This window comes from Schistocerca cancellata, chromosome 6 (assembly GCF_023864275.1).
Source record: "Schistocerca cancellata isolate TAMUIC-IGC-003103 chromosome 6, iqSchCanc2.1, whole genome shotgun sequence".
NCBI lineage: Eukaryota > Metazoa > Arthropoda > Insecta > Orthoptera > Acrididae > Schistocerca > Schistocerca cancellata.
This window is the reverse complement of record NC_064631.1, coordinates 386,645,205-387,798,637: the sequence shown is the minus strand read 5'-3', so window position 1 is coordinate 387,798,637 and position 1,153,433 is coordinate 386,645,205. Positions and strand designations below refer to the sequence as shown.

General features: G+C 41.8%; 2 protein-coding genes and 1 non-coding gene across 8 annotated transcripts; 1 reads left to right on the top strand and 2 right to left on the bottom strand.

The window, feature by feature from the left end:
* The first annotated feature begins 212,673 nt into the window (after positions 1–212,673).
* On the top strand, positions 212,674–1,015,651 carry LOC126088343 (Down syndrome cell adhesion molecule-like protein Dscam2). The gene is made up of 32 exons (XM_049906478.1): positions 212,674–212,912; positions 506,280–506,422; positions 650,140–650,308; positions 658,661–658,800; positions 683,861–683,978; positions 693,600–693,810; positions 713,053–713,302; positions 725,856–726,152; positions 732,765–733,037; positions 743,199–743,480; positions 746,233–746,352; positions 746,483–746,638; positions 746,749–747,036; positions 755,477–755,773; positions 755,848–755,918; positions 784,623–784,863; positions 808,015–808,145; positions 811,167–811,173; positions 812,910–813,056; positions 835,672–835,814; positions 853,192–853,348; positions 869,015–869,374; positions 876,928–877,113; positions 901,110–901,397; positions 918,984–919,128; positions 919,248–919,432; positions 919,686–919,688; positions 929,159–929,428; positions 949,595–949,861; positions 969,988–970,096; positions 1,011,045–1,011,230; positions 1,014,615–1,015,651. The coding sequence occupies exons 1-32, from the start codon at positions 212,674–212,676 to the stop codon at positions 1,014,664–1,014,666; spliced, it is 5,931 nt and encodes a 1,976-aa protein (XP_049762435.1). The 3' UTR covers positions 1,014,667–1,015,651.
* Trnas-gga (transfer RNA serine (anticodon GGA)) lies at positions 369,462–369,545 on the bottom strand. Its single transcript is given in 2 exon segments — positions 369,462–369,496; positions 369,506–369,545. It is a non-coding gene; the product is annotated as a tRNA-Ser (tRNA).
* Positions 1,015,652–1,015,985: 334 nt separating the features above from the next.
* On the bottom strand, positions 1,015,986–1,103,006 carry LOC126190680 (DNA repair protein RAD52 homolog). Of its 6 annotated transcripts, none has more exons than XM_049931135.1 (8): positions 1,102,715–1,103,006; positions 1,076,524–1,076,795; positions 1,076,103–1,076,437; positions 1,063,945–1,064,125; positions 1,023,179–1,023,330; positions 1,019,671–1,019,869; positions 1,019,328–1,019,555; positions 1,015,986–1,019,249 (listed from the first exon to the last, which is right to left on the bottom strand). In XM_049931135.1, exons 4-8 carry the CDS (start codon positions 1,064,123–1,064,125, stop codon positions 1,019,056–1,019,058), a joined length of 954 nt encoding a protein of 317 aa, XP_049787092.1. In that variant the 5' UTR covers positions 1,076,103–1,076,437; positions 1,076,524–1,076,795; positions 1,102,715–1,103,006; the 3' UTR covers positions 1,015,986–1,019,055. The 6 variants fall into 6 exon arrangements, with proteins under 6 accessions (XP_049787092.1, XP_049787094.1, XP_049787093.1 ...); XM_049931137.1 differs by having other exon boundaries at positions 1,102,842–1,103,006; XM_049931136.1 differs by having other exon boundaries at positions 1,102,860–1,103,006.
* Between the last annotated feature and the right edge of the window lie 50,427 nt (positions 1,103,007–1,153,433).

Genomic DNA, 1,153,433 nt, shown 5'->3' with positions numbered 1-1,153,433 from the left:
GAACAGAAATTTGTGGCACAACTTGGCTAGAATAAGCGATCGATTGGTAGGACACGTTCTGAGGCATCAAGAGATCACCAATTTAGTACTGAAGATCAGCGTGGAGGGTAGAGGGAGACCAAGAGATGAATACACTAAGCAGATTCAGAAGGATGTAGGTTGCAGTAGGCACTGGGAGATGAAGAAGCTTGCACAGGATAGAGTAGCATGGAAAGTTACATCAAACCAGTGTCTGGACTGAAGACCACAACAACAACAACAACAAATAACCACCAAGAAAGCCCGCAGTCTCGCTAGAGTCCCACCGACCGCTACGTATAAAGGTTCGAAAAAATTATAAGAGAGCTCTAAATCACAAGCAGCTTAGTGACATCAGCCGTATGACGCCAGCTCTTCCTCTCCTCTGATCATTGCTTCGCGGCGGTCGATGTCTGTGGCAGCAATGATCTTAAACTATCAATTAACATGCCCGAAGACAGAGATATAGCAGCTCATTATAAGGTTAATGCTGTTCCTAGAAAAACTAAATAAATACAGTGTCTATAATTTAAGATATCGTAAGTTAGCCATAGGAAATCAACTCTCAGTAATGCAATCACATTTACTCGAGAAAATCTGTATGACATTAACTAAAGGAAATTCGCCATCTGCATCCTGGGGTGAACCGAGACAGCTTAATTTACGTAGAATGGACTTAAGTAATAAATGATACCTATCATAACTAAGGATTGAAATACGGTTTTCTTTTCTGTCAAACACATTCTTCTTCTTCCTCTTCCTTTTTTCCTAGGCTAAAGCCTTTTTGCTTCAGCACCTCTCAGCCTACCGTGACGTCGCTCCATCTTTTCCTTAGACGGCCGATATTCTTTTTACCAGTTAGTGATTTATTTCATACAGTTTTCACAATCTTCCGTTAATCCATCCAGTCTGTGTGTTCGTTCCATTCATGCTTTTTCGTATGTACTCACTCATTAATGAGTCCACTTTACATCCTTATCTAATGCTTTCAGTTCTCTGTTTCTCAGTGTCTTCCCTGTAATACTTCGCAGAATTTTCATTTCCGTGGTTTCCGAAAGTCTTTGGTTTTGATGCTTCCGTCTTGTATCAGATGTGTATTTCATAACTGGTCTCACTATTATTTTCTATATTCTTTCCTTTGCATCTTATCCTCTATGCTTGTTTTTTGCAAGTAGTATTACTTAAACATCCTGCCAATTTGTATGCTTTTGCTACTTGTTCTCTAACTTTCTTTTCGACATTTCTGCTGCTGAACAGTTCAGTACCGAAATATTTAATATCATTACCTGCTGAATCATTTTTCATCCACTTCCAGTTTGCATCCAATTGGGTCCATAGGTGTTGTCAAACATTTGGTTTTTAAGTGGATATTACCACATTTAGATTTTTACCACAACGTTAGATATATGTAAAGGATTCTGCAGATGATCTTCACTGTTTTCCAACAGAATTTTATCGTCAGCATAACAAATGATTTTTATTTCTTTGTCTCTCTTTCTATAACCACTACCAGCCATATCTTCTTTCCCATCTCGTCAATGACTATATTAAAAAGTAGCAGACCCATACAGTCACATTGTCTACATCTACTTTTAACTGCTGTGGAGCTAGTTAACCTGGAACCAGTTTTCGCCTGGATGTAGTTGTGGAATAAATGTCTTCAACTGTTTTTACTAAATGGGAAGGAATCTCCCCATTGTGGAACAGATTTAAGACATCTGTTAACTAGTTAACTGAATCCTGTCTAAAGCATTTTGTAAAACTATAAAATGACGATAAGCTGGTATGTTGCAATTTAAAACTTCTCTACACAATCTGTGGACAGCTTACCAGGTCTAAAACCCTTATTCTCCCCCGCAAGGAATGTAAAGCTTTTTATTTTATTTTCTATTATTTTTGTTATGAGTCTGAGAACTGATCTCGGAAGATTTATCCCTTTCTAGATGGATGGGTCTTTCATATCTCCTTTTTTTGTACATAGGAATTGTAATACTAGTTCTCCATTCGTTTGGAACTTAATTAGCAGTTATAACATTGGTAACCAAATTATTCAGTTTGTGGATATCCTCCCTAGTTCAGTGGGTCATTGGGAATACCGTCTATTCCTGGAACTTCCTATTTTTTAACAGATATACAACTTCTTCTGCCTCTCTGCATTTGAACAGCCACATCATCATTTACTTGCATATTGATCTCCGATCTCTCTTTTTCTTGTGATTTTTTACCTTTACGCAGCTCTATTAAGTATTTAACCTATGACTACTCATTTGTGTAGTTCACCTTCGAATTTTCATTTAATTATTTCCCCTGCTGTCGAATCATCCCCCAAATTTGTTTCTGCTATCAATAGAAGTCATGTTCTAAACTTTTAGAAATTATTTACCAGTGTTCCTGTTTAAAACGATTCACCAGTGATTTTGACTCATTTCGATTTCTTTTGACATCTTCATAACATTAATTTGTTACCAGTTTTTGTATTTCAAAATGCACACCTCTTTTCTGTTAACCTCTTTGCGAGACTGATGTTCTGTGTGGCCTCCTCTCTTGCTATATAAATCGTCTACCTAATGAACATTTGCTAAGCAAAGTTATTAATGCTATGGCAGCGAAATTATTGTTTTCAAGAAAAAAAATCTAAGTAAATAGAGACAAATAATAAAATGAACGTAAGATTCCCATTTGAGACGACTACCAAACACGTTTCAGTCAATGATCTAGGGATACTCGTGTTTTTTGGAGTAAGTGCAAAACTACTAGCAGCGACCCCGATAGGGAACGACTGTGTGCGTACGTCGCCGAAAAAGAACGTGACACCGTTATTACACCAAATTCTTACATAAAATAACAAAATGTTTTTTTGTGTGGTAACGAACTATAACCATTAATCTTTCTGAGGATCAACTAAAATTCAGAACCATGAAAATAGGATGCGGCGTAGCCCTAGGTTAAATAGATCTAAATTATGCTTTAACACGATACTAATACAAAAACACAAATACAGCAATTATATGTAACAGAAGCTTGCATTACACTTAAAATACGGTCACTCAAAGCTCCTTCACCAAAACAACTGACCATGTTTGTTGGACGTCCGTTTCCCGCAGTAACTATATAACTATTTTTTATACAGTCGAACGCCTTTTTCCTACTGCATTACAACATTTATTCAGGTTTCAGACGCCTTTCGCAAGGGATGTCAAATGTGGAAAAATTGTTACGACAAACATCTTCACATTCAAGCACTGTAACTCTGAAATTCTTGCCACATGAGATGTGAACGAGAACCAAAGTATAAAAACTAGAAAACAAAAAGTTTTCGATGTGAACTGTGCCATGCTTAATTCGCATAACTGGAGTAGAACTGTGTTCTCTAACTTACGGCCAGAAGAAAGAAACACCGATTTTGTCATGACTAATGAGTGTATGAAACAAACACTAAAAACTTCTGTAACGTAAAAAATACTGTTTTGCAGGAAGAAAAAGGGGTTCACTTGAATCGTCAGATCGCTCGCCAAGGTTACTGTGAGAAGAGGAACAATGGCTACAATGACTTTAACGGTTTTCTATCACTGAGTGAGGAATGTGCTACAACCGGATGATGAAGTTAACACCGGATAGATACGAGAAAAAATGCACAGCAGCCATGTCGTCACTTTGTCCAACATCCGGCAGCTTTACTGTATGTCACAAACTGTCCGTCACAGTAACGAAATAAATGTAAATTCAGTTACAATATTTGGTTTATGATGTATGTTTAAGTGAGAGCGTTGCTGAAAATGTAAACGCCTTTTAACAAACTCCATAGCCACAGAAAAGCAGAAATGTGAACTTCTGTATTTGCAAAGGAAATGACATGCTTGTTAATAGAAAAATACAGTATAGAACCTAGGATTAGATATTTGCCACAAGTATTAATTTTTAAATTCTGTATAATACCTTTCTGTAAAAATCCGTAATTGAAGTTGTGATAAATTTGAAAATATTATTTTTAGGTTCTCAGAGAATTATAAGACTACTGAACTACAACCATTAACTTATGTTTAAATTTTTATTATTTACGTTGTTGAGAACTTTTTTACAATCAAAATCAAGCATTTTTTGCTAACACATAATCTTATAAATAAAAATTAGTTAAAAGATAGTGTATTGCATCATATTATGTTACAATGAGAGAGCAACGTGTCTCGAAACTTCCTGAAAATTTTATAGCATTAGCTCATATACCTTTCAGAAAATGCTTTTCATAACACTAAATATGTAAAACCGAGAATATGCTATTTAGAGATTCATTTTGTATATTTCAACATGTAATAGTCTTATCTCTATTTTTAAATTCTTCTTACCGATTCTTTTCGTCATCAAGGTTTCACCTTACCCCTATTCTAATCTATCAGGACTGCATTTCTAGACCAAACAACGCTTTGTCAACTTTATTGATCCTGTTCTGATCGATGGTCTAAAATAGTTTTGCAGTAAATAGTTTTACACCAGCTCTATCAGCATCTATATTCTGCCATTATTTCCGTCTCTGGAACATGAAGCAGCATCGTATACAACTATTTTAGTACATTTGAGTCATTAGAATGTCATTTTTAAGCATCAAACCCATCTTAAATTATTCAGGCTTTTATTCGCATTATATAATTTCGCATGAAGACATTTCCTCAGTAAATAAGAGTTTGCAAGAAACCTGAATATGGGCTTCATTAGGTTCATAATATGTTCTGGTAGTCAGTACCTATGCGAATAGATTTCATGTATTGTATTGTACTTACATCAAACGGCTTTCGGCGACAGATTATATGCGCTTGTGCTTGGCCACACAGCACACTTCATTGCTCGACTGCTACGGTCGCAGGTTCGAATCCTTCCTCGGGCATGGGTGTGTGTGATGTCCTTAGGTTAGTTAGGTTTAAGTAGTTCTAAGTTCTAGGGGACTTATGACCTAAGATGTTGAGTCCCATAGTGCTCAGAGCCATTTGAACCATTCACACTTCATTGCTCATAAAATGTTCATATTTTCCTAATAGCTCTCCCACAAAATAACTGAAGAGAATACGTTCCTTTAAAGTGCTTCTTCATCCTCAAATACATCACCTTTCTCCTTTCTTAGCAAGCTATGAAGGCTACCACCAAGTCTCTTTTGGATGCGGCCAACACATTTTTAATCTACCATAGCCTTGAATTCATGTAGCATATTTTCCATATTAAATCAACAACTGTGGTAAAATTCCTCTAGTCAAAAGTATTTGTATTACGTATGTGCATAACTAATTAATGAACATTCAGTCGACTTGATACAGAAGTCCACAGATGGAGAGAAAGAAAAATAAAATACTCTTTCGCTACAGAGCTATCGAAGCAGTACTAGCCTTACAAGTGCGACAGAGGGAGAGCAGGGGAGATGGAGGAGATAATGGAAAAGAAGGCAAGCTGTTGCCTTTTGCCCGTCCTCTGAATCTTCTCCAGAAGGCGGGAACGTCTTCTATGTAAATTTCCCAGCGATGCCTTCTCCCAGACGACCCATCGCCCAAAATCACGCCATCAGAAGCGGAATGCCAAATCTGTTGTTATGCAAATGCAATTAAAGTAACGGGAATTTTGCAAACGCTATAGGCATCCAAGTGGTCTGCGTCTGACGTCCGAAAAGTTTCTCTCGCCAGTGAAGCCAGAAAGACGCCGAGGCGCGCGCCACTTGATACAGTTCTTTCAGAAGAGAAAAGCAAATGAAAAATCAATCAAATCGCTCGGATGGGCTAATGAACATGATCAGAAGTCTCTGCTAGATTTGGCCTCCAACTTACTCTTTCTCCAACAAAAGTTAAGTAATTTTAAAGGAAAGAAGAAAATTCGCATCACATAAACTCTTACAGCGTAAAACGAAACAAATTTTGTAGCCAAGTACTACTGCAAAGTTCGTACAATTAGATATATTCTCAAGAAAATCTTTCCAAAGCTGGAGTGAATTCTGTGATTATGATAGCCCGAATTGTAGAATTACAGTTCCTGATTTCTGTTTGTACTGTAGATGACAGAATAAGGACAGCGGTTGCCTTTAGGTACCCTGCGAAAGACTGTCCATGTAATTGAGACTATGCAAGCTAAAACTACATCGAGAAACCAGAATACTCCAGGCTCAGGTACTGTAACTAGTGGACATCTGGATACACTGCACCCCTCTAAGCTAGAGGGCTCCAAATTGTAGCACGTGACAAGGCAATATATAAGGTAACTATGGTGCTGCGTGATGAACATCGCGCTGTAATCGGGTTTAGAATTCGAAGAGTTCATTCATACACTGAGAACTCTCTCCTCTAGCATGACAACGCCACACACGAGTGCTGCGTTAATCCGACGCCTTGGGTTCAGTGTCACTGACTTTGTTGTTGTTGTGGTCTTCAGTGCGGAGACTGGTCTGATGCAGGTCTCCATGCTACCCTATCCTGTGCAAGCTTCTTCATCTCCCAGTACCTACTGCAACCTACATCCTTCTGAATCTGTTTAGTGTACTCATCCCTTGGTAGCATTAGAAAGTTTCAGAACATTCAGATTTCCTGATACACAGATTTTCTGTTAAAACAGAGGAAGAAAACAAAACAGCAGGTTGTTGGGATTAAAGTTTCCGTTTGAAATTCTTGTTGTTTTCTTCAGTCCAGAGACTGGTTTGATACAGCTCTCCATGCTATTCTATCCTATGCAGGCTTCTCCATCTCCAAGTACCTAACGCAACCTACATCCTTCTGAATCTGCTTCGCGTATTTATCTCTTGGTCTCCTTCTACAATTTTTACCCTCCACGCTGCCCTGCAATACTAAATTGGTGATCCCTTGATGCCTCAGAATATGCCCTACCAACCGATCCCTCCTTCTAGTCAAGTTGTGCCACAAATTTCTCTTCTCTCCAATTCTATTCAATACCTACTCATTAGTTATGTGATCTACCCACCTAATCTTCAGCATTCTTCTGTAGCAAAAGATTTCGAAAGCTTCTATTCTCTTCTTGTCTAAACTATTTATCGTCCACGTTTCACTTCCATACATGGCTACACTCCATACAAATACTTTCAGAAATGACTTCCTGTCACTGACTACCCTCCATAAAGTCCCGACTTGAGCCTATTCGATTTTCTTCTTTTTCCAAAACTTAGAGAACATCTTCCAGGACTTCACTTCGATATCGATGAAGCGGTGTAAAGAGGCAAGATTGTAGCTCGTCAACAATGTCAAACGTTATGCGGTGACAGTATCAATAACTGGACTCTCCTTTGGAGATTAACTATGTTGAGAAATGAATATGTAGACATGAACAAAAAAGATGTAGAATTTTAATAAGTTTTATTTAAAGAGAAACTTTAATAGCTTTCACATATAAAATTCGGAGGCATTACTTTTCAGTAAGCCCTCGTACATAAACGATGTAAACTATAGGGTGAATACCATTTTGCGACTTTTTGCTTACGACGCTGTAGCCTACAGCTAAATGTCGTTGTTGAGTCAATGTAAGAGGTCACTACCGTAGATCATATGGATAAAATTTTATTTGGTATGATAAGTGAGTAGGAAAAACATTCCTTTAGTGTTCGAATAACATGTTAGTGGTGTTCTGCTTAATTCAGTCAAGTCTGTTAAATATCTACGCATAACGCTGCAAAGTGACATGAAATGGACCTGGCACGTAGGCAAGGCGACTCTGCTTCGGTTTATTGAGAGAATTCTAGGAAGTTGGTCATCTATGCAGGAGACCGTGTACAGGAAACTTGTGTTACCCATTGTCGAGTACTGCTTGGGTTGTTGGGATCCCCACTACATCGGATTAAAGGAAGACAGTAAAGTAATTCAGAAGAGTGTTTTCCTATTTGCTAAGGTAGGTTCGATCAAGAGACGAATATTACGAAAATACTTTGTCACCTCAAATAGGTTCACAGGAAGGAAGACGATGTTCATTTCGCGAAACTCTGATGCGGAAGTTTAGAGAACCGGTATTTGCGACTGACTGCAGCTACTGCCACCAACATACTTCTCGCGGTGACAAGATAAGAAATAAGGGCTCGTTCTGGAGTTTATAGACAGTCGTTCCTCCGTCGCTCCATTTTCGATCGTAGAAGATAGGGAATGACTAGCAGCAGACTTCGTTATGTATCGTATAGCGGATTGCAGAGAATATATGTAGATGTAGCTGCAGAACTTCTATATGTGTTCGCAGACGGACACAACGCAGCTGTACTGAGCTGTTCCCGCAGCGACGGCAAGCACACTACAGTAGTGTTGCATCCGATGGTCGTTGAATTATTCAGCGCTTTGTGCTGTGTCGTGCAGGCTATTTCACTGGTGTGAACGTAATTTCATACGAACTAAGGTTAATGGAGTAAAAAAGCGAATAGGCGTTGTTATTAATGACATTATTGTTTAATAAGCCACCGGAGGGTGTGGACCTGGCAAGAAAATATTCAGAAAATATTCGTCAATAACCTACCAAATTCTGTCGATAGAGTTCGGGTTCACCATCTGTATGTGAAATGTTTGGTATTATAGAAACATGAAACTTCAAGTACTTATATGCTACAGTCCAAGTTGTACTTTATCAACTTTTAAAACGTGTAAATTGTGGTCGGCTAAAACAGGGATTTTAGTTAGATGCTGTCAATAGGATACCAACTGCTTCCTACCAATCTCTGGATGTTGGGAGCAGCAGATAGATGGTAATTATGTCACGAGTCCTTCTGTCAAAGAGTCAATGGTTCAGTATGATTGAGATTCTGGTGACCTTCCGGCCAACTTGATATGGAATAAAGAGATAAGCTTGAATTTCTTTTTTTCTTTTTTTACCCAGTTACTTGTTGGATGTATTCTAGTCTCCGTCTTCCTCAATAGTATTTACCCTTTAAAGCTCCCTCTAGTACCACTGAGGGTGTTCCCTGATGTCTTAACACATGTCCTACTATCTTGTCCCTTCTTCTTGTCGGTTTTTTCCACATATTTCTTTCTTCCCCATTTCTCCTTATTTCTTATCAGCTTACCTAATTTTTAACAACCTTCTACAGCACCACATCTCAAACGATTCGATTATCTTCTTCTCTGGTTTCTACACAATCCATCATTCACTGTCGTAATTTCTGTGCTACAGACGTACAGTCTTAGAAATTCCTTCTTCAAATTAATGGCTACGTTGGACATCAGTTGATTTGTCTTGACCTGGAAGGCCCTTTTCACGTGTGCTAGTCTTATTGGTACGTCCGTCATGTGTTATATTGCTTCAAACGTAGGAGAGTTCCAAATAGTTTTCTATTAAGGGTAACCGCAGCTAAAGTAATGGTTGTAGGAGAGTTCCTTAAATTCGTGCACATCGTGTTGTTAACTCCATTGTTAATCTCATTTCTGCTACTCTTCGTTAATCTTTGTGTTTTCGCTCTTTACACTCAGTCCTTCTTCTGTACTGATTAGACTGTTCATTCCATTCAGTATGTCATGTAACTGATCCTCGCTTACACCGAGGACAGCAGCGTCATCAGTGAATCTAATCATTGATAATCTGTCACCTTGATTTTAATACGATTTCTAAAGCTATGTCGTCTCTCCGACATTTCTTTCTCGATGTACAAAATGAACAGTAAGAGAAAATGACTACACCTTTGTCTTATACCTCCTTCAAACAGAGCAATTGGTTCTTGGTCTTCCATTCTTATTGTTCCTTCCTGTTTCTTATACATGCTGCAGTACTGTCCACCTTCCCTGTTCCTTACACCTATTCTTCCGAGGATTCTGAACATTTTGCGTGATTTTCCATTTTCGAACGCTTTTTCCAGAAGACAAATACTATGAACATGTCTTGATATTTTTTTAAAGTCTTGCTTCCATTATTAAGCACAAAGTAAGAACTGCCTGTCTGGTGCCAAATGGATCGTCACCTAAGATAGCCTTAATTTGCTTCTCCCTTCTTCTATATATTATTCTTGTCGAATTTTTAAGCTGACTGTGCCGTAATTCTGCCAAATAGTTGCCCTTGCTATCTTTGGAAATCTGTAGATAACATTCTCCCGTAAGTCGAATGGTGTGTCCCCAGTTTCATAGATTGTACATACCACCTCCAACAGTCGTTTATTTCTCATTTGCTCCAGAGATTTTAGAAATACCGAAGAAACGTTATCATTGCTCACTCCTTTATTTAACCTCAAGTCTTCCTAAACTCTATCAAATTCTGACTCTAGTACTTGATCCCCAATGTCTTCCAAATCGATTACCGTTTCTTCTTCTCTCATTTCAGCAGACAGTTCAGCCCCCACTTAAGAACCCTCTGTGTATTATCTACGCATACCTTCGGAATTGCTCCTGCACTCTTTATGTTGACAAGGCTGCTTTTAAAGAGAAGGCTATTTGTTTCTCCTGTGTACAGAATACGTCCTTCTCCAACCACATATGTTCTTATTTCTTAACGTATATCCCTATAGCCATTTCGCTTAGCTTCCCTGCATCTACAGTTTACTTGATTCCCAAGTGATTTATATTACTGCAGTCCTGTCTTTTCGTTATCATTTTTGTACATTGTTCTTTCGTCGATCAGCTACAGTATTTCTTCTGTTAACTAGGTTCCTTCGTTGTTACCTTCTTTGTATCTGGTATTCATTGTTGCAGTATCTACAGCTTAAGAGAACTCCAACTGCACCTCATCATTCTTAAGTTCCCCACTTCTTTTCATGTTGATTCTTCCTAACAGTTATGTTAAACTTCGGTCTGCTCTTCATTAAAACTAAATTGCGTTCTTGGTCTATATCTGCTTCTGGCTGCGCCTTACAATCTAACATCTAGTTTCGAAATCTCTGTCTGATCATGATGTAATCCAGTTGGAATCTTCTCCTGTCGCCAATGCTTTTCCAAGTATTCGTTCTCCGTTTGTGATTTTTGTACAGTGTATTCACTATTATGTGCTGAAATTTTTTACGGACTCAATTAGTCTTTATTTTCTCTCATTTCGACTAAAACCCCATATTTTCTGGTAATACATTCTTCTATTCGTGCAGGTACGACCGCATTCCAATCTCCTATGACTGTTTGATTTTTATTTGCCTTTAGTTACTGAATTACCCGTTCAATATCTTGCAGTACGTCATGTCTCCTCATTCTGCTTGTGACGTCTAGTGTGTAATTGAACTATCAGTAACTCAATCTTTGGCTTGACTTCTTTACTCTAGTTATACCATTTTCTGCAGGTTATGATATTAACGTATAACCAACTTACCAGAAACCATTATCTGCCTTCTGTTCGCTTCACTGACTCCCACAATCAGTGAGCCTTTGGATTACTGTTTGCAGATTTTCTAGATTCCATATCACATTCAGACTTCTGACATACCAAGCTCTGACTCGTATAACGTTACTCTTTCGTTGGTTACTCAATCTTCTTCTGACCCCATCCCCCTCCCCACCATGCAGCCAGATCGTATACCACTGGTGGAAAAATAGTAGTGATGTAAAATATATCCCAGCAATGAATTCCGCATTCCAGACCAATTGCCTTTAGCAAGTGTAACAGGAAAAGGGAATCAGTTAGTAGTACCAGAAGTACGCTCCACCCCACACTTTTAGGTGGCTGTCGGAATATGATTTAGATGTAAATGACTGCAGATGGCTTTTCATTATCTTCTAGAGATTCTGTGCCACTGTCTATGAAAACCATTGAAAACTGATAATTTTCCGCAAGTGGCCGTCTCTTCGTTAAAATAAATTATTGGTCAATCTCGACAGTAAACTATATTGGATATTCACAGAGTCCTAATGTACTATGGTCCCTTTGAGGGTTATGAAAAACAAAATTTTAGTACGGAAGGGTGGACAAGTACATTATAGTTTCTTGTTTCGTTTTTAAATGATAGCGACCATTTTTATTTGCTGCAGTTCTTTCCTGAAATTAGAAAAAGTACTCCGGAAAATTATCGTTTTTACAAATGTGAAAGCATGTTACATGATTCTAGGAACAAATTATTTATTGAAATTTTCCATCGAGAAAATCTTGCCAATGCTCCATTGAATAATCAATTTGCTACTATATTACTCCACTACACACTAATAATCGATAAGTGAAATGAAACTAAACAAAAGAATTGTTGAAATCCAGTTACAAGTTAGATGCATTTTTAAGCAGAAGTAATTGAAAATTAACACAAATTTTCATTCTCGAGACATATATAATGGTTAAGACTTTAATGAAATTAATTTTATTTCCGTGTATCACATGTTCCGTGGTAAAAGACGTTCTGCACCAAGGTAGATGGTGGTGTACGACCTGCGAAGCTTGGCAAACTTTCAACACATTATTTAAATACGAGTAGTTCTAAATTCTTTTTTAGGATTTTACTCAGTATAAAATACTACAACCGAAGAAATTAATGACATGTTCCAAATAGCTTCAATATTTTATACAGACCTTAATTGTATAGTACGCGAAATATTTAAAAAAGCTGCACAAAACACAATCTCATGTCTGACGACAAGAAAAACTGTAGACAATCGCGGTAACTGCTTGTAGCACTCTCTAGTGCACATCTATTCTTGTGACTCTAAGATCAGTCACTGGAATGATGTAACGACCAAAAAAACATCATTTGTACCTAGGTACACCGTCATCTACGTCAGTGGTTCCCAACCTGTGGATAATTACATCCTAAGGGCTAAAACTAAATTTTCTGAGGGCTAAGAACAAATGTGCTTTACGAGTTTCAATCGCGAAATATACTGTTATCACTATTTCATAAGACAGAAGCCATACAGAACCCAGTACGTCGTTCTCGACAGTTGAGTATTCATCAGAGATAAAAGAGTGCCCCAGGAAGTTTGATAGGACCGTGTTATTTCCTATACACATAAATGATCTGGCGGTCAGGGTGGACAGTAATCTGCAGGTGTTTGTTGATGGTGGTGTGGTGTATGGAAAGATGCCGAAGATGAGTGACTTTAGGATGATGCAAGATAACTTAGACCAAATTTGTAGTTGGTGTGATGAATGTCAGCTGGCTCTAAATACAGAAACATGTAAGCTGATGAAGATGAGTAAGAAAAACAAACCTGTAATGTTCAGATACAGCATTAGTAGTGTCCTACTTCACACAGTCACATCGTTTGAATATCTTGGCGTAATATTTCAAATCGATATGAAATGGAACGAGCATATGAGAATTGTGGTAAGGAAGGCAAGTGTTTGACTTGGTGTATTGGGAGAAATTTAGGTAAGTGTGGTCCATCTGTGAATAAGACCGCATATAGGACGTTGGTGCGACCTGTTCTTGGGTAGTACTCAAGTGTTTTGGATCCGCACCATGTAGAATTAAAGGAAGACATCGAAGCAATTCAGACGGGCTGCAAGATTTGTTACGGGTAGGTTCCAGCATCACACAAGTGTTAAAGAGATGCTTCGGGAACTCAAATGGGAATCGCTGGAGGAAAGACAACGTTCATTTGGAAGAACACTGTTGAGAAAATTTAGAGAACCGGCATTTGAAGCTGAGTGCAGAACGTTCGCACTGCCGCCAACATACACTTCGAGTAAGGACCACGAAGACGAGATACGAGAAATTATGGCTCATACAGTGGCATACAGATATTCGTAACGAATAGTATTGGTACATGTTACCTTCCACCACGGACCGTACAGTGAAAACCTGTAAATTTGTGTGATAAGGACTATGGGACCAAACTGCTGAGGTCATCGTTCTCTAGGTCTACACACTAATTAAACTAACCTACGCTAAGGACAAAACACACACCCATGCCCGAGAGAGGACTCGATCCTCCGACGGAGACCGTACAGTGACTTGTGGTATATACATGTAGATATAGATGCAAATTTTAACACGGATTATGTAATTAATTAGCTTATTTTCAAATACTGGCATTGTCGTGTGACCCATTGTGATGGAGGTTACAGTTTGTGAAACGAATGTATGAACATCATCTCCCTTACACAGTCCACTTGCTACCACAAACTTTGTGCTTAGTACCAAGCATCTATGACAGTAAGTTGTAGACATCACATACGCTGAAATACCTCGTGAAGATTTCCGCAAGAGACCAGAAATTGCTTCATTATTTTCTTCACGACAATAACTGAAACGTTGTCAGCTCAATTCTATATTAAGAATGTAACGGCTACTACACTGTTGTGTGATGTATACAGTATTATTATTATTTTTATTATTATTAGTGGCACCTGGTCAGGCACAAAGCAGTTTCAGGGTGAAGTCTTTCAATTTCTGCCAGTTCAAAAATGAGAAGTCCCGCAGTCAGGTGATTTGCAAGTAGAAAGAATTGTGCTCAGATTTTAACTTGGTTGATTGTAAATGGGGGTGCAGGGTGTGTCTGAAATGTCACTAGGGACAGGAGTGGTGCAGAGCAAAGACGTTTTGCAGAGAGTGTCTGCCTTCAACGTGGGTGATTCGCTTCCTCTTCTGAGAAGGAGCTGTAGATACCACTGACGAGACACTGAGAATTGCTACCTCATTTTATAAAAATTGGGCAGGTGCGAGGAGGACACACAAACCTAGTCACCTATCTAGACAGTTCATCCATCCCGGACGTCAAGAATTTAGACGATTTTTGACTGTTATCAACGTTGATACTGGCACGACGTCGATTCTGGGAACTCTAAGGCTTTCGAGAATGTTTCAATTTTAACTTTGAAGTCGTATAAAAATGAAAAAAATTTTCATATGATGTAATTGAAAATTAAAAATTTTCTGATTTTTCCCTTTGCTTACACTGTGGAACCTTACTTCCGCCAAATTTCGTGATTGTCGGTCAATGGGAATATAGGTTTTCGTCTACATCTACATGGATACTCTGCATATCACATTTAAGTGCCTGGCAGAGGGTTCATCGAACCACCTTCACAATTCTCTATTATTCCAATCTCGTATAGCGCGCGGGAAGAATGAACACCTATATCTTTCCGTAAGAGCTCTAATTTCCCTTATTTTATCTTGGTGATCGTTCCTCCCTATGTAAGTCAGTCTCAACAAAATATTTTCGCATTCGGAGGAGAAAGTTGGTGATTGGAATTTCGGGAGAAGATTTCGTCGCAACGAAAAACGCCTTTATTTTAATGATGTCCAGTCCACATCCTGTATCATTTCTGTGACACTCTCTCCCATATTTCGCTATAATACAAAACGTGCTGCCCTTCTTTGAACTTTTTCGATGTAATCAGTGAGTCATATATGGTAAGAATCCCACACCGCACAACAGTATTCTAAAAGAGGACGGACAAGCGTAGTGTAGGCAGTCTCTTTAGTGGGTCTGTTACATTTTCTAAGTGTCCTGCCAATGAAAAGCAGTCTTCGGTTAGCCTTCCCCACAACATTTACTATGTGTTCCTTCCAATTTAAATTGTTCGTAATTGTAATACCTAGGTATTTAGTTGAATTTACGGTTTTTAGATTAGACTGATATATCGTGTAACCGAAGTTTAACGCGTTCCTTTTAGCACTCGTGTGGATGACCTCACACTTTTCGTTATTTAAGGTCAACTGCCACTTTTCGCACCATTCCGATATTTCTTCTAAATCGTTTTGCAGCTTGTTTTGATCTTCTGATGACTTTATTAGTCGATAAACGACAGAGTCATCTGCAAACAACCGAAGACGGCCACTCAGATTGTCTCCCAAATCGTTTATATAGATAAGGAACAGCAAAGGGCCTAAAACACTACCTTAGAGAACGCCAGAAATCATTTCTGTTTTACTCGATGACTTTCCGTCAATTACAACGAACAACTGACAACAAATCACAGAGCCAGTCACATAGCAGAGACGATATTCCATAAGCACACAATTTCACTACGAGCCGCTTGTGTGGCACTGTGTCAAAAGCCTTCCAAAAAGCCAGAAACAGGGAATCGAACTGAAATCCCTTGTCAATAGCACTCAGCACTTCATGTGAATAAAGAGGTAGTTGTGTTTCCCAAGAACGATGTTTCCTAAACACATGTTGACTGTGTGCCAATAGACCGTTTTCTTCACGGTAATACATTATGTTCGAATACAATGTATGTCCTAAAATCCTGCTGCATATCGACGTTAACGATATGGGCCTACAATTTAGTGGATTACTCCTACTACCTTTCTTGGATATTGGTTTTAATGATTGAGTCTATGTGTATCGAAATGGTGACATAAATGGCAATACCTTTTGATTTCATTGACTTAGAAGCTTAATTTTTTATACCACCAACAGACTGCAGAGCTTAGTCTCTGACATAAATTTTAACTTGGTAACTCCATCCGTTTTACTCTATGAAGGGACTGTAGACCTCAGTATGTGGCATAAATTTGAACTTGATGAGTCTATCCGTTCCTGAGGGAACGGCAAAAGATAGACTGACGAGCAACAAATGATATTTTTTTTTCGTATGATGTAACTACAAATTCACCATTTTCAGGATTTATTCTTTTATTCGTACTGTAAAACCAAGATCGTTGCCAAATTTCATGATTCTAAGCCAACGGGATTTAGCATACAGGTTTTGATGAGTGACTTTCCGAATATCAAAATATTTTATACCAATGGCATATCTTTGGATTGCATTGACGTAGAAGCTTAATTTTTTTATACCGCCAACAGACTGTAGAGCTTAGTCTCTGACATAAATTTTAACTTGGTATCTCCATCCGTCCATGACAAAAATGATATTTAAAAATTCCAGTAACAATAGACACCCACAATAGCAATCATGTACTCACACCGTTCTCCATTTGTACTAATGGCTTTTTTCTTAACTGAAAATATCAAACAATAATGTCGCACAGGGACGAAATTTTAATCAACGTATCCCTCAGTAATGGAAATACTTGAGTATCTGTTTGGTACTACTCGGTCGAGGTGTTCGAGTTTTAACAGTTTCCATTACCACCAATACAGTTTCTGTCTTTCTTTGACTCGACACTGGAACATTGTAAAGTCTTCATTACACACCCAGACAATGAAATGTTAATCCCGTTCGTAAAGCTTGCATCAATTTAAGCTCAAGTGAAACGAAATTAATTTCCCCGTACGACTTTAATCGGAGACAGGGGCAGCTCTGGTTTAGCTGGAATCGCTAACTTGAAACGCGTGCCGTGCTGGTTCGGGCCACCTATCGACTTTTAATTACGGCGGCCATTATTTGCGCAGCTAATGCCCCTGTACGCCCGCCTCGTGTCGTTTCGTGCTGTCGGCAGTGCGGACTCAGCGCAGGAGTGGTGCAGCGTGCAATCTCAGCCGTGACTGGCGCTCCGGGAAACAATTTTACCATAAATCATTCTATTAGCGCGACCGCGCCGCCGCGGGCACCGCGTGTCGCGGAATTAAATTACGACATCCATTGACGGGCCAGTAAAAACCTGATTACCTCACTCAAACTATGTGCGCGTCGGCAGCAGCGACGCATATGACATACACTGCAATTTTCGCCTGCAAAATTTATCAGTCGTCCTCCACTGTGAAGAAAATGTAATTTTCCGACCAGATGATTACACTAGGTTAACGTAATATTGCCTTTCTTTTTAACAAAACATGTAAAATATAAATGCAGTACGCAGAATTTCTTCAGGGTAAAAATTTTTTCTCGTTACTTGTGTAAGTGCATTACACAGCTGACTCCTCCCCTTTCCGAACTCACTCTGTTCATTTCGAAATCTGGCTCCAGTTTACATTCCAGTAACTGCTGCTTTGTAGTCTGCAGAGCGTGAGATTTCGCCGTTCCGAGAGTTTTAATAATAATAATAATAATAATAATAATAATAACAAAGATTGTGGAGGGGTATTCACCCGGCTCCGGTCGACAGCACCTTGCCCAGGTTCCGATACAAGGGAGGTTCATGGGGATCATGAACTCCTCTTCCTCTCCCTTCCTCCCCCCCCCCCCCCCTCAAAGAAAAAAGGAGGCTGTATTCCTCAGTGACATAAGCGAATTATTATAGTTACACTAAAGCAGTTTACTATTTTAACAATGAACTCGCAAACTGCGATTACAGTTCCACATCAGTTGTAGAATACTAAAGAACAAATGAAAATTCCTGCAAAGGGACTCAAACCCGAATTTCCGCTTGTCACCTTGATCAGTTTGGTTAAGCGAGCACGCTTCCAGGGGCGTGCCAGAGCTTCAGTTATCCTCGTGTTTGCTCCGGAGATAGTGGTTAAGACGACCGCTCACGACAAGCGGGAAGTCTGAGTTTGATTCTCCATCCATCATAAATTTTTATTTCTTCTAAAATATCATACAGTTGATGCGAAACCACAATCTCAGTTTGATAGTCCATTCTTAATTGAATGCGACTGTTGATCGTCAACACAGTGACTCAGACAAGCACTGCAATTTAACCTATTGCATTTCTATTATTATAAAAATCCTTGGCACGTTAAATGTATGTCCGAATGTAAGTAATGTTTTTGGGGGTAGGAAAGAAACAGAAAAAACTATGACTCCCCTAGAATCGAACCCTAGAGCACCCGTTGACTCTGTCTACGGCTACAAATGAAGAAGAGTGACGTCTTGGTGGCCGATGAGGACAGGAATTTAATATCCGTTTGTGTCTCTTCCCAAACTGGGCAACATACTCGTCATTGTCTAGCCTCCGTCTTTAAAAGAGGTGATCTTCTGAAATCTGGGACTCAATCTCAATATTAACTCCCGGAAAGCAGAGAAATATTCCCCAAGTAATTTCAACAAGTATTTCAAGCGACAAGCTGAAAGATTGAATATGTCATTACATCAAAAAATCCAATTAGGTCACTGGATTCTGGAGCTTCAAGTGTGTTGATAAGGAAAAGAGTGAAAGATATTGAGGAGAGGAATTCTGAAATCGAAACGTAAATATTTGTTTGAAACATTAAACATCATCACTCTTTCACAAATAGAAAAACTGAAACTGTTCACCAAAAATCCTGGATGAAGAGAACATAATAATGTTGGCCACACACGAAACAAGACTCATACATGATCACGTTACGGAGTTTCAGAATTATGCGATTTATAAAGCCAAACCCAGAAAGTGGATAATGAAATTCATGGCGCACAAAGCGACAGCTTTTGTTGAGGACAAGACAATTATTGTCTCTCTGAAGCGCTTAACGTCCAAAAGATTTCGCTGCTAATAATAAGATGTGCAAAACTGTAGTACGTTTATTAATACACATCAATCAATGTCGATAACAAAAAGAACTCGAAATGGAGGAGTTCTGTGAGTTGCTAAAGTCAGAAAAACAGAAAATTTCAGATGGTAACAATAAAGTTCTAGTGCGAGTCTTAAATGCCCAAACTGGGAAAGCGAAATGATTTCACAAAATTGTTCTGAAGTTGCCAGGGACATAAAGAAAGAAATACTTCTTTAATAATCGAATTAGAGACACTTGACTAGCACCATTGATGACGACGGCATCGCATCGTAGCATGGACTTCACAATACTCCAGAAGGGTTGAGAAGCCATCCGGATTCTTGACACTCCTCCTAGGTATTGGCCGAAATGCTTATAAAGCACGTTAATCTCAGTCCATGAAGTCCTGTCTGTGTCAGCTAGGAAAGTAGTTGTATTGGAAGATCACTCATGGAATCTCGTGATTCACTCAAGAGTGTTGCCAACATCGCATTGTTTTGACAGTAGACGAAGAGCTTACGTAATGGTGGGAGTTACATGGAATCAAATGGCGTATCGTAAACGGCGCTGTGAGAAAGCAAGTATCATGATATTCCAAATGAAACCACAATACTGGACACCAATTGCTGACGACTCAGTGGTGATATGTGTACTGGTATTTCCAGAAGCCAGCAACAGGCTGCAGCAGTTAGAAATAAAATCCATATGATGAAATACTGTGCGGTGCGAACTACAGATACCTTTTCTTACTCGAAGTTAAATAATGTCAGTAGTACATGGTACATCTAGTACAGTTCCGTATGTTTTTTAGCAAATTATCTTATGGGAGATCATTTCGTTATTTTAATTTAATGAACGTAACCAACACAGCTCAGCAAATGGTTCTTAACGAAGGAAATCCATCAGATTTGAAAGTAGAGTCAGACATATCCCAAAGAATTGGTATAAGATTATTACCGCTCTCAGCTTGCGTAATCTTCTTTTGACTAATCGTGGAGGCTCCAATAAGCTATTCTCGGAGTATGTCGTTTAATATACGGAATGAAGTGTACTGAAGTGCAACAAAATATCTGCAGAGGATCGACGCATGGTATTAGGATTAACAATTACATTCAGTGTAAAGAAATGTAACGTACAGCACATAAGTGGATGGGAACACCATTTATTGTGAAATTACATATTTGGCAATCAATCACTGGAACCAGTGACAATCGCTAAATGTCTCATGCAACGACAGGTCCCGGATAGAGCTCTAATGGAAGAAAGCAAGTTAATTCAAACGCGAAAGGACCTAGTTAACAAAACTTTTATTCGTCCGTTTCTTGAACATTCCTCATCAACCCAGTGCTCTTAACAGGTAGAACTGATAGTGATAATGCAACGCTAAGCTTTGAGTTTCGTCACTTATTTGCGGAAATCATCGGCCAACTTGTGCAGCAGACGCCAAAGAGAAGTTTTCTTCGTCACTGCGATGTTTATTGTTAAACTTCCGAGAATGGAGCTCAGAGGGGAGTCAAGCTATAAGTAACATCCTGCCGCGTACATCTCGAGCCTAATTCGTAGCGCAGATACAGTTAGTAAATATTAATAAACAATAGCTTTTGTTACGTTCGGTGAAGTCTCTTACTCACAACTGCTGTCAGTAGGTTATTGTTACAGATAACATAATATCTTGTTTCAGTGCTCGATCGACGACTTGCATCTGCCCATAATAATTAATTGTTACACTTTGTGTGAATATTGCCCCGTAAGTAAATTAAGTGAAAACCGTGAACTGTAGCCGCGCGGGATTAGCCGAGCGGTCTATGGCGCAGCAGCCATGAACTGTGCGGCTGGTCCCGGCGGAGGTTCGAGTCCTCCCTCGGGCATCGGTGTGTGTGTTTGTCCTTAGGATAATATAGGTTAAGTAGTGTGTAAGCTTAGGGACTGATGACCTTAGCAGTTAAGTCCCATAAGATTTCACACTCATTTGAACATTTCGTGAACTGTACGTTTATCAGAAATCACTCTACATGTCGAATGTCTTAGGTAAGTGTAAGGCGCTAGACTAATGCAAAAGGGCTCTTTCCCGCAGGCAGCTACGTGCTATGATGTACTGGCGCGGCACTGTGCGACGACAGCCGCTTAGGTTCCGCAGCTTGCCTGGCGGTTGACCAGCTGGTTACCAAAACCAGGGGCACTTAAGAAAGCGGCGCATGCGACATCTGTGGCAGTTACACCACATGGAAACTCCTTCGTTGAATATAAATATTGGCTGTCCAGCCACGCAGAACAATGAATCGGCGAATCATCGAGTCAGTCACCGCTCTAGATTTGTATCCACCGTGGTGAAGCCGCTAACGCTGTCGCTGCACCGTCATCCTGACACGACCTCATGCCAAGGGTCCAGGTGTAGCATTGATGGGCCGAGGGTAAACTGGGGCCGCCCAGCCACTGAGCTATGGGCGCCCCCCAGAGCCAGACGTCGCCCGCCAGTCAGCTTCGCCCGCGCTGGCCACTAGCGCCTTAGCTGAGCCAGCACAGCCAACAGCCTGAGTGTGCAGACGTCGCAAAGTCCCTGCGCCGCTGTACTAAGCCAAACATAGTAACTGCCAGGCTGCGTCACCACTACGCTTTGTGAGCAGTACGGCGCTCGGCGCCCCAACACCAGCGTGACGTGAGTACGAGCGTCTGGGTGAGCACAGTTAGCACGTACATAAAGGCTACTACTTTCCTACCGACATAGAGCTGCCTTTCAGTCACCCAACCTGTCATCCTTCATCACATAACAGCAGACAGCAGACCATTCAGCACGAAACATTCTCGACACAAATAGCATATCGTTCTTTAACAATGTCAGTAGCGAGACACGCTATCTGTTGATTCAAAACATGTGAGGATAAAAATCCTACGTCAGGATCTCACATTTTCTTCATTGATTACCGGTTTCGACTTACTGACAAGCCATCTTCAGATAAATCTAAAATGTTGTTCAGTGTGTGGCAGTCATTACCTATCGCCCTAGACTCGCATTCTGGAGGACGACGGTTCAATCCCGCGTCCGGCCATCCTGATTTAGGTTTTCCGTGATTTCCCTAAATCGCTCCAGGCAAATCAGGGATGGTTCCTTTCAAAGGGCACGGTCGACTTCCTTCCCCGTCCTTCCCTAATCTGATGAGATCGATGACCTCGCTGTCTGGTCTCCTTCCCCCAACAAACCAACCAACCTATCGCCCTACTGTTGTAGCTAAGCCGCCCTAAAATGAAAAATCGTAGTTGGTTTTGTAAACTGGCAACGTTAATCACTAATTAAATACTGTTAAGTGTATGGTGATGGTACTCACGACTCCAGAGAGTACCGCTCCGCAAACGATAAGCTGCGTTCGAAACACTCGTAGTGTAGCAGTTGTACTGGTTGGCAATACAAAAACGTTCAAATGTGTGTGAAATCTTATGGGACTTAACTGCTAATGTCATCAGTCCCTAAGCTTACACACTACTTAACCTAAATTATCCTAAGGACAAACACACACACCCATGCCCGAGGGAGGACCCGAACCTCCGCCGGGACCAGCCCCACAGTTAATGATTGCAGCGTTGGCAATACAAACTAAACCCAAGTCCGCCAGGGGCCGCAGCTGCCAGTCCACGGGCCTCACCTGTTTGGATAGCAACTGGTCGATACCTCGTTAAATATCGGATCACTGAGCTACGGCAGACAGTTCTCTTCAACGCAACACGTCGTTTAATGTTCTGAGTTAGCGCCCAGTCCACAAGCTGCAGTGTTCGCCCGTCGTCTCCGAAACTTAGGCTCCGTAGGCATCGAGGGCAGCTCTGGATTCTACGTAGGTGTGTCGGTGGCACAGTGACAGGACTTTGATATATTAGAGGACTTATAATAATACACGATGTGATCAAAAGTATCCGGACACCCACAAAAACATACGTTTTTCATATTAGGTGCACTGTGCTGTCACCTGCTGCCAGGTACTCAATATCAGCTACCTCAGCAGTCATTAGACATCGTGAGAGAACAGAATGGGGCGCTCCACGGAACTCACGGGCTTCGAACGTGGTCAGGTGATTTGGTGTCACTTGTGTCATACGTCTTTACGCGAGATTTCCACATTAGTAAACATCCCTAGGTCCACTGTTTCCGATGTGATAGTGAAGTTGAACCGTGAAGGGACACGTACAGCACAAAAGCGTACAGGCTGACCTCGTCTGTTGACTAACAGAGACCGAAAACAGTTGAAGAGGGTCGTAAGGCGTAATAGGCAGACATCTATCCAAACCATCACACAGAAGTTCCAAACTGCATCAGGATCCACTGCAAGTACTATGACAGTTAGGCGGGAGGTGAGAAAACTTGGATTTCATGGTCGAACGGCTGCTCATAAGCCACACATCAAGCCGGTAAATGCCAAGTGACGCCTCGTTTGGTCTAAGGAGCGTAAACATTGGACGATTGAACAGTGGAAAAACGGTGTGTGGAGTGACGAATCACGGAATAATGCTGCGATCCGATGGCAGGGTGTGGGTCCGGCGAATCCCCGGTGAACGTCATCTGCCAGCATGTGTAGAGACAACAGTAAAATTCGGAGGCGGTGCTGTTATGGTGTCGTCATGTTTCTCATGGAGGAGGCTTGCGCCCCGTGTTGTTTTGCGTGGCACTATCACAGCACAGTCCTACATTGATGTTTTAAGCACCTTTTTGCTTCCCGCTGTTCAAGAGCAATCCGGCGATGGCGATTTCATCTTCCAACACTATCGAGCACCTGTTCACAACCCACGGCCTGTGGCGAAGTGGTTACGCGACAATAACATCCCTGTAATGGACTAGCCTGCACAGGAGTCCTGACCTGAATCCTATAGAACACCTTTGGGATGTTTTGGAACGCCGACTTCGTGCCAGGCCTCACCGATCGACATCGATAACTCTCCTCAGTGCAGCACTCCGTGAAGAATGGGCTGCCGTTCCCCAAGAAACATTCCAGCAGCTAACCGTTGGGAATATATCTGATTCAATATAACAAACACTATCCTCTTGTATTTCCAATAAAATAGCGCAGTCGGCACAATGCATACGGGAACCAACTAGGATTTTTCATTTTAGTGCGGCATAGCTCTAAGAATACGACGATGTGTAATGGTTGTCACTGAGCAACATTTTAGATTGACCTTAGATGGCTCGTCAGTGAACCGAGACTGGTAACCAATAAAGAAAATTTGTAATCTTGACACTTGGTACAAACAACATCGCCCGTTTCTCAAACGAGAATTTGTTTTCAGGCGTATGTTTATAGGACTTTCTTTGCCAGTTTTGACCAATACCATTTCCTGTCAGATCACTGGTCTCTGTTTTACAACAACATCTAACAAATTTTGCCTTTTGCATACTATATGTTATGATTCGTTGAAAAATTGTAGTAGTAGGACGAATTATTAGATGTTGTAACATTCTAATCTGGTGAAAAAATTGTCAGCTGCCCATTTACGAACCATGTGGATGGCCTCATTAATTCAATTAAGTAAAGTTACGTTCTACTCATAATGCGACGTTGTTCTCTTCAAGATAAATTCTCGTTTCAGTCTATCGGTTATAGTTATGGGGCGTTATATTAAATATAAAGGTATGAAATATGCGCATTGTGACAAGTAGTTCTTACACTGAGCTCATACTTTCCGCTATAATAAATAATAATAGGACACGTCAAGGTATGAACCAAGCAACGACATAATTTAAGCGAAAGGTAACGCTACCAAACGAGGGCGTATATTGTTTTCATGACTGCCAAGAACATCGAACAATAGTACTGAGTTTTCAGAACAAGTGCTCATAATTATACCTGCGCTGCATAAAACGAGAATATGGACCACTCAAATAATATGTATTTTCATCTCCTTATAACTGCTACCAGTGTAGCCTAAGAGAGAAACTAGATACGAGACTGAAGCTCTTGATGTAAATGTAAACCCTTCGAGCCCGGAGATGGGAGCGGTGAAATCGATTATCACAAAACATACACATCACAGGGAGAGGAAGTTGCAATAGAGGTATTAACTCGAGTGAAACTAAATAACGCAACGGATACGGTCTACGTAAAACCTTTCGGAATGAAGTGTATGTTCCGAAAGGAAATGCAACTTTGCAGAAACCTTCGCCGTTGTTTACTCACTTCGCCTGACTAAGCAGTTCCAACGCGAACGAATTTTTCAACAGCCTCCATAATACCAGTAACAGCTCTGCAAAAATACAGAAACAGCAGAATAAACACGAATAAAAGAATGATGCTAAGCCATTTCCCGATACGCGGCGACGTAAACCCGACTCGCCTTTCATGCGATGAACGCTGCGCGGTAATCCTTTTCGTGGGAGGAATGCTCCCAGGATTCGGTGGTCACTCTGCTCATTTCGTGTGGCCCGAAAGCTTCCTAACAATCAGCGATTATAGTCTCCTGTGCATGTATTTCACTCTCAGTCATTCAAATTTCTGAGTGGCCTAATACTGTCATCAGCAAAATTGTAGCATATGCTTATCCATTACGGATATTTTAGAACCGTGACTGTATATTAATGTAAATGAATTATACACAACTGCAACCAGTCACTTTTTCATTAATAATGCTTTATTACATTAACCGGTTTTCGAACCCTTTCAGGTTCATCTTCAGATGATTTCGGCAGAATCCGGGAAGTTACATCATTACTGGTAGTAGCATAATGCTGGGTGCTGGTTCTATGGCAGAAAGATGGGTCACACTTCAATGTATCGCCATGACTATACCTTATCTTTTGATATCGATGTAAATTTAGTTTTTACTTACTGCGACAGTATAGGCGGCTTTTTTCGTATTGCTGTTGCTCGTTGTTATGTGACCTACTTGACCTTGTTACAGGTTTAACCGTGTAATTCCTTTTTCTCTAAAGTTCCACGTGTCAGGAGCACAACTCATCGAACTACCTGATTATACTAAATATGACGGTACATGACTAACCCAGGCTAACCTAGCTGTAAAAACCTCAATATTGACTCAGATATCAAATTCAGGCATGAAAATTACATTGATTTCTATACGTAAACTCATTATTACCTTATTGGATTAAAAGTACATGATAAGCTAATAACATTAGGTATAACTATATAGAGTCTTTAACAACAGATAATGAAATGAAGTTTTCTCGCTTTACTCATGGTGAAGAACGTTTCTTAGTTTATCATTTCACTTATCTAAGTTTGTAACAGATTAAGCTCTCAGACGTTAACCAGGATATAGAATTTTACTTTCTTACGTCTTTTAATGCGCGTATAAGTTCTGCCAAAAACTACCATAAAGAAGTGGTGTTCAGTCAGAAACTGCTGTGCTCACATCTGTTACAAATATCGATGATGACTAAATTTCGATAAACCATGCACAAAGTACATAGGCTTAGATGACATTCTGAACAGAAATGGACTTCATTCATACCCACGGATTGTGATAATGACGAAAATATGCCTGTGGAAAAAAATATGTTTCCCCACGTTGACGCAGTAATTATCAAAGTAATTTGTGATGTTTGGCGATCTTAACTCACGTCTGTTGATTACTTAGGGCTGCACGCATATCGTTAAGTGAAATCACAATGTCAGTGTTACAAGAAGCGTTCAGCGCTTTCCGCCTTTTTCAAACGATCAAGTGACCACTTTACTACATTTTTTGCTACGCTCACAAACTGACTGCTTTGTTGCTGGTTTTCTCTATAACGTATTAGACATTGAAGCAATACGACAGTAATCGAGTTTGTTTCTACGAATTCACTCACAATGAAAAGAAAGTCACCGACTGGCGGACAGTCACACTGTTCCAAAGAAGTCAAAGTATAACAAACAACGAGCAGAGTCCTTTAACTTGAACAGTTTTTTCCATAAAACGATGCTTCATTTTATATTATAAATGGGTTTTTAAACTGAACATTCACTTTAGACCATGTGTAAATAGTTTTGTTTAAAACCGCGTTAACAGTTCTTTGTGATTAAAGTACCATGGACGCAGAGTATCATTTGGATTTCGCTACATGTTCAGATAGGTACTCATGATTCTCTTGTAAAATCGCGTTCTGGTTGCATATGTGCCAAGTAAGCGGATTATGGACGGAAATGACTCTCCCTGGTTTAATAATCAAGACGGAAAATGGCGAGAAAACAGAGATTGTTGCATATACAGTTCAAAAGGATGCACAAATATCGACATTACAAAGAAAATTGTGAGTCCGTAAGACGATCAATGAGCGAATGGTACAACGTCTACCTTCATACCTCAGCGAAAGATCCCGCTGAGGATTCGCCAAAATTCTGGTCTTATGTAAAATCAGTAAGCAGGTCGGAGGCTGCCATCCAGTCACTCGTCGAACAGTCTAGGGTGGCAACAGAAGACTGCAAAAAGAAAACTGAAGCTTTTAAATTTCACGTTTAATAAATAATTCACGTTGGAGAATCGTACAAACATACCATCGTTTCACTGTTGCACAACTCCCCCATGGAGGACATAGAAATAGTTATCCCTGGAATGGAGAAGCAACTGAAAGACTTGGAAAGAAACAAGTTACCAGATACAAAATATAATCCTAATTCGGCTTTTCAGAGATTACTCTGCGGCATTGGGCCCTTACTTAGCTTGCATTTATTTCGAATCTCACGCCCAGCACAAAGTCCCAAGAGATAGGAAAACAGCGCAGTTGACTCCTTTCTATAAGAAAGAAAAGAGAACGCACCCGCTTAACTACAGACCAATATCTTTAACGTCGGTTTGCTGCAGAATCCTTGATCGCATTCTTAGCTCGAATGTAATAAATTCCATGTCAGGTATGTGGATCATCGTGCTGAAAGTTCCGCAACTGAAGTAATTGTTTCGAAGACAATGTACGCACAGCTGCACTTTTCTTTTTATTTAAAACCACAACCTGTTTCGGTCCCCAAACCCTTTACCTAGTGGAGTATATGGCCTCAGGACGCCTTATATGTAACACTAGATAATGAAGTTGGGAGCCGAAACCGGTCGTGGTGTTAAATAAAAGTGCAACTGGAGAGGGCTTTTCTTCACAATAGTAAATACTCTTCAGACTGAAAACTTCTGTCCACAACTTAGCTCGGATTTATAAAGCATCACTCGTATGAAATTCAGCTTGCTCTTTTCTCACGTGATATCATACTAACCAAGGATGCAGAGCAACAGGCACCTCCCATAATCCTTTGATTACGGAAAGCGTTTTACACTGCGCCCCAGTGCAGACAGTTGAAATAGGTCCGAGCATACGGATTAGGTTCCCAGACACGTGCGTGACTCGAAGAGCTCTTAAGTAACAGAACGCAGTGTGTTGTCCTCGACGACTAGTCTTCATCAGAGGTAAGGATATCGTCAAAAGTGCCCCAGGGAAATGTGGTAAGACCGCTTTTGTTCTCTGTGTACATAAATGATCTAACTTGCAGGATGAGTAGCAGTTTACGGCTGAGTGCTGATGATGTTGTGGTGTACAGGAAAGAGTCATCGCTGAGTGAGTGTAGGAGGGAACTAGATGACTTAGACAAAATTTATGGTTGGTGTGATGAAGGCAGTTTGCTCTAAATGTAAAAAATGTAAGTTAATGTGGATGAGCAAAAAGCAAAATCTTGAAACGTTTGAACACAGTATTAGTAGTGTGCTCCTCGACACAGCCACACGAATTAAACAGCTAGGTGTAACGCTTGAAAACGGTATTAAATGGAATCAGTACGTCAGGTCGGTATAAGATAAGGCGAATGCTCGACTTTGTTTTAGGAATTAGCGGTCGCGCGGATCCAGACTGAAGCGCCTAGCTAAATGTTTGCGCAACGCAGAGTGAATGAGCTGAAATAAAGTTAACAATATAGAATAATCAAGTTTATGATAATATACCACTTTACGCAGGTGTAAAGACGAAATGGAGAAAAATATTGACCATTACTGAAATAAAAAGTTGAATTTTGTTAGAACTCACCATTTCTTCTTTATCAGTCAAGTAAAACTATTTTAGCCTTTAAATGGTGATTACTTTTTCATTATTTTTACAAAATAAAATTTCTTAGTCCGTAATTCTGTAACATGGTACCTTGAGAAATCACCTACCGAACTGAGTCGGAAGACTGTCATAGTCACTATAACTGAATTTAATCAGAAATGTGGCATGCTGATTTTCTCAGAAACTGAAGACTTCTAACTAAAAGCATACATTGTTCATCGATGCGCAGCATAATATTCAAATACACGACCCATTTTATCTTAATGGATTTTCTTTTTATGAAAGCTTAGATTGAGTTTGTAGCGGCAGATCTTCTCCCAAATAGCTAAAACTTTTAACTTTATTCGGAGATGAGTTACGGAAAGTTATATTTCCATTTTCATTATTGTACGACAGAAGAAACAGTTATGGGAATAATAAAAGGTAAAAAGTATAAATATGTTTTCTTTCTTCCAGCAATGTTTTCCTTACATCGAAAATGATCTACTCCAAGTCGTAAAATAAGTCACTAACGGCGAGTTCAAAAACTAAAATTTATCATGATGTGTCAGTGACGAACTTGTTTTAGTGGTGCACAGAATAAAACTTTCGCACACTTAGTTAACGATATAAAATTGATGTTACTGAAAAAGGAGTAAGTGGAAATAATGAACTTGTCTGTAGAATTAGTAAGCTTTGTCACATGACGATATCAAGACGTCGGCCATAAATGGCTCATCAGTGTCCAAAATGCGTAAAATACGCACCATAAGGAGACACCGGGAAAACCGGAACAGATGAGAATCGAAGCGTTTGAGATGTGGTGGTACAGAAGAATGTTGAAAATTAATTAGACTGATCAGGAAAGGATAGATAAGATTCTCCTCACAATCGTCGAAGGAAGGAACGTATGGAAAACACTGACACGACGAAGGGACCGTATAATAAGACATTTGTTAAAATATCAGGCAATAGTCTCCTTGGTACTAGAGGGAGCTATAGAGGGTAAAAAGTGTAGAACAGAGAGTGGAATAGTCTGCATCGCATAGTTTACTTTTATTCGGGTGCACGGCGGGGCTGAAATCTCCATCCAGCCATCCAGATTTGGATGTTCACTGATTCCCCTAAATCAGTTAAGGCGAATGCTTGCGTGACTGATATCCTTTCCCATATTTCCCCAAACGAAACTTTTCATCCACTTCCAATGACCTCATCGTCGGCAGGACTTTAGACACTAACTTTCCTTCCTTTCAAAAATGTCTCTGAGCACTATGGGACTTAACTGCTGAGGTCATAAGTCCCCTAGAACTTAGAACTACTTAAACCTAACTAACCTAAGGATATCACAAACATCCATGCCCGAGGCAGGATTCGAACCTGCGACCGGAGTGGACGCGCGGCTCCAGACTGTAGCGCCTAGAACCGCTAGGCCACTCCGGCCGGCCTCTCCTTCCTTTCATGACTACGGACTACACGACTGGTCGGGCTTTCGCCACAACTTATATAATACACAGAAAAATTGCTAGTATTCTGTTATACTTCAGTCCACGCAGACATGATACCACAAGGCACAAAATCATTCACTCAAGAATCAAAGCAGACGTTAGGTCTCGGCAAGTCTAACTCTCGAAAACTATGTAATTATTTATATCTGTTTACTTCTGGTATTGACAAGGCACTATATTTCTTTCATCGTGCAGTTCTGATAATGGAAATGTAAGGTTCCGAAACCAGCCTTCGAATAAAGTGCAAAGAAAAATTATGGGCGTTTGCTGGATTTTATTCATCTACAAAAACCGAGCCACAAAATTAGTTGACGGGATCTGCATGTAAGTAGTCATAGTTGTTAAGACGCGCACCTCAGTGCGGCGAGTGTAAGCAACCCCTCGCGCGAAACGGTGGCAGCGCTGGCGGGAGTGCGAGGCGCAGCTCCTTAAATTAGCGGTCGCGGTGGAACTGTCCCCGGCAGTGCTTTACGCGCACCCAGTCTATCTACATACGCGCGGCGCGCCCGCAAATAAATTCGCTTTGCTGTCCTATCTCGGACGCACGCGCAATTACTCCCCAGCCCGCCTCCGCCGCTTCCCATCGCCCCCGCCACGCCGCGCAGCGCTGCAGCCGGCAGCCGGGTGCCTCCCTGCTCCTGTGTTCCTCCGATCAGCCGCCCCCGTTTCGGTTCGCCGCCAGTTGCGAAAATTGCTCACACTCCCCGAACACAATTCCCGCACGCCGGAGTAAAAGACAGGGGCAGCAAGCAGAAAAAAGAGAAAATACTCTGGGACTGTGGAAGTGAAATGCGTCACACAGCTCCGTGTAACATTCAACCCTTACACTCACAACTTTGTTCTCGTTGTATCCTGAGAAATCACATGTCAGTTTACGAGAAACGTCACAGTGCATTCCATTCCATCCACTCCACGATGCACATCAGAGGGGTAAGTTGCTCTGCGTAGCTGTGTGTTGTGTACTGGCGGGCGGAGTAGATGTAAGAGGAAGGATAGTAAAATACAGAAACGAATGTCATAGTTAACATCATAACCACCCTCACCTCTAAGGTACAGGTCTGAACCGTTTGTGCACTCCTTCGACCGCCGTTAAGAATATCAGATGACTCTATAGGTATTTCTTCGATATGATCATTCAATTGTTCCTTAATCCGTCATTTCATTTAAGTGTTATTTTCATTTCTCTGATACTTTACAATTATCTGTTACCTCTCCAGAGATACTTTGGGAGTGGCTGTTCCGACAGTCTCATTCTACTCTCTTCCCTTTTCCGAATATCCACCTTTCGATTACATAACTTAGAACTACTTAAACCTAACTAACCTAAGGACATGACACACATCCATGCCCGAGGCAGGATTCGAACCTGCGACCGTAGTGGTCGCGCAGTTCCAGACTGAAGCGCCTAGAAGCGCTCGGCCACAACGGCCGGTGTCTTGCCGATAATCAGGAAACTTACAATGAACGTAATAAACAAAACTGCGTGGCTATAACAGCTGTTATCGCATAAGATTCTAAAAAGAGAAAAATGTGTGTGAATTCCTAAGGGACCAAATTGCTGACGTCATCGGTCCCTAGACTTACACACTACGTAAACTAACTACGCTAAGAACAACACAACACTCATGCTCCAGGAAGGACTCGAACCTCCTGCGGGTGGGGACGTGCAACCCGTAACATGGCGCCTCAAACCACGCGGCAACTCCGTCCGGCTCCAAAAGGTGAATATAAAAGCAAACACACGATGCACTGGCCCTAGACGCATCCAAGTTGTCACCGTGTATACTGCCAACAACCTGCCATCCTTATTTTTGTTAGTGTAGGGGGCCTCTGGAAGAACCTACATAGACTTAATAAATCGAGAACTTTCTGGCATACGACAGCTGGAATTCACGGTACCTTGAAAATACAACAACGTAAATACATAGTGTCTTGTTAAAATAATTAGGTAGTAGCAGCAATTGATACTAGCTACGGTATAAGACAAATTGCGAAGAATCCTTGCATTCTGATATCCTGCGGTCCGCGCTGTTATTACTCGGCCACAATGTCATTGCACCTGGGAGGGATGGCGCTTAGGTCGGCTTTTCGTGAGTTTTAATCGTGATACTAGTTGACAAACCTGGTTTTGCCCGAGTATTCATTTTGCCAACTTTCTATTAGAAACAAAAACAAAAAATGAACTGTCTCTGTGGTGAATGTTGTTGTTTTTGTTGTGGTCTTCAGTCCTGAGACTGGTCTGATGCAGCTCTCCATGCTACTCTATCCTGTGCAAGCTTCTTCATCTCCCAGTATCTACTGCAACCTACATCCTTCTGAATCTGCTGTGGTGAAATATCGAAAAAATTTCATTTACATATATTCGTGAAAATGCCTTTGAAGTTATGAAATACATGCTTAATGTGACACTGTATAAGTACAGCATCCAAATTAAGAAACAAGATCCCGGTGGTTTCTGTACGATGGACGCAGCCTTTTCGCGTTTCTAAAAGTGTCGCGTTTGTAAACGTGTCTATGCTCAAAACTGGTTCAAATGGCTCTGAGCACTATGGGACTTAACTTCTGCTGTCATCAGTCCCCCAAAACTTAGAACTACTTAAATCTAACTAACCTAAGGATATCACACACATCCATGCCCAAGGCAGGATTATCAGCGAAGAAGCTACTTCTGCCATCAACACGGTGCTATTCACGACAAATAAATCATGTGGATGCGGTTTTCACGAAGTTGGAGTTCTCGCAGTGCACCGTTGACTCTGCAGCACTTGAAGAGCCGAGTGCCTGCCAGACGCTGGAGATGCAGTGTTCCGCTTGTAGTGAAATGACCACCTAGTGGTGCTGTAACGCGCTTATTGCCCGGCCTGTCACTCCAGCGGAAGGTACGAAGTGTGACAACACAACCACGTGATTCACCAAACTATACAGTTCTTCTTCACAAAAGAAGTGCTGTTTCTCTACAACATACCAGTCACTCAGGAACGTAGTTATTTTTTCACCGTATAAGTTACACGAAATCGCCTCCTTCCCCATATTTTCTTTCGCTACCAAATATCTTAAGGTAGGATCGTAAAGACCGTTTATTTTTTCCAACGGTTATGCTACGTATCATTGTTCACATAGTGTAGGCGTGTGCTGTTCACATCATATTCTCCTACCTTTGCCTTGGTAACTTTATCTACAGAAAGTGTCCAGGAGATTTTCTTTTCCAAACATTTCAAATATGGAATGGTAATTTTAAGTAGGCTTCGCTAATTATCAAACTGTGTAGATCACAAAGGTCCGATGGATGAGTTTATCACCGTAGATTAATAAGAAAAATGTTTACCGGTTTTGCACGAAATTATGCCTAGTCTTCCTGCATGCAGAACAACTTTTTTCTAACATTTGTTTGCATAGAATATTTTTGATGCTCAAAAAAAATGCTAATGTGTGTGAAATCTTATGGAACTTAACTGGTAAGGTCATCAGTCCCTAAGCTTATATACTACGTAACCTAAATTATCCTAAAGACAAACACACACACCCATGCCCGAGGGAAGACTCGAACCTCCGCCGGGACCTGCAGCACAGTCCATGACTGCAGCGCTTTAGACCGCTCGGCTAATCCCGCATGGCTTTGTGTTCAAATCCTGGTGTTATCTCTGCGGACGGCATTATTTAGAATTATGAAAATTCCTTCACTTCTTTCTTTTTTATAGAAACTGAAGAAAATTCTTCATTTGCTGTAGGCTTTTGCGTGTGACGTAAAATACTAGGAATACAGGACTGCCCAGTACGCAATATGCAGAACTAGCAATGCTAGAGAGAAACGTATTTTGACAATATATGCCACGTACAGTTTCCGTGTTGGCTAGGAAACTAAAAGGAAACTCCAAAACATGGAGCGTGAGCTGGGAAATGTGTAATTAATTATGCAGTTCCATATTGCGTGCAGAACTTGACGTACAATTCGCTCTGCATTGAAACCTAATTTCCAGCGCGAATGCGACCTTTTCAGCGGCGGTAATTATCTGATGAAGTTAATGCAGCGGGTACCGAGTCCGCGGACTAATCGCTAATGTGACGGGTGTGGGATGTGCCAGTGACGGCTGGCTGACGGTTCGACGCATTGCCCTCCGGCGCGCGACGTGATGGCGCCCGCAGCATCGAAATAAACACGGGGCCTGGCGAACATGCAGTATTTATGCAGTGCAAATTCACCACAGGTAGACGTCCGGAGCAGTTGCGGCGGTCTGACATGTAAACAATGACTGTTCAGACGCAACTGACTACCTGGAAAGCCTTGAAATTTAAAATGGATTTTCAATCCTACACGTAATTTTGACGTGCTCTCCGATTAGGTGAACATGCCGCGTTAATGCGAAGCTTGTCAGAATATATAAGGCGAAATAGCTGTGAATTTTCGCGAAGGCAGACCATGTTTCTCAGCGACATCCGTTGCTCAGAGGGATAATTCCTTCTGTGGATATACTAATTATCACATAAATTTGACATCTCACAAAATATCTCTTCTTGGATGGAATGCTGAATACATGCGTTACGTCTGACGTCGGACCGCGTAGTCATAATCCCGCAAAATTTCCTAGAGGCAACATCTCAAACTGGCTGCTATGATTACTGCTGAAGTTAAAATCTTCTGGTTTGTTACGCCACGTCACACTTCAAACAATTGACGTTTCGACCCTCGGTGTTTAATCTACAGTGGACACCACAAGATCCAAAGAAGAACGCAGCAGAGGGGTCGAAACTTCGATTATTTGAAGAATTATGATGCGACCTAGTAAGCCAGAAGCTTTTAACTTCAGTGACCACTGACACGAAAGCCAGCAGAGATACATAACAACAGCGCTGCTTGTCCGAAGTAACCGATAGTAACCACGTAAAGATGTTGAGCAGTTACAGCGATTAAATATTTTATGTATTTACATAACGTTATTCGGTAGCAGCACCTTATAAGCAGCTCACTAAGTAGGACTGATAATCACGACGAAATATTAAGTTTACTTGCTCGGACATACTCCAATCGAAAGAGTCGCCTATTATAGCAATTCATATGACAGCGGGATTATACGAGACAGTCAGTAATACCACTGAAATAACTTTTTTCGTTTCTTAACAGAAGTAACTTTAGCAGAAACGATTGTACACTGAAGAGCCAAAGAAACTGGTACACCTGCCTAATATCGTGTAGGGCTCAGAGGTGCCGCAACCCGACGTGGCGTGGACTCCACTAATGTCTGAAGTAGTGCTGGAGGGAATTGAGACCATGAATTCTGCGAGGCTGTCCATAAATCAGTAAGAGCACGAGGTGGTGGAAATCTCTTCTGAACACCACGTTGCAAGGCATCCCAGATATGCTCGATAATGTTCAATCTGGGGAATCTGGTGGCCATCGGAAGTGTTTAAACTCAGGAAAGTATTCCTGGAGCAACTCTGTAGCAATGCTGGATGTGTGGGATGTCGCACTGTCTGCTGCAAATGCCCAAGTCCTTCGGAATGCACAATGAAGATGAATGGGGATGCAGGTGATCAGACAGATGCTTGCATCCGTGTCACCTGTCAGAGTCGTATGTAGACGCATCAGGGGTCCCATATCAGTCCAACTGCACACGTTCCACACCATTACAGAGCCTCCAACAGCTTGAATAGTCCTCTGCTGACATGCAATGTCCATGAATTCATGAAGTTGTCTCCATACATGTACACGTCCGTCCGCTCGATACAGTTTAAAATGAGACCCATCCGACCAGGCAACATGTTTCTAGTCATCAATAGCCGACTGTCGGTGCTAAAGGACCCAGGCAAGACCTAGAGCTTTGTCTCGTGTAGTCGTCAAGGGTACACGAGTGCGCCTGTGGTTCCGAAAGCCCATATCGGTGATGTTTCGTACAATGGTTCGCACGCTGACACTTGCTGATGCCCCAGCATTGAATTATGCAGCAATTTAAGGAAGGATTGCAGTCCTGTCACGTTGAACGATTCTCTTCAGTCGTCGTTGGTCCCGTTCTTGCAGGATCTTTTTCCGATCGCAGCGATATCGGACACTTGATGTTTCCCGGATACCTGATATTCACGGTACACTCGTGAAATGGTCGTATGGGAAAATCCCCACTTCATCGCTATCTCGAAGATGCTGTGCACCATTGCTGTACACCTTGTCTTTAACGTAGACCCACAAAAAGGAGTCGCATGTGTTGAGATCCGGAGAATACAGCGGCCAGTCGAGGCCCATGTTAGTGGCCTGTGGGTAACACAGAGCCAGAATGCAGTCCCCAGAGGGCACCTCCAAGATATCAAACACTCTCCTGCTTCGAGTCCAGCTCGGTATTGCCTGAACCACATCTTCTCTAAATCAGGATTCCATTGCATAACAGGAATGAAATCATCTTGAAAAACCCTCACGTACTGTTCGGTAGTCACCGTGCCATCAAAGAATATCGCACCAATTATTCCGCGACTGGACGTTGCACAACACGCAGTCACCCGTTGAGGGTGAAGAGACTTCTCGATGGCGAAATGCGGGTTCTCAGCCCCCAAAATGCACCAATTTTGCTTATTGACGAACCCATCCAAATGAAGGTGTGCTTCGTCGCTAAACTAAACCATACAGCGCATAGCAATTCCCATAATTCCCCGCGGCCAGCCTTGCAATTTGGACATCCTAAAGGAAACCGTTTGTAAGTCATTGCGATTTTATTTCATATTGTTCAATAATTAGCGGGTATGTAGGGTATGTAGTTGCAATCCTCTGTGGCAGGTAGAACGGTTTCAAGAGTGAATTGGAGTTTTTCGTGTTTAGTGCTATCATCAGGCATGATAGATTACATATAAGGGGCTTTAACAGCGTCATATACTTAGTAAACACCGCGAAGGACACTGAGATGGCGCGTAGTCCTGTGAGACAATGTTATCAGCAACTGACAGAGGTTGCAAGGGCCTCATTGTGATTCTCAGTTTGGCTGGCTGATCAAATCGTGTGATATCTAGTTTTTTAGGGTAAGTTGTGGACATTTGGATGTGATAGTGGTCAGATGTTGGACAGCGTAGGAACGTGAAAGTAGGTGGTCAAAGTTCCGCTCGATCACGTCTTCCCGCCGAGAGGAAAGATCGCTGTATGGTAGACGAAGCACATAGTAGCCCCTACACACCTGTCCCTGAAATCCAAGAACAAGTATGGACTTCCTGCAACATTCTCCGTCATCTTGCACAACTGGTCGGAGAACAGCGCCAGCCAAACTTGGGAGCTAGTATACCATGCGTAGGTTGCTGTCAACAGAACACGAGCGACTGCGTCCGGAGTGGTTGAGTGGCTGGCAAACTTGGACTGGTGATGAATGGCGTTGCATTGTGTTTATTGATGAACTGCAGTTGTATACCTCCCCGCATGTCCATCGTTGACGAGTATGGAAACGATCTTGGTAGAGATCCTATTCTTTCGAAGTTTTGGAGAGGCACAGCAGTGTTACTCCTAGTGTCGTGGCTTGGGGAGCCTTAAGGTATGGTTCAAATGGCTCTGAGCACTATGCGACTTAACTTCTGAGGTCATCAGTCTCCTAGTACTTAGAACTAATTAAACATAACTAACCTAAGGACATCACACACATCCATGCCCGAGGCAGGATTCGAACCTGCGACCGTAGCGGTCGCTCGGTTCCAGACTGTAGCGCCTAGAACCGCACGGCCACTCCGGCCGGCCCTTAAGGTATGACATCAGGTCACAGCTGGTAGTGATTAAGAGACTTCTGATATATAACAGTATGTGACTGACTTCCTGCATCCCCATGTGTTATCTCACATGTGACAAAATCATAGTGCCATTTCACAACAGAACAATGCTCGTCCATACATGGAATGTGTCTCTACGAACTCTCTGAAAAATGTTGAGGTACTCTCATGGTTAACACATTCCCCAGATCCGTCTCCGAAAAAAACATGTGTGGTTCATATCAGAAATTATCTCTATCCCAGCATCAGAAACCATAAATTAAGGACCAGCTCCAACAGCTGTGGGCCAGTTGCCTCAGGAAACCATACAACGGCTTTATGACACCCTTCCCAACTGAATAACTGCCTGCCTCAAGGCTAAAAAGTGGGGCACCGTTGTGCTAATAAATGGGCTCATGCAACCAAGTTCTTTATAAATTTTACTCTACTTTGTGTTCCCCGAATTGACATCACATAGCCTCTCAATCAATGAATTTTCACTTCGTTTGCTCCTTCCTTTCTAGGTGCTGAACTTCTTTTGTCGGACAGAGCATCTATACAGTCCTTGAAAATGTAGCTCCAAAAAGTTTTGGATAGTTATTAGAAATTTAAAATATCGTTACAGAAGATGGAATATTATTTATAAAATATGTCCTTATTCTAAAAAGCTGTTCTCATCTGTTGTGTAAAACTGAATTTCGCAGCACTTCTGTATGTCTGATGGGATTTTCCTGCTGGTCGCGCCGTTGTGGTTCAGCTGCGTATCCCTCGCCAGAAGAAGCTGACCCGCTGTGGGCAGCGGGTGACAAGTCATGGGGGCGGCGCCATGACGTGTGTGGCACAAAGACTACCCTTGATTTGTGTCGGGGTAGTTGGCATAAGGGGTTGCCACGGGACGCATCCGGCAGATTGGCGTACACTGAGAAAAACAAACTATGTACAAGTAAGCCCCGTGGAGTGGCGGGCAGCGTGGAAACAATAGCAGTGGTCTGCTGCAGCCAGCGCAGCTCGTGCCCTGCCGTGCTGTACCTCGGACCTTATTCAGCTGGGATAGAGTATAGTGGCTTCCTGTTTAAGTCCAGAAGCAGACACCGGCTCATACTCAGGAAGAAAGTGCCGTCTAGAGTCCAGTTATCGCGAGACAGAGCAGACCATAATGGGACTTGAGCTTTTGTGTGCCATGTTCCCTACGGCAAGCAACGATAGTTATCAAAGTTGGCTAACTAGACTACTGTGCAGCGGTGTGTGCTGGAATGGGCAAAACCAGCTTGGTTCAGTTTGTCTATAATGAAGCAAAGCGACTGTATGAGGATTTGAGTGCGTCAAAACTGTGCTTAAGTGTATTTTCACGGTGGTGCTGTGATGTCAAATTGTGTACCAGTTTGATCGTGAATCTTAAAACGTGGTGAGGACAGTGTGCAATGATTGTTACTGTATGGTAGTGCTGTTCCATGCGGTTTTATTGCCTTGTCGGTGTTTCTCTAGGAAGTGGTGAAGGCTGGTAATAGCGGAATGTAATTAATTATAATAAAACACTCTGCTTGTCCAATTTCACTTTAATGCGCCCTTGTTATTTACAGGCAGAAGCAAGTTGCCATTTCATTTCCGTGCTCTTTTGTAAAGTATCGGTAAGCGGTGGAAATATTGGTATTTGTATGTATATGATGTATGCACATATTTTAGAGTAACTTCTGAGGTACAGTATTTTTACCCAATTTAGAGATAAGATTATTAGAATACTATTGACTTGGAATATTGTTTTGAATCGTTATATCATCATATTACTCAGAATACTGGATTAATTTTTCCAAGTGGTTGAGTGCCAAAGGTTTGCCATTCGTATGCGCTCTGGTCTTATAATTTATGCATTCATATTAAAAAAAGAATGTATGTACAGTATTTATGTTTGTCTGAATGCATGAATGTATGTTACACATTTCTTCCAAAACCAACTTACCTACCTCAGTCAAACATGATACACATATCACTTACTGTCTGGAATAAACAATTGTAGGGATAAGAGCCACCTATCTATCAAAGTGGTGGGAATGGGCGTGATAAAGTTATGTAACCAACGATGCGCGGATACCCAAATTTTATTCATCCAGTGTCTGAAAATAAGAGCATTTAGTGACTTGAAACAAACTGTACACACAGTTTCATACTTTTACGAAACTTTTTCTTGGTTATAATCCCCGAAAATTGAAAAGAAAAATCTATCGCTTACAGCATTTTCGCCGCTCATGCAGTAAAACTGCGGCATCAGGCGTAGGATTTTAATTTATTACTTCTTTACTACTAACTCTATTCGCAACATATTTAACAGACAGTATTCAACATATACTACTAGATTTATCCGCAAAATTGTATCATTGTACTACCCATAGTTCAGGAGATATGACTTATGAAACATTAAACTATGTGAAAAAGAAACTGCACGGCGAAATTCGTTAGACGTGTAGGTTAAATATGTGTACAAATACGAGCGAAATATGTTTTAGTACTGGTACACAATATAATTTGCTAGAAATGGTACCGTGGTGGTCATTTTTTTCCATATGTTTCTGACAGCTAAAACTTGACTAATATGTAACGAATTTCTAATGTTCTGCTACATCACTTGGTAGGATGGCGCAGTGATTGAGACACGGTAGCATACTTTGTGAAGAGTGGGATTGAAACGCCTTTGTGGCACCTCCGATTTAAGTTTTCCCTTCCCCTAAATAACTTCATGGATATGCTAATATAATCACCCCACTTTATTTGCTTCTTTGTTAAACTGTGTACTGTAATGTCATCTTCCATTAGATCGTCGTCTCAGTTTTAAAAACTATATTTAGTTTACCGAAAGTGATCTGGACGATTTTTACATTTCTATATTTTCCTTTTGCTGTGCGACCACTTCTTAAGGACGTACACTAGGGTATATGTACTTTTTATTGAGTTAAAATTTTCCTTAGAGAGTCTGTTTTTAAGATACGTTCACATACAGTGTGCCATAACTATTAAAATTTGGTAAAACCGCGATTTCCTGCATAGGAGTCTGACAAATCCGATCGCTCGAATGCAACACACGCAATACTGCAATAGCTGCCGGCGACATAGGCGTCCTGTTAGTTTCGGTTAGTATCAGAGAGGGCATTAGTATCAACTAAAATACTATCTCAGTAAGATCTCTCTTCTTAACATGATTAGTCTATGGTAGACAGTGTGAAACACCTGTTTGCCACTCATCTAATTGTCATTTCGCTTGTTTTTTTATAAAAGTAAAGTTTGAGTGCTTGAAAAGGACAAACAAATGTATTTTTACGGATAGGAACGATTTCTTGCAAAACCCGCTACGACTGGTAAGCACAAGCCAGTTAAACTATATAATTACGTCAAAGGGAGAGTGTTTCGACATCGGCGAACTGCCGATTAAAGGTTTGTTTAATCTCAATCTTTAAAAAAAGCATAGATTGAAACTCTAAACTTTTTTTCCCAAAAGAACGTTTTTCAATTTGGCGGGAGCTGTATATAAGTCACGAAATATACGTCAACTACATTATACCGTTTGTAACATGTGGGTGAATTTTTTGTCCTATACTACGTAGGATTTTAGCAATATATTTCAATTTCTACTTCTGGTGCACGTTTTTATAACAACTTCTTTGTCGAAAAATTTGCTTTTGTTCAGAGAGCCGCTATGTTGTTAAAAACCTTTTTTAAAAAAAATATTCCTTTGCACTACGCTAAACAATACCACCAGTTTCAAAGCAGTTTTTAAAATTTTATTCTAGGTTGAAAATTGTGGCCTTCAGAGCTCTCACTAACCGTCCTCGCTCTCCGCGAAGACCTTTCGTCATTTCGTGTAGTGTCCTCTCGGTGCAAGTCTTTTTACTTAAAACAAATCCATAATACAGTATTATGGGTATAAAATGAAGTTCTAGAGTCAATTTTCTAATTTGTCAATTTACTGACAAAAAAAATCATGAATGTTGGTTCTAAAATTGAGCGTCACTCTCGTCTATTCTTTTCAGTACACTTACTCATCAGTTAGCTCTATGAAGCCATTGCTAATATGTTTAATTTTCTTTCCGTTGTGCTCACTTAGTATTATTTTAGTCTTACTACAATAAATTTTCAGCCCCATTAACTACTTTCATTTGTTTTTGATGTCTTTATACTGTAGATTTAGAATCTCCTTGCATGGCTCTATTTTCAGTAGTGAATTTTCCTCTGTCCATATACTAGTACAGGCTGAATTACCATCTTCTTTGTCGTAGGCTTTTAGCATAGATTTGGCTGAATCTGAGCCAACAGTTTTCTCAAAATGTATCGCTTACACTTATAGTGTTAACTATATTTGTACCAATACAATTTTGATGTAGAATGAAATGAATGTGTGCATTTCCCATCAAAATCTCGCATGTATATGGACTGTTGAATGTGAAGGTGGGGACAGTGAGAGGAGTAGGTAAGGTACAGCGGTACAGTCTGACGTCCATACACGATATTAGAAGGGCTTTTATAATAACAGTATCATTTCATAGCACTTCGCTGTTTGAAGTGTACTTATGGAAACTGCGACGTTAAACTGTAAGCGGCAGAGTGTACTTCACTACATAAAAGCGGCGGTGAGGACGCGCTCACGGGAGACGCGAGTAGAGGCAGTCAGATGTCCGGCGGGCTTGCCTAATTGCCAGGGTAATTACAGGCCTCGGCGAGAGTCAGCGAGCGCCGTGAGTAGCGCGGAACCCTAACAGGCAGCAGCCCATATTGCGATGCCTGACTCTTCTCATTCCTTCTCTTACGCTATTCCGACTACCGGCAGATGTCATATTTCTACACATTTTCCTCTCTCCGACACTTTCCTCACGCGTTAAGAAATAAAAACCAGTGGCACTACAAGTATTGTCATCTCAGAACAGTCGTTACAATGATTCAATGTGGCACTAATCCCAGTTTACCTTTATCTTTAATATTTGCCTTTTTCTTTAATTTATGACGTCTGGTACTTCCGAAATCGCGTACATGAGAGAGAATGCATGTCATCAGACTAAATTATTGGCTAGCGTTAACTGAACCGTATATGAAAACTTGCAAAGATCGTCTTTACTACCAACATGAGCATGTAGTTACGCCAGTACCATTTTGCTGTTGAAGTATGAAACTTGCCGAAATTTTGTTCACGTACACCACTGTTCTCGCTATATATAGAACTCCAAACATAGTTTACGTTGTGGTGAACATTTCGCCAAACTCGCAGTGAAATCAAATTCCCAACCGTGTTTGAGCCAATTTGAATTGCTTAGTAGTGATTTTATATGATGATCCGATAACTTTCATTAGAAGAGTTTACTTGTCCACTTATGTACGAATTTTTCTTCTTCTTCTTCTTCTTCTTATTTTTATTATTGTTATTATTATTATTATTATTATTATTATTGGGTTTGATTCCTTATGGGAAATAGTGGAGCCGAGCGACTGTATTCATTACAAGTAGTACAGGGTACAGCAATTTGTCACACCTGATGTCTACTGCATTTCCGTCACTGTATGGCCATCTTCAGTACAGCAAATGTAAGATAAAACGTGAAAAATAGTTGTATATGCACATAGTCCAGTTGGGACTACGTGCGTATATACGACGTGATGATATAAGTGTTTTTAATGTTTTAACTTACATTTAATGCACTAAAGATGGCCACACAATGACCGAAATCTAGATACGCACTAAACCATTTGCAACTGATTGCTGTACGCTCTACTACTTACCATTGCTATTATTATTACAATTATTATCGTACGCATCAATTACAAATCCAGTACACCTTTAAACAAAAACTTACATATGTGCAACTATTTACACTATATAAATATGAAATGGCAAAGACTACACACGAGGTCGGAAGACTCAGTCCAATGGAACGTCTTCCGCATGTTTCATGCAGACTGTCGACCCCACCAGGGAAATGTCTTTTAGGACACTCATTTGCAATTGGCTCATTGTCTCAATATCAGTGTAGTTACTAAAAGTGCAAAAGCTCCACTTTGCATATTTTATTTCTGCATACTTTCTCTAGACAGTTATCTGCTAAGTTGTACACACACCTTCCAAGGCTATTGAAAGCTGCAACTTTAAGACTTGGGTTGCAAATAAGTTCGTGGTTCCGGGTTTTCATGGCGTCACAAATCTCCATTTAGCATCCCGGCTGAATCCCACGGAAAGTATTTGGAGTCCTTCTTCATAGGCTGGTCATCTGGATTTGAGGCGTTTCCTAAACAGCGAGAGTAAATCTTCGCGAAGAGGTACTGACTCATTTTTGGAAACTTGCTGGCATATTTTGTAGGGAGCCACCTTTCGGTTAAGGTGAGTTGGACTGATGCTAGAACTGGCAGTCAGCACGTAGGTGTAGTTCTGACTGTACCACTAATTCTTCTCGTAGCTGTATTCAAATGAACGTCAACGTCTGTTACATGAGTGCTGCGGAGCCAAACTGGTCTGCAATTTTCCGCTGCAGAGCAGACCAACGCAAGGGATGCTCCGCGGAGAACTGATGAATTTGAGCCCCTTGTACTGCCAGGCAGCTTCCTCACCAGATTCACTCGTGTTTTACCTTCATAGCTATATTGGAAAGGTGTGTATGATATGTCAGGGTTCTGTCTAATGTGACACCAAATGCTTTGACTTATCGTTGTTTTTACTGTTGTAAGGAGTCTGTCAGAACTCTCCATTACATTGAAAACAATATATCCAACTTAACGCTATTCTCTGCATTGTGTAAGCACTCATATATCGATAGTAACAATATGAGGGCGAAACATGGGAGCGCAATTCTAAGTATTGTTGTGAGAAGAGGTCTGTGTGCGAGAACGGAAGTAATAGTGTCGGTCGAGAGACAGAAGACGTGTCACGCTGCCCTGACGTCGGTAATGGTAGATCTTACCACACTCAAGGCCTGATTTCATTTATATAGCCAGGAGGGATTTAGATGGCTTAACTACGCTTGAAGATGTAATTCAAGATAAAATTCGCAAGCATAGCACAACAGCAATTGCATGGTTAGGCTCTTGATTGGTAGTCAGAGTTTGCAATAATCCTATGATTTGCTTGTCAGTTAAAGAAGCCTCCTTATCTTCCAAATAATAATAATTATTCTCCACATCTAATTAATAAATATACTGTGGTTATTAGATGTTAATGTAACTTGAAATCGAAATAATTTGTTAATCTGGCCATTATTGATATCTACGTCATTGTTATGGTCATTGTCTATTATTGATTTCTGAATTTTAAAGAGACTTAATTTATGAAGTCCCTTCTCACAAGTTTTTAGTAGTTAACAAGACCTAACAAACTCTTATTAAATTCATTCCTAGTAATAATAAGCTTCAGCCGCATGCTGCTGCATGCTGCATGCTGCATGCTGCTGCGAATTGCTGTAAACCTTATGGCAAAAGACAGTCATCTAAAGAGGTGAGTGCAAAACTTAGGGCCAAAACAGAGACACTGACACACCACAACATGTCATGTACACTAATCCAGGAAATTATGTTGCACAAATCAGATTCCCCGTCACTTGTAAATTCTTTTGCGAAAACGCAGTCACATAGCTTATCCAAATGTTAGTTTTAAGTTTCTCATGTAACAATCTGTTCAGAGCTTTAATGACAGTGGAGCTGACACTCATACAACACACACACAGTGTCATTCAGGTTTGATTCCGTTTATTGATAGTTCAGGTTGCTTATCGAGTCCAATTCCACTGACGAACATAGGCATATTGTTGTAGCTACTTTACATATTGGTTGCATATACGTTGCACTGTAACGACAGAGCCAAACTGTGGGATGGTCATTGCTAGTAAAACGATTAGAGAGATGGAAAAGATATACTTGTGGTTTAGAATAATTACGCTTAATTCGTCATTTTTGAAATATTCATAGAGTTTAGTGAGGCTGTTTGTTGGGTATTCTTCACATTCATAAACATCTTCCCTCTGATATCAAACTGCAAGGTCATCTGTGTATTGGAATTTCCGTCAGTTCAAAATCTAAACTGAATAACTTCTACACATCATGAAACGAATATAAAATTAAGTCAATGGTCTGTTGAAATCGTTGTGTTAATTATTTACTTCGGTGACCACAGGGTTGTGCCCTTAGTACTTCGTCTGTGTCGTGTCGAATGAGGTGTATCTCGAAAGTGCGTCTCTGGCCAGGAATTTCATTATTACGAGGCAATTCTGAGCTGTGATACTGAGACACTTATGAATAAAGTGCACCGATATTACATTCAGTTTAAACCAGCTATTGTTACAAATAATCTACTGCGCAAATAAAAATCTGCTAGGAACGCATCTGAAACAGAATGAATTATCATGCTATAGCGGAGTGTGAGCTGAATTCAAACTTTCTGTCAGATAAAAGCTTTGTGCCGGACCGAGACACGAACCTGCGACCTATCCCTTTCACAGGGAAGTGGTCTACGGACTGATACTATTCGCTTCATACGATCTTGGCTTACCAGCTGACCCAAACGTGGTGACCATATATAGCGAACTTCAATCTTCGTATGAATTGTCACACAAATTAACGAACCATGACCTGCCGCTCTATATACCTTCTTAACAAAGATCTCGTAGATGCATTGACATATATCTTTAACTATTTAGCTGGATCGTTGTTGTAATTGGTAGTTTTGCTACTCGAAACCGAAAGGGTAGAAAATTATCAGCAATGAATATATTCATGTCTTCACTCATACCACCAAGTTTTTGAACTACTATATATCTTTACGTGCAAGTCCTTTCTTAAAGATTCCGCACAAAACTTAGCTTTGTGAATGGGTCATCCGAAGTTCTTTTCAGAGACTCTAATTATCACATCGGTTATTAGCTGTCATGTAGAGGTGTACTTTGATGCCAGACTCCACACTTTATGCTTTTCTTTATTTTTCTTGTTTATACATATTCATTTGGACGCTTGGTATGCGTAAAATTCGTTTCAATAGTATTTTTTTCAAGGGTTTTGCAAAAAATCTCTTACGGTGAGTTGCTTCTGTTTCAAGGTCGTCTACTAATGCAATGAATTTATCCATTTCTTGAGGCAATGACTAAACACGAAGAATGTTCCTTTATTTGTCACCACACTTTTCACTTCCATTATTTGTGTGCCGATTCTCTCCATTCAAAATCGTACAGCTGAGTGTAATGCGAGCGACAGCCTGATAAAGGAACTGTGCCCAACGTCATTCTTTTCTGCGAACTGGTAGAGGAAGGACGGTGCCCTAGGTGCTTCGCTAAAATGTCTGAGTACAACCGAGGCTTAATAAATATTCCATGGAAATGCGGTAGTACACATGGATGAGCGCTTGCTCTTGGATGTGTAGATTATCTGCTGTTATTTATTCATCTGTTTTAATATTTCAAAAGTATTTCGTCATTATGTGGTGATAAATTTATTTATATTGAATGTGAATGAATGTCCGCTGTACCTCAGATACGAAATAGTAATAAACTAACAGTAAATATACCGAGCTTGCATATATTCCAAGGTGGAATTGCTGCTGTCACATAAGGAAAAGAAACAATCATTTCTTTGTTTTCTAGGAAGTAAAGCATAATGGCGATCCTCTTATATACTATTTAATTTGTTTCTATAGTATCACAGAGCGTTATATTATGCAGTTGATATCCAACATGGCTTCCTTTAATCGATGATTTAGAAAGTGACTTGATAATGTGGAGAAGAAATGGGAGTACTACTGTAATAAAGAACATTCGGGGAGCGTAAATTCGAAGAAGAGTCGAGGAACATGTTACTTCCTCCAGCACACGTCTCGTGAAATGGCACGACAAGAAAGTCAGTGAAATTAGACGCACGGAAGTTTATTGTATTCGTTCTCTTATGTAGTACTCGCGAATGGAACGGACAAGGAGCAAAAGTTTAGTGCTGTCAGAATACTGTCTGCAAGGTGGCTTCCGGAATGTGGATGTAGACGTAAATCTAGAATTATGTGTCGCTACCAACTTTATGCGGCATTTTAGCTGTCAAGAATGAATAAAGATCTCCAACGTATTGCTGTTGCCACCAAGCAAAATGTGGTAGCTGCATTTAACTATTTGTAACTGCGTCTGTAGGACTCCAATATACACCAAACGTCCAATGATTTGCCATGTGTCTCATGGATTTTCATAACTGAACTCGGTGGATTCAGATTACTGCACGACTTCACTGACACACTTATGAAGACGTGATAATCATCAACAAATAAGAAGAATAATGAAAATACCCCACGACGTACTTCACCCGTCTGCTGAAGGAGGCTGGAAAAATTTTCTGCTTAACGGCCCGGCCTACAGCCTCGTAAAAGTATTCGCGCCGGCGTGCACAGAGGCAAGGCCGATGAAACGGGTTTAAATGAATAGCGGCCTGGATTCCAATTACGTGGGCAGCCCGGCGTAGGCACGGAGAAGGCGTCTGCGCGCAGGTGGAGACAATGGAGTGCCAATAACACTGAAAGAGGAGGGCGGAGTCGCTGTGCCGCCGGGGGTGGGCGGCGCGGAAAGAAGTGAAAATTAGAAATGTTTTCGACGGCGATGAGTTTCTCTTGAAAGGCGCATTGGCAGCGCCGCTCTTGATGCGGCGAAAGGGCCGCCTCCGCCGCCATTACCAGAGGTTTTAATGAAGCCGCCGTCGCGGGCGCCGGCAACCACCGCACGCCCCGCACAATGCGCCAGAGAGCAAAACACGCCGGCACCCTCTCGTGCGCCTCCACCCCGGTGCGCCCCCGTCGGCTGTCGTCACAGTGTTAATACGCGACTCGAGACATTCGTTAGCTGTCGAGAGTGCGGTGCCACAGAAAGAGACTGTTGATATCTGTGGCCTCCTAGGAGCTCTTAGAACTGCGATGCGGCGGTGCTGAATACAGAGGAGCGGCGCGTAATGACACATAACGTCTCTCAGGGCCTGCGTCAGGTAGTTTCACTCCTATTTATTTATAAACTTATTCACATTCGTGCTTCACATACACGAAGAGCCTCGGAGTGAAGGTGTTTTCACGCACCGTGTAACTCTCCAGGCGATTCTCACTCCTTGCAGAAAGTGTGGCAACTAACTGCCAACATTCATTCCGCCACCATTCACCGTTATTATTTTCTTTAGCGTATGATTAGCATCACGTCACAGAAGGAAACATTTTTTTTTCTTTAATAATGCATATATAGATATTTAACACATAAAAAAGAAAGTTGTAGTTATTGGATGATTAACGTTGCAGTATTTACAAAGCGGAGAAGGTCACAGGCCGTGTGGCCAATAAGGGATCGTTTTGGGCACGTACGTATGATGGTTTGAACAGTTTGTCGTTTGCGCCAAAGGGACAGATTGGGGCGATGTTGTTAATCTTCACATCTTCCACTATTTGTCATTCTATCGAGTGCACATCACTTCTTACGATGCTCTTCGAACACTCGTGGCAGAGTATTCAGCTGTTTTGGGGTACCTTTATTCTGACATGCCGGACGGAGTGGCCTAGCGGTTCTAGGCGTTACATTCTGGAACCGCGCGACTGCTACGGTCGCAGGTTCGAATCCTTCCCTCGGGCAAGCATGTGTGTGATGTCCTTAGGTTTGTTAGGTTTAAGTAGTTCTACGTTCTAGGGGACTGATGGCCTCAGAAGTTAAGTCCCATAGTGCTCAGAGCCATTGAGCCATATTCTGACATATTTCTGTCCATCGGTCTTCTGTTGTTGCTCCGTTGTCCTCTAGAGATTGTCTGGGTGGCGATAGCGAAATCTGTTTTTACTGCGTACAGAGATGTCTTCAAGTATAGGGAGTTAAGGATCACCACCTATTTTTGTAAACTCCCGTTTGAGAACAGCTTCACCGCGCAAAAATGGGGGAACTAAGAGGCTGAGAATAGGCAGGTATTTGTTATTGTGCCTGTGATGGCGCACCTAGTCTGGTTGAGCTTCGGATCGACAAATCTGGTGCACGGGCTTTTGATTCTGCCACAGGGTACATCAGTCCAAGAGCAGATGTCCTTAGTGCTGCAGCTGACGATCCCCATGTCGCGGCACAGACTTTCTGCAGGATGTTGTTTCTCGACTTCACCTAAGAGGCAGTTTTCAGCAAGTAGTCTTTGTACCTGAGCGTTTGTCAAGAGTGGTCCCTAGGTAACGTGGACATTTGTGATGGCACATAACCTAAGCTGTACGTGTCCCATGCTGGGTTTTAAACGATACTGGCGCCCGACAATCTTGGCATACATCACATCGCCACACATCACTCACCTTAAATGTTGCTCTCTATATTATTATATTACTGATAATATGCGTTAAGGTATGTCTTCTGAACATACTCTTGTTTCACATAAGCTGTTTGCACAACTATTTTTCCACAACTACTGTATCAAATACCTCTTTACTCCATGCATTATCTACAGAAAATGTTTCGAGGCCGGATTAATAAAAAATATGGACAACATAAGATTGTGATTTTAATGCTTCAGGTCTACTACAGCCTCTTCCCACTTGACTGCAACGTGTGAATCTGTCAAAAATTACTGTTCTGGGACGCTGGTCAGCTCGCGTGCCACATTGGCTTGAAAATCTTTTATGTTGTCATAGCGTTGGCCCTTCACGTGAATTATTGCGCTTTATCTTTTCTGGCAGGTTATTATTGATAACACGCGTGATAATTATTTCCAGAATGTAGTCCCCTTATTTTAAATGATAATTAATTGAAACCCTCAGCTGCTGACAGGTGTTGTTGATATACCTTGATGGGGACAGCTGAAAATGCGTGCCTCGACCGGGATTCAAACTCGGGACCTCCTGCTTACATGACAGACGCTCTATCCATCTGAGCCACCGAGGACACAGATGAATAGCGCGACTGCAGGGATTTATTCCTTACACGCTTCCCGTGAGACCCACATTCCCACCTGTCCACAATCTACATATGTAATGTACCTAATACATATTTGCCCATCCACTCATCACTTGCGCATACTAAGGTGACGATTCCCGTAAGAGTTCGGGCAACCTGTGCGCATTCGCTCAGACAAAGGTCAATTCACTCAGACAAAGGTCAATGGCTGGGTAGCCTTTAACTACATATGTAAGATAGTAACTGTTGTCGAAAGAACATATACCATTGATGACCGTGCAGCTTCTCTAGAATAAATGGTAATTAAGTGAAACCCTTATTTTACTTTTGAGTCAAGTTCGGCAGACGTTCACTCGTCGTTTCCGTTCGAGACTCAAGATGTGCTCAAGAAACCCTGTACGTACTTTTCTCTTGTTGAAAACTTTATGGAGAATGTATTGAGCTCTTGATTTAGAGACATTGCACCATTGCGATTTGTGATACAGCAACGTTGACACAGTACGGCCGTACGTCCTCTACATAACACTGCCTGCTCACAACTGAACGATCGAATGCGTGTCTGTTGTTTATAGCCTTCACGCTGCCACCGTAGTTACTGCACTGACGTTGGTTATACGTCAGGAATAAAATGAGTCTCGGAACTTTTTGGACTATTGATTCAATTCTACAACATCAGGATTGTGTATTAGGTACTCTGTCCTGAGGAAGTCTGATTTTCGTACAGCAAAAAGATTCTTGTGTAGATCTTTAGAAATGAAATCGTTAATTGTAGCTATTTTCCACATGCATTTGTTGCTGAAATTCGTTTTCAGTGCTGTCTTTTCACTCCCCACGCGTAAATTGCTTTATTTATTTCCTCTTAACCCTATTTCTTACACTGTAGGTAGTTGAATCTTCTTCTGTTTCTTCTTGAATTTTCACCAACCTGTTTGCAGTATATAGAGTTACTCTTGCATTCTACTTCAGCACGCACTTTAGATACATTTACTAATTCCCAGCCCAAACAACATGCAAAGTAGCATTTAAACCATTACTTTATCCTCCAACTACGATTCATGACGTGTAATAGTTCTCCGCTTCCTCTATTGCATCTTAAATCTCGGCTATATGGTGTATTGCAAAATCAAATCCGCGGTAGAAACTTGTTGCCTTAATGGAGCCACAGCAATAGCATGCTTACCCTATGAACGCAATGTAAAATAATGTACAGCAGAGTGCAAATTAGGATAGATTCGCAGAATTATAAGAGGCACTCAGATTAAAGGGAGACAGATGGAAAGAAAGTAAGTAAGCCGTTCATTATATCGATAGTAATCGCCATAACTGTTAGCATATTTATCACACTGTGAGCGAAGACGGTCGATGGCTTCATGGGAAAATGTTCGCGGTTGCCTACGAAACCATGATCGTACCCAGGCGTGCACCTCTTCATCCGGAGCAAATCTACGGTCACGAATGTCTTTCTTTAAGTCTCCAAAAATATAGAATTCGCATGGGGAGAGAACGAGGCTGGTTGGAGCATGTTCATGGACCTCCCAGCGAAACTTCTCCAGTCTACTTGAAGTTTGCAGTATGTGGACCCGTTCACAACGCATTCACGCCTGGGTCCAATCATGGTTCTATAGGCAACTGCAGACAATTCTCCATAAAGGCACTGACTTCTTGGCTCGTATCGGGATAAATGTATTAAAAGTTAGGGCGATTACTTTTGAGACAATGACCAGTTTACATACTTTTGTCCATCTGTCTTGTTTTCATTTGACTGCCCCTTATAACTGTACTTGTAGGTAGAGTTGCTGTCTAGCAATGGGGTACACAGAGGCCACTGGCATTGTCCTCGATTGGTCGCCATATTCTCCGGATCACAACCCATACGACTACTTTTTGTGGGGCTACATTAAATACAGTACAGCAATAACCCCAAAGGCATTGCTGAGCTGAAAACAGCTTTTCAAGTGCTATCGACAGCATCGATGTCGCGAGACTTCAGCGGGTCCTGCAGAATTTCGCTATTCGGTTGCGCCACATCATCGCCAATGATGGCAAGCATATCTAACATGTCATAACGCTAAATCCGAATAGCTACAGTGTCGTTTACATGTTGAATAAAGTGTGTGTGCGCTATAGTTTATACCTAATTTACATTTTTTTCATATAGTTACGTAATATATTTATGAATAAGACAAAAATGTCTTGCATAGCCATCGCAGTGATGTTTGATAGAGTTATTTTTATTATTTTACTTTTTTGTCGAGGGAACTTCGTTTTCTAGCGCTGTCATCATAAATCTGGTTTATTTTCTTTATTTTTACCACAACGTCCTTGCGTTTTACTTTACAAATCATCAATTTTCGAATATAACCCGAACATTGACAGTTTCAGTTTTGCTATAAATAGTGTTTATTTTTAAGTAACGAACAGAAAGATAGCTATGCAGAACGAATATATTCTGTAGGTTACCCAGCTCTTCGTGTATCCACACTCAGTTTCTAGGTGGTTCACCACTTCCAGTTTTTAGGGGAATCTAGTAAGATGCGATCGCGTGTGTAAAGGAAGCGATCGTTGTGAGGTAACGCCCGATAGGTATGCAACACACCTAATGAACAGGTGATGCTGGTGCGTACTAGGTTTACGATATTCTATGATAGCCTACGGTAGGTTTACAGCTCTGGTTGTAGGGCCTGTTAAATTCAAAGTAACGGTCCCTTTCACACTACATGTAACTAAGTTTTGCACTACTCAAACTGCAACTTTGTCAAATTATTGACTTGAAGAAGGATGGGAAACAGAGCTGTCACCGGCCCTTTGTTTGTCCCGTAAACACCTTGCGCTTTCGGCCCGAGAGTAGTAGGCTGGCTACGCTGCAAGGAAGGGCGGTGGGCCGGCAAAGCGCTCCGGCGGGACCGCTCGCCGAAGTTGGGCGAGGAGGAACTGCGTAATACACTTGCTGCCGCCGCCGCCGCCGCTGCCTGTGCTGCGCCTGTCCCCGCCACCGGCAATGTAATTACCTGACGGCGTCTCAGCCTCGGGGCTGGCGGCTGGAGCGCAGCCAGCAGACTCAGCAGCGGCGCCGGCCGCTGATGGTGCTCAGCGACGGCCTCAGCGCTGTTCTACTCCATTCTACTCTAGGGCAGGCAGGCCGCCTGCTGAGCGAGCGCCATACACGCGCCACGGCGACCGCCCCTCCAGGCACGCGCTTCCACAAAGCCCCGGCCTATCTTAAAAAGACTCGAGACCCTGCATTTTCTCTGTGTTCCGCGAATTTAATGCTTTAATCTGCCGTGACAGGACAACGCAGACAGTTAAAGAGAGTTGAAGTTTATATGACCTGACGGTCAGTGACTTTTTTGATTAAAGCATATTGTGTTGTTACCTTCTTCAGTCCGAAGACTGGTCTGATGCAGCTCTCCATGCCAGTCTATCCGCAACCTACATCCATCTGAACGTGGTTACTGTACTTAACCAAGTTCGTAACTGAGTGGTCGGCGTAGATGACTGCCTGCGAAGGATTCGGTTTCGATTCCTTGTACTGACAAGGACTTTTTCTCGGCCTCGTGAAGCCAACTGAGGAGCTACTCGACCGAGTAGTAGAGTCTCCACGGTCTGGAAAGTCTGCAAACTGTCGGGGGAGCGGTGTGCTGACCACATGCCCCTCCATACCGTAGCCGCATGACGCTGCAAGGCAGAGGACGACACGGCAGTAAATTAGAGATCCTTCATGTCTCACAACGTGTCCTACAAATCACTCCCTTCTTTTAGCCAAGTTATCACACAAATTTATTTTCCGTTTAATTTTTTTCATGATGTCCACAGTGATAACATGACCTACCGATCAAGTCTTCAGCATTCTTCTGTGACACCACATTTCAAAAGCTTCTATTGTCTTCTTGTCTGAAATGCTAATCGTTCGCGTTTCACCTCTGCACAAGTCTGCACGCCAGACAAATAACTTCAAGAAAGACTTCCGAACCCTCACATTTATATTCGATGCCAACATATCTCTCTTCTTCAGAAACGCTTTTCTTGGCATTGACACTCTGCATTTTATATTCTCTCTTTATCGGCCGTAACAAGTTATTTTGCAAACCAAATAACAAAATTCTTCTGCCGCTTTATGTGTCTCGTTTCCTAATATAATTCCATCAGCATCGCTTGATTTAATTCTACTACATTTCATTACCATTGATTTGTTTATTCTTTGCTGTTTCCTCTCAAGACCCTGTCCATTCCGTTTTCAGCTGTTCTCCAAAATCCTTTGCTTTCTCTGATAGAATTGCAATGTCGCCAGAAAGCCTTAAAAGTTTTCATTTTTTCTCCGTGAACTTTAATTTGCTTTCCTAATATCTCGTTACCTAATTACAGTCTGGTTTCTGCACACGTTCTAAATAATCTTTCACTCTCTGTATTTTTTCGCCTCTGTCTGCTGAAGTTCGCCGACGTCCTTCCGACAGTGGTAACAGCGGTCCTGTCACATCACCGAAGTAAAGCGCTGTTGGTCCTGTCTACCTCTTGGGTGGGTGACCCTCTGTGTCTGCCGAACTCTGTTGGCAAGTGTGGTGCACTCAGCCGATGTGAAGGCAATTGAAGGACTGCTTGACTGAGAGGTACTGGCTCCGGTCACGAAAACTGACAACTCTCGGGAGAGGGGTGTGCTGACCACATGCCTCTCCATATCTGCAGTCGGTTGGTACCGTTGCCCCTTTCGAGGCCTGTTCGGAAGAAGTTACCTGCTGAATTTCAAACACTGTAGTCCTGTGAACAGTCTCAAAAGTTTTCTCAGACTCTACAAATATTATAAACGTAGATTTCCCTTTCTTCAGTCTATCTTCTAACAAAAGTCGTAGGGTCAGCATTGCTTGACGTGTTCCTGGGTTTCTCTGGAACCCAAACCCTGATCTTCCGTGGGGTCGGCCTTCGTCAGTTTATCGATTTGTTAAAATGATGATGTGGTAGTATTCACACTTCTCAGCACCAGCCCGCTTTGGAACTGGAATTATTACATTCTTCCTGAAGTCTAGGAGAATTTCGCTTGTCTTATATATCTTGCACACCAGGTGGAATATTTTTTTCGTGCCTGGCTCTCGCAAGGATTTCAGTACATCTACCATAGTGTAATGTTATGGCAACTGAAATACAGGTGTGCGTTCCTTCTTGTTTTTCACACTAAATAAATAAATGTCGTGTGACGACGACCTGCCGTCGGGTAGGCCGTTCGCCTGGTGCAAGTCTTTCGATTTAACGCCACTTCGGCGACTTGCTCGTCGATTGGGATGAAATGACGATCATTAGGACAACACAACACCCTGTCCCCAAGCGGAGAAAATCTCCGACCCAACCGGAAATCAAACCCGGCACTTCGGATTGGCATTCTGTTGCGCCTACCACTCAGCTACCGGGAGGCGGATGTTTTCCGCAAACATGACTCATTGCTTTACCTCATTTCTTTACGAGGTGCATTCAAGATCTAAGGCCTCCGATTTTTTTTTCTCTGGACTGGAAACAGATACAAATATGCGCATTGTTTTAAAATGAGGCCGCGTTCATTGTCAATACGTCCCAGAGATGGCAGCACCGCACGGCAGAATGAGAACTGTTTTAAATACTTAAAATGGCGACGTTTTCCTTACTTGAACAGCGTGCAATCATTCGTTTTCTGAATTTGCGTGGTGTGAAACCAATTGAAATTCATCGACAGTTGAAGGAGACATGTGGTGATGGAGTTATGGATGTGTAGAAAGTGCGTTCGTGGGTGCGACAGTTTAATGAAGGCAGAACATCGTGTGACAACAAACCGAAACTACCTCGGGCTCGCACAAGCCGGTCTGACGACCTGATCGAGAAAGTAGAGAGAATTGTTTTGGGGGATCGCCGAATGACTGTTGAACAGATCGCCTCCAGAGTTGGCATTTCTGTGGGATCTGTGCACACAATCCTGCATGACGACCTGAAAATGCGAATAGTGTCATCCAGGTGGGTGCCACGAATGCTGACGGACGACCACATGACTGCCCGTGTGGCATGTTGCCAAGCAATGTTGACGCGCAACGACAGCATGAATGGGACTTTCTTTTCGTCAGTTGTGACAATGTATGAGACGTGGATGCCATTTTTCAATCCAGAAACAAAGCGCCAGTCAGCTCAATGGAAGCACACAGATTCACCGCCACCAAAAAAATTTCGGGTAACCGCCAGTGCTGAAAAAATGATGGTGTCCATGTTCTGGGACAGCGAGGGCGTAATCCTTACCCATTGCGTTCCAAAGGGCACTACGGTAACAGGTGCATCCTACGAAAATGTTTTGAAGAACAAATTCCTTCCTGCACTGCAACAAAAACGTCCAGGAAGGGCTGCGCGTGTGCTGTTTCACTAATACAACGCACCCGCACATCGAGCTAACGTTACGCAACAGTTTCTTCGTGATTACATCTTTTAAGTGATTCCTCATGCTTCCCACTCACCTGACCTGGCTCCTAGTGACTTTTGGCTTTTTCCAACAATGAAAGACACTCTCCGTGGCCGCACATTCACCAGCCGTGCTGCTATTGCCTCAGCGATTTTCCAGTGGTCAAAGCAGACTCCTAAAGAAGCCTTCGCCGCTGCCATGGAATCATGGCGTCAGCGTTGAGAAAAATGTGTACGTCTGCAGGGCGATTACGTCGAGAAGTAACGCGAGTTTCATCGAATTCGGGTGAGTAGTTAATTAGAAAAAAAAATCGGAGGCCTTAGAACTTGAACGCACCTCGTAGTTCAATAATGGCCATTGAAGAATACATTAAGTAGCAGTTACCCAGTAGGGGAAGCCTCCTATTCCTCCAAAAATATTTGTTTTCTGTTACTGACAGACTGCTTTCTTTTCAGTCATGTTCCGTTTCTGTTCATCATGGAAGTTCTATATGTTATTGACCTACATCTAATTTAGTCTGAAAAGTTAATTTTATCCATCTCATTCAAAATCCTTTCTCATGTTCCTACTCATTTGACGAAAGCCTTAGTTCTGATTACAATTAGTTCTTCATAATAACTGAAGTAAATGTAATTTGACATGTAACCGTCTTTTCTGTACCTAGAAAGTGGACAACAATGAACGAATAAATAACTGTGAATTACCTTAAAAAACTTTTTTGTGCGTTCTAATCGACTTCACAAAAGTTTAGTCTTCTTTCCCTAATCGACGCGGTAACTCTATAATTTTGCTACTTTCCTCGTAACCGGTAGTGTTATGCAACACTCCCGAAACACAGAATAGTCACGTGATTTCGAAATGTGGTAAAGTATTATGACAAGATAGCAGTGGTTAGCGGTTATGTGCCCGTGGTCGTATTCAAGACATCGTTGATTTCAGAAATACACTACTGGCCATTAAAATTGCTACACCACGAAGATGACATACTACAGACGCGAAATTTAAACAACAGGAAGAAGATTCTGTGATATGTAAGCGATTAGTTTTTCAGAGCATTCGCACAAGGTTGTCGCCGGTGGCAACACCTACAACGTGCTGACATGATGAAAGTTTCCAACCGATTTCTCATACACAAAAAGCAGTTGACCGGCGTTGCCTGTTGAAACGTTGTTGTGATGCCTCGTGTAAGGAAGAGAAATGCGTACCATGCCGTTTCCGACTTTGATAAAGGTCGGATTGTAGCCCATCGCGATTGCGGTCCATCGTATCGCGACATTGCTGCTCTCGTTCGTCGAGATCCAGCAGAATTTGGAATCGGTGGGTTCAGGAGGGTAATACGGAACGCCGTGCTGGATCCCAACGGCCTCGTATCACTAGCAGTCGAGATGACAGGCATCTTATCCACATGGCTGTAATGGATCGTGCAGCCACGTCTCGAACCCTGAGTCAACAGATGGGGACGTTTACAAGACAACAACCATCTGCACGAACAGTTCGACGACGTTTGCAGCAGCATGGACTATCAGCTCGGAGACCATGGCTGCGGTTACCCTTGACGCTGCATCACAGGCAGGAGCACCTGCGGTGGTGTACTCAACGACGAACCTAGGTGCACGAATGGTAAAACGTCATTTTTTCTGATGAATTCAGGTTCTGTTTACAGCATCATGATTGTCGCATCCGTGTTTGGCGACATCGCGGTGAATGCACATTGGAAGTGTGTATTCGTCATCGCCATACTGGCGTATCACCCGGCCTGATGGTATGGGGTGCCATTGGTTACACGTCTCGGTCACCTCTTGTTCGCATTGACGGCACTTTGAAGAGTGGACGTTACATTTCAGATGTGTTACAACCCGTGGCTCTACCCTTCATTCGATCCCTGAGAAACCCTACATTTCAGCAGGATAATTCACGGCCGCCTGTTGCAGATCCTGTACGGGCCTTTCTGGATACAGAAAATGTTCGACTGCTGCCCTGGCCAGCACATTCTCCAGATCTCTCACCAACTGAAAACGTTTGGTCAATGGTGGCCTAACAACTGGCTCGTCACAATACGCCAGTCACTACTCTTGATGAACTGTGGTATCGTGTGGAAGCTCTATGGGCAACTGTACCTGTACACGCCATCCAAGCTCTGTTTGACTCAATGCCCAGGCGTATCAAGGCCGTTATTACAGCCAGAGGAGGTTGTTCTGGGTACTGATTTCTTAGGATCTTTGCACCCAAATTGCGTGAAAATGTAATAACATGTCAGTTCTAGTATAATTTATTTGTCCAATGAATACCCGTTTATCATCTGTTTTTATTCTTGGTGTAGAAATTTTAACGGCCAGTAGTGTAGTAGAAAATCGTTGTATTCATTCAAATATAAATTGATTCAAGTGTCTCTAAGCACTATGGGATTTAACATCTGTCCCCTAGACTTAGAACTAATTAAATCGAACTAACCTAAGGACATCACACACATCCATGCCCGAGGCAGGATTCAAACCGGCAACCGTAGCAGCCGCGTGGTTCCAGACTGAAGTGCCTAGAACCTCTCGGCCACCGCAGCCGGCCATTGAAATATAAGGCATCGCGAAGGTTACATGCAAGACATATCGTACTTAAGCTTTATGTGGGAACCTTGAAGATTATACATGGAAAAAGCTTTGCCTTTGTCACAAAATATTTTTCATATTAAAACAAAATGTATTTAAACAATGTCTTTATTTTCATATGGTGATTACGGTCGGAAATATCCTAATATTGTTTGTTGCTTTTGTCGTTGATGATCTGCATTTCTTCTTGGTGTAGCAATTGTAATGGCCATCAGTGTACATTTGTTGGAAAGTGAGGTAGTAAATCGATGAGTGAAGTGCAGTCCAACGAAGTCAGTAATCTTTCACATAATGTAACACATTACTCTGCGTGTCTCCGAGATGGTATAGTCAACAACGATAGAGTGATTAAAATCTAATGAGAGATTATTTGCTTCATAGCAGAATCAGAACACACTCACGCTACTCGAAGCAAGTGGCGTTGTGCAATGCTGACGGAGAGGGCCGTCCTGCGAAGCAGAGCAAAGCGAGAGGCGCTGCAGGGCGTCTGGCAGGCGGGCTGATGTAGCAGGCAGCTCGTTGCCAGGAGACGCGACGGGCGACGGGCGACGGGCGCAGCTGTGGCCACTCGCTGCTCTGTTTGCCGAGCCGTCACTCACGCGGGAGGGCGGAACGAGTGGGGCTCCTCCAAGGCGCTGCTTGGGCGCTGCCCATACACTCCCAATAGCACCAGCTATAGCCTTACTCAACGGGAAAAAAGGATTTGCAATTTTTCTCTCGAAATTCGGTCTGCACCCTCTTTTTGTCAGCTTCCTGAACGACGTTTTCTTCCCACCCATCACCCGACATCCTTATCGACCCACGATATCCTCTGTTTCAGCTCGTACGTAGTAGACCTATTGCCACACCAGCGATTGATTACAATGATACACAGTGTGTTTCAATGGAATAAGAAATGGTTTAGGAGGTGATATTATAGAGTAATTCGAATAAAGGATTCCAACTTCTATCAATGGACTCCTTCTACAACACTATAAACCGCAGGAAAAAACACAATTTTGTAATTATTAGGGCGTGTTGTATTTCCGTTTTCGATTACAACCATCCCATTGTGCTACAGTATTTCTACAGCCTTTAACTGTCGAAAATCCAATGTCTATACAATTTGGTTGAAAATGAAGTGTAGCCGGCTGCGGTGGCCGTGCGGTTCTAGGCGCTTCAGTCCGGAACCGCGGGACTGCTACGGTCGCAGGTTCGAATCCTGCCTCGGGCATGGGTGTGTGTGATATCCTTAGGTTAGTTATGTTTAAGTAGTTAAATAAGTTCTAGGGGACTGATGACCTAAGATGTTAAGTCCCATAGTGCTCAGAGCCATTTGAACCATTTGATCCAAAATGAAGAGTATATTTGGTACATTGCACGAAGGGTGCTCATTCGTCCATAGTTCTACATCTACATCTACATTTATACTCCGCAAGCCAACCAACGGTGTGTGGCGGAGGACACTTTACGTGCCACAGTCATTTCCTCCCTTTCCTGTTCCAGTCGTGTATGGTTCGCGGGAAGAACGACTGCCTGAAAGCCTCCCTGCGCGCTCAAATCTCTCTAATTTACATCCGTGATCTTCTCGGGAGGTATAAGTATGGGGAAGCAATATATTCGATACCTCATCCAGAAACGCACCCTCTCGAAACCTTGACAGCAAGCTACACCGCAATTCAGAGCGCCTTTCTTGCAGAGTCTGCCACTTGAGTTTGCTAAACATCCCCGTAATGCTATCACGCTTACCAAACAACCCTGTGACGATTCGCGCCGCTATTCTTTGGATCTTCTCTATCTCCTCTGTCAACCCGACCTGGTATGGATCCCTCACTGATGAGCAATACTCAAGTATAGGGCGAATGAGTGTTTTGTAAGCCACCTTCTTTGTTCGGACTACATTTTAGAAGGACTCTTCCAATGAATCTCAACTTGGTACCCGCCTTACGAACAATTAATTTTATATGATCATTCCACTTCAAATCCTTCCGCACGCATACTCCCAGATATTTTACAGAAGTAACTGCTACCAGTATTTGCTCCGCTGTCATATAATCATACAATAAAGGATCCTTCCTTCTATGTATTCGCAATACATTACATTTGTCCATGTTAAGGGTCAGTTTCCACTCCCTGCACCAAGTGCCTATCCGCTGCAGATCTTCCTGCATTTCACTGCAATTTTCTAATGCTACAACTTCTCTGTATACAACATCCGCGAAAATCCGCATGGAACTTCCGTCATTATCTACTAGGTCATTTATATATATTGTGATTAGCAATGGTCCCATAACACTCCCCTGTGGCACGCCAGAGGTTACTTTAACGTCTGTAGACGTCTTTCCATTGAGAACAACATGCTGTGTTCTGTTTGCTAAAAACTCTTCAATCCAACCACACAGCTGGTCTGATGTTCCGTAGGCTCTTACTTTGTTTATTAGGCGACAGTGTGGAACTGTATCGAACGCCTTCCGGAAGTCAAGAAAAATGGCATCTACCTGGGAGTCTGTATCTAATATTTTCTGGGTCTCATGAACAACTAAAGCGAGTTGGGTCTCACACGATCGCTGTTTCCGGAATCCATGTTGATTCCTACAGAGAAGAATCTGGGTTTCCAGAAATGGCACGATACGCGAGCAAAAAACATGTTCTAAAATTCTACAACAGATCGATGCCAGAGATATAGGCCTATAGTTTTGCGCATCTGCTCGACGACCCTTCTTGGAAACTGGAACTACCTGTGCTCTTTTCCAATCATTTGGAACCTTCCGTTCCTCTAGAGACTTGCGGTACATGGCTGTTAGAAGGGGGGCAAGTTCTTTCGCGTACTCTGTGTAGAATCGAATTGGTATCCCGTCACGTCCAGTGAACTTTCCTCTGTTGAGTGATTTCAGTTGGTTTTCTATTCTTGTTCTTCTCTGTTATGATCGTCTTCTCTCTTGTGAAGAAAACAACTGATGAATCGTATCGATTTTTGGAAATAATTCTATACCACAAATAATCCGTGAACTATTGTTCGGGTTCCTTTGGTATTACTTTGACATCGGTATTAACCGTTTCTCTTGAAATTACATTACTTACAGGTGCGTTTCCTTTCTTTACACAGCGAATTTGTTTTTACACCTCGTCATACATTATTTCTAGTACGTTACCACTTTCATGATTAACTAGCCTTGTTTTGGTTAATCTCTTGAACTAGACAAATATTAAAATAAATGTAGTATACCAGGTACGGCATTGTCTTTGTTCTTAGTCACTGTGTCTTCTCTCATCGTGAATGATGTAATTTATTGTCTACTTTGCAAGTGTTTCTGTTTCATTTTCTTCACACTCTTCTTCCGAAATTGTTTCCTTTTATCAAATCTTCATGTCTTCTAGGCGACCTTTCCCAATAATTTTATTTGATTTGGCATTATCTGTCACGTTCCTATTACTGATTGTTTGAATCTAATTCACTGTACGAGGCCTCTTGTTCAGTTTGAGATCTGCTTTCCTTTGTACGACCTGTTAGCATGTTATTCATACGCCAGGAGAGCCCACGCGGTCGCAATCAGTAAATTCATTTAGCTGTCAGTCAAGTTAGAGGACTGCAGATATAATTGGGCACTACGTCTAGTCCTTTTCCGCAAAAGCAAATCATCAAATTCGTTACCTTGCTGACAGTAATGGTTGCACGACGTACTTCTGGATATGCCTTAGGGATGTACTCTGGGTAGGGCCCAATATCCTAATTATAAGACGTGTTTAAGAGTTCGCTAAGCAGTTTCTTTTTCACAAGTATCCAAACATACAATAGGAATTAGCGAGAGATGACAAACAAGAAAAAATATCCGGAGATGAATGTAGTGAAATAGCTTCAGCGTACTTTCCACCCAGGAGTAAACGCCAGTCTTGCTTCACAAAATCCAACCCTCCCAGATAGTTTCCAGCCCCCCGTATTACCCGTCAACTTGAGATGACGTAAGCAGACATTACCTGTCTATCGTCAAATCGTCTTGCGAGAAGCAAGGTTCAACATTTGTGCCATCAGCTACGTTGATAAAAGCATGGTTCTTTTGAAATGAGTTTACCACCAATTGCCTTATATTTTGCATAATCAAACAACAAATAGTCTTCGGTTTCGTGCTTCCGCTATGCAATGCAATCTTTCTCGTATGAAACTTTCCTTATTTTATTATCGTAAACTCAACGTTATGCGAGGAAAGTCGGCCGCACTGTGTGCTATTTGTAACGCGGCGGACGTGCTCTGAATTCGGCCAAACTGCGACCGACCGTTGAAGCAATCCATTACACCTCTGGAGACGATGTTGTTCAAATGTACGGAAACTTCCAAATCAGGCATGACCTGCAGGCGCAAAAGCATCCGATGGTTCAGTAAAAACCAAGATTCCTGTCACAGCGCCACAGGTAGCAATAAGATGGTAAAGGCAGCATCTTGTTGCCCTATAGCACTGTTCTTCCTTTACCCTTTACTCTCGTCGTGATGAGTGTACGCATCAAGCATGTAACTGCCGTCTTTCGAGTACCGAAACCGATTATTTTCAATGAAGTGATAATACTACTACGTGAGGGCGTGTTCTTGGTGAGGAAGTAATCTTAACGGACCAAAGTTCTCACTTTTCTGTTAACATCAGCAATTTTATTATTCTTTTTGATATCATAACTACGTTTCTCAGATTCATGCGATTACGTAAATACGCACTGATACACGATTACGAAATTTCACAAAGCGTTAATAGCTATGTGGAAGTAAGATAAAAGCAATTTCGAGAATCTTTCTGATATCAGTCAGAAGGGCTTAAAGCTGGGTATGTTTAAATTGAGCTCCAGCCTCTAGTGTCTTTAAGGAATATTTTCAATTGATGTGAAAAGAAGTCTAGTAATTTATGAATAGTTTCATATCGAGTACAGAAATAACCAAAACATAAATTTGATACTATAGAGAAATTCTGAATGTATAAGGCAACAAATGAAGAGCTACTGACGGAATGGGACCAGGGATAGAAAAAATTTGTGGTGCAACATTACTAACAAGGAATAGGTTGATTGAACATATCCTAAGGCATCAAAAATAGTTAATCTGGTAATGGAGGGAAATTTTGGTGGTAAAAATTGTAGAGATATATTAAGAATTAACAACAGTAAGGGGTTTTAAATGGAGGTAGGTTGCAATAATTACGAGGAGGCTGCAAAGGACATAATAGCGTGATGTCTTCAGACTAAAGATCGGAACAACGACAAAAGCAACAAACAATATTAGGATATCTGCGACTGTAAGCAGCATATGAAAATGAAGACATTGTTTCAATACATTTTGTTTTAATATGAAAAATATTTTGTGACAAAAGGCAAAGCTTTTTCCATATATAGTCTTCAAGGTTCACACATAAAGCTTAAGTACCATATGTCTTGCATGTAACCTTGGCGATGCCTTATATTTCAATGGCGGGCCTTGGTGACCGAGCGGTTCTAGGCGCTTCAGTCCGGAACCACGCGGTTGCTACGGTCACAGGTCCGGATGTGTGTGATATCCCTAGGATAGTTCAATTTAAGTAGTTCTAAGTCTAGGGGACTGATGACATCAGATGTTAAGTCCCATAGTGCTTAGAGCCATTTGAATCAATTTATATTTCAATGAATACAAAGATTTTCTACTATGTTCATAATAGAAGTGCAGCGAACAGTTCAAATTACTTGTGTCACTTACTGTAGCTACAAAATTCATCCATTATACAAATTTCCAGCACTGTATCTGCTTTGAAATGCAGCTGACTAAAACCGAAACCTACTGAAGTTCAATAAGTGATCCTGTTTTTGAAGTTCAATTGATGTAAATACTACGATAAGTGCAAGACTGTAGATCACCCGCCACAATACTTTGTGTAAACGATGACACATACATACAGTACATGACGGCAGTTGCGCTTCGTGCACGACAGTTCGATGCTGCCAATATGTTTAAAAAATCCGAGCGCGAAAATGTGATTTTCCTGGGGGCGGGGGTCATATCTCCGATTCTATTCATCACAGAGATAATGAGTCAGGTGTTTTGGATAGCCCTTGGCCAGTGCATACCTGTTGGAAGAACAAGCACACTGTACCTTTTCTACAGTATGGGGTCAAAATTTAAACATACACACTTCCTTCAGCCCAGGCAAACTGAGCAAACCGGTTGGTTCTTTTACGTTATGTGTGGTCTATGGTGGACCTTGGATGACTTATAAAAGTACCAGTTTTTCATGGGCAGCTCCTGAGAAAACCCCGAAAAGCCATGATTTTTGGGTGCTAAAAGAGCCAATTTTAGGGACGGCTACTTCTGTAATTCCTATTCATGACAAAGCGTCGAAATTTTTACCATGTGTTCTTAACATGATGTTCTCAGGGAACCATGATATCATTAGCCGTTACCGAGATTCAGAAGTTCAAAGTTACAGTAATTATTCATGTGAAATATGCACATAATATTCGATCTGAGGTGTAAATGTAGTTTTAAGTCACGTAGCCAACACATGAAAAGAATTCAGGGTGATCGCAGGGGCACTAAGATGACAAAACTGTTTATTAGTCGCCATTTTTTTCACCAATAAAGCTTTATGACGAGTTTTCTGTGTATAATGGGCACTTCACTCCTGTACAGGATGTCTTGGCTTGGAAGTTATTCGATGACGACATCTTGGGGCATAAACATCTTATAAAACATTGCTTTGCTGTACCAAATTCTTTTTACTTACAGTATTATAGACATAGCCTAAAAATGTCGTGTTTTATGTAAAGTGACGGTTTTGTTTTAACCTTACTTTATGCGAACTTATTTGTTGTTTATAGGTATGTAAACATGTCGAGTTTGTACGTAAACTATCTAAACTTTACTGATAGAATTCGTTTTATGTAAGTAGCATGCCTTGCTGCACAAGGAAAGAAAGGGAACCAGCTAAAAATTTCTCCAGCCAGAGTAAAAAAGAAGGCAACATATGTTCCTGTATAAAAAGTTCTGGCAGAAAAGTGGGGAAGCAGCTGCCTCGATCCTCATTCCGCTTTCCTCCGAGAATTTTGGCTTGTGAACATATCCGCGCTTTTTTCTTTTTTGAACCTACTTTTCTATCATCATCGGCTCACTAATAAGAAAAGAGCTGAGAGCGGTGTCGTCGTCATCTGGGTAGCGATAAGTGGTAGAATCTCCGCTAAAGATGTTCGTCACTTTTCCTAACGATAACGAAGACGATTTGAAGTTTTCCTTGGTGTCCAATACTCAGCTACTGACAATAATAATCGATTACCGGACTCTGTTAACATAATTAGAATGCATTCTGAATTGTAACAGCAACTTTACTCTCCACAAACAACTCTTGTTGAACCACAACGAGATCACCGCCCTCATTTATCATTATTACAGAATCATTGCCATTATCAAACAGTTTCGGATAAATTTTGGAAAATATTTATTTGTTTATTTTGTGTATGACTATTCCATCTGGCAAGATAGGAGAAATCAGCACCCGCCTCCTTTTTTTACCCAATCAGACATAGTGAGGCTTTTTTTTTGTGGGTCCCCAGTCTCCTGCCTGGTTTGATACGACCCTCCATGAATTCCCCTCCTGCGCCAACCTCTTCATCTCAGAGTAGTACTTGGAACCTATGTTCTCAATTATTTGCTGGATGTATTACGATCTCTGTCCTCCTCCATAGGTTTTGCCCTCTACAGTTCCCTCTAGCACTATGGAAGTCATTCCCTGATATCTTAACAGATGTCCTATTATCATGTCCCTTCTCCTTGTCAGTGTTTCACACATATTCCTTTTCTCTCCGATTCTGCGCTGTACTTTCTCATTCCTTAATTTATCAGTTCACCTAATTTTCAACATTCGTCTGTAGCACCACGTCTCAAATGCTTCGATTCTTTTCTGTTCCCGTTTTCTCACAGGCCATGTTTCACTATCATACAATGCTCTACACGAGACGTACATTATCAGAAATTTCTTCCTCAAACTAAGGCCTATGTCTCATACTAATAGCCCGCATCTCGTGGTCGTGCGGTAGCGTTCTCGCTTCCCACGCCCGGGTTCCCGGGTTAGATTCCCGGCGGGGTCAGGGATTTTCTCTGCCTCGTGATGGCTGGGTGTTGTGTGCTGTCCTTAGGTTAGTTGGGTTTAAGTAGTTCTAAGTTCTAGGGGACTTATGACCACAGCAGTTGAGTCCCATAGTGCTCAGAGCCATTTGAACCATTTCATACTAATAGGCTTCTCTTGGCCAGGAGTGCCCTTTTTGCCAGTGCTAGTCTGCCTTTGATATCCTCCTTGCTTCGTCCGTCATTCGTTATTTTGCTGCAGAATCCCGTAACTTCATCTTCTTCGTGGCCATCAATCCTGATGTTAAGTTTCTCTCTGTTCATTTCTGCTGCTTCTCATTACTTTCGTCGTACTTCGATTTACTCTCAATCCATACTCTGTGCTCATTAGACTGTTCATTCTATTCAGAAGATCATGCAATACTTTTTCACTTTCACACACCATAGCAATGTCATCAACGAATCGTATCGTTGATATCCTTTCACCTTGAATTTTAATTCCACTCGTGAACTTTTCTTTTATTTCCATCGTCGCTTCTTTGACGTACAGATTGAGCAGTAAGAGCGAAAGACTACATTCCTGTACTACATCCTTTTCAATCCGAGCACTTCGTTCTTGGTCGTCCAATCTTATTATTCCCTCGTGGCTGTTGAACTTACTGTATATTACCCGTCCCTCACTATAGCTTACCTCTATTTTTCTCAGAATTTCGAACATCTTGCATCATTTTATGTTGTCTAACGCTTTTTACAGATCGACAAATCCTATGAATGTGTCTTGATTTTTCTTTAGTCTTGCTTCCATTATCAACCGCAACATCAGAATTTCCTCTCTAGTGCCTTTACCTTTTCTAAAGCCAAACTGATCGACATCTAGCACATCCTCAATTTTCTTTCCCATTCTTCTGTATACATATTCATGTCAGCAACTTGGATGCATGAGCAGTTAAGCTGATTGTTTGATAATTCTCGCTCTTGTCAGCTCTTGCAGTCTTCGGAAAGTCAGATGGTATGTCACCAGACATTCTACACACCAACGTGAGTAGTCGTTTTCTTGTCATTTCCTCCAATGATTGAAATTCTCATGGAATGTAATCCATCCCTTCTGCCTTATTTGATCTTAAGTCCTCGAAAGGTCTTTTAATTCTGATTCTAATACTGGATCCGCTACCTCTTCTAAATAGACTCTTGCTTCCTCTTCTATCACATCAGACAAATCTTCGCCCTCATATAGGCCTTCAATGTACTCTTTCCATCTATCCGCTCTCTCCTCTCGATCTAACAGTGGAATTCCGGAATTCCAGTTACACCCCTAATGTTACCACCCTTGCTGTTAATTTCACAGAAGGTTGTTTTGATTTTCCTGTATGCTGAGTCAGTCCTTTCAACAATCATTTCTTTGTTGATTTCTTCACAATTGTCATGCAGTCCTTTCGTCTTGCTTCCCTGCACATTCTATTTATTTCATTCCTCAGCGACTTATATTTCTGTATTGATGAATTTCCCTGAACAGTTTTGTTCTTCCTTCTATCATCGATCAACTGAAGTGTTTCTGCTGTTACCCATGGTTTCTTTGCAGTTACTGTTCAATAAATGTATGACACAAACTGGCTGAAAGAAAGGATCGATTGATAGACCACATACTGAGGCGTCAACGAAGTATCAACTTGATAATAGAAGCAAGTATGGGCTAAAAACTGTTGAGGGAGACCAAGGTCCAAATGCAATAAGCGGGTTGAAGTGAATGTTGGTTTCAGTAGATATGCAGAGACGAAGCGGCCTGCACAGGATAGACTAGCATAGAGAGCTGTATCAAATCCGACTTTCGACTGAAGATGACAACAATAACTTGAAGATGATCTGTGCCTTCTTAATGCTTGGATTAAGACCCAGCTTTTGTGCTCATTGCAATATTGAAATGACAGAAACAATGTTCTTAGCGCTTACGATTAGGCAGAACTGGGTGTGATCAACAAATTAGTGGTAGTTACACCAATGTAGCACTTATGAAATAAGTGAGTGAGATATGCAATGGATCAAGGACGGAATCCCAGAGGGCTCCAGAAAGCTCATTACTCCTCTGAAACACGGACGATACGGACGATACGTTGAAGTTGCTGTTGAGGCAGAACTGCACCATTAGAGAAATTTGACTATTTAATTTTTACAAGTAATGTAAAGAAATTGACTAAAGCGTTGCTAAATCAACCACCTTTAAAACTGTTGCTCCAGGGCTGCCCACAACAAATTTGATGTCACCAGACACTTTGTTTATTGCAGTTCATGTGCTCGGTGTTTTAGGAAGCATCATTCATATGTATTGTGGATAAGGTTTAAGGTAACACGTCAATGTACAAGAGGGCTGTCCAGCTTACAGTCGCCTGAAATTTTGGATTATCACTCTTTATAAATACGACCAATAGCCCAAGAATGGCCATGTCAGTGAGAACTGTGGCAATAATATTGGCAACATTTTTAACGACATGCATTACTTGCTACTCCAGAAAAATTTTTCACGATTGCTTTCTGCGCTAAATCTTTATTACAGACTTTATACTCGCGATAAAATGAAAATAAAGAGGGAATTCTCCTTCGTGCATCTCAGGAACAACAATGATAATTTCTATATGTGCCTACTACAGTTGTAAAACTACCATAGCATACCATACACTGTCAAATAAGCGTAGGTTGCAGCGGTTTTCCTTGTAGCTTTGGTCAGGTGAGGCTGTATACACGTCACCTGTGCGTTAGATGTGTTGCATACCTATCGAGCGTTACTTTATAACGATCGCTTTGTTTACGTATGCAATCAGTATGTTACTAGATTCCACTAAAGACTGGAAGCCATGAACCGTCTAGGAACTGAGTGTGGATATATAAAGAACCAGGCAACCTATAGAAGATAGTTATCCTCCTGCTTGTTTCCTAAAAGTAAACAACATTTAAAACAAAATCGAAATTGTCAATCTTTAACTAAAGTTTTATTCGAAAATTGATAATTTTTAAAGTGAATCAGAGGGATGTTGTAGTAAACATAAAGAAAACAATACATATTTATCATACAGTTCCAGAAAACGACATTCCCTCATCAAAGAACTAAAATAAAAAAAAACCATGAATATATCAAACGTGCTTTCAATTCTTTGTCGGACTTACATAAAACAGGTTCCTGTTATTCACAAGCAACTTTCACCTTTATTAGTAATAACAGGATACTCTTGCCTTTGATCATGATGAACGTTCATTGAATACAAAATAGAACATACATACATGTACTTACATCAGATGTAATTGCTTTGGTTACATAAAAAAGGCAGTAGTTACGCAATCAGTAAATTTTCATTATGTACTTATACAACGCATGCGATTTATATTGTGTAACGACATAAAATACACAACGGACTAACACTGACAAATACGCAGTCCTAATTATGAACAAAACAAACAACGAAAGAAACAAAAATAAAAAATAAAACAAAGAGAAGTCGTCGAGTCCCAGTTTTCCACTTAGACTTCATTTGTGTTTCTTTCCCCACCAACACTACCGGTAAGCCTAACATTTACCACGTTATTTATGTAGTGTTACAAAACAACCAAACTGCAGTTTTGCTAGAGCGCAACTCTCGTGATTAGCAGCCACTGCTGCATCGTCATAACACAATTCACCGCAGCATCCCACTAACTGTTACGAAATTTACTCGAAAATCGTATTCTCTGCTACATTGAAAAGCCAGAACATTATGAACACCGGCCTACCATCAACATAAACCCGTCCGGGCCATAGCAGCGTCACCTGGCGAGGAATGACTGCTAATGAGACACGCGCTCGGTGCCTGTAGCATCAGCGATCGCGCTGTCCATGTGTAGAATGGGTTTGACCGAAAGCATATTGTGATGGCCCGAGGGCTCGGCACGAGCATTTCGGAAACTGGACGACTTGTCGGGTGTTCGTGGGGGTGCTGTGGTGAGTGTCTCCAACACTTGGCGAAACCAAAGGTGAAACACTGTTCGGACGTCGTGGGGTTGGGTGGCCGTCCTTCATTACAGGTGTCGAACGTTATAGGCTCGACAGACTGGTGAAACAGGACAAGTGGCGAACTGTGACGGAATTAACATTAGACTTTAGTGGCGGCCAGGGCACAAGTGTATCTGAACACATAGTGCAACGAACGTTCCTAGCGGTGGGCCTCCGCAGCTGACGATCCATGCATGTGCCAATGTTAACATCTCGACATCAGAAAATACGACTGAAATTGGCAAGTCACAATCGGCACTAGACGTTGGCGTAGAGGCAGAGCGTTCCGGGCTCTGATGAATCCAGATACTTTCTTCATCATGCCGATGTGAGACCGCGAATCTGTTGCCTTCCAGGGGAACAGCTCCGTCACATCTGCACTGCGGGACGGAGACGAGCTGGCGAGAGCTGCATTATGCTGTGGGGAACATTCACATGGGCATCCATTGTCCAGTGGAGATAGTGCAAGGCACCAAGACGGCCAAGGAGTATCGTACACAGGTTGTAGACCACGTACAGCCCTTCATTAGGATAACATTTCCCGACGGCAGTGGCATTTTTCAGCGAGATAATGCGCTATGCAAGGAGTGTGGTGGAGGGGTTCGAGGAGCACAGAGGTGAGTTTCAATAGATGATCTGAATCTGATCGAACGCATCTGGGATGTGATTGAAAGTGGCGTCAGAGCTCATTGTCCCCCTCCCCGAAATTTACGGGAATTAGATGACTTGTGTGTGCAGATGTAGTACCAACTCTTTCCAGCGACATACCTGGGCCTCATTCTTTCCATACCACGAGGCATCGGGACTGTTATCCGTCCCAAAGGTGGACACACCGGCTGTTAGGTGGGTGGTCATAATGTTCAAGCTGATCAGCTGCTTTGTAATGTTTTTTTTTTTGTAAATAGTGACAGATCAATGTGAGGAAGCAAAAGATTAAGTAAATCGAATCGAGTAATATGGTTTAAATTAGTTCCACCGTTCTCGCGTTAAGGTGTGAAGAAAGCTCCGAGTTAAGAAAGTTTCCTTACGTCGCAACCCACCGTCGTCAGGGCTGCAATGTACAGTAAAGCCAGCAGCAGTGGCCGCTACTGTGCCGAATTCGGCGCACGTCCGCCGCTTGCCAGTCCTGTCCAGCGCAGTCGTGGGCAGCGGCGGGCACGGACGGGCCGTCTGCGCCGTTACTTCACTCGCCCGCGGAGAGCTTCCGATAATAAAATAAAAAAATAAATAAAAGTATAAAGCTGCGCGGCTGAACGACCGCTCGCGCCGTGACGGCCCTTGCTTTTGAAAAAAAAGTGTACCGTATTCCGGCTTTAGATTGCCTGCGTAACCGCAGTTTTGACGTTTGAACTTTTCAACCTGACATTTAAAAATTACCAGTCGCTCTGCACATTTTTCATCTATATTTCTCTTATGCTTGCCTTTTGTACGTCAAGTATCATAAGTAATTATAAACTACAAGACACCGATATTGTTTCTATTTTAATTATTGCATTATTTAATTTTTTTAAAATACGTGTGCTACAAGTAAAGCTTGCTTCCGTTTCTTTTAATGGCTTGAAAAATACTTCTGAATTTTAGTACATCTGCAACCCCAAGATGTCAAATTTATTTCTTTTCAACGAATGATTCTTTTTTTGGTCCTATTACCGACAACTGGTTTAATGCTAATTTATCCGATGCAAGCCGTTTTTGTGTCTGCATAATTATTACGACTGCATCCGCTTGAACCTTGGTCCACACTCCACAATTTTTACCCCCCGCCTCCCTCCATAGTCAAGCTGATTATCCCTTTTAAGCTATTCCTTCTCGCAGTAAAATTGTATCATAAAGCTTTTTCCTCAATTCGATTCAGCAGCTCTTCAGTAGTTATTCGATGCACACATATTATCCTCAGCATTCTTCAGCAACATCGCATTTCCAAAACTGCTCTCTTGTATCTCTTGCCTACCCAGTTATCGTCCACGTTTTACCTCCACATAAGGCTGCATTTAGCAAAAAAATATTTTCAGAGAAGACTTATTTACACTTAACATTTTATCAGACGATAACAAATTTCTCTTTTTCAGGATCATTTTCTTCCTCTTGCCGGTCTACATTTTATATCCTATCAATTTTGGCCATATTCAATCACTTTGGTGCCCAAATAAAATTCTTCCACAATTTTGAATTTCACTTTTGCTAGTCTGATTCCCTCAGCAAGTGATTTAAACTAAATTACATTGCTCTTTTTCTACATTTGAAGATGTTCACATTAGTTATACACTTCAACCAATCTTGCAAGTCCTTGCAAGAACTAGAGTCAACAGTAACACTTGAAATTTGTATTCCTTCAGTATGTTCTCCAACATGTAATATATAACAATGAAAAGAATGTAAAGACTTTCATAAATATTTCCCTCTGCAGTCTTATAAACGGTATTCTGAAACTCGCGATAGAATTTTTCGCCATATGATGTAATATTCAATTTTAGAACAACACTCGATGTTCTCATCTTTTGCGGAAGAACATCGAATTTAGCATGACATTTGGCGATACTGAATGTTGAGGAGCTACATACTCTGAAGAAAAATTCTTCCGATTCACTAGAATTTGACCCCTCTTTAACTTAGGGCGTCCCAAAATTAGCTACGCTATGGTTCCAAATAGCACTTGGAGGGTCTGCTGAGCTACGTTATCTCAAAGACAGGCACGTAATTCTCTTACATTGGATAATACCGAACACTACAGCTAGCAGAACTGCTGGGATCAAGTTCGATACCTTTGTCCATAGGTACCATAGGTTGGTTATAAAGCTACGACGGGCTAAAGGTGCTTTTGCACTCTGAGAAAAATTAAAATTACACTTTCTGTCCTATATTGATATCACATCACACACTTTATCACATATGACTTCGCAGAAGGTGGATATAAGTAGATACATAAATAAACAATTTTACGGTGCATGGCGGAAGGTTATTTCTAATACTGCTAGTCATTCCTCTTCCACCCGTAAATAGAGTGAGTGAAAAATTATTGTGTCTCTGCCTCTGTATGAGTCCTTATCTTCATTATTCCGTGATTATGGTCCTTCAGTGAGATGAATGTTCTATGTAGTTAAATCGTTTGTTACAAATTCTGGTCCTGTCTACATCCTCCGTAGCGTTTGGTTAAATTCCCATCTAAGTTCATGCAGCATTTTAGTGACGCTATATCAATCGAACCAACCGTAAAAAAAAACTATTTGGAACGTCACATCTCTGAACTGCTCTTATGTTTCCCTTTAATACTACATGAAGGTAAGGCCAAAAAATTGGACAGTTCTGAAGAATGGCTCACACAGCTGTTTGTGGTCCCATTTATAGGTACTCTTGATTGTCCAAGGACCCTACCAGTAAATCATAGCCAGCCATTTGCATTCTATTAAACTGACATCTGCTCGTCCCTTTCGTTGTTTGTTGCAATTCTACACCTAGATACGTAAGCGTTATCAGTAATCAGACTGCTACAGATCCTATCCAACACGTATATCATGCACATTGAGAACCGGCACTTCCTACCGTTGCGCCATATATATAAACTGGGCAAATTAAAAAAAAAAAAATTCTCCAGCCAGCGCTGAGCCACACAGAGATAGAGGCTCGAGTGCTGTGTCGCACCAGAATGACAAACAGGTCTGAGAGCTGATACTGCAAAATCGTGGCACACAACCTTGGGCATTGCCACACATCGCTTGAGCAAAATATCTGGATTTCTTGCTGGCCTCACTGCCAGCACTGCAAGCACTGCATTCTGCCAGCAGTGCAAGGTGCTGTAACAACATATAAGTCTTACACAAGAATGCCTTTAAGACCACAGATATTGCAGTAAAGTGCCAAACTGAAGAGCTCAAAGCCACAGTTGAGACACTGAGGTGTAGTGAAGAGCACTGATGAGCTTGTAAAACCAAGCAACATTTGGTCATCCTAGCCAAGATATTACGTCACTGCCTCCGACAGACAGTTATAAGTACTTGGGTTGCAGAGCCCTTCTGCCCACCAGTGCATTCCATTCTGTTGGATGTGTCTGTAGCCCTGCCACAGAGAAGATGGTTCAATCGTAAACTAAAACTAACGAATGTATAATTCGCTAATGCTGCCTCATTAGCGACCATGGTGCATTACAGGTTTTCACCACTGTGCTCCACACCTCATTATCTTGCCCCCATAAAGGTCACAGCCCACTGACCACTACTCCATTTTGAAGTTCCCTTCGTCTCTAATGAACGCTCGCCATCGACAACAGCATTTTCAGAATGAATATTTTTGCACTGGAATTATATACCTCATCGCATTGTACCGTATTACAAAGTGGATTCCGATACGCTTGTGTGAATTAGGTAACGTTTGAAGAGCGTTAAAAATAATGCAAACAGATAAACTAGGAAATGAAACACTAGGGACTTACCTACCTACTTTGACGTTTCCTTGGTCTCTCATAATCGCTGTCCACAAGTGTATTTTCCCACTGATTAGTTTATACTTTTGACAGTTAAAACATTATATGTTATACGTTTGAATTCGGTATCTTATCATGGGGAGCATCAAGTTTATTATTTGCGGATGATGTAGCAGATGGCCCACTAAACTGCTCATTTTTCTGGTGCGAGTCTTCCATAGAAACCTTTGCTCACCTATTCTTTGTAGTATGAAATGAAACAGTACTACAAAGGATAGCTGAGGAACGGAATCTATGGCAAATCCTCACCAGAAACTGGGAAAGCTTTTTGCTCCATGCCGTGACATATTGAATTCAGCTGTATGAAGTAATGAACTTGAAAATACTGTTGTAGACAGAGTTTGTTAGACACCAAGGGAACATGAAAGAAGATGGGAGATTTCCTATTCTCAATGTGCAGAAACTGAATGTCGTATTAATGTGAGCAGCGAACTAATATTATTGGTGACTTTTAAGTAACTTGGCATAGAGTTACTCATGTCGGAATAATTTCATATAAAACTACTTTTTAATCTGCCATTGTAGGATATTCCGAAAGAGCAAAAATAGGAAGCGAGCAATACTAGGCCTCCTCCATGTTGTTCTATAGTTAGCAGTTGGCGTGAGGTTCTGTCTTGTTGAAAGTCTCAGATTCAGAAGCAAGTTATACATTAATAAAAGCTTCATGAGTGTGGTAGCTAAACATCGAATACACGCTAATCTGAGTTTTGCTGTTACGTTAGTTAACATGGCGTTTTGATTACTTAACCCATTTCTTAAAATAGGTTGCGAGCGTTCGGTGATCATAGTCTGTTCCGCACTTTGGGTGATGAATGCACTTTATTTGAATCAGATCCAGAGTGTTCCGTATGATCGGAACCCAAAATCGTGATTTCAAAACTTAACGTCTGCTGTGAATTGTTGTCCATTAGGAAATATATTTACGTGGTGTGTAAATTAAATGCTGGTACTTCATCATTATCTTGCTGTGACTTTTCGATGTGTATGTAGTGGTGCAGGAAAAAAGAGGACTTTCTGTGATAATCAGCAACGTAGGTCGATGACGGAACATATATTCTGTAACTGCGTGTTCAATGTATTGATGCTTCTTCATAGATTGGGACTCGAACCTAGACTCTTTCTTTCATGAGCCAGTTTTCACTGACTGAGTTGTCCAGCTTGTCTTTGCTGCTCGCATCACGGTATGACATCGATATAACACCGTTTCCAACTACTCGATCGACATCTAATAGATTACTTTAGAGAGAAAATACTTTGCTCTTCATAACCAAATACGTCATATAGTAAAAGCTGTTTCACAAATAAATAACAGACTCTTTCACATGTGAGGCAAAATTCCTTGAAATATCCATGTCTTTTCGTCCACGTATTCCTTTTATATTTATCAGCTGTCATACTATGATTCAACTTTTCGCAGTGACATAATAGTGGGGGATAGGTTTCATTAACTGATTTCACAGTGCTTCATAAGAGACCGTTGCTCACCTCATTTCCTGACTATGTAAGAAGCATTTTGTAGCAATTCATGCATGTCAGTCGAAGTACTACATCAAAATTGCTCGGTACAGGTAAAGTCATTCAACTAAAATGCAGACATAAAATTTTTACGATACGTTTCAAGATTTTAGCCTTGACAAAATACGATTCCAGATTTGTAATTTTCTAATGAAATGCATTCAGTAGGTATGAATATTAAATACACCCTATTCAATTTTTGTTTTTGGAGGTTCCTGCTGCTTTTCGTCTTTGTGTGTTTTAGCCCTTCTATCTCCGTGTCAGCCCCACACAATCAACGTATTGCAATCATGATTCGCATGCTAACAGAACACACAATTTGTGAGGGTCACCGAAACCTCTTTCGATGCATTGGATATTGCTTAATATTGGCTTTGAGCGTCATTTGGTGTGGCATAAATAATAATAATTTGATTTAAAATACATTGTGAAATTCTGACCGGTGACTCGGTTGATGTGGTAAGAATGACGTCACAGACTGCAAGTAGCTGACTCGGCTGGTGGTGGGAAGTAATCAGCAGAGCGGCTTCAGTGGTGGTTTTGTTACACCACTTCAGACGGTACTGCATCTTCGTTTCTGAGTAATACAGCACTGATCGCAGCCATATTGCAGTACAGAATTTACCCACATGTTTTCATTTCTTTGGATGCCAACAGTAATTAACAAACAAAACGTACGTTTTTCTGTTATTTAAACCTTTAAAACCATCTCAGAAACCGTATGAATGCTTTGACCTGTAATCCTATAGAATATAACAAAAATAAGATTAGTATATCCACAGGAGTTGTAGATTAGAGGAACTATTGATGCCAGCTCGATTATATGCCAGACATTAAAACATACGTGGGCCTCATAAGGATTCAAAAGTATTTTGTTCTATAAGTGTATTGTAACTTCCTAGGTGAACAGTATCAATGAGACACATCTGATGAGGTTTCAAGTCTCCAACAGGCACTTCTGATGTTTATGGCAATATAAAAAATACTGAGACCGAGTTGATAGGAACTGTAATATGAAGAGAAAATTATTCCTGTAGAACGGAAAAGAAAACGAACTGGGTATGAAGAGTCCAAGAATACTTAAAATTTGATCTTCACTATTAAAGGAAAGATAAAAACGGCACAACGTGTAAATAAATGTAGCTGTATCGAGGTGTAGGGAAATATGCAAGAATGAAATACACAGACTCGTAAAGGTTGGCGTGGGGCGCTCCAGAGTGCAACGACAGAACCTGCCGTCAAACGGCGCGGCGCCGGTGCAGCGGGCCCTTGCTTTTTACTCATACGTGCGGCTGCGGCTGAGGATTAATGCGCACAGCGCGCCGCCATTTTTCAGGAGCCGGGCCACGGCGGCGGCGGCCGGCTAATATTTCCATCGACTCCGCAGCAACGGCCGCTGATTTACAGGCCGGTCGCGGCAGGCTGCCGGAATTAATGAGCGGAATCCGTCATTGGCGCGGCCTCGCGTTAGCCCAGTCTCCTCGCCCCGCTACTGCCCGAGCTGCGAAATTCCTGTAAAATGGCGTCATTAGCATAATTTGTTACCAGCCAGTGGTGCTCATATTCTCTTCTCGTGGCGCACAGTTGTAGAATAATTTGCAATTGTGGAAGAGAAATATTAAAAACGCGATCTTCACGTGGAGAGAATACTCTATTGAAATACTAACATAACATAATGTAAAAACTCACATTCAAAGCTATAATTTGCGGATGTGGTGGTAGGTCTACTTCTGATTTAAGAACCGTTACACGAGATCCTCATAAATCGATTCTCTCAACACTCAGATCGTTTAGTAAGCCCCTTAGTTGATGACGTAGTCTTAACCGTAGCCTTATTGGAAATCCTGATTTCATAATAGTTTACACTAACCTATTAGCTTACCTCGTCCATGGTGGAAGAAGAAGAGTGTCTCTGAGCAGGATATAATAAACTTAATACTTAATACTAACAATAAAAGTAAAAAAATCTTGATGGACCAGTGCGAGAATAGCTTTGTGTGAAGGGAGTTTCATATTGAAAATATTCAATTTAATATAACTGTACATGAACCGAATTTTATGAGTTTTCTTTATGGCAATCGTGTGACAGTTCCTCACTTCTTGGGTCGCTTTGGCACTTGCTTTACAGCACATACCACCCGCGGGCCCTGGGTATAGACACTTCCGATTAGACTATATAAAACGCAAACACGCAAATACGCAAGGAAAATAATTCGTCGAGGTCTTTAAACAAAATTTAAAAAAACAGTAAATGAACCGTGGTCTTGAAAACTGTAAATATGTCTTCATTTTTAACGTATTGAAATCTTAATTTCATAAAATTCTCTAGATAACGAACTTCATCTGTATTCTACTTCTAAAATGTAACCTAAGCGTGCAGCTCAAATATTAAGTCTACAACTTTCAAAACATACAAAAAAATTACGTTTAAGGCACTGTCCATCGCTGGCCATTACTTTCTCCCATCTTTAGTGTAGCATACGGATCCCGTGGCGGAAGAACTGGGCGTCTTTTGGGAACATTCATGAATCGATCCAATTTTGCACTTGCCCATATGACTTGAGGTGCTGAGCAGCGCCGAGCGGAGTGGCCGAGCGGTTCTAGGCGCTGCAGTCTGGAACCGCGCGACCGCTACAGTCGCAGGTTCGAATCCTGCCTCGGGCATGGATGTGTGTGATGTCAGGTTAGTTAGGTTTAAGTAGTTCTAAGTTCTAGGGGACTGATGACCTCAGATGTTAAGTCCCATAGTGCTCAGAGCCATTTGAACCATTTTTTTGCTGATCAGCCAGGCCGTGTGCCATAGAGCGAAAAAGATGGTAGTCGGACGGCGCAATATCTGGAGAATGCAATGTGTTGCTTAGGAAAACCCATTTCAACGCTTCCAAGTATGTTTTGACGGGTTTTGCGACATAGGGTCGAAAATTGTCATGCTGAAAAACCACATTTTCATGCCTGTCGCTGTATTGTGGCCGTTTCTCTTTCAGTGCTCGGCTCAAACGCATCAACTGCTTTCGATAATGATCTCCTGTAATTATTCCCATCGGTCTCAGTAGCTTCGAAAACCTTCGCTCTTCCACCGCCATACCGCTCTTCGACGTCAATTTTACTTACAGGTCTTATCCAGCTTTTTATGAGCCCCAGCAGGAGATTTCTTTATGTTAAAGCATAAAATTAAAACTTCCTGCAGATGGCCATAATTGGGCTCGTAAGTAGATATATTCAGTCGAGAATAACTTTATTATGTAATCACAAATCGACTCATACTTTGATGGCGTTATGTTTTCAAATGCCTAAACATATTATACGAAACCTATGACCTACCACCTGCACCATCTTTCCCGGTTCTGCCATCTATTGCGAAACGGCGGAAGCAAAGTTTTAGACCTAATATAATGTGTGATTGTATATCTTCCGTTACTTTTCATCACATTCATCTCTCGAATTAGAACAGAACCCCACAAATAACATTGAATGCTCTCTGTCATGAACATTGCATTCAAACTGCAGATAGTTATTTAATTAATATGTGAACTACCTACAAGTTCGAATTTTTAATTACATAATTATACTATATATACAATTTCTACAATACATAACATCATTTTATTATATTTCTGCTTATCAGTACGCATTCCATATTTAATGTTAAATATTAGTAATATAGATTTGTTTCTTTGCTATGTAGGGGCAGTTCAACCAATGTAAGTAGGTCGGAACTTAAATAGTGGCAACACTGCTGTGGAGACACTATGTAATTGTCGCTGATAGCACAGGTTGTTGACACACCTACCTTACCTCCGAGCAAATGGACCTGCCCGTCCCGCGTCAAAAATGGCTCTGAGAACTATGGGACTTAAAATCTGAGGTCATCAGTCCCCTAGAACTTAGAACTACTTAAACCTAGCTAACCTAAGGACATCACACAACACCCAGTCATCACGAGGCAGAGAAAATCCCCGACCCAGCCGGGAATCGAACCCGGGAACCCGGGCGCGGGAAGCGAGAACGCTGCCGCATGACACCGTCCCGCGTCACCGGCGTGCGCACTATCGACGGAAAAACAGTCACCTGTGAGGGAGCGGTCTAACGTAACGGCGTCACTATGATTTCGAAACAGGAACAACGGAGTTGGATCAGGATTGAATGTGTCAGACGTCGTACGAAAAAAAAAAAAAAAAAAAAAAAAAATATGTTCAAATGTGTGTGAAATCTTATGGGACTTAACTGCTAAGGTCATCAGTCCCTATATTTACACACTACTTAACGTAAATTATCCTAAGGACAAACACACACACCCATGCCCAAGGGAGGACTCGAACCTCCGCCGGGACCAGCCGCACAGTCCATGACTGCAGCGCTTCAGACCGCTCGGCTAAGCCCGCGCGGCTGATGTCGTACAGCACGACAGTGTCATCAAGGTCTTCAAGAGGGGTGCGGGGAATCGGCTTTGCCATACAGAGCACTGGTACGTGGTAAAAGTCTTCAACGAAGGTCAGCAGACTGTGGCAGACATGCATCGGGCGGGTCGTCCTAGCGACTCTGCAGAAGAAATGTCTGCTGTTTCCGCGTTAGTGGACAGTGATTGACGCCATACGATTCGTGAGCTTGCCCACGAAACCGGATTATCGCATACGACTGTGCTTCGCATCATAAAGGAATGCCTGGGCATGCGAAAAATTGCATCACGATGGTTTCCGCATGACTTGACGGAAATGCAGAAATGGATGAGTTACGACGCTGCTCACACGCACTTAGAGCGCTATGAGCGCGAAGGAGAAGCTTTCTTCCGCCGTATTGTAACATTGGATGAGATATGGAACACATCGTACGAGCCAAAACTGAAACGCTAATCCAACAAATGGCATCATTATGGGTCGCTGCGAAAGTGCGTCAGAACCCCAGTATGGTGATAGTTATGGTGATTCTCGTGTACGACTGTGATGCAGTTATCCTAATGCATTACGTTCCTCCACATCAGACCGTTAGTGCACAGTATTACAGTTCGTTTTTGGAGAATCACCTGCAACCAGCTTTGCGAAATAAGTGGCGACACTTTCTACGCAACCCACCCATCATTTTACATGACAATGCGAGGGCGCATGTAGCGCAAGCTGTGGCTGCTCTCTTCGGACGATGAGACTGGGAAGAACTGTACCATCCACCATACTCCTCTGACTTAATCCTTGTGACTTTGATTTGATTCCGAAGATGAAGGAACCACTTCGTGAAATTCGCTCCAGAACTGTTCCAGAGATTCGACAGGCAGTAGACCGCTCCATTCGCACCATCAACTCAACAAGCTCTGCTAACGGTATACTACGCCTTCCACATCGCTGGCAACGGGTTCTACACAACGCTGGTGACTACTTTGAAGGACAGTAACACGTGCAATCATGTAACTCTTTTGTATCAGTTGTAAATAAGTAGTTGCCACTATTTAATTTCCAGCCCTCGTATTTGTCCATTAGCATTCGCTGCAGCTAAAATGCAACGTCTGCATTTACAGATAGGCTCTACAAGCCACCTTACAGTGTGTGGCGGATGGTGCTTGGATAATCAGTGTCACGTCCCGCCTTTTCTGTTTCAGTCGAGAGTGCCCCACGAGAAGTACGATTGTTGGTAAGCCACAGCGTGAGGTTCGAATTATTTTACGCTCAATGTCTTTCTCCAGATATTTACGGAAGGATGCAGTTTATTGTTTAACACTTCTAGGAATGAATAGTCTCGGAATTTTAACAGTAAATCCTACCGTGACGCCGAACGTCTGTCATAGATGTTGGGTGAGGATCTCCGCGCTTTTTAAATGTAACGAAACACGCTGCTCTTCTGTTGACTTTCTGTGTTTCCTCTGTCAGTCCTATCAGCTTCGGGTCCCATACTGTCGAGCGATATTCAAGCATTAGCCGAACGAGTCTTTGTAAAATACCTCCTTTGTGAGCGAACTCCACTTCATAGTGATTCTTCCAATAAACCTTAATCTGCCATCGGCCGTACCTGCTTTAAGTCTTATGTGGCCGTTCCATATTAAATCCCTCCGTACTAATACTCCTACATATTTTATGGATGTGATGATTCCGGTGATTGTTCTACAACAGTGAAATCACAGAATAATGCGACTTCCTGCCTATCTACATTTCGTTGCTTCATGTTGAGAGTCAACTGCCAATACATGCACCAAGCTTTAATTCTCTGCGTGTCTTCCTCTTTTCCGGTAAAATTGTTTAGCTTTGCGACTACCGTGTATACAACATCGTTCGCGGGAAGATTCAGGGAACGTCCGGTCTTATCCACAAAGTGAAAAGCAATGATCCAGTAACACTCCTTTCGGATATGCCCGAAGGTACATGTACGTCGGAGGTTTCCTCTCTGTTGAGAATGAAATGCTATGTGCTGTTGGCTAGAAACTCTTCACTCCAATCACCCAGCTATTTTGATATTCCGTAAGCTCTTACTGCGTTCATTAGGCGGTGGAACGCTTTCCGAACGACAAGGACCACAGAATCACACTGTTGTCTAGTATTTTCTGCTTTCTGGGTCTCATGGATGATGGTTCAAATGGCTCTGAGCACTATGGGACTTAACATCTGAGGTCATCAGTCCCCTATAACGTAGAACTACTTAAACCAACTAACCTAAGGACATAACACATATCCATGCCCGAGGCAGGATTCGAACCTGCGATCGTAGCAGTCGCGAGGTTCCAGACTGAAGCGCATAGAATCACTTGGCCACTCCGGCCGGCTCGTGGATGAACAGAGAGAGCTAGATTTCGTTGCTTTCTGAAACCATATCAATTACTAAAGACAAAATTTTCCGTCTGTAGAAACATCATAATAAACGAGCAAAAAAGTAATTTCCAAAATTTTAAAACGGACTGACGTCAGTCATAAAGACCTATAGTTCTATGCGTCTGTTCGGCCACATTTCCTGAAATTTTTTATTTTACTTATTTATTTATTTATTTATTTTTCCAATGACTGGGAACGGTGGAGGAGCGACGTGAAAGAAGAACAAGTACTTTTGAATACTCTTATGTAGAATCGTACTGGCATCCCGCCAAGTGCACTGGCTTTTCCGCTGTTGAGTCATTTCAGTTGCTTTTCTGTCGCATGGTCACTTTTTTCGGTAACTATGATTTTGACGATCCACCGACGGTTTGAAGGAAGAACCACAGTGTGATCTTCCACAGTGAAACAGTTTTGGAAAAAGGCGTTTAGTATTTCGCTCTTCTCTCTGTAATTTTCCGTTTTGCTGTCGTTGTGTTCACAGACAGATGGTTTCAATCCAAACCAATCCTTCTTAGGATATTTCGCCAAGTCGGTAGACGGAATTTTACTTCCGAATTCGTAGGACGCTTCACGCATGACTCTACTTACGCTAGTTGTGGTTTCCTTCACTTTTTGTTTTGTGACGCTTTGGCTACGCTTAAACATGCAATGAAGCTCTCTGTGCTGTCGTAGTTGCTTTCTAACGCGGCTGTCGATCCATGGTTGGTCTTTCCGACCCCTCAAATCGCTCATATATCTGTCTAAACCGTATTCTACAATAATCCTGAGCTTTTTCCATTGACGTTCAACAGTTTCGATCACGGAGACGAATTTTTCTTGTTAACCGCCCAAGTAATATGAAATCCGTTTTTGTCGCTATTGCTAAGCAGAAATATCTTCCTACATTTCTTTACATATCTATTTATTGTCGTAGTCAATGATGCTGTTACAACCTTATGATCACTCAATCCCTATCCTATGCCGAGTAGGAAAAATTCTGGCCTATTGGTGAACAGCAGATGTAACATGTTAGGTGCATGTTTGGTGCTCAGAGTAACTGTCAGATACGGTAACTGTTTCATATGATTACGTCTGAATTATTTAAGGAACTTAAAATCTCCATCTACTACTATAACATGATCAGTAAATTTATGCGATACTTCCTCCAAGGTTTACCTCCAATGTTCCGCCACTACTGCTCCTGAAGCAGGAGATCTATAAAGCATCCGATGTCAATGTTTCACGCTCCTTTAACACTTATCTTCAGCCTAAATATTTCGCATTAGTAATCTGTATTAACCCCAATATATAATATCAAATTTTCGGATTCCCCTGTTATGTTATTGAGTTGAAACACATCTTTCGACTATTTTGTGAATATGTTATTTCCAGTTTAGCTAGTTCAAAAATTATTGTACCGACTACCATCGTTGTAACAATTACGACGCGATATAATCCCCTCTTCCTATTGTAGTTTTGAGATGTTTGCATCAGTTTCCTCTGTGATTTTTATCGCTGTTGGTACCGACATATCAGTATATTTCTAGCAATGGTTCAAATGGCTCTGAGCACTATGGGACTCAACTGCTGTGGTCATAAGTCCCCTAGAACTTAGAACTACTTAAACCTAACTAACCTAAGGACATCACACACATCCATGCCCAAGGCAGGATTCGAACCTGCGACCGTAGGGGTCGTGCGGTTCCAGACTGTAGCGCCTTTAACCGCTCGGCCACTCCGGCCGGCATATTTCTATCCTCCGCAGAAAATATGTCGGCAAAAACATGCGATAATGGCGTAAATATATGTTAGTTGTTTTCTATATACAATTCTCTATACAATATATGCGACATATGCCGTGCTGCCGAAACAGAAAACATTTATCATGAACAGCATGACCAATCCAGTATTGTGTAACACTGAAAATGCAGATAAAATACCTTCTGCACCATCCAAAATTTTTCGCCGTTTAATATCCGTTGATAACTTGTACTGTACTTCCGATTCGGAATCTGTAAGCTTTCTTTACAGAAACCATATTTAGTACGTAATCGATGTAATAGTTTGTTTTTATGATTGTATATTATTGACTGTAATCGTAATTAAAATATTGTAAATTGCTGGGTAATAGCCAAGGGAACTTTATTGTATCGAAAGCAACGACGAAATGGTAGCAGCTATGCCCTTGTTTATCTTTGCGTATGGAGATTCCCTGTCACGTTGCAAGCAGGGAAGAGGCAAAGCAGCTTGAATCGTGAAAGAGAGGGAAAGTGTTTGTTGGGAGTCCCGCAGACACGGTGTGCAGCTATGGTCGCGCCAGTGTAGGCACGCCTGCTTCGTTGACCCGTGACTATTGAGAGGACGGTAGGAGTGGACAGTGGAAGAAGCTGCAATTCTAAGTATTGCCTGTCCCATAATTATCCGTAGTTCTGGTGACGACGCGAGGTTCTCATTCATCAGCAGCAGCAGCAGCAGCAGCAGCAACAGCGGCAGCTCATCACTGTCGTCAGCTACATTCTTCATCATCCGCACAGCTACAACATCGTACATAAGACCTTTAAGTGAAAAATTATAAACTTACATAGGCATTAAACAGACGCATTTATTTCACAAATTACGATTAATTTCAATAATAACGTGCAATAGTTAAAACTTGTAATGCACCTGTGTTGTCATTATCCTCAGACATTATTACCAGGCAGGGTACCTTTCCTTTGCTTGCAATCGCCGAGAGTCGTAAGAATATGAAAATTGATTAACTATTTACAGCCAGTTTGGTTTTTTACTAATGACCAGTTTGTCTAAACTTTCTGCCTCAGTAACTGTTCATTTTTATATTTCGTAGCAGAGCCTTAACTATTTTGCAATACTGAATATTAACTACATTCACTTGAAGTAATATAAAATTTCACTGGCAGTACTGATAACTAAAGATACAGCACATATTAAGAGTGCGCAATTTTATTTATTTTGTATTTAGCGTATGGAATGACTTCTGTTGGCTTGGTATGTATATTATTGTTGTTATTTTAAAAGTAAAATCAGTTGCTTAAAATAAATTCAGTTCAATCTTGGAATAATCAAAAGTAAAATACTTGCCTTCTTCTAAAATTTGCTTTACGTTACACGGAGCTTACTGAAAGTCCTCTTTTACATAACGAAGTTTCAGTTACATTTATTTAACCAGTAACTTCATTTAACTTTACTTTCAAAAGTTAGTATTTCAGAATAAGTAACTTCAAACTCAGTGCTTTCTGATTCATTAATTATTTCGTGAACTGTTGTGTTGTGGAAAAGCGTGACAACCCTCTGTTGCGACGCCAGATGCTTAAATTTCTTTGCCATTACCTTTCTTAAGATTCTGAAGATTCATGCATGCTCTGGCGGACTGGCGACCGTCTAATTCGTTTAATTATACACTTTTTAGTTAATCAGTGTTTTTTGTATTATCAGTATATTTTTTATTAAATATTACCTGGTACTCTTTTCCCCCCTGTGTTATTGTTGAGCGACTGCACTACATTCCATTCATTTCAAAATTATCATCAGTATTTAACTTAAGTTTAGAATAGATTCTTCCTTCAGAAGGGTCTACTGTACACTTTTCTCCAACTAACCGGTGTTATTTTCCCTCGGTAACGACAGCCTTATTCACTGCAAAATTTCATTAGGCACACGATATCACGGTCATTTATATCGTAATCCAGTAGGCCGATTAGGAACGGGGAGGCTACAATTGCACCATACGGCATACGATTTGTGAAGATGTAAAATCTTGAAAGCCTAACCCATCAAGCGAAGAAGAAGAACACAATGAAGTAAATCCTTTTCAGTAAGTAAGTGATAAAGCGACAAGAAGATTTGTTTGTAATTTTTCATACATTACGGAGGGATCCGTAGTGAATGACAAGCGAAGCATCGTCTCTCCAGTTGACGACTCGCCCGTCCCGCATGCCACAACCAACCCGATTACAATGCATTTCGATAAATACCGAAATGCAAAACTAAAGCAGAAAATAAGTGAAATCTCTAACAAACACAATATTCTATTCAGATATTTTAATTCTTCTTTTGGCCAAAGATATTGTAGTAAAATATTCTTCCAATATATATAATCTAGTTCATACCGGAATTTTTCGAAAATATAAATATGTATTAGAGATATGCTCTAGGACAAAAAAAGTCTCTCGACGAAGGAATTGGCCGAATGGGGCGGAAATCATTATGTATGATGTACGTATACAGACAAACAAACGATTACATCAGAAAAATTTAATGCCTTATTTAAAAGAAACAGCTTCACAGATTGATCAAGTCAGCAACGCGGTGGCCAGCTTCTGGCCCTTATGCAAATCGATTCTCGAGGTAGCACTGATTAATGGAGTAGTTGGATGTCCTTCAGAGGGATATTGTGCCGAATTCTGTAGAATTGGCGCGATATATCGAAAAAACCCCAAGCTCGTTGGAGGACTGTGCCCATAATACACCTAATACTCTCAATTCAGGCGAGACCAAGTGACCTTACGGACCAAGGGAGGATTTGGCAAGCACGAAGACAAGTAGTAGAAACTCTGTCCGTGTGCGAGCGGGCAGTATCTTGCTGATGTGTAAGCCCATTATGGTTTTCCACGAAGGGCAACAAAACCGAGCATAGAATATCGTCGACGTACCGCTGTGCTGTAAGCTTGCCGTGGACGACAACCAAAGAGTTTCTGTTATGAAATTATATGGCACACCAGATCTTTATTTCTAGTTGTCGTGCTTTATGGCGGGCGGCAGTCAAGTTGGCATCCCACTGCTGTCCCGGGAGTAATGCGTCTTTTTTTAAAGGTGTATTTAGATAGTGGTTTAAGAAATAGACAGTATTGTAGTTATTGTTTATCAAAACTCCCTCAGCTATCAGTGACGGATGTCGCACATTCGGAACAATGCGAGAATACTGAGGCCAACGGACGGCCCTGATCACAATATTGACAGGGGCTGGTATTGATGGTGAATCAGGAACGCATTACGTCTTGTTTGTCTCAGAAGAAATTCTCTTCTAATTAATCACTCTAAATCGCATTCATAATTTGAATATTAATACGTTGCCACAAGGAAAGAGCTCCGAAGCAAAAATATTTACCCCGGAAACTAGGCGGCGTCCTGCCATCCAGCCATTACTCACCCGCGTCGCTATTTTCCGAACGCTTGCACTCGCTCAGCTGTGCGACGCAGCAGAACAAGTAATGGCGGCCTGTCTGCCATGAATAATTACTGTGCGCTTTGTGTCAATTCCGTCCACCCACTATGTGATTAATGGGTGGCAGTTTCAAGTTTCGGCGCGTCAGCTAATCGATAACGTCGTTCGCTAAACAATGGACTGATGGTAATGTGACACCTCTCAACATGCAACGGCTAAACACAGTACTGCAGCATTGTATCGGTGACAGTGAGGCTTAAACAAAGAAACAGAGAGTTGGTAATCAATCCGTTAATACGAAAAATGGTCTAGAGGCAAAACGATGGAATACGCATTACTATTTTTCAAGAAAATAACGAGGTAAGCAGGAATAATGAGTCTGGTTGGCAATACGGAGACTCGAACTCTGCTCCTCGGGAATGCGAGCCCAACGGCGCATTACTGTGCCACTCCGCTGAGTAGACAGGCGTCATTTTCTCATCTCACTGTTAGTTGTAATTTGTTCCAAAGGGAACTCTACTGCCGCTGGTACCCAGACGACTGATCAATGTGGTCAGTAGTCGTTTGAAGCGGTGACAGAACGTCGTTACTGGTCATGGACGCATGTAAATGAGTCTTGCTGTTTCCTTAGTACTGGAAGAATTGTAGACATCAACTGTCATGGTGCCTTCGATTAGTACTAAAGGTCTCACGGAGTGTCATCCATACTAACACTGCTCTCACAGGCCTGTAATCGTGGAGTGGCGCATGTTTCGGCTAAAGGTTAGCCTAGACGACAGGCTGCCCGGACGCGACCATCGAACTGGTGTAAAAAGAAACGTGATTCGTCCATTCAGGCGACGAGTTTCCGTTGATCTCCGGTTCAACCTCGACGATCCCGTGACCACTTCAGCAGTAATTGGCGATGTCTTTGGGTCAACATGGGAGATCGTAGGGGTCGTCCGTAGCGAAGCATGATGTTCATCAGTGTGCGATGAACTGTCTGCTGCGAAACACTTGAGTGTACACCAGCACTGTGCCCTCTCTTGATATCTGTCTCTAATAGCGGCCTATCCTCCTCTACAGTGCGACCAAGCCGCCACCTTCCACATTCTGTCATGGCCTCGACGTCCAACAGCTTGGCACCTATTCGTGATTTCACATTCCGCCAGCCACTTTCCTTAGATGCTTGCTGACGACAGTGGTACACGAACAGCCGACCGGCTTCGCCGTTTTCGTTATGTTCTTTTTCGGGCGCCGGGCCATAACAATCTGCCCTTAGTCAAATTGGCTTATTTTAGTGGATTTTTCAATTAGCCTTCCGTGTCATCGCTAGACTGATTCCCCATTCGTCTCTGCTCCATTAATGCACTTTTCGTACCGCTTCATGTGTCCGAAAAGTTACCAGCCTGAATTCAATCCCACGATGTGCAGTGCTCATAAAGTTTTGGCTCATCATTCTTACTTGTTTGAAATTATTGTCTTTATCGATTAGAAGATTTCAGGTTTATTTTGATCTCTTAAGAGAGACGTTTTCAGATACTATGGAGACAAAAAAAAGCGAGTGCCTTTCATTCCGTGCGCTCTTGTAAGCGACTCTCGTAATGTGTAACTGCATTGCATGTACCTGTACACGGTGCCTGTATCTGTACACGGTGCAGTACGAAATTAAACGCGTGTGGTGCATTTCTGTGTTTACTGATCGTCAACCGAAGCACGACACAGTATGTCACTATCTTTCGATAGCACAAAGACTGCAACAGCTCACTGTCCACACCGCAAAAATGCATACGAACTACGTCAACAAAAAACAAAGATTCATATTAGGCAAGTTGTGTCGGATAACAACAATGTAAAGAGCGCTCAGTCTCTGAACGACACCCAGATCTTTTATTGGATTCAGCGAATCTCCAAACTGTTTGCCGAGAGAGATGACGCAATGGTAGAAATTTGCAATCGCGAGATAAGCTGTCCGGCTGTCCACATCTTATTTTTGTGTGATTTCCGAAAGCTGCTTTAATCAAATGCTGGCATCGATCCTTTGAAAATGATACCGCCAATTTGCTTCCTTATACGTACTTGCTCAGACCGACCTAGTACTCCGCCTGACCTCATCGTAAAAGGGACGTTAAACGCAATATTCCTGTCGTTTAGGTGGTACACTGAGATGAAAAGTTCGGCGCGTAGGAGGAAATTGAGGAATGTCGCATCAAACCTATCAAAAGAATGAAGACAGAGAAGAAAATTTTTATAAAATGTCCCAGTGATGGCGACGGAGGTGGTGACTGTCTGCATGGACTGCAAGCAGTCATCGTGGATAGGGAGCTAGTATCGTATCTGAATGTAAAGCACGTTATGCGGATTGTCGTAATCTTCTACTAACGATGTGTTGTGAAGTGGCTTGAACATTGTGAATAATCAAATGGAGGTATTAGGTTGGTGATAAGTTCGTAGCCTATTTGTTTTGCCTGTTGGTATTCCGGTTGCTACTGGTTTATTTATCGATTGCCATTTTTACTTGTAGCTCACTTTTGCTCTTTGAGTTTACATGTTGTTATTTTGCTACTTGGTGATAGTAAGGGTAGCTGTGGATCCTAGAAAATGAAGTGCCAAATAAAGAATCGGAACATTTCCGACATATTATTCTGTTTGCGTTCAGTAGGGACGCAGCCAGAAACATTTGTGTCGTTTATGGGGATAATTTCGTTGGATAGGGCACGATAAGGAAATAGTTTTCTCGTTTTAATCCTGCAACAATTGGTTCTTCTTTCTATTTATGCACAACGTATTATATCTATTTAGGCTAAGGGTGAACTGCTAGTCACTATACAACTGTAGCAGCAATTTCTTAGCATTATGATTTCTTAATGTACGGTTAAGTACAGAGCAACGCTTTAATTATCTACGATATGAGGTGCTCTGAATGTTTTGAATAGTGTTCGGTTTGGCGTGCGCTCGCGAATTGTACTAACCATTGCAGATGGCGACAAAGGTTAGGAATTAAGTTTCACATATTTTCTAACAACAATGAGGCGAAACAATAATCGATAAAGGCATACAATCAATTGTTTATACTACTCTGTGCGCAGTACATTTTATTGTTTCGGATTATGAAAGGAATTTGAAAAGTGAGCTATAGACTCTTCCTCCGAAATGCATGTTGAAAGCTGACGCTATTCCATCGTCCAGTTGATTTCAGGGGTAGTTATGAGTCTAATAATGAGACAAGAGTTTGGACACAGGAGCGAAGCAACCAACGCAGATTCAGAAGATGTGTAATGCCGAATTACTTAAAATAAAAACATTTTCAAAAACCATTTGAGGTTTTTTTTCAAATGTAAGCAAAAAGTGGTTATGAGAGAACGGAGCACTAATTGGTCATCTCAAAATACTGCAGGAGCTGTATCTTTGTCTTACGTATCTTATAAAGTGTTGTTTTCTAATAAAGCCAGTTTATTTATGTGTTTAATTAATAAATAAGTTAATAATAGCAATACAATATACATGCAAAATCCCGGCTGTATTCACAATTGCTCCTGAGTTAAACATGACTATTAAACATGTCTGTTCGGTGCGCCTATACACCTCTAAATGGTGCGGCCAGTGGTGACGCCATTGCTCCCTTCGCATCTGCGCATCGTAGCTAGCTTATATTCTAGTAACCGTTATTGCTCGAAACCCACCTTGCTGATTACGTTGTTAACACACTCAGACATGGCTTGTTGCATTGTACAATATGTATTTTTTTAATGTAGCTCCTTTATGTATTTCACCGTAGTGTTGTTGGTTCTGAACTAATTTAGTTCTTCAGGAACACATTGCTCCTAGCTGATTACCTACTACTGCAAATTTATCTTTGTTATGTAGATAATACCAGCTACGTTCTTTGAGCCAGGTGTTGTAGCTTCCTTTACCTATGTTCGCCAGACAGCATGTACAAGTGATTCTATGTACTCCTCCCATGGCTGGCACAGGTCGCTGTTCTAATGTGGGATTTATACAAGTTTCTTGTTTACATGAATACACTGATAGTGAACAGCCGTTCCATGGTGCACATACCAGTTCCCATCAAATTACCGATGTTGAGCAAATGGCTCTGAGCACTATGCGACTTAACTTCTGAGGTCATCAGTCGCCTAGAAGTTAGAACTAATTAAACCTAACTAAGGACATCACACACGTCCATGCCCGAGGCAGGATTCGAACCTGCGACCGTAGCGGTCGCCCGGTTCCAGACTGTAGCGCCTAGAACCGCACGGCCACACGATGTTGAGCACCGTCGGGCGTGGTCAGTACTTAAATGGGTAACAGTCCAGATACAAGGCGCGCTGTTGGCAGCTTTTCCTTTTGTCTTTACGGCAGAGGGAGGGCGAGGGGAGGAAGCATGAGGAATGCCAACGTAAAGTGCTTGATCACTACTACTGGTTGAAAATATCCTGAATTAAATTTCAAGCCTCTATGCAATGTCTCATGCATGTTGATGGTGATCTGTTCGTCGGATGGACATTAAGCTCGGAGGTCCCCTTGGTGCTATTTGTGAGGAGTAGGCTATGTGCCGGCACCGGCTTTCACCCTCTCCTTCTCTTATCATCATCTAACACATACGCCCACACTTCGCCTATGGGTGCTTATTCAAGGACTTTGTAAACGGACACATGACTGAGTGACCCTTGATTGGTATGGACAATAATCTCACTCTTGACACATTTAGTATTTACGAACTTCCGCAGCGTCATTGTGAAAGCACTCACATGAAATGAGTTACGTCTGTCTTTCCAACAAAGGTCTCATTAGCCGCTAGCCCATTTGTGTGACAGTGGGGTAGGACCGTAGCTTCATTGAAGGAAATTATCCGACAATGAAAATTTAGAGAAGGATAACTATGTGAATGCTAGGAACGAGGAGAATACCACTTCAACGTCTCAAGCACGATGCCACGTTACTCAGAGCATTCACAGCTAGTACAAATGCCCCGGCATATACCAGCATATATCAAACAGAACTACCATCTCAGGAGACAATTATTTGTTGTCCGCAATGCAAGCCTAAGGCTACCAACAGATGTTGAAGAGGGTGGTAAAAAGCGAATGCGCACTGCTGACGCGTTGCGCTTAATTAACTACGCTCACTGGATAACTGAAATTAGCAGCGCTAATTACGTAATTTCGCCACCACCAAGACGCACGGTGAACTCGCTTCTACGCAAGCAACAAGTGTCACTAGGCGACACGCAGCTCGTGTTGACACGGCGCGGCGCGGCGCGGCGCTCTACCTCACCAGGCGGCCGGATCCTCAATGCAAACACAGGCTTCCCTCGATCGGTTTTGCCAGTATTGGTTTTTCCGTCCTCCCGCTAAGCTGTAGGAGTGGAAGTTCCATCTCGGTTTTCATCCCGCCCTCGTTCTGTTCCTTCAGCTCCTTCACGTTGAGAAATCCCGCGCCTGCAAATCCGATTAGAAACTCTGCGTTAGTGGAAATTATACTTAAGTGCCCTCTACTTTTTCATTGTGAACAGAGACGAAAATGACGATAGAGTGTCCTCGTAAATTCGCCCTCAACGGATTAACACACTCGTAAACTCTCGAAAAGGTATGTGATATCTCTCCACAACAAACAAACGGAGAAGTGCGAGGGGGACTCTCAGTCTAAGGATTCCGTACTAATTTTCTTATTTAGATAGGCAATAATAATAATAATAATAATAATAATAATAATAGCGCGTGGCTCAGTGGCACAGTGAAAGTCTTTCTATTGGACGCCACTTCCGTAACTTGCGTGTGTCTAACCAACCCCAGCATCCCACCGGGGATAGGAACCTACAGTTCAACGAGGAATCCAAACCACGTGTTGTTTCTGGCGACAACTCATGTCGATGAGATATGAAAGCTAGGTTAAAACGAAAACTGAAAAATCTGTAATCCAGCCGAGTTTCCTCGGTTTCCTAGCAGACATTTACCGCTTTTTTCAACTTCATAATCTCTTTTGGGTATGATACTTGGCGGCAGAGAGGGCAGGGGTAGCCACCCGTGGCTGGGCACTTTGTCGTACTGCTCCCGAGACTGGAAAAGGAAACGAAGGGAGCGATATAGATTTTTTTAATTGTTATTACAAAGGAAAGACCATACTAACTAGGTGAAAAAACCTCACAACAGCTGACCATACAGACTGTCCAGATAGCCTTCTCGTATCATGAGGGCTGTCCCCCGTGTACGCAGGCTGCAATCAATCTTGAGTCATGAACCATCGTAGTCTCTCTCTTCTCACACCTGCATCACCCCAACTAGGTGGAGAGTCCATAAACAACGAACCAATTTAATTTGCAAATTTGGACCGGTATTTCCCGCGACATTGTAAGTCCGTGTATTTGTCCAGCAGGAAGGACTAATAATCTAACATGTCTTTGAGACCGTGGCGGAAGAAGTAGTACAGTGCCATTTCGTTAATCCAATTACTGCCTTTTTTGTGGTACTGTGCCCATGTTACGTAAATGACAATATCGAAGATGTCACAAAATTTGGAAACAAAATAATTTTGGTGGGAAGAAAAGCATAATAGACGAAAATCCATCTGCTTTTTGTCATACACTGATTGAATGATCGGAGCAGCATCTATCTGTGATGAGTGATGTATTTGTAAACATTATTTCCTACTTGTCATGGAAGAACATGGTTTATGATCACTCGCAGTAGCTGTGAGCAGAGACCGGTGGAACAAACAGGTGGTTCCTGTAGTCGATAACAACGGAATTCACAAAGTCCGCAGCTGGCCAAAAACGAAGTGCAGAGCATCGTAAACCTGCACATAACTTTCCAGGGAGTGATCCGGATCAGAAGACGTAAACACAGGTAAGATCAGTAACTGTTAGAGTAGCGTCCTACCACAACTACGGTTCGGTTGTTTTGGTACACTTCAAAAATGACGTAGTAAATGGTAGAATTACAGACAGTATTGGTAGAACTGGTAGAGAGAGAAACATAAATGAATGTATAACAGAGAAAATGAGAACCGTCGACTTCTCTTCTTGTTTTTGTTTGTTTGGTTGTTTGTTTTACATATAATTAGAACCGCAAGTCATTCAGTGTTATTCCGTTGTGTATTTTATATCTTTAGAGAATATAAATTGCATTTTATAAGTAATAAAAGTTGATTGATCGCGTAACTTCTCCGCTTTCACCTAAACAAAGCAACTTCTATTGATACAAGTACAGTTTACCTGCACAAACACTAAAAAAATATAACTGTTGTTATTTTGTACTCAACAGAACGTTATTCATTCTGATCAAAGGCAAGAGTTTCGTGCTATTTTTGATAAATGTGAAGATGTTTATGAACAACAGTAATGTGTTTTACACATAAGTTTGACAATGTATAGCAGATATGTTTGATATATTTTTGCTTAGCGTTTTTCTAACCTTTTTGTTGAGGAAACGTCGTTTCCTAACGCTGTATTTAGATTCTGTATTGTTTTCTTTATTTTTCCTAGAACATCCCTGTGTTTGACGTTGCAAATCAACAATTTCCGAATAAAATCTGAATTAAAAATGGGAGTTTTCAATTTTGATATGAATACTGTTTATTCTTAAATAACATATAGGAGGATAACTAACCACAACAAAACTTTACTGTAGGTTACCGGCCCTCTATATATCTTCACTCAGTTTCTAGACAGTTCACCGCTTCCTGCTTCTGGAAGACACCGATCGCATATGTAAAAAAAAGCGATCATTATGAGGTAACGCCTGATAGGTAAAGTGCAAGTAACGTGGGTATGACTCTCGCTGACCAAAGCTACTAGGAAAACTACCGTAGTCTGTGCTTAGCCACGGTAGTCTACAGTAGCCTACGGTACTTTTACGATTCTAGTCAATCTATTATCAATGCCGCATGTCAAAGGCTCCAGACGATAGCGAGAACTGCCAGTCAAATGTGGGTGGGCCATATTTGCCAACACTGTTATGTCAGGGGGCGGGCCCACGTGACATTACCTCAGTGGCGACGGCCTCGAAGGCAGCAAAATGTTCAAATGTGTGTGAAATCTTATGGGACTTAACTGCTAAGGTCATCAGTCCCTAAACTTACACACTACTTAAACTAAATTATCCTAAGGAGAAACACACACACCCATGCCCAAGGGAGGACTCGAACCTCGACGGCAGCAGACTGCGCCTCTGTGTCAACCACTGGTACCTCCGTCCTTTCCCCCAGGCTGATACTTGGCCTGGGCTGGGAATCAGACTCACTATCAGACACTAAATGAACTTTCCGATTAGTTACTGCTTCCAAAATATAGCCAAATCAGAATATAGCGTTTCGAAATTTTTCATCCAAAAAGCGTATGTTCCATGCATTAATTAGTTTTCCTGTCAGCTACCTATGCTATATTTGAACATGAAAAACCTATCATGTTCTGGAATGAAAGTAAAATGTTAACGACACCAATGCAGTATGCACTGTGTAAATTTGTGGCGGTATTTCTTCCAACCGCCTTCAGTGAGTCTGATAAGGTGCACTTAAAACTATACACTGTAAAATGAGAGATACGCCGAGGAGGCTCATCGCTCATCCTCTTCTTTATGAGATATTGAAACAGGATTTAATAGTTACACTTCAGAGGTTTCACAATTCATTTTGTATTCCTGAAGTACATACTGTTGTGTTGGCAGAAGAGCCAACACAGTGTTGCTAGAGGAGGCCGAAATGCACGCTTTAAAGCTCACGCAGACTGGCGTGAGGTCTGGAACAGATAAAGGAGTTAAGTCTAATAAATAAAGTACGGAGTTGATGTAATACTTAGCTTTAATCCATAATTGGAGAACATCGCTCTTGTTGATACATTATATAATCTCAATATAAACTGGTCATGGCGCCTTGCTAGGTCGTAGCAAAGGACGTAGCTGAAGGCTATGCTAACTATCGTCGCGGCAAATGAGAGCGTATTTGTCAGTGTAGCTTCGCTAGAAAAGTCGTCTGTACAACTGGCGCGAGTGCTAGGACGTCTCTTTAGACCTGCCGTGTGGCGGCGCTCGGTCTGCAATCACTGACAGTGCGACACGCGGGTCCGACGTATACTAGCGGACCGCGGCCGATTTAAAGGCTACCACCTAGCAAGTGTGGTGTCTGGCGGTGACACCACACATACATTGGTCCACAGAGTGGGGTATGTTTCGTGTAAGGCTGTGTGGAGGTGTGGTAATGAATGCAGCAGTAAGGTGAGATAGCTTGGCTGAGCTCTGAGAACTCGCAGGATGCACTCAACATAATAAAGAAATTTGGTAGTGTAGTATACTAATCGAAACGGAAGTAATCTCAAAATGGTTTTTGATAGTAGATATGGGGCTAGAAATTAGGAAAATGTTCCTAAAGCTGTCATTACGTAGCATAAAGTGACTGTCGTGGCAAAGGAGTCCCAACCAGTTATCTAAATGTGATGCATGCCTATGCATACCACAAGAGACTGGAATAGAAATATCAGAAATAAAATCTTGTAACTCTTCAATAGGATAGTAGGAATATCGGACATATGCAAAAAGGTGACAGGGAGGCGGATAGAAGTATAGCCAATATAAAAAATTTGACTCCAAAGTAGTGACTGTTGGGGATGCTACATTTTAATACATTCACGAACACACACACACACACACACACACACACACACACACACACACAAACGCACACACAGTACCTACACTCTGGCAACTGTGAAATCGTGACACCAGAAACAACTAAACAAAAATTACAAAAGAATTTATGTACATAATCCAACTTCCTTCCACCTCTATAACAGTTACAGGCGTTGCATGCAATAGATAATTTTTTTCTTCAGGAGTCCATTAAATGTTAGTCTTAATGACACTGTCATTAAACGTCATGTTAATTTTGTTATTAATGTTTAGACAACCACTGAAATTGTACTTTAATCTCTTGGTATGATACAGCTACTTTTCCGTGAAATCACCTTCTCTTCATTCATTGTACACAAGACTCAAAAATAAATGTCTGACAATTCTAGCTCGAATGCACATGTCCTATCTGTCCCATTTACGCTACTGCCTCGTGACGTGGTCAATCAAAACGTAATAACAGTTTTAGAAAGAAGGCCAAGGGCACCGGGAGTGGCTACGCAAGGTTCAGAGAAAGCATCTTTCATCCTTTAATTTACACACTTTATTTAAAGAACATCTAAAAGGCTTTAATAAGGAAACATTTCCAGTGTTTTAATAAATATAATAACAGGATTTAAGGAATTTAAATTAAAAACACCTGCGTAAACGACAGGAGTACTCGAGCGCTTGAGAAAGATTTACAACTGCCGAGTCTTAAAGGAAATATTAACTACTTAAGAGAAAAAAAAATTAAGAGTCTCCCTAAAAATGAGTTTTGAAAACCTTTCAGACTCCCAATGAGTCTAGAATGTTTAGAGACAAACAAGCAACAGGAATTTCTCTTTTCTTTTAAAGCCCGCATCTCGTGGTCGTGCGGTAGCGTTCTCGCTTCCCACGCCCGGGTTCCCGGGTTCGATCCCCGGCGGGGTCAGGGATTTTCTCTGCCTCGTTATGGCTGGGTGTTGTGTGCTGTCCTTAGGTTGGTTAGGTTTAAGTAGTTCTAAGTTCTAGGGGACTTATGACCACAGCAGTTGAGTCCCATAGTGCTCAGAGCCATTTGAACCATTTTTTTTTCTTTTAAATCAGGTATAATCATTTAAGAGACACCCTCAATGTATTTTAAAGGTAATCTTCTAATTACATACAATTACTTTAAAATATTAAAGTTTCAGTGATTCCGCCACTTCTAATGAAATCTTACAATCTCTTTCAATTAAACAATCAGGAAAATTCTTAAAGTATTAACCATTTCAATAAAAAAAAAACATTTTAGAAACAAATTTGCAAATGCTTACAAATTGCTCTACATAACTCTTGATTTGGTGAGCCGTTTGCAGAGACGTCGTCCCTCGGTTGTCACAGACCCAAGCGTCCTCCCAACCTGGCAGACCGGGGTCATCTTCTGCAAGATGTGGCCCTCACAATGGAAAAACTGAACCACCCTAAGGCATGTGTTGATGGTTGGTTCCATACCATTTGCCCAGAAATAGTTTTAATAAACACGCACGGTAGGTGAATATAAGTCCCGTGCGAAATAGCACAGTACCTTTGTGAATTCACAGTCAATACGAAAGCACCGAGCTGCCAGGGGCACAAAAGGCAATGGACCCGCAACACCCACACAGTCGTATTGAACCAAAACACAGGATAGATGCTATGGAGACACAGAATAACTGAAGAGGTGGCAGGCAGATGCAAAGGTGAAACTAAACAGCCTCCCAACGTAGGTCAACTCTGGAGAAGACAGCAGCTTGCACAGTTTAAGGGTGGAGTTTAAGGATACACACCCATTACCGCGAAGATGTGCGGAAATATCAAGAAAAGAACACCAGGCAGGCTTTCAGATTAACTGAATAAATATGAAACTACTGCCTCCAAGGAGACACTACCCCGGCTGATTCCAGCTAAGTCATCAGTCAGAGTTTTGTAACTGGTATCAAAATTCGCGTACGGGATCACAGCGCCAGAGCTGTCGTACATGACCTTTGTATCTGCACAGTGAGTGTACTAATGGGTGCAGACTTAGCTTACCACTTAGTGTACAAATGGACATAACATCTTTACTGTCTTCTCAAGCCCAGGGTGTCTAACAGACATTCTAAATAAATATGACCTTGATCCTCTAAGACAGCTAATATAAGGTGCAGATCGAAACTAAAATCATCAGAAATGCTTCTGTCATGTAACTAGAATGCGTAAAAAATAGAAGTGGAAGTTTAGGGTCTATTCTAGAAAGACAACACAGCTCTCTCCTTTTTTATTCTTCATATAATTTACCAACTTTTGCTATCAGGGGTCAAGTGATAAACAACAATCATGATAAATTACTTTTGACACCCAATAACAAAATATTTAAGTCTTGGACATATTGAAATGACGATTATTAAAATCTCTACGTATGAAAATTTCTTATCACAGTAAAGAATGATTATTAAAATCCTCATCGGTTAATTTAAATCTACGTTGTTGTACCTGGTCAACCACTGAGTTGGTGGAGAATAAATTTACTTTTTCAACCAATGAAAAACCCTCATGCACTCAATGTGAGAGTAGGTTAGTATCCTAGTTTTTGATATTCAATGGTCAAAGCATACGCAAATTGGAGTTAGCAAAATCTAGACTCAACATTTACTGTGGCCTAATGCGAAATGGGACTTTACCAAGCGGCATCTGCAATGGCCTTGTCTCCATGCAGGATCTGAAACGCTAAATCCCTACTCTGGCCTTGACTGAATTCACTCAGTCACAACTTTCCTGTGTTCCGTAGAACGTTAATCTTTTCCTAGTCGAAATAATGGCCATTGCACACTTGCTATAGATTGGAGTGACATACGCAATTTCTTTGCCCACAAAAATTACCACGGGAATAATTAACTACTGCTTTGCTGTCTATCATCACAATACATGAAGCATATCGTCCTCACTTCACAGAAAGCTCAGCTCTCAACGCCCTCCCTTATTTCCACACACTTGTGTGGTCCGCTGTGAGACGAGAGAGAGAGATATTATGGGGATCTCCCCACTGTGTCGCATCCACGTCACCAAGTATGGCTTCAGTCAATCACTGTCTCGCTAGAGGTGAACAAACATTTTAATTTTTCTTGCTGGGTCGCAGCCTAGCCCTGTTAATGACGTACAGCCTCTTACCCTCCGTCCCGGGCTTATTTATACTAAAAGGAATAATGAATTTCTCTGGTCTTTTACCTTTCTATGCTGAAGCTTGCTCTTCTCTATCTAAATGGGAGTTTTAGGATATCATTAACCATCTGCTCGGTTCGTCTCCAAAATGTGTTTCACTTTTTCTTTGTTTATGCCAGTCCATTGATTGGTAGATACTGTTTTGTTAGTTTTCGGCACATGAGATTAACTGCAATTTCCTTTTGTTGACATAATATAATTATTATTTTCTGAGGATCTCATACTGTATAGTCCTGTCATTATGGGTCAAGGTCATGTAATGTCTGTAAAATCTGGACGCTTTACACAGGCACCCATTCGAATACCAGAAGTTAAAGAGATAACTAACTAGTGGAAAACGATCACGGCAGACGATGATCTCCTTCATCCAAAAGACCTGTTGGGGCCTCCTCCTGTCCATTCTGGCGGTCACATGCTATTTTCCACTGCTACTTCCGTCCATCCAGAGGTGCTCCACCCAGCTGCCTTGCATATGTCAATTCATCCACCATACTGCTGATCGCACCCTCTCGCGGCCACCATCGCTGAAATCGACCTGCTGCCACCACGAGGTCAGCGCCTGCACCAGAACATCTCAGAAGCGAACAAACAAAGCACAGACGGATCCTGGGAATTCGAAAGAAGCTGAGCCATACGGCTCACTGTGGTTTCCCCACATAGCGGTCTGTGTTATTCGACATAAGGAATCGATTATGACATCAGAGACTAATATACAGATCATAACGAGACTCATGGACATACTTTGACGGGTTGGAGAAAGTATCTTGAGAATACAAACCGAAATTGGGAAACGTCAAGCAACGACGAATTGAGCGTCGAAGTTTTTGGGTCAACGCCTGTCACTAGGCCATGCCTTTGGCAAGATACATGAATTAGCGAACTGAAAGACCGCAAGTGCAGCTTTCAGCTATATTCCTGAAGGCATTCCGGGGGTTAACGTGACGTCTAACCTGGCCCTAGATGAGGGAGTGCCCAAGCAGTAAGCGCTGGCTGCTGTAAATTTTGACACTTTATAGCGTCGTTTGTTGACGTTTGTGGACAAGGGCTCCTATCCTAAAACATTTCCTCAAGCACCAGCTATAGGCTCTTGTCTGTTAAACTTTGGAGTACATTTTTTTAAAGGAAGCTCGAAGATGACATTCCTGTAATCAACCTGATTTTGACAGGAAACTATAACTTATTTAACGCAGTTATTTTTGTCATCTGTGTGAAGCAGTATTATATCTTCAAACGTTTTTTTTTAAATATTAGTACGTAACAGCACTGTTTATTCGACCTGTGTATATAATGCTCCATCATTAAATTGCATCGTACAGGCCCATATGAGTTTGTTGTATAAGAGTACTCAAGAAATGTTCCTGAAAGTTAATACCTAATGGCATTCAAGGAATTCATGTCCATCCTGCCACCGTTGTTACACAATAAGGATGTTTACAGAGGAGAAGAACATACAGATACTGCAGATGCTAGAAAGGAGAAATAGCAACAGGTATAATACCACCATTTCATTGTGCCTTCTCGTATAGCAATGTCTCAAAGCTCACTTTTGCAGCCGTATGGCAAGAGCTCAGAATACCCTCCCTCACTGCCGGTGGAGGCCGTCCAGAGCTGGTCAAACAGTAGAGCACTCTGGGGGATCGTACGTGTTCCAAATGGCAGATTTACACAGTAACGAGCGGCGCCCCTGACACAGCAATAATTCCAGAGGCGCGTGCTGGAGCCACCCCGCACTTGGACGGTTTCCAGCGGCAGACAATAACACAGCCGCCCGCCGCCATCCCCTCTTCCGGCCGCCTTCTCTTTCTATCTGCCAGCGTCCCATCCTACAACAGCACTGCTGGTGTACAAGCTGCCGCTGGCAGCCGACGCTCCTGCAATAAACACTCGAAAGCTTACCTAACAGCACCTACTAAGTGATTACGCTGAGCCGCGTGCCAGGTCCTTCTCTTCCCCTTCGTCGGTAATAGTGACTGTGGCTCCCAGAAGCGCAAAACACTGTCCGAGGATTGCGAGAACTGGCACAGTTACTAACTGATCCTGCTTCTCTTTTTCCTCCAAATCCTTCTCCAGTAATGTATGCAGAAGGAAAACCATGCCAAAGAAACCAACAAGGTACTTACTGAAACGAGAACTAATGGTATGAAGTGCTTCTTTCCTAAAACTACTGCATTTAAGCATAGATCTTATATGTAATATCATGCTTGGGTGACTCATTTACGAACTTGTAATTGAGAGAACTTCAATACCACAATGACTCTTTCTGGTCAGTTTTTCTGCGATAACAATCATTCCAGGATAATTACCAAAACTTACTCCGTGTCCATCTGCCGTTGATGCATACTGAAAGCTTTTCACTGCATTATACTTTAACCTATGAACTCACAAGACACTTTGAGCCCCCTTTTAACCAGCCAGAATATTACACCTTTGTATTAAATCCGACCAGTATAGAAGTAAATGCTATCTGACCAACTTTGTTTAAACATTTTGTAGTGACAAAAACTTTCTCGTAGCGCAACGGAAAAATTAAAAGGGTGGGGGGGGGGGGGGGGAGAGGAGCGGGTTAAGCAGAGTTAACCCAAGACATAACTGATACCATACTCCAAACAACAGGTCTCATGCAACTACGCACTATATGTGCATAGGAATTACATCTTCTGAAACTCACGTTAATACTCACAGTTTTCCAATTCTTCCCACACTGTCTATTCCTTCCTATTCCTCCATTTTTCTGTATTTACCTATTTTATTGAGATCACCTATGTACTGTATACCATATATTCTGGTTTATAGTTTTTAAGTCTGTCTTTTATTCTTTTTCTCTATCACTTTCCTCATTTAATGGCGTCTTCAAGCTATTCTTCAGCATTCTTGTCAAGTACTAATTTCATTTTATTGTGGATGTTAAATTAATTAAAGTATTTATATAGGTACTATTTTTCGAGGTTAATGTTTTACCGGGTTTGCTCCTTTTATATTCATTTGGTATCCACATTTTAATTTTTTAAATTGCGCTACCACCGCTCTTCAATGATGGAATTTAATCTGTTTTCGTACCTAATTCCAGGTGAATAATATTTTTTTTCAAACTCATTCTGGAAATATTTTTTCCATTGCTTACAAATACCGTAAATAAATTCTTATGATGGCCTTGAAATTAGTAAACCGTTAACCAAATAAATTAAACCTGTTGATCATAGACGATATTGTGTTTTTTATTTATAATTCTGTTGTTCTAGCAAGAAGTGACAGAAGAACCGCTTCAGAAGAAATATGTTAGTTTAACTCTATTTGGTGCATGCGCGTAGAAATTCAACAGTAAAGGTCTCTCTCACGCCATCGTGTCTCTTCTAATGTCTGCCACTGGAGGTCGATGGCGGCTTCTGTGACACTGTAATGTTTACTTACGGACTCAACGTGCGTTTCTGCTTTGGACCTCCTCAATTTCCTACGTTAATTCCATCTAGTAAAGGTCCCAGTTCTACGAGAAATAGAAATGAGGCTAATGAGGATTTTATAAGCTACCTCTTTTGCTTCTAAATGACAGGCGAAATACCTTCAGATTTCAAGAAGTTTGTAATAACCTCAATCCCAAAGAAGATTCTTCCGATTACTGCGCTTAATACAGAAATCCTAGCTTAATAAACTTATAATACTTCCTTGGGGAACTACAGACATGACTTCTGTTTCATTAGATGACTTTCTGTAAATTAATGCGAACTGTGACCTTTCCGGCTGGATATCAGGAGTCCAGTTGCACAACTCGGACGGCACTCTTAGGTATGCTACTTTATTAGAAGATGCTTGTGCGGAACGGTGTCAAAAGGCTTCTGGCATCTATTAATATAGAATCAGCTTCAGATCCAATATCGGTATGAATCATTACTTCATGAGAATAACGATTCAATTGTGTTCTACAAGAACGAAATTTTTTGAATTCGTGCTGAGTATATTATATCAATAGAGCTTTTGTTGAATTCTACTGTATATCGTTGTCAATCAATAGGTCTATAATTCTACGGATTATTTCTATTTCCTTTCTTGAGAATTGGTGAGACCTGCGCTAATTTCTGCTATTTAGGTACCTATTTTTCACCGAGCGAGTAGCTGTATATGATTGCTAAAACTAGAGCTATTTCTTCAGCACATTCCAAAAGGTACCTAACTGAAATACAGTGTGTAAAGGAAGACACGCCTCTATTAAGTTGCTTCCTTACAGGTAGTATCGACTTCTAAACTAGTGATGATGTTGGCAGCTGTTCTAGATCCGAATTGTGAATAGTTACTGCGTCTCCTAAGGTGAAGTAATTTTGGAAAACGGCGTTACTCCGTTTTACTGATATTGTTTTTGGTAGTGTTACAATTTCCATAACAGAGTTAAGGTTTTAAATGTGTCTCACTGCTAGTATATTTCATATATGGCCGGAATCGACAGACAGTAGCTGAATCCACTCATTTATAATTACACGCCATATAGCTACCAAACTGCGGGGATGGTGACTGTTATGTTTCACCAGTTGTTACAGACAGTCCCAAACATTGTGTTCGCCGCTGTGAATACGGTTGTTCTCATCTTGGAAGATTGGAATGTCCACAATATACTCATAATGAAGATCTAGAACAAGGGACAACGCTTAGTTATCGAGACTGTTCACGCTCAGTGAATGGGCCCCAGTCATGGTACAAAAAGAAAAGCCCCAAAAATGTCTGAATTATACACTACACTCTCCGAATGTTGAAACGTCTCATAGGGCCGCCAATGCACTCGACGCTTTCCGTAATTTGAGAAGAGACAAAATCATGACTCATTGATTCTGCTCACACATTTACTGTCAGATTCTGTTTAGTTTTCGTGTTGTCCGTGTTTGTGCGTCGCTGTGAACAAAGGCCTGTCTGATTGCATGCAGTTTGCTTCGAAATGGTCACTAAGATGCCGGTTGACATGGAACTGCATTTACTGACTGCATCAAATTGCAATGAAAAGGCGTGACACTCACCTCCGGCAGCTGTCGGTTAGAATCTTTTTGCTACCACTGTCATTACTTCGTACTGAATGACAACTGGTGGTACACCATACCTTATACACATTTTGGACTTCCGCGTTGGTGCATCAACAAATCGGACTAATTTGTTTACAGTGTTGTCATGGGCACGTTCACACACGGTAGCTCCTCTCTGCCATTCTGTCACATATTCAAGTCGACCATCTTTATGCACTAATTACATACAGCCAACTGTGGAACACACACTCCTTCACTGGTATGACATGCGTAAGCGTGTACAAGGACGTAAAAAACTGATACACTCTCCACCCCAACTAGCTCTCTCCAAAGTGATCAGTATGGTCTTCTGAGAGACAGTCTAATATTTTGACCCTTGAACCTATTAACCCATTAGTCTCACTGTTTCTATGTGTAAAATTCATCTACGTTCACTACCATTGTTTACCCGTTGCTTGCATTTGTGCTTAAGCGAAATAGTTTCATTAGTGTTAGCACCATCTCAGTGTCACTAGGGTTCCATTTTATTTAGTGAGTCTTGTTTTCATCGTTATCAAACTTCTGACTGGCTTGATGAGATCCGCCACGAGTTCCTCTATTGTGCCCACCTCTTCATCTCGGAGTAGCATTTGTATCCAATGTCTTCAATTACTCGTTGGATATAATCCAGTTTCAGTCCTTCCCCACACTTTTTACCTAGTCCCTGATGTAACACGTCCTAACATCCTATATCTTCTTCTCGTCAGTGTCTTCCATATGTCCCTTTTTTCGCCGATTCTGAAAACAATGTCCTCTCTCCTTGCCTTACCAGTCCCCACAATTTTCAGCATTCTTGTGTAGCACCACATCTCACACGATTATTTTCTCTTCCGGTTGTCCTACAGTCCATGAATGCTGGTCTCCAAACGTATATTCTCAGATATTTCTTCGGGTGCACAGTCTTTCTGGCCAGGAATGCTCTCTTTGCTTGTGTCAGTCTCCCCTTTCTGTCCTCCTTGCTTCATCTGTCTTGGGTTATGTTACTTCCAAGGTAGTAGAAGTCCGTAACTTCGTCTACTTTCTCATCATCAACTTTGATGTTGGGTTTTTAACTATTCTTATTTCCGCTACTTCTCACTATTTTCGTCTGTTTCGGTTTACTATCAATTTGTATTCTATACGCGTTAGACTGTACATTGCATTCAACAGATATTATAATTCTTCGTCAGTGAGGATAGAGATATCATCAGCGAAACATGATTATCCCACTCTTGAGTCTTTCTTTTATTCCCATCATTGCTTCTTCTATGTATAGATTTAACAGTAGGGGCGAGAGACTGCATCTCTGTCTTACACACTTTTTAATATGTGCTTGGTCTTTCAGTCTTACTGTTCTTGTACGTACTGTATATCACCCATCTTTCTCTACAACTTACTCCTATTTTTCTCAGAATTTTGAACATATTGTACCACTTCACTTTCTAGAACCTTTTTTCCACACAAATCCTATGAACGTATCTTTCCTTCAGGCTTGCTTCCATTCTCAAGCGCAAAGGTGAGAACTGTCTCGCTTGCGCCTTTACCTTTCCTAAACTGAAAAAGATCGTCATGATAAAAATAATAAATTAAAAACTTAACAACTATTCATTCATAATGCCCAATAAAAGCAGAAAACAGCTGATCTGCTGCCAGTGTCTACACACAATGCCTTTTTCTGCTTATAGCCCTTGAAAACGGACAAATTAACATGAAAAACAGACTTCTTCAAGTTCAGTTTTCACCCTTTAGCACTGACTTTCGTAATGCCCAAATACTGATATGATCCCTGATTATAAAATGTTTTTTGTACAGAGTTTCAAATAACTAGAATCAGTACCGTAATAGGGTAATTTTTTTCTAAAGTTCACCCACTTACTATTTTTCTTTTTCGATTTCTATTTTTATTACAGGAAATAATAGGTACAGAAAACCGAGTATGAGTTATTTTCCAAACAAGTTATTTTGTTTGATTTTGACAGTCAGGTTAAACTAGCGTGGAAGAAAAAGATATCACCTATAACCGGTTGTTTTAGCGATAACCGCCATCCCTGGCTGGACACTACTCCTGTTTTGTCACGACTGTGGCAAGACGACCTGAGGGGCGTCGTTTTTACGCCAGTAAAACAACATTAGTCATTACTCATTTTATTGTTGTGTCTAATATCGCAGTTGTGGCCCCAGCGCCGGCTGGTTGCTGCGTAAGCTGTAGTGGAATCTGCCGTTACGACTGGCAGACTTACGGCTGTCAGCCCGTAACATGGGCAGGAGACTCATGGTCTAGCGGGTTGCCTGCGCGCCGGTCCGTAGGCACCTCCACTGTGAAGGAAGCGAGACGGAAGTGACTGTATGACTGCTTCACACGCCGCCCTCAGTGCATTTATCGCTCTCTGGTCACTGCAGGCAATGTCCCACCAGATGTACTGCGGACCTATGTGCCGTGATGTCTGATGTCGCGATGTACGTTTACGATTGCCTGCCGGTTTAGTAGGCCCTCCGATCCTCACGATGCTGAAGTATCAGAGCAGCTTATGCCCCGAAGTGGAACGGTGTTGCTGAACCCATGAGTAGCGGCGTGAGTTATCGTTAGTTAAGGAGTTGCTGTCGTTATGCGAGGCAGCAAGAGTATGATTGGCACAGTGTGACAATACTGGAGCAATCTTACACGAGGTGTTACAATACAATAATCAGAGAATCGAGTGCGAAGGACATGGAGGCCATCAACACTACTGATCAACTGCCGCTAGGTTAGCTAGTCGGGTATTTATTGAAATACTGCTGTAAGACGTCATTTTTAATGACCAAATTGGTGAAGTTTATTATGAGTGGTCAGCGACCCATTTCTGCTACATTTGGTTAACAGGTGTGTTTTAGTACCGTTATTGCTTCATCACGGCCTCGATACTCGTTGTTATCCAGTGCATGTTACTTAATGTTACGGGAGTAACGCAGTAATTTTGGTGCGCTCTTACACTAAACTTTTCCACGGAGTTCTTTCTCTCTCACACAAAGCAGTGTCGAAGCGCCGTCTTGGTCACCGACTAACCGTGTCGAAATTTTTACGTCTTGCGGCTGGCTTGTATTGACACCTCGCTGTACCAAAGCAGTTCTGAGCTGTGACGATTATCTCGATGCGTAACAGTACTCTTTCCTTCTATGCGCTCCCTCTTCTAGGTTTAAAAGTGTAAGTCTCATTACATTCTTACCGTTTCCACTATTCGTTTAAATTTCGCTGAAGGTTGTTTTCTCTTATCTATATGCTGAGTCAGTCCTTCAGACGATCATTTGTTTTTCTATTTCTTCACGTTTTTCTTGCAGCCTTGGCTTCCCTGCATTTCAGTTTAACTTTTAATAAGTAATTTACACGCTGTATTCCTGTCTTCTCCTGAACTCCTTTTTATTACCTTCTTTCGTCGAACAATTGAAGTATTTCTTCTGTTGCCCAACGTTTCTTCGCAGTTACCTTCCTAGTACCGCATTCACTGCCCTACGTTCGTATTCGTAGCGAATCCTACTACCATTGTACCATTTTATGCTGGTTTCTATATTACCATATAGTTGTTTGACCAGAAAATACTTATTTTCTTTCCATTTCGCTTCATTGACGCCCTTAATACATCTATATCATGCCTTTGCATTTCCCTTTTCAGATTTTCTAGCTTCCCTACCGTGTTCAAACTTCTGACATTTCACGCTCCGAATCTTAGACTTCTACCCTTTCATTGGTTATACCACATTTTTCTCATGCGCAAGTTCGCCTTGATCGTCACTCGGAGAGATCCGAATGGGGAGACCAATCTAGAATATTTGGTCAAAGCAGAGAACATCATGCTATTTTCTGAATTACAAACGGTATGTATTATGGATACACGTTACATGTTTTAATGCAGCGGTTTCCATTCCATTCTGTATTGTCACGCCGTTGAACGCTGCTGTTTCTTCCATCTTGTAGAGCATTTTACGACCCTAAAGGCAAGAGATTGCCTTGAACCTCTATCCGCTTCTCTGCCCGCTTTTAAGGTCGTGGCAGAATGAGGGTAACTTCTTATGGCGTGATTCATCAGCCGCTATTGCTGACGATTTTTACTCAGAATTGAAGCAGTTGCTATGTTTGACTCTGGTACGCAGGATGTGTAGGTTGCTAGTTAAAGACGGTGCCTCTAGACCAATTCGAGCAGTACTGCTACATTTCTCGTAATTTGCCTGCGAAAGGTTGACCCATCAAGGATCCGTCTCAGCCTGTGTAAATATCACCTAAAGAGCAACGTGTTACACTTTGGCCCGTCTACACGTTGCCATAGGCTGCGATAAGAAAAGGCACAGACTGAAATAAACACGTTTACCTGTTCCCAGAACCGATCGCGGTCCTCTGCTTTGGAGCCGGGTGGAAGGCTTAAACCAGAGGCTCAGACGGTTCTGCGGAGATCTGGGGTGCAAATTTCTCGACCTCCGCTATCGGGTGGCGAAATGTAGGGTCCCCCTGAATAGGTCAGGCGTGCACTACACGTACGAAGCGGCTACAAGGATAGCGGAGTACGTGTGGAGTGCACATGTGGGTTTTTTTAGGTTAGAGAATTTCCTCCTTAGGACCGACAAGACGCCTCCTGAGACGCAGCAAGGTAGGAGTAGGCAAAACGCAACAGGGAATAACAATATTAATGTGCTAATAGTAAAGTGCAGGAGCGTCTATAGAAAGATCCCAGAACTGCTCTCATTAATAAACGGTCACAATGCCCACATAGTACTAGGGACCGAATGTTGGCTGAAACCAGATGTAAATAGTAATGAAATTCTAAACTCAGATTGGAATGTATACCGCAGAGACAGGCTCGACAGTGAAGGGGGAGACGTGTTTATAGCGATAAGAAGTGCAATAGTATCGAAGGAAATTGACGGAGATCCGAAATGTGAAATAATTTGGGTGAAGGTCACGGTTAAAGCAGGCTCAGACATGGTAATTGGATGTCTCTCTAGGCCCCCTGGCTCAGCAGCTGTTGTGGCTGAGCACCTGAACGATAATTTCGAAAAATTTTCGAGTAGATTTCCCCACCATGTTATAGTTCTGGGTGGAGATTTTAATTTGCTAGATATAGACTGTGAGACTCAAACGTTCATAACGGGTGGCAGAGACAAAGAATCCAGCGATATTTTTTAAGTGCTTTATCTGAAAACTACCTTGAGCAGTTAAACAGAGAACCGACTCGTGGCGATAACATATTAGACCTTCTGGTGACAGACCCGAACTATTTGAAACATTTAATGCAGAATAGGTAATCAGCGATTATAAAGCAGTTACTGCATCGATGATTTCAGCCGTAAATAGAAATATTAAAAAAGGCAGGAACATTTTTCTGTTTAGCAAAACTGACAAAAAGCAGATTTCAGAGTACCTGACGGCTCAACACAAGTTTTGTCTCAAGTACAGATAGTGTTGAGGATCAGTGGACAAAGTTCAAAACCATCGTACAATATGCGTTAGATGAGTATGTGCCAAGCAAGATCGTAAAAGATGGAAAAGAGCCACCGTGGTACAAGAACCGAGTTATAAAACTGCTGCGGAAGCAAAGGGAACTTCACAGCAAACATAAACATAGCCAAAGCCTTACAGACAAAAATTACGCGAAGCGAAATGTAGTGTGAGGAGGGCTATGCGAGAGGCGTTCAATGAATTCGAAAGTAAAGTTCTATGTACGGACTTGGCAGAAAATCCTAAGAAATTTTGGTCTTACGTCAAAGCGGTAGGTGGATCAAAACAAAATGTCCAGACACTCTGTGACCAAAATGGTACTGAAACAGAGGATGACAGACTAAAGGCCGAAATACTAAATGTCTTTTTCCAAAGCAGTGTCACAGAGGAAGACTGCACTGTAGTTCCTTCTCTAGACTGTCACACAGATGACAAAATGGTGGATATCGAAATAGACAACAGAGGGATAGAGAAACAAAATCGCTCAAAAGAGGAAATGCCGCTGGACCTGATGGGATACAAGTTCGACTTTACACAGAGTACGAGAAGGAACTTGCCCCCCTTCTTGCAGCGGTGTACCGTAGGTCTCTAGAAGAGCGTAGAGTTCCAAAGGGTTGCAAAAGGGCACAGGTCATCCCTGTTTTCAAGAAGGGACGTCGAACAGATGTGCAGAACTATGGACCTATATCTCTAACGTCGATCAGTTGTAGAATTTTGGAACACGTATTATGTTCGAGTATAATGACTTTTCTGGAGACTAGAAATCTACTCTGTAGGAATCTGCATGGGTTTCAATAAAGACGATCATGTGAAACCCAGCTCGCGCTATTCGTCCACGAGACTCAGAGGGCCATAGACACGGGTACCCAGGTAGATGCCGTGTTTCTTGACTTCCGCAAGGCGTTCGATACAGTTCCCCACAGTCGTTTAATGAACAAAGTAAGATCATATGGACATATGGACTATCAGACCAATTGTGTGATTGGATTGAAGAGTTCCTAGATAACAGAACGCAGCATTCATTCTCAATGGAGAGAAGTCTTCCGAAGTTCAAATGGTTCAAATGGCTCTGAGCACTATGGGACTTAACATCTATGGTCATCAGTCCCCTAGAACTTAGAACTACTTAAACCTAACTAAGCACATCACACAACACCCTGTCATCTCGAGGCCGAGAAAATCCCTGAGCTCGCCGAGAATCGAACCCGGGAACCCGGGTCTTCCGAAGTAAGAGTGATTTCAGATATGCCGCAGGGGAGTGTCGTAGGACCGTTGCTATTCACAGTATACATAAATGACCTTGTGGATGACATCGGAAGTTCACTGAGGCTTTTTGCAGATGATGCTATGGTATATCGAGAGGTTGTAACAATGGAAAATTGTACTGAAATGCAGGAGGATCTGCAGCGAATTGACGCATGGTGCAAGGAATGGCAATTGAATTTCAATGTAGACAAGTTTAATGTGCTGCGAATACATAGAAAGAAAGATCCCTTATCATTTAGCTACAATATAGCAGGTCAGCAAATGGAAGCAGTTAATTCCATAAATTATCTGGGAGTACGCATTAGGAGTGATTTAAAATGGAATGATCATATAAAGTTGATCGTCTGTAAAGCAGATTCCAGACTGAGATTCATTGGAAGAATCCTAAGGGAATGCAATCCGAAAACAAAGGAAGTAGGTTACGGTACGCTTGTTCGCCCACTGCTTGAATACTGCTCAGCAGTGTGGGATCCGTACCACATAGGGTTGATAGAAGAGATAGAGAAGATCCAACGGAGAGCAGCGCGCTTCGTTACAGGATCATTTAGTATTCGCGAAAGCGTTACGGAGATGATTGATAAACTGCAATGGAAGACTCTGCAGGAGAGACGCTCAAGAGCTCGGTACGGGCGTTTGTTGAAGTTTCGAGAACATACCTTCACCGAGGAGTCAAGCAGTATATTGCTCCCTCCTACGTATATCTCGCGAAGAGACCATGAGGATAAAATCAGAGAGATTTGAGCCCACACAGAGGCATACCGACAATCCTTCTTTCCACGAACAATACGAGACTGGAATAGAAGGGAGAACCGATAGACGTACTCAAGGTACCCTCCACCACAAACCGTCAGGTGGCTTGCGGAGTATGTATGTAGATGTAGATGTAGATGTCTCATTAAACTGCAACGAATCGCGCTTCCTCCTCCCCCCCCCCCAAAAAAACTCTCTCTCTCTCTCTCTCTCTCTCTCGGTGTCTGTAGATCTCTCCCAAGACTTAACAGAGAGGGTCAGTACTTCTAGCCCTAAATGAATACCAAGTTCTTCGTACTGCGGTCGAGACATTGTTTTTCCTTGGCGATGTCTATAACAGCCATTAGAAAGTAGTGGAAAATGGTATACTGAGTTAGAAGAGAGAAGGGATCTCGCATGAAATTAGAAGGAAGAAGTAAATTGCTGTTACTTTCTGAAAAAAAAACACCCTGACATTCTAACTGAATTGGTGATATATCGGACAACCTATACTCTACAGTCCGGACAGCGATTTTAATCGTGTCCTGAATAGTAATCTAGTCTCTTAAACTGTTAACTACCTCATGCAGAGGTTGGTGCGGAACTTCGCTAACGAAATTTTGGTATGAGGGACTCCTCATCGACGGTGCACCCGTTATAGAATAATAACAGTGTAATTATAATTTATGCTGTTTCTTATCCTAACGAATTTTATGTCAAAATACCTTCAAGACACTGAAAATGCCCATAAAATGCACTCACTAAAATGTTCAACGCGAAATACAGAGTAAATTCTTTGTACAGGTGCAAAAGCATTATTGTTGCCTTCACTGCAGGATAGGTTAGCGTAATGTTTTTGTGCCACTCCTTCATTTAAATTAATGAACCCGTACACAATGTGCACATCGAGAAACCACTCATCAGTAAACCCCTCCATATGGTTGTGTATCACAGTGAACCAACTACTAACACTAGTGGAAAAGCAAACCCGTGACATAACCGAACAGTCCTGAACACCAATTTCAGTAAATTACTGCTGTGGATAGGAAGTACCGTGAGTGAATAGGTCAAGTATGTTTTCCAGTAAGACAGGCAACGTATATTGTTGATATTTGCATTCTTGTATCGTTATTGTTACTTCAATACACACACAAAAATGTAAGGGGGTAAGAAATCAAATTAAAATTTGTCGCATGAGTTCGCATTCATCTTGTAGACGTGCAGTCAGCACTTGCTGCTTTTGTTTTCGATGACAAGCCATAATTCTGCTTTGTAGCTGGCTCTACTTCCACGGCTGCTTCGCCGGCAGGCGCTGAGGTGGGTCACAGCGTGCAGAGTTTAAAACAGCCACAAATCTCCCTGAGCGGGGCGCCTAATTGATATACTGCCCCAAGCGATTGCTCCTCTCTGGAGTGTTTTGTGTACGCAAGTATAAAGGGAAGTTTCTCCTCTCCTCTCTATCTCTCTCCTTGTCTCTTTCTCTCTCTCTGTGTCTCTCTTCCTCCACCAGTCCTTTTCTGCGCTTAAACCGCAGTAAATAGTGTAATGTAATTCAGAGCAATCCCATTCCTAATGAACAGTGAATCAATACGAGTCCTCTCCCGCTCTCTCTCTCTGTTTTCTTTTGTGAACTGTCTGGGCGTTACAAAGCAAAACCTCGATTTAACGATTATCTGAAACATTTTGTTAGCCAAGTCTCGCATTAAGTTTCCTTTGCGGGTTGGAAACCACCTCAAACGCTGCTGCCGCAGCGGTCTCCATTTCGCCTTGATTCGTTTCTTCCAGTACTCGAATGCCTCGTCTACTACAGACGACCAGTGAGACTGCTCCAAGAAAATAGCTTCCTGCTTTCTGTGGACCCTAGTGAAGTATGTTAATACACTGTTATTCTGTATTTCAGTATTTTATTTGAAATATTTTCGTAGCTCTGTGCATCTATTAGTACCTCTAATAGTTCTTGTTATAACTCTGTATAGCATCACGCCATCCAAGCCTCTTGATGTGCTTCAGTCGAAGTTAATTCTTGGGATTATCAACATAATACTTAACCAAAACAGTAAGACAACATAACTATTCAAAAGTGAAATAGGTAGTCTTTTTTTCTGACATTGTGCCTTTTTACTACAGCGTGACACTTTAAATGGAAACTAGCATCGTTCGGCACTTTTTCTGCCTTCGATAGTGTACTGTCCCGCGATACTATCATTACTTTACAAGTATGCAAGTCGACATTTCTACTTCAAACAGATAGCCACCTTCTGAGCATTTCATATTACATTATTTTCTTCTACTGAATGTCCGACTGGATGTAATTATTAACTTCCTCGGAATGGTAACCTTGATTAATTCGTTGACATATCATGAAATGGAAAGAAATATCGACTCTACAGGCCACTGCAAGAAAGACGTAACATTGCATCTCCTAACTGAGACCAACACGATGTGGATCGAGATCGCATTGCTCAGTATTAGGAACGTTAATAAATGTGTTTTCACATACACTCTCGGACCATCACAATCATTTCAGCTCAAACATTTCAGTACAGAAATAAAACACAGCACCCGTGACACCCTAAGGTATTTGCGTCGTTTTTGCACTGACCTTCAATTCTGCTAAAACAAAAAGACAAGGAGTGATACACTGGGGATGGCCGGAAAGTTTTAATTATCCGTAAACAGTGCTTCATGGCTACAACGTATTTAAAGAACATCACGGTAACACCAAAAGTTGCTGTATAATATACGTCCAGTCACAGGCAAACAGTTCCCGTCAAACGACCATCTTCAAGTCACAAATTAACACTATTTCAAGACGAAGAAAGGCTCCTTGCCGTCAAATATATAATATTGTTCTTAGTTGCAGCATCTGTTACATCCACGTGTATCTCTTATCTTACACATTTGCCATCAGTCCATTGCTGTGTTCAGCATATTGTCTCGCCAAAGTCGTATCATAAAACGTGCAAGGTACAAACCTGGACATGAGTAACCCAGAGAGGTCCCATGTACTCACCTACCTATAAAATGTATTACACGACAGAAACGCTAATTAATTTAAATTGTATCTATCTAGGCACAATCAACTGTGTTATTGTGACTGTCTCTGTACATACAGTACTTATCATGATGCGGGATAAAATTTCTAAGTACTGTATTTGAATTTGAGGTCAACATTAAATATTCCATTTACTACTTAAATTCACATGAGGGCAACAGGGTACAGTGGTTGAAAAATGGTTCAAATGGTTCTGAGCACTATGGGACTTAACATCTGAAGTCATCAGTCCCCTAGAACTTAGAACTACTTAAACCTAATTAACCTAAGGACATCACACACATCCATGCCCGAGGCAGGATTCGAACCTGCCACCATAGCGGTGGCGCGGGTCCAGACTGGAGCGCCTAGAACCGCTCCCCCACATCGGCCGGCGACACAGTAGTGCTTCGTAGAATTTCGCGGTGCTATAATTCTTGATATTCGCCTCTATTTTGCTGCCTGATCCTAAAATCAACATGATACGATATTGCAGCGACCATTTTGCGGCACTCAGCAGCAGAAGCGTTCTCCTGAAGATGTCGCACACATGAATCACAGAAATAACGAACCATGTTGATTTCAGGTTCCAACAGAAAACAAGGAGACTGTCAACTGTCGACATCTACAAGAAACAAATATTAATACAACTATTTAATATAGAACAAGGATGGCAACACCGACTTTTAGGAGGTATACAAATAGATGAAACAATACTCGATATGAACGACAATCACAGAATATACTGTCTGAGGCTTTCTGCATGAGTGGTTTCATGTTCTGTCCGAGATGTTATACCAAGTGTCTTTCACCTTTTTTTAAAAAAAAAATCATTATTTCCAGAAAAATGAAAACTTATTAATTATACAATTTAGCCCACTGCCTTATGTGATTAGTCGGCCGAAATAGTGATACAGTGGTATAAGTTGCAGCTATTCTGAGTTAGTAGGTAAGCTATGAGGAAAATGCAATGGGCACATTAGTGTGTTAATTTACTACTAAGCAGGTAACCTAACTATAGACTAGTCACTAAGGCCTACAGCGTTACAAAAGTGTCAGTTGAAATATAAACCTACTATAGAGCCTTGCTCATTGAGCTAACCCCAATGAGCGTGCCCCTGACACTGGGCAGGCCAAGATGTTGATCGCTGCAGGTTTCTAAGGATAGTATCTAAAATCTAAGTCCTACAACTAAACTTATCCTAAGGTCGAATCAGGTGCGTTGTCCAGATCGGTAAGGTTGCACCCCACTCCCCCTAAGTCCCGAGGCGCGGCGGATTCAAGACTGAGGAAGTCGGCCTTTCCGCGCCCAGGCGGTTTGGGAATAGGGTACCGGACTCTATCGGTGTTTAGGTAAGTCTCTTATAGATGCTAGTTTAATTCTCTCAGATAGTCCTTTAAGACTTTCTGTGATACCGCGTTAGCCAGTTCGTTAATGGTCTGAAAAGTGTCGTGTTGTCTGAGCAGTCTATATGTGTCATTGTGCGGTAGTTGGTCTCGTAACACTGAGGCCACATCATTGAAAAGGGGGCACTCGTAGACTACATGGTCAGGAGTACCCTCTGGAACACCACAGTCACACGCAGGTGTCGCCTTTTTCCCGAATCGACATAAGTATGTCGAGTAGGGTCCATGTCCAGTGAGAAAGTGAATTAGTCCCCGGGTTGGTTCGAAATATGCCATTCCCATCCTTTCCCTAACATCTGGTAGAAAGTCAAAAGTTCTGCGCCCTGTTTCTTCGCCTTCCCACGAATGTTGCCATAGCTGATTCCCTCTTAGCCTAATCTCAACTTTGTTCTCAGTCCTGCTGCCTAGAATTTCTTCTGTTTTCTCCAAATTCCCCTTCTTTGCCCAGTACCAGGCGGCCTGTTCCCGAATTTTGATATCCAAGGGGCAGAGCCCCATTATGACTAACAGGGCTCCTCCCGGTGTAGTCCTATATGCCCCCACTGATCTCATAATCATATTTCTCTCCACTCTTCTCACTGTCATGGTGGGCACCACCCTCGTGAGCCTGTGTGCCCAGACTCCCGAGCCGTAACCCACTATTGAGGTGAGTATGATATTGTGGTAAAGTTTGATGAGATGTGGTGGGAGATGAAATCGTTTGTGTCCAATGGAGATGAGATTGTTGAGTACTTATAGGGCTCTTTGAGTTACGGATTCGATGTGTCTGCCGAAGGACCACCTTTCATCAATGATGATACCGAGATAGCGAGTCTCACGTCGCCGGAGAACTGGTGAGCCCTCTGTCCTGACAGTTGGATTGCGAACTAGTTGTCCCTTTAGAAGAAGGTATGTGGACCTGGCTGGTGAAATCTTCATCTTTGTGTTTCGGCACCAAAGTTGTAGTGTTTCTATTGCTCTTTCTATCTTGGGCTCTATATCTTCTCGGCTACGGCCGCCGATCAGTAGGAGGAGGTCATCTGTGTAGGCTATCATTTCTAGCACTTCGTCACTTTGCTGTAGTTTGTCTAGTAAGGGTTCCATGTGGATGTCCCAAAACAGGGGACCTAGTACGGAGCCCTGGGGACATCCCTTAGTGATTGTTTTTCTTACTCTTGTGCCAGGGGATGATAGCCAGACCTCCCGATCCTCGCAATAGCTCCTCAGACACCCATATAGCGGCCCTGGACACTCCTTCTCCCGTAAACAGGAGAAGAGCGAAGGCCACCACAGGTTGTCGAAGGCGCCACTTATGTCCACCATGATGCCGACAACGTACTTGTACGTGGTAGAGCCGCAGACCTCGGCCGCCAGGGCAATTGCATCACATGCCGATCGCCCAGGCCTGAAGCCGAACTGCCTGCTCTTGATCCCGCACAGCACTCGGTGCGCAGACAGTCTGTCAGCCAGTAGTCTCTCCAGAACCTTTCCAAGCGGATCGAGCAGGCAGATTGGTCTGTATGATTTTATTTCTGCTGGGTCTCTGTCGGCTCCTTTCTTGATGATTACGACGTTTGCCCTCTTCCAGATTCGAGGGAACTTTTTCTGCCTGAGACATTCATTGTACAGGTGAGTTAGAGGGGTGACTATCTGGGGGTCCAGGAATTGCACCACCTCCGCCACAATGCCGTCCGGCCCGGGAGCTTTCCCTTTCTCCAGGGGTTTTATATGGGCAGCTACCTCCTCTTCAGAGAAGAGAACTGCCGTTTCATTTCCGTATACATTGTTGTTGTTCTCACGCAGCTGCCGTTGTTCATCTGTCTCTCCATCCGCGGTGTCGTCAGGCAGCAGGGACTGGAGAAGGACCTCAGCAGTTTCCTGCCAAGACTCCGTCATCCCGCCTCCACGGCTGACGTTTGAGAGCTCCATCGGAGAGCGGATTTTCTCTCGGACAAGCTTGTCAGGGACTCCCCATGGGTCTAAAGCTAGTTGGTTGAAACCAACGTGTTCCCAACTTTTTGATCTTCCTTCGCGTAGTTGTTTTTGGAAATTATCTTTAGCTTCCCGGTATAGCTGCAGCTATCTTTGTCTTTCTAGCCAGACGACACTGTGCTGGTAGTGCCTCCTGAGCCTTCTAACAGACCGGCGCATCTCCTCCAGTTCAGCTGACCATGGTGTCGGAGAGGCCACCATGGCCTTCCTCCTAGTAGGTACAGCAGCTTTCACCGCTCGAGTTATTGCTTGCACCAGTTCCTCGGCTCTGTTGTCTGAGTCAATATCCAAGTGTCCGTCACCTTCTCGCAATGCAGGAATGTCGCACTCCCTAGCAAGTCTTTCCCAATCGGCTCTTTTGTAGTTGTATTGCACCTCCCACCCCATGGCCCAACGGCTCTCCTTGTCTCCTATAGTGAAGGTGATGAGATTGTGATCGCTAATGGTGGCGTTCTCTTCTACTTTCCACTGCTGAATGAGATGCGCAGCATTAGGCGTAGCCAGGGTCAGATCAATGTTTGTTCCTTGGCCACCTCCCGCCACGTAGATCGGAGGGTTGCCCGGCTTGTTAGCCACCACCAGCTGCAAGGCCATGATGGCCTCTCTGCCTTCTCTCCATTAGGGTCCCTGGAGCCGCTGGACCATAGGGGGATTTGGCGTTTATATCAGCTGTTACAATTACTTTCCGCCCCCGCAAAGCCGTGATAACTGTGGTAAGGTGTGCCAAATGTCTCTCAATGTCGTCACCATACTAGAAATACATGTTGATGAAGACAATTGCTCCCGATGGAGACTACAGCTCCACGACGTTGCAGTGGCTAGTTGTAAACTGTGTTAATACTGTAGCCCTTAGAAGTTTATTGGTTATTATAATTGCCTATCTTGGGTCTTCCCCTCTGCTTACAACTTGCCAGGTCGCCGCTGTGAAGGCTATTTTCCCATTTAGGGAGTACGGCGCTTGCAGACAGACCACATCTAGTCTCCTCTCCTCCACGTCCTTGCGTAGCTCCTGCATCACTAGTCTGCTGTTATGAGTGTTAAGTTGGCCAATGGTGATTTTCATCATGTAGTTATTTATGGGAAGTATGTGTGGATTCTGTCATTAGGCCATGTCTTATTCCAGTCGAATGAGATGCGTCCATTTGCTTGTTGATAGATATCGTCCAGGTCGAATTTTTCACCTCGTCTTTCGAAAACTTTCTTTAGTAGGTCCCGCAGGGCTCCGAAGTCGGTGGGGAGATTCACTGACTTGAGTTGTATTCTATCCACCGCCTCCATTACCGAGGAGGTGACTCTCCTACCATATTCATGTCCCACCCGAACCACGTGTCTCAAGACAGTGGTCAGGGTAGTCGGCTTCTCTAATCTTGCCAGTTGCATAGTGAATTCAAGATTAGGATAGACTCTGACTGGGTCGACTGGTGGCAATCTCACGACAGGATCTATTGTGGTAGCTGATTTGCTGGAGCTAGTTATTAAGGTTTCCTGAACTGGTTTCTTAGTAGTTCTATTCTCCTCTGTTGAGATTGCCACAGTCTCTGTTACAGGATGCCATTGCCGTTGATCTTTAGTTGGCCTCGTCTCCCGGCTTGTGGAGGAGGGGAACGTGACTGTAAGAGGCACAGTTTGAGTCCCTCTGTCCGTTGTGGTACAGTCTGTTTGTTTATCCCAGTAGGTCCTCCGTGAGCGATGCGAACATTTTCAAATGTGGAATGACAATTACCGACTGAATACAACCCACGTTTCGATCGCGCCTGAACTTTACGAACGGCTCCAGCCTCGCGCCGCCTCCAGAGTGCAATTCAATAAGATCGTTGTCACTGCCGGTGGAGTGACAGCCATCAACTGCGAGACAGCCAGATGCACCTCGTCTCTGACGTACATGAAACTGAGGAATGGGAAGGAAAGTGACAGAGTACGTGGAGAACTAAAGACCACTAGTTGTACAGGGCATTGTGGGAACTCAATGGCGAAAATTGAAAATTTTGTGTCAGGCTTGGGTTCGAACCCGCTTCTGATGAGCTTCGGACTTCCTGAAACGGTCCCTGACCGACCTAAATTTCCAACTTATAGCGCGCTGCGATGCAGCGTCCCTCCTGAACCCGCTACATGTCCAACAGAACAGACAATACACGTATGTACTAGTATACCGTGACGTCCTTCTGGCTCTGCCGCTCATCAGCGTGAGAGTTTCTACGCCGATGCGTGCACGGAAGACCCTTAATAAAAGTAAAAAAAATTGGCTCTGGGCACTATGGGACTTAACTTCTGAGGTCATCAGTCCCCTAGAACTTAGAACTACTTAAACCTAACTAACCTAAGGACGTCACACACATCCATGCCCGAGGCAGGATTCGAACCTGCGACCGTAGCGGTCGCGCGGTTCCCGACTGTAGCGCCTAGAACCGCTCGGCCACTCTGGCCGGCAATAAAAGTCAAGACTCGTAAAGAATTCATTCCAGGCTGCCCACTGTATAATACATGGAACTCGCCTTTTCGCTCCAGAGATCGGTGGTATAATTCCGTGCCCGCATCTCTTGGTCGTGCGGTAGCGTTCTCGCTTCCCACGCCCGGGTTCCCGGGTTCGATTCCCGGCGGGGTCAGGGATTTTCTCTGCCTCGCGATGGCTGGGTGTTGTGTGCTGTCCTTAGGTTAGTTAGGTTTAAGTAGTTCTAAGTTCTAGGGGACTGATGACCACAGCTGTTAAGTCCCATAGTGATCAGAGCCATTCGGTATAATTCCGAGCACTTCCTCTGCAAATCGTACTGCTTGCTCCAGTGTTTCCAGCCAATGCAAGTTTAATAAGAACGTTATCTCTCCGACCTATGGTAATTTTTTAGAGTGAACCAATCCGCAATGTTCCCACGCCCAAGAAACGTACACCCAAACCTTTCCCAGTCTCGGAGCCAGAGCGCTACCTCCTACCCCTGTAGAGGAGAAACCGAGGCATCGTTCTGAGTGACATCTTACTCAACATAGAAACATCTAATATCACTAAATCGTTTTTCAGCCAACCGTCCAGAATGCACACTCACAGCAAATCACTGTCTTTGCGTCTCTATGGCCAGAATGTGATCTCTGAAAGCCATTAACTGCTCAACCAAAGTGCAGTCATTGTTCTCCTGTGCGTTTGTGACAAGTCCCGTTCTCCATAACGCAATTCTCCTTTACTGCCGCTCCATGTCCAGCCGATAGTGTTCGCTCTGGTGCCAGGCACACGCCGCTCGCCAAATACACTCTAAGACAAAAAAATAAGCAACTATCCGAACGGAATGGAAATCGTTAGATGTGATGTACACGTACAGACAAACAAATGTTAACAATTTCGCAACAATTGAATGATTTATTCAGGACAAAGAGCTTCACAATTTGAACAAGTCAATAACGCGTTCATGCACCTCTGTCCTAATGCAAACAGTTATTCGGCTCGGTATTGATTGATAAAGAAGTTGGATGTCTTTCTCGGGGATATTGTGTCAAACAGATCCTCAAAATCATGACCCGCATGTAAGGCCCCACTCATAATGCTCCAAACTTTCTCAACTGGGAAGTATCCAGCGACCTTGTTGCCCAAGGTAGGGTTTGGCAAGCACGGAGACAAGCAGTAGAAACTCTCTCCGTGTATCGGCGGACATTATCTTGCTGAAATATAAGCCTAGTATGGCTTACCATGAACGCAACAAGAGCGGTGGTAGAATTTAGTCGATGATGATGATGTTTGGTTCACAGGGCACTCAACTGCGCGGTTATCAGCGCCCGTACAAATTCCCAAACTTTGGTCAGTCCAGTCTCGCCACTTTCAAGAATGATGATGAAATGATGACGACAGCACAAACATTCAGTCAGCTCGAGGCAGGTGAAAATCCCTGACCCCGCCGGAAATCGAACCAGGGACCCCGTGCTCAGGAAAGAATATAGTCGACGTACCGCCTTGCTGTATGGGTGTCGCGGATGACAACCGGGGGAGCCTTGCTATGAAAAGAAATGATGCCACAGACCTGGCTGTCGGGCTTTGAGGTGGGCGACAGTCAGGCCGGTGTCCCACGACTGTCCAGGGCGTCTTCAGACACGTCTCCGCAGGTCATCGGGGTAAAGTTCGAAGCGGGACTCATCACTGAAGACAGCTCTACACCACTCAATGAAATTCCAGGCCCAAGTGGTTTCTAGAGACTCCTTGGACTGCGGTGAGACAGCAACCTGACTGTCGCCAGCTATATGAGTTCTAGTGATGATCGGGTGTGCTGTTTCTTTTTACAGAAGAACCCGTTTTGTTGTCATGTGCGTCACCCTCACAGCACAGTATTACGTCGATGATACTGTACGCCCTGATCTGTCACCCTTCATGGCAAGCTAACCGGAGCAAGACAACGCCCGCTCGCACGCCGCCCGTAGTGATGGTTTCTACTAACCAGCAAAATCGCCGAATCTCTCTCCCATTCAAAGTGTGTCGATGATTACGGGCAGTGTCTTCCAACCACCTCGGGATTCTGACGATCTAACCCGCCAATCTGAGAGAATTTGGAACGACACCCCTCAGGAGAACATCCAAGAACTTTATCAATCAATGCGCAGCAGAATAACTGCTTGCATAAGTGCCAGAGATGGACTAACTCTTTATTGACTTTCTCAACTTGTGATTGAATAAATCAGACTAAGTCATCTAATTTTTCTGAAATTATAATGATTTGTTTGTCTGTACATGTGCATCACATCTATCAATTTTCGCCCTATTCGGATAATTCCCTTGTGGTGCATTCTTGCTGTAATCTCCCTTCCTGGGCAGGAATCCCCAAAAGTAGCATGCAGGTGACTTTACTAAAAACATGCAGAATGTGCACTTGATCTAAATGCAATTAGAAGGAAGAAATGAAGGATGGATCACCCAAACGCTCATCGACTTCCACACATCCGTTTAATCATAAGCACATGTAATTCCGTCCGTCTAGCGTGGTTTCGTGGTAGCGTTATCGCTTCCCGGGCACGGGGTCCCGGGTTCGATTCCCGGCGAGGACAGGCATTTTCAACTGCCCCGAGATGAGTGTGTGTTGTTGTGTCGTCTTCATCACCAACACTCATCCCCATTACGGTCGGAGGAAGGCAACGGCAAACCACCTCCGTTAGGACCTTGCCTAGTACGGCGGTCCGGGTCTCTGTCAAGAAGCATGGGGCATCATTTCCGTGTGTAATTCCAAAATTAGCGTGTCGGCATTAAGAGATGAATTAATGTGAGAGGAGGCAGCCCAGCTTCAGGCTGACACTTTTCTAATGACGACTGAATCAGCTGTCATATTGCCTTGAAAGCCTGTTACTACTTTACACTTTAACTTGTGAAATTATGAGAGACTATTATGATCCCGGTTTTCAGCGCTCTTCATATGAAAACTGACTCATAATTGAACACACGCAATAAGACTAACTTTTTTTTAGATTTCGTAGTGAAAGGTAACTTTCTCGTAGGTATCTCAGTGATTAAACGTGTGTTTAACATAAACTAAACCAAGCCAAAACTGAATCCATAACCCTTACAACAGATCTAGTCTAGTTACTTGCTGTTTGTGTCCATTAATTACACCTCATATGTGCAATTTGTGCAATGGAAATGTGTTGCTCTCTGTATCCAACTCCTACTCAACTGATAAGATCTGAGCTAGCGTCTCTGCAATCACGTGCCTTGAAGTACAACTGCGATATGAACTTATCTGGCTAGCTGAAAATTTCGTTTAACAATAAGAAGGTGTCATCACTGGTGAAGACATTTCTCTCTCTCTCTCTCTCTCTCTCTCTCTCTCTATCTATCTATCTCCCCCCCCCCCCTCTCTCTCTCTCTCTCTCTCTCTCTCTCTCTCTCTCTCTCTCTCTCTCTCTCCCTTTTTCTGTCTCTCTGCTTGAAATAAAACGACACGCAGTTCACCCGAGAAGTACGAGAAGTAGTTCTTAAGGGTAAAGATTTGAATAAAGATGAGAAGAGTTAAAATAACTTTGTAAGGATCCTAAATTATATGAATAAGTAATACATCGTTCAGATAATAAATATAAAATCTTATGTTTCATATACAAGTGCCGTTCAACGGATCAAGCAGTTTATGTGCCCATACATATACAAAAGACAAAGAAAACTGCCCTAATTCCTATTAACGCTAACGATATCCTTTAATGAGTAGGAAAGCAATAAGATAACCTGCAAGCCCGGATGAGTGAACAGAAACTGAATATTGGTTCCCACATGTTCTAACGATGCTGTAAACTAGAAAGAGGAAGAAATATTCCTCACTTTGATCACTGCTGCAAAGCATCTCCCGTAAATAAATCTGATGTTCCACAAAACACAACTGTACAAACGCAGCGCAAGTAAGGAACTATCTTATCATAACCCAGAACTACATCGTTGCAACGTGCCGGTTTCCTTGCACAAGACAGAGCATCTATACTAAACAGACTGTCTCGTTCTCACAGCGACAAGCGGAAAAACGTTGTGTGTCTACTGGCCGTCCGGCTTTCACTAGTCGATTCCGTCCGCTAAGCGTTTTTATTGACTGGTTCTAGTCAGAGTTTATTTGACTTGCTTGAGGCAAGCGTTGCAGTTCTCATCCAGAGATAAGATACTCTAACAGACGGTAAGTTACTTCTTTGAGTCTGACGAGTACTCACCGAAACATGCACTAATAAACAGCATACAAGAAGTCTAACCTGACCAACAGAACTTATTATTTCGTGAAATCGTGGACTTATATTCAATAGGAGCTACATTTCCAGGCCCTTCGCAGTCAGTGAAATATTTAAGTGGGGCTTGTAAGTACTTCCGACGGTGAGACATTAACTCAGAGATAATCTAGTTTTCCGTCACTATTGAACGCATAGGCCCTCAGAATAATACTACAGCGAACATGGTTTCGAGCACAAGGTCATTTGTAATTGATCTCTAGGTAGCTTGGAAGTCTCATGTCGCTGAATCCAAGAAAAATCGCCAGAGTATTGTTGCTGGATGCCTTGTGGCATTATGAACGGGGAGTTGGCCAAGCATTATGTTTAAAAAAGAGAGTATTTGTTTGAGCGATATATGGCGGCAAGCTGTTGTGTAGTGGCTGGGCCAGGTAAGATAGGATGGTGCTGGGCAGTGAACCCAGCTCTTGCAGCAAGCTGTGAGCAGACTGAAGGAGAGTGACAGAGCCTCAAGGAACTTGGAAGATCCACAGATCGTAGGGCTGAGTGTGCCACCCTCTGCTTAAGGAAAAGAAGCAAGATATCCAGGAACGGTGTTAAATGTGGAACTTCGAATATTCCCTCAAAACACTAAAACTACTTCATCACATGTTACGAAAAATCTAAAGACACCGCTGAACTCACGGCAGTAAAGAGCACTTACATTACTACCATGAGTGTAGAAACATTATTAACAAATTTATCAATTTTTTTTAATAAAGTTGGTTATAAAGTCAATAACAAGTGAAACCGACACACGATATATGCCTATGAAACAGTTGGATAATTATTCATGGCAGCGAGGGAATTACCGCACTTCCGTTATTGCTAACCAAATACACAAATTTTTATCATTAATTATTGAATAATTCATACAGTGATCCCAAAACAATCATTTCTCCACGTGTAAACTAATGATTGTCGCCAGCATGAAAGAACTGATCCATTTTCCCTTGCCCCTTATAATTATTTAATGAGATAATAATAATATTGTCATTTGAGCAACGTAAGACTACAGCCGTAACGTCAAGTAACTTGTCAACTTAGCTAGGTACCTGCAGTTCTGTTTTTGGTGTGCAAAAATTGAATAAAGCCAGTATTTAGCTATATTTAGCTGAATAATGTAATATCAGATTGCGAGTCAACCATTAGCATGTATTACATATGTTTAAAATTTATAAAAGTTGTAATTTGTATAACCTGACGAATATTTCTACGTGCACCAGTTCGGGACAGAATTATTTTGGAACTCTTGAGTGCTCGTGGGCACACATCCGTAGTCGAAATAACAGTGACTCAACATTTCAGCTGTGGTGTAGTTTGTTTCTGGACTTGTAAGAATTGGTTGAACTTAAGAATTTCGTTGCAGTTCAAATGATTTGGTGCACGGCTTCGCAAATGATTTGGTGTACGGCTTCGTGTGTTTATTTTACATTCGTCACTGATACGAATGCTCTGCTTGCAGTGCAGAATCAGTCGTTTTGGTTTCTTGTTTCTGTATTGCGTTCAGTAACAACCTGCGTCAGGTTACCATTTGTAACAAATTTTGTGTTTAATTTGAACGAACGGATAGTGAGAGTAATCCTTAGGTTACAACTTACGTCACTGTCCTGAGAGATCATATTCTTGATGTCCTCCTTTAACATTTTCAATCCACTTATTAATTTGTTTAATTATTTCAATGATATGTCTGTGCTAAATTAAGATGGGTCGTGCCTCGTTATTTAACCATGCTTATATAACAGCTTAAACCAACACTGCACGACGGAATCCCTCTAGTTCGGGCGAGCTATATTCAGATTTAAAGTCGTATAGTCACCCTCTGGTGTTTGGTTGTATTCATGTCGGAACTCCAGCAGGAATATATTGTCATCTGGACACAATATTCTGTCCATATGACGATATGTTCCGGCTGGAGACCCGACATGGATACAACCAGTAATTACGCCGGAAAGTTTATGGAGACACACCCTCTGGTGGTTAGGTAGCAGCGAATGAATACTGACGGCGTGTAATTTCTCATTATTTCTTGCCCAGACCCCACTGAAATTGGGATTGGTGGGGTCCAGTCCGCGAGGAAACAATTGCAGCCAGTCAAGTTGCACCCTTCAAAAGGCCACGGCTGATAACAGGTTTCCACTCCCGGTCACACTTGTTGTCACTTGTAAACAAAACCAGAAACCAGCATATTTTAATCTGTACCTAATTAAACACTAACAACTCAAGATATTGTTACCATTGCCCACCGTGAAATTCAGTACAATGCTACTTGGTGACACTGCGGGCAAGCAAATAAGCGGAGCAGAGACGAATGGGGGAATCATTCCAACGACGATACGGGACACCAATGGCTGAATCCATTGACACAAATGACTTTCACATACGGCAAATTGTTATCGTCCGGCGCCTGGCAAAAAGCATTTCAGAAACGGTGAAGCTGGTCGGATGCTCGCATGATACTGTCTCGAGCTTCTGTGTATTGTGGATAAAAGAAGGCGAAACCACGTGAAGGCGACATGGTGCTCTACGTCTACGCCTCATTACAGAATGTAGAGGTTGGAGGCTTAGCCGCTTTGAGAAGTTGGAGCAGAGCTCTCGTGCTACTATGTGTCAGAATGTCAACACATTCATTTGTTTACTTATCAGCACTGCAGGCCGCTCATTTCTCCTTCCACTTCCGTTGCGTGGAGAAATATACATCAATGGGGAGAAGTTGTATATACTACTTTTACATGGCGAATGTAAAAGAAAGTCTATGAAAACAGCGCAGCGTTATAGCACTATCTATCCGGATCGCCAATGTTCAACACGTCAGGCAATTGTATGGATTATTAAGACGCTAGTGCGGACAGGCTGATTGAACAACAAAAAGAGGACAAGAAAGAAGACTGCAACTTACAGAAAATACGAAGAAGCTGTTTTGAGTACGAAGCTAACGAATCCACACAGTGGTACGAGAAATATTGCCGTGAAACGTAGAATCAGCCATCCTGCATCGACGGAATTTCCATCCCTATCATCTGTCACTACATCAGACACTCGACGACCGTGGTTTTGAATGCCGTACAGAATTTTGTTGGTTTGCCCTTCAGCATCTGAGAGACAACCCTGAGATTTTTCAACGTATGCTTTTTACCGTAGGAGCAAAGTTTACTAACAACGTTAATATAAAATTGCATAATATTCAGTATTCGGCAGCCGAAAATTCACACTGGCTTCGTGAGGGCAACATCAACGGCCCTGGAGCGTGAACGCATTGTGCGGCATTACTGGATATTACTTTCTGGCACGTTACTTTATCTCAGGCGTTCTAAATGGACATCCATACGCAAACTTGCTGACGAACATTTTTCCGGTTGTTCTTGAAGAAGTATCATTGGGTATTCGGCAGTGTAGGTGGCTGCAACACGACGGTCGTCCAGCTCGGATTGCAATGCAAATACTGAATGAGAAATTTCCTGGACATTTGATAGGATGGAATTCTGTTGTCAAATGGCCTGCGAGGTCACTGATTTGCCTGCTCTTGATTTCTTTGTTTGGGGAGCACTCAAAGATGCAGTCTATGAAGAAGCCGCAACTACGCCAGACGATAAGTGTCGTCGAATCGCTCGTGCATGCTCTACCATATCATCCACTGTAATTACATCTGTTCACCGTTCTTTAGAATGGTGACTACAAACGCGCGTTTAAGTCATGGTCAAGAGTTCGAACACATGCTTAAATAAAGGACGTTCACTGCAAGCAGACCCTCAGCTAATAATGGATGAGAAATAGCTACACGATAGGTTGCCCATATGATCGGCACACTTAATATCTCGTCATTCTCAGTTTTGTACAAAAACCTCTTGAAACTTCTTGTCTTCGCAATTGTCGAGAAATTAATTGATGTACTATGGCTTTCTCTGGTATAAATCTTGATTCTAGGTAATTACGCCATCTTCGAGTAGTGCGAGATTGTAGCAGTCCAAAAGACAGTCATCCAGATTTCAAGTAGTGTTCCCCTCACGAATATCACTGATATGTCCGTTTGCCATAATCGAAATTTTGAAGACTGTATAGCAAGTCAACCACTTCGTTATGAGATTTATAAGCGCAAAAGAGGCGATCTATCTTTACACTTCTGATTTTTCATTACCACTTTTCAGTAAACACAAGCACACATTTTCATTACGCTTCCACAAAAATCGAAGAAACCTTTCTGATAAATCAAAGATTTTTGAATTTGATTTGGCAAATTTGCATTTAGCAAACAGCATTTTGGAACTTATCACCATTTAATTGTGTAACAGAAATAAACTTCGCTGAAATGAATAGAACCGTAAATAATGATGTTCACATAGTCTAGTGGTCTACGTGAAAATCGCTAAATTTTTGAAAAATGGTTCAACTATTCGCATTCGGGATTGCCACAGTTTTCCAAATTCGTCCAGGCACATCGTTGGTTATTTCCTACTGTCAAGGTGACGCCTTAGCTTCCTCTTCTCATTACTAATGTTCCAAAAGTTAAATAAATTGTTGTACTGTAGTTTTATTGCTATTGTTTCCCATATTATCATTTTCTGGCATTTCATAGTTTCATGTTTTATTTCTCTGTTTTGTTGCAGATGTTCTTTGTCAGTATCTCAAAATATGTCACAACACACGTACATATCGGGGCAGGACAGAAATACGGAAAAACGTCCGAAATGCATGCTTCAACATGAATTCATTTGGTACCCAAGCCGGTAGGTATTGCTGTCCTGTTTGACCAAGACCAGCACCTGTTCAATACAAAAATAGTTCAAATGGCTCTGAGCACTATGGGACTTAACATCTATGGTCATCAGTCCCCTAGAACTTAGAACTACTTAAACCTGACTAACCTAAGGTCATCACACAACACCCAGTCATCACGAGGCAGAGAAAATCCCTGACCCCGCCGGGAATCGAACCCGGGCGCGGGAAGCGAGAACGCTACCGCACGACCCCGAGCTGCGGACCCTGTTCAATACCCTCAGTTCGTTGAGAATTTCAGTCGTGGGCCGACCACTGTTTTGTGCGGGGCACTGTGTCGGAGCAAAGTCAATTAGAATGTGTAAAACTGTTGGTGCTCGTATGATGATGCTTCCATAACCAAGGTACGCAAACTGTTTGATTTTTCAGGAGGCACCGTTTCGAAGATTTATACCACATACAGGGAAATCAGAGAAACATCATCCGCTAAGCCACAGTGCGGACGAAACTGTGTGTTGTGAGCTTAACAGACGGTCATTGAAGAGAATTGTCATGAAAAATGGGAGGGTGGTAGGTTCAAAAGTCACTGCAGAACTGAATGTCGCTCTCGCGAACCTTTTCACTACCAAATCAACACAAAGTGAACTACATAAGCTGATAATTGCAGATCAGTGCCTTTAAGGAGAAAATGTGGTACTGAAGCCGTAAACCATCGACTAGGTAGCAATGGAAGAAAGTCAATTAGTCGGACGAGTCTTCTTGCATTCTGTTTCCGACTTCTGTCTGGGTTTATGTTTGTTGTACGTCGAGGCTACGTTGCAGACTGCTTCTCTTCGGAGATGATTGGAGTAACCACATCGCGGTATTCCATTGGCCCCATGATTACTCTCTAAGCTGATATTACTGCCACTTTGGCTTATCAGGTCCATCCCTTGGTACAATATTTCTTCCACAATGTTGATGCTGTCTTTCAAGGCGAGAGGAGCCTGCTCGCACAGTTCATATCTCGCAGAACTGGTTTTGTGAGCACGAGGATGTATGGTCACATCTCCCCAGGTTAACACAGTCATCAGATCTTAATAATATTGAGCCTTTGTAGTCTACTTTCGACAGAAGCTTGCGTGATAGTTATCCACCGCAGTCAACGTTACCTGAAGCTGCACTCTTTTGCAAAATAATGGTATAAGATTCACCTGAAAACCATACAAGACCTGTATTTATCCATTCCAGGACGAGTTGGAGCTGTTTTGAATGTCAACGGTTTTCGCACTCTCTGTTAGGGCATGATAATGTGTTGTGTTTTCGGTATTTCCTTATTTTTGTTCACCCATTGTATCCAATGGAATAAAAATTAAGTTCATAAAACCATACAAAATTAGTATTTGCGCTTTATTATTTATGACTGAGACAAGGGATTAAACAGTTTCTAAACGACGCAATGTCAAAAGTTGAATTCCTTAGCGTGATCTCGGCTCCCCTTGAAATAAAAAAATTAAAAAAATGGCTTTAGACATAGTGATGGACTCTCTTCACTCCTTTTTAACTATCTTGTCCAAGATCGTTTGTGGATAGAGGAAGACCCTGAGCCAAAAAGAGAGGAATGAAGAACCGTTCAGTCAAGGGCCCAAACTGAAAGGAGTGTAGATTGATTGCTCAGTCTTTGAAGATGATCTAACCATCTTTGCTAACAATATGAACTCAGCAATCATACAATCACGAAGGCTGGTCGATTAAGATAGCTGAGGAAGTAAGATTACGGATCTTCTTTGAGAAAACAAAACACATGACAGACATCAGCGATGTACCACTACGGATGATTTTAAACCAATGGAAGATTAATCGGGTCAGGAAAGGCAGATACGCAGATGAGCTATTCCAACAGAATGAGTTACAGAAGGATGTGATCCATCTTAGAATCTGCAAACTGGGCTGAAAAAAATGCTTTGGAGAATTTGACTATGAACAGACAGGGACTAGTTAACATACTAGTCAAATGAGAACGTAGCTTATTAAGGAAGGTGTTAGGTAGTGGATGGATTGATAGGCGTATATCTTTGAGATCAAATGAGGAACTGTACATAAGATACCAGTAACATTATCTATTAGAAAGGAGAGATTGTTGTTCAGTCGACTCATCTTCAGAATGTTGGACGAACGTCTAACAAAGGAAATCGGGAATTTCATATAGCCAAAGGCAAGAAGATCGGGATGGTTCTAAGAATATGATAAAGACTGTAAGAAGACCATGAATAATAGGCCCAAGAGTGACTGGCAGGACATCAAAGCTGGCAGACGATCAAGAGCCAGAAATTTAAAATGATTGTTAACTCGTAGTCCATGATGGCTCAGTTCGAATGTAAGAAACGTACATGGGTCACTACATCCACCATACCTATTTCCTATGGATGTTAAACCTATGGTCGGAAATGGTCGGAGCATATAAATCGGAAGTGTCTATATCCAAATGCAAATATGAGGGTTCCGTGTTATTCCCTTCTCCACTTTTTGGTCATTACGAAGATGTAAAACACGATATCATTAGTATTCAAGACTCATTCTTTCGCACACTTCTAATTGGTCTCTATCGCATATCAGTCACGATTAATGAAATATTTAATCAATATTCTGCAACTATGAGACACTGTGCGTTTACTTAGTGGAATGTTAGAGGTATATAGTGAGCTGTGCGGTGGTATCCTATGTGGTGGTAGCTAACATTCCTTCGTTAATAATTTTTATTTGATTTAGCGACATTAGAACCTGCACTTCGGTAAGAAGGCCGATTCCAAGGTTAACTTTAACATCATTTGAATTAATAGCAAACTTTAATAAAAATCTGTTACTCCAGATAGGAAGAATAGGGCACACTACAACACAGGGTGTCTCTCCAAAGAGGCGTCAAGCTCATTTTCTCTAGTGTTTCGGCAGATATTTGCAATTTTGGTTCTGAAATGTGTCGCAAATCCCACTCATCATGTCTTTCATGCGACTTCCAGCGTCGATGGAAGCGTCGGCCTGTTTCTCGTCACAGACAAAATTACGTTTAAAGTGGAATTTTATGTGCCCGTTCTCAGAGCGGTCCCAGATTAGTCTAATGCAATGTTTCCACGGTATGTATTAACAGGGACAGTACTGCTGCAGTGAGAACACCGCCCTGCCCCGCGATGACTGCTACCGCCATGCAGAAGCGCGTTGCTCAGTCACTGCTGGGGTTCTTTTTGTTTCATTGTTCCTGTTAATACATATCGATAAAACGATTATTGCACTACACTAATCTGCGAGAGCTCTATCGAATGGACACGTAAAATTCAGATTTAAAACTCATTTTATTTGAAAGTGGAAAGAAACCGGCGCTTTCCGTCGGCGCTGGGCGTCGTATGAGAGACGTGGTGAGCAGGAATTGTGTGGCCTGACACCAGGTACATGTTGCAAAAACGAAACTGCAAATATCCGCCCCACAACACGTAGAAGGGACACTATATTTTAGTCTGTTCGTTTAATGCAAAGGAACGCTGTAATGGGAATTCAACGTATAACAGGTAGTTGCAGGCCATAGTCTCACTATTACAGCGCCAACTGTCGTCCTCCCCTAAACAGCTGTTTGCAACGTACAGATCATACACCACTGGCCATTAAAATTGCTACACCAAAAAGAAATGCAGATGATAAACGGGTATTCATTGGACAAATCTATTATACTAGAACTGACATGTGATTACATTTTCACGCAATTTGGGTGCATAGATCCTCCGAAATCAGTACCCAAGACAACCACCTCTGGCCGTAAAAACGGTCTTGATAAGCCTGGGCATTGAGTCAAACAGAGCTTGGATGGCGTGTACAGGTACAGCTGCCCATGCAGTTTCAACACGATACCACAGTTCAACATGAGTAGCGACTGGCGTATCGTGACGAGCCAATTGCTCGGCCACCATTGAACAGACGTTTTCAATTGGTGAGAGACGTGGAGAATGTGCTGGCCAGGGCAGCAGTCGAACATTTGCTGTATCCAGAAGGGCCCGTACAGCACCTGCAACATGCAGTCGTGCATTATCCTGCTGAAATGTAGGGTTTCGCAGAGATCGAATGTAGGGTAGAGCCACGGGTCGTAACACATCTGAAATGTAACGTCCACTGTTCAGAGTGCCGGCAGTGCGAAAAAGAGGTGACCGAGACATGTAACCACTGGCACCCCATACCATCAGCGGGTTATACACCAGTATGGCGATGACGAATACACACTTTCAATGTGCATTCACCGCGATGTCGCCAAACACGGATGCGACCATCATGATGCTGTAAACAGAACCTGGATTCATCCGAAAAAATGACGTTTTGCCATTCGTGCACCCAGGTTCGTCGTTGAGTACACCATAGCAGGTGCTCCTGCCTGTGATGCAGCGTCATGGGTAACCGCAGCCATGGTCTCCGAGCCGATAGTCCATGCTGCTGCAAACGTCGTCGAACTGTTCGTGCAGATGGTTGTTGTCTAACAAACGTCCCCACCTGTTGACTCAGGGATCGAGACGTGGCTGCACGATCCGTTACAGCCATGTGGATAAGATGCCTGTCATCTCGACTGCTAGTGATACGAAGCCGTTGGGATCCAGCACGGCGTTCCGTATTACCCTCCTGAACCCACCGATTCCATATTCTGCTAACAGTCATTGTATCTCGACCAACGCGAGCAGCAATGTCACGATACGATAAACTGCAAGCGCGATAGGCTACATTTCAACCTTTATCAAAGTCGGAAACGTGTTAGTACGCATTTCCCCTCCTTACACGAGGCATCACAACAACGTTTCACCACGCAACGCCGGTCAACTGCTGTTTGTGTATGAGTAATCGGTTGGAAACTTTCCTCATGTCAGCACGTTGTAGGTGTCACCCGCGGCGCCAACCTTGTGTGAATGCTCTGAAAAGCTAATCAGCTCGCATATCACAGCATCGTCTTCCTGTCGGTTAAATTTCGCGTCTGTAGCACGTCATCTTGATGGTGTAGCAATTTTAATGCCCAGTAGTGTACATACGGACTCCATCACTGCTGGTTTCCATGTGGTAATTTTGTTGTAGAAACAAAGTAACTCATATTTTTGTCACCTGAGTCTTGTTTTCGTGAGATATTTTTGTTTCCGTGAGTTTTTCCTGATTTATTGAAAGCAGTGCAGCAGTTCGGAAACCGTTTATTTATGTAAGCTGCGACAAGCATAGTGCTATGAACGTATCTCTGATGGACGGCAGTTGGAACTGACAGGGAGTTGCGATTTCAACAGCAGTACGTTGTATGAAATAAACAGAAACATGTGTGCGTTGATGGTTGTTAACTACAGCGAACGAAAATAGCAGTCACATAATACTGACATATGCCGGTTTCAATTCACGTAACATCATAAGCACATCAGCCTGCGGATGATGCGTACGGACCAGAGAGGCCTGGCGGGTGTTAGTATTGCCTCGGCTATAACCGCACACCCACCAGGCCGGCCCGCGGGCTTATCTGGGGACCCGCCTTGACAGAGCCGCCAACGCTCCGCTGCGCAGCCGCACTGGTACAACAACCACGCGGGCTGCCGACTGATCTATACCGTTGGCCGCTAATGTTTGACGGAGATCGCGCGCAGCTATTAGCGGCTATTGGACCAGCCCTAATTCACGTATCGGGCATTGTCATCGCACCGCACAATGGCCGCTCGCATTGTGGACCGTTATGACCAGTCCACTGCACACACACACACACACACACACACACACACACACACACACACACATGGTGCACTCACTCGATTTGCTTACCTCCCGGGCAAATGCCACGTGCGCTCTGGTCGGCTGGCAAACAGCAGACAGCTCTTGCTGTAATCGACAATGTAAATAAATGCAAGCCAAGTTGTTGCTGCCTTCCATTAGTGTTTTTGACGATTATTACTGCTAGCTGTTCAGTACTGAGTTTCACAGCTTAGAAGCAGCCATACTTCAGTTCATCAGGCTCAAGTTTCCTTTACATTGTTGCTAATAGTGAGTATATTTTGTGGTGAATTTGTCATCGTTTGGTCCTACATTATTCTATATGATCGATCTACAGTCTGCCAACGGCCTACGCGAAGGGGGATGCACTAACGTAAGATATTGTTAGCGACCCACGTCAGATACTAAACGAGTGTCCCAGATCGCAACACTGTTAGTTAATAAGCCCCTCGATGTTCAAAATATCTGATTTTGGAATATCAAAGCAGAGAGGATAGTGACTACGCAGACTGCTAAAATTGCAACTAGCGTGGAACTTATAGCGTTTCCAAGCAATAATTAGTCTGCCGCTTTCAAGTAGATATTCTTAACTTGAAATAAAAATGAAACTTCTCTATGTTTAACTTCAGTCCAGCTAACGGTAAATCCATTTCAATAAAGTCGAACTACTGATCATAAGTCGAGAACTGCTGTAATTCAGATACCATATGTTATTCCAATTTTCATTCAAATATTGATCCACTTGAGTCTCTGGTAATCTGTAATCGATATTAATTCGAATCAAGCTCATATCAAGTAAATCTAGCCTGGAACATACATGCCCTATCATAGTGTAGGAGACAAGACGTCACAGATGCTAGGAAAATTGTCGAATCATTCTGTTCAGAAAGTTATGAACCTCTTCTTTCACCTCGTCGTCGGAGCTGAATCGCTGGGACCACAATTAACGCTGACAGGTACTGTGAGACTCTGAAGAAACTCAAATGAGCAACCCAGAACCGGAGAAGAGGAATGTTGAGCATGACAACGCTCACCCACACATCGCTAGGCAAACCGTTGCTCTCCTGCAACAGTTTCAGTCGAACACAATCACCAATCCACCCTATAGTCCTGGCTTGGCACCCAGTGAATATCACCTGTGCCTTAGGTTAAAAGAACATTTGGCCAGACAGCGATTCAGCTTCGACGACGAGGTGAAAGAAGAGGTTCATAACTTTCTGAACAGTATGGCGGCGAGCTGGTACATCATGGGCATACAAAAACTGCCACAGCGTCTACAAAAATTCGTAGACAAAAATGGTTATTATGTCGAAAAATAGCTAAATGTTCAAGCTGTAAACTGATGTAAACCATTGTAGAAATAAACAGCTCAATGTACTTATAAAAAAATAGGAAACCTTACTTTTGGGATTACCCTCGTATTATTCGTTTTTCAGCGAGCGTAAGCCAGGCACCCTTAAAGCCTGTGTCGCAGGGAGACCGTCTTTGGCGCTCCTATTTGAATAGCAGATAGTAATCGCTCCATGTGACAACTTATTCGCTGCTGCTGGCTCGACTACTAGCTAGTAAAATCTAGCGCCGACTGGAATTGATCATAGGTACCCTAGTCGCCGATACACAGCGCTGTTGTCACCTCGTCTGACGGCGCAGTCGATAGTCGCTTTCTTATTATCACACGTGGCGTTCAGCGATTTTGGTTTGTTCATTGGAATTGGTTTTTTTATGTTTCTTTGTCATTACGATGGAGAACCAGGAAAGAAATATGTGCAATGGTCAGGCAACGACCTGTTGAAATTTTTTGATGTGTATCGGAAATATGAAGGGCTGCGCCACATAAATAACAGTGATTACATGAAGAAGAATGCGTGGCCACGCGGGGTAGCCGTGCGGTCTTGGGCGCCTTGCCACGGTTCGCTTGGGCATGGGTGTGTGTGTGTGTGTGTGTGTGTGTGAGTGTGTGTGTGTGTGTGTGTGTGTGTGTGTGTGTGTGTGTGTGTGTGTGTTGTCGTCAGTGGAAGTTAGTTTAAGTTGGATTAAGTAGTGTGTAAGCCTAGGGATCGATGACCTTATCAGTTTGGTCCCATAAAACTTACAAATTTCCAAATTTCCAAGAATGCGTGGCAAAATCGTTGTAGGACGTTACTTGCAGAACTGAATGAAATTGTACTGAACACTACCTCTGTAGAACATCTGAGAAAAAACTTAAAAACATTAAGGACGCATACAGAAATGTTTTAAATAAAGTGAAGAAATCTTTGAAAAGTGACTTGGGTAACGAAAACCTGTATAAACCCAATTAATTTTATTCAAAGAAGCGGATTCTTTTTTTGAGGAATGTCATGAGTGGTCGTCAATCCAACTTAAATTTGGTAAGCTAAATATTTTACAAGTAATTATACATTATACGTGCTACAATTTGTCGCGCGGAGTGGCCGCGCGGTTACAGGCGCCATGTCAAGAATCGCATCACTGGAATAATGGTTAGATAAATATCCCACGACAGTCCGAGTAACTGATGGAATGGCTTTATCATCTCATGCTCCCAGCGTGGCGCGCTAATTTCGCCTACATTCAAATCGTCTTCATCAAAATGTAGTATCTGCTTGGGAAATAGGCTCCCGCAGCCGCACGCGCAGCCAGCTGTGCAGGCACATTCATTCTTCACGAGCACTTCTGTTCTCACCTGGCGTTCAAAAGATACGAAATCGTGAACCAGCATTCCGAAACCATTTCCACTGACAAGCGATAACTAAAGGTTTGTTCTTCCAGGTAAAGTTGCCTATGGCTGTACGGCTTCAGTAATTCTGTTCGAAGTAGAAAAACGTCATATACCACACAAAGTCCACCTTCCGGCCAACTGAGTAAATTCTTCTCAACTGCAATTTAGACGTTCGGAATATAGCACTGTCAGAAGCTCTTCCATCGCTTCCGGCATCTATTTGTCTCAAGCAGTACACAGCACTGACCATTGCAAACAGCACAATGCTGTAAGAACCCTTGCGATTTTAAATTGTTGAAGTGCTGTTACTGGGATGCATTATGGCGATTTGCTTTCCATCTAAAGCACAACAGCACCTAGGAAAGTTCGATTTCATTTTAATTACTTTCGGATGGCTTGACAGTCTTCAACTTTGTCAGTAACCTGAAAAAAATAGAAAATAATACTAAATCGCCCAGAAAATAATAGTAGATCTTTTCATCACGCAGGTTGTTCATTCCCCCTACCTATACATAACACTTACATCCATAATGTAATATTCCCCACAACAATAAATTATTTATGGCGATTTTTTAACTAATTCAAGCAAGCCAAGTAATCACTAGGTAATGTATACTGTGGTCCTACTTTCCTACCGACTACGTACTAACATTTTATTGATAATTGTAAACGTGCTTCTGTATCACTATGTTGTTATTTATTCACATGACGATGTCTCTGTCATGACAGATGATGGTGCCAACAACGATGAAGTTCCTGTCACTGTATGTCCTACCCCTGCTACTGTGCTACTGTGTCTCAGTTAGCTTATTTCTCAACAGTCGGCAATAAGCAGTTAACGGCACCACCAAATCCGCCGAAAAAAAAGTTGAAAGGACAATCTGGTTCCGTGGCAATTCTGAATCAATCTGTTGCAAAACTTCACGAAATCGCAGCAACGACATCACAAGATGGAACTCAAGATGAATACGACTATTTTGCAATATACATTACATCTGAATTCAGAATACTTCCGACGAGAAGTTTTATTATACTTTACCGCTTAGACGGCCGTCCCATTGTCGCATCGCTATCGCGGAGCCCACTGCCGAAGGCGCACTACTGACTGTCCACCGGTCACATCAAGAGCGGCGTAGCTCGAGCAAGTGAAAAATTTCTAAAACATTTTTCACACATAAAAGCATATACGAAATTCCTCCATAACGGTAGCCCTTTGGCCTTTCAGCAGCAATGTCTTACAAAAGTCCTGGAAATAGTCCCCGTACTCAACAATAAAAAGATCAAAAGTTGTCGGGTGCTATAAGTGATCCATCACAATTTGAAACTGTACTTACAATTACCGGCGATCGTCCAAGGTGCTGTGCAGATATCAGAGACGGAATGAAGTGTTACATCTCAGTGAGAGATGTGCTTAAGAGACGCTATCTTTACGTCCACGACGCAGAGAGTATGTGCACCGTAGCGTGGTCGACTCTAACACGAGGAATGAGCAAAAGATTTTCTAGCTGATACAGAGGTGATATCCATGTACCGAAAATACTAGAATCTGTGAAATGTACGATGTTTCAGGTCGCATAGTATGAAGTATCTTTGCGAAATTTTGCGATAATCGACTAAACGATGAAGTGTCAAGATTTTCATGAAAAATGATAAAAATCAGTTACGAGGTACACTGAAGTATTTCATTATAAACTGGGTCAAACAAACTAGAATAAAGTTGTATTTACATTTGACGTTTCTTGACCCTTCGCCCTTTAATGCATCCATTGTAGGTGTCGAGCGATCGTGGCGACCAGAAACATATTGGACAAAGGAAACTACATTTAAAAAGTACAGTTTCGTGTTCAGAGATTGTAGACTGATGTTACGCAAGTTAGCTGATGTTTAAAGGTTCTTGACAAACTGAAAACAGCACATTGTACACGAATTTTCGTCAGTGACAAAGCTTTCTGTCTGATGGCTGCAGCAGCTGTCGGCCATGAATCCACTCGAAATAGTAAAGCTCACGATTTTTAAAAGTTCTTTGAAAATTTGAAATTTGTGGTAGGGTCTCACGGGACCAAACTGCTGAGGTCATCGATCCCTAAGCTTACATGCTGCTTAATCTAACTTAAACTAACTTACGCTAAGGACGACACACACACCACTGCCCAAGGGAGGACTCGAACCTCCGACGGGGGCAGCCGCAAGGACCGTAACAAGACGCACTAGACCGCGTGGCTACCCCACACGGCTAAGACTTCTTTAAATATAATTCGTCTGTTTTTGTGCTACGCCTCATGAGACTAGGTGAAATATTGAGTCAATTGCATACTTCGTAGATGGAGAAATAGAAAAAGGTGTCTGACGAAATGTGAATTATGCAAAGACGCCATTAGGAAGAGTGATGTATAGTATTTCTGGCATTCCCTAGTGGTGTACCCAAGATACGCTCTGTAAGTTCATAACCACTGCCAGAAAATATTACCGTTCATTTCTAGACAAATTGTTGATATTTGGCCAAAAAGCCCCTATCTCGCTTAAAAGAGAGTTCTCTTGCATCAGGATTAAGGGTTTCCGCGGACATCTCGGTTCACTGCCGTCGATGTTCAAGACCGTTTCTTCTTCATCCGTCGTATTCGCTACATTTGGCTCTAGGTGATTTCATATGTCTTCATGGCAGAAGATAAAAACCAAATTATAAGGTTTAAAGAGTGGTAATCATTTATTTCGGCTGGCTGAAAAAATCTTATGTAACTGGAGATATTATTAAGTTGAATGTCAGTGGTCTACAGCTACAACGAACATCTACAGTATAGTACAGAAGGTAACTGAAAGTAATACACAATGAGACGAACAGAAGTGAAGCTTTTATTCAGAGATAATAATTACACTGACGTTACCGTGATACTACAAAAGGCGAGAGATGGTTCTTAAGAGGTATGTTACCACGAATGATAGCAATAAATACTTTTCAGCGTTCACTAAAGCTGCCCGCAAGGTTGGTAAGGAATTCGTGTGGTAAGGCGTTGCATTCCTCCACCAACTGCTGTATCGTCATTGGTGCAAGTCTCCTCAACGCATCCTAAACATGCTCGATGGAATTGGTGGAACGTGCAGGTCAGTCCATTCGCCCAATTCCTCTACTTCCAACAGCTCCTCTACCTGCATTGTCATCCACAAAAAAGAAGTCAGGTCCGATTATATCCCTGAAAAGTTGCACATGGGAAATGAATACAGTGTCATACCGATCACCCCTGTGAGTGTGCCATGTTCAAAGATATGGAGGTCAGTACGCCCATGAAACATGATGCCCCCCACATCATAACACCTGGACCAAGGACCATGTATAACAGTGCTGGTCATTTCCTAGCACGCTGAGATGTGGGAACGTGTAATGTAACCACGAACAGTGTCGAGGTTTATCGTTTCCGTGGTCCAGCGGGATGAGGTGGACATTGAGAGCGGGAGGAGTAAGTGTCTGCAATACATGTGTCGAACGCGGACACGAGCGAAGCTGTGGTTATAAGGTTGGTAAGTATAAGATAAACGAACCTACGGAATGGTATTCTGTTGCTGTTTGATGAAGATTTAGAAAATTTGCAGACATTGGTTGTACACCGAACTTCACTTCATAAGGGCCTATACAGGGTGTTACAAAAAGATACGGCCACACTTTCAGGAAACATTCCTCACACACAAAGAAAGAAAATATGTTATGTGGACATGTGTCCGGAAACGCTTACTTTCCATGTTAGAGCTCATTTTATTACTTCTCTTCAAATCACATTAATCATGGAATGGAAACACACAGCAACAGAACGTACCAGCGTGACTTCAAACACTTTGTTACAGGAAATGTTCAAAATGTCCTCCGTTAGCGAGGATACATGCATCCACCCTCCGTCGCATGGAATCCCTGTTGCGCTGATGCAGCCCTGGAGAATGGCGTATTGTATCACAGCCGTCCACAATACGAGCAAGAAGAGTCTCCACATTTGGTACCGGGGTTGCGTAGACAGGAGCTTTCAAATGCCCCCATAAATGAAAGTCAAGAGGGTTGTGGTCAGGAGAGCGTGGAGGCCATGGAATTGGTCCGCCTCTACCAATCCATCGGTCACCGAATCTGTTGTTGAGAAGCGTACGAACACTTCGATGAAATGTGCAGGAACTCCATCGTGCATGAACCACATGTTGTGTCGTACTTGTAAAGGCACATGTTCTAGTAGCACAGGTAGAGTGTCCCGTATGAAATCATGGCGGTGAATCGAGGAAGTACAGTACATACTGACGAAACTAAAATGAGCTCTAACGTGGAAATTAAGCGTTTCCGGACACATGTCCTCATAACATCTTTTCTTTATTTGTGTTTGAGGAATGTTTCCTGCAAGTTTGGCCGTACCTTTTTGTAACACTCTGTATTAATTTTAATTTGTGAAATATTTTCGGTTATGGTTGGGAGAGAACACAAACCAACAGACACGGGTACAAAAGCACGAAAGTGAATAAAGCGCTATGGATTAGTTATTCTGTGATGTATCTCGCTACGTGATTCTTTGCTATACGGACCAGAAAGTTTATTAAGCTTTTACCGTAAGTAGAGATAACCGACATAAATTTGAGGGAAGGCAACACAATTTGGAAAACGGAGCTAAAATTTAAATTTTTTACGTAAATCACATTCTTTTCCAGTGAAGGAAACATTGGTACCAAGGGTGCCTAGCTTTACAGTTTAATGAGAAATCGTGTGTCTATCACGTTAATTCTTAGAAGTACTGTAATTTAATGCAGTAGGGGGGTTATACGTAAAATGAATGGGACGCGAACGGAGCCCCAGGCAGCATTCAAAGCGTCCCTCGTGTCGTGTACCGCTGACTTACGTCTGAAATTCTGAAAGGAGGGTAACTGAGACGCCTCGCGTGCTGCTCTCAGGTTTTTCAACATGTGACGTCTGGTAGGCAAAACCTCCGCCCAACGTTTCCCGCAAAGGAACGTCTTGCGTACACGCAAACACGCGTCACGCAAAGAGTTCCATTCGGAACTAAGAGGGTTTACACAGCCAGACGACAAGAACACGCAAGCGAACTTGCCTGCAGAAAGTTAATGTAATTAAGGCCCAGAATTTCTCCATTTACGATGAAAGATGATAGTAGTAGTGACGTACATCCTTTTTAATCACTTCCAGTATTTCATGACTGTACCGCGTCGATACTTGATATGAAAGAGAATACACTTCTGTCAGTTTGAACATCATAAATATAATTATAACTAACTTTGAACATCATAAATATAATTATAACTAACCACTGGCGCTGGAGAAATAAAATTGCTAGCTACAATGTGAACCATCGCGTAAGATTGAAGTATGTTTTATAAAACAAATCTGAAAATGATTGTAATTATAGACCGAAACCGGTAGACCTGAAGTAAAGGAAATTTATTCTATATTCGGGTCACTGTTGAATTTTCGATCATGTCGCAGCTTGTGAAACAATAAGCTTTATAAAACTAAAGAAGTGGTGAATTAACAAAAGAGTGACTAACATACAGGCACACTTTTCGATAGTTGACGTGTCTGAATATTTATAAACTCGAAATCTGAATAACCGTCAGTATCTTGATGCTACAATGAACCGATCCGTACAGCCACGGGGCCACGCGTGTTTCCACATTGCTTCGGGATTTGGGAAGGCGCGCCGTGCCCGAATCGCATCCGCCTAAGGGATAAACGACAATTAACAGCGAGCCGCCCAGTCTGGATTTGATTTTTAGGTGGTTTCCTACGTCCGACTGGGTCAAAACGGGACTGGTATCCACGTCCCGCCTTGGTTACAGGATTCTCAAACAGTTTTCATACTTTCACATGGAAGAAGACACAAATCGCAAGCGAAGGGGAGGAGGAGGTATCAGGAAAGGGCATTTGACCGCCCTTTATCACTAACATCGCTCAAATCCAGATTAACTTGGGACACCATGAAGTTACAGAATAGGGCCAAGAAGAAGAAGATCATGATGCTAGAATGGCACACACCGTGCATAACTATGACCGTGCCATGAGAATACAGTTAGACTGATTCGAGGTAATCGATGGGCAGACTTAATCGAGTTGTCCGGTTAGTTTCGTAGATCAAGTAAAGGGTGCACCTGTGGGATGAAACATCCAGTAGTGTGCTATTTGCGATAACTGTGAACGACAGTGAATTCGTTATTGTTACAACAGGCACTATGAAGTAAAACCGAGAAAATTGCGTATCTTTGTTTACATTAATATATCTCCACAAATATGTAATCATAACATGAATAAGCAACTCACATCTTATGTTATGACCAAAAGTTTTCCCTAAACATGCGTTGAGCAGTGATCTAGCAACATGCATAAGTGTTACGAAAACCATCAGCTTTAAAATAGTGGATAATTTTGTTCTCACAACATTACATTGTACGGGCCTTGGGAAATAGTTAGTTCGTGTTTGATACCCCAGTATAGATTTCTGATGTTCTTATAATACTTATCAAAATGAAAATGCATCTTTCTTGTGTTGGACATAGAACCTCAGTGTTTTATTTTGTGTTTGTAGCCAGATTGTACAGTCTTTTAGAAATATCGGGCATAATTCTCTAGTTTCAGACTAATCTCGAAGTCGTACATGCGTCATGGGAGCGATAGCTCATGCCAACAAGTTTTATAGATCCTCCTCAAACAAGACAAAGTATGCCCGTCCGTAGTGGACAACAAAATCAAAGTGAACGCCATTCGCTGCCTGCAGAAGAGAAAGTCACGAAGTAGACTCTGAAAAAATGGTCCGCTTTCCTCAGAAAGCTGAGAGAAACGTTCCGCTCGCTTGTTCCCTGTTCATTTTTCTCGCGCCAGTCTGCCGAACTCGCTTTGATAAATAGATCTTGCCTGCAGGCGATTCCGAAGGAGTGGACCGTGCCCCGAACAGAGGAAATGTGTCCGATAAATCGAAATTGGGACCGGAGGCGGTCGGGCAGACTCCTCCGCTCGGATGGAGCGGATAGCCTCGGCGTAAATGGGCCGAGCTGCCGTGCGGCCACCGTGCGCCGGACGTGATCCGTGTTGCGGATGCGGAACGAGCACTGACGAGTTTACAGCCGAACCGTCAGTCTGAAGGCAGCTGCAGAAATAACAACACTTGGAGGTTGCTCTGATTACGCTTGTAAATAACTCTAGTTGCTAATTATCGAACTTGACAGTGTGAAAATGAAGAATGAACATTTGTAGTGGACACATACCAAAAAGGATTTCGAAAGCGTGCAGTATTTTTAGCGAATGTATCTAATGTCGAAACCCTTTAAATTTTTTCAATCGAAGCAGACTGCCTTGGTGGACAAATCCAGACTCGAGCTAACGAACCTACATGTCATTTTTGTAATCTGTTCCGGCTGGACCGACCGGAAGACATATTGCTCCCCACAAAGTCAGATATGTAACAAATTTTTTCACACGAATATCGCATAATAAGGAAGAAGCTTCTCGTAAATAAGTTCTCCGTGGCAGTTTTTACAAAATCACTGAGTATTAATAACTGCAGAAGGTTATTTGTGTACTGAAGTAATAATATTGGTCCAGATTAACCCCAGTTTTATTCGCTCTTTTTGAGCATACACGTCAACAGGAAGCACACATTAATCTGATTTATAAATACTAAAACGAGAAAAGGAAATACTGTGAACATCGGGATACTTTTATATCGTCTTAAATCTGCTTGATAGGCCTACATGGAAGGGATAAGGTAAGATTGATGATAATGTCAACAGGTCCTCCCCTTAAACACGTAATCGCTATTCGGAGGGCGATAATTACCCCGGTTGCACCAGATTTCACATGCAAATATCAAAACCCCCAAGTCACGGTTGAGCGCTCTACTAAACGAGGTAATATCAAGTTATTTAATGAAGTTTAAAAGAAAAAAAATGAAATGACCTAACTGTTCTCCTTCCGTGATAGTCCTCGCTGCAAGCTAGTCTCACCAGAATGATGACTCAGAAAGGCACGACCAGAACACGCTGTAGCCTGCTGGCAGCAGCAGCCCTTCTTTGCATTACCTCTCTGTTCCAGACTTTCCCGCAAAATATCCGCTCAAACCTTACTCCGCTATTACGTAAGCTCACCCAATGATTATCCCATGAAATCTTAAGAAACGAATCTCCAACCTCCCTCCTACTAGGTATTTTTTAAGCCACCCAATGAAATGCTTTTCTACGTCGGGAGAGAGAAAATTTTGTTTTTCATGTGGTATTGCATCCATATGATGCTATTCCTCCCCCACAAAAAGGAGAAACACTTTAACCGCAACTGTCACACAGCTTCCTCGTGTGAAAACCATGAGATGGCTATCTTTTGGTTCCCTCCAGGTTTCTCGTAAGGCTTTTCGGCGAAAAACGCACCACCGAGATGATTTTTTTAACAGAGACTGTGGCGTGCTAAATAATTGTCTGTTGGCCTGTCCCAAACCGGGTTCTTTTAGAAAGTGGGCCCTGCCACACAGGATAAAGATCGCAGTTCTATGGACTTTTAGTCGCACGTGACAGACCGGCACCGCAGTGCACAAAGCTGCCTGGCTTCAGATTCTACCAGCCGATAATTGCTCAGGCAGCTGCCCTCTGCCCAGGCGCCTTCTCTTTAGAATTCCTTGCATCCCTAGGGCAGGGGCTGTCACCTACAAAAGGCTTCGCACACCACGTGCTTAATAACCCAGCCACTTCCTCTACCTCTATAGAGACGAGCAATTCAGTAAATCGAGAACTTGCAACTAAACAGTTCAGTGGAAAAATTAGATGGGTGTGTTTTTGGGTCGATCTTTGTAATTATTATCATTACGCATGACAGCATCTCACAGATTTCTATAAACTGGCACAATAAAAGAGAAACATGAAGCGTATCAGCCCAGCATTTGGCTGACACGCTGTAATCTCTTAACGTAAGTCCCCTTATTCACTTCTTAACATAAATTCTCCTACTGGACCACACACGATGAATGTCTCCAGCCTGTGTCGACAACATAAATAGAGGGCCCTGAAAAGGAGTAAAACAGAGTTGCACCTTATCTCAACTGTTGCTAAGTTTATTTTCTGGAGAAATTACGAAAAATGTTACCAGTCAATTCAGAAAAATGAAAGACCAATGCAAAAATCACTAATGACATATAACGGAGATCTTGAGATGTACAATGGACAGCATACCGAATGCAGAATATTACACAATATAATCTAGCAAGAGGAAAGCATAGAAATAAGTCAAAAGCGACGTCACAACTAAAAAAACGGGCGAATTAGTCACAGGAGTGAAAGAACTCTTCCCATTACTTCCCATTAGGAAGAAAGTTTCTCCAGCTGGTACAAGGGAAGGAAACACCAACAGCATAATATCACTGGTAAGGAAGGAATCTCCTCAAATGTAGACGTAAATCCGGGAAATATGTGTCTCAAACTGGCGAAACGCGAACTGTGGGGAAAATTAATGACAGGAAAGGGGAAGTATTTGCTTTGTACTGCCACAATAAATTTTTGATACATACAATATGCATTTAGTTATCTTGCAATGGAAAATCTGGAGATTATTCAAAAAGGAATCACAAAACCAGTAACCCTGAAACACATTAAGACCTTCATGGGTAGTCAATCTTTTGCTGTAACATCGTGTGATGTCGGTGTTCTCCTAGACTAGGGAGATGTTAGTGTTTTCTTGAAAGTTCCTAGTAGATTTGATTCCGGAAACAATCCTCTATTTTGCGGTTAATTATTTCCCCCGAAACACGTATTGTTCCAGGAATACGAATCCAAAAAGGTATGCAGGAGGTATTCTGGCAAAAGTGAAGCTGTCAAGGTGAATCTAGTGTCGTGTCAGGTTAGTTCAGTCCGTAAGAGGATTATGCGCGAATTGTAAGTCGATGAATACGATAAGATAAAAAAAGGTATGAAGCTGAAATAGTGTTTCGTGTTAATATACAATTTAATCCATTAGTCCCTTCGATAGAATGGTTGCGCAGATTAGTATAACAATTACAGAAGAAATCAATCACAAGTTTACCTTCTGTAGCGATGTGTGCTCTCTTCTGGCGCTGTCACACCCTGTTACACTTTTTTTTCGTATTGCCTTCCAATGACGTCTGCACATGATCCGTAGATGTTTGGACTGTCGCTGGTCGCTGTTGTGCGCAATGGGCCAGTTACACGGTCGCTGTGCCCCGCTTCTTCATTTCGTTCTCGACGCTGCCGTACCTATCGCATGCTCTCGTCACTGGACGTTTTGGACTCTTTCGATTTCTTTCGACACGAGCTTTCCTCCGTCTTCCGTTATCTAACTTTCCGAGCGTATTTATGAGTCATATGAGACGACATCTTTCACTATATTGTAATTTTCTATATACTACCGATTTTAACTTATATTTCGACAAAACAATTTCTTGTCTGACTTCGTGTCTTAGAACTGCTCCGCATGCCCTTCACAATGACACCCGAATAAATGTCCCAGCTAAACAAGTTTCCTTGGTATGCCAATATATCTTAACACAAATCAGATTCGTGACAGGCAAGTTCATGGGCCTGCGCTGTTACGAAGACGCCACAGGCAATCGAATACTACTGGACGAATAAGTACACATATGACTTAACCGTTGTGGTCTGTCATTATTCACGCATTATTAGAGATTCAAATCCGACTGTATTTTGTCACACAAAGCAGTTCACTGTCACTGTAACAAGTGCATAGACGTTGCGGCCTATCGCGACGCTCTCTCTACTGTGCCATTATCTTCATTATTTGTTTGCTACACTGCAATCTCTGCCTTCCCCTACACTATTTGGTCTCTGATATATTAACTCAAGTCCTATCATAATTTCCATTCTCCATGGGGCTTACGAAGAACCTGCTGTGTTCCAGACATATTTTCAGCAGTTTTTTTCTTAATTAAACACCTGTTTTGAGTTCTTTTAGCTACGTATGACCTTTCTGCGGTGCTAGTCTGCTTCGTATACCTTTCTTACATCGTCTGTCGTGCGTCATTTTTCTTCAAAACCAGAAGAATGTCTTCACTTATTCCTCGTTGCGGTCCCAGTTTTGATGTTAAGATTGTGACTTATGCTCTTTTTAATTCGACCATTTCTTCCATTCTCATTTTCCCCTTCTGGTCCTTGTGCACATTATACAGGATGATTCACCTGCCCTACCGCTGTCGTTTTATGCAACCCACAATGTTACAGCTGGTCTTCATAAACGATGTGTGATATTTTCATATTCTCTCGTATGCAAACTGTAAGTCGTACAGAAAAATGAACAGGATATTTTCGTAGAAAATTTACTATGGTTAAATTTTGTACGGGATACGTTTTCGCTACAGGCTTCTATTTTCAACTTATTCAAGAAAAACGTACCCCACCCCTACGCCCAGCCGCCCACCGGTCAGGATTTCTAGTATGTTGCTCACGCCACTTCTCCCTGCAGCTGTACAAATATTTGCGACTGCACGAATTGTTTACCACTTTCGACCTTTTTGACCTTCATTGACTGGCCCTATTAAGTCTACAGCTTAGTCTAGCAGTTACATATTGTAAAATTGACTTTTGTGTAAATAATACCTGAGGGTACGTTTAAGGTGGTGGTGGTGGTGGATAGTGTTTAACGTCCGTCGACAACGGGGTCATTAGAGACGGAGCGCAAGCTCGGGTTAGGGAAGGATTGGGAAGGAAATCGGCCGTGCCCTTTCAAAGGAACCATCCCGGCATTTGCCTGAAACGATTTAGGGAAATCACGGAAAACCTAAATCAGAATGGCTGGAGACGGGATTGAACCGTCGTCCTTCCGAATGCGAGTCCAGTGTGATAACTACTGCGCCACCTCGCTCGGTGGTACGTTTAAATTAACACCGTTAACGAAGTAGCTAAGTATGCTGGTGGCGTAATAGCCCAATCAGAAAAGACCAAACGACGTTCGAATATCGCAAAAAGTTCGTGTAGGCGGAAATTTTCTTACAGTGGTAGGAGGGAGTGCCACGAACATCATACTAGAAATCCAGACTAGTGAGGGACGTGTGTTGGTAGAGATGCGTTTGAAAGTCACTTTTGTCCGTTTTGCTTTAATAACAACGAAACCGTGGGCTTCAGCGTGAACGTGTCCCAGTAAAAAATTTAACTGCATTAAATTTCCTACGAAAACTCCGGCTCATTCTGCTGTAGGACTAACAGTTTGCGCGTAGTGAACGAGGCAATATGAAAATCTCGCACGTGGTTTACGAGAGCCAGCTATAACACTGCGTGCTGCATAGAACGACAGCGCTCGGGCTAGCAGAATTACCAGTAATACCCGTATTTTCCTACGGCAGAATGTGTACCTTTCTTCGGAGAAATTCTAACATCACGTGCCATTATACTTTATTCGTCGCTTTTTATAGATCGACAAATCCTGTGAACGTATGTTCATTTCTCTTATTTTTTTCTCTACTTCTTACATAATGACCCCCACTTGTTCTTCTATCACTTCACTTTCTCTGCCAAGCAGAGGCCTCTACTGTAGTCGTTCCTCCTACCCGCTGTGTTCAAAAGTAAAATTCCTCTTGCACTCTTAGTGTCGACTCCTTTGGTTTTATTCGATAAATAATTTTTTTGTTGGTTCTGAATGTATAAGGCCGATGACAATTTCTTTTCGATTTCTTCACATTTCTGAAGAGGCCATTTCATTTTAGCTTCCCTGCACTTCCTGTTCATGTCACTCGTACGTGATATTACTTGGCTGCTTTTCCTTCATATTTCGTCCCTCAGCTGAAGTTTTTCTTCTGATTCTCAGTTTTTTCCTCTCCTCTCCCTTCTTTCTATTTAAGTTTAACAGCACCATATTTTTCTGATTCCCCTTGTACGTCCATCCTTCAAAGGAAGCGCTATTATGAAATTCATTATCGCAATATCTCTAATCTCACCATTTTTTAGTACTTCACTATCGCTCTTCGTCAAACACTGATTCTTTCTGTGGGTTCTCAGGCCCATTCTTCATCATCACTAAACTGGCATCTGCGACTGTATCTGCTCCTGGGTACGGCTTACAAAGCAAGATTCAATTTTGGTACTTGTGTCTCACCAAGATGTAATGCAGCTGGTGTCTTCACCAGCCCTTTCCCAAGCATACCCTCCCCTCTTTTGATTTCTGGAAAGGATATTAGCCATCAGCAGCTGGGATTTATTCCGGAACTGAACAATTTCTCCCTTGTCATTCCTACTATCGAGCCCATATCCCCTCTTAACTCTGTTATCTGTTCCTTACCCTACTATAGCGTTCCAAACTCGCACGATTATTGGATTTTCATCACGCCTTACGTTGTCCACTTCCTGCTTGTGACGTCGGAATGTATACCTGAAGTGTTGTTGGCGGTAGTTCGCCTGCCCTAAATATAACATTCTGATGGACTGTCACTGCAACAAGCCTGACTTACAGGAGGAGGGGGCTCTAAATCTGCTCGGTTCACGGGTCACCTCGTTCGGCGAAAGTGGCGTTTCCCGGTAATGAGAGTTTGGACCCGAAGTGAAGCAAAGTGCTGCTCGGCTCGACTGGGGCCCTTCCGCCCGAGACCCGGGCCCGGCTGCAGGTGGGTCCTCGACATTGTTTACGCGCTGTGGGCGACGGGGCGCGCGTTAAGCCGCTCCGCTGCGCCCTCTGTCTGCCCCGCAACTTGCTTATTAGACGGCAAAGCGCCGGCACACGACGGGCAGCCGGTAATTAAAACGTCAGAGCCAGCAGCCAGTAGCTAGCAAGCAGCCCCCCTCAGAAGCACCGTGTGACGAGCAGAGCACGGCAGCGCTGGGGCGCGTTGTTGAAATGTTACCTCGCTTTGCATAAGCTATCTCTGCTACTCTCCGCCGCGTGATTACAGCAAAATCCCGCCACTGATGCGAAGTGTTAATCAGGGGCGTATACCGTGTTACATTGCAAAGACGGACCTGCAAGCTGCGCTGAATCCGCAATGCAGAGACGTCAGCACTGATCTTTTCTGATAAAGCACAGACAATGACTGAAACTTCCGTCCCAGCAAATACTGGCCACTGTAACTTCCAGATTTGTTACTTACCACAGTATCGGATATCTAGCACGTTGTCTAAGATCTTAAATGGGCAAAAGCGAATTGCAGTCAATGACTGACTTCTGTCGCCATTACTTAATATTTGTTTGTATGCAGAATGATGTTTATTGTTTCAAGCTGTATTACAATCCTTTATTGTATTCATACCGTCTAGTATTAAGTATGACTTACACATCGTTGGCATGTCAAAAACTAAATTTTTCGACCAAACCTTTCACAATAACCCGCTTTTTACGCATCGGTATTGAACATTAATGTACGATAAAGTACGCTGGTCACCAATCTGCACATTAAATCTTCCCTGCATTAGCTATCACACGCAACTCCTACTTTACAAAGTATGTATCTGCCATAGTTCGCAATTAAACAAAGATAATAGGTGCAATACAACAACTGACTTTCAGAATGTTACAATTTTTTGTCACTATTACATTCTCAAGTATACACATTTTTTAATAATGTATAAATATAAATTGGTTACCAGAGTGGCAGGTCTGTCGTTGCGGTTGATAATGGAAACAAGACTGAAGAAATACCAAAACGCGTTCACTGGATAAATGCTAAGAAGAATGGACGTAAGATACATGGAAAGACGGCTAATACACAATATGTAAAAGAACCAAGATGAAAAATGAAAGTAGTAGAACAAGAACGAAGTGGTCGGATTAAAAAGTGTGTAAGACATGGATGTAGTCTTTCTGCCCTACTGTTAAACCTATACATCGGAGAAGCAATGGAGGAAATAGAAGAAAGGTTCTAGAGTGGGATCGCATTTCAAGGTGAAAGGATATAAATGGTAATTTTAGCTGATGACATTGCTATTACCAGTGGAAATGAAGAAGATTTACAGCATATGTTGAATGGAATGAACAGTCTAATGAGTGCAGAGTATGGACTGAAGGTGAATCGAAAGAAGACAAATGTAACGAGAAGCAGCAGCAATGAGGACACAGAGAAACTTAATATCAGCATTGCTGGTCACGAAGTAGACGGAGTTAAGAAGTTATGCTACCCAATCAGTAAAATAACCTAGAATGGACGGAGCAAAGAGATCATAATAAGCTTAGTAACACTGGTAAAAAGAGTATCCTGGTCAAGAGAAGTCTCTTAGTATCAAACATAGCTTTAATTGGAGGAAGAAATTTCTGAGAAGGTGTATTTGGACCACAGCATTGTATGGAAGTGAATCATACATTGTGGGGAAATCGGAAGAGTGCAGAATCGAAGCATCTGAGGTGTGTTGCTACAGACGAATGTTGAAAATTAGGTGTACTGATAAGATAAGGAATGAATATGTCCTCCGAACAGTTGGCGAAGGGAGGAACATGTGGAAAATGCTGACAAGAAGACGGGACAGGATGAAAGGACATGTGTGAGACATCAAGAAATGACCTCCGTGACACTAGAGGCGGAGACTGGAACACATCCAGCATGTAATTTAGGAAGTAGGTTGCAACTGCTACTCTGGTATAAAAAGTTGCCACAGGAGAGGAATTCGTAGCGGGCCGTATTAGAGCAACCAGAATGCTGATGGCTTCTAAAACATACATACATGAATCTGAAAACTTAGGAAACCCACATATGCAGGATGCCAAACTCGGAGTACGGTAGTATGATCTGATAGCGCACCGAAGTTGTCAATGAGACATTATTGGTAGTGAATACATTTACTGTCAGGGTTTATACAATGCAAAATTGCTTCTCAGTGGTGTTGGAGACAGAGAGGCTCGTGTGGCTGGGAGATGCTGACTCACACGGCTCGGCAGATAGCAGGCACTGTCCGTCCAGCCAGGGTGCTAACGGCTTCCAAACTGTCCTACAAAGGCACTCTCGTGATCATCATAGTCTGCGTCCTGTTCGGGGCCAACAACTCTTCACGAGATGGCGGTAGCCGTGCAGAAGTATGCCCTGGCTTACCAATAGCTGATGGCCAAGACGGCATAGCTGCACACTCGTGCAGCTAGGGGAGGAGCGGTGTGGGGGCACGCTTTTGCCCCTCCAGGAATGTGTGAGGTCGGCGGTTCGCGGGGCACCCTCAGTTTACCCCGAGTTTGTTATTATTCAAAGACACTCAAGTCTTCTCATCAGCGGCAGCAAGGATGGCAGCAACAGTAATTCATGGCATTTGAGTGCATCAAGCTGGCTCGGTGGTGTTGGTGAGATGCGCCACCTAATGTGGCACAGTACTCAGTGTACTTTGCAATACTGTCGTACCGATCGACCGTGTGCTTCAGAAGACAGAGGATTTATAATGGTTAGCTGTTGCCTATGAGCTAACGAGTCGTGGCAATAAACGACTCTGACATTTTATAAGGCGTTTAGCTGTGTATAGTGCAGTCTTACGTGTGTATTACGCGCTCTTACTTCACCTTGCGGCATCGTAAGAAATACGTTACAGTTTGGTCATTCTGCGTTCTCTGCTAGCATATTTTGTGGCAATGCCCCAGTGGTGTGCTTCACTGTTTGTGGCATTGGCTTTCCTTCCCGGTTTCCATTCCGTTTGAGACACTCCGTTGGAACCTTTCTTAGCTTGGCTCTGTGTTTGCAGAGGCATAACTTTTAAAAATTGTACTTTCATCCAGAAGGACATTATGTAGTGCAAGAGAATGCTGACATCTGTGGTAATAAATGTTGCGCCCGAGTCACGTCGTGGATTCTCCACGGTATTTCTGCAAACAGACTTGTTGCCAACTTTCGCTGGTTCCTGTTTACTGCTGCTCCGCTCGGATCGACGTGCTGTATACGTTGGTCATCCCACCCTTCACCACTCCCCTGCTGACCGTGAGGTTGCTGTGTTGGGGGATGGCGGTGGTGGGCTGCAGACTGTGGCCCCCAGTCTTCGCATCATCACCGTTGGTGCTGACCGCACTATGAAGGAACAGGATGCCGTCCTCCCATCTCTTGATGTCGTGGAGAAAAGGACACCAGAGGTCAAGCTGGGACACCGCCTGTGCAGAAAATTTACACAGACTTATCTGTACCTACACCCATGCAGTAGTCACCACAACTCCGAGTAAAGATGTTTTTTCATTCTCTTGTTCATAGGTCGTGAACCATCTGCGACCAACACAGTCTTACAAGTGAGCTGAAGCAGCAGGAGGCAACATTCCGAGAGAATGTTGCAGATAAGGTGGGAGTTTTGATACGTTGTGCCTAGGCAAAAACAGGAACAAAAGAGGACACATCAATATCACTCATCCCATTTGTCAGTAATACCTACGGAGACGTCAGCATTTGGAAAACTGTACGCACGGTAGAAGAACGGTGCCGTGAACATAAGCACCACACTGAATAACGCCAAAACACCAAATAAGCCGTAGCATGAAAAATGACCATACTGTAAGTTATAGCAAGACCATGATCCTCAGGCTACCTTCCTCCTTCTGGGACTGCGTGGTTAAAGAGACCATTGGAATTATGGCCGGACAAAGTCTAATCACCGAAGATAGCGGCCTGTATCTGAGTCAGGCGTGGAACCATTCACTGAAACAAGGAAAAGAAAAGCGTTGCAGTACAGTGAGATCCGCACCCAGCGGTGACCTCGTTGAGACTGCTGCTTCCACAGCCCGGCGCCGTCATCACCCACTGCGGTGCTGGCACGAACAGCGACAGGAACGTGGTAGAAGGGGTAACAACCAACATACGTATATAGGAGGCAGATCTGAGAAGAGCAGCTGCTATCAGGAACCATCTGCAGATGGCAACAAGTCTGTTTGCTAAAATATCGTGGACAACATATGATATGACATGGCTGGAAAAGTGGTAGTTCTACGAGTTAAAAATAGGCTGGTAGAACATCAGATGGCATATCAAATGAGTTTCTTCCGAGAATCGGTGAGTAAAGTGTGGATAAAAACACTAACAGCAAGATGGGAGAGAATTATGTGACATTTGTTAAGACATCAGGCAATAGCTTCACCGCTACTAGAGGTACTCGTAGAAGGTGAAAATTGTAAGGGAAGCAGAGATGCGATATTTCCAATAAATAATTGAGAACGTTGAATATTAGTGCTGTTCAAAGATGACAAGTTTAGCACAGAAGAAGAAATCACTACGGGCCACATCAAATCCCCTCAAAAATGCATTTTTTATAATGCTGGGAGTGTAGACATGCAGACACCATTTAACACCAAATCACAAGATGGCATGAGCAGGGTGATGGGTTGGCTACTACCAGCTCCCCGCCGGTCGTGGAATCAGTCGAGATCAAATATCAGTAACATTATTTATTAAGGCGCTCGTACGCAGATTGTTGCAGCGAATCGGTAGCATCTGTGGACCCAAGGCAGCAGCTGTCCAGATAGCTATGCATCGTAATGCCACCGCTTCCGGGACGGGCAGGATGGTAGGCTGGTCCCGGATCGAATCCACCCTGTGGATTTACGATGATGATTCGGTGTCCCAGCTAGCCTAACTGTGGTTTTACGTGGTTTCCCGCGTTTCACTACGTGATTACTGGGCTTGTTCCCATGTTCCGTCTGAGAGCCACGCTACACAAACATATAAAACACTGTCGTATGCATACCGGTTTTGTATACTTCCACACTGAATTTGCTCTTTACATAGACTGTGTGCACTACTTTGATGTCTCCTTAAACGCTTACTCAGCATCAGTATCATCTGCTACCTGCGCATAGCAAACGACGGCGTGCTTGACCCATGGCAGTACGAAGCATGGCGACAGTGGCTGGTGTAACCTAGGAGGTGGAAGACAGAAGTCAGACGCCCGCAGGCGGCAGGTACGTGTTCTGGACAGTTGGCCGTTCCCAGCGGTCAGTCAGGTGGAGGTACGAATCCAGGACTCCTTGGGGAAGCCTAGAGACCGAATGAAGTCATCCCTATTGGTGGCACCCGCTCGAGTCCCAGAAACATCAGGTCTAGCAACGACTCGTACACGAGCAGCTAGCAGATTGTGCGGCTAGACATAGTCGAAGCTGACTGGCCCACATGAGTACCGAGGCTAGCGTGAGGATATATATCGACTTCGGAAGTATTCTACGTCGTCTTAGGGTCTGAGTGGCAAGTATTTAGTTACTTTCCCCAGCTGTGTTGTAAAGGTCCCCGCCTTCGGTAATGTAGGTAACAATCGCAGCGCCGGCCACGGTGGTCGAGCGGTTCTAGGCACTTCAGCCTGGAACCGCGTGACTTCTATGGTCGCAGGTTCGAATCCTGCCTGGGGCGTGGATGTGTGTGATGTCCTTAGGTTAGTTAGGTTTAAGTAGTTCTAAGTTCTTGGGGACTTATGACCTCAGATGCTAAGTCCCATAGTGCTCAGAGCCATTTGAACCATTTGAACAATCGCAGTGCAGCGTTCGGCTACGGCACGAAGAAATTAAGATAATTACTACGGCGAACTAGCGTCTTGCTCCACGTTGCAGCACAACGTGCCAGTCCCAGCAGCTGGCTTTCACAGGCGGCTCACTTGTCCGCCTCTCCACAGGCTGTAAAATCGGCACGGAAGGGTGTTATCATAACGCAATTATCTCATTTTCTAAGGACAAGACTTCCTTTATGAGAACAAACAATGTAGAAACCGAGATATTAATATATACGACTATTTCCAACATTAGATAATTGTCAACGAGTCAACAGCAGTGTCACGGTGAATACACCGTTTCCTGTCAGGTCACTGAAGTTGAGCACAATCGGGCTTAGTTGGCTCTTGAATCCGGCTCTTGAATCCGGCTCTTGAATCCGGCTCTTGAATCCGGCTCTTGAATCCGGCTCTTGAATCCGGCTCTTGAATCCGGCCGCCGCGTCTGTAGACCTACTGGATTGGGCTCAGCCTCGTGATGCCGATCTAGGAGCTATTTGACCGAGAAGTAACGGCTCCACGTCAAGAAAACTAGCAACGGCTTGGTGTGCGGTGTGCTGACCCCATGCGCAGTTGACGAGGACGACAGGTAGGTTGGTCGGTACCGTTCGGCCTTCCTAGGCTTTTCGAGTGGAGACGCAGGACTGGGCAGCAGTTCATCTACATCTACATCTTCATTTATACTCCGCAAGCCACCCAACGGTGTGTGGCGGAGGGCACTTTACGTGCCACTGTCATTATCTCCCTTTCCTGTTCCAGTCGCGTATGGTTCGCGGGAAGAACGACTGTCTGAAAGCCTCTGTGCGCGCTCTAATCTCTCTAATTTTACATTCGTGATCTCCTCGGGAGGTATAAGTAGGGGAAAGCAATATATTCGATACCTCATCCAGAAACGCACCCTCTCGAAACCTGGCGAGCAAGTTACACCGCGATGCAGAGCGCCTCTCTTGCAGAGTCTGCCACTTGAGTTTGTTAAACATCTCCGTAACGCTATCACGGTTACCAAATAACCCTGTGACGAAACGCGCCGCTCTTCTTTGGATCTTCTCTATCTCCTCCGTCAACCCGATCTGGTGCGGATCCCACACTGATGAGCAATACTCAAGTATAGGTCGAACGAGTGTTTTGTAAGCCACCTCCTTTGTTGATGGACTACATTTTCTAAGGACTCTCCCAATGAATCTCAACCTGGTACCCGCCTTACCAACAATTAATTTTATATGATCATTCCACTTCAAATCGTTCCGCACGCATACTCCCAGATAGTTTACAGAAGTAACTGCTACCAGTGTTTCTTCCGCTATCATATAATCATACAATAAAGGATCCTTCTTTCTATGTATTCTCAATACATTACATTTGTCTATGTTAAGGGTCAGTTGCCACTCCCTGCACCAAGTGCCTATCCGCTGCAGATCTTCCGCTGCAGTTCTTCGAAAACAGTTCCGTGTGAAGAACTTACCAGAGTACACACAATTATGATTGTTCACGGTTGTGATTAAAAATACAGTGAGGTGACTAAACGTCATGGGACAACGATATGCACATATATAGATGGCTGCAGTATCGCTAATACAAGGCATAAAATTGCAGTGCACTGGAGTAGCTGTCATTTGTACTGAGGTGATTCATGTGAATTTGTTTTCCTCGTGATTATTGCCGCACAGCGGGAACTACAGACTTTGAAAGCAGAATGGTGGTCGGAGCATGAAACATGAGACCTTCTGCTTCGGAAATCGGGACTGAATTCAGTATTCCGCGATCCACAGAGTCAATAGTATAACGAGAACACCACATTTCATGCATTTCTCTCACCACTTACAGGACAGTCACCGACAGCATTCATTTAACGATGAGAGTAACGGTGTTTGCGTAAAGTTGGCAGTTCTAACAGACAAGGAACACTGCGTGCAATAACTATAGAAATCCATGTGGCACGCACGACGAACGTATTCGTTAGGAAAGTGTGGCGATATCTGCTGTTAATGGGCTATGGCATTAGACGACGAACGCGAGTGCCTTTGCTAACCGCACGACATAGCTTGAAGCGCCTTTAGTGAGCCCGTGATCATATCAATTGAACCCTACACGATTGGAAAACCGTGTCCCGATTTCAGTTCTTAAGATCTGATGGCAGATATCTACTGTGGCACAGACCACAAGCACCCATGGACCCAAGTTGTCAACAGGGCACGGTGCAACTGGTAGTAGCTTCATAATGGTGTGGGCTGTATTTACATGTAATGGTGTGGGCTGTATTTACAAGGGGTGGACTATGGACTATGGATATTCGGCTTCTTAGAGAGCATTTGCAGCCATTCATGGACTTCATTTTCCCAAAGAGCAACGGAATTCTTATGGATGACAAAGCCCCGTGTCACCCGGTGTCACCGGGCCACAGTTGTCCACGACTGGTTTGAAGAACATTCTGGACAATGCGAGCGAATGGCTGGCTAAGCAGATCAACCGACGTGAATCTCATCGTACATTTAAGGGACATAATGGAGTGGTCAGTTCGTCACAAAATCGTGTACCCGCAGCACTTCCACAGTTATGGACGGCTACTGAAGCAGCATCCATGTCGAGTTGTTGCACTATGTCAGGAAAAACGAGGTCCTACACGATTTGAGGATGTATCCTATGACTTTCGTCGCCTCAGTGTAAAAGGCAGGAACTTATGAGAAACGTTGGCTCGGATCAACGGATTTAAAAAAATAATTTTTGCTTGGTTACAATAATCTTTTTATTTCAATGTTGTAAATTGTTTTCTGAATTGTTGAAATTATCAGAAGGCAATCGTCGATGCTGGACGCGGCGGATAAAGCAGTGATCGCAGCTGTACCGGACGCTCTCGGTGACGTCGGAGCTGACGAAATATTAACGGCGAGCCTGCCAGATGCGTGGCCGGCGTGGCAGCTCGGCAGGCGAGTTGCTCGCGCCTGCGATCGCTCATTACGTGGCGCCAAATGAGTGTTTAAAATTGCAGCGGCGCGGATCCAATTAGCACGAAGCCACGCGCCGATCCGGCGATAGAAATGCGCTCTCTTTGTCAATTAAGGCAGCTCAGGTGGCGGTAATTATGCCGACTGCGAATTGAATTGTTAATTATTGGAACTCGGTGGACGTCACCGGTCATTATTTTGACAAGGTCTGGAATAGTATGACAACATCATCAGCATCGCATTTAGGGATGAAGCAGTGTACCAACAAATACGCGTTAATTTCATTATCCGAAAGATTGTCGCAGCTACATTTGTCGTACACAAGTGTAATTCCGCTTGGTTAAGAGTTCTAGGAATGCTTTTAACTGTAAAGTAGCACATATCAAGCTACAGATATTGACCTTTTCGTCTCTTTAATTTATGTGGTGACCTGGTGTTTGTGATGTAATATCAAATGGAATCTGACAGATGATTTCCAGGCAAAACGCGAGTTATTAAAGCCACACTCATTTAATTTAGATCCACAATCATCAGCAATTTTTATTGTAAAAAGTTCTTTTTTCGTTCCGCTTGTTTATTCCACGCAGTTTAAATTCATATTCAACATTAATTAAAGAGTTTTTAGTGCCTATTTCAGTCAGTTGATGGCTGAAGTAAATCGTCTGAATCCGTATACGATGCTAGCAAGAAGTATTCATCGCTTTAGCTCGCGAATCTTCGTACAGTCTCTGCTGAACACTGAATAAAATGTGAACTGTCTTCTCTTTAGTGTCTCTAAAACTAAACTTAAGTCCGTCCGAACAGGCCTTGGAAGGCCCAACGGCAGCAACCGGCCTCCGTGTCATCCTCAGCCCACAGGCATCACTGGACGAGGATATGGCGGGTATGCAGTCAGCACACCGCTCTCCCTGCCGTATGTCAGTTTACTAGGCCGGAGCCGCTACTACTCAATCAAGTAGCTCCTCAGTTTGCCTCACAACGACTGAGTGCACCCCGCTTGCCAACAGCGCACGGCAGACCGGATGGTCAGCCATCCAAGTGCTAGCCCAGCCCGACAGCGCTTAACTTCTGTTATCAGACGGGAACCGGTGTTACCACGCGTCAAGGCCGCTGGCCTCTTCAGTGTCTCTGGTTGTTTTAAATTTATTAGAGTTGCTCGAGTAAGTCTGTTGCCAAAATTTAGCTCTGACCAGTGAACAGTGACAGCTGTTGTACAAATTACGGACAAAGACGTCCTACGTTTCAAGGATACGTCTCCAGCTCACAGCATTTCTTCTGCACACCCAAAATAAGAACGTTAGTTATCAGTTTTCAGAGAACACTTCCTTATAAAAATGAAATACCGTTCTTCTTAACATGCCTGCTAATGTCATTGGCACAGGCTAGTAACTAAAACGGTGTTGACTGCGAGGATATACTTCGATGTTACACAGAAATGTGCGTATGAGGTTACAGACGGGATATGTTTATCTCGAACAAAGAAAATTGTCGGAGGCGATCTAATCGAAATAGAAACGCTAATAAGATAGAGGCATCACTTTTCATTACATTTCTACTGGTTTTCTGAGATAATCGAAATTACATTTGCAATCGTCATCAGTAAACCGCTAACCATTTCCTTGACCAAATACATTCTGTAATCTTATCATCCATTTACTCTATTTGTAATGAATGTCCATGTTACTAAATGCACAAATCAAGGCAAAAAGCAATCACACTGTAATATATCTCTTATAAAATAGTAGAGAAAAAAATTAATTGTTATTGCTTATACTTAATTCTTTCGAAAGCTAATTGTTCGGAAGCGGGACGCATCACAGTGACCACAAATGGAACAAAATAAAGAGAGATGTATCATCAGCAGTTGAATTTTGAATAAAACTCTGTCATCCCGCTTGGCCAAAATAAAACTCCTCCGTTACCTGTTTTCTTTGTACGGATTCAGTTACAGAATCCTTGTTGGACAGAAGAAAAGCTTAGTTACAGAGGATCATGATGATATGAGGTAAATGCATCAAAATAACGTGCATTATACGAAGAGAAACAGTAGTCGGACTTCGCAACAGTAGCATTAGATTTTAAGGTTCGATTAACGAAAAGAAAAGTGCAAATGTACGTATAATGGCGCGCATATTGGGCACAAGCGACATGTCACCAAACCAGTCGCTTCCCAACGTTATTAAAAACTGAAACAGACATAACACATCACTAGCAAAAATAGTTTTACCAGATTATTACGAAATAAAAGTATAAATGAATTTAAATAATATCTTATTATTCGTAAAATTATAATTAACAATGGAATGTATCTTTACATAAAGGCACACGGAAAAAGAAAGATGACAGGAAGGAGGCTGCACATGCCGCAATTATTTTTTAAGTTGAAGAACGAAATTATATTAACGTTTTTAAGCAGTAAGAGAGACACAATGTATAAATGGAGCTTTGACTTTTCGGAACGGATTCATTTCTTACAACACATACATACAAACACGCACGCACACACACACACACGAGCAAACAAACTTCTTACTGTTTTATGCATACACCCGCAGGCGTCTCGTTTCCGGAGAAACGCCTTTAGTCAGCCTGTCCCTCCCTCCTATCTTCCAATCTCGAAAGAGACTTTCCTGGTTCGCTACACAGCTTTCCAAATCAATCCTGCACCCTGCAATAACGTGTTCTCTGTAACTTAATTTTGTAACTGAAATTGTATGTCGGCACGGGCCATAAAACTGACCGTTTCCTATCTCAGTCATCGCCGGTAAGCATTAAAGTTGAGGTAAAATATTAGTATGAAAAGCAAACCGCTTTTAAATAATTTGTTGCGAACAGCATTCGTAACCTAAGTGATTGTCCATATGACTGCTGATATTGCATTTGAAATATCTAGTGAATTCGAAAAGGAGAATCGACTTGCCTAAGCAACCAAGTTTCACCAGCGCCACTTTTATTATGACCTGACTGAAAGTAACTGCAACTAAGTGAGGGTATTTCGTATCTTCTAGAGTGAGGCTCAGTACATTGAAAGACTAGAAACACGTTAGCAAGACGGCCACAACGTGCTTGACGGCGATTCTGATACGATCAAAATACTACACATAATCTGAAGACTCATACTCGTAAAAGCATCCTTGGATCCATCAAAAGTTCGAGACATTCTGTACCTTGTGTTAACTACACACTGTCCGATAAAAAGTGTCCGCACACCTATCGATCAACTTCAAAGCGTGAGGCGTGTACACACTTTTCGTTTATGACGAACTCTGCTGGTGTCTGTATGTCTCTGAATGAATGCAGCTCATTATTCCTCGAGAACCAAAACCAGATAATGTAATCTCGAGCGACCTTGTGGTCTGCAGCGAAGTCGATATTCTATCTGGGAAGTGCTCCATTGAGTTCAGATCGGGTCTCTGGGCAAGCCAGTAGATTTTAAAACGTTATTGTCCCTAAATCACTGCCTCACAAATGCTTATTCATGACAGTACACATTGTCTCTCTGGTACAATTACAGTCTCTGAAGAGTTCCTCTACTGTAGGCGATGCACAATGACGCATAACGTGTTCATTGTCTTCCGCATTTAGCGTTTCTTTAAACGCAATAATTGGATCAAACCCTAACCACGAAAAACACACCAATACCAAGTATCGCTTAGCATCGACTACAGAAATGTGTAGTTTATGAGGAGCTGCTCGATCATTGTACCCCATCCCCACTTCCCACGTGCATTCGTTACGCTGTATGGCCGGCCGGTGGGTCCGTGCGGTTCTAGGCGCTTCAGTCTGGAACCGCGTGACCGCTACGGTCGCAGATTCGAATCCTGCCTCGGGCATGGATGTGTGTGATGTCCTTAGGTTAGTTAGGTTTAAGTAGTTCTGAGTTCTAGGGGACTGTTGACCACAGATGTTAAGTCCCATAGTGCTATATGGATTACTGGTAGCACTCTGGAACTCACGAGTGATTCCTTCGACAGATTTCATGCATGCTTTTATACACCCATGCTCCATAATGCTCGACGGTCCCTGTATGTCTGTCAGCACATGATGTCTGCGTGCTTTTGGTTTAGTTTTGTTTGTTTCTTCTCGATCCACTTGACAGCTGTATCAGCTTCAAAGGGTTTGAAATGTCCCTGATGGATTAGTTACTCAGCTGACATCCAAGGACTACTCCACGTCAGTGAGCTCTCCTGACCGACACACTCTGACGTCACTGCTTCTCTATCGACAACACAACACTCCCCACCCACTCCCCACCTGCTTTTATGCTCGCTGTTCCGTTTCTCTTGACGTCTACTGGTCAATTCGGCATTAGATAAGAGTACACAGACACTTCTGATCAGATGGCGTGGCAGAGCAGCCTGAGCTGCGGTCTACAGGGCGCAGTTTCCATGCGGGCGCAGTTTCCTCATAGGCTGTAAAAATGAAATGGACAAAAGAAAAGGGAAAGAAGAATGAACAGATGACACGGGGAAGAAGAAAACAATGGACTGGGGCGGTGGTGTATGAAAGCGAATCATAAGCGTACTTGGATTGGACCGTGATGAACAGAATTTCCATGAGACCTACCGATCCCTGGTAAGAGTGGTTTCGGTTACTACATAGAACTATCATCAAGGTTTGCAAATTAAACCTAAGTAACGAAAGTGTAAAGAGTACAATTTGCGTGCTATGTTTTGTTTGTTACAGCTCTGATCTGATTAGCAGTTAAACAATGAAAAAGTTATCTAGTAGCTGTAGGCAGTGCGACTGTGTACTCTGTCTTGTTACATGATTTGAACTATGCCTTCCAAAGAGAAGTACTGAAATGTGCACCTTTTACTTCGTTGCAAAATCGTACTGATTTCGATAAACTAATGGTGAATAAACAAATAATGGGGAGAAGTCTCACACGTCAGGTTGTTTATCGGTCGCCGGAGAATTACGGTGGCAGACGTATCATCGGCTACATTTTATACTATACAAACATTCCTTATTTGATAATACCTCAGTTACTTGCGTTAATGTTATCTTTTCCACATGTGGAACTCATCGTCTCCAGTATTTCCGACATCTCCTGCGTCTAGGCGCTACAGTTTGGAACCACGTGACCGCTACGGTCGCAGGTTCGAATCCTGCCTCGGGCATGGATGTGTGTGATGTCCTTAGGTTAGTTAGGTTTACGTAGTTCTAAGTTCTAGGGGACTGATGACCTCAGAAGTTAAGTCCCATAGTGCTCAGAGCCATTTGAACCATCTCCTGCGTCAATGATTCTCTCTGTGCCACTACATGTGCAGTGAGCTGAGGTTTATGTTTAGATAGTTGTCGTGCAGTCTGTAGCGATAAGGTGGATCTCGATTATTTGCTCACGGCAGTTGGCGCTTCGCAGGCAGTTTTCCCCGTACAGAAGTACCCAGAAAAGTGGCGCAATGGTCAACACGCTGGATTCCATTCGGGAGGACAACGATTCAGTTTCCGTTCGACCATTCAAATTTACGTTTTTGTGATTTCCCTAAACTGTTCCAAGAAAATAACAGGATGTTTCCTTTGAAAAGGGAAAACCCGATTTCCTTCTCCAGCCTTCCGTAATTTGAACGTGATCTCCGTTTTCAATGACCTCGCTGCCGATGGAACGTTAATCTATAATCTTCCTTCCTTCTTTTCTTCTTCCGAATCGAGGTACTGAAAGTACATACGTAGTGCGGAGATACGTGAAATGGTAAGTTGTAGCGCAATATCGCTCGAGTGGATCGTCACGCCGCTATGGCCGAGCGGTTCTAGGCGCTTCAGTCCGGAAACGCGCTGCTGCTACGGTCGCAGGTTCGAATCCTGCCTCGGGCATGGATGTGTGATGTCCTTAGGTTAGTTAGATTTAAGTTGTTCTAAGTCTGGGGGACTGATGACCTCAGATGTTAAGTCCCATAGTCCTTAGAGCCATTTGAACCATTTGAACCAGTCACCAATTGTGAGCTTTAGAAATCTCTAAATTGTTGTACTTTACGCTAACTATACACCGATTGTCTCACCTACGGGTCGTCAGGCACATTTCGCTGGTGATTCAGCAGATATTTGCAATTTCGTTTATGCGGTGTATAGCTGGAGTCGGCCCAAACAAATACTGCTCAAATGGTTGAAATGGCTCTAAGCACTGTAGGACTTAACGTCTGAGGTCATCAGTCCCCTAGAATTAGAACTACTTAAACCTAACTGACCTAAGGACATCACACACATTCATGCCCAAGGCAGGATTCGAACCTGCGACCATAGCAGCAGCGCGGTTCCGGGCTGAAGCGCTTAGAACCATTCCAAATACTGTTCATCACGTCTCTCACGCCACGCCCAATTTCAACGGAAAGCATCCCTTTGATTCCCGTTACAAAGAAAATGACTTCTAAAGCGGAATTTTACGCACCCATTCGACAGAGCGGTCCCAGACTAGTCTAGTGCAATATTCGTTTTATCGATATGTATTAACTACGACAGTAAAACACGAACAATAACCCAGTATTCCAGCAGCAACTGAGCAACGCCCTGCATGGCGGTAGCAGGCAAGGCGGGCCAGGGTGGTGCTGTCGGTGCTGGAGTACTAGGTTATTCTTCGTGTTTTATTTTTCCTGTGAATACATGTCGATAAAACGAAAATCCCACTAGGCTAATTTGGGATCTATCTTTCAAGCGTAAACACTGCAGCCCTCTGCGTTCAAAGGTTATAGTAATATATTCTAAAATTTTGAAACTTAATTGTGGCCTTCAGCCATTTGTATTGCACCTTGCATATATTTGTTCTAGCTACTTTGCCTTGAGGCTTACCACCTAGCTGTGATGTTTTTTAATTATTTTATTTGCTATTTTAACTGCATTATCTTGTTGATTTTAAGATTTCTTGTTTGGAGGCCTTCAGCCGTGAAAGAGTTGCATTTGGTAAAGGTTCGGCTATATGCCGCTTTGGTTGTAAATGTGTTATTAAATTACAATTAGGTGAAACTGACCCCAACCTTATTTGGCCCTTTCCACAATCCTAGTTACCTGTTCCTCCCAGCGGGTTTAGCGGGCGTCTCATCAGTAGTTTGAGAAAAAATTATGAAAATACAAAACCGCGCGGGATTAGCCGAGCGGTCTTGGGCGCTGTAGTCATGGACTGTGCAGCTGGTCCCGGCGGAGGTTCGAGTCCTCCCTCGGGCATGGGTGTGTGTGTTTGTCCTTAGGATAATTTAGGTTAAGTAGTGCTAAGCTTAGGGACTGGTGCCCTTAGCAGTTAAGTCCCATAAGATTTCACACACATGAAAATACAAAATAGGCTTCGAGTGATTTATGTAGGGTCATTAAATTGCGAACTTATGTTAAAAGTCTCGACGGCAGTTAATCATGAAGGTCAATGTCAGTTTATGAAGATTCAGTTCAAGCGGGAATCATCGTTCTGAACGCTTAACACAACCTCTGGAAAAAATCCTCTGTTACATAAAATGCGGTTTTGTAGTTTGCGGAGAGAACTGAGTGCAGGTGTTCCCCCGGTGTAGGAGGCCGTTATTATTATTGTGCCACGCTGGACACTTTGATGTTTTGTTGGTTTATTGCTAGCCAGTAGCAGTTTTATGTATTTTTGCGGCTACATTGAGCCCAGTTAATACACGTGGTCGATGACAATAACGGCGCTGTTTATAAACGCTTGCAGGAATATAATTTATCAACGCCTGCTTCTGCCCACCAGTACCTGTGTACTTCATGAAATTCGTCAAAAAATGATGAGTGTCATGTATGGCTTATTTCAGTGATGCGATTTACGTCTGCTGAGTGTACTTAATGCACGACAACAGAAGAATGTAATCGCCGCTGGGACGATTCTCGAGTCTGGCGGAACTTGTCAAAGTACCGAAAACGTGCAGGTTACTGATTGCTAAAATAAGAGCTCTGATTTAGATTCTGCTTCATTTTAGTTTGATGATTTTTGCTCTGCTACATCCACGACAAATTATGATACAGAGTGTGATAGGCTACTTACAAATTTAAAATGCAACACAGTCCCAAGAACTTCTACGGCACCGAGCTTGTAATTTTCATTTTATTTATGCTTATTTATCCTTTGATTATCCAACGTAGAACTAATTCATGTGTTTTGTATATAAAGCACACTTATTAACACAAGTATAATGCTCAGCTTTCAAGAAATTCTGCTATGGAGAAATAGGATATAAACACCAAATATTTTCATTTGTTTTTAAAACTATTCCCGTTATTATTTCTACTAGTACCACTTCTAATATTGAATAGTGTAAATTGTTTTCATCCTAGTACTACACCTGCTTAACTTATAAGGGCATACATGCAATACGGCGTGGTCGTCAGTAAAATGAATTTTCTACAGAGTCATCTACAAGATGGTTTCATTCTCAACAAGACATATTATTCTTATTGAATGTTTATGAGCTAGAAGTACTTATGTCTATTATGAAAAATTACCCTTCGATATTCCTTGTGAATACTCTTTTCATCTGCTTATGTTTAGTGTCTTAATATAAAGTAAAATAAGAGATTTTATGCGGTAGCAAGTTAACCGATTTAAGTATATTGGTTTTGTCTAAATTTTGTGGCAGCCAATTTGCTGAGAATCACTTAATAGTTCTCAAGAAACTCCCATGTACCGTGTCTGGTGCTACAGTCCTTTTTACTAAATTTTACTATGAACGTTGCAATAAGGAGCAAAAACGAACTACTGCACTTCTTTGGAATATATCTTTAGAGATCTTTTATACGTGTCAAAAACAAGTTGATTACCAAATACTGAATTCTGTAGCACAGGAGCAACTGCTCTTCACTCCACTGCGAACGAAAATTCATTACTAATACTCTCTGAGTTTCCAAATGCAAATATCTGTAGCCTATTACTGAACTATACTGAATATCAGTTTATCACTTTAGCTCTTAAACGTTTGTAAGGGACGGTTTATATGATTCCATACATTAATGTTATGAATGGTGGGAACAGTTCTGCCTTGCATAAGTCACAGATAAATCAAGTTGCCAGTATTTAACTGTTATGAATTGAAAGATGAACTTCCTGTTTGTTAAAGCTCTGAAATTAATAGGAAGGTTGACAAAACAGTGTATTTTTCAGACACTTGCAGTTGTTCTACAACACACAATCTTCACCTAGAACGTAAGCTTGGAAAGTAGTTGATAAATATTAATTCTACATTGGTTTATTACTCGTTACGGAGCGCAGCAGAGTGGCTCTGAAGCACTGAACGTAACGTGTTGCTTAACTGACTGTACATGTAGAAAGTGGCACCTCCAGGTAACTTCGCAGTCAAACTTAAATGCGGCCTCGCTAGACGTAATATTTTCGTTTAGTGCAATGAAAACTCCCCCTTTTTTAGTTTCCAGAAGGGCGACAAATTCAGGGTCTTTGTTAAGAATGATTTAGCAGTTTTGGCGTCTAATCCGTCTCTTAGATATATAAGAGGCACTCAGCTGAAAACGACACAGATGAAAAAAAGCGTTTATTATTGCAAATGTAATCGCCATAACTGTTAAAACATTTATTCCACTGTGCTACAACACGGTGAACGCCTTCATGTTAATAGTTGCAAACGGAATGATGATTGTACCCCGGCGTAGATCTCTCCATTCGAAGAAAATAGATGGACACGAATGTCTTTCTTCAGGTCTTTAAAATACGAAAATTACGTATAAAGAGGGCGAGGCTGTATAGAGGATCTGTAAGTGCTTCCCAGTGAAATTTCTACAACCTTGGCAACATGTGGCTCAGCATTATCCTGCAATACAATGATGCCTTCCGTCACCGTTCGTGAGTGTTTGTCCACGATGCCGCACTTCTTCTGTAAAGTATCAACCCACCTTGTACGTTGACTGAAACGCGCTGCCAAGTCCTAACGCCCAGGAATGTTGCCGGACGTCATCATTCTGTTGCAGAGCAAGGCCTGCTCACATATTTCCACGATTGTTCGACTACGCTGCAGAAGTTTCGATAGAACCCATTACACATCCTTCATAGGGTCGCGATCTCTCTTCATGCAATTTCCATTTTTTTTTTTTAAGCTCTGAAGAAAGATTCGCTTTGGATGAAAAGGTGCACGCATGGGTTAAATCATGATTCCATAGGCAGCCACAAACATTTTCCTATGAAGGAAATGATCGTCTTGTCTCGCAGTGGGATAGACATGTAATAATAATATGGCGTTTACCTTTGATATAATAAACAATTTACTTAATATTTTCACCATGTGCCTTGTTTAATTTCACTGCTCCTCATACGTTCTATGCCTAGCTCAGTATTTCGCATCTTCCTAATTCGGGTTTCATTCAGCTCTCGGATCCGAGTATAATTTGAGCGCGATAGTTTCCCAGAAGCACGATTCATTCAGGGTCTTTGTTAAGAAAGTTTTGGCAATTTTCTGGTGAAATGTTAACATTCAGAGTGTCTCTACTTCTTGCACGTTCTCTGCAGACTGATTAAGGCCTGTCCGGAAATATAACTATTCAAGGTGACGTGTTGTGTAACAGATTGCGGTAACATGCACTATCTGATTAAAATATACGGACACCAAAGTGGACATTAAAAGGGAGTGTGTTCAGCCTGAGACATTATAACGGCTTGAACTCTGCTTGGGACACTTTGAATTTTTTGTCTCATTATCCGTGGAGGAAAGAAAGCCCGTTCTTGCTCACGGGATGAAACAGAAGAAGGTAGCGACGTTGGATGCTGGGTGGAGCGAGGTCACGTTCTAACTCATCCCATTGCGTTCCACCGGGTTCAGGACGATACTGTGGGCAATTCAGTTCACTTCAGGAATGTTATTGTCCACAAACCATTCTCACAAATGCTGCTTTATGAATGTTGATGCAAACAGTCGTGTCTACCCAACTGTTTCTCTACTGCACGCTCCACGCAATGCTGTACAATGTGTGTGTGAATTCCTAAGGGACCAAACTGCTTAGGTCATCGGTCCCTAGACTTTCACACTACTAAAACTAACTTATGCTAAGAACAACACACACACACACACACACACCCATGTCCGAGGGAGGACTCGAACCTCCGGTGGGAGGGGCTGCGCAGTCCGTTACATGACGCCTCAAACCGCGCGGCCACTATGCGCTGCAGCCGTACAATCTTTTCATATTTCCATATTTAGCGGTTTCTTACCGCAATAAGCGGACCACACACTAACCACGAAAAACACCTTCACACCGCAACACTCTGCAGATGTACATTGGCCAATGACAGCAGATAACTTTCTCTAGGTTATGGCCAAACCCAAATCCTTTTAGAGGGTTGTCACTGGGCATAGCGCGAATTGCCACTCCAAATCAATTGTTTCTGGTCACCCACTGGCGTCCTTACTCAACTCCAAGCGTCGCTTAACAATAACTACAGAAGTGTGTGTCTCACGAAAAGATGCTCGAGCATTGTGTACCATTGTTTTTAATTCCATAAGCACAATCATTGTGCTGTTTAGACTGCTGGTAGCGCTTTGAAATCAATGTGTGATTCCTGCTGTCGATACCATGCGATTTTTAGAACTATTCTCCGCAATATTAGACCGTCCATGTTCGTCAGTATACGAGGTCTGTCTTGTCTTGGATTAGCTCTGGTTGTTTCTTGGCGTTTCCATTTCACAGTCGTATCACCAACTGTTCAAATGTTTAACTTTAGAATGAGTTAAATGTCTCCATGGTATTTGCTACTCAGGGGATATCCAATGACGAATCACTGAGCTCTCCTGACTGATCCGTTCTGCTGTTACACTGCTTCTCTGCTGACATCACTATACCACATGTAAGTAAGCTATTTAGGTTTTTATATTGGTAACGCCACGTAGCGCTCTGTGTGAAAATCACTGGCTGTGCTGTGTGCAGTCTGCGGCTGGTTTGCATTGTTGTTGGCCATTGTAGTGTTGGGCAGTTGGCTGTTAACAGAGCGTAGCGTTGCACAGTTGGAGGTGAGCCGCCAGCAGTGGTGGATGTGGGGAGAGAGATGGCGGAGTTGTGAAATTTGTAAGACTGGATGTCATGAACTGCTATATACATTATGACTTTTGAACACTATTGAGGTAAATACATTGTTTGTGCTCTATCAAAATCTTTCATTTGCTGACTATGCCTATCAGTAGTTAGTGCCTTCAGTAGTTTGAATCTTTTATTTAGCTGGCAGTAGTGGCACTCGCTGTATTGCAGTAGTTCGAGTAATGAAGGTTTTTGTGAGGTAAGTGATTTGTGAAAGGTATAGGTTAATGTTAGTCAGGGCCATTCTTTTGTAGCGATTATTGAAAGTCAGATTGCGTTGCGCTAAAAAATTATGTGTCAATTTAAGCACAGTCATGTATAATTATTCAAAGGGAACGTTTCATATGGCGACCCTGCCAGGATACCTCACTGGAATCTTCTGATTTTTTCTTGTAGTTTGTGTAACTAGTGTAGCTTTTGTTTATTGCTAGCACATAATTGTAGAGAGAATCTCCTTTGTAGTTGCAATCTTTCGTTGTTGTACAGTAAAACAGTTGTGGCATGCATGTAGATTTGCACCAAGTATTTCGCAGCTGTGCTTGCAATTAACTAGGTATTATTTTCAGTGCTCTCTTATTTTTGCTCTTCAAATTGTGCTTTTCTGTGTTCTCGTGTGTAATATTGTGACTATAATGGCGTGTGAAAAACGTAACACTAGGCTCCAAACTAATCTGAGAAATAATAGCGACGACGAGCGTAGCTTACCAGCACCACTGTGTAATGAATTAACAGACTATCAAAGTATTAATTTGGTAACTGTGCATATGGAAATGGAGCGGGCGTCAAATAATGGTGTAGACAGTGAAACAGGTAGTGAACAGGGAAGCATTATCGATCGATCGGTCGGCAACAGCTCGCCTCAGGAATCGGGAATGACAGAACACAATATTTCAAATACTGTAGACTCAGGTTTTGGGTTCTCACCGTTTTCTCAAATGAGTCAAGACACATTTTCCGCTTGACAAAGTGTGAATGTTGCCGGTGCAAATTCACTGCTGAAAAGCATAGAGGAACAGATTCCAGACACAAATACATTATTATTGCAATTAATGCAACAAATGAAACAAAATCAGAGACAAACACAGCAACAGTTAGACACAATGGAACAAAATCTTCAAAAGTTAGACACGATGGTAGAAAATCTTCGAATGTTAGATACCACACTTGAACAAACACGTGAAGGTTTACTGCTGAGTTACTTAAAATCGAATCGAAATGTCAAAAAGTCTTTTATGACGTAAAAACACAAATTTTTGAGCATTTCCAACCTATTTTTTCGCGTGATGAAAATGCATTACAGAATCACGAAGCAGCCATAAAAGAACTGCAAACTATTGTTCATGAAAATCACGACACCTTGCAAGGTAAAATTGACTCACTTGCATCTACCAATTCGGATACGCAACTTGCAAAAACTCGGGAGAACTTAAAGGACACAGTAGATACGATTTCAACACAAAAGGACACTCTGAAACTTGGTTCAGAAAAACACACAGAGGAAATAATTTCACTATCGGATAAAGTAGCCGAACTTTCAGATCAGTTCACTAACTTATCTACAAAGGTAGATGATAATCTGAATGACACAAAACCGATTGTCTTTAATGACACAGAAGAGTGCAAACAAATTAGGAAGTTCAAACAAAATCAGAATCAAATTAATACGCAACACCAAAGAGAAAACCGGGAAGTACAAGATCAGTTGACACAGGTAATACAAGAATTACATATTTTAGAGGACACTCGCGCTCCAATACGGGAAGAGGGACATAGAAATACGGAACAGACACTAAATAATATCATATCGCGTTTCGGAAATCATGAAAGAAATTGGCAAGGTGCACCGAATTTTGAAATGGAACCGCCGAAACGACGTAACAATGACCGACATGCGACTCGCCGACAGGATGATTTGGACCATAAGCTGTTTATTACTACACGTAAATTCAAAACATTTAAGAATTCTGGCAATGACATTCATCCACAGGCGTGGCTCCATCAATTCTCTCATTGTTTTCCTCCCAACTGGTCATTAGAGCACAGATTAGAGTTTATGTGTGGCTACTTAGAGAATGAACCAGCTGAAAGAATGCGATCGGTCATTCACGATTGTCACAGTGAAGGAGAATTTTATCATGCCTTCCTCTCAGCATATTGGTCTCAAGCTACACACGACCGAGTAAAACATAGCTTCATAATGATGAAACATTTCGAACAAACTGAATTTTCCGGTCTTGTGAAGTATTTTGAAGACATGTTGCACAAGAAAGAGTACCTGTCAAACCCATACAGCCCCTCAGAACTCATCCGCATTTGCTTAATCAAATTACCTCAACATTTACGACATATTATTTTAGCAGGACTTGCAAAGCCGACATTGAAGCTTTTCAGGGACTGTTACAAGAATTGGAAATTGACACTGACAATCGCGGAACGCGAAAACAGGAACATAACAATTACAGGTCACATCCGTCGCAATTCCGTGATGAAAGAAATAATAACTGGACACGACAAGGCTACTCCCACAACACAAATCGTGACCTAAACAGACACCACTCGTATGACAACCACTGGCAGAGTAAGAGTTACAGAGAAAGATCGCATTTCCGTAGTAATGAATATGACAGAGACAATCATAGAAACAGACAATATGGCAACCAGAACTATTATTATCACGGGAGACACAATAACTTCAGACGTAATGGTCCACCGCGCAGTTACGATTCCGGGAGAAATTTTCCACCACATAACCGAGAAACAAGAAACTATGTAACCTACCGACAAAACGACAGACCTGAATTCCATCAGAACTGGCGGGATTCAAACAAGGCAGGGCCCTCTCGACAAGTTGAATTTGTAGAAGTTAGATCTCCAAATCCCAATAACGATGCGCGCCAACAAAGAGACAGACAATGACTCACAAGGCAGGCAGCCACGTGCGCTGGCTGGCTCAGAGAAAAATAGCATAGACGCTAACCTTGAGAAAAATTTTAGCATTCCTTACTGATGCATACAACATGATAATTGCTTTGAAGTTGAAACTCTGTGTACTAGGAAGAGTAAAGGATTGCACCACATTTCACATGTAAAACCGTTTATTGAGAGATCATCTGTTTTTTTAACTTAGTCTTTGCTATAAAATTTTTCACTTCACACTTAGAAATTGTTAACATGCAACTATGTTTAAAAGTTAATTATCCATTCAAGAACCTAGGGAACTTATTTAGACAAGTAATTACAAATGCATTGTTATAGTGAACAGAGGACACAGTGTTACTGTGTGTGTACATTCTTGCTTGTTAGTTGCACGATTACGTAATGACTATAAGGCTCACATACTTGGAACATTTACCAGTACTGCTAATGAGATTTTAATGCAACATTTTGGTTTACTTGACAATACATTCTGGATTTAAAGTACTTTCTGTGAGATACCAGATGACGCAGTGGTTAGTTTATGTGACAGATACACGATTTTATCATGACGCTACTAATGAGTGACAATTTACAACGTTGCTTTTGCGGTGTATCTGTTTTATGTCTGCACAGTTTTTCTGAATTCTTCTAGAAAGTAAAACACGTTTTAGTAGTAACTTTTGTGGTATAGCTACAAGGAGACAGCCTTTTCCGTAGCACAACGATACGTTACAGCACAGTACTTTCTTCATCACGGCAATAAGCGTAATAACTAAGATATCTACACGCAAAGCATTTAACTTTTGTTTATCATGAGGTAAGTACATTGACTTCTGCAGAACTTAGCTTTTGGAGGACAATAAATACGACACTTCCACAGAGATTATCTTACCAAGACGCACAGTTTAGCGCTACAGTACACGTATTTGAGTGATTAATTTTGTACTTAAAACATTTATTTTTGAAGATATTTGAAGTACAATGATACAAAGGTTTTCCGTGATACATTTCATTCTATTGCTGTAATCTGAACACCTGACAGTATAATTATATTAATCCTCAGGGGGGTACACGCTTACTTTGTGTACCATGTGTTTGGCAAACACAAGGAGCCCTAGCTAATATGGTATTTGCTTATACAACTTTACACATCGGTACCATATTTCTGTAACACAGAATTACACAGATATCTGATTATTTGACAGAGAAACAAACATTCTTTTTCCTACGTCAGTGACACATGTTTACGCTATTACACAGCTGGATTACTTCACACGTATGAAATTGTATTTTCTCTGTAGTTTGTGAACTGTTCATATTTTTTCAGAACTATTGTGATACTATGAGAGCTTTGAATGATGTATTTGGTATGGGATCATGATTTTTAAAGTACATTTGAGGTAGATGACACTATTGAAATGAGCAGAGAATTTTTTTTTACATTTTGATATTATTGGAGGAAGCTACGACGATTTTGAGAATTGACTGAGATTTTATGATATTATTACGACGACGATATGTATTATGCTGTTGAGGTATGTTTATGATCAATAAGATGATGCTACTGTATATGAGGAACTTGATTATGCTACGTATTTCTTATGATGAAATATTGAAGAAGTGTCGACGAATATGTATATGTATAATAAGGTAAGGAATAATGAGAAGTGGTTAGGGACTCTGATTTGTGGAGAAGGATGTTGGAAACCAAGAATCGTACTTTAGAATTATGAAATGTGTGTACATGTGTGAATGTATCACAATGCCACTGAAATTTTTTTGGACACTGTTGTACTTATAGGAATTTGTTTCTACACATTTGTAACGCAAATTCTCGACTTGTGAAATTTTTTATATGAGACTGTCACTGTAGTGCAAACTGCTGTCGTAAATATTTCGGTAGGAAAGTTAAGTGACCTTCACATAATGCATGGTGGGCACCCAGCTGTGCGATAGTCGCCTGGGAAAAAGCCATTAGTGTGTGCCTTTCAGAGGCAAAGGTGGAAAAAAAAGGGAGGCCATTATCCTCGCTATTGACATTCCTTTGTAGAAGGCATTGCAAATACGACATGCTCCTTACTTGGAAACATATTGTACTTTGTGCTATTTACTAAAATGCTTATGAACTGATGGGTAATATTCTAAATATCTGCACACCTGATTATGACAAGCGTCTTTCTACAAGATTTGAGAGAATTTCTACTAACTTATGAAATGCCACATGACTATTGAATGATATTTTTATGCTTTACTTTGTACATAGTTGCTTATTTCATTTGATATCTGGTTTCCAGCTGTTTCAACATTGGTTTTATAAAATAAAATTAAATGCATTTGCTAATGTGAACACTTTCTGTCAACAGATCTATTAAATAATAATTTTATGATCCACGTTCTTCAAAAAATGAACACTTGGAAAGGAAAGAACAATAAGAAGGAAATTAATAACAGTTACTGCATACATAATTTTCTTTTCAACTACTTGGTAATTTTTTTGGTAGAATAACTTCTTGTGGTGTACCACTTTAATGACATAGATATTAAGATGTGAATAGACATTTTCCTTTTCTGCGTTGTTCTCTGTAGTGTAATACTTTTTCTGCTTGAGCTACGTCATGTTAATAATTCAGCAAGGGACTGGATAACAGCATTGCTGGTTCTAAGGACATTTCAAAAAACTTTTTTGTGAGTGCACAAGTGGTGGTTCATGGACTTGCTATATTGTCCACAAGACTCTTCTATGGTGATTGTGCACCTGCACAGTCGCAACGGGTGGCTGCTAGTCATCTCTACAAGGACTGAAGTGGGTCTGCATCTTTGATGGCCCACCAATACCATTATTTCTACAAGTACTGCAGTGGGTCTGCACCTCTGGTGGCCCACCAATACCATATTCTCTACCACGACTATAGTGGGTCTGCTCTGTGATGACCTACCTACCAATATTCTTCAAAACTTCGACTGACTCTGCGGTGGGTTTGCTCTGTTGTGGCCCATTACCTATCTGCATGTCAAGAGTCAGCACTGTCTTTCCGTTGAAGGACAACACTACTTCTTCAAGACTGCATGGAAATCCACTACTTCCATGTGCTTTTTCTTTTAATGCTCAGACTTTGAGAAAAAAATCTGCAATATTACTGTGATGAATAATCAGGACTGTCTTTATGGACTGTGAGAAAATTTTAGTTTTTGACCAACATTGTATCAATAAGTGTGTGCATTTGATATCTTTGTTATTGTAATTATGAAAAATTTTTTCAAATCTGTATTGGCCACTGCCCAAAACAATTTATAAAATTTTTTGTGGGGAACATGGGGGCTATGTAAGTAGGCTATTTAGGTTTTTATATTGGTAACGCCACGTAGCGCTCTGTGTGAAAATCACTGGCTGTGCTGTGTGCAGTCTGTGGCTGGTTTGCATTGTTGTTGGCCATTGCAGTGTTGGGCAGTTGGCTGTTAACAGCGTGTAGCGTTGCGCACTTTGAGGTGAGCCGCCAGCAGTGGTGGATGTGGGGAGAGAGATGGCGGAGTTGTGAAATTTGTAAGACTGGATGTCATGAACTGCTATATACATTATGACTTTTGAACACTATTGAGGTAAATACATTGTTTGTGCTCTATCAAAATCTTTCATTTGCTGACTATGCCTATCAGTAGTTAGTGCCTTCCATAGTTTGAATCTTTTATTTAGCTGGCAGTAGTGGCGCTCGCTGCATTGCAGTAGTTCGAGTAACGAAGATTTCTGTGAGGTAAGTGATTTGTGAAAGGTATAGGTTAATGTTAGTCAGGGCCATTCTTCTGTAGGGATTATTGAAAGTCAGATTGCGTTGCGCTAAAAATATTGTGTGTCAGTTTAAGCACAGTCATGTATAATTGTGCAAAGGGTACGTTTCACACACACACCTCTCCTATATTGGCTGGCTCAGCCTGTCGTGACATCTAGTGATCATTTTCACATGAGATAGGTGTGTCCAGATACGTTTGATCTGATAGTGTACATGATGTTCCAAAACCGTATCGAAAAACTTTGAGGTATTATAGGAGACAATTGGAGGCACAACCTATACATAACTCATCCACGCCACTACTGGCACTGCACAATGCGGCAGTATCTATTATCCACACGTAAGTTTGAAGAATTGGTTGATGTTGAGATTAATCATATTGTTGAAATGGTAACAGTTACAGGAAGAATAAATCTTTCTTGAGACTTTTTTTTATTGATCATGAATTTTCGGTGTATGACATAATTAGTGCAGACAATCTAAATATTTCAAGAAAATAGAACACATAAATAATTATAAAAAAAAGAACGCGCTCCCGAGCATTTCCTGCAAACATATAATAGAAGGAAACATTCTACTGCGATTTCAAACCACACAGCATGTTCGTGCTAGCAGACACTATTATTTAAATCACTACCAACTGTGAAGGGTGTTTGCAGTGTTTATTTCCAGTATTGCAGCACGTCTGACACCCGGTGCACTCAGTCCAAAACGTTCAACACTCTTCACCGTTTTTCTTGGCTGTATGATTCTTGACAATTAAAGACCTGTGTGATTACTATGGCACCTCATAATAAAGTAATTCAAATGAGCCCAAAAGAACTATGTCCAACGGATGTGGTCAAATAAGCTATCGATGCATCCCTGAATTTTCGGTGCTCTTTAGCAGCGGTGACTCCCTTTTTGTATAAGGGTTCTTGATATTGATCTTTCTGGTATCCATTACAATACGTCCCTCTTTATTCTTCACTCTGCTATGCCCGGTAAAGACATATCAAGGTTTTAGTAAAAATCTGTTTCGTCGTGTACTGAAGTCGTGTCTAGACAGCTCAGTCGGTAAAAGGTTCCTCGGGTAGTTCTAGGGTTCGGGCTCAGTCCCAGACACGTACATTCTTTTGATGTCATGACACTGCAAGGTGTAAGGTTTATTCAAAACTCGAGTACTGAGATAAAAGGAGACGTACGCATCAGCGTACAGTATTCCAGAAAGGCTCTGTTGTTTCTGGTGAGAGGAGAATCGCGCCACTCAAAGTTGGAAACACTGCTACAGTGAACAGGCAGCTGGCGGGAGCCACAGGTAGCAAAGGGACGTGTGTGCAAGAGGCGAGGTGCAAGGAACAAGGCAGGCTACCAGGGGCGGCAGCACTGTTAATTAACCGGCCCTTTGCTGAGCAGGCGCCTCTGCGATATGTAAGTAGGCAGCCCGCAACGCGTGTCTAACCTTTGTACCGCACGCACTTTTTCTCCCAGCGTTGAGAATTCAGCGTTACCTCACTTGTCTGACAAGGTACTGGAGGCGAGATTAAAACAAATAAAGACGCGGGGTAAACTGGAATTCTGACGTTTCTCAGCATTGAAATTAGGTAGCATTATTTACATTCGTTCGGTAATGGCGATACTATTTGTATTGTTTTTAATTTCCGTGCCATGCAGGTACCAAACGTTTATTGCGTAACACCATTCTTATACCGATGTTATTAGTTATTTGTTTTTCCTACAATGTACACAACGTTCTTCAGACTTTGCACCCATTTGGAAATTTGTCCTGTGTAAAATGTGCAAATATGTAATAATGGATCACGCTACGACTATCGATTCAACCTAAATTCTAAAGGCTATGTCTCGTCACAGTGAAACTTACGACTGTACATGTAGAACTGTTACTCATGCTACATCGGAATAACAGTACAAAGTGGTAAACAACTTCAAACTAAAAACAAGTGATACGCTTTTCTAAAATTGTATCGGTGCCGAGAATGCTAAATATCACATATTACAAGTGTATACATCAAACCTCCTGTGTGCGCGCACACACGCACACACACACACACACACACACACACACACACACACATACTTTCTTTGAGTTATAAGTCTTGTGACTGGTTTGAAGTGCCTCGCCACGAATTCCTATCCTGCGAAGTCCTTTGTACCTCAGAGTAGTAATTGCAACCATGTTTCAATAGCATATAATGCTGTACTCCGAACGTACATTCTCAGGAATTCTGCCTCGGATTAAGGTCTGTGTAGCCTTCTCTTGGCCAGGAATGTCATACTTGTCAGTGTTAGCATGTTCTTACGTCCAGCTTCCTCCGTCCATCGTGTGTTATTTTGCTGCATTGTTAGCAAAATTCCTTAACTTCAATCTACTTCGTGGTCACCATTTCTGATGTTTAGTTTCTCGCTGTTCTCATTTTTGCTACTTCTCATTAGTTTCGTTTTTCTCGATTTATTCTCAAACCACGTTCTATGCTCATTACACTGTTCATCCCATTTAGCACACCCTGTACTTCTTTTTCATTTTCACTGAGAACAGTAATGGTCAGCGAATTTTATTATTTATATAGTTTCACATTGAACTGTAATCCCGTTCCTGACCCTTTCTTTTATTTGCGCCATTCCTTCTTCGATGAATCGATTGATCAGTAAGAGAAAAGGCTACGTCCCTGTATTACACCCTTTTTAATCCGAACATTTCTTTCTTGCGTATCCAGTCTTCTTTCTACATCTTGGTTTTAGTACAGACTAAATATTACCCGTCTTTCAAAAGAGCGTACCGCTATTTTCCCCATAATTTCGAATATCTTGTACCATTCTACATTGCCGAACGCTGTTTCCACCCCGGTAAACCTTATGACCGTGTCGTGATTTCTCTTCAGTCCAGTTTCCCTTATCAACTGCAAAGTCAGAACCGCCTCTCTGGTGCCTTTAGACAAACAGGTTGTCATCTAATACGTCATCTATTTTCTTTTCTGTTCTTATGCACATCATTGTTATCAGCAACTTGATGCCCGTTAATTCTCATACTTGTCAGCTCTTGCTGCCTTTGGAACTGTATGGTTGATGTTTTGCGAAAGTTTGATGCTATATCGGCAGTCTGAAACACCCTACATATCACCGAGAATAATAGTTTTGTTGCCAGTGGAATTCCCATTGCACTCTTAATGTTATCGCCCTCACTTTTGATTTCGCCGAAGGTTGATTTGACTTTTCTATATGCTGAGTAATTCCGACATTTCTTTTTCGATTTTGTTCAGATTATTCACGTAGCCATTTCGCCTCAGCTTCCTTGCGTTTCCTATTTATTCCATTCGTAAGTGTCTTCTATTTCTACATTCCTGAATTTCCCTGAGCGCTTTTGTACTTCATTCTTTCGTCTATCAACTGAAGTATTCTTTACGTTGCCCATGTTTTCTTCGCAGTTACCTTCCTTGTACCTATCTTTTTCTCTCCACCTTTTGTCATCCCCCTTTTTAGAGATCTCTATTCCTCTTCAACTGAAATTCATACTGATAATTATCGCATTTATAGCCTCGGAGAGCTTCATTTCTTAGTAATGCCATATCCAACTTCTTTGCTCATTTATTCTTCCTAACTAGTCTCTTAAACTTCAGCCTACTCTTAATAAATACTGAATTATGATCTGCGTCTTTATGCGCTCCTGGATGCGCCTTATCATTTAATTTCTGATTTCCGAATCTGTGCCTAACCATGAGGTAATCTGACTGGAATTCTACTGCAATCTGAGTACAATCACATTGGAATCTTTTTCAATTATTAGTCCTCTTCTTATGAATCTTGAGCAGAATATTCTCTGTTACTAGCTGAAATTTATTGTATAACTATTGTAGAGCTATTTCTCTTTATCCTCTCTCACAACTACTACCAAGCTCATATTCTCTCGGAATCCTTTCTTGTAACCCCTCCCTACTTCCGCATTCCAGTCTCCCATGATTATTAGATTTTCATCTTCCTTTTCATACTGAATTTCCCTTTGAGTATCTTCATACGCTTTCTCTAACTCTTAATTTTCGCTTTGCGACGTTGGCATATATACTTAAACTATTGTAGTGGGTGCTGAGTTGTCGATTTCTATGAGGATAATCGTATCACTGAACTGTTCACGGTAACTTACCCTCTGCTCTACGTTCCTATTTATAACGAATCCTAGTCCCATAATACCATTTCCCGCTATTCGTCTGACCAGAAATCCTAGTCTCCTTACTATTCTCTTCACTGAGCCGCATTATATCTAGATTGAGCATATCCCTTTTCATATTTTCTAGCTTCCCTTTAGTGCGTACATTAAGAGCTATGAACACTAGTTCATCCTCACTACTGTGAAAAACATCTCTTATTCTGAGAGAATGCTCATAGCTCTTAAGGTACGCATTTAGAGCCCTTGTTTATGAGACTACTTTGCTTCGAATGACCGTTCCTGTCATATCCATGAATTTCTCCTGGGACAACGAGAGACACAACTAAATATCTCGAAAAATTACGCACCGTTAAAAAGTTTAACATGGAAAGTTAATATTCTCCAGGGCGACACCGAAATCAAGCATCCTAATGGTGTGCGATTTCACAGAAAGTAACCCTGAAGAGAACATAAAACTACGTAACGTTAAAAGTATTTTACTTTCCAGAATTTTAGATGTCCAAATGTAAAAGATTTAGTGTGTGATCAGGTTTGCAAAACTAAATTAAATTTTTAACAATAACATCAAGTTTTTACACCAAAAATGTCAGCATTTTATGGAAAATTTAATGTAGAACCAAATGAATCACTCGTTAATTGCAGAATCAGAAAATACTGAATTTTGTCGATTACAGCACCATCAACCACGAACGTAAAAAGTTTTGGGTAAACCTTAGGTATTTTTAGGGGTAGAATAACATTTTGCAGTCAAAGTGAGGGAGGGGGGTTCCCCTTTCAAAATAAAACGTTGATCCCCATCTGTGGATGAGGGGGTTAGGAGGGCGCAGTTTTGGCGCAGATATGTGTCCCCCTTGAAAACATTAATTTTTTCAGAATGAGGTTTTCACTCTGCAGCGGAGTGTGCGCTGATCTGAAATTTTTTGGCAGATTAAAACTGTGTGCCGGACCGAGACTCGAACTCAGGACCTTTGCCTTTCGCGGGCAAGTGCTCTACCATCTGAGCTCCCCAAGCGCGAGTTACGCCCCCTCCTCACAGCTATACTTCCACCAGTACCTCGTCTCCTACCTTCCAGACTTTACAGAAGCTCTGCTGCGAACCTTGCAGAACTAGAACTCCTGAAAGAAAGGATATCGCGGACACATGGCTTAGCCACAGCCTGGGGGATGTTTCCAGAATGAGATTTTCACTCTGCAGCGGAGTGTGCGCTGATATGAAACTGCCTGGCAGATTAAAACTGTGTGCCGGGCCGAGACTCGAACTCGGGACCTATGCCTTTCGCGAGCAAGTGCTCTACATCTGAGCTACCCAATCACGACTCACACCCCATCTGAGCGGTGGTAAAAATTGCTGTTTTGAAGAGCGCGCCACAGCGCGTTGTGTGAAGCAGTCGCCCTCCGTTTCTGGCGGTGGAGCCGTTGTGGCAATAGCAGCTTTGGTGTCTCCCTCTGGTGGGAAAGGTTGCCTGCTCACTTGCAATTAAGGAGCGCTATGAGCTCGCCAGCTAGTCAGTTGGTCATCCGGGTCAGTGTGGGGCAGTCAGTGTCTGTCTGTCGTCCGGAGTGCTAGTATGTGTTATGCCGCCAGTCTGCTCGAGATTCTTCAGGCAATGGTTATTGGCGGTTGGATCGATCGGTTGGTCGGTTGCGCACTGAGACACAAGATGCCTTGTCCATCTTGAGCGTCGGCGCATGTGAGGTCGCCAGGTCAGTCCAGTGGGCCGCGCCGTATAGCGAGGGGTAGTCCCTACGCGGCCGACACGAGAGCAACAGGAGTCAACCCACGACATCGGTCTGGCCGGTGCAAGTTGCGACGCCGTGAGGCGGGAGATCGGCGCGCCTTCCTGCGTCCGTTGAAGCGGCTGGCAGCGGACGGTTCGGGAGAACGTGGGAGATGCTGCGCCAGGTCTTCGCCAGACATAGCAGTTTATTAGAAGTTAAGTGATTGGTGATATGTTGTTTCATTTACTTGTTAAATTCTACTTGTTTCTTGGTCAGTCTCTCGTCCCTAGCTTGCTCGTCTGTCTCCCGTCCGCATTTGTTAGGCAGTTAGTATCGGTCTGTCTGTCTGTCTGTCGGTCTGCCGTACGTTAATAGCTGCCTCTGTCATGTTTGTCGGATTCGATGTTAACGAATTTATTGCTTGAAGTGTAACAGCCGAATTCCTGAAACATGTTTTTATCTTGCCTATCATTTTGAGAGGCGGTGTATGTGTAGTATAGAGCATCTTTGGCCAACCTTGTATATTTAAAATAAGACTGCGTTTCATGGGTTTTTATTTAAATGACCATTTTAGTATATAAAGTTGCCACCCTTCCACCGTAAGAATTTTTTTTTAATCAAGTTGCACCTTCGGTGGAAAGTTAATCTTTAAATGTTAGTGTTTTGTACCATTTCCATACGTCCTATGGGGTGCATAGTTTATGTGCTTGTGTTAGTTGTTAAAATTTTTAGTTTAAAGTAATCTGGTGTGTTGCAGATTTGCGCCAGTGTAGTCTTTCAGAGGTTGTTATGAGCGGTCGTGACTACGGCCGTGTAAAAAGGCAGCGGCAAGGTTCTCAGCCCAAAAGCTCATACTGTCAAAAACTCGTTCTTTCTGCCTCTGAATAAATTGTAACTTGATATTTAGAGGGTGCTTTCTTATTATAATTTTAAATCTGTTTCTAAAAAAAAGGAAAAGACTTTAGAAATAAAATTTCCATTTGTTGAAAGAAATTTAACTTGTTTTCATCAGTTACCCACTGGCAACTACTTCCAAGCTCACATAGTGTGACTAAATGTGTTAATGTTCTTGATGAATCGCTAGTAAATAAAGTAAATTCTTAAGAAAAAGTTTTGAAAGTAAATTCACGGTTCACCGTCCTCACAGTTTTACTTCTGCCTGTACCTCGTCTCCTACCTTCCAAACTTTACAGATGCTCTCCTGCGAACCTTGCAGAACTAGCACTCCTGAAAGAAAAGATATTGCGGAGACATGGCTTAGCCACAGCCTGGGGGATGTTTCCAGAATGAGATTTTCACTCTGCAGTGGAGTGTGTGCTGATTATAACTCAGATGGTAGAGCACTTGCCCGCAGAAGGCAAAGGTCGCGACTTCGAGTCTCGGTCCAGCACACAGTTTTAATCTGCCAAGAAGTTTAATTAACTTTTTCATCTGGAACATTTTTTTTTCGCACGTTGCGTCTTTTTCAAGTTTTTTTAGATGTTCCTAGTTAAAACAAACACCATACATATAGGGTATTTCAGAAATACCTTTACAAACTTTGAGGACAGGTTCGTTTCAACAAAACAAAAAAAAAGTTCATGCAACGTATGTACGAAAATCGCTTTCGAGCTATTAAGAAAAGTTTACAACTTAGGTGATTGTTGCTCAGCAACACACAGACGTATGATAAACACTCAAAATGTTCTCGCCTTGCTTCTAAATTCTCATGCTGTCATCTAATTTTGGACTTTAGCACCCTTTCAAATACCTCCTGAAGATTTCTAACTGTTCCGAGGGCTTATATGAGACGTCGATGATGAGTTTTAACATCCGGGTGGTCTGATGCATAGATCAATTTTTTAACGCGCACCCAGTGACAGTAATCCGACTGACTGAAGTTCTCCTCTGCCTTTACATGGTAGATGTCAGCCAGTGCATCTCGAACACTGAGAAATGTGCTGGAGATTAATCATGCATCAGCTTCTTATTTGCAGGGGTACATTTTGTAGTAGGTCTAGGAGGCTGTTCTGAATAAAGGTCGTGTAAATAGCACCTGTAAGACGTGCCAGGAGAACGTATGGTTCTACCAGACAGTCACCTACTGTTCCAGCCCACACAGTAATCTTGAAGTGATCAGACATACAGACAACACGTGGTCTTCCTCAGTCAACAGTTTGTGGTGCTACGGATCCTGTCTCGACAACGACACACAGCGCTAAAGGTTGGATGACTCAGCTGTCTTCGGGCTTTGCATGTACACTGTGCCACGCGTACAGAGGCTCTGGACAACGAGTGCCCTTTGTCGCCGTAGTATAGAACGGCCGGCGGCAGCCGCACAACCCGCTCGCGCTTGAAGCCTCTTCGCTACGTGATACTACACAGACGCCGTCTAGTCGCAGCTCCGACACTGTCGTTCTTGCCTTAGTTCACAGAGCCTCATTCTTGTTGCTATTATACGAGCTAAACTCTATTTCTCGCTGCATTATTTGTAATGAGTCTTTGTATGCTTGGAGAAATACAAGTTAAATAAATTGCCTGTTTATTGCGTTAACTCGTTTGCTAATCATTTCTGCTCCTGTCTAGATTTCCTACAACGACAGTCCCCACATCACTCTCAACCCCATCTCTCCTTACCGTTGTTTACCATGTTCTACACATTAAACTCACCAACTGTAGTGCATGTACACAATGGACATGTTGAAGTCAGACAAATGACGAAGGCAGACAAGTCTCGCTGTCAACATGTCATCTAGGATTCAATTAGCAAACGGGTGCATAGATCTGTGAAGTTGCCGGAAAGCCATTGAGCGTCTAATTTGATTATATATAAATCCGAACAATGTACACATGTACATATTGTACACCATTGCAGTCATCGACCTCCTGATAAGCCATGTCAACAGTAACAGACAAACCTTATTAAGCACTGTCAGCTGATTCAAAGATTACACTGTTTATCTGTGTTAATGACCAGATACATACAAACTTTGTAAGCTCGTTAACTGGCATACTCCTGTGGTTTGCATTAGCGTCTGTAGTGCAGTGTAATGGAGTAGCAATCTGGAAGTTTACACAGCTTTTCGACGTACTCTGCTTTTACATGTAAGCATGGATAGATTACATTGTCATATATCACTGCACCATCATTCGAACGTTCAGTGTCTCTCATGAGGCACAAGACATTGAAGATCTCTCTCTCGTTGTGGATGCCGACAGCCAACAACATCAGTTGATGACTGCTGCTTGCGAATTATGATCCGTAGGTACCCCGCGGAGATTGCAACAGAATTATGTGCTCCATTTTTGGAGATAACTGCGAGGCCTTGCTCAACACACATTGGACATAACCGTCTCCATACGATCAGCTGTGCGTCTACGTGTCAATTGCGCATAACGCTTAAAACTTACCAGCTTTAAAATGGGAAAAGTATGGCGGGCTAGGGAGCACTTGTATGGATTATGGGTCACTTGTCTGCATACTCTATTACCCCCAACAAAGATAAGAATGAATAGGTTTTCATACATTCTGCTCGGATTAAGATAAACATTTGAGAGCAAATTTGACAAAGTTTTGATCAATGCAAAATTCAGACAGCACCGAGACGTAATTAACTGAACCGCAAAGGCAGGTGTAAGGAAAATGTGTTGTCCACTATAATAATCTATTCTTATCACTACAAACAATAAAAGTTTTAAGACAGTCCAGAGAAAAACAGTTAGTGTGTAAACATACGTGCCAAATGAACGATTGTAATTTGGGTGCCAATCGATCTTGTCAAAAAATTTTCACTAACTTCACTGCAACAGCTTCTCTGGATCTCAGAACAGTTGGAAAAAGAGACAGCTTAGAACTTTGAGTTATTACGTAAAATTTGCTGGGTTCGCTCAGTTGATAAGAACATTTCTCGCAAAATGTGAAGATATTGGTTTGAGTCCCAATCCCATGAGCAGCCGGCGAAAGTGGCCGAGCGGTTCTAGGCGCTTCAGTCTGCAGTCGCGCGACCGCTACTGTCGCAGGTTCGAATCCTGCATCGGACATGGACGTGTGTGATGTCCTTAGGTTAGTTACGTTTAAGTAGTTCTAAGTTCTAGGGGACTGATGACCTCAGATGTTGAGTCCCATAGTGCTCAGAGCCATTTGAACCATTTTAACCCAAGAGCATTTTTAATTTCAGGAGTTTCAGTGCATCATACTATGGGATTCAAAATAAAGAATTTAAATGATTCGTCTGAAAGGATTACGCCCGTGTCTTTAATTAATAAGAAAGTGAAAGGATAAAGCAAATATGGAGAAATTTCAGGTTGCACTTACTGCCTACGAAGCGCGTTCTCTACCGCCGTCTCACTAGAGTTGAAGCCACGTGGAGCGTGTTTATGAGCTCCGGCGGAATAGCAAGTGGGGATAGGGGAGCTGGGGGTGGGACGGAGAGCGACTACGCTTCCGGGAGAGCTCCTCTTGCTTGGGGTGGGAGTTTGGGGGAGGCTTTGTAGCATCCTGCTAGCGCGCCACCGAAGAACTGGTGGGCGTGGCGATGTGGGATGGCGGGGTAGGGGGCAAGAATAGGAAGGAGCTGCGCCCGGGTCGGCCAGCATTTCTTGGAGGCGTCTCGAACCGCTTCGCAGAAGTTTGTATTTACTGCGTGTAAATGAATTAATGGCCGAGAAGGGCGTCTTGGAGTCTTTTTCAGAACGTGCCGAAGTTTGCGCGTTACCCCGGGGTTCTGGGGCGAGATACTGGCAGCCAGGCTGGCGAGCGCCTTCAAAACTGGAGTTCATACTCTGTGCGCTGCCAGGGGCACGGACTCGGGAAGTTACCCAGCACAAATTTCTGACGCTTTCTAATTCAGTTTCAAAGATCAACATAAAATGCCAGCCATGCTTAATAAATAGCAGGAGCATTTTTCCGTAGAGTGTAAAATTGTAATCAAATAGAACGATGGTTTTTGTTCGAATTTAACACGTATATTGGATTTCGCTAGCCATAGATTCTTTGTCTGTTACCAATAGCTTTTTGTCACTGTATTCCTGCCAAACAATTCACGTCGAGTAGCTACCAGAAGGAAATAATACAGTCCCATCTGTGTTCACACAGCTTTCTCGTTAGTAAGAGACACATTTAGAGAACAGTATTTATGTTATTGACATTTCGAGAGGTTAGGAATTACAGCTGTGTCAGGAGAAGCTAAATTTAATTGCCGCAGATATATACAGGAGGTCTCACAATTCATGTTACGCACTTCTAGAGGCTGTACAGGGGACTTAGTAGATCAATTTTTACATAGCAACCCATGTCCAGAAAAGTCATCCAACGCCGCTACACAGCTGAAACTTATAGGCGCCAACGCCTATATGCGTATGTATATACAGGGTGATTCCGTGACGATGTTACAAATTTTCTAGGATTATGGAGAAGGATAAATGTATCAATTTGTGGTAAGGGTCCCTTCTTCGGAAACAAACCAGTCGAAAATTACAAGCGAAAACCGTTCTGATACCTCTGACAGCACAGGTACTGTTGTTCCTGGGAGGGGGACTTTGTCCGTGGCCTTCAGTCACGGCTTTTTGCCGACAGGCTCAGAACCGAGGCTAGCAGTTTACCCTTCCCACCGAGGACTAACCTCTCCCGAGGCAGACCAGAAGTTTCACGTAGATGGGATTTACAGCATCTCTTGTAGTGGGTTTTCCAGTCTAGTTTAGCTAATGACAGTGTCTCCTGAGAGGCAATCTTCCTCTAGAGATTCAATGGATGGTGAGTGTCTAATGATGGTCTACACCACTTGCATTAAATGTGACGATAGAGAGAAAGTTTAGTCGATAGAGCGAGGCACATTGACTGGCTTGTCGGCCACGACTTGAGGCATGGTGTTGTGTGGTGCAGCCATCAGCTGGCGGTCTTAGGCGTGAGTAGAATGAATGGATATTTCCAGATTAAGGCGCACGCCGCTGCTGAGCTCCCCCGCACCCCCCACCCCCCTACCCGCCCACCGCCGCCTCCCCCCCTCGCCGAACTGGTCAGGTGGGGTGGGAGTGTCCTGTTGACCGACAAATATGGTTCTGCAGCCTCTGTGGTCTCCGACATTCAATTATGACAATTACAGATTGGATCGATTTACAAAGTGCACTGACCATAAATCGAGTATTCAGTAACACAACTGTAGTGATTCTATGTCAATGACAGGGGTTTGTGAGGTACTGTAAACCCTGTATACTTATTTCCTAGACAGTTGTGTGTTGCAAAGACAGTTTTCTGTTCATGTGTTAGTGTGTAATTTGTCGATTTCCTCATAAGATGTCATTGTTTCGCGCATTTTCCGTTGCTGACGATCATTTTATAGGACTGATGCGAGCGTAGCATAATTTCCGAACTGTAATCGGACGTGAACCGTGTGGGCTGTCCACCTCCGGAAAGTTATAGAGTGCTTGTATCACAAAGAATATATGTTTTCTCTCTCTCTCTCTCTCTCTCTCTCTCTCTTTGGCGTAGGAGGTTGTAGTTATATCATCTTCATGTATCTTCCCGTGGTCAGTGAGATATAATACTTGCTTGGCCGCATGATTATAGGTGACATAGCCATTAAACTCCTCCCTGTCCGACACCAACAACATCTCTTCCATTCAACACATCTGAAAGACTTACGTCATCTTGTCCTGGAGCTCAGCACAGACTAAAGCTTCTGCAGAAGTGGAGGAGGGAGAAGTGAGGGAGAAGTGGGGGATTAGGAGGAGGCCAAGAACGACGTCTGGTGGAGGTAGTGTGAACTAGCTCTGTCAGTCCCTGCACGTCAAGGTGAATGCACAGAGTTAAGTTGCCGGTGGTAGCCTAATTGAGCTATTAATAAATAAATAAAATAAAGTGTCTTCCTCTTCAGCACAGAATTACCGTTTCCAGGAGTAAGATTAGCCCAATTGACCTTTTCCCGCCATTCCATGGTTACATCATATGAGGGGTGAGGCATGGTTGACGTCATAGGAGGGGTGAGAGGAGGTGGGAGGAGTGGAGGGGGAGTGGACAGGGGGAAGAGGAGGGGATGTTAGGTTAATGGAGGTAAAACAATTGACCTTTTCTCGCCATAAATTTCCCGAAATATCCAGGGGTTGATTGGGGTAGGTGACGTCATGGGCGGTCTGGGGAGACCGCTGCCATTTTTAATAAATTATTTGGGCTCGTACTGGTGCAAACAGTCAGATATCTGTAACATCTTCTTCTTCACACATAACGATGCTAGAACAAACTTGAATGCATTTCACGACTAGTCTGCCACGTGGTGATCGGGTTAAAAGATACAGACAACAAAATCTCATAATTCGGGGTTTCTCAAGCCTATGGGATCTCGAGATGGAGAAAGTAAGTAAAGGCGTGATAGAAGAAACGAAAAGAAAAACGCGACTGTCGGTCATTGCTTGACGTTGTGGTCACATCCCGTTTCTCGATTAAAAGGCTAGGAGGGTGGTGGTCATGTGCAAGTTAAGAACGTGACGTTATAGTTTGAGAGACTGTTATTTATTTTCAATATGTTCATGATTCGTGATGAAATCTGAGATACCTTAATACTCACAAGATGATGTTAAAAAAGTGGCGTTCACCTAATAGACCATGAAACAGCTGAAAGTGCACGAGAGGAAAGGTAGTCTACATGTGTGTAATGAATGTGACAAAGCCACCGTTGTTTTGTGCTTCAGTAGAAAGAATCCTTGTATTTCACAGATAAAAGATCTCATTAGGTATTATAGGCCTCTGGCTTCCTTCCTGGGAAACCAATGCATCGACAGGGCAACACGTCTTTTTTTCATAATGGCTTTGCAAGCTTTCCGCTTTTTGTACAGAAAATCCGTAATAATACCCGATAGACATCATCATTACAAGATAATTAATAAAAATTAGTGACTGCTTGAAAATCAGTATGTAGGTAATACTGTATGTAGGTAATACTGTACCTATGGATCACGATTTCACTAGGCAGGGAGATACATTCATACATCAACAAAAATAATAGCTGTAAGAGGTAATAAACACATCGTTATTAAGTTTTTCATTAATTATTACTGAAAGCACTAAGTACTACTAAAAATTATTGATTACTTTTACGTTACACTTAAGTAAAACATTCCGAATAAAAACTAATGTTTTCGCCTGGCTAAAGTGATTTCTGTTCATTGCATAACCGAATTCGAATTATGTCTCTGAAATACTGTATGACAATTACGAGAGGGTCAAAACCAATACAAAGATTTTGTTTCCGAATTTACCGCTCTGTTTAAGCGCATCTCTCACATTTTGCGTTATCGCTGCTACTCCTTAGCATGGAGTAGTGAGAAACTTCGTGAGCGTTAGGTAGAAGGGGAATATAGGTGCCCAGTACCTTCCCTCGACAACCCACCAGTGTGGACACTCCATTCCAGTCCTACTGGACCTAATCAGCCGACGAGGTTGACAGCCGAGGAAGTAATGTGGTTTTGTAAGATGTTAATCGAATAGCGTTTTAGTGCTGTGTAGTGTTGGTACAGCTCCGTTACTTGGTTATTTGTCGGACTGTGGACAGAAGGCCATCTCTTGAGGAATCTTGACGTCGAAACTTTTGTTATCAGCCATTTCAAGATACCACTCTTGATGCTGAATGCCTTAATAACTCCAACTACACTTCAGAATAAAAGAAGAAATTTGTTCGTAATTAAAAATCTATTACTCAACGTAATTTATCTTTTAGATCTTAAGGCAAATTAGTTGAAATCGGGAAACAGGAAAAGCGTACGCTATCATAAATTGTTACTTGCCACTACGAACTACAGTGAGTATTACAACATTAGATTATAGCGGAACATCTGCAGTATTATAATTACTCTGAGCCGCTGAGCTTACTTGATGTCATTTGGATCCGTGGAATGCTAATAGAGCATGTTTCTCAGATTTACTTTGTCCTAATTCGCAATCATTCTTTTCATCAATACAGGTAGCATAATTTTATGCATTTTACCAAACTGGGGACTAAATAGCCTATGTCAACAATGGAATCTGTAGCTCCAAAAGTAAAGTTACAGCATGTGGTGAAATCTTAGTTCGGATGCAGAGCGGCAATATAAATAGCGAGAAACGGCTCCGAGAGTATATCTTCTTCCGTTTCGCGTCTCACTCGATTCACGAGAACCCACGACCGTCTCAATACTAATAAAAAAATTCCAATAACTTCTCAATATTGTCATGTGTGTTTGACGCTCAAAGAACCGCTCGACGAGTAGGAGTAACTCCATTGCTCGACCCACATTTATGTCGCTTTCGTGCTATAAATAGAAACACTAGAAGTTTTTTGTGGTCAGATATTTCGTTAACACTCAGGATAAAAGCAAGACTTTAATCGAGGCATTTACTGACATTGCCCCCAACTGGTTAATAACCGTGTAGGCATTTACATACAATACTTGTATTTGCGTCTGTCATAGTTTCTACTTTATTCAGCTTACGAGGCGACTTTTTCTCATGATATTCTAAGCCAGAAGAAACACTGTGGGAGGTGCAAAGAGTAACAGCTCTGGTATCTTAAATAGCCCGAGATTGGAATTAAGTGCGTAACGTAACGTAGATACGATTGGAAAATCAGATTGTGCTCACTGAAAGACAGTTTCTCAGGGCACCTGGAAAATCGTAAATCATCCAATTTAAATAAATCGATCTGATGATGGGAGTATTGACCTCCGAAACAAACAGTGGAAATATAAATAAATGTGACTGGTCGAAGTGATTCCTCTAATCATAACGGTTATAGTTAGACTATTCATTTTGAAACAGAGAAAAGAAGAGGGAAAATTGGGATGGCATTCATATGTGAAATGAAATAAGATCACCGGAAAAGCTTAAGTCAAACGATGGAGACATCAGGCTCATACCGTACAACACTACATCTAGCTTTTAAACTGTCCTCAGTTTGGCTACGAAGAGAGTACGCACGTTTGTTCGGATACACCATAATGAAGCGACTCATTCTAGATTAGATGCCGCAGAAATGATAAATTGCAGGGATGTTGGTGACTACGTTTCGCGAACTGTCCCTGGCTTTTTCTATGTGAATGAGATCGAGTGATTTAGCGGCCAGTCGAAGAGCATTATGTTGTCTAAGTGTTCCTCAAATCAGAAAACTATGCTTTGCAGTACTGTGAAGACGGCTGCTGTCATTGTCATCTTGAAAAGAAGGGAGTATCAATAGCATAATCATGAAAATGCAGAAGAAAGGGGAACACTTGGTGGCCGCGAATATTGAAATAAGCCTCCGGGAGTGTATTCACGGTACGCTACACATCTCTAGTCAGCTACCTCCGATAGCTACGCCATTTCGTCTATTGAAGACAGATAGCTCCGAGAGCTGCTGTGAGAAAGAGGTAACCGACTCCATTTCATGCAGTTTTCCTTGTAGTGTTCGTTCGGAAACTAGTTGAGATGGACCTTCATTTAATTACAGTAGCAATTTCTATCAAGTTTGAGACGGATGTCGTTGGCAAAGCTTGACACTGGTCTCTGTATCATGTCGGTTAATGTCTTTTTTACTACTACTGCTCTTACGCCGAGTGGTGCACCACTTCGTGTAAATACGTTGGACAGTTCCCTATGGTAATCTTCTCAGAGAATCAAAGTCTCCTTTCTCTCGCTTTACACATTCTTTGGGCGCCGCCAATATGGCTATAGGCTGACGTGTTACACTACAAACCTCGCTTCTGCTACGGTCACAGGTTCGAATCCTACCTCGGGTATGGACGTGTGTGATGTCCTTAGGTTAGTTAGGTTTAAGTAGTTCTAAGTCTAGGGGACTGATGACCTCAGATGTTAAGTCCCATAGTGCTTAGAGCCATTTGAATCATTTGAACTACAATCCTAGTTCAGGGATATGCGCGCGGTCGCAAGGTCCGATCTCGTTTCAACATCAATAAGTTTCCTTTAACTTTATGGTTATCCTACATTCACTTACTGTTCTCGTTTACTTTAATGCTATCTTACATTTACTTATTGTTCGCCAGTGTAATAAAGAAGAAGCCACAGACGATGGTGAAACATATTTCAAACACGAATACGTGAAGAAAAACCAAGAATTTTTTTTTCAAGGTGGAAATTTAGAACCATATTTCAAGAGCACCGTTGAATACTACTTTCCACCTCCACTCCAATGTATTGAGGGATTCTGAATCGCAACCGAAACATTAGAAACATTTAAGAAACCGAGTTATTAATCCTGCATGGTTTATGAACACCTGAAAACCCTGAAGAATATTTTAGCAGAACAGTCGAAACTTCTTGGTAGAAAAAATTGAACTGCCTAACATCCTAGAAGATTTTTCTTTAGTTGATTTATTTCGGCAGCACAGTGCTTGGGCACATGGGCAGAGGAATGTACAACCCTTCGAAGAGGAATAAGAAGAAGAACGCGTATCGCTGTCTCTTTGACCTACACGTTCACCCGACGCGATCGAATATTATTGTTGGGCATGTTGTTCGACACATCTGCATAGCCGTCCACAACTCCACCCGTACTTAAAATATGCAGTTTCTGCCACAAGGTATATCTGGCATCAATATTATTTCGCCAATTCTCTGTTGCACAACGAACTATGCTGAGAAGAAACGACTTTCAGAAGCATCAGTAGGAGTCATAATTTCCATTGTTTTAATTGTAGCGGTCGTTTCGCAAGACGTACACTAGGTCAAGCAATGTTGCCTGAGCACCCGTTACAGTAAACCTCTCCTCTACATACAGCTCTTCTCCAGTAGCGTCTGTCATTGAATATGTTTCATTAGCATTTCTGTAACGCTCTCGTGCTTATTAAACGAACTCGTGACGAAATACGTCGTTCATCCTTGAATCCTCTCTGTGTCCTCCATCAATCCTATCTGAGACGGGTTCCAGGCTGAAGTGCAACATTGTCTTGCTCATAGAAGCGTGTTTTAGCCACTCATCGAGGCACCAAAATTCTTCCACAACCATATGGTACATGTTTCTCGAAGTCATTATGTTGTAGTATCATTTACTCAGCCGATTACGGCTTAGATTCACGAGTCTGTTAATTGTTTATGCCGAGGACAATACAGTCCTTTAACTAATTATGAATTTGGGCGACATGCTTCGTTGCCAGTTTTAGAATCGATTTTCTAAACCACATCTTTCCTCAAGATTTCCTAAATGTATCCCAACGTGGAACTGTTGTCAGGACGTGTAGTTTACCGTGGTTGTCCCGCTACTCCAAGAAATTTCAGAATTGTTATTATGGAAAACAAAGAATGAAGATCCGGGATTGGTGCAAGTTTGTGACGCAGTCCTTCACCCTCACTGATATACGTATCGAAGAAACAACGAAAGAAAGGTCCAGGAGTGGAATTAAAATTCAGATTGAAAGAATATCAAACTTCCTGGAAGATTAAAACTGTGTGCCGGACCGAGACTCTAACTCGGGACCACTGGTAGAGCACTTACCCGCGAAAGACAAAGGTCCCGAGTTCGAGTCTCGGTCCGGCACACAGTTTTAATCTGCCAGGAAGTTTCATATCAGCGCACACTCCGCTGCAGAGTGAAAATCTCATACTGACAGAATATCAATTATAAGATTCGGTGATCACATTTCTATTCTCAGTGAATGTGAGGGAGAATTACTGGAGTATTGAATGGAGTGAACAGCCTAATGAGCACAAATTATGGTTGACAGTAAACGAACGAAAGACGACAACAACGAGGAGAAGCAGAAATGAAATTAACGGTAAACTTAACACGAAAACTGGCGTCCATGAAACGGGTAAAGTAATTCCGCTAGCTTGGAAGTAAAATAAAAGCTGTCGATGCAAGGAGGACATAAGAGACTATCACAGGCAATCAAGGCATTCCTGGTCACAGGAAGTCTGCAAGTATCAAATGTCTGCCTTAATGTGAGGAAGGTATCTCTGATAATATGCACAGCAGCGCGAGGTAGTGAATCACGGCCTGTGGGGAAACTGGAATAGAAGAGAATCGAAGCGTTTGAGATGTGGCGCTAGAGAAGGATGTCGAAAAATGGGTGCTAAAATGAAGTTATGTTGCGCTGCATGATGCCAGTCAAAGACTGAACATCACAAAAAAGAACGCTCTCCCCATCCACACACACACACACACACACACACACACACACACACACACACACACACACACACACGGGCACGCAATGGTTGGGGTTCGAACTTTGTTAAATACAACAGCACCAACCACAAAGACCCCAAGGATCTGTTGACGACATGATGCATGTAAATCACTTTTATCTTGAACAGTACATTCCTTAAGGTTTTCTCGAAATTACTTCGACATGCAATGACGTGTTGGGTTGCTTCTGCCAGGAAAACGTGAGTCGAGTCACAAATTTTTTTCCTATATTTCATAAGTTCGTAGTTCAATCTCTAAGAGAAAATACGGAATTTTATCAAATACTTTCCTAAAATCAGGGAACATGTCATACTGGCCATCGTAAATCAATAAGTATACACTACCGACCATTAAAATTGCTACACCTCGAAGATGACGTCCTACATACGCGAAATCTAACCGACAGGAAGAAGATGCTGCTATATGCAAATGATTAGCTTTTCAGACCATTCACACAAGGTTGGCTCCGGTGGCGACACCTACAACGTGCAGACATCAGGAAAGTTTCCAACCGATTTCTCATACACAAACAGCAGTTGACCGGCGTTGCCTGGTGAAACGTTGTTGTGATGCCTCCTGTAAGGAGGAGAAATACGTACCATCCCGTTTCCTACTCTGATAAAGGTCGGATTGTAGCCTATCGCGATTGCGGTTTATCGTATCGCGACATTGCTGCTCGCGTTGGTCGAGATCCAATGACTGTTAGCAGAATATGGAATCGGTGAGTTCAAGAGGGTAATACGGAACGCCCTTCTGGATCCCAATGGCCTCGTATCACTAGCAGTCGAGATGACAGGCATCTTATCCGCATGGCTGTAACGGATCGTACAGCCACGTCTCGATCCCTGAGTCAACAGATGGGGACGTTTGCAAGACAACAACCATCTGCACGAACGGTTCGACAACGTTTGCAGCAGCATGGACTATCAGCTCGGAGACCATGGCTGCGGTTACCCTTGACGCTGCACCACACACAGGAGCTCCTGCGATGGTGTACTCAACGACGAACCTGGGTGCACTAATGGCAAAACGTCATTTTTTCGGATGAATCCCGGTTCTGTTTAAAGCATCAAGATGGTCGCATCCGTGTTTGGCTTAAATGCAGGTTGAAAGCGTGTATTCGTCATCGCCATACTGGCGTATCACCCGGCGTGATGTTATGGGGTGCCATTGGTTACACGTCTCGGTCACCTCTTTAAACAGTGGACGTTACATTTCAGATGTGTTACGACCCGTGGCTCTACCCTTCATTCGATCCCTTCGAAACCCTACATTTCAGCAGGATAATGCAAAACCGCATGTTGCAGGTCCTGTACAGGCCTTTCTGGATAGAGAAAATGTTCGACTGCTGCCCTGACAGCACATTCTCCAAATCTCTCACCAACTGTAAACGTCTGGTCAATGGTGGCCGAGCAACTGGCTCATCACAATACGCCAGTCACTACTCTTGATGAACTGTGGTATCGTGTTGAAGCTGCATGGGCAGCTGTACCTGTGCACGCCATCCAAGCTCTGTTTGACTCAATGCCCAGGCGTATCAAGGGCGTTATTACGGCCAGACGTGGTTGTTCTGGGTATTGATTTCTCAGGTTCTATGCACCCAAATTGCTTGAAAATGTAATCACATGTCAGTTCTAGTATAATATATTTGTCCAATGAATACCCGTTTATCAGCTGTATTTCTTCTTGGTGTAGTAATTTAAAGGCCAGTAGTGTAACTACTTCTGCTTAAATTGAAGCATTAAGTTCTTTTGGAAAAACATTTCGTCTATGAAGTGCGTGATTGATTCTTTTGTAAAAACTTTTTTGTGTATTTATAGACACAATCACATTTTATGACACAGTCATAACCGGAGTTTGACAACGCATGAACCTGTGCTCTGTGTATGCCGCATTTAGTATCTGAAGATGGTCACTGTATGGCCGGAACCGGTTATGACTGTAGCATTAAGTTCATAACTAATAATTAATATGAATTTTTTATAATGTTCAGTAGCATTTCTTGCAAAATAAGAAAATAGTTTTGCGTAATTTCGTACAAACCAATAGTCATCTAAATTAACCATATAGTATATGAAATATTCTTCCCTCCTTTTCTGGTGGCCCTTATCCTGCCAATACCAGATCGTGCCTGATATGGCACGTCTCCCATTTTGTGCAGAACCAGTCATACCCATATATCGGCCGTTATTACGATGAGATCATTTTAAAGTTACTATCAGCTCATCTCATGGAGATGGCTCTGAGAACTATGGGACTTAACTTCTGAGGTCATCAGTCCCGTACAACTTAGAATTACTTAAGCCTAAATAACCTAAGGACATCACACACAACCATGCCCGAGGCAGGATTCGAACCTGCGACCGTAGCAGTCGCGCAGTTCCAGACTGTAGCGCCTAGAACCGCTCGGCCACCCCGTCCGGCCTCATTGAGATATCGATGTATCTCGTCTGCCTGCATCTACTAAAATCGCATGGTCAAATGTAACATCGTTTTTCAAAGAATGTTCGCACATCGCATATCTGAGGCGAAACATAGGAATTAGCTAGGCATTTACCTCAGTGGACGTGGAAATCTCCTAATCATCACATCCGGGGTGACCAGCACACCAAACCCAGTCGTTATTGCTCCAGGCGGATTCGATATGGGGTAAATGTGCAGAGGAGGATATTAGAGTTTAACGTCCCGTCGACAATGGGGTGATTATAGACGGAGCACAAGCTAGGAATAGGAAAGTGTGGAGAAGGAAAGCGGCAGTGCCCTTTCGAAGGAATCATCCCGGCATTTGTCATAAGCGATTTAGGGTTCAAAAAATGGCTCTGAGCACTATGGGACTTAACTTCTAAGGTCATCAGTCCACCTGGAACTTAGAACTACTTAAACCTAACTAACCTAAGGGCATCACACACATCTATGCCCGAGGCAGGATTCGAACCTGCGACCGTAGCGGTCACGCGGTTCCAGACTGTAGCGCCTAGAACCGCTCGGCCACCCCTGCCGGCGCGATTTAGGGAAATCAAGGAAAACCTATATCAGGATGGCCGGACGCGGGTTTGAACCGTCGTCCTGCAGAATGCGAGTCCAGTGCGCCCATCACCGCTAGGTGGCAGGCGTGGCTACCGCGTACCAGAAGCGGGCGCCTTAACGCTCTCGGCTTGATGTGAAATATTAGTGAAACAAAACAGGAATTTGGGAAAACTTTGGCGTAATATGTTGTGGTGACCCTGTTGTTCGTCGGGCCCGCTCAGGCCGAAACGGCCAGCGGCGCCGGAGCGTCAGTCGCTGCAGTATGGCGGCCGCCCAGCGCCGCTTCGGGGAGCGGGCGGGGAGGCGCCTTGTTTATTAGCCGGCAGTTCTTTCCGAGGCACTCTGTATTACGGCCGCCGCCCACTGTATACGAGACAACTGCGGCGTCGCGAGAGGCCCACATAATGAACTAGGTCCCCGCATTAGCTTGCAAACGACGGGGGATTTAGGAGCAGCAGCATCCCGTCCGCGTAATATGACTGGGAGCACGGCGTCACGGCCAGAGCCGCCACGAGGCGTCTGGCCGGACTCATAAAGCCGCATTTTCAATTAGACGATTCACGGGCTGGCCACCTCACATCACAACTCGCATATCGTTGCTGCACAAACACGTAAATACACTGCCCTCCGTAAGAAGTGAAACACCAAGGCCGAGAGACATGAAAACAATCAAATTTATTCCAACGATTAGGGACGTGACTTGTACATGTAATGCGGCAGTTGAAATTCAATGCGGGCTTGAGCCACCACACGCTGCAATCAGAGCCGCTAGACGTCGTGGCATGGAATCAAAGAGCTCCTGAATATGCTACTGGTGAATACTCTGGCACGCGGTTTATAGGCGTATGCACATAGCATCAAATTTGGTTGGAGGAGGACTTGTACGAACAAGTTGCCGATCGGCCATATCCCAGGCATCTTCGATGAGCGACATGTCAGACGAACGGGAAGGCCAGGGAAGCAGTGGTACCCATCGTTCTTCGAAGAAGGTTGCACGTTTATCGCCACGTGTGGCCGGGCGTTGTCCTGCTGATATATGGCCTGCGGAACGGCCTACAGGAGGGGCGGTGCCTCGGGCTGTAAAACTTGTAGCGGTAACTGTTCAGATTGCCCTCAAGATGCAGAAAGCGATATTGCGTATTACAGGCAATGGCGCCCCAAACCATCACAGTTGGTGTTTGTTCACTAGACTGTGTTCACCATGGATGCGTCCGTCGACCGCGTATACAGCCATCGTTGCAGGACAAGTTGATGCAAGACTTGTCCGAAAACACTACGTTTTGCCACTCAGCACGCCAATGTTGGCATTCACGTGCCTGTTGCAATCTGCGGCGTTGCTGGGTTCTGGTCAATGAAATCCAACGCAATGGAACGCTTGCCAAGAGACCAGGCTGCAGAAGATGGCATCGAACAGTCGATGCAGATATGTTCAAATCCTTTATAATGCTCCAACGTCGCTCGAAAATTGCGGACGAAGGCGTTTTGTCGGTTAGGGTCAAGCGGACAACATGGCGCTCATCTCGTGCTGTGGTCACACTTTGTCGTCCAGTAACCCGTCGGTGCCGTATACGGCCCTCTTCTTTCCACTGATGCCACATACGCCCCACATTTGAAGTAGCGTGTCCTCTATGAGCCCCAGTGTCCCGGAACGATAGGCCCTCCTCCTGGAGACCAGTCATTCTGCCCCATTCAAGCGCGCTTACACTCCGATATTCCACCCCGTGATGTCGGCGAGAAATAGTGGCACTTGGTTACACTTTTCCACTTCGTAAGACGACTCTGCACAGGGGGAGTGTTGCGTAACGTTGACCTGTCCGGGACACAAAAGACGCCGCTGTTAGTCTTACGTGCACACCGTCTTTCTGTCATTTAAATCACTTATTGTGTTTCGGCTGTTCTACTCTTCTTCTTATCGTGGCGTACTGCAGACCATTGCTTCTGAGGGTTTTACTTCTACAAACAGTAGTGAAGAATGTTTACTCATGTTCAGCCATGTCACGGAAGAAAACTGTATTGAATAGATATCTTTCTTCTGTTTTACTTGCGCAGTAGTTCAGTGCTACACACTCCTCCTGCTATTCCTACTCCTTCTTCAACATCATTCGTTTCAGAAGCAAAGTTCGCTGGTGTGTTCAGTCTCTGCGATTTCCTATACTTCCAACATCAGATAGGGTTTCTGGGATTTTCCTAGAGAAGTATATCGGTTCACCGTGTTATTATTTTTGCTTAAATAGTCTATTTATTGCCTCGCCTATGGAGATCGCTAATACACGGCTGTGTGATGACGCCCGACTTCGAGATACCCCGCTTCGAATCCTCATAGTTGAAATTTTTTCTTTCCAGTATTTGGTCGGTAAAGGGAGGAGAGGCTGCGATGTAATGTTCATGACCGCTAGTCACTGAGACAACGTCTTGGATTAAATTCCAAACCTCATGAACTGACTGTACGTTCAACTTGGCGTCTCTCTTCATTGGCTCTGTTTCAGAGGTGTAGGCTATATGTCGATACTAAGTGTCACCCCCCCCCCCCCTCTTCCCTTCATCCACAACAACACGAACCCAACACTGCACTGTACAAGCACTCATCACAGTCATCCACACGGTGCAGATACAAACCTGACACTTCGTAATAGTATGAGAGAATTAGCGGCAGTACCTTCCACCGTGTGTTTAAATCTCTTTACTCAAATGCGACCGGTTTCGATGAGATACAGCATAGTCATCGGGCTTCTCTAATGGAAAAATCTAGAACTGTAGCCACACTGCCGTAACAGGGGATAAAATCGAAGTCTCCATCCAAATATAGAAGGATATACACTATGTGACCAAAAGTATGCGGATACCTGACTGAAAAGGACTTACAGGTTCGTGGCTCCCTCCATCGGTAATGCTGGAATTCAATATGGTGTTGGCCCACCCTTAGCCTTGATGACAACTTTCACTCTCGCAAGCATACGTTCAATCAGGTGCTCCAAGGTTTCCTGGGGAATGGCAGCCCATTCTTCACGGAGTGCTACAATGAGAAGGGTTATTGATGTTGGTCGGTGAGGCCTGACCCCGAAGTCGGCGTTCCAAAATATACCAGAGGTGTTCTATAGGGTTCAGGTCAGGACTCTGCGCAGGCCAGTCCATTACAGGGATGTTATTCTCGTGTAACCACTCCACCACAGGCCGTGCATTATGAACAGGTGCTCGATTGCGTTGGAAAATGCAATCGCCATCGCCGAATTGCTCTTCAACAGTGGGAAGCAAGAAGGTGCTTAAAACAACAATGTAGGACTGTTCTTTGATACTGCCACGCAAAATGACAAGTGGCACAAGCTCCCTCTATGAAAAACACGACCACGCCGTAACACCACCGCCTCCGAATTTTACAGTTGGCACAACACACGCTGGCAGACGACGTTCACCGAGCATTCGCCATACCTACAACCCGCCATGGGATCGCCACGTTGTGTACCGTGATTCGTCACTCCACATAACATTTTTCCGCCCTTCATCGTCCAATGTTTACGCTCCTAACACCAAGCGAGGCGTCGTTTAGCATTTACTGACGTGATGGTGTGGCTTATGAGCAGCCGCTCGACCACGAAATCCTAGTTTTCTCACCTCCCGCCCAATTGTCGTAGTACTTGCAGTGGATCCTAATGCAATTTTGAATTCCTGTGTGATGGTCTAGGTACATGTCTGCCTACAACACATTACCACTCGCTTCAACTGTCGGCGGTCTGTCTCAGTCAACAAATGAGGTCGGTCTGCACGCTTTTGTCCTGTACGTGTCACTTCGCGTTCCCATTTCACTATCACATCGGAAACAGTGGACATAGGGATGTTTAGGAGCGCAGAAATCTCGCTTACAGACGTATGACGTAAGTGGCACCCAATCAGCTGATCACGTTGGAAGTCCGTGAGTTTCTCGGAGCACCCCATTCCCCTCTCTCACGATGTCTAATGACTACTGAGGTCGCTGATATGGAGTACCTGACAGTAGGTGGCAGCACAATGCACCTTATATGGAAACCGTATGTTTTTTGGCGGTGTCCGTATACTTTTGATCGCATAGTGTACGAAGCTTAGCAACAGGTCCGAGGAAGGCACCACCCCACTAGGACCTTGCCATGAGCGACATTGCAGAATTCCTGCATCTGATGCCCTACGCTCGTTCCCTTAGTATGGGACTATTCTGAGTTCATTTACACCGTTTCTAATATGACAAACGGTAGTTCCCAGCGTTATCTTACTTAGAAGCTTTTATAACCCTTAAGACGATATTAAGCTACTATCACAGCTCAGATTTCAATTTATTGCAACCTCTCCACCAGCATTATCAGCTACATGGTACTTTACACGATCGTGTCCACACATACTGGAATCGATTTTGTTCATATGAAAGATCTCTGAGACCGCTTCAGGCCATCGCTTATAAATTCGAAAACACGTGTTGCATGACGATCAGTATCTGACAGTGTTACCTGTTGGACTGAAAACACGCTGTATCGGCTTTTAATCCTCACAAACATACCTCTGTTTATATAAGCTATTAAGACGGTGTCGTTAAGGTATGCTTTATTTCGATTCACATACCATTCTATCGTATCTTCAAGAACACCTTGCCAAATGAACAGTGTCTTTCTTATTATACAGCCTAATCCTATCAATCGTGCTATATCCTCATACAATATATCTTTTCTCATTCATCTTCACTTACATGTAGAAAAAGTTGTTTATCTCAGATCTCTAATAAAATGTTTCTCTTACATATGTTACGTTTAGTGATATACAAACAAAATCACATCCACATCTCCCAATCTGAGAACGCGGAATACACGTGCGCGACTTGAACGTGACTGGATGAAAGTATTACACTTAGTTTTGATTGATTACAGTGGATAATTTGATAGTGTTAATACTACTAAATAAATCCATTTTCTCTTTTATCACGATAAGTTCCTTAATGGTACAAAATTCATTCCACGCCTTAACCACGGTCAAAACTGCGTGAAACGGATGTCTTGTACGATACAACTGTGGCAAACTAATGCAGTTTGTATATGAATCATAATCTGCTACTTGTTTTCTTAACGTGATACTCACACTTCCATTTGTCATCGACCATTTCATTCGTAGTAACAATCAGCTTGACACTTCAAGCATCCGAGCTGGTAACAAAAATAATAAACAGAAGAATGGAAGAGAAAATTGAGGAGCTGTTAGGGACGATCAGTTTTGATTTAGGGATGACAAAGACACCAGAGAGGCAGTTCTCTCGCTGCGGTTGATAATGAAAGCAAGACTAAAGAGAAATCAAGACAGTTTCATTGGAGTTGTCGACCTGGAAAAAGCGATCGGCTATATAAAATGGTTCAAGGTGTTCGAAATTCTGATTATAACAGGGGTAAGCTATAGGGAAAGTTGAATAATATACAATGTGTACAAGAAAAAAGAGGGAACAATAAGAGTGAAAGACTAAGAACGAAGTTTTCGGATTAAAATAGGTGTAATAAAAAGGATGTATTCTTTCGCCCTCTATCTCTCGATCTTCACATCGAAGAAGTAATGATGCAAATAAAAGGTAGTTTTATGAGTGTGGTTAAAATTCAGGGTGAAAGGATATCAGTGATAAGATTCGCAGGTGACGTTATAACCTCAGTAAAAGTGAAGAAGAATTACAGAGATTGTTAAATAGAATGAACATTGTAATGAGTGCAGAATATGGAGTGAGAGGAAATCAAGACGAAAATAATGAGAAGCAACAGAAACAAGAACAGTGAGAAATTTAGAATAGGGGATCACGAAGTAGACTCAGTCGAGGAATTGTGCTACTTCTTTTTCAGTCTTCTGACTGTTTTGGCATGGCCCGCCATGAATGCCTCTCCTGTGCCAACCTTTTCATCACAGAGTAGCACCTGCAACCCACGTCCTCAATTATATGCTGGATATATTCCAATCTATAGCTTCGCCTACAGTTTTTACCCTCTACAGCACCCTCTAGTACCCTGGAAGTCATTCCCTGATGTCTTAACAGATACCCTATCATCCTGTCCCTTCTTCCTGTCGCCGGCCACGGTGGTCTCGCGGTTCTAGGCGCGCAGTCCGGAACCGCGCGACTGCTACGGTCGCAGGTTCGAATCCTGCCTCGGGCATGGATGTGTGTGATGTCCTTAGGTTAGTTAGGTTGAAGTAGTTCTAAGTTCTAGGGGACTGATGACCACAGCTGTTAAGTCCCATAGTGCTCAGAGCCATTTTTTTCTTCCTGTCAGTGTTTTCCATACACTCCTTTCCTCGCCCATTCTGCGGAGATCTTCCTCATTCCTTATCTTGTCATTCCACCTTATTTTCAACATCCATTGTATCACAACATTTCACACGCTCAGATTCTCCTCTGTTCCGGTTTCTCCATTGTCCATGTTTCACTGCCATACAATGCTATGCTCCAAACGTACATTTTCGGACATTTATTCCTATCTTGATGAAATGAAATGATTTGATGGCATTGTTGGCCGGGAGGCCACATCCGGGGAAATTCGGCCATCGAGTGCAAGTGTTACTTCACGCGACTTCCGTGTCGGTGATGAGGATGAAATCATGATGAGGACAACACAACACCCAGTCCACGAGCGGAGAAAATCTCCAACTTGGCCGGGAATTCAACCCGTGCCCGCTGCATGGGAGGCAAGCACGTTGCCACTCAGCTAAGCAGGCGGACTCCAATCTTTGATACTAGTCGACTTCTCTGGACTGCCCTTTTCGTCATCTGCTTTTTATGTCTTCTTGCTCCGTATGTCGTACCTTATTTTCCTGCCTTGGTATCCCCTAAAAGCCGCAATAATGAGCGATGATCAACGCCTTGAGAATGCAGAAGAGAATAGAATCCACCACATTAATGACAATCTCCGGGAGAGGACAGAGTACGTATGTTACAATTGCTAGTCAGAGGTTAAAGGCTCGAATAAGAGAGGTAGTCGAGGCTGGCCACATCAGAACAGTCAAAAGGCTGATGACTCAAAACATAAAAAATAAAAAATAAAATATTTCTCAACATAGTCACTGCAACGAACACATTTTTCCTCAAAGAGAGACTTGTTTGCTGATACCAGCACTGTAGAGGGTCCGACTTTGTTGATGAAGCCACAACCTCACTTCTACTTCACTATCAAAGTGAACTCCTCAAACATTTTCTTTAAATCTTGGAAACAAATGGAAATGAGACGGATCCAGCTGCGGACATTATGGAGGACGATCGATGAGAACGAAGTCAATGGGTCGGGTTGTTCGAGATGTCGCAGCACTCATGTGTGGTCTGGCATTGTCATACTGAAGGAAAGGGTGCTCGCTGTGTGGACGAAGCTAGATTACAGCACTGTTTCTCACACATCGACATAGTTACGTTACACGCAGCCATGTTACACACAACGATTCCGATCCCTCCAGTGGCAGGGACGAATAACATGCATGTCATGTAACATATTGAGCGATATTGAGAATAGAATAAAAAGTCGGGCGCATTACTTTCCAGCAAGCTCTCGTTTATCGTGCTAAATTCATAAATTTTACACATAGCCTACTGTTTTAGAACTTGTGTACAAATTGTGATTTATTTACGATAATGATACATTTAATACGGTTAATTTATGTAGTATTTATCAATCACGCTTTTTATTAAATCTAGTTCTAATGCTATAAAACCTGCTAAATCTTCGAGTGATAAGGGGAGGGGGAATGGGAAGGGGAAGGGTATACAGCTTTTGCAGTGGCCCAGAATCACCTCGGTACGGCGCTGCTCACTATAGGGATCGGTTTCGAGTCCGATCAAGAACAAAGTTTCATACCCCTTCGCCTGACGTGAGTTGGATGGCTCCTAGCGTGTTGCTTTACACGATGGTGAATGGTGTCGCCTCTCAGAGCTGGTTGCTGAGCGCCGCCCCTGTCCGGCCTGTTGCAGGGTCGCTGTCGTCGCACCTGCAGGGCCCGGTGTTCCTGCAGGAGCCGCCGCCTCGACTCGACTTCTCCAACAGCACGGGCGCCATGCTGAGCTGCTCTGCGCATGGCAGCCCGCCCCCGCACATTCGCTGGCTTGACTCTTCCGACAAGGAGCTCACCCACATACCACGTCTCAGGTAGGTGTTCACTACAAAACTTCCATAAGAAGCTTAGCAACCTCCTTCTTGTAGCAGGTGGTCCAGTGTGTAACACCTCACTTCACTATATGCAAGAAAAATCAACGTAGGGACTTTTGTCTTTCTCTTCACGATCCTGCTGCACTCAGCACAGATTGCGTCGAAAGGAGACGATCAGATAAAATTTACTTCCTGTTGATTATATGGGGATTTTTTGTTACTGATGTTCGTTTTGCAGTGTTGTCTTCTCTACCAAGTTTTTCTTGATGGCTAGAAATATATTGTTTTTCTTCGCAAATAAAACAGTAATAGTAGTAATTTACAATCATGATTTATCCTGAATTATTGCTATTCAACTGAAACTACTGCAATCTACCAACCGACTCTACTTCCATGTGATTTTTGACACCCCTGCCACCAAAATTGCGTATGGTACTGACTGTGGACGAATGAGACAATTACAATTTTCAATATTTTACATGCGTTTTTCATAATGTCAGTATCAGACTATAACAATTTTTGTGTTTTATTAAAATATTAATATTAAATCTGAAACGTATATATCTTAATTTCTGTAAGCATGTCTTTGGCACTTGCTCTTCTTTACGATTACGCTTCTCTCTGAAAATAATTCGTTAAGCCTATTACATCATAAAGCCCAATATTTCAGCGCTTCCAAAGTAAATAACAAATATGGCACAATTTTTCTTCAATAAAATGACGTAATATTCATTCACTTACGCTTCATAATTATTTTATTGATTCATAAAAGTATAAAATGTCACTTGACATTAATTTTGCGTACAACATCAATAGACAATCAAAAATCCTGTTCATTACAGCTTTAAGTACCGTCTCATAATATGTAGCAACAATCTTTTTTGAAAGGGGTGTCATGTACATGGTTTATTAAAAATGATTAAGATAAAGAATTCGATAGTCATTATGTGATTCAGAGGTCAGGTAGAACAATTACATCAACAGTTTGTCAGTCAGTTACTAGGATTCACATTGACGCCTTACATAGTTAAATGAGCCTTGTTTCAATACGCTATTTACGTTGTGGTTCAAACATGAAATGCTACAAAATAAGATTTTTTCCTTTGAAGCAGAAAATCGTTGATGTGTAAGGTTTCACTGATTCATGCGAAGGACAAGACGCTGCATGTAATAACAAAGTAATGGGAACAGATTTACAAGCCACTGTTCGGGATAACAAGACACAAATATATGGATTTTCACTATATGTCTTATCTGAATCCACACTACCTCGTATTTCTGAATGCACAAACTTCAAGCACTGTGCCATACGGAGTGGCCGTGCGGTTAGAGCCGCCATGTCACGGAGTGCGCGGCTCCTCCCACCGGAGATTCGAGTCCTCCCTCGGACATGGGTGTGTGTGTGTGTTGCTCTTAGCATAAGTTAATTTAAGTAGTTTGTAAGTCTAGGGACCCATGACTTTAGAAGGTAGGTCCGTTAGGAATTCACACACATTTGAATACTTTTTTTTTTCAATCAATCTCAGTCATTTGACTAGGAACTCATGATCTCAGTATGTTGTGTACAATGTTGAAAACGTACTTTCTCGGTGTACTATTGACTGCATCTAGAAAAAAGAGAAATACCCGTAGATCTAATACAAAAAGAATTAATGTTGTGAAGGGTAGAAAAATGTACAGCGTTGCTACACAAAAGGGAAGTAATTTTTCGAATTGTACCTATGAGTAATTCTAGTCGATATGTGCCCCTACAGTTCACTAATTCATCCCACTAATCACTTCTCAAGAAAAATGTCCTGGGATGTTTATGTCGTCCACACCCTTCTAAAAAGACGTGCATGCTGATGAACAATACTATTTAACTTTATTAATTGTTACATTCATGTTCAGTTACTAAATGTGTCTTCCCGTCACGTCACACGTTTCCTTTTACTAACCTTAACATATAGTCAGTGTTATAACATAGTCGTTTTAACCTTTTACTGTCCTATTTCTTCTTACATAGTGCTAAATCGTCTTCAGAACAAGACTATATGCGGAAAGGCCACCTTTTCCCATGGTTTAACTGACAGATCGAATGTATACAAAAGTGGAAAATGCGTTCAGCAGATTCATAATATTGAATTTCACGAAATATTTATACAGCAACTACGGATGCCACGTCACTCAAAAGAAACTCTAATTTTACCGAGACTTCACATCGAGATTATTTAATTCGACAACACCTGGTTGTGGCACAGCATGCCATACTTCATATAACGACAACTCACATAGAAATAGCAAAGGGGCCGGTGTATAATAACAAGTTCAGGAGGAAAATGTAGTTTTTACCCATGTACAAATGGTTCAAATGGCTCTGAGCACTATGGGGCTTAACATCTCTGGTCATCAGTCCCCTAGAACTTAGAACTACTTCAACCTAACTAACCTAAGGACATCACACACATCCATGCCAGATGCAGGATTTGAACCTGCGACCGTAGCGGTCACGCGGTTCCAGACTGAAGCGCCTAGAACCGCACGGCCACAACGGCCGGCTATTACTCATGTTAGTCAATATTTTTCTGATACATCTCTCACACATGCGCCTCGTAGAAACTTTAGCAACTTAACTTGTACGTATAATTTTAGACCCTATGCTTTTGAAATCGAGGCTGAAGGGATGTCACGTTTATTTCCAAAGCTTTCTTTCTTATAGTTTCAGACTCTAAAATAGCAAACGTAGTACAACATGCTGATTTTGTATTCAAGTATCCCAAATAGACTCAACTCCATAGCACGCTATTAACTAATAAAGCGACCTGATTAGAGGCATCGTCTCCAAGAATAGTCTTTTAAGAACTCTGAATAAAACTCAGAATAGAGAATTAATCACAAAAGTAAGAACCGGTATTTGAAGCTGACTGCAGAACGATTGTACCACCAACGTATTTTGTGTGCAATTCCCACGACGATAAGAGCAACTGGGGATCATACGGAGGCATATAGACAGTCGCCCTTTTCTCGCTCAATTTGCCAGTGGAACAGGAAAGGAAATGAGTAATGGTGATACAACTTACCCTCCCCCGGGCACCATACGGTGGCTTGCTGAAAGTCTATGTGATCATAACGTGTAGGCTTTCAAGGCCGGCGCCTTCAATAGTTAAAACTTCCGGGCTGAGAGGCCGTGATCAATCTGTAAAACTTCTTCTTCCTGACGTTTCGTTGCGAGCTGCGGGCAACATCTTCCGGAGGTGGGTCAACGACTGGCTGCCAGGCATTTTTTTCTTTATTGAGATTTCATTCCCCTGCCCCATGTGGACAGGGGAGGGCTGTCAGCAGCACAATCCACCGCTCTTCAGCCGGGTGACATGACAGCTAATACAAGAAAAAAAATGTTACATATAAGGCGATAAAAAAGGGGGACATGAAACAGAGTAAAGGGACATAATGGAGGTAAAAATACACTGACATGGAGACGTTCATGGAGGGACAATTAAAAAAGTCTACATAAAGTTAAAAAACACAGTTGGCGATTCGTAGAACACAAAAAGACACTGAAGTCACACACACAGGTTAAAAGTTGGCCACATAATTAAAAACACTCCAGACCAACACACTTTCAACCCACTTGGAGCACAAACGATGAAGAATAAAACTGCCAGGTGGGACCTGCCGAGGGAAAGGCCTGAGAGGATGGAAAAGGAGGGGAGAGCAAGGTGCAGCAGGGGAGGGCGCGGGATGAAAAGAGTAGGGGTGTCAGCAGGTGCACCAAGAGGCAGGAGACTGGTGGGGCAGGAGATGAAGAGGGAAAACAAGGCAGGAGGGAGTGCAGAGACACTGAAGAGCATAGGAGAGGAATGGGGAGTAGGAGGGGAAACCCCTCGGGAGGGGGAGGAGAGGGACCCCTGAGGAGGAGGCAGCAGGAAGGTGGGGTTAGAGTTGGTTCAAATGGTTCAAATCGCTCTGAGCACTATGGGACTTAACTTCTGAAGTCATCAGTTCCCTAGAACTTAGAACTACTTAAACCTAACCAACTTAAAGACATCACACATTCATGTTCGAGGCAGGAGTCGAACCTGCGAACGTAGCGGTCGCGCGGCTCCAGACTGTAGCGCCTAGAACCGCTCGGCCACGCTGGCCAGCAAGAGTTCGAGTTGGTAGGAAGGGTAGATGTCAGGGCAAAGCTCATCATCCGGGAGGAGTAGGTGCTGGAAGCTTCGTTGGGAAAGGAGGTGGAGAGTATGGAGATGGAGAGAGGGTGAGGGGGATAAAGGGGGAGTACAATACATAGGGTGCGGATGTGTTCAAGGAAAAGGAGAAGGTGCTGCCAGGCTGTGAACATCACGTTTATATAGAGTGCATGGAGGGCACCACATACGTCACGTGGGGCTCACTGGAAGTCTATCTCTAACCAACGTCATTATTCTCGATTGAAATTAATCGATTGTCAAATCGTTGGTACAAAGTCGACCAACATATCTTGTCTAATTTTAAGCCTTCCTCTTTTTTATTAAAATTATTGTGCTTTTTCCGAATCTCTATAGCTTCCTTATATGTACATGGATAGTAATGAGATGTCCTGGCTATCACGCTCATGGTCACCATCTATAGAAACATGTTCCGCTACAACTGATTTGTCGGTATGTCCTAGTCGACAGTTCCTCTTGTGTTCAGTTAAGCGGGTACTGACACTTCTTTTCGTTGTTCCAATATAATAGAAAAGAGGGAGGCTTAAAGTCAGGCAAGATACGGCGGTCGACTTTGCACCAACGATGTGAAAATCGATTACCTTCAATCGAGAATAATGACTTCAGTTAGAGACAGACTTACAGTCGACCCCACGTGACATATGGTGGTGCCCTCTAGGCGCTCTATATAAACGGTACCTCCACTGCCTGGCAGCCAGTCGTTGACTCACCTCGGAAGATGTTGCCCGCAGTTGGCAACGAAACGTCAGGAAGAAGTTATACAGGTCGCCCACGGCCCCTAAGCCCGGAAGTTTTAACTAATGAATGTCTATGTGATGTCTGGGACTACTTAGAAAGTGAATTGGGATGTACCAGTTAATATCTCCACAATTTGGAAGCTCTACGGATACTGTCCATCAATGCTTGACTTCAGCTGGGTTTGGTATAAGGGAAGAAACTTCCGAATTGACAGTATTATCACTGCTGAAGGTGGTTGTGCAAGTCGTTAGCGTGACGCCTCTCTGAAGTGCCTGATTTTTTATTTGGCGTGCTTTGCTTGCTTTCGAGTACACTGGACGCTTTTCGTATCTTAGTTCTGTTTTGAAGTCGTTCAGCTGTGGTTTGAATACCGATTCGGATTCGATGTGCCGTGAAGCATCCTCCCGAAGTACGCGTGGTACCCTTCCGTATCGGAGGCTTCCGACTGCAGCATTCGACGCATAGCGCAAATACCTATGGTCGCGTGGGGGCGAGGGAGAGAGAGACGGCCGGCAGGCGACCAGCTGCGGTTGCGGGGGTAGTGAGTAGGGGGGCAGGGGGACAGGGGACGGGATTGGACGGCGACGTGACGGGCCCGGCGTGGCCTGCGCCTCCCCGTGGGGCTGTTCCAGCGGCGCCCGCGATCGAAGCGCCGCTGTCCGTCGCGACGTCAATTAGCATCGGCGGCGGTAGCGGCGCTGCTGTCCTCTGGTGCGATCGCACTGCGCGCTCTTGTTACCTCCCTGCGTCCCTCCCTCCCTCACCGTCGCTGATACCTGTAATTTTTCCCCGGCACATTTTGCGTGGGATTTACGTAAACGTATATTGTTACAATACCGTAGTATTCAGGTCTGCATCTTTATTTGTACACCACACATTGTATAACAGAGGATAAGTAAGTGGATGAGCCAAACAACATGACCAGTATTATTGGGTTAGTGCATAAGTTCGTACCGTTTTTTCGTAAGTTTAATAAATCCAAGAGACACATAACAGACAATTTAGTCATCACTCATCACTAACATATTCTCCTTCACAACACGAAGAACTCGTCGAGCTGCGTTCGGAGCGCATTTTCATCCAGAAAGCAAGTTCCTTGAAGGTTGTTAGACAGCGTGAAAAAGACGAAAATCGTAGGGTGCAAGATCAGGTGAATAAAGTGGGTGGGAATCACTTCCCGTCTTATCTCCGCTATAGTCTTTTTGTCACTCTAGCAGAATGCGGGCGGGGCGTTATAGCGGAGTAGCTTCACTTAAATCAGACTTCCTGCTCGTTGTTCTTGGATTGCATATGCTAGATATTTTAGCTGACAGTAAACATCAGCAGTGGTGGTTACACTTCGGGGAAGCATGTCGTAGTACACTACACTGTCGCTTTACCACCATATGCATAACATTGTCTTTTATGGATGCACGCAGTGCTTTGTAAGGCAAGTTGCTGCTTTGTTTGGGCTCAGACATTCCTGTATAAAGACACCATTTCTCATCGCCAGAAACTATACAGGATAGGACCGGTCGTCGTAGCCACATGCTGATTCTTGTGAATGTGGCTTAGAGTATGCGGTACCAATACACCCGATTTTTGAACGTTCCGTACTGCACGTAAATGTCGAGTTGATACAGTGACGTGTACCATTTGGGATTAATGCGTTTAAAGATCTTCCTGAAACTGGAGAGTCTCAGTAATGTCAAAACGACCCTCCTTAAAACGAGAAAATGATTTTCTTGTCGTGTTCTGTCCAGCTGCATCATATCCATACGTTGTGTAAATATTTCTGATTTCCCCTGCTGCTGTCACCCCTCTATTAAACTGAAACAGAATGACATGTCGAAAATGTTCCGATTTCTCCACTTGGCACTCCATTTTCTAGTACAGCTTCACACACACTCCCCAAATAACCAACTGACAATATGTCTTCTCAACTAGCAACAGTGAACAACAAATAAAAAATCGATATTTATCGAAAATCGATAAATAAACCCATAGCAGCCAGAATAATAGTATGCAAAACAACGAACTTATGCACCAACCTAATACTTCGAAATTACTGCTGACCCAGGTGCTGATATTTATGGACGTTTAGCCAGTATGCCTCAATTACATAGCGAGAGAAACTGACTTCACTACAGTTTGACAAGACTGTTGGCAGAATGAGGCTGACTTCTTATACCGGAAGTCTTCGGCCGCCAATGCTGATTATTTATCAAAATTTAGGCAGTGGCGGGGATCGAACCCGGGACCGAAGACGTTTTTATTATGAATCAAAGACGCTACCCCTTTTTTTTTAATCTCATTTTGTTCTCTTTCGTTCGTTGTATCTGCTCGGGGCGGACGTCTTAAGACACCCGTTTTGGTTCGTTGTTGATCGGTGAACTCAGTTTTTTTATTACAGAGGGCAGCTAACCCTCTGACCGAACACGCTGAGCTACCGTGCCGGCAATTTTTTTTTTCACGTGATTTTTTAAATGGGTCAAATGGCTCTGAGCACTATGGGACTTAACATCTATGGTCATCAGTCCCCTAGAACTTAGAACTACTTAAACCTAACTAACCTAAGGACATCACACAACACCCAGCCATCACGAGGCAGAGAAAATCCCTGACCCCGCCGGGAATCGAACCCGGGAACCCGGGCGTGGGAAGCGAGAACGCTACCGCACGACCACGAGATGGGGGCATTTTTTTAAGCAGTGACCCCTAGACCACGGGCAGATGGTATACGTACCATATTAGCTAGACAATGTGTTATATATTATTCTCTGGCCGAGCCTGAGAGCTCGGCCAGTTAGCTATAGACCCTGAATCTGGCCTTTGTTCTGTCCGGAGATCATGGACCAGCCTCCTCGAAGTCCTACTTCGCTAGGTGAAGGGGTAAAGGCTTACAAAAGTAAAGTCCGTCCTTCTAGCCACAGACGAGCCAATCCGTAGTGCCTGACACTCAGCCAGTGGAGTCATCTGTATGCGCTGTGGACAGTCATGGGTTCAGAATAGTGCTCTCCCGGCCGCTGTGATCTTAGCAGACCTCCGAGCCACTACTTATCATTCAAACAGCGCCTCAGTTGGCATCTCGATTGGAGCTCGCGAAATCATTGAGCCAACCGGTCGCCCCCTCCCCTAGGGAACACGCAAGTAGTAGACCTCAGTGACCCAGAGGCTAAATTATAAGAGCTGACTACACTGTGTCGACAAGTCGTGGAATAGCCATATACACATATACAGGTGGCGGTTGTGTCACGTACACAAAACAGAAAAGGGCAGTGCATTGGCGGAGCTGTCATTTGCGCTCAGTTGATTCTTGTGAAAAGGTCTCCGACCGCAAGACGGAAATTAACAAACTTTAAACGCGGAATGGTAGTTGGAGCTAGACGTATGGGACATTCTATTTCATAAATCGTTAGGGAATTCAATATTCTGATATCCACAGCGTCAAGAGTACACCGAGAATACCAAATCTCTAGCATTACCACTCACCACGGACAACGAACTGGTCGACGGCCTTCACTTAGCGACCGGGAGCAGCGGCGTTTTGAGTTGTCGTTGCTGACAAGCAACAAATCTATAAGGAACGCACGACGAACGTATCCGTTAGAAAATTGCGGCGAAATTTGGTGTTAAATAGGCTATGGCCGCAGACGACTGACGCGATAGCCTTTGCTAACAGCACGACATCGCCTGCGGCGGCTCTCCTGGGCACGTGATTACATCGGTTGGACCCTAGACGATTGAAAAACCGTGTCCTGGTCACATGAACCCCAGTTTCACTTGCGGTTTGGATTTCAGTTGGCAATATTTGGTGACAGAGTTCGAGTATTGCGCGTACTCCATGAAGCCATGGACGTGAACTGTCAAACAAGGCACTGTGCAAACTGTTTTCAGGCCCGCAATGGTGTGGGCTGTGTATACATGGAGTGGACTGGAAATAGTTAGACCACAATTGTTCCGATTTGTTTGCAGTACTTTCTCAACAGTTCGAGCGAATGATTTCGCCACTCAGATCGCCCAACGTGAACTCCAGCGAACATTTGTGGGGGATAATCGAGAGGTCAGTTCGTGCACAATATACTGCACCAGCAACACTTTCGGAATTATGGACGGCTATAGGGGCAGAAGGGCTCAATATTTCTACAAAGGCCTTCCAACTACTGGTTCTGTTCATGCAACGACGATTTGCTGCACTACACCTAGCAAAGGAGGCCCGGCACGATATTAGCAGGTATCCCATGGCTTTTGTCTTCTCAGTGAATATAAAGTAAGGAATGACTGATCAGCAGTGAGCACTAAAGTTGTTCCAGTAAGTGAGGAAATCTTTGAAAGAGTTCGAGAGTGCATATCCCACGCGCGGGCACCGCGTACTGTTCAGTCCGATTTTCTCGGCGAGTCTTGTGGTCTTACTGAGCGTTCTCTAGGAAGAGGTCTCGTAACGGAGCGTAGAGGTCTCAGCGAACTTGTAAAGGAACAACTGAAGACAATAAATTCAGTTTGTTTCAGTCCAGGTTTGTGTGCGGTGTTTTTGTGCGACTGTTTTCCAACATCTTTTTACCGCGTTCTTGTTTTGTTTGTTTGGAGTTCATCGTCGTAAACTGCTAGGACGCAACTGGAGGCAGTGTATGAACAGACAATGGTGTGAATAATTGAGTCAAGCGGTCGGATTTCAGAATATTTCTAAAAGCAGTCATTGTTGATAAATTACCCAAAACAAAGAATATTACATAGGCGCCGTATTCTCGTGTATCAGGTTACATGAAACACAAATACTGTGCTGCTCTTAAAAAGCCATATAAAGAAAACTATCCTGTACATCAGTCTTACGTTTGACTTACGATGGAAAAGTCTCCATTCCTACAGAGTAGGTAAAAAAATCCATCATAAGGCCCTGTGCACCAGACGTGGTATTTTGATTATAGAAGTTATCAGTGATTGCTCACATACGGATATTCTTTGTTGGTTAGAGTGGTTTCGGCATGTATGTCACTCTCAATAGCCCCTAGCCGTTGGTTGCGTCACTATGTCGGAAACGATCTAGCCAATAAAGAAAACTGGAAATGAACTTACAGCTGACGCTATTTTTCTAATATTTACTATACTTTTTACGAGCAACATATGTGAGCAATCACTATCAAACTCAGCAGGGTAATTTTGTGTGATCTCAGCTGCTCTGTGCCAGCAATAAGACAATACTTTGTTATTCTGAGTCTTTCTTCTGGCATTAGCTTTTTTTCGTGCATTTCCAGTTATGACTTTTCATTCTGACATAATTCAAAAAATGGTTCAAATAGCTTTGAGCACTATGGGACTTAACATCTGAGGTCATCAGTCCCCTAGAACTTAGAACTACTTAAACCTAACTAACCTAAGGACATCACACACATCCATGCCCGAGGCAGGATTCGAATCTGTGACCGTAGCGGTCACGCGGTTCCAGACTGTAGCGCCTAGAACCGCTCGGCCACTCTCTGACATAATTCAAAAATAATTCAATAGGTGAGGGTTGTCCAGCAAGCAGTGAATATATGTATGTTGGGAATTGCTAGAAGAAACAGGGAACAGATGTACAGAATAGGGAATAGACTGGAGTCAAAAACGTAACTTAGTTTAGTGAAACAAATTTTTTAAAAAGTAGGTAAGTCTTTCCGATTAATCAAAGACTTCTCGCGTAAATGTTCTCACGCTTATTTTGTTTTCGTTCAGCTTTTATGTGTCAACAAGATTTTGGCTTCGTTGAGGGATCTACATCGAAAATATCAGCCACTAATTGACCCAGCCTCAGGCATTAGAAGCGTCACTGCTTCTGGCGCGATTAATGTTCTGAAATTGCTGTAGGGAAAACCTTGATGGCAGAATGTGGCCAGGTGTGTCAGAGCACGCATCAACCGGTCGGTGCGTGCTTTACTGCTCATTTCCCGACTGCACGTCAAGAGCAGTCAGTAAAGCAGGCGCCGGATTCGCTCGCAGTAAACTTCCACATGGCAGCGCGCGCGTCCCGTCACTCAATACATAACTCACGCTGCCGTATCTCACTGGCAAGGAGTCCTGCTGCCTCCCGGAACACAATGACGAACACTTGTTCCTTTACGGCTTCTAAAGTAGCCGGCATTCTTCGGTAATGAAATTTTACGCGCCAGGAACGTCGGCACGGCGCTGAAAATTTCCGTCGCGGTAACGCAGGAGGGGAAATGGTTTCCAGTTTCTGGCGTACTGCCGATTTTATTTTCTTCTTTCCTCTACAGGAATGTGTTTCCTTTATACGTAATCTAGCACACAGGTCTACACAAACTCTAACTTTTCTCTTTAGGGATTCAGACGGAATAACTCTATCTGAAGCAGGAAGCATTCTTTAGAAAATTCACGCCTCTTCTGCGTGTATAGATCTGGAGTGAATTACCTTTGGAACTTCCAGGAGGGTTATGAACCTTACGTTTCGGTTCTCTCGTGCGTTCGGTTCTTTCGTGCATTTCGGTTCACTCGTGCATTTCGGTTCTCTCGTGTTCTGGAAGTGGATACGCTTAACAGCTTGCACACTTGAAACTTCCCCATTGTGGAAAACTGTTTTGCCTTATCAAGGCAGTTCGTAACAGAGCTATTCAGGTTTCAACCTATTACAGTAACGTTATAGGCTTTTTCTCTGAACTGATAAGGAACCGCTATAGCAGGGATGTTCTATATGAGGCACTAAGGTCAAACAGAATAAGTAACCTTCGGGTATGTAAAAAAACTATATCGCAAAGAAACATTTCACAGAATAGTTATAGCAATCGTTCAACTGCGACACTATTATTTAAATTGAGATATTTCGTCATGCCGTGGAAAAAGTTTATATTCTCATAGCATGAATGTCTGCTGCATAGGAAGGAAAGGTAGGAATACTACAGAATAACGTTCCATCATTGAGAAAGATTGCGAAAGGAAGATATCCGCGCCCTATTTATTCTAAACGACTTCCAGGAAAGCACGGGAAACTAAAACTGGAAAAGAGGAGAATTTGAACCCTCAAATGCAGGTCCCGTGTCTCAACCACTGCCTCCTTTCTGTGCGTCTTCCCGTCAGTGACTGGAACCTGTGTACTATCTACATCTTTCCGTTGACATTAAAGTGTCAGGAAGGGATATATCGATGTAAAAAAAAATAGAGAAATCGGTATTATAGGATGCATGATCAAAGACCTTCCAGAGTAGCGACAGCCGAAAATATATTGTTTGCTGTGCCTAATATAGATTAGCGTTCTCATGGACCAACGTAAAACCTGCAATAAGTATTTCACACTGGCGTCCTGAATTAGAAGTTGCAAAGTACAGCATCATGACTGTGTGAAATCGTTGCTGAGTTCCGAAATCTTAAGCCAACAGCTCTTTATAAGAAACTACCTTCCTGCTCCATATTGTGACCACATATTTAGTGTTGACGTCATCTCAACCGTCTAAAGATGCTTGTCAATTCCTTATGTTCCTAATAATGACATCCAGCTCACTGACTAAACAGAGTTCACGTTAGCAATACGATCGACGTTACTTTCAGTGTGATAGAAATTTCTGCTGAGGATTCATCCTCACAGACGGCTGGAAAAAAATTCGAAAATGCGATTTTCTGTTGCTACGCTCTAGATACCCACACACTTCGCTCAACTACTGAAGTTCATTTAAGATGACACCGATAATTCGCCCCCGTATAAGGTGTGTCAGGAGAGATATGATGGCAGATCAGCACCACAACGATCACAATAAATATGCAAATTCTTGTAAAGCCCAATATTATGTGATGATTTTCCGATTTGTCTCTGACTATACTGAGGTTTCTGCTGACTGCTGGAATAATATTACGGAAGACAGAGATCAGCCCGTCCCATCGGTTATCAAGACCAGAAGATGGAGATTGGTATAGACTGGAACTGTTCAGAAGGCAGTTCAGCATGTCCCAGTGGATACGAAAGCAGGTACTAGGTTTAAGAACCTTCAACATCGCAGCGCGTCAGCAATCGTTGGTTAATATATTAAAAAACTAGAAACCCGTCTCGATTGGTTTCGATTGCAATCGAGGCGGGTTTCTAGTTTTTTAATATACACGTACTAGGTATTTAATCCTTTGAGTCCCAACAACATGAAAAATTGTATAATTTTAGAATTTTTACATAGTTAAATTTTATCATCATACGAGTAGTAAGCAGTGAATACAAAAGGAAATTGGCAAAAAATAAAGAGTTAGTTGTTTGACGGAGGTGGTTTTGCTTCGAAACCAATGGGACATAGTTTTCAACCTCCCATCATTTCGTGTGATGTATTTGAAAGCAAATTCCCATTTTTCGTAGGCAAAATCCCGCATCACGCAACTTATACAAAATCATAACGCGTAAAACAAATCATAATACTAAATAACAAGCAAGACCGGGCCTAAAATTTACTAAATTTTGTATCAAAACTACATCCTGTTCCAGTGCATCCATTTCGATAATATTCATAAAAGTAGTAGTACAAACTCAAATTTACGTTATAGTAACTTACGTACACTTATTTTCACAATAAATTATATTCTAAAATGGTCACTGTAAAAAAAAAATTTTAAATAAAAAAAAACTCATGCCAGAATCTCCTACAATCACGTAGCTTACTCTCCGCCGACTGTTTGTTACTTTGAGCGCTATAAGTGACTCCTACAATGCACAACATTTGTAGTTGGACATCAGAGTACCAATAAAAGTCTCCGTCTTGTAATAACGTCGGTGGTTTAATGCGAAAGGCAGTGGTCCTTCAAAACAACATTAATGAACTGGTTGTTTCAGACAGAAGCTCCTCGTGCTGAAAGGGCTGAATAAGCCACACATTGCTCATTATTATGGGGATGGAGGCACAGACTGAAGATTCTTCATAACATCCGAATTGTAATGAAAATTGCGATGTCTTGTACTGCATGTCAGGGTGTAGCGTATTTCAAAATTTAACCACCAAATTTGAATCAATAGAGAGGCGTTCAGTTGAAATTATACGTTCACTCTTAATACTTTGTCTGTACTCATGAAAACCGGTTGATATGTTCTGTTTTGCAATTTAAAAATAATAGAAGTTAAATTTGAAAGCTAAAGCTTGCATGTTTTCATTTTCACGGTGCACTGTACTGCGAAGATTGATACTTTGTTGCTGTGTATCAGATATAGAGATATATACTGTGTGATCAAAAAGTTTCCCAAAACGTATTAGTGGACGTTAATATGTATCCACTCTGTGTCTTTATAACGGCTTGAATGCTGGAAACGCCTGCAGTGACGTTTCTTAGTCTCTAGGAAGACCGTTGTGTTCAGGTCGGTATCCTGGGCAGTCCAGTCCATTTCAGGAATGTTATTGTCCACAAGCCGTTGCCTCACTGATGCTGATTAATAACAGTTGCATTGTCACGCTGATACAATGAATCTTCATCTCCGAATGTTCTTCTACTGTACCGTACGCAGTACAAAATTCTGTAAACTGTGTCTCCTTATCCTCCTGCATTTAGCATTTTCTTAAGCGCGATTAGGAGACCACACCCTAACCACTAAAATCGCTCCCATACCGTAACTCCACCTCCACCGTACTTCACTACTGGCGCTACACGTGATGGCAAGTAACACCTCCAGGCCTTTGCCAAACCTTTCCATCGGACTGGCACGAGGTATGGCCTGATTCACCACTCCACATCAGTCGTTTTTAGTCACTCTTCACACAATCGTCACTTAGCTACAGGAACATGTGGCTCCTCTACCACTGTACACCACTCTTTTTAGCTCCCTATCCACAAGCATTGTGGCAGATGGATTGCTGGTAACACTTGGGAACTCAGGTGTGATTCCTTCTGCTGGTATCTTTCGAATGCTCGAAGGTCATTGTCCGTTATTACATGATGTCTGTCTGGTCTTGGTTCAGTTGTGGTATTTCCTTTGCCTTACCACTTGATCCACATAATCATCAGTCGACGTGGGCATCTCAAGTAGTTTCAATGTCCTTGACGAATTTGTTGCTCAGATGACATGGTTTACTTTCGAAGTCACTGAACTCTCCTGGAAGACCCATTCTACTGTTATTGCTATTTTACTGACGACCCTATAGTTGGCTCAAATGACTCTAAGCACTATGGGACTTAACATCTGAGGTCATCAGTCCCCTAGACTTAGAACTACTTAAACCTAATTAACCTAAGGACATCACACACATCCATGCCCGAGGCAGGATTCGAACCTGCGACCGTAGCGGTCGCGTGGTTCCAAACTGAAGCGCCTAGAACCGTTCGGCCACACCGGCCGGCGACACTATACTCACTGCATCCTTTTGTACTGCCTCTCCTGGTATCCAGTGGTCAGTTTCGCAATACGTAGGGTGTCCGGATGTTTTGATCAGGTAGTGTATTATCACACTGTGTACTGTGCGCTCCAAACTACACAAGTGCATAAGAACAGAAGACGAAATCAGGTGCAAAACTGCAATGTAATTATATTGTACTTATATGGCGATGCAAATATAGGTAAAACTACGTTAATTGAAAAAACAGGTCACATATATACCGTATTGCTTTGAGTTTGGGTTTGGAGGATATAATGCTCGACTTCACAAAGTCATTTTGTTCGAGGAGTTTCACTGAAATCGCTGGAGACAGTACCCAGCGTATTGTTGAATGTAGAGCGATGAGTGTTAATGCTAAAAATAAGTTCGGCGTAACAATTACGCACCGTGGTTTACTTATGAATGATTTTCATATAGGTAACGATGCTATAATTAATTAGTTAAATGTTATTCATACAAATTGCCATATCACGCACGATATTAGTGTAAAGTTGGAGAGGGTGACGTAGTCGGAGAGCTGTTCGACGTCGTGTGTTGATGTCTCGAGTGCGCCTAGTAATGAGATGAGACGGCGTCGTCCACTCAGGAAGTGTTTGTGAAAACGTAAACGCTTAGTGACACTAGTACTTTGCTTTGGTCCAATGGCTAGATGGGTTATACAATTTGTTAACATTTTTAATGTGGAATGTAAATACGCCAACACTGCGTTTGAGGGGTATGATGTTAATAAGTGTAATATTAAGAATGATTTTTTTAAGAACAAGTATAACACAGTAATTATTAATAAGATGAAAGTGCATGTTTATCTTATTCACTTACGCATTGTGAGAATCTATGAGAAAAATTAGGCTCCAGAGACAATACATCAAGAACGAAATAGTACTGAAAAGCAACATATCACATTTAGTAATGAATTTGGAATGTTTTCTGTTCAAGGATTTCACTCTACTGGTATATCATGGCAACTGAAAACCTAAGAAAGCTGTTGATACTGATAGTGTTTATAATTGGACTGATTTGGAGAAATTATGTGAAGCGGAGAGCAAAGTGTTTTACGATACTAATTCATTTTTTGTGGTGTAGTATCTAGATTGGAGCCAAAAGCCGATGGTAAAGGAATAACTCAGATAAAATATTTGTCATCTATAGTTAAAACCAAAGTTTGTGTAGTTTTATGTAACAGAGAATCAAAGACGACATTTTAAACAAAAATTTCTTGTTTTCCAATAAACGTCTGCGTTGTAAAATATATATGGAGACTCATCTGCCCCTACAGCTGTCGTTTTATGCAACCCGCAATTTAATAGCTGGCCTTAATAAACCACGCGCAACATTTTCATATTCTCTCGCTCCCTACGTGCAAACTAGTAGTCGTAGATAAAAAATGAACATGAGCTTTTTGTAAGAAATTCAATGTAGTTAAATTTTGTACTGGGATACGTTTTTCGCAAGAGGGTGTAGTTTTCTAGTTAGACAAGAGAAACGTATACAAGTGACCTTCAAACGCACATCCACATCCACATCCACACTCAGCCCTCACCGATCTAGTATATTCTTCATGGGAAACCCCCCCTCTCCCCCCCCCCCCCCAAATTATTTTCATTTTCCACATTCGACCTTTTTTGGTCTTCAATGTCTGGCCTTATTAAGCGAAGTGGCCGTGCGGTTAAAGGCGCTGCAGTCTGGAACCGCAAGACCGCTACGGTCGCAGGTTCGAATCCTGTCTCGGGCATGGATGTTTGTGATGTCCTTAGGTTAGTTAGGTTTAACTAGTTCTAAGTTCTAGGGGACTAATGACCTCAGCAGTTGAGTCCCATAGTGCTCAGAGCCATTTGAACCTTATTAAGCCCTCGGATTAGTCGAGAGGTTACAAATTGTAAAATTACGTTTGTGTAAAAAGTATCTAATAAATTTTCAAATTTTAACAGCATAAAATAAACAGTTCATCATTTAATTCGTCATGCTTTCTGACTACGAAAGTGCTGTACTTGTAAGGGGTAAGTTTGTATAAAATATTCAACGTAATTAGTTTGAGCGTAACGTTTACAAAAGTCTTTTTCTTTTTTGGTTCATTACCGTTGCATGCACGTTTAAGTTATCAATGTTAACGGATCAGTCTACTTCGCTTGTGATGTAATAGTCCAGAGACCAAAATAGATCGAATATCGGGGATAGGTCGTGTAGTCAAGAAGTTTTGTACAGTGGTAAGAAGGATTGCCACGAACAACGTACTAAATCGTAACTGGTGAGAGATGAGTGTGGGGCAGGAGTGCTTTTGAAGGTCACCTTAGTACGTTTTTCTTGTTAACTCGAAAACCGCGGCTTCTAGCGAAAATGTATTCCAGTAGAAAATTTAACTATTGTACGTTAAATTTGCTGTAAAATGTTCCTGCTCTTTTTTCTGTAAGGCTAGTAATTCGATGGTAGAGAACGAGAGAATGTGAAAATCTCACGCATGATGTAAGGTGGTCAGTTATAACATTGTGGGTTGCATACAATGACAGCGGTAGGGGCATCTGAATCACCCGGCGTCACAGATTTCACCCTGACGGGAAATATTTCAGCCAAGATCAACTCTCGTTACGTAGACGACTCCTTCTGTTCCTCTAAGAAGTTCAGAGCGGGCAGAAAGTCGGAAAAAGGCGGTGGTCCGTTGGAGACATGTCAGTTGCCGGCGGCCCCGTATTTTCCCAGCACAGACTGCGCGTTGGCCTGTAGCGAAGACTTCGCCAGTTAGACGACCCACGCCGACCGCCGACCGCCACGACAAGAAGCTCGTTAAAAGTTGTTGCTGGCCGACATCATCGGCCCGATAAACGGCGGCTGCGTCCACGTGTACTCCGCTGCTAGGGGCGCGCTGAACTTGCAGCGGACGGCGGCTAATGAAGCCATTGTGAGCCTCGCCGACTTCAAAGAATCATAAAATTTTCTGTGTGTGTATGTGTAAAAATCTAAGAGGCCGAGAGATAAAAAGAGGAAGAGCGAGACTGTGACAGCGAAAGAAATCCTGGGCCAGAGATGTGGAGTCAGTACGTTTCTTCACAAGTCAAAAAACTTGCTACATGTAGGTCCTCAACACAGCGTCGTACAGTTCATGCAGTTGCCGTGATAACGATTTTGTGCTAGTAAATGCTGAATTATGAAACAAAAGGAGACAAATAATATACTACAACAATAGCAATTATTTAATATTACAAAACTACTAAGAAAATTTCATTACGTTGGACATAAATTAATACAGGCTGTCAAATTGCTAGGAACAGAGGCACTTCCACATTCATTACCACGTTTCAGAGGTGCTATCTTGCAAAATAATTGATACAGCTTCCAAATGACTACAAAGGTGTTCTCGCGTTCCGTTACAAACTGTCGTTGTACAACGACTGAAACTAAATAGTTGGGACTGATGGGGCAATTTTGTGTACCTACAAATCAATTACTCGTAGACTTCTTCGGACTATTATTTCAGCCCACAATCGTCTCATTCGTTCCTTCCACAGCACAAAACATTTCTGCAAGCCTTTTTCCGGGAGCCCCACCAGTCAAGCTTTCCTACGCTCTGCAAGTAACAAAACAGCAAAACTCAAACGTAGAAAAGTGTGGAAATGACGTGGTTCTCTATCAACGCTCCACTACAGATTATAAATTGAAGTCACCGTGCTACGTTTTTTTCTCTGTATGTTTGGCCTGATATAAGGAAGAATCGAATATATTTTGATACATTTTTCACTAATAAACTGACAAACAACGAAGCTTTGTGTGTACACTTTATAATGTTTCGTGTAAATTGGCTTAATTATGACGATAGTTGTTGTTGAAGTGGCGCCTCGTGCGAAGTTTCTTGACGTGCACTCCCTAAATTCAAGTTAGATGGTAATGATCACATTCAGTGACCTAACGTTGTTCTCCGAACTTTAATAATACTACACACTAGCCCGAAAACATAATTATCGCTACGCCATTCAAGTCGTCCACCCGTAGGTACAAGTAGTTTTCGATAACGTGCGGACAGTGCGGTACATCTTATGGGCCTTCTGAATGTATTGTCTTCCAAGAAGAACGGATCGACAGTAATGCTGCTTATGAATCCATACCACACAACGACATACGGCGAGTGCAGTGTCCCTTTGTGCACAACATGCGGTTTATCAGTACCTCAAATTCGGCAGTTCTGTTTGTTCACTGCCCCCTGTAGTGTGAAATGACCCTCTTCACTCCACAGTATGTTACCCGACCATACGTCATCAACTTCTATCCGTGCCAGAAACCGAAAAGCAAATTCAGAACACTGCTGCGGATTCTGAGGTTTCAGTTACTGCACCGTTTGGATCTTGTACGAGTACCAGTGCAAAACAGACCGGAAAACTTTCCCTACTGCTGATCGTGGTATGGGCCATTTTTGTGACACTGCTCGAGCATTAGCACTACCTGAGATACGTGCTGGGTGCGTTAGACCAAAATAACCTCGTTAATAACTTCCACCAGGAAGGGACGCTCTCCTTTTACACCTGCCACATCAAGCTCACCGCGGTTTTGAATTTCATTATCATATTCTCTAAACCATTGAATGCTATTAGGCTTCTCCTCAGACCCTTCTGTCATCGACACTCTCTCGGTGCAGCACTTTGATTGCTGCCGTTCACATTAAACAGCTTCACTAACAGCGCACAGTTTCTCTTTTTGATAGCCATACTGTTCACTCACGTTATGGCTTCTCAAATGATAGGGTGGATGTCATACGTTATACAAACAGTGAACAGCGCCATTTTTACACCTGGTGACCAAAATTTTGAATTACTTTTTTTTTCAGCGTAAATCTGTTTCGCAATAGCATATCTATCAAGCTTCACTGCCTTACGATAATTACTGGCCACACTAGACCTCCGTGGGCACCTGTGCGAAACCGGGGCCCTAATGCGACTAAATCGATCGATTTTAACGGACTTCGTCACATCGGTTGGACACAGTCAAAGTAGGTTCAAAATGGTTCAAACGGCTCTGAGCAGTATGGGACTTAACTTCTGAGGTCATCAGTCCCCTAGAACTTAGAACTACTCAAAACTAACTAAGGACATCACACACATCCATGCCCAAGGCAGGATTCGAACTCACGACCGTTGCGGTCGCGCGGTTCCGGACTGTAGCGCCTCGGCCACTCCGGCCGGCAGTCATGGTAAACTGCAATGTATATTTCGTACCGGTGTGAAGATATTAGCAAGTGGCACTGACAAAGAGCCAATAACAATAAGATGTAGCAGCGCTATCGGAGATCTTTCGCGAACAGGAAGGACTGCTGTCAAGCTGTAGATCTATTCCCTGCTAAACTGCTGGAAATGGAACCAGTCGGATTTACTAAGTAATGCATTGGTCCATGATTGTAAGGTGTCATCTGAATGATAATTATCAAAAAATACTTGCTGGTGTTCTGACAGCCCTGCATGGCAGCAATGTTGGAATGGATTCAGATTCACAGAACGTGTGAATTCACTGTTACAAGCACAAAGCGCAGGAGGGCGCAAAAACATAGCCCAAGTTGGGAAAAGCGACAGATGCGAAACTTCGGCACAAATTGCTTCAGAGTTTGCTAACGCCCCACTTATTTGTTTTGCACTACTACTTCACCGTTACAATGCCCTCCTCTGACAATGAGTCTCAATAATCGTACGTTTCTATCAGAAATAAGCTGGAATTCTTACCAGTGAGAGATGATGATGGGAAATGATGACTTGGCATTCCATTCTGATACTGAACACCAGATAGTGCAAAAGTTTCCCTGAACTCACACTTGTGATCGCTTCATTTGGATGTAGCTGCTTCTCTCGCAAGAAGGAACAGAACAGCTCGATGTATAACGTGACGGGGATGACGTTGGTTGTTTACCTGGTTGCAGATGGCCAAGACGTGTAGGCGTCCTCCTTGACGTGCCTCAAGGAAATGCTGCGTGTTGCTTCGATCTGGAGGAAGATGTCAACGGCAAAGTCAACTGCTGTGCTGTCATGGATTATAAAAGAGGATACAATTGCCACAGTCAGCAAATCTCTAGCCAATTAATCAGACATACGATCAAATGCCAGCTTCTCACTATGAGCAACGGCAACTACTGATGCTCGCCGCAGGCCATAGAGACTGGAATGTAATGAGCACTGGAAGTCTGCCTTCGGTAAATCGCAGTACACGTCACTGGAAAGCTACAAGAGGCTATCCAACCCGTAGCCGATAATGTCTCTTTCAAGAGGGCGCAGCACGAAATTAAAGTGGAGGCGTGGTGGGAGACGGTGACAGCGGCGTGTCTCATACTGCTGTCACCATCTTCGGCCTTACTGAACACATTTGGGATATCATTGTGTGCGATGTGCGGGACTTGGGAGGCTTCTGGATAACACAACGAGCCTCACGTCATCAGGAAAATGCCACACTCTAGCGGCCTCTGCTGTAACTGATTCGACTGCTCACAAGTGTGCAGGGGTTTCACAATTCCTATTACTTACTTCCACGTGTTGGGGAGTGGAGTCAGTAGACAATATTTTGATAACATGTGAGTTATTACTCTGTTCGTAATTCCCCACTCACCATTAATGTTATGAACCGACACTGTAATGTAGTGTAGTTTTCTAAAATCATCTCTCCGCGTATCTGTGCTGGCTGGACACCTATCTTGTTTCATTGCTGCAATAATTTGCGGAAGGATGGTCATTCGTGCAAATTTTGCAGTGTTAGAAAGTGCTCGATCAACTGTCGTAGCTAAGGTACAATATCTTTAGCGGTCACCGTTCCGATAGTTCCCCCAACCGTGTGATATGTTCCCTGCAAGGTGCTCTCTTGTTGCATTTGTGTCAGGAAATTGATAGTGTGTTCACCCGTCGAAATAAAGGTGGTTGCCAAAGACGAAACCCGTCTGCATTCCCCTAAGTTGCTTAAACATTTTATACGCACGAAGAAATTTAACTTTCAAATTAATATTATGCTATGGTTCATATCTATATTATCGAGACAGAAACAGTATTAAGATACATCGAATATGGTACTGGAAAATAACTAATCTAAGAAACTGTTCCGTCCATTCGTTAAGTTATCTGCAGAACTTCTGCACAGCCTCGAGAAGAGGTTTTCCTCGAGAAGAGGTTTCAAAGAAATCGAGATTATAGACTGCGGTGTCATCGACGTAGATACAATTTTCTTCCCCCTCTGTCATGTAAGTGGATTATTGCGGCCCACCACGAACTCCTCTTCTACGCCAATCTCTTCACGTGAGAGTACAACTTACGCCCATCGTCCTCAACTATTTGATGGTTGTGTTCCAATCTCTGTCTTCCTCTAGAGTTTTTACACTCTAGAGCTCCCACTAGTACCATGTAAGTTATTTCCTGATGTATTGATACAGTCCTGTCATCTTGACCCTGTTTCTTGTCAGTGGTTTCCATATGTACGTTTCGTCGCCGATTCTATGGAGAACTTCGTCACTCTGTATCACTTCAACTACTTTTCAACATACTTCTGTAGCATCACATTTTAAGTGTTTCGGTTCCCACCTTTTTCGTTATTCTCACACTCCGCGATTCACTGCTGTGCTCCAAACGTACATTCTCATAAATTTCTTCCTGAAACTAAGCCGTATGTTTTATACTAGCAGGCTTCTCCCGGCCAGGAATTCCATCTTTGCCAGTCTGCTTTTAATGTCCTTTTTGCTTTGTCCATCAGGGGCTGTTTTGCTTCCAAGGCAGCAAAACTCCTTAACTTCATCCATTTCCCAATCACCAATTTTGTTAAGTTTTTCGCTATTCTCCTTCCTGCTACTTCTCATTACTTTCGACTTCCTTCGCTTTATTCTCAACTCATTTCCTACACTCATTAGTGTTTCGTAGATTTTCTTACTACTTTTATTATTTCATTGACATACTTGGTATGTCTTGAGGCAAAACATACGTGACATGGGGACAAGGCTGCACAGTTAGATACCGAACTGGCACGGTGGTCAGTCGCCGTAGCTGGCGCGGCCAGCGGCGCCCCTGGTAGAGCGGCAGGGCAGGTCCACCCATCGCTAATGGAGCGCCGCCGGTCTAATGGACGGCCGCTCGCCCACTCGTCCACTCGCCAGCCGCTACCGCGATCGCTCCCGTACGCCGCGGGTCGATCCCGTTCCGCGTGCTCTTATTCACTTGCCGCCAACGGCAACGCCATTCGGCGCTACGGGCCCGGAATTGCTGAGCAGTAACTTGGGCAGGAGTAGCCTCAGCTATTCTGACTGTCGGTAAGCAGTCGATATTGCCCCTGCCGTGCAGGTCGAGATCAGTTAGCACAGTTACGCATACCTAAAAACTGATGTTTCGAAAATAGCTTCTATGCCTCTAGCCACGTAAACGGACAAGGGCAAAAAGGTTCGAAGGGAAGAGAATTTCTGAAAGCGCTTTCATACCGGACAATGATTCGCTGCCTTCAGGCCTAAGCAGAACAGGGTGGCTATAATTAAAATGACAGTGTTCCGAGTGCTGCATTGCAGGCTGTATACATCGCAGGACGCTCAATCTTCGTAGGTACGCTCATTAAACGATGCGCTCACCGAGTGCCCTGAAAAAAAATAGTAGTTCCACTTTCTGCCACAAGATGAAAATGTAGCGCAGTAAGCTGTCACAATGTGAAATTTTTCCTATATTGACGTCAGTATGCTGTCTGTCGCATAGTGACAAATGTTGATTTCTTTTGTGAAACGTCTGTTGCTGTAAGGGGTTAAGAAGGCTACCTGTTTTAATGAACGGCAGCAATAACAACGCTACATTGCGTTAATGTAGAATGTAGAAGCAGCTGCGAACATGACCCATGACAACAAATGAGCTAAAGAATATGATAAAGAAATTTGAAGCCGGCCGGTGTGACCGTGCGGTTCTGGGCGTTTCAGTCTGGAACCGCGTGACTGCTACGGTCGCAGCTTCGATTCCTGCCTCGGGCATGGATGTGTGTGATGTCCTTAGGTTAGTTAGGTTTAAGTAGTTCTAAGTTCTAGGGGACTGATGACCACAGATGTTAAGTCCCATAGTGCTCAGAGCCATTTGAACCATTTTGAAATTTGAAGAAACATTTTAAATATGTGGTGCAGCAGAGAGATGGAGGCAGCCCATTCCCTTGGCAGTAGTTGTATTTATAGTCGATCGTGCAGTACACGCCTCAAATTCTGTAGCCAATACTAGAGCTGCGTCACGGAAATATTCTCACCCCTGCTCAACGGTTCAAAAGATTCCGTGGCGCATTTACGCTGGTATTCCATACTCCAGACAACCACGCTGTGACATTGCCCTTCCGTGACTTCTTTTTTTTTTTTGCGAGGAAATGGATGGCACTTGGCCGGAGAATATTCTTTGGACGTGGCACGATGCCATGAATGCTCAGAGCTGTCGCATGTGGGGTTCTTCTTCGCCACATACCGTGAAGGAACTTTCATTGCACCTAGCCTATGCAACTGCGTGGTGTAGTTTCACAAACTCCTTCTTTCTTGGCAGGTTTTTTTTTTTTAGGTCACGAAGTCTCGTGGTGTATTGTACAGTGCCAGAGACATCAGTGACATCATTTCACGCAAGATGAAGCAATAACCCATTTACTGCGAAAAATCTTCAGTTACGAGTGCATCATCTCCAGGCAGTTTCAAGACTTGTGGCCATTCAGACCGCTCCGACCTAAATACATGTGTCTTCTGATTGTGGGGATATCTGAAAAATTATGTCTGTCGTGGACGTTGACGTGAAGAACAGGCCTCAGAATCCCACCATGGGGCGACGAAATCTGCTGGAAATACTCAGAGACTGTCTGGAGGCTGCGCGGCCGCGCTATGCCTGGACGGTGCTCCAGACTCTTCCCGATATGAAGGGTGCCACACGACGACGTACCGCTCTGATTACACTGGGTAAGCTGCGAGCAACCGTCGATCATGGCGCATTACGGATGCAGCATGTTGCTCAGCTGGGAGACCGTACTGAATACAGACTGAGCCTGTGACCATATCCTAATAAACGCGCCAGAATCTCTATTGTCATATGTTTGATAGTTCCTCCCCTTTTCCTATTTCCGCAAGACGTGCTGACTGATTACAGCGCCATATTTTCACCTGGTAGTAGAAAGTGTAACTATCACTTTTCCAGCAAACTCCGCGAGCATAAAGTTAGCTAAGTTATAGAGGACAATATGCTTAAATTTTCTGAAGTATGCCAGTACTTTTCAAAGTTGACAGCTGTCGAATTCTGAAACCAAACATTCTTGGAACTGCTTAATTGGCGCTGTGGCAGTGGAAAAGGCCTTTGGAAAGGACATGAATGATTTAACATATGTGGGACTCGACCAAATGAAAAAAAAAAAACTGAGTTGCAAACGACTGTCCCACCGCCAGGAGCGAGCTCCTGTCAACGTCTGCCATATTGTTTGAAATACTGTACGAACATACAGGTATGGTTTGTGATTTCACCTGTGCGCTTGAAGACTATGGGTCCATGCCTTGGTGCTGTAAAGTTTAGCTATCCCCGCGCTCATAATGTATGCGACAGTCAATAACGTGAGAAAGTTTTTCGTTTATGGTTGAGTCGTGTATTGGAATTTCTCCGCCTCCATAACCTTCTACAGCAATCACCACAAGCCAAGACACCCTGATATCATTGGTATAGGTTCCAATCCAGATGTTCCTTTGTCCACCTTCTTCACGAACAATGATGATAGTAACAGTTGAATAGGGTTCTAGTATGGTTCATAATATATTCTGAAAGGCAAAACTGATAGAGACATGGAAAGTGCCTCCAGAAAGACACTGAACGTGTTGCTGACTGAGGGCGGCCACTATAAGGTTTAATATCCCAGCCAAGGGCCGATATCGACCGTGGCTCCGATGTGCTACAGCTCGTGGTTAACGATCCCCAACAGGGGCGTCGACTGCATGTCACGTGGGCCAGGCAGGCTACCATGATTCAGTCTAGAGCAGTCCGTTGCATAAGCTACGGCCACCCACGTTGTTCTTCTTATTGGATTTCGAACCTACATTGTGCCTCGGCTTTCTCACTATCGTTACTGGCTTTCCTTCAACCCTCTGCTCTTGACGAATTTGTTTTCGATTAAGGATTGCGTGTTCATACTAGGAGCAGACAGAAAACGAGGCAGATCTTCAATTTTGTTTCTCACGATACTGGCTGAATGTCCAGATAACGTCGGCAGTGCGTACGCCAATTCGAGGGCCACTTCCAGAGTTGACAAACCTCCTCGGCGCAAAATGACTACGCATTCATGATCTGAAAACCTGTGTCCATTTCGTGTGTTACAGTGATTTCAGTATTTAGACTTGGACGCTATTGAGTATCAGTTAGGTATAAAATAATACTACTAAGAATATGAATAACAATCATGAAAAAAGATTTCGTGCTAATCGTCAGTCAAGAAACGAGACGAAACAAATTATGTTTCATTTAATATAAGAAACTAATAGTGAGCATATATGAGAACGAAATCTGTCGCCACGACGCTGTTGTATAAAACATTCTCGGACTTCTTGCCACGTCAATTTATGGTAAAACCTCGAGCTTCCGACGATTATCTCCATCGTCTTCGTCAGGAGCAATTGACTGTCAAAGCTGTTCTGAAGTTGCCCTATATACCCCATAGAACGCTTCTCACCGGTCGGAAATTGCGTAGCGGTGTCGCAGATGGTGTCAATATCTGTGCTGGTGGCGCCACCTCTCCCACCATAGTCTAAACACTACTAAGATTATATACGCAGTTGAATATTTTCTCACACTCTTATTTCTACAGCCTCTTTAACTACAGAGTCACAGTGTGTAGGAGCATGGGACAAAACTTTGGTTTCGTCAAACAGACCCTACGTACTGGGACTCTGTAATTAAAGAGGCCATATAAATAAGAATGTGCGATATAGTCTCAGTGGTGCGTGGAAGCGAGCTGACGATGCAGAAAAGATCCAGGGATATTCGTCGGAATGTTTACTCTACAGTGGAAACTGTGGCGCCAGCCATGCAGATGTTGACACGATTTGCGACACCACTATGTAATTTCCGACCAGTGAGAAGCCGTCTAAGAGCTATATAAGGCCACCTCAGCAGCAGTTTTGAACTATCTACAATTCCAACTCCTCTACCTTCCATCCCTCTGCTGGCGTTCCCCAAAGCTCCATACTTTCCCCTCTCCTCTATCTCCTTACACTGTGGATATGACCAAACCTCCCCTGCCTGTTCATCTCCTCTAATTTCCTGAGGCCACCGACTTCCTAGCCCTTTATTCTATCGTCAAATGGGCCCAACATACCCTCCAAATCCACCTTGACCAGTTCACCACTAGGTGCAACCAGTAGTCCCTTCGTATCAACCTCTCCAAGACCCAGGTGATCATCATACACTGCACCACCCACTCTTTCCCATCTCCATGATTTCTACCTAACCATTTATGGCCGCCCTATCCACCTCACTCCTACCCTTAAATACCTTGGCCTCACCCTCGACCGCCACCTGAACTGGACTCCCCATCTCCTTAGAATCCAACACAAAGCCCATAACAAACTCCACCTCCTCAAACTCATGTACAACCGGACATGGGGACTGCATTATTCCACCATCATTCTCACTACAAATCCTTGATCCACCCCATCCTTTTTTATGCCAGCATCGCTTGGATTTCCGCCCCTCCCATGTTCTATAAAGACCTCCAAACCCTAGAACGCCATGCACTCCACCTTGCCTTCCGTATCTTCCTTCTGCCCCCACATGTATCCTCTATGACCTCATCCCCTTCCCCCACCTTCTCCTTTTCCTTGAACACATCCACACCCTGTATGTAGTCTGCCAACTCGAGCCCCCCCACCCCCTGGCGTCACCCTTCCTCTCCTTCCTCTCCATCCCCAGCCAATTGCCACATCTTTACCGTTGTGTCCTGCCCTCTCTCCATCTCCACACCCTCCACCTCCTCTCCCAATGCAACTTCCAGCACCCACCCCTCCTGGATGATGAGCTTCGCTCTGACATCTACCCCTTCTACCAACTCTAGCCCCACCTTCCTGCTCCCTCCTTCTCAGATCTCCCTCTCCTCCCCTTCCCTTCCCTTGAGCGCCTTTCCCCCTCCTACACCCCCTCCCTCTTCTGTGCTTCCCTTCAGTGTCTCTGCACTCTCTCCTTCCTTGTCTTCCCTCTTCATCTACCACCCAGCCTGTCTCCTGCCTCTTGGTGCTCCCCCTATCCCTCTTTTCCCTCCTGCCACCCATCCCCCCTCCCCTCTTTTTCCCTCCTCTCTGACTTTCAGTCCCTCAGTAGGTCCCTACCAGCAGTTTTTATTCTTTGTGAGTGTTCCGTCGTTTCCAGTGGTTTTGTTTTTTATGTGTCTCGCTCTGTGTGACTTTTATACTGTGGCCGACTTTTAACTTGTGTTTAACTCCTGTGATTTTAAGTATGCAACGAATTGCCAGCTGTGTTCTTTTAACTTTATGTCGACTTTTTAACTATCCCCTTGTGCATGTCCCTGTATTAGTGTATATTTTAGCTCCCATCATCTTCATCTGCTATGTTTTTTATGTCCCCCTTTTATCACCCCTTTTTATAACCGTTCCCCTTTCATATATGTTGTAAAACTGTTTGGCTGAAGAGCGGTGACTGTGCTGCTGCCAGCTCTCCCCTGCCCATGGGGCAGGGGAATGGAATTACAATGAAAAGAAAGAAACACAGTTTTGACAGTCAGTTGCTCCTGACGTAGTCGATGGATGTAATCATGAAAAGCTCGAGGTTTTACCCTGAATTCACATGGCAAGAATTCCGGAAACGTTTCATAACGGTGAACATTTTGTGGCGCGGCACGTTACTTTTCAACGTATAGAGTTTGAGAATTTTCAGTTCAGCAGTAGTAGTATAAGCCAGGATTTGCCATGATATCTGCATAGTCCAATCACAATAACGCAATCACCTCCTGTGTTCGACGGAAATCTGCAATAACCACTCACAGACGGCGGGTTGCACCCCTAGCATCGGAGGGTATATAAAACGTGTCGGGGGACACGGAAAACAGTCCTGTCGCTATCGTTATGTGAAAACAGAGAAATTTATCTGTCCAGAAGAACATGACCATTAGCTTTCAGACCAGGGTGGAAGCATTTCCGAAACAGCTAATTTTTTAACCGTTGACGTGGCGCCGTGGTTAAAGTATACCAATCATGGCAAAATTGTACTATTCAAAACCGGCGCCGAGGCAACTTCGTAGCGCACCATGAGCCGTAGATGACAGGGGTGAAGGACGGTTACAGAGATGTGTGCGGGTGAACAGAAGAGCAGCTTTTGAGCAACTGACTGCCCATATTAACAAGGGGCTACCAACAATCTTTCATCAAAGACTGTTCAGCGAACAATGGTGCATATGGGCCTCGGCAGCAGGCACCTGCTGACTGCTTCTCATCTGCACAGATGAACGTCCACTGTGGTGACTGGTGTCCTTTTCAGATGACACACTCTTTATGTTCCATCGAACAGATAGCCGTCGGCGTGTACGGCCCTGCAACAATCGTCGGAAGGATCCAGGTCGGAGGGGAGTGCATTGTAGTCTGGGGAATGTTTTCGTGGTGATCCCTGTTGTTATTCTGGAAGACACAATGGATCAACAAAAATATGCATCTGTCCTTTGGGACCATGCCCATCCCTACATGCAGTTTTCTCCTCAACACGTTGGTATCTCCAGCAGGACAGTGATGCAACGTGTCACACAGTTGGCAGTATACATGTATGGTTTGAAGAGCAGCAGGAGTTTGTCAGAATCCGCTGCCCACCAAACACCCCGGATTTAGGCTTAATCGAGAATACGTGAGACTACCTCTGACCGGAGTATTAGCGTCATGGATCCTCAGCCGAGAAACGTGGTACAGCTGGCCACGGCGCTGGAGTCGGCATGGCTTCAAAAACCTCATGTAGCCCGCCTCCATAGCTGCGCCGTCAGCGTGAGGGATTGCTAGCCAAAGGGGCCCAGGTTCGTTTCTCGGCCGGGTCGTAGAATTGCTCCATCGAGACCGGATGTTGTTTTGCCCTTACGTTTACATCGTCGTAACTGACAAGAAAATCGTCTGTAATTCGCTATCATATTGTTTTGCATTATTTAGATGGCTGACTGGGCGCGACCCGAAACCAAAGAAACTGAAATTAAAAAAAAGTATCGCATTGAATACTTCCAGAACCTTACTACTCCGTTCGTGCATCTCGGAGCTGCAAAGGTGGTTAGACAGGTTATTTTGACAGATGGTAACATCAATGCCACTGCACCGTTTAATACGTAGGTGGTTGCATGCAAACAGTAATAGTTTACCTTTCACTGCGAGAAATGGGATGGAAATATGCATTTTTGGACAATTCTATACGTTATCTTACAAACACTTCATTAGCCCAAAAAACTCTCGATGCTGCTTTCTTCTTCTTTCGAATACCGGAAAGCATTAAGGACCTCATGCTGCGATTCTTACAATATTTAATCGTCACTAATATCCGGAAGTAAGAACACTCTTATGTAACTATTTCTCCAAAAGCATGTTCCATTTGTATATATACTTTAGCTGATTGGAGTACACTGATGTTCATACCACACCAGATCAAAGTTAATCGACTGGGATCACATCTGGGAATTGGACTCGTCAGTTCACCAAGTCAAAGAATTTTTCTTCGAATAACGGTCCATTAGCACTCGCCCCGTGGACAAGTGCGTCGTTATGTTGATATAGCACGGTTCAGAGTAAAAATTTTGGTCACAGCATGGAAAGCATGATGTGACATTTTCGCAAACATACGTGTTTATTTTCCAAACGACTAAAACTAGTAGTTTGGGGAGCAATTAGGGAAAACCATGTTTTAGACCACTACTCCATCTCTAGAATAATTTCACTGTTACCATCACACACGCAAATAAATGTCATTTTCTAACCGCTTACCGACTGCACGGAAGTCTATGCGGTCCTGTGATTCAATGCTCCGTAGAACCACTTCTGCTGCCTCAGGTGTAGCTGATTAATTTCTTCTAGTGTTTGACTAGAAGGCAAAAACGTTTATTTAACAGCCTGGAAGACTGCATCTACCGACGCAGCGTAACCCCACACTCCGAAAACCAAGACATGTTTTCCATCACATCTAGATTACCACTTCAGCTAGTTAGCTGTGGGCTATGTGAGTAAGTTCTGCTCTGGACGGTAAAGCAATTTGCTGGATTATAATATATGATATGGCTTTAAAAGAATTGTTATTTGAAATTACGTGACTGCCCTTCACAGACTGTTAATGAAACATAAAGAAGCAGTTCCGCCTCTCTTTTTATTTGTATATGTGGTTAGCAGAAGTCTGATGCAATGACCTCCTAGGCTGCCAACCTCCACCACACACTTCCGCTCTCTCTCTATCTATCTACCTATCTATCTATCTGTCTCCCTTCTATGGCCTGCACCGCAAAAATGCACCAGTTACAGTGACGCTGCAGAGGACAACAGCGCGCCACCACCAGCCATCGGTAATGTTTACGTGATAACAAACAACGGTCTGCTTTTTAAAAATCTGGTGGAATAAATTTCGTATTTGCTTTAATAGCGTATTGTTTATATTCCATCAGCTCCATTCGTGAGTTTTATGCGTCCAGACTTCGATTCAATTAAATCTGCTTGATTACTTTGGCCGCCTCATTGTGTCCGAATACATTATCTATCTACCCCATAATTCATTTGCGCAGATAGACTTGGTGAACAACTAGAAATTTTACCTTTTACTACTTATTGGTATTTCTTAATTTTAGCTCTACATCTATTTTTATTTCTTTCCATGCCACGCGTCTTTCTGCTTCTGGTAGAGGAAAATGGTCTGTGTGACACTCATATCCTTATTTTACGAGCGTTTCCATTTCCACATTTGTGCCTCCTAACCGTTAACTCAGAACAAACAACAGCTTTTAAGTTGCAGCGAACATTTAGCCCGAAAAAGAAAACCACAGTGAAAATAGGGCGACTGTTTTGAGCACGGAAAATAATTTGATTAGGTCAATTTGTTGATTACCTATCAATTCCACAGAGAAAATTTAAGACAGTGGAATCTGTCAATTTATTACATCTTGCTAAATTTCTTTCAGCGACGTCCTCTAGATAACACATCGCTTCAAAGATGATACAGTCGGGAGGCTACCGTCCATCCATCGTCAGAATTCAGCAAACTGTTATGTTGGTATTGAATCTGAAAGAAATAGAAGCTTGAAAGCAACGCTATTCAGTAGACGTGACATAAATAACTGTTACTAAACTACGATGGAAGTGATATCTTGTGCGTCAAGCGCTCACTGTATTAAAGGAATGTGTTTCAATATTAACTGGAGCTAAAGCAAAAACTGTCCCAAATGGTAAGATTGTTATGACAGGCGAATAACATTACAATATGACTTCAACACCCGTTTAAGAAAAGAGATAACCCTGTATGCGAAAGGTATTTCAAAACGCATGTCAGTAATCAAAATTCTTTCCAGAGAGAAGTACCCTTGAATACGACCTGCATAACGATACATTTCGGTCATTTATTCACAGCAGTCAACAAAATCTTTTCAATATTCAAATTTAATTTTAGTTTAAAATTCTCCTACTTTCTTCTACTGGTCCGTCATTCCACCTTCCACACGAAGACAGAAACGTCACTCACCAGCGTGAATAACTAATTTATAGCTAGATTTTAAGTATTTAAATTTATTTAATGCAAAGGTATCCCAAATAATTTTGGCAAGAAAAACAACAAACAATAAAAAACTGTAACATAAAATTGCGAGGGTGGATTGTGATAAAACTTGGACATCTTGTAGAACATACATCAACCAAAAATAAAACCGTTAACACTACATATATTCGGGCATATAACAAGTCTGATATTGAGACACGTATATGTTACTGCAGTTTAATAATGTACTGTCAATATGGAGTTTGTCACGAACATCAGTACAGCACATTCGTCAATGCGCGTAGGGGCGTGTGGTGTCTACAGGCTCCATAAAAAAATAATTCATTCTCTTTGCAAAACTACACAGACCGGAAGGTTTAGAGATTGGACAAGCGACACGAAACACGAACATTTTGTGTGATTCACGCCAGAAGATGGAGCCGGTCACGCTATTCTCTCATTGTTGAAGATATCTGTCCACTGCAGGAGTCCTGTGAGATCTAACTGCGTCATCTTGTAGGAAGAAACACTAACTATTCCGCCAGAATGATGAATTATATCAACTCCAAGGAGTTGCTCACTTATAATTCTAGGCGTAATTCTTTGCGTTCTGCCTGGATATGCCACGGTACACAAAGAAATGTCTCGTCTAGAGGTGTCTTCGCACAGATGTTTGATGTATGATAACAGGTTCAGGCATCGTTACAAATTAGTTCACGTTCGTTATTATTTCTGAGGCGAATACAAGCCCAGTCGGCGAAGAAACCGTTCGTTCGCTATTATAATGTCCAGTTTACTAGTAAGTGCATCCACTTCAAACCTATACATGTTAAATTCACGAAGGCTTTCGTGTACTATCCGCTATTTGATTTGTAAGCTTTGTTCCGTAGTGTACTGACACATGGATGTTTCGAGTTGTACAACTCTTAGATCGAAAACATATTGTAAAATCGAGACATCTGATTGGAACATGCCAAGCATATATTATTAAAATACGGCCAAGAATTCCACTTGGAAAGAAGTGGATGCTAACGTTAATGATGGCCGCAGTTAGAGTGCTTTACAGAGGACATTCGTAATGCACTCATGTCGTAGTCATTTACTGCTCCTACTGACCTTTCTAAACTTTGAACCGGTTATTACGTGGTACTTCGACAGTTTTAAGGCAGTATATTTATCAACTGTCTCCGATCAGCTAATGCCCAATCAGAAGTCCCAGAAGTTTTCTCTCGCTCTTGAAGCGAGTGCTGCAGTTCCATTCTTAAACCTGCGGTTTCTGTCACATACAGATGACTCAAGTGAACTGGAACACTGCTGGATTATATGCGGTAGTTTAGGTGATCAGTATAGTTCCAATGAAATTTTTCTGTCAGTAAATACCATTTTCACAAAATTCCTCTTTTCTCGTGGTTTATACATAATTTATGGAAATTATTGTTCAATAATATAATGTAGATGTATGACTTCCCTGGACGAAACTAATCGGAAAATAGTTTTCCTCCGCGTAAAATACTGATTGATTATAGTGGTAGGAACTTCAGACACTACATGAGGTAAAATGATGAGTTTATGAAGCATATTCGTGTTGCTGCTTTCAAAGATGTGCGATTAAACTGCAGTGCCACAGATTATGAGTGTCTTTCATAGGTACTCGAGAGAGTGTAGAGTTGCTGGACTGGAATTACTCATACTTCGGCACAATGGTGCGATGCTTTATTGTTTCCGCGTGGATGCGGTTTGGTTACTTGGAAGTGTATCCTCTGTGGTATGACGTATCTGTTTTCGGGACACGTCAGTTTTCTGTGATGGGAGCGCGATGTGCAGAGGATGATACAGTGCACAAAATTAAAATCACATAATTACAGTTGGACTCTGCAAGACAGTATGCGCCTGCGAAGTACACCATTTACATATTATCTCATTCCCGTAATGTCTGTGGAGTAATTAGACAAACGAAATTTTGTGGGAATAAAGACTTCAACGGCGAAGAGATGGGCGCACTCTCGTAGACTGCACGTGAGCGGCGCCTGTGATCCAGCGGGGAGGTGACCGGCGCACAGTGTTTGCGTTATGTTCGAGAACATAGCATGACGTCAGAGCAGCTCTAGGGCCGCCGATCGATCAGCACAGCCTACCGTTAATCCACACAGTGCAGCGTCCGGTCCTAGGGGGATAGGCTAGCACAGATCAGCTAGGCCCGTACCCACCTCAAAGCTTCGCTTCACCAGCCGGCTCAGTGTTAATGGAACAGACAGCAGGCCCTGCACACGATGCGAGGAATACGTGTCGCCCTTTGTTGTTTAATGACCTGCTAGGTCATAGAAAACATTCATCAAAATGTGAACTAACGCGGATATTTATTGGGTCCTTCAAAAATGCACGCCGATTTTGATATGTGAAAAAATGAACTACATTTTTTTTTCAAAATACGTCAACAAAAGATACAACTATCTTCGTTACAGCTTCACATTTCAGGTATAGAAAATTATTTCTGGCTTACGACCTCCTTTACTACGCTGGCATGCAAGGAATTCGCTAATACTGCCCGACAAAACTCCTCTCGGCAACAAGTCGTATCTCCCCTTTAATCCACTGATATTTCGGGATATATAGACATATACAAATGATTTAAGATAACCGCAAAGAAAACAAGCATAACGTCTCACTATTGGTTACCATGAACTGATATGAGGATATCCGGAAACCACTCATGGAGAACCCAATTATTTCGCGCGAAATACGACAGATGACACCATTCAGCAGAAACCACAACTCTTGAACTTGGATTCTATTGAAATGAGACAACAAATCCATCATCGAACGACATAGGGTCTATGATGTGGGCTGAGCAAAAGCCACACCAGACTGTCAGTAGATGCGTATGCCGGCCGGAGTGGCCGAGTGGTTCTAGGCACTTCAGTCTGGAACCGCGCGACCGCTACGGTCGCAGGTTCGAATCCTGCCTCGGGCATGGAGGTGTGTAATGCCCTTAGGTTAGTTAGGTTTAAGTAGTTCTAAGTTCTAGGGGACTGATGACCTCAGATGTTAAGTCCCATAGCGCTCAGAGCCAGCTGAACCAGATGCGTATGTACTTCCTTCTCTGGGACCTAGCAATGATTTTAGGACCCCTAGATACGCCTGTTTATTAAAAAATCCATCTTACAGGAAGTGTTCCTCGTCGTGTGATCACATAGGAGAATTCATCGTACTGAAGAATATCCTGTATCCAATTCTTGTATACTGCGAAGAAACAACTTCATTGGACTAGCAGACACACTGTCACTAATCATCGCAATGTTTCGCACAATTAGACCAGAAGTGGGCTCTCCCAGAAGCCTTAAAGTTAACTGTTGAACCGATTTCATTCAACTTCTCCTAACTGTTGATTCATTCGCTGTTTCATTGCGCCCCCAGGATTGCTCAAAGACGTCTCACAGTTACTGCATAATCTTCTCCGTTCTGATATAATGCATTCGCTATTAGCACAAGAAGCGCAATAGTAAATTTCTCCATTGTTATACACACAACGAAGAAGTTCGAAAAATTCAGACTGCAGCAACAATTGGGTCTTGCACATGCACATGTTATTTCAATAATTACAATGCTTCGAAAACGGCATCAGCAATAAGAAACATAGTAGTTCTTCAGGGTACTATTTTTCTTGTATCCTGTCTGTAAGCAGTCGGCAACTGTCATTTGACCAGCTTCTTCTTCTCAGCTGTAGTCGTCGGCTGGTTTCTGACTTGTTCATAAGAAGAAATGTTCTTCGAAACTGCAGCACATGAAGCGGTACGCTGGTTATTACATTGGGCTTATATTGGCGTCTTAATACATGTTCGACATCTCTGTAATAGAGATTATGTGATTTTTTTTCCAAACAAAGCCACAAGGTTCTTCCAAAATTCATTGTCGATTTCCTTGAATACAGAGATAATGCTCTGTATCTCATTCCGATGTTAACGACACATTGAACACTAAATTTGTTCATTTTTTGTAATGATACTGTTTTTACAGCGTGTTCTCTGATGAACTTCACGATTCTAGATGACGTTTTAGACCAGAAACCTCATTAATTCCTTTCGAATTAATTTCGTTAATCACACTAGCAAGGGCAAACAAAGTATTTTACACGTCTTCTGAAACTGTGTTTAGAAACCAGAGCAAGCTAGACAGCTCAGACAGTTTTGATCAAATGGCAGCTAACTGCAATTTTAGAGGTCGGCAGTAGTCGTTCTTATTGCGTTACCAGTGTCTATACCGTCCCTTGGGTAGGATCATTGTTAAGCAGCTGCAGATACAGGCGGTACTCATAAAGAATGAAAGCATCAAGGCCTTGCCTACGACTTTCCTGCTAAAATAGTTTGGTGTTAAATCACGATGCTAAACGATGGAAATATTGCTTCTAATACCTAGCCTTGTACGTTGTATTGGTTGAAGGTATACCACAACAGTATCGACACCAGGACGGAAGCTTTTTTAGAGACTCGAGTTATGTTGGGAGGGTGGGGATTCAAATCCCCGTGTTGCTATGCTAATTGAAGTTCTTAAGTATTTACCTTAAATTCTTCGACGCAGATGACGTTTTAGTTTTTTATATAAAGCCACCAGCAATTTCTTTCCTCATACGAAATGAGACCGAGATTTTACTAATAATTACGTACTTACCAGAAATGCCATGATCGTTTTCCCTTTTTCATTACCAACAGTCGTATTTAAATTCAGGTTTCATTCGAAGATTGTTGATTTGTAACGTGAAACGGAGGGATGTGGTAGTAAACATAAAGAAAACGATACGTATTTATTACACAACTCTAGAAAAAAACAATTTTCTAAAAAAAGGTAAAACAAAAGAACCACAAAACTAAAATGTATCCAAACATCGCTTCATACTTCGTCTAACTTTTATAAACCATGTTTCAGGTATTCACAAACAACTTTCGCATTTATCAATGACAACAGGAAAATCTTGCCTTTGATCCCGATGAAGAACGTTCTATTGAGTAGAAAATAATGACTATAGTTACATACATTTTATGTTGTGCTTATAAATTGTACATAAAAAGTAATTACTTTGGTTACATGAAATTGAAGTGCAGAAGTTATGCAAGCAACTAATTTTTATTACTCATGAAATGACATTTATGTATGTAAGGATATAACATACACCACGGACTAACACTGAATGATGTGCAGTTCTATTTATGTGCATAACAAACAACGAAACAAACAAAAAAAGTCGGAGAAGCCGTCGCCTTCCAGTTACTGTGTTACACTTTTATTTACGTTTCTTTCCCTAGCAATGCTACCAATACTACTGGTAATCCTACAATTTACTATATTCATGTACTACAGCGCAACCCTAGTCATCGTCACACGGAGCCAGCACATGGCGTGATGGGATGGCGTGGCGCTGGGTTACACAATACGATCGCCTCTGGTTCACATAGTCCATAATTTACACAACGGGCATTACATTTGTGAATTGTTAAGGCTGATGGCTGTACCGTATCTTCTGTGTCTCCGTGGTGTTGTATTTCAACAACATATAGAAGATGTTCGACTGCTATCAAGGCCACAACCTTCTCCAGATCTGACAGCCGCTGAAAATGTTTGATAATGGACTGCCGAAAGACTCGCGGACCAACACTCAGCGGCCATTACGGCTGATGAACGTTGACGCACAGTTCAAGCAGAGTGGAATGACGTCCATGTTTAGTCAGACACGATGCCCAGCCCCGTTAGGGTCGTCGTTTTTTTAGAGATGGGAGTTCTACATACTAAATTCCCGCCTCCCCTCCCGTATAGCCCAAATCACCTACTAATAATTGTGTATTCTTTCTTCTATACAGTATGATATCTCATATCCTTGTCCACGCTCATTACCGAATATAAGATTATGTAACAACGTAAATTATGGTAAAGAATAAATTGCTGTAGATAATAGAAGAGGACAGGAAATAAAGGATTTTGTAGAACTCGAAGCGGAATAACCATCTATTAACGGAACAGAAGCTGAGAAAGCTTTGAAGCAGATGAAAGCAGGCTTGGTCTGATGAATTGACAGTAGATATGGCCAAGGCAGCATGCATCCAAGGAATACAGTGACAACATCGATTATTGGGAGTCATTTTGAAGAAAAATAAAGTACCAGATGAGTGGAAGAAGTGGTTTATATTACCACTGTTCAAGGAATGAATTAGGACAAAGTGTTCTAATTACAGAAGAATCTCCCTTTTACCACACTGATACTGGAAAGATTAAAAATTATTGAAAAAAAGATGAACATCACTGTTATAAAACCAGTTTGAAGAGGAAGAACATGAATTCAGATGCAACACAGGGACAACAGACCTCATATTTGCACTAAGACAATCAATGGAAAAGTATTGGGAAAAAGGAAAAGATTTCATAATTGTGTTCGTGTAATTAGAAAAAGCATGTGACAGCAGCCAATATGCAAGATTGGCAGACTGTATTGGTTCAGGACAGGAAGAGAGAGAGAGAGAGAGCGAGAGAGAGAGAGTGAGAGGAGTGCAAGACGGTAGTGCACCTTACCCACCACTTTTTATTCCCCTTATGGAAGCAATTATAAAGGAAATCTAGGAGATACAAAATGATGCTCTCAATGCTTTCGTCTTTGCTGTTGTTGTAGCTATTTGGGGATAAACAGAAGATCAGTTGAATAGAACTCCAAGTTCATAGAATACCAGCTCACAGTAAGCAAGAGCAAAACTGTAGCAATGATTATGAGCAGAACACCAGCCCAGGCTAACCTGACGCTATATGGAGAGAAATATGAATGTGAGGAAGCTTTCAATTGCCTGAGAAGTATAATACAAGAAACAGAACTGCCACACTGGAAGAACCGCGTCTCTCCAATTGTGCGAAGATGACGTTGATGATGATGATGAATCTCATTATGATTATGAATAAACTGCTTCGTGCTAGCAAAATATGCAGTGCAAATGGATGATACAAAGTGTATATAAACCGAAGCTATGGTTTGACTCCTATGCAATTACAAAAGAAGTCAGCGTTTGAGTGGACATATAGCCCTTGGGTGCAGAGGACTGGACTGTCCATGTCCCTGAAGTGGTAGAGACTTGAAATAGTCCGTTGTCACAGGTACTGTTTGGATAAGAAATGTACATACTAAAATCCTCGTAATAACTGGTCTGAGCGTTTATCTCGTTCTTCACTACTGGTGCTAACAAAAGTGTTTCAGTTGCGTCGGCTGTGGAAAATGACGTATCTGATATCATAGATTTGGAATAGATTACAAAAAAAGTCGGCGGTCCCCTATTTGAAATAGATTGTGATGAGAGTTAGCTGAATGCAGATCATGCCGTTAGTGTAGGTCGAACCTCAGTGGAGGAATAAGCTGAATTATTAAGTTATTAGATTCTGCCAGCCAGCAGCCTTGCCGCAGTGGTAACAGTGGTTCCCATCAGATCACCGAAGTTAAGCGATTTCGGGCTTGGCTATATATTGGAGGGGAGTCCGCAAACGTGTGCCGAGCATAGTTGGCAAGCGGGGCGCACTCAGCCCTTTTGAGTTCAGTTGATTGGCTACTTGGTTGAGGAGTAGCGGCTCCGGTCACGGAAAGCGGCAAAGGCAGGGACAGCGGTGTGCTGACCACATGAACCTCCGTATCCGCATCCAGTGACGCCTGGCGACTCAGGATGACACGGCGGTTGGTCGGCGCGGCTGAGTCAGCTGAGGCCTGTTCGAACGGGCAAGATTTTATCAAGTGAAATCTGTACATTCCCACTGAAAGTGACGTTGATTAGTGAACAAAAGTTTTATTCTGAATCGTGACAATAATTACAGACTTAGGTGAGGATAGAGCAAATGAACAAAGCTTATGCCGGTCTTGTGTGTCATTGCTTTCCACGTACTAACAAGAAGGTCTATGCTAGTTGTCCTACTGCAGATAAGTTGTTCCCCTTTTTCTGTCATTTTGCCCACAACACAAAATCAAAATCCGACGACTACTACTTACAAGTGCTAATTTGTCAACGGGTCGTCAGCGACTGCCTGTTTGCGTAGTCGTGAAGAAAATCAGGCATGCACTTTGTGCAAGCCTACAAACATCGAGTGCGCGCGCAACCCGATAACATTGTTGGTTTCAACAATAAAAAATAGGGTCGGATACTTTTTGAACAGCTCTCGTATTATCAGGGGTCGTTTTAGATAATTGCCTTGCGGCCGTGAATGAGTAGGAAAACAGGCTAGGTGTGGAGAATTTTTGGTGAACGGTGCCGAGCACTAATTCAATATCCTGGTATTTAGTGTATGAGGACCCATGTGGCAGGCTATCTTTTACAGGCATCGTTGCTTGTGCTAATATTCACCTGATATTTAACCTTCCACGAGTATCGCGAGACGGTAGAGACTGACGGGATGACGGTTACTCCGAATTAGTGATTTTTGTGAAGACCTCTTGACTTCTGTTGTCAAGCACACATACCTTTGATTAAGGGGAGAAGGTGGCAGAAATCATGGAAAAATCACAATTTTTTTTATTTGCTTATTTGAAAGTAAATGTAATTGAGAAACTTCTTCACAGATTATAACTGTGTGCTGGACCGAGAGTCGAACTCGGGACTTTCGCCGGTAAGTGCCCTACCATCACGGTCCAGCACACAGTTTTAATCTGCCAGGAAGTTTATATCAGCGCACACTCCACAGCAGAGCGAAAATTTCGTTCGACATATAATTGAGATTATTATTCCAAATTCTTTCTGTGATATTCGAACTATAGATGGTATGAAAAAATTAAAACTGTAAGCAGTGTAATGCGCCATGCCCACTTTTCATGGTATCCACTGGAGGAAAAATTTTCTTGCTCAGTTTAGCCTGTGAACCTGGAAAATATAGCTTCAGAAGCCTCTGACTTTTGTGTACGACACATTACAAAAATACAAGAAACTGTTAGGAAATATGAAAGGTTGAAGCATCTAACGCGAAACTTGACTGTCGTCAGTCTGCCGAATCCGCAAAAATTACAGAGTCCCCTGAGCATTTAAATTTTTCACTATATTGACAGCCTGCAAGTCTATTACGGTGCTGCAATTAGAAATAACCTCACAAATTTGGATAGTACGAGGAAGGCAGTATGGGCTATTTGGTTTCATTACTTGTCGACGTACTCTACACCTCAACATGGCCTATGTTCTAATGAGTGGTGCAAATTTCGAAAAAGCAAGGAAAGTGGGAAAGCTTACAGCCATAAAAATAATCTTCCTTATGAGGTTGCAATGGCCACTAAGCCAACTTTTGTGCACTGACTTCACCAGAACTGCTAGAAAAACCCATAACTGCTAGAAAAACGTCTGCATGACAAAACGCAGAACAACAATGAAAATTTCAGTGCTCTTATTTGAAAGATATGTCCGAAAACTGTGTTTGTTATCCATTTGGTAGTGAAGATTTTTGCTTTGGAAGCTGCAGTAGTGTTTAATGATGGGAATGTGGCAAGACTTCATATCCTCAGCAAGTTGATCTTCACACCTAGAGTCATCACTGAGCAGATACTGCGGATCGTCGACGAGCAACGAATCGCGAAGGGCGGAGACTTCAGTGCAGAATATACAAAAAATTGCTAGACAAACGAGCAGAGGAGCTAAAAGAGAGGATGATGAGGAAGGACTGGAATATGGAAATGAGCAGTTTTATTTTAGCTAAGGTATGATTAAAGATTTTTTTAAACATTTCGTCCAAACTGAAAAAAGATTTTTCGGCAACTTAAGGTTTTCTACTTTCAGGAACACCTATATCAGAAAGTATTGTAAGGATTTCCATGAAATTTGGCATACCTATTCTTTTACATGGGAGCAATATTTAAGTGGAATGAAATTTTAATCTAGACATTATAAACAGTTTTATGGTAGATAACACGCGGAATACGTGTCCGTAAAAAAATGTTCAAATCCAAAATATCACAGAAAATAGTAGAAATAATTTACCAAAACGTTTCTGCACTTAATTGTATATTTACTAGCGAAGATTAATTCTCTCCCAGCATTAAAATTTTATTAATAATTCTGTATGGATCAATACATAAAACTGGCAAAATTACAGTGACATTGGACAAAAAATGACAGAGATATAGATTTAAAAGATAGCAATACAAGACTGCCAACGCCTCCCCTTAATGGGTGTAACAGGGGCTCAATAATAAAGTCGGTTTTTAACAAAGTAGGTTAGAATTCTTTTGCTGGGCAACCCACCTCGTCTGTGCGCTATCACTTGATTCGAGATGCACACACGTGTTATCATAATCAGAGCATGTGTAGTGAAAGTGAAGCATATGAATTTTAGAGGTACAGCATCAATGAAGTCTCAGACTCGTCGGACCAAGTAGACGGACGCGTTTCACAGAGTAGTTGTGTGTGTCAGCAAATCGATTAGCGCTACTTCTGATTTTTTTTCTTCGAACAGGCATTGTATTTTGTACTTCTCACCAAACTGATAGAAACCGTTGCAAAATTACGACGCACGTTAATCAGTTCAAATGGCTCTGAGCACTATAGGACCTAACATCTGAGGTCATCAGTCCCCTAGAAATTAGAACTACTTAAACCTCATTAACCTAAGGACTTCACACACATCCATGCCCGAGGCAGGATTCGAACCTGCGACCGTAGCGGTCGCGTGGTTCCAGACGTTAATCAGTTAAAAGTACAAGTAATGTGACAAAAGTCATGAGATAGCGATATGCTCATATACAGATGGAGGTAGTATTGCGTATACGAGGTATGAAGGGGGAGTTCATTGACAGAGCTGTCATTTGTACTTGTTGTTGTTGTTGTTGTGGTCTTCAGTCCTGAGACTGGTTTGATGCAGCTCTCCATGCTACTCTATCCTGTGCAAGCTTCTTCATCTCCCAGTACCTACTGCAACCTACATCCTTCTGAATCTGCTTAGTGTATTCATCTCTTGGTCTCCCTCTACGATTTTTACCCTCCACGCTGCCCTCCAATGCTAAATTTGTGATCCCTTGATGCCTCAAAACATGTCCTACCAACCGATCCCTTCTTCTAGTCAAGATGTGCCACAAACTTCTCTTCTCCCCAATCCTATTCAATACCTTCTCATTAGTTACGTGATCCATTTGTACTTAGGTCATTGATTTGAAAAGGTTTACGACGTGATTACGGCCACACGGTGGTTATGAACAGACTCTGAACGCAGAGTGATAGTTGGAGCTAGTGGCATAAACATTCTATTTCGGAAATTATTAGGGAATTCAGTACTCCGAGATCCATAGTATCAAGAGCGTGCCGAGAATACCAAATTTCAAGTATTACTTCTCACCATGAACAAAGCAGTGGCCGACGACCTTCACTTAACGACCGAGAGCAGCGGCGTTCGCATAGAGTTGTCAATGGCAACAGACAATCAACATTGCGTGAAATACCGCAGAAACCAATGTGGGATGCATGGCGAAAGTATCCGTTTGGACAGTGCGGTGAAATTCGGCGTTAATAGATTTTGTCCACAGACGACCGACGCGAGAGCTTTTGCTAACAGCACGTCACTTGTAGTGCGGCTCCTGGGTTCGTGACCATACCGGTTGGGTTTGAGACGAATGGAAAAACTTCGTCTGGTCAGGTGGGTCCGGACTTTAGTTGATAAGAGCTCATGGTCGGCTTCTAACTTGGTGTAGATCCCACTAAGCCATGGGCCCAAGTTGTCAAGAAGGCAACCTGGTGGTGCCTCCGTGAAACAGATTGAGTTGTCTGGCCCAACTAAACCAGTCATCGACTGGAAATGGTTATGTTTGCCTACGTGGAGACCATTTGCAACCATTCAAGAACTGCATTTGTGTGGGTAAGAATGCACCATGTCACCGGGCCGCAGTTCAAATATCTCTGGGCCTATGGGACTTCACATCTGAGGTCATCAGTCCCCTAGAACTAAGAACTACTTAATCCTAACTAACCTAAGGACATCACACACATCCATGCCCGAGGCAGGATTCGAACCTGCGACCGTAGCGGTCGCGCGGTTCCAGACTGAAGCGCCTAGAACAGCTCGGCCACACCGGCCGGCGGGCCGTAGTTGATTGTAAATGGTTTGACGAACGTTCTGCCACCTATCGAACATTTATTGGACATAGTCGAGAGGTCCTGTACCGATCCTACACCGGCAACCCTTTCGCAGTTATGGACGGCTATAGAGGCAGCGCGGCTCAGTATTTCTGGAGGGGACTTCCGACGACTTGTTGAGTCCCGTGGTCGTGCGGTAGCGTTCTCGCTTCCCACGCCCGGGTTCCCGGGTTCGATTCCCGGCGGGGTCAGGGATTTCCTCTGCCTCGTGATGACTGGGTGTTGTGTGCTGTCCTTAGGTTAGTTAGGTTTAAGTAGTTCTGAGTTCTAGGGGACTGATGACTATAGATGTTAAGTCCCATAGTGCTCAGAGCCATTTTTTTGTTGAGTCCATGCCACATCGAGTTGCTGTATCACAACAGGCAAAGGGAGGTCGGACGCGATATCAGGAGGTATCTCACGACTTTTTCCATCTCTCTGTACATGCACGACTAGTAAAAGTTCTCATTTTGCTACTTTTCCTGGCGTTAAAGTTCTAATGTTAAAATTCATGGTGAAAATTCATGGTGAAACATTCAACTGTAATTTATTTTGCACAATAACAGCTGGAGGTATTACCATGAATTTTAACAGTTATTTGGCGCCTGATATCCACACCTGCAAACATACATAAAAGCTTTAATGGCCTGCAGTATACTTACGATGTTTCAACGAGCGCCTACGAGGCTCACAGGAACAGCGCGACGCCGGGCCTGGGACGCAGCACAGCCGTGCCCCTCCATCAGCCAGCCGGCCAGAGTGCCTCCCGTCGCACAGTGGTGTGGTGTGGTGTGCTGTGCAGCGCCGCGACGGCTCATTTGGACCGGCGGGGTCGCAATAGCGGCCATTAGCCGGGGGTGGCGGGCGCGCCGCTCGTTCGGTTTGATGTGGCCGGACCGCGCGCGCTCCCTTACGACCGGGCCGCGCCGCCGCTCGCGATCACTGGGATCCGCCCTTTCCGACTGCGGCGCCGTTATGGGCTATTAAGAGGCGCGGGCCGTCGTCGCTGGCTGACGGAAGTTCCCAACTTTGTGGCGCCGCCGTCCACGCTAATCGTTCACTACGAGCTCCGCCATCACTCCCGTGAAGAAGGAAACCGTATCCGATCCGGTACGGCTTAGATACGGCGGCCGTTTACCTTATAGGAGCGACTGGATGCCATTTGGGTACTTGGAACGATCTACTGTACGATGCGGCAAAACACACCGTCATGTTGCCTTAGAGTGGAGGTTCTGATGATTGTTATACACCTCACTAAACGGATACTCTAACCTTTAATCAATAACACTTGCTATGTCTAACGCTTCACTAACTACGTTAGTTGACAAATGTAAACACATCAGAAATACGCGTACAAAGTTGACAACGACGCCTCGGGCATGGTTAGAAGAAATTCCAACATTGATGAGTGGCAACAATGCGCAGTACACAGCAAAAAGAGAAGATTAGTTTCTTTCACTTAGGAAAACTTTTAAACTAGAAATTCCACAATATGTAAGATTTTAAATAGTCATAGGGTAGTGGGCAAAATCTACCTGCAAGTTTTCTTATTAGTTATTCTGTCAGCAAGATACTATATTACAAATTTTATATTCTCCTACAACTTTTGCCATCTGCGAATCACAGAAGCTACTCCTTAATTTTTTATCCTGTCATCGTATCCCATCTCCTATTTAGTGTTTCCCACTTATTCAGTTCCTCGCTTCTACTGAAAAGAACGATCTCAATTTTTCATCTCATCAATCCACTTTAACATCCTGTGACACCACAAACCAGTTACGTTCTCTTCCTTACCAATTCGCACAGTCTATTATTCACAGACCATTATTCACATCAATAAAACACTGTGCTCCGCATGTGTATTTTCATCTAATTCTTTCCCAAACTGCGGGCTACATTTGATACTAGCTAGATTTATTTTGGCGAGGAATGCTGTCTTTGCTTGTAGTAGGCCGCTTCTTTTTCTTCCAAAAGTAATTCATTGTATTATATGCACTCATGTAGTACGTCATCGGCCAAGTTTTGTGTGTTGTACAATAGTATTTGCATTTCAGGTGCCATGACTCAGTGGACAGGGAGGAGTCGTTTCCCGTTCAGTGTACACTGTACTCGCACCTGTATGTGCAGGGTCTGGACTCTCTCAGATTTTCATTGTAAGAACTGGGATAGTAATTTAAATTTCATGCATGCACCTTAGTTCTCAAAACACATGTTGCATAACGAACAGCAAAAATAATAGAAAAAGTAAATGAAGAAATGACAGTTCAGCTGCTTAGCTGCAAATGTTGAACACTTTTTTTAACAGTTTACAATACTAAAGGCTGTTTCCCTAAATATTTGTCTTTGAATGAAAACTACGACAAACGTCTATAAAATATGTTTGACAGGTATACGTGTAGATATTAGTAAAAGTGCAACTGAAATCTTCTTATATAAAAAATTCTGATAAGAACGGTATTGTGGCTGAAGCTCCTCGTCTCAACAAAGGTGAAATAAAGGACTTTACCGAAATAAAGACTTTCGTGAACATAACGAAAATTGGAAATTTGTGGTAAGGTCTTATGGGACGAAACTGCTGTGGTCATCGGTCCCTAAGCTTACGCACTACTTAATCTGACCTAAACTAACTTACACCAGGACAACACACATACCCATGCCCGAGGGAGGACTCTAACCTCCGAGGGGGGGAGTCGCGAGGACCGAGACAAGGCGCCCCTGACCCCGCGGGCTGCCCCGCGCGGCCAAACATAATGAGTTACTAAGATTTTCGTGTAATGAAATCTTGATTTCAGCCACTCAATGGATTAAGTTCTTGTAAACCTTCTGAGACGAAAACACCGAGGGTATATCTCTTCTGCGGAAAGGTAGCGCGTATTACGGAAGCAAAAGAGACAGAGAGCGTGGCAGCCCTGGCGATCAATCTCGAGCACGAATAGCTACGCCATGCCAATACCATGCCGCAAGTCTAGTTGCAGTCCTCACAGAGAGCACAAGGCAGACCATTAGAAGATTTTATGATTCCTGTGAGGCTGCATATTGTCTGAATAAAATTATTTATTACTAAATGGCTAACCCAAAGAACAGTCCCACTAGCAGGTTGCCTATGTAACGATTTCCGGGGGCATGCTATATTCGTCCAGTGTTTAATAATGAGAGCACTTATCGACTTTCAATAAACTTTCTGTAATCACACGTTCGAAGCTGTTTTATACGAGGGAGTTCGATTCTTTAAGGAATCGAGGGTGGGGGGGTGTTGTGTCTTTCTTTTTTTTTTTTTTCCTTCATTGAAATTCGATTCCCCCCGAAGGGGGCGGACTGGCAGCAGCTTAGTATGCTGCTCTTCAGCGTACAGAAGTTTTAAAACATAAGATAAGGAACAATAAAACTAGGCGATGAAACGGTGACGTAAATTGTAAAACGGTGGAAAATAGTGGAAAGTTAAAACATAAAACAAAGGGTGGGCGATGCAAATAAAATACACAGGAAGCAGACCGGTAAATAGTAGACAGACAATTAAAAAACACGGCGACAGTCTGGTTTCTGTTCGCAAGAGAAATAAAAATGGCACCCAGCGAAAGCTTCGTGTCCGTTCTCAACACTTCGGAGAAGACGCACAAACTTAACATTCAGTGGAATCACTGCACTAAAAAGTCGGCACGAAGATAACACACCACAGCCTAGGGCTGATGGGGTGGGGGGGAGGGACCTGGACAGATGAGGGGGGAAGAGGGGGGAGGGTTTGGAAAAACGAAAGAGGGGGGGGCGGATGTGTTGTGTCCTGCCCAATCCTCTAATATAAGGTGCCTAAGAAACCTGCTGATCGTTAGACAACAATTCAAGCAAATCGTATTAATGACATTTTATTACAGTAAGATAATTGACAATACTTTGAGCATTTACATTGATAGATAATGCCTAATACAAATGAAACAATACATTTCCTAAATCACTGCTGTAGAGCTCGTAGACGGCTAGGCTTGAACTGGCCGCGGCCAGGCGGAGAGGCGCGTACGTTCTCTACACCTGGAGGCCGCTGCTGTCTCGGTGTCGTCCGTCAGAGGCGTCGGTCAGCGTACTATTGGCTGACGTCGTCCCACAGCCCCCTCTACTCAACGTTCTTGTCCGTCGTCCTGGCGCCTGTCTTTACGCCGAAACTGGTTTCATCGCAATAGACATTTTCGAGTACGTCTAGTAAACATACCAACGTACAATAAGACGTGAACGAGGGGAACTGCCTACGTATAAAGTGACGTCCTAAGTATTTATGCAATGATGAGATTTAAATGAGCGAAGTAATAAGAATCTAATACATAATATACTTTGTTATACGTAATTAGTAGGTCGTACAAGAAGTCAAAAATGAAGTGAAAATGTCGAGGTATCTTCTAAATACATCGTCAATGCTGTATAAAAGTCCGCACACATTAAATGACAAGAGAATTTATGCAAAATATTCGACAGCATCAAATCTTTTCAATTGAATAATACAAGGACATATCTACGTGGAATATGTGTTGGGATTTTCTTTTACGTTTTTTCCTTCATTTAAGCTTGCTAACAGAACATACGAGTACCGTGTTTTCATAGGTTTGATTTTTTATGTCTAATGTAACTTATACGAGTATATTTTATATGTTTGCCATTTTGTACATAAATTATTTTTATATTTCACGGTCTCAGACATGTCAGTTGCTAAGTGCACTAGGTACAGCTGAAAATTACCCTAATGCTGAAACTGGTCAATTAGTGGCGAATGAAGTACCTTATCCCAATCATATAAAACCCATCGAAAACATGACTGTGGATGCAAGCATAAGGAAAACAACTGAAATAAAAAACCTTTGCTTACAGCACGTAACGAGGAGTCGCCGGCTACAGACTAGCTTCTCTTTCCATCATCAATCTTGCTCAGCCGAAAACATACTATTATCAACACGCTAGAGATTATCTCCCAAATTACAACAATAATCACTTTGCGCATTTACCTATTTTATCATTTCGTGTTAGCACACTTCGAGCAATTCCTGGGTCTTATGAAATAATTATTTCATACAATGTTTGTTGATTTAATTATCCGAAAAAACCGAAAGGGGAAGCCTTGAGTCAAGAAGAAGGTCATTAGTGAGGGAAGGGTGAGTGAAAAATTGGTCCTGTACCGCGTAATGCTATCTGGCTACCATGATCAGTAAGAAATATGGAAAGTATGGTTGGTCCAACAAGGTGCAGATATTCGCAATATACGACTTCACTATGATGAATGATTACTACCAGTGTCATCTGCATCCATCTCTATCCGCCGCAATTTACGGTAAAGTCATGGGAAGAGAACTTTATATTTACGATTTCGTTGAGGGCTGGAACATCAGATGAATGTTTATATGGACTGTCATTAGTCTGATTTTACCACCATGGTCTCTACGAAAGGGGTATGCAGGTAGTTGAAGAAATTTACAGATGTCAGAAACAAAAAGTTACCTTGAAAGTTTTCGTAAAATATTAGTCGTATTTCTTCAATCGCCTGCTAGTTGATTTTTTTAAAGAATTCTCTTAGATTCTAGGTTAAAAAATAAGTCTACTTCTACAGGTATGACATGTTGGAAACTTATGCTCGCCTTCTTCCTGGTTTCCGTCTGATCGACAACGTCCGATCATATCTGGCCGTCTTGCTCATGGTTGAAGACATTTCGCGTCTAGAGTTACTGTTTGCTGCATGTAATTAGACTCTATTGAACATATGGAAGACTGATCAGCAATGGGAGCTGTTACAGTGAGCCATGCTGTTCAGCATGTGGACCTTCTTTGCATCTTGTTATTCGATGGCATAACATCACACATTCACTACCTGTAGGCTTTTTCCTACGTACAATGTAACTTTATCACTGTGTCACTGTCAACGTCAAAATGTTGTTAGGGTACCTTTTAGAGAACTCGTTACCGTACACCACATAATATTTCGTGGCTGGAGAAGTGTGTCTAATTCCGAAGAATCCACCCGATCATTTTCTATATCTCAACACAACATACTGCGACGCTACTTGGAACGTCTGACGTAAACTGTTCTGAAAAATCTTCTAACCATAGTACTCGCTTGTCCGTCTAGGTAGCTGCGCGGTCAGTGCGGCCGGAGAGGTCCGGCTTCGATTACCGGCCGGGCTAGAGATTTTCTCCGCTCTGACGAGAACTGGGTGTTGTAATGTCCTTACGTTCGTATCGTCATCATTGACATTCCACTATTGAGATGGCTGTAGGGGCAGGTCCCGAAAGCCAACAAATTAAAAATGTATTTCTAATGATTACTGCATCGTGTGAAATCGGAACCTCTCTCCGGATTGAAACTGTAGTCCAGCAAACACGTAAGTCGCCAGCTGCTGCAGGGGAAGGCCGCGCGGCCGCAAGCACGGTCCCGCTCGCTGTGCACGCAGCCCTGCGACCGCTACCGCTGCTGGTAGCGCCGGCGGCGGCCGCTCACGCACGTAAAGTTTTACGATGCGCGGAACACAGCTCGGTGACATGTCGGCGTTTCCCGAGCGTTGCATTACCGGGCGGGCCCGTATTTACGACCAGCCGCCGAGTATTACCAAGTTTGCCGTAGCACACGCCGCCCTCTTATTTCATTATTAAGTACGACGAAAGTATGGTCGTAAATAACGACCTAAAGTGTCCGCTAAACTTTGCGCTCGTGAACTTAACTTACAGGCACTCGCGTTTTCATGCTAATTTCCAAAGTGCAGCAACACATGGGCACGCACCAAAAGTACTGCAGTGTGCGGGACAAAGAAGAAGTTTCCTTAGCTTTCCCATGCGTTGGACTACTAAGAGACTCAGAGAAAGAGCCGCTTAACGCGCCAGATATGGACGATACGCCGTCAGGAACTTAGAGGTCACTCAGGGGATTGAGAATTTCCGAAATGAGAACCGTACGTAAATATTTACTGTCGTAGCGCCATTCTAACACTGTTTAAGTACCTGTCTGAAGCGTAAGAGTACATTTTTGCTTTCTCCCGACACAGCTGTTTCATTAAATTGTTGAGGATTTAGTGGCCAGTTGCTGACGTATTGGTTTTGGCTTTTGCCTCGGGATCTTCTCACGACGTTTGTTTAACGATTTTTCTGACGTTTCGCCAGCGTGAAAAGTTGAAATTACCGAAGGTTCACTTTCCACCTCCAGAACTGGATAACGCCTTATAACTATTCTAATCTGCGAGATCAGAAACAAATGCCTTCAAGATTAAAACATAGTAACCGTCATAATACTAGTTAGTTAACTTACATTAGGTTTCACAGCCCCAATGAACTTGTCAAAAGCTGAAACAATAATTTAAAACGGGATGTAAGCTCTCTTGCGATATTCGAAATTTATTAATACAACAAGTGATGCTTCCAAACAAGTTAAATATAGGGACACCAGACCAAACATTAAACATGTTCAGGACACATCACGGTTATGCTACGTTGATAAAGGCATTATTTCGCAGTAGGTATTTCTTCAGGTATTTTATAACCAGCTAAGGTCACCGTTTGATCCTTGAGAACTACATAAATGCTGGGGTCTTGAATGCTATATATCATCTACTATTACAAATACTCAAAGACTTTTCTAAATAATGAGAAGTTCGAAGTCATTTCCATGAGTACTACAAGAAATCCGATAAATTTCTGTTAGACGATAAATCATATAAATCAAAAGGCTGCGAATTCCACTAAATACTTAGAGATTCATATTACGAATAACTTAAATTTGAACGATCACGTAGATAATGTTGTGGAGGAAGCTAACCAAAGACAGGGATTTATTGGCAGAACACTTAGAAGATGCAACACGTCTACTAAAGAGACTACCTACACTACTTTTGTCCTCCGCTTCTAAAATATTGCTGCGCGATGGAGGATCCGCATGAGATGGGATTGTTGGAGGATATCGAAAAAGTTGAAAGAAGGTCAGCTCGTTTTGTATTGTCGTGGAATGGGGGAGGGAGAACCATGGTCTTAATACGGAAATTGAAGTGGCGATTATTAAAACAAACCCGTGTTTCAATTAATAAAATTCTTCTGGCTTTGAGGCCGCATTGCCGACCGGGGTGGCCGAGCGGTTCTAGGCGCTACAGTCTAGAACCGCACGACCGTTACGGTCGCAGGTTCGAATCCTGCCTCGGGCATGGACGTGTGTGATTTCCTTAGGTTAGTTAGGTTTAAGTAGTTCTAAGTTCTAGGGGACTGATGACCTCAGAAGTTAAGTCCCATAGTGCTCAGAGCCATTTGAAACATTTGAGGCCGCACTATCAACTAAAAAATTCCGACGTTTCTGCGACTATTACAAGATGCCTTCTGCAGGGTGTACTGTACAGCGTGGGGAAGGTGTCTTGCAATATTCACCGAAACATCGGAATTTTATAGTTGACAATGCGGCCTCAAACCCAGAAGAATTTTATTGATTGTGGCAACGACAGCAGAAGCTTACGTTTACAAACCCGGTTTTCGTTACACCAGGATCATCTCATAAAATTTCTATAATCAACTTTTTCCCCCGACTGAGAGAACATTTTGCTGGCGTCCACGTAAATGGAGAAAAATGGTCATTGTAATAAAATAAAAGAAATCAGAGCTCGCACGGGAAGATTTATATGTTCGCTTTTCCCGAGCGATGTTCGAGAGTTGAACGGTACGTAAATATCTCGAAGCTCGTTCTATGAATCGTCTGCCAGACGCTTTATTACGAAATACAGAGCAGTTTTCTATATGGCGATATAGATCAAGATCAGGTGGTTCAGCGGTTCCCTCGAGATGCGATAGGATGCCTGCATGTTTGTCAATCCAGGAACGTATCCGTGAATCTTTATGAACACGGATATCGTCATCTTGAAAAACATGGTACTCTTAGAACGCCATGGAACCATCTCTGGCTTCCGCTGCATCCCCACATACTGCAGCTTAAAAGGCATCATTTAGACGTCAGTGCGCTCTTTCTGGTGTTTGAAAAGAGACAAAATCGCTACTCGTTGGAATGCACTAAACGTCTCAAACCAGCTACAGTCTAGTTTTTGTGTTCTTCGGTCCTCTGAAGAAAGGCAACTTCACGCGCCACTGTGTGAAGTGGCCTTTTGCTTGACACCCGTCTCTAAATGTTCAATGCACACAGCTCCCTTCGCAAGTTTCGCTCTGAAATCGATTGATACTGGCCTGCTTTCACTGACGCAAGCAGTTGCTGTTGGATTGCAAACTGATTGTCAGGAACATGGCGTCACACTCGTCTGTGGTCGCTATCGTTTACGATACGTTCACGACCACTGTTATGGTGTTGTGTTTCAAACGTCGAGTAGTACACTACTCCTTGTAGAGACAATGGACAGTTTGCGTTATTACACCAACTCATCGTGGTCCGCAGTTCGTGTTCTAGTGAATAGCGTTGATACCTCTGGACCACGGAGTCCCGGGTTCGATTCCCGGCCAGGTTGGGGATTTTCTCTGCCCGGGGACTGGGTGTTTGTGTTGCCCTCGTAATTTCTTCGTGACAGTGGCTAAACTGGACTGTGTAAAACTTGGGCCATTGTACGGGCGCTGATGACCGCGCAGTTGGGCCCCCCACAAACCAAACATCATCATCATCATCAACTAATCGGGAAACCTTATTCACGATGTTGTCACGGGAAGGTCCAGCCATGGCATCTCGTATCTGTCATTTTGTCAGCTCTCCTGGTCAAACCGTCTTATTTCTCTGATTCCTTACAACGGCATAGGATGTAAAGCCACCTTCTTTTTCTCCTTCTTCTTCTTATTTTAATTGGCTTTCGGAACGTTCCCATACAGCCGTCTCAACACTGGAAATGTTTTATCACAGGTTACAGTTCCTTTTGAAAATTCGAAGTAGAAATTAATTTAAGTCGTACACTTGCACGAAGGCACATAGGCTTAACAAAGGACTGATTCCCACACAAAACTAGTTTACAACCACAGTATACTAAAATGAGTAAACAAGACGAAATTTAACACAGGATACACGGGGAAAGTATACTACAAAAATCCTACTGGTATCACAATAAGAAATGGTAAATCGCCGTTGGTACATATTTGGGATATTCCCAGTTCAGTCCATATTAATGACTCTATAGCTAAATTAATAATAAAACGTTATTTTGCATGCGCTGCAGAAATAGTTTCAAAAGCTGCGGATATGTCTATTAAGTAACACATAGACAGAACAGGAGGACAGTTTACAAGAACCAGATTAAAGTATTACAGCCATACCTATAGTTACATCAGTATTCAGACAGATACTGTATCTGTAGGAGGGTCATAGTGACATTTCACATTCTACTGAGCAGCACGTGGGAATGTAGTCAGTTAACTGAGCTTTGGTCTTCCCCTGACATTCTAATTACCAAAAGCATTATTTCCGCTGACCAGGAAGCTAAATCCTGGTGTTGCCACTGCTGACGAATTTGTACAGTGCTTTATACATTGCAACATATCGTTGGATGCTGACAAGGTTTGGGAGCTGCTTGGGCACTAATGACAAAGAGCCCAAAGACTACTTACAAGTACGTTTATGTAATACGTATTCTGAGGTCATTTCAGAAATGTATGGTTTGAATCTTCTTCGCAAAATCAGAGAATGGTGGTGCTTGGCTTGAGCCGACAGTAGTGTTTGTTGAACTCTCAGCGATTGAACGTCAGCCATGCTATAACTGTCGTGAATCTCCTTGATGTTTGTGCCTCATTATACCATGGTACTCTTTGAATCGTGGGATAAATTAGTGCATAGTGACTGCCATTGATTTTAGATGTCCGTGACCATTCCCCTTGCCAACCGGTTTTTGAGCATTGGTATCATATCCGTGAGATATTTGCTTTACTAGCGTATCTACTTGTTCATTCCAGGTATCCCAGAGTGTCTTTTCATCCGTACTATCACGATGTTGCGACAGTTCCTCTCCACCCGAAACTCAACGTCGACAATTGCTGCACCTATGGCGTTGGTACAACTATTATGATGGTTTATAATCAGTTGTGCGGCTGAGACACTATTACAGATGATGACTATTGTGTCTGCTGTGGTCGTCTGTGCGAAAAGTAGGCTTTCCAAAATGGCAATCAGTTCTGCTGTCATAATAGTGGAGTGTGGATCCAGCTTGTACAGGCCTTGTTGTTTGCTTCCAGGTACCCAATAAGCTCTACTAGCAACTTCACAAGGCTTGGACCCTTCTGTATACACGACACATCCGTATACACTACGCTCGCATCGTGATAGTGAGTCAGGAATTCTAACACACGCCACTCCATGCTCCAGTGGAGGCTTCCCTGTCTGCCTGTTACTAGTCCTACATGTACTGAGTACTGAGTACTGATGTACTGAGTAGTTACAATTTACGGGTAGTATGCTTCCCCCCCTCCTCGTCCTCAATCTCGATTATGATCAATAATTGTGTAGACAAAACAGCAAACCGCCACGTACCACATCCAAAACAGTTGGACGTCTGCGCATATCCAGTAGTTGCATGGTCAAGGCCCTCACTATTAGGAAGTTAATCAAAAAATGGTTCAAATGGCTCTGAGCACTATGGGACTTAACATCAGAGGTCATCAGTCCCCTAGAACTTAGAACTACTTAAACCTAACTAACCTAAGGACATCACGCACATCCATGCCCGAGGCAGGATTCGCACCTGCGACCGTAGCGGTCGCGCGGTCCCAGACTGAAGCGCCTAGAACCGCTCGGCCACACCACCCGGCGGAGGTTAATCCCACTAACTCCGGGTGGCAGAATGCTCTCAGTTTCTGTTGAGAACTGAGGAGCTATGTCAAACACAAGTAGCAGCTCCGGTTTCGGAACGCAACTTATAAGAGGGATCAGTGGTGTTCCAACCACACATCACCCCAAATATGCCATCCTTTGGTATCTTTTGGCCTAGTGTTATGTAGCGGAAGTTAGCTAACGAATGGTAGTGTAACAGAGTTTAGCGTTCATTCACACTTTGGCTACCTCTGTGTTATGTGAAGCATCACAGTCACACGTTCGTAAGGGATATGAGAGGGCGTAGATCAACATATAAATGTGACATTATACCTGAGTAGTTCGGAAATATAAAGTATGATCATTGTGTGTCAACTACTGTACGATACATATCTGGACATAAGGATGATAATAAAATGATAATTCGTACCTAAAGATAATTGTATTGGCATCAAGTACGTAACGTATGAAACAAAGGTAAATGAAAAAAAAACACCGATATGTTCTCTACATAGAATGATGGACTGTAAGATTATGTATCGGTGTGTTATATGAGTTGTGTGAGGCATTGATACGTTTTTATTTCTAGAAATACGGTATCATATCATTTGTAGAATTAAAGGTTCACTGGTTAAGATGCCAGACATTCGCCATGCACATTTATGCGCGTACAGTCGAACATCCGCAACACGCGTAGTAATGAAATGACTGCAGGAATATTTTAGAGAGTCTGGGTGACTCTCCTGTGGATATGTAGGAATGTGATCGAAAGGCAAATATCAACAAAACAGTGCTTCACTGTACGTGGCAGTCTCACTATTGACGCTCCAAGACGCAATGCGAGTAGATCGTCTTAATCCCGGTCAGGTGCTTAATGTGCTGGTCAGAAAAATCAGAGTGTGGGCATCTTCCGGGCCGTCAAATTAGAATATGGAGATTTTCATAGACGGAAAGGAAGTTTATTCGTTATATCTGGTGCAGTCATGGTGATGCCGAGAGATGATCGTTAGAAATGTAAATCTGTCGTTTCGGCCCTGCACCCACAAAGGAATTGGAGAGGAAACAAGTCCTAGCTAAATGATTCCGGTGGCAGACAGAGCGTGTAGTTTCGTCCGGCATTGTTCCCGGTGGTCAGCAATCAACACGCGACTCCTCTCCCAAGATCCCCAATGGCTACACACAGCTACTACATAGAGGTCACACTGTCAGAACTTTCACGTGAAGACACCATATCTGCTGAGATGACGTTCTTACTTGGTATATAGGCGGCACTGGAGTACAATTGATTAATACAAGAAACATATCTAAGGAAAAGTTGGAAATAATAATTAGACTATCTGAGGCTCCTCTGTAATTTGCTTATAGAAAAATACGCATTAAGCGACTGATATGTCTCTGCGTATACTTCTGGTTTCGTACTACTTGGATGTAGGAACAGGCTGTACGTTGTGATTTCTGTGTCATTACGGAACTTGTTCACAACAAATATTGAGTATTACTTATAAAAATGTAAATAGGTGCAGCGTACTCAGTCACATAGTCTGTTAAGTTCGACAACGGCCGCAGGGGTTGGAAGTATTGTTCGCATTTTTTTTTTCCTACTACTGATGCACGGGACAACCACAGTGCTTTTTAGCTCCCAGATATATGTTAATGAGTTTTTAATTTTATGACATAACGATTACGTGTTCGAGATACATCTTCCGGATATTTTAATTGGCACACTGGACCGCAACACCACACAATGTTGGAATCAACAAATGTAATCATCGTATTCGTTTCTTTATGAAAATGAAACGTGGGAAGCAATTCTGAACTGGTCAAATTATGACAAACTTCCTGCCTGACCGGGGTCGTTTTATTGCAGAGCAGGTCGTTTCTCACCACTTCGACTATTTTTCCAAAGAAAATTCCGCACTGGCTGTCTCAATCATTTTTATTAAATCTGCAGATTTAATAAAAATCATTGATACAGCCAGTGCTCAATTTTCTTTGGAAAAATGTCGGAGTTCGGCTGTGGTTGCCCGCCTTACAAAATAACTTCGACTACTGCTGCTAAGCAAGCCCCCAACTATCACTGGTGATCGATTTAGAGGTCATCACATCCTTGTTACCGCCGAAAAGTGGGTCCTTGTATGCGTGTGTGAGTGTGAGTGTGAGTGTGTGTGTGTGTGTGTGTGTGTGTGTGTGTATAGGAGTGAGAGGTAGATTTCGGCTCTTCAAAGCCAAGGTTATTACGGCACTAGAACCCAGGAATGTTGTGCGTTTTAACACACACATTATAAAAAGTTTTGCATCACCTCGGTGCCGAGAGTTCCGAAACCTGTACGGAAAATTGGAATAGAGATCAACATAAACATCACTTCCGACCTCTGTATTGCTCATGAAGACCACACATTGCATGTTGTCCCGCCATACAGCGAGACCTTCAGTGGTGGTGGACCAGATTTCTGTACACACCGGTGCCTCTAATACTCAGTAGCACGTCCTCTTGCACAGTTGTTTGCCTGTATTCGTCGTGGCATACTATCCACTAGGTCATCTAGGCACTGTTGGTCCAAATTGTCCAACTCCTCAACAGCGATTCGGTGTAGATCCCTCAGAGTGGTTGGTGGGTCACGTCGTTCATAAATAACCCATTTCAATCTATCCCAGACTTTTTGATAGCGTTTATGTCTGGAGACCATGCTGCCAAACTCAACTCGAGCGATGTCGTTATCCTGAAGGAAGTCATTCACAAGATGTGCACGATGGGGACGCGAATTGCCGTCCATTAAAAGAACGCCTTGCCAATATGCTGCCGATATGGTTGCACTATGGGTAGGATGATGCATTCACGTATCGTACAGCCGTTACGGCGCCTTCCATGACCACCAGCGGCGTACGTTGGCCCCACATAATGCCACACTAAAACAGCAGGAAACCTCCACCTTGCTGCACTCGCTAGACAGTGTGTCTAAGGCTTTCAGCCTGACCGGGATGCCGCCATACCCGACTCCGACGACTGTCTGGTTGAAGGCATATGCGACACTCATCGATAAAGAGAACTTGATGACAATCCTGAGCGGTCCATTCGGCATGTTCTTGGGCCCATCTGTACCGCACTGCATGGTGTCGTGGTCGCAAAGATGGACCTCGCCATTTTGATCAGGAGTGAAGTTGCGTGTCATGCAGCCCACTGCGCACAGTTTGAGTCGTAACACGACGTCCTGTGGCTGCACTAAAAGCATCATTCAACATGGTGGCGTTGCTGTCGGGGTTCCTCTGAGCCATAATCCGTTGGTAGGGGTCATCCACTGCAGTAGTAGCCCTTGGGCGGCGTGATCGAGGCTTGTCATCAACTGTTTCTGTTCCTCTGTATCTCCTCCAAGTCTGAACAACATCGCTTTGGCTCACTCCGAGACGTCTGGACACTTCCCTTGTTGAGAACCCTTCCTGACACAAAGTAACAATACGGACGCGATCGAACCGCGTTATTGACCGCCTAGTCATGGTTGAACTACTGATAACAAGAGCCGTGTACCTCCTTCCCGATCGATGACTGGACCTTATCGGCTGTGTAATAGGCGCTGCTCATACATGGTTGTTTACATATTTGAGCGGGTTTAGTGACATCTCTGAACAGTCAAAGGACTGTGTCTGTGATACAGTGTCCATAGCCAAAGTCTATCTTCAGGAGTTCTGGCAACTGGGGTGATCCAAAACTTTTTAATGTGTATAGTTACGCACTAGAAGGTGCCTTAGTGACGCACACATCTATCTAATTCATTATCTCACACGTCTTTGGGCAGTACGACAAAGGGAATGAGGCGGAGTACAGAAAGCTGGTGTGGAAACTCCTGACTCAACCACAAAGCTTAAATAACTGATAACGAAGTAATAGCCGAACTGCGTTTACTTACCGTAATTAATAGTAAATGTTCTACTCTTCGCCACCGCAGATTTCATTTTGTACATAACAGACATATTTCTGGAATAATCTTCTTGCTTTTTTTTTTCAGATGTTTGACAATGAAGACAACTCATACGCCGCGATCGCAGTGCAGACACATCTACTGCTCCAAGAGACCGGTTTTAACAGTCTTATGCTGCCATCATCTGATATTCTGGAACTTGCTATAAAATTAAAATGTTACATTATATGAAGTCAAAGCCTAAAAAGCACTCCCCTCGTATACATGTCTCGATAAAAATGCAGTCGATAAAATACGTAGAGTTGGTAAAACGTACACAAACGATAAAAAACTCACAGTTCTACCAACTGTGTGTATTTTATTGACTGGTTTTTTATCAAGAGATGTGTACGTGGGGAACGATTTTTATGCTTCGTTTAATTTAACGTGGTAATTTTATAGCAAGTTCCAGAAGATCAGATTATGGCAGCATTAGACTGTTGAAACCTCTCATCTTGGAGCCATACATGTGTCTGCACTGCGATCGCGGAGAATGAAGTGCGTTCATTGTCAACCATACCGATCGCCCCGCAGCACAGTATGTGTACCATACATTTCAAGTATGATAATGTTTGGTTTTTGGGTCGCTCAACTGCGCGGTCATCAGAGCCCGTAAAATGTCCCAAGTTTTACACAGCCCAATTTAGCCACTATCAAGAACGATGATGATGTAATGTGAACTACACAAACACTCAGTCTCCAGGCAGAGAACATCCCCAACCCGGCGAGGAATCGAAACCGGGTCCCCGTGATCCAGAGGCAGCAATGCAAGATACTAGACCATGAGCTGCGGACAGTTACGTTTCAGGTATGTGATTCTGTAAGATAAGCAGTGCCGATTGCAAGGATTTATTTACGTACAGTGAGGTATACGATACTGAATTAAGTAAAACCGTCAGTATCTGGGAAAATGAAAAACAAGATGAAACGGCAACAATTTAATAGATGTGCTGCACATAAATTCAAAACGTGTAACAGGCGTGAAAAGGACGAATGGAAAGAAAATAAATTACAGCACCTATTAAGAAAATGTGAGTATTCGATGCTAAATACTATAGAAACTTAAGCCATTAAATTAAATTAATTATTTGGAAACATCTACTGGAGTATTTAATGAAACATTTCTTACAGAAATGGCTGTAAGTGACAAAAGAACTCAAAACACAAACTTTTGTTGGCTCGATACCATATTTCATCGGACACGAAACGCTTTAATTAGCAGCAGAGATAAAATTTGACCAGTGTTTTAAGATGTCTACCAAGAGAAGGTAATCACTGGATTTTTAATATTGCATTCTACGATTCAGAAACCTGTTCAGTAATTTGCATTCTATGTTATTAATCTCTACCTACCATTTCCCTCCAACACCTGCTTTCTTTACTACGATATTTGTCAATGTGATACCTTGGCCCATGTGACATCACATGTAAAAAATGAGAGTAACATTTTTCTTTACTTAAGTGTAGACTTCACAGTGGCTCATCACATAGCATATAATCCAACAGTCTTCTGCAGAATTACGTTTCAATCGACCCAATAACTTTAAAGGGTCGGTGGGCAGTGACATTTATGGATGCAGGATGACGGTGTGATGCACAGTGTTTAGGGCTATTCCAGAACCACGGACGCTAATGAGCCTGAATTATTGAATTATATATTTATTAGCTTTAGTTTTACAACTGAATCATCTTCTCCACGGCAGCAGCGAGGAGGGCAGCGGTCGCAGGACACAGACTGCAAGCCACTTCCACGTACGGTTCAGCAGACTCTCGAGGCCGCCTGTGAGGTCACGCCAGCTAACGCTGCAGGGGCGGCGCCGTGCGGGCAGCCGACCCAGCTGGTGGCAGGCGTTTCCCGCCTAGCGGATTCGCCCAACAGCTCGACGACGCTTTTGACTTATCCACACTAAGGGAGTGCTCCAGTAAACTTCCTGCAGCTCTGCGTGGAAGGGGGATGTCATGTAGAGATACATCGTGGCCTCCACAGCTGCAAGCCGGTGGAATGGGGAAGGGAGAGGGTGGGGAGGAGGGGAGGCAGAGGGGGGTGCATCACCTCCCCAGTACAAGACAATGTGATACTGTGTTAAGCACTATCAGGTTGGCCCCCAGTGAGATCATGAGTGAACGAGAAGTCGGCAGCTGGGAATGTCTAGTTCCACAGATCAGGCTGGCTGCAGTCTTGAAGGAGACTAGTGGGCAACACATCGCAGATCCTGTCTCAAAGCTGGCTCACTGCAGCTGGAATACAGAAGGGCCTGGGAACGTGGATATTTACAGCTGTCTGTCAGAGGCAATGACGTTATATTTTGGCAGGGATGGCCGAATGTGGCTAGGTTTTCTATGTTTGTGAGCAGTTTTCACTGCAACTCAGAATATTAACTGTGGATTTTAGCTTCTTAGCCTTGGCACTTTTTGTAATTAACAGACTGAAGGACATTCTTATGTAAGACTTACATGTTTTTGCGGCATCTTGCAGTGCTATTACAATGACTTAATGTTTCTCTCTCAAAGAGGTCGCATTGCATTGGTCATTCAGATATCTCACTCGAACGATGTGTGACAGTGGCGTCGGCTGTGTGCCATAATATTGCAGTATCAGCCCTTCTGCCTGTTGGTCACTCCAGATGCAATGTTGCGCTCGAGCCTCTCATGGCTTGGTTTGGCGCTCGTTGCCTAGAATATCTTTCGGTGTGCAACAACTTCGACTGATTTGCTCCTTCCATTTTTCAGTTTTCGCTTTGCTATAGTGTAGTATGAAGGTTGAAAAATAGTATTCCGTCACTCTGTTGAAACTTTTTATATTCAAAATTTCGCACTTCTGACCAAATCTATCTTTAATATCTATCCCGCTTTGGTTCACGTTTAACGTCATTTCCTAGGTGGAAGACTCACTTTATCACTCCCGTTTGGTCCTGCACAATTTTGTTCTGCAAGTTATCTTTGTCCATTCTTCTAATCTCAGTTACTGAAATGCACGTGTTCAGCTTTACACAACGCAAATAACTTTAACTTTTAGAGTTTTTCTAGGTTATCGCCAGAAGCTGTACGTCATTTGAGAAACACTAATGTGTATTCCTATTTCATCTCAATTCCTGATACTTCTCCTTATTTCTGTCATTCTCTAATTCATACACAGGATTAAAAAAGAGGCCAAGTTTCAAACTTACTTAACAACCGTTCTAAAGTAGTATGGGTTTCAAGTTCTGCTATTGTTATTTGGTTCTCATAGACTGTGTGTTATACGTGTAAAAGCGTAAACACTATGCTGATTGTTCCTCATTTTTCTTGTATTATTAAGAACAAAAATGAAGTCTTTCAGATGGCCTACCGTTTTGACGCAGAAATGATCGTCTACTTTATATTCTTTTGTGTATTATTCTAGCTAACAATCTCGAAGTGTGGTGTTTCAAATAGGATCTTTGTTTACCTCATTCTAGCTACAAAAGATACAAAGAGCTACGCGATCCTAAAGAACAACGTAAAAATAACTGAAGAACCATGTTAATTAATTCGAAGTCATTTCAGTCGTTCATTAAGCAGATATTAATACTTACATTAGTGAAACTTGCAAACAAAGATCGTAGTATTCTGAAGAATTATTGTCGAAAGAATTGTTGTCCACAGCAGTAAATGTAAATAGTAAATTTGGAAAACAGCGATTCCTTATGTGAAGTACATGAAGAAAAGGTAAATTCGGGTAATTCTTGGTGAATACAAATTTTTTACATGCATACAGAGAGATAAACAGCTCAGGTTTCTTTTTAATATTGCTGTGTCCGCCAGAAATATGACACACAGCCATCACAGTGATGCACAGAGAGGGTGGCTCATGACAAGGCTAGCGTCGAGAGAGGTGAACGTACTTAACAGTAAGACGCCGTAGAGAGCGCACACAACAACATCCAAAACGCGGATGTAAGTAGACGCACGGCTCCACTCATTCAGTTAGTACCAACCAGTAAATCTCCACTTCTTTAAAAAATAAAAATCCCATGTATAAAACAGCTTCAACTCTGTCACTACGTTATACACTAGTTAATTTGTTATTTGAGACTGAGCATGTTACCGACCAAAAACTTAATAAAGTATTGAAATTGAGTGTAAAGTTTATTGAAACTCGCTAAGTGCTGTCATTCTCAAACACTGGATGAAATAAATACAGGTAACTGTGCGCCGCCAGTTTCACTGCCTCAAGACAAACACAGTTTCTAAAAGTAAAACTTGTCTTATTTTATTCAACTTTTAACATAAAATTATATCACTTCATGAGTAGGTTATGAGAGAATTTACATTTTTAAATTCGGTCATTAATTACGCGAAATATTGTAATTAATTTTTTTGTTGCCCCTGGAAGCCGTTAAAACTCAGTTGGTACCGGATTTCTAAATACACACTTAGTAAAATGGACCATATGAGCATTACTTCAAGCAGCCTCTGGACTCAACTATAGTCGTCTCCCAGAAAATCTAAACTGGATATTCTACAAGTGGTCGTAGTTGTGGTTCGCTGTATTCAGGACTAGATCGGGTTTAAAGTCAGATCGGTGAAAGAGCACTTTAACATTTCCACGAACCAGTTTAATAGTAAATTTAAGCAGTGTAATATCTCTTTTAATAAACTACTGTAAATTGTTGTTGCACTGTTTCAATATATTTTTGATAAGGTATGTACAGTTGGTGCGTCCAAGCAAGTCATCTCATAACAACAAACTGCTTCTACAAGACGTGCCATATTCTCTGCCCTTGCATTCACTAGCTGTGAGTTGTCACATTCCTCTTTCCTGCCTACTCAACCCCATTCTCCCAGATAATGACTGCTAGACACTGTAATTGTAAACCTTCAGTACCATAATCTCTAATTATTCTTGTATTTATCATGTACGAATGTGGGAGAGGGCCTGATGGCCATAATCTACCAGGTTAAATCCATACATATTAATGAAAATGGGTGTGTTTGTGTGCGTGGCACACATATCCTTTACTTCCAGGCAACAATCACTGTGGGGGTAAGAACCACGAACCTAAAATTGTTCAAGAAATATGATTCCATGAACAATGAGATGCATGAAAACCTGGCGCATCATGATTGATTAACTCCGTCTACAGGCCACAAGTGGCCCATCTGGACCATCCGACCGCCGTGTCATCCTCAAAGGAGGATGCGAATAGGAAGGGCGTGGGGTCAGCACACCGCTCTCCCAGTCGTTATGATGGTATTCTTGACTGAAGCCGCTACTATTCGGTCGAGTAGCTCCTCAATTGGCGTCACGAGGCTGAGTGCACCCCGAAAGATGGCGAAAGCGCATGGCGGCCTGGATGGTCACCCATCCAAGTGCCGACCACGCCCGACAGCGCTTAACTTCGGTGATTTCACGGGAATCGGTGTATCCACTGCGGCAAGGCCTTTGCCGCCGCATCATGCATGACGTTTAAATGTGATACTTCTGTGTTACTAACTGTGTTCGCAATAAATGTCGCACACAATATCCACATATGCCACTAAATGCACCTCAAAAAATGTTTCATGGTACAACACACAGTTTAGGAGATTTGACATCATAAACACAGAAACGCTTGAAAAACTGGCGCATTGTGCTTAACGTTTATATTTGTTACTCTTTTGTTACCATCTCTTTTCGCAAAATATTTTGCAGTGGGTATTCATGCATACCGTTGAATACACCTACACAAGTACATCATTGTACAGCATATAGTTCAATAGATATGACGTCATAAACACTGAGATACATGAAAAATGCCACATCATGGATGAAATTTAAAACATTTTTTTCTTTACTACTAAGATACTCGTACAATCGAGTTAAATTAAGGTAATTTCTGATAACTATTAGCGCTTTTGACAGCTTTCAACTGCGAAGCACAAAAGGCTGTATACGAAAACATTTGGCCGGCCGCTGTGGCCAAGGGGTTCTAGGCGCTTCAGTCCGGAACCGCGCTGCTGCTACGCTCGCAGGTTCGAATCCTGCCTCGGCCATGGATGTGTATAATGTCCTTAGGTTGGTAAGGCTTAAGTAGCTCTCAGATGTTATGTGCCATAGTGCTTAGAGCCATTTGAACCACTCGAAAACATCTTTCGTCTATAGAGATGTGAAGAGGCGTTGCTATAGAGACGTTTACAAAATGACGTTATAGACACGCGAAGCAGCTGCGCCCAGCGCACAGAAACTGTCCGGGACCAGGTTACTTGATCTGGATACTTACACATTTGTACATTATGTATATTTCTCTGTGCGACTATTTCATAATTTCAAAGGTGTTTTCATGAATACATGGAAATGAAATTTTATCCTTTCTTCACTACAAGTACAGTTCATATTTTGTTTTCGTTCCTAATAGAAAATTGGCCAAGTGAATACCTGGACTATAATACCGGCTTTGCCGTTTAGTAAATTAACAAATAAAAATATACGCAAATAAAATACTTTCGGTGGTAAGCGATTCCGTTCCCGCAAACTATATATGTACATTTGGTGAATGCAGCAAACATCCGTCCTTCCTTTTTTGTTGCCTGTTCTTTACTTGTTGCTTCTTTACCAGTTATTTTATCAGCAAGTACTTGAATTGAAACAAACAAATCTCATTTCAATCAAATACAGAGTGAACTTCCGACGTTTAAGGATAAGCAAGTATTAATTACGGTTTGTTTATCGAATTGTTGTTAGTATACTTTTTTTTAAGTTTGCAGACTCGGTTAAACTGAATAACGTCACTCACGGGCATTATTATTACGTAAAAACTGAATAAAAAATTATCCATTGCAACTAGGCAGGCATACAAAGACACAGCTATGTACTGCCATGCACACCCACCACACTCTAAAGACATGAAGAAATATGCGGTAAAAGCTAAGTTAAATACTGCGAGAATAGATACAGACAGAGATAAATAGTCGGTCGGTGTGGCCAAGCGGTTCTACGCGCTACAGTCCGGAACCGCGCGACCGCTACGGTCGCAGGCTCGAATCCTGCCTCGGGCATGGATGTGTGTGATGTCCTTAGGTTAGTTAGGCTTAAGTAGTTCTGAGTTCTAGGGGACTGATGACCTTAGAAGTTAAGTCCTATAGTGCTCAAAGCCATTTGAGCCATTTTGAACCATTTTTAGAGATAAATAAATACGCAATTCATATGTTGGAAGAGCTGGTGTATAACGCACATCCGGATATCCTAGTCGGAAAATTCTCCGAATTAACGTCGATGTTGACAAGACGTAAACTTGGCTCTCACCCTCCGGGAACTATAAGTTGTGATCCACAGGATAAAAGCAATAAAGTTATCTTTTTACGTTGCTGAGTTGCGCTAGACGCGCCGAAACTTGCTGCTTATGCAAACTGCGTTACATCTAGGAGAACAGCTTGTTTTCCGGGAGACTTTCGCTGCTGTGGGGCGTCGCAAAAACCGGAAGTAAAAAGGCGGCGTCCATAACGAAACCACGGGGCGGCTGCGGCCGCGGTACCTGCGAGGAACGCAGCCGGCTCAGCGCACCGCTGTCCGCCTGCGTCGCTGGTGCGTGCGAATTGTAGAGCGCGCCTCGTGCAGCCAGTGGAGCGGACGGGCGCAACTTTTTAACGAAGTGGCGGCCGGGCGGCGCCGGGAACGTCAGGAAGCTGCGGCCGGCCGCGGGCGGCGGACGGCCTCGTTAACTTGTTTACTGCTGCTGCCGCCGCCGCAGCCGCGCCGGGCCGGCCGGCTCTCCGTCGCGTATGCTCCGGCGGAACCAAGTAGTCGCGCAGCGCAGCGCAAAGTCCGTTCAGCATTGTGGCGAAGCAGGTACTGTTCGCCGCAGTTGGAATTTCCCTAACCACGTTTCCTGATTCCACGAAGCATACTGCGAAAGTGAAATCACGTTACTAAACCCCTCCAACCAGTCATACTTAAGAGTGAATTTCAAAGTTTTAGTACATACACGTAGAGCCTAATTTCCTTGATAAATGTGGACGACGGAGAATGAAGAGCAGTGCATTTCGTTTCAGCATTCCCTACTAAGCGTGAAAGCGTCACGGAGACACACCACGGTTGTGGTTCAGTGGTAAAATTCCGAGAGCGTACTTTCTTAGGTCAAGCAATATTGCTTCCTCGTACTTACAATTCGTTAAAAGACCATAAAAAAATTCGTGCTCACATGACGAGTTGCCAGCATTCTACATCTACATCTACATCTACATCCATACTCCGCAAGCCACCTGACGGTGTGTGGCGGAGGGTACCTTGAGTACCTCTATCGGTTCTCCCTTCTATTCCAGTCTCTTATTGTTCGTGGAAAGGAGGATTGTCGGTATGCTTCTGTGTGGGCTCTAATCTCTCTGATGTTATCCTCATGGTCTCTTCGCGAGATATACGTAGGAGGGAGCAATATACTGCTTGACTCCTCGGTGAAGGTATGTTCTCGAAACTTCAACAAAAGCCCGTACCGGGCTACTGAGCGTCTCTCCTGCAGAGTCTTCCACTGGAGTTTATCTATCACCTCCACAGCGCTTTCGCGATTACTAAATGATCCTGTAACGAAGCGCGCTGCTCTCCGTTGGATCTTCTCTATCTCTTCTATCAACCCTATCTGGTACGGATCCCACATTGCTGAGCAGTATTCAAGCAGTGGGCGAACAAGCGTACTGTAACCTACATCCTTTGTTTTCGGATTGCATTTCCTTAGGATTCTTCCAATGAATCTCAGTCTGGCATCTGTTTTACCGACGATCAACTTTATATGATCATTCCATTTTAAATCACTCCTAATGCGTACTCCCAGATAATTTCAGGAATTTAATGCTTCCAGTTGCTGAACTGCTATATTGTAGCTAAATGATAAGGGATCTTTCTTTCATTCATTCTTCCCACTCACCGTTCGCGAACGGAAAAGGGGGAAGTGACAGCGGTACACAGAATACAGCCGCCACACACTGTAAAGTAGCTTGCGGAGTATAGCATCTTCAGACCCAAGCAAAAATTTTCAGTTATTTCAAATATTTGTTGGTAAGTCTGTGGCGTATGGACGCATAAACGAGCATTGCAATGGTAGCTTTTAGTTACTAGTCATACGGATAAGAGTTTTTCATTTGTCCGCCGGCTGCACTTAGTTTACTCTTGGAAATAATTAATATGTTCAAATGGCTCTGAGCACTATGGGACTTAATTTCTGAGGTCATCAGTCCCCTAGAACTTAGAACCACTTAAACCTAACTAACCTAAGGATATCACACACATCCATGCCCGAGGCAGGATTCTAACCTGCGACCGTAGCGGTCGCGCGATTCCAGACTGTATCTCCTAGAACCGCTCGGCCCCCCGAATTAATATGTAATGGTGTTAGGGTACTACACTGACCGTAACGTAATTTGTTAACCGCGGGACTGCTACGGTCGCAGGTTCGAATCCTGCCTCGGGCATGGGTGTGTGTGATGTCCTTAGGTTAGTTAGGTTTAAGTAATTCTAAGTTCTAGGGGACTTATGACCTACGATGTTGAGTCCCATAGTGCTCAGAGCCATTTGACGTAATTTGTTGATCTGTTTACGACAATGGCGATAAATAAGTACAGAAAACTGAGTATGAGATTCGTACTTATGTTTCTTTCGGGAAGACTTTGCAGAGAGATCGCCTGCAGCTGCGCCATCAATATAGCCAGCAGCACAAAAAAAACTATCACGGGACAAAAAAATTCTGGACACAGCTGAAGTATCCAGTGCACTGTACACACGGTTGTAGCGTAGAGAAAACTGTAATTGAACTTAAACCAAAATAGAGAAGTTGCGTCCAGCCAGCTGGACGCGTCTACTGAAGAGGATAGATGCAGATGTAGATGAACAGCAAACAACAGTTTCAGGAAGATACAGGTAGACCATATTAAATTTTTGATTACCAGTTTCATCAAGAACTTATATAAATTTATTGGCCAATTTAGCGGTCAGTTCAAAGGATTAAGATTCCACTAGCAATATCACTATGATCCTGCGGAAATGGAGTATCATTTTTTCAGTTTATAAATTTAAAAACTTTTGCTTCTCCCTCACATCAGACTGCATCCGAAATGAGCATAGCGTGGAGGGCTCATCTGGTGACATCCCTGGTGCTGGTAGTCGTGGTGATGGCGATGACAATTTCTATACAATTCGTTTATAGCTGATACTATATGACCTTTACAACACCGATTATATCTTCAGTTTTCACCTAACAACGTAATGAAATGTTTCTTGTCAACCAACTACAATAATACCGAATGGTCACTATTAACACACAGTTCCTTTATTTATATTACACATTATCTACCTTACATGTTCTGAGTCTGGGTATAACAAACTTCCTCGAGATGGAAACACTTCTGCAAGCACTTCTAACCACAGATCAGCATGGATTTAGAAGGCACTGAGCAACGTAGGAAGATTAGGGATTAACATCCCGTCGAGCTCGAGGTCATTAGAGAGGAAGCACCAACTCGTATTGATTCAAGAATGGGGAAGGAAATCGGCCTTGCCCTTGCAAAGGAACAATCGCGGAATGTGCCTGGAGAGATTAAGGGTAATTGGAGAACCCTAAATCAATATGGCCGCACGTGGATTTTAAATGTCCTCCCGAATGCGAGTCCAGTGTACGCCACTTCGCACAGTCTTCTCACATGATATGCTGCGAAGCACGGATGAAGCGCAGCAGGCAGTTTTCGCAACACTAGATCTCTGGAGAACGTTTCAGACGGTGTCCCACTGCAGACTGTTAACGAAGGTCGAAGCATACAGATTATGTTCCCAAATATGAGAGTGGATCGAAGACTTCCTAACTGAACCCAGAGCGCTACTAAACCTCGCTAGCCAGCGAGTATTCATCAGAGACGAGGATATCGTCAGGTGTGTCCCTGGAAACGGCATGCAACCGCTTTTGTTCTCTATATACACTAACGATCAGACGGACAGGGTGAACAGCAATACATACATGTCCTGACCATAACGTAGGTCCTATGCAATTCCTGAACTCCCGCGATGTTGTGACTACTCCGTACATAACTAGTCAGTGGTCAGTGCACTCCACTCGCATTCTGGAGGACAATGGTTCAAATCTCAGTTCTGCTATCCAGATTTAGATTTTTCCTGATTTCCTTAAATCGCTTAAGTAAATGCCGGGATGATTCCTTTGAAACAGTATGGCGTACGGCTGATTTCCTTTCCCATCCATCCCAAATGACAGCTTGTGCTCCGTCTGTTATAAGTGAGGAAACATAAGATTTATTGTTGGTCAAAGTCCGACTCCGGTCCTGTGAGAAGGTGAAATTGAGTGCCTACATCTGCGTGTAGCGCTATTGGCTTCTACTTAATTGCATCACTGTAGAAGCTGAGGAAAAGTGACCAACAGTGGAGCCGTTGTGCTGTTCGTTGTGGAAGACTGGAGCGTGTTCCGAATAGCGTTACCACCGGTTTCTGGTACTTGCTGAAAGTGAACTTAGTCAAGAATAGATAAACATGGAACTTCCTAATTGAAAACACTATCGCCTCTGTTTCTCTCTCTGAACAATTGTTTTGCGCAGTTGTCAGCGTCTATGATAAAAAAATGGTTCTAATGGTTATAGGCACTATGGGACTTAACATCTGAGGTCATCAGTCCCCTAGACTTAGAACTACTTAAACCTAAACTAACCTAAGGACATCCATGTCCGAGGCAGGATTCGAACCTGCGACCGTAGCAGCAGCGCGGTTCAAAACTGACGTGCCTAGAACCGCTCGACCACAGCGGCCGGCGTCTAAGACAAACAGAGATATGTGGTTCACTACAGTCATCTTACTTACGTGCCTACATCACATCTATTCCATATGGAGAGACACCCGTGGCTAGAACCAGTGAATGTGATGGTGAAAATGGTATAAGACCGGGTTCCGATCGCATCATATACTTTGAACGGGAAGACGCGCTCACAGGCAGCTGTCCACCTATACCAAATGGTTTCGTGGTTGCATGATATGAACCTCTCGTGGAAAAAAAACTCAACAATAATTCACGTTTCCGACAAAAGTTTGTAGCTGTTGTAAGTTTCGGGGCAGCATAGGAAGTCAATAACTGTGATCAGTGGGCTGTATCCCTTCTATGTTTAGCAAATGCTCTAGGTATTCCACATGTTCGTGTGAAAACTGGCATTTACACAAGCGACACGCGATGTTGTAAATATTATGCAAAGGTTTGTCAGCTGTTCCTGATAGGTTAGTTCAAGTATGTACAGACATACTGTAGTTCACTATTCCAGGTATTTCTACAAGACTGTAGGAGCGGAAGAGATCCCAAAAGGCAGGTGCTTGTACGTGAACAATCCAAATGGAGTGTTGACAATTATCACGCTTTGCGACTCTTCAAAAAAAAATGGCTCTGAGCACTATGGGACTTAACATCTATGGTTATCAGTCCCCTAGAACTACTTAAACCTAACTAACCTAAGGACAGCACACAACACCCAGTCATCACGAGGAAGAGAAAATCCCTGACCCCGCCAGGAATCGAACCCGGGAACCCGAGCGTGGGAAGCGAGAACGCTACCGCAACCACGAGCTGAGGACTTTGCGACTCTTCATCCAGCAGTATTCGTAAATATGCATTTGTAGGGTCTATCTTAGAAAAATATTCTCCTACGACAAGATCTGTGACAAGATCTTCTGGAGGTGGTATAGGGTAGGTTTCTACTTGCCTTGGGGCTTTTATTTTGTATTTAAAATTGCAGCATAGACGGAGAGAGCTACATGGCCCAATCCCCTGCAATATCTCAGCCATCCCATCTTCTTGAAGTGAGTAGAGTTCTTGCTCAACTACTGTCTATATGGACATTGGAACTGGCCCTCCTCGGCAAAACCGGAGGAGGAGGATATTAGTGTTAACGTCCCATCGATACAAGCCCATTAGATGCGGAGCACATACTCGGGTTAGGGAAGGTCGGAGAAGGAAAGCGGCCGTGCCATTTCGAAAGAATCATCCCGACATTTGCCTTAAGCGATTTAGGGAAATCACGGAAAACGTAAAGCAGGACGCCTGGACGTAACTTTGAGACGTCGTCCTCCTGAATGCGAGTCCAGTGTGTTAACCACTGCGCTGTCCCGATCTTTTCGACAGAAACGGGGCGCCACGTCCGATCGCAGCGAGAGATGTATCTGGACATCCATGAAGTACAGAAGTCGTCAAGTTACTCTGAAGCGATCTGGTCAGAGACGACCAGAACAACAGCGAGGGAGAATCCACACAAACTAGAAGACATTCAGAGCGACAAAGCGTGCGGTGAGGCTGCTGGCAGCCACCACGCTGTCACCCAGTCACTGAGTTGATTTTTCGCCGTCTCAAGTACTTCTACATTCAGGCTGTTGATAAAACAAGACTGCATCATCAACATACAAGGTTATCTTCTCCAGTGTTGTTGTGAGGATGTCTGCCTCATACAGTGTATGTACGATCGGGTCAAACATCATCTTCGCTGCACACCAGCAGTGATGGGGCGATGTGATGCCACTCTGTCGGTAGCACGTACATCAAATGTATGTCGATTAATGTAGTGGTACAGTAGCTTGGCCTGCGGTGTTAAGACTCTGTATATCATGCCACTTGCCGTTTAGAGCTCTGGTGACATAGAGCAGCAGGGCTCCAAGCCTCTTATGGTGGTCAAAGGCCTCCTTTTCATCCTCCATTAAGCACATTGTAGGGCTGTAGAACGCCCTTCCAGAATCTGAACTTTGCTGCGAGGCGACCGCGATCTCCAACAGGGCGGCGGTATAGCGCCGCGGCAAGGAGAATTTAGAGCTCGCGGTTGTAACAGCTCCACCAAGCTACCGGGGATCCAGGTCTGTGTTGGGGGCGGCCTTTCGAAGTTGCCGGGCCAGGATACCAGACTTGTCATCTATGCCAACACGCGAACCGCTTCGAATGGAACGATGGTGGAAATACCTACGGTAAGTGCAGATCCATCAGTCAAACCAGCGACGCTCATTATTTACAGCTCGTCAGCACGAATGTCGCGCAGCGATAAACGAGTGCTACCTGCGCGCCTGCCAGAGAGGGGGGTTGGGGTGGAGGGGAGGCGGGGAGAGGAGGGGCGCCTATTGTGTGGTGAGACGGTTCTAACGCCCCGGCCGCAAGATTAATTAATTCTCCTCCACGCCGACAGCCGAGCTACGAATGCCTGCTGCTCGCCATGCACACACAACCATTCCTTAAAAAAAAATAACAATATTAATGTGCGAGAATCGTCGGTCTACAGCTATTGCACATTTCACACTCGCATCTCTTCCCTCGTACGCTTTTATTCTCTGTTGAGTATCCTTTTTTCTTTTTATTCTTTTGTCACCTTCCTCGATTGCATTGCCACTGCACGCCACAGCGGCAGCTGGAAAAAAGCGAAAAATTGAAGAAGAGAGAGAGAGAGAGTGAGGTAAATTTTTAAAAATGTTTAATCCCGCTGCAGTTTTCTGTTTGTGCGCGTTTGGGATGGGTTGTGGAGTGACGACGACGTTCGTATTTATGGCCGCTGCGGACTTCCTAGCCGCAGCGATGCAGCACAAGGTAAGTATTAACCGACTGGCTCGTGAAGCGCCAAAACCGAGTGGAACAGATTTAATATAAATACAACGTTCTCCACTGGGCTATTTGCTGTGATGAAGAGCAAGTAGAATTAATTACTCCACTTTTATATTTATTTCTTTTTACCCAAAGATTCCAATACCTTTCCGGGTTTTTTAGTCTTTTTTTTAGTTTTCGATTGTATTGTAGCAGCCAAAATCAGTTCAAATACGCAGCATCCAAAGAGCATCATCGCCCCCGGTAGCTGAGTGGTCAGCGCGGCAGAATGTCAATCCTAAGGGCCCTGCTTCGATTCCCGGCTGGGTCGGAGATTTTCTCCGCTGAGGGACTGGGTGTTGTGTTGTCCTAGTCATCATCATTTCATCCCTATCGCCGCGCAAATCGCCGAAGTGGCGTCAGATCGAAATACTTGCACCCGGCAAACGGTCTACCCGACGGGAGGCCCTAGTCACACGACACTTACATTTTAGATGGTATCATTAAATAATTCTGGAATAACTACAGATGCCTAGTAGATATCTTAAAACAGATCAATGAAACGTCGGAAAGCGAGGACCTGGGAGTTGAACGGGTAGACCGACAAAAATCTATGCCAAAGGAAAAGATTGTTTTAATTTTTTGAAGCCAGGGCACAAAAATGCTGATTTATATAGTTTTATGGCCGTGATACTTAACAATAAGACAATCAACGACTCACGTGTCAAACTGAAACCAGAAAATTAATACAGCATGAGTTAAAGTAGGCAAAATACAATCAAAAGCCGTCCTCTCTCAGTAAGACAGGACGCACACTCCACTTGGCAAACGTGAGGAAAAACTGGACGCACACTCCACTTGGCAAACGTGAGGAAAATCGTGGCAATAAACAGTGTTACACAAGAAAAAGGTATTAAACAACATTCGGAACTCTGAAAATAAAGGTGTTATCTAACATGTGAGAAACTTCTGGGGAATAGATAGAGGATTTAGAAAGAAGCGAAAAGTTCATGTATACATTTACACAACAGGTAACAAACAACTTCTGGACCGCCAGTCGGTGTGGCCGAGGGGTTCTAGGTGCTTCAGTCTGGAACCGGGTTATCGCTAGGGTCGCAGGTTCGAATCCTGCCTCGGGAATGGATGTGTGTGATGTCCTTAGGTTAGTTAGGTTTAAGTAGTTCTAAGTTCTAGGGAGCTGATAACCTCAGTTGTTAAGTCCCATAGTGCTCAGAGCCATTTGAACCATTTTTGAACTTCTGAACTGTGAACATACAGGGTGTTATCTAATATGCGGGAAACCTCTGGGGAATCGACAGAGGATTTAAAAAGAAGCGAAAAAATTTCGTATATACATTTGATATTTTTTTTTATTTTCTTAGTTACACTTTTTTGGTGTTACATGTTTGCTTTGTTTCTGTCATTTTGTTACTAAATTTCCAACTTGGTTCTACACATATTTTTTCAAACATTGTTTGTCCTGCAACGTGTTAAATCAAAACCTTCTAGTGTTTATCTGTGTTGCCACGGTTCTAATAAATGAATTTTTTATGGCACATTTAAATTTCCCACTACAAGTCAGAGCATGTTGTTCATGCACGATGGGCACCATCTCAATTTGCTCTACAATCAAGAACAATTTTAATCAGCGTTTTCCAAATAAATGGATAGGTTTTTGGGGGAAGCAAAATGTTGGCCATCCCGATCTCAATCCATTGCATTTTTATTTTTAGGGGCATTTAAAGGACATAGCGTACTCAAGGCCGATTGCGAATTTTGACACTCTTCGCCAACGTGTTCAAGAAGGGTTTCAGCAGATACAGCAGACACCTGAAATGGATAGAGAATTTAACAACAAGCAAAAATATTAAGATATGATAATTTTTTTAATTTTCTTAGTTACAGGCACTCTGTTTTTCTTACATATTTGCTTTGTTACTGACGTTGTTTCCAAATTTCCACCTGGTTTCTTAGGGTATTTTTTTCTTTTCAAACGTTGTTTGCTTTGGTAATTGTTAAATCAGGGCCTTCTTATTTTTTTCTTAATTGCCATGGTACTAGTGAATGAATTTTTAGTGGAACATTTAAATGTTTTGCTGGAGGATGTATTGCTACACTTCACGTCAGAACACGTGGTTCATACACTATCGGCATCAGCTCATTTTGCTCTACAAGCAAGACCAATTTTAGATCAGCGTTTCGTAATAAAGGTCGCGGGGCTGCAATATTTTGGCCTGTCCGATCTTCTGATCTCAAAAATTAAATATTGATAATACCCTGTATATTCACAGTTCAGAAGTTCAAAAATGGTTTAAATGGCTTAATATCTGAGGTCATCAGTCCCCTAGACTTAGAACTATTTAAACCTAGCTAACCTAACGATATCACACACATCCAGACCCGAGGCAGGATTCGAACATGCGATCTCAGTCCACCACATCTTTATTTCTGGGTACATTTGAAGAACATAGTGTATTCAGTAACAATTACGAATGTCATCATCCTTCGGCAGCTTATTCAACAAGGATTTCAGTAGATACCACAGATACGGGAGTGAGTATGACAATCAATCATGCAGCGTTTAGAAACTTGTGTTATATATCATGGTAGACATCTTGAACATTTCACTTACCCCTCAGAAGACATAATGGCTCTGAGCACTATGGGACTTAATATCTGTGGTCATCAGTCCCCTAGAATTTAGAACTACTTAAACCTAACTAACCTAAGGACATCACACACATCCATGCCCAGAAGACATCATTTGGAAAAGAAAATATACCTGCAGAATGAAGCTGGAAATTTGAAAAATAAACAGAAACTAATGAAACACGTAACGACAAAAAAGTATTTAAATAAGAAAATAAAATAAATTGACCTTAACATATAAACGAACTTTTTTGCTACTTTTCAAGTCTTCTATTTTCCCGAGGTTTCCCACATAATAGTATTATTACAAATTAGTAATATTCTTTTTCCAATTTCATCTGCAAAATATTTTGCCTAATACCTTTCTCACAATTTTTTCTGCTTTTCTTGTTTGTCTTCTTTTTTATTTCATTCAAAGGTGCTAAACTAGAATTTATTATTTATATGAGTATTTTCACAGCAATATTGTCTTCTAATTTTAATTCGTGCGTTTATAGAACGCGAACATGTTGTTGTAAATATGTTTTATAATTTTATTCTGTTTTCCTTTTCTCATTCATTGATTATTACAACTACATTTGGACACATGCATACAACAAGATAAACTACAATAAACAAAACAAAAACTTGGAGTTAAAGCCCTCAAATACGTTTCCTGGCAACTGAAATACAACTGTACTGCCGCTCTTTTGTTGGCGCGACACCCGTGTCGTTCTCTCGCTGTCACAGAAACAGCGCAGCGGCGCACTGATATCAGTGTATCCTTCTGCGATAGAGAGTCAGTCCGGTGCAGAAATGAGATAAATCGTAAATGCGTAAGTGATACGCGCGTTATCTGCTCAATTGCTCATGATCATGTGAAATTTTGCCGTGAAATATGCGGGCCATATCGGCCTTCGGACGCAGGCCACGCGAAAGCAATTATTCAAAGCGTAGTCATCTGTCCAGCTGATGGAATATCGGCTGTCAGTCGCAGAGCGGGGGTCGCCAGCTCGTGCAGCGACGTCAGCTGCAGCCACCACCGGCACCCTGTCCATCAGCGACTTGACTGTATCACAGCAGTTCAGCTCACATTGGACCGGGACACAGTTTGCCAGCATTTAAAGTCCGCACGTACATCGTCCGTCACGTCAGCTGTCCATGTTGGGTAACAGATTAATTTTTGCTCATTGTCAGACTTTATATGCTGTCACATTTTAAGAGTCTCAGCATACCATCAAGTGAACATCTGTTAGTCACTAAACATATGCTGAAATTACTGATTTCTAACAGTGTGTACTGTGACCTTCCAACCGCTCTCGGTGCAATTTATTTTACTAATTTTCTTAGAAGAAAGCAAGCGATATTCTCCATCGAGAATCACTGCATGTCCCACCCAACAATGGGACAGTACTGAACGTTGTGACTAGCTATCAAAGCTCCCTTCAGTCAAGTCCGACATCTCTTCAGCAAAATATTGTGATGAGGGGCTCCGTTCTCGCTGCTGCGTAAATTAGGATGATCTGTCGCCCTGTACGAGAGATTAAGGGAGAAGTCTATGAGCACTAATCGATATGCAAGACGAGTATAACGAGCTAAACTCTCATCATATCGTGTGGCGTCCTTATGGCTGAATTTACAAACATTTTTCCGGGGACACAGGTTTAAAGTAGTTGTGAGGGAAATTCTCTGCTACGCCGATAATTGAAGAGCGTATGGCATAAGCAACTGAGCTACTGTTAATTATCTACAGGCGACCTACGAGACTCATGAAAGAGAGGAAAGTACTGTGCACCACTGGAGCAAAGAAAATAAATTGGCTACACAGAAACCGTAAAAATTATTGGGAAGTAATAGAACACTGTTGACTGCTGTGTAGAGCACAAGAGCATGTGAACATCCTAACTTTCCACACCTTGCGGGTACATTGGTTATTTGTCTTTGAATGCTACTAAACGCAGACTTTCACCCCGTTCGCTCGGCATAAATCCTGCACATTCCTTATATACGCTAATTCACTCGCTATATACTGTAGTAAAATTAGACTGGACGTCAGTATTTCTTAAAGCTTTACTAACAATAAACCTATTTTGTGGGTTTCTGAATGAGTTATAACATATTGAGTTATGAATTTTATCATGCAATAATACATTTGAGGCGCTGAGAACCATGAGGATCTAAAGTATATCAACATCGATTGCGAGATTGAAGTATTTATTCATGCTTCTGAAATCTATTGATCTTATGGCGAGTAAGGTTTATCTGTGCTGTAGGCCCACATTTTATTTATGAACATTCACGATGAGCTGTATCAGTGGTTCCTCCGATATTCACTTAAAAGTGAGATCGACGGTGGTATGCATTCGGCCCTTATGGGTCTCAGCGCCTCATTTGCATTTTAGTCAGGTGACCTTGTTAATAGACATTACTACTTGAGTTTAATCATTTCCATAAACGGCACTTTGGAGTTGGTTGTTTACTGTGCGTGAATCGGCTTTCGTGTGGAATGTAAATATGAAGTGTGTTGGATTTATTTTAAATGCTAACAGAAAAGTACAGCTGTGAGAACAGGCCGTGACTCGTGCTTGGGTAACTCAGTCGGTAGAGCACTTGCGCTCGAAAGGCCGAGGTCCCGAGTTCGAGTCTCGGTCCGGCACACAGCTTTAACCTGCCAGGAAGTTTCATATCAGCGCACACTCCGCTGCAGAGTGAAAATCTCATTCCGGGAACACAAAACTAAATTACCAGCAAAAGTTGACCGGGAAGGTACTAGGGCCTCCGAGAACAAATCCTTTGATTGAGCGAGCGACGAAGTCAAATAAGCTTGACTACAAGCGAACATTTAAAGGAAGTGTACAATTAGCACAGGTTGCTATATGGGTGCAGCTTATGAATATGTGATTTTCCGCGTGGAAGTAAATTCGTGAACTAATATAACTGTTAGGGATCTCGTACATTTGTCCGAAAAACGGAAAAGCTCAAAAGCTCCCACTTACACAAAAATGCAAAATAAAGAGTTGCGAAGGCATACACATTATTTCGTTACTGCCCTAAACTGTACTTAATTATGTACAAAACAACAAAATTCCACAAAAACAATTCTTTCTTTTGTCAGATAAGTTATGCATCTTATTATTATTATTATCATCAGTACTGTTATTATGGCAGTGCCTGTAGCTGTATAAACTTGTCGATAAGCATAACTGTGATACCTCAGATGCCATTAATTTCACACTCTCAAATTTATCTGAATCTAAAAAGTTGCAGATGACCAGAATGTACACTCAGAGCCGCTACTGGAATAGAAAAGCGAAGTAGAAAAAAGTATGTATTTACAAAATAATCATGTCAAAAGCAACTTACGAGTAGTAACGCGAGTGCAGGTATGTAAAAGATTGTGAATACAATACAAAAAATTCATACTGTACGAAATCAAGAATTTTAAGTATTTGGTACAATGTAAAGAGGGTGTAGCGTATAAACAACCACACTAGTCCATATATTACGAAGTACATATAGGAAAATTTTGATATGGGGGATTGAGGATTGTTTAACAATACCAGTATAAGCTCTTCTGATTATTACTGACGTCTGATACATATTACTTTGTGGGGTATAGAGATATTTTTACTGTCTTATAAAACAACGAAATATCCATAGTGAACACGCTCTGATACATCGACCTTTAGTGACATATACACAGGGAGTCGTGTAACTGATATCCCCAGTGATGAATAAACTGTGTTAATGAATAATATTTCCTTATCAAAGACTTTTGTCAAATTTTTAAGTGCGTAAGATGTGTAACCGCACTTCTAGAAAGAGAGTTAATGGAAGGATAAGTGATTAATGTGTTTGCAGGCTGCTGGGAACTCAAGAACGTGTAATTTCCGTTTGTAATCTGAATGCTAATATTACAGATGATGAGGGACACTTATTCATCAATGATAGAATTTATAACATAGGGACGAACTATTAACTGAAACACTCCACAACTATTCAATAAAATATCACACCAGTTATAACTCTATCTTCGCGATAGAAGCACAAGAACCTGTTAGGTTCTTATTTGTTGGTATTTTAAAGATGTTATGCATAGCTACACGCTGCTAGCTGTAGTCCCATATTTAATAAGTGGCTCCAACAATTGATAAGACCGTATCGACTTCAGTACATTTACTTAGTACTGCACACAACAATAGAAAAGAATACCAGTGGCCCATCACATGCAACAAGACATTGTAACGGAACATATTAAAGGCTTTGCTTTACCGAAGTATGCGATACCCTCCAAATTCAACCAGTTTAACGAGTATTTATGATTATAGAAAAGTTATTGTGTATGTTAACAATGATTGCATGACATTTCTCCATAAACAGTCAACCCATTAAATTGTACTGAATAACTGACCCACACAAAAGTTAATATCACTTGATCACTGATACAGCAAATGTCATCATGTAAAAACACTAAGTCCATCTTAAATAATTAATATGAAGTACGAAACATAGTGGCCAACTTAGGTATTTTGGATCTCCTTAAATAAAAACCACCCAGTGAAACCTATTTGTTCACTAGGAGCGTTTTTACTCATTATTCATGTAATCAATCCTATTTTAGACGAAAACCAATGTAATTCTTCATAATTCATGTTATTTACTTATTTATGCAAATTAGAGAAGTCAATTGACAAACTTCTAAAAAACGGCCTTTATGTAACAAAGAATTATTCTGTCAAGTCAACAAATCTGTCTGTCATTTTAATAACATGTTAAATTATGTCACTCGATGCAAATTAATAACTTTTCTGCACAAATTATGATAACAGATGTACATGTGACTTATAAACTATATCTCTTTTTAGTAGTTCTTTGACAATGTTATAAATACAAGCAGCAAGAAGGGTTGGGGGGCAGTCGGAATGTCACTTTGGTAAAGTGTGTTTGTGTGTTATTGTTTGAGGTGGATAAACAATGCAAAGAACATGTAAAGGAAGTACTACTTTGTGTTGTATCATGGCCTTTGGTGAACAGTGGAATTAAGTAGGCCACCAGAGTAATAAATATTTGAAGTTTACATATTTGTTGGTTTCGCTCGTTCTTTATCATCAAAAGCATATAAAAAACACGGGATCTCATGTTTTTAACCCTAGACAACCAGATTTAGAGCCAGCATCAGCATCGAGATACAGCAGCGATCCAGCAAGTAGCAGCGATTACCACAACACAATGCATTTTAATGGCGCCAACCTAACATCAAGTGCTAACAAGCTCCGTAAATGGGAGTGAAATAGTGCGATTATAGCAATTAGCAATATCTACGACTAGGTGACCATTACAATATCCAACGGCCCGGTTCTTCGATCGATGCCAGCTCACTGTCTTGGGGTAACACCTGCCTCCTTTAAGCAAGCCGTGCGTCTCAGACAAGACAAAATCCCGCTCGCAGCGGTCGACCATTCGGGGAGCTATCGTGGGGACCTTGTCAGTAATGTTGGCTAGTTTGATGTGGTCAGCTGCTTTCGTAGCCACAAGTGCAGCGCGTGCCACCAAAGTAAGTTACATAGCGGTCCCGTTAGTCTAGTTGCATTAGATTAGACCGACAAGCCTGCCTGCAAATTATTTCAACCAACTCCTTCACAGTGGAGTTGTGTTGATTACTTGCAGTCACCTGCGCAGTTGGAAGCTCATCTACCCGAAATTGAGTTTCTTGCAAGTTCACAATGCTATCTCGAATGAACGTGTTTTTACTGGTAACCGAAAATTGTGGCAGGAGTGTGCAGCAATATATTCAGAGTGTTCGAAAAATGTGTCGAATGCTTTGAGAGGTAGTAGTACTCACCGAAACAAGAAAAATAAGTCCAATAAACATGGGTCCGGAAATGCATACTTTCTGAGGTATATCCAATGAATATGCGTCCGGAAATACAGACTTTCAGGACAAACACGTATTTACAGGAGGAGAATCAATGTGGCGTTCAATCATGACAATGGTCCCCTCTGTCCCCCGGCGTAATGAATGGCGCACGCTTTGAAGTATACCCTGTTCTTATTGCACTTGCTGGCACACATTGAAGACGGGACCTTGTAGTGTAAACGTATCGTTGACTAGCGTGGCGTAGACCAATTTCTTCAAGTGTCCCATAATCGAAAATCTAGGGGACTGAGGTCTGGGGAACGAGCAGGCCAAGGTGTGGGGTCCCAACGACCAATCCAGCGGCTCTGAAATCTCTGCGTCAGATATTGCTGCACACTGTGATGAAAGTGTGCTGGCGCGCCATCATACATGAACTACATTTGCATTCGTTGTTGCAATGTCACAGTTTCCAGCAAGGTAGGTAATACACTGATGAGGAATTCCAGATAATGCGCCCCAGTTAACCTTTGTCGTAGCACATAAAGCTCCATTAATCTATCACCAAGTACGCCTGCCCATCGTCGCACACTGAACGCAGGGGTTTGTTCCACAGGCTTCCGGACTGTGCGGGGCCTCCCACTGCCAGTCTTCCAACGTGTGTCCCTCAGATGCTGGAAAGGTCTGGCGAGCAGGTTATCAGAGAACACTCTGCGCTGTGGAAAATTCAGCGTAGAGGGCACATGCTGGCAGACTCTGTCCATTTAGTAAACCGTAGCAGTACGTCAGGTCTGCCATTTCACTTGTCGAGTACTAGGCTTCCACTGCTAACAAGTGAGTGAAGAGAGAAAAAGGTAAATGTATTACACAGTTAGTATGTATAAACAGAGCAAACACTTAGGTGCATCTGCGTTTGGAAGAAGGTACAACACAATGGTTGACAGTACTGTACAATAAGGTACACAAACACGACGAAAACTAACGTAGCCTACAACACGACTCGAACCACACTACTGACTGCAGACTGCCTAAAGCCAGGTAGAGTAATGTGAGTAAGACGTCATAGGCCTACGTCATAATATCCTGCCTATACATTTGACGGAGGGCCACTGCAACGACTGTGCTAATATCCGCAACCAAGCGTCGCACTGCCTTTCCTATAAACACGTGTTTATCTCGGAAAGTAATCGTTTCTGGACGCATGTTTATTGGACTTATTTTTCTTGTTTTGATGAGTACTACCATCTTTCAAAGTTTCTGAACTCCCCGTGTACCACTGCGCACACTTCATACACAAGTAACACTGCCTGGAGTTTCCACAGAGGGTATGGATGGAGAGTATGGACGGATGTAACTGTTGTTCATGAATAGCTTTCCACACGTTTGCATGACATGCACCCACTGCCTGCTGCACTTGGACGAAACAAGAGGGCCGTTCCTTTTCGGTGTGTTCCAAAACCTTGTCTTCATAGGCAACAACGGTTCGAAATGAGCACAGTCGACCGGCATCCGACTCTGACATCTAATACCAGACAAAAATGCAAATTAATTGACACAGTACTCCGACAGGCTTGCATATGCCAAATTATCAGTCCTACGAAGTAGTAGCTGTAACTATAGAAAAACTGATAAGCACAGAAAAACGCATTCTGATGTACGTACGTGTCTCAGTTTTGGAAAAAGCTCTAGGCGAAAAATATAGTACCTACTATCAACTTTCTATTGCCTCGGCATTGATATACTAAAGGAAGCTGTGTAGGAGGAGGCTACCAAAAGTAAGGTACACATTACTGTTAAAGGCCAAGCAATTGTTACTGAATACTGCACTACGCTTCAGAGTGACTCAGATATCGGCACGAGAAAAGATTTCAAAGTTTGGCTTCTTAAATCTCAGGGGCTAAAAGCATGAGGAACGTGAAACTTGGCAGGCAGTAATCTAATAACAGACGGTTCTCAAGTATAAAGTTTCATTTATGTACAACTTAAGTGTACTGAATAAATTAAGTGCAAAGTTGAAGATTTCGTAAGAACTTAAAAAATGAGGTATCTTCGATCTGAGTATGCAAACTGTAAAGCTCTCCAAACGGGGCTCGTTAGAAATACAACTGAAAAACAAATAGAAATAGTTTTTGATTATTCAACGCGGGCTACCAATGTTAGATAATTTCAATCGAAGTTGGACGCAAAAATCGCTGCACGAAAAAATGTAAATTTCGGATTATTATATCGCGGGAAGTAAACGCTTGCTGAACATGAAACTTAATGCGCAATAGTTCGGTAGCACAAGGATGTGGAGTAAAAAATTTCATTTGTCTACTGTGTTTTAATAAGCTACAAATTCGTCAAAAAGTGGTGGTTTTTGTTAAAAGGTGGAAACAGGGTAAACGGGGTACAGCCAATGAGACTGGATATATAGAATTAACAGAAAAACGGTATTTCTATAGTAAGTTTCTAATAGATCTTATTTTCATTTTCACCAAAAATCATTTTTCGACGAATTTGTATGTTATTGGAAAGTAGTAGATGAATGAAATTTAGTATTCCGCATCCTTGTGCTATCGCGCTCTTGTGTATGAAGAATCGTGTTCATCATAAGTTATTCCGCAAGATATAAGAATCCGAAATTTACATTCTTTCGTGCCGTGCCTGTGTAAGGCCAAACCCGTTAAATCAGTTTAAATCATTCTCTTGGGTAACTCTCTGCGAGTGGTAACCAGAAAATGGCGATATGGCCACACCTATTTCAGTCAGAAGCAACACAGGTTCGCTCCGTGCTTCGATCTTAAGTAGCCATAAGTGCTTCAAATTAAATAGCCATACTATTGTCACTGACATAATTCACATTACTGCAGACCCGCGGTCGTTCAGCGTATGCTCCCGGCCCCATGAACAAACCGTAGCCATAGCCTCCGGGAAGGCCCTTCCTGACGGCTCCAGCAGCGACTGACTATGCCTTTCCGTGTCCAGATTCCCACCAGATAAACATTTTCGCAGCCACAAAGGGAAGCGCACAAGCCACTATCAAGAACAGCCAACCCAGACTATACTGCCGCACCTCACACACTTCGCAGAGTAAGCTTATCACTTGCTACATTTAAGGACGGAGCCTCACATGAGAGCAATTGGTGTTTACAAAACAATTTGCATTTCAACTGTAGCGTATTTCTCGGATACTTCTGCGAAACGTTGTAATGCCAACTTTCAGATGAGATATATCACTCATCTCCGTATTCGAAGATGTTTCGAATTCTATTGAAAATCTGACTTTAATACCTTGATTGGTACGAGAGTTCAGAGTATTACCCGTACAACCATAAGATGTACCCTCTGCCTATTATAATTTGCCGAAAACGTCTTTTTATACTAATGAAATAAAAGGAGGGTATGTGTAACTAGAGGGTTTCAGGTAGATTATATAATGGTAAGACAGAGATTTAGGAACCAGGTTTTAAATTGTAAGATATTTCCACGGGCAGATGTGGACTCTGACCACAATCTAGTGGTCATGAACTGCTGATTAAAACTGAAAAAACTGCAAACAGGTGGGAATTTAAGGGGATGGAACCAGAACCAGAGGTTGTAGAGAGTTTCAAAGAGAGCATTAGGGAACGGTTGACAAGAATCGGGTCAAGAAATAAAGTAGAGGAATAATTGGTAGCATTGAGAGATGAAATAGTGAAGGCAGCAGAGGATCAAGTAGGTAAAAAGACGAGGGCTAATAGAAATCCTTGGATAACAGAAGATATATTGTATTTAATTGATGAAAGGAGAAAATATAAAAATGCAGTAAATGAAGCAGACAAAAAGGAATACAAACGTCTCAAAAATGAGATCGACAGGAAGTGCAAAATGGTTAGGCAGGAATGGCTACAGGACAAATGTAAGGATGTAGAGGCATATATCACTAGGGGTAAGATAGATACTGTCTAAAGGAAAATTAAAGAGACCTTTGGAGAAAAGAGAACCCCTTGTATGAATATCAAGAGCTCAGATGGAAACCCAGTTCTAAGGAAGGAAGGGAAAGAAGAAAGGTGGAAGGAGTATATAGTCTATACAAGGGCGACGTACTTGAGGACAATGTTATGGAAATGGAAGAGAATGTAGATGAAGATGAAATGGGAGATATGATACTGCGTGAAGAGTTTGACAGAACACTGAAAGACCTAAGTCGAAACAAGGCCCCGGGAGTAGACAACATTCCATTAGAACTACTGGTAGCCTTGGGAGAGCCAGCCCTGAAAAAAACTCTACCATCTGCTGAGCAAGATGTATGAGACAGGTGGAATACCCTCGGACTTCAAGAAGAATATAATAGTTCAAATCCCAAAGAAAGTAGGTGTTGGCAGATGTTAAAATTACTGAACTATCAGTTTAATAAGTCACGGCTGCAAAATACTAACAGAAATTCTTTACAGACGAATTTTTCCATTCGTCTGTAAAGAATTCGTGTTGGTAGAAGCTGACCTTGGGGAAGATCAGTTCGGATTCCGTAGAAATGTTGGAACACGTGAGGCAATACTGACCCTACGACTTATCTTAGAAGATAGATTAAGGAAATGCAAACCTACGTTTCTAGCATTTGTAGACTGAGAGAAAGCTTTTGGTAATTTTGACTGGAATACTCTCTTTCAAATTCTGAAGGTGGCAGGGGTAAAATACAGGGGGCGAAAGGCTATTTACCATTTGTACAGAAACCAAGTGTCAGTTATAAGAGTCGAGGGGCAGGAAAGGGAAGCAGTGGTTGGGAAGGGAGTGAGACAGGATTGTAGCCTATCCCCGATGTTATTCAATCTATGTACTGAGGAAGCAGTAAAGGAAACAAAAGAAAATTGTGGAGTAGGAATTGAAATCCATGGAGAGGAAATGAAAACTTTGAGGTTCGCCGATGACATTGTAACTCTGTTACAGACAACAAAGGACCTGGAAGAGCAGTTGAATGGAATGGACAGTGTCTTCAAAGGAGGATATAAAAAGAACATCAGCAAAAGCAAAATGGATAATGGAATGGAGTCGAGTTAACTCGGGTGATGCTCAGGGAATTGGATTAGGAAATGAGACGCTTAAAGTAGTGAATGAGTTTTGCTATTTGGGGAGCAAAATACCTAATAATGGTCGAAGTAGAGTGGATATAATATATAGACTGGCAATGGCAAGGAAAGCGTGTCTGTAGAAGAGAAATTTGTTAACATCGAGTATAGATTTAAGTGTCAGGAAGTCGTTTCTGAAAGTATTCGTATGGAGTGAAGCCATGTATGGAAGTGGAACATGGACGAAAAATAGTTTGGACAAGAAGAGAATAGGAGCTTTCGAAATGTGGTGTTACAGAAGAATGCTGAAGATTAGATTGGTAGATCACATAACTAATGAGGAGGTATTGAATAGAATTGAGGAGAAGAAATATTTGTGGCATAACTTGATTAGGAGAAGGGATGGGTTGGTAGGACATGTTCTGAGGCATCAAGGGATCACCAATTAAGTATTGTAGGGCAGCGTGGAGGGTAAAAATTGTAGAGGGAGACCAAGAAATGAATACACTAAGCAGATTCAGAAGGATGTAGGTTGCAGTAGGTACTGGGAGATGAAGAAGCTTGCACAGGATAGAGTAGCACGGAAAGCTGCATCAAACCAGTCTCCGGACTGAAGACCGCAACAAGAATAACATGTGTTACAGAATTCATTCTGAATCCAGAAAAACAAATTTTGTCGTTCTGTGATAGCATTACCTAGACATAGTCTACTAACTACCTTGGAGTTCCCCATTCTTTTGATTACAAGACCCTGTTTCTCAGATTAATGTCCGTTCAATCAGACGGCCTTACGCCACCTGTGCGCACGCGTGGTACTGACCGCTCTACTGGTCAACGTGTGAGTCAATGTTTTGCTGCATCAATAACCTCCCCATGATGCACGTACTGCTTTCCGCGAAATGCATCCTTCATTAGGTCAAGTAACAGGATGTGTGTTCCGGGCTGCAGGGTATTGAGGAAGAAAAGTCCAATGAAACTCCCAGAGCTCTCTCTGTGCGCAGACGTGTGTGTTGCTTTGTGTTGTCGTGGTGAAGGAAAAGTCCCCTTGCATTTTTGTGGTGACGAACACGCTGAAGTTTCTTCAGTTATTAAGGGTAGTACAATACACTTCAGAGTTGTTCGTTGCACGTCGAGGGAGGACATCAAACAGTGTAACCCCTTCATAGTCCCCGAAGACCGTCGCCATGACTTTTTCTTCGGAGGAGAAGTGGGATGGCACCACTTCACGTATTAACTTCTCTTTCCGGTTAGATATGATGAACGTTCACTGCCTGTTACGATGTTCGACAAAAGATTGTCACGATCAGCATCGTAACGCGCAAGCAACTCCGCTTAGATGATCCTTCGTTGCTCTTTATCGTCCTCTGTCTGGCGGCGAGGAACCCAGCGGGCCCACACCTTCGAATTCCCCAACAAGTAGACGAATGTGTCAACACTACCAACAGGGGCGTCCTGTTGAGCAGCGAGGTGTTTGACCATGATTAGTGGGTCAACTCAGATGAGAGTGTTCGGAAGTTCCGGAAGCATTGTAGGAATCGCAGTTGTGTGCGGCCAGACGATACGCGGGAGATGGACAGGATTTCACGATCTTGTTACAATGATAGCAGACGCCTCGCCCAACGTCTCATCCTCATTTTGGTCACTGTCAGGTCTCCGTAGACACAGTGCAAGCTCGTACGAATATCTGCGATGCTCTGGTATTAAGCCAGAAGAAATTCAGTGACCCCTCTGCTTGGATGCACCTTCGTTACAGATGCCATTTTGAGGGCTACGTGGAGTGCCGCCTGCTATCGGAACTTCATGAAATGACACAGACTGAAGGGAGAATATTCCGCAATATCCCACAACAAACCGAAACTGTCGGAGGAAAAAAGTGTTGCATTACTTATCGAACGTCCCTCGCACTCTGTTGGTGTAGCTCGCCCGTGATAGTTAAGTAGAGCACGAACGCGTTGCCTCGGGGCCCCGCCGGCATTATACGTGGAGGGCAATATCGGCCCTGCCTTTCGCACGCTCGCTTGGAATCTCTCTTTGGCGGCGCTGTGTTGTGATTCCGTCCGGGTCGGCGCGCCCCCGGGGCCGTTCGACGCGCGCAGCCTGAGACCTCTCCATCAGCTGTCAGCCGTGCCACAGGCCACGCCACGCGCTGGATGAAGGGGCGCGTGCGTCGCAGCGGCACAAAACACCGCACGTGGTCTCAATATGTGCATGTCAGCTTGTGTCAAGCGTATACTGCCAGATACTATTGCGAACGGTGCATCAAAAGAAGTAGCGCATGGAAACAGAAACGGCAAAAGCGACACTGTTGCGTCTGTGCACCCAGTACAAGTCTCCAGAGTGTAATTACAGAGAAGACTGTGCCACTTCCTAGCCATTCTGTCTTATTTGTAGTCACATAGTCCGATGAACAGCAATCACGTTTCCCAAGGATTATTAATTCCTCGCTTAGCATAAGAGGGGAAGTCGGAAAGTTTCGCCGCGCGGCGTAGCCGCGCGGTCTGAGGCGCCTTGTCAGGGTCCGCGCGGCTCCCCCGTAGGAGGTTCGAGTCCTCCCTCGGGCATGGGTATGCGTCTCGTCCTTAGCGTAGGTTAGTTTAAATTAGATTAAATAGTGTGTAAGCTTAGGGACCGATAACCTCAGCAGTTTGGTCCCATAAGACCTTACCACAAATTTCCAATTTTCGTAAAGCTTTCATTATCACCTCGGAAAACTAAAGTTATATAATTAATATTGTCTTTACTTTCGGGTACATGTCTACACTTACTTCACACTGAAGGCCCCCACGATATCACAGTACCACAACAGTATAGGAGTGAAAACAAAATGTGGCAGCCCACTGATAAAGAAGAATATCGTGCGGTAATCCGTTCTCTGCATTTGAAGAGGCACAATGCTGCAATACCCATACTTCGTTGAGGGAAGTGTACGTCAATAACGCACCACCATAATATACACTGACCAGATGTCACAGACGTTATCAGAGTGATCAAACAAGTCTCCATGACCAAGAGCAAAGAGGCAGACTACCTCCACACTTCAGTCTGTTCGCTGCAAGCCATCTTACAGAGTTATTCGGAGGGAACTTCTGGTAACGACATCTGATGCCTACTTCTCTGTTCTGCCGCGAATGGCATGAGAAGAATAATCGTCGATAAACCTTAGCATAAGCTCCAATTTCGCAGATTTTCTCGTTGTAATCATTTTGCGAAACGTATGTGCGAGGAAGTAATATCTTGTCCGACTCTTCCCGGAACGTTCTCTCTCAGAATTTCGACAGTAAACCTCTTTGTGCTGCGCAACGTCTGCGACTGGATTTTATAGAGCATCTCTATAATACCGTAGCTAAATGCGCTGCTGCTCTTGGCTTTCGTCTATTAATCCACCCGCATAAGTTCCTTAGGCTGATGAGCTACGCTTAAAAATTGGTCGAACAAGTGTTATGTAAGCCACTTCTTTCGTGGATTAATTATATTTCCTGAATATTCTTCCCATGAATCTCAGCGAGGCACGTGCTTATCCTCGTATTATGTTGTCATTCAACTTTCGATCGCTTCGAATATGTGCTCCCAGGTACTTTACGGTAGTTACTGTTCCCACCAGTTTTTCATCAATAGGGTAATTGTACAGTAGTCGATTTCTTCGCCTGTTTATGCGAAATATGTTACATTTATTTACATTCAGGGTCAATTGCCAGTCCCTGCACAATTCACCAATCCTCCTCAGATCTTCCTGCGGGTCGCTACCGTCTTCTGACCTTCTCCCTTCTTATAGACATGCACATCTCATATGTAACCAGCCTCTTAGAATTTCCTACTGCCGGGCGGTGTAGCCGCGTGGGCTCGGTCGCCTTGTTTCGGTTCACGCGGCTCCCCCCATCGGAGGTTCGAGTCCTCCCTCGGGCATGGGTGTGTGTGTGTTAGCGTAAGTTAGTTTAAGTTAGATTAAGTAGTGTGTAAGCCTAGGGACCCACGACCTCTGCAGTTTGGCCCCACAGAACCTTATCAAAATTTATCAGTTTCCTACTTCGTCCACTAGATCACTTACACATTTTGTAAACTGTAATGCCACGGCAAATTGAAATCTCTCCTGATTACAATAAAGTAACCCACAATCTTATTCGCGATATTCTGCAGGTTCTCTCTGAAGCGCTCTGCCACTACAGCTCCGGATGCAGGTGCTCCACAAAAGCATCTGATTACTACTTCACCCGTATTATTTCACAATCGGGTTCCGAATTAGCCTCACTAGATATTAGCAAATCCTATACTACTATAAATAAGCCGCCGCCACTCTCGTCTAACCGTCCCCTGCCATAGATATTCCGGTTTCTATTTAGGACTTTGTAATTACGACTTTCGGTATTCACTTTCGGTTTCATTCAACTTCCTGTTCCTGATTACCTGGGCATTATTAACCTTTAACTCTCAGAGGGCATCTACAATACTCCCCCACCCCTCCCCCATTCGTTAGTGGGGACAGAGCGCGTCCATCATCGTCGTAGAATCGTCTGAGCCTCTGGTTTAGAACTTCCAGCCTGCTCCAAACCAGACGACTACGGTTGACCCGGGGTACGATTTTTTTTTTTTTTTTTTTTTTTTTGTTACGTAACTTTGCCTTCTACAATAACCTATGAAACCTTTCCTTAGGATTTCTATCTCTTGCTTAATAATAACAAATGAAATCTTCTCTTTGAAATTTATTCTCTTTCTCAATCTTCGCATACAAATTTAATTGCTGCTTATTAAAAGTGATTTTCTGATTATTTTAACGAAACATAGAATGTGTCGTCGTCGTGGCCCTCAATCGTTATCTGCAATAACACAAAACTGTTCATTACCTTTTTTACTGTTACTGGATCTCCATCTGGCTGCTACGTCGAACTGCGACATGAATATACTTACTCTGGTTTACTATACTCTTATTAACTGCTTGTGGGCTGTCAATAAGTGGCTGTATTTATTACCAAAGCTGACGTTATTCTTTTATAGCAAAGCTGACGTTATTCTTTAGTTAATTTGACTGAAGTTACGTAATTCATAGTTACACTTTTTCTTGACAACAATAAAATTTTTGCTAAGTTTTACGTTGATGGTTTTTGGGATGGATTATAATCAGTAATGCAATATTGCTGGCAAAAATTAATTATATTCTGAAAACGTTTCTTCAAATATTTACTGCTGGTAATGAAATGATTTTGCAAACGTTCAAATGGGACTTACTTTTTACAATTATTTTACAACTAGCATTGCGCAAACATATCTTCAGTAATCAAAATATCCACGGGTATGCTGCCGGTCTATAGTGTCCAACGGGCACAATATTTCGGCGATCAAACATGTCGCCATCATCAGGTGAACTGACGGACTGAGCTCCTGTGAACGTGCCGGCACGGAGATCCGTACGCTATGGCTGCTCAGAGGGAACTGGGTTCGGTCGCGGCGGCGGCCGATTTAAAAACCCTCCGCCCGCGGCGCGCTCCCTCCGCCGTCCGCGCCCAGCGCCACGGTCGCGCGGTGGAACAGATTGCGACGGCGTCTGAGATGACGTCGGTGTGATGGCTCTGTCCGCCGTGGTCGTCACAACTATACGTCTGCTCGATTTACTCTTGATTAACCCGATCGCTGGTTCCCAAGCCTTGCTAAGATTATAGCCACAGTCCCGGTTTATGAGGTCGTCATTGGTGCGAATTTCGATGGCCTCTCTAACAACGCTGTCCCAGTATCTCGACGTCTGTACCAGAATCCTCGTGCGGTCATACTCCATGGCGTGATTTTCCGACAAACAATGTTCAGCGACCGCCGACTTGCTCGGATACATCAGTCGAGTGTGCCTCTGGTGTTCACGGCATCGATCCTCGACGGTACGCATCGTCTGACCAATATACGACTTGCCACATTGACACGGAATCTGGTACACGCCGGCCTTCCTCAAACCGAGGTCATCTTTGGCGCTCCCCACTAGTGCACGAGTTTTATTTGGAGGCCGGCGTGTACCAGATTCCGTGTCAATGTGGCAAGTCGTATATTGGTCAGACGATGCGTACCGTCGAGGATCGATGCCGTGAACACCAGAGGCACACTCGACTGATGTATCCGAGCAAGTCGGCGGTCGCTGAACATTGTTTGTCGGAAAATCACGCCATGGAGTATGACCGCACGAGGTTTCTGGTACAGACGTCGAGATACTGGGACAGCGTTGTTAGAGAGGCCATCGAAATTCGCACCAATGACGACCTCATAAACCGGGACTGTGGCTATAATCTTAGCAAGGCTTGGGAACCAGCGATCGGGTTAATCAAGAGTAAATCGAGCAGACGTATAGTTGTGACGACCACGGCGGACAGAGCCATCACACCGACGTCATCTCAGACGCCGTCGCAATCTGTTCCACCGCGCGACCGTGGCGCTGGGCGCGGACGGCGGAGGGAGCGCGCCGCGGGCGGAGGGTTTTTAAATCGGCCGCCGCCGCGACCGAACCCAGTTCCCTCTGAGCAGCCATAGCGTACGGATCTCCGTGCCGGCACGTTCACAGGAGCTCAGTCCGTCAGTTCACCTGATGATGGCGACATGTTTGATCGCCGAAATATTGTGCCCGTTGGACACTATAGACCGGCAGCATACCCGTGGATATTTTGATTATCAAATACGCCGGGAGAAACTCAAGAATCACATATCTTCAGTAGTCTTGAGATTCGCAAAGAAAATAGTCTTATGATAATAGTTAGCTGATGTCTCTGTACATCCGTTTATAATTTCTTGTAAGTTATAGCTGGTGGCTGGCAGGCACACCGCTCCTCTCAACCTCTCGCTTCAGACCTGCTGTCGACTCGCTTCACTTCTCGCTTACTACTGACTTCCTACAAACGCTAAAGTGCGGTCTCTCCTGCCAACAATGCTTTCTGGTGCAGACAATCCCTGCTACCATTACAAAATGTATCAATGCGCGGTCTTCCCCGATCTTTCCTTAAAATGTATCCATACGCGGTCACTCCCGACCTTTTTAAAATTATATCAAATTGCGGTTTCTCTTGCCAATAATACTTTGGTGCAGACATTCCTTGCTACCACAATTATTTCCAACATGACAAATATTAATTATTCCTACTTAATCCTATTAATAAAATATAAACATCTTTCATAAATTGTGATTTGACAATAGACAATAAAAATATACACGTCTTACAACTGGAGCTCCCAACGACTAGCACAGCCACCCTTTGCACTTGCCCGGCCTGCTCAGGTAAATCCTGCTTTGTCTCGAAGCTATTATCCCTGCCGAGTGACACCTCGAATCTGTTGCTAAGGCGTAAGGAGTCAGCCTTGCGCCCAGTTCCCACTTTTGTCCTCCGCCCAGAGATACACAAACACTACTGGCCGCCATTTACCTTGAGTGAAGACAGATTGGTGAGGCGTTGTGTATCGTAAGATGCAGTGACAACAGGGTTTCCAGGGGATACCAAGGGCTGGAAATGTGTTGCAGCTTTCGCCGCTAGTGTCCCGATATTGCAGCTTTGTGCAGCATCCTGATGCTTGCTACCGCGGCCAACTCGGCTTCAAGCCGTTTCACGACTGCGGCCGCACACACCAATTATGGTCCATATCCATTTCATACAGTGCAACAAAACTCTATTAAATTTTAAAAAATACAAAAAATACAGTCATGACTGATCGATAACGAAGAAAGTAACCTCACGAAATATAAACGAGAAAAATAAGAAAAGAACTAGCGCTAGAAGCTGGTCTACCAACCGCTCACACTACACTAAGGAATAAACTCTTAAAACAAATGCTAATAACTCTATTAAAAACATATGTAATCAGTTACTTTTCACTAGTAAGGCACCTCCCGTAAAGATAATGCACGATAAAAATACACACGCATTTAGGAAATATATTTAAACGTTAGTCAATCTTATTAACTTCCTGACGGATGCTAAGAAAACACTAAACTAAATACTGCATACAAACAAAATCACATCTGTTGCTAGCGTGCTGCCATCGAGAGAGAGGGGGAGGGGGTGGGGATTGGTTTGGAGCCCTGGGTTTTCTGTGGAGAATCGGGACATGGAGGCCCTTATGCTTAAAGACCGGCTTTCCCATACTCGAGGCGGAAGTGGAAACAGTGAGAACCAGTGATGATTCACTTTTCAGCATCGTACACAACATATTGAAAAAGAGAAAGGTCGATGGACGGTAGGTTCTTCAGAAGTTCACACCCGTTCACAACGTATGTCAAGCTGAGGCAGCGGCGGAAGTATGTCAGCTGTGTCTTACCGTTTCCAGATAACTTTCTAGGCTCTCTGTCGGCACGGCCGCGTGCCGGGTGTATCGGCAAGACCACAAGACAAAGGAGAAAATCAAGCATTGGAAGCATGTCGATTTACCTCTGGTCAAAAGACAAATATCCAACTATCACTTGGCAAAGCAATTCTGCTTTTTGCTATTGACATGGACCGATATTAGGAGATTACACTCGTAAGAGGTAAATCGTCACATAGCATAGACGAGCAACTAAAATGAGTACGGTAGAAAATAAGTGCGGGTGAAATCGACCATTAAATATGGCGCGAACGTAAAAGTTAGGCTACGCTACAGTTCGTCTGTTACCACAACCTTTATTTGGCATTCACATTTGTTGGATTCGCCAACTCACAACCAAATTATCACGTGTCAGTCAAACACAGACATCGGGCTACCCTACAAATCAGTTTGTTACCAAAATGAAATCGACCAATTTCAGTTGAAGACCAGTTGTTCCGTACTCATTTTAGGGATTCTTGAGTGTAGCAAAGAATAAGTCAAGACGAAATGTGGCAGGTTCCAGCTCACGCTGCACAAGCCACACTCATACAAACTGCTTTTTTGGGGCAATCATAATTTTGCCACATCCCACTATTCTCCTGACACGGCAACCAAAGACTAGGCCTACTTCATGTTTCCTTAAATGGAGAAATCACTGTGTGGCAGGCATTTCCAGATTAACGCGAGGTGATTATCATGTGTAACTTTCCCTGAAAATTCAAAAATGCAGTCTTATGTAAGACAGGTCTGCGCAGAGTCTTCCATCGAAGGGTTACTTTGTAGATGATGACAAAATCAGTATGTTTCATGGTCGCTGATAGGTTTTCCCGAGGCGACAACTGAACTACGATTACTAGTCGAGTTACTGAGCCACGTAGTCCAAGGAAAGCTTTAAACACGACGTGTTTTATCAAAGGTTTATGGCAAAGTAGATGAAACATGGGACTTAGGGAAGGCAGAAAAAGGTGTGGACGGGGCCTTAATCAAGTACCGATGGTTGCTCAGGTTTCTTTTCTTTTTTTTCTTTTTTTTTTAATCACGTAAATTTTATTTGGAACCAATTGCATATAAGGTTGACAACAAGGAACAATTATGAAATTTTACTGTTAAGACAATATCTAATTAAAAATTCCTTAGACAAATTGCGTTCACGGCTGAAAGCCTTATTGACCAGATATTCAGATTATTTGTCGCCTGAAGGTCCCAATAGTAACTACTCAAAACAATTTGACGGTTGAAGGCCTAGATAGCAAATTCTTAGTAAAATACTATAGAAAGAACAATCATTTTAAGAAACAATACCTAAATTTAAAAAATTCTTGAGTCAAAACTGCATTCACGGCTGAAGGCCTTATTAACCAGATATTCAGATTGTTTGTCGGCTGACAGCCACGAGCAATACTTCAGAACAATTAATGGCTGAAGGCCTGAATTTCAAATGAGGAACTCAATTACACTTTGAATATACCAAAATCTTTTTTTAAAACAATCATACTTAAAAAAATTGACTGTAACAGAAGCTACACTGACGGCTGAAGGCCTTATTAAGAAGAATTCAATTTATTTGTCGGCTGAAGGCCACAAGCAATAGGAATGATTTAAACAAAATTTTATTTTTAAACAACTGACACAATCAGACCAAATAAATGAGGGAGTGATCCACGGACAGTGCTCCAAGGATCGACCTGAGGAGAAGTCGCTACAGCTGCGTAAGTGGTGAGACAGGCAGCCAAGAGTTATGCTCACTTAACAGGATGGCAGCTCAAACTAGGGACAGCTTAAACGCCAACCAGCACACTCGCAAAATCCACCTAAGATGCGATAACCCACACCACGAAAGAATAACAGTTAACATCGTAAAATGACAAGCATTTAATTACACAAGTTGGCTCCACCAAACCTTAATACGTTGACAGGATTAAGACCAAACTGCCTATTCAAAATCTGACTAGATGCACATGAAACCACAAAAGACAATTCCACAAACAACTCAAACAATGCTAAAACAGTCACTATACAGCAACAAGACGAAGCGTGCGTAGACACGAACGCTAAGAATATAGAAACGATCGAAAGACCAGATACACGTCGTTCACTGAGACGACCGACCGAACGACCAACCATCGGTCGTTGCCAGTCGAGTCAGGCAAGGGCAACGTCGAAAACCGCCAACTGACAGCTTGATGGCATGAGGTCACTTCGACAGACGGACACTCACACACAAGTGAAAGTTGCACTACTCGAATATAAGGATCCATTCAACTGAAACTCGCTGAATCCGGACCTCGACGTGGTCGTGCACTCTCGCGACCACATCCTTCCATCGGGCAGTGTATACCAGGTGATCAAAAAGTCAGTATAAATTTGAAAATAAACCACGGAACAACGTAGATAGAGAGGTAAGAATTGACACACATGCTTGTAATGACTTGGGGTTTTATTAGAACCAAAAAAAAATTGCTAGACGCGTGAAAGATCTCTTGCGTGCGTCGTTTGGTGATGATCGTGTGCTCAGCCGCTACTTTCGTCATGCTTGGCCTCCCAGATCCCCAGACCTTAGTCCGTGCGATTATTGGCTTTGGGGTTACCTGAAGTCGCAAGTGTATCGTGATCGACCGACATCTCTAGGGATGCTGAAAGACAACATCCGACGCCAATGCCTCACCATAACTGGCTGAAAAAATGGCTCTGAGCACTCTGGGACTCAACATCTTAGGTCATAAGTCCCCTAGAACTTAGAACTACTTAAACCTAACTAACCTAAGGACATCACACACACCCATGCCCGAGGCAGGATTCGAACCTGCGACCGTAGCAGTCCCGCGGCCGGCTCACCATAACTCCGGACATGGTTTACAGTGCTGTTCACAACATTATTCCTCGACTACAGCTACTGTTGAAGAATGATGGGGGACATATTGTGCATTTCCTGTAAAGAACATCATCTTTGCTTTGTCTTACTTGGTTATGCTAATTATTGCTATTCTGATCAGATGAAGCGCCATCTGTCGGACATTTTGTGAACTTTTGTATTTTTTTGGTTCTAATAAAACCACATGTCATTCCAAGCATGTGTGTCAATTTGCATCTCTCTATCTACATTACTCCGTGATTTATTCAGTTTTCAAATTTATACAGACTTTTTGATCACCCGGTACATCGCTCGGCGAGTACAGGCGCTGTCGGACCTCACTGCTGCTCCGTCCCCACTGAACTCCGACACACGACGACCCGGAAATACTAGAGGTAGCTCCAAAGACAGTACCACAGTACTCGCTATGAACGGACTAAGAAAACAAGAGGTCACAATCCGAATACATGACGCCAACCTGTCAGCGGCACGAACACGAGCTGGAGCACGGCTCAGTAGAGGTGTTCATTGTGTTATTCTACCCTGATATTACGTCAGCGTACGCCGAAGAAAAACCTCACCTACAGTATATGTGACATGAAAATAATCTTCTGAGGGTGGCAGGGCTGTGAGTAACTGAGCCACTTGCTGCCGCCGCGGGCACAACCCCCTCCACGCTCCCCCCTCCCCGACCCCGTAGTCCACGGTGCTGCGGGGCCAGTGTTACGTGCCCTTGGCAGCTCAGCCCCCACCCCCTCAGCACCCACAATGCCACGACATGTGACGCCGGTTCCTGGAATGACGGGCGCGCCCTCGGAGAGCCCCGCCTGCTAACGTGTCACATAGCCAGTAATCAGGTTAGCACGTGTCTGCTGCAATTACCGCACTCTGATACGCGCGTGCTGCAACCCAATTATGTGGCGCCCCTCCCTCGGCCGCCTTGCTCGCGGGACGTGTGCCCTCGCCGCAGACACGCGCCGCCTGCCAGCCGTGCGACCGCGGGTCACTGCCCTCTGCTGCGACGAGAGGAAGAAACAAGAGACACCGTGCGCAGTGTGTGGCACTGAGCCGCGGCTAGAATTGCGGGAACTTCTGGAAACTTAGACATGAAGATTATACTTTGGAATACGGTATGTTCAGAAAACGGTAGTTACAAGTTACCTTCTCCTAGGTTCCTGCAAGTCATCCACATCTACATCCATACTCCGCAAACCGCCGTAATGGGCGTGACATTCACGCATGGAGCGAGAAAAGAACGACTAAACGCCTCTGTGCGCAACGCGATTAATTTCATCCTCACGATCCCTGCAGGCGCAATACGAAGCAGGTTATCGTAAACTCCTATGTTCACCATTAAAGCTAGATTTTGAAACTTAGTAAGTGGGCTTCCTCGGATAGTGAGAGTCTATCTTCAGTGGTAGTTCAGTTTTTTTCAGAATCTCTGGGACACTCTCCAAAGGGTAAAAAGTACTGTGTCCATTCGTGCTTGCCTTTTCTGTACACGTTCAATATACCCTATGCTGTTTGGGACGGGTCCACTTGAGCAACGTTCTAGTATGGGTCGGAATCTCCACACACGTCTTAGCTGGTCATGGGGCTCAATTCGAAGCGGGATTCATCGCTGAACACAGTTCTGCTCCAGTGAATGAGATTCCAGGCCGAAGATGTGACTGGAGACGCCCCGGACAGCAGTGGAATTCCAACCTGAGAATCGGCCGCCATACTGCCCAACAGCCAGGTGTGGCGGTATGAGGTGCCACTTCTTTCATATAAGGATCTCTTTACCATTCGCGGACCCTGACAATGTTACATGGACGATTTTATACGCCCCATTTTGTTGCCCTTCATGGTAGGCCACCCTGGGCTTACTTTCCAGCAAGATAATGCCGGTCGGCACACGGCGAGCACTTCCACTGCTAGCCTTCATGCAAGACCAGCAAGGTCGGCGGATCTCGCCGAGATTTTGACGATCGCCTGACTGGACAGGATTTGGCACGATACACCTCAGGAGGACTGCTGTCCGGTGTGCCTCCAGTCACATCTTCTGCCTGGAATCGCACTGACTGGAGCAGCACTGTGTTCAGAAATTGATCCCACTTCGAATTGAGTCCCGATGACCAGCGAAGACGTGTGTGGGGATTCCGAATGTTGCTCAAGCGGACCCTTACCAAACGGCATAGGGTATATAGAACTCTATCAATGATACGCGGAATAACTACTTGCATAAAGGCCAGATATGGTCCAACGAGTTATTGGCTTGCTCAATTTATGAAGAGCATTCTCTTGGATAAATCAACCAATTTTACTGTATCGGAAGACAACGCATACTGATCTGTATTTGCACGCAGACAGCTGCCACCACCCTTCACAGAGGAACGGGGTACTTAAAACTCTAGTACATAGGGCGCGCACTATCTCTGACGCAGAGAGTCTACCCCAGGCATTGGAACACCTGAGAACTGTATTTCGAGAAAATGGGTACTCAGAGTGGCAGATTCAACGTGCTCTCCGCGCAACCACTGCAGCACAACCTGTTGAGATGGATGAAGTCACGAGGGAGGAGGTAGGCACTGCATTTATTCCATACACAGGCGCACTCTCGGGGAAAATCGCCCGTATGCTGAAGAAACACCAGGTCGGAACTGTGTTTTGTCCTCCAAATAAAACTCGTGCACTGGTGGGGAGCGCCAAAGATGACCTCGGTTTGAGGAAGGCCGGCGTGTACCAGATTCCGTGTCAATGTGGCAAGTCGTATATTGGTCAGACGAAGCGTACCGTCGAGGATCGATGCCGTGAACACCAGAGGCACACTCGACTGATGTATCCGAGCAAGTCGGCGGTCGCTGAACATTGTTTATCGGAAAATCACGCCATGGAGTATGACCGCACGAGGATTCTGGTACAGACGTCGAGATACTGGGACAGCGTTGTTAGTGAGGCCATCGAAATTCGCACCAATGACGACCTCATAAACCGTGACTGTGGCAAGGCTTGGGAACCAGCGATTGGGTTAATCAAGAGTAAATCTAGCAAACGTATAGTTGTGACGACCACGGTGGACAGGTCCATCACACCGACGTCATCTCAGACGCCGTCGCAATCTGTTCCACCACGCGACCGTGGCGCGGGGCGCGGACGGCGGAGGGAGCGCGCCGCGGGCGGAGGGTATTTAAATCGGCCGCCGCCGCGACCGAGACCAGTTCCTTCTGAGCAGCCATAGCGTACGGATCTCCGTGCCGGCACGTTCACAGGAGCTCAGTCCGTCAGTTCACCTGATGATGGCGACATGTATGATCGCCGAAATATTGTGCTCGTTGGACACTGTAGACCGGCAGCACACCCGTGGATATTTTGATTAATTTGGCTTTGAATCTATAAATAAAGAAACGTGTGAACTGCACGGCATTTGCAAATATCTGGTTTCGTGACACCTTGTACCTTGCGTACCAAAGATATGCACTGCGAAGTCAGTATATCTCGCAAAAATAAACTAATATGTAGTGCTCAACAAATCATCTTCCCTTTGGGGCTTTTAAGTGTCTAGCGAGGTAAGCGACTTTTCGAATAGTTTCATAATAAGGCCATTTCTATTATTTTTTCAGCCTTTTGTATGTCACCTTACAGCCACGCTGCTTCGAACGAACACAGTTTGCAGTAAATCAGGTGCGACAGTTTATTCGACAGTGTAACGCTTTCTCCCGTCTTCGAAAATCTGTTCGTAGCAAAGGATCGTCGGCACTGCAAGCACCAATACTTCAAGAAGAGCCGCAGCAACGTTCGTCGATGATGCTGCCCAGCAGATCGCGATGGTAAAAAGCATGGAACTGGAACCAAGTGGCAAGGTGATGCGATCCTAATGCAGTATATAGTCTACTGGCCATTGTGCTCATCTGAATTTTGAAAGTGCTATACAAGGTTAGAAAAATAAAACTTCTTTGTGCATTGTAACTTTTTGGTATCTCTAGAAGTATGTCAGGTACCTAAGTGTCAAGTGAGGGTCGTCTTTTGGGCTTTTGTGTGAGAGAATCTGGAGAATTTTGTCCTAACAAATTTGTGAGATTATGGGAAGAAGAACTTGTTTTTCCACCATCGGATTTAATGGGGCTGATACTGCGTGGAGTCGACCTTCCCCCCCCCCCCCACCTTCCAACTCAGTTTGGCGGCTATTGGCCACGGCCATATGAGGGAGCGCGACCTGCGATGGCGTCAGCTCACAGTCTTGCGTGGTAGCGGGCCCCGCCTGGCCACAGACCGTCCTCAGCTGCATCTGGTATGTCTATATCGATATCCTTGCCGATTGCTACATCTATTTCTTTGCTGACGTGACTTAAATGTGCTGTCAAGTCCCAATAAAACATTAGAGCAAGGAGAAAGTTTCTCCACTTGGTACAGAGTTTACGAAGATGTTAACGAAATTTGGCATTCTTTTTTACAGGTAAATATTGCACAATGATTTCAGTTGTGTCATATTCTCTGCGCACTTAAAACACATACACAGAAATTCAAACGCTCTACAATTGTAATAATTACTAAACCGCCAATGCTTTTACAGGAAGTTCAGGAGTCTTCCGAGCTTCTAGATGCAAACGTATTACCGTCTCTCTTGTTAGTTCCAAGATTGCTTCATTATTTTATTAAAATTATTTTGTGTAATTTGGCCGGCCGGAGTGGCCGTGCGGTTCTAGGCGCTACAGTCTGGAGCCGAGCTGCCACTACGGTCGCAGGTTCGAGTCCTGCCTCGGGCATGGATGTGTGTGATGTTCTTAGGTTAGTTAGGTTTAATTAGTTCTAAGTTCTAGGCGACTGATGACCTCAGAAGTTAAGTCGCATAGTGCTCAGAGCCATTTGAATCATTTTTTGTGTAATTTGTCAGTCTCCCACATCACACGATAAAACTGTTGAACTATAGTAACCAGTTACTGTCATTGCGACTTTAGCTCCTTATGAACCTACCTACGTACTTGGACTATACACTGCTCTGTTTACAAAGGATGGCTCGATAAAGTAGTATGGTGGAGCTGTATATGTCTGCTTTCATGCCTGCAGCTAAACTCTCTGCATATAATAACATATGACTGTGATCCTGCAGCTAAATAGTCTATACGGGGAATAGAACTGCGAATTAACAAAATAACCAGAAGTACTAAACAAAAGATATATGAATAATTGATAAAGATGGTTTTATTCTAACGCCTGAAATTGATGTAGACGACACTAGTGAATCATGATGAACAATGTTTATTCACGTAAGTAATCAATACATGTTGTAAAAGTAAGTGTACAAAGTGCGGCCGCTAAAATTCAGAAACGAGTCCCTGTACGACCAAGGGAGATAAATCGTGTGGTAGCCCTCTATCCCCCCAACCATGAAGGAGGTTCCCGTTTACATCTGAAGGGCGTGTTTTTGAGGATATAAGGGTTAGGAAGTTCCGCCCTCTAGAAAGTTCTAGAACATTCCAGAATATTCTAGAGTATTCGAAAAGATTTCAGAACACTCGAAAGAATTTGAGAGCATTTCACAAAATTAGAGACTGTTCAAGAATGTTTCAAAATGATCCGGGATGTTCTGGAATGTTCGGGAATAGTCGTCACTGGTGGGGCTACCCTTTCGTAGATGTGACCCGTCGTAGATTCGAACGTCAATTTCTTATCGGTGATGAAGGGAGAAACCGAAAAAGTAGTGCAGTGAGTAAATGAAAACAAACAGTGAAGTGTGAGTACTCAAAGTGATATAGTGGTTAAATGTAAATCGAAAATCAAATGTGAACAGTTTGTAAAGTGTGCTTAGTGTATTTAAAAGAGGAGGTGATTATGCTAGTTCTGCAGCAAAACGACGAAAACAGAAGGAACAGCGAAAAAACGAAACGGGCGAAGAGTGCAAAGCATTTTTAAGTTCCCAATGAACGACAATGAGCACCTTGACACGCGGAGAACCTGAAGAACAACGAAATGAACGGATTGAAGAATCAAGAAAGACTGCGAACTAAAGCCAGCCATGAAAACATCACCCTACAAGACGCTCGGACAAGCAAACAGTACAACCTAACAAACGAAGCATTCCACTACGACCCGACGAAACAATATAACAAGCACAAACACGTCGTAATCGTAAAAATGAATAACATCTGCAAATTTTGCAATGCGAAAAAATTCAGTAGAGAAACACCAGGATACTGTCGCGTGAAAAATTCGATTACCCCATAACTGGAAGCGTGTCCGCAGGAATTTTTACATTACATGGCGGGTAATCTCCAGAATCAAAACAGTTTCTTGGAAATATAAAAGCGCATAACGTCTGCTTACAAAAGACTTGTTTCGGTGTCACTTCGATCAGTCATTTCGATCAACACTAACAAAGATGAAATCGATTTTTTTTTCATACAAGGACAAAACTATCATAACATGAGATCATTACTAACACTACACAATGAAGAGAATAAATTTCTGCAAGTATATTTCATCGGAAATGAAGAAACAGAAATTTATCACCGATGTAAAAATATCAGTTGATTGAGACGAGAAGATGTACAGAAGATCATACTCAAATACAATCAACTGATTCACATATTCAAAACAGCACTAGACCGAATGATTTCTGATATCCATAAAATTATAATTCAAAGCGACTGGAGAACACGAACATCGATTTAATGCATCTCAGATAGATGAAGTCACCATCATAATTGTGGATAAAGAAAACATAAGGCGTGACATAATTATACAACGAAGAAGAGAAGGATGGGAAGAGCGCTACTCATACTCTCAGGAGATTTTGGACAAACACTACCAGTTATCCTCGAGTCAACACTAGCAGACGAGATCAGTGCATGCTTTAAAAAAAACACAGCCCTTGCCACACATACAAATACTACGATTAACAAAAAATATGAGCGTTGAACTATCGAAAGACGAGACAGCAGCACATTTTGCTCAACAACTTTTACAAATGGGTGAAGGTACATATCCTACTGACAAGACGATCGGTTTCCTTAGACTCAACAGTGATTTCTGTAACATATCCAAAAATTGTTCACAAGTATACCAATACGGACTGGCTATTTGAAAAGTCAATTTTGGCAACAAAAAATAATATTGTCGACGATATCAACTTTAATATTCAAAAGAAAATTTCCGGTGAAGAGAGAATATACAAATCGATCGGCACGATGGTAAACGCTGAAGAAAGTCTGAACTTTCCTGCAGTATCTATAAACTCTTTGCAAGTACTAGGAATGTCGTTTCACTGCCTTCGACTTAAAACTGGATCTCCTATCACATTACTCAGAAATCTCAACTCACCAAAACTATGTAATGGATCAATGATGATCGTCATACAGCTACGGAATAATATAATCGAAGCCAAACTTACGACTGGAAGATACAAAGGACACATACTATCTATCCCCAGAATACCATTGATCTCTATTGAACTGTCATTCCAATTTAAGAGACTGCAGGTTCCAATCAAATTAGCCTACAGTTTTACAATTAACAAAGCTCAAGGACAAACTTTAAAATATTTTGGCATCTACCTCAAAGACTCCTCCTTCTCTCACGGTAAATATACCTAGCTTGCTCTCGAGTAGTAAAGTCGAAAAATTTGTACATACACACCCCGGATAACAAAACGAAAAATGTTGTTTATAAAACAAGTATTGTAAATAGTTACAATCTGTTTTCAATTTTTTTACCTCTTATACTTTAAACTTTATCCTTTTATTCCAACTACCACACAATCTCGTGTCAACTGCCTGAGCGACGCCAGGTATCTCACCTAGTCTCAAATACACGGAACTTGATCCAGTAATCAATAATTACATTAAACATAGAAGTATAACTTTGTTAAAATGGAATAAAATGCGTTAAGTGCGTTACAAGAACGGTAGCTCAGTGCCCAAGCTAAATAGTCATCAAAGACCTGCGGAAGACTACGTTCAGCTGCCGAGAGTTCTTCCGGGTTGTATGGCCGTGGTCCATCGAACTCTTCTATTCCTGACGTCTCGTCCACGGCTACGTTGGACATCTTCGGAGGTGCTCCTGGTTGTGCTGAGTCTTGCCGACTCTTGAAAGACTCAGCACAACCAGGAGCACCTCCGAAGATGTCCAACGTAGCTTTGGACGAAACGTCAGGGATAGAAGAGTTCCATGGACCACGGCCATGCAACCCGGAAGTATTCTCAGCAGCTGAAACATCCGGTCATGATAGTCTTCATTGTATGAAACTATATTCTTTTCATGATCACAATAAACGAAATATTCACCAGCTCAAAATAATTCAGAGTTCAGCATGACAATTTCTACATCAACGCACTAGAGATAAAGAGTATAAACTCATGTTTTTTTATAAACTCATGTTTTTTTTCTAGTTTTTATTCCATAATACGAGCGGAAAAAGTTAAAGTTCCGAACTACAGCACAATCAGACTTCGTGAAAATTAAAGTCTCTTCACCGCCCACAATCTGTCACTGACCAGATATCATCCGTTACCTCAGGAAGGTCTGCCTTCTTCCAGACCTTGAGGTAAAAGTGTACTGTATCGCGCCCTTGTACATACCACTCAATAAGTGCCTATCATCACTTTACTCCAGTACTGCTCCACCTTTGCTTAATTCTTATTGACTGGAGATCACCCCCATCAAAAATACATTTTTCTTGTGTTTTCCAGACACGATTTGTCACTTTCTAAGCTAACTAATTACTTATAAAAATATTTAATAAAAAGAATGTTATAACATTTGGTTACACTAAGTCCATTTGCAGTAAGTATAAATAACAGTTCGTTAATAAATAAACATTCCAGCATTCTTGTGCATATGTGCTAACGTTACTTGACAGCAATTTTTTTTTCGGTCATCGGTCTGCTTACTTGTTTGAAGACGCCCGCCACGAATTCCTCTTCTGTACCAACCTCTTCATCACTGAATGGCACTTGCAACTTACATCCTCAACTATTTGCTGTAAATATTCGAGTTTCTGCCTTTCTCTACAGTTTTTGCCCCCTAGAGCTCCCTCCTGTGCCATGGAAGTCATTCCGTGATGCCGCAACAGATGTCCTATCACCATGTCCCTTCTCCTTGTCAGTGTTTCCCACATATTCCTTCCCTCTTCGATTCTGCGTAGAACCTCCTCATTCCTCGCCATATCAGTCCACCTAATTTTCAACATTCGCCTGTAGCACCAAATGTCAAATGCTTCGATTCTCTTCTGTTGCGGTTTTCCCACACTGCATATTTCACTACTATAAAATGTTGTGCTCCAAATGTACATTCTAAGAAATTTCCTCCTCAAATTGAGGCCTAAGTTTGACACCAGCAGACTTCTCTTGGACAGGAATGCTCATTTGCCACTGCTAGTCTGCTTTTGATGTCCGCTTTAATTCCGTCATTGGTTATTTGCTGACTAGACAGCAGAATTCCTTAACCTCATTTAATTCATGACCATCAATCCCGATGTTAAACTTCTCGCTACTTCTCACTGCTTTCGTCTTTCTTCGCTTTACTTTCAATCCACATTCTATATTCATTAGACTGTTCAATCCATTCAGGAGATTCTGTAACTCTTCTTCACTTTCACTCAGAATAGCAGTGATCAGCGAATCGTATCATTGGTATCCTTTCATCTTGAATTTCGATCCCACTCCTGAACTTTTGTTTTATCTCACCCATTGCTTCTTCGATGTACAGATTGAACAGTTGGGACGAAAGACTTCATAATTGTATTACATCCCCTTCAACCCGAGCACTATTTTCTTGGACATCAAATCTTATTATTCCCTCTTTGCTCTTCTACATATTGCATGTTACCCGTCTCTCCATATAGCTTAGCCCTATTTTTCTCAGAATTTCGAACATCTTGCACCATTTTACACTTTCGAACGCTTTTTCCTGGTCGACAAATCCTTTGAACGTATTTTGATTTTTCTTTAGTCTTGCTTCCATTATCAACCCTAAAGTCAGAATTGCCTGTCTGCTGCCTTAACCTTTCCTAAGCTAATCGTCACCTAACACATCCTCAATTTTCTTTTCCATTCTTCTGTATATTATTCTTGTCAGTAACTTGGATGCAGGAGGTGTTAAGCTGATTGTGCAATAATTCTCGCACTTTTCAGCTCTTGCCGTCTTCGGAATTGTGTGGATGATATTTTTCCGAAAGTCAGATGGTATGTCGCCAGACATACATTCTACATACCAATGTGAATATCGTTTTGATGCCACTTCCCCCAATGATTTTAGAAATTTTGATGGAATGTTATCTATCCCTTCTGTCTTATTTGCTCTTAAGTCCTCCAAAGTTCTCTAATTCTGATATTCTAGTACTGGATGCCCTAACTCTCCTAAATCGACTCCTGTTTCTCCTTCTATCTCATGAGACAAATCTTCCCCCTCATAGAGGCCTTCAATGTACTCTTTCCACATATTAGCTCTCTCTTCTGCATTTAACAGTGGAATTCCCGTTGCATTCTTAATGTTACCACCATCGCTTTTAATTTCACCGAAGGTTGTTTTGATTTTCCTGTATGCTGACTCATTCCTTCCGACAATTATTTCTTTTTCGATTTCTTCACGTTTTCTTTGTAGCCACTTAATTTTAGCTTCCCAGCACTTCCTGTTTATTTCATTCCTGAGCGACGTGTATTTCTGAATTTCTGAAGTTTCCTAATCATTTTTCTACTTCCTTCTTTCGTCGATCACCTGAAGTATTTCTTCTTTTAGACTATGGCTTCTTTCCAGCTGCCTTGTTCGTACCTATGTTTTTCTTTTCAACTACTGTGGTTGTCCTTTTTAGAGATTCCTCTTCATTGTACTGCCTACTGAGCTATTCCTTATTGCTGTGCCTATAGCCTCAGAGAATTTCAAGTGTATCTCGTCATTCCTTAATACTTCTGTATCCCACTTCTTTACAAACTCATTCCTCCTGACTAGTCTCTTAAACATCAACCTACTCTTCAGCACTGCTACATTGAGATCTGAGTCTATATTTGCCCCTGAGTACGCCTTGCAATCCTGTATCTGATTTCGGAATCTCTGTCTGACCATGATGTAATGTACTGGACTCTTCCCGTATCACCCTGCCTTTTCCATGTATATCTCCTCCTCTTGTGATTCTTGAACAGGGTATTCGCTATTACTAGCTGAAACTTGTTACAGAACTCAATTAGTCTTTCTCCTCTTTCATTCCTTGTCCCAAGTCCATATTGTCCTGTAACCTTTTCTTCTACTCCTTCCCCTGCAACTGCACTTCAGTCTCCTCTGACTATTAGGTTGTCATCTCCCTTTTACGTACTGTATAACCCTTTCAATATACTTATATACTTTCTCTATCTCTCCATCTTCAGCTTGCAACGTCATCATGTACGCCTGAACTATCGTTGCCGATGTTAGTTTGCCGTCGATTCTGATAAGAGCAACCCCATCACTGATCTGTTGATAGCCCTAGTAACTGGTACAATTTGTAGTAGTGTATGCCACGCTGTTCACACTTGTTTGCAGAGATGTAGATATTTGAGCAGCAAGCCGCCGCAGCAAGTTACAGGCATGGGGAGCATTATGATTATAGTGAAGACATTTTCCTGTCCTCTTACAGTGTCTGCTGTCGTTTATAATGTCAAATTTGTTATGTTTTATAACTGAATACGTTTTCCTCTTCTTTTACGGTGTCTGATATTGTTTATGTCATCACTGGTTCACGACTGAACAGCTTATAGCACGATTTTTGTAAGAACATTCATTGCTTTATTCTAGTAAATTTCTTTCTATGTTTTGGTATTCTTTCAAATTGCTTGAGCCGCAGTTTTTAAATCGAAGGTACGGAAATAAGTTTAACACACCGCCGAGTTCGTATCGTTAGAGAAGGTGTGTTGCACAACGGGACTTTGCTCTATACTTTGTTTATGACCAGAATTCATAATTACGCATTGTTTTTCTTTTGCTACTGTTCGGAACAATGATTAAATACTGTGCTTGAGCACACCTTAAGCTAAACAACTACGCGTGTTACAATAGGCATGCATTTCCTCACCAATGGCGATGTAATTAGAGGACATTTAGCATCCTGTGACGTTTTATTTCGATATTTGTTTTTTTCAGACTTCACAATTACCCTCATCCTGTGAGGTTCACATTAGACTCCAGTATACAACCGGCATTTAATAGGAGAAATCCCGACGAGCTGATTTGAACACGAGTATCATGTTTCCCACAGCGAGGCAGTTACAAATAATCACTTCAATCCCCTAACCGGATGTTACTAAATTTTTGGCACATATACACACTATACGAAAAATATAGTGCCAAACGTGGCAATTTTCTTTGCCTTCAGAGACGAAAAATAATTTTCTGGGTCTTCGGAGGCTGTAAAATGCAAGGCTTCGTCGTAGAACTAAAACCACAGCCAGACGAGCTAAGTTTATGGCGACATTTATGGAAGCTTTTAGTATACCAGCATTCAACAAACACAATGTACAGGCGAACTTTTTCATAATTTATGGTTACAGAGAAGACAACATATAACACTCAATACCTCGCGTATTACTTCATTTTGAGACATAAATTTACATAAGCTTCTCTAGTCCATAACTGTTCGGCAAGAATATCCTGTAGTTGTTAATAGTAGGGCTTAAATACATCAAATGTTCTCGTGGTGAAAACACACAGACACACAGACACACACACACACACACACACACACACACACACACACACACACAGACACGCTAACGCACACACACTTGCTCGCACTTGAAGGTACGAATTATGTACGGGCACATAAGATAGGCAAAATATTGCGTCGTAGTTCCAGAATCATATATTCATACGCACCATATAGACATTTAAATAATAGAACATATCGGTAATGAACGGGAAACAAAAATCGATTCGATCATTGGGATAAATTGCTATACAATTAATTTTCATGATCCACTTTGTATCAATGCTGTTATTAAGTTTCCTTTTGCAGTCCATAAGCTACCTAGTTTTTGAGCCTTTGATCTTGATTTAATTTAGAGATCATTTCTCTCATTTTATCGTTCTTGGGTAGCTCGATGTCCTCAGATAGTATACTCGTCTCTATGACACCCAAAGACGCAAAAGCCACACGCCGCAACTACATGGGAACGGGAAACTTATATTGTGTCCGAATACGTACATTATCTATGTTTTACGCAGCACATATGTACTACGTCTAGTTACACAGCGAGAGACTGGAATTGTATTCGATAGGAGATGGAAAGTTAAGTCCTCATCCACACTTTCTCTAGTTACGCTAAACTACTTTAGACAAATGCCGAGATGGTACCTTTCAATTAACCACGGTTGATATCTCATCCCATAACGGTTCTGTGCTCCATCTCTATTGACTTCAGTGTCAGCGGTATGTTAAACTCCAATCTTTCTTCTTCTTTTAATTTTGTTACAATAGTTTAATGAAGAATGAAGAACAGACGAAGGTTCATACAAGACGTTTACTAAAAATTCAGCGAAGAGGAGAATTATAAGCTACATCTCAGTAATTATCAATGAATGAACTGACCTATTAGGCATTATCAGTAACTTTGACGGATCTGCTTTCAGTGCATTTCGATCTTAGTAAGTAAAAATAATTACTCTAAGTATGTGAAAACAACAGCTGATCGTGTGCGGTTAGTTAAACACGTAAACTGGAATTGAACGAATAACAAAAGCTGCGAAAATCATTATTTCGACGTAGTGCGATGCAAGAAATGGCATATTTTCAGTTTTACGTACACGGGAACTTTGTTTGCATAATAATAGACCAGAAACATCCCACACATACTCTGTTCTCGTTGCAGATTGTGTCACGGTCTTTTCGCAAGCTGTGTAATACGTAAAATAATTGAATCTCCTTTTCAACATCACTTCTTTCATCAAAGGAAACTACAACAAAGAAGACAAAAGAGAAATTCAATTTATCGGAGACCAGATAATATCAGAATTCTCAAATGAGTTTCTCTTTCAAGTAAAAAGCAATTTACAGTTCTGAAGAAAGAATCTTTACTGAACGAAGCGTCATAATGACAATAGGATCAGGGGAGCAAATCAATGCGATTTTTTGTAACCAGGAGAGAAACGAGTAGAACAAAGGTAAGAAAGTTTTCAATTCACAGTTCATTTTTAACAAGCTTGGTAATCCCTGATTCGTCTGCAGATCGTTTTTGAGGTATCTATATTCCTTTTTTAAATATTCAAAGTATAACAAAGATGCAGTAACAGTTATGGACCTATATCGCAGACGTAAATCTGTTGAACAGTTGTTGAATATGACTTATGCTCACGTATTATGACGCTTTTGGAGAATGAAAATCTCCCCCATACCAAAAACAATTCCGCAGACTGACGTCTTGCGAAACTCAGCTTGCTCTGTTCATTCGTGAGATCCATAGCGCTGTTGACAACGACGCTGAGGCTGGTGTGGTGTTCCTTGAAATCAGGAAAAGATCTGACGTCGTCTCGCACTGCCATTTAGCGAAAAAGTAAGCGTCTACCGAGTGCGGACCATGTATGCGAGTGAATTCAATAAAATCGACCGCTCTGAGGGTAATTTCAGAAGTACCCCAAGTAACTGTGATAGGACAGTTACTCTTTACAAAATACATAAATGATCTAGTAGAAAACATCTGAAGTTCCATAAAGCTGTTCGCAGATGATACCGTTGTCGACAAGAAGGTGGCAAAGTCAGAAGACTGCAGTGGTTTGCAGGAGAACCCGCTGAAGATTGATGAATGATGCAAGGACTAGCAGTTAACTATGAACGTAAACGTAAACAAACACTTGCCCCGCCGATTCGTAAGTACTACTCATCAGCCTGGGACCCTCAATTGGATTGATAGAAGACATAGACAGGATCCAACGAAGAGCGGCCCGTTTCGTCAGGGGATCGTTTAGTCAGCGCGGGAGTGTTGTGGAGATGCTCAACAAATTCCAGTGGCAAACGCTACCTGAGAGATATTGTGCATCGCGGAGAAGTTTACAATTGAAATTCTGAGAGTACGTTCTGGTAAGAGTCGGCAAACAAATTCCTTTCTCCCATATACATCTCACGAAATGACCACAACGAGAAAATTCTAGAATTTGGAGCTAATAGTGAGGAAATAGGGAAGGAGGGGATCAGATTGTGATAAGAAGTATCCTCCTTCGCACACTGTCATGTGGCTTGCGGAGTATTGATGAAGATGTAGATGTAGATGTAGAGCTATAAAACAGAGATTAGAGGTCTCTTAGATGTCTTCCTCCATATTTAACAATCATACAACAACTCGGTCGACGAAAGAGCTTTACCTAGGCATTGAAAGGTTTCACAGTTCACAACAAGACACAAGAAAATAAATAAAAATAATCTACTGAATTATACAAATCAATTTGCAATAAGATTTTGGAACAAATACTGTGGTGGAACATTATGCAATATCTGAAATAAAACGATATCAATTGACACGGATGCAAAATATTTCATTCCTGTGAAACACAACTGGCCCTTTACACACACGAAGTAATGAATACTATCGACATTTCTAGAAGGCTTCTGACACAGTTTCTCGCGAGAGTCTACTAATCAAATTGCTTGGTAATGGATTATCCTTTGCGACTGGATTCGTGATTTTCTCCTAGAAATTACACACTTCGTGGAACTGATGGGAAGTCATCGAGTGAAATGGAAGAGCTTTGGCGTTACCCGAGGAAGTGTTATAGGCCTTCCGCTGCTTTTTAATTAACAAGGGAGAATGCAACACATTTTTCTGCGGTCAATTTAGATCGAAGAAATTCGGAATTTGTTGTAGCACATGTTGGAGTATTCCCGATTCAACACCTATAGTTACATGAAGTTCCGACAGGTAGCGGCGTTATAAGCAGCCTTCAAAATAGCTCCTGTAAGGTATGTGCGTTCCAAGCAGAGAGCTATCATAGAGTTTCCTTTGCTGGAAACCAGAGAATTTCCGGCATTCACGGGCGCTTTCAGAATGACTTCGGAGACTTGGCAGTGAACGAAAGCACTGTGAGTCGTTAGGCGAGGCGTCTGTCATCAGTGCAACGAAGTCTCGCGAACTTGTCCAATGTCTCGTTTGCCGGGTGGCCACACACAGCTGTAACACCTGCAGTGTTGGAACGTGCTGACACTCTCATTCTAATTGATCGACGGATGGCAAACAAACACCTCACTGCCCAACTGGTCTCTGAAGGCGTTACTTCGTCTGATGTTCTCCCTTACAGTGCAACGATCAACTCTGAAATGTATAGTGATACTATCACGAAATTGAAGAAACGCCTTCATCGAGTCCACCGCCACAAAAATGCAAACGAACTTCTCATTCTCCATGATAATGCAAGACCGCACACAACTCTGCGCATCAGAGAGGAGCTCACAAAATCTCATTGGAATGTTCTTTCTCAGCCTACGTACAGCCTGGATCTCGGAACTTCCGACTTCCATCTGTTTGTTCCAGTGAAGGATACACTCTGCGACAAACAGTATGTAGATGGTGAGGAGGTCATTGATGCAGCAAGACGTTGGCTCCGACGTCGACAAGTAGAGTGGTACCATGTAGGCATACAGGCCCTCCCATCAAGGTGGCGGAAGACCGTCTCATTCAATGGAGATAAGGTTGAAAAACAGAATTATGTACCCAAAAGAATGGAAATAATATGGTGTATTGCAATCGTGAATAAAGCATCTGCTTTCAGAGAAAACTGTGCTGCATTGCTTAGTGAACGCACTTCATACCGTATGTAAACGATTTGGGAGACAAGACGGGCAGTCCTCATAAACTGCTTGCATATGATGCTGTGGTTTACCGTCTAGCAAAGTCGTCAGAAGATCAATACGAATCACAAAATGATGTAGACGACATATCTAGGTGGTGCGAAAAGTATCAGTTGACACTGAAAACTAAACAGAGCGGGAGCTCCTCCACATGAGTTCTAGAAAGAATGTGTTAAATTTCGGTTACACGATAAATAATACAAATTTAAACGTTGCCTATTCAGCTACACACTTAGGGATTAGATTATGAACAATGTCAACTGGAAATATCATAGGAAATGTTATGGGGAAGGCGAACCAAAGACTTAGTTTTGTTGGCAGAACAGTTATAAGATGCAAGAGGTCTACTAATGAAGTTACCTGCATTAAGCTCGTCAGGAACTTAGATTTTGGCTGGTCTACCGCTCGTCAATCTGGAACAGATGACTGGGTCATAGGCAACACACAATGCTTACTAACGCCGCAGAATGCCTACACCCTGCCGCCTCTCAGAGGCATGACAAGTATCCGGCATCTCACGTCGTAGGAAGCGCCGGCGTACTATTTGTCTCTAACAAAAGTTCCTCGCCATAATGTCATCAATCGCTTCTGCACATTTCTCGCAAACTTTTTGAAACGCCCTTTGTACAGGTATATGAAAAACGAACCTTCCACTTTATGAATGAAACCATCAAGAGATGCATGACATTCATCGGTGCTAATGGCAAGATTGCGTCATTAACTGGCGTTACAGTGGACTTCACAGCAGCCCCATCCGTTACTCATCCGGGATCACAGCGACTGATACCTCATCAAGCAATCCCAGCTGCCGGCAGCAGCAGCAGTGACTGGTGTCCAGCCGTCCGCGACGTCGCACCGGCAGGGGTGCGCCGCGCCAACCCCCCGCGCTGAATTATGCAGGTATTCCGCGGACTTGATCTCCGCCGTGTGGGCGGCGGGCGGGCACCTGTGGCGCCTCTGCCGGCCCGCAGGCAGCTCGGCTCGCCGCTGATCGTCGCCTCCATCCCTGAACTCCGCTCTCCCAGTTTCTTTTGACGTCTACAGCTCGGAAAAGTGTTTTGCTGTTTCAGTCATCATAATTCCACATTTTGATGTTCCGCAGGTACACTTTCCTCCTCCTAACAGGCCTGCTACTAATCCTATCCAAACTGCATTTGATTTCAACGGAAAAAAATACTTCTTCAAATGAGGGTGTAGTGGTTGTAGCATTATCCTATTCGTGATAGTAAGAATCCTGGAAAACCATATAAATGAGTCACATAAAATAAAAAATTAACTTACCTCAAGTTCACTGAGAATTTTGTTATCCAGAGATATGACCAGTTCCTGTAAGATAGTTGGTATTCAAATTTTTCAATGCCGTTGGTGAATAAATTTTTTCCATTACTTCTGTTATTTCATTTTTTGCTTTTATTCTTGATTATAACTTTGACGGTGCTGCTCGTACCCTCATACGAGAGAGTCGGGAACACATAGTGCTCCCAGGAACATTGTCGAACATGAACGTTTTGGTGGCGCAGTTGTTATGGTGTGGCGAGCATAATGTACCATGAGCGCACTGACCTCCAAATCTCGAATACGCAACACTCACCAGTTAACGTTTATTGTCACACTCTTCTTCTTCCCCGTGTGCGTCATTTCAGGACCACATTCGACCCTGCCTTAATTTTTATGGGTAACAATGTGCGACCGCATCGAACTGCGCATGTGGAGAAACTCTTGGAACGAGAGGATATTCCGTGAATGGGCTAACCTGCCCGTTACGCCGCCTTAAATCCCAATGAGCAGGGGTGGGATGCGTTGCGAAGAGCTATCGCAGCACGTCGACATGCACCAACGACCAACGACCATCCAGAAGTTAGGTGAGCTGGTGGAGGAGTGGAAAGTCCTGCCAGAAGGAGTCCTTATCAGCCTTGTGGACAGCAAGGGAGTGCGTTACACAGTATGCACTGCCGTTAGTGGTAATAACACACCCTATTATGTACCTACGAAGTGACATCTTTTTTAATGTCCAGGGGACTATCATAAATCGCGGTACTGTCTTTCAGTAAATGTGTCTTTTGTACCGAATGAGGTGGCACAGTAGTTGGCACACTGGACTCACGCTCAGGAGGACGACGGTTCAAATTCGCCTCCGTCAACACGATTTAGGTTATCCGACATTTCCCTAAATCTCTCCAGGAAATGCCGGTATGCTTCCTTTTTCACGATTTTCTACTCCCTTTCGGTCGGCCGCTGTGACCGAGCGGTTCTAGGCGCTACAGTCTGGAACCGCACGACGGCTCCGGTCGCAGGTTAGAATCCTGCCTCGGGCATGGATGTGTGTGATGTTCTTAAGTTAGTTAGGTTTAAGTAGTTCTAAGTTCTAGGGGACTGATGACCTCAGAAGTTAAGTCCCATAGTGCTCAGAGCCACTTGAACCATTTCTCCCTTTCGTAAAAAACAAGAATTCTAGGTTATGCTCTGTCGCTAATAATCTCGGTGTCGAGAAGACGTTAAATCCTTTCTTTTTCATGCAAAAGTTACTTTCGTTCTTAAGTTTTGTACACGGCTATAATTTTGTAATAATACAGTCATTTTTAAATACGATATGTTAAACAAATGCAGCAAAAACTGTTATAATTATTACATTGTAGTCCTAATGACATCTACATTTATTGGGAATGGTATCTCTGAACCTGAGCATGCTCACATAGAATCAGCACAAAATTATAAAATATGGATTTATTCTCGTATGCATCACAAGACATCCTGATATCTTACAACGGAAAGATTCTCCTCGAAGTAATCCAGAGGAACCCCGTTGAATTGTTCATTCCTTACAAATTCATAGTCTTCGTTTCGTGAAACAAGAAAGTCCATCAGTCCTCTGGAACCTGAGAAAAATTCACGATAGTAAATTACGAAACTCAAACAGGTTTAGCTGTTATAGAAACAAGACGTAATATGCAATAACGAAAAGCATATCAATTTATATCGGAAAATCCGTGAAAGAGATTGTTCAGCCACTGGTATAAATAACAGGCATACTGATCCAATATCCACCTTTTTATGCTTGGCTGCCGTACGCTAAACCTACTATGTACAAGTTCACAGAGAGAACTGTCATATTTCAGTGGTCATGAAAGGTTTTGAGAGTTGAATCGTTCTTCACGCTCTGTAAATTTAATATGGAGTTCATATCCTGTACCGTTTGTCGTTTCCCTTCGTTGCGTTGTGACTGACACTCTTTGACTATTTACTTCTAATTTATTTAATGCATTTTGAAATAGCTTCTGCAGACCTCCTTTAAAAATCTGCTATTTTTCAGAACAGAACCAACTACAAAACCTGAAAATCAACAACTTAGGGTCATAGGATGAAAATATTGACCACAAATATGTCAACAAATCTTTTTAAGTTCAGCTACTTATTATTTACGAAATTCAGGTTGACTTCAGATACAATATTCTTAATTTAAATATTGTGTAAGCCGCTTCATTTCAGTTTCATGAAGAAGAGATACAGCGTAACGAAACTTTTATGTATTTTGGTAATAAATTCTGTTAGAAAGTAACCAAACCGGTAGTATTTTGCTACTTTGCTTTTCTTCAACGTAAACAGCTTCATTTTAGAATCGATACAATAAGTATGTTGTCCTCTGACAGTTTCTGATAAGATGATCATACCGTACTCACAGAGTTTTGCAAAAACTGCTGACCACTAGGTCCTGTTTCCTTGGGGTAAATTAAACTGCGTGAAGCTAAATTATGTGTTTTAATCCTCCAAGGGTAGCTAATCTGTAATCTTCTGCGGGTAACTAAATCCGAACATGGAATAAAATACTTAAATTTTATTCTATCATATTCTGTGTAACCAAATACTGTTTGCGGAAATCAGCTCACACCTGCAGCAACGTTCAAGCTCTTATTTACTGACAAAAGAAAATATGTTTAGAGTCATAAGGAGACGAACGTATGAAGCTCTGAATTTATTAAATTGGTTTTCTACAAATGTAACTTATCTCAGTTTTCAAAATATATTTCTAGACCTATCAACATATTTTTCTAGATTGTCGATCCTACAAATGTATGTGGAATGGATGTACGTACTATTCACATTATCTGTAAACTGCTTTGTAAAACAATTTCCTTTGGTTATTATATAGAAGATGTCAAATGCCTTTTTAAGAATAGATCGACTGTCACAGTGAAGACAGCAAAAATTCTCTTGTTAGCTAATTAACTTTATTACTTCAATACTTTCTTGTGTTTTATTGTTTTCGCATGTGAAGCGTCTACACGAAGAACTCTGATAATCTTAAATGCAGCCTGCTTATCATATTATATTGATATTTTAGAAACAAAACATTTTGCTTGATGGGGAATTCATGAACACTTTAATAGGTGCAAAAGCGCGTAGCACGGAAAGAACACTGCATTTACCGAAATGTTCATGAAACTTCAGAGTGGAATACAAGTGCAAATGTGTTCTATAGTCACTAAAATACCGAAGAGAATGGTAATATCTAGTGTCTACACACCTAAACAAATGTTTATAGGTATAATGTTCCTGTGTAACGTAGGAATATCAAATGACTGCCTCACGGTTGCCACTGTAGAAGGTGTGAAGGTTGTTAGCCCACTTCAGCTTGTGAAAGTGAATTCAGGAACTTTGAATGCCTCCAGGAATTCTAAAACTGGAAATATACTGTAGTCTTTGTATAGTAAAAAAAAGAGACTCGAACTCGCGACCTTTGCCTTTCGCAGGCAAGTGCTCTACCATCTGAGCTACCGAAGCACGACTCACGCCCGGTCTCACAGCTTTACTTCTGCAAGGATCTCGTCTCCTACCTTCCAAACTTTACGGTCGGGCACACAGTTTTAATCTGCCAGGAAGTTTCATATCAGCGCACACTCCGCTGCAGAGTGAAAATCTCACTCTGGAAACATCCCCCAGGCTGTGGCTAAGCCATGTCTCCGCAATATCCTTTCTTTCAGGAGTGCTAGTTCTGCGAGGTTCGCAGGAGAATTTTCTGTAAAGTTTGGAAGGTAGGAGACGAGATACTGGCAGAAGTAAAGCTGTGAGACCGGGCGCGAGTCGTGCTTCGGTAGCTCAGATGGTAGAGCACTTGCCCGCGAAAGGCAAAGGTCCCGAGTTCGAGTCTCGGTCGGGCACACAGTTTTAATCTGCCAGGAAGTTTCAACGGAAGAGTGGCTTTGTGCTTCAGTGTTATACTAGGCTACAATTATGATAGCGTGCCTGAGCAGAAATAAAGTTCCGAAAAAGTGGACTAAAATCATTTTGCGGTAGATGATACCATGATAAACATCTACGATGTTCCTGATAGTTCAGTTATTTCACCCGCAATCGTTAACACTTTGAAACGAAATGAGTGCCATAGAATATAGCTGTAAATAAAATCGAGTATTCGTGGAAATCGCCTCCACTGATAACCTGATAATGTGTGCGACCCCATAATGAACATAAGGAACTAATCTGGGTAATCCTCCGCCTGTCCATATTCGTTTAGCGATAAGCGGATGCTGCTCTAGTCCTGTCGGACAGCAGTAGCCGTGTCGGCCATATTTTCTTCACAATACGCGCGGATCGCGTAGTGCGTAGTTCGGCTTAAGGCTGGAGCTTACGTTCCCGACGAAGCACCAAATCTCCGGACGGAAATAGAAAAAAATGTCGGGTGGAGGTGGAGGGAGGTGGGGGCAGAGAAGGACCTGGCCGGCACAGGGCAGCCCGCGCGGCGCTACTTCATTTGCTTATCATGAAAATGCATGAGCATAAGCCCGCTGCTGCCTGCCGCCGACCACCAACCTCACCGGGCTTTTGTTAAAAAAATGGATGGGAAAGAAAAAAATTGTGAAATCCGGGTGAGTTGGCGGCAAGAACTGGCCACAGCCAGCACTACAATATAGTCCAGCGGCTCAAGCTGACCTACCGTTCGCCCCTTCAGTGGAATCCCCATACATAGCCATTAGTTTTATCTTGTTGACCACTATCAAAGTTTATACACAAGCTTATCATAACTAACTGAAGTGATTTCATAAATTCACTGTAGCTACATTGACATATTGTCACAAAACTAAACACACATACAGAAAAACTAAAAAGCATTGTATTGTCGCAGCCGCACTCCAGATTTCTGCCACGAGATCGCAACACTGAGCAGTTAGGCAAGGTGACAGCAGGAGGCGAGAAAGCGTACGTTGAGCGAATCGTGGGGACAGAGAATCCACACGCCATCATGCAGCACGTTCGAGATTCGTCAAAATTTAACGTGTTCTCTGCAGCCTAATAGTTTAAAATTTTCGCTTCCTTTTTCATCTGCAAAAAGACAGTTACAGGACATGCTGGAAAATTGGCTCATGCTCAAACTGGACACCGACAGCGTGGACTTCATCAACCAGTAGGATAGTGTTCCACCACCCTTCCATCATGTTGTTCGTGAATTCTGAAACAGGAAATTGAGAAATCGATGGATCGATCGTGGTGTGAGTGATGGTCACCAATGCATGTACTCTCCCGACAAAACCAAATGTGATTTTTTTGTATGGGGTTTTGAGAAGTGTTTATACCTCTTCCACCAACCAACTCACCAGAATTGCGAGCTCGCAGCGCTTTTGAGTAGATTGATAGGGTCATTATGCGCCGAAATGTGGGAAGAACTTTATTATCGACTTGATACCTGCATCATCAGGAGGGAGCCACATAGGGGCACTTGTAATATATCCAAAAAAAAATTGAGTTTTTCTATGTGTGTGAAGAGCCCTGTGATAATGTGTTAAATAATACAGCTACAGCGAATCTGTGAAATCCCTTTAGTCATTTTTAATAACCACGGCTGGTCATTCGTCAGTAAGATAGATATCACCTCGAAAAACAAAGCTGAGACCATGAGACGTGGTGATGGTCTTAGTTCTTTGCTACAAGTTCGTTCTTCAATGCTAGGTATTTTTCGCTAGGATGACATGATTTATCGACGAAAAGAGGAGGAAGTCAGTAGGTGCCACAACAGGAGAATGCAGGACATTAGGCAGAATTTTATGGCCCAAAGGAGCAGTGTGTAACACCGAGTCCTGTGCAGAATGAGCTGGGGCGTTGAGTACTGAAAACATCTCCTAGGACAGCTCTCCACAACGCTTCGTCCTCACAGCCTTCCATAACCTCTTCATGAGACTTCGACATTGCGATCCTGTGACGGTTTGCCCCTTACGAGCGTAACCCAGGAATTTAGAAATGTAAATATACTGTAGTCCGTGTATAGAAAGAAAGTCATGAGAAAACAAAAAATTCGTGAAATGTGCTATTCGGCATTTGACTAATTATTTATTTTCATCTCTCGAAGGCAGGTGCCTTTCAACAGAATGACATACAACTGTTGCAGAAGTAATCAATAGGTCTGGCACTTCATAAACGACTTTACTCAATATATTAGTAAATAATTTGGCGGAAAGCAGCATTTCAGACAAAAATGAATCCTTAATACCAAGGTAGTTGATTCGAGCAGCACTCAGCTTACACGATTTACATTTTCAGTTATTCCAATATTGAAAAGGCACTTAGTTAATTGAGTGGAAATCTCCGAGTAGTACGTAGACAGACACACGGACAGAAATCGAAGCCACTGAACCAAAACTCCTAATTTTCACAGTACATTCTCTCACTATGGTGCAACAGCGCACACAGGATTATCCATAATGTTGCCGGTTTAGCGATCGTCGGAGAAACAGTAGAGGGAAACAGTGCAGCAGCTGCAGGCCTAACTGACCAATAATAATCATATCAGTGGAAATTTTGCTAAGAGTAAAAGGATTTCAAGCTTCAAGTGAAAGCTCCACGAGGATGATTGTGGAAATCCGAACGCGAAATAATTGCAACGAACAGCACAAGGACATACAGAAGGTCGACGTTTGGTGCAGGATCAAGCCGCAGACCTCGTGTCGTAAAGAAACATAACTTGTTGCCCTTACATAGCCGGCCGTGGTGGCCGAGCGGTTCTAGGCGCTTCAGCCCGGAACCGTGCGACCGCTACGGTCGCAGGTTCGAATCCTACCTCGGGCATGGATGTGTGTGATGTCTAAGTTCTAGGTGACTGATGACCTCAGATGTTAAGACCCATAGTGCTCAGAGCCATTAGAACCCCTTTTTTTCCCTTACATAGGCGGAAAGGTTCATTTGTTGATTGAGTACCCTGTGGCGATGAATTACTGAAAACAGCCAGGACAGAGAAATCTTAATGGATGCAAAGCGATTTAAGGTGGACCGAAAACATATAATTAGTTATCGGACAGCTAATATTTAACGCAGTTATTTAGTTCCTTAGGTGAGGTGAATAAGTGATTTTAGTACGTACCACAGTGAGCATTCTCAAGGTCCGCTTTAGCGACAGGTGGGGCTACGACGCATACGGCAGGCCACATGCCGGCCGCCACCAAACGCTACTATACTGCAGGCTTCCAAAACAGCTTGCAATAACGTAACAAACGTACTGCAAAAATCTGCAGTCGCGTAATAGCTGCGACGCTGCAATATTTCGAGAAGATCATGACAGGGTACTCAAAGACATCATCGGAAAAAAGGCCCCTGGAGTTGGCAGCATTCCCTCAGAGATATCTTTTGTGCAAAATATTTGAAATGGGCGAAATACACACCTGAGGAACAGTATAATAATTCCATTTCGATAGAGGACAGATACTGACAGATGTGAATATAACTGAACCATCTGTTTAATAAGTCAAAGTTGCAAAAAATTGACAAGTATTATTAACAGACCATTGAAACAACTGGTAGACGTTGACCTCGGGGATGATCAGATAGATTGGAGAAAGGCAGACCTGTGTTTATACCATTACAGTTTTAGTGCAGTTTTTTGACAGTGTTTACTTACGACACTCTTTGCAATTCCGAACACACTAGGAATAAAATACAGGGAGTGAAAGGTTATTTACAACTTATACACAAACCTGACTCACAGAAACCTGTAAGGGTTGAAAGACATGAAAGGGAAGCCATAGTTGAGAAGGGAGTGACATTCGGTTGTAGCCTCTCAGCAATGTTATTCGATCTGAGCGTTAGGCAAATTGTGAAGGAAACTAACGAGAAATTTGGAGAAGAAAAAGAAATAAACACTTCAAGATTTGCCATAGATCGCAAGGGGTTTGAAAGAACTGTTGAATGGAATGGATACTTTCTTTAAAAATGCTTATACACTGCGGTGAAAAAGTCATGGGGTATCTCTTAATATCGTGTCGGACAACCTTTTGACCGCCTTAGTGCAGCAACTAGACGTGGCATGAACGCAACAAGTCGTTGGAGGTCCGCTACAGAACCGTCCGTAATAGCAGAAACGTTGATTGCGTAGGATTTTCTCCACAAACTAACCTCTCGATTATGTCCCATAAATGTTCGAGAGATTCATGTCGGGCGATCTGGGTGACCAAATCATTTGTTCGAATTATCTAGAATGCTCTTCAAACCAGTCACGAACGACTGTCACCTGGTGGCACGCCGCATTGCGTTCAGCAAAATTCCATGGTTGTCCGGGAACGTGAAGTCCATGAATGGCTGAAAATATCCTCCAAGTAGCCGAACGAACCATACCCAGGGTATTCCACGTGAACACCGTCCTCACGATTGTGGAGCCACTACCAACTTACACTGTACCTTGTTGACATCTTGGATCCATGGCTTCGTGAAGTCTGCGCCACACTCGAACCCTACCATCAGCTCTTACCAACTGAAGTCGGGACTCATCCGACCAGGTCGCAGTTTGCCAGTCTTCTAGGGTCCAACCGATATGGTCAAGAGCCCAGGAGAGGCGATGCAGGCGATGTAGTGCGTTTAGCGAAGGCACCCACATCGGTCGTATGCGGCCATAGCCCATTGACGCCGTATTTCGCCGCACTTTCCTAGGTGATACGTTCGTCGTATGTCCCACATTGATTTCTGCAGTGTTTCACGCAGTGCTGCCTGTCTGTTAGCACTGACAGCTCAACACCAATGCCGCTGCTCTCAGTCGTTAAGTGAATGCCGTTGGCCACTGCTTTGTCTGTGGTGAGAAGTAATGCCTGAAATATGGTATTCACAGTACACTCATGACGCTGTGGTTCTCGGAGTATCGAATTCCCTAACGATTTCCGAAATGGAATATCCCATGCATCAAACAGTTCCAATTACCACTACGTGTTCAAAATCTGTAAATTCCCGTCGTGCGGCCATTATCATCTCGACAACGACTTCACTTTTATCACCTGAGTACAAATTACAGCTCCGCCAGTGTACTGCCCTTTTACACATACCACCGTCTGTGTATATGCATATCTCTACCCTATGATTTTTGTCACCTCAGGGTAAGTTGAATATCAACAAAAGGAAGACAAGGGTAATGGAATGTAGCCGAATTAAATCAAATAATGCTAACTGAATTAGATTAGGAAATGAGACACTAAGAGTAGTAGGTAAGTTTAGCTCTGTGTCACAGTATGCGAAAAATGCTCGTCTAAGTGTCTCGAGATGTTGTGATCTGTTCTGTCAGTCTCTCAGCTTCGGCTACTGGCCCGTTACCTGAGTGGTCAGCGCGACAGAATGTCAATCCTAAGGGCCCAGGTTCGATTCTCGGCTGGGTCGGAGATTTTCTCCGCTCAGGGTCTGGGTGTTGTGTTGTGTTGTACTGATCATCATCATTTCATATCTATCGACGCGCAAGTCGCCGAAGTGGCGTCAAATCGAAAGACTTGCACCCGGAGAACGAGAATGAGGCCCTAGTGACACGACATTTACATTTAGCTACTGGCGTGTATTACATTACCCTCTTCTGCACAATTTTGAGGAGGCACTGATCTAGTTTTTAAACACTTTTCAGCAATCAAGAATTGGCTCAATAACTGTACGTAACATCTTTACTGAAACACAACCAGCCTTCGTCAAACAATAGGGGCATTAAGAACATTAACCAGTGATGTTCGTAATACCTGTAGACGGTCTGTCATTTGATTGAAAGATGATGTATACAGCTGCTGTACTAAATCAAGATTTTTAAGATTTTTCTGTTGCACCACTTTAAACAGACGTTCCGAGCATTAACTGGACGAGAGCATGTTAGGAGAAAACTATTTAATAGGAAGTTATTTATAAGAATAAAAGAAGAATTATAGCATTCGAAAGACCAGTAGCGAGAAACCGCGCCTCGTATTTCAACTGAAAGTAAAACAAGGGAATGCACCGTAATAGCAAGAAAGTTATCTAACGTGTTGGAAGCAATAGCAGCTGCGCATTGTCCCGGCGAGCATGTTTGGCGCGATAGCAGTGCGCCGGCGCTGTAAGTGCACGGGCCCGCCGCTTGGCTGGCAAAGCGCGTTCCCTGCCGCGCCGCTGAATTGGTACACAGTGGCGCGGGGCGTCAAGCGTCCATTAACAGCGGCTATTGTTCCCGCAGAGGCCCTCCAACGCGCCGGCCCCGGCGCCCTGGCAGAGCCGGTCCAGGCTGGCGGCCGAGACACGTCCTCACGGGCCGCACTCTGACTGCGGTCGCCACAACACCTCACCGTTGGGGCGCCAATCCAATCATTCGGAAACCAGACGCTGAATTTCCTACTACAACGTGTATATCACAACAATGACACGATATTCTAAGGCAGCAGCATGACTGCTGAACTTTCTGTTGTTATAAGAACACCGGACAAAGAAGTTAGTCACCCTCAGGTCATCACGCAAAAAAAAGAGTAACACCCACTCTACCCTTAATAATGACCTCAGTTCGGCGAAGAAGAAAATCCATAAGTATCTTTGGCTCTGCCTGGTAGTCGAGCACAGTCTGCTTTCGACAAAGGTGAGGCGAGCACGTCTAGCTTGCGTCTTACATGTTGTACTGCTTGCGAGCGAGCGTTTGTTTTCTTCAGCGTAGCTGCTTGTGTTCGTATCCGACCATCATGGTGTTTTCCTATCGCCAAGCCACTATTCAATAATCTTTTCCTTTGAATCATGCAAGACCAAAAGCTGTTTGTAAGGGACGAAATGCGTCTCCCAGCGCAAGATGTTCTCGGGATTCAATTTTCGATATGTAAATATAAAAATGGCAAATGAAGAGCTGTGCGCAGTGGTTCTCAAGTTCCGACTGTCGGCCGTATAGGGGCTTCCAAACGTTGAGGGTTTTCGAACTCCCGTTTGAGGAGCCGTCGGACGTTGTGGTAGGTGCCTTTAACCCTTACGGCAAAGTCGTCAGTCACGTTGCCGAAATGTGGAAGACGTTCGAAATCGACGGTGTCCTGAATGGAGTCTTCCACGTCAAAATTGAACACAGGAACAAGTGCCTTATTACTTGGTTGTTGCTTCCTGCAGGGCTGTCATCATATACTGAAACCCAGTAACAGGTTCAGGATAGGAAAGAATCAAACATCAACACGTGGAAGGAAAACCCATCAAATAGTTCGTCGTTTTCACCAGATTGACATTTATGTAAGAAAATATTCTGATCAATTAAATTCCAGATTAATAACATGAAAACCATCTGGATTATATTGACATATAAAGTAAAACTACTGAGATTTACCAGTATAAGCAAAAGGAGACAGTATTCAATCAACCCATATTGTCTGAGTTCATAACAGTAAAAAAATGAAATTTGAATCGTAATTTACAGAGTTCACGAGTTAATGCGATTTAGAAAATATTGCTGTATGGTGTGGCAGGTGGCAGTTGACGCTAAATAACGAAAAGTGTGAGGTGATCCACATGAGTTCCAAAAGAAATCCGTTGGAATTCGATTACTCGATAAATAGTACAATTCTCAAGGCTGTCAATTCAACTAAGTACCTGGGTGTTAAAATTACGAACAACTTCAGTTGGATCCTTACCAGGTGGGATTGACGGAGGACATCAAAAGGGTGCAAAAAAGGGCAGCCCGTTTTGTATTATCACGTAGTAGGGGAGAGAGTGTGGCAGATATGATACGCGAATTGGGATGGAAGTCATTACAGCAAAGACGTTTTTCGTCACGGCGAGATCTATTTACGAAATTTCAGTCACCAACTTTCTCTTCTGAATGCGAAAATATTTTGTTGAGCCCAACCTACATGTAGGAATGATCATCAAAATAAAATAAGAGAAACCAGAGCTCGAACAGAAAGGTTTGGATGTTCGTTTTTCCCGCGCGCTGTTCGGGAGTGGAATGGTAGAGAGATAGTACGATTGTGGTTCGGCGAACCCTCAGCCAAGCACTTAAATGTGAATCGCAGAGTAGTCATGTAGATGTAGATGTAGATGTAGAATTCCCCCAAACTCCCCAGCCTACAACCCTGGCGGCAGTCCCTCAACCCAAATCCAAGAAACAAGACAACTTCTCAACTTTTGATAGGTATGACAGACGACGCGGCAAAGCACTCCCGCGCCAATAACTTAGACCTCGGACATTGGGCACAATGCAGCCAAGGTAGAGGCCTAGTCGTCACTGCTGAAAACACCAAAGTAGACTAGCATGTTTCGTAGTCACCTGTGCACATAAATCACATGCGAGGCAGCACTTTCAAACAGTAACAGAATATACACTCACAAATGATGAGACTCGCTTTAGCAAGGTAAATACAACTCTTAACTAGTTAAAGCCAAACTAATTATATATATATATATATATATATATATATATATATATATATATACTCCTGGAAATGGAAAAAAGAACACATTGACACCGGTGTGTCAGACCCACCATACTTGCTCCGGACACTGCGAGAGGGCTGTACAAGCAATGATCACACGCACGGCACGGCGGACACACCAAGAATCGCGGTGTTGGCCGTCGAATGGCGCTAGCTGCGCAGCATTTGTGCACCGCCGCCGTCAGTGTCAGCCAGTTTGCCGTGGCATACGGAGCTCCATCGCAGTCTTTAACACTGGTAGCATGCCGCGACAGCGTGGACGTGAACCGTATGTGCAGTTGACGGACTTTGAGCGAGGGCGTATAGTGGGCATGCGGGAGGCCGGGTGGACGTACCGCCGAATTGCTCAACACGTGGGGCGTGAGGTCTCCACAGTACATCGATGTTGTCGCCAGTGGTCGGCGGAAGGTGCACGTGCCCGTCGACCTGGGACCGGACCGCAGCGACGCAGGGATGCACGCCAAGACCGTAGGATCCTACGCAGTGCCGTAGGGGACCGCACCGCCACTTTCCAGCAAATTAGGGACACTGTTGCTCCTGGGGTATCGGCGAGGACCATTCGCAACCGTCTCCATGAAGCTGGGCTACGGTCCCGCACACCGTTAGACCGTCTTCCGCTCACGCCCCAACATCGTGCAGCCCGCCTCCAGTGGTGTCGCGACAGGCGTGAATGGAGGGACGAATGGAGACGTGTCGTCTTCAGCGATGGGAGTCGCTTCTGCCTTGGTGCCAATGATGGTCGTATGCGTGTTTGGCGCCGTGCAGGTGAGCGCCACAATCAGGACCGCATACGACCGAGGCACACAGGGCCAACACCCGGCATCATGGTGTGGGGAGCGATCTCCTACACTGGCCGTACACCACTGGTGATCGTCGAGGGGACACTGAATAGTGCACGGTACATCCAAACCGTCATCGAACCCATCGTTCTACCATTCCTAGACCGGCAAGGGAACTTGCTGTTTCAACAGGACAATGTACGTCCGCATGTATCCCGTGCCACCCAACGTGCTCTAGAAGGTGTAAGTCAACTACCCTGGCCAGCAAGATCTCCGGATCTGTCCCCCATTGAGCATGTTTGGGACTGGATGAAGCGTCGTCTCACGCGGTCTGCACGTCCAGCACGAACGCTGGTCCAACTGAGGCGCCAGGTGGAAATGGCATGGCAAGCCGTTCCACAGGACTAAATCCAGCATCTCTACGATCGTCTCCATGGGAGAATAGCAGCCTGCATTGCTGCGAAAGGTGGATATACACTGTACTAGTGCCGACATTGTGCATGCTCTGTTGCCTGTGTCTATGTGCCTGTGGTTCTGTCAGTGTGATCATGTGACAATGAATTCACGGTGTTCTTATTTCAATTTCCAGGAGTGTATATATATATATATATATATATATATATATATATATATATATACCTTCACAAGGCTGTTAATCAGATCAGGGGAAACTCGCTAAAAATGACAGAGATAATTAGAATGGATCTGTCGTACACAATAAATACATACGCCTCTGTCTAGATAAGCGAGTACATGTAACTGACAAGCTGCAGGTACAAACAGAGCAGTTGCAGTTAAACCCTTAAGCAAGAAAGAAAATTTCACTCAGTAGTAGCCCTACGTAATTCAATTATGACTAAAACACATCAACGTAAGTTATAATAAATACACTTTGCTAAATCACGATTAGATTTCAAATCCATACCCAATACCACGACATTGCAACCGGGTACAGTGCCACTCACAGGTGTTACCACCTCAATCCATAACATCACAGGCCGGCTGATATGGCCGAGCGGTTCTAGGCGCTTCAGTTCGAAACCACGCTGCTGCTACGGTCGCAGGTTTGAATCCTGCCTCGGGCATGGATGTATGTGATGTCCTTATGTTTGTTAGGTTTAAATAGCTCTAAGCCCATAGTGCTCAGAACCATTTTAACCATAACATCGCACTCCAAGTGGGTGCACACAAGCGGTTTACCAATTAACAGAAACACGTGGCTTCAAAGAAGACGATGCACTAACAACCATTAGCCACTCTCAAGCCAAGGCACATTGCAGACCAAACGAATACATATTAGTTACCGAACTCGATAGAATAATACTGCGCCAATTTTCCTTTAAACAATAAAAGCACAGCTCCAGAATGTCCTTAGGCAGTACGTTACGGTGCAGCCTCCCCACCGTGAATTATCCTTTTAACTCCTCCTCAAATAACAGCAGGAGGCCCCCGTCACCAGATCTCCAGAACACGACCTTCGTCACCCTCTTTAGCGACTGCCCAACATTCGACAAGTCGCTCAGCGATCCGGCTGGGTTCATGAGTTGTCCGTTCCAAATCTGCCTAACCAAACCCCGCCGCCATGGACTGCTGCTCCAGTCCTCTTCCTTCCGTCACGTGCGGTTCACTACTTACCCCGCCATGCTGAGCATCCCCGCCTCAACCAGGAAAACCAAAGATGAGTCACAACGGAGGTGACTATCAGTACCGGTGGCAGAGGTAGTTAGGCCAGCAAACCGAGCCGCCACGGCTCATATACGATAGCCATCTGTGCAGTTTTTCAGGTGGTGGCCACGAAAGCCATGTTCGTTCGGGAAGTCTCCGAAGCAGACCGGGTGAGGCGCCGGTAGGAGACGTCGCTCTCCTATGACTCCCACTGTGTTACTTTTGCACGGTGAATCAGCAGGCACCGGCGTCGACTACTATCGATGACGAGATGGACGTTTTGCCCATCTCACCCACAGTGCCTCCGGCTACCGTTAGCAGTGACAAGACGTCTGACCCAACCGTATGGTTGTTGATCATGGAGTTACACGAAACTCCGCTTTTCGGCCATCTGACCATATGTCGGACGAAGGTCGTCCGCCATCCGACGATAACGTTGACTGTACCCACACGTTACGATAGGGACATCTTAATACGGAGTCTGTAGATGCAAGTGGTAATGGGGCCGCATGGCTACTCATACTTGTGGCAGGCATGTTTAACGCGTTCCTTCTGCTTGTGTTAGGCTCTCGCCAAATGGGGTGCCAGTCCTTTGCGGTGGAGGAGCGTCAAGGACGCCTGGTGCGTCTTCTGCCTCCATTTCAGCAGTCCAGCCACCGAGAGGGGAAGCGGTCGGTGACGGTGCGTTGTGGCACAATGAGTTGCATCACCTGGTCTTTATCCTGGGGTGCTTCAGTCATGGGGACGTTGACTTGTCCGTGGTGTCGGATGCCTGCCTTTGGGCGGTACTGGAAGAGTCCGTTGACAACGACGCATCAGAGACGGCGTCGACAGCTTGCTCCCTGTCTCTGCCCCATTTATCTTCTTCCATCGAGAGGCGGCGTTTCTTATGCCGCTTCGGCGACCGTTGTTTCCACGTCCACGTGTTGACCCCCGTCGAAGGGCTGGGGTCAATAGTAGTACCTTCGGACGGAACCGATGCCCTCGGTACGACGACGGTGGTGGTGTTGGTGGAGGGTGTCGTGTCCTTCAAGGGCGTCTCGTCATGCGGCGCTGCTGTCACTGCCGCGTGGGACTACGTCATGGGTGCGGCGTTTGTGCACACCGGCCGCACCGCTTTCACATACGTAAGCGGCAATGCGGTCGGCACCGCTGTCTGTATCAGTTTCGCACGTGACACCAGGACAAGGCAGCGCTGGAGGCTGTTTGAACAGACGTGGCCTTCCTGTCCACAGCGGGCGTGCGTCCGTGGTTGTCCGTCATAAATAAATAATGTTCGCTCGGCAACTGCCGATGAAGACGTACGACGTCGTGTGTTTTGGGGTTTGATGCGTAACCTGTCTGACGCCATTGAGAACATGATATGTTTCAAACGCGTTCTACTTCTCTTCCACGTAGCTTAGGGCCGTGCCATGTGGCCGTAACGCGTCAGACCGACGCCGAGACTTTGAACGGCAGTTCGAATAGGCGCACAGTATGCACTCCGATACCCGCGTTGTTCACTGTTACCCTGCTGACGTTACAATCTGGATGAGCCGGCCGGTGTGGCCGTGCGGTTCTGGACGCTTCAGTCTGGAACCGCGTGACCGCTCCGGTCGCAGATTCGAATCCTGTCTCGGGCATGGATGTGTGTGATGTCCTTAGGTTAGTTAGGTTTAAGTAGTTCTAAGTTCTAGGGGAGTGATGACCACAGCAGTTAAGTCCCATAGTGCTCAGAGCCATTTGAACCATTTTACCGTCTGGATGGCGAAAGCGGAAGACGTTGGTGGAACGTCGGACTTGGTTGTCACATGCCTCTTCGTTCTTCATCTTGAGATAGACTGTACTGGAAGTGATAGACAGATGGATGCCTATCAGCTCGTGCGGATCGACATGCATGTCGTCTCTCAAAAACCGTTTGATTTCACAAGCCTTTGCACTCGCATAGGAATCGTCCAACGTGATTTTCACCGTTGCCTGGCGGTAAGAGAGATAAGGATTATCTAGTGAGAGCTCTAAATCACAACGACGAACGCAGTACCTGGCGCAGCGAGTAAACAAACACAAGTGCGGAGCGCTTTAGCCGTGTCACGGCTAAAGGCCGACTGTTGCCAGCCGAAATATTCTGGCAAGAAGTCAGCATCATCCGGCTGCAATCCCGAAACCTCACTGAATATTCAATACACCGGGAAAACTTCACAAATCTCAAAATTTAAATGTTTGTCACGTAGGTCAGGCGTGGCTACGACAATATCTTACTTATTTTAAGAGAAGAGCAGAATAACAAATATTTAAGGAAGTGGAAAACTAAAGCAGTTTGGAATGGTGATGTGCCTTTGAAGTTGTCTGCAATTATAATTAATGCGATACCGTAGTAGGTAGTTCAGCTGAGATAAATGAGCGTCTCTAAACAAGGTAAACGAAGAAGATGGTCAAACGGTAGTCCCAGGAGGAATGGTCAGTATTCAGGCATATGTTAGGAACGATCATTCGAAGCAAAAAAGTCTAGTATACATGGGCTATAAAATGCACACCTTCAAAGCTATGAGCACATGCCCAGTAGAACAGATGTGTTCACAGAAGCGTAGATGAACAACTGCCAGCCGGCCGGAGTGGCCGTGCGGTTCTGGGCGCTACAGTCTGGAACAGAGCGACCGCTACGGTCGCAGGTTCGAATCCTGCCTCGGGCATGGATGTGTGTGATGTCCTTAGGTTAGTTAGGTTTAATTAGTTCTAAGTTCTAGGCGACTGATGACCTTAGAAGTTAAGTCGCATAGTGCTCAGAGCCATTTGAACCATTTTGAACCATGAACAACTGCTCATAGCTGCTAAGGCTTGCACATTGGAGCCCATGTTTGTTACACATCTTTTCTTTGTTTTGGCCCATACTCCATCCTCCAAAATATGGAAGGCAAAGAGCCTGTAGTAAAACATACTTGCTTCATAGTATCGAATATGAAGAAGTGCTCATAGCTCTTAAGGTATAAATTTATAGACCATGTTTACTAGAATTTTTTGCTTCGAATGACCGTTCCCGTCATATCCCTGACTGCTGACCATTCCTCCTTGGACGACCTCTATAGATACAAGGAAAGTAACTGCGTAAAACCCTTGAGTAACAGAATACTTCAAATATTCATGCGAAGAAGGAACTACAAAATTTTCAGGAAAAGACAGGAATACAGAAGGATGCAATCAACAGGAAGTACAGGCAATCTAAAGCGAAATGGCTTTAGGGAAAGTGTGAAGAAATAGAAAAAGAAATAATGGTCGGAAGGAAAGATTAAGCCTGTAGTAATGCCAAAAGAAATTTTGATGAAATTAAATGGCTCTAAGCATTATGGGACTTAACATTTAAGGTCATCAGTCCCCTAGATCTAGAACTACTTAAACCTAAATAAACTAAGGACATCACACACATCCAAGCCTGAGGCAGGATTCGAACCTGCGACCGTAGTAGCAGCGCGGTCCCGGACTGAAACGCCTAGAACCGCTCGGCCACAGCGGCCGGCGATGAAATTAAAATCAAAGGCGTCAACATTAAGAGCGCAGATATAATAGTACAGTTAAATGCAGCAGAGAAAGCGGATAGGCGGAAAGATTGCACTGGAGGTGGGGGAAAAACTATCTCTCGACATGTTATATAAAGAAATGGCTGTTGATTTGGAAGGCATATGGGCTACAATATCAGAAAGACACAGTCAAGTAATGCAGAAGAGATACATAGCATATTTTCGGTACCGAGGAACGTGACAACCAAAAGACTATTGGAGTTGGTGTGTAGAATGTGTGATCCTTTTGTAAAATATGATCCAAAAAACATATAAATTTGAGAACTATCGCACAATCAAGGTTCGGACAAGACTTATTTGAAGACTAATGGAAAAGAAAATAAAGGATGTCCCAGATGAAGATAAGTTTGAAGCTTTACGCGTCAAAAAGGCAGTTCTGAGGTTGTGGTTGATAATAGAAGCAAGAATTAAGAAAATTCAAGATTTTTACCAGAATTTGTGAACACAGTAAAAGAGTTAGAACATGATGTAGGAAAATCATAGTAAAATGGGTATTTACAAAAGGGAGATAGAATATGTGTAACATGTACAACATACAATATGTACAAGAGCGAAGAGCGAACAATAATAATGGAAGATCAAGAACATAGTGCTTCGATGTTACATTGTGAAAGACATGATGCAGTCCTCCTCTCCATCTTTTCAACCTTTACATCGATGAAGCAATAATGGTTATTGAGTAAAGAGTCAGGAGTGGAAATAAAATTCAGAGTAAAAGTATATAGATGATAAGATTTATTAATAACATTACTATCCTCAAGCGAGAAACAATTATAGGATTTGTTGAACGGTGTGTAAAGTCTAATTGGCACAGAATATGGATTGAGATTAAGACAAACAAGGGGACGAAACTAATAAGGAATAACAGAAAACAGATTAGCTTTATACGTAACATAAAAAATTGAGGACAACATAGCAGACGAAGAATAGGAATTCTGCTACCTTGGGAGCAAAATAACGCATGACGAGCGAAGCAAGGAGAATATAAGAAGGGTCAGCATAGGCGAGGACAGCATTCTTCGCTAAAAGAAATCTACTTGTAGCTAACATCGTTCTTAAGAAATAATTTTTTTGAGAAGGTATGTCTGGAGCATTGGGTAGTGTGGAAGTGAATCAAGGGAAAAGCACAAAAGAAGCGAATCGAAGCGTTAGAGGTGAGGTGCTGTCGACGGATGTTGAAAATTTGGTGTACTGATAAGAAATTTGATCCCTGCAGAATCGACGAGGAAAACAGACACGAACGGACTGAATGACAGGACATGAGTTGAAACACCACGGGGTAACTTCTGTAGTAATAGAGGGAGCTGTAGAGGGTAAGAACTGTTGGAAGGAAGAATTTGGAGTGTATCCGACAAGTAAACGAGGAAGCTGGATGTAATTGTTAGACAGGAAGTCACTGATACAGAAAGGAAAATGCTTGTGGACCGCATCAAACTAATTACAAGACCGAAGACAAAAACTGTGAAGTGGAACAGTTGTGTCGAAACATAAATCACACGTCTTTCAGACATTATAAGAAACAAATTAGTGCCAACAAATTCCTTTCCCTGCCGGCTTCATTTGTTCCTACAATGGGCCTGCACCCAAAATTCTCCTAACTCTGAAGCTAACTGCTCACGAAATGACGTGGGGTATAACGCCTCGGCCTCCCTTTGCTCCGTGCACCCTCCGTCGCTTTCCAACTGCCATTCTGCCAGAGTTTCGAACAAGGCGCGCCGCGCCGTCTTCAGGCCTGCGGCGGTGATTGCGATTTAACGCGCGCTGGCGCCCCACGATGGCGCCCCCGGGCCAGATTCGGCCGCCCTGCGGAGGAGATGCACTGCGGCCCAACTTCGCGCCGGCTCTAAGTGTAAACTAACCACTCCGGCAAATTACAGCACGGGGCGGCGGCACGCACAATCTGGCGCCGCCTGTTCCCCCGCAAGTTTGCACTCGCGGACGCAATCGCAGAAACCGCTCGGCCGCACCTGAGACTCGGCTCCGTAATTAATTGGACCTCGAGTGTGCGCCGAGCATTCCGTCAGGGGGCGCGTTATGTCTGACACCTGTCGCCTCCCACATTTTCCAGCACACTAATGCGACGATCCACGCTCGAGTGAGATCTCTGTAGTTGGTCCCCGTGCTGGAAGTCATTGAAGTGCGGCGTACATGTACTTTTGAGCAAATGCCAATTGTGCTCTGATAACGCTTTAAATGACATTGGTAAATACATATGAGGGTGACTTCATAAGACCGGAAAAAATGCAAGAAAAAACGTTTCGTATTGCCAAAGGCACATTCTCAAACAACCCAGGCAGAAAGTTCTGCAGGAAGTCCAGGTACGTCTAGGCGTTGTTGAATAATAACCGGTCCAAGTACATGGTCGCCAAGAACCCTTGCCCACGCATTGATGCTGAACCGGTGCTGATGAGACACCTCAACCATTCCCCGAGGACTGTCTGTAGCCCTCAGATGACGATTATGCAGGCTGATTATTAGAGTTCTGGTAACGTTTGCTTCGTCGGTAAAGAGAACTAGTGACAGAAACCCCATAATTATGATGGTCTGGTGCAAAAACCATCGACAAACTCCTTCCCATAGAGGGAAATCCGCTGCTAATAATCCTACACTCGTTGCAGGTGGTGGGTACAGTAGCGGTTGTCGTGCAGGATACATATAATCATACTTTGGCTTACACCATGTTGGCGGACCACTAGCCTAGAGCTTCTACTGGGGTTCGTCTCAGTACCCTGTGGAACCCGGTCTCCCCGCACGTTCGTCTGTCTGAAAGGACACATGATCATACAATCGCCCAAAAAGGGCTTGAAATGTTGTGTGACGTAGCTGGTGTCTGTGAAGGTACTCGTTTTTGCATAGTCTGCCTGGTCGCACACAGCCACCATCTCGTTTTGTTCTCGACATGAGTACCGAACCACTCTGCTGCTTGCAGTACGCTGCATCAATCGCACAGTCTGAAACGCAGAAGAAACACATGGCACGTCGTCAGAAGAACTTTCATTTATCAGTGCCATCTATCGTGGCAGCGATGCTTTTCCGGACACTGATTCATAGAACAGTTTTTGCTCCATTTCCACTCGAATTAGGGAACAGGAAGAAGTCACTTGAAGCTACGTCTGGTGAATAGGGTGGATGAGAAATCAATTCAAAGCCCAGTTCATTAACGTTAACCATTGTTATCGCTGATGCGTGGAATGGTGTATTATCTTGGTAGAAGAACTCCCTTGCGCGTTTCAGCCTTTTTCCTTTTTTCAGAAAATGTAAGCTTCAAACGATCCAACAGTGAAGCATAATAGGGTCCAGTTATCGTTCTGGCTTGTTCCAAGTAATCTATTAGGTTTATTTCTTGGGAAACCCAAAAAAACAGTGACCATCAAATCAGTTAAGACTTCCGAGCTAATAGGCTGTGGGCGATATATAAAACTTTCTCGTAACGTTTGCACTCCGACTACTGAAGACATCTTTAGAGGTAAAGTGGTGAACTGCAACCAAAAGTCGAGAAAGTGCCAAATACATGGGCAGTATAGAGGGTACCAAAGTCCATCAAGTAACGTCGGCTACGAGATTGTCTCTGGTAATGCCAACATTCTCAGTTGGAAGTAATCGGTAGTCATTCTCACGTTGCAGCGTTTAGATCCAAATTTTATCTAATTTAACACCTTCTTTTCTCTTGAAATTATTACGGCGTTTGTAAATCTCAACATGCACGCGTGATAATTCTATGTTTTCGATATGACTCTCGTCTCATCGAATTTTATTACTTGATCAACCTCTTGGTAAAACATGTTCTTCTATGGACTTCACCTTATCAGGTGACAAGTTGGTATATGTCTTCTTCGGTGCGCTTTCACCAGCCTTTGTCCATTGTTTCAACTGCCTCATTTGTGTGTAATGATGGATCCGGATTTAATCAACAGTCACATATGGGTGCAAAATTTCTTGCGCATTTCGATTAAACATCGCGAGACATTATGTTGAATTGTGTACCCCACGCGCTTTTGGTCGACTTGAACAATCGCGGCACCCATGTCGCAAATAGCTTCTTTATAGCCAATTCTCGGTAGAGGATATTATGCATTCGCTCAGTTGAGATGCGTACAGACTCAGAAATCTCAAGAATTTTTATTCGGCGAGTTTGCATTACCATATTATGGATTTTGTTAACTACTTCCTTTAAGTGCCCTCAATTGTACGGCTGGAGAGCGTTTCGTTTTCGATAGTTATCCTACCATGTTTAAATGCATTAATCCGAAAGTATATGGTCTTCACTGATGATGCAGAGTATGCGTGAACTTGTGGTGGAGTGAGTGGGATGCACACGACCAGACGTCTGGCAAACGGCCCTGCCGTTCTGAGTCTCCGATGTACAGTTTGTTGGGAAACAACAACTGCTGATGCAGCTGCAAGCTCTGCAGCCAATTGTCTCTCAGGTATACTCAGTTTTCGACGTGCAGTTATGGCCAGATATCGGTCCTGCTAAGGGTTGTGTTTTCTTGATCGATCTTGTACTGGTCTACGCCGAATATCTCCGTGTCTCGAAACCTTAGTCAAAGTCTCGAAATGACACTTTGTGGTTTATACGAGAGAAGTGAGATTTCGATCTGTGTCTTGCTTGCTTCCAGGCGCCCGAGCCTGTAAAACAGGTACCAAATGGCGTCTTGTGGCATTGCGTTGTCATCTTCATCAGATTACACTCTGCTCACAATGAACGGAAAACTGAGACATGAGTGATGTCAAGCGCTTTTTGTATTTATCTTTCGGTTACGCCGTTATTCATGGCACGAAGTACTTCTTTCCTATACAGAGCGAACAAACAGGGTTTTTACCTATTTCCGGTGATGTTAGGTGTTGCTCACCTCTTCTATTCATTTTCGTGTTTTCATTATCATGTTTAATTTTTGGTCACTAGTGTAAATCCATGGACAAGTAAGTCTCTGTAGGCACAAGGTATTGTATCAGTCATAGTAACTTACTGTTCAACTTCGTTGATTTATCTAAAGACACCAGTATCTGTCATCATTCGATGTGGATGCTTTTGCTATCGTTTTGTCGTGTTTTCTATACCGGTACTGACTATTTTCTCTAGCCATTTCTCTTCCACAGTTTTCCAGTTCCACCACCACCGCCATGACACATACTCGTAATTTCTATTCAGTCTTAGCTATGTTTAACACTAAGTGACATGTTTTTAGAATAATAGCGTAAGAAAATAAACACCACATCTCACATCTGTGAGGATACTTCTTGATGTTTCTCTCGGTCCTTTTTGTTTTGTCACTGGTTACCGTGATTTTCTTCTTCACGAGAATGTTTTGTCACTGTGGTCTTTGTCTCCTTACAGGCTAGTTACTGTCCGTTTCAGTTGTCTCTATTTCGAAATGATTTTTCTCCACCGACGTTATTTTCTGACTTTATTGAATTTTTGTTGTTCCACTTTCTATGTTGCTACATTTCCGTATATAGGCGCTATATATTCTCGGCAATTGTGTTCGCTAGTGACATAATGTGTTCCGTGTATGCTGAGATTGCGTTTAGGTTTTCTCCAAGGTGCCTGTGGCATGTGTTTCTCCTTAACTTTTTTGCGAATTGTCTTCATTTTACTTTTTTCCTCCAGTCTCATTTCTAAGAGAACTTTCCTTCTTTCGACAATATTTTTATTTGTTTAGTTTTTCTTTGGGGCTGAAAAAGTTTCTCATTGCAACGTTATTTTGTGGACTGTAAAGGCCCCAACTATTTTCCTGTTCTTTATGCAGCTGGAAAAGGTCATAAATTTGAGGATGGAGTGACATTTAAGACATGTACAATAATCATTTTTGCAGAAATATTCTCGTACATTAACACAAATACTGAGTCAGTTGAGTTGAAAGCCGGCTGCAGTAGCCGAGCGGTTCTAGGCGCTTCAGTCCGGAACCGCGTGATTGCTACGTTCGCAGGTTCGAATCCTGCCTCGGGCATGGATGTGTGTGATGTCCTTAGGTTAGTTAGGTTTAAGTAGTTCTAAGTTCTAGGGGACTGATGACCTCGAATGTTAAGTCCCATAGTGCTCAGACCGTTTGAACCATTTGAGCTAATAACCGCTGAAGATCTCGGTGTAGGGTGAATAATGGTGCTACGCAATGGGACGAGTAGAAAGCTGTATATTCCAGCTCGAAACTGTTTTATCGTCCTACGTATTTTATTAACTATGTCTCTGTTTCAATGTATCACTGTACCGTGTTTCAAAATAAATAAAATCCCTTCAAAATGGAACTTAGTGCTACAGTATTCCGAAAACAGGAACGTATTAATTATAAAGAACAAAACTGCCGGCACTAGCCAGTTTCGGTTTTTCGTGTGTGTGCGGAAAAGAAAGGAATGTCCACCGTGCCTAAAGTCTTGGTCTTATATGTAGCACATTCCCCATCTGCCACCTCCTTCCCCTTTTTTACAAGTGAAATGTCACTAAATTACTCTGTTAAGGAATTATCAGTACTCTCAGCAGTCCCCAGAAGTGTCAGATTAGCGCCGCGCGGGATTAGCCGCTGCAGTCTGAGGCGCTGCAGTCATGGACTGTGCGGCTGGTCCTGGAGGAGGTTCGAGTCCCCCATCGGGCATGGGTGTGTGTGTTTGTCCTTAGGATAATTTAGGTTAAGTAGTGTGTAAGCTTAGGGAGTGATGACCTTAGCAGTTCAGTCCCATAAGATTTCACACACATTTGAACATTTTATGTCTAGCATCTTACGTGGTTCACCCTGTACATCTTGCACGACTGCAACGAGCGTATACACTGTGTAGATCTCTATTTATTCCAAAACTAAAGTAGAAATGAAAACTATTGCACGAGTGAATTCTCCACTTTTTCACATTGCTTGGACGGATAACTACTCAACGGATCTCTAGTGACCTAATGCGAAGGTTCGGCATATTGGGAAAACTTCAGGACACGGTTTCTCCTTCACTTATAAATTACTCTGTTCATTCTATCTACTGTTACAGTGTCTTCTGGAACAGGTGAGCTTGTCCACATAGAAAAAAAATAACAATTCACAGGTCATCAGCACAGAATTACAGCCGTTATTATTAAACCAGCGAGTGAAAATGGAAGAATTCTATTGCTTAGACGTAGAATGTGAACGTTGTAGAATAGATTACTATGCTCGCTGTAATTTTGGTGATCAGGGAGCTTAGCAAATATAGAGAAAAACATCAGAGTAATTACTCAGAATTTATGCCCAACTAAATGGACTGTTGTATGACTACAAGGAAAGGTGCAATGGAAAGAATGACGAACAGAAAATGAAACGCTTCATCGCATATCGCCCCTGAATTCAGTTAACTGCACAGCAGGAGAGTTAAGACTTCGCATGGAAGCTGAACAGCTTTCATAGTGGAGTGGAGCAGGCAGATGTCAGATAGATTTAGCGAGGCAGTCGGCAAAGCGCCCTCCCCGAAGACTTTTCTAGTGCCGGGAATATCTGACAGTGATGGAGTGGCACACGAACGAGTTTGGCATCGATCCGTTTGCGATCGCGATAGAGGGCCGCGCCCTCGCTTAAGGCGCTCTATCGTCTTCCCGGCGCAATCGAGTTAAGGATATACGATTGTCTCAAGTTCGCAGAAGAACAGAGAATCTTCACAAACTTTCCTACTTATTTTTCCATTCATATTTTCTCTCGCAACAAAGACGAGAGGGTTAAATTATTCTCTGGATTTTCATTTCCTTTGATTCAACATTTTTCTCTCATAAATGAAATACATACTCGTTCTTCAATTGTTACACAGTACCACCGTCAGGTAACAGATGGTAATTATAAAGTGATGAGAACGAAAATGGGGAGGATGTGAGAGAGTATAAGACGAGATTGTTCTGTTTGAACGTGATAACTGGCTTTCACAATTTAAAACTTTGACGTTTCTGCATTATGTTCGTCTGTGAACTACAGTTTTCTCAATTCAGTCGATATATTTTCCCACTCAACACATACGAAATTCACAAGAAGTTGGTCGATACGGGTAACAAGAATAGTTTAGTTTTCTCGGTACTTTCGTATCTTTCTCACATCGGTTCGTAGTTTATAGCCTTATTATCTTAGTGGAGCATACCTTGTAGCCTCAACTAGTATCCGTCTCCCGGTCATGTATTCCTCCACTCTTAACCACTGTTGAAACTGAAGGAATTCGTTTCGTCACAGCATGTTTTTTTGTATTCTACGCGAATGTCTTTTTCTTTCTCTGATTTATTTTCTTGAAAATAACTTAGCTGTAACGTAGCCAGCGTCCATAAGAAGGCATATTGTTTAATAATTAAACTGCTGTTAATTTACTTGCAATGCTCGCAGATCCCGAAAGTGACATGATTGGTAGTACTTGTGATTCTTGTCCAGGGTTGTTACTGTTCTGCCTTTGCCTAGGCTGTCTTTGTTCTTGTTTGAGATAGTGTGGTAGACTTATTATACTCACATGGAAAATATGAATTGTATATGACGTACGTCTCTTCTTAAATAGAGCATACATATTTTGGGAATTTACTTCCTTTTCTCAAGTCTTTCAGATGTGAGTACAATTTTCTTCTATCCATTATGACATGGAAAAATCGTTTTCATGCATGTGACAGGAAATGCATTTTATTGAATAGCTATTTTGTGAAAAATAACGGTTTTTCATTAACTTGCTCTTATTCTTGATGCTGTTGGAGACAATAATAACAATTTTTATTCTCTAGGTGTGGAATTTCAGTGGTACAGTAACAAAATGTTTTAGTTTTGTAAGAAATAGGCGGGATTCCAACTCAAATGAAACTGAGAGATGTTTCGGTGTTTGACAGAGAAGAAGCAGATACAGACTCAGATCACGATTTAGTAAAGATGACGAGTAGGCTGAAATTTAACGGACTAGTACGTAGAATAAGAACCAAACAACAGCCGTATTTCAATGTGTTGTTATTTATTTTTCTGCAAGCTTTAACTAATTCAAATATGCCTGTTGTTTGGTTTATGTCCTACATACTGTTTGATTAACCGATATCCCGAGACCACGACGGATCCAAGAAGTTTAAGAGAGTAGTCATAAAGTACTAGGTAGTGAAGTGGTACGCTCGCAGTTATCTGAGGCTATAGATACTGCGATAGTGAATAATTCAGTAGGCAGTTCGATTAAAGAGGAATGGACATCTCTAAAAAAGCAATCACAGAGGTTGGAAACATAACAGGGGTACAAAAAAGCTAACTGCATAGAAATCATGGTTAACAGAAGAAATACTTCAGTGGATCAACGAAAGAAGGATGTACAAAAATGTTCAAGGAAATACCAGAATGCAGAAATACAAGTCCCTTAGGAATGAAATAAATAGGAAGTTCTGGAAAGGTAAGGCGAAATGCCTGCATGAAAAAGTGAAGAAACCAAAACAGAAATGATTGTCGGAAGGACTGATGCAACATATAGAAAAGTCAAGATAATCTTCGGTGAAATAAAATGCAATGGCTGTACTATTAAGTGTGCAATGGGAATTCCGCTGTTAAATGCATAGGAGAAGCGAGTAGGTGGAAAGAGTACATTGAAGGTCACTATGAAGAGAAGCACTTGTCTAATGACGTGATCTACGAAGAAACAGGAATCGACAGGGAAGAAATAGAGGATCCACCATCATAATTAGAAAGGAGCTTTGGACGACTTGATCAAGTAAGCCAGACGGCATGGATAACATCCCATTTGAATTTCTAAAATCTTTGAGGAAATTGGCGACAAAACGACTGTCCGGAGAACATGATTCACACAGTTCCGAAGATAGCAAGAGCCGCCAATTGTGAGGATTATCGCACAGTCAGCTTAACAACCCATACATCCAAGCTGCTGACTAGAATAATATACTCAAGAATAGAAAAGAAAATTGAATATCAGATGATGATCAGTTTGGTTTTAGGAAAGGTAAAGGTACCAGAGAGACAGTTCTGACGTTATGGTCGATAATGGAACCAAACTGAAGAAAAATCAAGACACATTCATAGGATTTTTTGACCTGGAAAAAGCGTTCGACGATGTAAAATAGTGTAAGACGTTCGCAATTCTCAGAAAAAGCTGTAGGCACAGACAGGTCATATACACTATGTACAAGAAGAAAGAGGGAACAATAAGATAAATGGTGTAAGACAAGAATGTAGTCTCTTGCGTCTAGTGACCAATCTATACATCGAAGGAACAACGGAAAAGAAAGAAGGTTAGGAAGTGGAATTAGAATTGAAAGTGAAAAAATATCAATGATTAGATTCACTAATGATACTACTATACTCAGTGAAAGTGAAGAATTACAGAATCTGGTGAACGTTATGAACAGTCTAATGAGTACAGAATATGGACTGAGGGTAAATCGACGAAAGACGATAGAAATGGGAAGTAGAGTAAATGAGGATAGCGATAAACTTATCATCAGAATTTGGGATCACGAAGTAGACGAAGGCAGCAAAATAACCCACGATGGGCGGAACAAGGAGGACATAAAAAGCAAAGAAGCACTGGCAAAAAGGGTATCCTTGGCCAAGAGCAGTCTACTAATACCAAACATAGTTCTCAATTTGAGAAAGAAAGTTCTGAGACTGTATGTTTGGAGAACAGCATTGTGTGGTACTGAAGCATGGAATGTGGAAGAACCGGAACAAAAGAAAATAGAAGCATTCAAGATCTGATACGACAGAAGGAAGTCGGAAAATAGGTGGACTGATAAGGTAAAGACTGAGCAGGTTCTCTGCAGAATCGCGAAGAAAGGAACACATGGAAATCTCTGGCAACAGGAAGTGACAGGATGATAAGACATCTGTTAAGATATCAGGGAATATCTTTCATTGTACTAGAGGGAGCTGTAGAGTGTAAAAACTGTAGAGAAAGACAGTGTCTGGCATACATTCATCAAATAAACGAGGACGTAGGTTGCAAGTGCGACTCTGAGATGAAGAGGAGGGTAGGCCGCATCTGTCGAGAAGACGATGACTCAAAAAATTATTCGCGCCTTGAACTATTTAATCCTTTAAGAATGAGCGTGCTTGATGGCTATTTTAAAAATCATCCAATTTTAAACTGTTTTGATTTTGGTGGCCTTACAAATATGACTTTATCAAATTTGCTCTAGTAACCAGCGTGACCCTTATGCAAATTTGTTAGTGTTGCAATAAAACTGAAAAGATATTTATGCTAAGCCTGGCCTTTGTCTTTTAGCACTCACGGACAGCCTGTCCAATCACTTTACGCAAAAATGTGAACGGTGATGTGGTAGCCTGTGCTTGTGACGTTGTAGATTTCAGTGGCCTCTTATAGACGAAAATCGGTCGGCAACAAATCCAGACATTATGTGGACACTGTGGACACCAAATACTGAATCCGAAAACATGTACCTGAAAACTTTTAACTGAAATTTTCAAATGGAGCTTGATACTTTCTGCGTATAGGATTGTCCGTAAACATGTGTCACCTCTTACTAGGACTGCTGCGCTCTCTCAGTCCGTCAGGTTGATAACCTGTCCCTTCTACGTGTACAATGAATGTGCTTCAGCTGCACTCAGGTAAGATGCATTGTCGTGCAAGATCCGTCGTCCTCTGAAATCTCCTCAGTCAGGTTAGATGACAATCGCGTTGACATAAAAACATGTCTGGAGCATCCCAATCCCACAGCAAACTTTTATTCATATAAAATCTCGCATGAAACTGTCTCTATGAACTGTACGGTCTTCTGTTAACCATATAATTTAACAATAGGTATTACTACAATAAAATACTGTATAAATACGATCCTGCCATTACCTTCTCACTAGGATTTAGCCTGTTTCATAGCACGACAAAGAGAACACAGCAATCAACTGTTTCTATGGATAGCTCTTATCTATCGAAGCAGATGACGTCGTCAACTGAGGTTACGTTGTCATTATTGTAATAACGACCGAGAAGGTGAGAAAGAATAAACGAAATACAGCGCCTGGTTTGGAATGCATGCATCACAGTCTTAGGTTAATTCCAAACATTTCCACTGTTTCATTTGGTGTACTTTAACCTCGACATTCTACTGGTTAACCTTGTCAAAATACAAATACATATTTCTTCATTCTGTGCCTGCCATTTTCCAAACCTTTTCAGAAAATACAAAAACCAGCTGAGCTTGATTAGTGGTTTCTACTCCAGTGAGACACTTCAGTTCAAGCTCTTAAGTAGAACGCCGAATGATTACAAAAACTATTCTTTTTCAGTGCTCATTCCCTTCCTAGGTCAAACTGTCATTACTAGATGATTGTGCAGATGAATCTGAGAATGAGATGATGTTCAATTACGGTGACTACTCGAAAAACTTTTCCAGTTCGTCATTCACGTGTCAATTGAGCTTCTTTGTGTAACTGAAAGTGTTGTTATTGAATTAACTTCCTTACCTAAAGGAAAGATAAGAGCCGAAACTATCGAAAAGCCACAAATTGAAATAGTTTTAACGATCGCATGGGAGGTGATTGGGTCGTCATTAGATCATTAAAACTGCACCTGACTACCTAGGGCAATTTGAGCGAGATAGCCTTTCCCGAAATTCAATTAGGCTTGCGCTGTTTGATAGTAATCACTGGCATACTAGAGCTATACTCGCTATTTCACTGATCTAATCAGCTTCCATACCTATTTTAGGTGTAAATGTTAACAGTCCGTGAGCTTGGCTAATCAAGCTTCCTGTTATTTGCAATAATTGTTTTCTTTACCAAACCACAATGACTGTCGCTAAGAATCCATGATTACTAAGGAACACTGTTGAGATTCATTTCCATTCCTATCCCAGGGATCAGGTTTAAATTAAAACAGACATCAAATATTTAGAGTAACTAACAAGAAACACATTTAAATGCACAGTAAGAATAAATTCCTAATGTTACATGCAATTGTCAGCGTATTAAACCAATTTTTATTTTTTTCGATAATTCAATTATATTCATAATCCTTTCACTTTCTTGGATGTCTATAATGACCGTCAGAGCGTAAATATTTATTGTGTGATCTGGAATTGAACTTAAATGTATTTCCATATCTTGAGAAATAGTATATCTCTTTCTATTAATTTTTTTACATTTAAAGTACAGAATTCATTGTTCTAGAAACACTGAATGAAGTTAACGAAAAAATATCTCTATAAAGATAACACAACTTTCCAACAGCGTTATCCAGCAGCATCTAATTTTTTTAACTATGATATATATTACTTCATAAAAACTCTGTTATGTCTGTTACTCCTACAATAAAACAATAATGTGTCTACATCTACATCTACATTTATACTCCGCAAGCCACCCAACGGTGTGTGGCGGAGGGCACTTTACGTGCCACTGTCATTATCTCCCTTTCCTGTTCCAGTCGCGTATGGTTCGCGGGAAGAACGACTGTCTGAAAGCCTCTGTGCGCGCTCTAATCTCTCTAATTTTACATTCGTGATCTCCTCGGGAGGTATAAGTAGGGGGAAGCAATATATTCGATACCTCATCCAGAAACGCACCCTCTCGAAACCTGGCGAGCAAGCTACACCGCGATGCAGAGCGCCTCTCTTGCAGAGTCTGCCACTTGAGTTTGTTAAACATCTCCGTAACGCTATCACGGTTACCAAATAACCCTGTGACGAAACGCGCCGCTCTTCTTTGGATCTTCTCTATCTCCTCCGTCAACCCGATCTGGTACGGATCCCACACTGATGAGCAATACTCAAGTATAGGTCGAACGAGTGTTTTGTAAGCCACCTCCTTTGTTGATGGACTACATTTTCTAAGGACTCTCCCAATGAATCTCAACCTGGTACCCGCCTTACCAACAATTAATTTTATATGATCATTCCACTTCAAATCGTTCCGCACGCATACTCCCAGATATTTTACAGAAGTAACTGCTACCAGTGTTTGTTCCGCTATCATATAATCATACAATAAAGGATCCTTCTTTCTATGTATTCGCAATACATTACATTTGTCTATGTTAAGGGTCAGTTGCCACTCCCTGCACCAAGTGCCTATCCGCTGCAGATCTTCCTGCATTTCGCTACAATTTTCTAATGCTGCAACTTCTCTGTATACTACAGCATCATCCGCGAAAAGCCGCATGGAACTTCCGACACTATCTACTAGGTCATTTATATATATTGTGAAAAGCAATGGTCCCATAACACTCCCCTGTGGCACGCCAGAGGTTACTTTAACGTCTGTAGATGTCTCTCCATTGAGAACAACATGCTGTGTTCTGTTTGCTAAAAACTCTTCAATCCAGCCACACAGCTGGTCTGATATTCCGTAGGCTCTTACTTTGTTTATCAGGCGACAGTGCGGAACTGTATCGAACGCCTTCCGGAAGTCAAGGAAAATGGCATCTACCTGGGAGCCTGTATCTAATATTTTCTGGGTTTCATGAACAAATAATGCGAGTTGGGTTTCACACGATCGCTGTTTCCGGAATCCATGTTGATTCCTACATAGTAGATTCTGAGTTTCCAAAAACGACATGATACTCGAGCAAAAGACATGTTCTAAAATTCTACAACAGATCGACGTCAGAGAGATAGGTCTATAGTTTTGCGCATCTGCTCGACGACCCTTCTTGAAGACTGGGACTACCTGTGCTCTTTTCCAATCATTTGGAACCTTCTGTTCCTCTAGAGACTTGCGGTACACGGCTGTTAGAAGGGGGGCAAGTTCTTTCGCGTACTCTGTGTAGAATCGAATTGGTATCCCGTCAGGTCCAGTGGACTTTCCTCTGTTGAGTGATTCCAGTTGCTTTTCTATTCCTTGGACACTTATTTCAATGTCAGCCATTTTTTCGTTGGTGCGAGGATTTAGAGAAGGAACTGCAGTGCGGTCTTCCTCTGTGAAACAGCTTTGGAAAAAGGTGTTTAGTATTTCAGCTTTACGCTTGTCATCCTCTGTTTCAATGCCATCATCATCCCAGAGTGTCTGGACATGATGTTTCGAGCCACTTACTGATTTAACGTAAGACCAGAACTTCCTAGGATTTTCTGTCAAGTCGGTACCTAGTATTTTACTTTCGAATTCACTGAACGCTTCACGCATAGCCCTCCTTACGCTAACTTTGACATCGTTTAGCTTCTGTTTGTCTGAGAGGTTTTGGCTGCGTTTAAACTTGGAGTGAAGCTCTCTTTGCTTTCGCAGTAGTTTCCTAACTTTGTTGTTGTACCACGGTGGGTTTTTCCCGTCCCTCACAGTTTTGCTCGGCACGTACCTGTCTAAAACGCATTTAACGGTTGCCTTGAACTTTTTCCATAAACACTCAACATTGTCAGTGTCGGAACAGAAATTTTCGTTTTGATCTGTTAGGTAGTCTGAAATCTGCCTTCTATTACTCTTGCTAAACAGATAAACCTTCCTCCCTTTTTTTATATTCCTATTAACTTCCATATTCAGGGATGCTGCAACGGCCTTATGATCACTGATTCCCTGTTCTGCACTTACAGAGTCGAAAAGTTCGGGTCTGTTTGTTATCAGTAGGTCCAAGATGTTATCTCCACGAGTCGGTTCTCTGTTTAATTGCTCGAGGTAATTTTCGGATAGTGCACTCAGTATAATGTCACTCGATGCTCTGTCCCTACCACCCGTCCTAAACATCTGAGTGTCCCAGTCTATATCTGGTAAATTGAAATCTCCACCTAAGACCATAACATGCTGAGAAAATTTATGTGAAATGTATTCCAAATTTTCTCTCAGTTGTTCTGCCACTAATGCTGCTGAGTCGGGGGGTCGGTAAAAGGAGCCAATTATTAACCTTGCTCGGTTGTTGAGTGTAACCTCCACCCATAATAATTCACAGGAACTATCCACTTCTACTTCACTACAGGATAAACTACTACTAACAGCGACGAACACTCCGCCACCGGTTGCATGCAATCTATCCTTTCTAAACACCGTCTGTGCCTTTGTAAAAATTTCGGCAGAATTTATCTCTGGCTTCAGCCAGCTTTCTGTACCTATAACGATTTCAGCTTCGGTGCTTTCTATCAGCGCTTGAAGTTCCGGTACTTTACCAACGCAGCTTCGACAGTTTACAATTACAATACCGATTGCTGCTTGGTCCCCGCATGTCCTGACTTTGCCCCGCACCCGTTGAGGCTGTTGCCCTTTCTGCACTTGCCCGAGGCCATCTAACCTAAAAAACCGCCCAGCCCACGCCACACAACCCCTGCTACCCGTGTAGCCGCTTGTTGCGTGTAGTGGACTCCTGACCTATCCAGCGGAACCCGAAACCCCACCACCCTATGGCGCAAGTCGAGGAATCTGCAGCCCACATGGTCGCAGAACCGTCTCAACCTCTGATTCAGACCCTCCACTCGGCTCTGTACCAAAGGTCCGCAGTCAGTCCCGTCGACGATGCTGCAGATGGTGAGCTCTGCTTTCATCCCGCTAGCGAGACTGGCAGTCTTCACCAAATCAGATAGCCGCCGGAAGCCAGAGAGGATTTCCTCCGATCCATAGCGACACACATCATTGGTGCCGACATGAGCGACCACCTGCAGATGGGTGCACCCTGTACCCTTCATGGCATCCGGAAGGACCCTTTCCACATCTGGAATGACTCCCCCCGGTATGCACACGGAGTGCACTTTGGTTTTCTTCCCCTCCCTTGCTGCCATATCCCTAAGGGGCCCCATTACGCGCCTGACGTTGGAGCTCCCAACTACCAGTAAGCCCACCCTCTGCGACTGCCCGGATCTTGCAGACTGAGGGGCAACCTCTGGAACAGGACAAGCAGCCATGTCAGGCTGAAGATCAGTATCAGCCTGAGACAGAGCCTGAAACCGGTTCGTCAGACAAACTGGAGAGGCCTTCCGTTCAGCCCTCCGGAATGTCTTTCGCCCCCTGCCACACCTTGAGACGACCTCCCACTCTACCACAGGTGAGGGATCAGCCTCAATGCGGGCAGTATCCCGGGCAACCACAGTCGTAGTCCGATCGGGGGATGCGTGGGACGAGCTGGCCGTCCCCGACAAACCCCCATCCGGACCCCCACAGTGATGCCCATTGGCAACAGCCTCAAGCTGTGTGACCGAAGCCAACACTGCCTGAAGCTGGGAGCGAAGGGATGCCAACTCAGCCTGCATCCGAACACAGCAGTTGCAGTCCCTATCCATGCTAAAAACTGTGCAAAGAACGTCTGAACTAATCTACAGAGAGCGCAAACAAAACGACACAAAATTGAAGCGGTTATTAAAATACAAGATTGCCTAGTAAATGCAGTAATGCTGCCACTTGTGCACTGCTGACACACTGCTCGGCGGCGGAAGGAGACTACGCGATTTAACACTATTCGAGTACTAAAACGTGATGCTACAACTCTCAAATACTATAATACGCCCGAAATTTATGAATTAAACAATGCAAGTACCAAAAACACGCAAAGAAATTAAGAATTAAACTATGTAACAAATGAGTGAGCTAGGAGTATACGACTTGCTGCTGCAGCTGCTTATCCAACGGCGGCAGGGAGCACACTGACTGTGACCAACCGACACTGGCCGTTCAAAACAAAAACAGTTGACAGACGACTACGCGAATTTACACTATTCAGGTACTACAAACGCGATGCTACAACTCTCAAATACTATAATACGCCCGAAATTTATGAATTAAACAATGCAAGTACCAAAAACACGCAAAGAAATTAAGAATTAAACTATGTAACAAATGAGTGAGCTAGGAGTATACGACTTGCTGCTGCAGCTGCTTATCCAACGGCGGCAGGGAGCACACTGACTGTGACCAACCGACACTGGCCGTTCAAAACAAAAACAGTTGACAGACGACTACGCGAATTTACACTATTCAGGTACTAAAACGCGATGCTACAACTCTCAAATACTATAATACGCCCGAAATTTATGAATTAAACAATGCAAGTACCAAAAACACGCAAAGAAATTAAGAATTAAACTATGTAACAAATGAGTGAGCTAGGAGTATACGACTTGCTGCTGCAGCTGCTTATCCAACGGCGGCACATCGATCAAATAAGTTATTCTTTTCTATTATTTTTCTATTATTTTCTCTTATTTCCAGTAGTTCCATAACAGAAAGGGAATTATTGTCAGATATTGAAGAATAATAATCTTATGTTTTTAAAGCACAAAACCAAGTTACTCGAGCAGCATTCCTATAGCGTTACAATGATTTACAATGTGCTAAAGTGTGGTGACGTGAATGAGTGAAGACTCTCCGCTGATTCAGAAAAGGACTACTCGCAGTCGTGATATCAAGAAGATGGAGCACAATACCTGCACACATGGGACGTCAACGTGAATGTTTACTGTTGCTGAATGTTGGAAAGCCTAATCTTCCTTCCTTCCGTCTTGGATATCACACAGAGGCCAGCCACAAGCAATTCACAGGAAGAGAACGCCTCGAACGGAAACTACAATAAATTCAAGATCTTTAACTGTCGGCATAAATTTTGCGAAATTTTCTAATACCAACGTATATATTTATTTCACTTTTCATTCTTTAGATAAATATATACCATACTGAAAAACATTGTAATAGCTATTTTTCTCAACATTTCATAACCGGTACGAGTGTGAAGGCTTCCACAGTCACTGTCAATCTGAATATCATTAGTCTGCCTCATTTTGAAACTAAGAACCAAGATTAAAACCAATGTTTCGGCCGTCTTTCAGGATGATGCGGATATGATCGATATATCATTACTAATAATGGTTTTAATTTCAAAATTAAGCGGAGTAATACCAAAAAGATTTTGTTGGAATTAAGTAATTTATTAACAACTGCAACATGCTATAAGATAACTGTGTTTACAACTAAAATCAGCACTCCAAATTCAGCCGAAATTTTCAGTGGTTCGATTTTTAAAGATGTTTGTAACTGGTTGTACACATCATTTAAACAATATTTTGCTCGTCCCTGTCATACCTCCATTGTCCGAGTTTTGGTTCCTTTTGCTGGCAGTGCTTGAGGTTCTAGCCGCATCACTATAAATGCATGATACATGCTACACCTGAAAAAATGCTTTAGGGGTATGCGAACAGACTCCCCATTTTTTTATTTTATATTTTTAATCGGTATGGTGGCTATAAAGGAAAGGTTTTGTTACTGTACCCTCCAGGGAATTCCAATAAATGTTCTCGTGGTGTATTTTGCTGGGTGAGTTGGGTTTGCGCAGCAAAGATTTCCGTCGCGGCACATTCTGCAACCTTGATATATATCTCAATGGAGGCCAAGAGAAGAGGCACAAAAGAATCTATGCCCTTTTGAGACAGACTTCAAGAAAATTACACCTGTCCATCTGTGAAGCTTCGAGAGAGATATTACAGCAGGGAAGCCGATAGAGCGCAAAACTTCCGCGTTTCATATTGCTCAGAGATGAAGAGAAACCGGAGAAGCTTAGGGGGTAGGGGGGAGGGGGGGGGGCAGTGGCAGTCTGGAGAAGGCAGCTGAAGAGAACGCGCTGTCTCTGCCCTTCTGTGAGGAACACGAGAGGCTATCTATCGCTCAGAGGACTGACGCTCCACCATTTCGTCTGGCCTGGGCTCTTCGGGCCGAATACCTTATCGGACACGTCACAGGGATGGGGTGTATGTGCGAGGGGGAGCGAGAGGGGTATCAGGGCGCATTCCAGCCGTTCCTGCAGTCGCGTCGCATTCCACGGCCGCTGGTAGTGACGATGCTCCGTTCCTCGCCGCGTCAGGCAGGCAACGCTCCGGAAAAACCTAGCGACCCTCGGCGCCGAGTGCTCCTCTCAAATGTTTGCCGACGCGTTTATTGGGAATCGATAGGGGGGCCACCGCTGATGCCGCTCCCGCTGCCGCCACCGCTCAGCTCTTATGAAGCCGGCGACGCCGAGCCGTGGTCTGTGCATTGCCTTCCGGAGCTGCCTTCTCTCTCGCACGCGCTGTCCTCTCGTCCACCACCTGCCCCAAGAAGCGCGCGCCTGACTCACTGTAACTGCTTATGTGGGAAGGAAGCAGCAGCCGTGGGCGAATCCCTTCCACGCCATCAGACCTCGCAAGTAACGGGGCCGCCAATGTCTTTTTCGCCCGCAGCACAAAGTCGTTTCCTGGGCGCTCTGGTCCGTAACGGACTGTGCCGCTGCGAGCTTACGTCAGCCCCACTTTGCAAACCAAAGAAGTCGTACTGTGGAAAAAAGTGCACTTGGATCCTGCAGAGTCAGGTGTTCAGAGCTTGAAGGTTCAAATTGCTCTGAGCACTATGCGACTTAACTTCTGAGGTCATCAGTCCCCTAGAACTTAGAACTACTTAAACCTAACTAACCTAAGGACATCACACATATCCATGCCCGAGGCAGGATTCGAACCTGCGACCTCAGTGGTCGCGCGGTTCCAGACTGTAGCGCCTAGAACCGCTCGGCCACCCCGGCCAGCGGAGCTTGAAGGAAAAAAGTATGTGTCGAGCCTACTGAAAATGACGTGTTAGATGAGTGTTCCTTCATTGTGTGCCACCGCTAACATTGCCAATTTTAAATTTACTTTTTTTCTTATATTCCGTGGAACAAGATGTGTTATGGCTAGCCAGTCATGAACGAGTCACAGTATGTTGCAGGTAGAATCCCAGATCTACGACGTATGTCATGTAATTATTTTTTCAGGCTAGCCTTTTAAGTCCACTTGAATGGTGAACCTCAAAATCCTAGGAGTATGTTGGTACTGGTACTGGATTTCTAAATCGACTAGGATACATAACTGCTTTCGGTAAATAGAGTCGTGTGACTATACAGCGACAGAAACTTCGGAAGTTCTTCAGATGTATGTGGGACCGTTGACCTCCGAGTGCTCGTTACGGAGTAATTACAAAAATGGTTCAAATGGCTCTCAGCACTATGGGACTTAACTTCTGAGGTCATCAGTCCCCTAGAACTCAGAAGTACTTAAACCTAACTAACCTAAGGACATCACAAACATCCATGCCCGAGGCAGAAGTAATTACATTTAGGTTTTCTTACACCGATCTACGTACGCTTTTGTATTGCACTGAAAATGTCTGTACAGGAGTAAAAGTGTCTACGGTATGCGCTGTATTCTTTATTTGCAATCAAAGATATTCCATCAGCCACTGTACCTGTTACTGGAAACAGTAATGCCCACTTTACTCTTCGCCCTCTATCTTGCAATGGACACTGCCACAAACAATGCAGTACCCTCACGGACTGTATTCTGTAGCACAAGGGAACAATACGTGCGTACTGAGCGTTTGTTGTGACAGCGATTGGTTTGTAACGTTCATCGGCGATCAGATGGCACTCAGGAGGCCTGTGCTCCCTCTGTTTTGACTCTGCAGGCAGTAACTGTTCTGAGTTTAGAGGTGAAAAGTGTTTGCAACATTCATTCCAAGGGTACAACTAAGCCCCACCAAGAAGTAGGTACTCCTCCTGCAGAGCTTCAGCTATTTGAACTGGGTCGCCTTGTGATCCTGCAGGAAGTTGGATGTACGTGTTGATGGACTGCTGCACGCTTTGGGCACAATGTATCGGTGATGTGTGGCGTTGCTTTCAAAAGTCGTCAGTGGATCATGTCAGCACGTGTAAACCAGGTTCCGGACGTCGGCGTGTGCGAGTAGCGGTGGCCGACCGAATGATCAGGGACGGAATTCGGACACATTTTCTCTTTCATCAGGAACCGTAGGAAACAGTCTGTTTGCAGCAGGATTAAAGTCGCTGGTGTCTCTGGCCAGGTTATCACCGACACCATGACAGAACCAAGTATGGTTATTCTGCAGTCGTGAAAGAGTTAACTGAGAGTGGAACGGCCCTCTATTGTCTTAGTGATGAGAGTAGGTTCTGTGAGTATGCTAGTGATGGACGTATATGTCTGTGTCATAAACCCAGTGAGCTGCCAGAGTGCATACGGCCACGACTAACTTGTCTCATCCCAGGCTTCCTGGCATGGGGGGCCATCAATTATAGCTCGCTGTCACATTTGGAGTTTCCTCAGAGTAAACTAAACAGTGCCTGCTACATTGCATATGTTGTTATCCCCACGCTTCTTCCATTTCTTCGACAGGAAGGTTATGTTGCTTTTTCAGTAGGACAATACATCTCCAGATACGGCTGCTCTGATACAACATGCTTTTTTTAGTATACAGTAATTGCCCTGGGCAGCAAGGTTACCAGATCTCTGGTCAACTGAACAGGCAACTTACTGTCTCCAGGGCCTGCACGAACCGCTGCCGAATTGCAACAAAGGCGCAAGATGCTTGGGACAGTCTATCGCACGATGCCGTTGCGGATCTTTATGATCGTTTGCGTGCGAGAATACACGCCTGCTTCGCCGTCAGAGGTATTGATGAAAACCTTTACTTTGGTATGTGTATTTGATCTGATATTATTTACCATACACTCCTGCAATGATGAACTACATGTCAGCCCACTTGGGAATGAAATAAACTTGATGATGTTGCATTCCTTTCCGGCAGCGTACTACTGTTTGTTCCGTCTCTGGCTTTTCTTTACAGCAGTCATAGCCGAATCAGCGATACATAGAAGTGTGGCGAGAAGTTGGCCTGAGTCCATCTCTGGTGTATGTTCACGGAATAAAAAGGAAGAATGGAACAATGACGCTTCGCTGAGCTGTTCCCACGGCGACAGCAGCCACATCACAGAACTTCTGCGCCTGTACATAGGAATCTGAGACAAAATGCATAGCATATCAAACGTTTTTTCACTGTTGTAAAGTCATTTTCACAGAATGAAAAATAATAAACAAATCACAATTACGTTATGAATTCGTAAAAGCAACCGGAGAGCAGGGGTCTCTTACGCCAAATAACTCTGACCTTTTGTCGGTGGAGTCCAGGTTCACCATGTAAGTTGTTGGTACACTTCGGCTCGTGTGGAACAGGGCTCTCTCACATGACCCTATTTTGTGTGAAAAGATTTTTGTGATGCTTCATCTATTCAGTTTTTCCATACGAATTATCATTTCGGCGTTACTGATGTGAATAACGCTTAAGGTAGGAAACAGAAACTTTGTTGGTTAAAAGAAGTATTTAAAATATCTCTCTTATGTCAGCAGTGAGGAAACAACATCCTCCTAAACGTCTCAATTCAAAGAGGCTGCGTAATTCATTTCGAAGATAAAATCGTTTCTTTAGTGACTATACTACCGGAGAAACTCGGCGTTACCCAGGTATTTATTTTTAGCCGTGCGTTCAAGCTCGTACTACATAACGTGCTTAATATTCATGACATTTCTCCTGAGCTATGAGACGTACAATGATGTAATTCCTTAGGCACATTCAGCGGCATATGTACATACTCTCTGCAAAATGTGTCGGTAATGCCGGTAAAAGTAAAGAAGTAATAAGTTATAGCGTCGTGCCTCGTGCAGTACTTTTGCTGCTGAACACCGGAAAAGTAGGGGTTATCACAGGCAAAAGAATTCGTAAAGGTTTGAAACTGTGTGTAAAATCACTAAGTGCTCTCATTCTCAAATACTGAATGCATAAATTGGGAAATTCACGAGTCACGAACTACTCTTCTTTTTCACCCCCCATCCCGTTTTATAGGTTGGTGGTTTTTACACCCTCAGAGACTGTTACTTGACAGGTAGGTATATATGTACCAAGTTTGATTGGAATCGATCCAGTGGTCTAGGAGGAGAAGTAGAACATACACACACACTCACACACACACACACACACACACACACACACACACACACATTTTTATAGTATGTATGGATGAACTTGATCTTATGTACATCATGCATAACCAACTGATTCGGCTGTACCACTTGATCAATGCATGCGTAAAACAAGCTCGGTTTCATTGATTCATTTGGAAGTGCTCGATTTGTCGCTAAATGAACCTGCGAATATTTGGGTGAAGATGCACATCAAGTTTGCGATTTTAAACATATCCCAGATATACATCCACGCACTCATCACTTCAAATTGACAATTATACCCCAGAATTCCGTCTAACCAGCACAGCCGGTAAAGGAGCACAGACTACACCAAATAACTTCTTCCTGCCTAAGGATCACAATTGGAAGAAACTATTACCTACAAGAGCAAAAATTTTGTAATTTCCATGTTTGGATATTATCGCCAAATTAGAAACAAGAAGCTTTCAAACTGACTCCAAAAATCGTTAACATATCTCTTTTTTACAACTGTCATTTCCGAAATTACAGCACTACCTCAGAGTGTGCTGGGACACAATGGAGTAAAAATATGAACACTTCATTTATATTTAATCGCCAGTGGAAAGGACATAATAAGATGCGAAATTGTAAATTTACATGTTTTCACTTCTTTCAATTTTCAATGTACTACTTCATTGTTTGTGTGATAATTTTGTAAGTGCTGCATCTACGTCTATAATCAACCTGATGGTGTGTAGCGAGGGCATTTTTTTTTTTTTTTCCCACTGGCACGTCCAAGTCCTGTCGCTGATGGTGCATGTGCTTAACGATTGCTGATAACACTCCGTAGGAGCTGAAATCGATACGCTTCTACGTATGCCCTCGGGATTATAACAGTCAACCTCATCATGAAGAGCAACGTTTCTCTTGGAGCGTCTGCCACCGGTGTTGTGTGAGCATCTCCATGAAGTTTTCGCGCTTACTAAGCGAACTTTCTTTGTCGGAATCTAACTAGGTAACAGCCACTCTAACTAGGTTACTATACACCGACTTAACAACCTTGTGAAATTATGCAACAAGTCAGTAGGCTACATAATTAGCAACAAGAAGCCATATTAATCTGGGTCAAAAGCCATAACGGCATTCGAGGCAATGAACAGGCTGAGGAGTTGGTTAAACAACTCGCAGCTTCAGGAATGCCGCACACAGACCTTTTTTTATATTTTTGAGCCATGAGTCTTGTGACTGATTTTATGTGGGCCACCATAATTTCATATCCTATGCCAACCTCTTCATCAAAGTTCAGCACTTGACCTCTACGTTGCCATTTATTTCCCGGATGTATTCCAATCTTCCTCTACAGTTTTTACACGTTCCCTACAGTACCACGTAAGTTATTCCCCGACGTCCTAACTTATGTACTATCATCCCACCCTTCTTCTTACGATTGTTTTCCATATGTTCCTTTCTTCGACGATTCTGTGGAGAAGCTCGTTCCTTACTTTATTAGTCCCCCTAATTTTCAATATTCTTCTGTAGCTCCTCATATCAAATGCTTCGATTATCTTCTGTTTCGGTTTTCCCACCGTCCATAATTCACTGCTATACAATGCTGTGCTACACTGTCAGGCCACTCTAGCAGTGGAGTATACAGAACAGCTCGTAAAAATCACCAGAAAGAAATTCAGGATAGTTCAGGAACGTCGCAGACTCTTTCCTTACCCCTACTGTCCTATTGAGGCAGCGGATCCCTCTGCTTGGTTTTATCGTAATTTTAAACGTTTGTATCAAGTGGTCAGTGGAGCGAGAACTGGTTGTCAAAAGGCAGACAAACACTTTCAAACATTAATTACACTGAAACCTTCCCGTCTCCTCTATACATCTTTTGTTACGCAACTTTCCCCTCTACAATAACCTATGAAACCTTCCCTAAGGATTTCTATCTCTTGCTTAATAATAACAAATGAAACCTTCCCTTTGAAATTAATTCTCTTTCTCAATAATAATAAGTGCAATCCTTGCAAACATATTTAAATGCTGCTTATTGAAAGCATGTCGTCGTCGTCGTGGCTCTCAGTCGTTACCTGCAATAACCCAAAACTGTTCCTTACCATTTTTACTGTTACTGGACCGCCATCTGACTGCTACATCGACCTGCGACATGAATATACTTACTCTGTTTTACTACACTCTATTAGCTGCTGGTGGGCTGTCATAATAAGTGGCTCTATTTATTACCAAAGCTGATGTTATTCTTAAATACCAAAGCTGACGTTATTCTTTAATTAATTCAGAGTTAAACTTTTTCTTGACAACAATAAAAGTTTGCAACGTTTCACATTGATGGTTTTTGGGATGGATTATAATCAGCAATGCAATATTGCTGGCAAAAATTAATTATATTCTGAATGAAATTATTTTACAAACGTTCAAATGGGACTTACTTTTTACAATAATCGTACAACTAGCATTGCGCAAACATACCTTCAGTAGTCTTGAGTTTGTCAAAAATATAATTCAATAATATTAGTTCCTCTTATGATAATAGTTAGCTGATGTCTCTGTACATCCGTTTATAATCTCTTGTAAATCATAGCTGGTGGCTGGCAGGCTCACCGCTCCACTCAACCTCTCGCTTCAGACCTGCTACCGACTCGCTTCACTTCTCACTTACTACTGACTTCCTACGAACGCTAAAGTGCGGTCTCTCCCACTAATAATGCTTTCTGGTGCAGACAATCCCTGCTTCCATTACAAAATATATCAATGTGTGGTCTCTCGTGCCAACAATACTTGGCGCAGACATTCCCTGCTACCACAATTATTTCCAACACGACAAATATTAGTTATTCCTACTTAATCCTATTAATAAAATATAAACATGTTTCATAAATTGTGGTTTGACAATAGACAATAGAAATATACGAGTCTTACAACACCTCTATAAATTTTTACCTCCAAGGGTACGAATTATAAAATGAAAAAAATTCAAATCTTTTTCAAGAACCTTGAAAGAGGCCAAGCTCTCGTGGCTTGTCGCCTTCCATTATTTTGCCTCGATTCAACTTTTTGTTGTTAAGTAACCGAGTGGTGACGGCCAATTAAGATCATTGGAGTAATAAAATCTGAAATGCTTTGATTTTCTTTAGGTAGCAACTGGGTGACGAGGCTGTCGCACTTTATTAGGGGTGGGACGGTGTGTGGTGGCGGGGCTACTTGAGCGACATGAGCAGAGTACAGCCCCCCCCCCCCCTTTGCCTTTGCCTTTTGCAGCGAGACGAGCAGAGTGTCTGGTACATGGGCAGCAGTCGGGCCGACGCCTCGCACATTGTTGTAGTGCACTGGAGCCCGCCGCTCGCCTACCAGACGACGCCGGACAGCTGCACTGTCTACGACATTTCAGAGAATTTTAATGTGTGCCTCCATTGGGGGTCGACAGTACAGCGCCCACGTAGATCACTGCCGTCTAACGTCCAATGGCAGTTTCAGGTCTAGACCGAAAAACGGTGTCTTACTCGTGGGCCGGCTGATACAAAAGAGCGCACTCCGAATTCGGTGGGACGATCCGTGATAAGAGGAAAATTTGTTGTAATGGTCTGGAGAGAGAATGAGCGGCAGAATCTAAGAGTATCATTTGCAGCACTATGGTGAAGGTACCCTTTTCATTTTTCAATCCCAGGCTGTTCATTTTAACAAACTCCATTGGTAATCCGTAAGTATTAAACAATAAATTTTAAGTGACCATTTACGCACCTTGAAAGCAATTAAATATCCAAGACATATTATACAATCAAACACAATGACGATGATTAACACTATTCTAAAATACAAGACTCTATCCAAAAAATAATAATTTCCTGTGGCCGAACTTCGGTCAACACAATCAAGCGGCCCCAGTGCGCTGCGGGCCAGGTATTGCTCCCCAGTTACTGACATGGGGTCATTTCAAAGTTGAACACTTATTGGACCTCCAATGCCCTTGCATCACACAAAGAACAATAACTAACATTCGGAAAGCAAACGGCTCATAATTGATAGCCAAGTTACAATATAATTACAATGACATCACGAACGAGTATTTCCTCATTCTCGAATTCATTCGTTATATTTATCACGCGACGGTATTCATGATCAGATACATCCACTCGTAACATACAGTAATGAAACAAATCCCTCGGGTGCTAGCATCAGTTCTTTACAAATTTTTGTGTCGTTATACCAACAGCCAATAGAAATTTTCGTACGAACAGTACTTCCCCCCACCCCCCACCCCATTCCCCGCCGGGCCGCTTTAGCATATGGCGTATCATGGCACAGAAGAACTGCGTGCAGACTCCATCGCTTTATGACTCCAGATGATCCCAGCGCTGATCGAGGAGGAGATTATTCGCAGATGTGGCACTCATCGTCAGACTTTTTATTTCTACTACGTTCCCAGGTTTATTGTTGTTACCTTCATTCCAGTAGCTGCCCTTAGCGAATTCTAGTTGCGTGCTGGTATACGAAAATATACGAAAAGAATACCTCACACTGTAGAGATACGAATGTAAAAAATTAAATGTCCTGTGGCATTATTGATTATGATAGCCCTCGGGATGGGTTCAGTTGTCTGTCAGAAAGCTTATTCTTCCACTGCGCACGTTGTCCCCTTATCTTGCGAATCTATTAGAGTTGCGTAGTACGTGTATTTGTACAGTGAAGTTGAGTGTAATGGATGCGTATATAGCGTGATGTTATGTTTGTATTGTATGATGGTAAAGGAGAAGGTGAAACCCGGTACCGGCAATTAGCCGGCTTCTCTCAAATAACTCCAAGAGAGCAACCGGGCTTAACATCCCCACCCGAAGGACGTATGACCATCAATAGCATCGCTTACTCTCAAGTCATGAGACAAGGCGGAGAGGTTTGGAATTTAACCCAGGACATCAGCGCGACGCCTGGTGCTCAGGAATCTCACGCCACTACCTTTCCCTCTTTCACCGACGTAATACAGTCAGTGAAAATTTCATGCATCACCAGGATTCGAACCAGCTGACCGGCAAGCCGAGTGCCACTGCACAGGCGCGCGTTGGCGATGTTCGCTACGGAGGCTGCTGAGACACCAGTCGACCACAAACACTGAGAAACGCAAGGGTTTGATGTATGATACACAAATTCCCTGTATATTTTTCTGGTACGTTATTCACCAGGTATTCCTCTCTTACTTGTTACTTACACCGCGGAACTAAACTCGTCATTCTCTACCTACTACATGAATAGGTAGAAAGTTATATCCTCCATATCTTCCAGCAGCACTCACAGGAAGTCTGTCACACAATGAAAAAGTAAAATTCTGCGCTCACTGAGTTGCGCAGCGTATACCAAGCATGCTTTTCTCACGAGAAATAATTTCCGGCCGGTTCTTTTGACTGTGACGCTTCGATTTTTCTGTCGTCTGCTGCAGGCATGTTGCCAGAGGCTGAGAGTTAAAGAAAAAACTCGTCAAGAAGCAACTACATTTTCAATTAAGGTCCTTTTTTCATCGTGTGACCGTACCCTTTTTCTCTGAAGTTTATGCGGAAATGAAGAATTTTCTCGCTCAGCAAACTGGGCAGAAACCATAGAGAGATCGGGCTATTTGGCCACAGTGCTCAGAAGAACAAAAGGCTTAGAATTGTCATGTGGATTAAAATTAGCACTTTGTAAGTGGTTTGTCATAATTAAAATATTTAAAAACATAAAGCACCTTATGTAAATGACCATTTCCATATATAACGCTCACAAATTCTTGTTACATCACAAAAAATATCTGTACACAGTAGCACATCTGTTTACATAAGCTGTGCTACTAAATGGTTCAAATGGCTCTGAGCACTATGTGACTTAACACCTATGGTCATCAGTCCCCTAGAACTCAGGACTACTTAAACCTAACTAACCTAAGGACATCACACAACACCCAGTAGCTGTGCTACTGCGTACTGTTTTTTTGTGATGTAAAAAGCATCTCTGAGCGATATACACAGGCTGGGGCAAATAAAAATTCCTCGGAGAACAGAGATCCAAGTTACAAGCAAACACAGCAGAAAGGAAATACACCAGTAAACTGACTATAGCAGATATTGAAAGTGACCGCCATTCAACTCTAATCGCTGTTAAGCACCCATCACCAACTTGTTGAAGGCGGATTGACACTAGACCTGATGGAATTGCTGCAGTCTCATCCGAAATATTCTGCTGGAGTTCTTGAAGACTATGAAGGTTGTTGCGATATACTTCAGACCAGAGAGCTCCCCACACATAGTAATCGCACACTGACAGATCAGGTGACCAGAGTGGCCAGATAGGGTGGCGACCAGACATACCTCCGCTAACAACCCTCTCAATCGTGAACACTATGTAAACGTGCTCCAAGGATCGACGGCTTACAGGCAGTCCATCCTGTTGGGGTGTAGTTATATGCATACATTCACGTCCAATTATATTCAATCGACCAGGCTATTTTATTTGGATTCGGACATGGCCATTTGCACAAGATGCTTTACATTTTTAAATATTTTGGTTATGACAGACCATTTATAATGTGTCGATTTTTATCCACATAATAGCTTGGCATGAGATCCAACGTAAAACGAACATGCTCCAGAACAAAGCGATCTAGGCCGTTGAATGTTTTTAGCAATCATATTTCAAAATAACTCTCTCGTAATTTTCTTTGCTGCCACATACTGATATCAGCAAAATCCAAAACGAGTAACAGTGTCTTATTTAAGCGTGTATTTTGACATTTCCACTTGCTTGTCCTGAGCATGGTTAGGAAACACATCCAAATGCTGCTTTAAAATAGCTGATAACCTCAGAGTATGTTATCATTGAAATTTCCAGAATGTTCTTGCATTTCCAATTGATCATCGTCATAAGTGGACCAGTAATCGAATTCATACCGTAGAAAAAGTTATGCCTCAGTCAATATGACGTTAAAATTGGGACAGTAGTGCACAAGATCACATAATACTGTACAGTAACTAATCCTTCCGGATTAATGGTTGTCTTTTCAATAATTTTCTGATTGGTATGGCGTGGCCCGCCACGACGTTCTCTCACGTACCCGGCATCTTCTTCTCAGAATATTACATATAACGTCCCAGATCATTCGTTGCATATGTTACAACAACTGCTTTTTCTGTGTTTTTTGCTCTAAACAGAATTTTGTAGACTGAGTTAGAAAAATCTTTCAAAATATAATATGTATCTAATGTGAATTCAAAATATCGCTTCCAGTAGTTCATTTGACACTCAGCAAATCTTTCTTAAGAAAGTGTTTACCTATATATGTCTTTACCAACTTCAATTTTGAAAAACTCCTTCACCACTAGCTGCATATACAGCTAAAATCAAGAGTTTAGTAATTATACAAAATTATTAGGAAAAATGTCAGTAAAATTTCTCTTTACAACGTAATATGATGAGCATTGCGCAGCACCCACTGGAAGTATGGGCGCTAAAACTTAATCGCTTCCCTTTGATGTCTCATTCATCGTCAGTTAACACAGTCTGAAGATCCATGCATGCCGCTTTTAATTCCCTCACCCAAAGACTGCCGATCATGAGTGTCATATAGAAAGCTTAATCTCTTATTATGACTATCCCTAAACTTAAAACTATATTTAATGAGCAGACAGATGTATCTACAACAAGATAAAAAAATTAACCTTTAAGGAGTAACCTTGTCCACCTTTGTCATTAGTCTAGTCTATCCATAAACTTAAATCTACATTTAGTGAGCAGACAGATGTATCTACAACAAGATAAAAAAATTAACCTTTAAGGAATAACCTTGTCCACCTTTGTCATTAGTCTAATCGTTAAATTCATAGGTACATTACTTCTTCACTTTACGGGGTCGGATGTTCTCTTTTCAAGTCTGGATGAGATCGGAGTTCATTAACAAACACTTTTGCACCCGTTATCACACTATAAACTCCTCTTCGGATCACGTCTTCTTCCAAAATAATTGTCAACACTTTTAACTAGATATCGAGCATTCTCTAGGTTACCAGTAACTCTTTGGAGAGCTTTGCTGCGCTGATTCAGAATATAATTTCATGCAAAACCAATGTACAACAAAGAGCACTGAATTCTGGTGTCACTCTCAGCTTGGCGCCTCAAGCGGTCGCTTGAGTTGCTATGGCCTTAAACCGGACTTGTGCCATTGATCCAAGTTGCTTCTTCCATCTTTAGGGCGTTTAACCATCCGAAGGGCAACAGTGTAGCCTCAAAACGTATCCTCCACTCCGAGCAACTATGATAATGCCTTTGGCCGATTGAGAGCGACTAGTCTTCGACCGCCATCGGCTGCTGAGTTTTACGATGAGTATTTCGGATTATAACAGCAAATATGTCACAGTGGAGCAAATCACACACCAGTTCACACACTAGTTGATGAATGGCAACTGTCTATCAGAACCTCACCACTCATCTGATTAGCATGGGCGCAGCATCATAGCCACTAAATGTGTGCTCGAATTTTTCCCACAGTCTTGTGGGCATCTAAAGCTTTGCGTTTCTCCTCATTGTGCTTGTCCATTTTTCACTTCCTTTCAATCTTATTTTTAGAGGCCTGTTTTTGGTTTTGTCCGCTACACTTACAGTGTTTTCATATTTTTGTCCTTTCACCTAGTAAATTCAATGCCTCGTGAGTCATACAATGATTGTCTTTTTACCTAGTTTTTCCTCTAGTGGAATTCCTGTTACATCTCACAAACCTACCTATTCGTCTCTTATTGTGTTCCTTTCCTGCGTTTAAGGCAACGACTGCCTAATATTCCTTTTTGAAACTCTCAAGAATCACTGGATCCTACAACTCACACAGGTCCCACATCAGTAATTTCTTTCCTTAGTGCAGTGTCTGTTGTGAATTGGCAAGACAGCCAAGTCACTATGCGAGGATGCCGAAACGCACGCGTTAAGCTCACGCAGACTGGCGTGAGGTCTGGAACATTACAATGTAATTAATATAGCAAATAAAGTACGTAGTTTAAGTAATACTTAACTTTATTCCATAATTGGTGAACATCGGTCTGATGGTACATGCTTCACAATATACATAGCAAAGGATAAATGGCGCCTTGCTAGGTCGTAGTCAATGACGTAGCTGAAGGCTATGCTAACTATCGTCTCGGCAAATGAGAGCGTAATTTGTCAGTGAACCATTGTCGCTAAGTCGGCTGTCAACTGGGGCGAGTGCTAGGACGTCTCTCTAGACCTGCCGTGTGGCGGCGCTCGGTCTACAATCACTGACAGTGGGAGACGCGGGTCCGACGTATACTAGCGGACCGCGGCCGATTTAAAGGCTACCACCTAGCAAGTGTGGTGTCTGGCGGTGACACCACAGTGTCTTCAGTTTTAATGTGCAATACATAACCAATAAATTATGATCAGAGTCCACATCTGCCCCTGGAAACATTTTACGTTTAAATCCTGCTTCTAGATCTCTTTCTTGCCATTATATAGTGTAAATGAAACTTTCCATTGTCTTCAGGTCCCTTGCATGTATATAAGCTTGTTTCGTGATCTTGAAACCAAGAGCACTATGGGACTTAACTTCTGAAGTCATCAGTCCCCTAGAACTTAGAACTACTTAAACCTAACTAACCTAAGGACATCACACACATCCATGCCCGAGGCAGGATTCGAACCTGCGACCGTAGCGGTCGTGCGGTTCCAGACTGTAACGCCTAGAACCGCTCGGCCACTCCGGCCGGCTTAGCTATGTTTAAACTGTGTGCAAAACCCTTTCATTCCTTTCCCCCAGTCCATGCTTCCGTATTTTTACTTCTCCTTTTTATCCTACCATAAAATTCCAGTCCCTCATCATGATTAAACTTACGTCTTCCTAAAAGATCTGAATAATTTATTTTATCGTACACTCTATCAATCTCTTTACAATCCTCAGAGCTAGAGGGCATATGAATCTGTACTACTGTGGTGGGTATTGGCTTTGTATGTGTCTTGGCTGTGATAACGCGTTAACTGTGCTGTTCATCGTTCAGTTACAGCTATAAATTAAAAAAGACCAATAAAGATCTTCGGCAATTTGGACTGTTAAGGAAATGACGGAACTGGAAATACACTCGCATATTTCCAGTTGGGAACGTTCTGTTCTCAGAGTTCAACAAAGGCAACTCGGGTAGTGAAAGTATTTTTTGAAGACTTCGTTCTTCATTGACTGTCTAACCAAAAGTGAAGATAAGCTAGACTTGTAAGAAGGATAACTTTACGTTTTACAGTGCTTTTGTCTCGATTCGATTTATGAGGCTCATAAGCTGCCTTGAACTTCAAGTCTTTCAGACATGAATGAGTCTTTCTCACCAACAGAAATCGCTGAATGTTTCGTCGTCTTCAGTTGCGTTTTAATGCTGTGTTTTGGAAATATTTATGAAACGGCCTCCGAACTCATTCAGTTCACGGTGTTATTGCACCATAGCGAAACTATGCCATTAATGAGTATGTGAGAGTTGTTATCGGGGTAAATCGATGTCGGTAGGTTTTTTTCTGACGTAAAGAAGCGCTGAAAACGAAGATCAGACTACTGTGACGAATGCCAAGAGTTTGTCGCGTTGTAAGATGTCAGGCAAATCCAACACCTTCCATGAAAACCCTGACATGATAAGCAAATCCAGTAGTATGTCACATAGCTCCGAATAAATCGTGACATTAAATTAACCAAAGTAATATGAGTAACGAGTGAGGAAATGGAATACCACAGACTAACACAAGAATGCCTAAATGCATGTCATACCTTCCCACCGTGAGACAGACGCAGTTCCGAGGGGAGAAACGAGAAGCCGAGAGCAGAACCGTGTTAAGCTGGAAGGCCCTACGATAGGGGACGGACGGACACCCACGTCGCCAGCTAACCGCTAGGACCGCACCACCCGCAAGTTTTAGCGTGAGACTTTTTCGCGTCTCTGTTACGTCAAGACCACCCCCCAGCCAATGTTAAAAGCTAGAGCCCCCCAGAAGAACAGTATAGGTCTTACGCTAACACAAAAAGGGCTACACCACCCGCAAGTTTTAGCGTGAGACTTTTTCGCGTCTCTGTTACGTTAGGACCACCCCCAGCCCATGTTAAAAGATAGAGCCCTCCAGAAGAACAGTATAGATCTTACGATAACGCTAAAAGGAGCACACCAGCTGCAAGTTTTAGCGTGAGACTTTTTCGCGTCTCTGTTACGTCGCAAACTTTAAAAACATTGCCCCACCACGAAAAGTATAACGTTTCTCATTGGATAGACAGAATTTTTGTAGGCGGAGGTTAAGGTTAACATTGAGACCCTGATTGGTCAGATGAAAACACAGGCAGATAGTTTTTTTTAAACCAACTTCGGTAAATTGTAGTAAGGAGAAGTTAAGAGGGAGTTGCTTCCGAGCGGGCGAGCTGGACGGAGCTGCGCCGGTCGCCGCCCCCTGACGAACACCGACAAGGTAATGAACGCACGCGATGCCGCATTTTTGAGCGCATAAGGCTTCACTCAGAACTGCAGAAGTCTCATCTGTTACAACACCTTTTTGCGTAATACTAGTGTCGATCGTCAATTAAAGCTTATGGTGTTCACATTTGCCACTTGAAGTAAAAATCTGAAACGCGATGATTTTTCTGTTATATAGTTATTGAGAAGCCACATCAGCCACTGTAATTTACGACAAGTTAGATAAGCAATTAAAGATAATTGAGGGTCACTGTAGACCATTTTGATAGTTTTCTCTTTTGTGAAACTTAATTTAAACCTAGATTATAGATGTGATACGGCATAGGTCATCCTTCGATCCATTGTAGAACTTGGAAACCCATTCAGGGAATATTCGTTCACATTTTTGTTGAACGCAGTTGGTTTTTACCATCCTGTATTAAAACATTTCCTTTTATCAATAGTGCAATTTATAAACGATGTTTTGTGAGTAGAATAAAATTTCCAATGGTAAACTTAACTGCTTTTTCGACGTTATTTTACCAGCTAACTAAAAATAGGAAAGCCTTGAACCCCTTCCACTAAATTTAGTTAGTATTAAGATTCCTTTACAGGGAGTGCAGTGGAGCTGACGCTGAAATCATTAAGTATTTGGTTATATCATCGCTAGTCTCACAGAACTCTTCTGTATTCTACATGTCATGTGTGGTCTGACGTCTCGTTACCAGCAACAGGTCCCAGGTTCAAACTAGTCAATTCCCTAAAAAAACACGCTCAGAGCGTCGTTGCGCGAAAGTGGTAGGGAGACACGATATAGAACAAACAGACACCACGCAGAATGTTTAGAGCGTGTTAATTATGTAGTTAAGAATTAAGGTACCTGGAATTGGGTGACCGGAAAGGGGAGAAAGAGAGAGAGGAGGGGCTGAGCTTTAAGTGCGAGCAGGAAGGCATTAGGAGCAGGGCTGGGGTGGGCGGTGGCGCGTGCGGCTAAGCCGCGGCCTTGAGAGCTCACTGCGCGGGCACTCGAGGCGACGTGAGCTGGCCGCTACGGAAGAAAGCTTTTAGTGGCAATTAAGGGGCCGCCAAGGTGACCCAGGCGCTGCGCAGACTCCCAGCCAGTGCCCGCTGCAGCCAGCCGAGGGAACAGGAGGGCACGCAGGCGGCCACTCCCAGCACACAGCCAGCAAAAATATTGTCTCTGCACACTGAGCGAACATCTCTCATGCGGCGAATACTCTTCCCCTAAGGCGAACGCAAATACAAGGAACAATCTCCTCGTAACGTATATAATAAAACAAAAAGAATCGACGATTCGAAGCGAAACGACAATTTGGGATAACTGTTGTCGTCTTTAGAAAGTTCTAGAAAATATCGATTACTAAAGAATTAGAATCGAAGAATAGAAGGATATAATAATTCCAATCCCAAAGAAAGCAGGTGTTGACAGATGTGAAAATTACCGAACTATCAGTTTAATAAGCCATGGCTGCAAAATACTAACACGAATTCTTTACAGACGAATGGAAAAACTGGTGGAAACCGACCTCGAGGAAGATCAGTTTGGATTCCGTAGAAATGTTGGAACACGTGAGGCAATACTGACATTCCGACTTATCTTAAAAAATGGATTAAGGAAAGGTAAACCTACGTTTCTAGCATTTGTAGACTTAGAGAAAGCTTTTGACAGTGTTGACTGGAATACTCTCTTTCAAATTCTGAAGGTGGCAGGGGTAAAATACTGGGAGCGAAAGGCTATTTACAATTTGTATAGAAACCAGATGGCAATTATAAGAATCGAGGGGCATGAAAGGGAAGCAGTGGTTGGGAAGGGAGTGAGACAGGGTTGTAGCCTGTCCCCGATGTTATTCAATCTGTATATTGAGCAAGTAGTAAAGGAAACAAAAGAAAAATTCGGAGTAGATATTAAAATGCATGGAGAAGAAATAAAAACTTTGAGGTTCACCGATGACATTGTAATTCTGTCAGAGACAGTAAAGGACCTGGAAGAGCAGCTGTACGGAATGGACAGTGTCTTGAAAGGAGGATATAAGATGAACATCAACAAAAGCAAAACGAGGATAATGGAATGTAGTCGAGTTAACTCGGGTGATGCTCAGGGAATTGGATTAGGAAATGAGACACTTAAAGTAGTGAACGAGTTTTGCTATTTGGGGAGCAAAATAACTAATGATGGTCGAAGTAGAGAGGATATAAAATGTAGACTGGCAATGGCAAGGAAAGCGTGTCTGAAGAAGAGAAATTTGTTAACATCGAGTATAGATTTAAGTGTCAGGAAGTCTTTTCTGAAAGTATTTGTGTTGGGTGTAGCTACGAATGGAAGTGAAACGTGGACGACAAATAGTTTAGACAAGAAGAGGATAGAAGCTTTCGAAATGTGGTGCTATAGAAGAATGCTGAAGATTAGATGGGTAGATCACATAACTAATGAAGAGGTATTGAATAGAATTGGAGAGAAGAGAAATTTGTGGCCCATTTGACTAGAAGAAGGGATCGGTTGGTAGGGCATATTCTGAGGCATTAAGGGATCACCAGTTTAAAATTGGAGGGCAGCGTGGAGGGTAAAAATCGTAGAGGAAGACCAAGAGATGAATACACCAAACAGATTCAGAAGGATGTAGGTTGCAGTAGGTACAGGGAGATGAAGAAGCTTGCACAGGATAGAGAAGCATGGAGAGCTGCGTCAAACCAGTCTCTGGACTGAAGACCACAACAAACAAACAAAGAATTATTAACTGTGATTTTACACGACTGTAATTAGGTTCGCGTGTAATGGAGAAGGAGCACTTTGCGGCAATCACCCCACGTAAGTGTAGTTTTTGTTTCATAGTTCGCTCAGAAAATATCATCATAGTCACCCACTTATAAAGGGTGCTCAGAAACAGTCTGAAAAGCTTGTGAAGGTGTAGTGCTTTAGGTTTGGCTGAAAAATACTTGTTCTGAAAAAAATCCGATACGCTGCGCCGCTCTCGAATTAATTAACGATGAAGTTAGCCAACCAGGCCATTGCGCGTGCAAGTTCAAGCGGTCCGGCAGAGACGGTGTCGCCAAACGTCTTTTCACTTACTTTCCTGAAACCGTACAAGAGAGCGGTACAAAAATTGGGCATGGGACAGTAGTAAGTATCTAACCTGAGCCAAGGACTGAGGAGTCTCCTGCGCTATCATCTACACTATGAGCACAACTGAGCAGGTCACTTAAACTTGCCTGTGTGACGGCCTGATGACGTAACTTCAATGCTAATTAACTCGGAGAAAGGGCAACGTATCGATTTACATCTTAACACAACCTACACTGCTGCACAGTTACGAGCCACCCTCAACAGACTGCGTTAGGTAACAATTTCTGTGTCTCATTTAATCTCCTCTAGCTACAACACAATTCTGCAATGCTGTCTATGGACGAGCTTAGTGTAGCGGTCATGTTGCGCTATGACCGTTTCACTGACACCAGCGTTGCGGGTTGCCTCCAAAGTGGCATGTGCTATGGACTGGGATCTCCGGTACTGATGCGACCGTGGAGTCGAGACTGCTTACTCAAGAACGATGTTCTTTACCAATCAGTGCTTCCCTAAAGGTGTCTGTGGCTCTGACACAATTGCCAGGGGTGGGTAAAGAGCAGTGGGTGAGAAGGTGCCGAAGCAGCAGCATGCTATGACAGCACGGCAGCTCTTGTGGCGACAAGCGGTCTTGTTGACGCAATGCGGGTGTCCGCTCAACACAAATGATACTAGTCTGCTTGGACAGTGTTCACTGTTCACGGCCCAAGCCGTCCCGTATCGAACCCAAAACTGTCGGAGACTGACTGGCTGGAGTAGGCCGGTGGCACCCACTGGCCCCGATGGAATGCCGCTAACGCCTCAGCGGCGAACGTATATACTTGCTCGATTTGCTCCAGTTGCTTGTGCGAGCAACTTTTTCCACAGAGAAGAGAAAGAAATCGACGCAGAGAAGCTCACGCACAGAGCGTTCGGAAAGTGGTACATCGACGTGGTAGTGAAAAGCAAAATAAATAGAAATCATTTGACATCAAGGGTTTTTGTGTTTAATGTGTGAATAAAACAGTCACGAAATACAAGTTGATGTCTGTTTCAACTTCGACCGAAAACGATAGTTATCATACGGCTGCATCAGTCGTAAGAAATATCATGTTTCCTAGACAGCTGCCCCGTTTTCTTGGTCTCATAAATTAAAATAAATGTAAGTTTCATTGCATTGTCATTTCTCATCACTGCAACAGTCTTATCGAAATAAATTTACCACAAAAGGCATTAATTAGTCACAGCGGAGCTATGTATCTTCGTAGAACTAACATTAGCGGTTGTAGAATATATTCGTTGATAATAGTCTCTCTTTCCGAGATGCTCTGTTCGGATTCCTCTTCCCCTCCCCTCCGCTTCGCCCATCCTTTCCACCACCATTACTGCCGAGGCCCGGGAGCGAGCGGGCTAACACGTGCAGATCGGTGAACGGATCTGATGAAGACTACGAATATTTCTGTGTACTCATTGAGCAATATGTGATACGCAAAGTGTCACTAAAGAAGGACTGCGTGTTGATGCGTGAGAGGAAGCCTGAAAGAGAGAACTTTGTTAGTAGCCTAACTTCCAGCAAAGCATTTCAGATGGTCCAGCTGACGATCTAGGAGAAGTGTTTGATGTGTGGTCAAATTAACTGACACTATACGTGCAGAAATTATAAACACACTAAGTGATTAAGATACAGAAAGATGGGTAACGTCACCTTCTTGTGAATTAGAGGAAATTTATACTTGGTAAAGAACGTACTGCCACGTTGTCTTTTCGTAAAGGGCAAATTCGACGGTTTCCGAAAATGGATTTTGTCACTCTGTGACATATGGTACTTTTAGGTAATGCTGTTATTTATATGTGTACAGTCATGCTCAAAAGTATCCGAACGACCAGAATTGCATTGCGCCTGATTCGCATGCAACCCGCATAACGCAGCTGTCTAAAAGGTCCTCTAATCGCTTCTCGGTACAGTCGTTTGACTATTGAAAATGGTTCCAACAAGACACCACTAGAAAACACTGCTCTGTATCGCAGTAACTCAAGATGTAAAGTAATACCACGATACTACAAATATCAGGGAACACCTATACACAGGTAAGTCCTTAAGGCTTGTAAGCTCACATTTATTACAATAGATGACATACCTGAAATGTTACCACTCTCATTATTACGTCAGATAGATAATGCACGTAGTAAGTTCGTCGTATTTATGATTTCCTCTTCAAAGTAACGTACCGTACTTATTATTTAACACAAGATGACATTAAAAATTTAAGATATTCACGAGCAGCTAATTGTGAATATGTATGAACTTCAAATGACACGACGAACAGTCTCGTTCTGCATACGGATTCTAACCCAGGTCATGCTGAGTAAGCAAAGATTTCGTGACTGACGGAAACTAACAGTCATTCGTGACTAGGCATACAGAGAGTGATATACCTCGATATAAGGCAGTATAAGTTAACAGATATCAGCTTTAAATTACATAAGGCAAACATTTTTAACGGACGCGAATTCCTACCCAGCATCTATTGTCCCTGCTAACGAACAACGAGAGATGTTAAGTATTGCTTCTTCACAAGTAACGTACTTCAAATGTCGTGAAGTAAAGCTTTGTGTTGGACAGGGATTCGAACCCAGAACGTAATCCGATAGTTATCGAAGCACAATCAACTGTGACATATCGGATTTTGTCGGCAGTAGCTAGATGTTTTAACTGAAATGACGAGACGAAATATTAATTTTTTCCTTCCTAAGACTCCAACCCGACACCTATCGCTGTTATACTCTGGAGAAAACGAATGTTAAATGTGGGCTTGTTACACCAGCAGCGACATGTGAGCATGTTTGAACTAAAAATAATATGAGAAGAGTTCAGTGCTGATTGAGAATCGAACCACACACATATCGTTGTTGACCTCACACAAAGACACGTCAGCTACCAAATTTTCTCCACCAGCAGCTCGGAATAACATCCTTGAACTTACAGTGATGTCGAAAATAGTTCTGTGTCTCACTGGGACTCAAAGACGTCCGATACTGTTAGTGTTGACAACGAATGAAAATACATTAAAAATAAAAATTATTATCCACCAGCATGTAGGGTTTCTCATGCTAGAGCTCGATAATACATAAAGAAAACTTTAGTGCCGGGCCAGGATGCGAACCCATTCACTCGCAATATGTGGAGATGTTGAGGAATCTGCAGTTTTGAACAAACAACAAATTGTAGTCGAAGGGATGAAATTCTGCGTCAAGGGCGGTCTGAGTTGCATTCCCAGTTCATATCCAATTTTATCGACATATATAAACTCAAATAAAAGATGGAATAAGTGTCCTGTGACCCTACATAGCGTTTGTTTCGTCACTAGAAATAAATAACTAGTATATAAAATTATTGGTAAACTGATGGAGATTCTACATGTCACCACTCCTGACTTTATTGTGGTTCAACCTAAAGTCTACTTGGTAGAGAAAGAATATCATGTTTAATATGACTTTCAGACCACAATGCCATTATACCTCCTTCACTTGGCATAGCCAGACGTGAATAGAATCTATCTCTCCCTATCAAAAATCATTGGCAGAAGTTGGAATCGCACCCATACCGTAAGTATATGAACCTAGCATCAATCCAACAGACCTGCAAATCATCTTCTCCGTGACTCATTTTTCTATCATAAAAGCATTGCGCCACACTGGATGAGAATTCTGACACACAGGCTCCCTGTAGTGGTTTGCAGCATGTTCAGTACATTCATTTACTTGCTTGACCGAATCGCCAAGAACTAGCTGCCTCGGCTACCCAGTGCATACATTCGGCTCTATTTTGTAATCACCGAAATAAAATCACGTAACTGCCACCTACACGGAACTGCCAACAGTGTATGATGCAGAATTTTAAATAGCGTACGCCATGGCTCAGTGAAATCATTCTGAATAAACTGGAAAATTCTTACCTTCTGATGGTGTCGCCGTATAACGCTGTCCATGTATCTGTTCTTGAATGGCACAGCTTAGTGCAACGATGGCCTATCTACGAATGCTGGATAACATTTGTCTGAGATCTGAATTATTAGAAAAACTGACCTGGTCGTCTGATTACTAAAGAACACATGACTATGACCTCAGAAAATTTCTGAAATATTTAAATTTAAATAAATGACCGGATCAGGACTGGTAACGACTTAAGGCAAAATTATTCCTTCCTTTCTTGTTGACTGGTAAAAATTATCACCTGAAAATCTTTTACATTATTGATAAAGATCTGCAATCCATTATATGCAAAACTGAATATTACAAATCTGGGTCAACTGGTGCTGACTAATCACAAAAAGATTGAAACAAATTCATATTAACATCTCAGATAAGTGACTTAACTACGCGCGTGCAAATAAAAATAATAAAATTTATCTTAAAATACGTGGCTATAAACTGCGCTGTACCAGCGACAGACTACAACTGCACTGTAGCAGTGAGCGACTGCAACAACTGCCGCGACTGCTCTGACCTGCGACTCTATTGCAGCAAAGATATTTTCTGTCGCAGGCACCGAGTGAGCAATACATCTAAATTACATTTTCTGCAGCAGGGTGGTGAACCCCTTACAACATGCCACTGTGTAGTCCTCTGTTTTCCAAACATTAGAAACACCTCGAGCTGCAATAGATTCGTGAACACACTCCTCGACAAGCTGATACACTTCTCGGACTGTGATGGTCTCACATGTATTAAAATTTACCGTCATCGAGTTTTATTGTTGAATATCACATCGGACAAATGCAAAGTGTGATGGCTGGGGCTTCAGTCTGCACAGATTACTACATCGAACCTGAAATGTTGACAATAATCTGAAAAGAAACTTTTCTATATCAGAAGCTTTTGGATACGAAATACAATCCCTCAGTCAGGAAAGTCAACATGCCATATCTGAGTTTCCAGTTATATTTAAGGAAGGGCAGTGGGAACCAAAAGCTACCCCTGCCTGCAGTTCAACTTCTCATGTTTCATATCTAACATACATGTGATCCGTTTCGTCAACAACATATTGCCCTTTCAGAAACCAATAATGGAGAACTTGCATTTATTTACAAAACGCCTCCTTCGAGTCAATAACTCCACGCTTAAAGGTTCTGATTCCACTACATAGTGACTTCAAACTGTTAAAAATTCTCGGAGATCACATGTAGTTCTCTACTCCTAATCATTTTTGTATTGTGATGCAGCCAACCTGTGGTACAAATTTCATCTCAGGTCACACGTTGCCCCTTCTGTCCCGCACTACTGTTACGCCGGACAGCACAATCTTTAGATTTATCACCCACTGCGAAAACATCATCATGAGTTGCCGAGTGACCGGCACGCAACAAGTTGCCAACCACTAAAATTCTGTTACACAAGCTCAGTTGCACTCTGTGCCGAGCCTGGTTAGAGACATGCTTTCTGCCAGAGATGACAGTTATGTCTACTGTATTTCGTAAATTGTACACCTCCAAATCTGTAGACTACTATATCAAGACAAGTCGTAGTTTAAGTTTTACCTCAAATTTTTACATGATACTGTAATAAATGCTCGGACGGACATGGGCTACATACCTTTTTAATATTCATAATATATAAGTGTATATGTACTGTAGAATTGGAAATGTTGTTACAAAAAAATCAAGAAAAGTTCTAAATCGATTTACTTCAAATTTTTAGAATATATTCTAATAAACATTTGAACGGACGTAGGCTTTTCTTTAATGTATATAATTACAAATATAAATGTATCATATAACTATATATACATATATAGAGAAGAAAAAATGGCAAAAATCTCGAAAAGTTATTGAGCGATTTACTTCAGATTTTCGCACAATACACTAAAATATTCATATCGATATAGACTACATATAACAACAATTTGCATGTTTTTCTGTTTAAGTTATCTATGAGAAAGAACACGCTGTTCTATGAAAATGCGTAGTTTTGTTAACATTTTCACAATCAGTTTTAACTACGATATCTGAGCATTTAAACCTTTTCTCTCAAATATATTCTTTCATTTTCCGTTGCTTACTCGCTTTTGAGCAGAATACTATTACTGAGCCTGTATCATCTGAAACTTTTTAACCTTATGCAAAATAGTGTCACTGAAGTTACTATCCTCCCAGATCCAACAGCTGGAGATCTCTCTCTCGTATCCCGCATACCAATTATATCAGCCATTTTCCCGTTCATTTTAAGCGAATTCAACTCTCAGTCAACGTTTCGCTTGAAATAACAGTAAACAAAGATCAAGATGAGGGACAGGGTGGAAGAGGAGATGGATGGGGAGGGAATGAACATAGAGAGGGGAAGGTCACAGAGAAAGGGACGAGGAAATGAAGAGAAATAGATGGGAGGAGTCATGGACAGAGAGAGGGGGGCAGAGGATGAGATGGACGAAGAGAGGACAGAGAGACAGGACAAAATGGGATTAGAATGTATATCCAGTTCGCAGACGTGTTTAGCAATTGTAAAGCGTTGCCAGGTTCGCTAATCACGTATAAATCCTTTCTTCCTAGCGTGCTCTGTAAGCATCACAAGTAAAATTTCGTGATTTGGTGTCCTTCCTTATGTACATTTAAAGCCAGCAGTGTAAACAAAGTGTTTCACTATTCCCATTGCCCCCTTATAAGGCCTGTAGACGGTAAAGTTTTGAAAAAGGGACCCATGTCCCAGAATGTACCGTTTGCATAAAAAAGTTTGGAGACTGGATCACTTTCAAATATTCCTGTTCTCGACGCCATAGTCAGTACCTGTTGGAATTATGACACCACATACCATACTGTGTCAACGGTTGCGAGGAACTGGTACTTTCACAACTACGAGTGTTGACGGTAGTTCTCTACGGACACGCTGCACTCTGAGCTCTTAAGAGGATAGCCATGGTCAGGTAGAAGAGAGCCAACGTCAAGTACTCGAAACATTGCCCATACCAGGAGCTACTGCAGAGCACATATGTCAGAGCTGTGAGCGTACGGTGAAGCGGGGCATTTGGAAGTGATGCGGTCTTCATACTCATTTTACATACTAGCGGTACATTTCTAGACATAGTTCGCTTATCATGTCTCCACCCTTCAGCCCCTAGATGCCCGTAATAGGAATTGTGAACCGTCCTGTGCATAGCTTCAGAAATTAATTGTCCTCTTTGAAGTAATAGCGCACATCTATACACGTGTAAAGTGTTTTCTGAAGAAGTAACCAGCACAGAGTGGTAGATCGTAACTGTAATGTTACTCATTTACTTTGAATCCCTCCGAAACGCTGACAATACAGAGTAAGATCACGCCCCTGTAGCGTCCCCGCGTCACACTAGAACACGCTTACAGCGTAGGCTGCCGGGTAATCACGAGCGCTGCACGGGTGGCCGACCTCCCCGATTGCTTCTGGCTGGTAATTATTGGGTTAATGCAGGGCCGGGAATAATTAACGAGCCCCGTCAGCGGCCCAACGTGGCACAGGCCGGCCGCGCTAAGCCGCGCCGTAGCGGACCACCGACCGCCGCTCGCAGTACACCCTCAGTGTCCCAGCGCAATTTTCGCTGCTGGTTTCTGCTCCCGACCTTTGGCTCCCTAAATTGAAATTAGGGACTAATTTGAACGTCACCAACAATCACTGAAACAGCCACCTTATAAAGTGCGTACATACGATATGGACTTCGATCACTATTACCGAGAACAGCTACTATGTAGTTCATCTCTCAGTCGTACTGTGTTTCCATAAAAAGTGAATTAGCCTGAAGCTAGAGTTAACAACTTATTATATTCTAGCAGTAGCCCTAAGTAAAAAATATTTTACAAAATGTGAGAGGTTCGATTGAGATGATATCTGCTGTGTCTATCTCACAAATAGAGTTGTAAAACTTTATTTAATTATGTGCAAACGAACAACCAAAAACACAAAGAGAAGTCGTCGGGTCCCAGTTTCTCTCTTGCACATTCATTAATGTTTCTTTCCTTACCAGTACTATCAGAAATCCTACATTTTACTGCGTTATTCATATGCCGTATCAAAACTACCAAACAGTAGTTTTGGTAGTGCGCAATTGTACTCACATATAATGAGAATTCTGTGTACTCTTTTGTATTCATCAATACAATAATTTAAATTCTTAAGTTACTTTGCATCAAGCGTGATCGTTGCTCTAGGAAGACCTTGTTGCTGAATATAGCTCATGCAACGCTGCAAAAATCCCTCACCGCGACGGTCTCATGTTCCAAAGCAATATTCACTAACTTGCCTGAAATTGCTCATTCATTACTAATTTTATTTATTCGCTTCCTCGCCAAACAGATTTTCTCAGTCAGCGTCGGTTACTTGGAAACATGCCACAGCTATTTACTTGTGATTTTAGTATAACTACGTGACAGCCTAAATAGCTGATCATGTAGGATCTCCTTACTATAATGCTATAAAAGCGATTAGCAGGAAGTCACAAACTATTGGAAACTATTGGAAACCATTATCATTGTTATCATCTTTTCGACATCCACTGCCCTAGGTTTTTCCATGTATTACCGTCTAATCCATGCTGCTCCTGTATGTTTCCTAACGTCCTCTAGCCACCTTCAGTTAGGTCATCGTCTCTCCTTTTCTTAAGTCTTCTCATCCATCAAAGAACTTCCTTACTCCATCAGCTCTAACTGGTCTGGCTACACGTGTCGCTCTTCTCCATTTATTGTCATAATTATGTCTTCTACCTAGTCCGTTATCTTCTTCACGTATGGAATTGCATTATATGCCTCATCTTACATTACTTCGGAGATGGTATTATCATCATTGTAAACAATGTTTCTGACTGACACAAAATTGGTAAGGCTTTCGTGACCACTTGTTGACAAACTGCCTATTGACTTCTGTTTCGGGTTCTTCGGCCGACGTTCATCTAACGATTTCACTGACGTTTCGCCAGCACGAGAGGCTGACATTGTCAAAGCTTCACCCTCCATTGCCGGTAGGAACTAGATGTTCTGGAACGGTTAGAGATTACGATACACAGCAGGAAAAATGAAAATACATTAAATAATCAGAATACACGAAAATAAACCACTTTTTAAATAGTTTTGTAGATATGTTATAATATGAACCTGTGGTTAGCCAATTTGATTATAGCCATATCGTTGACATTCAGTGTGTAAGGAGATTCGAAGCCGCAGGCATCTCCGTAATGGAGCACATTATTTATGATCGTAGGAAGCAGTGTCTCTGATTTCTTAATTATTCACACGAAGCGCTCAGTAGCGTCACACGTGCCTTTGTATCCGGGTGAGTCATTCATGGAGATATACATATAGACCGTGCACGTGAAAAGAAGTTGGCGTGACACTGCCTGTATTCACGGAGTAATTTGTTTGTGTTTTACCTACTAGGAAAAAAATAAATTCTAAGAATATTTTGGAAGAGGTGCAAGTGAAGTGATCCCAAAATTTTAATATTTTTATTTATACTTTTGTCTTTCTTGTAGATTAATTCTGATCTTGAAGGCTTGCTCCTTGGAAACGCGTCCATTTTAGTGCCTTTTCATTTTGAAAGATGATTGAGTCTTCTAAATTTTCTGCATTGAGTTCAACAACTGCGATCTCATATCCAGCATGGACAAAAATCAGAGGAACTGTTTTGTGTACATTCATCGGCATATTGGTGACAATGCAACAACTATAAAACTAACGATTCAGCTTCCAATACACGTTTAATTGAGATACTTGCAACACTAAAGCGGTTTCAATACAGTGAGACTGGTTTATGCGTACAATTTTGCTTCTGAATAGGTAGTGATATCACATATATGCAATCTACCGAAAGATTTAGTTCACCATTTAAAAAATGAGAAAACTATTTGAAACAGCACAAAAAAGAAAGACAACAACGACACATTGAGTATTTATGCTTAAGAAAAGGGTATACGTACTAACCAGCCGCCACAGATCGTACGCTGTCTTTCCGACTACAGATACAGATTTAGATGTGTGGGATATAGCACAGTAAATAGTTTTGCAGTTCTGACACTAACATCTCGGAACACCTTAACACACACAGTTTCTTTGGAAATGAGCATTGCTGACAAGTTTCAACGAACTAACCGTTACCGGAAGCATTGAAGAACTGAGCAAATCTCGAATGAGGGTCACTATTTTTACCGTACTTCATGAACAACGGTCGTTAAAGCTTTTTTCATTTTGATATTACGTCTGGTTATGTCATCTGACGATTATATTAACATTTTAAGTCTTCATCTCTTTACTCATATTTATATATTCAGCCAGTCCAAAAAGGTTCAACACTGGGATAACGAAATAAGATGGTGATTTTAATACTTCAGGTGTTCTACATAGGCTCCCCCCCCCCCCCCCCCCCCCACGAGTACAACGCACATAATGTTCACACAAACATGTTAAACTGTCAGAAAAGTCGTTTTTTCGAATGTTGTTGAACTAGTGCGTCACAGCTGCTTGAATGTCGGTTATGTCGTCAAAGCGTTGACAATTCGTGTGAGTTTTATGTTTTATAGTATTGTGTTAGGGTTTTATTGATAACATCAGATTTAGTCACCGGTGATGACATTTTCCAGATGAGAACTGTTGGTGTTTTGCAATTCAATCAAGTCGCGGCAGGAGCCCATGGGTCGTTCTTTTTGTGCAGCAAACAAGGTGTAAGGATAAAAATTTCACGCACACTTTTCTCTTCTTCAAAATATTCTGCAGAATATCGAACTCTTGATTTGGAGATTTCGCATCATTGACATACTACGGCAGCACGTCCACTAGTTAATGCTGCGTGCTCACAAGTGACTATATGTAAAATGCCTGACAGAAGAAGTGAAACACCCAGAAGACATTGTCAGATGTACACGTACGCACAAACGACTGGTGTATAAATGATTACAGTTTAAATTCTCTGAGACAGGTAGAAAGGCCACCGGAGCGAATTAGTGTTGTTGTTTGCTGTTGTTACCAGGCCTGCTAGGCTAAATATGTGCGTCAATAGCGTCAAATGTTCAGTGATCACTGGGAAAGATTCAGAGAAGTCACCTACTCGTGTGTAACACAGTTTTCAGTACCTCTTTGTGAGTTTCCATTCGGCCGGTTGATCGAATCGCGTAATACCGAGATTTGTAGGGTATTCAGATATGACAGTGGTAGGATGTCGGACTACATAGGAACATGAGCGCAGGCACACCAGTCATCAACGTTCCAGTCGACCACGTGTGGCCACCACTACATGGGATCGCCGTATTTTACATCAAACGCATCATAACTTCTTCGCATCTGAGCTGCCATCCGGAAGCAAGTCGTGGACGCCTTCAACATTTTGTGTCATCGTGCACCATTAGTCATAGACTAGCATTAGCCGAACTAGCAAAATACCAGTCGTTGAGTAGGTTGCCGTTAAACCTCAACAGCTGCTTTTGGCGTGATGCCGTCACCCGGAAGAGTAGACTGCTTACGACTGGCGTTGCTCTGCGTTCAGTGTTGAATAGCTCATCTGCACTACCCTGGATGACCACCGCTGGGCCGGCCGGAGTGACCGAGCGATTCTAGGCGCCACAGTCTGGAACCGCGCGACCGCTACGGTCGCAGATGCGAATCCTGCCTCGGGCATGGATGTGTGTGATGTCTTTAGGTTAGTTGGGTTTAAGTAGTTCTAAGTTCTAGGGGACTGATGACCTCAGGAGGTAAGTCCCATAGTGCTCACAGCCATTTGAACCATTTTTGAACCACCGCTGGCGAGAACAGTGGCCACTTAAGTAGAGATTCCATTCATCGAATGTTTTGGAGATAATACCGGTGGTACTCCTAGCGTCATGGCGTGAGAAGTCATCGAGTATTAGTGGTTAAGGGAACCCTGAGCGCACAACAATACGTCACGAACATCCTGCGTCGACATGAAACAGTCTCTTTGTGCCGGTTTTGCTCAGGACAATGTTCGTTCATACATGAGACGGGTCGGGATGAACAATCTAAGTGAGGCTCATGTAGTCTCGCGGCAGTATCTGCAGATATGGCCCCGAAAGTATATATATGGAACGTCAGCTCCTCCCCAGTGCCAGCATCCAAGACATCAAGTACGAGTTACAATAGTTGCTGTGGGCCATCTTGCCGCAGGAGAGAACGGCCTTACGACACCCTTGCCATCCGAATCGGTGCATGCTTCCAGTACATAGAGGACGCAACATCAAACTGCCTAGTTCTTTGTAAATGTGACATTTTGTGATCACGAAAATATCATCGCTACCCTCTAACCTGTAAGTTTTATTTCCTTTCTTCCTCCGCTTCTGGATGCTTTACTTTTTTTGTCATGCAGTATACGTGCACTGTGTGATCAAAAGTATCCGGAAGCTGAAGCTGACTTAACAAAAATGGTTCAAATGGCTCTGAGCACTATGCGACTTAACTTCTGAGGTCATCAGTCGCCTAGAACTTAGAACTAATTAAACCTACCTAACCTAAGGACATCGCACACATCCATGCCCCAGGCAGGATTCGAACCTGCGACCGTAGCGGTCGCTCGCCTCCAGACTGTAGCGCCTAGAACCGCACTGCCACTCAGGCCGGGCTGACTTAACAGTTCGTGGCGCCCTCCATCGGTAATACTGGAATACAATATGGTATGGGCCTACCCTTAGCCTTGATGACAGCTTCCACTCTCGCAGGCATATGTTCAATCAGGTGCTGGAAGGTTTCTTGGGGAATGGCAACCCATTCTTCACGAAGTGCTGCACTGAGGAGAAGTATCGACGTCGGTCGGTGAGGCCAGGCACGAATTCGGCGTTCCAAAACATCCAAAAGGTGTTCTGTAGGATTCAGGTCAGGACTCGGTGCAGGCCAGTCCATTACAGGGATGTTATTGTCGTGTAACCACTCCGCCACTGGCCGTGCAATATGAACAGGTGCTCGATCGTGTTGAAAGATGCAATCGCCATCCCCGAATTGCTCTTCAACAGTGGGAAGCAAGAAGGTGCTTAAAACATCAATGCGGGCTTGTGCTGTGATAGTGCCACTCAAAACAACAAGGAGTGCAAGCCCCCTCCATGTAAAACACGACCACACCATAACACCACCGCCTTCGATTTTTACTGTTGGCGCTACACACGCTAGCAGATGTCGTTCACCGGGCATTTGTCATACCCGCACCCTGCCATCGGATCATCATTTTACGTACCGTGATTCGTCACTCCACACAACGTTTTTCCATATTCAATCGTCCAATGTTTACACTCCTTCACCAAGCGAGGCGTCGTTTGGCATTTACCGGCGTGACGTGTGGCTTATGAGCAGCCGCCGACCATGAAATCCAAGTTTTCTCACCTCCCGCCTAACTGCCGTAGTACTTGCAGTGGATCCTGATGCAGTTTGGAATACCTCTATGATGATACGAATATATTTCTGCCTATTACACATAACTACCCTCTTCAACTGTCGGCGGTCTCTGTCAGTCAACAGACGAGGTCGGCCTATACGCTTTTGTGCTCTACTGTCCCTTCATGTTTCCACTCCACTATGACATCGGAAACAGGGAACCTAGGGATGTTTAGGAGTGTGGAAATTTCGCGTACAGATGTATGATACAAGTGACACCCAATCGCCTCACCACTTTCCAAGTCTCTCTCACACTGTCTCCCTTTTCTACTTTTGGCATTTACTCCTGCCTGTCTCTCCCACTATCACTGTCTTCATCCCTTTTTCTTGCTCTTCTTTACGACTGCCTCCTTCTCTATCAGTTTCACTGTCTCTGTGTCTTCCTGCTATTGTCTTTGTCCCATCTTTTCTATCTCCCTTCACCCCCTCCCCCAATGCTACTGTCTCTTTCTTCCTCCCTAATAGTCTTCTGTCTTTCTCTTCAGCCATCATTATCTTCACTCCACACGTATTTTTAGAATGGCTTGCTTAGGATGTAGATCCATAAACTGGAAAATAGTAACACATGGATATTCTCTTTTACAACCACTGTCTCTCGCTGAGTGTCACTATTTTCTCTCTCTTTGGCTCCCATTGCTATTCTTTCTCTTTCATTGCCACTTTCTCTCTCCCACCTACACTGTTACATCGCTCTCTCTCTCTCCCACTCTCACTGTCTTCTCTACCATCTGTCGTCACTGACTCTCCATTACCCTTCATCACAAAAAAAGGCGAATATATTTTCGTGTCAAAATTTTTGGTGAGGATCGCGGGATGAGGATTAAGGCAGCTGGTTCCCCATTATTCTGTCGGGGACTTTTAAAGAGAAATATTTTCCTGCTCGTTCCCTTTCGTTCCCTGTTACCGCAGGGTGTGCTGCTTACATAAAACGAATTTTAAATGTCAGTAAACTTTCGTCAATTTATTTACATGTTTTGTCACATTAATATACTTTGACACATGTAAACAACAAATTAGTATGCACAATAGAAGGTTAACATAGAACGCCGAATAACTCTTTTCGCGCAAATGAGAGCCGCCGTTCGTTTCATCTACAAGCGTACAGTGTAAAGAGACCAAATCTCAAACTAAATGCTTACTCACTTTACACTACTTTAGATAAAAATACACTAAATTTTAGGCTGCTGTGTTTGATCTGCGATTACAATAAATTTCACATGACATAGTAATTTTTTGTGAGCTGTTTACTCCGCCAGGTGGCACCATTAAGCAAGTTTCTGTCAAGGCAGAATGTATAGGAATGAAGTGCCCATTATACAGAGACAGCCCGTCATGAAGTTTTATTGGACCACAAATAACATAGTTTGGTGACGTCAGGACACTTGCGAAGATCCTAAAACCTTTTCCATGTATTCATTACGTCATTTAAAACTCTATTTACGCCCAAACTGGATATTACGCACACATTTTAAGAACATGAGCACGATAACTTTGTACCTCTGGATCTTGGTGACGGATAGACATGTTGAAAACAGTTTCAAGGTTCCCTGACAATATCATCTTAAGAGTATATGAAGAACTATCGACGATCTGACATAAACAGAAATTATAGAAGTGATCATGCGCACAGTAGGTACATATCCAAAAACGATGGTCTTCGTGATATTCTCAGAAACGGCCCATGAACAAAAGCTACTTTAATCAGCCGCCTGAGATCCGCCGTATTCCACATCTAATTCAAAAGAATCAACCGATTTTTTTTTCAATTTGCTGGGATGACTCTGTGCTGTAGGATACCTACAGCATGCCCTTTCTTCAGCAAGGTAAACAAATCGTCGCTATGCCAAGGGCTTGATCCCTTAACTCTTTAATAAATAGCACCCGAGATACGGCTCCCTGAAAAACAGCATTTTCGGGCACGGCTTTTTCTAAAATATAGGTACCGCTCACGACCGATGTGTAGGGTAAGTCGAGTAAAACGTAAAACTCCTTTTATTTCATTCATGGGTCATGAAACAGGGTTTCCGGCAAGTGATAGTAGGCAGAGGGACACGCAGTTTTGTTGCATGGATAATAGTCTTAACTTGATGTTGTAGCAGGTAAGTTTCTTTTGATGGAACGATGTACTTTTTAACGGAATTCGAAAGCTATAGAAATTAAGAGTACAGTGACGTAAGGTTCGTTATCGTTGACGTCGAAAATTCTAGCACGAGTATCCGAGAAATTAGCTAAATGAAATATTGTAAGGCAAGGTGTGGTGTCACCGCCAGACACCACACTTGCTAGGTGGTAGCTTTTAAATCGGCCGCGGTCCGTTAGTGTACGTCGGACCCGCGTGTCGCCACTATTAGTGATTACAGACCGAGCGCCGCCACACGGCAGGTCTAGTCTAGAGAGACTCCCTAGCACTCGCCCCAGTTGTACAGACGACTTTGCTAGCGATGGTTCACTGCGTGCATACGCTCTCATTTGTAGAGACGACAGTTTAGCATAGCCTTCAGCTACGTCATTTGCGACGACTTAGCAAGGCGCCATATTCAGTTACTATGAATGTATTCTGAACAGATAATATTGTGAATCATGTACCGTCAAGAGCGACGTTCATCAATAATGGATTAAAGTTAAGTATCAAATTAATTACGTCCGCTTTCTGAATTCTAATTCTTTATCATGTTCCAGACCTCACGTCAGTATAGTTCTTCCCTCCTCACGCCAGCCTGCGTGAGCTAAAATGCGTGCATTTCGGCCTCCACTAGTAACACGGTGTTGGCTCTTCTGCCAACACAACACAAGGTATCAGGAATCGGCCATTGCGTTGTAAACATAGCCGAGAAAGCCTTTCATGCCATGCTCCGTCTTCATACGTAGCAAGAAGTTAGGCCTCGACTGAGAAGACAAAACTAATTTCCTCTTTGCCTTATCCTAAGCAACATAAATCCAGGCCACAACAGTGAAAATAAAAAATGTTTTATTTCCAGTAGTTAGCTACACCTTACAGCTATGTAGTCGCCGCTCCGACTTATACATTTGTCACAGCATTGTATCAACATTCCAATACCCTATTCACAGAAGGCAGCTGCCTGTGCTTTGTGTCAGTTCTCTACGCTCGTTTGCAGCTCGTTGTCTGTGCCAATATGTTGTCTTCATAGCCAGTGGTTCATGTGAGCCAATTACGGGCTGCGGTGGGTGTTCAAACACTTCCCATCTAAAATGCTGCAGGAGCGTCTTCATTACCCATGCCCAGTGCAGCCAAGGATTGTCATGAAGAACGAAACGCATGACCGTTACATTATGTGGGCTGCATGACATCCGGCGGAAAGTCTTACCTGACCACCATACTTGGCGGGAGACACTGTTTTCTAGCCATCTTTACGTGCTCACTGTGCGCACTGAATTGAACAGAGCAACGTACTGCGATCGACCGGCGTACTAGAGATACAACACATCTGTGCAAAACGTCATCGGTTTTTTACAGTTGTTTCCATTTTACGACCGGTAGGAACTTACTTTCCGAAAAGCCCTCGTATCATAGTATGCGTATTTGTAATAGATTTTGAAATGTACGTATATCGCTTCATTAAAAAAAAAACAAAGGATGCACTTGCCTCCGTATCTCTGTTGATTAAAGACACAACATAATTCATACCGCTCTGCTTTCTATCATTTGCACAAATTAGTTCCGTTCAGTATCACGCTATTTTCCCCGTACATAGACGTTTCTTCGGTTGACTGACCTTCTTGCACAAGCATTGATGTGACTACAAAATGTAGACATAACCCAAATGTTTCACTATAGGCTACTCTGAAATGAACATCACGCAGTGCTGACTTTTTAGGGTTATTAATAAGATTATGTAGATGGCAAAGTGCAGTTTTTGGTACTATGCCGGCCGGAGTGGCCGTGTGGTTCTAGGCGATACAGTCTGGAACCGAGCGACCGCTACTGTCACAGGTTCGAATCCTGCCTCGGGCATGGATGTGTGTGATGTCCTTAGGTTAGAGTGGTTTAATTAGTTCTAAGTTCTAGGCGACTGATGACCTCAGAAGTTAAATCGCATAGTGCTCAGAGCCATTTGAACCATTTTTTTGGTACTACATACTGAATGAGTAATCGTGAGGAGGTGTTCAAGGCTTCAGAATCAATAAAATACTCGAGTAACTGAATCAATGGAAGCTAATATCATGTCTCCACTAAGAGCTTTGTTTACAGGAACTTGGGCAGCTGACTCTGATCCACATAAATAGGTTTTAACGAGAGTAGGCGTTTGTTTAAAACTGTAACGATAATGAAATCAAACACATTCATTAACCCTCTGCCAGGCACTTGAATATCATTTGCAGAGTATTCATGCAGTTGTAGATGACAGAAAAAGTAGAGTAAAATAAAATAATTCATCCTGGATGTCACGACTGCGAGATAGGAATAAACCTGCATCGATCGAACACAGGACTAAACCAGGATAGGGAGATTACTCCAACAGTGTTCCTTTTCACCTCGACCACAGAAATTTCATGTCATTTTTCTGAAGTGATCAGGAAGTGCCATCACAGGCTTCTAAGTTGACAGTTGTTTACCTATTATCACCGAGCGCTAAACAAAGCTACGAAGTGATTCTGTGGATATTGAAGCTGTAGGAAGTTGGTTGGGTAGTGGTAAGGTAATGGGCAAATTAAATCTTATTTCCATCAATAACGATTTATTATCCCTTAAACAAAACAATCCCTCAGTGACAAACGGTAACAATTAAGGTGGGAGAGTCAGTGGCCTATAAGCAAATACTTAACTCGAAAATATTAAGTACACTATTCAAAATGGCAAAAGCACAGAATAGCTATACAAGTGCTACAGCACGTAAAATAAAATATCGGAACGAATGAAGGTAGCATTTTCAATTTGTGACCAAGAGCTTCAGGCCAAGAGATAAATTAGCAACCTAGGTCCAGTGAAATTGTTACAGAATAGTTCACTAGAGTACTAGAAGGCTCAGCAAAGGTATGCCTACAATCTTAATAGATGGTATAGCAAAAGATCACCTGCCAGTATGGCAGAGAAATTAAAACAGAACCACTTTGAGGCAACAAAATTAAACTCTCAATTAGAAGAACTAACATTCAAAACAGTTGGTGGTTGTGTACAGACAGAAATATAGACACTAAATAAGCCCACTGTGGCAGCAGAGGGAGACACAAACACGCAACGTGACAATATCACAAGAGGCGAGCACATTCAAATGCAGTTACAAGTAAACATCTAATAATAAGGTGCATACACGAAGTTAACTCACCAGCCGTTTTACGATAAAAAAAGATATCTCTTTCCAGTGGCGTAAGGGATTAACAAAACCCCGAGGTGCCTCTTGTTCCCTACTTTTTCTTTTTTTTTATAACTAACCGTGAACTTAGTTCCACTCGGCGGCAGACAGGAGAATACAGCAAGATCCACTTCCAGGCTCCCTGCTGAATTGAATATAACAATAATTATGGAATGAGCATTAGCTCCCTGCAACATACAGAATGAGTAGACTAAAACAAGAAAACTAGTGGGGCAAGGTTGGTGACCACTAGAAACACAAATGCACAATTACTCGCCATGTATCTCACCACACAATTTAAAATGCAGAGCTTGTACAGACACTAACAACCACGCGACTCAACAGCATGAGAACAGAAAACCGAAACTGCCAATAGTAAATTTATACTAGCCCACATTTGCCACAAGTCGCGATACGTGCCGAAAACGGCTAGAGATAGCCCAGTCCAGAAAGAAATGAGTGCCTACACTATATATCTATCCATCGCTTGCGCCTTGTCCCGCGGTTGCGCAGGGTCGGTCGTGGTTAACCGGATTTGGCATGTTAAGTGGAAGGGGTGGCCGGATGCCCTTCCTGCCGCCACCCCCGTACACCCCAGGACGGAATTAGTGTACCCCAGCTGTCTGCGTCTAGTGCAAATCGTGAAATAGTGTGAATGTGTTTCAAATGTCAGTGAGTCGTGTAACTGAGGCGGGATGTGGGGACCAGCCCGGTATTCATCTAGCCTAGTAGGATGTGGAAAACCGCCTGAAAACCACATCCAGGCTGGCCAGCACACCAGCCGTCGTCGTTAATCCGCCGGGCAGATTCGATCTGGGGGCCGACGCGCCTACCCGAGTCCAGGAAGCAGCGCGTTAGCGCTCTTTTTTTTTTTTTTTTTTTTTTTTTTTTTTTTTTTTTTTGAGTCAAAGACACAGCCCTTTTGTTTTTAAAGCAGCGCGTTAGCACTATTTTTTTCGAAAGTAGGTCTTTTTTCCGTAAATAATAAAGAAAATGACTGTGTTGAAAATTAAAAAAAAACTGACGAACGGGACTCGATCCAGCGATCCCGCGATTACGGGACTTGAACGCTAACCACTTTTTTTTTATTTTTATTTTTTTAATGGAAAAAGGTGTCTGTCAGTTACGACAAACAAAATTAGAATGTACGTCCGTAGCAACAACAGAACAAGAGTTCCTTCTAAACTATGTAATAGAATTTGTAACTAATAGTATTATGATAGATAATAAAGAAAAAAAAATGTAACCAAATCCCGCACGCCATTCCATGTGCGTGGCCCACCTCCATACAGATTCCATGTTCCAAATTGGTAAAACATTTCGCAGAGTGTGGAACTCCATGACGGCGGTCATCCTCTGCCCGGTACTCCCCAACTGTGAGGAGGGTTATCGAAGACACTGCGCAAATAGTTCGCAAATAGCTGTCGGTACAGGGTGTACTCTCAAGTGTGCTATGATTGTCCTGGAGCGCTCTCGGTCATCCTGGCAGGTCAAACGAGTGTTTACTCGGCCTACAGTGTACCGGGCCAGCCACAGGAAAATCACTAGTAATCTCAAATGGTATACAGTATCGCCGCGGCCACAACACAGCTCATCAAATTCAAACTTGCTGTCCGTAGTGCAAAATAAGCGCTCACCATAAAATCCACAGTCCTAAGGTGAGGCGTATTCCCAAGCCAAGTTTGCTTCGTCCAAATGGTTGAGTGTGAATTCCAGTCAGTGTCTCTGCGCCAGCAAATACACCCCAAACTAGACTGCCGACTTCAAGCGATTTTCAGCTCTCAGGATATGTCAACGCGTCTGCTTCAACAGCTAACCCCGAACTACCCAGCAACTAGCCAAGAAACATTAACCGTGAACGGCCACTATTATTATAACCGAGCGGCCTTGGAACGGAACACGTACGGCTCAGATACGTTGTCGTGTAAACAGTGAGAAAAATTGCTGCTGAAATTTCTGTCGTAATTATTCACTAAGGCACTGATCATCCACATATGACGGTCAGTGTTCGGAAGTTTTTGGCAAAAAATGAATCCGATATGTTGCCCAAGCTCCCCATTAAGCTACGAATTTGCAACTCTGAGGTTTCGAACCATTTGGTTCTTGCGTCAGAGGTCAGTAAGTACACAAAAAATAACTACAGATAAGAAAGCTGAAACCATGCTAACCTGGTATAATTTTGCTCCAAAGACACTGAAAAATGCCAAAAGCTAAAAGTCCTGCTACTGACAATAATTGAATGTCCAGTGACAATTTTATGAACAATGATGATAAAATGTCTGCTTTATTATAAAGTGTATGATTCTCAACGCGTAAAACAACTTTTCAAAAATAATATACTGACGAGAAGTGTTACACCATTAGGCACCAGTCTGATCTCCCATATTTATGTATGTTTGTATGTGGAATTGTTTACAACTAAATGGGTGTTCAGTGATTAAACTCTCATTCCATTCAGAGCTGATATCTATTAGGCATGAGGTGTGATTCCCACATACACGAACACATTCCTGTATCCTTTTGGTATGGAAAAAACAGACTCTGACTATCATGCTGAGAAATTTTTTGCCATGCTTCAAACTGTAGCTGTATAAGTTGCCTTCATAGGGATTGGTGACAGGGGCTGATGTGAATTTAAACATTTTCCAGTCGCATAACAAAGATACTCTATGGGTGGCAACTCATAGGACCAGGTGGGCTGCTCAAAAGCGGTGTAGGGTCTTGCATTATCGTGCCTGATAATGTTGCCTTATCATGAAGGGTTTAGCACTCTTGCTACATATTAACCTGCATTCAGACTGCCTTCCGAAATTTCCAAATTAAGATCATTCCACACTTCCAAAAGGTGGAGAATTGTGGCTCTCGAGAATCGGTCTTATCTACGACCTTTCTCCAGCTGGTCTTCTGATACGCTATCGTCAGTTGGACACCCACCGACAGAGCGAGTCCCATTACAGAACGCAACAGAATGCCACTTAACGTCCCAGTTAACTCTAGCTCTACAGTATACAAGTCTCCGTTGTCCATGTAGAGTATCAGCGATAAACCACAATTACTGACTGAGATCTCAGTTTAAAGAGATATGTTCCCGACGGTTAGCGGTTAAACTCTGGCTATAATTTCAGCCCAGTTTCCAGCTGTTGTCATCAGTCCGTTTATTGGAGCTGACGACCAATTCTAGCACCTTCTTGAAAGACCAGCACCTGCTCTTCTGACCAAACTTTTATCCTATCTCGTCGCCACTTGTTTTGGGATCACTGTACGACAGCCAAATGTCTGTGTGATCCATCGATATGTTGATCCCCTCATCCCAATGATGCGACCTTTCTCAGATAGCGAAAGACGATGATGAGCTACACGTGTACGTCATCTGCACCTGAAAAGTGACAACAGAGGTAAGCAATAGTCATAATGCGATCATACTATTCTTCGTCGGTAGGAATTTCTTTTTCTGCAGCTCACACAAGGGTGAAATTCTAATCAATATATCCTACAGGTATGGCCATACTGGTGGTGATAAGTTCCTATGGGGCCAGACTACTGAGGTCATCGGTCCCTAGGCTTACATATTACCTAATCTGACTTAAACTAACTTACGCTAAGGGCAGCACACACACCCGTGCTCGAAAGAGGACTCGAACCTCCGATGGGAGGAGCCGCGCGAACCGTGGTAAGACGCCCAAGACCGCACGGCTAACCGGTGCGGCTATCCCGCGCGGCATAGACATACTGCAGTGTCCGTTTGGCAGCGTTCGTTCGTAGGTTATGGTGCTGCTCTTCACATTACCGTCAGCGAATTTGACGGTGTGACAGAAGTATCACGTAACAGGACGGATGTGGGAGAGGAGAGACTGAGCTTCACCAGTCTGGTCAATGTGGAGGCTGACCTAGGTGGAAACTGGTGCATGTCCAGAGAGCTCCCAGATTAGGAAGTGGCGATCGGGTGGCGTATACAAGAGCGCAACAGAGCGGGCGCCGGCGCTAACAGCCTCAAGCGACAGGGAGGAACCCGCGCTGAGTGTGTGGGAACCACGCAGCAGCGGCCAGCCGGCCGTGTGGACCAGCTGAGCTCTGACAGGCTGCGCGGAAATTAAAAACCAAGCAGGTGCGAGATTAGTGGCTCGTCCCGGGGCCCCGCAGACAACGCACGAGACGGCACGGGTAGCACGGCGGTAATTGCGCTGTCACAAAGCGCTCCTCCTAAATTCTGCAATCTGCGTGTGGTCCCAAATATTTCTCTCCAGTATGTGGCTTCCTTTCATATATCTGTGTCGTACCGGGGACAGACGTAAGGAAACAAGCAAATGCCAGTAAAAATTCAAATAAATGGCGGTGCTGATACGAATTAATAATTCGGCTTTTAGAAAGACATGTTTTGCATTCGTTGGGTGAGTCTTCTCATGTCGAATTACATTATTTCTCAAGCCTAGTTCCAGTTATGTGCTCCATGTTGCTTTATTTCGGGGCACCTTGATAAGATTCCAAAGTGTTCCAACTTGCTCATAAACGTAAAATTGTACACTCTTCGATAAAAAAATTCGTAATACCGTATGAGAACAATAAAATGAATCACAGCTGGAATCAATGAACTCGTGAAATTACATTGTAACTATAAAGCTCATTCGTACACATCACTGCTTTGATCAAATAAATTTCCTACTTTCTGTGATCTACTTCTCTAGTAAATCTAAAATTTAACTCAGTTATATATACGAAGACAGTAACTTGTTCTCGAAAGAACATTTACTGTTGATGACCGTGCAGTTTTTCCCTGGAATAAATGATGACTAACTGAAAACCTCAGCTGCCGACAGGTGTTGTTGACATACCTCGATGTGGACAGCTGAAAATGTGTGCCCCGACCGGGACTCGAACCCGGGATCTCCTGCTTACATGGCAGACGCTCTATTCATCTGATCCACCGACGCCACAGATAAATAGCGCGACTGCAGAGACTTATCCCTTGCACGCTTCCGGTGAGACTCGCATTCACAACTGTCCACAATTTTACATATATATTGTATCTTAACTCAGTTATTTTCTTCCTGCGGGGTACAACAGTCGTATATTTGTTGAAAGACATTGCAGTGGTCGCATGTCGGCTTTTCTTCATATGTATTTACTTTAATTTTGATTTACTTTAATTTCGCACTATAGCCAGTTTCAGCTTGATGTGCCTGCAGTCATTCTCAAGTGCTGTAAAATCTCCGTTTTGTTTGTTTATTTGTCTTTTTTTTTTTCGTCGCTTGAGAATGGCCTGTAAGGCGGAAATTGCGAAACTGGCACTTCACGTGAAACTAAAAAAAGTAAATACGTGTGACCTTCAGCTAAGGTGAAACTATTACAGTGTCCTCCGACAAAAATAACCGTAACTGTAATTTGCAACAGGGGCCGAGTTAGATTTGATAAATGTAAAATCATGCAGTAACAATAAAGGGAGGTGGCGCTACGAATTTACGGTGTTCATTGCTTTGAAGCCAGCGCCACCAAGATAAATGCCCCAAAATATTTGCAGACTGCTGTTTACGATTGCTTCTCGTTCTCAATTTCTGTCATTTGCAGGCAACCTCTGTTTTAAACAGTAAATGTTACAGTGCTTTCGTGAAAAACACAGCGTCAGGAAAGCTTTTCCAGGAATTTTTCTCGTTTTAAATGCATAGTTGACCTAGTAACACAACGCATTTTGGCCTCGTACATGTCAGTGCCTTTTTCTTATGTGTTTCGAATAATCAAGATGAGAAATATGTGATGTCAAAAAACTGCATTCGTAATCCAGCTTTTCATTTAATACTGAGTGTCAATACTGATCTTCGGTCTATGTCCTCTTTCCAGAAATGCTGTTAACACGTTTTCCTATATTTATTCAGTCTCCAATCTTTCCTTATCACAACGTTCACCCAGAGAGCTTTCAGAGTTTTAGAGACAGGAATTCTAAAGTCAAATGAATAAAGATAAAAAAACGCAAACAAAATTCATATATATAACAAAAATATCGCTTGAACGAGTCCCTTTATGAACGAAACGTGGTTTTAAGATGATTCTCATTTATTGCGCCATTTCAGTTGCACATTTTTAATTAGATTACATGTTTCGACCATTCTAGATCATCTTCAGATATATGCAGCTGCGTCTGCAACCCATTTTGTCTACTCAGAACCACACAGTACTGCCCTCTGATATGTAATTCTGAATAGACAACACGAGTTGCTGACGCAACTACTTAGCTCTTAAGATGATCCAGAGTGGTCGAAATATGAAACATAATTAAAAATGTGAAACTGAGACAGAGCAATAAATGTGAATTGTCTTAAATATTTACACAGTTGCTGAATATCTCAACACGATTACGTCTACTATAGTGACTGTTTTGTCTAATGATTGCTCCTCATGGTTGCTGCACATAATTGTTCCCTTTTTCTTTTAAATTGGAAAAAATAGCTGCTTCACAGTTGAAAAGTAACATACATTAAAGTATCATTCTATTAAGTAAACGTATTATCCTTTCAAGTAACTGTCCCAAGTTCATGAGCGACTATTTGCTAAACTCTACATTTTAAGTGCAAAATACTACACCATTTTGCATTATCGTGGTATTACGACAGCTATTAGTGTTATTCATTTATAACATCGCCGAGCTTTTCAGTTATGAGTGACATCATTTGTGGTAACTAATTTTTCGACCTCATTATCAGCCTGTTGACTGCGTACGTAAATTTAAGAGCATTTTTAAGTAAGCAGTGAATTAGCGGCTACTGAAAAATAGTATGACAACACACAAATGTTGTGTGTTAGAGAACTTCGATCTCTAAATTTCTTTCATGTGCTAAATATTCACTTGGGTGCAGGATTAATCGATTTAAGTCCCTAATTTTCTTATTTAGTGACCTTTGGGACACGCTGTATAGCTAAAAGCATTGTAACGTGGTTGTAAAAATTTATAGGGATGTTAAATATCGCTGGTAGGCAATGAAAACCTCATAACTCCATTTTCTTAAATTTTGCAGGTGAAGCAAAAAACTGTTTCTGAAAAAAACAAAATAAAGTGATACAGCAAGTTGCTACACGTGTATCTGTATAGTAAAAGCCTAGTTATTGACAGATTAGAGAAATATATGCACTTCAGACGTATGGAGTTAACGAAGTTTTCATTGCCTACCATCGATACAATGAACACATAGGCTCAGTCATGTAAGAGTCGATCAAAAAGTTTCCGTTCGAAGGACATAGAGTCCAAAATCGGTATGACAATCAAGGAAAATCGCAGCGAGCAATGAGACAACCATCCAGCGACAGGCCAGGTTGAAGATACTCGTTTGGTAGAACACGATGCTGCGTGAAGAAGTCCGTAACTGCCTGCTGCACTTTCTCGATCGACAGGAATCCTCGACATTCCAAGCCCTTTCTGAAGGGGCCGAGTGCTCGATATTCTCATGGGGAGAGATCAGGACTACAGGGCACAAGCTCGACTGTCTCCGACTTGAGTTGGCGAAACTTCTGCGTTAAGACATTTGCGATACGAGAACCTGCGATACCACGAAGCAGCACCACCCGTCTTCATCGTTGTCCTGGACGTGGTTTCCAAAAGACATGCTGCACCCTATACATTCGTCATTCTCCGATCGATGTTTACCGGTGTTTGTCCCAACAGCACGTTGGTCCTGTCTGGACGCATTTGGTAATAACGTCGCCATAGCTCACGTTTCGGCATTTTCGTACTGTACGAACGTCGGAAAGGCACGAATGTCACACTAATCCGTTACCCACATGCCGTTGCTTATATGCACGTATCCGTGTCGGAATGCAGCATTGCATATACGCTGTAGCAACGCCCTCAAACGGAAATTTTTTGATTGATCCTTATAATAAAGGAGACAGCAGATTTAGGCTCAATGGTACGGTAGTGGCAATGCACCGTCTATGTGTCAAACTTTTCACTCTGATTAGAAATTTCAGCCTACGTACCCAATTTTTCCGCTACAGTTTTTACTCTCTACACCATCCTCTAGTACCATGGAAGTTATTCCCTGATGTCTTAATACATTTCCTATCGTCTGTCCCTTCTTCTTTTCAGTGTTTTCGATATGTTCCTTTCCTCGTCGACTTTGCGGAAGACCTCATTCCTTACCTTACCAATCCAACTAATTTTCAACATTTTTATGTACACTACTGGCCATTAAAATTGCTAAACCAAGAAGAAATGCAGATGTTAAATGGGTATTCATTGGACCAATATATTATTATACTGGAACTGGCATGTGATTACATTTTCATGCAATTTGGGTGCATAGACCCTGAGACATCAGTACCCAGAACTACCACCTCTGGTCGTAATAACGGTCTTGATACGCCTGGGCATTGAGTCAAACAGAGGTTGGATGGCGTGTACAGGTACAGCTGCCCATGAAGCTTCTTCAACACGACACCACAGTTCACCAAGAGTAGTGACTGGCGTATTGTGTCGAGCCAGTTGCTCGGCCACCATTGACCAGACTTTTAAATTGGTGAGATCTGGAGAATGTGCTGGCCAGGGCAGCAGTCGAACGTTCTCTGTATCCAGAAAGGCCCGTCCAGGACCTGCAACATGCGGTCGTGCATTATCCTGCTGAAATGTAGGGTTTCGCAGGGATCGAATGAAGGGTAGAGACACGGGTCGTAACACATCTTAAATGTAACGTCCACTGTTCAAAGTGCCGTCAATGCGAACAAGAGGTGACCGAAATGTGTAACCAATGGCACCCCATACCAACCCGCTGGATGACATGCCAGTATGGCGATGACGAATACACGCTTCCAATGTGCGTTCACCGCGATTTCGCCAAACACGGATGCGACCATCATGATGCTATAAACAGAACCTAGATTCAGCCGAAAAAATGACGTTTTGCCATTCGTGCACCCAGGTTCGTCGTTGAGTACACCATCGCAGGGGCTCCTGTCTGTGATGAAGTGTCAGGGGTAACCGCAGCCATGGTCTCTGAGCTGATAGTCCCTGCTGCTGCAAAAGTCATCGACCTGTTCGTGCAGATGGTTGTTGTCTTGCAAACGTCCCCATCTGTTGACTCAGGGATCGAGACGTGGCTGCACTATCTGTTACAGCCATGCGGATAAGATGCCTGTCATCTCGACTGCTAGTGATACGAGGCCGTTGGGATCCAGCACGGCGTTCCGTATTACCCTCCTGAACTCACCTATTCCATATTCTGCTAACAGTCATTGGACCTCGACCAACGCGAGCAGCAATGTCGCGATACGATAAACCGCAATCGCGATAGGCTACAATCCGACCTCTATCAAAGTCGGAAACGTGATGGTACGCATTTCTCCTCCTTACACGAGGCATCACAACAACGTTGCACCAGGCAACGCTGGTCAACTGCTGTTTGTGTATGAGAAATCGGTTGGAAACTTTCCTCATGTCAGGACGTTGTAGGTATCGCCACCGGTGCCAACCTTGTGTGAATGCTCTGAAAAGCTAATCATTTGCATATCACAGCATCTTCTTCCTGTCGGTTAAACTTCGCGTCTGTAGGACGTCATCTTCGTTGTGTAGCAATTTTAATGGCCAGTAGTGTAGCATCAGTATCATATGCTTTGATTCTCTTCCGTTCCGATTTTCCCACAGTCCATGTCTTACCACCTTGCAATGCTGTGCTCCAAACGTACATTCTCAGAAATTTCATTCTTAAATTAAGACTACTTTCGACCAAGAATTCCCTTTTTGCCGGTACTAGTCTGCTCTTTATGTCGCCTTTCTCCGACCGTCAGGCGCTATTTTGCTCCCTGGGTAGCAGAATTCCTTACCTTCATCTACTTTGTGATCCCCAATTCGGATGTAATATTTCTCGCTGTTCCCTTTTCTGCTACTTCTCATTACTTTCGTATTTCTTCGATTTATCCTCAGTCCATATTCTGTACTCATTAAATTGTTCATTCCCTTCAACATCGAATCTTATCACTGATATCCTGTCACCTTGAATTTTAATTCCAGTCTGAGCTTTTCTTTCATTTCCGTCATTGCTTCTTTTATGCATAAACAGTAGGGGCGAAAGACTACATCCCTGTCTTAGTCCCTTTTTAATCTGAACACTTCGTTCTTGGTCTTCCGGACTTATTGTTCCCTCTTGGCTCTTGTATATATTGTATATTACCCGGCTTTCCCTTTAGCTTACCCGTATTTTTCTCAGAATTTCGAACATCTTGTACCATTTTACATTGTCGAACTCTTTTTCCAGGTCGACAAATCTTACGATATGGATTGATTTTGCTTTTAATTTCTTTGAATATCGTTCTGACCTTTCTGTAAGCTGAGTCGTTCCTTCCATTGTCGGTATGCAGAGTTCAATGGTGCCGAGTGACAGCTGACTGAACACATTCTATACATATTATGGTTAAAGGTCCCCGCCGTGCTTCCCTGTCTATATGTGGGAACCAACCCCATGAACTGCTGTAGCGATTTAGATACGGTTTTCACCATTTGTGTATATAATTTTTAGCGGTACGGCAGAGAAGTCGACTCGCCGTAGATGTTTGACACACACACTTCATTATATTTGCTGAGACAGTTTCCAGAAAGATTAAAATAGGTGGATATTTACCTTCTGCCATCTTTAAAAAAAAATGGTTCAAATAGCTCTAAGCACTATGGGACTTACCATCTGAGGTCATCTCTCTCCTAGACTTAGAACTAATTAAACCCAACTAACCTAAGAACAACACACACATCCATGCCCGAGGCAGGATTCGAACCTGCAACCGTAGCAGCAGTGCAGTTCCGAACTAACGCGCCTAGAACCATTCGGCCACAGCGGCCGGCTGTCATCTTTCATTCCTATACTGCTAACGTTAAATATTGTAAGTGTAACAGCCATTTTTCATCATTCTTTCCTATCTTCAACTAATTACTTTTGCTTTCTTTTTCACGGTTCTCATTTCCTGTGCATGTATCTTCTTAGTCGCGTTAATTTTGCAACGGTGTTGGCCTCCGTGGCCGTGCGGTTCTAGGCGCTTCGGCTCGGAACCGCGTGACTGCTACGGTCGCAGGTTCGAATCCTGCCTAGGGCATGGATGTGTGTGATGTCCTTAGGTTAGTTACGTTTAAGTAGTTCTAAGTTCTAGGGGACTGATGAGCTCAGATGTTAAGTCCCATAGTGCTCAGAGCCATTTGAACCAATTGCAACTGTCTCAATAACTGTTATTTTCCTCTTATGTCAAAGGGTACAGTTTTTCATTTATTGTTTCACTTAAGCCGATTACCCACTTATTGACTTCGTTGTGGAGACGGTTCCATACGTCAGCCGCGATAAGACGCAATACCGCCCTCCCTCTCTTTCTGACAAAGCGGCATGTTTAAAAATTAATAAAGAGGAATGTTGCTGACAGAAGTTCCCTCCAGCTCAACTACTGACTCCACTGCTCGCTTCTTGGCGTGCATCGTTTTATCGCCGGGACGTTGCAGAATTCCATTTCGGCAACAGATTACAAAAGTTCTGATGGATGCGTGAAATGGATTTGAAAGATCGTACCACAAGCACTTGCGAGGCTTTCCTTACATCTTGGCTCTGGAACGAGCCCTTCCAGTCTTTTTTCTTTGCAGTTTTTCCCTTTTTTATTTCTTGTTAACCCTTTTCTCGCAGTCCTCCCTGTAAAGAGAGGGATAGCGCGCAGCAGACTCCACTTTAAGCAAATCGCCGAAGGAGGGGTGAGATGCTCTTTGTGTCTGCTCTCCTCTCAAATACACCGCTGGCTGCGAGGTTAAAAGGCAGCGCTAGCGACCAATGAATAATAAAAAAGACTAAAATGGTCGATGCTAGGCTGTGGAACGATCTTAAGCTGTGAACGTTGAATGTGTAGCGAACTATTTATTCGTTTCGCCACTTTTATTTCCCCTATAACTTTTATTTCATATACAAGCAGCTTAATAATTTATAGTGGTCTATCACCATGCAGGCATTAACTGGCGACTTCACCTGCAGGCTCTGCTTGCGAAAATGGAAGACCACACGAACAGAGAATAACATTAATAGAATACTGCGTGATGTGTAATTTCTGAAAATGTTACATTTATTCATACTGTTACAGTGGCATACCAATTTCGAAATAACTACAAAGGCTTTGTGCACAATTCATCGCCCTACCTCCAAAATTTTGCGCCAGTACATTTTTCTTCCATGGTAAAATCACTTCAGGTCGCTAAATAAGAGGCAGAGTCAAATTGCTAGAACACTTATCGAGTTTATTTCCATTGCATTGTTTGTTATGTGACGTTCCACTGTATATTGGCACTTTCAAACGTAGTCTCAAGTTAGTAACGTGTCGCACATTACACTGTGGGGTAAGTTTTTCTGCGCTTCCGTTTGCATGCTTGTGTTGGTGCTTTCTTTTTATGACTGCTAAATATACAGGCATACACCGCAGGTCGAAAAAGTTCCGAGACTGATTTTATTTCCGGCGTATAGGGAACATTAGCGCAGTAACTAAGGTGGCAGGTTAAACTAACAACTGTAAACAACGAAGGTGCATTCGACCAGTTAGTTGCAAGCGCGTGGTAGTGAAATTATATAGAAAACCTTCAGCATTAAAACTGTCATCTTAACTTTTCTCTATTTTTTTATCCAATCTCTTTTTAGACTGACGGAGTGGTGCAGGTATTTTTCCTTGTGTGTGACACATCCGTTTTACTTCGTAAGCTCGTGATTTATAATAGGCTAAAGACTGGGAAGCGATGAATTAGGGCACAGTGAAACGTACTTTTCCTAGCGCAACATCTGAGTAGCGATCAACTAGGGCCGTTTGCCAATGAACAAAGTACCGCCGGCGGTGATATTTTCTTCAGAATAGAAATGAATTCATTTAATCTGTCATCAAAGTATGGTAATGGGATATTGTTGATGTAAAGATGAGCTGTTGAAATTTTAGAACTATTTGTTATGGTTAAGATTATAACAGAACGTAAAATCATGTATGTCAGTAATTTCTTTACGTGTAATGTTTTATGTAAATATAGCCTTTGACTGTGAGTTAACTAAGAGACGGTTATCTTTGGTCATGCGGGATGGTGATTGAGGGTCTTTGGATCGAGAGCGTGGGTTGGAGGAGGTGGTAATACAGATGTGGTGTAAAACAATGTCTTATTTCATATTATTGTAGAAGTGTTAAATGTGAATAAATGAATTAAATAGTGATGTGCAAAACTAATGTAACGTTTGCTCTCTAAAAATCAAAATACCACATCGCCCTACAAACCAGTTAGTCTCATCCAAATACAAAGAAAACCGCGGGAACATCGCAGTGGAATCACCTCTAGGCTTCACGAAGACAACAACGCAGCCATCGATATGAGTTAAGTACCAAACTGTTCGTACTTGTTAACGACCTCGGACTATAAATTTGAATCGCCTGTAGTGCCTGAAGTCACCATGTGGACGAAGGAGTAGGACTACTTATAGACTGTGGAAATCATAGGAAGAGGTCTGTTAAACTTGGGAGCTCGTCCGGGATATTACAGTTAAATGCGATGAGACTAATTGTGCTTCGTTTGCGGAACATTATAAACTTTATAATTCGTAAAACATGAATAACATTGTACACGTTTCCTGGACCAGAAAAAGTAGTGTGAGAACCAACAAAGTGCTGGCTTATCGGAGAGGTGGACGTGTGACCGACGTCGTAGTGTGAAAAGATAAATACAATTCTGCTTTGTTTTAAACTTTTCGTCAAAACTATGTCCAAACACGTGGTGTCATCATGACGCTATCAGAAGAAATTAAAAAGGAAACGGGAGAAATGTTAGACTCGAACGTGTGGGGTGTAAGTGACGAGCCAGATGACTCACAAACCGAAAGAAAACTGGATCCACAGGACTGGGTAAGTTTACTCTTTGCCAGAATGGGACAAATGCAGTCCGAATTAACAATGGCTATGAATTCAAATAGTGAATTCCTAGAATCAAAAATAAATGCATCCAGTGAGTCGCTAGAAGCGAAATTAAACTTAACTAGTGAATCGCTGGAAGCAAAAATGAAAAGCAACGGTGATGTACTGAAAGAAGAGATCTCAAATTTAAAATTTCAATTAGGAGAAAGTTTGAAGGCCGTGAACTCCAAAATTGAAGCTATAGAAAATAAGTTTTTGACATGAATTAAATAAGATACAAGAGTCTGTAACATGTAATTTAAGTGTAATAGACAAGAGATTCACTGAAATGCAAGATAATTTTGTGTCTAGGAATTTATGTATGAATGGTGGAAGTGTGTGGAGTAATTCACCTGTAAAAAGTTTTCCTTGTGATAATTTACACCCTGTAGACTTTTTACAACACTGCTCTGACAACCTTGTTCCTGACATGTCTGATAATCTAAAGATTAAATTTGTCAAAAAGTTTCTTGAGGGAGAAGCTTTATCTTGGACGAACCAACATTTTGATGAGTGGAAAACGTTTGATGATTTTAAGAAGAGTTTCTTAAATAAGTTTTGGTCTGAGACTGAACAGGGTAGAATAAAAAGTGAATTTTTAAATGGGCCTAGTTTCAGGGGCAGAAACCACTCAATGAAAGACTTTTGCAGGGATCAACTTAGGAAATTGGTGCATCTAGATAAACCCTTCGACGAAATGACGCAAATTGATGCCCTTAAAAGAAGGTTACCTGAAAGAATACAGTGGGAATTAGTGCATGGACCTGACGACTGTTTAGACCAGTTTCTAAAATATATAGACAAATTAGACAGGGCAATGGAGAGAAATGTGCAACAGTTTAGTAACGGAAACCATTACAGTGGGAGGTGGAATTCTGATTACCGTGTGGAGAACCCTAGAAGGGACGAAAGAGATTTTCGGAATGAACACCAATGTGATAGAACAAGAGAGTACAATGCTAATGGGAGAGGGAGTAACTGGGAAAACAATGGTGTAACTAGGAACAACAGATGGGAAGGTAACAACAGAATGAATACAAATTGGAGGAGTGACAATAGAGGTAGACATCCGGAAAACTCCGGACTGCCTCAGTGAGGGTCCACAGCTTTGGGGCGAACAGATTTAAACATAATAGGACCACTAACTTTCACACAAAACCCAGTAGTGTAAATAACTGTACCATTAACAAACAGGTTAAAAACCAGGAATACCAAGTGAATTATATAAATTTTGATAAAAAATTTTGGGATGCTATGTGGCACAGTAGACCACCACAAAATAAACATAGGAGAGATCAAAGTCTTGACTCAATTCTGGATGAGGAGATGTTAAATGATTTTTACAGCTGGGCGAAAAGGGGAGAGCAAGCTAATAATGAAGAGAGTAATAAATGTTTTAGTTCAGAATTGGGGGGGTTGTTCACACAAGAAGGTAATAGTGAATCATCTGATGATAAACCTAAGCAACAGGAAAAAGAATCAACCATAGAAAGTGAGAAACAGAGAGAAATAGATGAAACTGCCAGTAAAGTATACCATAGTAGTGATGATGTTAGTATTTTTGGTGTGGAAAGTATGGTAAGTAAACCAGAAAGTGAGTACAATGTTTTTATTGAAATAAATAATGAAGTGTTGGAACTTGATGATAGTTGTGGTGACGAAGCAAAGGAATATGATAAGAATAATGAAGTGACAGCTGAAAATCAATTGCTACATGTCTGCCCTGATGATTTCATGGTTAATCAAAGTGGTGATAACAAAAGTGAAAATATTGTGAAAGAATTAGATTTGCATGATATTATTGAAAGTAAAGGAAGCCAATTTTTAGAAATCCTGTGGAACCAGTGTAATGAGAGTTGTAGTAGCAAAGTGTTTTGGTATCATCTAAGCATAATTAGTAGAGTTTTATGCCCACGCTGGTAGGAGAGTAAAAGAAAGAGTCTGAGTGAAAGGTACATAAACAGTAGGGAGATATTTTGTGTGCAGCCAAAGTGTAAACTTGACACTAGTAACTTAGAATCTGAAAATCAGGTAAACCTGATGAAGACTGAAAGGGAGGAAGTAGATGGAAATTATAAAGAAATTGAAAAAGATTTATTATATGAAGTCCCTGAGGGGAAGGCAGATGAAAAGGAATTAGGCTGTCCATACATTAAAATAAGAGTAAATCAGTGGGAAGGGCACTGTCTTATTGATACAGGAAGCCCCATATGTGCAATATCAGAAAAATTTAGAGATAAAATTAGAGATGGTAAGAACTTTGTAGAAATGCCGGTTGTAGGGGTAAAAATCAGAGGTGCCACTGGTAGGCAAAGTAAGGTAGTTAAGCGTCAAGTATTGTTAACGTTTGAAATTGAAAATGTGGAATTTGAACAGGGTTGCCTTGTGGTCCCAAGGTTAGAAGAAAATATCATTTTTGGCATGGATTGGGTCTTAAAAGTGGGTGTAAGCTTCTCTTGGGAAGATAAGTGTGTTATGATTACTGAACCTGAGAAAAATAGTATTCTGAAAACAGAAATGTTCATCCTTAACTGTAGTAATTCTTGCAACCATATCAAAGCTGTTGTAAGCGAGGTAGATAATCAAGCCATAAGTGATAACACATCCTTTGACCTTATAAATGAACAAAATTTCGAAGAAGTAGTCGAAGTCAGATTGAAGGAAGCTGTAAATCTAAGTTAAAGTCAGAAAAATCGGTTAAGAGAAGTGTTATGGGAATTTCAGGATACATTCAGTGAGAGACCAGGGAAGGTAAAAGACTATCAGTGCAGACTTCAACTCAGCGATCATTATCCTTTCTTCCTAAAACCATATGGCATTCCATTCTCCAGGAAGAAAGATGTAGAAAGGGAAATCCAAAAAAAGGGAAACTTGGGGGATTATAGAAAGAAGTAGAAGTGCTTACAACAACCCATTAGTAGTTGTGTCTAAGAGAAATGGTGGGGTTAGACTTGTACTTGACTCTAGGCACCTTAATAAGTTTTTGATTAGAGAAAATGACCATCCTGACAATATGGATGAACTCCTGCACAAATTTGATAATGTAAAATATATGAGTAGCCTAGAGTTGACATCTGGTTTTCACCAAATACCACTTGAACTTGATTCTAGGAAGTATACTGCCTTTTTGTATGGTGGCAAAAGTTACCAATATGGTGTTGTCCCTTTTGGATTGAATGTATCTGTGGCGGAATTTATAAGAGCACTGGATTTTGTATTAGGTGATGAATTGTCTTCAAAATTAATAGTATATGTAGATGACATTCTTGTAACTGGAAAAACCTCGGAAGATCATCTAAACCTTCTGAGACAAGTCTGTTCAAAATTGAGGGAAGGGGGAATGACTGTAAAATTGGAAAAATGTTGTTTTGGAGTTAATGAACTGAAATTTTGGGGCATAATATTTCAGAAAAGGGAATCTTACCTGATAAGGATAAACTTGAGGCCATTGTAAACTTCCCTACTCCCAAGAACAAAAAACAACTCAAGACCTTTTTTGGTTTCACTGGATTCTATAGAAAATTTCTTAGTACCCAAGCTTTAAATGCAAACTGCTTATGTAACTTACTAAAATAGAATACTGTTTGGGATTGGACACAAGAATGTCAGGATGCATTTGTGGAAATAAAACAACAACTGTCCCAAAGTCAGATGTTGTATAGACCTGTTATGTCGTTACCATTCTGTATAATGACAGATAGTAGTGAGACAGGTTTAGGGGCACACTTGTTTCAAAACATAGAAGTAGAAGGAAAATCAGAACACCATTCTATTGCTTTTGCTAGCCGGGTTTTACAAAGGTATGAAAAATCATATACAGTTACAGAGAAGGAACTACTTGCCATCCACTGGGCTTTTAATAAGTTTAAAAGTTATCTGTTAGGGCACAAGGTAATTGTTTTCTCCGACCATAAAGCTCTATCGTACATTCAGGAGTGCAGACTCTATCATGACCGTATAACAAGGTGGGTTTTATTCCTTCAACAGTTTGACTATGAGATCAAATTTATTCAGGGTAAACATAATGTCATTGAAGATGCCCTTTCCAGACTACCAGTAGATGCAGATGTTGAAAATACTTATGGAAAAGAGGAGAAAGAGTTCAAACTTCTGTACTTAAAGGGTGTAAAAGATGAAGCTGAAATACTGAAAATCTGTAATGATATTCGTAGAAACCAAAATCATGATGAAAATTGGAAGTTGGTTAAAAGTTATATAGGGAGAAAGGGAGGAGAAAAGGTAGATCAGTATTATAAAGTACAAAAAGGGATTTTGTTTAGGAGACCTAGACCTGACTTAGATAATTGGAAACTATGCTGGTCTGAGCAATGTATTGACACGTTAATCAGTTACATACATGAAAGCTTCGGACACTGCGGAGCAACAAAATGTATACAGAAGATACAGGATATTGTGTACTTCTATAATATCAGCAGGAGAGTGAAGAAAAAACTTGAAACCTGTGATCGTTGTCAGAGGGTAAAAGTAACCAAACAGACTTCTAAAGGATTGATGCAAAACATTTTACCAAATAAAAACCTTGAATTGACAGCTATTGATCTATATGGACCACTACCAAGATCAAGGGGAGGGTATAGTTACATCTTCTTTATAGTTGACGTTTTCTCTAAATTTATAAAATTGTATACATTAAAGAGAGCAACCAGTAAACAAATTATCATCAAGCTGACGAAGCATTATTTCACAAATGTTGGTATACCCCAGGCCATCATGTCTGATAATGGGTCACAGTTTACATCTAAATAATGGAAAAATTTTATTGACGATACAGGAATAAACCATATTTTGATTTCGGTTTGTCACCCATCAAGTAACCCAGCAGAAAGGTACATGAGGGAAATTGGAAGGCTCTGCAGAACATACTGTAGTAAAAATCATGTTAATTGGATTGAAAATGTTACTGACTTCGAGGATATAATGAACAGCCTACAGCATTCATCCACTGGTTTTTCACCTTATGAAGTAATGTTTAATAGACGACCTGCAAATTTGATTTCTGAGAATGTTGATTTCCCACCTTGTCAAACTATGACATCCCAGGAAAGAGAGACAGCTGTTAGCAACACTATGAAAAGACAAGGAGAGGTAAGAAAACGGAGACATAATGCAAGAAGTAAAGGAGTACAGTTGAGGACATGAGATCTGGTTTTAGTAAAAACACAGGAAAAATCAAAGTTGATGAGTTCTGAAATAAAGAAATTTTTTGACATCTATGTAGGCCCCTTTGAAATCAAGGAAAAACTCTCACCCTAATGCCTATAGGCTAATCTACCCAAAATCCAAGAAGTTATTTGGACTGCGCAATGTTACAGAGTTAAAACTCTACAAACATGACCCATAAAATAGTCATTAATAAGTAAAATGCTGCTCGGAAATAACTAGTTGACTGGCCCAACTATACCACTTTATTGTTTTATCATTCAAGGAAAACTTCATGTCAAAGTGTGGGACTATGTCAGCTAAAAGTATGAAGTAGATTTTGTGTTAATGTGAATTATGTCTGTACTAATTTCTCTTTGTTTTCTAATATACCCATCCTTTAAATTTGGTATGAGATCAGTGTGTTGGACTACGAACCATTCTACAGTGTCATAGTAATGTCTCTTAACAGAAACCAAAGTTAATGATGTGGGCACTTTTAAAGTAATAAGATATGAATAGTGATTGTGTGTAAGAAGACAAGACCTTGTCATTTGTAAGCTATGTCAGATGGAACATTATTTAATGAATAAAGCAAACTGGAAGTACTTGTCAGATTATGAGAGTGTGCTTTGAAAGACCAGGTATGTTATAGTGTGTTAAAAATATAGTGAGTAGTCATGAAATTTAATTATGCAAATTAAGAATGTATTGAGGTTTAGAGCATTATGGAAACAAATGTTGGTGTGTTACTTTTGAAACCCTTGTGATGAATCGAAAGTTATGTGATACTAATTTTGAAATTTATGTTGTGGGAGAATATTTTGTAATAGTTTAGATAATTTAATGTTAAAGTGAATGAAGAGCTGGTAGGAATTCATCCCATACCCTGTTACACAATTTGGAATAATTTCTATTCATGGTAATATGCTATTTGAGCACAGGAGAGTAAACAAAAATGAAACACTGCTTAATAGTGATGTAAATTTAAGGTATAAATACTAACAATCTTACACAATTTAAGTGTAGAGTTTGTCATAATTTGACCTATAAAGCTGACATAGATGTACAATGTGAGGATAATGCAATGATAGTCACAATCATATATGGAAAGTCTCAGCTACCTCATTATAAAGGAAACATTCAATCATAAATATGTAAACCAATCTGACTCTGAAAATACAGTGCTGATCACACATAATTGTATTTGCACTGGATTCACCATGTGATTACATTCATCATGTATACATGAATTTTCCCTAAGAGACAACCATTTAACATTGTATATAAGTATTACAATATTTTGAACTATGTCTATTTTATGTATGTGGTTAAAAGAACCTGTTTATTTTAGAATAATGATTTCTTTAGATTTAATGGTTTTTTTGGGCACAAGCCATGCCATAAGGTATTTTATTGAAGCACTTATATTAAAAGATTGTGAGGGATGCCTGCGTTCCACAGTTCACTTAATATATTCTAAAGAAACCACTGACAATGTTTCCTGCTATCAGAAGAGTGGGTTTAACTAAGATGCATTAAGTCAGTATTGAAGTAAACTTGAGTTTATACATATACTATATAATTATGTACCCATCTTAACACGGCTCTGCAGCTACCATGATCAATTAAATACAAGGTGCCATATTTTATTGTTAGTTATAAGCTCATTACACTTATTACTCAATAGAGCCAATGTAACCTTCAAGTTGTATATCATGGAAAGTATATATATATATATATATATATATATATATATATATATATATATATATATATATATATATATATACATACATACATATATATAACTAAGATCAATGGGGAAACCAATTTTATTACTAACTTTTGGAACTGGAAATTTTATTATGATGTGTGTATTAGATATATTTTATTCCATAGTGACACACAATCCCATGCATGCCATGCATTGACTTGTGTGTGTGGGGGGGGGGGGGTATTATAACAGAACGTAAAATCATGTATGTCAGTAACTTCCTTACGTGCAATGTTTTATGTAAATATAGCCTTTCACTGTGAGTTTAACAACTAAGAGACGGTTATCTTTGGTCATGCGGGAAGGTGATTGAGGGTCTTTGGATCGAGAGCGTGGGTTGGATGAGGTGGTAATACAGATGTGGTGTAAAACAATGTCTTATTTCATATTATTGTAGAAGTGTTAAATGTGAATAAATGAATGAAATAGTGATGTGCAAAACTAATGTAACGTTTGCTCTCTAAAAATCAAAATACCACATCGCCCTACAAACCAGTTAGTCTCATCCAAACACAAAGAAAACCGCGGGAACATCGCAGTGGAATCACCTCTAGACTTCACGAAGACAACAACGCAGCCATCGATATGAGTTAAGTACCAAACTGTTCGTACTTGTTAACGACCTCGGACTATAAATTTGAATCTCCTGTAGTGCCTGAAGTCACCATGTGGACGAAGGAGTAGGACTACTTATAGACTGTGGAAATCATAGGAAGAGGTCTGTTAAAAGATCCTCATAGCTCGTTGTAAATATTTAACTCATTTCCAGAATGTATCTTTTGCTCTGGAACGGAGTGTGCGGTGCTTTGAAACGTCCTGGGTTGTTGAAACTGTGTTCTCTACACGAATGAATTACCTGGGCACTACTAAAGACCCACGCACCGTATCATTCCACTTCCACTTTCCAAACTACACGGGACTACTTCTGCATACCTTGCGGAACTAGCACGGGAGGAAGAAACACTTTACTGCAGCACTTTTACGCGTTGTACACGGAAGGTAACCTGTCGTGGATCTTAACCATCTGGCGCACGATTCTCACCAAGCGCCACTTCAGTGCAGCCAGCAGAACAGCGTGAAGTGTCTGAATGCAAGCTCACAGCCCCAGAGAGCGGTTCGGGAGCTCTGAGCGTGCTGCCCTGTATTCAGATTAGCTTTCTATTTGCCTTCATTAGCCACACTACCCAGATGAATCATTTCTAGTTTGTGACAGATTAATGGAGCGAACGCGGGTGGATTGTAATTAGTTCGCAAGTGGTCGGTCAACAAATCAATGGCGACCGCTGTTTCCAAAATGTTAGCCACCCACGCGTGGCAAAGCACTAACCGCCAGTTTCCGCGAGATAATATACTGGTCATGAACATCAATATTTGCATATTTACTGCTGTTTAAGCAATTCCGTGTGTCTCTTCTATTACTCTATATTACTAGTGAAAAACTGCACGTTTATGGTTAGTCCAGGCGTTACTTTGTTACTTTCAATACAACAGGCATCTGACATTTAGAGATTGCATCGTTCGGCGAAACAACAGTTAATTCCACCCCCATTTTCAATAACGTCTTGTGATACAGCCAATACCACACCAGTCTTCTGATGAGAGCATGACGAAAGAAACATTACTTTCTACAATAATCAATGAACCTAATGGCCAAGTTAGCAATGAGATAATGTTTCAGATAATGTGTCACAGTTACCTAATAATATTCTGTATTGCACCGTCTGGTGTATCTCAGAGATTATATAGTATACCCTGCATCGCAGATATTATGTAGTATACAAGTATCATACTACTCTATCCTTTCGCGGGAGGTGCACAGGAGAAACAACTATTGGTACACCGCCTAGCAAGCCTAAATCTCTCTCATTTTAGCGCCATGAACATCAGGCGCAATGAAATGAATAGAACCGCGGAGTGACTGTCGCTGTTACGAGTGGGATCGACCACCTGTCGCGCCTCGCGCCGTCAGCACCATTTCTCTATTGCCTTAACAGAAATGAATGTCGACTTTCTTTAAGAAACTCCCAAGAAAAATTAAAACTTGGATTTTGCGAAATCCAATTTTTGGTGACTTCTATTTCTACCGGGTACTCATTTCTCAAAAAAGTATTGAGGAAATTGTTAACGTTAAGTTTATTAGAAGTAAGGAGTTTGAATACTACCTCTACAAAGTTAAGCTAATTATTGTGCATCTTGAAGCTCAGAGAAGACCGAGAAAATTGATAATAGGTTTCAAGAACAAATTAAAATCACTCAACATGTTATGTGCCCAGAACTGCCAAAACAGACTAATTGCACTGCGAAGAAAGTATTTGTATTGGTTGAAGTTAAAAAGAAAGTATACTGGACTCACACATGTAAGCCGTAATGGAAACAACGAAAAAGTGGAACTGATCTCGAATTAACAAACACTATGAGCTATTTAAACTGCAAAGGAAAGAAACAACAATAACAACAAGGATTAAAAGAGGTTTTGAAAACTCACAGATGGGGTAAGATAGAATAATTTAGTGAAAAATAACTCCAGGGATGCAAATGGTAAAACTGGCCTTAACAATACCGTAAACAGAAATACTGCAAACCCCTCCAACACCTTTTACCTTTTGATCTGCCCAAAGGCAAACCATAAAATAGAAATTCTAGAGATTCACGAAAAATTAGCAGCTGATTCACTACTGAAGTGTTGAAGAAATTAAGAGAGTAATAAAAACTCTAGAAAATAAAAAAAAAGCTAGTGGGGAAAATTCCGTAACAGCTGAACCTCTAAAATGGTCTGCCCCAAAAATCATATATCTGCAAACAATCTTTGAAGAAGTTTAGCATCCCGGAAATATCCGAGAAGAACGGAAAATGCCTTTAATACATCCATTACAGAGCAAGATGTCAACACGCGAATCAAACTATAAGGATAAGATATATTAAATACACACACACACACACAAAACACACTGGGAGGGAGGGGGGGGGGGGAAGAGAGAGAGAGAGACGTTAAATCCCACATAGTTACACATCCACACTTGTATCTGGGATCTGCATTGTTTAGATGGCGAATAATTTACACTACAAACGTGACGATCATGTAGTACCAAAGATAGAAACTGAAGTTTAAGAAGCATCATCTCTGTCCTTGAGAAACAACTGAAAGGGTTGAAAACAAGTAAGTCCCTGGGTCAATAAATAATTCAGTTTTTACAGACAGTACGCTTCGGCACTGCCCTATACCCGTATAGGCCTACTTACATGTAATTATCGTGAATCTTTCATCCAGCAGAAGGGGCCGTGAGATTGGAGAAATGCGTAGAACTTGCTAAACTACAGGCAAATATCCTTAATTTATATTCACTGCACGATTGTTGAGCATATTCTAAGTTCAAATATAAAGAATCTCTTGCAGACAAAAGCATCTATTCAGGAATCAACACATATTTAGAAAGTATCGCTCGTGCGAAACACACCTTGCCCTTTTGTCACACGATATACTACAAACCAAAGCTGAAGGGCAACAGATTTCACATTCCTAGAACTCCCGAAGCATTTGACAGCATTACACTGCAGACTGTTAACGAAGATCCGTGCACTCGAAAATAGGTGCACAGTTGTATGAGTGCCTCAAAAACTTTAACAGAACGGTCATCGGAGACAAAGATACCTTCAAGAGTGCCCCAGGGAAGTGTGATAGGATCTTTCTTTTTGTCTTTTTTGACGACGGGGTTACCAGCAACCTGCGACTGTTCGCTGATGACGCTGTAGTGTGCGGGGAAGTGCCGTCTTTGAGTGACTGTAGAATAATACAGCTTGACTTTAACAGGTTTTCTATTTGGCATCGTGAATGGCAGATTTCCTAAATGTGGGAAAATTTAAGTTAATGCAGATGAATAGGAAAAATAATCATGAAATTTTAAAATAATTAGTGGTGCGGTGCTTGACAGTTATGTCGATTAGATATCTAGGCACAACTTTGGAAAGCGACATGAAATGGAGCGAGCACTTAAGGGTCGTTGAAGGAAAGGAAAATGGTATATTTCGGTTATTGGGAGAATTCCAGGAAATTGTAACTCATATATAAAGGAAAACGGGAACAGACCACTTAGGCGACGCATTCTTGAGTACTGTTTGCGTGTTGGAGATCCCCAACAGGAAGACTCAAAGCAATGCAATGGCAGGCTGTTACAAATTTTACCGATAGGTTCTGTAAACACTATAGTATTCCGGAAATGCTCTGCGATCTTAAATAGGAATTCCCGCGGGGGAATAAGACCTTCTTTTCGGGAAGCACTGTTAAGAAAGTTTAGAGAACCTGCATTTGCGACAAACTGCTCAACGATGCCACTACCACCAACATACATGTCGCTCCATTTGCGAGTGGATCAAGATAGTGAATGACTACAGTGGTACAAGGTATCCTCCGCAATGCTCCGTGTAGCTGCCGATCCAACTGTAGTACTGTAAATATTGATCACAATATTTCTGACCTATTTGCACACACTTCCAGCCAATGACGTGGCGAAATGTTTTTCTAAAAGATCCCACCATCCGCAGAATCTGGTGAAAACTATTTTCCGAGGAATAATTCTTATCCAGACCGGCGTAGAGCGTCTTTCACATGAATTATTAAGTCCTAGATGATGTCACGGAAACATTTCATTTCATTTATTGCATTTTTAAAGACTTGCTCCCTGATATTTTAAAAAGTGTTACATGAAATAGTACATTGCTCCATATTAATAGCAAAGTTTTTTTGAGCAATAAAACAGTGTTAATAGCAATAAGTTAGAAAGTTAATTGTAGAAACGGTGTGTTAAAAAATAAATAATAGTAATTTATAAGAAAATAATTGAAAGATAAGAAAGGGGCAATCTGCAAAGTTTCTTTTACTGTTAAAACAAAATATAACATACACATTATGTTTCGTGTTGTTGCAGGTGGGGGAACCTCGGTAGAAACATCGAGCCTGTTCCACCTGAAGCACCATATAAAATTACGTCTTTTTACGTTACTAAATGATGCATTTCGTTTAGTAACTTAAGATGATATAATTTTGTATGCTACTTCATGTGGGATAGGCTCGATGTTTCTGCCGAGGCCCTCCCAACTGGAGTAGCAACAACACACACCATAATTTATGTTTTATATTTTGCAAGCAATGAGTAACAATGTAATATTGCATGTAGAACTGTACAATGTACAACCTTCTATTTAAAATACCATGCAGCACGTCTTTGAATATTGCACGGAAACAGTCATCAGACCACAGCGCTGCACCGCTACGTCTAATTTTAGTCGTGACAGCGGGTGTTCAGACACTGTTGCTGGCTGCGAGTGAAAGTGGTTAACCCACGAAGGCTTCTCGTACACGATCAACAACATTCCAGTTGAGACAGTGTGAACAAGAGGATTTGCAGAAAATAAATGCGTGGTGTAATGATTGGCAGTTATCTCTCAATATTAGTAAGTGTAACCTACCGCGTATAACAAGGCGAAAATCCCCATTAATGTATGAGTACAAAATAAATCATCAGTCTTTGGAAGCCGTAACATCAGTCAGGTATCTGGGTGCGTCTATTCGAAATTATCTCAAATGGAATGATCAGATTACACAAGTAACGGGTAAGGCGAACTCTAGATTGCGGTTTATTGGTAGAATCCTGAAGCGGTGCAGTCCTTCAACAAAGGAAGTAGCTTACAATACGTTAGTTCGTCCAATCTTAGAGTATTGTTCGTCTGTATGGGACCCTTACCAGTTGCGTCTGATTGAAGAGATTGAGAAGATTCGTGACTGGTACATTTAGCCATCGCGAGAGCGTTGCAGATCTCATAGAAAGTTTGAAGTGGGACACACTTGCAGATGGACGACGCGCTAAACAGAAGGGGCTGCTCACAAAATTCCGAAATCCAATCTTATCCGAGGATGTAGAGCATATATTATTACCACCAACTTTCAAATCGCGTAATGATCATCATTCAAAGATAAGGGAAATAAGAGCTCGTACTGAGGCGCTCAGACAGTCGTTTTTCCGTCGCGCGATCCGCGAGTGGAACAGAGGGGGGGAAATATGGCTTTGGCGCGAATTGTGCCCTCCGCCACACACCGCTTGGTGTTATACTTAGTGAACTTAAATGTGCTACTTAGTAATTCCACTTACGTATCTCTGACCCAAAAGAATGGCATTAAATTTACTACGCAAGTCAAAAGCAATAACACTGTACTTATACATTCGTCCTCCAACTCTACTCTAACATTCGAAAATCAGGATCAAGAAAATTGAATAAACATAATTTTCCGGCATTAAACATGATTTCCATAAGTACTTACTACCAATGTTGCTGAGTTATAAGTGTGCACGCACCCAGAAAACTCACTCAGTTGCCTGAAATACATTGACGCTCTCATCCCATGCAACTCGGGGAATATGGTAAACAAATCAGGCCCAACCACATGTACACCAGCTGTCAAATACAAATACCGCGCGGGCTTCATAACATTAAAGGCACGTGTATAGTTTGACCAAATGGAGACGTAGATGTGGATAAATGGAATGTGGCACCGTCGCTAGTAGTTTCGTGGCTATGTTACCCCATAATGACTGGTGATGGGCAGGAAGATTGCAGTGTCACGACTGGGAACTCGCAGAGCGCCCGTCACCGGCTGCGACAGAACTTGCGATTAGTTCGAGCCCCTGGACGTATTGATCCGCACGGTCGTCATTTCACTTGTCAGCAAGCAGGCGGGCGGCTGCGGCTGCCACCGGCGCGATTACGGGATTAGCAACGCTCGGCGCTCGGCGCTCGGAGCGCGTGCCCTAAGCCCTGCCCGGGAGATGAGACCTTTATTCCGGCAAAAATGGGGGCAGCGAAAACACTCCGATGGAGCAAAATGTTTGCGCGGCGTCACGCCCGAGTGACAGTGTATACAAGCATCCACTGGGATTATACAAAGACGGCAACGCTTCGCTGATGTCACTTTCACTGTTCGCACAGTTCCTGTTCCTACGAAGTTTCAAATGAACTGCGTTACGGATGATGCATGGTGAGATAAACGTCAGAGACAAAAGTGTGCATTTAAAAATTTCTCTTTGTCAAAAAAGATCCTCAGGCATAGACTCTGGTACAGTACAAATGGCTCTGAGCACTATGGGACTCAACTGCTGTGGTCATCAGTCCCCTAGGACTTAGAACTAATTAAACCTAACTAACCTAAGGACATCACACACATCCATGCCCGAGGCAGGATTCGAACCTGCGACCGTAGCAGCGCGGCTCCGGACTGGAGCGCCTAGAACCGCACGACCACCGCGGCCGGCGGTACAGTACAACTTCCACATCAGCCCACTGGCAAATATATTAGTCACTACATAGAAATAGTAGCTACGCAGAGTTGTAGGTGGTGTCAAACTGGTCTCATGTGCATACGTGCCGTCCACCGTCGGCCGCTCCCGCCGGAGTTTCGAGTCCTCCCTCGGGCATGGGTGTGTGTGTTGTTCTTAGCATAAGTTCGTTTAAGTAGTGTGTAATTCTAGGGACCGATGACCTAAGCAGTTTGGTCCCTTAGAAATTCACACAACTTTCTCCTCCGAATGCGAAAATATTTTGTTGACACCGACTTACATCGGGAGGAACGATCACCAAGATAAAATAAGGGAAATCAGAGCTCGTACGGAAAGATATAGGTGTTCATTCTTCCCGCGCGCTATACGAGATTGGAATAATAGAGAATTGTGAAGGTGATTCGATGAACCCTCTGCCAGGCACTTAAATGTGATTTGCAGAATATCCATATAGATGTAGATGTAGATTTGAACATTTAAACCCTCCACCGTTGAGGTAGGTCATGAAAGTAAGTTGTTGCATAGACTTCGGAATTAGTGCGGCAAGAAGGGTGGAGATGGAGACATGACAGAATGGCTGAAAGGAAGTCACGTTTTTGGACGTGTCCGTGGCCACGTCGTGAACGAAGCTGCCCAATTTGTTGGTGTATCAATGTGGATTGTCAAACGTGTCTGCAAAGAATGGTGTAAGACTTTCAGTCCTGTATTGGCGTAGGAACAATGTCCGCAAAAACATCTTGACATGGGCCGGATATGCGTGTCACGCCTTTCTAATGGTGATCGGCTTCAAATCCGTCAGGAACTGCTGCTGTGAGTGAGTACGTGCTCGTCTCAGCCAGTTTCGAAGCGAACATTGCGAACTGCATGTGATGGTAATTTTAAATCTGGTACCTCGTAACAGGCAACTTCTCACATCGCCACATAAACCTAAACGTCGCCGTTGGACCACTCGACTCGGAAAATAGACTGTAGGTGCCTATGGCATGTATTTTGGTTCAATTACACTATATTTTGCCTCTTTTCAGATGTTTTCAGGCGTTGAGTGCACCGACGGTCCAGTGAGGCGTTCTGTGATGCTTTGTTTTCGTGCCGTGTCTTTGGCCCAGTTATTCATGTTACACTACCTTGAAAATGAAACGGGACTTTTATTCAGCGTTATCTGTGACTAAGAGTTTCCCTATTTCCTATATCTTTGTGATGATTATGTTGTGGTCAGTCGGTTCTTCCAAGATGATAATAGATGTGCTCACAGTGTTACACACAATGGTTTCTCGTTTGACGAACACTCAGGCATCCTGTCGAAGACTCAACTCCCCAGAGCCGCCCGGAGTGCCCGTGAGGTTCTAGGCGCTACAGTCTGGAGCCTTAGTGACCGCTCCGGTCGCAGGTTCGAATCCTGCCTCGGGCATGGATGCGTGTGATGTCCTTAGGTTATTATTATTATTATTATTATTATTAAGCATTACAATCCATGAAGGCTTTTTGCTGCAGAATGGACAATGTTGAACCACTTTGCTCTGTCTTTACAAGTAATTTGCCACTGTCTGTCATGTCCTAGTTTTCTGAGATCGTCTTGAATATTGTCCAAGTATCTCATGCGTGGGCGTCCAAGAGGTCGTCTTCCGGTGGGAATCTCTTCAGTCACTTTCTTGATGGTCCTGTTTGGTGGTGCTCTGATGACATGCCCTATCCATTTCAGTCTTTTGGCTTTAATTTTGGCCACTATATCGGAGTCTAGGTTTCAGATCCATAGGTGAGTACTGGTATAATCAATGATTTGTATACTTGTAGTTTGGTGTTCCTAGATATTAACTTACTTTTGAAAACTGTCAAGAGACTATAGTAGCATTTGTTAGCCTTCTGAATTCGTGATTCTATTTCAATTTTTATGGAGTTGTCAGAGGTTACTATTGTACCAAGGTAATTAAATTCATTTGTCTTTGTGAAAGCTGTGTTATTAATTAGTTCTAAGTTCTAGGCGACTGATGACCTCAGAAGTTAAGTTCCATAGTGCTCAGAGCCATTTGAACCAATTTAACTCCCCAGCCGCGCGGGATAGTCGTGCGGTCTTGGGCGCATTGCCGCGGATCGCGCTGCTCATCCCGTCGGAGGTTCGAGTCCTCCCTCGGGCATGGGTGTGAGTGTGTGTGTGTGTGTGTGTGTGTGTGTGTGTGTGTTGTCCGTAGCGTAAGTTAGTTTAATTTAGGTTAAGTAGTGTGCAAGCCTAGGGACTGATGACCTCAGAAATTTGGCCCCTTACAACTTCCCTCAAAATCCAATCCTAACTCCCCAGTCTGCGACTATCTGGAGCAATGTGTGAAACGCAGCAACTAACGGCCTCGCAGTTTGGTAGTACCTATAGGATCTGATCATCATGAGTATCTTCAGCTGAACATTCATATCTGGAAACACTTGGATATTCGTTGTCGAAACGAGGCCTTTATCAAGGTTAGAGGCGGTGTAGGACGGTGTTAGCGTGAGGACTCCTTAGGGCGATTAATGTTTTGTCCGTGGTGCTTAGTTTCTCAGCCCACATCTCTTACCACAACTAATATCAAGAACATTTGGTGGATGAGAAGATATGCTCTCTAACTCAGAATCTACGAGAGCATGCCGAAAAAACTCTACACCCGATTATTTTATGTGAAAGCTCTTAAACCCTTTTCAATTAAACAAACGTAATTTTCGTCATCTTTATTCTGTCTACATATTTATTTATGTCTACCCTGGCGATGAAAACATTTCTCTCGATGAGAGACAGGTTTCTTGAAACTGTCACTGCAGAATGTACGTTGACGGAGCCACAACTCCACCGCGGCTCGCACCGCTTCATCGCTATATAAGAGAAGTCCTTCACGATGTCCTTCAAGTTTTGTAGACAGACGAAAATCGGTTGGGCAAGTCGGGACCGTGTAGGGAATGGTCGATGGCAGTGAAACCTAGGCGTCGATTTGTTGCAGATATTGCAGCGCCCGTGAGTAGTCTTGGCATTCTTGTGCTGAAGGTGGTCCGTATGTGGACGAACACTTGTAGGGTTAGAAACTCGATCACAGCACGCTGTTCCGCACGCACCGACATATACTGCTGGCCATTAAAATTGCTACACCTAGAAGAAATGCAGCTGATATACGGGTATTCATTGGACAAAAATATTATACTAGAACTGACACGTAATTACATTTTAACGCAATTTGGGTGCATGGATCCTGAAAAATCAGTACCCAGAACAACCACCTCTGGCCGTAATAAAGGCCTTGATACGCCTAGGCATTGAGTCAAACAGAGCTTGGATGGCGTGTACACGTACAGCTGCCCATGCAGCTTCGACACGATACCACAGCTCATCAAGAGTAGTCACTGCCGTATTGTGACGAGCCCGTTGCTCGGCCACCATTGACCAGACGTTTTCAATTGGTCACAAATGCGGTCGTGCATTATCCTGCTGAAATGTAGTGTTTCTCAGAGATCGAATGAAGGGTAGAGACACGGGTCGTAACGAATCTGAAATGTAACATCCGCTGTTCAAAGTGCCGTCAATGCGAACAAGAGGTGACCGAAACGTGTAACCAATGGCACCCCATACCATCACGCCGGGTGATACGCCAGTATGGCGATGACGAATACACGCTTCCAATGTGCGTTCACCGCGATGTCGCCAAACACGGATGCGACCATCATGATGCTGTAAACAGAACCTAGATTCATCCGAAAAAATGACGTTTTGCCATTCGTGCACCCAGGTTCGTCGTTTAGTACACCATCGCAGGCGCTCCTGTCTGCGATGCAGCGTCAAGCGTAACCGCAGCCATGGTCTCCGAGCTGATAGTCCCTGCTACTGAAAACGTCGTCGAACTGTTCGTGCAAATGGTGGTTGTCTTGCAAACGTCCCCATCTGTTCACTCAGGGATCGAGACGTGGCTGCACGATCCGTTACAGCCATGCGGATAAGATGCCTGTCATCTCGACTGCTAGTGATACGAGGCCGTTGGGATCCAGCACGGCCTTCCGTATTACCCTCCTGAACCCACCGATTCCATATGCTGCTAACAGTCATTGTATCTCGACCAACGCGAGCAGCAATGTCGCGATATGATAAATCGCAATCGCGATAGGCTACAATCTGACCTTTATCAAAGTGGGAAACGTGATGGTTCGCATTTCTCCTCCTTACACGAGCAATCACAACGTTTCACCAGGCAACGCCGGTCAACTGCTGTTTGTGTATGACATATCGGTCTGGAAACTTTCCTGGTGTCAGCACGTTGTAGGTGTCTCCACTGGCGCCAACCTTGTGTGAATGCTCTGAAAAGTTAATCATTTGCATATCCCAGCATCTTCTTCGTGTCGGTTAAATTTCGCGTCTGTAGCACATCTTCGTGGTGTAGCAATTTTATTGGCCAGTAGTGTAGTTACGTTTCACACCGCCGTGTTGCAAGCTACAAGTCGGAGTGCTATAGCGGCTAAGATTTGCAAGCTTCGTCAGAGAGGTGAGAATGTCTACCGAGTAATATGCATGGTATGTAATACTCCAAAAGATATTGAGACCAGAATAAAAATTCGTAGGCATTACTTTTCAGCACGCTCTCGTATGCGCTGTTCCCTTTCAAGCTAAACAAGGCATCATCGAGAAATGTCCTCCACAGCTATACAGTCCAGACTATAAGGTGGCTTACCTACTGGGAAAGCAACCTTCGATGACATACGGCAAGCAGTATACTGGTTTGCTGTCGGCCTACACTCTATTGACAACGTGAGCCCTTCTGCTCACAGCATTAGGATGATGATGATGGTAATATGATTGTACGTAAGCAAGTGTGTGCGTGTGAGCACGTGTGTGCGTAGAGCAGTACGGAGCAGTAAAAAATTGTTACAAGTCTACATTCAGCTCATATCAGTATGAGTAATATGGCAAGTGAGTAAATTTTTAAAATTTATAAATTATCTACGTTCAGTGGCCGTCTGGATCTCAATGCTGTTTCGGTCTTTCGGGAGATATGATTACAGGGTAGATACCAAATTGCAGAGCAACACTGTTATTTATCCGTGCAAATACTGATACAGGAAATCGTGAATATGTAATAAACATCATATTAATAGGTCAATTGGCTAATGTTCTGGAGGGTCTGAGTTCAAAATCTCGTCGAGCAATTCAAAACCTCGTCGAGCAATTCAAATTTCGAATTTCTGTGATTTCTCCTGCTGACATTAAACAGTGGCATAGCTGCTACAACAAAACCACGACCAGTTTCCTCTGTCGTCCTTGTCTGAATGAAACGCAGTTCAATCTCTAATGACCTACGCGTGGAAATTCGAATTGTTTCCCTTTCTTTCACTTTTATTTGTCACGTTTAAATGTAAAGGCAGCTATACATCAAAAATCAGGTGGGAACTCTTTGAAATCAAGTGAGTATTAACATTTGTTCGCACTAAATATAATTGGTTTATCGTGGTCCATAACAAGAAAATGTAGGTTTACGCTACAGAAAAATTAATGCGAATATTTTCTAAGTAATCGGGCAGCATGATTCCGGAATGACTGGAGCACACATTTACCACGAACTATCGGAGATTTTACAGTCTGAAAAAGCTGTTTTGTTACGGAAGAAAGTGTCACTGCACTTCTTCGTACCTAAAAATTCCTCTCAAAAGGGCGTTCAAAAAACAGCCGTTTATTATCTGCATGATACACGAAAATAATATTTAATATTCAATCTTTTTTTTTGTATCTCAGAGAACTTCTAATCTACTACATGCCTGCTTTCAAGAAAAACAGTTCAGTGGTAAATATAAATGCGACGAATGTTTACAGAGTAAATTAGTAATTAAGAGTTGGTTTCAGCAAGGCTTGTAACTACTCTCTGATATTTCAACGGTAAAGCCACTCTGCCAGGATTTAATTAAATATCAACCAACACAAATAAGACCTTTCATTAGTAGTACCACTAGAATTAAAATTCAACACTTGTATTTCTGGCTTGCACCTTTCCCACGATAATTTCCTCAAATTCATATTACATTCACTTTAATCCGATACTTAAAGGAATTCTAGATGTTACTCATGGGTAAGAGACATCAGTTCTTTCAAATGTAACGCTGTTTTCACGATATAAAGCAGCACAACGAAGCGTATTAGAAAAGGAAACAGGAAATTGCACTGCTCACAAGCTGAACACCATCCACATTCATTTCTTTGTCCCCTTGGTAAGGTAATCAACTTAGAACAGGTAATGCAGATGCCAGTAGTGACCGAGGCTCATGTTTAGGAGGTAGACGCATTTATCTGCAAGTACGCATTCCCACTTCGGAACTCAGAGGACCAAACTATCTGTGACCTAGATCGGCTAACAGTATAGGCACTTCTCTGAAGAAATAGCGACAACTCCCTTGCACTCAGGACGGCATTGTCGATCCAGTACCCGGATCCAATGCCTCCCAAAGACGAGCCACTCAGAAGTTGAGTACAGCCTCCTTCTCGGAAGCAGTTCCGTGATGGGAGAGTCTGCTGGGACCGCTGCAGCCTAAGCACCTACTTGCAGTTGAGGACTCTATGCTCAGGATGCATCAAGCGAAGAAATAAGATAGTAAATTACAAATACGTTTCTGGGTAATCGTCCGTACTGGATTCGGGTGAAACGTTATTTCTTTATGACATATCACTTCACTCTCCTCAGATTTACGACACAATCGTATCAGCTTCGGATGTAGTACAGAAGCTCGTATTCCCCAAGTCAGATACTGGATTGTAAGGCGTACTCAGATCAGTATTTAATGATGGTCAAGAGTAGGCTCAGTTTAAGAGATCTGTCAAGAAGAAACATTGCGCAAAGAAATGGGACATGGAAGCACTAAGTGACTGACGTTTGAAGTTCCCTGAGGCTGTGGATACTGCGATAATGAATAGCCCATTAGGCATTTCAGACAATGAGGAACAGAGAGCCCTAAAAAGGGCAATGACAGAAGTTGGAAATAAAAAAAATAGGTACAGAAAAGGTAGCTGCAAAGAAACCGTGGATAACAGCAGAAACCAATTGATCGGGAAAAGAAGGAAGTACAAAAACAATCATGGAAATTCAGGATTACAGAAATACAAGTCAATTAGAAATGAAATAAATAAGGAGTGCATAGAAGCTAAGGTGAAATGGCTACATGAAAAATGTAAGGAAATGGAAATAATTGTCGGAATGACTGACTCAGCATACAAGAAAGTCGAAACAACCTTCCGTGAAATTAAATAGAAGTGTGTTAACATTAAGAGTGCAGTGGAAAGTCCAATGTTAAATGCAGAGGAGAGAGCGAATAGGTAAAGGGACCGGAGAGGTAGTTCTGGCGTTGCGGTTGATTACGAAATCAAGACTGAAGAAAAATATATTTCATGGGATTAACAGCTTTTGTAGTCCTGTCTTCCTCAGTTGCGTGTAATATTACGGTATATTGATAATTTTTACTTATGGACCCTCTGACAGCAACTGAATAAAACACAATTTTAGTGCCATACGCGTTTCGCCTTTATTTTCTGCATGGCATCATCAGTGGCAGGTTGCGTGGACAATTTCTTACATATTACTTTCCTGTTGCATTTTTGGTATTGTTCTTCTTCTTATGAATGCCAATTTGTGGTTTTTTCCCACATTCCACAGCACTATGAACTGAACGCTTGTTGCATTGACATAAGCGTTCAGTTCATAGTGCTGTGGAATGTGGGAAAAAACCACACACTGGCATTCATAAGAAGAAGAACACCAAAAATGCAACAGGAGCGTAATATGTAAGAAATTGTCCACGCAACCTACCACTGATGATGCCTTGCAGAAGATAAAGGCGAAACGTGTATAGCACTAAAATTGTGTTTTATTCAGTTGCTGTCACACGGTCCATAAGTAAAAATTATCAATATACCGTTCATGGGATTAGTCGACCTGGAAAAACGTTCGACACTGTAAAACGGTGCAAGATGTTCGCAATCTAAGAGAAATGCAGGTAAGCTGTAAGGAAAGATAGGTGATGTACTAAATGTACAAGAACCAAGAGGGAACAATAAGGGTGAAAGAGCAAGAATAAAGTCATCGGATTAAAAAGAGTGTAAGAGAGGGATGTAGTCTTTCGCCCCTACTGTTCGATCTGTACATCGAAGAAGCAATGACGGAAATAATGTGCGGTTGGTCCCGGCGGAGGTTCGAGTCCACCCTCGGGCATGGGTGTGTGTGTTTGTCCTTAGGATAATTTAGGTTAAGTAGTGCGTAAGCTTAGGGACTGATGACCTTAGCATTTAAGTCCCATAAGATTTCACACACACTTAAACATTTGAACGGAAATAATAGAAAGGTTCAAGAGTGTGTTTAAAATTCAAGGTGAAAGGATGTCAGTGATAAAATTTCCTGATGATATTTGTCTCCTCAGACAAAGTGAGGAAGAATTACAGGATCTATTGAATGGAATGAACAGTCTACAGGGTACGGAATACGCATTGAGAGTAAATCGAAGAAAGACGAAAGTAATTTGAACAGCGAGAATCGTAACATCAAAATTTGTGATCATGAAGTAAATGAATTTAAAGAACTGTGATACCTCGTCAGCAAAATAACCCATGAATGATGGAGCAAAGAGGACATAAAAAGCGCACAATCAGTGGCCAACAGAAGTCTATTAGTATGTAGCCTTTAACGTGAGGAAGAAGTTTCTGAGAAAGTACGTTAGGAGCATAGTATTGTATGGTAATGAAACAGGGACTGTGGGAAAACTAGAACGGAAAAGTAGCGAAGCATTTGAATGTGATGTTACAGAATAATTTTTAAAATTAAGTGGATTGATAAGGTAAGGAATGATGAGGCTCTTGGCAGAATCGGCAAGGAAAGGAGTATATGGAAAACGCTGAGAAGAAGAAGAGACAGTTTGATAGTACATCTATTAAAACGTCAGGGATAACATTCGTGACATCATAGGGAACTGTAGAGCTTAAAAACTATAGAGGAAGACAGAGATTCTTATAACGTCCAGTAAATAATTGAGAACGTAGGGTGCAAGTAAAAAGGTTGGCACAGGACAGGAATCCGTGGTGGGTAGCATCGAACAGGGCTAAGGACTGGTGACAAAAAAATCGTACTTTCAATAAACACGTATTGCACAAATATAGGAATGAAATCCCCAGGTTTCGTGTAGCATACAAACGCCTGATGGAACTGAGAAAGTATTATTAAATGGCTTGGTGTGCTTCCTAATAATATGATAGACTGGTTTAGTATATTTACCCTACGATTTCTTCTGTTTTTTTTTTCAATTATATCTTTCTATTAAACTGTTCAATTCTTTTCAGTAAAATTGTAACATTAAACACTGGGTTTGATAACCCTGTTTAAGATGAGATAAAGATATACAGAAAGAATAATCAGATATTACGAGGAAACAACTGCCCACAGGTACTAAATAATTAAAAAATAATTTTATGTTTAAGAGCACCCATTTCGACAAGAAGTCACGTAGTGGGTAACGTGGTAGCAATGAAAGATATACTTGTGTTTCACCCAACAACCCAACTGTAATATCGTAAATTACATGCGTATTCTGCGGTAGAAATACACTCTAAGACAAAATAACGACGAACCACGAAGGAATTATCCGAATGGGAAAAAAATCGGTAGATGTGATGTACATGTATAGGTAGGTGTGAGGCACATGTATAGGCAAACAAATTATTACAATTTCAAAAAACCTAGAGGATTTATTCAGAAGAAAGAGTTTCACAAACTGAGCAATTCAGCAATGCGTGGTCCACCTCTGGCAATTATGCAAGCAGTTATTCGGCTTGATATTGATTAACAGAGTTGTTTGATCTCCTCGTGAGGGATATCGTGCCAAATGTGGCCAATTGGCGCATTAGATCAGCAAAACCCTGAGCTGGTTGGAGGGCCCCGCTCGTAATGCTCCTAAAGTTCAGCTCAGGAGAGATCCGGCGACCGCGTCGGCGAAGGTAGGGTTTCGTAAGCAGTAGAAACTCTCGCCGTTTGTGAGCGGGCATTATCTTGCTGAGATGTAAGCCCAGGGCGGCTTGCCACGAAGGGCAAGAAAGTGGGGTGCAGAATATCGTCGACGTACAGCTGTGCTTTAAAGGTGCCGCGGATGACAAACGAAGGGATGCTACTGTGAAATAACACCCCAGACTGAGATGGTCACGTCTTCGCTGGACATCGAGTCTCAGTTTGAAGCTCCAGAGAAGCCCCGGAAAGCAGTGAAATACCAATCTGACTGGCGCTCGCCATACGGTCCGACAACCAGGAGTGATGGTGGGGGGTTCCATTTCATTTCATAGTAGGGCCCCTTTGTCATCGGCGGCACCTTTGCACCATAGCGGCTAAGTCGACGATATTTTGCTCAACCTGTGAAGCTCTTTCTCTTGAATAAATTATTCTGTTTTTCTGAAATTGTAATCATTTGTTTTGCTGTACAAGTACATCACATCTACCGATATCCGTCCCATTCTGATAATTCATACGCGTTTTGTATTTCTTATTCTTCTGCCTACAGGAAGTTAAGAAATAAATTAAAACGTATGTCAGTCTTTGTTAGAAAGTAGAAACAATCTACGTGAGTTACAAGGTCAAGAATTTCTGACGTAATACTTCCATTTCACAAATGAAAATTCACGAAAATTGCGACAACTCATTAAGCTACGAACCGAATGTAATGAAACACAACCGGAACGTAGAACGCATGACACTATAAAACACAGCTGCGAACAACAACTTACATTAGAACTTTGAACATTTTCGAAATACAGCAAATGGATGTCTAGCACAAGTGGCGTCTACAGAGAAGCCTCCAATTGATTTACAGGCGAGTGCAGGTGTACTGTCCTGAGATGGGCAATAAGGGGATAAACATGTAGTTGGTCGTGGCTCTGCATCGCGGTTCAAACCGTTCGACGTAGCTCCTCTTTCCTCATGGGGAGTTCTAACTGAAATCCTACTTTCAGCCGTGGTGGTTCCTACGGTGTACACATAGTTACGTGGACTGACACCTCTGGTATGCATGCAGTACTCAGCTGCCGAGAGGAATTTTAGCCACTTGAATGGTGCAGTGGTTTGGGGGGGCACATTTACGTGCACTTAACAGTACGCGCCATTCGAAAATATTTTCACAATTTTTTCAAGATATTGAACTTTGCTACGCTTCATCAGCTGTGCATGCCAGAACTGCAATGGATTGGAAGTAACAGCCAACCAATTGCAAAATACATGTTTATGAAACTCACATATTGTCCAGTCGTTGACTCTGTCTAGTACATTCGCGTGTCATCCAGACATGACACAGTTTTAAAACTACCGAAACCATGATCGAGGTATAATAAACCTGTACTTTGCAAATGGTCGGTAGTTATTTCAAATCCACTGATTTCCACAAATGCAGTAACGTCGTCATTGTAATTGTGACCGACTTCGTGAGATTAGAGTGACGTATATATACAAGATATTCAACAATTCCTATCACAGACTTATAAGGGTTGTAGGAAGGACTTATTGTTCATAAGTAGTCCGGAAATGCACAGTATGGGTGCACACATCGGAGGCGATAAGCTCTGACCCGTATCTCTAGAGGAGCCCTTGGCATGGGCTGTATTTCGAAAGAAGGAAGGAAGGAAGATTGGGTTTAACATCTCGTCGACATCGAGGCCATTAGAGACGGAGACAAGCTGGGATTGTGCCAAAGGTTTGGAAGGAAATCGGCCGTTTCCTTTCAAAGGGCCGTGCACTATCAAAGGGCAATCTTTATCTACTAACAAGGGAGCATTCCCAGGAGTAAATAACGAAATTTGATAGGCATGTAAAAGGGTCAAAATCATGCAATACGTGTTTTTTGATAGGTAGAACACAACCTGAAACGTAATTTGGCGTGTTACATTTAGAGGTGATATCTTCGAAACCAAGAAATATTAAAAATGTGTTCCATATGAGAATTGAAACGTTATTAACGGTCGTGAAAAGTGTATAATCAACAATTGTAATAATTTAAAATTTTGCAAAATACCTCACCACCAGTAATTAATTTTGAAAACATGAAAACTTTGTTAAACCATATATTAAAGAGCGTCTCACGCCATAGACATCCATGTTTCGTAAAGCCTATTTTTTAAATACTATTATTGGAAAATGAGCTGTAAATATTCTGTAGTAGTATATCCAACATAGCTAATTAAAGTATTGACTTATTTTTGTTTTATGTTTCAAGTTGTTTTTTACGTTTTACATACATCTTTTTTGTTTATTAGTTTACCGTTTCACAAATGTTTATTTTGTTAATTGAAAGTAATAATTAACTCTTTATTGTTACACAAAATCATTACAGTGATGATTGTCCATAAAGAAACGCTTAAAACATTACTTTTTGTACACCAAACACGTAAATTAAACGAAATTTATTCACAGAATCCACACGACGGACAACACAGTATAAACAAAATTCAGGAGGATTTCAAATTGTGGTGGGTGATACTCTAATCATCTTGGTTTGTAGTAGGCATGTTTCTGTACGTATAAACCTTTGCAAAGAGTATTAGTTATGTAATAGTGACTGTGGCTTGATTATATTGTTTGTTAAGTGGAGAATGACATCATAATCATTCAGCAGAACTAGATCTGAAAATCTTCCCGTAAAGTTCTCCCAACATCGAATGCCATTTATCTTTTGACTTCGCAGAGGATAGTTTACTAGATTTGGATGCTGTCACAAGAACATACGGAGCTTCAAAAAGAGATTCGCGAACTCTCGTTCCAAACTCTCCATTAGTTTATTTTGAAACGAAAAAAAGAGGACGGTGGTAAGTGTAAAAAAAACTGTTTTGAGCGTCGTACATATTGCATTATTTTGAACCCTCCAAATACTGCCAAATTACATAAAGATCGTATATTTACTCCGTTGTAAGTCTTCTTCACAACCGCTGAAAGCCTATAATAAGATTTGTCAAACACACTGTATTAAATCGGCTCACCTTTTCAGTTGCTTTCGGAGTAATATCAGTCAAATTCTTCATTTGTAGTGCTATATAAAGAGATTATTACTAGTAGTACTGTGTATACAAAAATGAAATGCGTTTTTTCCGAGATGCAGGTTTCGTATATTGAGTTGAAACGTTGCCAGTGGTAAGTTTTTTCGTGCTTTCGTTTACAGTTGTGATGAACGTTTTACACGAATTTTCCCTCTCTTACTAGTGTTTTATAGAAAAAATGAAAGAAAATAGGACAACACGAACGGAGAACAATGAAGCATAAGGTTGAAAATGAAGTCCAGAAGTAAGGAAATTTTTTTCGGACGCCTAATACTGCAGCAGACGATAGGCATTCACAGGTCGTAAGGGGGCACGAAGAAGGACTGCCTCCTAGCTCGCCACTTGGTCTCTCATCGGCATTCTTCTCAGCTGTGTAGTGTATATATTTACTATACTATTGTAACAGCGAACTCCACTTTGCGTTTAATTTATTGTTGCTTCTTTCAGAGATATTTCTCTAAAATACGAAAACCAATATAACTTCGAGTCGTTAGCGCAGGTCAGTATTGACTCGCTTCAAATAACACTATCAAATAGCTGCAAATATAACTTCTTAAAACGCTTATCTAGCCTTGCCATCTGACAATAAAATAAAAGAATACTGAAATAATTCAGACACAGATTTCTTGAATCGTACGACATAGGCTTCCCGTTGAACAACTACCGGTCTCGTAGTCTGCGTACACAAAACATCCACGATAGACGAACAAAGTTCGTTCATTGAGTTGTGGCGCCACATCTCTCTATTCTATAGCAGCGCCGCCCCTCTCGTTTTTAGTTGTGAAAGAACAGTGGCCGCGTCACAGCGAGTAGGGCTTCCCTCACCACGTCCGGGATTCCCTCCCTCCCCCCCTCCCCCTTCCAGCCCCTAGTTCTTTCAGCAGTAGCAGTAGAGTTCCCGTGACGGCGACACGCCGCGGCGCCGTTATGGTCTAGTGTGGCTCAGCTGTTGCCGTAATTAGCGCCCCCTTGCAACCGACAGCCCTGCGGGGCTTCGCTTCGGCCCCCTTGCGTCGCAGCGCTCCGCAATTAGTAATGCTTCCCCCGGCGCCAAACAACGAAATCGTGTTTGGGTTGTAACGCGCCACGAGGGTTTAGTAAGCGCTACTCTCACACTTTCCTACCCATTCGAAGTACAAACATTATTGCGAACAACAGATGTCACCGAAACCGAGAAGTTTGTCCGCTAAATAGCTCAGTGTAACTTCCTCCTGAAGCCACGTAGTTGCACAAAAATGTGAACCAACAGGAAATACATAGTTTTGAATTTCGTTAATCTGTTATTGTGCTTTTTTATTACATGTAAGGTCGTGTAGCCTCGTAAGGCTTCGACTTCTCATTGACGAGGCTGCCTTTTCCACTGGTTTCTTGAACATTCCATTGTTCTTTGGCGTTCTGTGAAATCCAATTTGATCGATTTGGAGGTTTATTTCACCCTTTTTGTCTTAATGAGTTTTACATTTTGTTGTATCATCCCCCTCCTACATTTCCATTGCTGTTTTTTTTCCTTAGAGTTTTTCTGAGAATCCATACCGCACGTCATAAGTTAGTAGGAATATCAATCAGTATATTCAAATTATATTGCGTTTTGCCACTACTTTTTTTAAAAATTCTGTGAAGTACTACATTTATGTAAGCATATGTTCATATTTTCTTTATTTCTAATGTTTATGTTTTCACTTTGAATATGTATAATCTATCAAAGAAATTTCAGTGAGTTTACTTTCTTGGTTAGTTTATTATCAGTTATACACGCTACTTCTACTACGCTAAACGTCATAGATTTAGTGTTATTGGTTAAACTATCCTTACTGTTCTATTTAGGTATAGTCTAGAACTCATGAATGGGTGTTTCTGAGGACGTATTGTAAGTAATTATTACTTGTTCATTATGAAACAGAACATACCTCTTGTATTTAGAGTTACATAACCTAAACGTATAGCGCTGTATCCTCTGTATCCACTGCTGTAACATAGTAAGTAAAAAAGCCATCAATCTGAAGATCATTTTGAACAGCACAGTGCTTTACTAGAGATGGTCCTGTTGGGGGTGGTATGCCATTGCCGTCATTCGAGCTTTGAACTGACTTACAAGGGAACCTCCCCATCGCACCCCCCCTCAGATTTAGTTATAAACTGACACAGTGGATAGGCCTTGAAAAACTGAACACAGATCAATCGAGAAAAAAAGGAAGAAGTTGTGTGGAACTATGAAAAAATAAGCAAAATATACAAGATGAGTAGTCCATGCGCAACATATGCAATATCAAGGACCCTGTGAGCTGAGGAGCGCCGTGGTCCCGTGGTTAGAGTGAGCAGTTGCGGAACGAGAGATCCATGGTTCGAGTCATGCCTCGAGTGAAAATTTTGCTTTCTTTATTTTCGCAAAGTTACGATCTGTCCGTTCATTCATTAACGTCTCTGTTCACTGTAACAAGTTTAGTGTCTGTGTTTTGCGACCGCACCGCAAAACCGTGCGATTAGTAGACGAAAGGAAGTGCCTCTCCGATAGGAACCGAAAACATTTGGTCGCAAGGTCATAGGTCAACCGATTCCTCCACAGGAAAACAAGTCTGATATATTCTATACGACACTGGTGACGGCATGTGCGTCACATGACAGGAATATGTTGTCGACCCATCTAACCTGCACACCTGGCGAATGGGTAAAAAGATTCTTCTACCTTGCCCGATTTAGGTTTTCTTGTGGATGTGATAATCACTCGCAAAAAAGTGATGAAAACATAAGAGTTCGTCACATAAACTGCAACAAATGAATGCAACAGTTTCACAGTCGCACAGTTTTCCCTGTGCTCTGTCAAAACATGTTTTTTACATTTTCAAATGTTTCCGTGTGTAGACCGTCAAATCCTGCATATGTCCAAGCAAATCTGAACATGTCCTGGAATTTTGGAGAGCGAAGTTGATTATGTGTGAGTGCCTGAACTTTGATAATTGTCTGAAAATAAAAAATTAAACTTTACACTCGAGAGAAGAGTTGAACCAAGGACCTCTCGTTCCGCAGCTGCTCACGCTAACCAAGGGACCACGGCGCTCGTAAGCTCACAATTTCCTTGATGTTGCTTACCTTCCCATGGACTACTCAGTTTGTATATTTTGCTTATTTTTTTCATAGTTCCACACAACTTCTTCCTGTTTTCTCGATTGATCTGTGTTCAGTTTTTCAAGGCCTATCCCTGTGCCAACTTACGACTAAATCTGAGGGGGGTGGGGGGGGGGGGGTGCGATGGGGAGGTTCCCTTGACAGCCAGTTATAGGGGGACCTACAGTTTAACGTGGATTCAGAACCACGGCGTATCTCGGCATTTTTCACATCAGCAACCATTGCCAAAGGCGAAAGAAGTGACCAGTTACAGACAAAAGTACTAAGATTGACCTGGGAAGGAACCAGAGACCTTCGCATTTGTAATCTGGCATTTTACCACTAGCGTATCATTTACATAATAATAACGAAGGCTGCACCATTACTTCGGTTCTCGATCTATTTTCAACCCTTATGATCTTCACTTTTAGCAATGCCGGATTATTGTTTCAGAAGTAAAAGGACGGTTAGGCTTAAATATCCCATGGACAAGCATGTCCATGTAGTTTAAGCTTGTCTCGAACGTGGTGTGAGAGCGGAGTGAAATGCAATTCATGTTTGTTTCGAAGGAATAGTATTGGAATTTTTCTTAACTGGTTTGGGAAAGTCACGAGAAACCAAAATTGCGAAGTTGAAAGAGGACTTGAATGTTCCCCCAAACGAAGTCCACTGTCGTGCCAAAGGGAACGTTTCACTCTATAAATAAATGAAAAAAAGGAATTGGAGATGTTTTTAACACGATAAATCCGTTTTTCAATGTATGAGCGATGTCTTTATTGACAAATTAGTAGCCATGATTTGGATAATTGGCCTTCACACAACAATGATACGCAGAATGAGTGTCCCCTCATTTAAGTTTTTTTGGTGTATATCTATCAATACAGATCATATTTACTCAGTATTGGTGTCAGAGAAAGGTAAAAACCGCGAATGTGTAAGAATAACCACGGGTCTGATGTTTCTGATGCAAAATATCGTGTCACATTTATGGTTCCAATTTCTTCATACGACAACCAAAACGCGTCCTACACTTTGAACATTCAATACTATTGCAACTGAACTGGACTATGAAGAACTGCAGTACGCTACTACCAGCAGCATTAACCAGCAATGTCACATAGCACTCGCAGATAGAGTCGACGTTTCAAAAACAGTTCATTACAGCTCTGCCTGATTATTTGCTACGCATTTCTGTGAAAGAGATGTTTCGCGAACAAATCGTAAAAAATTAAACAACAAAAAACGATGTGATACGTGTCTGTCGACCTAATTTCTGCCTCTTCCTCTGCATAAAACGTCACTGACCGTTTGTACAGCTGATTATGTGTCCAGGACATGTTTTTCTTGATGTTCCTTCTCAGTGGTCTTCACTTTGATGGGCTACGTTCCATTCCTCCCATAAACAAAACATTCTTGCAGTAGGTAGGATAGTGGGCCAAACAACTGATATACATTTGTAGTTAGAACACCCGCAACTCTTAATGTGTGATATTTAATGTTTTTTATAAAATAAGTAGATTCATTTGAAATTTCGTTTCACTTTTTTCGTTAACAATGAATGAGGGGTATAACATAACAGTAATTCGAAAGCGAGAAAAGCCGGACCACAGAATTAATGTAAATAAAAGTTATTCAGTAAGTCGTGAAAATGGGACAATACGCAATAACTGTTTTGTAATATTCTTGAGATTACTTGAGCTTTCTTCAAGAAAATTTTCTGTCTTCCCTTAAGATCTTTTGATGTCTCAGACGTAAAATGTCTTGTGGGCAACTCTGTTAAGTGCTTGTGTACTGTACATTTGTGTCTGTGGCGATATGAATGAGTAGACACGTATTTACTCGCAGGTAGAAAAGGGATAATAGAAGTCAGCTCGGTATTGTTATTAATGTCCTGAAATTAATATCTGCAAAGGTCATTCAAGTGAGTAAACAGCATCTTTTTATTCTTCTGTTTCTCGTGGAGAAAATGCGATTAATTATTTTATTAATTACGTTCAGTATTGTTCATTTTCAGCTGTATTGTTAAGCACATAACTGTCCTTTTCTAACAGAAGTGGAAAGAAATCTAGGAATGCTTGAAGTTAAATGGAATCAAAATTAATAGACTTGTACAGACAATCTCCTGCAGCGTTATCGAAATAATCAAGGAAACAGCGACGCTGCAAACATTGTTTGACGACATGATTAATACATCTAGAAATCAGAGAGTTCTTTTTGCTCGCCTATTAATTTCTTGGGAACTACGTAAGAGGACGCGCCAGTGTGGGAGTATGAAACCTCCAGTGCATCTCGTTCAAAACAAAAGCAAAATTCCCTGTAAATATTGCGGAATTGTCCGTTTCCTGTGTAGATACAGTAAGTAATGTTTTACACCACATGTAATCCTTTGTCGTTGTGCATATTAACGCATAAAAGAATAGGCGACGGAAAAATTTCTAAAGCCCAGGGAAACAATAAAAGCCCAAGGCTGAAACTGAAATTTAAATATTTACCTTTAGCCGTGAATAAAACCGCGGGTGTGAGACGAAGTATAAATTCAAGCTACGTCTCTCACTATGCATTGTCGGAGAACCTACGTGCAGTCTACGAAAGAAGACAGACCAGTTGGCGAGTGCTAAAATTTCGCAAACGGTAACACACTGCCTATTAACGGTAATTAATTTTGTTCGAGTCCTGTATTGACAGTTTTAAGAAGTAGTTCATAAACATCAGTGCGTTTTTTCCTTTAAGAGTAACAGATTTTATTCCAAACATGTATACTATCTGATCAATAGCATCCTGACATCCCGATGCAGTTCCGAATTGACCACTAGGTGTCACTAGAGGCGGACCGTCAGTATAAAGCGGGCCAGGGGTATTTTGCTGTCAGTAGAGTAGCAGGGACAGAAGAATGGCTCCGTCAGGCAGTCTGAGTGACTTCGAACGTGACTAGTCATTCGATTCACCGTAGTAACAAATCCACCACAGACATCTGAACTCTTATAAAACAGCCTACGTCGAATGTTGGTGATGTGTGTGCCAGCCAGACCCCATGTATTGACGAACGGGGGCCGTCGATCATCGCGGAGGGTGATTTTAAAAAATCACAGGAAATGAATACTGAATTCCATACGGCTAGCAGCAGTCCAGCTAGCACTAAGATTGCGTAGGGAGTCAAAAAGAACGGGATCCAACGGTCGAGCTGCTCACCATAAGCCTCACAACTCTGCAGTCAATGCTGACCAACGTTTGAGGATTTGTGGATGACTGGACAGTGGATGACTGGAACGGAGTGAATTGGGGTGATGAATCACGCTGTATCCTGTGGCAATCAGACAGAACGGTTTGGGTTTGATAAATGCATGGAGAAAGTTAGCTGTTATCATGTGTAGTGCCAACAATGACCTACAGAGTAGGTGGCGCTACGGTATGAGAGTGTTTTTCGTAGTTATGGTGTATTTCCCTTACTGCACTTAAGAAAATGTTAAATGCGGTAGAATATGAAAACATTTTACAGCATCTCCTTGGCATATCGAAAAGGAACTGTTCTCAGGTGATGATTGTATCAGCGTGGCGATGCACCCTGTCGTAAAGCAGCATCTGTGAGACAATGGTCTGTGGATCATAACACTCCTGAAATGGACTGGCCTGTTGAGAGACCAAAACTAAATCTTTGGGATGACGTAGAACATCTGTTCTACTCCATACCCCGGGGTACAAAATCCTCTGGTTTAGGCTCTCGAGGAAGAACTGGTTGCCATTCCTCCACAAACATTCAGACACATGAAACTTCCTGGCAGATTAAAACTATGTTCCAGACCGAAACTCGAACTCATGACCTTTACCTTTCGCTGGCAGGTGCTCTGCCATCTGAGCTACCCAGGCACGACTCAGAACCCGTCCTCACAGCTTTAATTCCGCCAGTAACTCGTCTCCTACCTTCTAAACTTCACAGAAGCTCTCCTGCAGATCTTTCAGAACTAGCACTCCTGGAAGAAAGGATATTGCGGAGACATGCCTTAGCCACAGCCTGGGGAATGTTCCCACAATGGAAGCTGTGAGGACGGGTCGTTCAAAAAATGGCTCTGAGCACTATGGGACTTAACATCTGAGGTCATCAGTCCCCTAGAACTTAGAACTACTTAAACCTAACTAGCATCACACACATCCATGCCCGAGGCAGGATTCAAACCTGCGACCGTAGGGGTCGCGCGGTTTCAGACTGAAGCGCCCAGAACCGCTCGGCCACTCCGGCCGGCGGACGGTTCGGGAGTCCTGCTAACTCAGATGGTAGAGCACTTTCCCGCGAAAGGCAAAGGTCCCGAGTTCAAGTCTCGGCACACAGTTTTAATCTGCCAAGAAGTTCCATATCAACGCACACTCCGCTGCAGAATGAAAATTACATTCTGCATTCAGACTCATCGCTGAATGTGCCCGCAACAGAATTCAAGCCGTCAGAAAGGCTAAGGGTGGGCACGCACCATATTAATGTCTGCTAATTGGGGCCAAATATATCAGATAGTTTGTTACATTCCGATTAATTGCACGGCTCCTACTCCATATGTTCTTGTGATCGCCAGAGCAAAAAAATTGTTGAACAGCAATGATTCAATAGTACTGGTCATTGGAAGATGCACTATAAATTGCAGGTACGTAGACTCGCCACTGAACCTGCGATATCGAGTTGCGCTGTAACGGTGACACGGTAGACTACAGGAGTACTTGCGTCACTCGCTTCTTTCAAGCGAGAAAACGGCCGTCCAGCCACGGCGTTGCGATGCAAGGATACCGAGAGCTCTTAAAACTCTCCGGCTATTGTCTCCGTTCTTGCTGTTGCTGTTGCGCGAGCTGCATTCTTACTGGGAGGGCGAAAAAAAAAAAAAGAAAAGAAAAACGGTGAAAGAGGAAGGCATTGTACGGCGGTCCGGCCGGCGAGCCCCAGGCGGGACGGGCGCCCGGAGCGCGCGGCGCGCACCCCGACGACGCAGACGGCGACGGCGCCGCCGGCAGTGCCCGCCTGCAATTAAGAGAATGGCGCCCGCGCCATCAGCGCCGATGTGCAGGGGATGCCCGCTGGCCATTATTTACGAAATTCACCAGGGGGAGCCGAGGGCGTGCTGCGCTATCGTTTGGCCTGCTCCAGGGCGCTCGTTGTTAGCGCATCGGTAACGACCGTCCCCTAATGAGAACAGTGCGCGTAGCTGACGTCGTGAATAGTGCCGGAAGCTGCCAGGCCGTGAGTCCGTACATCGGAGTACGTGCCTGTGTTAAGAGTGAAGGTGGCAGCGGCTAAGTACTTGCAGGCGGAGGCCACGACGTCGGGATCACAGATTTACTTCAAAATTTGTACGCCTTTAGAAGGCCATTAAAACAACATAATTCCGAGAAAATCGCAAGAGAAGTTTCACGCGACTATTATGTAACTGATGTATCTGTGCGTGGATGCTGCACGTTGGCGTCCACAGCGGTCACGTAGATGCCGGCACGGTAGCTCAGTGTGTTCGATCAGAGGATTAGCTGCCCTCTGTAATAAAAGCTGAGTGAGCGGATCAAGAATGAACTTCAGCGGGTATCATGGGACGTTCGCCCCGAACAAATGCAAGGAAAAAGTGAGATAAAGAAGTGCTTAGTGTTCGAACTACGTAAGACAAACATGTATGAGCCGCCGATTCGACTCCAGATCAAACATAATTTTTAACCTTTTTTTTCATTTACACAACATTTGAAATGTAATATAATTTAAAAAAGCCACGTGTGTTTGCATAATTTTTAGCGAATTTCATATTATTTGACTACTCACTATTTGTAATCAAATTTAATTATTAGAACAAACATGTGTAAGTAGGCTGTTTAGGTTTTTATATTGGTAACGCCACGTACCGCTCTGTATGAAAATGACTGGCTATGCTGTGTGCATTCTGTGGCTGGTTGGCATTGTTGGAATATTCGCTATTGTAATGTTGGGCAGTTGGATGTGAACAGCGCGTAACGTTGCGCAGTTGGAGGTGAGCCGCCAGCAGTGGTGGATGTGGGGAGAGAGATGGTAGAATTTTAAGAGCAGACGATTTGGACGTGTGTCCGCCAGAAGTAGTAAATTTGTAATACTGGATAGCATGAACTGATATATATATATATATATATATATATATATATGATGACTTTTGAACGTTATTAAGGTAAATACATTGTATGTTCTCTATCAAAATCTTTCATTTGCTAACTATGCCTATCAGTAGTTAGTGCCTTCAGTAGTTTGAATCTTTTATTTAGCTGGCAGTAGTGGCGCTCGCTGTATTGCAGTAGTTCGAGTAACGAAGATTTTTGTGAGGTAAGTGATTCATGAAAGGTATAGGTTATTGTTAGTCAGGGCCATTCTTTTGTAGGGATTTTTGAAAGTCAGATTGCGTTGCCCTAAAAATATTGTGTGTCAGTTTAGTGTTGATCATAATAAGTAAAGAGAGAAATGTCTGAGTACGTTCAGTTCTGCTAAACTGTTTGAAAATCAAATAACGTAAGGGGTTTACCAGCGCAGTAATTCATTAATTTTTCTAAGGGGATGTTTCCCATGTTTACCGAAAAGTAAATGAAGAAAAGTATAGAGTTTTCCTGAAAATGTATGCCTGTCGTGATTTGCGAAATCCGTTATACATGCAGTCTGGTAAAGTACCCATAACTACTTTGCACTTCGACGCTTCGAGCTGCAGACACAGAGGCAGGTCCCATTTGGCAGTTAACCTGCGTAGCTGTGAGACGTTGTAGTAATAACGAATAGTATAGGTGCAAATTTTTTTGAATATCAGACAATTTACACTTGTAACGCAAAAATTAACATTTCTCGGATTTGCCAGAGTAGTGCACCTTACTACTTGCGCATTATGTTGTTTTAATGGCCTACTAAATGTGTACAAAGATTGAAGTAAATCCGTGATAGCAACGTAGTGGCTTGCCCTTGTTTGGTGGGAGACTGATGATACCAGAAACCAATTTGGTGCCTCACTTGGTAACATGCTGCTTTCAATAAAAAAAGTATCCCCACTGACGAATCTAACTACAGTTATATGCTAATTCGCTGAATTTTAAAGAGTGAACATGCCCACATTAAACAGTTTTTGAATCTGGGGTTGGTTTTGTACATAGCCAAAAAAAATTAGTACACCTAGAAAGACGATGTCGATTTTGACCCGACGATGGCGTACGCCACCCTGTGGATGTATGTATGCATGTATTGAACTGCAGACCTAGAAACGACGGAGAGGATTCGTCCCCGCCATAGCCCTCAGAGATACGCATCCCCACAACATGTTACAACAATCCACTCACCCCACCGCCGCCCCACACCGAACCCAGACCCTGTGGATAGTGTTTATACTAACAGTGGTTTCAACATCGTCCACTAACAGATAGCGTGGTGACACAGCTACCGCAGCGCTATCTGTGTCTACCCTTTAACAGGGAATCTTTACAGCCAGAAGGCTCAGTGTAGTGCAAATGTGAAGCAAGCAGTCAACCATGCCACAGAGACGCACTCGTTCCTATTGCAGCCAACTGAGTAAGTTTTAGGTCAAATTGTCGCTTTCCGAGTGACGATGTGGTCCTTTTGGAGAATTGGCACACAAGTTGGACGTGCTACGTCAGTTGTGATAGCCGGCATGAGTGGCCGAGCGGTTCTAGGCGCTTCACTCAAGAACCGCGCGACCGCTACGGTCGCAGGTTCGAATCCTGCCTCGGGCATGGATGTGTGTGATGTCCTTAGGTTGTTGTTGTTGTTGTGGTCTTCAGTCCTGAGACTGGTTTCACGCAGCTCTCCATGCTACTCTATCCTGTGCAAGCTTCTTCATCTCTCAGTACCCACTGCAGCCTACATCCTTCTGAATCAGCTTAGTGTATTCATCTCTTGGTCTCCCTCTACGATTTTTACCCTCCACTCTGCCCTCCAGTACTAAATTGTTGATCCCTTGATGTCTCACAATATGTCCTACCAACCGATCCCTTCTTCTAGTTAAGTTGTGCCACAAACTCCTCTTCTCCCCAATTCTGTTTAATACCTCCTCATTAGTTATGTGATCTACCCATCTAATCTTCAGCATTCTTCTGTAGCACCACATGTCGAAAGCTTCTATTCGCTTCTTCTCTAAACTATTTATTGTCCATGTTTCACTTCCATACATGGCTAAACTCCATACAAATAATTTCAGAAACGACTTCCTGACACTTAAATCAATACTCGATGTTAACAAATTTCTCTTCTTCAGAAACGCTTTCCTTGTCATTGCCAGTCTACATTTTATATTCTCTCTCCTTTGACCATCATCAGTTATTTTGCTCCCCAAATAGCAAAACTCCTTTACTACTTTAAGTGTCTCATTTCCTAATCTAGGTTAGTTATGTTTAAGTAGTTCTAAGTTCTAGGGGACTGATAACCTCAGATGTTAAGTCCCATAGTGCTCAGAGCCAAAAATCAGTTGTGATACGATGCTTGCGTCAGTAATCACGTGAACATCCTCACACCAGTAGGTGCTTTAGACGTCCAACACAGACGCCCGCCAGGATCGCACAACTGTAAGAAAGGGTAGCAGTGGAAGATCGTACAACTATCATAGCACAGATAAGAGGACGTGTGAGCCCAGAGGTGTCAATACGAACTGTTGCGAACCGGTTGTTAGCAGTGGGTACGCAAATGTCTAGCCATCTTCCACACGGACTACTGCAATGACGAGCACGGTTCGACTGTTGCCGTCAGAGGATCACTAGGATGATGGAACGGCGCGCCGTGGTGTTCAGCGATGAAAGCAAAGTCTGCCTGCATGTGATGGTCGTTTGCGTGCACGAAGTAGAACTGGTGAGCTCTGTCTCGTAGAGTGCACTGGTCCAAGACACGCTGGCCTCACCCCAGACCTTATCCTCTGGGGTGCAATAAACTACAACTCTCGCTCACCTTCGCTGTTTCTGGATGGGACGCTAACCAGCACCGATACGTGCAGACTTTTGTTAAACCTATTCCTTTGCCATTCTTCCAACAGGAAGGTTACGCATTGTTCCAACAGGATAATGCTCGCCCACACACTACCCATGGAACTCAACGTGCTCAGCAAGATGTGCAGCAACTTCCCTGCCCAGCACGATCTCCGGACTTGTCTCCGATCGAGTAAATGTGGCATATGATGGGGCTAGAAGTGACTCGTGCGACTCGTCAACCAGCAATTCTTACAGAACTACATGAACGGGCCGAGCAGGTATGGCTGACGTATCCTAGGACGGTATTCATCATTTGTACGACAGACTGGTTGGCAGAACAAGCGCCTGCATTGCCGCCCGTGGAGGTTGCACCGCACACTAACATGCGTGTTGCACCATGGGTCGATACGTCGTGCCTCGGAACTGCTTGTTCTATTGACCTGTAAATGTAATCATTTCATGTACGCCAACGCGACAATAAGTCTTAAGTGAACTGGAAACCTCTAAAATGGTGTAGTATTTTCTTCCGGCTGTGTATGTCACCTTAGTTGTCTCCAGATTTTCCTGTGCAAAGAAATGTGAAATTTTCCAGAATTGTAAAAGTTCCATGGATCACTAACTACGATATAATAAAAGCCAAATATTCTAAGCGAGAGTGGAGAGACATTATTCTTATAGCCAAAGAATTTAATTATCCACATCGCGGCCAAAAACAGTATTTAGACTGAAACATAGCCTTTGACTCAAATTAATGAAATTTTAGTGGAAGTATTGTAGATAACTTTATAAAATTTACGTAGTTATGTTTCAAAACACATCGCATGTAAATAGCAATAAGCAAAATATGAGATTCACTTATAAACATTTTTGTACGACGCTATTGTCTTACAAATGAAATTATCGATACTCACCGGTATCAGAGTGCTCATAATGTGCATTAGCCTTCATTACATCACACCGTCCCAAATCTGACTTCTTTCTCCCAACTATCAAACCTCGGTTTGGATACCGAAGAAATCAGTCTCCACATCTGTTGTTGTGTTTCTAATTAACAGACATGTGTTTCTGTTATTAACTGGAATTCATTGTACCTTTTTAAGAAATACAGCAGGCTCCCAGCTAATTGTCGGAGGGCGGACTGCCTGATTTTCGGATTATCCGAACATACGTATGATCGAAAAAAGTATCCGGACACCTGGCTGAACAGACTTATAAGTTCGTGGGGCCCTCCATCGGTAATGCTGGAATTCAGTATGGTGTTGGCGCACCCTTAGCCTTGATGACAGCTTCCACTCTCGCAGCCATACGTTCAGTCAGATGCTGGAAGGTTTCTTGGGGAATGGCAGCCGATTCTTCACGGAGTGCTGCACTGAGGAGAGGTAACGATGTCGGTGGGTGAGGCCTGGCACCAAGTCGGCGTTTCAAAACATCCCAGAGGTGTGCTGTAGGATTCAGGTCAGGGCACTGTGCAGGGCAGTCGTGTAACCACTCCGCCACAGGCCGTGCATTATGAGCAGGTGCTCGATCGTGTTGAAAGATGCAATCGGCATCCCTGAATTGCTCTTCAACAGTGAGGAGCAAGAAGGTGCTGAAAACGTCAGTCTAGGCCTGTGCTGTGATATAGCCATGCAAAACAACAAGGTGTGCAACATCCCTCCATGAAAACCACATCCACACCATGACACCACCGCCTCCAAATTTTACTGTTGGCCCTACACACGCTGGCAGATAACGTTCACAGGGCGGATCGCCACATTGTATATCGTGATTCGTCACTCCACACAACGTTTTTTCCACTGTTCAATCGTCCAATGTTTACGCTCCTTACACCAAGCGAGGCGTCGTTTGGCATTTACCGGCGTGATGTGTGGCATATGAGCAGCCACTCGATCATGAAATTGAAGTTTTATCACCTCCCGCCTAACTGTCATAGTACTTGCAGTGGATCCTGATGCACTTTGGAATCTCTGTGTCATGGTCTGGAATGATGTCTGCCTATTACGCATTATGACCCTCTTCGACTGTCGGCGGACTCTGTCAGTCAACAGACGAGGTTGGCCTGTACGCTTTTGTGCTGTACGTGTCCCTTCACGTTTCCATTTCACTACCACATCGGAAACAGTGGACAGAAATCTCACGTGCAGACGTATGGCACAAGAGACACCCAATCTCCCGACCACGTTCAAAGTCCTTGAGTTCCGCGGAGCGCCCATTCTGCTCTCTCACGATGTCTAATGACTATTGAAATTGCTGATATCGAGTACCTGGCAGTAGGTGGCAGCACAATGCACCTAATATTAAAAACGCATGTTTCTTGGGGTGTCCGGATACTTTTGATCACATAGTGTAGTTCATCGATTTAAAAAAAAATAAACAAAGAACAACTTGAGCTATTCTAATTATAAAGAATATTTTCGTTCAGAATACAAATTTATTGGAGTGTATGACTAAACCATCTGCAAGAAGTAAAGAGGTGATGTCAGTGAGCCGGCCGAAATGGCCGAGCGGTTCTGGCGCTACAGTCTGGAACCGCGCGACCGCTACGGTCGCAGGTTCGAATCCTGCCTCGGGCATGGATGTGTGTGATGTCCTTAGGTTAGTTAGGTATAAGTAGTTCTAAGTTCTAGGGCACTGATGGCCTCAGAAGGTAAGTCCCATAGTGCTGAGAGCCATTTGAACCATTTTTGATGCCAGTGAACAAGAACTCGAACAGGTAAGCAATGGGAATATATTGAACAAAATATGTTAGGCAGCCGGGGAGAGCCAAATGCGGTGATCGAGAAACACACTATCAGGCACGCCGTGACACTAAAATGAATTGATCCATAGATGGGACAAAATTCGTTTGTTTATACCGATGTTTTGACAGTCTGGATAATGAGCACTATCAGAAGGAAAAAAGTGAATCAGAGACTGAAACAAGAAAAAACTGGACAAGTACTTCCCGACAGTGAACAAGAAGTAACCGATAAAAAATGTAGTGTGTTATAAATGTATGTTTTCAAATAATTTGTTTCTAGCGAGTAACACCTAACTACTGCAGTGGCCTATCATATGTGAATTGTAGCAGTTTTCGGTAAAAAAAAAGTTTAAATTGGATTATCCGTGTTTCTCGGCTATTCATGCCGTGTTTTGTCTCTGTTAAATGGAATAATCGAGAGATTCTTGTACACAAGGTGCCCCAACCTTGGCGTTCAAAATTATGTTGGCTATAAACGATCTTAAGCTGAATATTTTGAAATGTGGAGTGCATATTTCAGGCGGATCTTGAATGGCAAATAGTGCGAGACATGTGAGTACAAATGTTTCAGCACCGACATCTATAAAAATTTAATGGCCTGCGATTTGCGTGAACTCTAAAAATCCGTTATCGTATGAAACCCCAGTAGAAGTTGAATAGCCTCTCCCAGTTGGCAGCGGGCAGCAGAAGATATTTGATAATGTGTGACGAAAATTTATGCCCTGTTGTAATTCTTGCACTGAGACTGGCCGGCGTCACTATAAACAGTTTCTATGAGCTTAGGAATGTCGCTCTACGGTATAATTTATGTCAGTATAAAAGTACTCACTCTAAGATCTCATCTGACATAGGACGATAGGATACGTGTTAACACATCGGAGAATAGCTTCTGTAATACTACAGGGATCCGTAGAGGGCGAAAAGCGTTCTAGACAAGGTCCCATAGGTGGTGGTTTTCCATTGCCTTACTCCGACCTGTTATGAAGTGTCAAATGGGTATTTGTGTCGTGGGATGGCTATGATGAGTGTTTGTACAGTTTGGTGTTGGGTTTGTGTTGTTAATTTCTGTTGTTAAGGGTGAAGAGAAGCATTCTCGTCCCGGATAGCAGAAAGGGGGCCTCCGAGCTCAACGTCCCCATTCGATGGACCGATCACTACCAACAATGTCGCATGCCCTCAGTTCATGAGAAGTTGCAGAAGGTTCGGAATTTAAACAGAAAATTGGCGCTAAGACTGGTGACCAGGAACTTCCCGTGGACACTTCTCCTCCCCTTGCCAGCCAAATAACATCATCTGGATTCGACCTGCTTGCACTGTTGTTCGAGTGCATCTGAACAACAGTGGGTTCCTGGCCTCAGTTACGGAGGCGCGTGAGATTAACATACGTAAAACAACCAACTGACAAACAATTGAGGACTTTGTTACTCTGAGAGATGTCGAATGACTGAAGACAGCAAAGAAAGAAAAAAATAATACCAAACATAGTTGTGTTCAGCTTTTATAAATAATCCAAGAAAACTGGTCAGCTGATAGGATAATGCACTGTCGTTGTGTAGTTCTATTCCGTAACAGGTACAAGCTCGCATATCGTATTAGCGATTTGCCGCGGCTTCGCTCGGTTAGCAGTGTGTATCAACGAGCCCGCCCGGTTAGCCGTGCGGTCTAATAACGCACGGCTTTCCGGATTGGGAAGGAGCGCCTGGTTCCCGGCACGAATCAGCCCGGCGGACTTGTGTCGAGGTCCGGTGAGCCGGCGAGTCTGTGGATGGTTTTTAGTGGTTTTCCATCTTCTTCGGCTAATGCGGCCTGGTTCCCCTTATTGCGCCTCAGCTACACTATGTCAGCAATTGCTGCGCAAACAAGTTCTCCACGTACACGTACACCACCATTACTCTACCACCCAAACATAGGGGTTGATGTGAGACATTCCCTCGGGGCTTCCACGGGAGCCGAACCGCACAATAATCCTGAAAGAGCGGTTCGCTGTGAGGCGGGAGAGGGGTGAAGTGGACTACGGTAGTTGTAATGGGGTTGTGGACCACTGCGGCTGCAGCGGGGACGGAGCCTCTCCGTCATTTCTAGGCCCCCGGTTAACATACAATACAATGTATCAACGACCGGACGACTTGCGTTGTATAGCGATAATTATTTACGTACACAAATCTTGTTCGTGAATCTGTCTGTCCATCAACTATATCAAAATCGCTAAGTTGTCCTTGGAACCAGCCTTTACATGAATCCAAAAACAAAGAAACGCAGTCGGGGACTTCAATTTATAATGCGTATAGACTTTTAGTGACAGATATGTATTGATTCTGATCAGTCTTTGCTGCTCTATGGATTTGCGGTGGCTGTTTATAAGTACTTTAATGCTTTTTCCGCCAAATACCAACTTCTCCGAAACTAAGTTGTTCGTAGGTGCCGTCATTGCCCTGAAATACACCCCAACTGCTAAGAAAATTTGGTACAAATAACACTGCAGATATTCCACTTGCATCATTACATTTCGGGGATGACGGAGGAACTAAGGGACCGTGGACCGGAAACAATCCAGTTGAAAGTTCTAAGTGGAAATCGCTGAAACCTCTGGCAATGGAGTACACGTACCGGTACTGTTGTAGTTACGATTGTGGGATAGACAACTTTCAGAGATGGTAGTATGGACCAAAACGAGAAATAAATGTCTATTAAATGTGGTCTTTAAAACGCATCCCTTAAGAGACATGTGTACTTGTTCACCTTAGGTACTGTGAAACACTTCTAATGAACAAGTGACCTTGACTCTTGACGCATGCATTTTGGACCCCATGTTCACTAGACTACCTTTTATTTAACCATACTACTATTTCTGAAAGCTGTCTACCCTACAATCTTGGCGACAACAGCAACGATACGTGTACTCCACTGTCAAAGATAGATTTTCGCTTATAACTTTCGGTCCTTTTCCAGGCGCGCTTCCTCTGATTGATATATTTACTCTTCACCATCATCCCTGAAACTTTGTAACATCGTCACGGAATCACTCTTTATATGATCATATGTGCATGTATATTTATTTGGAACAGTGTATAGCAGAAGCACCTAGAAATAAATTTGCAACTACCACCCCTCCGTCCACAGGAAGGAAGATGTTACATTTTTGTCCTTGTGTAATGTCAATAAATTAACAATTCATCTAGCATTCTTTTTAAATGAATGACTGCTTGATTTATTTCTTTTTAAATGAATGACTGCTTGATTTATTAACTGTTATTATTTAATACAACGTCCACTTCTTGCTCTGTTTTCATGCCCAGAATTAATTTTTCTAATGCCGGTAATAAGTTTTGAGTCGAACTGTCCGTTCTTGTATGTCAGCAAAGCGACTGTTCTTTGATGCACATTCAATGTTTACATTATTTTTCGTTATAACCATGGAATAGAATCAAAGATTCTTGCCAGTTCCTTAATCAAAAGCCGGCCGCGGTGGTCTAGCGGTTCTGGCGCTGCAGTCCGGAACCGCGGGACTGCTACGGTCGCAGGTTCGAATCCTGCCTCGGGCATGGGTGTGTGTGATGTCCTTAGGTTAGTTAGGTTTAAGTAGTTCTAAGTTCTAGGGGACTTATGACCTAAGATGTTGAGTCCCATAGTGCTCAGAGCCATTTGAACCATTTGAACCTTAATAAAAAATTCGAATACACAAGTATCTTTATCAGTTACTTTGTCGCTGCAGTAAGTGATTAGTCGTTTTGTTTGGAATTATACATACACTGTTAGAGCTCGTGGACTTGCACATTTTACAGCGGACACCTTTCCATGCACACGCGATACTGCAGCAGAGAAAAAAAGCGTCGCTTTTTCACCGAGAATACACACGCGCGGCAACGGACACGTTCATTTCACTTTAATTAAAGCCAGATCTGATACATTTCCTCTGCTATGTGCGGGCCAAAGCGTTCGTGCCGTTTCATTTGCACTGCTCATTAAATTTAATTACACGAGTTCAACAATATAACTCGGCGCGGCTTTCGAAAATAATTAGAGTGTTTATTTCCACCGAACTAAGCGCGGCGGTATTTAGTAACTTTCAGATGCGGCAGTAGCGGCCGGTTAGTTTCGGCAGCGCCGAACTTTCTGAATGGTGGCCGGCGTTCTTTCAGGCAACCGCTGCCCGCCTACGTGACGGCGGCGGCGGTGGCGCGCGGGGAGCAGAAAGCCCGCCTGCCAGCCGGCCGGGTCCGCAAGTCCCACTAAACAAACTTGGCCCGACGCACAAAAGGCGCTTGATATGAATACGCACAGTACCCGACCCCGCCGCGCCGAAGCCGTTCTCTCGTCCCCAGCGCCGGGGTCTGCTCTTTTTAGGTGCGCGCTCCATTGGGGCTGCCGCGGCGCCCGGTGCTCGCGCTGCAAGTTGACGGAGAGCGAGTAATTAAAAGGGCTTAAAGCGCCTAATGAGGCCGGCCCGCCATTGGGAAGCTACCGCAACCGCCGAGAGCGGAAATTTCGGCCAAGTGGTGGCCGCGAACTGGCCCCCCCGTTTGGCGGGCGGCGTTGTGGCGGAGAGGTTAGGGGGGGGGGGGGGGAGGGCAGCGCTGCACAGCGCCAGGCCTAAGCCGATTGGTGAGCAGCGCCGAGCGGAGCAGTCGCTGGCTGCACTGCCCTGCGGCCGCTGCGCTGCCTCCACTTCCGGCCACCGGATGGCTCGCCGCCGGTCGTCTCCCCCCCCCCCCACCCCCCACCCTACAACCTCTGCCACGAACCGGCTACCTGGAGGTTGCCCGACCCGAAAAGCTCTCCCCCGTAGCACAATGTACCAGGGGCAGTCATAAAGTTTTAATTATCGCCTTGCAAAAATAAAGTTACGTAATTAATTTTTCATTTGGTTCCAGGTACATGTCCGTATTCCTGGTAAACATCGAAACGCTCGCGGCACAGCACCGTAGCACACCGCTAGAGGACCGAAAACAAAATAACGCAGCCCATTAAGAAAGTGGGGACGGGCTGCAACATGTATTTTCCTCTTGCGGTATGCTGCGGTACTGTGGCTGTGGGACTTAAGCATGTACTAGGACTGCAGGTATGTACCTGGAAATAAACCAAAAAGTCTCTAGTATAGCTATAGGACTGGTGCACAATTTCGTAGCGTTTTTCCATAGGTTCCCAACTGACAGACACAATAGAGTTACTTTTACTTTTTCTTGTCCGGAAACTACAATTTGTTTGCCCAGTATTGGGCAATGTCCAATGCTTCTTCTTTAGCCAGCCATACATCGTCGAGGGTGCATCTGTGCTGGCAGGCAGGGCATTGTAGAAAATGTTCCATGTCCTGTCGAGTGCAGCAGTCGCATTTGTCGTCATTTTCGTCCACAAACCGCATTTGATCAGATTAGATTTCACGGGAGCCACGCCAGTTCTGATGCGGTTCGGTTCAGCGTTCTCCAGGTTTTCCAGTCACCATAAACGCCGCTTGGTGGGTCCTCTCTTAGTGGATAGTAGATGGGGGAGGGGGGGCTCATCTAAGGCGCAACTTAGGAAACGGCGTCTGGATTTGAGTCTGCTGGGGCCACACTCTAGGCCAAATATTGAGTGACAGGCATCAAAGCTTTGTTTTAGCTTCTCGGTATGTTCATGGGCTTTCCTACGTGAGTCAGGGTTTGTGAAACCTGCGGCTCTGTGAAGATTTTCTGTGGCGGTTGGTTTCATGCAGCCTGTCACTATCCTGCATGTTTCATTCAAGCTAATATCTACCTTTTTTGCGTGGGCGGATCTGCACCATACCGGGCAGGCATATTCGGCAGTTGAGAGGCACAAAGCTTGGGCTGAAGTTCTGACCACGGTAGGTTTGGCACTCCATTTGCTATTGGACAGCTTTCTTATTAAGGAATTTCGTGCTTCTACTTTTTTGCGTGTTTTTTCGCAATGATATTTGTATGTCAATGTTCTGTCCAGCACGACGCCAAGGTAGGTCGGAGTATCTCAGACACAACAGAAATTTAAGTCATCAATAAAATATCCCCCTTCACTATTTCCAACAGTCTACCAACGCTGGCCGAAGGACTTGTCGACTCATGTTTCATCAGTAAAGGAAGTCTCTTGAAGGTTGTTCCATTGAGAACAGGAAAGATGAAAATCTGTGAGCGCTAGATCAGGTGAATAAGGCCGGTGGGGAGTGACTTCCCAACCCAACTAGTGCATAGCGTTTCTTGTCAGTGTAGCAACATACGGGTGGGCGTTATCGTGGAGTAGCATCACTTCACGCAGTCTTCCTGGTAGTTGTTCTTGGATTGCGCGTGCAAGACGTCTCAGTTGTTGACAATAAATGCCAGCAGTCATGGTTACACCGCGGGGAAGGAATTCGTAGTACACCACATCGTCGCTGTTCCACCAGATGCATAACATTCTCTTTTGTGTATGTGCGCAGGTCTTTGTACCCGGGGTTACTGCTTTGTTTGGGCTCAACCATCCCTGTTTTTTGCTTATATTAGCGTAACAACATCAGTTCTCGTCACCAGTAACGGTATAGGATACGGATGGTTGGTACTGTTCACCGGCCAACTAATGACGAGCAAGCAGAGATGCACTTATGGTCCCCCGCTGATTTTTGTGATTTCGGCTTACCAGTACACCCAATTTTTGAACCTTCCCCAGTGCATTTAAATGTCGCACGATGATGGAATGATCACAGTTCATCATATTTGCCAGTTGAGAACATTTCCGACATATTCTTCTGTTTGACTTCAGTAGAGGAATGACAACAGCGGAGGCAGCCATGAACATTTTCGCTTTGTATGGAATAATGTCACTGGACAGAGCATGGCAATAAAACGGTTTTCTTACTTTAAGGAGGATCGTTTTGACGTTAGTAAGTCTCTCCAAGCTCAGGAAGACCTTCGGGGTTTGACGAAGATCGTTTACACAGTGTAATGAAAAGTCCAGTCAAAAGAAGGCAAGTCGAGTGACCTCAGCGAACAGGCGAATCACACAGCAAAACAACTAAATTTTGAACAGGATAATGAATACCGTGTACTGGCGCTATTTTTCACCTATATTGTGGTCATTTATTTGAGTATTTGTTTTACGTTAACTGTTTCCGCTCCGGTTTGAAATTTAATGCACTGGATTCTTTTTTTTTTTTAATTATTAATTTCGTTCAGGTCAGTCCTATTTTTGATCATTTGAGGTGTCTGCTTTTAATGGGCCCCGTAGCAGTTGTAATAATCACTTCTTTAAACTTATTCATGCATTCTAGTAATTGCTTGAAATTGTCATTGTGTTGGGCAGATGACAGTTTTAACAGATTCTGAACTGATTCGAACAATTGTCTATGCCTTGTAACGTCTATATTGTCAAAGTTGTGTGATCAATGTTATTGTCAATTTTGTAAAAGCTTCAACAAAATTTTGATATTTATACCTTTTGTACAGTTGTCTTTTTGGGTTTTGTAAATAACGTTTATTAAACTTGAGAGTTTACAGGCCCAACACCTTACTAATCTCACCACCCGTTCCCTGCCGCTTCAAATTTGAATAGTCTACTTATCTGATGAGAACCAGGACGAGCTTGAACAAATACTTTATCATCCTGTCAGATGCATTCATACAGATCATCATCAGATCCGTAATAAAATCAAGCTGATGTGCTTACTCCCCTAATACACTGAAAACAATAAAACGTAAGTCGACTAGTTCTTTCATAATCACAGCCACTGGCATGGCAACTACAATGGTCAAAAAATGTCAGTCGGAAATGCCAGACGATGGAGATCATAAAAATATCATTTTCCACAAGCGACCGAGTTAGGTGGCGCAGTCGTCAGCATATTGCACAAGCATTCGGGAGGCGTCCGACCAACCAAATTTAGTGTTTCCGTAATTTCCCTAAACCGCTTAAGGCAACTGGGATAAAGAGAGTTCCACGTTGTGGCCCTAGACGGCAAAAGCGGGCACGGGTCGCCCGTTTATCCTCCACTAAAGGCGTCACTGGACGCGGTGTTGGTAGACACGTGGTCAGCACACCGGTCTCCGGATCGTCATTTACCGTTATTTATTATCAACCTAAGATGATGTGCATGAGATCATGAACGTCTTTAAATATTCGTGAACTCACCTACATAGTATTTACTGGAATGTCTTTATTCTGAACTACGTTGTTGATCATGTGCCAAGTTAAGTAATTAAATTAGAGACGCCCCATTAACAGCCTAACAACCGTCGATGCGTTAATGCACAAGACGATGGAGCCATTCGGGATTTATACTGCACCAAAATTGCTGGAACAGCTTCTGTTGGCTTATCACATAATGGTGCTAGCTGCACGAGTTCCACCTAGCCGTACCAACAGTGATAATTATGACCGAAAAAAGTCAAGCAGTCAATGCTAACAACAAATATATATTTTTCTGTATGTCACTGAGTTCAGCCGCCGAAAACATTTTTCACGACATTCACCACAAGACAAACACTTCCTTGATCAGATAAATTAAAGGATATTGTTCGACAATGTGTACTGTAGACGCTAACAGGAAGTAATTGTGTCATATGGGAGGGTACAGCTGATCTTCATTTCAGAGTACCTAGTGCTTATTGTTATCAAATAGCGCGCAGGGAATGTGATTATGGACAATTTTTCGCAGACACCTGCTACAGTTATTAAATATATTGACGATGCGGACAAATTAGTGATAGTGGTCGTAGAAAGGTAATTATTCAACGATATGCAAATTCCAGGTTAAGAAAACTCTGCCTAGTGGGATTTAACGCTGATAAGCTTAATAAGCCTAACTTGGATTTGACTTTGAAAGGTGCCGGAATAAAAGGAAAGTCACGCACGAACAACACCACATCATTCGTCCTACATTTGGTTTTTATGTAAATAATATTGCATCAAAATTCAAGTAGCCAATGCTTTAATCAGACGATACCTAAATTCATTCACATTTCCCTTTGTAAAATAATGGCTGACACTGTATGAGAATTATTGCCCAACAAATGTGCCACTCATGTTATGTTTGTTGTGCAAACGTATGGTGGCGTAGTTTTTATCCGACTTTTACGCTCATATTTGACGCAGATTACCATTCATAAATGAAGAGCAATGTTTGAAAAGAAAATACACAGAGGGCCACCTTATTCCAGAATTGTCTCTTACTATCATAATATTATTTATAACAAATCGAATAATTTAGCTCCTTAAAAAGTGAAATACAGTTTTAGTCAGTAACAAAGACGATCTTATCGAGTTAGCCAAATGAGACAATCTTCTTCTACTTATTGTAATGATGAAATTTTGAAAAAGAAAATAGGTAAGTGTCACTCCTACTGCCATCACATTACACACGTCTGATTGAATGATCTGGAAATACGCGGACTAAGATCCATAACGTTAATATGTCACCCATCTAGCTACTGGAGCGAAACGATTCTTTGATGGATACAAAAACCTATGTTCTTATAAACATAAAAATATATATAAATCTACGGGCATTGTAGATGCTAACAGCCTAGCCATGTGCTTCCCAGGACAAAAAGCAAAGGCCAAATTGTATGTCTGAACATCTGATTCGTCTACATCCTACCATGTACGACGGCCTCATAGAAACTTGCCACGACGTAGTACAGTTGTTTTTCATGCCATAGCTGGACAGCATACTTTAAAGTGAGTGTTGATATCATTTAAGAGAACAGTGTGAGTAACAATACATGAAAAGCAATGGAAGTCCCCCATTATATTTTAAGTACTGCCGTAACGGTGTATTCAACGAACCGACGTATGTACGACTGTGCGGTGCTTTTGTTAGCAGTGAAATGTTAATTTGAAATTCTGGAAATTGTCTTTCCATATCCGACCTGCTTCAGTTTCCAGTATAGTTACATGAGGAAGATCAAAGGATTCTTTCTGTCGCTGTCAGAGGCACAAAGACGCGATCTCCATTCGCTTTTCGATAAGCTATTAATGCAGATGAGTGGAAGAACGTTAAACGCGAAATACATTTCCGAATGCTAAATGCACACTCTATGAACGCATTACCTACGTCTCTTTCACTTGAAAAGTCACGGTGGCTTCGCAAGGCTGTAGATACATCTTTATACTTTCTATAGTGAGAATAAATTGTGTAAGAGTCAGACCGGACGTGATTAAATACTAAGCAATGCTTTAATGGTTTAAAACTTTGATGTCTTCAAGTGGTTTCTCTGCGTGTCCAGCACACAATTTCTGTTTCTTGTGGCTACTGACTGCTTGTATCGTAGCAGGATTTATTCATTTTCTATTTGCTGTAAGTAGTTGGAGTACTCCATTAGTTCAGAAATCACTGTCACCGTGTAGTTCAATATCATCTTCGCTCTTGTTATACGTTGATTTTTCTGCGGTCGAACACGTCAATCTTACCCACAATACACATAGAAAACCCACTCCCACGACCGGTATTTGCACATTTTCAGCCATCACTACCCAACGCAAAAGCGCTCTGTTCTACGGACCTTAGTTCATCGAGCAAAAGCCGTCACAGTTGCTGAAATCCTACCGCAAGAATTGATCCAATGAAAAAAAGTCTTGTGTGAGGAAGGATATAACGTTCAACAAACATCAGAAACTATTTCAGGAGGTATCCACATGACGGATACCGCTTAGGTGGAGAATAAAAACTGACTGCATTTTTTGCCATGTTATAATTGCGACTGTGAAGACTGGCCGGCTTCTGAAGAGACAGTCTTATTGCTTCCAGTTAAAATGGGCCCACTCATAAGCCTGTGAAAGATAATGCAGGCCTCAGAGTTCACGATGCTAACAAAAATAAAGTGAATGCGAGCATAATTACGTCGCGCAGAGCATCCACATGATAGAAAAACGGCAGATCGAACATGAGAGGTGCCTGCGACTACGCTACGCAGAAAAATATAAAAAAAAATGGTTCAATGGCTCTGAGCACTATGGGACTCAACATCTGAGGTCATCATCCCCTAGAACTTAGAACGACTTAAACCTAACTAAGGACATCACACTCATCCATGCCCGAGGCAGGATTCGAATCTGCAACCGTAGCGGTCGCGCGGTTCCAGACTGAAGCGCCTAGAACCGCTCGGCCGCCCCGGCCGGCGCAGAAAAATCAATGGTAGCTTAACATGTCTTGGAAAATGAACTTGAAATGACATTCGACGACAACTCTGTCGTCCAGGGGCGCTAAAGGTTCCGGATAGTGCTATAAAAGAAGTATAATAGACTGCAGTCGCTTTAAATCAAATGAGGCTGGTCGAATTAGATTATGAAACGGAACACTGAAAGCAGTAGATGAGTTTTCCTATTTCCGCAGCAAATTAACGTAATGGAAGAGGTAAATATAAAAGACCGACCGGAAACAGCAAGCGCAGTTCTACCGATATTGATCTCAGAAAGTATTTTCAAAGTATCTAGAGATTTAGAGTGTAGCCATATCTGAAGATGAGACGTAGAAGATTAACAGAACCAGCAAGAAAAAAAAATGGTTTACTAAATGTGGCGTTATAAAAGCCAAAGAATAATTCTTAAGATTAAATTGGTAGATTGAATAGTGAATGACAAAGCATTGAATCGAACAGGGGAGAAAAAATTATGACACAGTTCGTGAAAAATGTGGGAGAAGTTGACGAAGAACATCCGGAGACGTGAGGATATAGTTAAATTGGTAATGCAGGGAAGAGAGTAGGTACAAATTTTTGAGGAAAATCAAGACTATACCACGCAGGTACAAGTAGTTGAAACAGAGTGTAGTTATGCATAGATGGAAAAAAATGCATTGGCTACATTACTACAGGGATTAGTATTAAACCAGTCTTCGGACTGAAGAGAACAAAAACGGTCACTAGTTTTCGCGATGACTGTCTACTACGAAATAATCTGTTGGGCTTGATATACCTACCAGAACAAACATCGTGCTACGTGTGTTAAAAAGACCTGCATGATCACGCATATGGTGAGTCATGTCAAAAACCTCTAATCAATTTATGCACATTTTTCTAACCGTCGAACGTAGACAGAGTGAAGACACATATTATAGTATTTTTCCACATTTGAAAAACAGCTAAAGACTGTTAAGGTTCATGAAAATGTACGGTACACAAGTAGAAAATGTACGGAACAGAAGCAGGTATTCTGTTTCACAGTTTCATAACATCGAGGTAACGCGACAGTTTCTGGCGAAATATCGCCAACTGCGGTGGTTATTGGGTGAACTGGTGATTAGGAGACATAATGTTAAACTCATTCACAAAGGTTTGCGTCAGCGGAAGATCTATTCATGTTATGTGCACGAGTTAAATGGCAAGCAGATGGGTACACGGTCGTAAACTAGTGGAAATTTCATTGACACAAGTGAATAACGTTCATCTGTCCTGCAGACCGCCGTTCGAGAGATTGAGGACTGCTGCTGTTGTTTCGATGCATAGTACGGTAGGCAAATGGCACAGTTGGAGTGTACAGCTGTCTATAGCCTCAGAGCGGCTTCGATGCCGAAAGATGCCTTAGATCACAGATCCCAGGACCTTTATAAAAGTTTCCAAACGAATATCATACTCATTTGAAATTACATGGAAGAGGAATTAAAGTATTTTCTTCGCATGTGTCTATTGTATTCTTAGCAATACATATTTCATCGAACAGTGTGTGCCTTGTTTACTAAAGGTTCATCCATAGCCACTCCTTCACGTTTTCCCTTGTATTCTCTTCGAACTGGCTATAGTAGTAAAAGGCTGTTTGATATTTTCAGTTGATGTGTGTTTATAAATAATTAGTTTCTTGGAGTTTTTTATTCTATAATTCATTTGAACGTTTAATATTCGCTGTCATTCTAGAGCGTCAAAATCCAGATGTTCCAGTCTCCTCCTGCTCTACTGTAGTTCCTGCCTCTCGTTCGTATATTTCTTTTGCCTGTAGCACGCTGATCCTTATGCCTTTCTGGCTTCAGCCATTTCGTGTAGCTTATTTGGCAGATAAACCTCACTTCTTCCATAATTTCTGTGTCAGTTCTGATTATTATTTCGTTCTTATTCTCGTTTCTAATGTCCCTTACTACGCGTGTATTTGGTACACTTCTCCTTGACACAAATTCCTCAGTGCTTCCATCTCCAAGCTATTATCATCTGAAATTTATCGTGGAACTCCATTAGTTAGTCTTTCTCAATTCTCATTCCTCCTACCAGGCCCACATTCTTCCGTTATCCTTTCTTCTGTTCCTTTCCCTACAACCGCGTTCCAACCCCCTACGACTATTAGTTTGTCATCATCCTTCACATACTGAATTACCCGTTCAATATCCTCGTATACTTTCTGTCTCTCCATCTTCGGGCTCTGGCTATGTGTTGTAAAAGTGAGCTGTCGAAATCTGCATCTCTGGAGATATTAAAAGAGATAAACATGGACCACCTTTCTGCAGCGGTGAAATTGCGGCAGTTCCAGAAGAGAGAATCTGTAACAGTTTGTTCACAGTAGTCTGAAGCCCATTCGCGATCACGTATCTATCGGGGATGTATAAAATAAACAGAATGCCCCGTTGCAGGTAGCACGAAACAAACATAAGACTTACCACATGTGGGCTACGGCGATATTCAATTCAATTTTCCACACAGGCCATGGGCTGCCACAAAGCTACAAAAGCAATCATTCGAAGAGCTGACAGAAACACAGACTGGGTATCGAATAAATACACAACTAGAACTTGCCTTGCATTACTGCTACGCTGCGGTTTCTGTAGAATCGCATATGACGTCCGGGAGCTGTGCGCTCATGTCGCCAAAACAGAAACAGGATCTGTGTTTATTGACATATGGCTCTCCGTAAGTACACCTCAGTGGGCATTCATTGTGTAAGCATCGGCAGTCAATGCTTACTCTGCAGCTTATTGTAGATTGATAGACACACTGTACGTCAATACCAAACAGCCGCAACGTACTTTGACAGTCCGTTTTGATTTTGTGTTAGAAGAGAAATGAAAATTTCGCTTTCTGTCGATATCCTGGGGATCCCAATGCGGAAAAACAGGACACTGACAAAGGAATTTCTTTAATGACCTCATACACGATTCCGCAAGTGAGCTATGTATACACTATAGACAAATAAAAAATCTCTTCAGGTTTTCACCACGAGAGGCAGGTTGTTAGTCTGCATGCATTACGGAAAAGATTAAGCCATAAATCATCTGTTTTAAAATAAGTTTTCTCATTCATTTTAATATGAATTTACACCGAAAAAATTATTCCAAGTCCCCTGCTATAAAGAAACTTCGAGGAGTAGTCAGTCATAAGGTTTTCACTATTACGCTGCAAAAATTAAGCTGGATAATTAGTTTTTTATTTGTATGCATGTTTATTTTTGTACTCGTGGTACACATTGAAATTGCCCGTCACAGTACAGCAGCAAGCCGCTAAAGGAGCCGAAACAAAATAGCGCAGCTCACTGATCATGCCGAGTATCGTTCTGTAATTCGTATTCTGCGTTTGAACAGGAATAACGCTGCAACAATCCAAGTTGAGTTGGTGGAAGTGTACGACGAAAATGTACCAACATATGACACAATGGTTAGGGGGTGCAGCCGCTTCCATGGTAGTAAAAAAAAAAGTCTGAGTGAAGAAGAATTAAGTAGCACAAATTGTTTCTGTGAAGAACCGGTAAGTGCAAAAGAGGGAGTGTTTGATTCATGAATACTAGTGAACTCCGTCATGTGATACAAATACAATAACCAGGCGGCATTTACCAGGAAAGTATTTGAGCTCGAAGAAACACAAATACACCGAAATCGTCTGAGAAATAATGTAAAGGTCTCTTGCTGCACTAGTGATACTCCCGCATCTGCAAAACTCTGCAGTCGTCCGTTAGAGGCCTCTGCGTATGCCATGCCGCATTGCACACTGACCTGCCGGTACGCCAGTCGGGACCAGTTGGGGCGGTGCAGTGTGCCTCTGAAGTTGCGTTTTGTGACATTATTTGTGTATTGAAGCGTCAGATGGCTCGGAGAGTGGTAATCAATCCTGCTAATGTATTGCGATTGGTTGAGATGAAGCTACGAAGATCCCTTCTTCGTGAAGATGGTATTGGTGTAGAAGACGAATCATTCGCATGTTTTCTGATGTCTATCATAGTGCAGAAATACGAACATAAGTTAGAAACAGATACTGTTGTAACACTAACACATAATGATGATGATAGGGAAGATAATGACGAACAACTCATTGCAAACGGTAGTGCTACGGCAAGTGCGGGAAGAGGCGATGGAAGCAGTGACAGTGAATACCAACCGTCTCCCAAGAAGAAGGTTAAAGTTGCAAGTATCATCACTGCGTTTGATGACAACACACTGGAGAACATGTAGGATGATTATTAAGTAAGAGGTTTTGCCACATACGCCGAGCTTCTGAAAAGATACCCTAAACTGAAGTCTAAAAGCAATATTAAAAACATACTGGATTCCGTGGCAAAGAAAAGAGATGGAAATACAGTTTTCAAAGAAAATTGTACACTGCTGTTCAAGACCATCAAGGAGCGTGTAATGGTGAAATTCGATGAAGCGCGAGAATGCGGGTCCGCCGTTCATTATTGGCATTTACAACATTGGGCATTGGACGTAGCCAGAAATCTCGGGTGTACAAACTTTACAGCTTCACTAGGATTTATTACTAATTTGAAAAAGGAGTTTAGGATAACATCACGCCGTACCACTATGGTTCCAAGCACGTAAAGATAAGGATGACGAAGAGAAGCTGACTGAAAGAGCTCAAACGTTTGTTGCTGACGTCAATGAGCATATCACGAGAGAAAACATCGATATTAGTTCTGCGTGGAACTGTGATCAGAGTCAGTTCAACTATGAACTTTCTTGTGACAGGACACTATCTATAAAAGGGGAAAGAAACACTGTCGCGATGCTGCAATCAGTTAACTGTGCAACACACAGTTACACGATCGATGTTGCTATATCAATGGACGGACGATTGGCAGACAAACTCTATATTTGTTTACTAGAATCCAGTGGAAAGTTTGGAAACCGCGTGTCAAGAGAAATAGAAACGCGGTGCCCTCCAAATGTCCTCTTCGATGCAAGTGTGAGTGGGAAGATGACGAAACAACATCTGAAGACGTTTTTTCTGTCAGTTTTGAATCCACATTTGTCGAGAATGTCATTAGTACTTTGTGACTCCTGGTCTGGACATAAGAATGAACGAGTACTACCGGAAGCATCTGGCGGAAAACATGTAGATTTAAAAATCATTCCGCCTAAAACTACAAAATATGCACAACCTCTGGATGTGTATTTCTTCAGGCAATATAAAATATATGCCAAGAGAATAACAGACTTCATTAAACTACGTTCCAGTAATATGCAGCCGAAATTGCACGACAGATTCTTTATCATGAATATGCATTCTGTCATTTACAATCAGTTATCTGCGGGAGTATAAGACCAATGCTTCGTTACGCGTGGCAGAACGCTGGCTACGATATTGGTGAACCAGTGAACAACTTCAAAAGTGTCATTGACATGGCGTTCAACACTGATATTATAGAATGCGCAAATACGCCATGCGATCAACTTGCATTTCTTCACTGTGCGTTTTGCAGTCATTCGTATTGCTCGGAGCATTTTATTGACATTCCACATTCACATTTATAGTTAAAATTGCTACATTGCGTATGGCGTCTACAATTACATCTACAGTGATATCTAGAGCATGACTACAGAGTTTTGCAGAAAAACGACACCCACCAGCACATTCAGAGGTACATAATGGTTCTGTAACCAAACGTTCATACAGATCTGTTTGTTCGAGCCCAAGTAGTTTCCTGGTTAGACAAGGACCAGCCAAACTTATTTCAGTGGCGGTTAACACTGACAGTAGCAATCTACAAACAATGTATCAGCATTCCAGGCCCTAGTAAATGTTAATCATCACATCACATACAGCCCCCACTAGAACCTTGCGTACTAAGCAAGTGAAATTAACACATTCGAGGACAGATTCAGGAGGAGTAGCGACGGCCGGCCAAGAAAATGAAGTCAACAGCACTGAACGCAGTAGTCGATTCCGGCCACAATTTGCAGCAGAAACACCCTGCTGGTTGTTCGACGAAGCCAGCCGCCGCAGATCCCGGTGCCAGGAGACATGCAGCAAGCGAAATACCCCAACGGCTTCCCAGTAACGCGACTGCTTCCACGCCGGCGATACTTGCTACGGCGCCGTCACCCGGGTAAACAGTCCCTTTTATATGTGCTCTTCCTGCTGCCTCGCACGGCGCCTGTACTATCCGTCAGACTTGCCAAACGACGTTACTGCCAGGCGTCCCAAGGCAAAATCCTAGCTACTTGCTAGAGCTTACCCCTCGCCTCCCCGATCGGCCCGGTAGGTGGCGCCAGCGCGCGCTCTGCGCACGCCACCGGAAAGATGACCCACACCGGCGGCGGGAATATCGCTGATCGAGCCACACGGATCACTATCCACAACAGGTTGTGTAACTAAGCGTTATACAGCAGATGTACAGGGCGTACAACTCACAATTAGACGTACTGATTTAATCCTTTGCTGACCATAGGTCACTTAGCGTATCGTACAAAATTCAATAATCTCAGCCTCGGGCCACAGTTGCATGATATATCCCGACTGTGAAATCTAGATAAACACTGATCTCTCCCAGGGTCCACTGAACGCTTTTAGCCAGACAAATTCGCATGCAATCGGAACTAAAAGTGCCTAGGAGGAACCAGCCGTTTCCCCATGCCAACTCGTACTGCCTGCCACTCTTCGCGTCTAGCTCCGGATTGGATTGGATTGTTTGGGGGAGGAGACCAGACAGCGAGTCATCGGTCTCGTCAGATTAAGGAAGGATGGGGAAGGACGTCGGCCGTGCCCTTTCAAAGGAACCATCCCGGCATTTGCCTGGAGCGATTTAGGGAAATCAAAGAAAACCTAAATCAGGATGGCCGGACGCGGGATTTAACCGTCTAGCTCCGGTCTCCGGCCGAGGATGGCGCTGTCTCCAAGTGCTAAAAACGCTGGACATCAAAAATATCCACTCCACACTTCAGGTTTTAATGTCTTTTACGACATTTCGACTCATGGCTAAGGTCACTCGCGCCATTTAAAAAGCCCAATGAACCGAGACAGCAGCAGAAATGCTGCGGTTTATATGATTTCTTTAGCCGCCTACTCACCATTGACGAGTGTATCACTATGACCCCGAAAGAAAGGAGCAATGTAAGCAACGGAACCATGCGAATTCAATACCACCGAAAAAGAAGAAAATGGTTCAAATGGCTCTGAGCACTATGGGACTTAACTTCTGAGGTCGCCTAGAACTTAGAACTACTTAAACCTAACTAATATAGGCACATTACACACATCCATGCCCGAGGCAGGATTCGAACCTGCGACCGAAAAAGAAGACCGAACTATCATCGGGCAAGGTGAGGCTGAGGTTTTTTTAACTGCCACGGAATAGTGCTAACAGACTAAGCCCGTAAGGGAGAAACCGTCACAAGAGAGTGCAACCAAAATCTCCCAGCGAAGTTACTGGAGACTGTTAAGAAGAAGCGTTGCGAGTCGCTGTATAAGAGCATATTTCGACTCCATGACGACGCTCCAGCACTCTATGCATAGGACACAGTCACGCCTGCTGCTTGGTTGGTTGGTTTGGGGGATTAAAGGGACCAGACTGCTACGGTCATCGGTGCCTATGCTGCATCTTTGCTGGGTTATTAAATGTATGCTCCTGGTGTGGCCCCCAGTGTTTTCTTCCTCTTTCCTCGCATGACATGCATTTGAAGAGTGACAACTTAATTTTCGAGGTAGAACATTTCCTGAACAACTAAAGTACCGATTTTTACAACCAATATTTCTGACAAGCCGTCAATCGTTGGCCAAAATATATGTCACTGAAGGGTGAGTATGTAGCGAAGTATTAACAACGTAATGAAGTTTAATGTTCGCAGCTTGACTGTTATTCGTACGAGGATTAGTCACAAGGTTTTAATCACAACCTGTAAAAAAGTCATTATTTTTTTGCGACTATCAGTAACTAGGACCAGACACTCTTATTTGCATTAGTTGCAGTCACTGTAAGCACTCACTTTCCAGCTCTGACCTGAAAGCCAATTATCATGCCCTTTTGGACGTGAGACAAATCGATTCTTTTTCGCATTATGACAACGACTGCCCTGTTTTCCGAACCCCCCACCCCCTCCCCGCCCCCATGTTTCCTATACTCTCCACTTTTAGTGCTGCCACTTGCTGTCTGTGAGTGGTTATTGCTGTTGACGTCGAACACAGGTGGCGGTCACATTAACGTGACTACGCAGCGTAGTTCGAATACACAAAGTTGCGTCCGTATTAATTGTTGCGTGACTTATCTCGGAAAATCAAAACTAGCTTCATTGAGAGGGAGAGCGTTTTATGTGGAAAAACACACGTTCATTATAGATCTCCCATGCAGAACGCACCTTTAGTATACAGTACCACGCAAAGTAGCAACCGTTACCTGATACTGCTTCCAAGTTTCTGTGGTGACGCATTCTAAAATCGAAGTGCAGAGTTATCTGAATGGTTCTTGTACTGACAAACCCACTTTAATTGGACTTCCTGTTTTTGTAAGTATTGTCGCCTCTCCAATCATTCTTCACTTTATCCTAATACCCGGCACATGAGATGGAAATAAGGTTCCTCGTCCCATATAGGATTCGGCGAACGGCAAATCATTTAGGAATGAGAAGCAGACACGAAGTTCAGACATTCGCATTTTCTCTAGCCGTTCTGTCGCAGTATTGACCTCAGCCTCACGTCGAACCAAACGATTCCCCTGTGCGCTTTCGTTCTGCGGCTCCAGTTCCTTTATCTGGCGGGTCCTGGGGGCAGAAGGCCGCGCCGACCGCGGTCGTCACGTTAGGGTGACAGTGTAATTCCCGCGCCCACCGGCGGCAGGCCCAGCTACGCCGCAGCCCCAGAGGCGGGCAGGATGAGCGCCCAGGGAGACAATACGAAGCCGGCCGGCCGACGCCTTCCCTCGTCTCGTCTGGTCGCAAAGCCGATCAGGCCGTCCTGTCCGCCACCAATATGGAATCCCCGGGCCGGCCGCCCGCGGATGACCCTGCCCTGCTGCTGCGGCCTTTCTGCCGTTTCCGCCCTTCCTGGCACTGACGTACCGAAACCCGGCAGCAGCAGCTAGCTTACTCTGCGGAAAATAAATGTGTCTCGAGATACGACCACATTCAAGAGAAAAAACTGAAGGAACAGGAAGAGCTACGGACGTTTTTTTTTTAAAAAAAAAAGTACATTTACGTTCTCAGTGAGCGACGCTCACGCTGAGTATTCACGCTCACTGTTACCGAGGTGTCTTCACGATCATAAAATGTCGCATAACGTCCTGTATTCTATAAAACCGCCTTGCTTTTGGTGACGATCTGCAGTGACGTTTAAGTTAGCTCATTTGGATATACCGGGTGATCAAAAAGTCAGTATAAATTTCAAAACTGAATAAATCACGGAATAATGTAGATAGAGAGGTACAAATTGACACACATGCTTCGAATGACACGGGGTTTTACTAGAACCAAAAAAATACAAACGTTCAAAAAATGTCCGGCAGATGGCGCTTCATCTGATCAGAATAGCAATAATTAGCATAACAAAGTAAGACAAAGCAAAGATTATGTTCTTTAGAGGAAATGCTCAATATGTCCGCCATCATTCCTCAACAATAGCTGTAGTCGAGGAATAATGTTGTGAACAGCACTGTAAAGCATTTCCGGAGTTATGGTGAGGCATTGGCGTCGTATGTTGTGTTTCAGCATCCCTAGTGATGTTGGTCGATCGCGATACACTTGCGACTTCAGGTAACCCCAAAGCCAATAATCGACCTGGGGACCTGGGAGGCCAAGCATGACGAAAGTGGCGGCTGAGCACACGATCATCACCAAACGACGCGCGCAAGAGATCTTTCACGCGTCTAGCAATATGGGTTTTTTTTGTTCTAATAAAACCCCACATCATTCCAAGCGTGTGTGTCAATTTTTACCTCTCTATCTACATTACTCCGTGGTTTATTAAGTTTTCAAATTTATACTGACTTTTTGATCACCCGGTACATATTTGACAACAATGAATCGTAATGTTTGGATTTTTTTTTCGAATCATCATCGATAAAGCGACTACTTCCGGTTAATTTTCAATTTATGGTGGCTTGACGTAACGACAGATTTTAACATTCAGTTTTCTTGAGATAAATTTGGTTCAAAATGGCTCTAAGCAGTATGGGACTTAATATCTGAGGTCATCAGTCCCCTAGACTTAAAACTAATTAAACCTAACTAACCTAAGGACATCACACACATGCATGCCCGAGGCAGGATTCGAACCTGCGACGATAGCAGCAGCGCGGTTCCGGACTGAAGCTCCTAGAACTGCTCGGCCACAGCGGCTGGCGATATAAATTTGCACACTGATTATACTATTAATACAATATTGTTCAACTTTCAGTACGGTACCATGCAAAATCGGGACGGAGATTTTTAAGTAAACAATTCTTCTTTATGTTGTTTTAAGGCACGCTCCAGCTCTTCCTATCTTGTTTAACCTTTCAATCTCGACGTAATTATTTCTTTATTTATTGGTTGCTTTATTTGTTGCAGTTTTATCAAAAATTGCCCTCTTGAATTCCTGTTCTAGATCATTTAACATACATTACTGATAGGTAAATTACTATCTATTATTGTTGACATTACTATCGTAAGGTTTTTGTTACAAAGCAAAATATTTAAAACATCATAATGAGCACAATAAAATGAAATGATATCGTTCACTCCGCACCCTCCTGCTGTACGTACCTCGGCACTGCTATAGTCTCAGAAAGTTTTTGCGGGTTACCCTAATTCCAATTCCTATTCTAAGTTCTATACGCTACTTACATAATATTGTACAAAACATCCAATTATGTTCTGGTATATTTTAAATTTATAGTAGCATATGTAGCTAATACACCTAAAAATCTTTTACAATGTTCCTCATCTTGCAGCTTTTGTCAGCTGCCACCATATTTCTTTTCTACTGTTTCTTCCAACGCCAAGTTAGCTATTGCTGAACACCGTAGCAAAGGGACCAATAAACTGTCTTCCTGTAGCACAGTTTTTCGACAGACTTCTTTTTGCAAATATGTTGTTTGTTTATTTTTATTTTTTTACATCAGAATGGCTTCAAATGGCTCTAAGCAGTGTGGGACTTAACGTCTGAGGTTAGCAGTCCCCTAGATAAAGAACTATTTAAACCTAACTAACCTAAGGACATCACATACATCCATGCATGAGGCAGGATTAGAACTTACGACCGTAGCAGCAGCGCGGTTCCGGACTGAAGCGCCTCAAGCCGCTCGGCCACAGCGGCCTGCTGTTTTAATCCCTATTAATATTCTGCTTTACCTGTACATTTAATTGTTCAAATTCATCCAGTTTCTTCTTTACCAGATCACACACCATTCACATTACACTTCCGTGCGATGTTATGCTCCAGAAATATACTTTCAGGAACTCCTTCTTTCAGTGTAAATATTTCGTAGCAGTAGTTAATTTTATTTAAAAAAAATTCTTTTCGTGTGCAGTCTGTTCTGGTATATTTCTTGCTACGACTACAGTGTACAATCTTACCTCCCAGGTTGGTGTACTCTTTTACTTCTTCTGGAACTAAGTGGTTACTAATACTGATGTTTTGCTTTCTTTGTACTGGATATTTTAGCCGTCTTAGTTCCATTTACCCTCACCCTATGTCCTGTGCAGAACACGTAGAAGGTTCTCCAAATCACCTTCAGTTTTGGCCAGTTGAGATATGCTGCACACTTTAACGTTAGTGGCTGTTTCTCTTATGCTTCAGTCCTCAGTCTCTGTACTTCAGCCCCACTCGTCTCACAAGTACAAACATTTTATTGCTACTTACTCTGTGTAAGGCTTTCTCTAGGTCCACAAATACTACGAACCTATTCTACTGTTTCTTTAATCTTCTTTCCTTTACAAGCCGGTATTGGCTGGTTTGTTTCCTTTCCTGAAACTGCTGCTATCTTCGTCTAGCAAATCTTCAATTTTGTCCTCAGTGTGATGTTCCGATAATTTTCATTCTAATCTGCTCATGTCTTCCTCGTTAACTTGATGATAACCTCTTGGAAGTCGATGGTAAGTTACCCGTCTCATAGATTTTTGGGATTACTAATTCCTGTATGTCCTGCAGATTTCAGTACCTCGATAGATATATCACAGACATCTGCTAACGTCACTGTGCTCGAATTATTCATTACTCTGACTGCGTTACTGGATCATCTTGCTACTACACATTAGCCTCCTCCTCTGTTACACTTTTTCGGTGTCCTATCATCTATTAAGCATTTTGCTGTATTTAACAGATGTTTTCCATCTGCACCTCGTAGGCTAACACTTTTTCCCTTCACTTCTTCGACGTCATATTGAGTTTTTCTGTACACAACGTCAATTTTTTCCTATGTACTTCACTTTGCAGTCTCTTAAGATGCATCTCTCATCCATTGCAATGTACCCTTTTAGCTTTTCCTCTTAATTTCGTTCCTAAGCAATCTGAGTTGCTGGTTTCCTATCTCTTTCTTTGCATTCTAATGTTTTTCTTCTGTCATAGATAGAGCATTTCTGCATTATATATGACTTTTTTGTTCTTCCTTCGTTGTGTCGATAGTGTCGTGGTATGAATTAACTTTTCTTAATTACTTTCCACTTATTTCCTAGTGAAATATTCTCGAAGCTTCTACTCAGACCATTAATCACTGCCTTGTGAAATTTGCACTCGACTCACTATCGTTAATTTTCAGTATCCCAAATCAAGATATACTCTTTTTTTCTTTACGTTCATACGTTCTTCAGCTTCATCACTACTGGGTTATGATCTGAGTCCAGTATCAGATTTCTACACATTCGTCTAACCACGATATAGTGCAGCTGATATCTTCCTATACCTCCCAATCTCTTCCAATAACATATTCATTTCTTTTGATTTTGAAAGAGACTGTACACTAAAACTCAACGAAATTTGTTAAACAAATTTTTAATGTTCTCTACTCTCTGATTCCCATCGTCAAGCCTCCATTCTTCCTTCCATTATATCCCCAGGACTACTAAAAGTACGTTTCCATCGCAATATTTTATTAAGCTCGTACTTTACCTCAGTATTATTGCTATTTCATCAGTTTAGTGAATAAATAACCCTGTAGAATCGCGGTAGGCGTTCAATTATACTCAATCGTCACGAAAAAAGTCTTTCAATAAATTGCTAACAATAAATTAACTTATTACGCATCTTCCAATTCGTACAGGTTTCAATATCTATTACACTCTTCCGTGTTATAGTTACTTCACAATAATATAGCCATGCATATTTGTCCTGTTTCCATTTAACGTCGATAATAACCCGGTTACATCTATTTTCAGGTTCTTCAGTTTCCTAACAACAGTCTAACAACAACTTCTAACATACAAAGCCTTATTCAGCTTCCTCCTGGTAGCCCCTTCCTGAGTAGTGCTCATCTGGAGGTGGCTGGAGGTGATGACCCCGTCATAATAAGAATAGTTCAGAAGACTACAAAACATATACATTAAACACAAATACACCCCAACTTCATTAGTCACACTGAAATAGTCAGGGGTTCCCGTTCCTGGAATATTCGCCAGGGCCAATCGTGGTGTTTCAGGGTTGTTTCCGTGTATTCGAATCCTACCGATTACGAGTACAATTTTGCCCTTCCGCTGTCGCATTTTGTGGGCTGCGCAGTTGAAGAGACTCAGTTCTTTGTCTACATGGCACGTATTTCAGCCGCTGGATCCAGTTCATAGACGTCACTAAATCATGTCAGTCCAAGAGCAGAAAGTTCTTGAGCGCCATATGGATACGAATCGTTTAAATTATGTTTAGTTTATTTTGATGTATAACATTAGTTTAAATTGTTGAATGCTTTTACCGGTCACCCGATTCTACTGTGACAGTTCTAGAGTCATTCAAAGAGTCAATGGCCAGCAGCGCGTAAATATCCGGATCATGCATTAATACATGAACACGATTTTAACCTACCGAATCTATGGATTCATTGCAAGCGGAGGAGACTACAGATACAGTCATGCGAAGTATTTTTGAACACCTTTTCTGAAAACTGTTTTGAGCAGCTAGTTTTGTTGCAGACTACACGCAATGGAAATATCTTAGACCTTGTAGCTACAAATCAGGCGGACCTTATCGACAACGACGCCCGGGTTCCCGGGTTCGATTCCCGGCGGTGTCAGGGATTTTCTCTGCCTCGTGATGACTGGGTGTTGTCTGATGTCCTTAGGTTAGTTAGGTTTAAGTAGTTCTAAGTTCTAGGGGACTGATGACCATAGATGTTAAGTCCCATAGTGCTCAGAGCCATTTGAACCATTTTTATCGACAACGTAAGTACAGAAACGGGGATTAGCGACCATGGTGTCATTATAGCACCTATGAGAGTGTTTCTGCCATACGGAGCAGATAAGCAGTTGTTAGCATCTCACTTAGACAGTGAACTGACATCACTTAGTTCCAGTAAGATGGACGTAGAGGAATTATGGGCAAAGTGTAAGCAGATTGTAAATCGTGGTCTGGAGAATTATGTGCCGAGTAAATCCATTTGAAGGAAAATACCTACCATGGTTTAACAACGAGATTCGGGAAATGCTGAGGAAACAGAAACTTTTGCACTTTCGGTTCAAAAAGGAAAGCGCTAATGACAGCAAGCAAAGGTTAGCAGAGATTCGTGCGTCTATAAAAAGATCTATGCGCGAAGCGTACATCTACTACCACCGTCGCACTTTCCCAAAAGACCTGGCAGAGAATCCGAGAAAATTCTGGTCCTATGTCAACTTGGTAAGTGACTAAGGCTTCCATTCAGCCCCTTGTTGACCAGTCTGGTTGCAGATAGCAAAACGAAAGCCGAAGTTTCAAATTTCATGTTCAAGAAATCGATCACACAGCACACTTGAACAAACATACCGTCGTTTGATCATCGAACAGATTCCCGTATAGAAGACATAGTGATAAGCATCCTTGACGTAGAGAAACAACTGAAGAAGCTGAAAAAAATAAATCACCAGGTCCGGACGGAATCCCAATTCGGTTTTTCAAAGAATACTCTGCGGCGTTGGCCCCTTAATTAGCCGGCATTTATCGCGAATCTCTCGCCCAGCGCAAAGTTCCAAGCGACTGGCAAAAAGCAGGTAACTTATGTGTATAAGAAGTGCAAAAGAACGGACCCGCAAAATTACATACCAATATTCCTAACATCGGTTCGCTACAGAATCCTTGAACATGTTCTCACATCGAATGTAATAAATTATATTGGCAGAGACAAGCTTATATCCGGAAAGCATCGCACATGCGATACTCAGCTTGCCCTTTTCTTGCGAATTACGTATGGAGGGCAACAGGCAGTCCCATATTTCTAGATTTCCGGAAAGAGTTTGACACGGTGTTAATGAAGGTACGGAAATGTGGAACAGATTTACAGATATATGAGTGGCTCGAAGACTTCTTAAGTTATGGAAGCCAGTATGTTTTCCTCGACGGCGAGTGTTCATTAGAGACAAGGTTATCATCAGGAGTGTCAGAAATCAATGTGATAGGACCACTATTATTCACTGTATACATAAATGATTTGGCGGACAGAGTGGACAGCAATCTGCCGTTGTTTGCTGATGATGCTGTGGAGTCCGTAATGTGTCGAAGTTGAGAAACTGTAGGAAGATACAAGATGACTTAGACAAAGTTTCTAGTTAGGGTGATGAATTTCAGCTAGCTCTAAATGTAGAAAAATATAAGTTAATGCGGATGAGTAGGAAAAACAAAGCCGTAATATTCGGACACAACATTAGTAGTGTCTTGCTTGACGCAGTCACGTCGTTTGCCATGCGAATGAAATGGAATGAGCGTGTGAGCATTTTGGTAGGAGAGGCGAATGGTTCGACTTCGGATTATTAGGAGAATTTTAGAAAAGTGTGGTCCATCTGTAAAGGAGCAGCATATAGGGCGCAAGTGGGACTTTCTTGAGTACTGCTCGAGTGTTTGTAACCAGTATTGGGTCTGATTAAAGGAACAGAACGAAGCAAATCTGAGGCGGGCTGCTAGATTTGGTACTGGTAGATTCGAACAAAACGTACGTGTTACAAAGATGCTTCGGGATCTCAAATGGAAATTCCAGGAGAGAAAGCGACGTTCTTTTCAAGGAAAGCTATTCAGAAAATTTATATAACCAGAATTTAAAACTGTCTACAGTACGATTCTGTTGTCTCCAACACACATTGCGCTTGAGGTAAGATAAATTGGGGCCCACACGGAGGCGAGTGGAACAGGAACGGAAATGACTAGTAGTGGTACGGGGTACCCTCCACCACATACCTTATGGTGGACTGCGGAGTATCAATGTAGATGTAGAAGTGAATAAGCGAATTCTGTCTTATTCTGGAGGCGCTATGTAGGAACCTCGCGCGTAAGATTTTATTTTTACTCCCAGTAGGCAAATCTGAATATTCAGGTTGTGTGGTAGCAGTACCGCACAACCTGCCTTGGTCCACTTTCTGCTGGACAAATGTTGCTTTTCCTCATTGTCTGCCACTAGGACTCTGACAACAAGTAGATCGTACCGTAATGTCAGACTGGTGAAGGCGAAAGGGAATGATTTCTTCTGATACAGAGCGGTAAAAAGGGCAGAATCAACGTGTGTAACATACATTTATTCAATATAAGTTGACAATACCCTATTTGTCATCAGAGACAAACAAGCTTACTGGGAGTAAAAGTAAAATACTACGCGCGACGTCCCTACATAGTACATATTTCTGAATCTCACTCATTCCCAGATCAGCTTACATCCATAGCCTATCGGCAATGCCCTGCTCATCGGCCGACGTCAATTCTGACTAACTGTCGTTCCTGCATAACGCTCAAATATCAGACGAAAAGAGAACAGACTAGCATCTGAACGTGACCAAAATCAGACTACTCCAGAGACGCGAATAAGTCAACATGACGGTTTTCTCATTGCCGTACTGTAAAAACTGTAGCTATCCGACCGTCAATGCGCCATAGTTCCTCATATATCCGCATTACGACATGAGATCTCTCCTCGTAAGTGAGACCTGTGTATCTATGTACACAACATCAGCAATGTTTCAGAGCGTTCTGTAAGCTACTCAGAACTCACGAACGTCTGACAAATTCCTTCTCTGTATCCTTCCGTTTGAAATCCATCAACTCTGAACGAGCACTTACGACCAATGCTATATTGCTGTACCTGTCGCATGGTTAGCCACTTCTTTTCATCTTCCGACATTGACTAAGTAACCTTGTGGATGAAGAATCATTTATCGAAACTTTATACACGTGAATGTTCTGTGAATCTTTTGTGTGTTAAACTGGAAACATTGTACAGGGCAACATATTACACGCAAACATGCGACAAACATTCTAGAAATTTCAGTTACTTCGGCAGGTGTGCAAGATCAACAGTCGTTAATACGGCCCAGTAATTGGATTTGGTTCCGGCTCTTTTCCTCTCTTACCACGTTGCGCTACGCGCGCTATGCTATACAAGAAAATATGGGAAAAAAGCTAGGCATGTTACAGTAGAAAATATCCTCTGCAAAGCACTTGCTTGTGAACTGCAGATTATAAGTATAAATCTAGAGATCATACCGTAAGGTTTTCCTATGAGCCCCTTAGTGCAGGAACGACACCGAACTTCTCTATGCTTAGATGACAAAGAATGCAACGAACTGGAAGCATAAAAGGTAGATTTTATTCTGACGCTGTAACATCGAGTCTTGTAAGTGATCACAGCTTAACAACGACTTGATGGAGGAAGCGATAAGCTGCTCTAATCATCTCATAGCAGCTCTTGAACCGAGCGTCCTCAATTATTGGACCGATACGTTCCAATCTCTGTATTTCCCTATAGTTTTTACCGTCTATAGCTCCCTCAGGAACAGTGGAAGCTATTCCTTGATGTCTTAACACACGTCCTACAACAGCTCCGAACGCACATGCTCAGAAATTTCTTACTCAGATTTAAGCAGACGCTTGATACTGGTAGATTTCTTGCGGCCACGAATACCATCATTGCCTGTGTCAGTCCGCCTTTCATGTCCTTCCTTCGTCTGCTTTGATTCCAAGATAGCAGAATTTTTAATCTCGACCCCAGTTTTGATAAATTTTCTCGCTAACCTCATCTGTTACATATCATTACTTTCGCTTTTTTTCGGATTACTCTCTATCAATACCGTGACTTCATTAGATTTTTTACTCAATTCAACAGGTTCTGCAATTCCATATTTTCACTGAGAATGGTAACAACTTCAGCGGCAGACTGCCCCGCACCCTCCCCCCCCCCCCTCTCTCTCTCTCTCTCTCGCTCTCGCTCTCTGTCAGCGTCTCCCTGCCGGTTTACGATTAATAATACATGACGATAAATATCTTCGTCCGTCATCTCATTACATCGCACCGGTCATATACCAAGCCAACTGTTTTGCTCCAGACACCAGAAGCGCATACAGCCACATCAGAATCCAGTGACACACTCACTGCTCGTAATATCTGCACCGCCTTCACATTGTGTTGCTCACCTGTTCTACTGCCTTCTCCAAACATTGATATTTTATTTTTATCGCGCTCTGTTTGTCACTTTTACCGACCCGTCTGCCCAAGGCAATTTTGCCTGCGTAGTCTCAGTACGTCTGCGCGATTTGTTTCTCTTTCTTGTTTTTATTTTGGTGGCAAATGAATAATTTTACGTAGTGGTATTCCTGTCACTGACAACATGGCTGGCAGTTTCAGTCTGCAGTCCCGGACAGCGTTACCTCAGGTAGCACACTGTAACTCCCTCGAATTCTCGGAAAAACCCCCACTTGCACACACACACACAGGAATACCGCAGCTGGACGTTGAAATTAAATGTTATACGTTCACCATATCTCTGCGGATGACATTGAATAACATTTTTAGCGGTGGCTTTGTATTGACGTCCTGTGCCCGCCGCATTAAATTCCGGCCGTCGACTCAGCCCGCTCATGTCATTAGCAGAAATTGCAAAAATAACGTGGCACGGGACGGGTAAAATGAAGTAATATAATTCCCGCTAAAGACCAAACATATGTATGAGCCTCGGTTCAGACGTGAGATAAAAGCATTTAAATTTTTTTAAAGTGAACTTGTGTGGGGGTTTTTGAAAGCCTCTGTCCGGTTATTTCAGTCTTTTCATCCGCTGCGAAGGACTGTCGACTGCCTTTCTGTGCGAATTTCGTTTGTTCGTAATATATTCAAATAAATCTCTCTTCCTGCAACATTTAGCCACCAAAATGTCCGTAACACGTCAGATTCGGAAGTTCTGTCCACCTCAAAATTACCAAACGAGTTGACAGAGTGGTTGCGGCAACGGACGCGGACTCGCGAGAGGTATGGTTTAAACCTCAATTCAGCCATACCGATTTAGATTCTCTGTGGTTTTCCAAAGACAGTTTACGTGGAATTAGGGCGCTTCCTTTGAAAAGGCCGACCGTTGTGGCCGAGCGGTTCTAGGCGCTTCAGTCCGGAACCGCGCTGCTGCTACGGTCGCAGGTTCGAATCCTACCTCGGGCATGTATGTGTATAATGCCCTTAGATTAGTTAGGTTTAAGTAGTTCTAAGTCTATGGGACCGATGACCTCAGATGTTAAGTCCTATAGTGCTCAGAGCCATTTGAACCATTTTTGAACCTTTGAAAAGAGACTGAATGATTTCCTCCCCAACCCAGGAGCGTTTTGACCTTGTGCAGTGACTATGATGACACCATAGTCGACTGGACCTTTCACTCAAGTCGAATGTAGATCACCATTTCGGTAGAGAAATCTGCGATTGCAAGACACAGAGGTGATCCGGCCCCGGATCACCTTGGGTTGACATACCGGTCAGCCTGAGTGTGATTCACATGATGTTCCCCGCGCTCCTTTAGGCAAAAGCTGAGGTGGTCCCGAAATTCCATCTGAGAGAATACGATACGAACAGTCAAAATATGTGACACACAGAATAAGTTTTACAGAATCCACAGGCAAATAATGCACACGACTTCTCCCCTTTACGCTACCTTGACGAGTGTGGCGTCAGGAAGAGCATCCGGCGATAAAGTTATATAACAAACTAATTTGCCAAATTCTACAAAAGTTGACCGCGTACTAGACGGGCCAAACTACAGAGAAAAAAGAAAGGGGGGGGGGGGATTTATTTTGCATTCAACAATGAAGTTAATTGCAGTCGATGGTCGCGTAAATTATATTTGGCTAAACTGGTTTCGACTGATACATTTTCAGTAGTCCAATACTTCTTCGACGCTGTCTGAGTCATGACATATATTTAATGATATAAACTATAGCATGAGCGTAAGGTAGGGGCAAACGTTATGTTGACGTCGAAGTCGTTAAAGCAGATACACGAGTTCAAATTGAATAAAGACGGAAACAAATTCTGTATTAGTTTTCTTTTCTTTTCACTGTATTAATTATTTGAAATTCCCGTCAGCTCCAATACAACGTAAAAATCATAAGCACAGCCAAATGTCAATAATCAAAAATGGCGCAACTTATTTGAAGAGTAAATTATTTCTAGGGTCTTTCTATTATATATGCTGCATGTGTCCCAAACAATACTTCCTTTTTCCACTGATCGCTAATGTTCGAAGGTATATACTACTAAACTGCTAAACCAGTCCATGGCAGCCGGTCCCAGTTGCAGGTTGCCTCTCTAACGACTTCCAGGGGCTACAAAAACTTGATCTTCTTTGTTTCATATAACTGAATAAATTCGTCCATAATCCACTCACAACGAGGCATAATCTTATGTTAAAGGTGTTATATGTAAGAAAAGTACTATAGTTACAAACTGCATATGTATTGCGCCAGGGTAACATACCCTCCGCAAAGACCAGGCTATATTTGAGAGTGAGAGCATTTAGCAACGCCAAATGAATTTACGCATAGCTCTTATGAAATTTTTTCTCGCTGACACCCCCACAAAATGGTGAAAGGAACAAATTTTATAGTTTACTACAGTTTCGCAGTTCACGCAGTAAAATTTCAGCATCATAAAAGGCTTTCTAATTTCTTCCCCTTTTATTACTGACTCTATTCACAACAGATTTTTCAGACAATCTCCATATGTAGCACTGAATGCATCTGTAAAATTATAATATCGTTGTACGACACATAGTTCAGGAGCTAAGACATAATTAACATTGAGATGTAAGGAAAAATAGCTTTTGCTTGAAACACAGCGCTAATAACCCAGACTACACACAACCCTGTGTCTGATACCGAGAGCATTTAGCGACCCCCAACAAACTTTAAACATTATTTCAAAAGTTTTTCTAAACTTTTTTCTCGATAACATGATTAACAACGAATACTTGATACATTAATTCATCCGTAAAGTAATCAGAAGTTTGAAATTCTTTTATACGTGGAAGCCAGATTCTGTAAAGAATCGGGGTTTCTTGGCATGTTACTAAATCAGTAATAGAAGTTCAGACTGTCCATTCCTCTGCAGCACAGGTTTTTTAATGCCATGTTATCTTCTGATACATATTCCAAGGTACACTCATTAACAGTTAAATTACGGCACCTACCTGAGACACCCGCCTAGCAGCGTGTAGCGGCCCTTGCTGCAAGTGATGACAGCTACAGTGCGTCGTGTCTTTGATTGGTTGGTTCGGGGAAGGAGACCTGACAGCGTGGTCATCGGTCTCATCGGATTAGGGAAGGATGGGGAAGGAAGTCGGCCGTGCCCTTTCAGAGGAACCATCCCGGCATTGGCCTGGAGTGATTTAGGGAAATCACGGAAAACCTAAATCAGGATGGCCGGACGCGGGATTGAACCGTCGTCCTCCCGAATGCGAGTCCAGTGTCTAACCACTGCGCCACCTCGCTCGGTGCATGTGTCTTTGATTGCACGAGATATCCTGATCCTCGCTTAACACACTGAGATTGGTAGGAGCGCGACCAACGCCCATACCTCACTCGGTGGCGGAGCAAAATGTGCCCAATATCTTTGACGTCAGATGACCTGAAGAGCCACACACGACACACAGTGTTTTTCAAACAAATCTGAGTCAAATCGTAACCGATGGGATTACCTTCCTGAAGATGCAGGACGCCTGTAGGATGCTTATAGCCGAACGAATGGACGATCAGTATTTGTACAATGGATTCTTATCTAGATCACCAACTCGCCAGGGTAGCCGAGAGCGCTAACGCGCTACTTCCTGGACTCGGGAAGGCGCGCCGGCGGATTAACGACATCGGGCCGGTGTGCCGGCCAGCCTATGTGGTTTTTAGGCGGTTTCCCACATTCCCCTAGGTGAATACCGGGCTGGTCCCCACGTTCCGCCTCCATTATCCGACTCGCAGACATTTGCACATTCGCACTATTGCATGGCTTACATTACATACAGACAGCTGGGGTACAGTGATTCCTTCCCGGGGGTGGCGGCAGGAAGGGCAACCGGCCTCCCCTTAAACTTACCATGCCACATATGATTAACCATGGCCGACCCTGCGTAACTGCGGGACAAGGCTCAGACAAAGAAGAAGAAGAAGATTCTTATGTAGATCACCGATGAGCGACGATGGTAGTCACTGTCAGGAGCCCCACTGCATCCTGTAAACATTAACCACATGAGAAAACGATAAGGGGGCTTGTTGATAATTGGAATGCCCCGAATAGTGTAGTTTAAAATGCACTAGTGACCTGCTACTAGAGTGTACCAAAGTGTTCCTTGAGTTACCTGTCCACCCATCCTTACTCTATTGCTAGTTTCCAACAACGGTGTTTCTAGTCTCATGCCAATCTCTATATTCTACGACGTACGTTTACTACAGGTTCACCAGCAGAGCGGTAGCGTCTGTACACCATAGTGAGGATGGTATGTCTGCACATGTTTACTGCTGTCCTGCATCGAACTGGCAAGTAATTAGGAGCACTGTGGCCCTTGTGTCCGGTATTAAAATCAATTACGGTCAACGGCGACGCCTTTGATAAACACTATGTTATTCACTGCTTGTGACTATGGCTGTCACATTTTTCTCCGAATCAAGATACTCTCGGTTAACCACTGACCCGACGGCAAGTGAAAAGGACAGCGCCTTTATAACCTCTAAACGGAGTTTCTCGTGAGGCTGGTATTCACTATTCGTTAATTAGAGCCAACCAGCACTCAACTAGTTAACTGATGGTACTGTCAATTTTGGATAATTAATCTGAAAAAGTTTTACCTGTAAAATAACCCAGCGCTATTCATGACATTACACAAATTGTATGTTCTGCAACGAAAATTACATCATTCGTTTTTCATTCATGCAGAGGTATGTAGCAGGTTTCAAAGTTTGCATTATTAAGTCTATAAACACAGTTAACTTTAGAAACCTCTTCTAAATATGTAACAAAAGTGTAACTTTACTTCAGAATTATTTTCCGACGTAAACAAACACGTAAGTCGGTCACCTGCTTTGTTGCTGCCGCTGCTTCGCTGCAGCGGTCCATCAGCGAACCTAAAAAGAGTGTGGCTTATGCAAAGAAATGCGAAACAGGGAGCTGCAAGTTATATAACAAAATTAAGTAAACCTAACACGGAAATTAAACGTAAATTTAAACTTTTGGAAACGTGATAACTAAAAGAAGTGGGTTTTTTTTCGCAGGGAAGCTGGGCACTTAAAATGCAGTCGATAAAAATGTAATATCAATGAAGATGTAGTTATATTACTCCAATGAACAAGTGCGAAAACCCTAATTGGGTTTCAGCATAAAAAATTGTGTAAAAAGTGGCTGGTTGATGTATTTCTTCAAGCAATCCTCTGCCTGAACGGAATGAAATTCGTTGATATGGCCTGACTTGAACACCATTCACTCGATTGTCACACCGATGCCCAGTACATTGTCTCATGACATCCCCGTCACACTTCACTCTGAACAACTTCATTGCCCGTAGCGACAGCTGCAAGGAAGCTTTATTCCAAAACAACAGCTTTCTCCGATAGGTAATGATAGTATTCTCCATCTCCCAGCCGGATCGAGTAACGAAACTTCCGTATATTTCTCAGACGTACCATTTATGCTTCTTCAATTAACGCAGCAAAAATCGGAAACTCTTGTGCTAGATTTTAAGTTGGTATCTCAAGGCAGCCTACACGGTAGGCGTATCTGGCTGCGCTGTTCAGACTGCAGACACAGCGCCAGCTACCAACGGACGCCAGAGGTCCCAGATAACATCGGCTGACAGGTCGGTCACAGTGCGTCAGATCTTCTTCGGCAGTTTTTGGCGGCGTCAATGTGGTTAAGGCCCCCGTAAACGATCAAATAATTTGTCCTGTTTTACTATGTTTGCCAAACATTTGACCATTTACGATGCTGTTTGAAGTGCTTGCCAAACAGAGATACTGTTCTACTTACCTTTCGTCGCATATATTCAGAGAAAAACAGTTCTAATACAATTTATGTCAACTATGGAAACTACGATCGTCTGTAAAAACAAAATACCACTGGCATCGACCAGCCATATATTGCGCAGGAAGAGGTTAATAAGGAAATCAGTACTCTACGCAAAACACGCAAGCGAGAAGTTTCCTGTTCTTCCGCAGACAATGTAGGCTATTTTAGTGTTTCCACGTTGTGGTATTTTAATAACCTAGCGTTAGAGGACCAAGCAGAAGACAATAAATTTTCGCATACTGATACTTCTGTCTTCTTTTTCAATGCGAAGGCGAAGCAAATCGAAACAAGTTATTAAAATTCACTGTCCCGTCGCAGAAATTTCATGTAATCGTCTTGTTCCGATTTCATCATTTCCTTTAACAGTTTTTCATATGTGTATTTCTCTCTCGTTTTAAACAATTCCCTGGACTAGCGTCTTGCTTTCATCATCATCTCCTCCTTTTAAATACACTGCCAGAGTCACTGTTAGAAATGCTTTATCTGCAGTTGTAGCCATCCCCGTTACTGTCAAAATACAGCATACACAACAGTGTATGCTTCAAAAGTTAGGTTAAATTTACAGGCTTTGTTGGTACGTATATGGGCTTCTTTAACAAATCTGTGGCTAGGTAAGAGTGTCTTCGATAAATAAGTTATTCGTCTGTGAGGGCCATTAGGTAAGGTTAGAATCTATTCAACGTATGAAGTAGGTTAGATTTTAACCTCCTAGGGTTGGACGGATACCCAATGTGTCAGTGCTTGGAGAAGAGTGCTGCAATGAGGCTTTTTCTATTAGAAAGATGCTGAAGGCATGTGAATTAACCATAACTACCTGGTATTCTGTTAACTTCTATTAAAAAGATGCTGAATGCATCTGAATTATCCATAACTATCTCGAAAAGAACATGGCGAGTATTGTACACTCTGTCCTCTGTTATTTGAATTAATAAATAAGTTGCCGGCCGGAGTGGCCGAGCGGTTCTAGGCGCTTCAGTCTGGAACCGCGCGACCGCTACGGTCGCAGGTTCGAATCCTGCCTCGGGCATGGATGTGTGTGACGTCCTTAGGTTAATTAGGTTTAAGTAGTTCTAAGTTCTAGGGGACTGATAACCTCAGATGTTGAGTCCCATAGTGCTCAGAGCCATTTGAACCATTTTTGAATAAATAAGTGTCATTGATTTGTGAGAAGAAGGGGGAAACGTTCTTTTACATACTCGAGATGATTCGTTGTGACTTTGAAGAACAAGATTATGAATTCTCTGTCTTACTGAATTTATTTCTAGTTGAAATTTGAAACCCACATCATGTAACAGAATCACCACCCTGATGGCATAAAACGCCGGTAAGCTGTAATAATAATTTGTAGGCAGCTGAGTCCACATACAGCCTCACAAAGAAGATCCACTGCAGTAACTTTAAGCATAAAATACGAAATTCTTCTTATCTGAACAAATTATTTTTTGAGGTTATAATTTACACCTAAAATTTCTGATAAAGAATTTTCCTACTTGTGGTTTGCAATAAACGTCGATTTCAGCCCACAAATTCGGAGCTATATCCCGGTTATTATCATTTTCATCCTCAGGATTCCACAAAACCACAGTTTCGGCCAATATGACCCAATGAAACAGACTAATATGGATTCCATTGATTGTCGTCCGAAGTCTGTACGTTCGGGTGATGAGATTGCTTACGCGCACGTAGTGGCGTACTGATTTGAAATGGTCGGCCGTCTTTGGCCGATGCCAGTCGTCACAGAGTCCACCGACATCGATGCCACTGTGACCGCAGTCTCTAACTTTCACTTTGTATCTGTGTCAATGTTGTGCTGTAATAGCAGACCCTTGGCTGTTCTGCGTACAAGCTGATGGCTCGCCATCTTGGACTGCCTGCATGGCGTACCCTTTAGACTCCCTTCAGACATGAAGAAGTATAAGACAATGTGAAATTCTGAAACAATGAAATGTTGCACCAATCGAACCATCAGGCCTCCCGGAAACTACCAAATGAGAAACACTTGGGAAGAAACAGAATCTAATGTCAACAGGATACGATACACACCTTGCTCTGATGAACCGATGAAGACTTCGTGAATCTTCGCATGTCATTTCGGAGCCTCCGAGAAAAATTCTTCAGCCGTTATCATTTCGAATCGTCTGGTGCCACCTCTTCCTAGCTGCTGTTAATATCTCTACCAACGCTCAACATACATTCCCAAAAATTTCTGTGTCGCGTTTACAATATTGGATAGTATGTTTCCATTTCTTTTTCAAATGGAACAGTTTAACAAACTTAACATATTTTTAACTGTTTTGGAACCACCAGATGTCGATATTGGATTTATTTTTTATTTTTATTTTTGATTTCAATATTTAAAATGTAACAGAACACCTTTTAAGTTAGTGACAAAGCGTGGTCCTACTGAGCAGCAACCGGGTGTGAGAATTTTATTACCTCTTTATTTTATTGTACTTAATGTACACTCCTGGAAATTGAAATAAGAACACCGTGAATTCATTGTCCCAGGAAGGGGAAACTTTATTGACACATTCCTGGGGTCAGATACATCACATGATCACACTGACAGAACCACAGGCACATAGACACAGGCAACAGAGCATGCACAATGTCGGCACTAGTACAGTGTATATCCACCTTTCGCAGCAATGCAGGCTGCTATTCTCCCATGGAGACGATCGTAGAGATGCTGGATGTAGTCCTGTGGAACGGCTTGCCATGCCATTTCCACCTGGCGCCTCAGTTGGACCAGCGTTCGTGCTGGACGTGCAGACCGCGTGAGACGACGCTTCATCCAGTCACAAACATGCTCAATGGGGGACAGATCCGGAGATCTTGCTGGCCAGGGTAGTTGACTTACACCTTCTAGAGCACGTTGGGTGGCACGGGATACATGCGGACGTGCAATGTCCTGTTGGAACAGCAAGTTCCCTTGCCGGTCTAGGAATGGTAGAACGATGGGTTCGATGACGGTTTGGATGTACCGTGCACTATTCAGTGTCCCCTCGACGATCACCAGTGGTGTACGGCCAGTGTAGGAGATCGCTCCCCACACCATGATGCCGGGTGTTGGCCCTGTGTGCCTCGGTCGTATGCAGTCCTGATTGTGGCGCTCACCTGCACGGCGCCAAACACGCATACGACCATCATTGGCACCAAGGCAGAAGCGACTCTCATCGCTGAAGACGACACGTCTCCATTCGTCCCTCCATTCACGCCTGTCGCGACACCACTGGAGGCGGGCTGCACGATGTTGGGGCGTGAGCGGAAGACCTAACGGTGTGCGGGACCGTTGCCCAGCTTCATGGAGACGGTTGCGAATGGTCCTCGCCGATACCCCAGGAGCAACAGTGTCCCTAATTTGCTGGGAAGTGGCGGTACGGTCCCCTACGGCACTGCGTAGGATCCTACGGTCTTGGCGTGCATCCGTGCGTCGCTGCGGTCCGGTCCCAGGTCGACGGGCACGTGCACCTTCCGCCGACCACTGGCGACAACATCGATGTACTGTGGAGACCTCACGCCCCACGTGTTGAGCAATTCGGCGGTACGTCCACCCGGCCTCCCGCATGCCCACTATACGCCCTCGCTCAAAGTCCGTCAACTGCACATACGGTTCACGTTCACGCTGTCGCGGCATACTACCAGTGTTAAAGACTGCGATGGAGCTCCGTATGCCACGGCAAACTGGCTGACACTGACGGCGGCGGTGCACAAATGCTGCGCAGCTAGCGCCATTCGACGGCCAACACCGCGGTTCCTGGTGTGTCCGCTGTGCCGTGCGTGTGATCATTGCTTGTACAGCCCTCTCGCAGTGTCCGGAGCAAGTATGGTGGGTCTGACACACCGGTGTCAATGTGTTCTTTTTTCCATTTCCAGGAGTGTATTTTACATGTAACATCACAAATTAAATGCAAGATTTAATTTTTATATTTAGTTCTCAAGACGGTTGCTTGAGATAGTAGAAAACGGTGATCTAAAAAGAGAACTGTAATTGAATAGCAAAATAAAAAAAATAAAACGTTTTAACTAAATTTAATTCTTTCCAGTACAAAGTTATCTACTATTTGATACTCTGCCGCATTGACTCCGATTACAAGTCTCTTTTTTTTTTTACGAACATTCTGCATAAACTAAATTCTCCACCAGTTCTTTCTCTGTCCAGACAATTTTGGGCTCCTTTATGAAGCACGACCCTCCTAATTATCATAATTCGTTCTTCTCAAGTTTCCACATGGCCACGTGTTGTGTATTACATGGTAGTAAACTGCAGAGTGTATTGTGAGCAATGATAGAAATAAAGTTCCTAAACGAGTCTGTGATCATTTTGGGTTTTGCGAATAAAGCCGTCTGATTCTCTTAATAATTTAACATTTGTTATTACAACGTTTAGGTAACAGCTATCAGTAGATCAATACTTTGAACTTGTAAAACAGTTCTGTGGGCCAGAGCTGGTGCCCTTCTGAAATTTATGTTCTATTACAAGTTACATTGGACAGAAGCCGAAATGACGCAATAAAAAATATAAATATATTGAGCAATGCAGACGGCTTTATTCACAAATAAAAGTAAATCATGTCAGTTTCTTGTCGGGTCTTCAGCCGAATCAAACTGTCATCTGCATCCGCGGTCCACCTGGCCGCCATCGTCAGGTGAGAAAAGCTAAGCCGCTGTCGCCAGTTATAGGCAAGAGCGGCTTAGCTTTTCTCACCTGACGATGGCGACCAGGTGGACCGCGGAAATATTGTGTGCAGATGACAGTTTGATCCAGTTGGAGACCCGACAAGAATTTGATTCGTTAATACGTCAGGAAAGTTTACATAGTCACAAAAGTAGTTTAGCGGAAATACCGAGTGCGACATCTTGACTTTATATGATACACTCATCCTTTACTGTAAGTACTATTAGATATTGAGCAATAATATGCTTTTCCGAAGAAGCTTCCTATGATTATTATTTGTTCAATAGTAATTCATTAAACTGTTTTTCTGTAGCAAGCATTATATTAATATTTCGTCCCCCTCCTTAGCTGAGTGGTCAGCGCGGCTGACTGCCATATGGAGGACCCGGGTTCGGTTCCCGATACTGCCATGGATTTTCTCCCTGATGGGAGGACTGGTACGGGGTGCACTTAGCCTCTTGAGGTCAGCTGAGGTGCTACTCGAACGATTACTAGCGGTTACAAGGACAAGAAACCCGAGAACGACCGGGAAAGTGTTGTGCTGACAACATACCCCTCTATACCGCATCAACACGGCGGTCGGTGGGGTCAGGTTGGTCCGTCTAGGGTCAGAACACGAAAAGCAAAATTTCATAAATAGCGGTGTGGAAACAGTGTACTTAGTAGCAGCAGAAAGAGATATACACCAGCGATACGTAACAGGACGGAAAACGTATGTACATTAACAAACGTAACCTCTACCCACGAAACAGTACTTCAGAAACGCACAAAGAATATTCTTCATGGTTACTTTTCAGACCACATGCTGTCGAAAACGACAAAAAGGGCACAAAAACCCAATTATAATAACGCAGTTTCCCTAGCGCTATTATTTTCAGATGAAAACCGAAACAAACCAAATAAAATGTTCATAATTTCTACAGAAATAAATTTGACACACAGAAGACGACACATGAGCATCTAAACATATCTGGAGGAATAAAAAGAAATAAATAATGTTTGCGTAAGGTCTATATTCAAAACAACGCAAATTATCTACAAGACTGATAGCAGTTACTGCTGTTTTGAACCACTTTTCTACCCTAATGTTGTACAGGTCCTAACCTCTCATATATTTAAAGTATGCAATAGTTGTCTGCAGCTATGCTATACAGTTTTACTCTCTGGACGTGAAAGAGACAGCTCGCATTACAGTCGCAGTTTTCATCAAAATAGATCAGCTCGGTAGATGTTGACAACACTTTTACTACTATCGTGTTCTTGCACTATATTGGACAATTCTGAGTACGAGGACTCACAACGAAGCTAACGAGACTAATACGGAGAATGCCTGTGCTGACAAAATATTTTGAATTAATAGTGGTCGTTCTAAAAACCAACCCACACATCATACGTTCCTTCTATTGACATGTTTTTGCATGTCGGCTCTGGAATACGACTGTACATCTGCAGAAAATTACACGTTCAATGCCCCTGAGTGTATCAATGTTTTCCATACGAATCACAATACAAGGAGACAGTTGTTGGTCGAAAATCCGACACACACCAAAGGGCCAGCACACATAGCTATTAATTCATCCTTTTTATAGGGACCTGCCAAACTCATGATCAGCTTCAGCTGGCCAAGTTCCACACACAGCTCAGTTAACAGTCGATACAGCACAATCCATCATGTCTAGCTAAGAATTTCTCATCCTTCATCGGTCCTAATCGTAAATAACTTTCTTGCACGTACTCGAGCGTCATTATCTGATGTAACAATGAACAACTGTTACTTATAATCCGTCTTGACTGCAAAAATTTATATTCACATGACCGGTTTCGGTTCCTCTAGAACCATCTCCATATCTGCAATTTCTGTTACAGGAGTAACCCGTCCACACTCAGCAACCTTCACATGCGGCGTCACATTTAATGTCATGTGCATAAAAAAATTTTTGCGATCAAGACGGATTATAAGTAACAGTGTAAAAAAAATGATTGCGGTACCCCTGCAGACATTATGTCTGTTTTTGCAAATGAACAACTGCACTGACCCACTCTTCCGACAATTTTTATTAACACACTTAAGGTGAGTTCTCGATGCTTATGGAACTTCGCCTGCAGAAAGTATAGTTAATTTGCAGAATAAATTGCCTTTTGCAATTTTTGCCGCGGATTTAGTCAAAAATTAAGTATAAAAGTTTTTTGTTTATAAAAACGACCGTCGGATCTGACTGTGACATACAGAGGCAGTTGCACTCTGACGATAGAAAAAGCAGTCATGTAGGATACTTATTGGTTCATGTTGACAATCTCCGGTGGGTACATAAAAGAAAGGTACACCATATGCACTCCATAACATTTCAAGGTAGTTCCCTCAGTCAAAAGTGGCTGAAGCACATTGTTTCTACACTACTGGCCATTAAAATTGCTACACCAAGAAGAAATGCAGATGATATTCCATATTCTGCTAACAGTCATTGGATCTCGACCAACGCGAGCAGCAATGTCGCGATACGATAAACCGCAATCGCGATAGGCTACAATCCGACCTTAATCGGTCGTGATGGTACGCATTTCTCCTCCTTGCACGAGGCATCACAACAACGCTTCACCAGGCAACGCCGGTCAGGTGCTGTTTGTGTATGAGAAATCGGTTGGAGACTTTCCTCATGTCAGCACGTTGTAGGTGTCGCCACCGGCGCCAACCGTGTGTGAATGCTCTGAAAAGCTAATCATTTGCATATCACCGCATCTTCTTCCTGTCGGTTAAATTTCGCCTCTGTAGCACGTTATCTTCGTGGTGTAGCAGTTTTAATGGCCAGCAGTGTTTATTGATGTCCTTTTTTCCTTTTGTTCACGACTGAAACTTGATTACATTTTTCGACTAAAATGCTTCGTTTAGACAAAACAGCTACTTGACGTTTTTTGTAAATGAACTGGTGTGGCCAAACGAAACTATCTTCGGTCGTCGATAACTGTAGGTCCATTGATTGCTCTGGGAGAAGACTCATCGAACTAGAAGACATGAAATATCAGTTCACTTCAGAGCATAAAAGAATAAAACATGTACTGTACTTTGACACAGTTCTTCGCCACAGATGTACTGGATAACCTGCAAATAAAAGTGACTTTCAAGCAGCACTTGATGCACTAATTAACAGACTGTTCTCTTGAAGTACAATATTCCACGTTTACGAAAATTCGACTCAACCTGAGACTTTGACAACTCGCTGGTCCTACACTATCATCTTGACTCCTCCTCATGAACTGGGCAGAGTTCTGGCATGCTCAACATTATATTGACCTCAGCGTGAGGGCGCTGCTGAGCTGAGAGGGAGACTTCGACTCCTGGAGTGCCTCCCTTGATTGTTTACGATTGCAGCGAGCCCTCGCAAATGTCTGTGGTGTGGCCCCGCGACCTCTGGATGATACTACATCAACATTTTAGTAATTAAATAGTTAGTTTTGTGACCTTCTGACTTGACACTTGTGAGTTACAGAAAAGTAACGATGGCTCTTTAAATATTGGTGTGCACGAATAATGCTACATTAACTTTTCGTTTCAGCGTTACATGTACGTCGTTTGATTTTTTCTAAACATCGTTCTCTATCTTATTAAAGTGGAAACTAGAATGAAAGCATATAGCCTTTGGCAATCTCGTAACGTCAACGTATGATACTTTTTATTAATGTATAATACGGAGTGTATCAGCATAATTAAATAAAATAAGTTGAGGAGCTTCATATTTTAACAACTTGTCTGTCATATCTGAGCATGGTAACGCCACTTTACATTTGATAATAACAGCTGACAAGAAATATGATAAATAATACTTGCATCTGTAAACTGAGTGAGGTGACTGGGACATTAAGCCTGAAGTATATTAGTAATAGCAGCAGAAATTGTTCTCGTTGTTGATATAATGATAATAACAATAACAATGATAATAACTTACACAACTTGACATTTAAGCGCGAACAGCTGCGGTTGATGTGGGGCGATAGTAACGGCAGCCTGCAACTGAGACGTAGCGCGGCAGCATGTAGGGGCGTATGTAAATTGGGTCGTTAATAATATGGGTCGGCGGTCAGACAAGGCGTGTAAACAGGCGGCGCATCTGCATGTTATTACGAGCGGCCGGCGCGCGCTGTTGCAGGGAGCTGCTGAGCAACGGCAGCCTGTTCCTGCCGCCGTTCCCCGCACAGGAGTACAGCCCCGACGTGCACGCCGCCTCCTACCGCTGCAGGGCCACCAACCCCGTGGGCAGCATCGTCAGCCGCGACGTCCGCCTGCGAGCCGGTAAGTGACTGCCTCCTGCTTCAGGCTAAAGCGCGGAAGCAGACCAGCTAGTACACAGATACCTCTGCGAACAACTACAAGTGTTGATCAAATAGTAGGATGGGCGTTCAGTAAGCAATGCAACACTTTTTCTTTCTGAAAGCAGGTTGGTTTTATTCAGGATACCAATACACCACACTATTCTCCACTTCTTTGGCTACGAGGGTGGTTTGAAAAGTTTTCGGCACGGAATAGGAAAAAGTACTTACATCACTGATTTTTTTTCATTTTTCAATGTAGTCTTCTTGTAGAGTATTGCACTTGGTCCAACGATGTTCCAGTGCCTTGATCCCATCTCGAAAATGAGTTTCCTCCAGGACTGCAAAATAGTTGTCTGGCTATCAACTGTTCGTTTGAAGTGAATCTTCGTCCACCAAGAAAAATTTTCAGTTTAGGGGAGAGATGGAAGTCTGACGGAGCCCATATGAAGTGAATAAGGCGGGTGTGGCAACAATTCATACCTTAGTTCATGTAATTTTGCCATGGCGACGGCACATGATTTTGATCCAGCGTCGAGAATCGAGGCACCCATCTTGCAGATAATTTTTTTTTTTTCATTTCTGTTTCTTCAGTTAAATTGTGATATACCTTTTCAGATGACATCTGGCAAGCGTGAGTAATTTCACTCATTTTCAATCGGCGAGACAGCAAAGGACTTGGAAGAGCAGTTGAACGGAATGGACAGTGTCTTGAAAGGAGGATATAAGATGAACATCGACAAAAGTAAAACCAGGATAATGGAATGTAGTCGAATTGAGTCGGATGATGCTGAGGGAATTAGATTAGGAAATGAGACACTTAAAGTAGTAAAGGAGTTCTGCTATTTGGGGAACAAAATAACTGATGATGGTCAAAGTAGAGAGGATATAAAATGTAGAATGGCAATGGCAAGGAAAGCGTTTCTGAAGAAGAGAAATTTTTTAACATCGAGTGTAGATTTAAGTGTCAGGAAGTCATTTCTGAAAGTATTTGTATGGAGTGTAGCCATGTATGGAAGTGAAACATGGACGATAAATAGTTTGGACAAAAAGAGAATAGAAGCTTTCGAAATGTGGTGCTAGAGAAGAATGCTGAAGATTGGATGGGTAGATCACTTAACTAATGAGAAGATATTGAATAGAATTGGGGAGAAGAGGATTTTGTGGCACAACTTGACAAGAAAAAGGGACTGGTTGGTAGGACATGTTCTGAGGCATCAAGGGATCATAAACGTAGCATTGGAAGGCAGCGTGGAGGGCAAAAAACGTTGAGTGAGACCAAGAGATGAATACACTAAGCAGATGCAGAAGGATGTAGGTTGCAGTAAGTATTGGGTGATGAAGAAGCTTGCACAGGATAGAGTAGCATGGAGAGCTGCATTAGTCTCAGGACTGAAGACCACAAGAATAACAACAATCGGCGATGTCTCATGACCATTTTATGCACTTTTGAAATGATTTCTGGAATAGTGACACATCTTGGCCGACCAGTGCGGGGATCATCATTTAAGCTTTCCTGACCAAATATAAATTCATTTGTCCACTTTGTTGTAGTTGAATGTGAAGGAGCAGGGTTCTCCAGAGTATTCTGGAAATCCTTTGCTTTCATATCTTTCTTTACGAAGCACTTAATCACTGCTCGAATCTCGATTTCTTCCATCTCCGAAATCACTACGCGGAAACAACAACAGAGCCACGTCACCGCCACAGCTCTCTAAAATGGTTCAAATGGCTCTGAGCACTATAGGACTTAACATCTATGGTCATCAGTCCCCTAGAACTTAGAACTACTTAAACCTAACTAACCTAAGGACATCACACAACACCCAGTCATCACCACAGCTCTCTCCCAAGAGCACTGATGTGGCACGTGTTTACAGGAAACAGTCCAATGAGTATCACGGGAACAACTCGCTGCTCTAGCACTGACCTCTCGTGGTGATTCCGAGAACTTTTCAGACCACTGTCGCACAGTACCATATTTTTCAGCAGAATCTCTGTTCAATGCGACGGCCTAACGCCAACTTACTGGGAGGGCCTGTATGCCTGCACGGTACCACCCTACTAGTCGACATCGGAGCCAGCGTCTTGCTGCATCAATAACCTCTACAATATCCGTGTACTGCTTCCCGCGGAGTGCATCCTTCATTGAGCGAAACAGATGGAAGTCTTCTGTTAGGCGGCGAGGAAATCAGTGAGCATACACCTTTGACTACTCTCAATTGGTGGAAAAGTGTGTCAGCACTGCCAACATTGACGTCCATTTATGCAGCAAGGTGTTAGATTGTGATCCGTTGGTCAACTCGAATGAGATATCCACACGTCCCAGTATTGAAGGAGTGAGGGCTGTGTGCGGCCGGTCGGCACGCCGGTGATCACACAGGCTTGCGCGAACATGTTGCAATGATGACAGACGCCTCGCCCAACGACTCAACATGCTTTTGTTCACTGTCATGTATCGATAGTCAGTCTGCAGGCGACTATGAATATCTGCGATGCTCTGGTTTCCCGCCAAAAGAAACTCAATGACAACTCTCTGCTTGGAAGACATGTCCATTACAAACGACATTTTGATGGCTATGTATAGCACTGCCACCTATCGAAACTTTATGAAATTAAAGTGGCTGCAGTGGGAATATTGTACGATGTCCTCAACAAATTCCGCATTTTTTCAACCGAAAAAAATTGCATTATTTATTGAATGCCCCTCATATAAACACCAAATACTGTAGAGAGCTAATACCACACAATACTTTTGAGATTGCTTCACATAATTCCAGAACCACACTCATCGATCTTCCATAGCATTCCTCGTAAAAAATGTATTCCAGTTTTTTGAGAGGTGCTCTATCCATTCCAAAGGCCACAACCACCTCAGTCTGCGTCTGAAGTCTATTATATTCTCTCAGCACCTTTTCAGAATATGTCGTCAGATCTCTATGACCTCCAGCTAATAAGCATATGTTCGGATAACCTAGTTATTAAGCCCATGGATGGTCGATGACTGAGAAATTTGTCAGAGTCATGACACGTAATTTAATTTACTCCACTGATCTGTTACTTTTGACTTAATTAACGCGGATATATTATCCAGATAAGATGTTTTTTATAATGCAGTTTTTCATGTCGATGTCGCATTTCAAAACCATTTACCTCTATTAATCTTATTTTTATAGGATCTCCATTCGGAAGAACTTTTTTTTTATTTTCATGCAACACCGTAAATTACACTGGCACCTTGACAGGAATACCAGTGAATCCCGCTTTTACCTGCAATTTATATATATATCGAAATATTTTTAAGTTAAATAAACGAGAAGTTGGGTCACATTGCCTAGTGCCTTCCGGATAACTGTGCCTACGGGATACGCTGTTTGATACGGAAGGAAAAGAGGAACAACCACATAGCATTTGCAGTTCCTATGATACGGGGTAAGTCGAAAATCCACACGACGTACTATTATTCTGCACGGTAAAGTTTTGCGGGTTCTTCTCTAACTCCTGCTCCTGAAAATATCCAGACGTTCCTCCAGATCTAAAATCAATTTCGGATGATTCCATCACTTCTCCAATACCAACATTATTCTTTGCAATGAGAGACATTATTTTCCACGCTGCACACTTTCAAGGTCTTGTGTCAAGCACCGATCTGGAAAAATAGAGTTGAAGCACAGCAGCTACTGGGCAGTACATATAAGAAAAGTCTGAAGGTAGTATTACTACATGATAAAAACAGCATTTCTTCGATATTTTTCAAAACTGGTAGAAACGTACGGTAACATATCACTACTTCCTAAAACTATATGTTACAGCGAGTACCACGTCAATTCAAACATTTTCGAGACTGGTGGCGCGTTTAATGCTTCAGGTGTTCTACATAGCTTACAACAAATTACTATAGCGCACAGAAAGTTAATACAACCATGGAAAACTGTCAGAAAAGTTCATCTTCGGGATGTTGCTCAAATCGCCACAGTGGATTGAATGCTAGTTATGTCGTCAAAACGTTGACCTTTCATTCGAATTTCTGCACTTTCTAGTTTTGTGGTAGGTCGTATCAGTAACATTAACTATCGTCTTCCGTGATGATTTCTTCGACGAAAGATTTGTTCGTGTTTTACACTTCAATCAAGTCATGGAAGGTGTCCACGCGTCGTTGTTTTTGTTCAGGAGTCGAGGTGCACGAGACAAATATTTCACACACTTTCCTCTTCTTCAAATTTTTCCCTTTTGGAGAATGTCTTGAACACCTGATTTAGAAAAGTTGCTCTATTGCAATTTTTGACACAACAGGGTTGACACACTAAGGTCTCACGCCCACTACTGGTTACAGCTTGCACGCAACTGACTGCTTGAATGCACATCTGTTGTTAACAGTTGCTAGTGCAAGCCATCACCGTAGATGCTGCGCTGATATCGTTCATATTCCGAGAATAAAATCAGGCCCGAAACTCTTTGGACAGACGGTGTAGAATTAGTGTATCTGTGGTTATCTGAAAGGAATCACTGATCACAAGGGAAAGGAGAGAAAGTACCCAAAGTACTGCTGTTTCGACTGTGAGTGGGACAACATAGATAGAATACGCCGCTACATAAATAAGAGATTCCGATCAGAGATATAATGCAGCCAGCCTATTAAAAGGTTCGTCGTGTGCAGCTGGTTAAGGGCTGAATCGCGAGAACTACATCCGTTTCATGTAAATCTTGGCTCATGAATGTAGTAGTGGCACTGTCAGAGACTCAGTTTTCCGTGCAACAGGTTACCGGAGTTGCGTAAAGCGAAAGTGAAAAAAGTTGTGTTTACAGGTACACAAATAAAAAGGATCATTGTTGACAGCTACTCCCAACACTTGTGATGTGCTGAGAAACACGCATGAGTGACATTTAAGGCAGTCTAGCCATGTTTTTTGGAAATTCCAAATCTGTGTGAGTGTTGTGAAGAGGTGTATGAGTACATACAAACAGTTGCTTTGCATGTCTCACAAAATTCTTCTCCTTGACTCAAAACTTGATTTCTGCCACGAGAACCTAGGTTTAAACACAACGAACTTGAACGTTTTCATCAGGAAATCTCTATGATGGTACCACATGGGGAGCAACGGTCTGCGTTGCTGACTGACTAGTGCTGCACTCGCCAGCCAGCCTAGATTTACATCTACATGTTCCGCACAGACGCAAGCCTACAGTCAGGAGGTTCATACCAAAAGAACCTTAAATTTAAGAATTATGTTACACATGAGTAAGTGCCTAAAGTCATGTCCTTTAATACTCTACGTAGTAATAATTACTTTAGTGCACACTTTAGACTGGATGTCATTTGCCTTGATTCTATGCCACATGCATAAATGGTTGGCGTCATATGTGTCAAGAACAGTGAGTAATAGAAACGAATGGTTTGTGCATTATGAGTCAGCGTGTTTCAGTTGTCTTAGAAAGAGTGTTACATACTAACACATACACCGCCAAAATTTCGGACGTTCTTCATAGATATTTACTGTGCACTTTAATGTAAGGTAGATATGGTCTCTTGTGTCTCGTTACAGACTAATTGCATTTCGTTTGATTTATAAGCCCCATTTATCTTTATTTCTCTACCGTACTCAAAAAATGTGCAAACATCGACGGTACGTGCTGCGTTTGGAAACAAATGTATCAGCTATATTAGTTGTACACCGGAGGAAAAGGGAGTCAGACTGAAGTGTAAAAGTGACAATAAGGACATGACGATGCTACGATCACAGCTGGGTTTCACCATCGCCCATGGAGGCCCTCTCGATTGCGTACATCTCCATGGCTTCTAGATAAAGCCGTGACTATGCCATGTTGGGTAATAATATTTGAAAGTGAATAATGTGATTCCATAGCTCATCCCACGTTTTACGAATCGAGTATGACCACAGAAGATCATGCTTCGCTCTAGCTGTTTCCCACTATTCAACCTAGAGACAGTTTCTGTGTTGGTTTAAGACACAGTTTCTTGATATTCTTTTGACCTTCCGTGAGATCTACTCACTGATAATATTATCTGCACACGTCAGTAAATTGTCTGTGCCTGAACAGCAAATTCCTGCAAATATTCATAAATTTAACAGCTACTTCATTTAATCTCTAATCACCTAGTCACAGGTTCATCAGATCGAATGTAGAAATGCAAACTAAGCTACACTAAAAGGCTGCACAGATTGAAAGTGCACAAACATCTCTTTACTCTCAGTATTTAACGACATATACATGCGTACCATGAGGGACTAGCACTGATGGAAGAAAGGATATTGCGGATAAGCATGTACTGCGACATATCTGCCAACTGAAGTCATGAATGTTCTGCAGAAGCCTGTTCCAAAAAACTGAATTCGTATTTCCTTCTTCCTATTATGTTAAACTAATTTTATCGGAAATTATATATTCCTACCCGCTGCTCAGTTAAGCAATTATGACAATCTGCATAAAACCATTTGTTTTGTTCAGACAAGATGTTTATCACTAAAGGAATATATTTCAAATAACCTGCCAACAACACACAGTTTTAATCTGCCAAGAAGTTTCTTATCGGCGCACACTCCGCTGCAGAGTGAAAATCTCTTTCTGGAAACATCCCGCAGGCTGCGGCTAAGCCATGTCTCCGCAATATCCTTTCTTCCAGGAGTGCTAGTTCTGCAAGGTTCGCAGTAGAGCTACTGTGAAATTTGGAAGGTAGGAGACGAGGTACTGGCACAACTGAAGCTGCGAGGACGGGTCGTGAGTCGTGCTTGGGTAGCTCAGTTGGTAGAGCACTTGCCCACGAAAGGCAAAGGTCCCGATTTCGGTCCGGCACACAGTTTTAATCCTCCAGGAAGTTTCAACCTTCCAACAAGTTTCTATTAATAATTTGGAGTTTAAGAAAAGACAGAAGCACTCACTGGTGCACCTCAAACCATCAGGCCCAAATGTAATCTGGGATGTTCGTTCTACTAGAAGCCTGCACACACAGATACGTCCACTTGATGATATACCCTAATCCGGCGCTCATATAAAAAACGTGGTTCCTCTCCCGTGTCCATTGCTGTCATGTCGTGACCCACTGTCGGCATGACTCTCGGCTGCGCGTGAAAGGAAACTGGAACAACAGCTGGCTACGTAGATACTTTTCTTGCTGTAGACTAGCCCTTTTCTAGACTTGCGGTAAGTGAGATGTCCAAGTGAGCAATATTGATGTCCTATCGGGCGCTAGTTACGTGGAACCATTGATATCTTACAACCCATGAATTCCATATTCAGGACAATCGCAGGATACCGACCAAAGCGTCCACTGACATACGTGAACGACAAACTGCAGTCTTGATAGGCAATGACACTGCAGCTGTCAAATTCGATTATGTGCTGCTAGACATTTCTCCTCCTTAAACAAGACATAACACGAGCTTCTTACAAACAAGCAATATTCAAAATGCAATTTCCGACTTATTCACTCTGAGCATACTTCTTTATATGCCGGACGTAGTTGGCGTCACGTCTACCTGCTTCGAGCGGTTATGCCATAAATGATAATCATTTAAATCTCCAAGTACGTAATACGTTTCACGTCAATCTGACGTCCTTTGTGTTTTAACCGTAATGGCTGGCAGATAACTTTCCTATAATTTTTGCTTCTCTCTGGCTCTCGTCCCATCACTAGCCTTGTTTACCTTCTTGCCTACATTATGTCTTGCGCCCATTAAGGAAACTCAAGATCCGCGTTGTCGTCGGTGCTGTGGCGCGGCAACTCGGGTTTTCTGAGACGACGCGGCCAGCAACCGGACACCTACTGCAGGCCTGCGGCAGCGGCGGCCAGCCTCGGCAGCGCGGCCCAGCCTGCCAGCCTGCCAGCCTGCCAGCCGTCCAATCGGCCGTCGTTAGCGGCGTAACGCGATCGCGTTAATGGCTCGGAGGCAGGGAGCGCGGGTGGCTGTCCCGTCTCCTGCAGGCCTGCCTCCGCGTCTTCAGCCCGAAACCTGAAACCCAGCAGGCGCTGCTGTCAGCGCGTCTCCTCAAAAGCGGCAAACAACTCCGGCGTCTCCAAAGGTCTCATTATCCTCAAACCTCTGCTATGAGTGGCGACGCAGGGACACCACAGTCTCACCAGTCACAGATACACCCAAAATGTATGTCGTCTAGCGTAGGCAAATCTCTTTCGTCCGGATGGTTCTAATGCGTTTGTGACGGTCAGGATGCATTGTGGAATTCAGCTTTTACAAACATACTTGATAGCTTTTAGTATTTCCGAGCAATAAACTCCAGATGTTAAAATGAGTAAAAGTGATGAACACATAGCAGAATGAAAGCTCGTTAATCCACTATAGTTTTTATCGAAATCTTTGTAGACTCACACTACCGACTTCGCAACATTTTCAGTCGCATCTTCAGGTACATCCATTGCTTTTACATGCAGTTATTTCAGTTTACTATTGACAGGGTGTAATGCTAGACGCTGACCCGCAATAACCGCAACAGTTATCAAAACTGAAACATGCGTGCCTGCCTTTGGCTGTGTCGTACCCGCTGGAATCCCTTAAAACCAATCGTTGAGTATCAGACGTGTTTTAAGAGATACCTGTCGGTGCGACACACACCAAAGATGGTCACACGTATATTTTAATTTTCATAATTGCTGAGGATATTGCGGGTTAGCGTCGGCTGTTACAACTGGACAATAGCAAACTGCAATAACTACCTGCAGCAGCAATAGATGCTCCAGAAGATGCAACTGAAAATGTTGTCAAACGGGTAGTGTAGTAGGCTGTTTAGGTTTTTTATATTGGTAACGCCACGTAGCGCTCTGATGAAAATCACTGGCTGTGCTGTGTGCAGTCTGTGGCTAGTTTGCATTGTTGTCTGCCTTTGTAGTGTTTGGCACTTGGATGTGAACAGCGCGTAGCGTTGCGCAGTTGGAGGTGAGCCGCCAGCAGTGGTGGATGTGGGAAGAGAGATGGCGGAGTTTTGAAATTTGTGATACTGGATGTCATGAACTGCTATATACATAATGACTTTTGAACACTATTGAGGTAAATACATTGTTTGTTCTCTATCAAAATCTTTCATTTGCTAACTATGTCTATTAGTAGTTACTGCCTTCCGTAGTTTGAATCTTTTATTTAGCTGGCAGTAGTGGCGCTCGCTGTATTGCAGTAGTTCGAGTAACCAAGATTTTTGTGAGGTAAGTAATTTGTGAAACGTATAGGTTAATGTTAGTCAGGGCCATTCTTTTGTAGCGATTTTTGAAAGTCAGATTGCGTTGCGCTAAAAATATTGTGTGTCAGTTTAAGCACAGTCTTGCATAATTGTTCAAAGGGGACGTTTCAACTGTACAGTCAGAACATTACGAACATCGGTCTACTGTCGATTTAAACCCGTCCAGGCGGTAGCAGCGTCATCTGACGAGGAATGACTGGTAGTCAGATAAATGCACTGTGCATGTAGTAAAGTGAGTGTGCTGTCCATGTGTAGAATGGAAGGTGCACGATCTGTCTGACTTTGACCGAGGGCAGACTGTGATGGCCTAGAGGCTCAGCACCAATATTTGGGAAATTATACGACTTGTCGGGTGTTCGAGGAGTGTTGTGGTGAGTGTCTTCAACACGTGATGAAACCAAGGTGAAACAGCGTCCAGACGTCGAGGCGTTGGGCGGCCACCAATCATTACAGATGTCGGACGTCGTAGGCTGGACAGAGTGGCAAAACAGAACAGGCAGTGAACTGTGGTGGAACTAACATCAGACTTTAATGACGGGCAGAATACAAGTGTTTCTGAACACACCTTGCACCGAACACTCCTAGATGGCCTCCACAACCGACGACGCATGCATGTGCCAATGTTAACATCGTGACATCGGTAACTCGTGACTGAAATGGACACGTGACCATCGGCACTGGCAGCTCCTTGACGTCTCTGCCGCGGGAGGGAAACAAGCTACCGGCGACTCCATCCAGTGGAGTTCATGCAAGGCATCATAACGGCCAAGGGGGATCGTACACTGGTTGCAGACCACATACACCCCTTCATGACGATCATGTTCCATGGAGGCACGGACATTATTCAACAAGATAATGCGCCATGTCACAAGGCTAGGAGTGTGATGGAGTGGTTCGAGGAACACGTGGCGAGTTCCAATTGATGTGCTAGACCCCCAACTGGCCAGATCTGAACCTGATCGATCATATCTGGGATGTGATTGAACGTGAAGTCAGAGCTCACCACCCAGCCCTCCTCCGAATCTACGGGAATTAGGTGACTCGTGTGTGCAGATGTGGTGCCAACTCCCCACAGGTCCCAAGCCACAACGCATCACCGTTGTTATCCGTGCCAAAGGTGTACATACCGACTCTTAGGTAGGTGGTCATAATGATCTGGATGATCAGTATGAATACAACTATAATGCACTAACGAGCTTTCATTCAGCTATATGTTCATCATTTTGACAGCTGGGTTTTACTGCTCGATCGTTCCATAAATTATATTTAAGTACTTTAGCTGTGGCTGCCCTTGGTTTAAAATTATCTGCATTAATGCTAACTCCCCTATCCAGTCTCGCATTGAAACTAAAAAAAGTCTTTCTAAGGATCAAAATGGTGGCATTGTCCTTGGATACCAAATGGAAGCAATTTCTCCTGAGAGTCAGAGGGTGGAACGCTTTTTAATATCGGTAAAACTAGTCCGTGTAGAAGTCAGTCATGTCAGAAATATGCTACCTGGTTTACAATTTATACGGGACCAGAAAAATACACTCAGACTTAAAAAATAATACAATAACACCATTTTCAATGAAGCCAGGTGCTGACAGGTGTGAATATTATGGAACCATCAGTTTATTAAATCATCATTGCAAAATACTAAAGCGAATTATTTATGGGACAATGGGAACACTGATAGAAACAGTGCTCAAGGAAGATAATTCGGATTTTGGAAAAATGTAGACATGCGAGGCATTATTCGCTCTACAATTCATCTTAGAAGACAGAGTGAAGAATGAGAAACGCATGTTTTTGGTGCGTGCACATTAAGAGAAAGCTTTTCACAGTGTTGACCGGTATAGATTTTCTAGAATACTGAGGATAGTGGTTCATGGTGTGGGTTCCTGTAGTCATGTCCTAGTTCATGAACCACGGGCAACGTATGAGTGGCCAAGTAAGTGGTCCCGACAGTCGGGATACCAGTTACTTTGTAATAAGGCTGGGCATCTCGGACATATTCTGAGTCGTGGTCACCTTTGTGCTCATACGGCAAAGACTACCAAATCCGCCGGTTAGTCCCTCAACCGTTAGGGGTAAAACCCAATGGGACTCGGGGCTTCCCTGGTACTTTAAATATGATGCTGGCAACAATCAGAGCAAAATGCCTCGGACCTTTGGAGGTGACGGAGTCCCACCTCTAACTGACAAACCAGGGACTCCTAAGATACGACTTGTCAAACAAATGGTAATGAGATGGGGAGCTATTAATGTCAATGGGGGCTACTCTGGGAAGAAGGTAGAGCTGGCAGAGGCTGCAAGTAAGATGGGGCTGGACGTTTTAGCTGTTAGTGACATTCGGGTAAGGAGTGAGAAAGAAGAGGAAGTGGGAGAATACAAGGTCTAACTGTCAGGAGTCAAAGCAGGAATAGGGCTTTACATTAGGAAAGAAATGGAACCCGGCGTAGTTGCAATAAGGTATGTAAACGAACGACTGATGTGGATAGATTTGACAGTGTCTAGGAAGAAAATTAGGATTGTGTCAGTATATTCGCATTGTGAAGGGACAGCTCAAGATAAGATGGATAGTTTTTATGACGCACTCAGTGATGTAGTTGTTAGAGTAAAGGACAAGGACAGTGTTCTGCTCATGGGTGATTTTAATGCCAGGACTTGAAATCGAACAGAAGGGTAAGAAAAGGTTATGGGTAAATTTGGAGAGGATATGGAGGCCAACAGGAACGGGAAACAACTCTTGGATTTCTGTGCCAGTATGTGCTTAGTAATCTCAAACTCCTTTTTCACCGGTATACTTGGGAAGGCAGGGGAACCAGATCTGTCATTGACTATATAATAACAGATCAGGAATTCAGGAAGGCTGTGAGGGACACACGTGTACTCAGGGGATTCTTTGATGACACTGATCATTATTTAATTTACAGTGAAATTGGGATTGTGAGGCCAAAAGTGCAGGAGGTCAGGTCCATATGTAGGAGGATAAGAGTGGAGAAACTTCAGGATAAGGAAATCAGGCACAAGTACATAACAGCGATCTCAGAAAGGTACCAGTTAGTTGAAGGCAGTCAATTACAGTCATTGGAAAAGGAATGGACAAGGTACAGGGACACAGTACTAGAAGTGGCTAAAGAATGTCTTGGAACAGTAGTGTGTAAAAGTAGGATGAAGCAAACAACTTGGTGGAATGACACAGTCAAGGTAGCCTGTAAAAGGAAAAAGAAGGCGTATCAAAAATGGCTACATACTAGAACTCAGGTAGACAGAGAAAGTTATGTCGAAGAAATAAACAAAGCCAAACAGATAATTGCAGCATCCAAGAAGAAATCTTGGGAAGACTTTGGAAACAGGTTGGAGACTATGGGTCAAGCTGCTGGAAAACCATTCTGGAGTGTAATTAGCAGTCTTCGAAAGGGAGGTAAGAAGGAAATGACAAGTATTTTGGGCAGGTCAGGAAAACTGCTGGTGAATCCTGTGGATGCCTTGGGCAGATGTAGGGAATATTTTGAAGAGTTGCTCAATGTAGGTGAAAATACCATCAGTAATCTTTCAGATTTCGAGGTAGAATGGGACAGGAATGATGATGGAAATAGGATCACATTTGAGGAAGTGGAGAAAATGGTCAGTAGATTGCAGTGCAATAAAGCAGCTGGGGTGGATGAAATTAAGTCGGAACTCATCAAGTACAGTGGAATGTCAGGTCTTAAATGGCTACACAGGATAATTGAAATGGCCTGGGAGTCGGGACAGGTTCCATCAGACTGGACAAAAGCAGTAATCACACCAAGCTTTAAACATGGAAACAGAAAAGATTGTAACAACTACAGAGGTATCTCTTTAATCAGCGATGTGGGTAAAATCTTCTCAGGTATTGTTGAAAGGAAAGTGCGAGTATTAGTTGAGGACCAATTGGATGAAAATCAATGTGGGTTTAGGCCTCTTAGAGGTTGTCAGAACCAGATCTTTAGCTTACGGCAAATAATGGAGAAGTGTTATGAGTGGAACAGGGAACTGTATCTATGCTTTATAGATCTAGTAAAGGCATATGACCGGGTTCCTAGGAGGAAGTTATTGTCTGTTCTACGAGATTATGGAATAGGAGGCAAACTTTTGCAAGCAATTAAAGGTCTTTACATGGATAGTCAGGCAGCAGTTAGAGTTGACGGTAAATTGAGCTCATGGTTCAGAGTAGTTTCAAGGGTAAGACAAGGCTGCAACCTGTCTCCACTGTTGTTCATATTATTTATGGATCATATGTTGAAAACAATAAACTGGCTGGGTGAGATTAAGATATGTGAACACAAAATAAGCAGTCTTGTATATGCGGATGACCTAGTTGTGATGGCAGATTCGATTGAAAGTTTGCAAAGTAATATTTCAGAGCTGGATCAGAAATGTAAGGACTATGGTACGAAGATTAGCATCTCCAAAACTAAAGTAATGTCAGTGGGAAAGAAATATAAACGGATTGAGTGCCAAATAGGAGGAACAAAGTTAGAACAGGTGGACGGTTTCAAGTACTTAGGATGCATATTCTCACAGGATGGCAACATAGTGAAAGAACTGGAAGCGAAGTGTAGCAAAGCTAATGCAGTGAGCGCTCAGCTACGATCTACTCTCTTCTGCAAGAAGGGAGTAAGTACCAAGACTAAGTTATCTGTGCACCGTTCAATCTTTCGACCAACTTTGTTGTATGGGAGCGAAAGTTGGGTGGATTCAGGTTACCTTATCAACAAGGTTGAGGTTACAGATATGAAAGTAGCTAGGATGATTGCAGGTACTAGTAGATGGGAACAATGGCAGGAGGGTGTCCACAATGAGGAAATCAAAGAAAAACTGGGAATGAACTCTATAGATGTAGCAGTCAGGGCGAACAGGCTTAGATGGTGGGGTCATGTTACACGCATGGGAGAAGCAAGGTTACCCAAGAGACTCATGGGTTCAGCAGTAGAGGGTAGGAGGAGTCGGGCAGACCAAGGAGAAGGTACCTGGATTCGGTTGAGAATGATTTTGAAGTAATAGGTTTAACATCAGAAGAGGCACCAATGTTAGCACTGAATAGGGGATCATGGAGGAATTTTATAAGGGGGCTATGTTCCAGACTGAACGTTGAAAGGCATAATCAGTCTTTAATGATGATGATGATGATTATGATGATGAGGATAGCAGAGGTAAAACACATCGAGCAGAAAGCTATCTACAATTTGTACAGAAACTAGACTGCAGTTATATGTAATAGGAAAAATGACCTGAAATGGAATCTGTAGTTTTGAAGGGAGTGAGGCAGGATGGGAGCCTATGTTATTCAATGTATCTACTTCTACATCTGCATAAATTCTCAGCAAACAACCGTGTGATCTATGGCGGAAACTAGTAATTTCCTCCGCTCACAAATGGTTTTGTAGTCTGTGGCAAATGGCGGTTCCCTAATTGCCTCTGTAGTTTTTCACGAAAAGAAAATCGTCCGAACTCCAGCGATTCCCATTTGAATTCACAAACCATCTTTCTAACACCCCCATCTTAATAGAACCTAGCGACAACAAGTCTACCAACACGCCTCTAAATTGTTTCGATGTCTATCTTTAATCCGTCCTGGTGGGGAAACCAAACACTGCCATTTCAGTTTAATACCTAGGAATTGCAATTACGAACAACATAAATTGACAGGAAAAATCACATAGATGTACATGTCGGGGGGAACTAAATTAGTCACTGAGACACTATAATTTGTAGACATTTTTGCTATTTATGCTGCGCGATAACTGGCTTGGCTATGGTCCAAGTGAGGATTGGCAGTAGCGAGAAAGATTTTATCAAAAAGTATAATATGTTTGCAACTAACAAAATGTGTCAGTGAGACTTCTCTAAAAGAATTTCTATTTAGTATAGGCTGATATGAAAGCGAAACGGGGGCGATAAACAATAGGAGAGAAAATAAGCTTCCGAAATGTGGCGCTACAGAATAATGCTGACGATTAGATGATATTGTGGTCTGCAGTCCAGACACCGGTTTGATGCAGCTCTCCATGCTACTCTACCCGGTGCAAGCTTCTTCATCTCCGAGTAACTACTGCAACCTACAGCCCTCTGATTCTGTTCAGTGTATTCATGTCTTGGTCTCGCTCTATGATTTTTATCCTCCGCGCTTCCCCCCAATTAATGATCCCTTGATGCCTCAGGACGTGTCTTACCAACCGATAACTTCTTCTAGTCAAGCTGTGCCACAAATTCCTTTTCTCCCTAATTCTATTCCGAATCCTCCTCATTAGTCACGTGATCTACCCATCTAATCTTCAGAATTCATCTGCAGCACCACATTTCGAAAGCTTCTATTGTCTTCTTGCCTAAACAATTTATCGTCCATGTTTCACTTCTATACATGGCTACACTCCATACAAATACTTTCAGAAAAGAATTCCTGAGACTTAAATCTATACTCAATGTTAACAAATTTCTATCTTAAGGAGCGTTTTCCTTGCCATTGCAAGTCTACATTTAATATCCTCTCTAGAAGATAGATCGCATAAACAATGAAGAGGTACTGAATCGAACTGAGGAGGAAATAAATAACATTGTGAAACAACGTGACTTAAAGAATCGTTCGACTGATAGGACACATATTGCGCTGTGGTAGTCAGCTACGTTATGAAGGGAGGTGTGGGGAGTAAAGCTGGAGAGAAAGGTTACAGCAAACAGCTTCGAATTGCTGTAGTTGCGATACTTATACGGCAATGAAGACGCTAGCACAAGATAGACTAGCACAGACAGCTGCATTAAACAAGTTTTCGGACTACAGATCGCGGCAATATCAATAAACATCGGCCGGCCGTGGTGGCCGAGCGGTTCTAGGCGCTACAGTCTGGAAACGCGCGACCGCTACGGTCATAGGTTCGAATCCTGCCTGCCTCGGGCATGGATGTGTGTGATGTCCTTAGGTTAGTTAGGTTTAAGTAGCTTTAAGTTCTAGGGGACTGATGACCTCAGAATTTAAGTCCCATAGTGCTCAGAGCCATTTGAACCATTTTGAAAACATCTTGCCATTAGGTTATTAACGTTAGCAATACCGTGCCCAGACAATCCTTTTATTTGGGTAGCTACTTAAGAACTACAACCATGTTACAAATCCTCTTATGGCTGAATATTTGATTCGAACTGTTTTATGAAAACATACTGCTGAAATACAACGAATTACGTAATATTACAAGTTATTCTCTTAAGGGAGAAGACATGGGTTTGAGGCTTATGTCATGTTGACCAGTGACAACAGAGTTTAAAGACGTGATGTGGAGGTGACATTGTCTCACAGGGAATTAGAATTTAATGTAATTGCCAAACGCACCTCAGGATTTTGTGGTATTTATTAGCTTTTTGCGCTTAGAAGACCTCAGTACTGAGGCACTGTCATACGACATCTTGACAATGGCTATTAACAACATAGCAAGGAATCACATATACTGAGGAGACAAAATTCGTGGGATACCTCCTAACATCATGTTGGACCTCCTTTTGCCTTGGTGAGAACTTGGGTCTATGGCTTCTTGATGCCTGCGCCACACTCGCACCCTACCATCACCTCTTACGAACTTAAATCGTGACTCATCTGACTAGGTCACGATTTTCCAGACTTCTGGGGTCCAACCGATAAGGCCACGAGCCCAGGACAGGCGCTGCAGCGCGATGTCGCGATATTAGCAAAGGCACTCGCGTCGGTCGTTCGCTGCCACAGCCCATTAACGCCATATTTCGCCACACTGCTCTAAGAGACACGTTCGTCGTACGTCCCACATGTATTTCTAAGCACTGACAACTTAACGTCAACGCCCTAGCTACCGGTCGTTAACTGAAGGTCGTCGGCCACTGCGTTGTCTGTGGTGAGAGGAAATTTGATATTTTCGGCACACTCTTGACACTAGAGATCTCGGAATACGGAATTCCCTAACGATTTTCGAAATGGAACGTCACAGGCGTCTAGCTCCAACTACTGTTCCGCGTTCAGAGTCGTTCGCCATAATCACCCGTGAAACCTTTTCACATGACAGCACCGCCAATGCATTGTCCCTTTATACCCTGTGTACGCAATACTTCCCGTGACTTTTGTCACCTTTGTGTGCTACTGATATATTGCGGCTCAGAGGAGAATGTACATGCAGGTTCTGAAGTATACAGTCCGCCTCGACAGCTCAGTGGACAGTGCGGAGGAATACTATGTAAAGGGGCCCGGGTTCGATTCCCGGTAGGCTTGGAGATTTTCCTCGCTCGGGGACTGGTTGATGGGTTGTCTTCATCATCTCATCCCCATCCAACCGCAGGTCGCCCCAGTGGCGTCAACTAAAAAGAATTGCACCAGGCCCTCGCCACACGACATTTCATTTCATCAAGTATACACATTTTCGAGTGTTACAGTGGTTGTCATTTTACACATTTTTCTTGAGGTACTGGTTGAGCTGTTTGAACCTGCTGCGCAGTCATTCGATAATATCCCACATCAAAGCTTGCTTTGAAACCATTTACACTTTTTATGTATATCTGGTTTCTTCCAAACAGTGTAACATCTCAACGTAATTCTGCATTCTTGTGTGACCTACAAAACAGTAAATATTGTCAGAATTTGGTATAATAGCTCGGATATCATGTTAGAGCTGTACGAACTGAATCAACTATCATCTACATCCTATAGTGAAGACAGCTACTCACGCTCAAACGCATTCGTCTTCTTATAACTGATAACATAGGATAGTTGTGGGAATTAGATAGCTGAATATATTTCCGGATAACTTTGGATCACTCACTCAAGTCACACCATGCTGAGTTGCTTCTCTTGCACGAGCTAGACTAGGCAGTAACAGGTTGTCACCCTATGAGTAATCCTGAGAAGCTTTCACTCGAAACATTGAGTAATATTTCGTAGTTCGTAGGATTATATTTGAGAGCAAATCCCTTGTAATGCTGGGACGTTTCATTGATACTTTAATGTTTGAAAATTACACTGCCAGGTCGAGTTTTGCCATCGCTTTTCTAAATGTTTTCCCCAGTCCGTCCACAGCTTCTCACTTGTTTCCAATCTCTCTCGTCCAACCTTCTTATTTTCTTTTCTTCCAATTAGTGGTCGTGTCTGATATCGCTAATTGGTAGCACACCAACGTCGCTCGCCCCTTAATAACCGGATCATAAACCGGCTGTGGACGGCTTTTTCGTCGTCAGAATTTATCTGAAAAGGTGGCGTAAATTTTTCATTATTAAGAGCAATTTTCTTTTTTTTTCCTTTCTATATAATGGGAGAGAACGTATCTTTTGACGCTGCAGCGCCCGTTCTTAAGCCTGCGGAAACCTCGGCGCTTTTACAGAGGCGTAAATTGCTCGAATCGGATTTAATCATCCATATTTTCAATTTCGTCATCAACAAAATGAACATTGTGGGATACTGCCCACGCATTCGTCGCCATATTTCACTTTGAACAGAGAAATATAACAGACAGAATGCGCTAAACATCAGCAGAACAAAAAGCCGTTGTGTCATTTGTCCAAGAACCATTCGCCATCTCCCAGGCACTACAGTTTTATAGAAGTTGAGTTTTCTGAAGGTTGTGGCTTAATTATTCCGCTGTACGACAGAGTACTCTTAACACGCAGTTTCACTCTTGGAAAGGACTATTGCATATGTGCCAAAGCAATTGATATGCAGTTACACAAGCAGGACCATTGATGTAACTATAGACAGTTACTCTGGCATATATGCAGAACTGTAACGTCCCGGAAATTGTGAAGACGGGCTAAATATTTCAATATTTTCGAACCTGATGGCGGTCTATATCAAGAAACCAGGGTCTCTTAACAAACAATTGGTTCATTAAACCATGGCCTTCAGAAAATAAATTACATACGTCAGTTTCTATCAATTCATAAACTCAAACTGAACTGGCAATGGCATATTATTTTGTAAGTTACGAACATTCCAGAGTGTATGTCAGCAATAATTCGAAACACCAACAATTAACCTAGATGAAAATATTTTACTACACAGGTAGTTGCAAGCGACGTATGTCAGTTTCTATCAGTACATAAACTTAAACTGCAACTGACACTTCTGCATTATTTTATAAGTTATTACATTCCAGAGCGTACGTCAGTAATAATTCGAAATACTGGCAATTAACCTAAATCAAAATATTTTACTAGGTAGGTACTTGCAGACGCTTTAGTTCGTAAAAGAATCAAAGACGAACCATGTGTGACAAAATTCGTTCTTTCGTTTATATCTGTTACTTTATTAAGGCAATTTTTCCTATCCATTTACTATTTTGCCCACGACAAACTGAATCTCAGTTTTCAGGACGACTAAATTAGCCGGCTGCCCATCTCCTACCAACATCGTATGATTTTAGGAAACCACAATTTTATAGTTTCTGCAAGTAAGTCGTAGGGACGTTAATTTTTCACACTTATTGATAGAGTTCAAAAAATCTGAAGAGGGCATGAGCACACAACTAAAAGGCAAGGATATTAACGGTTCGTTTTAAAATTAAACTCTCCATCTGGAGAGCAAGTGAAATTGATTAGAGTTCTTTATCCAGTTGTCTGTTATTCATAATACTCAAGTAGGCTTCATGCCACAGGGAACAAATGTCACGTTTCCTGCACATGAATTTTCAGGTGCTAAGTGTGGTACGATAATTTCTTCAAGCGTTTCAGTTATCGCAAGCAGCTAGAGCAGGATCTCTCAACTCGTTGAACAGTGACATACTTCGGAACAACTTTCACAAAGCCACATACCACTCCTTCTACGTATTTGAAAACTTTGCTCAAAAACTCGTATATAATTTTCCCATTTGTTTACACGAAGTTTATTTAAAGGCACATACACATGCTTTGCACAGTTTCTCCGCCGAATAATCTTTGTACTTCCCCAGTACATGCAAAAGTGCATGTGAAATTAAATTAACAGTATTGCAAATACAGACATACAATGATCTAATGGACAGAGAAAAGGACACAAATGAAGTCCAGTAAATATACGAGCACTGAACCTCAAGGAATGAAGATCAGGTCAAACATGAGAAATGAAATTCCTCAGGTCGGTAGAGAGCAGGCAGAATCAGGAATAACTGCTGAAGGTGTGGCTCTGCTAACAAGAACAAGAAAATAAACACATAGAGAACAAAATTAAGGATAATGAGCACCACACATAGACTAATATTAGAAACTACTGACTCTTGCTTATGATTGCCAACATTATGTCAAGTTACAGCTTCGTTTCAACTAGAATATGTAATTTCGGCATTTATTTCCATGTTTTAGGCGTCTTTATATTGTTTAGGTTGTATGATGATGAGTTTTTGATAGTGAGGTTACGTCAAAATAAACAAAGACTTAGCGAACGTAGGCATCGCCTGCAGGGAGCACGGTACCATTAGGAATTACTGCACAGACAAACCGCCTTAGGTTACATCGCTTGAAGTTTTATGAAGACACTAAGCGTAGTTCTGAACTACTGATGTGTTGCTGTCAGGTAATGATTATCTAAAAAAGCTAATGTTCGCAAAATAAATACACATTAATAAAAAGCCAGACAAAAAAAAATTGAAGCACCCAGGAGGTGTGGAGGAGGAAACAGAATGATGCTTCGCGGGGTGAGAGAGAGCAGCTGATAGTATTTCAATGATTAAAAAGTCGAGTCAAAACTATAAATAACTTGGTAGTATGTGCCAACTTATCACTATGACATCGCATCTCCTCCAGCCTGAATGCATGCACTGAATCGGTTGGGCACTTCCAACCCGGCCAACAACTGTTGTCAAAATTTTTGGTAACATTTTCGGAGAACAGCGATCTTGTAAGCTATATATGAAATTAATGAAAAACAGTCTAGGTCGCAATAGTTATTCATTTAAAACGATCGGTTTCGATCTAGTCTTAGGCCATTTTTAGAATAGCAGCGTCAGCTCATATGTTCGAAAGTTCAAATGTGTGTGAATCTCTAAGGGACCAAACTGCTTAGGTCATCGATCCCTAGACTTACACACTACTTAAACTAACTTATGCTAAGAACAATACACGCACCCATTCTCGAGGGAGGACTCGAACCCGGCACCATCAGCTGGAGTTGACGATGTCCAGGAGAGTCAGTAGACCCGCAGTCGCTGTAACTCCTACGTCAACTTCGGCTGATGGTGCTATTCTGAAGATGCCCTAAGGCTAGGCCGAAACCGTCCATTTTAAATAACATAACCATTGTGATCCAGATTGTTCTTCACTAATTTTATGCAAATGTTGTAACTGATTTTCGATATTATGGATACTGTTACTACGACGGAATTAATGTCCGAGCGGTTCCACAAATGACCTATAGGGGACAGATCTGTCAATCTCGCTGACCACAGGGGTGCCTCAACATCACTCTTACAATGAAATTCAGACCATTATCTGCTTACAGGCGTTGATAAATATCAACGGGGACAGTTGAAAATGTGTGCCCCGATCGGGACCCGGGATCTCCTGCTTACATGGCAGACTCTCTATCCGGCTGAGTCTGCCATGGGACCACTCTCCAGGTCGCTGCCATACTCGCTCATGATGGTCAAAAATAGTTCAAGTGGCTCTTATCAGTATGGGACTTAACATCTGAGGTCACCAGTTTCCTAGAACTTAGAACTACTTAAACCTAACTAACCTAAGGACATCACACACATCCATGCCCGAGGCAGGATTCGAACCTGCGACCGTAGCGGTCCCGCGGTTCCAGACTGAAGCGCCTAGAACCGCTCGGCCACCGGGCCTGCTTGACGATTGTCATCCGAGGTAGTGCAGAGCCGCGATGCATCGCAGAATATGATGCAATGGTATTCATCAGCAGTCTATACTTCCCGGCCACAGTATCCAAATGCAGCCGTTTTTGTTGTTTGATTTAGGGTAGCCTACACACGGAACGGCAATTCCCTAATCCGGATGCTGCTTGTCTCCGACTAATGGTGCGGTATGGCACAGAATGTTGCAGGGACTTCGTGTTTGTTCTGGAATGGCAGGCGCAGGTTGAAGGGATTACAGTGTGCCTGATACACATTGTAGCTGTCAGACGTGTTCGACCGAAACCTTGACAAGAGTATGTCTGCGCTGACGTTCCAGTGCAGGCGAACGTCGTGTCTGTCACATCCGAATACCTCACAAATTTGTATACTACACGATTAAAACAGTCAGCGAAATGGAGACTCACAACGTGCTACTATCAAACTAAGGTACAGGTAAAACTGTCTCAGATGAATATGCAGCATCTTCCTGTCCTTGACCGAGCGATGTGGTGCAGTGGTTAGCACACTGGACTCGCATTCGGGAGGACGGCGGTTCAATAGCGCGTCCGGCCATCCAGATTTAAGTTTCTCGCGATTTCCCTAAATCGCTCCAGGCAAATGCCTGGATTACTTTGAAAGGGCACGGCCGACTTCGTACCCTGTCCTTCCATAATCCGCTGAGATCGATGACCTCGCTGTCTGGTCTCCTCCTCCAAAACAACACAACGCTGTGTTTGACAGTGATCGCTCATCGTCTGAAGCTGTTTACGCCGCTCATGTAGCCTACGAGGCCTGGTAACAAGGTTGAACACGAACAACACTAATGGACCAGTGGCCGTTCTGCCTGCCACAGAGAACTGCAAAACTAGTCACTTACATACCCTGCCGATGGCATGTACGTGTCCGAAGTCAATTGACACACGCCGATATCTTTTGGGTGCTTCAGGTTTCGTCTGAGACAATGTAAAAAAATGACATCTGTAACGGTGGAGGACTTATTCCCAAAAATATTATCAGCTGCGGACTCGTGATGATTTGCCCTGAAAGAATGGAGACGAAGATGGCGGGAGTGTCAGAGTGAGTTTGTCAAGTCAGAAGAAAGAAATTCGTTCAGACTAGCGCGCTTCGTAGAGAAAATACCAAGTTCCCATTGCTATAGAAATGACAGAACAATTACCGAAAATAATGTTCTTGTGTAAACTCATCCGCTCTATTTCTAAGGTGTATGAGCTCAGTAAATCACCATAAGCCGATCGATAAACCCGTTTCGGAAACTGATTTGCTTTCCTGTAACTTTTTTGTTGGCACTTGCATGCTGCATAGCTGCAGCTAATGTTACTTTACTGCACTATTTTGGTGGTCCGTTTTGAAGTTCGATTCGTCGTCGTCCACAGCAGCAGAAAACTGATACATATACTTGAATACGCAAACTTTAAATGCATTCTTCAATCAGAAACAATGACAGGTTGTTTCATATTGCGATTACTAAAGTGACTGACACAATATATAATTTGAGGAATCAGTAGCAAAGACAGTCCCAATACCCTGCATGTCATTTCGATGTCTTCCTCGAGTGCTGCATTTGATGCTCGCCAAAAAAAAAAAACTCATTAGTTGAACTCCAGTTAGACTGTGAAGCACTGTTGGGTACGAGACGCTACTTTTGCGCAAGTTTTACCACTAGTGTTGACATTTTCCTTATTCTAGCTAGGCGTTTGTCTTCTGACACCGACGTTCCGTAAGATGTCCGTCGCCAGGGCTCTTTGAATCCCATGGATCAGATGGCTTGTGAAGTCTTTTTAAGCGGGCATAGCCCCCTAGCGTTAGCCAGAGGAGCACCAGCGGCGACCCGGCGAGCGAGCAATGAGTCGACGGAGCCTCCACCGTGGTGTGTGCAGTGGACGCGTCGTCGTCTTTGACAGCTCCTACGAGTGGTTTTGTTTTTTGATATTTTCTGTTTTTGGCGACGTCCTTTGAAGAATTGTGTAGTTGCCATCGTTGATTATCTCGATTAGCTTCCGGCAGACGATGTTTACATATTCAATGATGCTCTGTTTTCCTTTGATATTATCTCTTATTAAGGGAATACGAGCAGGGGCTAAGAATTTATCACTTTTGGTTATATGTTGTTCCACTTGTGTACTTTTTCTTGAAAGGAATTCGTTTGACATTTGTTAAGCTGTGGTTACCGTCTCTCTAGCTGTTCTCTAAAGATTTATGTGGTTTCATTTACTGCGCCGAGTAGCCCAGCACATATTAAGTCTGGTGTGATGGTGATACGTCGTTGTCATTTTATCGTGTATAAGCCCGTCGGTGTTAGTAATATTTATGAGAAGCGGACTAGATTCCTTTACAAGCATATCTGTCGAAAGGGCTAGTCTTTGGTTGCAAATATTTCCTTAAATTGCCTGTTAGCAAACAGCAATAGGGTTACGCTGCTCGTGGTTATATTTTAGCGCATCCAGAATTGACTGGTCTCAGTTACCAAATTTCTCTAATAACTCGATATGCGATGGTGCTCGTATTTATAGTTTTACAACTAAGTTTAATTGTTTGTGCTTCATTTGGTTTCCAGATTATGTTTACTGGTGGTCACTGGTTTTTGAAGTTGTTAAGAAGGGCAATCACTAGAGTATTCAACTGGAAATAAAGTCTGTAGTAGTAGCAGAAGTAGTGTTGTGACTGTTTTTCTCCTTTTCTTCCGTCACTGGTTCTTATTTGCTCTTCATGCTTATGGACCTTAAGACAGTTCTAAATTATAGTAGATCTAATGCCAGTGTATATCTTACGTCGGTTAAAGCTGCTCACTTGCTGTATTCAGTTGTTGGTGTTCATATGTTGTTGTACTTCAGCGTATATCAGTGTCGCATTTCTAGGTACACTGTGAAACACATATAATCTTAAGGCTCGCACAGTGGTAATTAGTGTGGAGCTTATTTGCCGTGAAGATTTTAGTGTATACTAGGACTGCAGACATGTACCTGCTAACAAACAAAAAAAGTAATTACGTAACTTTATTTACTCGAGGTGATGATTAAAAACTTAAACTAACCCTCTTAGAGTTGATACGTGCTGTTAGTTCAGAGTAGTGAATAAACGGCAGCCTTGTGTCATTTATGCAGATCACCCGTAAAACCAAACACATTTTGACCATAAAAGGTAGGCTTTCATGGCCGGTGTTTACTTCAGTTGAAACTTCCGAGCTGAGAAGCCGTGATCGATACACAACACTATTCGCTAACGTTAAAAGGTGTGTTTCTTTATGTTAAAAAAGTATAGATTGCTCTCGTAACTCGTGATATTCAAACCCTGATACTTTCACGAAATGCAAAGTGTATAATTCAATTTGGAAACGCTATCTGACTCGTAGATCTGAATATAAATACACAGTGGACTACATTTAATATGTGTTAGCTTTATGCATATAGTGACCAGCTCTTCCATCTTATAATCCTAGATTTAGTATGCGAAAGTATTTAAATCAAGTGAGTGATGGTATAAATCCTAACTCTCATTCCTACTTTACATCGCAACAGTGGGTGAGAATGGTTGGTTGGTTGATTTGTGGAAGAGACCAAACAGCGAGGTCATTAGTCCCATAGGATTAGGGAAGGATGGTGATGGAAGTCGACCATTCCCTTTCAAAGGAACCATCCCGACATTTGCCTCAGCCGATTTAGAGAAATCACAGAAAATCTAAATCGGATGGCAGGCGCGGGTTTGAACCGTCCTTTTCCCGAATGCGACTTCAGTGTGTGTGTGATATTACGGAGCACAATGTTTTACAAACAGCAATCAGCATAACAGTACGCATCGACCTCCCTTTAGCAGCACCTGAAAATTAACAACATACAAGGAAATGAAGCTGATTATTTTCTGTGAGTTATTATATCGGAGTTCATTTATTGATTTCCAATATACCCTGAGTCATTGTGTAACATGAAGCGATCGTACAAGTTGCCACAAGATGGTACCCACACAGCGTGCCACACTCTAGCGGTATAAAAGAAAGATGTGGAGGAATATTTTATAATTTGTTGAACTTCGCACAAGGAAGTGAGATTAGAACCCCACAGGGCTAGTCAAAGCAACAAGTACAGGATTTAGGTTTACAACCAACAATAGAAGCATTGTATTCGCATCTCGGAGTTAAATTGCAAACTGTTTTGCACCCGTACTCAAATAGAGGATAATATTTATGAATGTGTAGCTCATCTAAGTGAAGTAATCACGTACGACACAATTATCATCATCCATCCAATCAAGCACTAGCAACCTATGAGGTCCTATCTTACCACACGTAAGCACACACCCCTATTCCTATGCCCAGAGTGATCGCAGCTTCCAATTCGACCTCGGCATGCAATAACTTCACCACGGCACGTAAAACAAATTTGTCTCACCCGATTCTTCAGTCATTGTAGAATCTGTATAGCAGCAAGACCTCCACCGGACAAAAGCAATCTTCTCTTCAAATACGGCTCCATTTCACAACCATCCAATCGACCCAGGTCATCACATAGACTCGAATAAAACTCAGTAATGTCGAATTCCTCTTTCAAATAAGGAACACCACATGGGCACGAAACCTCGAACGATTCCCTTTGATCGAAAACAAGCTGACTCGCCAAAGACGTAAAATACGATCGGTGACGGAGCAAAGAAGTTGCTACGCTCCTTGTATCGACTAATCAAAACAGATTATACAGGGCTATTACACATGATTGAAGCGATTTCATAAATTCACTGTAGCTCCATTCATTGACATATGGTCACGACACACTACAGATACGTAGAAAAATTCATAAAGTTTTGTTCGGCTGAAGCCGCACTTCAGGTTTCTGCCGCCAGAGCGCTCGAGAGCGCAGTGAGACAAAATGGCGACAGGAGCCGAGAAAGCGTATGTCGTGCTTGAAATGCACTCACATTAGTCAGTCACAACAGTGCAACGACACTTCAGGACGAAGTTCAACAAAGATCCACCAACTGCTAACTCCATTCGGCGATGGTATGCGCAGTTTAAAGCTTCTGGATGCCTCTGTAAGGGGAAATCAACGGGTCGGCCTGCAGTGAGCGAAGAAACGGTTGAACGCGTGCGGGCAAGTTTCACGCGTAGCCCGTGGAAGTCGACGAATAAAGCAAGCAGGGAGCTAAACGTACCACAGCCGACGGTTTGGAAAATCTTACGGAAAAGGCTAAAGCAGAAGCCTTACCGTTTACAATTCCTACAAGCCCTGACACCCGATGACAAAGTCAAACGCTTTGAATTTTCGGCGCGGTTGCAACAGCTCATGGAAGAGGATGCGTTCAGTGCGAAACTTGTTTTCAGTGATGAAGCAACATTTTTTCTTAATGGTGAAGTGAACAGACACAATGTGCGAATCTGGGCGGTAGAGAATCCTCACGCATTCGTGCAGCAAATTCGCAATTCACCAAAAGTTAATGTGTTTTGTGCAATCTCACGGTTTAAAGTTTACGGCCCCTTTTTCTTCTGCGAAAAAAACGTTACAGGACACGTGTATCTGGACATGCTGGAAAATTGGCTCATGCCACAACTGGAGACCGACAGCGCCGACTTCATCTTTCAACAGGATTGTGCTCCACCGCACTTCCATCATGATGTTCGGCATTTCTTAAACAGGAGATTGGAAAACCGATGGATCGGTCGTGGTGGAGATCATGATCAGCAATTCATGTCATGGCCTCCACACTCTCCCGACTTAACCCCATGCGATTTCTTTCTGTGGGGTTATGTGAAAGATTCAGTGTTTAAACCTCTTCTACCAAGAAACGTGCCAGAACTGCGAGCTCGCATCAACGATGCTTTCGAACTCATTGATGGGGACATGCTGCGCCGAGTGTGGGAGGAACTTGATTATCGGCTTGATGTCTGCCGAATCACTAAAGGGGCACATATAGAACATTTGTGAATGCCTACAAAAACTTTTTTAATTTTTGTATGTGTGTGCAAAGCATTGTGAAAATATCTCAAATAATAAAGTTATTGTAGAGCTGTGAAATCGCTTCAATCATTTGTAATAACCCTGTATCAGATTCTTGTAAAGTATGGCAAAGGTAAATATCGCCATCTATTACAAACAGCATATAGTGATTAGAAATGAAACTTCCGCGTTAATAGGCACATTTCAAAATTTATTCCGTGACTGTAGGAGACACACAGCAGTTGCTATTTCATCTCTGAAGATGTTTCCAGCAGTCAGAGGCGTAATTTCAATTAACAGTTGTATGTATCGACCAAGATCTCTCAGCCGGCAAGTTTTAACTGAAGCAAACACATTTTATTTTATTTTTCTGCTTTGAATAGGATACACAATCACGAGCAAATTAAATCGTGATACTTGTTACGCTGGAGTGAAAGTGGTTCTTTCGCTAGGACGAATGGTAAAGTTTCGAGCATCACATGACTGGGAAGTCGTCTGGCCTTGTGTTGGCCGAATGCGTGACACAGACACAGACGCGCACGCTCGCTCACACAAACACACACACATACACAGGCGGGAGAGAGAGAGAGAGAGAGAGAGAGAGAGAGAGAGAGAGAGAGGGTGTAAGTAGGTTGTTTAGGTTTTTTATATTGGTAACGCCACGTAGCGCTCTGTATGAAAATCACTGGCTGTGCTGTGTGCAGTCAGTGGCTTGTTGGCATTATTGTAATACTCGGCATTGTAGTGTTGGGCAGCTGGATGTTAACAGCGCTTAGCGTTGCGCAGTTGGAGGTAAGCCGCCAGCAGTGGTGAATATGGGGAGTGAGATAGTGGAGTTTTGAGAGCGGATGATCTGGACAGAGACAGTAAATTTGTAAGACTGGATGTCATGAAGTGATATATATATATATTATGACTTTTGAACACTATTAACGTAAATACATTGTTTGTTCTCTATCAAAATCTTTCATTTGCTAACTATGTCTACCAGTAGTTAGTGACTTCAGTAGTTAGAATCTTTTATTTAGCTGGCAGTATTGGCGCTCCCTGTATTGCAGTAGGTCGAGTAACGAAGATTTTCGTAAGGTAAGTGATTTGTGAAAGGTATAGGTTAATGTTAGTCAGGGCCATTCTTTTGTAGAGATTATTGAAAGTCAGATTGCGTTGCGCTAAAAAAATATTGTTTGTCAGTTTAGTGTTGATCAGGATAGGTAAAGAGTGAAATGTCTGAGCACGTTCAGTTTTGCTCAGCTGTTTGAAAATCAAATAATGTAAGAGGTTTACCAGCACAGTAATTCATAAATTTTTCTAAGGGGACGTTACAGGGGGAGGAGGCAACACTGACTCCACCTGAGCCACCTACCTTAGCCAACAACGAATTTGTGCCAGGAGTCATTCTGTGTATTGTTATGGCGGTTAGGCGAGCTACAGTGCTGCAAGTCATTCCGCCATTCAATGATGTAAAATGCCTGATGTGCAGCTATACCATCCAGCAGTACTTGCTAACCATATTGCGTCTTACACATATCCCTGTGCACCGCAAGGGAACGGCTACTAAAAATCAGCTAGGGCCCAGGAACACAGTCTATGGAGGCCCGAAAGGTGGGGAAAAGTCGCGTGGATTGACGAATAGCGACTCGCGTTGGACCAGGTCGATTATGCGAGGAGCGTTCAGCAAGTAATGCATCAATATTTTTTCTGCAAGCAGGTTGATCTTATTCAGGATGCCAACACACCATATTATTCCCCACTCTTTCGGCTACAAAACCGTATTTTTCAACATAACGTCCATTCAACGCGACGGCCTTACCCCGCCTTACTGAAAGGACCTTTACCCTAGCATGGTACTACTCTACTGATCGAGGTCGGAGCCACCGTCTTGCTGCATAAATAATCTCTCCGACATCCCCGTATTGCTTACAGCGGAACGCACCCTTCATTGGAACAAACAGATTGTATTCTGAAGGTGCGAGATCCGGGCTGAAAGTTAGATGAGTGAAGTCTGTGAGCTTCTATCGGGTGTGCAGACTTTTGTGAGGCCCTGCGTTCTCATAGAGAAGGAGACGTCCGTTTGGGTTTTTGTGACGAGAAACACCATGAAGTCGTTTCTTCAATTTCCTGAGGGTAGTACAATACAATTCAGAGTCAGTCGTTGCAACCATGAGGGTAACATAAAACGGAATGACTTCCAGAATCCGTAAGTCCGTCGCAATGATTTTACCACCTGAGGATACTGCTTTGAACTTCTTCGGAGGAGAAGAAGTGGTGTGGCGACAGTCCATGCCTTTCCGGTCCAAAGTCGTAAACCCAAGTTTCATCGCCTGTGACAATATTCGACAAAAAATTGCCACGATCAGTCTCATAAAGCTCAAGCAGTTCCGCGCAGGTGGGCCTTGTTGCTCTTTATTGTGTTCTGTTATGCAGCGAGAAACCCAGCGGGCACACATTTTTTAGTATCCCCACCTGGTGGACGGGTATGTCAGCACTATCAACAGAGACGTCCAGTTGAGGAGTCAGGTGTTTGACTGCGATCCGTCGATTACCGCGAATGAGAGTGCTCGCACTTTCCAACACTGAAAAAGTCAGAGTCGTGTGCGGCCGGCCGGCACACGGGAGACAGGTTTGCGAGATCTTCTTGCAATAACGTCAGACGCCTCTCCCAACGACTCAGTGTGCTTTTGCTCACTGTCAGATATCCGAATACAATCTGCAAACGCCTATGAATACCTGCGATTCCCCCTGTTTTTCCACCAAAAGAAACTCAATGACAGCTATCTGCTTGAAACGCACCTCCGCTAGGACGTCAGTTTGAAGGTTACATATAGCGCCGCCATGTATCAGAACATCATGAAACTATAGGACCTGAATCGGGAATATTCCACGATATCTCACAACGAATTCCGCATTTTTTCCAACCGAAACTGGCTGAGCAAAAAAATGTGATGCATTACTTACTGAACACTTCTCGTACATTTCGGGCACTTCGAAAACCGCTTGAATCTATTTATCTTCCTTGCCAACAGAGTGCCGTTGAGGACTGAAAATAAGTGAAAATAAGATTTTCCCTTGCAGATGAAGTTTATATGGTATGAAATGCTGCTAATACCACCGTCACTGTTTCCAATTGGTGGAAGATACACGTACTCACTATATGAAAGTGTACAGTCGTTTGCCGGCCGGAGTGGAAGAGCGGTTCTAGGCGCTTCAGTCTGGAACCACGCGACCGATACGGTCGCAGGTTCGAATCCTGCCTCGGGCGTGGATATGTGTGCTGTCCTTAGGTTAGTTAGGTTTGAGTAGTTCTCAGTTCTATGGGAATGATGACCTTAGATGTTAAGTCCCATAGTGCTCAGAGCCATTTGAACCATTTTGTACAGTCGTTTATTGATCGACAGCACCTTGCTGTATGCGATTTCTATCGTCTGTAAGGCAATCTCAAGGCTAACCCGTTGTGTGAAAATGGTTTAAGAGCGCTGCCAGTTCCATGACAACGAACTAAAACATATTTAACACAGGAGCTCACTAGCGTATTAAAAATGCGCTCATTGTATCCAACTCTGACCAGTCCCCCGGCAGTTCAGATGGCACAGAAGGGGATGTCTCCGTAACATTTTCAGTCTCATGGAGCCAACGGTACTCTATAGTCACAGCGGAAACGCGTACTTCACCTACTGGTTAGCTTTCTGTTACTCAGTTGTTCATAAGTGAGTTATTTTAACGATTTTCAAAGACGTTCAGACATACTTGAGGCGCCCTGCTAAACCCGCAGGACAGAACAGGTAGTTTAAATTGTGGAAAGTGGCCAAAATGAGCAGCTGTCAGTTACACTCGAACATACAACTTTATTTATTTAACCAAACATTACAAGAGCCAAGAAAATTTTTAAAGAAACACGGCATTCATTTACCGGCTGAATGCGCCATACAATCTCATGCCTTAAGGGCAAGACCACATTAATTTAAAATTGGCTGAAAGCCAATAACGTAAGACTCAAACCAAAATCAGAAATTTAAAAGGCAGAAGGCCTTATCTTAAGTGAGTTCTGTCAATTAGGCTGAAGGCTCAAACAATCTCACGCCTTAAGAGCAAATCAAATTTAATTTTAAAAAAATCGGCTGAAGGTCCATCTCTTAAGACTCAAACCAAAATTAAAGTTTTAAAAGGCAGAAGGCCTTATCTTAAAACAGTTCTTTCATTAGGCTGAAGGCCCAAACAATCTGACATCTTAAGAGCAAAACAACTTTAATTTAAAAATCGGCTGAAGGCCTATCACTTAAGACTCAAACCAAAATAAATTTTTAAAAGGTCAAGGTCTTACCGTAAAACAGTTCTTTAAATTAGGCTGAAGGCCTTAAACAATCTTATGCCTTAAGGGCAAAACAACCTTAATTTAAAAATCGGCTAGAATACATACAAAAACAAAGAACAAATAAGAAAAGGCAGTACACCCAACAGCGCTCAGAAGCTTCCGAGGGTCGGCCTGGAATTCAAACACTAACGCTCGCTTTGGTGAAACAGGCAGTCGGCCCAACCATTCTCGATCCGACGACAACCCAACCGACAGACAGGCAACGGACCCACCGACAGGATAACTTCCGCTCCACCCGACCAGCACACAACAGGGAATTCAATGGAACAACGTAGAAGGTATTGACGCCCACAACCAATTAGACACTGAGCTGTCAAACTGCACACCGTGCTGGACAGTGACAACACGATGAGAAAAATACGCTGCCTGAATTTACGTCAACGGCCAGGGCGGGTAACTGGAACTTTAACGGTCACGAGGCAGAAGATTCCGCTGGTGCACTTCAGTTCAAATAACCAAGTACAGTTAAACTCCACCGGAGGGTGGTTAAAATTTTCCAACTTGAAAACATACGTTGTTGCTCGCGGGAATGTCCCAACAGCCGACAATGAAATCCAAACGACACAATGTGAACAGTCGCGACTTGCTGGTAGATTAAGTCAAAACTCAACTTACGTGTCCAGGATCTGTGAGCCACGGACCTCGCAGCAATGGGAACAGCACCACCCACTCCGACCGCGCGTGGACGCCGCCAGTGGCCTCGGCCAAACTACGAGCCGCGGAGATTTCCTCGCTGCTACACGCCAACCGACCAACAGGTCGCACTCAGCACAACCGGAAACTATAAGCGCCAGACCAAAGATAGTACAAGGTGCGAATATCGATAGACACCGCTTCTGCCACTCGCGGAGAGAGAGGATAACAGCATAATCTCGAAAACCGTGGGAGACTAAACACAGAATAGGCTACCAAGGTTTAATCCAACGCATAACATGATCCAGCCACCGCTCAATACTTTACGACTGTATATAAATTGCTGTTCGAGTAACAAGAACTCCACCCAAAATAAATTAAACAGCTACTCAGTGTACTGGGAAAGTTACTAAATCTTCAGATGTTGCTCCATCCTAGTAGAAAACAAAATATTCGTCCTGTACCAGTAGTTTTGTCTACTACAGAAGATTTAAGGCACTGCAAATGGTCATCCAGTGCTGAAATCAATTCAAATGGCCTTAGATGACTGGGATGAAAGACATGTGTTGGGATGTCAACTGTTGAGCAACTGACTGTCCAGATGAACCAAGGGGCAACCAACAGTGTCTCCTGAACGAACGTTTAGCGATCGTGCTGTGGGGCGGCGGGTGGAATTTAATTGTTAATATATGTAGAATGTTATGTAAAAAAGATGCATTTCCCGTCCGATTAACCATATGTTGGGCGGCGGGTGGAATTAATTGTTGTTAAATGTTGTTCCTATTATTTATTTAATGCTGTGGTTTGCCGTTCTCAACACTGGCTCTCTAACTACAATATTGGCAACCAGAAAGTGATTAGCAAAACGTGAAGCCTGTAATTAGAATTCCTAGTGCCCACTTCATCTGAGAAATACATTTATAGCTACAGCTTAAAGCTCTGAGGAATTAAGAGATTGTCTGGGATTCATAATCAAAAAACGATTCTCTCTAAAATGTTCACTATATTCTGAAAGTCACAGACCAAAAAGAATCCACACAATCCAACTACCAGAGCAGTTCAGAGTCTAATGCGCTGATGCAACTATAACTGTTCAAATTAAATGTTTAAGTGAATGCTCGCCATAATTTGATGGTAATTTTCATAAAACGCCACGCTATATAATGGTAGAATGTCTGTCCCGCGACGGCACGTGAAAATACGACTACGCAAACTGAAGATAGATCATTAAAGTCATCCCAGAATTAACACTTCACTCGAAAATGATTTCATGGTTACGCGTATCCCGAGTAACTTATTACGGCATCCGAGGCTGTTTATAGCAATGATACCGACGCGACGCGACTCCCGGCACAGGTGGTGTGCTAATCAGCGTCTGGAGAGAACTGGGGCCTTTTTCTCTCGCGCCGCGTTCTTATATATAAAGCCGCGGTGCGGACGGCTAAGGAAACGCCTGATCAATTCCACTCTCCCGACTAGCCGCTGGGCTAGTAATGCACCACTTAAAGTTATCGAATAAATCATTGCTTCCTTTGCTGATGGCCGATAAAGCTCTCAATTTAAATGTGCAATCAGCACACAGGTAAGTAATCATAATAAAAGTCTGACGTGGCTAAGTCAAATATTTTGGGCGAGAGAATTAATTTAATTACACTACACGCAGTAGACGAACTCTGAACTTGTTCTTTGGAGATACGCTATAGCTATAGTTTTATAGTTGTTCTGTTGAAGCTTCTTACATCTTTATGATTATAGCGGATCTCCCTTCTACTTAAATTTAAACATCCTAGCCTTATTTATTAGCCTACTTAATCTATCTTGCTTCCTTAATTTCTAAGACAAAAACCAGAAAATCATGAATTTCAACAAAAATTTTAATTTGTGAGATCCAGATTACTGTTTCTACTAAATTATTATGCAAAAGGAATCTAAATACAAATTTTTAAGTTTCTAGCTCTTTTCTGTTGCGCCAATGATTTTTACAGAAAAACGTCAAAATTTCGAAAATGGTTAAAGTTATTGAACTGACATTCAACACATATTGATTTAGTATTACTCCTGACATGCTAGAAACGTTTCAGGTTATTTACTTGATTTTTAAAGTATTGCTCAACATTTATGACGTCAGAGCTAGTTACAGCGGACTAGGCTGGCACACAATGGAAAGACTGATGTGAATTTTATACGGCGTGAGTAGGCTGCTTCCCTACAGTGCGATCGTGTCTGCATCTAGACCTCCGCAGTAGGCACCCGTTTCATGCACCCCTGCTCACTGCTATTCATCGTCGACTAAGGCTGGAATCTGCCCACAACTGCCGAAATTGGACGTCCACTGAGTGGCGGTAGGTAGCCTTTTTCAGAAAATCGCATTTTATGCTCCGCCGGACAAATAGCCGTTGGCATGTATGGCGTGAAACGCCTGAAGCCAAACACACTGCCACAAACGACAAAAGGGTTTAGGCTGGAGAGCATTCCCTGGATGATCTCGTCATTATGGAAGGCACAATGGATCAACAACACTATGAATCTATCTTTGGGAACCGCGTCCACCCCAACATGTAGTTTGTTTTTCCTCGGCACGATGTCATCTACCAGCAGGACAATGCAACGTGTCACACAGCTCACAGTGTTTATGCATAATTCAAAGAGCACCAGGATGAGTTTAACGTACTCCGATGGCCACCAGATACCCCAGATTTAAACCCAGCTTAGAATCTGTGGGACAACTTCGATCACGCTGCTCACGCCGTAAATCCTCAACCGAACCGTGGATCCTCAACCGAGAAACCCAGCGTATATGGTTACTGCACTGGAATCGGCATCGCTCCACATCCCTGTCGGTATCTTCCAGAACGTCACTGACCCTCTTGCTGCAGGCTTCTAACAGGTGGCTCTATTAATGTGATTGGAGCGTTTAAAATACAGACGCGCTATAGCAAGAAAAACGTTTCTAAAAAAGAGGACTTTTTTAACTTCTTGTGTGAATTCGAGCGTTACGAATGGTTCCAAAGGTATTTTTCTGGAGAGTAGCGTTGTACAGAACTGAAAAGTAGATGATAAGCAGTTCAGCTAAGAAGATAATAGAAGTTTTTAAAACGTGCTGCTACGAAATAATGCTGAAGTTGAGATGGGTAGATCGAATAACTAATGAAGAGGTACTGAATCTAACAGAAGAAACAAGAACTTTGTGGCATAACTCGACTAAAAGATGGGATCAGCTGGTAAGACTCATTTTGAGGCATCAAAGAATAGTTTGTGTCGTAATGGAGGAAAGTGTGGAGGCTAAAATAGTACAGCTAGACCAAATTTTTAGCTTGGTAAGCATTCAAATGGCTGCAGGTTGCAGTAACTATGTATAAATGAAGAAGTCTATACAGGACAGACTAAGTGGAGCGGTACATCACACCTCTCCCATTGAAGATCGCAATAACAATAATACCTTATCTACTACCTAACAGCGAGCAGCAGTTCTCGGCTCGAACCTGTCGCGTGACAGTCCTTAGTTCATGCTTCAGCCTATTCTACATATGGTATCTCCCGCAGACTTTATTACACAGAACTCTGGTACAGTACTGAACAACAAACACAAGATTAAGAAAAAGCAAAGCTTTCATGAATGGTACCTAGGTTTCATTCTGTCGAACAAGATCCGTAAGAGATACAGATAGATGCTATTGAATTCCTTAACGCAAAGTCGATCATTTCTAAAAGTTATTCAGAAGAACTTTCGACATTGAAGTTCACAAAAATAAGCTCTGTTCTTCTCCTTCTTTCCACGAAGTACTTGTTATAAGCTCATTAACACACACGTCAGCTATTGGGAACTGGTTGACTAATTAGTTTAGCACCGGCGTCGGTTTTTTAATTAAAACATTGAAAACAGCCCGAAACGGAAAGCTCGTATTGGCCAATTACCAGCAGCGTTGGACGCAGGCGCGAGATGAAAAATGAATCTGCGTACGCGCGTTTTTCCGAGTCTAATTTGAAATACCTTTCAGCCGCATGAAATTAATCCTGCGGGGTTTCTAAGTGAGGGCCGGTGATGAATGCGGCCGCGAGCGCCTGTCGGCGCCGACAACCTGTGCGCAGGCGCGGAAACCGGGAGCTCCGGCAGATTAAAATGCGCCGAATGTTGTACTGCTCGCACGCTGAAAGGCCGCGGGCTTTTTAATGGCCTGAAAAAGTGCATTTAGGTCCAAGTTCCTAGTTATTTCACGAACGTCCTGAGGTAGCTCAAAGCACGACGTACAATACGTGCAGCGTGCAATTGTCCGACTTCTAGCGGCGAACATGTTCCAAGAATTTCACGTGCTTTGGTTCACACAACTCTGCTTCGGACGTCGCAGTAAAGGACACGATGAAGGACATCTATTATCCCACTGTGGCTCCATTTTTGTTTCTCGGTACGAACAACTAGGAAACATACTTTTTTTTCTAAAAAGGGGTGAATCCAATCTGCAGAAGCAGTGCCCAGGAAAGACCCGTCAGACCTTTGTTCTCGCATTTTCTTTCTTAATGAGCAATCAGGTTTTACGATTATTTTGCGTCATCCAATAATGCATCGATTTCTAACAGACGATAGGAATAAATTCCATCATCTTTAAAGAACATTGTATGAGTGGTCTACACTAATGGAACGGCCGTTTGCAGAAACAATCTTCATAGCTAGTCCAGCTTAAAAAGTCAGTTAAAGAGAGTAATCTACTTTTATGGCATTTGTAGATTTAGAGAAAGTTAATGATAATTTTGATTCTAATACCCTCTTTCAAATTCTGAAGGTTGCAGGGGTAAAATACAGGGAGTTAAAGACTGTTTACAGCATTTACAGGAACCTGACAGCAGTTACAGGAGTCGAGGGGCATGAAAAGAAAGAAAATATTGAGAAGAGAGTGAGACAGGATTGTAGCCTATCCCCGATGTTATTCAATCTGTACATTGAGAAACCACACATTGTGAAACCACTAAAGGAAACCAAAGAAAAATTTGGAGAAGGAATTAATCTTCAGGAAGAAGAAATAAAAGCTTTGAGTTTTGCCATTGACAAAGTAATTCCGTCAGAGACAGCAGAGGACTGGAAGAGCAGTTGAACGGAATGGATTGTATCTTGAAAGGTGGATATAAGATGAACATCAACAATGTAGTCCAGTTAAATCAGGTGATGCTGAGGGAAGTAGATTAGGAAACGAGATACTTAATGTAGCAGACGAGTTTTGTTATTTGGACGGCAGAACAGCTGATGATGGTTGAAATAAAGAGGATATAAAATGTGGACTTGCAATGGCAAGAGAAGCGTTTCTGGAAAAAGAGAAACATCGGATATAGATTTTAATTCTAGGAAGTCTTTTCTGAAGTAATTTGTATGGAGTGTAGCCATGTATGGAAATGAAACATGGATGATAAACAGTTTAGATAAAAATATAATATAAGATTTTGAAATGTGGTGGTACTGAAGAATGCTGAAAATTATGTGGGTTGATCAGTTAACTAATGAAGAGGTTCAAATGGCTCTGAGCACTATGGGACTTAACACCTGAGGTCATCAGTCCCCTAGAACTTAGAACTACTTAAACCTAACTAACCTAAGGATATCACACACATCCATGCCCGAGGCAGAATTCGAATCTGCGGCCGTAGCAGCTGCGCGGTTCCGGGCTGAAGCGCCTAGAACCGCTCGGCCACCACGGCCGGCTAGTGAAGAGATATTGAATAGAATTGGGGAGAAATGAATTTCGTGGCGCAATCAAACTAGAAGAAGGGATTGGTTGATAGGACACTTTCTGAGACATCAAGGTATCGTCAATTTAGCATTGAAGTGCGGGGGGTAAAATTTACAGAGGGAGACCAAGAGATGAATATAGCAAATAGATACAGAAGAATGTAAGTTGTAGTAGTAATTCGGAGATGAAGAGGATAAAGTAGCATGGAGAGCTGCATCAAACCTGTCTTTGGACTGAAGACGATAACAACAACAAGAACAACATGACTGTTTTGTTCTTAGGGTCAGCAGGTGAACCAATTTCATCGTCGTAATGTAGAGTCGACAGCAACAGAAGGTTCAAATGGCTCTAAGCACTATGGGTCTTAACATCTGAGGTCATCAGTCCTCTAGACTTAGAACTACTTAAACCTAACTAACCTAAGGACATCTCACACAACCATGCCCGAGGCAGGATTCGAGCCTGCGACCGTAGCAGCAGCCGGGCGGTTCCGGACTGAAGCGCCTAGAACCGCTCGGCCACAGCGCCTGGCTGCAACAGAAGGTTTTCTTTTGGTTTTTTACGGTGGATATAAGAAAGAATTCTGATAGAGGTATTTCAAGTATTACAAAAGCTGGAAGCAAATTTAGTGGAATATAATTCTGTTCTTGAGATATCTTTACTGTTAGCTTGTAATGCCCCCACGACAGTTAGCTTGTGATTCCTCTACAAGTGTTTGGCCAAATCAGCGGAAGTGTAATATCTCTGTGGTGACATTGCCTCCAGAATTATGTATAGGAACAACCAGATTTTTCAGTACAGTTGCGGCTTCCTCATGGATAGAGTAGCGTGGAGAGCTGCATCAAACCAGTATTCTGACTGAAGACCAACAGCTAATCGAGCATCATAATCATGTTCTCTATAGTGGCATTCGTTATTTCGACGTTTTGTAACGATTCGAAGACACTGTTTTCGGTACATGTTGAGCATGTGGTAGATCATAACACAGCAGAGACACGTCAACAGCGAAGTCGATGAAGATGCTATTAACTCACCGTTGATATAGATGAGGATACAATGCTTCTTCTGCTGAAGAAAAGTCTGCATTCATTTTTGACTCAAAACAATAAAAAATCTAATTCATGGTACCCGAGAGCACTTTAAAATCCACATCAAAAAGAAAACAGAGAAGTCTGACTTGAATCATCCGCATTGAAATAACTATAGACAGACTACTAGCTCACATGAAAACAAATTTTGGAAACGAATTGCCTTCTAAGGAAAGAATCCAGCCATTTACGTGAAGGCAAACTGTGTTAATTAGTATGAAAATTTGAACCAGGCTCGTGCTGAAGTCCAGTGTAGCCTAATAACTGTATTATTTCCCTCACTCTTTCTCCTTACAACGGAACCAACGTCTGCCACGGTGGCACGAATTTCGATCGCATTGTATGCTCTTTGTTAATACAAATACCAGATTTACTCATTCTTAAAATACCTGTTCGTTTTTTAATGCCGATATCGCTTGTAATAATCTGACCATATATCAATGACCAACAACAATTAATTTCGAACGTTGCATATGAGTTTATGGGTAACTCGGGTCTCCTGATAATGTTATGTTAAAGGCCCAAATAAGTTGAGGAGTGATTTAGTCATTGTTGACACTACCACTCCACTCAAAACATATACACTTAATGCAAAAAAAAAAATGCTGCAGTCCATGGAGACATTCTCATCGGCGGTCGATCTCAAGACAATTCTTTTAAAGCATGGGGTAGTGCTAGATAGTTCACAAGACTATCATGGCATTTGCTGAAAACCCACCCAATGTGTATAAATTACGACCGATTTTTCTCTAACACAAGACAACTTTATCCTGATGCGTAACTAAATATCAAACTGAAGCCACTCTTCATTAAGAAAAGAAAGATGGACGTTGCCAATTTCCTGAGGTTACATGAAAATGAGATCCTACATTAAGGAAACCAGTGTGACATGAGATAATGCTATTCTTTCCTCAGAGTGTTTTAAAATTTCTTGCGCAACAATGGTCCGTAACCGCTCCTAAAATTCTAGGCTAAAAATGTTTTATGTATTTCAGGTCTTGAAATTATTAACTCCCACCAGATATTATTTGATAACCAGGCTGGAAACTGAGTTGTCTGATAGCTGACTCTGGTCTCAGTGACAAATAACTAAGCAGAAATGGAAGCATTTGAATAGCCCGAGCCTCTGATAACACGCAGCCAGCTAGAAGTGAATCTGAGAGTATTTTGATAGTATGAGAAACGGATAAACCTATGTAAGCGGTCCATTAACCTTAGGATATCCACAAAACACTGAAATACTACTCTTCAGAATGCCTTCGCAGTATTCATTGATCAATTATATCCAAACAATATGCAACAATACAGTTTTATTATTTTACTCACTGTCAGTGTAAGTTTATGATTACAAGGGACAAGACATAATATTAAATATCTTAGTAGCATTATCTTGAATAAAATCATGGCAGAACAAAACGCTAATATTCCATAACTGTGAAACAGATAAAGGGTAATATTTTATATTGAAACCATGCAATGCTAAAACCACACGAGCGAGTGGATTGCGCGAGTGGTTAATTCGCTGAAATATTATTCGGAGGAGTAGAGTTCAAATGGCCGTCCGGCCAACGAGATTTCGGTTTTTCTCGTTTTTTCTAGATTGCTTGAAGTGTATACTAGTAGCACACCAACTTGAGCTAGTTTTTCTGTCCAATGAACTCGTCCACGTAATGTTAAACAAAAATATTCCTATCTTTCAGCCATACGGTACGTCACTACTAAAAATTGCACTTTTGCAGGTAACGTGTTCAGTTAGCTGGAGGGAAGTTTGATATCCGCATCTACATCTGTACTCTGCAAACCTCCCTAAGTATGTGGCAGAGGGTACGAATGGCATCTCGATCATTTTCCCTTCTTCCCGCTTCCAGTCACAAAAGGTGCTGCATTCGTATGATCTTTAATTGCTTTGATTTTCTAGTTGTGGCCATTTTACAAGACTTATGTATGTATATGTATATGTATGTATATATGGTATCTGACTCCTCTTGGAACGTACGCCCCCCTTGTAGTTTCTGCAAGTATGTTCAGCATGTGCTCGTATGTAACGCTGCCTAAACGCATCCTCAACGACTCCGTAACCAAATGCGCCGCTGTTCGTTAGATCTTCCCTATCTCCTCTATTAATCTAACCGGATAAGGGTCTCGGACCGTTGAACAATTCTCAAGAACCTGTCGTAAGAATACTTTGTCACTTCTTTTAAGGATGAATTACATTTCCTTATGATCCTTCCAATGAATCTCAACCTGATGTCTGCCTTTAACTTGGTGATCATTCCACTTTATGTCTCTCCAGACAGTTATACCTAATTATTTCAGTACTGGGATAGTTTATAGTCAATAGCTACTAACCAAATATGTTAAGGGCATCCTCTCTTCGATTATCTGTTTTATTTTCAAAACCAGTAAAGAAAAACATGCATGTTTATTGTACACTGATGGACTTCCCTCACGGGATACAAAAAGGAAACGCGCCGATTTTCTTCTTACTGGCTGTTCTGAGACTTTCATTAACACTGGAAATGTGGTTGAATATACCCAATATTTCTTATGCACTCATGAACCAAAAAATTATAACCGCCAGCTTAAGAGCTTGCTTTCCCATCTTTGGAACGAAATACATAACTGATTCTGCGAATCAGGGATCCGAGAGTTTGTTGTTAGGTTTGTGAAAGTATGTGGCATTAGATGCCTACGCACAGATGATGTAATTCGCATACATAATATGTCACTGGTTTGCGTACTGAACGATGGTGTTCGATGGCGTCCCACATGGGTTCCATGAGATTTACATCAGGCGAATTTCATCGCCGAGACATCAACGTGAGTTTACTATAATGCTCCTAAAACCACTGTAGCACAGTTCTTGCTCCGAGACAAGCACAATTATACTGCTGAAAGCTGACAGCGCCGTCGGGGAAAACATCAAGCATGAAGGGATGCAAGCGTATCGCAGCTGTCAGCGTGTCTTCGATTACTACCATAGGTCCGATGCAAGCGCAGCAGAATGTCTCCCGTAGCATAATACTGCTCCCACCAACCTGCTTCCATGGCGCGCTGCACGTTTAGAGCTGCCGTTCATCACGATGGCGGCGTTTGTGGCGACGACCATCGTCCTACTGTAGCAAAAGTTTCATATCAGCGCACACTCCGCTGCAGAGTGAAAATCTCATTCTGGAAACATCCCCCAGGCTGTGGCTAAGCCATGTCTCCGCAATATCCTTTCTTTCAGGAGTGCTAGTTCTGCAAGGTTCGCAGGAGAGCTTCTGTAAAGTTTGGAAGGTAGGAGACGAGGTACTGGCAGAAGTAAAGCTGTGAGTACCGGGCGTGAGTCGTGCTTCGGTAGCTCAGTTGGTAGAGCACTTGCCCGCGAAAGGCAAAGGTCCCGAGTTCGAGTCTCGGTCGGGCACACAGTTTTAATCTGCCAGGAAGTTTCATATCAGCGCACACTCCGCTGCAGAGTGAAAATCTCATTCTGGAAGCAAAAATGTGATTTATACGAAGAGCCAACACGTTGCCATTGATCGGCAGTCGAATCCCGGTGATGCCGTGCCCACTGCAATAGTAACTGACGACGTCGTTGGTTCAGTATGTGAACACGTAGGTCTGCTGCGGAGCTTCCTGTTTAACAATGCATTATGTGCATCGAAACCCTTTGGCGTGCACCAGCATTGTGCCCTTTCAGCAGAGAAGCCAGAAATCATCTGTCCTACTTTAAAGAGCGGAGACGCCTCCGAACCAGATGTTCTGTAAAGTGTCGTGGACGTCCAGCCATTTAGTGCCTAGTGGCAGTTTCACTGTTCTTCTTCTTTCCGCAGATATTGACGACAGTACCACGTGAACATTCAGCCAGCATAGCAGTATCGAGATACTCGTTCACAGGCTCTGCGTAATAATAATCTACCCTTTATCAAAGTCGTTTATCTCAATGGATTTCCCCATTTGCAGCCCACGTCTTCGCGAGAGTGATCCCTTGTCCGTGTGTGCACCGCTTTCATAATTTTGCTACCGCGTCACGTTCTCACAGCGCCACCAGGCAGCAAACAACGTCGCGCTGGTCAGGGGTCGTAATGTTGTGGCTTATCAGAGTAGACAGCACAGTGCTCTGAAGGTGGCAAACTGTTGCCTTCCTTCGACCATTGAACTGACTTACCACCCAGTCATATGGAAACCAACAGTTTAAAGTGGATTCCGAACCTTTGGTCCACTTGCCATTTTTCACATTGACAAATCGTTTCCAGACGGGAAAGAAGCGATTAGTGACAGTAAAAGTCCCTTCGCTCTACTGAGGATCAAATTTTTGAGCTCTGGAATTGCAGCATTTTATCTATCCAATTGATATTAGAAGCTACGTTACTATTATGAAATACATACATCAAAACCGTCAGTGTTTTTGACTAGTAGCAGGCCGCTTTTGAGCCATCAGTCAAAACTCTCTATTCCATACAAATTAGTTACTTCCTCATTAAAGTTGGGATTCAGCAAAGTATCGTACTGAAAACTGTTCGTGATTGCTTACATAATACCTACCAAAATTTCTTAATTATTCAAAAGGTTGACCACCAAGTAGTTTGTTTTGTCCCCAGTACTACTAATAAACTCTAATCACGAGAGCGTGCTGAAAAGCTATGACTCATAATTTTTATGTGAAAATTCTTAATCAGTTGAAAGTAAAACAAACTTTATTACTATTCTACACCTTTATTCTTGAAGTCTGCATATTTATTTCTCAACGTAGTCACACTAGTGACGAACACATTTCTCTCAACAAGTGACCAGTTTATTGATACCGTTGCTGTAGAACGCTTAACTTTGTTGAAAGAGCCATAACCTCACCTCAACACTTCATTACTATGACAGTGAAGTCCTCGAAGGTGTTCTTTAAGTTTTCGAAATAGACGAAAATCAAACTGGGCCAAGTTGGGATTGTATGGAGGATTATCGATGAAAGTGAACCCAACGGATTCACTGTAGGTTGACATGTGTGGACGAACTCTTCGAATTCGAAATTCCGAAACTCGATTCGATTACAGCACGCTGTTTCTCACGCGCTGACATAGTTACGTTACGCCGCTACCCTCCCCCCCCCCCCCCCCAATGTTACACACCTCAGTAAGGAACCCTGTACGGTAGAGGGCTGCGCATATGTAGACATGAACAAAAAAGGTGTAGAATGTTAATAACGTTTGTTTTATTTAAAGAGCTGTAAGAGATTCCAAATAAAAACTTCGGAGGCATTGCTTTTCAGCTTGGACTCGTAACATGACGAGGCAACATGAGTATGATGAAAGTTAAATGATTCCAGAAGGAATTATACACTTTAGAGAGCAGTGTGGACTGTTATTCAGCTTCCTGGCGGATTAAAATGGTGTGCCGGACAGGGGCCTACAATCGGACCATTCCCTTTTGGCTGGCAACGCTCATAGCGAGTAAGCTAGTCACGCAGGACCCACTTCTGGCTTTCCATCTTTCATGGTGTAGTGACAGAAATGAAACTGTGAAAAAGGGTCGTGGGATGTGCTTTTGACATGTCGGTCTTCTAATTACATGGTGAAAAAACATTTGTAATTCAATAAGTATTGACGGGTGAAACTCAGTTACTGTATTCTTCTACTTACGGACATATCATGGAAAAAATTGTATTCTGTTGGCCGATCTCGTATCACGAAATCTACGAAACTGTAATATTAATAGCCAATGTAACCAAAGCTAGATGAGAGAGAGACACGTAAAGCCATAATTTATGTTCAAGTAACAGGTGCTCACGTTGCATATATAGTCTATGTGAAATGCACAACAAATGATCCAAGTAATGACGTATAGGGTAAAGGTAATGTATTTTATGTAACATCAGAAAAATATAGTTCAAAAATATTTAAAAATAACATGTCCCACTATGGAAAAATTCCAAATTTCACATGTTAAAGAAGAAAAGGAAAGCCGCTGATGATGGCGACCATTCAGTGGAACTAGAATGGGGAGCAAAAACAAAATACTGATGTCAGGGCTGGCCCCCAAATTCCACACTGACAGAGACAAAGCCCTAATGAAGAATGTAAAAGCGTTCTTTTCGCTTGTTAGATAATGTGGCAATAGCGCCTTTGTGATCTCAAAAATAGGAGAAGTTGCTTTATTAATACGAAGTTTGTTACAATCGACCCAGTGAAACGTAAAGAGTGACCAAAATGGTCTCTCTCTTACTTGCCCTCTGTAAAAGATGTAGATACTATGACTTACTGATCTTTTAACTAGGTGTTTTCTTTCCTGATTGTGTTCATTAACTATACTGTCCGTACCCGAAATTTGTAAGACACCTAATCCATTCTGACGACATTCTACCGCCGCCTTGTGATTTTTCTAAGTTAGTGTGGCACTTCTGGTTCGAAATCTTCACAACGCTATCAGAGAGCATACTGCAAAGTTGGAACGTAAAAGTTGTCAACATCGTAAACTTCAATGAACTGTAATCGAGCAACTCAAGCAATCCTCAAGAAACAAACAATCGTTTGAAAGAAAATAAGCATGTCGGCTTCTGTTATCTAGAAAACTGTTTCTAACAAAGGACGAGTGTTGCTGAAACCAATTTGCGTAAGCCGTCCTTACAATAAATGTTTGTGTTCAAGAAAACTAATTTCTTACTTTTTTATTTTTAAATAAATACACCACAGTTTGACTTTATTGTTCTTTATTTAATTACGACCCATGTTTCAGTCTTTTATGCCCTTCTCAAGTGAAATTTAATAAAAATATTATTAAGTGTTAGTATTAATTTAATAAAAAAAATGTTAAATACGATCTGCTTCCACTCTTATTTACTAATCTTTTTACAAGCTGATGATTTTACATCTGGCATATGTTCGGAGCGAATATTTTTCTTAATTTATGGCCGATTTTGAGCTTGATGTCCTGCAGTATGTACGAGGTGCATTCAAGTTCTAAACCTCCGATTTTTTTTCTCCGGACTGGAAAGGGATAGAAACATGCGCATTGTTTTAAAATGAGGCCGCGTTCATTGTCAATACGTCCCAGAGATGGCAGCACCTTACAGCAGATGGAATTTTACCGCCAGCGGCGAGAATGAGAACTGTTTTAAATACTTAAAATGGCGACGTTATCCTTACTTGAACAGCGTGCAATCATTCGTTTCCTGAATTTGCGTGGTGTGAAACCAATAGAAATTCATCGACAGTTGAAGGAGACATGTGGTGATGGAGTTATGGATGTGTCGAAAGTGCGTTCGTGGGTACGACAGTTTGATGAAGGCAGAACATCGTGTGACAACAAACCGAAACAACCTCGGGCTCGCACAAGCCGGTCTGACGACATGATGAAGAAAGTGGAGAGAATTGTTTTGGGGGATCGCCGAATGAGTGTTGAACAGATCGCCTCCAGAGTTGGCATTTCTGTGGGTTCTGTGCACAAAATCCTGCATGACGACCTGAAAATGCGAAAAGTGTCATCCAGGTGGGTGCCACGAATGCTGACGGACGACCACATGGCTGCCCGTGTGGCATGTTGCCAATCAATGTTGACGTGCAGCGACAGCATGAATGGGACTTTCTTTTCGTCGGTTGTGACAATGGATGAGACGTGGATGCCATTTTTCAATCCACAAACAAAGCGCCAGTCAGCTCAATGGAAGCACACAGATTCACCGCCACCAAAAAAATTTCGGGTAACCGCCAGTGCTGAAAAAATGGTGGTGTCCATGTTCTGGGACAGCGAGGGCGTAATCCTTACCCATTGCGTTCCGAAGGGCACTACGGTAACAAGTGCATCCTACGAAAATGTTTTGAAGAACAAATTCCTTCCTGCACTGCAACTAAAACGTCCGGGAAGGGCTGCGCGTGTGCTGTTTCACCAAGACAACGCACCCGCACATCGAGCTAACGTTACGCAACAGTTTCTTCGTGATAACAACTTTGAAATGATTCCTCATGCTCCCTACTCACCTGACCTGGCTCCTAGTGACTTTTGGCTTTTTCCAACAATGAAAGACACTCTCCGTGGCCGCACATTCACCAGCCGTGCTGCTATTGCCTCAGCGATTTTCCAGTGGTCAAAACAGACTCCTAAAGAAGCCTTCGCCGCTGCCATGGAATCATGGCGTCAGCGTTGTGAAAAATGTGTACGTCTGCAGGGCGATTACTTCGAGAAGTAACGCCAGTTTCATCGATTTCGGGTGAGTAGTTAATTAGAAAAAAAATCGGAGGCCTTAGAACTTGAATGCACGTCGTATTAATGACATAAACGTCATTTGAAAATGACGTAAAAGGCCGAAACCTGGGTAGAAATTAAATATAGAAAATTACAGTCAAATGGTGGCATGTTTATGTAAAAATTATTGTATGACTGTTGCTCAGCATCATCAATAACTATTGACTAATTTTTCGTCTCTTTCATCAACTTTAGTTACAGAAGTTTGACTAGTATTATCTTCAAGAGCTAACTTTTGTATGACAACATGTCCCAGATAGCCTTTCAGCTATCCTTCTTATAACTTGGTTCGAATTAGCCTATATTTCAAAATACGTAATAAAGTTACAAGTATGTCTAAAAATAAATTTGTTCCATGTTGTCACTAACCTGTCCTCATCACTGTAATTATCGCACTGTTTTTTCATCTTACAAGTAGTAACACACCCATTTACTTTTTGCCTTGTTCACTCTCTGTTAAAAGGAAAAGTTTCCTATTTTTCTAAACGGTGTTTTGTTCCTTCTAAGAGCAAATCCTCCGTTTCACGGTCGTTAGGGACAGCTTGACTCGTTCGCAGAATTCTATAAAGTGCAGAGTATCTCCAGGAGAACATGAGCGAGTTATTTTGCTTGCACTGGGTTGCAACACAAGGTAGTCGTACTCTTAGGACGAATTCAGTGACGTTATGGCTTTGTATTACAAGCTTATGAGCGCAGAAAATATAAAAATATGTAACCTAAACGAACCGCAGAAAAACTTTTCATGACCAATAGGTGAGTTTTATGGTCTATAAAAGTTCATCACTTATAAAATTTTGCGGTGTTGCTGTCGTAAACGCACGTTACGGCTCCGTCCCGCGTCGGAGACGAAACTTGGTAGGGGAAACATGACACTATAGATATATATATTAGTAATAAAGACGGTATCTGCTGGAAGTGTCAAATACGACTGAGGTATAAAGGCTGTTATGGACCAGACGTCACGGCTACATGAGAGTCCCTCGCTACGTATGAGCGCTATTGGCCTGGAATCCATTAAACCTTAATTAAATGGGGCTGTTCCGTATTCCAGAGGGATTCATTGCCGCGCACTTAAAAGTGTATATCAGCAGGGAGCGCCCGATCCCCGCTCGCTCTGCAAGTGCAAACTGCGACTAGATGAACTAGTCTCGCCGGCAAATAGGTCAATAAAGTTCACGGCTGACTGCCAGTCAGTATTGCGATTTATTTATCAGTGCAGTTCCACGTTTCTCTCATCATCTTCAGGTGAGAAATTTTCTAGTTAATTCCTGTAAGAGAGTTCGAAGAAGAGAGGGTACGAAAATACGGCACGTTTCTGGCCCCGAAAGCTGTTTCTTCAACAGGACCTTACTCATGATGCCACCTGCATTTCTGTGTAAACAAGTATTCTCCTTTTTTCTTCCAAAATGGTGGTGCCTTCAATAAATAGCAACCTTTACATAAACTGTAAGAACCTTTGATTCCAAGAGTAAGTTATTTCTTCATACTGTTAGGAACCGTAGACTCGATATCACGAAGGATAGTACTAAACGACGATCCATATTTGTGAGTGTATATTATCACTATGCTCTCTTCGGAATAAACTGAGGAAAACAATATCACATATACACCTTTATGAAAATCCCTAATATACAGGGTGTCCAGAAAAGGACTCCCTGATTTCAAAATTAAATATCTCAAAAACAAAGATCGATAGAGGAATGCAGTAAACTGTATGTTTATTTTGGAAGCTGTAAGAAGTTTATACAGCAGTTTTAAATAATAGTTACAAAAGCTGCTAACAGATGGCGCTGTAATCTCCATACCTAATTTCTAGTATAAATACTGATCCGAAGCCCAGAGCGATCAGTTCCACTACTGAAACGTGAAAGAGGGTAGCGTACCGAAGGAAGAGATTAAAACCATGAACTCCATTGAACAACGAGTTTTTCTGGTGCTAGAGTAACACAGGTTAGAAGAGAGTCCTACGGCAACAAGGCGAAGTTTTCAAGCACGATTTAATGTTCCAAAAGGACCCAATGCAAAAACCATTCGTACGCTCTTCGCAAAATTTTAACGAACAGGCAGCGTAACTGATGATCCAGTGAGGCATGTTGTCCGCAAGCAAACCGCAGTTTCGCCTGAAAATATAGCCACAGTTACTGGAATTATTCAGCGAAATCTAATGTCATCCGTCCGTAGAACCGCATCTGAGACTGGTTTGAAGCGTTCCAGCACGCAGAAAATACTGAGAAAGAGCCTACACATGTTTCCATTCAAAATTCAAACGCACCAGGCCATACCCGTAAGAGCTGTGCAACAAAGGGTTGCCTTTGCTAATCAGATGCTCACAATGATTGATAGTGAAAGATTTGATGTTGGCTGCATCTGGTTTACAGATGAAGCACACTTCCACCTGAATGGATTCGTGAATAAGCAGAACTGGCCATTTTGGGGTTCCGAAAAGCCATATTGGTGTGAAGCGAAACCCCTATATTCTCCTAAAGTTACTGTGTGGGCTGCAGTATGTATCAGAGGCATTATTGGCCCTTTTTCCATTCGAGAAACGGTCACTGGTGCACGTTACGTTGCAATTTTGGAACAATTTGTCGCCACACAGCAATCGTTAGAGGATCGACCAGGTACTGAATGGTTTATGCAAGATGGAGCCCGACCACATCGGACCGAACAAGTGTTTCGCTTTCTTGAGGAATACTTCGGGAATCGAGTCACTGCTTTGGAATATCCCAAATTTACTGGTGCAGGCATGGATTGGCCTCCATATTCGCCGGATTTGACTCCCTGTGACTTTTTTTGTGGGGCACAGTGAAAGACATGGTCTACCCGAAGCATCCCGCTACGCTGGACGAGCTTGAATCGGCGATCTCTGTGGCATGTGAATCCATTTCGGTTGAGACACTACGAAATGTGATGGCGAATTTCATTCTTCGTTTGCGCCACCTCTGTAGTGCCAATGGTGAACATTTTGAAAACATTGTGATGTGATTGTTTGCAAAGATTGTTTTCATACGATTATTTCACTTATGTATGCTGATATGAGCTGTACAGCGTACAGCGCCATCAGTTAGCAGCTTTTGTAACTATTATTTCAAACTGCTGTATAAACTTCTTACAGCTTTCACAATAAACATACCGTTTACTGCATTCCTCTATCGATCTTTGTTTTCGAGATATTTTATTTTGAAATCAGGGAGCCCTTTTCTGGACACCCTGTATCTCAATACATTGGCAACTTCAGCACCAGAGAGTATATTATTGTGTACGTACGTCAGTTAATAGCGTAAGTTTGGAAGAGAAATACGTAGTGCTTGATAACAAGCACGTTGGCTTTGCGTGCCATTGTGAATGTGACGGGTTCTGTGAGTAATGCTCTTCGCAGGACGAGACTCGCCACAGGAGAAATACTGCACATCTACTGAGGGAAATAATTTTCATTAAATACTGTTTGTTGATAAAAAATACTGCGGAAAATTTTGCATTCAGCTGTATTCACAACCGCTTCAGTTTCAGTATCAGTTTGAACAAGAACCTGAAACCACTAGCTTTTACTTCCCACTAGACATATTAATTTGTTTTCAGGCACCTGATCGACTTATTCTTTTATACTTATCATGTGCATATACGACTTATTAACCTCCAATTAAAAGAGCTTTTCCTCACTGGAACAAAATTTATGGTGATTTGAATCTTTTAAACACGCTGTCTTCTATGTCACACAGTTGGGAGAATACACAATTCACTTGTCCAATAAAACAAACCGATAACTCCACTGACCGTGCTAAAACCTGTATTTAATGCCAGGCATAAATGATACTGTATATTTATGGGATTGTTTACGGTATGGAGCGTCGATAAGTGACTAGAGTAAAGGTGGATGTATAAACTACGCTGCATGTTTCTTGGGTTTCACTATACTATCTGATCAAAAGTATCGGAATACCTATTACTGGATATTAGTATGGGGTGTATGTCCACCCACCGCCTTCATCACGGTTCAAATGGCTCTGAGCACTGTGGGACTTAACAGCTGAGGTCATCAGTCCCCTAGAACCTAGAACTACTTAAACCTAACTAACCTAAGGACATCACACACATCCATGCCCGAGGCAGGATTCGAACCTGCGACCGTAGCAGCAGCGCGGTTCCGAATTGAAGCGCCTAGAACCTCTCGGCCACATCGGTCGGCGCCTTCATCATGACTTGAAGTTTGCTGCAGACACTTTCAGTTAGATGCCTGAGTGGCTGTGGAGGAATGGTAGCCCATTTTCTCTCAAGAGCCAAAACGAAAGAAGGCAGCGATATTGGACGATTGGGTTTGGAGTCAAGTCGACGTAATAAATTATCCTCGAGGTGTTTCATTGGGTTCAGGTCGGATTCTGGGCAGGCCAGTCCATTTCAGGAATGTGACTGTCAGCAGACCATTGTCTCACACATGCTGCTTTGTGATAGGGTTCACCGTCTTATTGATATAACCAGTCGTCTCCTCATAACTGTAAAATGCGTCCATATCATTTCGCATTTGGTGTTTCCGGAAGGACAGTGAAGAGTCCACGCTCTAACCAGCAGAAGCACACCCCATAGCGTAACACCACCTCTTCCGTACTTCAACGTTGCGCTACACACGATGAGAAGTAATGTTCTCTGGGCGTTCACCAAACCCAAACCATCCATCGGATTGTCACAAGTTATAGTGTGATTCATCACTCCACTTGTTTCCTACAATCCACTGTCCAGTGACGTCTCTCTTGTACCAAGTGTCGCTCAGCAAAGATTCCAGAAATGTGTGACTTATTTGGAGCTGCATTTTAGCATTGTGTTGGCAGGACTGATGGTAGCACTTTGGAACTCACGAGTGATCCCTTCCGTTGATTTTCCTACAACCATTCTCCGCAGTGCTCGACGTGCCATGTCGGTCAGCACATGGGGTCTGCCTGATCTTGGTTTAGCTACAGTTGTTTGTTCCCGTGTTCACTTCACAATCACATCAACAACAGTCGACTTGGGCAGCTTTAGAAGGGTTGAAACATCACTGATGTTTTGTTACTCAGGTGACACCCGGTAACTAGTTCACGTTCGGACTCACTAAGCTCTCCTGACCGACACATTCTGCAATAGAAAACAGAATACTGAGTATGAGGTGCCTCTCATACCAGAGTTAACAACTGACAGCTGATGCGCATGACTTACGGTTTCTTTGTGTATAGTGTTATGGGAAATTCTTTAAATTTTTGGACCTGTATATTATCAATCCTGATTTTTAAACACTCCTATAAAGCGACTTCGTGCTTCTTGTTAGTGGTAGATAAATACATAATGTGAGTCATAAGTCTCCATACAAATAATAATGAAAGCAGTAACTAATGTTTATGCATCCGTATGAAGCTACAGCTACAGCATATGTTCCAACTGTCTCCCTGCTAAGTCGACATGACAATATTTCGCCTGTTATTTTTTGGAACGCTAGCGAGATTCTTCTTTTAAAATAGACGACGTTCGGATTTTCTGCTCGGACACAATCGATTTTAAGTGGTTTCGTAGATAAAAGCCCATTCTAGTGGGATTTTGTCAAGTATCCAGTGGCCAGGGAAATGTTTATGTAACCATTGGCTCACTTCAGTGCCGGCAGTCCATCGCACTGAGGCTTCTTTCAATGATAAAAGCACTAACAATTCTGTCATCCCAAATCCCGCAACCATTGATGAATTTCTCCGCAACGTGACGTTTATAGTCTGACATCCAATTTAGATTGCAGTACCAGACGTTTTGTTTGTCCACAAATAAAAATTTTCCTCTTCTAAAAAAAAGGGATTTAAATGGGAATTTAGTAAAATACATGATTCTGTAGAACATACATAATACAGTATTGTGTTTTTCATTTGCAATTACGTTGTTCTAACAAGAAGCGACGTAAGAATCAATTAAAATGTGCAATAATTGTTTGGACTCTACGATTAGATTTGTACTTTCACAGAGTCAACTGTAGCCTTCAATTCTAAATACCAGAGCTCACGTATATATACAATGAGAGCGCATCCTATGGTTTACTCAGTTGTCATGGTACTAGGTAACGTATCTAGGAGAGTATAGTTGTGTACAGAACTTAGTTTGATTTGTAATTTAGTGCCCTAGTATTTTATTATCACCCTTCTTTCTTTTTAAACAGATCAGCTGGTGACATAAGTTGAAACACATAATGATACCATTTTTGTCAACTGAAACTGAAATACTTAAGAAAACGTGGCGGTGTTTCCATAAGGCAGCAGACCTAGCATTCGTATGCCTTGTCTCTTTCACCTGTTATCACAGAAGTACTTTTTTTTGTATACTCGGCGATTTCTTTCCACGGCTTCCACTGTGAGTTCCATAAAATCAATATTTATAGTCGTAATACCCGGCTAGCAGCTAATAAAAATCACTAGAGAATTCGTATTAACTCAATTTCTGGTGACTATCTGAGACAGGTACACGGACGGCACTCTGGTCAATAGTGGCGAAGAGACCATATCATCCCATGTGCTAAATAAACAAGAAATATAAATGTGACTTACTGTTTAAACAGCTTATTTAACTGTACTACCATTTCACCATATTACATTGGCAGTTTTAGATCCACGTCGGCAGATTTCTGTGCATGCTTAAACTCTTGTCCTGAAATATACCGAGGTATTTGTATGCATTAAATATCCATTAGTTGTATAGCAAAATGTGAACGTTCTCATCTATAATAGAGCTGGATAATACCAAGTGAAAACGCATGTCATTTGTCGGCACATTTGTGTACATACACTAAGTTTCAGTGATTCACGTTAAATCCCTCTAATAATTAATTTCTGGGATATCAGTTAGCAATCCATGTGAACTCGTTTCATTTATTACAGCTAACATACTGAAGTGGTGAGAAATGGACAGTAACTGAAACGCTATTATTTTTAGCTAATTGTTATACAATACTTGGAATTTACCTCGGTTGATTGGATGAACAATTAGCTCACCTTGACGTTCCTTGCACAGAATTGGCTGCAACAAAATCTGTGACCACTGAAAGTGTTGTCGGCACATCCATAATTAGCGTTGCACACATAAAACTGCTACCTGCAACTTAAAAGTAACTGAAACCTGAAAAAAATTGTTAATCGAAACACGAACATTAAACAGAGTTTATTAGTATCTTAGCGATCACAACATTCCAGAAAACAGTAGGAGACAATCTTTGTCTTTGTGTCGTGGCACCGATATTTTACACCAATTCTTGAGTTGATGTGTTTCTTAGTTGTTGTGTTGTCAAAGATGAGTGCCTATCACTACATACTAATTTACTACTAAGGCTGAGACACGCTGCTCAAGATTGGCGGATCCAGTGGAAATGTATGGGGGAAGACTGTTTAAAAGTAGATTCGTGATGTTGACCGAAGGACGAATTATGGTGGTACCCTCGGTCATTGACATAACTAACATTGGATGTAATATGGAGAACGTTGGACATAACAGAGGACAAAGCAGTAAGTAGGAGAGAACAAATACATGGCTATACGTTATTCTGCCAACCTCAGTGACTTCAAAACCACATAGTTTCCTTATAATATGATGTGCATTGTTATCAGTAACAGAGGAAACTACAAAGAAACAAATAATTATAGCAACATGTTCTACTCTTTGAGCGTAATACAAATTTAAACGAAACCTGGGCCCTTTATCTAGGTGATTCGTAAAAATTAGTCATACTTACGGGTTTTAAAGTTACGAGAAGAGGTAAGTACTTATTAATTGTAATTTCATCGAAATTTTTGCTTGCATTGTAGTTGTTACATGTGGTTTAATTGGTCTCCAAACGTTATTTCCTATATGTGATAATAGGAGCCATGACGCCATCAAAACAGCTGGCAGTTTGCAACTCAAGCGATTTGTTAGTTCCTTATCATTTATTTAAATTTAAACTTACTTTATCTGTGTGTGTAGAGACATGCGTTTATTACGTTTAATCTAGAACTTCAAATGCTGTGTAAAATAGCGACAGTGGAGAATTCGAAATCAAATATGAACAGCAAATCGCGAAGTGCCTTTTAAAAATCCTAAAATCTTAGTCAGACTTTTACAGGAAATACGATAGATTGCGTTAACTCTCAAGTGGATTTTGTTTCTCTTCCAGTTAGATATCAAAGATATTTCTAAAACATCCATTCTGAAGGGACATTAATGTCACAAAAAGAACTGTTTCCAAGCTACAATAATAAAAAGTAATTTTTTTCCTCTCCCCCACGTGCGCTGAATGGAGGAACCACATTTTGACAGTGAACATTATTTGATTTGTAATCAGCTTAGTAGTTTGCTAAGGACGTCCATCTCTAAGGAACAAACCGCACATAGAGTACTCTTGTGTCACAGTACGCTGCTGACTTCTCTTGTCCAATTGATACGTTAGTGCAACATTGGTCAGCACTGGACACTGTTACCAAACTAATGGTTGCAGATTCAATAAACTACAGTGCCTCAGAGGGATCCTATAATTCGTTCACCTACCAGTCGGAGGAGAGTGGGATACGTAGTTTTGTATTTTCATCACCATAAAACATTTGATATCCATTAGTTTTCCCTATGGAGTATGATCTTCAACTATATGCATCCCTATTGCTCCGGCATGTCTTCCAGTTTCTTACACCCACCTTCCAGTATGTCATCATTTCGTAATTTTATTATTTATTAACATAACATAAATAGGTCTCACGGGAAGGGGGCTCTTGTATGTGCAAATAATCAAAGACGTATATTTTCTTCAAATGCAGTATGCTGGAATTCCTTATTTTTATGAAAGACTGTAATATTACAGTGCTAATATTAACTATAGTAAAACGAAAAAAAATGGATTTGAAGAAGTTCTGCGAAGACTGTGATGGAGTAGAAGGAATTGCTCGACAGTAAGTTCTTCATTTCAGTGTTTAAGCTCACCTAATTATCTGTTAGCCATTTATCATTCCCTGTCATGTATGTGGATTTGTGTATCTACCTCCTTTCTGTGTGTGTTGTTGCTAAACCCTTGGAATCTTTATGATGGTCGTTTTTGATCCTAGTATTATATTCAGGGTTTCCACTATTTTTTTGTGAAATAAATATTGATAATGACAAAGGACATTAATGAGTACATCTATTGCGAATCATTTTTCAAAATACCAAGTTTTTCTGAGTTCTCTGCAGGATTACAAACAAGGTGTAATGAACAATATTTTTGTTTCCTGCAAATGTTATTCTTACAACTTATCGCTTCAGGAGAGTATCAAGGAGACTGTATGTGTCTGGATATTCCTACTCTAAATGACAGCTGCTTGCCTTTCACTGTAAATGAATAGCTGATTACAAACACCCCTAAGTACACTTTTGGTGAAAAATGAATTATAGGCAGAACTGCAAACTCCGCTTGTAGCTTCTCGAGGCTGTTCACGAAAGCAACCAAAGTCAACGTTTCCTGTCATGCAAACAAAGAGAGGAAGTTTTAGCTGGGCGCAGGAACACCTAAAGTCCAGGACTATTTTTCTTCTCACCTGTCGGTACTACAGCAATGTGTTGTACGACTACATAGAAGAAATAGGGAGTATTAGCAGTCTTATGAATAAGAACGTAGACGTTTGTAGCAACAGTTATGCGAAGAAAAGAAGAATCGGACTACCCAAGAAATGGAAAGGAACATAGGAATTACAGATGCAAAGCAGTTCCGAAAAAGGTAGTAAGAGAAGGCTTCAAGTGTCGAAGAAGCTGTTTTCGTGTTATTGCAAATGACAAGAGAACACTTGCTTTAACACATTTTCTAAACATGCAATGCAAGAATGACCAGAACCTTTTCCTGCAAGGAATGATCATAGCTTGTGATATAAATGGACATCGCCCAACAAATGAGAAGGGGTGCCGGCATAAGATAACATTCATTTACATTGTCCTGAACGGTTTGGATATCGTCTCAGTTATGCGACTGGATACGAGATTTCCTGTCAGAGAAGTACAGTTTGTAGTAATTGACAGAAGGTCATCGAATAATTCAGAAGTGATTTCTGGCGATCCTCAAGGTAGTGTTATAGGTCCCTTGCTGTTTCTTATCTACAGAAAAGATTTGGGACACAATCTGAACAGCCGTCTTAGAATGTTTGCAGATGGTGCTGTCGTTTATCGCCTAGTACAATCAGAAGATCACAATCAATAGCAAAACGATTTAGAAACGATATCTGTATGGTGCGAAAATTGGCAGTTGACATTAAATAATGAAAAGAGTGAGGTCATCCACATGAGTCCTGAAAGGAATCCTTTAAACTTCGGTCACACGATAAATGAATCAATTATAAAGGCCTTAAATTCATCTAAATACCTAGGAATTACAGTTACGAACTGCTGGAAAGAATGCACAGAAGATGTTGTGGGGATGGTGAACCAAACACTGCGGTTTATTGACAGTACCTTTAGAAGGTGCAACAGATATGCTAAAGAGACTGCCTGTCCGTCCTCTTCTGAGGTACTGCTCTGCTATGGCATCCTTACCTATAAGATAGGATTAACGGAGTACATCGAGAAAGTTCAAAAAAGAGCAGCACGTTTTGTATTATGTCGAAATAGGGAAGAGAGTGTTATGGCCATGGTACAGGATTTGGGGAGGACATCATTAAAATAAAGGCGTTTCTCGTTGCGGCGGAATATTCTCACGAAATTTCAATCACCAACTTTGTCATACGAATGCGAAAATATTTTTTGACTCCGACCTGCAGAGGGTGAAATGATCATCATAATAAAGTAAGAGAAATCAGAGCTCGTGTGAAAAGATATAGGTGTCCGTTTTCTCCGCACCCTGTTCAAGAGTGGAGTAACAGAGAATTATTGTGAAGTTGGTACGATGAACCCTCTGCCAGGCACTTACCATCGTGAATTGCAGAGTAGCGATGTAGACCTAGACGTAGATGTGGATGGCGAGGTATGCCGTAACTAATGAGAGAGATGAAATTAATCGTAAATGTCTATGTAATGGGTAGTCACCGAAAGATGGAGGTGGAAAAACTGAGAGTGTTAATGGTATTCCACCAGAGGAAACTGTCAAAATTACAGATCACATTACACGAGTGTCATACCTCATCAAGGAAAGTCATTATGGCACCCGTATATTGCACTGCCTACCATGTGAGCTATCTGTGGAAAAATTTCTCCAACTTTTTATTGCAAGCATCGTAATTCGCAAGTGAAATACGAGTACTATAATAAGTTTTGTCGCGAAAACTTTTCACTATCTTTCGGAGGACCTAAAGTAGACACTAGCTCACCTGCGAAGAGTTGGTGCTAAAGATTAAGTTAAAAACACTCAGTGTCACAAAGCGGGTATCGGTAGCAGAGAAGATTGTCCATACCTGAAGATCCCAAAATGGGAAAAGACAATCGCAGACTGATCCTGGAACTACTGCTTTATGTTTCGACTACATGCAAAATGTCCAGCTTCAGTAACTGTTCTACTTGCGGCAGTTAACTGTTGCAATATTTTGTATACATAACGTACAAATAAGGTCATCAGTTTTTTTTTTTGTTTTTTTTTTTCTATGACGAAGGGAATGCTAAGAGAGGAGCCAATAAAGATTGTGTTTTTCTATTAAGCTACATTAATGAATATATAGTCCGTATGAAGAAGTGGCTTCTACTTTGCGATAACTGCCGACCACAGAACGAACACAACACAATGATCCACCTGCGATTACCTCTTGTGGAATTATAATGGGTTGATATGACAGAACAATTTTACCCTATCCGCGGTTATTCATTCCTGCCGTGTAAGTCATTAAAATGTGTACGGTTTATTCCTGGTAGTGAAAGTGCGTCATCCTTCTGGAATAAAATATCAACTTGGCCTACTACAGATGTGAAAGAAACATAAGTAGACCTATCGTACTGTAAACATTGAATACTATTTTGTTTTGTTGTGTTTTTCCTTCAGTAAAGAGTATTAATTCGCAAAACCAACGAAACATGTCGTATTGCAGTCCTCCAAGAAACATAAGAACAGTGCATTGCTTTCTAAATAAACATACTTAATCTATTTCTGCATTTATTGAAATTTTTTATCAACAACTGCCTTGATCGCAAAAAGAGCCTACATCCACAGCATAAAAAATGTTTCCCAATACAGATGGCATGGCAAGTTGAAGTGAGATGTTAGCAATAAACTTGCTGTCTGCCACTTAATCTTCTGTCCAAGTTTCTTCTCATTCCAACAATCCATGTAATAATTACATTGTTTTCATTACATTTCTTAAAATTAGATCCATGTGACGTAGGTTATTTTTCCAATCAGTGATTCAGGTAGTCTAAGCTGGAGATTAGAAAAAAACATTCCATTAGTATACTACAACGTTAACGTAGCGTTTAATGATTCAACACTCAGTAACTGCTTCGTGAACTATTAATACGATGTCAGCACTAAACGTCTCCTTCAACAAGAAGAACTTTTACTTACTATTCTACAGTCTTGTTCTTCATATCAATCGTTCCCATTTCATTAGTTTGTTTAGTACACGAGAACTTTTGATGTTTCCAGAACAAAGTCGGTAATTTATTAATGAAGGTCATAAGTGAAAAGTCGTTGGCTTTTGCTGCCAGTAATTCTGCCCATGGCTCTAATTTCGGGCTGCGGTGCGCCTGCGAGATATGCCGTCCCGCGTGACACGTCGCCAGGCGGCCTGCTGGCACCTGCAGCCGCAGCGGCGCAACTTTTCTCATTAATCTCCGCGGGCATTGTCCCGCCTGCGGGACTGTTTCCTTACGGGCCGCGCAGGTACTCCCGCCGCGGGAGGTAATAATTTTACAAGTCAAATATTTGAAGACGGCGGCTGGAGGAGCGGCAGAACCGAGCCTGCGGAAGACGAGAGATTCGACAGCCGCGGTGGCGGCAGCGGCGATGACAAGCCGCGTTACCGGCGTCAAAGGCGACCCATTAACTACGTCGCTGCTGTCTCAGAGACGTAAGTACACCACAGAGGTAGCCACAAAACGTAGTTATACAGGAGATTCGCCTACACATTCCAGGGACATGTGAATCACTTTAGCACCATGTATTATACCTAAATACAATAGTTTAAGTGCTTAATAACGGTTCAGGGAAGAGTTTGTCAGTCAGGTCCAAGTGATTCGACAGCAACGCATTTAAAATGGTATATTTTAAAGAAACATGTCGACTGGAACAGATAACTGATAACGATTGATACAGAGGTGAAGGAGAGGTGCAGAATGAGAGTACGGCATTAGCAATATTTGGATTGTCATTGATTTAAAACCATATAGCATTTAAAACGATCTTTGATTGCTAGTGCTGGTATTTGTGCGTTTTGACATCTACAGTGCTAAGAATTGAATGGAAACCACATGCCATTTAAAACATTCTCGGATTGCTAGGCTGCCTATAGGCAGCACACCGCGCCTGGTACCCACGGCTCTCGGGGATCACAGCACAGCTACGATACCTGAAGATAGGTTTATAATAGTCCGAAACCGGTCGTGTGAAAATAAAGAAGTTTACAACTTGAGCGGTATTTTCAACCTCTGCTATAATGGTCAGTTGCGGATCTTCTTCCAACAGGATTGTTTGTATTCTCAATTTATTATGTATTTCAGTTTGTAGATCATAGTTATCACGCAAAAATACCTTCGCTTCGTTTCATATTAGAAAGAATAGTTCTGTCACGATGGTAACCTTGGTAATTAGCTATCATTAGATTATATTCTTCGTATTAGTAAATCCGACTGTGGCTGTTCAACTGTACTGTTGTTTTGCACGAAATTTAGACTTAACTCGCCAACTTTAATTAAATATTTTGTCGTCGTACAATCAGTTTCAGAATCTTCAGTTGTCTTCTCAGATGCCCAAAAACATACGTCAAACAGCTGCACAGAAGCTGGTGGTCACCACTTTGAACAACTGTTGCAAATTAATTCCTAGAGCAACTTGAACATATAACTACATTTACAGCATTAAGTGTTTATTCGTATTTTTATCATAGCCAGTGGATCAACGGTAAATTTTTAATTTTCTAATTCTTTCGTATAACATTGCACTTAGTTGTTTGTGGAGAAGAGTTCGCTATGTCACGTTAATGTATTTAATCTTCTCCTTGCTTCAATAAAGATTTTATCATCATTACACGAATATTCAGTATGTGAAACAGATCTTGCATCATGCATTCATCTCCCTCGCCCATGTATTAAATGATTGTACTGCTCAGTTCCGCAGTGAGGAGCAAAATTGCCACCGAATGAAAGAAAGTAAATTTCACACTCAGTTGCTATTATTACCTACCCTCAAGTTGAAAGAAATGCCAACAATTATTGCATTACTCGCGGTTGTTATTATTGGCCCATAGTTACCTCAGAAGATGTTTTCGTCCTCTTTCAGTTTAACTTCATTAATCGCTACTAAATACATTTTGAGGTAAGAATTCCTTTTGATCGTCTGTTTTTTAACATTTATGTGTGCAACATTCCAATTGCCATGAGGTCAGTCTTATTCGCTCCTCTGCTGAAAACTTTCTTTTATCGTAAGCAGTTTCATTTTTCTTTATGCGTCGTAAACCACGACAGCACGTGACAAATATCTTAGTAGCGAGTGTGTGACGAAGAAAACTTGGATCCCTTTACATCCTCTCTTTTTTTCCATCTGGCTCCTTACATTCATTTATTTTCATTTTTGCCTAATTACCATCAACATACATAAGTATGATCTGCATTTCGATAAAAGAGAAAGGAGGCCCTCAGTCTTAAGAAATATAGCACCAGATCTAATTGTGTGCTTACTTTTCTGTATGTAATCAATTTCCTAATTTATTTCCATCATTCCTAGTCAATACCTTTGTTATAGGGTGAAATCAGTAATTGTTTCACGACTTAGATTCTTTTGTTGATTTATAAAGAAATACAAATTCAGTACTACTTGTAAACATTTGGAAGAAGAACAACTAGGATTCTTTAAGTATTTATTTGGCTCCATTCGAAAACATGTTAGCAAAGCCAGACCTTATTTAATTCCAAAATAATTACCAGATTTGTCAAAAGCATTGTTTACATAACTATATTTGTCAATTTCATTATTTAAACATGTAATTCGGCATAACCTTTGTGGTAGAAGAAACTGTTAAAAAGAAGGAATTTTTCAATGTATTCAGCTAATTGAGTCACTTATGTTTTAATTGTAATATCTGTAAATGAAACATCGAATAATGTATAGTTTCAGTACCTACTATTGTGAGGATATATAAAGGTCCGATTTCTGTCCCCGAGACAATCAATCTATGGCAGATTTTCAGAGGGAAATTATATACTGTTTCAAGTAACAACAATGCATCAACTTAACAGTGGAATTAGAATTTTAAAACAATGACAGTGCCTTTTCAATTTATTTGAGAAATAGTGTCACACATACCACATTATTCTCCAAGAACTGTGAACTTAGGTGTTCAACAGCAAACTATTGTAGCAGTAGGCAGATGTTTGCCTGCAACCTATTAATGAGGCTTAACGTTTACCAGCAGTGAAATGGCCATATAACTGTCTAATATTCAGGGGTTGTTAACAGTGAAAGTAAAGAATGTGAAACGCAGCTGTGCAACTGTCGGCTACATCATTTACAGTAGTCAATGTTGAACTTCCACCCCCTGTTTTACAGCCAGTATAACAATGCAGTACGTCGAAACCGAGGACTATCAATGAAGAAATAAAGAAGGCGAATGTCACAAGTGGGTTGATCCTCAGACCCAATCATAGGATCATAACAATTGGTTTATCCAGCTCAACGTCTCCAAGAAAATAGTAAACGTGTAGAAATATAATGAAACTTCAACAAATCTGTTTCATCAAACTCCCACATTCTCGAGCAGTCTCATCCGCTAAGGAATGAATTTTTTGATCTGTTTACAATACTCATAGGCAGCAAGCAATGTGATCTATGGCATTCACTATGAAATGCTCTCTGAATTTAGTTCTAAATAGGCGAAGACCGACTACTGAATGAATAGTAGCATCATTTGTATTTTTTTAAGAAATTTAAATATGTCATTAACATAAAGGTTTTTTGTGCATCATTTTTATTTTCTTCGAATGGATTGGAACTTGTTAGTTTCCAGATTTAACTATATTTTGAAACTTTATGGATGTGCAACAGTCCTACGGCCGTCGCTGTAGGTTATGTAGTACAACTCTCATTGATAAAAAAAATCCATTAAATTAACTGACCATTCATATTTCAACTAGCTGATTAACATTGTGGTAATTACATTACTCCATCGCATTGTCCTAATGACTGCATAAACTAGCTCGGTTTTACTATTCATTCTCATTAATACTAACATTTCCTAACACATCCGCCATATTCCTTGTAAGATACTGAAGTGCACTCAGTGGTTAAGAGCTTCAGTCATATTCGGAAAAACAGGGTTCAAATCTCCATTTGGATATCGTAATTTCGGTACTCCTTTGATTCCGTCATTCAGTGCAGATGAACGTCAGCGGTTTTTTAAGCAGGTCACTGCCTCTGCTTTCCGTTGTTGTACTGTCTGGAGTAGGAGTTTCTGCACTCTCTCCAGTTGTTATGCAGTGTCGCAGTTTCCCAAAGTTGTTGTAAGGGCAGGCACGAAGAGTCATTCACAAACCCCAAAAATAAAATCTTAGGCGCTTATGATGTGAGATCCGTACGTGATGAGACATTGTGTTATATTTCCAGAGTTTGTGGTCTAGTGGTATCGTGTTTGCCTCTAGATCGCGGGGTCCTCGGTTCAGTTCCCGGCTGGCTTGGAGGATTTTTCGATAGGGGATCGGGTATGTGTGTTGTACTAATAGTTTCATCTCACCTTCATCGACGCACTAGTCACAGGAATGGCGTCAAATAGAAACACTTGCATCAGGCGTTCGAACAAACCCAGATGGGGTCTACCAGCCAATAACGGCATACCATCAATTCACTTCATTCTCTTGCACGTAGGTGTAAGTACGGTGGTACTCAGTTCTGTTGAAAAATGAAATTTTCCGGATGTTCTCACTAGCGTGGAAGAAGCCAAAGGAGCGAGCTAGCATGTCTGCACCAAGGACAATACTACCGACAACCACGTGATCTGGCTACTTACAATTCATGCCAAGGTAAACTTTTAGTATCGGTGCGTAAGTTAAAATTTAGCAGAAGTTTTCTGTTCTTGTAATACAGTCTTGTGAAACCGGACGAAATTTTTTAAAGCACCCTGCCTAAAGAAGATTTCAGAATATTGTTCTAGCGCTCCACTTCCCTTGTCTTAATGCATTTGGATATTTGGGGATCTTCGTACACGATGCGGAAGTGCCGGCCGTGGTGGCCGAGCGGTTCTAGGCACTTCAGTCTGGAACCGCGCGACTGCTACGGTCGCAGGTTCGAATCCTGCCTCGGGCATGGATGTGTGTGACGTCCTTAGGTTAGTTAGGTTTAAGTAGTTTTAAGTTCTAGGGGACTGATGACCTCAGATGTTAAGTCCCATAGTGCTCAGAGCCATTTGAACCATTTTGATGCGGAAGTATTTCGTCACACGTTTTTCATTGGCTATGGGAAGCACTACAGGCGTCAGATATCTGTAATCTCCACCACGTCTAGCAATAGAATGTCTTGCAAATGACTCTTACTGTGAATGATGACAGGTGGTCGAAATAAAGTAGACGAGTACGTATGTTCAATTTTCATTAAAGAGAACTGAAAAAGTAGAATGTGGGATTACACAAAATAATGTATTAATGTATATGGGGTAAGCTCCCCCCCCCCTTCTGTCTTGCATACGACCCTCCAAAATTTGCTACTGATTTTAACGTGCCGCCTCTGCTATTTAGGTAAAGTTGTGAATATCTTGGTAAATAACGAAAACACGATAAAATTTATAATTTCTCCGGTGTTTTCTGATATGGATCTATTATGAACAATGTGAAAATTACTACCGCCCCTGGAGGCAACTTTAAATATTTACAACGCTCTTGAGTGGATGATATAATACGCTTTTTAGCATTGTGAGCAAGTTACTCTTAAAATTGTCGCTAATTTTTCAGCGACTCCAGTATCTAGGTAAAGAGCGTTGTGATCTAGCGGACAGGAAGCTAGACTCCGGCCCTAGATGTTCTTGGTTCAATCCTGGGTGGAGCGAATTTTTTCCTTCGTTCCATAACAGCCACCAGGTCCACTCAGACTACTGTGAAACTGAGTACAGGGAATTTTTCCCTTCGGTAAAAGGCGACTGGGGCGATGGGCTCTCCACCCTCTCCCTCCTAGTACCTTGGTGAACCAAACGCTGCAGTTTGCCTGCGGTCATGCCAGGAGTCCGTTCATGGGCTGAACGCCACAGACTTTACCTTTTTAGAGCTTCTCGGCGCGCCACTGCAGGCAACGCGGCGCTGCAAGGGCGCTAATCCTTAATGTCTTCTGCGCTGTTATGAGAATTTATCACAAGCAAGTCGGGGCTCAGAGGGGCTCTGTTTGGTTTGCTTTAACGCAAACTGATGGCGACACCGGCAGTTAATGTAGCGGCCAGCGGGATCCCAGCGTCCTGCAGCCCCTACCACACCGACCGCCGTAATCCCCTATCACACCAGTCTCGTGGCATTGTAGTGTACCAGGCTGTTGCCCTCGCTACCTTCCACAGATACGCTACCGCAACATAGCGTTGCTGTGAGTCGGTCGGCGTCACTGCTCCTGTAGTTGTCTGCTTCATTCCTTTCAGTTTAATTAAACATATTCTGCATGCTTTTCGCGCGAGCGTTGGTATTTGCATATTAAATTTGCAGTACGTCTCCCGTTTCTCCATTCCTCTGTTAACGAATCTATTGAAAAATAGTTTATTACATTCTTTATTCTTTTATTAACGTATTCGTAACAGCACACATGACTGCCTATAAGAAGAAATTCATAACGTGACATTCACTAGTAAATCAAAAGAGCACTGACATCTGCTTTTGACTACAATAAGATTTCTATGTGGCATGTTTTCAACTTCCATACAATAATAGAGGTCCACCGACACTTTTGTTTATTGTTGAGATGTCTTTACGGGGACCAGGTTCTGGTATATTTTAATTTTTATTTCTTCTTGTCTACCAAGGAATTTTACAAAACTTCACATTTTGTCTTCTTGGAGAAATCGACAATTTCTTCACCCCTGACCAACCACATGTTTTAATTGCGGACAACTTTTTGTGATTTTTAAATGTATATATTGTCTGTCGTGATCGTAGATTGGCAACCAGAAAATTTCTAAATTTATATATGTTCGTACTTTCCGTAAACGCAGCCTCAATAAATGTTTTTTAATTAAGTCTGAAACATGTTTTTAATTTACATGTGACAAATGCAGCAAACGTAGTTCACTGGTTCCGTCAATGCAGCCATACTGCTCTATCGTTCTGCAATGCAGCATGCAGGTTCCTTCTCGTACACTGGTTTTGTGTAGGGTATAATACCAGTATCGTGTATCTTAGGTTACAGAATGGTTAAGTTAGATCATTTTTTCTTACCGCCGCCGATCTGAAGACAGTTCGATGGAACTAAAACCGATCATAACTTTAGAAATATATGCAATCTAGACGGACAATAAAATCTGTTACATCAGTTAATTATCATAATAACGGTCATCAAGCGGAATGTGAATTTGAGTATAGCACCGCTTTACTAACGGAACTCCAACTGAAGATGACATGCCCTTCACTTCATCCAATCCGTCAAGGGCGTCATCCAAGCAGGCCAAACCACGGTGCAATTTCGAACGTGGTACATAGCAAACAACTATGACGATGTTATATACCTAATAACAAGCCACAATCAAAAGAGATTACGATCTAAATTAAACGTGACAAATAATTCGAAGCATGTTTTACTGATGCTGTGTGTAGTTGTGATATATGATGAATGTGTTTGTAAACGATGTACGAAATAATACCGCAGGTAGCTTAAACTGAACAGATCATCCGTGAACTGCACAAAAAAAAAAACACTGCGTACAGCTTCGGACATGAAAGGAAAATTTTACTAACAGAGAATGAAGAAATCGCCGAACACTATAAATTTTTAGGGTGAAGTTAGTTAAACAGCTTCCTTGGAATTTTCACCGTCATGACATTGTTCATAAACTGTTGTGCCTGAAAGTGTAAGCTCTTTTCCATGAGACACAGAACCGCGAATGTTTGTTTTATTTTCTTGCTCTCACTACAATTTTTTGATAGGGTATCAGACTTTGGGACAATACACTGCATCTGCAAGGAACGTTCTCAACCAGACAAGAGCGGTCAGAACGATTTCTGGTGTCAGCTCACAAACTTGATGAAGAACGTCCTTCACGCGTCTTTGAAGAAATAAAGCAAATTATGGTTTAACGTTCCGTTGATGAAATTACCTGTAGAGTACACACTCATATATGGTCAACTTGGGAAGGAAGTTGCCAATGGCGATTTAAAAGGCACTAGCCCAGAGTATTCGACTTAGGGAAGCCATAGGAATCCTACTCAGGATATTTGAATGGGGATTTGAACTCCAATACTGCGAGTCCAGCGTGCCACTTACGTTCCCACTTCTTTCGCCAAGCGTCTCGAATATCTACTCATATTCTCTGTCATAGGTTTTACAGGGTGACAATTATTGAACTGTATGAACGGCTTGCGTTAGGACGTACAAACTGCACGTTTGGCTAGGGGGCATGGTGGGAATTACAAAAGCGCATGCATTGTTTGGTTTAGCCACGAAGCCCATTTTCAGTTAGATGGGTTCGTCAACAAGCAAAATGGGCGCATTTGGGGGACTGCGGATCCGCATTTCGCAATCGAGAAATCTATTCATCCTCAACGGGTGACTGTGTGGTGTGTAACATCCACTCACGGAATAATCAGTGCGATGTTCCTTGATGGCACGGAGACCACCTAACGGTACGTGAAGGTTTTCGAAAATGATTTCATCCCCATTATGCAAAGTGTCCCTGATTTCGACAAGATGTGGTTCATGCAAGACGGATCTCGACCCTGTCGAAGCAGGAGAGTGTTTTATGTCCTAGAGGAGCACACTGGGGACCGCATTCTGGCTCTGGGATGCCCAGAGGCCATTGGCATGGGCCTCGATTGGCCGCCATATTCTCGGGATCTGAACAAATGCGACTCCATTTTTGAGGCTATATTAAAGACAAGGAGTACATCAATAACCCCAAAACCATTGCTCAGCTGAAAACAGCAATTCGGGAGGCCATCGACAGCATCGATGTTCCGACATTTCAGCGGGTCGTGCAGAATTTCGCTGTTCGTCTTCGTCACATCATCGCTGATGACGACAGGCATATCGCACTTGTCATAACCTAAATCCGAATATTTGTAATGATGGTTACATGTTGAATAAAGTGTGTGCACGCCGTAGTTTGTAAGTAATTTCCGTTTCTTTTCATGTAGTTCAATAACTGTCACCCAATATGTAGCCATTCTCAGAAAACGTCAACATTCAGTCAGTTCAAATGGCTCTGAGCACTATGGGACTTAACATCTGTGGTCATTAGTTCCCTAGAACTTAGAACTACTTCTAGAACCTAACTAACCTAAGGACATCACACACATCCATGATCGAAGCAGGATTCGAACCTGCGACCGGAGCGGTCACGCGGTTCCAGACTGAAGCGCCTAGACCGCACGGCCACACCGGCCGCCCATTCAGTCAATGAACAGTAAATAAAAAAACGAGTTGCACTTCGGCAACACTTCCTTAACCATTGTACAGAGAACCAAAGTATTCTGCAAGTTCCGTTTGAAATAGACTTCCAATAGAACTTGGAAATTTGTATGATGAGCCACATATTTTTAAGTCTAACTTGTAAGACTTTCCTGTGGCACAATTTTTGTTTTACACAGGAGTTCCTCGTTTACACGCTTATAAGTTCTGAATTTCATCTGAATCTCGTGACTTGGTCTCACTGAACGTAGAGGAGGAGGAGGAGGAGGAGGAGGAAATTAGTGTTTAACGTCCCGTCGACAACGAGGTCATTAGAGACGGAGCACAAGCTCGGATTAGGGAAGGATGGGGAAGGAAATCGGCCGTGCCCTTTCAAAGGAACCATCCCGGCATTTGCCTGAAGTGATCTAGGGAAATCACGGAAAACCTAATTCAGTATGGCCGGACGTGGGATTGAACCGTCGTCCTCCCGAATGCGAGTCCAGTGTGATAACCACTGCGCCACCTCGCTCGGTACTGAACGTGGAAAACGATAAATAAGTAAATAAGATGCAACTAAGAGATGGTTCGAAATTTGTGGTCGTGTTGACTTATTAGCTATCAAAGTTAGTGGTGACCATCTTTGGCATTATCATCATCAGCACAAAGCTGAACACTGAGTGTAATGATGATAATGCAAAAGATGGTCACCACGAATCTGATGTTTACATGAGTCTCTCTCTGAAATATTTGTTATTTGAGTTCCAAACATTTTTCTGGTACAAATAAGATATCCTCGACATAGAATATTTATCTGGGGGTGAAGTGAATGGAGGAACAGGCAAAAAAACTTTCGGCATGCAATCCACATTTGAATCGATAGAGACAGGGACACGGTTGAACAAGAGTGAAAGAAGTAACCGATTGTAATCTTACTGAAGGAACCAATCAATATGTACACTCCGCTCCATTTAGATTTCATTCAAATATTTAATTAATATACCTTTCTTGATCTATAAAAATGTTAGTATAGCATTAGCACAGTTAGTTAAAATTACCCCTTTTAGAACACTGAAAGACCCACGACGAAACAAGGCATCTGGGGTGGATGACGTTCCCTCACAATTGTTATTGTCCTTGGGAGAACATGTCATGACAAAACTATCAGCTGGTACGCAAGAAATATACGTGAAGCAAAATACCCTCAAACGTGAAGAATAAAGAACCGAAGGTGCTGACAGATGTGAAAATTACCAAACTGTCAGCCTAATAATTCTTGGTGGATAATCGTAATACGAATTATTTACAGAAGAATGGAAAGACTGGTCTAAGCTGACCTCAAAGAAGATCAATTTGGGTTCCGCAGATACTTAGGAACGCACAAGCCAAAACTGGCCTCCGACTTATCTTACACGACAGACTAAAGGAAGGTGAACCTACGTTTGGAAAACTGTACATTTAAAGAAACCTTTTGACTAGAATACACTTCATGAAATTCTTTAGATAGAGGGAATAAAAAACAGGCAGCGAAAGGTTATCTTCTATTAGTACGGAAACCAGACTGGAGTTATAATACTCGAAGGACAAGAAAGGGAAGCAGGAGTTGAGGAGAGAGTGAGACACTGTGCAGCCTATCCCCGATGCTATTCAATCTGTTCATTAAGCAATCATTAAAGGAAGCGAAGGAAAAATTTGGAAAGGGAATTTAATTTCAAGGAGAAGAAATAAAAACTTTGAAATTTTCAGTGACATTGTAAAACTATCAGAGAAGCAAAGGACTTGGAACAGCAGTTTAATGGAATGAATGGTTTCTTGAAAAAACGGATTATGATATTAACATCAAGCAGGCTATGCAAAGGGAATTAGATTAGGAAATGAGACGCCAAAAATAGTAAAAGAGTTCCGTTGCTTTGGTAGAAAAATAGCGACAAGTAGTGAGAATATGAAATGTAGATTGACAACAGCAAAAAATTCCCTTAAAAAAAAATTGTTAACACTGAATATAAATTTAAGGGTTAAGAAGTTTTTCTGGTGGTATTTCTATAGAGTTGGCCTTGTACGGAAGTGAAATATGGACGATAAATGGTTCAGACTAGAAAAGAATAGAAGATTTTAAAATTTGGTGTTACAGAATAATGTGAAGATTTGATGGGTTGATCGAATAACTAATGTGGAAATACTGGGTCTAACTGAGGACGAAAGGAATTTATGGCACAATTTTACCAATAGAAGGAATCGGTTGATAGGACACAGCCTGAAGCATCACGAAATCGTCAGTTAGGTGATGTAGGGCAGTGTGGGAGTAAAAACAGTTGATGGAAGCCAAAACATGAGGTAAGCAAGTTCAAACGTATGTAAGCTGCAGCACTTATGCAGGCTTACACGGGATGGAGTAGTGTAGAGGATAGGATCACACCAGTTCTCGAATTGAAGACCACAACAATAACAACAACAACACTTTGGTTCTAATTATGTTTATTTTGCAGTACCGATTCATGTTCTGGTGCCAGCTGTGATAGGTGGCAGCCCTGTTTTGGTTGCGCCACTGTCGCTAATTTAATTGAGTACAAGTTGCTGTTGCGGCATGAATGCAGTTGAATTGGAATTCGTTTCACTTAATAAAAGAACAGCGCCACAAAAAAGTAATATTATTGCATATTACAAAGAATTACTGCTATTTACCTGTCAATAATTCATGAGTCTACTTTAACATACAAACCCTTATTAGTTGAGTAAGTAAAATCTGTCTCCGTCCAATACAATCATCCCGTAACTGTCAGTAGTCAGCCATTTCGGACGTTGGTGCAACATTGCGACTTGGACTAATCCCTCGCACGGTGAACAACGAAAACAACTACCATCAGTACGGCTTTCCTAGTATTTCAATCCTCATTCATCTGAAAGGTTTCATGAGTTTCTTCCCGCTGGTGTAGGTTTCAGGTAAGTCGTACTGTAAATGTGAATGAGTCAGCTGCCATTTGTGTATCAGAGTGGCATCTCGATCAGCCTTTCTCCTCCCATTCTATTCACTGTTTACTTGAGCGTAAATTCACGAATGAACAGCAGAAAATCCTTCCTCTTTTACATTTTTACATTAGCTATTAACTTAATTGCTACTTCTCCCTTTTCAAAATTAGTTACAGAGCTTGGAAGAAGTTGACGATGGTGATTAGAGATTTAGGACGATAAACAGAGAGGTTATCAATTCACTCATAAACTGTGTGCTCGTAAAATGAACTCATCGTCTCCAGAGGATTATAAAAAGGCATTCTTCGATTTCAATAACATAAGAGTTTTTCCATTAGTTTTGTATGGATCATATCTTGTTGAGTGAGTCCCGAGTTACAGAAAATTCTGCAGTATTAATTGTACGTTCTATCAGTTTACAGTCACGGTCTCACCGTTTCCGAGACCAAAGAAACAGGGCCTGTGTACACATTCTATAGGTGTATGACATTTCCTGCAGTCAGTAAAGGACAGCCACTGACCTTCAGCGTCCATATAAGCCCCTCTTTGGCTCGAACTATCGACTTCAAGTGGTGCTACTTAGTCTGCAAATGTTATTGGAACATCGTACCAACGCACTTTCAGAGCAAGTACATATTCAGCAGAATTTTCTCACTGGAGTTCAAAGGTTAACCGCTGTCGAGAAAAGGGAGAAACCTAACAGAGAGAGTGAACAGCAACAGCAAGTGTTAATAGAGATTTCCCCACAAAAGAAAACTGTGTAATGTTGGTGAAAGCAGACCCCCTTGCTTCGATATGGCATTTCTTTGGAAGCTGACAAAAATCAGTGCATCGGACTTAAAATATCTCAGTCGCACTACATATTTCATCACGCGAAGACTATGGTCTCTTAGTGAAGTTAACATATTAACGCCAAAAAACTTTTGTGCAGCACAGAGCCTTCTGTCAGGTCAGACTCAAGCCCCAGTTTCAGAAGTGCTGACTGTGTTACAAAATATTATTTCAAGACTTCGGTGACGAACAGTAGACACAGATTATGTTCGTCATAGGTCACTGCAAGGCTGTCCAAGAGCAACTGCTCTACAACATGACCTGTGGTACCTCTAACACGGTAATCTGTAGAAATTCCCTCTGTCTCCCGAGATACAGTTTCCAGAAAAACTGTGTATCACAGTCACAAAGAGTCGGACAATGCATGGTGGCCCAGGAGGAATGGTCAGTGTTCAGTGATATGACAAGAATGATCATCCGAAGCAAAGAACTCTACTAATCTGGGCTTTAAGGTGCATACTGTAAGAGCGCTTGTTCAGTAGAAGAGGTATGTTTCGCAGTGACGAAGATGAACAAGTTCTCATAACTCTTAAAGTATGCAGTTTAGAGCCCATGTTTACTGTTTTATTTTATTGTTTTGGTTATCACTGCCACTTCTCAAAATATGGAAGGCGTAGAACTTGCAGTAGAGGAGATTTGTTTCACATTATCGAAGTTGAAGAACTGCTCGTAGCTACTAAGGTGTGCATTTTAGGGGCCATGTTCAATGGACTTTTTGTTTCAAATGGTCGTTCCCGTCAGATCCCTCGGTATTGACCATTCCTCCTCGGACACACACCCTGTATAAGTAGACCGTAGGATGGGAATGTCTTGTCTCGAATATGAAAGCCAATACAAATATTTCGGCATATATATAAACCTGTTACTTCGTCACGATCACTAGTACATGATTTCATCAATAAACGAAATGAAGGAGACCAGGCTTTCAACGTGGATTCAAACTATGGCACTAACAGAAGTAAAAAACCCTAATTACTGTAATGAACTGAATTCGTTAAAGGACAGATACGCAAATAACCTCACTCTGGCTGCCAGAATATATTGAAATAAATTCATAAATGATAAATACATGGAAAATTTTCATATGTTATTATTTTTATTATCATTATTATCATCGTTCGCAGAACAACAATATAAACGTAACGGTTCAAATGGCTCTGAGCACTATGGGACTTAACATCTGAGGTCATCAGTCCCCTAGAACTTAGAAGTACTTAAACCTAATATAACCTAAGGACATCACACACATCCATGCCCGAGGCAGGATTCGATCCTGCGACCGTAACAGTCGGGCGGTTCCGGACTTCCGCGCCTAGAACCGCTCGGCCACCAAGCCCGGCTACAAACGTAATCTCAGTGACAATTAGACCAGTCATAGACACGACTCAGTAAGGGGCTGTGGGTTAGTGGAGCGAGCCGATGAGAAGTGTATTAACTACTTCCTCTCTCCACTTGCCGGAGTCGGTGTTACGTGCCTGCGTGTGCAGCTCTTGCGATGTTGGAGCGACTTGTCGATAGTCTTTGGCCGCTCGGTGACAGCTGGCAATCTTCATCTTCTGTGCCCCGCAGCTCTGAGACGGCGCTCTCTGTAGCTTAACTCCTTACTTCTTCCGCTGGTTGACACCGGTCTAGCCCTCCTGGGAGAGGCCTATCTGGTAGCCAACGGGGTCTTACTGGTGGCTATGTCTGCAGCGATTAGCTTGCGCAGGCAATATCAACATGATACTTGGAAGCAGAGATCAGACAAGGAATACACTGCCGGATGCTTAAAGATTCAGGCATCGGACCGTACAACGAATCATCCAACACGGATTGGAAAATGAGGATGTGCGGTAACACAGGAATGAATGCACGGATCCGACTCAAAGTCTGACAATAAGCTAATATGCTTCCAGAAGCCAAAATTACAACCCTTTGTTCATACGAATCACGTCGTCTCACCCATATCTGGGTCCTTCTTTCATTGAACGATCCTTAGGCTGCCCATTCGATGTGTCCTCCAGGCTACTGAATTTTTTGTCGTATTTTCTGAGAACATTTCTCTTGGAGAGCAGTGGTTTACTTTACTTAAAAATGAACATGAACAGTAACAACCGCAAGAAACTTCTGTATTTATTTTTTATGAGGTTACCGGTTTTGGTCTGTTTTAGACCATCTTCAGTTCTACCAAAATTATGGTAGACGGCGGTGGTGAACGGAGCAGTCGTTACGACTCCACTTAGCATCATGGTGGTATGTCTGAAAATGGTCTAAAACATACCGAAACCGGAAATCTCATAAAGAAAAGAAGTCTCTTGCAGTTGTACCTGTTCATGTTCATTTCTTGTCGTATAGTCTTTCTCATTGTTAGGTTCCGTTTGCAAACTCACCCAATGAACAATCGACACTGGTTACCACCCCTATAAATCTTGATGCTGGGTGATAAAGTTTCCGTTCATACGAATCGAAAAGTTTCTGGGCGGGGGCTGCCGTGTAGCATACGGACTGCCACATTACTTCTACGCTGTTTCGTGTTGCGGCGTTTCACAGCTTGTGCTGCGCGTTCTTTAGCGACTTCCGGGTCAGTTTTTCTTGTGAAACCTGCTAAGAATTCCTTCGATTGTCTCCATTTCTGAACTGCGAAGAACTGCTATTCAAGAACAAAACCACTTGCTTGTCAAAGGAATAGCTGTAAACCTTCGCTCAGTATCCCTCACCTCCCTCAGGCGGTTTCCCCCTCTGCTATCAGTCACCTCCCTCAGGCGGCTTCCCCCTCTGCTATCAGTCAGTCTGCAACTTGGGCAACCCTTTCGAAGCGAAGCAAACACTTCAACTTAACCATACCTGTCTGGTATTCAGGAGAGTCTTACTATGTCCAGGTTTGGCTTAAGTGAAGCCTTATTAACCTGAACGCCTGGCGGTGAAGTACTGCAGTATGCAGATATCTCAGAATCTCTAGGCTGCAGCAGTCATAGTCAATTTATTTGTCCACTGGGAAGTAAAGGAATGTTAAAATTTAAATGTATGATGTCTAAAACGCAAATCAGAAAGTAAGAGAATCCCATTAACTGACTGTGATTCTCGTCATGTGATACCGATACTAGAAACCATATTTAAAATGTGTCTCAATTTATATTTATGTCGGGATACCGGCGTCAGCTACAAATGCTTTCGTTCTCGTCGCAAGAAAAAAACAAAAAAAAAAAAACAAGTCGTCTGTTGTCGGATGAAATTAAACATCCTTAACAAATGGTTCAAATGGCTCTGAGCACTATGGGACTTAACTTCACTTCTGAGGTCATCAGTACCCTAGAACTCGAACCTGCGATCGTAGCGGTCGCGCGGTTCCAGACTGTAGCGCCTAGAACCGCTCGGCCACTACGGCCGGCCATCCTTAACAACCTACCGACAAAATTCAGTTAGTTTTTGTGTCAGCCTGCTATGTGAATATGCCTGCAATGCAACTGATGTGCTCATATAAATATTTTTTTATGTAATACTCAAACTTTATTGTATTTTTCTTCTTATTTTTCTTGTGTCTTTCTCCCACATCTGCGTAGGGTCGTCTTGGTTGTTAACGGGTCTGGTATGGTTAATTTAAGGGGGTGGCCCAGTTATCCCTGCCCTTCCCCTAGACGAAATGTGTGTACATCGACATATATACTCCGCAAGCCACCGTACGGTGCATGGCGGAGGTTACCCTGCAGCACTACTAATCATTGCCTTTCCTGCTTCCCTTGCAAATAAAACGATGAAAAATGACTGTATCTATGCCTCCGTGCAAGCCCAGATTTCTCTTATCTTCTTGGTCTTTACACGAAATGTACGTTGGCTGTAGGAGAATCGTTCTGTAGTCAGCTTCAAATGCCGGTTCTCTACATTTACTCAATAGTGCTCCTCGAAAAGAACGTCGGCTTAGTCCTTAGAACTCATTTTAATAGAGCCTTTTTTTCCTGTATTTTTTTAACTCCAAATTGTACATACTACCATTTCTTCCGGCTTCAAAGCTCCGTTTATTCATGGCTGGACTAGTTGTACTATTATAGCATAGTGTCAACATTTCTCGAGTTTAAGAGGACAGAGTACTGGAAGTGAAAGGTTACGTAAGTGTGTACTTGACTGATTTGCCGGCCGTAGTACAGCGAACACAATGGGAAGAATGCCGCCAATGTTTACATGAGGGCGAAATCTCTGCGGACCAACTGTTTGACCGGCCAACGTCGTGTCCGGCTAACCGCATTAGGGAGCGGCGTCCTGGGGCGTGCGCCGGCATGCGGCTCCGGGAAGACACTGGTCAGATAATTAGTTTGCTGAAGACGGCTGCTCCGGGCGGCGGCGCCATGAATAATGGACGGTCACGAGCAGTGCGGCGCGCAGCTCCTGGCCGCGCTTGAGCCGCTGGCCACCAGGGGCGCGGCTGTCGCAGCGCCGGCGTGCGTCTCTCGACGCACCGCGGTCGACTTCTATATTCATGGTCTGTGCGCTAGCATTTCGTTTCACTCGCTCGGAAATTCAGTTGGCCTCTGCCGTGTGGTTTTGCCTTTTTTTTCGTACTGCTTCACTCTAGAGCACTCTTAAATGTTCTATATGTAATTTACCAAGTCCGTATGCGGGCTACGCAGCGACACGCGGTCTGGCGCTTTGCTGGCAGTGGAACGTGGAGGAACGAGGGAGTAGGGACATAGTCTCATTTACTCTGACATTATGTGCAAGGTCTCCAAGGACATCATTAACTTATCATACAAAAATTTCCTGCTATACGTCAGCTACAAACCAGTTTCGCTTCTCGTCTTCCGTCGCAGCAACACTGACCAACTTGTAAGGTTTTCTTCGTCGCACAAGAACAATGTCAAGATACTAGCACTTTATTCTCGATTCCAATGAAACGCCGCCGAAGCTGCGTAAGATGTATAGTCATGTTTCATCAGAAGCGTCCAGTCCCTAGCGAAAGAGACAGGAAGAGAAATTGAGGATAGCAAAGCAACAGCTGAAATGTTTAATTCTGATTTCAAATGTTCCTTTGCGAAGGAAAACCCAAGAGAGTTGTCCCAGTTTAATCCTCGTACCACCAAAAAGATGAATGAAATAAGTATTAGTGTTACACGTGTTAAGAGAGAGCTGAAATCGTTAAAAGTGAACAAAGCTCCAGGACCCGATTGAATCCCCATCACATTTTATAGTCAGTTTGAGGCTGAGTTCGCCCCTCTTTTAACAATAATCTGTCGTAGACAAAAATGGTTCAAATGGCTCTGAGCACTATAGGACTTAGCATCTGAGGTTATCAGTCCCCTAGAACTTAGAACTACTTAAACCTAACTAACCTAAGGACAACACATACATCCATGCCCGTAGCGGTCGAGCGGTTCCAGAGTGAAGTGCCTAGAACCACTCGGCCACACTGCCCCGCCTGTCGTAGACCTCTTGAACAAAAAAACCGTGCTCAGTTCTTGGAAAGAAGCACAGGTCACACCCATCTACAAGAAGGCTAGTATAACTGATACAGAAAATTATCGTCCAATATCCCTGACTTCGATTTGTTGTAGAATCTTAAAACATACTGTGAGCTCAAACATGATGAGGTATCTTGAACAGAATGACCTCCTCAACGCCAACCAGCATGGATTTCGAAAACATCAATCGTGTGAAACCCAACTCACACTTTTCTCACGTGACATACTGAAAGCTTTGCATGAAGGCAGTCAGGTAGGTGTAGTATTTCTTGACTTCCGAAAACCATTTGACTCAGCACCACACCTACGCTTACTGTCAAAAGTACGATCATATAGGGATAAAGTAAAATTAATGACTGGATTGAGGACTTTTCGGAAGGGAAGACGCAGCATGTTATCTTGGATGAAGAGTCATTGTCAGATGTGGAAGTAACTCCAAGCGTGCCCCAGCGGAGTGTGTTGGAACACTTGCTGTTCATGTTGTATATCCACAGACTATTTTATATTGCAGACAATTTCAATCTTAACCTGAGATTTTTTGCAGATGATGAAGTACTGTCTGAAAGAAGCTGCATAAATATTCAGTCAGATCTTAATAAGATTTCAATGTGGTGCATAGATTGGGAACTTGCTCTAAATGTTCAGAAATGTAAAATTTTGCACTTCACAAAACGAGAAAACGTAGTATGACTACAATATCAATGGGCCACTGCTGTAATCGGCCAACTCATACAAATACCTGTGTGTAACACTTTGTAGGCATATGAAATGGTATGATCACATAGGTTGGGTTGTGAGCAAAGCAGGTGGTAGAGTTCGGTTTATTGGAATGCTGGGGAAGTGCAGTCAGTTTACAAAGGAGATTGCTTACAAATCATTCGTTCGGCCAGTTCTAGAATATTCTAAAGCGTGTGGGACCAGTACCAAATAGGACTAAAAGGGGATATTGAACGTAAACAGAGAAGGACAGCATGGATGGTCCCAGGTTTATTTAATCCGTGGGAGAGTGTCGCAGAGATACTGAAGGAACTGAACTATCAGACTCTTTAAGATAGACGTAAACTTCCGCAAGAAAGTATATTAACAAAGTTAATGATTACTCTAGAAAAATACTACAGCCCCGTTACGCATCGTTCACATAGGGATCTTAAGGATAATACTAGAATAATTACAGTATGGACAGAGGGGTTCAAACCATCATTCTTCCCGAGCTCCATATGTGAATGGAACTGGAGGAAACCCTGATAACTGGCACAATAGGAATCACCCTCTGCCGTGCACCTCACGGTGGTTTCCAGAGTATAGACGTCGATATAGATCTAGAAATATGAATAACACTGTCCGCTATTGGTCATACCTTAAACACTTTCAGATATTATACGGTAATTGCCCAATATTTTCTTCCGTTTTAGCAGCTACCCGTATGTTGCGTCAAACAATTATTTAAAAATTAAATGCACTTATTAAACTCTGACATTCATTTATTGCACAAGCGGCATATTTATTTAAAGGGGTAAATTCCGTCTTGTGAGAGTAGAATATGGTCCCCTAGACTGTGTTAGATATCACAGCCGTAATATCTGTATGAAATCCCATAGATTCGCTTGATTGTCTCAAAAGCTGATAACGGAACGAAAGAAATAGCTACCAACATTTGAAACAATTTGTGAATGTCTCGAAACTTCTCTCTGTACAAATTATTAATGAATTCCTGCTCATCTGTAACAGCCGATTAGTAGCTAACACCGACATATAAACTGCCTTGTGACGTTTAACTAAATTTTCGTGTCACAGAAAACTTAAACTTGCAAAATTTTTCGTTTTTATGGACGAAGTTACCGTGCACCCTAAAATCACAGTCAGCCATTTCACAGCCCATCTGAATTCATGTACTGTTTCCACAACAAACTAAGTACCATTCCAGGTAAACAGTCGTAAAAAAATGGCTCTGAGCACTATGGGACTCAACTGCTGTGGTCATAAGTCCCCTAGAACTTAGAACTACTTAAACCTAACTAACCTAAGGACAGCACACAACACCCAGCCATCACGAGGCAGAGAAAATCCCTGACCCCGCCGGGAATCGAACCCGGGAACCCGGGCGTGGGAAGCGAGAACGCTACCGCACGACCACGAGATGCGGGCTAAACAGTCGTACACTGGGAACTTCTGTTTGTGTGTAAGGTGTCAAAAACGACTCATTTAGGAAGAATTGTATGCAATAAAAACTATTTTTGTGTACATTTCGTTTCCCATTTCGTATACAGAAATAAATTTTAATAGCCGTCAGTACATTACTAGGTGTAAACTCGCTCTCCTTCCTTCAGCAGTTACGGTTTCTTTGGTTTTGAAATGGCGAATCCTGCTGCTAAAAATTTTTAGGCTTGCTGCGCTCTGTTGGAAAACTGCGCGGTAGGAAAAACACATAAAATCAAATACAATTGCTTCTTCTTCAAGCACTTCTGTGAAGTTAGCATCATCGGCATTCCAGGTAGAAAACACTAAATAGTTATTGACCACAGTTCGGCGCTTCGAATAATGACAAAAACATCGAGAGGTGAAGAAGGTACATACTGTGTCACCAAAGGCTGCCGGTTTTACAGAGGATATGATAGTATGTTCCGGTTTCTCCCCAAATCATTTAAAGTTAAAGCTGAGCTCGCATGTGAAGAGAACTTTCCATCGCTTAATAGAAAATGTAGGAGATGTACCTGAATGGTGAACTTTTACATTGACGCTCTCTAAGCCTGATCTACCTCCCATCAGACATTGCCTCATTGATCTTCCTCCCGAAAAAGATATATCGATGTCATCCGACAAGGTATGTACCACTATTATTGATGATTCTCACTAAATCGACAGCAAATACCATCCTACTCTCAAACATCTAGTTTGGCAGAGGGTTCATCGAACCGCCTTCAAGCTACTTCTTTACCGCTCCACTCGCGAAAAGAGTGCGGGAAAAACAAACGATTAAATCTTTCCGTGCGAGCTCTGATTTCTCTTATTTTATTATGATGATCGTTTCTCCCTATGTAGGTGGACGCCCACAAAACATTTTCACCTTCTCAGGAGAAAGATGGTGTGTTTGAAATTTCGTGAGAAAGTCCTGCCGCAGTGAAACACGCCATGGTTTTAATGACTGCCACACGAACGCGCTTATTATATCTGTGATACTTCCTCTCCTATTTCACGATAATACGAAACGAGCGCCCTTCTTTGAACTTTTTCGATGTCCTCCGTCAATCCTCTCTTTTGTGGAACCCACACCATATAGCAGTACTCCATTAGAGAGCGGACAAGCGTAGTGTAAGCAGTCTCTTTAGTAGACCTGTTACATTTTCTAAGTGCTCTGCCAATAAATCTCAGTCTTTGGTTTGCCTTCCCCACAACATTATTTACGTGATCGATCCAATTAAAGAGATTCATAACTGTAATCCGTAAGTATTTAGTTGAGTTTACGGCCTTTAGAATTGTTTATCATGTAATCGAAATTTAGCGGATTCATTCTAGTACTCAGTGGGGATGAATTCATATTTTTCATTATTTAGAATCAATTGCCACTTTTTGCTACATACAGATATCTTGTCTAAATCACTTTTCAATTCGTTTTGACCATCTGATGACTTCACAAGACGGTAAATGACAGCATCATCTGCAAACTGACTGCTCAGATTGTCTCCTGTATAGCTTGTAGATCAAGAACAGCAGAGGGCCTATAACACTTCTTGGAGAACGCCAGATATTACTTTTATTTTAGTCGATGACTTTCCGTCACTTATTATGAACTGTGACCTTTCTGACGCGAAATCACGCATCCGGTCTCACATCTCAAACGATACTCCATAGGCACGTAATTTGATAAGAAGTAGCTTGTGGGGAACGATGTCAAAAGTCCTCTGGAAATGTAAAAATAAGGAATCAATTTGACTTCCACTGTCGAAAGAAATCATTACTTCTTGAGAATAAAGAGGTAGTTGTGTATCAGAAGAACGATATTTTCTCAATTCGTGTTGGCTTTTTTTCTTCTAGGTAATTCATAATGTTCGAGCGCAGTACATGCTCCAAAATCCTACGGCAAATCGACATTAGTGATATGGGCCTGTAATTCAATGGATTACTTCTCTCTCTTGGGTACTGGTGTGACTTGTGACTCAACCTTTCTACGAAAGAGCGGTTGTATATGATCGCTAAGCAAGGAGCTATTGTATCGGCATATTCTGAATGGAACCTGACTGCTATACAATCTGGATCGGAGGCCTTGCCTTTATTTAGTGTTTTCAGCGCGCTTAGCTACACCAAGGATATCTACTCCTGTTAATCATGTTGGCATTTGTTCCTGATTCGAATTTGGAATATTTACTTAGGCTCCTTCTGTTAGGGAAGCTGGTGTACTTTACATACGACCAGAATGTCTTTAGGTTTTTTGCCAAATTACGGGAGAGGAACTATTAAAAGCATTTCGCTTTGTAGTTCGTGCTAACTTTGGAATTTCTGTAAAACTTCGCCAACCTTGGGGACTTTACATTCTTTTAAATTTGACGTGCTTTCTTCGTTGTTTCTACAATAATGTTCTGACCTGATTTGTGTGCCATGAGGGATCAGTAGCATCTCTTAATAATTCATTTGTTATATATAATTGCCGTTAATACTACTTCTTTGAACTGAAACATATCTGGTCTAGGCTTACATAGTCATATTGGAAAGAGTGAAAGAGTGTAGACTGTCTCTTTGAAAGGTGTCAAGCAAATTTTTATCTGCTTCTTTTAACAGGCGTATTTTGCGATTATTTTTTGTGGTATGTTACAGTGTTCAGTCTAGCTACAACAACCTTGTGGTCACTAATCCCAGCATCTGTCATGATGCTCCCTGTTTGCTCAGGATTATTTGTTGCTGCGATGTCAAGTATGTTTACGCAACCATTTCGACTTCGAGTGGGCTCCTGAACTGATTCTTTAAATTAATTTTTTGAGAAAGTGTACATGGCAATGGGGAATTTCAGTGTAATTCATTTGCGTGTGGTTGCTTTCTGCAGCACTCATACGATTATAAAACACTCAACTTCCGTATCAATGCTTTCCCGATTTAGTGTTTTGTGATTTTATTTCCTAATTTATTGAAAATAGTGTTTATTATACTATGTATTTTGTCTAGACGTAGCCGACATTAAGATTCTTAGATAGATCTACGGAATCAGCTGAATGGAGGAGATCCCGAATCAGAAAACCTGAAGAAGTTACAGAGGTATACAAGAAAGTTCAGAAAACCAAACTCCAGTGAGTTAAGAAGAAATCAGATTCACAATGCGGGAATGGTGATGGAGCTGCCAGTATGACGGTCCAGGGATAGGCAAACCAAGAGGTGGAGAAAGATGCATAGAAAAAGGTTAAATGGAAGAACTTGCCATTAAGGGCTGACTCTGCATAAGACAGGAAAAGACGCGTCAGAAGGAGTGTATAAATATCCATTGTTTATGCAAGGTAGCGATTGTTATATTGTACTTTGTCAATAACATCCAGCCACTTTAATCGTATCTAACGAAATCAACAACGCGATTAGAAAGACAAACTATCTTCATCTGATTGTCAAGGCTTTGCATACACGGTTAAAGCTCTAAAATCTTTAACGCAGATGCGTTGTTAGCTTTATTCAATCATATTTGCTGAGTGTTGTCAATCTGGCGACGACGACACTGTCAGTCGGAACGCATTGTTGAATTGCGTTAGGTACAATTAAAATGGCTGAATGTTAACAATTCTTCAGAAGAAAATTAGATGGTGTATGTGACCTACAAGACCGGTAGGTATCTCACTGCTTAAGGGAGTTGTCTGGTCTACAGGTCAGATTTTTACCTCAGTTTCAACATTTTTTTAGGTGAAATCAAACTATACACTATGTGATCAAAAGTATCTGGACACCCCAAAAACATACGTTTTTCATATTAGGTGCATTGTACTGCCGCCTACTGCCAGGTACTCCATACCAGCGGACTCAGCAGTTACTAGACATCGTGAGAGAGCAGAATGGGGCGCGCCGCGGAACTTACGGGATTTCGAACTTGGTCGGGTGGTTGGCTGTCGCGTCATACGCCTGTAGGCGAGATTTCCACACTTCTAAACATACCTAGGTCCACTGATCCAATATGATTGTGAAGAGGAATCGTGAAGGGACGCGTACAGCACGAAAGCGTACAGGCCGACCTCGTCTGCTTGCTGACACAGACCACCGACCATTGAACGAGGGTTGTAATGTGTAATAGGTAGACATCTATCCAGGCCAACACACGAGAATTCCAAACTGCATCAGGATCCACAGCAAGTGCTATGACAGTGAGCAGTGAGGCGGGAGGTGAGAAAACTTGGATTTCATGATCGAGCGGCTGCTCATAAGCCACACATCAGGCCGGTAAATGCCAAACGACGCCTCGCTTGGTGTAAGGAGCGTAAACATTGGACGAGTGAACAGTGGAAAAACGTTGTGTGGAATGGCGAATGACGGTACACAATGTGGCGATCCGATGGCAGGGTGTGGATATAGCGAATGCCCGGCGAATGTCATCTGCCAGCGTTTGTAGTGTCAACAGTAAAATTCGGAGGCGGTAGTGTTATGGTGTGGTCGTGTTTTTCATGGAGGGGGCTTGCATCCATTGTTGTTTTGTGTGGTACCATCACAGCACAGGCCTACATTGATGTTTAAGCACCTTCTTGCTTCCCACTCTTGAAGAGCTATTCGGGGATGGCGATTGCATCTTTCAACACGATCGAGCGTCTGTTCATAATGCACGGCCTGTGGCTGACTGGTTACACGTCCCCTAGAACTTAGAGCTACTTAAACCTAACTAACCTAAGGACATCACACACATCCATGCCCGATTTAGGATTCGAACCTGCGACCGTAGCAGTCACGCGGTTCAGACTGTAGCGCCTAGAACCGCTCCGTCACCCCGACCGGCTAAGGTATATAAATCTAATTGAACTGATAAAACGCAGATAAAACGCAGTCTCATCTTCTCAAGCCATTAAGCTACGAAGCAGTGTAGAGCAGAAAAATATCATACACGTTCATGACGCCTCCTAAGAAAATGAATATACATTTTCGCTTCTCTCGGAAATTCGAAGATTACATCCAAAATTCGTTTCTTTCGTTTAGTGTTCATAGGTCAGTTACAGAGTGCGTTAAAAAGAAGTCATTTATGAATTATTTCTAAAATGTCTCACAGTAAAGGACAGATGGTGTTCGAAACCTCATTTCTCCTATGACAATCACCGAATCAGCGCTGACATGGCGAGTGGTATCTGTGACACTATACACGCAGACATAATGGCATTCGTCTACTTCAGAGAATCGCCAGTACCTACAAATTGTACCCCGTGGGAGCCAGTTGACAACCAAATGAAAGCAGCCGTTTGCAAAGAATTCCTCTAAGATAGTAAGTGCACCTAGGGACATCGATAACTTTAGCGTGCATATTGGTAGTAGAGTTCACTCGAACAGATCGCCGAGAAAAAGACAGACTTTTTCAATGGTTCTCAGAAATAAGGCTTTCCTTCCTTTATTTCTTTCTTTCTTTACAGTTCTATAGTCACAAAATATTGCCCTCGCACTATCGACTTCATTCAATCCTCGTATCTGTGATCATAGACAAGAAATAAAGGAAGAAATATTACACCTCCAGGATCAGTGTTTGTTTAAAAGAGACTCTGTCGCAGCTCATTGAACCTTATACTCCGGTTCAGCCATGAGGACGCCGACTCAGTGTTACGGAGAAAAATAGAGTGGCAGGATACCGAACTTCTGTTGAGTTCTTGCACTGAGAGCGGAGAAGTCCACTTGTTTTCATTGTTCTTCTGAATTATTTAGTTCCACTGAGATATTTTTCTCTGTTTTATTCCAATGAGATATCTAAGAGAGCACTCGGACAAATACGACGTATAAGAATACGTTACAGCTGTCTGACTTGATAGGCGACACGGTCACCACAGTATCACTAGCGGTTCCGTCTTACATCAATGTGTTCGTCATGTAGCGCAGTAATGAAGGTATACGATCGCTGTTTCTTTATTTACCACAGAGACAAACTAAGCGGCCAGCTCTGATCATCACATATCACATTATCAAAAGTTGATGAGACAGTAGCAGCTTTTCTAACCTGCGACGATAGGGTGGATACCTAGTGAGGTGCGACAATAGCGATCCTACCGGATCAAATTGTTGATAGCATGTAAAGTTTACCCCTGACGTGAATACGCTCCAGCCGAACAGCATCGACAAGAAGATTCCAGATGGCGTGTACAGCTGGATTGCAGGAAGTCATTACAGCCTCTGTCACCTCACTACACAGTATGAAATTCCATCGGATAATGCAAAGCCTCTCTGACTTTTTGCAGCAATTTGGTTTTAATCCATACAATGCCCTATTGTAATACCACATGGTTTTATTGGAGTGTAAAGCAGTATTTCATGTCCATTATAATTATCCGGGCTGTTATGCCGTGGTCGGTTGATGAATGCTGTGGTGATTCCCAACGTTTCGTCTCCGACTGCGGGAGACATCTTCAAGGGGGTCCGTAGCTTGATGGAAGATCCAACACACACACTGGCTCGCTACTGACTGCCGCTAAATTCCGTGTCCGCGCGCTCCCGCGCCGCGGCGTGACGTCACGTGTTTATTTCACAATTTGGGGCGTGTACGACATGGGGTGACGTAAAAATGTTCGAAAATGATCTGCTTGTTTCCTGTATTTAGTTGACGTACAACACTTTTAAAAGTATGAAGTGCACTTTGTCTATTATTTGTTCTGTTCAGTGTATCAGACAGGTCGCCAGAAGGAGCATTGCACCAAGCCAATAATTTTATCAAAGTCTTTTAGGACCTAAGATCAAGTTGCAGATAAATTTAACATCGTCTCTGCGGTTTAATTATGTAAAACAGCAGAGAATTGGACATATATTCGTGCAGTTATGTCGCATATGCCTGTGTTCAGCACCTACTTCTAAGCCACACTTGGTGTACATGTTACTTACTACCTCGTAAGAAACACTGTGGGTGTAGAAACCACGAATCTCACATTAGGGAAGGTTTTTTTTTTTTTAGCGTTGTGTTGGGAAGAGAAGGGGGAGAAGAAGGTTGACAGAAAGAGGAGGCGGTGAGGAGATGGACGGAGAGAGGAGAACAGACAGGGAATTAATACCTAGAGAGAGGGGAAAGGAAAAGGTGAACAGAGAGAGGGAGCAGAAGGAGAGGGACGCAGAGAAGAAGAAAGAGACAGGCAGAGAAAGTGGGGGCAAAAGGTGGACAGAGAGGAGGAAGGAGGAGTTAGAGGAAGGGATGGACCGAGAGAGGGAAGAGGAAGAGTTAGAGAGAGAAAGGAAGGAGGAAGAGGTGGACTAACACAAGCTTGGAATAAATAAATACCCGCGAAACGCCGGGTTTCTCAGCCAGTAAACAATATGTACAAGAATCAAGAGGAACGTTAAAGAATGGAAGACAAAGAGCTTAAGACAGGGATGCAATCTTCCTCCCCTATTCTTCAACCTGTACAGCGAAGAAGGTATGAGAGAAAAGAAGGATCGGAAAAATGATTAAAGTTCAGCGTGAGAGAATATAAATCATGAAATTCGGTGATGATTGTGATGCCCACAGTAAAAGTAACGAGAATAAAAATTTCTGTTCCATTGAATGAATAGTTTGGAATGAGAGTAAACCAAAGAAAGACGAAAGTAACGACGAGTTCTACGGCAAATTTAATATCTCGCGTTGTAGACGAAGTTAACGCATTCTGCTACTCTGGAAGTAGTGCATGACGGACGAAGCGACGAGGATATATGTAAGAAGCAGACAAGCACAGACAAAATGATAATTCCTCGCTAGATGAAGTCTACATGTACAAAACATAGGCCTTAATTTTATGAAGAAATTTCTGCGAACGTCCGGTATTGCGTGGAAGAGAATTATGCAATGTGGGAAAAACCGAAAAGAAGAGAGTAGCATCCGTTGTCATGTAATGATACAGAAAGATGTTGAAAACCGACTGGATTGATAATAAAAGAGGAGCCTCTCCGCAGAATTACCGAGGAAAGTAATGCGGAAAACGCTGACTACAACAACGGACAGGATGATAGGATTTTCGTTAAGACAGTAGGGCATAGCTTTCATGATATCCGACAGAAACAGCAGTATATCTTACAGGTAATCGATGACTTTGCTGTAAGTGCTACTCTCAGATGAAGAATTTAGCAGAGGAACGGAAGCCATGATGGACCACATCAAACAAGTCAGAGCAGTGATGACCCGAGAAAAACTGACCAGTTCAAACAAGAGGGCCTCTATGACTGTATGTAAGAACCTCTCTCCACAGTCTTGACCCATTATTTCCGTTCTGTGCATCCTCCGAATTTGCATTCTTCCGGAATATTATTATCAGATGCTGCATACATGAAGGTTATAGAATTTTAAGTAACGTTTCCGTATGGTTAGATATCAACGGCCTTGTCGCGTTGGATACACTGGCTCTCGCTCGATCACTGGAGTGAAGCAGTGTCGGGCCTGTTTGGTAGTAAGATGGATGATCGCCTGGGAACAGTTGGTTAGAGCCGTATCGAGGTGATCCTGCGCTATTGGCAGAACCGCCAAGGCTTCCAGCCATCCCAACTTCTGTCGTAAAATTACCGTTCTGTTTTCTACGCACATTTAGCAAATTTTGTAATTATTTCGTAAATAGGTCCAACAAAAAAGTGTAGCGTAATTCAAGAATATCACGTGAATCACCTATATTGATGAAAAAATAACACATTATGAATTAAATGTATCACTGTATCACACACATTGAGGTGAAAAAATGTAATGGCACAGCGATATGCACATATACAGATGATGGTAGTATCGCATACTATCGCGTACGCGAGGTATAAAAGGACAGAGCATTAGCAGAGCTGGTATTTGTTCCAAGGTGATTAGTGTGATAAGGTTTTGACGTGCTATGGCCGCACGACGGAAACAAACACACTTTGAACGCGGAATGATCATTGGAGTTAGACGCATGGGGCATTCCATTTGGGAAATCGTTGGGGATTTCAATATCCGAGATCCACAGTGCCAAGAGTGTACCGAAAATACAAAATTTCAGGCGTTACCTCTCACCACGGGCAACGCAGTGGCCGACAGCCTTAACGACCGAGAGCAGCGTCGTTTGCTTAGAGCTGTCAGTATTAACAGACAAGCAACACTGCGTGAAATAACGGCAGAAATCGATTTAGGACGTACGACGAACGTAGCCGTTAGGACAGAGCGACGAAATTTGGCATTAATGGGCTACGGCAGCAGACAACCTACGCGACTTTCTCTGCTAACAGCACGACTTTGTCTGCAGCGCCTCTCCTGGGCTCGTGACCATATTGTTTGAGCCGCAGAAAACTAAAAAACCGTGGCCTTATCAGATGAGTCGCGATTCCCCTTGGTATGAGCTATTGGCAACGTTCTAGTGTGGCGCAGACATCAAGAAGCCATGGACCCAAGTTGTCAACAAGGCACTGTGCAAGATGATGGTGGCTCCATAATGGCGTGGAACGTGTTTCTGTGGAATGTACTGGGTCCTCTGGTCCAACTGAACCGCTCATTGACTGGAAACAGTCATTTTCGGCAACTTGGTAACCATTTGCAGCCGTTCACGGACTTCCCAAATAACGATGTCATGTCCCCGGACTACAGTTGTTAGCGATTGGTTAGAAGAACATTATGGACAATTCGGGCGAATGATTTGGCTACCCAGATCACCCGACATGAATCCCATGGAATATTTATAGCACATAACGGAGAGATCAGTTCGTGCACAACATCCTGCGCCGGCAACACTTTCGTATTATGGACGGCTATAGAGGCAGAATGTCTCATTATATCTGCAGGGGACTTCCAACGACTTTTTGAGTCCATGCCACGTAGTTTTGTGCACTACATCGGACAAAAGGAGGTCCGACACGTTGTTAGGAGGTATCCCATGACTTCTGTCACCTCAGTCTAAATCATGTTTTTTGGTTGCTTCCTCTTCGATCGTTTCTTGCACCAGTCCTCGGTCGGCAGAAATGCACAAATGTCGTAAGCTTTCGTTCAAAAGGTCATATTTGCTTCAGTATCCGCTCGCAGACCCTTGTGATCCATAAATGAGTGTTACGAAGTAGACGTTTCATTAGGATGCTACTTGCACGAAGTGACACCGTCTGCAGTCTACTACTCGTAGACAAATTCTAGGAACACGAGCGGTAGGAGAATTCACGTTTCTCCACGGTTAATTATTAAATCGTTTTCTTCTGTTTTTGCTCCCTCTTGTACCTGTGCCCTTGGCAGGAACCGATCTCGCCACATCGTCAGTACGGCCCTGCACCTCCGTGGCGTTGGCCGGCCGCTGTGGCCGAGCGGTTCTAGGCGCTTCAGTCCGGAACCGCGCATCTGCTACGGTCGAAGGTTCGAATGCTGCCTCGGGCATGTATGTGTGATGTCCTTAGGCTAGTTAGGTTTAAGTAGTTCTAAGTCTAGGGGACTGTTGACCTCAGATGTTAAGTCCCGTAGTGCTGAGAACCATTTTTTGAACCTGGTGGCGCTGGCTCAGTGACATGCAAGTCGCCGAGATGGCACCCAGTTGAAAGACTTGCACCAGGCCGTTGCAGTCAGCGACATTATTGTTACTGTCGTAAAATGGTAGAATAGCAAAGAACCCACGCCATTAATGGCTCTGAGCACTATGGGACTTAACATCTGTGGTCATCAGTCCCCTAGAGCTTAGAACTACTTAAACCTAACTAACCTAAGGACATCACACACATCCATGCCCGAGGCAGGATTCGAACCTGCGACCGCAGCAGTCGCGCGGTTCCGGACTGAGCGCCTAGAACCGCTCGGCCAGCGTGGCCGGCCCACACCATTAATGCTCGTGTTTTCGTCGGTAGTTTGATAACGATACTTCTACGAACATTGTTCCTAGAAAGTATATGGGATGTCTAAGGAAAACGAAAAGCCGTTGCAAGAATATGCCTCCTACTGCGAAACGAGCTTTCGTAAACAATGCACGTGGACCGCAGCTAGACGCAGGTGGCGGCACGTGAGGCGCATGGGTTCGGCAGCGGCGTTATGGGGACGTGGGTGGAGTGGCGCGGCCTAACTCAGACTGATGACCGGCTAAGTGCCGGGCCCATCACGGCGCAGGCGCGGACGCAGGCCTCTCTCCAGGCCGGCCATTCTTCTCCGGCCCCCGGGGGTGTACATCTGCCGTCGCCGGCGATTACGCTGCTAACGAGGAGCTCGTGCAGGTTCCGGGTTGCCGGACACTGCGTCCCGCGACCTTTCCTTCTGACCGCCCGTTGTCACTTCGCTAACGATAACCGTCTCCCGGAACGCATACCACCTCTTACTTTTTATTCTACTGGACAAAAAAGTTTTAATTCCATTAAAAGTTGTAATATTTAAAATAACAAATACACTGATGAGGCAAAACATCACAACCACCTACTCAACAAAGTGTTGGTCCCACCTTAGCAACGCATTACAGCAGCGATTCTATGTGGAATATCCCCGACACTCTTAATAGGTTTCCGGAGGTTCGTAACATCAGATGTCCAGGCAGTCGCCTGTAAATTACGAGCTGGTAGATTGTGGGCGCAGATCTGTCGCCCAGTGTCCTCCCAGATGAGTTCCATCCAGTTCAGATCAGGCGAATTTGGTGGACAAGACAGCAATATGAGTTCACTATCATGTCTCTGCTCTGCTTACATACTTTCCTTACCCTGTCAAGTCTACGCAACGCCATTGGGAGGCATTCAGTCTCGTGGCGGACACTGCTCTTACGTTTCGGCTCACCAGTGTACATCACACGTCAGTAAATGTCTATCAGATACACGATTAGAACTTCACAGCGGCACACTTGCATTAAATTATTTATAACCGGTAATGCTGCCATTCCCCACCGCTGTATAAACAAATGTTACCTCAGGCGATATAAAACTGACGTTTGATATAAGATGAGGGCCGCAAAGTCACTGGAAGAATATTCCCAGTATTTTGAGGATGCACCGTGTGGCCGGCCGGAGTGACGGAGCGGTTCTAGGCGCTATAGTCTGGGACCGCGCGACCGCTACGGTCGCAGGTTCGATTCCTGCCTCGGGCATGGATGTGTGTGATGTCCTTAGGCTAGTTAGGTTTAAGTAGTTCTAAATTCTAGGGGACTGATGACCTCAGCAGTTAAGTCCCGTAGTGCTCAGAGCCATTTGAACCATTTTTTGCACCGTGTGCAATGCCCGCACGTTGCGCCTACATACGGCCTTTATATATTGACCCGATATCTAAGCACTGTGTTACAGACAGACGTGTAATGAACATGACAATATGTCGCTAGTTAACCGTACAATAATTGATATAAGAAGTAAGAATCCTAACATACCGGAGATCTCACATGGATTAGAGTTTCCGAAGTCAACAGTGATTAGGGTGGCTCTTTAGTATCACTGAGACAATGTGTCCATACGCATATACCGCCGCACAGGATGATCACAAGTCTCTGACGAATTGCCTTCACGTCACCTCCGTTGAGCCACGGTGGTGTACTGCATGATCGCCGCCACTTAGAATGTTGCGCATCAAGAATCTATTTCTACCGGGACTGTTAAGGAGATTAATACACAGCAAAGGCATCAGCAGCTGGCGATCATCTCCTGTCCCACTGCCTTCCAATAACCTTCGACAACTCAGTTTATAAACTAAGGCTTTCTTAGTGGGAAACGAAACAGGTGGTGCAATTCTTAAGACACTGGATTCACACTAGCTTGAAGTGTTCATCTCCATCCGCAATCCTGATTTAACATTCACGATAGGCGGCACTTCACAGCTATTAAATGATTAAATAATATCGTGTTGAAAGTATCACTGTTTTTCGAACCAGCCTCGACCATAAACGATCATCCTAACCAACACGATTTTTTGTCCTCGATGATAACAAACGCAAATCTTATTGCCAGGGATAAAAAACTAAATCAGGTTTAACCTTATTTGACAGAGATGGTCATGACTGTTTTCGAATCAGGATGCGAAGATGATCGAATCTGTGCCTGGAGACGAACATTTACGATCGAAACAGATATAAAAAAAATGAACTGTCGGTATTTTCAATAAGACTTTCTTTGAATCATGAATAAGTTCCTGCGAGATTCTTCCAAACCTCCTAGGGGGAATACTTGATTGATACCTTAAACAGGTCTCCATCATTATCCAACTGAGTCATTGCTGCATGAAGTAATGTTAAACGCTAATCTTCCTTTCTTCCAACCAGACATTTTGATTTACAAGTCAAGCCGTCAAGCCGTGGAAATACATTTTCCGCAGCGAAGAAGCGCTACAGATAAAAAGGAATTGCATCGACATATGGCTTCAGGGCTGTGCCGCAAAAAGGGTCTGACTTTTCTTTCTACGAGAAGCCACACTAGCAACTGATGTTAGGAACTCGAGTAATAACTGACGGTTCCTACGATGTTCGAAAACCACCGCACCATTCTCTACTACGACCGGCCGCAGGCAGTCAGATATTGTATATTTGCCCGAAATTTTAGGTAAGGGACACCGTTGGTACACTTTTCTGAGCTTCGTCTCTAGCCAGCCTTGTGATAGCAAAAAAATGGCTCTGAGCACTATGGGACTTAACATCTATGGTCATCAGTCCCCTAGAACTTAGAACTACTTAAACCTAACTAACCTAAGGACATCACACAACACCCAGTCATCACGAGGCAGAGAAAATCCCTGACCCCGCCGGGAATCGAACCCGAGAACCCGGGCGTGCCTTGTGATAGCAGATTAATATATTTTCTTATTCCATTTTTAAATGATGATATTCACTTTGTATGTGCTACAATCTCCTTCCGAATTTGCAAAAATTACTCCATAAAATTAAGGTCTTTTTCCACATGTGAAGACGTGTTCCAAGACACATCGCTATGTGCCCAGGAACTAATATTCTATTGAAATTTAAATACGGTGCCGTTCAGAAAATACTGTATTTAGTCGCCTATCTGTTATATTATTATTCCACTACACACCAGTAATCAGTAAGGAATCAAATTAAGCAGCAGTTTTATCTATTACATACTGAAATACCTTTTGTGTCCTGTGGTTCCCTCTCCCTTCCCGCCCCCCACCTGAGTAGAGGTAGCTAATGCACGCCTATTGGAATGCTAGTTCAGGACATTTCTGTGAGCAGCCTTTGGCATGTAACGAGAAAAGAAACATTCATATATCGCTACAGTTCCTGATCTACGGACTGCACAACAGTCCAGTGAATTGCAGCCCAAATTTTTTTGTATTATATGACTGTGAATCGGTCTGTGACATAGATGGTGACGGTTCATCCGCCCATTTGATGGGAATGTTAAGCATCGAGACTTCATTAGTAATATTATAGAGAAGTAAGGTACATGCGAATATCAGACACACATGCCGTTGTTACCTAGACTAAAACAGTTTGCAATACAGGTGAAATTCAGCATATAGGATTTTGATTCTTGACGTAATCGAACTACGGTCGGAAAAAATAGCATTTCATTTGCAGTCTTGGATCATCTTCCTGAATTCTTCTAGTAAAGTTCGCCAGACACTCTCTTAATAGCGAGACAAGGTTAATTACAACTCCCATATCACTAGTTTAGGCCCTGGTGGTACCTGGAAGTACTGAGTAGGAAATCACACTGTACTTAACCTACACCGGTTTCCTTGAAATTTCGTTGTATCTCAGAAAAGAAACTAACCTCAACATAGTAGTTCAAAATTAAGTAATTCAAACACACAACACTTCAGCTTCTACAGGACTATTTATTCCTAGTTTAAATAACGTGGACACCTTCGATCCATCTTACAAGACGTCCTCGAGCGTGTAATTGGTTCTACGTAACGTAAGACAACCGCAACAAAAAAGAGACACAGATAAACAACAACAACAAATCTACGGAAGTTTTCAGTTTTTTATGCCATCAGTATTACCATTGGCTTCACTTTGTTCCTCATCATTACCTACGTGTGCTAATTCTTTCATCTCTACGTAACGAATAAATCCTGCAACTTCTGTGATCTAGTTTGCAAATTCTAAAGTGTCCCTGCTTCTAGGAAGATTCTTCCATAGACTTGTTTTCTCACCGTCTCTGTCTTGCAATTGCAAGAAATCCGTTGCTGATTACGTCCAGTGTGCTTTTCGATCCAGTTATCATATCCACACTTTATCTGTCCAGCCGCTTTATAATATTTATAGATAGTAACACTTTTAAAATGTTTCCACTTTCTTCTTCTCTGGTCTTCAGATGGTCCACATTTCACTTCCATACAATGCTGTGGTCCAAGAGTACACCGCGAACTCATTTCCGTATGAATATCTAATACCAACAGAAATCTTTCACTAATGAAATGTTTCCTCATATGTGGCAAACGTATTCTGATATCTTTATTACTTCATCCACACCCAGTAATCTTACTTCCTAGCTAGAATAAATCATTCACTTGTTCTGATACTGTACTGTGCCGCCCCCAGATTTACTGTTAAAAAGTGGTTATTCTTTAATTTCTATTTCTCTTTGTTGCTTTACTCTGTTTATGCCATATTCCGTTCCAGTATGTTGTTGTCTCCTTCCTGCAGGTTTAAGTCTTCCTTACGTCCGCCTAGAAGGGCTCTGTCGGCCGCGTACCTTAGTATTGTTTCTTGTTCTCCTTGTACTTTCATTCCTCCTTACAATTCTTCTTTCGCTTCGTTTACTGCTATAACGGACATTAGCAGTGAAATGGTTAGTATTAGACAGCCAAAAGCCATGAATAAACAGACAGGGGAATGGTACTAAAGAAAAATATGAGCTGTAGGAAAGAAGATAACGCAGATATCGTGAGAAGGGTGCCGGATGCGATTCAGACGTATTTTATAAGACAGCGCACCATAACCTATCCACGTAGAGGTCGCATGTTGTTCCGCACCCAAGGCGCTTCAGACCTCCTGGGTCACGGAACATGAAAGGTCTAGGGGTGGGGACTGTCACCCCTAAGCCAGCGGAACGACAGTATATTCACGATAGCTCCCAGTCGTAAAAACGATACGACGCCATCAACTCTGCCGACAACAGCAGTAAGCTCTGGGTGCCGAGTTACGAGTGCCCATGAATATGTGTATACGAGCCAAGATTCGATGCTGAAGCGTCTCTCTTACGTTACTTTCGCCTTGACAGCACCACAGGAGGTGACACAAGGCTATTCGTTCCCTGAAAGACGTCAGCCAGTACGTAAAGTGGTATTATCCATTGTGATGATGCATCTCATGCAGCGAAGATCATGCTTATTTTGGGTAGCCGAAACGTAAGAGGACTCGTATCAGGCTTGAGATGTGTAGTTACCAGGTTAATTGTGGGATTTCCATCATATGAAATCACGTTTCACAAAATCAACAAATGACATCACAGTCCTGTTATGAACAACGTGTTTCCGAAACACATATGTCATAGTTAAAGAGACCAATAGTATCGCCCTTCCTTAATGGATACATTAAGATTTATCTTGGAGGACAACGGAGAGATTCTGCTTCTAAAGAGACGTATAAATTGCAGTTTAATCTTTCATAGATCACTGAGGATCACGGGATATGCTGGACTCTGTTTACTGATCGAATTAGACGACATCAGCAAATGAAGCAATTTCGGTGTAATAAATAATTTAGAAACTATCTACAACAGCAAATTATAGGATTAGTGTGCCGCTAAAACCTATTTGTTTCCTACCAGTTGACGTAAATTCGGTGCTCGGGCTCGAGCTTCAAGCAAACATCAATATCTCTCTACAAACAGGAAGTTACTCTCGTTTCATTAACGAAATTCGAAATGGTCGGACAGCAACGGTCACGTTTACACCATCTCTATCTGTAACCAGAACGCTTACAGTACATATTCACGGAGCATTAGGTCACACAGACTAATTGTTCTATAAAAATACAAAAGTAAGGCGGTATATCGTTCTCATCATTAACTAAACATCTTCAGCAATGAACATGCTGTTGGATGCTCTCCAAGAACATCATAGAATGATTGATAATGACATGATATTTCAAAACCAATTATATAGTAAGAACCTGCAATGATTTAGGGGATGATTTTTTACAATAAAAAAGACCTGGAGTTTATTAGTGTCAAAGGATTATGGAAGGGTCAAACAAAGACAGAAGCTTAAATACTGAACTACAGATGGGCTTTCTTAGTTACATGGCCACAAGTTACCAAAAACAGAAAAGGAAATATTCGTGCTAAAGGGTAAACTAATGGGTACAATATTTTCCTCACACAGGGAAATCTCAGTGGAACATGCGCCAGAACGCCAAGAATGTATCAGAAGGTAAATAATGTAACGGTCTGAGTCTGCCGTATGTGCCTCAAATTACGTATGATGATAGACACAAAATACTTAAAATGCATTTAAAAATGCACGAAGACATTACCACATCAATATCTTATCACTGCGCAGCCTCACAAATAGGTGATGTCAGAATATGCACCAGAAGCATCGAAAAACATTTAAGACTCCTCAAAGTGAGCAAGCCACCTGGCTTGATGGAATTTCTATTACATTTTACCAATACCCAAAACGGGAAGTAGGAGTGATCCGCTGAATTACAGGCCCATATGACTAACGTCGATTTGCAGTAAGGTTTTGGAACATATACTATATTCGAACATTATGAAATACCTCGAAGAGAACGATTTATTGACACACAGTCAGCACGAATTCAGAAAATACCGTTCTTGCGAAACTCAACTCTTTATACTCTTGAAGCAATGAGTGCTATCGACAGGGGACAGGGGACGTCAAATTGACTCCATATTTTTAGAGTTTCGGAAGGCTTTCGATACCGTTCCTCACAAGCGTCTTATAACCAAACTGCGTGCCTATGGAGTATCGCCTCAGTTGTGCGACTGGATTCGTGACTTCCTGTCACAAAGGTCACAGTTCGTAATAATAGACGGAAATTCATTGAGTAAAACAGAAGTAATATCCGGCATTCCCGAAGGCAGTGCTGTAGGCCCTCTATTGTTCCTGATCTATATTAACGACACAGGAGACAATCTGAGTAGCCCTCTTAGATTGTTTGCAGATGATGCTGTCATTTATCGTCTTGTAAAGTCATCAGATGACGACCAAAACGAATTGCAAAATGATTTAGATATTTGTGTGGTGCGAAAAGTGGCAATTGACGTTGAATAACGAAAAGTGTGAAGTTATTCACATGAGTACTAAAAGAAGTCCTGTAAATTTCGATTACGCGATAAGTACACAAATCTAAAGGCTGTAAATTCAACTAAATACTTAGGTATTACAATTACAAATAACCTACATTGGTACAATCACATAGATAATATTGTGGATAGAGCAAACCAAAGACTGCGATTCATTGGCAGAACACTTAGAAGATGCAACAGGTCTGCTAATGAGACTGCTTACACCACGCTTGTCTGCTCTGTTCTGGAGTACTGCTGTGTGGTTTGGGATCCGCATCAGGTGGGACTGACGGATGACATCGAAAACGTACAAAGGTCAGCTCGTTTTGTATTATCGCAAAATAGAGGAGATAGTGCCACAGACATGATACGTGAATTGGAGTGGCAATCATTAAAACAAAGGCGGTTTTCGTTGCGACAGTATACAAAACAATCTGTTGGCACCCACCTACATAGGGAGAAATGATCGTCACGATAAAATAAGAGAAATCAGGGCTCTCACAGAAAAATTTAAGTGCTAGTTTTTCGCGTGCGCCGTTCGAGAGTCGAACGGTAGAGAGACAGCTTGAAGGTGGTTCATTGAACCCTCCGCCAGGCACTTTGTTGTGCGGAGTAATCACGTAAATGTAGATGTAGAAGACGCTGCCGACTAAGTCTCTTTCCTGTCTCATATTTGTCGAGAACCTCTCGTGCAGCGAATTGTCATGCGTGATTGGAAAAGAGCGCAAGTCACTTCTGTTGACAAAAAAAGTAAAAGATCGGATACTAATAATTATAAGCCAATATTGGGAAAAAGCTTTTCTCAAAGAATCAGCATGAATTCAGGAAAAGCCAACAGTGTGAAACACTTCTCGCTTTATCACACACATCTTACAATAGTGCATACAAATAAACACATAGGTTACTCTTCCTACTTGTAGAAAGATCCTCAATGCTGTAACACATACTAGAATGAAAACCCAAATAGATCGTAGGAAGAATCTTCCTAATATGAGATTGGGTAGAAGACCTTTTTACTAATAGATTGCAGAACTTCACACTAAACAGCGAATGTTCAATAGAAACAAAAGTAAAATCTGGAATTGATTATAGTTTTATGTTTAATGACGCTCAACATCGTGGTCATCACTGCCTTTGCTAAAGTAAGTTGAGAGGAATGTGGTTAAAATGTTCAACTTATGTTTTAAAAAGTAGAACGTGAAATTTGAATCTGGTGCACTCTGCCCCTTTCTCACTCACTTGCATTCATTCTTCACATAAGCGTAAAAAACAGGAGTCTTCTACAGTGTCCGCAGCTCGTGATGCAGTGGCTAGCGTGCTGCCTCTGGATCACGGGGCCCCGGTTTCAATTTCCTACCGGGTTCGGGATTTTCTCTGCCCGGGGACTGGGTGTTTGTGTTGTCCTCATCATTTCATAATGATTATCATCACTTGTGACAGTGGCTAGATTTGACTTTGTAAATAAGTGGACTGTGTAAAAATAGGAACTTGGTACAGGTGCTGATGACCCCACAGTTGAGCGCCCCACAAACCAAACATTATTATGAAACACTGCCTACAGTTAATTTATAAACCAAATTGTTAAAATGCAAGGCTTGTAGCTACACAATATCTAAATTAATGTAACAGGGAACTGCTTCTGGCTGTCTATATTGTTATCTTCGGGAAACAATTCGGTTTGATGACAGTATGGAGATGCATAATGAATGATAAACTATTTCATATTTTTGCGTCATAAATGGCAGATCTGTTTAAATGTTGTTAACTGCAAAATAATGAAATAAGAAAGTGATAGAACCAGATACTATATAATTACAAGATTAACGGTAAAGCTTAGGAAGCCTTTACATGTCTTAAATATTTAGGGTAACATTATGAAGCGAAATGTAACGTGTCTTTTCCAGAACCGTCCTAGGGTCTACTAAAAACACAATGGGTGCATCTTTCATATGCAGAAATGAGCATAGCGCACGTTACTTGTGAATAAATATTTCTCTTCCTCTACTGTTGGCAACAGCAAGCAATGTTACGTCACGCTAACCTCCGTTCTTTGTGTTAGTGCAATGACTTTCCCTCTGCCCGTAGTAGTTCTTATCTCGTAATGAAGTGATCTTTAACTAACAGCAGAGCAACCAGCCGGCACGCCCACGGTGTTTGTACATTACTGTATTTGGCCACTGATCTAACATGAATGTCTCTCGCTCTGGTATGTTTGCTTCTGCCACCAGCTCTCAAGAGCAATAAGCACGGATAAACAAGCGAAATTCTCCGTTTCGTAAAAGAAAGATGTTTTGTACTCTCCAAGTTAATCACATCTATACCGCCGGTCCTTTACATCTGCGTTCCACCTCACGCCAAACGTGGCGACTGACAATCGCAAAGATCTCACAAAGATTCGTGCCATCTCCCCAGTCACTCTCCGCTCTACGTCGTCCTGCACCATCAGTATTCACCGGAAATTATGTACGTTAATGATTGTCGTTAATGATTAATGGAAGCCACTCCAATTGCATTTTCACACATTTATTGTGTTAGAATCGGTTACGTTTCTTTGAACATCGTCAGGTTGCCGAGCTGTGCTGAAGCCAGGATATAGATAGTGTGGTTGTCGAGTGTAATGTTAAAGGCAATATCGAAGAACACTGATTGCAAACATTCTGCCGACCGCTAGGTGGAAGTATGGCGAGCCGATACGGTATGCTGCGTACAGATGTATCAAAGTATATCACTTGTCTGATTTTTAATTAAATGTATTTGTTTATATAACCACAATGGGAAAAAAACAGTGGCCCCTAAAGCCTTGCAACACCGCCTCTAACCATAATACCAACGTAGCTTCAATTCTGCGAGGAAGTGAGTCAATCATCTAAAGGTACGTCATATCTAACTGAAGCCACTCATTGATGATTGCGGAAATGTTGACTAATATGTTCCATCCGCTGTTCCAAGTACTCTCACAAATTTTCTATGGGTAAATTACCTATGGGAAATTTAGCTTACAGAACAGACCAGCAGACATGTCTGCTGTCTTGGAGAACGGAAGTGCACACAGCACTTTCACCATGACGTATAAGAAAGGATAATACTTGGTCACCGAGAATGTTGAGTTCAACATTCTGGTTCATGTTCATGGTAACATAAACAAGTGGGCCCATCACTGCATGAAAAACACGCCAACATTATCAAACTAGTTACCTCGAGGCCTGAACTACAATCTCCACACATTTTGTGTTAAACACCTCTTTAGGCCGTCGGTGCACTCGATATCTTCCATCATTTGAGCAGAGGCAGAATCGCGATTAATGGAACAATACCAAAAGGCTGCAGTTAGCGAATGTCCAGATTCTGTTTTTCCGCCCATTGACGACGAGCGACTTTATATGCAGCTGTGGGCAACATCATTTTGTGAGGCATACGAATAGAAATGTCTATTGCAAGACATTCTCTTCGAAAATTTGTCAAGGTGGGCTTACATTCACTGACAACATTTAATCTCGACTAAAACCGACTGTCAGTGACAAGGTGTGACACTTGTCTCCGATCCGTGTCGGTTGGGATCCTGTCTCAATTACTGTTCTTACGCTGTCTTATAGGCTGTGAGTGGTGCACTGTCTCTTGTAGAAACGTTGAAATGTTTTGCGTTGATGCACCAACAAATCGGCCAGCTTCATTCACGATGCCGTTATGAACATGTCCAAAAACTACAGCACTTTTCTGACATAATTTACACCAGCGGTGGAGGGTCACACGGCCGTCTACATCGCTCCGTTGCGACTACTGTGCTTTTTTAATGGGATGACTAACATTATCTCCAGTGAGTTCAGATTCGCACAGACGTAAGTAATAAATGCAGAGATACTTCATATCAATGCACAGAATGTTTCAAAATGGCTCTGAGCACTATGGGACTTAACATCTGAGGTCATCAGTCCCCTAGAACTTAGAACTACTTAAACCTAGCTAACCTATGGACAGCACACACAACCATGTCCGAGGCAGGATTCGAACCTGCGACCCCAGCGGTCGCGCGGTTCCAGACTGTAGCGCCTAGAACCGCTCTGCCGCTTCGGCCGGCTGCACAGATACTCTACTGATGGGTTTTACATAACCCGCAAAACCCTCAAATACCATGTACAAGATCTTCATATTCTCTCGCTCGCTACGAGCAAACTCTAAATCCTACAGAAAGAAATGAACAGGAACTTTTCGTAGGAAATGTAATTTAGTTAAATTTTGTACTGAGATACGTTTCTGCTACAGGCCGTAGGTTCCGAATTATTCAAATAAAACATACAGAAGTGACCTTCAAACGCGTTTTTTCCGAATGACTCGAAAACCGTGGCATGCAGCGCAAACATATCCCAGTGCAAAATTTAACTACATTAAATTCCTTACAAAAGATCCTGCTGACTTTTTTCTGTAGGACTAATAGTTTGAACGTAGCGAGTGAGAGAATATGAAAATCTCGTACGTGCTTTTTCAAAGCGTTATGGGTTGCATAAATCCCATTAGTAGGGGCAGCTGAATCACCCTGCATACGTCGTTAGATAGTGCATACTTTCAGACCGTTCAGAATTAAGGTGCAGGAAGACGTATCTTTTTAAAATTGAGAAAAGTGCAGTCGTCAGTCATAATAATCTTTTTATTGCAGATTTAGCAACTGTGTGGCCATGATCAGTGATAAAAACATATAAAAGTGCATTACGATAAGACACATGCATGAATCAAAACATATTATACGTTTACAAGCTTTGGACAAGAGCAGATGCCGGCCACTGTGGCCGAGCGGTTCAAGGCGCTTTAGTCTGGAACCGCGTGACCGCTACGGTCGCAGGTTCGAATCCTCCTTCGGGCATGGATGTGTGTGCTGTCCTTAGGTTAGTTAGGTTTAAGTATTTCTAAGTTCTAGGAGACTAAATGGTTCAAATGGCTCTGAACACTATGGGACTTAACATCTGTGGTCATCAGTCCCCTAGAACTTAGAACTACTTAAACCTAACTAACCTAAGGACATCACACAGATGGGGACTGATGTTAAGTCCCATAGTGCTCAGAGCCATTTGAACCATTTAGTCCCCTAGAATTTAGAACTACTTAAACGTAACTAACCTAAGGACAGCAAACACATCCGTGCCTGAGGCAGGATTCGAACCTGCGACTGTAGCGGTCGCGCGGTTCCAGACTGAAGCGCCTAGTCTAGGGGCTCGATGACCTCAGATGGTAAATCCCATAGTGTTCAGAGCCGTTTGAACCATTTGAACCAAGAGCAGATGAGAAAGTAACAGACTGGTAAGATGCAAGTCAGGTCATCATTATCACTCAACTATACAATTAACCCCTACAGACTATCCACGTCAGTATTTCACAATGAAGCTGTTGCTTCAGTTATTATACAGCCAATCTCGGTGTGTGTCACAATGGTGTGCAGAGCTCTCTGTAAATATATAGTTTAATCTACAGAATTTTCTGGCCTTGTTCATACAATGTTGGCTAATATTTGGAAAACATCAAACACTACAAATAAAAACATTGCTAAAATTAAGTAAGATATGTATTATTCAAAAGACAGTCGCTGCTTATTCGCTGATAGACCTGCGTCGATGGTTGCTGTGTGAACTAACAGTAGGTTGTACATTTTGCTGTATAAAAACGTATATAAATAATAAAAAGTATACAATTACTTTTATTTGCAGGAATAAAACTATGCTAAAAACTTTTTAAAACACAGCTGATTTAATTTTAGCACCAGCTACAATTAAAAATACACACCAGAAGCTTTAGAAACCCATGTACTAGCAGTGGTACATTATAAGATACATGCCAAATTATGCTTTACAATAAATTCACACCTAGATTTCGCACAGAATCATATAACTGTTGGTTTACCTCTAACCTTTAAAGTGTGCTGGCTGTTGATGTAAAAAAAAAAAAAAACCTTTGTTTATATGATATTTCAGCCATTTGAATCTACATTTTTTTTATATTACTCATGATTTAGTCCTCAAGCCTGTACCAAGCACAACAGTGTTGGGTATAATTAGACTTCACAAAGTCTAATTACAGTATGTCCAACAGTGTTGTATTTGATAATGGCCACTTTGAAGCAAGTGGGCGGCAAAATCATATTTTTCAATCACATTCTTTCTTTCTAAAGCGAGAAAAGTATATTACTCGCGGCTGATTACCATACATTCTCAGTTTTAGTAAATACAGTCGCTGAACACATGCGTTCCATACGGAATGGAACGTGATAAAACTTTCCTCTCTGTGATTACCTCTTTAAAGGATACTGTTCTAGATGAGTGCGAAAAACAAGTACACAGGCCACAGAATGTGAGCTGAGACACTCGAGGCATCATGCAGGCTGGCCGTCGCCCTCGCCCCCGTGCTTACGGAAGCCGGGCAGGGCAGCGCCGGCGCGTGGGGTTGCGGGCCCAGCCCCCGCAGTGCCGCCTCCGACACGGGAAGGCCATCAGCGGCAGCCGGCCGCAGACACCGCCCCCGCATTTTTCACGACGGCCACCGGAGGACCGCTAACGCTCCGGGGACACTCAGCCGCCTTCCTGCGCCACACAGCCATTCATCCACTTTGTTCCACCTAATAGCGGATGCTTCCTCTCTGCTGAGACGCCCATCTTCCAATAGCGTCGAATCCTTTGTAAGACGTCGGACGCTCAGCTTACACTATGGAGATAATACAAGCCGTACTCTGAAAATTTTTGTAATGACAAAGACAAATGAATTTTGTTTGTATTTGACAACTACTTACTAATGTTTTGCGAGTAGACTGTCATGTAGTTTGTTCGATTTGCTCTAATAAGTTGTTAATCATTGTCATTAAAAGATTTTTTATGCACCGAAAAACGAATGGGTCGGCCGCTGTGGCCGAGCGGTTCTAGGCGCTTTAGTCTCGAACCGCGCGACCGCTACGGTCGCAGGTTCGAATCCTGCCTCGGGCATGGATGTCTGTGATGTCCTTAGGTTAGTTAGGTTTAAGTAGTTCTAAGTTCTAGGGGACTGATGACCTCATCTGTTAAGTCCCATATTGCTTAGAGCCATTTGAACCATTTGAGAAACGAATGTGACTCCATAACATTTCGGGATTATGATTTTCTTTACTATTTTAAATCTCTATTAAGGCCTAAACAGCGCTAAGAATGGCTCAGAAATGCAGTTGGCGAATAAACCACATCTAACACAAGAACTTATAACTGGTATAGCGACTTCAGAGAGATCTGGTGAGCTATATTGCATTGCATCAGAAGACAGAAGTGCCGCTACTGCGGACTGGTACACAAATGTCTGTCCACAGCAATTTTTTTGAAAAAGTTCGTGAAAAACCTCCAGAATAAGAGATAATTTCGCATGACGAATTTCGTGAATGGCTCCAACGGCTGTTACAGATGAAAATATTACTACTGTTCGATCGATGCGTCAAGAAAATCGACGGACATCCTATGGGTTTATTCGGGTAACAACGGACACTGGTATGAATCAAATACAAAAAAATTAACACAAGTGACAAAACTTTGTGGTATGTGGATTCCACATGCAGCAACTGTCTATCAAAAACTACACTGATTGGCGCAGAAAATCTCTTGAAAAATTCCAACACTGCACTTCAAATTTGGTTTGGAACATCGGTTTTGTCCATGAAATTAGGATTTATTGTTATGACACAGAACAAAAAAGTCGAACGGCTCAGTGGGTGTTCCGTACAAAATTTAAGCCTAGAAAATCCCGATGAACTCGCCCTTCTAGTAAGAAGCTGGTGGGCTATATTGCATTGCATCAGAAGACAGAAGTGTCGATACTGCGGACTGGTACACAAATGTCTGTCCACAGCAATTTTTTTGAAAAAGTTCGTGAAAAACCTCCAGAATAAGAGATAATTTCGCATGACGAATTTCGTGAATGGCTCCAACGGCTGTTACAGATGAAAATATTACTACTGTTCGATCGATGCGTCAAGAAAATCGACGGACATCCTATGGGTTTATTCGGGTAACAACGGACACTGGTATGAATCAAATACAAAAAAATTAACACAAGTGACAAAACTTTGTGGTATGTGGATTCCACATGCAGCAACTGTCTATCAAAAACTACACTGATTGGCGCAGAAAATCTCTTGAAAAATTCCAACACTGCACTTCAAATTTGGTTTGGAACATCGGTTTTGTCCATGAAATTAGGATTTATTGTTATGACACAGAACAAAAAAGTCGAACGGCTCAGTGGGTGTTCCGTACAAAATTTAAGCCTAGAAAATCCCGATGAACTCGCCCTTCTAGTAAGAAGCTGGTGGGCTATATTGCATTGCATCAGAAGACAGAAGTGTCGATACTGCGGACTGGTACACAAATGTCTGTCTACCGCATTTTTTTGGAAAAGTTCGTGAAAAACCTCCAGAATAAGAGTTAATTTCGCATCACGACAACGCGTTGTCGCATACAGCAAAACTAACAATTAACTATCAGGATCCCCTAAAGGTCACAACGATGGACCCTCCAACCATACGTCCCAGACCTAACACCTTGTGAGTTCTCTGTTCCCATAAATGAAAGATTCAATGCGTATAATCACTTTTTCGTCATCAGAACTGCGGAACGTTATACAAACTTGGTTTCCGGAGTGCCAGATTGCTTTAAGGAGTGATTCCCTGAAATGTAAAACTGTAATAATGTTAAAGGGGAGTATCTTGAAAAACAACATCATTTAAAATTTTTTGAACTAATCTTTGTTTTATTTTTAAAAAAATGTTCAATGTCGTCCTCTTACGACCTTCACTGAAAGCCAGAATGGAGGGTCGAAGCAGACTAGCTTGCCAATAAAGAGTTGGTCACTAACAATAAATGAAATAGCCTCAAGTTGTTTAATTTATTGCTATTACTATCCGTGGATGCGTTCCCACCATCTATTATGATGGATAATTAAGGGTGGTTATTGCATTTCTTTATATGTTTGTCGGCCGAAAACAGGATTCTTCCCTGCACAAATGCTTACCATTTCTCCACACACATCGTTGCCAAATATGACTTTTGGTAATGAGTTCGGGCATATATCAATTGCATCATCTGCTTTCCAAATTAAAATGAGTCTCAGAATACTTGTATCTTTTTATTTTAGTTTTCAACAACATGCTTTGCATTCATGATAAATTGAGAAGCACAGTGACGAAAACAGAAAGTGTTTCATCATGAACACCTTGACCAAAGGCTGACCAACTGACACTATAATACTTCCATGACTTTCGGATACGTTGCTTAAAATTTCATCCTTACGTTAGCATATTTTCTGTATTTCCAAATTTTTGATCTTTTTTTTTTCTTTTAGTCGGTCTTCTGACTGGTTTGATGCGGCCAGTCACGAATTCCTCTCTTGTGCCAACCTCTTTATTTCAAAGTATCACTTGCATCCTATGTCCTGACTTTGCTCGGTAGATGTATTCCCGTCGCTGTCTTTCCTACAGTTGTTACCCTCTTACATCTTCCTCTAGTATCATGGTAATTTTTAACTAACGTCTTAACACATGTTCTTTTCACCCTGTCAGCGTTCTCCATTCTTCAGTGTTTCTTCGAGGTTAAACTACTTTGTTTCTCCAACTTCTGTGAGTGGTCTTTTTTGAGACGTCATCTGCTCTTCAATTCAACTACATACTGCGTGGTGTACATTATCACAGTATGTACACTCCACAGCCTCAGAGAACTTCAAACGCAGACAATTATTCCTCAGTGCTTCGGTATAGCACTTTCCTTCGAGCTGATTCTTGCTAACGATTCTCATAAACTTCGATCCACTCTACTAAATCTCCCAGAAATCTGACTGGGGAGATAAGCCGGATTCTTTTGCCAATGGGGCCATAATTACTATCTCTCTTTTTAATTACAGGCCACATGTCTTCTGCATGTACATTATGTGTCTTTAATGCAGGAGTTTCCATTACCTTCGCATCCTCATCCGTTAATCAGTGCTGATTCTTCCTTATATTTAGGGCAGCTTCTCACCCCAAGAGCAAGAAGGTGCCCTGAGCTCTTTTCAGCTCCCCCGTCCTCTTTGACTAGAACAGTAGCAGAACGAGGGTGACTTGCCCTACCGGAAGTCTTCGGCCGCCATTTCTGATGATTTTTATTTTAAATTTAAGCTTCGCGAACACGGAACCCAGGACGTTTTGATTACCAGCCAAAGACGGAAGGCCTAGGCCACAGTCAACACCACAGCCATTTCTACAGATTAATTATGGAGTCAGTACGTGATGACTAAAGGGTGGGCGTAAAATTTTTGGAACTTTCCGCACGGCGTATCTACACGACATGCATATTATAGCCATACTTCCGAGTTTGAGAAAAGTCGAATCATTTTCTTGAAGGAGTTACAAGAATCACACCGACAGATCGCATAGATGAATTTTTGTTGTGCAACGATTACAGAATGAGTGGTGACTAGATGGAATCAGGATAACAATGTGACACGCAGAGCAGTAATGTAATCTTCCAGAAAGGATGGGTTCAAATGGCTCAGAGCACTATGGGACTTAACATCTGAGGTCATCAGTCCCCGAGAACCTAGAACTAGTTAAACCTAACTAACCTAAGTAAATCACACACATCAAGGCCCGAGGCAGGATTCGAACTTGCGACCGTAGCAGTCGCGCGGTTCCGGACTGAAGCGCCTAGAACCGCTCGGCCACCGCTGCCGGCTCCAGAAAGGAGATCGTAGGATTGTTTGAATGGGTCTGACGAACATACAGATGAAAACAGTTTTCGTATGGACAGAGCTTACTGGCATTGTGTGACCACGAACCGTAGAGAACAGATCACTGGAAGCCTGGTTCAGATCTCGAGTTGGCATACGTTGTTTAACTCTGACGCCATGCCACGGATAACAGAGACTTGCACGATTAAAGCCAAAGTCACCCGGTTCACCGAGTGGTATCTATGGTGCCTTTGTTTCTATCTGACCAACAGAAACAAAGTGTATGGAGAGGACCCAGTGAAAGGACACAGGAAACAGTGATTCTCCAGATGCATATCGCTTCAACTCTTGCAATCAAAGTGTAGGAAGCCATTGGACACGACAACAGTTCTAACTTGCTAATTGTTGATTGGAGGCTAAATGCTAGACGGTATTTAGAAAACATGGTAAACTTTGTTGTCATACGCGTTATGACCATATTACCAAATGGAAAATTCTAGGAAGAAAATGTGAAAATGCATCCTGCAGGTCACATCACAAACGCCAGATCGTTGTCTGGCCTGCCCGGTTTCCTGATTAGCCATCCACAGAGCACACGATGGGAATACGCATGCTTTCATACCAGCCCCCGGGCAGAAATCTTCGTGAACTGCCACATAACGCTTTTCGTTTGATAATAAATACCTCAAGATGATATTTTGAGTCTATTTGCTTCCGTGTCACATAGAGCACAAGAGTGTATTTGTGCCTTTGATGGTCACGCGTCATGCTGATATTGATGGCGGACATCAGATCCGAATAGAATGAAACTTTAATCATTTAATACCAGTAATGTGAGAATATCTCCACAAAGTTTGATAAATATCGGACAAAGTGCGACTCTTTCCATTTCCATTAGTGCAATTATGCATTCGCTAAATACACATAAGTAATCGTATGTAAGAGTTGGATACAGGTACGGAACTGGTAAAGATAAAATAAATTTTCATAACGAACCTTTTTATTGGCATCATTGTGATTCCAAGCAGCCGTAGAGCACTAAAGACATCGTAGATAAAACAAGGCCACCTCTAGGAAAACCCAACTAGTACTTAGTGATAATGCATCCAATACTTAGGCATACGTCAAATACAAGTAACAAATGTTATTCCACATGCACTGTCTTGTGCGCACATTATCAGGTGTAAATGGTTCAAATGGCTCTAAACACTATGGGACTTAACATCTGATGTCATCAATCCCCTAGACTTAGAACTACTTAAACCTAACTAAGAACTTTTAGCATATTATGGCCCCGTCAGCAACTGCGATAGACTAACTGAGGCTGATTCTTCAAAATATTAAACCTAACTAACATAAGGACATCACACACACCCATGCCCGAGGCAGGATTCGAACCTGCGACCGTAGCAGCAGCGCGGTTCGGATTGAAGCGCCTAGAACCGCTAGCTCATGGTGGACGGCTGTCAGGTGTAAATATTTGTAACACACAGTAGGACTGAGGTTTCTATTTCACCTTACCACATGTTCAGGATTTGGAAAAGAAATGGAAACTTCCCTGAGAAATGCATTCTTTAACACATTTGAACCAGGCCTGCAGGTTTCACTGTTGCGTTTGACTAAGAATGGCACCTGTGCAATGTACTCAGTATGGCGCAAGTGTAAGACGTGGTCAGAACAGTGTTCTGTGAAGATGTGACTGCGTTATGTCGGAGCTACGTGAATTCGAACGTGATTATATTGTTGGTGCTCGTAGGGCGGTGCTTCCGTAACCAACGTAGCCAAATTGTTTGGTGTTTCAAGAGGCATGACGTCGAAGATTTATATAGCATGCAGGGAAAACAGAAAAAAACATTATTTGCTAAGTCATAATGCGGGCAAAGCTGTTTGTTGAGTGATCGTGACGCACGATTATTGAAGACACTTGTGACGAAAAATGAGATGATGGCAGCTGTAAAAGTCACTGCCGAACGGAATGCTGTACTCGCGAACCCTGTCACGTCGAGAACAACACGAATGGAGGTATGGAAACAGGATTCCAAGACGAGCTGGAATTCCATAACCACTCATCAGTGACGCAAATGTCCGTAACACAGAAACGTGGTGCAGAAGCCAAAAAACCAGGTCTACAGAGCAGTGGAAGACTGTCATTTGGTCGGGTGAGTCTTATTTCACACTGTTGCTGACTTCTGGCCGAGTTTGCGTCCCAAGATTGAAACACGGCGGGGATCTGGTGACGATTTGGGCATTCATATCGTCGTATTCCATGGGTTCCATTGTTACTCCGCAAGGTCGTATTACTACCAAAGATTATGTGATGAGGTCATTCCATGGTATATTTCTCTTCTCCGATGGTTATACTGTGTTCATGGACAACAGTGCCCTTGTCCAGGCAATTCTCGTCTTCCAGAACTTCTTGTATTATCATACGGGTGAACTTTCCAATGTGACCAGAACTCATTATTATTGAGCATTTGCCGTGCGGTTCTAGGCGCTGCAGTCCGGAACCATGGGATAGCTACGGTCGCAGGTTCGAATCCTGCCTCGGGCATGGATGTATGTGATGTCCTTAGGTTAGTTAGGTTTAAGTAGTTCTAAGTTCTAGGGGTCTGATGATCTAAGATGTTAAGTCCCATAGTGCTCAGAGCCATTTGAACCTTTTTTTTTATTGAGCCTTTGTGATCTATGGTCTGCTGTGGAGAGGAAGGTGCGTGTTCACTATCCACCTAAATGATTGTTACCTGAGTTTGCCATTATTTTGCAGGAAGAACAGTATATGATTCCCTTGAAAATTATACAGGGCCTGTATTTATCCGTTCCGACGCGACTGGAAGCTTCTTTGAATGCCAATAGTTTTCCTATGCAGTTTTAGGCATGGCGAGGTGTTGTGTTTTTGGTGCTTCCGCACTTTTGCCCACCCCCTGTAAATCACGCGAAGTAAATAAATCAAGGAACTATTCGTCTCATATTGTCACCACCTTCATATCTCGACTGGAATCTAATCACATTTTGGATATCCTCGGGAGCCGACAACGGGACATTAATCCCTAATCTTTCTTCATTTGTTATGGAAGCCACAGCGCTGCGGGTTGTCCATCTTCTTTCACGTTTGCAGTCCGATATCATGACTCCAGTACTAACTGAATTAACACACACACACACACACACACACACACACACACACACACACACACACACCACAACCACCACCACCACCATCATCATCATCATCATTAGACAGCATGTGCTCTATTGTTACACTACTGGCCATAAAAATTGCTACACCAAGAAGAAATCCAGATGATAAACGTGTATTCATTGGACAAATATATTACACTAGAACTGACATGTGATTACATTTTCATGCAATTTGGGTGCATAGATCCTGAGAAATCAGTACCCAGAACAACCACCTCTGGCCGTAATAATGGCCTTGATACGCCTGGGCATTGAGTCAAACACAGCTTTGATGGCGTGCACAGGTACAACTGCCCATGCAACTTCAACACGATACCATAGTTCATCAAGAGTAGTGACTGGCGTATTGTGACGAGACAGTTGCTCGGATACCATTGACCACACTTTTTGAATTGGTGAGAGATCTGGAGAATGTGCTGGCCAGGGCAGCAGACGAACATTTTCTGCATCCAGAAAGGCCCGTACAGGACCTGCAACATGCGGTCGTGCATTATCCTGCTAAAATGTAGGGTTTCACAGGGATCGAATGAAGAGTAGAGCCACGGGTCGTAACACATCTGAAATGTAACGTTCACTGTTCAAAGTGCCGTCAATGCGAACAAGAGGTGACCGAGACGTGTAACCAATGGCACCCCATACCATCACGCCGGGTGATATGTCAGTATGGCGATGACGAATGCACGCTTCCAATGTGCGTTCACCGCGATGTCGCCAAATGTCCGAAAAAATGACGTTTTATCATTCGTGCACCCAGGTTCGTCGTTTAGTACACCATTGGAGGCGATCCTGTCTGTGATGCAGCGTCAAGGGTAAACGCAGCCATGGTCTCCGAGTTTATAGCCCATGCTGCTGCAAACGTCGTCAAACTGTTCGTGCAGATGGTTGTTGTCTTGCAAACGTCCCCATCTGTTGACTCAGGGATCGAGACGTGGCTGCACGATCCGTTACAGCCATGCAGATAAGATGCCTGTCATTTCGACTGCTAGTGATACGAGGCCGTTGGGATCCAGCACGGCGTTCCGTATTACCCTCCTGAATCCACCGATTCTATATTCAGCTAACAGCCATTGGATCTTGACCAACGCGAGCAGCAATGTCGCGATATGATAAACCGCAATCGTGATAGGCTACAATCCGACCTTTATCAAAGTCGGAAACGTGATGGTACGCATTTCTCCTCCTTACACGAGGCATCACAACAACGTTTCACCAGGCAACGGTGGTAAACTGCTGTTTGTGTGTGAGAAATCGGTTGGAAACTTTCCTCATGTCAGCACGTTGTAGATATCGTCACCGGCGCCAACCTGGTGTGAATGCTCTGAAACGCTAATCATTTGCATATCACAGCATCTTCTTCCTGTCGCTTAAATTTCGCGTCTGTAACATGTCATCTTCATGGCGTAGCAATTTTAATGGCCAGTAGTGTATTTTAAGTAACTAAACGCTGTATTGACATTACCTGTGCTGTACCATACTGACAAATCAAATCCATATATTTCAGACGTGTTCCAAATTCGAACACAACTTCTTTGTCTGGAACTCTGTTTTCAATAATATGTTGAATTTACATGACATTCGACAGAAATGTTTTTTCCCATCTCTTACTTTCGTTATTTTGTCTCTACTTATTTCAGCTATGGCCTATATTTTCTTCAGGATGAAATGCTTGTGTACGTATGGGGCTTGCTCTGCGTTCTTGTTCTAAAAAGCGAACTGCCAGTAGAGCTAGCAGTCAAGTGCGGAGGAACATATTCGTATCATAACGGCTCGTGTCGCGCATTCTCTACCAGTGCAGCCTTCTGGTCCGATGCACAGCGCTGTGTTCCCACAGAGCAGCGGTAGCGGCGGTAGGGGCCAGTGGCGGCGGCGAATGTTTGCGCACACGCCTCGTCAGAGCGGCGCAGTTGTCGCGTCGCCGGCTGCGGTGAATCGTTGCCACTGATAACCGGGCGCGCCCTCCTCGCTGGCCACAGCCCCGCCGCAGCCAGTGAAAACTGCGAGCGGCAGTGCCGGCGTGGGCGGGGTGCTCCGCCGTCATTACGCGCGATAGACTGCGCGCCAGAAAAAGCCGGGGTGGCCGCGCAGGAACCGCTGATTAGCGCAATTTAGCGGCACTAAGCATCTCGTTAGGAGCAGGCGAACGGTTTGCACGCCCAACACACACCTCTTTCTCTTCTCTCTCTCCCTCTCTCTCTCGCTCGCTCGCTCTCTTCTTTTTTTTCCCTCTCCCATCTCTCTCTCTCTCTCTCTCTCTCTCTCTCTACATACACACATGCAAGCGCGCACACACACACACATAACTTGAAAATCCAACCGATACTCTTTCTACAGCCAATATCTGACCACTGTATTACTTTTTGCCTTTCTCCCACTTTGTTTACACTTTCTGTCTCTATTGGCAGGCGCACCTTCCCCTTCTCAACCCTCCCCCCCCCCGCCCCCGTCACCCCTCTACAACATACATACTCCGCAATCCACCATACGGTGCGTGGCGGAGCGTACCTCATACCACAACTAGCATCTTCTCTCCCTGTTCCACTCCCAAACAGAGCGAGTGAAAAATTACTGCCTATATGCCTATGTACGAGCCCTAATCTCTTTTATCTTATATTTGTGGTCTTTCCGCTAAATGTATGTTGGTGGCAGTAAAATTGTACTGCAGTCAGCCTCAAATGCTGGTTCTTTAAATTTCCTCAGTAACGATTCACGAAAAGAACGCCTCCTTTCCACTAGAGACTCCCACCCGAGTTCCTGAATCATTTCCGTAACACTCGCGTGATGATCAAACCTACCAGTAACAAATCTAGCAGCCCGCCTCTGAATTGCTTCTATGTCCTCCCTCAATCCGACCTGATAGGGATCCCAAACGCTCGAGCAGTACTCACGAATACGTCGCTCCACCGTTCTGTAAGCGGTCTCCTTTACAGATGAACCACATCTTCCCATAATCCTACCAATGAACCGAAGACGACTATCCGGCTTCCCCACAACTGCCATAACATGCTTTTCCCACTTCATATCGCTCTGCAATGTTACGCCCAAATATTTAATCGACGTGACTGTGTCAAGCGCTACACTACTAATGGAGTATTCAAACATTAAAGGATTCTTTTTCCTATTCGTCTGCATTAATTTACATTTATCTATATTTAGAGTTAGCCGCCATTCTTTACACCAATCACAAATCCTGTCCAAGTCATCTTGTATCCTCCTACAGTCACTCAACGACGACACCTTCCCGTACATCACAGCATCATCAGCAAGCAGCCGCACATTGCTATCCACCCCATCCAAAATATCATTTATGTAGATAGAAAACAACAGCGAACCTACCACACTTCCCTGGGGCACTCCAGATGATATCCTCACCTCCGATGAACACTCACCATCGAGGACAACGTACTGGGATCTATTACTTAAGAAGTCTTCGAGCCACTCACTCACTTGGGGACCAATCCCATATGCTCGTACCTTAGTTAGGAGTCTGCAGTGGGGCACCGCGTCAAACGTTTTCCGGAAGTCAAGGAATATGGCATCCGTCTGATACCCTTCATCCATGGTTCGCAAGATATCATGTGAAGAAAGGGCGAGTTGCGTTTCGCAGGGGCGATTCTTTCTAAACCCGTGCTGATTCATGGACAGCAACTTCTCTGTCTCGAGGAAATTCATTATATTCGAACTGAGAATATGTTCGAGAATCCTTCAACAAACCGATGTTAAGGATATTGGTCTATAATTTTGAGGATCCGTCCTTCTACCCTTCTTATATACAGGCGTCACCTGCGCTTTTTTCCAGTCACTCGGGAATTTACGTTGGGCAAGAGATTCGCGATAAATACAAGCTAAGTAAGGAGCCAATGCAGCAGACTACTCTCCGTAAAACCGAATTGGAATCCCATCAGGACCTGGCGATTTATTTATTTTCTCTGTCGCCTGTCCCACTGCAAATCATAGGCCAGTATTTGTCTGGAATAAACGGCGAAAGGGGTGTATTAATTTGCCCTCGGGTACTTCTTTGTGCTTCCATGTACAAACCCGAACAGACTCGCTACGGGAAAGGGGGGAATTATACTTAAGGTAGTACACTAGGCAAGGTTTTATGCGCCGTATTTTGCCTCGTGGGTGGATAAGTCGTTCACTGAATCCCCAAAGGTCGTACCGGACACCGACTTGTTAAAGTAACACCTCTAAGCCCCACCCTTTTTTAACTGATCCAACCTAACAGAACAAAATCAACAAAACAAACGCAACGGATGCGCTATATCCGACACGACCATGGAGCGACGAACTTTTTGCTTTCATTCATGCATTTATTGTGCATTTTCTTTGATTGTTTCTGGGACCATTACCAAAACTATCAGAAGGAAAAGGAGCGAAATAAGCTTAACTGGCAATAAGACTCCGTCCAGGAGAGTGGTTATTTATTGTTATTATCATTTAATAGACGTAGGCAAAACATTGACAATCGTAAGCTACTTTAGTCCTGTACATACACACACACAGGAGGGACAGATTACATTAATTTAACATGGTAATTCAGCATGGAAAGCCTCTTTATAGTTTTGGAAGAATGCATCTACGTACACCACGTTGTACAACGTGTGTCTACAAAGTAACAGCACTGTTGCTTTAAACCATATTATTTCAAAAACATGCATATTTAACTGTTCAAATGGTTCAAATGGCTCTGAGCACTATGGGACTCAACATTTGAGGTCATCAGACCCCTAGTACTTAGAACTACTTAAACCTAACTAGCCTAAGGGCATCACACTCATTCATGTGCGAGGCAGAATCCGAACCTGCGACCGTAGCGGTCGCGCGGTTCCAGACTGAAGCGCTTAGAACCGCTCGGCCACAGCGGCCGGCAATTAATTCTCAGCCTCAATATACTCCTCTGTTCTATCCTCAAAACGCTCCATGCGAATTTTTACTGTACTTCGCTAGGAACCTCTTAGAAAATGCTGTATGAGCCGTGGCGTTTTCTTGATGCAGAACCCATGACTTGTTCTTCAACGATTCGGATCTTTATTTTATTATTTTCTCACTAAGTTAAGCATGAATCTCAAGGTGGTAATGTTGATTAATAGTCTGGCTTTCAGGATCCCACTGAAGATACACAATTCCATGAATAGCGCTTTGAATCTTGTTTTGCTCATTCGAACTTTCGGTGAAATTGGGCCCTTTGAGTGCATGGAATGGCGGTTAGTTTCTAAATGAACATTCGCCACATGTTAACGCTCTTTCCAAGAAATTAGGATCATTTTCAACGTTGTTGAAAGTATCAGTACAAGCACGAGCTTCTCTTTGGTTCAAATGGCTCTGAGCACTATGGGACTCAACTGCTGTGGTCATAAGTCCCCTAGAACTTAGAACTACTTAAACCTAACTAACCTAAGGACAGCACACAACACCCAGCCATCACGAGGCAGAGAAAATTCCTGACCCCGCCGGGAATCGAACCCGGGAACCCGGGCGTGGGAAGCGAGAACGCTACCGCACGACCACGAGATGCGGGCGAGCTTCTCTTTGTTCGATCGTAGAGAATTTTAGGCGCGCTGATTTGTCTACAAAGATGCCGCATTCGACTGAGAAGGCTTGACGTTTCACAACTTTTAGTCATTCAACTTTGGCGTAATCATGTTTTGTGGCGTAACTTTATAGTCACATTCCGTACATACGTCCATTATTAGGTCTTAGAATTCATCTCCCGATAAAACACGAAAGACTAATAGCAACATTTTTCCTTTGCTGAAAACGAACGAATGTAAGAAGAATGAAACATACAGCACCCTGTTAATACTTCATTTTCATCTGACACTGTCATAAAATCATTAAAACAATAACCGTCATCGGCATACACTGGCCATCAGCAAAACCGTAAAATGAAAGCAGCAGTGTAAGCCGACGTCAGTTAATGTGAGTTTTGTCTCAAATGAGAACAAAGTGTAACTGTTGTAATGGTTGTAATGGATTCGATTCCGTATCCAGTCACCTTGATAAAATTAATTTCTTTCTGCTGGTTTCCACGGACTGCTACTTACGAATAAAGTACTCGTAGCCTCGCTGGAAGAAGTATCGGTTTTCATCGCTATATGTTTCCTGGTTTACGTAAGGTCAAAGAAGTACTGGTACTGCTTCCTCCACCATCCAGCATGTTCTTCGAAACTGATATCTTACTGTGGACAATCCGTTATACTCTAAATCTAATAGTCTGTATATTTGTCTTTTGTTGTCCCCTGACATAATAGACCTAAATTGAGAATGTCCACTTAAAATTCCTCCTTGTATAAATGATTATCACGTTAGCAGACTAGAAAACAATGTCCATTGTAAACAGACCTGTCCTCTTCGGCAGAATTGAGTAGACTCAAGCAATTATCTGATTCAACTTATAAACAGCGCCGGGATGGCATAGTTTAAAAAACTTTCAAATGGCGGTTGCTTTTTTTCTTATGTCGGGGGGGGGGGGGGGGGAGAACTTACTACATGTATCAGTGTATCACGTTCCCATCTGACTATCCCTAAATTGCTTAACTTCTATGACGGAATGCTTGTTTTGAAAAAGGTTCGGCCGATTTCCTTCCCTATCTTTATCCATTACCAGTTTTTATTCCGTCTCTAGTGACCTCGTCGTCGATTGGATGTCAAATCCACATCTTGCCTCCTTTTCCTCGTACGGAGAAATGTCTGTCTTGTGCTGTCTTGGCCCTCGAGCGTCCATTAATCTTCGTTTGAAGCGCATCTCGATTATTTTATTTCTTAGATACTTCCTTCCCTTTATAATGGTGCTCCTGACAGGCTGGCGTCATCATACCTGTAGCGGATCCATAAATTCTTTCGGAAGAGAATCTATTACAAGTATATGGTTATCCCAGTTTCATGATCCAACGGCCCTTAGGCTCTACCCTCACCTTCCTCTCTCCCGATCGTATTTACTTGTATCAGTGTATTTATGTCGGTGATGGGGAGATGTGTAGTACCCGATAGAAATTCAGTACTTGAATATTATTTTAATATTATCTCCACGAACAGAATATCGCTGCAGCTGCACCAGGATTCTGTGGAGACGTTTCAAGGTACAGCTATAACAACCTGCTCGGGATAATATATGCAGAATTAACCGAGCTCTCTTACAGATGTAATGGGAAAAACAATTCCGAGCTGCGCGAATAGCCGTGTGTGTCAGGCTTCCAGGATTCGTACAGGTGTGACTGCCCCGGATCGAACCCTCCGGGCGGACTAAGGAAGAGGTTCGATGTCCGGCGGGCCTGGGTGTGGTTTTTAGGCGGTTTCCCCCATATGACTAGGTGAACACAGGCTTGGTACCCAAGTACGGCCTCAGTTACACGATTCGCAAACACTTAGAAAAATTTCGCACGTTTTCATATGAATAACACTACACCCAGACAACTGTTTGACAGTTGTTTGGTTTTTCAGGGTGCGACACTTTGTATGTACTTGTACTATGAACTTTGTGTGTAAACACTGTTAATAACGAAGCTCTTCAAGTGTGACTGTTGACAAAGGGTTACTCTAAAAGAAGTTCACTTGTACAGGAATTTAATACTGATTCAGTTAGACTGTGTCTGCGAAAAATATGTCATTCAAGAAATATTGGATATAAGACATGGATCACAGAAGAGACTTGAAGAATGTCTTTTAGGGCGCATAAGCCAATATTAGTATTCTGTTGACTCCACCTGCCACACTCGATTTTGCATGCGAATTAAATGGTCGACGACGCTTTTTGTTTTATTGTGGTCTTTAGTAACAACTACGTTCTCATAATACTATGTTTATTATAGTTTACAATGAGGAAAAATATCTATATTCGGGACACAGTCGTAGTCACTTGCTTTCGTATCGATTTTCAAGACAACGTCATGATCAAAAATTGGCTTTCCACCTATAACATCCCACGCATTGCCAGCATTCAGTGTGCGATTACGAGAGCATGACGGAAAGATCAAATAACTGGCCGTGTCTCACTGTATTCTATTACTGTCTGTGAAGAGAACGCATTAGCCATTTCCCATCGTTCGTGCACACTCTACAGTTTGTTCGTTCTTGGACTGCTGGCAGAGAGGTTAGGCCAGCAAAAAGACAGGCTCTCCGTAACAAGAATGCATTTTATGTGAAGTTGTTTCATTATAGACGGTCAGGTTGGTAATCTCTCTCATGCCACTCTTTCAAAGAATCTGCATCCGATCTCGTAGGTACACTTCGTTCATACTTTCCATCCCAGCTAGTTGAGAGCTAGTCAGGTCAACAGATTTCCGGTGTTTGATTGCGAATGGGAAAGCAGTGCGTGGGTGACCAAAGGACAAGTAAGCAAAAGTGCGTATCGCCGTTACAGACAATGTAGAAACGTGCAGAGGCTACATTTTTTTATGTGAACAATGCTACCAGACAAATTCACGACCGATGTCTGTTTTTCTGCCCTACCCACCTACTACGTGTTACAGGTGATTTTGAGTAATCGGGACGTAAGACGACAAGTCCCAGATATTTTTGACACTCGCAAATAATGCAATTGGTGTAACCTTCTGAAGAAGGGCACTAAGTGCCTGAAATCGGTAAATAAATTGAATTTCTTTCATGCAACTGGTTGCTTATTATTTCGTTATAACCGATTACAGGTTATGAGGATGGATAAAATACTAAAATTAAATCTTTTCACGCGAACTCTGATGTTTGCTATTTTATTATGATGGTTGGTCTGTTCTCCCAAAGTAGGAGTAAAAAAAAAACAACATATTTTCTCATTCGAAAGAGAAAGTTTGAAATTCCCAACGGAAAACGGCTTGGTTTTAATGACTGCCGCCTGAAATCGCTTATCATGTGCGTGACACTCTCCCCCTTATTTCACGAGAACGCAAAATGATCTGCCGCGTATTTGAACTTTTTCGATGCCATCCGTCGGTCCCACCTCGTAAGGTTCCCAGAATGCACGGCTTTTCTCGTTGCATCTTCAATAGTGACGTGATCTGTTTTGTGTACCATGGGGCATCTGCTCAGCCTCGTATTAATTCACTTGGCCGGCCGGAGTGGCCGGGCGGTTCTAGGCGCTTCAGTGTGGAACCGCGCGACGGCTACGGTCGCAGGTTCGAATCCTGCCTCGGGCATGGATGCATGTGATGTCCTTAGATTAGTTAGGTTTAAGTAGTTCTACGTTCTAGGAGACTGATGACGTCAGATGTTGAGTCCCATAGTGCTCAGAGCCATTAATTTACTTGGTTGTTCAGTGCCGTCTGCAACAGTTAGCTGATGGATACAGCATACAAAAAGGAAAAAATTGGCATTTTACTGCTGTTTGACATGTTGTTTCTTTGTTCTCGAGTTTTTATGGTTACATTGTTCGCCTAAAGGAATCGAACCTACACATATTTCTTCATTCTCTTAAACAACACAAGCACTTTCACCTCCTGTTCCCTAGACGACTTACGCACTGCCTCCCACCCCACATTTACACCGCCAAACATGATCGTGCGAGCTCTCGACTCGCTGGGATGGAAAGCTTCTACGAAGGATGTAGACAAAATTCACCTTTAATCATCTGCGTTCTATCTCTTGCGATTTCACGATAAGTGTTCTTCTTACAGCCTCATCAGTGAGACTATAACCCCAATCACCTGGCAAGGGCGGCTTTTCAGCCTCTCTCAATCAACGCACTCCAATAATTTTCATGTAGCCCCGACTGGCTGTGTCGCCCTTGTATCCCTAAACGCGCATTGTTTTCCTTTTTCGTACCCTGCCTGACATGACATTTCTGACAACGGCGGAACTTTTTTTCTAATTCTGGCGCATTGTCCGGTAATTTCCGGCCGGCGGCCTCGCTAATCACTGCCGTCCTCCGTGATTTGGTGTTATTTCAATCAGCCCGAGGCGAACCCTGCGATGCCGCCGCACGCTGCAGTTGGCGCCTAGTTGTCGATGGCTGCGCGGACGTGTCCGGGCCCTGACAGGCGCTCGTATAATATGGTTCGGCGCGCAGTGTGCTTTTGTTCCGTTGCGCCGGGTTCGCCATTTGGTAAATGCGGAACAAGCGACGGCCCTCCCACACGGGCTCCTAATGAATAATGGGCGAAATATTCAATGCGCGGATTACGTGATCAGGAGTTACAAATAACACAGGCGAACGCTGCGTTTGTGGGATCCGCGAGCGAGGTCGACAAAATTCATCGCCTGTGTAACTCAAAACTTGGTGCCAGCGCACGGCCTGGTACATCGTGTTGTGGCCGCATCGTTCACCGAAAAAGAGTTGCAAATCTTTTAGGATTTCCTTTCGTGGTATAATCCTGAGCAATGACTCCCGTTCCTGACAAAAAAAAAAAAATGCTGTGCTCGTGGATGTACTCGCACGTAAAAGAAGCAGGTGTCGGAGAGAAGCGGGCAGATATACAACCACAGGAACTTTGTGCTCATCGGTGACATTTACACGGTTCCTGTTTACCTTCTGTTTTTGGAGACGGGAAAGAATTATATGAACACTGATATAAACCTAACGGGCTCAGGATTTGTTTCTGGTTTATATAATGTTATAACGTTGCCCTATGCTGTTACGTCATTCTGCGATCATGTCGAACCAGTCAGACATCTAACGCCAGGGGAATTTTCGGCATCAATTTACACGGTACATCCATGAGAAATCTATTTTGTGTATCTAAAACTACTGGATCGAGTGTCTTGGTACCAAATAGCGCTCATCAGCGAACTTCGTCTGCTACAGGCAAATAGAAGAACGAATAACCTCACTGAAAGAGGATGAACTGTGTTAAACTCGATTTTTATCTCTAATAAGAATGCTACTTTCTCTAAAGTAACTACTTGCTCCACTATATGTGAAGAGATCACTGCGTCAATTAAAATAGTACAACGTGAACAGAACATATACGACAAAGAAATGCTATTGCTTGTAAATTAGGAGAATTCAAAAGAGAGGCGCTTTCTACTTGAACTACAGCACAGTAGGAAAAGTGTGTTGCAGTCCCATGACCAGTGTGTTACACTGTTTCACATCGGATGATGCTTTTTCGCACGAGAAATCAAAATAAATATTTTCTTGTGAAATTTCATATTCTGTGACTCATGTCAAAATAAGCCATTTTTGACGTTAATTTTTACATGCAGGTGTATTTAGTTTCGTCATGATACTCGTAAGTTTTTGTAATCAGAATCGTGATTATGTACAAGTGTGATGTTACTCTATCGATAATCATCTTTGTTGAGAAGTTTTGCGACAGTGAATGTCTTCAGCGATGTTATGGTTTGTTTATCGCCGTCTGTCACTGAAAATATTTGTATTAACTTTCGGCTGAGATGTTAACGGGGCCATAGGGACTGTTTCACTTACTTGACTCCCATAGTTTTAGAGTTTATTTGTCAATAGTTTATAACCAGATCGCTCGGATGAAGACCAAACTCTAAGACATAAGATTAGATTATGTTATTAAAACAACTCGTACAATGAATATTTTACATCTATTGTTCTAAGGGCCGCTATGAAATTAGTAGAGCACTAGCAATTTCAAGACACAAGCTGTGATAAGGGTCTAAAGGCACATTTATAACAATAATTTCTTTTTACTTCTTGTCAAGAAGACGTTGCATTTGCGACCCACCTGGCTTGCGACCAACAGCTAATGGTGTATCGCATAGGTAACATGAAATGGTTGAAATGATCTGTCACTGTTGTACCAAATCTAGCTTTCCCATGCAGTGGTCCAAAGAGATAAATTGAAATGGTTTTGTTCTATAATCGTCTCTACTGATCTCATTGTCAACGGATCGTAAAACCTCCTCTTCGTTCCTCTCGTTCTACGAGGGTTGCCCGGAAAGTAATGCACCGTATTTTTTCCTCGGACGAAAAAGATGCTACGAATGCGAATCATTACGTACGTATTACTTGAAGTCTCCTGAGTGACACTCCCGGCAGATAGCGTAGCTGCAGGACAATTTCAAAATGGCGTCTGTAGGTGACGTGCGTTACAAGCAACCTGCCCTCGTTGCATTTCTCACTGTAGAAAAGGAAACTGTGGGAAATATTCACAAACGCTTGTGGAAAGTATGTGGAGCATCTGCTGTCGACAGAAATACAGTCTGTCGTTGGACACGGAGGGTGACAGCATCAGAAGGTGGTTCGGCGGAGCTCCAGGATTTGTAGCTGTCTGGGACACTATCTGCGGCTGTCACAACTGACACACCTGACCTAGCCCCCTCGGACTTCCGCTTGTTTGGGCCATTAAAGGGTGCCATACGTGGAAAACATTTTGAGGACGATGAGGAGATGATTCACACAGTGACGCACTGCCGCCACCGCCAGGACAAGGATTGGTACTGACAAGGCATACACCATCTTGTTCCGCGTTGGAGGAAGGCTCTAGAATGAGATTGAGATTACCAGGAAAAATAGGTCGTGTAGATAAAACACCATTCTTTCGTATGTGTTACTCTCATTATGTTCAATAAAGTATTGCTGAAGAAAAAAATGCGGTGCATTACTTTCTTGGCAACCCTCGTACTAGCAGGTGAGGACTCTGATGATTTCGAAGTTATAACGGCTTTGTACTAGGTAACATTGGTTCAATAAAAGCTTTATGTTCTTGACATCTAATCCATATTTACTGTAAGCCAAGGGTCTCCAGCGACTAGCAACATTAATTCACGGCTGACTTTTTTTTAACTGACTGACGCTGTGATTTGCTCTATTAGCGTAGTTGCTTGCTCACTAAAGATGAGGTTTCGCTTTGTAAGTGGAAATGCAAGACATTTAATGAACTAATAAATCACCTCGTTGGTAACAGATAAGTAGCCGCCAGCGTCCGGTTGAAATTTCACTTTCTTATTCTGCACTGTTATTGTCAGCATTAACTTAGTAGGCGCAGCCGTTCCTGATAATACACTTGATTCGTGTTGTTTACTTGTGAACTCCAGCGTCTAAAAAACTAGCATGCGTTCCTTGTATGCCTTTGGAAAACCGTGACCGTATGACTTGTTTGCAGGAGTGAAATTAAAAAATGGTTCAAATGGCTCTGAGCACTATGGGACTTAACAGCTGTGGTCATCAGTCCCCTAGAACTTAGAACTACTTAAACCTAACTAACCTAAGGACATCACACACATCCACGCCCGAGGCAGGATTCGAACCTGCGACCGTAGCAGTCGCGCGGTTCCTGACTGCGCGCCTAGAAGCGCGAGACCACCGCGGCCGGCAGTGAAATTAAACTGCAGTATACTGTTGCTGTAAATTATCTAAACATGTCTCAGAAGATCTGTTTTAAAATGTTTGCAAAATCATAGAACTGATAGAGGACTCGGTGACTAATGAAAATTTACAGTTATTTGATTTACTCTTGACGGCTAGGTTTGCAGACTACCTGTACTGTCCATGTGACTAGGTGCTGTAATGATTAGGCAATGGATTAGATGATTACAACGCTCACAAAACTCTCGTTCGACCCTATTCCGACTATTTATCGTCAGTCTGTGACTCTCGTCAGGTATTATTAACAGAGGAGACAGAAAAAAATGTTCAAATGTGTCTGTATTCCTAAGGGACCAAACTGCTGAGATCATCGGTCACTAGACTTACACGCTTCTTAAACTAAACGCTAAGGACGACACACACACCCATGCCAGAGGAAAGACTCGAACATCTGACGGGGGGAGCAGCACGGACCGTGACAAGACGCCACCATAGACCGCGCGGCGAGACAACATACATCCTCCACACACATTCTCTTGAAATACCACGACGGGAAACCAGATAAATTGGAGCTCTTGCGGAGGCTTACATTCATTTTCCCACGCACCAATACGATTGGAATAGGCTAGGCGGGGAATGGTAGTGGTACCAGAAGTGCACTCCTTCACACACCTGAAGGTAGCTTGCGGAGTACAGAGGTAGATGTAAGTGCTCATGAGTGTAAGGGTATAGTCCTCGAACTTCAGCTTCTTCCATATTCGGTAGCCATAGGTTTTTCAGCCGCAGCCAAAATTTCGTGAGCCGCTGCGATAAAGAACAAGTTTACAAATGAGGAAACTTCAAATTCTTTAAAGCCTGAGCTTTAATGACAGTATTAGGGGCTAATGGATCTATGACGTCATCAATTTTCGTACGACCGACTCTACTCAACGCACGTAAACTGACTGCGCCGACTTGCGGTTGCCCGAGCAGTATGTGATTGCTAATCATTTTTTCGTTGTTGCAAGAATTGGATCTGAGCCTTTGGCTGCGTGCGTTTCAACAGATACATAATCTGATTAAACTGAAAACGTTTCTTAGTGTGGAGTACTACGTAGGTTTCCAAAGAGATTTAGTTTTAAAGCAATTTATAAACAATTGTGTTGCTAAGAGAACAAAAAGGGATATTGTCTACCAGAACCAGCCAAGTTATTTGCCTGCAAATGGAAACTTGATTGATGGTGCTATGAGTGTTATCATCTTTGGCTTCATCTAACGCTGGAAAGTACAAGGTGTTTCAGAGAGAATAACCTGATTTCAAAATTCCATATTTATTGATAAAGACATACTAAAAACGGGGGATCAATTGTAAAATATTCACAAAATCTTAAAAGTTTTAGCTATGCTATTAACAAATGTTCTATGTGTATGTCAGCAGCAGCACGAACATCTTGACGATAGCTAAATTCGCCATAAACTTTACACAATGTATCTACTTTTATACAAGTTATGGCAGCTGTTATTCTGTTCTTCACTTTTTCTATGTCACGAGGTAAGGGGGAGATGAACACACATTCCTTCACGTATCCCCACAAAAAAAACCGCGTGATATCATGTCTTGCGAGCTTGGTGGTAAAGAATGCAGGGTAGTGTCTCGGGGACCCATGCGCCTTATCCATGAAGCAGAGTACCACTGAGAAACTGATGTACGCTGCTGTCTCAGTGTGGTGAGCTCCATCCTGTTGGAGAATTAAGTTATCGGAGTACTCCGGAAGTTACGGAAAAAGTCAGTTCTGTAGCTCTTGAAAATAGCTCATTCCAGTCACTGTGTTTTCCTATAAAAATAAGGGCCCTATACTTTTTCAGCATAAATGGTATAAATAACCTTCAGGTGAGTCTCTTTCGTGCTCAGTAATGTCATGAGAGGTTTGGAGTCGTCCCCACATGCGCGGTTTCCTTTACCGCTAACATGAAATGTTGCTTCATCATTGAAAATTAAAAACGGTAAAAATGTATCGTCTTCCATGTCCTCTGGCACAGCACTCCTAAAATCATCCCGTTTCATTGTGTCACCAACACGAAGAGCTTCCACTGATTGTAGTCTGTAAGGTTTATAGACAAAATGACGCCTTAACACTCGCCAGATAGTGGTATGAGGCATTGCCAGTTATCTGCTTGCGCGGCGAGCAGACTTACGTGCACTCGGCTCGAACGTTTGCCGCATTCTTTCCACGATGTCATAGGATGTGCGAGGTTGACTAGGACTCTTACTTTTGCACAAGCATCCTGTCTCTTCAAATTGGCGATACCAATGACGAATGTTTTTGGGTGCAAGAGGATCAATGAAAAAACTCCGACGAAAAGCACGCTGGGCCGAAATCACTGACTCTCTCTGGAAAATACAGCACACAAAACGCCTTATGTTGGGCAGACGTTATCTTACTTCTGACACACTGCAAACTGAGAACACGCATCGACTGATATCAAGCGACGATATTCTGAACTCTAGGCCACGCCCATTCAAACAACGGAATTTCCTTGCCGGCACGTCCCATGTTTTATAATTATTTCGTCCAAAATCAGATCATTCTTTTTGAAACACCTTCTATTGCAACTATGGAGTATTAACTGTATTTGCTTAGATTGTGGCACGTTGATTACCTATTGCTCTCGAATGAGTAGCAGTAACATTTGCTGTTCTTGGTGTTGCAGATATTCCTAAAAATGCACTAGCTGTTGTTGAGAACATTACTCCTAAAGCTTTTAAAATTCAGGATCCACACTGGATTCCAAGTTCTTGCCTGTAGCAGGCCTCCCTCCTGTAACAGGCGCACTATCAGTTTTCACGTTAGGGACCTCGCGACCACTTTTGAATTGCCACTGACACAGTTTCATTGATACACCTCGGTGGTTGCTTGGCATAAGACATTACGTTTGAGATACAATATAAAGCCCTGACTGTGGGGTTGTCGTACGTTTAGTCACAAGCTAGAGGTGAAAGCAGATACTAAGAAAATCCAAATCTTTTGCAAAACGTCCCCCACCAGTGAAATAAAACGTTTCCTCCACGACACACTGAGTTAAGGCCACTGTAATAAGTCGAAACGTTGATTTTAAGTTTATAATTAAAGCATTTTATACAAGACGCGGTATAACACCCAGAAGAATTTTATCACCATATGCAATATGCAATTTTCCGATCGTACTGAGTGATTCTTGAGAAGGTAGTCCGCGAATTCTGTAGAATGTTCACGTGGACGTCCATGGGTCCAATGGAGCTCATGCAAGGCGCCATGACGCCCAAGAAGTATCGTACACTGGTTGCAGACCACGTACATTGCTTCATGACAATGTTTCCTATGGCAGTAGCATTTTTCAGCACGATAACACGCGATATTAGAAGACCAGGAGTGTGATGGAGTAGTTCGAGGAACACAGTAGCTAGTTTCAGTTGATGTGCTGGTCTGCCATCTGGCCAGATCTGAACCCGATCGAACACATCTAGGATGTGTTCGATCAGGCGTCAGAGCTCATCGCCCCCTCGCACGAATTTACGGGAATTAGGTGACTCAGCGACCTACCACGATCTCATTGCTTCCATGCCACGACACGCTACCGCTGTTATCCGTGCCAAAGGTTCTCATACCAGCTATTTTGTTGGTGGTCATAATGTTCTGGCTGACCAGTCTGCATAAAGCGCGTCGGGAGGACGCGGAAAACAGCGCCGTCGTTGTCGAAGTGCGGAAACGGATCGATTTGTCTGATGTCTAACAAGACATGATCATTGGCTTTTGGGCCAAGGGTGCACTTCCGAAACAGCTAAGTTTGTAAACAGTTTGCGTGCTCCGTGGCTAAAGTATACAGTGCTTGGAAAAACGGCACAACTTGGAAAAACGTGGCACAACACAAAACCGCGCATAAGAACCAAAGGGCTACCAACAATGTAGCTTCAAAAACTGTGCAGCGAAAGCCTCTGCAGCAAGTGCCTGGTTCATGCACCGATGATGACTGCTGTTCATCGACGACAAACAGCGGAATTTGCACGACGATACCGCAACTCGACGACCACTGAGAGGTGACAGAAGGGGTTTTCAGGTAAATCACTTATTGTATTCCATCGCACAGATGGCCGTTGGCGTGTACGGTGTGAAACGTCTGAAAGCAAAAACACGGCTACAATCGTCGGAAGGGTCCAGGTCGGAGGAGGGACCATTATGTTCTGGGGAATCTTTTCGTGGCGTTCCCTGGGTGCTCTCGTCATTCTGGAAGGCGCAATGGATCAACACTAGTGCATCTATCCTTCGGGACCACGTCCACCTCTAAACATTAAAACATTAAAATTGTGAGTAAACAACTCACAGACTGATGGTACCCACGACTTTTCTCCTTCATAGTTATGTCAGTTTAGAGACGGAATTTAAAAGATAGAATTAATTAAATTTGCCATTTCGTGAATGGTCTATTTCCGGTCCCTATTGGATTCTGACGCTGCCGTAACATAAAAGTGAGATTTTATATTAAATTTAAAGCTGGAACTAATGAAACAATCAAAAGTTGCTAAACCCGTACTACTTTTGTGACTTCGATGCTATTTGCGTTTTGAAATCTCAATGTACAGGTAAAATGTGATCGACGTACACTACTGGCCATTAAAATTGCTACACCAAGAAGAAATGCAGACGATAAACGATCATTCATTGGACAAATATATTATACTAGAACTGGCATCTGATTACATTTTCACGCAATTTGGGTGCATAGATCCTGAGAAATCAGTACCGAAAACAACCTCCTCTGGCCGTAATAACGGTCTTGATACGCCTGGGCATTGAGTCAAACAAAGATTGGATGGCGTGTACACGTACAGCTGCCCATGCAGCTTCAACACGATACCACAGGTCATCAAGAATAGTGACTGACGTATTGTGACGAGCCAGTTGCCCGGCCACCATTGACCAGACGTTTTCAATTGGTGAGAGATCTGGAGAATGTGCTGGCCAGGGCAGCAGTCGAACATTTTCTGTATCCAGAAAGGCCCGTACAGGACCTGCAACATGCGGTCGTGCATTATCCTGCTGAATTGTAGGGTTTCGCAGGGATCGAATGAAGGGTAGAGCCACGGGTCGTAACACATCTGAAATGTAGCGTCTTCAAAGTGCCGTCAATGCGAACAAGAGGTGACCGAGACTTGTAACCAATGGCACCCCATACCATCATGCCGGTTGATACGCCAGTATGGCGATGGCGAATACACGCTTCCACTGTGCGTTCACCAGGATGTCGCCAAACACGGATGCGACCACCATGATGATGTAAAAAACCTGGATTCACCCGAAAAAATGACGTTTTGCCATTCGTGCACACAGGTTCGTCGTTGACTACACCATCGCAGGCGCTCCTGTCTGTGATGCAGCGTCAAGAGTAACCGCAGACATGGTCGCCGAGCTGAATGTCCATGCTGATGCAAACGTCGTCGAACTGTTCGTCCAGATGATTGTTGTCTTGCAAACGTCCCCATCTGTTGACTCAGGGATCGAGACGTGACTGCACGACCCGTTACAGCCATGCGGATAAGATGCCTATCATCTCGACTGCTAGTGATACGAGGCCGTTGGGATCCAGCACGGCGTTCCGTATTACCCTCCTGAACCCACCGATTCCATATTCTGCTAACAGTCATCGGATCTCGACCAACGTGAGCAGCAATGTCGCGATACGATAAACCACAATCGCGATAGGCTACAATCCGACCTTTATCAAAGTCGGAAACGTGATGGTACGCATTTCTTCTCCTTACACGAGGCATCGCAACAACGTTTCACCAGGCAGCGCCGATCAACTGCTGTTTGTGTATGAGAAATCGGTTGGCAATTTTCCTCATGTCAGCACGTTGTAGGTGTCGCCACCGGCGCCAACCTTGTGTGAATGCTCTGAAAAGCTAATCATTTGCACATCACAGCATTTTCTTCCTGTCGGTTAAATTTCGCGTCTGTAGCACCTCATCTTCGTGCTGTAGCAATTTTAGTGGCCAGTAGTGTAGAAACTTCTAAGAGTACCATTATGTTTATCTGTAAATGTGAACGACAGATAGGAGGGTCCCTGCGGAGGTTCGAATCCTCCCTCAGGCATGGGTATGTGTGTTTGCCCTCAGGATAATTTAGGTTAAGTAGTGTGTAAGCTTAGGGACTCATGACCTTAGCAGTTAGGTCCCATAAGATTTCACACACATTTGAACTTTTTTTTCTGACAGATGGGGAAATAGGTTGTTTTCTGTAACGCGAAATATCTGAGAAGCTAATATTTTGTAGGAGTTAACATGAACACAAGCGTAGTAGAGAATAAGAGTAAAAATAGTGTATTTCCAACCGGGAGTTCAGCTTTAAGCCACCATTACCGGGACGACAGTTCTCGAGTTATTAAGTAGGTCCCATTATAAAGACAACGCTGATGCTAAGTTGCGACAACTGAAATGGCTTCTCACTGTCTTTTCCCGAAACTTCGGCAGTCCTCGCTTTGAAGGAATTAAAGCAAGGTTCTTTATTAGCAAAAGATTTTCCAAAGAAATATTGCGACAGTGAATTCCGTCAAGTGCATAGTTATAAGAGTTTGCGTTATGAATACCCAGTAAATACTGCACTGGACCCCTGTCTTTTTTACCTTTTGTCAAAGGAGGAAGTTTCTCTCTAGAGCAGCTGAGATTAAGGCATAAATCTTTCGCGCCATCCGCTATTCAATTTGGGTAGGAATGCTGTTGATTTATCGAAGAGATAAGCCGCCTCGGTCCTCCTTGCTCCATAACCCACTCCTAGAGGCCGGCAAGCCCCAGAATCGCCTTCAGCGAGCAGCCAGTATGGAAATGAGACCCATTTTAAGTCTCATTCGAGAAGCGTAACCGGCGCTTGACAATTTAGAAATAGTTCTGTCGTGAATCTGAGAAAGACTGATTGCAAGCCAAAAGGTCGCAAACTTGCTAACAGTCAGGTATGCCAATTTACAGATAATTAAGAACTTATGTGAAGTCCAATTTTTTACTCTGGAAAATCTTCCTTACCGAGCGAAGTGGTGCATTAATTAATATACTAGACGCGCTTTCTGGAGGACAGAGAGTCAGAACATCTTCCGGCCTTCCAGCTTTAGGCAAGTAAAATTCTGGCACGGTTCCTTTGAAAAGGTTCGGCGGATTTTCTTACGCCATTCTTTTGCAATTCTAGCATGTAATCCGTCCCTAACGACCTCGTCGTCGACGGGACGTTGCACTCTAATCTTCTTTATTTTTTTGCAGTCCTGCTTGTTTCATGGCCTTTTTTTCTCTTTTTTCCGATAGATACCCTAGCCATTTCATACTATAAGGGGCAGTCAAATGAAAACGAGACAGATGAAAAAAGTACGTAAACTACAGGGTGAGTCACTAACTATTGCCACCGAGAATAACTCCGAAAGTATGATAGGAGCTGAAAAGTTTGTGGGACAAAAGTTGCATGGGACAAAATGGGTCAAATGGCTCTGAGCACTATGCGACTTAACTTCTGAGGTCATCAGTCGCCTAGAACTTGGAACTAATTAAACCTAACTAACCTAAGGACATAACACACATCCATGCTCGAGGCAGGATTCGAACCTGCGACCGTAGCGGTCGCTCGGTTCCAGACTGTAGCGCCTAGAACCGCACGGCCACACCGGCCGGCTGCATGGGACAACGGGGATCGCTAGGTGGGGTCGCGTCAGAGATATGAAAGTCAACTTTGTTTTTTTTTAAATGGCATGCTATAGTTTGGTACTTATTTTCTGATAGCGGCTGTCGAGACGAATCCATTAATGTGTAACAGTAAGGTCTTTGAAGGTCAACGATGGTCACAAAGGTGGCATGAACGTCAATTTACAGAAGGTGTTCGAAGTGATGACCATTGGTATCAATGCAGTGCTGCAATCTTGTGTTGCCCTTATCATCATCATTTCATCCCCATCGACACGCAAGTCGCCGAAGTGGTGTCAACTAGAAAGACTTGCATGAGGCGAACGGTCTACCCGACGGGAGGCCCTAGCCACACAGCATTTTCATTTTTACCTATGCATTTAATTCAAGTCATTCGAAAGTATAGAACATTTTTAACATACTTATTTACTAAAATCTATCAGAAACTGAATTCAAAACTGATATTCTACAGACTTTAAATGTTACTATGGAGCGGAGCACATGCATTTAGGAAAAGTCACTCTCAAGTTAGTCTATTTCACTATAGGAGTTATCCTAACATTGTTACAGTTAATTTAACTAAATACGGATGAATTTCAATTCGATCAAACCATTACCCTCTTCCTCAGATTATATTGATCTACAAGCTAATTTCCTAACTTAATATATTGTACAAAGTGTACAATGAATTAAATGCGAGTTATACGACTATTAGCCGGCCGGTGTGGCCGTGCGCTTCTAGGCGCTTCAGTCTGGAACCGCGTGACCGCTACGGTCGCAGGTTCGAATCCTGCCTCGGGCATGGATGTGTGTGATGTCCTTAGGTTAGTTAGGTTTAAGTAGTTCTAAGTTCTAGGAGACTGATGACCTGAGATGTTAAGTCCCATAGTGCTCAGAGCCATTTGGACCATTTGAACCAAACTGCTTAGATCATCGGTCCCTAGACGTACACACTACTTAAACTAACTAATGCTAACAACAACCCCTCATTACTTTTAGAGAATTACAGTGAACCGTGTACGGACTAAGTTTTCCTTTATTTGCCTATCTGAGTTGATGTTTTTATTTATGTGTCTTGAAACGTATAATGCAAAAGGCTGAGAGAGTCATACATTTTTCCATCTTTGTTCAGTGTGTGTTTATTGTTGGAAATAAAAGTAATTAAAAATCCGAAAATCGTTTATTTCATAAGCTGGTTACTTTCAACGGTTTTTGGAGACAGGTTAAACCGGAGATGAAACCGGTATAACCGGAAATCGGTTCTATCAGCGATAACCGCCATCCGTACTCAGTGGCGGGAGCAGGGCACTGGACGCAGCTCTGCTATGTCTTCTAGTGTTGCGGCAGGTGACAGCGCACCCAGAGTCAAACTCCGGACCGAAGGCTGGAGAGCAACGGCGCACGGCTAGTGGGCAGGCGGGCTGGAGTTGTGTGGTCGTCCGTTCATGCCTCCGACCGGGAGGACATTGCCACGCCGGACATTTGCCACGATTTTACCTGCTCCGAAGGGTTGGGTCCCTTGTATCCCCCTCCTCCTCCTCCACATCGCTTACTGAGCTTTCCGCTGATTCACTTAACATAAAACCAGAATCTCTTTGGATTTTCCGCCACATTTATAGAGAGAGTTTCGTTGTGGAAACTATTAAATGCATCTCGCATTGAAATCCGTACCAAATTTCGAGCTTCAGTAAAACTTCGCCAATCTTGGATATTTTGCATTCGTCTAAATTGTACTTGCCTTTTTCGGTGTTCCTGCAGCAGCTTTCTTTCGTGTTTTGTGTACCATGGGGGATCAGTTCCACCTCTTATTAATTTATTTGGTATGAATCTCTCGAGTGCTGTTGATACTATTTCTTTGAACTTGAGTCACATATGGTCTTCACCTACATTGTTTGGAAGTATTGGAGACTGTCTCTTAGAAAGACATTTACCGAATTTTTAGTTGCTTTTATAAATATATATATTTCGCGTTTAGTTTTTGTGAATTTCTTTGTTACGGAACTGAGCCTCGCTACGACTGTGTGTACACTAATTACCGTATCCGTCGAGATGCTCAGGATTATTTGTGGCAAGGGGGTGAAGTGTGTTTTCGTAAGTTATTTACAATTTGAATGGCCTCGTGAACCAATTGTTCAAAATAATTAAAAAAAGCATTTAGAACAATTACGGAAGATGTTTTCTATCTACAATAGGGTCTGAAAATGTAGATTGAAGTCACTGGCAACTTAATGAGTAGGTTACCTATTTGTGATGAGACTCAAGTTTTCTTTGAACTGTTCAGCAACTGTTTCATCTGAGGCCGGAGGTCGGTAAAAGGAGCCAGTAATTAATTTCTTCCGGTTGTCGAATATAGCCTCTGCCAATGCTAAGTCACAGGAGCTATCTGCTTCAGTGTCAATTGTGAGCTGGAACACACATTACATTATTTTTCCTTAACTTGTGCTTCTTGTTTCTGTTGTAGTGCAGATCATTACAATTACGGCTTTTCCCCTTCAAAACCTAGGATTCTTTCTCTGTGACCCTGTAAATACCAGAGCTAAACAGTGTAGAACAACAACGTACGTTATAAGCCTAGCATTCTGTATTACTTCATTTCCTTATTTCTAACATTTTAAAATTGTACGTCGACTTTAGATGACATGTCAATCATAGATGTTCTTATCTCTATTTAGTGAACGTATTTTCAGTCATGCTTTGAACATTGTCCCGCTACACTTTATTAACTAATGTTTCGCCGCAAGATACACTCCTGGAAATTGAAATAAGAACACCGTGAATTCATTGTCCCAGGAAGGGGAAACTTTATTGACACATTCCTGGGGTCAGATACATCACATGATCACACTGACAGAACCACAGGCACATAGACACAGGCAACAGAGCATGCACAATGTCGGCACTAGTACAGTGTATATCCACCTTTCGCAGCAATGCAGGCTGCTATTCTCCCATGGAGACGATCGGAGAGGTGCTGGATGTAGTCCTATGGAACGGCTTGCCATGCCATTTCCACCTGGCGCCTTAGTTGGACCAGCGTTCGTGCTGGACGTGCAGACCGCGTGAGACGACGCTTCATCCAGTCCCAAACATGCTCAATGGGGGACAGATCCGGAGATCTTGCTGGCCAGGGTAGTTGACTTACACCTTCTAGAGCACGTTGGGTGGCACGGGATACATGCGGAAGTGCATTGTCCTGTTGGAACAGCAAGTTCGCTTGCTGGTCTAGGAATGGTAGAACGATGGGTTCGATGACGGTTTGGATGTACCGTGCACTATTCAGTGTCCCCTCGACGTTCACCAGTGGTGTACGGCCAGTGTAGGAGATCGCTCCCCACACCATGATGCCGGGTGTTGGCCCTGTGTGCCTCGGTCGTATGCAGTCCTGATTGTGGCGCTCACCTGCACGGCGCCAAACACGCATACGACCATCATTGGCACCAAGGCAGAAGCGACTCTCATCGCTGAAGACGACACGTCTCCATTCGTCCCTCCATTCACGCCTGTCGCGACACCACTGGAGGCGGGCTGCACGATGTTGGGGCGTGAGCGGAAGACGGCCTAACGGTGTGCGGGACCGTAGCCCAGCTTCATGGAGACGGTTGCGAATGGTCCTCGCCGATACCCCAGGAGCAACAGTGTCCCTAATTTGCTGGGAAGTGGCGGTGCGGTCCCCTACGGCACTGCGTAGGATCCTACGGTCTTGGCGTGCATCCGTGCGTCGCTGCGGTCCGGTCCCAGGTCGACGGGCACGTGCACCTTCCGCCGACCACTGGCGACAACATCGATGTACTGTGGAGACCTCACGCCCCACGTGTTGAGCAATTCGGCGGTACGTCCACCCGGCCTCCCGCATGCCCACTATACGCCCTCGCTCAAAGTCCGTCAACTGCACATACGGTTCACGTCCACGCTGTCGCGGCATGCTACCAGTGTTAAAGACTGCGATGGAGCTCCGTATGCCACGGCAAACTGGCTGACACTGACGGCGGCGGTGCACAAATGCTGCGCAGCTAGCGCCATTCGACGGCCAACACCGCGGTTCCTGGTGTGTCCGCTATGCCGTGCGTGTGATCATTGCTTGTACAGCCCTCCCGCAGTGTCCGGAGCAAGTATGGTGGATCTGACACACCGGTGTCAATGTGTTCTTTTTTCCATTTCCAGGAATGTATATCGAATTTTAGAGAGTAAATTAATATGGAGTATATCGTTTTTCTTTTCTCACATTCACATACACATTTTTTCTTTCCTTATTGTCCTTTGGACATGCAGTTGTAGTAATTAAAGTAGGCACAAATGCAGTGATCAAAAAGAAATGATTAGTGTACATTCGCATTCTCTTTGTATCGTTCCTTTCTTGTTGCTTCCATGGCGATGGACTGTTTCTATCGCAATCAGTAAGCGTGAAAGGAAGCTACCGTACAGGCAGAGGGATCCATATTTACTTGGCAGAACTAATTACATACTGACATAATAGTCGGTATTGCTTTAGTTTCCCAAAAGTTGTAAATATTTCGATTTCGGAAAAGAAGCTCTGTATTTGGCCAAGATGTCGAAGAAGAACGTGCCTTACGTACTGATTGTATCGAGTAAGATGTGGAGACGGCGGTTTGATAGCGGACAGAAGTAGGTCGAGGAAGGGCGTCCCTTACCTGAGGGATCGCTACCTGGCGAAGGGCAAGTGTGGCAAATGTCCGGCGTGGCAAATGTCCGGCATTCGCGGCAGATACGTTGGCGAGTGCTCCCGAGGGACGGTAGCAGGGTGCTGGCTGCGAGGGCCGGGCCAATCAGGCGGCGTTTGTTGGCTCGGAGCCCAGCGGCGGTGTTGACAGCTGCGACATCGCTATGGCGTTGCTCCGAGGCTGTGACCGACACATACTTGGTGCAGCAGCAGTACCCAGCTGTTCGACCTTCATGACGCCGTGCACCCACCGATTTAAATGCTGCGCTGACGTCGCAGAAGGGGCTGCGTTTCTGTACAGCACGGAAATGTCTGGAACTGGGTCGGTGATTGAGGTCCATCTGTTGTCATTCGGCAGTGAAGTTTGTTCAACACCCCATGTCGTTGGCACTTGGGACTCCTGTGTGGCAGTCTCCCCGCTGCTGTGCCGGTAGGTCGATGCCCGTAGCTGTTGGTGTGCTGTGACCTAGTTACGTCTATGACTTGTGGCTCAGTTGTACGCTATTACATCACGATCGTGACAAAGTGATGAAGTAATGGTTCACTGTCGGCAGAATTTTCCCGTATGGTGCTGTCTAATTGCGACAGGTCCTGCGTCTCAGACGTTGCAAAAGATTGTATGCACTTTATATACTGACACAGCGTATTTGCTAACAAAAGCATTTATCAAACAGAACAGAAAGGCGGAACAAATGTGGCCTATGAGAATCCTAGTTGAGTTACTAGTACAATGATGATGATCGAACTTAGCGTACGCTATGAAAGGGGGAAGAAATGTGGCCTGTGAGAGTCCTGGTTCAGTTACTAGTATGGCGACAATGACGGAACTTCAGGCACACTATGAAGCTAGGGAAACGTTCATAAAATCACCTCAGAACATGTATCGCATATTCCTTAAAGATGGCGGCATGTCTTTTTCGTGAGTTTCATGAAGAATACATTTACTGTGAATCAAGAGCATAGCTTTTATCGTCAGTGAAGGAAACGAAAATTGTGGAAAAGATGCCACTATTTTTCTTTCTTTTTCTGAACCCACTTCTGTTACATCGCTTTGTGTTTCTCGGTTCGTTACCATACAGGTTACTCAGTCACAATGGCAGTGTGATTTGTAGCTGACTGTTGTGGGAGAAAATAACAGATGTCGAATACTTAGAATATTCGTTAATGTGTGTCAGCACAGAAATAGAAGGGAAATGTGTTACAAGCAAAATACCGCAGTCTTATTATAATTTCAAAATCTTAATTTTCATAATTAGGACTTCTAGTATGTGTTCTAATTACTCAGTGTTAGAATAATACTTCGATTATCAATGTCAACCAATACTAAAATTATTGGGAAAATGGCGAAAAACCTGTCTGAACAGTGAAGTTCACAGTTTTAGTTTACCAAGTGGCTTCATTGGACAATGAAAGATTCATTCAGTCAAATAAGCCTTCTTATCTCCGAAACCAAATGACCATCAATGCGCTCTTTTGCTGCTCAGTCCGTGTTGACTTTAAAAGAATGTACTCGTTTGGGAGTTACAACGGTCTTTAATAGCCGCAATCTATGAGTCACATATTCCCATTATACCCTAGTATCAGTTGATTAGATGTTGTGATTATTTTCCACGCAACTTGAAAGTAGTTTACTCACGAGGTCTATAATTACGTGTACAGTGCTTCCCTGGGTGTTTGATGATAAGCTTCACCCGTCATATTACCAGTTATATTCCGTCTGCCAGCAAAAAATTATCAATTTAATAATTCAACTGGTCCTTACCCTACACCTCTTATGAACCACATGTGCAAGGCAACAACCAACAGTTCGATGCAAACACTGCCGAACACGCTCAGTCATCGCTACTGAATTGATATCAACTACGATACCACCTTCCATTTCAGTCAAGCAGAAGAAACGGAACTTGATCCTTGAGAGTCGCCACACAACTTCTCTGTAGCATGCACTGCGCAGAGCGTACTCCTTTGATTGTAAGCACCCTGTAGTCCATTGATTAAAGGATCTCCGAGGTTCACGAGAACATTTCTCATCATGGTACAATTTTGTGGGTCACACTACTGCTAGACTCCCTTTCTCTCTTCAATTTTTTTTAATTGATGTAATTTTTCTAATCTTCGATGTAGAAATTGCATTAATTTTACTGCTTGCGATAATTATAAAAGCATCACACATTATGATCTGAACAGTATCAACAATATTCTTCATTCTCCTTTAGGAGGGTAATATCACGAATGAAATCAAGGAGCTCTTCAAAAAAAACTTGTACTGTACCTCGTACGCCGAGTGCGAGAACGCTTAATATGAACGCAACAATCTGTGTACGGAGACACCTTGAGTATTTTGCTCTGTCCGTGACCTGTGTACACACAGTGTGAGACTTAGGAAAGTAGCACTCTTACAGTGAATACGTATGGGTGGCCGTACCCTATACTACACTAGCATATTTTCACTCTTATGTTGAAGGTTTCTGGAAGGAGGAAATATTCAACGGTAGCACAGGAGAGGTGGACAACGGTACCTATCTTTTCTGAAGTGAATCAATATGCCGACCAGTACACAACCTGTCTCGGTTATTAAACTCACTGCTGTCGACACATCGCCCTTCAATTTGGGTGCCGTCGCGTTTCAGCAGCTGCTGCTCAAACTCGATGATCTATCAGATGCATTCGTCTCACACAAAGGCGCCGCATGACACGACGAATGTGGTGCCTTGTTCATTGTAAGTGGACAGCGTGGTGCCTGGAGACCGATCCTTGCCGTCAACATGACTCGGCCTGAAACCATCAGTAATGACGTCTGTGTCTAAGGGACGTTAAATCCTAATCTTCCATCCTTCCTTCGACCTAACGCGTTACAACTCTATCAAAATTGTAGAAAGGTGCCGATGCGGCGGCACTAGTATTATCGGAGTGACTAGATGTGCTGCATACGTTGTCTACGTGTACCGTGAAGGCTGCAGTCCTTAGCGTTTGTATTCTGCAACGATACGTGCGGTTTTTCTCGTAACGCGTACGGACCTCAGTTCCATGTGACGGAAGTTCTCAACAGTACAAAACTGGAATCCTTATGGCACCGCAATAAATCTTACAACGCCTTATTCGCAGTATTATGAGTTGCTACACCGGAGCCAAGGTAGCCCCTGTGGGCCGACAACCCATATTACACCACAGAGGACGAGGTTGTCTCTGCCCAAGGCGTACCAAAAGCACCATGGTAAACACCGGCTATTTACATCCAAGATAATGGAAACAGACATTCCGAGCACTACTTCCTGCAGGGGGAACGCGAGGCACGGCCTGCAGGAAGTATCACTACGCCAAAACCTGATTTGCCAGCCCCGAAGTTCAATTCACGCCGGATGCCGACCTCGTGTACTGCGACCGTTGAAGATCACGTCTTCGTCTCTGAATTGGACTGTTACTAGTATGTGTGTGTGTTACCACGAACCTTTGTAGAAAGTTAGAAGAGAACTTTTGTTTGCCTCAATTAGGACACTTTTACTGGTATCGTTATTGTTACCTTTAGTTTTGTTGTTCTGTCATCAACCTTGTGAACTTACAACAACAAAAGTTGTGTTTGTGAAAAATTGCGAATTGCCAGTCACAACATGAATCATTATGCATCATGTATTGATGTGTGAGAGCGCGTCTCTAAAATCAGCGAAACCCTTTAACTGAATGAAAATTACAACTGATCGTCGATGTATCTTCTGGAAACATAATTACGAGAGTACTGAAAAGTAATGCCTCCGAATTTTTTATGTGAAATCTCTTACAGCTTATTAAAAAAAACAAATGTTATTAACATTCCATACCTTTACCCTTTATGCATGCATATTTGCAGCCCTCTGCTGTTAGAGAGCTCCTAATTGACGCGTGTAACATGGTGGTGTGTAAGGTAAGTGTGTTGGTGTGTAAGAAATAGTGTGCTATAATCGAGTTTCGAATTCGAAGAGTTCGCCCACACTTGGGGCACCCTCTCCTTCAGTATGACAACACCAGAACCCAATAAGCGCTGAGACATCTGCAACAATCTGACGCCTTGGGTTCACTGCCATCGATCATCTTCCTTACAATTCCGACTTGGCTCCATCCGATTTTTATCCGCTGCCAAAACTTAGAGAACACCTTCGATGACTTTACTTTGATAATGATGAAGCGATAAAAGCAGACGTGAGGTTGTGAGTCCGTCAATGAAGTTCACCATTCTACAATGATGGTATCAACAAATAAGTCTCCCGTTGGCAGAAATGTGGTCGTCTCCACGGAGACTTGGTTGAGAAGTAAATTTGTAGACATGATTAATAAAAACGCGCAATGTTAGTAACGTTTGTTTTATTTTAAAAGCTTTAGCAGTTTTCACATAAAAAATGCGGGCGCATTACTTTTCTGCAGGCCCTAGTATAAACTCTCTCGGCAGTCTGTTAGTAGATCCCATTTTAATATTAACGTTTTTCTCGATTGTTGTCGTTCATACTGACAACCTTGGGTACTCATCAGGGAATTTCCAGAAAGATAGTGCCCCTACAGCACTATGCTAGCGCTCACTATCCACTTGGTGAAAACAGCTTTGTCTTGTTCTGTTTTCCATTTTACATTGATTCCACTCTTTCCTACACCACGTTCTCTCTCTCTCTCTTCGTCCTGGTCTAGCGTCTTTCAGGCAGAAAACTCGAGCGGACTTCGCACATGAAATTTTTTCGCTTGTACGTAGGGAGGAGAGGAGTCTGAAGTTCTCCCTCACAACCCACAGTTATTTCAATTTATTATGGCACATCGAGAGCCTTCTGTGTGGTAGAGGGATACCACGCTTGCTACTATGGTCACATGAGTCTCGTTTTACATATACAAAATCAAAAAGCAATTCCATGCCTCAGACCCAACGGTTTATTTCTTCAGAAAGTTTGAACAAACAGCTGCTTTTCTTTGACGCATTGTTGAGCAAATATCCTGTTCTAAGGACAACAGATTTCTGGACATCACGACTTTGCTTATTTAATAATCAAGGTTTTCTGGCTGTATAATAAATGTTACAGTGCACTATAGGATTGTGTTAGTTATCGTATTTCTATCCTACCTTCATTTTCCCAACGACACCGTAGCTTAACGAATCTGTTTACGTCGCTTTTCCAGACGTGTCGCAGGGGTACCAGCTGCAGGTGCACAACGTGTTCTGCATCCGCGGCAACGTGGCGGTGCTGACGTGCAACATCCCGGCGCAGGTCCGCGGCCTGCTCACCGTCACCAGCTGGCTCAAGGACGAACCCCTGCTCGGCAGATCGGCGCTTCACCCCGGCGGCAGGTAAGGTTCAGCTGAAGCTGTTCTCCAGTCGGTATCAGGGCGTCCACCTTCTGTAACACAGTCGCTCCTGATGGTCTATTTTCAACAGAGTTTACAATTCTTGTCGAGTGAGATAGGAGCTACTCTGGGTTTCATGGGAAACCTTACGGACTTGCGTACATGGTATCAACAATTTATCATTCACTTTTTGTTAAAACTCTCTAATGTTTATGTTACATGTGCTTAGAAATGATCAAATGATTCAAATGACCCTTTGTCTCTGCTAGAAGGTTTCTCGCTGAAGGATGACTCCATTTTCGCTGAAACCCCATTCAGAACTACAGAGCTCCTCCAAGTGTCATTCAAAAAATGCTGTTAAAAATAGCGAATATGTTGGAGTATATATCAACCGAAAACATTTAGTGTACGTTAAAAGCAAATAAATCAGTTAAAAATCAGTTAACTATCGGAGTTACGCCGATATTATTCATATGTCGATATAGCTGAAAAATTACGCCAGCCGGCAAACGAACCCAGGTATCTTGCCAACTGCGAACAGACGCCATGTAACCGAACCTCCGGGACTGGCTCAAAACTTCAGTGTTACTTATGTTTCCCTCCGAACACTACAACGAGTGGTTCTGGTTCAAATGGCTCTGAGCACTATGGGACTTAACAGCTGTGGTCATCAGTCCCCTAGAACTTAGAACCACTTAAACCTAACTAACCTAAGGACATCAAACACATCCATGCCCGAAGCAGGATTCGAACCTGCGACCGTAGCAGTCGCGCGGTTCCGGACTGAGCGCCTAGAACCGCGAAACGAGTGGTTCTCACAGGGAATATGTTGGAAGTAATAGGAAGCAAACATACCTGTTACTTTATGTTTGGGTCGGTTCTCGAAGCGTACTGGATTGGCCTGATTGGTTAAGGCGACTGCTCGCGATAAGTAAGAGGTTGGATTCGAATCCCGGCGTGGTACAATGTTCAATTGTCAAAATGGTTTCAAATTTAATTGATTAACCACAGAATAGCTGTAAAGTTTTGGCCCTATTTCTCCACTCAGCGCTTGAATGCAGCAACTTTGATTAAAACCAAAAATATGCTTAGCTTTATAGGACGAGGAATTCTGCCTTATGCAAGACACCTTTTTTCTGTTTTCTTTCACCTAGACATGTTTCAGCACTTTTTATGCTATCTTCAGTGGGTTATTTTTTATTTTCTAACTTACACATTGCTATTGGAGACTTATTTTTGTAGCTATTCTGCTACACAATCTACAACTCCTCACGGTTTTGATATTGTGGTGCTATCTCATATGTTGTCACGAAATCAGCCTATTCACTTCGCCAACAACATAAGAGAGAGCACAACAGTATCAAAACCATGAGAAGTTGTAGATTGTGTAGCATAATAGCTACCAAAATTACTGTCCAATAGCATCTAGTTAGTTAGAAAATAGAAAAATAACGCACTGAAGATAGCACAAAAAGTGCTGAAATATTTCTGGGTGAAAGAAAACAGTAAAAAAGGTGTCTTGCATAAGGCGCAATTTCTCATCCTATTTTCGTAGCAAGCACGGACATAACAAGAAGAACTGCAACACCACAAAATGATTATGCTTACCTTTGTAAACCTCTTAACTTCATATTGACTGTGTTTTGTTCTGTGATATTACTGTTTCACTTAAGTTATCTAATAAAATTACTAATCCTTCACAAAAATATAAGAGCAATAGACGGACTGTTTTAATTAAATTACTGAGGGCACTTTGCATAGTTAAATTATTTCCATCCCTCTTACAGACACAAATTCAGAACATGGTAGGCTGCAACAAAATGTAAACAGTACTTTCATACAGTACTGTGAGGGCACCTCATAATCTCTTCAGCTGTACAAATGAACCAGCGAGGTGAGGCGCTGGTAAACTAAAGTACTATTCCCCATTTGTATTTCCTGCTCTTGCATTTGCCTAGTTTTCAGTATCCAGTAATCCAAAATATTTTCAGGACACTCCTGGCCCGTTCAGTTGTATTTTGTCGTGTTCCTACGTAATCTATCAAACTGCATGGGACAGCTAGTTTGATTTTGTAACTTAATTTCTTAGTATTTTACTTTACTCCTTTTTATTTATTTATGAACAGATATTTTGATGATAACTTGCTAAGAAATGACATCATTTGTGTAATCCGAGGTTGAAAAATATATTTAAAAGATTTCGTTACGAGACGATCCCTGTGTTCCACTAAGGCAGCGTTCCTAGTCTGTGTGAGCGCTTATCCTCACCACTCTTGCAGAAATCAGTTTTTAGCCGTTAAAGCGAAGAGATGGTTCCCTGAATGCTAGTCACCCCACACTACAACCAGGCAGTTTGTGTAAACTGGTACCTATTCTCTGGTGAAACGATATTTAATGCCTCAGTTGCGATCTGTCGATACAAATGGTTCAAATGGCTCTGAGCACTATCGGACTTAACTTCTAAGGTCATCAGTCCCCTAGAACTTAGAACTATTTAAACCTAACTAACCTAAGGACATCACACACATCCATACCCGAGGAAGGATTCGAACCTGCGACCGTAGCGGTCGCTCGGTTCCAGACTGTAGCGCCTAGAACCGCTCGCCCACACTGGCCGGCTCTGTCGATACACTCGGTAAACATTCACACTCGACTTTTACCGTAAATGCGAGCATTCGCTGCAGCTCATAGGCATTTTTATGAAACAGGTACTCTACACACATTGTATCGAGATGTTGATTATTCTATGTTGACTATCCAGCATAATGTTTTTGCGAAGTATAACTCGTCGACAATCGTGTTTCGACATGTTGATCTGTTCATTAAACACTGCAGGCATTCACGTTACAAGATCCAGCCGACACATATAAACTATTAAAAATTTCTTACAATTACTAGAATGTATATTCATTCAAATGTGATATTCTAAAACTACAATGAGGCAGAAGTACAAATAAAACTTATAATTCCCAAATACAGTTATTTAGATATGTGAAGTTACATTGATGTTATCAGTTGTTCACAACCAGATAAATAAAATAAAATTATGAAGTATGAGAGAAAGTAAACATGTGAGATCACTGTAATTAATCAGATTACGCCAATAGAATAAATTGTTCTGAACACAGAACAAGACGAGAAACAACAACAGTAAACCAGTTCATTTCAGAATTGCTACATTTAGGTGATCGTTATACAAGGCTTCAGTAAATAAACTTCATCCGTTATATGTCTGTATTCCCTATTAGGGAAGAAGAAGAATTCTGACTATGAAATGACAGTATCACTGGTCCACTTCTCATCTGCACTGAGCACCCTGTCTCAGACAACAACGTAACACAGCAAAGTGCCGCCCTGATCGAGAGATGAACGCTTCACTTGTCTCTTTTACCTATGTGATTGTTGAACCTTACTACAATGGACGCAACAGTGATTCTAAAGGAAGGGGGAAAATTAAGAATTAACGTCCCGTAGACAACGACGGCACTACAGATTGAACTTAAGCCCGGATTGCACAATGAAATAGGTCTTATGTTATTGAAAGGAACCGCCCTAACATTTGCCTCATGGGTTTTTGGGGAAATCACATAAAACATATACCTGGATAGTGGCCGGACGGGAATTCGAACTGCCTCCCTCAGTACCGTATCCATTGCCCCACCTCGTTCTGTAAGACGATATGAAATTCAACCATAGCAGCAATCGAAGGACCTGAGGCTAGCGCATGTAAATGTCTAACTCTGTTGTAGATACCGCTGCCACCGTTCTTAATGAGACTCAAGTTTTCCTTAGCCCTAATGGAATGCAGGAAATTCAGCAACCCACATTAAATTTTGAAACTGAACCTTCTTCTCGTTTACATAAACATTGCGAATTTAAAGTTGTCAAGTGACGTAACTGTGGCAGAAGATTCCCTTCGCCATTTTGTTGTTCTCCCCTGTCCTTTCTTCAGGGTTCGTTGTTTCACTGTTTTCACTAGCACTGTCTTCAGTACTACCTTTAACGCTCAAAATAGTGAAGCAGAAGAAAAGTGATCAGGGGCTGAAGTTCATTTTCTCTCTGGCTTCCTGTCGGTGGTAAATCGGTCCACATGTTCCAGATAACATAGAACAAAGTAAACAACACTCCCTCTTCACTAAAAGCAAGATAAAGTGTGGTATCCTGCAGGGTATTAGTAGAATTGGTTATGGAGGGCAATTAGTTGACAGATACTGTAGTTATGAAACGCAAATCTTCCCTATTAAGGATACATGTCGAATGTTTCGCTAAAGGCAACGGACTTCAAGCTGCAACTGATAAAACCTTGGAAACCGCTCCAGCGAGAGTACCCACAGTTTTCTAGCGTCCGTAGCGTGGTCTTTCCACCGCAACAGACTTTAGTTGATTGATTTTCTGTTTAGTAGGACGAGGGAAAGCCTTGGCAAAGCAGCTAAGCGTAATTTCTATCTTGTGTTTCAAATAATTATGAGACTAATGTGGCTCTAGCTTTAAAAATTTGAGATAGAGTTTTATATTTTTTACCACATTTGGCTTGCTTGCATTTTGTTTTGGTGCTAATAACACTACTGTACCAATAGCAGTTTATACTGACCTCATTCGTTTAATCAATAAACGTTGTCTTCCTGCTGAACCACTACACAGACGGATAGAGGAATATTTTATGTCCAAGATCAACCTGTCACCCCAAGAAAACCGTGGATGTTTAAGGTAAATCTGAGAATACGGCACTGAACATCCATCATTAGGATGGGGCTAGGACATGCATGTTATCCAAGTCATCTCCATAGGATAAAAAGACAGTCCGTATTGTTCCGTGGAAACTTTCCAGGTAGAGACTCCAAATACAGAATTTCTTTAATAAGTGTACAGCATTCAAGTATTGTTATAGTCCGTGATTTTTGAGAACATTTCTCGTGGAGAAACAGCGGTCTAATTAGAAGTACTTTCAAAATGGATTACACTACTGGCCATTAAAATTGCTACACCAAGAAGAAATACAGATGATAAACGGGTATTCATTGGACAAATACACTCCTGGAAATTGAAATAAGAACACCGTGAATTCATTGTCCCAGGAAGGGGAAACTTTATTGACACATTCCTGGGGTCAGATACATCACATGATCACACTGACAGAACCACAGGCGCATAGACACAGGCAACAGAGCATGCACAATGTCGGCACTAGTACAGTGTATATCCACCTTTCGCAGCAATGCAGGCTGCTATTCTCCCATGGAGACGATCATAGAGATGCTGGATGTAGTCTTGTGGAAAGGCTTGCCATGCCATTTCCACCTGGCGCCTCAGTTGGACCAGCGTTCGTGCTGGACGTGCAGACCGCGTGAGACGACGCTTCATCCAGTCCCAAACATGCTCAATGGGGGACAGATCCGGAGATCTTGCTGGCCAGGGTAGTTGACTTACACCTTCTAGAGCACGTTGGGTGGCACGGGATACATGCGGACGTGCATTGTCCTGTTGGAACAGCAAGTTCCCTTGCCGGTCTAGGAATGGTAGAACGATGGGTTCGATGACGGTTTGGATGTACCGTGCACTATTCAGTGTCCCCTCGACGATCACCAGTGGTGTACGGCCAGTGTAGGAGATCGCTCCCCACACCATGATGCCGGGTGTTGGCCCTGTGTGCCTCGGTCGTATGCAGTCCTGATTGTGGCGCTCACCTGCACAGCGCCAAACACGCATACGACCATCATTGGCACCAAGGCAGAAGCGACTCTTATCGCTGAAGACGACACGTCTCCATTCGTCCCTCCATTCACGCCTGTCGCGACACCACTGGAGGCGGGCTGCACGATGTTGGGGCGTGAGCGGAAGACGGCCTAACGGTGTGCGGGACCGTAGCCCAGCTTCATGGAGACGGTTGCGAATGGTCCTCGCCGATACCCCAGGAGCAACAGTGTCCCTAATTTGCTGGGAAGTGGCGGTGCGGTACCCTACGGCACTGCGTAGGATCCTACGGTCTTGGCGTGCATCCGTGCGTCGCTGCGGTCCGGTCCCAGGTCGACGGGCACGTGCACCTTCCGCCGACCACTGGCGACAACATCGATGTACTGTGGAGACCTCACGCCCCACGTGTTGAGCAATTCGGCGGTACGTCCACCCGGCCTCCCGCATGCCCACTATACGCCCTCGCTCAAAGTCCGTCAACTGCACATACGGTTCACGTCCACGCTGTCGCAGCATGCTACCAGTGTTAAAGACTGCGATGGAGCTTCGTATGCCACGGCAAACTGGCTGACACTGACGGCGGCGGTGCACAAATGCTGCGCAGCTAGCGCCATTCGACGGCCAACACCGCGGTTCCTGGTGTGTCCGCTGTGCCGTGCGTGTGATCATTGCTTGTACAGCCCTCTCGCAGTGTCCGGAGCAAGTATGGTGGGTCTGACACACCGGTGTCAATGTGTTCTTTTTCCATTTCCAGGAGTGTATATTACACTAGACTGACATATGATTACATTTACACGCAATTTGGGTGCATAGATCCTGAGAAATCAGTACCCAGAACAACCACCTCTGGCCGTAATAATGGCCTTGATACGCCTGGGAATTGAGTCAAACACAGCTTGGATGGCGTGTACACGTACAGCTGCCCATGCAGCTTCAACACGATACCACAGTTCATCAAGAGTAGTGACTGGCGTATTGTGACAAGCCAGTTGCTCGGCCACCATAGACCAGACGTTTTGAATTGGTGAGAGATCTGGAGAATGTGCTGGCCAGGGCAGCAGTCGAACATTTTCTGTATCCAGAAAGGACCTTACAAGACGTGCAACATGCGGTCGTGCTTTATCCTGCTGAAATGTAGGGTATGGCAGAAATCGAATGAAGGGTAGAGCCACGGGTCGTATTACATCTGAAATGTAACGTCCACTGTTCAAAGTGCCGTCAATGCGAACAAGAGGTGACCGAGACGTGTAACCAATGGCACCCCATACCATCGCGCCGGGTGATACGCCAGTATGTCGATGACGAATACACGCTTCCAATGTGCGTTCACCGCGATGTCGCCAAACACGGATGTTACCATCATGATGCTGTAAACATAACTTGGATTCATCCGAAAAAATGACGTTTTCCCATTCGTGCACCCAGGTTCATCGTTGAGTACACCATCGCAGGCGCTCCTGTCTGTGATGTAGCGTCAAGGGTAACCGCAGCCATGCTCTCCGAGCTGATAGTCCATGCTGCTACAAACGTCGTCGAACTGTTCGTGCAGATGGTTGTTGCCTTGCAAACGTCCCCATCTGTTGACTCAGGGATCGAGACGTGGCTGCACGATACGTTACAGCCATGCTTATAAGATGCCTGTCATCTCGACTGCTAGTGACACGAAGCCATTGGGAACCAGCACGGCATTCCGTATTACCCTCCTGAACCCACTGATTCCATTTTCTGCTAACAGTCATTGGATCTCGACCAACGCGAGCAGCAATGTCACGATACGATAAAACGCATTCACGGTAGGCTACAATCCGACCTTTATCAAAATCGGAAACGTGATGGTACGCATTTCTCCTCCTCACACGAGGCATCACAACGACGTTTCACCAGGCAACGCCGGTAAACTGCTGTTTGTGTATGAGAAATCGGTTGGAAACTTTCTCATGTCAGCACGTTGTAGGAGTCGCCACCGGCGCCAACCTTGCGTGAATGCTCTGAAAAGCTAATCATTTGCATATCACAGCATCATCTTCCTGTCGGTTAAATTTCACGTCTGTAGCACGTCAACTTCGTGGTGTAGCAATTTTAATGGCCAGTAGTGTGAAAAAGAGCCTGCCGGCTGGGGTGGCCGAGCGCTTCTAGGTGCTTCAGTCTGGAATTGCGCGGCCGCTACGGTCGCAGGTTCGAATCATGCCTTCGGCATGGATGTGTGTGATGTCCTTAGGTTTAAGTAGTTCTAAGTTCTAGGGGACTTATAACCTCAGAAGTTAAGTCCCATAGTGCTCAGAGCCTTTTCAACCATTTGAAAAAACATTTATTTCCATGGCAATCGGTATCGGTCAGTGTTTGACCATCTTCAGACACTCACACCATAATGGTAGGAGGTAGCGGCGAATTGAGCGGGCGTTGTGACTCCACAAAGTAGTTGACGTTCGTGGAGTCACAACACCCGCTACATTCACTGTCACCGCCGACCATCATGGTATGAGGGTTTGAGGATGGCCAAACACTGATCGAACCCGGTTAACTTCGAAATAAATGTTTTTGCAGTCAAGACTATTTCGTAATCCCTTTTTAAAATGTTGTTATAGTTTGTTTTCTAGATCACTGCTGGTTAAGGAAGCTGCTTGTGCAGTTACATTGGGAGTAGTACACCGCCTGCCCTTGCAGGTACACTCCGTCGACGGGCGGCACGCTGCACGTGCGCGACACGGCGCCAGAGGACACGTACTCCCGCTTCTACTGCCAGACGGTGCACCAGCTCACGGGGGAGCGGCGCATCAGCATGCCGGGGCAGATCATCGTCACTGGTATGGAGCAGAACTTCTGTTTCTCACTTCACTTACGCTGTAGTTTCAGCAAATTACCTCTCTTCCTATTGCCATATTGCGGCGGGGCTGGGTTTGCTTTTGTTTTTATTCTCGTAACGTCATTGTCACTGTGCAGGCTGCAAATTAAAATTCACCTACCTCAGAACGGCGTCTGCTCTATGTCCCTTCAATCGACAACGTAGATACTTACAAGATGATGTAAAAGCAGCGTTGATAAAAAACACCATATAATATCTACAATTACTGAGGCGGCACAACTCTATTTATGAAAGAAAGTTCTGTAGAAAAACTGTCATTCAATTTTATCGGACAGTAAGAAAATGGATTGGCTTCTGGAAAATAATGTCATAAATTTCCATACAAAAATGTTTATTTTGTCCTTGATAGCAAAAAAAAAGGTACTATTCAGTCTACATTTTAACTATTCGCTATTTTCTTCCGGTTCACAACTCATACACACATTTCACACGCACAGCAGCCAGAAATCTGTCCAATCCCGACCCGAACTAAATAACGTTTTCACAGTCATTAATTTCACCAAAAATTTTCAAATGTGTGTGAAATCTTATGGGACTTAACTGTTAAGGTCATCAGTCCCTAATCTTACACACTACTTAACCTAAATTATCCTAAGAACAAACACACACACCCATGCCCGAGGGAGGACTCGAACCTCCTCCGAGAATTTCACCACAAATTTGAGTTATTGCGTTTGGTCCTTCTTGTGGATTTCTAAAAAAGAAACTGCTCGCCAAAAATGCTCAGTGGGTGAATACTCAAACATGCCATGTGGATACTATGCCGGCCGGAGTGGCAGTGCGGTTCTAGGCGCTACAGTCTGGAACCGAGCTACCGCTACAGTCGCAGGTTCGAATCCTGCCTCGGTCATGGAAGTGTGTGATGTCCTTAGGTTAGTTAGGTTTAATTGGTTCTAAGTTCTAGGCGACTGATGACCTCAGAAGTTGAGTCGCATAGTGCTCAGAACCATTTGAACCATTTTGGACACTATGAAGGCCAATACTCACATGCGAATATCTGTCCAACAGATTTAGTCAAAATCTCTGAAATTTTGCCAAGCAGTCCTCAACAGCAACTGCTGTCGACTTAGCTCACCAATATCTCAAACCATAAGAAATTCTTCATCTTACACATTATTCTGACTTGCACTAGTAACATGACCGTCCGCGTTCAAAGCTAGCGAGCGACTTCCTTCTTCCACCCTCACTCCCAGTATAACTATCAGGTAACGAGCGGGAACCGTCTCAGCTCTGATTGGCTGACCATACTTGCTGCCAATCAGAATCCTCGCTCATGATCATACTCGCGCCAAAACTGGTCTGCACCAATCCTTATACACAGACGCATTTGCATCAGTATGACATGCAAATATTAAAGTAATGTTTAATAAACGAAAACGAAAAGACAAGTCTAGAAGTATTCTTTACATACATATTTTATTCCAGCTGACTTCCTGGTTGCTCTGCAGCAATAGCAATCACACCTAGACATTCATCATCAGCAAAGTGAGTAAATCCCCTAGGATTATTTTCCCGCGACAGGCTTGTGAAACTCCTGCAGGTTACTTAAGACGGTATGTAATGCAACATTGAAATTAATGTCCCACATACACACTCATTTACTCACATTTACTCCCACATCCGTATTAGACACAAATAGTAACTTTGTCTGATTTTTATATTACAGAAACGAAAAATAATTAAAGTTTTAATATGAATATATTGAGCAAGCAGTAAAGGAAACAAAAGAAAGATTTGGAGTAGGTATTAAAATCCAGGGAGAAGAAATAAAAACTATGAGGTTCGCCGATGACATTGTAATTCTGTCAGAGACAGCAAAGGACTTGGAAGAGCGGTTGAACGGAATGGACAGTGTCTTGAAAGGAGGATATAAGATGAACATCAACAAAAGCAAAACGAGGATAATAGAATGTAGTCGAATTAAGTCGGGTGATGCTGAGGGAATTAGATTAGGAAATGAGACACTTAAAGTAGTAAAGGAGTTTTGCTATTTAGGGAGTAAAATAACCGATGATGGACGAAGTAGAGAGGATATAAAATGTAGACTGGCAATGGCAAGGAAAGCGTTTCTGAAGAAGAGAAATTTGTTAACATCGAGTATAGATTTGTATCAGGAAATCGTTTCTGAAAGTATTTGTATGGAGTGTAGCCGTGTATGGAAGTGAAACATGGACAATAAGTAGTTTGGACAAGAAGACAACAGAAGCTTTCGAAATGTGGTGCTACAGAATAATGTTGAAGATTAGGTGGGTAGATCACGTAACTAATGAGGAGGTATTGAATAGGATTGGGGAGAAGAGAAGTTTGTGGCACAATTTGGCTAGAAGAAGGGATCGGTTGGTAGGACATGTCCTGAGGCATCAAGCGATCACAAATTTAGCATTGGAGGGCAGCGTGGAGGGTAAAAATCGTAGAGGGAGACCAAGAGATGAATACACTAAGCAGATTCAGAAGGATGTAGGTTGCAATAGGTACTGGGAGATGAAGGAGCTTGCACAGGATAGATTAGCATGGAGAGCTGCATCAAACCAGTCTCAGGACTGAAGACCACAACAACAACAATATGAAAATCTCAATTAATTATTTCTGCACACTGAGAGTTCGGTTAATGTTTTCCAATTATACTAAAAGATAAACTATCATATTTCCTAACTGAATTTAGTTCCCTAAGTGTCACCTTTTTACTTTTTAGTATTTTTTTTATCTCCGAAACTATGATAGTTACAATGGGTAAATTTTTTGCAATCTTCTCCTGTATAACAAAAGGGAGTGTTCCGATTTTAAAAGGGTTGCATAATATTTAATATAATTTATTTACGTTCTTATAGGTGTTGAATGTAAGCCTCCAGTAAGAGACCTTGAATAGGTTTCCCACGGCAGGCTGAGACAGATGCTCCTGAGTCTCTTGGTTAGGCCGCTAGATGTCAGCCCCAAACTTACATGCAGCAAGCTATCTTAAAACAAACGTTCGCTCGGAACAACCTGAGATGCTACAATATGAAAAGCTGCCAACGCTGTATATGATAAAATGTGTCGTACGTTTTACAAGCGCGTATTAAAAATTTGGTAAATATTAGAGTTGTAAAACTACTATAGGCTTCCGCAAACTATCATAAGTAAGCGTACACTGTGGTAGTCTCCCAAGTAGCTTTGGTTGTTTATGGTCGTATCCGCATTATCTGTTCGTTAGGTTTGTTGGGTCACCTTCTGACAAGGGCTTTCTTTATGTATGCGATCAGTTTCTTATTAAATTCCTCCACAAACTGAGAGCACTGAACCATCTAGAAACTGAGTCAGGTTAAAAAAAGGGCTGTGTAACCGATGGAACATTTTTATTCTACTAGCTAGTCTCCTGTCTGTTATTTACAAATACACAGTGTGTGTGTCGTCTTCAGTCCAGAGTCTGGTTTGATGCAGCTCTCCATGCTACTCTATTCTGTGCAAGCTTCTTCATCTCCCAGTACCTACTGCAACCTACATCCTTCTGAATCTGTTTAGTGTATTCATCTCTTGGTCTCCCTCTACGATTTTTACCCTCCACGCTGCCCTCCAATACTAAATTAGTCATCCCTTGATACCTCAGGATGTGCCCTACCAACCCGTCCCTTCTTCTAGTCAAGTTTTCTCTTCTCCCCAATCCTATTCAATACCTCCTCAATAGTTATGTGATCTACCCATCTAATCTTCAGCATTCTTCTGTAGCACCACATTTCGAAAGCTTCTATTCTCTTCTTGTCTAAACTATTTATCGTCCACGTTTCACTTCCATACACGGCTACACTCCATACAAATACTTTCAGAAACGATTTCCTGACACAAATCTATACTCGATGTTAACAAATTTCTCTTCTTCAGAAACGCTTTCCTTGCCACTGCCAGTCTACATTTTATATCCTCTCTACTTCGACCATCATCAGTTATTTTGTTCCCCAAATAGCAAAACTCATTTACTACTTTAAGCATCTCATTTCCTAATCTAATTCCCTCAGCATCACCCAATTTAATTCGACTACATTCCATTATCCTCGTTTTGCTTTTGTTGATGTTTATCTTATATCCTCCTTTCAAGACTGTCCATTCCGTTCAACCGCTCTTCCAAGTCCTTTGCTGTCTCTGGCAGAATTACAATGTCATCGGCGAACCTCAAAGTTTTTATTTCTTATCCGTGGATTTTAATTCCCACTCCGAATTTTTCTTTTGTTTCCTTTACTGCTTGCTCAATACACAGATTGAATAACATCAGGGATAGGCTACAACCCTGTCCCACTCCCTCCCCAACCACTGCTTCCCTTTCATGTCCCTCGACTCTTATAACTGCCATCTGGTTTCTGTACAAATTGTAAATAGCCTTTCGCTCATTGTATTTTACCCCTGCCACCTTTAGAATTTGAAAGAGAGTATTACAGTCAATGTTGTCAAAAGCTTTCTCTAAGTCTACAAATGATAGAAACGTAGGTTTGCCTTTCCTTAATCTAGCTTCTAAGATAAGTCGTAGGATCAGTATTGCCTCACGTGTTCCAACATTTCTACAGAATCCAAACTGATCTACCCCAAGGTCGGTTTCTACCAGTTTTTCCATTCGTCTGTAAAGAATTATTGTTAGTATTTTGCTTATTAAACTGATAGTTCGGTAATTTTCACATCTGGCAACACCTTCCTTCTTTGGGATTGGAATTATTATATTCTTCAGTATTATAGCAAAATTGAAATTTTTAATGTCTGATTCAGGTTTTATTGGAAAATTGGTGATTTGTAACGTGGAACAGAAGAATGATGTAGTAAAAATAAATAAAACCACACACATTTATCATACAATGCTAGAAGAAGCAATTTCCTAAAAAAAAGATAAAATAAATAATTACAAAACAAAAATATATCAAACATTGCTTTCATACTTAGTCGATCTCATATAAAACATGTTTCTGTCATTCACAAACAACTTTCGCATTTATCAATAATAGCAGGGAAATCTTGTCTTCGTGATGTGAGAGAGGGAGCGTGTTACGTGTCGTATGTATGAGCGGCGTGGAGGGTATATATGTGTGAAATAAGCGCATTATAACTTGTCACTTCGTGAGACGGTCAGATAAAACAGATTCTCCAGAGCACGAATGGCGAGTACATATTGGTTTTTCGGGATAGAGAAACCTCTCTACAAGCACGTTAAATTACATACTGGTTTCGAAAAGCAGGAAAATTAGCCACACTAATTACAAAGAGTATCGTTCGTCATGGAAACTGGGAGAAATTAAATGTTAATACAGCTTTAGTTAACTGCAGGAACATCCATGGAAAGCTCACAGAGCTACTCTCATTATAATGATAATAATGCGCGCATAGCAGGGCTACTAGCAACAGGAAACTGGTTGCAGCCAGATGTGAAACGCAATGAAATTTTAAAAATCTCTTATTATCTATATTGTAAAAATCAGCTGGAACCAAGTGGTGGAGGCGTGTTTATAACCGTAAATTATACGGTAATGTCTAGTAAGATTAGAACAGATTCAGAATGCGAAACATCTTGGATGGAGATAAGTGTTAAAGCTGGATCAAATACGGTAACCGGCTGCTTTTTTATAGACCCCTTGCCTCTGGAGTCGTTGTGACGGAACATTTTAGAGAGAATTTGTTGAAGACCACACGTAATTTCGCCAGTCATATTATAGTATTAAGGCGAGAATTCATTTTACCCGTTACAAATCGGAAGACTCATGTTACAGGGCGGGGCAGTAGTGAACGGATTCGTTTTATATTATTCGAAATCGTTTATTCCAGAAAAACTGCTTCTGCATGTAGCTTGTTAGACTTCATCTTCACTGAGTTGAAAAACTTGGGCCTATTTTTAACTATAGAGTAAGGGGTTAGTGATCATAAGACCGTTAGAGTATCACTGACTACGGATATTAATAATAATAATTCGACAAGAAATGAGTAGCCAACATCAAATATTTGACCCTGAGACTAAAAATGTTTTGTAAATGTACAATATTCAAGTGTATTGTACAATATGGCTAAGATAAATATGTAACAAACAGAGTTCTTTGGAATGGGAAAGACACTTAGTGATTCAACAGCCTGAATAAAAGGCCGCAATAGAAAGTTGCTCCGAAAGCAGAGAGTTTCACCACATACTTAAATTTAGCCAAAACCCTGTGGACGAAGAGAAAGGGAACACAGCCAAAGCCAGCGTGAGGAGAGATATGCGTGAAACATTCAACGAATCCAAAAAGTAAAATTCCGTATACCAATCTGGCACACAACCTAAGAACATTTGGTCTCATCTTTAATTCAATAAACGGATCAAAGCAACTTGTCCACTCGAATGGCGACAAAGAGAAAGACTAAAAGCTAAATTCTTTTTTCCGAAACTGTTCCACAATGGAAGACCACACTACGATTCCTCCCATCAAAAGTCGTAGGAACAGCAAAATGACAAGTATAGAAATAAGTGAATGCAGGATAGAAAAAGTAACTAACGCCAGTCGAGAAAAGGCGATTGTGAAACGTTCCCTTAGAAAAATTATACATGACTGTGCTTAAACTGACACACAATATTTTTTTAGCGCAACGCAATCTGACTTTCAATAATCCCTACAAAAGAATGGCCCTGACTAACATTAACATATACCTTTCATAAATCACTTACCTCACAAAAATCTTCTTTACTCGAACTACTGCAATACAGCGAGCGCCACTACTGCCAGCTAAATAAAAGATTCAAACTACGGAAGGCACTAACTACTGATAGGCATAGTTAGCAAATGAAAGATTTTGATAGAGAACAAACAATGTATTTATCTCAACAGTGTTCAAAAGTCATAATGTATATAGCAGTTCATGATATCCAGTTTTACAAATTTCAAAACTCCGCCATCTCTCTCCCCACATCCACCACTGCTGGCGGCTCACCTCCAACTGCGCAACGCTACGCGCTGTTAACAGCCAACTGCCCAACAGTACAATAGCCAACAACAATGCAAACCAGCCACAGACTGCACACAGCACAGCCAGTGATTTTCATACAGAGCGCTACGTGGCGTTACCAATATAAAAAGCTAAACAGCCTACTTACATAGCCCCCATTCTCCCCACAAAAAATTTTACAAATTGTTTTGGGCAGTGGCCAATAATGATTTGATAAAATTTTTCGTAATTACAAGTACAAAGAAATCAAATGCACACACTTATTGATACAATGTTGGTCAAAAGCTAAAATTTTCTCACAGTCCATAAAGGCAGTCCTGATTATTCATCACAGTAAAATTGCAGTGTTTTTTTCAAAGTCTGAGCAGTAAAAGAAAATGCACACGGAAGTAGTGGATTTCCATGCAGTCTTTAATAAGTAGTGTTGTCCTTCCAACGGAAAGACAGTGCTGACTCTCGACATGCAGACAGGTAATGGGCCACAACAGAGCAAACCCACAGCAGAGTCATTCGAAGTTTTGAAAACTATTGGTAGGTAGGTCATCACAGAGTAGACCCACTGTAGTCCTGGTAGAGATTACGGTATTGGTGGGCCACCAGAGGTGTAGACCCACTGTAGTCCTGGTAGAGATTGTGATATTGGTGGGCCACCAGAGGTGCAGACCCACTGTAGTCCTGGTAGAGATTGTGGTATTGGTGGGCCACCAGAGGTGCAGACCCACTGCAGTCCTTGTAGAAATAATGGTACTGGTGAGTCAGCAAAGGTGTAGACCCACTGTAGTCCTTGTAGAAATAATGGTATTGGTAGGCCATTAAAGATGCAGACCCACTGTAGTCCTTGTAGAGACGGCCAGCAGCCATCTGTTGCGACTGTGCAGGTGCCACAATCACCATCGAAGAGTCTTGTAGACAATATAGCAAGTCCATGAACCACCACTTGAGAACTCACAAAAAAATTTTATTGAATGTCCTAAGAACCAGCAATGCTGTTATCCAGTCCCTTGCTGAATTATCAACACACGTGCAAGCACTAACAGTCCCAACTTCTCACATACTGTGCATATATTATGACCAACAGAAACGTGTGCAGTGAAATGATACTTAATTTGAAGAACTGGTGTCTATACAATTATAAATTTACAATATAAGAATACAATTACAAAGGTACAAAATACATCATTAAAGAACATAACAGTACAGATAACGTTTGTAGTAACACAGGGTTTACAAAAGAATAGAAATAAACATATACATCAGTGTTACAGGAATTATGACATAAGTAAATACATAAACGATCAGAACAACTTTTGAATCATCACCTTCACACATGATTAAAACAAAACAGAATACATAATGTCTAAACATCTTTACAAAGAATTGTCAGAAAAATTCTGCAACATAACAACATTAGCTAAACACATAAAGACAGGAAAAACACAAATTCACATAGTGTAATAACACAAAAATACAGGACAGGGTTTGTTTTCAGTGTGACATTTGGTACTGCAGTCCACCCAAAACTTCATTCCACATATCTTTCCTCTTATTTCAACATTTGTTTCCACCAAAAAAATTCTATCCAAGAATGCTTTCTGTATTTATATGTTCACATATTTCTTACCTCATTATTTATTTTCCATTATCTTACCTCATCGTTTATTTCCAAGAAAATCCTACCTAAACCTGTTGTCTCTAAACCATACTTTTTTGTTCATATCCTCTTTCAAAATACTTTTTTGGCCAAACCATTTTCTTATAGCTTCTCAATGCATTTCTTCCAATTCATCACAACTTGTTCTCCTATATGGCCTACCCCATCTTAAGCTAACTTAAATCTACTGAGCTCAGATGCTAAACTAAGGAACGAGGCAATGCAGCAGCACAAAACAACTAACACAAACATCAATGACAAAAAATTCAACTTGGCAAAGCTATTGCAATATTACAACTAATATAAGGCACTGTGCAGCAAACAAGAAAAATAAATCAGTAGTAAACTGACTTAGCAGAGTAACACAAATCAAAATTCAGTAGCACTATGCTTGGCAAACAGCAGCAGCAAATGCAATAACTTATATCTAAACATGACAAAGCTCAAGCAGAAAGAATATTACAGTAAAAATGGCCATGGTTAATACCTATGTCACATCTTAACACTAGGGTGATGCATCACCTTAACTTACACTACTAAATAAGTTACCCAGTCATTGACAAAAATTATGTATGCAATTCCTGTGAAGGGAAATGTTTTTTTGTGCTCCCTCGTTTTTTTGAAGTAGATTATAAAATGGTTATTTACTGGATCTGTAGGCATAAAATATCGATATTAGTACATCTATTAAATTTTATTTTAACCAATGCTGCAGTGCAGCTAGAAACTAGATATCAAACAAAATGAGCAATCTCTCAACTAGAAAGACAATAGATGTAAAATGTTTCTCATCATTTCATTAGGTATTTTAGTAAACATAAATTAAGAGCTCCACAGTATAATCATATGTTTTCAAGTTTGAGCGTGTCGTATTTGCGATGCTTTCGACAAAGGAATGTCAATAGCGAGGATAATGGCCTCTTTTTTTTTCTACTCCACCTGTGCGTCTGAAAGGCACACACTAATGGCTTTTTTCCAGGCGTCTATCGTGCAGCTGGGTGCCCACGACGCATTACGTGCAGGTGGTCACTTAACTTTCTTATTGAAATATTTATGACACCAGTTTGCATTACAGTGACAGTCTCATATAAAAAATTTCACAGGTGGAGGATTTGCATTGCAAATGTGTAGAAACAAAATCCTATGAATATAACAGTGTGCAAAAAATTTTAGCCTGATTGTGATACATTCACGCATATACAACACATTTCATAACTCTTAAAGTACGATTCTTGGTTTCCGACATCCTTTTCATAAATCAGAGTCCCTAACCACTACTCCTTATTCCTTACCTTATTACACATGTACATATTCATATTCATCAACACGTCTTCAATATTTCATCATAATAACTACATAGCATAATCAGATTCCTCATATAACATCAGCTTATTGATCATAAACATACCTCAACAGCATAATACACATTGACATCGTAATAATAACAACATAACACCTCAGTCAAATCTCAAAATCGTCATAGCTTTCTGCAATAATTTTAAAACCTAAAAAAATTCTCTGCTCATTTCAATAGTGTCATCTACCTCAAACGTACTTTAAAATCATGCTCCCTTACCAAAAACATCATTCAAAGCTCTCATTGTATCACAATGGTTCCGAAAAATATGAACAGTTCACAAAGTACAGACAAACTACAATTTCAAAAGTGTGAAGTTACTCAACTGTGTAATTGCGTAAACATCTGTCACTGATGTAGTAAAAAAAATGTTTGTCTCTCAGTTAAATGATCAGATAGGTGTGTAATTTATGTGTTAGAGAAATATGGTACCGATGTGTAAAGTTGTATAAGCAAATACCATATTAGCTAGGGCTCCTTGTGTTTGCCAGACACATGGTACACAAAGTAGGCGTGTACCCCCTAAGGATTAATGTAATTATACCCTCAGGTGTTACAGATTACAGCAATGGAATGAAATGTGTCACGGAAAACTTTCTTTGTAATTCAAAAATCTTGAAAAATAAATGGCTTAAGTACAAAATTAATCACTCAAATGCATGTCCTGTAGCGCTAAATGTGCGTCTTGCTGTAAGATAATTCTGTGGAAGTGTCGTAATTATCGTCCTCTGTAAGCAAAGTTCTGCTGAAGTCAATGTACTTACCTCATCATAAACGAAAGTGAAATGCTTTGTGTATAGATATCGTAGTTATTACGTACATTACCATACTATACTGTAACGTATTGTTGTGCTACGAAAAGGCAGTCTCATTGTAGCTATACCACAAAAGTTACTACTAAAACATGTTTTACTTTCCAGAATAATTCAGAAAAACTGTGCAGATATAAAACAGAAACACCGCAAAAGCAACATTGTAAATTGTCACTCATTAGTAGCATCGTGATAAAATCGTGTAGCTGTCACATAAACTAACCACTGTGTCATCTGGTATCTCACAGAAAGTACTTTAAATCCAGAATGTATTTTCAAGTAAACCAAAATGTTGCATTAAAATCTCATTAGCAGTACCTGTAAATGTTCTAAGTATGTGTGCCTTATAGCTGTTACATAATCGTGCAACTAACAAGCAAGAATGTACACACACAATAACACTGTGTCGTCTGTTCACAATAACAATGCATTCGTAATTTCTGTTTAAATAAGTTCCCTTGGTTCTTGACTGGATATTTAACTTTAAAACATAGTTGCATATTAACAGTTTCTAAGATTGAAAAAGAGTACTAGTAACGTGAAGTGAAAAATTTTATATCAAAGACTAAGTTAAAAAGCAGATTATCTCTCAATAAATGGTTTTACATGTGAAATGTGGTGTAACCCTTTGCTCTTCCTAGTATGCAGAGTTTCAACTTAAACGCAATTATCATGTGGTATATGTCGGTAAAGAATACTGGAATTTTTCTCAAGGTTAGCGTCTATGTTATTTTTCCCTGAGCTAGCGGGCGCACGTGCCTGCCTGCAGTACAAGTCATTGTCTGTTTCTTTGTTGGCACGTGTCGTTACTGGGATTAGGAGACCTAACTTCTACAAATTCACCTTGTCGAGAGTGCCCTGCTCTGTTTGAATCTCGCCAGTTCTGATGCAATTCAGGTCTGTCGTTACGATCATATCATCTGTCGTCATGTCGGTAGATTCCATAGTTTCTTTCTTGTCAGTCACGTGGTGGAGAATTGCTCCCTGAATCGCAACTGCGCGCTGGACCATTCGCGTCTAAAGTTATTCTGTCTCCCTTGATAATTATTATTTTCGTTCCCATATTGTCTGTTCCTGTGGTTATCTCTGTCATATTCATTACTACGGAAATGTGATCTTTCTCTGTAACTATTACTCTGCCAGTGGTTGTCATATGGGTGGTGTCTGTTTTGTTCACGATTTGCGTTGTAAGAATAGCCTTGTCGTGTCCAGTTATTATTTCTTTCATCGCAGAATTGTGACAGATGTGACCTGTAATTCTTCTGTTCCTGTTTTCGCGTTCCGTGATTGTCAGTGGCAATTTCCAATTCTTGTAACAGTCCCTGAAAAGCTTCAATGTCATCTTTGCAACGTCCTGCCAAAATAATATGTCGTAAATGTTCAGGTAGTTGGATTAAGCAAATGCAGATGAGTTCTGAGGGGCTATATGGGTTTGACAGGTACTGATTCTTGTGCAACATGTCTTCAAAATATTTCACAAAACTGGAAAATACAGATTGTTCGAAATGTTTCATTATTATGATGCTATGTTTTACTCGGTCTTGTGTAGCTTGAGACCAATATGCTGAGAGGAAGGCATGATAAAATTCTCCTTCACTGTGACAATCGTGAAAGACCGATCGCATTCTTACAGCTGGTTCATTCTCCAAGTAGCCACACATAAATTCTAACCTGTGCTCCAATGACCAGTTGGGAAGAAAACAATGAGAGAATTGATGAAGCCACGCTTGTGGATGAATGTCGTTGCCGGAATTCTTAAATGTTTTAAATTTACGAGTAGTAATGAACAGCTTATAGTCAAAATCATCATGTCGGCGAGTCGCATATCGGTCATTGTTACGTCGTTTCGGCGGTTCCATTTCAAAATTCGTTGCACCTTGCCAATTTCTTTCATAATTTCCGAAATGCGCTGTGTTATTATTTTGTGGCTGTTCCGTATTTCTATGTCCCTCTTCCCGTATTGGAGCGCGAGTGTCCTCTGAAATACGTTATTCTTGTATTACCTGTGTCAGCTGATCTTGTACTTCCCGGATTTCTCTTTGGTGTTGCGTATTAATTTGATTCTGATTTTGTTTGAATTTCCTGATTTGTTTGCACTCTTCTGTGTCATTAAAGACTACCGGTTTTGTGTCATTCAGATTATCATCTACCTTCGTAGATAAATTATTTAGCTGATCCGAAAGTTCAACTACTTTCTCTGATAATGAACTAATTTCCTCCATGTGTTTTTCTGAGCCAATTTTCAGAGTATCTACTGTGTCCTTTAAGTTTTCCTGAGTTTTTGCAAGTTGCGTAACTGAATCGGTAGATGCAACTGAGTCAATTTTAGCTTGCAAGGTCTCATGATTTTCATGAACAATAATTTGCAGTTCTTTTATGGCTGCTTCGTGATTCTGTAATGCATTTTCATGCCGCGAAAAAAGAGGTTGAAAATGCTCACAAATTTGTGTTTTTACGTCATTACAGACTTTTTGACATTTCGATTCAATGTTATGTAACTCAGTAGTTAAATCTTCACGTGTTTGTTCAAGCTTACGTTCCACTGAGTCTAACTTTTGAAGCTTTTGTTCCATTGCGTCTAACTGTTGCTGTGTTTGTCTCTGGTGTTGTTCCATTGTATCTAACTTTTGAAGATTTTCTTCCATTGTGTCTAACTTTTGAAGATTTTCTTCCATTGTGTCTAAGTTTTAAAGATTTTGTTCCATTGTGTCAAACTGTTGCTGTGTTTGTCTCTGATTTTGTTTCATTTGCTGCATTAATTGCAGTAATAATGTATTAGTGTCTGGAATCTGTTCCTCTATGCATTTCGGCAGTGCATTTGCACCGGCAATATTCACATTTTGACAAGCAGAAAATGTGTTTTGACTTATTTGAGAAAACGGTAAGGCCCCAAAACCTGAATATACAGTATTTGCAAGATTGTATCCTGTCATTTCGGATTCCTGAGGTAAGCTGTTGCCAACCGATCGATCGATAATGCTTCCCTGTTCACTAATTGTTCACTGCCTACACCATTATTTGCAGCCCGCTCCATTTCCCTATGCACAATTACCAAATTACTAGCTTGAACATTAGTTAATTCATTATACAGTGGCGCTAACACACTGCTTTCGTCTTCACTGTCATTTCTCAGTTTACTTTGGAGCCTAGTATTATGTTTTTCACACGCCATTATTGTCACAATATTTCACACGACAACACAGAAAAGCACAATTTGAAGAGCAAAATAAGAGAACACATTAACATAGCACTGAAAATAATATCTAGTTAATTGCAAGCGCAGCTGCGAAATACTTGGTGCAAATCTACATGCATGCAACAAGTGTTTTACTGTACAACAATGAAAAACTACAACTACAAAGGAAATTCTCTCTACAATTACGCGCTAGCAATAAACAAAGGCTGCACTAATTGTACAAACTACAAGAAAAAATCAGAAGATTCCAGTGAGATATCCTCGGCTAAGGGTCGACATATGAAACGTCCCCTTAGAAAAATTATACATGACTGTGCTTAAACTGACACACAATATTTTTTTAGCGCAACGCAATCTGACTTTCAATAATCCCTACAAAAGAATGGCCCTGACTAACATTAACATATACCTTTCACAAATCACTTACCTCACAAAAATCTTCGTTACTCGAACTACTGCAATACAGCGAGCGCCACTACTGCCAGCTAAATAAAAGATTCAAACTACTGAAGGCACTAACTACTGATAGGCATAGTTAGCAAATGAAAGATTTTGATAGAGAACAAACAATGTATTTACCTCAATAGTGTTCAAAAGTCATAATGTATATAGCAGTTCATGATACCCAGTATTACAAATTTCAAAACTCCGCCATCTCTCTCCCCACATCCACCACTGCTGGCGGCTCACCTCCAACTGCGCAACGCTACGCGCAGTTAACAGCCAACTGCCCAACAGTACAATAGCCAACAACAATGCAAACCAGCCACAGACTGCACACAGCACAGCCAGTGATTTTCATACAGAGCGCACGTGGCGTTACCAATATAAAAAGCTAAACAGCCTATTTACAATTGGACGTGATGGGATACCTATACGATTCTACATAGGGTATGCGAAAGGATGCTCGTCCAGCAGCTGTTCCTGCAGGAAGTAAGGATTCGAAATGATATGGATATCAGGCGTGTCATTCTCGTTTTGAAGAACGGTTGTCGCGCAGATGCACATCGCTGCAAGCCGATGTCGCTAACGTCTGTTGTAGACAACTGGGAACAGATTTTATGCTCGCTTATTGTGTCTTTTCTGAAGACGAAAAATCTTCTTTGTAGGAATCAACAAGCATTTCGTGAAAAAGTTCTTGTGATACCCAGCTCGCTCAGTTCCCCGCGAGACATAGAATTCAGTATACACCAGCGCCCAGGTAGATGCCGTATTCCTTGATTACCGGAAGGTAAACGATACAGTTTAGTATTGTCGCCTAATGAAGAAAACACGAGCGTGCGGAATGTTTGACTAGCTTTGTGACTGCATTGAAGAGTTTCTGATAAATAGAACACAGCATTTAATTCTTAATGGAATTAAGGCGTGCCCAAAATGAGTGTTATAGGATCATTATTTTTCACAATGTATATAAATGATGTAGTTGATAACGTCGGCAGCTTCATGAGGCTGTCCGTGGATGATACCGTTGTACACAGTAAAGTAGTAACGCTATAAGATCATAGCGAAATAAAGGAAGACCTGCAGATGGTCGACGCTTGGTGCATGGATCGGCAGCTTACCCTTAAAATAAACACATGTAACGTATTGCGCCTATACAGGAGTAAGGACGTGTTGTTGTTTCCCTACACAGTTGTGAAACAATCAGCTGAAAACAATCACATACACTAAATAAATGTCGTGTGACTAGGGCCTCCCGTCGGGTAGACCGTTCGCCGGGTGCAAGTCTTTCGATTTGACGCCACTTCGACGACTTGCGCGTCGATGAGGATGAAATGATGATGATTATGACAACACAACACCCAGTCCCTGAGCGGAGAAAATCTTCGACGCAGCCGGGAATCGAACCCGGGCCCTTAGGATTGACATTCTGTCACGCTGACCAATCACGTACACTAAATAGCTGGTAGCATGCGTGGGAGCAGTTTAAAGTAGAATGAGTACATGAAACTAATCGTAGGAAATGCAGATTCCAGACAGATTCACGGGAAGAATGCTCAGCAATAGTTATCCACCCACGAAAGTGGTAGCTTACAAAACCCTCATCCGACCGATATTTCAGTATTTCCCCTTAGTCTGGAATGCTTATCAGATAGCATTAACAGACAAAACAGTGAATATCCAAAGTAAGCGGTGCGTTCCATCAAGAGTTCGTTCAGTATGTGCGAAAGTATCACAGAGATCATCCAACTCCGGTGGCAGACGCTACACAAGAAGTGTTGTACATAGCAGTGGGGTTTAATGTTGAAAATCCGAGATTCTACGTTGCTAGAAAAGCCAACCAATATATTGCTTCCTCTTACATACGGGCTGTTAGGGGTATAAATGCACATATTTTTATTGGTTACTGAGGATAGTGTACTGAAAACCATTAAATTAGTATTTACTTCATTTGCAAACTAATAATTATATCTATGAGGAGACGTATGCCATTAAAGCTTGTTTTCCCCTGCGTAGCAAGCTAAATGTCAAAGTGCGGACGCGTGAACGCAAAACAGTTAGTCGATACTGACAGGCATAGTCCACGTAATGGTGCAGTAACGATGGTGCCGGAAACAACACGTGGTAAATTCTTTGACGTGTTTACGAGAAGATGGTTCAAATGGCTCTGAGCACTATGGGACTTAACATAGTACCGTATAATGGAAGCACATCATGATGTACACTGCTGGCCATTAAAATTGCGACACCACGAAGATGACGTGCTACAGTCCCTTAGAACTTAGAACTACGTAAACCTAACTAACCTAAGGACATCACACACATCCATGCCCGAGGCAGTATTCGAACCTGCGGCCGTAGTGGTTGCGCGGTTCCAGACTGAAGCGCCTAGAACCGCTCGGCCACTCCGGCCGGCTTACGAGAAGTCTGTTAGACGCAGAGAAAAAATAATTAACACGCTGAAGTGGGTAATAAAAGTACCAATAATCACGATATCTACACTTATACCCGTAACACCCCGTATGTTAGTAGCGACCCGACCCGGCTCCACACGAGTAGCATTAATTATCTGCGACCAAACGACTTGTGTGGCGCAGTGTGTTTCGTTTGCGGGCCGAGTTATGTTAAATTTCAGAGAACAACGTTAACTAATTAAATATCATCACTTCCATACAACTTATACAATGAAAGCAGCGCACAGTAGGAAAGTTGTCTGAAGGCATATATTTTGAGAGTACCGTATAATGGAAGCACATCATGATGTACACTGCTGGCCATTAAAATTGCGACACCACGAAGATGACGTGCTACAGACGCGAAAGGAAGAAGATGCTGTGATATGCAAATGATTAGCTTTTCAGAGCATTCACGCAAGGTTGGCGCCGGTGGCGACACCTACAACATGCTGACATGAGGAAAGTTTCCAACCGATTTCTCATACACAAACAGCAGTTTACCGGCGTTGCCTGGTGAAACGTCGTTGTGATGCCTCGTGTAAGGAGGAGAAATGCGTACCATCACGTTCCGACTTTGATAAAGGTCGGATTGTAGCATATCGCCATTGCGGTTTATCATTCGCGACATTGCTGCTCGCGTTGGTCGAGATCCAATGACTGTTAGCAGAATATGGAATCTGTGGGTTCAGGAGGGTAATACGGAACGCCGTGCTGGATCCCAACGGCCTCGTAACACTAGCAGTAAGGATGACAGGCATCTTATCCGCATGGCTGTAGCACATCGTGCAACCACATCTCGATCGCTGAGACAACAGATGGGGACGTTTGCAAGACAACAACCATCTGCAATAACAGTTCGACGGCGTTTGTAGCAGCATGGACTATCAGCTTGGAGACCATGGCTGCGGTTACCCTTGACGCTGCATCACAGGATCGCCTGCGATGGTGTACTCAACGACGAACCTGTGTGCACGAATGGCAAAAGGTCATTTTTTCGGATGAATCAAGGTTCTGTTTACAGCATCATGATGGTCGCATCCGTGTTTGGCGACATCGCGGTGAACGCACATTGGAAGCGTGTATTCGTCATCGACATACTGGCGTATCACCCGGCGTGACGGTATGGGGTGCCATTGGTTACACGTCTCGGTCACCTCTTGTTCGCATTGACGGCACTCTGAACAGTGAACGTTACATTTCAGATGTGTTACGACCCGTGGCTCTACCCTTCATTCGATCCCTGTGAAACCCTACATTTCAGCAGGATAATGCACGACAGCGTGTTACAGGTCCTGTACGGGCCTTTCTGGATGCAGAAAATGTTCGTCTGCTGCCCTAGCCAGCACATTCTCCAGATCTCTCACCAATTCAAAACGTCTGGTCAATTGTGGCCGAGCAACTGTCTCGTCACAATACGCCAGTCACTACTCTTGATGAACTGTGGTATCGTGTTGAAGCTGCATGGGCAGTTGTACCTGTGCCCTGTGCACGCCATCAAAGCTGTGTTTGACTCAATGCCCAGGCGTATCAAGGCCATTATTACGGCCAGAGGTGGTTGTTCTGGGTACTGATTTCTCAGGATCTATGCACCCATCTTGCGTGAAGATGTAATCACATTGTCAGTTCTAGTATAATATATTTGTCCAATAAATACCCCTTTATCATCTGCATTTCTTCTTGGTGTAGCAATTTTAATGGCCAGTAATGTAATATACACTCCTGGAAATTGAAATAAGAACACCGTGAATTCATTGTCCCAGGAAGGGGAAACTTTATTGACACATTCCTGGGGTCAGATACATCACATGATCACACTGACAGAACCACAGGCACATAGACACAGGCAACAGAGCATGCACAATGTCGGCACTAGTACAGTGTATATCCACCTTTCGCAGCAATGCAGGCTGCTATTCTCCCATGGAGACGATCGTAGAGATGCTGGATGTAGTCCTGTGGAACGGCTTGCCATGCCATTTCCACCTGGCGCCTCAGTTGAACCAGCGTTCGTGCTGGACGTGCAGACCGCGTGAGACGACGCTTCATCCAGTCCCAAACATGCTCAATGGGGGACAGATCCGGAGATCTTGCTGGCCAGGGTAGTTGACTTACACCTTCTAGAGCACGTTGGGTGGCACGGGATACATGCGGACGTGCATTGTCCTGTTGGAACAGCAAGTTCCCTTGCCGGTCTAGGAATGGTAGAACGATGGGTTCGATGACGGTTTGGATGTACCGTGCACTATTCAGTGTCCCCTCGACGATCACCAGTGGTGTACGGCCAGTGTAGGAGATCGCTCCCCACACCATGATGCCGGGTGTTGGCCCTGTGTGCCTCGGTCGTATGCAGTCCTGATTGTGGCGCTCACCTGCACGGCGCCAAACACGCATACGACCATCATTGGCACCAAGGCAGAAGCGACTCTCATCGCTGAAGACGACACGTCTCCATTCGTCCCTCCATTCACGCCTGTCGCGACACCACTGGAGGCGGGCTGCACGATGTTGGGGCGTGAGCGGAAGACGGCCTAACGGTGTGCGGGACCGTAGCCCAGCTTCATGGAGACGGTTGCGAATGGTCCTCGCCGATACCCCAGGAGCAACAGTGTCCCTAATTTGCTGGGAAGTGGCGGTGCGGTCCCCTACGGCACTGCGTAGGATCCTACGGTCTTGGCGTGCATCCGTGCGTCGCTGCGGTCCGGTCCCAGGTCGACGGGCACGTGCACCTTCTGCCGACCACTGGCGACAACATCGATGTACTGTGGAGACCTCACGCCCCACGTGTTGAGCAATTCGGCGGTACGTCCACCCGGCCTCCCGCATGCCCACTATACGCCCTCGCTCAAAGTCCGTCAACTGCACATACGGTTCACGTCCACGCTGTCGCGGCATGCTACCAGTGTTAAAGACTGCGATGGAGCTCCGTATGCCACGGCAAACTGGCTGACACTGACGGCGGCGGTGCACAAATGCTGCGCAGCTAGCGCCATTCGACGGCCAACATCGCGGTTCCTGGTGTGTCCGCTATGCCGTGCGTGTGATCATTGCTTGTACAGCCCTCTCGCAGTGTCCGGAGCAAGTATGGTGGGTCTGACACACCGGTGTCAATGTGTTCTTTTTTCCATTTCCAGGAGTGTATTTATAATAAGTTTAAATATCGTATTCGAATCATGGGTTACGTGTGTGAGAGATTAAATATGTATAGGTGGTTGGCTGAGGTGACACATACTAAATAAAAAATAAGGGTAGACGTCTATGACCTTCCATGCAAAGGATCGTGTCCATATTTATCTTTGATTCAAGGTGGGTGGAAAGCTGGAAGCTAAGTCATCTACTGCGCGCTGAAAGAACGTACTGTATGTAAGTTGCTGAAGTAGATTTTGGAAAAAGTTTTGTTTGTAGCATAAAAAATAAAAGACCACATATTTTGGATTCACATGGTTTTTCGCTACGCAGTTATTCTCAAACGATTGCAGGGAAATTATTGGTTAAAAATATTTGATTATCTCAAACCGTCACAGCCTGATGATGAGGTGGTTATCTTTTCATTATTGGTCATAGTTATTACGATACTCCAAAGCTGATTAACTCACTTTCCGTTGTTTGAAGAATTTGCAGTGAATTAAGTGTGCAAATTGCGATTGGTAATCTAAAGGATGCAGAAACTGGCAGTCTGGAATTGTCTCATACAGTATTTAAAAGTGCGTATACAGCCTAAAGAAAAGGCGACATGTGAAAATTTGTGCCTAACTAGGATGTTCAATTTTTCTAGAACGGTTGTCTTAACCACCTCGGCCATCTTTTTCTTTCTTTTTTTACACTATATGTACTCAACTGATTATCAATCACACGTGGCGATGTTTCACTGCAAGAAAAGGAAAGGAAGGTATTACCCTTATCACAGTATTATCAGATACACCAAAAAACATTGAATGAATAACAGTCACAACCGAGAATTGAACACGGACCAGCAACTTGTCAGTCTAATGCCTTGACCGCTTTTTTTCTTTATAACAGGATGGAAAAAGAAAAAACTCGCTCAAAATAAGGCTCCATCTTGCGAACTTCACATTTTTTACAGCTTTTCCCACATTTTAAACTAAGAGACCCATTTCTTGTTGTGTAAGAATTTTTTTTTTTAAACAGAAAAAAATTCTCTTGAAAACAAAATTTTTTTCTTGAAAGACGGAAATGTCATCTTGAAAAGTTGTCTTTGAAAAACAGAAAAACTGTTCTTCAAAACGTAAGATCTAGTCCTCAAGAAACTAATGACTTCGCTGCGAAAAATTAATAAATCTTCTTTGAATTAATAAAGTTCTACTTTAAAAAACTATGACTCAGCCCCGAAGGCACTGAAACCGTTAGACCACCACATGAGTGGCAAATTAGATCCGGCTTTCTGCGTTCGCGAGGCATTGCTGGTCTCCCGAGCTATTCTAACTGTTTGCTAAATGACAGTGGCATCATTTCCACAAGTTCCCTTTGATTCATCATAATTCGGACGATTTGTACGAAATGTTTATAAATCATACACATAAAATTTCCTCGTGAATCAGTGTATCTATTAGTCAAAACCTCATCAAAGTCCTTACCGCAGTTTCTAAGATTATCCCGCATATACAGACCGACACGAGAATGCTACTTCAATTTATATATAGAGATGTGGTGAAAAGTTCATGTAGGTAAATTTAGAGAGCGCACACGAAGGGTTACCAAGAGTCAAACAATCGTTCTTCCCGCCCAACTTTCGCGACTAAGACAGAAAGACAGAAGGGGTGGAGTTGAGGGAGGGAGTGGGGGAGAGTGTCGATGTGGAATGGCACTTGCAGAACCAGTACCCTCTGCCACGCATCGTAAAGTGACTTCTGGATTGTACTCGTAGATGTCCCGATTCCTCCGTTCTCTGCATCCACTGCCATGCAAACTATCATGTTACTGTACACATTTGATAGTGTCAGTGGGACATTAACATATAGATACGTCGGATAAGAAAATTTTATACTATATTTAACGTACAGTTTACAGAAGGTTTAAAATATGCATTCCTACTCAATGTAGCGAGGAGGGTAGGGTGACTGATTGGGTGATGAATTATTAGAGTCGAGGAAGAGTAAATGAATTCAGAAAGTGAGCCACACGTATGACAAAACGTTGTTCCCTAGGCAGAGAAATCCGGTGGCATTTTCACAGCGCAGAGTGAGTATGAGAAAGGCTTTATACGTGTGGAGAGTGGTAAGGAGATGTTGGTTTTAGTTTGTTGTGGGCTTTTTACTGGACTAACTGCATCGTACAGGAAACACATAGAAAACACCGCAGCAAGGCTGTTATCGTGTAATAACATCATAGAAACGGCTGCAAGAGCTATAACAGTACGGTGTTCTTCCTTAGGACTCGTCTACTGTGCTCTAAAGTGGCTTAATAGTTCAAGGTGATAAAAGTCGGCGTTCAGCTAAGTGCAGCAGTCAGGGCAATAAAAGGTTGCCTCAGATATGTTCCTCTTCTTCTTCTTTGGTTACCACCTCTAAATTACGCTGCTCTACCAGATCTTCGAAAACAGAATGACCTTTTCAAGCAGATGAAAAATTAATTTCTCAGTTCGCAATCCATTTTGATGTCGCTGTACTTTGGATGACCCGAATAAAACACAGGCAGTCACCAATTATATTGGCAAGATTACTGCAAGCCCAGTAGTTTTCAAATTGCGCAAGTAGTGGTCATAAATGTGGAATAATATTGCCCATGGACAGTATCAGAGTCTCATAAGACATCGTACTAGACCAGTAGGCATGGAATTACCACGAAGAACTTGGAAAACAGTTAAGAGGATCCGTACAAGCCATGGAATCTGTGAAGCAAGCCTTCATCGTTGAGGAAAAGATTCATCTTCTCAATGTGACTGTGACAATGAACGTCAGACCATCAAACATATTTTAACAAGCTGTTTAAGACGAGCTTATCCTGGAAATCTAGAAGATTTCTTTGAAGTGACAAAGGCAGCCCTTGAATGGATTGAAAATTTAGATATTAATTTATAGATTTAGTTATTAAGTTCTATTTTATTTTATAAAATTAAGTTATTCTTGAATGTTAGTTTTAGTTCAGTTTGTATTGCCTTACGCTAAATAAATAAATATTGGATTGTGTGTAAGCGTCGAGTCTGTTTTTTTCATTCGAAGTTTAGGCCAAAGTACTTGAGTTACTTATCATATTGCAGTGCCTATGTTGTTAAAAACAACGATACGGTATCTTATTTATGTGCTCCCCTGAACGGGAATTACATAATGTTTGTAGGAGTACAGAGTGTGACGCAGAAACGACGACATATGAGGTCTAGATCTGACCGTGGGTAGTGCACGGATAGACGAGGTGGATAAGACGGCCGCTCTTGTACAGCGAGAAATGGGATTGAGTCCTGGTCGGGCACAATTTTCGTTGTCATCATTCCCTTATACAGTTGGTGGTTGTTCGTATTCGCAACTGCGTATATATTTCATATACTTGAGTTATTGTTAAAGGTATTTTGAATCCATCTTCGTAACTACAGAAAATGCGTGTTTTATCAACAAACGCGAATCCTTTAATTAAAATAAAGCATCATAAGTGGCCTGTAACGTAGCATATTTTGAATTTTGCTGGCGATAAGATCGAGAAACAGCCCAGCACAAAAGATGTGGATTTTATTAACGGTCTTTGACATTCAATTTTAGCTCCCACCAGAAAACGTTGTCTGCTTGCACGTTTTTTTAGGTATTCCTTCGTTTGACTTTTTTTTTCACCTAATCCCACATTGCTTTTCAGAACTACGCATTTCTTGATGCTAAACACAACGCAATCTAGACCCACTACTGTTTGTTTCCATCTTTCTGGCTAACATTTTCTCTGTGTGTTTTGTGTGAGTAGTATTACCGAATTAACTGCTAGTTTTCCTTTGCTCTATAAATGTTCTCTTTCCTTGTGATTTGTCAGACGCTTGTGTTCTGTCTTTTAATTACGTTACTGTGTACTTACTTAAGGTTTAAATAAAGGAGTAGTGATGGAGTTCAAGATCCGAATGGTGATTGGTAGTCGGAAATATGTGGTAAGTTCTATGGGACGAAATTTCTGAGGTCATTGAAAAATGGTTCAAATGGCTCTAACACTATCTGAAGTCATCAGTCGCCTAGACTTAGAACTACTTAGACCTAACTAAGGACATCATGCCCGAGGCAGGATTCGGACCTGCGACCGTAGTAGCCGCGTGGTTCCGGACTTGAGGTGATCGGTCCCTAGGCTTACACACTAGTTAATGTAACTTAAACTTACACTAAGGACAACAAACACACACTCATACCCAAGGGAGGACTCGAACCTCTGACGAGGGGAGCCGCGTGAACCGTGGCAAAGCGCCCCAGACCGCACGGCAACCCCGCGCGGCGAATGGTGATTAGCGGGAGGGGGGAGCGGGGGGGGGGGGGAGAGGATGGGGACGCGGAGAAGGAGAGGAAGAGTGAACAGTGAACGCAGCTGCACGGATTAGCCGAGTGGTCAAAGGCGCTGCAGTCATAGACTGTGCGGCTGGTCCCGGCGGAGGTTCGAGTCCTCCCTTGGGCATGGACGTGTGTGTTTGTCGTTAGGATAATTTAGGTTAAGTAGTGTGTAAGCTTAGGGACTGATGACCATAGCAGTTAAGTCCCATAAGATTTCACACACATCTGAACATTTTTCAGAGAACGCAAATTAGGGGAACTGAGAGTGAGTTGGTAATGGGATGGAGGAAAAGGTATGAGGAATAAGGGATGAAATAAAATGGTGGGGAGGTAAGGCGAGAGAGCAAGGTATGCGAAAGAAAAAGCTTCGTTTTCAGTTTTTTTCATTGTGTGAGTTTTTCGGTTATTTTATATTGTGTCTGGTTTCCAGTATTCATCTGATGATTAAGTAGTGTACGTTAATGCTTTGTGTTTGTGAAAGTATTCCTGAAAAGGGTGGAGATGTCTGTCTTTGCTGATTTTTAGGGCCGTATCTTTCTCTGCTGTGCTTGGCCCGTTGAAGGCGGTCTGCAAATACTGAGTGGTTTGTACTGTATTTCCATGCCCTGAAGCTAGCTGGATAGTACAGTAGTAGGCAGAGCTGAGATATTGCCAGAGCCTGTTCCGCTTGCTGAGCCGCGGTGCCCCGTGTGTTGCAGAGCCGGACGGCAACATGCAGCCGCGCATCGAGCACTCGGCGGCCAGCGTGGTGGCGCGCGCCGGCAGCCCGGCGGACCTGGTGTGCGCCGCCCAGGGCTTCCCCCCGCCCACATACAGGTGAGGGGCGTCGCCGTGACTCGCCGCAGGCTCGCTCTCTTAACCGAAACGATTTGTTTACTCAAGGCATTTATCTTTTCAGGTAATTTTCTTCATCTGGTACACACATCGAAAACGCTGAAAAGCATTTACTTAACGTGGAAAGTTGCCGTATTCCTGGACTTCAGGAAGGCATTTGATACGGTTCCGCACTTACGTTTAGTGAAAAAAATACGAGCTTACGGAATATCGGACCAGGTTTGTGATTGGATTCAGGATTTCCTAGAAGAAAGAACACAACATGTCATTCTTAACGGTTCAAAATCTGCAGATGTAGAGGTAATTTCGGGAGTACCGCAAGGAAGCGTGATAGGACCTTTATTGTTTACAATATACATAAATGACTTAGTTGACAACATCGGTAGCTCCGTGAGGCTATTTGCAGATGACACGGTTGTTACGAGAAAGTAGCAACATCAGAAGACTCGTACGTACTCCAGGAAGACCTGCAGAGGATTAATGCATGGTGCGACAGCTGGCAGCTTTCCCTAAACGTAGATAAATGTAATATAATGCGCATACATAGGGGCAGAAATCCATTCCAGTACGATTATGCCATAGGTGGTAAATCATTGGAAGCGGTAACGACCGTAAAATACTTAGGAGTTACTATCCGGAGCGATCTGAAGTGGAATGATCACATAAAACAAATAGTGGGAAAAGCAGGCGCCAGGTTGAGATTCATAGGAAGAATTCTAAGAAAATGTGACTCATCGACGAAAGAAGTAGCTTACAAAACGCTTGTTCGTCCGATTCTTGAGTATTGCTCATCAGTATGGGACCCTTACCAGGTTGGATTAATAGAAGAGATAGACATGATCCAGCGAAAAGCAGCGCGATTCGTCATGGGGACATTTAGTCAGCGCGAGAGCGTTACGGAGATGCTGAACAAGCTCCAGTGGCGGACACTTCAAGAAAGGCGTTACGCAATACGGAGAGGTTTATTATCGAAATTACGAGAGAGCACATTCCGGGAAGAGATGGGCAACATATTACTACCGCCCACATATATCTCGCGTAATGATCACAACGAAAAGATCCGAGAAATTAGAGCAAATACGGAGACTTACAAGCAGTCGTTCTTCCCACGCACAATTCGTGAATGGAACAGGGAAGGGGGGATCAGATAGTGGTACAATAAGTACCCTCCGCCACACACCGTAAGGTGGCTCGCGGAGTATAGATGTAGATGTAGAAAGTTGTCAGTTTCAGAACTACATTGTTGCTCCGTCGATTCTAGTTATAATTGTATGTTCGGAACTACATTGCACTACGCTAGTCGCATTCCGTGGATCCTGTGGATGGTTGTGCCTCGGATGTGCAAAGACTCGAAAGACAACATTTTATTTGATTTAAACACAGTACAGTTAAATGACTGTACATTACGAAATACTGTTACGTTTGGTTGTTGCAAAAGTTCATAGCCATTTCGTTATGCAGGTCGTTATACCGATTGCTATGGATTTATATATCGACTGTCATTTATTATCTGTAGTTCACTGTTTCCCTTTAAGTTTACGTACTGTCATTTTGTCATTTGGAGATAGTGAGTGCAGCTGTGCACGCTAGAAAATGGAATACCAAGTGGAGAAATCCAAACATTTCCGACATATTACCCTGTTGGAGTTCAGTAGAGGGGTGACAGCAGCGGATGCAGCCAGAAATACCGGGTGATCAAAAAGTCAGTATAAAGTTGAAAACTTAATAAACCACGGAATAATGTAGATAGAGAGGTAAAAATTGACACATATGCTTGGAATGACATGGGGTTTTATTAGAACCAAAAAAAAAAAAAAAGAAGTATTGCTAGACGCGTGAAAGATCTCTTGCGCGCGTCGTTTGGTGATGATCGTGTGCTCAGCCGCCACTTTCGTCATGCTTGGCGTCCCACGTCCCCAGACCTCAGTCCGTGCGATTATTGGCTTTGGGGTTACCTGAAGTCGCAAGTGTATCATGATCGACCGACATCTCTAGGGATGCTGAAAGACAACATCCGACGCCAATGCCTCACCATAACTCCGGACATGCTTTACAGTGCGGCTCACAACATTATTCCTCGACTACAGCTATTGTTGAGGAATGATGGCGGACATATTGAGCATTTCCTGTAAAGAACATCATCTTTGCTTTGTCTTACTTTGTTATGCTAATTATTGCTATTCTGATGAGATGAAGCGCCATCTGTAGGACATTTTTGAACGTTTGTACTTTTTTGGTTCTAATAAAACCCCATGTCATTCGAAGCATGTGTGTCAATTTCTACCTCTCTATCTACATTATAACGTGATTTATTCAGTTTTCAAATTTATACTGACTTTTCGATCACCCGGTATTTGCGCCGTGTATGAGGATGATGCCATTGGACAGAGCACGGTAAGAAAATGGTTTTCACATTTTAAGGAGGATCATTTTCACATTGGTGACTCTGCAGGTTCACTAAGACCTTCGGGGTGTGGTGAAGATCGTTTAACGCATTAATCCACAGTGATCCACGTCAGTATACTCGAGAACTGGCAAATGTGATGGACCGTGGTCATTCCACCATCGTGCGAAAGTTACATTCACTGGGGAAGATTCAAAAATCGGGTGTATTGATACCAAATGCTCCAAGCCAAAATCACAAAAATCAGCGGGTGGCCATACGTGCATCTCTGCTTGCTCGCCATCAATTGACTTGTGAACAACCCCGACGATTCCCGTTCTGCATCGTTACTGGTGAGGAGAATTTGTGTCTTTATGCTAAAATAAGGAAAAGAAAGGAACAAAACAGCAACTCCCCGAACAAATATCTGTGTGCATCCGTGAAAGATAATGTTATGCATCTGGTGGAGCAGCGACGGTGTGGTGTACTACGAATTGCTTCCCTAGGGTGTAATCATCAAGCTGATATTTTTCAACTACTGAGACGTCTTCCAGACGGAATCCAACAACGACGACCAGGTGGCCTGGGTGAAGTGTTGCTACTCCAAGGGAATCCATCCTGCTAGACTGACAAAAAGCAGGGTACAGGAGTTGAGTTGGGAAATGATTCCGTACCCACCTTGATCATCTGATCTTACGCTCACAAATTTCCACTCCCTCCTCTCTCTATCGAACAATCTTCAAGAAACTTCCTTTCCGGATGAAAATGCGTTCCGAACATGGCTCGACGAGTTCTTCGCCTCAAAACCAAGTGATTTCTACAATTGTGGAATAGAAAAGTAACCCCAGCGTTGACAGACTGTTGTAAATAGTGAAGGAGAATATATTGTTGTTACGGGTATCTGTTGTGCCAAACCAATAATACAGTGCCAGTTCTAATTAAATAACTTGAACATTGTACTTATCACTGTAAGATACTCTTCAACGGAGCTGAAGGAATTCCCCAACAGATAGTCCTTTCTAATCACACGTAATCTCCAACGCGTTATCCACAAGACGTTTAATTTCATCCGGCATGTAGTTGAATTCATGTGTACCCATTTATTTTACTCCACTCTGTACTAATCTTAATGCTTTGAAGTTTTTGTAAAGGTTGGTTTTGGTCTAGTGTTATGTTCACGCTTTTTATTATTTTACAGGAAAGAGAAATATTGAGAACGACAACAGAAATTAGTGACAAAACATACATGGTGGGGTAGCTGTCAAGTTTTTGAAGATATCTCTGCAGTATTTTCTAAAATTAACACCAAATATAATTCTTATAACACCCGTCTTTATTCTGAAAAAAAAGCTGTCGTTAAAATTTGAATTTGCCCCCAAAATTATTTTTGGTTGAATCTAGTTATTAATTCCTTTAATTTTCTTTTATTAAGAAGTGAATATCTCGATAGTACTTAGAAGATGCACTGATACCATCAGTCAGGACTGTTTTCCGGACAATCACAAGTTAAGAAATCAAGTGATTGTCCTCCATGTAAAATCCCACCCTCTAACTTCCTTTCTGGATACTTAAGCCATAGAGATATTTGGCAACACCATACATTCAAATAATAAAAACCTTTAAACTTTGAAAAAAATTGATGCTATCACTTTCACATCAACAGCTGTTCTTTGGTTCCAGGCTAGGAGTGCAATTTAAAGTAGCTAAGCAACAAATGATTTCACTTCCAATTCCAATTCTTCTTGCTGTGATATTATTCCTGCGCTAAGCATTTGACTTCATAGAAGGCTACTTAACAAATTTGCGTTCATATTAGTTGGGAAGATTCGATTCAGATAAAAGGCAGCGTATTCCAAGTATTCCAATAATTATAATAATTATGAGATGCCCTGGAATATTACAAGAGGATAGGGGAGCAGCAGAGTATAAAACGTTTAAATTGTTCCTGATCTTTAGAAAGTTTTAACGATAAAATGATGCTGAGGAGGAGAAGGATGATGAAGAAGACAGAGAGAAATAGTGACTGTAAGAAGATGTAAAAGTAATATTACATGACTTTTAGATGTTAACGTAGATACAATCAATCAAAGTACCGTTTAGAGTAGGCTGAAAGATATATGAATAGCAAAGACTTGCCGGCCGGATTCTACACACACGAACATAGGACATGGAGAAAATTCCGCCTTAAACAAGACAGAGTTTGATTGATTTTGTTTCAGATAAAACACAACCAATCTATGTTGTTTTTCACAGAGCGGAATTTCTCTCCAATATTTCTTAGCAAGCACGGAAAATAGGAAGAGCTACAACATACAAAAGATGATTGTGCCTGAGGAACTCAACGGTGAATGGGCCATTATTTATAAACATATTGAGATACAAGACCAACTGATGGCTAAGCGTATCTAGTTAATGTTTTACGGTAATCTTGTACCATCAATATTTTTTATTAAGAGATGCCGCAATCAGATATCAGCGTGGCAGATTTTATTTTGAAAAGGCTAAGAAGGTTTGAATCTTGTGTAACACTTCAGAACTTCAAGGCTTTCTTGTACTGTAAAGATGTAGTAATAGAAACACTACTAATATGTGCTATTAATCTGTTCCCTGCGGCCAAGAGTCAAGTAGTTATAGCCAAATAACCCTGTCAGCCCTTTTCATCCGTAATAAAATAAAACTCATCAGAGCTTGTGAATAATAAATCATGTTACCTTTCCATGTTCCTAGTCTTCCGTCAAGATCCGCCCTTCAAGCGTACAAATTTTGGACTGAGTGATTCTAGTACGCTTCTTTTGCGGAAAACAGCTTTGTTAGAATGTCTCGATCGGCTTTCGTGCCTTGTCCATCTTGTACCATCTTGCATTACAGATAGATTATTTCCTTCCCCTTCTCTGTTGCCTCATATTTGATAACTAGCTGTCCGTCATTCTACACTCCTGGAAATGGAAAAAAGAACACATTGACACCGGTGTGACAGACCCACCATACTTGCTCCGGACACTGCGAGAGGGCTGTACAAGCAATGATCACACGCACGGCACAGCGGACACACCAGGAACCGCGGTGTTGGCCGTCGAATGGCGCTAGCTGCGCAGCATTTGTGCACCGCCGCCGTCAGTGTCAGCCAGTTTGCCGTGGCATACGGAGCTCCATCGCAGTCTTTAACACTGGTAGCATGCCGCGACAGCGTGGACGTGAACCGTATGTGCAGTTGACGGACTTTGAGCGAGGGCGTATAGTGGGCATGCGGGAGGCCGGGTGGACGTACCGCCGAATTGCTCAACACGTGGGGCGTGAGGTCTCCACAGTACATCGATGTTGTCGCCAGTGGTCGGCAGAAGGTGCACGTGCCCGTCGACCTGGGACCGGACCGCAGCGACGCACGGATGCACGCCAAGACCGTAGGATCCTACGCAGTGCCGTAGGGGACCGCACCGCCACTTCCCAGCAAATTAGGGACACTGTTGCTCCTGGGGTATCGGCGAGGACCATTCGCAACCGTCTCCATGAAGCTGGGCTACGGTCCCGCACACCGTTAGGCCGTCTTCCGCTCACGCCCCAACATCGTGCAGCCCGCCTCCAGTGGTGTCGCGACAGGCGTGAATGGAGGGACGAATGGAGACGTGTCGTCTTCAGCGATGAGAGTCGCTTCTGCCTTGGTGCCAATGATGGTCGTATGCGTGTTTGGCGCCGTGCAGGTGAGCGCCACAATCAGGACTGCATACGACCGAGGCACACAGGGCCAACACCCGGCATCATGGTGTGGGGAGCGATCTCCTACACTGGCCGTACACCACTGGTGATCGTCGAGGGGACACTGAATAGTGCACGGTACATCCAAACCGTCATCGAACCCATCGTTCTACCATTCCTAGACCGGCAAGGGAACTTGCTGTTCCAGCAGGACAATGCACGTCCGCATGTATCCCGTGCCACCCGACGTGCTCTAGAAGGTGTAAGTCAACTACCCTGGCCAGCAAGATCTCCGGATCTGTCCCCCATTGAGCATGTTTGGGACTGGATGAAGCGTCGTCTCACGCGGTCTGCACGTCCAGCACGAACGCTGGTCCAACTGAGGCGCCAGGTGGAAATGGCATGGCAAGCCGTTCCACAGGACTACACCCAGCATCTCTACGATCGTCTCCATGGGAGAATAGCAGCCTGCATTGCTGCGAAAGGTGGATATACACTGTACTAGTGCCGACATTGTGCATGCTCTGTTGCCTGTGTCTATGTGCCTGTGGTTCTGTCAGTGTGATCATGTGATGTATCTGACCCCAGGAATGTGTCAATAAAGTTTCCCCTTCCTGGGACAATGAATTCACGGTGTTCTTATTTCAATTTCCAGGAGTGTAGTTTTCGCTGTACAGCAATACCTTTTTCTTCTTCTTCTTAAGTGAAACACACATAACCCAGTCAGAAGTCCCTGTAAACCTTACTTTCGTCCAGTGTAGTATGCGAATTTTATTCTCCTTTTCTAGTTTCCTTAATTTTTTGTTATGTTGCTCCTACTACTTTAAGAATTATGGCAATAAGCTACGTCTTATCATTTCCGTCGTTGAGTGGACAGTGTCGTTAGCTAGCTTACGTGGAGTTTCCCTGAGATGGCCGTACTGCTTCCCTGAATTCTATTATTAGTACTCAGACATTCACTTCGATGTAGTAAACTACTTGTTTTTTGGCGACTCGCTAAAACTTCATTGTTTATTACGATGTTTCAATTACTGCCATCATGAGACATCAAAAAGCTTAGAATTTATACAAAAAGATGCTATGTCAATACTTATACAGAACCTTCTTTTGTAAGTCCTATGCTTTTTGATATCGGATAGTGGCAGTAGCCGAAACATCGCAGTACGTAAATAAATAGTTTTAGTAAGCGATCTAGATGGACGGTGTTATCACAATGACTGCGGAGTCAGACTCGAAATTCATTTCCTCTATTAATAAGTAGTAAAGTACGTTCATTATTGCATTGTGGCCGATTTCGAGCTTCACTTATCCGCTGGTCAGAGGACAATTTGATATTGTCCTGTACCATAGCAGGTTAATTCAACGGTTAATTGAACGGTTTTCTCTAGTAAGTAGTACATTGAGGAGTGAAGATGATAGATGTGGAAACGAAACTACTTACAATTTTAAAAATCAACGCAAACTAGACGGACAGCAAAATTCGTTGTACGGAAGTTGACTGCCGTAAAGAACATTGTGTCGATTTCTGCATACATCGACTTGACCTGTTTACTATTCCTTTTACTCACACACTTCTCTTCATTATCAAATTAACTATTCAACGATGCTTCACGATGTTGCTACTAACCTACCGCTTCTTTTACTCAAGATTTTCCATAAATTTATTTTCTCTACGATTCCACTCAGTCAGCCTGTCTACCCGTCCAACATTCAACATTTTACTTAACACTACATTTAAAAAAGTCTGTTCTTTTCTTGTATGTACTGTTCGTCATACATGTTTCACTACCACATAAGAATACACACTAGAAAAAATTCTGTGAAAATATTTCATAACTGTTACATATTTTATGTTACACGTTAACACATGTTCTTAAAAAAAGCTCTTGTTGCTATTGTCAGGCTGCATTTTATAGCCTCTTTACTTCTACAATAAACAGTTATTTTGCTTAAATAGCAAAACTCGCCGATTACTTTTCGTGTCTTATTTCTTAATCTAATGCGGTCAGGAGATTCTGATTTAACCCTAGCAATACTATGGCATTTTCCATAACAAGCATTTACAGGGTCGTGGGCGGGAGCTTACTATTTTACACCCATCCTAAAAAAATTAAAAAATACACAATTCGTTAACTGTTGTTGAATTATATTAACGAGAAACTTTTTAAAGAGGTACAGGTGAGTAAGTAGGGACCAGAACCGGGAAATACCTTTTAGCACACTCTTAGCCGTGAAACATGAAATGATCGCATGTCACTAATGGCCGGGAATCCCTACCTGGGGAAGTTGGCTGCCAAGCTGCAAGTCTTTCCAGTGGATGCCATATTGGGCGGCTAACGTGTCAATAATGATGAAGACAAGACAACACCTAGTCCCCGAGCGGAGAAAATCTCCGGAAATCAAGCCCGGCCAGTACATGGCAGTCAGACGCACTGACCATTTGGCTAAGGAGGCGGATTTCAACAGTATCAACACTTTTCCAATAACATGTACTACCGGCTTTATGACCACCACAAAAATATTTTTAAATGCAGATTTCGTTCATTGTTGTTGACTTTTACGCTCAACATACTTGTTAAAGAGATATTATCGTGTGGGACTTGTGGGGCTTCGGTTTAAGTCATCATCATCATCATCATCATCATCATCATCATCATCATCATTTAAGACTGATTATGCCTTTCAGCGTTCAGTCTGGAGCATAGCCCCCTTATAAAATTCCTCCATGATCCCCTATTCAGTGCTAACATTGGTGCCTCTTCTGATGTTAAACCTATTACTTCAAAATCATTCTTAACCGAATCCAGGTACCTTCTCCTTGGTCTGCCGGTTTAAGTCTAACGGAAAATTTTAAAACATATATGGAATATGTTAGAAAAGCCGCCAGGTTAGCCGAGCACGCTAACGCACTGCTTCCTGATCTCGGGTAGGCGCGCCGACCCCGGATCGAATCCGCCCGGCGGATGAACGACGAGGGCCTGGATGTGGTTTTTAGGCGGTTTTCCACATCCCCCTAGGTGAATACCGTGCTGGTCCCCACGTCCTGCCTCAGTTACACGGCTCGCAGACATCTAAACACTTTCGCACTATTCCATGGATTACACTAGTCGCAGACAGTTGGGGTACACTAATTCCTTCCAGGAGGGTACGGGGTGGCGGTAGGAAGGGCATCCAGCCACCGCTTCGACTAACATTGCCACATCCGATTAACCCTGCCGATCCTGCGTTTCCGCGGGAAAACGGCACGAACAAAAGAAAGAAAGAAAGGAATCTGTTAGAGGAGTTCATTAAAATCAATAAAAAACGTTTCGACATTTAAAATGTATAGAAACTTACATAGAAACTACTAGAAACAGTATTTTCAAAAAGTGGGCGTTAACTATCCCGCTCTCGGTTTTGTGAGCATTAATGCGACCACATTCCATCTGTCTTGTTTTTTAGTTTGGTGTTCATCTTACAGTCTTATTATTTCGCTGCATTCTAGATTAGTTGTAGCCCAGAGAAGCCACTATGCTCGGCCTGTGTAGGTGGTTCCGGGAGACGGGAGGTGCGCTGACAGAGGTCCGCGCCCAGGGGCTGGTGCGCCCCCTGCACAGCGTGCTGCAGTTTCCGCGCGTGCAGCCGGAGGACTCTGCGCGCTACGTGTGCGTCGCCACCAACAGCGTGGGCGAGGACCGCCGCCAGATCACGCTCAGCGTCTCCACGCCGCTCACCGCGCACATCCGCCCTCAGCAGCAGGTGAGCACCTCTCGGCCCCGCAGCACCTGTTGTACGCGGCCGCGAAATATAGGGAAAGAATAGGCGCAGCACTGCGGCACTTTAAACAACTAGGACCAGCACCAACGTCCTTCACTGAAATTAGCTCCATACTTAACAGTCATATACAACCGTTCGCTCGACGAAAGAACCTTACCCAAAGACTAGAAAGTTGCACAGGTCACACCAATATTCAAGAAAGGTAGTAAGAGTAATCCACTAAATTACAAGCCCATATCGTTAACGTCAGTATGCAGCAGGATTTTGCAACATTTATTGGGTTCAAACATTGTGAATTGCCTCGAAGAAAACTGTCTATTGACACACAATCAACATGGGTTTTGAAAATATCGTTCCTGTGAAACACAGCTAGCTCTTTATTCACATTAAGTGTTAAGTGCTATTGACAAGGGATTTCAGGTCGATTCCGTATTTCTGGATTTCCGGAAGGCTTTTGACACTGTACCACACAAGCGGCTTGTAGTGAAATTGCGTGCTTATGGAATATTGTCTCAGTTATGTGATTGGATTTGTGATTTTCTGTCAGAGAGGTAGCAGTTCGTAGTAATTGACGGAAAGTCATCGAGTAAAACAGAAGTGATTTCTGGCGTTCCCCAAGGTAGAATTATAGGCCCTTTGCTGTTTCTTATCTGTATAAACAATTTGGGGGATAATCTGAGCAGCCGTCTTAGGTTGTTTGCAGCTGAAGCTGTCGTTTATCGACTAATAAAGTCATCAGAAGATCAAAACAAATTGCAAAACGAATTAGAAAAGATATCTGAATGGTGCGAAAATTGGCAGTTGATCCTAAATAATGAAAAGTGTGAGGTCATCCACTTGAGTGCTAAAAGGAATTCGTTAAAATTCGGTTACACGATAAATCAGCCTAGTCTAAATGGTTCAAATGGCTCTGAGCACTATGGGACTTAACTTCTGAGGTCATCAGTCCCCTAGAACTTAGAACTACTTAAACCTAACTAACCTAAGGACATCACACACATCCATGCCGAAGGCAGGATTCGAACCTCCGACCGTAGTGGTCGCTCGGCTCCAGATTGTAGCGCCTAGAACCGCACGGCCACTCCGACAGGCTAGTCTAATCTAAAAGCCGTAAATTCAACTAAATACCTAGGTATTACAATTACGAACAACTTAAACTGGAAGGAACACATAGAAAACGCTGTGGGGAGAGCTAACCAAAGACTGTGTATTATTGGCAGGACACTTGAAAAAGTAACAGATCTGCTGCCTACACTACGCTTGTCCGTTCTCTTTTAGAATACTGCTGCGCGGTGTCGTATCCTTACCAGATAGGACTGACGGAGTACATCGAAAAAGTTCGAAGAAGGGTAGCACGTTTTGTATTAACGCGAAATATGGGAGAGAGTGTCACAGAAATGATGAAGGATTTGGGCTGAATATCACTAAAAGAAAGGTGATTTTCGTTGCGACGGAATCTTTTACGAAATTCCAATCACCAACTTTCTCCTCTGAATGCGGAAATACGTTTTTGACACCGATCTACATAGAGAGGAACGATCACCATGATAAAATAAGAGAAATCAGAGCTCTTACAGAAAGATATAGGTGTTCGTTCTTTCCGCGCGCTATACGAGATTGGAATAATAGAGAATTGTGAAGGTGGTTTGATGAACCCTCTGCCAGGCACTTAAATGTGATTTGCCGAGTATCCATGTAGATGTACTAGTTACAATTACAAAAACTCCTAAAACTAAAACCTCATAAGGAGTTGATGGAATTTCAAACAGAATTCTGAAAAGTTGTTCCAGCTTGATAAGTAATGTCCTTAATGCTATATGCAATACATCACTGGCTCAGGGAACTTTTTCAGACAGGTTAAACCTCTTCATAAGATAGGCGTCAAGACAGACTTAAACAATTATCGTCCGATTTCCTTACTGACATATTTTAACAAAATATACGAGAAAGTAATGTACTCAAGAGTAGTCGCACACTTAAGTGGAAATAGTTTCACGTTAGAATCCAGTAAGATTACTCGACTAAGAATGCTATTTATACATTCACTCATCAATTAGTACAAGCCTTAAAAAATAAGATATCGCCATCGCTCATTTTTGTGAACTTTCTATGGCGTTTGATTGTGTAGATAATGTTACTCTCTTAGAGAAACTCATGTTTTATCGAACTGATGGCTTTACACGCAGCTGGTTTGAACTTACTTAACAAACAGAATGAAAAAGGTTGTGCTCAATTATTCAGATAATGCTATAATTTTGAAAAAAGGCACGCTACATTCAATTCTGCACAACCAGTAGTCGTACCAACAAATAATGTAGCACATGAGCAGGAGGCAGTAAGTAGGGTAGAACGCTCCAGTTTTTTAGGTGTACATATAGATGAAAACTTGAACTGGAAGAAGCTTATTACTCAGCCTCTGAGACAGTTAACTTCTTCTACTTTTGCTCTTCGTATAATTGCTAATCTTGGAAACAAGCATATCAGCCTCCTCACATATTTCGCATATTTCCACTCAATAATGTCTTACGGAATAATTTTCTGGGGTAACTCATCACTTAGAAAGAAAGTACTGATAGCGCAAAAGCGAGCAATAACAATAATATATTGTGTTCACCCATGGACGTCATATAGATGAGGTAGGCATTAACTACGCCATCACACTATATATATATACGCTAGTGCCATTCGTCATAAATAATCCATCGCAATTTGTGAAGAACATTGATGTCAATACCTATGACACTTAAGGAAAAAATGACCTTTATTACCAATTGTTAAGACTGTCACTGGCTCAGTAAGAAAATTTTTTGCTCATTTTGCCAATAACAAAACATGGGTGATGGGTAGCGAAGCAAGTTTGAAATCCAATTTAACAGTAGTTGCATGAGCAGGGCTAAAAATAATAATGAGTTCATTAATGTTAACACTAATCACGTACTGACATTCTTGTAAACTGACTCGTTCCACATTACTTCAAGAAAGGAATCGTCAAATGATCTATAGAAAATGTAACTAACAGAGGGGTCGAGCAGCGTCACAGAATGTTCATCTAACGCAGATTTGCTCAGAGAGCGGTTGGGACCATTGGAGAGTTCTTTCTCAGCTCAAACAGAAAGATAGCAGTTAGGGAAAGCAGTTAGAGAAAATTTGTGGTATGTTCCTAGGTGTGCCTAGGCTTACACACTACTTGATATAAATTAAACTAACTTAGGCTAAGGACAACATACACACCCTTGCCCGAGGGAGGACTCGAACCTCCGACGGGCAGAGCCGCGCGAACCGTGCCAAAGCGGCAAGACTGCACGGCTATCCCGCGCGGCAAGCGGTTAGGGGTTACTCCACATAAGGCAGTACTGCAATCGTTAAGACATCCAATTCACACAAACTAACTTTAGCTAAAGGGACGCTTGCAGTCGAGCTTGTGACTGCTGTATTTTGAAAGATATTTTCCCCACATGTAACTTGGTCAGTAACATGCTTATGTATACTTCCTTTACATGCCGCTACCAGTGCTGCTTAATGCCTGCAGGCTGTCATCGGATGCTGCGTTTATATCAAACGTTGCCGCTATGACATATAAGGTGGTCCTGGGAGTCGTTATTGGTTTGTTCTACCACTTCGTCTTTACAACTTTTATAACGGGTGCGTGTTCCTAAGTCTCGTTTAGATTACTTGAATCCTTTGTTTGAGAGGCCCACGGTATCACTTGATACTGTAACACTTTTGGATAATGGCAGCTCATAGTATGTCACGAAACAGTACCGTAAGTTCAAATAATCTACTGGAATGCAGCCGGGTAACGTTCTCGACAAATGAAACGACAGACTGCTGCGCATGGCAAGGTAAACACTCTGCGGACAGAGCTACGTCAACAGGAATCAAAACAAAGTGTATTCAGAAAGACAACTCATACACTGTAAAAAAATGTGGTGGTGCTAGTTTTCACCTACAGAAATCTCGGCAGATATCGCGGAACGTTACCCAGTTGCATACCGGCAAGTTATTTCCAATATTCTAACCACCGAGGCAAGTCGTACAAGTGACAATTCATACAATTTTTACGTGTTGATTATTTGTTTTTTTAGTTAATAAACATCAATGTGTTGTATTACAGTCCGCATTCATCACTCTAGATATTATCCAGCTATGATACTGTATTCCGTTGAAATACTCGTATGTTTATGCTTAGTGACGATGGTGATCCAGCTTATACATTCGTAAGTTCTTTGGTGGTCGAGATTCAAATACATTACATTAAAAAAATCATTGACAGCATGTTGAACACTACTGAATTACCCTAACACGGCTGCGGCAATCATTGTGATTAAACTGTTGGCAATATGTGCAATCCTATGATTCCCCACCAATGAGACTTCATACGAAGCTTATTCACTATGGGTAATCAAGGCTCCCCTGCTTCCTACACTAAATGCTATTTAGGAAAAGTGTGACTAATGACACCGTTGGTCGTACTCGCAACAAACAAATGCGTCTCTCGGTTCGGGCATTGACACATAGTGAAAATCATTTAATTTCATCGAAAACGTTAGCCACTGCACATTTATTTTCTTCTAGTTCCAGTGGACCATATAAGCTGCTCGAACATAGAACATCCCGCTACATAATCATAGAACTCTGGTTAAAAACATTATAAATACGAATGAAAGATGTTTGCAATAATGATTACACTCCTGCTGCATCTACTACTACGACTGCTCCTACAGTTCAAAATAAAATAAAAGTGCCAAGAAAGCCTTTCATCTTCTATTTTAAAGTCTAGAGTGTAAGTCTCAAATTTTACATTTGTGCTGGAAATAAGATTACTGAGTAAGAGCAAGCATGGGGTTAATAAATGAAAATGATACGATATTTCTTGTGATACACGGGCCCAAGCGTATATTTGTTGTCAGAGAATCCCGTGCACGCAAATTGCTATAGCGCCTACGCCCAATGAAATACATTACACGGCACTTCCTATGACGTTCATTAAGAGGATTAGGATCCAGTGACATGAGCAGAAAACCCACTCCAGCCGCAAAAGCATATCCGTCTTCTAGCACTGTGCTAGTGGTTCCAGTAATGAAGTTATGGTCACCAACCTCGCCAATACTGCCGAGACGGTGTTAATAGTTCTTCCATATCAACTACTCTCACAGTGAAATGAATGTCACAGCTTAAACACTTGTAGCATTCTCCCTAAAATCTCTCAGCTACCACTAGATTCTTGTGTTTCAAAAATATTTTGACTGCCCCGTCTGAAAATCGATTAAATTCATTCTACCACTGACGGTTATCCTTATTCGCAATTGCGAATACATTTGATGTATTTCGTAACGGCTGTAGTCGTCGCAGTGCCTGTTCCTTTGGTCATTCATACATGTCCGCAGGACCTTTGCATCGTAATCAGAATAGCACAGGCCCTGAAATATCATATTTCTCTGATGACACCGGACAAGAGACTTTCAAGAACAATTTCTGACCTGTACGGGAATATACACAATGGATGTACGAGCCTAGGTCGCAGACGCATGGTTGACGACATATGGAAGTTTGGGTCCGGCCGTGGCTCGTGCACGGATGTCCGAATGGTAAGGCAACCGCTCGCGGTCAGCTGGAAATCCGGGTTCGAGTTCCAGTCCGGCACAAATTTTCATTGTCGTCAATCCATTCTAGAGTTGATGGTTGTCGTTATTCGCAACTGCGAATACTTTTAATGTATTCCATAAAAATATGTTCACTCAAGCCAGCTCTGGATTTTGTCACTACCACCTAGACTTATTCACATTCCTTCGAAGGTTGTTCTTTTCTAGATGAGGCCCAACTTCACTAAAACACTACCCGACTAGGAAAATTCGCCTCCAACTTACAATAACACTCAAGTCATTGTCTCTGCCACCAAGCCGGCCGGAGTTGCCGAGCGGTTCTAGGAGCTACAGTCTTGAACCGCGCGACCGCTATGGTCGCAGGTTCGAATCCTGCCTCGGGCATGGATGCGTGTGATGTCCTTAGGTTAGTTAGGTTTAAGTAGTTCTAAGTTCTAGGGGACTGATGACCTCAGCAGTTAAGTCCTATAGTGCTCAGAGCCATTTGAATCTGCCACCAATTTATCAAGTATCACTTTTCGAAAATGCTGGCCTTTCGGACAGGTTCTATGATTTTAAATTTTCCTTCAGAGTCACAGTTACCATGGTGATTAGGAAATGTCTCTTCGTGTGATTTCTTCTATCTTCGTTCACATGTACGTTTAAGAAGCGTAATCCCTATAGTTTTCGGGAGAAAACCCACTAGCTAGCGATGCAACCCCTACTGGCTTCAGGAAATCTGCCCAGCACTTGAAACTCTGATTTTGGAAATACCCCAAAATGATTTACGTCCAATATGAGCTTTCCAGGCAATTTCCCCACAACACTTGCGGAATGGCTATGAAATTTATGTCTTATAGGGTTTGGAAACGCATGCAACATAGTCGAATGCAACCAGTTTACATTCAGCAGCATACACAACACTTCTTCGCCAGAAGTCGCTCATACACCTCTAAACTTTACCCAGTACGTCTCGGTCCCTTGTGAGGGCGCCACGACCACAATCAACCACTCTTTTTTCGGCAACTAGTGGGAAATCCTCACTTCGAACAACTTCAGTTCTTAAAGATCCCTATTTTATAATCACGCATTCCTCAGTAAAGCTGCGTCTTCGTTTATCAGCGTGTATGTGTTTCTGTTCCTCCCATTTTGCAGTATGACAGGCTATTATTGCGCTAGACCTAGTATCACTATCTTTTTGTTGTACGGTCACAGATAACACTTACATGACTGACGATTCAGACATCAAGAAACTACGCTGGTGTGAAAAACTTAAGGACGAAAATACTTTCGCACGTTGTGTCACTGCCCAGAGAAACTTGGAACATACACAGAAAAACTGCTGCAGTACACAAGATAACTGAAAGAAATACACAACGAGACGAACAGAAAAGACATTTTATTCAAATACAATAATTACACTAAAGTTATCGCGATTCATGATGGTCTCCTGGACGTTAGAAAAGGAGTGCCATGGTTCTTAATAGGGCGTGTGGTCGTCACGACGGCAGTACATGCTCTGTAACGTGCTCCCATGGTGATCAAAAGGTTAGCAAAGAGTACTTGTGGCAGAGCGTTCCATCCAACAGCTTCCCATACCGGGGAGCGGATAGGCCAGACCATTCGCCCAATATTCCCTCGTTCCAAAACCTCCTCCACCTGCGCAGTTGGGCGCGGTCGCGCATTGTCATCAACACAAATTAAATTAGGGCCGAATGCACCCCTGAAAGTTACATTCATCCTTGACTTTTGCACACCACTGCGGTACTGCTAGAGTAAAGATCTGTTTACTATTTCTGTACAACAGCCGCAGCTCAACGACTCCACCAGTATCTCTCTACTAATTATTACGTTGGTGTTCAAGTTAGTAGAGTTTTTGTTTTGCATGTGTGGTATTCCTGCTACTACGTGTTTATTATTCAACTATCATGTATCATTTGTAGTTCACGGTCGCTGTTTGACTTTACATGTTGTCATTTCGTCATATGGAGGTAGTGAATGGAACTGTGGACTCTAGAATATGGAGTGCCAAGTGGAGAAATCGAAACATTTCCGACGTATTCTTCTCTCTGATCTCAATAGAGGGGTGACAGCAACGGAAGCAACCAGAAACATTTGCACCACGTATGGCGACGATGCCATTGGACAGGGCACGGTAAGAAAATGCTTTTCTCGTTACGAGGAGGATCGTTTGGCGTCAGTGATTCTCCACTTTCAGGAAGACCTTCGGAATTTGATGATTTGTTAATCGTATTAATCCACAATGAACCATGTCACCGTACTTGAGAACAGGCAGATGTGATGAACTGTGATCATCCCACCGTCGTGCGACATTTGCATGCAATGAGGAAGGTTAATCAATCGGGTGTATGGGTGCCAAATGCTCTAAGGCAAAACCACAAAAATCAGCAGGTGAACATACGTGCATCTACGCTTGCACGTCATAGATTAGCTGGTGAACAACACCGAACTTCCCTGTCGTGTATTGTTACTGGTGACAAGAAACGGTGTCTTTATGCTAACATAAGGAAAAGAAAGGAATGGTTGAGATCAAACAAAGCATTAAATCCCCATACAAATATCTCTGCGCATACACGAAAGATAATGCTATGCGTCTGGTGGAACAGCGACGGTGTAATGTACAACGAATTGCCTCCCCGAGGTGTAACCATCATTGCTGACATTTATTGTCAACAACTGAGACGTCTTGCAGACTCATTACAAGAACAATGACCACGAAGTCCACGTGAAACGATGCTATTCCACGATAACGCCCTCCTGCATTCTGCTAGACTGACAAAAAACACTACGCAAGAGTTGGGTTCGGTAATCATTCCGCTCCCACCTTATTTATCTGACCTTGCACCCTCAGATTTTCACTTTTCCGCTCTCTACCGAGCAGCCTTCAAGGAACTTCCTTTCCGAATGAAAATGCGCTCCAGACATGGCTCGATGAGTTCTTCGCCTCAAAACGACGTGATTTCTACGGTTGCGGAATCGAAAAGTGACCCCAGCATTGGTAGGCTGCTGTAAATAGTGAAGGCGAACATATTATTGATGACTAAAGTCTCTGTCATGAGTATCTGGTGTGTTTATTAAACTTATGGAAAAACACAAACTTATGCACCAACCCGACATAAAGGCATACTCAGGACTCCGGTGCTCGAACAGAGATACGTGAATAATTCCGCGGGCAGGATGGGTCCTGTTTTGTAGAAGGTGCGTCCAATATGTTGGAATGTAGATAATATTCTGATGATCTAAAATTTCAAGTTTCAGATCACAGCAACCGCGGTCTAAGGATAACGTTTTTGACTACTAGATCAGGGTTCGACCACAGCCTTGCACAGATTTTGATAAAGGTAAGCAACTCTTCATTCTCCCAACGACCTGGTCAAAAGAGAACGGAGTATCCAATAGAGTTTCAGAGCACCCTCTTGCCCTTGACGCGAAACACTGCCTCAAAAGGCGTAAAAATCAGCAATTATTGACAGTAAGAAGTGCAAAGGCCAGTGGTAACCACTGCCTTAAAACGTAGCGTGCGCCCATAGGAAATATACTATTATAAACCCATGATTACATCATATGCAAAAAATTCCAAATTTCCAGGTGGCAACTACTCGGGAAAGGGTTACCAGTAGAAAGAGTAACGAGATTGAAACTTCCTGGCAGATTAAAACTGTGTGCCGGATCGAGACTCGTTTGAATCACCTACAAAATTTTCCTCTTCTTTCACATATTTTATCGAATCTGTCTTTCCTCATAAACTGTCTCTATTTTCTCATTATCATCGTGTGCTGTGCTTCCCTAAGTCCATACGACTTGGTTGGTGTTATCTTAATTTCAATCCTCAGAAGAATAAATCAGTAGCTGTGTTGCTTTTTGTAACTCACCTTGTAACCCACATTTCTAATCATAATGTTGCCAACATCTGTTACACAAGTTATTACCTCGAGTCTCGGTCCGGCACACAGTTTTAATCTGCCAGGAAGTTTCATATCAGTGCACACTCCGCTGCAGAGTTAAAATCTCATTCTAGTAACGAGATTAACCTTCAAAAAAATGGAACGTATAATGCTGTAAGTCAGAATTCTGTAGGGAAAATAGAGGTTTTAAAAACGGAAATAAGCGGTTAACGCTGGACTTGGTAGGGATTAGTGAAGTGATACGGAAATAGAACTGAGATTTCAACTAAGTGGAATAACAACAGAGGTAATAACTTGTGTAGCAGATGTTGGCGACATTATGATTAGAAATGTGGGTTAGAAAGTGAGTTACAAAAAGCAACACAATTACTGATTTATTCTTCTGAGGACTGAAATTAAGATAACACCAACCAACATAGTATGGACTTAGGGAAGCACAGCACAAGATGACAATGAGAAAATAGAGACAGTTTATGAGGAAAGACAGATTCGATAAAATATGTGAAAGAAGAGGAAAATTTTGTAGGTGATTGAAACGCAATTATAGGGGACGGAATGCAAAATAGGAGAAGTAGAGAATATGGGCTCGGCGGAAGGAATGAGAGAGGAGAGAGCCTTTTTTTAAAGTTCCGCCACAGGTTTGTCGTTGTTGTTTTTATTGTTGTTGTTGTGCACAACTTCTCCCATAAATACAACGTAAAAAAAAATATTGTTATTACCAGAAGACACAGAGAGATGTCCACTGGACTACATCCTATCAAATTCAAGACTACAAAGCACGTTACGTGCACACAAAGCCCATAACGTAATAATGAACAGCAGGTTGAAACTCAGTTGCAATTTGTCGCAAATGATAAATAGCTTCGATCACTTAAGGATCGTAGTTGGATCTGATTAATCACGATTTGTGACAAGTCAGTTTTTTGTAAAAGAACACAGTCATTAGCCGTAAATTAAAATCAACAGCACTGTAGGAGTATTGCAACAACATTTCATGAGCAAAATTCTAGATACACTGAATGTTTCTTTTATTTTATAGCTAATAACTCTCTTCTTTTATTTAAAAAATTGGTTTCACAGTTCCTGATGAATCAGATCAATGATTATCATTAAGTGATCGGAACTAGTTCTCATTTGTGATAAATTGCACCTAATACACAATGGCCGAGGCAAGGAAGATAATATCAGATGTAGATCTGCATGGTGAAGAAAAGTTTCTTCCATAAATAAAGCTCTACCGCTATCAGATATTGAAATGCAAATGAAGTACACGTCGGAAGCACAGCATTATATTGGAGTGAGAAGTGAAATTTCGGAATTCAGGAGAAGAACTGAAACAAGTCGAAATGTGGTGAAATGTGATGTTGAAAATTAATCCGACCGATAAAGTACTAAATAAAGACATACTAAAAGGAATAGGTAAGGAAAGAAATCTATGGCATCCAACTGTAGGAACATGGTACTGGAAGTAGCGGTAGAGCGAAAAAAAACAAGGGTCAGATATGGACTAGAACATGCAAAATAGAATATAGCTACATAGGAAATACAAAGTACAATCACCAACAAACTTCACATATTCACAAGTACCTTTGCCTTTGATCCAAATAAATACAGTTTCATTACATGATAACTTACGTCTACTACGTGTATATAAAGTAAAGGGTGAGGGTGACATATAGGTAGATTTCCCAAAATCTTTATTAGCATTTTCAGTAACGTAATAGGTCCTATATGCGATGACATCACGGTCGGCAAAGCTCTCGAGGCCGGATACATTTGGAACTCCAGAACCACCTCGTACAATAGCGACGGTTAACCATCCGTTGCCATGTGTGAAAGAATCGTTGATGTCAATGCTAAAGTTCAGTCTGCATCCACAGAACACTGCTGGTCCATCCAGTAGGGAGTGTGTTGAGACAGACTTTATAGTATTCTTTTTCTTGTCTGCAGCTGATGTTGTCATCTCCACGTCTTCAATGGTTTTATATATTGTATGTCTTGAACGACGACGATATCTTCTATAATAAGGCATCGTGGCAGCGTTCAATGGTTTTATATATTGTATGTCCTGAACGACGACGATATCTTCTATAATAAGGCATCGTGGCAGCGTTCAATGCAGTTGCTTGTGCAGCAGCAGCAGCGCGAATAAGCCGCTGGAATAAACAAAAAATTCAGGTTTGAAAACTTGTGAGGTTGAACTGAAGATATGCTCATTTAGACTGCACGACACTACATTAAACTGCACGATACTGTCCTATTGGGTTGGTGCATAAGTTTGTAGTGTTTTTCCATAAGTTAAATAAACACAACAGATACACATACAGATTTTAGGCATCAATAATATATCCTCCTTTATTATTTACAACAGTCTGCCGACTCTGAGGGCGCAAGATCAGGTGAAAAAGGTGGGTGCGGAATGACTTGCCAATCCAAGTGTCTTTTGTCAGTATAGCAGAATGAGGGTGGGCGTTATCGTGGAGCAGCATCATTTCACGCGGTCTTCCCTTGTCTTTGTTAACAGAATGCTGAGCTCACGTACCCTAGAACGACGCAGTGTGCTCCTCCACTGTATTATTTTCGACCACTCAAAAGATTTGCGGCACATTGTTATTTTAAAAAATGCTTTTATAAAACATTTTAAACTGTTTTCCAAGAATTCTTTACTGACGAAGTAGTTTTATACGATGTAACAATGAAAACGCAGCAGAAAACAAATGCAGCGTGTAGCACGTATCCAGCGCCGCCTAGCGGTTTAGTCCAGTCGACTTTCAATTTGTTCCTTGGTAGTAGTTTGCACTTTGTCTCGTAATTGAGAATGTTAAGGATATACAATGTATCTAATGAACACTTTTACGTGATTGGCGTATCACCGGTGAGCTAGAAAGCCATATTCTACCCATTATACTATGTCTCTAATAAATGGTGAAATGTAACATATTTTCATATGTTTTGTCCGGCACGATATCTGAGTGGTCAGCGCGGCGGTCTGTCACGACAAGGGCCCCGGCTTCGATTCCTGGCTGGGTAGGAGATTTTCTCCGCTCAGGGACTGGGTGTTGTGTTGTGCTCATTATCATTTCATCATCATCAGTGGAAGGCAACGGGAAACCACCACTGGAATCACTTCCCTAGACGCTCATGCGGTGGACCTCTCTGACGACGCTTCCCCCATGACAAAACGTGCCGTAAGGCAGAACACAAAGTTGTTGTTGTTCATATCTCTCGATACTAGTTTTTTGTTGTATTTTATAGCCTTTGAAAATGACGGAATGTCGAAACGCGTAAGGTGATTTTGGAAATAATAAAATGTGTGATCAAGACATCAAACAAGTTATTAAAGTGATCCAAATGGCCGCTTCGTCTCCTAGTATTGTTATGCTAATTGCAGCAATTACAGTTTTGTCACTTTTGCGGAATTTCCTTCTTTCGTAGACATTATGTAAATAAATTCCAAATTCCTATTTCTTTACTTTGCCTCCACCCTTAATCATTGGTACTGAAATGATATTATCCCAAGCGACTTTCTTTCCTTCATATATCGAATGGCTTTGTGTACCTCATCTAAAATTGCTTCCGAAATGTAGAATAACTAAAAGCGAAGAAAAAATGTATGTCGTCAGTCAAAATTATGTTCTTTTAACGAATGTTCGTCCAAAATGTGTGGAGCTCTATTGACCGCACGTTAGAAGAGTTCCCATTTATTCACAGTTCTGCTTCCTTAATGTCACCATCTTAGTAAGTTTGGTGTAGGGGGCAGCACTACATGAAATCATTCGTAGAAGCTGAAAGAGCTTTTTACTTTCGGATAACAATTTTACGCCGGGTGGACGGTTTTGTAGAACTTGTGGGTATTCTGGAACGCAAATTACCATTAAAAGAAACCCCAGAATGTGAAGAGCCCTGCCGTCTTAGCGTCGCATGCTCGGGACGTGTCGAATTACCTTCCCGCTGCGGGAGGGAACAGGGATTCTTAAAGACCGCTAATCCCGTCACGCACGCACGCGATGAATCGTGGAAGGGAGGCCGAACTCCAGGGGGTTCTGTGGCCTGCTTAACTGGAGAACCTGCCAGCCGGCGCGTTGGAACTTGCTGTTTTGGGGATTCCCTTTAGAGCACAGTGCCCGTTGCCATGTTCTACAACATACCTAACTTCGTAAATATCTGTTATACAAGTTGACAATATTAATATTTAAAAAGATAAAAAATTGCTTTATAATGAAGTCATTGTCACAGTTACTTTGAATAATAACTTCTCTATAAAGTAATTTTTTGTCAAACACGATCATTACAACACGTAAAGTTGCTGTATTTTCCTCTCATGAAGTTGGATTCATTAAATCAATCGTTTGATGCTGGATCTGCCATAAATACAGAGCATGGTTACAGAGATGAGTAGTAAACTGTAAGAGTATTAGTTTCGTGGTGAATGATAAAATATTTCAGAGATTTCATCATCCTGGGTACACTTGCTGCTGGTGAATATCCCTTACTTGCTGCTTGCTTAAAACTGACACGTCTGTCGGTTTTAAAGGTAAGAATTCAAGATCGGTTTGCGACTTTTTTTCTAACAGCGCAGGAGGGAGGGAGAGGAGCAGAGTAGAGTTTTCCTCCCCTACTCTCGCTGGCCATGGTAAACAGGAAGTGCCAGGGGAAAGGTCAATATTTTGACAATCTTCACAAATTCATTGCAGTTTCGTCGATTTCCACATCAACATAAACACTCAGGTTTCATTGGGTGGGATGACTTCATCAAAAATTCTTTTGGTAGTATTGTCAATTCATTATATAAAGCATTTGCAGTAGTAAAGCAATCGAAATTTCCGCATACTGCGTCTTATGCCCATTACAAAGGCTGGTGCGACACCACCGGAACACTAGTTATTTTATAAATTTAATAATTTTTGTATTTTGAATATTTTACATGGTGATTCGTCTGTTCCCCCAGAACTAATTTAATCAAGTTTACTATTAACTTCATTGCGCTTTTACCAGTCTTATGATAATTTCAAATTGACGAACCAAATAATATGTGGGTAGTTCAGGTGCATCCACATTAAGAGCAACTCGCTGAATACGTTCAACCTGTTGTCTGGACATCTACATCTACAAACATACACTCCGCAAGCCACCGTGTGGTGGTAAATGTCTTGAAAATTGACGAAAGTGCAATGAATTTACGTAAGATGTTGCAATATTTACCTCTCCTTTGACACTTCCTGTTTACCAAGGCCAGCTAGAGGAATGGGAGATCAATTCTTCTCTGTTCCTCCACCCACGCCTTCCACCACAAAAAAAAATACCGCAAACCGATATCGAATTCTGTCCTACTCAACCGACAGACGCATCAAGGATACGAAGAGTACGCACGCGTTCAGTTCGGACAGTTTTGCGACGCAACGAGCAGAAGTTCGCAAAGCTGTGCAGCGCCGCGCGTAGTGGTTCTGCCTCAGTCTGTGTGCATTACAGGATCGCAGCTGGAGCGAGTCATTTAAAAAAGGGAAAAAGCACTCTTCAGTGGGCAACACCAGCTTTAAAAAGCAGGGCAATGTACGGTGGAAACAAAACTTTCAGTGAACAGCTTGCTGACAAGAATAGGCAGTTCGAAAATTTTTATCGAATGTCATTCGAAGACTTTGAACATCTGTTGCATCTGAACCACGAATGATGTCGACCAGTTTTGCAACTGCAAAGCGAATACAGGCAGTGACCGGGTCACTGCATCTGCGAATAGAAAGCCATTTATGAAATATGTGGAATGTTGTGACACGTCACGCTGTATTCTGCACGGCGTTGCTCTACGATTTTTACTTGTCGCTGCCTCGTGACCGCACAGGCACTTTTCCGCAACAAGTCACAGACTCTCATTTCGGGTAGGACTCAAAACGTCTGCGAAATACTGTTCCGCAAGCACCAGATTCAAGATGCTATGTCACGGACACAAGACACAATGTCGAGGACTCATTTCAGACGCAGCTCTGCGGCGGTGAGGCACAGTTTTGTGCCCAACCGGCCGCTGTGGTCGAGCGGTTCTAGGCGCTTCATTCCGGAACCACGCGGCTGCTACGGTCTCAAGTTCGAATCCTGCCTCTGGCATGGATGTGTGTGATGTCCTTAGGTTAGTTAGCTTTAAGTAGTTCTAAGTCTACGGTACTAATGACCTCAGATGTTAAGTCCCTTAGTGCTTAGAGCCATTTGAACCATTTTTTGCCCAACGCATACTAGACTTAAGAATACTGCAGCGTAAACTTTTATTATCTCTGTCTCTCTTTTCTTGGACATAAAAACAGTGCTGGTAGCCTGTTCAGCTCTTCTCTTTTCTTCGCTAAAAATACACAGCGCAACGTTGACAACCGTGTTGAACTTAGATGAACAAAGTATAGTAATACTAAATTCATGACCTTGAAAATACGTCCATGTGCAGCTAAATAAATGGCATGAGCAGCAGGTAAATATGCATATTCTACAGGCTTCTGAGGGTGTTTCATAATAGATTGTAGCGAAATGTGCATGGAAAAACATATATTACATTAATTCAGTTGCAAATAGACATAACTTCCACTGCGTTATATTTTTGACTAAGAATACTAAATTTTCGTGACACTTTTTTGGAGATTGGTGGCGACTATCCACTATATCAAAAAACTTTATGAATACGGATTCCATTAGTCCCAACTTACAGGTGTGAAAGTGGACTGTAGTGACAACGAAAACAAAAGCAAGGACCTGACTTAATTTGGAACACGTTTTGCGATGTACCATGGTCGGAACAAACTGAATAAAATAAAAACTGTTTAGAAATAAGCATTACCAACCACATTATGCCTTTTATTGTATCTGGTTTAACGTAACACCTATCAAAATTTGTGTTTTATTTGTTGGACGTTAATGAAACCGTATGTATTGTTTTTTAAAAATAGTACGGTTAAAACAACTTTTTTCCAATCTAAAGTTTACTTAGATACGAAACTAAGTTGACGGTTTTGGTTTCTATACGATCTCGTTCAGGGGTAATGTTCTCAAAAATTTACCGAACCTCTGGTTCAATAAGTCTTGCTTGCGAAATACTAATGTGAATTATTTATAGAAGAATGGAAAAGCTGGTGGAAATCAACCTCGGGAATGATCAGTTAGGGTTTCGGTGGAATACGCGAGGTAATACCCACCCTAGAAGCTGGACTGAAGAAAGGTAAATCTACGTTTATAGCCATTGTACATTGAGTGAAAGCCTTTGACAATGTTGACTGGACTAGAAAGTTTGAAATACTGAAGGTGGCAGGAATAAAATACAGGGAGCGAAAGGTTATATACATATGGTATTGAAACCTGATTGCAGTTATAAGGGTCGAAGGTCATGATAGGGAAGTAATAGTTGAGAAGGGAGTGAGACGGATTTGTAGCATATCCCCGATGTTACCCCATGTGTACACTAAGAACGGAGTACTCGCGAAACGTTGGAGAAATTCGGAGAAGGAATTAAAGTTCAGGCAGAGAAATAAAAGCTAAGATTTGCCGAAGATACTGTAATTCTGTCAGACACGGCAAACTATTTGGAAGAGCAGTTGAACGAAACGGAAAGTGCTTTGAAAAGAAGTTATAACACGAACATTAACAAAAGTAAAAGAAGGATAATGGCATGTAGTCAAATTATATAAGGAAATGATAGGTGAGTTTCGCTATTTGGGAAGCAACGTAACCGACGATAGGCCAAGGATACTGGCTATAGCACGAACACCACTTTCGGACAACAGGAACTTGTCAACATCTAGTACAAATCTAAAGAGCTAGGAAGTTTTTGTGGAGATATTTGTCTGGAGCATAGCCTCGTACGGAAATGACATGCGGGACGTGGGCGATAAGTTCAGACAAGAAGGTAGTTTTTAAAATGTGGTGCTACCTTAGAATGCTGAAAATTAGATGGGTACATCGAATAACTAATGAGGCGCTACTGAACTGATTTGGGGAAGGAAAGGACTTTACGGTACAACTTGTCTAAAAGAGGGGTCAGAGACATCAAGGAATAGCCAGTCTGGTAACAAAGGAAAGGAGAGGGGGGAATTGTAGTAAATATGAAGACAGTATGGAAGTGAAACATGGGCGATAAGTAGTTTAGACAAGAAGAGAATAGAAGCTTTCGAAATGAGGTGCTACAAAAGGATGCTGAAGATTAGATGGATAGATCACGTAACTAATGAGGAGGTATTGAATAGAATTGGGGAGAAGAGAAATTTGTGGCACATTTTGACGATAAGAAGGGATCGGCTGGTAGGACATGTTCTGAAGCATCTAGGGATCACCAGTTTAGTATTGGAGGGCAGCGTGGAGGGTAAAATTCGTATAGGGAGACTAAGAGATGAATACACTAAGCAGATTCAGAAGGATGTAGGTTGCAGTAGGTACTGGGAGATGAAGAAGCTTGCACAGCATAGAGTAGCATGGAGAGATGCATCAAACCAGAGTCTGGACTGAGGACAACAGCAACAACATGAAGACAGTAATCAACAGTAGCTATTCAGAGGTGGCGAGATTTGCACAGGACAGACTGACGCTGAGAGCTGTATGAAACCAGTCTGCCTAAAGACTGCAACAACGCAACTACAAATACCGTTCTTTCGTCCTCCCACGATCATTCCATATTTGTCCTTGTCAAATGTTAGCTGGCTCGCTGTTCCATGAAAAACAGCAATAAATGAATGTGATATGCGTTCCGAGAGAGGAAATTAAAAACTTTGAGGTTTGCAGATGAGATTGTAATTCCGTTAGAGACAGCAAATGAATTGGAAGTGCAGCTGAACGAAATGTATTGCGTCTTAAAGCAGGATGTAAAATGAACATCAACAAATGCAAAATAAGGATAAGGGAATGTAGTCCAATTAAATCAGGCGATGCTGAGGTATTTAGATTAGGAAACGAGACACATAAAGTAATAGTTTAGTTTTGCTATTTGGGCAGCAAAGTAACTAATGATAGCCGAAGCAGAGATGGTATAAAATGTAGCCTGGCAATGGCAAGAATGGCGTTTCTGGTTCAATTGGTTCAAATGGCTCTAAGCACTATGGGACTTGACGTCTGAGGTCATCAGTGCCCTAGACATAGAACTACTTAAACCTATCTACTCTAAGGACATCACACACATCCATGCCCGAGGCAGGATTCGACCCTGCGACCGTAGTAAAAGCGTATCTGAAGAAGAGAAATTTGTGAACATCGAATATAGACTTAAGAGGTATGTATCTAAGTGAAACATGGACGACAAACAGGTTAGAAAAGAAGGGAATAGAAGCTTTTGAAAGTGATTCTACAGAAGAATACTGACTATTAGATAAGTATATCACGTAACTAATGAGGAGGTGATGAATAGAATTGGGGAGACAAGAAATGTGTGGCACAACTTGACTCAAAGAAGGGATCAGTTGATAGGACTTATTCTGACACGTCAAGGGATAACGAATTAGTCTTGGAGAGACGTGTGTGGGGGGTGGGGGGGGGATTGAATATCGTAGAGAGAGACCAAGAGATTAAGCACATTCAGAAGGATGTAGGTTGCAACAGGTTTCCGGAGACGAAGAGGCTTGCACAGGCTAGAGTAGCATGCAGTGCTGCATCAAATCGATCTTCGGAATGAAGACCACAGCAACAATATACATTGCATTTTCTTATGTAGCACCGGAAAGGGCAGCTTCCTGATTCACATTTCAGAGTTTGTATTCCCGCAGGTGGTGGACGCTGGCGCGCGAGCCTCCTTCAATTGCTCCGTGCGCGGCGGCGGCGGCGACGGCAGCGGCCTGCACGTGGCTTGGCTCAAGGACGGTCGCCCGCTGGCGGAGGGCGCCGGCGTCAACGTGCTACACGGCGGGGAGGTGCTGGTCATCGAGTCCGTGGGCAAACACGATCGCGGCATGTACCAGTGCGTCGCGCGCTCCGGCGACGAGAGCGCGCAGGGCAGCGCCGAGCTCACCCTCGGAGGTACCCCCTCCTCCCTCTCGTGTCACAGCGGAGCTTGTGTTTTCTGTTTTCTTTTTCTTCTTTTTCTTTTTTTCGTGTCTGTGTCGTTGCACTCTGGCAGTAGCTGAGTACCTGCTCTTCAGCTACATAGGTTCTGTATACTATACAACAAAGTTGAAAATAAAAGTACCAAAGGATGATTAACAAGTGTGGATTTATTATTAAAACTGTTGATTTTGATATGATGAAGAAATGTTGCGATGGACTGGTAACCCTGCTGGGGGCGTTGATTTTATGACTTTCGGGGTTCCACTTTGCATTCTCTTCTGGTGCTTGATGATCCGTTAAGAACTTGTTTGGATTGAGACAGTGGAATAGAAAAATAAGGTGTCGTATGTGTGGGGATCTGTTGTTGGACAGTGGGTTGGAGTAGATAAATTTCAAATTTTTTTTTTTTTTTTTTTTTTTGTCATCAGTCTACTGACTGGTTTGATGCTACCTGTCCTGTGCTAACCTCTTCATCTCAGAGTAGCACTTGCAACCTTCGTCCTCAATTATTTGCTTGACGTATTCCAATTTCTGTCTTCCTATACAGTTTTTGCCCTCTGCAGCTCCCTCTAGTACCATGGAAGTCATTCCCTCATGTCTTAGCAGATGTCCTATCATCCTGTCCCTTCTCCTTTTCAGTGTTTTCCACATATTCCTTTCCTCTCCGATTCTGCGTAGAACTTCCTCATTCCTTACCTTATCAGTCCACCTAATTTTCAACATTCGTCTATAGCACCACATCTCAAATGCTTCGATTCTCTTCTGTTCCGGTTTTCCCACAGTCCATGTTTCACTACCATACAATGCTGTACTCCAGACGTACATCCTCAGAAATTTCTTCCTCAAATTAAGGCCGGTATTTGATATTAGTAGACTTCTCTTGGCCAGAAATGCCTTTTTTGACATAGCGAGTCTGCTTTTGATGTCCTCTTTGCTCCGTCCGTCATTGGTTATTTTACTGCCTAGGTAGCAGAATTCCTTAACTTCATTGGCTTCGTGACCATCAATCCTGATGTTAAGTTTCCCGCTGTTCTCATTTTTATTACTTCTCATTACCTTCGTCTTTCTCCGATTTACTCTCAAACCATACTGTGTACTCATTAGACTGTTCATTCCGTTCAGCAGATCATTTAATTCTTCTTCACTTTCACTCAGGATAGCAATGTCATCAGCGAATCGTATCATTGATATCCTTTCACCTTGTATTTTATTCCACTCCTGAACCTTTCTTTTATTTCCATCATTGCTTCCTCGATGTACAGATTGAAGAGTAGGGGCGAAAGGCTACAGCCTTCTCTTACACTCTTCTTAATACGAGCACTTCGTTCTTGATCGTCCACTCGTATTATTCTCTCTTGGTTGTTGTACATATTGTATATGACCCGTCTCTCCCTATAGCTTACCCCTACTTTTTTCAGAATCTCGAACAGCTTGCACCATTTTGTATTGTCGAACGCTTTTTCCAGGTCGACAAAACCTATGAAAGTGTCTTGATTTTTCTTTAGCCTTGCTTCCATTATTAGCCGTAACGTCAGAATTGCCTCTCTCGTCCCTTTACTTTTCCTAAAGCCAAACTGATCGTCACCTAGCGCATTCTCAATTTTCGTTTCCATTCTTCTGTATATTATTCTTGTAAGCAGCTTCGATGCGTGAGCTGTTAAGCTGATTGTGCGATAATTCTCGCACTTGTCAGCTCTTGCCGTCTATGGAATTGTGTGGATGATGCTTTTCCGAAAGTCAGATGGTATATCGCCAGACTCATATATTCTACACACCAACGTGAATAGTCGTTTTGTTGCCACTTCCCCCAATGATTTTAGAAATTCTGATGGAATGTTGTCTATTCCTTCTGCCTTATTTGACCGTAAGTCCTCCAAAGCTCTTTTAAATTCCGATTCTAATACTGGATGCCCTATATCTTCTAAATCGACTCCTGTTTCTTCTTCTATCACATCAGACAAATCTTCACCCTCATAGAGGCTTTCAGTGTATTCTTTCCACCTATCTGCTCTCTCCTCTGCATTTAACAGTGGAATTCCCGTTGCACTCTTAATGTTACCACCGTTGCTTTTAATGTCACCAAAGGTTGTTTTGACTTTCCTGTATGCTGAGTCTGTCCTTCCGACAATCATATCTTTTTCGATGTCTTCACATTTTTCCTGCAGCCATTTCGTCTTAGCTTCCCTGCACTTCCTATTTATTTCATTCCTCAGCGACTTGTATTTCTGTATTCCTGATTTTCCCGGAACATGTTTGTACTTCCTCCTTTCATCAATCAACTGAAGTATTTCTTCTGTTACCCATGGGTTCTTCGCAGCTACCTTCTTTGTACCTATGTTTTCCGTCCCAACTTCTGTGATGGCCCTTTTTAGAGATGTCCATTCCTCTTCAACTGTACTGCCTACTGCGCTATTCCTTATTGCTGTATCTATAGCGTTAGAGAACTTCAAACGTATCTCGTCATTCCTTAGTACTTCCGTATCCCACTTCTTTGCGTATTGATTCTTCCTGACTAATGTCTTGAACTTCAGCCTACTCTTCATCACTACTATATTGTGATCTGAGTCTATATCTGCTCCTGGGTACGCCTTACAATCCAGTATCTGATTTCGGAATCTCTGTCTGACCATGATGTAATCTAATTGAAATCTTCCCGTATCTCCCGGCCTTTTCCAAGTACACCTCCTCCTCTTGTGATTCTTGAACGGGGTATTCGCTATTACTAGCTGAAACTTGTTACAGAACTCAATTAGTCTTACTCCTCTTTCATTCCTTGTCCCAAGCCCATATTCTCCTGTAACCTTTTCTGCTACTCCTTCCCCTACAACTGCATTCCAGTCGCCCATGACTATTAGATTTTCGTCCCCCTTTACATACTGCATTACCCTTTCAATATCCTCATACACTTTTTCTATCTGTTCATCTTCAGCTTGCGACGTCGGCATATATACCTGAACTATCGTTGTCGGTGTTGGTCTGCTGTCGATTCTGATTAGAACAACCCGGTCACTGAACTGTTCACAGTAACACACCCTCTGCCCTACCTTCCTATTCATAACGAATCCTACACCTGTTATACCATTTTCTGCTGCTGTTGATATTACCCGATACTCATCTGACCAGAAATCCTTGTCTTCCTTCCACTTCACTTCACTGACCCCTACCATATCTATATTGAGCCTTTGCGTTTCCCTTTTCAGATTTTCTAGTTTCCCTACCACGTTCAAGCTTCTGACACTCCACGCCCCGACTCGTAGAACGTTATCCTTTCGTAGACTATTCAGTCTTTTTCTCATGGTAACCTCCCCCTTGGCAGTCCCCTCCCCGAGATCCGAATGGGGGACTATTCCGGAATCTTTTGCCAATTGAGAGATCATCATGACACTTCTTCAATTACAGGCCACATGTCCTGTGGATACACGTTACGTGTCTTTAATACAATGGTTTCCATTGCCTTCTGCATCCTCATGCCGTTGATCATTGCTGATTCTTCCGCCTTTAGGGGCGATTTCTCACCCCTAGGACAAGAGAGTGCCCTGAACCTCTATCCGCTACTCCGCCCTCTTTGACAAGGCCGTTGGCAGAATGAGGCTGACTTCTTATGCTGGAAGTTTTCGGCCGCCAATGCTGATTATTTATCAAAATTTAGGCAGTGGCGGGGATCGAATCCGGGAACGAAGACGTTTTGATTATGAATCAAAGACGCTACCCCTATTATTATTATTGCGATATTGACTTCTAGTTGCCACATCCTTATGTCTAATAAGGAGCTCACACAAAACTGAAAGCCTGATGGAAACGATGCTCTTGAAGAGTATTGCGATTGTTAGAGTGTTGGGATAGTTTCTGGTTGTGCTGATGCTGAGAGATGGATGAAGGAGGATAGGACGCTTCTCGCAAGGTGAGATTGGGTTTGGATTAGACAAAAAAAAAAAAAGAAAGCAAGATTACCAAACTGGTGTCCAAAACTAAAGCAACAAACGGAAGTTTTGCGAGGTTGCTTTTATCTTGGCACAAAACAGTAAATGTAAGTGTCGTGTGACTAGGGCCTCCCGTCGGGTAGACTGTTCGCCGGGTGCAAGTCTTTCCATTTGACGCCATTTGGCGGACTTGCTCGTCAATGGGGATGAAATGATGATGAGTAGGACAACATAACACCCAGTCCCTGAGCGGAGAAAATCTCCGACCCAGCCGGAATCGAAACCGGGCCCTTAGGATTGACATTCTGTCATGCTGACCACTCAGAGGGGACGGACCGCAAAACAGTATAAACAGGTGACAGAAAAATAGGAACAATGTAGAGAATGCAGATCAACTGCAATATGCATAACGGTACACAAAAATGTTCTTCGTTTTTTTTCAACTTAACTAATTTGCATACACATTCTGACAAATGGTTAATGTGTTCATTATGGGGTGTGACCATCTCTGGCATCAAAACAGGCCTGAAAACGGCGGGATATGCTGTGAATGATGTCATCATGGGGGATTTCCTCGCGATGAGTCAATCATCCTCCCCATCGACGTCTATGAAACGTAAAAGTAATGACGCTACTGATTCAAAGACCTTCCCCACTGCACCGTCGTTCTTTGTGGTCTCAAATACTGAAGATGGCTAGTCCTCCGCCATAGTCAATCCGTTTATTGCCCAGAAAGGTGTTGATGCAATTGCTGGCCCTGTGAAATCCTGCTCTCGTTTACGGGATGGCGCTTTGCTTTTGGAAACGGCTTCTAATTCTCAAACACAACAACTGCTTGCTGCCTCACGTCTCCACAGCTGCCGCGCGGGATTAGCCGAGCGGTCTGAGGCACTGCAGTCATGGGCTGTGCGGTTGGTCCCGGCAGAGGTTCGAGTCCTCCCTTGGGTATGGGTGTGTGTGTTTGTCCTTAGGATAATTATGTTAAGTAGTGTGTAAGCTTAGGGATTGAGGACCTTAGCAGTAAAGTCCCATAAGATTTCACACACATTTGAACATCTTTTTCTCCACAGCTACCCTGTTCATGACGAGACACTTTGAATTCTTCCCGTGGTTTAATTTACACCAGGCTGCTTGACAGTCTAACTGAGGCTGAAATATAATCTTACCTCCCTGATCAGAGTGTCATTGTCGTCCACCATGTAATGAAAAAGGTCGATTCCTCCTTGGTGCCCACCTGCACTCTTTTCCTCACCTTTGATGGGGTGGTGCTGCCGTCCAAGATCAAAGCAGACTATGAAATTATCATAGGCCGGCCATACATTCCGAATCCGATGCGCTGCTACCAGTGTCATCGTTTCAACCACATTCAAATATCTTGTCGACACCAGCCAAATGCGTAACCTGTGGCAGGGATGCACACAAGGGCGAATGTCCGCCTCCTTCTCCCCGCTGTATCAAGTGCAATTGCGGCCATGCCTCCTCCTCTCGGGATTGTCCTGAGTATCTAGATGAGCGGGCTGTTCAAGAGATTCGGGTAAAGGAAAGAGTGCCTTATCCAATAGCTCGAAAGTTATTGGCTAGTCGCAAAACCCTGTGTTCTCCTGTCTGGCACCTGAAGTTCTGTTCTTGTTACCCATCGCTCCATGCAGGACATGGCCATGCAGACATGCGACCTCAAATTCGGCTCTGAGGTTGTAAAATCGCCCAGTGTCAAGGTATAATCGCCGTCCCCCCGTCCCCCTGTGCAACAAACTATCAAACTCTCGCCCCAACCTGCAGGCTGGATAGGACAGATGGAGTACTCCCACGAAGACTTCCTCCATCCCTCCAGCCAAACAACACCCAAGTCTTCCTCCAATCAGAAGGGCTCGAAGAAGTCCGCTAAAGACAAATGGTCTTCTCCTTCGCCACCTCGAAGATCCTGCTCGATGGTGTCGCCACGTGCCCACTTAGCCCAGCCAGCCTCTGTCTCGCCGGTACGCTCCACCAACCGTTTTTCAGCATTGGACTCCATAGACAGACCACATAAGCACGCCAGTACTTCTGTGGACCCCATGGAGCTTCTGTGCCCTGTACACCGACTGTCACTCGGCGGCAGCGGAGTTGACACCCCTACGTCTCTTCTTCCTCATGACTGTCCTCCAATGGAACATTTGAGGTCTCAAAAAGAGGATTTACGGCTGCTTTTAGCATCGCAGCATCCCCTTGTACTCTGCCTCCAGGAAACGAAATTGCGCCATCATGACCACTTTGAGCTTTCACATTACTTACCGATTCGTTTTGACCTTCACCCTGAGGTCGGCATTCCATCTCATGGGGGCGTCATGCTGCTCATATGGGATGACCTTCATAGTCAACCCATCTCCCTGACTACCCATCTTCAAGCTGTTGCAGCCCACCTTTTCCTTCCCTGCCTGAGTTTTTCCCTTTGTACCATTTATGTCCCTCCATCATTCGCTGTCACCTGGGCAGACTTCCTTCAGCTTATTGGGCAGCAACCCCCCCCCCCCCGCCCCATTTTTACTACTCAGTAACCTTAATGCACATCATCCGTTTTGAGGTGAGGTTCTCCCAGGACCTGTCAGAGAGGTGCCCTCTTGGCTGAACTTCTTAACCAACTTAACCTCTTCTGCCTTAACACTGGAGCTCCCACTTTCCTTTCCAACTCCTCGCATACCTATTCCCATTTGGACCTATCCTTTTACACTACCCAGCTTGCCCATCGTCTTGAGTGGTCCCTTCTTTCTGACGCCTACTCGAGCGACCAATTCCCATGTGCTCTCCGTCTACTGACTCCTACCCCATCCGCATCAACGCCCAAATGGCAGCTTACTAAGACTGACTGTCAGCTGTACTCCTCCCTAGCGACATTCGAATAACAAGATTTCCCCAGTTGTGATGACCAGGTGGACAATCTCACCAATGCTATCCCTACTGCTGCAGAATGTTCCATTCCTCGCACTACCTATTTACCACGTCGTGTCGCAGTCCCTTGGTGGACTGAGGCATGCCGCGGCGCAATTCGCACACAGAGACGTGCTCTCCGCGTCTTTTAACCGCCACCCTACGCTGGAAAACTGCATTTATTATAAACGGATGCGTGCAGTGTCGAGTTCTTCGGGATAGCAAAAGAGCTAGTTGGATTTCATTCACTAGTTCTTTCAACAGTTCCACATCTTCTGTTGTGTTGGCCAACTTCAGACGGCTCTCTGGAACGAAGATCCATTCCCCAATTTCCAGCCTGACAGTAGCTGACGATGTCATCGTGGACCCTATTGGTATCTCCGATACCTTGGGCCCCCATTTTGCGGAAGTTTCGAGCTCTTCCCACTATCACCACCAGAAACGAGTGGAGGAGGCTCAGGCGATACCCTTCTCTTCTCAGAATCGTGAGTGCTGCATGCCGCCTTTACTACGAGGGAGCTAGATCATGCTCTCAGTTCATCCCAGTCCCTGCTCCAGGGCCAGACGCCATCCACATACAGATGTTGCAACACCTCTCTATTGAAGGCAAGCACTTTCTGCTTAACACACACAACTGCATCTGGGCTGAGGGCACATTTCCTGGACGCTGGCGTCAAGCCACCGTCATACCCATACCTAAGTCCGGTAAGGACAGAACCTTCCTTCCAGCTACCGCCCCATCTCTCTTACCAGCTGCGTTTGCAAGGTGACGGAACATATGATTCATGCCCAGCTGGTGTGATGGCTTGAGTCTCACCATTTACTAACGAATGCTCAGTGTGGATTCCGAGCAATACGTTCTGGAGTTGATCATCTCATTACTTTGTCCACCCATGTCATTAATGGCTTTCTGCGGAAATCCCAGACTGTGGCCGTGTTTGTCGATTTGGAGAAGGACTACGACACCTGCTGGAGAACTGGTATCCTCCGTACTCTTTACTCGTGGGACTTCCGTGGGCGCCCGCCCTGTTTTCTTTGGGCATTTTTGCAAGACAGAGTTTTCTAGGTGCGTGTGGGTTCTGCCTTGTCGGACACCTTTATCCAGGAGAATGCTGTACCTCGGGGTTCCGTCCTGAGCGTCGTCCTCTTTGCTATCGCCATTAACCCTATACCGGCTGTCTTCCACTGGTCATCTCCAGCTCCCTTCTTGTCTATGATTTTGCTGTCTGTTGCAGTTCTCCACGGACCTGTACCACTGAGCGGCGTCTTTGGCGCTGTCTTGATCGTCTTCACTCCTGGAGCATCGACAATGGCTTTCGCTTTTCCCCTGACAAAGCCGTCTGTATGAATTTCTGGCGGCGCAAATGGTTTCTCCCACCGTCTCTCCTGTTTCCCTTCCGTTCGTTGACACTACGAATTTCCTGGGGCTCCTGTTCGATAGGAAACTCTCTTGGTCCTCCCAAGTATCTTACCTGGCAGCCCGCTGTAAACGGCCCCTCACTGTCCTACGTGTCCTCAATGGTACTTCCTGGGGTGCCGATCGAACCACCCTCCTCTGTTTGTACTGGTCCCTTGTCCGTTCGAAACTCGACTATTTTATTTCTAAGTATCTAAAGATTGAGGAGCGAATTAAAAAAACTAAATAATTACATAAACGAATGAAACCTTGTAATAATAATTCCCTAAGTACAGAGAAACCGAAATCTGTGAACAGATCTCGGCTGCTCTCATTTTGAAAAGAATTAATAAAGTATTCAAAATAGCGGCGGCCACTGAAAAGATTAAAGTTTAAAAACATAGCGTGTTCTTCGTCTTGAGGCGCTCACGAATACAGAACACACCGCCGTCCCAATGCCCGAGACTGCACCAGGTTAGGGTACTTCTGGGGCAAAAAGGCAGCGACCAGGTCTATGGCTCAGCAGGTGACAGGTAGCCACTTGACCAACCAGCAAGTTGGCACCGGAACTACTTTTGTCAGTTGTAGACACATTAGTGTCAGGTGCCGACCAGGTAACAAAGTCCTGAGTATCGCCGATCCACTGGAACGTCTTCTTTGGAAGATACCCTAGCTACCGTCTCGCCCGCGACTGCCTATTGTCCGTAGGTACACTCAGCTATGTGATGGTAAAGCTTAACGGTTCGTGACTTCGGGCAAATTCATTTATTTATCTGCTACAATTAGCCCACTATGTATATAACAATTTGTGGTTAGTATTATTACTAATACAGTTCTATTAATACCTTTACTACTGTGACAGTGTGTTAACAATTAGAATTTCTTTTCAGTTCTTTGTTAATATAAATACACGTTATAAAATAAAATACACACATTGTAAAACGTAAATAAATAATGAGTAAAGAGAATACAAATAGTAAAGAAAAGTGTGATGGAAGTTAGTGAAAGAGAAAATTTGTCCCAGAAATCGTAGCTGTTTCAGTGACATGGGTTCGGAAATATTTCGAGCTTGTCTTCACTAAAATAGCTTTACAAGTATTTGGTTTTACAGCTATATCTTTTACTTTACATAACAGTTTTGTTTCATTAATTGTGTTATGAATTAATCATAATCTAATGTTAATTACACAGTTTTTTATTTGTTCGATTGTTTTATTTTTCCTATTTTTAGGTTCTGTTATCACATTGGTCTTTTGCACTCGTATGGATAATTACATTAACGTTTGATTGCCACGTTCATTTTCTGTACCTGTTGTTTCATCCGATTCAGCGTCAGTGTCTGTGTTTATTTCGTGCCACGTGTTTTGTTGTCGTCCTTATGTTGCGTTTTGTAGAGTTATTAAGTATGCTCTATTTGGTCTGTAAGCTTCATGAAGGGTTTGAGATACGTCATCTGCTAGTATGTTCAGAATGTGCCATTTGTTCCGATCTCTTATTGCGCTTCCTAGGTCTTGTAATTCTACTTTCGGTCTTAGGTGTGTTAATGTTGTTGCAGTGGAGAACTACATGTTCAGCGGCGCTGTATTTACCACATTCACAAGTGTCAGCTTCTTTTAGATCCACACGATGAAGATGGGCAGTATATGGGTTATACCCCGTCAGGAAATGGGTCATTCCTCTTGTGGGGTCAATGTATTATAGTCTTATGCGTTCTCGTTTGTTTGGGAAAGAGAGAGTAGACGCGTCGTCCCTTGGCAGGAGAAGTGGGACCAGACAGACATCGCCACATTTAAAGGTGTCTTCGGTCTGTTATGTTTCATACAGTTACGTCTTGTATTTTTTCTGGTCTACCTTTCTTTAATCAGCATGTCGCTGCTCGGTGACGAATAGTGACATCATGACCAAACACAGTCTAATAACGATTCGGTTTCGATCACCGTTTCGGTCGTCTGGCGATCTTGAATATTTCGCGATACTGTGGGTGAGCAGCAGCGCCATCCTTGCGGTAAGATCACCCCCCTCCCCCCCCCCCCCGTCCTCCCTTTTTGCTGTCGAAACCTAGTTCTAGTTATCATGGTTCAGGATTCTCACTCTGAAACGTTCTCAGTTCGACTTCTGTAGCTTTAGGTGAATACTATTTGTCATTCCGTGAATGTGTCTACGTCAGTGGAGGCTGCCTTCGGTTAAGTGTACGCTGTTCTGTGCTAATTCCAGAATATATTCTTTGTGGTAGTTACTAAATCTTCAACTTGTGTCGCGGTTTCTACTACTTCCCCCAGCATCCATTTAAATCAGTGGCTCCCTGCGAGGAGGGTCGTAAGTCCATACTTTCACACACTCTGATATTGGGTAGAATAATAAGACGAAACCCCGACTGCCTATCAATATTTATCCCCACCTGCTTAACTGGTGCAAACTCTTTTCAATTAGGTCGCCTGGGATACGAAAACTGTGGCAGTCAGTTTATATGTGGTACTCCACATTGTTGTTGCCCGCCAACTTAGCGTGGACTGTTGCAGCGTATTTCCCCTTCAAACGCAGGGAACGAGTTATTGCAAGGTACTCCACGTTATCAAACGGTCGCTCCATTTTTTTTTTCAGTCTCCAGTCATTTTAGGTGTACACTACTGGCCATTAAAACTGCTACACCACGAAAATGACGTGCGACAGACGCGAAATTTAACCTACAGGAGGAAGATGCTATGATATGCAAATGATTAGCTTTTCAGAGCATTCGCACAAGCTTGGCGCCGGTGGCGACACCTACAATGTGCTGACATGAGGGAAGTTTCCAACCGATTTCTCATACGCAAACAGTAGTTGACCGGCGTTGCCTGGTGAAACGTTGTTGTGATGCCTCGTGTAAGAAGGAGAAATGCGTACCATCACTTTTCCGACTTTGATAAAGGTCGGATTGTAGCCTATCGCGATTGCGGTTTATCGTATCGCGACACTGCTGCTCGCGTTGGTCGAGATCCAATAACTGTTAGCAGAATATGCAATCGGTGGGTTCAGGAGGGTAATACGGAACGCTGTGCTGAATCCCAACGGCCTCGTATCACTAGCAGTCGAGATGACAGGCATCTTACCCGCATGGCTCTAACGGATCGTGCAGCCACGTCTCGATCCCTGAGTCAACAGATGGGGACGTTTCCAAAACAACAACCATCTGCACGAACAGTTCGACGACGTTTGCAGCAGCATGGACTATCAGCTCGGAGACCATGGCTGCGGTTACTCTTGACGCTGCGTCACAGACAGGAGCTCTGCCGATGGTGTACTCAACGACGTACTTGGATGCACGAATTGCAAAACGTCATTTTTCAGAATGAATCAAGGTTCTGTTTACAGCATCATGATGGTCGCATATGTGTTTGGCGACATCGCGGTGAACGCACATTGGAAGCGTGTATTCGTCATCGACATACTGGCGTATCACCCGACGTGATGGTACAGTGTGACATTGGTTACTCGTATGGGTCACCTGTTGTTCGCATTGTCGGCACTTTGAACAGTGGACGTTGCTTTTTAGATGTGTTACGACCCGTGGCTCTACCCTTCATTCGATACCTACGATACCCTAAATTTCAGCAGGATAATGCACGACCGCATGTTGCACGTCTTGTACAGGCCTTTCTGGATACAGAAAATGTTCGTCTGCTGGCCAGGGCAGGGCAGATCTATCACCAATTCAAAACGCCTGCCCAATGGTGGCCGAGCAACTGGCTCGTCACAATACGCCAGTCATTACTCTTGATGAACTGTGGTATCGTGTTGAAGCTGCATGGGCAGCTGTACGTGTACACGCCATCCAAGCTCTTTTTGACTCAATGCCCAGGCATATCAAGGCCGTTATTATGGTCAGAGGTGGTTGGTCTGAGTACTGATTTCTCAGGATCTATGCACCCAAATTGCGTGAAAATGTAATCACATGTCAGTTATAGTATAATATATTTGTCCAATGAATACCCGTTTATCATCTGCATTTATTCTTTGTGTAGCAATTTTAATGGCCAATAGTGTAGTATTGCACATTGTTGTTGCACACCAACTTAACGTGGACTGTTGCAGCGTTGTTACCCTTTAAACGAAGGGAACGAGTTACTTCAAGGTGCTACACATTATGAAGGGGTCGCTCCATTTTGTTCTGTCTCCATCGGCGTGCTACGCTGATTTCGTACAGGGATTTCAGTGTGCAACTGGGCTGCGGACATTACGTGGAAGCGATCAAAAAATTAATTATGTAACCTTATTTATCCCAGACGATAGTTAAAGTGTCGTGACTACCGCTCGCATGTTCGGGCAGCGGTGGCGCCGGAGCTGCAGTGGACGTTCATCGAGCAGACGCTGCAGCCGGGCCCCGGCGTGTCGCTGCGCTGCGTGGCCTCGGGCAACCCGCCGCCGCGCGTGCACTGGCTGCTGGACGGCGCCGAGCTGAGCCCGCGCGCGGGGCTCGTCATGGGCAGCGCGCTCGACGCCCAGGGCGACGTCGTCGCGCAGCTCAACATCTCGAGCGCGCGCGTCGCCCACGGCGGCCTCTACACCTGCGTCGCGCGCAACGACCTCGGCTCCGCCCAGCACTCCGCCACGCTCAACGTGTACGGTCAGTACGCATTCTCTCCATCCGCTTCTCACTCTTATTTCTAAATTAGTGTGACGGCTGGTGCCGGACGCTCGGTTAAAAATTTAGCCTGCTGTCTTTCTACAACACATTCGTGTCCATAAAGTAAACGATCATCGGCCTCGACTAGAAAGCACTATGCTACAGCGACAATGTGCCTACTAAACTGTGGCGTACTGTTACTTACACGCCACATTAAAACAGTACTGCTTGATTTGATTCCGACAGTCCCACTAGACAGCGGGTATCTTGGTACTAACTAGGTGCAGAAATGTTACACTTCAAAGAAGTCTAAGTAGTGCACTCTATTACCTCGCAGTGGGAGCAGTAGTGGAAAACTGCCTGCGTTGAAATCTACATCCACGCTGACGAAGAAAAGTCGCAGCACCAAGAAGGAGTTGTGCGGCATAAACGGAAGTTGGTAGGGCTCTTTCTGAATCTGATAGATGATGTCTGCTCCAGTTTCGCGCTAGTCGCGTGAGACTGGCGCTGGTGGCGCCACTGAGGTTGCAAATTAGTTTTGCCTTAAATACACACTGTAACGGTCGTGAGCTTTTGAGTTTGGACGTGGTGAGTTGACGTTAGTCAAGAAAGCCACCATTGGCAACATCTCACTGAGTTTGAACCAGTTCGTGTAATAGGCCTGAAAAAGCAGAAAATTCCTTCTGCGATATTTCAGAAACATTTGCCAGAAATGTAGCGACTATACATGATTCCTGGCAACGGTGGTCATTAAAATATGCCACGTGGCACTAACGAGGCGGAAGACCGGGTTCAGCATATGGCTCTGGCGATTCATACTGCATCTGCAGCAGCAATTTCAATAGCAGTTGGCATCTCAGTGACACAACGAACTGTTACAAATCCGTTACATCAAGGGCAGCTCCGAGTCAGACGCCCTGTAACGTGCGTTCCACTCAACCCAAACCACAGCCAATTTCGACTTCATTGGTGCCAATTGAGAGCTCATTGGAAGGCAGGAGGGAGGTTTGTTGTGTTTTCTGATGAAAGCTGGTTCTTCCTTGGTGCTAGTGATGGCCGTGTGTTGGTTACAAGGAGGCCAGTTGAGGGTGTGCAACCAACCTGTCTGTGTGCTAGACACACCGGACTTACACCTGGAGTTACGGCCTGGAGTGCGATTTCGTATTACAGCAGGAGCACTCGCGTGGTTACCCACGCAAATTTGAACGTCAAACTGATGAATCGACGTGTTGTGCTGCGCCGCCATTCATGAACAACTTCCAGGGGATGTTTTCCAACGCTCGCCCACATACCTCTGTTGTAACCCAACGTGCTCTTCAGGTGTCGACATGTTTCCTCGGGCTACTCGATCACCAGATCTGTTTCCAATCGAGCACGTACGGGTCATCATCGGATGACAGCCCCAGCGTCACCCACAAACAGCGTCCCTGAATTGACACACCAGATGCAACAGGCATGAAACTCCATACCATAATCTGACATCCAGTACCTGTACAACACAACGCATGAACGTTTGCACGCTTACTTTCAACATTCTGGCGTTTGCACCGGCTATTAAGGTAGCAGCGTTTCACAGTTGCAATGTTAACCACTTAAACGTGTTACCTAGACAAATATATTCCAGAAATTCCATTACTCTACATTATTTTTTGGTTAGCGATTTTTTCCGTCAATCTATTTATGCACTTTGCAAAGTACCTTAAGCCGCCTCCACACGGGATCAGGTAACTTAGTTGACGTGGAGCTGTAAGAGTTTTGAGACTTCTGTTCCTAATGTTTCGCGTTGAAGAGCCATTTCGTCACATGAAACACAAAATAAGTCCTTGGGTATTTTCGCAACGTGCCACGCAAAGTAAAGCCAATAAGAAGCAAGAACTGAAAGAATCCTCTTTTAATTTATGCAGTCTTTATTCGGCTGTGTAACACTAAACGCCAGCAGTGATAATAATAACAATAAAGTACTCGAAGCGTGAGCTCGAGGATGAACTGTCGCGTCCTCTCTGACCACCACGGTCACCAGATCTCAATATTATTGTGGTCTACTTTGGAGAGAAGCGGACGCTTTGTTCCCCATACGCGTCTGTGATGTATGGACTTAGAAGATGGCCAAAGTAAGTCTGAAACTGATAACTGTAAATTTGTTCCGTAACGTCTTGTAAAACTAATAAAAATAATGTACAGAGGGTACATAAAAACATGAAAACAACAAAAACATCAGAAACGTAACACTTTACTATCCGAATAAGAAGCAGGAAAACAGTTGGCTTTCGAAACGGCGTCCAGTCGTCTCGGAATGAATGAATACAGCTCCTGTATTGTTTTCGAGGGAATCTTATACCATTCTTCCTGCTAAATAAAGTTCAGGTAACGGTGATGGAGGTGGCGCACACTTCACAGTAACGTTGATCGGTGAGTGTTCCGTGCAAAGATTTGGTGGTCAGTATGCTATGAAACATTATGCCTCCCTGAAGCAAACAATCGAGTTCGACGTGCTGGACGTACCCTCACATGGCGAGAGGTGGGTACACGAAAGGCACCTAGGTACATTGTCGAATATGATCGTTCTGGTGGTCCAGGTGTTATTGTGTGAAAGTCACAAGTTGCATGGTTGCACTGAACTGCAAATCTTTCAACACGGTACACTCACCAGTCAGTATCGTTGTGACACCGTATTCCTTGCGCATGTGCGTTTTACCAGGGATCCGTTCGGCCCTGACTTCATTTTTATGGATGACAACGTGTGACAGCATCCGAACAGTGTAAATGGAGAAGCTCTTGGAACGAGAGGATATTCGACAAATGTACTGGGCTGTCGGTTTTTCAGACTTAAGTCTCATCGAGCACGTGTGGGATGCATTGTGGAGAAGTACTGTACACGACCACTTGAACGAACGACCATCCAGCAGTTGTCAGCCGTACTGGTGGAGGAGTGGAAGACCCTACCATAATAAGTTTCTACCAACCTTGTGGGGAGCAAGAAGGCACGTTGCAGAGCGCGCACTGCCGTCCGTGGTCATCACACACCCTATCAAAAACCATGTCCCACCGTTTGCAATGTCCACGGAACCATCACCAATCGCGGTGATCTCGGTGTAATTATTATCTGTGAATAAACCTGTCATTTCTGTTGGTCTGTGAAATGTGTAATGGTAGTGACACACCAAAATCACAATAGTAATCCGTTGTAGTTGCTACATATGTTACTACAATCAAAAGCATTATAAAATCACCATCACAATAATATAGGAGACTGCCTTACAAGCCCAGATCACTTGGTCAAACAACAAATAAATTTCTTTAACCGGAACAAGACCCATAATACTTAAAATCTGAATACGACTAGGTAAACATACTCAGGTAAAGCTTTACTTAAATAGTACAAATGTCCATGCAATTCCCATCAGAACTCTCATTACTTCTAATCAGCTGAGGAACAGATTAAGGGTAACAACACAGATCCTTTAAGGTTTGGCTAGCCAACTTTTCTAAACAAAACTATATACAAATGACTAAAACAATTAAGCAGGTGTTTTAATTTTGACCAAACCAATCTTCAAATTTACTTACTCAGTTGATTAATTAACATTATTCTTAGAATGAATACAACTAGAACATGACCATATGACAGTACCGCTAAAATGAGGTTGCTTAAATATTGCGTGTGAATTAGTGATAGACGCGAGCAGACCAAGGATTCAAATCAATACGAGAGATCCACGAGAGAGGAAATGACATAGAAATGTACTCAACTTTGCACTGCAATTGAGCTTCAGATGCTATAATTCTCCACTGGAAAGATGGAATTACGCAACAGTGACAACATAACACAAGATGTAAAGGGGAGGACAGGGCCTTAAATATCTCTCTGCCCCCGTGGTGCTCTGTTCCCAGTATGCTCGCGTCAACCGGTGCCAATTATCTGTAATGCAACACACATCAACAGCAGACAATATTCTGAGATATAAACTACACAATCTTATCTAGAGAACAGGCGATCAATACAACTGAATAGAAGCAATTAAGCCTCCGTGAGTTACTTGGCCAGTGCCAGCACTTAAACTTTGATTAATAAGTTAGCTAAAAATCATGCCCTAAAGTTAAGATGACAAGAATTATCTCGGCGCACATTTACGCGCCAAACTACCAAATGAAGTACAAGGTAGAATAGAGGACGTATCTCGGAGTGTCTTGTATTGTATTGTATGTTAACCGGGGACCTAGAAAGAACGGAGAGGCTCCGTCCCCGCCGCAGCCGCAGTGGTCCACAACCCCACGACGACTACCGCAGTCCACTTCACTCCTCCGCCGCCCCACACCGAACCCAGGGTTATTGTGCGGTTCGGTCCCCGGTGGACCCCCCCAGGGAACGTCTCACATCAGACGAGTGTAACCCCTATGTTTGTGTGGTAGAGTAGTGGTGGTATACGCGTACGTGGAGAACTTGTTTGCGTAGCAATCGCCGACATAGTTTAAGTGAGGCGGAATAAAGGGAACCAGCCCGCATTCGCCGAGGCAGATGGAAAACCGCCTAAAAACCATTCACAGACTAGCCGGTTCACCGGACCTCGACACAAATCCGCCGGGCGGATTCATGCCGGGAACCAGGCTCTCCTTCCAACCCGGAAAGCCGTGCGTTAGACCGCACGGCCAACCGGGCGGGCCGGAGTGTCTTGAAACGCCAGAGCCAGACTTACTCACTACTCACTGCACTTCTAGCTACGTCTTTAACCACGCTTCATGTAGGTTGGTTGGGCGTAGCCACACTTCCTCAACTACCGTTAAGATAGATAGTCACGACACCGAGGTATGTGATAAACAACTAGAACAATTCCAAAGGATTTTTAGTACACTGGCATATTCAATTAAGCCGCACGCAACCCACCGAAGCAACTCGGCGACTCCAGTTCAATCGGCCGGCGTAGCTTATGATAGACTCGAAGGAGCTTGTCCTTCCGACCTCTAGGAAAACCAAATCACCATGGACGGTGGATCTGTGCTCACGACTCAACACGCCGTTGCCGCTGGCCCTGCTCCTTCGCTGTCCGACTCGTGCCCTTGCCGTCCTGCCTCCGTACTCAGTCCCACGTGACTCTCGCCCACCGCCGATCCTGAGACACCTCCCAGCAGAGATTTTTTTTTCTTTGTTGTGATTTCATTCCCCTGCCCCATATGGGCAGGGGAGGGCTGTCAACGGCACAATCCGCCGCTCTTCAGCCGAGTGACATGGCAACTAAAATAAGAATAAAATGTTACATACATAAGGCGATAGAAAAGGGGAACATAAATCAGAGTAAAGGGAGAAAATGGAGGTGAAGACAGACTGACATGGAGACGTTTATGGGGGACAGTTAAAAAAGTCACCAGAAAGTTAAAAAACACAGTTGGCGATTCTTAAAACACAGAGAAGACACTGAATGCACATGCACAGGTTAAAAGTCGGCCACAGTATTAAAAACACTCCAGAACAACACACTTAAAACCCAGTTGTAGCACACACGACGAAGAATAAAACTGCCAGGGGGGACCTGCCGAGGGAAAGGTCAGAGAGGATGGAAAAGGAGGGGAGAGCAAGGAGCAGCAGGGGAAGCGGCGGGATGAAGGGAAGAGGGGCGTCAGCGGGTACACGGAGAGGCAGGAGACACGTGGGGTGGGAGATGAAGAGGGGGGAAGACAGGGTAGGAGGGAGTGCAGAGACACTGAAAGGGGCCACAAGAGAGGGAGGGGGAGACGGTGGAAGTTGCGTTGTAAAAGGAGATGGAGGGTGTGGAGATGGAGAGAGGGTGGGACAAAACAGTAAAGGCGTGGCAACTGGTTGGGGGTGGAGAGGAAGGGAGACACCAGGGGGTGAGGGGGATCAAGGCGGTGGACAATGTATAGTGTGCGGATGTGTTCAAGGAAAAGGAGAAGGTGGGGGAAGGGGATGAGGCCGTAGAGGAGGCACGTGGGAGACAGAAGGCGGATGCGGAAGGCGAGGTGGAGCACATGTCGTTCGAGGATTTGGAGGGCTTTATAGAACCGGGGAGGGGCGGAAATCCAAGCTACGCTGGCATAACAGAGGATGGGGTGGATCAAGGATTTGTAGGTGTGAAGGATGGTGGAAAGATCCAGACCCCACGTCCGGTCGGACAGGAGTTTCAGGAGGCGGAGGCGGTTGTGAGCATTGTTTTGGATGGTAAGGAGACGGGGAGTCCAGGTGAGGTGGCGGTCGAGTGTGAGGCCAAGGTATTTGAGGGTAGGAGTGAGGTGGATAGGACGGCCATAAATGATGAGGTAGTCCCAGCAGAGCGCACGCGCTGCCGTTAAATCCGCGCCGCCAAAGGTAAGCAGAAGACAAATAAGCATCGAAGTCGACTCAAAGATCAAAATGACGATCGATGGAAACTGGCGATAGAAACGCACCAGCTCAGTCTATATTAGTTACATTATGTAGCAAATCTGTCCACGTATGGTCCAAGTTTCATCGAACTATTTCACTTGACATTGATTCACCACGGGAAAGTTACTTTCGTCCTCCACATTTGCGCACCAGTATATACTGGTTTTTAGAGTATGTGAGCAGCTTTTGATTTGTTTGGCTCGCTGCACAAATAAAGTAAGCGGCCGGCCCCACAGGCCCGCCGATGGCACGCGCGCCGCGCAACCTGACGGCGGTGGCGGGCCGCGACGTGTACCTGCGCTGCCCGGTGGCGGGCTACCCCATCGCCAGCGTGTCGTGGCGGCGCGCGGGCGAGCAGCTGCCGTCCCACGTGCGCCAGCGCGCCTTCCCCAACGGCACGCTGCTGCTGCGCCAGGTAGAGGGCGCCTCGGACCGCGGGGAGTACTCCTGCACCGCCACCAACCAGCAGGGGCAGTCCGCGCAGGGCCGCCTCCACCTCGACGTCATGAGTGAGTCCACGCCGCCTACCTCTTTTCTGTACCACAACAGGCATCTTTTAGCACCGCAGGCTGGTTTTTTTTACCAAATGCTGCGGCACCTCCAATTAGATCACGGAACTGGAAACTGACTGGCGTTGGTACAACGTATGATAGGTAATGACGGCTTATCCGGAAGAATTAGGTGACAAAATTACATAATTACGAGGGTCACTCCAAAAGAAACTTCACACTGTTTTTTTAAAAAATACAGTTTTCATTCTGCATGTATGAAAGCTTTACAGTGGGTAGATACATCCTTCCCGCTTGTTTTCAAACTTAGTTCAACCTGTTCCCGTGAGTGGCGCCGTCACAGCATGTCTTCAAGATGGCTGCCACACTTGACGTTCGTCAGAAGCAACGTGCTGTCATAGAATTCCTGTGCTGCGAAAACGAGACAGTGAGAAACATCGACAAGAGGTTGGAAAAGGTGTATGGAGATGCTGCTGTCGATCGCAGTACAGTTAGTCGGTGGGCAAGCAGGTTACTTGATTAAAGTAGGCACTGCAATATTGAGGATTGTCCTCGCAGCGGCAGGCCTCGTACTGCACACGCTCCAGACAACGAATTGATGACTACTGACAGACGTATCACAGTGAACGAATTGTCACGCTACGTTGGGATATGGAAAGGGAGTGTTTGCAGAATACTGAAAGTGTTGGCGTTAAAAAAGGTTTGTGCCAGGTGGGTTCCCATGATGTTGATAGTGGCTCAAAAAGAAACAAGGAAAACGGTATGCAGCGAGCTTTTGGAACAGTACGAGAATGGTGGAGATGAATTTCTTGGAAGAATTGTGACAGGTGATGGAACATGGTTCCATCATTTTTCACCAGAGACGAAGAGGCAATCAATGGAGTGGCATCATGCAAATTCACCCAAGAAAAAAAAATTCAAAACCACATATTCTGCTGGAAAAGTTATGGCTACAGTGTTTTTCAATTCCGAAGGACTCTTGCTTGTGGACATCAAGCCAAGTGGAACCACCATAAATTCTGATGCATATAGGACGACACTGAAGAAACTTCAACTCAACTGAGCCGTGTTCAACCACATTGGCAAAATCAGGATGTTTTGCTGTTGCACGACAATGCACGGCCACATCTCAGTCAAAAAACCACGGAAGCGATCACAAAACTCAGATGGACAACACTGAAACACCCGCCTTACAGTCCTGACCTGGCTCCGTGTGACTATCATCTCTTTGGGAAACTGAAAGACTCTTCATTGAACAAGGTTTGAAGATGATGACTCCCTTGTACATGCTGCCAAACAGTTGCTCCAACAGGTTGGTCCAGAATTTTACTGTGTGGGTATACAGGCGCTGGTTCCAAGATGGCGTAAGGCAGTTGAGAGGGATGGAAATTATGTGGAGAAATGAAAATATTGTTCCTAAAGGATGTATCTACACACTGTAAAACTTTCAAACATGTAGAATAAAAGATGGATTTAAAAAAAAAATAGTGTGCATTTCTTTTGGAGTGGCCCTCGTACTTTCATCCTCCTTTCTTTTATTAGGCCCTTTCTTTTCATCATGAGGAATATTTCCGCATAGCCGCAAAAGCTTCTTCTCACAATGGATCTCGCAGACAGCCTGACAACAATAGTCATTGAACCCTATAGTATGGGAGTAAAAGCAACTGAAGTGACAAGGGTGAATCACACCGATTGGCTTTCATCCGCAATCCCTAATAGCTGGCTCACGAAAGTGGGAAAACATACTATTGGACATTAAACTTGCAGCACAATAAACGCGGTAGGCAACACACGTCAAATTGGCAGATACTATTAACACTACCTACATTCTGTATATTATGGAGATGGTTTCTCATTCAGAAATTGCATTTTAATGTTAGCTCTTTGCGAGAAAATTACGGATTCGATAGGTAAGGTGGGCCGTAACGCCATGCAGTATCTCACCTGTAACGCACGACCAGCACTCCAGAGAGCAGACACATTGTTCACTCTGCTGACCTGGATCATGCAGCCACGCCACGTACCTCCAATCTGGAAACGGCCAGATTTGCACCAGAAAAATGGTTCAAATGGCTCTGAGCACTATGGGACTCAACTTCTGAGGTCATCAGTCCCCTATAATTTAGAACTACTTAAACCTAACTAACCTAAGGACACCACACACATCTATGCCCGAGGCAGGATTCGAACCTGCGAAAGTAGCGGTCGCACAATTCCAGACCGTAGCGCCTAGAACCGCTCGGCCGCCAGATTTGCATCAAGAGACGTCTGGAGCACCGCACAGTATCAACATGGGAACCATTCTAATGGCTTCCCTACATGCAGCAGCAGAGGCAGGCGCTGCAACAGCGACACTCCTAATGCCAGAGCTGTTCACAAGAGTGGCATCTCATCATCTTTCCATATGAGTCCCAGTTCCAGTACACTATCATGGTGGATGTATCTCTGTGTGGAATGTGCCAGATAACATTCAACGTCATAATGCAGGTTCAGCATAACGTGTGGTGCTATGAGAGTATTTATCAAGAAGGATTCTAGCTCAGGAGCACAGGGAAACGCAACCTGCATATCTGGTGATATGATTATACTGTAGCTGATAAGCAGTAGGTTATCAAGGCCAGCTATGGGTGAGATAACGATCTTGTCACTTCCAGTGTCAGGTTATACACTTGGTATAAAGTTACACACTTGGCAGACATATATACCCACTCCCTTCCTCCTAAGAAACCACAGGGAGTTGATCAAGGTCGTCCAGGGGAACCCTCCACACACCTTAGGCACTTGTGCGAGTTATATTCAAGATAATGACATAGCTCGATACTGGTCACGTGATATGAAATTGGTGGGAAAGTCCTCCCATCTTCCTATCTCTCTCGGACAATGGTAGCACAATAAAATGACGGGAAACCCATTAGACCAATAAGATTTGTCCTACTCCTCCTCCTCCCACTTATCATCCTTTATAACTGGCTCAACTGTGTAGGTGTCTTCAGTCGAGATCTGTGCATCATGGGATGAAGTTCAGATTTCTGTACGTCCATCTTTTCAGAGATGGTTGAAGGACAAGGCTGTTTACTACAGAATGTCAAATGAAACACCATTGAACTATCTAATTTCCTCACTTATTTTATTTAGTTACCAGGTTTGGCGATTTGCTATGGCTCCTTCAGACCTCTGACAGACGTGTAGGAAGACTCCACCTCAGTTCCTGTCAAAACAGGTGTCAGCATTCAAATATTGGTATCTGTAGATTTCTACTTGCTATAGCGACAGGTGCCGACAGATGATGGTTGAAGTGACTGCTACAGCAGGCAGAAATCTACAGATACCAATATTTGAATGCTGGACCCTATTTTGACTGGAACCGAGGTGGAATCTTCCTGGACGTCAGGGAGAGGCCTGAATACGGGGAAGTAAATCGCCGAAACTAGTAACCAAATAAAATTTTGGAAATTAGATGTCTGATTTGACATCCTGAAGTTTAGGTTTGTCATAAACAATAATTTTATAGTGAAAGCGTTTAAAAATAACAATAATGATACAACAAATGAACTAAATTGTTAATTATTGGCAAATTTGTTTGTAATACAGTTTTTTACAATAATTTTTGCTGTTTACTAAGAATTTTTTCTTTTATTTACAAAGCTATTTGTTTCTATTGTAATATCTTACAATGGTTTTTTACAAAGCTACTTTTTCTTACATACAATAATTTGAAAAGCTAACTGTTTTTACAACTTTTTTGTTGGTGTATTTAAACAGCAATTTTTTTCCTTACACACATGCACACACACACACACACACACACACACAGTTAGAGAGAGAGAGAGAGAGAGAGAGAGAGAGAGAGAGAGAGAGAGAGAGTCAGTAGAGTCAGTTGTGTACATGGCGCACAGTGCATGCACACAGTGTGCAATCAGGCTTAAGGCATTCATGAAGGTATGAAACGTGGGTTACTATACTTTCAGCTACCTACTTTCGACTGTTTCTCATGACCGCTCAACTACCCAATGTCCCTATCTGAAATACATGCATTTAGATCATTGCAAATAGGAAAATACTTACGGTTGTAATTTATTAATTAACTTTTCTGTCGAAGTTCCGAATAATATTTTTGTTAGTGAGTAGCTTCGAACATTTTCATTCATTCTCAAACCATTACCTATATTAGAAGGTACGATGTTATTAATCAAAACATGAAATACAGCATTTTCAAATATTTTGTATGCACAGATCACAGCACTTTTATGACACCTCTGCTTTTGTAGTGTTCCATTGGACATAATGCATTTGTTTTACATCAGATCAATATAACAGATGCGGTATCGACCACTATCCGGTCGGCCGCACTTCAAAATACGCGAGCCGCCAGTTACCCTACCGCGTTTCCCAGGGCCTTCCCCCCCCCCCCCCTCCCCGCCCCCCGCGGTACGAGGACGCTGCCATTCTTCCACTGGCCCTGTTTTGTGTGTTTGCCAGATGAATAACATTTACAGACTTTCACAATGGCCGGGACTCGACATTTTCCGAACAGACATCGTACTGGAGACTGACAGATTTGTAAATCTTTTGTATATGTATATACTTCTACATTCTAATCCAATGTTAGCAACTGAAGTTACGAATACCGTACCAAAGTTATGTATTATTTTTACTGTTTGATATTGGATGTAGAATAAATTAATATCTGAATTCCCGGTTCATGAACAGGATCTGTTCCTCGCTCCTGCATCCACTAAAGAACCACACTGCCTGCAAAGGAAGACATAACAGTTACTTGGCTGTATTACCATTGTCCTGATGCATGCAAGTTTCGATAGGTGTCTAGTCGTTTATTCATAAAAATCTGACAGGCGCGGTCAATTGTTTATTGTGTGTTCACATGCCCTGCCTCTCAGAGATAATAATGTTATTGTTGTGGTCTTCAGTCGGGAGACTGTTTTGATGCAGTTCTCCATGGTACTCAATCCTGTGCGAATTTGTTCATCTCCGAATAACTACTGCAACCTACTTCCTTGTTAATCTGCTTAAAGTATTCATCTCTTGGTCTCCCTCTACGATTTTAACCCCCTACACTTCTCTCCAATACTAAATTGGCGATCCCTTGATGCCTCAGAATGTTTCCTATCAACTGATCCCTTCTTTTGGTTAAGTTGTGAGACAAATTTCTTTTCAGTACCTCCTCATTAGTTAAGTGATCTACCCACCTAATCTCCAACATTTTTCTGTAGCACCCCATTTCGAAAGCTTCTATTCTCTTTTTGTCCAAACTGTTTATCGTCCGTCTTTGATTTCCATACATGACTACACTCTAGACAATTGCCTTCAGAAAAGACTTCCTAACACACAAATCTATATTCGATGTTAACATATTCTCTTCTTCAGAAATGCTTTTCTTGCTATTTCCAGTCTACATTTTATATCCTCTCAACTTCGGCCTTAATCATTTACTTTGCTCCCCCAATAGCAAAACTCATCTACTACTGTAAGTGTCTCGTTTCCAAATCTAATACCCTGATTAAATCGACTGCATTTCATTATCCTTGGTTTGTTCTTGTTGTTGTTCATCTTATATTCTCATTTCAAGACACCGTCGATTATGTTCAACTGCTGACATAATTACAATCTCATCGGCAAACCTCAAAGTTTCTATTTCTTCTCCCTGAACTTTAATTCCTACTCCAAAATTTTCTCTGGTTTCGTTTACTGCTTGTTCATTATGCAGATTGAATAACATTAACTCCTTTCTCTACCATTGCTCCCATTTCATCCCCGTCGATTGTTATAACTGCCATCTGGTTTCTGTACAAGTTGTAAATAGCCTTTCACTCCCTTTATTTTACTCCTCCTACCTTCAGAACTTCAAAGAGAACATTTCAGCCAACTTAGTTAAAGGATTTCTCTAGGTCTACAAACGCTGTAAACATAGGTTTGCCTTTCCTGAACCTATCTTGTAGGATAAGTCATAGAGTCAGCATTGCTTCACGTGATCCTACATTTCTTCAGAATCCAAACCGATCTTACAACTCAATACATAAATGCTGTATTGATAAAGGTCTCAGAAATTTTTTACTATTTTATAAATTACCGATGCTTACAAGCTAATTGCTTTACTGTGCCATGAATCATTTTTAAAAAGAGCAAAAAATTATTGTATTTAAATTGGAACTGTTCGTTCATTAATTTGTCTGGTTCCTTTATCTTCCATTTAAATATTTCCGTTCTTGAAGTATATTTAACCGCATTCCTTTAGGTGCTACGTGTAAGCTTTTCGTAGTACTCCCACTACTACGCGAGGTGTGTTTTGCGCTCCAGTAATGTGGCCAAAAGCAGTCTTATTGGGCTGATACGTTCCTCGCAGCTGTAATTTATGAAATAGTGCGATAATGTATGAGACCGTAATCTAAACAGCAGTTTTTTTGTCTTATTGCGTATATTTTATATAGAAAATTGATCAGAAAGAAATAATTGAAATGTAAGTACTGTACATAAAACGACCAGAAAGAAAATGTAAATATTGTATAAAAGAGTAACAAATGTATCTAGAAACAAAATGGGAAACGTTGCACGTAGTATATTTATATGGTGAAGAAAAACTTACGTACTACATTTCCCATTTTGTTTCTAGATACATTTGTTACTCTTTTACACAATATTTATATTTTCTTTCTGATCGTTTTATATACAGTACTTACATTTCAATCGTTTCTTTCTGATCATTTTTTATATATACAATATACACAATAAGACAAAAAACTGTTGTGTATATTTAGGTCTCAGACATTATCGTACTATTTCATAAATTACAGATACAATGAACGTATCAGCCCAACAAGACTGCTTTTTGCCACATTTCTGGATCACAAAACATACAGCGCATAGTATTTGGGGTACTACGAAAATTTTACACGTTGCACCTAAAGGTTATTCCATTTTTTCATGATAAATAGCAAACCTAATAACTGTTAAAATGAGGCCTGAGTTCCAAACGAAAGAAAGAGACAGGTACAGAGTAAATTTTACTATCTGTTTCCTTTTGACGGCGTTTTTCACAGCCAGCTCATACTCATATTAATGCCTTTCACAGTGTCTACAATGCACAGTGATTTGAGCTATTCGTTGAGGGGGGAGGGGGGGATCTAAGCGTCGTACAATGTACAGACTGTTGAAGTATCCCATGAACAAGAGCCGTTTGTTATAACTACCTCCGTGGAAGATTAGTAGATTTTCCCCACCGAACGCAGTGGAAATAGAAAAAAAGTAATCATGTCGAGAATGTTTTGATAATTCTTCTAAAATTAATATTTAATGAAGGAGATACAGGCAAGTGCTGTACCAAGTTAATCTAAGCATAATGGTCAATATTTCTTGTTTAGTGGACAACCCCTTAACTCACTTTTTAAAATTTTTGGTCATATTTTTATTTACAATATCGTATCTAACACAATATATGATAACACTTATCGATTTGCTATACATTCCTAGTGTAACCATGAAAAGCAGTGTTAGAAAAGTAAGTAGTTCTGACACAGTGCTAACGGTTCCCTCTTCTGATTCTTTCTGCCTCTTTCTTTGTTGTTTCTTCCTCGATTGTTCGAAAACCAGACACACTGTAAATGAACAGTGAAGAAATCCAAACCGCCTAACACGTGGATGTCGAGAAAGCTACAGTCTGGAACCGCGCGACCGCTACGACGGCAGGTTCGAATCCTGACTCAGGCATGAATGTGTGTGATGTCCTTAGGTTAGATTGGTTTAAGTAGTTCTAAGTTCTAGGTGACTGATGACCTCAGAAGTTAACTCCCATAGTGCTCAGAGCCATTTGAACCATGTCGATAAAATAATTAGTGCAATATTAGGGAAGGATATCACTATTTTAGCTGATTGTATAACTTTTTGCTTTTCTAATTATTTGGTTTCGTTTATTTACTTTTATTGGTTTTGGTTCATTGCGTCTTGCCACCAGTAAGTTTGTACAAATATAAGATATTCACGTAGAAATACCACAACAGAAAGAATCTGCGCAATAATTTAAGAACATTGTACAGAATTCAGGTAGATGCATAGTAACTTAGCTAAAAATGTAACATGAAACCAACTGTATCTGAAAGAAAATACAAAAAGGGGACACAACAGAGTTGGCAGCCATTCAATAGGATATTAAATCGTTAATGTAACGTCTGATGATGCACTAAATTTTATAAATACAGTTTATTGCTCATTACGAAACCACAAAGGGCTTTATATAATTGGATATATTTATGCAGCAATGGAACTGGCGTAGTTGTTGGGAGAGGAACCTATAATTTCACAGGTTTCAGGAGTTAACGTTTTTGCCCTTCTTCGTAAAATCTTTTGTGGAAAACAACAAGTAGTTTACGTCTACTTCTCCTCTCTTCTTGTATTCACAGAGAGGATTGGCCTTAACCCTTATCTGGTATACGTGGGGAGAAGTTGAGCCGTTGTTGGTACTATTCTCTTAACTGTGTAATCGCCAGTTCTTGCACATCTGAGTTTTTCGAAACCAGTGTGAATTTATGAGTTGAATCGCAGCATTATCTTGAACCGTAACAGAGAATGCAAAGCGCCAATCATTTTCCCATTCCTCCCTGGAGATTTTCTGTCATTAGCTCTTTAAACCAGAGCGCGGCAGAAAGGGGTTCATTATTGGGCCGCCAGGAACACAAGCTTTCTTCGCAAACTTCTCTATCTAGTCATCGTAAACAAGGACTACACAAGGTGAGACCTATATAAAGAGGAAACACATGCCTCATCTTTTGCTCTGTAGCTTTTCTTATAAAGCTACCGGAACTTTGATGTTCATTTTACTGTTCTACTTTGGTTCTCAATGAATTGTAACAAACTTTTTGAGTCTGATACAATAAATAGGTTCTGAAGACCAGAACGGTGACCAAATTTTAAAGCCTCTCGTATTTCTGTCACTTCTGCAGTAAAAGCAGAGCAATGTGCATGCAGTCGAAAATGCTTACAAGCCCTCTGCTTGGAGGTAAATAATGCATAAGGCACTAATCCAATATTTTGATATCGAGAGCCATCAGTAAACACATAAGCAAAATGTGATCTATAAAGATTAACGTAAGTGCAAAAACTTCAATTAATTGTGCTGAGACCATTTTTCTTAAAACTGTGATAGTGAACGTCTAGGTTTTTCATTCCGTATCTAAATGGAATCCCAAGTGGGACTACGTGACAACCAGACTGAATCCAACGGTTGATGTACACACGGAGACCAGTATATTCACCAGAAGATGACAAAGAGTCCGCATTTCCAATAATAACTGCAGTTATTATTTTTCATATATTTAGTGAAAGAAACTAAAAATTTTCTTCGTTAAGTTTACTTCTAATTGAAATAGATTACACAATACTAATACTCAAGAGATGAAAACCTTAAGAGGTAGAACTGATGTTCGCCATGAATTATGAAACTGAAGACTTACCATCAGCTCTCGCCACCAAACAGAGGGAACAAACTGGACAAGGTAGACTGATAGCCAAAAGAAGCTGCAGAATCAAACCAGGTTAGAGATTATGAATATGTTGTAAAATTGAAGTTTCCGAAGAATCAAAGTAATTTCCAATGTTTACACCTAATCAGCTGATGTATGCAATTATACAACTTATACAGCGTTACTGACACGAACATTAGATCCCATTTGTGACTCAGAAATATAACTCTGTTCTCAGTATGCACACAAGATGCCAAACCAGATAGTTGAGACAGATTTTTTTCCGGAAATAATATCAAGATAGTTCCTTTCGATACAGAGTACAAGGGTGGATCAAGTTTTGTTTCTGAAGCAATTGGTAAAACACATAATGTTCTCTCACTTTTTACATAATAATAACTCATATCTTCAATACTGTTTTGTTTAATGCTCTGTATGTGCGGAGTTTTAGCTGTGAATGTATTAAATAACAATGCTAGCCTCAAGAGGAAAGTTTGTTGACTATGTACCAGAGTGACGAGAATCCTTTTCTAAAAAGTCAAAAGTAATTTTCTTGACGCACCGGTATGCGGTTTCGAATTATCTCTCTTCACCAGAAGTACAGTAAAATTTTAGACTGAATGTCTCTGTGATAAACACGCCTAACTGTTTATCCTAGCCTGTAACAGGGTATATGTTACTTACATTCCAGAGCCACCTCAAATTGCTCCATTCCAGTTTCCCAGCAACCTGCAAGAGGGCATGAGAGCACAAGTTTCTTGCAGCATCATATCTGGTGACTTACCGATCACCATTACGTGGCGAAAAGACGGAGGCCCTCTTCCACAGGAGGCCGATGTTCACGAGCAGCAGCATGAGTTTGTCAGCAACCTGTTGTTCTCCAACCTGGCCGCTCGACACTCCGGCCACTACATGTGCATAGCGAGCAACGCAGCTGCCGTGGCCAATTATACGACCAGACTCATTGTCAGAGGTGAGTTTTCGTGTCGTTCTGTATACAAGCAAACAAGGATGCCCTCAGATTCTGTGCTTCAATCTTTATTGTAAAAAAGAACATTATTCTTATTGTGCTTCAATCTTTACTGTAAGAAATAAGATTATTTATATCTTCGATGTGCTTCCAAAACACAATGAACATTGTAATGCTTGAAAACTTTCCCAATTCTTTAAGTTTTACGTGTCAAGCGTATACAGGGTGTTACAAAAAGGTACGGCCAAACTTTCAGGAAACATTCCTCACACAAAAAGAAAGAAAATATGTTATGTGGACATGTGTCCGGAAACGCTTACTTTCCATGTTAGAGCTCATTTTATTACTTCTCTTCAAATCACATTAATCATGTAATGGAAAAACGCTTACTTTCCATGTTAGAGCTCATTTTATTACTTCTCTTCAAATCACATTAATCATGTAATGGAAACACACAGCAACAGAACGTACCAGCGTGAATTCAAACACTTTGTTACAGGAAATGTTCAAAATCTCCTCCGTTAGCGAGGATACATTCATCCACCCTCCGTCGCATGGAATCCCTGATGAGCTGATGCAGCCCTGTAGAATGGCGTATTGTATCACAGTCGTCCACAATACGAGCACGAAGAGTCTCTACATTTGGTACCGGGGTTGCGTAGACAAGAGCTTTCAAATGCCCCCACAAATGAAAGTCAAGAGGGTTGAGGTCAGGAGAGCGTGGAGGCCATGGAATTGGTCCGCCTCTACCAATCCATCGGTCACCGAATCTGTTCTTGAGAAGCGTACGAACACTTCGATTGAAATGTGCAGGAGCTCCATCCTGCATGAACCACATGTTGTGTCGTACTTGTAAAAGCACATGTTACAGCAGCACAGGTAGAGTATCCCGTATGAAATCATGATAACGTGCTCAAATGAGCGTAGGTGGAAGAACATGGGGCCCAATCAAGACATCACCAACAATGCCTGCCCAAACGTTCACAGAAAATCTGTGTTGATGACGTGATTGCACAATTGCGTGCGGATTCGCGTCAGCCCACACATGTTGATTGTGAAAATTTACTATTTGATCACGTTGGAATGAAGCCTCATCCGTAAAGAGAACATTTGCACTGAATGAGGATTGACACATTGTTGGATGAACCATTCGCAGAAGTGTACCCGTGGAGGCCAATCAGCTGCTGATAGTGCCTACACACGCTGTACGTGGTACGGAAACAACTGGTTCTCCCGTAGCACTCTCCATACAGTGACGTGGTCAACGTTACCTTGCACAGCAGCAACTTCTCTGACGCTGACATTAGAGTTATCGTCAACTGCACGAAGAATTGCCTCGTCCATTGCAGGTGTCCTCGTCGTTCTAGGTCTTCCCCAGTCGCGAGTCATAGGCTGGAATGTTCCGTGCTCCCTAAGACGCCGATCAATTGCTTCGAACATCTTCCTGTCGGGACACCTTCGTTCTGGAAATCTGTCTCGATACAAACGTATCGCGCCACGGCTATTGCCCCGTGCTAATCCATACATCAAATGGGCATCTGCCAACTCCGCATTTGTAAACATTGCACTGACTGCAAAACCACGTTCGAGATGAACACTAACCTGTTGATGCTACGTCCTGATGTGCTTGATGCTAGTACTGTAGAGCAATGAGTCGCATGTCAACACAAGCACCGAAGTCAACATTACCTTCCTTCAATTGGACCAACTGGCGGTGAATCGAGGAAGTACAGTACATACTGACGAAACTAAAATGAGCTCTAACATGGAAATTAAGCGTTTCCGGACACATAACATCTTTTCTTTGTGTGTGAGGAATGTTTCCTGAAAGTTTGGCCGTACCTTTTTGTAACACCCTGTATATAGTTTTAATGTGAGCAAAATGAAAATGAAACAAGTTTCTTTTAAAGCCTACATTTTTTTCTAAACTTACTTACAGTATTTCACTTGGTTACCACAAAATGGCCATGAGACAGTATTTTTTCATTGCCAAGTATTAAATTCATTTGAGGCGTTTCTGTAGTATTCTTCCATCTTGAAGTAAAAGTCTAACTAGTTTTCATTGAACTAAATATAGACACGTGATACTTCCTGTTTACGTGCATGGTGTATTTCCTAAGTCTGTCGTTTAGGATATATGACACTATATGGTGATTGACTGAAATAAACGCCAAGATGTATCTTATAATGCCAAAATACAGCTTTTTTCACAACTACTCTTAATTAAATGTGTCTACTTACATATGATGGTTACAAAGCTCTTGTGATACTCTTAAGTTAGTGATATCTTTGCGCTTACAGACTCAACGAGTTCAAACTGTATGGTACAGAAACTTAAGTTTAGCATTTACTCTCTTAGGAATGTGAAATTCACATATTTTTTGTTCGTAACATTGCAGATTAACGAGTTTGACAATTAAAATGATTAATCGACATGACATAATGATTATTTGCTCATAGGACTAGAATAAAATATATTATTTTCTTTATTTTTCGTGGATATCACTAACAATGCTGTTTGAAAAATCGTAACGGCATATCAAGCTAAAGGAAAATATAGGTAAAGCCTTAAAATTCCCTCTAATTTTCAATGTCAGCGTTATTCATAAAAGAGCATCCTATTTACGTTACAAAAGAAGAAAAATGTTATGATTGGTTTTTTTTTATGTATTTCTGAGAAAATATTCAGTCACTTAGAGTTGAAACACTTACCAGATGAGATTGCGGCAGAAGTATCACATTTTACTGATTTCAGTTGCTCCAACATGGTTGATAGAGCCTCAAGACGTATCAGTGCTGTATCAGCACCCTGTTTCGCTTCACTGTCAAGCCAATGGTTTTCCGGTTCCTACCATCACCTGGATGAAAGCCAAAGGTTTGTTATGCCACACGTCCTTCCATGTAACATTTATGTTAAATGATTAAAGACTAGTCACAAAAAAATTCTACAATTTTCAGTCTCACTGAATTATTTCTCCCCCTGCAAGGTGGCCAACCAATGGAAGACATACCCTTGGAAACAGGACAAAGGATGATAATTTCTTCTAATGGGTCAGTTATAATCAGAGCAGCGGATCCAAGTCACGAAGGTCATTACACATGTCAAGCTAGCAACGGTATTGGTCCTGAACTGAGAAAGGTGGTCTACTTACGAGTTAATGGTAAACAGCTGAGTAAAAGTCTTAACCACTGTTGGGAGTTCATTTTCCAGTCGCTGTATTTAGTTCTAAGAGAACAATATATGATAACTTACACTGTTTTCCTTTCACAGTGCCAGCACATTTTCGCACTAGGGCCATGAATCAGAGCGGCACTGCTGGAGAAGCGACAGTCCTGACGTGTGAGGCTGAAGGTGACCTTCCACTTCGAATATCATGGACAGCATCTCATCGGTCATTAACACCAAGCCACACACAAACGTTAGAGAGGCAAATACCCAATGGTATCGCTGCAGAACTTCACCTAGAAGATCTCAGTCGGAGAGATGCTGGACCTTATCGATGCTCTGCAACGAATGAATTTGGACAGGATGAAATGACAATTTATCTGACTGTGAAAGGTATATATCTGCCATTCACGCAACAGCACTTATTTGCATGTAATAATTCTTGTTACAAGTACGCTTCAAAAGAATCAACTGTTTGGAGTTCTTTGCTACCTACAATTTTTATCTAAAACATTTTGCTGTATCTTATCTCTATACCGAGTTATTCCTCACTGTGGATTAAAATGGTCCACCTTGTATAACTATCTAGCCAGAGACACGATACTACACATACTAAGCAAATCATTATTTATCTCAACACCTTTCACTCGAGGGGCCTACACAATTCAGGAATAATGACGAAGGGCTGCACGGACTGTTAAAGATATATCTAAGTAATTTTCTTCGAGATGATTCATAATGTTCGAATACAGTATATGCTCCAAAATCCTACTGCAAATTGAGGTCAGTGATATGGGTCTGTAATTCAATGAGTTACTCCTATTTCCTTTCTTGACTATTGGTGTGACCTGTGCTACTTTCCATTCTTTAAGAACAGACCTTTCGTCAAGTGAGCGGTTGTACACGATTTCTAAGAAAGGCGCTATTGTGTCTATACTCTGAAAGAAACCTGATTGGTATACCATCTGGACCGGAAGACTTGCCTTTCTTAAGTGATTTGATTTGTTTCGCAACACCTAAGATATCTACTTTTATGTCACTCATGCTAACAGCTGTTCTGGTTTCGAATTCTGGAATATTTACTTCGTCTTCTTTAGTGAACGAATTACGGAAAAGTGTATTTAGTAACTCCGCATTAGTGGCACCATCATCGGCAACATTTCCATCGCTATCGCGCAGTGACGGTATTAACTGTTTTTTTGTCACTGGTGTTCTTTACATACGACCAGAATCTCTTTAGGTTTTCCACCATATGTTGACACAATGTTTCATTGTGGAAACTATTAAAAGCATCTCGCATTGACGTCCGCACTAAATTTCGAGCTTCCGTGAAACTTAGCCAGTCTCGGGGATTTTGCGTTCTTCTGAATTTGGCATGCTATTTTCGTTGCTTCCGCAACAGTGTTCTGACGTGTTTTGTGTACCATGGTGGATCAGTCCCGTTTCTTATTAGCTTATGCGGTATGAATGTATCTATTGCTGTCGATACTCTATCTCTGAATTTGAGCCATATCTGGTCTACACTTACATAATTAGCTTGGAAGGAATGGAGACTCTCTCTTAGGAAGGCATCAAGCGAATTTTTATCTGCTGTTTTAAATAGATATATTTTGCGTTTATTTATAGTGGTTTTGGTTGATATGGTTTTGAGCCTCGCTACAATGACCTTGTGTTCACTAATCCCTGTATCCGTCATGACGCTCTCTATTAGATCAGGATTATTTGTGGCTAAGAGGTCAAAGAGGTCAAGTGTGTTTTCGCAACCATTTACAATTCGTGTGGGCTCATGAACTAATTGTTCAAAGTAATTCTCAGAGAAATCATTTAGTACAATTTGGGAAGACGTTTTCTGTCTACCACCGGCTTTGAATATGTGTTTTCGTCAGCAAATCGAGGGTAGATTGAAGTCTCCACCAATTATAACTGTATGAGTGGGGTACTTGTTTGTAATGAGATTCAAGTTTTCTTTGAAGCGTTCAGCTATTATACCATCTGAGTCGGATAGTCGGTAGAAGGAGCCAATTATTATTTTGGTACGGCTGTTGAGTATAACCTCCACCAATAGTAATTCACAGGAACTATCTATTTCAACTTCACTACAAAATAAACTGCTACCAACAGACACAAACACACCACCACCTACGTTATTTGCTCTATCCTTTCTGAACACGGTTTGCGCCTCTGTAAAAATTTCGGCAGAATCTATCTCTGGCTTTAGCCAGCTTTCTTTTTCCTATAACGATTTCAGCTTCAGTGCTTTCTATCAGCGCTTGAAGCTCTGGTACTTTTCCAGCACAGCTAAGACAATTTACAACTACAATACCGACTGTTGCTTGGTCGATTCTCATCGTTTCTTTGCCCTGTACCCTTTGAGACTGGATGCCTTTTTGATCTTTCCCAAGACTATCTAACCTAAAAAAAACCACCAGTCCACGCCACACAGCCCCTGATACCCGTGTAGCCGCCTGACCTATTTAGCAGAACCCGAAACCCCACCACCTTATGGCGCAAGTCGGGGAATCTGCAGCCTACACGGTCGTAGAACAGTCTGAGCCTCTGATTCACACCCTCCACTCGGCTCTGTACCAAAGGTCCGCAATCGGTCCTGTCATCAATGACACTGTATATGGTGAGCTCTGCTTTCATCTTGCTATCAAGACTGGCAGTCTTCACGAACTCAGCCAGCCTCCGGAAACCAGAGAGAATCTCTTCCGAACCATAGCGACACACGTCATTAGTGCCGACATGAGCCACCACCTGCAGTTGGCTGCACCCTGTACCCTTCATGGTATCCGGAAGGACCCTTTCCACGTCTTGGATGACTCCCTCCGGTATGCACACGGAGCGCACATTGTCTTTCTTCCCGTCCTTAGCTGCCATATCCCTAAGGGGCTTCATCCCCCGCCTAACATTGGAGCTCCCAATGACAAGCTATACCACCCTTTGCGCTTGTCCGGACCTCTGAGGAAGACCGGCCACTGCCGCCAACAGGCGAGGCCGTCCTTGCTGGCTCAGAAGTACTTTCAGCAGTGGGCAGTACCTCAGACCTGTTACGAAGGCGTAAAGGAACAGCCTTGCGGCCAGCACCAACTTCCGCCTTCCGCCCAGCGATTCACGACCCTGCCACAGTTCGCCAATCACCGTCAGGCAAGTGTCGACCGGCAGGGACGTCCGAATCCGAGGGCGCAGTCGCATCAGAGATCGCAGGCGATGCTACAGCTTCCAGAGACACCAAAGCGCTCGCCTCGGGTGTCTCAAAGTCACCGCGGCCCAGGGCAACAGCCTGGAGCCTGTCGACCACGGCCAAGACAGCTTCCAGCTGTTTACGGACGGTGGCCAATTCCCCCTGAATCCGTACACAACAGGCGCAGTCCCTATCCATCCCTAACAATTTTTTTCCTCTCTTTTATCTCACAAGCCGTTCAAAACAAACAGATGACTGACGACTACGCAAATTTACACTATACGGGTACTGAAACGCGATGCTACAACTCTCAAATACTATAATACGCCCGAAATTTGTGAATTAAACTATGCAAGAACCCAAAAACACGCAAAGAAATTAAGAATTAAACTATAAAACAAATAAGTAAGCTAAGAGTGTGACTTGCTGCTGGCTGCTGCTTATCCAACGGCGGCAGGGAGTGTCCAAGCAAAGAGGAGTACTGAATTTCTTTTCGTGGAAAATCAGATCATCAAAAATATTCACTGGCGTTCATAGAATATTTACGGACATCAAGCTGTGGATAAAAGCACGATAAATCTCTGGGCAAAAAACGTCCGCCGTCAACAAACTATGGAGAGGGGAATCTGATCTCCCACTAGCAGACTGGTCCCACACAGCTGTGACGCCTGCAGTGTTGCGAAGTGCGGGCACTATTATTCGCGGTGATCAACAAATAACAGTCAAGCAGCTTGGTACCGTTGACACACTTGTGAACAAGTTAGCGTATACAAAGGTTCCTGGTCGCTGGGTTCTCGAAGCCTACTGAGGAGTATGAAGCGTAAAGAAGGACCATCTATGCCGAGCTGCTTGACCATTTTGAGGATGATGATGCCGATTTCACAGACGATGCGGCATGAAGTCACCTCTTTGAGCCAGAAACGACACGGTAATCCACGGAGTGGCACCATATAATGACTCCTTCGAAGAAGCAGCTCAAAACAGTATCCTCAACAGGGAAAGTCACGACTACAGTCTTCTGGGCCTCTGAAGGGATTATTCTGTTCAATGAACTCCCTCATAGCCAAACGATCAACTTCGAATTCTATTTGGGACTCTTGGGGAAATGAAGAAATGTTTGCAGCATGTTCGTGGTCACAGAAATGTGAACGTAGTACTCTCTCTACGTGATAACGCAAGGTCGCTCTCAAGTTTGCGCCGCAGAGAGAAGATCACAAAAATTCGGTGGACTGTTTTGCCTCATCCGTCCTGCAATCCAGATCTCGCACCTTGTATCTTCCGTCTTTTCTGTCCACTGAAGGATGGATTCTGCGGGAAACATAGCAGCAGTTATGGGTAAGTTAGTGATTCAGCAAGAACTAGCAAGAACTTAGCTGATAACCCTCACTGGTACAGTGCTACCATGACGGCATACAGGCTCGCACATTAATGGGGCGTAAGGCCATAGAGATGAACGGAGATTGTGTTGAAAAATAGTGTTTTATGTTACTAAAAGCCTTACTGACACCTGATCAACCCCTTCTAGTTGCAGGTTGCCTGTTTAATGGCTCTCAGGGGCAACAAAAACGTTATTTCCAGTATTTCATATAATTACTGACCGATTTTAAAAATTTTAAATGCTGTCATAATCTCCTCATTAAGAGGTATAATCTTACATTAAAGGTTTAATACAGTAAGACAAGTATTACAGCTAGAAATTGAGTATGTGTCTTCAGGCAGCGTAACACATAGCAGGCAAAGGTACCCATATTGTATTTATCCACTATTTGAGAATTAGAGCACTTAGCGCCTATCAACAAACTTTACACACAATTTCAAACCTTTATGAAACGTTCTCTTGCTGATATCTCCAGAAAATGATTAAAGGGAAAACGTTTGTTGCGTACTACAGTTCCGTTATTCTTGCAGTGAAACTTGAGCATGAGGCATTATTACTGCGTTATTACTAACTCGATTCGTAACATATTCTGCAGACAGTATCCACATATATCACTTAATGTGTCTGCAAAATTATATGGTTACGCGACACGTAGTCAGGAGATATTGAGGTGCATGAAAAAATAGTCGCTTAAAGCAGTGAATGAATAATCGTATGGCATTGTTGGCCGGGAGGCCTCATGCGGGGTAGTTTGGCTGCGTATTGAAAGTCCGTTGTAGTTGACGCCACTTCGGCGACTTGCGCGTCAATGATGATGAAGAACACACAACACCCAGTCATCACGAGGCAGAGAAAATCCCTGACCCCGCCGGGAATCGAACCTTTTTTTATTTTTTTTTAAAGTAAACAATATAATTTATAGGCATATAGTAAAGGAAATCATTTTAAAAAAAAATTATGAGTAGTTGGCACTTGCCACTATGAAATGCTTATCTCCTAGACAATACAGTACAAATAATGAAAAAAAAATTAATTAAAAAAAACTGGTAGTACTACTGGGCATACTTTTGACAATGTTTTGGCTGCGAGCATGACATGTTTGGTGAGAAGCACTTTGTATCACTGATTTCACTAAGAAGAAACACTTTATACTACTATACTTCATTATTTGACGCGAGAGGAAAAAGCACTTTATCTTTTTTGTTGCACTTATTCACTATCCCTGCACACGTTATTCTTGTGGTGAGTGTGGTGAGGTGGCTGGTGGCAGTGCTGAGAGTCACAGGCTGGGGAGGACTCTGGCGATCGCTGTCTGCAGTGGAATCTGCAGGAAGTTTCTGAATTTCTCGCGGTAGCGCCTGTGTTGCTGAGCCGTCTTGTTCTCCTCCCAGAGGGCCATCAGGAAGGCCAGCTGGTCGGTCTACCTCCAGGCTAGATGGCGTGTGCCGTCATGGCGAGGATCCAGAGAGTCGTCAGTCGCTTGGGTCGTGGAAATGGGTTGCAGTCTCGGGCGGTGATTGCTTCCACTGTGATGCTTCCCGGCGCCGTTCTGTTGATGTGGGCCACCATCTGCTGGCGCGCTTCCCAGATGTTGATGGAATTCCCGCAGGTGAATCGGTGCTCGAGGGTGTCGGTCATGGCACATACGTCGCACTTGTCACTTGCGACGAGTTTTATCTCCCCAGTCTTTGGTTGGTTGGTACCGTTCTGTTAACTATTCTGTACCATGTCTCCTTCGCATGTTTAGGCAACACGTTTTCCGAGACGTTTCCCCATATTTGTTTCCAATTGTATTGCGAAAGTTTGTGTTCAATTTTGTTTTTTGCCGGCTTCTCCCTGAGGGCCCAGTGTATTCTCTTGGCTGTTCTGTGGCTGGGGTTCGCCACGGTGTCCAGAACGTAACGTTTGTTGGCGTAGTGCAGCCTGACGTGTCGCATTCTGAAGGGAATGTGCCTCGTGTCGACCGGCGCTTCTTCTGATGCGGGCTTGTATCTTCCAATTATCTTGGCTGTGACACTGTCAGGGTTTTTGTCATGGATGGCGAGCGTTCGTTTCAGTAGAAGGGCTGCACATTTGGTCTTTATATCAACTAGACCTAGTCCCCCTTCTTTCGTTGGCAGCGAGCACGTTGCTTGCGCCACTTTGAATATACACTCCTGGAAATTGAAATAAGAACACCGTGAATTCATTGTCCCAGGAAGGGGAAACTTTATTGACACATTTCTGGGGTCAGATACAACACATGATCACACTGACAGAACCACAGCACATAGACACAGGCAACAGAGCATGCACAATGTCGGCACTAGTACAGTGTATATCCACCTTTCGCAGCAATGCAGGCTGCTATTCTCCCATGGAGACGATCGTAGAGATGCTGGATGTAGTCCTGTGGAACGGCTTGCCATGCCATTTCCACCTGGCGCCTCAGTTGGACCAGCGTTCGTGCTGGACGTGCAGACCGCGTGAGACGACGCTTCATCCAGTCCCAAACATGCTCAATGGGGGACAGATCCGGAGATCTTGCTGGCCAGGGCAGTTGACTTACACCTTCTAGAGCACGTTGGGTGGCACGGGATACATGCGGACGTGGATTGTCCTGTTGGAACAGCAAGTTCCCTTGCCGGTCTAGGAATGGTAGAACGATGGGTTCGATGACGGTTTGGATGTACCGTGCACTATTCAGTGTCCCCTCGATGATCACTAGTGGTGTACGACCAGTGTAGGAGATCGCTCCCCACACCATGATGCCGGGTGTTGGCCCTGTGTGCCTCGGTCGTATGCAGTCCTGATTGTGGCGCTCACCTGCACGGCGCCAAACACGCATACGACCATCATTGGCACCAAGGCAGAAGCGACTCTCATCGCTGAAGACGACACGTCTCCATTCGTCCCTCCATTCACGCCTATCGCGACACCACTGGAGGCGGGCTGCACGATGTTGGGGCGTGAGCGGAAGACGGCCTAACGGTGTGCGGGACCGTAGCCCAGCTTCATGGAGACGGTTGTAATGGTCCTCGCCGATACCCCAGGAGCAACAGTGTCCCTAATTTGCTGGGAAGTGGCGGTGCGGTCCCCTACGGCACTGCGTAGGATCCTACGGTCTTGGCGCGCATCTGTGCGTCGCTGCGGTCCGGTCCCAGGTCGACGGGCACGTGCACCTTCCGCCGACCACTGGCGACAACATCGATGTACTGTGGAGACCTCACGCCCCACGTGTTGAGCAATTCGGCGGTACGTCCACCCGGCCTCCAGCATGCCCACTATATGCCCTCGCTCAAAGTCCGTCAACTGCACATACGGTTCACGTCCACGCTGTCGCGGCATGCTACCAGTGTTAAAGACTGCGATGGAGCTCCGTATGCCACGGCAAACTAGCTGACACTGACGGCGGCGGTGCACAAATGCTGCGCAGCTAGCGCCATTCGACGGCCAACACCGCGGTTCCTGGTGTGTCCGCTGTGCCGTGCGTGTGATCATTGCTTGTACAGCCCTCTCGCAGTGTCCGGAGCAAGTATGGTGGGTCTGACACACCGGTGTCAATGTGTTCTTTTTTCCATTTCCAGGAGTGTATTTCGACGCCACAACAGGTAGTACACTGCGCTCGTTAGTGCTTGCGCAATTTCTGTCGGTATGCTTAAGATTTGCTCCAGGTATCATGCTTTCGACAGAATCGTCGTGTTTATCAGGTCTGTTTTCTGGTGGATTGTTAATTTCCGGTTCGCGTGCTGTCTGGAGAGACCTCTTATGGTGTGCATGCGGCCATTCTAAGTGGACAAGACTGTATATATATTCCAAAAACTTTATGGCTTTCTGCTATTTTATACCACTGACTGTCTGGTTTGAGTCGTTGATTCCCGACACCCCGTGCGCGGGAAGCGAGAACGCTACCGCAAGACCACGAGCTGCGGACGAAACAAAGTGAAAATTACCTAGACTACACTCATCCAGTATTTGATAATGATAGCAGTGGACGACTTCCCACGAACTTCGAACATAATTTTAAACCTCGTCTAAGCTTTTTCTTTCTTACAGGTTAATGTCAAACACTTAACATATTAACTTACCTGTAAAGTAATCAGACTTTGGAAGCTGTTTTACACACATAAGTTTGATTGTTTAAAGAATCAGGGGTGCTAGGTTTTGTTAGTAGTAAATTAAATAGGGAACGGTATGGCGTATTTAAATCATAAATAAAACCATCCTGCTTTCAGAAAAAAGTGTTGTGTTTCTTACTGAATGTTCTCTCGTTCAATGAAAATCTTTTCCAGAGCCTCCTGAATCTCCAGGACGAGTTGAGGTCTTGGAGACTAACAGCCGTTGGGTGAACGTCGCATGGGGCACACCCTACTCGGGCCACGCGCCGATATCACACTACATAGTGCAGTTCCAAGAGGAGGACTCGAGTTTAAATGTATGGAACAATGTCACTGTCGGAGGCAGCGCACGCACAGCGCGCCTAGGCGGACTGAAACCAGCCACGGCATACAAACTGAGGCTCGTGGCCGTGAACGAAGTCGGGCCCAGCGCCCCGAGCGACCCAACAACTGCTTACACTTTGCAAGAAGGTAAGGTCTCATTTCTAAACAGCTTTCATCAGTGGAAATCTTTCGCTTGATCTAAACCGAATTTTGTGTTACAGCTCCCAGTGGTCCGCCTATTGATATCTCAGTCGAAGCCACCATGCCTGAATCCCTGTTAGTCAGATGGAAGGTAAGCATCTACTTCACGCAACAAAAGCAACAAATATTACACCAGATAAACAGCCAGCCAACATGACGCATAAATTCACTCTTTATTTTTAATATCATTATCACAAGTAGCCCCCTAACGAAACCCACTGTTCCACTGTTTATTATCATTAGTATTACTATTATTATTATTGTTAATTATTATTATTAGTCTCCTAACACATCTCACCATTCGTGGGGATTAAGATGGGTTATTTGAACCACATACTTTATTGCTTTTGTGGTTAAAGTAATGGCAATGGTATTCACTGCGGCACAGAGGAATAAGATGACATTTACAATTCGTTGTGAGTCAGATATGGGTCTATTTAAGGTCATTTACGTTTCCCGCGATGTTCTAAACCGTTTACGACAGGGCCTTTAACGTTGTTTCCTTCGATTTTACGGAATGAAAAGACATCTTCAAGATATTTGACATTTTAATATTATTTCTCCCCCCCCCCCCCTCCCACCAAAAAAAAAGAAGTAGCAGAAAGGCATGAATATGCCACATGCACCAAAAGAAACCTTTAAAAAGATATCGAGGAATTGACATTAGTGTAGATGGGAGACAGACACAAGCTTATACAGATACTCATCAACCTGTCTGAACATACTAAATTTGTTATAGCTAATGTGCGGTAGTTTTAAGACATACTTAAAGAGCCTTCTCATGTTAATGTTTTAGGTTAGTTTATAGTTAGTATTATCACTGTAATAGTCTTTCAAAGTGTAAAGTTGTTTCATTGCACAGCACATGAAATAAGTTAAATGTATATCTCTGACTTCTTTCCACTTACTGGAGACGACTTTCGACGGAGTCCGTGGAATATGACTAATGCAATATATTTTAATCCGTTAACCACATTCACTACATTTTCTTGCACTTCTTCCATGCTTGGATTCATTCTGGCAACTGTTTCTGAGTGTTACAACTTTCAGAAACTTTGATCATCCTGCAGATTATACTTTCTGTTCATGCGCGCCATGGCGATAAAACTGGACGATCTACGATGTCTCTTCTTTTGTGGAATGAGGTAAATTCCGAGAGCGCCGAATCCCAGCTGTCCCTAACTTCGCCCAGAAACTGCTTTTTACATCAATAGAAAGACGATCTTTATCTCCCGTTCGGACAAGCCTCTCTAGAATCTGTAGATAGTAGCGACAGCGAATGGTAGCGTAGTGGTTAGCACACTGTAATCGCATTCAGGAGGACGAAGGTTCAAACCCACGTCCGGCCATCCTTATTTAGGTTTTCTGTGATTTCACTAAATCGCTTAAGGCAAATGCCTGGATGGTTCCTTCGAAAGGGTAGAGCTGATTTCCCTAGCCCGACCTTCTGCTCCGTCTTCAATGGCCTCATTGTCGACGGGACGTTAAAGACTAATCTCCTTCTCCTCCTCCGAATGGCAAGAAGCCATCTTGCCTTGTATCTCCATTATCGTCGTACATCGGCCACTTTAGTGCTTGCTTGTTGGTTTTTTGATTGCATTGGTGGGGAGTAAAACTCCCAAACCACATGTTAGTCTGAGAAACGATCGATAAGGAAACCCACTTCGTTCACCGCATATACTTCCGTTACACCAGGACTATGTTGCTGTTTCACATTTCGCCAACATTTTAAAGCAGACTGAATTAAAAATTTTGTTGTTGCGATATGTTCCTGTCCTGTGTTGGCCTTCCTCTACCACCCCCCCCCCCTATCAACCCCTCAGGACAGGTGAAACAACACGTTATGCAACATATTTAATAAATACTTTATCTCTCCACCAGACAGTCTAGTACACGCGATAGATGTGCATGAACAGATACCTACACTGTTCCTTCATTTCTCAACAAAGTCTTCTGAAACTACACCATCTTTATGATTTTGGAATCTCTATCTCATCATGACGTAATGCAGCTGGTGTCTTCTCTTGCACACGTTCTTTATCCTCCCCCATTCCTACAATGAAACCCATATAACCCCATCTCCCTTCATATTGCACGAGTTATCTCTCTCTTCCTCTTTTGCTGGTGGTATCTGCATGTATACCTGAGATATTGCTGTTGGTTTACTGTAGATTCTGATGAGAATATTCCTTATAACTGAACTGTTTACAGTAACTTGCTCTTTTCCTCTCCTGCCTATTCATAAAAAATCCTACTCCCATTATACGAGGGGTGTTCAGTAAGTAATGCAACTGCAGTTCGCCGCTGTACCCCCGAGGAGTCTCCCGCAGTCGGAGACGAAACGTCAGGGGAGAGTTTTATACTTTGACCACGGCCTATCAGCCCGGAAGTTTTAAGTGAAGAGTTTGATTACTCTTTCGTTCGCCATCTTTATTTTTTTCACAAGTGGATTAATATCCTACACGTCCATTGACAGTAATTTTTTTCTTTTCGTGCAGCTTGTGGGCTCGTAGTGGAGGGTATACAGGGTGGTCCATTGATAGTGACTGGGCCAAATATCTCACGAAATAAGCATCAAACGAAAAAACTACAAAGAACGAAACTCGTCTAGCTTGAAGGGGGAAACCACATGGCACTATGTTTGGCCCACTAGATGGCGCTGCCATATGTCAAACGGAGATCAACTGCGTTTTTTTTTAATAGGAACCCCCATTTTTTTATTACATATTCGTGTAGTACGTAAAGAAATATGAATGTTTTAGTTAGACCACTTTTTTCGCTTTGTGATAGATGGTGCTGTAATAGTCACGAACGTATAAGTACGTGGTATCACGTAACATTCCGCCAGTGCGGACGGTATTTGCTTCGTGATACATTACCCATGTTAAAATAGACCGTTTACCAATTGCGGAAAAGGTAAATATCGTGTTGATGTATGGCTATTGTGATCAAAATGCCCAACGGGCGTGTGCTATGTATGCTGCTCGGTATCCTGGACGGCATCATCCAAGTGCTGGACCGTTCTTCGGATAGTTACGTTATTTAAGGAAACAGGAAGTGTTCGGCCACATGTGAAACGTTAACCACGACCTGCAACAAATGATGATGCCCAAATAGGTGTTTTAGCTGCTGTCACGGCTAATCCGCACATCAGTAGCAGACAAACTGCGCGAGAATCGGTATCTCAAAAACGTCGGTGTTGACAATGCTGCATCAACATCGATTGCACCCGTATCATATTTCTGTGCGCCAGGAATTGCATGGCGACGACTTTGAACTTCGTGTACAGTTCTGCCACTGGGCATAAGAGAAATTACGGGACGATGACAGATTTTTTGCACGCGTTCTATTTAGCGACGAAGCTCCATTCACCAACAGCGGTAACGTAAACCGGCATAATATGCACTATTTGGCAACGGAAAATCCACGATGGCTTCGACAAGTGGAACATCAGCGACCTTGGCGAGTTAATGTATGGTGCGGCATTATGGGAGGAAGGATAATTGGCCCCCATTTTATCGATGGCAATCTAAATGGTGCAATGTATGCTGATTTCCTACGTTATGTTCTACCGATGTTACTACAAGATGTTTCACTGCATGACAGAATGCGATGTACTTCCAACATGATGGATGTCCGGCACATAGCTCGCGTGCGGTTGAAGCGGTGTTGAATAACCTACTCCATGACAAGTGGATTGGTCCGCACGTTCATCGGATCTGACGTCCCCGGATTTCTTACTGTGGGGAAAGTTGAAGGATATTTGCTATCGTGATCCACCGACAACGCCTGACAACATGCGTCAGCGCATTGTCAGTGCATGTGCGAACATTACGGAAGGCGAACTACTCGCTGTTGAGAGGAATGTCGTTACACGTATTGCCAAATGCATTGAGGTTGACGGACATCATTTTGATCATTTATTGCACTAATGTGGTATTTACAGGTAATCACGTTGTAACAGCATGCGTTCTCAGAAATGATAAGTTCACAAAGGTACATGTGTCACATTGGAACAACCAAAGTAAAATGTTCAAACGTACCTACGTTCTGTATTTTAATTTAAAAAAACCTACCTGTTACCAACTGTTCGTCTAAAATTGTTAGCCATATGTTTGTGACTATTACAGCGCCATCTATTACAAAGCGAAAAAAGTGGTCCAAATAAAACATTCATATTTCTTTACGTACTACACGAATAAGTAATAAAAATGGGGGTTCCTATTTTAAAAAGGGGCCAACCGTAGCGCCATCTGGTTTCCCCCTTCAAGCTAGACAAGTTTCGTTCTTTGTAGATTTTTTTCGTTTGACCCTTATTTTGTGAGATATTTGGCCCGGTCACGATCAATGGACCACCCCTGTATAGCACCATGATCGTAAATGCATGGTCACTTTCAAATGAATGTTATGTATAGCGTTCATATTGCGCCTGACAAAAAAGGCATTTTTCAGTGGATAAAACGATTATTTGTATTTTATTATTTTAGAAACCATTATTTGTTTGTTAAACAAAATGTTTCTACCATTTGTTACACATTTTGATATTCCAACAAAATGTTGTCTGCTGTAAAACTGTATAAAGAGAGTATCTAATGTTTGCAAGGGATTATAGTACATTTTTTATTATCCATGCATTTCTGATCCTGAGAGTATGTACTAGAAAATTTCGGAATAATAATAACCTAATTAAAAATGTAGGTACTGGTACTTAATTTTGGTTTCTCTTAGATGCATGATAGTACAACCAAATTTTAAACTCACTTAACACGCCCAACAAAGATCAAAGTAAAAATCACATTAATTACGCAGTATTTCTAATCGAGTTTTATTAAAGTGAAATGACATGAAGACTAAACTGAATGCAGGCCTACTCTAGAGTGCATGTGCACGCGGACTGTTTGTCTTTTTTTCCCCCGTTCTGATTCCTCCCCAAACGGACGTCGAGGGGAACTGGAAGTCTTGCAGTCTCCTAACAAGTTACAATTTATAATGTAATTTTACGACTATAACGTTCAAATTTGTGCTCTCATTGCTGTTTTCAATGGGTGTGTTTTTTCCTTTGCGAAAGAAATAATCAGATAATTTCACTGTTGTTCAGATCTGTTATTTATGTTTTGCGCCGAAGCCACCAGTTGGGTTTTTTCTATGGTTCGTTCCGGCGTATAAAGTTTAGATGACTCTAGGGTTGATCTTGACATCTACAGCTGATAGAAACCGTTGCTTAAATCAGATGACTAATTCATGTAATTGAATTTTCATATTAATGAAATAAATTTTATAATAATTTTGTATAAACTTTCAGAAAGTAGTTTTTAGAATATGATACTTTAGTTGAAAAACTGCCAAATCATTGCTAAGCTTATCTTCCCTCTCTTAAAAATTCTTCACTATGAGGCAGAACAGCCACCAGGAGTAAACTGACTGTGCTGGTATGTGTCGATGTCACTTGTGGGAACATGAACACGTTTTCTTGGATCGAGGTTAACACTAACATACACAGCTAAGACATGTTCACACAATGAAAACTGAAATAGCTTTGTAGTTTAACAACAGAGCAATGGTAGTGTATCTGGCTGTTGTATAATTTCTATACTACCTGAAAATACATTAATATGGACAGACTGCCGTTTCACTACAGTATTTTCTAGACATTTTCTTGACGAATGCTTTTGCAGCCACAGTAAATTGTTTAAAATAAGTCATCTTTCGCTTCTGGCTATAAAGGTGTATTGCAATGTGCTATCTGTCGATTTCGATTATCACATTATTTTCAGTTGAGTGCCTTGTATGCACTGAACATACATGTTGCAGACGGCATTGCCTGATACCATAGTTTACCGGGTTCAGCTCGACACACGCGGGCCGAAAACTTTTGACTTCTGACGACTAAGGTGTACGGCAAGAACGCTCATGCGGGAAGCGTGCAGAAAAAATGGAATAGGTACCGTACTTCCTATACTTGTCTTTTCAGACACCAGTTTTCAGTTTTGCTGCTCCCCGGTATTGTGGAAAACAAAAAATGGCACATGAGACTGTTTACAGAAGATGCTACTGTATGTAGAGAACTCACATTTATATTAAATTGAACCGAAATGCAGGAAAGCCAGCAGAGGGTGGGTGCTTGGTCAAGAAATGGCAGTTGACCCTTAGTGTAAATAAAATTAATTTTAACTTACTGTGCATCCATAAGTGGAAAGCTCCATTACTGTCCGATTAACAAATTAACGAGAAAGCACTGAAAACAGTCATATCTAGTAAATATATGAGAGCGTACATACGAGAATCTCTTCACTAATAACACATGACGCGTATCGGTGAGAAATGTAGTCTGTAAAAGAAAAGGTTTCTTGGTGATCTTTCCACTGGTAAAAAGTTGCTGGTTATTCTCCCTTTAGGTCTCCAGAGGAATGCTGCCAATAGGGCGTGACAAAGAAGAAAGGATTGAAATCCCAAGGAAACGGTAAAATTCTACATTTTGGAACACGGCATGTCAGAAATCTGAAAATGGTACGCAAGCTTGAAAATCTGAAAAGGGAAATACAAAGTCGCATGTACGTACTATGAAATGGAAAGAAAGATTAGTGATCAGATAAGCATTGGGTAATAATGACAGCAGCCATAAGCAGTACGAAGGTCGCTCGAAAAGTAATGCAACAAATTTTTTCTCGGCCAATATCGGTTGAGAAAAGCGGAATTTACTGTGGGACATCGTGCAATGTTCCCGCATCCATCCATATACTGTAGTTTCATGGTGTTCTGACAGATTACGGCGCTATACGTAGCCTTCAAAATACCGTTTGTAATGGACATGCGTGCCAACGATCTTGCCGCGGTGGTAACATCGGTTCCCGTCAGATCACGAAAGTTAAGCACTGTCGGGTACTTGGATGGGTGACCATCTGGTCTGCCGAGCACTATTGGCAAGCAGGGTGCACTCTGCCCTTGTGAGGCAAACTGAGGTGCTACTTGACTGAGAAGTAGCGCCTTCGGTCTCGTAAATTGGCATGCGGTCAGGAGAGTGGTGTGCTGACCACATGCCCCTCCATATCCGCATCCAGTGACGCCTGTGGACTGAGGATGACACGGCGGCCGGTCGGTACCGTTGGGCCTTCCAAGGCCAGTTCAGGCAGAGTTTAGTTTAGTTTTAACGGAGGTGCGTTCCAAGCAGAGAGGTTTCATATAGTTTCCATTGGCGAGTGGAAAACCAGATATATTCTAGACGCTTGCAGGAAGTCTACAGAGACCTACCAATAAACAAAAGCACAGATAGTCGGATCTGTCATATTCGCAATGAGGTTTCCCAAACCCGTCTGATCTCCCGCGTGATGGCTGGCCGGACACAGTTGTGGCTCGTGCAATGTTGGAACATGGGGACACTCTTATTTTAGGTTATCAATGAATCACAATCCATACCTCGCTGCTCAACTGTACGTCTCTGCTGGTAGTGCTGACACGCTTGTCCACCAGTTGGGGTACTCAAAAGGGTGTGCCTGCTGGGTTCCTCACTGCCTAACGAAAGACCACTAAGAGCAACGAAGGACCGTCTGTGCGGAATCGCTTACACTTTATGAGGCTGATCGTGACAATTTTTTGTATAACATCGTCACAGCCGATGAAACATAGGCGCATCACTTCGAACCGAAAACAAAATGGCTATCCACGGAATGGCGCCACACCACCTCTCCTCCGAAGAAAAAGTTAAAGGCTGTACCCTGAGGCGGTAAAGTCATGGCGACAGTCTTCTGGGGCTCTGAAGGGGTTATTCTGTTTGATGTTCTCCGTTATAGTGCAACGATCAACTCTGAAGCGTATTCTGTTACCCTCAGGATACTGAAAAAACGATCTCAGCGTGTTTGTCGCCACAAAAATGAAATAAATTTCTCCTTCTCCATGACAACGCAAGACGTCACACAAGCCTGTGCACGCTAGGGGACCTCACAAAACTTCATTGGACTGTTCTTCCTCATCTGCCCTACAGCCTGGATCCCGCACCTTCTGACCTCCCTGTGTCTGATCCCGTGAAGGATGCAATATGCAGGAAGCAGAATGTGGATGATGAGGAGGTTATTGATGCAGTAAGACGTTGCCTCTGACATCGACCAGTAGAGTGGTACCATGCGGGTATACAGGTCCTCCCAGTAAGGTGATGTAAGGACGTCACCGTGAACGGAAACTATGTTGAAAAATAAGATATTTTTGGTAAAAGAGTGGGGGATAATATGGTGTATTGGAATCTTGAATAAATCCAATCTGCTTTCAGGAAAAGACAATACCGGCCGTGAAAGCTTACATTGTATGACTAATCAAACTATTGAATCTGGCTCCGGCGAACAGATAATTATTGATGTTGAGACTACAAACAGGTGAAAAGATGTGATTTTAATGAAGACTTCGCCATAACTGACACTAAAAAATGATGATGAAGTTAGTAATAATGAGGAAATGCTGATGCGTGTAACTTCCATTCCTCTTCATTCAGTGATGTTGCACATTGGCCAGTACTGAAACATCCCCTTAGAAAAATTTAAGAATTACTGTGCTTGGATACCTCTTACGTTATTTGATTTTCAAACAGCTGAGCAGAACTGAACGTACTCAGACATTTCGCTCTTTACTTATCCTGGTCAACACTAAACTGACACACAATATTTTTAGCGCAACACAATCTGACTTTCAATAATCCCTACAAAAGAATGGCACTGACTAACAATAACCTATACCTTTCATGAATCACTTACAAAAATCTTTGTTACTCGAACTAACTACTGCAATACAGCGAGCTCCAATACTGCCAGCTAAATAGAAGCTTCTAACTACTGAAGTCACTAACTACTGATAGGCATACTTAGCAAATGAAAGATTTTTATAGAGAACAAACAATGTATTTACCTTAATAGTGTTGAAAAATCATTATATATATATATATATATATATATATATATATATAAACAAAGATGATGTGACTTACCAAATGAAAGTGCTGGCAGGTCGACAGACACACAGACGAACACAAACATACACACAATGTATGTGTGTGTGTGTGTGTGTGTGTGTGTGTGTGTGTATGTGTGTGTGTGTATGTTTGTGTTCGTTTGTGTGTCTGTCGACCTGCCAGCACTTTCATTTGGTAAGTCACATCATCTTTGTTTTTAGATATAATTTTCCTACGTGGAATATTTCCTTCTATTATTCTATTATAAGTATATATATATATATATATATATATATATATATATATATATATATATATATATACTCCTGGAAATGGAAAAAAGAACACATTGACACCGGTGTGTCAGACCCACCATACTTGCTCCGGACACTGCGAGAGGGCTGTACAAGCAATGATCACACGCACGGCACAGCGGACACACCACGAACCGCGGTGTTGGCCGTCGAATGGCGCTAGCTGCGCAGCATTTGTGCACCGCCACCGTCAGTGTCAGCCAGTTTGCCATGGCATACGGAGCTCCATCGCAGTCTTTAACACTGGTAGCATGCCGCGACAGCGTGGACGTGAACCGTATGTGCAGTTGACGGACTTTGAGCGAGGGCGTATAGTGGGCATGCGGAAGGCCGGGTGGACGTACCGTCGAATTGCTCAACACGCGAGGCGTGAGGTCTCCACAGTACATCGATGTTGTCGCCAGTGGTCGGCAGAAGGTGCACGTGCCCGTCGACCTGGGACCGGACCGCAGCGACGCACGGATGCACGCCAAGACCGTAGGATCCTACGCAGTGCCGTAGGGGACCGCACCGCCACTTCCCAGCAAATTAGGGACACTGTTGCTCCTGGGGTATCGGCGAGGACCATTACAACCGTCTCCATGAAGCTGGGCTACGGTCCCGCACACCGTTAGGCCGTCTTCCGCTCACGCCCCAACATCGTGCAGCCCGCCTCCAGTGGTGTCGCGACAGGCGTGAATGGAGGGACGAATGGAGACGTGTTGTCTTCAGCGATGAGAGTCGCTTCTGCCTTGGTGCCAATGATGGTCGTATGCATGTTTGGCGCCATGCAGGTGAGCGCCACAATCAGGACTGCATACGACCAAGGCACACAGGGCCAACACCCGGCATCATGGTGTGGGGAGCAATCTCCTACACTGGCCGTACACCACTGATGATCGTCGAGGGGACACTGAATTGTGCACGGTACATCCAAACCGTCATTGAACCCATCGTTCTACCATTCCTAGACCGGCAAGGGAACTTGCTGTTCCAACAGGACAATGCACGTCCGCATGTATCCCGTGCCACCCAACGTGCTCTAGAAGGTGTAAGTCAACTACCCTGGCCAGCAAGATCTCCGGATCTGTCCCCCATTGAGCATGTTTGGGACTGGATGAAGCGTCGTCTCACGCGGTCTGCACGTCCAGCACGAACGCTGGTCCAACTGAGGCGCCAGGTGGAAATGGCATGGCAAGCCGTTCCACAGGACTACATCCAGCATCTCTACGATTGTCTCCATGGGAGAATAGCAGCCTGCATTGCTGCGAAAGGTGGATATACACTGTACTAGTGCCGACATTGTGCATGCTCTGTTGCCTGTGTCTATGTGCCTGTGGTTCTGTCAGTGTGATCATGTGATGTATCTGACCCCAGGGTTGTGTCAATAAAGTTTCCCCTTCCTGGGACAATGTATTCACGGTGTTCTTATTTCAATTTCCAGGAGTGTATATACCTAAAAACAAAGATGATGTGACTTACCAAATGAAAGTGCTGGCAGGTCGACAGACACACAATTGGAATGTTTCCTTATATATATATATATATATATATATATATATATATATATATATATATAAAGATGATGAGACTTACCAAAAAAAAGCGTTGGCAGGTCGATAGACACACAAACAAACACAAAAATACACACAAAATCTAGCTTTCGCAACCAACGGTTGCCTCGTCAGGAAAGAGGGAAGGAGAAGGAAAGACAAAAGGATTTGGGTTTTAAGGGAGAGGGTAAGGAGTCATTCCAATCCCGGGAGTGGAAAGACTTACCTTAGGGGGAAAAAAATGTCTGCTTGTGTCTGTGTATATGCAGATGTCTGCTTGTGTCTTGTATGTGTGGATGGATATGTGTGTGTGTGCGATTGTATACCTGTCTTTTTTTCCCCCTAAGGTAAGTCTTTCCGCTCCCGGGATTGGAATGACTCCTTACCCTCTCCCTTAAAACCCATATCCTTTTGTCTTTCCTTCTCCTTCCCTCTTTCCTGACGAGGCAACCGTTGGTTGCGAAAGCTAGATTTTGTGTGTATGTTTGTGTTTGTTTGTGTGTCTATCGACCTGCCAGCGCTTTTGTTTGGTAAGTCTCATCATCTTTCTTTTTAAATATATTTTTCCCACGTGGAATGTTTCCCTCTATTATATATATATATATATATATATATATATATATATATAGCAGTTCATGGCATCTAGTCTTACAAATTGATTGTCTCTGATGGACACAACGTCCAGATCATCCGCTCTCAAAACTCCACCATCTCTCTCCCCACATCCACCACTGCTGGCAGCTCACCTCCAACTGCGCAACGCTATGCGCTGTTCACATCCAACTGCCCAACACTACAATAGCAAATATTCCAACAATGCAAACCAGCCACAGACTTCACACAGCACAGTCAGTGGTTTTCGTATAGAGTGCTACATGGCGTTACCAACATAAAAACCTAAACAGCCTACTTACAGTACCTGTTCCAGAGCATAGGTCTATCAGAATTGTGACTACTGAAGAGAGTAGTGAAGTATATCAAAACAATATGGGACCTTTTGAATCTATAGAAAGACCAGGTGAACACACTAAAGGGCTACATCGTTTAATTTTATCGCGGTTTTTGCCCATACTTGAACGACTAAATATTTAAGGAAATGGATGTTATATTCACAGTCAACAAAGAAAACGTACTGTATTTGATGCTGATAATGTGTCTCTGAAGGCGACATCAACAAAAATAAATTTATTTCTGGCATCCGTCAGCGGTGGAAATTGAATCCAAAGATATCAAAGCATGAATCATCACCTGAAACAAAACTTTCTACCGGCTTGAGACTTAATGAAACCATTGACAAAAATAATCAGAAGATTGTTAATGGTGAGAAGAAGGAAAGAAGATACATTTTACATTGCCTTTTAAATATTACATTATTTTTATCCCAGAAAAACCTTGCTTTCTGATGTCATCCTGAAGATGTTTCATCAAAAAACAGAGGAAGTTTCTTAGAAAGGATGTAGTTGATGGCAAAATATGATCCAGTACTGACAGGGTGTTGTAGTTGCATAGGCTCCGCGGCCAGTCAGTCGACATAAAATTTTTCTGGGTAGGGTACTGTAATGTAAATTTTCTCCAGCAGCAGTAGTTTTGCATTATGACGCGGTACCCAACCCAGAAAACTTTCATGTCGGCTTACAGGGCGTTGTTTAAAAATTGAAGAGTCTGCTTGTGGGTCCAAGAGAGTATCTTCTTATTTGTCAAAAGGGATACAAAATGAATTTTTCATTTTGCGCAAACATCTTAAGGAAAAAATATTGCAGGTATAAAAAGGGCTAAATATTATGGAATGATTTTTGGCAGCACTCCCGATGAAAGCAGAACTGATCGAACAACTTAGATAATTATATACGTCCATATAGAAAACAACTACGTGGAAATTCAAAAATTTCTTCTTTAGGTTTTTTATACCACAAAAGACTGCAGAGGATATGTCAAAGGATATTTGGTAGCAGCTGGAAGGAGATGGCCTGGGAATTGTGTTGCGCAGTACTCAAGGTTATGATAATGCCGCGTCAATGTCAGGTGTACATTGAAGAGTACAACGAAAAATTAGAGCAGTCAGTCCAAAAGCTCTGTTCAGTCTTTCTGCAGTTCATGAATTCTCATGTTTTCCCTCTTAGCATCTACCGTTTTGGAACTGTAGAGCAGTTACATTTGTTCTACTCGCCTTCTGCATACTGATGGTGATTACTTTTAAAACAAGAAATTGTGAAATGGTTGTCTGATATTCAATGGATCGCTCATTACAATTCAGTTAAAGACTAAAAGAAACCCTGGAAACAATTGTGATTACTCTGGAAGATATGCGAAATTTGTCCGAAGCAAACATTGATACTAAATCTGCTGCAAGCTTCCTCATTCGAGCTATAAGTTATATGTGATTATACTGAAGGAAGTAAAATTAGTCCACCTTATCTACAGTCTCCAAAAATGACTTTGGATAAAGGACTCAACATATTAAAAACCCTGACTAAGTTTTTAATGACAGAACCAATTACCATCATATACAATGCTTTCACTTTCGGAAACAAAAATTGAAATGATGTGATCATTAACATTGAAATATGAGGAAGAAGGGCAAATAAAATGATGCCGGGTGAACTAGCCCATAGTGTTGGATTATCAATTCAAGAAAAGTTAGCCACTCAATATTTGAGTGCATATACAAGAATTGTCACGATACACGGCCATGAAGGAAATTACCAAAATTTTCCAAATAGTTGAAACAGAATTTATACATGAAGCTTCCGACGATGCTTTGGCTATAGCACTGGAGAATCTAATAGAAACTGACTACCAGTTTGATACAGAGCACACGCTCCAAGAAATAAAATGGTATCGTAGGCATCAATATGCCACAGATACGAATGTGGACATTGTTGCTAAATGAACAGATCGGGAAATCGGTCTCTCTCTCTCTCTCTCTCTCTCTCTCTCTCTCTCTCTCTCTCTCTCTCTCTCTTGGAACTGTGGAGCAGTTACATTTGTTCTACTCGCTTTCTGCATGTTGATGGAACCTTATCTACAATCTCCAAAAATGACTTTGGATAAAGGACTCAACATATTAAAAACCCACGTCAATGTCAGGTGTACATTGAAGAGTACAACGAAAAATTAGAGCAGTCAGTCCAAAAGCTCTGTTCAGTCTTTCTGCAGTTCAAGAATTCTCATGTTTTCCCTCTTAGCATCACCCGTTTTGGAACTGTAGAGCAGTTACATTCATTCTACTCACCTTCTCCATATTGATGGTGATTACTTCAGAATTTATACATGAAGCTTCCGACAATGCTTTGGCTATAGCGCTGGAGAATCTAATAGAAACTGACTACGAGTTTGATACGGAGCACACGCTTCAAGAAATATAATGGTATTGTAGGTATCAATATGCCACAGATATGAGTGTGGACATTGTTGCTAAATGCACAGACTGGGAAATCCTCTCTCTCTCTCTCTCTCTCTCTCTCTCTCTCTCTCTCTCTCTCTCTTGGAACTGTAGAGCAGTTACATTCATTCTACTTGCCTTCATTTTAATTTCTGACTTTCCCGATGGATTTTTCAAAAACTTTATTTCATACAAACCTTGTCCTGATAATAACCTCCTGTCTCCATGTCTGTGTACTTAACCTCCTCCTTCCTCTCTCTGTCAATCACCCCCTTCCCCCTCTCAGTGTCCTTAACCATCTGAAAGTTCAGTAGAGTATCGTTAAAAAATTTGAAGTTAATCTGTCAAGATCTTTTCGTGAGTTTTGGTGACAGCGTTTCCTCTTTATATACAATATATGTATTTATGTATATAATATATTTGAAAAATAGCCTATGTCTGTCTGAATGTCCTTTAGAGTATTGTGTAAAAACTGAAAGTAAATCGGTCAAGAACTTTTTGAGATTTGTGGTGACTATGCATCCATTTATATATTACGTATAAATGTATACATTATATATATTATAAAACTATACACCTTGTGTCCTTCTGAACGTTCATTGGAGTGTCGTGTAAAAATTTATGCTAAATCGGTCAAGTACTTTTCAAAATTTTTGATAATGACGTTTCCACTTTACATATTTTATATAGATTTATACAGGGTGTTACAAAAAGGTGCGGCCAAACTTTCAGGAAACATTCCTCACACACAAAGAAAGAAAATATGTTATGTGGACATGTGTCCGGAAACGCTTAATTTCCATGTTAGAGCTCATTTTATCACTTCTCTTCAAATCACATTAATCATGGAATGGAAACACACAGCAACAGAACGTACCAGCGTGACTTCAAAATGTCCTCCGTTAGCGAGGATACATCCATCCACCCTCCGTCACATGGAATCCCTGATGCGCTGATGCAGCCCTGGATAATGGCGTATTGTATCACAGCCATCCACAATACGAGCACGTAGAGCTCTACATTTGGTACCGGGGTTGCGTAGACAAGAGCTTTCAAATGCCCCCATAAATGAAAGTCAAGAGGGTTGAAGTCAGGAGAGCGTGGAGGCCATGGAATTGGTCCGCCTTTACCGCTCCATCGGTCACCGAATCTGTTGTTGAGAAGCGTACGAACACTTCGACAAATGTGCAGGAGCTCCATCGTGCATGAACCACATGTTGTGTCGTACTTGTAAAGGCACATGTTCTAGCAGCAGAGGTAGAGTATCTCGTATGAAATCATGATAACGTGCTCCATTGAGCATAGGTGGAAGAACATACTGACGAAAATAAAATGAGCTCTAACATGGAAATTAAGCGTTTCCGGACACATGTCCACATAACACCTTTTCTTTATTTCTGTGTGAGGAATGTTTCCTGAAAGTTTGGCTGTACCTTTTTGTAACACCCTGTATATTACATACATAACTTTCAAAGCGATTTTTCGTTGTGAAAACTTGTCACAGCAGAACTGTCAAACTGAATGCAATTTTTTTGTAATTTTGTTTACCGAATGTACCATTACCATTCACAGTTACGAACACAACGGGAAAATCAGCCATATCGGTCGAGTCGTTCTCAAGTGGTGATCTTTCACAATTCATTTTAATTTCTGACTTCCCCGGTGGATTTTTCAAAAGCTTTATTTCATACAAACCTTGACCTGATAATAACGAACACAACAAAGAAGAAAACAAAGAGATTGGTCAAGCTGTTCTCAGGTGATAATCTTTCATATGTGCGGCAATTGATTTTTATTCAAATAGATGGGACTTCAGTGACTGATTACCCTGTATATCACTTACAATGCTATACTTCGCCCATGATAATATCAGATAATGAAAAGACTAAAGAAGCTCTTTGGTTTAGGTTTATTCAACAGTGAGCTAATGGAAATGCAGTAAGTGGCCTGATGATTCAGAAGAAGACACATTTATTTCGAAAACGGCTGGATCGGTAGGGGTTCACCAACTCAAAATCTGCGGTGAAAAGTTATTCGCTGACAGTGGAAAAAAAAAAAATTGCGAAAATCTGTCACTAGATCAAATGCAGTTACAGAATGCTTCTGATTAATACGCTAGCCTCTACGAATGAAGCTTCCACTCCAGGTTATAAGAAATCAAAAGACAGAGTAAAGCTTCAAGCTTGCAGTCAGCACCTCAGGAGATCATAAACTGTCTCTTTTGTTTATTGGTAAGTCTGCCAAGAGCATTCCAAAATATACAGATGTCAGGCTTACTAACTTTGTATAAAAATCAAAAAAGTGTGTGGATGGACATCTCGAGTTTTGAGGGGCAGTTTTTTTGGCACATTTGTCCCAGAAACAAGATAAATACTGCTTGACAAGCAACCAATTACCACTGAAGGCAGTACTTAACAATGCACCATACCACCCCAAAGCTGAATAATTTCATAGTGGAGACATTTATGCAATTTTTTTAACTCTCATTACTACCAGCCTTATGCAACCAATGGGCTAAGGAATGCTGATATGTCTAAAAAATGTATTGATGTAAGTTGTTGCAATCTCTTCTGCACACTATAGAAAATGAACCCCAACTGTCCAGTCAACAAAGGAAAACTAAGAGATTTTGTGCGGTGGTAGGAGGGAGTGTCACAAATAACATGAAAAATACCCAATGGCGGTATGTGAGCAGGAGGTTTGGGAGGCAGGAGGGGACTTTAGGCACTTTTTTGGATTTTTCTTGAATATCTCAATTACTGTAGTTTCTCATGAAAATGTTTTCCAATATAAAATTAAACTGTATTAAATTCCCTATGAAAAAGATCTTATTAATTTTGTTCTTTAGGAATAATAATTTCTCCATTGCACGGGATGCAAAAATCGAAGTTATTAAAACATTGTAAAAGGGTGGAAGGGGTGGGTACAGGGTATCAACATGAGGATCTGGTCTGGCACTTCCCTCCTTCATAGATCTGCAAACTGAAGAGTGAGAAGGTACTTCTCCATTCTACCTACCCCACTACATCACAGGAAACAACTACAGGGTGTTTCACAAAGTTACACCAACTCTCAACAGTGCACTTAAGAATCTTTGGCGACACAGTGTCAAATATCCCTGGAGAAGAGAGAAGGGGGTCAGATATGAATTACTAATAATACTAAAGCACATGGACAGAATCTATGTAAATCTGTGCACACTCTTCTACACTATTATAGTGGAAATCAATCCTTAGTCATTCCATATGGCAGTCATAGCATTGTTCCAGGAAAGTCAACTTTCCCCACTGCAAGTGCCACATTTCCTGTTCTATTCTCTTATGTGAATAGACAAAATGATTTCACTGAGCGCATGTTTATATAGTGTTTATTTTCAGTTTATTAAATGACTACCTATTTGCAGCTGTTATGTGAGCTTTGATGTAAAATATGTTCCCATAAACAGTTGCTGGAAATTGCCTAATTTGTTAGTGAAATGTTGTCAGTAACCTCTTTAGCATGGGGGAGAAAGGGACTGGATTGTTAAATGTGACGTCTTGCTGCTGTCTATCATTGACAGTGTATCTTACAGCCATGCAGTTGTGTTGTAGTAAATTAATGAATGACCAGAAAGTTACTGAAGTACTCACAGTATTAATTGTAGTACTGGTAGACTACATAAATCTCTTCCATTCAGGAACTGCTAATACTTGAAGCCAGCCGCAGTGGTCTAGCGGTTCTAGGCGCTCAGTCCGGAACCGTGCGACTGCTACGGTCACAGGTTCGAATCCTGCCTCGGGCATGGATGTGTGTGATGTCCTTAGGTTAGTTAGGTTTAAGTAGTTCTAAGTTCTAGGGGACTGATGACCACAGATGTTGAGTCCCATAGTGCTCAGAGCCAATACTTGTAGAGTGGGCTGCCTTGAGTAAGCCACGTCTACAGCCTATATTCCAAGGTGGTTGTGAATACATCTGATGGAATTGGACTGAGAATGTTCAGATCTAGGACAGCAATCTGCTGTAATGCATTGCTTCACTTATGCTGAAACATCTGAAGTTCCATAACACCTATGAGACCCGTTTAGGTGGCAGAGACAATTTAAGCCTCTGGGTCACTTCAGATGTTGGAATGATGCATTTGATACCCCTCATACTGTGAAAATTACTGCAACCAGTTACAGTGTAGAAAACGAAATACATATCACGGCATGGAACAATTGGGACAGGCTCTTCAGTGTGGTAGGCAGTTGAAAGCTCCAGCTGTTGAACTTTTTTTTATAAGAGCTTACATAACAACTGCAGATGGGTCTTCATTTAATAAACTGAAAAAATCCTCCACTATATAAACACAAGCTCAGTGAAGCAATTTTGTCTACTCAGTTAAGAGAAGTGGACAGGAAATGCTGGGAATGTATATGAAACGCGGGACTTAGGGAAAGCAGGAAAGATGTGGATGGGGCCTAATGAGTTACTGTTGGTTGCACAGAAAACACGTACACATTATTTTTAAAAACAAAACTCTCAAAAATCATTTTTAAAGATTTTACTACACTGGTGGCTGAAAGCCTTATTACAAGAATTGCAAGCTATTGTTGGCTGAAGGCCACAAGCAATGTTACACACAATCAACAGCTGAAGGTCTGATTATGAAGGTTAAAAATTATTTGTGGGCTGAAGGCCACAAGCAATTTCAGAATACACAAGGTCTGAAGGCCTGAATTACAAATAAGGTGGACAATTACACTTTATAAATACTAAAACCCTTTCTAGTAATCTTAATAACTTGAAACAAGCCATAGTGATGGCTGAAGGCCTTACTAAAACAGGACTGAAAATTATTTATCAGCTGAAGGCCACAAGCAATGTTACAAACAATTAATGGCTGAAGGCCTGATTAAGAAAGGATTCCAAATTACTGGGGGCTGAAGGCCACAAGCAGTTTTCAGAATACTCAACAGCTGAAGGCCTGAATTACAAGTAAGGAAGGCAGTTGCATGTTAAGATACTACAACCTTTTTAAAAAAAATCTTATCGAACTGTAACAGACTATAGTGATGGCTGCAGGCCTTATTAAGAGAAAATTGAAAATAATTTGTCGACTGAAGGCCACAAGCAGTGTTACACAATTAACGGCTGAAGGCCGTAATTACAAGTGGTGAAGGCAATAACATGTTAAAACATTAGAGTAAATTTTAAACAATTATGACAACTTGCCCAAATAAGATGGAGTGATCCACAGACAGTGCTCCCTGGATCAACCTGAGGAAGGTGAGACAGGCTGTTTAAGCAGTGAGACAGGCAGCTAAGAGTTGTACTCAAGTAACAGGATGTCAACTCACACTAGGGGTAGCTTAACCACCAACCGACCAACTAACCAATCCGCCTAATGTCCGATCACCAGTACAACGACAGAATATTTGTAGGCAAGGGGGAAGAGATGGACAGCACCACATCTTCAGAAACACACCCAAAGCCGAAGGAAACACTAGAACCCAGGTAGACCTCCCAAAGACATATGCACACTACAATTCAAGAGGCTATCGAATTACATGATGTATCAGGCAGCATCAATGCGATGAAGAAAGGTACACCACTGGAAAAGTACGCTAACCTCCAGGGCAGGCAACTGGGACGTTAGCGGCCACAAGGCAGAAAATATAGCTCATTGCACTTCTCTAATAAGAATAATACTAAATCCAGACTAACATCAAGGAGTAGAAGGCAGCTAATAGCTTCCACCAACCAGACAGACTCTACTTGTTGGTTGGTCTCACTGACCCTGGGAGCAGCAACACGCAAACAACAGTGAGACCTCAAACAGTGGAGGTTTCAGTACTGGACACAGTTCACTCAACTTCAAATGTCCTGGGTTCAGTCATTGGCTGTAGCAGTCCTGGCCTGCCCTCACGCTGCAGACCTCTGTGCTGCTCCATCCAAAGCTGAACTACCGACACCAAAACGCAGGCAGCATTTAAATAACTGGACATTAAAAACCACACAAGATATACACAGATTTGTGAAGACAATTCTACACTGTCTCAAACAATACTAAAACCAGTCACTGTGAAACAACACGGACGAATTATTAGTCGGCACACACACAGAGAAGCCATAAGTGGTGGGAAAACCAAGTGCATATCATCCGCTGCAATGACCAACTGAACGACCAACCAATGGTCATCTCCACTCAAGTCAGGCATGGAAAAGATCTCAGTATAAATGGTCAACTAACAACTTATTGCCATGAGGGCACTGCAATGGGTGGACACACACACACACACACAGGTGAAAGTTGCACTACTCGAATATCACGTTACATTCAACTAAACCTCACTGAACCTGGTCCTTGATGTGGTCGTGCACTATTGCGACCACATCCTTCCATCAGACAGTGCATGTGTGTCACCAGCGGTCGGGCAAGTACTGGCTGTCCGGCCGTCACTGCTGCTCTATCGCAACTCAACTCCCCTCAAAACACAACAACCCAGAAATACCAGAGGCCACTCCAAAGATGGTACCACAGGATGCCCTATCAATAAGCACTGTTGTTGCCACTCGTGGACAGACAAGATGAGCAAATATAGTGGCGCCAGTGAATACACTAAGAAAACCAGACACCACTATCGCTATTACAAGATGCCAAGCTATGAAAGGCATCAAAGCAAGCTGCAAACAGCTCAGTATAGTCTATCTGCAATATGAAAAGCAAGCAGTGCTCAAAGTTACCTTTCTTGAAAGAATGCTACAGCCACCATACATGATGGCTAAAAATCAATTTCGCTTCTAGCAGTGTACAATAGTGTGCACAGATTTATGTAGTTTCTTTACATAAGTGTATCTTGTATTAGGATTATTAGTAACTGATATCTGTACTCCATGCAGTGTTAATGCAATTTGTGGCAAACAACACCCCCCCCCACCCCCCCGCACACACACAAACACACACACACACACACACACACACACACACACACACACACACACACACACACACACAGCACAACTGCACATTGCATGAGTCATAAGCTGTGCTGTTGAGAGTTGGCATACCTGGATAGATAGAGTTGGGAAACATTCACTCACGCTTCAGTCTGCAGCCCTATGAATGAGGGAAATGCATGACCACAACCCAACAACCTACCTTTCCTTGCACCACTACCCTCCACCCCCACCCCCTCAACCTCCACCCCATCCACCATTTTACACCCACAGAACACAATTTATCTCTTAATAGCCCTTTACTGCACTTAGACATGCTGCATACATTTAATAATTATTCTTAACCCACTTCATTTAATTGTAAACAGTAACTTTATATCATCAAAACATTATTTTTAATATAAATTTAATGTTGTTGTTGTTGTGGTCTTCAGTCCTGAGACTGGTTTGATGCAGCTCTCCATGCTACTCTATTCTGTGCAAGCTTCTTCATCTCCCAGTACTTACTGCAACCTACATCCTTCTGAATCTGCTTAGTGTATTCATCACTTGGTCTCCCTCTATGATTTTTACCCACCACGCTGCCCTCCAATGCTAAATTTGTGATCCCTTGATGCCTCAGAACATGTCCTACCAAACAGTCTCTTCTTCTTGTCAAGTTGTGCCACAAACTCCTCTTCTCCCTAGTTCTATTCAATACCTCCTATGCTAAATTTGTGATCCCTTGATGCCTCAGAACATGTCCTACCAAACGGTCTCTTCTTCTTGTCAAGTTGTGCCACAAACTCCTCTTCCCCTAGTTCTATTCAATACCTCCTCATTAGTTATGTGATCTACCCATATAATCTTCAGCATTCTTCTGTAGCACCACATTTCAGAACCTTCTATTCTCTTCTTGTCCAAACTATTTATCGTCCATTTTTTCACTTCCATACATAGCTACACTCCATACAAATACTTTCAGAAACGACTTCGTGACACTTAAATCTATACTCAATGTTAACAAATTTCTCTTCTTCAGAAACACTTTCCTTGCCATTGCCAGTCTACATTTTATATCCTCCCTACTTCGACAATCATCAGTTATTTTGATCTCCAAATAGCAAAACTCCTTTACTACTTTAAGTGTATCATTTCCTAATCTAATTCCCTCAGCATCACCCGACTTAATTCAACTACATTCCATTACCTCATTTTGCTTTTGTTGATGTTCATCTTATATCCTCCTTTCAAGACATTGTCCATTCCGTTCAACTGCTCTTCCAAGTCCTTTGCTGTCTCTGACAGAATTACAATGTCATTGGCAAACCTCAAAGTTTTTATTTCTTCTCCATGGATTTTAATACCTTCTCCAAACTTTTCTTTTGTTTCCTTTACTGCTTGCTCAATATACAGATTGAATAACATTGGGGAGAGTCTACAACCCTGTCTCACTCTCTTCCCAACGACTGCTTCCCTTTCATGTCCCTCGACTCTTATAACTGCCATCTGCTTTCTGTAAAAATTGGAAATAGCCTTTCGCTCCCTGTATTTTACCCCTGCCACCTTCAGAATTTGAAAGATATTCCAGTCAACATTGTCAAAATCTTTCTCTAAGTCTACAAATGCTAGAAATGTAGGTTTGCCTTTCCTTAATCTTTCTTCTAAGATAAGTCGTAGCATCAGTATTGCCTCATGTGTTCCAACATTTCTATGGAATCCAAACTGATCTTCCCCGAGGTCGGCTGCTACCAGTTTTTCCATTCATCTGTAAAGAATTCACGTTAGTATTTTGCAGCTGTGACTTATTAAACTGATAGTTTGGTAATTTTCACATCTGTCAACACCTGCTTTCTTTGGGATTGGAATTATTATATTCTTCTTGAAATCTGAGGGTATTTCGCCTGTCTCATACATCTTGCTCACCAGATGGTAGAGTTTTGTCATGACTGGCTCTCCCAAGGCCGTCAGTAGTTCTAATGGAATGTTGTCTACTCCCGGGGCCTTGTTTCAACTCAGGTCTTTCAGTGCTCTGTCAAACTCTTCGCGCAGTATTGTATCTCCCATTTCATCTTCATCTACATCCTCTTCCATTTCCATAATATTGTCCTCAAGTACATTACTCTTGTATAGACCCTCTATATACTCCCTCCACCTTTCTGCTTTCCCTTTTTTGCTTAGAACTGGGTTTCCATCTGAGCTCTTGATATTCATACAAGTGGTTCTCTTTTCTCCAAAGGTCTCTTTAGTTTTCCTGTAGGCAGTATATATCTTACCCCTAGTGAGATAAGCCTCTACATCCTTACATTTGTCCTCTAGCCATCCCTGCTTAGCCATTTTGCACTTCCTATCGATCTCATTTTTGAGACGGTTGTATTCCTTTTTGCCTGCTTCATTTACTTCATTTTTATATTTTCTCCTTTCATCAATTAAATTCAATATTTCTTCTGTTACCCAAGGATTTCTACTAGCCCTCGTCTTTTTACCTACTTGATCCTCTGCTGCCTTCACTACTTCATCCCTCAAAGCTACCCATTCTTCTTCTACTGTATTTCTTTTCCCCATTCCTGCCATTTGTTCCCTTACGCTCTCCCTGAAACTCTGTACAACCTCTGGTTTAGTCAGTTTATCCAGGTCCCATCTCTTTAAATTCCCACCTTTTTGCAGTTTCTTCAGTTTTAATCTACAGTTCATGACCAATAGATTTTGGTCAGAGTCCACATCTGCCCCTGGAAATGTCTTACAATTTAAAACCTAGTTCCTAAATTTCTGTCTTACCATTATATAATCTATCTGATACCTTCTAGTATCTCCAGGATTCTTCCTTGTATACAATCTTCTTTCATGATTCTTGAACCAAGTGTTAGCTATGATTAAGTTATGCTCTGTGCAGAATTCTACTAGACGGCTTCCCCTTTCATTTCTTACCCCCAATCCATATTCACCTACTATGTTTCCTTCTCTCTCTTTTCCTACTCTCGAATTCCAGTCACCTATGACTATTAAATTTTCATCTCCCTTCACTACCTAAATAATTTCTTTTATCTCATCATACATTTCATCAATTTCTTCATCGTCTGCAGAGCTAGTTGGCATATAAACTTGTACTACTGTAGTAGGCATGGGCTTTGTGTCTACCTTGGCCACAATAATGCGTTCACTATGCTGTTTGTAGTAGCTTACCTGCACTCCTTTTTTTTATTCGTTATTAAACTTACTCCTGCATTACCCCTATCTGATTTTGTATTTATAACCCTGTTTTCACCTGACCAGAAGTCTTGTTCCTCCTGCCAGCAAACTTCACTAATTCCCACTGTATCTAACTTTAACCTATCCATTTCCCTTTTTAAATTTTCTAACCTACCTGCCCAAATAAGGGGTCTGACATTCCACGCTCCGATCCGTAGAACGCCAGTTTTCTTTCTCCTGATAATGACGTTCTCTTGAGTAGTCCCCGCACGGAGATCCAAATGGGGGACTATTTTACCTCTGGAATATTTTACCCAAGAGGACGCCATCATCATTTAACCATACAGTAAAGCTGCATGCCCTCGGGAAAGATTACGGCTGTAGTTTCCCCTTGCTTTCAGTCGTTCGCAGTACCAGCATAGCAAGGCCATTTTGGTTAGTGTTACAAGGCCAGATCAGTCAATCATCCAGACTGTAGCCCCTGCAACTACTGAAAAGGCTGCTGCCCCTCATCAGGAACCACACATTTGTCTGGCCTCTAAACAGATACCCTCCATTGTGGTTGCACCTACGGTACAGCCATCTGTACCACTGAGGCACGCAAGCCTCCCCACCAACGGCAAGGTCCATGATTCATGGGGGAGATACGTTTAATATTCTGTGGTTTTTGCTTGCTCTGCAACATGGAAATTATATATCCTAGAGAAAAACTGAGTAGGATCTATTTTGTAGGAAATTTAATGTTGTTTCATGGGAAACATTTTCGCTAGTATCGGTGGTTTTTGAGTTGAAGAAAAACATAACAGTGCTCTTTAAATGCCCTCTCACTACCGCACATTCACACCCTATTTTTAGTACGTTGTTTATGACACTCCTTCCTACCATTATATTAAATTTGTGACTACATTAATTTTTTCACATATTCAGTTTTTTTTTATCTTCAGTATTATGAAAAGGATAGTTACTAATCACCATATAGCAGAGATGTTGAGTTGCAAATAAGCACAACAGAAAGACTGTCACAAAATAAGCTTTCGGCCAACAAGGCTTTTGTCAAAACTGAATGACAGACACACAGACACACTCACGCTACACAAGCAGCAGCAGCACATGATGGGAGAGGCAACTCTTTTGTCTTTTTGTTGGGCATATCTGTGACTCAGCAGCTCCACTATATGGTGAGTATCAACTACCCTTTTCATAATATTGTTACATTCCTTCTGGATTTTCCACTGTTTTGCTCTTCATTGATTGGGTTACAGTCAGTAGAAGCTGCCTTGAAAAAAAAAATAATTTGAAGGATGTAGTCTACTAGTTTGCAGCTTGGAACCTTTTAAAATCAGAAACATAAAAAAAAAAGTGTTGAGAAATTCTCTTAGAGAACATAATGAAAACGAAAGACGAAAACAAAAATAAACAGTTGTTATATCTCATTCATTTTTCTGGGTGCAAAAATGCAGATGACAGTAAAATGCAAATGTGTTTGAAACAGCACAGTCAGTATGACGTAATTGGCAGTGCTATTGTGGAAATGGTAAATATAAAGGAAACAGCGATTCAAGTTATGAAGAGAAAGAGGACGATTTTGGTGGCAACGAAGCAATTCATAGCGATGCATTCTATTAGCACTGCATTACGTGGAGCATAAGAATGTGACAACCACAGCTGACGTTATGCTTCTACAAAGATAATTGTAGTACACTCCTAAAAACAGATGTTGTTCACAAAAACAAATAACTATTGATTCTTTTTTCCAAAAATAACATTTGTACAGTAGTAACAGCTGTACACAAATTCAAGTAATAAGTATGTGTTTACATTACAATGTCTGAGTTTCTACTGGAACATTATTTTGAAAGTAAACTCTAAGTAATATGTTAACTGATAAAATAACTATGTTTACTGTAATAATACTGCAAACAGCAAGTTCTGAATCTATATTTAAATAAAAGTTCTCTAAAGTTGTCACTCTTCTTGTAATCAGAGTTTTTTTTTTCAAATTCAAGCTCTACTCGGAGCAATTACTTCACATTGCTGAGGTTTTACTGTATTGTTAAAAGTAAGTATCAGTACCCAATACTACTTTTACATGTGAAGATTTATCTCTGTTTAGAATGACATGTGTTCTATTTGTTAGGTACTCTTCAGTCCAGTCACAAAGCTGATCTTATTGTGTTCCTGACGCAATAGTCACGAACAGTATCAAATTATCCTCTATAAGTCAGGAAACACTGCTTCATCAATAAACACCATTATATACTGCTTTCTGGATACTGTAGATGAACAGGGAGAATTGAGTTCCACAAAATAGTTTTTTTTTTAATTCACGTTGATTCCTATGGAGGAGGTTTTCAGTCTCCAGGAAGGATATCATACATGTTCCAAAAATCTACAAAATGACTTTAAAACATAGGCCCATAGTTTTGTGCATCTTTTAGATCACCCTTCTTGAACTTGTAAAGGATCTGGCTACTTTTCCAATCACTTGCAATGCTTCGATCTTCCAGCCACCTGCAATAAATTGTTGTTGGAAGAGTAGCAAGTTCTTTTGCATACTCTTAGAGTATCCATGCAGATACTCTATTGTGCAATTTAGTCAATTTTCTATGCCACAGACATAGACTCAGGTTTACTCACTCAGCATAAGTGTACAACTTCTTAGGATTTTTATCAGATCAGTACACTGAATATTATTTTCATATTTGTTGAACGATTCACATATGTGCCTTCTAGCACTCATTTAGGCTTCATTCAGCTTTTGTTTGTTAGCAAGACTTTAGCTACAATAAATCTGTTGTGAAGTTCTCTTTGTTTTCAAGGCAACTTTTTAGCTCAGCTATTGAACTACAGTGGGTTTCTCCCATGTCTCACAACATTGCTCATCACATATGTGTCTAAATCATATTGTACAATACCCTTAAGTTTTGTCCATTTATACTCAACATTTCCATCCCAGATATGAATTTTTGATGCTGACTGCCCAGGTAACCTAAAATTCTTTTATTGTTGCACTTTCTATGCAGAGATCTTCCTGCATTTCTACTGAATGTTGTATTCAGTGATACTATAACTCTGTTAGGGTAACTGATTCCTTGTTCCATGTACCCTCTAAAGTCAATTTTCTGATTGTTAAGGTAATTTTTGGATAACAGCACTATGTGAACCCTGGGTCTGATCATCCACCATAATTGCTTGAGACTGAGAAGATGAAATACTGCCCTATATTACAATATCTGGAAATCTCTGCACAACCTTAGCCAAGTTTTCCCTTAAATGTTTTGCTAATATAGCTCCTGAGGCAGAGGATCTATAAAAGTACTATACAGCTATCTTTGATTTAACTTTGACTCTTATCTTCACTAAAAGTATTTCTCATCTAGATTGTATACTAATGTTATTAGATATAACATATCATATCATTTACAGTTATTAACATTTCCACCACTGGCATCCAGAATCACATATCACATACTACTACCACTGGTGTTCAGTCTATATGTCCCCCCCCCCCCCCTTGTGATGAAGTGGGAGGAGGTAGGGATGAGGACTAATTTTTGCTTCTCCCGAGTGCCAACTGACTTAAATCTGCCACTGTTTACATCATATATCATCAACAGTGTACCTTAAGGTAATCATATCTTGACATGTTGCTGCAATTTTTCCTTCTACTATCCTTTCAAGTACAGGTCGCATCAACAATGCAAGCCACAGTATTTTCCTAGTCATGCAATAAAACTATATAATTTAGCAACTGTGGCTATTTCTCATCTAAACATTGTTGCTATATACTCTGATATTTAATTTTGTTTTTTTTTAATAGAGAATATTAATTGCAAACAGCTTTCGGGGGGGAAATATTTTATTGTAACAATGACTGAAGAGTTATCATGGCAAATTAAAACAGTATGTGACAATCAACTCAAAACAATATCTCATTTCTGCATCTAATCTCTGTGACTGACCAATCCAATCATAATCACACCAACTCAAACCAGTAAATCTACAGTCTCTCTGTGCGTCATCTCCAGTACTTCAGACTGATTGGTGATCTTATAGCAGAGATGCCCACTAAAGATACAGAGTTTGATAACTCAGGTCTTGAGTAGAAATCTCTGTAACATTATTATGAAAAGGATAGTTGCTACTCACTATATAGCAGAGATGTTGAGTCACAGAGAGGCACAACATAAAGACTGTTGGAAAATGAGTTTTCAGCCAACAAGGCTTTCATCAAAATAAGACGACAAGACACACACACACACACACACACACACACACACACACACGCGCGCGCGCGCACGCACGCACGCGCACACACACACACACACACACACACACACACACACACACACACACACACACACGCATGCACACTCACACACACGCAAACACAACTCACACACATTCCATCCTAAGTTTTCCATTGATTATTCTCTGTAACATGATAGATACTGTGCATATGCTAATTGTTTTATTGATTTATAACAATTTGTAAACAAAAATTACTGAATCCTAATAATTCATTAAATGAACTTGTGCTATGTTGTAGCCACCACTGCAGAGCTATGCAAATGGAGAGATCCTTGGCTACCACGTAAACTACCGGCAAGTTTCTGGACCAGGCGGTCAGGGGCAGCAGCTGCAGCGCACTGTCAGGGGTGCACATAGGCTGGAAGTGCTGCTCACTTCCCTGGAACACTACACACGCTATGAGGTTACTGTGCGTGCTTTCAACCAGGTTGGCTCAGGTCCTGCATCACCACCTCATTTTGTCACCACTCTCGAGGGTGGTAGGTAAATATTGCATGGTTTGTGTTTTCTGATGCTTATCATAGTACTTATAAAATAAAGTCTGGTATTATTTGAATGGGGTAACAATGCAAACATGAGTAGAAGTGAATGATACTCTTAATAAATATCAATGTAAGTCACTAGTACAATATCATAAACAAAGGGAATTACACATAATTTCCAGTATGGAGTGTTGCCCAGCTCTCATCTATGCAATATATAATACATATTAGTGAGAAAGAAGTCACAGCAAGCAGGTGCTATCTAGGTTTTTAAATTTATTCCATTGCTCTTTGCCGGTTTTTGATGTTCTTGCATACCTAAATGGAGGGTGCATATTTAGTGCAAAACAACAATTTATGGTTACTTATGCCTTCTGCTTTCTTCTTGCCAGTATAACTGCAGAATTATTATCAGAATGCATATTAATTCACTTATTGCTGATATTCAACAATCAAGATTTTATAATCTCATTATGTAAATATATCACTGATGTAATGTACACAACTCTCACCATGAATATCACAAGGAGGAAACCTTCAGGAGAGCATAAGAAGTCAAGTTACACATTAACAAAAGAGAAGCACCTGTTAAAATAATAATTTAGCACTACACTGTTACATAAAAACTGTACTTAGTTTAACATGTTAAAAGTAGTAAGGCAGCTACCAGTATACTTTAAAAAGCTGCTGCTTCCTCAGTTGTGTTACATTGTCCTCTTTAAAATTCTGGCACAACATATAATTGACCATTTCCTGTTTACCAAAAGACTGACAGTCAACTATATTTGTAACAACAGAAGCCTGAAAATGTACTTTTCATGCAATCAGTCCTCCAATATAGATGATAATGTAATTTGTAGAAGCCACTAACAAGATATATTTTGCTTAGAATTTGTAGGTATTGTTGTGCTACAGAGTAGAAAAGGAGAAGAAATCAAATTTTCTTAAGTTCATGCTATTAGAGATAGCCACGTGCAACACCTGACAGAGGTGGTGACAGCTATGCGGTGGAAAGAAACAAGCAACACTGTAAGCTGGTCACATACATAAGCAGCGCATGTTGCTCTATCAGCACCGACTGCCAGGCATGAGTTACACATTTAGCAAAATATCCACAGAGAGAGAGGGGGGGGGGGGAGGGGGAAGGGGGCGACTGATTATATTCATTAGCTTTCATTACATGAAGCAACAAGCTTTATCTCAGATGCAATAATACCTTTCAGAGACTTGACATCGCAGTTGAGAGCCTGTAACAAACTGTTAAGCTAACACAGTGGAATGAGGACCAGTGCCCACAAGTAAAGGATGGGGTCACATTCAGTTGTAACAAATGAAGCCTCACATCAATCACATCCCACCCGTCTTGATAAATATTGCAGGTTTCCAGCTCTGTATTCTGTTGGGCATTAGAATCAATGATGTTTGTACTGAAGCACCCAGTTCAATGACTATTATGTAGTGACATTGATGTATTAGATGTTCAGCACATCTCAGGAACATGCAGCTTGCCATTCCCAAGTTGACAACATCCAAGTAACCATGATGTGTTGGGCATGGTGGTCTAGTGGTAAAGCATTTGCCTGGAAATCAAGAGGTCGTAGAACTAAATTCCAGTTGGACCATGCATTTTTCAGCCTGCATTTTAACCCAGCCTTCACTTCACAATGATGTGTGGTCCAATTGAAAGACTTGCATCAGGCCAGTGAACCACATGAAATGATTAGTTGTTACCATGACCTGCCACTCACAGGACTTCACATTGGCCATCAACTAACACATCACTGATGGGGAGACTAAGGTCTACCAAAACCAGTGCATCACACAGTGCTTAACACACTAACATCATCATCATCATCAATTCTGTATGAAAGAGTCATTTGGTGCTGCTGTTCCTGATCATTGCAGCAGAAACTTCTGGGGGACAAAGGCCAACCTAAATGGGGTGGTGGGGGATCATGATCAGTTGACCACATGACTTCTGAAAGTGTGGTACATCCCAATGGGTCACTGTGGGTCATTGCCATCTTCCAGAACAGGATAAAGTATGCTCAAGTGCAGTGTTGGGCACATACTCGTGCTACAGCTTCGCCTGTAGACTGCCAGACAGCAGCTCATAAGACTTCAGCTGAGTTGCAGAGTAATGGCCTTGATGATAGCCATTTGAGCTGACAACAGGAGTCAGTGGAATTTCACTGTGTCACTGGCACAAGGTGTCACCCAAGGCTGACAAAAAGACACTGAACTATAAATCAGAATCAATAAATGTTAACTTTCTAATCATGTTTTATTTGTGTCAAAAGATGCTCTACAGGTCCACATCACCATCCTGCAAGCTAGATGTGACTCTGCTCAACATCCACAAGTTTGGCATCAGAAATGGTTCTTCAGCAACATCAACATAACACTGATGTTCTTTAGTGATCAGCTATGACTGCAAAGCAGTGAGTCAAAACAGCATTTTTTACTGGCCTTTCCGTTTTGTTGTTTTGTAATGGCCAGGTTTGGACATAGAGATTGGCATATAATGTGGAAAATTACTTTTGTAAAAACCTACAGATCTATCACAACTTCGAGGCAACTGCAAGGAAACTTATTTGGTGCCCATGATGCATAATAGCTATAATTTGAATGGATATAGTGTGCCATGTATTATAATGGTGTTAGTAACTTCCACCACTTGTAGGCATTGTGATCATGCAGCACACGATTGTACCAAGTGCCACTGGTCAACGAGACACAAATATTATTTAAGATTATTTGTATGAGTTTTGGGTGTGATAGTCTGTTGAGTTTGCTTTTAAAAGATGCAGTGTTCATTATTAATCTTGTAAGTGTTAAAGTAGTGTGAGCTAGGAAGTTGAGATTAGCATGGAAGGTCAAGGCCCCTATAATGTCACTCCTTAAGCACAACAACTAGTAGATCAATAATTTATTCAAGACGACATTCATTAAAACAGCTAACATACAATCAACACGTGGCCATCTTAAAACAATCTCCAAAATTAACAATGGCTTCCTTCTCAATCAGTCAGCAAATTAGAATTACTTAATGAACAATGTGTTTTGCTCCTTCGTCCCCTCAAGCATGTCCTAGCACCTCGTAGCAAGTCCCACAACCAACTCCCTGACTGCAAATACCTGCCACCAGATCACAACAGGGGCAAAGATCATAGTACAGCCAGGTAATTGATAGTCGTCAAAAGAGATGGTGTACCAGAAAAGGTGCACCACAGCTCAACCTCTCCCACTCAAACCTGTCCAGCCTCCCTCCCCTTTTGTCTTACCACAGCTGAAAGAAGGGAAAGAGACTTATCTGACAGGCTTGATTTAACTAAGGCATACTCTGAACCTCTTGCCCATTGCAGGCTCCTTAACTAACAAATTAACAGGACCTAAGACTCTGGTGACAACACACAGTCCCAAGTAATGCTGTACAAACTTACGAGTTCCCATAGCATGAGCATTCCGACCAGTGATGTTCTTAGTAAACACCTTATCTCCCGGTCTTAGCCTGAAAAATGCTTCTGCCTTGGTTACGACATTCAGCTTGCTAACGATGGGCTAACTCCATTTTGTTTCAAGCACATTGCAAATTTTCCCTAAGGGTATCCAGAGTAATGGAAAATGGCAACATGTCATTGATCTGCCAAAGTTTGGAGAGAGGGGAATTGACCGTATATGCCAACATTAACTCAGCCAGAACTGCCCTAGAAGTTTCATGCTGGGCCGTGTTGAACACAGAATTTAACCGCGGGAGTGTAGTATCCCACCTACTGGGGGATTTGGCATGGTAAATTATAAGCGCTGCCTTTAGGTTACAGTTAACCCTTTCTGCCAAGGATGCTTGTGGATAGTAAGGGGTAGTTGTAATATGCCTGATTCCACTATGTAAGCAAAACTGTTTATACTCTCTTGAAACAAAGGCAAGGGCATTATTGCTAACGAGTTGTTTTGGGGGGCCAAACCATGAAAAAATATGGGTCAGATGATGTATGGTTATACTCGCAGTGACCCCAGTACTGGGCAGCAACCATACAAAACGCAAAAAGTTGTCCACGACGATGAAGCTGTAATGGTACATTCCCTTAGTCCTAGGCATAGGTCCTACAAAGTCAATAAACATCTTATCCATCATTCACTGCTCTCTTTGAGATTGAGGTAGACCCAAAGGGGGATGAAAATTGGCCTTGCTCCTACAGTCATCACACTGACTGAAGAGCTGCTGCACATCACGGTACAGAGAAGGCCACGTCACATGGGCCCACACCTTGGCCAAAGTTTTATAGAGGCTGAGGTGCCCGCCTAGTACAGAATTATGGAAATACTGAAAGAGAGGTGAAACTAAATCAAGCGGTAAGCAAATCCTAGCATCTCTGGGCTTACCAACCTCTTTACAGAGTATCCCACTCCTTAAAGAGTAACCAGGCAGGCCTTCGCCAACAGTAACCTTCCACTAGATCGGACCCAAATACGGATCCTCATTCTGCTTGGTTTTAAGGTCAATGAATAATTGAGGGATCTCTGTGAGCTCACTATTCACCACTTGACTACCTGAGTCATACTCTCCCCCTGGTTGAGATTTGAGGTCTTCACTAAACATCCTGCTAAGAGCATCAGCTACCTGATTGTTGGAGCCTTTAATATGATGCACCTTAAAAGGAAAGGCTGAAATATGGACTGCCCACCTAAAAATCCTTCCGGTATTTTGAGGCCGCACTAGGACCCAACTCAGTGCTTGATTGTCAGTTTCAAGGATGAACTACCTATGTTCTAAATAAAATCAAAATTTCTCCAAGGTGAAGAGCACTGCAAGAGCCCCACACTCATAAGCAGAATAGTTTAACTCTGTAGCGGTGAGCTTCCTTGAAGCAAAGGTAAGGGGGCGCTTCATGCCCTGATCCTCTTGAAGAAGGACAGCTGCTATCCTGGCATTGGAAGCATCAGTTTGCACTCAAAAACGTTTCTGGAAAACTGGAACTGCCAAAATAGGAGGGTTCACAATTCTGGTCTTAATCGCCTTGAAATCACTTTGTTGGCTGTCTCCCTTGATAAACTCTTGGCCTTTCTTTCACAAGTCATTGAGAGGTGCAGCGAACTGTGTGAAATTAGGGATGAACATGTGAAAATAATTCTCCATGCCAATAAAACACATGACCTGCTTCTTTGTCCTTGGAGGCAGAAATTTCCTAATCTCACTGGTCCGCTCTTGATCAGTTCTAACTCTGTCGCCTGAGACAAGATGGCCTAAAAATGAAACTTGGTGTCTAGCAAGAGTAATCTTGGCCGGCTTAACAGTCAATCTAGTGGAACGAAATCTACACAACACCTGCTCAAGATGGGAAAGGTGTTCTTTGGAGGTTCGGCTATACACCACAACTTCATCCAGATAGTTATACACACACTTAAGTTTTAAATCTCCCAAAACATGGTCCAACAAGCTTGGCAATACTGCAGCGCCAGTAGCCAAACCAAAGGGAACACTGTTAAATTCAAAGAGATTCCAGTCCATGCAGAATGCTGTAACATGTTTTGAGTCCTCACTAAGGGGAATCTGATGATAAGCTTGATTAAGATCAAGAACCATCTCGCCCCTGAAAACCAAATAAAACAATTACAAATATTGGGTAAGGGAATGGATTCCATCATAACCTTCTTATTCAATAACCAATAATCAACTACAGGTCTATAATCCTTATCACTGGCTTTAGGAACAAGAAATATTGGTGAAGCATAAAACAAGGTTGACGGTCTGATAAGGCCCTCCTGCAACATAGTGTCATATGGTGACTGCCAAACTGGTAGCCCATCATACAAATGAATGTGATATTCAATCAGGCTAGTTACACCAAGTTCTCAGAAAGCACGTCAGGAAACTCATCTAACAATTCTATTAACTGAGCCACATGATCATCAGGAAGGTGACTAACCTCAAACCTGTGGGCTTTGCTGCCCACCATACTGACCAAGTTAGAATGATCACATGCACACAACACTATCTTTTCCTGCGGTCTGAACTTAAAGCTTAATGTGTGACTAGCGTAGTCTAATACCAACCCGGTGTGCTGAATGAAATCGCAGCCCAGGAGTAAGGGTATGGCTAATCCCTTACCCATCAACAAGACAACTGGCCATGTAAAATCACAGACTGATAGGCTACCCTGCACTTCTCCCACCACAGGCAACTTGTCCCCAATAGCAGCATAACAGTTCTGCCAGGTAGGTCCCACAACAGATAACCTATTCAATTGATATAACTCCAAATACCATTTATGGTCAATCAAGGACACTGAACTTCCGGAATCAAGCAGTCCACAAAGGGGCTCTGTTCCCACACTAGTACAAATGTAGGGGAGAGGGGGCATACTGGGAGCACAGATGTGTGCACATCAGAAGGGTAGCTTACGATCCCTACCTCCTCTCTTCCTATGGCATCAGAGATTTGCCTGCGATCCCTTAGGAACAGGGCAATCGCACACTAAGTGATTAGTGTCATCACAGCAAAAACAATGCTTCCTAGTCTGCACAATAGGCTCAGCGCATAACTTGCTATTCGCTGGAACTAAAGATACTGTCCCTGTGCTATAATTAGTACTACACTGGGGATCAGTGAACATGAGGGCCTGAATTGACTCCACTACTTGGTCCAACTCCGAAAGGCTTAGTCGGTCATCTAGCAAAAACTAGCCGTGACTGATCATCAGGATCAGGGTGCATCCCCCCAAGAACGTTAGATATGACAACGGACTCAGCCATAGACATATCCAGAGCCAACATTGCGTTGCAGACCTCCTCCATGTATTGTTCTAATGTTTCAGCAGAGCCTGCACTTGCCAAAAAACTTGCGCACAAGTTCGATTCACATTCATACTAACAATTTCCTAGCTATAATTATAGTCCTCAGATATTTAATAGACTGCTGAGTTGTTAAACTTCCAAAATTAATACATTTAACACTCCTTTAGTTAAGGGATACAGTAGCAAGAGAATTACCTTGTGCGGGACATGCTAGGTATCAGCCTGAACCTCCAACTTGGCTAATAACCACAAAAGCTCTTGAACCTGACACAAATTACTGGCAGATAATTCCAACAATCCAGTAAATAAACACATAATGGGATTGGGCAGTTCAGCAAACCCATCGAAGCCTACCTGACTGCAATCCTTTATGTCACAATTCTGAGTGCCGCTAGGCCCTGACTACCAACGTCCCATCGTTCTGAACTAGCGTCTTCCATATTTAAACTTAGGGCTATGGTTCTGGTTTGCAAATTTTGCACATGACTCATAACCTGTTTTATTTTCTGCCTCTTGGCATCTTTAACTACCATGCAATCAAAATCTCTTAAATGGTTCCCCAAATGAACTAACTGGGAATGTATACGAGATATTTGCCTCTGTGTTGGCTGGCTATCCTCTAAAAAGGCAAGGTTGTGTTCTATCTCATCAATGGCACTCAAAATAAACAATGCAAATTGTTCCACAAAATGAAGGCACCAAAACCACTTACACCTTCGATGGAGAGCATTGTTCGAGATGGTCTCAAGGAAATGGTCTTGTCCAAGAAAACAGGTACCAAAGCAAGGCAACGAGCAGCACCCAGAGTTGACATCAGACAGCTGCACCACAAACTCACAACCATCCTGTGAGGTAGTCCGGCCATGCCGCTGCTGGCCGAGTCCACATGTTTTGCTCCTTCGTCCCCTAAAGCACGTCCTAGTGCCTCGTAGCAAGTTCCATGACCAACTCCCTGACCGCACATACCCACCACCAGGTCACAACAGGGGCAAAGATCATAGTACAGCTGGGTAATTGATAGTCGTCCAAAGAGCTGGTGTGCCAGAAAAGGCACACTACAGCTCAAGTAGTATCAAGTTACAAGAAGATACTGGAAACATAACCAGGTAACACGAGTGATACTGTAGCCACTCTTGTGGAGCAGGTATCAAAATTGTCCAATAAGCTTGTATAATTTTGAGATGGACACTGTGCATCTCCGGAAGGGATTAATCAGAGTAACTTTGGAGATAGTGGATGAGTATGATATTAATAGATCAACATATGATCACAGCCTTAAGCAAACCATCAACACATCTGCGCTATGTAGTTTGTCACTTCAAAGATAGTGAACAGGAAGCCATGGAAACATTGTTATTAGAAAACTCAGACTTGTTTAACTCACATGGTCCACTGTCAGCAACACTCATAGCATGACTTCACATTCCAACAGGCGATAATACACCAATCTACAAGTCATATACAATAGTAAAGCACCTGCAACCACTGGTTGATTAATTTATATGTCAACAACTAACTGAAGGCATCATTGATCATTGAACATAGCGATAGCCCATGGTCAGCCAATATTTTCATCATACTGAAAAAGTCATCCGATGGCTTCTGTTGTGGCTAGCGTTTCCTAAATGTGCACACTATAAGAGATGCCTGACCAATCCTAAACATGAAGGAAATATTAGACAATTAGAAATAATATCTTAGAAGGTTATAACCAACTTGAAGAATTTGCAGATGACAGGACTAAAACAGCATTTGCAGCACCCTCACATGATTATCAAAACCACAGGAAGCCATTTGGATTATAAAATGCTGCTGCTACATTCCAGCACTTGTTAAATGGAGAACTCCATGGGTTGAAACCAAACATATGAGTGATATATCTTTGTGATACAGTAGTCTATTCCAGAAACATAGAACAATGTGTTAAATGCTTTGATGATGTGTTCAAAAGACTGAAAACAAGACGTCTTACACTCATCGTAGAGAAGTGTCATTTTGCTCACACAAAAGGTAATTAACTCAGACATATTATCAGTCAAAAGGGAGGAAGGATGGGTCCTCATTTCATGTCATCCATGCATGATTTTGTAACACCACAGACACACACAGTTGCAATCAGTTATCATACATTTTTAAAAGGCTTTGCTGAAATTGCACAACCATTAACTCATTACTTTGCAAGGGAGTTAAGTGTCAGTGGACAAGAGTGTGAAGAAGGTTTACAGAAACTAAAGGAAGAGCTGATGTCAGATCCAGTGGTAGTATTGCCAGATTTCAAGAAGGAATTCATACTTTCCTGTGATGCTAGTAGCTGTATGTTAGGCTGTATTCTGTGTCAGAATTACAAAGGAAAAGAACACCCTGTGACACACCAGTATACATCCACACAGATGAACAAGATTGAACTAAATTACTCAACAATGAAAAAGAGATGTTGGCAGTGATGTATGGAATTCCTAATTTTTGTTGTTCTTTATAAGGACATAAATTTAAATTGATAACAGATCATGCATCCTTGAAGTGGATGTTATGCCTAAAATACCATCCAAATCAATCAACAAAATGGGTAAATTGAGTGAGTTTGATACTGAAGTGTTTCCAGCACAGGAGTAAAGCATACAAACACAGACAGCCTAAATAGAAATGTAGTGGTATTGCAGGCATTAGGTAAGAGTCAAGCAGATTGGGAAAAGTGCAGGTTTCGAACGTAGTCTCAGTTTATAGCACATGAGGGCTTACTGTGCTGGTCTACACATTGAGGTTCCTGCAACACAGAGAACAATAAGTGCATCACCTTGCATTATTCATCATGGTGACAGGAGCACACCTGGTAAATTAGTTGCAGAAAAGTTTTGTGGTAAAATAGTGTATTGACATAGAGTAATAAAAAACTGCACCCCATATGTGCAAAGAGAAGATTTAAGTCATCAGAAACTATAGGTACAGAGGTTACCAGCAGTTGAAAAACTGTTTCAGATGGTAGGACTTTATGCATTAGGACCTTTCAACAGAACTCCAGGTGGTAACAAATATATACTCACAATGATAAATCATTTTACAAGATATCTAGTAATGGTCACAGTTCCAGATGAGAAAGCTAATACTGTTGCACAGGCAATGGTGGACAACTGGTTACTGTAACATGGTGAAATATCACACACAGGTAAATTTAGAAGGGGGAAGTATACTTTTATTGCTGTGTTGGTATCACTGCATGCAAGTTTTTATTTATGCACATGTTTTGCTGTTTACACTTTATGGCAGCAAGAGAGGGGAAGAAAACCAATGTGCACTCCATGTGCATACCGGGGGGAGTCATTCCAGATGTGGAAATGGTCCTTCCGGATGCCATGAAGGGTACAGGGTACACCCATCTGCAGGTGGTCGCTCATGTCGGCACCAATGATGTGTGTCGCTATGGATCAGAGGAAATCCTCTCTGGCTTCCAGCGGCTATCTGATTTGGTGAAGACTGCCAGTCTTGCTAACAGGATGAAAGCAGAGCTCACCATCTGCAGCATCGTCGACAGGACTGACTGCGGACCTTTGGTACAGAGCCGAGTGGAGGGTCTGAATCAGAGGCTGAGATGGTTCTGCGACCATGTAGGCTGCAGATTCCTCGACTTGCGCCATAGGGTGGTGGGGTTTCGGGTTCCGCTGGATAGGTCAGGAGTCCACTACACGCAGCAAGTGGCTACGCTGGTAGCAGGGGTTGTGTGGCATGGACTGGGCGGTTTTTTAGGTTAGATGGCCTCGGGTAAGTACAGAAAGGGCAACAGCCTCAAAGGTTGCGGGGCAAAGTCAGGACATGCTGGGACCAAGCAGCAATCAGTATTGTAATTGTAAACTGTCAAAGCTGCAAGCACTGATAGAAAGCACCAAAGCTGAAATTGTTATAGGTACAGAAAGCTGGGTGAAGCCAGAGATAAATTCTGCCGAAATTTTTACAAAGGCGCAGTCGGTGTTTAGAAAGGATAGATTGCATGCAACCGGTGGTGGCGTGTTTGTCGCTGTTAGTAGTACTTTATCCTGCAGTGAAGTAGAAGTGGATAGTTCCTGTGAATTATTATGGGTGGAGGTTACACTCAACAACCGAGCTAGGTTAATAATTGGCTCCTTTTACGGACCTCCTGACTCAGCAACATTAGTGGCAGAACAACTGAGAGAAAATTTGGAATACATTTCACATAAATTTTCTCAGCATGTTATAGTCTTAGGTGGAGATTTCAATTTACCAGATATAGACTGGGACACTCAGATGTTTAGGATGGGTGGTAGGGACAGAGCATTGAGTGACATTATACTGAGTGCACTATCCGAAAATTACCTCAAGCAATTAAACAGAGAACCGACTCATGGAGATAACATCTTGGACCTACTGATAACAAACAGATCTGAACTTTTTGACTCTGTAAGTGCCGAACAGGGAATCAGTGATCATAAGGCCGTTGCAGCATCCCTGAATATGGAAGTTAATAGGAATATAAAAAAAGGGAGGAAGATTTATCTGTTTAGCAAGAGTAATAGAAGGCAGATTTCAGACTACCTAACAGATCAAAACGAAAATTTCTGTTCCGACACTGACAATGTTGAGTGTTTATGGAAAAAGTTCAAGGCAATCGTAAAATGCATTTTAGACAGGTATGTGCCGAGTAAGGCTGTGAGGGACGGGAAGAACCCACTGTGGTTCAACAACAAAGTTAGGAAACTACTGCAAAAGCAAAGAGAGCTTCACTCCAAGTTTAAACGCAGCCAAAACCTCTCAGACAAACAGAAGCTAAATGATGTCAAAGTTAGCGTAAGGAGGGCTATGCGTGAAGTGTTCAGTGAATTCGAAAGTAAAATTCTACGTACCGACTTGACAGAAAATCCTAGGAAGTTCTGGTCTACGTTAAATCAGTAAGTGGCTCAAAACAGCATATCCAGACACTCCGGGATGATGATGGCATTGAAACAGAGGATGACACGTGTAAAGCTGAAATACTAAACACCTTTTTTCAAAGCTGTTTCACAGAGGAAGACTGCACTGCAGTTCCTTCTCTAAATCCTCGCAAAAAAAAAAAAAATGGCTGACATCGAAATAAGTGTCCGAGGAATAGAAAAGCAACTCAACAGAGGAAAGTCCACTGGACCTGATAGGACACCAATTCAGTTCTACACAGAGTACGTGAAAGAACTTGCCCCCCTTCTAACAGCCGTGTACCACAAGTCTGTAGAGAAACGGAAGGTTCCAAATGATTGGAAAAGAGCACAGGTAGTCCCAGTCTTCAAGAAGGGTCATTGAGCAGATACGCAAAACTATAGACCTATATCTCTGACATCGATCTGTTGTAGAATTTTAGAACATGTTTTTTGCTCGCGTATCATGTCGTTTTTGGAAACCCAGAATCTACTCTATAGGAATCAACACAGATTCTGGAAACAGCGATCGTGTGAGACCCAACTCGCTCTATTTGTTCATGAGACCCAGAAAATATTAGATACAGGCTCCCAGGTAGATGCTATTTTCCTTGACTTCCGGAAGATGTTCGATACAGTTCTGCACTGTCGCCTGATAAACAAAGTAAGAGCCTACGGAATATCAGACCAGCTGTGTGGCTGGATTGAAGAGTTTTTAGCAAACAGAACACAGTATGTTGTTATCAATGGAGAGACATCTACAGACATTAAAGTAGCCTCTGGTGTGCCACAGGGGAGTGTTATGGGACCATTGCTTTTCACAATATATATAACTGACCTAGTAGATAGTGTTGGAAGTTCCATGCGGCTTTTCGCGGATTATGCTGTAGTATACAGAGAAGTTGCAGCATTAGAAAATTGTAGCAAAATGCAGGAAGATCTGCAGCGGATAGGCACTTGGTGCAGGGAGTGGCAACTGACCCTTAACATAGACAAATGCAATGTATTGCGGATACATAGAAAGAAGGATCCTTTATTGTATGATTATATGATAGTGGAGCAAACACTGGTAGCAGTTACTTCTGTAAAATATCTGGGAGTATGCGTGCGGAACGAGTTGAAGTGAAATGATCATATAAAATTAATTGTTGGTAAGGCGGGTACCAGGTTGAGATTCATTGGGAGAGTCCTTATAAAATGTAGTCCATCAACAAAGGAGGTGGCTTACAAGACACTCGTTCGACCTATACTTGAGTATTGCTCATCAGTGTGGGATCCGTACCAGATCGGGTTGACGGAGGAGATAGAGAAGATCCAAAGAAGAGCAGCGCGTTTCATCACAGGGTTATTTGGTAACTGTGATAGCGTTATTGGGATGTTTAGAAAACTCAAGTGGCAGACTCTGCAAGAGAGACGCTCTGCATCGCAGTGTAGCTTGCTCGCCAGGTTTTGAGAGGGTGCGTTTCTGGATGAGGTATCAAATATATTGCTTCCCCCTACTTATACCTCTCAAGGAGATCACGAATGTAAAATTAGAGAGATTCGAGTGCACACGGAGGCTTTCAGACAGTTGTTCTTCCCGCGAACCATACGTGACTGGAACAGAAAAGGGAGGTAATGACAGTGGCACGTAAAGTGCCCTCTGCCACATACCATTAGGTGGCTTGCGGAGTATAAATGTAGATGTAGATGTAGATATATTGTCAAGCAGATCTGAACATACACAGTTGCACTTGCAAATACTTTCACCACTGTACTAGAAGAGTAAAAAGTGGTAAGCATAATTCGTTTATAAATTACTCATTTAAATGTTAAGAAGGAAATATGAATGTAGTTTGACCATGAATCTGACTTGCACCAATGTCTAATAAACTATTTACAGACATCTACATATGGTGGGGTTTATTGGACAATGTCACAGGATTATAAAAAGAGGCTTGGTGCTTTTCTGATGTGCAGTCTTGATGCTCAAACATTTTGGAAATACGGTTGCTGCAGTAAGATCAGGAAAACTGTCATGCAGAAAGGCATCAAGCAAATATAACGTACCACTCTGAACATTAGATAGTAAACATACGATTGGAAAGAAACAGCTAAATAGGCAGTTTGGTGGAGTCATAACAGAAAAGGGTGCAAAAGACATAGAAGACAGATTTTTGCATCAGCATCAAAGCAGAAAATCTGTGCTTATTTTTCTTGAGAGTCCAAATGATGATGGAGTAGAAAAACACCAAATTGCCAGTGTGTTGTCAACTCCCAGAGAAGAAAAACTGATTATATCGTAGATTTATGATTTATGCTATGAATAGATTGTCATTATTAATGAAATATTTTCTAAACATATGTGTCAATTTTTTTTGCTCTAAACACATGTCAAATGTTCTCAGAACATGTGTAAATTATTTTGTTACCATGTGCAAAATATTTTCTAAACATGCGAAAAGAATTTCTGAGCATGTGTATTTTTTAAAAAGAGTTTCTGTCAGAAATTGTCCTATTAGAGGTAAATCTGGAACTTTGGATGGAAATTCAATGAGTGTCCTAAATTCCTCCATCGTATGGGATAACAACAGACAATCTTATTCATTAGGATGTGGTTACTTACATAATATTTTTGGTTCACATTCTTTGATTATATTATTCTTCAATGATATCCCAAATATCGCACACTTTTTGTTGTGTGAATTTAATATTATTGGGAAGCTCCCTTAAAGAATATTAAAATTCCATCTCATATTATCCCATCTTACGGTACAAAAATTTGGCATACCAGAGAGCATAATCATAGATCAAGGGACTAACTTTGTGTCTAATCTGATGAAATAGTTATGCTATTTACTGCAAATCAAGACGCTACATACTTGCCCATTCCATCCACAAGCAAATAGATGAATGAAAAGAGTTCACCACACAATATCAAAAATACTAAGCCATTATGTGAATAGCCAACATGTAGACTGGGATACCTACTTAAGTTTTGCAGTCAGTGCTTATGATTCAAAAGAAAATACAGGAACATTTTTTCACCATACAAAGTAGTGTATGGGCAGAAAATCCCATCACCTTTTGACATGATACAACCAAAATTAGGGACACAAGGTGAACCAGGCAACAAATTTGCAAAATGGTTAAGAGAAATTTGGCAGAGGATAAAACATGCCAACACTGAGGCTTTGGAAAATTAGGAGTGTATTGGGTAATGTGCAAGTAAACTATCACAATATAGGATACAGCAGTGGATATTGCTGACAAGCCCTTATACCCCAAAGGAACTGTATGAAGCCATCACAATGATTTTACCAGTAAATGTAAAACTACCACTACAAACTGAGACATCTGTAGCGCATATCAGTAGAGTGAAATCATTTAAAGGAACAACTCATGCATTATCTAGGTTGATTATGTTAACATTACTTTTCAACTGCTTGTCTTGGATTCTGTAGGTATACACTGGTCTGAAGGAGGGAAGGGATTGATGGTAATTCTTTTTTTCTTACATGATGTTCCAATGAAGGTGTTAAGAAGGATTATCTCAGATGTAGTACTACAACACTTTAGAGGGTGGTTAGATGCCAGGGTAGTCCAGACTAACAAAGAGGCTTATTAAAGGTAACTATTTATTGGGACAATGGAATCAATACAGTGTAAAAGGGAAATCTAGCCCTGCAGCCATCTTTCCAGAAAATTGGAGGCCACTCCATATTTTCACCAGAAACAGTGATTGTCAACTGTTACAGAAATGGAAAATCAGCAAGGATGACAAAAATAGAACAGCAAAATAGCAGATTACTAATCAACAGAAACAAGTGCAACATAACCAGAACACAGTGTTCAGTTACAGTTACTATCACAGGACAATAGTTACCCTTTCTCAACCAATGTTGTACTGGCAGTAAGAATCAGTATACATATTATCTGTACAGAATGTAACCTTCCCTAGTAAAACCTTGAATTAAGTCTATTACACTCTTTAGATGAAAGATAATCTGGTAAAAGAGAAGAATTTCCGTTGAACAGATGTTATAACATATGAAGCAATATCGTGAGAAACACCAGCAAAACATAAAAACTGTTAGTGTATCCACAAGTGTTATTCTAATAGTAATGCTCAATTGTGCAATTTTTTCTCCTTAAAATGCAAAATATCCCATTTAAATGAACCACCAATCCATCAAATACCCATGGAGTAGATATATACTATTGATAAGGATTAAGAATAGACATTTTAAAACTATTAGTAGTAGGGAAATGGACCACAAAGATATTGTAAATTTAGATAATTAAGTAAACACAGACTAATATTAAGAACATTATGGTTGAGCTCAATAATCAACCAAGAGATTGAACTCAGTCAAATGTGAAATTGTAAATTCAAAACACATACAGATTAGTTTAGTAATGGATAGATTAATTTCTTAAAGAAGAGGGAATGTTATTAGAATTTTTTGCAAGTTCACACTAGCACAGCCACAGGCGACCACTTCCATAACATAGCAACTAGAAACCTGTTCTTTTTCTTCATGATGTTGCAAAATAATGGGCACAAATTGTTAAGCAAACATAGTGGAACAAGAATCACTGACCACTACTAAAGAAGTGGGCCACATTCAGTCATAATGAACAAATCTTCACATCATTACCTCCTGACTGTCTCAACAAATGCTACAGTTCTTCAGCTATGAATTCAGTTGATGATTAGGATTAATGGTGTTCCTACCAAAGCACTCAATTCAATTATCATTATGATGTAGTGACATCCATTCATTAGATGTTCCAACACTTCTCTCGAACAAGATGTTTGTCATTCCCAAGATGACAACTTCCAAGTAACCAAGACCTGTCACTCAAGGGGCTTTGCATTGGCTGCCATGTACCACATTGCTGAGGGTCTTCTTAAATCATCACATTTCACAGTGTTTAACAGGCTAACATCATCATCATTGCTGGGTGAGAGATCCATCTGGTTCCTCTGTTTCTGAACACTGCTGCAGGAACTTCCAGGTGCCAAGTGCCTATCTGTCCAGTGGGGCCAGGATCAGCTGACTACATAACTTCCAACAGCTTTTTATCTCCTGATGGGTCGACATGGGTCATCATCATCTTCCGGAGTTGGATCAAGGATGCTCTAATGCAGTTTGGAACATAAACTCATGATACAACTTCACCTGCCAAACCCAGGCTGCAGTCCACAAGGTTTCAGCTGAATTTCTGGAGCAGTGACCTTGATGACAGCCAGCAGAGACATCAACAGAATTCAGTGGACTTTCATTGTGTCACCGGTATGGGACGTCAGTTGAGGCTGAAGAGAAGATACTGAAGTGTAATTCAGAATCAATACATGTTAACTTCTTTGTCATCTTGCATTAGTGTCAAAGGGCACTCTGTAGTCCACATTATCAGCATAACAACATGAAGTGTTTCTGCTCGGCACCCCTACAGTATTCTCATGTTCTTGTTTCATATTTTATGGGGTATTGTGAAAGGTCTTTACATCAGAACACAGAACAAACTTTTTTTACACTTTGTAATAGGTTTTCAGAAATTATTGTTCACTTAAATCTGATGTTCATTTGCAATGAAGGCAAAAATCATGTCTATTATTTGCTTTGTGTAGTACTAAACTAACTGTACACCTTCTGTAGTTGGGATGAAATTATCTGAAATTTGGACATAACAGCTGATTGCTGGAAGTATTTTATTAATCGAAAAAATGTTTAGCTTTAACAACTATAATGAATGTGAGAAACTATAAAATTTATACAGAAGAACATTTTATCGATTGAAATACTTTCACTGCAGCTACAAAAAAGAAAATAGGGCTTAACTGCTTTGTCATAATTCAGATAATTAACTATAGAGAGAAGTAAAATATTTTATCCCACTGTCATTGCAAATATATTCAGCAATTCCCCTTTCTAAAATTAATAGCTTTAGAAAGAAATAACTATGTAATGTTTCAACCTAATAGTAACCATTGAGGTATTAAGTAAGAAAGTCACATAGTATGCTAGGTCAGACAGACACAACTAAACCAAATGAGGAGAAAATCAACTTCTCAGCCATCAACTTTGACACTGTCAGTTTCTTATGTTTTGTAATTTGTCCACTGTTGTTTCAGTCTTGAAATTATCTTCTTCTGGTCTGCTGTGACAAACCAGGAGTACTGTGTGATTTTATACCTAACCCTTCTATAGTCCTATTGTTCTATCTACTTCATCTCTTTTATCCTGTTAAAATAGTTTCTATTTCTGGAAGCTAACATTTACATCAGTTTTCAAATATGCTGATGTTATTGCAAGAACAAACATGATTTATGGAATATAGTACTTTATAGAGCCAATGTAAGATACAATGAACTACAGTTTGCGCATAGCAGTGAACACATTGAATGGACAACAGTAATTCAGGTTACAGAAATGCCAAGCACTCATTTGTGATGGCTTTAATAACACTGTTTCTTTGGTGGCTCACCAGAGTGTGCCATGAGACTGATACAGGTGGCCTCTATAAGCAGGCCTGTGAACTGTATGGACGCAGAATCTCTGAAATCGTGCACATCATGAGTGAAGGTACATCACTGCTCCTGTCTAGAGGTGGGAAAACTCCATACACACAAGAAAGAACTGGGCACAGAAAAATATATGTTACAGAAAAAAATACATGGTACAGAAAATAAACACTGCTACAGAAAAAGACATTGGTGCAGAAAAAAAGCACTGGTACTGGAAAATAACAGTAGTACTGGAAAAGAGCACTGACACTGAAGAAGCATTGGTATCAAAAAAGCACTGATACTGTAAAAAAGAAAATCACTGATCTGACAAGGCACTGAGATTAGTAGTCACAGAAAACACCAACGACAGTGCTGATGTCCATTTTACTGCCCAACGATGACAGCTGCTGCAGCATGGGGCGGGCAGGCACTGGTGAGTAGGGATGGAATGACGATTGAGTGGTTTGGCATGCCGCCCCCCTCTCATGAGAGGCCATAGGGCAGGACCAGGGATGGCATCTCCATAGCAACATCCTCATCAAGCTCAACTAATGCCAGAGGCATTAGTGGGGGCATCGGAAATGATGACCGCACAAGTATCAGCAATGGAAGTTGTAAGTGGCAATGTCTGTGGCATTAGTTGCAGTGGGAGCACACCAGCAATGGCAGTCAAGGAGTGGGGGTGGGGGGGGGGGGGGGGGGGGGCAGTGAGGCAGGAACTCCATACAGTGATCCAACAGGCAGCGACCCCTGCTGCGGAGAAAACCAGAGTGTCTGCGGCAGAGGCAATGGACACTCAAGAACATACCCCGCCATGTGCGGCCACTGCTGGCTAAAGTGATGAGATGTCTGCTCATCAGAAGTGTGGATGATGCACAGATGCCAGCCCTGGCAATGCTTGGTGACAGCAGGAACCTAGTTCAGCCCGTGCCCGAAACCACAAGCCCAGCAGCTCTTCCTAACTCAGTATTGGTTCATTGCAGTGGATGTCTATTCCAAATTTCCCTACATGGCACATTGTCTGTACACAACTGTAGTGGCCACTATTTTGGCCTTATCTAAGATTTTTGCAACTGAGGAACTTGTTTCCAACAAGTCAATCTCAGAAAGCAATAGCCACTTGATAATTTTGTGAGCAACTCATCAGAGCACAGCAAAAGGTATGTATCTAACATAGACTGTACATTAATCATGACACTGAAGTCACCACAGAGGTGAAGCTTACCTGTCAGCCTCTTAACGATGACCAATGGCTGGACGACATCAAGTGATGTCAAATGGTCTAATTTGGCCTGGACAGAGTCATGAAATGTGACAGGCACCTGCCACACCTGAAAAATTGAGCGTGGGCAGACCCTTTCATGGTAATGTGTGCCTGAAAACTGGTAGCACAACTGAGTCTAGGGGAAAACAATGATGAAGTCTCAGAGCAGAGGGACTCCAGTTGCTGATATTTGATTTAACACTGAATTTAACTCATTGATAATGGAGAAACCAAAAGCATTGAATGCATTTAACCTGAACAGGTTTGGGGTTTGGGAATCACCCACAACAAGGAAGGTGAGAGAGTGAACAAATGATTTGTAAAATACAAGAATGGAGAACTGACATAGGATCAGAATCTGCTGTTTATTGTAGTTAACACCGCTGCAAAAAGCCTAATGCTTAGAGCAAGCAATATGGGCAAGATGGAATGGGGGCACATGGCTGGGGGCATATGGCTGCTAATGTGACAAGGCCTGTTGCTGCTGTAGCGATAACTGATGCTGTCCCATGTGATGCGAAGGTTGTACTGCTGCAATGGCTTCCCCATCATCCTGAATACTTGCAGTGTGACTGACAGGAGCTGACTGAGCAACTTCTGATACGTTCACCCATGCAACAATCTGATTGCCTGTAGCTCATTACACTTCAAAGGACTGTGCTATATTGAGCACATTTGTAAAGGTCAGATTCTCACACTAAAATTCTTTTTTGCAGACTTCCCTATCTGGGGCCAGACGAATAATAATATCATGCACCATGTGATCAGAATAAGATTCATAATGGGTACTTGTGACAAATTTATGATGATGGCTCAACCCATGTAATTTTGCAGCCCAGGCTTTGTTAGACTGGTTTGGGCATTCCTGACAATGGTAAAATTCTACAAGTGTTGCAATTTCATGCATTCTGTCACAGTAATAAGTTGAGAGAAGTTTGCACATTTTATCAAATGATAAGCTGGCTGGTTCTTCATCAAATGATAAGCTGGTTGGTTCTTGCAAAGATGCAAGTTGGAACAACAACTTATACATGTGCAATGAAAGCCAGAAAAGAAAGAAAGCCCTACACAGGTCTGCATCACACATGCAAAAAACATGGAAATGTTGGGATAACAGTGTCCTGTAGAAGTCCCAATCCTCAGCTGGTTTCATCATATGTTGGAAAAGGTGGTGGTTCCACCGACAGAAGAGTAACTTGCCATGAACATGCAGATGTCACTGGATTGAGAGCAGTGGTGAGAGTCTGCTGTTGTTCTGCGAAAGCTTGCTGCTGGGCAAAGATATCTTTGAGTACATCTTCCCTTGAGATGTATGTCAGGTGAATTAGCACAGACACTAACACACAGCAAAAACATAACCATCACTCATGACCAAGTTTGTTACAGGAAGAAGAAACACAATTTATGGAACACAGCACTATATAAAGCCAACATAAGATACGAAGAAGTATAGGCTGCACATAGCACTGAACACACTGAGTCTACATCAGTAATGTGGGTTATAGATTAGGCCAAGCACTTGTTTGAGATCACTTAAATAATGCTATTTCTTTGGCGGCTCACCAGAGCACACCAGGAGGCCAACCCACGTGGTCTACATAAGTGGACCTGTGAACTGTATTGACACACGATCTCTGAAATTGGATGCTATGTGAATGAAGGTACACCAGCATATTAGTGTGCTATACAGTAAAAGCTATTGTTTCAACACATTTCCACTCTGATGAACTTTAGTATAACAGACAAATAAAAACAGTAACTCCTATTACCTAACACATGCAAACAGGACAATATACTATAATAGAAGGTGACATACAGTTACTTTCCTTTCATAAAAATGTGTCAGCTATTACAATAGTCTCCAATAGTTTCTTCAGACATTGAATTATGGCTATAATCAACACATCCCTCAAAAAAGGAGATAAGAGTGATATCTCACATAGGGATCATAAGAATAAGATAAAAATTTTTGGGCATGTACATAAGCATACAGATATTTATTTTCCTCTCACTCAATAAGAAAGAAAGTAGATAATACTGACATCATGCACTGTACAGTGGACTGTGAAATGTATATTTATATTAGATTTAGAAATCTGTCTTCAGCAAGTTCAACAGCACAATTCACTGTGGTTAGTATTTAAATATTCTTACATTATGATTTGCTTTACATGCATTCTTTTTCTTTCTGCAAATCACATTTCATTAGCTACTTCAAAAAATAATAATTCTATGATGAGTCATTATGTTATTGCTGGTAGCAAAGAATATAAAATATATGAACTCTACCAACTTTTAGATGAAACCACTATTCCACTGAAGAGTATGTTCATTAGAATTCTTAAAACTAACATATTAGGCTTTAACATAATTCATAACACTGTAATATTACAATGTTTCATAAAATTAAGTCATTCTATTATATGGCACCAATGGCTTTGCCACAGTGGTTAACACCGGTTCTCATCACATCACCAAGGTTAAGTGCTGTTGGGCTTGGCTAGAAGTTGGATGGGTGACTATTCAGGTCTGTTGAACATTGTTGGCAAGCAGGATGCATTCAGCCCTTGTGAGGCTGATTGAGGAACTACTCGACTGAGAATTAGCAGCTCTGGTCACAAAAGCTGTCAACAGCTGAGAGAGTGGTGTGCTGACCATGTGCCCTGCCATATCTGCATCAAGTGAGGTCTACCAGCTGAGGCTGACATAGTGGTCAGTCAGTACTGCTGGGCCTTCCGCGACCTGTTCGGATGGAGTTTTTTTATCATATGGCACTTAAATAAAATGTTCATTTTTTAAGTATTTCCACATCCCAGACAGTTTTTTTCCCTGGGATACATGGAATACGTTTCATACATGTAACATTAGGCAATGTATTATCCCAGAACTCCTTCAATGATGACTGATTACCCACACTGATCTAAATGACATATTAACAAAGTGACCTTTTTCCCAACCAACTAGAGTCTTAAGAATAACCATGATGGGCAGGGATGATCCATGTCTGGAACTTATTTCAGTAATGCACAAATAAAGTACCATAACTAGTCACTGCTGAGTAGATTTTTAAAATTCATTAGGTATTTTTAAGATAAACATGTCAGAGAATATTACTGTAATTTTCATATGAGTAGTTCTCTAGTCACTACAAGAGCGAGCATGTAGCCAACGATTAAATTTATATCATACAAATAAAGCAATACAAAAGAAGTGATCAAAATATATCATCTCAAGAAGGAAATGTGTCTCCAAAATTAATTCTGAACTTAAACATGAATTCAATAGTGACTGGTTACAGTGGTTTAATTATGTATAAATTTTAGAACTAGATCCTCTCTTGTCTGCCTTGCTGCTCCTTGAAAAATTATTTTTTCTCACCATACTGATCAAAGCCATCATGACAAGATAAATGGAAGTAGTGAGAAAATGACAGAAATGCAAATTATTATGATAGTTGTTACTGTAGTGATAATAAATCTTGTTGATTATACACTGCTCTCTCTCTCTCTCTCTCTCTCTCTCTCTCTCTCTCTCTCTCTGTGTGTGTGTGTGTGTGTGTGTGTGTGTGTGTGTGTTTGTGTATTTGCATAAACTTATTCCTATTACGTTTGTTACGCTAAACCTAAAAATATTTTATATCAAAACTAGTTTCTTGGTAAAGGAGGAGAGAAACAGAATTCTTACCATGTGATAAACAGTTCCAGATATGCCTCCACAAGATTTACGCTGTTCAGCACTGTCCCCGCAGAGTATCAGAGTGCGCTGGGATCCACCACCACCAGAACACAGGAATGGTATCATAGATAGCTACAAAGTATTCTACAAGAATGTGCATTCTAGGCATGGTAAGTTCCAGTTTCCCAACACTGTTCTAACCGTACGTTAAAAACTTAAATACATTTACCAGTACATTATAAGCAACAAAATAAAGTAATTGAAAATATTTTCTCTGACAGAAATTTAGTGAAGTGAGTAGTGAAAGTATAAACATTAAATATAAACAGGAAAGATATAAGACCTGTAAACATCAAAATATGAAATAGATATGTGGCCTGTAGTAGAAGCCAACTAAATGAAAAGAGAGTCAAATACATTTACCCCATCAGTATATGGAGCAAACTAAAACACCAATAACAAAGCAGATCAGGATAGTGAGGATTATGCTCAGTGGCACTCATTACTGTCAGAGATTATGGGTATAATGTGAGAAAAGGGATTACATGATTAAGGGGGGAAAATGCTAGACTTGCAACACCAAAGCCAACTACAATGTACATGTGTCAAATGAAGGTAAAGATAAAACTTAGACAAGTGGTAAAGGCATGTAAATCTAGCCAACTAGCTTAAACTGAATGAAAAAGCTGACTAGCTCATAAAGTAAAGAAAGGTCTTCAATAAACTGTCTGCAAATCAACAAGAGACAGGAGGTTAGACATCCTCTGAAATTCAGACATACATGACAAGAATATCTTGTCACCAATTTATTTTATGGTTTATGAGAGTATATTGAGTCTATAATTGTGTTCCTTACTAGAACAGCAGGAAACAGTGATATCAGTAAAACAAATACTCATATACATGATAAATAGATAATTTTTTTTTACTTTCATAGGTATCCACATACTTGCAAGTATGTAAATATACTTCAGAAGGAAAACAGTAAGTGAAAAACTAGGTAATCATCATTTCTTCAGTATGTTTATCCCAGTGCATTTATTTGCAACCATTTTAATTATTAATTGTGAAAAGCACACATCCCTGTAACTGTCACAGTGGTTAATAATGGAAGTAATAGCTTCACTTCTTGCCTAACCTATTCCTTTAATCATTCCACACCTTTAAAGCCTGCCTTTCATGCATGATGTAAATAGAGATTATAAGTAAGTAGCACAAACTTTTAAACTTAACAGTAGTGGAGTAACAGACAACAAAGCGGGCAAGACATGTAAAAGGGATGAATTTGATAAGTGTGGTGGATCTATTGGATGGAGCATTATGCCTTATCTAAGAATATTTGTGGATTTCTGTCTGATTTCACAGTCCTCCCATAATATGGATGGTAGTAATCTGTGACAATTTCTGGAAAGCATATGACACAGTGCCCTACTGCAGACTGTTGACAAGGGTACAAGCATATGGAATTGGTTGCCAGATACATGAGTGGCTTGGCTCAAAGACTTCTTAAGTAATAAACCACAGAGTGTTGTTCTCAGTGGTGAGTGTTCATCAGAGATGAGTATTGCAAGGGGCACCCCAGGGAAGCGTGACAGACTGCTCTTATGCTCTATATACACTACGTGATCAAAGGTATCCGGACCTGGCTAAAAATGACTTACAAGTTTGTGGCACCCTCCATGGAATTCAATACGCTGTTGGCCCACCCTTAGCCTTGATGACAGTTTCCACTCTCACAAGAATATGTTCAATCAGGTGCTGGAAGGTTTCTTGGGGAATGGCAGCCCATTCTTCATGGAGTGCTACACTGAGGAAAGGTATCAATGTTGGTCGGTGAAGCCTGGTATGAAGTCAGCTATCCAAAATATTCCAGAGGTGCTCTATGGGGTTCAGGTCAGGACTCTATGCAGGCCAGTCCATTACAGGGATGTTACTATCGTGTAACCACTCTGCCACAGGTCATGCATTATGAACAGGTGCTCGATCTTGTTGAAAGATGCAATCTCCATCCCTGAATTGCTCTTCAACAGTGGGAAGCAAGAAGGTCTTTAAAACATCAATGTAGGCCTATGTTGTGATAGTGCCACAGAACAACAAGGGGTGCAAGCCCCCTCCATGAAAAACATGACCATACCATAACACCACCACCTCCGAATTTTACTGTTGGTACTGCACACGCTGACAGATGATGTTCACCAAGTATTTGCCATATCCACACTCTGCCATTGGATTGGCACATTGTGTACCATGATTTGTCACTCCACATAACATTTTTCCACTGTTCAGTTCTCCAATGTTTATGCTCCTTACACTAAGCGAGGCATTGTTGTACATTTACCGGCATGATGTGTGGCATATGAGCACCCGCTCGACCATGAAATCCAAGTTTTCTCACCTCCTGCCTAACTGTCATAGTTCTTGAAGTGGATCCTGATGCAGTTTGGAATTCCTGTGTAATGGTCTGGATAGATGTCTGCCTATTACACATTACAACCCTCTTCAACTGTTGGCCATCGCTGTCAGTCAACAGACAAGATTGACCTGTACGCTTTTGTGCTGTATGTGTTCCTTCACATTTCCACTTCACTATCACATCAGAAACAGTGGACCTAGGGATGTTTAGGAGTGTGGAAATCTCATGTACAGACATATGACACAAGTGACACCCAATAATCTGAACACATTCGAAGTCCATGAGTTCCGCAGAGTGCTCCATTCTGCTCTCTCACAATATGTAATGACTACTGAGGTCACTGATATGGAGTACCTGGCAGTAGGCACAATGCACCTAATATGAAAAACATATGTTTTTGGGAGTGTCCAGAGACTTTTGATCACATAGTGTATATAAATGATCTGACAGACAGGCTGAGTAGCAATCTGTGGCTGTTTGCAGATGATGCTGTGATGTATGGAAAGGTATTATCATTGAGTGACTGTTAGAGGATACAAGATGAGTTAGACAAAATTTCTAGTTGTTATGATGAGTGATATCTTGCTCAAAATGCAGAAAAATGTAAGTTAATGAAGATGAGTATAGGAAAACAATCTCTTAATGTTTCCATACAGCATTAGACGTGTGCTCATGGACACAGTCACGTCAATTAAATATTTTGGCGTAATGTTGCAGAGCAATATGAAATAGTACAAGCACTTAAGGACAGTAGTAGGGAAGGCAAATGGTGGACTTTGGTTCATCAGGAGAGTTTTTGGGATGTGTAGCTCATCTAAAAGGAGACAAAATATAGGACACTAGTGCAACCCATACTTTAGTATTGCTAAAGTGTGTGGGATCCCCACCAGGTCTGGTTAAAGAAAGGTATTGAAGCAATGCAAAGGCATGTGGCTAGATTTGTTACTGATAAGTTTGATGAGTACACAATTATCGTGGAGATTCCTTATTAACTCAAATGGGAATTGCTGGATGAAAGATGACATTCTTTCACAAGGCACTATTGAGATAATTTAGAGAACTAGCATTTGAGGTTGATTGCAGAATGTTTTTACTGCCACCAACATATATTTTTTGTAAGGACCACAATGATATGAAAAATTAGGGCTCGTACAGAGGCATATAGATGGTCATTTCTCCCTGTCTCGATTTGTGAGTGGAACAGGAAAGGAAATGGCTAGTAGCGGAACAAGGTACCCTCACCAATACCATATAGTGACTTGCAGAGTATGTATGTAAATGTAGATAGACATAATGTCTGCATACAAAGGATTCAAAATGTTTAGGGAAGCAAAACTTACAGAACAGTATTTTAACCTTCATTGTAGGAGAATGATTTGAATAAATCCTATACAGATAGATAGAAATCTAAGTCATTACATACAGGAACTGAGATGGTGGTGCAACAGTCAGCAAGGAAAGATTTTCAAGTAGTGGTTTCCAGACACATATCAAGGAAATTTTTGACAGAAATCTATGATTGAACTTTACCACCACTGATCTCTCCCAAAAGTTTTCATCGAATTGACTGCAGTGTGGTACTAATGAAACATGGTTTGATCTTATGCTCCTAGGTAAAAATGATGTCTGATGCCAGAAAGCCATTGGGGGATTGAGAGGGGTAGGTGTTACCACAGTTGTTCACAAGGAAATTACTCTCATGATGTTGAATTTCAGTAGGAATGTTCCTCTCACAACCGCCCTGCATCCCAGCACCAGTTACTTGAACAGTGTTGGTGGAAATAACCTCTCTCTCTCTCTCTCTCTCTCTCTCTCTCTCTCTCTCCCCCCCTCCCTCCTTCCCTCCCTCCCTCCCCCTCTCTCCCCCCTCTCTCTCTCTCTCTTTATCTGTTTTGCAACTTACATCATTTATGTTCTCATTCTGCTGTTGTCACTTGCTACAGAGAACCAGTTGTCTCTCCCTCTGTCATGCTCCTCATGGTGATTATTAAAATTATTTTAAGTTGACTGTGGTTACAGTTAAAACTTTTCAGCCAAGCAGGATAAGGTACTTACAGAAACTTTGTTCATTCATTTCATTTCAGTGCAACATATAATGTCTGATGAAATCTACTTGCATTCAATGAAGTTCTAAATTTGTATGCTATGGCTCATCTTTACCTTGCTCTCTAAAACATATTACCATCTCTTGATTATGCTTAACTTGGACATTAGCATACCCTCACTCTCCAAAAGCTTCTACAATGAATCTTAGTTTAAATATAAGCTTCATGAGTCTATTTTGCTGAGGTTGATCAGTAAATAGAACCAGAAAAGCCAGAAATTTGGTGTGAACTTTTAATGCTGATAACTATAAAATTTGTCAAACTATAACTCCATTTCCACATCCATATAGTTTCATAATATTGTGAATGTTGTATAAAATATAGTTTTTTCAGTTTCAGCATTTCTTTTTTATGTCAGGGGTCTTGACCATAAATCAATGATTTTTAGGTGGTTCTACAGATGTGGAGGTAAAGAAAACAACAAACTTAGAGACCAACCTCCACGGATTAGCAAAGTTCACAAATTACAGTATAAGAGTGTTGGCACTAACTTCTGCAGGAGAAGGCATTCGGTCAAACCCAATCCACTGCACAACAGAAGAAGATGGTAAATATACAGCTTGATTAATTACTGGTATGTAAGGAATGAAGAAACTACAACAAAAATACATTGAACATTTTCGTATATGATAAGATTATTGGTAACAAAGAAGTGTGTTAGGGCCCTTCCATAGGAGTATGTCTCATGTGTTACAATATGTAAAGAAACTTAGTTTAGAAATTAGCATTAGAATGTAAACTGAAAACCCCAGATTTCGCTGGCAGGATACATGTCTGGTGAATCCAGAATTCATGAGCTGGGGATTCATTCATTCAGATGTTTCATAGACCAAGTGAAGAAAGAGAACTGTCAGGAATGTGGACTGAGTCAAATTATACATTAATATACAACAAAAACATCATAGGAACTTAATATACAGAGTGCAGAAAAGCAATTTAACCAAAAGTGTAGGGTAGAAAGACAGCATCAAACAAAGGAAGTTGAGTATATGAACTAGGGGTCGTAGTTGCATATTTTTGGTGCTACTTGAATGTAATTTAAATCTGGTATATAGACATCTTTACCCAAAATGAGAAGCAATTCACAGAAAATGTACACATAAACAAATGTTTGGACTAACTGTCATGATGAGATAAGAAAAACTTTAGCATGACATACATGTGTACTGTACTTAGCTGACGTACCATACGGTCCTTCTTTAGAAATGAAGACAGTCACATCTCTATGATTCATATTACAACATAATCTAAAAAGGTGAAAGTAAATGAAAAATGAGTATTCTCTAGTACACAGGCTTGCCACAACTTAATTAACACGAATATGACACAGCAAATGCTCAAACTGACTATGTTTTTCATACTGGCATAACTAATGCTGGGATTGACATGTTCTCTGAAACACACCTAGAGTAGTCTGAATTACTTATGCTGCCATAAGCCTTGTTCCATCCTCAACCCATGTTGCATACATGCTGTCTTTCATGCTATCCTGGGGAAAAACTTCAGTGGCCCTAAGTCTGGCAAACATGGAGGCCCCCATGTCCAATCTATCTGTCAGCTATGTTCCTTCTAGATGACCTCAGACAACAAGTGCAAAATGTAGAGTTGTGGTGTCATGTTGGAACCAAAGGTTCTGCCTAATTCCAAGCAGTACATCCTCTAGCAGTGCTGGCAATACTTGTTGCAAAAGCACAAGGTACTTGTGAGCATTCGAGCTTTGAGATAATATGTAGGGTCAATGACTGAGTCATTCAAAATTCCTGCCCACAAGTTTACAATGGATTGCTCTTGATTACCATGGCTGTACGCTGCATGAGGATTCTGTAGTGCCCAAATGCAGCTGTTGTGTGAAGTGAAGATGCCTTCATGGGTAAATAGAGTCTCATTCCTAAACAACACATGTTCAGGGAAATGCAGCTCTCATGCTACACATTGAATGAAACAATCAACAAATTCCAGATGCCTAGGGAAGTTGTCCAGACCCACAGCTTATACCAGCAGAGATGTGACACTGGTCCACACCACATTCATGAGCAGTGCATCTGGTACTTGTCATCGTATCTTGCTCTTTGCAATGTATCACATCTTCATTTAACTCAACTGTACAAACAGTATGTCTCCTTCTTGCATCATGCTTATTTGCCCACAAAGATCCTGTCTCTCCCATGTGTCTATCAATTGACACAAAAGTATTTTTTTTTTTTTTTTGGAGACAGCCTGCAACATGGATAACATTCCTGGTAAATCCTATGAGCTGCCCTTGTTTTGCCATGAGCAGCACCTTAGGCCAAGTACATGTCACTTGGTTCATTTCATGTGAAACCATTTTCCGTGTTGCTGCTTCACAACACTCACTCATTGATACCTACTTTAGTTGAACTACACTGTACCTAAGGAGAACATAATGAATGGATAATTAAAACCAATATTCTGCATTGTACATTGGTCCTTCATAGTGACAGTAAGTAGAGTGCAGTTTGTTTGTGTCTGGCAAAGACAAAAAAAAAAAAATAAAAAGAGTTTCAGACTTGAAGACCATCACATAGCTAGAGTGATGCATGTAGTGCCATAAATATGCAACTGTGACCCCAACTTCCTATACACAAATTCCTTGACTAGAAGCTGTCTTTCTGACATGCAATTGTGATTGAATTGTTTTTCCACACCCTGTATGTAGCATGTTAACAATTAATTATCACTATACTGCTTACTGATACTCGTGCTTATACCAACTAAATGTAATTCAGTAAATTAGTAAAAAAGTTGCTACTTTGGAAAAAAATTGCTGACTCACCAGTTTCACTATATCACTGCTGATTCCCTAATATTAGGCTTACATATACACTCCTGGAAATGGAAAAAAGAACACATTGACACCGGTGTGTCAGACCCACCATACTTGCTCTGGACACTGCGAGAGGGCTGTACAAGCAATGATCACACGCACGGCACAGCGGACACACCAGGAACCGCGGTGTTGGCCGTCGAATGGCGCTAGCTGCGCAGCATTTGTGCACCGCCGCCGTCAGTGTCAGCTAGTTTGCCGTGGCATACGGAGCTCCATCGCAGTCTTTAACACTGGTAGCATGCCGCGACAGCGTGGACGTGAACCATATGTGCAGTTGACGGACTTTGAGCGAGGGCGTATAGTGGGCATGCGGGAGGCCGGGTGGACGTACCGCCGAATTGCTCAACACGTGGGGCGTGAGGTCTCCACAGTACATCGATGTTGTCACCAGTGGTCGGCGGAAGGTGCACGTGCCCGTCGACCTGGGACCGGACCGCAGCGACGCACGGATGCACGCCAAGACCGTAGGATCCTACGCAGTGCCGTAAGGGACCGCACCGCCACTTCCCAGCAAATTAGGGACACTGTTGCTCCTGGGGTATCGGCGAGGACCATTCGCAACCGTCTCCATGAAGCTGGGCTACAGTCCTGCACACCGTTAGGCCGTCTTCCGCTCATGCCCCAACATTGTGCAGCCCGCCTCCAGTGGTGTCGCGACAGGCGTGAATGGAGGGACGAATGGAGACGTGTCGTCTTCAGCGATGAGAGTCGCTTCTGCCTTAGTGCCAATGATGGTCATATGCGTGTTTGGCGCCGTGCAGGTGAGCGCCACAATCAGGACTGCATACAACCAAGGCACACAGGGCCAACACCCGGCATCATGGTGTGGGGAGCGATCTCCTACACTGGCCGTACACCACTGGTGATCGTCAAGGAGACACTGAATAGTGCACGGTACATCCAAACCGTCATCGAACCCATCGTTCTACCATTCCTAGATCGGCAAGGGAACTTGCTGTTCCAACAGGACAATGCACGTCCGCATGTATCCCGTGCCACCCAACGTGCTCTAGAAGGTGTAAGTCAACTACCCTGGCCAGCAAGATCTCCGGATCTGTCCCCCATTGAGCATGTTTGGGACTGGATGAAGCGTCGTCTCACGCGGTCTGCACGTCCAGCACGAACGCTGGTCCAACTGAGGCGCCAGGTGGAAATGGCATGGCAAGCCGTTCCACAGGACTACATCCAGCATCTCTACGATCGTCTCCATGGGAGAATAGCAGCCTGCATTGCTGTGAAAGGTGGATATACACTGTACTAGTGCCGACATTGTGCATGCTCTGTTGCCTGTGTCTATGTGCCTGTGGTTCTGTCAGTGTGATTATGTGATGTATCTGACCCCAGGAATGAGTCAATAAAGTTTCCCCTTCCTGGGACAATGAATTCACGGTGTTCTTATTTCAATTTCCAGGAGTGTATATGATTACAATGGTATTATTTCACGGAAATATTTTATATAAATTCTTAGTCCTATTTTCAGTAACTTATCACAGTTTTACAACAAACACTGCTGCTACTTCCCATTTAGCTAGCAGAACTTATAGATCGCTGAATCCAGATACTCAGCTAATATGTAGAAAAAGTGGCTAATGAAGTGTTGTTAATTTTCTTTTGAACTGGCAGTGATACTCAATTTCCTACTTTACATTTATAGGAACTTGTTAAACATTTTACCTCCAGAGAGCATAACTTCATTCTGAACCCTGGACAAGGACACAAAGTCTACATGAAAATTACTTTTGTGTCTTGCATTGTGATTGTGTACATCACAGTTCAGCTGAAACTGATTTTTATTGTCAGCAAAAAAAAACTGTTACAGAATAAATGTACTGAGAAGTAAATGTAAGAATACTAAAATCCTTAAAAAGGTTTCTGCAAGATGTATAGTTATATACTTTACACAACGTTCTTACTGCTCATTTTTGCTGAATAAACATTATATTTACTTTAGGTGTACTGCTCCAAAGGCAATTCCTTAAGACAACAGGGAGTGATAATATGCAAAATAAGTTAACACAATGAGAGATGATTCTAAGAGCGCCAAGTGTAGTACATCGCATTTTGCCAGTTGTACATATCATCTAATATTGAGTAACACTCATGACAAGTAGTAATTAAAAATTACACTTTATTGTGAATAAGTTACTTTAAAAAAAATCTGCCGTTAACTGAGTGCTGAGTTCCTGTTTCATGTGGAAATAACTAATTTTTTTATGTTCAACAAAAGACTGCTAAACGAGTAAGCTTTTGGCCAAAGGGCCTTTTTCTGAAGTAGACAATACACACACATATTCGTGCAAACACTCTCTCTCTCTCTCTCTCTCTCTCTCTCTCTCTCTCTCTCTCTCTCTCACACACACACACACACACACACAAACACACACACACACACACACACACACACACACACACACACAAACACACAAACACACACGCACACACACACACACACACACATACACACACACACACACACACACACACACACACACACACACACACAACACATATGTGTCCACTGCCTATGGCTGTGAATATAGCCTTAGCAAAAGCTGTGTGTGTGAGTTTGCATGAGCTAGTGTCTGGTTCAGAAGAAGGCCTTGTGGTTGAAAGATTACTTGTTCAGCAGTCTTGGTGCTGTGCTTGTCTGCAGCTCAGCAATTCCACTATATGGTGAGTAGCAAGCTATCCTTTTCATAATATTGTCATTATTCCATCCTGAATCTCAATTGTTTAATTTTTTATATTATACCATACATCTGAAGCACTAACCTGTAGGTCTAACTGTTGAGGCTCACAAATAACAAAAATTCTTGTAGTGTAAAGTGTGTTAAGTGACTTTGTTCTATTTTTAAGTGTGCAGTCTTTGTTGAAATGTGTGATAAGTGTGGATGTTGCCATAGGGTTGTCAGACAGGGATTGGTATGTGCAGAATTCTATTTGGGCAATTGTGGTGGGAAACTGAAGGGGAACTCAAGGAGAGTCTCTCATGGAACAGTAGGCACTGTCAAGAGAATCACTGAACAGGAAGTAAAGGTTTGTGCCCTTCAGGCTGAATTAGATTATGTGAAATTTGAACTAGATAGGAGGAAGGGGGGAAAGACTGTGGTAACTGGGTAAAAGTATCAAGTAGTGGGCAAAAGCAGAACAGCTCTTCACCTTCTTAAATTACACCTGAGCTTACAATATATAAAAAGTTTGAACTTGTTACCTGAAGTAGGTGAGAAAGAGCCTCATCCTACTGTAGATCACAGTAGGGGGAAGCAGACTTCTAGTGAACAAACTACGTGTAGTTCAGTAAAAAAGATTACAAAGAAGGGAGTCTTGTGTTAAGTAGTAGCCATGGTAGGTGGTACAGGAAAAATTAGACAAAGGACACCAAATCACACAAGTATTGTGAAGTCAAGTGCTAGCCTTAGATGGCTGACACAGGATTAGGAAATGTGTGCAACGATTTTGATTAAGAGCATGAGGTGATCATAGTAGGTGGTGCAGGAACCAGCCTGACTAAAGAGAGAAATTACAGCATTAGGGGTGACCTGGATGGAATAAGTGTAGCAAATTCAAATACAAATGTGAGTTCTTTGCCTCAAAACCACATGATTTCTACAGCTGTAGGATCAAAAAGTTGCCCCAATGTTTGCAGACTCTTGTAAAGAGTGAAGGAGAATATATTGTTGATGACTAAAATCAAACAATGGAAACTCTAAGTAAGAATATCAACAATGTAGGAAAAGACAGATTTCTACTTACCATAAAAAAGACATGTCAAGTTGCAGACAGTCGCAATTGAAAGGTACTCACATATAGCTTTTGGCAACAGCTTTTGTCAGTAAAAGCAACATACCGTACACACAAACACACAAGCAAGCACACCTCATGCATACATGACTGTTAACTCCAGCATGTCCACATTCTGGCCTGTGATGCTGGAGTTGGTGGTCACATTTGTGTGAGGTGTGCTTGCTTTTGTGTTCTTGTGAATGGTGCATGTGCATCTCATTTACAGATGAAGGCTGTGGCCGAAAGCTATATGTGAGTGTCTTTTAATTGTGCCTGTCTGCAACTTGACGTGTCTTCTTTATCGCAAGTAGCAATCTGTCTTTTCCTGCATTATTGTTATTGATGATTAAAGTCTCTGTCATTTATATATTGTGGTTATTAAGCTTCAGGAAAAATACTGCTGACTTATGCACAAACTCAAAATTACTAATTGAAAAGCAGAAGCGTTGAGTCATCAACAGGCAGACACAAAAAAAGAAAGGGAGACCTGCTAGCTTTCAGAGTATTCCTTTTTTGAGGTATAGTACACGCACACATATGTGGGCATGCACACACACACACAAAACCTATGCCAGGGATTACACTGCAATCTTGGAAGTTTTCTTTCTTTTGTGTGTGCCTGTCAATGATTCAAAGCTTCTGCTTTTTGATGAGTGGTCTCCTTTACTCCTAAAGTACTTACATTATACCAGAAATTTCCTAAAAAATTTGCTAAATATTCATAGTTTTGCCAAGCTGTATCAGTTTGTTCTGATTTTGCAGTTTTCACTGTATCTATATTTATTCTGCAGTTCTGGCTTCCACATGTATTTACTCTTTGAAAATGTGGTAATATCTGGCACAGAATGAATCCTTCTTTGTCAGACTGGATACTTCTGGTATTTAGTCATGCAAGTAAGTTCTTACCAGAAGTATTCAGATGCAAACCATTCTGTGTATACCATGCCCTGCATAAGGATGCAACGTGACAAGCACACCCATGGTGTGAATGTCCCTCCATCATAGCAATGTTACAAATGCTGCATTAACATTTACCAAAGTGTGCTTCATCCAGGGTTATCATTCTGTTTCCAGAGTGACACAGTCTATACACTAAGGCAAAGAGCATTTTCAGAAATGTGCTGTAGCTCATCTTCAATTGAATAATTAATGTTATGGCCCAATTTTTGCCTGTACATCCTACTATTACTAGTTGATCTTTTTTCTGAGATACTTCTTTATATAGTTTAAACTGCAGGTGGCATTGCTATTCCCTACACTTGTCTTAAAATACTAGGTGCCTAGTGGAGTTCTGCACTAGTTCTGACACTCATTTGACTAACAACCCTTGGTCTTCTTAAGACTTCTCTTCCCAGGCCTAACTTCTAAGTTATGCCTTGTGCTATTAAACAGCTTCTGAGCTTCTTGTGTTGTCTGTTTTTGTCCAATATCTTCAAAGCACTGAAGCTATTGGAAATAGCTATTCTCTTGCTATGACTTGAAACATCTTCTGAATCTTTTAAGTAATTTTGAATGACTGACTATAATCCAGTCTTCTGATATAGCCCTAAAAATACTTCTGTAAACTGTAGCACCCTATTGTGCTAACACTTCTTGTATTACTGCTGGAAGTTTTAAGATAAGCTGTCCACATCTGCAGAAGTGGTGACCATTATTCCTCAAGTAGGTTGTACCACAACATTCCACACAAAAAAAACAACTGTCATTTCTGATGATGCTGTGGCAGATTTTTACTTGTCCAATTTGGTGGTGAAGTTTTACTGCAAGGTATTTGGTGAGTGAAAGGCAAGTATTAACTGATGTTTTGATGGTTTGACAAAAAAAACTGAAATGTGAACTATACAGCAGCAATTATGTTATGAATTTAAGCTGAAACACTGCACACAATGAAATTCACATAATAGAAATTAAAGAAAATCATTCATTGAAGAAAATAAAAATTATTTAGGCAGGATTACAGTAAAATGACTTATAAGTGTAGTTTATTTAATTTAATGTGTTGTTCAATGAAGTTTATTATATAGATGATTGAAAACTTTTATTACCACATAAATAAAGGCAAGGTTAATTTACAGTAGCTACACAAATGAGATAGTAATAATTTGCCATTGCATTCACTAACGAGTTCTGTGAACACTGAAGTGATGCAAAATGAGAATAATTACACAAAAACACTAACAGGGCTACCTTTGTAAACCTAAAACTTGGCTTTTTATGACTAGGTTGGTGCCATATATTTCCTCAATTTAACGTGTAATCTCTACTAGGAACAGATGTGCTAATTTTGACATAGCTGTAAATGCACAAAAAAATATCTGTAGTTATAAAACTGTAAACAACTCGGTCTAAGCTATTAATTTACCTGATTTGAACATCAGTTCAACAATCACCATTACCTAAATTCTCTAACACTATTCTCTCTGAAAAATTTTCGTTAATGAACTGCTATGCCAAAATAAAAATATTTAGAAATTCTGTAATTGCTACCTTTCATTCAATAATTGTCTTTAACTGAATAATTACCACATCTTCTTGCTGCCATATTGAACACATGTGGATTGATTGTGAGGAATATCAGAGTTGTTTTCATGTGGGATGCTGTATTACAATCAACATCAACAGCAATGCAGTGAATGCAACTATGACTACATGACAACAGAAAAAACAGCTGATTTTGAAACTATGACTTCATTTAACATGTGTACAAGGAAAGTTATCACCATTATAAGCTGTTGTCTGAAGAAATAATGTTAAATCTAGTTGCAGAATTAGACTGCTGTCAAGCCTACTAGACAGTGAAAAGATCTAGTAGACATTGCAAGTCTGATAACTTATATCTATATATCTCAAATAGCTGTACTGCTTTGAATATTGTGGAAAAAAGCATTCAGACAATCCAACAAGCAGAAGTAATCTAACAGTACACAGCAAAAAGTATAACCTCAGGTTTAGAAATAAAAATGCTATTAAGACCAAAAAGGAATCCGGACTGAGAAGGGCCACTTGAGTGCAAGTCATCAGCTACTCCTCATTATGGAATGTGTGTAAGGGCTGCAAAGCATTCCAAGAGATCAAAAATAGACATGTATTTGTTGACAGCAGGAGACCCTCAACGCCTTTGACACTGGAGATATGTATTTTCTGAGCCGTATAACACATTGTGTGCATTAAAATTTCCACTTAGGATGAATGCTTGGAGGGAGCTGCATAATAAGTTCAGTGAGAGCTTCTTGGACTAGAATTTCATGTGTGGCAGGTAGAGCAAACATATTGTTAATCTACGGTGCACTGTGCTTTAAACATGACTGCTTGTAAATTGGTGTTACAAGGGAGAGCCAAGGAGTTGTACACTGGATGTCCTAGGAGAAATGTCCAGTACTCAAGGATATGGCAGGAACACTCATTTGAAACAAAAAACTTCATATGGACATATGTCCTATTCCTAATGGTTTCATCAAGCAAAGTGGTGCAGTGTTAAGCACACAGTACTTGAATTCAGGAGGACTATAGTTCAAATCCAGCATAGCCAATTTTCTTACCCATTCTTGAAACCCTATCTCTAATGACCTTGATGTCAACTTCTTGAACCATAATCTTCCTTCCATCTGTATATTTTCTGAAATAGAATACATTTAATGTACATTTCTTTTTGGGATAGTGGCATGCACATATGTCCTGCACACCCAATCTCTTTGACACTTTATTTTAGCTCAACCTACCTTGTTACTTTCAAGCTCTTTAGTTGGGATTTCTTTCTGCCATTAAACATGCTCATTGAATGCACAGTTGTCCATAATATGTTGTGAGTGAAGTAGTATAGGAGACTGAGTTCGTATCAGAGAGAAGCATCAGTTAACTGTGTGATTACACACACTGAAGTGCCACACATCTACACTAATGAAGAATATGCAGATATGGCATATTTTCATGACATGTGTGTTTGTGTATCACCCTTGTACTCCATAGAAGTATGGAATATTTCCAGCATAAAAAGGAGGGGGGGGGGGGGGGAGGGAGAGTAGTTTAGATTATTGCTGGCCCGTTTGCCATTACCACCATATGCTCATCTGTACCACTGTACACTCACTATCTGATCTATTAGACAAGATGAAGGTCACATGTTCTGATGGTTTTTTACAAAATGTTTGAGGTCTGTGGTTCTTACTCATAGTCCTGCATTTGGAGTTTGGAAGCCATGCTAAAAATGTTTCACTTGGATACTTTTTTTTTCTTTCTCTCTCTCTTTGTCATCCTGCTGTGAGGGCACATGGTTCTTCTCAACAATACATTTTGCTATCACCATTATTCTTGTTAAATGTGTGCTTGGCTTAGTCTGTGGCACATGTTTACAGCCACATTTACAGTGTTGTGCTTTCATCAACTGTCATTGTCTGGCTGCCAATACTGGTCTTAAATACAGGCTGATACAATGCCAAAATGAAAGACATAAATATAGGTAGATAAATAGCCTTAAATGCCTGTTTCACCTTAGAGTGTGAGATAAGTTTTGTGACCTTATCTTCCGTATATTTTCTCCTCTATGATCACTGTGCACTCACATTTTGTTACAATTAATTCATACATATCAGTGTACTGTACAGGGAATATTACCTTTATGGGCAGATAAACATCATCTTTCACATGTTGCTTGCCTTTTGCATCCTGTGGTGGTTGACCAAAATGTTGGCATTTAAAGCACTGCATAGGGTTAGGTCTATAAGGCCTAACCTTCAGGCAGATAAACTTGCTGCCATGTACTCTAGTATTTAGATCCATTAAATATTGGATAAATGGTGCTGTCCTTTCCAGCTTACCCTTTACTTCTTACATAATGTTTCTTACTTCAGTTATACCTTAATTTTCACTTGCTTGTTACATGTCTTGGTATCCAGGTGCATTATGTCTTTGCTGCTGACAACTTCATATTTCATCAGTGTATCAATATTGATTTTATAGCTTCTACATCATCTCTGGAGTTCAGCTGATGAATAGAGATGCTGCCACAATTTTTCATAATCAAGCCAAAAATTTAATTGCAGCCAATATAGACTTATTTTCACACCTACCCATATGTTTATCAGCTTGCCCATCAGTTTTCATTGAAACCTTCAGAAACATAAGGGGTTACCCAGGAAGTAATGTGCCACAATTTTTTTCTCAGGCAAAAACAACATTACGAATGCAAAATGTTATGTACATATTATCTGAAGTCTCCTGAGTCAATGTGCAAAGTTTATGTCACTTCTGAGAGACAGCATATCTTCAGGAAATTTTCAAAACAACATCTGTAAGTGACGTATGTTACAAGAAATGTGCCATCATTGAATTTCTCACTGCAGAGATAGAAACTGTGGGGAATATTCACAAATACATGTTCAAAGTCTATGAAGCATCTGCTGTCGACAGAAGTACAGTTAGTCACTGGGAATGGAGGTTGAAGTCATCAGAAGGTTTGGTGGACCTCCATGATTTGCAGCAGTCAGGGAGACCATCCACACCTGTCATACCCAATGTGTTGCAGCAAGCTGATGTTGTCATTTCATTAAAGGATGCCATTCGTGGAAGACATTCTGAGGACGATAAGGAGGTGATTCACACAGTTAAGCACTGGCTCCACGATGAGGACAAGGTTTGGTACTGGCAGGGCATACGCACCCTTGTTTTACGCTGGAGGAAGGCCATAGAACAGGTTGGAGATTACATGGAAAAATAGGGCATGTAGATAAAACACCATTCTTTGGTATGTGTAATTCTTATTATGATCAATAAAGAATTTTTTAAGAAAAAAATGCAGTGCATTACATTCTGGGCAACCCACGTACATTAGAAACTTACACAGACTCCATCAAGTCTAATCTCTATAAATGTATGGCAATTTACAATGATGGTTCAAAAATTATTCTGTTGTACATTATTGCTGGCTATTCACCAACATTTCAACAAATAAAACTGTACCTTAGTGCTTACTCACAATGAGTCTGAGATTAAATGCTGGGTGATGTCTGATGTTGACAACGGTATCATAGAGGATTCTGGAGCATTAAAGGACGGTACAAAAGTGTAATGTTTTTTGTTGATACGAGCATGCTCATAAAGGGTCCCAACTGAACATTACCAGACACAGCCCTGATGACAGTGTAATGCAAAAAGAATGATCTGTGTGTAGTGTACTTGTATTGTGTTGTATGAAATTGTCTTTTAAACAGATAATGGTTAATTATTTTTTTCACAGATCACCTTACATTCTTTTAAACAGTAAAAATGTTAACAAGTTTTTCAGACAGCTACTGCAAAAGATTGTAAGTAAAAATACACTGTTATAAGTAAAGTTACAATATTCACGATGCATAAATAAATATGAGCGTTCGAAGATGAGGTGAACATAAGATGAATGAGCTCTCAAAAATGTGTGTTCTGAGGCAAAAATATAGTTTCGACTTTATGCGCTAGGAACACTGCTGCTGTATCACATGATGAGGTGGCCCACCTTTCAGGTCTGTGCATCACCAAAGGGTACCCTTGACTGACTTAAACTAATTGATGAATTCAGTTAGGTATTTGTTGCCCTTAGAAGCATCTCTCACATGTTGATCTAAAGACAAAGGTGTTGGCTAATTTTGCCTCCCTGTTGTCTTATGGAAGTACATACAGTAAACGAATGTGTTGGCTTATTTTGCATTTTTCAGCCCCTGTTGACTTATGGAATTATCTTCTGGGGCAGTGCACCTATAGCAAATAAGTATTTATTCAGCAAACACAAGCAGTAAGAACATTAAGCAAAGTATATAACCACACATTTCGCAGAGGCCTTTTTATGGAGTCTGGAATTCTTACACTCACTTCCTAATACTTTTATTTCATATTGGCTTTTATTACCAACAATAAAGATCAGTTCCAGCTGAACTGAGATTTACACAGTTTAATTTACAACACAAAAATAGTTTTCATGTAGACTTTGCCTCCTTAACAGAGGATTCAGAGTACTGTTGTGCACTCCAGAGGAAAGGCATTGAAAAAGGTCCCACCTGACATAAAAAGCTGGGAATCTCAACCAGTTCAAAACAAAATTTAAAATGTACCTCATTAGTCACACCTACAAATTATTTAAATACCAAGATTAAAGGACTGAAAAATTCTTTTATCTGCATGGCAAATAGCACTGTTCATAGTAAAGCTGCATAAGCTGCATGACAGTTAATAGTTGTAGTGTTGCCATGCAGTGTCACTATACAGACTGAATAGCTGGTGCAATATTACTGCCAAACACTGTGATGCCACTATCCAGAAGGCACTTGTCATCAGGAGTGCCCTCTGATAAAATGACAACACAATCCAGCACATAAAACGGCTCAGGGCTGGTCTGAATCACCTGTGATGCATCAGCAGAATGTGCAACTTTCAGTTTGGCTGAGGTGTTTGTTTTGTGACCTTTGTCATAGGTAGAACTTTGATATAGCAAGGAATGGATTTTTCTGTGGACTGTGGACTTACAATAGCTTGTACTATTCATGAGGAGCATCCTGTACATATCTCTTGTTGGGAATAAAAAGTTAAGTGCCTGCATCGGTTGTCTGTAAAGATTGGCTTTTATGAAAGTGATTGCAATCTGTGACTCATGAACCATGGACAGTTTTGTAATTAGGTGAGATGGAGTGTTTTTCAACCAATGAATACTTACAACTACTAACAAAAAATGTGTAGTATTATCTGGAGATAATGACAGCTAAATTACAGGCCATGCAAGCTTCATGAATGTAACAGGAGCACCTCCCATGCCATCCATGTTTACTCCAGCATTTGATGAACAATATGAAGAGTGGTATGTCTACCACTTACAACTGCAGTTGTGTGTTACATTTTGTCAAATATCCAACTCAGAAAGAGAAAAGATGATGATCTTGTCAGAAAATATCTGAACTATATCACCTAATACAAAAGTTGGAGTCATTAATGAATCAGCAGAACTTGAGTTTTCTAGGATATTTCCTTTATTACAAGATCATTTTTTGACAAAAAGCATATTTTTGCAGCCAGAGTAGAATTTTGGCAGCAAAAAAAGGGGACAACTCACTTTCATGCAGAATGGAGTGCTGAGCTACATGCATTAAGTAGGAACTGCAATTTCAATTTTTTTGAATGATAAACTAGGTGGGCTCTATAATCAGGGACATCCTGGTGTGGCTTATGCCCCATTCACAACTGAAAACCACATATTGAGGAAATCAGATCCCCCCCTCTCACAAGGTAATTGAAGTAGCTCAAGCCCAGAAAACTGCCTCCACAGCCCAAAGAAACATCACCACAGTACATTCTCCAGCATGGTTGTGTGGCATAACACACCATCTACAGTGGGGCCCTCACCCGCTCCACAGTCCAGATGACTCCATAAAACAGTATACCAGCGGTGACAGGTCACATTGGCAGCAGCTCCGTTGTGTTGTTGTTGTGGTCTTCAGTCCTGAGACTGGTTTGATGCAGCTCTCCATGCTACTCTATCCTGTGCAAGCTTCTTCATCTCCCAGTACCTACTGCAGCCTACATCCTTCTGAATCTGCTTAGTGTATTCATCTTGATGTCTCAAAACATGTCCCACCAACCGATCCCTTCTTCTCGTCAACTTGTGCCACAAGCTCTTCTTCTCCCCAATTCTATTCAATAACTCCTCATTAGTTATGTGATCTACCCATCTAATTTTCAGCATTCTTCTGTAGCACCACATTTTGAAAGCTTCTATTCTCTTCTTCTCCAAACTATTTATCATCCATGTTTCACTTCCATACATGGTTACACTCCATACAAATACTTTCAGAATCTATACTTGATGTTAACAAATTTTTATTCTTCAGAAATGCTTTCCTTGCCATTGCCAGTCTACATTTTATAACCTCTCTACTTTGACCATCATCAGTTATTTTGCTCCCCAAATAGCAAAACTCCTTTACTACTTTAAGTGTCTCATTTCCTAATTTAGTACCCTCAACATCATCCAACTTAATTTGACTACATTCCATTATCCTCATTTTGCTTTTGTTGATGTTCATCTTATACCCTCCTTTCAAGACACTGTCCATTCCGTTCAACTGCTCTTCCAAGTCCTTTGCTGTCTCTGACAGAATTACAATGTCATCGGCAAACCTCAAAGTTTTTATTTCTTCTCCATGGATTTTAATACCTACTCTGAACTTTTCTTTTGTTTCCTTTACTGCTTGCTCAATATACAGATTGAATAACATTGGGGATAGGCTACAACCCTGTCTCACTCCCTTCCCAACCACTGCTTACCTTTCATACCCCTCGACTCATAACTGCCATCTGCTTTCTGTATACAAATTGTAAATAGCCTTTTGCTCCCTGTATTTTACCCCTGCCACCTTCAGAATTTTAAAGAGAATATTCCAATCAACATTGTCAAAAGCTTTCTTTAAGTCTACAAATGCTAGAAACATAGGTTTGCCTTTCCTTAATCTTTCTTCTAAGATAAGGCGTAAGGTCAGTATTGCCTCACGTGTTCCAACATTTCTATAGAATCCAAACTGATCTTTCCCAAGGTCGGCTTCTACCAGTTTTTCCATTCATCTGTAAAGAATTCACGTTAGTATTTTGCAGCTGTGACTTATTAAACTGATAGTTTGGTAATTTTCACATCTGTCAACACCTGCTTTCTTTGGGATTGGAATTATTATATTCTTCTCGAAGTCTGAGCGTATTTCACTTGTCTCATACATCTTGCTCACCAGATGGTAGAGTTTTGTCATGACTGGATCTCCCAAGACCGTCAGTAGTTCTAATGGAATGTTGTCTACCCGGGGGGCCTTGTTTCGAGTCAGGTCTTTCAGTGCTCTGTCAAACTCTTCACACAGTATCATATCTCCCTCATATATACCCTCTTCCATTTCCATAATATTATCCTCAAGTACATCACCCTTGTATAGACCCTCTATATACTCCTTCCACCTTCTGCTTTCTCTTCTTTGCTTAGAACTGGATTTCCATCTGAGCTCTTGATATTCATACAAGTGGTTCTCTTTTCTCCAAAGGTCTCTTTAATTTTCCTGCAGGCAGTATCTATCTTACCTCTAGTGAGATAAGCCTCTAAATCCAAACATTTGTCCTCTAGCCATGCCTGCTTAGCCATTTTGCACTTCCTGTTGATCTCATTTTTGAGACGTTTGTATTCCTTTTCGCCTGCTTCATTTACTGTATTTTTATATTTTCTCCTTTCATCAATTAAATTCAATATTTCTTCTGTTACCCAAGGATTTCTACTAGCCCTCGTCTTTTTACCTACTTGATCCCCTGCTGCCTTCGCTACTTCATCCCTCAAAGCTACCCATTCTTCTTCTACTGTATTTCTTTCCCCCATTCCTGTCAATTGTTTTCTTATGCTCTCCCTGAAACTCTGTACAACCTCTGGTTCTTTCAGTTTATCCAGTTCCCATCTCCTTAAGTTCCCACCTTTTTGCAGTTTCTTCAGTTTTAATCTACAGTTCATAACCAATAGATTGTGGTCAGAGGCCACATCTGCCCCTGGAAATGTCTTACAGTTTAAAACCTGGTTCCTAAATCTCTGTCTTACCATTATATAGTCTATCTGTTACCTTTTAGTATCTCCAGGGTTCTTCCACATATACAACCTTCTGTTGTGATTCTTGAACCAAGTGTTAGCTATGATTAAGTTATGCTCTGCGCAAAATTCTACCAGGCGGCTTCCTCTTTCATTTCTTAGCCCCAATCCATATTCACGAACTATGTTTCCTTCTCTCCCTTTTCCGACTCTCGAATTCCAGTCACCGTTGACTATTAAATTTTCGTCTCCCTTCACTACCTGAATAATTTCTTTTATCTCATCATACATTTCATCAATTTCTTTGTCATCTGCAGAGCTAGTTGGCATATAAACTTGTACTACTGTAGTAGACGCGGGCTTTGTGTCTATCTTGGCCACAATAATCCATTACCTGGCTATAAATATTAGTTCTTTTCCATATGAAATGAAATGTCGTGTGACGAGGGCCTCCCGTCGGGTAGACCGTTCGCCTGGTGCAAGTCTTTCGATTTGACGCCACTTCGGTGACTTGCGTGTCAATGAGGATGAAACAATGATGAGTAGGATAACACAACACCCAGTCCCTGAGTGGAGAAAATCTCCGACCCTTTGGATTGACAGTCTGTCGTGCTGACCACTCAGCTACCGGGGGTGGACTCCTTTTCCATATAATCAGTGCTGACTTTCACAGGCAGGGAACACATCACAGATGTGGTAAAAAGGGACATTTGTGAGAGATGTATTGGCAGTTATGCTGCAAATAACTCCAACCTGCAGAAGTGAACCAAGTGACTGATTAATCTATGAAACTTCAGACTTCTCAGAATGCTACCCAGAAAATGTGCTTTGATGAGTTCATTGACAAAAAGTTACTCTTGGATACTGCTGCTTCTGTGTTCTTGCTAAACTATTTTCCTCACATAAGTTTAGGGTTGCTCCCTCTGCAGGCACTTGAGACAAATCTTTGGGCCTACGGATGTCATCATGTGCCTTTACTGGGAATGTTTTCAGTTCCACTTACTTACATCCATGTCACTGATACAGGAAATTTTCTAGTGGTAGTTGACCCCAAACAATGTTTAAAGACTCTCTGTGATTAACAACCAATTTAGGAGCTCATGTTCTGATGGTACCATTCATCGATTTACTAAAAGTCCTTAACATAAGTTTTAACTTTTAAAAATACTGCAGATGAGTAGATTGGAACACACTGGCAATGTACATCATAGAGAACCAAAATCATTGAACAGTAATACACAACTAAATCTATTTTCAAGTAGATATTGATCTCCAGGAAACCTAATTCAATTCTGCCTGGTTTTACTTTGTGATGTAACATAACAACCAGACAAAACTTTTGAATGTTCTATTTATTCTTTCCATTTGCACCAGAATGTATAAAAATTTGTACGCTGAACATTTTCCACTGGTAAACTTCGACAAAGACTGCTGAAGTTACTGGTGAAATTACTACAAAGTCCAACTTCCTTAGAGTAAATGCACACTAAGAAGCACACACTGGGCTCATCCAGTGGCATATAAATAGGTTACAATAATACAGGGCTATTACAAATGATTGAAGCGATTTCATAAATTCACTGTAGCTCCATTCATTGACATATGGTCACGACACACTACAGATACATAGAAAAACTCATAAAGTTTTGTTTGGCTGAAGCCGCACTTAAGGTTCCTGCTGCCAGAGCGCTCAAGAGCGCAGTGAGACAAAATGGCGACAGGAGCCGAGAAAGCGTATGTTGTGCTTGAAATGCACTCACATCAGTCAGTCATAACAGTGCAACGACACTTCAGGACGAAGTTCAACAAAGATCCACCAACTGCTAACTCCATTCGGCGATGGTATGCGCAGTTTAAAGCTTCTGGATGCCTCTGTAAGGGGAAATCAACGGGTCGGCCTGCAGTGAGCGAAGAAACGGTTGAACGCGTGCGGGCAAGTTTCACGCGTAGGCCGCGGAAGTCGACGAATAAATCAAGCAGGGAGCTAAATGTACCACAGCCGACGGTTTGGAAAATCTTACGGAAAAGGCTAAAGCAGAAGCCTTACCGTTTACAATTGCTACAAGCCGTGACACCCGATGACAAAGTCAAACGCTTTGAATTTTCGGCGCGGTTGCAACAGCTCATGGAAGAGGATGCGTTCAGTGCGAAACTTGTTTTCAGTGATGAAGCAACATTTTTTCTTAATGGTGAAGTGAACAGACACAATGTGCGAATCTGGGCGGTAGAGAATCCTCACGCATTTGTGCAGCAAATTCGCAATTCACCAAAAGTTAACGTGTTTTGTGCAATCTCACGGTTTAAAGTTTAAGGCCCCTTTTTCTTCTGCAAAAAAAATGTTACAGGACACGTGTATCTGGACATGCTGGAAAATTGGCTCATGCCACAACTGGAGACCAACAGCGCTGACTTCATCTTTCAACAGGATGGTGCTCCACCGCACTTCCATCATGATGTTCGGCATTTCTTAAACAGGAGATTGGAAAACCGATGGATCGGTCGTGGTGGAGATCATGATCAGCAATTCATGTCATGGCCTCCATGCTCTCCCGACTTAACCACATGTGATTTCTTTCTGTAGGGTTATGTGAAAGATTCAGTGTCTAAACCTCCTCTACCAAGAAATGTGCCAGAACTGCGAGCTCGCATCAACGATGCTTTCAAACTCATTGATGGGGACATGCTGCGCCGAGTGTGGGAGGAAATTAATTATTGGCTTGATGTCTGCCGAATCACTAAAGGGGCACATATCGAACATTTGTGAATGCCTAAAAAAACTTTTTGAGTTTTTGTATGTGTGTGCAAAGCATTGTGAAAATATCTCAAATAATAAAGTTATTGTAGAGCTGTGAAATCGCTTCAATCATTTGTAATAACCCTGAATATATATTTTGAAGTACTGTTAGTGCTTAAATGTGATTAAACTGATAATTAAAAGTTATGTTTTTACGTACATCCAAATTCTACAAAAAATGGAAACTCCCTTTACATAAACTGAACCACTATTAAACATGTTTTCTCAGTATAAAACTCTATTAGCTACATTTTGTTAACAATTACTTTGGAAAATGCTAATCTACTTTTTTATTATGAAATGATTTTTATTACTAACATTTGATATGAATCTTGATCTAGTAATGAATATTATACATCTAACAATTTGTAAACGAAATTTCAGGAACTGATACCAAAGTAATTTTCTGTGAAAGTAGATTTAGGTAAAATTATGATAATTCAAAAACTGGAAACAAGTCTATTTGTGTGTAAAGGTAGTTATAATCCCATATACAAGTGCAATCAAGAACAGTCATATCTGCGCTCATCTATGATATATCTGCTGTGTACATAACCATGAGAGCAAATTCATTTATATTTTCATGGATTTGTGTGTGTGTGTGTGTGTGTGTGTGTGTGTGTGTGTGTGTGTGTGTGTGTGTGTATTTTTGTGTGTGTGTGTGTGTGTGTGTGTGTGTGTGTGTGTGTGTGTGTGTGTGTGTGTGTTTGGTACTTGGCTCATCATGGTCGATTCCTTTTCTCATTGCCCTTTTGTGTTTCACTTGTCTCAGGTCTCCAGCACTGTCTTTGCAGCCTTGGAAAGAATCTTTGACCTGGAAGGCACCTCACACCTCTTGGGTTCTGATAGTGGGACAGCATCTAGATCTTTTGACTTCAAACAGTTTTATGCTCATAAATAAGATTCAACACCTTCATACTGCGCCTTTTTACCCAGTCTCCAGCAGGCATCTGGAACACTTTATCCATTTAGCCACACCTTCAACACCCATGTCCATTAGAAAATGATGTACAATGCCACACTTAATTCTCTCCATAGTTTTCTACCAACTTAAAGTGACGCCTCAATTGAAGACCACAACCCTGTGGAAAGGTTTCCTGGTCATCCTCACCACACTCTCTTCAATATGCTGAGCCCATAGCTGGTGGACGTTGTCTCCAAGGCCAATCACTTGCAAGTGGGCACTACAATCCGATACCACTCAGTCTGGATCCACATGAAGATACCTGTATGTCAAGGGTCTACCTCTGCCCAACAAACCTCTGCAGTGTAATCGAAATCAACTTCATCTTTGCAATCTTGGTCAGCAGCCAGTGGCTTCTTTGCTCTAGGTGGACCCTCCAGTCCCATGAAGATTTATGCGTTTTGCATCAAGGCTCATCCTGCCTCAGCTTCCCACAGTGACACCCATTGACACTGATTTGCCACCTTTCCCAGTGGCAGCCCTCTCTGACCACGCAACACCTGTGTCTACTCCCACAGAGGTCACTGCTTGGGTGAGGAGGGGGAATATACTGGCATCATCCATTGTCACTATGAGAACCAAGCAGCTGGCATAACTTTACTGTTGACTGCTGTGACATCACTATCCAGAAAGCACTTGCCATCAGGCATCTGGCATGAAAACTGCCCAGCATATATCTGAGTCAGTTGTGATGTGATCTGTGGATTGTGCAGCAAGTATGCTTTCCTGAGGAGAATCCTCTTATATTTCTTGTTGTAAATAACATGGGGATCACCTTCATTGTTGTGAGTGAACACAGCCTTTAAAAAAGTAAGAAATAAGCCTTATTGTAAGTAGTTATTTTCTACACAAAATTCCAGGGAAATCATGTAAATTGTTAGCTAAAACAGCTGCTGCTTAATATAGGTGAGGAAGCAGCACCTTCTTTCCATATAGTATCTTTTTTGCTAATTTATGTGGTTAAATTTAGCTGGCATAAGGATCAACTGCATCAAACAAAATAGTGACACTATTTATTTTTAATATAGTGTGCAGATTAAAGTTTTATGATTTGCTGCTCTCTTGTAAATGTATACCTTGGCTCTTTCTGCATCTCTGAAGATTCTCTTTCTTGAGTGTAACTATAGAACACAAGTGAAGGAATAGTTAAAATAATTTATGAAATACAATAAAATTTATTTATGAAAGATAATATTAGATAACTCTGTAGGAGCTCTCTGTTTGCTCTAAGTAATTTCGTTTTGAGGAATAATTTCTATTTACTAATGTTTTTTTCTGCTACAAAAATTGAAAGCAAAAGCACTACATGGTATCTAAATATAATTCTAAGTGTTAAAAAAATTATATGCAAACAAAAGTTTGGTGAATGCTGATGTGACACAAAATCAGTTCATATGTACTTAAACTAAAACTTGTCCAGTTGTTATGTCATGATTAATTTCTGTTTATCATGCATATTTCTTATGCACGAATACGCTAATAAAACATTACTCCAAAATCACTAAAATTAAGTTTGATAACAGTCATTTTGTAAACAGCACCATACAAATGATGAAAAGTACTTTCATGACAGTGTCTTTCCAGTGGAAACAATTAAGCAGTTTGTCTGTCTGTTGCTATCATATTTTGCGAAACTGCTAATGTAAATGTGATTTACACATTTACACATTGCGATACTGTTAGTGCTACAGATATGCCAGCTCAGCTTTTCATTTAGCATCATGTTCATTTCAGTCATCACATTTCATCTGCATAGCATCTGAACAGCCAATTACTTACTGGTCTCTCCTTTGCCTTCCCATTTTCAAACATAGCAATTCTTTTTTCCTTTTTCTTTGTATCTCTGCCTCTGCAAGAAGAATTTTGTACATCTGAACTTTGATTGTTTTCAAATATATTTACTGTCTACATCAAGGCAATTATTTTAATCTAATTAAATATCAGCTTCCAGCAGAGGAAAAGGATAAAAAGAAAAGGAAAGGACGGATAAAAATATAGTACATCATCCATATTCCCAGTACAAGAGATAACACTGGGATGCATAATGGAAGCAAAGAGTAAATAAAATAGCTATTAGAGACTTGCTCTGTTGTTCACATAACATCTTAATGGAATTCACAAAACTAATGTACATTATGACATTCTTTCTTTGGTTTATTACCTTTTGAGAGAAACGACAGGACTACTTAAAATTAATTTCTCCTTTTAGTTCCAGGTCCACCAGAACATATCAAAGCATTGGCAATGACATCTGATAGCATCATGGTAGCATGGACAAAGCCAGCTGAGCCAAATGGAAATATAGTGAAATACAATGTATACATTAGCACTACACAGCAACATGGAAACAAGGTAAACTTTGCTTATAGGAAGGAAAAGACCATAATTAAAATACTATCAGATAGAGATGAAAAGTGTGATAGGCCTACCAACAATACCAGTCCACAAGCTCACTGAACTTGAAAACCCATGCTGTCCCATTAACCTTCTTTACCCCATGGTTCTCGTTAAGTTCGCTATATCTGTCTTTCACTGAACATTGTAATCATTAAAATTTGTGTAATTGGATGCTCAATAGGTACAACTTCAAGTAAGAGAGGGATGTCCAAAATGGGGCAGTCTCCAGGTCATCTTAGAATAACCACTTCCATTTTTGTGCTGATCTATGGCTCTACTTGCAGTCAGTCACATGACTTTTTCCTGTCTAATCATCCAAAAATTCCATTTCCTACCTGTGTTTTTCTCTCTCTTCCAAACAGATGATCCTCAAGCTGGTGTGTGCATTTATTAATAACCTACTACCATTTAGTACTTAGACATCTTTTTGTATTTTTTGTTGGATGTTTTGTCTGCATACAATCAAATAATGAAAAACAGTCCAACATCTTACATAAAATATGGAAGTAATTCAAGCAGAGGCCAACTTACAAAGTGTGGCAAAATTATTTAATGCAAGAAATACAAGATTAGATTGGTGGTGTGCAGCGGAAGTTGGTAGATAGCATGTAGAGTGGTGTCAACACAATTTAAGGGTTGGAATAGTCATGCATTCAGCACATTAGTTTTTTCACAGCCCTTACTGCTGTAAAGTTTGTGTTTTCAGTTCCGTATCTTTTTTTCACATTTAATTGGTGAAGAATGAATCACAATGAGTATGGTACAACTTGGAACTAAACTGCATCAACTTCCAAAAATTCCTTTATGTTTTTCATTTCTTTACTTCCTCATGTCTTCTCAATGCTAATTTGAAAGTGTGACAGAAATATTCAATCTCAGAGGCACCTATCTCTGTCTATAGATTCTCTGAAAAGAGAATTTCATCTGGAATGTTTTAATTGCTCCAATGCAACTACCCACTGAAAAGAAGATACAGAAAACATCAAAAAAAATTGTACTCTTCACAACCACATAAACATATGATATTTAAGTACAACATGGTACTAAACTTTCAATGTCCCTAACATTTGCTTGCTTGTCATATGTAATTTAGATTTAAATTAAGTGTAGTACAGTCAAGTTCCTTCAACTTCATTTTATCTCTGCATACTAACTTAGAAAAGCAAAAATAAGCTAAAATAAACACTGTATACGTAGTAACCCATTCATGTATTCATAAAATTTTACTTGTGCTCTTCATACAGAAAAGTAAACATTCGAGTTACTACAGAAAATAAAACACACATACTGCAGAAAAAACTACAAAACGTAGACATGATACTGCCTCAGTATGCTTTGACACAACAACAAGCTAAAGCACTTAAACAATAAAACACTGAGCATTTCACTGAGAGACATAATGGCAATGTAGTCAGGAACAACTTTAAATTTGACACCAACACAGAGACTTATCAGCAGAGTTTGGCTGACAGATTACTTCTACTAAGAGAAAAAAAAAAATTTGTCACTGAGAATGCACAACATGTGTGAAAGTGCCTGGAAATGATGCTCCTGAACTGAACTGAACTAAATGAAAATCATTCACATTTCAGTCAAAATACTCTTCTTCCCATCCTGGTGAAATTATTACTTGATATGCTACCATGGCATCACTTTAAACCCACTCCTACTACATCAAACCTATACTGAGAAGATAATTTGGCTATACTCTGCTGTCAAGGAACATGACTAACTCAAGAAAATATGGATAAATTATTTTTTTTTCAACTGTTAGACAAACACTAAGTTTAAACTATTAATGTCAGTTTAGTGTCAATTTATCACACAGGGCAGCTGAAGTAGACCCAGAAAAAAAATTTTGAAACTTGCTAAAACCATGTGGAGGGTAAGCATGTTTTACTCATCTTTTGTCCCATACTGTAACAGCAATTCTGTTGAATGTCAATAGTATGTTTCATTGACAAACCTGATAATAAAATGAACCTGAAAAAATTTTGACTCCAACAAAATAATATATGTGACAAAAAAATTAATAAAAAATATGTTCTAAAGATTTAAATTACTGTTATATCTGGTATGCAATACACTATATACAGATTGGAAGTCTCTTATAAATTATGGCAACAGTGGGTACATTAACATCTGACTTGTACACAGTGACAGCACTCACATAGATTCATCACTTATTGTTCACTGAAGGTTTAAATTTGAAGACAACAAATACGAACAATAGCAATACACACAGTACTATCAACAGAAACACACAAAATAGTTCACAGAACAATGGGACCTTTTTTCAAGTAGGAAAGAGGGACAGATTAGAGACAGGGGAGGAGGGGTAGATCACAAAATACATCTAAGAAAAACCATCCTATTATGAAGAAGAAGGGAGGCAAGATGAAGGGAAAGGCATCAGAACTAGTAGGAAGCCAATGAAGAACATTATTAAGCACTGTTCCAGCATCATTTCAGAGATGATAAAACAGACAGAATGAAAAATGAAGACAGATTAGAAGAATAAAATAAAATAAAAACTGGAAGATTATTGTAAATAAAGAATAACAAATACGAACAAAGAGGGATGGTACAGGGGGGAGGGGGGGGGGGGGGATTTTACATAAGACACTCTCACCATGGGGTTCCTGCAGCTGTCACCACATCCCACATATGTGAGGTCTGTTCAAAAAATTCCAGAACATTTTAATTTCGCATGAATGATGTATTCAAACGAAATGCAGTTGGCACTCCTGCACATGGCTGTGTTTAATGTGTAACTGCTGGATGTTTCATTGGTGTAGGTCTATTATTTATTGTTCAGTGTTGTACTGAGTAGAACATCATGTCACACAGTTTGCGAATTTCATGATGGCAGCACTAGAGGAGCAACACATTTGCATCAAATTTTGCTGTAACTCATGAAAACATTTACAGATACACACCAAATGGTGCAGGAAGCCTATGGTGATGAGTGATTAAGCCTTATGGTGTTACAAATGGTTCACACAGTTTAAAAATGGCCAGACAGAAGTTAGAAATGACCATCATTCAGGACACCCTTCGACATCTAGCAATGATGCTCTTATCAGGAACATCAACAAATTGTGGGTGCCAATCAAAGACAATGTCAGAGGGACTGCAGAAGAATGTAACATTTCAGCTGGATCCTGACACAGTGTCTTGGAATGCATCATGTTGCCGCCAAGTTGGTCCCACAGCTCATGAGTCAAGACCAAAAAGACTTCCACTTCACAATCTGTGAAGAGCTTTCGGATCACGCAAATGAGAACAATATGTTACTTAAGAGAATCATAACTGGGGTTGAGCTGTGGGTCTATGGTTATATTGTTGAGGCCAAGGGTCCATCTTCACAATGGGCCAGGAAAGGTTTCCCAAGACCCAAAAAAGCTTGCCAGGTCAGGTCAAATGTCAAAGCCATGCTGATAGTTTTCCTTGATGTTGAAGGATTCATCATGAATTCATGCCACAGGGAAAAATTGTTAATCAATGGTACTATGAAGAGGTGTTGCAACTCCTGCAAGAAAATATGAGAAGAAAACATCCTGAAATGTGGTGAGACAATTCATGGCTTTTACTTCACAGCAACACAACCTCACATTCATCCCTGTTGGTGCATGACTATAGCACAAAACTAAATCACTGTGCTGCCTCATCCTCCATACTCTTCAGTCCCTGTCAACTTTTTTTTCCGTTGAAAATCCCATTGAAAGGACGAAGATTAGCAATCATATACAAGATGAAAGAAAATTAACAGATGCTGCTTCGCGTGGTCCAGCAATGGGCATACGAAGACTGCTTCCAGAAGTGGGAATGACCTTGAGAACAGCATATCAATTGTGGAGGAGGGTATTTCAAAGGAGACCATGCACATAAGTAAAAGTGTAAAAATTTTGTGGAGGCAGTTCCAGAATTTTTTGAACCAACTTCGTATGTCACCAAGAGCTTCTATCAAGGTTTCCTTGTCTTCTCCTATTTTTCTTTTTCTCATAGCCTCCATTATCCCAACTAACCAGCCAACCTTCAGTCTTCCTCTTCTCCATCTCCCCTGAGGATGATCCATTAAGATCTTCTTTGGCCATCTGTCATCTATCATTCACATTGTATGTCCACACCAGGCAAGCTTCCATTCTTCTGTTCTATCTATGATGCTCCCCAGAATATGGGCCACTTCCCTGTATTTTTTACGTGGTCTCACTTAAATATTCTACATGATCTTCTGAGATACCTTAGTCCATTTCTACAACTCTCAGTTTATGTTTGTTACAGTTTTATATTATATTTCTCATCATTTACTTATTAATCTGGAAATCACTGGTAATCAATTTAAATTCTCTGGATTCATAAGTAAATGATACAAAAAGGGATAAAATTCAAGGTCTCCAGATTAATAAGTAAATGACAAAAACAAAAGAAGATAAAAGTCTAACAAACATAAATATGACATGTGTTCAAATAATAATTGTAATTTTGTAATTTTGCATGTTGTATTAGTCCGAGTCACATGATATTTACCTTTTTGTGTTGGTAAACACAACTGAAGACTATCTGTACAGTGTTAGCCTGTATTCAGCAGTCAAAGTGGTTACATGTATTATAGTAGTATCAGAAGTAGTTTATTTGGTATAAAAATGGATTAGAAAATTTGGTGTTATATTTTGCTATAATGAGGAAATAGAGTTCAGAAAAGTTTTAGAATAATGAAAATGATAGACTGCTACTCACCATATACAGGAGATGTTGAGTAGCAGACGGGCACAGTGGAAAGACTGCTAAACATGTGAGCTTTCAGTCAAAAGGTCGTCTTATAATGTAAAAAACACACATTCACACAAGCACAATCCACACACTCATGACCACTGTCTCCAGTCACTGAGGCCAGACTGTGAGTAACTGCACCTGATGGAAAAAGCAATTGAGGTGATGGGGGTAAGGAGGAGCTGGACCTGGAAGGGGGAGGGATAGTAGATTATAGGTGAGGGATGGTGCAATGCTGCTAGTGTGAGCAGCAAGAACATTGTGAGGACAGAGTATGGCTACTAGGTGCAGTTGGAAGGTTTGCGGAATGGAAGGGGGGTAGGGACTGGGGGAAGAAGCAGAAACATAAAGAGGGGAGAGAGAGAGAGAGAGAGAGAGAGAGAGAGAGAGAGAGAGAGAGAGAGAGAGAACTAGTTGGTACATTGGTGGAATAGAAGGCTGTGTCATTCTGGAGTGGGAGTGAGGAAGGGAATACATGGGTGAAAAGGGCAGTGTGGATGGGTTGGCTGGTTAGTTATGTGTTCCATGGATCATTTTGCACAACAGATCACAATGATGTGGAACAAGCCATTTAACATTTACTCACAAATTAATTTGTGCATTTGATTATATCCACTATCTTTTACACATTACAGTAATAGAAATTATTCTACAGAATAGGAGTTGTCGAGGAGAAACTTTCTCAGTTTGTTTTCAAATTTTGCTTTGCTGTCTGTCAGACATTTTATATCACTGGGTAAGTGATCAAAACTTTTTGTTGCAGCATTGTGCACCCTTTTTTGTGCTAAACACAACCTTAATGTGGAGTAATGAATGTCATTTTCCCTTCTGGGGAGTTGGGTTGGGTTGTTTTCGGGAGAAGGCCAAACAGTGAGGTTATCGGTCTCATCGGAGGGGAAGGAAGTTGGCCAGGCCCTTTCAAAGGAACCATCCTGGTATTTGCCTGTATCAATGATTCTAAGTGCAAATATGGTTGAACTAAGCAATTTTAGGAGTTCCAAAATTTGATTTTTCCAATTTAAATTCTCATCAATATGATCACCTAAGAATTTTGAAGTTTCCATCCTATTTATTATTTCTTCAGCATGTGATTCATTTATTGGTGTGTCTGACTTCTTGGACACTGAGGTGACTAGTAATAATACAGTTAATTAGAACACCCTGAATAAGTAATACTTTATTAATTACAACAAAACTTATCTTTGCTTACCAGGCTCAGCTGTAGCCAGTAGTCTACATGTACAAACTTGTGGCCCAGAACACAGTAAAAGAGCCATGATTCCTGAGTGCCAAACCAATTCCAGTTCAGAATGGCTTTACTGTGGCTTCATTACAGTCACTATAAAACACAAATTCATAGGCACTTGTTCACACAGTTCTGATAATATTGGCGCTTAGGCACAGCTCGCAGGAGATGGAAATCTCTTCATTTCTTGATTGTTGACATGGACTGTGTCACTGCAAGTAGGCAACAAAACAACATTACTCCAACAGGAACATCCTGGAAATGGACAGGATCTGACCTTGAACAGAGCTGCCCTCCTAGCCTCTGGCGATTTTATTTCAGGGCAAAGGGACAGCAATGTGCCACGGATCTTCAGGAGGCACTGCCTCTTCCTGACATCTCATTGGTGCCTCATGATACCTGTGCAGTATCTCTGCTGTTATCGATACTTCTTGTACTGCTGTTGGTACTCACGACACCATAATTATCATAGTGTTGTACCCTAGGTGTGCAAATCTCAATACACTGTGTCTTTTTAAAATTGAGGACGAGACCATCCACAGAAAATCAGTCAATGATACTTTCAAGAATTCTGTTTACCATTTCTTCTGTTTGTGTATGTATGCTTGGATTGATTTGAATACTAGTCATCTGCAAAAAGAACTAATTCTTCTTCTTGTGTACTACATGGATGATCCATTAAATGTGTGAGGAACTATAGTGGACCTAAGATTGAGCCTTGAGAACTCCATATGTGATTTCTCCTCAGTCAGAATAATGTCCCCAGACTAAGCTGATTGAATTACTAAGTAAAAGTTTTTGCATTCTTTTGGTTAGGTACAGCATTATCCATTGGTTGCCTATGCCACCAACCCCATAAACCTTCAATTTATCTAGGTGAATACTGTGATTCACACTGTCAAATGCCTTACATAGGTCACAGAAAATACCAAACAGTGCTATTTTAGTACGTAATGCTTGTAAAGTCTGGTGAGTGAACAAGTAAATTGGACCCTCAGTAGAGCAATGCCTCTGAAATGCAAACTGTGATTTGCTGAGGATATAATTGTTGCTAAGGTGAGATATTATTCTAGAATATATAACCTTCTCATAATTTTTGGAAAATGATGTGAGCAGAGAAGTAGGTCAGTAGTTATTGACATCTCTCTTATCACCTTTCTTAAAGAGGGATTTAACAATAGCACAGTTCAGTCTCTCTGGAAAAATGCCTTGAGTTAGTGATGAATCACGTATTTTGGATAAAACCAGGCTTATTACATGGGAACAAATCTTTAGTACTCTATTCGAAACACCATCAGAAGTAGATGAGCTTTTATTTTTGAGAGAATATATAATTTTCTTGATATCAGAAGCAATAGTTCGTGATACATTCATATGACTAAATGTTATGCAACGTATTTTATCAACAGACCACTGTGGTTTTTCTCTTGAACTGTTTGTCCTTACGCTTTTTACTATATTTAAGAAATGATTTCTAAATACATTTGCTACCTGCAACACATCATTTATAGTCCTTACATTCAATTCTATAGTGATGTTATATTGTTTTGTTGCTGGTTGTCCTGCCTCTCATTTAACAACATTTCATGTAGCCTTCAGTCTGTTGTCGGAATTACTGATTTATGACATTATGTGCATGTTCCTTGATCTCTGTTAATAACCTTTCTTAGTAATTTTGAATAGTTTTTGTAGTGTGCACCTGCTGCAGAATCCCTTTTGTTCTTGCCAAAAAGGTAATTTCCCTTTTCCTTTCACAAGATACTTTAGTCCCTCAAGTGATCCATGGTTTTTTACACGACTGTTTAGTGTCCATTCTGATTAGCTATTTTCAAATAATATCATGAATTTACCATCAAATAGATTAAATTTTATGTTAGTTTATGGTTCATTATAAATTTCATCCCTTGTCATCTACTATAAACTGATCTTAAAAACGTTTGTATTGGAGTCATTAATTGTTCTAACTGATTTACACGGGTGAGTATCCATACTGTAAGGCACTATGCTATTTATCCTAACAAACTGTGCATCATTATCAGAGAGAGCATTGTGCTTCACCAAAGAAAACATGATCAATTAAGGTCCTAACATTTTTATCCACCCGTGTTGGAAAGTTAATTATAGAGATCAAATTGTAGGATCCAAATAAGGTTTCCAGATAGTTTTTCCTAGCAGAGCCCTTTAGAAAATGTGCACTAAAGTCACCATGGAGTATTTGCTCCTTGCTGTTGTCTGGCAGATAGTACACTAAGGAATCAAATATTCATGCACCTGTGGTCTAGGGGTAGTGTCTTTGACTAGTAATCAAAACAACCTCAGTTCTGGGTTTGGAACCTGCCACCAGATAAATTTTGATTAATAATCAGCATTGGTGGCCAAAGACTTCTGTATAAGAAGTCACTCTCATTCTGCAATGACCTTGTCAAAGAGGGCAGAGGAATCAACAGAGGTTCAGGGCACTCTCTTGTCCTTGGTGTGGGAAACTGGCCCTAGAGGTGGAAGAATCAGCAATGATCAACATCATGGGAATGCAGAAGGCAATAGAAATCAGTGCATTAAAGACACATGTACCCATGGGCATGTGACCTGTAATTGACAAAGTGTTATGATGATCTCTCCATTGGCAAAAGATTCCAGAATAGTTTTCCATTCAGATCTCTGGAAGGGGACTGCCAAAGGGGAGGTGACCATGAGAAAAAGGTTGAATAACCAATGAAAGGATAACATTCTGCAAGTCCAGGCATGGAATATCAGAAGCTTGAACATGGTAGGGAAGCTAGAAAATCTGAAAATGGAAATCCAAAGGCTCAGTCTAGATATAGTAGGGGTCAGTAAATTGAAATGGAAAGAAGGCAACGATTTCTGGTTATATGAGTTTAAGGCAATATCAAGAGCAGCAGAAAATGGTACAATGGGAGTAGGTTTCATTATGAATAGGAAGGTAGGGCAAAGAGAGCATTACGTGAACAGTTCAGTGACATTCTTATCAGAATTGACAGCAAACCAACCCCGACAACAATAATTCATGTGTATTTGCCAACATCGCAAGTTGATAATGAAGAGATAGAGAAAGTATATGATGATATTGAAAGGGTAATGCAGCATGTAAGGAGAGATGGAAATCTAAGTCATGGGGGACTGGAATGCAGCTGTAGAGGAAGGAATGGAAGAAAAGGCTACAGGAGAATATGGGCTTGGGAGAAGAAATGAGAAAGGAGAAAGACTAATAGAGTTCTGTAATAAATTTCAAGAATCCTCTGTTCAAGAATCACAAAAGAAGGAGGTATACTTGGAAAAGGCCAGCTGATACAGGAAGATTTCAGTTAGATTACATCATGGTCAGATGGAGATTCCAAAATCAGATACTGAATTGTAAGGCATACGCAGGATCAGATATAGACTCAGATCACAAGGTAGTAGTGATGAAGAATAGGCTGGAGTTTAAGAGATTAGTCAGGAAGAATCAATACATAAAGAAGTGGGATACGGAACTGCTAAGGAATGACAAGATACGCTAGAAGTGCTCTAAGGCTATAGACACAGCAATGAGGAATAGCTCAGTTGGCAGAATGGTTGAAGAGTAATAGACATCTCTAAAAAGATGAATCACAGAAGTTGGAAAGAGATACATAGATAAAAAGAAGGTAACTGAGAAGAAACCATGGGTAACAGAAGAAATACTTCAGATGATCAATGAAAGAAGGAAGTGCAAAAGTGTTCAGGGAAATTGAGGAATACAGACATACAAGTGACTGACAAATGAAATAAATAGGAATTGCTGAGAAGCAAAGACAAAATGGCTGAATGAAAAATATGAAGAAATTGAAAAATAAATGATTGCCAGAAGGACTGACTCAGCCTATAGCAATGTAAAAATAATCTTCAGTGAAATTAAAAACAAGGGTGATAACATTAAGAGTGCAATGGAAATTCCACTGTTAAATGCAGAGGAGAGAGCAGAGAGGTGGAAAGAGTACACTGAAGGCCTCTATGAAGGAAAAGATAGAAAAGGAAACAGGAGTTGATTTAGAAGAGATAGCAGATCCAGTACTGGAATGAGAACTTAAGAGAGCTTTGGAGGTCTTAAGATCAAGTAGGGTAGAGGGGATAGATAACATTCCATCCTAATTTCCAAAATCATTGGGGGAAGTGGCAACAAAATGACTATTCACATTGGTGTGTAGATTGTTTTAGTCTGGCTACATACTCTCTGACTTTCAGAAAAATATCATCCATACAATTCTGAAGACTGCAAGAGCTGACAAGTGGGAGAATTATCACACAATCAGCTTAACAGCTCATGCATCCAAATTGCTGATAAGAGTAATATACAGAAGAATGGAAAAGAAAACTGAAGATGTGTTACATTATAATCAGCCTGGTCTCAGGAAAGGTAAAGGCACCAGAGGGGCAATTCTGATGTTGCAGCTGATAACACTGGCCAACAACAACAAAAATTTGAATTTTCCCTGCACTTCATGAGTCAATTCTCACAAATTTTGAGTCAAGAAAAATGAATATGACAATGAAAAATTTTCCTCAGCTCTAATTTCTGTGATACCACTAAGTGTAAGTATTTCATGTTAACGGATTAAGAAAAGAGATACATTTAAATTATGTATGCTAACAACACTGAGTGTGTATTTGAATTTTTTTAAATGGTAGTTTCATTTTGAGAGTTCTCAATCGCTGGAAGAATACCTCACAGATGGTTTGGTCTGGAGAGTGGCTGTGTGAGATTGTCATCTTTGAGCTTGCATCTTGTAACAGAGTTCCAGAGCATCCCTACACAAAGACCAACAGTAATTTGCAAGCATTGCTTCATTTCAATTGCCCTCATATATTTGTTCCATAACAGAAATGTCCTAATGGAAGCTTTCTCCATGTTCATCACTGACAGCTCCACAACTATAAAGGAAAAAACCTGGATGGGAGCGGAGAAAATAGATTTTATGGGGCATGTTGCATCCATTGTTGTGGTATTTTTGCAGGGGCGCTGTCACCAGCTGAGTGTAGTTATCATCTCTTTTGCTGCCTAAAAATCCATGAACAACTCCCTTGAAGGCTTCCCAAGCTTCCTTTTCTTTCCCTCCTAAAACTTGCACAAATGCAAGATCCTTTACAAGTTCTTGAGTCTGTTGCCCAATAAAAGTACCTTCCTTAACTTTTGCATCACTTAATTTTGCAAATTTCTCTGTTGTGTACTTAAAGCCCCATCCTTCTTGGTTCATACCTTTGACAAAATTTTTCACCAAAAACAACCTGATATGCAGCAGAAGAAGAACATCTTTTGGGCCCAGGAGAGGCTTGGTAATGACATTTTTCTCACTAGGATTAAGATTTCTTGCTGGTCAGTCTGCTTTGATATAAAGCAATTTCCTATCCCTACTGTCCCACATAAATAAGAAGCAGCAATGTTTTGTGTACCCCAGTTGCATTCCTAAGAGTATGGCAATGACATTTATATCACACAGATATTTATGTTCATGATATTTGATTAAGTCCAAGAGGTCTGTCATATTTGCAGATGTCTCCTTCATGTGAACTGCATGACCAACAGGAGTAGAAGGAAGGCAGTTGCCATTGAGAAGTAACAAAGATTTCAAACTAAGCTAAAGGAATCAATGAATAGCCTCCATTCAGCTGGATCATTGTTCAGATTCAAAGATTTCACTGAGCCCTTAATGTCACACCAAACTACAAGATTGTTTTTGTTCTCCAAAAAAAAGGAAACAGCTCCATGTAACATATTCTGTACTAAGACTATGACATCAGTTTCGAGAAGAGTCCATCGCTGCAGTCAAGACCCAAGAATTTCTGCCTTATCCTTTGACTGGTCAAGCTCTCTAATGAGATCACACAATTCTGCTTGACTCAGTCTGTGTGGTTTATCATCTTTTCCCTCAAAATCAGGGTCACGGGATGTGGAAGGCTTGTTTGGTTCTTCTTCTTCTTGTTCCAGACAGTCTCTATTTTCTATTTCAAACACATAATTTTTGGAAACTGGTAAACTAATTGAATGCGGAATGATTCAACTAACAGAACAAAGATTCGGGTACTGAACTGGTCTTCTTATCTTCATAGACAATCCTGCCTTTATAGGTGGAGTTGAACAGAAATAACAGTCATCTGTTTGATTTGCAGATTCCTGCCAATCCATAGCCACAGCAAAAGCCATAGATCATTTCTTATTTTTCAGCCATTCTCGCAGCATAACTGAACATGCATTGCAACATGTATGTGGAGCCCAAGACTTATCCTGGTCCCCTACTTTCATATCAAAATAATGCTGATAGGCAATCTTCACAAGAGGTGTCAGATTGTGTTTCTGTGAAGAAAATGTTGTTTCACCACAAATGTAACAAAAATTATTCATATTATTTACATATTTTCATGGCATTGTTACAAATTTTACACTACAAAAGCACTCTCAAACCAGAAATTCTGTTTTAATCACAACACAAACTATATGAAACTCAGTCACAGCAACAATATCTATGTTTGTGACTTACAAACAGCTTAAGAGCATTTGTGATTTATCATTGGACAGGTGCGCCAACTCTGAAAACAAAATTTCCCCCAAACTGAAAAAAATGAAATGTCACTTTATCTCCAGAGCAAGAGCTAATATGTCATTTTTATGGATTTTTTAATTCATCAGATGGAAATAAATAAGGATTAACTATTTTTGAGCCAAAACATTTGCATTGTTGCCCAATGTAATGGAAGCAAAACCACAGAAAAATCAAAACACATTCATATGATTTGTTGACCTGGAAAAAAATTCAACAATGTGAAATGATGCAGGACATTCAAAATTCTGAGAAAAATAGGATTAAGCTGTAAGGAGAGATGGGTAGCACACAGTGTGACAAGAGCCAAGGGAAATAATAAGAATGGACAACCAAGAACAAGATGCTCAGATTAACAAGGGTGCAAGACAGGGATGTAGTCTTTCACCCCTACTGTTCAATCTGTACATGGAAGAAGCAATGTTGGAAATCAAAGAAAGGTTCAGGACTGGAATTAAAATTCAAGGTGACAGGATATCAATGATACAATGTGCTGATGATGTTGCTAACCTGAGTGAAAGTGAAGAACTATTACATGATCTGCTGAATAGAAAGCACAGTCTAATGAGTACAGAATATGGATTGAGACTAAAGCAAAGAAAGATGGAAGTAATGAGAAGTAGTAGAAATACCATACTATACTGTCGTGTGACTAGGGCGGGTAGACCGTTCACCGGGTGCAAGCCTTTCAATTTGATGCCACTTTGTCAGCTTGTGCATCGATGGGAATGAAATGATGATGATTAGGACAACACAACACAAAGTCCTTGAGCAGAGAAAATCTCCAACCCAGCCAGGAATCGAACCCAGGCCCTTAGGATTGACATTCGGCCACGCTGACCACTCAGCTACTGGGGGCAGACAGTAGTAGAAATGAGAATAGCAAGAAACTTAACATCAGGATTGATAGTCATGAAGTAGATGATGTTAAGGAATTCTACTATGTAGGCAGCAAAATAACCACTGATGAACAGAGAAAGGAGGACATCAAAACAGAGTAGTACTGGCAAAATGGGGATTCCTGGCCAAGAGAAGTATACAAGTATCAAACATAAGTCTTAATTTGAGGAAGAAATTTCTGAGAATGTATGTTTGGAACACAGCATTGTATGTCAGTGAAACACGGACTGTGGGAAAACCGGAGATGAAGAGAATCAAAGTATTTGAGATGTGGTGTAATAGACAAATGTTGAAAATTAGGTGGACTGATAAGGTAATGAAAGAGCAGGTTCTGTGCAGAGTCGGCAAGGAAACAAATATGTGGAAAACACTGATGAGGAGAAGGGACAGGATAGTAGGACATCTATTAAGATGTCAGGGAATGATTTCCATGTTACTAGAGGGAGCTGTAGAGGGTAAAAACTGTTAAATTAATTATTAAATTAAAAATTATTCTATACTGCTGAAAGGTGCTATAAAACATATGCTTATATTATAGAGGTAGTACATTAAAACTAACTTAAAATCTGTGGCTCTGCTAAAAACAAGCATACTGTCACAGGTTTGGTGGTGTTAATACCTAGACAATATGGGCCCAGTAGTTAAATAAAAGAAAATGGGGATTGGGATGGATGGGGAGGGAGGGCATTGGAGAAAGGGGAGAGGGGTAGGAATGGATGAAAGATGGTACATTGGTATACATACTACACTGTGTACATGAGCATTCATTGCTGTATTACATAAATATCCATTTAATTTCATACTGATGGAGGCTCAATAATTGCATCAAGTGGAGATCTGAAGCATACATAAGTCACTCCATATAAACTTTGTAATCATAATGTACTACCTCTATAATATAAGCATACATCTTACAGAATCTTTAATCAATATGTATTAGTTTTTAATAATTCCTAGTAATCTTTGATATATTTCTCATTTCATTACCTGTAAAATGAATATATAGGTATGTCACTTTAAATATGTGTATAGAACCTAATGTATGTGTTGGGTCTTCACACATTGTAATTAGTTAAGACTACATTAATATAAAATCAAAGGACATTCATGAAATACTGTAGTGTATGATTATGTACCTAATGCAGCATACTGATGTACCATCTTTTTTCTAGCCCCCCTTCTGTCCCCTACACCTCTGCTCCAACTCCCTCTTCCCCTCTACACTATCCTTCACCTTCTCCCCCCCCCCCCCCCCCACTGTCATCCACCATCTTCTTCATTCCTCCCTTCACCCTCCTCCTACTATGCAGTTGGATTTTAGGTAGTACGTTAAAGACACTTTTGTTTTGTGAATGTGTAATGAATATTATTGATCATGCTCTGGTCCAGGAATTTGCAGGTGTGTGGGTTTGTGGATTGACTGCATTTCACATGACTCTTGCATACTGCCTTTTATGTAAGTCACCAGGAATCAGTGGATCATTGTTTTATAATATTACATCTATGTCATTATTTTAGGGATAAAGTTTTATTTTACATCTAGAAAATGGCATATTTCCACACTGATAATTGAGTACTGCATTGCAGCACTATAAAAAGCTGTTATGAGCAAGTATTACAAGGAGTATTATAAGGATACGTTAAACACTTAGCCAAATAAATACTCGTGTTTCCCTCTCCTGGTAATGCTTTTGGCAAACCAAAGAGCATGTTGCTCGCACAGTGGTGCCACTTTGTAACAATATTTGCCATTATTTTGAGAAATGTTAACATTAGTTCTTGTATAAGACATATTGTCTTTTAAAAGGGCTGTATAGTTAGTTAATGTTATCATCTGTGCAAAATGTCAGCCGTATCATGTATCTTTATATGTTCTCATATCCTGTAATACAACAACTGGTTTATAAAACGAGATATGCATAATGTTTCACAATTGATATTACATATATCTAGAAGTTGAAGACAGGACTCATAAATCAAGTTTTACACAGGGATCTATGCCAATGGCTCGAGTCCTCGTCCCATGGGTTCTCTTCAAATTGATGAAGCACTTCATCTTCCAATATGACAGTACACCGCCTTCTTAGAGCACCACTATTTGCTCTACTGCTTGCGAATTTCTCACTTTACTGTTGTTCTATACTGCCAAACATGAGATGCAATGGCATCACATGATTTGGAAAGTACTCATGGTACAGACTTTGAGCTTCTCTTCCATTATAGCGAGCTTCACCACAAACTAATAATATATCAGTGTTCTCGGCAAATTTGAACTCAGGCATCCTGTCACTGCAGTATTAGTCACTGTAATGTCAACAGATGTATCAGAAGGGAGCATGAAAAAGAAAGGAAGATGGAAACAGAGGACATCACATGACATGTCATCATCATACTATTCATGAATGTGAATAGCTTACCATAAGAAGCAAACTGCATAAGAAACATCTAGTGCATAATTGAGTAGCTCTTGTTTTCCTTTCTGGACATGGGTTGCTATGTAAAACTTGATCTACTAAGTTCCCTCTGCAATCTCTAGAAGTGTGTATCATGAATTGTGAAACACCCTGTATGTTATTTCAATGATGACATGTCATTTAGGCATGCCAGAAATTTTGTAAAATGTAAGTAATGTTCTCATATTTGTGATTTCTTCCCCCCCCCCCCCCTCTCCCCCTTCCTCACCACCACATTAAGCCTTCCACTGTATGATCTGTATGCTTTGTTAATTTTCAGTTCAACTTGCACTTCAGAATGGTTATAAAGTCAAAACCATGATTGTATGAAATAAATGATAGAATTTAGTCACATGGTGGAAATTTGTTTAAAAAAAAATAACACACAAATGTGATCCTCCTCCTATAAAAACAATCTCTGTAAGTATTCCAGAAATTCCTGACATTCTGTATTAATTCCCCCCCCCCCCCCCCCCCAAAAAAAAAAAAAAAAAAAAAAAACTTCTTGAAAAACAGCTTTGAAATCTCAAACCCCACACCAACTCATAAGCTATCAGATAACTGTTAAAAGATTGCTCTATCATGAGCCTCACTGCAGGCTAAAGCTCTACTGATGTGGTACCTGATTAAAAAGTGTACGCGGAAGAGAGGCTACATCAGCTCTTGGTCACGTCACTGTTCAGAAAATCATTCTTTCCATCCAGACTGAGCTTAAAAAATACTTCAAAACATATGCCCATCACAAAGTTTCACAGCTACCCCACATAAATCTTCCCATTCCTTATCCGTATGTCCCTACCATCTACCTACCACTTAAAATGCATGATGAGAGCAATCCCTGGCAGTATTCAACAGATTGTGTGCTGATATGAAACTTCCTGGCAGATTAAAATTATGTGCCAGTCTGAGACTCAAACTTGGGACCTTTGCCTTTGGCAGGCAAGCACTCTACCATTTGAGCTACCCAAGCACGAAGGTTCAAGACAAGGTACTGGTGGAATTAAAGCTGTGTGGACAGGTTGCGAGTCATGCTTGAGTAGCTCATATGGCAGAGCACTTCCCCATGAAAGGCAAAGGTCTTGAGTTCAAGTCTCATTCAAGCATGCAGTTTTAATCTGCCAGGAAGTTTTATATCGGTGCACACTCTGCTGCAGAGTGAAAATTTCATTCTGGATATGTTTTCTTAAACTGCAGTGGCAGAGAAAACTGGGGAGTTTGGTGCAGGGGTCTGTTATAAAGAATCATTTGTGCACCTGTTTCATTCATATTCAGATTATCCGGTGCTTTCACAGACACAAACTGACATACAAATAATGGTTCATTTATTAGGAACATTAGATACATTTTTTATAATATTAAAATTGTATGAAATTTTCTTTTAATTATAGGAAACACAGAAGGAAACTGTGTTTGGAGACAGGGAACTAATATATGAAGTAAGAAGACTGAAAGAATTTCAGAGATATGATTTCTGGGTTACAGCATCGACAACAGTTGGAGAAGGACAGCCAAGTCCAAAAGTCTCACAGGCTCCTATATCTCGTGGTAAGAAAAATCTTTTTTTTAACTTTTGTACACAAATTATCTTATACAGGGAATAAGAGAAATTATGAAATTTGCAGCAAATCATACATTTTGATCTAATAAATCCAAGCAGCGCTGCTACCTATCCTTATTCTCCTGCAGATTCAATACTTCATTATCATGCCTTTTCAGGTTGACATAGCATCTCTAATAAAGAGTGATAAATGTATCTACAGATAAGATTGGAGGAATATTAACTGTATCCATAGCAGTGATTAAGCTAAGTGTGCCTCCATAGTGATGACACTTGATAATTACTTGAGGGATTACTGCCAGCATTGGTTGAGTGTAACAGTCATGGACCAAGGTTCTCAATCAAGTGTTTAAGGTGGAAGACCACTTAGCTACTATATGTTCTGTGCGTACTTCTGAGCATCTGTTGGGAGAAACATTGCAATTATCAGACAACAGCAACATTAATATCACAGTCTGAATCTATGAAAAATTGCTCTTCCAGCCTCTATATGAAAAACAGTAAGGAGGTGAATGAATATTTATGCAAAACAGTTGATACGATTGAACCTCTGGGTCTCACTTCGCACCAAACTTGAATAGGGATTGTTCGGTCCTGAAAGTTTTCAGCTTCCATTGTACATCTCCTTGTCAGACAAAACTGAAACATCTCCATCTACATCCATACTCTGCAAACCACTGTGAAGTGCATCTCAGAGGATATTTCCCATTGTACCAGTTATTAGAGCTTCTTCCCATTCCATTCACATATGCAGTAGGGGAAGAATGACTGTTTAATGGGCGCTGATGACCACGCTGTTTAGCGCCCGAAAACCTCAAACCACACACACACACACAACTGTTTAAATGCTCTTTGTGTGCTGTGATTAATCTAATTTTGTCCTCACAATCCCTGCAGGAGCAATACATAGTGTACTGCAGTATATTCTTGGAGTCATAATTTAAAGCCAGTTCTTGAACCTTTGTAAGTGAGCTTTCTTAAGATAATTTTCATCTATCTTCAAGTGTCTGCCAATTCAGTTTCAACATCCTTGTGACACTATCCCATGTGGACCACTTCTTTATCCTTCTTGTAGATAGATGTGATGTGCTTTCTTCCAGTTACTAAGTGCAGTTTTTTGTTCAAGGGATCTATGGTACATTATAGTAAATGAGTCCCATATGTTTGAGGAAGTGTAAGACACATTATTTGATCTTATGAGGTGTGTTCAAAAAGTAAAAAAATGGTTGAAATGGTTCTGAGCACTATGGGACTCAACTGCTGAGGTCATTAGTCCCCTAGAACTTCGAACTAGTTAAACCTAACTAACCTAGTGACATCACAAATATCCATGCCCAAGGCAGGATTCGAACCTGCAACCATAGCGGTATTGCGGTTCCAGGCTGCAGCGCCTTTAACCGCAAGGCCACTTCGGCCGGCTGTTCAAAAAGTAAGATGACTTTATATTTTTATGAAAAAATATTTATTTATTCATCAATATTCATGTTGTCCCCTTAAAAGTAATCCCCTCAGATACAATACAGTTGTACCAACGCTTCTTCCAATCCTCAAAGCACTTCTCATAAGCACTTTTTGGTACAGCCTTAAGTACTTCCAGTGATGCAGTTTTTATTTCCCCAATCATTGAAAATCTTCATCCTTTCATAGGTCTCTTCAGTTTTGGGAACAGGAAAGTTGCAGGGGGCCAGATCCATTGAATATGGTGGCTGAGGCATGATTGTCATGTTGTTTTTGGCCAAAAAATCTCTCACAAGCAATTATGGATCAATACACGCACTGTCGTGATGCAAAAGCCATGAATTGGTTTTCCACTATTCCTGATATTTTTTGCATTTTGCCTAGCTCACAAACGGCACATAACATCAAGGTAATACTTCTTATTGACCATACAACCTTGAGGCAAAAATTCATGATGCACTATGCTATGGTAATTGAAAAAACAGTGAGCAAAACTTTGCAATTGATTGAAGTTAGCATGCTTTTCTCAGTCTTGGCTCTCCAGGATGCTTCCATTAGGATGATTTGGCTTTGGTTTCAAAGTCATAATTGTAAACCCACATTTTTTCACCAGTTATGTCACTTTTGAGCAAATCAGGGTCATCACTTGTGTCATTCAAGAGCTCCTGAGCAATGCTCATGTGACGGTTCTTCTGATCAAAATTGAGAATTTTTGGAACAAACTTCACTGACACACGTCTCACACCTAAAACATCCAAAAAAATTGCATGACATGAGCTGACCGATATGCCAACATCCTCAGCAACTTCTCTTACAGTAATTCGATGACTTTCCAAAACAATTATTTTCACAGCTTTGACGTTTTCATCTGTTGTTGATGTGCTGGGGCATTCAGAGCGAGGTTTGTCATTGGCATCTTCTTGGCCATCTTGGAAGGGCTTGTACCACTTGTAAACATTTTTTTTTTACTTAGAGCAAACTCACTGTATGCCACTGTCAACATTTCAAGTGTTTTAGAGCACTTCATTCCATTTTTCACACAAAATTTGATTCAAACACTTTGTTCCATTTTGTATAACAATCGAAAATCGGCAAGCACACTAAAAGAAATCTAACCTTTCTATCTGTCAAAAACAAATGAATTATGCTGTAGACTTGAAACAGTGAATAATATGTTTTGGACATGTGTACCAACATATCTAAAAGAAGGTCGATAATCAAATGTATGTTGCCCGCGCAATTTGACAAGTCACCTTACTTTTTGAACAGCCCTCATAAGTGCACCAAAGTGCAGTGCCATGCCTCTTGACAGAACATTCTTTTATTGTACATCACTGTATTTCACCCTGTGGTATTCAAACGTGTATGTTTTGTCATGAAAGCCATCAAACCTATATTCAGAACTGTGGAAATTAAAATGTCCTGTGGCGCCTCTCCCACTCCCAGTCAGCTGGTTTGATGTCCTACCCCCTTTAAAAAACTCACAATTAATACTGGGTGTGATTAATTGTAACTGTGAGAATAAGAATGCTTCAGAACATTTGTGCTCATTATTGCCTATAAGCTAATAACTTTCTCTTTTGTGTGACATAAAATTAAATATAGGAAACATAAAACCAGAAAAGACAAAAGACAAGTAAGAAAATACACATTTCTTCAATCCTTAGGTCCCAACATCTTTTTCTCCATGATCTTGCTACAGTTTTACATGGCATGTTTTCCTTTCTGCAAAAAAATCTATTATCTCATCAAAGTTAGTCAAACATTCTGCTACATGAAAAATTAAACTGTTGTTGTCTAATACTTAAAAAGCTGTTAATACGAATAGTACCCCAAACTGGTGTGGTTTCTAGATTTGATTAATTTTGTCACTGTCTGCTAAATAAAAAAATAGGCCTTTCTAATATTTCAGCAAGTACAGACACATCAAATAAGTGACACTGTTTCAGCACAAATGGTCATTTTTATCTACCGCATTCAAACAAATAACAGGACAGAATATATTTCACGGAGTACCAATATCAAATGCCTATTGGGACTACTACAAACAAAAAGTTTTATGTTAGGAAATAGCTTCACATTTCATTCATATGCTCCAGTTTCTCAAGCCGGATATCGAAAAGTAGTAGCACGAAATTTTTATAAAAATTTGGAATCATCATATTACTCCATATAATTTGTGTGATGTCCTCATTTCTTCTCGTTACTCATTCCAACAAACAATTTTGTCACCACTAACTCTGTAACTATTCATACCATTTACAAAACTTATTCTCCATATAACTTCACTAGCCCTACCAGAATCACCAGTTCAATTATCTCGCATTTATGCTCTGGTTAGGTGTTATTATGTGTTCGTACAATGCATTTTCTGAGCTAATCTGAGACTAGAACTTAAGTGGCTTCTAACCGGGAACTGTGCAAGTGGCTCATAGTAGTGTAGTGATCTGGCAAATATTTTCTGTCCAAGTTTCATTTTCTTTGACACACCGAGATGATTAATATGTAATATTTCTTACCTGCTATTTCTGTTATTCATTTATTTCCACTCTGCTAGTCTGAATCTGTGGATTTTGCTAATAATTATAACAATACTGATCATTTGCACACCCATACAACCATATAAACAAACAACGATTAGCATTCACCTGTTCAAGTAGCCCCATCCCCTTTTGTCTGCAGAAAAGTTTTTTAGTTCTAGATGTGACAGGGATTCCCCTGGCAGAGACTTTACATACATTGTGCACACATTCGAAAATCAACTTTGATTTATTCAGAAATCAACTTAGAATGTGTTACAAATGTTCAAATGACAAAAGTGACATGTTTCAAAATCATAATAATAATTGATAGACCAATGTGACTGGATGCTAGGCGCTTTGTGATACAAGGTTTTTTCCTTCAAGAATATGAATTTGGCATGCTCTGAAATTGCTGTATGTAGCAGATACCCCAGTTTGCCCCTGCCCCACAGATCCGGACCTGCCCCTCTCTGGCTCTGCCTGTTTCACTTTTATCCAATGACGGTAGCCCACCAATAGCAGCAGGAAGAATTTTAGCCAATAACTCTCCTCAGTGCAAGTGCAGGAAAAATCGCTTTCTATCCAGTCATGTTGGTCCACCAGTCATAGTCAAATGAATTCTAGCCAATAACCGTACTTCCTCAACATTAGTCGGGGGAAACTTACTTTACTACCCAGTGATATGATCCACCAATGGTAGCCACAGGAATTTTACCCAATAATCCCACTTCCCCAGCATAAATGTGGGTAGATGTCCCCCTTCCTTTTAACATAATACCACACTGATCTTTGACACTGTTCAGTTAATGTGGACACCACACATTCCTGAAGAAGATCCCAGCAGAAGAGTTGAAACATCAATTTCAAACAATGGAAAAGCCAGCATGGGATCTACAATACCAGAGAAGGAAAGTTGCCACTCACCATATAGCAGACATGCTGAGTCACAATAGGCACAACAAAAAGATTCATACAATTATAGCTTTTGGCCATTAAGGCCTTTGTCAGCAGTAGACACACATACACACACGTACACACACACACACTCACGCAAATGCAACTTGCACACCCATCTGCAGTCTCAGAGAGCTGAAACTACACTGTGAGCAGCAGCACTAGTGCATGATGGGAGTGGTGAGTGGATGGGAGTAAGGAGGAGGCTGAGCGGGGAAGGGGAGGGATAGTATGTTGGGAGTGGCAGACTGTGAAGTGTTGCAGTTTAGATGGAGGGCAGGAGAGAAGGAGCAGAGGGGGGAGGGGGTAAGTAGGGGAAAGGAGATAAATAAAAAGATATTAAAAAGAAATTAAAAGACTGGATGTGGTGGTGAAATGACAGCTGTGTAGTGCTGGAATGGGAACAGGGAGGGGGCTGGATGGTTGAGAACAGTGACTAACAGACGTTGAGGCCAGGAGGGTTACAGGAATGTAGATTGTATTGCAGGGAAAGTTCCCAACTGCGCAGTTCAGAAAAGCTGGTTTTGGGAGGGAAGGATCCATATGGCACAGGCTGTGAAGCAGTCATTGAGATGAAGGATATCATGTTTGGCAGCATATTCAGCAACAGAGTGGTCCTCTTGTTTTTTGACCACAGTTTGTCGATGGCCATTCATGCGGACAGACAGTTTGTTGGTTGTCATGCCTACATAGAATGCAGCACAGTGGTTGCAGCTTAGCTTGTAAATCAGATGACTGGTTTCACAGGTAGCCCTGCCTTTGATGGGATAGGTGATGTTAGTGACCGGACTGGAGTAGGTCGTGGTAGGAGGATGTATGGGACAGGTCTTACATCTAGGTCTATCACAGGGGTATGAGCCATGAAGAAAGGGATTGGGAGCAAGGGTTGTGAAAGGATGGACAAGTATATTGTGTAGGTTCGGTGTACAGTGGAATACCACAATAGGAGGGGTGGGAAGGATAGTGGGTAGGACATTTCTTATTTCAGGGCACAACGAGAAGTAATCAAAACCCGCCATCTGGGAAGGACCCACCATCTCATCCCCCTATTTCGCCCTCCGTGTAAATACATATACATCATGCAGTTGCTATATACTGTATATCGGCGTAATATAATAGTATTTGTTAATTTTTTATCAATTTGTTGCATCCTTGAGCCCCCAGTTCTCGGTGTACAATTAGCAGTTGATGACATCACCAGTGGGAGCTTAAGGCAAAAAAGTTAAAGTTCTTATACATTGAGGCATAGGAGAAGCAATGTTTACAATGATATAAAATAATGGTAAATATCATTTTCAATGGGAAAAAACTTGTTCATGCTACAAAGCACTAAAAATAAAGGGTACACGCTGATCTTAGTTCTTCAAAATTATATATATATATATATATATATATATATATATATATATATTTTTTTTTTCCCCCCCCTCGTCAAAATGGCTTATCCCGGTCGCGCATACTAGGTGTGCGTGCTGTCCGGGAAGGCGGATCAAGGCATTATCAAAACTTTCAAATGGTATTACAGAAGAGAATTGTTAAGTAAGTTATTGTTAGAAAGGGAAGAGGAGAGAGCAGACACTCTGTTATGAAATCATAAAAATATCGATTTGAAACATTTCCTACATGATCGGTGCAGCACAGGACAGTGTAACAGAACAGAATTTGAAGAAAACCTGAAATAAAATTTTGGGTCTGGCCGAAGTTTCTCAAGTCTAATTGTAAATGATGAACAGAATGATATGTGTGAAATGCTCAGTATGCTAAAAGAACTCAACTGCTAAAAGAACTCAACTGCCATGAAAACGACGAAGAAGATGAAACTTCCTGGCAGATTAAAACTGTGTGCCCAACCGAGACTCGAACTCGGGACCTCTGCCTTTCGCGGGCAAGTGCTCTACCAACTGAGCTACCGAAGCACGACTCACGCCTGGTACTCACAGCTTCACTTCTGCCAGTACCTCGTCTCCTACCTTCCAAACTTCCAGCGCACACTTCGTTGCAGAGTGAAAATCTCATTCTGGAGATGAAGGAGATGTTCAAAATTGGATTAGTGTCGATGGTGCAGTTTCAGGGCACAAAATCAGGCAAGATAGTGAAATTGTATACTTCACCACTGATAAAGCTGATGCCAACTAGTGTTCCAGAAAATGAAGATGAAAATATACTGTCTGCTTCTGAAGCATTTTCATGTTTTAGATACTGTATTGTGATAGGTTGAAGCTCAAGAAGAAAGTGACCAGTGCCAGATACCTGTCATGAAAAATGTTAGCTGCTCATAAGCAGATAGGCTTACTTAAATGGACCAGTGTTAAGAATTTTTTTAAGCATTACTTCTATACATATGTACAATATATACAAATTTCATATGTACTACATATTTTTTGTTTACTAGGCTCTACTACATACATTCCTACAATACTTCCTTCTGTGATACTAAAAAGATTTATGTGCAATAACATATGAATGTAGTTTATATTGCTAAATAATGATCCTCTATTGAACTCAAAAAAAGAAAAGAAAAAAAAAGTTTTTCAGTGGAGTGAGATGTATCATTCACTGGGAACAGCTAAATGAAAGGAATTCTGGAGTTTTCTTGCAGCTCTGTAATATAAACGACAAAATATACAGCTAGAATATTACCCTGAATAGAAAAAGATCACAGCAGAGTTCTTGCTGCCTTTAGCTTTTCTGTCATCAACAAAAGCAAAGAAGTTTCTGAGGAAAATCAGTGACAAAGATAACAGCTTTTCAATACCATGCAGGATAAAGACATGGTAGCAACACCACTACCAAATAAAGCCCAGATAACATTCACCATTTCTCACGAGGTGGTAACAATGATCATTTATGAGGGTAATTCAATAATTAAAGAGACAAATTGGTTTGGAGACAAAAGCATTTATTTTTACAAAACAATACTTTTTCTACTTTTAAACATAATCCCCTTGAACATTTACACACTTGTTCCAATGGGCTACCTTTTTTATTCTGGCTGCAAAGAACTCTTTATCTTGATGTTCAAACCAATTTCCCACAAACTATTTCATGTCCTCGTTGTCCTGGAATCTCTTCCAATGTAATTCCTCCTTCAGGGCACCACACAAATGAAAACGACTAAATGCTAAATCAGGACTGTAAGGGGGATGAGGCACTACTTCCCAGCCCATTTTGTTGATGGTTTCATGGTTTAGTTGAGCAATATGGCGACATGTATTGTCTTGCTGGAGAATCACACCTCTCCTCTGAGATCCACGATGTCTCTCTCATGGCTGGCTTCACCTTGTTTAAAAGCAAATCTGAGTAGCATTGGCCATTCATTGTATGCTGCTCTTTGAGATAATCTCAAAAAACTGGACCTTCAGCATCTCAAAACATTGTCAACATGACTTCTCCTGCTGATGCTTGGGTGTTGAATTTTTCCTTGACAGGTGAGTTGGTGTGCTTCCACTCCATGCTTTGTCGTTTTGATTCTGGCCCAGCATCTCAAAACATTGTCAACATGACTTCTCCTGCTGATGCTTGGGTTTTGAATTTTTCCTTGACAGGTGAGTTGGTGTGCTTCCACTCCATGCTTTGTCATTTTGATTCTGGCCCATAATAGTGAACCAAAGTTTCATCACAAGTTAAAATTTCGTTGAGAAAGTGCTCACAGTACCAGTACTAACTTGAATCTAATCAACTATCATTTCCACAGACACATGGTGGTCGGCATGAATAATGTCCTCAATTCGACTTTCTAGTGAGGGAGTTGAAACTGCAACTCGTCAGCCAAAACGGTGTTCGTCAGTCACTGAGCCACAACCAGCTCTACCCACTTGTAAAAATTTGCACAATTCATACAACCTTCACCATAAACTTAAGACATTCTACAGTACATATTCACTGGTTTCTCGCCTTCAGCAAGTAAAAAATGAAGAACAGAATGTTGTTCAACTAATGTGGACGTTTCAAGCGGACTTGCCATTTTGAAATGTATTTTTGAGGGTATAAACAAAATAATGTTGATACATCAGCTGATCAGGGCTCATCCCATGGATACCAACTTAAAGCCATAAAAATATCAAACTTGCCCTACTAACAGTTTTTTCACCAGACCAAATTGCCTTTTTAATTACTGAATGACCCTCATGTGTTTACTTCTACAGCCATATTCTGCAGACCACTGTGAACTGCACAGCAGAGGGTACTTCTCAATGTACCAGATATTACAGATTCTTTCCATTCCATTCACATATGGAGCATGGGAAGAATAACTGTTTAAACAGCTAATCAAATCTTGTCTACACTATCCCTATGCAAGTGATACATAGTGCTATGTAGTGCACCTCTAGATTCATCATTTAAAGCTGGTTCTTGAAACTTTGTAAGTAGGCTTCCTTGGGATAGTTTCCATCTATCCCCAAGTGTCTGCCAATTCAGCTTGATCACATGAAAAATCCTGATAGTATTTTTTGTATCCGAGGGTGATTTAGATTCCCCGCATTGAGTGAATATCAAGAGAGAGAACACCTAAGAGATACTTGGCCTCCAGGTAAAAGCCATGGATCATGCCAGTGCAGGATGCAATAGCAGTAGCCAGCAGGCGAGATGATGCTCCTTTGATGAGTGTTTTCTGATACACCCCAGCTTGCCAATTGCAGGCAGTCTCTCACTAATCACGAAAGTCTTACGTCTGTGCCATTGGATAGCAGAGTGTTTTGACCTTTCCTGATTAATGTTTTGTGATTTGTACTTTTCCCTGGATTGTGGTACATGCTTAGACAATCAGCTACATTCTGGACTTGTGTTGGTTGCTAATTCACCTTATGATCTCCACTGTCATTCACCATCAGAACTACTCATTTCACTTCTATGGTCTTCTCATTACCACCAGAGTGATTAATGATGAACTGTGTTTCTACCTATGCAGAGTAGGATCAAAAAGTAATTGTATCAAAACATATAATTTACCACTTTCTGTCCTGTAACAGTTCCTCATGGTGTGACTTGAATGGAACAGCCAGTCAAATCCGAAAAGTCCATGCTGCAACCCCAGTTTTTGAGATTCAAAGGACTCATATAAGGACAACATACATAATTCATGGCTAAGTCAAGATAAGCACCTACAGACCATTATACGTAGTGAGTCATGTAAGACATAACATCCCTTTTATTTTGTGAATGGTTCTACATATCGAAACGAGCTTTCCACAGTTGAGAGTATGCTGAGGGTACATAATGTTTGGTATGGATATTACTCTGCATTCTGCTATCAACTGAGGTATTGAAACAAGTATGAAACCTTTCATGAAAGACTCTGAGAAATATACTAAAACTGGAAATCAATGTGACCAGAGTTAGCTATTGTGGTGTAAACTGCCAAGCAGAGCTCTCACACCATGCATCCCTTTTATATGCAGTAAGACAGGCAAGATAAAACCTCATTTCTTATATGACATAGATATAGCACTAGGTATGATTTTTTAATTTGGAGCTCCAGAAAATGCTAGCTTCTGGTGTATCAGATGGTGCTTAGGAAACTATTTCAAATGTGTGTACATTTCCAAGTTTTTTTTTTTTTAGAAACAGCTAGTTTTTTCAGGCAGTTTTCCATTTAAACCGTTCCCATTGCCGATTACATGTCAAAGCTGAAACAGAAATGTTGGTCATCCATACTTCATAATGATAAACAGACCTATTCATGGGAAAAAAGAAACCACTGTATTAACTTCCTTAGATTTGAAAAAAATAAAAAAATAAAAAAACAACTGACATGACTTTGTCTGAATGCTCCTTAAAGGTAAAACACCAACTCTACCTGAAATAGTAGTTAGATGGAATACACTTCAAATAAATGGAACATTTTATTTATCCAATTCTCTATCCAATAAAATAATTTTGTCAGTAATTGATTGTTTTCATTGAAACATTTTGTTCAGAATGATATGTCACCCACAAAATAAACACATAACAAAACATAGTTTTACACTTTAATTTAACATATGCTCAAAAAGGGAAATGGATAGGTTAAAGTTAGATATAGTGGGAATTAGTGAAGTTTGATGGCAGGAGGAACAAGACTTCTGGTCAGGTGACTACAGGGTTATAAACACAAAATCAAATAGGGGTAATGCAGGAGTAGGTTTAATAATGAATAGGAAAATAGGAATGCGGGTAAGCTACTACAAACAGCATAGTGAACGCATATAGTACAAGTGTATATGCCAACTAGCTCTGCAGATGATGAAGAAACTGAAGAAATATATGATGAAATAAAAGAAATTATTCAGATAGTGAAGGGAGACGAAAATTGAATAGTCATCGGTGACTGGAATTCGAATGTAGGAAAATGGAGAGAAGGAAAGGTAGTAGGTGAATATGGATTGGGGCTAAGAAATGAAAGAGGAAGCCGCCTGGTAGAATTTTGCACAGAGCACAACTTAATCATAGCTAACACTTGGTTTAAGAATCATGATAGAAGGTTGTATACATGGAAGAACCCTGGAGATACTAAAAGGTATCAGATAGACTATATAATGGTAAGACAGAGATTTAGGAACCAGGTTTTAAATTGCAAGACATTTCCAGGGGCAGATGTGGACTCTGACCACAATCTATTGGTTATGACCTGTAGATTAAAACTGAAGAAACTGCAAGAAGGTGGGAATTTAAGGAGATGGGACCTGGATAAACTGAAAGATCCAGAGGTTGTACAGAGTTTCAGGGAGAGCATAAGGTAACAATTGACAGGAATGGGGGAAAGAAATACAGTAGAAGAAGAATGGGTAGCTTTGAGGGATGAAGTAACGAAGGCAGCAGGGGATCAAGTAGGTAAAAAGATGAGGGCTAGTAGAAATCCTTGGGTAACAGAAGAAATATTGAATTTAATTGATGAAAGGAGAAAATATAAAAATGCAGTAAATGAAGCAGGCAAAAAGGAATACAAACGTCTCAAAAATGAGATTGACAGGAAGTGCAAAATGGCTAAGCAGGGATGGCTAGAGGACAAATGTAAGGATGTAGAGGCTTATCTCACTAGGGGTAAGACAGATACTGCCTACAGGAAAATTAAAGAGACCTTTGGAGAAAGGAGAACCACTTGCATGAATATCAAGAGCTCAGATGGAAACCCAGTTCTAAGCAAAGAAGGGAAAGCGGAAAGGTGGAAGGAGTATATATAGGGTCTATACAAGGGCGATGTACTTGTGGACAATATTATGGAAATGGAAGAGGATGTAGATGAAGATGAAATGGGAGATACGACACTGCGTGAAGAGTTTGACAGAGCACTGAAAGACCTGAGTCGAAACAAGGCCCCCGGACTAGACAACATTCCATTGGAACTATTGACAGCCTTGGGAGAGCCAGTCCTGACAAAACTCTACCATCTGGTGAGCAGGATGTATGAAACCGGCAAAATACCCTCAGACTTCAAGAAGAATATAATAATTCCAATCCCAAAGAAAGCAGGTGTTGACAGATGTGAAAATTACCGAACAATCAGTTTAATAAGCCACAGCTGCAAAATACTAACACGTATTCTTTACAGATGAATGGAAAAAGTGGTAGAAGCCGACTTCGGGGAAGATCAGTTTGGATTCCGTAGAAATAGTGGAACACGTGAGGCAATACTGACCTTACAACTTATCTTAGAAGAAAGATTAAGGAAAGGCAAACCTACGTTTCTAGCATTTGTAGACTTAGAGAAAGCTTTTGACAATGTTGACTGGAATACTCTCTTTCAAATTATAAAGGTGGCAAGGGCAAAATACAGGGAGCAAAAGGCTATTTACAATTTGTACAGAAACCAGATGGCAGTTATAAGAGTCGAGGGACATGAAAGGGAAGCAGTGGTTGGGAAGGGAGTAAGACAGGGCTGTAGCCTCTCCCCGATGTTATTCAATCTGTATATTGAGCAAGCAGTAAAGGAAACAAAAGAAAAATTCGGAGTAGGTATTAAAATCGATGGAGAAGAAATAAAAACTTTGAGGTTCGACGATGACATTGTAATTCTGTCAGAGACAGCAGAGGACTTGGAAGAGCAGTTGAACGGAATGGATGGTGTCTTGAAGGGAGGATATAAGATGAACATCAACAAAAGCAAAACGAGGATAATGGAATGTAGCCGAATTAAGTCGGGTGGTGATGAGGGTATTAGATTAGGAAATGAGACACTTAAAGTAGTAAAGGAGTTTTGCTATTTGGGGAGCAAAATAACTGATGATGGTCGAAGTAGAGAGGATATAAAATGTAGACTGGCAATGGCAAGGAAAGCGTTTCTGAAGAAGAGAAATTTGTTAACATTGAGTATAGATTTAAGTGTCACGTCCTCCAAGTGCCTGAAATAGTGAAAGATGATAAGGGTGGAATTTATATTGATGCAAGATGAGAATGACTCTCACTTGGCTGATCCCTCATTCTGTGGCAATACATCTCATGCCACAATGCGGGTTGATAAGCATTGTAGCCACAACAGCTTCTTCATGTGTTCTGTCAGTTGTCTTCATCCTTGTCTTCTGCTTGATGTTGAAGTTGCCTATTTGCACTAGTGATCTAATAATTCATGACAGACAGCAATGATCAAGATAGATATCCCTTCACCACCATACTGTTTCAAGAGCATTTCTTTGACATTCACAAGGTAAAAGAAGCATGTCTAACTTCTCCATATTGATGTATGTCTGCATGAAAGGAATGATGAAGCTGAAGTGATCTGCTGATAGACCACACAGTTCCTGCTAGTTCTGCAGTACAGACAATTAAACAGTCAGAAGGCTTGATACTGTGATGTAGCCTGACATGAGGCTGTTTGCAGTGCAATAGCCAGTTATGACCATCTTGCCTTTTAATTTTAGAATATTCCTTGGATTTTTTTGCAGAGAGTTTCAACCTAAAAATTAATAACCATTACATTGCTGTACTTGTCTTTTCAAACACTACATTACAAGAATTACACAAATTAAGGCTCTTTATCACATAAAAATTTTGTGTCTCTTCTCTTATCATTTGCAAAAACCTCATTTCGATATCTGAAACCATTCATGAAATAAATGGGGTGTTATCACTTATGTGACTCATCCCACATACTCAGCTGGTCTCTTTTTTCCTTTATTGCTCTGAATTGTGAATAGTTTAAGGTAGACATCTAAGAAGCATTTTAAAAGGGGCATCAGTGGTTGAAATATACCATATCCAAGAAGGTACTGTAGACATCTAAGAAGCATTTTAAATGGGGCATCAGTGGTTGAAATATACCATATACAAGAAGGTACCCAAAAGGAACTAAACTAATGTTTTTGGTGGGCAGAGCTTTTGTAGTACTGCATTTTGGCACTAGGAATGCAGAGAGCAAACATTCCAGAGTCAGTAAGCTGAGTGCCATCACTAAAGGAGGTCAGGACTAGTTTTGGCAGAGTTTATAGTGACAACTGTTTTGTGGGACTGTCATTTTGTAATGGCTGCTTTTTGTAGCCAGTGCTTGGCAGTGAGCTTCTGCTTTTCACTCAAAAATGGAACAGAAACTCTTGAAATGTTAAAAATGGTGTACAAGGACAAATGCTATGGGGAAAACTGAAGTGTTCATGTGGTTGTTCCATTTAAAAAATGGTGAAATATCAGTTGATGACAAACCTCATTCTAATCATCCTTTCATGGTCCAAATGCATGAAACTATTGGAAACATTGATGCATTCATCAACGAAGATTGCCAACAGACCACTGAAGAAATTGTGGAGCTGTCAGGAGTGACTTGGAGTTCAGTAAATTGTGACAGAAGAAAAATACTGCTGCCAAATTTCTGTCATGACAGCTGACTGCTGAACAAAAACAAGGTCATGTGGAATCATGCTGTTCTTTGAGAAAAGAGCCCTGCATTGATTGAAAATTTTTAAACAATTATCACAGCTGACAAAATTTGGACCTATTCCCATGATTCTGAATCAAAGCAACAATTGAGCTAGTGGAAGACTTCAAGTTTTCTTCATTCCAAGAAAACTCATCATGTGAAGTCAAACATTAAGCCAATGCTGATTTTTTATTTTTTATTTTATTTTATTTTATTTTATTTATTTATTTTTAATGAGAAAGGAGTCATCCATTCAGAGTTTGTTCCACAGGGTCTGACTACTTGGAAGTTCTGAAAACATTGCACAACAGTGTGTGACAGATGTGTCCTGATTTGTGGCAGTCGAGTGACTGGTTTTCCATTATGACAATGCCCCTGTTCACACAGCCCTGTCTATATGACAATTTTTGACCAAAAATGGTATGACTCCTGTTTCTCACCCACCATACACACCTGACCTAGCCCTGTGCAACTTTGTTTTCGTTTCCATGAAAGGAAAGTGTTTTGCTCATGTTTCTGAGTTGAAGAAAAAATGACAGAGACACTGTCAAGTATCACAAAAGATGAATTTAAACAATGTTTTGAAAAACTGAATAAAAGATTAGACAAGTGTATTTGTGCAAGTGGAGAGTACTTTCAAGGAGATTGAAGGTTTTGGCTTAAAATGTGAATAAGTAAGTTCAAAAAATATTTAAATTCAGTTTCCTTTGGGTATCTCCTCATATTTCACAAAAGTAAAACAATCATTCACTTTTTATACCCACCTCACCAAATTTTTACCACATAAGATGGTGTAGTGGTTGTGAAAGACCTAATTAGCCCCTGACAGTGTTCCACCATCAATTTACATTCTTATACCATATAATGAACTAAAGTATTATATGTTTTCATTGCAGTGCCAGCACGGATAGCATCATTTTCCAGACGTGTTGTACATGGTGCTGGACAGAGCCTGGTGTTACCATGTCGGACAGTTGGACTTCCAGCTCCTTCTAGACAGTGGAGAGGGCCATCTGGAGCCTCAATTACATCCCAAGTTCTTCCAGACGGTGGTCTTGCACTAGGACCGCTTCGTCCTCAGGAAGCAGGCAATTATACTTGCGTGGCAGAGAATGTCTATGGGAAAGATGAAATCAACTACTGGGTCATTGTTCAGATTCCACCCAGCCCTCCTGTATTGTCTGTTCCAGCTTCCACATCTCGCAGCCTGTCACTGCAATGGAAGTTATTTGATGACGGGGGAAGCCCAATCACTGGCAAGTGTATTCATCATAACTCGTAATTTTTCAGCACAATGAGATAAGAGTTTTCTGATAGATAAATATGCCAGATTAAAAAACACCTAAATAGCAATGGAAGCTTTAAACATATTACCTGTAGTGAAATTAGTAGTGATTAAACAACCAAAAGGATAATTTCTTGGTGTGAATGAACTATATGTACAGAGAATACCAGTATTATTTTAATTTTTATGCTTAAAACCATAATTACAACTGTAGAGAACATGTAAGGATAATGTCATCCACTATCTTTATTTCATATGTGCATGTATTTCATTTCATGCACCACTCTCTTTTATTTACTTATTCCTACTGATGATTTTTCTTTTGTAACAGGTAAATAATATTCTTACAGTGTATTTATATAACTGGCTACAGATGTACTTTAGTTGATGTAAAATTCACAAATAGATGAATATTTCAGCTTTGTCACTATGAAAGCCTTACCACATAATCTCAATACACTTCACAATCATATTTTTTTCACTTTCAGTTTGCAACCACATATGAGATGCCACCTGAAAAGCTGAACCTTAAAAGTGCCTGTCCTGATGCCATCCAACCCCTCTCCCTTGTCCTGAGCAAAAGTATCCTTCATGTACAGAATTCACCCACAGCTTTACAAACATCAGAAATATTGTGCAATATTAGTTCCCTCATACTACACAGGCTGAGACAACTATAGATTAGATCAACAAACTAAATGTCAGTACTAAAGTTAATAAATAGGTTATTTCACTAGCTCAACAGTAGTGTCTCTCTTGCTGTCCCTCCCAAGTAACTCGAACACAAACAACAGCAATTTCTATTCTTTTCCTGCAAAACTGTGCCAGATTAACCTCTTCAAACTCCAGCTACAAACAGTGCTTCCGTCCACAAGTAAAAATTCCAACTTTAAAACTGATTGATCTTTCCACAATAAATGGGAGAGTACCTTTTGTGCTTCAGTACCACTCACTTCAGGAATTCATTAACCCATATCTCCTCAAGAACTATGATTTTTTTTTTTTTTAATTTGTAGTCTAAGATGAGGTGCACCATAATCATCGTGCTCTCCATGCCAACTGTAATAGCTTTTCCTCACCTTCCCCACATCAATAATATCCTTATCAATCATTATGCATCTTGTAAACTCTTTTCAATGCCCTATGTTCTGATCAGCCATTGAAGTGAGCCCTATTTTACCAGCTTTCTATGTTGAACTACAATGCAAAAGAATGGCTGGCCAGAGCATACATTCAGGATGCAAACTTCCATGTGTGTGCTGATAGGAACACTTAAAAGCAGAAAAAATATGTATACATAGCTTTCAGAACTCGACTGTTCTATGCCCATGGAGGAAATAGGGATAAGTTGGGGAAGGATGGAAAGGAGCTTCCTCTCAAACTGTAGTCAGTGTGTCTTTACTCTCTAACCTTATCTAATCTATCACTCTGTGTCAGCATCCATGTGATATACATCGCTGATGTAAGATAAGTGGAATATCTGTGACTTAATCACAGACTTCAGTGAATTCTTATCTTCCAAATGGAACAGACATATGCCTTTTACAAGGTTCACGTAATAGGGAATTATTATTGTTCTGTATCATGTCACACTTCAGTTACATGATACTTGCACTATACATCCACTACAATGATGATTCTTGATGACCACAAATTTCACCGAATATGCAAAAAACTCAATACTATGCTACAACAATGAGAGCTGAGCATAACCGTCATGTGCCAAAATTCACATGCCATACCCACATTTTCCATTCTGGACAATTCAGTGCTTCTCACCTAACTCTTCAACTACCTACAGTGATCAATTCTGCAAGTGTTGTATTCAAATACTGTGTTTCGAACTCTGACAGTAGCACCAAACAATCAAAAGCAATGAACAATTTACTGTGGGACTTCATTGGCTTCTCAGGCCTGCAGAAATATTATGCAATCACTGAACTGCAATATTCCAACAGCTGAGATTTGCACTCATTTGCCACGATTCAAGACCTCACAAGGACAACTGATAATAGATTAAATCAAGAATACTCTACCAAACATCGACAATGTGTACACACAGCAGCCAAGCCTGACTGACTTTTACCAGATCACTTGACGTCACTGTGTCCACCTCAATCAGTGACCCACCTTCACATGATATCAACAAACCCCTGCTTCCCTCCACCTGTGTCAGCACAGAATTCTGCGAGCCACACGTGACCATGAGTAGATCATCAGCATTTGCATCATTCCCATGCAGCTGCATCATACCACTGACCTCACTGAGCTCACACTTGCACAGCGCACCACTAACAGCAGCACAATGAGCAACCATGCCCCACCAAAAGCTTAAGAGTTCAATTCAGTGACACTGTGTGTGATTGTCACCTGACTTGTGACTACTTGATAGTGCCCAAAGCAATAAGTTCATCTATAGAGAAGACTATCGTCGTTGCCTCAACACTCTGCACGGCAGTGAATCTCCCCTCATTTCAATGGCAACTACAGCTACCAGACTTCACATATCCAGTTTGGCACATGAATGTGATCTTATCATTGACTTTGACTCTGATGAGTGTTCCACTGGACTTCCACCTCCACTGGTCCCACTTCTGAGAACCGAGTTTTCAACTATGCTGCTTGCCTCACCATCTCAAGCAAACCATATTCCAGGGGACTCAAGTTCTGATGTCAACCTACCACCACTTGACACCTTATCAACAAAGGGTGAACCTACAGCATTGCAACTGTGCAAGGCTGCTAGCTCATTGACCACAGTGCATGGATCCATGACCAGGATACTACAACTGCCACCATCTCGCTGCCTCACATGGGAATTCTCTGTTAAGGAAGTCATTAAATAAAACCTAGTGATGGGCCTTTTACGCCAATTCTACCTCTCCTCAGTTGTACAGCAGACTGCATTCCTATTACTCTGACATGTGCTGCTGCATGCCAGGACCTTCTGCCCTGCTGCCTCCACCCCTACCTGATACACTGACTGTTCAAGACAAATAAAAGGAAGACAATCATGCACTTGTTGACACGCTGAGCAGTGTGACTCCTCAGCTGACAAGCTCTTGGTGACTCACCAATGCTACACCAGCTGCCGTGCATCATCGGATGAACTCCATATGAGGAACATGTTGCTCCCATAATGTAATAACGACATGGCTGCTACCCTCACCCAGATGCATGGTCAGCTCATGGCCTTGACACACAGCCATCATGAAGATAAGAGTGAGAGCATGTGCATGGCCCCAGTCCCACACCCAACCAACATCCTACTATGCCCACTCCCCACACTACCCAGCACCGACTCTACACACATACAGAAAAGCACATAGGTCAGTACACTGCACCCTGCCTTGCCATCCAGCTACACCACCACTGGCATCATCAAGCATATCCTTCTGGCTCTACAGCACATCATCGCCATGTCTCTTCTGCATGACTCACTGCCACATAGCTCAACCACTGCCCACTATCGATCTTCACATGTGAACACCAACCCCACCTGCTACATTCACCTGGTTCCTCGTTTTACTACAACACACCTACCACATGTTGATGATGATCTAAGATGCCACATTCAGAACATATTGGGGGACTGAACACAACACAATGTGTTTTTGACCACCTTCAATTGCACATTTTGCATCCAAATGCCACTGACAACTTTAACACCTCTTCCTAACATGAGCTCAACACAAAATGCTGGACTCTATGATTGCATCTCTGTCTACACTGACTTCAACTATAATCTGAAACAGGCTGGCACCCTGTGTTCATGCCTATACATTGACCCCATTCACCACCGACGGCCTCCACAAAGACCCATTGAAGTTTGCTCCAGCAAATAAATTACCAGTTTACAACAAGCATATGGGCCCCTCAACATACACCATTGCTCTGATCAGGTCAAAGTTCTTTGGCACACCTGGCCTCCACATGCCGACGTCCTTCCCACCAACAGCCCACTCCTGTCCCTTTGGTTATACCACTGGTGACAGGTGTGGACACAATGGATGGTTCCCATGTCAGCTACAGCCACACCTCTAGTTTATCATTCGTACCATGCCAATCATGACTTCAAGGAGTGATCCAGTATGTCTCATGAAAGTGTCAGCCATAGCATGATTGGCCACATGCATCTACAGGCATTACTTCAAGAAATGGTCCTATCATGTCTCAAAAGAGTGCCAGCCATGGCATGAGCAGTCATTCACATCAGTATCCACCACTGAAGCAATTACTGATCCCACTATTGTCTTCCCTTCAGTGGTCCACACTAAAGAGGAGGGAGTTCTCTGAGGAAACATCCACTGCGATATACACTGAAGAGCCAAATCATTATGATCAGCTGTTTAACAGCTGTTAATCAGTCTTTGGAACAAAATACATCACAAATTCTGCCTATCAAGGATCCAACAGTTTGTTGGTATTTTCATAGAGGTATGTGGCATTAGATGTCTATGCACAGGTCATGTAATTCATATAAATAATGGGCAGTGGATTTGCACATGTGGTGACTGCATCCGATAATGACCCAGATGGATTCCATAGGATTTACATCAGGTGAGTTTGGTCACTGAGACATCAACATGAGTTCCTACATGAGTTCCTCAAACTACTGTAGCATGGTTCTGGCTACATGAAGTCACCATCAGGGAAGACATCAAGCATGAAGGGATACAGGTGGTTCTCAGCTATCAGTGTGTTTTCAATTACTACCATAGGTCACATGCAAGCGAAGAGAGAATATTTCCCGTAGCATAATACTGCTCCTACTAGCCTGTATCCATGGCGTGCTGTATGACTTGAGCTGCCATTCACCTCAATGGCGGTGTTTGTGGAGTTGATTATCAACCTAGTATAGCAAAAATGTGATTATTCACTGAAGAGCTGACATGTTTCAACTGATTGATGGTCAAATCTCAATGGTCCCATGCCCACTTGCAATCATAATTGATTATGTTGTTGGATCAACATGTCTACACGTAGGGGTGGTCTGCTGCGGAACAACATGTTAACAATGTACGGTGAACGGTGTGTTCTGGAATCTTCAGCACACACCAGCATTGTGCTCTTTTGGCATAGGTGCCACAGATCACTATCCATCCTACTTACAGGGCAGACAAGCCTCCAAACCCCATGTTCCATGAACAGTAGTGGACACCCTACCATTTAGCTCCTAGTGATAATTTCACTGTCCTTCTACTTTGTTCTGTAGATTCTCTTGACAGTAGCATGTGAACATTAGACCAGCTTCACCATTTTCAAGATACTCATTCACAGACTCTGCATAATAATACTCTGTCATTTGTCAAAGTCATTTATGTCTATAGCTTTCCCCATTTAGAATCCATATCTTCACTAGGGTGATCCCATGTCCATGTCTGCTCTGCTTACAAACTTTTGCTAGCATATCATGTGCCTGCAATGCCTCCAGGTAGCATCCAACATCAGAGTGGGCAGTGATCATAATGTTTTGGTCTGTCAGTATACATCACTGATGCACAATAAGCGCAATATCTGTGAACTAATCACAGACTTCAATGTGTCCTTAGCTTCCAGGCAGAATAGACTTGTACTTTTCACTGGGTGAATATTCATGCAATAAAGCATCATTATCATTCAACACTGTGATTTTACCTCAATTATATTGTACCCTCAACATACACGCACTACATCTCTTAATTCTGAAAGCTAGGAATAATGTTTTCTAGTTTTAAATATTTCAATTGGCATGTACTCGGAATTTCTTTATCTTGACTGTGTTTCTGACCAGCTATTCTGTAATTTATGGATTTTATTTTTTTTATAATATAGACAATAGAAGTTGACATTACATAGTATTTTAACTTTATACTCCGTGAACACCTTTGTTGATGTATTTCTAGACAGTACTTAACATTTTTTTCCTGCAGTCAGTTCCTTATACTGTCAGAAAGCATAATGCTTTCACATTAAATATTTTGTATGTGAATGGTACCAAATATTTTTGACATTTTTTTAAATGTTTAAATGGCTTTTGTTACAATCTGTTGACGTATCATCAAATATTATACAGTGTTCTCTTCATTGCCAATTTCAAATGTTACCTATTGAAATTTAGTGTCAGCTTTACCTTTAAGATCTTGTTGTGATAGAATTTATGGTCACCACTTATCTCAAGGAGGCAAATTATTTAGCACTGCCAATAAATCACATAAAAGTATGCACAGTATCCTAGCTTTCTGAACTATTAATTCCCTGTTCCTTCCTCATGGAGGGGAAAGAGTTGAGGGGATAAGTTAAAAAGAAGGAGCCTGAACTCAAACACCAGGGTCAGAGAGCCCCTGCTGTTGTGAGGATGAGGATGAGGAGTCCTGCAATGATGAGGCCAAGTGATGGGTGAAGAAGGATTGAAGGAAGAGAAAGAAGTAGTGGAATTAAGAGGTATGGGATAAAAGGATTTCATTTCTCTTCTCCTAACCCACCTTTACTTCACATTTTGTCTTATCTCTGGACTGAAGCTGGCACAGTGTTCACCCATATACTATATCTGACCTCCTAATCTCTCTGACAGCTGCCCCTTCATCTATGTCTCCCATCATTCTCACAGAAGATGGATCCATCTAACCCTGGGGTCTGAGAGACTTGCTGTTCCTCTCTTTCTCCAGTTTGAGGAAGGAACCAATGTTTCAAAATGCTACAATAGTGTATATCCTTCAATATGCATCTGTCAGCAGTACTAAATATCTTGCCTTCTAGAGATAACTAATGACCAGTAGTTCTGTCTTACAGTTTCTTCTGTTTTCTTGACTGACTTAAATAATGATGTTTTCACCAGGCTGTTATTTTAAAATAGTACTTCATCAAGCTTGTGTTTGGTAAAGTACTATTTTAAATACTGTTCTTCAAAATTATTGAGGCCATGGGAGATCAGCCATAAGAAGGTCTCGGTTTTTTGCTACAGCCAAAATTTACATTTAAGGTTATCATTCATATATTACAATTAACAAGATGTTATTACTCTAATAACATAACCAAATCTTCTCATTCACTGTATACATACACAACAACACAATACAACATTGTTCCTTGGTCTCTGGTGATTACACCACAGACTTCAAACTGCATTGTGCATAGGAAATAAAATTTTATTGTGTCTGGAGGCAGGATTAGATTCCAAAACTACAATTATAGACAACATCCATAGATCAATGAATGCAATAGAAAAATTGAAGTGCTTTGAGTAAATTATCCTCAGTTACTGCTTTTAATGTCCATCATCTGTCTTGTGAAAAGATTCAACCAACTTTCTGTCTGTAAATTTTCACAAATTTATCTTTAAATTTTTCTGTGAAAATATCAACATACATTACACTTCATCTTGAAAAGCATTTGTTCTGTCTCATCCCCTAACAATAATGGATGATAAAAATTTTGTGCAGTATCAAAACTGGAAGATATACATAAAAACAATAATTCAGTAAATGCTTATTTGCCTATTTGCGTTTTAACTGTTACTGAAACAAAGCTTTCTTGTTCATGTAGGATACACACTTAACTACAAAAGAGATTTTGGTGAGTGGCAAGAAGTATCAATTGATCCTGATCGAAAGACATACAACTTGGAAGGAGTAAAATGTGGTTCAAATTACCAGTTGTACCTCACAGCAAGTAATTCTGTTGGTACAAGCAAACCAAGTCCAGTAGTAAATGCAGCTACCAAAGGATCAGGTAAATTAATAATAATGTGTAGAATCAGCTCACAGTACCTCATGTTTTAGACGCAAATAGTAGTCTCATGAAAATCACTTTGAAAGTTTTGACATGATATCTACTTTTTCCAGAAACTTTATTTCACAGTTTCTCGATGTTCTCTCCTTTAAGTTATAGTTACTAGTTTATCATCTTATATCACTAACTAATGATTCCATGATATGTATCTTGTGAAGACTGATGCAGAATTTTTCCTAAGGAGCACTAACAACTACTGTTAAAATACCATACACTACTTGTGTTGCCTCAGCCAAAACATAATGAGTAAAATTATAAGGAATTTTCTACTTTGGAAAAAAGAATAAAGCAGCTGCTTCAGTTGTATCAAGAAGTTGCTGTTAATGTCGTAATTCTAACTGTACACTTTCGCTGGCTCTTCTATTATTTGCTTTGTTTTATTATTACTCGTGTGACAACTAATATATGAAATATGTTACTACGAAAAGAGCCCCGAAATACCTTTCAGTGATGCTGTGCTGTGACTTTCTTTGGATCATTAAATTTCAACAAAACAAAATATATTATGTTCTTATTCTTCTGGATCTGGCTTTATATTAAAGGAACATTTTTTCGTCACTGTAACTCACTATAAAGTTCAACATATCTTCCTTACTTTATAGTTATTGAAAAGGTTAATGAAAATTACTTTGTTATCAGTACTGATGTTACAGTACGTAATGATTGTTCAACATCAAAATTTTGCAGTGGATTTTTGTTAACAGTAAAACATCAATAAGTACCACGACTAACACGAGAACATGAGACTATTATCAGAGAAAAAGATGTTTTTACTATAAGGTTTGCCAGACCAGAACTACACACAGCAAGATTTCTTTTATGTTATGAAGGTAAATTATCTTTTTGCACTGTTAGTAATATATTATCAGCAGCCCGCATCAACCTGTAAAACACATCATAAAATCTGTTGCTCTGCTCTGCAATTCCGAAAGCTGAAAGAAATAATTTTACTTTACTATTACCTGCCCGCTTCTTTGTGGTATGATTGATTTCATTTAATGCAGTTCGAATGCGCCGCGGCAGCGGCTTGTTCGTTCATAGCGTAGCTCTGCACCACGAATAATATTTAAATAACTGAAAATGTCTTAAAGGGATGGGATAAAATACCAGGCAAGCTTATTACAAATCATAATGCAAGGTATCACTAAGTAACTCTATTCAAAACATTTAAACAAATCAATTAATTACACATCTTTCCAAGGCTATGTCTAATGGCATCCCTCTCACAATCTTGACAAAAGAATGCTACGCTAGCGTACAATATAACGTGACAGGCTATCCTACTCACGTAACTCCAAGAAGATGACAGAGAAATTAATGTTCATTTTTTACTATTTATACTAGTCACCTATTCTCATCTTTGTTTGATATCTAATAAGTATCGTCTGTGGTGGTTTCAGTACTCACTGACACAGATATTATCTAAATAAAAAAAAATCAGTACATAATTCTGTACAAGAGCAAAACATGACACACAATGTTTTCTCTTTATTACATAATGTCTTTTGCTAAGAGACGTTACAACACCTATTGGATCGCATGCATTTTTATCATATAGGGAGAGTTGATAGAGTGGAAAATTTTGGAAAGGAAATTAATGGAAAAGTGCAATTACTTAACACATATTTATTTATGTCAATGTATAGTACCAAGTATCAAGTTTGATATCTGTGCTCCACCTTGGTATACACACATACCTGCAGCCTGATAGGAACATTATGCCTGACTCAAATGGAGATTTCCTCCCATATTCTTGCTGTAATTTATTCAGTGGCAGGGCAGGTCGAGTTTGGTAAACCATGCTCTTAAGGTCCCCACAAGAAAAAATCACACATTCTCAGATCAAGAATTCTTGGAGCCAAGCAATGTCACCATGCCTTGAAATAACACAGATACAAACAATCATCACACAGCTTCCATCAGTATCTGTGCTGTGTGTGCCACTGCTCCATCCATCATGTTGAAACCAACTGCTGGCAGGAAAATGGGGCAGTTGATGCACAACAAAACTCTCAATTATGGCATCATACTGAATAGATATTACAGTGGTTGTACACTCATCATCATCTTTGAAAAAGAAGGGGTGTATAACACCATTCAATGACATGGTGCATCGTACAGTAACCTTTCTGCTGTGCAATTGACGCTTGTGTAGCTGACATGGATTTTGCTGGGAAAAATAATGAAAATCCACTTAAATGGAAGTGAGCTTCATCCAACATCCAATGGTTGTCAATGAAACTGTCATCATCATGCACTTTTGCCAACATGCATTCACATAATGACTACTTGTTAGCAGATTGTTAGGTTGAAGCTTATGAACAATCTGAAGCTTGTACAGATAGAGCTTTAAATTCACTTTCATTATTTGTTGAACACTTGAACAATGCAAATGTAGAGATTCTGTGTGACATCAAACAGAGCACTGAGAGTTTCTCCCAAAATCAGTTCATGCAGCTGCAATATTGTCTCCTGTACTAGTGGTTCGGGGTCTCCATGTAGATTGCTTCTTCAGTACAGAATCCATTACTTGAAAATTGTGGATCCAGTTGCTGCTTGCATGTGCAGCAGGAACAAAACCATGCCTTCTGATGTTGAAATGACATTCTCAATCCAACAGCCTCCACACTTCCATTCTTGTAACAGGCTTTTACCAAAAAGGCATGCTGCACACCATTCCATTGTTCCATGTTTACTAAATGGCAAGACTGTGTGAGCAGCATTCTATACATCATTTGGTGCCATCTACCTTGCAGCTTTGCCATGACATGTTCCCACTCTTCTAAATCATCCTCTAGTGCAACAGATATTTACATACTTAATAATAAAAGCCTGTTTACAATTATGCTACTTGTCACGCAGTAAACAAGACCATTCAATCATCGGATTTCGATAATCAGACAGTTTTTGAGAGGAATGGCCAATGAGAACTTTTTATTTTAAATTAATAGGGATTCCCACTTTTGGTGCTATGTTTGCTGAAGGCGTTTTGAAGACCTTAGCATCAGAGTACAGAATCCTATTCTAAACCTTAGACAAAATTGCGAAATCAGAACTAAATAAAATAAATTATCCTGCCGAAATTATCTGTAACCTTTAACTGTGTTCACCATGAAATTCTACTTGGAGAGCCAAAATATTATGGTATTAATATCGTCTCGTTGGTGTGGATGAAGTCTTTTCACAATAGAAACAGCTAGTCACATTGTCAAATTTCACCATGGGAGTAAAACAAAAATCAAAATGGAGGAACATTTGAGTCCCACAGAGTTCTCCACTGGTCTTCACTCTGTCTCAACCTACATAAATGTCCTTCCAAATACATTAATTGCCTGTTCAACAACTGCAAATTTTGACGATGATACAACCATGTTAGTCAAGGTTACTCACTCGTGTGAAATGTATTACACAGCACTGAACAGGTTTACAAATAATCTAATATTATGTTTCACCTTGACTGCTTTTCCCTACTTATTTTGTACTGTTATGATGCCAAACTCACATTTTGATGTTATATCTTTTAATGACTGCAAGTAATTCACAGCAAACAAAGCTATAGTCTCACAAATACTTATTTTACACAATTTAAATTAATTAAAAATTATACTCTGGTACCAGAAATAAATATCAGTACTCATTCACTGGATGAAACTCCTTGATAAATTACTGAACAAATTATGTTTGACATGTTTTTAACTTGTTTGACTCTCTTATTGTGCCGCAAGGAAATGAGATAGCATGTTTTGAATACTTTCATTCCCTGTAGTCTCTGAGATTATCCTCTGAAATAATACAAAACTAGACAGAAAGAATATTAATATGGAATGTAAAGTTCTGGCAGAATGTATATAACTTAGAAGTAAAAGGAACAACTTACCAACAGTAGAGGCATTGAGTTGTTACAAGCACATAATCAAGACTGAAAATTTCACTAATAGCTGGTCTTCAGGTGGACTAGGGAGAGAAGCTGTGTCAGATGGTGTGGAGAAGGTAGAGAATGGGAGGGAGGGTTGGCGAAGAGTGGCTGACAGCTCAGAGGGAGGCAGCAGATATAAGAGAGAGGAATGTTGGAGGGAGAGGCAGCAGATCCATGGGACTGGAATGCAACACACGAACACTGGTGCTAGTGAGTTTGTGCAGTGCACAATGACAATGACATGAAGGAGTGGATTGGGAGGGGCTGACAGAACAGGGGAAAGAGAGAGGGTGTAGGTGCAGGAGGAGTTAAGTTGTGGTCCTGGGACTGGGTGGGGTGGGGTGGGAAATAAATACGCAGACTAGGTTTGGGGAATAATACCTATCTGTGAAGCTCTTAGTGATGCCTTCAGCCTACTGAGCAATGAATTCTTGTCACTGCTGAGGTGCTATCCATGGATGGCCAGACTATATGGAAAAGATTTTTTGGTGTGGAAGGCGTGACAGCTGTGAAAATGCAAGTACTACTGATGGTTAGTAGGATTGATATTGACAGAAGTATGTATGGAGCCATCATAGAGGTGGTGGTCAACATTTAGGAAGGTTTACCAAGAGCAGGCATTGCCTGCAGAGGGAGTGACTGTTAAAACTAAGTTTTTGAAAACAGCCACAAGCCGCACTTTGTGTTTTTTATTGATTGGTATTGCTCTTCAAATGAACAAGAGCATCATCATCTTTGGCGATGTCAATGTCTTCATGTAGACTGTGTCTGCCCCTGGTAGCTGAGTGATAAGAGTGACAGAATGTCATACCTAGCGGCCTGGGTTCAATTCCCAGCTGGGTCAGAGATTTTCTCCGCTCAGAGGCTGGGTGTTGTATTGTCCTTTTCATCATCATTTCATCCCCATTAATATGCAAGTCGCCGAAGTGGTGTCAACTCGAGAGACTTACACCAGGCAAATGGTCTACCCAATGGGAGGTCCTAGCCGCATGGCATTTCCATTTCCATGTAGTACTGTACTTTAAATGTAAGTTTAAGTACTATAGTACAGCCACATTAATCTTTTAGCTGTCACCCAACTTTAAAGGCAATCTTTAATGCTGTCAGACAACTTGACAAAACTGCTCAATCAAAAATACAAAGTGTGACTTGTGGCTGTTTTGAAAAACTTTTTTAGGAAGGTGGCATGTTAGGCTGTCAATGACCAAGTGAAGAGAATGTGAGAGAAGGTGCTGAGTCTATGGAGGAATGAGGACAGATTGTCTTGGCCATGAGCCCAGATTTTGAAGATGTCATTAATGAACATGAACAATACTGGAGGTATGGGGTTTTGGGAGGCCAGCAAATTATTGCATTTTACCTCTAAATTGATTCACCTCACCTCTACACATTGCTCCCATCATCATTTTATGGCAGGCACTTATTTTCCCATGTGTGATGATCACTAATCACTAATCACAGAACCATCCTACAACCAACAGTACAGGTTTCTTTGTGCATTTTCATTACTGGAACCTGCAAAATGTTATTGTTACTTTCCTCTACAAACATCAAACACATTCATCTGCCTATTTCCCTCATCTGTTTCATATTCCCCACCCACCACTCATCAGACACATTCCAATTTTACCTCCAGCATTCCCGTAGGGTTTACGCATCACTCACTGATGTCATTTACATTTCTTTCCTCCTCCTTAGTGACATCCTATCCCAAACAGATCCATGGTCCATTTACTTTTGTCAGTTCAGAAAGGTAACCAGTCCCATATCCTTTCTTTAAATGCTGCCTAAGCCCCAAAATTCTGCCACCCTCCACCTGCATTCCCATCCCCACCACCAAGGCTTAAGATTAAAAATTCCCCTCTCTGGATGCCATTCCTTCTTTCACAATGGTCAAATTTCCAGATTCTGACATCCCTATCCCTCACTAACCTAATACTATGAAAACAAATATCCATGGCACAACCACCCCTGTACTACTTCTGCTCCCTTTTAAAATATCAACTACCGCTACCTACACCATATCTCCCAAACTGAAATCCTTGCCCTCCAACACATGAAAAGACATTCCTGACACCAAGTTTACTGACATCTTGTTTCCCCCTTGGAGCACCATTACCTCTCAACACTTGTCCTAACCCCAGTGAACCCCTCACAGCTCCCAGGCTTTGCCTTGCTAACTTTTTCCAACTGCCACATCCCCCCAAATCCCCCCCCCCCCAACATCCCTCAAAATCAAGCTACACAAAACCCAAAACACATCATCAACCGATCCACCAACAACCTGAATTCCATAGTAGAAGTTTCAGACCTTTGATAGGCCTGACCTTCAGCCAGCATCAAAGCTAAATCATACCAGGCTTGTAAAAGACCTGCTTCCTCCTCCCAACCCCTACAGTGGAATACTTTCTATCAATCCCTCACACCAAAGCCAGCCTAAATCCAACATTGAACCTTGCCTCCTAGTTTATACCACCATTGAACTGTGACCCTCCTCCTCTCCCATCTAGCCAATCCTGGTTATATTCTAAGGATTCCTTATCTCGAACTTGGCCTCATCACATCTTTTCAGGCCCCTTCCAACAACACAAATCATTCAACAGAAGAAAGAACAGCTATTCACAACCTCAAAACACACCCTGATTTAATCATCCTCCCTCAGAAACTCACTCCGTCTCTGTCGTGATGAACCACAGTGACTACCTGATACATCTGCCAGCTGTGAGACTGCTCCACCTAAAAGCCTTTCCACTGTCATACCATCACAGAATTCCAGCATAAACTCCAATCCCTTCTCAAATCCTTAGGCCCACCCAGGTTCTTTCCCCAAATCCCTCTCCCTCCTCACCCAAATGACCTCCTCCCCACCCTCCCCATTGCACACTCACATTCTACATGAGTCTCAAATCCATAAACAGCAATCCCCGCTCCTGTCAACCAACACATCCAACTAACTGCTGTAGTCTAGCCTCTCACATTGAAACAATGAACCACACCCTTTAACAACTCTCAAGCACCACGACCCCATTACCACCTGGATCCCTACTCATCACAGTTGATGCCACCTCCCTATATTATATATGGGGATCCAGGTGGTAATGTGGTCTGCGTGGTTGGTAAAGGGTGGGGTTCATTGTTTCAATGTGAGAGGCTAAATTACAGCAGTTAGTTGGATGTGTTGGTCAATAGGAATGTGTATGGATTTTGGGGCACATGTAGGAGGCAAGTGTACAAGGGGGAGGGTGGGGAGGAGGTCATTTGGGTAAGAAGAGAGAGGGATTTGGCGGAAAGATTCTGGATTTGAGAAGGGATTGGAGTTTATGCTGGAATTCTGTGATGGTTTGACAGTGGAAAGGCTTTTAGGTGGAGCAGCCTCACAGCTGGCAGATGTATCAGATAATCACTGTGGTTCATCACGACAGAAATGTAGTGTGTTCCTGAGGGAGGAGTATTAAATCAGGGTGTGTCTTGAGATTGTGGATAGCTGTTCTTTCTTCTGTTGAATGGTTTGTGTTCTTGGAAAGGGACCTGAGAAGGTATGATGAGGCCAAGTTGGAGATAACAATCTCCCTCCCTCTGCCCCCACCTAAGCTCAAGTGGTCTTGCTGTTATGATACATTAACTCTCTACCATCCTTCTTATGACTCCAAACCCATTACCTCATTCCTTATTCATCAAGTTAATTACTTCTATACACATAATTGAGATATCCAAAACAAACTCACTTATGACCAGACGAAACTACAGTCATGTGGCCATAACTGTGGATTCTTTGGTTTCTCTGAGAGGTGGCTCATCATAACTACAGCACACCAAACACTGGAAAATCGAGGATGGAATTACAACAATATTATGAAAAGGATAGATTGTTACTCACCATATGCAGAAATGTTGAGTAGCAGACAAGCAAAACAAAAAGACTACTAAACACATAAGCTTTTGGTCAGAAGGCCTTCTTCTGAAATAGACAACATACACACACACACATTCATGCAACCACAGCTCACACATGCATGACCACTGTCTCTGGCTGCCAGAGCTGGACTCACAGAAAGAAAAAGTGGTCATGTGTATGTGAGCTGCATTTACTGAATGTGTGTGTGTTTGTTGTCTATTTCAGAAGAAAGCCTTCTGGTCATCAACTTATGTATTTAGTAGCCTTTTGGTTGTGCCTGTCTGTCACTCAGTCTCTGCTATATGGTGAGTAGCAATCTGTCCTTTTCAGAATACTGTAATGACAACATATGAAACATCAGTTTGTTTTATTATATGAATGAGTAAAAAGATTTACTTAACTTGATGATATCCTTTGCACAGGAGTGCCTGATAATTTACAATTATCATTGACTCTTAAATCATCACTTGATGCACTAATTGATAAACTGTTCTCCTCAAGTACAATGTTCCACATTTACAAAAGTACATTTCCATTTGAAACTTAAATAACACTTTAATCTTACTTGATGATGCAGACTGCTTCAGCTGAGGTCACAAACTGGAGCTCAGCACTTCCAAGCTCAGTTCTATGTTGACCTCCATGTGAGGGCACTGATGTGTTGAGAGAGATGGTGTTTCTTGTTCAGTCTCTTCCATTTGTCACTGCAGACTGCAGTGAGACATCACTAATGTCTGCAGTATCGATGTGCATTGCTGACTCTTATGTGGCACCATGATCATCAGATGATACCACACTTTCAAAACCCCAGACCTCTGGTCTAGCTCAGGATCACTAAAGCTATCTTCACCAACTTGGACCAAAACCCAAACACCCTATCCTTATTTCTCTGTAGCTCAACACATTTGTCTCCATTTTTGCTTCACCGGCTCCACCTCAGCCAAACATGCCGCCTTCCAAGATGCTGACTTTGTAAAGCATTAAAACTTGAACAAGAACAGCAAAATGAAGAGACTTTTACCATCTTATGTTTTCTATCATTTGATACTACTTATGTTTCATAATATCTATACATGTTATATGATGAAGCGTACAATAATTTGAACTTTTACAGCAGTTTTATTTTTCTGTACTATTTTACAAGCTTAGTCATCCTAAGAATTCATTTGAGATGGATAACAGTATTGTATTGTATATGAAATTACCAACCACTTTTCTTTTAAACATTCTTGTAAGAAGGTTAGTTACAACGAGCTACAATGCACATTTGAAAAATATGGAATTTAAACATTTATATATGGAAATTCATTATTCAAGACAGTTTTTTGTATTTCTGACAACACAAATTAGCTTATTTAATTAAAAATAATTTTGGATTATAGCAAGGAAAACCATAAAGTAAACAGCCCACACAACATAAATTTTGTTACAAACAAAAAATTATAAAATTGTCAGACATCAAATTAAGATTCCATCAACCTCTTTTCAGTATTTGTGTATGTGTGTGTGTGTGTGTGTGTGTGTGTGTGTGTTAAAAATGCATTTGTTCAAAAATAGTCAGTTTTTAAAGTTTAGACATTCTGGAACATTCCATCCCAAAAATGAAATAGTGAAAAGTCCAGGATGGAGTAACAACAATATAGAAAGGATAGATTACTACTCACCATATAGAAGAGGCATTACGTCACAGGCAGGCACAATGAAAACCCTCACCAGCTAGAGACAGTAGCCATCTGTGAGTGAGTTGTTAGTATGAGAGAGTTCTACTTCTGAGGAAGGACTATGTCCAAAAGCTTAAATATTTCTAGTATTCTTTTCATTGTGCCTGTCTGCAACTGAATGCCTCCTCTATGTGTTGAATAGCAAACTATCGTTTCCAACCAAAAAATGTAATTGCAGTAGACTCTCAGTTGTCCATCTCATGAGTACCTGGTCTCCATACTATCAGGCCTACTTACTCTCACCTACTTAATTAAGACCATAATCACATTTCTCCATGATAAAATTAGGACTAATTTACTGTACATCCTGTGCTTTTCCAAAACTTTAGCGAGCAGGTGCTGCCTACAATGTTTTATGCATCGTTTGTGTTTCTGGCACATCAGTAGTCACAATTAAAAGGTGCATATTGTATTGTTAATATTGAATAAATTACCAGAACCACTTTTCAACAAATGATACTTAGAAGCCTTGATACTTAGAAACCATCTTCCTGCACTCACAAACAACAATGAACACACATTCAGAACAGCTCTGTTGGCAAATCAGTGCTCTTTGTTTCTTGAGTTGCATATACCAGATGACTAATGTGTGTGCATTATTAAATTAATGCTTTGTACAGTCTCAATATTTTAATTAAAGAGCCCAAAATGGGCAAAAAAAGATTTGTGATGACAATGGATCAGAAACTACATGCTGTAATGGGAGTGGATTCTGGTATAGGAGACAAAACTATTGATTTGGAGGAAGAGGTAGGCAAAAGTACTGTTCGAGACTGGAAGAAAAATCAAGCAGAAATTAAAAAGTGGCGTGCTTCCCAAGGTAGTGGAAGTGGAATAAAAGTAGGAGAGACAATGTTGAAAGGTAAGCACAATGAGAAGTTGAGGAAGCTTTATTCCTGTGGCATGAATGTTTAAGAGGGAAAGGTTTGTCTATTACTGGGGTGATATTGCAGTAAATGGCATTGCAATTTCAGCAGCAAAGAGAGAAATTTCAGCATTGACCACCAGTGATGGATGGTTGGATTGTTGGAGAAAAGATTCAATATTTGCCTGATTAAAGTTAGTGGCCAGGTTTTATCCACTTACAAAGAGGCTGTACCATTGTTTAAAGACTATTTTTCAAATAGGACATTTCAGGTAAACAGTTGTTCAATTGTGTTAAGAGTGATTTAAATTATTAGATGCACCCTACAAAAATGGTTGCTTCAAAAAAGGAAGGAAGGGGTTACCAAACTGGCTTGCAGTAATGCAACTGGTAACCTCAAGCTTAGCCTTACATAAGCAGGGAAATCATGGAAACCTACAGGTTTCAAAAACCTGAAAAATTGGGGCTCATTGCTCCTACACTACACTCATCAAATGAAAGGGTGCATGAATTCAGAAATCTTTAAAACCTGTTTTCAAAATTAATTTGTACCAGCTGTGGAGAAATATTTGAAAAACAACAATTTACTGAGGATAGCTCTGCTGCTTTTCTGCCAGTGATTAACTCTCAAATGGAGATATCAAAGCATTACTTTTACAGTTAAATGTGACAGTTGACCAGGGCAGTTTTGAAATGCTCAAGAAGTATTTCCACCATCTTCTCAGTTTGTTGATATCAGCAATTGAAAATAACTAAGACTGTGTGACCATTCTAAAGAGGACTGACCTCCTAAATGTCATCAGATGGTTGGTCAAAGCATGGGAAGAAATTTTGAACATGTCATTGTAACACTTGTAAAGCCTTGAAAAAATGTTATAGACCTTGGAGGTGAACATTTTACTTTGAATTCATGTGTGAAATCCGAAGTCAAAGATACAAATGATGATATCACTTTGTTGCTCAAAAATGTACTGGGCTATGAGGAAGTTGATGCAGAGGACATAACAGAATGGATGGGAAATGATGAAGTTGATGATTTTACTGACAAAAATATTGTGCAAATGGCAATGCAGAGAGAAGTAACACAAGAGGAGGAAGAAAATGTCAAAAATCATTGCCAGTAACTCAAAATGTTTTGATGTTGCTGCTTCAATCAGTTCTACATAAATTAATCCTAACCAATTGCTCAGGAAATTAGATGCATATTGGACTTCCTTAGGGATTCCAGATGGGATATTATCATTATTAATTTCAGTTTCTGGTGATTTCTCAGTGGATGCTGCTCTGTTCTGAGTTAGTAGTCCTTGGTGGTGTTGTACCCATTCTTGCACACTAATGAGGTTTATGTCCACTTTATCTTTATTTTGTGTTCTCATTGCTTTAAATATCTTCCAGCTTTATTTGTCCCCCATACTTTTTTCTCTCCCTTTGCCAGTTTTCTGCCAAGCTTCATTCTTACCCTTAATCAGTGTTCTCTGTCCTCTGTCTATCTTTTCTTCTAATTGTCTGATTCTGAGTTTAACTGTTTGTTATATGTTTTTTTTTTCTATTTGCTACTTTATCTTAGATTGTGTCACCCCAACACTTATCAAAATTTCTGTTCTTCTTCTTTTTCTCCCTTCCAGTGCTTCGTAAGATGCCTTATGAATGGATTCTTTAACCATTTCATACATATTATCTTCTGAGATCCCTTCAACAGTGGCAAGTTTTTCTGCTAGCCTTAACTGCTATAAAAATGGGCAGATTTATGGTCAAGACTCTGTAAGTTGTATTGGACATTAGTGACTTTATGTGATTCAGTCTCCAATTGAATCTGTGTGCCGTCAGTAAACATGAATAAGATCTAGAATTGCCAGACATGGTGTGATCCACATTCTGCACCTCTCATAGCCATTGTTGTTTAAATTTATACTTAAATTAAAAACCAGATCTAATTAAAATAACTGAAATGACACTAGGGGTTTCACCAACATTTTAGTACATAACAGGCACGGCCACTTCTATACAGCCTCTCTTCTCAGTTTTTTGTACACACTTCTTTGTGAGCATTCTTTTATCTGACTACAATGCTCAAGTTGATTCTTCTGCCCACAAAAACTTTTTTATATATTGTGAAGTAATATATCAGTATTGTTTGTTGAAAAACTCTGACATTCCAATAGATGTGTTAGCCAGCAATGTTGCCATGTCGGACTTCATAATAGAAACTTAATTTGTATTAATTTATGTGGAAAGTATGACCAAAGCATGATGAATAATAAATCACAAGTATGCAAAAACCAATGTCCTCATTCGACAGTGAAGCTGGTCTACAGATGTCAACAACTGAAGATGGGCATTAAATTTGTTCTCTTTTTTGCCCTTTGCTTTCCCAATGCAAATATTTGGTACCTTATTAGCACCGGACTTGACAGACAGGATGGGACCACAAACTATGATTTATGAAACACTTAAAATTCATGGGATTTTTTTTAATTTTTTATTTTAAATGAAATGGAATTAATGGTTAATGAGAAGAGTGAGTGTCCCAATTTCCAGCTTTCTCATGGCTCCATCCATACTTCTGTCCATCTCAACCCTACTTGTTACTAACTGTACCTGCTTTATGACAGGTGTCATCACTTCCACACCAAGAAATCATTCCCATGTTGCTAGTCTCCCATGGACAGTGCATCTGCACTGATGAGAATTCCCTTGCCCAGTATGCTGAAGGTCTCAATAAAGCATTCACAGACAGGTACTATTCACCTGACCTAGTCCACAGACAGACTTTTCATATCATATTTTCACACACCCCTAATTCTGTCATCACCTCAAAGAACCAGTTGCAAAAGAGCAGCCCCACCCCCTCACTACACAATATTGTTCCAGTCTGGAACAACTGAATCACATCCTTTGCCACAGTTTGAACTATCTATTGTTGTGCCCAGAAATGAGAACATTCTACCCATAATCTTTACCACAATTGGAAGAGTGGTATCCTACTGCCCACCTAATTTACACAGTATACTGGTTCATAACTATACCACACCCACACCCACATCCTACCATTTGCCACATTGGTCACATCCCTGCAGAAGACTTAGGTGCTAGACAGGCCTTATTCATGCACCCCACACATCCTGCACAAGTCAGGTGCTATCTGGATCCTTTCCCCCAGCAATAGTTGTTTTTTTTTCCCCAACTAGGTTGATGAGAGCTGACCTTGGAAAACATCCTTAGTTCCTGTAATCCTGCTAGCCTAATTCTCTGTTACCCCCCCTGCCCCAAACCCACATCAAACATACCCCAGAACCATAACCCCACCTCATCATCCAACTACACCTCTTCCCTACAGTCTCTCCTTCCTCTGTTCTGTCAACCCCCAGTCCACTTCTCCATGTCCTCATCAACATGTGCTGTGCAAACACACTGGAGCCCATATCTGTGTATCATGTTTCTATCTCATGGTCACTGAAGTATATTTGCTTCAGTGGCTGCTTGTTAGTGTCCTTGCATTTGCCGAACACCTGAATGACTGTGAAAGGTGCATAGATTTGGTAATCTGCATAGCTGTCCTCTGGAAATGTCATGTGTGCCCTCCATGGTAGGTTTCTGCACCAGTTTACTGTGTTATCCATGCCAGCTCGTCTGCCTTTATCTCAGTGTCCACGGGCAGGGACACTAAATCCATGAAACCAACCAATAATATGACAAAACTGACATTTTGATATTTCCTGCAATTGTACACTGAAATAAATTCAATGCTGGCAAGTGAAAATTTGTGCTAGACGGGGCTGTGAACCTGAATTTCCTACTTTACATGAGTTGTCACCTTAACTGCTTTGGCTATCCAAGCATGTTTCCCATCCAACCCATTTTCCCATCTTGCTGCACGCTACATATAAGGGGCAGTTGAAAAGTTTCTAGCTAGATGTTGTTACCATAATGTCTCGCACAAACACCACAACCTACTTTTATGGTGACCCTTTGTGGGTATGCCAGCCAAATTTCACAGCTCCAGCTTTCGTTTTCCCACTAGGATAGGTTGTACACCTAGTGTAAGCAAAATAGCAAATATCAATAGAATCAAGAACCATGCTGTGATTGAAAAAATGAGTGTAGAAGATGAGCCAAGGAGCAGAAGGCCTTTCACCATTGTCACTAATGAAACAGTGGCTGCAATTCACAATATGACTTTGCAGGATCATCAAACAATGTTGCAGCATATTGAAACCACATTTGGAATCTCCCATGGGCATGCTCATGACTTTCTTGTGAATATTTTGGGAATGTGGAAAGTTTCATGTTGTTGTGTCCCAAAAGACTTGAATGCAGATCAGAGGTAGTAGCATGTGTAGTGTTGTGAAGAAATGGTCTGCCAATTTTTGAGGCAGATGAAGATGGCTTCTTGCAAGTTATGTGACAATGGATGAAATGTGTGTTCACTACTTTGATCCTGTGACAAAACAACAGCCACAACAATGGAAACATCCTTCATCCCCTAGCCAAAAAAATTCCAGGTGCAAAAAACAGTCAGATAGGTGATGGTTTCAGTCTTCTGGGATGCAGAAGAGGTAATTATGGTGGATTACTTGCAAAAGGGCATAACTATCAATGCATCATTTGATTGCATCCTCCTGCACTGTTTGAGAGGAAGATAAAGAAAAAATGGGGCAGAAAATTGGTGCTTGGAGTTCTTTTGCATCAGGACAACACACCAGCACACAGAGCTGTGACAACACTGGAAACACTGCATGACTGTGGGTTTAAATTCTTAAGTCATCTGCCATATTCTCCAGATTGGCTACATCTGACTTTTTTCTTTTCCCAAACATTAAAAAATACTTCAAAGGATAACGATTTGGCAATGATGATGCAGTGATTGATGCTGTGAATGCTTGCTTGGACTTGAAAATGAAAATCTTTTATTTGGATAGTTTGCAGAAGTTATCTGAGTGCGCCCACAAATGTATTAGTGTACAAGGGTATTACACTGAAAAAAAATTGGTATTATGAAATTTCTGTCATTCTTTATTTGTTAAGCTAGAAAGGGCATGGCTGATTCTCTGTCTTGCTCCAATTCCGGCTTTTGCTCTGCCTCTAATGACGACATTAGCAACTGGCCATTAAACCTTGATACTACTTACCTCTACATAATTCTGTGTTTTATATTACTACTGTGTATATCACAGTTCAGCTGAAACTGATTCTTGTTATTAATAACAAACAACCAATAAGGGAAGTGAGTGTAAGAATTCTATATTCCTTACAAAGACCTATGCAAGACTTGTGGTTATCTACTTTACTAATGAATAAATACTGCTGAATAAATGCTTTATTTATTCTTCCACAAGGAAGCAAGGAATGAAAATATGCAAAATAGGCCAACAGGCTTGCACTTAGGACAGATACTCCAAGAGTAAAACATGCTAAACTAAGCATCTAGATTACATTATAGCTGTGTGTAGAATCCATTTTAGCTTATCATCCAGCTGTACTGCTAATAATCTGTCATTAGCAGGTTGTTTCTGCATTTCTGCTTGTTTTTAATTGCATAATATGAATCTTTGTGGCATTATGAGTTGAAGTGTTTGTGTGAAACATTTGGAGGCATGTTGATCTATCATCAGAGCTGTGTCTGATCATTATGATTAAATCATCAGCAAACATCACAGTTTTTTAAGGATCCTTAATATTATTGGAAGATCATGTATGTGAGTCCAGTGTGAAGATGAACCCTGATGTTACACTCCTTGATTCTGAGCTTAGTTTCATTCCTATGACACTGTCGGGCAATGTGGCCAAATGCTTACTAATATTGAAGACAAATACTGTTAATGCCATAACACTTTAGCTTGTCAATAAGAACGTTTTGATCCATGAAATCAGTAGCTTTGTCCATTCCACTTATATATAAATATTAAACAATGACTCCACATAGGAATAACAAAAATGTAAGAAACAGGACAGATTGCTTCTCACCATAAAGATGACATGTTGAGATGCAGACAGGCACAACAAAATGACTGTTACCCAAGCAGCTGTCAGCCAAAGCCTTGCTCAGCAAAGAAAACATACATACTTTCACACAAGCAAGCACATCTCACACACACTGGGCTGCCACCAGCAGCAGCTCTGACTGGTGGGAGCTGCCAGTTGTGTCAGCCAAGTGAGCAGGAGATGTGAAAGTGTGAATGTTTTCTTTGCTGAGGCAGGCTGTGGCCAACAGCTGCATGAGTAACAGTCTTTTTGTTGTGCCTGTCAGCAAATCCAGGATGGAATAATGACAATATTTTGAAAAGGATAGATTGCTACTCACCATATAGAAGAAATATTGAGTCTCAGTCAGGCAAACAAAAGACTGCTAAACAAGCAAGCTTTTGGCCAAATAGCCTTCTTCTGAATTAGACAACATACATACACACATTCTGCAAACACATCTCACACACACGACCACTGTCTCTTGGCTGCTGAGGCAGGAACCCTACAACATCAAGTAAATTATTATTTTGTATATGTCCATACATTTTTTTAAAACTTTTTTACTTGTGTAAAATAAAATTGTCTCTATCTTTTAGGTGCGCTAAATTGGCACGCATAAGCCAACAGTAATTCTGTGCAATATTTGTTTTCTGCTATGACCCTGTACGCAACACATGGATATGCGCCACGGCACCAGGCCACTGATGCACTACTCTTCAAATAGTCTGCCTATGGTAGCTGCGCAGGCCAGATACCAGAGGCTACCTGCAGTGGATCACAATAATTGTATACACTGCATATCATTGCCACACAGCCTACCGAAGCCCTCTTCTATATAAAGACATCACAGCCAGTGCTCCTTTTCAAATTGTATTCTACTGCTTTTTTACTGTTTCTAAGTTTGCTGCTTACTTGAATATAGATAAATAAACTCTTGTTCTTGGAGGCCAGACTGTTGGTTGTGTCTAGCATTATGACACAATTGGTGATGAGTGTGGTGTTCACTTCTGTGTGCTCAGTCTATTTGGTCATTCCATCTGTGCTGTCCATGGGGGCAATGCTCAAATCTCTCCTTGGGTAGCAGCAAGCTCTTGCAGTTTATATCATAAATTTTTCAACTACTCTGACTACACAGGCTTCTACACTGGTGGTGAACTCACCACCCTTTTCCCTTTATGCTGGTGCAGCTGAAAACTGAGAGCCTTATGTGAAGTGGCTTCAGCAACACTTTCTCAGTTTTGGTGTCACTGATGAAAACATGTGTAAGGCTTTGTTACTTTCTTGGATTTTGCCTTGAATTTACCAGTTGCTGTGCCAGTTAGCCCCACTCCAGGAACTAAAATCACTTTTGTTTGACTAAACGTGTACTTTGTTGTCCATTTAGCACCATAAGTGCAAACATGTCATTGCAGCATATGTCAAGTTCTGTCGATGTCATAAACAGCCCCACCAGTCCTACCAAGCCTGGACTGCCAAACTCCATGGCCTCAGTCACAAATGTCAGTTTGTTACTGATACTCATCATGATTCCTGTGCTCATTCTATGGTCCAAGACACCATTATTCAGTTAGCTCCCAGCCAAGAAGTGCATCAATGTGCACTACAGTGAGAGAATCCATCTTTGGCTGAAATAAAAATAAATACTGCTCAATCTTTTGAGGTATCTCTTACTACTGATGATCAGATTGAGGCTTGGGGTGACATCACTGCTGTGGCTCCTGTTCCTGGTTGTCAGGTGGCCACTAGCCTTTTTGGGAGGGGAGGACAAAGTGGCAGCCATGCAAACATGGTCTCCACACCAGACTGGACAGAAACATGCCAAACACCACCACCAGCAACAACAACAACAGCAGCAGCAGCAGCAGCAGTAGTGCTCAGTGCTCCCGTATTGCCCATACTGTTCTGTGCATTGTGGCAGGGCCGCATAATAACCAACTGTTCATTGAAGTGAGTGGTGGACAAAGTGCTCTGACTACAAGTGGACATGGGTGCAGCTATGACTCACAGACATATGGAGTTGGGATCTCCAGCATTGTCTCCAGTTACTCAATGTTTGGTGAGCTACAAGCAGCATATTCCAATTTTGAGCAATTTATGGCTCCTACTGTGTATAAATATGTGGTTCATTTCTTGACTGTTCTTTGGTGGGTGATGCTGCCATCAACAATTTGTTTCATCTGGATGCTTTCAATGGTTTTGGTTTTTCCACTGCGGATGCTGTGCACCTCATTTTCGACCAGGTCCCTCACCAGCAGTTAGATTCTCTGTGTTCTGAGTTCTCGACTCTTTTTTCTGATGAGTTAGGTTGTGCCACTAACTTAATGGCTCACATTATTCTGAAACCTGTGGCCTGGCCACATTTTTTCTGTGCATGCCCTGTTCCAGTGGTCTAGCATGATCACGTGAAACCAGAATTGGACAGGTTGCCTTTGTAGAGGTTGTACAACCTATTGCATCATGTGAGCGGTTTATCTCCTGTTAAAAAACTGAATTGTCAGCTTTGCCTCTGTGGTGACTTTAAAGTTTCTGCTAACTCACAGTCTATCATTGGCACCTGTCCTTTGCCCCATCAGGATGAATTATTGGCCAAACTCACTGGGTACCAATTTTTCTGTAAAACTGATTTATCTGAAGCCTATTTAGAGGTTCCATTAGATAAGGATTCGGAAAGCCTGCTAGTGATTAACATGCCCTTTGGACTGTACCAATATCAGTGTCTTCTGTTCAGTGTAGCTAGTGCATCTGCAATTTTTCACAAGTTTCTGAAACAACTGATAATGTCATTACAGATTGCATCAACTATCTCAATGACATTTTCATTACCGATACATCTATGGACTTGTTCATAGTTTTGAATACTGTTGTGTTGAAGTGCACCTAGGCCAAGTCACACTTTCTGCACCCATCCACTGCATGTTTGGGTATGAGATTTCTTGCATGCTGCCAACGCCACTGTCACAGATCTGCCTCACCTTTCCAATGTCAAAGAATTTTAAGAGTTTGCAGGAAAATTGCCTGCTATCATAAATTCATTCCAGGTGTGGCCACATGGGCCCATCCTGTCAAGAAATTGCTCCATAAGTATGTTCCTTTTCAGTGAATGCCAGTCTGTAAGTGAGTGTTCCTGTTTTTGAAATCTAAATTATATTCTACTCCCTGTTTGGCTACCTTCCATCCTGGCCACCATATGGTCTTCCTCCAGGTGCCTCTCAGTATGGCCTTGGGACTATTCTTGCATACTCTTATGAAGATGGTTCTGAATGTCTGATAGCTTATGCCTCAAAAGCACTCAACTCCACTCAGCAGCACTATTCCCAAGTTGAAAATGAAGTGCTTGCTATCGTTAACACCCTCAAGAAGTTTCACGTATTCTCATGTGTGTCTAAGTTCCACCTCAGTATGGACCACAAACCCTTGATTTCGTTGGTTAATCCTTCTGATTCTTTGCCCAACAAGGCTGCATGTGGAATCCAGTGTTGGGCCTTGTTTTTGTCTCATGAGAATTACAACTGCGAAATACATTTTCAGTCTACCAAGCAGCATGCCAACACTGACACACTGTCCTGGTTTACAATGGGGACAGATCCTACTTTTGATCAGGATGAGTTCATTTGGTTTTGCTAGATGCTGAAATGCAACATACAGTGGAAAGGCTTCCTATGGTGGGCTTCAGGATCATAGCTGTTGTTGCTACGAATCCATTTCTGCGCCAAGTTGTTCATCTTATTCAGCATGTTTGGCTGGACAGGTCTCTGGGCAGGGCTTCTGATCTTTTATTTAATTATTCTGCCCTCTGCCACCACCTATCAGTGTTCAGTGGTGCTGTTCTCTTAGCTGTGGATGCACTATTGCTGAGTGGCACAATCCCACACACCCTTCAGCTGGATGTGCTTCAGCAAGAACATCTGGGACACTGGGGGTTCTCTCAAACCAAGTCATTGGCTAGGTGATACATTTTGGCTTGGCATCAATGGTGATATTGTGCATCTTGTTGCAGTCTGGTCTCTGTGTGCTATGCAACAGGTGGTGCTTTGGGTAACGCGCTCTCCATGGTCCACACTGCTGCATCCTTGGAAACACCATGCCAATTTTGCAGGACCATTCCTCAGTTTTTAATGGTTGCTTGTTGTCGATGCTTTCTCTAAATTTCCACACATTATCCACTGTTGTTCTACGTCAACCATGGCTGTGGCTCAGGCCCTCTCACAACTGTTTTTTATTGAAGTATTGCCTTATGCACTTCTAATGGATAACAGCCCATGATTTGTGCCTCAGACCTTCCATGATTTCTGCACCATGTGATTGCTCCTCCATACCTCCCACAATCTAACAGCAAGCAGAATGTCTCTTATGCTCATTCACACTTCAAATGAAACAGTATGTTGTTGACTACCATGGATGACACCTTGATGTACTTCTTGAGTTCCTACAGGTTTACACACTACTAGGGGGATTGGAGTCCAGCTGAGATGCTTCACAGCCACCAATCATGTGCCCTCCTGCTCTAGCTCATTCTGCATCACCAACATCTATCAGCATGGCCCTCTATATAATTCACTCCTGACTCAGTGATCTGGGCTTGGGGTTTTGGCCATCTACCAAAGCGGATCCTGCCTACAATCCACAGCTGCTGTGGCCACTGCCTCTGTATGGCATGCACCAATAAAGGCCTGATAGCACACCACCATGATTAACTGCATCCTCGCACCATGAGGAGGTCCGCAGGTCTGATGCCACTGCCGCTGCCCTTGCCTCCTCCCTCAGTACCTGAACCAGTTGTGAAGATAGTCCTGCTGCAGGGGCAGACCCACCCCTGTCTCTCCTCTGGGCTCCTATGCCCTGATGCATGCAGTTCTGTTGCCAGCTGGACCAGCGCCATCAGGTCCTTCATGACTAGTGTCCCCGGCACTGTCACTATTGGCACTGTTCCACCACATTGAGGATCCAGACATCAAAATGTTGCCAGCACCCTTATTGCCAGTGCTCCTTTATGGTACTTCATGAGGGCAAGTGCTGCACATGTCTGCAGACACATCACTTCCATCCCGGAATCTCCTGCCACTACCATCAACACCTGCAGTACCTGCCACAGAAATCAAGGATGTATCATTAGTCATCCCAATGTCCACATCAGAGGAGTGCCTTTATCCCAAGAGGAGACAGGTGCTACAACCTTGCATGCAACACCTGGATATGCACTGCACCACTATCAGTGTGCAACAATCCAAATAGGCTGCCAATGGCAGCTGTGTGGGCCAGCTAACAAAGGTCACCTGCATTGGGTCACAAGACTAGTGTGCATGGCATGTCATCTGGTGCACCACCTATTGGAGCCTACCTCTAAATGTAAAGACAGCATGGCAACCACTCTATGCATATTCTGTCTGCATTTAACACACTTCCCCTGCCTGACCCACTGCTATTTATGACTGAAGTGCATGGCAGTTACACAGAAGTATATAATAATTTCATACACCCAAGAACAGTTTCTCAAAGCCTTGTGCAATTTGTCACTCTACAGAAAATAGCTGCCAAAAATAGTATTATTGTCTGATCCTGTCCTAATGAGATGGGGTACCTGGAATGACAATGTCACTTTTTAATGAACATTTTGAAGTTGTTAAATCTGTGACTGGTTCACTTCCAAAGGAATCTTTAGTTTCTGTATAAGAACAACAAAACGCTTTCACTGAAGCTAAAACTAAAAATGCTGTGGTGTGCATCCAGAGCATCTCCAGATTCCTTGCCAGCAGCATTAAAGGATTAGAACCTATCAGATTGGCTTTGCAGACATCTTTAAAATTTGTTGCGAATGTCAAATGCAAGCCAACTAACACAAGATGTGGACACTGGGCTATGGATAATGAATAAGACTGACATTGTTTAGACATTAAATCCAGGCTATACAACTTCTGATACTGTCTGCAATATCTTCAGTGCTGGAGAAGAAGGCACTCTCCAGGAAACTCTCCTCTTCTTAAATGCACTATCAATGTCCTGTGATTTGGAGAGATCATTTTTCTGCCAAAGAAACGTTCTTTCTCATCAGTGACATTCCATGAGTGGAGATTTGGAGAAGTACCAAGTTATTCACTGGTCTTCAGAATACTGGACTTCAGAATGAAAAGCAAAGTAGGGTATCTTAGTAACTTCAGTGAATGTGGACATTTTAAAAAAACAGATGTAACTGAAATTAACTGTCTTTTATTAATGTGGTAAAAATAAGAATGACAGACAAAAATAAAATACTCAGATTAAAATTGGTATAAGATGTGGATTCAGTCTTTCACAACTGCTATTCAATAAATACATCAAAGAAGCAATGACAGAAGTAAAAGAAAGTTTCAGGAGTGGAATTAAAATTCAGTGTGATGACATTGCTATCCTCAGTGAAAGTGAGGAAGATTTCCAGGATCTGTTGAATGTAATGAAATCTTCTGAGCACAAATTATGGATTGAGAGTAAACTGATGAAAAACAAAAGTAATGAGAAGTAGCAGAAATGAGATCAGTGATAAACTTAACATCAAAAGTAGATGAAGTGAAGAATTCTTCTACCTCAGAAACAAAATTACACATGAGGGACAAACAAAGCAAATAGGCTATAAGAAGCAGACTATCACAGGTAAAGAGGGATTCTTTGCATAAAGAAGTATACCAGTATCAAACCTTGGACTTAATTTGGGGAACAAATTTCTGAGAATGTACATTTGGGGCATGGGATTATGTGGAAGTGAATCATCGACTGTGGGAAAACTAGAACAGAAAAGAATCAAAGCATTTCAGATGTGGTGCTACAGAAGGATGCTGAAAATTAGGTGGGTGGATAAGAAGAGGTTCCCTGCAGAATCATTGATGAGAGGAATGTTTGCAAAGCACTGACAAAAAGAAGGGACAGAATGATAGCACATTTTTGTAACGTCAGGGAATGATTTATGTGTTAGTTAAAGTAGTGGTAGGGGATAAAAACTGTAGGGGAAGGCAGAGATTGGAATATATCCAGCAAACAACTGAGGTCAAAATGTGCAAGTGCTATCTAAGATGAGTTGGCACAGGAAAGGAATTCATGGTGGGTGGCATAAAACAAGCTGGAAGATTGACAAAAAATTACATTCAAAATAAAGTAATGTAAAATGTACCTTCTTAATATAGTTTTTGTGCTTCTGGTAGTTTTAACTGTATATTAAGGTAACACAGTAGGCTATAATGTAATTCAGAAGTTGATTTTGGTTTGAAATTATTGTTTTATGTTAAATATTTAATAAGATTTTCAATATTACACATTTTATTACAAATTTTACCCATTTTCATCACACAAATATTGTATATTTTGTGTGTTGACATTACATAACAATCCAGGCTGTAGTGATGAGACAGCAAACATATGACTGAAATTAATTACCAGAAAATTTAGTGTGGGGTCATTGCCACTTCCCTAAGTAGTTTCACCCCATGCCCATTTAGTCATGAATGGTGGATTACATTAGAGAGATAATTCTCATACTATGAGATTAATTTAATTTCCTGAACATTTTTTCAAAAGATGGTGGCAATTTATATGTCTTTTATGTTGCAGCTCCAAAAATTCCAAATCAAGAAGATTTATTATCCGTAAATTCGACATCAGTAATACTGTTTTTGGATTCCTGGCCAAGTGGTGGGTGTCCATTACAGTATTTTGTGGTGGAATATCGTGCAAAAGATCAAAAGTCTTGGACTCTTGTTTCAAACAACATCCAGCAAGAAGAGCTGGTAATCCCTGATCTTACACCTGCTACTTGGTACGCTATTCGAGCAACAGCTCATAATGATGCAGGTTCTCGTCAACATGAATTTATGTTTGCTACAAGGGCAAAAACAGGAGGTAAGTGTCAACTGTTAGTGATAAATGGTTACAGAGTTGCAAAGAAAATATTAAGAAGAATAAGTGGCCCCAACAAAGGCACATAGAAAGTGGTAGTTACTGTTGATAATCTTCCTATATGTGACCTGTCATTAACCTGACTTGCAGTTGCAGTAGCTTTCACTGGTGACATATTCGTATTATTCTCCCTTATTCTCAGTTTTATCCATCACAAACAATGTTTTACAAAATCTTGCAACTGTGTTAATAATGATTTAAATAATAAAATATTGCACCAATTGCATTTTTCATGCACAGCACAAAGTACTTCATGAGCTTATTACTGTTTTCAAGATCTGTGGGAGTTCACAATTATACACACTAATAAAAGTTATGTTGTGCTATACATGAAAAAGCAACTGGTACAGCATTTTCTTATTTAAATCATTCCCTTATTATCTTCTCCATCCACCTATCCAGTCCAGTGTTTTATGATCTTCTGTTGTTATCTTTTGTCACCAGCTGATAGGCAGGGGGCATGGGTTCCTGCAGTAATTTTATCCAATGGATGTTAAAATTCAGAAATTACCACTTTTTGATACCACATCTACAATTCATTGAGTTTCAAATTGTGTCATGCTTCAGGAACTAAATTTGACAAGAAGTACACAAAACTTAATATACCTCAAACAATTGATAGTCGTTATCCATTTAAGATACATTACTTTGATATTCAAATGGTAAGCATATTCAACATTATATGAAAAGTACATTTATTTATTTATTTCTCTCTTTTTTTTTTTTTTTTTTTTTTTACTAATTTGAGTATTGGTTCTACCTTTTTGGTTCAATGTTCTTAAAGTTCACCCTCATATGATGATATCCAAGGTATACAATGAGTTCTGAAATAAAGGTAGAAAATATATGCAAAAAATTATTTAGAGCCCCATTCTGTTGACTGAAATGTAAATTAAAAATGAATAAATCCCATGGATATGGGGAGGGGGAGGGGGGGTCATTAGATTTGATGTCATCTACAACAATTCCTATGCACAGAAAACATCTCTGATCACGTTAATAGATTTTTTTCATCACTTTCAAATTTCTGTTTATAATGCTGACTGGCAAGACTAAAACTGAATACCTTGTGTCCTTAAAACTACATTTTTTGGCTTGGTTAACAAAAAGTGTAGCCTAGGGTGTGTAACTGACTTGATGAATGTAACAAAGCTTACAAAACCACCCTGTACCATGAAGGGTACAGGGTGCACCCATCTGCAGGTGGTCGCTCATGTCGGCACCAATGATGTGTGTCGCTATGGATTGGAGGAAATCCTCTCTGGCTTCCGGCGGCTATCTGATTTGGTGAAGACTGCCAGTCTCGCTAGCGGGATGAAAGCAGAGCTCACCATCTGCAGCATCGTCGACAGGACTGACTGCGGACCTTTGGTACAGAGCCGAGTGGAGGGTCTGAATCAGAGGCTGAGACGGTTCTGCGACCGTGTGGGCTGCAGATTCCTCGACTTGCGCCATAGGGTGGTGGGCTTTCGGGTTCCGCTGGATAGGTCAGGAGTCCACTACACGCAACAAGCGGCTACACGGGTAGCAGGGGTTGCGTGGCGTGGGCTGGGCAGTTTTTTAGGTTAGATGGCCTTGGGCAAGTACAGAAAGGGCAACAGCCTCAACGGGTGCGGGGCAAAGTCAGGACATGCGGGGACCAAGCAGCAATCAGTATTGTAATTATAAACTGTCGAAGCTGCGTTGGTAAAGTACCGGAACTTCAAGCGCTGATAGAAACCACCGAAGCTGAAATCGTTATAGGTACAGAAAGCTGGCTGAAGCCAGAGATAAATTCTGCTGAAATTTTTACAAAGGCACAGACGGTGTTTAGAAAGGATAGATTGCATGCAACCGGTGGTGGAGTGTTTGTCGCTGTTAGTAGTAGTTTATCCTGTAGTGAAGTTGAAGTGGATAGTTCCTGTGAATTATTATGGGTGGAGGTTACACTCAACAACCGAGCTAGGTTAATAATTGGCTCCTTTTACTGACCTCCCAACTCAGCAGCATTAGTGGCAGAACAACTGAGAGAAAATTTGGAATACATTTCACATAAATTTTCTCAGCATGTTATAGTCTTAGGTGGAGATTTCAATTTACCAGATATAGAATGGGACACTCAGATGTTTAGGACAGGTGGTAGGGACAGAGCATCGAGTGACATTATACCTAGTGCACTATCTGAAAATTACCTCGAGCAATTAAACAGAGAACCGACTCGTGGAGATAACATCTTGGACCTACTGATAACAAACAGACCCAAACTTTTCGACTCTGTATGTGCAGAACAGGGAATCAGTGATCATAAGGCCGTTGCAGCATCCCTGAATATGGAAGTTAATAGGAATATAAAAAAAGGGAGGAAGGTTTATCTGTTTAGTAAGAGTAATAGAAGGCAGATTTCAGACTACCTAACAGATCAAAACGAAAATTTCTGTTCCGACACTGACAATGTTGAGTGTTTATGGAAAAAGTTCAAGGCAATCGTAAAATGTGTTTTAGACAGGTACGTGCCGAGTAAAACTGTGAGGGACGGGAAAAACCCACCGTGGTACAACAACAAAGTTAGGAAACTACTGCGAAAGCAAAGACAGCTTCACTCCAAGTTTAAACGCAGCCAAAACCTCTCAGACAAACAGAAGCTAAACGATGTCAAAGTTAGCGTAAGGAGGGCTATGCGTGAAGCGTTCAGTGAATTCGAAAGTAAAATTCTATGTACCGACTTGACAGAAAATCCTAGGAAGTTCTGGTCTTATGTTAAATCAGTAAGTGTCTCGAAACAGCATATCCAGACACTCCGGGATGATGAAGGCATTGAAACAGAGGATGACACGCATAAAGCTGAAATATTAAACACCTTTTTCCAAAGCTGTTTCACAGAGAAGGACCACACTGCAGTTCCTTCTCTAAATCCTCGCACAAACGAAAAAATGGCTGACATCAAAATAAGTGTCCAAGGAATAGAAAAGCAACTGGAATCACTCAACAGAGGAAAGTCCACTGGACCTGATGGGATACCAATTCGATTCTACACAGAGTACGCGAAAGAACTTGCCCCCCTTCTAACAGCCGTGTACCACAAGTCTCTAGAGGAACGGAAGGTTCCAAATGATTGGAAAAGAGCACAGGTAGTCCCAGTCTTCAAGAAGGGTCGTCGAGCAGATGCGCAGAACTATAGACCTGTATCTCTGACATCGATCTGTTGTAGAATTTTAGAACATGTTTTTTGCTCGAGTATCATGTTGTTTTTGGAAATCCAGAATCTACTATGTAGGAATCAACATGGATTCTGGAAACAGCGATCGTGTGAGACCCAACTTGCTTTATTTGTTCATGAGACCCAGAAGATATTAGATACAGGCTCCCAGGTAGATGCTATTTTTCTTGACTTCCGGAAGGCGTTCGATACAGTTCCACACTGTCCCCTGGTAAACAAAGTAAGAGCCTACGGAATATCAGACCAGCTGTGTGGCTGGATTGAAGAGTTTTTAGCAAACAGAACACAGCATGTTGTTATCAATGGAGAGACGTCTACAGACGTTAAAGAAACCTCTGGCGTGCCACAGGGAAGTGTTATGGGACCATTGCTTTTCACAATATATATAAATGACCTAGTAGATAATGTCGGAAGTTCCATGCGGCTTTTCGCGGATGATGCTGTAATATACAGAGAAGTTGCAGCATTAGAAAATTGTAGCGAAATGCAGGAAGATCTGCAGCGGATAGGCACTTGGTGCAGGGAGTGGCAACTGACCCTTAACATAGACAAATGTAATGTATTGCGAATACATAGAAAGAAGGATCCTTTATTGTATGATTATCTGATAGCGGAACAAACACTGGTAGCAGTTACTTCTGTAAAATATCTGGGAGTATGCGTGCGGAACGATTTGAATTGGAATGATCATATAAAATTAATTGTTGGTAAGGTGGGTACCAGCTTGAGATTCATTGGGAGAGTCCTTAGAAAATGTAGTCTATCAACAAAGGAGGTGGCTTACAAAACACTCGTTCGACGTATACTTGAGTATTGCTCATCAGTGTGGGATCCATACCAGATCGGGTTGACGGAGGAGATAGAGAAGATCCAAAGAAGAGCGGCGCATTTCGTCACAGGGTTATTTGGTAACCGTGATAGCGTTACGGAGATGTTTAACAAACTCAAGTGGCAGACTCTGCAAGAGAGGCGCTCTGCATCGCGGTGTAGCTTGCTCGCCAGGTTTCGAGAGGGTGCGTTTCTGGATGAGGTATCGAATATATTGCTTCCCCCTACTTATACCTCCCAAGGAGATCACGAATGTAAAATTAGAGAGATTAGAGCGCACACGGAGGCTTTCAGACAGTCGTTTTTCCCGCGAACCATACGCGACTGGAACAGGTGAGGGAGGTAATGACAGTGGCACGTAAAGTGCCCTCCGCCACACACCGTTGGGTGGCTTGCGGAGTATAAATGTAGATGTAGATGTACAATTTACCAAATAAGGAAAAATCTCATTCTAAATCAATACAAGGGGTATAAAACAAAGTGTAGGCCTATAAGCAGAGAACTGCTGAGTGAAACATGTTTGGCTGTCAAGAGGGCAATGTGTGAAACCTGTAGCAGAATATTACTGAAGGATCTCTAGGAAAATCCAAAGAAATTCTGGACATGTGTAAAGGCTGTTAGTGGTACTAAAGTCAGTGACCAGACACCCATGGATAAGCCAGGGACTAAAAATGAAGGTAGCAAAGCAGAAGCAGAAATGATGAACTCAGATTTCAATTGTTCCTTTAAAAATGGAAATCCAGGGGTACTGCTCCAATTTAATTCTCATTCTGCTGAAAAGGTGACTGATATCAATATTAGTTTCTGTGAAGTTGAGAAATATCTGGAATTGCTAAAACTGAACAGCCCCAGGGTGCAACATAATATCTTTCATGTTCTATACCAGATTTGTGGCTGAATTAAAAAAAAAAAAAAAATTCTTGCTCAGCTGTTGGAATAAAAGCAGAGGTCACACCTGTTTATGAGAAGTATAGCAGAATTATTCACAGAACTGCTGCCCAATGTCCTTTACATCCATGTGTTGTAGTTCCTATGTAAAGATATATCGCAAACAGAATGACCTCAACCATGCCAACCAGCATGGATTCCAAAAACATTAATTATGTGAAACCCAACTCTAAATTTGCTCACATAATATCTTGAAAGCCATGGATTAAGGCAGTCATGTAGACACAGTATTCTTCAATTTCTGAAAAGCATCAGGCTCAGTATCATACCATTATAAAAAGCACAGTCATATGGGATATCAAGGTAAATTTGATACTGGATGAGGGATTTCTTGGTAAGGATAGCACAGCATGTTATCTTGAATGGCGAATTGTATTAGATGTAGGAGTAACTTTGGCTGTCTCCCAAGAAAGCATGTTGAGATCCTTGCTGTTCATGTTGTATATTAATAACTTGCAGCCAATCTTAATATAACCTCAGACTTTTCACAGATGTTGCAGTTATCTATAATCAAGTGCTGTCTAAAAAAAGATGCACAAATATTCAGTCTGAACTTGACAAGATTTCAAAGTGGTGCAAAGATTGTCAATTTGCTTTAAATGTATAGAAATCTAGAATTTGTGCACATCACAATAGAAAAAACATGTACTGTCTTACGATAACAGCATCAATAAGTCACAATTGGAATCAGTCACCTCATACAATTACATGGGTGTTACAGTTTGTAGGGATACAAAAAGGAATGATCACTCAGACTCAATCATTGGTAAGCAGGCCGCATAGTTCAGTTCAATGGTAGAATATTAGGGAAATGCAATCAGTCTACAAAGGAGATTGCTTACAAATCACTATGTAGCCCATTCTCGAATACTGCTCAATTGTGTGGAACCTCTGCCAGACAGTACTAATAGGGGATATTAAACATATACATAAAAGGACAGTACAATTGCCACAGGTTTGTCCGACCTGTGATAGAGTGTCACAGAGTCACAGAGATGCTGAAGAAACTGAACTGGGAGACACTTGAATATAGATGCAAACTGTCCCAAGAAAGCGTGCTTAGAATGTTCCAAGAACCAGCTCTAAATCATCAACCTAAGAATATACTACAACCCTCCTACATATTGTCCCCATAGGGACTGTGAAGACAAGACTATGTTAATTGCAGCTCATATGGAGACATTTAAACAATCATTCTACCTGTACTCCACACATGGAAGGGGAGTAACCCTTATAACTGGTACAATGGGAAGTACCCTCTACCATGCACTTTGCAGTGGTTTGCAGAATATGGATGTAGATATGCAAATACACATGATACCTACAACAGAACAACAGCTCGTATATCAAAATTCAAATACGAGACAAGCATCAGAGTAAATAGCACATTCAAAATAGAAAATAAACATGACAAATGGAAAATTTCAACATTAAAAATAGAAAATAAACACCACAGTAAACACTGTTCATTCATTTATCCACAGGCATTATTGTGCACTGACATTAGGTATGCAGTTTGTTTGATATGTCACTAACAGAATCACTACTTTCAAAATTTCAGTAGTTGTATGACTACTTGAAAATGTTTTTGTAGTTTTTTAACAATTAGAAACATATACACAGCAGTGCATCCTTTCTTACAAAACAATTATTTACAAATAAACAAGTACAATTTCTAATATAACTGGATAGATAGTTTACGTTATATTATCATTACATTGTACTGTCAGTTATTGATTATTTTTGTTGTTCTAATAAATTGGATGGATAAAAATTTACCACTAAGCAGTGGCAGCAGAAAACAAATATAGTAATTATGGAAATATGCAAGCTTTCTGGCCCAGTGGCTTCTTATTTGGGCAAAGGATTGTAGGAGAAGAAAGAGGAATGAAGAAAACGGACTGGCAAATGGAAAAGTTGTGCAGAATCCCAGATCAGGGGGCACTTACCAGATCAATCTCAGATCAAAACTAATACTGAAAAAACAAAATCTTTAGGATATCTGCCAGGTATGACGGCCAGCATGGTCCCGATGAAAAAATATTTGTTCGAAGAAATTTGTACAGAAATTGTGACTATTAATGTTGTACCCTTAGAAAAACATGCAAGAATCCAGAAAATCTCATAGATAATGACAGAAAGAAACAAACCAACAATGCAACTAAGTGACATAAGAAATAAAGGGAAAGTTAATAATGGTGCTGGAGAAAGCTTATAAGATGTGGTGGTCAGGAAGAAACAAAAGAGGAAAGGGTATTGCAGTAACAGTAGCTAAAGAACTAGCAAACAAAGTACTCAAAGCAGAAAGTGTAAGTGATAGAATAATTAAATTTAAAATAATGATGGAAGGAAATATTCTTGATGTATTCCAGGTTTATGGTCCTCAAATATGACATGAAATAGGCGAGAAGGAAGAGTTTATCAATAAACTGGAAGATTCTGAAACAACTAACAAGACTTCAACTATAGGAGACTTTAAGGCTAGAGTTGGGAATGATAGAAGAGGATATGTAACAGTTATAGGAAGTCACGGACATTATGAGAGAAATGAGGAAGGTGAGGTATTACTAGCCACATGTGTGAAAAATAAATGAATAATTAGCTATGCATGGCATAAGAAAAGAGAAAGTCACAAGTTTACCAGATAAAGTTGGAACTTCAGAAAGTGATACCAATCTTTAATCTTGAAGAAGACCATAGACTGTTGGTAGAAACACCAAAAAACTTCAGAAAAGGTACCTATGAGGGGAAAAGACAGGCAAAAATGTAGTGCTGAAAACTGAAATATAGAGAAACACAAGAAATATACAGGGTGAAGATTAAGACTCAGCTTCCTACAGATGAGAAGAAGGATGTGGAGGAAGACTGAAGCAGGTTCAAACAGATCCTACTCAATGCAGCAGAAGAAACATGTGGAAGGATGTCAACAATAGTGCCATTCCATGGCAAGTAGTCTAGTTTAGAAAAAATGTTCCCACATGAACATAACAGGCTGCACTTAAATTTTATGTGAACATTTGCGGATGTTTCCAATGAATGATGGTAAAGTTTTACTTTCGCCAATCTAATACTTGAAGAGGTATGGTCATTTGTTTGAACCCATAATGCAGTCATTTGTTTGAACCCGTAATGCAGCAATACGTTTTTGGCAACTTTGAGATATAATATCTAAGGCAATATTTTATTGAAAGAAACAAAACTAGGTCATCTTGTATAACTTTCTGCATTCTCTTAAGGAAAATAAGTCACTTTTGTTGACTTTAAAAAAGCATATGACAGTATAGACCAAGAATCCCTTTTTGAAGTGTTAGCAGAATTTGGACTAGACAAAAGACAACAAACATCATAAAAGAAATACTCACGGAGACCAAATCCAAAGTAAAATTAATGGGAGAAATGAGCACAGAATTTGAAATAGACACAGGAGTACATCGAGGGGATGGACTGTCCCCAGTGCTCTTCAATTGTGCTCTTGAAAAAGTTGTTCAAGAATGGAGAAAAGCAGGTGCACCAGCACACAGACCGAAATGTAAGGGCATAGAATTAGACTGTTTAGCATTTACTGACAACATGGCACTGATCACCCAAGACATTACTGATACACAGAAACAGCTAGAATTATTACAAGAACAGGCAGCAAAAATAGGACTAGAAATTTCATTTGAAAAAACAAAATTTATGACTGACATCAAAGATGCACCTTCTGATCTCAAAATTGGGAATAACTACATCTCTTGAGTAAAAGAACTTAAATATTTAGGTGAATGGAACTTAAATATTTAGGTGAATGGATTGTAGAAAATTGTAATTAAAATAAATCTGTCAGATCAAGAGTCCAGAAAATGGAGATGGCATTTCAGTTAACAAAAAACTTTTACAACAAACAGAGTCTCTCATGGAACTGCAAAATACAACACTACACAACCTTAATTAAACCCAAAGCTCTCTATGCATCTGAGACAGAAAATCTTCAACATGGAAAACTAAAAGTGGAATTAGAAGTGAAAGAACATAAAATAATGAGGAAAATCCTAGAACCAAGAACTAAAGATGGTGTGCAATGTCCAAAACCCAATGCAGAAACATATAAAAATATCTCCAAAATAACAGCACAATGTGCATGAGAAGACTCTGATTCATAGGGCTTTTAGAAGGAATGGACTCAAACAGATTAATGCACAGAATCCACACATTTTTAAAGAACAAAACTACAAGACTGAACTGGTACAAACAGATGGAAAAAGACCTGAGAGAATTAGGGCCTCTAAATCTACATGACGGAAATGAAATCAGAAAAATCACAAACACACAGAGTTTTGAGGAAGATGAGAGGAAAATTAACTGACATACATGGTCTGCGCAATGAAAATTAGCCTATTCATTGTGTATGAAGGAATAGTGGGCAAAAAGGAAGGCCAACAAATGTTGATTATGTGTAGTCCTAAGTGATCCATCCACAAAGAAAAAGAAGAAGAAAGAACATGTTCTAAAGCATCTAAAAACTATATCTGGTTTTGCAACATGAGCGTATAAGGTCCTAAAAAACCAATGGTAAGGTGGAGATGGATTGGAGATGGGCCCATATTCTGCTGGTACTCAAATTAAATCTGACTTCTTTTATTATGTTCTACAATTGTTTAGTACTGTGGAAGACAAAAGTCTTGATGACTAGCAAATGTGTCTGAAAATCTGCAAGTAAGTAGGCTCTTTTATTTATTTATTTATTTATTTTTGGCATCTTTAAAGCATTCAGCTAACAAAATTCTTTTTAATTTAAAATTGAATGGAATAAAGAATCCAATAAAAAGGATAGTTGTCTCTTTTTTATGGCTGTAATAATTTGTAGCAATCACATTAGAAAAGCGTAATTTTTTGTGGTCTGTGTTACATAAATTTCTTCCCAAATAATCCCATAGTGACATCATCTGGCCAGCTGTGTAGTTTTCCTCATGACATTCTACAGCAAATTAAGTAATAATAATAATAATAATAATAATAATAATAATAATAATATTTATTCAATATTGAATAATCAAATACAATCCCTAGAAATAATACAGTTTCAGGACATCATACAGATTATTCTTCTGAATACGACAGTTTATAAATTACAAACTAAAGATCTGTTTGTATTAATAAATTTTACATTTTGATGGATTTTACATTTGGTAGTATACAATCACAATATTACAAATATTGTTTTTATCAACATTATATTAGTTGTAGGTTACTTAAAACTATGAGCTTGACATACTTATGAAGCACTTTTCATACAGATATAATACTGATCTAGGGAATAAAAAGGGTTTTCAATTAGAATTCTTTTCAGCTGATCTTTTAATTTGTTAGTAGGAAGGGTTGTGAGACTTTTTGGTAGAGCATTGGCTAGCTTCAGCCCATCATGAAGTTTTTTTTCATATAAGGCTGTTGTGTGGCTATTTAAATGGTATCTGAACTTTTACCTTGTATCGTACTGGTGCAGGTCACAGTTGAAATATGGATTTATTGTTTTCACAAGCAATATAACTTTCAATATGTATACACCTATAATGGTAAGCACACCTAATTTTGGGAACAGATTCTGACATGATTCTCGAGGTTTGGCACCACAAATAATTCTGATAACTTTTTTCTGTAGCATTAATAATGTACTTAGGTTGGCTTGAGTTGTTGCACCCCATATTTCTACAGCGTAGTTGAAGTTTAATGAGAATAGGGCATGATAAGCAGTTTTTAGTACACACATGTCCTTACAATATTTGCTAATCATATTTATAGCAAACACATTCTTTGACAGCTTACATGCTAAGGAATCAATATGCATGTCCCATTTGAAGCTGTCCTGGATTGTAATTCCCAAGAACTTTGTCCATTTTTCCTTTTTTACAATGTCATTTCCTATGGATAATTTTATGTCAAATTTTATTTGTTTCCTTGTGTTAAATTCCATCATTGCAGTCTTTGAAGCACTTACATTTAGATGGCTTTCATTAAAATACTTGACTATTTATGTTGCACAGTACCTCCAGACTCTCATAGTCTTTGTGTTTACACACTATTGATGTGTCATCTGCATACAATATTTTTGTACAGTTAGGAGAACAATACTGTATATCATTAACATAAATCAAGAAAAGAAGGGGTCCCAAGACAGAACCTTGAGGCACTCCATATTTGATATCTGCATACAATATTTTTGTACAGTTAGGAGAACAGTACTGTATATCATTAACATAAATCAAGAAAAGAAGGGGTCCCAAGACAGAACCTTGAGGCACTCCATATTTGATATCAGTAATTTTAGATTTGTAAGACCCACTGTTTGTTTTAAGCAAGACAAATTGTTTTCTATTGCTCATATATAATTTTATTGGCTCATAGCCAGTTCCTCTGATACCCAGGTTCCACAGCTTGTCAAGTAATATGGTGATGTTGACACAATCAAAAGCTTTTTCTAGATCAAGGAACACTCCAGTTAAATACTCCTTGTTCTCTATGACCGTTATTATTTTGTCTATTAATTGTGCTGCTGCTACTGATGTTGACTTGTTCTTCATAAAGCCATTCTGATTTTCAAATATTAAATTGTGTTGACTCAGGAATGTCATTAGTCTAGTATAAATAACTTTCTCAACTACCTTAGAAAGTGCAGTTAAGATTTAGATGGGGCTGTAGTTTTCAATTTTAGATTTATCACCTTTCTTGTAAATCGGGGTTACTTGTGCTATCTTTAGACTATCTGGGAAACAACCTAATGCAATTACATCATTTACTGCTGTGGCCATGGTATCAGATATGTTGTCTATGCATCTTTTCAGTGTACTGATAGACAATCCATCATAGCCTGCTGATTTTGTATTTTTTAATGACATTACTATGTTTCTGACTTCCTTGTTATTTGTTTAGTTGGAATGCCCCTACATCTATGCTGAAGATTCTTAAAATGGTCATTGACAGAAGAAAAGTACTCATTAAAAACATTTGCAACCTGACATTGACATTTCATGATATGCCCTTTATGGTTTATAGTAAAACCACTTGTTGATCTGTCCTTACAATCCCTAAAGCTATTTATTACTTCACGCTATTTTGTCGAAAGTCGACATGTTGAGAAACGTGGCTGTTGTACTTAAGGTTTATAATTTATATAAAAAACAGCTACCAGCCACATGTATGGTTTAGAAAGGTTTATTATCTTCAGACCATGACCGGTTTCGGATTTATCTTTACAAATCCATCTTCAGATGGCAGATTACAAGCATTCTTAGTTGGACCCAGTTTTGTTTATGTTATTCATTTGCTGCAGAGCTGTGTAGTTCTGCCTGACGAAATATTCGTGCGTTTATGTTTTCGAATGCAAGCTTGATAAACTTTTCAATATGCACTATGTGAGTGCTATTCCAGTCTATGGATGTCACTTTTAACCTCATCATCTTAATTGACACGCAGCACACACGAATAACGTTTACAAAACGTGGCCCAGCTTCACATGAAGCTGGGCCACGTTTTGTAAACGTTATTCGTGTGTGCTGCATGTCAATTAAGATGATGAGGTTAAAAGTGACATCCATAGACTGGAATAGCACTCACATAGTGCATATTGAAAAGTTTATCAAGCTTGCATTCGAAAACATAAACGCACGAATATTTCGTCAGGCAGAACTACACAGCTCTGCATCAAATGAATAACATAAACAAAACTGGGTCCAACTAAGAACGCTTGTAATCTGCCATCTGAAGATGGATTTGTAAAGATAAATCCGAAACCGGTCATGGTCTGAAGATAATAAACCTTTCTAAACCATACATGTGGCTGGTAGCTGTTTTTTATATAAATTATAAACCTTATTTATTACTTTCCAAACAGCTAAAGCTGTGTTAGTAGAGTTTCTTAACATTGTGGCTACATATTTACCTTTAGTTTCTAGCAGAAGATCTTTATAGTAATCCTGATAGTTCTTAAATTCTACCTTTAGTCTATTAGTATTGTTATTATTTATCATTGCATATTGGAAAAGTCTAAGTTTCTCTCTTGCTGTTTTTACTTCATGATTTATCCAGTTTTTTTGTATCTTTTTGCAGTCTTTACTGTAAAGGTCATTGCTGGACATGAGACATTGAAGCAATAATAAAAGTCTGATGAAAAATCACTGAAAGTAATGCTGTTTTTTCATCCCATTGTAAGCTTTTCAGCAAACTGTTGAAATCTTTAACATTGTCGTCATTGGGGATTATTTTTATTATTATTATCATTATTATTATTATTATTAAGTAAACCTGTAAAACATTCAAATACCCTGGCTTGAAGTAAACACAAGCTTAGGACCCTAAAAGAGACCTCGTTTGACACTTATAGAAATGTATCATCAGCTTGGAATCCTGTATAAAGAAACCTGTATCAGGTTAGGGAATGTGGGTAAAGAAACTCGCCCATGGCTTCTGTTGTGCAGCTATTGGGCATGGCCTCTGTGGTGATGGTGATGCTGGTTTTCTCACATTAAAAGGCACCAGTAGTGTTTAAGCCACCATGGACCAGACCAACAAATTTTTACGGTTTTTCATGTGTACACTAATGTTCCACATTAACCACAAACTATACAAACACAAACTACACAGTACTTTAACCCAGAATTAAACTAGCATATCAATAGCATTATACAATAAACTGACATACTAAAAAATCTCTTCAGCATGAATCCACTCCAAGAAAGTCAGGAAGACTGCTGCAAACATCACCAAAATTTACACAGCGTGACAGTGGTGTAAAACCTGCAAGCTATTTATACACTGTGTGCTGCAGTCATTGTGCAACAATTCTACTACCATGATCCCCACTGCCTTGATAGTTCACAGTTAGACTGTTAAGTTTATAACCAATTTTATCTGTGGTTATAACAGAAAAACAGATTGAAATTGGTGAGTTGTGACAAAAGACACCCCTTTTTTTGTTTGGACTTTATTTTCCTTTCTAGCCATCAATACATTTGATATTACCTTCCCCAGAGTACTAAACAACTATAAAACATAATAAAATCTGTCAGATTTAATTTGAGTACCAGCAGAACGTGAGCAATTTTCAATGCATCTCTTGTTGCTGTTTTTTAGAACCTTATATGCTCACAATGTGAAACCAAATACAGTTTTCTAGGTAGCTTAAAACTTGGTCTTTCTAATGAAACTGGTCTGAAAGATTTTGCAAAGCACTCCTTTTTGTGAAAATGGGCCAAAAATGGCAGTTTTTTTAGAAAAATCATCAATTTCTTCCTCAATTTGTGAACTATCAAAAAGCAGAAGAAGAATGAAATTTTATATTCTAAGGTCTTCTGTTAGTAAGTTATCATGTGAAAAGTTTCAGATTTATCACACAATTACATCTGGAGAAATAAAAAGCTAAACTTCACATTTTTCCAAGTGTCTATTTTTTTGATTGACTTTGCTTCAGGTCATACATATGCAAATCACCCAAGAAATCTTTTCTATTATTTTGCTTAAGAGAGAGCAAAAAGTTCTATAAGATGACCTAGTTTTATTTCTTTCAAGAAAATATTACCAGAGATATTGTTGAAAACTCATGGGTGCACTGTTGACAGCTGCACTATGGGGTCAAACAAATGACTATATCTCCTGCAGTATTGAATTAATGATCATGAAACCTTACCAATATTCATCAGAAACTAATGCAACTGTTCATACAAAACTGATGTAGTCATGCGAGAACCTCTAGACCACTTGTCATGGAATGACCCATAGTCTGACACAAAGAAACTCCATGGTGGAATGACACAATTTCAGAAGCAGTCAAGAAGAAGAATAATACACAGAGAGAATGATTCAAAAACAGAATGAAACATAATAGAGATGAATGGAAATAACTAATCAGAGCAGCGAGGAAAATTACTGCATGGGTAAGAAAATGTCTTAGGAGAAATCCACAAAAGAAATAGAAGACTATTTTAAGGATGACAAGAAGATATTATACTGCATATTAGGTAATACAAGAAAGAAGAAACAAAATATTCCAAAAAGCATCAAAAAAGAAGTAAAATCCATGTGGGAGAAAGAAGTTTTGAAAGTCTGGAAAAAACTGTATGAAGGCCAGGACAAAACAAATACATGTAATAAGATAAAGGGAGAAAAAATAAATAACATGATCACAGAGGAAACAGAAAGAGAAGAGCTGCAGATGTTGAACATAGTGAAAGCTGTATAAGAAGTGAAAAATGGCAAAGCTCCTAGAGTAGATGACATCACAGTGGAAATGATCAAAGTTGCAGAACCTGTTAGAAGTTCAGTAGCTGCATTGAATAATTAGGATAGTACAGACATATGGAAAGATTCTTGATAACTGCACAAAGGCAATTATTGCATCTATATTTAAGAAGAGTAACGTCACACTCTGTGAGAATTACTGAGGAATAGAACTATTGTGCCACTGCATGAAAATTTATGAAAAGATAATTTTACAGAAAATCAGGAATAAGACAGAACCACAATTAAGAGGAGGACAGCAAGAATTTCAACCTGGATGATCAACTATAGATGCCATGTCTACAGATTGCAGAAAAGAACTGGGAATTTGGGGAAGACATTTTTGTTGCATTCATAGACATAAAAAAAGGCTTATGATACTGTTAAAAGGGAAGAGATATGGCAAGGTATGAATAGATTGGAATTGTCAAAAGGAATGCAACTGAGAATCAAAAACAAGGCCAACCACTGCTTGAACTGTGTTATAACAGATGGCAAAAAATCAGAATAGTTCAGAAAGGACAGGGGGTTCAGCAAGGAAGTGTGCTCTCACCAGTGCTATTTAATTTAGTCATGATGACATCATAAGGAAAGTTCACCAAGGGCCAATAGCAAATGATATGAAAATCATATCATATACAGACAATGTGATGATTTGAGAAGAAAAGGAGCGGAAACTGGAAGAATAACTAAATACTCAGCATAGAGCAATTGAAGAAGCAGGCATGGAAATAAGCTTGACAAAACGTGCCGTAATAAAAGAAAAAATGAAGGATGTACGTTGTAATGCAAAAATTGTTAAACAAGCAGGTGCTTTCAAGTATCTGGGGAGCAAATTAACAACAAAAGGAAACATCAAGGATGACATTTTGGAGAGAATAGAAAATTGTTCAAAATTTTATTATGAATAGTAGGAATTGAAAAACACCTGTCACAGTGAAGTTCATGATATACATGTCATGTTACCTGCTAATTTTGACCTACAGATCAGAATGTTGGAGCTGAGCAGAATACAAGCAACAGAGATGCACTTGCTATGAGGGATAGGATGAGGAATGAAACAATATGGAACACCCTTCAGATCAATCCCCTAAAAAAAACTAAGGAGAAAAGGGCTTAAATGGTTTGGCTATGTGAAAAGAATGGGACAAGAAAGACTTCCAAGAAGAACCCTAGAACAGTCAGAATCTAGATGAATACCAACTAGGAGACCACGAACAAGATGGAAAGATAAGGTAAAGGATGACATGAAACAAAGAGGACTGCAATGGGAGGAGATGCTGAATGACAGACTGGGGGACAGATAATCTTGATGAGGATCTGTGAACGATCTATATTGGCATAAATATTTCAACAAGAAGAAGATGATGTTAATAGTGGTGATGGCCTTCAACAAGATGAATATTAATCAGTTCTCTATTCTTGATCTTCAATTCATACTACTCGTCCATGTAGCACATAAATAACTGAGTCTCTGATGCATGATGCTTGTATGTAAATTAATAAACAGCCACCAGTTACCTGCTGCTGGCAAGTACACATCACTACTGCCACATAGGATTTAAGTCATCATTGTACTCTTTGGAGGACAATACTGATGACTTAAAACTTTCTGCAGCGAAAGAGGGGGTGGTGGACAGCAAAATTTTGGTCATTGCTGAATACAGTCATACAACAGCTGTAGTTGGCTTTCACTTTGTTACTCATTCATTACACTTGGGACCCTCCCATGAATTATGGAACTTGCCAAAGTGGGGTGGCTTGTCTGCTTCAGTGTTACAGATAGCAGTACTGTAGGTGCAACCACAATGGAGGGATATCAGTAGAGATGCTAGACAAACCTGTGGCTCCTGAATAGGGACAGCGGCCTTTCCAGTAACTGTGCGGGCAGCAATCTGGATGACTGACTGATCTGGCCTTTTAACACTCAGCCAACATGGCTTTACTACACTGGTACTGTGAACTCCTGAAAGCAAGGGGAAACTACAGATGCTATTTTTCACAAGCAATGGAATGCAGTCCTACTGTATGTCTTAACTGATGGCATCCTCCTGAAGACAATACTGTAGAGGTAAAATAGTCCTCCATTTGAATCTACAAGCAGGGGCCACTCAGGAGAATGTGGCCATAATGAAAAATAAAACTAGTGTTCTATGGATTGGAGTATGGACTGTTAGATCTCTTAATCGGGTAGTTAGGTTAGAGATTTAAAAGGGAAATATCAATCTGACATTTACCATTTTTTGTCTTTAATGCATTAAAGTTATGTCTAAAGTCACTGAATTTCTTACAAAAGCCTCATTTTGCAGAAATTGTGCATCCAGAACTTGTCACTGACACAACAGAAAAGCAAGAATCCTTCTATACTCATCTGAACATCATTATTCCAATCCTGTCAGGAATAATATGCACAGTGGCAGCATCAATCTGTGTTTGCATTGTTGTCCATAGAAGGTAAATGGATTGGAAATAAATAAAAAGCTATTTTAGTCTTTATAAAGCAATCAAAATTGCAGTTTTGGAAAGTATATTTAATATAAATTTGGAAAGCCTCATTTTCAAAATATTTGCAGGCACTATGCAGGATACAAACAAGGTGATACTGGCTTTGGTGCGAAATCGCTTGCAGAACTTGAAAATCAGCGAAACAGTGACCAACAAAGTGGAGGACACCTACAGGGAGGGCAGTTGTATTCACCATCTCCAGCCAGAAAAGGAGACTCTTCTCTCAGTGGCCAAAAGGGCAGTGATACTTCAGGTATGTTGTTTGGATTAAAAATAATTTGTTATGTTTGCAAGCATGCACAAGTGTACTGTTGCATGTTACAGGCGCATTTTCATGCATGCTCTCTCTCTCTCTCTCTCTCTCTCTCTCTCTCTCTCACACACACACACACACACACACACACACACACACACACACACACACACACACACAAATGAGAGAGAGAAGTGAGGGAAGGAGAGGGAGTATAGGAGAGATGGGGTGGGAGAGAGGAGCAGGAAGGGAGGAGGTGCTGCAGCTATGCAGCATATGTAGATAATAATGTGAAGAAGGCTCACACAAGCATTCTTTTCTCTCTTAGTTCACTGCAGTATTAAGACACACCAGTAGTTTACTTGGATTAGTTTTGTAATGCCATTAACCAGTGTCCTCATATGGCACACTGACCATACTGATGATAATATTTTGAAAATGCAAGGACAGAAATGACAGATTGCCAGGGACTATTATGCAGAACTAATGATAATTAAATAAGGTAAGTCATTTGTCCAAAATGTCCTTATAATCAGAAGCTTTCATGATACTAAAAGATTCATGCATTTGGCAAAGATGCATACCCATACCATAAAATTTCCTCCTCCACGCTTCACGGTTGGTATATTGCAGTGTTGTTTCCACCTTTTACCTGTAGTATGATGAACATGCTCAGTATTCTATAGCAAAGGCAAATCTCTTCTTCCTATCTGCTGAACTGACAAATTTTCTTGTAAGTATGGCTTTCTACCAAATCTGATCATGAAGTTCATGTTTTACTGTAGAGACATGAACTTCAATGCCATAAAGCTTGTTCAGACCACCAATAATCAGTCTTCTGAGGATCTGAAGCAGACATTTGGCAAAGATGCATACCCATACCATAAAATTTCCTCCTCCACGCTTCACGGTTGGTATATTGCAGTGTTGTTTCCACCTTTTACCTGTAGTATGATGAACATGCTCAGTATTCTATAGCAAAGGCAAATCTCTTCTTCCTATCTGCTGAACTGACAAATTTTCTTGTAAGTATGGCTTTCTACCAAATCTGATCATGAAGTTCATGTTTTACTGTAGAGACATGAACTTCAATGCCATAAAGCTTGTTCAGACCACCAATAATCAGTCTTCTGAGGATCTGAAGCAGAACAATTCTGTCAATTTTGATGGTAGTTTTTCATGACTGACCTTGTCATAGTTTGTTGCTCAGTTGGGCAAGGATTCTATAAATTTTGTTCCAAACAAACACTAGATTTATAAATACTCCAAAAGTGTGACTAGTCCCAGCATATGTTTTACTTTCTTTCAAAGCCTGCAGCAAAGCCTCCATTAAATCTGTGTGATATTCTTTTCATTTTGATTATGATATAATTCTCTATAAATGACTGTGATTTTATCTTGAACAGGACACTTTCAAAATTAGGTAAAGAGAACTTTAAAATGTCAAAATACTTTTGACCTGCAGTTAATCTTTTTTCCTTGTCCTGCGCATGCTTACTCTGCTGTGGAGACTCTGCTGTACAGTGGAAATGACACCAAATTCCACAATACCTTATGGTCTTGAGTTGATCAGTTTGCTTACATGCTGGTAACTTTATTGCACAGAAATGCTTTGTCCATTCACTTAATGAACGTTACTGTAGCGTATATTGGTAACAGGAGTGTTGAGACTCATTAAGAAGGAGGGCCAACTGGAAGATCCACAGGAGGAAGAGAGAAGGAGAGCTAGAGGAAGGTAAGATGACATATACAGGAGACACTTCAAAGGAATAAGGTGGTTGAAGAAACCATTCTGGGGAAGATAAAGTGGCCTTGAAGGAGAGGAAGGAAGACAATGTTGACAGTGGAACTTGTCGAAAAACTGATGTTGGGAGGAGGAGTGCCAGGAGAGGAAACATATCTATATTACTAAAATGCTATCCCAGAATCTGGATCCAGTTGCAGGTTGCCTAACTAACAGTTTCCAGGGGTAACAAAAATTTGATTTTCAGTCTTTTCTATAATTGTTAACGGAATTTAAGACAATGTCATACGCTACTCATTAAGAGGTATTATATTCACCTAGTATTTGAGAATGAGAGGACTTAGTCACTTCCAACCACCTTTACACATAATTTCAAACCTTTATTAAACATTTTCCTCACTGACACCCCGTACAAAATGAACAAAGGAAAATGTTCATCACTTACTACATTTTCATTATTCATGCAGTCAAGCTTCAGAAACAGGCACGACATTTTAATTTTCTATTTCTTTAGTACTAGCTCTATTCACAACACACATCACAGACAATATATCACTAAATGTACCTGCATAATATATCATTGTGTGGCACATAGTTCAGGAGATATGACGCTATAAACATTTAGATGCATGAAAAATGAACTTTTCCATATAGTGCACACAAAATGCCACAGCCGCTAGATGTACAAACAGCAAGGCATGCGTGGGGAGAGTGCTAGGGATGAGGGTTACAGGCAGGCACTGTAGGGAAAATTCTGAGCACTGGAGGGGAAATGCTATTCTAAACTGAAGCCTATGCTCACATCTTCTGTAAATGTTAAGTGTGGGGCCCTCCACACCCATACTTGCAAGATGGCCATTCAAAACGATCTACTGTCACCTCTGCTTTGGTTAGTATCTAAAAAGAATTTCACCAAAAATGTAGTGATTTATTTTTACCTGGCTTGTTAACCATTTGTAACTTTCAGAGAAGCATCATGAGTGGCAAATTTTGAGTAAAACGTACATATTTCTCTGGCTTCCATATTAAAATTTGTTTCTTTTGCCAAAACACATCGGAATTTACACAGCCTCACCTCACTAACATGTTGTGCAGATGTAGATGCAAAAGAATTCTGAAAATGCAGTTTATTAAATTTATTAAGTGAAGAACTGAGGAAAAGTAAGGTCAGTAGCTTATGAAAACGCAGTTCTCAGTACAAAATAAACATGTAATGTCTTCACTTATGTTGTTCCAAAACCCATAGCATTGCTCATTTCACCAGCTATTGATGACCATTCAAAATTGCATTCTTTCATAGAAAAAGTCTGTAGTTAGTTGAATAACACAAGTTTTGCATAATAACCCTGTCACAAAATACTCTGCTCTTTGCATGCTGTTATTTGCCAAAATCTCATTTTGATATTTCGATCCTTTTATGAAATGTGAGGAATGCTTTTGTGTTAGCAGAAGAGCCAATACCATGTTATGAGTGGAGGCTGAAATGCACGTGTTTTAGCTCACACAGGCTGGCGTGAGGAGGGAAGAACTATACTGACGTGAGGTCTGGAACATGACAAGGAATGAGAATTCAGAAAGCGGACGTAATTAGTTTGATACTTAACTTTAATCCATTAATGATGAACATTGCTATTGACAGTACATGATTCACAATATTATCTGTTCAGAATACATTCTTGAAGATAGTAATTATAGTAACTGAATATGGCACCTTGCTAGGTCGTAGCAAATGACGTAGCTGAAGGCTATGCTAAACTGTTGTCTCTGCAAATGAGAGCATATGTAGACAGTGAACCATCACTAGCAAAGTCAGCTGCACAACTGGGGCAAGTGCTAGGGAGGCTCTCTAGACTAGACCTACCATGTGGCAGCGCTTGGTCTGCAATCACTGATAGTGGCGTCACGCGGGTCCAATGTATACTAATGGACCGCGGTCGACTTAAAGGCTACCACCTAGCAAGTGTGATGTCTGGTGGTGACACCGCAAATGCTGTGGATATTTCACTCTTGCTTTATCACTGGTGCGGCATAATCGCAAATGAGTGTGCTACGTCAGATCAGTTCTCTTGAGATTGGTGACAGACAGACCTCCAACTAAGTCAAAAGAACAATTTAATGTGTTAGCTAAATTTCATACGCTGCAACATATTATGTAATATGTACCAAATTCAAGATGATAGCAACCTCTATTTTTCATTACAAACTTTCTTTGAATTTTGCACAGTGTCTTACTTCCACATAAATATCACAATAACTATGACCATTAACGAAATGGTGGGCACAACATTATGAAACTGACATTTAAAGCTATAAGTAAAGCAAAAATGGATTTTTTTACCAAGGAGTTTCTGTAAAATCGTTAGGGAAATACTGCAGGGCATGTGCCTTGATTCTGTCATCACTGACTGGCCGAGAAGTTTCAGACACTGTTGGCCTCCCATCCCAAACAAACAAACAAATGAACTCGCCCACCTCTTTGGACAAAAACTGGTCACTGCTCATAGGCCACCATATACTGTGTGAGCTGTACAATGTAGCACAAATTACCCAGACTATATTCATCCAACATTTCACAATGGGACCACTTAGCAACTTCCAACAAACTTTAAGCATAATTTCAAAACTGTTTCTCACATACTTAAAGTCAAATATTTAATACATTACCTCATTTGTAAAGCAATCAGACATATGAAGCTGTTTAATAATGGGAGTTTGATTCCTTAAAGAATTAGGGGTTTACTATTGGTGAAATAAAATGGAATAAAAATGTACAGTTTCTAGAGCTAAGTGAAGCAGAGTAAGCTGTGAAACATCAAAGTACTCATAACAGCACAAAAAACTGTGGTTTAATACAGATGCAAAACAAATTACATGTCAATGGTATAGAAAAATCAGATTTAATTATAAAAAAAGCAAAATGAGTAAGTTGAAGAATAGATGCTGATAAAAAGTATTAAGCTGTCACTTAGCTCACCAAATTCACATGTGATTGTATGCTGGGGTTAAAAAAAAGTCACCTATTCTTACAGGATAGCCACCTGTTTGCAGACAATTCAGCAGTTACTCAATGTGATTAACACTCACTCTTATACATCCTTCAGTCCTCCTCCTTAATGAAACAGGAGTTCATGCACATACACCTGGCTGACCTTGATTTCCCCATATGCATAAGAGACAAGTTCCTGTAAAATGGTTCAAATGGCTCTGAGCACTATGGGACTTAACATCTATGGTCATCAGTCCCCTAGAACTTAGAACTACTTAAACCTAACTAACCTAAGGACAGCACACAACACCCAGCCATCACGAGGCAGAGAAAATCTTTGACCCCGCCGGGAATCGAACCCGGGAACCCGGGCGTGGGAAGCGAGAACGCTACCGCACGACCACGAGATGCGGGCAAGTTCCTGTAACTTGTACCCATTTTCAATGAATCACATTGCTTTTAAATGTCCCCATAGTCAGAAATCTAAGGGACTAAGGTCACATGAATGAGAATATCATGCTGCTGGACGTTCTTGACCAATACATCGCTCATTAAATGTTTGTGTTAGGTACTCTTGTATAAGGCATCGAATATGGGTCTTCCTGCAAGGGTAATGTTCTCCAATTGCAGACAGAAACACTGGAGCACATTTCACTGTTCATGTTATTCACACACCGAGGAATCACCAATCTCGTTCTGATGCCAGAAAGCCTCAAAAGATATGAAAGAAATAGCTGATATTGGAGACAGTTTTAAGTGCTATGTCTGACATCATCATCACTATCAGAAGGCTCAATACAAAAGCAAATGCAACCAATAATAAGTGAGCAATGAATGTCAAAGGCAAGGCATTCAACACCATTAACACTGACCACTCTCTACATAAGTGAAATGGCCCATGTCTCAAAAACTATTTTTTCTGTGACTAATGCTATGCTTTCTATGAATATGAAACACATTTTTAATACACCCTGTACATATGCTTTCACTCCTCTGGTATTTCCTTATACTCAGTAATTGATCAATCTGGTCAGGTTAAATTTTGTTTTAATAGAAAATAGGAATATCCTATGTGTCATAACTCACACTAATTCTGCAATTCAAAATGTTTCAATTTGATGACATCTTGGTTCATATTAATGAATAGGGTCAAAAGAACAATGTTAATACCAGGTCCATAAACATAATGGGGCTTGGGTTAGGTAAAAAAAAACTGCTGCAATAAAAGTTTCAATTGAATTAACTTAATAATCCCAAAAGAAAGTTCAATGTGGGACAATTTTAAAATTCATTTCTCTGTATTATACTCTTTCATTATTCTCATGCAACCAAACATTACTCATTTAACAAATTTCATGCAGGTTATGTCTCATAACTTGTAAATATTTAAATACACAATCTATTAAGCAAATATAAGCTACTGGTTGAACAAAAAATTTATTTACTGCCAGTTTTAATTACATGGTCTTCAACAGTTTTCATAATTTATCAGCCTGTGAGGATATATTGTAGTCATAACCATAGATCTCACACAAGCAATTGCAAGCAAAACATGTAGGTCGGAAACTGTGGGCCCTAATTCAAAACTTACCAGTTACTATCAAATAAATGATGACTAACTGAAACCCTCAGCTGCCGACAGGTGTTGTAGATATACCTCAATGTGGACAGCTGAAAATGTGTGCCCCAACTGGGAATCGAACCCGAGATCTCCTGCTTACATGGCAGAAGCTCTATCCATCTGAGCCACCGAGGACACAGATGAATAGCGCGACTGCAGGGACTTATCCCTTGCACGCTTCCCGTGAGACTCACATTCCCAAATGTCCACAATTCTACATATGTAATGTACCTTATAGACATTTGCCCATTCACTCATTACTCGCGCACGCTTTGGCGATTCCCGTAAGAGTTTGGGCAACCTGTGCGCATTCGCACAGACAAAGGTCAATGGCTGGGAAACCTTTAACTATATATATGAAGACAGTAACTGTTCTCGAAAGAACAGATTACTGTTGATGACTGTGCAGCTTTTCCCTGGAATAAATGATGACTAACTGAAACCCTCAGCTGCCGACAGGTGTTGTTGATGTACCTCGATGTGGACAGCGCCAGTCAGGACACACATTTTCAGCTGTCCACATCGAGGAATATCGACAACACCTGTCAGCAGCTGAGGGTTTCAGTTAGTCATCATTTATTCCCGGGAAAAGCTGCATGGTCATCAACAGTAATCTGTTCTTTCGAGAACAGTTACTGTTTTCATATATATAGTTAAAGGGTTCCCAGCCATTTACCTCCATCTGTGCGAATGCCCACAGGCTGCCTAAACTCTTACGGGAATCGTCAAAGTGTGCGCGAGTAATGAGTGAATGGGCAAATGTCTATAAGGTACATTACATATGTAGAATTGTGGACAATTGAGAATGTGAGTCTCACGGGAAGCATGCAAGGGATAAGTCCCTGCAGTCGCGCTATTCATCTGTGTCCTCGGTGGCTCAGATGGATAGAGCATCTGCCATGTAAGCAGGAGATCCTGGGTTTGATTCTCGGTCGGGGCACACATTTTCAGCTGTCCACATCGAGGTATATCAACAACACCTGTTGGCAGCTGAGGGTTTCAGTTAGTCATCATTTATTCCAGGGAAAAGCTGCACGGTCACCAACAGTAATCTGTTCTTTCAAGAACAGTTACTGTCTTCATATACTATCAAATAGTTCAAATGGCTCCAAGCACTATGGGACTTAACATGTGAGGTCATCAGTCCCCTAGACTTAGAACTACATAAACCTAACTAACCTATGGACATCACACACATCCATGCCCGAGGTAAGATTAGAATCTGCAACTGTAGCAGCAGCATGGTTCCAGACTGAAGTGCCTAGAACCGCTCAGCCACAGCGGCTGGCACCATTATTGTCATCAGACATTAAAATCAATACACGTAACCGACATAAGTCCTGTATAAACACAGCTATTGAAGCCATACTAGCAATCTTCTTTCTTGGTAACAATAATGGGTACGTTTTTAATCATCCTCACATTTTACAATAACAATTTGCGACTGATAACATATGTCTATCAGAACTGTGAAGCCGTAAGATTTTGTATCAGTGATTTTTGCTAGTTGGTCTTCACATGTTTTATTTCATTACTGATGATATTGTGTTGTCTCTATTGAGTGCACTGGATTGACTTTTCATAACATCTGGGGATGAACTGTTTAATCAAAACTGCTAGTAAATAAAATAACTATTTAGTTAGCAGATTACATTTGATGAAAATGGCTGTCATTAACTATAATTTATCTTTATCTTGTTCAATGTTTTAAGCAAACATCTTGCTGTTTTATTCGGTAATTATAATAACCACATTTACACTGAAGTGCCAAAGAAACTGGTATAGGCATGTGTATACAAATACAGGCAGAATATGGTGCTGCAGTCAGCAATGCTCGTATAAAACAACAAGTGTCTGGTGCAGTTGTTAGATTGGTTTCTGTTGCTACAATGGCAAGCTATCGAGATTTAACTGATTTTGAACAAGGTGTTATAGTCCATGCATGAGCAATGGGACACAGCATCTCTCAGGTAGTGATGCAGTGCAGATTTCTCCATATGATCATTTCACAAGTGTACCGTGAATATCAGAAATCCAGTAAAACATCAAATCTCTGACACTGCTGTGGCCAGAAAAAGATCCTGTAAGAATGTTACCAATGACGACAGAAGAGAATCATTCGACATGTCAGAAGAACAACCCTTCTGCAAATTGCTGAAGATTTCAATGCTGGGCCATTAACAAGTGTCAGCATGTGAACCATTTAATGAAACATCATCGATGTGGACTTTTGGAACTGAGGGCCCACTCATGTACCCTTGATGACTGCATGATACAAAGCTTTGCTCCTTGCCTTAGCCCACCATTACTGACATTGGACTGTTGGTGACTGGAAACATGTTGCTGGTCAAATGAGTCTCATTTCAAATTGCATCAAGGAGATGGATGTGTATGGGTAAGGAGACAACCTCATGAATCCATGGACCCTGCATGTCAGCAGGGGACTGTTCAAGCTGGTGGAGGCTCCGTAATGGTTTGGAACATATGCAGTCAGAGTGATACAGGACCTCTGATACATCTAGATATGATTCTAACAGGCGACTTGTACATAAGTATCCCGTCTGATCACGTGCATCCACTCATCTGCATTGTGCATTCCAACAGACTTGGGCAATTCCAGCAAGACAATGTGACACCCCACACATCCAGAATTGCTACAGAGTGGTTTCAGGAATACACTTCTGAGTTTAAACACTTCCACTGGCCACCAAACTCACTGACATAAACATTATTGAGTATACCTGGGATGCCATGCAATGTGCTGTTCAGAAGAGGACTCCACCCCCTTGTACTCTTATGGATTCATGGTGACTGTTCCTTCCAGCACTACTTCAGACCTTATCGAGTCCATGTCGCGTCATGTTGCACCACTTCTACATGCTCGTGGGAGATCTACATGATATTGGGCGGGAGTACGAGTTTCTTTGTCTCTTCACTGTACATGTCTCAAGTTGGTAGACAAATTATTGAATTTAATTATTAGTTATTATTACTGTAAATTTGTTTCTTCTTGTGTACAAATATGAATACAATAACCATTAGTAATACAGAGAAACTGGTTTGTCGTGTTGTATTTTACTCTCGTTATACTGAAATTGTGGCTCTAAAAATGGAAAAAATATAGCATAAAGTGTCTCTAAACATTTTTGTTTACTGTCCTGTTTGGAAAAAAGCATTAAGAGGAAATATATGTAACCAAAAGTATGAATTGCAGAAGGCTGCAATAATTGTCAGCATTCTATACATCCAGAATATTGTGTCCTTTCAAATTCTACTGTGAGTAAATGTGCCTTTTGTTTTTTAAAATGTTTTTTTAGAACTTAAGAAACAGGGTAATATTTGTAATTTCATGTAGTTTACACAAATATGTTACAGGTCAGGACTACGAAATCTGTCCATATGCAACATTCAGTTTACCAAGTGGGCCTAACAATACACAGACAATGGACTATTCAATGCAGTTCCAGACATTCAGCCAACAAGAATGTTATTCTGGGCAGCCTCGACCAAGTACATCAGGATATGGAAGCAAGTCAACCAAAGAGTATTACTCACGTGTAAGAGCCAAGTCAGCAGCATCACGCAATTCTGGCGAAATCAAGTTACCAAGATCTTCTAAAAGCCCACCAGATGGCCTTAGCTTAGGTAATGAATCAGATAACATGAAATGTGTTATATATTTATACAATTATAATTTGAGACTCATTTGCTGTATGTCTTAATACATGCAGTATAGAACTATATGTTACAACAAATACCCCACATGAGGCAGGACAAGTTAATCCAAAGAGCAGGTTTATTTACAAGCAAAAATCAAGTATTTTCAAAGTCATACTACACTACATTCTGCACTTACATTACATGAGATGTTTTGCAGTATATACTACAGGCTTCCTGGGGTTGGACTTAGTAGATAAAGTTTTGATATGTACAATGCTTTCAGATTCAAGGTCCACAAACCCTAGGATACAATGAATGATTTCTCCTGCTCCCAAGATCTGTGCAATATCTTCTTCTGACCGTATGGGAGTCTTATACACAAAGCTCTTCATACGATGCCATAAGAAAAAGTTAAGGGGAGTTAAATTTGGTAACTGTGGTGGTCAAGGAGTTGGTCCACCTTGACCTATCCACCTTACATCACGTTTGTTTGGGATATTCACAGATGCAACAAGTTAAATGTGTGGTGTACTATCATGCTTAAATCCAATTTGCTGACCGAGTTACAGTACCTCTTGCAGGAATGCCAAGTATCTGGGAACTGTTAGGTGGAATGGAAGAATGTGTGGCCCAGTAAGATAACCATAAATGATACCAGCACACACACAGATACCGAACCACTGCAAATTCCACATGAATGAGTGTATTGAGGAATTTTGTCATCCCAAGTCTGGTTGTTTTAATAGTTCAAAACAGCCTCCCTGTTGAAGTGAGCTTCATCCATAAAAAAAATGTGGTGTGAAAATTCAGGCATGTTAACACAATGATGTAGATACCACATGCAAAAATTGATATTTAGTGCAAAATTTGCTGGAGACAATGCATGCACCTTCTGTCAGTAGTAAAGATGGAGCTGGTGATCATGCATAACACACCAGACACTAACAAGGGGCATGGGCAATGTTTCAAGTACACGTCTTTGGGTTTCCTTATATGTCTCGAAGGAAGTACTTTTCCTGAAACTTCACCCCGACCTTAAGTTTCACTTTTGCAAATGCAGGAATAATTTGAGAATATACAAACTTTATTAAAAAACATCTACCTTGAACACGTTTAGCTGATTTAAGTCTATTCCACTGATAAGTCAAAACCACCTTTCTTACTTTGCCTCACATAATCCACATTATTTATTTAGGTGTGTGTGTGTGTGTGTATGTGTGTGGGTGTGTGTGTGTGTGTGTGTGTGTGTGTGTGTGTGTGTGTGTGTGTGTGTGTGTGTGTGTGTGTGTGTGTGTGCACGTGCATGTGTTGTCTTATTCTGATGAAGGCCTTTTTGGCTGAAAAGGCCTTTTCGGCTGAAACCTTACTTGTCTGACAATCTTTTTGTTGTACTTATCTGCAACTCAGCACCTCCACTATTGGTGAGTAGCAACCATCCTTTTCATAATATTGTCATTACTCCAACCTGGATTTTCCATTTTTGCTCATTACAGTACTGTAGTCAAAACAAAAGGAACAGCTACAATCTAAAATAATTGTCCATATCAAATGAAACAGCAGAAGTAGAATTTTAAACATTAAAAATCATCATTGTTCATATGATAGAACTTGTTTATGTTGTAACATGAGTTCTCTGCCAGCCTTTTGTATAGTTTTTACTCAAATAGTGCAGAGGAAATTCATAAAAAATTTTTGAAGGCATTCATTTTGTGGGAGTTTCCTCTTACTTGTAGCCCGTGCCTTGGGATGTCACTATTTGCCTAATTTCTGGTATGGTGTTTACGAACAGCTTCCCTGGAATCATATTATTTAATGTTGTTCCTAACAAAGAGTGCACAAACATAGGTATGCAGACCCACAGTGGTTACTATTAAACTCCATAGGACTAGTCTTACTTATCACATGGAAAAAATTTTATTTGTATTTTTAAAATGTTACTGGAAAACAAAGAGGGGTCAGCCCTGGAAAGAGGATTGGGGAAAAACAGCTAGACCAGGGCTTAACAACTGGCCGGTTTTGAGCATGATTACTTGCGTCTGCTCAGGCATGTGCTCGTGAGCAGGTGCAAGGTCACGGTGTAGGGAGGGAGGGGAAATGCACGCACACGTTTGGATAGGGCCGCAGCGTGCCTATTGAATTCGAGCCAACTGTGTAATGTTTAAAGTAGTACGATCAGCTCTAACAGTCACTTCGCTGGTTAAGAATCATGTCAAGTCACTGTTGTGTAACCCCAACGATGCTTTCGCAGTTCAACTCCCATTGGGAGGAATTGTATCTGTTTACAGAAAAAGATGGTGTTGCAAAATGTTTAGTATGTCACAAAACGCTTAATTCTTTTAGGAAATTTAATTTGCAGTGACATTATATGTCGTAACACGTGAAAGACTATGGAAGTGGAAAATGTGATGGATCAGATCATGCACAGGAAGTTATTAAACTTAAAAGGAAGCTATCCGAAGAAGATCTGGATGACGAAGAAAAATCAACTGAGGCAGCTCTCAGACTGAGTTACAAAATTGCTTTGCTTTTAGCAAAATCCCTGCTCCCCATCACTGATGGCAATTTAATAAAAGAATGTTTGGTAGTTGTCGCGGAACATTTGTGTCCATCTCGAGTTGAACAGTTTCGGATTGTGCCATTATCTAACATGACCATTATGCGTCGCATACAGGACATGGCAGACGACGTCCAGAGCCAGTTTGCAAATATCCTTAAAGATTTTATGGCATATTCTCTATCTCTGGACGAAAGTGTTTATATCACAGGAACAGTGCAGCTTACCATATTTATTAGAGGTGTTAATAGAGATCTTCAGGTGAGGGAGGAGCTCCTCGATGTAGTAGCCATGAAGAACACTACAACCGGAGGTGATATTTTAAGTAGTGTTGAAGAAAGTGTTGAAAATATAGGATTGTCATGGAATTCTTTAGTTTCAGTGTCTACAGACGGTGCACCAGCGATGACAGGGAAAAAATCAGGTTTTGTCACGCTGTTGAATGAGAAAATGCAAAAACTGACCGTGCCGAATGAAACAAGGGGCGTTCACTGGCTGATCCACCAGGAAAACTTATGTGCAAAGAGTATCACTCTAAAAAATGTGATGAGTGTTGTTTTTTGTACAACCAATTATATAAGGAAGCATGGGCTACAACACAGGCAATTTAAAAGCTTTCTTGAGTATGTAGGAAGCCAGTATGGTAGCCTGCCTTCTTACAGCGAGGTCCGCTGGCTTAGTCGTGGCGAATTATTAAATCAGTTTTTTTGCCTATTAGATGAGATAAATATGTTCATGGAAATAAATAATATGTGTGTTCCTGAATTGAAAGAGCCTTCATGGAAATGTGATCTTGCGTTCTTTGCAGATTTAATTAGCCATCTGAATGCTTTGAACATTTCACTAAAAGGTAAAGATCTGCTAATTACTCATTTCATAGATCAAATATGAGCTTTTAAAATGAAATTGACACTTTGGGTGAGTCAGCTGGAAACAGGAAATCTAGCTCATTTTCCTACATTATCATCCGTGCAAGATGTTCACAAAGACTGTGAACATTATTCACATGCCCTTAAGGAAGAATTTGATCAACACTTTCAAGATCTGACAGCATTAGACAGTGATTTTGATCTGTTCTCCTCTCCATATTCAGCGAATATTGAAGAGATTTGTCCTGAGCTGCAACTAGAAATTATTGACCTGCAGTGTGACAGAGAATACAGAGACAAATTTCAGAACAAGAAAAACATTTTGGAATTCTACAGAGGCTTCCCTCAGGATAGATTTCCTCGTTTGCACAAACTGGCGGCTACAATAATATCAATGATCAGTTCCACGTATGTTTGTGAACAACTGTTCTCTGCAATGAAATGTAACAAGACGCGCCTGAGAAATTCATTGTCTGATCGAAATTTAAATGGCACGCTGAGCCTACAATGCACAAGAACAATTACTCCGAACATAGACGCAATTGTAAAGGGCAAAAAGTACAAGATAACCGAGAACCCCGCACTTCAGTGACACCTTTTATTGTGTAACAGTTCACAAATTAATATGAATGTAGAGGCATACACTAAGCTAATAAAATTATGTGGCACGAGTACATTCTCCTTTATTTGTTTCATTTGTCGCAGTAATAATTCATGAGTGATATCCCTGCAGGTGGCCGTGGATTTACATTGACTGGCGGCAGCTGTTGTGTGCCCCACGTGACTCTCCCCACTCTCCGCTCTGGTCCGGTTGTGGGGCTGGCGTGCTCGCGCTGCTCTGTGCTCGTGCCTTGCTGCTCACAGCTTGCTCCGCGAGCACATATGTTGTGAAGCCCTGAGCTAGACCATGTAGCAGTCCATGACAAGAATCACACAGAGATTATGAACATGAAAGTGAGGAAAACTAGCAGGATGTAATCAGATCACTACCTTGTCAAAATAAAAATGCATATGGATACCCAACAGAGCAAGGAAACATAGGACCATAAACACTCACGAAAGTGACCTAGATCTTCTGAAAAAATACAGAATAGAGCATGCAAAGAGAATGGTAGTTCAGAGTGATTGGAAGAGAGTGAGAGATATGATGGAAGAAGATGCAGTGCGATTGGCTACTAACAACAAGGAAAGGAAGCATGAGTGGTGGACGGATGAATGTGAGAATGCAGTCGAGACCAGGAGGAAAGCATGGATGAAATGGCAATCCTGTAAAAAGCAAGAAGACTGGTTAAAATTCCAGAGTTCGAGAAAAATTGCTAGCAAAACAATCAGAAATGCCAAGAGAAATGATAAACTTAAAGAAGCAAATCATGAGTCTTTTTCAGGGAAATGAAGAGCAGAACTAAAGGTTTTGAGACAAAAGAATTCTTCATAATAGGACAACATGATACAATAAACACTGGTGAGAAAGAGATGTGTGAGGAAATGGCTAGGTATGTGGACACACTTATGCTCTAGGGACAAAAGTCAGGATAGTTTAGACAATGCACCCACCAAGGCAGAAGTAGCAGAGGCAATTAAAAATCTCAAAAACAACAGGGCATCATGCAATAATGGTATCTGTGCTGAAGAGATCAAGTGGGGTGGGCCTGAAATAGAAAGAAGTATGTACAATATAATAATGGATATCTGGAAAAATAAGAAAATACCCATAGACTGGAAAGAAGCCATTATAATACCACTACACAAGAAATGGGACAAGGAAGTACTGGATTACTACAGGAGCGTCTCTCTCTTAAACATAGGGTACAAGGTTTTGTCGACAATCTTGCTGAAGAGAGTTGAAGAACTACAGGGGCTGACAATAGGACAGTACCAGTGTAGCTTTAATAAAGAGAGTAACTGTACAGAACAGATATTTGGAATCAAAAGGATAACAGAACACAGACACAGGAAAGGAAAAAAGAAAATAGCGACATTTGTGGACTTCCAAAAGGCCTACAATTCAGTTGACAGAAATACTCTGCTTGATGTACTAGAAGATAGAGGACTGGGTGCTACAACACATGTAATAATAAAGGAAATATTAAGCAACTCTACTGCCAGGATCAGGCATCGCAGTACACTGTCAGACAGCTTTGAAATAAAAACAGGAGTCTGGCAAGGGGATGGACTGTCACCAATTTTATTTAACCTGGTTTTGCACAAAGCAGTAAAACAGTGGAGACAAATAAATTGCAACATGAAGATCAAAGGTGTGCAAATAGGGTACAAGGTCAAATGTAATGCAACAGTGGATTGCCTGGCATTCGCAGATGACATAGCACTCTTAAATGAGACAGAAGAAGAGGCAAAGACAGCACTAAAAAATCTAACCAAAACAGCAGAAAAGGTCAGATTGAAGACCAAGACATTCAACAATGAGTCTGACTGGAAGATAGATGGCCGAGAGGTTGAGAAAATCAACAGTTTTGGTTATTTGGGGGAGAAGATAACTGGTGGCATACAGAACTACAGTAGCATAGTAGATAGGGCAAGCTTCTGCAAAAGCTTCAGTATGCGGTGAAAACGACATATGGCACGAAAAATCTGTCATGGAATGCCAAATTGTGACATTACATAGCAACTGTAAGAAATTCTGCTCTGTACGCATCAGAAATGATCACACTCAGCAAAAGAGAGAGAGGAGTGGAAACTTTTGAGAGACATATGGGGCACCAAAACACATTGGGATATCTAGATACACAGAACATGACAGGAACTGTATGAAAATATTGAACCCATATCAAGTGAGGTACGGAAAAAGAGGTTATGATTTCTTGGACACATCATGAGGATGGATGAGTACAGGTTGACTAAGAAGATATGAAATGCAACATGTCATTTATTTATTTACATTTTCTTTGCGTGGAGCCATCATAATGATGGCTTTTGCAAATGTCAGACTTAATACTATGGTTATATTTATACTTATAAAATACACTATATTCTGTAGCTGTTGCTTCTTATGTCTATTTTTTACATTTATCACATTACAACTGACATGCTAATGCCTCATGTTACAATCACTATCTTAAAATTCATTGAAAGAATATAAACATTTTTCTATTAGAAAAGATTTTAATTTTGCTTTAAAAACATTTCCCGTGTATGTTCTTAGAGAGTTTGGTAGCTTGTTATACCAAATCAAACCACTGATATATGGACTTCTATCAGTCATTTTTAATGTTGTTTTGTTACGGAAATAGTTACACTTTCTTCTAGCGTTGTGATCATGCACATCACTGCCCTTGATAGCTTCTGTTGGTTGACTTATAAAAAATACAACTATTTTGAAGATGTACCGAGAATATATTGTCAGATATTCGTGCTGCACAAACAATTCACGACATGAATCTCTATGTCCCATCCCATGTATAAGTCTTATTGCTCTTTTCTGTAGTAGTAGTATTCTTTTTAAATGTACATCAGCTGCACAGCCCCATAGTTCAGTTCCGTAATTGAGAAAGGGGTAAAGTGTTCCATAATATACTCATTTCAGTGCTTGGCTAGGAACTGTCTTTGCGAGCTGGCTGAGGAGATATATGGCACTACTGACTTTTCCGCATACGAAATTAATGTGGCATGTCCACCACAAATTTTCATCAACATATACACCCAGGAATTTACAGTTACCATTTTCTGTTGCAGAGATATTATACACACTATTCATATTGTTGTGATGAGAACTGGCTGTTTTAAATGTCAGTAGTTGAGATTTGGTGACATTCACCTTGAGTCCCTGATCATTGAAGTATTTTGTTACTTCTGTTACACCACCAGTAGCAATAGATTCTAGCTGGTGAAGGAAGTCGGAGATGACTGGAAGGCTGTAGGAATAAAAGGAAAGAATGTGCAGGCAGTAGTACAGGACAGGGAGAAGTATAAAGTGTTGGTGGATGGTGACAGGTGGCTGGACACAAAAATCAAAGTTGTCTTAACAGAAGAAGTGAGAGAATGAAGAGGTATTGGGAAGAAAGAAGATGTGCAAAACAAGCCACACATGATCCTGAAGGGTCCAAACAAAATCAGAAGAAGAAGAAGAAGAAGAACATTTTACTGGTATGGCGACAATGTCTCCACATAAGTAAGCTATATGAGATATATGACTGAAAGACCAAAAAATACATCATACAAAGATAATTACTAATAACCGCATCTCTTAGTTTTCGGTGTCCATATGAGGTGGGATATTCACGAGGTGTTTTTGCAGACTTGGTTGTTCTCAGTTCAGTTTGGTGGCAATATGAATTCCTAAGAGTTTGAATTTTTTTCACTACATTCATAGACAAACCTACCAGAAGCCATTGAGCTTTTTCCTGGATTTCAAACAAGTTTATTAGCTGGAAACCGAATTAAAACTGTTATACACTACTGGCCATTAAAATTGCTACACCAAGAAGAAATGCAGATGATAATCGAATATTCATTGGACAAATATATTGTGCCAGAACTGACATGTGATTACATTTTCATGCAATTTGGGTGCATAGATCCTGAGGAATAAGTACCCAGAACAGCCACCTCTGGCCATAATAATGGGGCATTGAGTCAAACAGAGCTTGGATGGTGTGTACAGGTACAGCTGCCCATGCAGCTTCAACACGATACCATAGTTCACCATGAGTAGTGACTCGCATATTGTGACGAGCCAGTTGCTCGGCTACCATTGACCAGACGTTTTCAGTTGCTGATAGATCTGGAGAATGTGCTGGCCAGTGCAGCAATCGAACACTTTCTGTATCCAGAAAGGCCCGTACAGGACGTGCAACATGTGGTCATGCATTATCTTGCTGAAATGTAGGATTTCGCAGGGATCGAATGAAGGGTAGAACCATGGGTCGTAACACATCTGAAATGTAATGTCCACTGTTCAAAGTGCCGTCAATGCAAACAAGAGGTGACTGAGACGTGTAACCAATGGCACCCCATACCATCACGCCGGGTAATACGCCAGTATGGCGATGATGAATACACGCTTCCAATGTGCATTCACCGTGATGTCACCAAGCATGGATGCGACCATCATGATGCTGTAAACAGAACCTGGATTCATCTGAGAAAATGACGTTTTGCCATTCATGCACGCAGGTTCCAGGTTCGTCGTTGAGTACACCATCGCAGGCACTCCTGTCTGTGATGTAGCGTCAAGGGTAACCGCAGCCATGGTCTCCGAGCTGATAGTCCATGCTGCAGCAAACTTCGTCAAACTGTTCATGCAGATGGTTGTTGTCCTGCAAACGTCCCCATCTGTTGACTCAGGCATCGAGATGTGGCTGCACAATCCATTACAGCCATGCGGATAAGATGCCTGTCATCTCGTCTGCTAGTGATACGAGGCCATTGGGATCCAGCACGGTGTTCCGTATTACCCTCCTGAAGCCACCAATTCCATATTCTGCTAACAGTCATTGGATCTCGACCAACGCGAGCAGCAATGTCGCAACATGATAAACCGCAATCGCAATAGGCTACAAGCCGACCTTTATCAAAGTCGGAAACGTGATGGTATGCATTTCTCCTCCTTACACGAGGCATCACAACAACGTTTCACCAGGCAACGCCGGTCAACTGCTGTTTGTGTATGAGAAATCAGTTGGAAACTTTCCTCATGTCAGCACGTTGTAGGTGTCGCCACTGGTGCCAACCTTGTGTGAATGCTCTGAAAAGCTAATCATTTGCATATCACGGCATCCTCTTCCGGTCAGTTAAATTGTGCATCTGTAGCATGTCATCTTCATGGTGTAGCAATTTTAATGGCCAGTAGTGTACAATGACACCTAAAATCCGTCAGAATCACAGAATAAGACCCATTTCACTATTTCAAAAAAGGTTTATAAAGAGAATGAAGATTTAACCAGAAAGAAAATTTTTACCTGTTTGTTAAATCACTCCCAAATTTGACCTGTACTTTTAGTGTTTCATTTTTTTAAAAATGCACTCCTGCTGAGATTTTTTAGTTCTGTTCATAAATCAAGTTTAATTCTTTTATTGTGATTATGGTTTGTTTACGAAATTGTGTGACTCTTGCCAATAAAGCAAGGAAGTGTGATCCTTGCCAACAAACCAAGGAGGTGATAAGTTTCATCAGTAGTTTGAGCCAATTCCTGGAAGAGCATCTAGCATGGTCAGTAATCAAAATTCCAATGACTCTATCATGTTAAATTTTTGTTTGTGATTTGTTTCTCAAAAATGCAATACCATATGCCATATGCAAATGGAAATAGTCAAAAGTATGCAACTTAACATTATATACATGTCACAAATGTATGCAATAGTTTAAATATCAAATCCTTCTGAACACATTCCTTTAGATGAAGCAAGAATTTAACCAACAAGTTCTGGTTGAACCAACAAGTTCTCATTGTTTTTTCATATGTAGACATACGAATCTGACAGACTTGACTTTCAATATTTCTTTTTCATTGAACTTTATATGCATAGCTTTCTGTTTTAATTGTGTCGTATGAAACAGAAAAAGCTATTTCCTTATGCATTAAGTGGGATTCCATTTGATGTGAAGCAGCTACTGCCTCTCTGAAGAAAGGGCCTTTATATAGTGTACTGTAGTTCACCAATCATAATGACTGTGCTATGTGATGATAAAAATTCAGTACCATGAAAAGTCATCTACAAAGCCAAAGTACAGTAAAGAACTAAGCTTGGAACCATGTGGTACTCCGCAAATCTAGCACATCAATCTGAGGTGACCAAATCTGAAATTTTCACTACTGTCTTCTGTTTTCCATGTGTGAGACATGATTTGAGCCAGATTCCTGTTTTTCCTTGTAAGCCACAATGCTTTATACCCCTTAATAAAATATTACAGTTCATACAGTTGAGAACTTCAAATATACCATAAAATATTCCAACTAATAATAGTCTATTGTTTATGGATTCTAGGATTCGTTTAACGTAAGAACATGGCTTATTTCTTGCTTAGTTGACATCTTCTTTAAGATAGGAACTGCCTTTTATTAAGAATATGGCAATTATTAAGATCCACAATCCCATGTACATTGTTGCTACCACCCATATACAACATCTTTTCAGAAATGACGATTGGTATGTGAAACACATAAATGGCCAAACTGGGATGTACTAGGAAGGTTTTCAGAAGAAACATCCATGTATTAAACATATTCTGAGTCTTATGTTAAAAATTTCTAAAGAACAGAAGGTTTAATGTTTCAGGTAACCTAGGTTGTGAATTCAAAAATTTTATTAACTGAACACCCTTTCTTAATATCAGCACTTTTTCGTCCACGTAACATAACAATTCAAGTTAACTGTTTTCTTAGAAAATAAATTCAGAAGAGGAGGGGAAATGGTGTACATGAGCTGTGACTACTGGGCTATTAAACAAAATAACTTGGCATTAACTGTTTGATTTTTGTTGTTGTTGTACAGAAACACAAAATAAGAAAAGAGATCAGTAATAAATAATTACACATTTAATAAATCTCACAGCAAGGCATCATTTTATAATTCACATAACTAGATGTGGTGAAGAATTGAAGCTGCATTACAACAAATGAAATTGCAAAGTCCTCCACTGTATCATAAAAAAAAAAACGCAACTGTGTACATAAATACTAAACTCTCATAATTACACAAACACAAACTAGTAAATTATTAATAAGTCCCATACTTTATTAGTGACAGATTTTATTCCCTAACAATGAAAGAAGTGATAACAGAATGAAATCTTTAGCAATTAAATTCACTATATTATTCCTAATGATGCCAGACAGCATTGAAATATCAGGAATACTGCATTCTCCCAGGAACATGTTGATAGAATGTCAGGTTCAAGGAAACTACCAAAAACGTGATTGCAAATATCAGTACATCATAAAGTGCTTACCTTATTCGAACACTGCTTTCCCCCAAAACTTACCAAGGTTAGAGCAAAGTCTACAAAGAAGCCATGGATTACTCAAGGAATAGGAGTATCTTGTAAAACAAAAAGAAAACTGTATCTGTCAATCCGAAACATTTCCAATGTTGATGATATAGCACATTATAAGAAATACTGCAAAATATTAAAGACTGTAATACGGATGTCAAAGCAAATATATTACAAGGAAAAGATAGTCATATCAGATAACAAAATAAAGACAATATGGGATATAGTGAAGGAGGAGACTGGTAGAACCAGACATGAAGAGGAACAAATAGCATTAAGAGTAAATGATACATTGGTGACAGATGTGTATAGTGTTGCAGAACTTTTTAACAAACATTTTATAACTGTTACTGAAAAGATGGGGTTGTCAGGTTCGGTAGATGCTGCTATGGATTACCTTAGACCAGACATTTCAAGTAACTTCCATAATATGAATTTGACCCTCACTACCCCAACAGAAATAATGTCCATCATAAAATCTTTAAAATCAAAAACATCTAGTGGGTATGATGAAATATCAACAAAGTTAATTAAAGAATGTGATTCTGAGCTAAGTAACATATTAAGCTATCTGTGTAACCAGTCGTTTATCAGTGGAATATTTCCTGAATGGCTGAAATATGCTGTAGTTAAGCCACTGTTTAAGAAGGGAGATAAAGAAATAGCATCAAATTTCCGTCCAATTTCACTGTTGCCAGCATTCTCAAAAATTTTCGAAAAAGTAATGTACAGTCGTCTTTATAACCATCTTATCTCAAATAACATACTGTCAAAGTCACAGTTTGGATTTCTAAAAGGTTCTGATATTGAGAAGGCTATCTACACTTACAGTGAAAATGTGCTTAATTCATTAGACAAAAAATTGCAGGCAACTGGTATATTTTGTGATCTGTCAAAGGCATTTGACTGTGTAAATCACAATATCCTTTTAAGTAAACTAGAATATTATAGCGTAACAGGAAATGCTGCAAAATGGTTCAAATCTTATATCTCTGGCAGGAAACAAAGGGTGTTATTAGGAAAGAGACATGTATCAAGCTATCAGGCATCATCCAACTGGGAACTAATTACATGTGGGGTCCCACAAGGTTCCATTTTGGGCCCCTTACTTTTTCTTGTGTATATCAATGACCTTTCATCAGTAACATTACCAGATGCCAAGTTTGTTTTGTTTGCCGATGATACAAACATTGCAATAAATAGCAAATCAAGTGTAGTCTTAGAAAGATCAGCCAATAAAATATTTGTGGACATTAATCACTGGTTCCTAGCCAATTCTTTGTCACTAAACTTTGAAAAAACACACTACATGCAGTTCAGAACTTGTAAGGGGTATCCCAAGAGTATATGTCTAACATACGATGACAAGAAGATAGAAGAAGTGGACAGTGTTAAATTCTTGGGATTACAGCTTGATAATAAATTAAACTGAGAGGAGCACACCACAGAACTGCTGAAGCGTCTTAACAAATCTCTGTTTGCAATGTGAATTTTGTCAGACATAGGGGATACAAAAATGAAAAAGCTGGCATACTATGCTTACTTTCATTCCATAATGTCATATGGGATTATTTTTTGGGGTAATTCATCAAGCCAAGCTAAAGTTTTCAGGGCACTAAAACGTGCAGTAAGAATTATATGTGGTGTGAACTCAAGAACATCCTGCAGAAGCCTGTTTAGGGAACTAGGGATACTAACTACAGCTTCCCAATATATTTATTCCTTAATGAAATTTGTCATTAAAAATATATCACTTTTTCAAACCAACAGCTCAATTCATGGCATTAATACTAGAAATAAGAATAATCTTCACAAGGATTTAAAGTCACTTAGTCTTGTACAAAAGGGTGTGCATTATTCAGGAACACACATTTTCAATAACTTGCCAGAAGCCATAAAAAGCTTAACAACCAATGAAATTCAGTTTAAGAGAAGCCTAAAGGATTTATTGGTGGCCAACTCCTTCTACTCCATTGATGAATTTCTTAGTAAAACCAACTGATTTGTATATAAATACAACATAACTTCTGCACAATTTCAGTGCAGTAATGTGTTCACTGAAAATTTGTGTGTGTGTGTGTGTGTGTGTGTGTGTGTGTGTGTGTGTGTGTGTGTAAGTATAATCCAACTTCTGCACCATTTCAGTGCAGTAATGTGTTTATTGTAAATAAGTATTACAGTAGTTGTATTACATGTTTATTACCTTATAAATAAATAAAAAACTTTTTTATTTTAAATTCAGTGCATTAGTATTTGTAAAATGACTCTTAGTGTTCATTAAAAAATGACGATCATTCCACTTGGGACCTGTGGAATGGTACATTAGCTTATTTGTTTTAGTTGTAAATATTTGTCATGTATTGTTGTTTTTCTGACATGTTCCACATCCTGGAGGACCTCCTCACTACGGATCAATTTGAATGAAAGTAAATCTAATCTAATCTAATCACTGAATAATCACATAACAACAAAAACAATCAATTATTGACAAAATAATTTAATTGGATATATAAAAAAATCTACTCAGCAAGTGACAGTAGAGCACACACATAAAAGACAGTTGTAATTGGCAAGCTTTTGGAACCAGTGCCTCCTTCTTCAGGCAGAAGAGTTTACGGGAAAGGTATAGGGGTGAAGGAAAAGGACTGAAGAGGTCTAGAAAAATCAGTAGATTTCAGGAAAGTCACCCAGAGCTTCTCATCCTGTGTGGTAAGTCTCCCCTGACCTGTGATCACGGTTTAGCATGGAGTATGAGGTGAATCTCGTGCTTGGCCATAGAAATCAGACACCAGTATATGTCATCTGCTTTGATGCCTTCTTTGTTACCCAGAGTACAGCACAGTATATTGGAAAGTAACCTGATAGGTGCATTCTGAGGACATAATGAGGGAAGCTCACATTACTGCTTTGTTCACAGACATTAATGAAGATAAATAAACATTCACAGTGTTCATTGAAATATATTAAAGCTAGTTTGAAAATGCTTGGTGGATTATTTACATTGCTGTAGTATCCAACCGATTCTGAACTGAGCCTTGCCTTGACAAGTATTCAAATGGGATATTTGTTCTGTTCCAAGTTAGGAAAAAAACATTTCTTCTAAACTAGATCTTCTATATCAGGGCCTTAAACTGTATGATATGAGATGTTAATCACAAAATCGAAATAAATCTTCCTACACATATTCAGAAAAATTTAGTTTCGTGGTGGGAAGCTATTATGATAACCCTTCTGGAACAAATAAAGGAGCCCATTATCTCTAGGTAGTCATATAATGTTGTTCTCAGTAGCTGCAGAGGGAAGACTTGAAAACGTAATCAAGCATTACCAAACATGTAAACCATAAACAAATGGCTAATTAACAAATATCAGTCTGGTTGTAGAAAATAATATTCCATCCTTTCTTCAAAGCACAGGAGCCACCAAGCCAAACATTTTCAAGTTTTATTAAGCAACTGAAAATAGTTCAAATTTTCTTATGGCAAAGCTGAAGTTGATCATATCACAATGTCTTGACTCCATCCATGTTACTAAATTTCTCATTTTAAGCTGTGGATTTTTTTCTTCAGGAGCATATACCTTTGTTTCAAAGTGCTATGAACCCAATCAAAGCACACACACACACACACACACACACACACACACACACACACACACACACAAGGTCACTGCACCAAACAAGGCCCATTGAAGAAAATACATTGTTTCCCAGCTCAGGATATGTTGTTTCTCAGCTACAGCCCCTGAAAACACTGTTTGAACACCCCAGAGAGATGATGTGAGAGGCCTACAGACAGGAATATTATGAATAGTTTTTAAATCTAATGGAGGGTTTCAGCATACACAGTTGTGGCTGATCAACTGTATGGTAAAATTTTCCCTATCCTGCTGACTGAAGATCAATGGCAAGCTAAAGTACTGGAATTTAACCTAACATTGGACTATGTGTCACAAAAAGTGACAACTTAGCCACAGAGATGAGGGGGGGTGGGGGGTGGGGGGGGGAAGTTTCTCCACTTTCTGTCCTTCAAGGTTAAGAAATAATACAATGTCTTTTTATTGATATTGTTCCTAATTATAGCCTATGATTTAAACGAATGTTTCAATTTTGTGCCTCTTAAAGTAAATGATAGACGTACAGACGCAATTTTTTTACTTCTATGTTTAGATCAAGTATCAAACTATGGAAAATCTAAGACGAAATGTAACAATATTATGAAAAAGATAGTTGCTACACAGTTTATATCAGAAATGCTGAGTCACAGGCACAACAAAAAGACTGTTGGGAAGTGAGCTTTCGGCCAACAAGGCCTTCCTCGAAACTAGACAACATACACACACATACTCATACTCATGCAAACACAACTCGCACACATGACCACAGTCTCTGGCAGCTGAAGCCAGACTGTGAGCAGTAATGCACGATAGGAGAGGCAACAGGGTGGTGGGGGTAAGGAGGAGACTGGGCCAGGGTGAGGAATGGGGAGGGATAGCAGGGTAGGGGCAGGTGATGGATAATGCTGCTTGTGGGAGCATACAGGGACAAGGTGTAGAGGGGCTAGGGCACCTGGGTGCAGCTGGGAGATTAGATGGAGGAAGGGAGGCTTGCAGAAAAGAAGCCAAAGACAGAGATCCATTGGTGGAATGGAGAGCTATGTAATGGTGAAATTGGAACAGGGAAGGGGCTAGGTGGGTAAGAACAATGACTAATGAAGTTTAAAGGCAGGAGGGTTACAGTAATGTAGGATATAATGCATGGAGAGTTCCCACCTGCACAATTCAGATTGGGAAGGAACCAGATGGCACAGGTTGTGAAGTAGTCATTGATATGAACAATGTCGTGTTGGGTGGCATGCTCAGCACTGGGATGGTCAAGCTGTTTCATGGCCACAGTTTGTCGATGGCCATACATGTGGACAGACAGCTTGTTGGTTATCATGCCCACATAGAATACAGCACAGTGGTTGCAGTTTAGTTTGTACGTCACATGAATGGTTTCACAGGTAGGTGATGTTTGTGGCTGGACTTAAATGGTAGGAGGTTATATGGGCCAGGTCTTTCATCTAGTTCTACTACAGGGATATGAGCCATGAGGCAAGGGGTTGGGAGCAAAGGCTATGTAGGAATGGATGAGGATATAATATAAGTTCAGTGAGCGGTGGAAAACCATTGTGGGCAAGGTGTGGAAAGGGTAGTGGGAAGGACATTTCTTATTTCAGGGGACAATGTGAGGTAGTCATAACCCTGGTGGAGAATGTAATTCAGTTGCTCCAGTCCTGGGTGGTACTGAGTCATGAGGGAAATGCTCCTCTATGGCTGGATGGTGGGACTTTAGGAGTTGGTGGGTGACTGGAAATATAAAGCATGGGAGATCTGCTTTTGTACAAGGTTGGGGGGTAATTGCAGTACGTGAAGGCCTCGATGAGATCTTCAGTATATTTTGAGAGGGACTGCTCATCACCATAGATGCAATGGCCATGGTGGTTATGCTGTACGGAAGTGGCTTCTTTGTATTGAATGGGTGGCAGCTACCAAAGAGGAGGTATTGCTGTTGGACAGTAGGTTTGATATGGACAGAGGTATCCATCTTTGAGGTGGAAGTCAACATCTATAAAGGTGGCTTGTTGGGTTACTTAGGACAAGGTGAAGTAAATGGTGGAGAAGGTGTTGAGGACTGGAGGAATGTGGATAGGGTGTCCTCACCCTCAATCCAGATCATGGGGATGTCTTCAATGAGCATGAACCAGGTGAGGGGTTTGAGATTCTGGGTATTCAGCAAGGATTCCCTTAGATAGCCCATGAATAGGTTGGCACAGGATGGGGGTACTGCAGGTGCCCACAGCTGTACCCCACATTTGTTTGTAGGTAATCCCTTAAAAAAAGAAGTAGTTGTGGGTGAGAATATAGCTGGTCATGGTGACTAGGAAGAAAGTTGTTTCTTTGGACTCTGACAGGCATTGGCAAAGGTAGTGTTCAACAGTGTTAAGGACATGGGCATGTTGGATGCTAGTGTAAGGGAGGTGGCATCAATAGTGTGTGCAGGGCACCATATGGTAAAGGGTGAGGAACCGTGGAGAGTTCATGGAGGAAATGGTTGGTATCTTTAATATAGGAGGGTAGGTTGCAGCTAATACCCATTGACTCTCCATGGTTCCACTTCCTTTACCACATGGTCCCCTGCTCATCACTATTGATGCCACCTCCCTTTACACTATCGTCCAAAATGCCCATGGCCTTAATACTTTCCCAATGCCTGACAGATTCCAGATCAACAAGCTCCTTCCTAGTCACAATGACCGACTATATCCTCACCCACAATTACTTCTCCTTTGAAGGCATTACCTACTAACAAATTATGGGTACAGCTATGAGCACCTGCATGATACTTACCCTATTCCAACCTATGGACTATCTAGAGGACTCCTTCCTAAACACTCAGAATCCCAAACCCCTTACCTGGTTCATGTTAACTGATGACATCTTCATTATCTGGATTGAGGGTGAGGACACCCTATCCACATTCCTCCAGAACCTCAACACCTTCTCCATTCACTTCACCTTGTTTTAAGTAACCCAGCAAGACACCTACCTTGATGTTGACCTCCACCACAAAGATGGCTACATCAGTACTTCTGTCCATATCAAACCCAACAACCAACAGTAAAACCTCCATTTTGACAGCTGCCACCCATGCCATACCACGAACATCTATTCATACAGCCTAGACACTCATAACCATCACATCTGTAGTGACAAGCAGTCCCTGTCAAAATATACTAAGGGTCCTCACTGAGGCCTGCGCAGATCATAATTACCCTCCCAACCTTTATAAAAACAGATCTGCCATGCCTTATCTTCCCAGTCACTCACCAACTCCCAAAGTCCCCACCATCTGGCCACAGAGGAGCATTCCCCTCATGACTCAGTACCACCCAGGACTGGAGCAACTGAATTACTTTCTCCACCAGGGTTTCAACTATCTCTTGTTGTGCCGTGAAATAAGAAATGATCTACCCCAATCCTTCCACAGTGGTACTCCACCACCTACCAAACCTACACAATATCCTCATCCATCCCTGCACAACCCCTGCTCCCAATCACTTTCCTCATGGCTCATATCCCTGTAGTATACCTAAATGCAAGACCTGTCCCATACATCCTCTCATCACTCAAGTCCAATCACAAACATTACCTCTCCCATCAAAGGCAGGGCTATCTGTGAAACCAGTCATGCAATTTACAAGCTAGACTGCGACCACTGTGCTGCATTCTACATGGGCATGGCAACCAACAAGCTGTCTGTCCACATGAATGGCCACCGATAAACTGTGACAATGAAACAGCTGGACAATCCCATTGCTGAGCACACTGCCAAACACAACATTCTTCATTTCAATGACTGTTTCACATACTGTGCTTTTTGGATCCTTCCCACCAACACTAGCTTTTCTGAATTGCACAGTTGGAAAATCCCTTTGTAATATATTCGATGTTCCTGTAATCCTCCCGGGCTGAACTTGCATTAGTCACTGTCTGTACCCATCTCACCCCTTCTGTGTTCCCATTCTAGCACAACACAGCCCTCCATTCCACCAATGCACCCTCAGTCTTCTTACTTCTCTCCTTTTCAGCAACCCCACCTCTCCCTCTCTCTCAGTCTAACCTCCTAACTGCACCTAGCTGCCCTATGCCCCCCCCCCCCACCTCTTCCCTGTATGGTGCCACTTCATTAGTCACTGTCCTTACCCATCTAGCCCTTTGCCTATTCCCTTTCCAGCACTACAAAACCCTCCATTCCACCAACACATCTGCAGTCTTTTTACTTCTCACTTTTCTGAAACCTCCCCCCCCCCCTCCACCCCTCCCTCCATCTAACCACCCAACTGCACACAGCTGCCCTATCCCCTCTGCACCTCATCCCAGTATGCTCCCACAAGCACCACTTTACCACTTTCCATTCCCTACTTCAATCCTGCTATCCCTTCACCTCCCCAGCCCAGCTTCCTCCATACCTGCACCACCCAATTGCCTCTCTCCCGTCATGTGCTGCTGCTTGCAGTCTGGCTTCAGCTGCCAGAGACTGTGGTCATGTGTGTAGAAGTTGCGTTTGCGTGTGTGTGTGTGTGTGTGTGTGTGTGTGTGTGTGTGTGTGTGTGAGTGAACTTGACTACATATTGCAATAAATTCACTGTAGTTAAATGGACTAATGAGAATAAATCCAGTGAAGATGAAAGAATATCAAATTGCTTTCTGAAAACTGGTGTGAAAATATAGGTGGAAATGTCAGTGGCAATAAAAGTTTGTGTCATTTTGGAAGTGTGTTCAGTTAGCCTATGGGTTAAGGCAACTGCTTGAAAAAGCAGTTAATTGTGTGTAATACCATTAAGTTTTGCTTTGGGGGTTTAATAGATATTTCATTTTATTAAAACATATTCGCCTTTTACATACATGCTTAGAATTTGAGTTTACCTTGACTTACTGGTTATTTCTGCAGTTTTTGGCCCAAGTGCATCTGGTGAGAAATTAAAAATTACCAGAAAACTTACAAAATTCATGATTTCATTAGATACTCATTTCTTGCTGAGCTGACAGAGTAGTAGGATCAGAAATAAAGACAAATAATTCAGCTTATCATGATGGTAAAAGTGATATAGTTTACCATATAATCACATTTGCCAAACATAACTTTATCATCTATTTTAGTTGAAATACAAGTAATAATTGTATTAGTTTAGTATAAGTGTTCATAATATGAAGTGAGCAAGTCGTGTTTTGCACAGAAATCTCTTGCATCTCGAGTCAGCAGACACTGCCTGTCTCTGTGGCAGTCGCATCCAGTGGGCATCGACGCACCAAGTCACCTCCAAGTCATGTCCACAACAGTTCCAGTGCAGTAGGATTCAGCAGGTCACGCAGCTGTTCCATGGGTGCTGATCAGGACTCAGACAGCAGTGGAGGTCCTGGCAGCCCAAGACGGAATGAGTCCAAACCCGTTCAATATCGCATACCAGCTTCCAACAGCAGAACATCTAAAGTACCACATCATGGTTAGAAGCCTCCTATTGGAATTATTTAATAAACAAAGAGAAGGAAAGAACGAATTTAATTGATTATTTAAAAGTTTTCAATTTCATATGAAAGTTTACATATGTATATAATTTGTACATAAAGTTACTCACTTCCTCATTTTATAAAAATACTCTATCAGACAGCATGATCAGCACTCTAAAATGTTTGCTTCAGTGTTATATCAGAAAGTGTTATCACTGAGGAAGTCCAGAATTTAGAATGGCAGACAAAATTACTGCTTGCTGTAGGGGTGATTGCTTGTCGTAAATGAAGATAAAAACAAGATAATGCACATCAATTCCAGTAACACTTTTGATTAAATATTTGGGTCTATTGTTATATATTGAATGGAACAGGACAAACACATGAAACTAATTGTGTGAGGATAATGGAAGACCTTGCTTTATAGGGGGGTTACAAGGCTCAGAGTTCATTTTTGAGTACATGCTTGGCAAACATGAGGCCGAGGCCTTTTGGTACTACTCTCTGTTTGGTGCCACAACTGTAACCTCTGGCAATTCATTGTACTCCCTCCCCTATGGGGTCAAGCACTAGAACAGATCCATAACTCTTACCTGTTGTAAGAGGCGAGAGTTTTTGTCAACAACTCTGCTATTATCAAGACAATGCTTAGTATTAGCTCCTCTCACTAACACCCTGAACTACTTCTGGTACTTGTGTTTCCATTTTTAATTTTGCCCTTCACTTTCATATTTTCTCCAGAAATGTGGGCCATTTAGGGTAAGACACCTTGTGTTTACTCTATCCACTGTATGTGGAGGTCCTGTGCACTTCTCATTCGAGTGGATTTATGTTAGCATATGAAAGCCGGCAGAGTAGCTTATCAGTCATGGAGAGAGTGGTGGAGGAGAGGGAGATCATTATGGACCTTCACAGTCATAACCCTATAACCACAAAGAGATCACAATGCTAATGCCTGAGCTGCAAACTCCACTTGTACACCAAGAAGTATGTGCCATTCTATTACGTGGCACAGACTCAGGGCAATGGGCTATTATGCCAGAAAGCCTTGGTGTGTCGGGTAACAGCAAACAGGAGCCTCCTATCTTAATGAAAGCAACAGAATGGATCATCTTCAATGAAACAGATCTAACTCACCTGTACCAGTGACTGTGCCAACATTCTTGTCTCATCAGAAAGGAAAAAGGGGTTCAATACAGACATTAATATCTAAGAACAGTTCCTATCTTTGGTCTCACCCTCTGTTATGAGCCAATGAAGAAGAAATGAAGACAGACAATTCACTTCAGTCTTGATATGCTCCAGAACTGATGGAGAATCTTTTGCTACAATGAAGCCACTGTTTTCTGTTGAAAATATTGAAGACAAATTCAGAGAAGTCACTGCAATAAAGAAAATCAAAAACTGATCTCTGTTGATCAAAACTTTGAGTTCTAACTAGTTACAGGCACTGCAGGCCAGTGGAGATATAATAGTCACCATCACTCCTCATAGTAAACTCAAGGTCTCTTAATATTGCTAACAACTGAAGAACAACATGCTACAGCACAGAATGCATTTTTTGTCACATTTAGAGAGGACTTAATGATAACTGTGTAGACACTAGTCCATTTATACTAGCTTCTGATGAATACGTTTTACCAAAGAGGGTTAATTTTACAATTTATAAGCATGCCTTCAAACACCCTATGCGGCAGAAAATCACATTCAGTAGAGGTCAGTCAATAGAGCAATTAATAGCTGAACTAAAACTCTTGTCTGCTCAGCACCAGAGCTCCAACATGCTTTATGATACTCTGTAACAGATATTACAATTTGCCACCCACAGCATCTCCCCCTTTATCCAGTAGAACTTCCACAGTAATTTCTGTGTAAGGAAACTTTTTAAGCCAGTCAACAAAAGAGAATTAAAGAAGTTGTACTAGATGCTGTGACAGAATTATATACACTGCAGAAGCAAAAGTCTGCTTTTCACCTTGTGTTCAAAAGACTACACCTGAGTATACCACTGGCTGTAATTTTATCAACGCACAAGCCACCTATCACTCGACTCATTTACTATGAGAACAATGCACAGACATCTAGCTACCTGTCCCTTGAAAGGTGCTGCCTTCTGTTATCAATTTATGGTATTATTCAAAGAAACATTAGCAAACATAACGTTTGACATCACGAATGGCTAAGCCAGTATTTGACTGCGCTGACATAATTTCATGTCTGTACTCATTAGATTTTGCAGCTTATGAATTCTGATACAAATACATCATGTTTGTTTAGTGAACAAGAAATTTTGGAAGCTCAAGAGGAAGAAATTGCTCAGTAACTCATCATGCACCTCTATTTTGAAAGGATAATTACACTTTCTGTCATAATTATTTTCAAATTTGTAACCTATCAAAAAACTGAAGTAAATATCACAAATGACTCTTGAAGCTTGGTCCTTTTTTAGTATGTATTAATGCTGAAGATATATCAATCACATACGTGCCTGTAACACTATAAATAATGACACAAATTGCCGCTCTTCTTGGCCCTGACATTCCTCTAAGTGGCCAGTGTTCAAAGTGTTAAGGATGATCAAGGGGATGACTAAGGCACAAGGTACTTCTCTCCACACTTCACAAAAGAAGCAATCATATTAAGCTGACTATACAGGGTGTTACAAAAAGGTATGGCCAAACTTTCAGGAAACATTCTTCACACACAAATAAAGAAAAGATGTTATGTGGACATGAGTCCGGAAATGCTTAATATCCATGTTAGAGCTCATTTTAGTTTCGTCATTATGTACTGTACTTCCTCGATTCACCACCAGTTGGCCCAATTGAAGGAAGGTAATGTTGACTTTGGTGCTTGTGTTGACATGCGACTCATTGCTCTACAGTACTAGCATCAAGCACATCAGTACGTAGCACCAACAGGTTAGTGTTCATCACGAACGTGGTTTTGCAGTCAGTGCAATGCTCACAAATGCGGAGTTGGCAGATGCCCATTTGGTGCATAGATTAGCATGGGGCAATAGCCGTGGTGCGGTACGTTTGTATTGAGACAGATTTCCAGAATGAAGGTGTACCAACAGGAAGACGTTCGAAGCAATTGATCAGCGTCTTAGGGAGCACGGAACATTCCAAGCTATGACTCGCGACTGGGGAAGACCTAGAATGACAAGGACACATGCAATGGATGAGGCAATTCTTTGTGCAGTTGACGATAACCCTAATGTCAGAGTCAGGGAAGTTGCTGCTGTACCAGGTAACGTTGACCACGTCACTGTATGGGGAGTGCTACGGGAGAACCAGTTGTTTCCGTACCATGTACAGCGTGTGCAGGCACTATCAGCAGCTGATTGGCCTCCACGGGTACACTTCTGCAAATGGTTCATCCAACAATGTGTCAATCCTCATTTCAGTGCAAATGTTCTCTTTACAGATGAGGCTTCATTCCAACATGATCAAATTGTATATTTTCACAATCAACATGTGTGGGCTGACGAGAATCCGCACGCAATTGTGCAATCACGTCATCAATACTGATTTTCTGTGAACGTTTGGGCAGGCATTGTTGGTGATGTCTTGATTGGGCCCCATGTTCTTCCACCTACTCTCAATGGAGCATGTTATCATGATTTCATACGGGATACTCTACCTGTGCTGCTAGAACATCTGCCTTTACAAGTACAACACAATATGTGGTTCATGCACGATGAAGCTCCTGCACATTTCAGACGAAGTGTTCGTACACATCTCCACAACAGATTTGGTGACCAATGGATTGGTAGAGGCGGACCAATTCCATGGCCTCCACGCTCTCCTGACCTCAACCCTCTTGACTTTCATTTGTGGGGGCATTTGAAAGCTCTTGTCTACGCAACCCTGGTACCAAATGTAGAGACTCTTCGTGCTCGTATTGTGGATGGCTGTGATACAATACGCCATTCTACAGGGCTGCATCAGCGCATCAGGGATTCCATGCGATGGAGGATGGATGCATGTATCCTCGCTAACGGAGGACATTTTGAACATTTCCTGTAACAAAGTGTTTGAAGTCACACTGGTACATTCTGTTGCTGTGTGTTTCCATTCCATGATTAATGTGATTTGAAGAGAAGTAATAAAATGAGCTCTAACATGGAAAGTAAGCATTTCTGGACACATGTCCACATAACATATTTTCTTTCTTTGTGTGTGAGGAATGTTTCCTGCAAGTTTGGCCATACATTTTTATAACATCCTGTATAACAGGCACACTAGAATGAACCGTGAGTTCCTCTTACACTAAGAGGGTCTTCCTAACTACAGCTGTAGTAACATTTTAATGACAGCTCATATTCACACCAAGTTTGTCCCTTTGGCTAATGTAAGACCAGCTGTTAACCAAAACAGACAATGGAACAGTAGTTAAACAAGTCATAATTTCATGAGAAAAAGTGGTTATTGTCATAAAATTTTATGTCTTTCACACTTCTGTGTTGATTCCAGTGATGAATGTAGAGGGGGCATTCGTGTAATATATGCAATGGGGGTGGAAAGGGGGCTGAGAGCTTCCAGTTGCATTCTGCATCTGTCATATACTACAAATATCATTTTTTAACCCCTGAACCTAAAATTTTGAGTTATCTCATTTTTATTATTTTGACAGAAGCTTAAAATCCTGAATATACTCGGGCAAATTAAGAACAGACATTTGAAAAAAATAAAACCTCACTTATATCCATTTTATCACTGTCTTGTCTTTTAGTTCTCCCTGTTCTGGTACTAGTTTTAGTTGCCTGGGGTTTTATTTCTGTTTAAACTGTCTCTCTCATTTAAAATACTGCCTTGCAAATTGTAGCCACAACGACAAGGTTAAAGACCCTGGGGTAGACCGTTCTTGTCTATTTGATTCATATCATGTTGCCTGAACTTCCTGAGGAAGTGTCCAACAACAAAGCTCTTTGGATCCTTTAAACTCATCACCATTCTCACTGTCACACTTTTTAGAAGGATTCTGGGGTGTGCACCAGACCTGCAAGTAAATCATGTATAAAATACTGTTGAGTACTGACTGCATGTTTGTCAACTTTTATATGTTAAGATGCAGGAAGACAGTGCAAGAGTTCATAAACATAATGCTAGAGTTATAATCAGCCAGCTCATTCAGAACTATCATAAAATGGGGTGAACAGTAACAAATTTGAACTTTGGTTGAAAAATTTACTTATTGTCTGTCAAGTTTAAACAAAAAAATACTACCAAAAACTGTATTGCTCTTAACAGCTTATGATATTATCAAATTATTTTCTTTCAATAAATTAAAAAAAAATGAAACATGGTCTTTCTAATCACCCTGCAGCTAGGTGTTAATAGAAACAGTGTTATAAAACTATCATTAATTCTTTTAAAAGCAAAGACAGGTTGATAAAAGCTATGAAATATATTTTTTTTTCTATTATAAAATAAACAGATAAACATTTACTTCAAAAGATAATGGTTTGTTGTTGTTGTGGTCTTCAGTCCTGAGACTGGTTTTATCCAGCTCTCTATGCTACTCTATCCTGTGCAAGCTTCTTCATCTCCCAGTACCTACTGCAGCCTACATCCTTCTGAATCTACTTAGTGTATTCATCTCTAGGTCTCCCTCTACGATTTTTACCCTCCACACTGCCCTCTAATACTAAATTGGTGATCCCTTGATGCCTCAGAACATGTCCTACCAACCGATCCCTTCATCTAGTCAATTTGTGCCACAAACTCCTCTTCTCACCAATTCTATTCAATACCTCCTCATTAGTTATGTGATCTACCCATCTAATCTTCAGCATTCTTCTATAGCACCACATTTTGAAAGCTTATATTCTCTTCTTGTCCAAACTATTTATTGTCCATTTTTCACTTCCATACAAATACTTTAAGAAACGACTTCCTGACACTTAAATCTATACTCAATGTTAACAAATTTCTCTTCTTCAGAAACGCTTTCCTTGCCATTGCCAATCTACATTTTATATCCTATCTACTTCGACCATCATCAGTTATTTTGCTCCCCAAACAGCAAAATTCCTTTACTACTTTAAGTGTCTCATTTCCTAATCTAATTCCATTAGCATCACCTGACTAAATTCGACTACTTTCCATTATGCTCGTTTTGCTTTTGTTGATGTTCATCTTATACCCTCCTTTCAAGACACTGTCCATTCCATTCAACTGCTCTTCCAAGTCCTTTGCTGTCTCTGACAGAATTACAATGTCACTGGCAGACCTCAAATTTTTTATTTCTTCTCCGTGGATTTTAATACCTACTCTGAATTTTTCTTTTGTTTCCTTTACTGCTTGCTCAATATACAGATTGAATAACATTGGGGAGAAGCTACAACCCTGACTCACTCCCTTCCCAACTACTGCTTCATTTTCATTCCCCTTGACTCTTATAACTGTCATCTGGTTTCTGTATTTTACCCCTGCCACCTTCGGAATGTGAAAGAGATTATTCCAGTCAACATTGTCAAAAGCTTTCTTTAAGTCTACAAATGCTAGGAACATAGGTTTGCCTTTCCTTAATCTATTTTCTAAGATAAGTCGTAGGGTAAGTATTGCCTCACGTGTTACAACATCTCTACGGAATCCAAACTGATCTTCCCCGAGGTCAGCTTCTACTACCAGTTTTTCCATTCATCTGTAAAGAATTCGTGTTAGTATTTTGCAACCGTGGCTTATTAAACTGATAGTTCGGTAATTTTGACATCTGTCAACACCTGCTTTCTTTTGCATTGGAATTATTATATTCTTCTTAAAGTCTGAGGGTATTTCACCTGTCTCATACATTTTGCTCACCAGATGGTAGAGTTTTGTCAGGACTGGCTCTCCCAAGGCTATCAGTAACTCTAATGGGATGTTGTCTACTCCCGGGGCCTTGTTTCAACTCAGGAGTTTCAGTGCTCTGTCAAACTCTTCATTCAGTATCATATCTCCCATTTCATCTTCATCTACATCCTCTTCCATTTCCATAATATTGCCCTGAAGTACATCGCCCTTGTATAGACCCTCTATATACTCCTTCCACCTTTCTGCTTTCCCTTCTTTGTTTAGAACTGGATTTCGATCAAAGCTCTTGATATTCATGCAAGTGGTTCTCTTTTCTCCAAAGGTCTCTTTAATTTTCTGGTAGGCAGTATCTATCTTATCCCTAGTGAGATAAGCCTCTACATCCTTACATTTGTCCTCTAGCCATGACTGCTTAGCCATTTTGCACTTCCTGTCGATCTCATTTTTGAGACGTTTGTATTCCTTTTTGCCTGCTTCATTTACTGCATTTTTATATTTTCTTCTTTCATCAATTAAATTCAATATTTCTTTTGTCACCCCAAAGATTTCTACTAGCCCTCGTCTTTTTACCTACTTGATCCTCTGCTGCCTTCACTACTTCATCTCTCAGAGCTACCCATTCTTCTTCTACTGTATTTATTTCTTGTCAATTGTTCCCTTGTGCTCTCCCTGAAACTCTGTACAACTTCTGGTTTAGTCAGTTTATCCAGGTCCCATCTCCTTACATTCCCACCTTTTTTGCAGTTTCTTCAGTTTTAATCTACAGTTCAGAAGCAAAAGATTGTGGTCAGAGTCCACATCTGCCCCTGGAAATGTCTTACAATTTATAACCTGGTTTCTAAATCTCTGTCTTACCATTATATAATCTATCTGAAACCTGTCAGTATCTCCAGGCTTCTTCCATGTATACAATCTTCTTTTATGATTCTTGAACCAAGTGTTAGCTATGATTAAGTTATGCTGTGTGCAAAATTCTACCAGGCGGATTCCTCTTTCATTTCCTCCCCCCAATCCATATTCACCTACTATGTTTCCTTTTCTTCCTTTTTCTACTATTGAATTCTAGTCACCCATGACTTTTAAATTTCACATCCCTTCACTATCTGAATAATCATACATTTCATCAATTTCTTTGTCATCTGCAAAGCTAGTTTGCATATAAACTTGTACTACTGTAGTAGGCATGGGCTTCATGTCTATCGTGGCCACAATAATGCGTTCACTATGCTGTTTGTAGTAGCTTACCCGCACTCCTATTTTTTTTTATTCATTATTAAACCTGATTATCCAAAAGGTACCTGGATTCAGTTAAGAATGATTTTGAAGTAATAGGTTTAACATCAGAAGAGGCACCAATGTTAGCACTGAACAGGGGATCATGGAGGAACTGTATAAGGGGGGCTATGCTCCAGACTGAATGCTGAAAGACATAATCAGTCTTAAATGATGATTATTATTATTATTATTATTATTAAACCTACTCCTGCATTACCCCTATTTGATTTTGTATTTATAAACCTGTGTTCACCTGACCAAAAGTCTTGTTCCTCTTGCCACTGAACTTCGCTAATTCCCACTATATCTAACTTTAAACTATCCATTTCCCTTTTTAAATTTTCTAACCTACCTGCCCGATTAAGGGAACTGACATTCCACGCTCCGATCCATAGAATACCAGTTTTCTTTCTCCTGATAACAATGTCCTCTTGAGTAGTCCCCACCCAGAGATCCGAATCGAGGACTATTTTACCTCTGGAATATTTTACCCAAGAGGACATGGCATTTAACCATACAGTAAAGCTGCATGCCCTCGGGAAAAATTATGGCTGTAGTTTCCCCTTGTTTTCAGCCATTCGCAGCACCAGCACAGTAAGGTCATTTTGGTTCGTGTTATAAGGGCAGATCAGTCAATCATCCAGACTGTTGCCCCTACAACTACTGAAAAGGCTGCTGCCCCTCTTCAGGGACCACACTTTTGTCTGGCCTCTCAACAGATACCCCTCCGTTGTGGTTGCACCTACGGTATGGCTATCTGTATCGCTGAGGCACGCAAACCTCCCCACCAACGGACCAATTTTAATAATTTTAATAATGGTTTATTAATTTTAAAAGTAAGTAAAATGTACAAAAATGTTTGTGTCACATAGCTAATCTTTCGCACTTAAGGTGAACAAACAGAGCACAGCTGTTTACCATGAGCCTGGTCCTGTATTATTAATAAATTGTTAAATCAGACAGATCATCCTCAAAACATAGCATGTCTTGGAAACGAGCACTTGAACTGAGAACCGGCAATGACAATTTTAGGACGAAATCGTTTCTTGAGACAAAAGATTCTTCTTCAGTCATTGTGAACTTTTTGGTTTGAGGAACTCTTTTTTAAAAATGTTCCAGCAAAACCATGGTCAATAAGGTAATTAACTTTGCAAACATAACATCAAAAAGATGATGTTTTCCATATACTTTGACCACCATATAGTCACCTTGGTCTATGGAGATACCAGTATTTTCATCTTGATCTGAAGAATCTGAAGAGGACAAAATCAAGTCTTCATCACTGTCCTGCACTGAGTATACATCTTCATCCTCTGATGATGAATCAAGACGTTTTCTGTTTTTCTCAGTCCCCCCCCCCCCCCCCCCCCCCCACTCCTCATTGTCTTGGCTTGTTTCAATGTACAAGGGCTTGGATCACTTTAATGTGAAGAATTGGGGGTTATATCCCCCCCCATCCATGTCCTCAAAGTCATCAACACTAACACTTCTGCCAGGTTGGATATTAACTTTTGTCCTTTGTTGAGGAGTCTGGTCTTGTCTAAGACTCTGGAAGAGTTCTTTAAAACTGTTGTCAACAGCATTGGTGGATTCTTCAAGATTGTTCTTATCCTGGTTTTCACTTACGTGTATACTGGTACCAGTACCTGGGAGCATTGACAACACTTCATTGCAGTCTAGAGGCACAATCCCACGTTTCCTAAAACCTGCAATAACTTGTTTTTTTCCTTCAAGGAATCACACAACTTTTTCAAAAGCAGAGGAAATTTATCCTTAGGAACTGTTGCTTCATTTCTTCCTGGACCTTTCTTCCATTCTTCTAATATTTGGTGCCAAGTAGTTTTAAGAAGCCGAAAAAATCCCACATCCAGTGGTTGTGTCAGGTGTGTTGAATTTGCTGGTAGGAATATAAATCTTATGTTGTTGTCCTGACACAGCTTAACTGATTCTATGGACTAATGTGAAGATAAGTTGTCTCCAATGAGAAATTTCTTACCTTCCTGCTTTTTCAGGTATGGGACAGTAACTACGATGACCCACTCGTTGAAGCAGAACAAACTGAACCAGCCAGATTTTGTCCAATTGTATCTTGCATATTTTGGCCCACCTTCGGTCCAGCTTCAATATAAATGCAAAGCCTTATACATGACATAAGGGGGTTGTTTAGTGAGATCTGCATATGCCTTGAGAAGTTCATGACCCTTTCGAGATATTTAGCTCCCCTCCATGTGACTACCTTTCATTTTCCTGGATCATCTGTAAGGTTTGTCTCATCATAATTTGTTATATTAGACAGCGGCACATTCTCCAATTCCTTTGACAGTTCATCAAAGTAACTTGATAGTTTCTGGTGTAACACCAGCTCTGGAGCATTTTATGTTTTGGCACATTTGCACTGCCAACTGATCTTTGTGTCGCCTCATAAATGATTCCACAAAATCATGACCAGGGAGATTATTCATAAGCCTTGTCACTGCCTCCCCCCTTCTGTCCAGAGAATCCTATACTAGAAGTCTTAAGATTTTAAAGTCAAAGTTCACTGCTTATTTTCAATCTATCTACAAACAGCTTCTCTTCTTCAAAAGATAAGGCAGTTTGTCCACTCTGAGGTTTAATGTTGGTGTCTCTTCTTAGGTGTCTGTATAGTATGCTAAAATGAATCCCATGTTTTTCAGCTGCTTTCCGCAAGCTAACCCCTGATTTGATGTCAGAGAAGGCATTGTTTATACCATTAGGTCTGTGTTTTCTGTAACCACCTCCTATGATGAGTTTGTATTTCTGTGGCATATTTAAACAGCAACTCTGAAACAAGGAAGCTATGTTAGTTGTGCATGTAAGATAACTGGAGAATTATATAGTATTAATATGGCATACTAACAGATTTTTTAAAGGTTTTGTTATTGTAGGGTGAATAGAAACACCAGAATTCATATGTTTCTATTCGCCCCTCAAAGTTTATAAACATAACCTAAAAAATTTGAAAATTCACAGCACCTGCCTCTAGCTCAAGATACACCTTTCACACCTTTCCTTGCCATACTAAGGACAATACATTGCCTCACGAAAGCTTCCTTTATACACCCTAGTATAATTGCTCATACAAACACAATCATCAGAATCCTCTTGTGTAACAATAAATCTGACCTCCAACATACACTCCTGGAAATTGAAATAAGAACACCGTGAATTCATTGTCCCAGTAAGGGGAAACTTTATTGACACATTCCTGGGGTCAGATACATCACATGATCACACTGACAGAACCACAGGCACATAGACACAGGCAACAGAGCATGCACAATGTCGGCACCAGTACAGTGTATATCCACCTTTCGCAGCAATGCAGGCTGCTATTCTCCCATGGAGACGATCGTAGAGATGCTGGATGTAGTCCTGTGGAACGGCTTGCCATGCCATTTCCACCTGGCGCCTCAGTTGGACCAGCGTTCGTGCTGGACGTGCAGACCGCGTGAGACGACGCTTCATCCAGTCCCCAAACATGCTCAATGGGGGACAGATCCGGAGATCTTGCTGGCCAGGGTAGTTGACTTACACCTTCTAGAGCACGTTGGGTGGCACGGGATGCATGCGGACATGCATTGTCCTGTTGGAACAGCAAGTTCCCTTGCCGGTCTAGGAATGGTAGAACGATGGGTTCGATGACGGTTTGGATGTACCGTGCACTATTCAGTGTCCCCTCGACGATCACCAATGGTGTACGGCCAGTGTAGGAGATCGCTCCCCACACCATGATGCCGGGTGTTGGCCCTGTGTGCCTCGGTCGTATGCAGTCCTGATTGTGGCACTCACCTGCACGGCACCAAACACGCATACGACCATCATTGGCACCAAGGCAGAAGCGACTCTCATCGCTGAAGACGACACGTCTCCATTCGTCCCTCCATTCATGCCTGTCGCAACACCACTGGAGGCGGGCTGCACGATGTTGGGGCATGAGCGGAAGACGGCCTAACGGTGTGCGGGACCGTAGCCCAGCTTCATGGAGACGGTTGCGAATGGTCCTCGCCGATACCCCAGGAGCAACAGTGTCCCTAATTTGCTGGGAAGTGGCGGTGCGGTCCCCTACGGCACTGCGTAGGATCCTACGGTCTTGGCGTGCATCCGTGCGTCGCTGCGGTCCGGTCCCAGGTCGACGGGCACGTGCACCTTCCGCCGACCACTGGCGACAACATCGATGTACTGTGGAGACCTCACGCCCCACGTGTTGAGCAATTCGGCGGTACGTCCACCCGGCCTCCCGCATGCCCACTATACGCCCTCGCTCAAAGTCCATCAACTGCACATACGGTTCACGTCCACGCTGTCGCGGCATGCTACCAGTGTTAAAGACTGCGATGGAGCTCCGTATGCCACGGCAAACTGGCTGACACTGACGGCGGCGGTGCACAAATGCTGCGCAGCTAGCGCCATTCGACGGCCAACACCGCGGTTCCTGGTGTGTCCGCTGTGCCGTGCGTGTGATCATTGCTTGTACAGCCCTCTCGCAGTGTCCGGAGCAAGTATGGTGGGTCTGACACACCGGTGTCAATGTGTTCTTTTTTCCATTTCCAGGAGTGTATATATAACCCCCCTTCTTTTTCGTGAACATACATCATAATCCCTCCAAAATTTCTTATAATTGTACACACAAACAAATAATACACATATACCTGAGGGTGAATTTCATTAATAACACTTCCGTTACAATAATTCACTCACTCATTCAACATTAGCATTCATTCAACATTAGCACCCACTAGGCCCACATAATAATAAATGAAGAATCCCGTGATAAACTTATGAAAACATGCACCTGCCACATAATAATAAATGAAGAATACAATCATCACAAACCTTCCAGAACTTGCTCCCTTTGAATGCGCCCATATAATAATAAATGAAGTATACCTTCATAAAGCAAACAGCACATGCTCCCTTTGAGTAGGCCCCCATACAATAACTCAATAACTTCTATGCCAGTAACCAGATTGCCCCTCAGCTCTGTTTCTACACTTGTTCCAATTCTTGCAACATTACTGTCTGTATTACAGACATCAGAGTGATAGCAACAGATGCCAGCCCACAGACGATGTCAATTTTCACTCCATCCTCTCTACATCAGCTTACAATTTTAAAATAATACACATAAAACACTTTTTTTTAATTATTACTGTGTACATGGCATATATTCCTTCTAATAAGATATTTCACTCTTGGTTCATCATTACATAGCATGGTGGAAATTCCACTCCACCAGCCTTTAACATTTTCAAATTTTCTTCCAAACCTCCTGATCTATTAGACATACATCCCAATACCTATTCTCATCTTTAACCTCTGTATCCTCTTTAAATAACCAATTAAGTATCTCACTCACATATACTTCTAACAGGCTCAGCTCCAATTTCCAGTCCCACTGTATCTTCCAATGTAGCCAAACCAATCCTATCCTCATCCTATCAATGCTCCACCATCTCATCTCTGTCAGATAACTCCCTTATGTAACACACGTGATTGTGTCACCTTTGTGATTAACACGTTTCCCATATGTACAACCTTTATGCCTCCTACTGAATTTCATATAGCCTCCCCACACATCATTACTCGTAGACCATCCTACCATTGTTCCTCTCTCCCTCACGGCAAATTCTGTTAAGATTTCCTTGCTCAAACTCTACACTAAACATGTCTTTTCTTATATTGAATAAATCGCTTTACTGAAAAATTCTGTATAATTATACTTCCCATGGCCCTTGGTAAACTGCACTGATGGAATTACTTCCCCAATGACTTCACCAAATATTACATTCCTTAAACTAAATCTGTCCCTCTTTCAGTATTGCTCAGTTCGCTTCTTAACCTTTTACTGTTACTTTCAATGCTCTTACATTCATTTACCCTACAGCATCTTAATCCTGCATCTGTTTGCAATTCATACTGTGCACATCCCTGCAATTTTGTCTCAAAAATCCCAAGATCACTATATACAGTTTTCATATGAGTCCCTATTTCCTCTGCTAAATCTTCTATCACTGAAAAATGTTTCATAACTTTAATATCTGCCTCAACATTATCATTAAATTCAATTATTTTGTACTCACTGTGATCTAATTCTTCACAGACTTAATCTGTTTTTTCATTAATTTCTGATTCTGACTCCCCATGACTGACTTCACCCTCCTCACAATTTGATTTATCCTCCCCATGACCACTTTCCTGAATTTTCTCGATAGAACTATTCACCTTTATCACTTCATCAGATGTTGATAGCATATTATCAAATTTGCTAGACACTTCATCTATTTTATCAACAAGTTCATCTTTTAAATCCCCAGCTTCAGACTTTATACTATCAACAATTTTAGACTTTATATAATAAAATTTTGGTTCCATTCTGCCCATTAGTTCCTCACTCTATGAGTTGAAGAATAGATGAAACTGATCAGCCATGGATGATAACAAGCAACACAAGATCTATAATGCAACTGATGCTTGTATTTAACTTGGGGCTCATGTGATGCTACAACATCAATTGTTACTGTGACACATTGAGCAGGGGACAATCCAGACACTGTGATGACAGCAAAACAAAAACAGTGTGGAACAGATGGTGATGCTGGCCAGCTCTGGTGTGGTCAGCAGCTTCTTGCAACAACTACCATGTGCACTGGCAGCAGCATGAACATGCCAGCTTTGAGAAACTCATGCGGACTAGTGGCATCCCGAATTCATGCAACAGACTGACTATGGCATGAAACGTGGTGGCACGAACTAGGCATATACCACAGAGTATCTTACACTACAGCCTACCATTATGTCAATGTTTACATATGCACAATGAATGTACTGCCAGATTATTAATGCTATGTACTGCCTATAACTCTCAACCCCCACACTGATTGTTCATAGGCTTATCTATTTCCTGGGACACTCGATACTAGAATACTTATTGGGTTGAAAGGAAACACTACAACCCAAAATGAGCATACTCAATTGCAACATTACCTACAGTTTGAGGTAACTACTGCTGCTAGCAATTCAGCAGAGGGAATGTGCACAACATGTTAAATGGCTTGTCTGCACAGGGGTTTCGTTGCACATCTTTGCATTATGCCCTTACATAAGTGAAAAACGGTTGTTAAGGTGGAATGAGAGATTACTCAGTGAAATAGTGACGTATAAGACAAGAATAAATTAAGTAATGAAATCAGGAATTAAGGCTATGATCCCTCGGGGTATTAATGAACCTTAAGCATATGTCTGAATTGTACTCTTGCTTTATTCATAGTAAATTACTTTGCTATGAATGATAGTACTACACAAACTATACAAAATGGTCCGATCAGAATCTCAAACAGTTTTAGCAGAGCAGCCTTTTTTAAGAGATCAGAAGTTGGGCCAGAAATATTTAGTGGATATTGGATCAGACTCTTATTTCCTTGAACTCTACTGAATGGCAGCTGGCCATCAACCTTGTTCTCTATTACTGCAGTAAATAACTCTTTTATACAGAAGTACAGCACACAGCAATAGTTATGGGCCTGCACTGTGTCTTTGCATGGGATTTCACAATCAAGAATGTGACTTGGCTCATCATTGGAGTTGATTTTTTACTGTACTGCTGGCCAACATGGCAACTGTCGACATCATCATAGACCTGTCAGCTTCGGGATTCTGACATATTGCAGCAATGCACACAGCTGAGACTGTGCAAGCAGAGTGTATGCAGACCTACTGCAGCAATTTCCAGCTTTGACACGACTGACTGGAGTACCGAAAGGCTTATGTGACAACACGGTACACTGTATTAAAACTGCAGACCTAGACCTCTAGCTCCTATCTGCTTAGCCATTGTGAAGGCAGAATTTAACACCATGCTTATGGAAGGAATTCCCCATCTGTCTGGTAGCCCATGGTCATCCCCCTTGCAGCTTGTGCCAAAGAAGGGTGGCACATGGTGTCCATGTGGGGACTACAGGGCACTCAGTGCTTGAACATTACCAGTAACAATTGCTCGCCTTGCCAACATATCCAACTGGTATTTATCGCACAGTTCAGCATGGACTTCAAACACATTTCGGGAATCAACAACATAGTAGCTGATTGTCTTTCCCGTGTTGACAATATATCAAGCACCATCAACTTCACTCAACTTGACAAGACACAAGCATTGCACCAAGAACTCCAGAACCCCCTCAAGGGTAATGGAATTTCGATTAGTTGATGTTCCTGGTGCAGACCTCTCAACCTTGTCCACTCTTGCTACTACATCCCAAAGACGCACCTTTGACAGCATACATAATTTGTCATCCTGGCATCAGACCAACATTCCATCTTAACTCTAAGTGATTTGTTTGCCTGGAATTTAAAAAGATAGCCAAGAATGCACTCATTTGTATGTCAAGTGCCAGCAAAGAAAAGTTTCCTGCCACATTCACACACCAGTAGAGGACTTTCCTGAAACAACTACATGATTTGCTCTTGTACATGTTGATGTGGTAAGCCCATTACCTCCACTGAATGAATAACATTACATTATAACTATGACAGATCGATTTACTTGCTGGCCAGAAGCTGTGTCTGTTGATAACATCTCCAAAGACCCCTTCACTTCTGATTTTGTTTCAAGCTGGATTTCTCAATTTGGTTGCCCACTACATGTCCCAACAGACTCCAGCCAGCAATTTGAATCACACATGTTCGCTCAACTCTACAAATTCTGTGGCACTGTTCACAACAAAATGACAAGCTACATCCAGTGAGTTATCATTATGAAAGAATGCTGGCACCATTCTCTAATGGTAGCACTTGTGTGCCATGCACTCATGGACCACAGCTGTACCAATTGTTTAACTTGGTCTAAGGGACATTTACAGGTCTGACTTACATCAGCGAATCTAATTTTCTGCAACTTCCTGGAGAGTTGGAGATGCGCAGTTCTCCGAGCTATCCAACCACAACCATTTTGATTTTGTACATTAATTGAGAGAACAAATGTCAGAGATTCACCCTTGCGAAGCTTTGGGACATGACTCACCTTCCCACTATGTACATAGTGACCTAGGAATATGTGCAAATGTCTTCTACATACAGATGTCATCTTCGTACAGATGGAGTCAAACACCCACTTCAACCACTGCACTTAGGTCCACACAGAGTCCTACAATGAGTAGTAGATGCTCTGAACATAGTAGTAAACAGCAAGTTCTCTATCATCTTGATTGACCATGTCAAACCTGCATCTGTTTTCTAGGAAGTACTACCAACTGATATACCACAGCTAAAAACTTCTTTGCAAGTATCAGAACCACCAATAGTGCCAGCACCTACACCATCTGCTTCAGACCATCCTCCAGAACTCAACACATGATCAGGACAATTTGTACATTTCCCAACATACTTCCTCGACAGTGCTCCACTTTCCCCGACGGGACTGGTGTAGCAACTCACATTTTCCTGGTGCAGTGTCATGACATGCAGTGTTGTGTGTGTGTTTATTTACATCACAACAGCCAAACATTTTTTGCACCAGCTGCCAGAGGTGCTGGTTTATTTCCTTAGTAACATGCTTATTCTTATTTTGTGATCTACCATTTCCAGAGATATATTCCTTTCAAGTTACTTCATTACAGACTAAATAATATATGTGATACAAAGCAAAAAACAGACATCTTGTTGAAAAATTTGGATTTTGGATATTTGTGATGGAAAAGAGGTGTTTTGAGGTAAAGTGTTTTAAATCTTCACTTTTTACCATTGTTTAATTGGACTATTTAAGAGACAAATTCTGCATATAAATTATCTTAAAATGTCCATTGTCAAATGGTGCAGAGTTTTGTAAGTTACCATTCCATATTATGCTGTTAGCCCCTTCAGACTATAGCACATTGTAATATACCTAAATTTAAAACCAAGTGACTTGGTCCCAAATTGAGAGAAATTAGTTAACATTGTGCTGCTTTTTTGGGGCAGAATATTATTACATTCATTCTATGTTATGGTCAAGTGCAAATTGGCAACATCTGTAGGCATTTATAACTCTCAAAAAAAAAGGTGCTGCTTGTCTTGTTTGGCTGTACTGTAATAACAAATCGATTGTCATTTATACAAAGCTTCTCTGAGCTCCTTAAAATGCCTCTAAAAATTAGGAGATGCTGTTTTGTAAAGCATTACATACACTGTTGTGAGATTTTGGGAAGAAGCCTCTTGTTGGCCAATGTTATTTCCCCATAATGACAACAGATCTGTTTTCAGAATCTGACATCAGCTGCTTTTAATGCTGCTATTGGCTCCTGTTTGGTTCAAAGAACTTCCAAAACAATGCAAGCATGTGTAGAATGAAGTAAATTATAATAATAAAAAAATGAAAATGAATATTTTAGACTTTATCAAAGATTTTTGCTTTTATTGAATATTTCACTTCTCTGGCATGAGGTCAGTTTCGACTTCCTACCTCACATATAGATTCATTCTTATATTTCAGAGAAGATTCTACACATAAAACTTCTCTGGGCTGCTTCATCTTAATAGCTCCCATTTCTGTGCAAAGTAATATAGTTTTGTTTGTTCCTTGTATGAGAGTTTATATTCATACAACAGTCAGGCTTAGGCTCGACATAATAAATTTAAAAGTTTGACAGCAGTGTCAGCCAAACAAGTTGATACATGATTAGTATTACACAACATAATAAAATTGAGTGGGTTCCTTTTCTGAACTAAGAACAAACTTGATCTCCACAGTTGTTTTACTGTAGTTAAGATATATTTTAGATTCTCTTACTGATGGGACCTGTGAGCCATGGTTAATAAATGAAAGTAAGAACCATAAGCATTTGAAAATTCCTAAAGCCTGTTAATGACTTGTACAAAAATATGCTACTAATTTGTTTTTATTCCACCTTATTCCTTAACCATTGGCACAGGAGGGTCACACCATGTTAATAAAACTGTGTTTCTTAGGATCCAAGTATTATTTGTGTATGAGCTAATGAAGATGAAACAAAGAAACTTTTGGAGAAAGTAGTATGACAGCACTATTTTAATCTAACAAAGGTTCAGGTAGAGTAACAATACTGAAAAAATGTAAATTCTTTTATAGAAATGTTGCTACAAGTTTCTTGATGTGCATGTTCTTTTTGTTACTAAGTGAAAATTAGTGAAATTACACAGACACATTTTAATATTTTCATTCTTGTTGACATTACAGTCACAATGTATTTTATATGAGGACCAATCTATTCCACGATTAGTTTTGATAGTTTTGACATACAAACTATTATAGAATGCTTCTGAAATGCCTTAGTGTATGTTACAATCTGAAATCAGACAACAGTGTATCAAAATATTCCACTTCATTCAAGTTCATAACTGTACATAGGAGCATAAATTGCACAAACATTAAACAATGCTGCAAGTGGCGACACTTAATGCGTTCCACTTGATGGTGATTCTAGCACTCTGTTTTTGTACAATTTATGACCCTGTGTGAACTTTGCACTTAGATGATGACACATACTAAGGTGCTTCATACCACTTGAAAATGGCTTGTTTGCCAAAACTAATTGCGGAATAAATTGGGCATTATACTCATTACAGTTTCCGGGTGAATTGTGATTTCATGAATATGTATCTACATTTTCATTTGTTTATTTGTAGCTAACATAGAGAATATTAATGATTTTTTACTTTCCATAATTTTCCCATTTGGCAATGCACCATCCCTGGTATTATCAAGTTATTCTTAGGCATATAATTTATTCATACTTGCCTCAAAAACTGTCAATGTTGTTCATCTCTTCCTTTCTTCTATGATTTTTTTTAAATACAGTTTTCATTCTCAATATTTTATGCAATCACTAACAACAACAGATAAGGTACCAAATGGAATAAAAAATGGATAAGTTCAATTACTAGTCTTTATTTCATACCTACTTCAGTTTTTAAAAAAGGAACAAAGTAAATATACTGTAACAAACAAAATAGAAAAATTGTATTTGAAAAACCACAATTAAATGCAACTAATAGCCATATAAACTGTTCTGTTTCAGCTGAGTCTACATTTGATCTTGACTCAAGCACAGAATCCACAGAAGCATCACCAGAAGTGAGCCACAGATCAAGACGTGGCATGGTAGCAAGAAGAGGGGCGCCCTCCAGGTAGTGCAAGTAGGTGCTGCGATATTTGCATGCATGAGTAAAGAAAGTAAAACAGTTCATATTTTATGTATGTGTTTAGTTAGAAAATGGAGGTTATCAGACTCAATCTGGTTAGTGGTACACATCTGGATGATGATGGGTAAGATTAACTGCAGCAAGTACCATGTATAACAAAATTATTAATATGACTAAGCTCTTATAGGATAATCTACATTTGTATCTGCATGGATACCCTGCAAATCATGCTTAAGTGTCTTAACAATAATTCTCTATTATTCCTCTCTCGAACAGCACACGGAAAAAATTAACACCTTTTTCCTTCCGTGTGACCTCTGATTTGCCTTACTTTTTTATGAAGATCATTTCTCCCTATGTAAGGTGACATCAACAACATATTTTCGCATTCAGAGGAGAAAGTTGGTGATTGAAATTTCTTGAGAAGATCTCGCCACAATGAGAAACGTCTTTGTTTTAATGATGTCCACTCCAAATTCTGTAGCATGTCTGTGACACTCTCTCCCATTTCTCAATAATACAAAACATGCTGCTCTTCTTTGAACTTTCTTGATGTACTCTATCAATCCTGTCTGTTAAGGATTCCACACTGCACAGCAGTACTCCAAAGAGGATGGACAACTGTAGTGTAGGCAGTCTCTTTAGAGGGTCTGTTGCACCTTCTAAGTGTTCTGCAAGTAAATTGCAGTCTTTGGTTCACCTTCATTACAACATTTTCTATGTGTTCCTTCGAATTGAAGTTTTTTGTAAATGTAATTCCTAGGTATTTTGTTGAATTTATGGCCTTTAGATTTGACTGATTTATTGTATAACTGAAGTTTTACAGATTCCTTTTAGCACTCATGTAGATGACCTCAGACTTTTCATTATTTAGGGTCAATTGCCAATTTTCACACCACACAGATATCTTTTCTAAATTGTTTTGCAATTTGTTTTGATCTTCTGATGATTTTTCTAGATGATAAACAACAGCATCATCTGCAGACAACTTAAGATGGCTGCTTAGATGTTCTCCTAAATCATTTGTGTGGATAAGGAAGAGCAGACAGTCTATAACACTACCTAGGAGAATGTCAGAAATCACTTCTATCTTACTTGATGACTTTCCATCAGTTACTATGAACTGTAACATTTCAGACAGGATATTATGAAACCAATAGCATAACTGAGACTGCTTGTGAGGTACAGTGTCAAAAGCCTTCTGGAAATCTAGAAATGTGGAATCAAATTGAAATCCCTTGTCAGTAGCACTCAACATTTTGTGTGAGTAAAGAGATAGTTGTGTTTCACAAGAACGAGGGTTTCTAAATCTGTGTTGATTGTGTGTTAATAGACCATTCTCTTTGAGGTAATTCATAATGTTTAAACACAATACACAGGATGTTCATTTTAACTGAAGACATCGGACTATCTTGAAAACTACACATTGCATTAAAATAAGTTATAGTTCCAATTTGTTTGTCTCAGAGGGGGACATCCAACGATACCACACTTGACCCCCTCTCCCCCCACCCAACCCTGTGATTGGGTGGTAGATGCAACTTTGAAATCCGCAATGGAAACTCCCATTTTGTATTGCAGATTACTATCCTATGGTAAAATCTACATACATTTTGTCTGAAGTATCTTCATTTCACCACCGATGGTGCTGTAATTATAGAAATAGAAATGTGTATACAACTGTAATTTATGACATGTACTTCAATTGCATAATGTGCTGGGCAACTGTCATGCTGACTGCATACATTGTCAAACATCCAGGGCAACATCCTGTTATAGTACCGATAGTTCCTATCAAAGACTTAATACTGCCATTTTCACTATTCGAACGGTATCAAAAGTGAGTGATACTTCGACACGTAAATTAGTCTACTTTGCTTATTTTCATTCACTTATGTCGTATGGTATTATGTTTTGGGGTAACTCTTCCCATTCTAGAAGGATATTTTTGGCTCAGAAACAGGTGGTTCGGGCAATAAGTGGTGTGAGTTCACGAACCTCTTGTAAACCTCTATTCACGAGTCTGGGTATTTTGACACTGGCCTCTCAATATGTATATTCCTTATTGTCGTTTCTTGTTACCAATATTAGTTAATTTCCAAGAATAAGCAGCTTTCACTCGGTAATACTCGGCAGAAATCAAACCTCCATTTGGATCGGACTTCCTTAACTCTTGTGCAAAAAGGTGTGCAGTATATTGCTGCATCCGTTTTCAATAAGCTGCCAGTCAAATTCAAAAATCTTATCAGTAACCCACACACTTTCAAATCGAAACTGAAGAGTTTCCTCATGGGTCACTCCTTCTATTCTGTCGAGGAGTTCCTTGAAAAATTAAGCTGATTCTTATTTTATTGCTGATAGCGTTTACTCAAACTTATGGACTGACTTTTTTCAGGTTCATGAACCTTTATTTTTATCTGTTATTAGTTTTATGTTGTAAGTTCGTGTATTGACACGTTCCATGACCTTGGAGATTTGCTCCTCAATTTGATCCTATGGAACTTGACGTGTAAATAAAATAAATATTCCAAAAACATTTGATATTTGCATCCAATCAACGTGCCATTGATAAAATACAAACCAATGAGTTTGTTCCCCATGATGCCACACCATACATTAATCAACTAAGTATGTTGATGGTCAAGTTGCTGCAATCAGTGGGGATTGTCTACACTTCAGTAATGCATTTTATGCTGGTTAACGCTACAGTGGTTTGTGGATGTAGGCTCAACAGAAAATAGTACCTCAGCAAAGAACTGGGGGGTTGTTTGCATTTCTTGACATGCTCATTCACAAAACACTGCCTGGTTATGGAAATCAGTTACATGTGGTATGGATTGTACTTATGACACTGCAGTATTGTGTCAGTATTACCTACGGACATACCAGAATCGTGGAGTGACTACCAGGTGTTTATCTGTGGGTTGTGGTGCATTGCCACTAGGACAGCTATTTCATTAGCTCCTCCTGTAAAATGTCTGCTTTGTTTCCTTTTGCCAGTCTATATGCTGCCACCAGACATAAAGGCATTCACAACCTTGTAAAAGAATGAATGAGATCAAGTTTTCTCTAGAAAATGCTCGACATACAAGGCAACAGCAGCCTCAACATTTCTCCCACCTTCTTCATATAGACGATCATTTCCATTTTTCCATCTGTGGTTGCAATATTCATCGTCGACTTGCATGTCTGTTGTCCATATGATAGGTAGGTCTGTGGACAATAAACACTGCACAACTACTGTAATGTTTAGAGCCGCTATCTGTTCTACATCTGCATGATATGTGAGCTCCGGTCACAGTGTACTGCCTACTGTGATCGTAATTGTTTGATACACAGCCACAGTGGTGGGTCAAGTAGACCCCTGCTCATTAAGTCAGAGGAATGTAATGTTGGGAATGGGGTTTCCAATTAGAAGTTATGACACACTGGCCTGTCCTACCCTCACAGCAAGGAGACGGGGTCCAACATGCCACTGGATATTCAAGGTCCATTGAGTAGCATGTCAAATTATGATTGTGTACCCATTTCTATTCCTCCGGTTGCAGTGCCATCTATGGTGAAGAAAATGCTTCAGACAAAATGTATGTAGATTCTGCTGTAGAATTGTATTCTTCAATAAAAAATGGGGGTCCCCATGGAAGACTGAAAAGTTGCCTTGCCTTGCCCCCCCCCCCCCCCCCCTGCCCACAAAGAGGGTGGGATGGCAAGTCAAGTGTGATATCTTTGGATGTCTCCCTCCGAGATAAACAAATTGAAGTTATAACTTTTTTTGATCCAATGTGCAAAGCAGTTTTCAAGATATTCCAGAAAAGAACCTAATTGGTATATAATCTGGCCCAGGAGACCTGCTTAAAAAATATAATCTAATTTTTCCTCTTTGTTGCATGAGGTAATGCAGCCTCTGGATGAAATGTGAGCCCAATTAGATGAGAACTTAATCAAAAGATTACATTTCAAATATATTTTACCAACTAGGACAACAGTTAATACTGAAATTAGTGGCGGCTCAAACCACACATTCACTGTTATCTCGCAAATGGTTTGTTTGCAAGCCCATGTTTACTGGAACATTTTTCATTCTTCTGTTGTAGACTTCCACCCTTGTCAGTTCTCACTGATAATCATGATACACTCAGTATACAAATTCTGAACTAGGCACATCTTTCAGCCTTGTGCCCTAAGTGGCCACTTGTGCTGCTTGAGCCTTAAAACAGGCCTGCCCCCATCTCACAGTAACAGTAACAGTAATAATAATAATAATAGTAAGAGTGATAATACTGTTGTTGTTGTTGTTGTGGTGGTGGTGGTGGTGGTGGTGGTGGTGGTGGTTGTTTGTGGTACACCAGCATATGAACTACAGTCCACTATTAGGATTTGCAAGGCAATAAACTATGCTGAAATGAAGTATGGTATTTTGATAACACTGCTCCCTATTGGTTTCCATACTTTACTGAGGGTGCATGGGCAACAGTACTGTATCTTAAGAGTCTCAAAGGACACAATCTCCCGAGCTGACATCACAAAATGTCTTGAAAAGAAATTACATAAGTCTTCCCCAACTGATACATACATCTAGCAGATCACAATGAAATTGTGAAGCTGTAAAGATGATGACTATGATAAAAATAATCACATTGTTTAACAATGAGAAATATAAAACAACAGGTCAAGGATGTGGGGCTTGTGATCATTTCTAAACAATCTGAATGAGCCAGCCATCCTGGGAAAACATTAAAATACCCTCCATGACAGTTTAAGAAGCAGGTTATAAATTTCACAAAATCTTACTGTAGAACAGTTGGAAGATCAGTTGTAATGCCATGTTGCCTGAATATTATTTATTGATAGAATACTAGGGAAATGATGTCGGTCAACAAAGGAAATTGCTTAAAAATCACTTGTGTGATCAGTTCTAGAATATTTCTCAAGTGTGTGGAACCAATACCAAATAGGATATTGACAATGCACGAAAAGAAAGATTGCTACTTACCATAAAGAAGACACGTCAGGTTGCAGACAGGCACAATTAAAAGACACTAACATAAAGCTTTCGGCCACACCCTTCATCAGGGAAAGAGGGACACACACACCATTCATACACACAAGCGAGCACACCTTATGCACACATGACTGCCAACTCCAGCATCTCAGACCAGAATTGGTGGTCATGTATGCAGGAGGTGTGTTTTTTTGTGTGTATGAATGGTGTGTGTGTGTGTGTGTCTCTCTCTTTTGCTGATGAAGGCTGTGACAAAAGTTTTATGTAAGTGTCTTTTAATTGTGCCTGTCTGTAACTTAATGTGTCTTCTTTATAGTAAGTAGCAATCTGTCTTTTCCTGTGCTGTTGATATTCCTAGCTGGAGTTTCTATTGTTTGAATAGGATATTCAACATATACAGAGAAGGGCAGTATGAATTGTCACAGGTTTGTTTGATCCATAGGAGAGTGTCACATCTATACCAAACAGAAACTTGAAAAGGGGGGAAAGGGGGGGGGGGGGGGAGGGGAATAAGAAGCACATAAATTACAATGTAAGACAAGTGGTTAATTTTCATTGAAATTTACTAACCAACACAAAAATTCATGCATCATGTCATGCAAACACTTAACATACAGTCATACTAAATAATACATATTTAAAGTTTTACAGCCAATGGCTGCAGTACTAATGTATCAGAGGAAGAAACTTGAATTAAGTGTCTTGAAATTATGTCCTAGAGGACATGGGTCACTACATTTGCCTTAAGTAAGGCTCAAAGTTATGAATGCTGTCACAAAACTTGTGAAATTTGTTGAGTCAAACAGTGACCTACTGGAAAAAAAGAAAACCATCATAAATACAAAATAAGTGCCCAAAATCGTTTACTGGATCTCAAATCAATCAGAGGTTCGGAATTCATAGACTCAGATATTTATTATTTTCTGTTTATCATATGTACCAATGGAGTAAATAAGGATTACAAAATTTCATAGTCTCACAAGGATACCCATTTTTCTGAGAATGCCATGAAACAAAAATGTAACTTCAAAACTACTTATACTACAAAACTGCAACTTATTTCATAGCAAACGTCTTGGTTTATGTGGAACACAACAATGTAATATTTGCTTGATTTCACTCAAACTCAAAGAAAAATTATTCTAGAAGTTCTCAAAAACACTCCTTTTGTTTTCTCAAAAATAATATATTTCTTATGAGTATGTTTAGGAAGACTGGTTTAAATTTCAAGACAGAGAAAATGGTTTCTTTGGATATAATGTTAACATTATATAGTGTAAAAGAAAGCTGCTCGCGTTGGTCGAGATCCAATGACTGTTAGCAGAATATGGAATCGGTGGCATGGAACACTGTGCTGAACACTGTGCCGCAAAACATTTTATACAAAATTTTCAAGCTCACTCACTTCTTTTATGTGGTTGTGTTGCTTCCCTGGTGATTTGAAAACAGCTGAGCCACAGGCTTGCATTGATGTCTTAGCTTCGCTGGATAGTCTCTGAACGGTCCTCAAAGCAACACCACAGGTTTCAGCTGTCTGCTCCTGGCATTTGGCAATGGTGTGACCTGTGCCTTGTGCCAGTGTGGATTCAGCAGAAGATTGCTGACAGTGATTTCATGACAATAACATCCCTGTAATGGACTGGCCTGCACAGAGTCCTGACCTGAATCCCACAGAACATCTTTGGGATGTTTTGGAATGCCGACTTCGTGCCAGGGCTCACCACCTGACATCGATACCTCTCCTCAGTGCAGCACTCCATGAAGAATGGGCTCCCATTCCCCAAGAAACCTTCCAGCACCTGATTTAACATATGCCTGCAAGAGTGGAGGCTGTCGTCAAGGCTAAGTGTGGACCAACACCATACTGAATTCCAGCATTACCGCTGGAGGATACCACGAACTTGTAAATGCAAATCAGTGCAAGATGTTTGAAATTATCAGAAAAATAGGTCTAAGCCTTTGAAAGCTTGCAAATTATGTTTTTTTTATTAAATAGATCCAGATGTTCTGTTGATTTCATGCCTGACCATTCTTATCACCTTTAATGTAGAGCTTTGCTGAGAGCAGGATCTTGCCTCACTGATGTTGCTATGTCACAATACATGGTGGGGACCTCTTGAGGGTTGGATGATGTTTTGGTATATTTGTAAGCATATAGTTTTCCTGTCTGTCAAATGCTGAATCAGTCCAGATTCTGTAATCTGCATTTGACTGTTTTAGTGATGGATGGTACTAAATAAATAGATGAACAGAACATTAAAAACTTAATGAAGCTCAGCACTGGTGCCACTCCACAGTACCATTGGGCAGCTTAGAATTTGGCCCAAAAAGGCAAAGTCAAGATGTGTTGTTAGTAATTAGGCATAATTTGTAGTCATATAAAAAGATTTTAAATTTCTGTAGACCAAAAATAATGTTCAGAACTCCCTTTCCAATCCGATAGTACTGCTCATATGTTGGTGACAAGGTTATTGATAGAAAAAACAAAAGGTTCTCAGGACCTTCTGGAAACGTATGTGAAGAAAGACTGTCATGATTCCATGCTCAAAAGCATCAGTAGCTAAGATCGGGCACTCATCTGGTTGACATTTTGCTTGACAGGGTGTTCGTTTTGCAGTTTCTGAAACACCTCTTGATGAGACCTGGGACCACTCGTACTTCTTTTTTTTATTCTTTTTTTCCAGTGAGGTTTACAATGTTTTATAGAACTATGTCCTGTGACAGCACACCTAAATTAAATAAAATGGTTATTCATCTCAATTGAACAGTAAGAATATTCACACTATTTGAAATGCTACGGTCTGTTGTGCCTTGGTCTAATGGTTTTTTTTGAAGAAACACTTTGTTTTGTATACCTTTGTGCAGGACAAGGTCAAGGTGTGTTGTAGCTTCTAGGATGGTCCAATTCACACACTGACTTGTTACTGACAAGTTAAATCCAATTATCCATTGTTGGTTATGTTATCCGCTATTACTTTTGCCCCATGATGGAAGACTGATATGCATCATCTCTAACTCCACAATCCAAATACCATTCCATTTTACAATCTCCTCCCTGATTTTTTTCCCTTTTACAATTATCCTTACGTCTTTCTAGTCACTTTTCCACTGTCCTTTTGGAGTACCCACACATGTCTCCACAAGTACAGCATATCCTGTAAATTCCTATTTTTTTTCAGCAGTTTTTGAGCATCTGTGCTCAACCTTAGGTGTGCCTGTATGTTTTGGGCATGTTTGTAGAGATGACAATATTCTGTTTCCTTGAGATCTTACCCATAACATCTTCAAAGGACCTCACATTTCACAGATGGCTGTACATCACTGTGACCTTTATGTGGTGGTCTAAAATCTCTTTTTATTTCAGAGGACAATTTCCCATTCTTCAACAACACATTAATGAGATTTTCCAGTGCAACATAGAGCACCTACAGTTCACCGATCTTCTTGCTCTACCGGAATACAATTTTGCAACGCTGCTATTTTGCCACAGATGGATATTTGCATTCTGGTTGCAGTGGCAGTCCGTTTGTAAATAGAGTACATACTGCTGCAGAAAATCAAGTTCCCCCCACCCCTTTGCAACTCTGCATACAGCCACTTCAGTGTGTTTATAACATGGCAGTAGCTTTCCATGCTGTAAGATTGACCACTAATGTGAAAGAAGATATAAAGGTTGAAGACTGTAACTCCCTGTTGATCTCCCAATCTGTGCATTAGGGAAATGTGTAAACACTAGTCTCTTATGTCTGTATTTCCTCCACATAGATATGTCACTTCCTATCCATACAGTGTACTTAACACATTAGTTTAGTTATGTCATGTTCCATAGACCATTTTCATGATTATGTTATGAATATGATGTGGAACAAGTCAGATTACAGGATATATATGAAACACATGAATAGTGCTAATATTAATATTACTGAAATTTTTAGTTCTACACATGCAACTACATTTAGAGGTACAATATTATTATTATTATTATTATTATTATTTTACCAGTTCTGAAACAGAAATTCATCTATGGAATAGAAGGAGTTGTCCAAAAGAAATGATTTTAAGTTAGATTTAAAACTTGATCTGCTACCTGCCAGACACTTTATGTTGGGCAAATGATCAAAGATTTTTGTTGCTGAATGATGTACTCCTTTTTGAGCAACTGACAGCTTCAGTAACAGATAGGAAAGGTCATTTTTCCCTCTAGTGTTGTACATATGAACATCACTATTCTTCGCAAATTGAGATGGATTATTTATAACAAATTTCATAAGCGAATATATGTACTCCGATGGTGCAGTTAAAATACCTCACTCCTTGAATAGGTGCATATATGATGGGTGAACACCACTAATTATTCTCACTGCTCTCTTTTGTGCAATCAATACTTTATGTTTAAGAGGTGAGTTACCGCACAAAACTATTCCATAAGACATTATTGAGTGAAGGAAGGTGTAAGCAGATGAATGATGAATACCAACTTCACTTAATGAAGGTTTATTCACCACTTATACATACAAGAGCGTGGAGCGAACTGCCTCTGGCCAGAACACATACGGTATATATACAGCTACAGAACATTCCAGTACATTGATTCTTGCCATTTGTGGATACTTCTAGAATGTATTTAAAAAGAATATAGACATTAAAATTTCTCAGTTCAGGTGAGTTTTGAACTCATGACCCTCCATGCAACAATCTAGTATCATAACCACTACACTACAGTGATCTACTCACAAGGGAACCTCCCCATCGCACCCCCCTAAGATTTAGTTATAAGAAGGCACAGTGGATACGCCTTGAAAAACTGAACACAGACCAATCGAGAAAACAGTAAGAAGTTGTGTGGAACTATGAAAAAAATAAGCAAAATATACAAACTGAGTAGTCCATGTGGAAGATAGACAATATCAAGGACAATGTGAGTTCAGGAGCGCCGTGGTCTCGTGGTTAGCGTGAGCAGCTGTGGAACTAAAGGTCTATGGTTCAAGCCTTCCCTGGAGTGAAAAGTTTAATTTTTTATTTTCAGACAATTATTATCTGTCCGTCATCACTTTTTTGGGAGTGATTATCACATCCAAAAGAAAACCTAAATCGGGCAAGGTAGAAGAATCTTTTTACCCCTTCGCCAAGTGTGCAAGTTAGGTGGGTCGACAACATATTCCTGTCATGTGACGCACATGCCATGCCACCACCAGTGTCGTATAGAATATATCAGATGTGTTTTCCTGTGGAGGAATCGGTTGACCTATGGGCTTGCGATTACATGTTTTCGGTTCCCATTGGAGAGGCATGTCCTTTTGTCTACTAATCGCACGGTTTTGCGGTGCGGTCGCAAAACACATACACTAAACTTGTTACAGTGAACAGAGACATCAATGAACGAACGGACAGATCATAACTTTGCGAAAATAATGAAAGTAAATTTTTCTCTCCAGGGAAGACTTGAACCCAGGACCTCTCATTCCGCAGCTGCTCACGCTAACCACGGGACCATGGCGCACTTGATCCTACATTATCCTTGATGTTGCCTATCTTGCGCATGGACTACTCAGTTTGTATATTTTGCTTATTTTTTTCATAGTTCCACACAACTTCTTCCTGTTTTCTTGATTGATCTGTGTTCAGTTTTTCAAATCCTATCCACTGTGCTAACTTATAACTAAATCTGAGGGGGCTGCGATGGGGAGGTTCCCTTGTCAGCTTCTTCTGCAAAATTGCTCCCTCCTTAAGGGGCTCCAGAAAGGCTCAAAATCATGAAAAGTTCACTTTTTACTTTTTTGCGTTTTCTGAATCTGCATACTATTACCTTTTAATAGATATATAATTTATTCAATTCCGAAGACTACAACTATTTTTAAATTTTTTTGGAAATGTGTTCTACATGGGCGTGACCCACTGTGGCGCTGTTAAACTGCTGTCAAATGGTGCTATTATTAACGTCCGTGTTCATCAGGTACATTTTAGTGATGTGAGATAAAGTATGTGTTGTGGCTAACCTGTGATGGTTCAATATATATCGCTGGTGTGATTGTCGATTGTTTCATGTTTATTTACTCTGTCGTTATCTCGAAAATATTCGTAATTAATTCTGTTTCTTGAGTCTCTGTTTTGCTGAAGTATAATAATGAGTAAAAGTAAAGTTGCTGTTGCGACTTTCAATGATGGCAACATTGTAAGGTGCAAGGTATTTAGAAATATGGGAATGAAGATAGGTTCTAACATGGTACGAGTGATGCTTGCTTTAGACAAGGAACGCCTTCGGGCTGCAGACAGGGCTGTAAAGAGTCTAGAAATACAAGCAAGAGTAAACAAGAGGAGGAACAAGAGGAAACTGGAGGAGGAGTTGCAGAGGATGAAGATAATCCATCCTATGGACCTGGAATGCACTAAAAAGTTAATCCAATCTTTGTCACTCGATTCCCAAAACTTTTATTTTCTCATACTAATTACATGTTTTCTAAGGATCTTCCAAACATATTTGTTTCAAACTTTCAGTAAATGTTACACAGTACCTTCTGCATAATTTAACACAGCCTTTTTCCAAAAAACTGTATATTTTTGAATATATAAATAAAAAATTGCAAAAAAATTTTGTGAATTTTCATTACAATTGAAAAAAAAATCATCTTTAATAACTGAACTAAAATTTTGTAAAATCCCTGTGTTAAGTTGTAGCCCATATTCCAATAAATAATCTGTAAAAAGTTCAACTTCCTACCTCAAATACTTTGTGAGGAAAGATGTAATTTATAAGCGTTATTTTAACATTGCAAGTATAGGGCGTTCCGGAGCCCCTTAAGAGAGCAGCATCTCGGTGATAACATCCTCCTATTGTGGGAACGAGTCACCGGTCCCGATGACTGATGTTCGCCTTGGCAGTGATCTTCTTAGAACTTCCCTTGCCACTACGCTCTTTATTACCTTTCCGCTTGTTTCCTGTCGCTGGAGCTTCGAATTTACCCTGGGCTGCAGGATCCATATAGGGCTTCATTCAAAGGACATGGACCGTATCTTTGATCTTTTGTCAATTTGTGTCAGGGTCAAAATCTTCAACTTCATACGTAACATCACACAACTCATCGTCCATGTCATCAGGATGTAACAGAAACACAGTGTCCATTGTCGTCGTCGCCTCATGCCCATGCACCAAGAAAAATGGCGTAAATCCTGTGGTGTCTTGTTTGGCGGTGTTGTAGGCAAACGTCACGAATGGTAGCACCTCATTCCAGCTGCTCTGCTCAACATTGATGGACACTGATAGCATGTCGGCCAAGGTCTTATTAAGGCATTCAGTAAGCCTGTTAGCTTGCGGATGGTAGGCAGTCGTCATGTGATGAGTAATGTTGCACCGACGGTTTATCTCTGTCACAAGATTCGATTGAAAAACTTTCCCTTGATCCATAATTAACAATCTTGGGGCACTGTGTTTTAATACAATGTCTTCTATGATGAATTTGGCTACCTTGAATGCTTCGGCTGTTTTCACAGCTATTGTAATGGCATAGCGCATCTGATAATCGGTGCAAACAACAATCCATCTCTTGCCACTAGCAGACGTTGGAAATCATCTGAGGAGGTCAATACCAGCACACTGGAAAGGTGTTTCAGCTGGTGGAATTGGTTTGAGTCGGCCAGGTCATTTCTGAGGAGCTGCCTTTCTCCTCTGGCACTCTCGACAGTGCGACACATAGTGACAGACACTCCTAAATAAACCTGGCCAGAAAAATCTCTTGCAGATCCTATCATATGTCTTAATAAATCATAAATGTCTGGCCTCAGGTGTGTCATGGAATTTCTGTAGAACATCTAAGCACATGTGTTTAGGAATCACTTGTAGCCACTTATTTCCAAATGGAGCAAAGTTTTTCTTGCAAAGTAATCCATTAACTACCTTAAATTGTCCTTTCAAACCCTCTGTCCAATTTAAGGCAAGCATAATTTGAGATATCTTGGTGTCCTTCTTCTGCTCAGCAGAGAGATCCTGGAGTGCAGCGAGACAGTCACTATCCTCATCAAAGTCTTGGTGGTCATGCACAAGGTTTCTTGAGAGACAGTCAGCATCTTGGTGTTTTCTTCCACTTTTGTACACTATGGTAATGTCAAACTCTTGAAGATGTAGTGCCCACCTGGCGAGTCATTCTGTTGGATCCTTAAGACCTGTCAACCAACAAAGTGAATGATAGTCTGTAACAACTGTGAATGGCCTTCCATAGAGGTACTGTTGAAATCTGCACATGGCCCAGATCACAGCAAGACATTCTCTTTCTGTAGTTGAGTAGTTTCTCCTGGATTTTGTAAGTGTCCTACAAGCATGGGCTATAACCTTCTCTTTTCCATCCGAAATCTGCACCATAACAGCGCAGAATCCATACCCACTGGCATCTGTGTGTAGTTCTGTAGGTGCTCTCTCATCATACGGACCAAGTACAAGGTCAGTCGTCAGAGTTTTTTGCAGCACATTGAAACAGTCTTGTTGAGCACCACCCTAGATCAATTTAGAATTGGCTTTTAACAACTCTTGGAGTGGCCTGGGTTTGATACAAAAGTCTTTAATAAAATGACAGTAATAAGAACGCAATCCGAGGGAGCTTCTCACATCTCTAATACTTTTAGGAATAGGAAATTCCATTATAGCTCTCATCTTTTCTGGGTCTGGGTGCACACCTTCATTTGACACAAGGTGCCCAAGTATTTTGATTTCTTCTGCTCCAAAGAGACACATTCTTAGATTAAGTTTCAGTTGGGCTTGTTGGAGACACTTAAGAAGGGCCCTCAGTCTTTTTATGTTTTCATCAAATGTCTCTGAGAACACTGTGTCATCTAAATGATAAAGACACATTGTCCACTTCAGGTGGCTCAGAAGATTATCCATCATTTGCTCAAAAGTTGCTGGTGCATTACACAAACCAAACGGCATTACCTTAAACTCATACAGGCCCTCAGTTGTGATGAATGCAGTTTTCTCATGATCAGCCTCATCTACTTTGATTTGTCAGTATCCCGAGTACATGTCCATGGTTGAGAAAAATTTTGCCCCCTTCAGACAATCAAGTGTATTGTCAATTCGTGGAAGAGGGTAAATGTCCTTTTTAGTTATCGTATTAAGCTTCCTGTAATCAACACAAAAGCGCCAACTTCTTCCTGACTAGTACCACTGGTGATGACCATGGGCTCTGCGAAAGCTGAATGATGTCATTCGTAATCATTTTCTCTACCTTGTCGTGAAATTATTCGACGTTCTGTTACTGACACACGGTATGCTCTTGGCTTATTGGTTGATGGTCTCCAGTGCTAATCAAGTGCTTCCCCATCGATTTGTCTAATTTGCTCTTCACCTGTGGATTGAAGCATTCAGAGAACTCTTGAAGAATGGAAAGTAGCTTCTTCTGTTGTTTCTTAATGAGATCTGGTGATAGTTAAGCTAGAAGATCTTATCTCTTAGTGGTAGTGCTAATTTCGCCCACAGACTCAGAATGGGAGGTTTCTGTGATGCTCAGCTTTTCTGCAATTAATGGCTCAGCATTTCCTATGCACATGTGCCTTGGAAGGATCTGTAGTTCTTGGCGACAGTTAACTATCCACAATTCACTGAATCCATTCTTAAATGAGACGACAGAGGCTGAGATGACCAAGTCATTCTTCCGTGGTATGCTTCTCTTACATTCCACTACAAGATCCATAGGTTGATGCATGGCATGACACATGACAGATACCTTTCTAGCACTGACTGCAGGAATGACAACTTCATCCAGCACACATACTCTCCACACACTTGGATGTCCGCCGCTCGTGGTCTCGCGGTAGCGTTCTCGCTTCCCGACCACGGGGTCCCGGGTTCGATTCCCGGCGGGGTCAGGGATTTTCACCTGCCTCGAGATGACTGGGTGTTTGTGTTGTCCTCATCATTTCATTATCATCCAGGAACGTGGCGAAATTGGACTGAGCAAAGATTGGGTAATTGTACGGGCGCTGATAACCACGCCGTTGAGCGCCCCACAAACCAAACATCATCATCATCACACACTTGGATGTTCATCTTCCTGTCCACAGTACCTCATCTTGTCTAGCATAATCTTCGAGCGACCACAATCTATAATTGCCTGAGAAGCTTTCAAAAAGTCCCATACGAGAATGACGTCATGACTATACTTGTGTAAGACAATGAATTCTAAATGCTGTCTATGGCCACTTAATACCCACACGAATGACATATCTTTCTGTAGGTTTTACATATTTCCCATTAGCCACCTTCAGCAGAGATGTTTTGTTGTCGAAAATACGGTTTTCTGCAGCTGGTGACGGTACTTTCCCAAAATGACTGAATATCTGAATATGATGCTCCAGAGTTCATGAGAGCTTGGTCTGGTCGGACATCCATGAGAATATCAATATAGTTTCCTATCATTTTTGTAGCGATCGACGGCAGAGGATTCTTCTCTTTGGCGGCCTCACCTCCAAGGAAGGTCTTACCCTTTAGTTTTCCAGGTTGTGGCGGCTAGGTGATCGGCTGGAGCTTCTAAACAGCGATGGAGACCTTGATCAGCGTGTTGCGGAACATCCTCTCCAGCGGCTAACTTGTGGCGATGGTGACCTTCGTCGTCCTGCACCCACATTTTCGTGCTCATCTTCGTCGTCCCGGTGTTGGCGTCGGCTAAGATCGGTCTGCTGTCTTCTGGCACGGGCATCATCAAATGTCTGCCGCCTTTCTCAACAATAGCACACCACATGTCCTGGTCATCTGCAGTGGAAACATACTCATTGGTTATCCTGGGTCCTCCAGATATCAGTCTTCATTGGTGCCTGAACAGATTCCTCATGCAGCATTGTAGGAACATAACTTCACCTGGGTCTCAACTTTTTTACCATTTTAAAGGGAAATGGAGGACGAGAGATTGGGTTCAATGTCTGTTCCACTTCCTCCCTTATGACCTCTTGCCCACCGTGCAGTCCAAGTACCTTCTGATCTTCCTCTCTCACTATCTGACAAAGAACACTTGTGAAATCAGTTTCTTCCTCCATCACAGACATCGATATGATGTTTGGAAGCCATTCAAACTTCTTGCGTGTAATTCTTTTTTGATGCATTGTCTCGACATACTGGCACCATTTTATGAAGTCGTCTGCTGTTGAGACCTCCTCCAGGAGTAGGGCTTAGTACATGTCCTCAGCAACACCCTTCATGAGATGTCCAACCTTATCTTCCTCCTTCATTCGAGGATCCACTATTTTACACAGCTCCAAGACATCTTGAATGTAGGATGCCATCATTTCTCCTGGGTGCTGTGCCCTGATAAATTAATCTTCAGCCTTGCACTTCTGTCATTGTGTGTTGCCAAAATACTTGCGCAGTTCCGCCTGTAATACTTCCCAGCTTGTGCACTTCTCCTCATTGTTCTCATACCACTGCTTGGCAGGGTCCTCCAAGTAGAAAATTACATTAGCCAAACACACAGTGTCATCCCATTTGTTAAATTTGGCTATACGCTCGTATACATTCAGCCACTCGTTTGGATCTTGGCCATCATCACCAGAGAACCCAGGATGTCTCATGTGGTGAAACACAGTTGCTGTCATTGTAACATCCTCTTCTTCTTCTGTCTCTGATAGACTGCAAACTGTTGAATATGGCTCGAACTCTGGTTTCTCGCCACTTAAACGGTGGCCCTGATGGGAGCCACTGTGTCGTCGATAATGTGTGCTATCACAAGTTCCAATACCCAGCGTCTCCACCAGAATTATGTCACATAGAAGAAAGTGTAATTAGATGAACGAAGAACACTAACTTCACTTAATAAAGGTTTATTCAGCACTTGCGCATACAAGAGCGTGGAGTGAACTGCTTCCGACCAGAACACATACAGTATATATACAGCTACAGAACATTCCAATACAATGATTCTTGCCATTTGTGGATACTTCTAGAATGGACTCGGACAGAGTATAGAAATTAAAATTTTTCATTTCAGGTGAGTTTTGAACTCATGACCCTCCATGTAACAACCTAATAACATAACCACTACACTACAGCGACTGAGACAATCAGCTTCTTCTGCGACAATATGCAAAGTACATTAGGAGGCTGATCTGTTTATTACCAAGACTAGCGATTATACGAAGAGCAAAAGAAGCTGAATTTAATTGTTTGAGAATCTCAGTAATATGATTCTTCCAGTTCAAGTCGTCTTCAATATGAACACCCAAAAATTTGGAGAAATCTACCCTGTTAACTGAGCCCTGTTCATCTGCCACATCAATTGTCAGTATGACTATTCGGTGTACAGAACTGGCTATAGTCAGTTTTTTCAAAATCAAGGGAGAGTCCATTTTCTGAGAACCACTTAATAATTCTTTGAAAGACATCCTTAACAATATCTTCAGCTGTTTTTTCTGGAATTGGATTTATTACAACATTCGTGTCATCTGTAAAAAGTACTAGTTCTGCTTGCTGAACGTTAAGTGAGAGGTCATTCACGTGAATGGCAGAGGACCCAAAATTGAACCCTGTGGGCCTCCCTTTGTGGTAACTCCCCATTCACTCGAATTTACCACCCTCCCAACATTATCTGTGTTATTCAGCACATTTTTTTGCTTTCTATTCGTTAAGTATGATTCAAACCAGCTGTGTGTATAGCCTTCAATTCCATAAAACCTGAGTTTTTCTTAGAATATGACATGATCCACACAGTCAAATGCCTTGGAAAGATCACAAAAAATACCAACTGGCAATTATTTCTGTTATTTAGGGCTTGTACTATTTGATGAGTAAATGTATAGAAAGCATTCTCAGTCCAGTAACCCTTCCGCGATCCGAACTGTGACATGCTGAGTAAATTATTTTCACCTAAACGTACCACTACTCTTGAATACATAACTTTTTCGAATATTTTAGAAAATGAAGTCAGCAATGAAATTGGTCTATAATTATTTAAGTCACTCTTGTCAACTTTCTTATGAAGTGGTTTGACAATTGCGTATTTCAATCTGTCTGGAAAAATTCCCTGTGCCAGCGAAGCATTACATATATCACTAAGGACTCCACTTATTAACAACACTTCAAAATTCTGTTAGAGACTCCATCAACACCACATGAGCTCTTGTTTTTCAGTATATTTATAATTCCCTTAATTTCAGTGGGGGATGTTGGTGCTATTTCTAAAGGCCTTAAGTCCTGGGGAATGACATTTTTAACATACTGTTTTTGCTTCTTCAACTGAACCCTTTAACCCTATTTTTACTGCTACATTCAGAAAGTGATTGTTAAAAATATTTGCAACTTGTGAATTATCACTCATAACATCGTCATTTAGCTTTATTGCTATGGTATGCTGTGCACTGTCAGGCTGCCCTGTCTCCCGTTTGACAATATTCCATATAGTTTTATTATCTGCATTATTCATTTCTGTCAGAACACATGAGCTTCTCAACTTCTTAATGACTTTCCTTAAAATATTACAGTATCTTTTGTAGTAAGCAAGTAACATCAGATCCTGACTTATTCTGGCCTGTCCATTTATTTCCCTCTTCCTCTTACACAATATCTTAATTCCCTTAGTAACCCATGGCTTACTTGACTTTGTAATGGCTTTTTTCAATAACATTTCAGGAAAGCAACTCTCAAATACTGAGATAAATTTATGGTGGAATAAACTGAATTTGGTATCAGCATCATTTCCTGTGTGTACTTCATCCTATTCTAAATCTTCTAGGCTGCTCTTAACACTCTGTACCCTGTTCGCATCAATAAGCCTCCCTGCCTTGTATGAACCTGCCTGAAGCTTGTAAGATGCTATATGTGTTATTTCCATTAACTGTGCATCATGATCAGATAGCCCATTAACAACTGGGTACACATTAACTGTTTCTGCCTGAGCACTGTCTATGAAAATGTTATCAATAAGTGATCTACTGTCCTGCTGCACACGAGTTGGAAAATTTACAACAGATATTAGACTGAAATAACCAAACAAAGATTCTAGCTCATTTTTCGTATCTGTATCTTTTAAGAAATCTACATTAAAATCACCAGAAACCACTAACGCTTCTTTTTGTCTGACAGGTAGCTCAATAATGCCTCTAGATTTTCCGTGAATAGCTGAGAGTTACCTTGAGGGGATCTGTAGATTGTTACAATTACTATAGAAGTGTATTGCAGTAGCAACTCACAAGCACAGGCTTCAAGGATATGATCTACACAAAAACTATTTGTTTCAATATTTTTGGCTTTGTGTCCAATTTTTATATACGTAGCAACTCCTCCTTTTTCCATGTTGACTCTACATGAATAAGATGCTAATCTATAATCCCTTAAATTTAACTTCTCCATCCCTGTGGTTACGTGGTGTTCAGAGACACACAAAAGATCCATATCTTCAGAATTTACCCCATTTTCTAGGCATACAAGAAGCTCATCTATCTTATTTTTCAATCCTCTAATGTTCTGATGAAACACACCAATTTTATTTCTTTGGATACTCCTAGAGACATTATGGCACTGTTCTGTTATAATCTCTTTCAATACTCTCTGTCTGTTACCTGGCTCTAACCTAAAAAATGTGTTTCTGGAGGTTTGCTTCACAAGCAGCCTCTCCAAACTTGCTATCCATTTCTCAGCCCATTATGTGCCAATGGGCTGAATTCAAAAATAGAAATCCTCTCTGAGGAAAGTACGCTTGTGAAATTTTTAACAGTAAATCACACTGTGATTGTAGTGGCTGCGACTGGAGTTGGATGAGCATCCCCATGATGCTTTCACACTATACACCACTAATTAAATATGCTGCTCTTCTTTGAATCACCTGAATTTCCTCTATCAATTGTTTCTGTTACATGTCCCAGAATGATGAACACTTTTCAAATATAGGTTGAACATGGGTTTTGTAAGCTGCCTCCTCTGTAAGTGGAATATATTTCCAGAGAACTCTTGCAATTAATCTCAGATTGGTATCTGCCTTACATGCAATTAGTGTTATGTGGTCATTCCAATTTAAATCACTTCATCTGCACACTCCCAAATGTGCAACAGGCGTGACTGTTTCCAATGCTTGTAATCAATTTTGTGTAATAAGTTACATGTTGTTGTTCTTGTGGTCTTCAGTCCTGAGACTGGTTTGATGCAGCTCTCCACGCTACTCTATCCTGTGCAACCCTCTTCATCTCCCGGTACATACTGCAGCCTACATCCTTCTGAATCTGCTTAGTGTATTCATCTCTTGGTCTCCCACTAAGATTTTTACCCTCCACACTGCCCTCCAATACTAGATTTGTGATCCCTTGATGCCTCAGAACATGTCCTACCAACCGATCCCTTCTTCTAGTCAAGTTGTGCCACAAACTCCTCTTCTCCCCAATCCTATTCAGTACCTCCTCATTAGTTATGTGTTCTACCCATCTAATCTTCAGCATTCTTCTGTAGAGCCACATTTCGAAAGCTTCTAATCTCTTCTTGTCCGAACTAGTTATCGTCCATGTTTCACTACCATACATGGCTACACTCTCTACATATACTTTCAGAAACGACTTCCTGACACTTAAATCTATACTCGATGTTAACAAATTTCTCTTCTTCAGAAACGCTTTCCTTGCCATTGCCAATCTACATTTTATATCATCTCTACTTCGACCATCATCAGTTGTTTTGGTCCCCAGATAGCAAAAGTCCTTTACTACTTTAAGTGTCTCATTTCCTAATCTAATTCCCTCAGCATCACCCGACTTAATTCAACAACATTCCATTATCCTCGTTTTGCTTTTGTTGATGTTCATCTTATATCCTCCTATTAAGACACTGTACATTCCATTCAACTGCTCTTCCAAGTCCTTTGCTGTCTCTGATAGAATTACAATGTCATCGGTGAACCTTAAAGTTTTTATTTCTTCTCCATGGATTTTAATACCTACTCCGAATATTTCCTTTGTTTCCTTTACTGCTTGCTCAATATACAGATTGAACAACATTGGCGAGAGGCTACAACCCGGTCTCACTCACTTCCCAACCACTGCTTCCCTTTCATGTCCCTCGACTCTTATAACTGCCATCTCGTTTCTGTACAAATTGTAAATAGCCTTTCGCTCCCTGTATTTTACTCCTGCCACCTTCAGAATTTGAAAGAGATAATTCCAGTCAACATTGTCAAAAGCTTTCTCTAAGTCAACAAATGCTTGAAATGTAGGTTTGCCTTTTCTTAATCTAGCTTCTAAAATAAGTCGTAGAGTCAGTATTGCCTCATGTGTTCCCATATTTCTACGGAATCCAAACTGATCTTCCCCAAGATCGGCTTGTACCAGTTTTTCCATTCGTCTATAAAGAATTCGTGTTAGTATTTTGCAGCTGTGACTTATTAACCTGATAGTTCGGTAATTTTCACATGTCAACACCTGCTTTCTTTGGGATTGGAATTATTATATTCTTCTTGAAGTCTGAGGGTATTTCGCCTGTCACATACATGTTGCTCACCAGATGGTAGAGTTTTGTCAGGACTGGCTCTCCCAAGGCTGTCAGTAGTTCTAATGGAATGTTGTCTACCCCGGGGGCCTTATTTCGACTCAGGTCTTTCAGTGCTCTGTCAAACTCTTCACGCAGTATCATATCTCCCTCATCTACATCCTCTTCCATTTCCATAATATTATCCTCAAGTACATCACCCTTGTATAGACCCTCTATATACTCCTTCCACCTTATGCTTTCCCTTCTTTGCTTACAACTGGATTTCCATCTGAGCTCTTGATATTCATACAAGTCGTTCTCTTTTCTCCAAAGGTCTCTTTAATTTTCCTGTAGGCAGTATCTATCTTGCCTCTAGTGAGATAAGCCTCTACATTCTTACATTTGTCCTCTAGCCATGCCTGCTTAGCCATTTTGCACTTCCTGTTGATCTCATTTTTGAGACGTTTGTATTCCTTTTTGCCTGCTTCATTTACTGCATTTTTATATTTTCTCCTTTCATCAATTAAATTCAATATTTCTTCTGTCACCCAAGGATTTTTTATTAACCCTCATCTTTTTACCTACTTGATCCTCTGCTGCCTTCACTACTTCATCCCTCAAAGCTACCCATTCTTCTTCTACTGTATTTCTTTCCCCCATTCTTGTCAGTTGTTCCCTTATGCTCTCCCTGAAACTCTGTACAACCTCTGGTTTAGTCAGTTCATCCAGGTTCCATCTCCTTAAATTCCCACTTTTTTGCAGTTTCTTCAGTTTTAATCTACAGTTCATAACCAATAGATTGTAGTCAGAATCCACATCTGCCCCTGGAAATGTCTTACAATTTAAAACCTGGTTCCTAAATCTCTGTCTTACCATTATATCATCTATCTGATACCTTCTTTTATTATTCTTGAACCAAGTGTTAGCTATGATTAAGTTATGCTCTGTGCAAAATTCCACCAGGTCGCTTCCTCTTTCATTTCTTACCCCCAATCCATATTCACCTACTACGTTTCCTTCTCTCCCTTTTCCTACTACCGAATTCCAGTCACCCATGACTTAAATTTTCGTCTCCCTTCATATGTCAAGGAGGGATTAAAAAATTTACTTCTGCGAGATATATGTACAGGAATTGTGGCTCAAGTTTAACAGAGTAGACAACAAAGCAATATATATAAAGGGCAATGCATGAAGCATTCCACTACTATAGCAGAATCTTAGTAACAGAAATCTTACAAACTGAAAGAAATTCCATTTATATGTTATGCCTGAGGATCAGACATCATGTTGGGTGGTGGTTGAGGCCAGGTTGAAGTCAGGACGTCATGGACCAGCCCCAAGGACACAGGTGAATAGTGGCTTTGTCAGTGGGTGTCTCACACCTGATGGGTATTAGCAGAACAGTATTAACACATTGACTGCCATGATGAAATTTGGACCATGCGTTGCTAAGCCACATTGAAATCACGAGTATTACTTCTGAAGCCATACTGATTTTTTGCATCAGATGTCTTCTTTTGAAAGGTAGAATTAAGTTACTTGATAAAATGTCAATTTATGACTGATCTGGACTGATAACAGGCATGAGCCATATATGGCTCATATGGCTCAACAACAACATTTTAACACAATTATAATCTATGGCCATTTGAGCCACATGTGGCTCACATGATTTAAAACCACAAGAGATATTAAGAAATCGTTTTTCAAAAAATGATTCAAACTCTTAGTTTATTTGATTATATTAGCTATATACAACATTATTTACAATTTCTTTTTACATGGTCGACAATAATGTTCATGAATAGGGACCTTAGAATATTCTACTTCTTGAACACAACATTGTGAATGTCACTAAAGCACTTGCTGCACATAAAACTATCACATTTGTTGCATTTAGTGCACACCCTCTGCACTTTCTTAGCAGCATCCTTTCTTTCTTCTGTTCTTCACAGGCACTTATAACAGCCCAAACATCATCTTCGACTGCTCTGCTTTGGTCTCTCTACTGTCACAAGGCGATGGCTTTTATCTTCATCGAACGGTTGTAGTGTTGCTCGTGGTTGCGGATCTTTGGCACTCAGTAGCAGTAGAGTCAAGCACTCCCTGAACAGAATTATTTGTATGCGAGACTTGGATCCTTTATTTGCCAAGTTGTACAGCACTTGAGCATTTACAACAAATGTTCCAAAAAGGATTTAAAAAACGATCTTTCTGTACCATTTAATCATACACAGAAGTTAGGAATCATCATAGCTACCAACTGCAAAAATATTGAGTGCTACAAAAATGAGAGTGTTCAGAGGTGCCACCACTTTTAAACCCATAGTTAAAACATTATCTGTGAGCCCTATGAGGCTCACAAGTCCCCCCAAACACAACTCTGCATGTGAGCCAGTTATGGCTCTGTGGCCCACAGTACAATGTATACACGAACAAAATATGGCTCATGTGACATCACAACCTGTGTAACTATGAGCCAACAATGGCTCATGTGGCAGTCAATATGTTACGGTTGGCGTTTATTGTTCAGACAATACACAAATGATGTGATGACAACCCAAGTGCCCACGATAGAAGCAATGTACGCCCTGCCAAAAATGCATGGACACCAGTGCTTAGTTCACATGGACACTGCCGTGACACAGTGGTGACGCAATGATGCTGAGGCAGCAAGGCAGCTTCGAGCTGTCAGCAGTAGCTGGCAGCCTTGAGTGCAATGTGTGGAGTCGAGCTGAGTCATGACATGGCCTCAGAGTAGGAGAGTTACCAGCAGCTGTGGAGTCTCCCTAAAAGTGTAGGAGGTGGGCAGCAAAAACTGCACACCGCCTCAATGACAGAACAGCAACTGATCATGTGGCCTGTAGGCTAGGCCACCAAGTAACCCACTTAATCAGAGATGCATAAGCCTCCCCCATCGAACTCAGCATGGATGGTGGTGCTGCGTCTGACAGCCCAGGGTGCGACTTGCTGTTGGACAGAGGCATGTAGACAGCTAAAGGAACAGACAGCAGACCAACAGAGATTCCTCCTCGAGATTGGCTGGCTGCAGAGTAACAAGGGTCTCCTGAAAAATTAGCAATGCCTATATGAGACTAGCCCAAGCTTTCATGCTGGAATAGTCATTTCTTCACCCCAACTCATGCGACTGCTGTAGCCTAAGCATGGGGAAATTAGGCCATGTATTTTTGTTGCATCCATAATTTGGCACCTCAAGACTGCTCAACTTGGCCATGGGGTGATGCAACCAGCTTTTGGGTTGCCCCTAATAGTGTCACACCAATGGACTATCCTTGCTGTAATTCCGCTCAACTGTTACGGCTCGACCCACTTTCCTCTGCTCCTTGTATCGCCCAGGAAGGTATCTGAATTTTTTACTTGGATGTGCCAAATATAATTTTTTGTGGCCAAACACTCTCCTCTCCGTCGCAAACTCTGCCACAGATTTTGCTCAAGGTGTCTTTGGAAAAGTCCTTGCATGCATACACTACACTCAAAAGTTACATACAGTGCTCTCAGTTTCTTCCTTACTTAAGTCTAGCTTGACCCAAATGGTTAATCAGCTTTACTTTTAATCCTAAAACATTATTTTCTCCACTCTGTCCACTGAAACTCTTATTTCAATAGGAACACATTTTATCCAAGACATTACTTACACACTAGCACAATCATTTTTCCATAATACAATCCCAAAACACACTATTATTCCTAATTTCAAACATTCCACATTACTAATCAGGTAGTCTTATTCTTCTATCACTTAACTATTTCTTACTTGCTGCTAATTCTCCAGTTAATTGGTATCTGGTGTACTGAGAGTTTGGGGAGGGGAGGGTAAAAATTACAGGTCTTCACTTATGGTAGATGTAGGTTACAGGTTACATAGAATGTACTCAGAACCAATATAGCATTAGAAGCTGTGACACTTACAGTCACAACTTTATGTCATTGCTTCTCACGACATTGCTGTATGCTCTGAAACAGTTGTTTGACTGTGTTCCATCCCTTTTGTGACACTATGAATTTGTCTAATTAAAGCAGGAAGCCTGGTTCCAGGCTATCAGGTTAGGTTCTCAGTAAGCAAAACATCTAGCATATTTTCCAGCCAATACAACAAAGATGATTCACACGTATGGCAGTTGTTTCAGTGACAGTAGCAGGGAGGCAGAATGTCATATCCTTAATCAGTATTTAGCTGTCCCATGATTCCAAACTCATCATGCCCTTTGGCTTTCCATGCGCATAACAATTTTCTATTACAACTTCCGAAGAAAATACTGGGTAAACCCAATGCATGCCCACATTTTGAAAACAAGAGTGTGGTCATAAGACTTCCTTTTCACATTTGGCTGCTTCTGTCATACCCAGAAATAGCTGTACTTCACAAGGCTGCACACTGGTCTGAACCATCAATGGGCAGACAGGTCATAATACTCTCTCCTGGCATTATCATAACTCTTCTGATGACTTCAATACAAAGGTCTCCTTCCATTCCAAAACTAGCAACATGTCTTGTGATTTCCTATAACTTTCCACTTCACTGGATAGGGGGGTACCTTGAAGCACTAATAGTGTGCATTCATACTCACCACTGGTAATCGTACCAGCATGTGTAGTCTCACTCAGTCTGTGTTAAATCCAACTGTTGACATTTGGTAGAATAGTGACAAACACCATTTCGTTGGTTCCACTATGTGCTGCAACACTTCTGTTATCTCCCAATGTACTTTTTGTTCTATGGCTAGGAACTGCTGTGGCGGCAATGGTGCAGGAATTAAATGGTCCGTGTACTGCACAATAAACTGCTTCTTGCAGTGTTGCTACTTCAGGCATTGCATGACTCAGACTGTCTGGCAGTGAGCTTAGCAACCATACTACAACTATTTCTTCATCCAGTAAATTTAGTCAATTCTGCACTCTAACCAGATAACTATTTATTGTTCCCACAGTACTCCTTACATGTCATGCCCATTCTACAGTCAGTTCTACCCTAGTGTTATTCAACACATCACACTCTAGATTCATCAGCTGTATGGTATGCCATTCCACAATTACCCTATTAGCCTCTGTTACTACATGTACTTGTTTAAGCAAGCTGTTAACTCCTGAACATCATAATTGCACACCATACAAAACACTGTTATTAGTAGTTATCACCCCTCTTATCTGTTTACCAGCATCTGTCATGTCAAATACAATACTTGAATGTAACTTCCTCTCAACGTCTCGCACAAAAGTCATAGCCCCCCTTATTCTCCTTGTACTTTTATTTTAACACTTCCCTTTTCTTTGTTTTGCAACTTAACTCTGTAAATGTTTCCTGCAATCTCATTTCCCACATATTGCAGGTGAACCTCAATGTCCACTGGTGACTAGTTAGTACGATGTCCATCTGTCTTAAAAATAACTCTCCTGCTTCAAGTGGCTGATTTCCAATTGCATCCACCACTTCTCCCCTGAAGAGATATAGAATCACCTGGATGCTCTCGGACATACACCACCTGGGCTAAAGCAATTTGCGCCACTTCCCCCCCCCCCCCCTTTCAAAAAGGGTGCGTACAGAAGTCACCACTGCACTCATACTATTTGACAATACCACATGTCCTATTCTTACAACCTTCACAGACACTACTGCAAACTCATAAAAACTAACACTTGATAATAACAAAAACAAACTCATGATATACCTGGACTACATTAAAACAATGAAAAACTGCCCCACACATTATCCCAAAAACAATCCACGAACAATGTAACAATATTGTCAAAAGGATAGTTGGTACTCGCCATACAGAAAGGATGCTGAGTTGCAGATAGGCACAACAAAAAGACTGTCACAAAATGAAATTTTGACACACACACACACATACACAAATGCAACTTTCACAAACATAACCACAGTCTCTGGCAGCTGGAGCCAGACAATGAGCATCAGTGCACAACTGGTGAGGTAACCGGGTGGAGGTAAGGAGGCTGGGGCAAGGAGGGGGAAGGATAGCACCCAGGACTGGAGCAACTGAATTACATTCTCCACCAGGGTTTTGACTACCTCTCATTGTGCCCTGAAATGAGCAACGTCATATCCACTATTCTTCCCACTATTTTCCATCAAAACGTTGCTTTGCTGCACTTTCTACCTGGTTCATGTACCAATTATAATCAGATTCATGTAATTCATTGACCGTCACACCTACCTACTTGGAGGATTCTTTACTCCTAGCAACAACTTCATAGCAGCAAGGTCTGTCATAACTTAAAATTTTTCCTGTACAGGTAATAATGGAAACATGTATACTATAGATGACAGCAAACATCTCCTTCTCTGCTGTCTATTAATTCTGTTCCACTTTACTTAACTGCCTCAATGCGTATCCCACCCGGTGTTCCTTGCCATCCATATTTTGGCTGAGAATAGATCCAGTCAGCATCTCACAATAAATTAAACTGTTTCTCAAAACGTGGAACACCAGTACCAGACTCATCGTTAATGCTTGTTTTAAATTCTCAAACGCAGTCGGACAATCAGACCATTGAAATTTCACCCATTTCATTAACAAACAGGTTAATGACTCAGCAAATTCAGCAAAACTGTTAGTGAATTTTCTATAATAATTACAGAGTCCTAGGAATGACTGGAGCTGCTCTGTTGTCCATGGGGGTTACGAAATCACGTACTGCAGAAATCAAACACCCGCCTGCTTAATTACATGACCCAGACACTTCACCTCTGTTAGCGCAAAGTGACACTTATCAACACTCAGTGTTAAATGTGATGTACATAGCCTCTTGAACACACCTACAGTTGTCATAAATGGTCTTCCATGTCTTTAGAAACTGCAATTATATCATCAAGATAAACTATAAACTGTTTCAGTTTCAGTCCTCTGAGCCTTTGGAATGTAGCTGGCATATTCTTGAGACGAAATGGCACCTGATGATATTGATGGTGACCCAACAGAACAGTAAACGAAGTCTTCGTCTAGTCTTCCGTAACCACTTCCAACACATGAAAACCACTTTTAAAAACTATCACACAAAAGGTATCAGCACTGACCCACGTTGTCTAGAGTCTTCGTTATGTTCAGTATAGGTTATCCATCAATAATAGTTCTTGCATTCAGGTATCTGTAGTCACAGCAAAATTTATACTTTTTTGTGTGTCCAATGGCATTTTCGGAACAGTTACAATGGCTTTTTTGGAACAGTTACAATGGACTATAACTTTGTTTAATAATGCCATCAGCCAACTGCTAATCGATAAATTCTTTCATTCAATAATGGAAGAATTTATCATAGGTGTTAGGGATTCTGTATGGCTTCTTATACATGGGAATGTTATTACCTGTTGGTTATCTATATTGCATTACTGGCAGTGCTGGTAATGGTCCACAAGGATTAAACAGACCTGTGAATCACAGCAACAAAGGTTCCAGTATTGTTTGTTTCTTTCCTCTAAATGCTTCACCTTTCCACATAACGTAGATGCACTGACAGTTTGTTTCTAGCAAACTTCTCCACTTCACCTATCCAGATCACCCTCCTCTAGGATGGCTTTCCAAGTTGACAATCAGTAAACCATTTGACATACTCACCTTGTCCATGCCAATGTTATCCACACTCACTAGAACCACAGATAAGCCCCATAATTTTCTCTTACATACAAAAACATGCAATGCATCATCTCTTCATTGCATTCCAACAGCTTTACAATATCCAACATTTCGGTAGATCAGTATCCCCACTTACCCAAACCAGCTTTCCTGTATCTTTTGATACAGACATGTGTCAAAACTGCCATATGCTACTGAAACTTCCTTGCTCAAACACTGAAATTAAGCAGTCTTGATCCCAATGAAGCCACATCATTTTCCCCTACTCCACATAACCTATATCACAGAGACTTCAGTCTCTTCCTGTCTAAGAGGTCCAGTCTAGCTACTAACATGAGCCTCTGTGTCCACCAAAAATCTATGTTCTGTTTCATTTACTATGTCAACAAGCACATGTTTTTGCAGTTGTCTGTTTTAATGGGAATGCTAACAGTGGTTGAGAAATTGCCATTTGTGTTTAACAAATGCTTGTCCAGACACTGTCCATTCTGCTTCTTGTTCCGACAGTCTCATGCCTGATGCCAACTCCTCCTCACTCATAACACTTAGATTCCCAGAACTACTTCCTAACATGGCCTATAAACCCATGCCTACAGCGTTTCACCTCAGAGGAAAACACACTTTGCTCGTCTTGATCTCACGTCATAAAGTCAACGTCTTCAAGTTGTGTAGCAACCATAATAGCAGCAGCTATGTCCCTTGGGTTTTCCATTCTTACACTCCTCAACATATCTGCTGGAAGTTCCCTAAAAAATATGCATCCAGCAGCCCGTTCTCTGTCTCTGGCAGAATAATTCTGTCTGTCAACACTTTTAGCGCTAACCCATGCATTTGCACATTGACTTTGCCAAGTGTGTCTATGAACCCGTTCCATTTCTAGGATAAGCCATTAAGCTGTTCTCAAAAATCACACACTTTTCTGTTTGCAGTAGTGTTGACAAAGCTCCTTTGCAAGCTGTTTCAATATATGTGCTTTATTTAATTCCTCACAATACATGACATGTGTATTTGCATTGACAATTGATCGTAACTTGGTCATTTGGAAGCATGCCTCATCTGAGCAATTTACGAACTTAGCAGCAGCTTTAAGATCACTAATAAACAATAACACATTCTCATTCGCTTTTCCTGGAAAAGATTTTACCACATTAACTGCAACAGTATCTATAGAAGCGGCAGGTACAATAACCATAGCCTTTACCTCTACTGACTCCGCTTATGCACACTCATTAATGGTTGGATGGTTTAAAAGAGGGGGGTTGGGGGGGGGGGGGGGGGAAGGACCAAACTACGAGGTCATTGGTCCCTTGTTCCGAAGGAAACAATGCCACAAGGGTGAGAGTAAGACAATGAGACTTACAACACAAAACAGAATGAAAGGAAAATCCGCAACAATAACTGAAGGGCAACAAACACTTAAATAGACAAAAGGGGACAAGAAAACCACAAAGACACAAGAAACAGGTAGAAGAGGTTAAAACAAGAAAGCAGATTACCACGGCCGGCTGACCATGAGGATAAAAAGGAAAAGCCAGCCACTCTGCAACACATTAAAACCTCCATCCTGAAAGCACTAGGGTGGAGACACACAGGGACAAAGGACATGAGCTAAACCTTAGAGCAAATAATAAAACTAAGGCTGCTGTTGAGGCATTATCACCCAACACTGTAGGTAGGGTGCTGGGAAAGTTAAAAGTCCGCCTTAGAGCAGCTAAAAGTGGGCAGTCCAGCAAGAGATGGACGACCATCTTTCGTGAGCCACAGCGACACTGAGGCGTGTCCTTGCGATGGAGGAGGTAACCATGTGTCAGCCACGTATGGTCAATGCGGAGCCAACAGAGAACCACAGAGTCCATGCAAGAGGTGTGCAAGGAGGTCTTCCACATATTCGTAGTTTCCTTAATGGCATGCAGCTTGTTGTGCGTACTGAGGTTATGCCATTCCATCTCCCAAAGCCGCAAAACCTTGCAGCATAATGTTGAACACAGGTCAGTTTCAGAGAAGCTGATCTCCATAAGCAGTTTCCGCACAGCCTGTTTGGCCAGCCTGTCAGCAAGTTCGTTGCCTAGGATTCCAACATGACCTGGGGTCCAGACAAACAATACTGAATGACTGGACTGTTACAGGGCATAGTTGGACTCCTGGACGGTCGCTACCAAAGGATGAGGAGGGTAGCACTGGTCGATAGCTTGTAGGCTGCTCAAGGAGTCAGTACACAAGAGAAATGACTTGCCTGGGCATGAGCGGACATGTGTTCAAGAGCACGAGATATGGCCGCCAGCTCTGCAGTGAAAACACTGCAGCCATCTGGTACGGAGTGCTGTTCTATATGTCCTCCATGAACATAGGCAAAGCCAATGTGACCATCAGCCACCGAGCCATCAGTGTAAACCACTTCATGGCCCCAGTATACGTCGAGAATTGAGAGGAAGTGACAGCGGAGAGTTGCAGGGTTAACTGAGTCCTTAGGGCCATGTGAAAGGTCCAGGCAAAGCTGCAGCCTAGGTGTACACCATGGAGGTGTTCGTGAATGAACCTCAAGTATAGGTGGTAAAGGCAAAGACTCCAGTTTGGAGAGAAGGGATCGCACATGAACTGCAATTGTAAGCCCTGACCTGGCCGCCAATGAGGGAGATGAACTGCCGTGGGTGGGAAAAGGAGACAGTAATTCGGATGCACAGGAGAACTACAAATGTGTGCAACATAACTGGAGAGCAATTGCACATGCCTAACCTGCAATGCAGAGACCCCGGCCTCCACCAGGACGCTGGTCACCAGACTCGTCCTAAAAGCTCCTGTCACTAGGCAAACACCACAGTGGTGCACTGGGTCGAGTAAACACAACACTGAGGGTGCCGTCAAACCATAAACCACACTCTCATAGTCAAGGTGGGATTGAACAAGGGCTCTGCAGAGCTGCAGCAGCGTAGAGCGATCAGCACCCCAGTTAGTGTTGCTCAGGCAGCGGAGGGCATTGAGGTGCTGCCAGCACTTCCACTTAAACCGACAGAGGTGAGCAACAAATTCAATCGGGCATTGAAAACCAGTCCTAAGAATCGATATGTCTCCACTACGGTGGGTGGACTGTCATTAAGGTAAAGTTCTGGTTCCGGATGAACAGTACGACACCGACAGAAGTGCATAATACATTACTTTGTGGCCAAAAACTGGAAACCGTGGGTTAGAGCCCATGTCTACGCCTTGTGGATGGCTTCCTGTAGGCGCCGCTCAGCAACACCAGTACTGGTGGAGCAGTACGAAATGCAAAACTCGTCAAAGTCGTCTGCATACAGAGAAGGTGAGACAGACGGCCCTACAGCTGCTGCCAGACCATTAATGGCCACTAAAAATAGAGATACACTTAATACGGAGCCCTGCGGACCCCATTCTCCTGCATGTGGGCAGAACTATGGGAGACGCCAACTTGGACGTGGAAAGTACGAAGTGACAGGAAATTGTGGATACAAATTGGGAGCGGGCCTCGGAGACCCCATTCATATAATGTGGCAAGAACATGATGTTGCCAGGTCATGTCATACGCTTTTCGTAAATCAAAGAAGACGGCAACCAGGTGTTGGCGTCTGGAAAAAGCTGTTCGGATGGCAGACTCGAGGGACACAAGATTATCAGTGGTAGAGCAACCTTGGCAGAAGCCACTCTGACATGGAGCCAGTAGGCCACGTGACTCCGGGACCCAACCCAACTGCCGACATACCATATGTCCCAGCAGCTTACAAAGAATGTCGGTGAGGCTGATGGGCCGATAGCTATCCACATCAAGCGGGTTTTTACCAGGTTTAAGCACCGGAATGATGGTGCTCTCCCACCAGATCCGGTTGAAGATGATGAGGAGATGTCGCTTGTAGTCAGATGAGAGATGTTTTATCATCTGACTGTGACTGTGGATCTGATCTGGCAATATGCAAGGGCACTGAGGAGCTCCCACTCTGTAAATGGGGCGTTACAGGGTTCACTGTGGCGTGTAATGAACAGAGGGCTTTCCTTTCCATCCACCATTTGAGGGTGCAAAATGCTGGTGGGGTAGTTCTCCAACACAGAGGCTTGAGCATAGTGCTCAGCAATCATGTTTGCATCGGAAAATAACAAGCCACTGATGTTAATGCCAGAGGCACCTGTTGGGGTCTGGTACCCGAAAAGATGTTTGATCTTTGCCCAGACTTGAGAAGGTGATGTATGGCACCCAATGGTCAAGACGTATCTCTCCCAACACTCCTGTTTCCGTCTTTTGATAAGCTGACGAACGTGGGCATAGAGAGACTTAAAGGCTATGAGATGCTCCAGGGAAATGTGCCACTTATGCCGCTGTAGAGCTCACTGGCACTCCTTAATTGCTTCAGCAACTTCCGGCAACCACCAAGGTACCACCTTTCGCCAGGGGCACCCTAAAGAGTGAGGGATCGCATTTTCTTCCACAATTGTTGTAGTCACCTGCTCAAACATAACATCAATGTTACCGTGTGAGGGAAAGTCAACAGTGACAAGAGAGATGAAAGTTTCTCAGTCTGCCTGGTTTAAAGCCCCATCTGGACAGGCGTCCGTGGGTCTGACGCCGGGGCAGTGACAGGAAGATGGGGAAGTGGTCACTACCACACAGGTCGTCATGTGCTCTCCATTGGGTAGATGGGAGAAGTCCTGGGCTGTAAATTGATAAATCAATGGCCGAGTAACTACCAAGAGCCACACTGAAATGTGTGGTGGCCCCAGTATTTAAGAGGCAGAGGTCAAACTGAGACAGTAAATTTTTGGCATCTCTGCCTCAGCCAGTAAGCACAGTGCCACCCACAAGGGGTTATGGGTGTTAAAATCTCCCAAAAGAAAGAAAGGTTTAGGGAGTTGATCAATCAGTGCAGTTAATACATTCAGGGATACTGCACCACCTGGAGGAAGATATACATTGCAGACACTTATTTCCTGCATCATCCTTATTCTAACAAGAGGGGTTTGAAGGGGCACACATTCACTAGAGACTGAGTTTAGGACATAAACGCAACCTCCACCTGACACTTGATTATAGTCGCTACGGTTCCCGTATTGCCGCAAAGGACAGGGGTCTGCATTTCCAGGAACCAGGTTTCCTGGAGGCCAATGCAGAAAGCAGGTGTAAAGGTTAACAGTTGCCTTATTCCACTGGAGCATAATGTCATCATGAGACTGAGAAGGCATCGAACATTCAATGAGGCAGTTTACACCTCAGGATCACCTGCTGCCACTGATTTATTCCCTGAGCAGTCTATATCCATCATGTCTGAGGGTCCGGCAAGATCTCGGTCCTCAGTGGATGCCAGAATCTCCATATTATCCCCAGACGCAGAGCTTGTAGGTAGTGGCGGTGTTGGTGCCTTGGTCTTAGGGGTCTACGTTATTGACTTTCCTCGCTGCTCGTTGGGTTTCTCTGGCTGGGAGGGCTTTACCGATTCAGTCTCCAGGACTGAGGATGATCGTGAAGCCCTACGAACAGCTGCTTTTGGGCACTTCAGCCACTGGCAGGCATCAGCTTTCCCATTGGCTCACTCTTTGGGAAAATTTTGAAAAATTAAGCTCAAACCCTACAAGGGAAAATCACATAAAGGCTGAAACATGTGAGACTCCTTGTAGTCACCTCTTAAGACAGGCAGGAAGACCTCAGGCCTATTCTAATCCACAGACCTGCAGGGGGTACTCACCTCATCAAACTTGTCCTCTAAACCTGGGAATGGAGTGACCCAAGGGACTCCTTCCTGGTGAGAGGAGCCAAAGAAGACTTACGCTTCTCTGGCTCAGAAGTGGGGACTGGTGTTCCCAATGGATTGGGGGGGGGGGGGGGGGGGGCAGTGCCCCTGAGGTAGGTGGTGCAGGAGCAACAGAGGGTGAAGTGCTCCCCACCATCAAGGGGGCAAGTGTAACCTTCTGGCTCTGAGAGCCAACTGGAATTTGCGGAACTGATGGGGGTACAACTGCTCTCATAACAGTGGCGTATGAGGAGGTCATAGCCACAGGATGTAGGTACTTGTATTTCCTCTTAGCCTCTGTGTAGGTCAGACGGTTCACGGTCCGGTATTCCATGATTTTCCTCTCTTTCTGTAAAATCCTGCAGTCTGGTAAGCAAGGTGAATGATGTTCTCTGCAATTGACACAGATGGGAGGTAGGGCACATGGATTATTGGGATGTGATGGATGTCCACAACCTCGACATGTGACGCTGGAGGTACAGCGGGAAGACATACGGCCGAACTTCCAGCACTTAAAGTACTGCATTGGTGGTGGGATATATGGCTTGACATCACAGTGGCAGACCATCACCTTGACCTTCTCGGGTAAGGTGTCACCCTCAGAGGCCAAGATGATGGCAACGGTGGCAACCTGATCGTCCTTCGGTCCCCAGTGGACACGCCACACAAAATGAGCACCTCATTGCTCTAAATTGGCACGCAGCTCGTCATCAGACTGCAAAAGGAGGTCACTGTGGAAGACAATACCCTGGACCATATTTAAGCTCTTATGTGGCGTGATGGTAACAGAAACATCCCCCAACTTCTTACAAGCGAGTAAAGTCTGTGACTGGGCAGAGGATGCTGTTTTTATCAAGACTGACCCAGATCACATTTTGGACAAGCCCTCCACCTCACAAGACTTGTCCTCTAAATGCTCTACAAAAAACTGCAGCTTCATCAAAACAAAGGAGTCCCCATCAGTTCTCCTGCATACAAGGTACCGGGATGAATAAGGTTCACTGCCATCCTTAGCCTGGCTTTCCTCCCATAGTGTGGCCAGGGAGGGGAATGATTTAGGATTGTACTTTCTTACATTGTACTGAGACTTGGAATGCTTAGAGACTGCTGGTGTTTGATCACCAGCAAGTGATGATGTGGTATGCTTCATCATGCGTCATCTGCCCTGATGCCAACCACTCCAACCAGGAGCCCTCCCCATAGGCACCACCCAGCCGCTGCAAAGGCCACCTGGCAGGATGGCCATTGCTGGGAGTCCCGATGCCCCAGGATGAGGGCATCTATTCCTTGGCATATGTGTGGAGTTAAGGGTGCAGGCATCAGTAGAGCAATCCCCGTGTTGTCAGGGTACTACAACAGGGTACATGGCGACCCTACCACAACAGATTGGCTACCGTGCTGGAAATGAGGTGCAAAGAAGTCCATGGTCATTGTCAGCGCAAAAAGCGACACTGCATAGTGCATGGTGGAAAATGCATCCAGGAAGGCGTCCTCGCCCAAGAGATGGAGAATGAGCTTGACTGCAGAGTGGTGATGAGAAAGTGGGTTTACGATCTCAAGGCACGATGGACACAATGCACCATGAAAGGCGTCCTTCCCCTTCCCCAGTTGGCTGACTCTTCAGGAAAATTTTGAAAAATGGAGCTCAAACCCTACAGGGGACCATCACATAAAGGCCAAAACATGTGAGACTCCTTTTAGGTGCCTCTTACAACAGGCAGGAAGATCTCGGGCCTATTCTATTCCCCAGACCTGCAGGGGGTACTCTTTAATGTACTTGTACAGGGCCTACCTGCTTCTGAAATGCAGCATTTTTATTCTCCACCTTGGTCAATCGCTTCCTGCATTGTTGCTGCCTGTTTCCAGCAACTGTGCAACCTCCATCTGACAATACAAAAAATGAGACACAACTACAGAAAACATATAGCCCGGAAAACAGACTAATCTTTATGCCACATCACGGCCCAATGTGATTCAGAACACTGATTTACATAATGGTCAAACCTTCTGCATGTACTATACAGAGCTGGCACTGCCTTCACATACTGCAGCTCACGCCACCTAAGTTAAAGTACTGCCACCTCACCAGTCTCAATATCATTCAAATACCACTCACTACAATTACCTCTGAACTGAAAGAGATCTGCAGGCTCTTGCACATTCACATTTGTCACTTTTAAATTTCTATTGATTTTCTGTTTACTGGTCATGGCCATAACACAGAGAACAATAAAAGTCAAAACAAAAGTGTCACACACCAACCTGTAGTGCTGGACTGCAAGCTGTGGCTGAAGTTGCAATGCTGAGCCAGCTACCATTCTTACACCAGACATAACAACCAAGTGCAAACTTTCCATTGGATGTTAGTTGAGAACAGGTCGAAGTTAGAATGCAGTGGACCACTACTCCAGGACATGGGTGACTAGTGGCCTGGTGTGTGGCTGCCTGTCTGATGCCCAATGGGCATTAGTAAAACAGCATTAAATTAAATAAAAATAAAATATTGTTCAACAATACATAGATGAAGTGATGATCCCAAGCTGCCTGCGACAGCAAGACAGAAGCAATGTACACCCTGCCGGGAGTGCACTGACACCAGCATTCGGTCTGCATGGATGCTGGTACGAATGACAAGGGTGGTACAAGGCTGCTGAGGTGGCGGGTGGCTCCTATCATCAGCTAAACTGCCAGCAGCAGCATCAGCATCAGCAGCAGCAGCATCAGTAGCAGCAGCAGCAGCAGCAGCCAACGACCCTGAGTGCACAGCACAAAGTGACATTGAGTCACGCTGTGGCTTCCGGACAGGAGAGCGTGCAGCAACAGTGGAAAATGCCCACAGGAGCAAGTGGTAGGCAGTGGATAGGCATGCATGCACAATGATGGAAGAGCGGCTGCACATTTGGGACAGTAGGGTACGCCACTAAGTGACCCGCTGATTGGTATCGCTAAAGTCCCTCCCATCAGACTCAGCATGGATGATGGTGCTGTTGCTAACAGCGACAAAGTTCCCAGGGTGAGACTCGCTGTTCTACAGAAGCATGTAGACAGCTAGAGGAGCAGATGGTAGATCAACACAGCGCCTCCTCCAGACTGGTCAGCTGCAGCTTAACATATCTCCACTGAACACTAAGCAATATTTATACAAGACTGGCCCTTACTTGTTATGCTACAGTACTAATTCCTTTGCCCCAACTTGCCAAATTGCTGTGAACTGGACATGGGGAAATTAGGCTATCAGAGTAGTAGTGGTTCATCTTTTCGCTACATATGTAATATGGCACCTCGGACAACCCAGCTTGGCTGTGGGGGTGAGGTAACCAGCTCATGGTGCACCCGTAATATGGTGACATCAGCAGAATTCCCTGGTTGAAATTCTGCTCATCTGTTATGGCTTGACTTGCTTTCCTCAGTATCTTGCGTCAGGCAGAAAGGCGTCTGAATTTTTACTATATAACAGAATCAGAGATGAGTAGGTAATTAGTCTAGCAATGATTTGGGCCACAAATAGAAAATTTCATTGACATTAACAAGTTTGACATACGGCAGATAGTTACACCAGAGCATCCAAAAATTTAACAGGACATAGAGGATGCTCCACTGAACAATTTGAGGCAGGGAACCTGGGGTCAGAGGAGCCACCTTAAGGTTCTGCATCTCATCATGCTTGATTTCTTCTGCAATGGTGATGGCATATTGCAGCAGAATAACTGTCTGTATTTTAAGGTCAGAATCATGCTAAAATGGTTTGAGATGCATGAAAGTGACCTCACACATGGTTTAAACCCAATGGAACAAATCTCAGATGCTATTGAGCACCATAAAATCATTGTCCAAAATTTACAGACTTGCATGACCTGTGTGACACACAGGAACCTACCAAGGACTTCTCAAATCCATGCCATGCTATTAAGCTGGTGTATGTATGTGCAAACAATGGAAATCCCTAGATGGAACAACAAAAATACGAATTAATATAGACTGCTCCTCACCAAAATGATGGACATTTGAAAAATAGGCTAAGCTCTCTCTCTCTCTCTCTCTCTCTCTCTCTCTCTCTCTCTCACACACACACACACACACACACACACACACACACACACACACACACGGGGAGAGGGAGGGAGGGGGGCAGGAGAGAGAGGGAGGTAGGGGGGCAGGAGAGAGAGGGAGGTAGGGGGGGGGCGGGAGAGAGGGGGGAGGAGGGGGGGAGAGAGAGAGAGAGAGAGAGAGAGAGAGAGAGAGAGAGAGATTCTTACTTTCTGTTTAATCTATTCTAACTCTACAAATTTTTCTTTAACTGACACGTTCCTCACCATAACATTTATCAGGAATTTGATCTACAGAATATGAAACTGAGGAACCAAAACTGAGGGTAGCCAAACAAAAGAATAAATGCTGAAACCTATTTTCAAATGTTCCTTTACAAAGAAATGAACAGAAGTACTGGCCCAGTATAATTTCCACACCATTGCAAAGATGAGTGAAGTGGATGTTACTGTAAGTGGCACTTAAAAACTGCTGAAATCACTAAAGCAGAAGTAGTTTCCAAGATTCGATGGGAGCCAATCACATTCTATACTAAATTTGCAGCTGTGTTAGCTCCCACTTGAACCACAAGTTACTATATATCCTTTGAACAAAAACTGTTCCCAGCAGTTGAAAGAAAGTACAGGTCACATCTGTCTAAGAAGGCAACAGAAACACAAAACTGTACCACCCAATCTCACAACATACAGGTTGTAGAAGGCTAGAACGTATTCTGAGTTCCAACGGTATCTGCTCCATGAGACGTACCATGGTTCAGGAAACATTAGTCAAGCAAAACTCAACTGGCACTTTACTCATAGCTTTCCTGAAAGCCACAGTTCTAGGTAATTAGGCTGATGCAATATTTCAACCTACGAAAAGCATGTGACTTCACACTTCACCGAAATTTATTAAGAAATTTATTTTTGTATGGGATATCAAACAAAATTTGTTACTGGGTTGAGGATTTTTTGTAGAAAGGCTGCAGAATGTTATCAACAGAAGTCGTGCCAAGAATACCATGGGGATGGTTGTTGAGATATTTTGTGTTCATTTTCAATATTAATAACCCAGCAGACAATATTAATAGTAACCTCAGACTTTTGCAGATGAAGTAGATATCTATAATGAAGTACTAATCAGGAAAAAAACTGAAAAAATATCAAGGCAGATCCTGGTATGATTTCAATGTGCTAGATTGATAACTTGCTTTAAAGGTATAGGAATGTATAAAATTCTGCACTTCACTTAAAGTTGATGTAAACTAGCCCACAAGCCTGCTTACAAAGTTTTAATAACGATTATTAAGTGAAGAATCTAGCAATAAACTTTAGGTTCCTACATGTAGCTCCTGCAGAGACTGTGGAGACAAGGCTAGACTGATTTCTGCATACATAGAGGAATTTAAGCAGCTAACTTTACTAAAGTTGTATGTGACTGAGACAGGAATAGAAAGAAACCCTAACATGTGGTGCAATACTAAGTCCCCTCTACCATACCTTTCCCTGTGATTTGCAGAGTATTTATGTAGATGTAGGTACATTATAGTCTTGCATGTTACAACATATTTGCGTAAGCAGTGTGTTACACCAGGTTAGAAACAACCAATGCACAGAGAAGCACAGAATGCAGATTCCTACAATATTCTCCACTGTTTTCTGTATATAGAATGGTTATTCTTTTCAATGAAGGCTCTTCTCTTTCACAATTAATAAACATTTTCACAAACAATGTGTGTTTCTTTACTGTTATTTTCTGCCCTGTATTACTTAGTTGGGCTAACCTCCTCCTCCATGCTCCACAGTCTAAATCCTGCATCAAATATGTATAAACAATCATAAATCATTTTAATATACTGTCAAAGTTAATGTCATTAAATGTGATAAAAATAATTTTTCTGCAGTAACAAAACATTACAAATGCTCATCATTCAGAGGCTTCTTTAGAACACTCCCTCAAGTTTACATTGGTCCTACTCACGGGACTGCCAACTTCATATGCATTTTAACAAGCATTTTGTGTCCCGTGTTTCATTGTTAAGGAAAAATTTAGGTATCATCTGAAATTCAAAACATATGTTTAAGAGTATTATTACTTTATCCTATTCTGTACAGAGAATACATTATTAAAAATTTTATTGCAGGCAGAATACCAGCAGCAGTACAGTGTGTCAGGAAGTTGTTCCTCTGCAGCCTCCATCTGGTTTTTCTGATGGTCAAGAATTATCAGAAGCTGAATGTGATAGAGAAACCGTCAGAGAAAATGTTGCTGGTCTTCCTCTTTTCAGGCATGAAGAACTAGAACAGGAACTGTCCACTCTTGTAAAACGGTAAAATATAACAGGCTATTTTTTCATTATTAATACCATTTACAATTTGTTCTCAGAACTAAGAGTATGGCAACCCACTTCTGGTACAGAATTTAACATGACCCTGACGTTCTCAAATAAATTGATCTCTAGCCTATCTGTCTAGTATAAAATTATAGGGTATCAGAGTAACTGAAAATAAGGTTTCACTGTGAGATTACTTCTACACTCTAACTGGGCTTGAACGTAGAGATATTGGTATTAACCCTGACAATGACAAGGCATTTTTAATAATTTGTGTTACCAGTGGGAAGGAGGTACTTTATGTCCTTCATAAAAAATATTAAAAAGAAATCAAAGTTCATTATTTTTGTTGTAACAACCTATGTTTTTAAAGAGCTACTGATGTGTAAGAAAAATCCAGAATCTGAAAATATATTTTAGCACAGTCTTAGCATTACCTACACCCTTTCAATAGTGTGTACTACTGAGGGGAGGGGAGGGGTGGGGGTTGATGACCACAACAAATTTTGTTAACTGTTGTTGGCTTTTACTCACACTTTTCAAACAGATATTGATTGTAAGCAGGGTCCTAAATCTGAAGATATTGGATATGACAGTCAACAATGTAAAGAAAAGACAGATTGCTACTTACTATAAAGATGAAACATTAAGTTGCAGATAGGCACAACTATAACACATTAGCTTTCACCCACAGCTTTCTGTGACTTAATGGCATTCTGGTCCAAGATGTAGCCGGAGATGGCGGTCTTGTGTGCCTGAGGTATGCTTGCTTGTGTGTGTGTGCTTGTGTTTTCCTGAAGAAGTCTGTGGCTGAAAGCTAATGTGTAAGTGTGCCCTAGCTGTGTCTGTCTTCAGCTTAACGTTTCACCTTTACAGTAAGTAGCAACTATCTTTTCCTTACACTGTTGATATTCCAACCTGGAGTTTCCATTGTTCGTATATGGGATTCATTGCGAAAAGTCACATTTAGTACTAACACATAAATTTTTGGTTTAAAAGTTTAACAGAAAAATTTAAATCATTTATGGAAACTGGTAGAATACACCTTTAAAAACAAAAAAAATTTTTTTATTTCAAAATTTTAAAATACAAAGTACCTACGAGATCATATTGCAAGGGTTAAGCAAAATGTGATTTCACATATATGTAACAATTGTTTTTGGATATACTGTAAATATTAGTCTTCTATTTTGTTTTATCAAACAGCCTTTCAGTTGGACATAGCACAATGCATTTACGCCAGTAACACTCTACTTGTCCCAAGTTCACACACCAGTAAGATGGCAACATGACACAATTTTCTTTTATATTGGATGTCCCATGGTCGCATTTCCTGGTAGAAGTTTCAAGAAAGGACAAGTCTATCAGAATAATACTAAAAGAGAAAGTATTACTGCCTCTAAAATGTGGAATTTGAGAATTTAGTGACATATTAGCACTAACTTAGCAATCCTATGCCTGTTAGCAAACTTGCACTACCAAGTTGAACGCAACTTGGACATCGCATTAGAAGTGAAACATGAAGACGTGGTATAGTTTCAGAAAACAATAACAGTGGCTATATATGCCTTCATTGACATTTACTACATCATTAGCTATACTCTGTGATGGCTTAGTGTACTATACACAGACAGCTACATTGCTGCCATTCAGGCAGTAGGAGAGTTGTTCAGAACTTGCATCTGCATATTACAGATGGATTTCATACACTAAGTTCATGTCAACACCTTTCTTGTGGAGCACGTCACCCAATTTGCTAACACATGGATGGATGTTGGAGAACCCACAGAGTTCCAGCTGAAACATGGTTGCAATGCAATGCTTGTTCTCACTTGAAGGACCATCTCTATGGGTACATTGTCCTCTGGCACAGCCTACATGATCCTATGATAATTTGCAGTACTGTGTTGAAAGGAAAGAGGTACTGCTGTGCTCTCTTTCTCTTGGAGCTATGAGGTATGCATTGAAAGCATTGTAGGGTAGCAGATGCTAGTAATCTGGTTTTCTTCCAAACTCCTGCTGCTCTTTTCAGCCAGGACTATATTAAAAGCAGCAATGCTCAGTACGTTAATGGTACCTAAAGACCAGATTCAATCTAGGTTATTTGCTGTAGAGACTAATACACGTTGCAGGATCAACTCAGGGCCTTTTGATTATTTTAAGTCCTCACTCTGTATCAATTGGTACAAAAAGTACACCTAATCTAATGTATCGTAATACAAGCTGAAACTCGCCTCTAAAAATTCTTTTTTCATTTATTGCATACTTACATTAAACATTAGCCCACAAAAAGCTGTCCTCGTGTCATTTGCACAGATGGGTGACTCCTCTGCTGCGGCCACCTTGTTATCAATGGCAGTCTGCAAGCTCATCTCGCATAACTCCCCAATATCCTTAAAACACTAAACATCTTACATGTCACTTTGTAAAGCAGAAGGTTGGTTGATTTGGGAAGGAGGAAGGTCTTCGATCCCATCAGATTAGGGAAGGATGGGGAAGGAAGTCAACCCTGCCCTTTCAAAGGAACCATCCCGGCATTTGTCTGAAGCAATTTAGGGTAATAATCGAAAACCTAAATCTGGATGGCCAGACACTGGTTTGAACCGTCATCTTCCAAATGTGAGTCCAGTGTGCTAACCACTGCGCTATCTCGCTTGGTAAAGCAGGTATTTTGTAGCTTTGCCATCTGGGTGGTAATTCTCATTCTATTGAATGAGTTTGAAGGAGTACACACCCAAACTGTGAGTTGAGGCTAGCAGCAGATGTAGTAAGCCTTACATATTGCACCCATCCACTTACTTCCTCAAACCTGTGGTCACTGGCTTCATCTTTTTGGTTCTTGACGTAATGCTACTGCCTATTAATGTGACATCTGTCCATGAAAAATCAAAGTCCATCTTTGTCACCACCATATAAATAGTTTTGCTAAATGTTATAAATATAGTACATGATACCTCAAAGTTTTCCTTTCACATTTTTGTAGCACAGCACACAAATTTTGCTTATGTTTGATAAAATTGCTTACACTCAGAGCCAAATAGAGAAATGAAAGTTGAAAGGAAGCAATTTTGCTACAGCTCAGGTCATAATGGATTAGGCATGATGAGACTACTTATCAGTCACTGTAATGAAAAGAGCAAGTATATACTAAGAAATATCAGGCATGGTGCATCTGTCAGCTAGGTTGCAGTTTCTACTGCAGAACAGGGTGAAAGCTTCAAACCAGATAATTAGGAAATTTACTTAAGTACTGTTTTTAAAAACCTGGTGGTTCAACCGTACACGTCACAGGTTCATTTGAGGTATTATGTATGAAATTTAAAATAAAACTCAGTTTGCTTTGTTTTAACCATATGATGAAAGCCTATGAAATTGTTTCAGATATCGACAGGAACGAGACAGAGAGAAACAAGATTACACAATACATGTCTGAGCCCCCAAAGCTACATTGAATTCCATTGAGGCGAATGAGCTTTAAGACTTGAATCACAGTGCTCACAGAATTCTCCTTCAGTGTCTTAACATTTCAACAGCACAGTGAGCTGTTTAGCTGATTGAATATAGTGTGTGTATGTGTGTTAATGCAAAAACAGTGTGTGAAGAAAGTGTGAACTAAACAAGTGAAACACTATTTCATTTTGTACATGCTGCTGTATATGTTTCTGTCCAATGAACACCAATATCAAAATGGTGCAATTTATACTGACCTTGCGAAAACCAATGGATGAGATGTTGAGTGGTAACGTTGGAGTTTTTTGTAAAAAAAGTATTTTGTAAACAAACTATATACATATATATATATATATATTTGTAGCTTCTATTAATGAAGCATGATAAATGACTGCAACAACTGTTATATTATCTATGACTGTTAAAGAACCGTGACATATATACAATTATTAATTAAAACACTGTTATTAAGACATATATTCTATTCATGTATGTCTGTGTGGTGCAGGCAAAGTCCAAAATGTAGCCTCCTGTCTTACGCTCAGTTTTATTGCTCTTCAAATATTTTCCACAGATACAGAAGGTTACATGATCTAATTGTTGCTGTTAGCAGTAATGAAGAATGACTTTAATGCAATTCAGTGGTCTTATTGCAAGATGGTTTTATAACCTGATACCATATTTACAGCAATGGGATATTCAGGTAAATCTGAATAAGTACAAAATAATGTTCTTTTTTTTAAGTATGGAAAAGAACTGACAAAAATTTATTTTCTGTATTCACTGATTTTATAATAAAACTGAAAGAAAATTTTGAAAATTTACTTTTCAATTACAAATGATCTTCACAATCACTCTCACCTTGTGACATTCAGTTTACAGGGACCAGAAATTAATAAAATTATGCATGTTTATAACAGAACTGAAAACATACCTGTTGCTCAGCTTATATTTACTATAAGCAACTACAGGGTGGCAAAAAAGTCATTGGACACTTGTTTAAAAGGAAATAAAAGTAACAGCAAGACGTAGTACAGATAGAAGTTTTAACCCATTAACTTGTTATTACTAAATGGTGATAATTACGCTTTGTCAATTTTGTATAAAATGCAAAGACAAGCAAAACAAACAAAGTAATCATACCAGTGAATTGTTGAAAGCATAATCAGTGAGACATGTTTATAGCTGTAGTTTTCTGAATTGTCACATTGGTAACTAAAGAAGAAAGGATTTTTGTGTCAAAAACATTTTATAAAAGTGGTGCTACTGTTATTGTTAATGAATGGGGAAGGTACTTAAGAACCGAACCACCATCTGGACAGTCAGTGTACTACATACGAGGAGATTCGAAGAACATGGATTTTTTATGGATGCACCAATATCTGGCCACCCGACAACAGTCACAACTGAGTAAAATGAACTGCGGGTACATTTAGCTCTGACCCAAAGTCCACATAAATCAACCAGACAATTACCAACTGAGCTGTATTTATCACAAAGGTCAGTGCAAAGAATGTTACACAAACAGAAGTTTAAAGATTACATTCTACATTTACAACATGGGTTACTTGAATTTTGTGAACTGATGCTTGACCAACAGAAACCTAACCTATTCAATAAAACTGTGTTGTCTAACAAGGCCAATTTTAAGTTATGCAGACACAAACAAACATGACTGGTCTTACTAGTGTACCAACAGTCAAAATCTTTTGTTAGAACAACCACTAAATCAACCTAGCATTAGTGTTTGGGGGGCAATATGTTCATTTGGTATACTTGGACCATATTTTCTTGAAGGAACAGTGACACAAGATAACAATTTGGATATGCTTCATAATTACGTGATACCAGGACTTGAAACTTTCCAAAGAAAAGTGACTGGTCGAAGGTCAGATATTGACATGCCTCCACGTTCACCCATGGATTTTTTCCTCTGGGGTGTCGCCAAGGACTTCGTTTACTCTCTAAGGTCTCAGACCATTACTGAACTAAAAGATTACATACACAATGCATTTCATGGTTTTGACAGTGATACCACACTATGCTGTAGAGTATGTAGCAGTGTTCCAAAAAGGTTTCAAAAATGTATTAACGACAACGGAAAACAGTTTGAACATTAAAAATAATTTTATGTATTCCTTGTATTCAATCTTTTGTTTAAATCAGAGTCCAGTAACTTTTGCACCACCCTGTATAATTATAAAATAGTATGTATTAACTTCAGTGTTTGTAGTGAGGCAAATGAAAGCAAACAGATTAAAAAGAAAAGAAAAAGAAACATTAAGGTAGACATGGTTTTACATTAACAATTAGGAGAATACCCCAACAACCTTGGATTATGATACAATCTCAATCACACAACACTCTAACTTATAGTGGCACAAACAGCAAAATACTGAATACACAAAACCATATCATCACCACCATCATCACAAGCTTGACAGACCTTTATAAGTTTGCTTGGTGCATCTCAATCCTCACTTCTGCAATGTGGTGTTTCCAGTTCTCTCTGTTCTTAGATGCAATCTTATTCAGTTCCCCAAGAAGGTCTTCATTTCTAACGTGATTCAATCTGTACGCTGCTCGGCAAACTTATTTCAGATAATTGGATAATTAATTGGTCTTCTGCTATGAGAACTGAGTTCTCACTTCAAAAGAGCATGACATACTTTGTCATTATCTTTTGAAATTTAATCTTTTGGCAGTTTTCAAATGATGACCGACTGTGCCATATATGTGCTGGAATTTTAAGTTTTTGGTTTACATCTTTTTGATGTTGGTATCACCACCCTCGATATCTGAAATGTGACAATTGCTTAAGGATTTGGGCAGTTACTGAAATTTTACATCTTGCTGGCTCTTTCTCTTTGAAAGCTAAGATTTTTGTCATTTCTGTTGATACATGAAGGCTGTGTTTCCTACACAGTTCATCTGAAATAAATGGTGACTTTTTGCAGTTTATCTTGATCTTCTCAGATTATTGTCATTCCATCTGTGAACAACAACCAGATGATGTGGCATCATCAGTTCAAAGTAATCCCTTTAGGAGCACTGTTTTTCCACATAAACTAATCCAAATAGATATTATATAATGTAGGTTACAAATCACAACCCTTTCTCACACCTTTTTCATCTGAACTGATCCCATAAATCAACAGCCAGTGTTTATCACCACTACTATATCACCAAAGGTACTTTGTCCCACTCTTGTGAGATGCTGAGAGTATCCAGCCACCCTCAAATTGGAAATATCTGTCAATCATGTTAAAAACTTTTTTAAAACTGCTGTTTTAAATCAAGAATAACACAATTAAACATCCTCATAAATGTTTTGAGGCTTCCATGCGCTAAAACAATGGTCTCAACAAGTCAAGGTTATATAATTATACAATCTGTCAGTGTGTGTGTGTGAGGAAAATAGCTTTAGTTTCTATCAGAGTTCATAACACAATTATTTTCACATTATCACTCTGTCACATGTATTACACATCTCAGATTAGACTGATCCCTGAGCAAAGCTAACAAATCATCTAGATAACTTCACAAGTTTCAGTTATAGTTACATCAGTCATTTTTAAAAACAGCATCTCCTAAAGGATAGAAAATCAAAGTAACAACACATCTGTAATGGATTACCATATTCATAATTAATTCTGTTCCATATAATCTTTTCAGTGCCAGTGTGTGTGTGTGTGTGTGTGTGTGTGTGTGTGTGTGTGTTTGGGGTGCAACATTTTCTTGAATTTTTGCACCTAACGCTTCTTGTTGGTTCTTGTCCAATGATCTATGCATGCTTCTGAAATGTGTGATCATTGTAGTTAAAACATTTTCCCTACAACTGTCTTTTTTCCATTCCTTTTCTGAAGGATACATTATAGCTGAATGTCTAAGCACAGTTTAAATGACTGAAAAAGTGATGGCATTGATTCTCCTGACTTTCAGTTATCATAGCAATAGCATGCTGAAAAGAAGCATCACAGTGTGTAGAAATACATGACCCACTACGAATGAGTAATAGCAAAAACTGACGAAAGCCCATGAAGTTTATGCACTCCATGCCTCTTTCAACTGTAAGATTAAAACATTTGGAAATAAAGTACTGTTTATTAAAACAGCTATCAAACCTTACATATCAGAGTCATAATTGTTTTTAAAATCAGTACTCCAATTCCATTTCATATACATACGCATAACTTACGAAAGTGGTTTCTAACAATTAGTCTTGTTTTTAACTACAAAGCTTCTACCAATGTCTTTTAGAGGTAATAGTTCCTTTTGGTGTTACTTGAGATGCATGCAATTATAAGCTTAGAAAAATTAAAAAGCATTGAAACATTTGATATTTTTACACATTTTACAATGTTTAAATAGATCACTTGGTGTTTTGCTGTGGCTTCTTTGGAATGAAGCTGTCTGGTCTCAGAGGAGAAAATCTTTTTGGTGATCTCATGTCAGCTGACACAGCCAATAGAGGTACAGTTTTTGTCTGAACCATTTGCTCCACTTCTTGTGTTGACAAGAATTCTTCCTCCGCCAGTGGAGTTTCAATGGCAATTGGCCACTCACCTGAGAAACAAGACTCAGCATAAAATGTTAAAGTACTTTTAATTCATAATCACGGTAGTAATATCCTTAAAAACTCACATGTATTCCCTTTGTCTGCTATGCTGTTTGATGTCTTCTGTGGAGTATTTTTAGCTGATGAATTTTGTATTAGTTTCTGTTGTTTGAACTGTTGACGGAACTGTTCTTGTTTCTGTTGCTGTCTCCGCTTCCTTTCAAGTCGACTCTCTTCATCAGACACGCCATTCTTGTTCACACTATGTAACACTGGTGATGTGCAGGTGGTACTAGGCTTCTTTGTTGTTTTCACTACAAAGCACAAAGAAAGAAAAAACATAAAGGTTCACTATAAAGTTACCCTATACTTAATCTCAATATTATTTCTTTTTATTAATGAATTAGTGTAACAGGCAAAATGAATCACCTGACATGGAAGGTGTACATTCTTGATTGTTGGGAAAAAGTTGTGCCAGTGGTTTCTTTTCTGGAGTTATTCCTACATTCTGGGGAATGCCATCACAATTCCTTGTTTCAGAAGGATAAAAATCAGAATTCATCAGAATTTCTGATATCTTTCCACCGAAACTGAGTAAAGCTGATCTTATGCCCCTTAACACAGAATCCTGTTGTGTAAAAATAACAAAGAGCTTTAGTTAAAACCACATACTTTTCCTGTAAGGGTCCAACATTATTATTATTTCTTTCCTTTCTCAGACGTTATGTCTTATTATTATTATTATCACTGTTGTTGTTTTTGCACAAGCAAGCAGAATGTAACAATATTATGAGAAGGAAAGCTGCTACTCACCATATGGTGAAGATGCTGAGTTGCAGATAGGCACAACAAAAAGACTCTCACAATTAAAACTGTCAGCCATTAAGGCCTTCGTCAACAATAAACACACATACACACTCACGCAAACGCAACTCAGTCGTGTGTGCAACTCTTCAAAAGGTAAGCAAGATTATAGTAGTTCGTTCCAGTATTATAGATGCAAGATATCAATATTAGAAGACCTATCCTTTTAATTCCATTAATATCATATACTTTTGGTAGCATGGAATAGTCAGTCTGATAATGGAGGCAAGTATGGAGGTGGTGGCAAGTACTGTAGGGGAGACCAAGGCTTGACTATAATAGGTTCAAATGGAAGTAGGATGTAACAATTCTGCAAAAAATGTTAAGGCTTGCACAGAACAGACTACTATTGAGAGCTGCATCAAAGCTGTCTTTGATCTGAGAACAACAGAAACAACAATTATGGAGACAGTTTGATGCAGCAGTTTTAGATGGGGGTGATGGAGTTATGGTTGCTTATGATACTGGTAGAGGTCAGGCCTCAACTACCACATTCACTACACTGCCAACATCAGTAAGCAATTATACAGTAGCCACTACCAAATGTTTTGTGTACTCTGCCTTGATCTGGATTGTGTATTACTCATTGTTATCCTTCCTTATTTTGAAATAAGTAAGGATACTAATCCTGGTCCTATATGAGGTTTGAGTATGACTGTCAACACCAGAAGGAATCAGTAATCCGTACCATTCTATGTCAGTTCTGCTTTCACAGAAGCAAAATCTTGGCTCTCAGCCCTGCAGGAGGGAGGAGGGACTTTTACCCCCTCCCCTCTCCTCACCCCTTGGGTGATCTAAGTGTTTCCTGTACTTGTTTACACTTGCCATGACTGCAATATCTCCAGGCATCTTCCAGTATATGACCTTCTTTCATGAATCTTAAAACAAGTGTTAGCAGTCATTAACTTGTGCTCTGTGCAAAATTCTACCAGGTCACTCCCCTTTTCACTCCCTTCCCCCAGTGTACCTTCTCTTATTATCTTTCCTTCTCTTCCTTTTTCTGTTATCAAATTCCAGCTCCCATCACAATTAAATTTCTATCTCCTTTCACACTTGAATAAATTATTTTATCTCACGAACCATTCTTTCAATCTATCATGTACACAGCTAGTGGCCATATATACTTGTACTTCAGCTGTGAGTACTGGCTTTGTATCTGTCTTGAATATGATCATTTGTTCATTATGCTGTTCACAGTAGCACACCTGAATTCCTATTTTCTTATTCATTATTAGAACAGCACCTGCCTTATTGCTGCTTTGATTTTGTTTTGATCATCCCATGGTTACCTAACCAGAAGCATTGTTCTTCCTGTTGGCATCCTTCATTAATTCCAATGTAATTTAACTTCAAATTATCACCACAATACATGAAAAGGTGGATTGCTTCTCACCATAAAGATAATATGTTGAGTTGCAGACAGGCACAGCAAACGGTAATAGTTCTGAAATTATTTCATTTTGTTGGCTGGTTTTCAATGTTTTCACAACCATCTTCAGAAAGTGCATGTTTATTTAGTTTAACATTACACAATGCAAGGAAGTTCTCACATTGTATACTCTGAAAACCCCACAGCACCTTTCTTCTTGTGAGTGTGGCTATAGAACTTCTATCAGAAAGCATAATAGGTTTTTTTTGCAAGCGCGACACACATGCAAAACACAGTGCACAAAAACATGAAGGGGTAAATTGCTACTGAAATTTCAACAAGCAAACAGTTATTTACATATACTAAATTAGTAAATGCTTGTGCAATACATGACAAACATGTTTCACTTTAAATAAGCTAGGGCAAATTTAACATTTCTATTAGCTTTACAAAACGTGTGTATCGCACATTCCAATAAGAATTCAATGGCCACACTAGAAAGAGGAAAGAAGTTGTCATGAAATGTGAGCAAATAAAACCTGAGCTCTTTTTTCTATTGTAAGGTGTTAAATTACACACATGTACGCATCGAGAACTGAAAACATCTGAAAGCAGCAAAGGGCATAAAAGTAAATTTTGTAAACCTAAATAATGACTGGTTGCTGCATACTCTCTGTTAGTGATAAAGCAAAATCTGTCTTTGCAATATCAAGATTTCTCAGTGTTTTTCTAAGTCATATAATGGGTCAGATCATCAAGGGAACAAGGCCCAAAAAATATTTCTTTTGTGCACTTATTAAGTTAGGTAGTCTGTCCAGCAGAACTGCTCACCCAGCAGTTTGAAAAAATAAGTACGAGTGGCAAGTGAGAAAACATAAAACTGAAGATTCATAAATAATACATTTCTTGTGGTTTCAGAAGTGACAGTGATGACAGTCACACACTACAGCTGGAGGAGAAAGCAATCAAGCATATTTCATCTCTGGCAAGGGTTAATGTGAATGCAATTACTTTATCTGACCACTAGCTTCTTTGATTGCAACAACTGCTGCTGACGGGTCATCATACAGATTACTAATGACCTCATGTGAAAATCAAATGAAAATGGAATGTCAAGACTGCATCAGTTTTGGGAGTCATGATTGTTGCCTCAATTAGTTATTGTATCAAAATACAGACTCAAAATACCGGACCATGGGGAAAGTTAGTTTTAGTTTTTGTTATTTATAAAAATTGGATATAGTTGTGGAAGACCTAACTCAAGCTTTCAGAGACACAGTAAGGTAAGGATTTATTATTTTTTTGTATGAAAATGTGGCCACTTCTCAAAAAAATTTTACAGATAAAAGGAAAGAGTAGTGGTGAGGAGAGATAATTTGACATAGAATGATGGAAAATTTAACCACATACAAAGAAACACCTGTTTTACGGAAGCTGGCATCAAGCAAACTCCCACTCACCAGCCAAAATATGTCTGGTCTATTTAATTATGTTACAGGATTCACTAAAATGCAAAATAGAAAATCCATTTCACTTGTGTGTGAGAACAAGTTGAAATTCATGAAAGGGCTACTCTCCAGTACATGTCGTACAAGATGATCTATAAAAAAATCAATAACAAACAGATTTATCACTGTACCTAAAAAAAAAAAGAACAGAAAAATTTTAAAATTCAAAAATCACTAAGTATTATTTGATCATTACCTCCCTTGCATGTGACATACTTCGTATTTTACTTGTGAGACCCTCAGATAATCCATAGCCGATTTCCTGGTGGTAAGTGCCATCTTTCAATTCTACTTTGACAACTGATGATATTCCAACTGAAAACACTCCTTCATTGGAATCTACATAATCTGTAAAATACCACAGCCTCAGACAACCAATTCATTTGCAGCATTAAGTTCTAGTATATTAACAGGTTCAAAATTCAAAAGAAGGTCATTGGTATTTTCAAACAATGTGAGATTTTTCAGTCCATGTAAATAACATACTGAAGCCAATACTATGTTAAACCATCTAAGTCATTACATATTCTATTTATACCCTGTCATTGTGCAAAGGCAGAGCAGTGGTTTTATGAAAATTGGCAAATATTGCTCCGAGTGTCTGGAAAGTATGTTTGAATGACACATCGACCATAAAATGTTATGCTTCTGCATCTACATCTACTCTCTGTGAACCATTGTGAAGGGCATGGCAGAGGGTACACCTCACCATACTAGTTATTAGGGCTTTCCCCCATTCCATTCATGCGGGAGTGAGGGAAAAATGATTGTTTAAATATCTCTGTGCATGTTGTAATTAATCTACTCTTATTTTCACAATCCCTATGAGAGTGATACCTAGGGGCTGGGGGGTATATTCCTCAAGTCATCGTTCAAAACTGCTTCTTGAAACTTGGGATGGTTTCCGCCTATCTTCAAGAGTCTGCCAATTCTGTTCTTTCAACATCTCAGTGACACTCTCCAGTGGGTCAAATAAACTTGTGACTATTTGTGCTGCCCTTCTCTATATATATTCAATATCCCCTGCTAGTCTTTGATAAGGGCTCCACACTTGACCCATCTTCTAGGACGGGTTGCAAGAGTGATTTATAAGCAGTTTCAATTTTAGAATGGTGGTATTTCCGTACTATTTACCAACTAACCGGAGCCTGCTACTTGCTCTATCCATGAATGAGTCTATGTGATCATTCCATTTCAAATCCATTTACCAACTAACCGGAGCCTGCTACTTGCTCTATCCATGAATGAGTCTATGTGATCATTCCATTTCAAATCCCTCCAAAGTGTGATACACAGGTATCTCTATGAGCTGGCTGATTCCAACAGCGACTCATTGATATTATAGTCATAGGATACTATGTTTTCTTTTTCTTTTTGTGAAGTGCACAATTTTACATTTCTGAACATTTAGAGCAAGTAGCCACTCACTTTAATATTTTGAAATCTTATCAAGGTCTGACTGAATATTTGTACATTTTCATTCAGGCTACTCTTCGCTGTAGAGAACTGCATTGTCTGCGAAATGTGTGAAGTTACTACTAATATCATCTGCAAGATCATTAATATACTACATCAACATCAAGTGACCCAACACTCTTCCCTGGAGCACACCCAAGTTACTTCCACATCTGTCTACTACTATCCACCAAAGATAACATGCTGCATTCTCCATAACAAGAAATCCTTTTTTGCTTGTCAACAAGTGAGTAAAAGAAATGCAAAAATCTGCTTAGGTCAGATGAAGTATGAGGTGGTAAATCCATACACTTTAACCAACCAAAAACACAGAGCTCACTGAATATATCTTTGTATTAACATACTCATCTTATAAAGTTTTTATTGCTGTAGTTGGGGTGACATAAGTTGATCCCTAACAGTTGCAGCGGGCTGGGGATGACAGCTTCACAGGCCTATATCAATCAATAACGTAATGCAAATTTGTAAACGTCTCTATGGGAATGCCTCACTGTTGTCACAGCTCTGTAGACAGCTACTGTTTCACCTGTAACCATTAGCAGCCCACAGCTGGAAGCTCACAACAGCACTGCGAGCTGTTAGGGATCTTCTTACACTGTCTCAACTATGGTGTGTTGTGGGATTTGGATGGGGGATTTAAGGGTTTCTCTGCCAATAAGGCCAGTGACAAGCCAAAGAAGTTGAACACTGGGCAGTACGATGAGAATACCAGAGCAGGCAACTCGGCTGAACAGAGTGGTGGCTATCTCTAAAAATGGCAATCACAGATGTTGGAAAGACAAACATTGGTACAATGAAGATAACTATTGGGAAACTTTGGGTAAGAGATGACATATTTCAATTGAGCAAAGGAGGGCCAAAAATGTTCAGGGGAAGACAGGGATGCAGCAATATAAATCATTTAGGGATGAAGTACATAGGAAATGCATGGCAGCTAAGGCAAAATCATTTCAGGAAAGTTGTGAAGAAATCCAAAAAGAAATGATCAACAGAAAGGCTGACTCAACATACTGAGAAGTCAAAACAACCTTCAGTGAAATTAAACACAAGGGTGGTAACATTAAGTGTGCAATGGAACTCCACTGTTAAATGCAGAAGAGAGCAGATAAGTGGGAAGAGTGCACTGAAGGTCTCTACAAGGAGAACATGTCTGATAATGTGGAAGGAGAAACTGGAGTAACAGGAATGAGATGGGAGATCCAGTATCAGAGTAAGAATTTAGACGAGCTTTGGATAAAATAGTGCAGAAAGTATAGATAATATTCTATCAGAATTTCTACAATCATTGAGGGGCTTGGCAAGAAAATGACTATTCACACTGGCGTGTAAAATATATAGTGTCTAGTGATATACCATCACACTTTTGGAAAAATAATGTTCACGGAATTCCGAAGATAGCAAGAGCAAATAGGTGCAAAAACTGTCGCACAATCAGCCTAACAGCTCTTGTATCTAAGCTGCTCACAAGAATAATATATGAAATGGAAAAGAAAATTAATGATATGTTAGATGATAAGCAGTTCAGCTTTAGGAAAGGTAAAGGCACCAGAGACAGTTCTGACATTGTGAATAATGGAGCAAGGCTGAAGAAAAATCAAGACATGCTCACAGAATTTGTTGATCCAAAAAAAGCATTAAGACAATATAAAATGCTGCAAGATGTTCGAAATTCTGGGAAAAAAAAATAGGAGTAAGATATAGGGAAAGACAGGTAACACATATTATGTACAAGAACCAAGAGGGAACAATAAGACTGAAAGATCAAGAGCGAAGTGCTTGGCTTAATAATGGTGTAAGATAGGGATGCAGTCTTTTGCCCTATTGTTCAATCTATACACCAAGGAAACAATGATAGAAATAAAAGAAAGTTTCAAGGGCAGGATTAAAATGTAGGGCAAAAGGATATTTATGATAAGATTCATTGACGACATTGCTATCTTCAATAAAAATGAAGAAGAACTACAGGATCTCTCGAATGGAATTTACAGTCTAATCAGTATAGAATGTGGACTGATAGTAAACTGAAAAGAGACAAAGATAAAGAGATGTAGCAGAAATGACAATAATGAGACACTTACCACAAAAATCGGTGGTCAGAAGGTAGGCGAAGTTAAAGAAATCCAGCTACCATGGAGGCAAAATTACCTACAATAGCCGAAGCTAGAAGGACATAAAAAAGCAGACTAACACAGGCAAAGAGGGCATTCCTGGTCAAAAGAAGTCCATTGGTATCAAACACAGGCCTTAATTTGAGGAATAAATTTCTAAGGATGTATGTTAGGAGCATAACATTATACGGTAATGAATCACGGACAATGGGAAAATCATAACAGAAGAGAATCAAAGTGCCTGAGATGTGGTCTACAGAAGAATGTTGAAAATTAGGTTGACTGATAAAATACAGAATGAGGAAGTTCTCCACAAAATCAGTGATGAAAAGAACATACAGGAAACACTGGCAATAAGAAAAGACAGAATGATAGGATGTGCGTGTGCGTGCGGGTCAGCGTGCGCGTAGAGAGAGAGAGAGAGAGAGAGAGAGAGAGAGAGAGAGAGAGAGAGAGAGAGCGGGGGGGGGGGGGGGGGGGGGGTTAGTATTTTATGTTCATGGAGAGACTATGTTTATGGAAAAAACGTGAGTTTGTTGGTTATGTTCTTTTTGTTTTTTGGTAGTTCAATATTAAATTTCATAATGAGGAGATTAATAAATAGTTCTTCATGAAAGTTGTAACTGTTTTCCTATAAATTTTGGGTGCTCGTCTGGGACCAATTGAACAAGTCATGATGCAGTTTTTCTACCTAATCTACAACATTTACGACAAACCTTTCTGAGTACCATTTTGCCTGCAATGACACAGCGACATGTAATTGTCCTGATTCTGGTTCTTTGTGAAGGATTCACATTTTAATAACAATTAGCAGATTAGATTAGATTAATACTAGTTCCATGGATCATGAATATGATATTTCGTAATGATGTGGAACGAGTCAAATTTTCCAATACATGACATAATTAAGTTAATTTAACAACATAATTAAGTAAATATAACAAATTTTTTATTTTTTTGTTTTTTTTTTATTTTTTTTATAATTTTTTTGTTTGGTGTTTTTCATTTTTTCTTAATTTATATCTAAAAATTCCTCTATGGAGTAGAAGGAGTTGTCATACAGAAATTCTTTTAATTTCTTCTTAAATACTTGTTGGTTATGTCAGACTTTCGATGCTATTTGGTAAGTGACCTAAGACTTTAGTGGCAGTATAATTCACCCCTTTCTGTGCCAAAGTCAGATTTAATCTCGAATAGTGAAGATCATCCTTTCTTCTAGTATTGTAGTTATGCACACTGCTATTACTTTTGAATTGGGTTTGGTTGTTAATAACAAATTTCATAACACAGTATATATACTGAGAAGCTACTGTGAATATCCCTAGATCCTTAAATAAATGTCTGCAGGATGATCTTGGGTGGACTCCAGCTGTTATTCTGATTACATGCTTTTTTGCAATAAATACTTTATTCCTCAGTGATGAATTACCCCAAAATATGATGCCGTATGCAAGCAATGAGTGAAAATAGGCGTAGTAAGCTAATTTACTAAGATGTTTATCACCAAAATTTGCAATGACCCTTATTGCATAAGTAGCTGAACTCAAACGTTCCAGCAGATCATCAATGTGTTTCTTCCAATTTAATCTCTCATCAATGGACACACCTAAAAATTTTGAATATTCTACCTTAGCTATATGCTTCTCATTAAGGTATATATTTATTAATGGCGCCATACCATTTACTGTACGGAACTGTATGTACTGTGTTATCAAAATTCAGTGAGAGTCCGTTTACAAGGAACCACTAAGTAATTTTCTGAAAGACATTCTTGACAATTTCATGAGTTAATTCTTGTTTGTCAGGTGTGATTACTATACTTGTATCATCAGCAAAGAGAACTAACTTTGCCTCTTCATGAATATAGAATGGCAAGTCATTAATATATATTAAGAACAACAAAGGACCCAAGACTGACCCTTGTGGAACCCCATTCTTGATAGTTCTCCAGTTTGAGGAATGTGCTGATCTTTGCATATTATGAGAACTGCTTATTTCAACTTTCTGCACTCTTCCAGTTAGGTACGAATTAAACCATTTGTGCACTGTCCCACTCATGCCACAATACTTGAGCTTGTCTAGCAGAATTTCATGATTTACATAATCCAAAGCCTCTGCAAATGGGCAGTGATAAAAGCTTTAGTTTACTTGAAAAATGACAGAAAAACTTTCCAATTTAGAAATAGGCAATAAAAGCGAACCATGAGTCTCGCCACATTCACTAGGTCAATGTAAATTTTCTCTGTCATTTTGCGACATCAAGAGTGCTCTTAAGTCATTTAGCGGCAGTAGCAGATATCCAGTTATTAAGTGGTTTACGGACTTCAAAGAAACAGCATTTTAAATGGGTTGGAGTCTTTGCTTTTGCAAAAAAGGTACTTGGAGAGTTAGCTAATACTTTTATTCAAGGTGACGAGAGTCTTACATCACGAGTTACACTGAAGGAAGCTTTGCAGAAAGAATTCAACGTGAAAACAAGTGCTATGGAGGTAGAAGAAGAAATGGGAAAACTGAGGGGTTTGGTGCAGAAATGGTGTAACCCACAAATACCCATTTTTTTATATTTTTCTGTTTTTTGTTACTTCATTACACTGTTTTTATAGCCTTTACTTCGTTACATTGTTTTTATAGCCTATCATTTTTGTATTTCATTCAGGTGCCATTCAGGAGTAAAACATTAGTGTTGTAACTTGTAGACCACTATTTTGAAATTAATCGAGTGCAAAATTGGTGTAACCCACTACGGATTCATTTAATGAAGAAAATCTGAGTGATTCTGGTTCTGATCAAGAATATGTTCCACATGCTTCTTCATATGAATATGACTTATTATGAAAACCCCAAAAGGTAGCTTAAAAAGAGAAATGTGAAAAGACAAATGAGTGCTGAAACAGCAAAACTGAAAGCATCTGCCGTGTCAGTGCCTATAATGATCCACAAAATAAAAGAGGTAACCCTACTCTCACAGATCCTGAAAATGATGGACAAATGCCAAGTACCTCAGCTAAAACAACAGTTACTGTTATGGAAGGAGATGGAATTGCTGATCTGGATGCGAGTGGAAACTTTATTGGTGTTGAAGATGACCCCCTGCCATTCAAAAAAAGGGTAGAAAGAGAACAAGGAATCCTGATTTGTGGAAATGAAATGTAAAGAAGATGTAATGTGTAACTGGCACGTAGAAGAAGTTTAGTTTCTATCATTGCAATTGTCCTAACAACTGTGAGGTTAATGTTCCTGAAGAAGACAGGCAGTGCAATTTTGAAAGGTTCTATTCCCTTGGCAAAGAACGTGAATTAACTCAAAAAAGTTTTATCTGTGGATTGTTGCAACAAACAATGAAGAAGTGGTAATATAGAACAGCAGTATTGTATCGTGCATTCACTCGTACATAAACCTTAAAGAAACAGGATGGTAATGTTAATATTTGCAGACTTGTTTTCCAAAACACAAAGGACAACCAAATCGACAATACCTTAATCCCGAACTGAACATTGCCAAAATGCACCGTTTGTATTTGGATTGGCGTAAAGAACAAGATTACACCCCAGTAAAGGAATCTCTTGAAAGTCTTATTAGAATTACTGGGATCGCAAAAAAGAAAGGAAACAAATTTCAAGTCATTCATCTACAGGAAGACGATTTTAAAAGCACAAAATTACCAAATATGCAGCAACCAGTCGTAAAAACATGTTTTATTTATTCACTATTGCAAGGTCAAACATAACTTTATGTCCTCTGCTTAAGACAGGATTAATACTCAGGGCACATATTGGTTGAAAGCACCAATGATGGCTGTTAATCAGTTGAAATTGATTTGCAATAGTGAATAAATAAAACATTTTTTTGTGACTGGTTGCTGCATATTTGGTAATTTTATGGTTTACGGTTGCTGCACGACTAGGGAACCACATGGAGCCCACCATACATGATTTTAAAAGCATCAAGCCTTTGAAAGATATAACTGTTAAGAAAAAAATATGTATGGATGGTGACAAATTCAGCTGGCTGAAGATACAGCAGGTGAAATTTCACAAGGAAAAACCTTTCGAAATCGATTTCTCTGAAACATAAATCGAGATATGCCATACAGAGCCATGAATTGCAAGAAAACCAGAAAAAGATTGTCAAATACATCAACCAGGTTGTGTCATGCTTTTGAAGTTATCTGAGGTGAAGAAATATACAATAACACATGCTAAAGCTAATGATTTAAGGAAGCTGATGAAATATGTTCCTCCCATCCATCACAGGTTTTATGAAGATATTATTAATTCACAAGCTACACTTCCAGAGTCTGATACAGACATATTTGAGTGAAGAAGGCGACAATGAGTGATTGTTTACTGGGAGAAATGTATAGACATTTTTGAATATTACCTTAAAAAGTTACATTATTTTGAGTACTAATGTCAGTAAAGAAAGAAGTTGTAATTTCCATCCCATGTTTGTAGCAAAATGTGAAATAAATGTTGTTTATCTTCTTCAATACATACTGTTTATGTAATTTCAATAGTTCTATTTCCATCAGTTTTCTTAAAACTATGATAATGTAGGTTACTTCATTCTGGGAGTAAATACATATTTTGTTCATAGATAGCAACAATGACGTATAGAAATACAAAAACGTTGAATACACCACATTTTCTTGGAGGTATAATGGTGTAACCCACAATTTTGGCACTGAAAATGCAATTTTTAAGTTCATATAGAGAGCAAATATTCACATTTAATAATACCACTACAAGTACAAACAACATTTTTTTAGCAGTAATAGTTAATTTATACAGTTTATCTTTACTTACTTTTCCTAAAAACAAGAAACTTGTGGGTTACGCAATTTCTGCTGCAAACCCCTCGACTCTCTTCAAGAATATTTTTTTTCATAATGAAATAAATTGCCATCTGCCCTGATATTTGTAATGACACTATTTCAGCACATGACTGACAGGACGGAAGATGACTAATGCACAAAACTTCTACTTTAATGCACTGGAAGTGTGAGAGTTTAAGGAAAAAACAAGGCATTAGGAAAGAGCTGTGAAGTCACTGTCGCAAAGAAATAAAAGTTCAGCAATGAAAATTTAAACTCCAGTAAGAAACATGCTAAAGACTCGCGTAACAGAATTACTGTATGTACAGTTTGGGATCCAAAAAAGTGTTTCAATTGTGGTGCCAGTGGTCACAGGGAAAATGATCGCAACCTCAAGAGCAAGAGAAGAAGATGCATTAATTTTAACAAATTTGGCCACATGTCATTAGAACACACAAAGGAGCAAAGTGATCAAGAGGCTACAATTAATGCAAATACCATTAAAAGGAGTATGTTGTTGTTGTTGTTGTTGTTGTGGTCTTCAGTCCTGAGACAGGTTTGATGCAGCTCTCCATGCTACCCTATCCTGTGCAAGCTTCTTCATCTCCCAGTACTTACTACAACCCACATCCTTCTGAATCTGCTTAGTGTATTCATCTCTTGGTCTCCCTCTATGATTTTTACACTCCACCCTGCCCTCCAATGCTAAATTTGTGATCCCTTGATGCCTCAGAACATGTCCTACTAACCGGTTCCTTTCATTTTGTCAAGTTGTGCCACATAATCCTCTTCTCCCCAATTCTATTCAATACTTCATCATTAGTTATGTGATCTACCCATTTAATCTTCAGCATTCTTCTGTAGCACCACATTTCGAAGCTTCTATTCTCTTCTTGTCCAAACTATTTATCGTCCATGTTTCACTTCCATACATGGCTACACGCCATACAAATACTTTCAGAAACGACTTTCTGACACTTAAATCTATACTCGATGTTAACAAATTTCTCTTCTTCAGAAACACTTTCCTTCCCATTGCCAGTCTACATTTTTTATCTTCTCTACTTCGACCATCATCAGTTATTTCGCTCCCCAAATAGCAAACTCCTTTACTACTTTAAGTGTCTCATTTCCTAATCTAATTCCCTCAGCTTCACCCGACTTAATTCATTACACTCCATTATCCTAGTTTTGCTTTTGTTGATGTTCATCTTATACCCTCCTTTCAAGAAACTGTCCATTCCGTTCAACTGCTATTCCAAGTCCTTTGCTGTCTCTGATAGAATTACCAAGTCATTGGTGAACCTCAAAGTTTTTATTTCTTCTCCATGGATTTTAACACCTACTCCGAATGTTTCTTTTGTTTCCTTTACTGCTTGCTCCATATACAGATTGAATAACATTGGCGAGAGGCTACAACCCTGTCTCACTCCCTTCCCAACCACTGCTTCCCTTTCATGCCCCTCGACTTATAACCGCCATCTCGTTTCTGTACAAATTGTAAATAGCCTTTCACTCCCTGTATTTTACCCCTGCCACCTTTAGAATTTGAAAGAGAGTATTCCAGTCAACATTGTCAAAAGCTTTCTCTAAGTCTACAAATGCTTGAAACGTAGGTTTGCCTTTCCTTAATCTTTCTTCTAAGATAAGTCGTAAGGTCAGTATTGCCTCAAGTGTTCCACTATTTCTATGGAATCCAAACTGATCTTCCCCGACGTCGGCTTCTATCAGTTTTTCCATTTGCCTGTAAAGAATTCGCATTAGTATTTTGCAGCTGTGACTTATTAAACTGATAGTTCGTTAATTTTCACATCTGTCAACACCTGCATTCTTTGGGATTGGAATTATTATATTCTTCTTGAAGTCTGAGGTAATTTCGCCTGTCTCATAAATCTTGCTCACCAGATGGTAGAGTTTTGTCAGGACTGGCTCTCCCAAGGCTGTCAGTAGTTCTAATGGAATGTTGTCTACTCCCGGGGCCTTATTTCGGCTCAGGTCTTTCAGTGCTCTGTCAAACTCTTCACGCAGTATTGTATCTCCCATTTCATCTTCATCTACATCCTCTTCCATTTTCATAATATTGTCCTCACGTACATCGCCCTTGTATAGACCCTCTATATACTCCTTCCACCTTTCTGCTTTCCCTTCTTTGCTTAGAATTGGGTTCCCGTCTGAGCTCTTGATATTCATATGAACTTAATTGATGAAAGGAGAAAATATAAAAATGCAGTAAATGAAGCAGGCAAAAAGGAATACAGACGTCTCAAAAATGAGATCGACAGGAAGTGCAAAATGGCTAAGCAGGGATGGCTAGAGGACAAATGTAAGGATGTAGAGGCTTATCTCACTAGGGGTAAGATAGATACTGCCTATAGGAAAAATTAAAAGGAGTATTAACAACTGTAAATTATAAAATGTATGAATAAAGGTGAGGTCGCTAACTGACTATAGTTGTCAATTTATTATTACAGCATGTTCACAAGATAATGGATGCTCCTTGTTTGCAAGAAACTAATGCAGTCTTGTCAGGGTTTAGGAAAAACTGTCTCTCCACAAGGATATTTTACAGGCATTGCTGAGAGTGATGATGTGAAAATTGTAACAGATATTTATGTGCTTTCTATAAACACAATGAATTGAGAAATGGTAGTGTGAAATGATGTAGAACAAACTGAAGTTTGAATAAACAAAAGCGGAGTTACTACCAGAAAGCAAGAAGGAGAAGCTCATCTCTTGTGCATCCATATACCACGCAGACCAAAACTAGATACCAAAATCTCCGTTAGTGATGAAACAAAGAAACACACTGAAGATTTAGTGACTAATCACACCATGACAAACACAAAATCCACTGATGTTAGAATGAAGATTATTGTGAGAGAAGAGCAAACGATATATAGCAGACCCAGCAGATTGCAATAAGAAGAGAGAGAAATCATTGGTAATCATGTCCAAATGTAGCTTACCAAGAATTAATAGAACCAAGTACATACAAATATGCTAGGCAAGTTGTAGTTGTAAAAAACAAAAATGGAGAATATCACATCTGTATAGACTACAGAAAATTAAACAAGATCATGGTAAAAGAGCATTACCCAAGAGAAGAGCAAACAATATATAGCACACCCAGCAGATTGCCACCAGATGAGAGAGAAATCATTGATAACCATTTACAGATGTAGCTTATCATGAATTAATAGAACCAAGTTAATATCAATATGCTAGCCAGGTCGTAAAAAAAAAAAAAAAAAAAAAGAGAGAGAGAGAGAGAGAGAGAGAGAGAGAGAGAAAAGAAAAGAAAAAGGAGAATATAACATCTGTATAGACTACAGAGAATTAAACAAGATCATGGTAAAAGATCATTAACCCATGAAGGTCTTTTACGTAAATTACAATATGTCTGAGTGTTCTCCAGACTAGACCTAAAGAATTGAGTTTCTTTCACATTGATGTTGAAGAGGAAAGCCAGAAATACAACTCATCTGTGACACACTCAGGGCAGTTTCAGTTCAGTAAACTTCCATTTGGATTACCACATCCACCTACAATGTTCCAGCATTATATAGACAATGTTTTTTGAGCACTGGTTCAAGAGAACATTATTTAAATGGAAGATGATATAATACCAACAAAGAGTGGTGATGAGGCATTTCGATGGCTTCATTTAGTGTTGAAAACTGTCGCAGAATACAGTTTGGAAGTTAATTTTCCAAAATGCCAGTTCTTGAAGAGAACTGTTGAATTACAGTGTGAACAAATCTGACCCGCTCCTGAGAAGACAACAGCCGTTCAAAACTTTCCAGTACCAAAATCTATTACAGCAATACAAAGATTCCTTGGCCGAACAAGATACTTCACAAAGTTTATCTCAAATTACTCTGCAATTGCCAAACCTCTCAGCAATTTACAAAGGAATAATCAAGAACAGACAGAGTATTAAAAATGTACAACATAAAACATGAAACTGGACTACATATAGGGCAAGCAAAGAAGGGTTTGGAGCTGTGGTATTACAGAAAAACTTCATATGGTTAATTCCATCCAGTCTTGTACGAGAGTAAAACTTTCAAGAGGAAAAATACAGTAGTTATAAGCTTGATGTTTTAGGTATTGTTAAAGCTTTACAGAAACTTCAGGTATATTTACTAGGATTATGTTTTAAAATTGCAATGGACTGTGCTGCATCCCAAAAGACTATGGATAAGGACTCGTTACTGAAAATAGCAAGATGGGCTGTGTCCTTGGAAGATTATTCCTACACCATCAAACAGCAATCTGGTTCTAGGATGAAACATGTAGATGGCTTAAGTCATCTAATGAATGTACAGTTTGGTTTCACAGATACTTTAATAGCTACAATCAGGAAAGCTAAAGAAGTATGATCGTTTAGCAGCAATCAAGAGCAATCTCAAAGAATGGCCTTACAAAAACTTTTTAATGAGAGATAGCGTCCTTTTCAAGTACTATGATGGACGAGAGGCTTCAGTGGTTCCATGCACAACGCAATGTGAAATCATTGAGCTTATGCATGAGAAAGGTCATTATGCAGTCAAGCAAACTGAAGAAGTAAAACAAGATTATTATATGACATATTTGATTGCCAAGTTTAAAAGAGTGATCTCCAATTATGTAAGAAATCAGGAACGAAGGTAGGCTTCCTTCATCCCATATTCAAAGAAAGTGAGCCATTACATACTTTTCATATGCATCATATTCGACCACTTCAATCAATGCACAAAGGATACAACCACATTCTAAATATTATTGATGGATTTACCAAGTTTACCTGGCTACATCCTGTAAAGATACAAATTCAACGGAAGTAGTTTGTGTAATTAAATTAGAGAACACTAATTTAGGGAATGCAGTTCAAGTAATTACTGATAGCTAGGGACTTGCTTTACTACTCAAGATTCCAAAAAGTGTCACATTAAAAAATGAATTGAGCACATTTTCATACCTACGGGACTCCATAGAGCCAATGGACAGATTGAGATCAATTTTACTTTGGCTAAAATCATTTTCAAGCTTAGTACTGATAGCCCTAATGAATGGTATAAATCAATTCAACACCTTATGAATTCAACATGCCATAAAAGTATTGGGAAAATACCATTTGAACATTTGATAGGAATTAAGAAGCACACAAAAAGTGTGCCTTAACATCACAAAATTACTGGAAGAAGAAATTATTAATTCATTGAAGAGGGACACTGTAAACTGACCTTCTCAATGCCAACCAGCATGGATTTTGAAGACATCAATCATGTGAAACCCAACTTGCACTTTTCTCACATGACATACTGAAAGATTTGGATCAAGGCAACCATGTAGATGCAGTGTTTCTTGGTTTCCAAAAAGCATTTGACTCAGTACCACACCTACACTTATTGTCAAAAGTACGATCACATGGGGTATCAAGAGTAAATTTGTGACTGGATTGAGAACTTTTTGGTAGGGAGGACAAAGCATGTTACCTTGGATGGAGAGTCATTGTCAGATATAGACATGACTTCGGATGTGCCCCAGGGAAGAGTGTTGGGACTCTTGCTGTTGATGTTGTATATTAATGACCTTGCAGACAATATTAATAGAAAAAAAGGGCTTTTTTTAGACAATGCAGTTATCGATAATGAAATACTATCTGAGAGAATATTCAGTCAGATCTTCATAAGATTTCAAGGTGGTGTAGAGATTGGCAACTTGCTCAAAATGTTCAGAAATGTATAATTGTGCACTTCACATAATGAAAAAACATAGTATCCTATGAATATAATATCAATGAGTCACTGTTGGAATCGGCCAACTCATACAAATACCTGGGAGTAACACTTTGTAGGGATATGAATTGGACTGGTCACACAGGTTAAGTCATGGGTAAAGCAGGTGGTAGACTTTGGTTTATTGGTAGAATACTGGGCAAGCACACTCAGGCTACAAATGAGATTGCTTACAAATCACTTGGGCGACCCACTCTAGAATATAGCTCAAGTGTATGGGATCCATACCAGATAGGACTAAAGGGGGTTATTGAACATATACAAAGAAATGCAGCAAAAATGGTCACAGGTTTGTTTAATCCGTGACAGAGTGTAGCAGAGATACTGAAGGAACATAACTGACAGACTCTTGAAGACAGGTGTAAACTATCTTGAGAAAGCTTATTAATGAAGTTTCAAGCACCAGCTTTAAATGATTACTCTAGAGGTATACTACAACCACCTATGTATCGCTTGTATAGAGACCGTGAGGATAAGATTAGAATAATTACAGCATGCACAGAGACATTCAAACAATCATTCTTCCCGTGTTCTATACAGGAATGGAAAAGGAAGAAAACCTAGTGACTGGTACAATGGGATGTACCCTCTGCCGCGCACTTCACAGTGGTTTGGCAGAGTATAGATGTAGATGTAGAAGATGCTAAGCTACAAATCAGCAAGGTGCAAGAAGAAAACCACACTAGCTTCAACAGACATTGGAAGAAAGCCTCCATTACAAAGTTGGTGACCTGGTGGCAATAAAACGAACGCAAACTGGGCTAACATTAAAGCTGAAGGCCAAGCACCTAGACGGATATCGAGTTACAAAACTTTAAAAAATTACACATAGATGTGTGCCCAGAAGTTGATAACCATGAGGGACCCACGATTTCAACAATATGTGCTGAATATGCAACCTTGGCCAAATGTCTACTCACCATCTAATTCAGATGATTGTCAGAATAACCAAATATGAGATTCGGGGGGGGGGGGGGGGGGGGGGGGTTAAGGGCTTCCCTGCCAATGAGAATGGTGATGTGCCAGAGAAGCTGAGTATTAGACAGTATTTTTGTGTGTTCATGGAGAAAACACAGGTTTGTTGGCTAAGTTCTTTTGTTTTTTGGGGAGATCGGTATTAAAGTTCATAATGAGGAGATTAATGAGTGGTTCTTCTTGACAGCTGGAACTGTTTTTCCTACAATATATAAAGCCCCATAATAGCAGTAATATCTTAATAGCAGTAATATCTTAGCTTTCATTAGGTAATAAAGCAATTAATTATGCAAATCAGTGGCAATGTTTTAGAGAGCTGCACTCCACAGGTTTCCTACAACCCTAGCTATACTTTCAGAACAAAAAGAGAGTTCTTAGTTCAAATTTCTATCAGCAAGAGGAAAATACATAACATCTGTAACAGAATTTTTAGGGATGTTTCCTCAACATCAAATAATGAAGCTGATATTACTACAAAGAACAAAAAGACTGGCAACACTGTATTCTGTGACAGATTAGATAAAAGGTTTAATCAGATTACAGGATAAAAACATGTCAGCACAATCACAAGAATTATTGATCAATATATGAGAAACTTCTAAACTAAAGAGACTCTGTGTCCGTATGACATATGTAATCAACTATAAGAGACATATAAACAGCTGCATCTGAAAAATAAAGTGACACACCAATTCAACAGGAAGGTTTTCCTCTATCCTTAAACATTCTAATTAGGCAAGTGTAATAATTAATAATTATGTATATCAGCTTATATACAGCTTATTTTTGGAGTAATAGTAAATGTTTTAGGACATGGTCATGCAGACTATATCAAATATAACATTCCATGTAATGCGTCCCATTTTTATTAGTTACAGAGGTACAGCTAGTTACACAGGGTGTATACGTGGACCAGGAAAAAATATTCCTGGATTTTCCCCAGGTTTCCCAATTAAAAATACACTTATTACCAGTGAAAATAAACTTTTTCCGTGTTAAATGAAAAAATAAAAAAATAAAAAAAAAATTGAAAGATCTTTGATTTACAGCAACATGTACACTGCATATTTTCTTATTATGGTACGCTGCATATTTTCATATTACAAAAGTGTAAATTCGAATTCCAGCATGTAGTTCCCAAAGCACTGAAATCGAGATTGCATTGCGCTTTTATAAGCCAATCATGGCCCATGTCACATGATCTCGCCAGCCAATGACAGCAGATATTCAGAGCATAGGACACATGATGTAGTCAGCCAGCAGCAACATCACTGTTAAGTAGTGCGAACACACAAACTGGGAAATTTAATGGTTTAAATGAACATAGTGTAGCCACAAGAAAAGCTAAGCTTTCACATATAATACTGGTCTCAATGATTAATAAGCTACAAGAAAAGCTATAATATTGGTCTTTCTTTTGTGTGTGTTACAACTTCACGATACATCACACAAACCTGCCAATAAAATTTTAAATAATGACATAAATGTCTGGTCTTCTGGGCCCAAAATTCTTCTAAGTGGCTGGTCCTCAAAGAGTTAAGTTTAAGAAAGCCATCATGAACCATTCGCAAAATTTTTCCTGCAACCTGTTAGAAATTGAGGGTGACGATTATTGAACTATATGAAAAAAATGTAAATTAGTTACAAACTATAGTGTGCACACACTTTGCTCAACATGTAAACGTCACTACAGATATTCGGATTTAGACAATGACATGTTTGATGTGCCTGCCATCATTGGCGATGATGTAGCACAGATGATAACGAAATTCTGCATGACCTGCTGAAGTGTCGGAACATTGATGCTGTCAATGACCTCCTGAATGGCTGTTTTCAGCTCAGCAATGGTTTTGGGGTTACCGCTGTATACCTTGTCTTTAATATAGCCCCACAAAAAACATTCATATTTGTTCAGATCTGGAGAATAAGGTGGCCAATCGAGACCCATGCCAGTGGCCAGAATGTGGTCCCCAAACACTCTCTTGCTTCGATGGGATCGAGCTCCATCTTGCATGAATCACATCTTTTCGAAATCAGGGTCACTTTGGACAATGGGAATGCAATCATTTTCCAAAACCTTCATGTATCGTTCAGTAGTCACCATGCCATGACAGAATATCGCACCAATTATTCCTTGACTGGACACTGCAAGCCATACAGTCACCCGTCGAGGGTGAAGAGAGAATTCTCGATCTCGAAATGTGGATTCTCAGTCCCCCAAATGCGCCAATGTTGCTTACCGATGAAACCATCCAAATGAAAATGAGCTTCATGCTAAACTAAACCATACAACATATACTAATTCCCATCATGCCCCGTGGCCAATCATGCAATTTGAACATCCTATCACAAACCATTAAGAAGCTATGACAATTTTATTTCATATACTTCAATAATTGTCAACTTGAAGGTTCATTTCAGCAGTTGCTAGAGAGGGCCAGAAAACAGGTGTTATGTGCGTGTGCAGCTACAATGATGTAGGAAGCCCGTATATTTGTACGTAAAAAGCATTAAGAGAACTTACATTACATCATAAAGGAAACAGGACACCAGAGGAAACTCCAAGAGCATTAGTATTTTGCAAACCATACTAGAATGCATAATTTGGCTTAAAGTGCACATTTGTATGTCCAGATTCACAATGAAGTAGGTCCCAACCTGATGATAAGCATTTCAGTGTGGTTTTCAGGATGTAAATTTTCTTGGAGTACTAGTACCATATTAAGTCATGTTTGGTTCTTTATTATGACAATGCCATACGTGCCAGAAGATGAAAACATGCACTTGAAATTCACGTTTTAGCCTTCTGTAATTATGCTGAATGTATTTTAACATGTGATAGCACCCGGCCACAGAAATCTGTTTTGTTTTCAATTGACCCGAGAGCTATAAATGAAGAGAAAACAGCAAAATCACTAAACAAACACTGGTCACATAGAGACTATCCCCTTCCCACTATAACACAGACTGCTCTGGGCATGCACGAATCTAGCAACTTGGGCGTTCCAGAAAAATGTTTCCGGGTAGCATGTGGCTGCTTGTTGCTATTGCTGATACATATTAACAGCCACACTTCAAGTAGCCAGTTGTGGGATAAGGCACTGCTCATATGCGATTCAATTGCGCGTGTGCATGGACCCGCTGGCATCTACTCAGATGAACCTAATGTAAATAGTTGTTACGTCTCGCTCATCAGGAGCAGTTTGCTGTTATGAAGAATTATGTACTGTTTGTCCTAAAGCATTTGACACATTTTGCTGTGGTAGATGCTTGTGTGCAGTGTGTTTTGTTGTTGGAAATGGTCCATTCCTTTGCAACTTAAAGTTTTATTTTTTTCTCTCGTTTATGTTTTATTGCTGCAGCATTAGTCTGCAACCGCATGAAACAGTAATATTCTTTGTTAGAGTATCAGTTCTTAGCATTCAAAACTACAAATATTTAACTAAAAACTAAAACAATGAAAAATTCCCGGATTTTCCCAGGTTTTTCACTGGATGAAAAAATTCCCGGATTTCTCCTGGATTTCCTGGTTGCCCGGGCTGTGTACACCCTGTTACAAGGGTAAGTTCTCATTATGTGTGTTGATGCTCGAGTTGTCATGGATGTATTTACTGGCTGTCATTTAAGTTTTGAAATACAAGTTATGACATGTGCTTCAGTTTACATCAATGAATTTTTTAAACTGTGAATGTGATTAGTTGACCAATTCTGCTGCATAGATTGAACCTGCTGCATGTACTTACAAATGCTGGGTAAGCTGATATGTATTTGTGTGGGAGTTTTGTAATGGAAATGCTGCTGCTGCTGCCACTGAAGTGTTGGTAAAGCATGTGGTAAATGATTTCCTAATGACAGGGTACCTGATTTAAGAGTGATTACTTGTATTTTCACTATATTGTATAAGACTGGTGCAGTGCTAATCAATCATATGTCACTTGGACGTGAAAATGAACAGTGTGTGAATGCTTAGAAGACATTAGTTCTTCAATTGACACATAGAAAATTTCTTCACATATCAGTGTTCCACATGCAAGAATATGGGGGTTATTACACATGCAAGGTCTCTATCCTTCTCATTTACAGTGGATTCAATACCTCAGAGAAAATAATGAATGAAAATATGAAATTTTGTCACTGGAAAATTTTAAAATGAAACTAATCCCATTATTATTGTTTTATAATGAAGGAACTTTCACTCATGACAATATCAGTAACACTCATAGCTCATATTGGTGATGTGACAAAAACTACGTGCCTTAGTGGAGAAACATTTTAAAGAATCTGGTGTAATATGATAAGTAATCAGTTATTCGGGCCTGTCGTTTTACCGCATCATCTTACAGGGCCTCATTATCTAGACTTCCTTGAAAATGAGCTTACAGTATTATTGGAAAAGATTCCTTTGGCTACAAGGATGGGCATGTTCGTCTAGTATAATGGGGCCCCTGCAGATACACAGGAGACCTTCTGTGAAATTTGGAAGGTAGGAAATGAGGTACAGGAAAAAGTGCAGCTGTGATGTTAAGTCATGAATCGTCCTTGAATAACTGAGTTGGTAGAGCATTTGCCCACGAAAGGCAAAGGTACCAGGATCAAGTCCTAGTCTGACACATGCAGTTTTAATCTCCCAGGAAGTTTCAAATCAGTACACACTTTGCTGCAAGGTGAAAATTCATTCTGGGAATTAACCGAGTGTTGAGATTGTGAATGTTAGTCATCCTTAAACACACTGTATTATACAACAGATTGAGAGTGAAGGTTGGTTGGTTGGTTGGTTTGGGGGATTAAAGGGACCAGACTGCGACGGTCATCGGTCCCTTTTCCAAAAAATTAAAACCGCCCATCGAGAATAAAAACGAACAACACGAAAGACGTCAGACGACACAGGACAGGAAAGACTCCGACAGAGATCAGACAAAACGAAATAAAATCACACAGAGTGTGACGGTGGTTAGCCGACCACAGGAACAAAAAAAAGGAAAAGCCAACCACCGAGAACACATTAAAAACTCAGTTTAAAACCGTAGGCCAAAGGCCAGAATCAACACAAAACAATAAAATAAAACAAACACTCAGATTAAATGATAAAAAACACCTGCCCGAATAAAACGTAAAACTAAGTCAGCCGTAGCAGAGTCATGTGTTAAAAGGGCAGGGAGCGAGTCAGGCAGGGCGTAAGACTGCCTGAGCACAGCTAAAAGTGGACAGTCCAATAAAATGTGGACCACTGTCAAAACGGAGCCGCACCGACATAAAGGTGGGGCCTCACGTCGCAATAGGTGGCCGTGCGTCATCCATGTGTGCCCAATGCGCAGCCAGCAGAGAACAACAGACTCCTTGCGAGAGACCCGCAAGGAGGAGCGCCACACACCAGTAGGCTCCTTGATGGCCCGAAGTTTATTTCGTGAAGGCAGGGCGCGCCATTCAGCGTCCCAAATGTCGAGAATTTTGCTGCATAGGAACGCTCGCAAATCTGTCTCCGGGAGGCCAATGTCCAGAGATGGTGTACTGGTGGCCTCTTTCGCCAGGCGGTCAACATTCTCATTGCCGGGTATCCCAACATGGCCTGGGGTCCACACGAAGACCACAGAGTGGCCGCAACGGGCAAGAGTATGCAGGGACTCCCGGATAGCCATCACCAGACGGGAACAAGGGAAACACTGGTCGAGGGCTCGTAAACCGCTCAGGGAATCGCTACAGATAACGAAGGACTCACCTGAGCAGGAGCGGATATACTCTAGGGTACGAAAGATGGCGACCAGCTCAGCAGTACAAACGCTGCAGCCAGCCGGCAACGAACATTGTTCGCAATGGTCCCCAAGAGTGAGCGCATAACCGACACGACCAGCAACCATCGAACCGTCAGTGTAAACAATGCCAGAGCCCTGATACGTGGCGAGGATGGAAAGAAAGCGGCGGCGGAAAGCCTCCTTCGGGCCCTGTGCCAATTCCAGCTGAAGGCATGGGCGAGGCACACACCACGGGGGTGTATGCAGAGGTGCCCGGAAAGGAGGCGGAAGAGGGAAAGCCCCAAGCCCGGAGAGAAGCTCTCGGACGCGGACCGCGATCGGAGATCCAGCCCTGGGCCTGCGTTCTGGAAGATGGACGTGCGACTGTGGGAATAGTAGCCGATAATTAGGATGCCCGGGCAAGCTGAAAACATGGGCAGCATAAGAAGCCAGCAAACGTTGGCGGCGTAATCGCTGTGGAGGGACACCCACCTCCACAAGAATGCTCTCCACTGGGCTGGTCCGGAAAGCACCAGTGGCAAGGCGGATCCCGCTATGGAGGATTGGGTCCAGTGCCCGCAGTGCAGATGGGGATGCTGAGCCATAAACCAGACTCCCATAATCCAGACGGGACTGGATTAACGCCTGTTAGAGCCGCAACAGGGTAGAGCGGTCGGCGCCCCAGCGGGTGTGGCTCAAACATCTCAGAGCGTTGAGATGCCGCCAACACGCCTGTTTAAACCGCCGGATATGAGGCAGCCAAGTCAACCGGGCATCAAAAAGTACACCCAAAAACCTGTGGGTCTCCACCACAGCAAGAAGTTCGTCGGCAAGATAAAGCCGCGGCTCAGGATGGACCGTTCGGCGCCGGCAGAAATGCATAACGCAGGTCTTGGCAGCCGAAAACTGAAAACCACGCGATACAGCCCAAGACTGCGCCTTGTGCCCTATAGCTGACGTTCAGCTGCTGCAATGCTAATAGAACTATAGTAAAGGCAGAAGTCGTCAGCATACAGGGAAGCGGAGACAGAATTTCCTACTGCCGCAGCGAGACCGTTTATTGCAATTAAAAACAGGTAGACACTGAGGACAGAGCCCTGTGGTACCCCATTCTCCTGGACGCGGGAGGAACTATACGAGGCCGCGACTCGCACGCTGAAGGTATGATACGACAGAAAATTTCTGATAAAGATCGGCAGAGGGCCCCGAAGACCCCATTCATGAAGCGTAGAAAGGATGTGATGACGCCATGTCGTATCGTACGCCTTCCGCATGTCGAAAAAGACAGCGACCAGGTGCTGACAGCGGGCAAAGGCAGTACGGATGGCCGACTCCAGGCTCACCAGATTGTCGGCGGCGGAGCGGCCTTTACGGAACCCACCCTGAGACGGAGCCAGAAGGCCCCGAGACTCCAGTACCCAATTCAAGCGCCGGCTCACCATCCGTTCGAGAAGCTTGCAAAGAACGTTGGTGAGGCTAATGGGGCGGTAGCTGTCCACCTCCAAAGGGTTCTTGCCTGGTTTCAGAATGGGGATAACGATACTTTCCCGCCATTGCGACGGAAACTCACCCTCGACCCAAATATGGTTGTAAAGGTTGAGGAGCCGTCGCTGGCAGTCCACTGAGAGGTGTTTCAGCATCTGGCAGTGGATGCTATCCGGTCCAGGAGCGGTATCAGGACAAGCGGCAAGGGCACTGCGGAATTCCCACTCACTGAATGGAACATTGTACGATTCTGGATGGTGGGTGCGAAACGAAAGGCTCCGACGTTCCATCCGCTCTTTAATGGAGCGGAAGGCCAGGGGGTAATTCGCAGAAGCGGAACACATAGCAAAATGCCCTGCCAAGCGGCTTGCAATGACATCGGAGTCTGTACAAACTGCTCCATTCAGTGAGAGTGCAGGGACGCTGGCAGGGGTCCGATAGCCGTAGACGCATCGAATCTTCGCCCAGACCTGCGATGGAGTGACATGGAGGCCAATGGTGAACACATACCGCTCCCAGCACTCCTTCTTGCTTTGGCGGATAAGGAGGCGGGCCCACGCACGCAGCTGTTTGAAGGCGATAAGGTGGTCGATGGAGGGATGTCGCTTTTGACGCTGGAGCGCCCGCCGGCGATCTTTAATCGCTTCAGCGATCTCAGGCGACCACCAAGGCACAGCCCTCCGCCGAGGGGACCCAGAAGAACAGGGAATGGCAGATTCGGTGGCAGTAACGATGCCGGTGGTGACCAATTGAACCACCGCATCAATGGCATCACGAGAGAGAGGCTCAATAGCGGCAGTGGAGGAAAACTAGTCCCAGTCAGCCTTATTCATAGCCCATCTGCTGGGGCGCCCAGAAGAGTGGCGCCGTGGCAGTGACAGAAAGATTGGAAAATGGTCACTACCACACAGGTCGTCATGCACACCCCACTGGACAGACGGCAAGAGGCTAGGGCTACAGAGCGATAGGTCAATGGCGGAGTATGTGCCATGCGCCACACTGAAGTGTGTGGAGGCACCGTCATTTAAGATCGAGAGATCGAGCTGCGCCAATAAATGCTCAATAGCGGCGCCTCGACCTGTTGCCACTGACCCACCCCACAGAGGGTTATGGGCGTTCAAGTCGCCCAGTAACAAGAAAGGTGGCGGCAATTGGGCTATCAGCGCAGCCAGGACATGCTGCGCGACATCACCCTCCGGTGGAAGGTAAAGACTGCAGACAGTAACAGCCTGTGCCGTCCACACCCGAACAGCGACAGCCTCTAAAGTTGTATGTAGAGGGACAGACTCGCTGTGGAGAGAGTTAAGGACATAGATGCAGACGCCACCAGACACCCTTTCATAAGCTACCCGGTTTTTATAATAACCCCGATAGCCACGGAGGGCGGGGGTTCGCATTGCAGGAAACCATGTTTCCTGAAGTGCAATGCAGAAGAAAGGGTGAAGGCTGATAAGCTGTCGGAGTTCAGCGAGATGGTGGAAGAAACCACTGCAGTTCCACTGGAGGATGGTGTTGTCCATGGCTGGGAAAGGCGTGACGGGACTGGGAAGGCAGATTACGCCTCTGGGTCACCTGCTGCCTCCGATTGAGCACCTGTGCTAGTGCTTTCCATGGCGTCGGAGGGACCGGCGAGATCGAGGTCCTCAGCAGACGCCAGAATCTCCACCTCGTCCTCAGACGCAGAGCTTGTAGGATGCGGTGGGACGGGTGCCACCACAATGTTGGTATTCTTGGGGACTTTCTTCTGGTTCTGTTTCTGCTTCTCTCGTCGTGCCTTCGGTGGTTCAGGCTTGGAGGGCTTGGAGGGCTGCACAGGTTCAGTCTCAGGGACAGAGGACGACCGTGAGGCCCTACGACCAGGGACTGGTGGTTGTTTGAGCCACTTGCGGGTATCTGCTGTGCCGCTGGTCGGAACTTGCGAAGGGAGGTCCCCAAGGGACCCCTTCCTTGCAAGAGTAGCCGAAGAAGTCTTACTCTTCTCCGGCTGGGAAGGGGGAACTGATGCCCCCGATGGTTTGGGGGGTGCTGCTCCTGAAGTAGATGGAGCAGGAGCAACAGGTTGTGAAGTGCCCCCCACAAGCAAGGGGGCTGGTGGATGCTGACCGATCTTAGAGCCGATTCGTGATGATGGGAGAACCGTCGTTGCAGCAGCGGCGTAGGTTGATGTCATTGCCACAGGATGGAGCCTCTCATATTTCCGTCTAGCCTCGGGGTAGGTCAGGCGGTCCAGGGTCTTATATTCCATTATCTTCCTTTCTTTCTGCAATGTCCTACAGTCCGGTGAGCAGGGGGAATGGTGTTCTCCGCAGTTAACACAGATAGGAGGCGGGGCACATGGAGTATCAGGATGCGAAGGACATCCACAATCCCGACACGTGATGCTGGATGTACAGCGAGATGACATGTGCCCGAACTTCCAGCATTTAAAACACTGCATCGGAGGAGGGATATATGGCTTCACATCACAACGGTAAACAATCACCTTGACCTTTTCGGGTAAAACATCACCTTCGAAAGCCAAGATGAAGGCACCGGTGGCTACCTGATTATCCCTCTGACCCCGATGGACGCGCCGGACGAAGTGAACACCTCGTCGTTCGAGGTTGGCGCGTAATTCATCGTCGGACTGCAAAAGAAGATCCCTGTGGAATATAATACCCTGGACCATGTTGAGACTCTTATGCGGCGTGATGCTAACTGAAACATCCCCCAACTTTTCACAACTGAGCAACATCCGTGACTGGGCAGAGGATGCCGTTTTGATGAGCACAGAACCAGAGCGCATTTTGGACAAGCAACTTGTCCTCTAAACGCTCCACAAAAAACTGGGGCTTGGTTGACATAAACGATTCTCCATCAACCCGCGTACACACGAGGTACCGGGGTGAATAGTCTCCACTGCCTTCTTTAGCAAGACGTTCCTCCCATGGAGTGGCTAGGGAGGGAAACGATCGGTGATCAAATTTCTTCACGTTGAGGTTAGACCTCGATCGCTTAGAGACTGCTGGTGGAGGCCCACCAGCGAGAGATGATGTACCACGCTTCATTGCGGGTCATCCGCCCTGATGCCACCTACTCCGACCAAGGGCCCTCCCCACGGGCGCCACCCAGCCGCAGCAATAGCCACCTGGCAGGATGGCCATTGCCGGGAGTCCCGATGCCCCAGGGAGATGGGCATCTACTCCTTGGCATACGTGGGGAGTTAACGGCGCAGGCATCAGTAGAGCGATCCCTGTGTTGTCAGGGGGTACAACCAACAGGGTACATGGCGGCCCCACCACAACGGACTGGCTACCGTGCTGGATCTTAGGTGCAAGAAAGTCCAAGGTCGTCGTCGCAGTTAAAAGCAACACTACAGAGTGCAGTGTGGTAATCGCACCCAGGGACGTATCCTCGCCCAAGAGATGGAAAACGAGCGGGACACCATTGCAACGACGAAAAAGCCGGCTAAAGGTCTCAATGCACGACGGATACAGTGCACCATGTAAGGCGCCCTTCCCCAATTGGCTCGCTCTTCGGAATAATTTAGAAAGATGAAGGTCAAACCCGAGAGGGGACCTTCACATAAGGCCGAAACATTTGAGACTCCTTTTAGTCACCTCGTACGACAGGCAGGAATACCGCGGGCCTATTCTAACCCCTGAACCCGCAGGGGGAGAGAGTGAAGGTCATGACTGCAAGTAATGTGAGCTAAAATCAGTACTAATCAACAAAGAAAGAATGACAAAGAACACAATACCAAACAGAGTTATAAAATAAAGTGAAATCCTAGAAAAGCCAGTTAGCAGCTGTATTCACGAATCGGTCTAACAACGTCTTCACAGAGGATATACCAATTGCTGGTCTTATTTTTGGACAGGAAATTCATTCCTTTGTAAAGTGGAACATACATTTTGGAAACAATCCCTGAAGTTGTGGCTAGGCCATTTCGCCAAAATAAAATATCCTCATTTCCTGGAGTGCTAGATAGGCAAGAGATGCAGGACAACAGAGAAGTACCGGCAAAGCAGTCTGTCAGAACGTTGTTCATGAAAGAGTAGTTTCTGTATTAGAGTCCTGCATGGAAGTTCTGATATGAATACAAGCCCTGAAAGCCTGTACCATACAAACAACAGTATTTTCAGAGACAGTTCTAAATACTGCAGAGCATCAAAGTGTGAGCAATGTTTTATCAGGGAAGGATAGTATGCTAGAAAAAACATTTAAGAAAATGAGGATTTCAGAAGAACTTCGCCAAACAGATAACAACCCATTTGATTGAAGACTTTCCTGGCATATTCCAATGAAAAAAATCTTCTTTGGCGATCAGGCGAAGTGCCTGGAGATGAAAGGTACAAAACTTATGAAATGTTGTGACAAGATGATACATCACTCGGCTGATCTCCCAAGGTGGTTCTGCCACAGATAACATTTCATTGAGAAATTTGCTAAACAGATAACAAGACTTCACAAACAAATAATAAAACAACCAGTGGACTGAATTTTCAGATAGCTGAGTTCAGAAGTGAACTGAGTGTGAAGTAGCAGCTGGACCATTCCATGCCAAATTGTCTAATCAGGGAAAAATTTTCCACATGACTGTCAAGGAGTTTGACGAAATTCTGTATGAACATTTGCACATGTTCCCAATGAACATTGGAAAAACTTTACTTTCTCTAATTTAATACATCTGTTGGACCCCAATGCCTAACTTTCAACAGTGTATCCTTCGAGTTTTTGGCAACTTTGGGACATAATATCTATGGCAACATTTTCTTGAAAGAAACAAAGCTATGCAATCATAAACAATATTTTGTGCTCTCTAAAATGGAATAATAATAGAAAATTTCAAGAGTAATTTTCATATAGACAATTTGACGCGAAGTCGGCTGAGAAAATAGCCAATTGAAAACAAAAAAAAAGTGAAGCTTAGCTTTTTATCTCTCAGGACATAATTTCAGCATAAACTTGAAACATTGCACATACCAAAACAAGGTGTTAGAATATAAAATTCCACTCTCCTATTGCTTTTCAATAGTTTACAAATCAAGGTCAAATTTTCTGCAAATGTTTGTATGACATTTTCAATAAACAAAAAATGTTCTAAACCACTTAAGAAAACTACATTTGGTTTTGCAATGGGAGCATGTAAGGCCCAAAAATCCGATGACACGATGCTAGTGCAGCAAAAATATGGTGATACTCTGCAGGTATTCAAATCTGCCACTTTTTATTATGTCTTACAATTATTTATTAGTATCTGAGGGAACTAAAATAGGATGTCCTAATGAACAGGAGGAGAGCTTGTGGCAAAAAACTCTAAAAACTGGCAAAAAAATTTTTTTAATTTTTTGGACATCTTCATGTTTAGGCTACATACTTTAAAAAAATAAAAGGCCACAAAGAATCTAATAAGGAGAACAATGTTCTCTCTCTTTGGTGACTTTAATGTCAGAGGTAACCACACTTGAAAAATGTAATATTTTGGTTGCGTCTTATCAATCATTTTCCTGTGTGTTGAACTATGCCTTGCATGATAAAAATTTTCATGATAAATATTGTTGAGTACTTAATTCTCTGTTAAATGTTTATCTTATGATTTTTTTAATGTGAAATTAGTGTGTTAACGGATCTTAAGATAAGTCTTTATTTCAGTACCTTCAAACAAATATACTACCTGTAAGTATTTAACTGACTAATTGCACATGAAAAATATCAGAAGGTACTCATTTTAAAGAAAATATTGTGTCAACAATTACTTTGACAACAAGCTATGTTTCTGTCTGGCTCAGTCTTGTGAAGCCTTGTTGAAACAATCTGCATTTTATAGTTGTATTTGCAGCACAGTGAGTGGTTTCTCATGGCGCAGAGTAACTTCATAAGATGATGCAACCAGATCTATATTTGTAATAATACTACATTTGATTATTTTTTTCTTAACTATATACATGTGTATTTTATCAAACAATGGAAAACCAGGATGGAATGTAACAATATTATGAAAAGGAAAGTTGCTACTCACTATATAGCAGAGATGCTGAGTTGCAGATAGACTCAACAAAAAGACTGTCACAAATAAAGCTTTCGGCCCTTAAGGTCTTCATCAACAAAACACACACACACACACACACACACACACACACACACACAACTACAGTCTCAGGCATCTGAAACCACACTGTGAGCATAACGGGAGTGGTGACCGGGTGAGGTCAAGGAGGAGGCTGGGGTGCGAAGGGGAAGGGGTAGCACCTCCACTATATGGTGAGTAGCAACTTTCCTTTTCATAATATTGTTACATGTCTATTTTATTTTATACCAGTATTATTTAATGTGAACAATTTCATTCAGTTGCAGTTTGGCTGCCATTTGAGCCACCATTTGAGCCAGTGGTGTTTTGCAAGTAATACTTTTACAATTAAGTAGAAACAGACCCAGATGGGAGTAGCTTGCCTTTCTGCTCAATTACGTAAGCAGCAGGAACATCAAAGTGTCATGTCATTTACTATGGGGAAAAAACTGCTTTGAGATTGTTTACCAATTTTAGTTAATGTGAACAAGAGTTACGAGTCTGATGCTCTGAAGGAACACTGGAACTATTCATGTTTGTTTGCACCATGAAGCTTTGTTGCTGTCTTAATATGAGAATTTACAAAAATAAATAAATAAAATAAAACTAAAATGCTTTGAGCCCTTTGACAAAAAGGATCATAATGTACAGACAGGAATTCAGAAAGGTAATACTGAAACAGCAGATAAGGCTTGTTCTACGATGAAGATGCTTACTTTTATTCACAACATACAGCCAGGTAAGAAAATTTGTCCAGCTTGCAAGACTGTATCAAATAAATATCTGGAGGCAGTTTTGACAGCCTCATCATCACAGTGTAATGATGAACTTACACCAAATGAAGTGTTAACCACTGTCTCATCATCAGTACTCATCCCTGAGACAAATAGTAAGCATCAGAGACAAAGGCTCAGTATATGAAGCAGAAAATTCGAAAAGCCACATAGTGGGATTGGAAATCACATTACAAATGCTATGGTTGTAAAATGTCAAACTGAACAAGCCAGTAAAAGCAAGCAATGTGGAAACCGGGTTGACTATGCATATTTGCTGACTGAACTGAAGGGCAAGATGGGGGAATCCAATCATAAAGAACAGATACAAATTTTAACCTTGGCACCCAAATTCTGGGCAAAGAGAAACAGCAAAACATTCTGGAGTATCAGCAAGAAAAGTAAAGTGTGCTCAAAAGCTTAAGACAGAGAAGGATATTCTAGCACTCCCTGAAAATTGACAAGAACAAACATGCAGAAAAAATTGTTGCTCTGCAATTTAAGGGAAATGTATGCACAATGCAGGAATCCAGCTTTATACACTCACATGCAAATTCATTTTAATGACCCCAAAAAAGCAACATGAGCTGGGTTCCAGCATAGCACGTTATTGTAATTAAGCTATATCAGTGACATCTCTTGACTGGCAGTACAGTTTTCATCATGTTATTCAACAGCAAATTAATGAAACCTGTACAAAATTCAAGTATCTTGGAGTAAACATAAGCTTAGGATTCTAAAAGATACCTCTTCCAGCTTCGGGCAAGGACACTTAAATGTATCATAAGGCTGAGACCCTGTGGAAACAAACCCCTATCACGCTTGGGATCAAGTATAAAGAAACCCTTACCAGGCAGAAACTAGCCTGAGGCTGCTGCTGCACAGCAATGAAAGAAATATGCAGTGGTTAAACCATCATGGACTATAGCAACACATTTATAGAATTTACACTACTGGCCATTAAAATTGCTACACCAAGAAGAAATGAAGGTGATAAACAGGTATTCATTGGACAAATATATTATACTAGAACTGACAAGTGATAACATTTTCACGCAATTTGGTTGCATAGATCCTGAGAAATCAGTACCCAGAACAACCACCTCTGGCTGTAATAACGACCTTGATACGCCTGAGCATTGAGTCAAACAGACCTTGCATGGAGTGTACAGGTACAGCTGCCCATGCAGCTTCAACACGATGTCACAGTTCATCAAGAGTAGTGACTGACGTATTGTGAAGAGCCAGTTGCTCGGCTACCACTGACCAGACGTTTTCAGTTGGTGAGAGATCTGGAGAATGTGCTGGCCAGGGCAGCAGTTGAACATTTTCTGTATCCAAAAAGGCCCGTACAGGACCTGCAACATGCAGTCGTGCATTATCCTGCTAAATGTAGGGTTTCGCAGGGATCGAATGAAGGGTAGAGCCACGGGTCGTAACACATTTGAAATGTAACATCCACTGTTCACAGTGCCGTCAATGCGAACAAGAGGTGACCGCGACGAGTAACCAATGGCACCCCATACCATCACGCCAGGTGATACGCCAGTATGGCGATGACGAATACATGTGCTTTACCGCGATGTCGCCAAACACAGATGCGAGCATGATAATGCTGTAAACAGAACCTGGATTCATCCAAAAAAATGACGTTTTGCCATTCATGCACCCAGGTTCGTCGTTGAGTACACCATCGCAGGCGCTTCTGTCTGATGGAGCGTCAAGGGTAACTGCAGCCGTGGTCTCCGAACTGATAGTCCATGCTGCTGCAAACGTTGTCGAACTGTTCGTGCAGATGGTTGTTGTCTTGCAAACGTCCCCATCTGTTGACTCAGGGATCGAGACGTGGCTGCACAATCCGTTACAGCCATGCGGATAAGATGCCTGTCATCTCGACTGCTAGTGATACGAGGCCGTTTGGATCCAGCACAGCATTCCCTATTACCCTCCTGAACCCACCAATTCCATATTCTGCTAACAGTCATTGGAGCTCAACCAAAGCGAACAGCAATGTGGCGATACCATAAACCGCAATCGCGATAGGCTACAATCCAACCTTTATCAAAGTCGGAAACGTGATGGTACACATTTCTCCTCCTTGCATGAGGCATCACAACAATGTTTCACCAGGCAATGCTGGTCAACTGCTGTTTGTGTATGAGAAATCGGTTGGAAACTTTCCTCATATCAGCATGTTGTAGGTGTCGCCACTGGCGCCAACCTTGTGTGAATGTTCTGAAAAGCTAATCATTTGCATATCACAACATCTTCTTCCTGTCGGTTAAACTTTGTGTCTGTAGCACGTCATCTTCATGGTGTAGCAATTTTAATGGCCAGTAGTGTACCATCAGTACGGTAAAGTTCTACATAAGCTGCAAAGTATATAAACACAAAATACACTGTACTTCAAACCAGGATTAAACTAGCACATCAATAGTATTACAAAATAAAAACACACATTCAAACTTCTCATTAACATGAATCACTTTTCAAAAAATTTCATGTGTACTGCTATGAACTTCACCAAAATTTACACACTGTAACAATGGTGTAAAACTTGAGAACAATTTATTGGGTGTGTATGATGCAGCTCTTCTACAACAATTTTAACTACTATTGTCTCCAGTGCCTTGCAAGTCATGACAAAGGACAGCTAGGTTTTATTTATTTATTTTGTAGTTTTTCCAGTTCTTCTGACTCAAGCTCGCTTTCTGTTTATCAGGACTTTTGGTATTACCTTTCCCAGAGAGTGCTAAACAATTGTAAAACATAACAAAATAAATCAGATTTAAGTACCAATGGAATATGGGGCACATTTTCACTATGCCTTCTCCTTGTTGCTGCTTTTCTGGGCCTTATACACTGGCGTTCCAAAAACAAATCACTTTTTTTTAGGTAGTTTGGAACATGGCCTTTCTAGTGAAAATGCTTTAAAGGTGTTTGGAAAAAATACTTTTTGTAAAAGTGAGCTAAAAATACATGTTTTTGGCATTTTTATAAAAAGCATCAGCTTTGTGCTTGATTTGTAAACTATTGTAAAGCAGTAGAAGAATGAAATTTTGTATTCCAAGATCTTGTGTAAAGTTTCAGGTTTGTCATGCACTTACTTCCAGGGATATAAAAACCTAAACTTCAAATTTTTTTCAATCTGTTATTTTTTTGACCTACTTTGCTTTAGATTACCCATACACAAATTGCCCACGAAATCTTTATTGTTTCACTTAACAAGTGCAATAGTTTGTCCAACACGGTCTACTTTTGCTTCTTTCAAGGAAACACTGATAGAGCTATTATGTCTCAAAGTTCCAGAAAACTCAGTGGTACATTGTTGAAAGCCACACTATGAGATAAAAAAAATGACTTTCTCTGCAAGTACTGAATCGGTGGTCTTTACCAATGTTTACTGGGTACATGTGGGAATTTTCACACGCAATTTCATCTAAATCCAGATGGTCATGTGCGAATCTGTAGACCACTTGGCATGGAAGTAAAAAGTGGTTAATTTGACTTGAAGAGTGAATGGTGTAGGCGACAGAGTAACTTCCACAGAATCCAGGTTGCTATGAACAGCACTGAAGGTGGCAGTGGTGGAACCTGATCTCACAAATGAAATTTCTAATATCCTTTCAAAACTGAGCTGTCAAATTTTAATAATTAGGTGAGAAGATTGAAGAAGTAGAAAAGTTTGTAAATTATACTGGTGGCCATTGTAAAGGTAGTGTGTTAGCTCTGAAAGAGAATGTGGTATCATCCAAAAAGTAATTGAGACAATTCCAAGAGGAAGCATGTTCAAAAATTTTCCTTAGTATTGGGTACAATATGTGGTGAAATATGCCAATGAAATCTTTTTACAGGGATGGGAATTTTTGCACCCAATAGACTTTATGCAAAATTGTAAGGCAACATCCTTCCTAAAAGAGTAGTGAAGTAAAACGCAAATCTGTAAAATTATTTCTTGAGGGAGAAGCACTGTCTTGGGCTAACCACGTAATTGTCAAAACTTAACACTTGATGAGTTTAAAAAGGAATTTTTTGAAAAAGTTCTGATCAGAATCAGAGCCGGCTACGATCTAGAGTGAGCTTCTAAATGTAATACACTAATAGAGATCAGAACTGACGTATGAAATAATTTTGCAAAACTCAGTTGAAAAGTTTGGTACACTTAAATCAACTTTTTGATGAATTAACACAGACTCTCATGTTAAAGATGACATTACCTGAAAGGATACGCTGAGGTTTGGTTTATGGAGCAAATGATTAAGTTGAACAATTTTTGAAACATATGGACAAACTGGATAGGGAATTTGATTGAGAAAATAAACAAAACTTCGACTTTGGGAGAAAAAAACTGGATGGATGGTAAACTTAATAAACAAGGGATTAGTAAAGGGTATAATTACCAAAATAATTATCCAGAAAGGTGACCTATATGAGGGAATCAGTACTTCAATAGACAGCAATGGTAATAATGATTTTGAAGGGAGCACTATCTATCCCAATAACCATATAAGCTCAATGAAGCAATAAATAACTTGTTAAACTGAGGACCTCTCTGTTGGCAGTTCACAATGGGAGAGTATATGATGGTTTTAATATAGGGACCAAATGAAGAAATAATTGCTAAAGTCAGAATTGTGACTGCAAAGAAGTGAAAGTGTTTCAGATAAGCAAAACTGCCAGGTGAGGGATTTTGTAAAGGGTTTTATATGGTACTTATAAAATCAAAAAGATAAAGAAAGAACAGTTGATGAGTTTTTCAGAGGAAGTGTGCTGTTCAATCAATCACCAGGGTAGCGGGGTGTGAGTGAGGGGAATGAATGAATTAGGAACCAGGAATGCAATACATGTATGGAGGGATTGAGGAAATAGAAGTACATGAGAAGGATGAGGGTATGATAAGCAATGGGATAACTAATACTTTTCTGGTGGGATGATGGTTCAAACAAAGATTCAGAAAAGTTGAGAAGTGGAGACAAAGACGATGAAGAGACAGGTTATTATATTGGCTTAAATAAAGAATTTTTGTCAGGCAATGAACAGAGTGAAATCTCAGATATGGTGAAGTTGTTAAATGCCATGGAAGATTATGGAGAAGATACATGTTATCATTAGTCTGTGGTGCTGGAAATGACAATGTATCAAGGTGTAAGTACGGCTGAAGAGCCTTTAGCTGCTGAACAAAACTCACAATGTATAAGAACAGATGTTACAACAGGATAAAATGAAAAGTTTCTTTATAAAATTTAGTGGAGCATGGGAAAAATGTCTTTTAGTAATTCCTTTTGAGAAAAGTTGGCTGTTGTAAAGAAACAACCATATTCCTATATTCAGAGTGTTCTCTTGTGGGGGATGTTAACTAGGACAAAAATGAGCCCCTGATGAATTTATCGTCATTTTTCAACTGCAAACAATACACTAATCTCACGAATCTACTGTCTAATGATCTACATCCATTTTTTTTTACCTACTGTCTGAAATTCAGGTTTTTGAATCATCACTTCTTACAATGAAAACAATAAAACCGAAACTAGAGTGAGACAACAGCAAACGCAAAACAATATACATATCATGTCATGTTTATATTCGTATTATCGTTATGCCTAAAAGTGATACAGTCAGAAATGAAGCAGGGCAAGTGACTAGATTTTTAAATCTAAGATAACTAATTTCTGTGCAGAATGTAATGTACTAAAGAGGCGTCTGCAAAGATTTTCAAATAGAGAAAAATTTTCGACAAACTCTCGTTCAGAACATCTTCTATCATACGCAGTCTATTATTTGGTTCTTGTTGATCATTATCAAAGAAAGCAGCAGTTTTTTTTTTTTTTTTTTTTTTTTTTTTTTTTTTTTTTTTTTTTTTTTTTTTTTTTTAAATTGTAAGCGCGGTAGCATGCACAAAAGCAAGCCATGCCGCGAGCGGCAACAAGCCGTAAACACTCATTATCTGAATGTGACAAACAATGCATGACACAGTACAGTAATGCACTTTCAGATTAGAGTGACGAAAACACCTATAACAAAGAGAACGGCACTTATCAGATCAAAGAAAAAAAGCAATCACTTCAAACCAGATGAAGCACGTGAAAAAGGGAGGATACCGTATAAATACGGACGGAGCGCCTGACGCATAGCAATGGCTACCTGGTAAAGCTGAACTGCTAAGCTTACGACTCGAACCAAACTACTATAGCTGTATCGTCATTCATTTGACCTAAATTGTGTCTCATATTTGAATGGACCAACTTTGTTTTGATTTGGAGGTGCGGCCTAAAACTTTTCTCTCCCCTTGAATTTCGAGTCTCAAATTTCAGGTGCGGCTTAGATTCGTGAAAATTTTTTTTCCTCAATTTTGAGTCTCATTTTTCAGGTGCGGCTTAGATTCGAGTAAATACGGCAATTTCCTTAAGAATTCTGGCATTCTAAACAGACTGAGATGTTATACTGACGAGTAAAAATGGAAGTAGGAATTCAAAAGAGCATGGACATTGCTTGCAATCAAACACAAAATTGCTCTATGTAAGAGGCCAACAGGAAGTGCTATTGTTCTTTCCCCCAAGTAACTTCTGTTTGCCAAAGCATAGACTCTGTAACACCCCATCACATCCTTCTTCATCAATACTAACACTAATCATATATACATATGCAGTAAAATGACTCACTCCCTCCACAGCATTTAGAATAAAAGAATCGTTCAAATGATCTATGGAACATGTCACTAACTAACTAACTAACTAACTAACGAGGGTCATCCGTCTCCAGGTTCTAATTGATGTGATTAATGACAGCTTGCTCCAAATGTAGAAAAATGTACATTAATGTGGATGAGTAGGAAAATCAATTCTGTATTGTTTGAATACAGCAATGTGCCACTTGATACATCAATTAAATATCTAGCCATAACGTGGCAAAACGGTGTGAAATGGAATGAGCATATCAGGTTGATAGTAGGGAAGGTGAATGCTCAACTTAGCTTTATTGGAAAAATTCTGAGGCAGCGTAGGTCATCTATACAGGAGACAGTGTATAGAAAACTTGAGCGACACATCCTTGTGTGCTGTTTGTGTGTCAGTTTAAAGGAAGACATTGTAGCAATTGAGAAGCATGCTGCTAGATTTGTTCGATCAGCTCGCAAGTGTTATGGAGATGTACCATGAACCCAAGTGCTGGAGAAATAATGATGATCTTTTTGAGAGGTAATTGTGGAAATTGAGAGAACTGTTATTTGAGGCTGACTTTGGGTTGATTTTACTGCCATTAATGTATATTTGCATAAGGACCATAAATATACGATGAGAGAAATCAGGACTTGTACAGAGGCCAATAGACAGTGGTTTTTCCCTTCCCTATTTGCGATTGGAGCAGGAAAAGAAATTACTAGTACTGTTATATGACACTCTCCATGGCGGTTTATGTATTTAGAAATAAATCCGCCTCTGGGCCCAACCATCTCTGTGGCCAACTGCCTCCAGGGTTTCAAGAGTCCATCACCTCCAAGAATCAGTCATCTACAGAGCTCTGCCAGACTGCGGTAGCTTCACAAGCAGTGGGTTCCTCCGGCGCATTGTCCTCCTTCCACCAGGCTTCTTGGATCAACAGGACCCTCCATTCCTCAATTCCTCACCCAGACATACAATATCCTTTGTCTCCTACGCATGCTCCAGCAGCAAGCACTCATTAGAGTTTTTCTCCAGCACTCTGCTCTCTTCTTTTCCCTGCTCTCATGCACACATGGCAGTGAGCTCACAACAGACCAGTCTTCCAGTGCTTAAGCCCCTTCCTTCTGTACTTTCTCTACGTCGGATCCAATGGCAGCTTCACACTCAACTGATTCCTCTGGTGCTGTGCTCTATTTCTTTCCACTTACTTCCTGGCCACTCTACACCATCAATCCTTCCATGATGTGCTAGCCTTCATCTGTTTCTTTTTCCAGATGCACATGTTCCTGCCCACTCCGCTGTTGGCCATTGTGCCCAGACCATCCACGACTTCTGCGTGGTGATGCCTCACAACTCAGCAACAAGTTATAGGGTCTGGGCTACAACTGCCATTGGCTCCCTCAACATTTTCAGATGCCTATGTCAGCCGAGGGGGTGGGGGATCGTGTGGGGGGGGGGGGAGGGGGGGGGGACAGCAACTGCATGTACACCTGTGTCCTGCAAATGATCTGGCCTCAAGCACCATCCACTTCTTGTACACGCATCCACAAGTGAGCTATGATGATAACAGTTCCAGGTAGCAAGCCAGCACAACAACAAATACAATGCTGTTTGTTATCGCTGGAAACTCAAGATACCAACACTGCAGGCACTACTCTTGGCATCTCGCTGTGTTCCAGTTTAGATCAGGAGCCGACGCCTGCATGGAACTATTTCCCTCCACAAGTCACATGCCTGAAAATAGTCCGCATTGTATACCTTTGCTTCAGCAGTACTGAGGTCAGTGCACTGTCTCCAACAAGCCAGTCATTGCAGGAGTTATACCAAGCAATTCCACCGAATGCTCCGCGGTCTTCATTCAGAGTAGCTCCTCACTGGTGCCGACTTCTGCAAATCTAATTAATCCCTCTTTCAGCGGACTCTCACTCACAGACCTAGCCTTTGGCTACGCCTCACTGTTAAGCTTGCATCACGCATCGTCAATGGAGTTATCAACCTGCTGGTATCTCCTCTAGTAACTCCATAAGTAGTTACTCGCTAAGTCTTCCTGTGACAAACATAAACTCTACAGTTGTGTCATAATGTTATTTCTTCCTGTAATTCGGTCTTGAATAAATGTGTTATTACTTCCAGTCTACTTGACTGCTGTATGTAGCACACCCTAGTCCATAAAATAGATCATACAGTTGATAAGCTATTAAATGAGAGATAGCTGCCATATTGGAGAGTGAGAAATAATTGGGGCCCTGTAAACTGGGCAGTTCAGTGTAGTAAATAACTTATGACATCTGTCATGACAATGGTTGTGCACATGGGAGGGGGAAAACACACAACTATCTCCACACTGTAGCACAGAGATGCATTGCCCCACACAAAATACCTTTCCTAGTTCTGCATCACAGATGACTGGGATTAGCATGAGTATTTTGATACTGATAACTGATCCTCGACACATAGTTCAAGGTTTTTTTCAACTCCTTAATCAAGATACATGTTGATATGTATGATGAGCGGCGTTAGATTTCATAGATAGGATAATATTTGCTTAACTCTTTCAGTCACCTGATTTGGGAAGACTGAGCATATTTGTAATGCTGTTAAGAGGAATGTAGGCACTCTGGACCAATCATTACAACTTATGGGCAGAAGATCGGCGTCATTTATTTATTCACTGTTGTTTTGTGGGGCTATACTATAAATTGCCAGCCTGCTCATGAAGTAATGAGGTGTCAAATACAACAAGGGAACCACCTTCAAAGTCAATTTATTGTCAATGTGCACTAAAATTCAGCCTGCTTTCTTGTTTGTTACGGGGAGAGTATTATACATGAAGTTTTTCTGAATCATCAGATTCTTATTTCACTAGGATAGATAGGCAGATTTGGAATTAATGTCAAATGTTTTCAGTAGCACATTTTAAATGTCAGTGATCCTTCTGCATGAAGAGTTCAACAGTTTGCAAGCTTCCGAAATGGAAGTGAATATGCTGGAGGAACTATACAGGGTGATTCAAAAAGAATACCACAACTTTAGGAATTTAAAACTCCGCAACGACAAAATGCAGAGCTAAGCACTATCTGTCGGCGAATTAAGGGAGTTATAAAGTTTCATTTAGCTGTACATCTGTTCGCTTGAGGCGCTGTTGACTACGCGTCAGCGTCAGTTGATGCTAAGATGGCGACCGCTCAACAGAAAGCTTTTTGTGTTATTGAGTACGGCAGAAGTGAATTGACGACAGTTGTTCAGCGTGCATTTCGAACGAAGTATGGTATTAAACCTCCTGATAGGTGGTGTATTAAACGTTGGTATAAACAGTTTACAGAGAATGGGTGTTTGTGCAAAGGGAAAAGTTCTGGACGGCCGAGAACGAGTGATGAAAATGTAGCACGCATCCAGCAAGCATTTGTTTGCAGCCCAGGAAAATCGACTCGCAGAGCTAGCAGAGAGCTGCAAATTCCACAATCAACTGTATGGAGAGTCCTACGAAAAAGGTTAGTTATGAAACCTTATCGTCTGAAATTGGTCCAAGCACTGTCTGCAGCTGATAAGATTAAAAGAATCGATTTCTGTGATTTTATCCTTGCTCAAATGGAAACAGATGACTCTTTCGTTTCAAAGATTGTGTTTAGTGATGAAGCAACTTTCCACACTAACGGGAAAGTCAACCGTCACAATGTCTGTATATGGGGCACTGAGAATCCGCGGGAAACAACTCAGTATGAATGTCACTCACCTAAGGTGAACGTTTTCTGTGCCATTTCAGCCAATAAAGTTTTTGGTCCCTTTTTCTTCGAAGGTGCTACTGTAACTGGACTACAGTATCTGGAGATGTTAGAGAATTGGCCGTTCCCTCAGCTCGAACAAGAGCACAACAATTCATATTTCAGCACGATGGAGCGCCACCACATTGGCACTTATCTGTCCGTAACTACCTGAACGTCAACTACCCGAGGCGATGGATAGGCCGCCTGGCAGCCCGTGACAGAGCACTTCATCACTGGCCTCCAAGAAGTCCTGATCTTACCCCCTGCGATTTTTTCTTATGGGGGTATGTTAAGGATATGGTGTTTCGGCCACCTCTCCCAGCCACCATTGATGATTTGAAATGAGAAATAACAGCAGCTATCCAAACTGTTGCGCCTGATATGCTACAGAGAGTGTGGAACGAGTTGGAGTATCGGGTTGATATTGCTCGAGTGTCTGGAGGAGGCCATATTGAACATCTCTGAACTTGTTTTTGAGTGAAAAAAACCTTTTTAAATACTCTTTGTAATGATGTATAACAGAAGGTTATATTATGTTTCTTTCATTAAATACACATTTTTAAAGTTGTGGTATTCTTTTTGAATCACCCTGTATATGTGAAGGTTTTGTACATTCTTTAGTCACATCAATTGAATGACTATGACATTTCCTTAAAATATGTCATCACAATTTTTTTCTAATATTACTGTCAATGTGTAACTGACTTCTCGTTGCAAGCAGTGACACAACCTGAAACCTATCGAATACTGCTCAAACATGGGAAGTTGCAAGGGAGTGGGGTGCTCAGTTTCACTTAAGTAAGAAGCAGGGAATTCGGACACTGGTACCTACAAGAAGGAAAACATTTGTAAACACAAGGAATTTTATGGTTCAACAGTTTGTAGTTGGCAGTTTGTGTTTCAAAATGTTACTAGTTCAACACACACTGCTAAAGTCTCATTTTTAATTAAAACTAATATGTTACATAGATATCATATAATCAATTTACCTTGCAGTTTAACTTACCCAATACATACAAAAGAAATACTTTTATCTGTTGACAACCCACTTAAAATACAATTTAAATGTTTGAATACTCAGTTTACTCCATTTCATGCTGAAGAAAAAAGATATGTTTGTAGGAACTCACTCGTATTGTGCTTAACTTAATTTCACAGATTATTACCGTTAATAATGCTTATAAGTTGGATGCCATGAGATCACACATGTTGAAGGCTCCAGAACGCACATGTTAAATAGATAATGCAAAGCTAATCTGTACAATAACATGTGTTACTTTTAGAATTTCCTCCCTGATTTAAAATATTTTACAAGTGTTTCCAGAAATTCATGGTATACCTGTCAAACACTCACCAACATTTTGAGTCACAACAGCATGATTCCAATTCAACGACCCAAAAACACAATCAGCTGCATCAATTAGTCTCTTTCGTGCCTCATCAAAAGTGTTTTTCTTCTTTTCCACAGGTTCCGGCAGTTGCTCAAAAACTATTTTAGCTGCTAATTCATCTAGCTCATCCTCTGGGCCCTCCATCTATAAAAAAAAAGTTATAGAAGCTGCAATATTATCAAAAAAATTATTATCAGCAGATACAAATACACACTGTTCTTTTAACGATAATGTCCACTTTTTCTGCTGTTCCTTCACCACCAGACGCACTGCCTACATAGTCTCTGAAGCATACTCAAAAGAAATTTTACACCACCTGCATACCTACAAATGTGTGGGGGCTTAGACTCAAGAGAAGCAGGGAGTGAAAGAATAATACTACCTTAACTATGAAATAACACCAAAATAAGAAAAAAAAGGGCAGCCAGTTGAAAAGTGGGCATCTGTGAAACAAAAACCTGCTTTGGGTAACATTAAAAACAGTAATGCTTCATCCCATGCATTGTAACATATTTGATCCTCAGCATGCTGTCCACAGTGTGTTGAGATGTTGCTCCGTAAGCCTACCCCACCCTTCAACGGCAGCTCTCCTGTGGTCACCCAGAGTGCGAGGAACATTCCTGCAGTGCCACACTTATAGTCTCAATTGGTCCCAGGCACACTCAATCTGGTTCATGTCAGCTGATATTGCTGGCCATTGTATTACAGTTGTTTGGGCCTCCTGGAAGAAGGTGTTCATAAGTTGGATGCCATGAGCTCACACATGTTGAAGGCTGCAGCCAAAAGCTGTGTGTAAGCGTGTTTTAAATGTGTCTGTCTGCGACTTAATGTGCCTTCTTTATGGTAAGTAGCAATCTAGCTTTTCCTACACTGTTGATATTCCTACGTGGAGTTTCCATTGTTTGATTTTGCTATAAATTATAACCAAACATTAAAAAGTTTTCTTTGTTAAAGTTCCTTCTCATAAGGGTTTTCAAACTTGAGATGTTCCTGCCTGTATGTGGTTGCTCAATGAACAATTTAGATAATAGACCTGGAAGCAAGACCTGTCCCATACATCCCACAACCACTTATTCCAGTCTAGTCACAAGCATCAACCATACCATCAAAGGCAGGGCTACCTGCTAATGCAGTCATGTGATCTACAACGTAAGCTGCAACCACTGTGCTGTGTTCTACATGGGCATGACAACCAACATGCTGTCTGTCTGTACGAATGACCACTGACAAATTGTGGCCAAGAGAAGCTGGACCACCGAGTTACTTAGCACACTTCCGAACACAACATTCTTCAGTTCAATGACTGCTTCACAACCTGCACCACCTTGATCCTTCCTACCAACACTAGCTAAGCCAAACTGCACAGATGAGAACTGTCCCTGCAATATACCCTACATTCCCATGACCCTTCTGTCCTCAGCCTTTGTTAGTCCCTATCCTTCACCCACCCCTTCCCTGGGCCCACTCCACCAGCTCACAGTGTTCTGTTCCAAAGCTACTGGTATGTCAGTCATACCACCATTTATTTCAACAGCTTTGTTTTCAGCACCCTGCATTGACTCACATGCAACAGATTCCACAGTAGCTCCAATAAATCCTGCTTACTTGTTGATTTTACAAGGTGGATGTGGCATATTCATCACGGCACACATTGTTTCTTCTGCAGTGTGCCCTTTGCCAGTAGCTCTCAATCCATAAAACCACCTAACATTAACTTCAAAATAATTATCTTTACACTTACCAGAATTCCAAAATGAATGAGTATATTTACAACTGGCACAATTAATGATAAGTTTCCTAGCTAGTCCATTTGATACCTCACTGTCTTCATGTAATCATATCATGTTTGTTTTGAGAAAATTGTACATCACAATGTTTTATTTTAATCTTCGAAGCACTAATGGGTGTTTCTCTAGATACTGACGAGTTTGCCAGTATTTCATTGTCTGTAACTTCACATGCCGCATGTTGAACACAATGTTTCCCTTTATTCAAAAATCTATAACCATGAAACCCATGTTTCTTAAAAACACTTCGTTTTGACGTCATACTTTACTTTGAGAGATTTACCAATCTATTCGTCACTTTTCCCCAGAAAAACATTAGCACTTTGACATACAACACTTGTATATACCATGAAACGATACGGTACTGTTTTTGGCAGTGCTACCAATACAAACACGTTACTTAACCTTTATAACACAGCAACCCACAGCCTTCTACATAAAAAATTACTGATTTTATTAGATCTTGAAGTAATGCCCATAAAAAATTTTAACATTTTCAACCGGTGTAGATTATATTTAAAAATATAAAATAAAATACTTCCCATGTGAGTTTATAAGTGATATATATATCATTTTGTTCAGAAAATTGCAAATTCTGTAATGAAATAAAAATCCTAAAATGTGAAAAGAAATTTTTTTCTGTTCTGACTCCTCTTAAAAGTGGTGAGGGTAGTCTGAGAAGGCCATCACTTGAGACGTTGAGGGCCCATATGAGGATCCTGAATAAGTGTTGCAATGTCTTTGGCCCATCACAGCAACAGCTGGCATCAAAGTAGGCTGCAGAGAGGGGGACAGTAGTTCCAGCACTGAGAGTAACTGCAGTGGAGATGTCCCCAGAGCCTAGTTGATGCAATCTGACACAGAGCAGGTGTAAGTGGCGAAAGAGGCATATAACTGCCATGTTCACTGAAAAGTGGTCGATGTCACAAAGATCATCATGCAGTGACAATTGTAGGAAAGCCTTGAGAACAGGGGAAGAGTTTGTAATTTCAGTAGCTGAAAAGGTGTCATGCGTGGCACTGAAGTTGGCAGGCATACCATCACTGAGGAGAAACAAATCAAAATTGGAAAGAAGCTGAAGGCCCCTACCACAACAAGCGGCACTTCCTGACAGGGGGCAATGCACAGTGGAATTCCTAAGTGGGAGAAAAGGGAAGGAGAGTTGTTGAATTAAGGAGGTCATCTCAATGTAACTTCCCTGCCTAGAAGTAAATAAACAATATAAATCACAATCGCTGGAAATGTTTCCACTTGCACTGCTACTGCTTCAAAAATGGTGTGGAGAGGAATCAACACACTAAAGATATATGTGCAAACCAGAGTACAGACCCCTTCAGATGCTCTCATAGGGCCAGTATTGATCTGACACAATGCACAGTAATTTCAAAAACTTGGAGAATGGTCATCAGTGAAGTGTACTTCTTGGAGAATAACAGGGATCACAGAACAAGAGGAAAATAATTGCAGTTCCAGCAGGAGACAGTAACAGCCATTGCGGTTCCATTGGATCATCATACTGAGGGTGAACTGGTTAGGCCAGAAGGAGCTACGACAGGTCGAGTACCAATATCACTGTCAGGGTGGAACAACACCAACAAGCATCAGTTCAGAGTTTGATGGCATGGGAGGATCTGGCATCTCTGAGGTCACCAGTGTATCCCTCTCCCAAGGTTTCTTCTTCTTCTTCTTCTTCTTCTTCTTCTTCTCTTTAACAACTTAATATTGGAAGCTGTCACAATGCAATTCTTACCACCTTAGGGAATGCAGGTGAGAAGACAACATCATTAAATTTTATATATGTAAAGCGAATTGATTTAAATTTATGTACTTAATTTTTATATTATGAGAACTGTTTATTGCACGAATGTTTGTTTTCTTTGTTTAATGTGGAGGCCAACGGCGACATAACATGCCGACATTAAGGGTCTTCGCTTTTGCAGCCAGAAATGCTGAACCACCCACCACCACAGCCAGTGATAGTGAGAAGATCTTACCAGCAACTGCTGCAAAACTCTGGTTCCATTGGACATTAATTGATACTATTGTAATTCAAGACAAAAAGAAAATGAACCATAACTGTAATTAAACTGTAATGATGCAGTAGTGGTCTGGGGCTGGCTGCTACCAATGATGTACATATTGTGTATATCTATCTAATTAGAAGTCAATAAACTTTTACAGAGCTGAAAGTTACTATGAAACGAAGAACTTAATCTATCCACAAGAAAGAATAAACAACAGATTACACACTGTTCATATAGTCAAGTATTATTATTATTATTAGTATTAGTAGTAGTAGTATTAGTAGTAGTAGTAGTAGTAGTATGGTTCAAATGGCTCTGAGCATTATGCGACTTGACTTCTAGGTCATCAGTCGCCTTGAACTTAGAACTAATTAAACCTAACTAACCTAAGGACATCACACACCTCCATGCCCGAGGCAGGATTCGAACCTGCGACCAGAGCGGTCGCTCAGCTCCAGACTGTAGCGCCTAGAACTGCACGGCCAGTAGTAGTAGTAGTAGTAGTAGTTTGAGAGTATGATCACAGTCTAAGATAATTAAATTTTGGTACAAATTTCACCTATGTACAGTATCTTTGTCTTGTTATCAACTAAACCTCAATTCCTAGGCAACAAGTGAACTGATCTCCCCTCCCTCATTCTGATACAAAGGATCTGCAAGTTTAACAAAGAAATATTTCACTACTACACTTCAATAATTTGACATGGCTTGTATTCCGGTTACATGAAAAGCTAGCATGGTTGAAATGATTTACTGATGGTCAACTAATCTAAACACAATTCTTCAGACAAGAAGTGTAACACTGTATTGATAATCTTGCGAGGGATTATCAACTGTGGGTGTAGGAAAGGAAGGAGAGTGGACAGCTCTGAGACCCCAGCCTCTGGCTCCTTCAGCCACTGGCTGGCAATTGTTGCTGATCTTGGATTTCTGGGGAGATGGTTCCCGAATGGGAGCTATCACTAGCATAGGAAATTGCGCTTCTCTGGTGGGATACATGGAGACATTCCTGAAAATGTTGCCGCAGGAACCACAAGAAGGAAGTTCCTATCTTCTCCATAGTCCAGTTCATTTGTGGAACTACAAAAGGTTGATGCCAACAACCTGGGCATAGCAGTGGCATAGTCAATATCAGTGGGACTCGATACAATCATATTTTTCACAAGCTCCGAGACAGTTTGTTTACTGCTTGATTAGGATTGCACACTTCAGGGATCAGGGAAAATGGTAGCCTGACAACTGACAAAGACAGTTGTAGTGCACGTGACGAATTTTTGTGAAGCAGCTGGCCAGTCTCCCAATATCGGGTTGCGTGTAAACTGGGAAGTCATATGCCCATAGTAGTGGCATTTAAAGCACAATTTTTACCTTCTCTGGAAGTTAAGCCCATCATACGTTAGGATGACTGCACCAGTTCCAGCTTTGTTGTCTGGCAGGCTTTGATGTACACGCTGTATGGAGTGAATCCCTACCCCCCCCCCCCCCCCCCCAAGTGTTCGAAAGTTTAATCCCTGTACCACATTGATGTTCTTATGGGGTATTGTAGTAACAGGTACATCACCACCAACTTTTTTACAACACAGGAACACCCAGGACTGGGTAGGATTTGCAATCTTAATTATGATGGAACAACTTTTTAATTTACTAAAGGAAGACAGTTAAATATGTTTATGATATTCTCCCCAATAAACATTGACTTACTGCAGAGAAAGTACCCTGCAATTATTTGGGTACAAACCATGAACTGAGCGAGTATGTCTCGACTGGTTTTCCTTTCCTCCCATGGCATATTCAAGGAAGGAAAATTCCAAGGGTCGTAATGATCTGCACTAAATTGCAAACTGCCTCAAGAAGCTGTTGGAGCCTCATGGCCACTGGCTGAGAACTTCAGTCATTTCATGATCCCAAATATCTGTCAAGATGCCACCTATTCCAAACAAGCCAGCCAGAGCAAAGGCTACCGGGCCCGATGACCACTGCCCAGAGTCCTAGAGCCGCTAAACAGACAGACACTTACTCTTCAGCAAGTGCAGGGAGGTAACAGCTCCGGTATCAATAATGCAACTCCTGGGTGTTCACGAGGCTACCAATGTATGGACGACACCCACACGTGAAATGGCTGCCATGCTGGGTATTGGGTGACAGCTTAGGCATCAATAGTGTGACTTCTGCATGGTCCGGAGGCTACTGGTTATGGGCACCTGACGATGCCCACACACGAAATGGCTGGCACACTGAGTACTGGGTGACTTGCTCCACATGGCCCACACATTCTGTGAAAATTTTAAATAAGTGTAGTTCAAACAAAGACGTGGGAACGGGATATAAGTTAATCACAACTCTTGGTGTAAAATAAATGGAACAAAGTGGTAAAAGCCATAATCTACATCCTACGAGTGAGCTATGTTCTCAACAGGAAATCTATCCTAGAGTATAAGCCTGAGAGAAGATAGAGTCAGGGTGTAAAATTGCAGTACAAGTAACTGACTGCCAGGTGCATGTTTGCTAAAGAGTTGTGAGCCTTCTGGGTGTGTCAAAAGGGAACTTCGCCCACAAGAATTAAAAAATTATATATATATATGAAATAAAATTGCTGACAAGTGTCTACCAGGGGATGGACGTTGGGAAGGTCAAAAAGGAAGGACAGGTGTCTCAGGTTCCAGGAGGAGACAGACCTGCCAATTCTGAGGATGAGGGGAGATGAAGATTAAACAAGATTAATTCCTCAAAAGTTTAAATCTCTACATGATTACTCTGCAATTCACAATGGGCTTCATCGAAGCCATTTCTCTACTGTTCCACTCTCTATCACTGTGCGGGAAAAACGAACACTTAAATCTTTCTGTGCGAGCTCCGATTTCTCTTATTTCATTATCATCACATTCCTCCCTATGTAGTTGGTCAACAACAAAATATTTTCTCACTCTAGTGAAAAAAGTTGGTGATCAAAATTTCATGAGAAGATCCTGCCACAACATAAGAACACCTTTGTTTTAATGATTGCCACCCCAATTCACACATCATATCCGTGACGCTCTCTCCCCTATTTCGTGATAGTATATAACAAGTTTCTTTGAAGTTTTTCGATATCTTATCTGATGTGGATCCCACACTGCACAGAAATACTCCAGAAAAGGGCATAAAAGTATAATGTAGGCAGTCTCTTTAGTAGACTTGTTGCATTTTCCCAGTGTTCTGCCAATAAATCATAGTCTCTGGTTTACTTTGCCCGCAACATTATGCGGTCATTCTAATTTAACCCACTGCAATTGTAATCCTTGTCTTCAGTCCTGAGACTGGTTTGATGCAGCTCTCCATGCTACTCTATCCTGTGCAAGCTTCTTCATTTCCCAGTACCTACTGCAACCTACATCCTTTTGAATCTGTTTAGTGTATTCAGTCTCTTGGTCTCCCTCTACAATTTTTACCCTCCACACTGCCCTCCAGTACTAAATTGGTGATCCCTTGATGCCTCAGAATATGCCCTACCAACCGATCCCTTCTTCTAGTCAAGTTGTGCCACAAACTTCTCTTCTCCCCAATCCTATTCAATACCTCCTCATTAGTTATGTGATCTATCCATCTAATCTTCAGCATTCTTCTGTAGCACCACATTTCGAAAGCTTCTATTCTCTTCTTGTCCAAACTATTTACCGTCCATGTTTCACTTCCATACATGGCTACACTCCATACAAATACTTTCAGAAATGACTTCCTGACACTTAAATATATACTCGATGTTAACAAATTTCTCTTCTTCAGAAACGCTTTCCTTGCCATTGCCAGTCTACATTTTATATCCTCTCTACTTCGACCATCATCAGTTATTTTGCTCCCCAAATAGCAAAACTCCTTTACTACTTTAAGTGTCTCATTTCCTAATCTAATTCCCTCAGCATCAACCGACTCAATTCCACTACATTCCATTATCCTCGTTTTGCTTTTGTTGATGTTCATCTTATATCCTCCCTTCAAGATACCATCCATTCCGTTCAACTGCTCTTCCAAGTCCTTTGCTGTCTCTGACAGAATTACAATGTCATCGGCAAACCTTAAAGTTTTTATTTCTTCTCCATGGATTTTAATACCTACTCCGAAATTTTCTTTTGTTTCCTTTACTGCTTGCCCAATATACAGATTGAATAACATCGGGGAGAGGCTACAACCCTGTCTCACTCCCTTCCCAACCACTGCTTCCCTTTCATGTCCCTCGACTCTTATAACTGCCACCTGGTTTCTGTACAAATTGTAAATAGCCTTTCGCTCCCTGTATTTTACCCCTGCCACCTTTAGAATTTGAAAGAGAGTATTCCAGTCAACATTGTCAAAAGCTTTCTCTAAGTCTACAAATGCTAGAAACGTAGGTTTGCCTTTCCTTAATCTTTCTGCTAAGATAAGTCGTAAGGTCAGTATTGCCTCACGTGTTCCAGTATTTCTACGGAATCCAAACTGATCTTCCCCGAGGTCGGCTTCTACTAGTTTTTCCATTCGTCTGTAAAGAATTCGTGTCAGTATTTTGCTGCTGTGGCTTATTAAACTGATTGTTCGGTAATTTTCACATCTGTCAACACCTGCTTTCTTTGGGATTGGAATTATTATATTCTTCTTGAAGTCTGAGGGTATTTCACCTGTTTCATACATCTTGCTCACCAGATGGTAGAGTTTTGTCAGGACTGGCTCTCCCAAGGCCGTCAGTAGTTCCAATGGAATGTTGTCTACTCCGGGGGCCTTGTTTCGACTCAGGGCTTTCAGTGCTCTGTCAAACTCTTCACGCAGTATCGTATCTCCCATTTCATCTTCATCTACATCCTCTTCCATTTCCATAATATTGTCCTCAAGTGCATCGCCCTTGTATAGACCCTCTATATACTCCTTCCACCTTTCTGCTTTCCCTTCTTTGCTTAGAACTGGGTTTCCATCTGAGCTCTTGATGTTCATACAAGTGGTTCTCTTATCTCCAAAAGTCTCTTTAATTTTCCTGTAGGCAGTATCTATCTTACCCCTAGTGAGATACGCCTCTACATCCTTACAATTGTTCTCTAGCCATCCCTGCTTAGCCATGGTGCACTTCCTGTCGATCTCATTTTTGAGACGTTTGTATTCCTTTTTGCCTGCTTCATTTACTGCATTTTTATATTTTCTCCTTTCATCAATTAAATTCAATAGTTCTTCTGTTACCCAAGGATTTCTACTAGCCCTCGTCTTTTTACCTACTTGATCCTCTGCTGCCTTCACTACTTCATCCCTCAAAGCTACCCATTCTTCTTCTACTGTATTTCTTTCCCCCATTCCTGTCAATTGTTCCCTTCTCCTCTCCCTCTCCTCTCTTGTCTATATTGTTTTGCAATTTGTTTTGATCATCTGATGACTTTCATCATCTGCAAACAATCTGAGAGTGCTACTCAGATTGTCTCCCAAATTGTTTATCTATGTCAGGAACAGCAGAGGGCCTATAACACTTCCTTGGGGAACACTAGGTATTAAATCTGTTTTATTCGATTCCAGACAGGAAATCACGAATCTAGTTGTATAACTGAGTTTACTATAGGCATGCAATTTGATGAGAAGTCGTTTGTGAGGTACAATGTCAAACACTTTCTGGAAATCTAAAACTATGGAATCAATTTGACATCCCCTCTCAACAGTACTCATTACTTTGTGAGACTAAAGAGAGAGATGTGATTCACAAGAACAGTATTTTCTGAAACCATGTCTACAATTTCTTCGAGATAACTCATAATGTTCAAACACAGTACACGTTCCAAAATCCTACCGCAAATCAACACTAGCGATACGGGTCTGTAATTCAGCAGATTACTTACTTTTCCTTTCTTGGGTTCTGATTTGACTTGTACAACTTTGGCATGGATCTTTCAATGAGCGATCATTTGTATACAATTGCTAAATACTGAGTGCGTGTATCAGCGTACTCAGAGGAACGTGACTAGTATACAGTTAGGATCAGAGGCCTTGCCTTTATTACATGATTTAAGCTGCTTTGCTATACCTAGGATACCTACTTCTAAGTTACTCATGTTGGCAGTTGTTCTTGGTTCGAATTCCAGAATATTCACTTTTACTTTGGTGACGGATTTTCGGAAAACCACATTTATTAACCCTGCTTCAGTGGCATCTGTCATCAGTAACATCACCATTGTTATCACACAGCAAAGGGATTGGTTGTGTCTTTCCACTGGTGTACTTTACATACGACCGGAACCTCTTTGGATTTTCTTCCACATTCTGAGACAGAGTATCGCTGGCAAAAGTATTAAAGGTATCACTCACTGAAGTTTGCACTATATTTTGAGCTTCAGTAATACTTTGCCAATGTTGCGGATTTTGCATTCTTTTAAATTTAGCATGCTTTTGTTGTTGCTTCTGCAACAGTGCTCTGACCTGCTTTGTGTATCATGGAGGATCACTATCATCTCATTAATTTTTTTGACAATGTCACTCACCAGCCATCAATATTATTTCTTTGATTTGAACCACATCTGGTCTACACTTACATATTCAGATAGGAAGGAGTAGAGACTGTCTCTTAGGAAGGCCTCAGGCAAATTATCTGCTTACGTTTATTTTTGCTGAGTTTGGATGTTATGGTCTTCAGTCCTGCTACAACAACCTTGTGGTCGCTTATCCCTGTATCTGTCATGATGCTCCCTATTTGCTCATGATTATTTGTTGCTAAAAGGTCAAGTACGTTTTCGCAACCATTTACACTTTGAGTTGGCTCATGAAGTAATTGATCAAATTAATATTCCAAGAACACATTCAGAACGATTTCGGATAATGCTTTATGTTTATCTCTGACTTTAAAGATGTATTTTTGCCGACACATTGAGGGTAGATGGAAGTCACCAACAGTGACAACAATATGAGTGGGGTACCTATTTGAAATGAAACTCAAGTTTTCTTTGAACTGTTCAGCAATTGTATCATTTGAGTTGGGGTCAGTAAACGGAATCGGTTATTAATTTATGCTGGTTGTCATGTATAACCTCTATCCACACTAACTCACACAAACTATCAATTTCAATTTCACTACAAGCTAAACTACTTCCGACAGCAATAAACACTGCACCCACCAACCGTATTTAATCTATCCTTTCTGATCACAGTTAGGTCCTTTGCAACACTTTTGGCTGAACTCATTTCCAGTTTTAGTCAGCTTTCTGAACCTATAACACTTTGAGATTCAGCACTTCATATTAGTGCTTGGAGCTATGATTCTTTTCCAACACAGCTATGACAGTTTACAACTACAATACTGACTGTTTCTGTGTGTTTTATCCCATGTTTATCCTGCACCCTCTTACGATTGATGTCCTTTCTGTAGTTTCCCGAAATCCTCTGACCTAAAAAACCATCCAGTCCTCTCCACACAGCCTCCAATATCTGTGCATCTGATTTCTGCATGTCGTTAACTCCTGACCTATTAAGTAGAGCCTGGAAACCCACCATCCTATGGTGCAAGTCGAATCTGCAGCCTACATGGTTGCAGAACCGTCTGAACCCCTGATTTGTGACAAGTTCTGCCTTCCATCTTGCAAGCCTATATGTGGTTTCTAGCTCTTGAACAAGCTGCCTGTATTTTCTATTGATCTTAAAAATTTTACAGTCTAGTCGTTACAAATTATAGTAGTATGATCACATCTTTAACATGTGGAACTACTCGTCAGATTGGGAATTTAGAGATCAACTTCACAGCGCTTAACCCTTTTGGGATGGAGCGCATTTCCCCAAAGTGGAGCAATTCGGCAGCACTGTGTGGGTTCCATATCCCTTAGGTTTCTTTCGTCGCTTATAAAATCTACAGTCTTTGACTTATCGGTGTAATATTTTTTTTTTTTTTTTTTTTTTTTTTTTTTTTTTTTTTTTTTTTTTTTTGTGTGTAAATTAAGTTTAAAACAAGCTCTTTACCAGAATACTATTTTCATTATTCCATATTGTGCACTTTGTTACTTGGTGGTGATGTTAAAACAGAAAGAAAAATAAATATTTGATTTTTTTTTTTTTTAGTTGAGAGGTGATGCATTCAATCAGACATATTAAAATTAGTTGTATCTTATTCTTTAAAGCTTTAGCTTTAAAACGACATATAAAATACAATTTTATCTCTTATGGGACATTTGTGGGAAGAAAAATAAAAAGACTATTTTGAGGGATGAAAAATTTGATTTATGTCAATAAACTACAAAACTGAATAAAATTTGCTTAAAACAAACTTTACAACTTTGGCATATTGATTTTTCAATAGGCAATCACATTTAAAAGTCCTTTCAGTACTTTGCTATTTTGTGATACCTGTTGAAGCACTCAGGCACATGAAGAGAAGGGTTGGACGGACAAATTTAGCAAAAAAAAAACGGGGACCGTTTTCGACCTCCTGGCTTGGAGCGATCACTGCAAATTATACAGTCACCATGTTTTCTGGTGTCCATTCTTGCAATAGCACGGTGCAGACCGTGTAGGTCACCATGCTCAGAGCATGGCCTCTTCCTTGATGGGATTGGCTGAGCCCTGACATCGCCCACAAGTTCCTTGAAGAGACTCTTCTAAAACTGCAAATGACTCTTTGGTGTCTCTCCTCTTTTCTTTGCTATGATGATATATAGCAAGTAAGGGTTGACGACCCCGACCTGAAATTAGCCACAACAATTACCCTTTTGTCAAAATAAAAATTTTTCAAGTAGATAAAGGCCTATTAGAAAAGTGAATATCGTACCTCGAATAACCAGAAAAAAATTTTCCTCCACCATCTGAGGGATTTTCTGGCAAAATGGTACGACACACAGTAGTGATCGGCTCTGTCCAAGGCTCCCACATTTGCCGTGTAGTCACAAATCATTAACGGCTTCTGGATCACCTCTTCACCACCTCCCCATTTTTTCCGGGTGATTTATTGCATAGTATCTTTGTGATGAGTAAATTCCATGATAACTGGCCTTTTGTCTTCACGTCGGCCTTTTTTAATTTTGACAGCTTTTTTCCCTTTACCTGCAAGTAAAAAAAATATGATAAATTTTATACAGTCCTATTTTGCAAACTATTTAGTGAAATAAGCTAATTACCTCGGCCGGTAAACCTTCTCGGTTTGCCATTATTGTCACGGTTAGATGAGTTTTTTCTTTCTTCAATTCCAATTTAGAATATCTGTCGGTGTACATGCGCCTCCCCTGAGCCTGGCAATCTTGATGTAGTCAAACAAACAAATGAAGGATGATTCGGGACATAAAGGAAAGTTCAGGGCACACCAAGGACTCCGTCACAGGAGATCCGTAGTAGAGCTCAAACGTCAAAATGTATCCTGTTTCGGAATCGGCCAGGACATAGACTCATAGGCCCCACTTCGTCAGTTTCTGAGGGTTATAGCACTTGAATGCAATTCTTCCCTTGAAACTGACAGTAGACTCATCCACTGCAATTTTTTCTCCTGGAGAAAAGTGCTCAACACTTGCTGTCAATGAAATCGACGACATTCTTCACTTTTTGGGCTCGAGTAGCTAATTTTGATGAGCCCCGAAGAGTCAGAGGACAAATATGAAAGGCCCGGTAAAGTTGCAAAAAATCGGTCACAGTGAAATACTTCCGGAAAAAAGTCCTGCTTTGTTGTCCAATCAGTAGAAAATAGGCTTTTATGTCACTTTTTCATTCATTGCCATGATGAGAATGGTACCCAAAAAAGCTTTTATTTCCATGAAAAATCACATAATGCCAAACTTTCTACTGTGAACTGGGTTTCAGGGGGTTCATTTTTTCAATCTTATCATGGGCGTATCGGTTTGTCTCGGACGCAATGTCATTCAAAAATTCATCAGAAAAATATAGTTGGAAAAAATCTACGAAACTCCTACAATTTGTCACTAGTTCAGAAACTTTTTCCCTTTGTGGCGACTGTCAGTTTCAATGTCATTAGGAAGCTCCCCTTTTCCTGTAATATCTGTCCACACCACCGCCATCATCCAAATCACCACCATCCTCTAAATTTTCTTCGACGACATTTTCTTCATTTTCTTCCTCATTGTCTTCTTCATTTTCCTCTTCATCATCCAAATCAGCACCATCCTCTAAATTTTCTTCAACGACATTTTCTTCATTTTCCTCTTCATCATCTATTTCATCATCACTACTTCCTGACCACTCACTCTCACCATCATATTCATCTACATTCCACTCTTCATTACTGTCATTCAGCAAACTCTCAATGTGCTCATTAGATAAACGAGCCCTAATTATGTAGCCACTAACACAAAAATCACCACTTCATTCGAAAGACAATAAATAACTCAAGCGCAAACATAAACACGACTGCAGGTGTCACACAAGCTCCCTAGCAACAGTGCGACCAATTACCAGAGTGCTGAGAAGAAGACTGGGGGGAGAGGGGTTGAACACATGCCGATCACCCACGCTCAGCATGTAGTTCACATTTTTCCCAACAGAATGCGCCCCGTCCCATGTCGATACTCCAAGCTAGTCCCTAGATACAGCGCTGGGCATGTGGCACAACAGTCGGGCCACGTACAGTAGAGCCTCGATTATCCGACCTAAACCGGCTGCGGCAAGGTCGGATAAGCAGGAAGGCTGGATAACACACAAAATAATACAAAAAAAAACACAAAAATCAAACTGAAGTAGGCCAAATGAGTTAAACATTTAATACAATACAAATCAAATTAGATTGAGTAGATATTTACTGTGTGAAGAAGTTAGCAATTGTCTTTTGTTTGCCTGCTGTTTGCCGTTTTTTGCTGCTAAATCATGTAGTCTCTTAAGAAGTAAAACCTCGGTAGATGATGTTTCCTCCAGTTGCTCTAAATATTTTAAAGCAGTTTCTAAGGCCTTGTGTCCTTTGTGTGAGAAATCTTGGGCGCACTTCCCTCCACTACATCCACTTCTTCATCTTCTTTGTTTCCATTTACCATGTTGAATATTTCTTCATCTGTCACTTCAAATTCATCTTGGACAATCCATTCATTTATGTAATCTTCTGTGGCTTTAGCACATCCCGGAACTTTTCGTAACAATGAATGCAGGGTAGTATTTTCTGGTTCGGTCTGCTGCTGTAGATTTTCATCGTCTGGAGAATTTTCTTGATTTTCCTGTAGCAAAATTTTCCAGGATTTTGCAATTGTATTTGCTCCAACACTCTCCCAAGATTCGGCCACGTCATAAGCTGACTTTCAAATTAATATGGTGCAACTGGCTCTAGCATGTCTTCTCCCTTGTCCATAGCATTAATTAAAGAGGAAAGCAAGTTTCTGCGGTAGTTTCTCTTCAGTGTCTCTAAGGTCCCTTGGTCCATAGGCTAACATTAGGACGTGACATTTGGAGGCAAAAACATGACCTTTACATCTTGATCTTGAAGTTCATCTTCATTAGGATGACAAGTGGCATTGTCTAGAAGCAACAGTGCTTTGCGGGGCAAGTTGTTGGCTTTCAAAAACTTTTCAGTTTGTGGCACGAACTCGTTAAAAAAACATTCTTTAAAAATGTCTGAGCTCACCCAAGCATTTTTTTGGTTCTAATATTTCACTGGTAAAGCACTTTTAGATACATTTTTAAATGCTCTCGGGTTTTTTTGGCTTACCTATCATAGACGGTTTCATTTTCAAATTTGCTGTGGCGTTACTGCATGCAAGAATTGTCACTCTTTCTTTGCTACGTTTGTAGCCTAGCGCTGCCTTTTCGGCCTTTGACGCTAATGTTTTTTCCGGTAACATTTTGTAATTGAGACCAGTCTCGTCGCAGTTAAAAATTTGATCGCCTGTTAAGTTTTCCTTGTCCAATACCTTGTGAAGTTTGTTCCTAAACAATTGAACAGCTTTAAAATTTGCTGAAAGCTTTTCACCACAGACATTAAGCAGCCGAACTCCGTATCTTTTCTTCCATCTATCGAGCCAGCCTACACTAACTGTGAAATCAGGTTCACCTTCATTTAGTTCGTTACAAAACTTCAAGGTTTTTTCCTGCAAAATAGGTCCCGACGTGGGTACACCTTTATCTCTATACTGAGTAAACCATAGGAACAAAGCTTCACTTACTTTTTCATAATCACATTTTTTCATGGTTTTCCGATCTTCCAAAACAGCCGAGGTTGCTCGCTGAGAACACCAGTTCTCAATTTCACTGTGGTTCCTTTTCCAGTCTCTAACTGTTGTTTTCCCGATGTTATAATCTTGCGCCACTTTTAATACAGTTTCACCACTGTCTATTCTTTCTAAAGCTTTAAGTTTTTCTTCCTTTGAAACGGCCAACTTTTCCCGTTTTGAAGCCATCACCACAAATTTTTACAATAAACAAAGTGCAACACCTCCACTCCACTACAGATCTAAGTTAGCACCGAGGAGTGAGGAGTAGCAGACGGCAACAATGAACTAAGTATCAACAAACAACACGTTAGTCACTGACCTGTCATTGGCTGGCGCACGGCCGGTGCGGTGAAAAGGTCAGATAACACAGAATGTCAGATAACCGAAGATTAGATAACCGAGACTCTACTGTATATGGGCCTCGCATCCCATAGCGACTGCCGCGTCGGGCCACGTATGTGGGCCTCGTGTCCCAAAAGGGTTAAAGCACACTAGATTTATTCTTGTGAAACATGCACTAATTACTAAAATGAAGTCAGTAGTTTGCTCAAATCTGCTGCTGGCTCTATTCTTAATATTACTTATTTCAAAAACATCAAGTTCTGAAATAGTAACATGCATGTGTCCCATCATGTCACATTATGACCTATATGGAATTTATTATGATGTGTATCCCCACAGTAGGCTAATTGGATAGGGACTGAGCTTTTTGCTTTTTAGAAACATGAATCTCCAACACAGAGTTAGATTATCAACGAAAAGCTTTCTTACTGATTCCAGTGTTCCAACAATTTTCTCAACACCTTTACACACCCTGTATTTGCCCACAGTTTTAATAACTCCTTATATCTCTCTAATGACAGGAAATTCTAACACTGTTTTAGCCTGTCACTATTTAGCAGTTTCATTGACATACAGTCAGGTACGATTTCCTCTGCTGATTTTCGGGAAGATTGATCTTGACATGTTACACAAACTATCCTGGTGATTCTTCAGTGTTTATGGCAAATCAAACATATCACTAAAATAAATCAAAAAGATATGTACCATTTTTCACTCAAGCCAATGTTCACAAGGCTAAATCTACTTTTGTAGATCAAACAACAAGCCAGAACAACATAAAACTAAATAATTAATACATGATAACACTATGAATATACCCTGGAGCTGCCTCATCTAAATGGAGAATGTTAGTCACAAAACTCAACAAATCTTTCAACAGTAAGCTGAGCACAAGACGGTCCTAACTCTGAAACCACTGCACTTCCTCTGTGCTTGTATGGCAGGGCTACTTGGCGAAGGTCATCAAGCAAATATGGTATACTTTTCCTTTTGTATATCCACTATGTATTGCCAATAAGAATCAGAAAGTCTCCCATATGGCTCCTTCATGGACAGCTGTCTGTTCTGGGACAAGCTGTTTCCTAAAATCATTCCTACAAACAAATAACATAGACTTACAGGGTTACAGAAGTGTCTGATTCCACCTGTCTGCTTTGACCCATGACATCATCAATATGGTGGAAATGACTATTCTAAGTGTCTCCAATATGACGCCTGTGACGTCAGCACATACACATGGCTACAAAGACAAAAATACATATAAATAAAACAATAACATCTCCCTCCAAAAATACAATCAAACAAAACAAAATTACAACATTCCGCTACACCACAAAATCTACAGGAATCGGACACTTCTCTTGACCTATGCAGATCAACCACAGCTGATGATACCAAAACACCAACACCTACAACTACCTACACAGATCAACCACAGCTGATGATACCAAAACACCAACACCTACAACTACACAAATTGGAATAGGACATTTCCCTTGACCTATATACATCAACCACAGCTGACAATACCAAAACACCAAAATCTACAGCCGAAAATTGGAATTGGACATTTCCCCTGACTTGTACAGGTCAACCACAACTATTGACACCAAAAACCAAGACTTGCAACTACGAAAAATGAAATCAAAACCACACCTCAAAAATCTAAAAATCAAACATCCCTACATAAATTAAAACACATTCAATACACCATAAATATACCAAACAGGTTGGCCACGCAAACCGTGCATGCACAGGCATTGTAAGTTGAGCCCCCTCCCCCTCCACACACACACACACACACACACACACACACACACACACACACACACACACACCCATAAATATACCAAACAGGTTGGCCACGCAAACCGTGCATGCACAGACATTGTAAGTTGAGCCCCCTCCCCCTCCACACACACACACACACACACACACACACACACACACACACTGCCACTTGTGCCCACCCCTGGCCCGAAATGACACAACTCTGGTCAACTTCATGTTCTCACCACAAATACTACACTTCACAATCTCAGCAATCAGTCCAAATAACTAGAGAAATTTAATAATGAACAACATGTCCTCCCCCATCTCCGAACACAAGATAGCACTTTATATTTCATTGTCATATCCATACCTAACAACAGAAGCCACACAATAAATTGAATGTCTTACAACATCACAAACAGCAAACCAATAACACCCAACGAAAGTGCCAAACAGGTAAACAAAAAAAGTAATTGATAACTCACTGAAAAAACTTCCAAACCTTACATCCCGAACTGCAAACACTGCCAATGGCTTCACACATATAACACCAAGGCTCAAATGAACCCAATACAACACATGACACACACATGCACGCACGCGCGCACGCACACACACACACACACACACACACACACACACACGTAAACACCACCACAGGGCAGCATCAAACACAGCAAGGCAACATCTACAAAGACAACAAACTCATAAACTCCACGCCGTAACGACATCACACACACACACACACACACACACACACACACACACACACACACACACACACAACACCCTTACATCACGGGTCAAAGCAGACAGGTGGAATCTGACACTTCCATTGACCCAACATTACTAACTGACTCAATTTAGCATAACTAAGGAAGCGAATGCATCGGGGGTGCAACAAATTATTTATTCTTTTAAGATCAATATTCAATGCTATTAGGTTTCTGCAACTGTTAATCCTGTCTCAATTATTCTTGTCTATGGTCAAGTTTATTTGCTCTTGTGGTGTAAACACTAGGAGTGGCACACCCTCGCATTCCTCCATTGTTTGCAGTGATTTACCCAGTGATAGAGGGTGCAACAGGCATTTTTCCCGTATGTAAACTACTGCCAGAGGTGAAGGAAGAGATATGAACAGAAAAAAATCATAAAACTGATGTTTCAATTTCCAATCTGTGGTATAATCAGCAGTGCTAGCAAATTTTTGCGACTCCATAGCATTGTGCAAACTTGTCTTGTATAAGGTTACTACTTGTTCAGTAGATCCATGTTGTGTCCCCTACTTGTTCAGTAGATCCATGTTGTGTCCCCTACTTGTTCAGTAGATCCATGTTGTGTCCAGAGTGTGGGACATGAAATGAGGAATATTTTAAATACTTGTTGTGCTTATTACAACACAACATTCTACACGATTAAGTAAATAACATTATGCAAATACTTAAAAGATAGACATGTGTGGCTGTTTCCCTTAGAAAAAAATACAAAATTTAAATACCCTTGCAGTGATAAATAAACACATACATGCAAGGATCTGGGGATAAATCAAGACATTACAAGTACATGGACATAATACATGAGGATTCAGGATCTCTTTTATAGTGTAAAATGACTCTTCCAAGATGAGAGGCTTTAGTTTTTCTTTCCATTTCAGGAACAAGCTTAATATCCAATACACAATTTGTGAAAGGATGACACTAAAAATCTTGCTGCAACTGAACAGGTTGCCCTTCTGCACCATAAATAGGTCCGTTTTTCTAAGATCAAAGCAAATGTTTCCTTTCTATCAGTGATACAAATGTGATATACATTATTGGCTTTTTGTTTAATTATTCGTCTACACATCGTATTAAAATGATATAGGATTTGCATTTTAAAACAGAGAAAATAAATAGTCCAAAATATACACACAAAATATATAAATTTGCTTTTAGGAGGATAGGACAGTTGGTCGATCATGAGCTCGACAAAAGTACCACCTATGCATTTGACTGAAATGATTCAGGAAAACCATGGAATATCTAAATCACGGTGACCACACAAAGAAAAATTCATCCTCCCAAATATGAGATTCAAAGGGGTATTTTTAGGTAAAAACACAGCAAAAGCACAATATATAAAGTGCAACAGTTGTAAAGACTTCAAGTTCCTTATAATATTTCTGCATTATGACGTATATTGAACAACACTTTTACATCATATGACTCATTTCTGCACATACAGAATTTTTCTAGTCAACAGCTGATTCTCTCAAAATGAGTCTTTATTTGCCATAACGGTTTGAAAGTAACGGTAATAGCCGATTTAATAGTTTCAGTATTTCTATGAGTGTAATCATTATATAAAGCAAACAAAGCAGAATACCATCCCCTGCACAGATCTAGAATGTGGCTTGACCACTTCAGTTAACCATCAACAGGAAAATACAGACCTTTTATACCACTGCTATTTGCTGGCATCTCATCTCACATTTCAACATCGAGTCATTCCATGTCAATTCAACGCAGTAAAGTAACATTATCAACCTGACCATCTCACAGATTTCTTTCAAATTTGGTGCATTCAATGAGCCAGATAAGAGATCGAAAAATTCCAATTTGCAGGTGTGTGTTATAACTGTGAAGAAAGTTATAAGTCTGTAAAGTTTGGAATTAGTGTGAAATTTACATGCGTATGTCACAACATAAATGACTGTAATTCTAGTTCTAATTCAGTTACAGCAATGAAAATGGTACCACTGGAAAACTAACGAATAGATCTTTACATTGATATGCTACATGGCAAGTTTCTGAGAATTTTCATACTAAAGGTCAGTGACCTTAACCTTTGACCTTGAATATCTCAAAACACCCCATCTTCAATTTTTTTGAAAAAAATATATTTAATTGATCCAATATGTTACTATAAATATGGTAAATATCAAGATGCCACACCAAAGGCATCATGCACAAAAAATTATTTTGTCAGCACCAATACACTACCGAAATGAAGAACATAACACACATATATGAAACACAAATTAGGATAAAGTACAATCCATAAGTAATATTGTACAAAAATATGGTTTACATTATTATAGTGGTATTAGGAATTATTTACATTACAGGTGTAATGAAAAGGCAATGAAAAGTTATTAGATCTCTCCTCACAATTCTCCAACTAAATTGTAAATGTTCACCAGATCTGATGCAGGGAGATTGTATGTCCTTCCAGTTGGTGTCACTGGATCCACTCATGCAATAATGTCACATTTTTTGATGACACAAGTGTCTGGTTTGGCAGGAAACACAAATGACAGAGATGGTCCATGTGGATGCAAGAAGTTGACCTTTACTTCATCTGTTTCTTCACATGTTTGTAAGACATATGCAACCCACCAATGACAGTCATACATACAGGCAACAAATTCATATATATTTGTTAACTGCATTTCATTCACCATAGCAATCACTGACTATTCTCTACTCACTAAAGAAGCAGAATGTGTCTTTGTCTTTACTAAACCTTTGTTAAACAGGTATTACACAATGAAGCTTATGGGTACTTGGAATCTTCCTTGTATTTTTGAAATGTTGTTTCACCTTGGCCGTATCTTCATGATGGGAAACTGATGTATAATGGATGACACATGAAGCAATATTTTCCTCGAACCACTCAAACAACTGTCGTGATGTCAAAATATGATTTTCATAAGGTCGCTTGAGGCTGGCAAGTCTTGCTAATCACTTTACAGTCCCTGCTACCCCATCACAAGGTCCTTTACAATATGCTGTAGGGAAAAAAAGAGCCATTATGTTGTAACATCAAAATCTTCTTGATTCATGAAGTTCTTTCTGTTTTTGTATTGGGCAGCACATCCATTCAAAAAGTAATAAATATGCTTTGGATTTTAAAACTGACATTTTAAGAAATTGATGAAATTTGTCTGGAAAGAATAAACATACACTGTATCATGCTGAAGGCAGTCAGATATTTCCATGTATGATACATAACATATTTCATTAGTTCTTTAGTCTCTGTAGTAAGCTACAAATGGGTGAATTGTAGCCTGGGTCATTCCATGTCAACTCAACCAATTTGAGGAAATGTTCCAGCTGATAGTCTCAGATTTGGCTGAAATTTAGCACACCAATTCTACCAAGTGTGGAACACTCATGTACAAATTTTTAAGTTCCCCTGTCAGTTAGTTCTAGAATTATGGCTTGTGAAAGAATGTGGCGTGACCCGGAAATTGCAACCCGCATCTGGCAATCTATCTTCAGACCCAACTTCAGGTCTTAATAACTTTGGAACTATTCCGCACAGTCCAGTGAAATTTTTACAACCCAGTAACATTCACTTAGAGAACACGTTCTATGAATCAAAACACCAACAACATATTTCTGAGAGAAAATAAAAAATTCCAAAATGTGACTAAAAAAATTAATATGTTAAAAGGTACAGATTGTAGGTGCCCTCTATGCCAAATATAATTCACTCAAAAAGGGTATAAATATTTTTGTGGTAAGCTTAATGTGGCCTAAACACACACAGAACTCATCTTGCCCAATCAGTCACACAGAGTAACATGCACAAAAAAATTTGAAAAATTACCTGAAAAACATGGATTTTCTAAGTGTGGTAGCACAAAAGGGACAAGTGATATCCAAGCCAAATTTGAAACATTGCATAAGTAGACCATAATATAACATGTGGCAAAATTTCAACTTGTTATTGCAAGGCATTTGTGTACAATAACAGTTGACAGAGATGTATTTGGTTACGTTTCTTTTAACACGATTCAGCAAGTAATAGTGATGATGCAGACAGCTTGTTTCAGATAAAGCTGCAGCAATTGTTGGGAACCATTAGGCAACAGAAAGTTAAACAATGGTAGTTTTCTGGGTCAGAATGAGTCATTGTTAGGCAGGAACAACAAAGGAAGCAAGCAACAATTACAGGTTACTCATGTTTTTAAGATTCTAGTTCAGACAGGTCAGTACCGTTGTGGAAAGTCAGTATGGAGGCAGAAGAGTGTACTAGTGGTGCTTTTGTTCACACAAGTTGCAGTATTGGTAGAACACAAGAATCTAAATGTCATAAACCAACATACGGAACAAAATGTGGCATTCACTTTGTACTGTATGATCTGGATGAATCAGACCAAGATTTGTTGCTATGGAGGTCCGGGATACACCCTGCGGACACAAGAAGTACAGTTTCAGGAAACTTTAGTGTTTGTTATCATCATATGAAAGTGTTTCTGGATAAGTATTCTTTCCTACAAAGAAGTTGTTTTGATCCATTTTGGATTAATAAGAAGACAGTGAAGTGCAGCTTCTGAGAAATTGATATAAAATCTGTATTGAAAGTGAATCAGTGCATGGGACTTAACATGTTATGTTCCAGGTGTGTTACATTGCTAAAAAATGAAGAATATTCTGATAATTTACAAGACAGTGATGAAGAGTATCAGCCACCTACAACCATAGCGGATGAGCAATTAAATACTTCAGTGACTGCTCTTGGTTTGTCTCCCATGAAGACACACAAAGTTAGGAAAAAAGAGACAGGCCCAGCTATGGTAGAAGAAAACTACAAGAAGCTCAAATGGAATTAAAACACAAAATAGCTGACACACTGATGGTGGAAGAGGAAAAACTATCTGCTCCAAAGGAACAGATATCATGCCAGAAATGCTCTGATTTGGACAACATTGTGCATGATTTGAAAGAAAAATGTGCCATATCCACACGCCAGAAAAAGTAGCTATTCTTACCCTTGCACCTTCCAGCTGGTCTATTGACTCCACTGCAAAGGAATTCAATGTTTCTACATATATGATAAAAGCAAGCTAGGAAAATAAAAGCAACCCAAGGAGTGCTTCCACAACTTCAGCAGGATCAGGGTAAGCAATTGAGTTCAGAAATAAAGGTGCTAGTGTCAGAGTTTTATGAAAATAATGACTACAGCCAAATAATGCCTGAAAAAAAAAAGACTATGTAACGGTGAAAATGGGAAATGTATGTGTACAGATGCAAGAAAGACTGTTGCTATGCAACATATCAGAACTATATGTAGAATTCAAGGAAAAGTATCCCAATACCAAAGTAGGTTTATCATCTTTTTTCAATCTTCTGCCAAAATGGGTTGTGCCTGTAAATGCAAGGGGCACACACAATGTTTGTGTATGTGAGACCCATCAAAATGCTAAGCTGATGTTTGCTGCTATAAAGGATTCTGGTCTGGATTACAAAGGTGCAATGAAGCTCCTAGTGTGGGTCATCAGTTCCTACCAGTGCATGATACACAGGTGTGAAAAGTGTCCTGGTAAGGCAAATCTTGCAGAACACATGAATGACAAACTGTATGGTGAACTCCTTATGGATGACTATGAACTTGTTTCTTATAAACAATGGACACACATGGATCACACAAGTCTTAAAGCAAAGCAAAGTACAGTGGAAGATTTTGTTGAAATGTGTTGTCAAAAAACGGACAAACTGATCTCACACAGCTTCACAGCAACAGCACAATCGGCTTATCTCCAGTTTTGTAAGGATAATTTGAAACAAGATGAAATTATAGTAATACTAGACTTTTCTGAAAATTATGAATTTATAGTTCAAGAAGCCATTCAAGGATATCATTGGGACAACAGTCAAGCAACTCTCCAGCCATTTGCGATTTACTATAGAGGTGAATCAGGTAAAGTGTGTCACGAACCTGTGCGTTTTTAGTGACTGTTTAATTCATGATGCCACTGCAGTTCATGCCCACATTCGCACTGTCATGGCATATGTGAAAAACAAGCTGTCTCACATACATTTTCCGAAATACTTCAGTGATGGAGCAGCTAGTCTGTACAAAAACTGTAAAAATCTAAAAAATTTATGCATGCATTACCATGATTTTCAGTCACGCAGAATGGAATATTTTGGCAACAAGTCACGGTAAAAATGTATGTGATGGTATTGGTGCTACCATTAAGCACATGGCATCACGAGCTAGTCTGCAGTACCCTACAGAAGGTCACATTCTAACATCTCTTCAATTATTTTCCTGGTTACACAAAAATATCTCTGGCATACAATCAATTCTATGTTTCGAAAGATTAGGTGAAATCAGTTGAAGAGTTGCTAAAAAGCAGACTAGAACACGTTAAAACTGTTGCAGGCACAAGGAGCCATCATCACTTCTCTCCAGTGGACTCTGACAATGTGCAGATGAGCAGATTGTCTACTTATAACTATAGGTTTGTGCGCAACATGTGTCTTCACAGTGTATCTGACTCAGGATTCAGAAGCAAAAGCAGCAACATACAACCAGTTTGCTATGTTATTGCTGTTTATGATGACAAATGGTACTTAGGATGTGTTGCAGAGTGCTGTGAAGCAGAAGGTGATGTAATTGTGAACTTCATGGCACCAGCAGGACCAGCAAGATCATTTCATTGGCCACGTTTGGCAGACAGGTGTTGGATTCCTTTTGAACATATTCTTATGACAGTTCCAGTTCCTACCCCAGTGTCAGGAAGACAGTACAATTTGCCACTCAATGTACAGAGTACAGTAGCTAAAGTGTGGGAGAACTTCTGTTGAAGCACAATCGACTGGTTTTTAGCAGTTAAGGTGCAGTAAACATTAATGATAGGTTGTCTTAATCTGTCTATATGTTGTTGCTTAATGATTAAACAGTTGTGGGAGAGGATAAGAAGAGGCAGAACAATTTATGATATGTTTTTACAAAATTGAGTTGTGGAACAATGGCCACATCACCAAATACATCTGTCAACTTCCATTGTACACAAATGTCTTGCAATAACATGCTGATATTTTGAGAAATATATCATTATGCTCCCCCCATGAACCATGGACCTTGCCGTTGGTGGGGAGGCTTGCGTGCCTCAACAATACAGATAGCCGTACTGTAGGTGCAACCACAACGGAGGGGTGTCTGTTGAGAGGCCAGACAAAAGTTGGTTCCTGAAGAGGGGCAGCAGCCTTTTTAGTAGTTGCAGGGGCTACAGTCTGGATGATTGACTGATCTCGTCTTGTAACACTAACCAAAACAGCCTCACTGTGCTGGTACTGCAAACGGTTGAAAGCAAGGGGAAACTACAGCCGTAATTTTTCCCGAGGGCATGCAGCTTTACTGTATGGTTAATGATGATGGCGTCCTCTTGGGTAAAATATTCCGGGGGTAAAATAGTCCCCCATTCGGATCTCCAGACGGGGACTATTTAGGAGGACGTCGTTATCAGGAGAAAGAAAACTGGTGTTCTATGGATCGGAGCGTGGAATGTCAGATCCCTTAATCGGGCAGGTAGGTTCGAAAATTTAAAAAGGGAAATGGATAGGTTAAAGTTATATATAGTGGGAATTAGTGAAGTTCGGTGGCAGGAGGAACAAGACTTAATAGGGGTATTGCAGGAGTAGGTTTAATAATGAATAAAAAAATAGGAGTACGGGTAAGCTACTACAAACAGCATAGTGAACGCATTATTGTGGCCAAGATAGACACGAAGCCCACGCCTACTACAGTAGTACAAGTTATATGCCAACTAGTTCTGCAGATGACGAAGAAAATGAAGAAATGTATGATGAGATAAAAGAAATTATTCAGGTAGTGAAGGGAGATGAAAATTTAATAGTCATGGGTGACTGGAATTCGAGAGTTGGAAAAGGGAGAGAAGGAAACATAGTAGGTGAATATGGATTGGGGCTAAGAAATGAAAGAGGAAGCCGCCTGGTAGAATTTTGCGCAGAACATAACTTAATCATAGCTAACACTTGGTTCAAGAATCATGAAAGAAGGTTGTATACGTGGAAGAACCCTGGAGATACTAAAAGGTAACAGATAGACTATATAATGGTAAGACAGAGATTTAGGAACCACGTTTTAAACTGTAAGAAATTTAAAGGGCCAGATGTGGACTCTGAACACAATCTATTGGTTATGAACTGTAGATTAAAACTGAAGAAACTGCAAAAAGGTGGGAATTTAAGGAGATGGGACTGACTAAACCAGAGGTTGTACAGAGTTTCAGGGAGAGCATAAGCGAACAACTGACAGGAATGGGGGAAAGAAATACAGTAGAAGAAGAATGGGTAGCTTTGAGGGATGAAACAGTGAAGGTAGCAGAGGATCAAACAGGTAAAAAGACATGGGCTAGTAGAAACCCTTGGGTAACAGAAGAAATATTGAATTTCATTGATGAAAGGAGAAAATATAAAAATACAGTAAATGAAGCAGGCAAAAAGGAATACAAACGTCTCAAAAATGAGATCAACAGGAAGTGCAAAATGGCTAAGCAGGCATGGCTAGAGGACAAATGTAAGGATGTAGAGGCTTATCTCACTAGAGGTAAGATAGATACTGCCTGCAGGAAAATTAAAGAGACCTTTGGAGAAAAGAGAACCTCTTGTATGAACATCACGAGCTCAGATGGAAATCCAGTTCTAAGCAAAGAAGGGAAAGCATAATGTGGAAGGAGTATATAGAGGGTCTATACAAGGGCGACGTACTTGAGGATAATATTATGGAAATGGAAGAGGATGTAGATGAGGGAGATATGATACTGCGTGAAGAGTTTGACAGAGCACTGAAAGACCTGCGTCGAAACAAGGCTCCCAGGGTAGACAACATTCCATTAGAACTACTGACAGCCTTGGGAGAGCCAGTCCTGACAAAACTCTACCATCTGGTGAGCAACATGTATGTGACAGGCGAAATACCCTCAGACTTCAAGAAGAATATAAAATTCCAATCCCAAAGAAAGCAGGTGTTGACATGTGAAAATTACCGAACTATCAGGTTAATAAGTCACGGCTGCAAAATACTAACACGAATTCTTTATAGACGAATGAAAAAACTGATAGAAGCCGACATCGGGGAAGATCAGTTTGGATTCCGTAGAGATGTTGTAACACGTGAGGCAATACTGACCCTACGACTTATCTTAGAAGAAAGATTAAGGAAAGGCAAACCTACGTTTCTAGCTTTTGTAGACTTAGAGAAAGAAAGCTTTTGACAATGTTGATTGGAATACTCTCTTTCAAATTCTGAAGGTGGCAGGGGTAAAATACAGGGAGCAAAGGGCTATTTACAATTTGTACAGAAACCAGATGGCAGTTATAAGAGACGAGGGGCATGAAAGGGAAGCAGTAGTTGGGAAGGGAGTGAGACAGGGTTGTAGCCTTTCCCTGATGTTGTTCAATCTGTATATTGAGCAAGCAGTAAAGGAAACAAAAGAAAAGTTCGGAGTAGGTATTAAAATCCATGTAGAACAAATAAAAACTTTGAGGTTCACCGATGACATTGTAATTTTGTCAGAGACAGCAAAGGACCTTGAAGAGCAGTTGAACGGAATGGACAGTGTCTTGAAAGGAGGGTAAAGATGAACATCAACAAAAGCAAAACAAGGATAATGGAATGTAGTCGAATTAAGTCAGGTGATGCTGAGGGAATTAGATTAGGAAATGAGACACTTAAAGTAGTAAAAGAGTTTTGCTATTTGGGGAGCAAAACAACTGATGATGGTCGAAGTAGAGAGGGTATAAAATGTAGACTGGCAATGGACTGGAAAGCGATTCTGAAGAAGAAAAATTTGTTAAGATCGAGTATAGATTTAAAAGTCAGGAAGTCATTTCTTACAGTATTTGTATGGAGTGTAGCCATGTATGGAAGTAAAACGTGGACGATAAATAGTTTAGACAAGAAGAGAATAGAAGCTTTCGAAATGTGGTGCTACAGAAGAATGCTGAAGATTAGATGAGTAGATCACATAGCTAATGAGGTGGTAATGAATAGAATTGGGGAGAAGAGGAGCTTGTGGCACAACTTGACTAGATGAAGGGATCAGTTGGTAGGTTGGTTGGTTGGTTGGTTTGGGGGGGGATTAAAGGGACCAGACTGCGACGGTCATCGGTCCCTTTTTCCAAAAAAAAGTAAAACCACCCAAAGAGAATAAAAAACGAACAACAGGAAAGACCGCAGACGACACAGGACAAGAAATACCCCTACAGAGATCAGACGAAACAAATTAAAATCACACAGAGTGTGACAGTGGTTGGCCGACCATAGAGATAAAAAGGAAAAGCCAACCACCGAGAACACATTAAAAACTCAGCGTAAAATCGTAGGCCAATGGCCAGAATCAACACAAAAGAACAGAACAAACACTCAGAGTAAATAATAAAAACCCCCTGCCCGAATAAAACGGAAAACTAAGTCAGCCATACCAGGGTCATCACATAAGAGGGCAGGGAGCGTATCAGGCAGCGCAAATGTCTCCCTGATCACAGCTAAAAGGGGGCAGGCCAACAAAATGTGGGCCACTGTCAAAGCCGCCCCGCAGCGACATACAGGAGGGTCCTCCCGGCGCAGTAAATAACTGTGTGTCAGGTGGGAGTGGCCAATGCGGAGCCGACAAAGGACGACAGAGTCCCTGCGGTTGGCTCGCAGAGATGACCGCCACACAGTCGTCGTCTCCTTGATGGCACGGAGTTTATTGGGCATGATCCGATTGCGCCATTCAGCGTCCCAAAGCGCAAAAACTTTTCGGCGGAGGACTGCCCGCAAATCAGTCTCTGGGAGGCCAACGTCCAGAGACTGTTTACTCGTGGCCTCTTTCGCCAGGCGGTCAACATGTTCATTGCCCGGGATACCGACATGACCGGGGGTCCACACAAAGACCACAGAGCGGCCGCAACGCGCAAGAGTATGCAGGGACTCATGGATAGCCATCACCAGACGAGAACGAGGAAAACACTGGTCGAGAGCTCGTAAACCGCTCAGGGAATCGCTACAGATATCGAAGGACTCACCTGAGCAGGAGCGGATATACTCTAGGGCACGAAAGATGGCGACTAGCTCAGCAGTGTAAACGCTGCAGCCAGCCGCCAAGGAGCGTTGTTCGGAATGGTCCCCTAGAGTTAGCGCATACCCGACACGACCAGCAACCATCGAACCGTCGGTGTAAACAATTCCAGAGCCCTGATACGTGGCCAGGATGGAATAAAAGCGGCGGCGGAAGGCCTCTGGAGGGACCGAGTCCTTCGAGCCCTGTGCCAAGTCGAGCCGAAGGCAAGGGCGAGGAACACACCACGGGGGTGTACGCAGAGACGCCCGGAAAGGAGGTGGAACTGGGAAAAACCCAAGCCCGCAGAGAAGCTCCTTGATGCGTACGGCGATCGGACAACCCGACCGGGGCCGACGGTCTGGCAGATGGACGACTGACTGCGGGAACAGGACACGATAATTTGGATGCCCGGGCAAGCTAAAAACATGGGCAGCATAAGCGGCCAGCAAACGTTGGCGTCGGAACCGCAGTGGAGGTACACCTGCCTCCACTAGGACGCTGTCCACAGGGCTGGTGCGGAAAGCACCAGTGGCAAGGCGTATCCCGCTGTGGAGAATTGGGTCCAGCACCCGCAACGCAGATGGGGATGCTGAGCCATAAGCTAGGCACCCATAATCCAGGCGAGACTGGATTAACGCCTGGTAGAGCCGCAACAGGGTAGATCGGTCGGCGCCCCAGCGGGTGTGGCTCAAACAACGCAGGGCGTTGAGATGCCGCCAACACGCTTGTTTAAGCTGCCGGATATAAGGCAGCCAAGTCAACCGGGCATCAAAAAGGACACCCAAAAACCTGTGGGTCTCCACCACAGCAAGAAGTTCGTCGGCAAGATAAAGCCGCGGCTCAGGATGGACCGTTCGGCGCCGGCAGAAATGCATAACGTGGGTCTTGGCAGCCGAAAACTGAAAACCACGCGCTACAGCCCAAGACTGCGCCTTGCGAATTGCGCACTGTAGCTGACGTGCAGCTGCTGCAATGCTAATAGAACTATAGTAAAGACAGAAGTCGTCAGCATACAGGGAAGCGGAGACAGAATTTCCTACTGCCACAGCGAGACCGTTTATTGCAATTAAAAACAGGCAGACACTGAGGACAGAGCCCTGGGGTACCCCGTTCTCCTGGACGAGGGAGGAACTATACGAGGCCGCGACTTGCACGCGGAAGGTACGATACGACAGAAAATTTCTGATAAAGATCGGCAGAGGGCCCCGAAGACCCCATCCATGAAGCGTAGAAAGGATGTGATGACGCCATGTCGTATCGTACGCCTTCCGCATGTCGAAAAAGACAGCGACCAGGTGCTGACGGCGGGCAAAGGCTGTACGGATGGCCGACTCAAGGCTCACCAGATTGTCTGTGGCGGAGTGGCCTTTACGGAACCCACCCTGAGACGGAGCCAGAAGGCCCCGAGACTCCAGCACCCAATTTAAGCGGCGGCTCACCATCCGTTCAAGCAACTTGCAAAGAACGTTGGTGAGACTAATGGGACGGTAGCTGTCCACCTCCAGAGGGTTCTTTCCAGGTTTCAAAATGGGGATGACAATACTTTCCCGCCATTGCGACGGAAACTCACCCTCGACCCAGAGACGGTTGTAAAGGTCGAGGAGGCGTCGCTTGCAGTCCACTGAAAGGTGTTTCAGCATCTGACAGTGGATGCGATCTGGCCCGGGAGCGGTATCAGGGCAAGCGGCAAGGGCACTCTGAAATTCCCACTCACTGAATGGAGCGTTGTAGGGTTCAGAAGCGTTGGTGCGAAAAGAAAGGCTCCGACGTTCCATCCGCTCTTTAATGGAGCGGAAGGCCTGGGGGTAATTCGCAGAAGCGGAACTCATAGCAAAATGCTCTGCTAAGCGGTTTGCAATGACGTCGGAGTCAGTACAAACTGCTCCATTCAGTGAGAGCGCAGGGACGCTGGCAGGGGTCCGATAGCCGAAGACCCGTCGAATCTTGGCCCAGACCTGCGAAGGAGTGACATGGAGTCCAATGGTGGACACATACCGCTCCCAGCACTCCTTCTTGCCTTGGCGGATAAGGAGGCGGGCCCGCGCACGCAGCCGTTTGAAGGCGATAAGGTGGTCCATGGAGGGATGTCGCTTGTGACGCTGGAGCGCCCGCCGGCGATCCTTAATCGCTTCAGCGATCTCAGGCGACCACCAAGGCACAGCCCTCCGCCGAGGGGACCCAGAAGAACGGGGAATGGCAGACTCGGCGGCAGTGACGATGCCGGCGGTGACCGATGTAACCACCACATCAATGGCATCAGTTGAGAGAGGCTCAATAGCGGCAGTGGAGGAGAACAAGTCCCAGTCAGCCTTATTCATAGCCCATCTGCTAGGGCGCCCAGAAGAGTGATGCTGTGGTAGTGACAGAAAAATCGGAAAATGGTCACTACCACACAGGTCGTCATGCACACTCCAGTGGACAGATGGTAAGAGGCTAGGGCTACAGATTGAAAGGTCAATTGCGGAGTAGGTGCCATGCGCCACACTGAAGTGTGTGGAGGCACCATCATTCAAAATCGAGAGATCGAGCTGCGACAATAAATGCTCAACGGTGGCGCCTCGACCTGTTGCCACTGACCCACCCCACAGAGGGTTATGGGCGTTAAAGTCGCCCAGTAATAAGAAAGGTGGCGGCAATTGGGCTATCAGCGCAGCCAGGACATGCTGCGCGACATCACCCTCCGGTGGAAGGTAAAGACTGCAGACGGTAAGAGCCTGCGGCGTCCACACCCTAACAGCGACAGCCTCTAAAGCTGTTTGGAGAGGGACAGACTCGCTGTGAAGAGAGTTAAGGACATAGATGCAGACGCCACCAGACACCCTTTCATAAGCTGCTCGGTTCTTATAATAACCCCGATAGCCACGGAGGGCGGGGGTGCGCATTGCTGGAAACCAAGTTTCCTGCAGAGCAATGCAGAGGAAAGGGTGAAGGCTGATAAGTTGGCGGAGCTCAGCTAGATGGTGGAAGAAACCGCTGCAGTTCCACTGGAGGATGGTTTTGTCGATGGCTGAGAAAGGCGTGCCGGGACTGGGACGTCAGATTACGCCGCTGGGTCACCTGCTGCCTCCGATTGAGCACCCGTGCTAGTGCTATTGCTATTCATGGCGTCTGAGGGACCGGCGAGATCGAGGTCCTCAGCGGACGCCAGAATCGCCACCGCGTCCTCAGACGCAGAGCTAGAAGGTTGCGATGGGGTGGCTACCACCGCGCGTTCCTTGGGCTTAGAGCTGCTCTTCTTTGATTTCTCACGCTGCTCCTTGGGTTTAACTGGCTGGGAGGGCTTCACCGATTCAGTCTCCGGGACTGAGGAGGATCGGGAAGCCCTTCGACCTGCAGATTGTGGGCCACTGTCGATCGTCAGCCTTCCCGCCGGTGGAAACCTGGGAAGGGAGGGACCCAAGGGACCCCTTGCGAGCGTGAGAAGCCGAAGAAGTTGGACACTTCTCCGGCTTAGAAGCGGGGACCGACGTCCCCGATGGGGGGGATGGTGTTGCTCCTGAGGTAGGTGGCACAGGAGCAATCGGGTGGGTAGAGCCCCCCACTGGCAAGGGGGCAGGAGGAGTTGTACCACTCGTCAATCTGGCCGAAAGGCGCGAAACTGATGGGGCTAGCACAGGTGTTGTAGCAGCGGCGTAGGAAGTTGTCATTCTCACTGTATGTAATCGGTCGTATTTCCGTTTGGCCTCAGTATAAGTCAGTCGGTCCAGGGTCTTATATTCCATGATTTTGCGCTCTTTCTGGAATATTCTGCAGTCTGGCGAGCAAGGTGAATGGTGCTCCCCGCAGTTGACGCAGATGGGAGGCGGGGCACATGGAGTATCGGGATGAGATGGGCGTCCGCAATCTCGACATGTGAGGCTGGAAGTGCAGCGGGAAGACATATGGCCGAACTTCCAGCACTTGAAGCACCGCATCGGGGGAGGGATATAGGGCTTGACGTCACATCGGTAGACCATCACCTTGACCTTTTCCGGTAACGTATCACCCTCGAAGGCCAAGATGAAGGCACCGGTAGCAACCTGATTGTCCCTCGGACCCCGATGAACGCGCCGGACGAAATGAACACCTCTACGTTCTAAGTTGGCGCGCAGCTCGTCATCAGACTGCAAAAGGAGGTCCCTATGGAAAATAACACCCTGGACCATATTTAAACTCTTATGTGGAGTAATAGTAACATTAACATCCCCCAACTTGTCACAAGCAAGTAACCTGCGTGACTGGGCGGAGGATGCCGTTTGTATCAGTACTGAGCCAGAGCGCATTTTAGACAAGCCCTCCACCTCCCCAAACTTGTCCTCTAAATGCTCGACGAAGAACTGAGGCTTTGTGGAGAGAAAAGACTCCCCATCAGCTCTCGTGCAAACTAAGAATCGGGGCGAATAACTGTTACCTCCATCCTGGGACTTACGCTCTTCCCACGGCGTGGCCAGGGAGGGGAACGTTTTCGGATCGTACTTCTGAGCATTAAATTGAGCCCGAGAACGCTTAGAGACTGCTGGCGGCTGGCCGCCAGCGAGAGATGATGTACCACGCTTCATTGCGGGTCATCCGCCCTGATGCCACCTACTCCGACCAAGGGCCCTCCCCACGGGCGCCACCCAGCCACAGCAAAGGCCACCTGGCAGGATGGCCGTTGCCGGGAGTCCTGATACCCCAGGAGGATAGGCATCTACTCCTTGGCATACGTGGGGAGTTAACGGCGCAGGCATCAGTAGAGCGATCCCTGTGTTGTCAGGGGGCTACAACCAAGAGGGTACATGGCGGCCCCACCACAACGGACTGGCTACCGTGCTGGATCTTAGGTGCAAAACTGTCCAAGGTCGTCGTCGCAGTTAAAAGAAACACTGCAGAGGGCAGCGTGGTAATCGCACCCAGGGACGTATCCCCGCCCTAAAGATCGAAAACGAGCGGGACACCATTGCAACGACGTGAAAGCCGGCTAAAGGTCTAATTGCACGACGGATACAGTGCACCATGTAAGGCGCCCTTCCCCAATTGGCTCGCTCTTCGGAATAATTTAGAAAGATGGAGGTCAAACCCGAGAGGGGACCATCACATAAGGCCAAAACATGTGAGACTCCTTTTAGTCGCCTCTTACGACAGGCAGGAATACCGCGGGCCTATTCTAACCCCCGAACCCGCAGGGGGGGATCAGTTGGTAGGACATGTTCTGAGACATCGAGGGATCACCAATTTAGTATTGGAGGGCAGCATGGAGGGTACAAATCGTAGAGGGAGACCAAGAGATGAATACACTAAGCAGATTCAGAAGGATGTAGGCTGCAGTAGGTACTGGGAGATGAAGGAGCTTGCACAGGATATAGCAGGATGGAGAGCTGCATTAAACCAGTCTCAGGACTGAAGACCACAACAACACATCATTATGGTCTACTTATGCAGCGTGTGAAATTTGGCTTGGATACCACTTGTCCCTTTGGTGCTACCACACTTCGAAAATCCATGTTTTTCGTGTAATTTTTCAAATTTTTGTATTTTCGTGTGCATGTAACTCAGTTTTTGTGGCTGATATGGGCATGATGAGTTCTGTGTGTGTTTAGGCCACATTAAGCTTACCACAAAAAAATTTATACCCTTTTTGAGTGAATTATATTTGGCATAGAGGGCACCTACAATCTGTACCTTTTAACGTATTGCATTTTTTAAATAACATTTTGGAATTTTTTATTTTTCCTCAGAAATATGTTGTTGGTGTTTTGATTCATGGAGTGTGTTCTCTAAGTGGATGTTACTGGGTTGTAAAAATTTCACTGAACTGTGTAGAATAGTTCCAAAGTTATTAAGACCTGAAGTTGGGTCTGAAGATAGATTGCCAGATGTGGGTTGCAATTTCCGGGTCACGCCACCTCCTTTCACAAGTCATAATTCTGGAACTAATTGGCAGGGGAAACTAATACTTTGTATACGAGTGTTCCACACATAGTAGAATTAGTGTACTGAATTTCAGTCAAATATGAGACTATGAGCTGGAGCCCCTGGTTGAACTGACATGGAATGACCCGCCTGTGAATTATTCCAGTGGAATCCTTGTACCTCATTCTGAGTGGTGAAGGAGTAATTTTCTGAAAAAGAGAAAAAGAGAGAGAGAGAGAGAGAGAGAGAGAGAGAGAGAGAGAGAGAGAATCATCTTTAGTGATTCTACAGAAATGTGACTGCTGCTTGGAGATAAATGAGTGTGGTAGGAGCTGCTGTAACATCGATCCAAACTCCTCAATAAAATCATCTGTTGACTTTGTTATAGCCGCTAAAACTACCCTGCCTGTAGTTAACCAATACTTATATGCAATTTCATCAAAGCAGTTCTTATCAAACAGACCGCCATAATCAGTCTTGTCACACCTGGACAATAGGGACATGAACCTACGAAACATGCTGGTAGTGCAGGATTACATGTAACAAATGCTACACAGTGCTTGTATGATGGTAATGTGTATTCTTCACTCTTTATTAGTGCTTTAAGTTCACAACCTTCAATCATTAACTTGAAATTCTGGTGCAAGACACACAAACAGCATGGGTTCCACTGGTATTGGCAAGAACATAGTGTGTTGGCCACAACTCACAAAATTTGGAGAATCCAATATTTATATCTAGGTATTTATCTTTGAAATACGCATACAGTTCCTTAAGGTTGTGCAACACCAGCTGCTTTTGTTTATGTACTGTAATTCCATTTTCTTTCGCAGACACAAAGTCTTTTCTTCCTGGCATCATACAGCTCACATCATGATCACAGTAAAAATCACGCACACACTGAACAATTTTCTCACAAAATGTCTTACCTGACTTTGAATTTGGTGTCACTAATATACCGTGTTATGCTACTAACTGTTTTGCTGTCCGTAACATGTAATCTGAAGCAGAAAATTCGTTCGTAGTTTTCCTTATACTCCAACTCCTTGGATGTACACTTAGAACTTGTGTTTTGTCACACATACGGTCTGAATTGTGAAACTTATCTTTCAGTTGGATGATAATTTCACTTTCTCCATTTTCACTCTCCTATTTCTGGTTGTGCCACATAAGTATGCTCTAACACAGAGGATATTCTTTTCTGTTTTTGTTTTGGGTACTTTTTCTCACTCTGAAGCCTCTTTTTCTTCACAGAAGATTCACCTAAATACTGAAGGCTGTCTTTTAAAGCACTGAGTGCCAGGTCTGATGCTACTTCATCTTCACTAACAATACATTAGGACATTTGTTTATCATCCACCCCTGAACATTCCTTAAATTCTTCTGCACTCTTGCATGACCTTCTTCCCCTAAACGGATTGCAACAATATGATTTTGACTTGAAATCCATTTGTTACTAAACATTACTTTACGACACATTTACATTGCACTTTGTTATTCAAGCCACAGCCATAAAACATGCAAAACAAAATTTTCATAATATACAGAGATCGGTGGATTAATGGTGACTAGTTGAAATAAGCGTCTCTCTGATTGACTGTTCACTAAAACAGCCCAATGTTGCTTGGTTGAAAACAAAGTGTCTCTCATTGGCTGTTCACAGACACTGGTCTGAATAAAGTAACTGCTATTGGGTAGTGTTATAGAACAAACTGGATACATAGCTGCTTAGTGCATGTTGATGGTGTACTTAAGCTGACAAATATTTTTTTGTGCATGATGCCTTTAGTGTCATCTTGATATTTACAATATTTATAGTAACATACTGGAGCAATTAAATTTTTTTTCAAAAAAATTGAAGATGGGGTGTTTTGCAATATTCAAGGTCAAAGTTCAAGGTCAATGACCGTTAGTACGAAAATTCTCAGAAACCTGATATGTGGCGTATCAATATAGCTTTACAATGGTACCATTTTCATTGCTGTAACTGAATTCTAACCGGAACTACAGTCATTTATGTTGTGACAGACGCGCATGTAAATTTAGCACAAATTCCAAAACTTTCCAGACCTGTAACTTTGGGCTGTTTTTGAGGAAGGAGACCAGACAGCGAGGTCATCGGTCTCATTGGATTAGGGAAGGATGGGGAAGGAAGTCGGCCATGCCCTTTCAGAGGAACCATCCCGGCATTTGCCTGGAGTGATTTAGGGAATCACCTAAATCAGGATGGCCGGTTGCGGGATTGAACCATTGTCCTCCCAAATGCGGGTCCAGTGTCTAACCACCTTGCTCAGTAGACCTGTAACTTTCTTCACAGTAGTAATAACATCCGCAAATTAGTATTTTTACATCTCTTCACTGGGTCATTGAATGTACCAAATTTGAAAGACATCCGAGAGGGTCAGTTTGAGAGGTGCGTTGAATTGACATCGTTATGTCATGGAGCAAATCTAATGTGTGGTACCTATCATTACTATCAGTTGACCTAACTATTTATGACGTATTACATCACACCATTCACATAAGTACAATAGTATTATCATCAATAGTATTATCATCAAAGAAGATACATTCACAGTATTCTTTAGAAAACAATAGGTAACTAATATAAAGGTCTGAGTGTGACAACAGACCCCCATCCAAATGTTAGTTGTGACAACAGACTGATGTCAAGATTATGCCACGGTCTATGATGTTAAGCGGGTAGGCGATAATTTGATTGTGAGATGACGAAGACAATGAATTTAAATATAAAATGAAAGTTGTGGGAACACAATGACCTATAGCGTAATCTGGGGTCCATGTTCAATACATCTAAACACACTTGAAATTTCTAAACATAATTACTTTTCCTACGATCTTATTTCCAATTTTAAACTACACTGTTCTACACAAAATCGAAGATACACATCTGTACAGTGTATGTTCTTAAACCGCCAGCGTGAAAACACAATCTATAGAACTACAACATACATTGTATTTCATAACAACAATACCTGGAAAAATTCGTAGCTAGAAACTTTTTCTAAATGCTGACTGACAATGCAATATTACTTGCTTGGTACAACTATTTTAATACAAACGAGATTTTTTCAGTAACATTTTTTGTGGAAGGTACAGTACCAAGGACGTTTTCCGTACCTAGGATGGATACTGGTCTTCGAGGCACCACCTAAATAATAATACAACTAGAAGTCAACATAACCGTAATTCCAACTAGAATTCCCCGCCTAAATGAAATCAAACTACTTAAACGAAGACATGCCACTACCACACCACAAACCAACATGTCAGATAATGTCTGATAACGTCCGCCGGTGGTCACGATCAGATGCGAATTCCACATTTGAATGTAGACCGTCACGTTACTTCACATCACCTCACGTCCCGTCAAAACAACTGCAAACTGCAGTGCAATTCAATTGACGGTATTCACATTGGCCGTCATGTCACACCATGGCAATGACAAGTTTTCTTGGGCTTCCATGTAGAAAGTTTTGACAGGTGATATAACACTTGCGCTGTTAGCTGCAAAACGTGCTTTGTTAGTGCTATATGTTTTCGTGATTTTGACTAAGCTAAATATATGATGCAGACTTGTTGTAGCTGGGATTCACAGTCATTGACATAGAGAAGACGTGCTATATTGTATTTTCATATTACTTTCGTTTGCTATGGCGAAGAACAATTTATGTACTGAAAATGCATGTAAAGCTGACAAAATGTTACGCCAGCTGTGTTGGATTTGAGTGAAGGTGGTTCCAAGGGAACTGATTTGGTAGCACATGAGGTACTGCATGACATCTCACTGCCTCTGTCAGCTTGGTTATTGTACACTTGTTTATGACCTACTATTTTACTCTTCGATGCTGGTAGCCGTTTTATATGATTGACATAGTGAAGACATACTGTATTGTTTTTCATATTACTTTCATCCTGTACAAACTACCCCCAACTCTCCCTCCCCTGTCGCTGTTGCACCATCGCCATCTGCAGGCTTCCCACTGCTCCCTGCACCACCTCCGACAAGCTCCAAGCCAGCACGGATTTTGGCTCGCCACTCCACGGTCTCTGTGTCACCCACGCCCCCTCCCTCTGCATTATCCACACTCATGGTGGGAACTGCCCCCCTTCATCTCCCCCTGCAACCCATCCCCCGCCCCCTCTCCACTCTGTCCTGTCCACGAAACCTTCGAAACGCCCCAATGTTGACCCTTCCCCCACAATCTCTACAAAGAAAACGCCTGATCCCCTTGACCCACCTACCCCCATGGACACGACCCCAAACCCCACCCCTGCCACACCAGCCACCCACACCTTTGTCCTCTCCAATCCTGACCCTCATTTCCTTGATACCCGCACCCTCACCCTGGCCATCTGTAAATACTTCACCCATGCCCCCATCTCCCTTCTTATTCCTCACAAGGACTCGGTCCTCATTAAATTCCCCAATGCTTCCTTCCACACCGATCTCCTCTCCCGAATCCCACGCATCCAATTTGGCCAACGAGACACCCTCACTCCTTACCACACCCCATCCTCTCCCTATCAGCCTCAAACCCCCCCCCCCCCCGACATCCGCCAGTCTTCACTGCCGTGATCACGAAGCTTAGCCCCATGGTCACGGAGGCTGAGGTGTTGGCGGAACTCAACTCCCAGCCCAACATTGAAATCCGCTCGGCCCGTTGCATCTTTAATGATGCCGGGCTGACTTATCTGATGTGGATGTTCAACGAATCCTCCTCCTACATTGACTGCCTCCTTACAGATGGAGCCCTCATATAAATCACTGTCACAAAGTGGACCCCTCCCGTTCCCCAGTCCAATCCTACCACTGCCAATGCTGCCTCAGGTACAATGACCATGTTAACTCCACCTGCAAGAACCTCCCTACCTGTCCCCACTGGAAAGCTTCACACTTCTTAAAGAACTGCCCCAACCTCACCTCTCCCCCTCCTGAAACACCTATAACGAACCCCGTCCTACCTACTCCTCGAAGTGTAAAGCAAAACCTCCTCCAGTCACCCCTAAGCTCACCGTCCCTGTCCACCCTGTTAATGCCCCCTCCACCCCAACAACTTGCTCCGCGGACCCCTGCAGAGGACATCATCCATTTCATCACCATTGTGCTCCAAAACATCCACCTCTTCCATCGCTCCCACACCCTTTCCCAAATCACCCTTCCTGCCCATTCTATCTCCCATCTTATCACCTATGCCATCTGCTCCCACAACCAGGCCCATTTCACCTTCAACCCCTCACCATCCTCATGGCGTGACAACACTACAGTATCCGGTACCATAATATCCAGTCCTTGCCCACCCACAAACTCCTCTTCTTCCACACCCTCCATCAGGACTGCGTGGATGCCTTCATTCTAAATGAAACCTTCCTTCAACCCCGTATCTCCATCTCCACAGCTGCTTACACCCTTCACCGCACCTTTAACCCGTACCCTCTGGCACTCGGCGGGGTTGCTATAGGCCACCTCAATCACTCCCTGTTCGGCTCCAACCTCTCTTCAACAATCCTGCCAAACATCTCACCCTCAGTCTCTTCTTCCCCACCCTTACTGTCACCTGTGTCACCATTTATGTCCGACCTCAAACCCCCATCCCATACGATTTCCCACATTGACTGCACCTTCTCCGCCTACGTGATTCTTGCCAACCTCAATATCCACAGCCGTGCTCCTGCTGACCTCCAGCAGTGGCATCGGTTTATCACCACCCTCCAGGTAGACCTGGTTCCCCTCCCTCAGCACACCCTATCCGAATCCAACACCACTCCCAATGTGATCCTTGCCTCTCCCAACCTCCTTGGGCACATCACCCCAGATGTCCTTGACCTCTTTGGCAGTGACCATACTCCCATTCTCCTCACTATCTCTAATGGTCACCATGCCTGCCTCACTCCTCACCCAGACATCCCTCGTAAACTTGTCCATGATTACTCCCGTGCCAACTGGGGTGCCTACAGGGACTCCATTCACACCCAGGTTGAAGGCCGCGACGTTATACTCCAATCTCCTGATGACATCTCCCACACTGCTGCCTTCCTGCACCAGACCTTGTCTGACGCCGTCACCACCCGTATCCCTACCAAAGCCATCCACCCTCACCGCCCAGCCCTGCCCCCACAGGCTATCCTTCACCTTTCCTGAATCCCGCCGCCTCTACCGCTCTTGTCTCCGCACTCATAACTGGGACACACTCACCTGCCATCGGCAACTACAACGACACATCCGCAACCTGCTTACTGCAAAGAAACGCCGCACTTGGCGACAGACATGTACACAACTCAACACCACGCTCCCAATAAACTCTTCCAAGTATTGGTCTGTTTTCCACTGCCTTACTGGGAACCGCCCCACCCCTCAGTACCCTCACCTCCTTGATGACCATCTGTTTCCTGACAACCTCAGTAAGGCCAAGCACTTTGCCTCTCACCTATCCAATGTTCTTCCGATTCCAGATGATCCCCAATTTGATTATTCCCTCTTCCGTGACATCATCAATCGTACAAATACCTCTCTTCCTCCCCTTGCTCCTAGTTTCCAGTACTTGGGCCACTTACCACCATCTGAACTTAACACTCCCATCACTACACAGGACATCAGCCTCACACTCCACACTAAACGCAACACTGCTCCCAGCCACGACTGGGTTACCTACCACCACCTCAAACACTGTCCTCCCTCCTTCCTTGCAGTCCTTGCCACCCAATACAACGTAATCCTTGCCACCAGCTTCTACCCCGACCTGTGGAAAACCTCCCGTATACTGATTTTCTCTAAACCCAACAAGCCCCCATCTCATGCCTCTTCCTATCACCCTATATGTCTCACCTCGGTGTTCAGCAAGCTCTTGGAATCCATCCTTACCCAGCGCATCCATCACCACCTGCACCGAAACCACCTCCTCCCCAACACCCAATGTGGCTTTTGGCCTTCCTTCTCTGCCAATGACCAACTCCTACACCTCACTCATCTCCTCTCCCTCCAGCTTAAACCCCATCGCTCTGCTTTTTTTGTCTCCCTCGACCTCAAAAAGGCCTAAGACTGGGTCTGGCATCCCAGTCTCCTGTTGAAACTCCAGACCTATGCCCTTCCTGTCAACTACATCCATCTGATTGCCTCCTTCCACTCCTGCCGCCCCTCCTATGTTATCATCCATAACGCCGATTCCTTCACCTTCTACCCCACTAAAGGTGTGCCCCAGGGCTCTGTCCTCTCTCCTCTCCTCTACCTCCAGTACACAGCAGGTATGCCCCAACCCCCCCCCCTCTCCAGGTTACCCCCTGCAGTATGCTTATGACACAGCATTCCTTGCCCTGGCTCCTACACTCCAACAGTCCCAACGCCTTCTCCAGAATCACCTTGACCTTTTTGCCGCATGGTGTAGCCAGTGGCTCCCGAAAATCAATCCTTCCAAGACCCAGGCAATCATCATAGATCATACCACTCGCTCCTTGATTTCTCCCTTACCATCTGCACCCGTCCTGTCCGCCTCTCCCCCACCCTCACCAATCTTGGCCTCACCATTGACCGACACCTCACCTGGATCCCTCATCTCTGCTCTATCCAATCCAAAGCCCACAACTGCCTCCAACTCCTCAAAGTCCCCTCTGGCCAGACATGGGGGTTGAACCCCTCTACCATCCGCCACACCTACAAATCCTTAATCCATCCCATCCTCTGTTATGCCAGTCCTGCCTGGATATCTGCACCCCAAAATTCTATAATTCCCTCTAGATCCTCGAGCACCATGCATTCTGCCTCGCCTTCCATATAAGCCTCCTGTTCCTCACGTGGATCCTCTACAACCTGATTCCTTTCCCCCATCTGCTCCTATTCCTCGAACATATCCACATACTCTACACCTCCTGCTGCCTTCATCCCCTCATCCCCTGGTTGCTCCACTCCTGTCCAAACCCCGCCCACTGCTGCGCCTTCACTGTTGTGTCCCTCCTACCCTCCATCTCTACAACCTTCATCTCGTTTCCCAAGGTGGCTTCCGTCAACTCCCCCTCCCGGATGATACCCTCTCCCCCTCCATTTATCCCTCATATCAACTCTGATCCTCATCTCCCCCTCCTTTCCTCTGTGCTTTCCCTGGGCTCCCTCTTCCTCCCTTCCATCCTGTTTTCCCCTCCTACCCTCTTTCTGCCTCCCTTCTCTCCCCTGAGTCCTTTCTGCTCTCCCCTCTACTGCCTTTCTCACTCCTTCTAGCATCCGCCCAGCCCCCCTTTTCTATGTCCATCAGTTCCCCCTTTTCTCCTTTCCTCCCCCTTTTTCCCCTTTGTAGGTCCGATGTCGTTAGTTGTGTTTTTGTGTGTCTTCAAAAGAATGGTTCAAATGGTTCTGAGCACTATGGGACTCAACATCTGAGGCCATAAGTCCCCTAGAACTTATAACCAGACTGAAGCGCCTAGAACCGCTTGGCTTTTGTGTGACTTCATCCACATCGTCACCACAGTGTTTTTATATTTTAAATTCCGCGACTTACCGCCATTTTACAATTTTTACAATGTCACCATTTTATTGCCGGTTTTTCTTGTTTGTTTCTATTCTCATTATGTTTTTTAACTTTTTAGTAGGCTGTAGAGCGGCATATTACGATGCTGCCAGCTCGCCCCTGGGGGGGGGGGGGGGGTGAATTGAAATCCAGTAAAGAAAAAAAAAGGACACACAAATACGACCTCAACCACTTCCCCTACCTCCTCCTTTTCCTCCAACATCTCCACCTCCTTTACACTGTCTGTAGGCTTGACCTCCCCACCCCCTGGTTTCCTCCTTCCTCTCTGCCTCCCCCTGCCCGTTGCTATGCCTCTATTGCTGTATCTCTCCCTCCCTTCTCACCACCTCCACATCCTCCAGCTCCTTCATCAGGGTAATTTCCCGCACCTCCCCCTCCCAGATGTTGAACTTCGCTGTGACATATATCCTTCCTTCCAACTGTAATCTGGCCTTGTTCCCCCTCCCCTTTTTTTATGTCCCCTCCATCAGTTCCCCCTTTTCTTCTTTCCTCCCCACTTTTTCCCCTTCATAAGTCCACTGTCGTTAGTTGTGTTTTTGTGTGTCTTCATCCAAATCGTCACCACAGTGTTTTTATATTTTAAATTCCTCTCCCATCCTTCTCCCAGAGCGGATTTTCCTCCTTCACCCCCCCCCCCCAAGTCCCTGCACCCCATCCTCGCCTCTTTCCCTCCCACATCCTTCCCTTCCTGACCCTCTTTGGCGCACCCCCCACCTGTCTCCCCCCTCTCTTCCCCTCCCTCCCTTCTCCCTCATCTCCTTGCAGCTGGCAGAACTCTGATTTGCTCATCGCCAGTGTGCTACGTCAGTGTTGTGTTTGGTGCTGTTCTCCTGTGCGTCGAGAGGTGTGATTTTAATTGTGTGCTGGACTTGTACATAGTGTGCTTGTCAGTGATTGTTATGTTCTACGCCGTCTGTCTGTAATGCCGGAAATGTATATCCTCCTATTTCCATCTATTGTACTATATTTTTTTTCCTTGCTTTGTTACCTCAAGATATGACATTTCTGTCTCTTTATATATTATAAGTGTTTTACTGTTTGTATATATATATTTATGCATTCATGTTTGTTTGTTTGTTTTGTGAATATTATTTGTATTTATACGCTGGGTCTGGCCTAGGGAAAACTATGCTATCGAACGGATACATCGATAGGTCGTGTGGAGAACCAGAGTGTTTAGGATCTTTGGTAGTGTTAACTCTGTCGCGTGGAGCGCGGGCAGAGGGGGAGTCTGGCTGGAGTAGCGAGTGGAGCAGGTGTGTTGTGTGAAGCTCCCGCAAGTTGCTGCGCTTTCGGGGTTTGGCAGCATGTAATTGCGCTCGACTTGCAATGATAGTTTCTGTCATGGTGTCGCGGATGGGAAGCATTAGCTGGTGCACATCAAGAGCCCGTTTCGTCTGGTGACCATGTCGAGAAGAAGGCGCGCCAACATCCAGCTTCTGCAACAGCGACGGCCGACAATGAGTGACTGTCGCCACCTCGTCGATCGACGGCTTCGAACCTTCAATCAACCAACAAGGAAGACAGGAAGCACGTAAAGTTTTAGAACTGTATGGCAGACCTCAGCTTTTTCGAACTTTTAAAATTGTTGCATCACAAAATTACAGCAACTTAGCATGAACGTTTGTTGCTCATTGTCCCAATTGCATTACCAAGCAGGGTCCCTTCCTTTTCCAGAATGAACCCGAGTGTCGTTGAAATTCAAATGCCAGCATCATTCCACTTCACTACTTTAATTTCAAAGTTCAGTTAAAGTATTCATAGCTGGCTACAATACTTAGATTACACAAGCACAAATTAAGAGTGCTAGTTTTGTTACCGTATTTTAGCTTACCTGTGACTGCAGCTCAGCTTGGTACGTACTAAATTTTACTATTGTTAATTGTTCAGAATCATTTAATTCAAGTTCAAAGTTAAATCTCTTATTTCTAAATTGTGTAGATTCAAGTAGCTTTTGAAATAATTGTTGAAGTAGTCCAAGACTAACCGTATTTTACTGAATTTCGATGTGCTTCCGAAAGAAAGCTCACTATTAACTTCAGTCACTAAATTAACTTTCGATTTTCCGGTTTTATTAATTCTTTTGCTAAATTAAGTAAGAGTGTAGCGAAATTTGTTACTTCTGACAAACTTTCAGTTTTCACACTACACTTGTCAACCTTTAGTTGCCACGCTTCTAATGCTAATTATATGTGTAATAATCTTTCTTTTTCAGTTACTATAGTAATTGTCCTTAGGACTGGCGACCGTAATTTCCCCCAAATCTCAAATATCTAATTACCGCTAGTTGATTGTTAATGTAACGGCTGCACATTTACTTTCTTTATTAACTTTACCCCTTTTTCAAAATTAATTTCCACCAGTTTCATTAGCATTTTTCCTTTCATTTAGATGTAACCCTTTCCTCCCTCTTTACCGACAAATTAACCTCGGTGACAATTGCTTTTCCCAAATTTCCATTAGGTACATGTGGTTTAATTTTTCACTGTCATTAAGGTCGATAAGTGAGGGGGAGGTTACATGTCAATACTTTTGTACTCCGGTCATAAATTGCCTTGTGTTCTTTTAATTGTCCCAGTGTGTGGTTTTCTTTCTTTTTGTGTGCGCTATGTTTTTACGGTTTTTATCTCCATTTTACAGTCGCCCCTTTTTGTCTATTGTCTTCCATAATGTTCACCCCCTTTTTATATCTATGTACACCATGTTTTCTCCTTTATGTCTTTTTTAAATTGATTCTATTATATGTTTTATGTGTTTCGGATGAAGAGCAGTGCATATTCTGCTGCCAGTCTGCCCCGATGGGAAATTGAATTACAGTAAATAAAAAAAGAATAAGACACACAAATGTGTCAGCTTACATTACATTGACATGGCTTAAGGCCATAATAATTAAGTAACATGGCTACATAGTTAAAATGTTTTGTATAATCGGCATAACGTCGAGTTACATAATGAATCTGTAAAACAATTTTCTTAAACATTCAGTATTTTTCAGCAGCACTTGATAATGGCCTAAGGCCAAAATTGCAATAGTGTAATAAAAACTTATAACAGTCACTGGCCTAAAGATGATGTCCTTCCATGCTACAGAGTTCTTCAGCATGCCATTCTAGAAGCTGACATAGAAACAGCTAAGAAAAAAAGCCAACTTCGAAAATTTGCTTTGTGTGGGACAGTCTATACAGGCTCACTGATTGTATCAGTACCTGTTCGTATTGTGATATGTTGTGAAAATTTCTAACATTCGCGTGTATCGCGATAAACTCGTGCTGTTACCGTCAATTGTAGGTTGGAACTTACTTGTGCTCTTTTAAAAATTTTGAGAACGGTAGGCCTATCCTTGTTCAAAACAGTCGTTCTCCAGTTTCATCTTAATTACGTAATACCTATATATTATCCCATATCTTACGTGATCTGGGGTAATACATAGGTTATTTTTGAGAATTTTCTGTCAGTTACAAAACTATATTTTCGTAACTTACCGGTACGAGTACGGATAACTTATTCAACAGCAAATCAGCATTTGTGATTCACAGTTACTGCCATGGAATACATCACCCTGAACTTCATTGTATGTCAACGCAAATAAATCTGAATGTTCGGAAGTTACCATTGTCCTGCATGTAATTTCATTTGTAGTACATCGGCGTTTGTGATTTAGTTACTATAGCAGATACTGGAACTAAAAACTGTATTATGTATAGTTTTTCCTTAAAGGGGAGTGCATATTATCTACATTTTATCGAATTTAACTCTATTTTAGAGTTTGCTAACAACTATAATTAACCTTAAAGAGTTTTAGGAAACTAATATATTTACCACAGGTTCTTTCTTGCCTTAATATAAATCTTGTTTTGTGTATTTCCTTCAATTCCTATAGAATTGTAGTAATTTTTTAGCTCGACAGATTAAGATATAATGAGCAAGCTTAAAGGCCAATTCACACTGGCCATCACAACGCTGTCATGACAAGGTTTATTCACACTGTCTATCACATCACGGAACTTCAGATCAATTCAAGTCAGGTGATCTCAGTTCTCATGGCTGTCTTCATCTATGTTTTCTCAGGAATTGCGATATTCACAAGGTGATTTTCAGCTTTCTTTATGCGCGAAATGCACACACGCAGCTTGGTAGCTTATATACGTACATATAAGTCCACATTTGTATGACAATGACGTTTCTTGGACTCACATATTTTTCGGCTTGCAGAGATAGCTTTACATCACTGAAGGATGACAGATGCGAAAGAAAACACAAAAAAATAGTGTGGTTCCAAAAAATGTCACGTGGAACAGAACATTATGCGAGGAACTCAAAGAAGAGGAATCTCCATTTTATGTTTTAGAAAGTCGAAGCATTAGTTTTTTTTTTTCATTTTGCACCCAGAATTACTAAAAGAAACGCAAAGTGTTACGAGCTCCCATCACATCCCATGAAAAATTTGTTTGTTTAAGGTTAAGTTTCGTTGCTGTGCAATACTCTCGTATTATGACGTTCTTAGATAATACAAATCTCCTTCATCATAACCAACATGGATTCCGCAAACAGAGATCATGTGAAACTCAGCTCGCCCTATTTGCCCAAGAAATTCACAGTGCCGTAGACACTGGCGAGCAGATTGATGCCGTATTCCTGGACTTCAGGAAGGCATTTGATACGGTTCCGCACTTACGTTTAATGAAAAAAATACGAGCTTACGGAATATCGGACCAGGTTTGTGATTGGATTCAGGATTTCCTAGAAGAAAGAACACAACATGTCATTCTTAACGGTTCAAAATCTGCAGATGTAGAGGTAATTTCGGGAGTACCGCAAGGAAGCGTGATAGGACCTTTATTGTTTACAATATACATAAATGACTTAGTTGACAACATCGGTAGCTCCGTGAGGCTATTTGCAGATGACACGGTTGTCTACAAGAAAGTAGCAACATCAGAAGACTCGTACGTACTCCAGGAAGACCTGCAGAGGATTAATGCATGGTGCGACAGCTGGCAGCTTTCCCTAAACGTAGATAAATGTAATATAATGCGCATACATAGGGGCAGAAATCCATTCCAGTACGATTATGCCATAGGTGGTAAATCATTGGAAGCGGTAACGACCGTAAAATACTTAGGAGTTACTATCCGGAGCGATCTGAAGTGGAATGATCACATAAAACAAATAGTGGGAAAAGCAGGCGCCAGGTTGAGATTCATAGGAAGAATTCTAAGAAAATGTGACTCATCGACGAAAGAAGTAGCTTACAAAACGCTTGTTCGTCCGATTCTTGAGTATTGCTCATCAGTATGGGACCCTTACCAGGTTGGATTAATAGAAGAGATAGACATGATCCAGCGAAAAGCAGCGCGATTCGTCATGGGGACATTTAGTCAGCGCGAGAGCGTTACGGAGATGCTGAACAAGCTCCAGTGGCGGACACTTCAAGAAAGGCGTTACGCAATACGGAGAGGTTTATTATCGAAATTACGAGAGAGCACATTCCGGGAAGAGATGGGCAACATATTACTACCGCCCACATATATCTCGCGTAATGATCACAACGAAAAGATCCGAGAAATTAGAGCAAATACGGAGACTTACAAGCAGTCGTTCTTCCCACGCACAATTCGTGAATGGAACAGGGAAGGGGGGATCAGATAGTGGTACAATAAGTACCCTCCGCCACACACCGTAAGGTGGCTCGCGGAGTATAGATGTAGATGTAGATGTAGATACTCATATCTCCCTCAACACCTCTCCTTGGAGATCCCGAAAGGACAGGATAAACAAAGTTGTCGGTAGGTCGTTCATTGCTGTTAGAAGTATAATAGTTTTATCTTATAGCGAAATTGAAGTAGATCATTCCTGAGAGTTAGTGTGGGCAGAGATCATTCATGGCAACCAGAATAAAATAACAATTGGATCTTTTTAGTGACCTCCAAACTGATAAAATTGCTGAAAGATTTAAAGAAAATTTGAGTTTATTTTCAAACACGTAACCCCCCCCCCCCATATGTTCGCAGATATATATGTTTAAATACGAAGGTAAGCATTAAAAAATCATCCGAAATTTTTCGAAAAGCATTCTCTGAAAATTGTTTCGAGTAGTCAATTCATAAGCCCACGTGAATAGTAAACGGTTATGAAAACACTACCTCTTCACAACAAATAAGCCCGAGTTAATAACAAGCATCAAAGCGGATACAGGGGTTAGTGAACACAGGTTTGTCGTAACAAGACTGAATATTGTAACCCCTAAAACCTTCAAAAATAAACGAAAAATATGCCTATTCAAAAAAGCAGGTAAAAATTCGTTTGACGCCTTCCTGAGTGACAATCTCCACTATTTCCAAATTAATAACATCAATTTAGACCAGATGTAGCTTGAATTCAAAGAAATAGTATCGACAGCAATTGAGAAATTTATACGAGTGAAATTAAGAAACGACGGAACTGATTCCCCATAGTACACAAAGTGGCTCAGAGCACTCGCAGAAACAACGAAAAAAGCATGTCAAATGAACGCAAAATCTCGAAGACTGACGATATTTTACACAAGCTCGAAATTTAGCACAGACTTCATTGTGAGATATTAATAACAGTTTGCACAATGAAAGTCTGTCTGGGAACCTGGTACAAAATCCAAAGATATTCTGGTCGTATGTAAAATATGCTAAATTGCTAGCGGCAAGACACAAACACTGCCTTCTCTGCGCAATAGCGATGGAAATACTATAGACGACAGTGCTGCCAAAGCAGATTTACTAAACACAGCCTTCTGAAATTCTTTCACCAAAGAGGACGAGGCAGATACTCCATAATTCGAATCAAGAATAGCTATCGACATGACTAACTAGAGTAGATATCCTAAGTAGAGTAGATATCCTCAGAGTAGTGAAGCAACTTCTACCACTTCATGAAAGAAAATCTTCCGGTCCGACTGTATACCAGTTTCGTTCCTTTCAGAGTATGCTGATCCAATAACTCCCTATTTAACTATCATATACAACAGCTCACTCGATTAAAGATCCTTACACAGAGACAGGAAAGTTGCACAGGTCACACCAATATTCAAGAAAGGTAGTAAGAGTAATCCATTAATTTACACACCCACATAATTAACGTCGACACGCAGCAGGATTTTGGAACATATATCGTGTTCGAAAATTATGAATTACCTTAGGTTGTTTGCAGATAATAATGTCGTTAAAATCACCAGAAGACCAAAATAAATTGCAAAACGATTTAAAAAATATATCTGAATGGCGCGAAAATTGGCGATTGACCCTAAATAAAGAAAAGTGTAAGGTCATCCACATGAATGCTAAAAGGAAACCTTTAAACTTCAGTTACACAATAAATTAGTCAAATCTAAAAGCCATAAGTTCAACTAAATACCTAGGAATTACAATTACAAACAACTTAAATTGGAGAAAGCACATAGAAAATGTTGTGGGGAAGGCAAACCAAAGACTGCGTTTTATTAGCAGAACACTTAAAAATTGTAAGATATCTGCTAAAGAGACTGCTTTCACTATGCTTGTCCATCCTCTCTGGAGTACTGCTGTATGGCATAGGATCCTTATCAGATAGGATTAATGGAGTTCGTCTAGAAAGAAGAACAGCATGTTTTGTATTATTGCGAAATATGGGAGAGTGTCACAGACATGATATTGGATTTGAGATGGGCATAATTAAAACAAAGACGTTTTTCGTTGTGGTGGTATCTTCCCACGAATTTTCTGTCACCAGCTTTCTCCTCCAAATGCGAAAATATTTTGTTAATGCCAACATACATAGGGAGAATCGATCATAATAATAAAATAAGGGGAATCACATGGAAAAATATAGCTGTTCGTTTTTTCTGCACATTGTTCTAGATTGGAATAATAGAGAATTATTGTGAAGGTGGTTCAATGAAGCCTCTGCCAGACACTTTAGCTAGTGAAATCACATAAATATTTACCACTGACATCTACAAAACTGTTTCACACACAAACCAGAGAGCTACTTAACAATAAATAAACCTGCTACAAACACATATTTAGACAAACAATTTGCAGTGTCTGAAAGTTTCAATACATTACTTTGTGAAATGCTACAAATTCCTGACAATATACAAATAAATTCCACCCACTAATCAACCTGATTCTACCCACAGTACTCTTCTCGTTTCAAGTTGTGCCATGTTGCATGCATTTAATTGTAAATATTGACTACCTTACCAGTATGCATGAATGTATGAAAATCCACTTTGTAAGTGTGGTAGAGGGCAAGTAATTTAGTACACTCATGTCATACAATTCAGACTGCTATCTCAACGCTTCAAGTAATGTTGATTCATTTATTTCAATTTTTAACAGAAGGAATAAAGAAACAAAAAACTGTATAACAGATAGCAAACAAAAAAACTGATATTAACCAGTAAAACCATAAACAAACACAGTATGGACAGCTTCACATGGCTGTGTATTGAGAGGAAGTGAGCTTGGGGTCACTTGATCAACAATGTATGTGTGACGTCAGGTGTCAAGACTTTCTTGTCAAGAAACCTTGATGGTGCTGTTACATGACATGACAGGATGGGACATGACACGACTTGATAGTCAATGAGAATTGCCCTTAATTCAGACTTCTTTGTTCACTGTCCTGTAATACATTGCACCAGCAAAAATGCAGCCCCAATGTGAATGCTGTTCTCGAACATGGAATAAGTTGGTTGACATTCATAAGCAGCTGGAAATTGTCCTTACAAAACTCCTCTGTTATGGCAGTGTTGCCTGGATCACCGCACACACTTTTACAAGGTCCTCCAAATCCTCGAATGTCATGCACTCTGCCTTGTCTTCCATATCTGCCTTTCTTCCCCCACAAGGCTCCTGTATGAACTCATCCCCTTCCCCCACCTCCTCCTGTTCCTCCAACATCTCCGCATCCTTTACATTGTCCGCAGTCTTCATCCTCCCCACCCTCTGGTTTCCTCCTTCCTCTCCACCCCACACCCGTTGCCGCACCTCTATCGCTGTATCCCTCCCTCTCTCCACCTCCACACCCTCCATCTCCTTCATCAGGACAATTTCCAGCGCCTCCCCCTCCCAGATGATGAACTTCGTCATGACATATACCCTTCCTTCCAACTGTAACCTGGCCTTGTTCCCCCCCTCCCCAGGCCCGCCTTTTTTCTCTCCCCTTTTTCTCCCAGAGAGGATTTTCCTTCTTCCCCCCCCCCCCCGAGACCCTGCACCCAATCCTTGCCAATTTCCCTCCCACATCCCTCCCTACCTGGCCCTCTTCGGCGCCCCCCCCTCCCATCTCCCCCTCTCTTACCCACCCTTCTTCCGTTCTCCCTCATCTCCTTGCGTCTGGCAGATCCTCCATTTTGATCATCATCAGTGTGCCACATCAGTGTTGTATTTAGTGCTGTTTCTCCTGTGCATCGAGAGGTGTGATTTTAATTGTGTGCTGGCCTTGTACTTACAGTTACTGTCAGTGTTTGTTATGTGCTATGCCATCCGTCGATACCTTTATGCTCTGGTCATACTGTGTCTTGTGTTCTTTTAATTGTACCTGTGTGAGGTTTTATGTGTGCACTACTTTTTATCTATTGTCTTCCATAATGTTCCCTTTTTTATATCTTTGTTCACCATGTTTTCTCCTTTGTTATTTTAAATGTCTTCTATTGTTTGTTCTATGTCTTTCGGCTGAAGAGCAGCGCATATGCTGCTGCCAGCCCGCCCCGGTGGGGAATTGAAATACAATAAAGGAAAAAAAAAGTCCTTACTACTGTCAATCGATTGGCAGTTGTGAATCGGTGTGTTGTAAAAGTTCCAGAGAGACATGTACCTGTGGTTCTGGTATCAAAGGTACCTCAAGTACTATCCTCTTCTGTGGAGTCTGTCTCCTCTACAGAAAGTGAAGGATTTGTCATTATTTGTCCACTTGACTATGAGTGGCCTTTTAGTGGTTGAAGTAAGCGTCCTGTATGCTGTGGACAAGGACCAGGAATGACTCAAAGTGTTGTACCACTTCCTCTAATCAAGAATTTCGAAGTGCTACCTTTCACTGAAACTGAAACTGATCCTGTGGGGCTCACTTCACTTGTTTTGGGGAAACCTGTTTTGCCTTGTGCCGGGAGGCAGCAAACCCTAAAGGGTATGGGTCTATCACCAGTCAGCAGTTCAAACATATAGTGAATGATGGTACCCCTTAGAGAAATGGTAGCAAGGGACAGAAAAGGGCACCAGGTGCTCTCAGGGTGTACGCTTGGGGGCTTCATTCAGTATGTTGAAGGCTACTCCAGCAGCCACTGAGGGAAGAGGGTACAACCAACTGCAGATTGTGGTGCACAAATTATGCCTGTCGCCTGGCTCTGAGGTCATATTTGGATCATTCCAGCGACTGGCAAAGAAGATTGAGAAGACCAGCCTTACACACAGTGTTTCAAAGACGCTCAGATTTTGCAGCATTGTCCTCAGAACTCATTGTGGCCACTTGGTTCTGAGTCGAATGGTAGGACTGAACCAAACACTTCCAAGGCTCTGTAACCCTTGTGCCATAGAGTTGTGAACTGTAAGATCTCCTTAAATGAGTCAGACGTCATAGCCTGCTACCCACATGGTGGACTGTGTGTTGGATGCACACAAGGATATTTTAGATCAGGCTACTCTCCACCCAATACAGATAACGATAGCTGTAGGAAACACAGAAGCAGCAGTGTAAGACCGAAATAAACCGTTTCATGAGAGAGGGTATTAAAATCCTAGCGCTGAAGCATTCACAACAAAGAGCCAGAGTTATAAGTGTTCCTGAAAAGCAGTGAAGCTCTCATAATAAAAGGTACAGAAAGCTGAAAGCAACCTGAACCTGATAGCAGTCAGATTTTGGGGAGAAATTTAAGTGTATATTGAAAGTATAGGCCAGTGGGAAATGAAGGTGGCGTATTTGTTGGAGTGGACAAGAAACTTAGATCCATCAAGATAGAAACTGAAACTACATGTCAAATTGTTTGGGCAAGACTCAGTGTCAGAGGTGGATATAAAATGGTAACTCGATCCTCCTCACGCCCACTGGACTCATCTTCTGATGTAACCAAAACCTTTAGGGAAAAGCTCCGTTTGCTTCTACATAAGTACCGAAGTCCCACTGTAATCATCCCAGGAGACTTTAATCATCCAACAATGAACTGGGAAAATTACAGTTTTTCTGATGGTGGGTAAGATAAGACATCCTGTTAAACATTACTAAATTCCTTCTCTGAAACCTACTTATAATAAATATTCCAGAACCCCAGTCACGGTGGAAACAAATAGACCTGATCTCTTTGAGCCTGTCCACGTCAAAATTGGTATCAGTAATCTTGATGTGGTTGTGGTAATAATCATTACTGAAGTTCAAAGCATATCTAAAACAAGTAGAACGATATACATGCTCAGTAAACTAGATAAAATATCAGTAGTCTCATGTCTGAATGAAAAATTTGAACCTTTCAGCACATGACAGTAGCATGTAGAGGAACTATGGCTCAAAAAAAAAAAGTTGATCATATGCTGGATAGATACATACCCACCAGAACAGTTCATAATGGGAGGGACCCTCTGTGGCATACAGTAACTATAAAGAAACTTCTAAAGAAACAGACACTACTGTATAATAGGTGTAAAACGAAGCATAGGACTATAAATAGAGACATTCTGAATGAAACACGTTCAGTTCTTAAGAAAAGGAGGAGGAGAGAGGAGATTAGTATTTAACAACCCATCGAGAAAAAGGTCATTAGAGGTGGAGAACAAGCTCGGATTATGGAAGGATGGGGAAGGAAGTCAGCTGTACTCTTTTAAAGGAACTACCCCAGCGTTTGCCTGGAGCGATTTAGGGAAATCATGGAAAACCAAAATCAGGATGGCTTGATGTGGCTTTCAACCAATGTCCTCCTGAGCACAAGTCCAGTATGCTAACCACTGCGCTAACTCGTTCAGTCGGTTGTATAGAAAGCAATGCATGAAGCCACAGTGAATATTGTCAAATGATCTTTCACAAAACCCAAAGAAATTCTCGTCATATGTAAAGGCAGTTAGTCGCACCGAAGTTAGTGTCCACTCCCTAGTGAACGAAACAGGAACAGAAACTGAGGGTAGCAAAACAAAAGTTGAAATGCTTAACTCTGTTTTCAAATTTTCCTTTATGAAGGGAAACCCAGGAGAAGTGTCCCCATTTAATCCTCATACTGCTGAAAACATGAATGTAATAAGTATTAGTGTAAGAGCTGCTGAGAAACAGCTGAAGTCGTTAAAATCGAGCAAAGCTGATAACCCAATGCAATCTCAGTCAGATTCTATACTGAATTTATGGCTGAGCTAGTCCCTTCTCTAACTGTAATCTATCGTAGGTCCCTCGAACACAAAACTGTGCCCAGTTGTTGGAAGAAAACATAGGCCACACCCATCTGCAAGAAGGGTAGTAGAAGTGACCCACAAACTACCGTCCAATATCCCTCACATAGATTTATTGTTGAATCTTAGAACATTTTCTGAGATCACACGTAAAGTGGTATCTCGAGCAGAATGACCTCCTCCATGCTAACCAGCATGGATTCCGAAAACATCAATCATATGAAATCCAACTCGTATTTTTCTCACATGATATCATAAAAGCTTTGGGTCAATGCAGTCAGGCAGATGCTGTATTTCTTGACTGCAGAAGAGCGCCTGACTCAGTACCACGTCTATGCTTATTGTCTAAAGTACGATCATCTGGTGAGTCAAGTGAAATCTGTGACTGCAGTGAGCACTTTTTGGTAAGGAGGATGCAACATGTTATCTTGGATGGACAGTCATTGTCAAATATAGAAGTAACTCTGGGTATGTCCCAGGTAAGCATGTTGGGATCCTTGCTGTTCATGTTGTATATTAATGACCTTGTGAACAATGTTAATACACTCCTGGAAATGGAAAAAAGAACACATTGACACCGGTGTGTCAGACCCACCATACTTCCTCCGGACACTGCGAGAGGGCTGTACAAGCAATGATCACACGCACGGCACAGCGGACACACCAGGAACCGCGGTGTTGGCCGTCGAATGGCGCTAGCTGCGCAGCATTTGTGCACCGCCGCCGTCAGTGTCAGCCAGTTTGCCGTGGCATACGGAGCTCCATCGCAGTCTTTAACACTGGTAGCATGCCGCGACAGCGTGGACGTGAACCGTATGTGCAGTTGACGGACTTTGAGCGAGGGCGTATAGTGGGCATGCGGGAGGCCGGGTGGACGTACCACCGAATTGCTCAACACGTGGGGCGTGAGGTCTCCACAGTACATCGATGTTGTCGCCAGTGGTCGGCGTAAGGTGCACGTGCCCGTCGACCTGGGACCGGACCGCAGCGACGCACGGATGCACGCCAAGACCGTAGGATCCTACGCAGTGCCGTAGGGGACCGCACCGCCACTTCCCAGCAAATTAGGGACACTGTTGCTCCTGGGGTATCGGCGAGGACCATTCGCAACCGTCTCCATGAAGCTGGGCTACGGTCCCGCACACCGTTAGGCCGTCTTCCGCTCACGCCCCAACATCGTGCAGCCCGCCTCCAGTGGTGTCGCGACAGGCGTGAATGGAGGGACGAATGGAGACGTGTCGTCTTCAGCGATGAGAGTCGCTTCTGCCTTGGTGCCAATGATGGTCGTATGCGTGTTTGGCGCCGTGCAGGTGAGCGCCACAATCAGGACTGCATACGACCGAGGCACACAGGGCCAACACCCGGCATCATGGTGTGGGGAGCGATCTCCTACACTGGCCGTACACCACGGGTGATCGTCGAGGGGACACTGAATAGTGCACGGTACATCCAAACCGTCATCGAACCCATCGTTCTACCATTCCTAGACCGGCAAGGAAACTTGCTGTTCCAACAGGACAATGCACGTCCGCATGTATCCCGTGCCACCCAACGTGCTGTAGAAGGTGTAAGTCAACTACCCTGGCCAGCAAGATCTCCGGATCTGTCCCTCATTGATCATGTTTGGGACTGGATGAAGCGTCGTCTCACGCGGTCTGCACGTCCAGCACGAACGCCGGTCCAACTGAGGCGCCAGGTGGAAATGGCATGGCAAGCCGTTCCACAGGACTACATCCAGCATCTCTACGATCGTCTCCATGGGAGAATAGCAGCCTGCATTGCTGCGAAAGGTGGATATACACTGTACTAGTGCCGACATTGTGCATGCTCTGTTGCCTGTGTCTATGTGCCTGTGGTTCTGTCAGTGTGATCATGTGATGTATCTGACCCCAGGAATGTGTCAATAAAGTTTCCCCTTCCTGGGACAATGAATTCACGGTGTTCTTATTTCAATTTCCAGGAGTGTAGTAACCTCAGACTTTTTCCAGTTATCTGTAAAGAAACACAGTACGAAAAAAGCTGCATAAATAGTGAGTCAGATCTTGATAAGATCTCAAAGTGGTGCAAAGTTTGTCATCTTACTTTACATGTTCAGAAATATAACTCTGGGGTTATTTTTAATATCGTCTGCAATGTCATCAATATACAATATGAACGGCAAGGATGCCAAAACACTTTACTGGGCCACACTTCATGTTACTTTTACATTGTCAATGACTCTTCATCCAAGATAACTTGCTGCATCCTCTCTACTTGATACCTAATAAGATCCTCCTTTTGCCTATAACCTGAAGCGTGGTACTCAGTAAAACGCTTTTGAGCAGTCGAGAAATACTGCTTGTAGCTGACCGCCCTTATCCATCACTTTCAATATGCCATACGAGAATAGTACCAGCTGTGTTTCACATGATCAGTGTTTTCGGAATCCATTCTGATTTACAGGGAAGTGGTCATTCTGTTCAAGTTATCCCATCTGTGATTGATCTCATAAATGTTCTAAGATATCAAGGTTGCTGGACGGTAATTTTGTGGATCACTTCTGGCGTTGTTCTTACAGGCAAGTACGATCTGTACTTTCTTACAACTAATATGTGCAGTTTATGTGCGAGGGGTCTATGGTGCATTACTGTTAAACGAGAGATTCTCTTTGACCCTTTAGCTTTGCTCAGATTCAATGATTTCAACTGTTTCTCAATGCCACTGACACTAACATTTATTTCACACACCTTACCTGTGGTAAGAAAATTAAATTGGGGCAATACTCTCGGATTTACATTCATAAAGAAACATTTGAAAATGAAGTTAAGTATTCCTGCTTTTGCTTTGCTACCCCCAATTCCAGTTCCTGTCTCGTCCCCAAGCGTGTGGACCCTAGCTTTAGGACCACTAACAGCCTTTACATATGAGCAGAATTTTTTTAGGTTTTATGATAGATCGTTTGACAGTATTCCACTATGGTTCAGATATTGCTCTCTTGGCAGTTAAATGTGTTTCATTTAGCATCTCCGTATATATAGACCTACACTTCGTTTTATACCTATTATGCAAGGGTCTCTATTTCCTTAGAAATTTCCTTCCAGTGACTATATTCCATGGAGGTCCCTCCCATCATGATTTGTTCTGCTGAGTATGTATCTACCCAGTGTGTGATCAACTATTGTTCTAAACTTGAGCAATAGTTCCCCTGTATATCCCTATCCTGAGCTAAAGGTTTCAAATACCTGTCAGAGTTATGACATTACTGAAGTATTGCTTCTTTCTCTAATTTACTGAACGTACAAGTCTTTCTACTTGCTTTACTTGGTAATCATTGTTGCTTCGAGTACCTTTTGGTCACTGATATCAGTTTCGATGTGGACTTCCTCAAAGAGGTCAGGTATATCCGTTGCCATTAGATCTAATACATTTCCATCATGAGTAGTGTTCTGAACTACGTGTTCTAGGTAGTTCATACACTAGGCTTTTAGTAATACATGGAGGTGACGACAGTCATGGGATAGCGTTATGCGCATCTACAGAAGGCGGTAGTAACGCGTACACACGGTATAAAAGGGTAGTGCATTGGCAGAGATGTCTTTTGTAATCAGGTGATTCGTGTGAAAAGTTTTCGGACGTGGTTATGGCTGCACAACGGGAATTAACAGAGTTTTAATGCGGAATGGTAATTGGAACTAGATGCATGAGGCATACCATTTCGGAAATCGTTAGGTAAATCATATTCTATGATCCACAGTGTCAAAAGCGTGCCAAGAATATCAAATTTCAGGATTTACCTCTCACCACAACTCAGTGGCCCATGGCCTTCACTTAATGGCTGAGAATAGCGACATTTCATTTGCGTAGAGTTGTAAGTGCTAACAGACAAGCAACAATGCGTGAAATAACTGCAGAAATCAGTGTGGGACGTACGACGAACGTATCCGTTAGGACAGTGCGGTGAAACCTTCCTTAATCGGATATGGCGGTAGAAGACCAGAACATCTTCAGGTCATTATCAGTATTGAAGAATGTCATTTAGATTGAAAAATGCTCCAACTATATTCCATTAGATGGTGTACTTCATAGATAAAAACCAAAAATCTGTATGGTATATCTTGATGATATAATCATGTATTTGAAAACTACAGAAGATAATGTTAAGCAACTGAATGAAGTATTTAGTAGGTTGACTGCAGCACACCTCACACTTTGTGTGGAGAAATGCCATTTTGCTGAGACACAAGTAAGTTATCTGGGATGTATTATCAATCAAGATAGAGTGTGGACAAATCTTCAACTTCCCCTAACATATGTGATTTTCTAACATCATTGGCTACTAAACAATTGCAGTCGTTTATTGGATTATTTAATTATTATCATAAGTTTGTGAAGGGAGTCACTGAAATTGCACAACCATTAACTAAGTTTCTACGGAAAGGTTTTAGTTCTCAAACTACACAGTGTGAAGAAGCATCTTAGAAATTCGAGATACAAATATCAGATCCTGTGTTAATATTCCCTGACTTTGAACAGGAATTCATACTTCAGTGTGATGCCCACAACAATGCTTTAGGTTAAATTTTAAGCCATAATGTTGACAGGAAGGAAAATCTGGTGGCACATGCCTCCAGACAACTGAATGAGGCTGAACCTAATTATCCGACATCTAAAAAAAAGTTGTTGTTGTTGTTGTGGTCTTCAGTCCTGAGACTGGTTTGATGCAGCTCTCCATGCTACTCTATCCTGTGCAAGCTTCTTCATCTCCCAGTATCTACTGCAACCTACATCCTTCTGAATCTGCTTAGTGTATTCATCTCTTGGTCTCCCTCTACGATTTTTACCCTCCACACTGCCCTCCAATGCTAAATTTGTGATCCCTTGATGCCTCAAAACATGTCCTACCAACCGATCCCTTCTTCTAGTCAAGTTGTGCCACAAACTTCTCTTCTCCCCAATCCTATTCAATACCTCCTCATTAGTGACGTGATCTACCCACCTTATCATCATCATTCTTCTGTAGCACCACATTTCGAAAGCTTCTACTCTCTTCTTGTCCAAACTAGTTATCGTCCATGTTTCACTTCCATAAATGGCTACACTCCACACAAATACTTTCAGAAACGACTTCCTGACACTTAAATCTATACTCGATGTTAACAAATTCCTCTTCTTGAGAAACGCTTTCCTTGTCATTGCCAGTCTACATTTTATATCCTCTCTACTTCGACCATCATCGGTTATTTTACTCCCTAAATAGCAAAACTCCTTTACTACTTTAAGTGTCTCATTTCCTAATCTAATTCCCTCAGCATCACCCGACTTAATTTGACTACATTCCATTATCCTCGTTTTGCTTTTGTTGATGTTTGTCTTATATCCTCCTTTCAAGACACTGTCCATTCCGTTCAACTGCTCTTCCAAGTCCTTTGCTGTCTCTGACAGAATTGCAATGTCATCGGCGAACCTCAAAGTTTTTACTTCTTCTCCATGAATTTTAATACCTACTCCGAATTTTTCTTTTGTTTCCTTTACTGCTTGCTCAATATACAGATTGAATAACATCGGGGAGAGGCTACAACCCTGTCTTACTTCTTTCCCAACCACTGCTTCCCTTTCATGCCCCTCGACTCTTATAACTGCCATCTGGTTTCTGTACAAACTGTAAATAGCCTTTCGCTCCCTGTATTTTACCCCTGCCACCTTCAGAATTTGAAAGAGAGTATTCCAGTTAACATTGTCAAAAGCTTTCTCTAAGTCTACAAATGCTAGAAACGTAGGTTTGCCTTTTCTTAATCTTTCTTCTAAGATAAGTCGTAAGGTCAGTATTGCCTCACGTGTTCCAACATTTCTACGGAATCCAAACTGATCTTCCCCGAGGTCGGCTTCTACCAGTTTTTCCATTCGTCTGTAAAGAATTCGCGTTAGTATTTTGCAGCTGTGACTTATTAAACTGATAGTTCGGTAATTTTCACATCTGTCAACACCTGCTTTCTTTGGGATTGGAATTATTATATTCTTCTTGAAGTCTGAGGGTATTTCGCCTGTCTCATACATCGTGCTCACCAGATGGTAGAGTTTTGTCATGACTGGCTCTCCCGAGGCCATCAGTAGTTCAAATGGAATGTTGTCTACTCCCGGGGCCTTGTTTCGACTCAGGTCTTTCAGTGCTCTGTCAAACTCTTCACGCAGTATCTTATCTCCCATTTCGTCTTCATCTACATCCTCTTCCATTTCCATAATATTGTCCTCAAGTACATCGCCCTTGTATAAACCCTCTATATACTCCTTCCACCTTTCTGCCTTCCCTTCTTTGCTTATAACTGGGTTGCCATCTGAGCTCTTGATATTCATACAAGTGGTTCTCTTATCTCCAAAGGTCTCTTTAATTTTCCTGTAGGCAGTATCTATCTTACCCCTAGTGAGACAAGCCTCTACATCCTTACATTTGTCCTCTAGCCATCCCTGCTTAGCCATTTTGCACTTCCTGTCGATATCATTTTTGAGACGTCTGTATTCCTTTTTGCCTGCTTCATTTACTGCATTTTTATATTTTCTCCTTTCATCAATTAAATTCAATATTTCTTCTGTTACCCAAGGATTTCTATTAGCCCTCGTCTTTTTACCTACTTGATCCTCTGCTGCCTTCACTACTTCATCCCTCAGAGCTACCCATTCTTCTTCTACTGTATTTCTTTCCCCCATTCCTGTCAATTGTTCCCTTATGCTCTCCCTGAAACTCTGTACAACCTCTGGTTCTTTCAGTTTATCCAGGTCCCATCTCCTTAAATTCCCACCTTTTTGCAGTTTCTTCAGTTTCAATCTGCAGTTCATAACCAATAGATTGTGGTCAGAATCCACATCTGCCCCAGGAAATGTCTTACAATTTAAAACCTGGTTCCTAAATCTCTGTCTTACCATTATATAATCTATCTGATACCTAATAGTATCTCCAGGATTCTTCCAGGTATACAACCTTCTTTTATGATTCTTGAACCAAGTGTTGGCTATGATTAAGTTATGCTCTGTGCAAAATTCTACAAGGCGGCTTCCTCTTTCATTCCTTCCCCCCCAATCCATATTCACCTACTATGTTTCCTTCTCTCCCTTTTCCTACACTCGAATTCCAGTCACCCATGACTATTAAATTTTCGTCTCCTTTCACTACCTGAATAATTTCTTTTGTCTCGTCATACATTTCATCTATTTCTTCATCATCTGCAGAGGTAGTTGGCATATAAACTTGTACTACTGTAGTAGGCATGGGCTTTGTGTCTATCTTGGCCACAATAATGCGTTCACTATGCTGTTTGTAGTAGCTAACCCGCACTCCTATTTTTTTATTCATTATTAAACCTACTCCTGCATTACCCCTATTTGATTTTGTATTAATAACCCTGTAATCACCTGACCAAAAGTCTTGTTCCTCCTGCCACCGAACTTCACTAATTCCCACTATATCTAATTTTAACCTATCCATTTCCCTTTTTAAATTTTCTAACCTACCTGCCCAATTAAGGGATCTGACATTCCACGCTCCGATCCGTAGGACGCCAGTTTTCTTTCTCCTGATAACGACGTCCTCCTGAGTAGTCCCCGCCCGGAGATCCGAATGGGGGACTATTTTACCTCCGGAATATTTTACCCAAGAGGACGCCATCATCATTTAATCAAACAGTAGAGCTGCATGTCCTCGGGAAAAATTACGGCTGTAGTTTCCCCTTGCTTTCAGCCGTTCGCAGTACCAGCACAGCAAGGCCGTTTTGATTAGTGTTGCAAGGCCAGATCAGTCACTCATCCAGACTGTTGCCCCTGTAACTACTGAAAAGGCTGCTGCCCCTCTTCAGGAACCACATGTTTGTCTGGCCTCTCAACAGATACCCCTCCGTTGTGGTTGCACCTACGGTACGGCCATCTGTATCGCTGAGGCACGCAAGCCTCCCCACCAGCGGCAAGATCCATGGTTCATGGGGGAAAAAAAAAAGTTATGCAGTTTTATATGGAATCTGTTATTTTCATTGCTATTTGTGTGATCAGAAATTGAAAGTGATTAGAGAGCACACATCTTTAAAATGGCTGTTAGGGTTGAAAAATCCATCAATTCGATTAGTTAAACAGGTGTTAAAATTAAGTGGGTTCGACTATGAATTAATTCATAAACAGGGAGTTAAGTAAACAAGTGCTGATATCCTAAGTAGGAAGATAGCCGTTCTACAAGTAAGAAGTGGAAGCCAGAGGTAAAGGCACAATCAGCTGATAGTGACTATCAGTCGTTTTCAAAGCAACCTTGGTTTGAAACACAAGAGGGCTTGTGGACCTTCCGTGTTAGTTCCTGCAGCACTGGGAATGGAGGTACTTCGTCAGGTACACAACCACTTATTATCAGGTCATGAGGGGGGGGGGGAAAGAACAACCGACAGATATGTAGCTGAAAGATTTTGGCAAAAAACGCATGGCAGTGATGTAGAAAAATATGAAAGAAACTGCATGCATAGTGCTACGTAAATATAAGTATTAACTGTGTTTTTCTTACTTGTCACTTTTTCCATGTGTTTTTGCTTTTAGGAAGCTTTAATTTTCGAGTACTAGTAATAGTGTTCCATAGAGTTTGTGTTTGTTTTGAATACAATCCAGAGACAGTTAGTATTATTTTCATTGTTTCCAGCAGGAAGTGTCTAGTAACCACAGTTTATTCACCTATCAGCTGCCTTTACTGAATTAGCAGTCTAATTAAAAGTTGATTAACTCTCTACAATAAATTGTTGATTTATTAGAATGGACAGGATGTGTGACTCTTGAGTACAGACGCAGGAGGAGCTGGCCACTGTTCGCGAACAGCTGAATGTGCTGATGGGCGCGGTCAGCTGTCTTCAGGCTGCTGCCTCGGAGTGTAGCGGCAGTGGGGAGTCTCGTGCATCGCACGGCACGCCCCAAGTGTTACATGCTTTACCCACGGTCCCTGCTGTCGAGACATCTTCGCGGGTACCGGGTGTGGTTGGGCCACCCTCTCCCCAATGGGAGTGGCGGGTTCAGCGGCGTTCGCGTCCCATGAGGCAGAGGGTCAATGTGGAGGCTGGCCGTGTGGCATTGCCCACTCTGCCGGTGAATGGACATGTGGCCGCTTCTTCAGCAAGGTCCGAGCAGGCACACGGGAGGAGGTGTTTATTAGTGATTGGGAGCTCCAATGTTAGGTGGGTGATGGAGCCCCTTAGGGAAATAGCGGAAAGGTCGGGGAAGAAGGCCAGTGTTCACTCTGTCTGCTTGCCAGAGGGTCTCATCCGGGATGTGGAGGAGGTCATGCCGGCGGCGATAAAGAGCACTGGGTGCATCTGACTGCAAACTGTTGCTCATGTCAGCACCAATGACTCGTGCTGACTGGGTTCAGAGGTCATCCTCAGTTCATACAGGCGGTTGGCGGAATTGGTGAAGGAGGAAAGTCTCACTCGCGGGGTGGAATCTGAGCTAACTGTTTGTAGTATCGTTCCCAAAACCGATTGCGGTCCTCTGGTTTGGAGCCGAGTGGAGGGGTTAAACCAGAGGCTCAGACGATTCTGTGGAGATCTGGGGTGCAAATTTCTCGACCTCCGCTATCGGGTGGAGAAATTTAGGGTCCCCCTGAATAGGTCAGACGTGCACTACACGCAGGAAGCGGCTACTAGGGTAGCGTAGTACGTGTGGAGTGCACATGTGGGTTTTTTTAGGTTAAAGAATTCCCTCCTTAGGCCCAAAAAGACGCCTCCTGAAACGCGACAAGGTAGCAGTAGGCAAAACGCAACAGGGAATGACAATATTAATGTGGTAATAGTAAACTGCAGGGGAGTCTATAGAAAGGTCCCAGAACTCCTCTCATTAATAAACGGTCACATAGTACTAGGGACGGAAAGTTGGCTGAAACCAGATGCAAACAGTAATGAAATTATAAACTCAGATTGGAATGTATACCGCAGAGACAGGCTGCATAGTGAAGGGGAAGGCGTGTTTCTAGCGATAAAAAGTGCAATAGTATCGAAGGAAATTGTCGGAGATCCGAAATGTGAAATAATTTGGGTGAAGGTCACGGTTAAAGCAGGCTCATACATGCTAATTGGATGTCTCTATAGGCCCCCTGGCTCAGCAGCTGTTGTGGCAGAGCACCTGAAGGAAAATTTGGAAAATATTTCTAGTAGTTTCCCGACCATGTTTAGTTCTGTGTCGGTATTTTAATTTACCAGTATAGACTGGGAGACTCATATGTTTATAACGGGTGGCAGGGAAAAAGAATCCAGTTAAATTTTTTTAAGTGCATTATCTGAAAACTACCTTGAGTAGTTAAACAGAGAACCGACTCGTGGTGATAACATATTAGACCTTCTGGTGACAAACAGACCCGAACTATTTGAAACAGATAACGCAGAAGAGGGAGTCAGCGATCATAAAGCGGTTACTGCATCGATTATTTCAGCCGTAAATAGAAATATTAAAAAAGGTAGAAAGATATTTCTGTTTAGCAAAAGTGACAAAAAGCAGATTTCAGAGTGCTTGATAGCTCAACACAAAAGTTTTATCTCAAGTACAGATAGTGCTGAGGATCTGTGGACAATGTTAAAAATCGTCGTACAATATGCATTAGATGAGAATCTGCCAAGCAAGATGGTAAGAGATGGAAAAGAGCCACCGTGGTACAACAGCCGAGTTAGAAAACTGCTATGGAAGCAAAGGGAAATTCACAGCAAACATAAACATAGCCAAAGCCTTGCAGACAAACCAAAATTACACGAAGCGAAATGTAGTGTGAGGAGGGCTATGTGAGAGGCGTTCAATGAATTTGAAAGTAAAGTTCAATGTACTGACTTGGCAGAAAATCCTAAGGAATTTTGGTCTTATGCCAAAGCGGTAGGTGGATCAAAACAAAATGTCCAGACGCTCTGTGACCAAAATGGTACTGAAACAGAGGATGACAAACTAAAGGCCGAATACTAAATGTCTTTTTCTATAGCTGTTTCACAGAGGAAGACTGCACTGTTGTTCCTCCTCTAGGCTGTCGCACAGATGACAAAATGGTAGATATCGAAATAGCTGACAGAGGGACAGGAAAAAAAAATCACTCAAAAGAGGAAAGGCCGCTGGTCCTGATTGGATACCAGTTCGATTTTACACAGAGTATGCGAAGGAACTTGCCCCCCTTCTTGCAGCGGTGTACCGTATTCTCTGTAAGAGCGTAGCGTTCCAAAAGATTGGAAAAGGGCACAGGTCATCCCCGTTTTCAAGAAGGGACGTCGAACAGATGTGCAGAACTATAGACCTCTATCTCTAACGTCGATCAGTTGTAGAATTTTGGAACACGTTATATGTTCGAGTATAATGCCTTTTCTGGAGACTAGGAAAAAGACGATCGTGTGAAACCCAACTCGCACTATTCGTCCATGAGACTCAGAGAGCCATAGACATGGGTTCCCAGGTATATGCCATGTGTCTTGACTTCCGCAAGGCGTTTGATGCAGTTCCCCAGTCTTTTAATGAACAAAGTAAGAGCATATGGACTATCAGACCAATTGTGTGATTGGATTGAAGAGTTCCTAGATAACAGAACGCACCATGTCATTCTCAATGGAGAGGAGTCTTCCGAAGTAAGCGTGATTTTAGGTGTGCCGCAGGGGAGTGTCTTAGGACCGTTGTTATTCACAATATACATAAATGACCTTGTGGATAACATCAGAAGTTCACGGAGGCTTTTTGCAGATGATGCTGTAGTATATCGAGAGGTTGTAACAATGGAAAATTGTACTGAAATGCAGGAGGATCTCCAACTAATTGACGCATGGTGCAGGGAATGGCAATTGACTCCCAATGTAGACAAGTGTAATGTGCTGAAAATACATAGAAAGAAAGGTCCTTTATTATTTAGCTACAATATAGCAGGTCAGCAACTAGAAGCAGTTAATTCCATAAATTATCTGGGAATAGGCATTAGGAGTCATTTAAAATGGAATGACCACATTAAATTAATGGTCAGTAAAGCAAATGCCAGACTGAGATTCATTGGAAGAATCCTAAGGAAATGTAGTCTGAAAACAAAGGAGGTAGGTTACACTACATTTGTTCGCCAACTTCTTGAGTACTGCTCACCAGTGTGGGATCTTTACCAGATATGGTTGATAGAAGAGAAGATCCAATGGAGAGCAGCGCGCTTCATTACAAGATCATTTAGTAATCGCGAAAGCGTTATGGAGATGAGAGATAAACTCCAGTGGAAGACTGCAAGAGAGACACTCAGTAGCTTGGTACGGACTTTTGTTGAAGTTTCGAGAACATATCTTCACTGAGGAGTCAAGCAGTATATTGCTCCCTCCTACGTATTTCTCGCAAAGAGACCATGAGGATAAAATCAGAGAGATTAGAGCCCACACGGAGGCATGCCGACAATCTTTCTTTCCACGAACAATACGAGACTGAAATAGAAGGGAGAACCGATAGAGGTACTCAAGATACCCTCCGCCACACACCGTCAGGTGGCTTGCGGAGTATGCATATAGATGTAGATGTAGATGCTATGTGAACAAACAGCAGTCTGGAGTTAACAAAAAATTCAGTCACAGAGACTACCCAAAGATGACAAATCATTTTCTATGCTATGTTTGAATATATTAGGTTCTTTTAATAGAACATAAGTGGGTAATAAATATATTCATATGATGTTAGATCATTTTTCATGATATTAAGTTAGGGTAGTCATCCCACATCATAAGGTGAGTGTGGTAGCACAGACAATGGTAAGCAACAGCTTACTGAAACTCGACCTGCCAGAAACCATTATTATAAACCAGGGTCTGACTTTGTATCCAAACTAATGAAATAGTTATGTCACTTACTGAAAATTAAGAGGATATGTAGCAGCCCATTCCAGCCTTAAATGAATGGACAAGCAGCACGAGTTCATCATACATTAACCAAAATGTTAAGCCATTATGTAAATGCACAGCATTGAGACTGAGATGTGTATTTAAGTTTTTTCATCAGTGCATAAAATTCAAAATGTCATATTGTAATTGGCCTTTTGCCACACGAAGTAATATATGGACAGAAAAGCCATCACTTTAAAATGTAATTCAACCTAAACTGGGTCCACATGGTGAACCAGTGAAGAATTTTGCTAAGAAATTGAAAGAAATTTGGCAAAAGGTAAAGTCGGCCAACACAAAAGCTTATTGGGCAATGGTCACATAAACTGTGTAACTGGACAACAGACAAAAACTGTGCAGGCTGGTTACGGACAAATGAACTGTCACAATACAGAATAGGACAATGTGTTTTACTAGTCAATCCATGTACCTCACAGGGCAAAACGAAAAGTTTTTAATAAGATATCATGGACCTCAGCAAGTTATGGAAATAACTTCACGAGTCACTGTAACATTACAATTACTAACTAGAGCATCTACAGGCTATTTACCTAAGTAGATCAAATAGATTTAGAGGTGAAATTGATGTACTGCCACAGATTCCTCAAACCAGTGTGGAGAAAGAAGGGTTACCAAGAAAACAGGAACATCAGATAAGCATGGTCTACAGTCTGTTGTGGTTTTGGTATGGATCTAGAATTTTTAGTCTGTGAACTGAAAATGTTGTAAACCACCAGTTGTGATCCTTGCTGCTAAAGAAGTCTGATGTTCTGAAAATGTTGATGTGAAGAAAGAAACCTGCATCATAACACAAGATGTCTAGATTAAGTGTGTGATAATATACACTACTGGCCATTAAAATTGATACACCATGAAGATGACGTGCTGCAGATGCGTGTTTGGCGACATCGCGGTGAATGCACATTGGAAGCGTGTATTCGTCATCGCCATACTGGCGTATCATCGACGTGATGGTATGCGGGTACCATTGGTTACATGTCTCGGTCACCTCTTGTTCGCATTGACGGCACTTTGAACAGTGGACGTTACATTTCAGATGTGTTACGACCTGTGGCTTTACCCTTCATTCGATCCCTTCGAAACCCTTCATTTCAGCAGGATAATCCACGTCCGTATTTTGCAGGTCCTGTATGGGCCTTTCTGGATACAGAAAATGTTCAACTGCTGCCCTGGCTAGCACCTTCTCCAGATCTCTCACCAACTGAAAACGTCTGGTCAATATTAGCCGAGCAATTGCTCGTCACAATACGCCAGTCACTACTCTTGTTGAACTGTGGTATCGTATTGAAGCTGCATGGGCAGCTGTACCTGTACATGCCACGCAAGCTCTGTTTGACTTAATGCCCAGGCGTATCAATTCTGTAATTATGGCCAGAGGGGGTTGTACTGGGTACTGATTTCTCAGGATCTATGTACCCAAATTGCGTGAAATTGTAATCACATTTCAGTTCTAGTATAATACCGGGTGATCAAAAAGTCAGTATAAATCTGAAGATTTAATAAATCACGGAATAATGTAGATAGAGAGGTAAAAATTGACACACATGCTTGAAATGACATGGGGTTTTATCAGGAAAAAAACAAAGTTCCCAAAATTTCCGACAGATGGCGCTGGACAGTAAAACTGCTACCTTTACGGGTGAGAGGTACGCCAATATGTTACAGAATTGCATCATCCCCAGCCTGGATGATAAATACCTGCTGGAACATACGATGTTTATGCAGGATGGCGTTCCACCCCATATTGCTAGACGTCTGAAAGATATCTTGCACGCATGGTTCAGTAATGATCGTGTGCTCAGCCGCCACTTTTGTCATGCTTGGCCTCCCAGGTCCCCAAACCCCAGTCCATGCGATTATTGGCTTTGGGGTTACCTGAAGTCGCAAGTGTATCGTGATCGACCGACATCTCTAGGAATGCTGAAAGACATCATCTGACGCCAATGCCTCACCATAACTCCGGACATGCTTTACAGTGTTGTTCACAACATTATATTGTTGAGGAATGATGGTGGACATATTGAGCATTTCCTGTAAAGAACATCATCTTTGCTTTGTCTTGTTTTGTTATGCTAATTATTGCTATTCTGATCAGATGAACCGCCATCTGTAGGACATTTTTTGAACTTTTGTATTTTTTTGGTTCTAATAAAACCCCATGTTATTCCAAGCAAGTTTGTCAATTTGTACCTCTCTATGTACATTGTTCCATGATTTATTCAGTTTTCAAATTTATACTGACTTTTTGACCACCCAGTATATTTGTCCAATGAATACCCATTTATCATCTGCATTTCTTCTTGGTGTAGCAATTTTAATGGCCAGTAGTGTAAAACTATGGTAACTCAAAATGTTTTCCATGTTTGCTTGCAGCAGTTGGTACCAAACACTGATGTATGTATCTGCTTTCTTCACGTAAATGCATGTCAGTAGCCAAGTGGTCTCCACAGGAGAAGTTGTACTGCATGCTTTTTTGCAAAGAGCTAGAGTCTGTTATATGTACATAGACTTGCTGGAGCTGTATGCTATGCCACAACTTCCCCATGATGTGATTTTTCTATAAGGGATGCATTTTTCAAACTCAATGAGGGATTGCTTGGACCAAGAGTTCCTAGATTGCTTGATTCAGAAAGGTAATCCACTACTTCCATGGGACCCTAGAAGTCCAAACATTATGCCACTTGATTTTCTTCTGGGGTTTTATCAAGAATCAAGTATACCAGACATGTGTTCATGATGTAAGAGATCTATGCCATCGAATTCATGCAGCCATCGCAAACGTTATGTCTGCAATGCCACAAAGCCTCTGGAGAGACGTGGAATACAGATTAGATGCCTGTTGCACCATAGATGGAGTGCTTATCAAGGTGTATTAGGTGTGTAAAAAAAGATTTTAAGTGACCATACTTGTAGAGATATACTGTGTACAAATATCTCAATTACTTCTCAAGTTATTACTTTTTATATTATTGCTTCAATGTACTTATTTCCAAGCTACAACCCAATTATTTGTCACTGCAAGGAGAATCTACCATCTAGACGGACAGCCAAACAGCAATTTCAATATCAGTGAGTACAAAGCTAAGTATCAATAACCTTTCATTATTCTAACTGCACTAGCTTAAATGCATGCAATGTCAGTAGGATGTGAAATTTGATAATTTTTTTTATTACTACAATTCTAGTAATCAACAGACCAAGCAGTGTATTACAACTTGGGGTCTCAATGTCTGGAATAGAAATAAGCACAGGTATGTACTGAAATGATATGTATGGTGTAGGAAATCAAGGAAAATATAAATATTGTTAGCTGAAGCAATAAGAAAGTTTTTGTAAGATAACAGATTATAAAAGAACTGACCTAATAACAATGGTGGTAAGTCAGCATATGAAAGTTAAGTACAAAGTGAATATTTTCTTTATTTTGGTGTGTGTGTGTGTGTGTGTGTGTGTGTGTGTGTGTGTGTGTGTGTGTGTGTGTGTGTGTGTGTGTCGTGTGTGTGGTTTTGAACTAAGAGTAGAAATGGGCGGGTGTGAAAATTCATTAGACTTGAGAAATGACACCAGAACAATTAAATGAGGAAACAAAGACTCTGATGAATGGAAAGGAGACTGTCAAATACAGAAAATGTAAAGATGGAACAATTTTTTGAGAATTCTCAGATCCAAAAGCAAAATACGAGGAATAATTTAAAAACAATGGGACAATTCATTGAATAATCAACACACCATTTTGACAAAAAAAGCTAAAATGGAGGACAAGACATATGAAAATAATATTGTTCAGTGCCAAACTACACAATAGTTGACAGAATTTAAACAATAAATAAAAGCAATACTAACTGAATTGAACAAAATTATGAATAAAAGTGTATTTGTAGCACCAACAGCATATGTAGAGTCCAGTAAGGCTGAAGAAGACAATTTAGCAAATTTACAAGCTCTGAGTGACAGTGTTAAAATAGATGTAGGCCTTTTGAGTGAGGTAGGCAAACCGATTCTGTTATTGAGACAGATTGTCTTGCAGCTGTGAAAAATGAACTTTCAATATTAGATGCAGACAGTCTTATAGAACATTAATTTAGTAACAACAAAACTGTTTGGGAAAGGTTGTGAGAATTCTGTGAAACATTAAAGCTGGACTGGTGGGAAGAGTACATTGTATTGTCCTTACTGTGCTTCCTGTAATGTTGTATTAGTTATTTTCTTTAATAACAATTATTCATATGGAGTGCACAAAACTGTGGAGTTTGTTGTTGTGCAATGAGGAACTGCTAGTAGGTATTTGACTGTGGCAGAGCCGAGTGAACAGAAAACTTTTAAGAGTCTTGAACTGAACATTCAATTTCAGACCATCTAATTATTTGCAGGTTCTTCCACCTAACCAAAACACACAAACCCCTGTTTCTGCTATAAAATCATAGTATCCAATACAAGTATGCGAAATGGATAAAATAATACTTTTCAGTATCCTTTTGACTGGGTATGATTTCAGTCACATACTGTTTCCTGAACAGTATGCACTTGACTTCCAGTGGACTATGTCTTAGCAATTTGATCAAATTAGAAATGCTTTCCTAATGGCACCCAACAATGAACTTAAATAATCCAAAATTCGGTACACATCTTTTTTTCTTACAAAGCTTCACACCAACATGATTAAAATTTAATAACTTAGTACACATATTACACTCAATCAGAAAAAAGTAATCATACAGTCAGAGAATTCACTATGCTGGTCAGTGTCTAACTCACTCGATTATCTCTGACTGTTTGAGGTGAATTACACATTCATCTGTGGATTACACATTCATCAGTGCTCACTTGCTGGCTATATCAGCTCTGACTCATCACTTGCACATCTAATAACCTATATTTCAACTTAAGAATGTAGTTCATTAACATCATAAAATTTGCAAAATAACTGTACACTATACAGTACAAGGTTCCACTTGGCACCAAATGCCATATAGTTGGGGTCACACTTCCCACTTCACTATTGCACATGTGTCCACAATTCGTTAGATTTCAAAATTTTTTTTTTAAATCTCTTGTGTCATATACCTCAAGAATAAAATTGTATTAAGACTAGAATATTATCTGTTGCTCAGATAATAATTCTCATAAAAACTCTCATAATATTTGAAATTTAAACTAAAAGTGAATCATCTCGAATTAGCTCCTGATTTAGCTAGTTAAGATTATAATTAGACGAATCTATTAACTAACTTAATCTAAACTAAGGTTGAAAATGGGCAATAGTATGCAAGTGAAGTAGTCCTTGCACTATTGTTACCATGGTTCATGACAATACCCAAGTTTCCCATTCAGCCATTGGACCTGAAGGAAAAACAGTGGGAAAACCATGACCAAAACTCCATCAACCTTGGTGTATAGTAATTAATTTCTGAAAAATTTGGGTTTGTAAATTCAGAAGATAAAATCAGAATATTTCTGTTTCGATAACAATTTTAACTTTGAATATAAACTGAAAAATGAATTATTCAGATATCATTAGACAAAAAATTAGGCGAATTTACATTTGGATCAAACGGTGATCTATAAGATAAATATCATTGTACATAACATGAGGAATGATCATTGCATCACTGATCTATTATTGATAAGTTAGATTTTAGGTTGCTTGAATTTTGAATCAGCAGCAAAGTGGCAGTACAGGTTCTTGATACTGCAGAGCTGCTTGGGATAGATGTGGGTGATGGTCATGAAACAGATTGTCTGCTTGGTGAGAGTTGACAGGTATGGGTTGCTCATCTGCGGGTCTGGACATTAGAGCAGCACAGTCGCCAGTAAGGATTGGACATGTAACATATATATAATAACAACTGTAAATAGAGAACACATAATTATGTGTTCATTGTTTTATAGTTGTTTAGTTTTCAAATATTGGCATTGTGTTATTGTTCTTCGGTAAACATGGCCTGAGGATGGAGGTAATCTGCCGCCGAAAATAGTCATCCGAGACAATAAAAACATTCTCAAGATACAGCTGTGGGGGTACTTTTTCTCATATATCAAGTAGTATTTCTAAACTTCCTGGCAGTATTTCCTCTGTACTTTCCTCTTGATTCATAAAACAGGAAATTCAGTAGCCTGCACATCAGATTCCATTCCTGTGTTTAGGCCTACGAAAAGTTGTGACAAAATGTCCGCAATGAAGTTGTCCTTCCCACTGACATACTCAATTCTGAAATTATATTCAGGAAGAAACAGAATCCACTGAACTAGTATTTTATGTAATACCTTGCAGATTTGCAGCAAACTTAAAGCTTGATGGTTGCAGAAGACACAGAAGACAACAGTGAAATTTTCATACAAATAATTGTCAAATTTCTTGAATGACATTATAATAGATAAAGATTCTGGTCTGGTAGTGGTGTAAGACCCCTTGCAGTGAGGTAAAGTCGGACTAACAAGTGCTATGGGAGGACAGAATGCGCACTTGCCATCTATTTCTTTGATTTGGAAACGATATGATCTGAGGTCTACAGCTGCTGCAATGAAATGAAATGATCGTATGGCACCAATGGCTGGGAGTTCCAACCAGGGGAAGTTTGGCCAAAGAGTTGCAAGTCTTTGCAGTTGACGCCAGACTGGGCGACTTGCGTGTTGATAACGATGAAATAATGATGAGGGCAACACAGCACCCAGTTCCTTAGCGGATAAAATCTCGAACTCAGCCAGGAATCGAACTGAGGCCCACTGTATGGCAGGTCAGACATGCTGACCACTCAGCTAAGGGGACAGACACAACTGGTGCATCATACATTAACCCAAATCCTAATGGCATGTTGTGGTAACGTAACAATTGTGATTCTGACTGCTCTTTTAATAGTGTCAAATGCACTTTCACATTCACCTGTCCAGTGCCAAATAACATTCATGTGCAGTACTTGTAACAGAAGTCGCATTCAGTGACTGGTCTGGCATGAATTGTCTAATGAAAGACACTATTCCCATAAATCCTTTGAACTGTTTTCTTGCCTATGGGGTTGTGACATTTTCTGTGCCACGCGGTTTCTCACGATGTGGAAGAATCCCTTTTGAGTCAATCAAATGCCCCAAAAATATGATACTCTGTAATGAAAAGTATGAATTTTGCAATATGGCTGGGATTTGGCTAATTTGAATGCCTCCAAAACTCTTCTTAACGATGTAATATGTTCAGACCAGGTGGTAGAATCTGATGAATTGTTAGCTATGACCTACAAAGGTAAAAGCCGTGTAGTCCCTCAGTTCAGGCGTGAGGGGCATTTGCCAGTAAGAGGCTCTCAGACAGATGTTCATCAAATAATTTACTCCACCAAATCTCTGAATAAGCTCGTTTATATTTTTGGGGTGTGTGTGCATAGATATCATGATATTATTGATTTCTCATGCATCTGTACTTTTTCATCTGCTTGGGTACTACAAGCAGCAGACTGCAATATTGAGTGCTTGAAGATTCTATTAATCCCCACTCCAGCATTCGTTTCATTTCCGCTTTGACAGCTTTCTTCCGGACCAGGCTACAAGATAAAAATGTTGACAGAGCGCTTCAAATGGGAACATCTCAATCTTATATTTATAGCCATGGATAGTTTCTGGGTTTTCCTCAAATACTTCCTGATTGTGCCACAAGACATTTGCCAATTGTTTCTTTTCAAATTCATTTAAATTCAGGCTCACTTAGATTCTGATTAATAATTTCAGAGGTTTCCACTTTATTGACCAAGAAAATGGAAGGACTGAACTTTAGTTCTCCTTTCCAACTCAGTGTTAATTAGCTTATTCCGACGATATCTGTCATGGCTTCTCTCTGTCTACATCAGTGGAATTGCTACTGTAGCTCCTCAAATTTTATGAGTGACTTGGCCCCACGACAAGTCAATTCTCACACCTGTCTCACGGAAAATAACAAGTCCATGATACAGTCTGACTGCAAATCTTTCAGTATAAGGAATATGCAGTTTGACACTCCACTCACAAAATGTGACTATCTGGCAGTTTCGAAGAGGAAACACTAATAGCTTTATCCAGGATGCCAACTGATTAAACAGAGACTGGAAGAGAACATTCACAGAGGTGCCCATGTCGAGAATAATCTCTATAAATATACCAGCTGTAGTTACTTGCAGTGCAGATAAAGGTATTTTACGGTATTTCTTCCCACACTTATTAACACCTTGCACTGGGTCATCTTCAAAGTACATTCCATTTTAAAATCAGAAGGAATCTGTTTCACTATTGTGCCTCTAGCCCCTTAGGTCGGCTGTAATTTGGGCCTAAACTCAGGCACCTCTCGTTTAACGGTTCCTGAGCATTTGGATGTACTTCAGCTTGTGTCACATACGTGATGATTGGTGCCTCGTAGATGCAGGTTGACTGGATGTACTTATATCTTCATTATTCCTATTCTAGTTACAGTTATTATTATCAGGTGATATCTCTGATCAGATTTATTTAAGCACCTGTGACTGTTTCCCTGAAATGCAATGGCATTGCCATTTGTTTTAAAATTGTGTGCCGGTGGTGTCCCTTATCGTTATCTGCTTTTAGCAGTCAATTCGAATTCTTGTTGTGCGTTGTCATATTATTTCCATTTAATCGTCCTTATTTCATATTACTCTGAGACTAATGATAACCATTATTTCGTGCCTTTGCCTCTTCCTGAACTGAGTCAACAGAATCGAGTGTGGACAGCAATGTTTAAAGGTTTTCTTCTGGGACACACAACAATTTTTACTATGGCAACAGGCAACTTCCTTTTCAGAATACTTATAGTGTTGTCATGTGATATTGGAGCGTCTCATTATGGTTCACGCAGCTCCCTCCGCTTTAGGTTCCTGTCCTCCCTTGGGCATGGGTGTGTGTGCTGTCCTTAGCGTAAGTTACTTTAAGTTGGATTAAGTAGTGTGTAACCCTAGGGACCGATGACCTCAGCAGTCTGGTCCCATAGGAACTTACCAGCACTACCATTGAAATGTCCCCTTAGAAAAATTTATGAATGACTGTGCTGATAAACCTCTTACATTATTTGATTTTGAAACAGCTGAGCAGAACTGAACGTACTCAGACATTTCGCTCTTTACTTATTCTGATCAACACTAAACTGACACACAATATTTTTAGCGCAACACAATCTGACTTTCAAAAATCCCTACAAATGAATTGCCCTGACTAACAATAACCTATACCTTTCATGAATCACTTACTTCACAAAAATCTTCGTTACTCAAACTACTGCAATACAGTGTGCGCCAATACTGCCAGCTGAATAAAAGATTCTAACTACTGAAGGCACTAACTGCCGATAGGCATAGTTAGCAAATGAAAGATTTTGATAGAGAACAAACAACGTATTTAACTTAATAGTGTTCAAAAGTCATTATATATATATATATATATATATATATATATATATATATATATATATATATATATATCAGTTTATGACATCCAGTCTTACAAATTTACTGTATCTGATGGACACATGTCCAGCTCATCCGCTCTCAAAACTCCGCCATCTCCCTACCCACATCCACCACTGCTGGCGGCTCACCTCCAACTGCACAATGCTATGCGCTATTAACAACCAACTGCCCAACACTACAACAGCAAATTCCAACAATGCAAACCAGCCACAGACTGCACACAACACAGTCAGTGATTTTCATATGAAGCGCTACATGGCGTTACCAATATAAAAACGTAAACAGCCTACTTACATAAGTCAGTGATTTTCATATAGAGCGCTACATTGCGTTACCAACATAAAAACTTAAACAGCCTACTTACATGGCCCTGATGCTCCCCACAAAAATTGTTTTGGGCCCTGGCCAATACGTATTAGTTAAAATTTTTCATAATTACAATAACAAAGATATCAAATGCACACATTTATTGATACACTGTTGATAAAAGCAAAGATTTTCTCACAGTCCAGAAAGACAGCCCTGATCATTCATCACAGTATTAATTACAATTTTGTGCACAAAGTCTGAGCAGTAAAATAAAATGCACACGGAAGTAGTGGATTTCCATGCAGTCTTAAAGAAGTAGTGTTGTCCTTCCAACAGAAAGAGAGTGCTGACTCTTGACATGCAGACAGGTAATGGGCCACAAGAGAGCAAACCCACAGCAGAGTCAGTCGAAGTTTCGAAGAATATTGGTAGGTAGGTCATCACAGAGCAGACCCACTGCAGTCCTGGTAGAGAGTATGGTATTGCTGGGCCACCAGAGGTGCAGACCCACTGCAGTCCTTGTAGAGACGGCCAGTAGCCATCTGTTGCGACTGTGCAGGTGCACAATCACCATCGAAGAGTATTATTGACAATATAGCAAGTCCATAACCACCACTTGTGCACTCACAAAGTTTTTTGGAATTGTCCTTAGAACCAGCAATGCTGTTAACCAGTCCCTTGCTGAATTATTAACACACGTGCAAGCACTAACAGTCCCTTTTTTCACATATTGTACATATACTATGACCAACAGAAACGTGTGCACTGAAATGAAACTTAATTTGGAGAATGGGTGTCTATACAATTATAAATTTACAACGTAAGAATACAAATACAAAGGTACAAAATACATCATTAAAGAACATATCAGTACAGATAATATTTGTAACACAGGCTTTACAAAAGAATAGAAATAAACATATAAATCAGTGTTACAGGAATTTTGATATAAGTAAATAAATAAGATAATGATAATAGTTTTCAAAACATTAATTTCACACATGAGCATTAAAAGAGAACAGAATAAATAATGTCTAAACGTCTTTACAAAGAAAATAACATATTATTAGAAAAATTCTACAACATAACTCGTATCAGCTAAACACATAAAGAAAGGAAAAACACAAATACACAAGAGTACACAAACACATAGCGGAATAACACAAAAGGAAAGGACAGGGTTTGTTTTACTGCAGTATTTTGCAAACAAAACTTTCTTTACTTCTTGGAGATCTCCCTTCGTTCTTCATTATTCCCAAAAAGTCCCATCTATACCTGCTTACTGTACTTTTTTCGTATAACAACAAGAAAAATAAATCAGTAGTAAACTGGCTTAGCAGAGTAACACAAATTAAAATTCAGTAGCACTATACCTGGCAAACAGCAGCAGCAAACGCAATAACTTATATCTAAACACGACAATGCTCAAGTAGAAAATATATTACAGTAAAGATAGGAAATGTCTAATACCTATGTCCCATCTTAACACCAGAGTGATCATCACCTTGACTTACTCTATGACACAAGTTACCCAGTCATTGACAAAAATTATGTATGCAATTCCTGTGAAGGGAAATATCTTTTTGTGCTCCCTCGTTTTTTTTTAAAGTAGATCATAACATTATTATTTACTCAATCTGTAGGCATAAAATATCTATATTAGTACATCTCATCATTATCATCATCATCATTTAAGACTGATTATGCCTTTCAGCGTTCAGTCTGGAGCATAGCCCCCTTATAAAATTCCTCCATGATCCCCTATTCAGTGCTAACATTGGTGCCTCTTCTGATGTTAAACCTATTACTTCAAAATCATTCTTAACCGAATCCAGGTACCTTTTCCTTGGTCTGCCCCGACTCCACCTACCCTCTACTGCTGAGCCCATGAGTCTCTTGGGTAACCTTGCTTCTCCCATGCGTGTAACATGATCCCACCATCTAAGCCTGTTCGCCCTGACTGCTACATCTATAGAGTTCATTCCCAGTTTTTCTTTGATTTCCTCATTGTGGACACCCTCCTGCCATTGTTCCCATCTACTAGTACCTGCAATCATCCTAGCTACTTTCATATCCGTAACCTCAACCTTATTGATAAGGTAACCTGAATCCACCCAGCTTTCGCTCCCATACAACAAAGTTGGTCGAAAGATTGAACGGTGCACAGATAACTTAGTCTTGGTACTGACTTCCTTCTTGCAGAAGAGAGTAGATCGTAGTTGAGCGCTCACTGCATTAGCTTTGCTACACCTCGCTTCCAGTTCTTTCACTATGTTGCCATCCTGTGAGAATATGCATCCTAAGTACTTGAAACCGTCCACCTGTTCTAACTTTGTTCCTCCTATTTGGCACTCAATCCGTTTATATTTCTTTCCCACTGATATTACTTTCGTTTTGGAGATGCTAATCTTCATACCATAGTCCTTACATTTCTGATCTAGCTCTGAAATATTACTTTGCGAGCTTTCAATCGAATCTGCCATCACAACTAAGTCATCTGCATATGCAAGACTGCTTATTTTGTGTTCACATACCTTAATCTCACACAGCCAGTCTATTGTTTTCAACATATGATCCACAAATAATACGAACAACAGTGGAGACAGGTTGCAGCCTTGTCTTACCCCTGAAGCTACTCTGAACCATGAACTCAATTTACTGTCAACTCTAACTGCTGCCTGACTATCCATGTAAAGACTTTCAATTGCTTGCAAAAGTTTGCCTTCTATTCCATAATCTCGTAGAACAGACAGTAACTTCCTCCTAGGAACCCGGTCATATGCCTTTTCTAGATCTATAAAGCATAGATACAAATCCTTGTTCCACTCATAACACTTCTCCATTACTTGCCGCAAGCTAAAGATCTGGTCCTGACAACCTCTAAGAGGCCTAAACCCACACTGATTTTCATCCAATTGGTTCTCAACTAATACTCGCACTTTCCTTTCAACAATACCTGAGAAGATTTTACCCACAACGCTGATTAAAGAGATATCTCTGTAGTTGTTACAATCTTTTCTGTTTCCATGTTTAAAGATTGGCGTGATTACTGCTTTTGTCCAGTCTGATCGAACCTGTCCCGACTCCCAGGCCATTTCAATTATCCTGTGTAGCCATTTAAGACCTGACATTCCACTGTATTTGATGAGTTCCGACTTAATTTCATCCACCCCAGCTGCTTTATTGCACTGCAATCTATTGACCATTTTCTCCACTTCCTCAAATGTGATCCTATTTCCATCATCATTCCTATCCCATTGTACCTCGAAGTCTGAAACATTACTGATCGTATTTTCACCTACATTGAGCAACTCTTCAAAATATTCCCTCCATCTGCCCAAGGCATCCACGGTACTTATCAGTACATCTATTAAATTTTATTTTAACCAATGCTGCAGTGCAGATATTAAACAAAATGAGCAAATAAATACATAAAGCAAGGCGTGAAACGTCATTCACTAGGCAAATGGCGTCTCCAAAGGCAGTAAAAAAAGCTCTCAACTAGAAAGACAATAGATGTAAAATGTTTCTCATCATTTCATTAGGCATTTTAGTAAATATCATAAATTTAGAGCTCCACAGTGTAATCATGTTTTCAAGTTTGAGCGTGTCGTATTTGCAATGCTTTCTACAAAGAAATGTCAATAGCGAGGATAATGGCCTCTTTTTTTCTCCACCTAATGGCTTTCTTTTTTTCAGGCGACTATCGCTCAGCTGGGAGCCCACCACGCATTACATCAAGGTCACTTTTCTTTCTTACCGAAATATTTACGACAGCAGTTTCTGCTACAGTGACAGTTTGATACAAATAAAATTTCACAAGTCGAGAAATTACAGTAGAAATGTGTAGAAACAAAATTCTATAAATATAACAGTGTCCAAAAATTAATCGCTGGTATTTTGATACATTCAAGCATTTACACACATTTCATAACTCTTAAAGTACGATTCTTGGTTTCCAACATCTTTTTTCACAAATCAGAGTCCCTAACCACTACTCATTATTCCTTACCTTATTACACATATACATATTCGTCGACACTTCTTCAATATTTCATCATAATAAATACATAGCATAATCAAATTCCTCATATAGCATCAGCTTATTGATTATAAACATACCTCAACAGAATAACACACATCGTCGTCATAATAATAACATCATAACACCTCAGCGAAATCTCAAAAACGTCGTAGCTTTCTGCAATAATTTCAAGACCTAAAAAAAATTCTCTGCTCATTCAATAGTTTCATGTACCTCAAACGTACTTTAAAAACCATGATCCCATACCAAATACATCATTCAAAGCTCTCATAGTATCACAATGGTTCCGAAAAAAACGAACAGTTCACAAATTATGGACGAAATACAGTTTCATAAGTATGAAGTTATCCAACTGTGTAATTGCGTAAACATGTGTCACTGACACAGTACAAAAAATGTTTGTCTTTCTCAGTTAAATGATCAGATAGCTGTGTAATTTATGTGTTAGAGAAATATGGTACCGATCTGTAAAGTTGTATAAACAAATACCATATTAGCTAGGGCTCCTTGCGCTTACTAAACACATAATACACAAAGTAAGCGTGTACACCCCTGAGGATTAAAGTAATTATACCCTCAGGTGTTACAGATTACAGCAATGGAATGAAATGTATCACGGAAAACCTTTGTATCTTTGTAATTCAAAGATCTTTAAAAATAAATGTTTTAAGTACAAAATTAATCACTCAAATGCGTGTCCTATAGCGCTAGATGTGCGTCTTGCTGTAAGATAATTGTGTGGAAATGTCGTAGTTATCGTCCTCTGTAAACAAAGTTCTGCTGAAGTCAATGTACTCACCTCATCATAAACAAAAGTGAAATGCTTTGCGTATAGATATCGTAGTTATTACGCTTAATGCCACGATGAAGAAAGTACTGTACTGTAACGTATTGTTGTGCTACAGAAAAGGCTGTCTCATTGTAGCTCTACCACAAAAGTTACTACTAAAACATGTTTTACTTTCCAGAATAATACAGAAAAACTGTGCAGATATAAAACAGATACACCGCAAAAGCAACAATTTAATTTGTCACTCATTAGTAGCGTCGTGATATAATCATGTAGCTGTCACATACACTAGCCACTGTGTCATCTGATATCTCTCAAAAAGTACTTTAAATCCAGAATGTATTTTCAAGTAATCCAAAATGTTGCATTAAAATCTCATTAGCAGTACTGGTATATGTTCTAAGTATGTAAGCCTTATAGTCATTATGTAATCGTGCAACTAACAAGCAAGAATGTACACACACAATAACACTGTGTCGTCTGTTCACTATAACAATCCATTCGTAATTATTGTCTAAATATGTTCCCTAGGTTCTAGACTGGATAGTTAATTTTAAAACATAGTTGCATGTTAACACTTTCTAAGTGTGACAAAGAGTACTAGTAACGTGAAGTGATAAATTTTATAGCAAAGACTAAGTTAGAAAACAGATTATCTCTAAATAAACGGTTTTACGTGTGAAATGTGGTGCAATCCTTTACTCTTCGTAGTACTCAGAATTCCAATTTGAAAGCAATTATCATGTAGTATACGTCGGTAAGGAATTCTAAAATTTTTCTCAAGGTTACCGTCTATGTTATTTTTCTCCGAGCCAGCCGGCGCACGTGGCTGCCTGTGGTGCGAGTCATTGTCTGTCTCTTTGTTGGCGCGCGTCGTTGTTAGGATTAGAAGACCTAACTTCTACAAATTCACCTCGACGAGAAGGCCCTGCCCTGTTTGAATCTCGCCAATTCTGATGAAATTCAGGTCTGTCGTTATGATTATTTCGTCATGTCGGTAATTTCTGTAATTAATGTCTTGTCGGTCACGTGGTGGAGAACTTCTCCTTGAGTCGTAACTGCGCGGAGGACCGTTTTGTCTGAAGTTATTCTGTCTCCCTTGATAATAATTGTTTTGGTTCCCACATTGTCTGTTTCTATGGTTGTCTCTGTCACATTCATTACCATGGAAGTGCGATCTTTCTCTGTAATTATTACTACTCTGCCAATGGTTGTCATATGGGTGCTGTCTGTTTTGGTCACGATTTGCGTTGTAAGAATAGCCTTGTCGTGTCCAGTTATTATTTCTGTCATCACGGAATTGTGACGGATGTGACCTGTAATTGTTGTGCTCCAGTTTTCGCCTTCTGCGATTGTCAGTGTCAATTTCCAATTCTTGTAACAGTCCCTGAAAAGCTTCAATGTCGTCTTTGCGACGTCCTGCCAAAATAATATGTCGTAAATGTTCAGGCAATTTGATTAAGCAAATGCGGATGAGTTCTGAGGGGCTGTATGGGTTTGAAAGATACTGATTCTTATGTAACATGTCTTCGAAATATTTGACAAGACTGGAAAATTCAGATTGTTCGAAATGTTTCATCATTAAGATACTATGTTTTACTCGGTCTTGTGTAGCTTGAGACCAATATGTTGAGAGGAAGGCATGATAAAATTCTCCTTCACTGTGACAATCGTGAATGACCGATCGCATTCTTACAGCTGGTTCATTCTCTAAGTAGTCATACATAAGTTCTAACCTGTGCTCCAATGACCAGTTGGGAGGAAAACAATGGAGAATTGATGAAGCCAGGCTTGTGGATGAATGTCGTTGCCAGAATTCTTAAATGTTTTGAATTTACATGTAGTAATGAACAGCTTATAGTCAAAATCATCGTGTCGACGAGTCGCAAATCGGTCATTGTTACGTCGTGTCGGCGGTTCCATCTCAAAATTCGGTGCACCTTGCAAATTTCTTTCATAATTTCTGAAATTCCCTGTGTTATTATTTTGTGGCTTTTCCGTATTTCTAAGTCCCTCTTCCCGTGTTGGAGCGCGAGTGTCCTCTGAAATACGTAGTTCTTGTATTACTTGTGCCAACTGATTTTGTACTTCCCGGATTTCTCTTTTGTGTTGCGTATTAATGTGATTTTGATTTTGTTTGAATTTCTTAATTTGTTCATACTCTTCTGTGTCAGTAAAGGCTACAGGTCTTGTGTCATTCAGATCATCATCTACCTTTGTAGATAAGTTAGTGAACTGATCTGAAAGTTCGGCCACTTTCTCCGACAGTAAACTTATTTCCTCAGTGTGTTTTTCTGAGCCAAGTTTCAGAATGTCCATTTGTGTTGAAATCGTACCTACTGTGTCCTTTTAAGTTTTCCTGAGTTTTTGCAAGTTGCGTAATCGAATCGGTAGATGCAACTGAGTCAGTTTTAGCTTGCAAGGTGTCGTGATTTTCATGAACAATAGTTTGCAGTTTCTTTATGGCTGCTTCGAGATTCTGTAATGCATTTTCATGACGCGAAAAAATAGGATGGAAATGCTCACAAATTTGTGTTTTTACGTCGTTACAGACTTTTTGACATTTCGATTCGATTTTAAGTAACTCAGCAGTTAAACCTTCACGTGTTTGTTCAAGCGTGGTGTCTAACTTTTGAAGCTGTTGCTGTGACTGTTTTTGATTTTGTTCCATTGCGTCTAACTGTTGCTGTGTTTGTCTCTGGTGTTGTTCCATTGTGTCTAACTTTTGAAGATTTTGTTCCATTGTGTCTAACTTTGGAAGAATTTGTCCCATTTGTTTCTGATTTTGTTCAAGCGTTGTGTCTAACTTTTGTAGCCTTTGTCCCATTTGTTGCATTAACTGTAATAACAATGCACTGGTGTCTGAAACATGTTCATCAGTGCTATTCGGCAGTGCATTTGAACCGGCAATATTCGCATTTTAAAAAGCAGAAAATGTGTCTTGGCTTATTTGAGAAAACGGTGAGGACGCAAAAAACGGTGAGGACAACGGTGTCCTGTCATTTCGGATTCCTGAGGCGAACTGTTGCCGACCGATCGATCGATAATGCTTCCCTGTTCACTAATTGTTTTACTGTCTACACCATTATTTGCAGCCCGCTCCATTTCCCTATGCACAATTACCAAATTACTACTTTGAACATTAGTTAATTCATTACTAGGTGGCGCTAACACACTGCTTTCATCTTCACTGTCATTTCTCAGTTTACTTTGCAGCCTAGTATTACGTTTTTCACACTCCATTACTGACGCAATATTTCACATGATAACACAGAAAACCACAATTTGAAGAGCAAAATAAAAAAAACTCATTAACATAGCACTGAAAATAATATCTAGTTAATTGCAAGCGCAGCTGCGAAATACTTGATGTAAATCTACATGCATGCCACAACTGTTTTACTGTTCAACAATGAAAAACTACAACTACAAAGGAAATTTTGTCTATAATTATGCGCTAGCAATAAACAATAGCTACCCTAATTACACAAACTACAAGAAAAAATCAGAAGATTCCAGTGAGGTATCGTCGGCTAAGGGTCGACATATGAAATGTCCCCTTAGAAAAATTTTTGAATGACTGTGCTGATAAACCTGTTACATTATTTGATTTTCAAACAGCTGAGCAGAACTGAGTGTACTCAGACATTTCGCTCTTTACTTATTCTGATCAACACTAAACTGACACAATATTTTTAGCGCAACGCAATCTGACTTTCAAAAATCCCTACAAAAGAATGGCCCTGACTAACAATAACCTATACCTTTCATGAATCACTTACCTCAAAAAAATCTTCGTTACTCAAATTACTGCAATACAGTGTGCGCCAATACTGCCAGCTGAATAAAAGATTCTAACTACTGAAGGCACTAATACTGATAGGCATAGTTGGCAAATGAAAGATTTTGATAGAGAACAAACAACGTATTTACCTTAATAGTGTTCAAAAGTCATAATACACTCCTGGAAATGGAAAAAAGAACACATTGACACCGGTGTGTCAGACCCACCATACTTGCTCCGGACACTGCGAGAGGGCTGTACAAGCAATGATCACACGCACGGCACAGCGGACACACCAGGAACCGCGGAGTTGGCCGTCGAATGGCGCTAGCTGCGCAGCATTTGTGCACCGCCGCCGTCAGTGTCAGCCAGTTTGCCGTGGCATACGGAGCTCCATCGCAGTCTTTAACACTGGTAGCATGCCGCGACAGCGTGGACATGAACCGTATGTGCAGTTGACGGACTTTGAGCGAGGGCGTATGGTGGGCATGCGGGAGGCCGGGTGGACGTACCGCCGAATTGCTCAACACGTGGGGCGTGAGGTCTCCACAGTACATCGATGTTGTCGCCAGTGGTCGGCGGAAGGTGCACGTGCCCGTCGACCTGGGACTGGACCGCAGCGACGCACGGATGCACGCCAAGACCGTAGGATCCTACGCAGTGCCGTAGGGGACCGCACCGCCACTTCCCAGCAAATTAGGGACACTGTTGCTCCTGGGGTATCGGCGAGGACCATTCGCAACCGTCTCCATGAAGCTGGGCTACGGTCCCGCACACCGTTAGGCCCTCTTCCGCTCACGCCCCAACATCGTGCAGCCCGCCTCCAGTGGTGTCGCGACAGGCGTGAATGGAGGGACGAATGGAGACGTGTCGTCTTCAGCGATGAGAGTCGCTTCTGCCTTGGTGCCAATGATGGTCGTATGCGTGTTTGGCGCTGTGCAGGTGAGCGCCACAATCAGGACTGCATACGACCGAGGCACACAGGGCCAACACCCGGCATCATGGTGTGGGGAGCGATCTCCTACACTGGCCGTACACCACTGGTGATCGTCGAGGGGACACTGAATAGTGCACGGTACATCCAAACCGTCATCGGACCCATCGTTCTACCATTCCTAGACCGGCAAGGGAACTTGCTGTTCCAACAGGACAATGCACGTCCGCATGTATCTCGTGCTACCCAACGTGCTCTAGAAGGTGTAAGTCAACTACCCTGGCCAGCAAGATCTCCGGATCTGTCCCCCATTGAGCATGTTTGGGACTGGATGAAGCGTCGTCTCACGCGGTCTGCACGTCCAGCACGAACGCTGGTCCAACTGAGGCGCCAGGTGGAAATGGCATGGCAAGCCGTTCCACAGGACTGCATCCAGCATCTCTACGATCGTCTCCATGGGAGAATAGCAGCCTGCATTGCTGCGAAAGGTGGATATACACTGTACTAGTGCCGACATTGTGCATGCTCTGTTGCCTGTGTCTATGTGCCTGTGGTTCTGTCAGTGTGATCATGTGATGTATCTGACCCCAGGAATGTGTCAATAAAGTTTCCCCTTCCTGGGACAATGAA

Bases quoted from the DNA above. Each gene is read 5' to 3' on its own strand.
- LOC126088343 (XM_049906478.1), top strand. From the start codon at position 212,674: ATGGTGAATGGTGTCGCCTCTCAGAGCTGGTTGCTGAGCGCCGCCCCT. The intron at 746,639-746,748 runs GTAAACAGCTGA...TTCCTTTCACAG, and splicing joins GGTCTACTTACGAGTTAATG to TGCCAGCACATTTTCGCACT. The intron at 755,919-784,622 runs GTAAGCATCTAC...GCTATGTTGTAG, and splicing joins CCCTGTTAGTCAGATGGAAG to CCACCACTGCAGAGCTATGC.
- LOC126190680 (XM_049931135.1), bottom strand. From the start codon at position 1,064,125: ATGGAGGGCCCAGAGGATGAGCTAGATGAATTAGCAGCTAAAATAGTT. The intron at 1,019,870-1,023,178 runs GTAATGATCAAA...TTTACACAACAG, and splicing joins GTATGTCACATGCAAGGGAG to GATTCTGTGTTAAGGGGCAT. The intron at 1,019,250-1,019,327 runs GTGAGTTTTTAA...CTTGTTTCTCAG, and splicing joins AGCAGACAAAGGGAATACAT to GTGAGTGGCCAATTGCCATT.